General features: G+C 40.3%; 15 protein-coding genes, 10 long non-coding RNA genes and 7 pseudogenes across 43 annotated transcripts; 14 read left to right on the forward strand and 18 right to left on the reverse strand.

Moving 5' to 3' along the window:
• Window positions 1–938: 938 nt before the first annotated feature.
• Window positions 939–2,710, reverse strand: LOC111941602 (GPI-N-acetylgalactosamine transferase PGAP4-like; annotated as a pseudogene).
• Window positions 2,711–19,254: 16,544 nt separating this feature from the next.
• LOC147648154 (uncharacterized) lies at window positions 19,255–25,394 on the reverse strand. The gene is made up of 2 exons (XR_015280518.1): window positions 24,298–25,394; window positions 19,255–23,164 (listed from the first exon to the last, which is right to left on the reverse strand). It is a non-coding gene; the product is annotated as an uncharacterized LOC147648154 (long non-coding RNA).
• A 15-nt stretch (window positions 25,395–25,409) lies between these two features.
• Window positions 25,410–28,751, forward strand: LOC147648155 (uncharacterized). The gene is made up of 4 exons (XM_086868034.1): window positions 25,410–26,474; window positions 26,722–26,906; window positions 27,461–27,581; window positions 28,659–28,751. Exons 1-4 carry the CDS (start codon window positions 25,517–25,519, stop codon window positions 28,667–28,669), a joined length of 1,275 nt encoding a protein of 424 aa, XP_086724160.1. The 5' UTR covers window positions 25,410–25,516; the 3' UTR covers window positions 28,670–28,751.
• Window positions 28,752–29,197: 446 nt separating this feature from the next.
• Window positions 29,198–31,144, forward strand: LOC147648156 (uncharacterized). The gene is made up of 3 exons (XR_015280517.1): window positions 29,198–29,304; window positions 29,654–29,768; window positions 30,138–31,144. It is a non-coding gene; the product is annotated as an uncharacterized LOC147648156 (long non-coding RNA).
• Window positions 31,145–45,461: 14,317 nt separating this feature from the next.
• On the forward strand, window positions 45,462–821,947 carry LOC111940938 (uncharacterized). Of its 6 annotated transcripts, none has more exons than XR_015280791.1 (13): window positions 45,462–46,016; window positions 46,681–46,865; window positions 50,709–50,775; window positions 52,569–52,673; window positions 53,415–53,668; window positions 55,699–55,823; window positions 55,954–56,044; window positions 57,779–58,046; window positions 58,741–58,994; window positions 60,496–60,620; window positions 61,568–61,658; window positions 63,527–63,841; window positions 65,203–65,508. XR_015280791.1 is itself a non-coding variant. In XM_086868725.1 (13 exons), the coding sequence occupies exons 2-12, from the start codon at window positions 46,737–46,739 to the stop codon at window positions 63,590–63,592; spliced, it is 1,575 nt and encodes a 524-aa protein (XP_086724851.1). In that variant the 5' UTR covers window positions 45,462–46,016; window positions 46,681–46,736; the 3' UTR covers window positions 63,593–63,617; window positions 65,203–65,508. The 6 variants fall into 6 exon arrangements, 3 of the variants coding, with proteins under 3 accessions (XP_086724851.1, XP_086724850.1, XP_086724853.1); XM_086868725.1 differs by having other exon boundaries at window positions 63,527–63,617; XR_015280794.1 differs by having other exon boundaries at window positions 45,901–46,016; window positions 46,681–47,232.
• On the reverse strand, window positions 71,749–92,237 carry LOC111945707 (uncharacterized). 5 transcript variants are annotated; one of them, XR_015280795.1, is made up of 13 exons: window positions 91,268–92,237; window positions 90,419–90,603; window positions 86,500–86,566; window positions 84,603–84,707; window positions 83,608–83,861; window positions 81,457–81,581; window positions 81,236–81,326; window positions 79,234–79,501; window positions 78,283–78,536; window positions 76,648–76,772; window positions 75,610–75,700; window positions 73,430–73,744; window positions 71,749–72,054 (listed from the first exon to the last, which is right to left on the reverse strand). XR_015280795.1 is itself a non-coding variant. In XM_086868729.1 (13 exons), the coding sequence occupies exons 2-12, from the start codon at window positions 90,545–90,547 to the stop codon at window positions 73,679–73,681; spliced, it is 1,575 nt and encodes a 524-aa protein (XP_086724855.1). In that variant the 5' UTR covers window positions 90,548–90,603; window positions 91,268–91,409; the 3' UTR covers window positions 71,749–72,054; window positions 73,654–73,678. The 5 variants fall into 5 exon arrangements, 3 of the variants coding, with proteins under 3 accessions (XP_086724855.1, XP_086724854.1, XP_086724856.1); XR_015280796.1 differs by having other exon boundaries at window positions 90,052–90,603; window positions 91,268–91,383; XM_086868729.1 differs by having other exon boundaries at window positions 73,654–73,744; window positions 91,268–91,409.
• Window positions 149,214–158,360, forward strand: FAM174A (family with sequence similarity 174 member A). Of its 2 annotated transcripts, XR_015280800.1 has the most exons (4): window positions 149,214–149,596; window positions 154,221–154,352; window positions 154,457–154,569; window positions 157,802–158,360. XR_015280800.1 is itself a non-coding variant. In XM_086868780.1 (3 exons), exons 1-3 carry the CDS (start codon window positions 149,292–149,294, stop codon window positions 157,821–157,823), a joined length of 459 nt encoding a protein of 152 aa, XP_086724906.1. In that variant the 5' UTR covers window positions 149,222–149,291; the 3' UTR covers window positions 157,824–158,360. The 2 variants fall into 2 exon arrangements, 1 of the variants encoding a protein (XP_086724906.1); XM_086868780.1 differs by lacking the exon at window positions 154,457–154,569 and having other exon boundaries at window positions 149,222–149,596.
• LOC111941654 (uncharacterized) lies at window positions 191,691–198,812 on the forward strand. The gene is made up of 4 exons (XR_015280485.1): window positions 191,691–192,658; window positions 193,984–194,091; window positions 195,948–196,081; window positions 198,342–198,812. It is a non-coding gene; the product is annotated as an uncharacterized LOC111941654 (long non-coding RNA).
• ST8SIA4 (ST8 alpha-N-acetyl-neuraminide alpha-2,8-sialyltransferase 4) lies at window positions 258,402–309,059 on the reverse strand. Its single transcript, XM_086868752.1, has 5 exons — window positions 308,558–309,059; window positions 304,053–304,184; window positions 294,305–294,562; window positions 284,762–285,055; window positions 258,402–263,188 (listed from the first exon to the last, which is right to left on the reverse strand). Exons 1-5 carry the CDS (start codon window positions 308,668–308,670, stop codon window positions 262,906–262,908), a joined length of 1,080 nt encoding a protein of 359 aa, XP_086724878.1. The 5' UTR covers window positions 308,671–309,059; the 3' UTR covers window positions 258,402–262,905.
• Window positions 490,594–501,302, reverse strand: LOC147648157 (uncharacterized). Its single transcript, XM_086868262.1, has 6 exons — window positions 500,167–501,302; window positions 495,362–495,546; window positions 494,162–494,282; window positions 492,417–493,083; window positions 491,952–492,066; window positions 490,594–491,582 (listed from the first exon to the last, which is right to left on the reverse strand). Exons 1-4 carry the CDS (start codon window positions 501,122–501,124, stop codon window positions 493,073–493,075), a joined length of 1,275 nt encoding a protein of 424 aa, XP_086724388.1. The 5' UTR covers window positions 501,125–501,302; the 3' UTR covers window positions 490,594–491,582; window positions 491,952–492,066; window positions 492,417–493,072.
• Window positions 508,213–511,939, forward strand: LOC147648158 (uncharacterized). The gene is made up of 2 exons (XR_015280749.1): window positions 508,213–508,428; window positions 508,537–511,939. It is a non-coding gene; the product is annotated as an uncharacterized LOC147648158 (long non-coding RNA).
• LOC147648159 (uncharacterized) lies at window positions 517,178–524,409 on the reverse strand. Its single transcript, XM_086868731.1, has 6 exons — window positions 523,259–524,409; window positions 522,827–523,011; window positions 521,627–521,747; window positions 519,882–520,548; window positions 519,417–519,531; window positions 517,178–519,047 (listed from the first exon to the last, which is right to left on the reverse strand). Exons 1-4 carry the CDS (start codon window positions 524,250–524,252, stop codon window positions 520,538–520,540), a joined length of 1,311 nt encoding a protein of 436 aa, XP_086724857.1. The 5' UTR covers window positions 524,253–524,409; the 3' UTR covers window positions 517,178–519,047; window positions 519,417–519,531; window positions 519,882–520,537.
• LOC147648160 (syncytin-A-like) lies at window positions 545,984–547,988 on the reverse strand (annotated as a pseudogene).
• On the forward strand, window positions 551,842–554,104 carry LOC147648161 (uncharacterized; annotated as a pseudogene).
• CHD1 (chromodomain helicase DNA binding protein 1) lies at window positions 560,268–925,992 on the forward strand. Of its 3 annotated transcripts, XM_086868713.1 has the most exons (39): window positions 560,268–560,388; window positions 870,342–870,453; window positions 870,726–871,040; window positions 873,372–873,581; window positions 890,207–890,411; window positions 891,335–891,439; window positions 892,729–892,796; window positions 894,049–894,198; window positions 894,512–894,786; window positions 897,086–897,311; window positions 898,186–898,286; window positions 898,560–898,738; window positions 899,791–899,918; window positions 900,494–900,710; window positions 901,347–901,436; window positions 902,296–902,486; window positions 903,574–903,762; window positions 904,078–904,240; window positions 904,637–904,789; window positions 905,275–905,346; window positions 907,043–907,192; window positions 907,750–907,898; window positions 908,131–908,227; window positions 908,322–908,417; window positions 909,333–909,509; window positions 909,646–909,806; window positions 911,149–911,190; window positions 911,913–912,043; window positions 912,431–912,569; window positions 913,288–913,438; window positions 914,436–914,558; window positions 914,928–915,065; window positions 917,256–917,519; window positions 917,952–918,092; window positions 920,824–921,002; window positions 922,617–922,713; window positions 922,922–922,979; window positions 923,879–924,089; window positions 924,296–925,992. In XM_086868713.1, exons 4-39 carry the CDS (start codon window positions 873,529–873,531, stop codon window positions 924,657–924,659), a joined length of 5,433 nt encoding a protein of 1,810 aa, XP_086724839.1. In that variant the 5' UTR covers window positions 560,268–560,388; window positions 870,342–870,453; window positions 870,726–871,040; window positions 873,372–873,528; the 3' UTR covers window positions 924,660–925,992. The 3 variants fall into 3 exon arrangements, with proteins under 3 accessions (XP_086724839.1, XP_086724838.1, XP_086724840.1); XM_086868712.1 differs by lacking the exons at window positions 560,268–560,388; window positions 870,342–870,453; window positions 870,726–871,040 and adding an exon at window positions 871,180–871,578; XM_086868714.1 differs by lacking the exons at window positions 560,268–560,388; window positions 870,342–870,453; window positions 870,726–871,040; window positions 917,256–917,519 and adding an exon at window positions 871,180–871,578.
• Window positions 608,676–615,019, reverse strand: LOC147648162 (uncharacterized). The gene is made up of 6 exons (XM_086867966.1): window positions 613,876–615,019; window positions 613,444–613,628; window positions 612,244–612,364; window positions 610,499–611,165; window positions 610,034–610,148; window positions 608,676–609,664 (listed from the first exon to the last, which is right to left on the reverse strand). Exons 1-4 carry the CDS (start codon window positions 614,831–614,833, stop codon window positions 611,155–611,157), a joined length of 1,275 nt encoding a protein of 424 aa, XP_086724092.1. The 5' UTR covers window positions 614,834–615,019; the 3' UTR covers window positions 608,676–609,664; window positions 610,034–610,148; window positions 610,499–611,154.
• On the reverse strand, window positions 626,318–635,206 carry LOC147648163 (syncytin-A-like; annotated as a pseudogene). The gene is made up of 4 exons (XR_015281153.1): window positions 635,179–635,206; window positions 634,568–634,753; window positions 633,265–633,376; window positions 626,318–631,960 (listed from the first exon to the last, which is right to left on the reverse strand). The product of XR_015281153.1 is annotated as a syncytin-A-like (transcript).
• On the forward strand, window positions 635,797–638,198 carry LOC147648164 (uncharacterized; annotated as a pseudogene).
• LOC147648165 (uncharacterized) lies at window positions 676,875–683,175 on the reverse strand. Its single transcript, XM_086868265.1, has 6 exons — window positions 682,075–683,175; window positions 681,643–681,827; window positions 680,443–680,563; window positions 678,698–679,364; window positions 678,233–678,347; window positions 676,875–677,863 (listed from the first exon to the last, which is right to left on the reverse strand). Exons 1-4 carry the CDS (start codon window positions 683,030–683,032, stop codon window positions 679,354–679,356), a joined length of 1,275 nt encoding a protein of 424 aa, XP_086724391.1. The 5' UTR covers window positions 683,033–683,175; the 3' UTR covers window positions 676,875–677,863; window positions 678,233–678,347; window positions 678,698–679,353.
• On the reverse strand, window positions 699,979–702,065 carry LOC147648166 (uncharacterized). The gene is made up of 3 exons (XR_015280801.1): window positions 701,805–702,065; window positions 701,340–701,454; window positions 699,979–700,970 (listed from the first exon to the last, which is right to left on the reverse strand). It is a non-coding gene; the product is annotated as an uncharacterized LOC147648166 (long non-coding RNA).
• Window positions 702,378–706,291, reverse strand: LOC147648167 (uncharacterized). Its single transcript, XM_086868736.1, has 4 exons — window positions 705,181–706,291; window positions 704,749–704,933; window positions 703,549–703,669; window positions 702,378–702,471 (listed from the first exon to the last, which is right to left on the reverse strand). The coding sequence occupies exons 1-4, from the start codon at window positions 706,136–706,138 to the stop codon at window positions 702,461–702,463; spliced, it is 1,275 nt and encodes a 424-aa protein (XP_086724862.1). The 5' UTR covers window positions 706,139–706,291; the 3' UTR covers window positions 702,378–702,460.
• Window positions 729,325–730,688, reverse strand: LOC147648168 (uncharacterized; annotated as a pseudogene).
• On the forward strand, window positions 734,503–736,245 carry LOC147648169 (endogenous retrovirus group K member 5 Gag polyprotein-like; annotated as a pseudogene).
• LOC147648170 (uncharacterized) lies at window positions 869,620–871,114 on the reverse strand. Its single transcript, XR_015280810.1, has 2 exons — window positions 870,689–871,114; window positions 869,620–870,533 (listed from the first exon to the last, which is right to left on the reverse strand). It is a non-coding gene; the product is annotated as an uncharacterized LOC147648170 (long non-coding RNA).
• A 9,448-nt stretch (window positions 925,993–935,440) lies between the features above and the next one.
• On the reverse strand, window positions 935,441–949,493 carry RGMB (repulsive guidance molecule BMP co-receptor b). The gene is made up of 3 exons (XM_023944735.2): window positions 949,025–949,493; window positions 946,704–947,215; window positions 935,441–938,899 (listed from the first exon to the last, which is right to left on the reverse strand). The coding sequence occupies exons 1-3, from the start codon at window positions 949,107–949,109 to the stop codon at window positions 938,237–938,239; spliced, it is 1,260 nt and encodes a 419-aa protein (XP_023800503.2). The 5' UTR covers window positions 949,110–949,493; the 3' UTR covers window positions 935,441–938,236.
• Window positions 949,438–956,559, forward strand: LOC147648171 (uncharacterized). The gene is made up of 2 exons (XR_015280807.1): window positions 949,438–949,943; window positions 953,500–956,559. It is a non-coding gene; the product is annotated as an uncharacterized LOC147648171 (long non-coding RNA).
• Window positions 956,560–975,551: 18,992 nt separating this feature from the next.
• On the reverse strand, window positions 975,552–977,330 carry LOC147648172 (uncharacterized). The gene is made up of 2 exons (XR_015280811.1): window positions 976,117–977,330; window positions 975,552–975,807 (listed from the first exon to the last, which is right to left on the reverse strand). It is a non-coding gene; the product is annotated as an uncharacterized LOC147648172 (long non-coding RNA).
• Window positions 977,331–980,997: 3,667 nt separating this feature from the next.
• On the forward strand, window positions 980,998–1,042,051 carry RASA1 (RAS p21 protein activator 1). Of its 3 annotated transcripts, none has more exons than XM_086868718.1 (25): window positions 980,998–981,749; window positions 997,892–998,041; window positions 999,411–999,546; window positions 1,000,325–1,000,395; window positions 1,003,597–1,003,714; window positions 1,004,573–1,004,604; window positions 1,006,531–1,006,583; window positions 1,007,214–1,007,364; window positions 1,010,316–1,010,394; window positions 1,013,297–1,013,417; window positions 1,015,468–1,015,624; window positions 1,017,211–1,017,298; window positions 1,019,495–1,019,572; window positions 1,021,325–1,021,482; window positions 1,021,740–1,021,816; window positions 1,025,288–1,025,460; window positions 1,025,662–1,025,821; window positions 1,025,999–1,026,141; window positions 1,026,885–1,027,000; window positions 1,028,129–1,028,215; window positions 1,036,532–1,036,599; window positions 1,038,301–1,038,389; window positions 1,039,174–1,039,251; window positions 1,040,381–1,040,515; window positions 1,041,172–1,042,051. In XM_086868718.1, the coding sequence occupies exons 1-25, from the start codon at window positions 981,367–981,369 to the stop codon at window positions 1,041,253–1,041,255; spliced, it is 2,985 nt and encodes a 994-aa protein (XP_086724844.1). In that variant the 5' UTR covers window positions 980,998–981,366; the 3' UTR covers window positions 1,041,256–1,042,051. The 3 variants fall into 3 exon arrangements, with proteins under 3 accessions (XP_086724844.1, XP_086724845.1, XP_086724846.1); XM_086868719.1 differs by having other exon boundaries at window positions 981,157–981,749; window positions 997,892–997,992; XM_086868720.1 differs by lacking the exons at window positions 980,998–981,749; window positions 997,892–998,041 and adding an exon at window positions 998,222–998,318.
• Window positions 1,008,331–1,009,715, forward strand: LOC147648173 (uncharacterized). The gene is made up of 2 exons (XR_015280814.1): window positions 1,008,331–1,008,417; window positions 1,009,669–1,009,715. It is a non-coding gene; the product is annotated as an uncharacterized LOC147648173 (long non-coding RNA).
• CCNH (cyclin H) lies at window positions 1,041,737–1,054,384 on the reverse strand. Of its 3 annotated transcripts, none has more exons than XM_023944794.2 (9): window positions 1,052,666–1,054,384; window positions 1,052,450–1,052,572; window positions 1,051,234–1,051,307; window positions 1,050,752–1,050,962; window positions 1,050,277–1,050,440; window positions 1,048,465–1,048,535; window positions 1,045,939–1,046,050; window positions 1,045,317–1,045,377; window positions 1,041,737–1,043,522 (listed from the first exon to the last, which is right to left on the reverse strand). In XM_023944794.2, exons 1-9 carry the CDS (start codon window positions 1,052,780–1,052,782, stop codon window positions 1,043,478–1,043,480), a joined length of 978 nt encoding a protein of 325 aa, XP_023800562.1. In that variant the 5' UTR covers window positions 1,052,783–1,054,384; the 3' UTR covers window positions 1,041,737–1,043,477. The 3 variants fall into 3 exon arrangements, with proteins under 3 accessions (XP_023800562.1, XP_023800564.1, XP_023800563.1); XM_023944795.2 differs by lacking the exon at window positions 1,041,737–1,043,522 and adding an exon at window positions 1,043,692–1,043,756; XM_023944796.2 differs by lacking the exon at window positions 1,051,234–1,051,307 and having other exon boundaries at window positions 1,041,860–1,043,522.
• Window positions 1,054,385–1,059,961: 5,577 nt separating this feature from the next.
• Window positions 1,059,962–1,061,081, reverse strand: LOC147648174 (uncharacterized). The gene is made up of 2 exons (XR_015280660.1): window positions 1,060,922–1,061,081; window positions 1,059,962–1,060,807 (listed from the first exon to the last, which is right to left on the reverse strand). It is a non-coding gene; the product is annotated as an uncharacterized LOC147648174 (long non-coding RNA).
• Window positions 1,059,991–1,062,549, forward strand: LOC111941653 (E3 ubiquitin-protein ligase Topors-like). 2 transcript variants are annotated; one of them, XM_023944816.2, is made up of 2 exons: window positions 1,059,991–1,060,721; window positions 1,061,430–1,062,549. In XM_023944816.2, the coding sequence occupies exon 2, from the start codon at window positions 1,061,471–1,061,473 to the stop codon at window positions 1,062,491–1,062,493; it is 1,023 nt and encodes a 340-aa protein (XP_023800584.2). In that variant the 5' UTR covers window positions 1,059,991–1,060,721; window positions 1,061,430–1,061,470; the 3' UTR covers window positions 1,062,494–1,062,549. The 2 variants fall into 2 exon arrangements, with proteins under 2 accessions (XP_023800584.2, XP_086724476.1); XM_086868350.1 differs by lacking the exon at window positions 1,059,991–1,060,721 and adding an exon at window positions 1,061,210–1,061,339.
• The last annotated feature ends 90,884 nt before the right edge of the window (window positions 1,062,550–1,153,433 follow it).

The raw sequence follows: 1,153,433 nt of genomic DNA on the forward strand, positions 1-1,153,433 counted from the left end.
AAACTTGTTAAGATAATAAGGCATAAATCACCTGGAAGAGAGCTGGGAGAAGAAAATTCAAAGCAAAGCCCTTCGATTTCCAAAAAGGAAAACCCAAACAACTCCCACTGATTAAACTCAACAAAAAATACTTATTTGGTTCATTCCAAAGGGAGGAATATGGTTTTAAAAATAGTTCAACCAAATGCCACCTCAAAGTGAATTTGATTCAAAGCTCACTAAAGCCAAACTGGGCCTTTCATCAGATATACCAAATTTTTACCTGTTTTCATTCAGTATGAGGTCTCTTGTCATCTGCAAGGTTTTATATTTAACTGTGCCCACAGCCCTGGTACAAAGTACCTATCCCAGATACCTAACAACCAGGACACACAATCACTGTCAGAGTGGCCCTTTGATGTGCTGTGCTATTGTTGCTTGCTCTTGTGAACAGCCAGCCGCCTTTGTTTCTCACAGGTATTTTGCTTTCATCCAGGAGAAGTGAATGAACCACTGCAGCTGAGCTGTGAATTACAGCCCCAGAATGAAGAAGGGTTCTACACAACAAGAGCACCCGACCTAATCTTCCTTTGTCTCTGTGCTGAGGGAAAGTCAAGGTAAATTCATGTTGAATGTGTAAATTCACTCAGTGGCTGATAAGACCTTTTTTAATGGAGCCAGTACAATGAGTGATGATCCCCACCAACATAGCAATCATTGTGTACAATGTGTGTCATGAAAATGTGTATTTCTGACCCATCTGTGTGACACCAGTGGCTGCGATTCTGTTTGCCTATCCCTGCTCTCAGAGGTGACCTTTAACAAGCAGCAGAGGTTTTGTTTTTAAGAGCCTCTGGTGGAAGCAAAAGAAGTGGGAATGGTGGAGGTCTAGACAGTGAGACAGCAACCAAAAGGACTTCATAAATTTGAAGAATCTAGGCAGAATTTGTGGAGGAACTGTTTGCAGTAACTTTCCCTGCAAACCACTTCTGCTTTTGAAGGGTCTGCTCAAAACCACAGTTTTGGAAGAGACAGGTCATAGATCAGACCTTAGTAAGGACAAGGAAATGAGGCCTTCCCCTCCTCATTAGCTTGAATTTGAAACATTCACTTTGTCCAACATTTCTGCTGCCCTAAGGCACTGTAACCACTGTTCAGGAGAGTAAGCAGGAAAGCTGTGCATGTTGATGTGAGAGCTTTTCTTTGGAAATGGCTAAGAAGATTGGGCTGGAATCCTCCACTCCTCTCCCAGGTGGTGCATGGTGATTAGTTCAAAGTTCATACTAAACAGGGTCTGAATGTACATAGGCTGATTTTTTAAGAAAACTTGTCATTTTAGAAAGAGTTATTCTCTGTCCACATGGAGACACAAGATGCCCAGTGCAAGCAGCACAGAATGCAAGTCTGCACACTGTTCCTCAGCCCATGGCAAGTGTCCTGGGTGTTTTTTGTGTGGCAAGGCAGGAGCAGCTCACAGCAGTTTTGGGTTGCTGTTCAGTCGGAGGCTGGAGTACATCCCCACGTGCCGCACCAGGTTGGGCTCCACCACAAAGGCGTTCTCGCCCTTGCCCCGCAGCAGCGAGTAGAGGGCAGTGTCCTTGGCGAAGCCCTGGCGGCAGCGCAGCCCCTGCAGGTATTCTGAGGCCCGGCGGGCAGAGGCAGCAGGAAGAGCATGGCGGGCGTGCAGCACTCACTGGCTGGCACCACGTTGTAGAGTGCGGGGTGCAGACGGCGCAGCTCCAGCCCATAGTGCCGCCCCACCAGCTCTGACAGGGCCATGCTGTACAGGCCGAAGAACACCACCAGGCACCAGCTGGGGCCCGCTCGCTCTGCGGCCCAGCAGTATGCAAAGGTCAGCACCGGCCCCAGAAACATGCCCAGGCCCAGCCACTCCAGAATCCTCATGGGCTCAGGGTTGAAGTAGTGCTGGAGCCTCTCAGGATGGTACGGCTTGAAGTAGAGAGCATCTCTGAGGTAGGGCTTGGAGAATCAGGCCGAGGAAAGGTGCTGCAAGACAGAAAATATCTCCTTCTCTGGCACAGCATCACCTTCCATGAGGAGGATGTACTCTGGGTTGTACACCAAGAGTGACTATTCAAGGCAGAAGAGGTAGTCCTGCTTCTCCTTCTCAAACTGGTTGAGGCTGGGGTCAGGATTCTCTCCAGTTCTGTCAGGACTGACCATAGGAAAAAGGCTGCTCAGCAGCCTGACATCCTGATGGATGCTGGGGTCTGACTCCACATTACAGAGGAGCATGCGGTGGCTCTGGCAACGCACCCCACATTTCTGGAGGAGGCGGTGGAAGTGGGAGGCCACTTGCAAGACGTAGTGGAAATCATTCCGCCTCTGCACGGTGGTAATGGTGACCAGCAGCAAGGGCTGGAAGGCTTCACTGCCAGACACCTCAGAGGCATTTGGCATCTGCATCTTCTCAAAATAATGGAGGGCATCCTGGCCCTCCTGCTGGTTCTGCTCCAGGAACTCCTGGCTCATGGGGTTCAGGTGCCAGCACCGCAGGTAGAAGTAAGAGTGGAGGAGCCGGTGGCATATCAAAGGTGCCACCACAGCAAAAGTCACCAGAGTCAGGGTGAGGAGATGGATGAAAGGGCTGGACCAATGGCACCACTTCCCACAGAGCTGCCATGCTCGGTTCAACATAACTGCTGCAGAAGGAGGGCACTCCTGCACTGCTCATGGCCTCAATCCTTCACTTCAACGCCTCCCTCTCTCTGGACTGCAGGATACCACTGGGGCCATTGCTGCCAAACCTGCACAGGTTTTGCAAGCCTAGAAAGGAAGAAAAAAGGATGGTTACTGAAATAGGAACTGACAGAGAAAACTGAAATCAAGGGACTAGTCTCTGAGTAAGCTAACATACAAGGCCTCTGTGGAATCCCTTGAGGTGGAGGTATCACAGAATAGTCCTGAGAGGTTGAAGACAGATGAGCCAAACTTAGCTTCCAGTGCAAAGGACCCCTGAGGCCTTTTTAGCACACAGGAGCTCCGATCTAACCCAGCTCAAAAGGACTTTGTGTGTTTGTTACTGTGCTTCAAACATACAACAACAGGCAAGGTGGATGTAGGATGTGTGGAAATCCCGTTCTGTTAAAGGTACAGAACTTAGGTACCCCTGTATGGTGACACTGACATAGTAATGTTTAGATCACAGCCACGAAGCAAAGCCAGATCTCTTGTATCCTAGTCTAGCATGTACTGGAGAGACAAACTTTTACCTTTTTGGAGGCACATACTTCCCTCCTACTGCTCACACACTTCCAAATGTGTGTTTTTTCACTCTCCTCCCCACAGTGTGAAGCCATTTAACAAAGACACCAATTTATTCACTGAGGGCTTGTGTATGCTAAGGGTAATGTGTGTGTCTATCTGTTTCTCCTCCTCACTAGACCCTGTGAAACACATGGGCAACGCATTATGGACATGTTGTAATTGAGCCATTGACTCATGTTTTGTATTTAAAAGTATGCAATTTATAATACACGCCGTCAATTTTAAACAGACATATTCACATATATTTTTTTTTGTATACACATTCACTTTAAGCAAACATCCACCTTCACAAAAGTTAGATTTTGCCCTAACTGCTTCTCTTGCTGCCCTGAACACCTCACAGCCTAACAGGGCAGTTAGGCTGGTCAAATGAATTCTCTTATGCCAATAGTCTCACTTTTAATCTGTAATTTCATTCTCCCTTTAATTTCCTATTCCCTCTCCCTAAGAACTGAGTTACTCATGTTCCCCTCACTGAGGTGACTGAATGTGCACTGGGTGTTCAGTGCAGAGTTTCTCCCTATTTTTAACCTTCTAGCTTCAGCAAGTTCTGATCATCAAATGGTGGTTCCAGACCAAAATGATATTGTTTTGTCCTTTTCTGCACCATCACCTGAAGCAGCCTTCAGTGAAATACCCTCTGAGTGTGGAGGCTCCAGAGCCAAGAGCAGTAATGGTGTGGAAGAAGGCCTCTAATGTATGAAGTCAAAGCATAGAGAGAAGATTTTCCCCCATATAAGAACACAAGGAAAAAATCTTTTCTGATAGTTCTTTGTATCACCAGTTCACTGTACCACAGTTATACCCAGTTGGCCTGCAGGCTGTCCCTCCCCTTTTTTACCTTCTATGTCCTTCCCTAGAAAGTTCTCCTTTCCCTGTTCCCCCGTTGGCCCCAGTTTCCTGCAATCCTCCACCCCTGTAATCCCATTGGTTCTCCCTGACCCTGCCCATGCACCACTTTACCCTGTTCCTATTGGACCCTGACCCTTGGATCCACCCCCTCAAACCCATATATATCCCTGGACCCTCCATTGTTCCATGTCATTGTTCCTGGACCCCCGTCGGTGTGTGGCTGCAGTGAACCTGCCCCCCTGGAACTCAACACAAAGATCCTTCCTGGCTCTCTGCTGTGGTGTGTTTGTGAGTGATGGTGTGTGTGAGTGTGTGATTGCGGCCTGCCCAGACACCTTCCCACCTGGAGGCCCTTTGGGGAAGGTAGAGTCACCTTACCATCACCACCCAACGCTACAGCTGGGTGAATGGAAGAAATCATGGCTCTTCTCCAACGTCTCAGAAAAATGGGTCTTGCACAATAAATTAATTGGAGGACATGGAGCAAGGTGTGGGAACAACAGTTTCCCAATAAAAAAATTTCTCAATTTCCACAATAAAAAAATCCCTTATTTGACCAACAGTGGTCAAATAAGAGATTTTCAGGCTTCAGGCACTAGCCTGTGTGAAAGTCAAGTACACAACTTCCTCCCTCTGGCACGGGAAATCATGAGGAGTCCAAGCAATCCTTGGAAGGTGAAAAACCATTAGTAGGTGGTGTTTTTCTAACTTGTTATTTACTTGCAAATAATGGTCAAGGGATGTTGTTCTAAATGACCAATCATATTAATTGTACCAAAGTGCTGTGTAAAAGGAGTGTGTTTCTAATAAACCTTTGCTATATGCCTTCTGCTGAAGGCTCAGAGTCTCGCATCATTATTTTGCCATCCCAAATTGGGATAGCAAAGTCTGGCTCTGGGGATACTTCAGAACTGCCTTCTTTTACAGAGGTCACAGATTTGCTGTTTTTACCATTAGGAGAACCTTTTGCACTTCCCATATGAGAATGTGACAACCATCTATGAAAGGCCTTAACAAGATTAATGCAAAATATATAAGAATTACTGCAAATATTTGTTAGAGAACAGGCAGCTCATGCTGTGAGATCTCAAACCATCCTTAGACAGACTGTGGCATCAGTGCTCTCTTAAGGCTCAAGACAAGATTTAGTGTAATTAAATTGAGAACAGATTTAAATGCTGATGCACGAGAATCTGAAGTTTCTCCCTATATAGCTTTGTTTTCCTGTCTAGTTACATAATATTGTTGCACAAATGCTGCATTGAATTGCGTGAGTGAACCTTGTAAAGGTCTTAAGGATGATGGATGCATTTCAGCTGCTAGATCCAAATCCTGAGGATTCAGGATGTGAAGACCTGAAATCTACCAGCACAAAGATCTAAATTTGAATGCATTTATTCATCCAAAATCCTGGGCCTTCCAGCTATCCTGTCACAAGCATTAAGAGAACACAAACATGCAGAACCATATTGTACAGCTCACACTATTGAGCCTTGTCTTTATTCAAGCATCACTGTGGGCACTGTCTCTGAGCCAGCCTCCAAACTTTAAAGTGAGGACCAGAGTGGGAAAAGGAAAACTGCAAGGTAGTTCAGTTCTATAAATAAAGTTTACTTTCCATCTTCCAGCTATGCTGAAGCTCTGAGCTACAAAACCTATGAGCTGGCAATGAGATCTTGGGATATGTATACTGAAACACAAGTAGTAACTCTTTGAGCATTTCCTCATTGATAATTCTTGGAGCAACCTGGTCTAGTGAGTAGTATCAGGCAGCGGGGCTGGGACTAGCTGTTTTTTAAGGTCCCTTGCAATTCAAACCATCCTATGATTCTATGATGATAATGCTCACCCCAGGAAAAGACCTCCTTCCCTGACACCATCTTCTACTCAAGAGGGAAAAGTGGTTGTCCTGTCCTCCCCAGTGGCCAGCAGAAGATGAGATGAATCAAGCAAGTTCTACTTGACATCTTGCTCTTCTGCAACCCGTGTTGTTCAAGGCTCATGTCCCAGGTCCCTGCAGGTGGACTCACACTGAGTCCAAAGCCTGAGAGTGCTGGGAAAGTGGTGTGGGGACTCCACCTGCTGGTGTCCCAGCTCCCAGCTCGGAGCACAGATGATGAGGTGGTACAGGTGAGCACCACCCTCTCTGGAGGTACCTCCTGGCTCCAGCTTCCCCTGGAAAAGCATGCAGGGCTGGAAGCTACCCATGCAGGTCACTGTGTCATAATTCCAAGTGTTATCATTTAACCTTGGCTTCACTTCACCAGTAACAGAATTCAAGATCTTAGAGCTCTTATTCTGGCTCTGCAACTCAGAGAGCCCCAACAAAACAGCAATCACACACAGAGACTACTGCTACTCTTCACATCTTCCTTTGCTCCCTGAGCTGTTCACACTCACGCTGACAGTCACTCTGTCACACTGTCTGCTGAGAAAAAGGCTGTTTTCACTGGGCAGTGAAATAACCACAGAGGCTAAAAATGGTCAGGAGTGTAGTAAAGCTCAAATACTGCAATTAATGTGAAAAACAAGCTGAAGAATTTAGAAGAGAAGGAAGAGACTGACCTCCTTCCCACCTTTTGTCTGTAACACTGGGAACCTGAGAGCTCAAAATATGGATTTAAAAATTCTTACTTCTGCAGAGTTGAAGCTTGCTCTGCAGGATTTGAATCCAGAGTTTCTGCTAAGGCTGTTTTCTAGCCATTAGGATGGTTCAGATTTCAGAGGAGACACTGTTTTTTTCATTTTTTCCCTTTTTAGGGGGAAAAATACCTTGTTTGTTTTTCAAGCAAGTGGCATTTCAGACAGAAAAAAAAAGTCTGAAGAGAAAAGCAAGAATCAGATTTGGATTTTATAATGCCTTAAAAAAAACCACTTTATTAAACCTGAAAAATAACTACTTTGCAGCCATATAAATACTTGCAGTGGAGGCCAGGTTTACATGTTCTTTGTAGAACTGAGCCATTGCTTAAAGACAACTAGAAGGTGATGTAAAACTGTAGATTTGGCTTGTTTCTTTTCTTAGGTTTTCATGATGAAGATTCCTTCCACAAACACTTAATTCCAAACGTGTATCATATCTTCATTAGTCCCCTAATTACTTGGCTGAATTACACTGTTCAGGAAAAATCATCTCTTTGCACACTGAGGAGAGTAGAAAAATAAGTAATGTACTCTTTGGGGTGCAGAGCACTGTCTGCTGTGCTTGTGCTTTAAAAGAGAAAGCTGATTTTCTGTCTGCTTTCAACTCCTCTCCACAGAGAGGTGCTCCTGTAAAAAAGCTTCCTATATGTTTCAAAGCTGCAAATTTTAAGTTCCTGGACAGCTGATATAAGAGAGGAGCATCTGCCTTCTACTTCCTGCATCATGAGACAAGGACACAACTATTCCTGTACAATTACAATATTAAATTACTCCTTTTGGCTTATCTACACTTCTTCTCAGTGTCAGTGGGAAAAGCCAGTTCTTTCCTAACATAAAAACAGCTGGATGAAGTCATGAGGTCAGAGCCATAGAGTCATTTCTCTACAAAGGGATGAAAGAAGGAGACAAAGGCAGGCTCTTGGAAAATGTTATGGAAATGTCAGGGGCTGTCACAGTCCCACCTGGCCCATAGCAGTGGTGGGAGAAATGGTGCTCACACGAGTGGTACCTTTCACTTGTGTGTTAACCCTATAGCAGCACCCAACCTGAAACTTTTGTGTGAAAACTTCTCTGTGCCCCAGCCCAGCACCATGCAGGTAAGCTGCCAGCTCAGAACCACTTCCTCTGCTAATGAACCCTCTCTGGCACAGACAGGGCCTTTGTGGTGCTGTGACAAACATCCTGCTTGAATCTGAGGAAGCCAATGGAGACTTCCCATGGAGCCATAAGGATCTCCTGTAACATACAAGCATGCTGACAGGGATTGTACAGATATTTTCAAATTCTGAAACAGGAGGTCCCTGCCATGCCCTGATCCCTGTTACTGGGCCAGATGTCCAGCTTTTCTCATCTGCAACTCCTCTTGTCTCCTGATAGCTTTTAATAGGTCAGGTGCCAGATATTTCTGCAATGTGGCAAGTCCCCGTTGACAACAGCAGTGTCCAGTAGAAGCCAAGCATCCACAGATCTGATCATTGCACTTCCATGTCAAACCGGGAGTTGGGCTTCCTAGAAAATACACCCCAGGAAGAGCTGTGCTGCTAAAAATACTCAGAGGAACCTTAATGGTAAGAGACCAGTAGTTGTCCTTCGATCACATTTTACTGGCAAGTACCAAATACATCTCTCACCTCCTCAACCACTGCTGAAAGCAATTGTTCTTACATTGTCTGTAGATTATGAGTGTAATAATCTATCATCTTATCAAATCTTATCAGATAAACCAGGCAAAGGTCAGATCTGCTGCATTTAATCTCTCAGCTCCCTTAGAATTTTTGTTTCTTATGGTCTGTGTACTGAAGGTGTAACACTGTCACAGTTTACAGATTAATGAAAGCTTGAAGTGTAAGAGTAGTGGCTAGAGACGGGCAGAAGATTTTGGCCTTTTGCAAAAGTTATGTGGTACACGAGATAGAAACTGAAGACACTGCTGTCTGTTTTGATGTGCCATTCCTCAGAGCCTGTCAGTGAACATACAGACCTCTCCTGTCCAAGGAAATGGAATTTAAGCACTATTGGAACAGTAAAAATGCACAAATATGCAGGGTGTTACCATTTCTAGTTACGTAATACCAGAAACTGCAGAATTAAAACTTGAATGTAAATTTTCTCATAGGCTGGCTTGCTATTCTCATTGGACTGGAGTTAACTTTTACAGGTTGTTCATAAATCCCTAGAAATTCCTGATGCACAGTTTGAAAGCTACTGAACTAAGAAAGGAGGAACACAGATGTAGCAGCTGAATGACACTTTCCCCATTTGTTTGAACTAAGAGGAGAGGACTATGCCACCAGTGAAAGAGGCTGTGAACTCAATATATAGTTATTACCATTATGTCCCCAACTTCTGTATTGTTTCTTATGTATATTAATTTTACTCTGTCACATAAACCTGAATGGAGGTCATTTCACCTGGCTGCCTCCCTGCAGGGCAATCCCATGGGAAAGCAATGCTCCCTCTGTTGCTGCCAAGCAGTCAGGTAGATCAGATGAAGTGGGAGTGGAGAGTAGCCTGAGAAGAGCTCTATAAGGTAACACAGAGACTTAAGGCAGTGACTTTGGAGGAGCTAGCTGTGATTTTGGTAGGTGTGACAAGTGGGTGAGATGCCCCAAGAGAACCAGGGCTTGTGATCACAAGGTTGCTCCTGTCTGTCTATAGAGCAACTCATCCACTCAGTCATCCTGGTGGGGTGGCCTGTAGCAAATTTCACAATAAAGTCACCTGTCCCTGTCCTCCCTTAATCCTGATTCACCATCTCTTGGACAGCTTCTCATCCATCCCTGGGCAGAGCTCCATTCACTCCAACTGGTCACTGACATAGAGAGTGACCCCTCCTCATCTCCTCCACTTGCTGAAGATTCTGTATCCTTCCATTCCACCACTCCAGTCCCAGAAGCCACCCCAGCACATTGCCATGATGCCAAGGAGCTGGCAGTCCTGCAGGTGTGCCAGTGAGTCCAGCTGCCTGTGTTCATTCCCCATGCCTTTGCACAGAGGCAGGTAAGTTGGACTCTGATAAAGGCAAAGAAGTGGCTGGAGTGGCTGGAATTCCTTTGTGCTGCCATTCAGGTGCCCTCCTGCTGATCTGCAATTCCTCCCCATGTTCTGGGCATCTCTTACTAGACCTGGCTTTAAACTGAGAGGCTTGAAGTTCCTCTCCCACAGCAGCTTTAAATTAAGGCCCTCACCAACTTGGCAAGCCCATCACTGAAATTTCCCCTGTGTCAGAAGGGCCCCAACAGTCCCAAGAGGTTTATCCAAGTACATCCTATGGTCCAAGCTGGACCCCTGCCTGTGGCACCACCCCTGTGACCATTTGTTCATTTGCCAACCACATTTCAAACCCCCTTCCCTTTGACTTTTGGAGGAAAAGCTACCTGTGAAGATGATGAAGGGATTGGAGCATCTCTCCTATGAGGAAAGGCTGAGGGAACTGGGGCTGCTCAGCTTTGATAAGAGATGGCTGCGAGGGGACCTGATCCATGTCTCAGTGTCTGCGGGAAGGGGGATGGACACTTGTGGGGCCCAGCAGTGGGACAAGATGAACAGGCAAGAACTGATGTCTGGGAAGCTCCACCTGAATGTGAGGAAGAATTTCCCTGTGCAGTGACTGAGCACTGAAGAGACTGCCCAGAGAGGCTGTGGAGTCTCCGTCACTGGAGATATTCCAGAACCTGGAAACAATCCTGTGCAATGGGCCTTGGAATGACCCTGCTGGAGCAGGAAGCAGGACCAGATGACCCACTGTGGTCCCTTCCAAGCTTGCCCCATTCTATGACTGTGCCAGGCACGTCTTCCCAGGAATTCAGGTGTCTAGGCCATGTTTTACAGGAGCTAAAGGTACCAGCCTGAGCCAGGATTAGACAAAACTGGAGCTGCTACAGCTGTACCCCTGCTACAGCTGCACCCCTGCACCTACACCAAAGACCTGTTAGCTACCTCAGTGTCTTGATTTGGAAGATAGGTGTCTGCTAGGGAGGGCAGGAGCCTCCCTTGGAATGAAAATATAGACCCTCTCCCTCCAAATGACAATAATTTTTAAATCAAGAGGCTCTCAGGCAGAGATCTGGGGGTAGGAATAACAGTTATTTACTAGTATGTATTACAAGGCAAACAAATGACAATAACTACAGCATTAACAACAAAACAGAACCAGGGACCCCATGACAGCCTTCTCAGCTGAGACTGGAAAGGCTTTGCTTCACAAACCCCCTTGGGCAGTCAGTTACAATGCTCCTGCAGGGCTCTGGGGAACACCCAGCTGCAAGAGCAGGAATGAGCAGAGATGCCGGGCTGGTGGCTGAGGTGTATCAGCAGCTCTGCAGTGGTGCCTGGCACTGCTGCACATCCCAGCAGGACAGGGGGTGTGAGGCCACCAACAGAGAAGGAAGAAGAGAAAGCAGCAGCTCCGTCTGGGTGATAGCAAATTCCCTTCTCCCAGACACAACAGCACCCAGTGAGAGTTCTGTTCTGCAGCTGAAGAAACCAGCCAGCCCCCAGCTGCCCCCATCCTCCTTTTTCCCTGTCCCTCTTCCCCCTTGGGCACAGCTGAACTCTGTGTTTCTCAAGCACCCACGAAGTACCAGCAATCAGGTTTCCCCACCACTGATGGGCAAAAATTCCATAGGTCAGGCAGAACAAAAGGAAGGACACCTAACCCCCAACATTATCCACCCCAAATTTTTTCCTGTACCAAATTTTACATGAAATTTTAAACCTTTAAATTATATACAAACACCCACTACCTTAATCATATACATATGTACATGCAGATACAGACACAAGCACAGTGTCATGGGTAGTTCACCCTAAAACCAGGTCCCCTTGAGGTATGCACTGGGTCTCTCCATCTTTTTGCATCACCCACCAAGTGCAACCCCGTCCCTGAGCAAAGATGACCGCATGGATGGGATTGTCTTTGCTGGAGGCAGAATTAACCCAAACAGTTTTTCCCAGCATACCCCTCATATGTACCACTGGAACCTTACCTCTATCTGTTGTTCTAAAGGCTCAGATTGGGCAGGGTCTGCTTGGTTAGTGGAACCTTGGGTGTTCACTAACCATGTGGCTTTTGCTAAGTTAATGTCCCAGTTCTTGAAAGTCCCCCCACCCAGTGCCTTCAAGCTGGTTTTAAGCAGGCCATTGCACCGTTCAACTTCCCCAGCAGCTGGTGCATGATAAGGGATATGGTACACCCACTCAATGCCATGTTCCCTAGCCCAGGTGTTTATAAGGCTGTTCTTGAAATGAGTCTTATTGTCTGATTCAATCTTTTCAGGGGTACCATGCCTCCAAAGGACCTGCTTTTCAAGTCCCAGGATGGTGTTCCAGGCAGTGGCATGAGGCACAGGGTAAGTTTCCAGCCATCCAGTGGTGGCTTCTACCATTGTGAGCACGTAGCACTTGCCTTGGTGGCAGTGTGGCAGGCATCACACTTTGGGGCAGTGTGATGTAGTCAATCTGCCAGGCCTTACCATACTTATATTTGGACCAACGCTCACCATACCATAGGGGTATTTTCAATTTCATTCATTCAATGCACAATAGTCCACAGTCAATCTCCATTCTCTGAAAGACTTGCACACAGGCCAAATGGGACTATTGAAGGGCGAGTGGGTTTTGCTGACCACCCCTTGACTCTCTAGTTCTTGGATCATCTTGTGGATGGGGATCACAGCATCTCGATTTGTCCTATACTGTCAGCAGTGCACTGTCAAGGTGGCAATTGGTACTTGCTGTTCTTTCAGGAGTCCTACTGCAGATGGGTTCTCTGATAGTCCAGGCAAGGTGTTCAATTGTTTAATGTCCTCTGCCTCCACAGCAGCTATTCCAAAAGCCCACCTGAGTACCTTTGGGTCTTTGTAATAGCCATTCCGAAGGAAATCTATGCCCAGAATACATGGGGCCTCTGGGCCAGTCACAATGGGATGTTTTTGCCACTCTTTCTCAGTCAGGCTCACCTCGGCTTCCAACAGAGTCAATTGCTGCAATACCCCCGCCACTGCAGCAATGGAAGCAGGTTCTGCCCCCACACGTCCTTGATGGCCTTAGGGTACACTGTGCACCAGTATCAACTAAAGCTTTGTATTTTTGTGGCTCTGATGTGCCAGGCCATCGCATCCACACCATCCAAAAGACACAGTTTTCCCATGCTTCTTCCTGGTCAGAGGCAGGGCCCCTCTAGCACTGGTGATCCTCTCCTCCCTGGGCATACATGCTAGAGGTTCCTTCAGTCTGAAAGATCATCCTCCCCTCTGTAATACCTGGAAGTTTGATCATGGGAGGTTGAGGCTACCTTCACTTTACTGGAACTTCTCTGGTTAGTGCTTCCCTCCCGGAGCTGACGTACTCGTGCTGCTAGGGCAGAAGTGGGTTTCCCATCCCATTTTCCCATGTCTTCCCCATGGTCACGTAGAAAGAAGTACAGCTCAGCTCGTGGGGTGTACCCTCTCTCTCTAGCTGGGGAACGTTGGGCTCAGACTTTGGGGCTTGTGACTCACACTGGTGCCATATGGGAACTGCTCTTCCTCATGTCTTCCCTCATTTCCCTCATCTCCTCTTTCAGTTCCTTAACCACAACAGAGACTTGAGCCTGCAGCAGGCCATGGGCCACACTCTCATAATTTCTAAGCTTGGTGGTGACAACCGTCTAACGGTTGTTATCGGCATTAATCGTTGCAATGAAAGTGGTGTATTCACATGGTCCTAGATTTGCCAGATTCCACAACATCTGCCCAGTGCACCTGACTTTGTCAGGGTCATTATTGTGCTGTCCACCCCTCCCAAAAAGGACCTCTAACATCGCCACTTCTCTCAGCTGTTGGATCCCTTCCTCAATGGTTTTCCAGCCCCTTCTATGATAGTGCTGTTCCATTCTCTCTCTGTGGACAAACCTCTCTCTTACACTCATTAAAAGCCACTCCCAGAGAAAGGGGCCCTGGCTCACACCTGAGTCCTGGGTCAAGGGTCCCAGATTTCTTGCTTCACCACCATCCAGGTGCATGCCTGTACCCATAAGGTCCCAGACCTGAAGTAACCAGGTTGTATATGTGTTGCCCTGAAAACTCAGCTTCTGAGCTTGCTGACATAGTTTTCTAACTACTTTCCCAGGACAGTAACTGTAAACATAGATATGTGTACGTTCCTTCTGTTACACGTCTTGTGATGGACATCTCTCATGGCCAGTGCAGTGGGAAAGTGTTATTCTGACCATCCAATCCCTAGCCATGGTCAGAAACCTATAAATCCTAGGAGAAAAAATAAACTATCCCTTTCACCACACCTTGACCTGTGTCCGTGTGATCTGTCCATCTTCAGCGGCAACATCTGGTGACCTCCGCCATGTGTTCAGGCGATGGTTACAGGGTACTGTCTAGCCTGTGGCTATGGCTGTTTTTGGGCTCTCTCCTACGGAGGGCCTGGTTATGGAACTATGGCGTGCAGTGTTCGATCAGAGAGGGATTGATGTTTCGGATGCTGACTTTCAGCGATTGTGTGAGTATGGGAGAATTGAGGGGGTTTTCCATGTAGTTGAGGAGATTTTTCAAAGTCAGCTTGGGATGCTTTAGGTGATTCCCTGCTCGAGGCTCTCCTGGTCGATTATGAGCCCCGGCTGGTCCGGCTGCTGGGAATCTGGCAACGGTGCGTCTGCGTTCTGGGTAGTCGCTCGTCCTCTTCTGCCAGATCGAGAGCTGCTTCCTCTGCCCTGGGTGAGAGCTCTGGCTCTGGCTCTGGTTCCAGCTGTGGGAGTTGGGCAGGGCTCTCCCTCTCCCCCAGTGACACAGAGTCGGGGGGCGGCTGTGTCTTGGGTCCCAAGAATGGCTCCCACGGGATTACTGTGGGGGCCCCAGCAGGTTGAACGGGGTCACCGCGGGACCGGTGGGCATAACCCTGCCTCGGCCAGTGCCCCGGAGGTGTAAGCCTGAGGCGCGGTTGGATCCTTGCCAGCGGGCTGTCGGGGGCACCGCGGAACCAGGGGGTGTAGCGCTCCCTTGGCCAGTGCCCCGACGGTGTAGGCCTGGGGCGGGGTCGCCTACTTCGTGTGCTCTTCTGGCGCAGACCAATGAGGGGCTGCCTGAACGGGGGGCAACGTCGGCCCTGGGGGATACCTCAGGGTCAGTCCCATGTCCCTGCTGCGGCTGGACTGTGCCCTGCCCCACGGTGGGGGACAGGACGGGCCCAGGCTCCATGCTGACGGCCGCGCACGCTGTTCCAGTGGAGGAGCGGTTGGCACCGCTTCTTGGACCTTTCACCCCTGAAGAACCGCTGTTAGGGGTGATTCCAAGTGCTGCCCTCCCTGCGCCGGATTTGTGGGGCATGGGGACGGGTGCTGCGAGTGGTGCAGACGCCAGTCCATCTTCTGCTAGCCCTATGCTGCGGGTTTCCCCTCCTGCAAGCCCAGGTTGTTCCCTGGCAGCAGAGCGGGACAGTGCTGTGGCTCTGCGGGCTGTGCCTCTACCGGCGCCTCGGTCCCCGCCAGCGCTGGAGGCGGGCCGTGTCAAGCTGGCTCCAACCCACCCCGCCTCAGGTTCCCAGGCATTGCCCAAGCCTGCGGCTGGAGGTGGCCCTCCACCGTGGTCTCCTGCGGCCGTGGCAGACCAAGGTCCTGCACTGTTTACCACTGGCTCCGGTGGTGCTGCCGCAGGGGTGAAGCTGGTGGCCTCCACAGACAAAGGGTCCCAGGCTGCTGGAGCCTCTTCAGCTGGCCTGTGGACTTTGTTCTCTTGTCAGATGACTGTGCAGCTGAGCATATCAGGCATTCCATGTGCTTCCAAATGCTTTGGTCCGGTGGGTGAGGGCATGAGTGCTCTTCTGGTGGCGTGGTTGAATACCACTGCTCAGGGCATCATTGTTCACCTAGAGGACATTGATTCAGATTTCCTGGGGTGCATTTCTGCCATGGGTTCCACACTCACCCCTCCTGTTCCTATCCCTGTGGGACCCGGATTTGCTCACCTTGTGCCTTTTGAGTCTTGTGTTCGCAGAGCTGAGAGCCAGCTGCGGGGAGATGGTGCCTTCGGGTTCCCTGGACCTCCCTGGGTTCACGGACTGCTGTTCTGACAGCCAGGGATTGTCCTGAATGGTCTGCACCCTGTCTATCCTTGGTGAGATGCTGTCAGAGATTAGGCTCCGCGGGCTTCTTGACGCTGGCATGGACATCACGATTGTCAGGTTTGCTGATGGGCCCCGGAGTGACCCCTGGACCCGATGCTGACACATTCAACACAAGGAAGAACTTGAGACAGACTCTTTGTTCAGCAGATTCTTTTGTCCTTTCTCATGATAGACTAGTCACCCTCCGTGACTTGATGAAGGAACAGTTGGATCACGGAGATCTGGAGCTTCAACCAGTCCCTGGGACATTCCTGTTTTCTGTATCAAGAAGAAGTCTTGGAAATGCAGGTTGTTACAAGACCTCCAGAAAGTTACTGCTATGATGGAAAGCATGGGGATGTTGCAGGCTAGCATGCCTTCACCTGCCATGCTTCCTGCTGATTGGCCAGTCCTCACTGTGGATCTGAAAGATTGTTTTTTACAATTCCTTTGCATCCCGATGATAGACCGAAATCTGCCTTTCTGGTGCCAGCTATCAGTAATGCTGAGCCCACACAGAGATACCAATGGAGATTTTGCCGTAAGGCATGTGAAAATTTGCCGGCATTTGCCAATGATACGGGGCTGCAAGTGACTCCAGAAACAACCTCCTTGAAATTATTTGAGGGTCAAAATAATTTCTGGGACAAACAGGCCGCATCTGGAGGTGCAATTATTTTTTTTGCATTCAGTGCAGACACTGCATGAATGGTGTCCAGGTATTAATGGACTTTTACATGGTTGTGTCCCTATATGGGACTGACCACGACACAACTGTCTCCCTTGTTTGGTCTATTAAAGGGGGACTCTGATTTAAAGTCACCTCTGACACTGACCCCACAGGCACAGTAGATGCTGGAGGAGGTTCTGACGCTGCTCTTGGCCGCACCGGAGCTCCGGGATAGTTCTGTGGTGTCACTCCGGCACAGGCAGTCGCCAGGAGTGGGGAACTGCAGGGGAAAGGCGATCCCACTGCAGAACCTTCAGAGCACTGAATCCTGCCAGGCTCTGCCAAATCAGGCGTCGTGGGTGATGGCAAAAAGAAGGAGGAGACTCACTCGGCTGTATTTCCCAGGAACAGGTTTATTCAGGAAAGGGGATGAGCACAAGGGTCTGGGCTGGGAGAATTCAGGACCAAAGAGAGCCCTGAGCACCTCTGTGCACTGGGTTTTATCTCAGGGGCGGGCACAGTCCAGGGTCCAATGGCAGCTCATGGAGGGAGGGGTAAGGGGAGGGGGTTACAATGTCAGGGACCAATGGGGATACAAAGAAGGTGGGAACATAACATAACAACCAATAACGTGTCAAGGAAGTGATGATATACGTAGAAGGAGCTGGAAGGAGAGATGGAGTTTACGATGATGGATGGGGAGATGGGGCAGGGTAAAGGTGATTGACGGGGAACATTCAGGAAAACTGGGAGGGGTTTTCATAACAGACAAATGGAACCAACCAAAGCAGTAAATGGGGGAGAACCAGGAACATACCTAACTCTATTTCTATTTCAAATGAAATACTAACAATTTTAACAGAACTGAATAAACATACTACAACAGGTTCTGCGAGCAGTTTCTGCTCGTCAAGTTTATTACATTACTCTTTCCATTGATGTCGCTGTTTCTTTTCATTGCCACTCCAGATTTGTGTTCCACAGGTATCATTGGCCAATGAAATGGTGAATGGTTCAATCCCTTGAAAGGCCATTGCTACCTGGAAGGATGGATCTGAGTGGCAGGTTTTGGAGAGTCATGAGGCTGGGTCAGCCCAGTTGATGGAATTACAGGCTGCTGTCATAGCATTTCAGCAGTTTTCCCAGGCACCTTTCAATTTGGCTATGGATTCTGCCTCCATGACCAAATTGAGAGCCCATCCACGAGCAGGCGTTGAAGTTTTTCACTTCTATTTTTTGGGGGTTTTTTGTAATAACGAAAGGGTGAGATATCACCCTGAAATTACAGCCTTCTGATTGTATGGAGTATTGTATTTTCTTATTATTTTTCTTTTCGATTGTTTATAATGTTGCTAGTTTCTTTGTTCATTTTTCTTTTTCCTTTTCTTTTTATTTGAACCAAGAAGGGTGAGATGTCACCCTGAAAACTCAGCTTCTGAGCTTGCTGACATAGTTTTCTAACTACTTTCCCAGGACAGTAACTGTAAACATAGATATGTGTACATTCCTTCTGTTACACATCTTGTGATGGACATCTCTCATGGCCAGTGCAGTGGGAAAGTGTTATCCTGACCATCCAATCCCTAGCCATGGTCAGAAACCTATAAATCCTGGGAGGAAAAATAATCTCTCTCTTCCTTTCCCCACACCTCGACCTGCGTCCATGTGATCTATTCATCTTCAGCGGCAACAGTATATGCCTCACGCCCCCGTTGCAAAATGTCTTTTTGAAGATTACAGAGACTTTCATACGTCAAGGACTCTGTCATGATCTCAACCTTTGGCTCCCCTGCAGGTTGTGATGGCCCTTCTTTCCTATCCTCTGATTTCATCTGATTTCATCTTAGTCTTCCTCAATTCTACAGGGGCAGGACTGCTGGCTGTGACTGCCCTTGTGGTTCAGCTGGAACCTGGACACCATGGTTGTAACATCTGTGGGTTCCACTGCTGCACCATCAGACTCTCCCTCTTCAAGGCAGGGGGAGGGTTTCCCAGCAGCTGAGGAAATGCTTTCCTTTAGTATCTGGCCCATTACATGTATATTCTTCACCAGAACCCCCACCCACGTGGGGTGGTTCATTTCTGAGGTGAGCTGTGTAGTACTATGTAATAAATTGTTAAATCTCAGTTCTTATTTGTGTATAGTGAGTGGCTGTAGAGGATTGCAATAAATTAATTTTTTAATTTAAGTTGATATTTACATAGCATGATTGTAACAATAAATTAGTTCCTTAAAATTTAATTGTTATTTGTATGTTTATATGTTGGCAGCACAGTGTAGCAATACAAAATAAATATGATTTTTAAACTTGATTTTTGTCTACTTATACATTAGTAGTACAAGTGTAACAATATGCAAAAAATTGAAAGAAATGTAGATTTGTGTTATCCAAAGCAACGGGCAGAGGTAAACACAATGATGCTGGAAGATTTTGGCCATGAAAATCTCCAGCCATGCCCAGCACATGCCCCACTTCCACTCGGGCTGGGCAAGGAAAGCGCAGATTTGGGATGGCAGCAGAGCCATACATTGGCTCAGAACTCACTGCACAGGCCTGCTGAGAAAAGTCTGTGTTGCGGTTTGACACTGGCCCAATGCCAGGAACCCACCAGAGTCACTCACTCACCATCCCCTGCCACAGCTGGGCAAAGGAAGGGAGAGGGGAAAAGAAATTAACAAAGTGAGATAAGGACCAGGAGAAACACTTCAATGGCAAAACCGGCTCAACTTAAGTTGCAAATGAATTTATTACTAACAGAATCAGAGAAGAATAATAAGCAGTAAAATAAGCCTTTAAAACACCTTCTCCCCCCACCCCCTCCCTCCTTCCCACCGACAGTGCAGGGAGACAGGGTATGGGGGCTTTGGTCAGTTCATTACTGAGATCTTCTTCCGCTGCTCTGGGAGAGGAGTCCTTCCCCTGTGAGACAGTTCCCCATGAACTTCTCTGGCGTGGGTCCACTCTCACAGGCAGCAGTCCTACAGCACCTGCTGCAAACATGAGTCCCTCCCACAGGCACATAGTCCTTCCAGAACTGCTGTGGCATGGGTCACTCTTCCCACAGGGTGCAGTCCTCCAAGGACAAGCTGCCCCAGCCTGGAAGCAAAGGCCCTTGCTCTCCACTGGGTCTTCCACCATATCACAGCCTCCTCCAGGCATCCATCTGCTCTGGCATGGGCACCTCCCCCATGGGCTGACTGTGGATCTCTGCATCCCCCATGGATCCATGGGCTGCAGAGGCACAGCTGCTTCACCATGGTCTTCACCATGGCCTGCAGGGGAACCTCAGCTCCAGTGCCTGGAGCACCTCCTGCCCATCCTTTTCCACTGACCTTGGTGTCTCCATGTTGCTTCCATTACATGTTTTCCCCTCCTCCTCTTCTCTGACTGGAAGCAAAACCTGTGATTTTGTTTCAATTTTCTTCTTAAATATGTGGTCACAGAGGCATAACCAATCTCTCTCATTGGCCCAGTTTTGGTCAGCAGCATGTCAGTAACAGATTTTCCCCAGGCAGCTCCCAGCACTGGGCCAAGTGTGGGCTGTTCCCAGAAAGCAGTGCAGTTCGGGATACGGCTGTAGGGCTTTAAGCTCTATGGCTGTCAAGTGTTGAGGGCAGGAGCAAGGATGAGGGAGAGGTCTTCTGTGTGGTTTCCAAAAGGTGCTTATTCCATTAAAGGTTCCAGGGACTAAAGACAAAAGAGATAGGGGTACAGCAACTTATATATGGGGGAGGAGCAAGGGAGTGTGTACAAATAATAAACAAATAATAAAAATAGGGACGACTTAGGGGAGAAGCACAAGGCGGGGTTACAAAAGGTATAAACCAATGGGGAAGGCAAGGGGAGGAGAGCAGGTCACATGGGCCAATGGGGCTTGGAGGAATAGGGGAATTCCAAAGGGGGCAGTCCAGGCAGGGGGTTGGCACAAGGGAGGAGTGATAACCTAATGGGAGGGGAACAGAACATTTGGGAACAGGGAACATTCGGGAAAAAGGGGCAGGTATCAGGGTGGATTGGCACAGTTGGGTAGGAGGGCACAACTGGGACTAAACTATTTACATAGGAGGGGGTACAACTTAACAATACAGAGGGTAATTGAATCAAATATAATGAACAAAACTGCACCACAACAGTCATCAGCCATTGGCTCTTTTGGACACAGTGGAAGCTTCCAGCAGCTTCTCACAGGAGCCATCATTGTGAGAATGATGATCTAGCCCTGCTACCTAAAACCAGGCCTTGCAAAACCAATACACTCTGGGACTTCACTAATTGTAGAACTCCAAGTAGGAGCCACCCAGGGAGGGAAAATCCATCCTCATCCCACAAGCAGCTCTTTAGGAAGCACTCCAAGTGTCCCTCTGAACATCATCCCAACAGGAATCCTGAGCCAGCTCTACTGCCTTTGGCAGCACTTCTGCAAATAAGCTGGAGCAAGGGGGAGGCAACATTGACTGTAACTGCTGCAGGCTGGGCGTAAAGGCAGGGCTATGGATACAGGTGCTGAAATGGTCCAAAATCCAGAAGGATGCTGGAGAACTGGGAAGCAACAAGTTCTCACAAGTGCTGAAATGATTGAAGCCCTTTGTGTGAAGTTCCCCAAATGAACTCCCACAGGAGCTGATGCTGTAATAAGTAGTACCAGAAGGCACAAATGTACTAACACTAGGACATGGTCTGTATCACCTACAGGCAATGGCTTAGGAAAGGATCAAGTATATATTTTATATAAGCTATTTATTATATATGTATATTAAACTATGTAAAGTGTTGTATTAGAGATGATAAATTACATATAAATAAATATGTATTATTTGATGCATTTTTATATATTTTGATAAATATTTTCATTTCATATAGATTTGATATATTCCCTCAACCTGGGAGAGTTGAAGATGTACCACTGTCCAAAACCTTCTGCTCACACAGCAGTCAGCCTGCGGGTGTGTGCATGCACACCCACCCAGTGTCCTTGCTCTTTTCGCCATCTCGGGGTTGCTGTTTGCACAGAATTGGGATGGATTTAACTCAACAGACCCACAGGTGGGGTGTCCAGCTTGTCATGGACACTGATACAGCGAGGCACAGCACAGCTCTCAAATCACTTACATTATCACACGTGCTTTCATTCCTGCTGGGCACTGAGGAACTCTTAAAAGCACCAAAGATAGAGAAAGAAGGTGCAAAGAATTGGCATCATGCTACTGCTGGTATCCTCATGTATGGATGCTAGCTTTGGAACAGGCTGCAGGGAGCTGCAGAAATTGCAGGCCCATGGCCTCTCAGTCCTGCCTGAGAAGCTAGCCTGAGAAATTCAAAGGAGGATTTCAAAACAATCCTCAGAGACAGAAAACAACTGCCAGCTGCTGTTTATCTGTCCTCTTGTTTTCCCTTGCAGGAGAGGCTCAGGGGGGTAGTGTGCCCCTGACCAGTGATGGTGATGTAGCACTTTGCTAACCAATAAGAGTTTCCTTTCTGTACCTTCCACGTATCAGTCTATAAAAAGCAGGCCTGAAGTAATAAACCAGAGAATTCTCGTGTTGAAACTCCCTTGAGAGTTTGTGTCGTTCTTTATAGCCGTTCCCAATCGGAACGACACTCATGGAGGAAAATCTGTTGGCTTTTTAAGGTTGTAACTTTCAAAAACTAGGAAACCTGCTCAGCATCAGTAGCCCAATTGTGAATGGTTTTCTCGACTTGGCAAAATGGAGGTGTCAATTGTAGACTCCGTCCTTGGTTCAAATCACCTGCCCTGACGTGCAGACAAAAGCACCACCAGCAGCAGAAGCTACGTCAGTCACTTTTCTCAAAAAGTTGTCTTATATTTGCGAGAGTAAAGGAACACATGTGAGATACTGTGGATTAATGGCAAGACTCTGAGAAACATTTACAAAGCAAAGGGCGGCAGCTTCTCTGGGACACTCCATGTGCTCCAAGGCAGCTGGGCTGCCCTGGCTGCCCAGGACCCCAAGCTCCATGGGCTCTGCAGAGCTGCAAGCGGGGAGGCAGCTTTGGGCACTTAAGCACCTGGGCAGGAGTGGCCTTCTTGGTCTGGACAGCTTCCTGTGGGCAAATGCAGGGTGCTGGACTTGTGCTCTTGGCCCTAGCCCAGCCTTGCAGAGCTAATCCTGTTCCCTGTCTGAAATGTGCTAAAGAGGGACTTGTTTGTTTCCAGCTCCACACAGCATTGATTTGCACCACAAAATACTGAAGAACTAAGGCCTGAACAACAGGCCCTGAGCCACAGCTGCTCTCTAGATGACTCTTCCAACCAAATATTCTATGTATCGGCACCTTAACCAAGTAGTACTATCAACATGATCTATGCATCCATTCATTGGTGAAACACATCTTCACCTTTCAGCATTAAGAAACTGGACAAGGCCACACCTGGCCTTGGTTCCTCCTTGAGTCCTGGCCAGGCTCAGGGATAAAACCAAGAGGAGAATGAATCAGATGTCCCACATCAGAAGCTCTGTCAGATTGCTCGTTCAGCACTGTCAAAGCCAGGCTACTCTCACAGTTCAGTCAGAAGCCTTGTGGCCGGCAAAGGTGGGGGCGCCACACAATTTCACAGTTCTCAGCTGTAGCTCTGCAGGGCTTGGCTGGGCCAGCTTCATCCAGCTGATGTGTGGATCTGGATGAAGGATAAAGTATTAGGGTATCTGATGATGTATCTTTCTTAATAACTAGAAGCAAGCTTCTGTAATAATAATGAAGTACATTGCTGAGCTTATCCTTTTCTGATTCTCTTTTGCACTTCTGCATGATAGTAATCACACTATTCCTTCAGCTAGTGTGTCTGTGTCTCTGACCCTCCTCACCACTAAAACAGAGACAGTCAGTTTTGCACTGTTATAAATACCTATTATAATACTGGCTTTTTGCAAAATATTGAAATGGATATTATCCGTATAATGTTCAAGTAATTTTGCTACAGATTTTTTCTGCTATTAACTAAACTTAGGTGCAGTAGTGAAATAGCTGATATGGTTATGCTTGTGGTAGTTGAATTGCCTGCTTGGCTGGGATAACATCCAATGAATGTATGATGAAGGCCCCTGCTACTGATATTGCAACTATCAGCACCTACAGTCTGAAGAAAGTATGGACCAAAACCCAAACTGGAGGTGATAATAAGAACAGACTAAAATCACAGCCAGGGAATGCATGTGCTCTAAAAAGGTGGTCCTGAGGAGGAGTCATGCTAAACAGTTCTTGGCACATGTAAAGTAGTTAGAGGAAAAGTTTAAATACATGTAATTGTTTATAAAAATGCAACAGGCTGATACAATAAAAAAGATATATAAAGGATGTCCCCAAAATAGCAAGTGTGCTCTTGGCAGAACACCAAGCACCTGGCTGTTAATCTTTGCTTTATTATCTTTGTTTCCTATTGTCCTTTATTAGATTTTACCAAGAAAATGAACCTTGTTTTTCACAGCGTAAGACCTGCCTCTCTGCCAGTCCATTTCTTGGAAAACACACATAATCGCTAGCTCTGCAAACTGAATTCCCACTTTGCCACTTCTTTTTTGCAGGCATGTAAGAAAAGTAGACACTCCCAGCTTTGGACACCTCTAGAAACTAACTGCTTTCAGCAGTTACAACCCTGAAATATCAACCTCCTTCCTTAACCTGCCCACTGGGAGCTCATACAGAGAGGCCTTTTGCCCAAGAATACCCACAGAAGAGCTCAAGCATGGAGCAGTTTGAAACGCAGCTCCTTCAGTGTTTAAATCTCCTTTTATCAAATAAACACCCACCAACCTGTCCCAAAGGGAAAGCAGGCAGGAAGGAGAAGCTCCTCTCCCAGAACAGCAGGCTCTGTACTTCTTTCTGTTGTAGCTGGAGAGCAGAGGCCATGGGCTACTCCTCAGTTTGGGAAGGAACACAGGGAACTGGCTTGACTGGGAGGGCAGCAGAGGGAAGTTCCCAAAGACAAGAAAAAGATGCTGTAGAAGCAAAAGATTATGGCAATATTTCTGCAGGAAAAAAAAAAAAGGGGGGGGCGGGCGGGGGGGGAGGAAGGGAAAAAAAAAAGAATAATGGAAGCATTTCAAAAAGTTCCCAGACAGAAATTTCTGCCCCAGCACAACTGCCTCCAAGTCTCTGTGGTGTGTCAGGAAGCACAGGAATGAACCTGCAAGGCCAGGATACACGTTAGTGGTGTGTGTTCCCCAAAGCACAAGCAGCTCCCCAACAAGACTTCAAAACAAAGGGAAAAAACTTCCTCCTGCATCTCTCCACAGGAGATCTAGGCGGTGTCTCTCCATTGCAAGATCTCCTTTGGCAGTCTACATTGACAAGAGTTGGCTGCAGGAGGCATTTGGATTTGAACTCTCCTAAGATCAGAGGAAAGAAGAGGTAATTCCTGAGGAAAGAACATGCAACCCTAATTTGTGAAAACACCAGCGTGAGATTGCAACAACTGCATGCCACGAATCCCTTGCATAAAGCAACACCCATCCAGGGTGCAGCACTTTAGCTTTGATGTCAATGCTGACAGAATTGCTGCCCCTTCCTGCTGCTGCTGACTCCAAATAACTAGAAATGTGCTGCTTCTGCCAAAGACAGGCAGAGATGGCCAGAAAAAAACCAGCCAGTCTGCTGCCAAAGAATGTTTTCTAACATCCCCTTTTCATGCGTTCCTAAATGAAGACAGAAGGCAAGGAAGACATCCTTTCCCTCTGTCACCAACAGTGACGCAGGCACGCGATACATTGTGGGGCTAGAGCTTGCCAGTGCTCCCAGAGCCCTCTCCAGGGCCTTCCCCTACCGGGCCGTGTCCGGCCAGCCCCCGGAGCCGCCGCGCTGTGCCCGCAGCCCCGGCTCTGCCGCGCTCGTCCCCGCCGAGTCCGGCCCGTGCCGGGGCCGGGCCTGGCGCGCGCGGGGCCGAGCGCAGCGCTCCCCTTCAGGCCGCGCGCTGCCAGTGCGGCTGAGGCCGTTGCGCCGCGGCCGTTGTGGCAAACAGTCGTCGATCGGCGCCATGGCGGAGCTGCCGCTCCCCGCCGGCCTCAATGCCAGAACCTTCCCCGCCAAGCTGTGGCGCCTGGTGAACAGCCCCCGCGTCCTCTCCGTGCGCTGGGACAGCCAGGCCCAGGGGCTGCTCATTGACCGCTCCCTCTTCGAGCGGGAGCTTCTCAGCCCGGGCGGCGACCAGGGGCCAGCCCCGCACACCTTCAGAGCCACGCGGTTCCTCAGCTTCGTGCGCCAGCTCTACCGCTACGGCTTCCGCAAGGTGCCGGGCCGGGCCGGCGCGGCTGCGCCGGGTGATGCCGGGGCGTGGCTCCACTACACAAACCCCTGGTTTCGCCGCGACCGCCCCGAGCTCCTGCTCCGCATCGAGCGCCGGAGCGCGGCCAACAGGCAGCGGCCGGCGGCGGGCGGGGACAGGAGCAGGTGCTCCCGGCAGCTGCCGAGGGCGCGGCCGCTGCCGGACGGGCGGGAGAGACGCAGCCGCTTCAAGGCGCTCCCCAAGGAGCGGCCGCCGCTGCCGCCCAGGCCCCTGCCCAGTGGCTTCCTCCTGCTGCACAGGGAGCGGACGCTGCCGGACTGGCGGGAGCTGCGCAGGCCCCGGCCCGGCCGCTTCCAGCAGCCCCCCAAGGAGCGGCCGCTGCTCACCCGGCGCCCGCCCTGCGGCTTCCACCTGCTGCACAGGGACCGGCCGGGGCCGGCCCGCTGCGAGGGGCCGAGCCGTTTCCAGGAGCTCTACGGGGAGCGGCCGCTGTCCGCCGAGCGGGAGCTGCTCCGAATCCCGCCCTGCGACTTGCTCGGGCTCCACGGGGAGCGGCCGCTGTTTCTCGGCCGGGAGGGGCCCCCCAGCCACTTCCAGGAGCTCTGTGGGGAGCAGCTGCCTCCGGCCGACCGGGAGGTGGTCAGGATCCAGCCCTGCAGCTTCCAGCAGCTCCACAGGGAGCAGCAGCCCCCAGCCTACAACCCACCAGGTAGGAAAAGAATTGTAGCCTTGCTTTTCCAAAAGGTCCTGAAAATTGGCGGTTGGAAGTATTTTCCCACAATGCTGTGTCATTCTGAGACAGAAATTGTTAAGCCTGCTAGCAAGGGGGTTCTAGAAGGCGAAAAGATTCTCTGCCTAGTTTTCCTTTGAATGTGTTGCATCCAAGGCAGCAGCAGAGCTCTGCATCCCAAAGCCACATTCTGGAGCCTGACCACAAGGTGCTTGGATTCTTGCAGCCACTCCAGGCAATTCAGCCTCCAGTGCTCCACCTGGCAGTGCCGCCTGTGCAGCAGCATCAACGGCCTCAGCAGAGAGCGCACTTAAGGAAGAGGAATCTCCACCGCTGGATCTTGGCCTTGCTGTGGAGAAAATGATTCGGGAGATCAGGAGATCCCTGTCTGAGAAGTCTCCCTCTGCTCAGGTAACCCCACTGGATGGGAATAAAAGGGGCTGGACCGAGAGCTTTTTAACGCTGTTCAGTGGCTCCAAAAAGCACCACCTTGTGATGGATTGTCTGAGCGCTTGGGTGGGGTGGTGAGACTGCCAGCCAGAAATGTGTGCTTTGTGTGTGACTTTGCAGCACACAGCCCTGGGCAGTGCTGGGAGCGAGCTCTGCCCTTACTGACAGGTGTGTTGGCAACAAGGAGAGCCCCTGGCTTTCTGCTGGCTAATTTCTTACAGCTCGTGGGGTAAGCCAGGGTCAGAGCATGTGAGGGCACATCCCCTCATTTGGTGTCTTCTGGTTTTCTGTGTTCACAATTTGCTTCAGAGGTCATTTTGTAAAAGCTTCTGTTTAGCCTTGGCCACGAAATCCTGAACTGAAAAGATTTATCATGTGAACTGTGTGCTGAGTGTTCCTCCCCAGCCTCTGCTCCACGTCCTTTGGGAGTGGAGAAGGGTTATTGTAGCCCTGATGTGAGTCCAAGAAAATATTGAGTGATCTTTGGGTTTCTTTCTTTCTGCTTTTCTTTCAAGGGGAATATTCATGTTGCCTCTGAGTCCTCAGGAAGGGAACCCATGAACGAGGCTGCAGCAGAGGAAGATTCATCTGGCACCAAGAACTGCGATGACAGTTGCCCAGAGCCTGAGGAGCCTGGTAAGGAGAGAGCCCACATTGGTTTGAGCCCCATTGGCCCATGGCTGCTTTGAGCCTGTCCCTGACAGGAAGGGAGATCAGAAGAGCTGAGTTCTTGTCGGCAGGGTCCGTGCTTCCTGGTGCCTTTAGTTCAAGTCCTGCACTGGCACAAGTTCCCCGAGCCCTGCCCTCCACACTTTTCCAGAGGCTCTGACACTGAGTCCTGTGCTGTGACAAGAGAGCCAAGAATAAACCTGACCTTGTGGGAGCTGCGTCACCAAGCTGGGTGTCCCAGTTTTGTGCTGAAGCATGGATCAATTTTCTGCAGGGTGACAGGGGAAGCTGGGCTGAGCACTTCTTGAAGGAACAGGGGGGAAAAAAAGAGTGCAAAATGAGGGCAGAAGTCGAAATCGCTGACTGTAGTACCAGTTTGCTGGAATCTGTCCTGAGACACAAGAGAAACAAAGAGAGCAGAACATCAGAGGCCAATTAATTGAAAAATGACAAATCTGGTAACACAAGGAAAAGCCTGAGTGACCCCAGATTAGTGAGACTAAGAGGAGAGAGGAAGCCCTTTGGATCCAATCCTTGGCCAAGTCGGTGCAGCCTGCAGGCCTTGTAGGGAGCTCTTTCCCTACCAGCTTGTCCTGTCAGAGCTGATGGTCAAGTTGGAGCAGGTACTGCTCACTGTAGAGGGCAGTTTGTAGATCTGACGTCACGGAGCTGGTTCATGATTCAGCTCACAGCACCCTTCAGCCTCAGCCACCGCAGCGTGGCCTGAGGTCTTTCTGTCAGCACGGAGGAAAAAAACAAGTCAGGGCTTCTTTGTGGGAGAGGGGACCGTCTTCTGTTTCAGGCTCTCGTGGGTGCCATTTGCACTGTGGGTGCCGAGACTTTATTGAGATACTTGAACGCTTCACACAGTTTTGGAAACTTGGAAGGATCCCTGTTCTTTAAAGAGCAGGCTTCAAATTCCCAAGGGAGAGTCTGCCTTTCAGACCATCTTCTCCAGTCCCTGACAGGACAATTGCTGCCCAAGGCAAACAGGGCCCCAGCCACAGGAGCCAGTATTGACTCAGTGTTCCCTTTGCTTCCCAGATGCCATCTGAGGGATGTCTCCCGGAGGGCTGTCCTGCACGGCAGGAAGAGACAGAGGGAGGGCCTGTGACCATCAGGCAGGTAGAATCCCTCTGTTCTACATGTATAGATTTCTGTAGTTCTATTAAGTAATTCTTATAGTTATGTTTATAGATTCTAATGTTCTATTTCTATAGATTGAATTATTTATATATTTATATAGAATATAGATTATAACTATATAGAAGATCTCTATTTAGAGGTCTGTATAGTTAAGTGTAGATATATATAGTTATATTTTTTATATGGAATTACATTTATAGATTTTTTGATTTAAATTTATATATGTCTAGAGTAAAATTAATATACATATACAGAAAGTTCTATTTTTAAATGGATATAGCTGTATTTGAAGAGAAATATAGATATTCAGAGGGCTAGGTTTATGTTTGTGTAGCCTTAGGCTGCATTTTAACCTCTTTCCCCCCTCGGCTGCCTTTTTCACCTCTTGATTTTTCCCCTGTGCCCCCTCGGTCCCCTGTTCCTGTGCTGGGTCCGAGCTGGGGCCGGGCCAGGTGGAGCAGCAGTTCCAGCCCCGGCTGTCCCTGGAGCGGTGGGAGCTGCCGGTGGCCCCAGGCACTGTCCCCTGAGGAGCTGCTGAGGGACGGTGAGACTGAGGGGGCTGAGGAGGCGGTGACGCTGAAGGGACGGTGACCTTGAGCTGCTGGGGGCACTGAGGGCTGTGGGGGAGCAGAGGGCAATGGTGGCACTGAGGTGACAGGAAGTGGCACGGGCTGAGGGGGTGCTGACTCTGAGCGGACAGAACAGGTCAGAAGGGACTGAGGGGGGTGAGAGAACTGTGAGGGGCTGAAGAAACTGAGGGGGGGGGCTGGGAGTTTGCCGAGAGGACGGCGGGGCTGAGGGGATGGAGGAGCCAGCAGGGAGCAGGGAGGGGTCAGGGACTGCAGCTCTGCCAGGCCTCGGAACCAATTCCAGAGCCTCTGCTTTTGCCACAGCTGTCCTGAAGACCTTGAGGCCAGCCAGACACTGCCAGGAGCCAGCAGGGAGAAGCTGAAGGCCAGGAGTGAGAGCAGTGAACAGGGAACTGCTGCTGCCACCCCGAGAGCCTGGGTGAGGCCACAGGGCCGGTGAGGCCGAGCAGGGCTGAGGGTGGCGTGGGCTTTGGCCGTGGGCGCTGCCCGGCTGGGCAGGAGCGGCCCCTGCCCGTGCTGGGGCTGCTCAGCGCTGCTGCCCCGGCCGGCACAGGGGCTGTCCTTGGGCAAGGCAGCTGTGCCGGCAGGGCCCGGGAGCTGTGCCGGCCTGCCGGGGGATGCAGGACAGTCCCGCCGCGACTGCGCTCGCCACACGCTGGCCCGCTCGGCCTGCTTGTTCTTTCAGCCCTGCTGGGGAGGCTCTGAGGTTTTCCCTTCCCTGCTGGAAGGGCAGGTGCTGCCAAGGGAAAGGTCTTAATACTGACTCAGTATTCCCTTTGCCTCCCAGATGTCCCATCTGCTGTCCCTGTCCAGGAGAGCTGGTCTGCACGGGAGGAAGAGACCGAGGGAGAGGCTTTGTAGATGGGGGGAGGCTGAGTTCCCTCTGTTTAAAGAAGAATGGACTTATACATAAAGAGGGATAATTATGTGGATATTTATATATGTATGTATGTATATTCCTGTTTGTATAGGAATATTTTTATATATATGTTGCTCTAGTTATGGATGTATTCTTTGTACATATGTATGGATATATACACATACATGTTTGTAATTTCATATGTGTATATAAGTATACACATATGTTGTTAGAGTTGTGTTAAATTCTATCCCCTTATACATAGGAGATACAGTTGTGTATATTTCAATTGATACAATTATAGTTATTTGGCTCTTTAAAAAGGTATATTGGTATTTGCATAGGTAGATATGTGTATTTTTATATTTGTATATTGACATTTATATTTGTATATTAACATTTCTATGGAATTCTATTTATATATGTATTCAGATGTATAGCTGTACATTTCTATTGATGCAGTTGTGTGGATATTTAACTTGATATTTTTTATATATCTGTTATGTTATCTTGATATGTTTTATATATCTGTTTATATATATTGTATGTAATACTAAATCTATATGTACATCTGTATATTGTTACAGTTATACGCGTTTATATGAATTTGTGTATAGCTGTGTATTTAGTTCCATTTACACATGTATGGAGTGGTAGAGTTGTATAGTTCTGTCAGCTGTGATGATCACTATTTGTATAATGTCATTTAGAGAGGGAAAGTATATTTTTGTATTTCTACATGGGCCGTAGGTTTATAGTAATACATAAAAAATTGTTAAACAGCTAATTGATTTTTATGTATAGTGAGTTGTTGTTGGAAATAAATTATGTTTTCTTAACATAATTTAAGTTGGTACTTGTAAATTCTTACATATTTGTATATTTGTACATAACATTGTTCTAATAATCTAATAAATGCCTTTTTTGACCCTTAACTGAGACTTCTATGGTGTAATGTATTGGCAGCGCAGGTGTAGCCATTTGTAATTTTAAGACGGATGTCTGTGAGGGAGGGCTGGAGTCTCCCTTGGAATGAAAAATGTAGACCTCCCTCCCTCCCTCCGAATTATTAGAATTCTGAATTTTGAAGTTAAGGGGCTCTCAGGTAAAGACCTGGGGATAGGAAGAACAGCTCTTGACCGGTATGTACAACAAGGCAAACAAACAACGCTGACTACAGCATTACCAACCGAACAGAACCAGGGACCTCGTGACAGCCCTCTCAGCTGAGAAGGGGAAGGATGGAAGAGAGACTTTGCTTCACAAAGCCCTTGCAGGCAGTTGATGCCAGTACCCCAGCAGGGCTCTGGGGAACACCCAGCTGCAAGAGCAGGAATGAGCAGAGATGCCAGGCCGGTGGCTGAGGTGTATCAGCAGCTCCGAGTCGATGGCTGGCACTGCTGCACATCCCGGCAGGACAGGGGCTGCGAGGCCCACAGGAAAAGAAGAAGAAGCAGCATCTCCATCTGGGTTATGGCAAATTCCTTTCCCCAAGCAACAACAGCCCCTCCAGTGTGTCCTGCTGTGCAGCTGAAGAAACCAACCAGCCCCCAGCTGCCCCTGCACCTCCCTTTTTACCTGGGCCCCTTCCCCCCTGCGCCCAGCCAAACTCTTTGTCTTCTCAAACACCCAGTAAGTATAAGCAGTCAGGTTTCCCTGCAACTAGTTAATGGGGAAAACGCTATAGGTCAGAAGGAACAAAAGGAAGGATACCTATCCAGACACTTAACCCTCCAGTACAATGACATAGCTGGGGGCAAATCAGAAAGCAAAAATTGTGTCTTTCTACACTGCAAGGAGATCTTGCTGGTACTAGAGCACACAGAGGAGTTTCAGCTGAAACACACACTAATTTATTGCAGATATACTGAAAATAATAATAATTTCTAAGAGCTTCTCAAAAATAAGTCCGTATAGACTGTATTAATGTTGGCCCTGCTGCATGTAATACCAGGAGACTAGTGAAAAAAGATACATTTACATAAAGCATATTTCACTTTCAGAACTGTCTGTTCTTTAACATGGAACAGGTAAGTATTCACTAGCAGGATAAACACAAGTTGCATTTTCAAAGTGGTAAAAATTATTGTGATTCAAAAATTACAGTACCTTGTAGGAAAAAGGAAAGATATGGAACAATGATGCCTAAAGTGATCAGCCCTGTACATTGACACATGTTCTTTACAAATTAGTTTTAAATGGGGAAGAAGTACTTTTTAGAAAAAAAAAAATCTTGATTTAAAACCATATACCACAGTTTCAAGATTTTTTCTTTCCTAAAAATTACAACCTTTTCTGTTGCTAATTTTTAAACCAACTTTTGGCCCAAACACTGAAATGCAATATCCATCATTTACCTTGAGGTTGTAATAAAGAATTGGGTAAATAAAAATTCGGAATAAGAAGTTTAAATAAAGTATGTGTAATTATAACGAAATGAAAATATGGAAAAGGAATTCTCCTCCAGGTCGAGGTAAAATTCCTTTTCCAAAGTCACGGATTGCAAAAGAACCCCCCCAGATAACAAGCTTCAGCAGGCTCATCAACTCGGAGGAAAGGACAGGACACAGGCCATCATAGAAACAAAAGAACCAGCCTGAAAGTCTACCTCCAGCTAAAGGCAACGCCCGGCCGATTTCGGCCGGAGACCATCAAGCAAGACAAAAGGGACGAGCCCCAGGAAAATGGTCGTTGCCAGAATCGAACACCACACCCGCCAAACCCATACTACAGAAACTCAATCAAGAAAGACAAAGAAGAGACTACTCCTCCGAGATATCCATCGGCGCTAGCCCGGATCCCTCGATTCTGCTGTGATGAAATATGTTAAAATACATACAGACTCACTTTGCATTTGAGGAGACTCTGCCCGGATACTTACTGACTCAATGTTCTAGGCCAGGAAATCCATTCACCCGACAATCAGGGACACTTGGTGAATGGAAACTGGTTGGAATTCTAGCCTGGGGACATAAAATCCCTATAAAAACCCAGGCCAGAGAACCCTCAGACGTGGATTTGGGAACACCTATACCTTGCGTATAGACCCTGTCCATCCAGCGCTGCGCTGTCCATTTATTGTGGTTTTTTCCTCGCTGTTTGTTGCTTTATTAATTTATAATAAATTTATCTTTGTTAATCTTTAATCTGCCGTTGCATTTATAACAGATTGGTGCCGTGACTCGGATCGGAAGAAACTGTGGGAGAATCTCGCTGTCCAGGGGGGTACCCCCGCTGATTTCAGCGGCCTGGGGAGCAGAGACCCTCCGCAGTTCGCTCCGATTGCCGAACCAAATTTAGGCTGAGGAAAAACCATAATGAAGAGGAAACGGATCCAGAGAGCTCAGGAAGGCGGGAGCCTTCGGGAAAGCCGCGGCTTGGTAGCTCATAAAAAGTCATACGTGCACGAAGACGCCCTCGCAGGAAATTGCTGTAAGTACTGTGAGGTTGAGCGGGTGATCGGGCGAGTTTGTGAGAGACATGACCTGGTCACGAAGCGAGTGTGGACTTCAAGGCTGCGTTTCCATCCTCCCGCGAGGGAATTGGCCGGCCGCGAAGGAAGCGATTCTGTGTGAAAGGGTCTCTCTTTCCTTACTCGTAAAGCCTGAGGCTAAAGGGAGTCTCAGGGGACCGATCAAAGGGGAGGCTGAGAGAGGAAGGGACGTCCAGTCGAGCTCTGGAACTGGTAAACTCTCTCAGCCAAAAGATTTAGAAAGTCGGAACACCGAGAAAACCCCGGTACAGCTAACCGAGAGGTAAGTATTGGTGCGATCTAGGACTTTCGGAAGCGGAAAAAGAAAGACGAACACAACGCAGAGCAGGTAAGAATCGTAAGAAAATGGGACAGAGAAAAAGTAGAGTGCAAAAACTAGATAACGAGAAAAGCCCATCAGAGGAATCAAAACAAATGCTAGACATCCCACCGGAGAGTCCTTTAGGGTGGATGTTGAGAAATTGGGAAAATTGTCCCGAAAAACGAGGGAAATCCAAGGCAAAAATGATTTATTACTGTGCCGAGATCTGGGGAGGACAGGAATTAAGAAACTGTCTCGCTTGGCCAGTATTGGGGACATTTGATAAATGGACGTGCAGAGAATTACTCGCACACATAGAGAAAAAGGTCTCGTCAGACGCTGAGGAGAAAGAATATGCCAAACTCTGGTTAAATACCAAAGTACGGCTGTTTCCAGTGAAACAGAAAAACGAACATAAGACAGAGACCTGGGAACCCCTGGATCACTTACCCCCTCCGTACCGCGGGTCAGTAGAGCCCCCGGTGATGGACCAAGTAGTACTATCAGCACCCGAGGGTTCCATGGGGCAACTAGCAGAAGCACGCTCCCCTCAACCACCGGGAGTAGTGCCGGAAAACCTCACCACCCCCCCACCTGCAGAAAACCCAGCCACCGCACCCTCTTTGGAGTCGGTGTTGGCGCAAGGACGGGGCTTACCCCCTCCACAAATCCCGGTCCGGCCACCACAGCTGGGACCACCGAAAGTATCAGAAGGGAACCCTCTGAGTCACTTAGCTGCGGCAGACATCCCGCCAGCAATGAGGGGAAAACCTCCCGCAAACTCCAGTTCCCCTCCTGCAAGCAGGACTCGGTGGAAATCAAAAATAGGGAATGGAGAATGGGGAGAGACAGAAAATGGGCATCGAATGTTCCCTCTCAGGGAAGTGCCAACCGCCCCCGGAGTAATTGGATTTGTAAACGTGCCCCTTAACTCAGGGGATGTACGAGCATTCAAAAAAGAAATGGGGCGACTGCTAGATGACCCATTTGGAGTGGCCGAAAAATTAGACGATTTTCTAGGGAGTAGTATTTACACCTACGAAGATCTCATGGCTATCCTGAGATCCCTGTTTAGCCAGGAGGAGAGAGAAATGATTAAGCAGGCAGGCATCAGGGATTGGGAAAGGCGGCACCCGCAGGGAACACCCGGTGACCAAAAGTGGCCGAGTGTGAGCCCGAGTTGGAGCGCCCAGACCGAGGAAGGAAGAAGAAGCATGATGGATTTGAGGAATATCATCGTGCAAGGAATAAGAGAGGCGGTCCCCAGAGGACAGAACATTAGCAAAGTATTTGGGGAATGTCAGGGAAAGGAGGAATCCCCTACCGAATGGTTAGAAAGGTTGCGGAGGAGTCTGCAGATTTACTCCGGGACTGATCCCAGTTCCCCGGTGGGGGAGGTCCTGCTTAAAACGCAGTTTGTGGCTAAATCATGGGAGGACATTAGGAAGAAACTTGAGAAAATTGATGGATGGCAGGAGAAGAGTCTCCAAGAGCTTCTAAGGGAAGCTCAGAAGGTTTATATGAGGAGAGAAGACGAAAAACAGAAACTTCAAGCCAAAATATTAGTGGCTGCAGTAAAAGAAGTTCAAAAACACGAACAGAAACAGGGTAAACAGATACCTAAAAAACAAAAAGGATCACAAAAGGAGGAAACTCCTCCTCGAAAGGATCCTCCAGAGTGTTTCTACTGTAAGAAAGTAGGACACATGAAAAGGGATTGCAGGAAACAAATAAAAGATGAACAAATATTTAAAGAAGATTAGGGAAGTCTTGGGCTCTTTCAAATGGGGACAGTAACAGCAAAAGAGCCCTTGATAAAATTGAAGGTAGGTCCCCACCGCCAGGAAATGAGTTTCCTGGTTGATACCGGGGCTGAGAGAAGCACCCTGCAGAAGTTACCTATAGGGTGTGAAACGAGTAAAGAAAAAGTAATTGTAATTGGCGCAAAAGGAGATCCATTTAAAGTCTCGGTAATCAAGGAGGTGGAAGTCGAGTCAGAAAATAAGATATGTTTAGGAAATTTGTTGCTTGTGGAAGAAGCAGACTATAATCTATTGGGAAGAGATATGATCATAGCTTTAGGAATAAATATCGTTGTGAAAAATTCAGAGTTAGTAGTGAAGGTGTTGCATTTAACTTCAAAAGATGAAAAAGAAATTGACCCCCGAGTATGGCACTCAAAAGGGGAAGTGGGAAAATTAGATATTGCTCCCATCAAAATTGAAATTGAAAATCCAGAGAATCCGATAAGGATCCGACAATACCCCATCCCAGCCGAAGGGAGGAAGGGTTTGAAATTAATAATTGACGAGCTGCTCAAAGGAGGCACGCTCGAGCCCTGCATGTCCCCACATAACACCCCCATCCTGGCAGTAAAGAAAGCCGATGGGAACTTCCGATTGGTTCAGGACTTGAGAGCTGTAAATGCTAGAACCCGAACCAGGTTTCCGGTGGTAGCAAATCCTTACACTCTACTAAACAGACTCTCACCGGAAGATGTATGGTATAGTGTAATTGATTTAAAAGATGCATTCTGGACATGTCCTCTGGATGAAGGGAGTAGGAATTTTTTCGCTTTCCAGTGGGAGGACCCAGATACCAATCGAAATCAACAATTGCGGTGGACGGTCCTTCCACAAGGATTCGTCGAATCTCCGAACTTGTTCGGACAAGCCTTAGAGCAGCTACTCACTCAATTCACTCCAGAGGAAGGGACAAAACTATTACAATATGTAGACGATTTGCTAATCGCCGGAATCACGGAAGAGCAGGTGAAGAAATGCACCATTTCCCTGCTGAATTTTCTGGGACAAAAAGGGTTGAAAGTATCTAAATCCAAGCTGCAATTCACAGAGCCCGAAGTAAAATATCTTGGACATTGGATATCACAAGGGAAAAAGAAATTAGATCCCGAGAGGGTGGTGGGAATTCTTGAACTTCCTGCCCCACAAACCAAGAGACAAATTAGGCAATTTTTAGGGCTCATGGGATATTGCAGACAGTGGATTGAAGGATACAGTGAAAAGGTGAAATTTCTGTATGAAAGGCTAAATACAGATCGATTAAAATGGACAGGGCAAGACGAAATTAAATTTCAAGAACTAAAGAATGCCCTCGTCACTGCTCCAGTTCTAACATTACCAGACATCAGAAAAGAGTTTCAACTGTTTGTCGATATAAGTGGACAAACAGCACAGGGAGTTTTGACCCAGGAATGGGCAGAAAAGAAGAAACCCATAGGGTTTTTGTCCAAAATCCTAGATCCAGTCAGTCGGGGCTGGCCTACGTGTCTGCAAGCAATTGTGGCAGTAGCACTGTTGGTTGGGGAAGCCAAAAAGGTAACGTTTGGGGCTCCCCTGATAGTTTATACTCCACATGATGTAAGAAACATCTTACAACAAAAAGCAGAGAAATGGTTGACCGATTCAAGGCTTCTGAAATATGAAGCCATGTTAATCAGCTCGCCAGGATTGGAATTAAGGACAACCTCTGCACAAAACCCTGCGCAATTTTTGTACGGGGAACCAACGGGAAAGCTACTACACAATTGTATTGAAGCAGTGGAATTACAGACTAAAGTAAGACCCGATCTGGAGGATCAGGAATTGGAAGGAGGAGAAAAATGGTTTATCGATGGTTCCTCGAGAATGATGGAGGGAAAACGTAAATCAGGTTATGCCATCGTAAACGGTATAACAGGACAGACTGTAGAATCGGGTCCCCTAAAAGCAAATTGGTCAGCACAGGCATGTGAACTCTTTGCTCTCCTAAAAGCCCTCAAAGGCTTGAAGGGAAAAAGGGGAACCATCTATACCGATTCAAGGTATGCATTTGGGATAATGCATACCTTCGGGAAAATTTGGGAAGAAAGGGGTCTGATCAACACTAAAGGAAAAGGATTGGTACATGAGGAAATAATTAGACAAATTTTAGAAGCGGTCAGGGAGCCACTGGAGATATCTGTGGTTCATGTAAAAGGACACCAGACCGGACGACAATTCCATACAAGGGGAAACAATTTAGCGGATAAAGAGGCGAAAAGAGCGGCATTGTTGACCGTAAGTATTTCTGAGCTAGTCCCAAGGGAACCCCCAGAGGTTTCAGTGCTTCCTTCAGAAAAGGAGCAGGAAGACTTCAAAAAGGTAGGGGGACATTTCAAAGAGGGTAAATGGTGGTTACCTGACGGGAGGGAGTTGGTCCCGAAGGGGATAGCAAAAGGAATACTCAAAAGACTACATGCACAAACCCATTGGGGAACCAGGGCATTGGCTGAACAATTTTTAAAATTCTTCGGGTGTAAAGGAATCTTCGAGCTCGCAAAACAAGAGGTACAGGGATGTGTGATATGCCAAAAGGTAAACAGAGCGAATTTTCGGCAAACCAATTGGGGAGGTCGGCCAATCTCATATCGACCATTTGAAAGAATCCAAGTGGATTTCACAGAATTACCGAAAATTGGCAGAAATAAATATTTGTTAGTCATAGTAGATAAATTGACACATTGGGTAGAGGCCTTTCCCAGAGCTAAGGCTACGGCCCAAACAGTGTCTAAAATTCTACTGGAAGAAATAATTCCTAGATATGGTATTGTAGACCATATTGATTCGGACCAGGTTACACATTTCACCTCAAAAATTATCAAACAGTTGTCCGATGCGTTAGGGATCAGATGGCAATATCATACTCCCTGGCACCCTCAGAGCTCGGGGCAAGTGGAAAGGATGAATCAGACATTAAAATCACAAATATCCAAATTGACAATTGAAACAAAAATGTCCTGGGTCAAATGTCTCCCCTTGGCATTGTTGAATATAAGAACCATGCCGAACTCAGAAACAGGGCTGTCCCCCTTTGAAATGTTGTATGGAATGCAGTACAAGCATGGTATGCCGGTTGAACATCCTCAAACAGAGGATGTGCAACTCCAACCTTATCGCATTTCTATAAATAAAAACTTACAGGAGTTAAGGAGAAGAGGATTGATTCCTCAAAGCAGCACGTTGGGATTTCCGATCCACCAAATTCAACCAGGGGACAAGGTACTGATCAAAGTGTGGAAAGAGCAACCCCTCAGTCCTCACTGGGAAGGACCATTCCTTGTCCTCCTGACTACAGACACCGCGGTTCATACGGCTGAAAAGGGCTGGACACACTCTTCCCGAGTGAAGAAAGTTTCGGTTCGCGACTCCCCCGAGTGGAAAATTGTAACCCCTCCGGGAGAATTGAAAATCAGGCTTCAGCGGAACAACAAATGAGCAGCGAAGACAGGATAAGTTGCACCAATTTTGAATGTTATTGTTTTCCTTTTGTACATTTTAAGTGTGCATATTGTAAACAAACGTGGGTGACTCATTGTTTGGGAGGGCAAAAACCAAGAGGGTTGTGTGCCGCGTGTTACAAAGAGGAATTAGAACAGACCAACCTTTTTCTAGCACTTGCTACCCGGGTGGGCATCTTGGAACTCGACTCTCCAGAGTGGTTCCGATTTTTTCAAAAAGGATTACGAGGCCATTTGGACTGTAAAGCGGAACCTCTAATAATAGAGTGCCGCCGAAACGTAAAAGTACCGTGCAGGAGCGGCACGATCAAGGCATCTCGGTGGGCAACCTTTAAAAGGAGGTTTGCCATCAGGACGTCAAGGGCCCCTGAAGACAGTCCTTGCTGCCGAGAAGATGGTTATCCCCGCCGTATGTTCCTGTACGGGCGGAGGGAATGGCAGAGGGATGCGATTGTGGGGAATCCTGACGATCCTGAACCTAGCCATGTGCTGGACCGAGAGAATGGGCCCCGAGGCGCCTCCGGGGACGACCTCCCTGGGGAAGTGTGAGCAGTGCCAAACTGCCACGCGAACCGAGCCATGGATCACCTGCCCTCCGGAATTGCACGCAGGAGAATGTTGGGCAAACGGTACCCAAATGGACCTGTGTAAGCTGGAAGGAAAAATTTGGTGCTCCACCCCGGGGATAGGTACTGGAAAAGGCAACCCCATATCACAGGGGAAAAAGAGGTCCAAGCGACCCAACTACGAAGTAAGAGAGATATAGGAGGGGTTTCCCCAATCTCGGTCTGCGGGCAGTGTAATAAAACTGTCCGGATTGGAGGAAAGAAGCAGTCGACGTTCATTGCATATCACAGAGTCAACCCCTTGTGTTACAATAAAGCAAACTTAAAATATTGTGCCATGGGGGGGAAATTGTACTGGGAAGGGAGGAACCTGAAACACGAAACGAAAGTGTCATTCAGTAATGAACCGATAGTTTTGGATTTACTGAAAAATGACGATGACAGAGTGTGTCTACAGTTTGATCAGGTGATCTGTTTTGCAAAAGACGAGGATGGTTCAGACCCTGAAAATAAAATAAAACAATTGACTCTTGAACTAAAGAGGCAAGAAATGGAAAATAAGAGAAAAAGACTCGAACAAGAGAGGTTAAACTCTCTCAGTGAGCAATACGAACAATTAGAAAAACAATACGATAATTGGAAGCTACCTAGCCCTAATCAGAATCTATTCATAGATCTGATGCAGGAAATAGCTACCGAATTAGGATTGACTAATTGTTGGATATGTGGTGGCCTGAAATCAGCCGAAAGATGGCCATGGAAGGGAGAAGGATTAACCCCAGAACAATTACTTAAGTGGACAGGATTGAAATTATCCAAAACAACCCGGCGACCAGAGGGGTGGGTGATTGACAAAAGAATCATTGGAACTTTTTGTGTCAGTCGGGAAGGAAGGGAATTCACCGAGCTAGTTGGTTACACCCCGTGTGTAAAAACTCTCTCGGTAAATTCAGATAAAAAGACAAAAATTTGGCAGCTGGAATCACCCGAGGGCTATTGGAGCCAATCTCGGGAAAATAATTGCGAATGGATAGATCTAATTGGTTTATGTTGGAACAAACAGGACGAGGCGAATCCCTTCCATGCCTTTCTCGGCCTGAGGGAATATTGGGAGGACCCGGCAAAACTTAACAGAGATTGGAAGGCACCGGATGGGATTTACTGGATATGCGGAAAGAAAGCATACAGTGAATTGCCCAGAAATTGGAAAGGGTCATGCACACTCGGAATAATTCGGCCTTTTTTCTTTACATTACCTAAAGATGAAAGCAGGTCTTTAGGTGCTCCCCTCTTTGAAACTCTAGCCCGACAAAAGAGGGAATTGAAACGGGAACTACCAATAGCCGGAGGTAACCACAAATGGAAGGGGGAGGAATGGCCCGCCGAAAGGATCATACAATATTATGGACCGGCAACATGGGCAAATGATGGCAGTTGGGGATACAGGACCCCAATCTACCTCCTCAATCGGCTCATTAGGTTACAGGCTGTGGTAGAAGTTGTTTCAAACCACACTTCAGAAGCCCTGGAACTCCTAGCAAAACAACATTCCCAGATGAGAGCCTTTGTCTACCAAAACAGACTCGCTCTCGACTATTTGCTAGCTGAGGAGGGAGGAGTGTGTGGAAGATATAACGAGTCAGAGTGTTGCATGGAGATAGATGACTTCGGAGAAACTATAAAGGGTCTAGCTGCTGAAATAAAGAAAGTAGCCCATGTACCCGTCCAGAAATGGAATTCAATTTTACAAGCCTCTTGGTGGGATCAAATTTTTGGGCAAGGGGCATGGTGGAAAAAACTAGTATTCTTTATAGGATGTTCTATTGCCGGAGTCATCTTTCTACCCTGCCTGATTCCTTGTCTGATCAGACTGATACATTCTGTCGTTCAAGGAATGCAGATTGCCTCTCTCCCAATAGACCCAGAAAAGGCACAAGGAAACACTACCCTTCTTTCAAAAATCATGAAGTTAGAAGAAGAAAAAGAGAGTAGAAATGCAGTTAAAGCATTGAGGGAATTTGAAAATAAACATATGTTGTCCCCAGAAAATATAGAAGAGTTAGACAAAGTGGAAAACGACATTATCTAACCTGATATTCCTCTGAAAAAGTATGAAAACACGAATTTTTAATGTGATCAAATTATTAGGTGGGGGACTGTAATAAAGAATTGGGTAAATAAAAATTCGGAATAAGAAGTTTAAATAAAGTATGTGTAATTATAACTAAATGAAAATATGGAAAAGGAATTCTCCTCCAGGTCGAGGTAAAATTCCTTTTCCAAAGTCACGGATTGCAAAAGAACCCCCCCCAGATAACAAGCTTCAGCAGACTCATCAACTCGGAGGAAAGGACAGGACACAGGCCATCATAGAAACAAAAGAACCAGCCTGAAAGTCTACCTCCAGCTAAAGGCAACGCCCGGCCGATTTCGGCCGGAGACCATCAAGCAAGACAAAAGGGACGAGCCCCAGGAAAATGGTCGTTGCCAGAATCGAACACCACACCCGCCAAACCCATACTACAGAAACTCAATCAAGAAAGACAAAGAAGAGACTACTCCTCCGAGATATCCATCGGCGCTAGCCCGGATCCCTCGATTCTGCTGTGATGAAATATGTTAAAATACATACAGACTCACTTTGCATTTGAGGAGACTCTGCCCGGATACTTACTGACTCAATGTTCTAGGCCAGGAAATCCATTCACCAGACAATCAGGGACACTTGGTGAATGGAAACTGGTTGGAATTCTAGCCTGGGGACATAAAATCCCTATAAAAACCCAGGCCAGAGAACCCTCAGACGTGGATTTGGGAACACCTATACCTTGCGTATAGACCCTGTCCATCCAGCGCTGCGCTGTCCATTTATTGTGGTTTTTTCCTCGCTGTTTGTTGCTTTATTAATTTATAATAAATTTGTCTTTGTTAATCTTTAATCTGCCGTTGCATTTATAACAAGGTGCTTGTAAGTGACATTAAATTCTACCAGCATCCCAGTAGAAAACTGGGCAAGAGCCATGCTGCCACACACAAGAGAAGCACGTTTCTTTTGAAGTTTCAGTATCCTTCTGTCATGGAGTTACTTTACCTTTAAGGGAGTTGGAGTTGCTGGGAAGTGCTTGGAGTCTTTTCTCCTGACCAATTATCGGTCAGTGCTGGGAATTGACAGCAGTTTAGGCCATTGAAAAGTGGGATCAACTTGTGAACCCTACCTTAAAATGTAAAAGCAGAGCTCTCTGGGTTCTCTTTGTTTCCTGGCTGTGGAGGGTCCGGAGCTCCAGGCCTCCCGTCCCTGCCCAGGCCATGCGGCCGGGCGGGGATGGGGCCGGGCCTGCCCCGTCTCCAGGCCGGGAGATGGGGGGCCTGGGGAAGGTTTTCCTCGGGCCCGGGCCGGGCCGAGCCGATCTCTGGCTCGGCTGCAGGTTTTGCCGTAACTAATTCACTAGAAACTGCCCAGTGAAGAAAGAGAGAGGCCCTGGACTTGCAGCGGGTTGGAGCAGCGACTACACGCTCCAGAGCAGCCATGAGGAACTTTCCATCACAGACGGCTCCAGCTCCTGTTCGGCAGAGATCTCCGAACCATCTACAAAAGCCTGGGCAAGATTTTAACTCTTTCATTACCCAGATGAGACTTGCGGATTAATCTTTTTATCCAGAGAGAGAGAGAGAGATCAACATGAAAAGAGACTTTATAAACTACCAGTGACAGGAAAGAAAAGAAGCTTCAGGAAAGGTAGAGAATTAAGAAGATGCTTTAATTAAGCTGAAATATCTCCCTGTTAAAACTATGGAGATGGACAATGAAGTCCTGAAAAGAACTCCTTTAATTCATGATACAGGATCTAGAGAGGAATAGTGTTCAAAGTGTAAATTTGAGTAAAGAGTAATTATAGCATAGTGAAGCTGGGAGATTAAAAGCCTTGAGAGGCAATGAGAAAACTGTTGAGAGATTTGACGCCCTGAGAGGCAATGAGAAAACTGTTTTCTGGTGAAGCTCACAGAAACAGATGAAGAAGACTTTTTTTTGCCTTTGAATAACTTATCCTTAAAAATGCTATCTCTAGACTCATGGCCCATACATGCTTCAGAGTGATGTGAAAATGGGAGGAGTGAACTCTAATAATAGCAGCTCTGAGCAGCTAACATTAGGGCAATAGGAAACTATAACAAAAATATTTTTCTTGTGAGAAACTCCATAAATTAACAGGAAGAAACTTCTGTTTCTCTATAAAGACTGGTAAAAAGACTAGCAAGAATTGGGACTGTTTTAACCATCAGAGTTCCAGAGTTTTTGTCTCTGTTGTCACGTGAACAAGGGAGTAGTGGGTAGATAGGGGATGGAAAGGTTTTTCTGGAAGTTTATTCTGGTGTTCTTATTATTGTGGTTTGTCAATAAACTTTCTTTTTTTTCCCTTTTAAGTTGTATGCCTGTTTTGCTCTTGTTCTAATCCATATCTCACAGCAAGAAGTAAGTAATTTTCTTAGTTATTGGTTTAAAACCACGACACCAGTCTTTGAGCTCCAAATATGGAGCTACTGTGCAAGGTGATGGCACTCATGTATGAACAGTGCAAAGGGTTCAGTCAATTCTGGTAACCCCAGGGCGGGTGTCATCAAATTCAAGATATGAAAAGGCTGTTGGGTATTTGGGAGTCCAGTGTAACACCTCTATAGAGGAATGGCTAGCTAGCAAAGGTCACGTTCCCATGCAGCAGTTAGCTGGGAAAGAATTAGACAATAGAGTACAGTCAGTGTGAGATGTTGCAAAGTTAGGAAGACCTTAGTGATAACTGTTAACTGAGAACAGGATGCTGTGATCAGAAGAATGTGAATTCAGCATAGATGAGCGATCACAGGAATGTGGAATTAGGTGGAGTTGACCTTAAATGAAATATCCAAGAATGAGCTTGCTTTTGCACTACGTATGAGCCTAATTATTGATGCTATATATGTGGTTTTAGAGTTACCAATAAATGAGACTTGCTGATCATTCATACTGAGTGCTGCTTTTCTCCCGCCAAACTCAACACACCTCCTTGGATTCCTTTGATGGTTCATACAAAGGCTTTTCCAATCGTCCATAATTGGGGATCCACAATCAACATCATCCAGTCACTCCCAAAAAAAAGGACACAGTTCTTTTCTAGATCTGGGCTCTGGTGTTTGACAACTTGCTTTCTTCCTTTCCGTTCCCAGAAGGACGCTGACCTTGTGAGTGTGGAAGCCAGGAGACCAGACACTGGCAGATATGGATACAGTCTTGAAGAAAAGAGAAATGAGAAATGGGAAGAGAGAAATGGGAAATGAGCTTTGGAAAGTACTATTCGACACATTTTCAATGACAAGCTTTTATTCGTTCTCCCTGTAATGACTGGACAAGTTATTTTGGTGCCAGGTTTAAATCATGGGGAAAATGAAAGTATAAACAGAGTATAAAATATGTTTCCACATGTGTCAGTAACTTCAATGGCCACCTGCAGTCAGCGCAAATATCAGCCTGTAATTATGTTCAGGATCTGTGCTGGCGCCTCCAGTGTCAGCTCCTCCTGCAGAGCACATGGGGGCCTGGGCATGCTGCTGGCTTGCTTCCTTTTAGGAGGCTGGAATGAGGAAAGGTCTGCGGGGTTTTGCCAAAGAGGTGATATTTGAGTGACCGTGTACATGCTCGAAGCCTCACAGACTGACCGGCCCACGGCAGGACTGACCAGTGCTGGGAGGGCTGCCCCTTGCTGCCTTGGTTAGAGGTGTTAAGCTGCTCCTTCACCTCAGAGACAGCCAAGTACAGTACTTTTGTGCAGAAATACTCTTAGCCCTGGGTTGCACAGCTGCAGCAACTGGGATGGCTGGAGAACCCCTTTCTGCACTTGGAAATGAGCTGAGTCAGTCATGGGACAGGGCAGGGCATTCCCCACATTTGCCCATTTAAAATTCCCTCTGCCCCAAGCGTGTCACGTCCCACTCCTCAGTGACATCCCGCCCAGCCTGGAGCATGGAACTCCCCGTTTCCAAGGACACGTGGCTGTTGTCACCAGCACACAGCAGGCCCGCTCAGACCCTTCCGCGGCTGCAGCGAGAGCGGAGGTGTCAGAGTGCTAGGGAGTGTTGCCCCAGATTGGCTGGTTCTAGCACAAGTTGTTCAAGAGGCCAATCCACGCACTGAGTGGAGGTAATTCTTTACAGTTCTGTTCAGAAAGGGGGGCGCAGTGGTAAATTGACAAAGCCAGCACCACAAGAATCAGAACATTTTAGTATTTATACATTTTATCAGATAAAGGAATTAGTGTTCATTGACTGCAAGTTACTTAGTTCTCCTCAAAATGAGTATTCTCTCTACTGTTAGATAATGATCCTGTCACTTCTCATGCTAATTAGTCTGCATGTTCTGTCTCTCTCTTCTTAGTGAGAGGTTTCTTGAGTGGGTGGCCGTGGCCTGCCCTGCTGGAATTCCCTTTTGCCCCGCCAGAGCTGATTCAGCACAGTTGCTGCTTTGGCTTTCTTAGTTTGTTCCTTGTCTTGGGGGTTCTGCCAAATGTCCTTGTGCCCATAAATTCTGTATTCTTTCTGTCCACCATCTGTGGTACATCCTTCTTTCCAAGCCTTGCTAACCTCCCCTAGGTCAGAGGTCACTGAAGCCTGTCAAGCCCTACACCTTAAAAAGGCAACTCAGTCAAGAAGTAATTTTTCTTTCCGACACCTGGCCATCACTTAGAGCTTGTTGGCTACTTTCTGTTCCATGGAAATAATCTCCCTTCTCATTGATGAGCCTTGAAAGCCACAAAGGGCAAACAGCAAAGAACACCTTTTCCTAACAACAATTTTACATTCTCTAGATTTTGCAACGGAAGCAGTGGCTGTGTGGGAGCGGGAGCAGCCAAGGCAGAGCCGGATGGCCGAGCTGCGAGCCTGGGCACGATCCACCATGTTCCGCAGGGCTCCAATCCACACTGCGTCCCGCAGGGCCCCCAGCACCACTGCAATGCCCCTCAGGGTGACCCAGAGGTCCCAGGACCAGCAGGTGAGGGGTGGCTGTTGGGCTCTGTGGGTTGACACCGTGTGGGCCTTAGCCATGGTTTTGGTGTCAGGTGCTGCTGGCCCTGCGGGTCCTGCCGTGCAGGGCTGGGGCCCCTCTGGTGCTCCAGGGACCCCTTGGAGGCAGCTGCCCCGGTGGAGGCGACTCACAGGGATGACACAGAGGAGGTGCCAGTGGAAGTGAAAGGTTGTCTGATGGAAGTGGCTCTCAGAGATGACACGGAAGAGGCACCGGTGGAAGTTGGACGTTCCCCATGCTGTGACACTCAGGAAATTTGTGCTCTGGGCTTGGCTTTTGGCCAAAATGCATGGACTTCTCATTGTTCCATGTTTTTACCAGCGCCATTGAAAATGTAAGGAATAACTGAAGCCCTTGAACAGTAATTTTTTTAGTATTAGGAGTAGGCATTACTTTATTCCCGGCTCTGTTGCATAGTGAAGAACTTCAGCCACATGCATGCCACTTTCAAAGCTTTTCCACTTACTGATACATTTTTAGCAAACAAAGAAATTGCTATTCATTGGTTTTATATCATTCTCCTCATTAATTAGTCTTCTATCTTGTATTGGACATTGATGTCTCCTTTCTTATTTTAATTAGTCCATATTTTTCATTCTGTCTACTATCTTTTTCCCAGACAAGTTGTTTTGAGCTTTGAAGCTGAAATGTCTTTATTAGTGTTTGTCTTCTGCTTACTCCAACATGTTCTTGGAGGACTATGAAGGGTACATTCCAGGTGTCCAGCCTTTTACGCCTCAGGTTTTGTTCACTGAAGGTTATGAGGGTTAGTTTAGGAAAAATTTTTTAGTGATGTAAGAATCCAGCTCTGACAACAGACTGCCAAAAGACTCTTAGCTACCTACTCTCTAAAGCAGAAAATTGCAATGCTTAAGACTGATACAGTGCTTATGATTAATATACTGCTTATAATTGAACAATTACTTACAAAGTTAATTAAAATAATTAGTCAGGAAAAAAATGTGGGCTAAACAAGCAATGAAAAGCTGCATAAGTAATCCAAGCTTATGTTTTGGTACCTTACATGATTGGTTTCCATGCTTCTCTAAAATGCACATAACGATCCTGTCACTCCTCATGCTAATTAGTCTGCATGTTCTGTCTCTCTCTTCTTAGTGAGAGGTTTCTGGAGTGGGTGGCCATGGTCTGCCCTGCTGGAATTCCCTTTTGTCCCACCGGAGCTGATTCAGCACAGTTGCTGCTTTGGCTTTCTTAGTTTGTTCCTTGTCTTGGGGGTTCTGCTAAATATCTTAGAGCATACTCCTTTGTTAAGCTGATGTAAGAGGATGTGAAGTTCAGGTGACTCCCTGTTCCCCTTCATGCCCAGTCCCTGTCCTAAGCTCTGCCAGTACTGATGACTGAAACAGAAATATTAATGGAATTGTGTTGAGGCAGCACTTTGTGCAAATGACAGCAACATGGATGAAGAAGGAACAGCCTCACAAGCAAAGAAGGATTTCTAAAAGACTCCTGAATATTGCTTTCACAGACCTTTGCAAGCGATACTCCTATTTCTTGAAAAGTTCAGGCAAATTTCAGGTGAACAGCTTTTTAGCTTCACTGTCAGTCAATTTTGCTTTCAGAATGAAGCAGTTGGATGGCAGTAGATTGTTTTTGTTAAAAAATATTATTATGCCGATAGATATTTTAGTGATTTTTAGGCTTCAATGGAAGGCAGCACCGTGATGGATTGGCATTTAAAAAACCGAGAGAAACGCCTAAGGAAGTTAAAGCTGCTGGAGGCTGATGGGAGTTTTTCTCCTGGCCAATAACTGGCCATTTCTGAGAATTGACAGTAGTTTTGGCCGTTGAAAAGTGAGATCAACCTGTGAACACCACCTTAAGACCTAAGCCCGGGAATTTCTTGCTCTCTTTGGTTTCTGGCTTTTGAAGAGGTAACAAGGCTCCGGTTCAGCCTGCCCCCCCAAACCCCAGGCCGGACAAGGCTGTGGTGGGTGGGAAGCAGGGCTGGCCGGAGCTCTGCGGGTCCCGGGGAGGATGGAGACTGTGAAGTGTCAAGAGCCCCTTCCCGGAGGGCTCGCTGGGCCTTGTACAGCGGGCCTGCTGGGCCAGGCCGGTCCCTGGCTCGGCTGCAGTTTCTGCTGCTGCTGGGTTTCACCAGAGACTGCCGAGTAGGGAGAGAGAGAGCCACTGACTTGCAGCATGATGAGATAGTGGCCACACTCTCCAGAGCAGCCATGAAAAATCTTCCATCGCAGACAGCTCCAGCCGCTGCTCTGGCAGAGATGCCAGGACCATCCCCAAGGCCTGGGCAAGACTTTAACCCTTTCACTACCCAGATGAGGCTTGCAGATTAATCCTTTTTTTGCCAGAGAGAGGGGAAGAGAGAGAGTGATCAACATGTAAAGACACAACATAAACTTATCAAAGACAGTGAAGAAAAGAATTAAGCTTCAGAGGGGGGAGAGAAATAAGGAGATGCTTTAATAAGCTGAAATACTCTTTTGCTGAAACTATGGAGATGGACAATAGTGTTCTGAAAAAAAACCTCCTTTAATTCATGATAGAGTATTTTGGGGGGAATGGAGTATTTCAAAGTGTAGATTTGAGCAAATGGTGAAGTATGATTTGTATTTGTGTATCCTATGAGATGCTGGAACAGAGAAAGAGAAGTGATAGCTGTTGAAGATTTGTGGCCCTTAAGAGGCAAAGAGAAAACTTCTGTTTCCAGAGATGATCACAGAGACAGATGAAGAGCACTTTTGCCTTTGAAGAACTCATCCTTAAAATGACACCCCTTGAATCATGACCCAAGAGCACACCTCAGAGTGGTGTGAAATGGGAGGAAAGGAGTGATGGCAGGGTTTCTGGGCAGCTGGCATCAGAGAAATAGAAAGCCATGAGAACATGTTTTTCTTGTGAAAAACTCCATAATTAGGCAGAAGAGAACTTCTTTTTTTCTACAAAGACTGATGAAAAGAAAGTTGGGACTGTTTTAACCACCAGGTTTTTGGTTTCTTTTTTTGTCTTTATGTTGTCATGTGAACAAGGAGAACAAGGTTGAGTAGTGGAGAACAAAAGGGTTTCTGGAGGCTTTATTCTGGTTTCTTATTCTTGTAGTTTTGTTAATAAACTTTCTTTATTCCTTTTAAGTTTTAAGCCTGTTTTGCTCTTCTTCTAATCCATATCTCACAGCAAGAAATGAGTGTGTTTTCTGGTGATTTTTTTAGCTAATGCTCTAAACCCACCACAAGCACATTCTGTACCAAGTGATGAGTTACCAAATATTGCTACATCTGACTAACCTAGGATAAACTGTTGCCATTTCCCATCATACAAATAATTGCATGGGGCGCTGAGGAAAAGGGAAAGGTTTTGATGACTGTTACCAACCAAAATTCATATTTTGCAGTTGAAGTTGTTCTTGGAGCTTACTCCAGGATGCTCTTCATTAGTACCAAATAAATCCCAGTGTCAGGTTCTGCCCCAACTCTGCGATCTTTTTGTGAACCACTCTTGCCAGGTTTGTTAGCTGAGTGCTGGCCAGTTCAATTGCACTCAGGCACTTGATTTCAAGGGAAGCCTGTGGCTGTAAATTCCAGCAATTGGGAAAGGATGGCTTACTACTGGAACGCTTGTCTACATTCGAGACTAAGTGACGGTCGCTCTCTCAGGGCAGTGTTGTAGCTGGCTGCTTTCAGAGGGAGAATTGTGTCAAAGCAGCCCTTTGTAGTGATGTGAGAGCAAACCTTTTCAAATACAGCTCCTGTTTAAAATTAAGGGCCTGGTTAATCAGCAGTAATGGAGTGTAGGCTGAAGTTTTCACAAAAAATTTCTTTTTCCTTTTAGCCAAATGCCAGCGAGGCGTCACACAGTGCAAGTGCACAGGTTGTCAAATTGTATAACCCACTTGGAGGTATGGTTGCTTTTCATATTTTGCTTAATGTCTGCAAGATTTGAAACTTGGTAATTCATTTCTGCAGCATATTTGTGGGACTGGGGTGTGTTCAGAGATCTCAGCTATAGGTGGTTTGTCCTCAGGTCAGCCTTGCAATCTCTTGTCACTGCATTCAGCCATTTTTCCCCTGAGAAAGCCTGCCAGTTCTCCCTTCTTCCCATACTGCTTTGTCACTAAAGGACACAGAAATGATTGACACAAACACTTTTCAGTGTTAGAACAGGAAAGAACTAACCTTTATTTTCTGACTCTAGCATTTATAGATTCTCGACAATGACCAGGGATTGGATAATTAAGTTACTACCTTCCCAAGCACACTGGCCATGTGAAACATCCATCAAAAGACGTTTCTTAGAAGGAATGTGATAAACAACTTATGTTTATAGAACTTTCATGGGAAAGTAACTGGAACTATGAAAACATTATCAGAAGGCTTTAGTTTTCAGGGCGACACTGCTTGACTGGTTGGAATTTTGAGCATTGAAGTCAAGGTTTGGACCACTGCACGCACTTAAATTCACTGCCTCGGTGGCTAATGTTTTGGTTTTGGAGTACCTAGGTACTGTGCTAAACCATCCACCTTGACTGGGAATTGAAAGAAAATGACTTTGAGGAAGTTGCATAGAGAATTTCATCAGGCCAATATGCAAAACTTTGCTTGATTTAATTTTTTGTCTTGGTCATTATTAAGTGTCTGTTGCCACAAGACCGTGTTGGGTTCTTTTCAAGGCAAGTGAAAGGAAAGTAATGATGTCGTCTTCCCCATGAGTTTTGTAATTTCTCACAAATCACAACGTGCTTAGGTGGTGTCATTTGTTCTTAATCTGTTGTGAGTGCTGTTTCCCCAGGGAGCCTGGCTCCAGGCAGACACAAGGTGGACATTGCCATTCCAGGCACGCAGTGGTGCTGCCTGCAGCAGTGAGCTGAGCCAGGTGTCCTGAGAAAAACGAGCTCTCACCTGGCATTGGCTGCAGTCACCTGCCTGCAGGGACATCCCTGCCACTGAAAGGGTGGCTCTTGCCCTGCCTTAGCTTAGGGTAGAGCATTTTACGGCAGCATCATCACAGCTTTTTGGAGAGACAAAAATTAAACTTCAGAATTTCTCATTGGCGACATTCTGTTTCACATGAGAATGATGGTTTGTGTGATTCTTGGTGGTGGTTTCCATAGATCCTAAGGGAATATTTAATATTTAGCTACTAATATTAATATTTGGCAGTAGTGAGACAGTTGTGGAACTTGGGGCCGCTTTTGATTTGGGCTGGCACTGAGAAACTCACGTGAGACAGGTCTGGTTGCTGGGTGCCTTTGCAGCATGCTCCATGCAGTATCAGTTAGGGACTGGGATTTGTCACAGAATCAGAGAATATGCTGAGTCGGAAGGGATCCACATGGATATTCAAGTCCAGCTCTGTCCCCAAGTATCCCACCATGTGCCTGTGGACCTTGTCCAAATGCTTCCTGAGCTCTGGTGGACTTGGTGCCATGAACAGTCTTGTGGGGAGCCTGTCCTAGTACCTGAACACCCTCTGGGTGAAGAACTCTTACCTAATGCTTGGCTATGGTTTCAGGTAATTTTTTTTAGAAGTCATCCAGGGCTATGGTTTTAGGAGGTGTTTTGCTTGAATGCTGTGGGAAGTTTCTGTATCTACGTTGGATTGAACTTCTCAAAACATTAGTAGTGCCTTCACTCAACAACAGGCAAGTTTACAGGGTTGTAAATAATTTAACTGTGATGTTTGTGTGGTTAGGTTTGCAGGCGAATATTAGAGAGGCCTGGTCAAAGGAACAGGAAGAGGAGAAAGGCATTAAAAATTGGACCTACATTGAAAGATTGAAGGAACGTGTAAAGAAAGGTCAGTGTCTGTGTGTCTGATGGAAGAGACAAAGCTCCGGGATTTCCAATTACCAATACTCATGAAGTCTCCATCAGCTACCAAGCACGAGTTCCTGGTTTCAAAACAGTGCCTGCTGTGTCATATCCCCTCCCTCAACCTGCTGGCCACACTTTGCCTGCTGCAGCCCAGGACACAGTTGCCTTTCTGGGCTGCCAGCACACACTGCCAGCTCATGCCCAGCGTGTCATCCACCAGCACCCCCAAATCCTCCCCACCTTCATCCCCGAGCCTGCCCTGGTGCCAGGGCATGTCCCAACCCCAAAGATGCGGCACTTTTCACTTGGCCTTGTTGCATGTGATGAGGTCCCAGGGCCACCCCAGTTCCCAAGCTTGTCCTGGTCGCTCTGGATGGCATCCCATGCCTCTGGTGTTGGCAAGCTTGCCGAGGGTGCGCTTAATGCCTCTGTCCATGTCATTCTTGACATAGCTCAGTGCTTGAGCTTACAAACTGGGGAAATCATACAAAAACACTACGCACATAAAGAATTTTTCATAAGAACCTGCCCTTCAGTATCCTTCCTTTACCAGCTTTTAAGGACTGTTTCTTTTTCATGCTTTTACTATCTGGATTCTTGTAATCATCTTGATTCATCTGTACATGCTGAACAAATAGAGGTTCAACAGCCTTGGTACATCCTTTCCTTGCCTTCTCCCAAGCCCTCATTTCACAATTCTTTTTCTGTTTTTCTTTTACTCCAGTTAAAATACCAGAGCTCAGGAGAGCCCCACACAGCACTCCAGATTTTGTGCCTGAGAGGAAGAGAACAATGCCCACGAACCCTGCAAAGTTCTTTGGGAGACTTTTCAGTACTGTTTCTCAACGACCCATCAGAGACAGAGTGATTCATTTGCTGGCTTTGAAGAGTTACAAAAAGCCAGAGCTACTTGCCCACTTCCAGAGAGAGGGAGTTGTGGGAAAGGACAAAGGATCCCTTGAAAAGATCCTTCAGGAGGTGAGATCATGGAGTTGGTGCTGGGAATGCTGAGTCTTAGCTGTCTTATTTTAGGGTTTCAATTAGAAACTTTACCCAGTTTCTCCCCACCTGCAAGCCCGCGTGAGGAAAGAAAAGACACCTTCTAAATTTTTGGGGCATTTTGGGTGTTGTTTTGCTAGAATAGCTAGCAATAATAAACTCTGTAATGCTGTTGCTTCTTACGCCTTATTTCATCCTCTCGCTTTTCCTTGCATTGTTTAACTGCTTCATGGAGTAACTTCACCGGGTGAAACTCTCAACTGGGTGAAATAGTTTGTTGTTGCCCTTAAAATACCTTGGGACAAATATCTGAGGAGACCAATTTGGTAACCTCATCTGTCCTATGCAGTATTTCATTAGAATGGAGTTGGTGGCCTCTCAATGGTACTTGGCTTCTGCTGAGATCTGTGGGAAATGCCTTCCTGGGAAGGGTGCTCCCAGCAAATCCTACATGATAGAGGTGGTGGCCCAACTTTGAGCACCAGGGTTTCTTTCCTGTCCTATGGATTGACTCTTCATCTTCTTTGGCACCTATTATTATTATTCAGGAACTTTTCCACTTCTCCTTTTAGTTCCGCTGGTATTTCTTGATCACAGTCATTCACACAATTCACATTGATTGAAGGAAACTCAAATGGCTCCTTCCTTCCTTCCTTCCTTTTTAAATATTCCCCTTCCATAGGGGAACATAGGCTGTTGCTGAATTAGGCAAGCAATAATATATAAAGTAGGAATGTTTTGTCTTTGGCTATGAAAAAAGTCTTTTGGAACCTAGTCAAGAGAGGAAAATTCAACATGGATACGGTTTCAGTTGTTCCCACAGTGACTGTTAAGAACTCATTCCTTGAACCTGTGAAATTTGTTGTCTTTACCCAGGGCACTGGCAGGGTTTTTTCACCCTGGAGACATTCACAGTTTCATGAAAGCCATGTTCTGCCATCCTTATGGATGTAGCCCATTTCTTCTTCAAGTTGATGATAAGGTTTCAAAGCCCAGCTCCTAAGGGGGTAAAAGGTGAAAGCATTTTCTCCTTTCTCTTTATTCTTGTCAATGTTTAAGGAGATTTTGAAGTTGTTGGTTTGCATTCTGAAGGGCCGTGTGAACAGCACTACATCCTGAAAACTATTATTCACCTTTTTCTTAACTTCATAGGGAGGTGGTGTTGATTTTCTTTGCTCTACAGGAAAAGCCAGTAGCTTGAACTTGCTGGGATCTTATATGCACAGCCTTCCTTCTCTTCCAAAATGTCCTGAATTGTGTTTTTAAGTGAATTCCTGATTGTAGGTATCTTTGTTACTTTTAAGGTGTTGAGGTGTAGCTCTAGGTAGGTTATTGCCTACAAATCTTCCATGGGAAGCTGTAGTTTCCTCTGAGCAGGCTTGAGAACCTTGAGAAAGATAGGCACTTCTGTCTGTGGAGACAAATGCCAACATTCTTCCCATGTACCGTGCACCATGAAGTGGTGCTTCATGGGATGATGAAAACATGCCTCGTTACAGGCCCAGGCTGTGCTCTGCCATGGCAATGCAGCTGGGTGAAACAAGATGGCAGCAGGTGTCCTCCTGAGGGTGGCAAAATATGGATTTGCCCATGGAGATGGTGTTCTTCAGGTCTTGCTCCAAAAAAAAAGGAAACAGGCAAAACCTGGCCTCTCCATGTATTTTAAATGGTGAAGACTGAGAGTTCTGGCATAGTGCACCTTGACTATCAGAGCTGTCAACTTGGATACCTGGTGCAGGGCGAGTTTTTCAGAGTGTACATGTCCTCTGTGCTTGCAGCAGTTTGGTATTTACCAAAATTGATATTACATGCAAATTCCTAAAGGCCAAATGGACCACGCTTGTTTAATATTGTTGCCTCTTACATGACAGCTGCTTTGTTCTTCACATTGAAAAAAGGTCCTGGAAAACTGGTGCGTGATTTTCTTTCCAGCTTTGCAGTAGCATTTTTACATCAGTGGTCTGCATTTAGGTGTAATGAACATTTATGTTTTAAATGTCTGCCCGCAGGTAGCCAACCTGGATGCAAATGAGAATGCTTTCTGTCTGAAGGAACGTTTCTTGAAAGACATTCAAGAAGATTGGCCTGGCTACAGTGAAAGAGATAGACAGATGTTGGAGGTCACACTTGTTCAGTAAGTTCAGTCAGGACAACGACCATTTCAGAAAACCTTCTAGGAAATGAAGGTCTCTTTTCCCTGTGAGGAAAGTACTATGATTTTTGATATCTTTGCCTTGTAACCTGATGTTGGACCATCCTTACAGAAAAACAGCGCCATCTCAGAATGCTGCCAGCACCAGCCAGTCATCATCTCTGGGACCTTCTGAAAGGGATACTCCACTGAGAGCTGCTCAGGTATTTTGTGAATTTTTTAAACAATCTCTACCATGTATTATGTTTTATCCCACTTGCTCTTGGTGTCAAAACTGTGATATGGAGCAGCAGTGTTGTCTTCATAACATAAAAACCTGAAGCGTGTACTTCTCATGGGATTGCTGTCTACTTTCCAAGATGAAAGCTGAAATGTTAAAGCCTGCAGCAAGCTTGCACCCATGTCTTGTTTCTGATGGGACATAGGAAGTTAGAAGGCATAGAAGCTAAGGACGGTATGTGTACATACATGTCTTTGGTACCTGGCTGTGTCTGGGCAGGGTTCTTGAAAATCTGGCAGCTCTAGTTCCTAAAACATGCACTGCTGCCGTTCGGTTTCTGTGACCTCAGGACCGGGCCAGCCGGGAGTAGTGTGGTAAACAGAAGAACGGGTCAACTGGGTTGCCTGAAAACAAAAGAATTTTAATGGCTAAAATAACAACGGTTGAAGGCACATGTGGTATGGGGTCTGCTCAAAAGGAACTCCAAAATGGGGGAAACATAACTATATATATAATACAAGAATCAACAGGAACTCTGAACATAACCTTTTATCTAAACCAATAATGACCAATCAGAAACAAGAATTAGAAACATTGCTTAATATGGAACTACAACATCAATATCATAACTCCCACGATCCATTTCTCCTCACCTTGACTAGCAGGCCTTAAGTCTACGGTTACCTGGTGTTGGCCGAGTGCTGCAATGCACGGACATCCCAGTGCTACTGCTTGAATAGAAATCTTAGGGAAGTCTAGAGTAAGGACAAATTACAGTAGTGATGCATTTGTAGGTATCCTGTTTTTCTGCCCTAGGCAGCATTTAGGCCCCCATTTTGATTCAGGCTATCCCATGTGTGAGGAGGGAACTCTGAATCATCAGAGAATACCTCTGACTTTTCAGGCTTAAGATCAAGAGATGGCCTGTTTTCTTACCAATACAAGAGGGCAAGGCAAATCTTTTGAAAGAAGCTCAGAAAACACTACATAAAAGGTGCACTTTATATACCTTAAAGAATTCTCTTTAAATACCGGAGGGAGGACACAGCTCTGCTTTTCCCTAGCTCTGTTCCAGCCAGAGCAGGAAATGCTGCGGGCACCAGCATCCTTTTCTGAGCCATCCCTGTGCCCACAGGATTTCTGTCAGCAGGCTGGCACAGAGCCATGTCTGGCACTCCTGCTCAGAGCTGCTGATGTACCTGGATGGGAGCAGTGTGAGCTCGGTGGAGAAGAGGCTGTGATGGAGGGCTTCCTCTGGAGAACAGCAGGAATGACACCTGCAGCCAGACTGGGGCTACTCTCTGTAGTTAACACTTCTGCATTGGACACGCTGTGGTCAGCAGCGCACTGGCGACTTCTTGGGGCTGCTTTAGTGAATGGTGTGGGTGTGTGACAGCAAGAGCTGAGTGTTTTCCTGGTGTGTCTAAGCAGAAACAGGGAGCTAAAACTAACCTGAGCTCCCCATTTTGGGGAAGCCTTTGATAGAGGTGCTGAAGGGAGTGTCTTTCTCCCAAAGCCTTTTGTCTGCAGACCGGGAGAGGGACTTGCGGATTAGTAAGGTGAGAAAGTAGGAATCAAATAGAGAACTTGTTTATCTGCAGCACCTCCTTGTTTGACAGGCCATTTTAGGTAAGAAAGGTGTGTTTTCAACAATTGCCAGCTTGGAAATGGTGCTTTTTCAGAATGGGAGCAGAACTAATTGTGATCATCTCTGCAGAAACGGCCTCTGGCTTCTGACTTTATCAGTCCCGTGATGAGCAAGAAGCAGAGGCTTGACCAGCAGCCCAGTGATGTCCAGCCAGCAGCTGGTGGCCACTCTCCTTCTTCCTTGGACCTGCCTTCCACATCCTGTTCCACTTTCAACATGTCTCCAGGTGTCAGCTCCATTTTCACCTCCACCCCTCAGGAGCAAAAAGATAAAATTCAGACTCCTTCTGGAATCCCAGTGCCTGCCAGGGTGCAGGGGAAGACTCCCAAGTTCAGAGGTGAGAAAACAGAATTAGATAAGGTGAAAAAATCCCATCCTTCATATTTCAATAAAATGGTTGCCATTAGCGAAGCCAAAGAGACGAGCAGAGGGCAGGACCCAGGCAGAAAAGGAGTCCCCCAGTCCAAGTATTAAACCAAAGGGTATTAAACCAGTTGATAACTTTGAGATATGTTTCCGTTTCATTTTTTTACTGGATATCTGTATGCTTTTACCCTCATCCCCAAGCCTGTCTTGGTGCCAGGGCATGTCCCAACCCCAAAGATGCAGCACTTTGCACTTGGCCTTGTTGCATGTGATGAGGTCCCAGGGCCCCAGTTCCCGAGCTTCCAGAATCCTTCTGGATGGCATCCCATGCCTCTGGTGTTGGCAAGCTTGCCGAGGGTGCGCTTAATGCCTCTGTCCATGTCATTCTTGACATAGCTCAGTGCTTGAGCTTACAAACTGGGGAAATCATATAAAAGTACCATGCATACAAGGAATGTATATAAAAACCTCCTCTCCAGTATCAGTCCTGTACCAGCTTTTAAGGACCGTTTCTTTCAAATGCTTTACCATCTGGATTCTTAGAGATCTGTACATGCCAGACAAATAGAGGTTCAACCGTCTTGGTACATCCTTTTGAATCAACTTCCTTGCCTTCTCCAAACCTCCAATTTGAACTATTTGTTTCTGGTTTTCCATCCCTTTAGGAGAAAAAGCAGAGGTCAGAGGAGCCCAGCAAAACACTTCAGGTCCTGTGCCTGAGAAGAGGAGGATGATGCCTGTGAGACTTGCAGACATTGACTGGAGTGGTTGCGCTGCTGTTTACGGCCGACCCTACAGGGACAGGGTGATCCATTTACTTGCTCTGAGGACTTATAAGGAGCCAGAGTTACTTGCTCGCCTGCAGAGGGATGGAGTCAGGCAAAAGGACAAGGATTCCCTTGGAAAGATCCTTCAGCAGGTGAGATCATGGAGCTTGTGCCAGCAGTTCTTCCATCATGCTGCTCTGCTGTTCATCATTTTCCTTCACCCGTTTAAATTAGAGACTTTTCCAATACTCCTTTGAGTTAAGTTCCACTGGTATTTATTTTATCACAGCCATTCTTAAGATGCACACCCATTGAAAGATGCAATAGCTCCTTCCTTCCTTTTTAAATATTCCCCATCCACATAGCTGGTTGCTTAATTATGCAAGCATTAATATATCAAGAAGGAACAGTTCCTCTTTAGCTATGAAAAAAGTATTTTGGAACCTCGTCAAGGGAGTCGGATTCAACATGGATACAGTTTCAGTTGATCCCACACTGACTTTGAAGAACTCCTTCCACGAACCTGTGAATTTTGTTGCTGTGCTTTCCCAGGGCAGTGGCAGGGTTTTATCACCCTGAAGACACAAATTCACAGTTTCATGAGAGCCATGTTCTGCCATCCCATCTGAAGTAGTCCATTTAGATTTCAAGTTGATTACAAAATTTAGAAGATCAGCTCCTTAGAAGGGCAAGGGTGAAAACATATTCTCGTTTCCATTGCAATGTTTAATGATTTCCTTGCAGGCAATTTCCTGCAGGAGGTGTGAACTGCCTCAAGGTACTGTGTGAGCAGCACTACACCCTGAAATGCCTAGCTCAGGCTTTTCTGGACATCAGAGCAAGTGGGGGTTTATTCTGTGTAAATATAAAATGAGCAGCCGGAGCTTGCTGAGATCTGATACCCACACACTTGCTTTGCTTCCAACACCACCTTAGTTCTGCTTCTAAAAAGTGTATTCTCAATTCTGGGTATCTTTGTTACTTTTACTTTTTTTTTTTAAGCTGTGGAAAAACAGCCATCAACAGAGACCCAAATTATCAACGTTTATCACGTTTTCAAGGAGAAAAGTCTAAGTTGTGACAGATGGTGGTGCTGTGTGGATGAGCTATTCAGGTCAAATTGGTAGAGACTTTCCCCATGGGCTTTTCTATGCAACTCTGAACCAGTGTCAGGTGATGAAATCTAAGCCAGCACTTTTGGTGTCAGTGGTCTAGAGGTTTTACTACCTCATTTTACCTTTTTGAGTAGACTTTGCTTTGAGGAAGATATGAACCTCATTTATTTTCAAAGGAATACAGCGAGGCATGTGCACGGCCTCCTCATGGCAGGATTTTGCTGGAACAAATCCTGGCTCTGACTCATGAAGAGGGACTGTGGACCTGACCACCTCTCCTTACACACTGTAGCACTAAGTGTTGATTTCAAAGGAACACTTGGTTGATATGAATACAGTTACTTGGTTGTTTCTGTTTGGTGCAATTTTAATATGGCTTAACACTCTCATGATAGAGGGATAATTGATCTCTGTACCAAAGGACGTTGTTTAGTTCAAGTTGGGTGCTGACAAACAGCTGTTCAGGACCAATTGTATTTCTGTAGTTTGCATATAGCAACCATAATGAGCCTGTGTTTTTTAAAATGTCTGCCTGTAGGTAGCCAACCTGAATCCAAAGGATAATTCCTTCAGTCTGAAGGAACATCTATTTCAGACCCTTCAGATCGATTGGCCTGGCTACAGTAAAATCGATAGAAAGAATTTGAAGTTAATTCTTTCTAGGTAAGTTCAGTCTTTAGGGGAAGGAGAAGAGCCTTTTCAGAAAAAGCCCAGGGCAATTAAGCCTAGATTCTTAGAATATGCTGAGGTAGCAGGGGCCCATTAGGGACATGGAATCCAAATCCTGGCCCTGCACAGGACACCACAAGAATCACACCATATGCCCAAAGAGTGTTGTCCAAAAGTTTCTTGAGTTCTTGGGGCAGGGACCACTGGCCTGGGGAGCCTGTTGCAGTGCTCAAGCACCCTCTGGGGCAAGAACATTTTCCTGATATCCAGCCTAAAGCTCCCTCAACTCATCCTCATGCTGTTTCCTTGAGTTCTGACACTGAACATCTGTTTTATCTGTAAGGAAAGTGTGGGAATTCCAAGCACAGAAAGTTCTCAAAATCTTGGAAATGCAAGCTTAGACATAGATATTAGCACAGGGATTGATTTAAGATCTTGGAGAATGCTTCCAGATTCAAAACCATAAGTAAGAATGTGGGCTTGTAGTTTAGACAGAAAAGACATTAAGCTAGGTAGTAGAAAGTTTTATGGTTTTAAAGTTAAGATACAGGAGTAGTTCTAAAGGTAATAAGTTTAAGACATAACAAGTAGTTTTGTGTGTCATTACATGATTGGTTAAGAAAGTCCACACTGCAGCAAAGACTTACAAAACAAAATAATGAATTATTGGTGTAGAAGTAGAAACATTCTTTTGTGGCAGAAGTTTATTGGCTAATTAACCTTTAAAAAACCTTGTAACTTGTGGTCTTGTGACTGTTGACCAAGAACATCAGGTGAATATGATGAAGACACTCTCACAGCTTCATGAGACTGTAGAAGAATAATAAATCATGTTTTAAGACATCTCCCTGTGGTCGCATCCCTCTCAAAATCCCGACAGAAAGAACTATGACAATTGATATTTAGTCCTTGCAACCTGAAATGTTGGCCTCCCCATACAGAAAAACAGCTCCATCCCAGAATGCCGCCAGCACCATCCACACAACATCTCCTGGACCTTCTGAGACAGGCGCTCCAACAAGACGTGCTCAGGTATTTAGTGCATTTTTAACATTCTGTACTGTGTGTTATATTTTAGCACACTTGCTGGTGATGTAAAACCTGTGATGTGAATGTGCAGGAGCAAGCCTGAGCATGTTTTGCCTCAGACATTCCAACAGCTGTGACTGGAAGGTTGTGATCAGGAGGAGAGGCTCCTGCAGGGATGGAGCAGCACTGTCTTTGTCATCAAAGCTGTGGGAAAAAACAAACCCCTCAACAGCATTTTTAGCATTAGAGAATCAAGTCATTACTTTATTCTGGCCAGGATGTGCAAGAGAAATAATTTCATCCTCATATAGCCTGGGTGTGCAGAGAAAATAATTCCATGGCACGTGACCCTTTACTAGAATTTTCAGATATTTATTCAGTCAAAATCCACTGAAATTCAGGGTTCAGTGTTCATTGGTTCCAAGTTAGGGAGTTCTTAGTGTTTGTTTTCTTATTGGTTATGGGTTTCTTAGCTAGTTTGGTCCTCACTCTTATTTCTTATCAGTCTTTTCCAGACTGGGTGTCTCCGATCATATCAGTGCTGATGTTTAGAGTTGATGGTTGTTAATGATCATTGATGGTCGTTATCTTTTGTGTATCTTAGGTGCTAGTCCCAGTCGGTTGAGATGTTCATGTCATCACACCTTGAACGATGAAATAATCCTTTGAAAAGAACCTTAAGATCCCATTACCCTGGAGCAAAGGCTAACAAGACTGACTAAAGATACAAAAACTTTTAAATTTTGTATCATCTTCCAACATCCTGAGCCAACTTTCTGCTCTGCAGATGGAGTCGAGCTCAGTCCCCACCCTCAACTCACTCCCTGGAGAAGGGCTCATAGGGCTGGCTCTGCATGCGTGTCAAAACTGTCAAAAAACAAACTACCACACAGAAGAGGCTGTGCCTGGGTGGGGCAGATGGGGCCTTCTCACTCTCTTTTCCCTCTCTCTTTCTTTCATCTCATTGTTTACTCCAACACTGCCCTCTACACACGGCAGGAACAAAGCAGGATGTACAGATATGTAATACTCTCTGTTCTGTCTCTCTCTTCTCTGCCTTAATTTCTCTCCCCCTGCATTCTGCCTGGGAAAAGCACAGCTGTCCTGTTCCACTCCATCCTTGGCCCTGAGGTTTGCAGTGGGAGTGGGGAGCTTGTGGCCGTGTGCTGTGTCTTGTGAGCCAGCACCTTTGAGAAGGTCCTTCTTTGAGAAGGGAGGAGCTGAGAGATGATTGAAGGGCACTGAGGAAAACTAAGGACTCCTTAGTCACCACTTGTGAAACCTTCTTGTACAAATTTAAGGGCTTGTTAGCCAGCAAGCTAACAAGCAAGTTGGAGTGAAGGCAGTTGCACCAGAAGCACAAGAATTTCTTGACAAGTGACCGATGTCTTTGTTCATCCTGATGAGAATTCACAACCATCACACCCTGTATTCCTGCGATGTTGTAGTGAAGCAGTAATCTTGTCTTTAACACATAAAAGCATGAAACAGCCAGGTGCCTCTTCAGTAAACCATGTGGGTGTGTGACAGCAAAAGCCGAGTCTTTTGCTGGTGTGTACAAGCAGAAATTAGGAGCTAGACAAAACCTCCCCATTTTTGGGAGGCTTTGATGGAGGTGCTGAAGGGAGCGTATACCTTGCCAAGCCTTTTAGCAGTAGACTTGGAGAGGGACTTGGTAAGTCCTAAGATGAGAAACTAGGAATGCAATAGAGCAGGCATTTACCTGCACGTCTTCGGTATTTGACAGCTCTTTTTAGTTAAGAAAGGTGTGTTTTCAACCACTACCAGTTCACAAATGCTGCTTTTTTAGAATTGGAGCAAAACCTGATCATCCTGATCATAGATCAATGAATTCTTTTGTATTGCTGCAGAAACAGCCTCGGCCTTCTGGCTTCACCAGTCCTGTGACGAGCAAGAAGCAGAGGATTGACCAGTAGCCCAGTTACATCCAGCCAGGAGCTGGTGGGCACTTTTCTTCCTGGCTGCTGGCTTTGACGCCCCACTCCACCTCCTAGCTGTCTCCAAATGTTGGCTCCATTTCCCCCTGCATTCGTAAGATTTAAGACAGAGACAAATATTGGGGTTCCAGAATCCCAACACTTGTGCACAGAAGACTACCAAGTCCAAAAAGACGTGAAGAGAACTGGGGAGACTGAAGCAGTAGTGTCCTTTGCATTTCAATGAAGGTATTAATGTGCTGCTTTTCCCAGCTTAACTCTGGATAACCGTGGTGTAAAGATTTTATTATTAAGAGAAGTCCCTGCCTGAATGAAGGTGCAAGAAAGACCATATTCCAGAGTCAATAGTACAGACATTATTTAACAGTAAATGTGGACTAGGGAGCTAGAAAGAAAGAGGAGAGGGGTGGGACAGGGTGAGGAGGAAATGCTGAGATGAGCAGCAAGACACGTTAGGCCTGGAAAGGCCCTTCCTTCCGGCAGTGCAGTTGCCCAGGGTCAGCTGCAGCAGTGGTGCTGCATCCCCTCATGGTATTTGCAGTGCAGGAGGGGAGGGGGAAGTGTGTGTGTGTGTGTGTGTGTGTGGTATGAAGCACTGGAAATAATTGCTCTCATCTTCTCTCAGTGCTGTGATGTTGGCAAGGGCAGTCAGGCCTCCTGCAGCCTCGGGCTCTGGGGCAGCGGCTGCGGCCTTCGGAGCAGGCACGGCAGGGCCCTGGCTCATACTGGATACAGCCAGGGATGCTCCATGGGAAGGTTGAGGGCAAATTGGGCCCTGCAGGGGAGCAGTTGAGGGAGGCCTGTGGTGGGGCTCTTGCTAGGGGATGTCAGGGATGTCACTGGGCAAAAGCCAGTAATCCAGACTATTGTTTCTCTGGGACCTCCCAAAATGTTGAAAGGCATCTGCAGTTTTCTTTTCAAAACCATGCAGCACACCGGTCAAGTGCATCTGGCCTGGGATGCATCATTGGCACAAGTGATTGTCTCTCTTGGCACTGAAATTCAAGTTGTTAAAAATTTACTGCTTGTAAATACTAATCTCAGGGTGCTTTGAAGGATTTGTTCCCATGTGGAAGGAGATTTTGTCATCCAAAAAGAACCAGGCCTAGAAGAGCAGAAGCACTGATGTGGCAGTGTTGAGAAGTGTTATCTATTATTCTCGTTGCCACTTCATCTTGGATTTGTGTCATGAGCTTGATAAACTGCACTCACGTTGATTTGAGGGAGAAGGGAATGAAGAAGGTTTTACTCCCATCAGTGGCTTCAAACATTAATGATTTTTCCCCTCCTTAGGGGCTGATGTGGCTTGGGCTTTTTGTTGTTACGGTTTCACACATGTCTGGAGTTTGTTTTTAGGTCTGTATTACAAATGCTACAATTGTAGAATAACGGTGGTGGCTCACAGAGAAAGAAATCTCTGGAGTCCAATTGAGTGTATTTTTACTGTTTGTCATGAGTAAAATCAGACCTGCCAGGCTTGAAAACTTCTGAGTCTGCCTCAAGGCTATTTTAAAACAAAGGACATGAAATTCTAAACTCTGCAGAAATGTTTACAAGTCCCTAATTTTCTTTGGATTTCTCCTTCATAGGGTAGCCCCAGATACTCTGAGATGAAGACCGGGTGCCAGTATCTCCACAAGAAGCTGTCCCACATTCAGCGATGAGGATCTGAATTTTGCAAGCAGCAAGTGGAGTCCTGGCAGCAGTTGTCTGCTTCAGCACGAGAATCTATGAACTCCAGCTTTTTTATTTCAAAAAGAAGATTAGTTGTTTTAGGATTCTTCAAGTTAGCACTGAGGAGATGATTAGTTATGATTAGAACCTAAGCTTAGTTTGTCTAAGATTATAGAATTTAGTACTGAACTTCAACAATAAAGAAGCTGTGTTATTGTTAACTCCTCTTGTTGTCCCTTCTATCATATTTGGAGCGGCTTTCTTCTGGTCAATTATTTCCTTCAAGACTTGGCTTTGGCCACTGAAATAATTTGATCCGTAGAGGGTGGAAGCCCAGTACCTCTACTATGAAGCTGTCCACATTTTAAGAAGCAATGTAAAAACGGAAACCCTTAATGATGAGAATAAGCTTGTTTTCTGACCCATCTTGTTAATTGAAGCTCTTTGCCTTAAGTGGTGGAAGGCGTAGAAGTTTGGACAACCCCATCCCCCAATCACCTTGTTTTGGGGGCTTACAGAGGAATGCATATGGGCTGCTGTAAGCTGTCGGCTGAAGCAGCTCCCAGGACGGCTTGAAGATCATGGCTTCACTTTATCAATGAGACAAGGAATACGCAGATCTTTTGCAAATGTTTTGTAAAACACATAGAGGAGTGTTGGAAGCAAGGTACTTCAACAGGTTTTAAAGAGAAATTGGGTTAAAATGTCCCTATTCCCTGCCAGTTTTGTAGTTTGCTCTAAAATGACCGGTCACAACCAATCTTTCTAGAGACACACAGATGTTGACTCCTGCACAGACCTATGGGGACTTTGAAGTCTAGTCATGCTGTTTATTTATTCAGCTGACAGGGTAGAGGTTGTGGCCAGCAATGCCATTCTTTTGGGGAAGGATATGAAATTGACTGAGGGAGAACAATATTTGGGAACATTCAAAGGGGCTTTGAATGCCCCTTTCTTCCTTGGAGAATATTTTGCAATATACAATTTTAAATTCCTCAATTGTCTCCATGCCAACAATGTTGAAACCCTGTACCTAAGGAGATCTTGTGACATATTGTGATCGAACACCTGTAACATCATCTAAGCCTGCTTCCATCCTGGTGCCACTCACCATTTCAGTGAAGAAGAGAAAGGAGAAGACAGTGATAATCACAACAGGACCATTTACTCCACACTCCACCTTAGAGTAGGATTGTAGAGTAGGAATGTAGGGTAGGATTGCAAATAAATAAAGTTTCTGAAACCTCAACACATTTGGAAGATTCCCCTCCTTTTGACCCGGTGAGAAAGCTCAACATTTCCTTCTGAGTTGTCAGTAGTCTCTTAAAGGTGCAAAGCTACATTTATGTCTTCTTTGGTGTTCTTTGAAAGTGGGGAAGGCTCTTCTTCAGTCATCCACTCCAGACCACACTGCCTTTGGAATATGGCCCACTGTGGCCCACGGACCAGGTTTTCTCCAGCTGTGGTACTTCCAGTTGAGACAGAAAGAGCAATGGCATTTTCAGGCAGAACCAAAGGAGGAGTGGGGGCAGCCAAAACACTCTGTGTGTGGATTCAGGCCTTCAGCTGTGACTTGAGAGCATTTGGGTTCCTGCCACTTGGAGTTGTACCCCTGAGTGCAATCTCTGTGGCTGGAGGAGAGTCTTGCTCAAGTGAGAAAGCAGAAAGATCAGTGAGGGTGCTGTGAAAGGTCTCCTGTTTAACTTTTCTCTAAAAACTTCTTTTTCTCTTTCTCTGACTCTGCTCCACTTCTTCTGTATTTTTCGATTTCTTCCTGGATTTCTCAGTCTCCTTTGGGCTGAATTCTTTTGGGATCCTCCCTCATGGGGAGCCCTGCTTATCTCAGTTCTCTGGTTTTGAAGAAAACTCTCGAGCTCGTTAGAATCTTGTTTCTCGTGTCTATTAGAAGGCTATCACAAAACTTGGCAGGTCTCTCCAGACTAGCTGCACAAGCTTAATTCTTTACAATCTGGTACATTTCTTCCTTCTGATGCTGCAACAAGGCCTTGTGGCTCACTTTGTGTCTGAAAGCACAAAATGGCCCTGAACAACGCCATTCTTTTATCTTTATGCCTATTCTTAGCCAATTAACAATAGACACGTATATTATTTTTCTTAATGACCCAATGACCCGTCTGCTGTATGCTGCACTGCGGCATTTCCTAACCAATCACTATTACCCAAAACCCTCTAGAAGAAGAACATGAAGAAGAAAGAAGAAGGACAAGAGACAATACCCTAATCCTCCATCTTGTCTTCTGCTCTCTAAACTAACCTTTTCACCCAGTGACTTAAGAAAACTCTCTAATCTACATACACTTTTAGCTTTTTCTATCTAACTTTAACAGTTGTTTTCATGTATCACCATGAAAACATGCTCATGAATTTCAAGTTATATGAAATTCAGCGTTTTTCTGGATCTTAGAACACTCTGTATCTCAGACTCCAACACATGCCCCTCTCTTTAAAAAAAAAAAAAAAATCAACCCAAACCTTTTCAACCTTTTCAAGAAGTGTTATTTTTCCTTCACTCATGTTTTATACACTAATAACAAAATATCAATTGCTGCTCTGTTTTACAGAGCGCCATGTCTCCTGCTTTGAATATCAGTTAACTAACCACTCAAAGCTAGAGAAATGGATCTAGGTTGCTTACTTAATCAGTAGCTTAATTTGTCTAATTGCTTTAAAATTTCTGCTGAAGCTACTTGAATAGAAAGCTGAGTTGTTATAAATCTCTACCTGAAATTTCATGAGTTAAGGTCTTCTCAATCAGGTATGACTAAGATTGATACAGGGTTACACTAAGATGTTGCCTCTTTGTATAAAGCATGATTTGGAGTAACATTCATCATCTCATCTTCATTCTGATTCAACACAGAAAAATTAAATAATATACAAAAATCTATTTTCACTGAGATAAGGTACACTTTCTTTTGAGTTAACTAAAAGAAGCAATGCAGGTGAAATTGCTGTGATGCAATGCAAGTGATCAACAAAATGATACAGCTCAAGGGTGATACTTGATTCACCTTCATATTCAAGGACTTTATCTCTTGTGCAAGATTCTGAATCTTGATACAGTTCACACCATACTTTAAAAAATGAGGCTTTACCATATCAATTTTCCCACTCTTTGACGTGAAACCCCAAGTTCATTGCTCTTGCATGTGGGATCAAAGCTGTCCAGCTGTCAACTGTGGTCTTGATACACTTCACATCTGCATGCTCGCTCTTCTGCTCTTTGGGCTGTCTGCTTGTCTCTGCAGTTGAAAATTTCCATGTTCTTCGCTAGGAAGTTACTTCTGCTTTGAACCTGTGACTACACAAGGATACTCTTTCTTCCAAATTATTAGTTGAAATGGATTTTTGATCTGTCCTGCTTCTGAGCCTTTGGCCAGAACCAAAGAGTTTTCTCTCAACTTTGCTTGAGTACTATTAGAAGAATACTTGATAATTGATGGAATTGATTTTGTTAAGGACTTGTTTAAAAAGGACTGTTCAGGAATTATTTGCAATAAATATAAGATCTTTACGCTTTTTCTAAAATCCAAAATACATACATAGTGTTTCTGTTAGCGTTCAGGAACACACAGAGCTCTGGGTGTCAGGGGTACACATACCCAAATCTGACCCGACTTGGTTTTGAGTTGAACATGTTTTTATATTCTATTGTTAGGTAACTTACATATTAATTATTAAACCTATATTGCTCTATTGTATGCATTGTTTTTACCCAAGCATGGATTTCTCGTGATCCCCTCTCAACCCCCTAACATTCTTTCTCATGTTCTTTAAACACTAATTATATCTAATCACATATAACAATTGTATCATTTATCATATATTGATTACACAGGTGCAAGTTTCACATGATCTTTAGCAAGCACAAGGCCTAACATTTCCCAGAGCCTACTTTTAACACTTTTCCCAGGGCTTGCCAAGCCTAACTTTCTTTCTAAGTCCCCAAATTTTCTATGATTTTGAAACCTTTTACTATCATTCCCCCCTTTGAAAGCATTTTCACTTCACTATAAGTGCAAATGTTTTCACTTGATGCAGCCCTTTGTTTCTGAGTTTATACTTGACGTTCTTTGGATCCTCAATTGATGTAAACGTTGTCCTGGATGTTGTCACGAACTGGAGAACCAGAAGATGGTGGGTGTGGATTTCATGTCAGTGCCTTTATTATTTTCTGGTTCCAGGATGTTTTCTTCTGTATTTCTCTCTTTAAGATGCTGTAAACTAGCCACATTGCTAAAAATACAATTAGTAAGATTATCACACTCTCAATGATAGATTTAATCCATTTTCATGGTGATACATGAAAACAACTGTTAAAGTTAGATAGAAAAAGCTAAAAGTGTATGTAGATTAGAGAGTTTTCTTAAGTCACTGGGTGAAAAGGTTAGTTTAGAGAGCAGAAGACAAGATGGAGGATTAGGGTATTGTCTCTTGTCCTTCTTCTTTCTTCTTCATGTTCTTCTTCTAGAGGGTTTTGGGTAATAGTGATTGGTTAGGAAATGCCGCAGTGCAGCATACAGCAGACGGGTCATTGGGTCATTAAGAAAAATAATATACGTGTCTATTGTTAATTGGCTAAGAATAGGCATAAAGATAAAAGAATGGCGTTGTTCAGGGCCATTTTGTGCTTTCAGACACAAAGTGAGCCACAAGGCCTTGTTGCAGCATCAGAAGGAAGAAATGTACCAGATTGTAAAGAATTAAGCTTGTGCAGCTAGTCTGGAGAGACCTGCCAAGTTTTGTGATAGCCTTCTAATAGACACGAGAAACAAGATTCTAACGAGCTCGAGAGTTTTCTTCAAAACCAGAGAACTGAGATAAGCAGGGCTCCCCATGAGGGAGGATCCCAAAAGAATTCAGCCCAAAGGAGACTGAGAAATCCAGGAAGAAATCGAAAAATACAGAAGAAGTGGAGCAGAGTCAGAGAAAGAGAAAAAGAAGTTTTTAGAGAAAAGTTAAACAGGAGACCTTTCACAGCACCCTCACTGATCTTTCTGCTTTCTCACTTGAGCAAGACTCTCCTCCAGCCACAGAGATTGCACTCAGGGGTACAACTCCAAGTGGCAGGAACCCAAATGCTCTCAAGTCACAGCTGAAGGCCTGAATCCACACACAGAGTGTTTTGGCTGCCCCCACTCCTCCTTTGGTTCTGCCTGAAAATGCCATTGCTCTTTCTGTCTCAACTGGAAGTACCACAGCTGGAGAAAACCTGGTCCGTGGGCCACAGTGGGCCATATTCCAAAGGCAGTGTGGTCTGGAGTGGATGACTGAAGAAGAGCCTTCCCCACTTTCAAAGAACACCAAAGAAGACATAAATGTAGCTTTGCACCTTTAAGAGACTACTGACAACTCAGAAGGAAATGTTGAGCTTTCTCACCGGGTCAAAAGGAGGGGAATCTTCCAAATGTGTTGAGGTTTCAGAAACTTTATTTATTTGCAATCCTACCCTACATTCCTACTCTACAATCCTACTCTAAGGTGGAGTGTGGAGTAAATGGTCCTGTTGTGATTATCACTGTCTTCTCCTTTCTCTTCTTCACTGAAATGGTGAGTGGCACCAGGATGGAAGCAGGCTTAGATGATGTTACAGGTGTTCGATCACAATATGTCACAAGATCTCCTTAGGTACAGGGTTTCAACATTGTTGGCATGGAGACAATTGAGGAATTTAAAATTGTATATTGCAAAATATTCTCCAAGGAAGAAAGGGGCATTCAAAGCCCCTTTGAATGTTCCCAAATATTGTTCTCCCTCAGTCAATTTCATATCCTTCCCCAAAAGAATGGCATTGCTGGCCACAACCTCTACCCTGTCAGCTGAATAAATAAACAGCATGACTAGACTTCAAAGTCCCCATAGGTCTGTGCAGGAGTCAACATCTGTGTGTCTCTAGAAAGATTGGTTGTGACCGGTCATTTTAGAGCAAACTACAAAACTGGCAGGGAATAGGGACATTTTAACCCAATTTCTCTTTAAAACCTGTTGAAGTACCTTGCTTCCAACACTCCTCTATGTGTTTTACAAAACATTTGCAAAAGATCTGCGTATTCCTTGTCTCATTGATAAAGTGAAGCCATGATCTTCAAGCCGTCCTGGGAGCTGCTTCAGCCGACAGCTTACAGCAGCCCATATGCATTCCTCTGTAAGCCCCCAAAACAAGGTGATTGGGGGATGGGGTTGTCCAAACTTCTACGCCTTCCACCACTTAAGGCAAAGAGCTTCAATTAACAAGATGGGTCAGAAAACAAGCTTATTCTCATCATTAAGGGTTTCCGTTTTTACATTGCTTCTTAAAATGTGGACAGCTTCATAGTAGAGGTACTGGGCTTCCACCCTCTACGGATCAAATTATTTCAGTGGCCAAAGCCAAGTCTTGAAGGAAATAATTGACCAGAAGAAAGCCGCTCCAAATATGATAGAAGGGACAACAAGAGGAGTTAACAATAACACAGCTTCTTTATTGTTGAAGTTCAGTACTAAATTCTATAATCTTAGACAAACTAAGCTTAGGTTCTAATCATAACTAATCATCTCCTCAGTGCTAACTTGAAGAATCCTAAAACAACTAATCTTCTTTTTGAAATAAAAAAGCTGGAGTTCATAGATTCTCGTGCTGAAGCAGACAACTGCTGCCAGGACTCCACTTGCTGCTTGCAAAATTCAGATCCTCATCGCTGAATGTGGGACAGCTTCTTGTGGAGATACTGGCACCCGGTCTTCATCTCAGAGTATCTGGGGCTACCCTATGAAGGAGAAATCCAAAGAAAATTAGGGACTTGTAAACATTTCTGCAGAGTTTAGAATTTCATGTCCTTTGTTTTAAAATAGCCTTGAGGCAGACTCAGAAGTTTTCAAGCCTGGCAGGTCTGATTTTACTCATGACAAACAGTAAAAATACACTCAATTGGACTCCAGAGATTTCTTTCTCTGTGAGCCACCACCGTTATTCTACAATTGTAGCATTTGTAATACAGACCTAAAAACAAACTCCAGACATGTGTGAAACCGTAACAACAAAAAGCCCAAGCCACATCAGCCCCTAAGGAGGGGAAAAATCATTAATGTTTGAAGCCACTGATGGGAGTAAAACCTTCTTCATTCCCTTCTCCCTCAAATCAACGTGAGTGCAGTTTATCAAGCTCATGACACAAATCCAAGATGAAGTGGCAACGAGAATAATAGATAACACTTCTCAACACTGCCACATCAGTGCTTCTGCTCTTCTAGGCCTGGTTCTTTTTGGATGACAAAATCTCCTTCCACATGGGAACAAATCCTTCAAAGCACCCTGAGATTAGTATTTACAAGCAGTAAATTTTTAACAACTTGAATTTCAGTGCCAAGAGAGACAATCACTTGTGCCAATGATGCATCCCAGGCCAGATGCACTTGACCGGTGTGCTGCATGGTTTTGAAAAGAAAACTGCAGATGCCTTTCAACATTTTGGGAGGTCCCAGAGAAACAATAGTCTGGATTACTGGCTTTTGCCCAGTGACATCCCTGACATCCCCTAGCAAGAGCCCCACCACAGGCCTCCCTCAACTGCTCCCCTGCAGGGCCCAATTTGCCCTCAACCTTCCCATGGAGCATCCCTGGCTGTATCCAGTATGAGCCAGGGCCCTGCCGTGCCTGCTCCGAAGGCCGCAGCCGCTGCCCCAGAGCCCGAGGCTGCAGGAGGCCTGACTGCCCTTGCCAACATCACAGCGCTGAGAGAAGATGAGAGCAATTATTTCCAGTGCTTCATACCACACACACACACACACACACACACACACACACACACACTTCCCCCTCCCCTCCTGCACTGCAAATACCATGAGGGGATGCAGCACCACTGCTGCAGCTGACCCTGGGCAACTGCACTGCAGGAAGGAAGGGCCTTTCCAGGCCTAACGTGTCTTGCTGCTCATCTCAGCATTTCCTCCTCACCCTGTCCCACCCCTCTCCTCTTTCTTTCTAGCTCCCTAGCTCACATTTACTGTTAAATAATGTCTGTACTATTGACTCTGGAATATGGTCTTTCTTGCACCTTCATTCAGGCAGGGACTTCTCTTAATAATAAAATCTTTACACCACGGTTATCCAGAGTTAAGCTGGGAAAAGCAGCACATTAATACCTTCATTGAAATGCAAAGGACACTACTGCTTCAGTCTCCCCAGTTCTCTTCACGTCTTTTTGGACTTGGTAGTCTTCTGTGCACAAGTGTTAGGATTCTGGAACCCCAATATTTGATTCTGTCTTAAATCTTATGAATGCAGGGGGAAATGGAGCCAACATTTGGAGACAGCTAGGAGGTGGAGTGGGGTGTCAAAGCCAGCAGCCAGGAAGAAAAGTGCCCACCAGCTCCTGGCTGGATGTAACTGGGCTACTGGTCAATCCTCTGCTTCTTGCTCGTCACAGGACTGGTGAAGCCAGAAGGCCGAGGCTGTTTCTGCAGCAATACAAAAGAATTCATTGATCTATGATCAGGATGATCAGGTTTTGCTCCAATTCTAAAAAAGCAGCATTTGTGAACTGGTAGTGGTTGAAAACACACCTTTCTTAACTAAAAAGAGCTGTCAAATACCGAAGACGTGCAGGTAAATGCCTGCTCTATTGCATTCCTAGTTTCTCATCTTAGGACTTACCAAGTCCCTCTCCAAGTCTACTGCTAAAAAGGCTTTGCAAGGTATACGCTCCCTTCAGCAGCTTCATCAAAGCCTCCCAAAAATGGGGAGGTTTTGTCTAGCTCCTAATTTCTGCTTGTACACACCAGCAAAAGACTCGGCTTTTGCTGTCACACACCCACATGGTTTACTGAAGAGGCACCTGGCTGTTTTATGGTTTTATGTGTTAAAGACAAGATTACTGCTTCACTACAACATCGCAGGAATACAGGGTGTGATGGTTGTGAATTCTCATCAGGATGAACAAAGACATCGGTCACTTGTCAAGAAATTCTTGTGCTTCTGGTGCAACTGCCTTCACTCCAACTTGCTTGTTAGCTTGTTGGCTAACAAGCCATTAAATTTGTACAAGAAGGTTTCACAAGTGGTGACTAAGGAGTCCTTAGTTTTCCTCAGTGCCCTTCAATCATCTCTCAGCTCCTCCCTTCTCAAAGAAGGACCTTCTCAAAGGTGCTGGCTCACAAGACACAGCACACGGCCACAAGCTCCCCACTCCCACTGCAAACCTCAGGGCCAAGGATGGGGTGGAACAGGACAGCTGTGCTTTTCCCAGGCAGAATGCAGGGGGAGAGAAATTAAGGCAGAGAAGAGAGAGACAGAACAGAGAGTATTACATATCTGTACATCCTGCTTTGTTCCTGCCATGTGTAGAGGGCAGTGTTGGAGTAAACAATGAGATGAAAGAAAGAGAGAGGGAAAAGAGAGTGAGAAGGCCCCATCTGCCCCACCCAGGCACAGCCTCTTCTGTGTGGTAGTTTTTTGACAGTTTTGACACGCATGCAGAGCCAGCCCTATGAGCCCTTCTCCAGGGAGTGAGTTGAGGGTGGGGACTGAGCTCGACTCCATCTGCAGAGCAGAAAGTTGGCTCAGGATGTTGGAAGATGATACAAAATTTAAAAGTTTTTGTATCTTTAGTCAGTCTTGTTAGCCTTTGCTCCAGGGTAATGGGATCTTAAGGTTCTTTTCAAAGGATTATTTCATCGTTCAAGGTGTGATGACATGAACATCTCAACCGACTGGGACTAGCACCTAAGATACACAAAAGATAATGACCATCAATGATCATTAACAACCATCAACTCTGAACATCAGCACTGATATGATCGGAGACACCCAGTCCAAAAAAGACTGATAAGAAATAAGAGTGAGGACCAAATGAGCTAAGAAACCCGTAACCAATAAGAAAACAAACACTAAGAACTCCCTAACTTGGAACCAATGAACACTGAACCCTGAATTTCAGTGGATTTTGACTGAATAAATATCTGAAAATTCTAGTAAAGGGTCACGTGCCATGGAATTATTTTCTCTGCACACCCAGGCTATATGAGGATGAAATTATTTCTCTTGCACATCCTGGCCAGAATAAAGTAATGACTTGATTCTCTAATGCTAAAAATGCTGTTGAGGGGTTTGTTTTTTCCCACAGCTTCGATGACAAAGACAGTGCTGCTCCATCCCTGCAGGAGCCTCTCCTCCTGATCACAACCTTCCAGTCACAGCTGTTGGAATGTCTGAGGCAAAACATGCTCAGGCTTGCTCCTGCACATTCACATCACAGGTTTTACACCACCAGCAAGTGTGCTAAAATATAACACACAGTACAGAATGTTAAAAATGCACTAAATACCTGAGCACGTCTTGTTGGAGCGCCTGTCTCAGAAGGTCCAGGAGATGTTGTGTGGATGGTGCTGGCGGCATTCTGGGATGGAGCTGTTTTTCTGTATGGGGAGGCCAACATTTCAGGTTGCAAGGACTAAATATCAATTGTCATAGTTCTTTCTGTCGGGATTTTGAGAGGGATGCGACCACAGGGAGATGTCTTAAAACATGATTTATTATTCTTCTACAGTCTCATGAAGTTGTGAGAGTGTCTTCATCATATTCACCTGATGTTCTTGGTCAACAGTCACAAGACCACAAGTTACAAGGTTTTTTAAAGGTTAATTAGCCAATAAACTTCTGCCACAAAAGAATGTTTCTACTTCTACACCAATAATTCATTATTTTGTTTTGTAAGTCTTTGCTGCAGTGTGGACTTTCTTAACCAATCATGTAATGACACACAAAACTACTTGTTATGTCTTAAACTTATTACCTTTAGAACTACTCCTGTATCTTAACTTTAAAACCATAAAACTTTCTACTACCTAGCTTAATGTCTTTTCTGTCTAAACTACAAGCCCACATTCTTACTTATGGTTTTGAATCTGGAAGCATTCTCCAAGGTCTTAAATCAAACCCTGTGCTAATGTCTATGTCTGAGCTTGCATTTCCAAGATTTTGAGAACTTTCTGTGCTTGGAATTCCCACACTTTCCTTACAGATAAAACAGATGTTCAGTGTCAGAACTCAAGGAAACAGCATGAGGATGAGTTGAGGGAGCTTTAGGCTGGATATCAAGAAAATGTTCTTGCCCCAGAGGGTGCTTGAGCACTGCAACAGGCTCCCCAGGCCAGTGGTCCCTGCACCAAGAACTCAAGAAACTTTTGGACAACACTCTTTGGGCATATGGTGTGACTCTTGTGGTGTCCTGTGCAGGGCCAGGATTTGGATTCCATGTCCCTAATGGGCCCCTGCTACCTCAGCATATTCTAAGAATCTAGGCTTAATTGCCCTGGGCTTTTTCTGAAAAGGCTCTTCTCCTTCCCCTAAAGACTGAACTTACCTAGAAAGAATTAACTTCAAATTCTTTCTATCGATTTTACTGTAGCCAGGCCAATCGATCTGAAGGGTTTGAAATAGATGTTCCTTCAGACTGAAGGAATTATCCTTTGGATTCAGGTTGGCTACCTACAGGCAGACATTTTAAAAAACACAGGCTCATTATGGTTGCTATATGCAAACTACAGAAATACAATTGGTCCTGAACAGCTGTTTGTCAGCACCCAACTTGAACTAAACAACGTCCTTTGGTACAGAGATCAATTATCCCTCTATCATGAGAGTGTTAAGCCATATTAAAATTGCACCAAACAGAAACAACCAAGTAACTGTATTCATATCAACCAAGTGTTCCTTTGAAATCAACACTTAGTGCTACAGTGTGTAAGGAGAGGTGGTCAGGTCCACAGTCCCTCTTCATGAGTCAGAGCCAGGATTTGTTCCAGCAAAATCCTGCCATGAGGAGGCCGTGCACATGCCTCGCTGTATTCCTTTGAAAATAAATGAGGTTCATATCTTCCTCAAAGCAAAGTCTACTCAAAAAGGTAAAATGAGGTAGTAAAACCTCTAGACCACTGACACCAAAAGTGCTGGCTTAGATTTCATCACCTGACACTGGTTCAGAGTTGCATAGAAAAGCCCATGGGGAAAGTCTCTACCAATTTGACCTGAATAGCTCATCCACACAGCACCACCATCTGTCACAACTTAGACTTTTCTCCTTGAAAACGTGATAAACGTTGATAATTTGGGTCTCTGTTGATGGCTGTTTTTCCACAGCTTAAAAAAAAAAAAAGTAAAAGTAACAAAGATACCCAGAATTGAGAATTCACTTTTTAGAAGCAGAACTGAGGTTGTGTTGGAAGCAAAGCAAGTGTGTGGGTATCAGATCTCAGCAAGCTCCAGCTGCTCATTTTACATTTACACAGAATAAACCCCCACTTGCTCTGATGTCCAGAAAAGCCTGAGCTAGGCATTTCAGGGTGTAGTGCTGCTCACACAGTACCTTGAGGCAGTTCACACTTCCTACAGGAAATTGCCTGCAAGGAAATCATTAAACATTGCAATGGAAACGAGAATATGTTTTCACCCTTGCCCTTCTAAGGAGCTGATCTTCTAAATTTTGTAATCAACTTGAAATCGAAATGGACTACTTCAGATGGGATGGCAGAACATGGCTCTCATCAAATTGTGAATTTGTGTCTTCAGGGTGATAAAACCCTGCCACTGCCCTGGGAAAGCACAGCAACAAAATTCACAGGTTCGTGGAAGGAGTTCTTCAAAGTCAGTGTGGGATCAACTGAAACTGTATCCATGTTGAATCCGACTCCCTTGACTAGGTCTCAAAACCCTTTTTTCATAGCTAAAGAGGAACTGTTCCTTCTTGATATATTAATGCTTGCATAATTAAGCAACCAGCTATGTGGATGGGGAATATTTAAAAAGGAAGGAAGGAGCTATTGCATCTTTCAATGGGTGTGCATCTTACGAATGGCTGTGATAAAATAAGTACCAGTGGAACTTAACTCAAAGGAGTATTGGAAAAGTCTCTAATTTAAACGGGTGAAGAGGTTAGGAAAATGATGAACAGCAGAGCAGCATGATGGAAGAACTGCTGGCACAAGCTCCATGATCTCACCTGCTGAAGGATCTTTCCAAGGGAATCCTTGTCCTTTTGCCTGACTCCATCCCTCTGCAGGCGAGCAAGTAACTCTGGCTCCTTATAAGTCCTCAGAGCAAGTAAATGGATCACCCTGTCCCTGTAGGGTCGGCCGTAAACAGCAGCGCAACCACTCCAGTCAATGTCTGCAAGTCTCACAGGCATCATCCTCCTCTTCTCAGGCACAGGACCTGAAGTGTTTTGCTGGGCTCCTCTGACCTCTGCTTTTTCTCCTAAAGGGATGGAAAACCAGAAACAAATAGTTCAAATTGGAGGTTTGGAGAAGGCAAGGAAGTTGATTCAAAAGGATGTACCAAGACTGTTGAACCTCTATTTGTCTGGCATGTACAGATCTCTAAGAATCCAGATGGTAAAGCATTAGAAAGAAACGGTCCTTAAAAGCTGGTACAGGACTGATACTGGAGAGGAGGTTTTTATATACATTCCTTGTATGCATGGTACTTTTATATGATTTCCCCTGTTTGTAAGCTCAAGCACTGAGCTATGTCAAGAATGACATGGACAGAGGCATTAAGCGCACCCTCGGCAAGCTTGCCAACACCAGAGGCATGGGATGCCATCCAGAAGGATTCTGGAAGCTCGGGAACTGGGGTGGCCCTGGGACCTCATCACATGCAACAAGGCCAAGTGCAAAGTGCTGCATCTTTGGGGTTGGGACATGCCCTGACACCAAGACAGGCTTGGGGATGAGGGTAAAAGCATACAGATATCCAGTAAAAAAATGAAACGGAAACATATCTCAAAGTTATCAACTGGTTTAATACCCTTTGGTTTAATACTTGGACTGGGGGACTCCTTTTCTGCCTGGGTCCTGCGCTCTGCTCGTCTCTTTGGCTTCGCTAATGGCAACCATTTTATTGAAATATGAAGGATGGGATTTTTTCACCTTATCTAATTCTGTTTTCTCACCTTTGAACTTGGGAGTCTTCCCCTGCACCCTGGCAGGCGCTGGGATTCCAGAAGGAGTCTGAATTTTATCTTTTTGCTCCTGAGGGGTGGAGGTGAAAATGGAGCTGACACTTGGAGACATGTTGAAAGTGGAACAGGATGTGGAAGGCAGGTCCAAGGAAGAAGGAGAGTGGCCACCAGCTGCTGGCTGGACATCACTGGGCTGCTGGTCAAGCCTCTGCTTCTTGCTCATCACGGGACTGATAAAGTCAGAAGCCAGAGGCCGTTTCTGCAGAGATGATCACAATTAGTTCTGCTCCCATTCTGAAAAAGCACCATTTCCAAGCTGGCAATTGTTGAAAACACACCTTTCTTACCTAAAATGGCCTGTCAAACAAGGAGGTGCTGCAGATAAACAAGTTCTCTATTTGATTCCTACTTTCTCACCTTACTAATCCGCAAGTCCCTCTCCCGGTCTGCAGACAAAAGGCTTTGGGAGAAAGACACTCCCTTCAGCACCTCTATCAAAGGCTTCCCCAAAATGGGGAGCTCAGGTTAGTTTTAGCTCCCTGTTTCTGCTTAGACACACCAGGAAAACACTCAGCTCTTGCTGTCACACACCCACACCATTCACTAAAGCAGCCCCAAGAAGTCGCCAGTGCGCTGCTGACCACAGCGTGTCCAATGCAGAAATGTTAACTACAGAGAGTAGCCCCAGTCTGGCTGCAGGTGTCATTCCTGCTGTTCTCCAGAGGAAGCCCTCCATCACAGCCTCTTCTCCACCGAGCTCACACTGCTCCCATCCAGGTACATCAGCAGCTCTGAGCAGGAGTGCTAGACATGGCTCTGTGCCAGCCTGCTGACAGAAATCCTGTGGGCACAGGGATGGCTCAGAAAAGGATGCTGGTGCCCGCAGCATTTCCTGCTCTGGCTGGAACAGAGCTAGGGAAAAGCAGAGCTGTGTCCTCCCTCCGGTATTTAAAGAGAATTCTTTAAGGTATATAAAGTGCACCTTTTATGTAGTGTTTTCTGAGCTTCTTTCAAAAGATTTGCCTTGCCCTCTTGTATTGGTAAGAAAACAGGCCATCTCTTGATCTTAAGCCTGAAAAGTCAGAGGTATTCTCTGATGATTCAGAGTTCCCTCCTCACACATGGGATAGCCTGAATCAAAATGGGGGCCTAAATGCTGCCTAGGGCAGAAAAACAGGATACCTACAAATGCATCACTACTGTAATTTGTCCTTACTCTAGACTTCCCTAAGATTTCTATTCAAGCAGTAGCACTGGGATGTCCGTGCATTGCGGCACTCGGCCAACACCAGGTAACCGTAGACTTAAGGCCTGCTAGTCAAGGTGAGGAGAAATGGATCGTGGGAGTTATGATATTGATGTTGTAGTTCCATATTAAGCAATGTTTCTAATTCTTGTTTCTGATTGGTCATTATTGTTTTAGATAAAAGATTATGTTCAGAGTTCCTGTTGATTCTTGTATTATATATATAGTTATGTTTCCCCCATTTTGGAGTTCCTTTTGAGTAGACCCCATACCACATGTGCCTTCAACCGTTGTTATTTTAGCCATTAAAATTCTTTTGTTTTCAGGCAACCCAGTTGACCCGTTCTTCTACTTACCACACTACTCCCGGCTGGCCCGGTCCTGAGGTCACAGAAACCGAACGGCAGCAGTGCATGTTTTAGGAACTAGAGCTGCCAGATTTTCAAGAACCCTGCCCAGACACAGCCAGGTACCAAAGACATGTATGTACACATACCGTCCTTAGCTTCTATGCCTTCTAACTTCCTATGCCCCATCAGAAACAAGACATGGGTGCAAGCTTGCTGCAGGCTTTAACATTTCAGCTTTCATCTTGGAAAGTAGACAGCAATCCCATGAGAAGTACACGCTTCAGGTTTTTATGATATGAAGACAACACTGCTGCTCCATATCACAGTTTTGACACCAAGAGCAAGTGGGATAAAACATAATACATGGTAGAGATTGTTTAAAAAATTCACAAAATACCTGAGCAGCTCTCAGTGGAGTATCCCTTTCAGAAGGTCCCAGAGATGATGACTGGCTGGTGCTGGCAGCATTCTGAGATGGCGCTGTTTTTCTGTAAGGATGGTCCAACATCAGGTTACAAGGCAAAGATATCAAAAATCATAGTACTTTCCTCACAGGGAAAAGAGACCTTCATTTCCTAGAAGGTTTTCTGAAATGGTCGTTGTCCTGACTGAACTTACTGAACAAGTGTGACCTCCAACATCTGTCTATCTCTTTCACTGTAGCCAGGCCAATCTTCTTGAATGTCTTTCAAGAAACATTCCTTCAGACAGAAAGCATTCTCATTTGCATCCAGGTTGGCTACCTGCGGGCAGACATTTAAAACATAAATGTTCATTACACCTAAATGCAGACCACAGATGTAAAAATGCTACTGCAAAGCTGAAAAGAAAATCACGCACCAGTTTTCCAGGACCTTTTTTCAATGTGAAGAACAAAGCAGCTGTCATGTAAGAGGCAACAATATTAAACAAGCGTGGTCCATTTGGCCTTTAGGAATTTGGATGTAATATCAATTTTGGTAAATACCAAACTGCTGCAAGCACAGAGGACATGTACACTCTGAAAAACTCGCCCTGCACCAGGTATCCAAGTTGACAGCTCTGATAGTCAAGGTGCACTATGCCAGAACTCTCAGTCTTCACCATTTAAAATACATGGAGAGGCCAGGTTTTGCCTGTTTCCTTTTTTTTGGAGCAAGACCTGAAGAACACCATCTCCATGGGCAAATCCATATTTTGCCACCCTCAGGAGGACACCTGTTGCCTTCTTGTTTCACCCAGCTGCATTGCCATGGCAGAGCACAGCCTGGGCCTGTAACGAGGCATGTTTTCATCATCCCATGAAGCACCACTTCATGGTGCACGGTACATGGGAAGAATGTTGGCATTTGTCTCCACAGACAGAAGTGCCTATCTTTCTCAAGGTTCTCAAGCCTGCTCAGAGGAAACTACAGCTTCCCATGGAAGATTTGTAGGCAATAACCTACCTAGAGCTACACTTCAACACCTTCAAAGTAACAAAGATACCTACAATCAGGAATTCACTTAAAAACACAATTCAGGACATTTTGGAAGAGAAGGAAGGCTGTGCATATAAGATCCCAGCAAGTTCAAGCTACTGGCTTTTCATGTAGAGCAAAGAAAATCAACACCACCTCCCTATGAAGTTAAGAAAAAGGTGAATAATAGTTTTCAGGATGTAGTGCTGTTCACACGGCCCTTCAGAATGCAAACCAACAACTTCAAAATCTCCTTAAACATTGACAAGAATAAAGAGAAAGGAGAAAATGCCTTCACCTTTTACCCCCTTAGGAGCTGAGCTTTGAAACCTTATCATCAACTTGAAGAAGAAATGGGCTACATCCATTAGGATGGCAGAACATGGCTTTCATGAAACTGTGAATGTCTTCAGGGTGAAAAAACCCTGCCAGTGCCCTGGGTAAAGACAACAAACTTCACAGGTTCAAGGAATGAGTTCTTAACAGTCACTGTGGCAACAACTGAAACCGTATCCATGTTGAATTTTCCTCTCTTGACTAGGTTCCAAAAGACTTTTTTAATAGCCAAAGACAAAACATTCCTACTTTCTATATTAATGCTTGCCTAATTCAGCAACAGCCTATGTTCCCCTATGGAAGGGGAATATTTAAAAAGGAAGGAAGGAAGGAAGGAGCCATTGTTTCCTTCAATCAATGTGAATTGTGTGAATGACTGTGATCAAGAAATACCAGCGGAACTAAAAGGAGAAGTGGAAAAGTTCCTGAATAATAATAATAGGTGCCAAAGAAGATGAAGAGTCAATCCATAGGACAGGAAAGAAACCCTGGTGCTCAAAGTTGGGCCACCACCTCTATCATGTAGGATTTGCTGGGAGCACCCTTCCCAGGAAGGCATTTCCCACAGATCTCAGCAGAAGCCAAGTACCATTGAGAGGCCACCAACTCCATTCTAATGAAATACTGCATAGGACAGATGAGGTTACCAAATTGGTCTCCTCAGATATTTGTCCCAAGGTATTTTAAGGGCAACAACAAACTATTTCACCCAGTTGAGAGTTTCACCCTGTGAAGTTACTCCATGAAGCAGTTCAACAATGCAAGGAAAAGCGAGAGGATGAAATAAGGCGTAAGAAGCAACAGCATTACAGAGTTTATTATTGCTAGCTATTCTAGCAAAACAACACCCAAAATGCCCCAAAAGTTTAGAAGGTGTCTTTTCTTTCCTCACGCGGGCTTGCAGGTGGGGAGAAACTGGGTAAAGTTTCTAATTGAAACCCTAAAATAAGACAGCTAAGACTCAGCATTCCCAGCACCAACTCCATGATCTCACCTCCTGAAGGATCTTTTCAAGGGATCCTTTGTCCTTTCCCACAACTCCCTCTCTCTGGAAGTGGGCAAGTAGCTCTGGCTTTTTGTAGCTCTTCAAAGCCAGCAAATGAATCACTCTGTCTCTGATGGGTCGTTGAGAAACAGTACTGAAAAGTCTCCCAAAGAACTTTGCAGGGTTCGTGGGCATTGTTCTCTTCCTCTCAGGCACAAAATCTGGAATGCTGTGTGGGGCTCTCCTGAGCTCTGGTATTTTAACTGGAGTAAAAGAAAAACAGAAAAAGAATTGTGAAATGAGGGCTTGGGAGAAGGCAAGGAAAGGATGTACCAAGGCTGTTGAACCTCTATTTGTTCAGCATGTACAGATGAATCAAGATGATTACAAGAATCCAGATAATAAAAGCATGAAAAAGGAACAGTCCTTAAAAGCTGGTAAAGGAAGGATACTGAAGGGCAGGTTCTTATGAAAAATTCTTTATGTGCATAGTGTTTTTGTATGATTTCCCCAGTTTGTAAGCTCAAGCACTGAGCTATGTCAAGAATGACATGGACAGAGGCATTAAGCGCACCCTCGGCAAGCTTGCCAACACCAGAGGCATGGGATGCCATCCAGAGCGACCAGGACAAGCTTGGGAACTGGGGTGGCCCTGGGACCTCATCACATGCAACAAGGCCAAGTGAAAAGTGCCGCATCTTTGGGGTTGGGACATGCCCTGGCACCAGGGCAGGCTCGGGGATGAAGGTGGGGAGGATTTGGGGGTGCTGGTGGATGACACGCTGGGCATGAGCTGGCAGTGTGTGCTGGCAGCCCAGAAAGGCAACTGTGTCCTGGGCTGCAGCAGGCAAAGTGTGGCCAGCAGGTTGAGGGAGGGAATATGACACAGCAGGCACTGTTTTGAAACCAGGAACTCGTGCTTGGTAGCTGATGGAGACTTCATGAGTATTGGTAATTGGAAATCCCGGAGCTTTGTCTCTTCCATCAGACACACAGACACTGACCTTTCTTTACACGTTCCTTCAATCTTTCAATGTAGGTGCAATTTTTAATGCCTTTCTCCTCTTCCTGTTCCTTGGACCAGGCCTCTCTAATATTCGCCTGCAAACCTAACCACACAAACATCACAGTTAAATTATTTACAACCCTGTAAACTTGCCTGTTGTTGAGTGAAGGCACTACTAATGTTTTGAGAAGTTCAGTCCAACGTAGATACAGAAACTTCCCACAGCATTCAAGCAAAACACCTCCTAAAACCATAGCCCTGAATGACTTCTAAAAAAATTACCTGAAACCATAGCCAAGCATTAGGTAAGAGTTCTTCACCCAGAGGGTGCTCAGGTACTAGGACAGGCTCCCCACAAGACTGTTCATGGCACCAAGTCCACCAGAGCTCAGGAAGCATTTGGACAAGGTCCACAGGCACATGGTGGGATACTTGGGGACAGAGCTGGACTTGAATATCCATGTGGATCCTTTCCGACTCAGCATATTCTCTGATTCTGTGACAAATCCCAGTCCCTAACTGATACTGCATGGAGCATGCTGCAAAGGCACCCAGCAACCAGACCTGTCTCACGTGAGTTTCTCAGTGCCAGCCCAAATCAAAAGCGGCCCCAAGTTCCACAACTGTCTCACTACTGCCAAATATTAATATTAGTAGCTAAATATTAAATATTCCCTTAGGATCTATGGAAACCACCACCAAGAATCACACAAACCATCATTCTCATGTGAAACAGAATGTCGCCAATGAGAAATTCTGAAGTTTAATTTTTGTCTCTCCAAAAAGCTGTGATGATGCTGCCGTAAAATGCTCTACCCTAAGCTAAGGCAGGGCAAGAGCCACCCTTTCAGTGGCAGGGATGTCCCTGCAGGCAGGTGACTGCAGCCAACGCCAGGTGAGAGCTCGTGTTTCTCAGGACACCTGGCTCAGCTCACTGCTGCAGGCAGCACCACTGCGTGCCTGGAATGGCAATGTCCACCTTGTGTCTGCCTGGAGCCAGGCTCCTTGGGGAAACAGCACTCACAACAGATTAAGAACAAATGACACCACCTAAGCACGTTGTGATTTGTGGGAAATTACAAAACTCATGGGGAAGACGACATCATTACTTTCCTTTCACTTGCCTTGAAAAGAACCCAACACAGTCTTGTGGCAACAGACACTTAATAATGACCAAGACAAAAAATTAAATCAAGCAAAGTTTTGCATATTGGCCTGATGAAATTCTCTATGCAACTTCCTCAAAGTAATTTTCTTTCAATTCCCAGTCAAGGTGGATGGTTTAGCACAGTGCCTAGGTACTCCAAAACCAAAACATTAGCTACCGAGGCAGTGAATTTAAGTGCGTGCAGTGGTCCACACCTTGACTTCAATGCTCAAAATTCCAACCAGTCAAGCAGTGTCGCCCTGAAAACTAAAGCCTTCTGATAATGTTTTCATAGTTCCAGTTACTTTCCCATGGAAGTCCTATAAACATAAGTTGTTTATCACATTCCTTCTAAGAAACGTCTTTTGATGGATGTTTCACATGGCCAGTGTGCTTGGGAAGGTAGTAACTTAATTATCCAATCCCTAGTCATTGTCGAGAATCTATAAATGCTAGAGTCAGAAAATAAAGGTTAGTTCTTTCCTGTTCTAACACTGAAAAGTGTTTGTGTCAATCATTTCTGTGTCCTTTAGCGACAAAGCAGTATGGGAAGAAGGGAGAACTGGCAGGCTTTCTCAGGGGAAAAATGGCTGAATGCAGTGACAAGAGATTGCAAGGCTGACCTGAGGACAAACCACCTACAGCTGAGATCTCTGAACACACCCCAGTCCCACAAATATGCTGCAGAAATGAATTACCAAGTTTCAAATCTTGCAGACATTAAGCAAAATATGAAAAGCAACCATACCTCCAAGTGGGTTATACAATTTGACAACCTGTGCACTTGCACTGTGTGACGCCTCGCTGGCATTTGGCTAAAAGGAAAAAGAAATTTTTTGTGAAAACTTCAGCCTACACTCCATTACTGCTGATTAACCAGGCCCTTAATTTTAAACAGGAGCTGTATTTGAAAAGGTTTGCTCTCACATCACTACAAAGGGCTGCTTTGACACAATTCTCCCTCTGAAAGCAGCCAGCTACAACACTGCCCTGACAGAGCGACCGTCACTTAGTCTCGAATGCAGACAAGCGTTCCAGTAGTAAGCCATCCTTTCCCAATTGCTGGAATTTACAGCCACAGGCTTCCCTTGAAATCAAGTGCCTGAGTGCAACTGAACTGGCCAGCACTCAGCTAGCAAACCTGGCAAGAGTGGTTCACAAAAAGATCGCAGAGTTGGGGCAGAACCTGACACTGGGATTTATTTGGTACTAATGAAGAGCATCCTGGAGTCAGCTCCAAGAACAACTTCAACTGCAAAATATAAATTTTGGTTGGTAACAGTCATCAAAACCTTTCCCTTTTCCTCAGTGCCCCATGCAATTATTTGTATGATGGGAAATGGAAACAGTTTATCCTAGGTTAGTCAGATGTAGCAATATTTGGTAACTCATCACTTGGTACAGAATGTGCTTGTGGTGGTTTTAGAGCATTAGCTAAAAAAATCACTAGAAAACTCACTCATTTCTTGCTGTGAGATATGGATTAGAAGAAGAGCAAAACAGGCTTAAATCTTAAAAGGAATAAAGAAAGTTTATTAACAAAACTACAAGAATAAGAAACCAGAATAAAGCCTCCAGAAACCCTTTTGTTCTCCACTACTCAACCGTTCTCCTTGTTCACATGACAACATAAAGACAAAAAAGGAAACCAAAAACCTGGTGGTTAAAACAGTCCCAACTTTGCTATAGTCTTTTCATCAGTCTTTGTAGAGAAAAAGAAGTTCTCTTCTGCCTAATTATGGAGTTTTTCACAAGAAAACCATTTTCTCATGGCTTTCTATTTCTCTGATGCCAGCTGCCCAGAAACCCTGCCATCACTCCTTTCCTCCCATTTCACACCACTCTGAGGTGTGCTCTTGGGTCATGATTCAAGGGGTGTCATTTTAAGGATGAGTTCTTCAAAGGCAAAAGTGCTCTTCATCTGTCTCTGTGATCATCTCTGGAAACAGAAGTTTTCTCTTTGCCTCTTAAGGGCCGCAAATCTTCAACAGCTATCACTTCTCTTTCTCTGTTCCAGCATCTCATAGGATACACAAATACAAATCACACTTCACCATTTGCTCAGATCTACACTTTGAAATACTCCATTCCCCCCAAAATACTCTATCATGAATTAAAGGAGGTTTGTTTTCAGAACACTATTGTCCATCTCCATAGTTTAAGCAAAAGAGTATTTCAGCTTATTAAAGCATCTCCTTATTTCTCCCCCCCCTCTGAAGCTTAATTCTTTTCTTCACTGTCTTCGATAGTTTATGTTGTGTCTTTACATGTTGATCACTCTCTCTCTTCCCCTCTCTCTGGCAAAAAAAGAATTAATCTGCAAGCCTCATCTGGGTAGTGAAAGGGTTAAAGTCTTGCCCAGGCCTTGGGGATGGTCCCGGCATCTCTGCCAGAGCAGCGGCTGGAGCTGTCTGCGATGGAAGATTTTTCATGGCTGCTCTGGAGAGCGTGGCCACTATCTCATCATGCTGCAAGTCAGTGGCTCTCTCTCTCCCTACTCGGCAGTCTCTGGTGAAACCCAGCAGCAGCAGAATCTGCAGCCGAGCCAGGGACCGGCCTGGCCCAGCAGGCCCGCTGTACAAGGCCCAGCGAGCCCTCCGGGAAGGGGCTCTTGACACTTCACAGTCTCCATCCTCCCCGGGACCCACAGAGCTCCGGCCAGCCCTGCTTCCCACCCACCACAGCCTTGTCCGGCCTGGGGTTGGGGGGGCAGGCTGAACCGGAGCCTTGTTACCTCTTCAAAAGCCAGAAACCAAAGAGAGCAAGAAATTCCCAGGCTTAGGTCTTAAGGTGGTGTTCACAGGTTGATCTCACTTTTCAACGGTCAAAACTACTGTCAATTCTCAGAAATGGCCAGTTATTGGCCAGGAGAAAAACTCCCATCAGCCTCCAGCAGTTTTAACTTCCTTAGGCGTTTCTCTCGGTTTTTTAAATGCCAATCCATCACGGTGCTGCCTTCCATTGAAGCCTAAAAATCACTAAAATATCTATCGGCATAATAATATTTTTTAACAAAAACAATCTACTGCCATCCAACTGCTTCATTCTGAAAGCAAAATTGACTGACAGTGAAGCTAAAAAGCTGTTCACCTGAAATTTGCCTGAACTTTTCAAGAAATAGGAGTATCGCTTGCAAAGGTCTGTGAAAGCAATATTCAGGAGTCTTTTAGAAATCCTTCTATATTTTGCTTGTGAGGCTGTTCCTTCTTCATCCAAGTTGCTGTCATTTGCACAAAGTGCTGCCTCAACACAATTCCATTAATATTTCTGTTTCAATCATCAGTACTGGCAGAGCTTAGGACAGGGACTGGGCATGAAGGGGAACAGGGAGTCACCTGAACTTCACATCCTCTTACATCAGCTTAACAAAGGAGTATGCTCTAAGATATTTAGCAGAACCCCCAAGACAAGGAACAAACTAAGAAAGCCAAAGCAGCAACTGTGCTGAATCAGCTCTGGCGGGGCAAAAGGGAATTCCAGCAGGGCAGACCATGGCCACCCACTCAAGAAACCTCTCACTAAGAAGAGAGAGACAGAACATGCAGACTAATTAGCATGAGGAGTGACAGGATCATTATGTGCATTTTAGAGAAGCATGGAAACCAATCATGTAAGGTACCAAAACATAAGCTTGGATTACTTATGCAGCTTTTCATTGCTTGTTTAGCCCACATTTTTTTCCTGACTAATTATTTTAATTAACTTTGTAAGTAATTGTTCAATTATAAGCAGTATATTAATCATAAGCACTGTATCAGTCTTAAGCATTGCAATTTTCTGCTCTAGAGAGTAGGTAGCTAAGAGTCTTTTGGCAGTCTGTTGTCAGAGCTGGATTCTTACATCACCAAAAAATTTTTCCTAAACTAACCCTCATAACCTTCAGTGAACAAAACCTGAGGCGTAAAAGGCTGGACACCTGGAATGTACACTTCATAGTCCTCCAAGAACATGTTGGAGTCAACAGAAGACAAACACTAATAAAGACATTTCAGCTTCAAAGCTCAAAACAACTTGTCTGGGAAAAAGACAGTAGACAGAATGAAAAATATGGACTAATTAAAATAAGAAAGGAGACATCAATGTCCAATACAAGATAGAAGACTAATTAATGAGGAGAATGATATAAAACCAATGAATAGCAATTTCTTTGTTTGCTAAAAATGTATCAGTAAGTGGAAAAGCTTTGAAAGTGGCATGCATGTGGCTGAAGTTCTTCACTATGCAACAGAGCCGGGAAGAAAGTAATGCCTACTCCTAATACTAAAAAAATTACTGTTCAAGGGCTTCAGTTATTCCTTACATTTTCAATGGCGCTGGTAAAAACACGGAACAATGAGAAGTCCATGCATTTTGACCAAAAGCCATGCCCAGAGCACAAATTTCCTGAGTGTCACAGCATGGGGAACGTCCAACTTCTACCCGTGCCTCTTCCGTGTCATCTCTGAGAGCCACTTCCATCAGACAACCTTTCACTTCCACTGGCACCTCCTCTGTGTCATCCCTGTGAGTCGCCTCCACCGGGGCAGCTGCCTCCAAGGGGTCCCTGGAGCACCAGAGGGGCCCCAGCCCTGCACGGCAGGACCCGCAGGGCCAGCAGCACCTGACACCAAAACCATGGCTAAGGCCCACACGGTGTCAACCCACAGAGCCCAACAGCCACCCCTCACCTGCTGGTCCTGGGACCTCTGGGTCACCCTGAGGGGCATTGCAGTGGTGCTGGGGGCCCTGCGGGACGCAGTGTGGATTGGAGCCCTGCGGAACATGGTGGATCGTGCCCAGGCTCGCAGCTCGGCCATCCGGCTCTGCCTTGGCTGCTCCCGCTCCCACACAGCCACTGCTTCCGTTGCAAAATCTAGAGAATGTAAAATTGTTGTTAGGAAAAGGTGTTCTTTGCTGTTTGCCCTTTGTGGCTTTCAAGGCTCATCAATGAGAAGGGAGATTATTTCCATGGAACAGAAAGTAGCCAACAAGCTCTAAGTGATGGCCAGGTGTCGGAAAGAAAAATTACTTCTTGACTGAGTTGCCTTTTTAAGGTGTAGGGCTTGACAGGCTTCAGTGACCTCTGACCTAGGGGAGGTTAGCAAGGCTTGGAAAGAAGGATGTACCACAGATGGTGGACAGAAAGAATACAGAATTTATGGGCACAAGGACATTTGGCAGAACCCCCAAGACAAGGAACAAACTAAGAAAGCCAAAGCAGCAACTGTGCTGAATCAGCTCTGGCGGGGCAAAAGGGAATTCCAGCAGGGCAGACCACGGCCACCCACTCAAGAAACCTCTCACTAAGAAGAGAGAGACAGAACATGCAGACTAATTAGCATGAGAAGTGACAGGATCATTATCTAACAGTAGAGAGAATACTCATTTTGAGGAGAACTAAGTAACTTGCAGTCAATGAACACTAATTCCTTTATCTGATAAAATGTATAAATACTAAAATGTTCTGATTCTTGTGGTGCTGGCTTTGTCAATTTACCACTGCGCCCCCCTTTCTGAACAGAACTGTAAAGAATTACCTCCACTCAGTGCGTGGATTGGCCTCTTGAACAACTTGTGCTAGAACCAGCCAATCTGGGGCAACACTCCCTAGCACTCTGACACCTCCGCTCTCGCTGCAGCCGCGGAAGGGTCTGAGCGGGCCTGCTGTGTGCTGGTGACAACGGCCACGTGTCCTTGGAAACGGGGAGTTCCATGCTCCAGGCTGGGCGGGATGTCACTGAGGAGTGGGACGTGACACGCTTGGGGCAGAGGGAATTTTAAATGGGCAAATGTGGGGAATGCCCTGCCCTGTCCCATGACTGACTCAGCTCATTTCCAAGTGCAGAAAGGGGTTCTCCAGCCATCCCAGTTGCTGCAGCTGTGCAACCCAGGGCTAAGAGTATTTCTGCACAAAAGTACTGTACTTGGCTGTCTCTGAGGTGAAGGAGCAGCTTAACACCTCTAACCAAGGCAGCAAGGGGCAGCCCTCCCAGCACTGGTCAGTCCTGCCGTGGGCCGGTCAGTCTGTGAGGCTTCGAGCATGTACACGGTCACTCAAATATCACCTCTTTGGCAAAACCCCGCAGACCTTTCCTCATTCCAGCCTCCTAAAAGGAAGCAAGCCAGCAGCATGCCCAGGCCCCCATGTGCTCTGCAGGAGGAGCTGACACTGGAAGTGCCAGCACAGATCCTGAACATAATTACAGGCTGATATTTGCGCTGACTGCAGGTGGCCATTGAAGTTACTGACACATGTGGAAACATATTTTATACTCTGTTTATACTTTCATTTTCCCCATGATTTAAACCTGGCACCAAAATAACTTGTCCAGTCATTACAGGGAGAACGAATAAAAGCTTGTCATTGAAAATGTGTCAAATAGTACTTTCCAAAGCTCATTTCCCATTTCTCTCTTCCCATTTCTCATTTCTCTTTTCTTCAAGACTGTATCCATATCTGCCAGTGTCTGGTCTCCTGGCTTCCACACTCACAAGGTCAGCGTCCTTCTGGGAACGGAAAGGAAGAAAGCAAGTTGTCAAACACCAGAGCCCAGATCTAGAAAAGAACTGTGTCCTTTTTTTGGGGAGTGACTGGATGATGTTGATTGTGGATCCCCAATTATGGACGATTGGAAAAGCCTTTGTATGAACCATCAAAGGAATCCAAGGAGGTGTGTTGAGTTTGGCGGGAGAAAAGCAGCACTCAATATGAATGATCAGCAAGTCTCATTTATTGGTAACTCTAAAACCACTTATATAGCATCAATAATTAGGCTCATACGTAGTGCAAAAGCAAGCTCATTATTGGATATTTCATTTAAGGTCAACTCCACCTAATTCCACATTCCTGTGATCGCTCATCTATGCTGAATTCACATTCTTCTGATCACAGCATCCTGTTCTCAGTTAACAGTTATCACTAAGGTCTTCCTAACTTTGCAACATCTCACACTGACTGTACTCTATTGTCTAATTCTTTCCCAGCTAACTGCTGAATGGGAACGTGACCTTTGCTAGCTAGCCATTCCTCTATAGAGATGCTACACTGGACTCCCAAATACCCAACAGCCTTTTCATATCTTGAATTTGGTGACACGCGCCCTGGGGTTACCAGAATTGACTGAACCCTTTGCACTGTTCATACATGAGTGCCATCACCTTGCACAGTAGCTCCATATTTGGAGCTCAAAGACTGGTGTCGTGGTTTTAAACCAATAACGAAGAAAATTACTTACTTCTTGCTGTGAGATATGGATTAGAACAAGAGCAAAACAGGCATACAACTTAAAAAGGGAAAAAAAGAAAGTTTATTGACAAACCACAATAATAAGAACACCAGAATAAACTTCCAGAAAAACCTTTCCATCTCCTATCTACCCACTATTCCCTTGTTCACATGACAACAGAGACAAAAACTCTGGAACTTTGATGGTCAAAACAGTCCCAATTCTTGCTAGTCTTTTCTTTTCATGTTGATCTCTCTCTCTCTCTCTGGATAAAAATATTAATCCGCAAGTCTCATCTGGGTAATGAAAGAGTTAACATCTTGCCCAGGCTTTTGTAGATGGTTCGGGGATCTCTGCCGAACAGGAGCTGGAGCCGTCTGCGATGGAAAGTTCCTCATGGCTGCTCTGGAGCGTGTAGTCGCTGCTCCAACCCGCTGCAAGTCCAGGGCCTCTCTCTTTCTTCACTGGGCAGTTTCTAGTGAATTAGTTACAGCAAAACCTGCAGCCGAGCCAGAGATCGGCTCGGCCCGGCCCGGGCCCGAGGAAAACCTTCCCCAGGCCCCCCCATCTCCCGGCCTGGAGACGGGGCAGGCCCGGCCCCATCCCCGCCCGGCCGCATGGCCTGGGCAGGGACGGGAGGCCTGGAGCTCCGCCACCCTCCACAGCCAGGAAACAAAGAGAACCCAGAGAGCTCTGCTTTTACATTTTTAAGGTAGGGTTCACAAGTTGATCTCACTTTTCAATGGCCTAAACTGCTGTCAATTCCCAGCAATGACCGATAATTGGTCAGGAGAAAAGACTCCAAGCACTTCCCAGCAACTCCAACTTCCTTAAAGGTAAAGTAACTCCATGACAACTGGGAATGCAGAGAAGAGCCCAATGGAAAAGAGCATATTTCTCAAAAAAGAACTAAACAATGTACTCGAGGGATAGCCAGTGTGCCTCAGAGCGGCCACAGTCCTGACTGATTGAAAAGACTTGAAAATTAACAGAAAAAAATGCCAGTTCATGTCCCACACGTGCTTACGTCTGGTTGAGAGCAAAAAAGAGGTCACTGGTTATGCCTGACCAGAATCTTAAAGTAACAGGTGGTACTCCTGCAATAAAAGAGGTGGCGCTAAAGACAGCTACTGCCTTGAACCCTGCTATGCTCCTTAATCCTTCTGCAAGGAATCAGGGTCTCTAATTAAATATGGAAAGCTTTGGGAGTGTCCAGTTCCCTGCTAAAGGAGCAATAAGGCAGTGCAAAGCTCACCAGTTCAGATAAACACCAGTCAGCATCAGAAACCAAATAACAGACAAAACTGCTGGAGAGATGCCAGAACAAAGCATCTTGTTGGCGATTCTTCCCTAAATTGTGAACCTTTCCAAATCAGTCACAGAACACCACGATGCAGACAATCAATTGGCAAAAACTTCTAATGTCTGATTGAATCCTGAAGGGTGGTGGGTAGCAGCATATCAACAAGTCAGAGTGCCTCAAGCAATGAGATAAATTGTAGAAGATAAACATAAAGAAACTCCTTGGGGTATTGAAAGTATGGTAAACAATTTGAAAAAGCAGCTACTTAGCGTTAGGCTGACAGGGATTGTGACAAGTGTCGTTAGCAAATGTAAAGTCTGCTTACAGAGCAATGCACTGTTTTACAAAAGACTCCCATTAGAGATCACAGAAAAGGGAAGTAGTGCAGGAGATTAATGCCAAAGAGATTTTCTTGAGTTACCTCAACAAGAAGCATATAGGGATTTATTAATTTTAGTAGACACATATTCTGCATGGCCAGAGGCTTTTCCTTGTCGCACCAACAAAGCTAGGGAAATACCTCAAGTAATAATACAAAAAATCATACTCAAGTTAGGGATCCTGTTTGGAATGTCATCAGATAGAGATTCTCATCTCATAGCTGAAGCGTTACAAAATCTATGTAAAACACTCCCAGTTAAATGGGACCTACTTAGCCCACGGAAGTCTTGCCCCAGCGGCAAAGTCGAGAGAACAAATCAGAGTCTAAAAAGACATAGGAGTAAAAATGGCCAGGAAAACTCACTGAAGTGGCCATAAGCACTTGCTCTTGCCCTTCTGAGAATCAGAAATCAAGTGGCTTCTAAAGAAAAAAGTGAGCCTATATGAAATGCTCTATGGGAGACCTCACCAAGTTGCAATCCTTTCTGGAGAAATAATGGGATTGGAAATGGTAATTTAAGACAATGTCTATTATCTTTGGGAAGAGTGCTCTCATCTTTGTACTGTTTTCTGGTTTAACCATCCCTGATGACTTTGGATGCTCAGGTACATCCTCATCAACCTGAGGACTGTGTCTATGTCAGAATGCAGAGCAACGAGACACTTAAAGAAAAGTGGAAAGGAGCAGTTCAAGTACTCCTAAGCACTACTGCAGCAACAAAAGGGGATGGGATCAGTGCATTGATGCACCTCCCCCAACACACAAGGAACCAGAAGCAAAAATAGAGTCAGCAGAGGATATGAAGCTTAAACTTGTTAAACCATGAAAATATTACTTACTTTGTGCTGTGTAGAATTATTTAGAACACATGCCATAGAAGGAAATGAAAGTTATGGCTTATAAGTAAACATACCTTATGAAGGGTAAGCGGTGAAAAACCTATGATATTTGAAAATCAAGCTTGTGGAAACCGTGAACAAACTGTTACAAATTGCTGGATTTGTTACAAGAACGCTGATGGACTTGATATCCAGCAATCTGGAATATCATCAATCCAATAGAGCACTTTAAGAATGGGAGAAGACTAAAAGTCCCCACTCTTGGGGATCGGTGGGATTGGCTTTCCTCATGCCTACCAGACCGTTAAAGGCTTAATGAATTATTTATAACCCACGTTGGAATTGTTGCAGTTTGCACTTTTTTGTGTAATAGTTCAGTGTATTGCAGCTTTCATGAGATGTTTTGCAAATACTTGTAATAAACGTTATAATCATAGATAAGAAAAAGAGTTTTAGAAGTGAGACTTCCAAGGTAAATCTTGAAAGTCTCTAAGTGGGGAATTGTTGCAAATAGCTTAGGAGGAAGTAGTGGTTAGTGGAACACTAACTCTGAACTGAGAACTCTGAAACCACCTATGTCCCAAGTCAAGGCTCGCAGCTCGGCCATCCGGCTCTACCTTGGCTGCTCCCACACAGCCACTGCTTCTGTTGCAAAATGAAAAATGAGAGTTAATTTGTGTTTTAAGTAATTATGAGTTTATGCAGTTGCAGTTTTTTAGGGTTTTACTAGAGAAATGATTGTGATTCTTTAAAAAATTTTTAAAAAACCTTTCTAAAAGATGTTTAAAGTGAATATTAACAAAAGTAAAAGTTACCTTGCAATAATTAGTTTTAAAACCTAATGTTAAAATATTAAATTATTTATAGCTACTAACAAAACAACCTTCCAGTTAATGTTGTCTACAGAATATATTCATGGTTTTAAAAATAATTAGCTAGGAAAACTTCACTGCACAAGACAAAGTTAAGTTAAACATATATTACCCATGTGTTTGTTTTTTTCACAATTTTAATAAGGTCATTTCTATGTGAGTCCTTTTGTTCTAAAAAACACATATAACAGCATATATATCAATTTGGAGTTCAGATTTTAATTAAGAATTGGACTTGATGTTTTTGAAAAGTGCTACAAAAGCTGAATGGCAACTTGCCAAATCCTGTGTTGTTGTGGTTTTTCTCTAGTAAAACTGCACTTTAAAAATTCTAACCAGCTTAAGCATAGACCAAGCAAATTCCTGTGAGGAATAAGTATTTTCAGTAACATCTGCAATTATTGTGAGTTATCCTCAAAGCCAGATAACAGGAAATTATAATGTATTTGCTACATTTCAATCATTTTTATAGTGACTCCATGTTACTGTTAGATAGTGTTCAAAAGGTATATACCAAACTTTCAGTTGCCTTTTTGTAATAATAGAATAAGATTAAGTTATATTTTTATTTGATATAGATTAAATGTTAATAGAATTAAGCAACCTTAAGTTTCATTATGTTTAAATTTGAATGTTTTTAAGTTAAGTTTTATAACTTTGATATTCTTTTAAGGTTTTGTTATTTCCTTTTGTCATAATTAATTTTGACCGACTTAAAGTTTAATTTGAATTGTTTCACGCCTTGTTGAAGACACTTGTTTAAACTGCAAAGTATAGTTATTTTCCTAGAGAGATGAAGATGACTACAACTGAAACAGCTGTGATAGAAAACTGATGAACTCCTGCTTGTGCATAGAGTGTTTACAGAAGTCCAAGAAAATGTACCATTGCTGAGGGTCAGCTGCCTTGGGAGAGGCTTCAGATGGAACCAGCTGCTGAATGGTTTAATTGGTCTGTTGCCTAAGGCTTCTGATCATTTGCTTTGTACAAATGCATTTTAACAGTTTGCTGTGCTGTAAGCATCTCATCGCTGCTACTATTGAGAACTTTGTTTTGAAAATGAGTTAAGAGACATCTTCCCAGTTTAAAGCCTAAGGCCCTTGCCAAGCCTTGACTTTACCTAGATAAAATGTTTGCCAACAGATCCAGATGTCTTCTGCACCAAATCAGTATTTGAGTCACTTTTGACTTGGCAATTTGACCCTATTAATATGACAGCTGGATCAATTTTGAAGTGGGCTTGGAGAATCATTTCAGAAGGTGGTTATCCAGTCCTTCACTGATTTTCTTGTGTGTTTGCAGACTATGAGATGCTAGTGCAGTGTTTTAGTAGTTAATAGTAATTCTATATCACATGTATTATTAAAAAAGTTTATTATTTGATTGGTTTTTAACTGCTATAGGTTTTTTTATTCATTGTGTATATGGTTTTGTGTTGATATTGATGTGCATGATGGAAGTACATCTAATTTTTTTTTAAATGGGGGGAAATTGATGCCCTAAAAGCATTTGATTAGTGTAATAGGTGCATTAGAAATTTAGACCACAATAATGAAGTATTTATATCAAAAATTTAGCAAGATCATATAAGCTGAATTTACAATTAAGTGTACCACAGCGAAGTCAAAATGATTCGTTGACTTCAAAGGGAGAAGTGCCTGTGTTTTGTTGACAGGTTCAAAAAGATCACCTGTTCATCTGACCAGACTGTCTGCCTCTGAAAACATGAGACCCAGTGAACAGAGAAGTCACCATACAGCCTTACTACTCCAGACAAGATCAGAAGTGGAGCTGCCAGGACACAGTTGTGCCTGAAAACTACCCAGACAGTTTGCCAACAGAAATTTTATGTTGTCATCATGATGCTGTGTCTCTACCAATTTTTTCAGTTATTTTCTGTTTTAAGATTTGAAAGGATGTGAAGAGCAATCAGTACATCAATGCCCTCAGTCAGTCACTGATCAGCTGCCGGCTGACATCACAGGAGCAGCGGATGTTCCAAGACTGAATCACGTTAAATCATAGTCTGTTTGTGAGAAGAATTTTGTAGAAGATCTAAAAAGAGTATAGAGACTCCATCTGACTGTATGTAAAAGCAAAATTGTAACTGTATTTTTACCCTTTAAGCAAATTGCTTTCAAGCTTAGATTGCATAAATACCAGAGCACGTGCGTTAAAAGTAGCTAGAGAATAATTGAAGATAAAAAGTTTAGCTTGTTTGATAATTGTTATTTGTAGGTTATTGATAATTGTAGAGAAGGTATAAGTACAAGGTGTAAGTATTCCCCCTTCAAGAGTTAAGGTGAGCATATTTGAAAGTTCATTTAACTTTAAACCTTAAAGGAATTCATTCAACAAATTACAAAAGCCTGATTAGCTGTGATTCTGAAAGCATGGTGTCATTTAGTGTGGAACAAACTCCTCATAGTAATTGTGCTGTGTATGGTCCCAACCAACTGTGTTGCTAACTAACATCCAAAAGTGACAGAACATATGGGTTGCTCTGGCACACTTAACAGACCAAAAATCAATGTGTTTAAGCCTTGCCACACCTGGAGATCCTTTTTGCACCTGTCTCATAGGAGTCCTTGAATGAGATCCTCAAGCATTTAAAGGTTTAGTTAGCAATGAAACTCAACTGAATCAATTGGCAATGTTACGAGAGTGTAATCACACTGTTGGCTTCACGTCAAGACAACTTGAAGCCTGCTGGCAAGCAAAACTTTTGGAAGTTCTCAATTGGACTTGTTAGGCTCCACCAATAATGCTTGAGCCCCCGACAAAAAGCCACTCCAACAAAGTGATGCTACACTGGGCTACAGTTAACCCTATAGTTGATCTTATCACTAACACAGAAAGTAAAGCCTTTTATTCACAGTGCAATCTCACAGGATGGTTACCAAGGTGATTAGCTAGTGCAATACACTTAATCTGTGAAGATAGAGCATGGAATGGGATTCCTCCAAGCCCACATAGAGGACCCTATTACCTTGGGAAACTTACTTTGTTCCATCCAAATTTGCACCAATTGCTGAATATAGCTGGTAAGATAAAAAACATCCAACAGTCAGAGCAAAGCCTGAATGAATTACAATGTGATGATGTTAGAGACCCAGACTTTTGGGCTCGTGGCATAGTATGTCTAGCCTCCTTTTTTACTCCAGGAGCAGCTGCTGCTAAAGGCTTGTCAACTCTAAAAAGGCAAGCTTGTTGGACCAGGAAGGAACTGAATTTGACATCAACAATGTTAAGTGAATTTTCAGCTGATGTAAGTAGTGTATGTCACGCCATATTGCAAAATCGAGCTGCAATTGATTTCTTGCTCTTAGCACAAGGACATGGTTGTGAAGAGTTTGAAGGTATGTGCTGTTTGAACCATTCAGTTTCAATCCACAAGCAACTAAAACAGCTACAGAATGGGTTACGTGTGTTGAAAGAAGACAGTGACCTCACTGTAAGTTGGTTAGCCAACTGGGACATTACTAGATGGTTGAAGTCTCTTGTGCTGGAACAGGGACAAATTTTATTTATGGTATTAAAAATAGGCATAGTTGTTTTAAGCTGTATGTTATCTTGTATCTATAGAAATGTGAAATGAATGGCGTGTAAAGCCTGGTTTGTGCAAAAAGAGAAAGGGGGAATTGTAGTGAAACATTTTAACAGAGTAAAAGCATGAGATTTTAGTAAAACCTGTCTGCCCAAACCAGCCTTTAATCCAGGCGACAATATTAAAGGCAGTGTCCTTGAAACTTTCCTGGAGCAGGGAGAGTAAAGAAAAACAATAACCTCGTGTACTGGAAAAAGAATGTAAACAAAATGTATTAACCAATAGTAACTTGCTAAGTCTGCAGATCCTGTGGTATTCTGTAAAAGTGTGCTAAAGATAGAAATAAATTACATTCGCTATACTTGTGTGAAGACTTGGTGAATAGTCTGAATGGTTTTCCAATAGATAATGTATACTCCAAAGCCAAGATGAAAACAAATTTTTAAGGCATTACGGATATCCTTTCAGAAAGTTTTTTTATCATTAAATATTTTAATGAATTTGTTTGTTTGCTTATTTGTTTTAAATGAAAGCCCAAATCTGTGGAAATGGTACATGCAATATTACATCTGATAAGAGATAAGGCTTTGGAATGCAAGTATTTCCACACTCGGGGCAATAAACAGTCAGTGGTAATCAGAGACACAGAAGGAAAGTCAGGTCAACACACTCATTAGGTACAGCATCTGGCATTTTTCTGTAATTGGTACTATTAGCTGCAATATAGGATGAAAAATTTCATCTGTGATGATGAGAAATAATCTATGCTCTGGAAGACTTCAGATTTGTTGGCACATCACAGATTATGTAATAATGAGTTTATACTCCATAATCACATATTATAGTTAAGCTGAAGTAATTGTGCAGCTTGCTAAAATGCCTGTCCCAATATTATTTACTTTGAACAATAACAATGTCTTTTACAAGAAAAGAGGGTGAAATTAAGATGTGGAGCATATTCACATTTAGCCCTCTGCCCTCTTTACTGCAAAAGAAATCAGATACACTTCATTATGTGTTCAGTCTACATATGTCCTAAGGATATAATGATGTTATTTCTATTTTCACAATGTATGCTTTGTCCCATTTCTTCATTATTTATTTTTTGAGAAGACTGGCACATTGTACTAGAATGGGAAGAGGGAAGAGTCAGCATCTTTTACCTGTATAGCCTCTAAATTTATTGACATTGGAACTAGAAAAATTGGATGTCTTGTATGTGTCAATCCATTTACTGTCACAGTGAATTTTAGTCAACAATCTTTTTGTTTCATTGCTGTTTCTACTACATTATAAAGCTAGAAATACTGTTTCTATGATGGAGGTGGATACTCAAGTATGAAGCACATGAATGGCTAATTGTTCTTCATGTTCTTCATGCTCTTCTTGCATCCAAAAATGCCATTATGATTATCATGCAAACCTACTGATGGCTCTAGGATGCCAGCACTGAATCTCAGGAATCCTGGACTCAACAGGTTATGAATATGTAGGGGTTTTTGTGGGAACTGACTGATGTGCTCTTCACAAGGTCTCTGAGCTCTGCCCTACAGTGATGATAAGGAGCTAGTACCCTTTTCTATAGTTGCTTAATATTGCTTTACTCCTAACATTGGGGGAAAATTTGGTCTCTGACTACTGAACTAGATCATGATACTCTAGATGACTGTGAGTGCAAGTGAAAAAGGACCTGGGATTACAGGGTCAAGTTCCCATTTCTGATCCCTGAAAATGGAAATTGGCAAGACAGGGATTTCTAAATGAGACAAAAGGTCCACCTATATGGTAGAGAATCTTGTGTCCTGTTAACCCCACTTTTCCTCTTATCTGGGGCTGGTGAAAGCCTGAAAAAGAGAAAGGCATGTGAGAAATATCAGTATCACCCAGTATGATGGTCCCTGCAGTCCTTCCAGGTACTCAGGGTACACTAACAGGTCTGTAGTTTCCTGGGTCTTCCTACATGTTCTTGCTGTAAACTGAAATACTGTGGCATGGTTTCCATTCAGCAAGCAGATGATTAAGAGGTGCCATAATGTCATCTAGCACACTATCTGACTGGCCATAATATATACCTAAGTGGACCCAGAATATTTGAGAAAATGAAAATTATTTACTATGAACAGTTAAGGGTTCCATTCTTTTTCCCTTCATGTTTCATTTTTTTGATGTTTCCTTGTCTGTTGTACTTTGATCCAGGGAGAACTAGAACGTAGTTTGGAGCAAGCTATAGGTACCTAAGTCAAAAATGTAATTTAATGTGCTCATATCCCTGTGAGCATTAAAGCACACTAGCAACTCTGTGTTCCCAGGTGCTCCTGGTTGGACACTGAGAAGCCTTCATAGGGAACTATGGTCTTCCTGAACTTGTGAGACACAGGCAGAAGGAGTCAGCATCCACTCCCAAGCAATTCCTGATCTGACAGGGACACTCAGGTATAGTGTATATATGTGCACTAAAATGTGCATGGACACTCAGATGGCGGTATGTAAAAACTACAAAGATTTTCACCTTTAAAGATCAAAAAAAATTTTCACCTGAATGTTTTAATTTAAAGAAACTTCTATCAGTTCTGTCCTTAGACTTAAGTGATTTTTATTCATGGCTTTCAGCTTTAGGAGAATGCCTTAAAAATATCAAGCTAGCTTGAAATATACATCAGTCACTTTTCTTAGGAAAGCCAGACAAATTGTATGCAGGAAAAGACCATTTAAGTGAGGGATGGCCATGAATCCAGCAACTCCAATGAAGTGATAATTTGATATGCAATTCTTTCTCACTTTTCAGTAAAACAAAGATATGTATTTGTCTTTACATAGATTTTTCAGGAGAAAAACAAAATTGAATGAAGGTGATTATTCTTACAAAAACTTAGATGTCTATTTTAAATGAATTTAATGCATAAATACAGCTGATGTTTTAATGAACTTTATGAATGACCTTGTCTATATTTTTGTTTAGTACAAATTGATGGTTAGAAGAAAGAGTAATATATTTTTTATTTAAGTGCTATAACAGCAATTTAACTAATGATCAGTATTATTTTCATTTCCTAACAATTTTTTATACAGGGATAAAGGACTGTGAAAGGTTTTTTTGATTCTGTGCTGTGTAATAAAAGGCTTTAATTTTTCTTATGTAAGGGAAAAACTTTCTTACTTGCAGAATAATTTATAATCCTAATATTCTGCCACATCAAGGTCCTTAAGAATGACTATAATTTAAATTAAGTATGGACTTGAGGGAATATTTTTGAATCTTGGCATTTTTTGTTTCTTTGTTTGTTGTGTTTTGTGTTTTGGCTTAATTTGTATTTTTCCTTTGCAGAAAGTACCTTTCATCAATTAATCTGAATCCAGTTGTACCTCCAATACAAGAGATACATCATTTGCATGGATTAAATAATCCTTTTTATAAAACTAAAATTTCTCCGAATTACACAGACAGTCATGATTCTTATCCATCATTATGGGCAGTCCTATCTGAATGTGCATTTTCTTGAAACGAAAGAAAAAAAAAAAACCTTTTCAGAGACTGAAATGGTTCATTAAACCATTAACTTAAACATTGTTATGAAGGAGTTTCTTCCCATTACAGCAAAACCTAAAAAAAAAAGAAGCTACCACCACAGGAGCCCACCCCTCCTGAAGATGCCCACCTGGAACTTTGGACTGTGAGTGAAGCCACCTAGGTAAGATAAAGGGGACACGGCTGTTCAATCATCTCAGGTCTAGGGAGAAACAAACAAGGCAGAGGGAAAGGAAGGCATCCACAAGAAAGCCAAACACAGAAGAGAATCACCCCTGGCAGTGTTTGGGGTGGGGAGACCAAAGCCCACAGGGGCCAGGTTTATACAGACTCCCCCCAGCCAAGGTGCAGGAGGAGGTTTCAGGTGCGTGGTACAAGGCACATGGTATAAGGTATATATGTTTAGAGGCACTGAACACCCGTCCTCCCTTACACAAACCGGCCCAGCTGTGAAACCCCAGCCCTGGGAACCCCCATCCATGGGATATTCACACGGGAGGCAGCTGAGGGGGTGTCATAATCCATCCAAGGCCCCCCAAAGTGCTCGCCAGACTCATCCCTGAGGCCTCGCAGCACAGCAGTGCCTGAGAGGCAAAGTGATGCCCAGAGGCAGAGTCTGCTGCAGGGCACTGTGTCAAACTGCACCCCCAGCCCTCCAGGGGAGGTGCCTGCGCATTCCCACCTGGCCTGAGACTACATTAATCCATTAGATTCTATGCTTTTGGGGTGCCCTCACCACAAAGAAGACTGCCTGGAGAGGATCATTGGGATGCTGGTGGGATCCGTGAAGAGGTGATATTTCCTTTAATCTGTCTCTGTCACTCTCTTTCTGTTCCCCTGCTCCCCTCTTTTCTCTTTCTCTTTCTCTCCCTCTCTCTTATCAAATGAAATCCATACTATTGGCTTTGGCATATAGTCTTGTTTGCACCATAATTCAAGCAGAGGCTTACTGTGTTCATAACAATTTTGAAATATACTCTTTAAAAGATAGTGTGTTAAACTGAGGATATCTTTTGAAAAGCATTTTAAGATAATAAATAGAGTACCTTAAACATAAAAGGCGTAATGAAAATAATTTTCATTGGGGTCTCTAAAGTCTTGAACAAAAGATTACAGGTAGGATTTTGCATTTGATCATGAGAATAAAGTTTCTTAAAAAAAAGGGGGTGTTTGTGTTTGTTTTGTTGTTGCTGCTTTTTTCAATTTAAAAACTCCACACAAATGCTCCTTTTACAGAGATAACTCCTAAATACTTTGAGGTAGATGCTATTGCTTCAGTAAAAATTAGAATACAACACATAGAATCTTTATCCAAAGGCACCATGACAATGGTGCTGATTTGTGATCATCTCATTTTACAATCTATTTTTGAATCAAGCTTTGAATTGGTTTATCCTGCATGAAATCATCAGTGTTTTACATATTTCCGTTACATCTATGTTAAATTTTTCTTTAAATTTGCCCCAGGCATATACAATTTTCATTAAGGTCTTAAATTGATAGAGTTAGTGAGATGCTATGAAAGCCACAATTCTAGTAACATCAAGTAATATTATTACTTAAATATGACACCATGATTTAGTCATTCATGCACTGAATAATTTCATGAGATCATCAATAAACATACCCTTAGTTGTACTGTAGGCTGACCAAATATGGGTAAGGGATAAGGAAAGAAAGATTCAAATACGGCCTGAGAGTAAGTCCACTATATTGAAAACAAGCTGCTGGAAAAGACACAGATCAAAGTCTCAGTAAAATTATGTAGCTTGTTGAAAAAGTTCCATAAAAGCCACTGCAGGTATTTATTTATACTACAGAAACAGGAGACATAAAGGTACAATAGTTTTATTGCATAAAATCTTTTGCTTAATTCTCAGAGAGAAGCCCCCAGTGAGAAAGATTCTCCTACATGTCTTCCTCAAATGGGACATGACCCAAGATGAAAAGATCATTTTGAGGTACTGTAAGATGCATTTTTTTTCTTAATTCCATGCAGAAATTTTGTACAAAAGGTACTTTTAAAGTTTCATGTTCTAGTTCAAAATGTGTGTTCCTACTCTTAGCTCTTTCTATTACATTTTATTACATTTCCTTACAACACTTCAATAGAATGCAGTTTGTCCATGTTGATTCTTGTTTTTTTTGAAATCTTACAATGAGTTAAGAATTCCCCTTATTGACTTCTAGACAGAAAATAGAGTTGCACCTAACAACAAAGATAGGAGATTCAATAGCATGCAAAATTTTCTAGGATACTCTTCATGAGAAATTATTTTTCTCTTTATTCAAATCCTTGATACAAAGGCCACATGAATAAAAAGGTGAAATATTCACATTTTTAAGAAGAGAGAAAGACAGAAAGAGAGAAAGAAAATTAATAAGAGTACAGAGGTATCACCACCCATGCATCCAGCAACAAAACTTGATTATTGCAATTTTGGTGTCCATTGGCTGAAACAAATGGACATAGTTTTGATCCAAGGGGAGTGAGGGAAAGCCCATGAAGCACAAAGTCCAATGTTTGATGTATGTTTAGGTTCAGGTTGAATGACCAGATGCCTCCCTGACAGGAGAGTTTTACACTTTCTTATGCAACATTGTGGATCATGCACAATCCTCTGGTGGATGACCTCCTAAATCAAAACTGTGGGTTTGATGTTTGAGCTCAAAAAGAGCCTTCATCCCCCCAGCACATCACCCTGAAAATCAAGAATTGCAAGGTCTATAATTTGTTGCAATGATCTTGCAGAAGCCACCTGTGACACAGGTTTGTGCTATACTTCAAGTCTGCATAGAAAATTATTAAGGAGATGAATAATTCATTTCTTTTATTTATTGAAAAAACTTCAAAGGTGTCCAGAGAAGGAGGAGACTGACATAAGAATGAATAAACTCCCCATTATGGAATAATAGGTGTTGATTTTAAATAAACCTGCAAAAGCATGAATGTTTTTGGAATGGGAGAGAATAGCAAACTTTTTACCAAGGCATTTTGTCATGACATTTTCTAACTCATTTACATTGTCAATTATAATAGCAATATTTATGTTTACCTAAAAATGTTGAAATACAAGGTGCCTTTACTACGCAAAAACAATTCTTTTGCACAAAAATAGGAAAATAATTTTGGTTTAACCCACAGAAACATTTTTTCAAATTTTTCTTCTTGAGCTCTGAAAAGTAATCTATTATTCATAAATCTCAAAAAGATAAAAAATACCTTTGAGGATTACATTCTATGTTTTCCTCTTGCACAAGTTGTGTTAAGAGTCAAATAGTTTACACCACAATTTTCTGTGGTTTTCTCTAGTTATATAGTTCTATTTTTTTAAATGTTTTATATGAGACCTTGATATGAGTATGATTTTAAAAACTGTTGAGCAATAGCTTTACTGTGAGCTTTTTTTTAATCTGTAAGATCGATAAAATGCTGAGTGTCCTGTAAAATCAAGTCCTACATCTCTGATGGGATATACTGGATAATTTAGCACTTTTTACCTTTATCTTTGTGTCAGATTGCCATTAGAAAATAAGCACTACAAAGCCTTTATTTCAAAGAAGTTTTATGACGCTAAATGAAACAGTGTGAAGTACAAAAGTACCATATAAATATAATGTAAAAGAGATCATTAAAATGATTAAAATTTGATTCTACAATGAGAAGTTTCTATTAGTTTGTGTTAACCAGGGCCTAGAACCATTAAAGGACAAGAAAACCTATTTTCAAAACCCCTCAGGATAACATTTTATATCAATCATGAGCATGGAGGAGACCCTATAAGGCAAGAACACTGGTCTGAGAATTAAATGAAGACCGAATTACTGTTGCACAGAAATTTTTGTATCTGGTAGTTTCTTGTGTTTGTGTTTTTGCTTACAAAGTACTAATTATCACTATCATGTGCACATAAGAATATTGTGTTCATTTTTGTTCAAGTCTATCTTCTGAATAAGTCCTGGTCAGACCACTAGAAAATCCTTCAGTAACAACACTTCAGATGTATTTTTAATTCAAGTTTCTTAGTTAAAAGATAAAGTGTGCATTGCTAATCAGCTAGTTCCAAAGGGTATTAATCATGATCTAATTTGTTTTAAAATATTTTTCAGAATTCTATTGAAAGGCAGCTACTTAAAATACAAATTCTTAACTGATTTGAAAAGTTTTAAACACTTTTTATACTAAGCCACAATGTATCTGTGTGATTAAGGAAAGTATTATATATATAGCATATAATTTTCCCTTCTTGAGTTGTCTCAGAATTACAAGGTTGGGATAAAGTGGAGCAGTAGAATCAGTATACACAACAAAGCAGTGGAAATAATGGCTTGACTGCTTTGCATCTTGTGTTGTGGCAATGAAAAGACTATTTATGTAGTCCTTTATAATAACTTGTATTAACTGTCTGTAGAGGAATATATTTAAGTGGGAATTTCTGTCAGTAGTGGGATTTGTGTCTAGATTTAAAAAGTTTGACAAAAAATTATTACAATATCATTAAACTCTGAAATTATACTTTCTCATATACATTGAAATTCACGCACCTTTTGAAGAAAATTTAAAATAGCTTTATGTTTAGGGTTTGCTATACTTGCAACAGGGCTATCAGCAATCTGTCGTATCAGCAGATACAAGAGGTGAAATTTCCTCCTGTATAAAGCAAGGTTCCAGGTGAACACAAATTTTTCATGAGTGGGATTACTGTATGTTCATCCCTGCTTTTTCAGACAGAAATATGTTTGCATACAGTGTACAGTCAAGGTACTGACTGTAAAATCAGTAAAATCTTTATAAGTAGCAGACGTATCAAATTTATAGAATGCAGACTGCAGGAATTACCTATATATGCAAGTGCAATTTTTATTTGCCTGGAAAATCCTGAAACTCTTGAAACTCAGCTTGTATGAAAGATCAAGACAGATTTTAAATTTACTTACATATTCATTTGGGTTTTTTACTGAAAAATAATGTTCAGAGCAAGCCAGATTTACCATTTCATGGAGGAATTCTTATGAAGTATGAAAATTACACACTACTACTAGATTCTCTCTTCTACCACTAAGAGCTAGGTTAAAAATATCAATGTATCTTAATGGAGCTGCAAATCTAAATGATCAGAAACGAAGATGAAAATTATTCTGTAAATGGTGACAGTATTGTGATGTGTGCAGATGAGGTTCTAATGTGGCTGTCAGAAAAGAACAAGATTGTTTTAATTTTGAAAAATGTATGTTGAAAATTAGACTTAAGATAGTGTGCAAAGTCAGTGACCTTGTCAAAATATTCTGAAAGAAGAAAATAACAGTAATTTTACTTCCATTAAATTCTGAACCATTTCAGTCTTGTAATTTGTCTGACATATTATGACAGTGCAGCAGGCAACTACTCAAGAGGTTAAGGACACTGCTGTGGGATTATGCATAACTGTGGTTAAACCTGAAAAGTAATGTTGCAGATAAATGGCAGGTTACTTGCCTGTGAGAAGTCAGTGCAAAAGTTGTTCTGTGCCAAAACACTGATGTCATACATTATTCAGTTCTCTTTTTATGCACTGAAGTTCAAATATAAAATAAATGTGGGGTTTTCAATTTTTGTTTGTTTATTTCTTTTTAAAGGAGAAAGGCTGTCACCTATCCCTGTATTCCTGTGCTTGACTTAGCATAGTTTGAAGGCAGGAGACAGTGGCATTTTTTGTTTTTTTAAACCTATTTTGAACTTACTCCTTCACGCATGTTAAGCATTTTTGCAGAAGAACCATTGACACTGTTAGGCGAATACCACTAATTATGAAAGTTAATTCAACACACTAATTAATAATGAAAAAATTAATAATGAAAAAATTATTAAAAATGTTAACTGAGGACATTGTCTGGACTCCTCCCAAAATTTGACCTTCCATTGTAGTTGCCACCACATTAATACATTTTATTAAATAATATGTGTGTTAAGTTTAGAAGAACCAAAGCATTTTTTGAAAGGGTAATTTCAGGAAAATATTCATAATCACATGAAGGAATAAATTTAATAGCGCAAATATTGTATGAGTAATGGATTCTAGGCATTATGAATTGAGATAAATAATTAAAACAGCATCAGTCTGTTCTCAATTAAAAGTAACAAAAGCTAATTCAATTTTGAATATTAAATTCCTCCAGGGAATTCTATTATCCATCAACCATTAAGTGTTTTATAAATTATTCTGAAAATAAGCTAACCAAATCAAGCAATAAATTACATTTGATATAATCAGAAAATATTTCATGGGTGATTTGGAAAACACAGCCTATATTGGTTATGTAAGTTATTGTTTAGGAATCATTAGCCCAGATTTAATATGCTGTAAATCTTAGACTTATCTATATCATTGTTTTGTGGATAGTTCCAAGTTTTGAAGTTGTCTTTTTTCAAGCCGCTTGTCATTTATGATTTGGAAGGGAAAATTATAGTTGCATGTATCTCTCAGATATAGAAACATATTTATAGTCATAGATATGTATTTTTAGATATATAAACAGAATTTAACGATGCAGGAGTTTGAGACCTATGTCTTGGAGTTAAAGGTGCAGTTCATCGATCTTTCCTGGAATCACTGCAGAAGTAACTCCCATAGAAGAATGCAGTGGTAGAAGCAGGAGATAGGAACTGTAATATCTATGTGTAGATCTACATCATGAAGGATTACGTCTGAGCAGAGGTAAGTCACATGAATTGGAGATACCTATAAGCTGTGGTCTATGACAGCTGGGCCCATCAAAGACTGTTAGGGAGAAATTGCTATAATGAATGCTGTGTTAGAGGTAGATGATGTTCCAACAATGCTGAAAGACAGTTACCTATTTGGAATCTATTTAGAAAGCCAAGAAAGCTCTTGTATCCCCTACCTAACCTATCCTTTCCACATGGACTGAAACTGGAACACAGGAAGTTCCACCTGTGTGTGAAGAAGAACTTCTCTGCTGTTCCTGTAACCAAGGCACAGATTGTCCACAGCAGTGGTGGAGTCTCCCTCACTGGAGATATTCAAGAACAGTCCAGCACAATGGGCTCTGGGATGGCCCTGCTTGAGCAGAGAGGTTGGACCAGATGTCCCATCATGGCTGTTTTCCATCTGACCCACTGTGTGTGTGTGCGCGCGCGCGCGTGTGTGTGTGTGTGAGAGAGAGAGAGAGATTTGGGATCACTAGCTCTACTATTTTATGTCAATTTAATATTGTTAGTACACCTCAGTCATAGAGTTGTTCAATGAAGCCAAGCCACTCTGTTTCATGTGAGTCAGCCCAGGCTGTGCTGCAATAAGCTGCATTTTTGTAGTGACCTCCAGGTCTATGCTGCTCCACATCCATGTGGGAAATGGCGTGTTCCTTCACATGTGCAGGTATGTTTGTAGGCTACTTATTTCAATTTCAGCTATAATTTACCTTTTTTCTGGAAACAGTCTATCTTCCTCAAACATGATTAATTTTATTCAATACAACTATATTCTTGGAAACAGAACTACTGTCTACCCTGTGAGTGTAGCAAATTAGTAACTAACATATGTTTCATTAAAGATTTCCACACCTTTTTTATGCCTTGCTAATCAGCAGGGAAGAAACAGATAACAGAAACGGATAAAAACATACAAAAGAGCAAATTAATACTCATAGGAAGTTCGTTTGTAGATACTATCAGATGATAGTGAATGGTCTTTTAATCTGAGCATTTCAGACACAAATAACTTTTGCTAAATTGGAGGAAACGCTGACTTCTGTGAAATAATTTGTCCTCACCAGTTCTCAGTACAAAATTTTTCTTAGCGGTGGAGCCCAAATAAAGAATTCTAGAATAAGTGTCTCTTGATATGCATAAGGGTGATAGATCAGGTTTTAAATGCTGGAAAATATGCCATGTAAGTGATTTTTACCCAGAAGCACAGCCTTCTTTCAGGTGCATTCAGGGTACAAAACCACCAAAATATCTACCTTTTGTATATTAAAATCCGTTCCAGCACATTTTTGCTGCTATTTTACATTATTAAAATTAATCTACAGTATGTAGCCAAAATCATTTATGAAGAGCTTTTTCATAAATAATTTTCTCTCCATGTTGATTTGCTGTAGACAGTGGGACAGAGAATATGCAAAAGAGTATGTCAAAAAGGTTTCTGAATGTATAATGAGAGATTTATCATCCACACAGCATTGCAATTGTAATGTCTTACCACAGTGGGACTGCCTGTCCCCCAGCAACGTATTTTTCAGATCAAGAATGAGTAACTGAATCAAGCTCTGCATCTTTCTTCCAACAAACTCAAAGGCTCAGAATTTCAAAGCTGCTCTGTGAAATTTTGAAGGTCCCTGACCTAATTAAGTGCCTCATTCTCCAGTTTTTGACAGGGTTTTGATGTCTAAGCTTTTTTACAAACTCCACAAGACACCTACATAATCTTTACTTGGATGTCTGAAACTTCATATATGCAAATAAACGCTAGATCACCCTGACAGTAGCATGTGTAATGATACAGGGTTGGAGGAACTCACAGTATGCTGCATATGACTTCTATTTGCAGATGAAGGGAATACCTTCAAAGAACTGCAAACAGAAAGAGTAATTGTTTCTTAGACCATATTCAGCAATTTTTGAGTAGGTTTCTTTGTTTTGGTTTGGTGGTTTTTTGTTTTTTTTGAATAGTATAAGTGCTAATGAATTTAGGTTAGGGTTGTTTTTCAATTACTTTCAACCCACATCATGATTTATTTTGACCTTTGCTATCTCTGCACCTTAGTATGTACATGTCATTTTTTTGTGGTAACTGCTGAATGCCAAGAAGGTATGTCAGCATCACATCATTATCTACAAATTTATTCCACACTGAAGATGCTAAAAGTAGTGAAACAAAGGCTTACAAAACAGTCTGAATGCTTTTGAAAATCCTACATTCCCATACAGTGAAATCACAAGGTTGATTGCTTTCTAACAAAGGTTTATTCAACCTAAACTTCATATTGAGAATGTCTCAACAGTTCTTCTTTTCATATCCATATTTCTCCATTGCAATTAAAAAAATTAGTTGTCATATCTTTGTGCTTTTAAGTCTTGAGGTGATAGAAACAAGCTTTCTCCCTTTGCATTTTTAATTGACCTTCTACTATAACTCAAATTAGTATATATCCTTCCTACCCACCTGCTAATAAAGTGCAAAAGAAGCTTTTTATGAAATAGAGAACATGGGCATCACTTTCACTGGATCTGGATTTGAACAAACATCACCTGAGAAGAATCCTGAATACTCAAGTATTGCTGATTCCACCTTACACCAGCCACAGAGCAGGCAAACGCCTGTCTAAATCAGGAGAGGAAATATCAAATACTCCATTTGTCTAACAAGCAACAGAAGCACTAAACAGGGGTTTTTCTCTTCATTTGCAAATTGCTCAGGGAAGGACTGAAGAATATCCAGGCTGGTTGCTCCTGTAAGCTTAGCACACATTTCAGCAGAGAAAATTTAATGTGGTACAGGCCATTAACTGAAATTATTAATTCATATGGAACACATGGGCTCAACACATCACATTACTTTGTTAAGCCTTGGATGCTATAAGCACAATGCATCAGCACAGCCCAAGGAGCAAATCTGTCAGTTTTAAAATCTAATGTACAATATAAAATTCCTTGCATAGGTATTGTGAAGCAACCAACCATAATAATTTCTTTTTACAGGCATTTATGCAACTATCTATCAGGCATTTCAGCATTTCACACCTAGTGAACACAACTTCATTCTTAATGAGTGATTATGAATACAGTCAAGCTCTAGTTTTGACCTGGAGAAATGTTTGCAGAAAATGTACTGTGGTCTTACACCATGGTGTGTTACACTGATAGTGAAAGAAATAACCTGGAAAGTCAAAATATTGTGTCAACTACTATATTCTTTTGAAGGAAAATGAAAGGGGAAGAACATAGGAAGTTAATGGAAATACATACCTGCTGCTTCTTGGAAAAAATGCCTAGAAAAGACTGAGTGGCTACTTCTGTATAAATTTGTAAAAAGAAATATTACATATGCACTAAGCACAAAGAAAATAATTAGACTAAATAAAATTAGCACAGCAATTCTCTGTGACAACTTGAAAAAGAAGATTACTATTTTGTGCAGAACATATTCTCATGTTGTTAACAGCTTGTTAATTTTTCAAACTTAGTTAGTGTCACATCAGTTTGGACAACATACCAATTTGACATATCTGTTTGGGTGACTTGGTACTTCTGAGGTTTTATGAGACTATATGCAGGCAGGAGTGCAAACTGCCTTTTCCAGTTGTAATATTATCTACATTTATGTCCTTCCTTTCAAAGTACATTTATAGTTAATTTGTATCTTTCAGAAAAAAAACCTGTCTTATAAAATTCAAAGAATCTTCTCAACAGAACCTTGAAAGTATTTTTCAGATCAGAAAAGTAACTTGGATTTTCTTTAGTTTATGTTTTCATTCTGTCAGGAAAATTAATCCACAAACACCAGGGGTTTATGTCCAAAAAGGAGACAGAGGAGTCCTTTTACTTTATTCGAATAAAGGGAGAGGCCATGGGGCATTCCCCTGGGGTCTCTCAAATTTTTGGAGGGCGCAGCCTCCTTTTTATCCTAATTCCCGGCTGCTTGTCCCTTCTCTCTTTCCCCATAGGCTGAGGTACTTGAGAGGTACAGGCTTCCCGGAACGCCTGACACCTGGGGTACCTTCCCCCCCACCCCCAATGCATAATCCCTTCTTAACTTTTATGGAATTCATAGTGTTCTTTCAGTGCCTCTTTGATCTTCTACCGGAATCCATCCCATTGTTTCTGTCGTCTCTCACTGATAGCTACATCTTATCAACTGACCCACAGCTTGTTTGTAAAGACAAGCTCATCATTCCTCTCAATCCCTCCTCTTTTAATTTTTGTTAATAATTGTCTTTACAAACTTTAGTTATCATTGACCTTAACTTCTTGTTCTTGGGTCCTTTTTGGCTTTGCAATTATTTGCAGTGGCAGTACTTTCTGCCCTTTTGTAGCTATCTCTGGGTCAGTAGGCACGGCTACTACCTGCATTCCTTTGATCACATGTTGAATGAGTTGTATTAAGCAAGGGATCATGCATGGTAAAAAGATCTAGAGTTGCTACAACACATAAGAGGAAAAAAAGCATTTGTTTGACCCATAGACCACCAGGTAATCATGAAAACATGACCCATTCTCATCCTTTCCATGTTTGGAAAGGTACATGGGCTAACTTTCTTATTCCTTTTGTTATTTGTTTTACCATTTTTCCATTGTCATCTATTTGCAAACAGCAGTTTGAGTCATTCAATTTTCCACACAACCCCCCTTCTTCTGCTAATAAATAGTCTAATACCATCCGATGTTGAAATATTGCATTTCTCATCTGAGTAGACTGGTCAGCAAGAAGGTCAAGAGCTGTAGCTGTCTGGTGGATTATTATTTCAAAGACAGCTTGCAACCTAATTATCCAATATAGATTATAAATGGGTTCTCTGGCACCTGATATTAATTCATTTGGGTTCCAGGTAGCTGGTCCATAGTGTTGTATGATCCGTTCAGGTGGCCATTCATCTTTTCCCCACTTTTGGGTGCTCCTTCCAACCAGGGATGTATCAATTGACCGCTTCTCTCTAATTAGATCATCATATACTTTTATTCCTAACTGATTTCCTTGAACTTGTGGTAGCAGAAAGAACAATGGTCTAATATACCCCACATAACATATCCCTGACCAGTTTGGGGGTAGCCTGCAGTAAGCATTTTGGCCACAAATCCAGTAATGCCCCTTTAGAGCCCAGGTCCCATTAGCGAAGGGACTTTTCCAATTTTTATCATCAATTGGTGGGTCAAAATACAGCTTGCTTCCAGGGCCTAGGGGTCCACCCACAATAGTTACCTCGCCATAAGAATCACAATATTTACATTTTCAAGCTCTTACATGAGGTTTCTACTTGCAATCACATCCCAGATCTGTTTTATTAGATCTGGACCAGAACCTGTTAAAAAGGGTTCTAGTTCCATTTCGGTGTTGCCATTTCCACTGATAGTCTCGGACAACATGTGTCTGACTTGTGGAATTATCCCGGGGGCAGCTTAAAAATAAAGGGTCAAAAAACTTATCCTTCCCCACTGCTTTACAGCTTTCAAAATCCTTTTTGTAATTATGGAAGGAACACCTTACCCAGCTACCATTAGTGAGCTTAACATGCGTTTGATTCCATCTGCCTCGATATCTGGAACAGTCATAAGGAGGGCAGTTGGGGGCCCAACAATCTAAGCCTAAAGTCCAGTCACAAATGCTCTTTCCCACATATGTGCTTCCTGTTCTGTTTAAGCAATAAATGCCTCTTTCAGAAGAATGAAGCTGCCATGGACTTCCTTCTTTGTCCCAAAATCCTGTTCCATTACAGACTTCACTCAGGGTGCTAACCCACCATTTAGGCTCGACTGGGCTGGCCACCCATGGCCAGCTTTCAGATCCCCCCTGGCCCTCCACAGACTCAACAGTTTCTAAGGTTAAAGGTCTTTGCTACTTCTTCTCCTAAAGTAAAAAAATTATTTTCCCACTTTAGACCCCAACTTAACTGAAAATATAAAGGTAAAATTATTAAGAGAAACATTCTAATAGTGTTATAATCTAATTTCTAATTTTCAATTTCACGTTGTCTTCTACACCACCTGTGGCAAGTGAAAGCACAGAAACAGCTTAGCATAAAGAAAGCAATGACAGCATGGATTGGCTCCCAGTGTCTGGAGATTTGAGAGTAGGGATGTCCATGCAGACTGTTTCAGCAGGCAGTCTGTGGGTAGGCACTCAGGGCTTCCCCCGATGTCAACACATGGCTACTGCTCCAGTCCACTCCTGCAGAGTCAGTCACGGCTTCCCATCCTTCTCCTCCAGCTGAGATGTCCAAACCTCTGGAGCTTTAGCGACCTTGACTCGAGTGTGATGTGTCCACCCGTGTTCAGCTGTCTTGATGGCTCTTTCTGTGGTTAGCAACACCTGGAAAGGTCCACGCCACTTAGCCACCAGGGGTGCTTCTTTCCACTCTTTAACTAGGACCCAGTCTCCTGGTTGGATATTATGCACAGCAAAGTCCAAAGGCAGGGTCTGTGTCAGCGGAGCTTCCTGTCGAAGAGATTTCACAAGAGACAGTATCCAAGCTACATACTGTTTTAGATATACATCACTTATCTCTACCCCCACCCCAGGCTGAGAATTACAAGGATAAGGAATTCCAAACATCAATTCAAAAGGAGACAGTTGAATATCTTCCCTGGGTCTGGCCCTTATTCTTGCTAAAGCCAGTGGTAAGAGCCGCAGCCATGGCATTTTCGTTTCTATCACTAGCTTCAGAAGATGTTTTTTTATTTCTCCATTCATCCGTTCAACCCGGCCTGAGCTTTGGGGATGCCAGGGAGTGTGGAGGTTCCATTGTATCTCTAAAGCAGTCATTACTCCTTTAAGAACTTTTCCAGTAAAATGAGTTCCTCTATTCTATCGCTTCCACTATCCCATATCTTGGGATTATTTGTTCTAAAAATACTTTAATAACTGACCCTGTAGTTGCTGAAACAGCTGGGAAGGCTTCTGGCCACCCTGTTAATTGACATACTATTACCAAACGGTATTTAAATCTCCCCACTCGGGGCATCTCAGTAAAATCCACTTGGCACCTCTGGAAGGGACGTACATCCCAAGGCCTCCCGCCCCTGGCCAGTTTCTTTGTAACTTTGTTATTTGTCTTAGCACAAATCAAACAACCATCAACAGCTCCTTTTGCCAGAACAAAAAGACACACAGCAGCATACATTTTGAGGAAGGCTTCTGCTATCCCTCGGGAGCCCCAATGACTCCCTTCGTGGAGCTGTTTTAGCAGTTGGGAGGCTAAAGCTTTTGGTATCCACTGCTTACCATCTCTTGTAAACCAATTACCCCCTCTTTCTTCTGCCCCACTCTTTTTAACTATGTCAAGTTCTTCTGGTGGAAAAGACAGCTTCTCTGGCAAGGGGGCAGTTACTGGGAGCAAGGGAAGTAACTTAGAGATTTCTGGCAACAATGCAGCTTTCCAAGCTTCTTCATCAGCCAGTCTATTTCTTACTGCCTCTTCCGAGCACCCTGCCTGGTGTCCCTTGATGTGTATTATTGCTACCTTTTTTGGTAAATTCACCACCTCCAATAGGCGGGAGATTAAGTTCTCATGAGCCAACGTTTTTCCTCTGCAGGTTAATAAACTTCTCTCTTCCCACAGTTACCCAAATTCATTTATCACCCCATATGCATATTTAGAATCAGTAAAAACATTTACTGTCTTGTCTTGGTATAACTCACAAGCTCTCACAAGCGCATACAGCTCGACTGTCTGGGCTGACCAGGTGGCTGGTAACCTCCCCGCTTCCTTTAATTGCTTTCCATTCACAACAGAGTATCCTGTAAATCGTCTTCCTTCTATCACCTTTGAAGACCCATCAATAAACACGTTTTCCCTCTCAGGCCACGGGATGTCTCTCAGATCATTCCTTGCCCTAGTCTGTAGATCTATTACTTGAATACAATCATGGAATTTTCCTTGGCTCCTTTCCTCAGGGCCATTCAAACAGGAGGCTGGGTTAAAGCTTTCCTTGCTTTTAAATTCTAAATCCTCCTGTTCTAATAGACAAGACTCATATTGCAACAACTGAAAGCTGGTCATCCACTTAAAGGCTCTCTCAGTTAATAAAGCTTTAAGCTGGTGTGAAACTTTAACAATCAGATAACCTCCCCTTGTCAGCTTCCGGGCCTCAGCCACCATCAGAGCTGTGGCTGCGCAGTTCTGCAGACAATGGGGCCAGCCTCTGGCTACTGGGTCTAACAGTTTTGAAAAATAGGCAACAGGTCTCTGTGTTCCTCCATGCTCCTGAACCAAAATTCCTTTTGCATGACCCTGTGTAACATCTACATATAATTCAAATTCTTTTTCTGTATGTGGAAGAGCTAGGACTGGGGCCTTAACCAATTTGTCTTAATTTTTTAAAACTTTGTTCTCCTTCTGGTGTCCATACCACACACACTCTAAGTCCTTTTTTAGCAAGAAAATTAAGCAGTTTCATAGTAGCTCTTTCAACCATCTCCTCCTGTTCCCTGATAACAGTAAATCATCCACATACTGCAACAACTTAACCCCGGAGGGTGGAGTAAATTCTCTTAGTATTTTTTGCAAAGCTTGTCTAAACAAAACAGGTGTCTCTGTATAACCCTGTGGGAGGACTGTCCAGGTCAATTGCTGTTTTACCATTTTACCTCCTTCCTCTTGTTCCCACTCAAAGGCAAAATACTGTTTACTCTGTTCTGTAATTGGACACCACCAGAAAGCATCCTTTAAATCCATCCTGATTTAAATCACTGATGTGAGGAGGGGACCTGGTTCAGGATTGTATAGGGATCCGGTACTGTGGGATGCCTTGATTTGACAATTTTATTTATTATTCTTAAATCTTGCACCATTCTGTAGGTTCCATCTGGTTTCTTAACTGGCAGGATAGGGGTGTTATAAGGAGACATGCACGGTTCCAACAGACCTGCCCTTAGCAGGGACTCAATGATAGGCTGTAACCCCTTCCTTCCCTACCTTGAAAGAGGGTCTTGTTTTTTTGACACAACTTGTCCTGGTTGCTTCAAAGTAATTTGGAGAGGCTCTATGTCTAATTTTCCATATTTCCCCGGGGCTGCCCACACTTCCAGATCTATTTCAGCATAAGCTCTCTCAGACATTTTACACAAAGATATTACAGTGCTGGACGCAGTGTCATTTTTTATAATACTGATTTGCATTCCCATTTTTGCCATCAAATCTCTTCCTAGTAAATTACAATCACAATTAGGAACAAACAGGAACTCATGCATTTCAAACTTGTCCCCCATATCTATTAACAGCGGTTGAATAAAATGCACTCGCTCATCTTTTCCGCTTACTCCTCGAATAACCAATGATCTTTTTGACAGTTTCCCTCCTTTAGGTGTAAAATTTAAGGTGGATCGAGAGGCACCTGTGTCTACTAGAAAACACACCTCCCCTCGATCCGGACCCACCTTAAAAGTTATCAAGGGCTCCTGAGTGGTGGGCCCCGGTATAATGGAAGCCCCTGACATCCCTAACAATCCATTTCCATTATCCTCTGGACTTCTTCCTCTTTCCTGGACTTTTCTGGGTCCAGCTCTTTCTGTGGGCATTCCCTTTTCCAATGCCCTTCTTTCCTGCAGATGGCACATTGGTTCCTCCCCAGCCGCTGTTTGGGTCGGTTCTCCCCTGTCGAGGGGGGAATGCCCTGGACACGTCTTTGTGGCCGACCCTGTCCCCTCCGCCCTGGGGGACCCCTTGGACCTTGTGGTTTATTCTTTTGGGGCTGCAAAAACTCTGCCATCATCTTTGCCTTAGCTCTTACTTTTTCTTCATCCCTTCTTACATATATTTGCTGTGTTTTTCTCATCAATTCTTCTAGAGGCTTATTCTGCCACTCTTGATCTTTTTGTACTCCTTTCCTTATGTCAGGCCAAGCCTTAGTAACAAATTATACTTTCAACAATGTGTCAAAGGCTTGCCCTTCAGGGTCCATCCCCCCATGCTTCCGCAAGGCACCCCTAATCCTCTCTAACCAATGAGAGGGGCTTTCATGTTTCTCTTGTTCTAACGACAGAGCCTTAGCAATGTTGTTAGTTCTAGGAGCTGCTGATTTGATTGCCCTAATCAAATAAGCAGGGTAATCACAGAGGCGAGCCAGGCTGGCCTGGTTATTTGGATCCCACTGGGGGTCCACCTGTGGGATGGCATCATCCACTATAGGTACATTAGGTCCAGCCCCCCCCACTGCCTGTGGATGTTCATCCTCCCACAGCTGCCGAGCTTTTTGCAAAATCATTCTTTTCTCTGATGGCCCAAACAAAATCCCCAAAAGAAAATCCTAATCTTTCCAGGTATAATCTGCATTTCCCAAATATTCTTCTATTTTTTCCCCCACCCCTATGGGATCATCCAAGTATGGGGGTAATTCTTTTTTCAATCCTCTTATATCCTGGGTAGTAAGTGGTATAACTACAAACCCAAATCCTCCCCCTTGACCTCCCAAAGGGACTTGGCGGAGTGGCATTTGATGGACCCCTGTCCCTTGGGTCCGGGGTGCTTCTGATGCTCTAAATTGAGCTCCTCTTCTAATCCTAGGGGGTGATATGATATGCTGCTTCCCCCCCCCCCCCCCCCCCATTGTTATTTTCAGGTGGAGCTGTAGGAACAGCATTTCCCTGATCCTTTTGTCCTGGAAGGTGAGGATACAGGGCATCTGCAGCTGGCCCTGGGTCAGCTGGTAACACCGGAGGACAAGACGGGGGAAGGTGCTGAAAAACATCCCAGTCTTCACTGTTTTCCTCTTCCCCCCCTTTTTCCTCTTCTCCTTTTTTTCTTAACACATAGATTTCTCCTGTTGCTTGTTTAAACCATATCAATCCACATTCCCTTTCAATCCATCCTTTCCAATTCTCCTCTACATATCTCCACAGAATTCGGCACAAATGAATTCTATCTGTTCCATAAGACGGCCATATAAGTCCATTCGGCAACTTATACTCTGGCCATACATAATAACAATATTTTACCATCATCTCCATAGTGACTTCTGGGTGAATGCATAATCTGTCCCAAGATCTCAGCATTCTCCCCAAGGGACTCTCCGGGGGTATTGTGGGATTGTCATCCCTTTTGCCAGGACCCCTTCCTGGCTGTACCCTTGCAACCCTCCATGGGTGCTCTGTTTAGCCTGTGCTACCCTCCATGGGTGCCCTCCCAGGTTTGCCTGTGCTACCCTGCCTGGGTGCCCTCCCAGGCTTGCTTCCCGAAGATCCCATTTTACTCACCGGTGAGGTTTTCAGTGGTCCTTCCCTGTGGACTCTTCACGGACCCCCCTGGTCCGCCTCTCATCTGTCTCCTGGACAGTCTCAGGAACCAAATCGATCGCCCGGTGCCGGCCGCCACCGAGGGGAGCTGATCACCGAAACTGGGTGAGGCGCCTTCAGCTCCGCTCGCTGCCCGCCGCCCCAGACAGTGGAAATATCCCGGACGAGCCCCCAAAAATATGTCAGGAAAATTAATCCACAAACACCAGAGGTTTATGTCCAAAAAGGAGACAGAGGAGTCCTTTTACTTTATTCGAATAAAGGGAGAGGCCATGGGGCATTCCCCCGGGGTCTCTCAAATTTTTGGAGGGCACAGCCTCCTTTTTATCCTAATTCCCGGCCGCTTGTCCCTTCTCCCTTTCCCCATAGGCTGAGGTACTTGAGAGGTACAGGCTTCCCAGAACGCCTGATACCTGGGGTACCTTTTCCCCCCCACCCCCAATGCATAATCCCTTCTTAACTTTTATGGAATTCATAGTGTTCTTTCAGTGCCTCTTTGATCTTCTACCGGAATCCATCCCATTGTTTCTGTCGTCTCTCACTGATAGCTACATCTTATCAACTGACCCACAGCTTGTTTGTAAAGACAAGCTCATCATTCCTCTCAAACTGACCCACAGCTTGTTTGTAAAGACAAGCTCATCATTCCTCTCAATTCTAAATTAAATACAATAATTTAAAAAATCAAAGTATTTTATCAATTTAAGGAATCATTGACAAGACATCCTTATCAAAATAATTCTCCATAAAAAATATGTTTTCTGCAGTATTTATTTCTTTTGTGGCACACTAAATATTTTCAACTGCTTCTGTCTTAGTGAAAAAAATAAAGAAAGGATCAGTTGCTAGAGCGACCACAGTTTAATTAAATCCAGTGTCTCTGTGTCTCCTGTACATGTTATGTTGAGTTAGATAAGAAGTCAGAAATTACTTCCTTTGAATACTCAGTGTTTCAAAGACAGCAAAGGAAGTATTTTTAGCAGAGTATTTTCTTAGTTTTTTACAACTTATTATTGCTAAATTCGACTCTGCGACTTTAATACCAACCAATCTCATGTGAAAATATTACAAACTAGTTGCTTACATATTAAGTTCTTGGAAGATTTACCCAGTCTGTTAATTTAGGTCACCATTCACAATATCCTCTCCTTGAAGTTTGTGTTCCACTGGATGTTGCAGCTGTTCATTCTTTTGTTCTTAGCAGATTACAAAAATCTCGCAAATTACTTGGATTATTGTTTATGATGTAGTGAGCTGTGAAGAACTTGTAACTTTAAATCATTTTGACATATTGGCATGACAACACCAATACCATCAAGAAGTTCTACTGACCATTCTAGGAGCAGAAACTCTGGAGGTGCACAATTAATACAAAAGCTATTGGTCACATTTTGATTCACAAATGAAACTGAGAAACAGTACAGTAAGTAAGGGATATGTTTAAATTTATTAGAGCAGAATGAGAATGCTTTAAAAACGTTTTCTCTTTTAAATTAGAAAATTTAATTTTGTCAAAACAAAAAGTAATAGGAAAATAAAACGATTAACAAGCATGAGATGGGAAAACATCAAGTATCGTGTGGAAGGGGGCGGGGGGGGGGGGGGGGGCATCCTTTGAATCCTTTATCTTTGATCACTCTGTCAACACCCTCAGGGAAGATGAGCCTGTTGTGCCCAGCCATGCTCTCAGTGACCCATTATGGGGACCTGTTGGAGGTGAGGATTTGTCTTTTTTTTCCTCCTATCTCTCAGGGACTTTTGTCCCATTTGTTGCTAAGAGATGATAATGATCGCTATTTAAGAGAACAGAAGATGTAGCCAACAGGGAAGAGTGCAGCTGTCTGCACTCTGTTAGTTGAGGGGTTTTCTCTTGGGAAGTGCGGATACCAGGGGATTTTGGCTGGGATGTGAGGGGCTGGGCGGAGCTCCTTGGTTTCTCTTGTTTTCAGGACTCGAGGGGAGACAGGCTATGGTTGCTGTGGGAAGAATTCATCACCACTGAGGAGTTATGTTCTTCTGTGGAACGGAACGGAACGGAACGGAACGGAATGGAACGGAACAGAATGGAACGGAACGGAACAGAACAGAATAGAATAGAACAGAATAGGAACAGGACAGGACAGGACAGGACAGGACAGGACAGAATAGAATAGAATAGAATAGAATAGAATAGAATAGAATAGGTCTCCTTTTATCCTCTACCATGAGACACGCTCTGCTCATACAAGCAGCCATTGCACTGGGACCTTAATAGCATCCTTCCTCACTGCAAAGGACCTCCACCATCTACTTGGGAGCCTTGGGGAACACCTGGAACCCCAAGCTCCTCTGAGGAGCCTCTCCTGGCTGCGTTTGGGCGGCGGGCAGCCGACGCCCAGCCCTGCCATTTTTCTGACATTGCTCTGGGTTTTTCTCTCTGATATAACCCAGCACCCTGTGCCCACCAGGATACCCCACAGCTCCTGCTACAGCTGTAGTATCTGCTTTTTTTTTTGTTTGTTTGGTTTGGTTTGGGGTTTTTTTGTTGTTGTTGTTTGTTTGTTTTCTACTTTTTTTGTTTGCTACTGTGAAAAACAATGTTCACTGTTCTGGTAAATTTTAAAAGGTTTAATAAAAAAAGACAATGGGAGACAAAGACAATAAAGCAAAGAGTTAAAATGGCTGGGTGCTTGGCACTCTGCCAATAGCACACCTGGTGTCTTGGGAACACCCTTTATATACCATTTCTAATTGCATCACTTAATGTATATTCATAGCCCTTTATGCATATTCAAACTTTTCTATTAACTAGTTGACATTTTTCCAGGAACTGTTTAGCATGGGCACTCCTTGGATCCACCTTTTTAGAGCATGCGTGTTTCTTGGCTTGTGGTTTTAAACCTATTCTTACTACCTTTTAATTTGGGCCTTGGCTCCTTCTTTCCAGACAGTGAGTGTTGATAATCAGCAGGGTCCCCATCATCATTCATTGAATGTTATCCTAACTAAACAATCATAAGAATCAGTTCAAACATACATATATCAACTATTAGGCAAAGCCATTTTAAAATTATACATTCAGCTTTCATCTTAATACTTGCAGAAAGCCAATGTTATACTACTATAATTAGTACTGTAGTATACTGTAAGTATCTATAACACTACCCTGGTGTGCCTGCCTCTGCCAGTCCAGCCACTGCTTCAAGGTTCCTGCTGCAGCCCACTTTTCTAGGTAGAGGGGCACCGCCAGGTGAGTTTGGAAAGGAAATCCCCTTTGTCTTATTCCGCAGCTCATCCTCCATTACCCACGGGCTGAGGCGGCTGAGAGTGTGGCACAGCGCCCCCTGCCAGCGCAGTGGAATCCCCGCAGTTGCGCTGCCCGCCGGGAGCAGCAGTGCCCCCTCGCGGCCGTGCCCGGAACTGCAGTGAGGGGAGAGCCGGGAGAAAGCTGGGGCTGTGTCTCTGCTTTTCTCTGTTGTTGCTGCTGTTGTTGTTTGTTTGTCTTGTTGCCCATATAGCAAACTAAATCAAAGGAATGATCCAGATGGCAATCGAAACCTGAACTTTGCTTAACTCAAAAATACACATTACTTTTCATGCTCTTGTGTATGCAAATGACTAAATTCATTCACCCAAATGTGAAATAACATCAACCGTTTCTTTCTTTTCCCACCACTAGAAAAAAGTAATATAAATATAGTTAAAGCAGGAAGAGAGGTCGGAGAAGATGCCATCTGTCCCGTGCCGCTATAAAAGCAGGACTCGGGGAGGATTCTTTTGATAGATTTCTCTGAGGAAAATAAAGCACAAACAAGACAATATTATATCTGAGAACCATTTATTGATAAAGAAGGATAAGTGTTTTTACTAAAGGGGGATAGGAAAAGGAGCAGAGAGGGGAAGAGAGAGAAGGAAAAGAAAGCAGGGACGGGGTTACCACAGGACCCCTGGAGCTCTGTCGGCAGCAGCTCAGCGGACGGAGCGGCGGTGCCGCCAACCGCGCTGCGTTTGCGGAGCTCCGCAGAGCTCTGGGCACCATTTCCCAGCAGCAGCAGCAGCCCCCTGTTCCCCCGCAGGCAGAGGAGGGGCTGACCCAGCCAGGGCCGCAGTCCCGGAGCAACTGTGGGCTCCCAGGGCTGGACATTGCAGCTGCGGAGGTCACGGGCAGCAGCTGCGGGCTGTGCCTGGGGAGCGCGGCTGGCTGCCGCACCACCCATCCCACCAGGGAGGCAGCGGAGCACCGGCTCCTTGCTAAAGTCAGGAAAAGTAATCCACAAACACCAGAGGTTTATGTCCAAAAAAAGACAGAGGAGTCCTTTTACTTTATTCGAGTAAAGGGAGACACCATGGGGCATTCCCCTGGGTTGTCTCAAATTTTCGGAGGGCGCAGCCTCCTTTTTATCCTAATAGCCCAGCAGCATTTCCCTCTCTCTTTCCCCATTGGCTGAGGTACTTGAGAGATACAGACTTCCTGGAATGCCTGATACCTAAGATTCCCCTCTAATGTATAACCCTTCCTTTTAATTTTTAATTCTTATGGAATTTATGGTTTTCCCCCATTGTTTATCCCATTTTTCAATATCCAGTTTCATTTATCAGCTAATCTACAGTTTGTTTGTAAAGGCAAATATCTTTTCTTTACATTCAGTGGAATACAATTTCATTCAAACAGTGGAATCCTTCCCATTGTTTCTTCATCTTTCAGTGCTAGTTCTATCTACCAGCAGACCCACAGCTTGTTTGTCTTAAAAACAAGATTCACTTAATAAATTATAAAAAGAATTTAATATAAACAAAAGACAACTAGGAGACAAAAGAAATAAAGCAAAGATTTAAAACGGCTGGGTGCCCTGGTGGGTTGCCAGGAACACACCTGGTTTTTCTGGAACCCTCTTTTTATCCCCGCCTGCTGTGAAGGTTTAATGCATATTCAAAGTGTCCCCTCCCTGGTTCCGCCTTCTTAGATCATGCTTTTGTACAATTTTTATTTTCTGCTGGTCAGCATTTATTTTTGCTGGTCATCATTATTCTTGCTGATGAGCATTATTTTGGAGTTTGGTTTCCTTTCTTTTGCACATGGTCACTTGTTGATAACAGTCCGGGCCCCTCTTCCTTCCCCTGAGGGCAGCTGGTCTTCATATCTTCTGCTGATAACAGTTTGGGTTCTATTGTTCTCCTGATAACAACTTGGGCCCCAGTGTCCTTGCCCTCTGGGGTTTCCTTGCCTTGTACCTAGGAAATTCTTTTAAACTTAAGACTTGTTAGCAAGAAAAAAAAGTACATACATAGCTAAAAAGTATTTAATATATAATATTCATCTGCGAAAGCCAATATCACAGTACAAATTTATAACATTTGTAAAGACAAATCCATCTTTTCTCTCACGAGGATGAGCTGTTTTATGAGAACAGTGAAGCGGGAGCATCGGGAGGAAAAGGCAAGGGGGAGGTGGGGAAGGGGAGGCCAAGCGGACCCCACAAGCGAACTCCTGCTCCCTCCAAGGTACCCAGAGCACAGCGGCTTCAGCTGTGTTGCAGACAGCTGCTTTTATCTGCTGAGGTTCCTTCCCCAGCTTGGTTTCCTGGGCATTTTTGGTGGGCATCTGGGTATGTGCCCCATCCTGGAGGCTTTCTCTGCCCTGCCTGACTGCCAGGCAAAGCCCCTCCGGGGACAGGGAAGACAGCACATGTACAGCTTTATAAGAATCTTTCACCTTGTGTGTAACTGTTGGGGGTTAGGTGTCCTTTTTTTTAGTTCTGGCTTGCCCGTGGAATTTTTACCCAGTAGTTGCGGGGGAACAACCTAACTGTGGGTACTTAGTGGATGCTTGACAAAAGACAGTGGCCGGGCACAGAGGGGGCGGGAAGGGGGAAGCAAAAAAAGGAGGGTGGGGACAGTTTGGTGGGCTTTCTTCAGCTTTGGAGAGGGACACTTTGGGGCGCGGAGCTGCTGCGGTGGGGAGAAGGGAATTTCGCCATCACCCAGACGGAGCTGCTGCTTCTTCTCCTTCTCCCCTCTTTGTTGGTGGCCTCACACCCCCTGTCCTGCCGGGACGTGTGGCAGTGCCAGCCACCGCCGAGGAGCTGCTGATACACCTCAGCCACCAGCCCGAGATCTCACCTCATCTCCAGCTAAGTGTTCCTCGGAGCCCTGCAGGAGCACCGGGATTGACTGCCCGAGGGGGTTGTGAAAACAAAGCCTCTCCTCCATCCCTTCCTGTCTCAGCCGAGAAGGCTGTCACGGGGTCCCTGGTTCTGTTTTCTTGCTAACACTCTAGTTATTGTTTGTTTGTTTGCCTGGTTATACTAGTAAAGAACTGTTATTCCTATCCCCAGATCTCTGCCTGAGAGCCCCCTTGATTTCAGAATTATAATACTTGGGAGGGAGGTGGTCTACATTCTTTCATTCCAAGAGAGGTGCTCCTGCCCTCCCTAGCAGACACCTTTTTATAAATTGCCGTGTCAAAATAGAAGGGACAATTTATATAATAATTAATGAAAGCCAATTTTTATTAATTCAGCAAGCAGTAAAGCAAGCAAAATCCCAGCTGGGGGTGAAGCCGGAGGACACTTCCTCTTAAGTGTCTCACACATGGCGCGCACACTTTGGCTGAAGAGGTTCCTCTTTTTATATAGTCCCTGCATCTGTGTCTTCCTGGATTGCATCAGCACCTGCACCTCCTGTTGCTAGCTAGGGGGCCTTCTTCTGCCTCTTGGTGGTCGTGGGTAGGGTCTTCCTCTGCTTCTTGGTGGTCGTGCTAAGGAGATGTTCTACTTCCCCTGTGTGCAGCCGGATAACATCTTGCAGCTTCAGCTTCTTGCCTTCACAGCCGGATATGTGGTCATTGTGGTTAGGCATTTTTACAGTGTTAACTCTTAAAACAGCTTTAACAATCATATTTAACAATTATATTAAATTTGATTAACAAACAATAATAATTTATTACACACCTGTCTTCTAAAACAGAGACAGTAACCTATGCCGAGGCATAAATAGAAATCAGATGGGTCCCTCTCACCATCGTAACTTCTGGAATCCATGAATGGACTGAGCCTGCCTTCTCCCCTACAGGGATGCCTGTTGGGCAAGAACCATATTCTTATTCTTCTTGAGTGATTATCTCAAGACAGCTTTCATTGGTGATGAGACTTTGCCTGTATTTCACTTCCAACTCATTATTGCAGTCCGTATACTATCAACTACCAGGCAATCTCTGAACTTCAACTTGTCACAGTCTTCTCTTATCACTGTATTTGTTAATAAAGTGCATTATTCCGTAAACTGTTTAGCATGAGTCCTTCAAGGACACAAGCAGTGGCTGGCAGCATATTACGTACTTGACAAAATTGGTAATATCCCAATTAAGAGCAGTGTCAGTGTCAGTGTGTGACCCTGAATATGCTGATCAAACCTCCATGGGCTGTTCAGTGGGGTCCTGTCTCAGTTTGAAAGAGAGACATCTGCCAAACTAGTCAGGAACCTCCCTTGGAGTAGAAAATGTGATTCCCTTCCCTCCAAGTTATAATCATTACAGGGCTTCCAGGCAAAGATATGGGAAAAGGAACAGTTCTTTACTGGTATAGCAGCTTCCATGTTGTAGTGCATCTAAAAAATCTCCCGGGGTAAAACTCACCTCTGTTTTGTGTAATGTTAGTTCCTACCTGAGAACCTTCTACATATTACTTGCTTCACATTGGTCTCCGGGAAATAATTAAATATGTGTTAAAATTTTAATAGAAGGAAAGAGAAAAGAATTAAATTAATGTTGTACTGATTGTTTTGATAGACCTATTGACAAAACTTCTCTGAAAAACGTATTTCAAATGCAAATATACAGCAGTGAAATGGTTAACTGCAGATTGATTTTCTAAAAAAATTACTACAAATCTGCTCATAAAACTGAGGGTAATTTTTCTACATCACTGTCTCTGTATAGTGGCCAGAGCTGCTATTTATTTAAGTACCTCTCCTTTTGAAAAATGGGTAAAGGAGAATGTAGATGAAGAGAGTGGCTGATTTACGCTCCATCAAATGCCCTGTGTTTTGCTTCATCCCTAAGCATTGACAAGAAAACAAACATACAAACCAAAACATGCTTTTTCTCCATCAGGCTTTAATGGATGGAAAACTTCCATGAAACGTGTACATGAAGATGGAAAACAAGTGAGACCACTAATTAGCCACATCATCATTGATTTCCAAGCTGAAAATACTAGCACAACCTTTCTTTTTTTTGTTAATGCATACATTGTACATAATTTTTCAATGTACAATATTATCACAATACAGATCAATAAGCTAACCCTAAAATCAAGGGAGTATATTGTCATGCAATTAGCAGAGAATGACCCACTGCAGAAGGGCATTAATACCAATATTCTCCAAAACTGTAAACTATCTTGTAACTACAGTCAGTCTTATTTACTAGAGCAAAATGTTTAAAATAAACAAATCGGTATTTTGTGGTTTGCTGTTTCTCTAGAGATGAAGAGATCTTGATGATGGGGATAAATTGGGTATTTGTATAAAATTGGAATGCTAGAGTTGGCAGCTCCCACACGTTCCTGGATGACTTGAATAGCAGTCTCCAAGTACTTAACTCTAGAAACACAGCCACAGCACACCCCAGAGAGGCTCCAGGAGTCTTCTAAATTACCCCTCACTGGCAAAGGTTTTTGTCTACAGTCTGTGTTTAGGGTATAGTATCTATTACATCCACAACCTTGTGTTTATCTCCACTGTGCAGACTAGTAATCATGGTTAGGTGCAAGCCACTTCCTGAGAGCCTTTGTCACTCCACCATGACAAAAGTGATTACAATGGTAGAGTATAGTTTACCTCTGTATATGGGTTTGTGCTGGGAACTATTTTGTTAGCAGGACCTTTTGCAGTTGTGGTGCAAAACCAGCAGATTTGGTTTAGGGAAGTGATAAACATAGAGAGTGAAAAAATGCATACAGAAAAAAATTTCCTGTTGTCTTCATACAAACGTTGTTATGGAGAACAACAGAGAATTCAAAATATTTTCAGTACTTCCTCCTTAATTCTATTGATATGTTTGTTTCTGGCCTGAAGAAAACATGTTTGAAGAGGATTTAAACACCCTGCCTTCTAAACGGAATGTTAATGGGAAACTAAGAATTATACTGCAATGTTTGTCAGAATGGTACGGTTGGTGAAGATTCTGGCTGAACCATCCAACAGATATTTACAACTCAAGAACTCCTTAACATAATCTCTGTTACAGTCCAACTCTTTCTTACATAGCCACTAAAGTCTGTTGATCTGTGGTTCCTATCAGGCCAGCTTAGTGCTACCAGTCTAGAAACCACCAGCACACAAAGAAAAAGAAGCATGGTGACGGTTTAAAACAAGCTGAGTTTAATCTCCAAGGAAGTAACATGAGAACTCACTGGTTCAATAAATAAGAAAATGAGAAATGCAGTTCATTTTTACTTTATTGTGTTTCACATTGTCCCTTCAGTCTCTTCAGTCTGCAACAGCATGCAGCAGAATTTCATTTTGATGCTTTGCAGAATTTAAAACATGAGTATGAGTCGTGGTTTTAAACCAATAACTAAGAAAATTACTCATTTCTTGCTATGAGATATGGATTAGAACAAGAGCAAAACAGGCATACAACTTAAAAGGGGAAAAAAAAGAAAGTTTATTGACAAACTACAATAATAAGAACACCAGAATAAACTTCCAGAAAAACCTTTCCATCCCCTATCTACCCACTATTCCCTTGTTCACATGACAACAGAGAGAAAAACTTTGGAACTTTGGTGGTTAAAACAGTCCCAATTCTTGCTACAGTCTTTTCACCAGTCTTTGTAGAGAAACAGTTTCTTCCTGTTAATTCATGGAGTTTCTCACAAGAAAACTATTTTTGTTATAGTTTTCCATTGTCCTAATGTTAGCTGCCCAGAGCTGCTATTATTAGAGGCCACTCCTCCCATTTTCACATCACTCTGAAGTGTGTATGGGCCATGAGTCTAGGGATAGCATTTTTAAGGATAAGTTATTCAAAGGCAAAAAGTCTTCTTCATCTGTTTCTGTGAGCTTCACTAGAAAACAGTTTTCTCATTGCCTCTCAAGGCTTCAAATCTCCCAGCACTTCACTATACCATAATTACTCTACTTTTTACTCAAAATTTACACTTTGAACACTCTAGTCCTCCCTATATACTGTCATGAATTAAAGGAGTGTTTTCAAGACCTTATTGTCCATTTCCATAGTTTTAACAGAAAGATATTTCAGCTTAATTTAAGCATCTTCTTAATTCTCTACTTTTTCTGAAGCTTCTTTTCTTTCCTGTCACTGGTAGTTTATAAAGTCTCTTTTCATGTTGATCACTCTCTTTTTCTCTCTCTGGATAAAAAGATTAATCCACAAGTCTCATCTGGGTAATGAAAGAGTTAACGTCTTGCCCAGGCTTTTGTAGATGGTTTGGAGATCTCTGCCGAACAGGAGCTGGAGCCGTCTGCGATGGAAGGTTCTTCATAGCTGCTCTGGAGCGTGTAGTTGCCACTCCAGCTTGCTGCAGGTCCAGAGCCTCTCTCCTTCTTCACTGGGCAGTTTCTAGTGAATTAGTTACAGCAAAACCTGCAGCCGAGCCAGAGATCGGCTCGGCCCGGCCCGGGCCCGAGGAAAACCTTCCCCAGGCCCCGCCATCTCCCGGCCTGGAGACGGGGCAGGCCCGGCCCCATCCCCGCCCGGCCGCATGGCCTGGGCAGGGACGGGAGGCCTGGAGCTCCGGACCCTCCACAGCCAGGAAACAAAGAGAACCCAGAGAGCTCTGGTTTTACACTTTAAGGTAGGGTTCACAAGTTGATCCCACTTTTCAATGGCTAAAACTGCTGTCAATTCTCAGCAATGACCGATAATTGGTCAGGAGAAAAGACTCCAGGCAGTCCCCAGCAACTTCAACTTCCTTAAAGGTAGAGTAACCCCATGACACATTACTAGCACCTACTGCCTTTAACTGTAAAAGTTTAAGTTTATGACTTCCACTGAGATTAATAAATTTATTTGACCTTTAAATGACGGTGTGACTCTAGTGATTATCTCCAAGAGATACTAATCTTAATTAACTGGGTCTGTATGCCGCCTAATCCTTCTAAACTATTCTTTCATTGGTATCAGTCTCTCCTCTTTCCTAATAAAAGTATATATCTATATATCTAATTATTTTCTACCTTTTACAAATTATTTTAATATCACTGGGTTTAATTTTTAATCTTTAATAGTCTATGGGCTGGGATTTTTTACATCCATATAATTTAAATGGGCCTTATGGAAGGCTATACAGAGGAGGAAATAGCAGCTATGTATAAAAGGTAAGTTTGAAATGTGCATGGATAAATAGAGAAAGCTAATTTACCAGAAATTAGCAAAAAAGAATTCCAAAACCCAGTGAGATGGGCAAAGATTGACACAGTAAGAGGGAAAAGTAAAAACCAGAAAAATAGCAAGCAGGGAGTGGGCAGAGGCGTCCAGAATTTTGAAGGCATTGTTAGACTTAGTGTATTGAAAGAAATTGTTTCTAACCAAGGAGTTCAAAGAACATAATAGAGGCCATTCCCACTCCAGATTAAGATGAAAATAGATGTATCTAACCTATGAGAAAAATGTGTTTCATGGATATATCTACTAATTCACAAATTAAAGTGAGCGTATGGGACAAATAGAAAGGAATTTTTTATTCCAACAAAAAGAACGAAAGTCTTCATTGTGTGTTTCTCGTAGAGTGAAGAGAGTGAGTTGAGCAGCATAATGGCACTTCATACCATGGCATGGCATCCAAAGCAGCTGTTCTCAGAAGAAAGACATTTGTTCTTTAGTTTTTGATCTATTTTTTCTAATGAGAAATACCTCTTGTATTTCTTTATCAGATTTTAAGTCAGAATAATGGGCCCAGTAAAGTATCCTGTCTAAAGAGTGGTAGCATCTCAGCTGAAACTGTGTGTAACAGAATGTTCTTTTTCTGTGTACGTCTTCCCAATTCTCATCATGTGTTAGGACAACCTTATCTAGAGGCTATTGAGTATATCTTTATGAATATGTTTAATAGCATTGAAAGCCAAATTCTCCACTTATTTGTCTAACTTTTTTTTTAACTTGTTGATGTTCGGTGTGTTTAAACCAAACTGCAGGAATGGCCATTTAATTATGAACAGCAGATCTATCTCTAGACAGATCTAAAGGAGAAAACTAGATCTGAATGTTGCTTATAGATAAAAGCTGAGTGAGAGAAAAGTCAGATATTGAAATCCTTTCAATTAATTCTTCATTCTTGAAGGTCACAAAATCAGGGATGGACCAAACATGACTAAGAAAAGAGTTAAAATCTGACTACAGACACCTGACTACTGGCAGCAGGAAAAATTATCAAATAATGTAACATTTGGATAAAAAAATATGACTTTGTTGCCTTTAGCAGGCAAGGAAACTGTATACAGTATGGAATAGCCTAGCACTTCAGTAAAGTTTTGAAAAATATTATTTTTCTGTGCTGTATGACTAGAGAATTTTAAATTATGATAAAATCTTTCCTTTTCTGCTCTTCTGTGAACTGAATTGAATTGAATTAAATTAATCGTGCCCTATGGATTGATTTGTTAAACTGGCCTCTGGGCATGCGTCTTAGTGATTTAAAAGAAAAATGTATAGAGTAAGCTACAGGGTAAGAGACTGTAGTGATTAGCGATGCTTTAAATTCGGTACTATATTTAAGAATAGAGACAATGGAGAACCATCACTATCTAAAGTATTAGAAAGCAAATATTACAGCAAACTCTAATTTTTCAAATGTCAGATAATTAAATTCAAGACATAATTTTAAAGGAGTATTCGTGATAGTAAAATATTACTAAAATAAAATAAATAAAATAATAATTAATTTCCTCAGCATATATTGTTTTTTATAAACCTAGATGACAATATAATTGTTTATGTGTGAGATGCTTTTCATGTGTTCAGTTATCCTCTTTTGTCAATAAACTCAAGCTCTGGTTCTTTTTTCTACTGATTTAAATTCTTTGTACAAAGAATGTAGATCATGTCTGTCAAACAGATGTGTTTCACAAAACTGTGTTATTTCCAGTCCCTGATAATGATTTTATTATAATCAGCAGAACCGTAAAAAATTCAGATGTATATAAAAGACAGTGCTTTCTGATGACACTTAGAAATACAAAATGGGACAATTATGAAGTGTTTGTAGTTAGTAAGATTGCATGCAGAAATGTTTTAACTGTTTATTTCATTATGTTGGCTTTATTGGAAACAAAACATTACTTTTTTTACCAAATGAAATAGAGTACTTTATAATCTCGGTATTTCAATATTTTTATTTTAAATAGCAGAAATGTGTCCATATTTTTTGTAATGCAAATCCTGCAGAAATGTGACTTCTTGTCAAATGTTTTTGTTTTAATTAACGTGAATACAAGGATCTCATACCATCTGTGAAATTCCAGCAAATAATTCAGTGTAGCTGTAAAGTTTCCTTAACAGGCAATTTACATTTTACACTTCCACACTACCATTTTTGTTTCATTTTTAACTTCCTGTGGAAACTACAGGTTTTAGTATATCCTAAACTAAAAACAAAATAAAACACTGTCTTATCAGGGAATCTTTCTAAAATACAGGTGTGAGAATTTTGAAATAATGTGTTTCCTTTGATCAGCTTACTTAAAGTTCTTTTTTTGCAGAAAGGTCAATGGCAAATAGTAAAACAAAATAATTTTGAAAAAACGATGTGCCATGTTTCATATTCAATACTCTGCTTGCTGCAATATATAATTTGGGGGGAAAACCAGAACTCTCCAGATCCTTTATACTGCAGAGGACTTTAGAGAATAGCTATGACAAGAACAGTTTTCAGTGAAAATCCTTTGCTGGCCTTTGATTGGTAAGAAAAGATGCTACAGTTATAAAAGGTCTCCTTCATTGTTTCTCCACTGTTGTGGTTTGACACTGACCAAATGCAAGACACCCACAAAAGCCACTCAGTCTCCCCTGCTGCTGCTGGGCAGAGGAGAGAAGGAAAAAAAAAATAACAAAAGTTTTGTGAGTTGAGATAAGAACTGGGAGGCAACACTCCAAGGGCCAAACAGCCTCAGTACCTTGTAAACAATAGCCAAAAGTACCTTTGTAAAGGTACAAATTGAGTTTATTACTAACAGAATCAGAGGGGGATAATGAGAAGTAAAATTTGCTCTTAAAACACCTCCCCCGTCCCTCTCTCCTTCCCACCGACAGTGCAAGGAGACAGGGCACAGGGATTTTGGTCAGTTCATCCCCAAGATCTTCCGCTGCTCTGGGAGAGGAGTCCTTCCCCTGTGAGACAGTTCCCCATGAACTTCTCTGGCGTGGGTCCACTCTCACAGGCAGCAGTCCTACAGCACCTGCTGCAAACATGAGTCCCTCCCACAGGCACATAGTCCTTCCAGAACTGCTGTGCCATGGACCACTTTTTCCACAGGGTGCAGTCCTCCAAGGACAAGCTGCTCCAGCCTGGAAGCAAAGGCCCTTGCTCTCCACTGGGTCTTCCACCATATCACAGCCTCCTCCAGGCATCCATCTGCTCTGGCATGGGCACCTCCCCCATGGGGCTGACTGTGGATCTCTGCATCCCTCATGGATCCATGGGCTGCAGAGGCACAGCTGCTTCACCATGGTCTTCACCATGGCCTGCAGGGGAACCTCAGCTCCAGTGCCTGGAGCACCTCCTGCCCGTCCTTCTCCAGTGACCTTGGTCTCCATGGTGCTTCCCTCACATATTCTCCCCTCCTCCTCTTCCCTGACTAGGATAAAAATGTGAGTACTTTGTTATGATTTTCTTTTTAAATATGTCATCACAGAGGTGATACCAGCCTCTCTCATTGGCCCAGTTTGGCCAGCAGCATGCCCATTTTCAGAGCTGTCAGGGATTGGCTTTGCCTGACATGGTAGAAGCTTCCAGCAGCTGCTCACAGAAGCCACCTCTGCAACCTCCCCACTACCAAAAACCAGGCTGAGCAAAACCAACACATCCATGATTAACACTGGCTTAGAGCAGAACCTCCCACAGATCATGCTAGCAGAGAAACATATTGAAATGCCACAATAAAGACATTAAATACACCACATTCCTACAGCCCTCCAGCTGCCATGGGTATCAATAACAGATAATGGTATTTTATATTTTTCACTGTTTATTTTTTTAACAGATTAACCTAACACTTATTTTGTGATGAACAATTTTCCCTTACCCATTTGTCAGTTTGTCTCATTGTCTGCTTTGGTATTGGCTGGTTTGGTTTGGTTTTTTGTTGGGTTGTGGGCCTTTGTTTTTGTTATTTTTTTATTCTTTTGTGTTCTTTCCATTCTTAAAGCACTGAAAAGTGAAATCACACAGACTATGAAGAAGACAAGAATTGCAGATGAACTGGAGCCAGTTGAATTTCCCAGTAAGATTCTTAGACTTCACTGGTGCAGGTAGACCAATCTGTTTGCAGGTTCATGTCTGTGAAATATGCCTGCCTCTCAACATGCTGCAGCTGTGAAGACAAAAGGCATTTTGGCTTCCATAAAAAGCTTATATCTTTAGACAAAAGAATTCTGCCAAAAGCAAAGCAGAGTTTTATGCCTGAAAACACAAAACACCTGGCAACACCGCAGCCAAAGCTACTGTTGTAGCCGATTATTTACTACCTATTTAATAAAACATTAAGTACCAGATACTTCTTGGTGTTTTTCTAATATGCTTCATGTTTTGGGTTGAATTTCTTTTTTTTTCCCCATTTGAATGAAGTCTTTGAAAATTATTTAGAAGACATTTTAGGCTGTTACATTTGACTGGCACCTAAAAGGGCTCTTCATTTGCAATGAAGCATGCAATTCTTTAGGATAATGCAGCAAGGAATCCTTGCTATAAAGAAAAATTCAACTCCTTTAAGAAAACCGCTACCAAACAACTTTGTAGCTATGGTATTGCTATCATAAAGCAGTGGATTCATTTGCAGAAATGTTTCAACTTCATGCACAAAAAATATATTCTTTTATTTGAAGCATATTACAAATTTGGACTTTATACTCTTTTCTGCTTTCTTGTTTGTAGGAGATAGCAGCAGCATGGAAATAAGAACAAGATGAGCAGAAATGAGAGAAAAAGCAATGGCAGTATGTTCTTCCTTTTTAGCCTCCATGGCTAAATGGCCCAAAGTTAGGGTCTGCAGGTATACAGAGTTCCATTGAAGTTCTGGGAAATGCTAACTTTACACGAGCAGCCTGAGGTATGCTTGCATTTTGACTACTGGGCATCTCAATTCAAATCATTGAGATAATCTGCAGTTTCTCTGGGCAATGTGTTCCAGTGCCTCAGCACCTTCTGACCCACCCCAAAAGCTGAATGATCAACGTTTGTAAATACATATTTAGGGTTTATTTTAGAACAATTTGGTTGCAGTGGAAAGTGGTTATGTAGCCACTTTGGTTATAACCTATTGTAATGTAGCAATAAAAAAAGTAGAAAAATAACACCTAACAAAACATAAAAATAAAAGAAAGAGAAAGGAAAAAAGACAGAGTAGACAAGAGTATATAGTTGTCCGCCATGGATCCAGCAATGGGACTTGGTTGTTGTAATTTTGATGTCTGTTGGTTGGTGATGGTTGCAGTCTTCATCTGTCAGGGGTGGAGAAATCTCACAAAACACAAATTTCAACGTGTTGATATACAGAATCACAGGATATGCTGAGTTGGAAGGGACCACAAGGATCACTGAACCCAACTTCTGGACCTGTACAGAACCATCCCCAAAAATCACACTATAGACCTGAAAACATTGTACAAATGCTTCTTCAACTCTATCAGGCCTGGTGCTGTGACCACATCTTTGGGGAGCCTATCTCAGGTCCTGTCACTAGTCACCACAGAGAAGAGATTAGTGTATGCCCCTCCTCTTCCCATCACAAGAAAGTTTCAGAGTGTGATGAGGTCTCTGCTCAGTCTCTTCATCCTCAGGCTGAACAGAACAAGTGACCTCAGCTGCTCTTTAAACCCCTGGAGCCTTGACCTTGAAGTCCTTCACCATCCATGTAGCTCTCATGAGATTCCCATGGGCCTGAGTTTCTCCAGGTCCTTCTGGATGGTTTCATGTCAACCATATCCCTCAAACTGGTGTCATCTGCAAACTTGCTGAGGGTGCATTCAAACCTTTCTGTTGTACTAAAGTTGTTAGAATGTTGTTGTTAGTTTGTTACTAGTTGATAGCTTGAAATATATCTTTTCCCCTCTATGTCTTCCCCCCCCCCCCCCCTTCTCCTATTTTTCTCCTATTTTTCTCCTATTGCTTACCTGGAGTCAAGTTACCATGGTTACTGAAGTTTTTCTCCTCAGCTCCACGGCGAGGAGCCTTTTTTAGCCCAGGAAAGCACGGGGTTGGGAGAAGAGAGATTCTTCTTTCCAACACGGAAGTTTGTAACTCTGTTTTTCCTGTTCCAGAATGCCTCTGAGCTATGGAACCTGAGAGGCCAGGCTTACCTTCCCTTTCTTTCCCCCCTGCGTTGCCTCCCCCCTCTCTCCCCCTCTGTGGAGTATACTCCTACACCTTTGTGGGCATATGAAGAAGTTGGTGTCTGTTATTTCTTATCTTAGTGTTTGTAACCTTGATTTGTAGAAAGTTTGTAAAATGTACTAGCTGAGAAAAATAATTGGTTCTCTCTCTGATGTTCCCTCCCTCCGAAAAACCCTGTTAAAAGAAACTCCCCGACCCCAAATCCTTTGTCTCTCATCCTTTGGATTCCCCTTCACAGAAATAAACTGTGGAATGTAACCCAGGGAGAGAGTCCACCCCTGATTTCTTTGCTTGCTTGACAGACTTGAATTCCTCAAGAAAATCAGTGAACCCCACAAACATATGCTGGCTCAAAACCAGAATGAAGAGAAACCTCATCACTGAGCTAAGCTGGGCCACTCTGGGGGTTTGAGTCACTTTTCATTAATGAAGATTTTAAATAACACTGGTCCAAATATTGGCCCCTGAGGAAAACCACTTGTCACTTCTCCATCCAGCCAGTGACCACTATCCTCTGGATGTAACCATCCAATCCCTTTCATATCCATCTGTCCTCATCAAATATGATTTAAAGAGAAGGAAGCTGTAGGAGACAGTGCCAAAATCTTTACAGAAGTCCAGACAAATGTTATCTGGAACTCTTCCCTTTTCCATTGTTGTAGCCACTCCATCATAGGTTGTCACTATGATCACTGGTTGATCAGGCAGGACTTGCTGTTGGTGAAGCTGTGCTTCCTTGTCCCGTGTGCCTTAGCAGAGGTTCTGGCAGGATTGGCTCCACGATCTTCCCAGGCACAGAGGTGAGGTTGACAGGCTGATTGTTCCCAGGGTGCTCCTTTCTACCTTTCTTAAAGATGGGTACAATATTTCCCCTTTTCCAGTCACCTGGAACTTCATCTGAGTGCCATGACTTTTCAAATGTCATGGAGAGCTCCTTGGCAACGCATAAGCGACTCAGGACGCGCATCTCATCCTCTCCCTCAGAATGCACCTTATCAAGTCCCAACAGACTTATGTATATTCAGTGTTATCAAGCAGTCACAAATGTAATCTTTACTTACAGTGGGAGGGATTTTGATCCTCCAGCCCCCATCCTGCTGTTCACTTGACTCGAGATGTGGGGGAATAGAAAGGGTCATTGAAGACTGAGGTAAAAAATTTTGGGGTACCTCAGACTTCTCACCAGTTGTAATGAATTTTCCAGCATTGTGTATTAGGGGAGTGTTGAAGGTTAGGTGTCCTTTTTGTTGTTCTGGCCTGCCTGTGGAATTTTTACCCATTAGCTGCGGAGACAACCTAACTGTGGATATTTAGTGGGTGCTCAACAAAGGACAAAGAGTGGCCAGGCCTTGGGGGGGGGGGGGGGGGGGGGGGGGAGGGGCAGGAAAGGAGGGTGGGGACAGTTTTTGGCTGGTTTTTCTTCGGTTTCGGGAAAAGACATTCGTTGGCTGGGTCGCGGAGCTGCTGCGGTAGAGAGAAGGGAATTTCACCATCACCCAGACGGAACTGCTGCTTCTTCTCCTTCTCCCCTCTTTGTTGGTGGCCTCGCACCCCCTGTCCTGCCGGGACATGTGGCAGTGCCAGGCACCACCGCGGAGCTGCTGATCCACCTCAGCCACCGGCCCAGGATCTCAGCTCATCCCTGCTGATACACCTCATCCACCAGCCCAGGATCTCAGCTCATCCCTGCTGTTTCCAGCCGACTGTTCCTCAGAGCCCTGCAGGAGCACCGGGACTGACTGCCCGAGGGGTTTGTGAAAACAAAACCTCTCCTCCATCCCATCTCAGCCGAGAAAGCTGTCACGGGGTCCCTGTTTCTGTTTTCTTGTTATTGCTGTAGTTATTGTTTGTTTGTTTGCCTGGTTATACTAGTAAAGAACTGTTATTCCTATCCCCAGATCTCTGCCTAAAGGCCCCTTGATTTCAAAATTGTAATTCAGAGGGAGGGGGTCTACATTCTTTCATCCCAAGGGAGGCTCCTGCTCTCCCTAGCAGACACCTGTCTTCTAGAACCAAGACAGGGAGATACACCTTCTTTGACTTTCCTTTTCTACACCTGTAGAAAGCCCTTCCTGTAGTTGCATTCCTTGCCAGGTTCTATTCCAGCTTCATCGTTGTTCCATCCCTAAACAATCATACGTCTCTATACTCTTAGGTCACTTGCTTCAACTGCCTGTGAATTTGCTTCTTTCCCTTTAGTCTGACCTGCAGGTCCCAACTCAGCCATGACAGTCTCTTGTCTTCTTTGCCTGATTTCTTGCGACTGTGAATTCCCAACTCCTGTGCTCTGTGGAAGACAGGCATGCATACAGAAACACACACTCCTCAGAAATTTCAAGATCCTCTAACTTTCTATCCCATCACCCTTTCTTCACCTTTATCTTCATTTAAAATCTGGCTGCGCTTGGGGAGAAGATGAAAAGTGCACACATGAAGGAGTACAGGATGTCCTCAGACTGCTGAACATGCCCCCAGAGACTATCTGGTAGAGAGGAGGTCACACTCTGCTTTCCTTGCATCATCACCTTTTATACCTGTCATTTGGAATTCAAGTTACTGACTCAGTCTGAAAGCATTTTATTCAACACAGACTCTGAATTGCTTACCTTACAGAAAGAAAAGGAGTGACTAATGGCCTGTACATGAGAAGGACTGAGTTGCACTGAGCTCCTGCTCCCCTCCCCCTCTCCTCCCCTCCTGAGGTCCCTTCTTTACCAATGCCACCTGTATTATCACCACACTTCTCCTCATCCAGAGCCTCTCAAGAGCTCATGAACAGGTTGCTGTTTATTAACCTCGATGATTTCTGCCAGAGACAGGCATGAGGGCAGGCACACTTGCAGCCCTCTGATGCAGTCAGGAAAGGGAAGAGACAGAGCTGATAAATGAAGGCTGCAATATGCATGCCATGTTGAGAAAGGTAGGGAGAATGATGCATGGAAATAAAGGGAGAAGCAAAGCAACACACATCAACACCATCTACTCAGTTTTTCTGTGGAGAATAGAGGCAACAGGAGTAGAGATATGCCTCTCATACCAACTGTTGGGGGTTACACACCAACCCAAAAATACTTATGAAGCCTAGATATTAGCAAGTGTTGATGATGCATGATATCAGCTTCTTGTAAGGTTCTGCTTACTGCAGTACTGTTATTTTTCAAAATACAAATTTTAATTTTTTCTTTAAGATTTCATTAAAAAATACTTCTAATTATGTTTCAAAATTACATTTTGAAATTTGTATCATGGATGATATAAATATATATAAACTGTCCCAAGTTTCTCAGAGGCAGACATGTGAGTGAGTGAGTGAGTGAGTGAGTGAGATGCTAAAATGAGCATGTAAAATCCTGACTGAGTGTGAAGGATGTTCTGAGAAGCAGTTCTACTACAGGCATTACTTACTGTCAAATACTTCTGCATTACCTCCATCCACAGAGAAAATTTATGTGACATTCTCTTTTACTCCTGGATCTTTCTGATACCACATGCTTTCTTACATAGGAAAAATTAGGCATTATAGTATTCATTGAAATGTGGGAGATAATTGTTAGGGAGTTGCAAGCTCAATTTTCTATCATAAAATATTATATTCAAATACGTAAATCAGTAACTTTCCCTGTTATTAAAAGACAACAAAGACATTGCAATTTTAAAGATACTTTCAAGCTTTCTGAAAGGCACATTTTTTAAATAAAATTGCACATAAAAGACTATATTTTTTATGTGTTCATTCCCCCTCCCCCTTTTTCTAAGTACTCATTTAATCTACTTTAGATGGAAAAGATAGGTGCTATGTCTCTCTTAAGAACCTAATTTAGCAATGTCAAGCTTCACTTTATATTTGTCTGTAAGGAACCTGCACACAAAAGAGAGAAAAATTGCCAAAGCCACTCTTAAATCTTTCCTATTGGAAAGGCTGTTAATGATAAAAAGGGCTGACACAGAGGAGGAAACTCACCATAGCAAATTACTTCCCATACCAAATTACTGTAAGGATTATAGCATTTAATCACACAATTTAAGACTGATTTTTTTTTTTTAGTAATTACTGATGGCAGTTATAGGTTCTTTTTTCTGCAATAATATGACCATCCAGAGAATAAACACAATGCAAATGTGCAAGGCAACCTTGCTGGTTTACGTCCTTAAAACCCATTATTTACAGTATATCTGCATCTTGGTGTACTAATAGGCCTTATGAAATTTTCTGCCTTCTTTAATGCTTTATTTTGTGGCTGCATCTTGCTTGATATAACAGACTTCATTGGTTCTTTTGCTAAACTTATTTCTCAACAAAATGTTACAGATTAATCTTTTTTTCTGTCTCTTGCATTTCACTGTTGACAGCTGACAACTCCAAATATTTAAAAATAATTAGAAGTATTATCAGCAAACAAGTACTCTCCTTATTTTCAACTATTATCCCTATATGATCTGCTCGTCATTTCTCTTTTTCATTCAACATGTCTTTGAAGACAAAAAGGTGTGATAAAAGTCCAGCTGTAAAGCTGTGCTTCTTGACACCTAATTCATGAGTGCAAGCTGTGCTTGAAAACATTTCTAAGTCATTTTAATGTTGAAAACCATCTAGTATTAAACCAACTAGTCTTTTAAGACCACTCTCTGTTCTATGATTACTGCAAAATTTGATAATGAACTCTACTTCGTGCATCTTCAAAGTGCAGTTGCATGTAATCTTGTGTGTTTTAACGTAAACTGGTTGTGTGCACAATACTGAGAAGCCAAGTGTCAGAGATCTAATTAATTCTCTGGAAACAGTCCAAAGAGCTCTTAGCAGAAAATCGCAGTACCATTCCAGTTTCATAGAGGAAAACTGATAGAACTGCTGTATTTTTATTTTTCTTAAAACAAGCCCCTTATTTTGACAAAACAAGAAAAACATCAGAGTGTAATTTTAGTTTGCTTCCCCCCCCTTTTTTTTTCTTTTTCCATCTCATGAAAATCATCTTTTGGGAGTGTATTGAAGCCATGGACAGTATACCTCACCATTGGTACAACAAGTTGAATTCTTGATGGTTTTGCAAGAAAGAATACAATCAAGGAAAACACCAAAGTTTCAGAAACAGTCAAACATGTAATTTTAAATGACAAGGAGTAATGCAAACCTAGATTTTACATAAATGTGTCTACTATCAGGAAATTTCCGGCATCTAATAAGAGTCATAAATGTAAATCTCTGAAATGGATACATTAGAATTTTAAGAAGTAATCAAAGTGGTAAGAAGTGTTGTTCGTTTTGGAGCCCCAGCCTCCAACCCTTTTCAAGAGCAGACATCTGTGGAGGCCGAAGAACCAGCCAACCTCAAAATCCTGGCTCTCCCCAGGGGAGCTTCTCCCTAGGCAAGACACTTTTATATCGTGAAGAGAAAAAGTGTCACTCCCAGAGGCCTTTGAGTTGAAAATGTTAATTTATTACACCCCATTGGTTTCCCTCCCTATCAATCCACCCCAATACATGTATCCAAGTTTCCCCCGCCCCTCTCCTTCTCTATAAATACCCCGGTTTTTCCCCAGTTGGAGGAGCTGCTGTCACTGTCTCCCTTTACTGAGGGCCCTGCTATAATAAAGGCTATTTCTCAGTGGAAAGCCATACAGCTCTCTAGTCTCTCTCTCTGTGTCGCCTGCACGCTGCCGCTGAGCTGAAATCACTCGCCGGGCAGAGGACGTGCCTGTGCCCCTGGGCAGTCCTTTTCAGGACGCCTTCTTCAGGGTAGTCGTGGTACCCCTGTCATCGACACCGCCGCGGCAGACATCATACATGCTCTCACAGCCATAGGCCGCTCATCCTTACAGAGAATATTCAGGTCTTCCAGGAAGGGACAGGACTACCATGGGTGCATCAAGTATGGTATGCAAATAGCTTTTGCTAGGTATAGTACATGGGTACTGGTGAGTATCTCTGGTTTTTTTCCAGAGCAGCCTAGAAAAGAAATGCGCTATTGTCATAAGAAGAATCAATAAATGGCATTCACAGCAGCTCCCTCGACTGGAGTATTTATGTCCTTTTGCTAATCACTTGGTCAGGACAGAGTTGTGATTTATGAGGAAGAGTGCAGAAGATTTTCATAAAGAACTGCACAAGACAGTGTTTGGTAGCAACATGAATTACTTCAACTGAGAAACAGAGTGCCTTGAGGAAGTGACACAGAGTGTCTCTCTGTGACAGAGGAAGAGGCTGCAATTGTCCACAGACTCAAAACATGGAGTATCACAGATTGGGATCATTTCAGTTAAGAAAAAATAAGCAGGGGAACATAATGGGGGGGGTGACCTATAACAGTGCATGATACAAGCTGGGACCCCTTCTGGCTTTCATCTGAAGGTAGACAGTCTAGATTTTCTTGGACACTGTTAGACCTGAAGACAAATATGAGAATAATGAAAGAAAAATATGTCCATTGGAATGCTAAAAGACACCATTGTAGCAGAAAACTTGCCAAAGAACCATTATCTCAGATCAGTAAGAAGAAGTAATTTGAAAATCATTAAGTAAATTTATTGGTGCTATAAACCACTTTTTTTTGGTTGTTTTTTATAGTTGTATATTGATAAGGGAAATGATACATTGCCACATCCCATGATGTAACAGAACACTGGCAAAACTACCTTGGAGAAGTCCTGGGGATGTGGGCTGAGCTCTGGGAGCATAGATAGATTGAAAGTAGCCTTGCAAATTCCTGGAAACAAACTGTGCTTGCTCAGAGTCAGGGGTCAACCAGCAGATATCACAATTTGGGCATCAAACATGACCAGAGACCTTGAAAGAGACCCCTGAGGATCAAATAAGGACTTCTGATAGAGATAGAACTATGGAAAACAGGGCAATGAATATACATCCAGCAAGTGAGGATACCTGAGAAATATGTAAACAATATGTGTAACAAAAAGCCTTACTTGCCCGTCTTTGGTTACACTAGACTAAAGGAAATCCCTCCTTGTGTCTATCAAGTTGTATTGAAGAATGCATTCTTTCTTATACTAAAACTGTGTTAAAAAGTTTCTATCTAGCTGAGTTCGGTACCAATCAATATAAAGGATTTCTTCTTCGAAACAAATTAAAGTAGCTGGTTCTACCTTCAGCAACTTGCTGTTACAATAAAAGCAGACTCTATCTGGCAACTCAATTTTACAAAAGCACAATAAAAAGAGTAACATTTATTGTTAATTCTTATTGTTCCCCTGCTTAAAATAAGAAAGTAGAGAATGCAAAAAAATGCAGTGATTTTACTAGCAAGTTTCACCCTAAAATTCTATTCCAAAAAGAATATAAATTTATGTGTTACATTCCTTAGTATGTGTTTAAAATAAAAATATAAAAAATATATCAGTAATATATATATTAAATATATATTTAAAATAAAGTGCATAAGGTTGAAAAAATAATGCTAAAAATTATGGTTTTTCTCAGTCCTTTCAAGGCATTTTGGCAAAATCTTACACAGAAATATAATAAAATATTTTAATAATGATAAGCATTTAGTGCAGGAATACCATGACAAAGACAACACAGAACAGAACAGAACAGAACAGAATAGAATAGAATAGAATAGAATAGAATAGAATAGAATAGAATAGAATAGAATAGAATACCAGGTAGTCCCTGGCTCTGTAACTGCACAAGTACAGGAAGTGCCATTCCATGTCTCCTGTGGGGCACATCTATCACATCTATGTGCAGCACTGGAATTCCATTTAAAACCTAGTTTTATTTTTCAACTTTCAAAATATTCCTTACCTTCACATTGTAGATACCCCTTTTATGTTCAAGAAATCATACTGTCTTTTTCAAAATTTTCTTTAAATAAAAAAGCTCAATTAGTTTTGTCCAGAACTAATGAAGACATTTCAAATAACAATCATGTAGACCTAAATAGCTAGATTTTTAAAGGCACCTACTAAAAAGACACTCAGCTGCATTCTAGAAAGCAGTCAAGTACATAAATATAAAACACATAAATACATAATACATAAACGCAAAATACATAACTATAAAATTAATCACTTTTTCTTAGAAAAATTTACAAAATTTATCTGTGAATTCTTTGCAGAGCATATTTTGCAGTGTTTTGCAACAGTGTAGTTAGTTTGCATATCATCAGGAGAAGAGTCATTAGAAAGGATTTAACGGTTTTTTTAACTGATTACTCAAAAAGATTTCTGATCTATGCAAGGGTAAATATAGACATATTTGGACAAAGATGTCCTCAGATAGCATAAACAATAGAGACTAGAACATGATTTAGAGACCTAAAGAACTGGATAGTTTCAGGGTTTAAGAGCTTAATGTGGCTTACAGGGCAGCAGGCAGCATGCTCCTTGGCAACCTCCTATCAGAACAGATAACTGTGGTCACGTCTAATGTCTTAATTTCTCAAAATCACTGAAAGTCATTCCACAAAGACTTTATAAAGGATGAAAATGAAAAACTTGAGATTGGTTACAGAGTGTTGTTAACAAATACCAAGGTTGTGAGTTTGATGTTTGTATGGATCTTTCACTTAAGAATTAGACCTGATGATCCCTGTTGACCCTTTCCAACAAAGAATATTCTGTGATATAGACAGACTGACAGAGGTGAGGGAGAAGGAAATAGATGTATTGCCCTTTGGTGCTACAAGTATCAGGAACCATAATGACATTTTAGTTCAAGCAGCTAAACAAGAAAAATAAAGAATATATGTAGCTCCTAAGAGCCTTTCTCTGAATTACTGTTTCATTTTCTGATGAGAAAACCCTCTCAGACATCCTTGACACTCAAATAATTGTGAAAAGTAATTTCTGTGCTATTCCTATTAATCTGCAAGGTCTGTTTTATGGCACTCAAAAAAAAAATTTGACTGTTTTTCTCAGAGGCAAAACTCAGGTAAACTCCCTTATTTTTAATGGACAATTTAACTGTCTCAGGGTCTTTCACTGACACTCAAATTCTTTCACTTTCTAGGTGTAAGACAAGAAAGTTCCATATTCCTTTTGTAAGTGAAAAAGGTTCTACAGTTTAATTCAGAATGGGGAAATAAAACCCTAAGGCACATCTTTCAAAAGCTGCCGTATACCATAGTGATCACAGAACATCACAATTTTTTAAAAATTCTGTTCCCTTTCTTTGTCTCTTACTAATAAATTAGACAACAATTAATGACAGTCAGGGATTCTAAAAAAATCTAAAAATGACAACCAGTTTCCACACACAGGTTTGAAGTTACACCATACTTCATGAAATAATTCTCTTCTAGCTCTCTTGAAGTAAATTTTTGCATGCAAACTTGAAGTGAAACCTGACTTGAACACTGAACAAATGTCTGCATTTCAATGATTAAACAACCCTCCCACCCCCAAACCAAAGAAGCAAATAAATATTCAAGGACTTCAATAATTCTTTCTGTTTCAAAATAAGGAAGTGTTCTCATTCTGTAGGCACACTATACCCCTAAAATCTTTGCTGTAGTATACAGTAACAAAACAAACAAGCAAAGAGACAAGCCAATAAAAAGAATCTTATCATTGATCCTAGCAACTAAAGAATTATCCTATCAGAACAGCATTTAGTTGGGGAACAGTGTGACACAAGAGCAATAAAATTTACGGCAGTCACTCTGTAGCATCACCCTAAGTCCAGGTTCACTGGCTTTGTAATACTCTGACTGCTCCATCACCGTCGGCTGTGGTCGATCTGGACACAGCCCTTTCTTGGTCTTTCCACCACTGGACCAAAGCTGAAGCAAAAATTAAGAGTTTTCAGGACCTGACAATTTCCAAAACATCTTTTTGCTTACTGTTGAGGATTGTTTTGCTTCTCTGCTGTTGGTAGCTGGGTGGCATCGGAGGAGCAGCTCGGGCTGTTTCTGTGGTGCTGCACATTCGATGAGCGAGACATCTGAGACTGCTGCGGGAAACCCCTTCTGGCTGTGCGAGCCGGGTGTGCGGCGAGCTAAGCGGGAACACATCGGGCCATCGGGGCCGCAGCTTCGGTGTCAGCAAGGACAGCTCTGCCGTGGGGAAGTGGCAGCCAGATAAGCTCATAAATGGTCACTTTAGGAAGTTTCCTTAAAATTTCTGCTCTCACTGAAGTCAAGTATAAAATTTGTGTTCTTTTGTATATAGAATCAGGGTAAAACAGGACTGGTTAAAAAAAAAAAAAGAAGTACCCCGCCTTAAATTTGTGACATTCCAAGTGGCCCCTCACTCGCGCCCAAGGGCCACTGACCTCCCATAGAAAAAGGGTGGCGCCCACGAAGGGGATGGAGCGACGCGGAGAGGCAGTGGAAGGGCTTCCGCTTCCGGCGGCCGCACTGACGGCGGCGGGGCCCGGCCGCGCTGCGCGGCCGCTCTGGGCGGGAGGCGGGGGGAGATGCAGCCGCCGGCGCTGCCGCGGCTCCTGCTGGGGCCGCTGCTGGTGTTGCTGGTGCTGCTGGAGGCCGCTCGCTGCGAGGAGGCTGCGGCCCCGCGGCCCCGGGACGCCGCCACCGCTTCCCTGCGCCCCACGGAGGCGGCCGGCGGGGCCTCCATGCGGAGCAGCAGCAGCAGCAGCAGCAGCCGCCGGGCCGAGGTGTCAGCGCCGCCCGAGCAGGGCCAGCCCATGACCCAGCGCGCCCTGTCCGTGCTGGTGGTGGCCAGCGCCGCCCTTATCGTCTACTTCGTGATCCGGACCGTGCGGTGAGGGCGGGGAGCGGGCGCGGGGGGCGCAGCTGTGCGGCCGGGGCTGCTGAGGGGCTGGCGAGTGGCGGCCGAGTGCGCCGGGCAGCTCCCGGTGCCGCCTCCCCGTGTGGGTGGGGAGCAGCGCGGGCGGCTCGGCTCGCGTCACCGAGAATCGCACATCAGTGTTGGGCCTTTCCCGGCTCCCTCCTGTGCTCTCCCTGTGAACTCGTCGCTGCTGGCGCCTGTCAGCCCACCTAAATTTATTTTTTATGTTCTTATTCAAAAATGTGATTTTTGACCAGTCTGCAAACTTCTGTATCGCTAAACTACAAAGTTGTTCTTTTCTTCCACTTGTGTCTTTTTACGGAAAGGGCTCCTGTAAAGCTTGCTACTACTTAGCCTTTATGTTTCTCATGGAAGCTATTCTCCACATAACTTGATATGCTTTTGCAGTTAAGTACAGGTTTTGTCACTTCTTGTGTTTTTTTGTCTTGGTAGTATTACTTCTCTCTCTCTCATGCTTTAATAACTTTGATTCTTCAGAACGAGGCCCAAATGTATGATTATGCATAAAGCACCTCAGTTATGGAGCAAGTTCTCCATATTCTTTTCATTTCATTTAGATAAATGAATTGTGTCTAGTACACATTGTGTACTAGTACCTGCATCATTTAGTTTAGAAAGGCAGTTGAATGACTGTTTTGTGTATGTCATGTACTCAGATATACAGTCCAAGTAAACTAGGATATTTTGGTTTTTCCATATGTTTTATAAATCACTCTTGAGAAGCCTTGAGGGCACTTCTCAGTGTGTCTTGTAACACCAGCCTGTTGGGTTTGGAGATGTGAGTAATACTGTGGAAAGGCTAAATAAATAAATAAATAGATAGATAGATGGATAGATAGATAGATAGATAGATAGATAGTCTGTCATTACAGGAGCTGGAGAGGAAAATTATCATCTATTACCATTATTTTCTGGATGAGTGGTAATTACCCAGTATTCTGGTTTTAGCAGTAGTATGCTGTTCTGCATTTGCTACTACAAACTGGGAGCTTAACAGTTGACATTATTCTGTAATTCTGCTGCATCTTGCTTCTGAAATTTGGAATAGGTAGAGTGTATGTTTTCGAATTCGAACTTGTAGCTGAAATGTTTTTGCAGTGGTCATATAAGAAATACAAAGATTAAGTGCTAACGACCCATTTTTTGGATAGGTTTCCTTGGCATGAAGACATATCTTGTTAAAACATAAAAACTTTTTGCAAACTTTCTACCAGGTTTTCTGCCCAGCAGATAAAGGGAAGAAAGTGACTGTAGTGTTTCTGGATTTTAGTAAGGCTTTTTTAAACAGTTTTTGATGCTGTTCTTCACAGTAGCTGTCCGGACAAGCTCTCCAGTTGTGGGGTGAGCAAATTAGTGGTGCACTGGTAAAAGAGATAGCTGAATGACAGGGCTCATAGGATTGTAGTAAGGAGGAGTGCATCTGGGTGGCACCCCATCACCAGTGTTGCTCCTCAGGGCTCAGTTCAAGGGCCAGCTCTGCTGAATACTCTTATCTGGAGACAGTAGTTGAATGCACCATTAGCAACTTTGCTGATGACACCAAGTTGAGTGGTGCAGTTGGCTCTCTCACCGTGCAAGAGGGCTTGCAGAGGGATCTAGATAGATTGGAGCATTGGGCAATCACCAGTGGCAGGACATTTGACAAGAACAAATACTGGGCTTTGCAGCTGGAACAGGAACAGGACACTAGTTTTACCTGGGAGAGAAGTGACTGCAGAGTAGTCATACAGAGAGGGATCTCAGGGTGCTGGGTGACAGCAAGCTCAGTGTGAGCCAACATGTGCCAAGAGGGCAAACTTCACCCTTGGATGCACCTCACACAGCACAAACAGTTAAGATTGTCCAACTGTACTCAGCATTGTCATGGCCTTCCTGTGAGTAACTGTGTGCAGTAAGGTTACTAAGGCACTTAAATACAACCAGACTAGGGCAACCAAGCTGGTGGAAGTGCTGGAAGGCCTGTCCTGTAAGGAGCAGCCGAGGGCTCTGGGTTTGTCTACACTGGAGAAGATAAAGTCTGAGGGGTGACCTCCTTGCTTCCAGTAGGTCCGTGAGGAAGGAGATACTTAACCCTTCTTGCTGAGATCCATCCATAGGATGCATGGGAATGATTCAAAGTTGCACCAAGGGAGGTATAAATTGGACATTAGGAAGCATTTTTTACTGGTAGGGTGGTCAATGACTGGAACAGGCTTCTTAGAAAGGGGCTCAGTGTTTAAGAGGCATTTGGACAATACCCATGGTACCATGCTTTAAATTTTGGGTTGATCAGGCTGAGTCAGTAGTAGTCATAGGTTCCTTCCAACTGAGCAGTTGTCAGTCACAGAGTAAAAGATTTTAAGTTATTTTTGTTGGCAATCAGGACACTGCTTTAGAGGCATGGTTATGATGCATGTTGTGTGAGCATCTCCAGTACTCATGTACTGTAGGTTTTTAACTCCGTCTTACATAGAGAAGGGTTTGAGTCGCAAGTGATTAGTGTATCCTTTTTCAACAAGATTTGCTTGAATCTAAAATCTGTGCCAGCTTTGTGAGAAGTTCTTTTTGCATTATCTACAATCTAGATGTTTGCTATGACTGTCTTAGGTCACTCGCAAATCACAAAGCTACTCATTTTCCATTTTAACCCATTAAGGAAAAAAGGTATAATGTAAAGTAAGATTGGTAGAAATATTGACTTTACGAGTAGCATGTATTGCCTCTTCTTTATTTCATATTTTTGTTGTGTTTTAAAAGTTTATTGTCTGCTAGGATATCCACAATGCTTGTCAAAGTCTCAATTGCTTAGCTTCTACTGTAGTGAAAACCAAAAGGTACAATATGTGAGAAACAACCCTATTTTTCATCACACTGTCATCTTAAAAGTTTTAGAAATTTTTTTTACCTGGTGCTTTGAAGTGTGTGGCTTCTTTCTGTATTGAAGAGTTAAGAACAGATGAAATAAATTAAGAACATGGAAAGGACTTTGTCTTGAAGTGAAAGGTGAAATTTTTAGTTTTGGTGCTAGCCTTAGCTTTAAATGAAAAAGTTGGCTATTTTGTTCTGGGCTAAAGCACTTAAATGCCTGAGGAAACAATTGCTGCATTTTCATATCGTAATTGAAAGTGGAGGAAATGGTCATGTTGATTATTTCTTATAACATTAAAAATTGGAGAACCTGGAAGAAGGGTATGTACTTTATCTCTTTCCCATTCTTACAATGTTACTTTTGCTACTCCATTTCAAAAGGAGATATGTTTTATACATTGGAGTATAGTGAAAAGATTAACCAAGATTGAATGCTGTTGTGTGTTCTTTCAAGGAGGGTATTTAAACAGGTTGTTTAAGTACACTAGGGTTTCAGGACAGAATTTGAAGCTGAGAATCTCAGCATTGTATTTTATATCTCTTACAAGAAAGTAAAAATGGTGCCTAAATGTGGGACAGAGAAGTCACAATGCACAGTCTACAGTAGTATAATGTATTATACATAATCTGATAGCAGTACTATAGTATCATAGTATATTCATATTTTTTTTAGTAGCTCAGAAATATTCTGTGTTGAAGTTCCTGAATGTTGTAAACATGTTTTGTAGGCACCTAGCTTGTAAATTCTGGAGTTTCTAAATGAATGACCTTTGCTTTTAGCACTAAGTACCTAGACACAAATTCTTTTTTTTAAGTCCTATAGCTTTCTTGTAGTTGTTTGCCAGTTACTGAAAGTGACTCTGTCAGCATTCTGTGAATGTGCCTTTGCACAGTGTTTGGTGAGTGGCTATTGGTCTGAGTTCTGGAACTTGAGCAAGGCTTGTTCCATGGGTTAAAGAGTACTTCTGGAAAGCTAAATGGAATGGTTCATTTTGTAGGTGATGCACACGGGACCCAGGCCCATTCAGCAAAGCTGTGGAGAGTGAGAAAACCAGATGCAGATAGTCTGCTTTTCTGTGATAAGCACTGTGCCTTAATCCTGAAACATGAGTCACTGACTCCTCCTTCCGTGCTTTGTGAAGCACAAAGACATTGACTCTACAAGATGTCTTTTTCTAAAGTGTAATTATAGATGATTTTTTAAACTTGATGCCTATAAAATTTTTCACAAATGATAATAAAAATTTCTAGTGTCAACCATGACTTGTGTTACAAGTTACAGCTTTGCTATTGCTTTGTTTGGTTTCTGCCTGATTTGATCAGCTGTTTTTTACAGATGCATAAGACACATAGAGAATATGTAGCAAGGCAATTTTTTCTTAGTAGAAGTATGCTAGAAGATGTATTTTTATGTGGCTTTTATATGCTAAATGATGTATTGCTAGATGCAAGAATGATGTATTTTTATGTGGCTTTTATATACTAAATGCCATTTTGTATTCACTACATTAATCCTGCACAAAACAGGACACTCTTAATGGCCTTAATCAATTAATGAAAACTGTTGGCATTTAGAATTTTCTGACCTCTAAATTCATAGAGCTAAGTGTGTACACTTATCATTAATTTTAGAAACTTACACAAAGTATCAGTATAGCAGTATTTTACATTTTTGGATCAGAAAGTAGGAAAGATTTACATTACTTGAATATTTTAAAATACTTTTCAGGCTCAGAAGGCAAAACAGAAAAACCCGAAGATACGGAGTTTTGGATACAAACATAGAAAATATGGAGCTGACCCCATTAGAACAAGATGATGATGATGATGATACACTATTTGATGCCAGCCATCCTCGAAGGTTTGTATTTAGAACCTGAATGTACTTCTAGCAATAGAAGTGAAGGAGTGTGGGTGATAAGCAGTTTCTCTGAGAAAGCTCACTACTGTGTTTCATGTGTGTAGTTGGAGAAGGGATGTCAACATCACTTGAATTTTAAATGGGCAAGAATTTAGTGGGCAAGAAGATAAACACCATTTGTCTTCAACATGTGAGTTCCAGAGAAATGGAGAGGAAGGTAGGATATTTTTGTTACAAATACTGTGTCATTGAAGCTAATGTTAAGTCAACAACTAGCTTTTACCTGTCTTTTTTCTTTTTTTTTTTTTTTTTCCTAATTTGAAGGCTCCAGTTTTTCTTGTATATTCTCACCTATGAGTTCTGCTTCAAGCAGCTTTGCTTCATTCTGCTTTCTTATTGCTAAAGTAGTCAGCAGTTAGTTGATGATGATCCTGCACCACGTTTTACATTTGGTACTGCTGCACTGAAAAATTCACATTCTTAAGCTACTCTGAATCTTTGTAGATACAGGAAAATTTTGTTGTATTTCTTTATTGTGTTTAACTTTTATTCTGTTTCCTTAGTGTCTTTAAACATGATCAGTTCAAATCAATTAAATTTATGCAGTTCACACTTACATTTTTTCCTTATTGAGCTATGTCATCACATTGCACATGCAAAGATACAGTAAAATAATTGATGGGATTGTCATAGTTCATAGTGAAGACTGTCAGAAGAGATCAGATTAATTCTTCCAGTCACAGCAAGTAGTTGATTCACATTTAATGTGAAATCAGATTGAAATCTCAAGCGAGACAGTTTGATGAATGCAATACATGATGGCTCAAATGAATTAAAAGTATTGGAGTAGTAAGTCAGATGCTCTACCATTTATCAAGAGGAACTTTGGATGCAGTTCTGGAACTTGAAAAGAAAGATTCAGTCTGCTTTGTCTCCTTAATGAGAATCTTTCTGATTTAATTATTTTTCATAAGTCAAAGCCTCTTTTGATTTTTTTCTCCCCCATACACTAGATTAAAGTAGCTAGAGTATCTCCACATAGCATTCCTCTGTGTTTTAGAATTATGTGACATTTAACATTATGCTATATTACTAGTCTTTTTCCAGTGTATGTATACACACACACACACACACACGCGCACATAAATATACATATGTAAAACGTAATAGGTTTTGTCACATTATACCCAGGAATTCCCTCAATGTCTGCTTTAAATCTTTTAGCTTCTATTGTAATTCAGGATACTTGTTAGACATTTTGAGGTATTTGATGACCAGTTAACATGATACTCAGGTACATGATACTGCTTATTTACAGGAGGATCAACTATGTTTTTAGTAGGAAGTAAAATGGATTTATAGCTAGTCATCATTAACAAACAGTATTACACAATTCTAAGTTCCTGAGAGCATGTTTCTGATTTTTCTTCCTGCATTTTCCCTAAACACTTTATTTTGAGGGAGAAGAAAATTTTTTTGAAGTATTTCATTGTAGAAGTATCTAAACTGTTGTTTCAATAGCACTCTGAAAGGATGTGTCTAAATTATTGAAATCCTTATTTTGGTACTGGAAACTCAGGAAAACAAGGACTTCAGTTAAATTTAGTGAAAATAGTGAATTTTCTCTGGTTTTGTATATTGATATCTTCCTGTGTTCTCTTTTATGTAGAGAACTTAAAATTTTAAGAGCTACTTTTTATTTTGAAATAGTGTTCATGTGTAGGTTAAAAGCAATGCTGAACCATCCACAAATCTCTGTAAAACAGCTGGATAAAATGGTGTTCAAACTTTGCAAAGATAAGTCATTACTGGGAGGGTAGTTTGAAAATTAGAGTACTTGAATTATTTAATTTTTTTTTAAATCTTGATTGGGAATGTGCTTCTTAATTTATTACCCCTTGTTTCAACTTGTTTGCATCTGCATTGAAGCTTAATAATCAGTCTTCATGTTACTGTTTAAGCACAATGACCAAAGGGAGTACAAAATGCCTAAGTAAGCAAAGACAACTTGGTGCTGAGGACAACTTCATGAAAGTGATACATATTCTCGGGAGATGTCATTACACTTTGTTCTGACATTTGTAGTAATTCAGAGGTATGGTTGATTGGGATTTTTAAAGGTAGCTTAAATATATAGCCAGGCCTAGAGCATGGGAACAAGGAAGAGAAGCTTTTAGTAGGTTTTTGAGTTTAATGCTTTGTTAAGTGAAGAACAGTTACAGTTTTACTTAACTTAGACTCAACAATTGAGTCTTACTTAGTGCTTAAGTTTCTTTCCCTTGCAACTCATAACAGAAGGCACTAAAAAACTGAATGCAGTTACAGGGAATTCTTATTTCCGTGTTCATTTGCATTTGTTATTGACATCAAAATAGTCAAGTTTTGGTATGTATATATGTATGTATGTATAAAATTATTGTTTTGTATATAAAAATATGTCTTTTTTCCTAATTTCTTTGGAACCTGTTAAAAGACTGTAGTGGCACTCGGTCTGCTTTAATTTTTCTTGCTTGAAGCAGTCAAACTTTTTTTAAGATGATATTCTACAAAATAGTATGCCTATATTAGAAATTCTTATAGTCTGATTTTGGGTTAGCTGGTAACTGTATTAGACCCTTTGCAGAGCTAGACAGAGAAACTAGCTTCTCTCCTAAAAATCACCACAGTAGTATTAATATACTGGTGTCCAGATACATTACTTCTTTCAAGAGCTGCTGTTTTCTTTCAGAACTGTATGAAAAAAGGTCCCCAGTGTCCTGAGCTGTAACATAGACACAATTTAAGTGTATTCCCACTGTCATCATCACCCATGTCACTAGTCTCTGTGCTGCTGCTGTTTGGGGCAGTTTACAAAAACAGTAGGTTTTTAGCATATTCTATTTAGCTATTTTTGCTCAATAGCTTACTATTAAATGCCCAAGTGTAAAATTCTAGCCTTTGGTCTCTCACAGTACAGTTTTACACACATGCTATCTGAGGAACAGTATACTAATACTACATCTTTGTTTTTCAAAATTATATCATACTAGTAGTTTGTAATCCTCATTGAATGACTTCACGCAGAAACTGCTTGCTCAGTGCTGCAAGGCACAAGGGGAAGAATTTACTTTATTTTCTTATAGTATTCCGTAACTGGAATGCTACCAAGACTTGCCAGAGTTTCAGTAGGAACTCAGGAGCCTTGACAGTTCAAAAACATATTCTCATGGTAAATCCCTTTATATTTTTGTAAGTGAGTTGTCGCTCTATTTGGAAAGGTTAAATGAATGTGGGTTTATGGCACTTTGCTTCACAGTAATATGGTAACTAAGAGTTTTTCCAGTCAATTTTAATAATAAAATGTCATTTCTCTCTGGATTCTTTCATAATATGTGATCTTTAAAAATGTAGGCTAAACTCACCTTGAAACAGGGCATTTCAGATTAATGCATCTGTTTCTTCTGTTGTAGAGAAGTACGTGCCTTTCAGTGAAAGAACTTAATCTTAGAACCAGAGAAGGAGACTGCTTCATGGGAGAAATAAGAAGCAAGAGGGTATGCGAGTGGGGCGGAACTAATTTAATGTGTGTATTTTATGGCATCCTTAATATCTTGCAATAAGTAATGTATCAATTTGTTGTATCTTTTTTGTATATAGAGATTCTCAATGTATAGCCTATGGGGAGAGAATACTAACTGCACTAAGATAAAAAACCTATTTGGAAGGGAGATTACTTGTAAAACAGGCTGTTTTTTGCTTGTTACAAATCTTGTATGCCATTAAGTATGGTATACACTTTTTTTCTACAGTAACCTGGAATGTTAATTTTTTCTTCTGATATTAAATTGTAAATAAATATAGCCACTGTGGACTTCCCTGAATTGTTTGAACTTGATTTTAATTGAGGAGATGATTTATTGTTTACCAATAAAAAGCCAAACTACTGCCTTCTGTGTTGAGAATTTAAAAAGCTGAATTAACATGTTTTGTGTAAACTTCAGTGCAAAAATAAAATGTGTTTACAGTGTTCCTAGCATTTACTGTGATACTCCAACACTATACATTTTACATACTACATCAAGGATACTTGAGATATTAATATAATTATGTAAAACATGGTATTGCAACACCTTCTTGCCATTGAGACTCCCAATTGCAACTTTTGAGTTAATTTTTGCCTGAGGTCTATCTTCAGCTTGTGTGAGCAGATGTGGTTCAGTGACTTTAGGGCGTTGTGGTGTAATCCACATGTTGTCAGTATTCAGACCTGTAGTGAAACAGAGATAAGCCTTTGGAAAAATTCTAAATGTTCTGTAACTGAAATGAAACATTGGCATCAGAAGCAGCTGTTGCTGAAATGTGTGGTAATACTCACATGAATGTAGTTGACATACAGCAGTTATACTTAATTTTTGTTTAGGCCCATAAAAATTATTAGAACAGTCTTTAAGACCTGGAAGATATACATTTTTTAATGTGTTGCAGTTTCCACTGTAACTTTGATAATGTAGACAAAATGTTAAAATTCTAGTTTATAATTAATGTATATTTGTTGCTAATTCCATATATCCATAAATATCAAGGCATAAAGTTGCTACAGCAGTATTGCTGTGTGTGACTGTATCCTCAAAATGCCAAAGTTGTGGGCTACAGAGAAAGGGGAATAATTATTCCTGATTCTTCATCCTCTTGGTGTTTGAACAAAACCGGAGTACTTTTCTTTGAGGTTATTCCTACAGTGACTGGGTGGGGAGGGAGTCTGCTGTAGATTTTCTTTACCTCTACTGGCTGATTTGTTATGTTGAAACGTTCTTACTTGATAATAGTAACAGCTCAGATGAGGTCAAATCAGCCTCCCAGGGTCATTTTTACCTATGGCTGGTGATGTGCCACACACAGCTGGGAAATAGATTGTATTTACAATAAACACGAGTCTTTATTTTGCATCCTGTTGTATCTAACTTTTTCTGCTTACGTTTAAAGATAAAACACAGCACTAATTCTTGGAACTGCTTCGTTGAGGAATCTGGAGACATAGTAAAGAATAGGTTTTAGGGTAGTAGACTGCAAGGTGAGAGAACAGTAAATGATAGAAGGCAAAGTATATATCAAGGGGACTGTCAGTGTTAAACTAAACATAATTGAAATCTTTCAGAAATACAGACTGTCTTCCTGACATCCTAGAATTTGTACCTGTAAAATCTTTCTTCTGTGGACTTTGACCCACCCTGAGGACGTGTTATGCTTGTTATGCACAGTATTTGAACTGTTTAAGCAAGTTAAGATCACTGGAAATGCAATCAGTCTTTAAGCTCTTGTATGTGCTGCAGGTAAACCTTGATGTTTTTCTGCAGATAAAATAAAATGAAGCAGGTTATTTATGTTTCCAAGCAAATTTTCTGGTGGGGAAAAAAATCCAACCACAAATTTTCTCAAAAATTTTATTTAGACTTCTTTTATCCTTGCCTCCAAAATGATGAGGCTCTATTTATGGGTGAAGCATCTGTAAAGCAATCATACAATTTGTAATAAATTGAAACAGTTTTGATTTCTGATATGTCAAATACCATGTAGTTGATGGAGCAAGCTTCCTGGGCCTTATTCAGCTTGGATCTAATTTTAGTAGCTGAATTAGTTCTCATTGCATTTGCAGACACAAACTTAGTCAAAGAATAATCATGGTGTTGTATATCTTGGTCTTAACAGTTGGAAATTGCAGCTGTGAGTTATGGACATCCCCTCTCAATAGGTACAACACTATCAGTACCATTTCCAACTACATGCAAAAAGCTATTCTTGGAGCTGTTCTAACATACTTTTAAAAATTTGGAAAAAAATATGCCACTGCAGATGCCAGTAACCGACCCATGCATAAACCAAACTGAAGTTTATATCAAGCTTATTTATCACTTTAAAATTTCATAAAAAAACAAGATTAAAAAGATGAAGACAAATATTTATGAAATGTTTAACTGAGTAGCTGTGTATGGAAAATGTTATCCCCATTTGAACTAAAATATTAATAGGCCAGTAAAGAATGTGAGCTGATCTGCTGTTGTAAAGCTCCTTGAAGATAGGAGATAGCCCAAGTTTAACGAGAAATAATCTGGGAGAGGCTAGCTTTCTTCTAGAACTTGAATTTCTGAAGACAAAAAATGGAATATGGAGAAAAATCTTGGAAGATTGAAAAGAAATGTTTAAAGATACTTTTACAATTTTTACAGTATTAAAGCTCTTACAGCAAATCTATTACTGTCAGGACTTTGTGGCTTTTTTCCTTCACTAGTGTAATTTGAGGCCCAACTTGTACAAGAATATGTAGTTCCCGATCAAATCTGAACGTATTAGTTCACTACATTGTTAGGATAATGGAGCAGGCACCCTGTGATACCATGAATGGGTCTGAGCATAAGAAATCCATATGACTGAAGACACAAAGCATTTTTATTTTTCATGTTGACCAGTAGGAGCCTGGAACAATCTTTTAATACATAAGCCAACCGAAAAACTTGACCCAAAACGAAAGACCCAATATGAGTGGACTGCTTCACAGTTTCAGGATAGACTTCTGTTTGCTGTGGTTGTTGTTTCATGGTACTATTGATGATGGTGCTTTCATCAAATTGTCAACTCTTAAACCCCTGCAGAATTGATCCATGAGATTTTTGTGTGATTTTTCCCTGTCCACAATTACTTGCCATTTCCAAGTGGCTTGCACTCAATTAACTTCTATCTTGAAACATTCTTATTTTAAGGAACAATTAAACAAGAAGATTTCTTTGAGGTATTATCATGATGGATGAGTAAGTTTAAGATTTTATTACAAGCTACAAGGAAGGTTCTTAAATCATGAAATCTTTTTCATGTAATTTCCTGCTTCCTTCAGTTGGGAAAGTATGAGCCTATGTTTTTGACATAAGCCTTTTCAGTGCTTACGGCAGTATGCTTTGCACAAAATGCAAAGCATAATAATGTTTTCCTAAGTGATCTGGACATATGAATCAAAGGCACATTAAGTAAATTTGCTGTTGCAATTAATCTTATCTGAGCACCTGGACTCCCTCAAGTGTAGAGAGACGTTATAGAGAGATCTGAGTAGACTATGGATAATCTAGGTGTATGTAGGTGTATGAAGATTGAAGATTATCCTAGACTAGGATAATCACCAGGAGTATGAAATCTAATACAGACCAAGTGCTGGATTCTCCAGCTGCAACGAGATAATAATACATACAGACTGGGGGACAAGAGGCTGAAGAACAGCCTTCAGAAAGATATCTGGGGATTGGAGTTAATGGCAGGTTGAACATGAGTCAGCAGTGTCCTGGCTGCCAGGTGGGCCGACCGTGTCCTGGGATGCAGCCGGATGAGGGAGGGGCTTCTGCTCTGCTCTGTTTTGAGCACCACAGTATGAGAAGGACAGAGAACTACTGGTTTGTTCAGCTTGGAGGAGAGAAGGCAGCAGGCAAGAGGGCAGCAGAGTGCGAGATGCTGATGTCTGTGCTGACCAGTGAAAGGGCAGAATGGATGTGAATGAAGTTGCGTCCAGCGGAATTCAGATTGGACATACGGCACAATCTGAGTTCAAAAGTTACACCATAGTTCCTTTTGATACCTATTAATATCAACGTAGGTAATGGGCACTGTGTTTATCAATTTTCTTCCGTAATCACCCTGTTTCATAGAAACAAAGACTCATTCATGCTAACTTCAGAAAACTTGGTCCATAAAGACAGAGGATGAAACAGTACATGTTCTCACTCAAGCATTTCATTGCTCATTATTTAAAGAAAAGTCAGTGTCAGTTGACAGCTGATTGGATCTTGCATTGCATAAAGAAATACTCATTTTTATGAAACAAATTCTTTATTCTTTCCACAGCTTTTTCTTAAAAAAAGAAAATAAATCCAGCAAAAAGCCTGGAGGTAAGGTAAATGGTGTTTATGAGGAATCTTAATTAAACTTCTTCAAGACTTTACATTATTGAAAGGTCTAGATGCCAGGTTTTGAAACTTGAGAGATTTAATGAGGAATATGTTTGCACTGATACTACTCCTTTTACCTGCCTTGGTCATTGTCCAATATGAGGTGTGTGACTGTGTGGATTTCTCTTCAGACCAAACACAGTCATTTTTATTCTGTGCTCTGATAGAGTCCAAAGACCTCTCATCTTTCTAAACAGAAAACACAGTTTTATGAAGACATAAACCTGGTGAATCAAAGCAGACATATATACATTAGCATTTTTTTGTCATGTTTCTGAAAGTTAGTAGTACACTTCCCAGTAAGAAGATTGTTCAGATAAGTGGTAAAATTTAATTCACAGTTTAACTGTCCTTTCTATCAGATCTTAAATTTTGCTTTTCCTGATATGAAATCTAAATCTTGGTTTTAGTCATTTTAAGCCTATTTCACTGTAGCTACAGTTAATAGTAAAAAGAACTTTGTCTTTTTGCAGATTTGCCATTTCTGTCGAGATAATTATATTGCCTCACCGTCTTGTCTAAACAAGACACCCTCAGTTTCTTTTGTTCTGTATTGGTTTTGCATTGTTTTTTGGTAAGAGGGCATGCTACAGGGGTGGCTTCTGGGAGAAGCTGCTAGAAGCTTCCACTCTATTCAGCAGGTTCGATCCCTGGTGTCTACCGAGATAAACGTGCTGCTGGCCAAACCTGGGCCAGTTAGAAATGGTGATAATGCCTCTGTGATAACAAACACATTTAAGAAGAAAGATAAACAAAAAGTTGTTGCACAGTTTTAATTCCAGCCAGAGTAGAGCAGGGTGAGAATATGTGAGAAGAAAACTATGCAGACGACAAGGTCAGTGGAGAAAGAGAGTGAGAAGGTGCACCAGGTGCTGGAGTTGAGATTTGTTTGCAGGCTGTGGTGAGGACCATGGTGAGGCAGCTGTGTCCCTACAGCCCATGGAGGTCCTGGGGATGTAGAGATCCACCTGCATCCCATGCAGGAGCCCCCACAGAAGTAGGTGGATGTCTGTGAGGAAGCTATGATCCTGTGGGAGACCTGTGGAGAGAGGGCCCTGCTCCTGTGCTGGAGCAGCCTGTCCTTGAGGCTGAGTGGAAGAGCGACCTTGCTGCAGCAATCTGGGGAGGACAGCTGCCCCTGGGACTGTCCCTGTGGGCTCACACTGCAGCAGGGAGCTGCTGCTCATGAGATGGAGCCACGTCAGAGAAGTTCACAGAGAAGTGTCTCCTGTGGGAGGGGACCAGTGGTGCAGCAATGGAGTGACTCCTCTTCCTGAGCGGCAGGAGAAGCCACGGGAGGTGAACTGATCATGACCCCCACTCCATGTCTCCTTGCATTGCTGGGGTAAGAGGTGCAGCTGAGAAGGAGGGAGGGGTGGAGGGAAGGTAGTTTCAAGGGGCTTGTTTTACTTCTCCTTATCCTGCTCTGATTTTTTTTAATAGTAATAAATTCACTTCATATCCCTGAGTTGATCCTCTTTTACCAATGATTGTATTTGATGAGGGGTCTCTCCTGATTCTTATCTCAACCCTGAACTCTTCGTTGTATTTTCTCTCCTCTGTCCAGCTGCAGAGGGAAGTTAATGAGCGGCTTTCACTGGTGCCTGGCATCTGGCCCAGGTCAATCCATTACACCTCCTAAGATAATTATATTTGATAATTATATATAGTTATATAAGCATATAACTTGCTTAGTATGCCTCCAAATCCTGCATCTAAGTTATCTGTGAAGACATTGAAGGCCTGGAATAGAGCCCTGTGGAACCCCACTAATGACAGATCACCAGCGTGATGTCTCCCCATTCACTGTCACTGGTTGTGCCCAACCCATTAGCCAGGTGCTGTATTTGTGATGATGTGTTTATTCAGCTTTGTCCAGGACACCAAGGAAGACAGCATTGATGACTACTGAAATCCAGAAAGATGATTACATCAACTGACTTCTCTTGATTGATGAGGTGGAGAATCTTGTCATGAATGGGTGTCAGAAGGACTTTGCCCTCATGAACTCATGCTGGCTGTGAATGATGACTGTGTTGTCCTTCAGGTATTTTTCAATAACTCACAGAATAATCTCCATAATTTTTCCAGGCACTGAGGTGAGACTGACAGGCAGGTAGTTACCAGGGTCATTCCACTTGCCCTTTTTGAAAATTTGGATGTTTGTCAGCTTTCAGTCCTATGAGTCTATGTTTCTGTGATTAGATGATGATGGAAACATATACAATTTTCTGCAGCTGTCATACTTCTGGCCTTGAGTTGTATAAATCATTTCCCTTTCTCCCCACCCATATTAAACATAAGTTAACCACATTTTCAGTTTTAGCTCTCTCAATAACTTCAGTTGATTTAGAGCCTTAGATTTTGTAACAGCTTCAGAACAATTTGATACTAGAAAGAATATGCAGAAATTAGGGTTTTAAGTTTAATATGGGTAGCTATACATTTGCTTCATATCTGCAAGTAGGATGGACCTTCTAGACCTTGTTCAGTCCAAGCTGGACATGAGAACATTCATTTTCTCGGAGGCAAGACCAGGACTTACTTGCCTGAGCAGCTGTGGTCGTTCTGGTCCATTTTCTTAATGTTTTCCACTAATATACCATTAAATACCTGAATGCCACTGTGCAATATTGATTTAACTGAAGTATTTGTAGTCTCTTGGATATAAGTAGTAGAGAGTCATTAAGATTTTAATTGATAATCTTGGCAACTCTAGCTGTCCCCAAGAAAAACCTTAAATTCACTTGTGTTGGTGTAAGTTTCAAGAAAAAGAAAGCTAAAGTAGCATATATTAAAAACTTAGCTATAAAATATTACTTTTTTTATCTGAATGCAAACTGTTGTCCTTGGTGCTGGTACATGTCTTCAGTACCTATGAAATTGAAATATTTTCCTCCTTTTTTAACACTGCTGTTCTGCCCATTTGCATTGCTAGATACCATAAATCAGAAACAAAATATTTGTGATCTGTCAAATTTTAAATGAAAATAAAATGTTTCATGTTAGATTCAGTTTTGTTTTCTTTCTAAATTCATAAAAGGGCTAAATTATGATTAAAAACTGCAAGTTTCAGAGTTTTTGGATTTTATCTGTGTGTTGTTGCTGTGGACACATTTTGTCACCTCAGCTGTGGTATTGAGTGCGAAGTATAGTGAAGCAAATGTATTCAACAGCCCTTATGCCAAGGTGTGAGACTTGCCTTGAATATGACTTTCCACAGCAAAATCCTCTTGAAACATTTAGGATTGTCTTTTGTTTTTTTCCTTGCAGCAAACACAAGTTCAGTTTTGGGTAGCATATGTGGCATTCTCCAGCAAGCAAAAGCAAGAGAAGGCTACTGTAAATATGTTTTATTCAGCAAAATTAAATCTACAGCTTATTAAAATTTTTCACTGGTTAAATGGCAAGATGATAATAGTTTCATATTTTCAGAATTAATTTGAATATTTTCTTTAGAGGCTACTTAAAGTCTTAGACTGACAATGGACTATAAGCCTTTTATGCAGAAGAAGTATTATAAACTTGTCTGTGCTTCAGAGGGAAGTTACAACTTTAACAGTGGAAGGAAGAGAGCATATGCTTTGTCCAAGGTTAGCCCTTGACCATTTTGTGTTGTTAAATAGGCTGACCTATTTTGACTATTGTTGCATGTGTCAGTAATGTCCTGTTGCAATCCTTCTCCCGATGGGACCCCTCTGTCCCACCCGCCGTGGTGAGAGCCCTGCTCGTCTCAGGGCACAGGCTGCGGAGGGGGTCCTGGAGTGGATACAACACGGACTCAAAGTATCTAGACACAGGAGGCTCAAACTTGCTGGAATAATCCCGGGTTTATTGTCTGTCGTCCATCCGGGGCAAGAGAGAGAGCGAAATGCTCTGGGTCTTATCTCTTATACCAGGGGGCAGGGGTGATTAGGGGATGCAGGGAGGTCACAGCCAATGGGAAGGGGGAAGGGAAAGAAGGTTTTCAGGTAGGAGCTAACATTACACAAACCAGAGGTGAGTTTTACCCTTGGGAGGTACCAAGATTTCTAGATGCACTACGACAATGTCCTTTGCACTTTTCAAAACTGATGACATTCAATCCTAGAAATATTCATGGCAGACTTCTCAGGGACTCTGTGCCCATACACTGAAAGACAACATTCCCTTAAAAGTTCTAGAGGCTTCCAAGTGTGTCTCTTTTCTTCCTAGCTAGCAATCAGGAATTTAGTATCCAAGTTGTTATTTAATGTAAGAGGTCATATGCACGGCAGAGATGTGTTATAAAACTTAAGTACCATGTCAAAGCAGTATTTTCTTGTTACTTCCAGCATTGTGAAGTTTACAGAATAAACTGACTCCAGCAAGACTTTCAAAGGAGTATTTTTGATTGTGGGAAGAAGATGAGAGTTTCCCTTGCCTGTTGCAGAAATACAGGAGTGTCAACATTCAGCTGGTATTGCTTGAATCTCAGAAGTGATACTCTGTTACCAACAGTGGTGAAAACACAAGAGTTCACAAGCTTTTCCCCTGAGGATATTCCTGAATAATGTCAGTGATATATCTGACACAGGTGTGTGGCAGCAGGTATCCTATCATCACTGACAGAGCATCTATCAACTAACGTTACCAGCTAAAGCCAGGTGCCTGCTTTGTTGGAACTACTGCCAAACAGTGAACTCTTCCTTCTGGAATATGCTACCTAACACTCAACTACTAGCTCTGGCAAAGATGGCTGCTAGCCCAAGCCTCTTTTTTCTTTCTTTTGACTATCCGCTGTCAGTCACTTTGGAGTTCTCTTCAGCAGCAGCTCCCAAACTGAACTTTAATCAGCCAGGCTTCCTCTTCCTTATCAGCCAAGCACTCAAGAAACATATACGATTTAGGGTTTTGTGGATTTTTCCCCAGGGCCAGTGTAACGCCAAAATGGGCCCCTCCAGCTGTTCTGTGAAGCTGCTGTGAAGGACTTGGTCAAAGCAGGCAAGATCTGTGAACTGCTCCTGCTAACATGAGAGGGCAGTACCCTTCAGTGTATGAATAACTCTCAGCAGAGCTTGGGTGAAGTGCTGCTAACCTCATTATTTTGTTACCTTTTGTTGTAAATTTAAGCACACTTCTGGCACTTTTAGCAATAAAGTAGTTCCATGTTACAGCATACAGGCTTTCTGTCTTAGAAAGGCATTTGTTTTCTTTCTGTCTGTGACTTGTAAATGCTGCATTTTATGTTGTTCTGTTGTCAGCTTCTCAAGGATGAGAGGCTGTGTCCAGATCACTTAAAGGAATATGTAATGAAATGGACTGTTGCCCTGAAAACTCAGCTTCTGAGCTTGCTAACATAGTTTTCTAAAGACTTTCCCAAGACAGTAACTGTAAACATAGATATGTGTACATTCTTTCTGTTACACGTCTTGTGATGGACATCTCTCATGGCCAGTGCAGTGGGAAAGTGTTATCCTGACCATCCAATCCCTGGCCATGGTCAGAAGCCTATAAATCCTGGGAGGAAAAATAAACTCTGCTCTTTCTTGCACCACACCTCAACCTGTGTCCATGTGATCTGTTGATCTTTAGCAGCAACAATGGACTGCAGTGGAATATGAATAGGCCTTTGAGGAGCCATGAAAGGAATGGAAAGGTGAACCTTTTTGTATAGGTATCATTCAGAAGTGCCGTTAATGACTATATGAACCAAGTGATTGCATTTTGCTGGACTATAAACAATTCTGTGTCTTGCCTTCTTCCTTCTTTCTTCCTTCTTTCCTGCCTTCCTTCCTCTTTCAACACGTGCACCCTTTTCTGTTGTGCAGTAAGTGCTGATAAGGAGATTAATCCTTCCTATGAAATACTCTCCCAAGCATGATCACTATCCAGAATCAAAGTGAACTTGCCAGACACCAGGCTCTGGGTTTCCCACCCCTCATGTGTGCATGGGAATGCCTAGGGGCTCAGTTCATGGTCACCTGTCAGAAATTAAGGACCCACTATTTCAAATAGCATTGATGGTTAGAATTGGAGCCATGATAGCCACTGGAGCAGTAGTAATAAGGTAATGCTGTTTTTGATGTTGTAGTTGATATCCCATGTTTGGAGCAGGTTCCAGCTTACCACAGGAGACAGTTGCTGGAGTTCTGACATAGCTGTTTACAAACAGCATGTTAATTGTGAGTGTGAATGAACAGTTCTGCTGAGACACTGTCATCATCTCACTGTTCTTTTGATTGAGACTGCAGGCTCCCAGTGTTAGTCATAGGATTTCTCATCTATGGGCTATAGCCCATGGTATGGCATGGTATGTGTCCTGATTTCTGTGGCACTTACACTAAATATTTCAGGTGGTGCCACGGATCTTTGTTGTAACTATATTAACTGCAGTACTGAACAGCTATGAAGCTTATCCCTTTGAGATTAGTGTTGCCTGCTTCAGGACTGGAGGAAAAACCTAGAAAATGGGGGCTGCTGAATTGAATATAGCACCAGCTCCAAAAGCTGGCTCATGAATGCAACCTCTTGGACCCAGAAAACAGAAGTTGAGGGGGTCAGCCTGTATACCTGTAATTTTTTAACAGTGGTGTATCTAGGCTCAAAAACTGTCAGCTCAAAACTGCTCAGACAGCAGCTTAGTCCTTTTTTTTTTTCCCTGACCAAGTTGCTGCAGATTGAGTGGCTGCCTCTCCTATGCTTTACTGGATGTCTCTTGAAGTTCTGCTTGGTAAAAACTGTATCTTACCTACCTCCATCTTGTCAGTCATGGCAGCATACTGCCTCAGATGTGTGTGATCTTTGAAGGTAAATGGGAGGCAGACCGTAGAAAAACAAGAGGGAGAGGAGCTGATGAGTTGATGAGTTGGTAGTGAAAAGAGGCCCAGAAAAGACTTGTCAAACATAGAGCAAATCTTGTAAATTTTGCCTTAAATCATGCCTTCTTCATATCTTAAATCTTGATTTAGTGGTCCCTCTGTGATTTATTAGTGTGGGTATGAGTGAAGATGTATTGTTGTCTTTCCGTGTGGGAATGTTTTGTGCATACAGTTGAAATGTGTAGCCTAAATAAACCCTTGAAAATAGTGTCTGGCTGACCTACACATAGTCACTCAGGCATGTGCAGGTCATTGGCTCATGTTTGTGACAGATTACTTTTTATAAGGTGACTGCATCTGTGTTAGCAAGCTCATTTTACATAGATATCAGCACAGGCAGGTGGCAGATAATATTTTCATTTGAAAATTAGATTTGGTGTGAAGGAACAGTCTAACATTATGGTTATATCTATTTACAATGCATTTAATTCTCTCTAATTGAGACAGATTTTCTACATTGTCAACCCAGTGTACTAAGAGGAGATACAGTTTACTTACAAGCTGTGTAAAATATTTACCTCCAGAATAGCTGCACTACTCACAGCTTTACCTCGCAATGTTCTTACTATGCATAGACTTAGAATAAACAAAGTTATCAAAGCATTTATTCATGTGCCTAATTTCCATAGAGGTCAGCTGGATTTAACTTGATGTCTAATGCCTCTGCTTAGCTTGAAGCATTTTAGGTTGTAGTAATGGAGTTCCACTTTGTCTGGAGGAATCAGGTAACGACACCAGGCCACTGCAAAGCCATTTCCTGTGGAAAGTGTGCAGGCTGACACCACACCCTGTTCATGTCAAAGAATTATGTGTTTAGTAGCACTTAATAAGCCTTGATAGACCATAGAGATCTGGCTTAGTCTGAAGTAGATATATTTAAATAATGATTTGCAACATATGAAGAACTTGATAACCATTTTAATTGCATGTGTTGCTCCACAGATATTCAGAAGGCCAGATGCTTTAGTGTATGAAAAAGAGGAGCATTTTCTCAACTTAAAATTCACAGTTACATATTTAATGGTAGTATGCAGTATCAAAAAATTTAGTTACATGTGGTAAACATTATTCTTTGCATTATACTGAAGTAAAAACTTAATCAGGTTTTACAAGATTTAATAAAATTTTTTATATCTTCAAAAAGAAATGAATTTGTTTGAAGGTTTGATTTTGATATGAGTCTCTGTTTAAGGCAGATGGAAATATTTACATGAATTCCTTAATATCTGCTTCAAGTAATCTTCACTATCTTCATAAGGTGGTTTTTTGGTCTTCATAATCAGAAATTTGGGGGATTTTCAGCTGGCTTTCACTTAAGTATCAGAGTATCAATGGTCTGGTTTTACACGCTTGCTTTTTAAAATCTTAAATTTTAAATCTAGGCTTTTTCAGTAACATATTTGATCACCTACTGGAGTACTGATTGTTGATATTTATAAAGGCAGTATTTCAAACAGAAGTTCTCTGACCCTTGTTAGGTTCTTTCATGGCTTGTGTATGTCCTCATTGCCTATAAAGCAGTTAGAATAGGTGAATTTACATCAAAAGATCAAGTGGGAAAGTACAGATTTTCTCAGTAATATTATTTTAATTCTCTACATACATAATGATATTAGTGACTGTGTCTCCTTTTTCTTTCCACAGGAGTTTCCTTGTTTCCTGCCAGAAGGAGAAAATGAATGAACTTTCATTGTACTCTTTTCCTCACACATTCACATGATTTAGGTCATATTCCAGGATTCAAATGTTTTTCTGCATAAAGAGTAACTAGTTTTTTCTGTAGCTTTATTTCAAAATACCCACACCAATTATGTCTTAGGCCTTTAAATGAATAAAACCAAATCAATTTTCACAGAAACACCAGAAGTTCTTACTCTCACTCTATAGCTAAGATACCAAGACCATGAGAAATTAAATTGTTACTGATTTTAGTAAATTTTCATCAGTTAAAACAGATAGAGATAATTTTCCAGGGTGTTGAAGCATTTCATATGCTCTATGTATGTGCTATATTTTAAATTTTTGTGTTGTATGAACTTTCATAGAGCCAGAATCCTAATTTGACTGATCAGCAAATGAGAACTACATTGTGAATGCCAAGCTGGACAAATTCTGAGTTAAAACATTTCTTTGACATCACTTGGAAGCTCAGTGGCAAGCTTGGAGTGGAATCAGTTTCTCTAGAGCTTTGGTCAATTTTGTTTCCCTTTCTTTTTCCTTTTAAGCTTGAAATAAAGCACATATGCCTGTAATCTTTGTGTAACCCTAGTTCATTCCTCAGTTGTACTGAGTCTGCTGAATGAAGAGGGAAAATAGTTTCTAATTATGTAATTAAGGGCTGTAATGCAGTGATATGCACAAGGTACAACTTTCTTCTGCTGTGATTAAAGAGAAGTTATTTGTGTTTGAAGAACTGAGCTAGTATTCAGGAGTCAAAAAAAGAAAAAAGGATGAACTTGGCAACTGTTAAATTTGCAATTGTTTTGGAACTGAATACTTTATTAAATATTCTTCTGAAGGAAGATGGATTTCTTTGAGGGTAGGGAATATGAGATGATGTTTTTGAGGATAAAAAATAATCTTTGGAGTGTTTTCCATTTATTTAATTTTAATTTATTTCATTGTTTCAATTTATTTCATTGTCCAAGAGAAGCTAATTCTGAATTGATTTGCTTTCTATAACCTCTTGCAAACCTGGACCAAAAGGCTGAAGGAACCGTTTATCCGCAAGTGTAAATTTTAAGTTCTCTCTGAGGATATTCTTTATTCCAGTTTCTGTGCATACATGTCAGCAATCTATCTTGGTGTGGTGCAGCTATGTGCTCTGTTTGGAGATATGTGTTTTGTTTCCTTCCCAGTTGTTGGTATTTGGTTTACTTACAAATAAATAAGACAGACCAAGAGCTTTACAACTAAGTAAATGAAGCAGACAAGGCTTAAGAGACAAAAAGCAGCAGTGTCTTCAGTTTACAACTATAATATATAGAGTCCATTATGATCTACCACAAACTGTGCGTTGAGAAGGACAAATCATAAATTCTTTGCTAACCTGGTCTGATCTTTCATTCAAAAAAAGTGACAGCAGAGGCTTTCCTTTTTTTGTCTTTTTCTTTTTCTTTTTCTTTTTCTTTTTCTTTTTCTTTTTCTTTTTCTTTTTCTTTTTCTTTTTCTTTTTCTTTTTCTTTTTCTTTTTCTTTTTTTCCTTTTCCTTTTCCTTTTCCTTTTCCTTTTCCTTTTCCTTTCCCTTTTCCTTTTCCTTTTCCTTTTCCTTTTCCTTTTCCTTTTTCTTTTTCTTTTTCTTTTTCTTTTTCTTTTTTTTCTTTTTCTTTTTCTTTTTCTTTTTCTTTTTCTTTTTCTTTTTCTTTTTCTTTTTCTTTTTCTTTTTATTTTTATTTTTATTTTTATTTTTATTTTTATTTTTTCCTAATAAAGGAGAAATAAAAACATAGAATTGTTTAAGGGTCAATTTTAAGTAAGGTGTCTTCTGAGCTAGTGAAAGACATGTCCCATTTCACCATGTAACACAAATTAGGTGGTTGGATTCATGCTTTCTCTGCTAAAGCAGATTCCATTGAATATCTAAACAGTATACTTATACACACATAAATAATGAAATTTGAAAATAAAAAAAAGTTTATTTTTATTCTGAATGACAAATAAATTTACTATCAATGCCTAAAAAGTTAATTAACAAGGTGGATTCCAGAGGTCAATACTGAGCCTGCAAAATGTGTAACCCTTAAAAAAAAATAAAAGGTGTAAACCTTTACTAAAAGACAAGTTAGCGGACCGGGTAGTGGACAAGAGGAAGTAGCTTCAGCATATCAGTCCTAGGCATAACTACCAATGTGTGGAGCAAAGATGAGAAGAAATCAATGATTCAGATTCCCATTTTCATGTCTGAGTGTAATACTGGTCAGTCATACTGGGTTGAATGTGGGCACAGACATGTCTGAGTCAGAGTGGCTGCAAGTGAAAAGTGCTTCCAGCAAACCCAGAGGTGGCATTTGACTTCCTGCAGTCAGCGACAGAGTCTGAAAACATTTGGGATACCTCAGCTGCAGAAAGTACATCCAAACTCAGTGTCAACTCTGCTTGTCTTTGAGGCCACAGCAACAGCAGGAAGTAATGGATAGCCACAAATTAACATCGTTGGTGACTTAATCCTTCTGAAAGGAAGTTGAATCCCAACAAAGGGAATTGATCCACTCGAGGTCCTCTTGGCAGATAAACCAATAGTTTTAGTTACAATGCATGTTTACTACTATTTGATCTGACTTCAGTGTTATTCTGATGTGTAATAGTGTAGAATTTTCCAAGACCATCCTTAATCATTTCCTTAGCCATGGGATGGCAGCACGAAGCTCAAGCATAAGGCTCTCTGGTTCTAGTTCACCAGCACATGGAGGGAGGAATCAGGAGCATCAAACCCTCTGGAGCCCAACAAATGAAGGGCTCTCAGTAGTTCCTTCTTTTTGTTTGCAGACTCAGTTCTGAAGCCAAGTGTAAATTCTGATTTCAAGTATGTTAATAAAAAATAAAAGATTACATCATCTTGACATCAGCATCCAAAACCAATTGAGGTGTTTAATTTTGCTGAAAGCAGCAGGAAATAAGCATTCAAGTGAAAGAAGGGACTTTTTTTGAGCTGTCAAGGAGGAAACCAAGTAGGATGCAGCAACTATTAGACTAAGAGAATGAGTTTTCCAAATTCACATCAGACTATATAACAGAGAATAACTGGAATCTAGGAATAAATCATCATATATTTAAGTAGGAAGGATGAGGAGAACAATAATTTTCATTACATTTACATAAAATACAATTTAGTTGCAAAATTATCTTACTGTTCTCAGTTGAAAATAGCTAAAGTTACCTTTCTCTAAGAGATAATGCTTGATTAATTGACTGAGGTATTAAAACAGAATCAGAATCACAGAATGGCCTGGGTTGAAAGGAACCTTAAAGATCACCTAGTTCCAAACCCTTGCCAAGGGCAGGGACATCTTCTGGTAGATCAGGTTGCTCCAAGTGCTATCCAGGCTGGACTTAAACACTTCCAGAGTTCTTCCCAGTTTATAGTCTCATGAAAATTTTAAGGCATAGTTCAGGAATTAGTATGGGCTAGAACGGTATGGTTGTATTTTAAAAAAGGGGTTTTGTGTCTCTGTCTGAGTTTTATGTGAAGAAAGAAAAATCACCCTAATATGATATAAAATAAATATTCAGTCACTGGAGATACTTGTCAATATATTTCAGTGCAAGAGTGACTGTGGAGATTCCAAGCATCAGAAATCAGTAGCCATAATATATCACCCTGAAATTTCAGCCTTCTGATTGTATGGAGTATTGTATTTTCCTATTATTTTTCCTTTTGATTGCTTATAATGTTGCTATCTTCTTTGTTCATTTTTCTTTTCTTTTTCTTTTTGTTAAAACCAAAAAGGGTGAGATGTCGCCCTGAAAACTCAGCTTCTGAGCTTGCTGACATAGTCTTCTAAAGACTTTCCCAGGACAATAACTGTAAACATAGAGATATGTATGCATTCCTTCTGTTACATGTCTTGTGATGGACATCTCTCATGGCCAGTGCAGTGGGAAAGTGTTATCCTGACCACCCAATTCCTGGCCATGGTCAGAAACCTATAAATCCTGGGAGAAGAAATAAACTCTCTCTTCCTTTCACCACACCTCAAGCTGTGTTCATGTGATTATTCATTTCCAGCAGCAACAATAATACAGACTAAAAATAGTAGTTTGGAAATGTTGCTAGCCAAAAAATATTACCTGTTAAATGTAAAATAAGACATATAAAAATATTAGTTTCAGCAAAAATGTTTTCCATTTTTATGTGTTTTCTTCCAAGCAAGAAAATCCTACTTTTTCTTTCAATTCCTGATACAAAGAAAAATTTCCAGTGTCAAATAGGTATTTGTCTTTCAATTTTAGCTCTCAATTACATCTGAATTATTTAATTGAAATACCAAGTCAAATATTCAAATGTTCTTTAAAATCATGAAATATTTCGTTGTAGTGAATTTTGGGAAACAATTTTAGGGTGTATTGGCACCTGCAAAATGTCTATCTTTTCAGTTTTGTTCTGATTCAAAACAACAATTCTTGTAGTATTGGAAATTTCTGAAGAGCAAAAACGCCCTTGTGTGACATGGTCAACATTTTCATTGTTATATTTTATTGTCTTATTTTTATTATCCCCCCCAGCTCCAGAACTTTCTTTTTTTGTGAAGTACAAGCCTAGAAGAGATTTTCATGACATTCAATTACTGAAGGAAAGTCTAACGTTTTGATTGTACAAGCTTGATCCTGTAGTTCCAATAAACCTAAATATTGTTTGACTCAGCAGGGCCAGAACTATATTTTAAGAAAACTTTAATTTCTGTTTAGGCACTTAAATAGCAGATGGGTTTTAAGAGAGAAGTGTGGTAGTGATTTAATAAGCATGTCTGACTTTAACAATATAGCATTTTATTAAAACAAATAAAATAGTTGCTTTTTTTCAAAAACCTAGCTGCAGACTATTCCTAGCGTTGACGGAGTTCCAGACTCCCAGATAAAAAGTGAATCATTAAACTTAAAATGCTAAAATAGAGCTGAATAGGCAACCAAAATATTTACTTAACAGCAGAGATGCCTGGGATTTTATTGTTTTTTTTTCCATTTGTCTTTTCTCTGCTGCATCTCTCTGTGATGGGAGATGAAATGACAAAATCATTACAGAAATACACAGTCTCACCAGGATTACACACAGCCAAAGTCTCAGCTTCCTCCTTTCTCTCCCTGAGTGAAAGAAACCACTTAACACGACTTCTTCATCTGTGGTCATTGTGTTAGTAATTGAAAAATGGAGGAGGGTACAGATGCTGAAATTTCCCCAGGAATGGGAAATATAGGGGCTGGGATTTTTTCTTTTGTGTGTATATGTGTTTACATGCAGAAAGAGCATACTCTTTCTTATAGTTATGGTTTCATCCCTTCTCCTGGATCCCTATAATTAATTTTGCACACACCAGATCACGTTATAATATATTACTTGCACTTTCATACTTAGTGGCATTTCCTAGTATTTTAGCAGATCCTGCTTAACCCATATTTTTTCATCCATTCTCTTTCTCTCCCCCTCTTCTTCCCTCAAAAGGTTACCTTTTCTTTATTAGCACAACCCTTCACCCTTCTTAGACAAAGACAATTATGTTCTTGAAAGTATTTGTCACTGTGACTGTGCTTGTATATTGCTTTCTCAACAATATGAATAAAGATGCTGCTGCCGTGTTATGTCTGGCACAGGCATAAACCAATAATTACATGAAAAACTTATCGTGGAATTGTTAAGAAAGTCTGTGCTATGGTTGGTTCAAAAAGATAGGCAAAATAGTATGCAATTTAGGGGCTGGGAAAGAAAGCAGGAATACCTTCCCTTCTGTGCCACAAGCAGCCAGATATTTACCAGTTCCAGCCTTCCAAAAGGCCCTTGTGTGCTTTGATGTCTCCTGTTCATCTTTGTCACACACAGTTTCTCCTGTACTTCCCAGTACTCTTACTGCTCTTTGAGTGTCCCTGAAAGCAATTACTACTACCAAAGATTGTTTGCTATTTAAAAATTCAGCCTGAGTGACAATGCTGAGAAAGGCTGGTCATACACTGTATGACCCAGGTCTGTGAACTATTAATTAAACACTCTGAAGGTGTCAGATTAATTTTGCTAGTTCATGATGCTGAGTTTTCAGACTGGCAGTGTCCTTAAGAGTGTCTTCCTTTATTTCACCTATCATTTCAGGAATGCACCTTCAGCAAATTCACAGACAATGCCAAGCTGAGAGGAAGTGCTTATCTGTTGGAAGGCAGGAAGGCTCTGCAGAGGGATCTGGATAGGCTAGATCAGTGGCCTAAGGCCAGCTGGATGACCTTCAACAAGGTCAAATGGTGTGTCCTGCCCTTGGACCACCTAGCTACAGGCTACAGCAGTGGCTAGAAAGCTGCCTATGGAAATGGGCCTGGAGGTGGTGGTGAACAGCAGCTGAACATGAGCCAGCTGTACCCAGGTGGCCAAGGAGTCCAAGGGCTTTCTGGCCTGGATCAGTAATAGTGTGGCCAGCAGGGGCAGGGCAGTGGCTGTTCCTCTGTACTCAGGATTGGTAAGGCCACACCTTGAGTGCTGGGTTCAGTTCTGGGTCCCATAATTCAGGACACTGAGGTGCTGAAGTGAGTCTAAAGAGGGGCAGCAAGGGTCTGGAGCATCTGGAGCACAAGGAAGGTCTGATGAGGAGCAACTGAGGGAATTTGGGTTGTTTATCCTAAGGAGAAGGAGGGTCAGGAGGACCTTATCACTCTGTACAACAGCCAGAGAGGAGGTTGTAGCGAAGTAGGGATTGGCCTCCTCTCCCAGGCAACAAGTGACATGGTAAGAGGAAATGGCCTCAAGCTGGGCCAGGGAGGTTTATATTGCATATTAGGAAAATTGTTTTACAGAATGCGTTTTCAAACAAGCTACCCAGGAAGTTGGAGTGACCATTCCTGGAAGTGTTCAAAGTATGTGTGGATATGGCACTTGAGGATATGGTTTAATAGTGATCATGCTGGTGATGCTGGCTTGACAGTTGGACTTAAGATTCTTAAAGGTCTTTTCCAATCCTAATGCATCTATCATTCCATGGTGTAGAGTACTTCCTCAATAGCAGATGAAAACTGACACTGAATTTTATTTCACTTGTTATTCAGGCAGCAGGTATGAAGATGCCAGGACACAACCCGTTTTCTAGTGAGAAACATACCAGAAGAAATGTCAAGTGTAAGGGGTTGCTGTGTGCCCCCACTGCAAAATCTTGAAGGTTGTAGATGTGAATGTAGAGTTTACTTTGTAAGGTCCTGGAATGTGCTTTAATAAATGTTTTGGGTGTTTTTTCCTCTTGAGGATGAGGCTAACATACTCATGATGGGGGAAAAAAAAAAAAAAATGGAAGCCAGCCAAAAAAACCCTCAAAAGCAGCAAGTTTGTATACTTATGCAGTGAAGAATGGGATAAATGGAATAGGAAGCTAAGAAATATATATAATTTCAGAGTTTAAAAATCATTAGGGTTTTACTGAAAAAGAGTAAACATTCATCAGTCTGAAAGGGTGGCTGATTGCCTAAATTGTAAGTACAATCCTTCTTTCAGCCTTCAGATGCTTAAAATTTCAATAGCATACATTTCTGCAAAATTTTGTACATTAGCTATTCTAGATGCTAGCTTTTCAACATGGAAGAGAAAACCTGTGCTGTAAAGTACTTCTGGAATAGGTCAAAAACCTGAAGATCTATTTGAACTTTTGGCAGACTATTTATAGATGGGATGGGCAAAAGCTCAGTTTACAAAGAGATGTGATATTATTTCTGTTCACCTGTGTTTTATTTCCCTCTGACACATAGAGGCTCATCACTTTATATAGAATCCTAGAATCATACACTCATAGGACATATTGATTTTGAAGGGACTCATCACGATCATCTAGTCCAACTCTTGGGTCTGCACAGGACACCCCAAGAACCATAACATAGGCCTGAGAGCATTGTCCAAACATTTCTTGAACTCAGGCTTGGTGATGTGACCACTTCCCTAGGCAGCTTGTCATATAAGTAATATATAATTAAGTGAGTGAAGAATGCATGGATGGATGGATGGATGGATGGATGGATGTTAGTTTGATCTACTCCCAGACAGGAGTAGAAATGTTTACCTGACTGCTCTAGATGAAGAGTTGAGGGGAATTTGGGAAAGGAGTGCTTCCAGATAGCAGAGTAATTCCCCAAACATATAATGCAAAATTTTCATATTTTGCATGAAAAAATAAGTACATGTCTGTGTAGCAGCTCAGTTTCACAAGGTATGTTCTACCTAGCTTTGCAGACTATGGATGCTAGCTTTGGAGCAAGCTGCAGGCCCATGGCCTCTCAGTCCTGCCTGAGAAGCTAGCCTGGGAAATTCATAGGAGGATTTCAAAACAATCCTCAGAGACAGAAAACAACTGCCAGCTGCTGTTTGTCTGTCCTCTTGTTTTCCTTGCAAGAGAGAGTCAGAGGGTGTTGTGCCCCACTGACCAATGATGGTGATGTAGCACTTTGCTAACCAGTAAGAGCTTCCTTTCTGTACTTTCCACGTATCTGTCTATAAGACAAGCCTAGAGCAACAAACTAGGGAATTCTCCTGTTGTGACTCCCATGAGAGTCCGTGTCGTTCTTTTCCACCGTTCCTAATTAGAACGACAGCAGACAAATTTTTTTGTTTGTGTGGTACACAGGTAAAAAAGAAAGAATCTGCACTGCAGCTTGTAGGTTCAGATCCAAAATCTAACATATGATCAAGTGTTTTGGAATGAAGGTCAAACATAATATACTCTCATTATTAGTTATATGCTTTACTTCACAAGAGTTTCAGGTTTTGTCAGGGTATTTTTGAATTTCACTTTTATATTTTTATAAATACAAAACATTATCAAAACAAGTAGGTAAGACAGGAATATTTGTCCTTTGGACATTTTTCATCAGCTTTAATTTTCTTTCTGATTCATGTGTTCAGATGCCTGTACAACCTCACCTTACTAGGTATTTTTGTTCTCTGAAATGAACATTGCTGACTACATAAGTGATATGCAGATTGAAAACTCTTTATGCATTAAAATGCATTTATGCTTTGATCACCAACTCTGACATTTCCACAGGCAGATACCTGTGATGTCAAAAGTAATGACAAGACTTATTGGCAATGTCTGCAGCTAGTTTAGAGTCTAAGACAAGTAGACAGATTTTTGTAAATTGATGCAACCAGTTTGGCAAAGGTAAATAATATTTTTTCTGAATTATCTTTGTTTTACTAGGCAATACTCCATTTATTGATTTTTTCATGATGAAAAAATAATGTGTTTTATTTTTTTATAATTACCCAAATCTTTTTTTCCTAATTGAATTTGTAAAGCAGCTGCTTTGTCTGCTTTATACATGTGCATCCATTCAATGGCCTTTCATGTTTTCTCAAGGTTTGAGCAATTTTTTATATTTGCTCCTTGTTGTCCTCAGCTTGGCCTACTTTAAACTGGACTCCTAAGGAATAAAATACTGCATAAGCAACCTTTTTCAGTATTCAGATCCTTACTTCATGTCCCCTTTAGAACTTCATTTTATATTTGTCTTCATCAGGAAATAGTAATAGATTCTGTAAATCTCTTTTTACTATGTCTTCTATTTATTGCACATATCTTACAGAGCTGCATGTCATACTTCAGTTACTTTGGAGAGCATGTTTAATAATCTGCTATAAGTTAGAACAAACATTGGTCTAAGAGCCTTTGCTCTTCAACAGTGGGATTAGTAATACTAGTAAGGCAGAAGATGTTTTTAAGCACATATTCAAAATTTGACGGCTGTGATAAATATTATGTATTAATAAAAATCCTGAGTGTCCCAGCATTCTTTTCTGTCTGTAGCTGTTTTTAACAATGGATTGAATAATTTCCAAGACACACAAACCGTGCCTTGGAAAATGGTAGTTTTTGAGCATTTGAGTCCTGCATAAGCAGGACTAGTATTTATCAACAATTCACACTCAGAAAATCTTCAATTTAATGAGAAATCACATATAGTAAGTGAAAGAACATGGAGAAATTTTTAGTCTTCCATGTAATTATCTGAATCAGAACTTTCCATTCTTAGTTATATTACTTAAACACATACACACATGCACACTATGGTGGTAATGGAGTATCTGTCTATAAGAACATGCAATAGCAATTAAGACTGCATAAGCAACATATGTATTTCACTAGCTATAATTTAAATTATTTTCTATTTCTCTCCAAACAAATAAACTGGCACTTCATTGCATATACAGTGAGGCACAAAGAGCTCTCTTGTATCCTACCCAGTGCCCTGACACTATTTCTAAACTGTTATTTAGGAGTCATGTCTCTCCTGGGACGTACTTTCAGTAAAAGCTTTGTCTGCTTGTATGATGACTAATAAAAATTGAAAAATATATATAATCTGACAAATATATGCAGGTATGCAGACATTTGAAGACAGTTTTATTCCTGTGAAAATGTTAGGCTACCTAGTCATTGCATCTTAGGGTTTATGCATGACAAAAAATCTCAACAGCTTTCCAGCTCTAAAATTCTTTCAAATAACCACTTAGTATGAATATGGTATTTAAAATTATTTTCTTTTAGATCCATTCTTCTAATGCAATTGTTCTTCAGTAGAGAGGGTTCTTAAAAAGCAGAAATTAATTTCAAATAGTATAATACTTCACCATGCCGTGGTTTGAAAAAAATTCAGACTTTTTACAAAGATCCATACCCTTGAAGTATAGATGGATTGTTCATCTAGAAGCAAGGAGGTTTATTCCAAGAATATTTATAAATGTGATAAAAGACTGTGCTCTTGGCAGGCAATCTAGCATGGCAGAAGAATTATTTATTTCTGAAATAAAACTTGTCAAAGAACATGGCATATACTGGAGGTCCAGTATCAGTAGCATTGCAATAGGCTCTAAAATAGATAGGGATAGAACAGTTCAGTTGGAGGGGACCTATAATGACAATGCACTCCAAGTGCCTAACTAAGTCAGGGCTGACCAAAAATTAAAGCATGGTATTAAAGGTATCCAAAAGCCTCTTAAACACTGACAGGCTTGAGGCATCGACCAGCTACATAGGAAGCTGTAACAGCCTATCTGCACACACTCTACAGATCATACTGACTACAGATTGCACCTAGCATCTACTGTTAACTTTATGGATGGACTAGATTTTCTTCCCTTTTTCTTTCCAATCCTGCCTTTTTTTCCCCTAATGGTTTTACCTTTTTTTTTTATCTGAAGCAGTAAGTGACAGAGATACTGTCATTCTCCTTACATATTTTTTCGGTGCCAGGAGACATTTCTAGGAAATGGCTGCTGCATTCATGGTTGATTTTGCCTAATTTCACTTTCCAACCATTTCTTCTTATTATGAACTTCACTGAAAGACTGAAAAAATCTACAGAATCAATGGTCTTTCCAATGTCTGGCTTAACAAACTACTTCTAAACCCCTTTTAGAGACATCAAGTAGACTTTTTGAATAGACTAACTTTTGATCTCCTAACACTGAAACTCCACCCCAGAAGTTGGCACCACACACATCAGCTGTGACTGGCTAACCATTTACCATTCAGAACAAGCCATTATTTAATCTATAAAATTGTATTAACAGAAGCAATGCAGTATCTCTACTGTAGTTGTATCTCTCCTTAAAATGCTTTAACTATCTCCTATTTTACTGTTTGCTTATGTTAAAGAGAAACCCCATAGAAATAAGTTTTGAAGGAGCTGGTAGTAGAATAAATTTTTAGTTAATTAAACACATGTAGAAGAGTTCACTGAAAAAATAATGGTTTTCATCTTCCTTTTCAGGGGGATCAGCTTATCCAATACAAGATAGAAACAAAAATTAAGGAAAAAGTAGTCAGACCTAGATGACCCATTAAAGAACAGAAGGGGAAAAACAAGCCCTGATAACGATCCAAGCCTAAAGTTATCCTTTGATTTCCCAGATTCATGGTGCTCATTCAGAATATATTTCTTTTGTAAGCTTCCTTTCCCTCCCTTCCTTTACAATTTCCTTTGCAAGTATGGCTAATGAACACAAACTGGGCTGATTTTTGGCACTCTAGCAGTGAACAGCCTTCATCTTCCACCTAAATATATTTTACCTCCTAAAAATGATAGCAAGCCTTCTATTGGGATCAGTTTTCAGAACCCAGTTTCTAAGTCCTAAACTGGGTCTGATAATCTCCTAGAGCAGAGCTTTTGGTCCCCTAAAATTGCCTGAAAAGTTTAACATTATGACAGAATAGCTTTTTGAATTTTATTACTGGAATACTACCTGCTTAATTCATATCACAGATGAAGTGCAGTTGAAAGTCCCAATACCACTTCAATAAGATAATGGGTAGAGTGCAGGAGCCAACCCTTGGAACAATTCAGATATTTCTTCCAAGGATTAGCTATCAAAAGCTTGCTGCCAAAGGTTAAGTCCTTAGCATGAGTTAGCATGAGTTAGCGTGAGTTTGAGAGGAATTGTCCCTGCTTGCAGGAAGCAAGGATTTGTCATTACTTCTCAGGACCAGGTCTGCCATCAGAGATGACCCTGCTGTAGTCAGGAGCAGGGTTTGAGATTTCCCAAGACTTCTTCACACCAGAATTACTTTCCCTGTGTGTGATATTGTGGTACACTGGTCCTAAATGAGCTCCTTGTAGCTCATTTTCCTGAGACTCAGAGCATAAGGGCACCATGCCTGCAATGCGGCCAAATGCTAATGCCTTCATTGCCAAAAAAGCTCTTTTCTTCCTCTCTTCTGCTAATAGAGACTATTCTGGCAGCAAGGTATTCATAGCGTTTGTCTACCTTATTTTATTAATGTGTTACTCAAAAATATCTCAAAACAAAACTAAAAGCTATAGGCTGAACTTCTAGATACAGGCTGTTTCTATGGCCAGGTAATGAATTTCAATAAATAGAAAGAAGTTTAGTTTATTTTTCTTTTTTCTGTAAGATAGTCTTAAAATGTCTTCCTTTAATAATTTTCTGTATAAAAACTACCACTAAGTTTATAGTTGCATAAGTCTAATTACTCATGCACTTTTATCAGCCAATGATTTTCACTTCACTTGCTCTGAATATGTATCTACCATAAGTAACTTATCTTTTTTAATGTAGTGCAAGTAATTTTTATTTTCAACAATATCTAAGTGGAAGATATTCTGCAAAGAATATCTGCAAAGTGGTATAAATAAAATATAATTTTTAAAAATGGGATTCCACCAATTTCTCTAGAGAGCAAGATTTTTTTTGTTTTATAACCAAATATTTACTTATGAATTCATTATTCATTATTTTCTAGATTCATCCTCTGTACTTGGCTCTTTGCCTCAATTTCAAGACCAAAGAGAATCCCTTCACACCTTCCAAAACCTAATTTTAATGTAAAAATATTTTTTTTACTAAATTGTCTAGTCCAATTTAAGTTTTCAAACAAAGCCTATGTCAGAATTTTCCAGCTTTATATGACTGAAGTCCACTCCAAAATCCAGTTTACTTCTATTAAGTTCATGTCTCCTGAATTGTAGTTCAAATAGCAGATAAAAATTACATTGCATTAAGTTACAGCACATCCACTATAAAAGTGGCTGAAGAAAAGGAAGGTATCTTCTTATATTTTCTCTAGGAATTTTGGGGAAAGAGATCTGTTTATTATTGTTTTTTCTAGAAAAAATAAAAGAAAACCTAGCCATCATTGACAATATGTCAAGTTTCCAAATGCAGAAGAAAAATTGGCAGTCATAGAAGAGGAATGGAGTTGGTCAGATTTTTTTTTGCATAAACATGTATTTAGTAACTGCCTAATTCAAGACAAAAATTGCTTTGACAAATGTGAATTTGAGCAGAGGCAGAGTAGCCTGTCTGTTTGGATGATAGGCTGCTTCTAGGTGAAAACAATAAATATGGACTTGAACAAAATGGGAAGAGAAAGACAGCATAGGGAATTTAAAAGATTAGCATAATTAGATGGGGTTTACAATTATTTCTGTATTAAATGTTTAATTATTTTTAATAGCACTATCATCTTAGTTTATGAAAATTAACACAATGTTTTCTTGCTTAAATTTCTGAACATAAATCATAAAAATCATAACCCCACCCATTTTTAATGGATGGAGTAGTTTAAAAAAGGACATATACTGTTTGCTCATGCACAGTGTAATCTCTATAAATTTGTATTGATATAATCAACATAATTAAGTAATAGGATGATAGAAAAAGAAAGTTTTCTTAGAAAATTAGAGGAAAATTTTATTTTCTACTGCAGAGACTTTTGATTGAGCAGACAAAAGGAAGTTTCGAAAATAACCTCTTGGAGTCTGTTGTCATCAACTCCTAGCCTTTTGATATAATCAAAGGCAGCCCAAAAATCTGTCCGTAACCTTCAGCTATTCCATTCCTGCAGGGTATCAGTGAGACATGTCACATGTTCTTTACCAGTCACTCTCCATCACTTTTTTGTGCTTTGTTTAGTTTTATGGTTTATGCTAGTCTATCAAGGAGTTCAAAACAATAAGCTGGCGATTTTGTTTCAGTTAAAGTATTATTGGTTATATTACAGATATCTTGAACAGCATCATTTACTCACATAAAAGGAACATACTGAAAATACGAAAACACAGCAGTGCTTACTATTGTAATATTTTGGAATACAGATTTCATGATGTCTGTGAATATCAGTAACATTATGAGTTTCCAGTTGTTTCAAATGTTTTACAGAAGATATATTCAAGTTGAAACAATATTTCCCCATTTCTGAAAATGTAATTTTTAAACCCTTCCATACACATAATAAATGCTTTAGTACAAAATGAACACTTTCTACCTTTCATGTTGCCTAAAGCTATGGGGATGCTGAGAATATAAAGTACGTTAAGATACCAGCATTAGAAAAAGGTTATATGAGGAAATAGGGAAAATATATTGAGTATATTCTGGACTTGATTACAAATTGTAAAGCATATAGTCTGGAAGTACACAAAGTGATACCATTATATTCATTAAATAACACTAGTAAGGATAGCAGTAGTGATAAGGATAGTTGTATAATTTTCCTAATATTTATGGGGCTGCCTGGTTTGGCTGCTCTTTATCCAAGCCTTATTCAGTTTGCAAACTGGAAGCATGCAGGAGTGCAAGGATAAGACATTTATACTTCTCCAAAGCCAACTTTTGTTTTTCTTTTTTTAATGTCTGCACTATTAAAAGGACGAATTATTCAGAGAAAGCTACTAAAAGCAAAATTTTAATACTAAGAGAAAGAAAACTCTGTCAAGTTAATCAAGAGCATTATTGTAATTGAATGTCCCTGAATATTACTTTGAACAGATACATTGCAAAGCACTCAATGTTTCTTTTATGAAAATAAAAACAAGCCTAGATTAGGTAATGATTCAAATCCTAGAGTGCTGAATTCTTGAAGCATTTGACTGTGATGGCTTTCTAAAAACATTTTATTACCATAAAATATCTCCATTTACTCTTAATAAATACCTCACATACGTTACTACCATACAGAAACTGTTTTCTTTCTCAAATATGAATTATAAAGAACAAAATATATTCTATTTGCTTTAGGTTCATTCCTTTTGTTTAGAAAGGCATGAGCTAAAGGGCTTCTGGTCAAAACTGACATGCAACTCATTGCAATTTCAGCAAAATTCTCACAAACTGAAGGCATGAGAGACGATGAAGCATTGGGTTTCTCATCTGGTTACTAAGAAATACTACAATATTTGATACAACCAGGACTTATGAAAGACAAACAGCTTACTGATGGCTCATAAATTCCCCTTGAAAAGCACAACAATTTTGGGAAAGGCTACAGCTGAAATATTACTTTCAACTAATGTTGCACTGAAGTGTGTACCTGTTTCAAGAAAGTCTTTTTAAACTGCCAAACACTAGGAAATTTGTAAGCGCAATTCTAGTCTAACTTAGTGCCTGAAGAGCTTTTAATATGTGGGGGTTTTTATCTTAGGTGGCTCAAAATTTTCACGTTTTAAAATATTAAACATACCAAAGATCTTTTAGGAGCCCAGAAAGGCTTTCATATGAATAAGAAGCTGGAAATGTTGAAGCTGTTTATTTGGGAAAGTGAAATATAGGATTATGTTTAAATGATGGTGTTTTTAGGATATTTTTGCAGTTCTTCAAGTCTGTTTACGATAGTTCAAAAAATGAATAGGAATTCAACTTTCATTCTATTTTTTGTTAATTATTTTTAGCTGGAATCATCATCATCTCTTGATAAGTTTACGAAGTCAGATTTTACAGCTTTGTAGAAGGAACACCAAAATCTTGTATCAACACAGCTGAAGAGAATCAGAGATGAGGTTTTTCAAGGTGGCTCAATCTGTCTTGAAATAAGTGTCTGACACTTTTTCTGCTGTATGGTCTCACTGCAGTTTTGCTGATTGTCTTTCATACTGTAATTTCTATAGCAAGATCAGATGCTCTTTACTTTAACTGCATGGCATTGGAGATCATCATGGCTGAAGATTTTTTCATCTTGTGCCTCTCTGCCATGTCACTGGTTTACCTCCTAGGAAGAGAAAGCAGGTTTGGACAGCCTATTACATGTTTTGCATGCATAATACCAATGTGTATGTTTGTGCTCAGGTTTGAATAGCTGCTACTGTAGGAACCTGGGCCAATTTGTTTTAGAATTTAATAATTTCCCCAGGCTTTGTGAAGAGGCTCAAGGGCTCAAGCTGTTACTTCATCATCAGGTAGACAAACTAAGGTGGCAAAATCAAAGATGCTCATTTCTTGGAAGATGGAATATAAAAATTCCAAACCCTGAGTCATACAGCCTGAAGATATGTATCCTTGGAGACATACAGAACTGTCAGTTCTCAGACCTCCTTAAACAAATTTTTTAAAAAGTAGATTCCAAACAAAATTTAAACAAAGAGAAGATGAAACATTATATACAGAATAAAGTAGTTATTATGGAGAGTTTTTTACAGAAATGCACAATTCAATGTCTACAGTCACAAATGTGACAGAAATTCACAGTGAACACTTGTTCACGACTTACCAGAGCATCCCTAGATTAAGATGTCAGACTTCAAAGGAAGTAATTTTCTACTTAACATGAAATTAAAGTTGATTGCCTGACATTTTGCTGCAGGATGTTGTGCCAGAAAAACGTACAGGCTTAACAAATTAGGAACCAAAAGTACATAGATATGGAATAACCACTGGAACACAAGAGCCTTAGTAGAATTTCTAGCAGGGAAACTTTCCTTCTCTACCACTGTAGTGTCTGAGATGACATATCTTAGCAGAAACAGCTTTGATCTTTTCTTAAGGCTGAGATGTCACTGAAAGAACAGATTTGCTGTGAATGGGAAGGAGAACATTCGGTGGAAATACCAAGACCTGGTCAGATTTTGTTATAAGAGTGTCTACTTTTCATTATAAAAGCATGGAGAAATCTTAGAACCAATTGAGATCAATTGTGGCTGCTCAGATTTACAGAGCCTCTTAAAGCACATGCTTAAAGGTCTTGTCAAAGGACAGGAGAATTACTACCAGCAACTTCAGTTTTCATGATCCATAAGCTTTAGTTCAGGTTGAAATTGATTTATTAAGTGAGCAATGAAAGAATGGAATAAGTACTGAAATACAGGACTCTACAAACTTAAATACAAAATGTATATGTTTCTAATTACGGGCCAGAATTACAAAGACTTTAATTTTCTCAGGTGTGTGTCCAAATTGTATAATTCTAAATCTGTTTTCTACTGTTTCAACTGGTTTGTTTGCTTGGGCTTTTTGGTTGTTGTTTGGTTGGGGGTTTTTTTGTTTGTTTGGTTTGGTTTGTTTTTCTATTTGCTTCAAATAAATAGCTTCAGTTTTGGTATTTGAATCAAAACTGTAAAAGCAATTTAAAAGCTGAAATAAGGATTTCCTTTTTTTTTTTTTTAGGCAGCAAGGTAACAAAAGAATAATTAGTTCATTAGATATAAAATATACCTCATAAAATTAATATTTAAACAACACCTCTATTTGTAACCTTTGGTAAGTGTTGTCTCAGCATTTTTTTTTTCCTATACAAAAGACCTCTTCTTTGCTAAGGTGAGAACAACCTTAAAGCAGGTCATCTCCTTGAGGGAAAAATAATAGTAATTAACTACCTACACTATATTAGATGTTGATTCTTTTCTGAAGTAGAATATATTATCCAGGAGACCGCTTTCCTTCATCAGGAGGGCTGGAAATGAAAACTTGGACAGGTTTCAGATAATACAGTGCAACAGGGCTTTAAAAGTTCTGTTAAGTGCCTAACCTAACAGAAACATGAAGAATGTAAGAAGGCAATTTAGTGTAATTGATGTGCACACTTTTTAGTTATGACAATCTTTGTTTTTATACAGGGCTCATAAGGAGTATCAATTTCCCCCAGACAGGGTATAGAAAAGTTGTTCTGGTTTTTTGTGTTTGGTTGGGTTTTGTTGTTCTTGTTTTGGTTTGGCTGTTTGTTTTGGTTTGGTTTTTTTTTCTTTTTCAGTTTGTCTGTTTTTTGTTTGTTTGTTATTTGTTTGTTATTTGTTTGTTTGCCTGTTGGGGGGGTTGGGAGGTTTGTTTTGGGTTTTTTTGGCAGCACTTTGAAAATAATTTGATTCTTGTAGTTCCATCAAGGTTTTGGAACAATACTTATTCTTAGAGAGTACTTGCTTCTCTGAAATAGAAGAGGTTTTAGACATGAAAAGAAAATATATAAGCCAGAGTCAGATGCCTGAACATCAAAGCAGAATTTTCATGGCTGCAAATGCACATTAAATGATTTAAAACACTATTCATAAATGCCACCCACTACATATGATTGTAGATAATACATATGTATGTAGATAATGCATTAAAATGACTTGGGTGCGGGATCTCTGCTTGGTGCTCAGATTCACTGCTCTTACCTGGTTTGTTCAATTAGCTCTCCTGGGAAATTGCAAAATGCAAGGAGGAAGCCCTGAATAGTAATCTCAAGGAACATGGCAGGGAGATATCCAGATATGATGTTTCAGCTCTTCCCTGTGTCAGTACATAACACCTGGAGGGAAGTTGCTTGATAATGAAATGGGATCTAGAAATATTTTTCTCTCCTTCTTTCTGAAAAGTGAAGCTGTTTGTTTCCTTGCCTATTTAATGCTCAATAACTAAATACTGTTTGAATCAGGCAGTAGGATCCAAGTATCTCTTATTCAGAAAATGACTGAAAATATCCAGGACTTTTCATTCTCCTGGGCTTTTCAATGCCCCAAACAAAATGGAAATTTGTCATGAGTTCAGACTTCAGTGTATGACATTGTTCTCAAATCCATCATGCCCAATAAGAGCTTCTGTCACATTCAGATTCAGAAAGCAAAGGCTGAGTGGAAGCGGGGGCAGAGAGGAACCTGTGGGCTCAAATTTTCCTGTGCAAAAGAAGAAATGGCAAAAGGGAAATGGTACAGCTGTTTAGAAATGTTTACACAAAGGTACTTTTTGTTGCCAGAATTGTTAATGCAGAAAGTCCAGGCATAAACATCTGACTTCAGAAGGGAGTTAAAGACTTCAAGTGATAAATCTCTCAGATTATCTGGAGGTAGACGTGACTGTGGTCTTTCCTTCCAGGTGTTTTGTCTGGCTGTTTAATTCCTTGTTTCTTGCCTTGGCTGTTTTGGACCACCTTCTGAGATGGTTATGGTGTTTAACTCATCTGGCCACGATTAAGTGACTACATCAGTGGATAACAGAAGACTTAAGGATCTCACTAAACATCTCTAAGGCCTTCGATAGGCTTCCCTACAACATTCTTATCTCTAAGCTGGAAAGATATGGGTTTGGTGTGGAATGAGAGTGTCTTGGTTTGAGAGACAGATATTTGCTGAGGAGGGCAAGAACTTCCCGTGGAATGAAAAATATTACCCCCTTTCCTCTGAATTATTGTAACTTTGAAATTCAGGGGCTTTCAGGCAAAGACATGGGAAAAGGAATAACAGTGGTATGTGTGTGTACAGCAAGGCAAACAAACAGCAACAAAGGCAGCAGCAGTGAACAGAAGAGCAGAAAACCCATCAAGGTCTCTGCCGAGTGCTCCCCTCTCTGCAGTTCCGGGCACGGCCGCCAGGGGGCGTTGCTGCTCCCCAGCGGGCAGCTCGCCCGCGGGAATTCCGCCGCGCCGGCAGGGGGCGCTGTGACGCGGGGGCACAGCCACAGCTCCCTCACCAGGCCGCGGCTGTGGCTGGGTGGTGGCGCGGGCTGCAGCAGGAACCTCGGAGCAGCGGCTGGCATAGCAGTGGCAGGCACGCTCCCTGCAGCGGCCAAAAAATTGTAACAGAAAACTCCACAACCTTAGCAGGAGCTGTGGGGGCTCGGGTGGGTGCGGGGTGCTGGGTTAGTGTAGGGGAAAAGGCCGAGGCAGCGGCAGAACGCAGCGGTGCTGGGTGCTGGCAGCCAGGCTTCTCTGCAGCCACTGCCACATGCAGTCAGGGAGAAGCGCCTGCTGGGAAGGGAGAGGGCTTGGCATCCCGGGTTTTGCTCTGAAGCACCAAGGGAGATGGTGAGAGTCCTTTCCAGTGAGGCAGGGTGCCAATAAGTTCCCAGCTCAATGGCTGCTCTTAAAAGCAAAGGCCCACCGCCAGTAAGAAGAAGCTGTACAGGGCCAGGCTCTGCAGTGTCAGTGGATTCTCCCTATGGTAAGCAACTGTTAACTGTCTTCCTCTGATCCCAAGAGCCAGAGAGGCATAGAGGAGCCCAGCCCATCATCCCCAGCCAAAATCTTGCAGTATCTCTGCCCTTCCTCAGAGAAAACTCCGCTGGTAAGAGAGTGACCAGTTCCCCCTCTTCCTCCTCCCAGGCACATTTTTATTCTTGTAAGTACCCGTAGTTATTGTCTCTCAGCAACAAATGGGACAAAACTCCATGAGAGAAAGTAAAGAAGGAAAAAATCCTAGCCTCCAACTGAGATGTAGGTGAGATGCAGTAATGAATGGTGTCCCTCAAGACTTAGTATTACAAACCGTGCTGCTTAATATCTCCATTAATGACATAGACAAAGGGATCAAGTGCACCCTGAACAAGTTCTCAGATGACACCAAGCTGAGTGGTGCAGTTGGCACTCCTGAGTGATGGGATACCACCCAGAGGGACCTAGACAAGCTCGAGCAGTGGCCCATGGGAATCTCACAAGGTTTAACAAGGCCAGGTGCTGGTGCTGCACCTAGGTCAGGACAATCTCTGGTGCCAGCCCAGGCTGGGGATGAACAGATCCAGAGCAGCCCTGCCCAGAAGGACTTGGGGGGACTGGGGTTGAGAGCTGGATATGAGCCAGCCATGGACGCTCCCAGCCCAGAGAGCCAAGTGTGTCCTGGGCTGCATCCAGAGCCCCGTGGGCGGCAGGGGAGGGAGGGGATTCTGCCCCTCTCCCCAGCTCTGGTGAGACCCCACCTGCAGAGCTGCCTCCAGCTCTGGGGTCCCAAAACAGGAAGGATGTGGACTTGTTACTCCTGGGTTCAGAGTGGAGCCACAGAAATAATCAGAGGGCAGAAACACTTCTCCTGTTAGGAGAGACTGAGGGAGCTGGGATTGTTCAGCTTGGAGGATACTTGTGGCAGATTTTATTGTACCCTTCCAATAATTAAAGTGGGCTTATAAGAAAGATGGAGATACACTTTGTACCAAGGCCTGTAGTGAAAGTACAATGATTTTAAATTAAAAGAGGTTACATTTAGATTTGATTTAAAGAAGAATTTTTTACAAGGAGGATAGTGAGACACTGGAAAAAGTTTACTCAGGAAATTGTTGATGCCACAACACTGGAGGTATTCAAGTTCAAGTGTGGATGAAGAAACCTGATCTAGTAACATACGTTCTCGCCCATGACAGGTTAGTGAACAAGATGAACTTTCAAGTGTCTTCCAACCCAGTGTTCTGTGATTCTATTACTGTATCTTCATACTCACAGATAAGGTCTGTATCCAGGACCAGGTGCAGTCTCTCCTGATAGGAAAGAATTTCAACCCTGGAAGGTACCTGAAATTGGCTAAATATAGGCTCACTCTGCAAACTAAGTACAGAAAAAGTCTATGAAACACATTTTTTTTTTTTCTTTTTTCAGTTTTATCCTAACTCTCCCACCATGAGTCACCAACTTAACAATGCTCATATATTGAGAGACCGCCAGCTTTTTCACCACTCTTCACAGAAGTAAAAGTGAACGCCTTTTATTTCTATTTTTAGCACACCTTTTATAGGGTTCTGTAGGGTCCGCGGGCTAAGCAAGTTACTATTGGCTAATACACACAGATTTACATTCTTTTTCTTATACACAAGGATATTGTTTTGCTTTGCTCTCTCTTCTGCAGGAAGGTCTCAAGGACTTTAGCCTTTAATATCACGACTTATTTCAAAAACTGGTTTGTGCAGACAGGCCTTTACTAATATATAAAATATATCAACACTCATACTTATCCAAAGACCATATATTTCCATGTTTTGATGTCCCCAAAAACTTCCCAGACAGATGACCAAGTCCAGTAATGCAACCTTTCCAGGAAATCATAGTTCCTTGAGCACTGTCCACCTCTTGATGTGTGTCAGTGTGATCTGCAGTTTTGGTAGTCTAATAGGACATAAAAAGAAAAGCTATCATAAAATGCAAATAATTCAAGCACTCATTTGGCCTTTTATGTTAGCTGAATAACTGCTGAGAATTTATATGACATTTTAATAACTTAGGTATTATGATCTGAATATATTTCTAGCTAATGCAGAACAGAGATAACTTAATAAGTACCTGTCCATCATTGTTTTAAACAATAAGGTCAAATTGAACACTTTATTCTGATATTTTGTTTCTAATTTGTTACACCAATTCTGTGTTTTATTAATGTATAGGCTGGTGTCATAATTTTAATTCTTTGTACCTGTACAAGCTATATTTTAAATGTCAGATTTTAACTTTGATGAAGTTGTCTCTTCAATTATTGTATAGTACTAACATGCTTAATTAAACTGTGTGACTATTAGCATTTACAACAGCATCTGGAAGACATAGTGCATTTAAAATGAAATTGTTTTTTGTCAATTTTGCATGGTCTTGGGTAACTGTTCTTTTAGAACTTCTCAATAATGCTTAATTATGCTAGCTAAATATGTAATTTATAAAATGTCATTTAACTAAGTGTCACAAATCACCTTTTCCTATTAAGTGCAAGAATAAATCTCAGAAAGTCCAGAAGGTGGAATCTGACCACGTAGTTTGATGCCATGGGTGGTTTCACAGAAGCATGTCACATCCTCTACTATAATTAAGTCTGGTATGTTTCAGCACTGAAGTGTCCCAGTCAAGCAGTCAAACAAGTTCTCTGTTGTAACAAACTCCTTGAAAAGAGGTTTTAACATCTTTAAACATCTGCTGACTCTTTCTGGATATTTGGAGGATGCTTTATTCTGTCTTTCAATCACCACCAAAAAACTACACCTTTCTGTGCACTACAGGTACAGGGTCCATCTAAGTCATCAATGGCTCTTTTAGTTAGAAAACAAGATGCTTCAAAGTAGTTCCTTAATTGTCTGCTAAAAAGATTTACAGTAGCTTTACTGAGGAGGTGAACTGAGGAAAAATTTGAAATAGAAATGAAATATCCGTAAGGTTTCATTTTGTCTCTTTCTCTAAACATCCATTTCCCAAGAATGTGAATCTCAGATTCAGATTTTCAATTTCTCAGACAATTGTTTCTCCATCTGCATGGGTATTAAAATCAAGACAATTAATTTCTTTAAGTAAATCTTATCCCTGATTTGTTTTTTTAAAGTAAGGTTTCAAAATGTTTTCTCTGTAATTTGTGAAATGATACATTCGGTGTGTTTGGATAACTGCTGTGTGGTTTTAATGGTCACTTGTCTAGTTAAAGACTTTTGGGTTAGGTTCTTTTTCCCTTTCAACTTAAGACTGACGAGAGGGAGGCTAGTTTCTCTTGTTTGGTCTCAGTTGTTTATTCTTTTCTTATCAGAATTACAAGGTACAAGGAGCTATGTGCACTATGATAGAAAAGGGTAAAACTAAGATCTTCTTCAAGGTCTTTTATATGTCCATTTACCCAATTAACAGATGCCAACTAAATTATTTTTCCTACTGACCCAATGACCCAACACCTGTGTGCTGCACTACGGTATTTTCTATTCAATCACTTACTATTACCCAAAAACCCCTAGGAGAAGAACATGAAGAAGAAAGAAGAAGGACAAGAGACAACACCCTAAATCCTCCATCTTGTCGCCTGTTCTCTAAACTACTTTTTCACCCAGTGATTTAAGAAACTTTCTAATCTACACACTTACACTTCTAGCTTTTTCCATCTAACTTTAACATTTGTTTTCATGTATCACCATGAAAATATGCTCATGAATTTCATATTATATGAAATTCAGCGTTTCTTTGAATCCTATAACTAAGTATTAGAAACAAGGGCACACACTCTGTATCTCAGACTCCAACAGTCACTGTCAGAAACAACAAGCAGAAATGTGTGTATAAAATTAAGTTTAGTTTAGAGTTCAGTCTTATCATAGAGGGCAAAATAAATACTTATAAGTTATTTATTTAAAAAGGTTTCAATGGGCAATAAGACAAGGTTTAATTTAATAAAAATCACTTGTTTGCAGAAGATTAGCAGAGGGCATATACAATGCCTAAGCTCCTGCTGAGGCTTTAAATGGGTTTATACAGATTTAGCAAGATAGTTGAGAAATTTTGTTTGTTTTTTCCGTTTGCAGTGTGTCTTATTTGTGCTGCTGAAAATGCAATGTCTGTTTTGATATGCATGCTATTCTGTACAACCACAAAGGCTACAACTAGCAGAGAGGCAACAAAATTTGTTTTGAATCTTACAACACATTTTGTACCTCAGTCATTATAGTTGTAGAGTCTATCCATGCACCTCATTGTTCCATTTTATTTTATTTTATTTTAGGAATTGTTTTTTGTTGGTTTTCATTTAGTTTTGCCCAATATACAATTTAACTAGGGAAATGACTAAAAGACCTAGCAAAAAGTAATTTTTAATAATTCATTATAAGGTAATTGTGTTTAGCCAACTTTTTTTAGAAAATAAAAGAACTATATACAATGCTCTATGAAAAATTAGTAATGTTGGTATTATGATTTTTGAAGTAAAGGTGAATACATGAGATGCTTGTCTGATCAGCCCTTCCACACATATAATATTGGGATTTTCCAAGAAAGAAGATGAAGACAGATTGATTCAAAGATGATCCAGTGAAAACATTCCTGCAAAGGCCTTTCTAGTATGTAAGTGATCACACTGAGGTGATTACCTGGCAGAAGTTCTTTAGTTTTATCTACTATCTATTTCCTTGGTACTTCTCATGTTTAAAAGCAGTCAAAAGCAGTTGCACTGGGATTTGAAGAAGGCAACCTTTGCACATATTTTGACTGAAATGTTTTACTCTAACTCTCCCAAGCTCCCCCGAGCTGGATGATTGAGCTCTTCTTGTGGAACAATTACAGTAATGTGTTTCTACTGCTCTGCATAACAGAGATGGATTCAGTATTTAAAATACTTTCTGTGTGTTTATAAAATCAGTCACCTTTGAACCACATGCACCTTGTTTGTCAACATGTGGATTAAAGTCAAAAGCACTTGTGCAGGTGCATTTTGCATTTCAAAGAGCTTTTTGTGTGAATTGGTGCTGGCCTAGTATTTTGAACAGTGTCAAGCTCTTAATTTGGTCATCATATTTCAAACTATGAAAATCGCTTTTTTCTGAGAAGTTTGTCTTTCCTGGGAATGGCTGAAAGGTGAATTATGTGCATTTGGTATTGGTTTGAAGTGGGAATGAGTGCTATAGTTTCACTCTGGTTTTTATAGAGACAGAGACTCAGACATTCAAGTAGTGTTTTGCTTTTCCAATTCTTTTGCACAGTAAATGGGGACATTTTGATTTCAATGCATTGTACAGCATCCTAATAATTTATTTTTTTCTTTTCTTTTCACCTGACTGCATTGTATATTGCTGAAGTGTTACGAGATAGCTTTGCCTCTGTATCATACTTTTATTGACACTGACTTTGTTAACAGCTCAATGATTCACTGGCTAATAACTGGTTTACAAAACAACAGATAAAAAGGGCATCAAAGAATTAGGCAGCCAAATTCATCAGATATCTAATTCAAGGATATAAATTTACTCTGTAAATATTTGATAAGATTAATTATCCTGGCTTTAAAATATAATAATAAGGTATTAATAATAACAACAACAAAACAACAACAAAACAACAACAAAACACAACAACAACAGTAATGATAATGATAATGATAATGATAATGATAATGATAATGATAATGATAATGATGATGATGATGATAATAATAATAATAATAATAATGATAATAATAATAATAATGAATATTCTCCAGACAACCACTGCTTAATCTACAGCTTGAAACACAGAAGCCAAGTGCATTTTCTGCTTGCTGCACAGAAACACAGACTTTTCATTGCAGATGCTGATTAAAAAGCTAATATATGTTACAAATGTTAGACTTGTAGACTGAGAATATATAGTTATAAGTTATGTCAAAAAGAGAATAATCAGAAAGCAAGTGCACCTAATGCTTGGAATTTTGGTTTGGAGTTGTTTCTTTGTGGGTTTTTTTTTGTTTGTTTTTGTGGGGTTTGTTGTTTTGTTTTGTTGTGGTTTGTTTGTTTTGTTGTTTTTTTTATAATTGGTTTCTATTTTCTGATTTTTTAGCTAGGATTAAAGATTATGCAGAAAAAAAAGATTAATGAGCTGCCCTCACAAGGAGACCATGGTTATTTAAATGCCTTTCCAGCCCATGTACTCTGATCTATGGTCTGTACATTAGTATCTGTGCACTGCATCAAGTATCCACTAAGCCCTCTTCTCATTGCCTGGTATAAGGAGCTCCTTGGGCTTCAAGGAGAGCAAAAGTGTGACATCTTACACTGTCTGAAAGGTACAAGTTTGGGACCCTGCTAGAACTGCACTGTCTGTGCTGACTTACTGACAGTGCAGGGATCTCCCACGCAGTGATGCAGTGTCTCATACAGAAGTGCCCTTTTCCTGTGTTTATTGCAGGGGGACCCCTGACCCATAGCTTGCAGCCATGTGGTAGATCATCCACACACCAGGAGCCCTGGTTCTTGTTCTATGCTTTTAGCTCTGTCTGAGGCTCACCTCATTTCTTTCCAACCAAATGTTCAAGGCTGAGGAGAACCTGAGAACCCCTGCTTTACTTACATGAAGCTAAGCCCAGAATATATATTCACACTGAAATCAGTGAGTTTGGGTTAGAACTGAAGGATGCTCAAATATATGTAAATTTTTTGTTGTTTTTTTCCTGAATAGACATCACTATAATCAGGTTTTACAGTATTTCCTTCTTTCACCACCACTAAGACGTAAGAACTATGCTAGCAAAATCCCTTTTTGTATATTTTATGTATCTTCAGAATGTATCTTCATAATATCTTCATATATATATAATAATTTTTAATATCTTCATCTCTTCTTTCTTAGTATCTTCCTAAGTGACATGGAAGTTGGGATCAAGTATAAACTTACCAAGTTTGCCAATGATACCAAACTGAGTGGTGAAGTGGGCACTTTGGCAGGGGGAGCCACCCTGCAAGAAGACCTGGATAGGCTGAAAGAGTGGGCTAACTAGACAAGTGTGAAGTATTGCACCTGGAAAAATATAATCCAGGAGTGCAGGACAAGCTAGGATCTACCTGGCTGTGGAAGGGTCTTGGACAACAAGTCCATATGAGTGAGCACTATGATGATGCTGGAAAGGAAACCAATGTGATTTTGTGCTGCATCAACAAGAGCATGACCAGCAGAGACAAAAAAGCCATCTTTCTAATCTACTCAGCTCTGGTCAAGCCACAGGTGGAATACTGTGCTCAGTTCTTATCCCCACTGTTATAAATTTGTATTGTGATACTGGCTTTTGCAGAAGAATGTTATATATTAAATACTTTTTAGCTATGTATGTACTTTTTTCTTGCTAACAAGTCTTAAGCTTAAAAGAATTTCCTAGGTACAAGGCAAGGGAAACCCCAAAGGGCAAGGTCAAGGTCAGTGGGGCCCAAGCTGCTTATCAGGAGAACAATAGAGCCCAAACTGTTATCAGCAGAAGATATGAAGCCCAGCTGCCCTCAAAAGGAAGGATGAGAGGCCCAGATGGTTATCAAAAGTGACCATTTGCAAAAGAAAGGAAACCAAACTCCAAAATAATGCTCATCAGCAAGAATAGTGCTGGCCAGCAGAAAATAAAAATGTTCTAAATAGGTGGAACCAGGGAGGGGACATGCTAAATACTTCTTGAAAAAAGTTTGAATATGCATAAAATCCTCACAGCAAGAGGGAATAAAAAGAGTGTTCCCAAGATACCAGGTGTGTTCCTGGCAAGCCGCCAGGGCACCCGGCCGTTTTAACCCTTTGCTTTATTTCTTTTGTCTCCTAATTGTCTTTTTGTTTATATTAAATTCTTTTTATAAATTATTAAGTGAATCTCGTTTTTAAGACCACTGTACAAAAAGATGTGGTCAGGCTGGAAAATGTCGAAAGAAGGGCCATAGAAATGATCAAAGGGCTGGGCCAAGAAGAGAGCTGGGTTGAGCTAAGATAGCTCAAGAGGCTGAGAGAAGAAGGTTTTCTTACCTTTGAGTACAAAAGGCTTAGGGGAGGCTGTGTTTCAGTATTTAAAAGATGACTGCAAAAACAAAGGAAGCTGTTTTTATAAGGAATCACATGGAAAAGACAAGGGATAGTAAGTTCAAGTTACTCTTAGGAAAATTCAATTAGATATAAGAGGAACATTTTTCACAATGAAAACAATCAGTCATTGTATCTCTCCTGAGTAGTGGTTGATTATCCCAATAATGGAAAACTTTAAGATAGAATTTTAAGAGGAGTGCTGAAACAGATGATCCTTGAGGTCCCCTTCCAACCGAGTATTCTATGCTTCTATGATTGATATTGAGAGGAATGATGAGTTTGTCTTTACAAACAAGCTGTGGGTCAGTTGATAAGATGTAGCTATCAGTGAGAGACTACAGAAACAATGGGATGGATTCCAGTAGAAGATCAAAGAGGCACTGAAAGAACACTATGAATTCCAGAAAGTTAAGAAAGGATTATGCATTGGGGGTGGGGGGGGGAAGGTACCCCAGGTGTCAGGCGTTCCGGGAAGCCTGTACCTCTCAAGTACCTCAGCCTATGGGGAAAGGGAGAAGGGACAAGCGGCCGGGAATTAGGATAAAAAGGAGGCTGCGCCCTCCAAAAATTTGAGAGACCCCAGGGGAATGCCCCGTGGCCTCTCCCTTTATTCGAATAAAGTAAAAGGACTCCTCTGTCTCCTTTTTGGACATAAACCTCTGGTGCTCAGGATTAATTTTCCTGACAATTTTGGGGGCTCGTCCGGGATATTTCCACCGTCCGGGGCGGCGGGCAGCGAGCAGAGCTGAAGGCGCGCCTCACCCAGTTTCGGTGATCAGCTCCCCTCGGTGGCGGCCGGCACTGGGCGATCGATTGGGTTCCCGAGACTGTCCAGGAGACAGACGAGTGGCGGACCAGGGGGGTCCGTGAAGAGTCCACAGGGAAGGACCACTGAAAACCTCACCGGTGAGTAAAATGGGATCTTCGGGGAGCAAGCCTGGGAGGGCACCCAGGGAGAGTAGCACAGGCAAACCTGGGAGGGCATCCATGGAGGGTAGCACAGGTCAAACAGAGCACCCATGGAGGGTTGCAAGGGTACAGCCGGGAAGGGGTCCTGGCAAAAGGGATGACGATCCCACAATACCCCCGGAGAGTCCCTTGGGGAGAATGCTGAGATCTTGGGACAGATTATGCATTCACCCAGAAGTCACTATGGAGATGATGGTAAAATATTGTTATAATGTATGGCCAGAGTATAAGTTGCCGAATGGACTTATATGGCCGTCTTATGGAACAGATAGAATTCATTTGTGCCGAATTCTGTGGAGGTATCTAGAGGAGAATTGGAAAGGATGGATTGAAAGGGAATGTGGATTGATATGGTTTAAACAAGCAACAGGAGAAATCTATGTGTTAAGAAAAAAAAGGAGAAGAGGAAAAACGGGGGGTGGGGAAGAAGAAAACAGTGAAGATTAAAATGTTTTTCCGCACCTTCCCCCGTCTTGTCCTCCGGTGGTACCAGCTGACCCAAGGCCAGCTGCAGGTCCCTGTATCCTCACCTTCCAGGGCAAAGGGATCAGGGAAATGCTGTTCCTACAGCTGCACCTGAGAATAACAGTGGTGTAGGGGGAAGGGAGCAGCATATCATATCAATGCCTGGAACTAGAAGGGATCTCGAGAATCCACGCCCGGGGTGGGGGGGCAATAAAGGAAGTCAAGAAAGAGTCTTTGGCAGCAGGAGATGGATGGATTGTGTTTGTGTGCTGGAACAGAATTGGTTAATGGAGAGTGTGGAGAGACATGGTTGAAGCAGGGACCAGGAGTGGAGGTGCAGGACCAGGAGCACAGGCTGGGGGCCTGTGAGGCTGCTGGGACTCAGCACTGGGCAGTGCCTGACCCCACCGGCCCCGGGCAGGGGCAGCAGCAGCTGCCGGCCCTTTGAGGCTGCGGGATGCCCTGGCCGCCTGTGGTGCTGCCGGCCGTGCCCGCCGGGAGCACTGGAGCGGGGAGGAGCTGTTTGGACAATGTGGCAGGACAGGGACTGGCTCTGGTATTCGGTGTGTGGTAAATAAAGTGAGCACAAGGAGGAAAGGTGAAGGTGATGGCCTTTTTCAGGCCAGAGAAAGAAAAACCGCAAGGTCCAAGGGGTCCCCCGGGACAGAGGGGACGGGATCGGCCACAAGGAAGTGGCAGAGGCTTTTTCTCCCCAGCAAGGGAGACCCAAGCCAAACAGTGGCTGGGAAAGGATTAGTGTGCTGTCTTCAGGGCGTACAACACTGAAAACGGCAATGTCTGCAAAAAAAAGCCAACAGCTGGACTGCCGAGAAAGTCCAGAAGATAAGAGAAATAGATTGTTAAGAGTGTCAAAGGCTCTCATTATATCCACCAACCTAGAGCCGTTATCAACTTCTAAAGTGGGTCTGGATCGAGGAGAGGTGTGTGTCTTAGTAAAAAACAAAGACCTCTCGATTCACCTTAATTTTTATCCCCGAGGGGGAAAATTGTCTAAAGAATTTTTTAATCGTTCAAAGGAGTTGTGAGAATTGTAGTTTCTTCTGTGGGCTCAGAAGTTTAACCATCTTTCTTTGAAAGAATTGTAAAAATTGTAGTAAATTAATTTGGAAATTTAATTAATTTGTCTACATGAAGTTTTGTGCAGAATGGCTCCAGTTTGGAGGGGACCACACCCCTCTGCTTTTTGTATGTTTTGTTGTAAAAAGCCAGAACTGGCAAGTTTCAGTTATTAAGCCAATGCTGCAAGTCATACCTTGTGGGGAACATCCCCACCAGTCTGTGGTGTGTTGTAGCCCTAAAGCAAATTCTGTAACTGCAACCTTGTAAAAATAGTGTCCTATAGAAAGCCTGAGTATTTGTCATGCACTTCCTCTGTGGAAATTATGAGAAAACTTTAAAGGAAAGTATTTTGTTTCTTTCCTTAATAAAAGTTTTAAATGTTAAAAGTTATAAAATGTTATAAGTATTAGAGTTTCCTTAATGGAAGTTAATTTGTTAGTCATCTCCCTAAGCCTAAGATGGACTTAATGCAAAAATTAAGATAAGAAGTGGTTAATTACTAAAAAGAAAAAAAGGAATAAATAAAGAAATGTAATATAATTGGCTTGAAGCAGTGGCATTACTTGCTGCTGAACTAAATCATGTTTATACAAAGTCACGCAAAAGAAATTTTAATTCAAGAGCATGGGAGAACACAGAGACTTGTTGCCTATTTTTCTAAAATGTTAGACCCAGTAGCCAGAATCTGGCCCCATTGTCTGCAGAACTGCGCAGCCACAGCTCTGATGGTGGCTGAGGCCCGAAAGCTGACAAGGGGGGGTTATCTGATTGTTAAAGTTTCACACCAGATTAAAGCGTTGTTAACTGAGAGAGCCTCTAAGTGGATGACCAGCTCTCAGTTGCTAAGATATGAATCTTGTCTATTAGAACAAGAAAATTTAGAATTTAAAAACAAGGAAAGTTTTAACCCAGCCTCCTGTTTGAATGGCCCTGAAGAAGGGAGCCAAGGAAAATTCCATGATTGTATTCAAGTAATAGATCTACAAACTAGGGCAAGGAATGATCTGAGAGACATCCCGTGGCCTGAGGGGGAAAACGTGTTTATTGATGGGTCTTCAAAGGCGATAGAAAGAAGACGATTTACAAGATACTCTGTCGTGAGTGGAAAGCAATTAAAGGAAGGGGGGAAGTTACCAGCCACCTGGTCAGCTCAGACGGCCGAGCTGTATGCCCTCGTGAGAGCTTGTGAGTTATACCAAGACAAGACAGTAAATATTTTTACTGATTCTAAATATGCATATGGTGTGATACACGCATTTGGGAAACTGTGGGAAGAGAGAGGTTTATTAACCTGCAGAGGAAAAACGTTGGCTCATGAGAACTTAATCTCCCGCCTATTGGAGGTGGTGAATTTACCAAAAAAAGTAGCAATAATACATATCAAGGGACACCAGGCAGGGTACTCGGAAGAGGCAGTAGGAAATAGACTGGCTGATGAAGAAGCTTGGAAAGCTGCATTGTTGCCAGAAATCTCTAAGTTACTTCCCTTGCTCCCAGTAACTGCCCCCTTGCCGGAGAAGCTGTCTTTTTCACCAGAAGAACTTGACATAGTTAAAAAGAGTGGGGCAGAAGAAAGAGGGGGTAATTGGTTTACAAGGGATGGTAAGCAGTGGATACCGAAAGCTTTAGCCTCCCAACTGCTAAAACAGCTCCACGAAGGGAGTCATTGGGGCTCCCGAGGGATAGCAGAAGCCTTCCTCAGAATGTATGCTGCTGTGGGTCTTTTTGTTCTGGCAAAACGAGCTGTTGATGGTTGTTTGATTTGTGCTAAGACAAATAACAAAGTTACAAAGAAACTGGCCAGGGGCGGGAGGCCTTGGGCTGTACGTCCCTTCCAGAGGTGCCAAGTGGATTTTACTGAGATGCCCCGAGTGGGGAGGTTTAAATACCTTTTGGTAATAGTATGTCAATTAACAGGGTGGCCAGAAGCCTTCCCAGCTGTTTCAGCAACTACAGGGTCAGTTATTAAAGTATTTTTGGAACAAATAATCCCAAGATATGGGATGGTGGAAGCGATAGACTCAGATAGAAGAACTCATTTTACTGGAAAAGTTCTTAAAGGAGTAATGACTGCTTTAGGGATACAATGGAACCTCCACACTCCCTGGCATCCCCAAAGCTCAGGCCAGGTTGAAAGGATGAATAGAGAAATAAAAAAAACATCTTCTTCTTAAAAACGAGATTCACTTAATAAATTATAAAAATAATTTAATATAAACAAAAGACAATTAGGAGACAAAAGAAATAAAGCAAAGGGTTAAAACGGCCGGGTGCCCTGGTGGGTTACCAGGAACACACCTGGTATCTCAGGAGTGTCCTTTTTATCCCCTCTTTGCTGTGAGAGGTTAATGCATATTCAAGCATGTCCCCTCCCTGGTTCCACCTTCTTGGATCATGTTATTTTCTGCTGGTCAGCATTATTTTGAGTTTGGTTTCTTTTTTTGCTGCAGATGGTCACTTGTTGATAAGGGTCCAGGCCCCTTATACTTCCTCAGAGAGCAGATGGGCTTCATATCTTTCCCCCTTGCCAACGTCCTGGTACCGGCTTTTTGGTAACAGTTTGCTCTCCATTTCCTGCTGCTGATAATAGCCTGTTTTCCACAGCTTGATCCTCCCATTGTCTTGCCTGTTGGAGTTATCTTGCCTTCTCCAGATGAGACATATCCTTACCATTCAGAATTCCTATCTAAGCCTGTAACTTGCTAAGAGAAAAGAATATAGTAAAAGCATATAATATATTTATCAGAATAATTGTGAAAAGCCAATATTTACAACATTAATTCACAACATTCTGAAGCTGCGGCTCTTACCACTGGCTTTAGCAAGAATCAGGGCCAGACCCAGGGAAGATATTCAACTGTCTCCTTTTGAACTGATGTTTGGAATTCCTTATCCTTGTAATTCTCAGCCTGGGGCGGGGGTAGAGATAAGTGATGTATATCTAAAACAGTATGTGGCTCGGATACTGTCTCTTGTGAAATCTCTTCGACAGGAAGCTCAGCTGACACAGACCCTGCCTTTGGACTTTGCTGTGCATAATATCCAACCAGGAGACTGGGTCCTAGTTAAGGAGTGGAAAGAAGCACCCCTGGTGGCTAAGTGGCGTGGACCTTTCCAGGTGTTGCTGACCACAGAAACAGCCGTCAAGACAGCTGAACACGGGTGGACACATCACACTCGAGTCAAGGTCGCTAAAGCTCCAGAGGTTTGGACATCTCAGCTGGAGGAGAAGGATGGGAAGCCGCGACTGACACTCCGCAGGAGTGGACTGGAGCAGTAGCTGGTGCGTCGACATCGGGGGAAGCCCTGAGTGCCTACCCACAGACTGCCTGCTGAAATAGTCTGGGCATCCCTACTCTCAAATCTCCAGACACTGGGAGCCAATCCATGCTGTCATTGCTTTCTTTATGCTAAGCTGTTTTTGTGCTTTTCACTTGCCACAGGTGGTGTAGAAGACAACGTGAAATTGAAAATTAGAAATTAAGTTATAACACTATTAGAATGTTTCTCTTAATAATTTTACCTTTATATTTTCAGTTAAGTTGGGGTCTCAAGTGGGAAAATAATTTTTTTTACTTTAGGAAAACAAGTAGCAAAGACCTTTAACCTTAGAAACTGCTGGGTCTGCGGAGGGCCAGGGGGATCTGAAAGCTGGCCATGGGTGGCCAGCCCAGTCGAGCCTAAATGGTGGGTTAGCACCCTGAGTGAAGTCAATAATAGAACTGGATTTTGGGACAAAGAAGGAAGTCCATGGCAGCTTCATTCTTCTGAAAGAGGCATTTATTGCTTAAACAGAACAGGAAGCACATATGTGGGAAAGAGCGTTTGTGACTGGACTTTATCTTTGGGTTTAGATTGTTGGACCCCCAACTGCCCTCCTTATGACTGTTCCAGATATAGAGGCAGATGGAATCAAACGCATGTTAAGCTCACTAATGGTAGCTGGGTAAGGTGTTCCTTCCATAATTACCAAAAAGATTTTGAAGGCTGTAAAGCAGTGGGGAAGGATAAGTTTTTTGACCCTTTATTTTTAAGCTGCCCCCGGGATAATTCCACAAGTAAGACACATGTTGTCCGAGACTATCAGTGGAAATGGCAACACCGGAATGGAACTAGAACCCTTTTTAACAGGTTCTGGTCCAGATCTAATAAAACAGATCTGGGATGTGATTGCAAGTGGAAACCTCATGTAGGAGCTTGGAAATGTAAATATTGTGATTCTTATGGCGAGGCAACTATTGTGGGTGGACCACTAGGCCCTGGAAGCAAGCTGTATTTTGACCCACCAATTGATGATAAAAATTGGAAAAGTCCCTTCGCTAATGGGACCTGGGCTCTAAAAGAGCATTACTGGATTTGTGGCCAAAATGCTTACCGCAGGCTACCTCCAAACTGGTCAAAAATATGTTATGTGGGGTATATTAGTCCATTGTTCTTTCTGCTACCACAAGTTCAAGGAAATCAGTTAGGAATCAAAGTATACGATGATCTAATTAGAGAGAAGCGGTCTATTGATACATCCCTGGTTGGAAGGAGCACCCAAAAGTGGGGAAAAGATGAATGGCCACCTGAACGGATCATACAACACTATAAACCAGCTACCTGGAACCCAAATGAATTAATATCAGGTGCCAGAGAACCCATTTATAATCTAAATCGGATAATTAGGTTGCAAGCTGTCTTTGAAATAATAGTCAACCAGACAGCTACAGCTCTTGACCTTCTTGCTGACCAGTCTACTCAGATGAGAAATGCAATATTTCAACATCGGATGGTATTAGACTATTTATTAGCAGAAGAAGGGGGGGTGTGTGGAAAATTGAATGACTCAAACTGCTGTTTGCAAATAGATGACAATGGAAAAGTGGTAAAACAAATAACAAAAGAAATAAGAAAGTTAGCCCATGTACCGGTCCAAACATAGAAAGGATGGGAATGGGACATGTTTTCATGGTTACCTGGTGGCCTATGGGTCAAACAAATGCTTTTTTTCCTCTCATGTGTTGTAGCAACTCTAATCTTTTTACCATGCATGATCCCTTGCTTAATACAACTCATTCAACATGTGATCAAAAGAATGCAGGTAGTAGCCGTGCCTACTGATCCAGAGATGGCTACAAAAGGGCAGAAAGTAATGCCACTGCAAATAATTGCAAAGCCAAAAAAGACACAAGAACAAGAAATTAGGTCAATGATAACTAAGGTTTGTAAAGACAATTATTAACAAAAATTAAAAGAGGAGGGATTGAGAGGAATGATGAGCTTGTCTTTCCAAACAAGCTGTGGGTCAGTTGATAAGATGTAGCTATCAGTGAGAGACTACAGAAACAATGGGATGGATTCCAGTAGAAGATCAAAGAGGCACTGAAAGAACACTATGAATTCCATAAAAGTTAAGAAGGGATTATGCATTGGGGGTGGGGGGAAGGTACCCCAGGTATCAGGCGTTCCGGGAAGCCTGTACCTCTCAAGTACCTCAGCCTATGGGAAAAGAGAGAAGGGACAAGCGGCCGGGAATTAGGATAAAAAGGAGGCTGCACCCTCCAAAAATTTGAGAGACCCCAGGGGAATGCCCCGTGGCCTCTCCCTTTATTCGAATAAAGAAAAAGGACTCCTCTGTCTCCTTTTTGGACATAAACCTCTGGTGTTCGTGGATTAATTTTCCTGACAATATCACCAGGAATATTTCAACTTCTTCCCTTAACATTCAGATGTGGAAAAAAAAGCCAGATGCTTATATTATAGAAATTCTGTGTCCTCTGTACACATGCTTGCAAAACTATGAAGACAAACTCTAATTCCATGATAACTAAATAGATAGATAGAAATAGTGTCTCCTGCTTTGAACTTGAAAGTGCTTTTTTTTCTTCAATAAAGAAATAGTGAGAATTCAGAGAATGAAAGGATTCATAGTATTACATAAAGGTCTTTATTACTGAATTTAACAAGCTTCAGAATTTCGTAGGAGGAGATGTTTCCTCGCATTTATCCTAGCAGCTGGTATTATAAAAAATAGATCTGTAAATTCTCAGATGTGAAGATACTTCTTTACTGTGTAGGCTTTCTTTTTTCTTTTTTGGAATATAGATATGAATCTCAGATACCAATTTTGGATAACAATATTTCATATGTATTTTTTTAGCAGCAGACAACTTTCGGTGTTGGTGGCAGTGCCAGACTTGCCCGTTGGTGTGACTAGAATTAGTGGTCTGAGTTATCCTCTTACCCAATATTGTTCAATGATGAATAATTTTCTTTCAGCTACCATGTTTCCCTTTGTGCATCAACTTTAACAGACTGATCTGCAGTATGGAAAAGTCCAGCAATTGCTAGAATTTTATGACCAGCTGACATATAAAACCATTTAATCCCTATCACTTTATTACCATATATTTCTGAATTTCTTTTTCTCTCCCTTTCTTTCCAAATCTCACATGAAAAAATCCTTTGCCCTTCAAATTATTTTACTGGTTTATCTCAAATTTTGTTCACATAAATCAGTTCACAAAAAAGCAAGAAAGGCATTTGGTATAGAGCTCGTGTGAAAAAAACACTGTGAAATATTTCCATATAATTTAAGAACTGCAGTCTGATTTTTTGCCCATTCCACCTCAGTAAATGCTTTCATTTTGCATCAGATTTCATGTTATTTGTATCACTTTACACCTACTTGTTAATACATGAGATACAACCTGCTGTGCCATATTAATTAACAGAGAGGTTTTGGGCCTGTTAACTTATTTTGCTTTGAGTATTAATATATAGTTCATCTTGGAAAGTAAACAATCTTTGACTTTACTAGCCTTTGAAAGTCAGAACAGTTAGAAATCTCACACAGGCCTGGGATCAAAATGAGTAACAATAACTCCATCGTGAGACCAGATATATTGAAATAATCTGTAAGTCTCCCTTGCCACTGCTTTGCTACTGGAAGGGAAAGAAGGCAAAATTAAAATCTGCTGGAAAGATCTGCAAAGAAAAAAAACCAAAATACATTTCTAAAACCTTGGGTTTAGTGGCAAGCATTTATTTATCTATAGAGAGCTTAAGGAATGAATAGTGAATCAAATACAGATTGACTCTTTCCTGTTGAAGAGAGGAAATGTTTATAAAATAAGAATTGCCACATTTGTCTATTAATTACTGTGAGTGAACTTGTCATATGCACTTGGGAAAACTGTCAGTAATAGTTGGTGCCCTGGAGAGGCAGGGAGAGAATGTGTGTGTGTGTGTGTGTGTGTATGTGTGTGTGTCTGTGAAAGATTAAGAAAATGGCAAGCCAGTTATGTCTAATAAATAACAGGAACATGAAACCTGACAGCTATTTGCATGGTTGTATTCTCAGAATCCCCAAACCCTACATTTTCCACAAGAAAAAGAAAAACATTTTCAGTAAAATTTGGGGTTCAGCAATTGTATGAATGTATCCAGCTAGTATGAGTAATACTCATCATGTATTCACTAGTAAGCACGGAGCTACTTTGCAAAAAGGAGGGGTTTCCTCTTACATCTTTATTGGTTTTGTAAAAGAGAAGTGAGTCATCAGTGTTAATTATAAAGACATGAGTTAGGTGCTTCCCTCCGGAGGGAAATTTGATGGTGAATCCCCAAATAGTCATTGCATAGTATTTTAATTCAGGACGAGAGAAATGGGAAAATCTCTTGCATGTGTTTAAGTGTTATTCAAAACATGTCAAATAAATATCAAATAGTTCTTTGTGTAATTTTGTAATCAACAATTAGACTGAATGCAGGTTGTTTAAAATGCCTGAAATAAACTGTGCATTTCTGCATGCACCCCCCACTGCTCCATATAACTTTTGAGAAAATATTCTTTCTGAGAAGACATCTCTTTCTCCTGTTCTTCTGCAAGCTGAAGAAATGTCCATACCTGATTCTATAGGGGAAAAAAAACCCCAAAAAATAAAAAAACAACCAAGAAAAAATTAGATCTCTTTTTTTTTTTTTTTTAACTGCAGCAATATGATCAGAACAGTAATTCTTGAGTCCAGAGAGAATCCAAGCATCTAACATATTAATTGCCATCCAAGTTTTCCTATGGAATTGCATTTCTGAAGCATTGTAGAGAAATGAGATTACTTTGCCTGTGATGATGGGGCAAATTTGTTTATGATATTGGAGCTTGCATGGGGAATGACATTGGGCAATGTTTCAGGAATGACACATTTCAAGTTACTACTTACCCTGTACAGAAAAAGTGTATATGTATTTGGTGGTTGAAAGACACTTTGGTTTTGTGTCTTGGTTCTAGAAGACAGGTGTCTGCTAGGGAGGGCAGGAGCCTCCCTTGGGATGGAAGAATGTAAACCCTCTCCCTCCGAATTATTATAATTTTGAAATCAAGGGGCTTTCAGGCAGAGATCTGCGAATAGGAATAACAGTTCTTTACTAGTATAACCAGACAAACAAACAACAATAACTACAGCATTAATAAGAAAACAGAACCAGGGACCCCGTGACAGCATTCTCGGCTGAGACGGGATGGAGGAGAGGCTTTGTTTTCACAAACCCCCTCGGGCAGTCAGTCCCGGTGCTCCTGCAGGGCTCTGAGGAACAGTCAGCTGGAAACAGCAGGGATGAGCTGAGATCCTGGGCCGGTGGCTGAGGTGTATCAGCAGCTCTGCAGCGGTGGCTGGCACTGCCACACGTCCTGGCAGAACAGGGGGTGTGAGGCCACCAACAAAGAGGGGAGAAGGAGAAGAAGCAGCAGCTCCATCTGTGTGATGGCGAAATTCCCTTCTCTCTACCGCAGCAGCTCCGCGCCCAAAAATGTCTTTCTCCGCAGCTGAAGAAAAGCCCGCCAAACTGTCCCCACCATCCTTTTTCCTGCCTGGGGCCTGGCCACTCTTTGTCCTTTGTCAAGCACCCACCAAGTACCCACAGTTTACCCCGCAACTAATGGGTAAAAATTCCACGGGCAGCCAGAAAAAAAAAAGAAAAAGAACACCTAACCTCCAACATTTGGTCACTTGAGGAAGCTGTTGCCTAATGATTACTATGCTGGAGACTAAATAGACAAAATCTCACATATAAGCCACATGAAATTACATGAAGAAAGTGACACTTTTCCTTCTGTAGCATTGCGACATCAGACCATTAATGATTGGGACTTCTTCAAGCCAGACTCTCAGAGATGCTTCTCCTAAGCCTAGGTGAATCACACATTCAAGAATAAGCCATTTGGATTTTCACACAAATATCAAGGCCTTTATATGTTCTTGGGTACTCAAGAACAACTCTTTTCATCATTGAAGTCTGAGTATTCAGAGCTGAAGGCCCTATATCATCTACTCCAACTACGACTATTGAAATACCAATTCAATCCCTACATTCTAAGAAATTTTTACTCCTTAAGTAGAAGGCCTCTGAAATCTGTTACTGAAAACCATGCTTCTTAGATTTTCCTAAAGCATTTTATAAATATATTATTTATTATGCATTAAATATTTTATATTTTATATATAGGCAAAACTTCTCCAATAGCATCAAAAATAGAATAAAAACACATAATGGTGATGCAGATGTTGAAAGAATCAACTCAGTATTTTCAAACCCTCATGAAAATTGAAGCTGGACATTCATAAATACAAAAGTTTTCATTTATAACAACTACTCTAGAAAAAGTTGATCCTGAAATATCATGACAAGAGAAACAACATGCAGTGAACCTCTTCAGTATGTTATTAATCTCTGTTGTGATATTGGCTTTCGCAAATATTAGGATGAATATTATATGTTAAATACTTTTTGGCTATGTATGTACTTTTTTTCTTGCTAACAAGTTTTAAGCTTAAAGGAATCTCCTGAGTACAAAGCAAGGAAACCCCAGAGGGCAAAGACAGTGGGGCCCAAGCTGTTATCAGCAGAAGAACAATAGATGCCAAGTTGTTATCAGCAGCCAGGACCAGGCTGGTGGCAGCAGCAGAAGGATGTGCTATGAAGCCCAGCTGTCACCAGGGCAGGACGAGGGGCCCAGACTGTTATCAGCACTGACCATTTGCAGAAGAAAGGAAACCAAACTTAAAATAATGATTGTCAGCAAAAATAATGATTGTTAGCAAAAATAAAAACTATACAGAGCATGTTCTGAATAGGTGGAACCAGGGAGGGGACATGCTAAATACTTCTTGAAAAAGTTTGAATATGCATTAAACCCTCACAGCAGGAGGAGATAAAAAGAGTGTTCCCAAGATACCAGGTGTGTTCCTGGCAACGCTCCAGGGCACCCAGCCATTTTAACCCTTTGCTTTATTTCTTTTGTCTCCTAATTGTCTTTTTGTTTATATTAAATTCTTTTTATAATTTATTAAGTGAATCTCGTTTTTCACAAGTACATAGAAACAAGAAATAATTCCTCAATGCAATACAGTAAGTAGCATGGTGGGATCTTTAGTTTAAGTTACTACTAGCAGCACAGCACAAAAATGTATTTTTTACTTTTAACTGGATGGTGGCATGGAGAAGTGAGATTTGGAGCACCAGCTCTCAGCTAAAGGAGCATGAAGGATGAAAGCTCCTTCTGGAAATACTGAAGGGACTTAGCTTGAGGCACAATGTTTTTTGAAGACAGGCTGCTGAACTTCTGTATTTTTCCTGATTTTTAAACACCTGCCAGCATCCACCCAGTGTCCATTTACAGCTTGTCTGAAGAATTGCTCTCTGAAGGCTTACAAAGATTCCCAGTCTCTCTTTACATTTTACCTAACATCTAAACTTCAAAAAAAAGGGCTCACCCCATGTTTTTCACTTCTAATCCTTCCTACTTCTCCCCAGCATGTAACTCCAACTTCTTCTTAAAGCAGGTATTCCCTGACTTCCATTCCTAGCCCAAATGAGAATAGGATTTGTAGTTCAGTGTTTCAAGAGGTTTTCTTGTGACTCTGCCACAGAGAACATGACTGTGGGTTCTGGCAACTCCCTCTCAGCAGCAGCACTGTGTCTGAGAGTCCCTGTCTACCTCACACATTGCCCTGGAACCAGCTGCACTGAATGCCACGGTAATACCAGCCATCTGAGACCCTCAGTAGTCACAGGTGTGATTCTGTGACAGTTTTCTAGCCAGCAAATTCAGACTAATTAGTCTCCAATTAACTAAAAACCATTTTATTTATATATTTTAATCTCTTTCTTCATCCCACTGTAAGTATGAATCTTTTAACATACTGCTACAAGATTTGCTGTATTTAAATATTTTGCTTTAAAACCTCCTGGTCTATAATGTTTTATAAACAGTTTAAAACACCCCGCTACCAGATTTTCTGATTATTTTCTAGCTGTATACTACATATAAATGAATTTAACTGCAATAGTATTCATATGTGAATACTTCTGTTCATATATGAACAAAAAGTATTCAACATAGAGGAAATATGTTCAGAGAAATTTTCCCTTGTATGATTTATTTATGAACCCAAGTTATGATATTTTTAGCAAATTTTCCTAAATTACTTTTCCTTAGTTCTTTATCATTCTCCTAACTAACTTTTTAAACCACAATTCATAAGTCTTCTCATTTTATGTTTTAGTAATAATGTAATAATGTTGTCCCAGTGGCTCATTTTTGTGTATAATGTATCCACTTATTTGTGGCTGACAGAAACTATAATGAAAAGATGTAACTGTATCTCAAATTTCCTGTACCAAGACAAATGCCACCTCTGACATCTTTCAGCACAGATTTCTGTTTGTTCGAACAGAAAATCTGCATATTTGATGTTTCGAGTATCCAGGACTATAATTAACTGCATAGCTATGCCAAAAGCCTTTCTTCAGCCTCTGTCACATACCCCAAACCACAAAATCGCAACATGGGAAAGACTGGAAATAACCACCTGGAGGTCATCTGGTCCAACCCCCCAGATCAAGCAGGGCACCACAGAGCACATTGCTCAGGACTGTGTCCACACTACTTGTCTACCTGACATCCGTGGCATGGAATTTACCATCCTAAGAGACAACCTAAGTCTTCGTGGACTATGGCACATGGTCACCTAATCTAGTCCTGATTTGTCAAGAGTTAAGTTACAGATCCCTCTGTAGAAGGAAGCCACTTGCACCTTCTGAATATGCACCTGGAAATGGCTGTTCTGGAGGTGGTGACACAGCTATTGCTTGAGACCAGATTTTGCAGCAGCACGTGCATCTGTTGCAGCTCTGGATGACTTACTGACTCATGAGAACACAAACTGTCTTGCCAGGATCATGCAGGGGCTTGGCTGATCTATGACCTGCTAACAAATGTGGAGGATCAACTAAAGGTCATTAAGTGACTATTACCATGGAGATAAAATCAGCCTGTTTCAGTCTGTGTAAGGATCTTACAGAGCCATATTTAAAAAAAATTGTATATTTCATGCCATGCTTTCCCAGTTTTTATGCTGTCTGTAGATACGTAGTTTTCTCACCATTGTCATGCTGGGGATATTGCTGGAGGACATTAGACCAAATGAATCCTAACAGCTGTGCTTGCATTCATCCACAGACTCCTTGTAGCATACTAAAAGAAAAAAAAAAACTAACAAAATTATCTTCCCTTGCCATTCCTTTCTTGTCTCACAACCACTCCAACAAACTCAACCTGAATTCCTGTATTCTAATTCCTCTTCCAAAATTTCCAAGTATAAAAAAACCCCAACAACATGATTTCCCTTTCTTTCTGTGCCAGGGTGCTCCTTCAGCCCTGAAAAAAATTTGTTTCTTTTATCAAAAACTGGGGAAAAAATGTGGGTCTTCCCCCCTTCCAATCCAAAAGGTAGTGAGGTGAACTTCACTCTGTCCTCTCCGTTCCCAACAATCCTGCATAGATTGTTACTCTCCTACAAATCAGAATATCCTGTTGGTTAGGTATCTAGACCTGTTTTATTCACTAGATAACACTTTTCCCCACAAATACCCATGTATGTATTGTTCCACCAGTGAATAAATGGTTACAGCCTCTCATACCAACACCTGCCTTGAGACCTGAATAGTACTGAGCCATTCTTTCCTTCCTCAGCCACATTGCTGTCCTAGGGTGGGTTAATAAAACAAATAAACTTACAATGGTAACAGAGCAGAACACAGCTGAAGTCAAAATATCTCTTTATTGGAAAAAGAATGATGAATTATAAAATTCTAATATTGAAGGCAAGCCCAGAAGATTTTCTGATCAACAGCTAAGAAGAATGGGTCAGGGAGGAAAATAACAATCACATCAGTACAATCTCTGGAAAAATGAACAAGAAAGAGAAGTTATTAATAGAAACAACAGGTGACAAAAAATCTGGGGAATAGGGAATACAAACCTTAATGGGGTTCTGCAAAATATAATGAAAATGAAGCTGTTTTACAACATAGCCCAGGAAATGTTTCTACTCTATCCAAAGCAGTTCTATTAACAGCAGACAGAGGTCCTCTGCCTAAAGATTACCAGAGGTAACTCTTGGCTAAGCAGAGGGAGCAGGAGAATTATCAAGAGGTTTGGCAGTGTACACATTGCAATGTAATACATTGTAATGCAGGATTCAGGCTTCTCCCTATTTCTGTAGCTTCCTTTCTTTGCAATCCCCATGGTGGCTTTCACCACAAGATACCATCAGGAGTTGGTGGCCAGTCTGTTCTGCAGTGCCTGTCATGTCAGCAAGCATTTCTTAGTTGTCTTTCTCCATTGTCCCATTGGTATCAGAACCAATCCCTTGTCATTCAAGAATCTAGGGGGAAAAGAGAAAGTATCTCTTTACTGCTGCCTCAGAACTCGAAATCATTTATATGGTTGCCCAAATCAGTCTTCCTAAAGAGCAAGCACATGTCAAAATCCTCTGTAAGAATATACCTGAAGATGCCAAAATTCCAAAGCACTGTGCAAATGCTTTACAGCTTTTCTTTCTTTTTTTGACCTTTGCCCCAGAGACACAGCAGTGTTGGAGACTGAAGGTCCTTTGGAAATTTATCCATATATAAGGGCTTAGAAGATCAGCAGGAAACAGGTAAGTAATGTACTTGGGAATTACATTGCAAAAAGTTGGTTGGTTATTTGAAACTCTTATAAATTGCCAACCAAATATAGTATAATTTGAAGAAAAGGTAAGGGAGATAGAGGTAAATAAACTGCTAAAACTTAGCAACACAATGGCAGATGGAAAAATACTAAATACAAAAATCTATTTCCAAACTCATGCTTTGCATTTATGTAAATAAGATTTAGGCACAGAGAGTAAAAGAAAGGACTGTCACACCCAGCTGACTGTATAACCTCCTACCTCTGCCTCGCTTTTTGGAGTGAAATGCTTCTTACTGACTGCTGATGTTAGAACTTTTGAAGACTGGCAAGTTTCCAGGCTCATGGACAGGTTCTGCCCTTCCTCAGGAACTATGAAATAAATTTATTACTATAGAGGGAGATTAAGATAGAATAAGACAGGCTGTGGGACTCACCTACAGAACACCATGTCAGCATGTGAGGCTTGTCTCTGCATGACCTTGGTGGGAGAAGATGTGAGGTGGCAGATGCCCTATGGAGAAGAGCCTGCCAGATGAGCAGACACTTCGTGATTACCCCCATATAAGGGCAATAAAGTGTGTTGCTGACACAATTTGTGATAGATTGTTTAGTGAAAAATACTGTATAACGAAATACTGTGTCCTGACAATGTACACCAGTACAGATGTGTGTAATATCAGTTTGTTTTTTGCAATTAACGTCTCATTATCCCCACTGATTTGATCCGTGCGTCAGTTGTTCCCAACTTATATTTAGGAACAAAACATGGATTGAAACAACACTGAAGTCCTTGTGTGACTGTCTATTACCCTGATAAAAGATAGGCAGACTCATTGGAATGTGACTAGTGAGAATTTTACTAAAATGCCTCAGGCTGCCACTTAGAGAGTAAGCAAAACAACAAGGATCAGCACATGCCAAAATTAGTGGCATCTCAATTCCCTTAATGGAGAGTGCAGCTTCCACTGACAGTGTGTCCTGATGCTGCCAGGAAAAACAATCATCCTTTTTCTTTAGAGGAGTTTGGTAAGTGAAGGAATTATGTTACTTAGTTTTTATAAAGTACATAACTTAATTGTGATAGAGTGATGTGTGTCAACACAGAAACAAAAAAGTTATGAAATATAACTGGCCGATGTCAAAATGAGACGGAATGTGCAAGAATTGTCAGTATCAGGATGCAGACTGTTGAGACACCATAGGGAAATATCTAGAGAGAAAAAATTAATTACAGAGAAATATACAGCATCTTAAAGAAAATGTCTTCTCAGAACCACTATCTACTTCCCACTTGTTGGTTTTACTTACCTTTTTAATGTTATTTGCCTTTTATGCCAAACTCTTTCCAAAATGAGGAAGTGGAAGTGTACAAAACTTACTTCAGGTTAACTTGCAAATCATAAAAACCTAGCCTTTGCTTTTAATAAAATACAGCAGTATCTAAGACCAGTAAAACAAGAAACTTTAGCAAGAGTTTCTTTAACAAGAAATTTTAGCATTCATAATTTGGCAGTCTTCACATGTCTCTCATCAAGCAACTGATATAGAGGCAGGCTACAGCCCTAAAAGGAATGTAGATCATTAGCCCTAGACATAAAAAGGACAATTTTAAGACAAGCCTGCTGGTTAACAGCAGTTCAGAGCAGGAAAGCTAGAAATAAAATGTGTATTTTGTTTGTTTTTGTCTGTTTGTTTGTTTGTTGGTTTGGTTTGGTTTTTTTTTAATCTATATAGTCAGCATAACATTGTTATTATTCTTTTTTGGAGGTTTTATAATTCTCTTTAAGAAAACTTAGGTGCCAATTGTTCAAGCCCAATAATTAAAGAAGTATTTTTATTCCTTTCGCAACAAAGTGAAGTCCCTAAGAATAACTGAATTGCGTTATCACTGTGGTATCAAATCATTCTCATTCATAAATACTTACAAGAGAAATACCTACATTTTTAAAAGTCTTCCCTTTCTGTTTGATAAATAGCAAGTTTCTTCTTGAATATTGTAAACTTCTAAACTCCTTCTTCTCCTTATCTAGCTATAGAGTTTTAGCTGAAATCTTTACCTGCCTTAGCAAATTTCTTTATTTCAGAACCATCTGCACCTGTTGCCATTTGATGCAATTTTTCATATTGCTTATATATTTCCATTTAATTATATTAAATTTAAATTAATTATACAATAGTCTTGTAAAATCCTGATTCAATTCACAACTGACCCAAGATGGCTTATCGGCAAAGTTTATTGATTTAATATTGAGCTGGAATTCAACACCTCTTGTATGTGTTTTCAGCAGGCACTTTTCCTTTATTTTGTTCTCTTAAGAATTCAGGAGAGGTAATTAGGATTTCAGAGCTGAATCTATTTTTGAAGAAGAAAATATAATCTGAAGAAATTAATATGATTCAAACAGCTGGAGAAATTCTTCCCATAAGTGCATGTGGTAGACACTCTCTTTGTCTTTTATGCACAGGTTAATATCATGAAGCTGATCTAACTAGTAAGGCTGAAAGAAAGATTGAAATTTGTCATTACACAGTATTTAAGTATGTAAAAGATGAAATAAAGATAAGGGGAAAATTAAATAACTAACCAAGTTGATTATCTCTATATCTTAGTTAATGGAGTTAAAAGGTGATTAAGAAAATTATATTATGGTGTAGTGGATTTGAAATGAAACAGGAATGTAGAAGATTTATGTTCTCCAGAACAGAATTTTTCCAGATTGAACTGGAGTCTTTGAACTGCAAATGTCTAAATGAGTGAAAACAAAAAGATTAAAAATAGATGGATTAGAAAATGAAAGCAGCAGAAACAATCTGTCATCTTGACCTTCTTGAAGGATTAGGGAAAATAAGAAGAGAAATTTAACAAATACCTCTTTAAAGAAAAGTTTATAAAAAATTTTATGTCTGTATTCTTTGTTCTTGGAAAGAACAATGAGCAGAGCACCTGTTGGCCTCCCCAAAGCAATGATAATAAAGTTTCTTAGTTACAGAAATATAGATAAGCTGTTACAGCTGGCTACACTGAATAAATCTGATTTATAATTCAGATAAGTACTGCTACTCCTTGATTGCAGTATGAAGATACAAAGGAAGCAGAATCCATAGAAACTGAGAGGAAGCTTTGGGACTATAAAACTGAATGCTTGTTTTATCCTGCTAGGCTTGAAATTGATGCACATAAAATCAGACTGTTTCTTTTATAGTACAGAAAGATTATCATTCTTGATGTGCACAAGAGAGGAATAGACAAGATGATTGTAAATAAAGGAGGATTGATAGTCTGAATGTCCCAACACAGCTGTTTCACAAGTCCTCTCAAGAATAGAGTCCACAAGGCTTATTCTCTGTTTAAATGACAGTTTAATGGATAATAGCTGTGCAGGACACAACAGGCTCTTGCCTTCTCCTACTTGATTTAATATAAAATATTTTTAATAGTATGATTCTTCTTTCACAAATACCTCTCTCTTTTTGGAATTGTGGTTCACTGCACATGCTTGGCATATATTTCAGTAGGTTCTTGGACTCCTATGGAGTATGGTCATACACACATACACCTACACATGCACACAGACAGAGAAGAGACAGTTAATCTTCTTCACAAGAAAATTTAAGCACATCCATCTCTTCAGCATTTCCTGCTAACAATATTAATTGTTTTGGTTGTCAGTGTGCTTGTTTATATGAACCCATTTATGAATGACTGTATCTCCCAAATTTCCATGCAGAATTTAGTTACTTGCAATCAAATTTGTGAATTTTACATCTGAGCAAGAAATCTATCTTAAAGGCATGACAGTAGAAAGTATCATAACACTTAATCCTTGGCATTTGAGCCAACACCTTCACAAAGTCACAGAGTGGGAATTATTGAGCTGTATTAGGAGTCTCTCAGCCCAGACTCTTGTATGTTCACAGGCTGTCTCACTGGGTAGTGATGCCATTTTCAGGTGTAAGTATTTCCATTTCCAATTATATTTTTCTATCTAAGAATAATGCAATTTGACTAAAATATATTTTCCCTACAATTAACTGTGGAGTAAATAATCTATGAATATTCTGTCTTGCTCACTCTCCTGAGGAATTTCTTGATAGGGAGTTATTGGAAAGCACATCTTTCTCTATGGTAGCTTTGCCAGTTCTCCTATGGCTAAAACAGTTGGAAATGTGATCAGAGAGATGGCTCTGAGCAATTTCTTTTGAGCTCTGTCCTGGCAGGGAACTAGGAGCTTAACTTCCAAGCTTCATACCTTATCATATCTTAAATCTCTCCAGGATACAGGTAATATAATGGTCATTAATAATCCCTTTTTCTGTTTCCTATGTTCACAGGTAAATTGCTGAAAGTCTCTTTGATTTCCTTACAAAAATAGAACAGATTAATTACATACAAAGAATTTTAAAATGAGAAGTCCATCCTGTGGAGGCTTATAAATGAAATTGGTGTACTTCTGGGCTGGTGTAAAATTTTCAAGCATTATGAACCATTGCCTGTGGGATTTTGTTAAATGAAAAATAAGAAAGTAAGAGGACAGACAGTCAAGCAAGTAAAATCTAGTGAAACCATCTGCCACTAATAATTTTTCTTGCATTGTTGTCATTTTACTAAGAACTCCCATCTTCAAACAGATAAGCAGATAAACAGTATGAAAGGATCAAAGAGCTGGACAATATTTGGAAAAGCATGTAGCAGCTTGCATCCCTCAATGGTCCTGCAGAAGGCCATGATGAAAAAGGGATCACTTTATTTACAATGAATTTCCACATTTAGATGTACCATCTGGACTAAAAAGTGTGTCTGCACTTATATGTACATGACCACCTCAGTCAGAATAGAACAATCTAAAAGATGAACAAAGCTGGGTTCTTCTGTTGTATGGGAAAGCAGCTCAAAAGCACTAAGAGCACCTTGGAAAACACATTCCCCCAAAATACATATTTCAGATTGGCAATTGTATTATACCCCAGTCTTACAGATCACTGAGTCATCTCTGAGCAATTTATACTGATTCTAAAACACTCATGATATGCTAGAGAGCCAGTCTTTGTTCATGTCAGTTAACACTTTATGCATTGCCTTCTCATAAGGCAGAACACTAAATCTGATGGCTCAGGTATTGCACATTCATACAGTGATTTTTCACTAGACAGCATACTAGTGCTTTTGTGCTCCAAGTATAAATGCCATACAAGGACATTGACAGACTTTTGAGATACGAGTTTTAACAATAATTTCCATAAAATGGAAGAAAAAGTTAAACATATATTATCATGACCTGATCTTAAAAGACACTGAAGAAATGCATTAGACACACATCAGCTATTTTAATTACCAGTTTTAAAGCTACACCAGTTCTTCTATACTTTGCGCTTAATGAGCCTTTATAATAGATTTGTATTAACTCCAAAGTATTTTTTAAATAAGAACTTAAAAGTAACTAAGATACTTTGTTTCCAATATACAACTGTTTTAAAAAATAATTATTACCGCAGTATTGTTCATCTGAATAGCTGGTAAATAGGAAGAGCTCTTACCACAAGACCAGTATTTCTCACTTAGTTATCTTTAGCTCTTGAATGCAAATAAAAATGGTTTAATAATCCAAATACCTGAGGAAAGCTTATGAGCTAATGCCTTGAGAAGAGATTGAGATACTGCCCTATTCATCTGAGATGATGTCTCAGTTCTAGAAGACAGGTGTCTGCTAGGGAGGGCAGGAGCCTCCCTTGGAATGAAAGAATGTAGACCTCCTCCTTCCGAACAATCATGATTTTGAAATCAAGGGGCTTTCAGGCAGAGATCTGCGGATAGGAATAACAATTCTTTACTAGTATAACCAGGCAAACAAACAAACAATCAATAACTACAGCAATAACAAGAAAACAGAACCAGGGACCACATGACAGCTTTCTCGGCTGAGACGGGATGGAGGAGAGGCTTTGTTTTCACAAACCCCTCGGACAGTCAGTCCCGGTGCTCCTGCAGGGCTCTGAGGAACAGTCGGCTGGAACAGCAGGGATGAGCTGAGATCCTGGGCCGGTGGCTGAGGTGGATCAGCAGCTCTGCTGCGGTGGCTGGCACTGCCACACGTCCTGGCAGGACAGGAGGTGCTAGGCCACCAACGAAGAGGGAAGAAGAAGAAGCAGCAGCTCCATCTGGGTGATGGTGAAATTCCCTTCTCTCTACCGCATCAGCTCCGCGATCCAGAAAAGAATGTCTTTCCCCAAAGCTGAAGAAAGCCCACCCAAAATGTCCCCAAGCCTCCTTTCCTGCCCCCTTCCCCCCCTGGGCCCAGCCACTCTTTGTCCTTTGTTGAGCACCCACAAAGTACCCACAGTTAGGTTGTTCCCGCAACTAATGGGTAAAAATTCCACGGACAAGCCAGAACAACAAAAAAAGGACACCTAACCCGCAACACTATCCACACTGAATTTTTTCCCATACCAAAATGTTACATCAAATATTAAACCTTTAAATTATACACAAACACATACTGCTTTAACTATATACATATGTACATGCAGATACAGACACAAGCACAGTGTCATGGGTAGTTCACCCTAAAACCAGGTCCCCTTGAGGTATGCACCGGGTCTCTCTATCTTTTAGCATCACTCACCAAGTGCAACCTGGTCCTTGAGCAAAGACAACCCCACGGATGGGATTGTCTTTGCTGGAGGCAGAATTAACCCAAACAGTTTTTCCCAGCATACCCCTCATATGTACCACTGGAACCTTACCTCTATCTGTCGCTCTAAAGGGCTCAGATTGGGCAGGGCCTGCTCGGTTAGTGGAACCTCGGGTGTTCACCAACTATGAGACTTTTGCTAAGTTAATCTCTCAGTTCTTGAAAGTTCCCCCACCCAGTGCCTTCAAGCTGGTTTTAAGCAGGCCATTGCACCGTTCAACTTCCCCAGCAGCTGGTGCATGATAAGGGATATGGTACACCCACTCAATGCCATGTTCCCTAGCCCAGGTGTTTATAAGGCTGTTCTTGAAATGAGTCCCATTGTTTGACTCAATCCTCTCAGGGGTACCATGCCTCCAAAGAACCTGCTTTTCAAGTCCCAGGATGGTGTTCTGGGCAGTGGCATGAGGCACAGGGTAGGTTTTCAACCATCCAGTGGTGGCTTCTACCATTGTGAGCACGTAGCGCTTGCCTTGGCGGGTTTGGGGCAGTGTGATGTAGTCAATCTGCCAGGATTCCCCATACCTATATTTGGACCAACGCCCACCGTACCATAGCGGCTTCAACCGCTTGGCCTGCTTGATCATGGCACATGTCTCACAGTCATGGATAACCTGGGAAATACTGTCCATGGTTAGATCTACCCCTCCATCTCATGCCCACTTATAGGTGGCATCTCTCCCCTGATGGCCTGAGGCATCATGGGCCCATCGAGCTAGGAACAACTCTCCCTTGTGTTGCTAATCTAAGTCTGTCTTTGACACCTCTATCTTTGCAGCCTGATCCACCTGCTCATTGTTTCGGTGCTCTTCATTAGCCCTGCTCTTGGGGACGTGCGCATCTACATGACGGACCCTCACAGACAGTTTCTCTACTCTGGTGGCGATGTCTTTCCACTCATCAGCAGCCCAGATTGGTTTTTCTCTGCGTTGCCAATTGGCCCTTTTCCACCTTTCCAGCCATCCCCACAGAGCATTGGCTACCATCCATGAATCCGTGTAGAGGTAGAGCTTTGGCCACTTCTCTATTTCAGCAATGTCCAGGGCCAGTTGAACAGCTTTGAGTTCAGCAAGTTGGCTTGATCCACCTTCTCCTACAGTGGCCTCTGCGACCTGTCGTGTGGGGCTCCATACGGCTGCCTTCCACTTCCGGTTCATCCCTACGATGCGACAGGAACCATCAGTGAACAGAGCATAGTGTGTTTCTTCTGCTGGCAGTTGGTTGTACGGTGGAGCTTCTTCAGCCCGTGTCACTTGCTCTTGATCCTCTTCATCAGTGAGACCAAAGTTTTCACCTTCCAGCCAGTTTGTAATTATCTCCAAAATTCCAGGGCGATTTGAGTTTCTAATACGGGCGCGCTGCATGATGAGGGTGATTCACTTGCTTCATGTAGTGTCAGTGGCGTGGTGGGTAGCAGGAACTTTTCCTTTAACCATCTACTCCAGCACTGGTAGTCGGGGTGCTAGGAGGAGTTGTGCTTCTGTGCTAATCACTTCTGAGGCGGCTTGAATTTCTTTCACAGGCAGCTAAGATTTCCTTTTTTGTGGGAGTGTAGTTGGCTTCGGACCCACTGTAACTTTGGCTCCAGAATTTCAGTGGTCGGCCTCGAGTCTCTCCAGGCACTTTCTGTCAAAGGTTCCAGGACAAGCCATTGTTCCTGGCTGCAGAGTAGAGCACGTTCTTCACATCTGGTCCTGTTCTGACTGGGCCAAGGGCTACTGCATGAGCGATCTCCTGCCTGATTTGGGCAAAGGCTTGTTGCTGTTTAGGGCTTCACTGGAAAGTGTTCTTTTTTCGGGTAACCAGGTAGAGAGGGCTCACGATCTGGCTGTACTCAGGAATGTGCATCCTCCAAAAACCTATGGCACCTAGGAAAGCTTCGGTTTCCTTCTTGCTGGTGGGTGGAGACATTGCTGTGATCTTATTGACAACCTCAGTGAGAATCTGACGCCGTCCATCTTGCCACTTTACCTCCAGGAACTGGATTTTTCAAGCAGGTCCTTTGACTTTGTTCTTCTTGATGGCAAAGCTGCCTTCTAGCAGAATCTGGATGATCTTTTCTCTTTTCTCAAATACTTCCACTGCTGTGTTCCCTCACACAATGATGTCATCAATGTACTGCAGATGTTCTGGAGCCTCACCCTTTTCCAGGGCAGCCTGGATCAGTCCATGGCAGATGGGTGGGGCTGTGCTTCCACCCCTGGGGCAGTCGGTTCCAGGTGTACTGCACTCCCCTCCACGTGAAGGCAAACTGAGGCCTGCATTCTGCTGCCAGGGGAATGGAGAAAAATGCATTAGCAATATCAATTGTGGCGTACCACTTCACTGCTTTGGACTCCAGCTCGTACTGGAGCTCCAGCATGTCTGGCACGGCAGCACTCAGCGGTGGAGTCACTTCATTTAATGCACGATAGTCCACAGTCAGTCTCCATTCTCTGTCAGACTTGCACACAGGCCAAATGGGACTACTGAAGGGCGAGTGGGTTTTGCTGACCACCCCTTGGCTCTCTAGTTCTTGGATCATCTTGTGGATGGGGATCACAGCATCTCGATTTGTCCTATACTGTCAGCAGTGCACTGTCAAGGTGGCAATTGGTACTTGCTGTTTTTCCACTGTCAGGAGTCTTACTGCAGATGGGTTCTTTGATAGTCCAGTCAAAGTGTTTAATTGTTTAATGTCCTCTGCCTCTACAGCAGCTATTCTAAAAGCTCACCTGAGTCCCTTTGGGTCTTTGTAATAACCATTCTGAGGGAAGACTATGCCCAGAATACACGGGGCCTCTGGGCCAGTCACAATGGGATGTTTTTGCCACTCCTTCCCAGTCAGGCTCACCTCGGCTTCCAACAGAGTCAATTGCTGCGATCCCCCCCGTCACCTCAGCAATGGAAACAGGTTCTGCCCCCACATGTCCTGATGGCATTAGGGTACACTGTGCACCAGTATCAACTAAAGCTTTGTATTTTTGTGGCTCTGATGTGCCAGGCCATCGCATCCACACCATCCAAAAGACCCAGTTTTCCCGTGCCTCTTCCTGGTTAGAGGCAGGGCCCCTCTAGCACTGGTCATTTTCTCTTCTCTGGGCATACATGCTAGAGGTTCCTTCAAGTGGATCATCCTCTTTTCTGTAATATCTGGCAGTTTGGTCACGGGAGGTTGAGGCTACCTTCACTTTAGTGGAACCTTTCTGGTTAATGGTTCCTTCCCTGAGTTGGCGCACTCGTGCTGCCAGGGCAGAAGTGGGTTTCCCATCCCACTTTCCCATGTCTTCCCCATGGTCACGTAGAAAGAAACACAGCTCACCTCATGGGGTGTACCCTCTCTCTCTAGCTGGGGGACACTGGGTTTGGAGTTTTGGGCTTGTGACCTGCACTGGTATCATATGGGAACTGCTCTTCTTCATCTCTTCCCTCATTTCCTTCATCTCCTCTTTCAGTTCCTTAATCACAGCGGAAATCCGAGCCTGCTGCAGGCCATGGACCATACTGTCATAATTTCTAAGCCTGGTGGTGACAGAACCCACCGTCTCTCGGCTGTTATCGGCATTAATCGTCGCAATGAAAGTGGTGTATTCACGTGGCCCTAGATTTGCCAGACTCCACAACATCTGCCCAGTGCACCTGACTTTGTCGGGGTCATTATCATGCTGTCCACCCCTCCCAAAAAGGACCTCTAATATCACCACTTCTCTCAGCTGTTGGATTTTTTTTTCAATGGTTTTCCAGCCTCTTCTATGATAGTGCTCTTCCATTCTCTCTCTGTGGACAAACTTCTCTCTTACACTCATCAAAAGCCACTCCCAGAGGGAAAGGGGGCCTGGCTCCCTGATGAATATCTGATTCACACCTGAGTCCTGGGTCAAGGGTCCCACATTCCTTGCCTCACCACCATCCAGCTGCACGCCTGTACCCATAAGGTCCCAGACCCGAAGTAACCAGGTTGTATAAGCCTCACACCCCTGCCACACAATGTCTTTTGACTCCTCAGAGACTGTCATATGTCAGAGACTCAGTAATGATTTTAACTTCTGGCTCCCCTGTGGGTTGTGAGGGCCCTCCTTTCTTATCCTTATCAACAGGGTGCTGTGATTTCATCTTGGATTTCCTCGTTTCCACAGGAGCAACAGCTGCTGGCTGTGACTGCCCTTGTGGTTCAGCTGGAACCTGGACACCATGGTTGTAACATCTGTGGGTTCCACTGCTGCACCATCAGACTCTCCCTCTTCAAGGCAGGGGGAGGGTTTCTCAGCAGCTGAGGAAATGCACTCCTTCAGCATCTGGCTCATCTCATGCATCTCCTTCAGCAGAACCCCCACCCTGGGGTGGTTCATTTCTGAGGTGGGCTGTGGGGCTGTGCCAGGCTTTGGAGCAGCACCCCCTGTCTCTGGGGCTGTGCCAGGCTCTGGTGCAGCACCCCCTGTCTCTGGGGCTGTGCCAGGCCCTGGGGCAGCACCCCCTGTCTCTGGGGCTGTGCCAGGCTCTGGGGCAGCACTCCCTGTCTCTGGGGCTGTGCCAGGTTCTGGAGCAGCACCCCCTGTCTCTGGGGCTGTGCTAGGTTCTGGAGCAGTGCTTCCTTGTTTCTGGAGCTGTGCCAGGTTCTGGAGTAGCATCCCCTGCCTCTTTCCCTTTGTCTCTGAAGGCTAAGTAGAACAGGCCTGTCAGCAACACCAGCCACTGTATGATGTCATTAGCATCCAGAGAAGATTTTAACCTTTCAAAAACTGGTGGGGTAGGTCCAAGAAACTGGGTGAAAGGTTGGGAGAAAATTCCCCAGCTGTCTTTTTCTCCCAGTAGGTACTATTATTACAGTAAGCTGAAAACCATCCAGTTAATGTGTGACAGCTCTGAATCCATGAGCCCGCCGTCCAGAGGACGTTAAACATCCATGAATTCCTCACCTTATCAACCCACAAAACAAGCTGGATAATAGCCACAGTAGCCTTAGTTATAGGACCCATATTTAGGTAAGGTGCAGCAATTGCGAGAAATATAGCTGTGAACACATGCCCCCCAAACCTGGGTAAGCTAAACAACATGGTTCTACCTAACAAGGTTTCTAAATCCAGCATACAAAAGTCAGGTTATTTAAGAACTGTTATTCCTTTTATGCTCTTTTTCTCTCAGTGCCGCACGTTGGGCGCCAAAATCTGTCTTGGTTCTAGAAGACAGGTGTCTGCTAGGGAGGGCAGGAGCCTCCCTTGGAATGAAAGAATGTAGACCCCCTCCATCCGAATTATTATAATTTTGAAATCAAGGGGCTTTCAGGCAGAGATCTGGGGATAGGAATAACAGTTCTTTACTAGTATAACCAGGCAAACAAACAAACAATAACTACAGCAATAACAAGAAAACAGAACCAGGGACCCCGGGACAGCTTTCTTGGCTGAGACGGGATGGAGGAGAGGCTTTGTTTCACAAACCCCTCGGGCAGTCAGTCCCGGTGCTCCTGCAGGGCTCTGAGGAACAGTCGGCTGGAACAGCAGGGATGAGCTGAGATCCTGGGCTGGTGGCTGAGGTGGAGCAGCAGCTCCGTGGCGGTGGCTGGCACTGCCACACGTCCCGGCAGGACAGGGGGTGTGAGGCCACCAACAAAGAGGGGAGAAGGAGAAGAAGCAGCAGCTCCGTCTGGGTGATGGCGAAATTCCCTTCTCTCCACCGCAGCAGCTCCGCGATCCAGAAAAGAATGTCTTTCTCCGCAGCCGAAGAAAGCCCACCCAAAATGTCCCCAGGCCTCCTTTCCTGCCCTCTTTGCCCCCCTGGGCCCGGCCACTCTTTGTCCTTTGTTGAGCACCCACTAAGTGCTCACAGTTAAGTTGTTCTCGCAACTAATGGGTAAAAATTCCACGGGCAAGCCAGAACAACAAAAAAAGGACACCTAACCCCCAACAGATGACATGAATGCTTCTGTGCTTGGTAAAATTCTTCACAGTGTTTTTTTCTTCATGAAATTTTTCCCACACCTGCTCAGCCACAAAGGTGGAATTTTGCAGGAGAGATTTTCTCAGAGGTATTCTGGACTTTAAATGGGTAGCCATGATCCAAAGAATTTTGAAACACTAAAATGTCATGGAATGCAAATGGAGAAAATGTATTTTATGGCAGACCTCTGTCTCAGAGTTAGCTAATGAGAAATTGTTAGTTTCTGAGGGTACTGCTATTATATTTCATGATCACAGATAAATTTGTAAACCCACAGTAAAATAACAGAATGTGCTCAATTGAAGGGGACCAACAAGGATCGCTATGTCCAGCTCCTGGTCCTGCACAGCACCATCCCCAACAATCACACCACAGCTCTGAGGGCATTGTCCAAACACTTCTTGAACTCTGTCAGGCTTGGTGCTGTGACCACTGCCCTGGGAGTCTGTTCGAGTGCCCAGACATGCTGTGGGTGAAAAATGTTTTCTTGGTATCCAACCTAAACCTCCCCTGACACAACCTGAGGCCATTTACTCAAGTCCTGTTGTTGGGCACCACAGAGAAAGATCAGTGCCTGCCCCTCCTCTTCCCTCCTGAGGAAGTTGTAGGCTGCTATGGGGTCTCACCTCAGTCTCCTCTTCTGCAGGCTGAACAGACCAAGTTACCTCAGCCACTCCTCATATGGCTTCTCCTCCACACCTTCATCATCCTCATGGGCTTCCTTTGGATGGTCTCTAATAGCTGGATGATTTTCTTATATTTTGGTGCCCAAAACTGGCCACACTCAAAGTGTGGCTGCCCCAGTGCAAAACAGAGCAGGACAATACCCTTCCTCTCACAGCTGACTGTGCTGTGCCTGATGCCCCCCAGAACATGGTTGGCCCTCCTAGCTGCTGACTCATATTCAACTTGGCCATCAGCCAGCTACGTCCCTTTTCACAGCTCTGGTGTCCAGCATCTCATTTCCCAGTCCATGTTTCCAGGGTTGTTCCACCCTCAGTGCAGAATCTGGCACTTATTTTCATTAAACTTCATAGAGTTTGTGGTTGCCCAGCCCTCAAATTTGTTGGCATAGCTCTGCAGGGCTTTCTGCCCTCAAGGTGTCTTTGAAAAACTTACTTAAGTGTGCCTTTGAAACTTATATCCCAACCATTTTATGAGGGTGTTGAAGAAAGCTGTCTTTGGAATGGAGCCCTGTGGAACCCCACTAGTTACAGGTCACCAATCTGATGTCACCCCATTCACAGTCACCCTTTGTACCTGTCCCATGAGCCAGCAGTTCATCCATAAGATGATGTGGCTATCAAGATTTATTCCATGTCAGTGAGATCAAGAGTAAGATTTTACTGAATTGCCAAAGGACTCCCTTGCCAAAATTATTTTCTGAAAATTTTCAGGTTATTATTTTATATTTTCTTGAAGTCTCTGGCAAACTCTAAATGAGTGTCGCTTCTCATATATCATGAGCGCAGCCACAATGCATACCATATGTACATCTAAAAATTGAAGATCATTAAAATAAAATAATGTAAGAGTCTGCTAGGTTCTTAGGCTTACTAGAAGGCATCCAGTGTCTTTACCACTTAGTATTACTGCTTAGCCATTCAAATTTTGGTGCCAGAATTGACTTAGATGCTAACAACTCTACTTTGATCATTCCCAGAGGTATAAGCATCTAAAATCTTTCCCCCATCTAAAATTGTTGAAGTATCACAGGCCACATATTTTTTCCATCCTGATATGCAATGAAATTTCTTCTCCATGGGATATATTGTCTGATAATTAATATATTTTGGTTTCACTGCATAGCAAGGGAGCACTGACACTTCAATACAAAACACACATACACAAGAAGGCCTTGCCTAGCTTCTTCCTGTTAACGCAGAGGAGACTAGCTCAAGAAATAACAGACTTCAATAACTGGCCTGGTAAGAGTCAGATTCCTCTGCTTCCTAGTGATCCATGTGGAAGTTACAATCCAAAACTCAGATCTGAAATTGATTATAGACTACAATATGAGCCTATAGAACAAACTTGGAAGAGCAAACATTACTATGAATCTTATGGTAAAGTTCTGTACTTCCTTCCACAACTCTTCTGTTATACATTAGGAAGCTTTTGCAAAAAGCTAATTTCTGAAAAATACCCAGAAATGATATGAATTAAAGTAGGAGGCAAGACAAATGTTAGGTCTTTAGGTTTCTTTAGGATAGCTTCACAGCACTGATAGAAATGCAAGTGTCTCCATCAATTTACTGTGGCATTTTTTTCTTCCATCTTAATTTTTCTCCTACATTAATTTTTCACCGGAAGTTTTCAGTAACACTCACATCATTACAATAAGGGCACAATAGCCATAAAAAATTGAAAGTGATTCTGTGCTATTTTAGTTGCACATACTACATTTCATCCCAGTATAGTCAGTAGTTTTATGAATAACATTGCAAAGCAAGACTGTCATTCTGAATAACAAAGTATTTTGAAGGCTTAAAGTAGAATGGAACAGGAATAAAGCTGGGTGTATTTGTGTGTGTAAAGAGAACTGATCAGGGTCTCCACAAAGTCCCGTGAACTACATTATCTTCTTTCCTATTTCTACAATGTGTGTGATTTTCATTTTTGTAATTCAAAGAACATCCTAACAAAACCCCTGTTCCTGAGCTTGATGTGCAGAACCTTCCTGGTCTGCTTCGAATGTGAAATCACTTAACAAAAGTGAAATCACATTTGACAAAAACATCAAATACAAAATTCAATCAAATACACTGGCATCCAAGACAATCCATTTTGTGTGTACAAATTTTAGGGTTTTGGCTACTGTGAAAGTATCAAAACCGTAACATTTAAACAGTCTTTTCACCAATATGGTCAGAATAAGTTATAAAACAATTTATCTAAGCAGTACTTCTAATCTTCATAATTTTTCCTAGACACAAATAGTATAAATGTGACCTAAGCTTGGTTTAGTCTTCTTTGGTTACCACTAAACTGTATCACTGCAATCAGAAACACAAAGCTTTAAAACCAGAGGACCAACAGCAAAGTGAAAAGGCCCTTAAAAAGAACTGTGATTACTTGGGCTCATTAAATCTATTTTTTTACTGTCTTTCTCTTAGACGAAAGCTTTAAAGACCCATTTATCTGGAAAATGAATCTTAATGGAATTGAAATAACTACCAGAACTACCAGGAATAAATCCTTTATGCTATTATCTTCTTTTTTATTTCTTTAGCTCAAAAGGAACAGATTGCCAAAGTCAAGGGACACATATGCTAACTTTTTCATTTAAATGGATTATTGTTATGATGAATAGCTGCAAGGCCCATTTTTTGTGCACTGAGAAATGCAAACAGCAACAACGATGGCTCTTCAGTAAAAGCTATAACTCAAATAGCAAGATGAAGCGTTTTGCTAGTGTTCAAACTATTTCCAAAATGGTACTTCTTTTCCTGTTTTGAATCTTCTGCTCACATTCACTTTTTTTTGCTATTATCATATAAAAATAATAATACATAAAATGCAGAAATCAGAATGAATTAACAAACAATATGGATGTGCTTCTGAGAAATGTTTGTTGGTTTCTTACAGAGTTTCATTGTGTAAGAAGAATTTTCTATTTTGATACCAGAAGTTCCAGCTGTACTTTCAGCCATTCACAGTTCTTGGTTTTTCTCTGAGCTGAAAAATTCATTTCCCATATATACATATATTACTGTAGATAGATAGGTACATATCAATGTATGTGGATTTCTCAACTCCTTTCTTTCCTGGTGTTTGATATTCTACCTGCTGTCATCCACAAGAGGAAGAAAGGAGGGAGGCAGGCTTCGTGAGAAATATACAGATTGCAGACTTCATTCTAAGAGAATGTGGCTTCCAGCCTGGTGTTCTGTTATCTTTTTCTGATGTACAGTGCCATGAAATCTTCCCAATTCTATGATTTTGTTGTCAAGACATTGGTCAGCAATGCTCAGTCTGGAATGGTGAGGTGGGAATGGAACCTGAGGGAGCCTGCAGTATTGACAAGTGGTGCATTTTTCTCTAGCTGAGTACAGTTACCTTGAAACCTGCACCAACCCCCTTTCTCTGGGGAATGGGTCTATAGAACCCAACGCACTGGAGCCACAGACCTACGAGTCCCCTTAGAAGACACCTGGCAGCAGCATTGTCCTCTTTGTTAGCAGATCTGTCCCAGAAGATGGACGATGTGCTTCCCTCCAGCTGCACTTTTAATTGTCAGAATGTTAAGTTACCTGACAAAAACTCATCTGCACAGAGGACCATGGAGAAGCAAAGCAGGTGTGGAAACCCAAGAACACACTGGTTTGCATTTCTAGGCCCATCACAGGACTCATTATAACACATCATCTTCCTGTCTCCAGAAGAGTCCAGCGGCACAAATACAAATGGGAACTCAAGGCAAGGACACAGAAGGGCCCTCTGTTTTGGTCATTCCCAGCTGTCTCAGGAGAGACCCAGGTGATTTGTCCAGGCATTAATTCTTTATTGTCCAGGCATGAAACCCTTCAAGATGAATCAATTCCAGAGCACCTTTCAGACCGCATGGTCACTGCCAGAGGGAAACAGGATATAATTACAGCATGCAGAACAGCATTTTGGGAGATGTCTACCTACGGGATTTATAGTGCAGGAACCACAGGAAAGGAGAGGGGATGGATTTTAATGACTTGGGAGAAACAAGAGTGGGAAAACAGAGAAGTTTATGGAAAAGGGTTAAGGGTAAACTTTGCTGGGAAAAGTGTACTAGTAAACCTACTGTATCACAAACATTTACATGCTTGTTAAGTCAAACGTTCAAAAAAAGGTTAAAAATAAGAGAAAATAATTTCAAATATGCAACAAGTCTAATAAATTATAGAGGATAAGCTAAATTGTACATTTTCCTCTAAAATCAGGGAGAGAGGACTGTATTGGTCCTTTGAGTTACTGCATGTTTTAGACAGCAAATGCTATTTTTGTAATCCACTTCTTTCATCCAACACCTTGTGTAAATAGGTGCCTTTTCTTTGCAGAGTTAACTAAAATGGTTAACTGGTTGCCCCTCTCAGCCATTTATCTTCTGACAAATAACATTTTATGGATTGAACTCTATATTTTGCAAGAAGCAACAATTTCTAGTGCCTTCACTAAATTCCCTCCGCATTTCCAAGGCAGAAGTTCTGTACAGCTTACATGCAAGAGATCAGAGAAGCTCACCCTGAAGTATAAGGAATCAAGAAATAAATCCTAAATCCTAAATTTGCCCATAACAAGGGCAAATTACAATACTTGAGCTCATCTAACAGATTGCTGTTTTGTAAAGGTTGTTATTGGTTTAATCCAGGTAGTGCAATTTTATCCCTGATGTAAAACATATACACAGCAATAAAACTCAGTAAATGTCCTCAGTCAAATTAAGGCATGCAAATTTAAAATAGAAATGCAAGTAAGAGTGAATGGCATTTTTTATAATCCAAAGCTTTGTTGAACTTCATTCTAGTACTTAAAAGAGACTGGCCTTGCCAGATTCAGCAGAGTTTTTGGCATAAAGAAAGACCGATACTTTTTTTTAACTTTAAGATGCTACTCTATTTCCTTTCATGAAGAAAAATTTCTTACTGTCCCTTTATGGTTTGCAGACCATGCTCGGAAGTATATTCCAGGAGTTGTTATCATTTTGCTCAATTTGTTCATTATTAAACCCATAAAGATAGATAGAAAAGCAAGAACAAAATGTTCATAGCACTTACTATTACAGCTTACTGCTATTTAATTTTAGGCAGCATAAACCTGTTCATATTAGGAACGTTTACTGAGAATTTTGCAAGCTCTGTAGGCAACCAAAAAAAAAAAAATTTAAAGACTCAGTTTTATGGTAATATAAATTTGGTAATATAAATATGGTAATATAATATTTACCCAAGAAGGTAAATATTATATTCTTGGGGATATTCTACATGTGGTGCTTCCCTCATTATTCCTATTATTATTACTGAGGGATTCATAGAGAATTTAAGCTACACATAACTTTTTAAACCTTTGAGATCCTTCAAGTTTCAACTCTGAAACCTTCATTTAGATAATGAAGACATTCAAAATAAGCAACATCTTTCTATTTATCTAAATTTATCATCCTGGATCTTAAACTTGTTTTATTGACAGTGCTTAATAAACCCACACTTACTAGAAGTTCAGGTTTATCTCAGGAAGCTCACTTTATGTCTTTCATAGTCTATAAATTTGCATGTCTTGAATGCTCATGAATGAGTATTATTTAAGAGAAAACAAAAAATTTAGTTTCAGAACTAAAGACTGAGTTTAATTCCACTGTTACCTGAAGTGTCAACAGTACATACAGAAGATGATAGATAACTTTCAAGCCTTCAGCTTTTCATAAGTTTTTAGCTGACAAACAAATTCATCTGGAAGCTATTTAAAATATGTAAAAATACAAAGCATGCTTTATAACTAACTTGTGCAATCAAGGTGCAAATTAAAAAGAGAGAGGGAGCTGTACTACTGGACTCTTGCAGTAAATTGAGAATGACAACAATGTACATTTGGAATCCAGGTCTTAGAAATGAACAAATCACCTAACAGTTGTACATTTTATTTTAGCCTTTTCTATATATAGTAATAAAGATAGATATGTGTTTTTGTTATTGTTCTATAGAAAATGGAGTATATATATTTCTGTGCATACAGCTTGAAATTCTAGTGAATGAACCAATATAACTAAAATTTTAAAATGCTGTCTTTTAATCTTGAAATCAAATCACTGTATCAATATATGAATAACAAATTGGAATGAGTCAACTCATTCAAGTCCTGGAAGATTACAGGCTATGATGTTATCTGAGCTAGTATGACCCCCCTGAAATAGAAGGACAGAGCATGATGTCAACATGAGGCTGCAAATGCATAATTTTGGGCTATTGTTTTCCAAGTAACAGGTACAACTAACTCTTATCCTATCTAAATACTCCTTTTTGCCATGGAATGTCATGCAATCATTGTAACTTGATGTGGTAAACAAATTTTGCACTGAGCAAGCACAGACTATGGCTGCATTACCCTTTGTCAGATCTAGTATGATGTTCAAGGCAGAACAAAAAATATACCGTGATTCTGAAATACTCTACCCCAAAGCAATAAGGAGGGATCAAGAGCTCCTTGCCTCTGCAATTTGGAAGGATCACAAGCTGTTCTTTTGCTTCACTTTGAGTTAGAATATTCAGCTGGTTATCCTTTGGCTTTGGGCTTGGTACAATGAGAATTTCTCACTTTTTTCTCCTTTTTAGACTGTCAGGACAGTAAAGGCTTCCATTATGATGTGTATGCTGGGGAAAGACACATATTTTTGGTATTTATGAATACCTAACTTAACAGGTTGCAAATTTCCCCCTTGGATAGTTGCAGAGAATTCTTAAAAAAAATACATATTCTGTTGTTTGGTTTGGATCTTAAATCATATATGCATAGCCCAATGATCACTTATTTCTGCAGCTTATTCTGATTATCTCTTCTCTATCAGTATCTGATTATCTCTATTTCTATCAGTAAAAATTATTTCAGTGATACTTTGAGCAACGTCTGGAAAGGAGATGTCATCACAGGTATAGCATTAAAGTCATTATCCTATTCCTCTTTGCCATGCAGAACCTGCCTAATTTTGTCTGGTTTTATTTTTTCACTGAAGAAACAACTAATATTTTATTCATACATAATTAACTTCTTTACAGTTTCTTTATGTTTCTATCACCCCCCCAAATTTAAAAAAAAAATCATAACCTTTCTTGTTCATTTTGTGGAGGCAGAAGTAATTTTCTTTATTTGATCAAATAAAGCTAATCCTTGGGACTATATCTCTCACTTGTGAATTTATATTCCTTTTGTATCAGTTTAGCAATAAAATAAGAAACAGTTTGCTGATTTAATTTTACCCAGAGAAAGCCCTGCTCCTAAATGTCACCATTGTTACTGTAACACAACTTGAGAAGTAATACTCAAATATCCATTTCTTTAGAATAATTAGATGTTATTTTGCAAAACTATGTGAATATAAAAATAGGGCATATTTTAGAAGGTTTTTATTTAACTAGTTTTCATAGTTCTTCTATACAACATTTTTTTTACAAATAACAGTTTAATTTCATCATTTTAATCAATATTTCTGAGTGTAAAATGTGCATTCTACCTATGCCAAGACTTCAAGATGAGACCATAAACTGTAGGAATTTTTCTTAATTCTGATTAGTCAGTATAAAAGATATATTTTTATTTTTGAAGAAAGACAGAGTTTCTGCGCTGAACCTTCTGCTACTGATCTGATTAATGTTCTGTCTTCTTTTCAAAGTAAGGACATCAATGCTTCATTTTTTCTTTCTATATTTAGGAAGTAAAATCAAGCAACATCAAATACTATGGAATTATTTATTTTCAGATATGCTGAGGAATTCTCAATTAGCCCAATTTGTTAAATCAGCTTTAAATTTAGATTTGAAGATCAATCCTATAGAGCAGGCAAATTTTCAGGCATCTTTGCAAGTGCTAATATGAACCCTACAGAAATTATGTTTCTGCTGCTACAGCTTGAAAGCTTGCTTACATTTTGAAAGTTTTCTCAAATTAAATAAGAACAGCTTTCATAAACTCAAGCCAAAAATAAGTCATCTCACTCTCAGATGTGTTTTCAACATGAGATGGAATTTCCAAATGCAAGCTCTTGCATCATATGAAACCTCTCTTCCCTCACACTGGTGTTTCCACGTCATTCAGATAAGCACTGATAAGGAAGATAAGGAAGTGAAAGAAGGAGCAAGACTTTCATTTCTCCTATATTTCATGTGGAAATTCTTTTGCAGTCTGATCTGAAACTGTTGACTTCTCCCTTTCATTGCGCTTTTTCTTCTCTTGGAGGAAAACAAACAGCGTAGAATGAAATGAGGTGAAGTCTGTCTGTAGGAAAGTACACATGGAGATTTTAACTCAGCTGGGGTAAATCAGATGTTTTTCCAGGAAATCTCACATAGCTCTGGGAATATACCCAGGCTGAAGGACTGCTCTCTTTTGAATAAAAATGTAGAGAGAAGTAGGCACTTAGCAAACAAGGGGCATGCCTGCTCAAGTTAAAATAACTGCCTTAATATGATTAATGGTGTTGTAGAAAATACACCCCTAATGAAGAATCTACTAATAGACAATATCATAAAAGACTTCCTTTTTCATCTCAGTCTACACATAAGGGGATTCTATACATTTGATGATGAAAGGAAGATAAAGCTTAGAGGGAAAAAATAATGTGATTAATTATCTGAGAACATGTCAGCGTATAAGACAAAATAAAAAATTGTCACCAATTTATAAGTAACTAAAAATCCTGTGAGGAATATATATGCATTTATATATAGATTTCATTTATATATAGATTTTATGTATATATATATAATATATACACATTCATCTTCAAAAGATTAGTATTATGTATGTGCTTCTATTTATCTTTGTATGTCTTAAACCTATCAAACACAGTATGTGCAAATGCACATTCACAGTCAGTAAAGCAAGAAACTTATTCCATGACAGCTGGGAATCAGCAAAATGTAGAACCTCTGGGGTTAAAGTAGAAAAATATTGAAAAAACCTTCTGTGTTGTAGAGAACTTGTTCTGAAACAAACTAGCATCAGCAGGAAGTCAACAGTTTCTTTGTTTGTCATCTTCCTGAGGCTAAAGAACATTAAATATCCTTTGTTGTCCTGTATGTGCTGTCAGGGAATCCTGTGAGTCCCTTGTAGATGGGCAGGAGAAAAAGACCTCAGAAGCTTAGACAAGAGTCACAGATAAAAATAATCAAGAAAGAGCAGGCCATCGGAGCACACAGACCCCAATTAGTTCCATCATTATTTGCCATTGCAAGTGTAGAAAAATAAAAGTCTGCACTTAGAGAGAATGGTCATCTTACAGTTCCCCAAAACTTCCCCTTTTTCCTTGGGGTATCAATGATCCAGAGACCTGCCAAGTTAGATTTTATCCTAGTCCAGTTTAACTCTTTTGGCAGCAATCCATTCCATTCCTGCCATAACCAAAGCTAAGATCTGAGGCAACCATGCCAGGGGATTGTAGAATATCATAATTCCAGTCTAGAAAGGCATTTCTCCGTATCACATTCCATCTTTTAAATTGTTTTATTTCTAAGTTTTAGGGCCTTTAAATTTGGAGAAATATAACAGTCTTACTTTAAAAGTTAACATTTTTGGTTAAATGTCTCTGTCTAAGTATTTGTTGCAGTCCTAGATTCAGGTATGTACAACCAAAAGCTGAGTTGAAAAAGTATGACTATAATATCTGGTCACTGAAAACAGAAGGATTTCTGGAGTGAAAAATAAATGCTACAGAACTATGAGTTTTCATTTGTACTGTCTGATTTTTGAACATACTGGTTGCCTATCCATGTGTGAATAAAGGGCAAGAGTTTGTGAAGAAGTAAGGGCTATATGGCATTTGGTAAAGATTTATGCAATTTTAAAATTTTTCTTTTGACACAAGGTGAAGCCAAGGTAATAATGATGACTTTCCATCTTGCTGCAGATGCATTAAGAACATTTGGAGACTTCAGAGAAAGTGTTTAAAAAGGTTTGTATTCCTGTGGGAGTGAATTTCCTTTCTCACATGCACAGTCTGCAATGCTTCCATTCATCTGAAGAAAAGGGATTCCTCTCTCCCTGTCAAGGTGTGGGAAGCTGCAGGAAGGTGCGGGAAAGAGGGGAAAGGTGCAGGAAGGTGGGGAAACCTGCAGGAAGGTGCGGGAAGGGAAGGTGCGGGAAGGGAAGGTGCGGGAAGGGAAGGTGCGGGAAGGGAAGGGAAGGTGCGGGAAGGGAAGGTGCGGGAAGGTGCGGGAAGGTGCGGGAAGGTGCGGGAAGGTGCGGGAAGGTGCGGGAAGGGAAGGGAAGGTGCAGGAAGGTGCGGGAAGGGAAGGTGCGGGAAGGGAAGGTGCGGGAAGGGAAGGTGCGGGAAGGTGCGGGAAGGTGCGGGAAGGGAAGGTGCGGGAAGGGAAGGTGCGGGAAGGGAAGGTGCGGGAAGGGAAGGTGCGGGAAGGGAAGGTGCGGGAAGGGAAGGTGCGGGAAGGGAAGGGAAGGGAAGGGAAGGGAAGGGAAGGGAAGGGAAGGGAAGGGAAGGGAAGGGAAGGGAAGGGAAGGGAAGGGAAGGGAAGGGAAGGGAAGGGAAGGGAAGGGAAGGGAAGGGAAGGGAAGGGAAGGGAAGGGAAGGGAAGGGAAGGGAAGGGAAGGGAAGGGAAGGGAAGGGAAGGGAAGGGAAGGGAAGGGAAGGGAAGGGAAGGGAAGGGAAGGGAAGGGAAGGGAAGGGAAGGTGCGGGAAGGGAAGGTGCGGGAAGGGAAGGGAAGGTGCGGGAAGGTGCGGGAAGGGAAGGGAAGGGAAGGGAAGGGAAGGGAAGGGAAGGGAAGGGAAGGGAAGGGAAGGGAAGGGAAGGGAAGGGAAGGGAAGGGAAGGGAAGGGAAGGGAAGGGAAGGGAAGGGAAGGGAAGGGAAGGTGCGGGAAGGGAAGGTGCGGGAAGGGAAGGGAAGGGAAGGGAAGGGAAGGGAAGGGAAGGGAAGGGAAGGGAAGGGAAGGGAAGGGAAGGGAAGGGAAGGGAAGGGAAGGGAAGGGAAGGGAAGGGAAGGGAAGGGAAGGTGCGGGAAGGGAAGGGAAGGTGCGGGAAGGGAAGGGAAGGGAAGGGAAGGGAAGGGAAGGGAAGGGAAGGGAAGGGAAGGGAAGGGAAGGGAAGGGAAGGGAAGGGAAGGGAAGGGAAGGGAAGGGAAGGGAAGGGAAGGGAAGGGAAGGGAAGGGAAGGGAAGGGAAGGGAAGGGAAGGGAAGGGAAGGGAAGGGAAGGGAAGGGAAGGGAAGGGAAGGGAAGGGAAGGGAAGGTGCGGGAAGGGAAGGTGCGGGAAGGGAAGGTGCGGGAAGGGAAGGTGCGGGAAGGGAAGGGAAGGTGCGGGAAGGGAAGGTGCGGGAAGGTGCGGGAAGGTGCGGGAAGGTGCGGGAAGGTGCGGGAAGGTGCGGGAAGGTGCGGGAAGGGAAGGGAAGGTGCGGGAAGGGAAGGTGCGGGAAGGTGCGGGAAGGTGCGGGAAGGTGCGGGAAGGGAAGGGAAGGGAAGGTGCGGGAAGGTGCGGGAAGGGAAGGTGCGGGAAGGGAAGGTGCGGGAAGGGAAGGGAAGGTGCGGGAAGGTGCGGGAAGGTGCGGGAAGGTGCGGGAAGGGAAGGTGCGGGAAGGTGCGGGAAGGTGCGGGAAGGTGCGGGAAGGGAAGGTGCGGGAAGGGAAGGTGCGGGAAGGGAAGGGAAGGTGCGGGAAGGGAAGGGAAGGTGCGGGAAGGGAAGGGAAGGTGCGGGAAGGGAAGGTGCGGGAAGGGAAGGGAAGGTGCGGGAAGGGAAGGTGCGGGAAGGGAAGGTGCGGGAAGGGAAGGGAAGGGAAGGTGCGGGAAGGTGCGGGAAGGTGCGGGAAGGGAAGGGAAGGTGCGGGAAGGGAAGGGAAGGGAAGGTGCGGGAAGGGAAGGTGCGGGAAGGGAAGGTGCGGGAAGGGAAGGTGCGGGAAGGGAAGGGAAGGGAAGGGAAGGGAAGGGAAGGGAAGGGAAGGGAAGGGAAGGGAAGGGAAGGGAAGGGAAGGGAAGGGAAGGGAAGGGAAGGGAAGGGAAGGGAAGGGAAGGGAAGGGAAGGGAAGGGAAGGTGCGGGAAGGGAAGGGAAGGGAAGGGAAGGGAAGGGAAGGGAAGGTGCGGGAAGGTGCGGGAAGGGAAGGTGCGGGAAGGGAAGGTGCGGGAAGGTGCGGGAAGGTGCGGGAAGGTGCGGGAAGGTGCGGGAAGGTGCGGGAAGGGAAGGGAAGGGAAGGGAAGGGAAGGGAAGGGAAGGGAAGGGAAGGGAAGGGAAGGGAAGGGAAGGGAAGGGAAGGGAAGGGAAGGGAAGGGAAGGGAAGGGAAGGGAAGGGAAGGGAAGGGAAGGGAAGGTAAGGGAAGGGAAGGTGCGGGAAGGGAAGGTGCGGGAAGGGAAGGGAAGGTGCGGGAAGGGAAGGGAAGGGAAGGTGCAGGAAGGTGCGGGAAGGTGCGGGAAGGTGCGGGAAGGGAAGGGAAGGGAAGGGAAGGTGCGGGAAGGGAAGGGAAGGTGCGGGAAGGGAAGGTGCGGGAAGGTGCGGGAAGGTGCGGGAAGGTGCGGGAAGGTGCGGGAAGGGAAGGGAAGGTGCGGGAAGGTGCGGGAAGGGAAGGTGCGGGAAGGGAAGGTGCGGGAAGGGAAGGGAAGGTGCGGGAAGGTGCGGGAAGGTGCGGGAAGGTGCGGGAAGGGAAGGGAAGGGAAGGTGCGGGAAGGTGCGGGAAGGTGCGGGAAGGGAAGGTGCGGGAAGGGAAGGGAAGGGAAGGGAAGGGAAGGGAAGGGAAGGTGCGGGAAGGTGCGGGAAGGTGCGGGAAGGGAAGGTGCGGGAAGGGAAGGTGCGGGAAGGGAAGGGAAGGGAAGGGAAGGGAAGGGAAGGGAAGGGAAGGGAAGGGAAGGTGCGGGAAGGGAAGGGAAGGTGCGGGAAGGGAAGGGAAGGGAAGGGAAGGGAAGGGAAGGGAAGGTGCGGGAAGGGAAGGGAAGGGAAGGTGCGGGAAGGGAAGGGAAGGGAAGGGAAGGGAAGGTGCGGGAAGGTGCGGGAAGGTGCGGGAAGGTGCGGGAAGGTGCGGGAAGGGAAGGGAAGGGAAGGGAAGGGAAGGGAAGGGAAGGGAAGGGAAGGGAAGGGAAGGGAAGGGAAGGGAAGGGAAGGGAAGGGAAGGGAAGGGAAGGGAAGGGAAGGGAAGGGAAGGGAAGGGAAGGGAAGGGAAGGGAAGGGAAGGGAAGGGAAGGGAAGGGAAGGGAAGGGAAGGGAAGGGAAGGGAAGGTGCGGGAAGGGAAGGTGCGGGAAGGGAAGGTGCGGGAAGGGAAGGGAAGGTGCGGGAAGGGAAGGGAAGGGAAGGGAAGGGAAGGGAAGGTGCGGGAAGGGAAGGTGCGGGAAGGGAAGGTGCGGGAAGGGAAGGTGCGGGAAGGGAAGGGAAGGGAAGGGAAGGGAAGGGAAGGGAAGGGAAGGGAAGGGAAGGGAAGGGAAGGGAAGGGAAGGGAAGGGAAGGGAAGGGAAGGGAAGGGAAGGGAAGGGAAGGGAAGGTGCGGGAAGGCAAGGCGCGGCAAGGCGCGGCAAGGCGCGGCGCGGCAAGGCGCGGCGCGGCAAGGCGCGGCGCGGCAAGGCGCGGCAAGGCGCGGCGCGGCAAGGCGCGGCGCGGCAAGGCGCGGCGCGGCGCGGCGCGGCGCGGCAAGGCGAGGCAAGGCGAGGCAAGGCGAGGCAAGGCGAGGCAAGGCAAGGCAAGGCAAGGCAAGGCAAGGCAAGGCAAGGCAAGGCAAGGCAAGGCAAGGTGCGGCGCGGCAAGGCAAGGCGCGGCAAGGCAAGGCGCGGCAAGGCAAGGCGCGGCAAGGCGCGGCAAGGCGCGGCAAGGCGCGGCAAGGCAAGGCAAGGCAAGGCAAGGCGCGGCAAGGGAAGGCAAGGGAAGGCAAGGGAAGGCAAGGCGCGGCAAGGGAAGGCAAGGCAAGGCAAGGGAAGGCAAGGGAAAGCAAGGGAAGGCAAGGGAAGGCAAGGGAAGGCAAGGGAAGGCAAGGGAAGGCAAGGGAAGGCAAGGGAAGGCAAGGGAAGGCAAGGGAAGGCAAGGGAAGGCAAGGGAAGGGATCTTCTTTCTGTTTTTTTGTGATATGACCCCTGCTGTGTTTATTATCCTTGGTCTCTTAGAAACTCAATTACTTCTGACATAATAATTAAACATGTCGAGTCTTAAACAGCAGCACACATTTGTCACTGGTGCCAAATCGCCACTTTCGATTGCCTGGCAATGAGAAATATTATCCATTTTCTTCCCAAATTGCTTGGTCCCTTTAATCATACTTCACATTGTTTCTTGTAACAAATTTTTCATTAGGATTCCTCAGCAAGAGATAAATGATCTCAAGACAAATCTGTGAAAATTGGCTAAAATTGAAAGGTAGGAGCAAACATCAAGATTACCTGATCCTCCAACAGAGCAACTTCATCTGAGTACTCAGCTGAGAAAGTAATGTACTTGGTTGCAAAGCTAAACTAGCTATAAATAAGCAAAAGGGAATTACGATTTCTTTATATTTCAGACACAACAGTTATTTTAAAATATCATCATCTGCTATAAATTACTGTTCTAGACTTACTTATGTTACTATTACTTCTTTATTGCTGTAGCTGTTGAGTTAGATTGGATTGAAGAATGATATAAATTTTTAACATATTCTATACTAAAGAGGAAAACCCCTGAAATTAACACCTTCATTTACCCCTCTAAACCACAGCTCCTTGCCAGGAAGTTTTATTTAATGTAAAAACAGACATACAAAAATTAAAATAGGTAAACACATAAAGAATAATAAATTTAAGGAGATAGATTTTTATGGGAAATAATCACAATAATTTTACACAAACAAATGAGAAATAAAAAAATAGATACATAATCACAAACTCTTGCATGACATTACCTACAATCGAACTAAACAAGAGTCAGTTATAGCTTCTTTAGCTTGATCATCAGTTAAACAAATAGCTTATTAACAAGAAAATAATTTTCTCTAAATATTGGCAGAATATTTTTTTCATTCATGGCATTATCTGGATAAGAATTGCAGCCAGTAAAAGACATGTAATTTTTAGAAGAATATGGGGTTTTACTTTGTTTCTTACAGCTCCCAGTATTATCTAAAGGCAGTCTTGTTTACAAGTATCCCACAGAAGCAAAGTTATTTGTTCTGACAAAAAGAGAATCTAAATCCAAACTCTTTATTTTCTAAGTACTGTTTTCCTTAAATTCAGCGTGAAAAAACAACTTAACTCGGTGAATTTTCAATTTCTTTTGGGTGAACTGGAGAGAGAAGGAAGTGGCTCTGGGGGTGGGAAAAGAGTCATAGCATAAAGGAGATGGTTGTATACAGAGGGTATGAGAGAGAGAGACAGTAAGAAATAGAGTGCAAGAGGCATCACTATATGAGAAAAGGATGAAAGAAAGAGGGAGAGATGAAGGCATAAAAGGAAGAAGGGGGAGACAAAATGTGCATGAGGAAGGGAGGAGCACAAGGTGCAATTATTTTCAATTTATTAATAAGACTGATGAGGATTTATGACATCTAATGAAATATAAAAAAAAAACTTCTGAAGGAAATGAAACATTTTCCTGCCATACATTTTCTTATTTTTGACTTGGATTTCATCCTCACTTTTGAAACCTCCCTCAAGCCCAAAACTTTTCCCTCTTTTGATGTCATTTTCAACCAGCTGTTTTCTCAAACATTATATTAGCTCTAAAGTGTCAAGAGGCCTGCCCTGTCAGAGAATAATAGATATGTACTTTAAGAGTACAGCAAATCTATGATATCAGATGACTTCCAAAAATGCATTTCTACCAGCAAGCAGATCAGTGAGTCTCACTGTGACAGATACAGAGCTCAATCTCCCTTCCACACCTTCTGCTATGAAACTGTGTAAATATTTGGATACTGCTACTTCACGCACTGTGATCTAAGCATGAAAGCAGTATCTCTATAAAATGTACATGGGAATCACACAGTATTATGCTATGATGGGAAAAGTCAGAAATTTCACTGTAACTTGGAGTACAGAAGCAAAGGAGAAGCAGGAAAAACCCCCAAATCCCCAGAGATAAAATTCAAGACCAACCTCCATATGTCACCTTCCAAGATTCAGTCTGCAAGAGGTGGTTCATTATATGCACCGTATGCACTAAACAAAAGAACCTCTTCTGATTAAAATGAAAACTGTGTTTTAACAAGGTGACTTCAGCTGCAGCACATCAGCTGAGCTACAGCTGATGTCTTTGAAGGACTTCATTGTGGCTCATCACAGATAATTTTTCTGGGATGTTAACTACAGACCCCACCCAAGGAGAAAAAAATAATTTCTGATGGTGTCTTGCTGCACACAATGTGGAACAGTATTAATGGAGGCCTGAAAATTTTGACCAACATGGAGTTCACAGCTTTTTTCAGAACAAGTGGACATCCTGCAGGTGAGCCACAGAGATATGAAGGGTTATTGAGCACCTCCTGGTGAGCTGTCACTAGCTCTGATCAAATTAAATGCTCATTCAATAACTTTTATTCGCGCATGACTTCCATAATATTTTCTAAAGGATTTTTCTGATCTCATCTTAAAACATTTGCTAAGTTGCAAGCAAAAATATGCAAAACATCTTGAAAATTATAAAGAGATAATATTCTGGTTTATAATCCAGTCCTGTATTCAAACATGGTTAGTAAAAAATGAAAATGAGACAGTTTCTCTGCCAATGCTTATGTTCACCCTCTTTCATCTTTGTAAATGAATGCACAGACTCTTCTGGGAAGAAATTTACCCAAATACAACCGTAGATAAGGAGCTGCTGCTCTTCATGTTGATAATACACAGTAGCCTCTGAAGAGACCAGGATACCACAGTGTCGTGGTTTTAAACCAATAACTAAGACAATTACTTACTTCTTGCTGTGAGATATGGATTAGAACAAGAGCAAAACAGGCATACAACTTAAAAGGGAAAAAAAAAGTTTATTGACAACCCACAATAATAAGAACACCAGAATAAACTTCCAGAAAAACCTTTCCATCCCCTATCTACCCACTATTCCCTTGTTCACATGACAACAGAGACAAAAACTCTGGAACTCTGATGGTTAAAACAGTCCCAATTCTTGCTAGTATTTTCACCAGTCTTTATAGAGAAACAGAAGTTTCTTCCTGTTAATTTATAGAGTTTCTCACAAGAAAACTATTTTTATTATAGTTTTCTATTGCCGTAATGTTAGCTGCTCAGAGCTGCTATTATTAGAGTTCACTCCTCCCATTTTCACATCACTCTGAAGTATGTATGGGCCATGAGTCTAGAGATAGCATTTTTAAGGATAAGTTATTCAAAGGCAAAAAAAAAAAAAAAAAAGTCTTCTTCATCTGTTTCTGTGAGCTTCACCAGAAAACAGTTTTCTCATTGCCTCTCAAGGCTTCAAATCTCCCAACAGTTTTCTCATTGCCTCTCAAGGCTTTTAATCGCCCAGCTTCACTATGCTATAATTACTCTTTACTCAAATTTACACTTTGAACACTATTCCTCTCTAGATCCTATATCATGAATTAAAGGAGTTCTTTTCAGGACTTCATTGTCCATCTCCATAGTTTTAACAGGGAGATATTTCAGCTTAATTAAAGCATCTTCTTAATTCTCTACCTTTCCTGAAGCTTCTTTTCTTTCCTGTCACTGGTAGTTTATAAAGTCTCTTTTCATGTTGATCTCTCTCTCTCTCTCTGGATAAAAAGATTAATCCGCAAGTCTCATCTGGATAATGAAAGAGTTAAAATCTTGCCCAGGCTTTTGTAGATGGTTCGGAGATCTCTGCCGAACAGGAGCTGGAGCCGTCTGTGATGGAAAGTTCCTCATGGCTGCTCTGGAGCGTGTAGTCGCTGCTCCAACCCGCTGCAAGTCCAGGGCCTCTCTCTTTCTTCACTGGGCAGTTTCTAGTGAATTAGTTACAGCAAAACCTGCAGCCGAGCCAGAGATCGGCTCGGCCCGGCCCGGGCCCGAGGAAAACCTTCCCCAGGCCCCCCCATCTCCCGGCCTGGAGACGGGGCAGGCCCGGCCCCATCCCCGCCCGGCCGCATGGCCTGGGCAGGGACGGGAGGCCTGGAGCTCCGGACCCTCCACAGCCAGGAAACAAAGAGAACCCAGAGAGCTCTGCTTTTACATTTTAAGGTAGGGTTCACAAGTTGATCCCACTTTTCAATGGCCTAAACTGCTGTCAATTCCCAGCAATGACCGATAATTGGTCAGGAGAAAAGACTCCAAGCACTTCCCAGCAACTCCAACTCCCTTAAAGGTAAAGTAACTCCATGACACACAGACACTTGAGGCTCAGGCACTAAAGCCCAGTTTGCTGCTTTTGACTTCTCAACATTGCTTGAACTTCCTCTACTTCATCCTACTGGCAGGGGAAAGGAAAACGGTGTGGTTTTCCAATAAAAGCTGTGACAGCACTCTTATCACTTGGGTCTTGCATCATGCTGACCCAAAAAAATTTGAAGTTCAAAATACTCCCCACATGAGATTAACTTTCTCATTTAACAAAAAAAAAAAAAAAAAAAAAAAAAAAAAAAAAAAAAAAAAAAAAAGAAAGAAAGAAGATATTATTTCAGCCCAATTTTCAGTCAGGAGGAATGCAAACTTTTGAAAAACATGGGTAAGAATTACCATTACTTTCACTCAGGCAGTGAGAAGCCTCAAGTCAAGATGCATTTCTGTAATTCTTCCTAGAAAATACGATTATTTTAAAACCTACAACAATGCCTGTATGCATAAAGACATGACATAATCACCTGCCAAGTACCATATTAACCTGAGGGTATTTAATGCCATGACTGTTTCCATATCCAGCACTTTTCAAAAGCTGTTAGCTCTCTCAGGTTAATAGTACCAAACCTTTTTCCTATAAGTACATCCATGTCAGAAGTAATTCACACTGTGGGTAGAGGGATCAAAAATTTTGCAAGGATTTGCTGAGCTTTTTGCATGCAACTATCCCTAAAAAATTTTACTTATGCATTTCTGTTATGTTAAGCTGCTATCAGAGAATAAAAAAAAATTAAAATAAAAACTAGGTGTTGGGTTTTCTACAGTGGTTCCCAGTCAGTTTCCTGCAGACTGAGTGTACACAGATTAAGGGATTTCTTTCAGTGACTGACAGGTCTCTCAAGGCCACTTCAGCTCACCTCAACTGAGCTCAAAAATTACTCTAGTATTGCTGAGTGGCTGCTCCATGAATCAGAGAATGGAGAGATGGACAAATACAACTTTGCAGTTTGTCACTTTGATCACACAAACTAAAGATACTAGAGCTGCAGCTGTTACATTATATATATTTGAAACTTTCTGCCTTCTGATAATCTGCATAAATGTTCAGTGAATGTTTTATAGAAAAATTGATGAAGCACTTTTGTGGAATAGCTGAATAGCTTGGTAGAAAAAAGATATGCAGGCAAATTACAGATATGAGTTAGAAAAATGGTGATATGAATGTTACCTGCTTTTTCAAGGATAAGGCTTCTGAAAATACAAACAAAAAATATTATTTTAGAGACAGACCCCTTAAATAGCTTTCTCTCTTTTTTTAAGACCCTCAGAATAAAAAAGTTACAATTTTTAAATTTAAAAACTCAGAAAAATAAGAAGGATGTCAAAGAACATGACATATTTCAGTCCTTTTAAATGAAAGTTTATTTTAAACAGTGCTTGAATAAGGAGCTTCCTTTCCATTGAAATTGAAACATTTAAATATATTAGTCAATTGTTTTTTCAATTTGCCTGTCCTAAAATATGACAAATCTTTTCTTCTTTACATAAAGTATACCTAAACAGACAGAATGTATGTCTAGAATCCTAAAACAGGTTATTTTTACTGCTCCAGGAATGACTTCTGACAACAGGAAGAAGTATGCAACATTCAACTACCTCCAGATATTTTACCTAAATATTTCTACAATGAACATTTCTATATCATTTAGTGATTCATATCTCTATTGACAAGATTACAACTGTCCTAGAAGGTGGGCAGAATTGTAGGACTTTCATTTAAATGCCTAAAAATCGAAATATTCTCCTCCCAAAACAAACTACTTGCACTCACCTTCTGACAGAAGGAAACAGTTCAGATCTACCACAGCTTAACCAACACAACACACTGCTGAAGCAGCTCTGGAGATACTTTGCTTTGTAGCTGAGTATATACTGGGACAATGTATTAATGACAGCTTAAAATACTCAGATTGGCCATTTTTGGTATCTATCTGAGAAATTAGAGGGGAAAGGTCTAGAGCAAATGAGGTCTTAAAGGTCCTCATTCAGGATAAAGCATGTGATTTTTAGACATTTCAGTACATAAAATACAGTTACTTAGGTTCTCAAGACTTTGCCTAGAGTCATGTCACATTATCACTATAAAAGGTCTCTCTTCTCCAAAGTGGTGTTTTTCTGCTGAAGAAATAGAGTTGGTGGTTCGTTCTGGGTCCTGCGCTGTGACAGTATTCTCATTTCTTTCCCCTATCACTGTTAAAAATAATGCCACTATCCCTTGAGCACATAGTTTCCAAATATCTACTGTCTTTACACAGAAGTTGATATATTTTGTACTGATTGTGTGTCATATGTCTCTTCACAAGATAAAGTAATTCCTTGTCAGCAGTGGGATCTTACTCAGCATTTGTCAATTTTATCTGATCACAGACTTAAAAATAAATGACTGTACAGACTTTTTAGAGAATCTTTTATTCATCTACAGTTGCTTTGTACTGAAACTTTCACCAGAAATCTTCTGCAAAACATCACCTGAGGACATGACTATATGAAAGTTTGTCTTGCCCATATTTTGATCTAAATAGTCTGCAGAAAATCAAAATATATTTAGCTCTGTTAGCATTTCAACACTAAGTTAATGAATTCTCCTAAGCGGCAGAAGATATTAGTGTAACAATGGATTTAAGCTAATGCAATAAAATATGTTTAAGCTCAAATTTGACTTGGATTCTGGGCACACAGAAAGTGGGCTGCAATTATGTCATTCCTCAAGTGTCCTATATTTCCAGGCTGTGTACTAGGGCAGTTCATTCTCGTTGTGAACCTCTTCCACATTACAAATTTAATCTCCTTGGTGATGGAAGCTTGGTGTAATGGTAAAATGGTAAGATGGTAAAATGGTAAGATGGTAAAATGTCAGTGCAGGGTACATTGTAGAAGTGAGACCTAACATCATCAGTATTTCATGGTATACAGGATCTACTTAGAAAGTACCTAGGGGGGTAAGACTGATTTTTTATCACATTTATTTCCTATCAGACTGCCACAGAAATACACATTTTCTTGAAGAATAACTTAGCTTCTTTACAGCTCAAAGTTCTTGTCTGTATTCTAGTAATAGAAATAGCTTCAGCACATCATCTCCTGCTCTTCAAGTCAGTGTACAAAGTCTGTGGGTGCTCCCACACAGATCCTGCCTGTGCTGGCAAGGGTGGGAGCAGTGCTGAAGGCTTACCTGGTTCTTTTCCAAACAGTAATCTCCCAAAGTTACTTCTATCTTCTTAACACCTTTTTCTCCAGACTCAGCTATCCAAGGCATCCCTGAATCAGCTCATACATTCCTACAGCAATCCAAGCAGAATTTTTCACCTCTTTAAGGAAGAAATGGACTTATTTCTGTAAAACAATAAGCATAAAAAAGGCAAGGGCGTTCAGGCTTTAGACCCTGCTTTAATTTTTTCTTTCTATTATATTCAGGAGGGTGCTTCCTTCAGAAAGGTTTTGTTTTCCCACCTACCACAATTAATTAATTTCTAGTGTATGTCAGACTAATTAACCAGCTTCACTGCTAAAATGGCATCACTCCTTTCCTGACTGACATTTGTCAGTCTTCAATTCTGGCCACCGGTTTCTTTCAAAAACTTTTTTGGCACCTTTAACTCCTGGCACTTTTCCCATGAAGGAGGATATATGAGATGTTACCACTTCTTGACTGTTTCTGCATCCTGCTGGCTTTTCTGATTGGTAGAAAGCACAGGATCTTCCATGTTCTTTTGCTGTTTAACCTGCACATTATCAAAACCCAATCCAACTATCAGCTGTCTCTAAATCCTAATTTCTGGCTTGCTACAGGAAAGCTTTTAAAGTAAGAGAAGAGTCTGATAGAAATTAGAGAAATTAGCAGCGACCCAGAGGTACCTGCTCAAGAATTTACTTAGTTTTAATCCCAATCTAAATGGCATATATTACTAAAAAATCAAAAAAAAGGAATGTCTGACAACTTGTGGCAATGTATGAAATATATGAAATGAATAATTCATGTACTTTTTTATTGGTAGCCTTGGCATAGGGGAAAAATGTGTTTTTCTCAGTCTTCCATTTCAATAGATCTGTGTAACATTATGAGTTCTAACTGGCATAAGCTTTCAAGGATCAGTAAACTGAAGGTTAAAGTTTTATAAATGCTTATAAAATACATGTTTACAAAGCCTCTGCAGTATGAATCTTGTTCTAACAGTTTAAGATTCAAACAGCCTGAGTGGCTCCAATGATGTTAATGGCTTTATTATGCTGCTACTCTGAAACAAATTCACCAGATGGTATTTCCTTTGAACAGCATTTAAAATCCACTCCTCTCTCACTTTGCCCCTCAGATCAACTCAGACCAAAACTCACCACCAGCAGATACAAAAGTGCCCCTTGTCAGATAAGGGGAGTGCCCTTACAGATAAGAGGAGGCTCAAGCAATAGGGCTGACCCAGGTGCTGGAAGGGGACATTGGCACAGCTGAGAGCACTTTACTTACATGTCAAGAGCAGCTGGATCACACCATTAACATCAGCTCTCTAAACTTCTTTCCCCTCTTGCTATGTTTATGGTCCTTGTAGTTTGTCCATCACTACAGTACTAGTCATCACTCTCCTGGACTGTTTCCTGTCATGTACTTCTTTCTACCTGTGGTTTCAGTCATTGCTCCAGAATTCCTTTTCTAAGGAAACAAAAGCTTTATTCCTCTATTAAAACTGTTATAAAAATATATAGCTACTCACGTCCTACATCAAACATCACTGCTTGGTCACCATTCTGAAAAAGTAGGCTGGTCTCATGCACAGACAAAAGTAAACACACTTACCCAATGAGGTTTTTGTTCTGTTGTCTGTATAATACTCACCTATTTTCTACCTGGACTCCGTTCCACTTTAAGCTGTGTCCCCATCATAGGAGAAGGAAAAGAAAAAGCATTCAGAAGAGTTGTCAGCTGCATCAACCACAGCACTGACATCAACCATAGGCAAGAGAGAAATCCTTTGTTCTGATATATATCCACCCTATTAATGAGCTTGGTCTGAAGTCACATGTATTACGGATCACTCTTAATTTCTAAGTTATTCAACATTCAAAAGTGAGAGCTTTCGCCTTTGTCAAATGAGAAGCTTGCTTAAAAATCTTAATGATCAACCTTATTGCATCAAGTGCTTTAAGCTAATTTGGGTGGTCAGATATATTATCATAATTCATAAATAAAGTAAATATCTATCTGCATGTTTTAATTGCTTTGTTCTGTAAAATATTTACTATTTTGTCAAGGCAGCTCAAGAAGAATTGGTTTAAATTAGAACCTGTAATTTTTCTCTTTAACAGCCAAGCAGAACAATGATACTGCAAGTCAGAGACTGTTACCGTAATCCATTGCCCAGATTAGTCCTTCATTCTTCTTAAAGAAGCAATTCATCCATGTGGAATACCTTACCACAATAGGTATTCTTCCTCCAGGCTGGTGCATTGCTACTTAACCTGCCTCAGATTTCAAAGTCTCTTTTCACACACAGATTTAGAACTCAACTTGCACTTGCTAACGTTTCAGCAGAAGGAAGAGAGCTTGGAGAGCAAGTGGACAGCCCTGGAGAGGAAAGGGTGAATGCCATGCAGCTGGAGATTCAGGAGAGAGATTTGTAAGCACCTGTTTTTATTTTGTTGGTTTTTTTTTTTTTTTCTTTTTCTTGCTATTTTCATATTCTCATAGTGTCATTAACCTTCACTTTGATTCCTGCTTTTCTGCAGAGTATTATATGGCCAACATGTGAATGGGGTGCCCATGCTCTTGAACATATAAGACCTGAAGTATTTTCTTGTTAGTGCAAAGCGGAAGTGGATGGATGTTGGGGAGGATGAAACAGGGAAACCTTATGAATGTGATTGTTTGGCAGAAGATTCTGAAAATACGAAGCCTAGAATCTAAATAGAATTGAAAGCTTGCTTTGAGTCATGAAGCTGAGTACTAGTTACTATATAACCAAAGAATAATAGCCTAGCCAGCTAAAGGAGAATCCCTGTTGATGAAACAATGTCCTTCTGCTGATAGAAAGCCCAAAGGTCAAGAAGCAAGGGAAGAATTTGTAAAGCTTGTAGAGTTTAAAATGCAACACTGTAAGTTAATATGGGGATGCTCAGAGGCTGTATGTAAATTGTTTAGTGGGTGTATCTCGTAGTGATTGGTTACTGGGAATTAGAATATTCACTATAGAAAAAGATATATTGTATTGTAACAAGAACCTCGCTCTCTTAACTCCTACCTCTCTCTTACTTCTTACCCCTTTACCCCTCTCTCAGCTCTCAGCCCTCTTCTCTTAGCCTTTCCCCCAGCTCTTACTTCTTACCCCTCTCCCTACTTCTTACCCCTCTCTAGTTTTCCCTGCTCTCTCCCCTCTCCCCAGGACCACGTGGACGCCGAGGCTGGTGGCAGACACGGGTCTCTCCCTCTCTTCACCCTTATAATAAATTGCTTATACCTGAACAGCTTGACCCAGGAGAAGTCTCTCACCACAAGCAAACATTTTTAGACACCAATAGATGGAAACACGGATTTGAATACCCCAGAATAGCTGTTGAGTCATGAAGGTAAGCCTGAGAAATGTGATGGAATGGAGGCAGATAAGTTGGCAAATTAGTTAATAGCAGCTGTCAATCTCTGAAAGGAAAAAAAAAGCTACTGAGAATAATATTAATGAGGTAAAAAGGAAGCAAAAGTCCTAGGAACACTATCTGAACAGCACAGCTAATTAATTTGAAAGTTTTTTGAGAAGATACTTTTTGAGAAAAGCTGCTTGCGCTTGACTATCTGGTGCCATCCAGGGAAGTAGCCCATTTCATTACTTCCCTATTAGCCAAACACTTGTGAGTGTAAATCCACTTTATCAGGATTTCAGAAACAGATTGATTACTTACTAATTTGAGGCAAGAAGACCTACTACAAAAAAATCCTACATCTCTTTAAAACATTTTTGGAGATACACATCACTTAACAATGGTGACTATTTGGAAGGGTTTATTTGATGTACAGAACATATCTTCAGGCAGCCTTGGCTGACTGTCCATGCCCATTCTGACACTGCAACTAATAACTTTTCCTGCTTTACATAGGTCTGGGTCTTAATTTCTTGATAGCATGCTTGTGAGTCAACAGGGGGTTTTTTTGGCTGGGGCACTCCAGGACTGCCTTTTATTTTCCCTTATATGGAGACTGAAGGCTTAAAGGCAGGAGTTGAACTTTCACTTTAGTAGACTCATGATGGTTCACTCTATGTTATTCACACATTGACATAATTGTCGCAGTATGTTGTCAATGAGTGGCTTAGGTTGCTTAAAGAATCACCATCAAACATATTAGCAAAAGTAGATTTGATGTAAATAGGCAGAAAACAACAAAGTTGGATGTCAAAGCTCACTCTTTTGCTTACTACACAGATGAAACAGAGGAAAATCAAGTCAGAAGCACCAAAAGTAGAACCACTGCCTGAGCCATCTGTTTGATCTAGCAGCTGTTTGCTTTTAGTAAAGAGCACTGAGACTCAGGCAACGTCTCCTTTGTAAAGTAGATCTTTCTTTTTCCTTTTTGTCTTTTTATGTTTCTTGTTGCACAACCTTTGGAATACATTTCAGTTTCCAGGAAAGGAGTATTCTTTTTTCTTTGGGACCACAGCCTTTCTAACAGGCAAAAGAACAAACCGAAACACAGAAGTTGCACCTCATTATGAGGAAAAGCTTTAACTTGGAGGTTCACAGAGCACTGGAATGGGCTGCACAGAGAGGTTGCAGAGGATCCATCTCTGGAGATATTCCAGAGTCACATGGCCACTGGGTGAACCTGTTCTGGTGATGGGGTTGGATTAAAAGATCTCCAGAGGTCTCTTCCAACCAGCTGTTCAGTGGTATTCTGCTGGCTAGCTACGTGTGCAGTTGGCTAGCTCTGTTACCACCTGAGTGCCATAAAGGGACAACTAAACCAGAAGCAGAAATTACCTGCTTTTGGCAGTACTCCTTAGGGGAGTACGCCTTTGAAAAATAGTCTTTCATCTTGTCAATCAGGTTTCTTAAGGTAACACTTGAATCTCATTTAAAAATCTTTAGAGTTTTGCAGTAAGAAAAGGGTGAAAACATCTCATTGATTTGTGCATTTATTTGGGGATATAAGGAACAAGCAGGAAATAAAGCATAAACTGAATACAGAAAGGAGAGGTTCATGAGACCACTTTCAAAAGTGGCAGGAGAAAATATGGCTGAATAGTGCCAGTGTGAGCAGGTCTTCCCTACAGTGCAGTAATTTTTCATGAACACAATTACTTACTATCAATTATATGCTTATATTTTTGCTATAGTAAGTAATCAAAATACTGCACTTTTCAATTCAAATGGATAGCAATTAAAAATATTATGGAGCCAGAAGCAGAAATCAGCAAAATTTGGCCTCTTTCATGCCTGTGTAATGAAAAAGAACACAGTCATAGAATTTTCAAAGATGTATAAGCTCCAACAGTGTGTGAAGACTGAAAATGCAATTATAGCATAAAAGTATCCAACTCAGTATAGAAAAAGTTGGGGATATTTTCTAGCACCTATAACCAGAATGGAGGTGTGTATTTCCTTTTGCAACATGTCTGGAAAAGGTTTAGAAATCTGTTATTGTTTGAATCTATTATTGAGAGTGATGGATTTAATGGGTTTTAAATATACTGTATGGTACTTATAGTATTATCTACGGTTTCTACATTACTTCATACAATCACTGAGCACAGTTTGTTCCATTTTATTTAAAAATCTAAAGTGCATACAGAGTTTAAATCTAGATCTCACTGAGTCAGTTTTGTTCTCCTGTGAATTGCTTCAAACATTTTACAATAGTTTCTCTTAATGGGCTATTTGGGCCAGGACCTCTCCTGCCTGGCTGATATCCAGTGCCTGGGAGCCCGGGGTCTCTGCCCAGATGGAGGGCCGTGTTTTTTCATTTTCAAGCACACAGAGAAGTGAAGCTGAGCATACATCCTTGTGACACACAGAGAACACCTGTGACATGGCTGGTCACTTGCACTGGCACTGCACAGTACCCCAGGGCTCCCTGCTCTTCCTCCTGGGCTGGCAGGCAGAAGGTTCCTGATGCAACAGTCTGGGAATACTCTCTAGGTTCATGAGCATACACTTGTCCATGGAGCCCTCTCTGCCTGCCTGGCACCCCTGCCCCCATCCCAGACCCCTCTTCAGACCCATGTGCTCTCAACTTGCTGGCTGGTCCCGATGGAAGCTAAGCCCACCTAACCAGGTTTGGGGAGAACACAGACACTTTGCCCACACAGACAGACTCTGATCTGTGGTTCTACTGCAGTAGCCAGGGCTGATCCTCTCATTTGCCTCACTCATGCAGAGCCTGCCCAGCACTGGTTTTGGGAACACCCAGCATTCCCTTCCCCCGACAGGAGGTTAGGGAACACTACTTGCTACAGTGCTGACACTGAACCACAGAATCATTATGGTTGGAAAAGACCTCTGAAATCATTGAGTACAACTGCTAATGCAACACTGCCAAATCCATCACTACACCATGTCCCCCACGTCTGACTCCACCACTTCCCTGGGCAGGCTGTTTGAATGCCTAAATACCCTTTCAGTGAAGAAATTTTCCCTAATATCCAATGCAAAGCCCCCTGGCATAAAGCCCTTCATTTGGGTGGTGGAAAGAGCATGGGAAAATTGTAAATTTCCAATAAAATCATCAAAGTTGGAAGCGCTGGGGGCTCCTTCCCTCCTTTCACTCTGATCCATAGGACGAGGGGATTGGAGGGATCCAGCTGCTGGCTGGGACTGGGACAGACCCTTAAAAACAGCTAAAATTCTCAGGATTTGGGATCTCCCTAAGCACAGACATCTCTGAGGTATTGATATTATCATTTGCCCTGGCTGCTTCTTTAGAGTTTTTTGTAGTACTTGTAGAGAGTGACTGAGAGCCCCACCACTCGCTCCAGCAGCCACCGCCACAAGCCAGGGGCACCCACATCCCTCACCAGCTCTCCAGCAGCTGGCACCCAATCCTCTCACAACAGTCCCCCCTCATCTGGCACCGGGTCCCTCCAGAATGCACATGCATGGGACAGACAGTGAGATTACACAGAGAAAGAGGTAAGGGGAGATTTAATGGACTGAAGATGGACTGGGGCAATCAGCCCTAGGAATCTGCCAGACAAGCACACTGACCTGCCATTGTTTACACACAACCAGCCCCTTTTCTGTCTATTCCTCTTCTCTTCCTCCCCTGCACACTGCCCCATTTGCAAAGACTCACCAACTCCCCTCCAACAATCCAGGACCCCCAGGACTGCATCCTCATCAGTTGCAATATACCATTTGCCCCCAGTTTCTTGATAGCTGTGCAGTGTGACTGATGACGTTGGCTTCTTCTCTTTGTCTCAATTATGGTTTGCCTGTCAGGTTTGGGTCCACATACTCTGCTTCCCCCCTTCTCCTTAGTATCCCACTTGACAAAGTCCTTGATCAGAAAATCACATGGAATACAAAAATTCTCTAACACTAACATTACACTCTAACCTAACCATTTTGTTTGACTCATCAGTTTTGGTTCTCATCTCTGCCTCCCTTGTTAGTGGTCACACAAGTTTGTGTCTCTCTGTTCCTGTTTATGGCTTCCCTCTCTTCTTAATATCCCCTTTTGTGTTGAGAAAGTCCCTGATCAGACACCTTGAAGGAGCAGGCACTCCTCTTCCACAGATTCTTACAATTAGCACAGGATTGATAAAATTACCGTAACTGTGTTACAAAGGAATATGGAACAGAATATAGCTGAAAACATGAGAGGAAATTTTTATTTTTCAGTTATACAAATAAAAAACAATCCCCATAGCTGTACTTGAAATCAGACTAACAGTGTCAAACATGAAAATTCTGAGAGAGTATGTACCAATACTTTAAACCACATAAATTGTATGACATACACTCAGTAGCAATAGTACTGTGCAGGTATGAACCTCTGTAAATGCTCTTCCTTCATCTACATTTATAACAATTGTGCTTTTCCCTACACAAAGTAACAGTGCTCTTAAAAATAAATAATGTGCAATTTCAGAGTTCTGTCCTGAAATATGCTAATCTAGATCCCCATCTAAATCCTGGACATGTCTCTCCCAGGAAAGTCACTGCAAAGACTGATTAGCATTTTACTAGATCAACCACTAAAAAAAGGTACCGAACCTGCACCAGTTTTTCTTCAAATCACAGTCAATTAGAGAAAAAGTACTGCCCTCAAGCACATGTTGCTTATATTGTTTAACAAAAGAATGATACAGTCATTATTACACAGCAGACTCAGATCTGAAAGGTTCAGCAGATCTTATATCTGGAGAGCGGCTCAGAGCTGTGGAAGAGAACTGTCCCAAGGCTGAAAAGTTAACAATCAAATATTTATCTATTATTTGTATGAAATGTGAAAGACTGTCACAGAAACATTAACGTGTATCTTAATAAGCAATTTACAATCAATTTATCTGGATGAAATCAGGTTGTTTAATGCAAAGCTGCCATAAGCTTTAGAAAAATATACATGTTCTGCTGTCTGGATTTAGTTTCCAGTTCTTATTTTTAATGTACATTTAGGAACTACAGCAGGCAAGTGGTATAGCTGATGAAAGAATAAATTTGACCAAATCTGAACACAACTGATTGGCATTTCAGCTGTTCCTCACCAGGGCAGATAACATTACAACATTAAGGATCTTCCTTTTTATCCTATTACTTTGTATTAGTTGTCGATAGTGTTGGATTATAAAGGTGGTAATTATAATATCAATTGATTATCTGCTCTGTGTTGTGGGCAGCAGAGGTGCAAATGTAGATAAACAACAGGAATCATCCGAGGCAGCTATGAAGGTTTAAGCTGTTGACTGCTAACCAGTGAAGGACCACAAAGTGAAATCTATTTCACCTCAAAGTCTCTATACAGCAGTTAAGACTTTGCTGCAATGCCCTGGGTCACCTTTAGGTAAAAAGTCACAGAGTGGACATAATCTGTTTTTCCATTTAGGTCCTGGGGTGCCTTAACAGAAATGCTCCAAGAGCCCCATGAGGTGTAAGGGAAAGGTAAGAAGGGTGTCTGCAATGACTCTTGCTGCAGCTTCTCAGCTGTAGAGTGCAAACAATAGGGTAAGTCCTGGGTATGTCTCACCTCAGGTACCCACAAACCAAGCAGTAACTGGTGGTCACAAACCATCTCAAAACAACCTGTAGCACAACAAACCACACACCAGGGAGCCCCCCAGAACCTTTGGGCTTCACATGGACACAGGTCTTATGCAAAAACAGTAGTGTAAAATGACCCCAGTGCTTGTGAAAACCTACACAAAGTCAGCTGCTACAATTGCTACAACTACTGCAACTTGCCTCAGAGAATAGTCTGAGACTCACCCCCTCAGTACATCACACCTCAGCTCAGGACAACGTAAGGCAGGTGAGAGAAGAGATGTGCCAGTGTGAAGTCCCATGGTTTTGGGAGGGAGGCACACCTAGGTGCTGGTGTGAGGGGAGAGTGCTGTGAGAAGGTTGGGTATGGATGACAGCAGGGTGCCCTGAGCCTGTGGCTCACAGTGTCCAAGAGTGCAGTACTGAAGGTAGAAAGCCTGCAGAAGATGAGGTTAAGGCCCAGTTTTGAGGAGATATGGGAAAATTCTGTTGTCTTTGAATCAGGTGCTATTGTCATGTCTTGTGCCAAACCAAGTCACAGAAATTTAGTGATAGGATAAAAATCTGGACTCCATTGCTCATATACCAACATTAACTTCACCTGCAGAAAATCAAATGTGAAGCATGAAAAATCAAGGCTTAGGCTGGGGTTTAATTTGTCTACTGACTATTTAAGGGAAATCCTCTCACCTATCTTTCTGTTTACTTGCTATTCTTTTCATTTATTCATTTCCACAAATTTTTTATTTTTAATTCTAAGGAATAAAAAAGTCCCTGTTGACTTTGCTGTCAGATACAAGATCAACTGGCATATTCAAACCTTCTACAGGTGAACAAAATCACGTCAGTTAGTATTTTAGACTACTTGAGCATGTTGTTTGTTGATGGCCTGACACTAGAAAGAAGAAAAGACATTCCCAGAAGATAAAGATGAGCAGATGTTTCTCTGAGCTTCTGAGAGACTGGCAATCTGTAAATTCTTTATTTCAATAGCAATTTTGTCAATGTATATGAAATATACTTTAGAAGATCAACAGTAGAAAAACCCTAACAGCAAGAACAGGACTATGTTCACCCTTCATCACAGAAATAACCTTGTTTTAAGATGAAGGTGTACATAGTGAACAAATAGCACCCTCTGGTTTATCAACAACAAATTCTGCATGGCTGTTCAGTTCTTCGTGATGACTTGGTTTCAGTCAGTTTCATGTTAGGACCACTCATTGCACATCAGCACGTGGCCAAAATAAACTGTTCTAGGTAGGAGAATCTGGTGAGTAAGGAAAGATGTTACTGTGTCTTACATATAACAGAACTGACTTTCTACTTCCTGTAATATCTGGCTGCAAGGCAGTGATTTAGCTACCAAATTTGCATAGTTGCAGATCTCCAATCATGCATGATGAAATACATGAACTTAAGAGGAAAAAATGGGTAATAAAGAGCATTTTCAGCTAGTAAATGTTTTTGAGAGTGGTGACACATAAGAAATTGCTCAAACTATTCAAAATTCAGCGGATACACTGAATATCATACTTGGAGACCAGGACCTAATGTAGTTCTGAAAACATAACAAGAAAATACCCATATATTATACCTGCATGCCTCCTCCTTAGCCAAGCATAACAGGAAAGATGTGAAACCCGATGTTTATCCATATATGTGCTCCTTTAGCACTAAAATATATCATAGGATGACAAGTTTTGGTTCTTAATGTATGCTGTACTTAACACTCCACCCTCTCCTATGCTCCTGTAATTGCTTGTTCTCTTTTTTTTGGAAAGAAGGAAATCAAATAACTCCTGGTGTTTTGGATAAAGAAGACTGATGATCAAAAAAACAACTGTGAGATAATGCAGTTCTGTGTTTTTGCAGTCAGTTACCCATCAGAACATCCAGATGATACAAAAGAGGTATATTAAACAAACAGATCATTTAATACCATTAGAAGTTCAAATGAACTGTATAATCTGCATTTTTTTTCCATTAATTGGTTAGTATTTTTCTTCCTTTAGTTCCACTGTCCCCTGAGTTTTTTAGACTTTTCCTTTCCAGCACGAATAAAACCGTGTATATATATATATATATATATATATATACACGCACATATATATTTGAATGCACAAAGTAATTTCTTGACTCCTGCAGATTTTTCTGAAGAATTCTATATGCAAAGGTAGTAAAGAGGCTTTGATTTTAGATGCTTAAAAATATAAATAAAAAAGAATATTTTCCCTTAAGTAGCAAAGAAACATAAATCACCCTATTTCTCCAAGATAAGGAAAAAATATGTAGAAAAGTAATCTTTGGCAGTGAAAACAAGGGCACCCTATGTAGTATCTTTGAATCTGTACAGGAGTGAAAAACTTCTCTTTAAGTCAGACCAAAATGTTGTTTCATGTAATGGGTACTGTCGACAGTATCTAGAAAAACAACAGGGATGTTAAGGATTGTGCAACAGCAGGATACAACACAATAACACTTGATAAAATATTTGATATTCCCCTCCACCCTCCTATGCTTACAAATCTTCTTCCTTAAGACAATTGTGTAAGATGAAAAATTACTCATAACATTCTTGAAATCTTGAAAGGGCTCCAAAACTTAAAAGCAACAAAACACAATCAATGGCAATAAGAAAAACAGCAACAAAAGCTGAGGTTACTGATTGGTTTGATCTTACAGACTTCACTTTCTCTACTCAAATCCATCATGATATTTTCTGCCAAAGTCTGATTTATTTACTCAAGTAAATATTATATCCACTGGGTATTCTTGTGTGGGCTGTCTGATCACAGTTGCAAATTGGCAGGCTCTTTTTCTTCTTCAATTAGTGATGAATGTGTCACTGCATCCTGTAAACACTACCGAGCATACATTCAAACTTTGTTCTTAGTGAAAGTGGCACTTACTTGAACCCTTGCAGTCAAGATAGCTTAGTTATATAGCACTTTACAGGTATAATAGCTGGTTATGTACTTCTGATATGAGCCATTTTTCCAATGGCTTAGTGGGTACTGAAAAAAATCCCCACTGTGGTCCCACTGCCATTCCACAACATCTTTATGATGAGGTGTGTATTCTGTATTTGTTGTACTTAACATGCGCTTTATTGCTGTATGCATTTCCCTGTTGTTAATTTAAGTGCTCCTCTACTGTGTAACACATACAATGTTTTAAACTCTAATGGCATCCTATGAGGACTGGCATTAGAAAAGTACCGATACTTCAGATCATCATAATAGTGATACTTGACTGGTTTTCCATGTAAATCCTTTGGGAATGGCCAAAATCCATACAGGTGAATTTCATCACAAAATCTGGTAGCAAGTGTATACATGAGGAGACCAGTGCTGGGTCGTTTGATGCGGACCTTGTTTGTCAGCCAATAGCTGCAAAGAAAGAAAAAGTGCGTAAGAAACTCATATAACTCACATAACTTTATGTGAATAAATCCTGTGAACTTATTTTACCTACTATGCATTCATTCTACACAATGAAAAGGTGAAACTGCTCTCTGACCTGAGATTGTAATGACACTGTTCTGGTGCACCTTTACTCCTCCTAGAAGAGGTTAAGGGAGACCTTATTCAGCACAGTGCTGGAAAACACCTGGCCAACTAAGGGACTTCAGGCTCTAATCCAAACACAAGATCATGTCTGCAGAAGCTGGAAGACTGTAGTTAACCTCCTCAGCAAGATCAGGGAACAGCCTCTTGTTACAAAACCTGACCTGTTGTGGTATCCAATTAATGTGATCAAGTGAGCCATACACTGAATATCTGACTGGCCTGGTGGTTATGTCACAGATTGCTTGTCTAAGTAGCAAGCAAGTGGAAATGACAAATATAAGAATGTAACTTTCAGAAGCCAATAGAAGAGAAGCTCACATGTAATTAAACACATAAAACTACCTGTTGTTAAAGGCAGTCTCCAGATAAGCAAAACCTTATACTACTGATTTTTAAAAAGTTTTGTTTTGCACTCAAACATTCACTGGTCTGACTGAGGCCACAGGACAGTTTTCCTGAGCCAGGACCAAGAAGTCTGGTTATGGCTTTAAAAGCAATAGAGAGTTTTCAAATACACAAATGAAAGCTTAACTGGATTCCAGCATGCAGCTCATGCTGGTACCCTCTGTCACCAACATTGTTCTACATCTCAAACCTTTAAAATCAGAATCTCATTAAAACAGTGTCAGCTATTATCAGTAAAACACTTCTCCCAGGTCTGATTCAATAGAAAGTCCACTAGTACTTTACGGAAATAAAAAATGCCACTTAGGTTCTTAATCCTGGTCATTCTGCTGATTCAGACAAACAGCAGCTGTACTGATCAGACTGTGGAAATGTGTGACTGCAATTAAGGGAAGTAATTATTACTTAGCCTTACCACACAAATGTAGCACCACTGCAGTGTGCCACTGTACTCAGCTGTCAGCTGTGAATTGCTCCTACCACAGTCTAGGAAGAAAATCAAGGGAGACAAGCCTCACCAGACCAGAGTTAAACTTGTTTTAAATGGGATTACAGTAAGGCTGGAACTTAAAAATTACACATCCAGAGTGCTATAAAGCCATTAATGATGTAGCAGGAGGAACCTCCCACCCCCCAATATGAGACAGGACAGCAAAACCACATCTTTAATCAAAGCTTGAAGTGTGTTTAAAGCACCAGATAATATGCAACAGTTTTATTAACTGGCCTTTTCAGTTTCATTCTTTGCCAAAACCATAGCCTTGAATCACAGAGAGGTATGCATGTGAAAGCTAGTCTGGTATTTTTGGTGGGTTTGTTTGTTTGGGTTTTTTTTGTTCTGTTTTGGGTTTTTCTTTTTGGGTTTCCTTCTGTTGCTGGCTTTTTTTGCTTTATCTTGGTTTTTTGGGGTTTTTTTTTTTTGCGGTATACTCAAGTTCATTTTTTGAAAGCTGAAGGACCCTGCAAGCAGAAAACAGTTCTGAGCTGAGTAACTGCTTCTCCAAAGCCAGCATAGGGAATGACTCAGAATTTTGCTTGGCTGTAAAAACAGTATGGTAAAAAGCACATTTAAGGAGAGAATGCAACTGGGAATGGGTACATCGACAAATGACAGATGCATGTATCATTTTTCATTGTCTTCATAAACATCACATTTTAGACATAACATGCTAAGCAGTTTATTTTTCAGTCTGACAAGCAGCAACTCTGTAAGACAAGATAAACCAAAGGAAGGACTCCATTCAGAAAATAAATGCTTGATTAAGGAAAAGTTGCTGGAGAAATAAATCTGAACACTTTCAGCACTTCGTATCACTGACACAGCAGAGCAGATTAAAAGCCAATTACTTTATTTTTGTAGAAACTGGTAGCTGTGTCTTGAGAAGCTGGTACTTTAATCTCATGCAGTCATCCATCTACCATGAGTGTTTCTAGCCAAAGAGCAATCAAAATTGGTGCATCTGGTACTACAGGATCCCACTGTTATCATTCCAGCCGAATTTCACCCTTCCAGAACAGATGCTCATGCAGAAAGTTAAACTAGTGAATAGGCAACTATTTGAAAAGGACACTACACCTTACTTAAGCATTTCCACCCAGAAATAAGGATGCAATGAAGGAATAAAGATGCAATGAAGACGCTCTTAGAATTTAAGCATATAAAAACATCTCTTCTGTTTGTCATATTCAGTATTTGACTGGATAGTATTTGTATTATACAAAACAGAAGTGTAACTATTTGGTATTTCTTAAAATTGAGAAGATCCAGACTCTCTCTCTGTATATACTGAAAATAGAGCACTTGATTTAACTACTATAAAAATTTTGTAACTTGGCATCAATTATATTTCACATAAAAGAAATAAAATAATAACATGCAATAAATGAAACAGTTGGAGGCACTCAGTGATCTAGGCTTATGCTTCCTATCTCTGCAATTCCTGGCTCCCAACATCTGCTTGAATTAATAGAATTGTCAAGTGGTGACAGATCTCACTTAATCTTCGTGATTTTTGTTCTGAAAGATATGTGTCAACTTTTCGGTTGCTCAGGCAGCTGTTCTAATCTCAAGCTGGGTTGAGGCTGGTTAAGGGTCAAGTGATGCTGTAGATGCTTTAACCAATAAGCATCTTTGTACCTGTTTTTAGTTTCTGGAGTTTTATTACAGCTTTATTTTGAAGCATAAAGTTACTCTCCTGATCTACTTTTCTGGGATGCACTCATTTTCTGTTTAATTAAGATTACATCATGAAGGAAGCAACTAAGCATAGAACAGAATGAGAGACTCTTCCTTTTTCTCATAGCTAACCTCTAGATCTTCACCCATGACCAATTCCTGATTTCCCAGCTGGATTAGGAATCAGCTTAACTGACAGGACTGGGTGGATCTCACCACGTTAGAAAATAGTCTTTACTGTGAAGCCTCTAACTGGCCACATGATGCACCACTACATGCACTACATGCACTCACTTTCTTGGTGCCTCATGCTGAAAAACAACTCCTGTGTGGGGCCTGAAGGCTGAATTTATTGAAGATTAGTGAATGTGCAATGAATAAACACTCAGTTCTGTAATTTCTGTGACTTCAAATTGAGTAGCTTGAATTCAAGGACATCTCTCTTCCAATTACTTTAATACATATGGCAGATGGTAGTGTAGTAAAGACACTGGCAAGACACCATGAATTTCAACTAATGCTCAGAAGTAATCTCTAGGGATAAGTGAAAAACAGCACAAATAGAGAGTAGACTCTCTGCAAATATAGAGTAATAGAGAACTTTCTGCAATGAAAGGAAAGTCAGGTCAGTACTTAGGTTCATGTACTGCATTTTATAAAACTGCCATTAATAAATACCATGTTGGCAACAGGTTACTAAAAAACCCCACAACACACTGTAAGAGTAAGGGTCACCCTGCTGACAGCAGCGAACTGCTAAAAATGCCTCCTCCACGAAAAGAAGGGGTATTTTAACAGGTACTGGTTCCTGTAAAAATGCCCTTGTGTGCCTGCTATCATTCACTTCAGCTCTTCATCCCAAATCCAAGCATCTTTGCCTCCAAAACTTCTTACCCGCTTCAGACATATTAGGTAGTGAGCCATGGCCACATGTCTGATACCTCTTTTACACAGTCCAATATGGATCTCTTCTACAGTCATTTCTTTATACAGAGCACACACATTTAAAAAAGATTTCACATTATTTTAAAATCTGAACAATGATCTCTTCCATGTTTCAACTGTATTTTACATTAAAAAATGAAAATAATCCAAGACATTTTCGGTATTTCTGTTAGTACTGGAAAGAAATACTGTCAATAATGGATTTGTGCCAGCATTATTCTAGTACTTTGTAGTACTAGATGCTTTACATGTTTTTTCCTTCCTTTTACTATTATTACCTTAATGAAACCTAGTTCTTATATGCAGTTCCACACCATAAATTGAAGACGTTTTAAAATTCTGTATGCAAAAATGTATTTTTTGTCAAAGATCCTTCTTAGCTTCTACTAATACAAAAACTATAAAAATTATATAAAAATTGATTTTTAATTGAGTAGGTACAAAACCTAAGCATGTGACCCATGGGATTATTCCTATTGAAGGAATGTCAGCAGACCTCTGACAGATGTCAGATCAATCTCTTTGTCCAAGTAGGGTTCCTCAGCCATTGCTGGCTGTGCTCCAGCCCAACCACCTTTGTAGCTCACTCTTTAGCTTGCTTCAGTTGGAAAGTATCTTTTGTGCTTTAGAGGGCCCAAAGGTGCTTAACCAGGTGGGAAACTCTGTCCATGTTTAAAATAAGCAATGAAAAAGTGGAAGTCTGCCCTGATGAATATGAGATAAATTATTTACAACCAAAAGCATTGTTAAAAGATTACTTTGACACTTACATTTGTCTTTGAAATATGGAACACCAATATTTTGGCTTTTAAAAATACTGAATACTGTTTCTACCACACCAAAATACCACCTGTAGTTAGATATGCAGTCAAATTCACCAGACTTTCGCCTATATCTATCTTGATATTTATGAAAATAGAATGTTCTACTACCAGCATGACTGCTGGAAGAATGTCAGTTGAATAGCATCTTACTACCTGATAAAGACTTCTTGCAGCTATTGCAAAAAATTAAACACATACAACCATAGACATCTGTTTTAAAAATAGTTAACGTTAAAATGATCTTCTGAGGAGACTCTACTACAATGACTAATGCATGCAACAATTGATGCCAACCATCATAACGTTGTATGAATACTGTGGTATTCAAATTACAATTGTTCATCCTGCCACTGTGGAATAGATGACTTCTGACTAAACTAAAACATGGGATGTGCTTTCCCATGGCTGTACTCAGAGTGAAGTGTTGTCTCAGACAAAGAAAATCAGATATGATGGGTTACATTCAAATACCAGGTAATTAAGTGTACTTAGCATCTTTATTTGCCTTATCTATAAATTCCATAAGATGTCATAGCATAAACAGAACCAGTATCTGTTTGCATATATTTCAATGGATTTTGAATTCCCTGTTTCTGGACTGGACTGAATCTGAGGAAACATATATGTTTAAAGCCTGAATAGCTCAGAAGATTACACACTGAGCTACGTTTCTTGAGATGTCCAAGCTGATCTCCAAGCAAACCTCCTCAACACAACTGGCTGCCATTGAAATACTGTTCCTTTTACAGACAGAGAGAATATTTGTAAAATGATCTGAGAAATCATATATGGTATTTGAGAAGTAAAAATATTAACATTAATAGGAAGGTAAGGGGAAAAATATTTTGAAAGATGACAAAACATCTCCGTGTTACTCAAAAGTGTGAGTAGCTCAAGGATGTATATATTGTATTGATTACACTCCCTCAAAAAATACTTCAGGACAAGACACAGAGTAAAGCAATATACGCTATTAGAAGAATAAAGTAACTTCTGTATGAGAAGATATAGAGTAGCTTGAAGAAGACAACTAGGTGGGGAGATGGAAAAACACTCCAAAGTTATGAAGTGGTGAAGGTGTTAAATGGGAATTTAATTACTACTTTAACATAAGCACTGTAACATAAAAAGTTATGGACTCAGTAAAGTAATTTATTAGCAGGTCTGAAATAAACAGACGAAGGTAATACAATATTGAACTGGGAATTCATGGCTATACAATGTCTTGGATGCTATTGGCAACTGACTAAAAAACCCGCAACTTGTCAGTGTTCACAACCCAGTGGTGCTGATGAAGCTCCTTCTCAAAGGTTTGCTAAACTGCTGGTGATGGGAGCATATATCTGAAGGTAATCTTTCATCTTTTTTCTAACTATTCTTCTGTTTCTGTGATGGCACCTGGCACTAGTATGACTACAGGCTAGAAAGGGATCTCTTAAATAGCCACTTTTATGTTCTTGGACACAACATCTGTTTTCTAAATAAGGTTTTAGGGCAAATATCTTCCTCTAATTCAAAGAATAAATCCTTTTCTTGTGCTTTCTTGTGTTCAGTGGGATTAATCACACCAATGATAGGAACAACCCTTCAATATAGCATCTCAATTTGCGTGAATGTTTTAATTAAAAATGCACTATTTGTCTTTTTCTTAATGAGATGCTTTGTGCAGAATACTCCACAAGGAATCTGAAGTATGAAAGAATTAAAGAGTGAACAACAACACAGAAAATGTGACAGCCAGCACAAAAGCACTGCTGAGTGTCTGCACAAGATCAACCTGAAAGTTTTCAGTGTACAGTATTTTCAAAGAGCATACAAAAAACCCCTCTTTCATTGAAAGGAATAAAGCCCTTTAAGAAGAGCTGAAACTCCATCAGAGCTCCACCCAAAAAGTCAGGATTCTGTCCTGATCTGATCTGCCTCTTTAGTAGCTAGAAATGTTCTCTGTAATACATCACACTACAGGACAACAAGGAAAGTAAAAGCTACTTACTATGTTTCTAGTGAAACTTGCAAAGAATATCCATCAATATATTTTAGAAATTATTCAAGCCTTCAGGGATACATTTACAAGACCTGAACCTTTGCCAGTAAGTATGTTTAGTCTTCTATTGCATGGAGACAGAAACATCTACCCTTGCTTCAGAACCATGAAAGTCACTGTCAGCAATTGACACTCTAGCACAGTACACACCACTGCTAAAAAGCGATGCTCGCTCAACTCATGCACAAAATCATTTTCAGGAGTGAAGCATAGCTTAATTTTAGAAGAAGCCCTTTATAAAAAAGTTGAGATTACAGTTTCACTAGATGTACACACAGACATATGGCAAAGGTGCAACAAAACAGACCTAGAGTACCTTTTACAGGTTTAGGAAGTCAAAAGAGAAACTTCTGGAGAAAAGGTTTCCTTCCTGACGGACCAGCTCCTTCCTGAAATATGGTGCAAAGAGATAGATCTTGCAGTGAGGTGTTCCATGTCTATCTTATTTCTGTGATACACCTGGACAATAACACATGTCTACTGTAGAGATAATGCACCAAAACATAGAATTCTATGAATTATAGAATCACAGAATTAACTCAGTTGGGAGGCACCTTTAAAGATCAATTAGTCCTCTCCCCGTGTTCTGGGCATGGACATACTTCACTAGACCAGATTGCTCAAAGATCCATTCAACCTGGCTTTGAGCGATTCCAGTGATGGAACATCTGCAAACAGCCTGAACAACTTGCTCCAGTGTCACAAAACTCTCATGATAAAACATTTCTGCCTTCTGTCTACTCCAACCTACCTTCTTTCAGCTCAAAACCACTGTCCTTCGTACTGTCTTGGAGAGATAGGTTAATAGTGTCTCCCTCCCCAGCTTTCTTGTGGGATCCCTTCAGGTACTGGAGGGACACAGTAAGGTCTCCCTGGTGCATTCTCTTATCCAGGCTCAGCAAGCCCAGCTCTCTCTGCCCATCTTCAGAGGAAGGATGCTCCAGCCCTCTGATCATTTCTGTGCTGCTGCTCTGTACCTGCTGCAGCAGTCTTCTTTCTGCTGAAGATTCTAGAGCCAGATGCAAGATTCCAGGTGGGGTCTCAGCAGAACAAAATTGGACAGAATGAACCCTCTCCTTTTGATGCAGTCCAATATACAACTGGCTTTCTGGGCTGTGAGTGTGAATTTCCAGCTCACATACATATGAAGACATGCTACGGTTTCCTTCAGCTTAAGAAGTCCTAAATCTCTCAAAAAACATCTCCAATTTTTTTTTTTTAAATCAATTTGCAGCCATAAGCTAGAAACCATCAGTGATAAACAAAAAGACTGCAACAATTTTTCTTTTACTCCCCACACAGACATTATAAATTAATGAACTACCTTCACAATTATAAAATGAAAATCAATGTGCCGGTGTGTAATTTCAAATCAATCTGTTTTTAAGTAATACGGACTGAACCTGCATCAAGTGAACTATTTTTTGTTACACATTTTTTGGAAACTGCTAGCACATCTGGGCTTTTTTGTTATCTTTAACCATTCCAACAGTTAAGATGACTATTTATTATTTTCTGTACTTTTTATCTTGTTCCATGGAACCATTTAAAAATATGGAAATATTAAGGACTAAGATAAAATCTTAAAAATGTTGGAGAGCATTTGAACAGTGTGCCTAATAGATGTAAAAATGGTGATCAAGAACCTTTACGAGGATTTTCAAAGTCAGATAGATGTTTTTGGATGGTACATAAACAGTCAAATCTAGGCGAAATACAGCATCTGTGGCAACATACAGTAGCAATGATAAAACACAAAAGAGAATGAATCTGATAAATTAGAAAGAACTACAACAATCAAGTTGAATACTGAATGTAAACAATTATTTGCCATAATTTTATAGTCCTCCTTTCTCCTTTGTTCCACTCTTTCTGCATGAAACCTCAGAAGATAAATTATTTACCTATGTCTATAACTATAAATCTCAGCGACAAAAGAAAAAACCTTGGCTGGAAGAATTCCATGGGATTGCCATTTTGGAGAGCAGATTGGGCCCACTTCTAAGAAATTAAATACTTATAAAAGTAGGTAAAAATAATGCAAGCATATTTTAAATAAATAGGGCTACAAAATGTTTCAGAGTGAGCCAATGGCCTTTTCTCCTCTTGCATAGGTTGCAAATACTACTTATTTTCTTCTCTAGAAAGGGTACTGGTATTAGTTTGGATTAAACAGAAGCAATGAATCAAAGGAATGATTAACAAGCAAATTGAAGATAGCACAAAAATATTTTATTGGTTGAAAAAACTCAGTAAAACAAGATTACCTACCACTATTCCACACACAGAAACTTATGTGAAGGTGGGAGAAATAAGCCTGCAAGTAGGAAAAAGTGTCAGGCAAAAAAACCATACACGTATAGTGTACAGAAAAGTTCCAGAATTTCCTAACAGCAACATGAGAAGGCAATCACAGTAAAGAGATATTTCAGGTTTTAGGACATTTATAGCCCAAGCTTGTATTTTGACTCATGCTTATTACGGGTATGTTTTAGAAGTTGACTCCTCCCCTGAAGAAAAAGTTTGGCTGTGAGTGGTAACAACTGCTAGAAACAATCCCTTTGCTCTCCACTCATCTTCTAGGGCTCCTTTCCCACCTAGGGGTAGCACAAGAGACACAGCTGCTCTTCCCTCCTACTGGAACATTTTATTGACCTAGAGGTTGATCCAGACCAGCTGTGACGCTGGTTGGCTTCCTTGGCAGGGATTTTCTCTGTGGCATCAGGACAGCTGATACCAGCAGCCATCCTCAAGGTGCAAGACAGTGACACAAGCTCAGTCTTCTGTGACTTCTATTTCTGGAGCTAAACTGAGAAATCTGAACCCAAAAGTATACCCCACCTGGATCACAAGGCAACTCCAGCAGAGATTGTGCAGGATGATAAATAAACAGCCTCAGAAAGAATACTGAAGCAGTCCCTTGACAGGAAACCTTGGTAATGTCTTAGGTCAGCAAAGGTACCGCTGACAAGAAATTAATTTTAACCATGCTCTGCACAGTAATTTGGTTATACAGCCAATGCCATGGGATATCTAAAAGCAAATGTTCGTATTAATCTTGAACTTCATTAATCTTGAACCCCAAACTGTGTCCTGGGGTTTTGACTTTTTCTGGGAATTGGTGAGGGCGTAAGAAAAATTACATTATATTTCATTAAAAATTACCACAAAAAGACCTATCTATCTCCCATGCCAAATACAGGCAAATGGAGTGAAAGACTAATTAGGTTTGTAAAAAGAGTGCAACTGACTGGATAAAACTCTCCAACTGTATTAGTGAAAGTTTGTCTGGGAAAGCAATGCCAAATTAAGAACATGGAGAAATCTTCTGTGGAACAAAGATCTAAAAAATTCAGTTAAAGGATAGTAGACTGAAAAATAACTATTAAACCTCTGTGTAAAGTTGTAACAGTAAGGTATACCAGAGTGACTGAGGACATTGCCAAGTGCTTTGAAACACACAGGTAACTTCTTATTAGATTAATAAAACATGGATTTCAAAAACTTACATAAATTCTTAATACTTTATGAAATAAAATTCATTATATAAAGTATTAATTCTTCATATTTTATGAAGGCATTACAACAACTTATAATTGATTAGCATTTTTCCTATGAAAATTTGAACAGAATATTACTCGAGAAGTGTATTTAAAATTAATAACTTGCCCTAATTCCAGCTTTCACCATTAGATCTACTTTTTGCTGCTGAGGGAATATCTGTTCTTATTCTAATGGCCAATGATAATATTTCTGTAACATAAAAATTTTATCTAACTAGTTTTCTCTCTTTTCAAAACAACACAAGTACAGACATGTCCAGAAGAAAGATCTAATATACGAAGAATAAAATGCAGTGCCCACTATGCATAGTAGTGAATTAGGAAGACAATAATAGAAGGGCCCACTCAAATTGTTAAATTCTGACTTTGTCACTTCAAAATAATTTATCTGTTGTCTAGAACATCCATTCCACAGGTCTGTATTCTTGAAAGACTATTTTCTAAAAACTTGGATCACCTGGTTAACTCTACCCTAAAAAATAAAAAGCCTGGTACAAAAAGTTGTGTTAGATTTTCTTTCTGGGCCCAATACAAAATAAACAGTTATAAATGCAGGCAAAAGAAAACAACTAAATTTTAAGTAGGGCTACAACTAGAAATGTGTTTTAGAGTCAATTGCTTTTAGAGGGGCTCAGCTTGGGATTTTTTGGTCCCTGCTATGGAACATTATATTACATGTCCTGAAACAGGGCAAAATTTATAAAGATGATCCCAGTATGAGTACTCTGCCCACATCTGAAACCATTTCATTAATGGCATGGATACTGAAACTCATGTTGAAAAGTGCAGCCTGTAAATTTTCGAATATGGTCAGGATGCTCTTTGCTCATTGGACTATAAACAGTTTTAACCTGCTTTCAGTTTGTGCCAGCTGCCCTTTACAGCTGAAGTCAAGAATGCCTAATACCAGGCTGGGCACAGTAAAATAACATGCTCAGTGCTATGCTGCTTCTTAGACTAACTTCAGTTGTGTAGAAACTCTGGTCTCTTTCAATTTAATCAATACAAACAGAAGTCTCCTATGTAGAGATTATTAAAGAAAATGTGCATTACAGGACCTTAAATTTGATCAGTGCAATGAACCAGAGCAGATGAATCAGATACAAAAGCTACTGATTTTATGATCTGTCTCGGGGTGATTTATGATGATAGTCTATTCCACAATCCTCTGCTTTATGCTCAAAAATGGTAGTTGTACCTTTAAGGCCTAAGACTGTCTTTGTGTTGGGCTGGGGAGGAGGGAGCTTTGGGGCTTTTGATGGGCATGTTTGAAGACTCATTTCGTAGGTGTTCCATGGCTCTGTGAGGTTCAGTTCTGTTTGGCTAGCTTGGCTGCTTGGCCCAAGGCAGCCTTTTCCTTCCCTGGCCTGGAGCAGCCGCAGTAGGAATCTCTGATCTGCCTTGAGGTGAACTCAAGAGCTGCAGGTCTGAGAGTGGAGTGGGACTGCTGGGAGCAGGGCTGCCCTGCTCCAGCCCCATGCCTCAGGGAGCCAAGGGAGAAAAAGCACACCAAGAGGCTCCAGCTGTTTCACCCCACACGACTGCTGTGGAGAGGAGAACAAAGCCAGAGAGACACCAGGGCTTTGCCTCCTGCTGGAATTCCTCTGCGGAAACTCCACTTCTCTAGGAGTGAAAACTGGCACCATCCTGCACCATCTGCCAGGAAGAGGCATTTCTCCAGCATTTCCACCATTCTCTGGACATTTTTGGGTAGAACATGATGGTTTGGTGTTGTTTTTCTTCCTCACCTTGTAGGCCATTTTGCTGTTAATAAACGGCTGGGGTTTTTTTTGCATTTTCCTCTATTAGTATTCATTTTCTACTGGTGCAGGGGGCTTGGTTAAACTCTTTAGGAGACTACTCATTACAGTGTGTCCTCTCAAATTTGTCTCAAAAGTGAGACATCATCATGGTTCTCATTGAATTAACCAACCAACAAAGACAAGCTTCATACAAATAAAAACATAGTATTTCAGCAAATGAAGGAGGCAGAAGTTACTCCTTAGCATCAAGATTGCACAAAACCTTTGACCAGTCAAAAGCATTCACTGAAGCACGTGCTATCATGTGTTGATGAATGTGTTTGAACAGAAACTATTTGCTGAATCAGAAATTAATGTGGAACTCGAAGTGTCAGACTGCCTTTCAAACTCCATTAAATATGAAAAGCACACTTAAACAATACAGAGGAGTCCATACGCCAAAGGACCAGTGTCTTTAAAGAAAGAATGAAAGCTCACTGATCACTTCCTATTAAATTCTACCTCTTTACAAACAATGCCAACCCAAATGTCCATTAAATAGCAATGGGATTTAACTGGAATTCTGCCAAACCCATCAACTGGTTTCACAAGGACATGCAATACACCAAGGAAAAAACAGTTTTCAGTCACTTCTACAATCCATCAGAAACAAATATATGACACCTATGTGGAAGGCTGCAGATCCAACTAATGATTTTACAAGCAGTAACTTCTCAAGGGAAATTTCTGTGATTTTCAAGTAAGAAGATTAATGGATGTTTTTACTCCACAAAGATTTTCTGTCTTTAGCTTGGTTTCTGATGTGACAGCCTTCTGCATCACCTTCTCTTTCAACTATCTATGAGAGGAGCATAGAGAAAAATGACAAAAAACTTTGCCATTATTGGCTAGTATTAAAAAAATAGAAATGCGTCCTCTGCATTGTACAACTTGCTTTATTTTCTTTATGCAGGTTTCATACACATTAAATCTGCACTGCATCAAGAGGCATAGAGTAGGTAAGTATCTACTGTTTTTCACTTTATTACTGCTGTTATATATCAAATAAAGAAAAAAAGGAATCATGAGCCAAACCACTTCACTAGACTGAAAGACTGAAACAAAGCAGAATTTAATAAGGATAAAACAACCAGTTTGTGTAAATGCATTTAAAATTATTTTAAAAGGAAACAGTTCTCACTTTATGGATTAAATCCTTTAAACAAAATCTGAGCTGTGTTACTGCTACTTACAATGCTACTTACAACTCTTCATACATTGTCAGTGGCTTTACAAAGTTAGCATCAACCATGTAACTCACAGCCATTTGAAGTGAGATCTTATATTAATATTATCTTATATTAATGCTATAGAAATAAAGTGTGTTTACACACTGGCACATTTCCCAGATATTCTGCGCTCAGAACTTGCCTTGCATATTACGAACAAGTTTATAGAATTTGAAAACAAAAGACATATTTTCTCTTCTCTTTCACCTCTGCTTCAGAGAATGATTATTATACCAAAAAAAGCAATGATGGCTTAGCTATCTCATGAGTTAACACAAGGAGATCTGAGGCGTAACTTCATCACCAGTCTTTATGTACTATCCTTGGTGGTGAGAAGCCTGCTTTTCTTTTAACAGATCCATTTGGAAAAGATGTTTGCTACTAACAACGTCAGAGAACTGACATTAACAAATGCGTGAACCAAATCTTCCTCTACCCACATTCTCTCAAACCTGTTCTCTCTTTGCTGAATTCATCCAGTTCATTTTCCAAAAGACTCCAGAGCCAGTAAGCATCATCCCTCTGAATCTGCTCCCACTGTGAAATACCCCTGGGGGGGAAACCCACAAACTACAGCAAATCAACTCTTTGGAAACCCACAGAAAACCCCTTGCAGGCAGCAGAAATCCCAATTGCCACCAGTGATCTAGGGGTCAGGCCTGCATTTTGTTTCCAGCACCAGCATGCAGCAATACTCCTGCAGCAGGCTGAGCTGCCCTATCTGCTTGGCACTCATTTTGCCACAGCACAGCTCACACCCTCCAGTGGATGCCTTTTAGGGAGGAGAGTGCACTGCAACATGAAGGAAGGGCTTACCTCCTTGATCTTGTCTTTATCAGACCTCAGGATTTCTCTTTAGTGATTTTTAAATGACTGCTAGCTCTGCAAAGGGAGATAAAACTTAACACTGAGATTATTTTCTGAAACCTTCTTGACATTGAGAGCTGTGTTCTGTAAACCACCTTTTTCCGTATTGCATTTCAGTGCTTTGTCCATTATGGACTAAGAGGTGAAAAAGGCAAGGCCTCACCTGTAAAGCCTGCACCACATGTGAATCTTTCTCCTGACTCATTAGCCCATCTGTGTGTTACATTTCATCTGAGGCTAAATAATTTGATAAAAGCATAAGTTGTGCCATCTGTTGGTTTCAGTATGACTGTGAAACACCCACTTACTTCCCTTCTGCCAATCCTGCTAGTGAGTGTGCCCACACTCCTACCAAAATGGAAAAAAAAAAAAAAAAAGAAAAGAAACAAAAACCCCAAAAACCCCCACCTTGTGAGCCTCAAAAATATTCTGAAACCAGGGACTGTACTTGTTTTCAGTGAGGCTCTATCTCAGATTCTTTTACAGGTCTCCTTTTCTTGCACAAGAAAATGATTACTCATTTTCTCTGGAAAGTCCTCTGTATCCCAGAGGTAGACAATAAAGTACAAATACATGTGGAAATGAAAAAGCAAGTTTGAGCAATAACTTTTGCTAAGTCCATTTTCTTTCACTACTTGATGATACAAAAATGCAAATTGTGACACTTGCTTCCACTTATCTGTAGAGTAGAAAACATCAATAAGCTGTTTTCGCAGTGCTCATGAGGTACAGGAATTATAATATTTCTATACAGAAATATTGCTTAAAAGAAGTTAGAAAGTAATTATTTTTCACATATTATAAAAGTAACTACTATTTTCCCAGTTTTTCCTATGGCCTATTAATTCACCTGTTAAGGACAGAAGGAGAGATCTCAGAAAAGGACTTCAGTACAGCAGTGTTACAGTATTGAATTCATGATGGGAATCCAAACAGCACTAACTTCCCACATATGCATTGATACATCCTCATGGCTAAAAATGAGGATAAGGATAAGCCTAGCACCTAAAAACAGGATTCACAGGAGCAACGTCTGCTGAAAGAGACATTCAAGAAAGAATGGAGAGGGACAGAGACTTTGGTCTAGAATGGGAAGGAAATGAGAACTGGTGAGAGACTTCAAATCTCATTCCATCACTTCAACTAAAGTGTGCTTCCTAACAGCAAGGGAGCAGAACCCAGATTTACCACCTGACAACTTGGTTATTTTCTTTGAAAACAAGTTCTGTTCTTAAAACATCACACCAGGCATGTCAGCACTGACTCCCAAGGGTCTGAAATAGGGATATGCTCACCCTTTTTCTTACTTTCTAATTATTTGATGTAAACTGAAACAGGCTTACAGGCTGCCCTTAAAAAGTCTATACACAGCTTATGTACCAAATAAACAAATTCCTCCCCTCACCTGGGGGCCTGACACTGCCCAGACGCTCCCACTCCTCACTCTTCAGTGGGGTGGGGAGAGACCAGGAAGAGCAAAACCAAATGAAGTCAGGGATCAAGACATAGACAGCTTACTAGGTGGATGAAAGAGCTGCCTCCCACCTTCTTCATCTGCTACCACAGCTGTATTGCTTGCTGAGCATGATGCTGGATGGCACAGCATTTCCTTTGGTAACAGGGAAGTTTTGAGGCTGTGCAAATGCCATTCAGGCACAGCTAAAACACTGGCATGTTATTAACAGCTTCTTACCCACAAATAGAACACACAGAACCTACATTTTGGCACAAATGTTCAGGAAAGTAGCAGCCATCAGTCTTAGCACCTGGTAACTCCAGACAAAATATCCCCAGACACTTCTCAGTGCTTCTGATCTGGAACACCTAAATCCCTCCCTGTATACCGATAAAAACTCAGAGACTTCAAACATATCCATTTAAACACTCTTGAAGTAGCTCATATGCATTAAGAAGCACAGCTACAGAAGACACTAAGCCAAACTGACACTGTTTATGTTTGTGTCAGTGTATTATTTCACTGAAGCACTGCTCATATTAAAAGCCCAGTGACCTGAATTGACCAAAGCAAAAGGCCAAACCACATTGTGCATACAGCTATAGCTTTGTTTGCTTATTTCCACATTACCTCAGTAGTAGCTATTCATATGAAGAAATCTGTTACTGGCTGAATGCTTAATACAACCTCTCCTCAGTACAGAAGCTCAGAAAGATCACAACTAAATGCACACATCTTTAAAAACTCTTGGAAGGCATTATAATCAAAACAAAAATAAGCAGAATTTTCATTATTGTCTTATCTTGGAAACATCAGTTAAAAAAAAAAGGAAGAAAACCTAACAATCTTCTCATGCATACATGTTCCAGCCAGAATCAACAGATGATTCATCTCATGTATCAAAAAAAATCACAAGAGAAGCTATTCTTAATTCTGTTAATACTATATGGCCAGCATCACTTTCTGTGGATTCCAGTCCTGTTAGTGGTTAATCAAAAACAGACAACAAAAAATGTTTCTAGTTTGCTTCTCACTTGCACAGCTACAGATTTTTTTACAGGAGTATGGGATTTGTAACACATTCTCATGATTTGCAGAAACTCAGGTTTTATGTAAGGGAAAAACAAATTAAAAAAAAATCATAGTAAGTACTAAAATAGTTTTTAAATAAATACAAATTTGCAAATAAACTGTATGAATAAATTATGTATCACTCCCTGATTAGGTCCTAGGAGTTATTAGCATTAGATAGAGTGACATTGCTCATGGTAGACAATCTAAGCAAGAGAACCTGAAAATGGAAAATTTCATTCCTATTTTTTCTTATGACTAATACTGTTGCTCTCCACTAGTTGAAACTTGAAGTTCAATCTGGGAAGAGTAAGTTTTACAAGTGCTAGGTTCATAAACATTGCTGATAAGGGGTAAAACATTTGCCTTAGTAAGAGATGAAACAGTTCTCCCAAAACAAAAAACCTACAGAAGTTTATTGTCAAAAGGCAAATAAGTGTAAAAAAAGGGATAAAAATATCCCTATTATCATGATAAACTTATCTTGGCTTACCTGGCGGAATGGACCATGGAGTAAAAAAATATAAAAAAGCAGTTTAGTGCACTGTCAGTTCTGCTTTCATGTTCTCTGCTTCAACTGTGCTTGCCTCCAATGAAAACTCTCTCTTATAAAGTGAGATATCTCTTGACAGACCTTGCTAAATCTTTCAGAAATGTGATAAAATAGGACAACTTGTGTAAAGAAAATAAAAGCTCATCCTCTGAAACTTTAAACTATATTAGGGCATATTCTTAAGAGATGTTGGGGTGCTGCAGCTCTGGCAAGAAGCTGCTAGTTTCAGCTAGACTGAAAAGTCAACCCTGGAGTGTCTCCACTTCAAGAACAAAAACACTTCCTGCTCCCTGCATAGGACAGGATATTGGGATTAGACAAACAATTTCACACAATAGATTAGGTCCTTAAAATCAAACTAACTGGCTTCCCATTAGTTTGTATAAATTAAACAAAGCCAAGGATACCCTATGCTAGGCATAAGGTACTATAATGTAAACCTCTTATTTTTAACATCCACTTACGTAAAAAACAGGAATGTACTGCACTGAAAAGTAGCTAGTGTGAATTTTTTCCCAGTATTTTAAATATTTATATACATGATGCAAAAGACACAGTCATTTTATATTTAGAATTCTACTTTTAGCATAATGGCCATTTTTTTTTCTCAGGTGATTTATTCATCCACGCATTCTAAAACACCTTTTCTTAATAAATACATATTAGCAGTAAACTGAAACGGGAAGTCTGTTAGCAGAAAGAAAATAAACACAAGTGTTGGCAACATAGATTACCCACAGTACTTGTTTCTCAGAGCTACTGAAGAACTACTTGATTTCTGCATGTTTCAGTTTCTTAAAGTATTTTTTCTGTAACTCCCAGAGTAAAGAACTCTGAAGATGCATGGTAAAGTTGTGTGGTAAAGGTCACTACCATCCAAAGAACAGCTGTTTGCTTTCACTTATAAAGGAAAAAAAAGACCCTGCACTGGGAAGTAACCATAAATAGGCACAGCATGCTCCCTGCATAGGCAAAACTCAAGAGATTTCAGTGGGAGTTTTGCTACATTTAATGCAGGATAATACTGCTTTTTCACAGGCAGGATCAAGAAGGAAATACGCAGAGCACTGGCAAATCCCACAGGATGTCCCCACAATTGTTCCATATCCAAAAGATGGGAAGGAATCTAATGTGAAGCAATTTAAGTGATATTGCTGCTGAGTGACTAATAGTTCAAAATATACAGTTTCCTACTGGATTGCTCCAGTTGGAAGAGCAGCCAAGAAAACATTCTTACACATCAAGATGAGCGTGAGAACTTTGTTTCATGGATTTAGGAGAGGAAATACAAGAAAAAACCTTCTCAGAAAACTAGTGTATTTTAAATCTGTATTGCTTGTCAGGGCAAGGGGGTGGTGGTGCTCAGCCACTTCAACAGATATCTTCTAATATTCACCAGCAGAAGCACAAAAAACATAGAGCTGTGCAAGGCCCTGGGAGTTAACTGACCTTCACTTAATGCACCAACTAGATGTTTAGTCTCAGGAACCCGTTCTAATCCCACCACAGACCCTCAAGGCAGGATCCACAGCAGAACATCCTGCTGATCCTACTTCTGAGTTTGGTTGTCTGCCACGACTAGAAGTAAACAATATGATCTGGACTCTAATCCCAGCTGGCTCAGTTCCTGTTTTTGTCTACTGTTTCATCCACACTCAATTACAGCTCTGCTACTGAGACAAGTCCCTCTAAGACACTTTCCACACCTCAGAGAGTATAACTGCATTTGGAAAATAGTACTACAAATAATCCTAATGAAATAGTTCAGCATTAAATCTCAGCCTTCTTAATAAAAAAATAGTTTCTGAAATTAGTCATTGAAGTAAATAAAAAAAAGTTATGTGGTTTGTTCATTGTAATTACTTTATAATTAATCTTTTTGACAGTGACATTAGAAAGCAAGTAAATGTTTTTAATCAGTTAAGATGTTAATTTAAAGATCTTAGTTCCACCTTGAACTCTACCATGTATTGATTGCCTCATTTATTTTGTCAATATGTGCACAGTGACATTAAAAGTTCCATAAATTAGCTTTTAGAGACACTTTGGGAAAAACTCATGCAACCTCTCCCAAAACACTTTCAAAATCTCATACTCGAAACTTAATGATCAAGAAATGAAAAAGCAAAATAGAGAAAAATTATCACAGGTAACTACTTGATCTAAATCTACCGAAGAAAAAAAATCTGACTACAATGGGGATTTATGATACTACTGACTTAAAAAGCAGTTGTCGTGCTGGACTTTGCATGTATATAATCTGGTTTTACAACCTAAAATTCTGAGATTACAGAAGAGCATCCATTACTCACAGCAGTTTTATAAAGCACGAAACCAGCAAAACAGTTGTTTCTTTTTCCAATACCACATTACCTTTTTTTTACCCCCAAAAGTGTGTAACAAACAGGAAAAAAAGCTTTCAAGATTATCTCAGAATGCAGCAATTTGACCAATAGAAACTATCTTATCAACAGCAACTCTGGAATGCTATATACTGCTCATAAAGTTTCTTTTATTAAAAGAGAAGGAAGAACAGGAGTGAGAATTTCAGTGCAGTGCTGTGATTCTAGCCAAAATGACCTGTTACTAGATAAAACTCTAACATAACTTGATACTGCATTAGAAATAAAGAATTTGGCCACATTAGATCAGAAGTCTAAGAAACTTTATGTTCTGCCCCTAGAAAGTGCCTAACACCACATGCTCTAAAGACTAATGAAGAAAATTTTACAGTTTGATAAATATAGAAAGGAATACAGACAATACTTTCCCAGTCTTGAACCTGCACCCTTCAGCACAAGATGTTCTCTACCTGCATTAAATATGTCAGGCTGGAATCTCGAACCATATTAATATAGTAATTATTAGATATTAAATGATTTGGCCCAAAATTCACCATACTTCCATATTTTAATAAAATTTTAGTTTCACTAAACCAAAGAACTCTTGGTATCTATTTAAATTTACTGTGGAGTTTAAACTCCAGATTCAACAACTGGATGAATCCACGTATCAGATGACATAAGCCACACAGATGGCTAGGTATAATCTAAAATACAGCTCAATCCAAATTTTCAACAATTCAGATGGCAGAGTTTTTGCTGCTTTGTTTAGAAAGACTATGTAGGTAGTAGTAATATTTTTAAGACAAAGCCCCCTGAAGGACCTTCAAATTGGCCAGCTTAAAAACTGCACATTCTGAATTGTCATTCACATTTGATAATTTTGCCCAGATTTAGCAGCTGGAAATTAAAATTGTTGCTTGTAAACTGGAAGCAATATCAGGTTTATATACACATTCAAACCCACAGGCATTTTGAATATTCCAAAATTCAACACAATCATGGCCCATAAATAGCAAAAGTCTAAATGTCTACTGAAACTGAGTAACTCAGTAAAAAAGTAAAGGTTTTCTGAAGGATTTCCTAATTTCCAAGGCAATAGATTATTTTTTTCCAGTGCCAGAAGTGCACCACAGAGGGAATGCAGCAGTGAAATCTATGAGACATGGCAGAATATGCTGAACAATTTATGTCAAAGCTTTATTCTTGTATTGCATTGGGATAATGGTTCAAACATTCTTTCTAAACTTGTCACTGCTGCTGTAACAATAGGAACAGCAACATAATCAGTAACTGGTGTACAAGCCAATAGCAGCACTTGAAGGTATCTCCCTAAACCCCACAAACAGCACATTTCAAGGAACTCAAGCTGAATGTTATCATATTGTCATAATTGGATGTACAAACACATTGCAGCACCATCATCTTTGGAATAATTTTCAGGCATAGCTCAATATACTTGTAGTATACAGTTGTGACAAATACATTGGATCCTTCAGCTGACAGTTTTGTTTAATTATGGAGTTAAAAGGAAAAGTATTTTCTCAAAACATGGATACATCTTTTTTCTAGTAAATGGTTTCATTAACATTTTCAGTGATTCTAGTCAATATTTATGAATTGTTCAAGCATCTGGACAAATACAAAAGGAGAAAGATTGCTCCAAATCCTAGATATTTTATGAAAGAGCTCAGTACTTTCATTATTGATGCCAGGCTTCATTACTTACAGGGTTGCTTTCTTACCCCTGATGCTATTTAGAGATTGTATTTTTTATCTTCACAGTTGTTTCCCAAAGAAGACATGTAGCACTTCCACTGAATTCAGACTATTTTTAAAGTTAGTTTATCACTAAATGATGATACATTTTTTCACACAAAAGTGCAGTTAGAGAAGTTATTGTGCTAATGCATTTCAGCTGTTTGCAGCAGAGCTGGCTAAATGAGTGGCCAGCGTTATCTACCAAACAAACTTGTCATAAATGCAACCCATTATATCAATAAGGGGAACACCACTATGCTCCTTTCGACACTCATCTTTTTTTTTCTGCCTGCTAGGAATTCTAGTTATGAGTTTCGTTGTGCTGAGGACAGACCAGTCTTTTCCGTACACTTACCCTCTGACAGCATGAATGAGTCTCAGTGATGGATAGGCGGTTCGCACTTTCAGTTTATTCTTAAGGATTAATGCATTAACCCACTCCACATGCTTCTCTCCACCTTTGACCATGAAAGCTGGAATCCAAAGGACACTGTCATTCAGCATAGATAGTCTACGCACAAATTTTTCTCTGTCACTCTCATTCCGAAAGCCTCCAAATGCTCTTTGTACAACTGATGGGTTCATGGTAATAAAATCAGATTTAGTTCCCACATCGGCAGCAAACTCCACCACAGGAGCTAGATTGCACCTGAAGAGGAAGAAATTAATAGAAAAATGAAAATAAATATGAAACATTAACTCAGAAAAATGTGTGCATGAAGGGAAAGCTAAAAATGAACATGCAAGTCCAATTCAATTTAATGTGAGAAAAAAATAGCAGTGATAAGAGGTGTAATAACACATAGTATTTTTACTCAAGTTGGACAAGAATCAGACAATTTTTAAAAAAACATTAAGCATACAGGATGCTGTGAGAGAAAAAATTCCTCTTTGTAACCATTTGGAAACCGTATCATCATGCTCTAGAATGCATCAACATGTAAAGCAGGGCTTGTGAATAATATGCTTTCTTAAACCTGCTACCTTTCATTATTCATTTATCATCATGTTACCAACAGCTCTCACACAAAGAAAGCCATGCTAGCAAAAGAAAGCATAATTTGTACAGTTTAGTCCATGCATTTTTATTTTACTTTACTTAAAACAAAGTATTTAAATATTATTTACAAACTAACTTTACCGCATCTTTAAATGAGTTTTTTGGTATCATCACTGCAGTTGATGTTTAAAATTCAGTATTTTTACTTGACTTAGAACTGCGATTTTTGGAAAAAAGTATTGAACTTTCAATTTTTCATTCATACCTAATTTTCAAACCTTTCAAGCCTTTTTCCTAGGATTGAGAAGTTCTCATTATGCCATTGCTCAGCAGGTTTTTACCCCCATTACATAAACACATACATATGTAATCACACATAGGCATTCAGTGCAGGCAACAAAATGCAACTCAGAAATTAGTTGTGATTTCAGTGACCAGTATGATATGACAAACAAATCATCTCTACAACATTCTCAATTAATTAGCCTGTAGCTGGTATGCCCCCAAATTGTATCCTGACACAACAATATTTTCATAACTTAACAGACTGCTCTGTTAAGTGAAGCAATAAGCAATTGAGAAGCAATGTTGGAACAGGCTCCTCCAAAACATTTGAATGTTATCACACTCCTAATATAAACAGTATTCCATTAATTCTGCAAATTTTTATCCACTAGTTTCTTCTAATGCCAGATGCCCAATGACATAAAAATAAGTCAGCATTACTTAACATCAACTGATGACCTAGTCCTGTCTGACAAAACTAATTACCCAGAAAATAATTTTCATTATGTAATTATCAGGTTAAGAAGTGGTCCTACCTTCTTCAGAAATATGTTCTGAAGATTATAAAGCAAGTATATTCCTAGGAGATAAAGAAGTCCAAATTTCTGATAACATGTGGGCATATGTAGGCAAAGACATTTACATTCTTCATTATCTTTATACATCTATTTCACAAACCATCTGCAAACCTGCATTTCAGCCTTCTAAGAGTAGTATCTTCTAGAAAACGGTAGTTAGAGCATGAGAAAAATTCATACTGATTTTAATACTGGCTTTGTAAGTTATGCATGAACTTAAAACCTGCCATTATTATACGTTTTTCAAACTCTTAAAATCTCTAAGTTTACAGAGGCATCTAGCTTACACCAATACTATGTACTATGTACAACCATGATACTAAAAGGCAAATACATCTATAAAGTATTCCCAGTAAAAGCACAGGGGCTCCCTCACAAGAACTTTTAGTGTGATAAAAGATTTTCAACTGAAAAACACACTGCAATGCTGTCACTAAAAAGAGCTCTAGGATAAAAGGGAAAAATTAGATAATGTCTGAAATACCACGTAGCATTTGAGCATGCGTAAAACAACTGAGCTACTAAGACAAGCAGACCAAGAAGTCTCAGTGACTGAAAACCTGTTTGTTCCAAAACCACCTGTTGCATGTATTAGTCACACTGGGCTACATTAAGAAAAAGCGTGGGGAAAAAACTTCTAAGGGCTGTAGTTGTATGCCATGAGGAAAAAAATGAAGAATGGAGTAGGTGCTTCTACACCACACTTTCCCCAAACTGGGTGATCACCCCTGGGTTTGCTATGCCATCGAACACCCAGAACATACACAGTCTTTTAGAGAGCAGAGCTTAACAAAGAAAATAATGCAATCAAAATCACTAAAGTATGCTCAAATGAGAAGTCAGTTATTCCACAGAGATTCAGTTCAATTTGTTTTGTCACTAGTAAGTATACAGGTCATGTGTATGTATACAAAGGTCCAGTCCATGGTATTCATAGACCACATTTCAAGTCAATTTTAAATAAAAGCCATTAAAATTCCCTTGAGTAAAATGGTTATCATTTCCATTTTATCTGGCATTGAGAACCAAAAGAATATTCTACCTATAGTAGAATAATGCAAGAAATGGCCATGAATCTGTACTTCTTAATCCTCTAGCAAGTGGTGGACTTGAGGTTTACAAGTTGAAATAAATACTTTAAAACACTATAAAGCCATGGGAGAGAAGTGCTTTATACTGATGCTTTGGTTCATTAATATCTTCTCTTTGTAGACCAAAGCGAAAAATACCAGTCACACAGTAATAACTGCATACATTTCGAGAAGACAAAAAATGAAAATCAGATTGTTGCCGGCAGACATATTAAACCTTTTTGAAACATAAGATGTTACACCTAGATTAGTGTCAGTAACATACACTCCCTCCTGAGTAGCCTGCAAGGTTTCACATCCAGATTCATATCCAAATTCTTGTAAGAATCAAAACTGTAATCTTGAATTCAGTAACTCTCGCCATTTTTAAGATGTAATTGGACATGAAAGAAAAATTAAGTTTTGAGCAAGTAGGAGAGGAAAAAAAGAGCTGAAGACTGAAGAGAACCTCACAGCTGGACTACACTCAATCTACATGCAAGAAGCACATTGCCCTAATACTTGTGTGTATATAGCACATCTTCTCCTCTGATTCTCCAAATAAAGGTGTGCAGCAGTGCTGTGGTAACCTTCACACATGCCCAAAAAAGAGAAATTAAAAAAAAATAAAATAAAATAAAAACCATGCATGAACTTCCTATTTCCGCAACAAATTTAATTAATAGTTATGTGCATGGATTCTCACATGTTCTGCATACTTCTTTGGTTACTGAAAAAACTAAAGTTGCTTCAAATTAACTTCATAGGAACCTGAATTAATAATGAATCCCCTAACATACCTAATTCATCTCAGTCCTCATCCATGGCACAACAGAGGATGTCTCATAAGTGCAACAAGGTTAGATGCTCAGGTACAGCTTTGCAGATTCTATTCACATACAACAATTAATGAGGGCTTTTTAGTATGTGCCATGTAAAACATTGCCTTGATACATCCCTTAACTATACAAGTTCACAAAAACAATGAACTTATGCCTTCAGTATGACGATGGTTTTTGTAAAATCACCTGCTGATAAACATCATTAATTCCTGTTGCCCAGATTTGAACTTATACTTGTAACCAACAGATTCTTTCTTCCCAGCATCTGCCTTAACACCAGTGATTGAAATCCAAGTTATCATCAATCAACACAGCATAGTGGAGGGTCAGAAAAAGTCTAAGTGACATTCTAGAAAGAGCTGCAAAACACATTACTTACATCTTTATTGGGTGTCCTGCTGCAAAATGACACATGGATTAGTTTTGCTGATCTTTCCACTACTATTCCTTTGACAACAAAATAAAGCAATGAATTTTTATATCACTGAAAGTTTCTGCATATATAAAAAAAATTAAAAAACCTCACAAAAACTACAGCAGTGAAATATTGAAAATTATATTTTAATGCATGAAAACTAAGAAATTGAACTTAGCAGTATCCTGAACACCCGCACCTCTGCCTTTTTATGTGAAAATACCATCTATAAAGAGTATATTCTATAGGACAATTATGAAGTTCCACACAATTCTTATAATTATGATACAGATTTTTTTAAAAAAAAATCTGCAACATTATGAGGACAGAAATAGTTTAAAAAAAAATTATTACCTTTGCAATAAATTCAGAAAAAAATATGATTTCCATTGTTTTGGAGGAGCACTTTGGAATTGTCAGAATAGAATGTAGAAAGCAGCAGCAGTTTGAACTTTCCAAAATGGAGAACAGCTAAAAAGGCTGTTAAGACATATATATATATGTGTGTGTGTGTGCGTGTATATATATATATGGACATATACACATGTATATATGTAAAAGTCACTTTTTACTGGTATTTCCTGAGTGTTCCAGTTTCTGTCCTTAAATATCCTCCTAAATCACCTCCTTAAAGACTAATTTCTTTAAAAAAAAAACAACCCTAAGATGTGGCTACATGAGTCAATCCTTCTCCAAGGCTCTCCTAAGGTGGAGACCACCCACACCTGGCTAACTGGAACAACCCCACCTGTGCTCCCCTTTCTCAGACACTCAAATCCCTGAGCAAGAAGATTGGAAGATGATGGCTTTCCTCTGCTTTCATTCAATGTTTCAGTATAGTGTGACAAGTTTAAGGAAAAAACAGAAGGCAAAAATAGAGCTGCCACATTTGATATCTGAAAAGGGTCTAATGAGCTAATCATGATGTACTCAGATGTTATTTTCAGAGGAAGACTCATACTTTAAAATATGTGTGTTAAATTGGCAACTTTGCTTTCAACAAATCTGCTGGCTCCAAGGACTTAGCTCTACTCAGCATGGTGGCCACAGTCCAAGCAAGGTATACTAAAAAAAATATTTGGACATAAAAGCTGATATGAATTACAAAAAACAAGTTCCAGAATATTGGTAAATTGATATACTAAATATCTTTTAGATATTTACTAATTTTTTTTTATAGCACCTGAAGGAACAACACACATTAATGAAGTTTCTACTCATTTGTTATGATTAATTTAAATTGCTCTCCTGAAAAAAGATAACACACTTTCATGGTATGATTAGGTCTGTCCTTTTCTTCTGCCTGGCCCTATCTGCTGTCTTCTGCTCATACCACACATGATGTTTGCTTCACAATTGCTCACAAAAATCAATACACTAGGGAGGAAGTCAAAACAGGTTATCCTCACCTTCATACAGGGCAAACCAAGATATCTGTGAAACAATGCATTCTCTCCTCTCAAAAGGGAACACCCCCCCCTCCCCCTCAAAAAAGGAAAAATTACAAGCTTTTTCATGTCAACTTTACTAACCAAAAGGTTTAACTTGACCAAGTTAAAAAACAAAAGTCCAGTAGTAGAAGTTCCAGTATTCTTGAAAAATAGAGCTGCATTTGCCCAGCAAAATTTTATGACTAGTGATGGCAAAAACATACGTTTCATTCCTAAATGCTGGCAGAGTCACCAAGAAAAAACTCCTATGGGAAAAGAAGAGTGGTAACATATAAACTTGGTACTTCAATACAAAGAAAGAAGAAACTAATATCTTCCTATGCCTGTTCCTTGTCAGAGCAGCCCTGACATACTGGAAAGCTTCACTTAATTCTCCATACAGTCCAGCTGAAATGAAATGGTGGACAGAAATGGTATCCTCACAAAAAAGCCACAATATATTTACTACAGTTTGTTTGAGTGGTTGGTTTTAACCAAATAACTCCAAAACTGAACTTGGCCTCTGCTTTTGAATAGGTCTCATCACAAACGTCAAATTAAATTCCTTTAAAAATAAATAAAAACTACTTATTCTGATTTTTACTATTGTTCAAATTCTAAATGCAAAGCTGAACTACCTGGTACGTGTTGGCTTCCAGAAGTAATTCCAAGTTATTATTTGGCAATGCTTAATTTGCTTAAGGTGCTTTTACACCTGTCCAAAATACAGCTGCATTTCTCAGAAAGTCCAATGTAAGGACTGCATTTCAAAATACACCACTTAATATAATAATTTCATCTGATCTGTAAGATACAACCGCTACCTGGCTTGGTATTTTCAGCATGATAAAGCGCAGACAGTGTAGGAATAAGATATATCTAATCAGATATTCTGTAATGCTTCATACTCTCTCTGGCTATAGCATCAGAATGCAGCACACTTAAGCTCAGCACTAGAAGAGAAGCACATAGATCAATAGCCCCTAATGGGGTAAAAAGGCAAGGTACACCGAAACAGAAAATAGTTCATCGTCATCACCGTTTGAGATCTTTCTAATAGCAAAGTCTCCCTGCTTCCCATTTTAATTAGATGGACCACATTTTCTACTGCCAAAATACGCATGACTTCGCTAACCTCATGAAACTTCTGTGTGTTTGTCCATTATTATTAACACCTTCACATTACCTTTATAGGATATTATCATCCCGCAAACACTGTTGGATATCTGTTGTGACCTCTTCATTGTCACAGACCTTCATTGTCAGTTTTATCATTAAATTAATGGTATTGCTGCTCCTCTAAGAAACAACTCTCAGAGAAACAGTTTTCCTTCAGATTTCACCTCTCTCCCCCGCATAAATACAATCAAAATCATGGGAATATATTTAACCAGAATAGTAATAGTAAATACTAGTCACAGCATATAGGCATAATGCACTTGGCATCAGAGGATTCTACAAAAATGTCCTTCATCCACATATACACTTGGATACATTCAGTAACTCCTTTCAAGAATACCATCATACTGCACCTAAGTGAGGACACTTCCAGAGAGGTCAGATAAAACTGAAAACATTAGCAGACATATCACCATGTGTCAAGGTACATCTTAATACCAGAATCCTAACAGCAATATAAGTAAGTGCTTATGAAGCACTCCAGAACGTCATAATTACACCATGTGATTACATATCACATGATGTACAACTTTTCTAAACAGAAGATGAGGAATATAGGAAACTAACTCTGATGAATCCCCTGGTTTTTTCTTTAACTTCAGTTGCAAACAAATTCCTTGCTATTTAAACAGATGCTATATAACTGTACATGCATATAGACTTAAATAAAAAATACCATATACTTGAAATTATAATATGCAAATTCTAAAACATTTTAACTTTCATTTGTAAATTAAAAAAATATTAAAAAAAAATCACTGCATTGAAACTCCCTATAGGCAGCAGGGCCAAGCATGTCATTCCCAAAACATTAGAGATTATGAATCACTGTATTGTCAGATCCACTAGCTGTTACACAGATCACTTTAATTTTCATAGATCATGAGAGCTGTTTCATGGAACCATAAAATGGTTTAGGTTGAAAGGGGGCCTTAAAGATTATCTAGTTCTAAATCCCCCACCATGGTCAGGGACAACTTTCACTAAACCAGGTTGCTCAGTGCCCCATCCAACCTGGTCATGAACACTTCCAGGGATGGGACATGCACAGCTTCTCTGGGCAACTTGTTCCAGAGTTCCTCGCCATCTTCACAGAACGCCCACATCTCACCAGCCTAAAGAACTGATTAGCAACAGTAAATTCTCACTGTTCCTATTAATCTTCATCAAGTCTTTAGAGTATTATCTTTCCTCCATGTAGCTGAGTTAGTTAAAATCTCCTACCCGATATCATCACCTGGCTTCATGGCTAGTTAAAACAAGTGGAAGAGCATGGGGATGACTGCGAAGAAATTCAGCACATGATTTAAAATAAAGTATGTACCTTGCCTTCTCTACAAAAAATTTAATCTAAAAAATCTAGCATCTTAACTTTTCTGTAGTTCTGTGTCCTGGAATGACGTTATTGTACCCCTTATTGCCTGCTTTGTGCCCAAAAATGGGTCCTATGGCTTTAAGGTAAGCCCAGAGAGAGAGGAAGAGGAAAGAGAAGCGATACAATTTTTTCACCGCCTGTGTTTAAAAACAGAGATAAAACTCTCAGTTTCTCCCAACTCTCAGCTTTTTCTCTCCAGAAAAAGGAAACTGAGTAGCCTCTTTGCTTTTTAAGATAGCTTTTTGTTTGTTAACTGAAGCAGAAGATTTTCCTGGAACTGTACTCTTCTCCAATCCAGAACACTGAAATTTCGCCCAGGGGCCCCCCACGCTGTATTGTGGCCCAGAGGCCAGCTCCAGACTTGGAAAATGACTGAACCACACCTACAGAAAAAACCCTCAATCTCTTCAAAGCAAAAAAAAGTAGTATCATTTAACGTTATTAGTTTTCTTCATACCTGAAAACAACTTGCTTGTTAAATAATTTTTTCACTTTCTCCAAGAAAAATCCTTTCTAACCTGTAAGACCCCATAAAAAAAGAAGTTGCTAAAATCTGCTCTTCATTAAAACAAATGCCCTTTCAGAAGGTTTCCTCGTAAATTTGTCCAAAAACCAAGACATCCTGTTAAAAAGATCACATTTAATCTCAGAGAGAGTACAAAAGCATGCCATAGGCTAAATGCAGTTTAAAACTGTGGTAATTACTATTGGATTTATTCTGAAGTAATAAGGATGTTAATTTGAGTAACTAGTGGTACAAGTAAAACTAATATGGAAAATGAAAGAGAAGTGTGTTACTGCTTCAGCTGCAACTTGTTAAAATAACTTTCAAATTAAATACAAAACTCATGCATATTCCTCTTTTATTTATGCACAGAAAAACTGTTATTTTTCTTTCCCATTTAATTTTATTCATTCTTTTTACTACTTATTGTCACCATCATTGTTAAAGGTGAAAAAAAAAAAAGCAAATAATTCACAAGGACTACTATTTCTATATTGCTTTGTGTCACAACCCTCCTGTTTTCTGCCCTTTTAACCTTCTCAAACTAAATCAATTGAAACTTTGCTTCAGCAAAATTACCCATCTCTTGTTCAGCATTTTCTACATAATGACAAGATGTCAAATGAGGTCGGTCAGCTTTGACATGACACATGAAATCCAAAGGCCCTCTACTGTGTGTGTTTGCAGAATGAATAAGAAGTGAAACATACCATTTTTTCCCCCAAACTGCAAGAACAGATTCTTAAACCAACATAAACGAATATAATAGGATGACTTCCAACTACCTCAGCAGCAACCTGGGTTAACATCAATACACCACATTGAAATTTTACTACATACTACACAAAAGTAATGTAGTAATTTAAAAAAGGCCATCTGTGCTGACCAAAAACTATGAAAGAGTATTTTTAAAAGAGAAACTATTTTGCATTTATTCTACCAAGACCTCAATAAGAATAATTCTGTCTGGAATAAGAACAGCAAAAAGCAAAATTAAGTAATGCAAATCTTTCTCACTTGTTTTATTTTCACTGTAAAAATAATCTTCTTGTCAATAATATAGGCATGAATTTAAATTTTTGGAATCACATGTTGATGGATATTGTTTCAGATTAATTTCAAATAATGCCTGTAATACATACCTCAGATCAAAACATTTCTCCCAAGTTTTCTCCAAGAAACATAGGCTGCATATATTCAACAGCAGATAAAAACCCACCTTATTATGAAATCATGGCTATCAATCTCTTTTCCACAACCACTCTTCAGAAGGATGCCAGAATTCCCAACAACTGCACAGGTTTTAAATCGGCGATTTTTCATCGGGGAAACTTCAGGGAGAAGGCTGTGCAAATCCTGAGAAATGTTTAGAGTGCGACGTCTGTCCAGTACGTAATGAATTACATCTCCTGGCTTGAAGTTGCTTTTGACCACCGAGACATCTCTTTCTGCATCCAAGAACTGAAGAATATTCTTCCTGCATTGACAGGAAAAGGCAGAGGTAAAACCCAACACTTCCTCCTCGAATGGAGTTTATCTAACAGCAATACAGACTATACAAAGTGTACAACATAAAGCAGAGGGTAGCCAGTGTCAGTCCTGCCAGGGTAACTTCCCATGCCCTAGGATGGAGCTGGAGCAAAGCTTTTATGGAGTTCACACCGTGGTTGCAATCTAACACAAAAACACTACAGAACTAGAGGTTAATGACACAAAGGCAGAGAGACACAAAGGAAAAAAGTAACTGAAAATTTGAAGGCATACTGTGCTTGAGTATCTTCAAAAATTTTGGAATTATGATATTTTTAAAACCAAATTTAAATACATGAAGTATTTGTGATCAGGAAATGTAATCTCTTACAAATCTGCCTGCCTCAGGAATGGCCATATTTTCTTATAGATTCCTATTTCACCATAAAAGTAATATATTCAGTTTAGAATAAACTTCCTCCTAATTAACAGAAGTTTAGCTAAGGCAATCCTAATTAACTTGATATGAGAACACACCCAGTCTTTTGTACCAATTTAAACAAAATCAGCTTAAAACATCTTGCAAATGAAACAACTGCAGCTCAGGGTCCAGATAAGCTGTTAGCTGAACTCAAATTCTCCTACAAACTCATCAATTCACTTTTCAACATTTATCATATTTTATGCAAATAACTGTTTAAACTATTAGACAGGTTTAGACACCCATGACCAAATATGAGGGTTTAAAAAACCGCCATGTATTAAGTGAAGTTGAACAGCTGAATATTCCCAGCCCCAAGCAAGCAACTGATAAAGAATGTTTGCTTCTGTATCAGCTGAAAAGTGAACTCATGCTTTCTGCTCATGGGGTCACCAGGATCTTCTGCCTAGGTGAAGGTAAAGCACCTCAACCTTGCCTCTACTTGCAAAAGTTTCCAGTGCTGATGGGAAAGAAGACTTCACCCTGCTTTTGGTGTTGAAGAATGCTGAGACCAGCCTGACGCATCACGCCCAAAGTTAAACACTCAATTCTGTGTAGAACAGTCCTTAATAGATACTGGCACTGGTGAGGATTCAGCACAGCTCCTGATAATGGAACCAACAAGGGACATTACTGGTGACTGATGTAAAGCTGCTGAGCTGACTGTCAATCACTTTGTAATACAAAATAATACAAAAGCCAGGGACCCTTTCCTAATGGCAGAGAATTCTGACACACTCCTCCTTGGCTGGAATGTGTGTGCAGCTTCCTTCCCTGACTGGGAATCCCTTTCAAGGTTACAACTTAAAGCTGACTAAAAGAGACTTGCCCATGGTCACTGGTATGGGGAAGTACCGTCAGTATCGACTTGATTATTTTGCTAGCTTTAAATACTGTGCTTCAGTATGGCTTCAGTAAACATTGCACTATACCAGAACTTATAACTGTAGCATGTATTAAATACAAATCTTTTAGTCTAATTATTATCATTACGATCATCAATAAATAATTTACTTTAATAACTTAAGTGTATTTGGTTTGCCATCCTTAATCTTGTGGGACAAAATTGCATAAAGGTTCAATTGCACTTGCACAATCCCTTAAACATAAACTGTTGACCAAGTCTGTGGTTAAGATTAGATCCAATCATACTTTGACTCCTCTCTGAGAAGGAGCTTAACATGCAAGGGGTATAGAAAACAAGTTCTGTACCTCATAACTCAGTGTGACAGATTCTCTAATAAACTCTCTCCAAAACTTCCATTCTGCCCATGACAAGGTGGGTACTGGGGTCCAAAAACTAGCAGATGTTCAGTATGTAGGCTCAGAAGAGATATTTAACGACTGCAATGTAATGACTAATGTATGCAATGACAAATACCTGCACTGGCAGTGTAGAGCAGTTTTCAGTACACCCTTGACATAAAAAGCTGAAAAAATCCCTAGGCCAGACCTGTGGGAGCCACTGATACCGCAGGACTAAAAGTGAGCAAAGGTTTACAAGCTTGTGTCCCTCTACGAAGCAGGTATTTTTGTGAAGAAAGATCACATCTGAAGCAAGCACAACATTCTTATGGACCAGACAGGGAGTGTTGAGTTGGGGCTTTTATTTTTAAATCTACCAGAAACTTTTGCCTCTGCAAGTCTAACAAGAAAAGAAGAAAAACAAAACATTATATTTTTCACTGTTGTCAGTAGGTAAGATGGAGTTTAAAACAAAATGGGTATTTTGTTGACTACAAGAATGTTATTTTTGCATATTAAGCTTTTAGAGACAAACTTCCCTAGAGCACAACCAAACAGGAAAAGATAACTAGAAATGTTCTTTGATCAGTTGCAACACTCAGTCACAGCCATAAAGGCAAAACAATTCCCCACATATTAAAAAGGATGGACTATAGAAACACCCATGCTCACTTTTGTTGCTGTCTCAAGAAAGAGGAATTTGTCTGAATCTTGGAACCAGCAACACAAAATACTCACCATAAAACTTATCTGAAAAGGCACAGGAGAAGTGAAACATAATAAAAAGTGTTTATAAGTAATTCCTGCTTCCTAAACTTGGAAAAAAAAAAAAAAAAGAAGAAAAAAAAAAAAAGGGAAAGAATATCTGGAATATGTTGGGCTGTTACAGCTGTCACATATGAAGGGAGCAGCATCAGAGCAAAGACAACTTATGCTGAGGCACATGAGGGACTCAGAAAAATAAAACAAGACAGAGAATCTTAAAATCCTGAGTGTAGCTTGTGGTAAGGCCAGGCAAGGTATTTCTGTAAAAGGAGGATGAAGACTTAGTTTTGGCTTTTAAATTGAATGGATTTTAAATCTCTGTGGGTTTGACAGCTTAACTTTGTGGGCACTCTGCAACAAATAGATCAGCTGATTGATTATTGATACAAAACAAAAAAGAGCAAGAAAGAAAGAGCTGCCCAATCTAGAAGTATTAAAAATTACTGCAATTATTCATTACACAGGGAGAGAGCTACTACAGCTGGGGCTATAAAGGACAATATGAATGCATCAAAAGCTACAAACATAATCAGCCAAGCTATCAGGAGACTCATTTCACATGAACTCTGTCTTGAGAAGGGATGACCACAAACAAGTCTCAAAACCTCAGAAAATTATGTGAAATGTACAGAAACTATATAACAAGCAAAATCACCTTATCTTCCATAATTCATTTGGCTGAGTGCATTCAAAGCTTATTTATCTATATGATCCTAGAAGTCCTCCAAAGAATTTCATGTGGACCTCAATTAGAATCAGATAATCGACCACTCATTTAACACAGCTGAAATTTCCAAAATGTGTAAGCAATCTATTTTTCAATAAAATGCTGAAACAGTCAGAAGTCACTACTCTTAGCATCTTCTCACATATTTAAAAATATTTTCTCATCTGAAGTTGTCATTAGCATATTTAGTTAAATGTGCACCCAGGTATTGCAATACGCAATAGAATCCTTGTATAAGAGATATGTAATAATGCTAACATTAGAATATTTTTACTGATTCATTTGCCTGTATCCAGGTTTCTTTTAATACTGAAAGTAGTATGATAAATAATGCAGAATCCATGTTATTGTTCTAAGTCCCTCTGTGCTACTGACTCACCCATACCATGGGGACACCAGTCCTTCCAATTTTCACATAAGTGCTAAGAGAAAAAAATATTACTGAGGGATATAACAAATACTGAGCATAAATACGAGTCTCTCAGTCACTCTTGATGCTGATTAATAATAACTTATTTAAACCTCTGTTCTGTCCCACAAAGAGCACTAAAAAATAGCACAATAAGGTTATTCTGATTAAACAGACATGACAAAATAATGACAAGTAAGAATTAATCCATTTCAGGCTGCGTATTAAATTCAAAAGTAAGCTCGGTTCCACCAAGGGAAAGAAGAGCAAGATTTTTAGCAAACCTTGAAGAATGGTGCTCTGCAACCCTAAGCTAAAATGTGTAAGCAAACAGTTTCATTTGAGGTTGTTCTTCAAGTTTTTAATGACAAATAGAACTGTATCAGGGTGTGATCTGAGCCATTTTATGGGTAGGTGAGACTAATTGTAGCCAAGCAGCTGCTTGGAACATGCTTAAATGACGCAAAAAAACCACAGTGTCATTATCTGTGGCTGACCTATGGTTTTTCTCTGATAAGCAAAGAGATCTCCATAATATTTAAGTACCAACTGAAACTCCTGGTTATCTGATGAGATCATGCAACAGCAAGGTCTCTGAATAGCCTGCCAAATGTTAATACTATTTACTGCTCTGGGGAAACATGGTGAGATTTTTCTCATGATGCATGTTTCTAGTTTTATTTTGTACTGTGGTCTTTGTACCACAAAACTATTATATAATCTCAAACTGTTCTTCATCTGCCTCTGAACTGTGTGAATGAACAACAGAAAATAGACCATGAGAAGACTTAACTTTTAAGATTACAAAAACATGTATATTTTTAGACATTCTCAAGAAAACTGAAATATGACCTCCGATGCTTTTTCTGGGAAAAATCATTTCTGTAGAGGAAGGGAGTGCCATAAATCACTGCTGTGGACTTGAGTGGACCCCAGGCGTGAGGGGAAGCCTCTGGAGTGCATCCTAAGTGCCCAGGAGGGATCACCAGCAATCCCATTATGGAACAGAGATGCACTAAGTGTTTAATTGTTCCTCTGAAGACCCACTTAAGATATGCCTTTATCTACATGTTCCCCAGCCCATGCTTATCTAATATGTTCCTAAAAATCCCTTGCGGTGGGGACTTGACACCCTCCCCACGCACCTCCATCACCTTCCCTGGCCTTACTGGAAGCACAGTATTCCTCAGACCTTTTCCACAGCAGCTGAGGATGCTTTGGTTCCTTATGCCTTCATTAGGACTACACCTTACTCTTAGCAATATCCTTAATTTACCTGAGGATAAAAAAACACTCAACTTTTTAAAAAAACTTCTATGCTGTAGATTTCTAATCCCTCCTCTTAATCTGCAGACTCTCTCAGACTGGCCTTCATAAACAACTCGACTTTCTAACCCTAGCAAGTCCTGACTCTGCTTTGCACTCTGCAGCTGGAAGGCAGAAGGTGGCTCTCAGCCTTCAGAATCACCAGGGATTGACTATGGCCTAGATAAAACTTTTTATTTTTTTGACAGCTAAATTAGTTTAATTAAAAACAACAGGAAATAACAAGCTCTATGGTAACAAAAGGTCACAACTTGCTCTTGTACATGACTAAAGCTCCAGCTCCTGTTGTTTTTTTTTGAGAAGGCAGTGGGGACCACAGATATTTGCACAGTTATGTGCTGGGTTTTACTTTACTCTAAAAGGAGGTTTTTAGAAAAGCTCTTCCAGGAAAGCAGCCTTTAGAATCATGGATAGTTTGTGTTGGAAGGGGACTTGAAAGATCATCTAGTTCAACCACTAATTTGTATTTGTTAGAAACATACATAACTGGAAACAGCCCTGGAAGAGTTCCTAGGAGCTCCCAGCTGATGGAGGCAACACAACCAGAAGTGCTGTAACATAAGAGAGTGGGCATGAAGAAGGATGAGGGCTTACAAACAGACAATGACTCAACTACTGCTTATCACAGGAAGGTCATCCATATACCAGCATTTCATGAAGATAAGCAAGGCAGAGTAAAATAGATTGGCAAGCAAAAATCCCCTGAGGTTTATTATGACTAAACCAGACCAGAGAACCCCAGCTTCCATGTCTTTGACATAAAAACAATTAGAAGGAAACAGTGCAAATGGCTTCCAAACATTGCTCCAAAAGCTTCAGAGCAATTGCAGTGCTCCACTGCTGGTTCTGTATTTACTGCTTGCACTTCAGGGACTTACCACAGCTGTTTCACACTAACTTGTAAGACAAAAATTGATAATAATCTGAACCTTTTGAAGGAGGAAGGTGGTTTTTTTTTTTAAGATGCTGCTGACATTTTGAACAAGAGAAGTTCTCTGTACACTTTTCTGACAGAAAATATTCTGTTAAATTGCAGAGATGAATACATTCCCAATGTACTTTTCAAAAATTTCTCCTTCCTGCAATTCATAACCACCTTATGCTTCTTTCTGCATAAATTAACATATTTATTTAAAAGTAAGTAGAAGAAAGTGACAGACATTGAACTGTGGTTCATTTCACACAGGTCACAGACAAGCTGTTGTCAGCCCTGTGTGCAAGGCCTCCCCATATAGGTTTGCACCCATCTCAGCCACATCCCTACTTTCTGAAAATACAGCCTTCATTACACATGAAGTCTCCTTACTTCCATAAGCCTAAGGAAAACCTCCACACTGCTACAGAGAGTAGAAAGGACGCAAGACATAAAACCATAGCAGGTGGTGGACTCTTCATGATTGAAATAATTCAGATAGAAAAGGGGAGCCAAGAAGGTGCTCCTCTCTTTGCCACAGGAATTATCAATTCTTCAAAGAAGTTGCCAGCAATGAGAAGGTATCAGTTGCAAAAATCACTCTCCCACTAAATCAGTCATTGTCAAGGCAGCACATTTCACAGTCTCAAGTAATTAGTAACACACTTAATTTCCACCTCAACCACAGAAAGTCTAGCTCTTTCTTCTTAAGCCTGCTTAGGATCTCCAAAGAGCTGCTGCCCTCCCGAGAGGGTTGCTACACTCCACAGGCTGCCTTCTCCGGCTTCAAAGTCCTAGACCATCAGAAACCCACTGGAAGATTTCCATCCTTTCATGGTTCCTGACAGAGAAGAGAATTACCACCCACTGACTCCTGTCTGAGCCTGGCCTTGCTGAAAATTCCTAAGGCCTTTGAGGCTGAAAAACACATCACTAACTTGAGCAAAAATAAAAGGGCCAGCGATGATGACCCTACAAAGTCAACAAAGCAATAGTGAAGTATAATATTCTAGATGCAATCAACAAGATTTGACACATCACTAACCAACAGTCCTTGCACAAAGCTAAAGTCACTATAATATACTTTCTACATTTGAAAATTGCTCAAGTGGGTGCCAAGCTGATGTACAACACAACACCATCTGTCATTTATGGGTGAGTATAAGTTTTATGAAATATCTTTATGATGCACACTAATGGCTTCACAAATTATTTCTCCACTGCTTGGAACTGAAAACATTTTATATATTATTCAACGGGCACTAGCTTGTATTTTGTTTCACTCTTACTGTTACTTCCTATGGTCAACCTCACACCACAAGACCACCAACCACTGTTCACGTTAACAGCTCCAATTATAGACTATGAATCATCTTCATGGTCTACACAGTGCATGTAACATGGAGAGCTGAGCAGTTAGTTAGACCACAAGAATACTGTATGACTTTGCTAGACACTTTTAAAGTTAGTCCTGATAGATGTATAGGTGTAAAGCTACAGCTAAAATGCTTCTTACTGCTGTACCATGGAAGAAAGGTGTATAGCAAACCATCTGTAAAAGTGAGAGAATGTACATGATTTAATCAGCATCAGACTGAAAGACATTTCAAGGAATTGCATGCAGCTTCCTCAATGAAAAGCACGCCTGATATCCCTCCCTCACCACTGAGTACCATAACTGAATATGCTATGCATGTCAGCAAAGAGGATTTCTGGAAAGACTATGCCTGGCACTTAGCACTGACTCCTTCTGTAGAGTTCATGTCAACTTTTGGCTCTAAGTCACATTAATCTAAAATAATTTTCTGGTTCACACCTACTTTCTGCCCTAGTGTTCCTCTGAAAACAAGACTGGCAATGTGGACTGCTAAATAACCTCAGCTTTATGCTCTCTATGGTACAGAAAATCTTACAGTGGAAGAATTACAGTGGAACCTCTACTTGCAGCACTTTAGCCAGTGTACAAGACACACTGTTTTCCTCATTCTAATGAGGCAAAAAAAAAAAAATCCTTCCCTGCAAAATATTTTAAAAAACCCTATATATAGAAGTGTTTCTTAAGTACACAATAGTAATTTATTAAATAAGAGAAATTTCCCCCTCTGGAAAACAATAAAGAAAAAAGTTACTTTGAAACTCATTAATTTAGCAGATTGAGATGACACACATGTATTAACAGGATGAAAAACACTAAAGCATTCTCCACTGCTTTACCTCTGAATAATGTATTTTAAATTTGGAACAGGTGTAAAATTGGCATAACCCAAGCTTAATTTTCTCTCTAAATTTTAACCAAGAGGTTATTTTAATATTTTTTCTAGTTTGTTGTTTCGCTGGAGCAGCAATATGTAAAGGTTTTAAATTGTTCTGAAATATGATACTCAATTTTTCAGTAAAATGACTGAGAATAGTTGTCTCTACTTATAGTCACTCACTCATTTCCAAATCAGCTTACTCCACAGGTAGAAAAAGCTGTTTTCTCCAAGCTTTTGGACCAGTAACTTACGATACATACATTTCTGATCTACCTTTATCTTCTGCAGGCTTTAGAATTAGGGACAAAATAGCAGTCATTAAAAAAATCCCTAGATTTCTCCTTCAGAGAAGCCATGCCTTTATACATGGAAACAATGCCTGCTTAAGGGGTTTGTAAACTGTCCTTTAATTAAAAAAAAAAAAATTAAAATAAAAAAAATTCAAAGTAGAAAGGGAAATCACACAGAAACCACATTTTAATTTGAACACATTACTGCTCAAAGTCTTAATATTCAGAAAATCGAGTCTAATCTAGCGTGAGTTAAAAAGTAACTTTCCCTCATTTTTCATATAATGCAACACTCCTAGATCACCACACTGACAATCCATGCTCCATATGCTTCTCTCATGGGCCACCTTCCTGATGAAGATGGGGAAAATACGACATGACACACTCAGAGACACCTTGCTACTCTCTGTGGCCACAAGTTGCAGAGATACACCGTAAAGACACATCAGAACTATCACTCAGTTTAACTCTGCCACTGGGCTGCCCCCCCAGCATAAGCCTAATGCTCTTTTCAGCCTTTCTGACATCAAGAAAGGAAACTGCGTAAGACACAACTACTGTCAGCGTTTCACCCTGTGACGTGGACCAGCCAGAGCCACAAGTGGATTCACAATTGATGGCCCAGCTATTGACTACTGCACCTCAGCTTTCTGCCTAAGCTCCTTCTGTAGTCAAGGGAGGAAAATTTGTATGCCTAGGATACCTCCACCTGATCTATTTCAAACATTTAAGATGACAGAAAATGACATCCTAAAAGCGCCAGTTTCTTACCATTGAATGCGGAAGAGCTCTAGACAACCAGCTTAAATATGGACATGAATAATACAGACTGATTGCCCAGATCTGACAGTCACAGCCAGATGAAATAAAAACATTAATTCTTATGAAGGAAGACTTCACTTTGAAGCCTAATGTACTGCAGTTGTATTTAACACTGAAACCTAAAAAGACACAGTTTAAAAACATCCACCTGCAAATGTAAATCAAATTACTGTTTTATAGACCAAAGGAATTATAAAGCAACATGAATGAAAAGAATTAAATGCAAGGTGAAATTAACAGCTTTTTTTTATTTCAGAAACTCACCTTATTTCCATCACCAAAGAAGAATTGACTTTCCAACCTTCTGCAGCATGTTGGAAGATTGAGGAGCCACCCTTTCGAATTACCTTATCAGAGCTATTGATCACTGATCTACTCAAACTCAGTTCACCATCTCTGTAATGCAATATAGAAAACACACAGTTATGTCAAGGCTAACTCCAGTTTAAGTAATTTACACCCCAAGCATCAGCAATATATCCTTTTATTCACAACAAAAATTAGCAACTACCTCTTAGCTTTCTAATGAAAATAAACCGTAACAGAAAAAAAATCTAGAAGACAGCTATCTGTAATAGTTGAATATGCAAATTAAGAGCTTAAATATACATATTCCAATATATCAGTAGTTCCAAGAACTACAATAAACTCCAAACTGTGAATCTGGACAAAAACTTCATCATGTTTGTGAGGAAGATTCTGCACTTCTAACTTCCACATTTCTAGTAGTAAACTAAGAATTAGGTGTTACATTTTAAGCCTTCACTCAGTTCATAACCTGCAATACTGGCTTAGCAGATATCTTTGGCCTCCTGCTGATGCTAAAGATTTTTAAGCAGGTAATTCTGGAGTTTAATGGTATACAAATACAACATTTCCCCAACACTTCATGAAACTTTTGCATGCACACATCCAAAACACCCCTATTGTCTTACCCTGTCCATCAGTCTTATAACTTTTTGTCAAACCTTAAAAAATAAATACAGTAAGCTTTGGGTGATGACCACTGAATACCTGGTGAGCTAGCACACTTAAGTTGCAGTGGTACTAGCCAAGAGGATCACATAAATGGGACAGAGAAGTCCAAAACACTAGAAGCACAATTTAAGGTGTCAGGACTGAAACTTATTTTTATCTCCACATCTTTCCATTATCGTCCATAGTGCTCCCTTCTAGATGCCAGAGCGATATTCAGCTGAGTTCAAACACAGCTGTTAATCACAAATATATCAAAGTTCTTGGATATAAAAATCTACCACAAAAAATGTCTTGCAACTCAGGTGTGCACAGGACAACATTATACAGAAATCTGTTTATCTATTAAATACCCATGCTCAGAATACCTGACCACAGCCCTTCAAGGCACAAAATGGTGAATATGTGAGACTGTAAGCTTTCCAGGAATTGCTGAGTTGTGCTTTTCTGGGGCTGTAAGTTCTGATAACAACTGGATCACTGTCCTTAGTAAGAAACACAGCAACATTACTGCTGTACATAAATCAGTATTATTTCGTAAATATACAACAGACTAAACACAAGCTAACCTGCAATGGGACATTAATTAAGCTAAATTAACAAAGCTGGCAATATGTAGTAATTTCTAAAATGTGCTGTCATTGCAAAAGGCCCTATAACTACCAAACCAGTATCATACACTTCGCCAAAACCATCCTGCATTACTCGCAACTCCTTTTCTCCCTCACACCAACACCCCGCAGCCAGACATCAACTGATGCAGAGGTAAGGCTGCCACCTACTGAAAACCTACAACTTTAGGTTCAAGACCTGTATGCAAATTACCCAAATCCTACTAACTTGAGGGCACAGGAGGATGCTGCAGAAGTCCCTAAATCCAGTAGCCAGAATTCAACTGATACTTCCTGTTATATTAAAATATTTTATTCCCTAAAATTTTTCCAGAATGGTTGTAATAATATTAATTACATATATATTCCTGAATGTATTTTTTAGATGCATTGAGTGCATGCATCTAAAGGAAAATTACCAAACTACTACATCCAGGTAAAGTTCTCAGTCTAAGGATACTTCAGAAATGTCTCTAGGTTAAATATTTTTTAGTGCGCACTTGAACAGTGAAACAAGTGATGAAACTTAGAACAATATGCATTGCCAACATTTAAACCGCAGCATTTGAAATGTAGTTGATTTCCATGGTCACAATTTACAACTGCAATGAGTTACACAGATTGTACACTGAAAAAATGTTAAATTATGCTCTTATGAAAGAAGGCCCGAGGCACTTTGTGTTAAAGTTATTACTATGAACACATATGTGTTCATTTAGATCCTCCTCTCCTTTTTTATTGGATTATTTTTACTTAAAGCAATATTAAATAAACTAATACATAAAAATCAAAACTTTCTCCCAGTATTTCTTCATCATGTAAATAACTGAAAGAAATTTGGATTACTTTGCATCTTCTAGAATCATTGCAAATCCTCTCTGATGTAAATGCCAGAGCTGCCATACTGTGACAGCAAGGTACAGCTGACAGTATCAGCCTTCACTTTGGGTCACTTTGTCTTGGTGACCAATCACATCCCTGTAACAAGACTCTCTTCTCGTGGAGATAGTTCATTAAATAAAGTGTGTATCTGCCTTCAAGTGTATTCCATACCAGAAGAAGATGACACTGCTTAAGAAATGCTACTCTGCACATAACATGCATGTTTCATTACTTGCTTAACCTTAAAATGGACAAATACTGTCTAATTGAAGCAGGGCGTGCTTCACTGTAATTGTCCTAGCACGCTTTCCTGAGAGCACACAGCTGGTTTAAATCTTCTCATGTAATTTGGAACTGTATATAGTCAGTGCATTTTGGATTGTCTAGGATTTACCTCTGGTGCCACTAATAACCATAAAATGGGCCACCTCACACAGCCACAACTTCTGAAAGTAAAACAACCCAAGGAAAACTAACTTCGCTTGCCCAGAGGGCCAGTCAAAAATAACCCAATGTCCCAAACCCCTAATTCAGGAGAAAGGCAAGTGTAGCATCAACATTTATGAGCAATAATTTTTAGGGTATTTTTTTTGTGCTTCATACAGTAATGAATGGAATGACAAGCTGTGAAGGTATTTCATAAAGTATTTCAACAGTGGAAGTGAGCAGTACCATACAGTACATGAAGTCTCCTTGATAAAGAAATAGAGGTATCAAAATGACTAGTCAGAAGTATATTACAGCTGTATCTTAAAAGGTTTGTTAGGAACATAGGTATTTATAACTAAGCACACTTGTTTCTTTTCATTTAATATTAAAACAACAGTTCATTTTAGTAAGTTTTAAGTTGTGTGAAACAATTTGCAGTCAGTGGAAGGTATTTTTTCTTTGCAAATTTATATAAATTCTGAATAATTTCATCAGTTCCTTTACGTCTGAGAGGAAGGAGCCCAAACTAAGAAATATAGGTATCACTGACAATTCTACCTCACACATTCATTTTCACCTCTGTTTTTACACAGTTGTACCCCAAAATTTTAAACTTCTGTTTATCTCCTAAGAATACAGACAGCTTTCGGTAGAAATCAAAACCTGGTTACACCCAGGCTGAACAAGAGGAAGGGACACCAGCAAGTCATGAAAAAATCTTGAGTAACAAAGGAAGCAAATATTGCACAGACACAGGGGAGGACAGCCCCTGCTCCCAGCACATGCCGGGGCCACAGCTACCTGTGTCCCCCATGCCTCGCCAGCCTGGCTAGGAAAGAGGGATGTGCCTTCTGTCTAACTCCGGAACCAAGCAGGCTGTAATTGCCTCCAGCTTACTCCAGGCCTGTACGGCTACTTACAACCCCCCCCGCCAATGCCCCCTCTTTAAATTAAGGCAAGGACAAAAATCTACGGTGAAAGAATCCTACCCACGCAAACAGAAACTGTGAGTCTCTATTTAGCTTTTACTAATTACACTGAATGGCCAATTCATGCGTTGCTCCAGTGAAAACAAAATCTTTTACACCTCCAAGGAAAAACCAGCTTGACTGAAAACCCAACATCTCCAGAGAACAGCTGTAAGTTGGGAGAAAAATGGGGAATGCAGGCAATCACATGCATAAAGAGAAAGCTGAGGTGCAAACAGAAAAACGGCAAGGCACTCGTTGCCTTTCGTTTTGAGTAAACGCCAGGCAGCAAAGGGAAAGCATGTAACACATGGTGTCAGCGAGGGACCAGACTTTCCAGCGGAGGAAGCTCCAGAGCTCAGGGGGATGACCCACACTTCTCTCAGATCAAGAATCCTTAAGAAAAAGCCAAGTTAAGCAAAGCTCCCAGGCAAACTTCAAAGACGGAAGCAGGCGTTCACCTGCATCCCAGCACGCTTGCCCACGAAAGGCAAGGAACCGAGGCACAGGGGCTCCGGCGGCGGCCGTCGCCACCTCGGGCCGTCCCGGCCACCGGGCAGCCGCGGACAGGTGAAACTTCCCAGGAGCGCCCCGTTACGGAGGCTGAGAGGCGACCCCAGAAGCAGCGCAGCTCCCGTGCCCTCCCGTGCACTCGCGCCCACCCTGCGGCGGCCGAGCCCCGGCAGCGTGCCCCGCTCTCCGCCCGTCCCGCAGCGGCACCCGCACCCTCCGCAGCGCCCGCCAGCGAGAGCGCCGAGCCGCGCTGGCACCGCCGGCTGCGGCCACAGCCCAAGCAGCACCGGGGCACCTGACAGCCCGGGCGGGCACGCGGAAGGGACCTCGGGCAGGGAGACGGCCCGCCGCCCCCTCGGGCCGCCCTCCCAGCGCGGCGCCCCGCAGTTACCCGGCCAGAGGTATCTCCTGGCGCTCCTCGGTCCGCGTTATTTCCTTCGTCTTATAGAAGATGAGGAGGAGACTTATGGTGCACACAGTCCACCTCTTCCTGACGGAACGCATGTCTTCTGCGAAACGCGGGCCCCCTCCCCCTTTTCCTTTGTTTATCAGGGGTGTGCTGGAAACAACTGCACACGCGGCACGAATTGCTAAAAACACGGCGATGTGTTTTTTTGTTATTTTTTTTTTCCCCCGAAATAATTACAGAAGATAAAATAAAACCAGGCAGGAGCAGCGGCTGAGGGGCTCGTCGGCGTTCACTTTGTCTCTCCTTCGCCCTGCCAGGCAGCTGGGGATGCAAGTGGTGACTCTCCCGGCTCGGCCAGGCGGACGGCTCAGCGGCGGCGCGGCACGGTAGCCGAGCCGGGAAGGCTCCGCCACTCCGCTCCGCGCCCCGATCCGCCGCGGCGCTGCTCGGCCGGAGGCGCGGCCAGCGCCGCCCTCAGCGCGGCGGGGCGGGGCGGGCGCGGCGCGGCCAATGCGGGTGCACCGGGCGCGGCCTCGGCGCCGGGAGGAAGACGGCTGGGTGAGGGGAGGTGGGAGAGTCCCGGCGGCAGCTCCGCCGGCGACGGCGTCCCGTCCTCGCCTGGCTCGCGTCGGCTGTGCCCGTGTTCCCGGTTGGGCGTCTGGAAGTGAGAGCGAAGGACCGCCGGCGCTGTGCCGCTGAAAAGGAGCACGCTTCCTTTGCAGAGAAGGATCGGGGGTTTTGTTCACTGGTAATTTATTTTTTTTTCCCTCGCTCCTGCTATGTATGATTGTGGCTTGAGCGAGCCACTGGACGTGTTTCCCGGTCTCCCCGTCCCAAAGCCGCAGGAGAAGGCGGGAATGGCGAAGGGAAGCGGCGTGGCCCCTGCACACACCCGCCTGGAGCGCGGTCAGATCCACCGCCCAGGGCCCGCTCCCCAGTGTCTTGTCTCGTCCACACGGCCTCGGCACGGCCGTTCTTTTCCTAACTTCTGCTGGGACGGTTTCTCTGAAATGTACAGGAAAAAAGCCACGAAACCCCAAAACGTAACGAAAAAAACCCAAACCTTTGAGGTGGATAATGCAACATGAAAATTAAATTATTTGCTATAATCCGCTTTTCTCAGTATTGTTTTGCCTCTTTCAAAGTGAGTGAACTGCCCTGGAAACATGCTGATTCTGTGTGACAGGGATCTGTCCACAGCCCTGAAGTTTGCTCTTAGGGAGCAAGTAAGACCAAAAGCACACTTCTCCCACGGGGGCCCAGGAAGTGTTTGTGGTAAATCTGGTGACTTCTCTTCCCTAGCTTAGATTACAAGCAAGAGCTCACAGGATGTCAGAACTTTCCCTGGGTGTATTAGGTCTGATATCTTGTGTCCAGAACTGAGTCATAACAGACATTTTACAGGACGATGCAACGAAATTTGGAAGTAAGTACAGATTTTTCCTTCCCGGGAGAGTACACCATCGCAGGCATTAGGAGTGAAGAAAGGTTACAGAAGCTGTTGAAAATATTAAGGCTGCTAATAGTTATGTTGGAAAAATCAGTTGTGTGTAGTAAGGAAGTTGTTATTCAGTCTCAGTGGAATGGATTGGAAACTGCAATTTCCTTCCACACAGAGACCAGATCAAGGCTGCATTTTCTGTGCTCTTTGCTGTGGCTCTGGTAACTTAGTGATCCCTATAAGGCATCAGCAGCAAAAGGAGAAAAGCCCATTCTATCTGTGAGAGTGAAGTTCAAATTTCCCATTGTAAATTACCTGACATTCTTTTCTAAAAAAAAAAAACCCTAAAATTCAATGTAAAACCCTACTTAATACCTTTGTAAAAACTACATCACATGTTCAGCCTAACAGTCAGGATTCTGTCAGTGTTGTTAACCCTGTTGAATATCTGTGATAATTTTTTTTATACCATATAAAATTTTTGTATATTAGATTACTTTCGTAGTTAAATGGACTCATTGAAAATAGGTGTTGAAAATGTATATAGAGGATCCTGAATTCACCTGTGTTCAGAGGTGGTTTTACTTGATCCAATCCACAACTACCAAAGGCAGCTTGCGATACAGTTAGCCACAGCAGCTCCTTGGTTTCGTGCCAGGCCGCATGTACATTCAGAAAACACTATTGGCTCTACCTTCTTCCTCGTCTACCTTCTGCTGTGCTTCTTCCTCCCTCAAGGTTAAAACCCAGCTCTTCTGCTACTTCATAAGAACTAATTTCCACCCCACACAAGAAATCCCTGCCTGCATCTAAGAAACTGATGTTTGTGCCATGCCCAGCAGTGCACTTTTCTCTCCCTGCTCAGTCTGATTGCAACCAGTCAGACTGAAAATGACCAAAAATGTTCAAGCTCCCAACCGTCAAGACTCTAAAAGTTTTTTCCATTTACTAGAATGTAAGACTGTTGGTTTATACTTGAGTAAAATACAGAGTAAACCACTTCTCAACAAAAGTATATACAAACAATATAACAAACATAACATAACCTGTGGCATTTTCCTGAAAATTTTGGCTGTTCCCGTGCCTGCCATTCTACTACCATGAAAACACATTTCTGGGTCAGAAAAGGACTGTGGCATCCTGAGACACAAACCAGTTCATCCCCTACAGTGATTCTCTGTCTTCACCTTCTGCCCATGCCATTCAAAGCTCTGATATTATCTATCAGGATCCCAGTCTCAGAAGGTGCTTAAATGTGGAGCCAGAGCAAGTTCCCAGTTTGTTTATTTCTCTTCCAAATCACTCCTGAGCTTTCATTCAGAAATAGGCTTATAGCTCTTATGACAGTGGGGAGGACCCCTCTCTTAGCTGTTCTCCCCTTCCTTAGGTTTCCCTCCTGGTATAGTTTTATTCTCTAGCTGTACACTCAAGTAACAGGCAGATACAGATAATATATATATGTATAGCACATATGTAATATACTTCAGCCAGGTGTTACATTTAATTTACAATGATAAAATTTATTTTTACAGAAAGTGAGTTAACTATGCAGAGTTTAAATATTCATACCTAGTATTTCACCAATTATCTTTCTTTAATGTGTCATCAACAGCAGTTCATACCTCTAACAAGCCATCTAAATTATGCCTTGAAATTATTTCCTCTTTCTCATACATTCTAATGATATTTAAATAATGAATAGCATTTATATCAAATAGTATGGTTTATTTTACATGAATTAGAGGAATGGTTTAGCTCTGTGAACCAGAAACGCGTTCAGTAAATCCTATTTCATGGCATCTGGTAATAAGAGTAGAATTTCTTTTATGAAGACTACTGGAGAAGCAAAAATGTGTATAATACAAATAATCATCCATTTAAACATTTCAAATTTCAGAGTGCTAATCAGTTTCTATGGCAAAGAGTTCTTGAAGGACTGCTTTTCATGCTGAAGATAGTAACTAGAAACATGAAACATTTATGTTTGTTAATGTGTATTACCATATAAACTCCCTTTTTCATTAACAGTACTTCATGTTTTATGTGGGTGGCCAGAAATCTCTTCTGAATTAATTCAGCCTGTTTTATCACTGAGGATAGAGAAACACTAGAACAGACTACCTGGGAAAGCTGTAGCATTTCAATCACTAGTTGTCTTTAGGACCAGTTACACAAATCTGGATTTGTAACTCAAGGTGGAGGGATGAATGAGGTAAATTTGTCAGGTACCCTCTAACTATGTTTTTTTAACATATCATTTTAATGCCAGTCTATCAAGTTACAGTGAATTTGGCTGATTCCTATATAGCAACTTTGAACAAAATACTCAATATTGTGGAAAGGTCATGTGTTCGTACTTGCTTTTGTTTCAGGAGCAGGCAAGGCTGATGCGGCATTCTTGCATTTGTTTAACAACATCATTTAACTCTGATTTAATCCTATGGAATGTATTTAATAGTATTTATTATTTTTTATTTTTTTTTGTAAAAGCCCAGCTAAAATAATGAAAGATGCTTTTTGAATTTATAAGTACTACTGCTACTTCAATCTCTTGTCATTGCAGACTTCAATATCCTTCAATGTTTTCTTTGATGGTTCAAGCAAAGGTACCAGGCATCCCCGTAGTTGCTTATGACTAATGTGCACAGAACACGTAAATTACAGAATTGCTCTTACAGCTTAAATTTGAATATTTTCTATGCTTCTTATTATAATCATCTGTACCTACTTTCATCAAAATGTCTGCCTCTTGAAATATTATCTCTTCCTCTTGTAGCAGAAGTCCAGTATTACACTTTTAGCATTACTGGCATTGCAAATAGTGCACATCAGATACTTCATAATTATAATGCAACAGCTTTTCCATAGGCAGCAGAATAAAAGGTAATGCACTAAGTTTCATTTTTGCATGGTTATTCTACCTTATGGGACTCAAGGTTTGGGTTGGTGGATATTAAATTTCTCTTGATATTCAGAGGCACAAAAGTCAGGTCAGAATCCATATTCCCATTCACCTCCCCTATCAATTTTGTGATCAGCATGCAGTGATGACTTAGTGCTTGCAATTGCATTGCAGAATAACCACAGGATGAATAATGAGGAGACAGTTACAATAAACTTACCTGAATTTCTCAGCCATTTATTTTGTGTGTGTGATAGGATTCTTTTCTCTAGAAGAAATTCTGCAGCAATTCCTTAGGAAAGGTTAGAAGTAAATCCCAATGAAGCCATACTTTCTGTTTTACATCCTTTTGTGCAGTAGTGTATTTAGCCACCCCAGATAAAGTTGCAGTGCAACAGCAAGAAAGGATGTTTAATTTAGGGACATACGCTGTTGTGTTTATTGCATTGCATACTTCCCTGATCAATGCACACTTTTATGTAGTAGGAAAATACAAGCCATGTCCACATATCAAGCAGTGTGGTCATGCAGATGGGGACTACTCTGAAAGAAGATATTGTCAGTTGTCATGAACTCCTCCTTACTTTTGTAACATAGGTGTCTTGGTTCTAGAAGACAGGTTTCTGCTAGGGAGGGCAGGAGCCTCCCTTGGGATGAAAGAATGTAGGCCCCCCTTCCTCCGAATTATTATAAATTTGAAATCAAGGGGCTTTCAGGCAGAGATCTGGGGATAGGAATAACAGTTCTTTACTAGTATAACCAGGCAAACAAACAAACAATAACTACAGCAGAACCAGGGACCCCGGGACAGCATTCTCGGCTGAGACGGGATGGAGGAGAGGCTTTGTTTTCACAAACCCCCTCGGGCAGTCAGTCCCGGTGCTCCTGCAGGGCTCTGAGGAACAGCCGGCTGGAACAGCAGGGATGAGCTGAGATCCTGGGCTGGGGGATGAAGTGTATCCGTGGCGGTGGCTGGCACTGCCACACGTCCTGGCAGGACAGGGGTGTGAGCCCAACCAACGAAGAGCGAAGAAGGAGAAGAAGCAGCAGCTCCATCTGGGTGATGGCGAAATTCCCTTCTCTCTACCGCAGCAGCTCCGCACCCCCCAAAAAAAGAATGTCTCTCCCCTAAGCCGAAGAAAGCCAGCCAAAAACTGTCCCCACCCTCCTTTCCTGCCCCCTTCCCCCCAACTGGGCCCGGCCACTCTTTGTCCTTTGTCGAGCACCCACTAAGTACCCACAGTTAGGTTGTCCCCACAACTAATGGGTAAAAATTCCACGGGCAAGCCAGAACAAAAAAGGACACTTAACCCCCAACAATAGGATATTGCAAATGTCCCATAAATATTGGTTATAAAAATGCTAATTCTATGCTAATTCAAGATGGCTTTCAGCTAGTATGCCTTTCAAGACTAAAACCTCACTACTTTTAATCAAAATTTCTATCACATGCATAGGGATGTGAAATTTGATAATGATGAGCTACAGTACTTCTTGTATTTGAGTGAGGCTCAAGACAGCCTGTATTTTTTGTAATTGGGGTGAAGAGAAAAATTAGGGAGCAGAGATAAGGATTAGAGAACACTGGGAATCTATCAGAAGAGAAAGAGATAGAAGTAGATGTAGAAGGGTAAGGATGAAAGGATTAAGGGGTTGGCAACTGGGAAAGAGGGCAACAGCTGTACCTGGTCAAATGAAAGAAATCAGAGGAAAAGTTCAGAGTCCCAAAAGGGCACAAGGAAAGTTATGTCTTAGGTTACAGTGTAAGAGGTAACCAAAAATGTGTTACAATCTTCCTAAACTGTTAAAACAGGTGGAGCAGTGTTCTTTATCTTCTCCATGAGTCAGCGCTGATAACTCCCTCCAGGGGCTATCTGTGCTAATGTGCCATCAAAGCCTCACTGCATGACTCTAAAATTCCACCATCCCACTGTGAGATGCTCCTCCCAGGGGGAGGAACCAAACATTCCTACCTGGGTATAATCTGAGGCATAGAACACCAGACAGCTCCTACCACTGGAGTCCCAGAGGACAAGAGCTCCATAACCACTGCTGGACCTCCAGAGAAGGACTTTACTGCAGGATCACTGCTTTGAGAGAATCACATCTATCACTTCAACAGGACTGCAGCCACCATTTAATGGGACTGCTGCCAGCACCCTGACCAACAGAGTGTCAGGGTGTATTCTGACTCTGTCAGGTTAAGCCAGTGTTTCTGTACAGTTGCCTTTATTTAAATTTTCCTGTGAAATTGTAGTTCTGACTTGGAATCTCCCACTCATTTGCTTTCAAACTAGTACAAATGAAGAAGTATGACTAATCCAGGCCTACTGAATAAGCAACATAAGAAGTGCATGTAGCTGTATCTGTTTTTTGTCTCGATCTGTCCTCCTTGCAAGAGCACACCCTTTGTCTCACTTAATGTGCCTGAGCCTGTGATCAAACCCTAAATTCACTTAATTAATAAAATTCTGCTTTGGAGTCTGAATGAAGAGTTTCTCTTTCTAGAATATAAAACATGACCAAGCCATGAGACTGCTTTTTACTTAGATTTTTCTTTTGAGTCAAATGAAAGAAAGTGAAGTAAATTTCTGGCCATATTTCCATGTTTTCAGTTTAGTTTGATTAAAATTTAATTTTTAATCAGTAAATTGCAAACACATTTGATATATGGCTGGATAAACATTTACAACTCCAGAAAGCAATTTGATTTCTGATTACCTTAAACCTCCAACTCCTCTCTACATTAGGGCAACAGTGCAGATTTTCCTTCAGACTTTGAAGCTGGCAAAACTGGTTTAAAGTATTTCCAGGCAAGACTTAGGGAATTAATCAAGACAACCTTCATTATTGTCCAGCCCAGCTGAGACATTCCTTATGAGTTATGGAGTAATTCTGGAGAGTTTCAAAGGACTGTGTACACCTCCTTATGCTATTAGTTGAATTGGACATATTGCTGAAGGAGAGAAGAAAGATCACAGCTATATGTTTCCATTGGGGTAATCCTAATTTGTTTGTGCTTGGCCTCCAGTGAAATCTTGTCCGAAGTGTTTCCTGTTAGGTGTCAAGGTTGGGGTTTAGGTTTGGGGTGAGACATCAGGGCTGGGTTTGGGGCTAGAGCTGGGGTGCAAGAATTAGGGTTATGGTCAGGGTGTTAGGGTTAAGTGTTAGGGTTGATAATATAAAGATGTTATAATAAATAGTAATAACAAATAAATAAATAACAATTAATAAAAAATAATAAATATTAGATAAATAATAAATAAATGCATAATAAAGGACTTTTCTGTTTCTCATGCTGACACACTGACAAAAAAGTTGGAAACATATGGTAAGATGGGAGGAGACACAGTCAGGACGAGTGAGCACAACTGATCAAAGGGATATTCCATGCTATGTGATATCATGCTCATTATGCAAAGTGGATGAAGACGGGGCAAAGGATATTGTGAGGGGATGTTTGGTGTGATGGTGTTTGATGTTTGTCTTCCCAAGTCATCCTTATGCATTGTCCCTGCTCTCCTGGATATGGCTAAACATCTACCTGTGCGTGGGAAGCAGCGAGTTAATTCTTTGTTTTGTTTGCTTGTGTGTGTGGTTTTTGCTTTCCTTATTAAAATGTCTTCATCTCAGTCCCTGGTTCTCTGTTTTTTACCCTTCCAATTATCTCCCCTTCCAATTATCAATTATAGTCCTACTGGTGGGGCAGTGAGTGAGGGGCTGGGCTGCTGGCTGGGGTTTAACCACAACACCCTGTCTTGGTTCTGTGGTGTTTCCAGTGGCCCTTCTGAGCTAAGAAATGAGGTCAGACTTAGGCAGATTATCTCTGGTTTTGCAAATTCTTTTAACATGGCACAAAATGTCCAGGCTGATATCTTTCTTCTATGATTTAGACAAGCTTCTAAGGCTGAAAGGCCTGAAATCACAGCAAGGTGACCTTGGGTTTCCACACAATCCCAAACCTGTGCACAACAGTTTTGATTAGCTGTAGTTAAGACAGGTTGTCTACACACCTGCTGCCAGTCTGCTCCTCAGTTGTCACTGCAAAAGTGAAGTTAAAGGAATTATCTCGAAGTCATAAAATAATACTTGCTTTACATCTATTAATGTAGAGCTTGAATGTTGATTTCTTTTTCAGAGTGGGTAACCATGGTTATAAAAGCAAAGGTGACTTTTTCCTGTATTTGGAAGTCTATGCTTTAATTTTATTTATTTATAACTCTATGTAACACATTAGTGCATGAAAAGAATTTATTTTTTTTCTGAAATTATGAGAGAATACTTCATGAGTTTTCCATGACTGAGAATGCGAAAGAGATTTTCAGAGAAGCTAAATGGTGGATTTGTGAGGTTCTATTGTATTTTAATAACAGTGAACGGTATCCCAGTGAGAACCATAATTTAATAAAAGTTTCCATCCTAGATATCCACCTAGGCTATATAGATTTGAAAATGGGGAAAGAATGGGTTTTTTTCTGAATTCAAACCACAGCAGCAGCTATTCAGTCTCTGGGAATTAATACTCATTTTTTTACTCCTATTTTAAATTTTACTTAATTTAATGCTGGTTAAATTATATAGTTAGACAGTGCAAAATTGCATGGCTTTTATTGATTTGTGCTGGATGAAGCCATACAAAAGAGTTTCCCATGCCTTCAAGTATGTTTTCTTACATATTTCTTTGACAGTAACAAAGAAAGGGCATTTGCTGAGTTTGACGTTTTGTTGAGATTTTTTTTTTCCTTTCTTTTTCCTAAATGGAAAAGCAAAATTCAGTAACACTGTTATGGCATCCTTATAAGTTTCAACAAAAAGAAATCTTCTCCATATCCAAAACTGAATTTCTGGTCATTGGGACAGGTCAGACCTAACATTAATTTAGCCTGTTCTTCATACACCTGGCATGCAAAGGATTTGGACACAAATTTCTGTCAAGAAAGGGATTTTTCTCTGCCTTCATCAGCAGTTTATAGACCTTGTAGTCCTTTATGGGCAGGTGAACAAGCAAGCCCTTTTGTTTGACAGCTAAAATATCTTAACACAATCTTATATTTGCTACAGACAAAAAAATGTGTGCAAATTGTTAATGCATAACTAAAATATGCTAGTTTACAGCACACCCTCTGCTGTGTGTGAATTGTGATAGCCTGCATTGCTATGATCAAGTTCATCTTTAATGACCGCTTTCAATGACAGTTTTACAACATAAGTGAGACAAAGTGGGTTATAACATGACCTGGCACTTAAAACAAGAATCTCTGCTTCATCTACTCCATTCCAAGAGTAAGTCAGTCATATCCTCTTCAGGTCAAGTCATTCTCTTAAATGCAGGATGTTCATTTTTTCCCTCCACCTCTAGTTTTTATTTATTTGCAAACTAGGATTTGGTATTCCACTCACAGATGACCAGAGTCCTAGGTGTTTAAATTCCCATGGGAAAGCCTACATCAGGAATTTTCAGTCCACAGAGAACACACTGGCAGCAACCTGGGCAAGAAAAATTTGCAAGGAAATTGCATTTCACATATGTCACCCAGGTCAATAGGAAGACATGTGAAGGAGACCTAAGATTGTGTTGCTGATCTGCTGATTTGTTGTTAAATTTTGATTGACTTCAGCAGTGTTAGGTTATCCCTCCTGCTCACCTAACTTCTAGTCATATACTCAAGATAGGCAGCCACTGAATTTTAAAAAGACATATAAAGAAAGATATTCCTTAGTGTTCCCTAGTGTATTTCATGAAATCTCTTAGACTAAAAAATTTTAAAAGGTACAAATAATGCAAGTTTATCACATAGAAATTGAAGTAATAATCCAATCCTATTACTTGTAGTCTCCTCAAAGACAGTATGGAAGGCAGAATTTTTCCTGTATTCTGATGACTCAGGAAAAGCACACAAATTCTTAACCAGTCACAGCTATAGAAGTCCTTTAGAAGCTTTTCAATGCTGAGACTTTTTCTTCTGAGGAAGTGTAAGCATTGTATCTGTTTCAGAGACTTACTCTTTTGACTTTTGTAAGTATGATTTGCATTAAATAAAAGACAGAAGACTTTTTAGTTTTGCTTAGACAACTTTATTTTTTAGTGCTCTTTAAAGAAAATTTCGTCACAAAATCAAAAGTAGCTATTTTTGATAGAAACAAAGAAGATCACTATTTTTATAGTTCAGAAAAATACTGTGGAAAGTGAATTTGATTTACCAAGTTTATCACGGACTCTGAACCTTAACATTAGAGCAAAAGAAATATTTGGTTTTGAAATCATTGGTATACCCCTAAATGAAATAAAGCAATATGTGAAAGGAAGAAAAAGTATATATGTATACATAGATGCAAACACTTGTAAAGTGCTGTAAGTCACAAGATGTGAATATTCTTAATTACAGAATTACAATGGAAGAGACAAATCTGAGTCTGAAGTGCTTGAACAGGAAATCACCACTTAGCTTGGCAGAATTTTGGGAACTTATTTTTACAAACTATTTTTTTCTTACTGGGGAGTAGGAAGATGTGTGTTGGTCTCAGGCTACAGAAAAATATGATGAATCTAGGATTGTGTCCAAAAACAGGTACTTCGAAATTATTTTTCTCAGCTTCTGCAAAGTGCTGTAGTCTTGTTGTTTGCCCACAGTGGAGAATTTCCACAATGCAAAACACAGATGTGCCACATCTAGGTCTGTTCTCATCTCCATATCCATTCCTCAAAATAAAGAAAAAAAGCCAAGCAGAGGGTGAACAGACAGAGGAGAGGTGTGGTATACAATGAAAACCCTCTTTGGCAGTGACTGGAAATTGCTTTGTAGTGAGGTAAATCCTACCAGCCCAAACTCTGGCACAGAGCACAAAAACATTCTGTGCTCTCAGAATAAGAACTTAGGAAACTCTTTTTTTCATAGCAGTATAATATGTATGAGTTTCAGGTGACATCTGCTCCCCCCAAAACACTGTCTTTCAGATTTTATAATCTGTTATAGGAGTTTCTCTTAGTACAGGTGCGTTGGCATCCAGCTTTCAAAAGCACCTGTGATACCTTAGTCTGCTTAAATCAGACCACTGCAAATGGGATTTAGCAGCACCTTTCCCTGAATTTTGGGCTGGACATTAATTAATGCTGGACACATCTCACATCCAGGACTCCTAGGATTTCTGTCAGTATCTCAGATTATCAAGATTTGAGTTGTGTATCCTGCAAAGCGCCATTGTTAGGGCAATGGTTTTAGAATTCAAGCTGATGTTTTTTGCAAGGAAAATTTGCTTATTTGGAGGTAATTTGGAGTACATTTTCAGTCCAGGGAAGCAAGCAAGTTGCTGATGAATGAGCTCAGGTTTGCTGTCAAAAAGACCCTTGTTCTTTGCTAGGTTAACTTTCATCACATGTCATTCTGTGCTCTTCCCCTGTGAAATTTTTTCTACAGGGCAACCCAGAAAGCAATTTGAAGGCATGAACTCTCTCCAGATGAAACATTGTTATGTATTCACAGACCTCTTTCTCCACTGACAGACCCTACACCATACAAATACTCCTTATTTTTTATCCTCAATAGATACATCTTTTCTGGAAGGCTACCAGTTCTCTGGGTTTGTGAACACAATGTTTTTGTCTTTGTCTTGACTCCCCGTATCGAGTCAATTACCCACTGCATTGCATATTGGCTCTGCTCTGTGTCCTGTACAGAAGTGGAAGCTTTTAACTAACTGAATTGTGTGTCATTTGCTCAATTTCATCTTTAGATTTGGCTTAGTGATTGACTCCTAAAGGCTGGAAAATATACCCAAACTCTGGCAAAATTAATTTGATCCTTTGCTAATCAAGTGCAAGTAACGTTTTCATAAGCTAAAACTTTATAACCATACTGAATAACAGTAGAGTCCTGTATTTAAGCACAGGTCATTCTTATATTCCATCAGAGAGATGAAAATAGAAGTGAAAGACTGAAAACACTACATTTCAGCATTCTCTGCAGGTCCTTTTCTCTACCCACCCCATGCACGGTCAATATCACTGACCAACCCAGCAAACACTGACACGTGGCTTGCACCTTTGTTTCCATGCATCATGTGGTACCCTGGCTCCCTGGCTGTCACAGCCTGTATCTCTTCAACTCACTTATACTGATACTGATATTCACATTTCAAGATCAGAATTTTATTTTTTTTTTGAGCCAATTTGAACTCACAGTTGTTGTATCAAAGTACTGGTTTTTCTTATCTCCAAGTTCCTTCTTGGCTCAGTGAGTTTTAGCAAGTTTTAGCTACCTCTCTGTTTTAGTTGGCAGCTCTGTATTCCAACTACTATCATTGCTCTCAAGAAGGATTTATTTTAATCAATGAAGACTGCAAGATTTAATTCTTTTGTTATTTTAATCATTTTTACTTTTCAGTTGAAAACTGATATGTTCCCTTGCCATATTAAGTAAAGCAGACCTTCAGTTTATGTCTCAGGTCTCCAGTGATACCACTTCACTCAGCCCCTCATAACTACCCCATTTTAATTCTGCTGGAGCACTTGCCTGTCCTCTCCTTCCAGCCACCACATTTTTAAGTGTCCTGTGGGAATGCTCTTCTGTGGGTAGTCAGTCCATGGCTGTTCTGCCCTTTTTCAGGAAAGAGTGAAAGAAACTCTGTCAGTCTCCCTGCAACTTGTCCGTGTGTTTATGATATCCATTTTTAGAGTTTCTGTGTCTGGGAAATGAAACACTTTAAAACCAGAGGTCCTGACTGAAGCAGTTCCTACTTTTGCAGTTGGACTTCTCAGCTGTTTAAATGAGGTTGGAACAGAAGGAAAAGTCTCTCAGCAGAAGCCAATGGGAATATCTGGGCTTTTTCTTCCTTCTTCTAGAAAGAAAAGAAAGGTGGGAAAGAAAATTTAGCTCCCTTGATCTTTTGAACTTGCTCTATTTCTTGGTGATCTCCTTCAGTGCCAAAACAATATAACCTTTTAAATAGTTTTCTTACCCATTTCTGAACCATGTGACTAAAGACATGTGTAGGAATAGATGTTTCATTGAGCAGTTTCCAGCAACAGAGACTCCTTACGCTGTGAGGCATTTGACCAGGCCCAGAAAATTAAAATTTTTTCTCTCGCTATCACTTCTCTATGCCATATTTCCATTAAATGGTTTGGGAAATAAAAAAAAAACACTTAGCAAAAGTGAAATGAAACCTCCACATTCCCTCCTATATCTGTCAATTTGACCCTCTGTAAAGCTGGAGGGTTTTCCTATTTAAAGCAAATTGAATGTAAAGAAATTGCATATGTGCAATCCTACATCTCTAAAAATTCAGGAATTTTCACCAGGAACGGGAAAAATTTGCTAGATTAAGTTATTCAAAATTGAAAGAATTATTTGATCTATGCATATGAGGTTGTTTTGAGGGGGAAATGCAAGGTGGCCTGTGAAGCTGCAGACCCATCTTTCTAAAAACCTGCAATATAGCTGTAATATATATTTGAATATGCCAGGCAGAATTTATTCAGTGACCATATTTAGCATGACATGAAAGGCAACAACATACAAAGTTAGTGTGAGGAAAGAGGCTTGTTCTGCAAATCTTGACAAATACCTCCAAGGCTAGAGAAAACTGTACTTCACAAATCCTCTTGTTAGGAGGCAAAGGAAGAAATATAGATAATTAAACATAGATATTATTATTAAACATAGGTATAATTAAACATAGGTATTATAATAACCATCACAGAAGGGTAAATCACTAGCTAGAACAAGGTGAGTCTACAATAAAAGGGTCAGTTCCCAAAGAAAAATGCTGAGCAGTGCAGGGCAAAAGGGAACAAATCACACAATCTGTAACAGCAGCAATAATAACATGTGCTACCTAAAAAAAATATTGCTGATGAAAAAAGGAAAGAATTTGAAGCTGGTAGTGATGCAGATACATTTGTTGGCTAGGATTCATTGTAGATATACAAGGAGACATCCTACAATTAACTCATTTATTAAAGGAGTACAATATAAGAATTCACATAATTCAACAGAATGACTAGGTTGGAAGAGATCTTCAAGTTCATCAAGTCCAACCCATGCCCTAACACCTCAGCTAGATCATGGCACTGAGTGTCATATCCAGTCTTCTTTTAAACACATCCAGGGATGGTGACTCCACCACCTCCCTGGGCAGACCATTCCAGTACTTTCTCATTCTTTCCATAGTAGGCTTTTTCCTAATATCCAGCCTATATTTCCCTTGACACAGCTTGAGACTGTGGCAAACCCACGTGCTGGACAAAGGGGCGATTGCTCATTTCTTGGATTTATCTATTTGTATGGTAGTTGCACAAACCTCTTTGTCGGTGGTGTCCTCTCCTTCTGTCAGTTGCTGCCTGGTGAAAGAGACTGACCCCCACCTGACCACAAACTCCCTTCAGGGAGTTGTAGAGAGGGGTGAGGTCACCTCTGCTGCCGTTCTTCGGCAGGGCGGCCTGGCTCGAGAACGACATGGCGGCTACCTCAAGCCTCCATGGACCACATGCACACAGACACCAATGTGGTGGATGGCAAAATGGCGTTCATTAGGAAGCTGCTATGCTTCTTATTTCCTAAGTTTGCAACGTCACTTCTGCTTGCTCCTGTCAAACACTGACCGGGACAAGAAAAAGGGGTAGGAGGGAGAGAGGGGGTGGGGGAGGCACGCCCTGTCTCCTCATACAGAAACTGTGGGATAAAATGGTCCATCTGCCCAAGAGATTAGAGAAGAAAAACTGATCACTCTTCCTTCCACAGTAGACTCTGGAGAAGGTCCCTTGAAGAGGGGTTATTGCGAAATCTTCTTAGGAGAAAGCAGACATTGTGGAAAGATAATTTAGTGCAATTAAGTGGCATACATGTTCCTCCAGATATTAGCAAAGCACTAGAGTGCCACCCTTCACTGTGTTTCATTGTTCTATTAATGGGCAAGTTAGGTGTGAAACAGGATTGATTTACAATTGGCTCAGCTGGCTAGAGCATGGTATTAATAACACCAAGCTTGTGTGGTCAAGCCCTATACGGACCATTTATTTAAGAGCTGGGCTAGATGATCCTTGTGGGTCCCTTCCAAATCAGAATATTCTGTGAATCTACAACTTATTTTTTGTATGTAGTTTTCAATGACAGTGAAACTAGACAGATGATGTTCAAGTTCCACTATACTTCACTGCTATGAGGCAGAAGAGCTTCACAGCGCGAGATCTTTCAATCAGTGAGTCTAACTCCCCACACTTCCCCACATTTCCCCACATTTCCCCCCCTACACCGCCCTTCCCATGATGTATTAAAAACTATCTAAAGTGGTAAACTTTATAAACTACAAAGGGGAATAAAATTAGCGCTATAAATTGCAACAGTTAGCACTATTATAAGAATTGTAACTGTTAGTTGCAGAACTGTTGAAGGACCCCCGAGCTATTCACCAGTCTTCACAGAAGTAATTGTGAACGCTGTTTATTTCTATCTTTAGCACACCTTTTATAGGGTTCTACAGGGTCTGCGGGCAGAGCAAGCTACTATTGGCTAGTACACACAAGTTTACATTCTTATCCTTGTACATAGAAATATTGTTTTGCTTTGCTCTCTCTTCTGCAGGCAAGTTTCAAGGATTTTAGCCCTTAATATTACGACTTATTTCAAAGGCTGGTTTGTGCATACAGGCCTTTACTAATATATAAAATATATCAACAATTCCCCCTTTCTCTTTTTGCACAAACCAGGCTTTGGATAAGCTATCATACCACTTAGGCTGTCATCCCAATTAACACTATAAGTAAAGTCCATCCCCCTTCTAGCACAAGAGACCTCAACCATCCAGTGATGCCCCAGCTGGCGAATCAACTTCCAATGGGGTCACTATCTTCTTTTAGGGCATGTATCCCATCTTGTAGCTGTTGTAGTTCCTTAGGATGGAAGCTGAATGATCAGTAAGATTCAAACAGCACATGCCTTCAAACTCCTCACAACCATGTCCCTGTGCTAAGAGCAAAGAGTCAATTGCAGCTTGATTTCATAATACTGCATGACATACAGTACTCACATCGGCTGAAAGCTCACTTAACATTGTGGATGCTAAGTTCAATCCTTCCTTAGTCCAACAAGCGAGCCTTTTTAGGGTGGCTAAGCTTTAATTCATTCAGGCTTCGCTTTGACTGTTTGATGTTCTTCATTTTGCTAGCTATATTCAGCAATTGATGTAAGCTTGGATGGAACAAAGTAATTTTCCCAAGATAACAGTGTCTTCTATGTGGACTAGCAGGAATCTAATTCCATGCTCTATCTCCACAGATTAGGAATATGGAACTAGGTAATCGCTTTGGTAATTGTCCTATGAGATTGCACCACAAATAAAGGCTTTACTTTCAATGGTAGTAACGAGATCAGCTATAGGGTTGACTGCAGCTCAGTGCTACATCACTTTGTTAGAATGACTTTTTGTTGAGGGCTCAAACATTATCCATCCACCTGAGGTATTGGTGGAATTTAACAAATCTAATTCTTCTGAGGGTTATAACATTGAGAACTTTGGTAATTTTTGCTTGCCAACAGGCTTCAAGTTGTCGTAATGTGAAGCCAACAGTGCAATTGCACTCTTACAACATTGCCGATCGATTCAGTCAAGTCTTATTACTAATTAAACCTTTAAATGCTGGAGGATCCCATTCAGGAACTCCTGTGAGACAGGTGCGAAAGGATCTCCAGGTGTGGCTAGGCTTAGACCTGGCTTGACCTTTGGCCAGTTCAATGTGCCAGAGTGACTCATATGTTTTGTTGCTTTTGGATGTTAGTTAGCAGACAGTTGGTCAGGACTACACACAACACAATTGCCACAAGCAGTTTGTTCCATGTAAATGACATCATATTTGCAAACTCACAGCTAAAACTTCAATCGTTAAATGAACTTTCAAAGATGCTTACACTAGCTCTTGAAGGGGGAATACTTATACTTTATCCTAACACAACAATTACTACATAGGCTAAACTCTTTATCTTAACCTATTATCTAACTACTTTTAACACACTTGCTTTGGTATATATGTAGTCTAAGCGTGAAAGCAATTTGCTGAAAGGGTAAACACACAACTACAGTTTGCTTTATATACATTGAGATGGAGTCTCTACACTTCTTAGATCTTCTACAGAATTTCTCTTACACGATTCAGTCCTGGAACGTTCACTGCTCTCGTGATGTCAGCTGGCAGCTGATCAGTGACTGAGGGTTTTGATGTTCAAGTTGTTCTTCAGATCCTTCTAAATCTTAAAACAAAGGATACCTGAAAAATTGGTAGAGACACAACATCATAATAACAACATAAAAGTTCTGTTGGCAACAGTCTGTGTAGTATTCAGACACAACTGTGTCTTGACAGGTCCACTTCTGATCCATGTCTGGAGCACCAAGGTTGTGTGGTGACTTCTCTGTTCACTGGATCTCGTGTGTTCAGAGGCAGACAGTCTGGTCAGATGGACAGGTGACCTTTTTGAACCTGCCAACAAAACACAGGCACTTCTCTCCTTGAAGTTAATGAATTACACTAATCAAATTGCTTTTAGGGTATCAATCTCCCCCGTTTTCTTAAAAAAAAATAAAATGAGATGTACTTCTGTTATAAACATCAACAGCAACACAAAACCATATACACAATTAATAAGAACTTGTACCAGTTAAAAATCAATTAAATCATAAACATTATTAATAACATATGTAATATAAAACTACTATTAATTACTAAAACACTGAACCAGCATCCCATAGTTAGCAAACAAACAGAAACAAAACAATCAGTGAAGGATTGGGTAATTACCTCTGGAAATGATTCTCCAAGCCCACTTCAAAATCGATCCAGCTGTCATATCAACAGGGTCAAATTGCTGAGTCAAAAAGTGACTCAAATACTGATTTGGTACAGAAAACATCTGGATCTGATGGCAAACATTCTGTCCAGGTAAAGTCAAGGCTTGGCTAGGGCCTGGCTTTAAACTGGAAAGATGCCTCTTAACTCATTTCTAAAACAAAGTTCTCAGTAGTAGCAGCTATGAGATGCTTACAGCACAGCAAACTGTTAAAATGCATTTGTACAAATCAAATGATCAGAAGCCTTAGGTACCAGACCAATTAAACCATGCAGCAGTTGATTTAATCTGAAGCCTCTCCTATGGCAGCTGACCTTCAACAATGATACATCTTCTTAAAATTCTGGAAACACTGAAAAATAAGAAAGCTATAACAAACAAAATCTGCAGAGATTGCAACAACCAATAGAACTCCCAATGAAGTCAAGGGTGTCACAGACTGCATTCCCTTCTATCTACAAGCAGGTGTTCACCAGCGTTCTGTCACAGCTGTTTCAGTTGTGGCTGTCTTCATATCTCTAGGAAAATAACTATACTTTGCAGTTTAGACAAGTGTCTCCAATAAAACATAAAACAATTTAAATTAAACAATATTTAAATGTAACAATAATTATATATGACAAAAGTAAATAACAAACTTAACCTTAAAAGAATATATAAGTTAGAAAACTTAACTTAAAAACATTCAAGCCTAAACATTATAAAATTTGAATATCCTTAATTCTATTAACATTTAGTCTATATTAAATGAAAACATAACTTAATCTTATTCTGTTACTACAAAAAGCAGCTAAAAGTTTGATATATACCTTTTAAACACAATGACAATAACATGGATTCATTATAAAGATTATAAAAATGTAACAAATACATCACAATTCTATGTCATCTAGCTTTGAGAATAACTCACAATAACTGCAAATGTTACTAAAAATACTTATTCATAACAAGAATTTGCCTAGTATATGCTTAAATTGGTTAGGATTTTAAAGTGCAATTTTCTAGAGAAAAACCACAACAACACAGGATTTGGCAGGTTGCCACTTAGCTTTTGTAGCACTTTTCAAAAGTACTACATTTACATTTTTTCAGAAACATCAAGTCCAATTCTTAAACTAAAACCTAAAATCCAAATTGGTGTATATGCAGTTATATGTGTTTTATATAACAAAAGGACTCACATTGAAATTACCTTATTAAAATTGTGGAAAAAACAAGCAAATAGATAATATATACTTTAACTTAACTTTGTCTTGTACAGTAAAGTTCTCTTAACTAATTATTTTTTAAACCATAAATCCCTTCTGAAGATAATATTAATTGGAAGGTTTTCCTAGAAGCTGTAAATCACACCATATTTTAACCTTGGGTTCTAAAACCAATTATTGCAAGGCAACTTCTGTTAAACACTTTTTCTCTCCCCTTTTTTTTTTCCTTTTTTTTTTTCTTTTTTTTTTCCACTTTCAAAGAATCACAATAACTTTTCAGTAAAATCCTAAAAACTGCAATTGCATAAACTCATAATTACTTAAAACACAGAATTAACTCTAAAATGCTATACAAAAGCATTTTGAAAACCCAATAAATCATGACTTTTTAACAAACTGGGTATTATCCGGGTGTTTTTCCTTAGAGAGGGAGCGGGGAGGGGGGGTGGACTGCCCACCCTGCTGCTGCTGCAGCTCTGCTCTTATCTTCCTTCACATTCCCCACATACTCTTGCAGCAAGGAAAAATGGAGAGAAAGAAAAAAAAACCCTCACAGAGTTAACTTTAACAAATGCAGTTTTTTCTCTCAATCTCTCTTGTTGTTCACCGATAGAGGAAAAAAGGGCATGATTTTACAAAAGCAGGCGATGTTACACGAAAAGTCTCTCAGGCCAGGTGCTAACATCGGCGATCATTGCAGCTTATCAGCGTGGCCTTGGAACTTTTCTTGCACTGCTTCTACCCCCAGGGTGCCTTTGTTCTCTTCTCACACCTCGCTCCCTCATGTCCCCCTGGTTCGGGTGGAAACCAATCTAAATTTGGCTTCTTTTCTTCCAGGGTGGTAAAGATGGAACTTAAATAAGATTGTAATGCTAAAAGCAACTCCAAAAATGAAGCAAATATTTCTGGATGTATCACATCCTGCCATAACTGAACAGATTCTGTTCATTGTTTCAGCGTTCGCTGTGGAATTTCTTTCTCATTATTTTCTTCTCTTTGACTCTCCCTCCCTCTCTCCAAGGGCAGCATAGATAGGAGTGCTTGTCCAGCAGTGGGAGGTAAAGGCATCTGCCGCTGTGATGCAGGTAGAATTACGGGGCTCACAGCCTCAGCATATCTCACTTTTCTGTCTTTTAAGGTATTAATTGCAATCTGCCAAGTTCAACGGAGAGACACAGTGTCCTTGCTCTTTTCAGTAATAGCCATTTCCCATATCAGAGCCGACATATCAGTCCGTTCTTGCACCGCAAAAAGCAGTGTGAGCACTGCAAATGCCCATGACAATTAGCCCATATAATGAGCATATCCATGTCCTTTTCCTGGGCTGCTTCGCCTCGTTTAACGAGGATGCAGAGAAGCAGTTTATCTGCCGCCGCAAACTCTGCCTCCATGCTGACGGCAATCCGCAAGGGGGAAGGTTGCGACCCTTCTACTACGCCCTTGCCTGCCTGGGCCCCCCCCAGCAGCCTGACTTTCCACGTCCTACCGCTCAGCGTTTCACCGCGCTCAGGCTGCCTATCCGGTGCCGATCCAAGCCCACGACGTCTAATGCCCAGATCCACTCCGCTGACTCCAAAGCCCCTCTGCCCGCAGGGGTGTCCTTGGTCGGAGCGCCAGATGTTGAAAGACCCCCGAGCTGTTCACCAGTCTTCACAGAAGTAATTGTGAACGCTGTTTATTTCTATCTTTAGCACACCTTTTATAGGGTTCTACAGGGTCTGCGGGCAGAGCAAGCTACTATTGGCTAGTACACACAAGTTTACATTCTTATCCTTGTACACAAGGATATTGTTTTGCTTTGCTCTCTCTTCTGCAGGCAAGTTTCAAGGATTTTAGCCCTTAATACTACGACTTATTTCAAAGGCTGGTTTGTGCATACAGGCCTTTACTAATATACAAAATATATCAACACAGAACGACTAAAACACAGTTAAAACGGTGATGAACGAGCAAAACTTTTTAAATCTGAAACTGAAAGCTGGCATTCGACTAACATAACATTAACTGTTTCCAAGCGGCTTTTGATAAAAGCTGTTAATTTGTTTAACACACAGGGTCCAAAAATCAAAGCTAAAACTAGCGTTGAAATAGGTCCAATCAGGGTGGATATTAGGGTGATCTGCCACGGGGATTGGTTGAACCAGGATTGGAACCAGCTTTGCTGGGCTTCTCTCTCTGCCTTCCGTCAGGCCAGTCTTTCTTGTAGTTCCGCCATGGTGTCTCTCACAACTCCAGTGTGGTCTGCGTAGAAACAGACTTCTTTAAGGGTGAGGCAAAGGCTTCCTTGCTGCATGAACAGAAGATCAAGACCCCGCCTGTTCTGTAAGACAGCCTCTGAGAGTGAGGAGACTGATTTTTCTAGAAAGAGTATAGATTTTTCGATCCTTTGCAGACCTTCATCTACAGTAATTTGTAATTGAGAAAGACTCCAACTCTGGGTTACCAGGGCTGAGACACCAGTGGCTGTGCCAGTCGCTCCTAGTCCGAGCAACATTGCTATTGATAGTCGTGTTAGCAGCTCTCTTTTCTGAAGGTGGCTCGCCTGCTCAAGGTATTGGTTCATTTCTTACCAGGAATGGTATAGGACTCGGGATGACAGCTGCTAGCACACAGAAGTCAGCAGAAGCATTAAAGTTTTCGGTAAAAACACATGGGCTTAGCCTAGTGCCGTGGCAAACCCACATGCTGGACAAAGGGCCGATTGCCCATTTCTTGGATTTGCCTATTTGTATGGTAGTTGCACAAACCTCTTCATCAGCGGCAGTTGTTTTGCCCAAGCACACCCCCCACCCGGTCATGCGACTAATAGCGATCCTACGAGATGGTGATCCACCGCGGCATTGGACCAGGGCCTTGAGCATTGGACCACAAAGGCAAACTGTTAAGAGCTACGGCCTCGTAGAAGGGGAGCTGTGTATCATAGCATAGCCAACATGACTTTGTAGCATTGGGGTTGGACTGATTTAAAGGCAAAAAGGTAGCGTCTAGCATTTGGTAGAGCGAATCAAAAGCAGTTGCTCTAGATTTGTTGGGGGAAAATTCCTGTTTAGGCAACGGGTACAAATTGTTGGATTGTAAGTTTTCTGATTGTACTACAATGTTGGGCCCAACTGCTTTAGGCCTCACAATTGGGAGCCAAATAATCTGTACCACTTTGCCAGGATCTTTGCCTGGCTTATGCAAGAATACCGACCACATTCTTCCTGTGGTCCAACTTGTGTCGGTTGGCTGTAAGACCTGCATGACCATTTGATGACAGACCTTAGACCAGTCATCGTAAAAGCCATAAAACACCTGTCCCATGGAATTAAAACTAGGCTGCATACAGCCTGTAGGACCCCAAGTTACCTGCAGAAATTCGTCTGCTCTTGGTGGTGCCCATCGGTTACTTAAGACTATTGTTTCGCACCCCCAATAGCCACAAAACCAATGTCCTAGCTGGTGACAATAGTCTTTGCCAGGGTTGGAGGCTGGACACCAGTCTGACTGGTACAGCTCAAAACGAGGATGGATGTCATGTATTACCACACTGGGAGAAATATCTTGAATGAGTACAGAAAACCTTGGGGTGCCTGCTGTTGTGACTTCCTGTATTACTCTATTGTGAAGATCGTGAAGAGCCCATCGGTATGGCTGATGGAAATTTGGATCAAACCTGGCTTGTGCCACGATCAGTGGCCACAGGAGTAGGATTGCACAACAGTACCAGGGTTCCATGGATTTTACCAGGGCTGAACTCCAGGAAGTGGCCACGGTGTCTGTGGGCTTGTCCTTCATTTTCTCTGCTCTGGAATACAGGTTATAGCAGCATCCAAAGGAGTAGTCCTGTAAATAGAAACTCAACGTTTTCATTAGCATCACCTTGTGTATTCAATTTAAAGTCTGGCTTAATGGATTTCAGAGGACACCATTTAATCTCGCCATCTTTTTTAACAGCGGCATACCCACGTCTGGCTGGGACCAATCGCCACCCCCACTCCCATTGGCCTAGCTCATTTTTGATGGTAACTAGCAGGCCTTCTTCTAGCTCTTGGGTAGCCCAGTGTTTCTGGGCAGGGCTGCTTTTACTGCCTCCTCTAGAAAACTGATTCAGTGCTAATAGGGCAGTGGCTAACAAGAGCACTTGATCTTTGGCCAGAATGGCGCCAGAAAAATTTTCTGACTTAGCCAGCACCTCTAGTTTTGTTTTCAGTGTCTGGTTGGCACGCTCAACTATGGCTCGACTGGTGCTGTTATAAGGGATACCGTGGACTAAAGTGATGCCCCATTTAGAAGCAAACTCTTTCACGGAACTAGAGACGAAATTTGTTCCATTACCAGTTTTTATTCATCTCGGGATGCTGAACCATGCCATGGCCGTCAGCCCATGCTGGATGGTCGCTTGACAGTTGCTTTTCTGGTGCTGCGTGGCCACAATCATTCCGCTATAGGTTTCAACAGTTATGGCTAGCCAGGCTTGGGGCTTCAGCAGTTGGCAAAGTGTGATATCAGTCTGCCACAGCTCTGAGGCCTTGAGGCCTCTAGGGTTGATTCCACAGGGCCATAGTGGTGCTTTTTGGCAATGGGGGCACGTGGCTATTATATGTCTCGTGTCGGTGGCAGAAATTCCACATTGCTTGACTAGCACCTTGGCCCCAATGTGGAGTAATTCATGAAGTTGGCGGGCATCCTTGAGGGTCCACAACCCCTTGGCGGCAGCGTCCGCTTTATAATTTCTGGCTTGAACGAATCTTTTAACTGGGTCATGGCTATTACTGTGGATAACAGATATGGTGCCTTTCCTGGAATACAACACTTCTTCCAGCATTATGGCAGTTGTGGACATCGCTACTCTTGGCCCTGACATGGACAAGCAAAGTTTGGCCACAAACATTGAATCAGTAAAAATGTTGAGGTGCTCAGTGGTGAACAGTCCACATGCCAGGACCACGGCTGATGCCTCTAGCTGTTGAACTGAAAGATTATCATCTTTAATCAGTCATCTTTACGCAGTGACACTACTCTTTTGACTGCCACACTATGGTAGTTGAAGATGAGTCAGTGAAGACTGCTGGTCCTGGTAGGGGCCGGTCCTTGACTTTCTGCGAAGATCAATGTCTATGACTGTTAGAAACTGTGTCCAAGGTGGTTTGATGGCATACTGAATCTCCCCTCCAAATCCTGTAAGGGCTAGGGCAAAGCACTCTAGTATCGCTGGTGATTGTGCAGGGATCCGTTTACGAGAAGGTAGGTATATGGCAGCTGGCTCAATACTGAGATGACTCAGAGCAAGTTTTCTGCCTCTTGTGACCAAATTAGTGAGGCACTCAACTCCAGGGGAGAACACACATGTTGGCTTTCCCAGCACTACCCATTGTATCGGCTGAGCCTTATCAGGGGGCCCTTGGGCTAATGCTCCCACTCCCCCTCCACTGGTGAAGTGGACGTACAGGTCAAGTGGCAGGCCAGGATTGTACCTAGAAAGCATGCTTAAGTGTTCAATGCGTCTCGGGAGCTAGTTGCCTCTGGTGTCAAGGTTTTCCGTTCCAATGTGTGCTTTCCTTTCAGGAGACTGCACAGAGGGGCCATGACCTCGGGGGGTACCAATACAATATTGCAGAGACACTGTAAGGATCCTACTAATTGCTGCATGTCGTAGAGGGTTTGACTGTCTCTCTTGATTTTTATCTGGGGGGGTTACGTAATAGTCTGTAATTCCGATCCCCAGGAAGGTCACACATGGTCCTCTTTTTATTTTGGCGGCAGCAATCTCGAATCCCTTCACTTCCAGTGCTGCTGAGATGGCTGAAATAAATTGTTCCACTCGGGTTGCTGATGGATGAGCGACCAGGATGTCATCCACATATTGTATGATGGTTGCAGCTGGGTCACTACTCCGAACCGGTGTCAGCACTCAGTCGACCGTAATCTGGCAGATGGTGGGCGAGTTGACCATGCCTTGAGGTAACACTTTCCACTGAAAACACAGGTTTGGACGCTGGCCATTTGGGAACATGACAAAGAAAGCAAACCATTTCCTGTCTTCTTCATGCAGCGATATTGAGATAAAGCAGTCTTTAATGTCCAGCACGGCGCAGGGCTGTCCCTGCGGTATCATTGAGTTCATAGGTAACAAAGTCTGTACAGGGCCCATGGGCTCGATTGTTTTGTTTACTTCCTGTAGGTCATGCAACAGACGAAAACCCTTGCCCAATCGCTTTGGGATGACAAAAACTAGGGTATTCCATGGGCTTGTGGAAGATTCAATATGATCATGTCGCAGCTTGCGCTCAACTAACGCGAGAAGGGCGGTCATTCGAGGCTTGGAGAGGGGCCACTGCTCAACCCACACTGGGTCAGATGACTTCCATGTCAGCTTGACCAGCGGGAGTGGGTCTTTGGCAGTGGCCCTTAAGATAAATTTGTCCCCTCAACTTGCAGCTAACTCAATGCATCTCTTCCTAGCAGAGGCGGAGTCTTTGGCAGGACATATGGGAAGAGAGTTGTTGGGAAGGTAGAATTAGAAAAAAATTATAAATATGACTCCTTAGCCAGAGAGGCTAAGGAAGAAACACAAATGAAAGCACAGTTTGAATAATTCAAAAAAAATGGTCTGGTATGCCAGAACACATTCTTTCCCCCAATAAAACTTAGCTGAGACCCCTCTCCCCAGCCTTATAAGGAAAAGTCTAAAGTACTCCTGAGATAACTAAAAATATGCAAAAGCAGCGATTTCTATAGATCGCACACAAATGTTACTGCATTAGTATACTTAAAAAGATTGGTTAGTAAAGGAATGGAATATTCAAATGTATAGATTATATAAGCAATTGTAAAGGAGAGCTCGTTCTCTTGCCTCACTCTTTCTATGCTCTTAGCTCTCTTAGCTTTCTTGGCTCTCTTGTTTCTCTTGTTTCTCTTGTTTCTCTTGCTTCCTCTTGCTTCTCTTTTTCCTGCTCTTTCCTGCTCTTTATCCTCTTTTCCCGGCTCTCTCATTTCTGTTCTGTTACTCTCTTTCTTTTTCTCTATCTTAAGTCTTGAAATCGTGTATTCATCTTCTACCCCCTTTTGTATTGTTCCCTCTGAGCCTGCCTTGAGCTTCATCTGCCGGCTCCTAGCAAGGCTCTCTCTCTCCCATGCCCTGAAATAAACTACTAACATCTAACTCGACTATAGAGGTCTCTGCCATGTCCCGCACTGTCCACACCCCGAAGCATCTCTTACAGAGAGTGATGGTTTTTTTCAGGCCCTTTCTCAGTGTGGATTGTAATTGCAATTAGCTGAACACTTTTCCGTGCCTGGGATGTACCCCTGACTCTACCCACCATAGGAGCCTCTTCCAATTCCCAGCACGTAGGCCGGTGGGTCTCTGGGATAACCGTGACATCCGCCCTGTTGTCAATTAAAAATGGAATGCTGATGGTGACAAGGTTCAGGGAGTGTGTCCAAGGACGTGTAGGGGTGTCATAAAGACGGCAAATCCCCCAAACCACAGGAGGGTTATCACAGTTTACAGCCAGGGCCACCCAGGGGCCGCGGTGTTGGGGGCTGGTCCATCCCATTGAGGCATGACGGGGTCCACCTGGGCTGCTGGCATCGCTGCAAAATTGGCTGCTTCTCGCGGAAGCATTGGGTTTGGAAGATCCCCACCCCAGGGTGCGACATAGTTGGGCCGCTTCACATTCCAAGTGGAAGGGGGCTGCACGCGGCCCGACTGCCTCCTCCCTTTCCTGTTTCCCTGAAACTTGGAACGGCAGTCTTTAACAAAATGACCCTTTTTCTCACAAGCCCAGCAAGTCCCTCTGGGTCGGGTCTGGCGGGGGGGATGTGAGGGGCATGTAGGAGGAGGTTTCCCTGATTGGGGACAGTTGATTGCAACATGGCCCAACTGACCGCAGTTGAAGCAAGCCAATATGTTAACAATTGCCATCCGCACAGCTGCCTGAATTGTGGCAAGACGTTCCTCCCTCACGACATGTTTGATCATGCCAGCTCTGGCCAGTAGGAACCACAAAATTTCTTTGGTGGTTAAATTGCACTGTTGGCGAAGGCATTCTGCTACAACGGGGCCTTTTGCTTCAGCTGGCAAGGCCGAAAAGTCAACCGCTGCTTGCAAACAGTCTACAAATTGACTAAAACTTTCGCTTTTGCTCTGTCTTATAGTAGACCATGGGGATGGTTTGGCAACAACTCTGCAGGCTGAGCGGATAGCTTCTCTAGTGGGTCAGGTGGTTGCCATGACTTCCTGGGCCCACAGGCCCTCGGCTTGCGCTTGGGGGGTGAATATGTTTGGGTCTGTGCCCATCAGGCACCATGAAATGGGTGATCTGCTCCAGTTACTAAAGCTAGCTGCTTTGTGCAATTTTCCTCCCACTCTTTCTTAAAAACGATCATCCCTGCCCCATCAAAAATCAATCTGCAAGTCTGCTTGCTGTCAAGAGGTAACATGTCATCTCCCACGAAAATGCCGTTGATGAGGGTGGAGACCATTGCTGAATTAATTCCTTCGTCTGCAATAGCCTTAATGACAGCCTGTACGTCTTTGGGGTTTATCGGCGAATATGTTCTCCGATTTCTGCCTTGCCCTCCTAATCGGACCAGAAGCGCCAGTTGGGCCGACAGGGCCCAGTCGGCACAGGAGATTCCTATCTTTTTCCAATTGGTAAGGGGATTTTCTATGATTCACCCTTTACTCGTGGTGGTGAGGGGGAGTTGCCTCTTAACTTGATATGCCCTTGTTACTTCCCTCTCTGAATCAGAGCTTGCTGTGGACCCCGTCATCTGACCGCCCGCCCTGACTGGTGTCTGAGTCAGAGCTGGAAGTCGACTGACTCGACATTTCCAGACTCCAGTGTCTTTTTGTTGGGCTCCAGCCCCGCCTACCTCCCCTTTCGGGGGTAGAGCGTTCCTTTCGCCTGGACTCTCCCTGCCTCATGCTCACGGGGGTTCTGGCCATATAAAAGTATGTTTTTTGACGGGAACCCTGATTGGCTCTTTCTCTTTTGCACACATCCTCCCCCGTGGCCCAGCTGACCTCGGCTCCCCCCTCATGCAAAGTTCTGCCTCCAGTTGCTCACGCAAGCTCGTGATGTCCCTCAGTTCTACCTCTCCACCACCACCACCTGCTTTCTCACTCTGCTCTCCCTCCTGGTATTCAGTGCCATATTGTGCCACGTAAGGCGGAGGCCTTTCTAAAACTTCTTTTGACTCCAAGTCAGCTTTGGAGCGGCCGGCCTCGACAGCCTGATCGCCCCGAGGGGATTGAGCCCGCTCTGGCTGCCCCATGGGAACGCTGGGGCTTGGACAGTGTAAGGAGCACTCCTGCTCTTGTGAGGGCGGGGACTCAGTAGAGTCACAGTCAGCTGTCTGTGTGGTTGCCCCAACCCCCAATTTTGGGGTGATTCGGAGGCACATTTGCACGGCTTTCCATGTTTCCTGTTTCTGCAAAGCTTTCTACAATGCATTTACAACCCTCCCCCATGATTTGAGCAATTTCCCACTGCCCAAGGACATAGCCCTCCGCGAGGGCTTCAGTGCACTTCCTCCATATTTCAGGGTGGAGTATATCCACCGGATTGATTGCCCCTACCTGCATCAACCTCATAACTGCGAGGATAAAATCCTTGGGCTTGCAGTTGATCCCCCACTGTTTATGTACCTGAGTTATGACCTTCACGAGCACCTCCATCGTCACCGTGGGTCCGGGAGCATCCTCCCCACTGGGCTGGTCCCGCCGCTCCAGCTGTTCACATGTCCAGGCCATTCCCGTGTCCTGGGTGCTCCCAGGTTTCGGCCCCACTTGCTGCCGTTCTTCCACAGGGCAGCCTGGCTTGAGAATGACATGGCAGCTACCTCAAGCCTCAATAGACCACATGCACACAGACACCAATGTGGTGGATGGCAAAATGGCCATGGTTTATTAGGAAGCTGTTATGCTCTTTATTCCATAAGTTCACACTGTCACTTCTGCTTGCTCCTGTCAAACACTGACCGGGACAAGAAAATGGGGTAGGAGGGAGAGAGGGGGTGGGGGAGGCGTGCTCTGTCTCCTTGTACAGTGCAAGATCTTTCAATCGATGAGTCTAACTCCCCGCATTTCCCCACACACCTCTGAGTCTCCTTTTCTCCAGCCTAAAAAGACCCCAGCTCCCTCAGTCGTTCCTCACAGGGTTTGTGTTCCAAGCCCCTCGCCAGCCTCATTGCCTCCTCTGGATGTGCTCAAGTGTCTCAATGTCCTTCCTGAACTGAGGGGCCCAGAACTGGACACAGCTCTCCAGGTGTGGCCTCACCAGTGCCTAGTACAGGGGGAGAATTACCCCCCTGCTTCTGCTGGCCACACTATTCCTGATCCAGGCTGGGATGCCAGTGGACTTCTTGGCCACCAGGGCCATGTTCAGTTGGCTGCCACCAGCCAAAGTGCTGTACCCCAGGTCCCTTTCCACATTTGCCCTGTCCAGCCACACCATCCCCAGCCCAGAAAGTTGCAGGAGGTTATTGTGGCCAAAATGCAGGACTTGGCTCTTGGATTTATTAAACTTCATCCCATTGGACTCAGTTCATCCATCCAACCATTCCAGGTCTCTCTGCAGAGCCCTCCTACCTTCCAAAAGATCAGCACTCACTCCCAGCTTAGTGTCATCTGCAAACTTGCTAATGAAAGACTCAATACCCTCATCCATGTTGTCAATAAAAATACTGAACAGAACAAGCCCCAGCACAGACTCCTGAGGGACACCACTGGTGTCCCAGCTGGATGCAGCACTGTTCACCACCACTCCCTGGGCCTGGCCATCCAGCCAGTTCCTAACCCAGCACAAAGTGCTCCTGTCTAAGCTGTGGGCTGCCAGCTTCTCCAGGAGTGTGCTGTGGGAGATAGTGTCAAAGGCCTAGCTGAAGTCCAAACAGACAACATCCACAGCCTTTCCTGCATCCACCAGGTGGGTCACCTGGTCATAAAAGGAGATCTGATTGGTCTGACATGACCTACCCCTCCTAAACCCGTGCTGGCTGGGTATGATGCCCTGGCCATCCTGCAAGTGATGCATGATGACACTCAGTATAAACTGCTCCATTACCTTACTGGGTACTGAGGTCAGCCCAACTGGCCTATAATTACCAGGATCCTCCTTCCCACCCTTTCTGTGAGTGGGTGTCACATTGGCCAGCTTCCAGTCATCTGAAACCTCACCAGTGAGCCAGGACTGTTGGTAAATGATGGAGAGCGCCTTCACAAGCTCATCTGCCAGCTCCCTCATCACCCTGGGATGGATCCCATCTGGACCCCTAGATTTATGAATATCCAAGCATCTCAGCAGTTCTCTGACTGCCTCCTCCTGGATAAAAGGGGGACCATTCTTCTCCCTGAAACCATCTTCCAACTCAGGAGGACAGTTGTCCTGAAGGCAAGTTACTTTCCCACTTAGGAACTAAAGTTATTACAGAGCATCCATGGTTGGCAGTGGAAGTGGGGAAGGGTCTGGAGGGGAGGCTGTATGAGTAGTGGCTGAAGTCACTTGGTCTGTTCAGCCTGCAGAAGAGGAGACTGAAGGGAGACCTCACTGCAATCTGCAACTTCCTCAGGAGGGAAGAGGAGGGGCAGGCACTGATCTCTCTCTGTGGTGCCCAACAACAGGACTTGAGTCCTGTCAGTCCTACAGTGAGATAAACTCAGCAGCCACTAGAGCTGATATTGGACTGAAGCTGGGTCAGGGGAGGTTTAGGTTTGATATCAGGAAAAGGTTTTTGGCAGCAGCATGTCTGGGCACTGGAGCAGACTCCCAGTGCAGTAGTCACAGCACCAAGCCTGATGGAGTGAAGAAGTGTTTGGACAATGCTCTCAGGCCTGTGGTGTGATTGTTGGGTGTCCTGTGCAGGCCCAGGAGCTGGGCTTGATGGTCGTGATGGGTCCTTTCCAACTTTTTGAATATTTGAACTTTTTGAATATTTTATGTTTCTGTGAAGACTGTAAGTTCTCTTTATCCTGGATGCATTTTGCTTTTTCATGGGATGAACTATTTTATCACTCAGGGCTTCAAAATGTTTTCAAATTTTAGGCAAATCAATACTTTGTTGTAAGACAGTCCATTCCAATAATTTTTAGTCTTGGTAGACCTAAATCAGTTAGCCACAAAAGAGATTAAGCACAATGCACCATTTGAAGAGAACTTCTATTTATAAAAAAGTCTCTATATATACTAAGTTATCTTTAATGTATAGAGGTTAACTATGGCTCTTTTAAGAAAAATAAATCTGTTCTCCTGTTGAGTAAGTTTTTCATATATATTCAAGCACAGATTTACTTTTGTTGTAGCATTTTCTTTTTTTTGAGCAGTAATTGAATCTCTAAAAGCTGATGTGGTTGAAATATTACCCTGGTCACTTCCATTTTTCCCATGGGCATTTTAGGATTTTCAGTTATCAGCCTAAAATCAATTACATTCACTTAAATAAACAATATGGGGAAAATACATAACACTGCTTCTCTGCATACATGCAATGGCTATTAAAGAGTTCTTTTAGAAGTACTTTCCTGATGACGGGCTTTGTGGACACTCTTATGTATCTCTAAGGACTACATTAACTACATATTTATGGACATGTGCATGCGTATCAAGCACTAAGTTGGATTTTATATACGCCTGTAAGCGTGCCATATGAAGTGATTCATGAGTCAATATCAGGAATGTTCTTTACTGCTGTTTATAGCTGGCCTGTGAATGACAGCTGCTGTGTTCTCTTAGAGCTCGTGTGGAAGGTACTTCAGAAGAAATTCTACCACACTTTGCAGGCAGCAGAGAAAATCAGACAGGTTTAATCTTCACTGTTCTTAAGTCCTTTAACTGTGCTTACAAAACAGCAAGCACATGAAGGAAGATCAACTCAAGCATTGCACTGCAATTTGCATACATTATGAATGCATAAAACTACATTAATAATAATGTTTCATTTTTTATTTTGGATAAGGGCTTTTTTAACTGTTACTAAAATATTTTAGCTTCTTCTTGAAACATACATTGTGTTTTATTTTTAATATGTAAGAATTAAATACTTGTATTGTTAAAATGTTTAAAAGAATTTCAGAATAAAGCAGCCTGTTTAGGATATTGTTTAGTCCTTACAGATAATATTTTCTTCATATTCATTCTCGGGGATTTTTGGGTTTTGGTTTTTAGTGATTTTTTTTTTTTATGAGTTCATTTAAGAACAGATGGAGATACTTTTAAAATGGCATAGATCTAGTCACAATCTAAAATTACTAAGGGTGCATATGTGGCCCAATATTTATAGAAATAAAACAGATTAAGGAGATATGGCAAATGTAGGAGGAGTTTTGTGCATTAAAATTCATATTCAATTTCTGTTTCAAGAGAACCTCATCTAATGTATACACTAGAACAAGCAGGAGACTACACCTATCACATTATTTTCAACAGCTGCACTTTAGAAGGGCTCTCACAGAGCAGATATTTAATCAACATTTAACATAACTTATATGGAAAAATTTAACAAGCTGTTAAATTAATCATTCAAGAACTCAAACTTCCAAAGCAGAGCAACACCCAGCCAAGATTACAGAAGCTGTCTCAGTCTACACCTGTTCTTACCACATGAGCTGAAAATGGCAGAATCAAGTCACATCTCACTTGGATTTTACCTTTGTGCCATTCTAAACACCTAAACATCAGTCCTAGTCAATTGACTGTGGACATGCTTTCTGGTCTGGGGCTTGGATTAAAGACTGAAGGATGCATAATAGTCTAAAGATAAAGTATTTGCTTCTTAATTAATTCCTGCTAATGATGAAATATTTGTGTTAATCCCACCATCTAAGTATAGATGAAAAATGCAAAAATACAAAAATAGAGTGGGATATTGTAGTGCAATAGGATTCTTTTCAAATGTAATATTCTATTTTATTTGAACAGTTTCCAAAAAAACATACTCTCAGAATATCTCTTAAGTCAGATCCTAAAACCAAGATGAGAACAAAATATAACCCTGGCAGTTAAATATACATAAGAGCTGAATAATAAGTAAAAAATGTATAGATGTTTAAGTAGAGTCTAGACACACTGTTTTAACATTGAAGTGTTTGAACTCTTCTGACCAACTCCAAACTGCCCAGCTAAATTGTCTGATATATCTGCCACATACATTTTTTTCAAACTGTTACTAAAATATTTTAGCTTCTTCTTAAAACATACATTGTGTTTTATTTTTAATGTGTAAGAATTAAATACTTGTACAACAATTAGGGTTTTTTTTCCCATGTAGATCTAACTCAGAGAATCATTCACATAACAATTTTCTGAACAGGAATGTTTTTTTTCAGTTAAGACAAAAAAAAACCCTAGGTAAAAAATGTAAATGTAAAAAGATATTATTTTGTCAACTGCTGAATCTCTTTCTATGTTCAAAATATCTTCCATATGTAATTATTAATTCTTAGACTCATAATGAGTAATTGCCATTTGAGTAAATTGCAACCTAATACATCAAAAGATTATGTATGTCTGCAGACGATCTTGCTCTTTGAAGCAGCATAACATGGAATAGAGAAAGGTCTTCCCATTTGTCAGCTTCAGCTGTCTAATAACTGCAACAAACAAATTCCATCCTGTTTTTCAATCACAGACTCAGTGTACTGATTAGACTTCTGGTAGGTCATATCATCCAGACAGTATTTGATTTTTGATGTTCAAGTGGAAAGAGACAAAAAAAACACAACAAACCAATAAATGTGTATCTTCAAGTTCACTAATAAATCTCTATGTAAATTCCAAGTTATGGGCAATTTCTAATTTTTTTTCCCTAAGTTATTTGTAATGCCATGCGACCTGTACAGCTCTTCTTCTTTGCTCTGCTATAACTGCTGTAAATTGCATTTTTTCTTCAGTTAAATTTGAAACTACATCTGTATGTACTGACAAATGAAATGGGAGATTTTTAAAACCTTAACTGAGAATCAGAAATTAAACCAGCACATCAAAACGTCTATTTTCCATGAAAGAAAAACAGTAAGTTTTTTTCTTTCAGTAAAGTTAAAAGATTATCATTTTGTCAGGAACATGAGTAAAACAGGCAGATGACTTTTAAATCTGTCAGGGCTACTGTTACAGTAATAAATTCTCAAGGGGCTGATCTGCTAAGGATGAAATAGGATTTCTGGGCCATATTTTGCCTTTCACTTATGTGAAAATAATTCCAGCTTTTCTGTATTTATTTATAGAAACTTGACAATTTTAAACTCAGGATCCACTGATCCACTCTCAGGATCAGAAGAAATCCTGTATTGTCAATTGGACAATCTTACAGTTAGATGGACTCAGCAGCCACTAGAGCTTTCTTTTCCTTGTATATTACCATTTTTACTGCTATAAAATTTTTTTATAAGAGGCCTACACTGAATGTAAGGTGAAACCAGACCTTTAAATACCAAGCAATTAGAATAAATCTAATTTATGCAGAATATCCTCTAGTATTTCCTTTTCACAATTGCAGCAGGGGTCTCACTCCTTTGTGTCCAGTTTTTCTCAGGTTAGCCCTATAAAATGGAAACCCAGTTACCACACAAAAATCTTTAGCACTAGAGTGTATAAAAAAAAAAACCAACAGCAACAACAAATCCAACCCTGCTTTGGTATTTTACTGCATGTAACTACTTCCTTTTGAAATAAAGCAGATAGTTACCAGACTCTGAGTTTTTTCTGATCTATTGGGAAATCTGTATTTGGGTGAGAATGATGTGATCAATTAACACAATGGAAAATTTCATCATTATTACTCAACAATACTTACTGTATTACTTAACAATACTTACTGTATAAACAGCAGTATATAAAGTCTATAAAGGGGTATTTCTAACTTCATCATAATCCTTTTTATTCATGTTATTCAACTCCTATCCTAAAAAGCTGCATTTACTTCCATGTCAAGGAAGTATAAAGGGAGTACGTGCAGTAGAGCATCTGTTTGAGAGAATTTTTGTTTGCAGTTTGAGAGAATACATTCATGACACAATTTATGTGCTTTACTTTCAAATAAAAAACATATTATAAAGTCAATGTGTACCAGTTGATGTTCTCCTTACTGTCACCCTGAAAACTCAGCTTCTGAGCTTGCTGACATAGTTTTCTAAGACTTTCCCAGGACAGTAACATGAATCTCTCTATGTAAACATAGAGATATGTATGCATTCCTTCTGTTACATGTCTTGTGATGGACATCTCTCACGGCCAGTGCAGTTGGGAGTGTTATCCTGACCATCCAATCCCTGGCTGTGGTAAGGAACCTATAAATCCTGGGAGAAGAAATAAACTTGCTCTTCCTTTCACCACACCTCGAGCTGTGTTCGTGTGATCTTTTCATTTCCAGCGGCAACATCTGGTGACCCCTGACGTGTGTTGAAGGTGGTGTTGCGAGGCATTCTCTGTCTGGCCTGTGGCTATGGCCGCTTTTGGGTTCTCTCCTGCAGAGGCCCTGGTTGTAGGGCTGTGGCGTGCTGCTTTGGATTGGGAATGGATTGCTGTTTCGAATGCTGACTTTCAGTAATTGTATGCTTATGGTAGAGCTGAAGGGGTTTTTTTAATGAGAACAGAATGTACAACTCAGGCCTGCGACTCATCAACAGGAGAAAAAGAGAGAAAAGGCAGTAAAATTAAAAGACTATTTTATTTAGTATATATGTATTCCAATGGAATTATGCTAAGTAAGGCTTTTTGATTTGAGGGGCACTGTGCTGGTTCAGACCATTGGCCAAAATCTTGCCTTCAGCAGTGTCCTGCAAAGCCTGCTCCCAAAGGTTTGTTGCAAGGTAATGCATCTGCTGGTGTTCCTTCCCAGGAACGGCAGTTTTATCACATCCTGAGCTATGAGGTGATCACAGTCATTAGTCCCCACGGACTTTCATTTCACTAATTCGCCTAATCATTTTTTTCAGATTCATTTTTGCTTCTGGTGTTAATAACCTCCTGTGGAAATTAATTTCACAGTTTAATATTAAGCACACTGTAAAAAAGCATTTCCTCTTCAAAAAAAGAAGAAAAAAAATTTCCTCTTAAAAAAAAAATAAAAATTTCTCTCCCAGGAAAAGGTTGCCTGCTCATTTCAGTGGGAGCCTGCCAAGTTGTTTTGTGCTAAAAAGTGTAATGAATAGTCTATACTTACCTTTCTCTGTACCAAACCTGCTCTTGCAGGGGTATATAATCTGTTGCTCTTATCCTTAATTTTCAGGTTTTACAGTTCCTTTTCTTCTAAAAATCATGGTATAACTTCAGCCATAATTGTTATTCTTCTCTGCATTTTTGTTCTTCAGTGTTTTAAAAAACGGTTACAATGCGCATAGTGTTCAAAATGTGACAGTAAAGTAGTGATATTTTCCTGTCTATTCTTCCCTAAGATTTCCTAGACTTTTGGGCTGAGCTGCCCACCATTCCTGGCAAAATTATGCTATAATAATGAGTAGCTCTCAACTCACAAACCAGAGTCCCAGGTACTTTTCCTTTTGTTCATGATTGTGCATTTTTCAATTCTGTCATGCTATCTCCTTGCCAGCTGGTTTCTACAACCATTTGCAGGGATCCTAGTTTTGTCTTTGGAAAATTTTGAAGCAGCAGCCAACTTAATCCCTGTTCTGAGTGCAGGTGCCCAGGTGCTGGCAGTGAGTGGCTTAGAGGCATCTCTGAGAGGGGAGAGTGAGACTGCTCTGTGCAGTCTCAGCTGGCACCAGTGGACCCTCTTTTACGGCATGTCTGAGTCCTTCAGACAGAGTGGTCATGCCTTTCTGGAAAAATATTTAAGGAAGCAAAAGAAACAGTGGGGGGAGGAGGAGGAGGAAAGAAAGCAGGGGTGAGAAACAATGGTGGGAGCACTATGGTCAGAGAAGGAGGAGGTGCTTCCCCAAAGAGACTGCAGCTTCTAGAGGACCTGGACCACAACAGCATGGAGAAAAACAATGAAAATAAGGAGCAGCAACAAAGAACATCCCAACCCCAAACACACTCTGCCACTCAACAGCCTCACTGAAGGGAAACTGTGTAGCCTGTGATGCTATCATGGTCAGGAGAGCAGTCTGGAGTGAGAGTGTGGGGAAGTTGTTTGTCTCCATATGTGGTTTTTTTTGGGGTTTTTTTGGTTTGTTTTTTTTTTTTTTGTTTGTTTGTTTGTTTTGCTAAAAGATCTTATTCACTTTAGAGAGAGGATTTTGAAGTATTAGAGACAGGTGGACAGCAACCAGGAAACACCCTACTGTGAAAAATTACATTTTCATCTTCATTATTAATCCTAATCTGTTGTTAATACATAAAAAGATTGTCTTTTTATCCCAAGAAAGTGTCCTGGGGTGACTTTATGATGCTAGCATCCCCATTGTCGTTTTGCTCAGAAATGAGTCCTGTAGCTTTGAGCTAGGCCTGGATATGGGGAGAGAGAGAGAGGAGTGGGGGAGAAGTGGAATTTATTTGCGGTTTGTATTCAAAACACAGAGAGATAAGGAGTGCAGTGCTCTCTGAGTTCTCAGCTTTTGCAGAGAGAGAGACAGGGACATTTTCTTCACTTTTTTTCCACTGTTTTTTCTAGTTAGCCACAGTAAGGAAGGTTTTCCTAGGACTGTGTCTTTTCCTGGAACTGTTCAGCTTCTGTCTGGTCCAGAACACCAGGACAATTGCTTGGGGTCCTCCAAGCTGCTCTGCTGCCTGGACACTGGGTCCGAGCCTGGAGGGATTGAGAGAGACTGAAGAGACTGAGACACACCCACAGAGGACTCTCAGAACTACAGAAGTACTTTGTGAATTCGTCATCTCTTCAAAGCAATGAGAGGTTTCATTGTTTAATATTTTTCATTTTTTCATGCTAGTGAATGCTTGTTAAATAAACAGGTTTTTTCCACTTTTCTCCAAGTAGATTTTTCTCCTGAACTGGCTGGGGGAGGAGCTGCTGGAATTGTTTTTTTAGAGGACACCCCTTTGAGAAATTTCCTCCTAAATTTATTCCCAAACCAGGACAGAAAGGTAAGATTTTCTTAACTATCTTAAGTGATAATATGTTAAAATTTTCTTTAATATAGGAATAGTACATTATCTTGCTCTTGCTTTATTGCATTAATTTCTTTTTTTGTTATAATTTCAAACAATTTCCCTAGTAAATAAACCAGAGTCAACAATTCTCTACAATACTCCTAAAGCCCTTTTTAAGGTTGGTGAATACATTTTTGTTTCTGTTCTAATGCTGAGGCTTCATGAAACTAAAAACTATGGCTAATAATTTTGCAGTTCCATGTTTGAAATTCTTTCTTACTTTTAACTCTTCCGCTTTGGATGCTGAGGATTTTTTACTGTGTATTTAATTGATTAGATTGATTTAATTAAATTCATTAATTTGATGACGGCGCTGATTAGATGTTCTTTTTAGGATAATGTGTTAGATTCTTTCCTTAGAAAAAATGGTTCCAAGGTAAAATTGTAAGGCAGCTCTCGATGATTCAAATACATAAGAGATTTTAAATACTTCATCCCTTCATTCTGATGCCAGCATCTGTTGGGGCCTATAGGAAGCCATGCAAAAGGCTGTGGGAATACCCTTCGAACTTGTGAAGAGTAAAATATTACCCACATTGCCACCTGTTCAGTTCTATGTAAATGTTACTAGAAAGTTCTCTATTCTCCCTACTGCTCCTGGTTGACATTTGGTGCAGTGTTTTACATATTCCTAATCACCCTTCCCTATTGGACCCTTACCTGCAGACTCCACCCCAACCATAGTTTATATAAATTACTGTATTCCCCTGACCCTCACCTTTTTGGTGCACCCTTTATGCTGTTCCAGTTGTCTGTTTGTTGTTTTTGTATTAATGTTCATTATTTTTAAGGTCACTGGATCGAGCCCATCCTTCAGATATCTCACCACATTGTACCCGGCTGGTCCTGTTCCAAGGTCGTGGGTCCTCCTCCACAACAAGCTTGTTTTCTCTGGTTAGCAATCCCTTCTCCAATGCAGCATAACATCAGTGTGGAGAAACACTCAGGCCGTGTACCTTGGAATATCCAAGAATGCAAAAAATGTCTCTCAGCACACTTTGCAGGTCACAGCCCATCCTAGGTTATGTGGTTGGTCAGTTCCTTTTTCCACTGTAAAGCTGGGGGAACATGTTCTGCATTCATGATTTCCACATCTTTTAGCTTTCAAGAAAAAAAATGCAGTCCTGCATTCTTTGAAGGACAGAAATTAAAAACCCCACACTTCCTTCATGGAAGAACAATAAACTAAACTTACTAAACATACTAGTGCTGTGTTGTCTTCAAAAACTGATAATCATAGGGCTTGCTAGAGTCAACAGATGACACACTACACAAAGATAACAGGTAAACTTAAAATAAAATGATCCTACAGCCTGAGCTCAAATTATTGACTCAGAGTGTTGGAATACAGCTGTTATTTTAAAGTGGGCTTAAACTTGTTCCCACATTTATCAAATCTGCCTAAATCAACTCAGGCCTAAAGAGAAGGGTAAGGATCATTCCCAGACAGACTATATATCTGTCAAAAAGAAGTGAGCAGTCTTATAGCCAGCCCAGGCTTCTCTAGGCATGCAGAGTCGGTAAGACATCTAAACTCAAAAAATTTAAATGAGAAAGGGGCAACTAAAATAATCTGGCATGAATAAACCTGCTCTAGAACTTTATATTCAATCCACAAAGCAGGCTTACAGAGAGAAGTATCAATAGTAAACTGTCATTTACTACTTTCAGATCAGGATCCTTTACCTTCTAATCAGGAGACGGAGAGCACCTGCTCTTAGTGTGCACAATATATTCACAATGTATGTACTTTTAAAAGATCTTAGTATCTAGTAATAACTTCATTTTATCTGAACAGCAGATTATTTACATACAAAAACTACATTAAAGACAAGCAGATGATGCTAAGGGTATTCCAGCTAGAATCAATAATAAAAAATTACTAGTTCTGCTGGACTCTGTTAAAAACTATAAGAATGGAAAATGTAAGAAGATAAGAACACCTGTGACTTTAAAAAAAGCATTATCCTTATTTGCAAGGAATCTGCCTCAGTCTCTGGTCCTAGCACTTCCTCTTGAACTAGGATTGCAAACCAAATAAATACAGACTCTTATTTGCAGTAGCAAACATTTCTGGAAATCTCTTCTGAAGTCACCAGAGGTGTACTTTGTACACAATGGAAATGGAAGTCTCTGATCCTAGCAGTTCAGTGAAGGTAGCCAAATGTTTTGGCCTATTCTGGTATCTCTGGTATATGGGATTAGTGTCTCTCCCTCACCTCAAAGCTATGTGGTGAAAATAATTCCTTAATACTGTAATCCTAAGGATAAATATCAGAGCAATTCTGAAAGTAGGTTATTAACGTTGTCCACAGAGCATAGTTTGAATGGGGGGAACATTTAACTGAACACTTCTACTAACACTGAATAAAATAGGAGATTCATGGAAAATGCACTACATGCACTCAGTCAGATGAACTAAGTTTCCATTGCAAATACTCATTATGCTATTTTATAACTTTCAAGCAATTAATTCTGAAACCCTATTAATTTTCTTTTAACAATTTTGTGTTTCTTTAATAAGCAAGTACATTATGGTGTTTGCTAATTTCAGTAGAGACATGTAAGTTTGAGAAAAGGCATTTGACCAACATCTGCACCCCACAACTGTGAATCAGATTACCCAATATACTGAGTATTTAGTTCCAGTAAAAATGCTTCTTTCTTCTATTTGTCTTGAGACATGAGAATGTGCAAGTTACAGAAGTCATTCCTTATGGATAAATCTATACCTATTCACCCAAAGAAATCTGAAGAAGTTAAGCCTTAATCAGAGTTGAAAAAAAAAAAATCAAAGTTTGTTTAAATACAAGGATTTTCTGACCAATTTGGTTAAAAGATATTTAGTCAAAATAATTTAAAAGTAACAAGAAGAAAAGGAAAGTAACAATTCAAATTAAATAGATCCTTTTTGGGGGGAAAAAAATCTCGCAAAGTAACAAAATTTATTACAAGAAGGCTTTTAATAAAGAACTTTTCATAAAATAATTTTGAAGAAAAACAGTAAATACTTTCTTACTAAATCAGACATTCCTTCAATATTTGAAGCTTCATCAAATTAGAACATTGGACTATATTGTTCCATTAAATATCAGGCAATGCTATACAATGATGAATTTGTTATGCCATTTGTGATGGCATATTGTTGCCTTCAGCAAGGCAGACACCCTGGTTCAGGAACAGCACGGTGGCCTTCCCTGGCCACTCGGTCCAAACCCTCACACAGCATCAATGGCAGATGGATGGCAGAAATGGCGTTTATTGCTGAAGAATTTGACACTTTATAACCTAGGTTCACAGTGTTACTCCCATCTGCTTTCATCACAGCTAGGTGCTATTGGCTAATTACGGGGCAATTACCATACACTGTAGAGGAGTGGGGTGACTATCTTTCCGTTACATCCCGATATCTTCCAAGCTCTGGGCCCTAGCTTCCCACATTTTCCCCCTCTTCATGATTAACTAAATTTGCTAGAATATAAGGTGTATTAGTCTTGAAAGTTCTAATGCTATTTTATGTATATTTATCTCTAAACATTTTATCTAACTTATCTATAATATGAAAAGTTTTAAAAGTAGATATCATAAACTTGAGTAAAATATAAGGTACAATATACTTAACTAAAAGGTTAAAAACTTATAAAATAGACACCGCAGTTTTTCATTAGCAAACATAAGGCACATGCGGTGACCAAGCGTATTCTTAGAGCATCTGCTGTCTTTCTACAAACAGAATGTTGACTTTTTCTAGTCGGCTCTTGACAAAAGACACAAGCCTATTTAAAACACACAGTCCAAAGATTAACACCAATAAGATCATCACAATTGGCCCGATCAGGGTAGACACCAGGATGGTCAGCTACAGAGATTGGTCGAACCAGGATTGGAACCAGCTTTGCTGGGCTTCTCTCTCTGCCTTCCTTTGAGACAGCCTGTCTCGTAGCTCAGCCATGGTGTCTCTCACTACTCCGGTGTGGTCTGCGTAGAAGCAGCACTCCTCCTTCAGGGCGATGCAGAGGCCTCCTTGCTGCATGAATAGAAGGTTGAGACCTCGCCTGTTCTGCAAAACAACCTCGGAGAGTGAGGAGACTGACTTTTCTAGAAAGGATATGGATTTCTCAATTCTCTGTAGATCTTCATCTACAGTCATCTGTAGCTGAGAGAGACTCTGACTTTGGGTTACCAGAGCGGAGACACCAGTGGCCGTACCAGTCACTCCCAAGCCGAGCAGCATTGCTATTGACAGTCCTGTCAGCAGCTCTCTTTTCTGAAGGCAGCCTGCTTGTTCAAGGTACTGGTTCACTTCTTCTCTGGAGTGGTAAAGGACCCTGGGGATGATAACAGCTAATACACAAAAGTCAGTGGAGGAGTTAAAGCTCTGGGTATAGATGCAAGGGCTTAGTCCACTGCGGTTGCAAACCCACATGCCAGACAAGGGGGCGATTGCCCATTTCTTAGACTTGTCAACCTGCACAGTGGTTGCACAGACCTTTTTGTCAACAACAGTGGCTTTGCCTAAGCAAAACCCTCGCCTGGTCATGTGGTTGATGGTGATTCTGTGAGAAGGTGACTCACTGAGGCACTGGACCAGGGCCTCAGCATGAGACCACATTGGTTGGTTGTTAAGGGCCACAGCTTCATAGAAAGGGTCATATGTGTGTCATAGCACAGCCAGCAGGACTCTGTGGCATTGGGGTTGGACAGATTTAGAGGTAAAAAGGTTGTGTCTAGCGTTCGATAGAGTGAATTGAAAGCAGTAGCTTCAGATCTTTGGGGAGAAGTTTCTCTCTTATGCAGCGGGTACAGACTATTAGATCGTGGGTTCTCAGCCTGTACTACAAGGTTGGGGCCAATTGTTTCAGGTGTCACGACTGGGAGTCAGATAATTTGTACCACATCCCCGGGGTCTTTGCCAGGCTTATGCAAGAACACTGACCACATTCTTCCAGTGGTCCAGCCCACATCTGGTGGCTGCAGAACCTGCATGACCATTTGATGACAGACTTTAGAGTGGTCATCATAAAAGCCATAAAACACTTGCCCTATGGAGTTGAAACTGGGACGCATACAGCCTGCCGGACCCCACGTTACTTACAGAAACTCATCTGCTTTTAGTGTTGCCCACCGGTTGCTCAGGACTATTGTTTCACACCCCCAATAGCCACAAAACCAATACCCTAGCTGGCGGCAGTAGTCTTTGCCTGGGTTGGTGGCTGGACACCAGTATGACTGGTACAGCTCAAAGCGAGGGTGGATGTTATGAGTTGCTATACCAGGGAAAATGTCTCAGATGAGCACAAAGAACCTTGGGGTGCCTGCTGTGACTACCTCTTTATTCACCTCATTAGAGGCACAGCGTAAAATCCACCTGAATGGTTGATGGGGGTTATGTTCTGCACTAACTTACTCACTGCTAACAAGCCCTAAAAGCAAGATTACACACAGAAATCGTTGTCGCTTGGGTTTCACAGGCTCAGGAGTTTTGGGCATCTTCGGGTTGTCTGGTGGTTCATCGCCTCCTTCCGGCACTGGAGGATATGCATCACGCGGGCGCCCAATGATCCAGTTCTGCAAACAAAACTTCAGAGTTTTTGTTAGTCTTACTTTGAAGGTCTGGTTTTATTGACTTACGTGGGCACCACTTTACCATCTTTTTTAACTGCTGCGTACCCTTGCCCTGTGAGCACTAATCTCCAACCTTGCTCCCATTCTCCTAATTCATTTTTATTATGACTTGCGGGCCCTATTCTAGAGCTCGAGTGGCCCAGTGTTTTTGGGAAGGACTGTTTGTTTCATCTCCTCTAGGGAATTGGTTCAGTGCTAACAGTGCAGTTGCTAGCAAGCACACCTGGTCTGCTTGGGGAATGGAATTGGTAAAGCTCTCTGTTTTTGCTAACACCTCTAGCTTGGCTTTCAAGGTCTGGTTTGCTCACTCAACAATGGCTTGTCCTGTGCTATTGTACAGGATGCCTTGCACCAGAGTGATACCCCATCTGGAGGTGAATTCCCGGCTCAGCTTTGAGATAAAATTTGCGCCATTGTCTGTTTTGATTTGCTTAGGGATTTCAAGCCAATGTTAGCCAATGCTGGATAGTTGCTTTGGAGTTGGTTTTCAGGTGCTGCATGGCTACAATTATTCTGCTGTATGTATCCACTGTTACTGCAAGCCATGCTCGGGGTTTCAACAGCTGGCATAATGTAAAGTCTGTTTGCCATATCTCTGAGGCTTTAAGGCCTCTGGGGTTGATTCCACAGGACCACAACGGTGCTTTTTGGCAGTGAAGGCATGAAGCTACTACATGTTTTGCATCAGCAACTGAGATTTCACATCTCTTTGCTAGTGCTTTGGCTCCAATGTGCAGGGTTTCGTGTAGTTGACGATCTTCTTGTAGAGTCCACAATCTTTTTGCGGCAGCATCTGCTTTTTCGTTACCGACTTGGAAGAGCCCTTTGACCAGATCGTGGCTGTTGATGTGGATGACCGATATGGTACCTTTTCGAGAGGAGAGTGCTTCTTCTAGCATTAGAGCTGCTGTAGATGTCGATATGCCGGGTCCTGACATAGCCAGGCAAAGCTTGGCTACAAACATTGAATCAGTTACAATGTTAAGATGCTCTGTTGGGAACAGTCTGCATGCCAGTACTACAGCTGCTACTTCCAGTTGCTGGACTGAGAGTTTGCAATCAGTCGCTTTGATGCAGTGCCACTCCTCCTCCAATTGCCACACCGCAGCTGCAGTGGAGGTTGTCGAGGATGCATCTGTGAAGACTGTTGGTCCTGGCTGGGGCCGGTCTGTGACCTTTTGTGGGAGGTCCATGTCAACAACAGCCAGCATCTGAGTCCAAGGGGGCTTTGCAGAATACTGAATCTCTCCGCTGAACCCAACCAGGGCTGTTGCCAGGTATTCCGACATCAATGTTGACTGTGTCAAAAGTTGCTTGCAGAAAGGCAGGTATATTTTGGCTGGCTCAATGCCAAGGTGTCTCAGGGCAAGTTTTCTGCCTTTCATAATGAGGCTGCTGAGGTATTCAGCTCCTGGGGAAAATGCACGTGCCTGTTTTCCCAGGACTATCCACTGTATTGGGTGAGCTTTCTCTGGGGGGCCTTGAGCCAGTGCTCTTACTCCCCCTCCCTTCATGAAATGCACATACAGATTGAGTGGTACCTGGGTCTTCCATCTGGTGAGGGAACTTAAAGATACCTGTTGTTTGATAAAGTCAAGAGAGTCCATTGCTTCCGCTGTCAGGGCTTTGTGTTCTCATGGATTCTTCCCTCTTAGGAAATCATACAGGGGGGCCATCTTCTCAGGTGGGATTAGGACGATGTTGCGGAGCCATTGCAGGGATCCCACCAGCTGCTGCATGTCACAGAGTGTTTTGATGTCTCGACAGATCTTTATCTGGGGAGGGGATATGTAAGAGCCCATGATCCCCACCCCCAAAAAGGTTACACACGGCCCCTTTTTTATTTTCGCGCTCACGATTTCAAAGCCATTTGCTTTTAGAGTCTCTGTGATTGTTGACACTAACTGGTCTACCTGACCCCTTGAGGGCACGGCAATCAGGATGTCGTCCATGTACTGGATGATGGTCGCAGTCGAGTTGCTATGGTGGATCAGTGCTAGTGCTCGATCAACAGATTTGGCAGATTGTAGGTGAGCTGACCATCCCCTGAGGCAGCACTTTCCACTGGAAGCGTAGGTTGGGGCGCTGGCTGTTTGGAAACACCACAGAGAAAGCAAACCGCTCTTTATCTTCTTCATGTAGGGGTATAGAAAAGAAACAGTCTTTGATATCCAGAACAGCACAGGGTTGGCCCTCTGGTACCATAGAGTTCATAGGTAACAGTGTTTGAACAGGCCCCATGGGTTGAATTTTCTTATTTACTTCACACGAATCGTGGAGGAGGCAAAACCCTTCTCTGGATCGTTTAGGGATTATGAAAACAGGAGTATTCCACGGGCTAGTAGATGGCTCTATATGACCTTGTTTAATTCACGGTTAACTCAAGAAGGGCATCTAATTGAGGCTTGGATAGGGGCCACTGCTCGACCCACACCGGGCTGGATGCCCTTCACTCCGCCCTCTGTTCCGCCCTCTGCTCCACCCTCTGTTCCACCCTCCTCTCCTTTCCCCTTCTTGGATGGCCCCCCCTCCCCTCTCCTTCACATTCCTATCCCTCTCTCCCTGAAAATCCTCCCCCGCATCTTATCTCTTTCGCTTCAGTTTCTCTTTCTTTCTCACATACCTTATCTTTCCCGTCCTCCCGACTATGTTCACCTATCAATGCCAGTGCTTGTTCTTTGTTCTCACCAAGGACATTTTCCCCTCGCTCTTTGTCTTTTTGCTCAGCGCCATCTTGGGATACATAGGGCAGTGGTTCCCCCCGGGCTTTTCATGCAGCACCCCTGGCTTCCTCTGTTAACTTTCTCCAAAAAACTTCTGCTCTCTGTTGTCCCTTTGAGAGCAGATCAGGATTCGGGGATTGAGGGGACATGCCACCCTCTTGTGTCCCCTTCGGCTCAGCCGAGCCACTCTCATCTGGGGGCTGTAATGTCTGAGTAGCAGCACCAGCCCCCAGTTTTGTAGTGGCCAACAGACAGTTTTTTGCCACCCTCCAGGTCTCTTGCTCTTGTCTAGCTTTCTGCAAAGCTTTGACAACCCTCCCCCATGACTTAAGATGTTTCCCACTGCCTGAATCCATGGTTTCATTAGCAAGGGCTCTGGTACATTTCTCCCACACCTCAGGGTGGAGAATTTCCACTGGTTGGTCTATGACCCCAATATGCAAAAGCCTTGCAATAGCAGGTATAAAATCTTTAGACTTACAGTCTATTCCCCATAGTTTATGTAATTGAGATACAATTGAACCTTTTATTTATTTTTTATTTATTTTATTGAACCTTTTCAAGCGCTTCCATCTTCCTTGTGGGCCCAGGAACGTCTCTCATGCCAGGACTAGTCCAGCTGTCCTGACCAATGCTCCTGTTTTCCAGGCGATCCTCGCTCTCTGAATTTGAATCCTGCTTTTCGAATTTAAATCCCGGGTTTCGGCACCAAATTTGTTGCCTTCAGCAAGGCAGACACCCTGGTTCAGGAACAGCACGGTGGCCTTCCCTGGCCACTCGGTCCAAACCCTCACACAGCATCAATGGCAGATGGATGGCAGAAATGGCGTTTATTGCTGAAGAATTTGACACTTTATAACCTAGCTTCACAGTGTTACTCCCATCTGCTTTCATCACAGCTAGGTGCTATTGGCTAATTACGGGGCAATTACCATACACTGCAGAGGAATGGGGTGACTATCTTTCCGTTACATCCCGATATCTTCTGAGCGCTGGGCCCTAGCTTCCCACAGCATATCTCTCTATTGATTTTCAAAGTAGATTTAATCTAGTTTCTATAATATTCAGCTGCCGAATCATAGGCCACTTCAAGAAGGTAATGATGTCATGACGTACATAAAATAAATGGACTGTTATAATGTCTATATGATAATACATTGATTTATGTAGGCTTTTATGTCCATCTTAGTTTAAATGTGTGGACCACTAAACTACTTTTTCAGAACTACGTCACCTATTTTGATGTAAGCCTTCAATGCAATGTTAACAGAAAAACACCTTAAGATAAGTTGAAAACAAAACCCAAATGCAATTACAATGCATTTCAAGTCAACTGTAAAGGTTACAAGAAGAGTTTTGGAGCCTGTCTTCTTGTAAAGTTTTTAATTTAAATCAAGATAAATTCAGACAATTATCATGGAGCAGATTCCTTGAGGGAAGACATTGGCAGCATTTTCTAGATAACTTATCATACATACGGTAAAATATGGCACTAGTCTATTGAAAAGTGTCTTTCTCGCACAATCTGACAGTTGAGAAATAACTGAGTTTACTTTTAATATTTGTTCTCTGCTGATCAGTTGTTAATTGAGAGCTATAGGTCAAGCACACAGAAACATTCATCCACTGAGCATCCTGTCCTGGTGTAATTCTTCCTGAGAAGTATTTAAAGGAACTGTAATTCCTTTAATTAATCTAAAGGAATTGTAAACCTTACAAGCAAAGTATGCATATAAACAACTGTCAAAAAATTATGATTCTGAGCCTGGTCTCTTGATCATTCTTGGACAGGCTTTTCCTCCTTCAGTGGAGGTTCTGTGACCCTCTGGTCTGGGAAAACTGAGCTTTACCTGAAGACAACCTCCTCCAAAAATGTCTGAATTTATTTGAAGTAGATCACTTTCAATAAAAGAAATCACACAAGAGCTACGCCAGAAAGGTCATCAATATGTTAATCAGAAGTTATTTGTGATTCATATACCATTAAATGTATCTTCAGCCATTCTTTCATAGGACAGAGGCAGAACTGTAATTTTATGTAATGCTGTTGTAGTCTGATTTTGGTAGTGAAGTACCACCTTTCAGACATTTCCTCATTTAAAAGACTAAATGTGTGAAAAGTTTAAAGCCATCACCCTGACTGCAAGATCTGGACTGAATTTCCTCCTCCCCTTGAGGAGATGAAAAGGAAAATCCTGGCTTTTGGAACAATGCTCCCACAGTGTTACTCTGATTGGAAAAAAATCTCTGAAACTGTCATCACACAGAAATTTTCATACCAAAGTGAAGAGGATGTGCCCAAAAGCCTCACAGAAGCTACACATTGTTTAGGGCATGCATAAATTTTTATTTTGATACCTTCACTCTGCCTAAAATTTCCACTTCTTCTAATTTTTCCTGGATTTGGCTGTGTTGTTGGTGACTTTGACTGAACATTTCACATAGTCATGAGTAAGTCTCTTATATATGAAACATTCTGGGTACATTTTATCTCTGCTTCTGACCTCGAAAAAGTTTAGTCTCACTGAAGTCTATGGAATGAACCAGACATAAAAGCGGTAGGTATTAGGCAGATTTTGATGCTCAGTTGCCAATATTGTCTTATTTACAATAAATTGCAAATAAGAGTATTTCTGGTGCTCAGTCTGAAATAAAGACCACAGAAGTGAATGACGCTTGCCTGTAAAACAGTGCTTCCAGAGTTCTTCTCATGGAAGACCTTAATAAATTTAAATTTAACTTAAAGTTCTACATTAAAATATTTGGTTATCAAACTTGATAATACTGCAGTTCCACTTTTTCAAAGCCCAAAGCTAATTAAAAAAAAGACTTACAGGCAGACTTTATCTTATTTTATATTGAAGATTCACACTGTTTGCCATCCAATTCATCATTTCCACCAAGCTCTCTAGTGAACTAAAGGCACACTGAATGACAAACAAATAACAAAGCTAAGTATCACACTCCTTTACCAATTATATTAACTTTCATATGGCTTTTTTTTTTTCTTTTTATAAAAAGGTTCAATTCAAGTTCACATTTTCAGGCTGCTTTTAAAATAGTGTTGTGGTTCAACCCCAGCCAGCTGTCCAGTACCACACAGCCACTCATCTGCTCGCCCTCATTGAGGAGGGGAGTGGGACAGGAAATAGAACTTGTGGGCTGAGATGAAAGCATGTTAATAATAGAGATAAATTTAATAACAACAGCAACAATAGCAACAACAATAACAATGGTAATGGCAAGAAAAGAGAAGGAGGGAGGAATAAAACCCAAGAGAAAGAAGTAATGCACAATACAGTTGCTCAGCACACACTGAATTATGCCCAGGCCAACCCTGGGTGGTGTTTGGCATCTCTCAGCCAACTGCCCCTAGTTGATGTGCTGTTCTATATAGTTTATATGATGTTCTATGGTGCTGGAATATCCCTTTCCAATGACCCATTCAGGTCACCTGATCTGGCAATGGTCCCTCCCAGCTTCTTGTGTAGCCCCTCATTGGCAGAGCACGAGGCCCTGACAAGACCTTAACTCAGGGCAAGCACTTAGCAAGTCCTACCTAAGTCTTTCTCAGCAAAAACAAAAGCATCAGTTCATTATCAGCATCACCTCACACTGAACCCAAAGAGCAGCACCTCAACAGCTGCTGGGAAGAAAATTTACTCTATTCCAGCTGAAACCAGGACAAACAACATCCAAGAATTTTTTCCTTGTTGAGGTTTTTCAATGTATTATTAAAATGGTAGTAAGTTATATTGTATTCCTTGTAGAGCTACACAGACATATCTAATTTATTTTGACTCCAATGCATCTTAATTGTTTTTACAAAGTAGAAAGTCTGAGTTATCTTTTAATTTCTCTGATTGTTTATTTTCCAAAAATCACTATTTGTATAGAATGTAACAGATAATGATAAATTAAAAATATTAATTTAATATTGTTCCAAGGCTTTCATTCTCAGACTTTCTCTAGTAACCCTTGTACTCTGTAAATGCAAAGACATAAATCTGGTGTTTGATGAGTATCAGCAGTGCCATGTGGCTGTGAGACCTTTTACTTATCTGTCAGTTGAAGAGATAGCTACCAACCTGTCATAGCAATTTCTCTTAGTATAGTGCTTGCTTAGTTTTTAAAGTAGTGAATACATTTAAGTTACCTAATAAAATTCCTGCTGATTAATTTTTAAAAGATAATTTTTAATGAAAAATTATTCCAGGATGAGGACATACTTTTTTCCTTTTCTTTTCTAATGATATTTTACCCTATGTTTTAATATCTTAAATTAGTACCTTAACCATCAAATTTCTGTTTCTATTACTTGAGAGCAGTGGAGGATGTCAATATTTTGTGTTTAAAATACAATTCATTCAGCAACTACTCTTTAATATCTGATTAATTCTTTGGAAGTGGAAAGCTATTCTTAATTGCAGTTTTCCAAGCTAACATCCTCTTTATCAAATTTCCCCCCGATGAGATTTTAATTTTTTTTTTTCATTTTTCATTATGATGATTAGAAGCAGATTTTTATTTCACAAGGACAAGACTTTCTATATGCATTAAAATCATGTATGTATGGAGAGTGAGATGTGCTTAGCCATTAAAATTCCTTCATTATTTCTTTTCTAGTTTGAAGCCCATTGACCAATCAGCAAGTGTATATTGTCTTAGTAACACAATACTGCTAACTGGAGAGACCACTAATGAGAGAACAGCTAAAGCCCCAGCTTAATTGCTGGAAGATTTAAGCAGCTAAATTGAAAGCTTATGCTAGGATTAAATTACTGAAGACCACAAATATAAATGAAAACCAATCAGGTTTCCTCCCACCATTACCTCTTCATAAATATAAAGAAATTATCTAGTTATTTAGCACTATTGGTTTAAGAAGGCTAAATGCAAACTTACATGTTTAGGTCTTGGGCAGAATCTTTGAATGCTTATTTCCTTGTTGTGTCAAGGAAGAAGTCAGATATGCCCAGACCCCCCAAAGACTATTTATTTGCCTGTCAGTGATCACAGTACCAAACATCCTTGAGAATGTCAGCTTCAGAGAAGGAGCAACAAATGGAAAAACACTACAGTGATGCACAGCGCTGTTAAATATGCCACAGACTGGCCAGTGCATGAGTGGGGGGTGAGGGTGTGGGGCAATGTAACATTTGTGAAGCAGGTATAAATGAGTTAGAAAAAAAGAATTTTTGGATTTACACCTCAGGTTGACCAGTACACATGAAGAATTATACACGTCCACATTCCTGAACTAAACTTTAAGATCAGAAAAGAAGGTAAAGTAATTGTTTTTGACATCACAACACAGCATGCTGCTTAATTTTTAGCAACAAGTAACTGGGGAACATATTTAGGGAAAAAAAAACCCCAAAAACCCTATGTAAAATTGCATCTATTAAACTAGTGAATTAACCTCATGTCTGAAAAGGTAACACACAAGGTTTAGCATGCATTCTCAAGCAGGGACAGTCAGGAGTCCTATATACAGCACTGGTTATTTATGTTCAGTTAAAAGAGTAGTAACAAAATTCACCTGCAGTTGAAGCAATTTTACTGTAGCAGCTGTGGTGTCTCTGGAAACTGTGACAATCCATCCACCCTACCTCAGTTTTTGCTGTGATAGCCCAAACCTGCTAGGAAGATTGTCAGGTTCTCAAGACTAAATGCTACAAGAAACTAATCAATTTTCCTGGGAGGAAAAATGAACAATCATTTATTATGGTAATTTACATCTTTCATCAAATTACAGTATTTATAATTAAAAATAAGCCTATCTTGGCTCTATTTTCAACAGCTTCCTTATTGGTATGTCCTTAGCTGAAACAGACTAACTCAAAATGTATGTCTTCCTCTTATCAAGCAATAAATCTTTAACCAAATCTGTCTAGGCCTCTTGTCTCATACCAGTTCTCAAGAACTGAATATTTGGTTTAATTAATTGGAAAAAAAGTGGTGTACTTTCCTTTCTGTGATTACAGATATTTCTGTAATTCCAGGGACAACTTTCTGCAGGGGAGGAAATTTTGCACCATTGTATTCTGTTAAAAAAGGGTGACAAATATAGGTGTTCCACTCCTATGTATTTAATATACATATTAATATGTTAGATATTATGCCGGAGGCTCACCTGCTACAGTAGCTAACTAGTTACCAGATGACCATTACTGAGGCCAGTTGTCACAGTTGTCACTCTGTCTGTACTGTTAATCTGTCTTTAAAAATCTGTCACAGCTGCTCAGTAGACTTGTCCTACCCCACACTAACTTCTAACACATACACTGAAAGATGACAGAAAGCCCTAACTGACACACACCTCCAAGAAAGAAATAAAGACAGAAAAAATGGCAGTGCTTTTTCTAATCACTTAATAGTAGATAGGATTTAGTTCAATTGCCTGGGAGTTTACTCACCCATTCTGTATTGTCTTCAGTATTTTCAACCCTGCCACATCTCCCCAAGAAGGTCTGCCTGCTTTGGAGAGTGGTAAATTTTATGGCTTTAAATTGTAATGCATGAGCATTTTTTTCATGTGTGTCAGACCCTTAAATGCGCACATGGCAGCATCTAAATTAGATTTGTTCTCTGAAAGGTAATACCTTAAGTTTGTTCTCCAAGAGATAATGCCTTAAATTCTTTTATTATATCCTTCAGGTTGTTTTGCACTGACAGAGGAGATTACAGACCCTCTAAGAAATGCTTTAACAGCAATCTTCTAGGATAAAGGACTTTTCACTAATGCTTGCTGTCTCGGTAAGTGGTTCAAAATAACTTTGTAAACAAATAATGAAATAGGGGTAATTTTTGTCCTTGTGAGCTTATCTCTCCAGAGGTGGAACTTCAACAGAAGCAGCTGGGGCTGTAGTACAACAGGAAGTGCAAAAACTGCCAGTACCAGCAAAACAGCTGCTGGCATTCCAGAAGTTTTCTAGGAGTACCTGTTAGAAGAAAATACTGCAGAGGCAGCAAAATTATAGTAAAAGGGGAGAACAGAGTTTATTGCTACTCTTGTTCGCCTTGGGACTGAAAGCAGAACTTGGCTACACTTTAGATGAGGATTTCTACATTGAGTTGACTGGTGGTACAGGACGTCTGACTACAAATGCATTCTGTGGGCACCAGAAGAAATGATAAACTGTAACATGGATAAACTAGACCAAGTAGCCTGTATGGGCAACTGAGAAGCTCCTGGAAAGTGTGCCCATCTTTTTATAACTCACATTAGACTGAAGCACAGACTTCAAGCTTGCACTTGCAAAATTCACATGCATAATTCAGGTTTTTACTTCAAGTTATCACCTACTTATAAGACAAAGCTCTTAGCTGTGACAATTTCATAGCACCTATAATATTCTGCCTCTCGAGAATGACCTTGGTCCATGTGTATTCTGAAAGATAGTGCTGTAACTGGGTGTTTTCTGCTTGTCATGGTTACTAGATGCATTAACATTTCTTGGGAAATAACAGTGAGCAGCTTTAAGGGAAGAGTTTGATTTTTTTGTACCAAGTTAAAGTAAATATATTGTACATAATGATGATCTCCCCTCTAGTATTAACTACAACCCATATCTCATATAATAGTGAAAAAAGAGTTTTACATTACATTGTTGCAAAATTGAGTGGGTATTTTATATTTACACAAAAATATGTTAAAACTACTTTAGGCAGTTATGCCCTATGATAAAGATTAATTTGAATCACAGAAAGGAAACAATCTGTTCTGTGGGAACAGATATAGCAACTCATGAACTATGTCAGGGTTCACACCAAGCAGAAGAAATTGCTAACAGATGAACAGAGAAATCTTAAAATGAAAATGTGTAATCCTAACTTCCTTCTAATAGGACTTTGTTCATAACCAGAAGTCTGGATCTTCCAACAATCCAAAGACCAGCTGAATAGTCCTAAAACTTGTTCACTGGCTTCCAGGCAGCTGTCACACTGTAATCTATCAGAGAAAAACACTAATAAGCTCTGAATAAGTCAATAAATACAGAAGCAGAATGGCAAGATCATACTCACTTCACCACCCTTTGTATGTACTTAATTCAACAGTATTTATGTAAATGCTGGCTTTAAAAAGAATTCTTAAAATCATAGTGAAAGAATTGACATGGGCTATATTTTGTGTTGCCCTCTTACTCATAAGCCATATCCACCACCTGTCACAAATGCAATACTGAGCAAGCCAGTACCATCCTAAGGTCACAAGATTTTCAATATCTAAGAAAAGAAACAGAACAGAAAAAAAAAATCATAACTTGTAACTGAATAAAAAATATCCATGTTAAAAACTGGCTCTGAGTGGGATATAGGAACTGATGATGTAATGATTTAATATCAACATCAACTGCAACTTAAACTGGGTGTCACTTGACAAAGAATCAAAAACTGCTAAAGAACTTACATGGGAGAAAGAGGAAAAAACCTACACTAGTCTATGGGATATATTTACTTGCATAATTTGCAGCTCTAAGGCTAAACAGAGCACATTTCTTTAATGGAAAAAATAAAACTAGTACTTTATGCCTTTTCTATACCTTTTAGAGTAAATAGCAGATATATCTAGATCTAGATCTAGATCTAGATCTATAGATATATAACTCCTTTTCATCTCATAACACCTGATATGGGGTATACAGGACTTATTAAGAGGCTTAATTTTATGAGTTTTTTATGCTTGCCTCTCTGAGAGCGCTAGATGTCAGAATACCATTCATGCAAAGTGACACATTTATTTTGTCTTTTGTCATATTGGAATTTATGCACTGCAAGCTCAGTCTAAACTGGTTTTATTTTGGTTGCGGTTATACTGTGTTATACTGTGTTATACCAGTTCCTCTTCCTGGTTGTTAGCAGCACTATGTAGGTATCCAAATGTTGAATTTATTATGACCAAAATCTGCTTGAGTTTAGTTGCATTATTGGTACTCTAGATGGAAACTCCTGTCATTGTCACAGTCAGAAATACACAAAGCAAGCGGACAGTCCATCACAATATTTCTCCACAACTGACAGAATTGCAAGCTTCCCGGAATCTGGTTTAAAGTTTGCATCTTAAGGGATAAAAAAAAATTAAAGGAAACAGACAAAATTTTAGCAAAAGGGTTTCTAACCTAAATATACTTAATTGATAGAGGACAAAATAATACATACTCTTTTGAGATCAAGTGTATTAATTATTATGTTTACAGCTCTGTCTGGTCCTGGCATAGCAGAGCAGTTTCCAATGACCTGTATCTTTGTGATCCCTGATCTGGAAACTGAAGCCAATGGTCCAGACAGCCTTGTTGTGGGGGTAACATTTTTTGTAATAGACCATTCTTGTCAGATACATACCTGCCTTAATCAAGGATGATTGTTGCATTAGCAGAGGGCAGAAATGTTCAGCAAAATAATAGCACAAGATGATTAATTTGATGTCAGTTTAATTTAGATATTATTTGATAGAAAAATAACGTTGTGTAGTAATTTAAATCAATGACTAACAATATGGGGTTTTCTCCTTCACTGTAGTGGGTGGACAAACTCAGTCTACTCTTTGACTTACAATATCAGGTACCACACACTGCTCTCATAAGTAGCTCATCTGTTTCTGAGATGGGGATGCTCCATTTCGAGCTCTACTGGGTAACATTATAATCACCACAGACACACTGAGAATTTCTTTGCTTTATGACTGCCATAGCTTCAACTGTTGGAGGTCCTAAATTACACTAAAATATCATAATTGAATTAAAATTTTGCTTTTGAATAAGATTCCAGGATAGTCTTTTCCAGAGAAAGCACAAGGCTTTGCTAAAAGTTAAGTTTGGGAACTCTTCCAGTGCTGTGTATTAAAGCAGCTGTGCTGGCAAAGCAAATCTTCAATGATCACCTAGACCTGAGCTTTATACCACCTCTCTGGAAAAAGTGGTTGTCTGAAAAGTTATTTTGTCTCATACATTTTGATTTAGAACACTTACACATTACTGAAATCGGGCACCAGGTTAATTAAAGGAGTGTTTAACAAAATCCATCAATATTCCTGTTTTATCATTGAGCAATTAATTTCATATACCATACCAGATAACTCGAAAATGAAGGCAAATTTTGTTTGGTTTGCACACTTATTTTTCGTTTTGGATCAAGGTAAGGGGAGAAGAAGAAATTACGTTGAAAACCTGTGTTAGCTACTGGAAGCTAAGGTGATTGGTTCTGATATGCATGTGAATCTGAATGCATCTGAATGCATGTCAGTGATATATTTCTGAAGTACTGACATTCTTACTTTTCTACAAAAAAGATATCTTTTTAGAGAAAAAAAAATAAGTCTTTATTGGAGCTACATGTATGTTTTTGCAATTTCTATACCTCCTGGATCTGAACAAAATTGATGTGTCATATTTAATCAAGCGAAAAAATCAGACAATCTGAAAATTACTCAACCTTTTAAAATTGCCTATTATTTTGTTATAAAAGAAAAAAAATTCAACACCTGGCAAAGATGTAAGTTAACCTCCAACAAGTAAGTCTGCTTTCTCACAGAGAAAGCAAAGCTGCTAAATTGGGCTTCTGCTAATAAACTATGTTCTCCAGTACAGGTCTTCTGTACTAAAAAATGCTTCTGCAAATATAATGCTGATCTGGTGAGTGGCCAGTACAAGTAGGTGTAGCAAAACTAATCACAAAAAAATAGAGCTGCTTGGTTATGCCAAGGTGAATCTGCTAAACAAGCAAACAAACCCACCTCACCAACGCAGGAGGCACAGAACATGCAAGACCCTACAGAGCCACTGCTTCTTTGCAGGGAAAGCAATCAGTGTGGTGTGCCCTCCCTCACCAATAAAGAGCTATTTCTCATCCACCCCAAGGCCAGTTTTAATACCATGAGAATCTAATATGCTCTAGTCCCCATGCTGTTTATAGCACCCCAACTGAATCACATCATCAGCTCATTAAACATCCAAAGACTTAAAAATTTGTGTGTAAGAGGCTTTGAAGCCTCAGTCTTGTTTTCAAAATTGATTTAGTTATTTGAAATCTAAATTCTTTTGCCATGAAATGACAAGGTAGAAAGACTGACATGAAGTAATGAGAGGAACAATTGTCTGAAAGTTTGGTGTCAGATTTCATCATGCTTTTTAATAAATAAGTGGGATATCCTGTCCTGATGATAGGATTTGTGAGTTTAGAGAGGGAATAAACCCTCAAAATTCACAATACTCCTAATTTCTACTAATATAGGTTCCCTGAGTTCCTGTCAAAACATTGTGTTTTTCTTTCCCAAATGGAATATGCAGGTATTTTACATTTTAGAAACTACAATTAGGTTCAGATCTGGTTCTCCCAGTTTGATATGTTAATACATGTGTTTCTCAGGTATGACACTTCTTTACCCTATTTTAAATACTTTTGTTTTTACATACACATAAAAGACTGAAACAATTAAAACTAGAATAAATATGTCTATCTGTAATCTTTGTCCATAAATACATCTATTGTTGTGACCCAATCACATTCCTCTTCATAGTGCTTGCTAGTCCTCCAGTTTGCTCACTGCTGTACAATGCAAATAAATACAAAGATAATGGTCTTTCACAGCAGAAAAATATGAGTGCAGAAGAATTACTTTGAGGCAGACACTGGTGTGATAAACCATCCATGAGGTTTGGTTGTATAAGTGATTTTTGTTGTGCCAAGGAACGATCATTCTCTGAGCAAATATGGGAAGTCCAACAGCAGCTGCCTTATAAAGGCAGAAAATATGAATGGTTTTCTCTGCCTAATCATGTAGCCTGTACATTTTTCAGTGTATTTCTCTGCACTATAGACATTTATCAACATGTCTATTCAAGCCTAGAATATGAACCTGTGATGAACAGTAGCACTACCTTTTGGAGGTGACCAGCTGCTGGTTACAGAAGAAACACAGATAATCCAGGTAAACTTACAGACCTAAGATCTACACAGCTGTTGTGCAAAGAGATTGGAATTCTAAAGGATTTACGTACATTTTTTTCCTCCTTTTACACTTGGTATCTGTCGTAATCAATACAAGACACTTAGGAAAAACTGAGCTAAATACTATCCCTTTCTGTGTAAAAACAGATTAGTTGCACAACAGAGGTGCCAGCCAGTAGGACCTCTGTAAAAACAATGAAATAATTTAAAGCAATTTTCTTCTACGAGTTAAGTGATGGTATAACTCACAACTCTTTATTCTTGATCATATTGTCCAGAAAAAAAGTTAAGTATGGACTTATTTTCAAAACCTAAGATGTGACTGCATTGCATTATAAACATTAAAAGAATACTGTTGAAAAATTAGAGATAATTAAGTTCAGCTATACCAATAGGACTGCTCATTTGAGTGGTTATTTGCAGATTAGTAACTGCTATAATTCTAATCAATTTCTGGGCTATTTCATGCCTTGTATCTTGCCCAGACTTTATAAATATATAAGCACACAGATAAAAGCCTTTACAAAATGAAGTAGAAACCTGAATGTATATAATGATTTGCACATGATCATTTTAAAATCTCCACTTTTTTCAATCCTTATTATGTTAATGGGATTTTTTTTGGCTGAGAAACCATGTAAAAGTGAGAAATAAACTGGTCCAAATATGATGTTGCTCTCTCTGATGGTTTTGCTTTGGTGTTGGTGTTGCCCACCAAGTTGCTCTTTCATTCTCCCTTCTTAACAGGATGGGGGTTGAAAATAAGATTTTCACGGGTTAATAGAAAGAATATAAAGAAATGGAGATCCCCTACCAATTGCTGTCTTGGGCAAAAGAGGCCCAGCTAGGAAGTATTAATTTATTAATATTGTTAATTAAAATTTATTTGAATGGTAAGAAACAAAGGTAACACTATGTTCATTTACCTTCTCACTTTCCCCCAAACCTAGCTCCTTCTTTCTAGTTTCTTCTTTTGAAGAACACAGAGGGGTAGGGAATCAGGGTTGAGGTTGTTCATAACAATTCTTCCTTGCTACTTCTACCCCCTCATACTTTTCCCCTGCTCCTGAGTGGGTCCCTGCCATAAGCTGCAGTTTCTTTCATTAAATATTCACCTTCTACTCCAGAGTGTCCTTCATGGGCTGTAGCAGACAAATTGCTTTAACACGATCCTCCCAGGCTGCAAGAGAATCTGTGCTGCAGGGTGTGGAAAACTTCCTCCCCATCCTTCACCAGCATTGGTGAATGCAGGGCTGTTTCTCAGCTGTTTTTCTCACTCCTTTCTCTCTTGTGCAGTGTTTTGTCATCTCTTTAATGTGTTTTCCCAGAGACACCAGCACCTTGGCAGAGGGGGTCAGCTGTACATTGTTGTCCTGTTGGAGAAGGCTGCAACCAGATGAGTCTGGTGCTGGACAGACCCAATTCCTGCCAATACATGGGCACCCACACCAGGTACAGGAACAGAATTCCACTATTCCTAGCCTTGCAATAGGGATGCAAAATGATGAAATTCTGTAGCAGGAGAATTTTGAAAAAACATCTTAATGTTGCTGCCAACAACCCATATGAGACACACTAAAGGCACAAACCTTCTTCCTCTAGGAAAGGTTTTAATTATATTAATGCTTTTTAAGTCAAAAATTATTACTCCTAACAAGTACGAATATGAAGGCTCATACATAATCTTTTCCCCTAAATTTCTTAGCACTGTGGTAAGATACCATTGGAAATATGTGAATATCAGTAAATCCTCCTTTGGTTACACTGGAGGTTCCCAAACTTCGTCTGGCTTCCAAGCACTATTATTAGATGTGCTAGAAACAAATAGATCATACATGTAAAGGAGTTCCTAGATAAATTTCCAAAAATTAAGGTATACTTCCAAATTTCCTCTGATGTCAAGCTGCACTATTGAAGACCTAAGAGGTCCCTCCTAAAAATTCTTCCACAGAAAGGAAGAAAAATATAGAAGTTAACAAGGAAAAATGCAACAGAATGGGGTGCCCCTGTAGATTCTTGTTCCAAGCATAAAATTTCTATGTCATTCCATTAAGAATATTTACTGACTGACCTGTACATATGAATGTGAAGACATACTTACTGAGGAGACAAACAAATGATAGCCAGAGAGATGTAATTTCCAAAGTATGGAGACCAAAAAAAAATTGTAGATTGTCAAAGGTCCTTCTTTGTGTAGCAAACATCTGGATTTATCATGTGCAATATTACAATGTGAAGTGTGCAAAATTTACTTGAAAGGGAGGATACATCACTATGTAACAAAAAGATATGTAAGTATCAGTATAAATTATGCGGGAAAAAGAGTCCTTTTACCACTTGTAACTTATTTAAGAAATAATTAATTCAAAACTGTTTGAATTATTATCTCTTATTTTCTGGATATGCCACCATCTATAGAGTATGCTATCAACTGCTATCAATGTATTTTGAGCAGTTTATGTGTGCAAAGTGCAGATTTCTTTGATTCTAATTTTCATCTTAAAACAGTGTTGTCACTGCCTTTCACATTTCAGTGAGTGAAAGTATTTAATCCATTGATACAAGTATAATCTGCTCTTTTTCCTCTGTTACAAAGGGGACAAGTTAGTACACATATTTGGTTCAATATTCTCAAATCAAAAATATTCCTTAGAGTCACTTGTCACTGTAAAATGCCTGAGTCTGAATGAGACAAGGAAAAAAACATAAAAAGACAGAACACTGAAGTACTGTCAGAAACATATTTCACCACTTGACAAAGGAAGACAAGCAAGCAGGAGTCTGACAATACTACAGTGACTCACCCAGCCCTGCCTCTCTCTTTTGCACATATGAAAAGTTCACTACAAATCATCTTTCAAAGCTTATTTTGAATAGTGCACAACCCTTACCACTGCAACACAGAAGCTTATGCATGGAAAAAAAAGACTGGGAAAGATTAAAAAAGAAGCTCCAGCTACAGAATTCATTTAGCATCAGTTACTGTTACGGTTTACCAGCTTAATATCATAAGGAAATTTTGTTTTAATTTTATCAAAATCTAATTCATGAGAAAGATGAAAAATATAATTTTTTTTGATAAGGAAAAGTTACTTCATAACTTCAGGCAGAAACATGGATCTGTTATCCACAACTATAACCACTCAAAGCACCTACAACAATGTGAATGCCAACTTGCTAGTAAGCACTTCAATAAATGAGCTATCTTTAGATGTGTTGTGCAAGTACTCAGCTTTTCTTAATAGCAGAGTGTGGGATTCTTCCTTGAATATTCACTGTTTTAAACAGAAAGATGCATTTAAGTAACAAAAAATGTATTCCACTGACCACTTTACCCAGCTTATGCAAAAGATATAAACGAAAGGAAATATTATACAAGAATATTTAGTCTTTCTCCTTATCATGATAACATTTAAATCTCAGAATGTATCTGTAATCTGTATAAATAATAGAGATAAGAAATTTTCTGATAAATATGGGATTTTAAAAGAAATTAGATTTGTTATTCTATGCCAGGGCTTAAACCCTGACAGTAGGTAAGTACCATGCAGCAGTTCACTGCCCTCGCCCTTGGAGGGATGGGCAGGACAATCAGAAAAAAAAGTGCAACTTGTGAAATAACAACAGTTTTTTAGTTGGAAAAAAAAAATTACTAATAGTGCTAATGCCAATAATAACAACAATAAAAGTGCTTATAACATTGGAATCAAAACAAGAGACAGAAAAGAATAAAACCCAAGAGAAGGAGGAGATGCATTACACAATTTCTTACCACCCACAGACTGATGCCCAGCAAGTCTCCAAGCAGCACTTGGCCTCTCCCAGCCATCTGCCCCCAGTTTAGGTATTGGCCTTGATTTTCTATGGTATTGGAATATCCCCATGACCCATTCAGATCACCTGACCTGGCTGTGCTCCCTCCTTGTTCTTGACTTCTTGTTCCAGAACTCTGCCTCACTGGCAGAGTATAAATTCTCCACTCAGAGTAAGGATTACTTAGCAAGAGCCAAAACATCAGTGTGTTATCAACACAATTCTCACACTGAGTACAAAGCACAGCACTGTACCAGCTACAGCTGGGAGGAAAACCGACTCTAGCCCCACCAAAACTAGGACATTCCCAGTTTTTGTGTAATTACACGTTTGGCAGTGATTAGTTATTTATGGTGAGTACCACTTTCTGAGAATGTCTTACACAGCATCAGTAGAAAACCATAGCTTGTCTATAGCTCTGAAAGGGACATCTAAGCTTCACGAAGCTCACAACACTTGCAAAAAGGAAATGAAAATTAAGATAAATGATACGTTATAACTATGCTCAGCAGAAAAAACTGCAGGAATATTTTCCTTGTGACAGTCCATCCCCTGCCTTGACTTTCCTTACTTAACACAGAGGAAAGTTTTTGAGGAGTGGAGCAGCTAGTATGTCCACATGCTAGAGATGCTGCACATTGCTAATGTTACAAATGTCCCCCATGTATATATTAAAATAAACAAGATTGCTCCTAGGAATAAAGCAAAGCTGATGAGAGTTTCCAACATCACCAAGCTCTCTATAACAGCAGCTGTACTGTCAAGAGAAAATGCATGACTTGCATTTCAATGTGTTGTAGCACCCAAAGATGACACATTTTTGACATCCTGACCAGAAGAACAGGTAAATACCTTCAAAAATTTTCACACATATGCTGAATATGTACCATTCTTTCTCTACTTTTTCTTAAGACTCAGAATTTCCAAAAACAGAGTTAGCAACTTTGCTTCAAGTCCTTGCTTGCTAAATATCACTTCTGAGACTTGCCAACAACAGAACAGAATTTTCTTTGCTGTATTATTAGTGTATTCTTTCTTTTCAGGCTAATTCAAGAACTGTCATCACCTATGAGCTATATTCTGCTAATCCACCCTTATATAAACAGTGATGGTATAATGTCTTTTTCTGTCACAACAGGCTAAATTCAGTCTGAAGATTATGTATTGGTTTTGTTGTTGGTATTTATTCACAGAGGTCTTAAATACATCTCTCACCTATGCTTACAGAGTATGCATAAAACAAAAATGGCAATATATGATACACATGCCACAATTGTTTGAAACAAGACTGACCAATGCAACCTATTTTTATTACTGCTTTCTTATATACTATAGGCAGAAGATCTGTGAAACTACTTCAGTGGTCCATTGAGGAATAAATTGAATTCTGTGAGCAGTGGAAAAAGCAAAATAATTAGGAATTTCCTACTGTAAACATTTTCAAACTTTTTTTTAAAAAAAAAAAACTTTCAACACAGAGTAAATCAAGTGATACTCCTAAAACATCCATAATGCCAATTTTAGAAAGATGATTGAGGGCAAACAATAATGGAGAAGAGTCACACTTATAACCCACCTGCTTTTGCTGCTCTTGTTATGAAAAATACCAAAAATGCATATGGAAAGAACCAGTTAAGATTAGAGTCGTGATTGTAAGTGGAGTCAATTTAATAAAGTATAATTAGCATAACTTTTGTGGAAGAAAATTCCTAATACAGGAAATGTCTTAATAATAGACTAATTTTAGCATTGCTTTCCTTAAGGAAGATGAGTACCATTATTTCTGATTCAGAGCTGGAGAAAATTAAATGTAACAAATGCTGTGACCTGCGAAGTCACAATTTTTTTAAATAATTATTAAACAATTATTTGGGTCAGTCACAAGCATTTAGACTCTCATTTCTGAGGCAAACACAGATTCTTGCTTAGATACTTCTAATTCTATATGCAACACCCAAGTCTTATCAGGACTTAAATTTAAGAAATGGATCTGGTGAAAAATAAAAATATTAGTAAAATAAACTTTTCCCAAAATCAAGGCCTCCAAAGCTCTGTTACCTTAATAAATTCATGAGTAGCAAAGGATGAAAATCTATATACATGTTTTTTATACAAAACTTTTATACAAGGTTTACTACTAACCATGTAATTTCATATTTTCCTATGGTAGCCTATAATTGAAAAGAAAAAAAATATAAAAAGAAAAATTGTCTTTAACTGGAAAAGACAAACAAAAACCACACACAAATACAAAAAAGGAGGTATCCAGGTTAAGAAAACTCCCAGAGGGACTCCCTGAGTACAGTACAGTAGTGACTCCTTAGTAAATAATTTCTAATGTGGTTTTTTTTTTTTCATTATTCCCAGTAAGTTCAGATTTTAAAAATCTGAAAACCTCACTGATGGGATGCCCCATTTGGCCTTGGTTACCATGAAAACCACTGGAAATGCATTTAATTTTATCACAGGTGTTAATGGTGGAACTAAATGAACAGTATACTGCTTAAAGTTGTGTGAAAGGATGTCCATGACAATATTTTTCATTGATTTTATCAGTTCTTAGCATAATAAAATAATTTTATGAATCTCATCTGAAATGTATGTGATATGTGTATAAATGCATGTCTGTGCACAGTTACATTTAGGGAAGCATGACATACCACATTGCTTTCCAAGTTCTAATATGGTCTAGAATCTATTTCAACATTCATTTATCTACTTGTGGAAAAACATGATTTGTTTCAATGAGATGATGGTATGTCAGTACTCTCCACCATCACTGGCCTGAAGTACATATTAGAAGCATAACTATCAGAAAATAAAAGAACTTATATCAGTACCACAGCATAAATTCTTGTGGGAACAAAGATGTATTAGAAAAAGAGACTTTCAGGTAATTGGTTACTCAGAGGATCACAATAACACAGAGGAGAAGCTTCTGAGTCACTTGTAAAAGACATTTTCAGTGTTCTCTGTTTTTCTGTTGTAAGCAAATGCAGTTCTCAAGCAAAGTTACTCTAAACAGAGTCATTACTCCATGGAATTTGACCACTCTCCCTTATATGAGCAAAGCTAATGAAGCTTAAAGTGAATATTGTCCTGTCCTCATGTCAACTATCATTAGCTGCTTCAGCTGACGTTGCAAAAGAACTCAGGTCTATTCTCTATTCAGTTTAAAAGATATGGCACTGGGGATTAGCCTATTGTTTCAAATTACAATATGCATCAGTCTGTGCCGTGCACTGATTTCAGGTTATAGATTAATAAATAAAGAGTTTTGTGTATGTCTTCAATAATACAAAGTAATAAATATAAAATAAATGGAAAGAGATAAATCTAGCATGCAACAAAACTATATAATCTATTTAATAGTGAGCTGGAGCCCATACAACTCCTGAAATGAAATGTGGGGTTTTTTTCTATTTATCTTAGTGACTACCTGAGTTTTTGAAATGTATTTTCAGATCCTTTTCTCCTACTGCTCTGTGAAAATAGTCTTGTGCTAATATTTGATAACTAAGCTGTTCTTCTTATGTGATGGAAAAAGGCAGAATGTGATCATTCTTTCTGCACAGTAATTTAGAGGATTCAGGTTTCAGAGACTTTGAAGACAATTCTTTCCTAATGTCTTTGAAGCCAAATTTTTCCTAGCGCCATGTGTCACAACATCACAACAAAGAGTTCAGGGACTGCATATGTTAAAGAAAAAAAAGCTGCTTGGAGGAAAGAGGTCTCTAATGAATGAGTGGGCAAAGCGATGACCAGCCATTATCCATGAAACAGATCAGAGGACTGAAATAGCCCGTATCAACATTAGACCAAAATCTGAACTCTCATCCTAGCCATCTCCACAAACTCTGTTTGGCTGGGAAATTTGAAAGAGATTCATCTCTAAATCTGTGGATTAACTTTATTAAAAATTAAACTGAATCCATTTATTCCAAACTTCTGGAGGAGAGACGATTCCAGAGGCCCATGTAATTACTAATCTCAGAACAGGAATCAGTGTAGGCTCTTCAGGAATGTTGTGTAAAATGTTCTTTAACAAGAAGAAAACCCAGAAAAGAGAATACATTTTAGCATTCTAGTCTTACTTTCATATCTCTCATATCTATCTCTTATCTTTCATAAACTCTCATTTCTATTTATAACAAAAGCTATGGCTCAAGACTTTTTCTTACTCATGCTTTTCCTTCAACAAAACAAAATAACCCAAACTAACTAACTAACCAACCAAAAGCCTCCCCCACTAGAAATCAAACAACAAAACTGCCATCACCACCAAAAACACCAACCAACCAAAAAACTTAAATTGCAGGACCACTATGAAAGAAGCAGCAAACTGGCCTTACAGTTTTACACCAGTGTAGTGCATTTAGATGTTGGCTGGCATCCAAATCCCTGTCATCCACCCTTGTGTCAAATGAGTGTTATCATAGTAACATCTTCATATATGTTATACTGATGCAGAAAATCTGTGATGCCTCTGGAAACAATGCATTTCCTCCACATTTGGAATATTATGATATGGTATATAGATAGAATTCGTTGTTAAGCATGATACATGTTCAGACGATTCAAAACCCAGTTATGACCCATATGTATTTCCAGAATATTTCTTCAATGCCATGCTTTTTGCTGCATATTAATGTAATTTTAACATGCAAATGATAGTAGTCTCTCCAAATTTTCAGCATATTAGCCATCCAGTCTCTCTCTTCGTCATGTAATTTCTTAATACATAGGAGAGGTCAACATTTATGAACAGCTTTGGTGAAGCTGAAGATCAACAGTGAGATAGATTATGCTATAATTTTTCTTTTTGATGAATCAAATGGAGTCTTGAAATTTGTATGCAGTTTGAGTCTACTTTCCTAAACATTCCCTCCAAACAGATGCCAATTATTAAATGTTAAAACATCTGTGAGAAACTTTCTTTTCACAATTAATGGAAGAATTACTTTTGTTATTCACAAGAAGTTCTTTCTGGACACATAAAAATTAATCTGAAATACAACTAAATCTTTAAATATGTTAAAACTATATGTTAGACATAGCTTACAGTTCTATCAGTCATCCCAATAGTGGCCATTTCTGTAAATTCATAATTCGTTCCCTGTGTTACACAGAAGATTACAATAAAAGAAAGAAATTCCACACCTGTTCGGATTTTCACAAAGATACATGTCAGGAGTCTTTTATATGGGGTTATGGAAAAGATCAGTTATATCAGAGAGAGAAGTAGTCAGCATACAGAAGTTATCTGGAGGCAGCTCCCACTTATGGTAAAGCTTCTCACAGCAAACTGATGTTTAACCACCTCACAGCAAACAGATGCTTCTTGCCTTACTTTCTAAAGTTGATTTGTAACACATAATATAACTTTTTCCTAACATCTAATCTAAACCTACTCTCAGTTTGAAACCATTCCCACCTCTCCTGTCACCACACGACCTTGTGAAAAGTCATCTTTTTCAGGCTGAATTATCCCAGTTCTCTCAGCCTTTCCCCATAGGAAAGAAGCTCCATCCCTCTGATCACCTTGGTGCCCCTCCTCTGCTCTCTCTCCAACAGCTCCATGTCCTTCCTGTGCACAGACCCCAGAGCTGGAGGCAGCTCTGCAGGTGGGGTCTCACCAGAACGGAGCAGAGGGGCAGAATCCCCTCCCTGCCTCCCCTGCTGCCCACGGGGCTCTGGATGCAGCCCAGGACACACTTGGCTCTCTGGGCTGGGAGCATCCATGGCTGGCTCATAACCAGCTCTCAACCCCAGTCCCCCCAAGTCCTTCTGGGCTGGGCTGCTCTGGATCTGTTCATCCCCAGCCTGGGCTGGCACCAGAGATTGTCCTGACCCAGGTGCAGCACCAGCACCTGGCCTTGTTAAACCTTGTGAGATTCCCATGGGCCACTGCTCGAGTTTGTCCAGGTCCCTTGGGGTGGCATCCCATCACTCAGGAGTGCCAACTGCACCACTCAGCTTGGTGTCATCTGAGAACTTGTTCAGGGTGCACTTGATCCCTTTGTCTATGTCATTAATGGGGATATTAAATAACACTGGGCCCAGCACAGATCCTGAGGGACACCACTTGTCACTGATGGCAATTGAGACTCTGATGCATTGGCCACAACCCTCTGGATGGCACACATCATCTCAGGAACTTCTAAGCTGTGCTTCAAGTCTTCAACCAAAATACAGCTCTGACTTTAAAAAGAAAAGGATTATGGCCATTTTTCCTTAGTAGCTGCTCTCAAGACCAAACATTTTTTGAGGGAAATAAATGTCCTTTCAATAAGCCAAAGTCTGACCTGAAGATATTCAAACATTTTTCTCACACAGAGCAGAAAATCCTAAATTAATAAAATATACCTGGAAAAACCAAGGAAAAGATTATTTCTTCTTCCTTAAATGATATGCTCTTTTAGAAGGGGAGACTATCAGTGTTGTCATACTGAGACTCTTTTCCTTATCACACTGGGCCTACAACTATCACATCTGTTACATGTCATATTATGTCTAGTGTATGTAAGACACAAACCACTTATACAAGCAGCTCAGCTTACCTTCCTAACACATGGAATCATTGTTCTTTTTGGGTCTTGCATTTGTTCTCTTTGCTGGTTTTTAAAATATCTTAAATTTCCAGTCTCTTCTGTTTATTTTGCCTACAGAAATTTACAATCTTCGTTTTTATTCCTCCCCCCCCTTTACATATTACATATGCTTTAGACTTCTTAACTGATCACCTTTATGCTTGGAAAGTGACACTGCTTTTACCACTGTATGTATTTTCTAACAGCAATTTTAAGTGAAACAAAAAAAGCAAGTACAGCTAGTATGAATGAACATTGCAAGGTTTATTTTTCTTTCTCGTTAATTGTTATGAATGCCTATACTTGTAGCATGGAGAAGGCATCGGAATAGATATGGTTGTATATTATTTATATATTTAGAAGGACAGAAAAATATAGTAGTGTAAGCTGGTGAACAAATTGCCTTAAATGCCAAACACATTCTGCTAACCTTTTTGCTCCCTTGTGGCATGAAAGACATTAATTAATCACCACAGTACACTGTAAGAAAGCACATTATGTTAATTAGTTTCTTGAATGAGAATCAATGACTCATTAGTCTTAACCCTAGCAGACTGCTAACAATATTCTGATGGGAAAACAAGCAATATCACAACATGCCGCACAGAGGGAGTTTTCATCCCTGTTGACTCCAGTCAATATACACTGCTGCTTGCATTGTTGTGCCTAAGGAGTAAGACCAATACTGAAAATAACAAGGAAATTCACACCATACAGTGCATTTTTTGCTTCTGCTCCTTTCTGTAAATGACCTTTACTCATGGGGCCCTAATTATAGTCAGAGTTTTGTCTAAAAATCTTGTGATGGGAATTATACTGTGCTAAAAATACTGAGCAAGGGATTTAACAGTAAAGGTAAAATTTGTGGTAGAAAAAATGTTGAAAAAATTATTTACTTCTTTGCTCTCATTAGATGTTTGTAAAGGGCTTTTCGGTGGCTTAATACCACCTTAACTGCACAATGAGTTCACTCTCACTTCTGCAAAATACTAGAGATTATTTCAGACTAATTGTTTAAAATGGTATCTAAAAGCTCATCTAATCTAGGTACTGTTTGGGGGCATTTATTGCTGAAATTTTTGACTATTGGTCTCGATAAATTTGTCCATGATGTCTCATAAACTAAGAGCAAAGAACTGGAAAATTCACAAAAGGTGGTCCAAACTGCTCTGTCCACACAACTTTGTCCTGCTAATTCTGCAAGAATTACAGGAATGAGAATTAACCAGGGTACTCGAATTAACCCTTCCTACTCAGACTGCAGTGAGCCACTGGGAAATGCCCAGTGCTAATTCATAGGGGGGTGCAGTCCACTGTGCTCACTGAATCACTGAATCACAGGGTGGCTAAGGCTGGAAGTGACCACAGAGGCTCATCTGGTCCAGTCTCCCTGCACAAGCAGGACTATCCCAGAACACAAAGCACAGGATTCTGCCCAGATGGTTGTTGCATGTTGGAAACCTGAGCACAGAGAATTTCCTGTGCTGACAGGCACTGACCCACAGGACAACACTGTATTTGACCTGATGCTGTGGAAAAAGCTTCTAAAAATTGAATGATAGAACTAAGAATGTAAATGTGTAGTTTGAATAGAAGTATATCACATGATGGAAAATTTAGTTTAAGGTTTTGGAATATAATAATATATATGTAGCGAGATGGAGGTTTCAGGGCTTAGGCTTGCCTTGCTTTTTCACCTTCTTCTTCATGGGTTTGGTTGATATTATGTGACTAGGTGGAAAAACCCACAGTGTGGAATACAAGTGTTTGGTTTTTGGGTTAAAAGTAAAAATAAATTAGTTGGCAGTTTATAATTGAGTAATTGACACTTAAAAGGCCTTGTAGACAGAGATCTGGGGCTCCATTTTTAGTTTGTTCGCTTAGTGTGATGAAGAATTCACGGTTTGTGAGAATGTAACATAGATAAGAAATAATAAACATCTGTGAGTCTGAACAAGAATACAGTCTCTCGCTCATTAATCCTGACCCTGAGGAGAAGAACCTCAAGACATTCCATGGTAGCATATTTCCAGTGAGGAAAACTTGCAACCTGGACAACTTTGAGGAACCAATTTACTTTTGATTTGCCTCAACACTGGCTGTCAGAAGCACATAGAAGAGCGGATGCACATGTGCCACTGCAGGAGGCATCAGGAGAAGGTAGAGGAAAGCCTTTTCTCTGGGGAGCCTTTGCCCAGCAGCCAGTTCATGTCTCAGCCGGGCCAGGCAGGTGGCAGCAGACACTGAACCCTCCGGAGGGGCTCTCCAGCCAGATGGAAAAAGGTCTGCACCCATGGGCTGCGGTGGAAGGTTGGACTGGGCCAGCGCTCTCCTGTCCACAGGCAGGCCTTGGGAGGAGCCAGGGACATAAAAAGAACCGCAGGACAAGCTCCCGGCTTTTTGGGGACCTTTGGTTTAGGTCCAGGCTGCTGAGGCTCGGCGGCTCCTTTGAGCTACCCCTGGGGCGGCTTTTTTGTTCCTTTTCCCCCTGCCCCAGCCTATCTTTTGGCTCTCCTGCCTTCGCTGGCCCTCGCTGGCCCCCGCCCATGCCTTGCCTCCCGCTGTCCCTGTCGAGACCACCCCTGCAGCGCTGTCCCGCTGCCATCCTCGCCGCCGCCCCGTCCAGCTCCCGTCCGGCTCCGGCCCTCCCGTCCGAGGGTCCCCGCGATCGGGCTCTGCGGCCTGCAGCGGCCCCGGCTCCGTCTGCGGCCTGCGAGCCTCTCCGCCGGTAGTGCCCGGCTCTCGCTGCCCGCCCGCTGCCTTCGCTGCCCCCCCGCGACCTGTGATAAACGGGCCAGGAGACCAGCTCCTTTTAAAAAGGCCTTTATTAAACAGGACAGCTCTGGGGTGGGGGCCCGAGGGGTTGCGCACACCGCCACTGCTCCCACTGCACACCGCAGAAGAGGAGGATCCGTGCAGCTCTGTCACTAGGGCAGAGCTGGGCCTTCCTTCCTCACAGGAGTCCCCGGGAAGACTCGTTCTTTCAGGCTCGTAGTCTAGGCTGTCATCCCAGTCGAGTCTCCTCGAGGTTATGTCGGCCTCTGGAAAGAAGCCAGGGGACTCCTCTGGGTCTTCCTTGTTAGATGGTGCTGGTTTTATTCCTTCCCTTTTGCGTGGCTCGTTGTTTCGGGGTTTTTTCCAGTCTGGGTGCGCCCCGTAAGTCTCTGGTCTCTCTTGTTTGCATAAAAGTCCTTATGTCATCTTCCTCCTCAGGACAGTACAGCAACCCAGGGCAGGGATGCAATGTTGCCATGTGGGAGTCTAGGAGCAGTGGGGGCAGTGCCTGGCTGAACACAGAACAAGAAACACGGGGTACAGCAACTTGGGAGAGGGGGCAGGGCCTGGCTGAAAAAGGAACAAGAAATGTGGGGTACAGCAATTTGCGACAGGGGTACAAGGGTAAGTAAACCTGGGACAGGGGTACAAGGTAAGTAAGGGGTCTACAAACAGCAACTGTAACATATTATTCTTAATAGACCCCCATCCTTTTACATCTCCCCTCCTCCTGCTCTGCTTTCCTGCCCTCTTTAGTAGGGTAACTGCTTTTTCTTTTTGATTTTTGTTACCAATAAACGATTCTCCCATACCAGGTTTGTCTCGTTTGCCCTAATTTTGTTCCTGATCATCTAATTCTAAAAGAGAGCTTCTTGCAGGTTCCATCAGTGGAACGTGACAACGTGTTCCAGTGTGGATGTAAAGCTCTTATATTCAGGTGAACCTCCCTATACATCAGTTTCTGCCCGTTGTCTCTTGTCCCGTTGCCTGGCACCACCGAGCAGAGCCCGGTTCATTCCCTGACACCTCCCTGTATACTGACAGACACTGATGAGATTCCCTCTCAGTTGTCTCTTCTCAAGACTGAAGACTCAGCTCTCTCAGCTTTTCCTCATAAGAGAGATGCTTCTGTTCCCTGTCTTTGTAGCCCTCCACTGGACCCACTCCAAATATCTATGTAATGTCTCTCTTATATTGTGGAACCCAGAACTGGACATGGAACTCCAAATAGTGACTCTTGAGGTCTGAGTAGAGGAGCAGGATCGCCTTGCTTGACCTGCTGGAAAAGTTTTTCTTTGAACTTCCCACAGATTCTTATATTTATCACCGTGTTTTGATATAAAATACCAGTATGTCTTCTAAGAAATTTGCAGCAACAATTTACGTCAGAGGAATTCTTCAGGCCTTTGACTGATATTAGAAGCCATTTCTCTTTGTAAAACCAAAACTGGTCAACACCGTAATTGATTTTTAAAAAAATTGACAAGAAAATATTTGTATTCCTTATATCAGCATTTATTGTGAATGTTCAACCATTCAGAAGGAACATTCTTGTATCTAAATAATTCTTTTTCTTCCAATTGTATAATATTTTGAAAGTATTATTTTAACCTTTATAGGTAGAAACATAATGAAAAATATTCTTTAAGTGCTGTATAATGACTGAGAAGACTTGATTTGATTAACTAATAAAATTTATTCAAAAATCACATAAAAACTACCAAGCTTGTGCAATGAAGACGAAGGCAGAACTTTCCTTTAATCAGATCTTCTAAAGGTCAAAAATAATTCACCTATATATGTATTTCCTGAAACACACTTGGAAATAATAATGTCTGGTTTCTTCAGCTCTTCAATTTGCACTTATTTTCAGCAAATAATCCCTTGCAGTGCATAAATAAGCTTAAAATGCTAAACATCTTGAGTTACGTTCAAGAGAGTCAGAGATTTTAGCATCAGAGCCAGGTTTTGTCAAACATCATATAGTGACAGGGAGAGATACATAGACATAATGGTGGATTTTCATTCAGCACCTCTTTTTTTTTAACTGTTACTACTAGTCAGAGGTACAGCCTGTGTTGCTATCACATATGATGATTCCTCACTCTAAGGGCAATGATCCAAATAGCATGGTTTATGTTGGAGTCTGAGATACAGTGTGTGTGCCCTTGTTTCTAATACTTAGTTATAGGATTCAAAAAAACCACTGAATTTCATATAATATGAAATTCATGAGCATGTTTTCATGGTGATACATGAAAACAAATGCTAAAGTTAGGTAGGAAAAGTGTAAGTGTGTAGATTAGAAAGTTTCTTAAATCACTGGGTGAAAAAGTAGTTTAGAGAACAGGCGACAAGATGGAGGATTTAGGGTGTTGTCTCTTGTCCTTCTTCTTTCTTCTTCATGTTCTTCTCCTAGGGGTTTTTGGGTAATAGTAAGTGATTGGGTAAAAAATAACCGCAGTGCATCACACAGGTGTTGGGTCATTGGGTCACTAAGAAAAATAATTTAGTTGGCATCTGTTAATTGGGTAAATGGACATATAAAATACCTTGAAGAAGATCTTTGTTAGCCATTTTACCCCTTTTCTATCTTAGTGCACGTAGCTCTTTGTACCTTGTAATGCTGATAAGAAGAAATGAACTATTGAGACTGAACAAGAGAAAACTAGCCTCCCTCTCATCAATCTTCAGTTCAAAGGGAAAAAGAACCCAATACAAAGTCTTTTAATGAGACAGGTTTACAAATTACGCACATACATATGTGAACCCACATTTTAATGTGTGTTTGTGTAATATTTATTTGCAGTGCTGGCTGCTTTCTCATTCTGTACCTGTCCCACAGCAAGAAAGAGAGATAACAGGAAGTGCAGAAGTGGGACAATTTTTGGATTGAGGAAAAACAGTGTAATAAGAGGAGGAAAGGGGAAAACAACATGCAACACAAAGGAAATCCCTGATCTCCGGCCACAAGCAGATCAATGCCCAGTCAGTTTCTCAACAATGGAAGACAAAAATTCCTATTCTTCTTCCTGTCCAAGTTTTAATGGTGCATATGACATTATGTGGCACAAAACTCACCCTGCAACAGCTGTCTCAGCCATGTCCCTTCCCATCTCCTTGCCCACTCCAGTGCACTTGCTGGAGACATGAGAGCAGTATAGAAAAAGTCTTTATGTAGAGAAAACCTTGATGCTGCGCAAGCACTGCTCAGGAATAGTCAAAATAGCAGTGTGTTATCAATGTTGGTTTAGTCACAATCCCAAACAAATAACACACCACAGAACCTTGTGGTGTGTTATGAGGATAGTTAACTCTATCCCGGCTGTTACTGTTAAGTAACCGGGCAGTCTGGGGTCTTTGTAAAACCATAATAGAAAGTACTGTCCTTACTGAATGGGTGTGAAGGGATAAAAATCAAATGTATATACAAACCATAAAACTACTTTTCTCTGGCCAGGGGCATTTAATTTGTATCCAATCCCAAATGCTAACAATTTACTAGAGCTGTATTTTAACAAGTTTTTGTAATGGAATAACCTTTTTTTCCACAGACAAATGGGAGCCCTGCAGTGTTTCAATTGTCACTCTTTCAGCTCTAACTGTAGGATATGCCTCAAAATGATAGTTGCAGCAGTAATTAAGGATTATTGTAAAATTCAGTGAGGTCTGAGGTGCCTGAATAAATGGTTCTGGGATGAATATTCTGAAGAGCAGAGGGCAGGCACCTCGCTGAATATTGGAATATTTTATGAAAACATAGCAAAAATTAAAAATATTACACGGCCAGCACTAATTTATCGTATGATAAATTTGATTATTTACTATAATGAGCACAGCCCTGGGAACCTAAAATTCCAGCTGCTACCCAGTAATTTGGATGTCCTATTGCACTACTGGCTAGCAACAGACTGTCTCGTATCAGTAGGTTAATTGGGAGACACAGTGCATGCTGTCTACTGACAGAGTAGAATCTAGCAAACATTATGATCAATCAGTTTTCTGGTGAGAAATATTTAATTGTAGTTTAGAGCTAAGAAATGCATGAGCAATAGAGGGAAATTCAAAATACATAATAGTTACTTTTTTATTCTTAAACAGACACTTACAAAACTACGTATGCTTCCAGAACATACAGATATTTTTTTAAGTGTTACATAGAGAAAACAGAAATTTTCCCTTCACATTAGGGTTGTCAGGATTTCATAGAGATCATTTATTTGACACAAATATTGACAAAGCAAAGGACCACTATAAAAATAATTCATTACAGTAATACATCAAGAAAAACACATGATCAGTGTAATGCATACATCTGCATTTATAGATTAAATATCTATATTTAACATGTGTATACTGCAATGTCGTTATCGAGAGTTACCCAGGGAATTGTTTATGCTCTGATGATAACAGAACTATTGAGTGTGACTACTTCACCTTTTCATAGCCTTCTCTGAAGCTGCAGAAGAGAGAAAGTGTTGGTCTTAACCCACTTAATGCTCCTAAAATATTAGCAATGTACTCAGTAATGCTAAGTACCTTGGGATGCTCAGTGAAACCTGCCTCTGCATATATTGATTCTATGCTTGAAAAGATAGGTCTGATCTCTGAAACTTCTATGTTTCAATTTACTAGCAACAACAAGGAGAAAATTGTGGGAGTATTGTGAACATTATTGTGACTTTACCCTGGTATTGCAACGCTGCCATGATGACTTCATAAATATGATAGGTATGTTGATAAAAACTTACGTATTATTCTCACACTTTATTTAAAAATGTGTTATAATTTCAGATATCTTAGATTTTTTTTCTCATGATGCTTAACATATATTTAACATATAAAATGTAATGCCAGCTGTTAATCCAGTAGAATATACAGCCTTTACATTTTATGATTTTAAATCTATAATATTTGATATTATAATACATATATATTTATATATTTATATTCATATATATGTATATATGTATATATGTATATATGTATACATGTATACATGTATATATGTATATATGTATATTTGAGTTTGCCCACAAAATTCTAATGGTATTAAGTAAAAATTTTTCTTTCTTTGTGATGGAAAAAAACCCCACAGGGAACAGTCTGGTAATTATAAAGAGATAGGATTAAGATTACTTGACCATTTTGGTGGTTGGGTTCTTTAAATCCTTAGCCCTTTCAATTTTGAGAATATCTGTGAAAGAAGAGGGAACAAAATTTATGATCTCTTGTCTTCTCAGCCATTGAAATGAAATGAAATGAAATGAAATGAAATGAAATGAAATGAAATTAAATTAAATTAAATTAAATCAAATAATACCATCAAATATATAATTTTACACTTCTTAGTACCAAAATGTCTTCCTAAATATGAGTGCAGACTTATGGAAGCTAAAAGTATAAAAGCATTCTAACAGACATGAAAAAGATGTCAATAGTGTTTTAGGGAAGACAAACTGAAATCTTTTCCAGGCTATAGCTTTGGCACACAGCAGTGTCCTGTTGCCTAAGAAGACTACAATTCTGTTTGACAAATGTTTCTCTCAAAGTGAACTGATAATTTTTCAGTTTTTATGCACAACGTTTTTACAAATCCAAGAAAAAGATGTGAAAACTAGCATCTTTCCTCCAAACCACAATCTTAACAGCTAAGAGGAAATTAGAAACCTATTATAAATTTGGTTTTGAAAAACAGAGCTGAGAAAGTCCCAAGAACTTATCTAAAATTACACCATAAGAGCCTAGTGTAGGCTTACATGATGATTACAGGACTGCTAGACTGTGCTACACTTAATTTCTTTTGTGGCTCATATCATACTAGATGTGATGCTGAACAGTCAAAAATTTGGCAATTCTTTCATCACCATTACAATATCCTTCAAGCTGAGAGGATAAGAAACCTAAGAAACTCCTCCACAATGAAATTTGGAACAAGGTATCTCAGTCTTTCCTGTTCCTACCATTTCATCTGTTGTTGGATAATTATACATTTACAGCAACTATAACAAGAGCAAGCCCACACTGGAAACATTATCTTTGTTTCTGTTAAAACATAGATACTCCAATGGGGGATTTAATTGTAAGTATCAATAAAGCAATATCTTGGGAATGGACCACTGTTATAAATGATAAACAAAGAAATAGTATTTAAGTGTCTTAAGAGAGGTTGTATACTTGAATATATTTAAAAGGCAAAATAGGAAACTGAGACCTCCTGGTTTGCAGACAAACTTTTCAAAATCATTTTTTGCCAGAGGAAGTTTTTCTTTCTTTAGTTAAGGGTGATAAATCATTACTTAAGGTCAGAAACCTCTTCCAATAAAGCAAAATGTTGTATGTCTAATAGTTTTATTTCAGATGAGTTTCACCTTTTTGAGAATTTTGTCCACTAAAGCAAGGTTGACACTATACATTAGGTGAAGCATTATACCTTACAACACTATGATTTACATGCTCCTGACTATTGTCCATGACCTTTTCAAAATGCAAGAATTTATTCAGTCATGGCTTTTGTGACTTAACTTTGATAACAAAATACATATTTGAAATGCTGTTCAGGCCTGAAATATCTACAAGGTAGTTCTAAAATCTCATTTGTTTTTAAAAAAATGAAATTGTTTCTACTTGTTCATTGAGTTTTGAAGAATGGAAACCTTTCAAATGCATATGTTCCTAACCAACTCCTTCCTTCATAATGATTAGCTCCAAGATTCAGATCAGGCTGAAGCTTAATAAAAACTGAGTGTTCACCTATTGGAAAGAAGTGGTTATAACAGTGGAATTAACTTTCCTTCCTTTGCATTACAATCTATAGTTCATGGTATAACATCTGTTGTAAGCTTCTCTCTAGCATGGAATCTAGAATTCACACTAAAATTCCTCTTCTGCCAAAGGAAATGTTAGCTTGATTGTGGCTTTAAGTGTGGCTTTTCTTGAGTGATATTTACAGACATGCCTGAGGTGGTATTTGAATGCCTCTTCAAAAAGTGGTTGATTTAGCAAAACTTCATGGAGTTAATCCTACAGCTTACTTTTTTATTTTCTAGTAACCCTTCCAGAAATACACAGAAAAAATTAAGTACTGTATAATTACTTGGCTATTTTTTTTCTCATTGTGATCACACAGCTTTCATTTTTGGATAACAGGAATGTTACAAACTGAAAAGGACACATCAAGTATTAAAACACACATACTGAATTACCCTTAACCTAGCCTGAAAGGCCTGTGATTTAAACTTCAAATTTTTTTTTCAAAAATTGTATCATTCCTGATATAATTCCAGGTAATGTTTGTTTTTTTTTTAATAGAAGCTATTGAAAAAAAAAAGGCTTTAAAGGAAATTGAATACATTTCCTGAATATAGTGCTAGCTTAAAATAGTTGCTGCATTTGTACTACTGATGACTCTATGGATAAAGAACAACATTCTTTATCCATAGAATAAGGTCAGGATATATGAGCTTTCATTCAAGATTATGTCCAAAACCATGTGTGCGACTTTATCTTCTCAATATTTGCAATAAAATGGGATAATAACTCTAAAATTACTGCAAGGTTTCAGGATTTCTTTCATTAACTTAAGTAGGGAACTTCTAAGATTCTTGGATAAAATGTGCAGAAGTCATTTCTTGCTTTAATTGAACTCTAGCCTCTAATACGCAATCAAATAATTTTTGAAGTCACTTGTGAGAGTAAAGGGAAAACAGGAGAAGCTCCTTTGGCTAAATATTGCCCTATCTCCAAAACAGCATTAGCAAAACAGGACTTTTACATTTCAGAGACTCTAGATGAAAAAGGCCAGTAGTATGTCATTCATGCTTCTCTTTCAACCCACATCTTCTATGTTCAGGACTACGTGTATGTATGGAATCACAGATTCATCCATGCTTTCAGGTCAGAGCAGTCAACATCTCTACAGCTTTGACTCCAAGTCAGCATAACTAATTTATAAATCAAGGATGATAAGGCAGAGGTGTCAACATCTATGTTTCTCCAATGAAAAATTATGATGGCAGAGTTTTGTTACTTTCTTTCTTTATTACACAGCAACCTAAATCCAAACTCTATTAAAGAGAGTAAAAGCTGTGCTATTATTTTCAATAACCAAGTCGTCAGCCAAAATATTCATGTCTTAATAAAAAGATGTCTAAAAAAGTTTATGCCAAGTATCATATGGATTGATTAGATACTGGTTTCTGCATATTATTTACTTTGGGTTTTGATATTGTTTTTTACTAGAAACCTCACTTCAAGTAATTGGGGGAACAAATTCCAGCAATCAGACTTTTAAAACTGCAGATATAGATGTTTTGGAGTTTCATATCTGCAATAATATTGTATTAGGAATACCAAGTTTGCTCATCTGTCACAGGTCAGGAAACTGTAAAATAATGAAAAAGAATTTTGCACATTTTTGTTACTTGTTATCCATAATCAAGCTGTCTTGAAATCAACAAGCATAATATTGCTTACTTTTGGACAGAAAACTATCTTTGCATCTGCAGCATATTTTTTAACTTCAGTGAACTGGTAAAAGTTAATTGTACTTATTCTGGACTGTAATATATGACCCTGAATTCTGTGGTTGACAATAAACATGTATAGTTTTGACCCTATAAAACTTCAAAGATTGAAAAAGAGTTTCAATTCCCTGTCTACTTGAGAAGGCTCTAAAAATTTTATAGCTCTGGTGAAAAAAAAATTGTAAAGAATTGTAAAATTTTAAGAATTGTAAGATAGGAAACTTGACAGTAGGATTATAGTTCCTTTTTCTCCACTCTCCGTCAAGGTTACTTATTTATGTTTCATTCAATTACATGCAACAAAGTTATACAACAGTTAGACAACTATTACTGTACTGTACATTTCTGTATTTGTATGTGGAAAACCACAAAGATCATCACACGACGGTATGCAAGTGTCTCGTTTTGAGACAAGTTCAGGAGGAAATGGGTCCTCTAAAGAAGGCAGGTTGCAGCACTCCCCCCACCCCGCCTCAGCTACGAAACGAATTTCGTGGGGGAAAGTGAAAAAAACTGTTTACTTAAGAGGCAGAATGCACACAGGCACAGGGAAAAAAGGAGTAGCTGTTAATATTTGAACCTTCTCGCCGTGGGTAAAGCCGGTGTGCTCAGAGTCCCGCTAGGCTTCTCCGGGGGCCGGAGCGGGTGCGGTGTCCCCGCGGTGTTCGGACCTGAGCAGAGCCCAGCAGCTCCGCAAGAAGGTGCCACAGTCCTGGGGAAAACCTCTCACCTCAGCTAACAAAAGGAAGCTAGCTACAAGCAAAGAAATTAACTCTCTCTCCCCTACAAAGCAGAGGTGAGAAAAAAAAACTGGGGGAATATCTGTGTTTGAACAGATTGCCGAAATCGTAATTCCCTCTGCTACGCCCCTCTCCCGGATCTAGCTTAAAGTCACAGGACCCATTTCTGGGCGTAAAGCAGACACTAGGGAATACATTACCATAAAGTCACTCCAAGATTTTTTTATTTTTTTTTTTTTTACATCACGAAACATCACACACAAACATCACACACAAAAATCACTAGCTGCAGCAGCAGCTTCTCAAAAGTCAAAATGGACTTTTTTTGTGGTGACACAACCCTTAACATGAGAAGAAATTTCAGCAGGGTAAAACCAGAAAACATCCAGACATCCAGGCAACTAAAATTTCCACGATCTGGGTGTACTGCTATGCAACTAAAGCTACTTCCCTGCCCTTGCTCCTGCAGAAGGACATAGCAGATATTTAATGACACTCTTAGTCTCATGGAAAAGCCACCAATAAATAAACAAATACTAACCAATACTTACAAAGCAATCAAGTTGGACAGAAAGTCATTAATTCTTTTCCTAGTATAATTGAAGCCAGCTTTAATTTTCTTAAAGATCACATAGAAATGTATTTGTAGACTGTGGAAGAAGCCATCACAATATGAACACTCTCAGTTCCACTGTAAGGTTTAAATGCTGTGTGAACAATACATCACCCTTCTGCCCCAAAAGATTCAAACACCATTTTATATTACAGGAGTAATATAATAGCAAATAGGAATTCTGTAACTGAATTAATTTAGCAGTGATTAACAGTTCATTTGATCAAACAAAAAACTTTTCTGTTTGCTAGGAAAAGGGCATGTAAAGGATAGAAAAAGTCCTTTCAGGGGGTTTCTTTAAGCTTGCAAAATAGTCAGCATGTTATTAAAAACACCCATCTGAGGATGATCTTCAGTTACATTTTCCTCCAAATTTGCTGTTCTGCTTTTCTTCACAGATAGTAGAGAATATTTTTGCCATAGGTGGCAGGGATTACTGACATAAAAGGCTTTGCAAAGGAAAACAAAAACATAGACCACACACAAATGGCATTGCATTTTATTTTCCACTTGCTAAATCCATTATTTGAATAGCTGTTTTGTATCTAAATGTCAACATTAAAATATTCCTATGTATAGATTAAAAATATAAAATCTTGGTTTTCACCCTGTTTTTCCTAAAGCAGTTAATGATTTTGGCCAAATGTTATTCAGGACAAGTACTATCAACATCTGCTACCAAACTGTAATTCAATAATCCAGGACATTCATTTTAATGAGAATTGGCAGCATTGTGCAGTTATAATTCTGTCATGAAGAGCACACAGACAGCACTATGAGAGCAATCGTTTATCTTTCCAAAACTGAGCTAGCTTCAAAATAAATATACATGTGTCATTTTGGCCATCATCCAGGAGGCATAATACATTTGGGCTTTTTGTCCTACAGTTTCAAAGACAAGGATCATCCCTTTTTCTGGCAATTCCTCTTTATTTCAATGAGTGATAAAGCTATCGATATAATACCTCACAGAAGAAAATGCATAGAGTTCATGACTAGTTTCAAGAAATTGTCAGGGTCTGATCAGGCACAAGCCAGCTAATCATGGGAGATATGAAATGTATCAGACACTTCACCAGTGAGTTCACAGGGATTCATATTTAACACAACTTTCTCAAGAATTGCTTCAAATATCCATATGTGGCACTTAAAATATTTTTACATAGGGAGCCACAGGGTAAAATTTAAGAAACAATAATGAAACAAAGCCACAAAGTGGTTTTGCATATCAAGATTTCTACAAGAAGCAAAATGCATTAGAAAGGAAAAATGAAAATAACATTCTCATTCTTTCCTCCTTCCAACTAAACTATACCAAACACTAAATTGATCAAGCAGAAAGACAGAAATTATTGATTTGTGGAAATATGTATCAGAAAAAGATTTTAAGGCATAATATGAAATAAATAAATTTTTGATCACACATCAAACACAAACAATTACTAAATTACTAGATTATTTCAGGTACAGAAGATCTGTGAATTTTTTGTGACATACAGCAGAGTGGATTAATGAGAAGATCAGGAAAGCTAATGTAACAGACATAGTTACTTCCACTCTGTGTCTGCAGATTTTTAATATTTAACTACAAGTAACCTTTCAAAGGATATTTTATTTATATAAAAGCATATATAGTATATATACATTGAAACAATGAATACAATTTAAATTTTAAAAAGCACAGTTGTGTGAAAAGACATTGGCAAACTTGGAATGCTTAGGGTTACTAGGAAGGAGTATCTTCTATAGTTAAACCTTGCATATGTACTTATTAAATAATTATTTAAGAATAATATGGATGACATTTTCTAATTTCAAGAAACCCATTGAATTTCCAGTTAGATGACTATCCACCAAGGCATTTGACTGTGGCTGATCTTTTATTAACCACGTAGACAAAGACACTGAACAGTAAAGACCAAAAAACCTGAAACAAATATTGTCATTATGAAAATTTATTTAGATATTTTTTCATTTTGTCTCTGAGAACAGCTGAAGATACTTTCTGAGGAAGGCAGGGAAGGGTTGTTTCTGCTGCATTTTTCCATATTCTGTATCAAGAATCTGTATCAGGCTTTAAAATGTGGGCTTACCACATGCTGAAACCTCTAGCTAGGTTGCTAGCATTTTCTATCATATTGAATGTATAATGATCACTTTCATAGGCTGGAAAAGAAATCTGCAATCATTTCAACATTTATAAGGTGAAAGTATATAAAATGGAAAATGTGTAAAGGAATATATTTTCAGCAAAGGGGCAATCTGGTGAGGTCAAGTGCTTGCATCTACTGTGTATAACTAAGCTATAATCTGCAAACTCAAGCTTATTTCCATGACAAATACATAAAATATACTGATCAGATAGCCTCTAATTGCCATGCATTTAACTTTTAACCACTAGGATTAACTCTATACTGTCTAAAATGGAATGAATTACAAAATATCATTAGACTGTATTAATGATAAAGTGTCTCACCTCAGGAACAGTAACTCTTGAAATACCCATTCAAGTAAAAAAGAAATTACAGTTCAGTAACTCTCATAAAATTCTTATTTTTATGCACTACCCATATTAATAACAGTATTTTAATGCATTATTAGAACAAGTTTACATTTTATTCTGCTTATTCTCAGAAAGTCTCCTGTCTGTGGCTGACTAACTGTACGCAGGCAGAATACCCATGATTAGTATCTGTCATCCCTTGGTGCATGTCATAGTGAGGCACCTCTTTGCCATGTATGCTGCATGGTTTTATACAGAGGTTTCATTCCCAACAAGGGAAATAACTGAAGAAACAATAGACTAAGGATTTAGTGACAGTCTGTAGAAGTTATTGGATCAGACTGCAGGAAGAGCAATTTAATATTATTATTACTTGTCCTCAGTGAGGGAGTAAAAACAATTCCCCTGGCACTTTTGATATGCTTGTTCAAGTTAATTAGTGCTCTTGTGTTTAATTGAAATACAAATTATCTTTCCTCGAACTCATCATTTTTCTGGCTTGTCTCTTCAATGTTAACTTTGCTGTTTCTTGCCTTAGAAAAGATTACTGTTAAATTCTTCCAATAGAAAAGTTAGAATTATCTGCAGATAATGCTATTTCTTTTCATTACTAACTCATGTCACAATTACATGTATCATGTTACTGCAGCAGGTATCAAAGTGAGAAAACATTGGCAGGGATAGTCTTGCCTTACTTCTATTTCTGTGAGTTTCTGACTGTTAAGGATAATCTATCCCTCAGTCTCTCACTGAGGATAGATCCTATCTTTCCAGTGCCTAAATCATATGATTATAAAGGAAGATTTTTATTTCTTATTGATGCTGTATATTGATAGCATGTGATGTATTTATTGCACAGACCCCTTTGTGTGAAGCTATGGTTTCAAAAAAGGGAAAGGAGTTGCTTTCCTCCCTTCCTATACATATACACAATTAGATAAAAAATGTGATAAAAGGTCTATGCTCTTAATGAGGTAATTACTCTCAGTAATTCCCTGTGAATTCTTAGCAGCATAAACATTATCATTAAGGCTGTTACAGAAGTGGACTGAAAGTTTAAACCTGGTACTACAGCATTTAAGTGGGGTTGCAAAATGATTTTGTGAACTAACAAGAGAGTAAAGATACATGTAAAAGATGAAACTGTTCTTTTCTGCCACCGTATGCATAAAAAGAGCTATTTAAATATTTAGATTTTCTATGTTAAGTATTCAGTTTTCCGGTCAAAGTAGGGATTCCAGTGACAAATCAGAAATACTCATGTAATCTTGGGTTTAATGATTTTTTACACTCTTAAATTCAGAAATGCAGTTAGGACTCACAATAAATAAATAATCTTATCTTAATGAATTATTTTAATTTTTAGAAATGTAGCTTTACTTTTAGCTTAAATGAGGAATAAAGGAGGAGAGGATTTCTGAAATTAGGAAAGGTTTTCAGGGAGAAAAAATAGTAATTTGAACCACATTCAGAATGTAAACAGGAGTTTTATTTATCATCATGTACATAGTTTCTGTGAGACATTGACGCTTTTTGTTGTTGTTGTCTTGGTTTTGTTTGATTTGTTGTTGTTGCTATTGTTTTTGTTTGATTTGTTGTTGTTGCTATTGTTTTTCCAGTACCTTGTACCAATTTCCTGAATTCATACATCCAAGAGTACTGGGTTCTGTCACTGAGCCTGTATCAAGCCCTGTAGCCCCTCAGTAGTTCTACATAGTGGTTCTACTGGACCAGCTCTCATTACTTTTTGGTATACTTTTGAAAGCTTCATGAGAAAAGACCTGTAAAGTAAAATGCTCTCTCTTCTTATACTGTCACTACCCACATCACATTTCCTGCTGCTAGATTTCTGTGTAACTGTGTCCATGAATGCATACTCCTTTGTCATGGAAGTATTAAAAAAAAAAAGGATCAGGGTGAAACTAAATGCAAGTATAGAGTTTTAATTATTTCTGAAAAGTTTTTTATTGGTTTCCATGCTGTTATGGCAAGAATAAGTTATTTTGCTGGTAGTTCAAAACACAATCTCTCAGTATCATTCTCACAGTATTAGAAGACTATAAAGAGCTGGGATCAGTTGATAGGGGATCAAGAGCTCCATGTCAGTGTTTAAGGAAGAAATGTCCTTTGGGCAATGTAAAAGAAGATGTTCATGGGTAATTTAAAGTCAGAGAGAAAAAAGTATACTATGAAAAGCTTGTTATGGTAACAGGCTGACTTATTTTGTGGGAATTATCATTGGTCATCCTAACAACCTACCAGATTATTTTAAATAGTGACAACTGAGTAATTTAAATGTTATTTTTAGCTAATACCTAAAATAATAATATATTTAATAATATAGTAATAGCTATTATATAATAATATCTATTCGAAAGATACATATTGCTGATGCTTTCCATCATCACAAGTTCAACAAACCCACACTTATTTCCAGGAGGAAGCCCACAGCTTGATGAAGCATCATAAGAACTATGACACTAACACAGATCATCTGTGTTAATTAACTGAAAATTAGTCAGTTAATTCAATTAATTAATTCAGTTAATTTAATACAACTGGAAATTGTCTTTGAAATACTCTGAAATGGATCAAAACAGAAGACAGCTGTAGGTATAAATATTTTGATTCAATCATGCTGTTTGATGTCTTTCCACCACCAATAGGATTCAGGATGGTTCTAGTTCCCAGTATCTCAGCAATGCAGGTGTAGCAGCTGAAACTAGAGCAGACATGCAGGTGGGACAGAGGTGGCAACACACCTGGGGTTAAAAAAGCATGCTGTCAAGCATATGTGGTGATGTTCTATTTTTCTACTTCTTGCAAAAAATTATGAAAGATGAAAAGCAGTGATTTTGTCTGGTGTTTCAAATGGGTCCAAGATGACAACTCTTTGTGTTAGTGTAACTTTTACAGCTTGGAAGAGTTATGAAACCTGCAAGGAACACCACTGTAGTACAGTTTAGTATTACTAAAGGTTTTCCAAAAGGTAATAAAAGTGTCTATATTAAGCTGCATACAATAGTATATAAATCAGTATCTAAACCTAGGCCCATTTTTTGCCCCAAGACTGTTCATCTTCCAGGAGCTAAGCAAGGTTTGCTTTGCTTTTTCACTTAGTGTTTGTACAGAGCCAATAGCATGATTTCCTTTCACAAGCTGCTTTGCAAAGGCTTTTGAAAAGGGGTATATGAAAAGTACAGGGGCACTGAATGAAGTTGATTATTTATAATGGTAAGAGTCATGTAATTAAGTCCATTAGAATCTCTTTACTATCCCTTAGTGGGAACATTGGAAGAAAACTACACAATGCATAAGGAACAATGAACTGTAATAAGAGCTTGTTTTCAGGAATAATTATGTAGCCTTTAGAATAAATAGTGACTATTTCTTTCCTAATAATTAAAATATAATCTGCTTTATTAAACATGTAAAGATAGGATGTTTGTTCTATGCACCACAAACATTGATTATATAAAAAGGTCAGTATTTATTAAAAATAACATAAACTGAAATTAATAACAAAAGGAGATTACAAAATATTTATATTTGCTCAAGCTGGTTTATTTCTGAAAGCAGTATGTATGAGGGAAAGAAAGCATTTTAAAGGCCTTACGAGTGAATATTCAGAAATATATAAAACTGTTACAAGAATATATAATTTTGTTATAATCACAAAACTCCAAACAATAGACAACACTAATAAAAGTCCTTTATGAGTAGCTTAATAAAATATGCATTGCTTGTAACTGTGTCTTGGAAAAACAGCCTTGAGAAGAGAATAAAAAATCATACAGCTATTCTGCCACTCTCCAATTGATGTTTTTCTTCATTTGGCTCTTCATTAATTTTGTAAAGCTGTGGTGGAAATAAGAATATCTGACAAAAATTAAAGCTGCCTAATTCTACTTGGAAATAAAGTTCTGAATAAATGATACTTTCAGTTTCTGAACTCTGAACATTTTCAGATAGTAATTTTATTTTTTAAGTATTATTTTAAAATACAGACCTACTTTCAAACTTTTAGAACCAGATTGAAAGTATTTCTCTTGGGTTTAGATCACAAGACTGATGTCATATGGACCCATCTTCAACACATAATATTTTGCAGTTTTGATGAAGTACTGGGAAAGGCTTTCTTTTTAGTATTTATAGTCACCCTCATAATCCTTCTCCTCTAAAATGAAAACGGAGTGGCTTGGAAATACGTTTCCCATTAAAACAAATTTCTCATTTTCCAGTGAGATATGAGTATCAAGAAAATCCAACTCTTCCAGTGTAAGAGTGTAAGTCTTTGTAGTCTTACTGACTATTGCATTCTTCTGCGAAATTATTCCAGGAAATTTCAAAATGTGGGTGATTGTGTCTAATGATTTATAATAATTAAATAATAAGAAAAAAATGTATTTTAACAGCACTGTTCCTTTTTTTTTTTTTTTTGTATTCTGCAGTATTAGTTGGTATCTTTTATATGAACAGACTGTATATTCAGCTGACACCATGATTTTTCAATATTTCAGGTCATTCCATCCAATATTAAATGATTCAGATGGGTAAGATGAGTCCATTTCCAGGGATTCTTAGTCTGTCTTCTTGCAAAGAGTGTAGAAAAGAGTTACAGAAATTACTTGTGGGTTAGGAAAAGCATTATAGCAAAAATCTTTAATGACTTAATAAACTAAGTTTGGAAATATATTTAGCAAACAGAAGATTGGGATATGATATAAAACTGCAATGTCTTCAAAGGTTAAAGATCTTATATGCTTAAAAATATGGTGTTTTTGAGAACTAGTGGCTAGGTATCAGATGCATCCATATCAAAAAAAAAAATACAGATCCTTTTTAGAAACTAGGATCATGAACCTCTGGAAGATCTTAACAGAGGAAGCCAATGGTTAGTTGTTTCTAGACTTCAGTTTTCCAGCTAAGTGTGCCTACTTGGAAAGAATTTTTAGTCTTCTTATATGTTTAATAAAATCCAAACCACCATTTCTCACAGTCTTTATCTCTGGTAGTTTTTTTTCCTGATGTTTTCCTTTCCCTCTGTGATTTTTTCATATTTCTGTTCTATCTGAATTACCAGTCCCTTCTTCCCTCCCCCCCACCTCTACCCACAATTTGTTTCTTTAACAGCTTTATTGTTTGCTTTAAAATATATATTTGGTCAAACTCATCCCCGTTTTTCGACTACAGCAGTGAAAACTCATATTATTTTATTTTTCTTTCTGTACCTGCATCCATATACATTGACAAATAATTTCTTTCCCTGAGTGTGAAATCAAGGAAGACCATTAAGACTTCCTTCTTGGAAAAATGACTTTTTCTTGGAAATTCAAAATATTTCACCTAATTTTCACCAATAATTTGCAATACATTGCACTGTATTCACATCTTTAGCAGTGAAGTCTTATCAAATGATCTCATAAATTCATAAGCTGACAGCAGAAAATATGACCCAGTGTAGGAAAAGTCCTTATGAAAGGCTGTTATCTTTCCACATGCTAACCTAAGACATATAGAAAACCAATGCCTCTAAATAAAAGATGATTATCACAAGAAACCTCCATTCTTTCTCCACATAACTCCTGTTCTGGTTCCATGTTAATGCTTGCTGCTCTATTTATCTCCACACCAAGAAGTACTTCTCACAAGCTTCACTGCAATTGACGTAAAGCTTGTTTGGTCTTTCCCAAGGTATCCTGGTTTTTTTTGACACAAAGTGCTTTTCAAATTCTTTAACTAGAATGACAAGTTAAATGGCTATACTGATACATACTTTAGAATTTGAAACTCTGGATCCCTATACTATTTTCTGGTACTGTAAAAAAAATCCCTGGATAAGTATGTGCTTATAAGCCATTAAAGCTTGAAAGTGATTCAATATGTAGGTATGAAAGATTTGGATTAAATATTCTGTATTGTAACTTTTCTCTAAAAAGTCCTTTTTCTGTTTCTTTGTTTCTGCTATATCTCTTCTGTATTTTTCCTTATATTCTTGGATTTCTCAGCCTCCTTTGGACTGAATTCTTTTGGGATCCTCCCTCGTGGGGAGTCCTCAGTTCTTTTGATTCGAAGAAAACTCTAGAGCTTGTTAAAATCTTGTTTCTAGTGTTTATTAACAGGTGATCACAAAACTTAATAGGTCTCTCCAGGCTGGTTATACAAGGTTAATCTTTGCAATTTGGTACATTTCTTTCTTCTGATGGTACAAACAAGGCCTTGTGGCACACTTTGTGTCTGATGCACAAAATGGCCCCGAACTATGCAGTTCTTTTATCTTTATACCTATTTTTACCCAATTAACAATAGACACGTATATTATTTTTCTTAATGACCCAATGATGCACTGTGTGCATCTTAATGACCCAATCTGTGATGCACTGCGACATTCTTTATCCAATCACTTACTTTTACCCAAAAACCTCTAGGAGAAGAACATGAAGAAGAAAGAAGAAGGGACAAGGGACAACACCCTAAATCCTCCATCTTGTCTCCTGTTCTCTAAACTAACTTTTTCACCCAGTGATTAAAAAAACTTTCGAATCTATACACTTACTCTTTTAGCTTTTTCTATCTAACTTTAACATTTGTTTTCATGTATCACCATGAAAACATGCTCATGAATTTAATATTATATGAAATTCAGTGTTTTTCTGGATCTTGTAACTAAGTTTCAGAAACAAGGGCACACACTCTGTATTCCAGACTCCAACATGTATCTTTTTCAGTTGTGAAAATTTTCAGATATACTATGTCCCTTGTATTCAGTATCCTCACTCTGGTTTTGATTTGACCTTTCAGTACCACAGAACTAAAACATTAAAAGATAGTCCACAATGCCATCCTTTATCAAAGCCGAATTATTTATAACCTCAAACTTTTCATGCACAACATTGCCTTTATAACATTAGTTAATAGACTGAGGTACATTTCAAATCCCATGGTGAATGTTACTGAAAATGTCAGGCTAAATGATATATTACTGCCTTTTGGCTCTAGATTATATAAATAATATACTGAATTGTTGTTTGATACCTATAAAGAATAAAAAGTTGTTTCAATGATTTTACAACTTACAGAGCCTTCTAACAGTGCAGACTAAATGTTGAATAAAACAGTGATTTTGAAAATAGATTTGAGACATTTGGTATATGTTTTAAAAAAGAGGAAAATTCTTCTCTGCTCAATATGAATTAAGATATACCAATGCCATGCTCAGAAAAAAAATCTTACACAGTGGAAAATAACAGTATGTCCTGAGAAAGGTGAGGGATAGATCTGGAGTAGTTATATTGACCATTTGATATTAGCCACTAGGAGGCAATAGTTCAAATTTCAGCTACCATATATAGAGGAAAAGAAACAAGACAAGCTCTCTAGGGATAATGAAAACAAAATTTATTTTTTTTTTAGTGTAGATAGATAGATACATATGTATGAATATATGTATAGAAAAAATGAGCTATTTTAATGTATATTTGTGATGCGATTTGTGGGGCTAAGAACTGTTTTGGAAGTGATATTCTGCTGGGCAGAAATATCCAGAGAAATGTTGATAAAGAAAATAATGCTTAACTTAGAAGCTAAAATAAACCAGTTTCTTAGTTTAAGGACTGGGATTCTCACCTGCTTTAATATTTCAGTGATGCATGATGTAATCAGAGCATTTTCTGTGATCTAGGGATTAAAGTAACTTTGTTGCTTGTTTAAACTTGGTTTTTTTTAAGGGTTAATGCCTCTACTTCAACTGTTCTTGCATATTGATTAAGACTGATTTTTCCTTATTTGTTAAAATCTCTTTGGTCCATCATATTTTTTAAAAATAAGCAGATTTTAACAAGGTACTTGAGGAAAAATTGGTAATGGTCAGAGCAGAGAGAGATGATTCAAGTCTAAACTCAAGTTCAGGGAATGATGTGCATTGCTAAGCAAAATTTTACTGCAATAGAAGTAGAAAAGGAATCAGACCTTTTTTATATCCTTTGAATGTTCTCTGGATGACTTCTGTCAAAGATAATCTTTGTTCTCTGACTTATCTAGCTCTCCTAACCTCTTATTAAACAACTGCTAGAACTGGACTACTAGCTGGTACAAAAGAATTTGTTACTTTAGATGATTATATGGTATAAGAACCTCCCCCTCTACAGTCTGAACCATCACAAGGACTAATCTTTTGAAGTAGTCCTTTTGAAAGGGGAAAGAGAGCAGTGTTATTGAACATGAATATATAAAACAATTCTGTGTGACTTTCATTTTACATCTATTTCTGGCATTATTTCCCACCTTCACCTTTCCCTTGATAGCTATTGCAGAGGAAAACAAAGCCAGAGTAGAACATTAATGCTAAAGGCTCTCCGGAAGAGACAGACTTTAAAGAGTATTGTATCAGTGAGGCTGCAGGGTTTACCCCAAAGTTTAGGATCTTCAGCAGGATTATCATCAACGTACTTGCTTGATCAATAGAGATAGTTTTTCTCCATCTCTTTTGAAAGGGAAGAAAATGCTTAACATTTGTTATTTTTTCCCATATATTTTTATAACCTTATTATATATGCATCTCCTAGTTTATTGTTCATGTCAATAACACATTTCTAGATGCTCCTTCTATTCAGTCCCTCCCCTCTGATTGCTCTGATCTAGGTTTCTTTTAATTTCTAAATTGAGAACTTTATCTACTGCGGGATATCATTAGAGTTAAAAATTGCAACATTTGTGTTGCTACCTGCATGATAGCTGAAATGTTAATTTTTTATATGTCAAAGTACATATCTATAATGCCAATTTTGGTGAATTTCTGAAAGAAAACATATCAATGTTGAACTAAAATTAACCACCATGACCTTACAAACTCACATTCTTTTGCACTTTCCTCAGGTGAGTAGTCACTTGATGTCATGAAAGCTTTACATCTGAGAAGAGAAGGTTAATGGTCAACCCTCTGAAGCATTCATTAAATAAAAGAGTGGTTAAAGGCAGAAGATAAGATTTGATGGAATCATCACAAAAACAGAGCAATATCATGCATGCATTTTTGTCTATGATATATTTTGCTTTAAAATTTTTTCAGGTGCCAGCTAACATTTTATCAATGAAGCTGGATGCTGATAAATCAAAATTTTGAGTTCAGCTCACAATATTAATCCATTGTGAGGAATTATTTATATTCTGTCATTTAGTTTGTGAAGTATAACAAAACTCCATATGGCATGCACTATAAATAATAACGCATAGACAACTTAGACTATACAAGTTTGTTTTGCTCATCTAATAGATTTTTTAGAAGGTTAAATGTATGCCAGTTGCACTAAATATCTAATGAGGTCTTCCTTTTGTAGACAAATTCCTCTGACTGAAATACTTCAGATCCCTTACTTCTGAGTGAAAAATCTGAGCAACAGAGACCTCAAACTTAGTACAATTTTTTATTATTATTTTTTTAAATTTTTTTTTTGTGCACGGGCTGGACTATTTAATATTTTTAAGGAAGGCCTAGCATAACATGAAGTAGTCTCTTCTGTAGGGGCCAAGCTCTGTAAGACAACCTCTGGGTCCGTATATTTGTCTCACCGTAAGAGCCAAGGACAGCTGGACCAGGATACATGAAAGCAGTTAAATCATGTTTTTCCAGACTGATTTCTAAAGCAAAGGTAAGTCCAGTCTGGCTATGCTACTTTGGAATGATTCCAGGAAGGACCAAAAATAATTTCAGAAGACATTTCAAAGCCTGACAATAAGAACAACTTAGGTACAGAGGTCCACTGCATTGCAGATCCTGACTTTTCCTAATCTGAAAAGTATATATAATTGTCCTTCTTTTCCATCCACTATGAGAATCCTTCATACTTGTCTATAGTCAAAAGCAATTTTGTGGAACTACAAGGGAAGGTGGGGGAAGGCATATTGAAAGGGGGGAGGGGGAAGGAGGTGCCTTTTGGATATGCCTGATTGCCAAAGAAAATAAACAAATGCAATTTAACCAAAGCAACAAGATATAGTTAGCTAGCTAAAGACAAAGAGCTCAGGAGAAGAAATATTGATAGCATAAATATCCTAAACTTGTGCCACCTTCTTTGCAAACACAGAAAATGACAAGGAATTGATGAGATATTAATGACTCAGTGAAAATTGTTTGAAAATTTTCCAATTTTCTTTATCTATTTATCTGTTAAGCATTTCCTTTCCCAGAGGAAACCCTCCAAATAAACCTGTTTATTGAATTATATAACAGCATTATAAATGCAGTACAATAGTTGCTGATGAAAACACATCACAGCAAAAAAAAAAAGCCTTGCCCAAACTGACAATTTCAGAATAAAACTTAAACCAGGAGGAAAATAAAAACACCACAAAAAGAAAAAAGCAATAGGTGGACATTATTATCAAATGCTCCAAAATTCTATGTGTAGAAAGTGTAATTTAAATAAATGCTAATTTAAAACTCAAAATACCTATGTAAAGTGGTTTTCCTTAAATGGAAATATCCATGCAGTTTATTAATTTCACAATTCCAGATAAATTACTCGCTTAAAAATTTAATTAGTTTAAAATTTACTGTGACAGTTTGGAATATTAAACTGACTACTACATAACTTGCCACATTAATAAACAGTAATACATAGATTGCAAAATTCTGCAGGTTTAGCAATACTCTAAAACCTATGTGATTCTGTAAGATAGAATTCTTCCTTTTTTACTTTAATTTACGTGTTAATTTTAGACACTTATTTTAATATTTTATTTTTTTTTTCCTGTAAGACCACGTGCATCAAGACCAAGCTACCCAACCCACCTGAACGACCTGTGCTGGTGGTCTGTCATCCTTAAAATGGAAAGGAGCTTTATGACATTCAAATGGAAACTCCTGCATTTCAGTTTGTCCCCATTGTCTCTAGTCCTGCCACTGGACACAGCTGAAAATGGAGCAGTAATGGGACCGTTTGTATCAGACTTTCAAATTTATTGTTGCATTCTCTGCGGGGAGCTGCGGGAAGTTCTTCGAAAACAGATGGTCTAGGAGGAAATTAAGTCAAACGAGACAGTACTGTATCTGAGAACCGTTTATCGGTAACAAAAACAGCGGGAATTGCCCTACGAAAAAGGGCTAGAAAAGACAGAGCGGGAGGAAGAGAAGTGGAAAAGGAGAACAGGGGAGAGAGAACGAGGGCGGGCGGGCAGCGGGAAGGAGCGGGCGCTACCACCAGCAGCCGGGCAGTGCGGTCGCGGTCCGAGTGTCGCGGTGAGCGCTGCTCCCGCTGCGGAGCCCGCGCAGCTCTCGGAGAGGCTCCACGGGCAGCGGCCCCGGGCCGCGGGCAGCCGGACACGGGCCCGGAGCGGCGCTCGCCCGGCGGGCCCCAACACCGCACGGCGCCGCGCTGCCGTCCCGACGGCCGGCCGGCTCGGCCAGGCGGGGCCGGAGGCGGCCGGCAAGGCAGGAATGGAGCGCTCAGGGCGTCAGGCGGGGAGGCGGCCCAGGCGGCGGCTGGGACGGGCGAGGGGCAGGGCAGGACGCGGGCCGCAGGCGGGGCTCGGGGTCAGTCGGGGTCCGGCCGAGGCCCTGGCGGGAGCGGGGCGAGGACGTGAGGGACAGAGAGGGCCGAGGGGGGAAAAAGGCCATAAAGCTGTCTGCAGCTGGGGCAAAAAGGACAAAAACAGGCTAGGGCCAGGGCGAGAAGCAGACAGCTGGCTAGAGGCAGACCAAAAAGGCCCAGAGCTGTGACTCAGTTGCTTTTCTATGCCCTGGCTCCTCCCAAGGCCTGCCTGTGGACAGGAGAGCGCTGGCCCAGTCCAACCTTCCACCGCAGCCCATGGGTGCAGACCTTTTTCCATCTGGCTGGAGAGCCCCTCCGGAGGGTTCAGTGTCTGCTGCCGCCTGCCTGACCCTGCTGAGACATGAACTGGCTGCTGGGCAAAGGCTCCCCAGAGAAAAGGCTTTCCTCTACCTTCTCCTGCTGCCTCCTGCAGTGGCACATGTGCATCTCCTCCCTCACAGGCCTTGGACAGTCAGTGTTGAGACAGAATCAAAACTAAATCGGCTCCTCATAGTTATATAAACAATAAGATGCTTGGAAAAGTGCATCACCTCTTATGCTTATCCATACTTAGAGTCATAATTGAATTACAGAAACTAGTCCCACAGGGCAAGAAAGCCCTTAGATCAATGCAACATAAAATTGTTTAGAAATGAACCTCATAAAACCCCAAAGAATTTAGGAAGACTAGAAAACCTCGAAGACTTCCTGTTACAAAGAGGATCAGAGGTCAGTCAGCACAGTAAGATGACTTATGTAGAGATGTACCCAATTCAGAATAAATTGCTTGACATTAGCTGTTTATTCAAAAGGAGAACACTTCCTGTGGTACTAGCATGAGGTGCTAGTTACCTAGTAACTAGCCCCACTCATAGCCTGAGAGGCAGTTTCAGGAGTCTAATTTCATAAGATATCTGGATAATTGTTTCACATGTGAATGAGATACCAAGAGTTATTTTGGAAGATATCAAATGAATAAACTTGCATAAAAAGCCAAATAAAATTAAATTAGAGACATTTAATTATTTTTCAGATGTATTAAACAGTGTTGTGACTGGTGACTTCACAGTGACTATCGCCACTTCTGGATGTCACACCCTAAGAACTGTTCCAATTGCCTACATCAAGGCATCTCTCAGATTTAAAATACAAGTGTTGGACCTCGGTCACCTTGGCACATGGCCATTACGGACTCATAGCTGTTCCAATTCACTACTAAGAAACAAAATTCAATCTATATCCATGCCTACATTGTTTACCTGAAGTTATCTAATAAAACCAGATAATGCAGAGTTCAGGTCAGAGCATGTATGAAAAACAAACAAAATCATTTTATGGTAACAAAGCCATCATGTCACATGTAAGAATTTGATTTCTAAGTTCATTTGAACATGAAGTAAGCTCAACCCATTTTCAGTTGCAGAGAAGTCCTCTAGGGTGCAAAAAAGGTAGATTGCTCTCCAGCTCTTTGATATGGAGCCACTTCACAGAAAGACAGGTGTAGCCCTAGTGCTAAAAGAGAACAGGCTGGAGCGTGAGCTAGAGTGGCAAGTGTGAGCTAGGGTGGCAAATAAGTCCCCACTCATCCACTCACTAAATCATTCACTCTGTCTCAGCATGATGGGGGAGAAACAGGAAGGGCAAACGTTGAGAACTTGTGAATCAAGGGCTTAACGCTTAATAAATAAAAGGGAAAAAACCTGAACCCTCAGGTGATGCAAAAGCAATCACTCACCACCAGCACACTGACTCCCAATCAGTCCCCAGGCAACAGTTATTTTGCAAAAACTTCCACTCCAGTTTCATTGCTGAGCAAGACCCGACATACAGAATATCTCTTTGGCTAGCTTGGGTCAGCTGTTCTGGTTGTGTAATCTCCCAGGCTGTTGCTCACACTCAGGCTACTCGCTGGTGGGGCCACAGTGACATACAGAGATGTTGTCCAAGCACTGATCAGCAGTAGTTATGTTAGCATTCAGGAACACACATAATCACAGAATGATTATATGAAGGTGCTTTATTGAAGAGCTCTGGGTGTCAGGGGCACACATACCCAAATCTGACCCGATTTGGTTTTGAGTTGAACATATTTTATACTCTATCGTTATGCAACTTACATATTAATTATTAAACTTACATTGTTCCATTGTAAGCATTGTTTTTACCCAAGCATGGATTTTTCATAATCCCCCCCTAGCCCCCTAACATTGTTCCTCATGTTCTTTAAACAATAATTATATCTAATCACATCTAATAATTGTATCATTTATCATATACTGACTACACAGGTGCAGTTTGACTGATCTTTAGCAAGCACAAGGCCTAACATTTCCCAGGGACTACTTTCCAAACCTTACTTTCTTTCTAAGTCTCTGAATTTTCTAAGATTTTAGAACCTTTTACTATGAGTTAGAACATCGGTGTATTACCAACATTGTTTTAGTGTTGTGATCCAAAACAATGTGCTGCAGGCTGCTACAAAGAAAATTTTTTACATCCAAAGCACACCCATTCTCTAGAAATGAATGTCTACAAACTTCTTGGAGATCTCACTCAGGGCTACAGTCATGCTTCCAGTGTCATTCATCAACTCCTCTAATACACAGGCTGAGAACACAGGTAACATGTGTCCTGTCCTGCAAAGATATTCCTATGGACAGGCTTTTGACTCAGGAGCTGCTCTATAAACTTCTGAAAGTGTGGGAAATAATAATAAGGATCCTTTTCACTTCTGTTCACTGAAAAGCAGTCTGGGAAGGGTTCAGCTGCAGGCAGGAGAGTTGGTTGATGGCCGGCTGGTGCATGAGGCAGTGACAGGTTAGGGAGACACGTATGAACAGACTGCAGTCTTTGAGTGTTTCTTTCAGTTACGTTCATTAAAGTTGGGTTAAGTTTAGAGTACAAAAACACTCAGTTTGTTAAAATAAACCATCTTCTTCAGAGCAACAAGTAGGTCCACGTGTCTTTGTTCCCCATTGCTAAAAATATATTTCTTAGAGTTTTGATGAAAAACAAACAAACAAAACAACAACAAAAACACCAAACAGACAAACCAAACCAAAACAACAGACAAACAAACAGGCTTCTGAAATATGAGAATTTATATGAGTGTTTTGTTGATGTGCTCCAGGACTGTAAGATCATGTCCAGAGAAGCTACAGTTACCAGTGACCAACATGGGACTTTGATGAGATGGGCTTCTGCTCAGGAAACCATTTATTCAACACAGGAGCAAGCTCAGCTTAGGCTCAGAGACAGAGAGCCCCAAACAGAGGCAGGGTGGTGGCTTTAATGGGACAGAACCAGGGTGGAGTTTAAGGTCAGGGTCTAATAGGAACAAGCAAGGTTTGAGCCCCAATCAGAACTTCCTAGGCTGCCATCCCAGGAGGCTCTGGGGTGGGGCAGTTCTTGGGCTCAGAGGGCACCTTCCCCAAGGGAGAGGGATGGAATCCACTCTTCCTGGGCTTTAAAGCCACGCCTCTCACTTTAACAATGCTTGTCTGAAACAAAATCTTTGCCTCCCTGTGCAGGGGCCGCCTCACATTTTGTATGTCAAACTTAAAATTAGGGACCTAAATACCAGTTATCTCATGCAGTGCTGTGGTGCATTCTGATGGTGCATGCTATTCCTTACTTAATTAAAAATGTATCTGTCAAGGAAAAAAAAGCCCAATTCAAAAGTATCATCTTTTCTTCTGAATGTTAAGAACTTCCTAACATTTTCTTCCTTAAGGGCAAAGCAGTAGAATTCTACGTTGTATTTCTAACAGTGCCGCTGTTTTCCAGACAAGAGTAGAGTGTATATCAGTGTAGGCACAACGGGTTGCTGCCCATTTTGAAGTAAATGTCCGCAAATATTGAAGATGCAAAGTGAAAAGCTGAGCTGTAATTTTTTGTCTAGGCTAGCAATTCAACTTCCCAAGGAAAAGGTATGGATTTGCGTACTGCAAGTCAGCATTTTTTAAAAGCAACATTTTCAAAAAAATGTCTTTGATCATCTTTGCACATTGAAAGAAATATTCATACATAGCAAACTTGTCTGGTTTACCCTACTTAAGAAAGTATAGGTCCCTTCCAACTCAGCATATTCTATAAAATTATATATATTTATATAAATATATATTTATATAAATATATATAAATAGAAATTATTATACATTAAATATAATTAATATTATTATAAATAAAATATAAATATATATGTAAATTCTATATAATTTTATTAAATTAATTTGTTCGTTTTCTACCAAAGAAAAGTAAATATTTCATTGACTTTCTGGTGCAAAGCATACAAAGTCTAACAGGATAAATTTGTTTTTACTTTGAGTTTATAATTTTCTAAAACAATTAATTCTTCTGGTGTTTGTCAGACCTCTATACTGAAAGAAGACATGATGTCTCTCATTTCTAGAAAATCAATGCAGCAGCAGGGTATTTCCTTTCAGAGTGCCAAAATGAGATGGGAATACAACAGTCTCATGGTACTACAGCTTCTTGTAATAAACCTTGCTCATTCTTCGGTATCTACTAATTTTAAATAGCTATTTACTATAATGTAACATCTCCCCCCAAAAAGAAAAAGGAAGGCAAATGACATCACAAAGTGCTTACTTTAACTGACTTCTTTAGGAAAACTGCTGCAGTAGCAACGGCCACATGAGAACCAACATTCCTGTAGGAGAATGCTGGAGTGGTCTATATCAATTACATATGCACCTCAGAGCCACAAGTGATTTGTGTCTGGCCATTCTTTTTACCTTCTTAACAGAATCTGAAACTTGAATAGTCTGTTTCTGTGTTCCTCCATAAAAAAAAATATTGTGTCATTCATATACAGGCTAACCAGCTCCCCACCAAAAAAGTTATATAACCACTCAAAAGAGCAAACCCCATTATTACCTAGATTATACAGCAGCTCCATGATGGGGGGGAAAAAAAGTCTAACAAGCCCGTATCTTACTGGTAAAACAGGAAAAAATGGAAATAAATGAGGATATTTAACATTTTCTTCAGAATTTACTTAATATTTGCTTATTAGAAAAGTTTTGAGTATGTACTAGATGGTTCTCTGAAATATTCAGTGTTTTGAAACACACCAATAGGTACTGTGCATTATAGCGCATTCTTCACAACTTCTTTTAACACAAAACCTAATCAAAACCACCCAAGTTTCATTCATCTCACTGAACAACAGGACTAGTGAATTTCTAAAGATCTTGCAGACTTTAATATATCCTTGTGTTCCTCTAGTCTGAACTGTACTCACAAGTAGTGGGCAGGTCATAATTTTCTTTGCTTTCTTTATCCCTACAATAGTATGAACAATAGTTTTGAGGAAAGTTTTTGTAAAGAAATATTCTATTGTCTTACTCTCACCTCACATACAGGATTTGAAACAAAACACATTCCATGAGACATAGTTGCTAAGAGAGCATAGGGTCAAGCAAGTCTTTGACTTGGATTTCGGAGGAACAGAGCACCTGTGATCATTTTTGTTCTAATGCCAGACTGGACTAACACACATCAACACCTTGGAATGGGATGTGCAAGAATGCTACTTTGTTTCCTTGGCTGAGAATACTATTTCCCACAATCCTTCTTGCAATGTGGATTTTTTAAATCACCACAAGAAAAAAAAAAAAAAATTACCTGCAACAGTGTCATTTGACCCAAGAGGCAAAAAGCCATAGTAAAATAGATTGGCAAAAACTTAATTTTTCTAGAGGTATCACTCTGTTCTAAATGTCAAGTGTAATCATTCTAAATATCTATATGGATTTTTTCATGAGGGGAGGAACAATTTTCTGTTTCACTTTTTTCTGACTTCAACAAGTATTTTAGAATAACTGGATTTTTTTTTAGTATCTGCCCATTCATTTCATCAACAAGCTGGTAAACATAGGTACTTCACATAATTCTAATGAGCCTGTAGTGGCTTTAGACATGCAGATCATAAACACATATGTACATGTATTGAGAGGAATTCCAAAAAGGCAGAAACTGAGTTTATGTTATAAACTATTATGTTGTAAACTTCTATGTTTTAAAGTTTTTCTGTAAATATTTTAAACATTAAAATATTTTAAACATTTAAATATTTTAAACAATTTTTAAAAGATAAAAGCTATAATAATGTGAAGAAGAGTTATCTGCCCTTGAGGCATTATGCAGATCTCCATAAGGAGGCATAAAATCTCATTAACATTCATGACTACATGCTCTAGGATGGACATAAGATTTTATCTAATGTCATCTTATACCTTGAAGATTTAGAATATAAAACCATTTAACCTTACTGAATACAATTGAACTTACAGTGCTTAGTTGCCTACAAAGCAGTTTGTCAATATAATATTCCTCAACAAAGAGTATTTCAACTTAACCAGTATATGCTATTTCTCCTCTGTTTTAAATATGTTTGTTCTTAATTTCACTTAGTGAATACAAGAATATTGATTTTCTTATGCATGTGATAGATCTCTTTGCCTTTTTCAAAATTCAAAATTTTCTCTGTGTAACTTGGTACAGTTATTTTAGGACATTCTCCCATACACATATACAGTTTTTATTAAGTTTTTATCTTATTATCAGTTTAGACTTCTTTTGAATCATGGATAGAACTTCAAGTGGCTTAATTTAATCATCTTTAAGTTGTCTGTCCAGTTTTAAACTAGCTAGCAGTGAAGACAGATGAGTCATCCTCCAGGGTTGTCAAAGTCAGTTACTTAAATAAACAGAGTATACTCCTTTCTGAAGATAATTGTCTGTTCTTTCACAAGTTTGGTAAAGAACCCAAAGGAGTCTTGACACACGCAGACATTAGATGAATAAAACAGAATATCTCTTCTAATTTGTGACTGTAAAACAGTGAAATATTGCAAGTAAGATTTTAGTGTTAGAACATAATGTTATAAATGAAATTAGAATTTTGACAACTAGGTCCCTTGGGTTAATGGCAGCTTAATTAATAATTAATACAATTCAGTAAATTGAATAGTAATTTAGTATAAAACAATACAGTTTAGTAAAATAATATAATTTAGAAAAAAAATTACAGTTTAGTAAAATAATATAATTTAGAAAAAAAATTACAATTTATATATATAAATCTGCTAGTAATTAAGTATGGTTAAAGCATAAGCAAAACTGACCGGGGTGCAGGGAGGGCTTGTTACCCCACCTCAGGTATGAAACCAACTGGGGTATTCAGGGGGTTCCCCACCCTGCCTCACATACAAAACAAAGCACTTCAAGCTAACCTTACACGCTGTATGCTTATACATATTCATGAATGTTTCCCATAAGTTTCCTCCTAGCTCTGATTTTTCTGACTTTACCTCACTATTCTTCACGGCACATGCTTCACTTGTTGTTAGGGGGTCTTCAGTCTTCTATTGGTGGTCTTTTGGCAAAGGGTTCTTTTCCTCTTTGTCCTTTGGATAACCTTAAAGGTTTGCGCCTGCGTACTAAGCGTTGTGTTACGTGAGTCTACTCATTAGTCTGATATTTACTGATTTTTAGGCCCAGTGCCTAAAGTGGTTCTAATTTTGTCCATCTCAAGGCCGTTTTTGTCTTGAGACATCACTTACCTTCCAAACTACATCCTGTACCTCAGTTTCAACATGTACCATCTGTAATGGGGTGCACCTGCCTTGTAAGACTGATTCTTTAGGTTGCTTCTAATAATAACTCTAATAACAGTTACAATTTAGTTAGCACAAATCAATTCCATTTATTACAATAACAAAGATATATGTAAGGATGTTTATCTCCATAAAACTCTTCCCCTCTTAATGTCACAATATCATCATAGTCTGTCTCAAAACTTCTCTAAAATTAAAACATCAACTTTCCAGAGGTCATCTCAATAATTTCCATTTCTTTTCTGTCCAGAGCCTCAGCTTGAGCAAAAGAAGGCAAGTTGTTGCCGCTGAAGATGAATAGATCACATGGACACAGGTTGAGGTGTGGTGAAAAGAAGAGAGCGTTTAATTTTCCTCCCAGGATTTATAGGCTTCTGACCACAGCCAGGGATTGGATGGTCAAGATAACACTTTCCCACTGCACTGGCCATGAGAGATGTCCATCACAAGACGTGTAACAGAAGGAATGTACACATATCTATGTTTACAGTTACTGTCCTGGGAAAGTCCTTAGAAAACTATGTCAGCAAGCTCAGAAGCTGAGTTTTCAGGGTGACAGCAAGTACAAAGAACAGTGTGGTCAAGAGCAAGGGCTCATGTTGTCCAGGGCATGATAGGACAGAATCTGGATGAACTGCTCACCTGAAAGTCTACTGTATGCATGAGAATGATTATGGACATGTCAGCTAGTTTATTTGCCAAATTCTACATTCTGAAGCAGTGTGATCCTTCTCCTGAGTGGAAATGGTCCGAAGAATTCCAACTACTTTCTGTGATTCTTTGTTCATTTTTATATAGACTTGATCCACTTAAAATACTCATTTCATTTTTCTGCACAACTGTCTTCCAAGGTGCTAGGGTTTCAGTTCTCATTTTGTTGCTACGAGACAGGAACGACTGGATACTTAACAGAGACAAAGTTGTCAGAGCTCAGGGGATGGGTGCAGCTGGCTACTCTCTTTATATAGGGTTGCTCCTGGAGGGCAGAGATACCACAAGATTTGGCTGGGAAAATGGGGTTGGGTGCAGCCCCTAACTCTCTTTTGCACTCAGCAGGGAGAGAGGCTGCTGTCACTGTGAGGAGAATTCATCACCACTGCAGGGTTCCATCTCCTGCTGCCTTTCTCCTACCGTGAGCGGAGCTGTGCTCCTAAGAGTGACCTTTGTACCTGGCCCTTAGTAACACCTTCCTCACTAAAAGAGGGACTTTTCACCATCTGCTCAGGTGCCTCAGGGGACAGCCCCGGGATCCCAGCCTTGTGTTTCCCTGCCCTGCTGGCAGCTGGATTGCTGCTGCTCTGCCCCCACCACTTCCCCGGTGCTGCTGCAAGCCTTTGCCCGCTGCACCCGCAGCCCTGCCAGCCGAGCCTCCGCTGCTTCCCGCTACAGCTGCACAGCCTTGCACGCATCTCATCCACTGCCCTGGGGTTTCTGCTCGTTCGTGCCCTTCCAGCTCGGCGCTCCCGAGAGTCCTGCCGGGCAGCGGGCCCGGCTGCCCCAGGGTTCGTGCAGCAAAGCCTCTCTGCCAGCCCTTCCCGGCGAGGCCGAGCCGCCATCACCGCGTGCTCCCCCTGCCCGCGGCACAGCGCCCCCTGCCGGCGCGGCGGAATCCCCGCAGCCGCGCTGCCCGCCGGGAGCAGCAGCGCCCCCTGGCGGCCGTGCCCGGAAGTGCAGCGAGGGGAGCGCGCGGGCGGCCGGGCAGGGCCTCTGGGGCCTGGCTCTGGGCCTGGGCCCTGCAGAGCCGCTCTTGTGTTTGCCTGCCTGTGCACACCTGCAAAGAAATGATAGTGCTGTTGTTATAAGTGAAATTAAAATTTAGATAACTGGGTCTATTGAGTTATTAGCAACTCAATAACAAGAAAAACATTGATACAATTTAGTGTATTGAATACAAGAATACAATTGAATACAAGAATACAATTCAGTAAAAGAATACAATGTAATGAATTGAATACAATTTGGCATAAAAGAAATACAATTTAGTACAATAGTACAATTTAGTGAATATATTCATATATGCATATATATATATATATATATATATATATGTGAATATAGTCTGTCAGTGATTTAATATGATTAAATCATAAGCAAAACCAACCAGGATACGGAGAGGACTTCTCATCCCACCTCACCTACAAAACAAAGCAATTCAAATTAAACTTATACACTATATGCTTATACATATTCATTAATATTCCCTGTAAATTTCCTCCTACTTCCAATTTTAAAATTTTACTTCACTATTCTTCACAGCGCATGCCTCACTTGTTGTTAGGGGGGTCTTCAGTCTTCTTTTGGTGGTCTTTTGTGCAAAGGCTTACACTCATCCTCGTTGTCCTCTGGATGGCCTTACAGGCTGTGCTTGCATACTAAGTGTTGTAAGTAAGCATTGTGTTCCACTAATTAGTCCTACATTTTATAATTTTCATGCCCTATGCCTAAAGTTGTTCCAGTTTTATCTATCTCAAGGTCAATTTCGTCTTGGGACATTACTTATCCCAAAACTACCTTCTATATCTTAATTTTGACATGTAACATCTGTGAAGAGATCCATCTGCCTTGTAACACTGATTCTCTTGATTGCTTCTAATAATAACTTTCCAAATAGTTACAATTTAGTTAGCACAAATCATTTCCATTTATCACACTATTGTCATAACCCTGCCTGAAAACCCTTAATTTCAAATTTATAGTAATTTGGAGGGAGGTGGGTTACATTTTCCATTTCAAGAGAGGCTCCTGCCTTCCTTAGCAGACACCTGTCTTTCACACCAAGACACAAGACACAAGGTGAATCAGTTCAGATGGATAATTGATCCAGACTTACTACTGCCCTGCACTTCCTGAAACTTTTAATTCCAAGTAGCTTTTGATCTGTACAAGACTGCTACACAAAGTTTTATTCTAAGTCTCCCATACTTCTCAGAATTAACTCAGAGATGAAATGCAGAGGAAGAGGGTCTCTTTTATTGAACCTTTGAGTGAGCTTGAAGCTTCAGGCAGCATATCTATTTCCAGTCACATGTATATATGTATGATTGTTTATTTTCTAGTGTGGTTTTAAAATAACCTTTCAAGTACCAAGGGTAGTGGTACTCTTTAGATTTGACATATGAAAGAGAAAATATTTTATAAACCACTGTCCAAAAAATTCACTAATCAATGAGGTCTCTCAGAGGTCTTATCTTACATATATATCCCATGTAGAATCTTAGACCCTGCTTTATTTTTCTTAGTCTGCCTTCCAAACAGCAGTCCTTTCTTCTAAGGACCCACAGCATTCTTTAGAGAAACGATTTACAGTATTTTGCCTATTCATCTGTTGTGGTCTGGTCGACCCAGCTGTCAACTCGCTGTCAGTCCCTGCCTGACCAACTCCCACATTCATCTGACTGTTTCTTCTGAAGTTTAAAATGAGTTTAAAAATTCCTCAATTTTTTGCTAAGAAAGTGGGTTTCTTCACTGTTGCTCATTAGTTTAAAAACCAAACTCAGTTTTGACTTTCTCTAATGTCTGAAATATTAGTAACATACAAACCTCAATTTTTTTTATGCATAGAAATATGATAGCAGCTTCCTCCATTAGTGGGATCTTCAGCTTAACTGCTTAGCAAGATTAAAATTTTAGGTGACTTTTTCAAGTAGCAAAATGGAATTACAGTAGCAGACCAACCACGTAACTGTTCTGAAAATGTTTTAATTATTCGTATTAATTTAATAAGAAAGTAGATTGTTTTCCAAGTCAGAATTCTTAACTTGAACATGTTCTTGTCTGTAAGCAAGTCCTATGAACCTAACTAGAAGCAAAGATAAAATCATAGCTAGTGGAAATGACAAAAATCACTTTGAAATCAGTTGCAAGCAGGAATCAGCTGCGAAGAGGGCACCCAAGAAGCACAATGCAGTTGCCATTTATCCAGTTCCATGGAAAGTTGGCTATATTAGATTAAGAAGCTAATAGCATTTAATAGGGTTATTAATTTGTTCCAAAGTGCCTAGAGTAGACCCTGTTAACATCCAGCTGATATAGGGAAATCAGGACCTACAAGAGACTAATAACTTCAAACAGCACAACCATTTACAGAAGTAAATAGAACTCAATGAACTTAGAAAAACTGAGTAAATACCTTTAAAGATGAGAAGAATACTAGATCTATTATTACAGACTTCATTGTTTGCTAATTCTGAAGCCTGTGTGAATGCCAGTTTATTAGCAAGAGCAGCAACACCATCACATACTTCTATCATCTCTGATTTGTTTGTAAGTTCTTTTCTGTCACACAGAGTGCTGTTACAGAAGACACTGTACCCAACACTGGATGCTTATCCTTTAGCAACAGAATGTTTTAGCCAGTAGCATTACTAAGAACAGTAGAAATTTGCTGAAAATCACCTTAAGCCCTGAAAACCAAAGCTAAATAATGAAAGTGTATATGGAGTATTAAATGGTGAGTGAAAATAATGCAGTGGATTCAATTTATCCTTTCCAATATTTTTTCTCCAGTTAGGCTAAATACAACTCTAATAAAAAGTGCAAGTGCAAATAAAGAGTAGCATTTCAAATTTTGCAGGTTGTTTGACTTTAAAAAACTCCTTATGATTATATACTTAAAAATTTCTGCTTGATAGCATTGAAAGCCTGAGACTTCTGAAATATTTTAAGGAAGAATTTCAGCACAAAATGACAAGGTTAATTAGTGTCCTTAAAATTCACAGAATGATACAGAATGGGTAATGTTGAAAGGGACCACAAGTGAGTCATATGGTCCAACCTCTCACTATTATTAGAGAATTAAAAAAGTTGTAATTTGATGTCAAGAAATCCTTCTGTCAGAATCTGGCCTGTGATGCAGATCTCTAAAAATTGCAGTGGTTCATGTAAGGATATGTGGAAGGAGAGTGGCTGGTCCTTTAAGGGTAAGTGGTCAAGGGCCTTTTCAATAGAAAAAAAATCAGAAAAGAGGAAGTCATAAACAACAGCACAGACACAAACCTTTCAGTCCAATGACAGAGGAGAAAGGAAAACAAACCTTGTCAATCACACTAACTGGTAAGGGTATGTGGAATGTCTTTCTACAATTTTATGACTTCTGGGCTCTGCAGCAGTCTCCTTACATCACTCTGGATGACTTTTTATTTCAGATGAAAAGAGCTATTTCCCTTGCTTCCATCTTTTGCTTATTTACTCAATTGAAAATATACTGCATATGCTTTGTATTAGGAACTCCTTTTTCCAGTCTTTATCTTGCACAGACAGAGAGATAGAGAATTGTGTCATTTTTAAAGTGTATCGTCACAGGTCTAGCAGTTGATTGACTGAAGTTTCAAATAATAGAGTATCACCTGTTGAGAAGCCCAGATGACAAGAACGTTGCTTGTAATCTTCCATATTTCCCTTCTGCTGATGTATTCATATTCTGTTCATACACATTATACTGTGTGTTCCTGCAGCCCATAGATGTTTATAACATCTAGCAATGCATTTACAATCAGTTATCAAAAGGTTGATCAATTGAAAAATTAATTAATTTTTTAAAATTAATTAATTAATTTATTAATTACTTAAGTCAGTGAAGAAGACAAATCACAAATTATTTTTGCATACAGCTGTGGAGAATAACCATTGCTTCTGGGAAAGATCTTTTTTACTCTCTTCCTGGTCTACCATCTCATACTGCAGGTTACCTCATCCCTTCAGGGCAGCAGTGGGTACTAAGAATTCGGTATGGCAGAAACACTCTAATTGTGCTAAGATCACACTAACAAATATGAAGATACATACATAGATCCTCACTGGAATGCCTGGGTGTACTGGTGGTTGAGCACTCTATTTTAAAAACAGAGAAATGGATTCCTCAGCAGAAGTCCTGCTTCTGTTATACATCAGTTCTTATCCACTGCACTGAATTCCCAGATGAGCTTCAGACAAGAGGAGATACTTGCCTGTGGGGGAATGAAGCAGTCTACTAAGGACATGCACACAGCAGTGAATTGAAGAAGTTTAGGGTTTTAAATGTTGTAAACGAAGAGACAGTCTATGAAGTACAGCACAATAAATGGACAAAAAGTCACAAGAGCACTAAGGAAGGAACAAAAAGTCAAGGGAAATTATAAAATTATTCAAAATTTGCTTTCACTGATCCTACAAGGAAAGATGGAATTTTATGGCTATAAATACTTGGAAACAGTAACGCTAAGTATTTCCTAGCCAGAAGATTAGACAGCAGAATGTTCTGATTGCCTTAGAACCCTTAGAAGGGCTGGCAAGACAATCAGTCTAGGCTTGAGATGAAAGCTGAGATAATTATTAAGACTATTTTGTCTATGGCATGTACAGACTAAAGTGTAATATTTCAATTTTCTTTTTGTTTATGCCCTGAAAGTTTTTTTTTAAAGTAAAGCAAACCTAACAAAAAAGAAACCAACAAACAAACCCAACAAACAGCCTTTCTCTGGAATACTGTATGCCAAAAATCTTTCTAAATACCTCAGTTGCTTTTAGTTTTGTTAAGGTATTGTGTAGCATGGCCATTAAAACCTCTGATAACAATAGAAGTGTTGCAGCATTTTAACACTAAGATCAGTTTGAATAATGAAGTGTGTAAGTAGAAAGCATCAAATTCTGATTTGTAACCAGAGGATTCTGACTGCAAATGTTAAAATTTTTGCAAAATGAATTTTGTTGTTATTGGACTGTATTAGCAATAGCAGATTACAAGTAAAGTTACAGATGCTTAAACTGCTCTCCTAAACAAAACACAGAACTATCTTGCTTTCAGCAGTTTTACAGTGTGATTTGTAAAGTATAAATAAACATACTTATTTCTCCTCCACTAGTGCTAATCTATATAAATCTATATAAATCTATATAAATCTATATAAATATTAAATGATATAAAATATTAGTGGATACAGAACATGTACTATTGAGAGACCGCCAGCTTATTCACCAGCCTTCACAGAAGTAAACATGAACCCTGTTTATTTCTATCTTTAGCACACTTATATAGGGTTCTGCAGGGTCCGCGGGCTAAGCAAGTTACTATTGGCTAACACACACAGGTTTACATTTTTTCTCCTACACACAAGGATATTGTTTTGCTTTACTCTCTCTTCTGCAGGAAGGTTTCAAGGACTTTAGCCTTTAATATCACGACTTATTTCAAAGGCTGGTTTGTGCATACAGGCCTTTACTAATACATAAAATATATTAACAATGTACAGCATTTCAAAAATAGTCAATAAAATAAATGCAGGAAAATGGTGTAAGTCATAGTTCCTTTATGAAACAAATGTTCTATAGCATCCAAACTAAGCCATAAAACGGTACTATCACCAAAAGTGATGTGTTTATCCAAAGTACACTTCTAAAATTTAGCATTGAAATAAAATGTGTTTGCTGGAAAATATGTACGCACAAATTTAAATGTTGGTTTACTAAGTAGGAACAAAGAAAAAGGATGCATGTATATTTGGTTTCTTACATGAAGCAAGTGTAATTGATCAACACAGTATTTCTGACTCAGATTTTTTATATTCCAAGCTAAATGTAAAATCATTTGCTTTGTGTCTGTTGCATATTTACATTAAATGATATCAATGCTATTTAAGAGCATGAAAAATCCAAGCAATAATTGATCTCAAGTAAAAATATAGAAATAAAATAAGGGAATGTTAGAATTGTCTAGCTATTCAGTTTTGAGTAGATTTTACAGAGACAGACAAATAAAACATAAAATGCAGATTATTATTATTTCTTTTATAATCTGTATTACTGGCTAGCTTTTTTCTTATTGTTTCCATGCTTTATCCGCATTGATGCTTTTACACAAAAGTTTGTTGGAGATTTTTATGCAAGGTCACCTCTAAAAGATGGTGAACACAAAACAGTAAAGCAGTGCTGTTGGAGCTTTCATTTTATTTGTGTGCACACTCACTGGCAAAAGCCACTAGCACAGTTAGCTAACAACCTAACATATTGCATTAAGATTCACAAGTGGAACTGAAGTATACACTTTCTTTTTACTTTGAAGATGATTGGGAAAAATACCCACGATGACCAAAAACCCCAATTCAACTCCCCAAAACAGCCCCAACACCAAACAAACAAAAAACCCCTACCAACACCACATCCCTTTAAATTTACAAAAACACTTGAAAGTCTTTTTCTGTGTATTAGACATCAAAGCTATCCTGGCTAGCCCAGTACCAAAATCCTAGAGATTATTCTTGGTTGTTTGATGGGAAAAGAGCACGTAATAACTATGGCACTTGTAAAGACAAAAAAGGATTTCTCATTTTGGAGTGATTGTGTGATCATTTAAAGAATTATCAGTTGTTCAGATTTGATGTTCCAATTATAGAAGTATTGGGCACCTTTCCAAATTTATTCTCCTGTACCACAGAAAATCTTCATATGCACCCTGGTATTTTCAGCGCCAAAACACCATGGGAGAGATCTCATATTGCCAGAGGATATCCTCATTTTTTTTTTCTTTTTACTCTTTTGGGTTTCTATCTAGCAATCATATTTTGTATATTTTCCCTAGCTTCCTGTAAGGGAAGATAAATGTATAACTCATATTTCTTTCAGCAGAAGAATATATTTCAGATATTTTGTTTGTTTGTTTGTTTCCTTGCTTGTTTGTTTGTTTCTGGACAAGTATAAATTTTGAATAGTGCACATTCATTCTTTATATGGCATAGGAGGGATCTACTGATTAGACAGAACAAAGTTGAAGACTCATGCATTGTACAGGCTTCGGTGAACAAGCAGGCATATATATGCAGTACAATTATTGAGTAAAACAGCCTCTCTAGGACCTGGGGAGGGGAGTTCATTATTTTCTCCCAGCTGATGGGTTATTTTCAAAACTGAGAATCCCTGTGTCATGAAAGTAAAATAATATCAAGTATCTGCTATCCAAAACTTCCAAAAAAGAGGGGGAAAAAATTTCACGTTCATTCCCAGAGTATTAGTTTATTATTATAAACTGGAATTTATATTTTTTTCCACTCATGTAAAATCTCACAGAAATGCAAAAATTAATGATCCTCATTCTTGAAATCATATTTTAAAAAATTCCTAAATGATTAGTTGCCAGCTTTTAATATATACAACCTTTGGTAAGAAATCAGTTAAATAACTACCCTTCCCACCTCAGTTGTCATGTTGTTCCTAGCCTTATCTTCTTCATCTTTATCTGCTATTGAATTGTAATCTTTTTGCAGCATTGAGAATATCTTTGTAGGTACTTATATAGTGCCAGAAGGAATAAATTACTATTTAAAAATTAATCTCCAGGAAAAATTGGCTACCAATAAAGACAACAAACTTGAAGTTGCCATGAAGAATTACTGAAACATAGCACACAGAGCTTTCAGCATGACATTTCTTCTTACAAGTCTGATGTACCACTGTTCCACTGCTTGACAGAATTCTCTGTGGCTATGAATTATGACATGCATTGATATACAGACATAAATACTTTGCTTAGAAATACACATAAAGTGTTATTTTCTCACAGTGATAAAAATTAGATTCTCCTATCAGCTAACTGCTAAAATTGGCAACATAGTTATTATACAATAAAATTGTTTTTTAACATTTCAACATACAATTACTTTCATTTTCAGTGGGGCTGTTCTAAATGTATCTCTGGTTCAGAATGTCAGATTATATTTAGAATCAAACTGAACACAGCTGAAGGAAACTTTGGTTGTCAAATATTACAGATGTATCTATCAAAATCTCTTCTACCTTCTGCCTTCTACACTCTAACTAAATAGCATGGAGGAGATGGAAGGGAGGGATGAGAAAAGGAACAACATAAAATAACCTAATCTGCAATCAAAACAGAAGTAACAATAAGGAGATATCTATAAATAAAGGTGATTGAGAGTCAAGAATGTGCCTCTTGTCAAATTTTGATGTAGACTGTAGGGGCATTGTGTTTGACTGCAGGAAATTTGAAGCACATAATTACATTTTCAGTTAGTTAAGCTATTTAAACTACTATTTGCCATTTACTAAATGTGCACGCACACATAAACAAGATCTCTTTCTGTAGTAAGCATCAGAGAAACAAGTGTGCTTTTGAGATCATTACAGCTTATTAAAAAATTCTGCAATTTCAGAATGTTTATAAACCCGTCTCTGTCTGCCAGCATGCAGTGATATGAACAGAAGCTTGCATCCCCAGTGTGTTTAGGAGGAGACCTTAGGATGACCAATACCACAGTACAAAAACCTTACTTGAAATTTCTAGAAAACATAGGTTTTTTAGCCCCATAATCCCAGATTTTTTTTATAGTTTCAAAAGTGTTCTTTCTTTACATAAAAATATCACATTAAAAATAAATAAATATTAAGACATTATATTAACCTTCCAGTGATATCTTTATAATAAATCAGAGCCCTATTGCTAAAAGTTTGCTTTTTTCTTGTCATACTGGGCAGAAAGAAAACCGTTTATAATCAGAGTTTGCAGCTGACATAACAGTTGTGTTAACTGATAAGAACGTATTACAACAGTTTCATTCCTCTATTTTGGAAAAAAAAAAAAAAAAAAAAAAAAAAAGTCAGTTTTACCAAGCCTGATAAAAATTCTGACTGTGAACCATATCCCATGGTCATGTAATAGACAGTTAATGAGTTTGAACTGGGTTAAGATCAGTCAATTTTGGAGGAGAAAAGAGACTTTAAAAATATATAAAGGATATGCTGCTGGATTTGTTTCTTTTAAAAAGAATGTTTTAAATCTATTTCTACTTCATCATTTCACATTAATATAATAGTAGTATTATTTGATCCCAGGGCTTAAAATAGCTCCATTATATTTAAAGTATTATTCATATATGATTATTTCGGATTCTCTGTAAGAGGACTGAAGCTGAATATTACTGGTTTTAACCAACAAAAGTACTTGATAAGCATAATTCATATTTTGGCTGTACCTAAAACTGAAAAAACTATGCCTAAAGAAAGAAACTTCTGACTCACTGAAATGTTTTGACCATCAAATTGTTTTTAGTATTGTAGCCTAAAATTTTCATACATAAACTAAAGCAATAATCTGCAAAAAGAAGAGGGTGAAGTTTCCTGAGTCATTCTAATGCTTTTGTTTTATAGTGCTGAGTCAAATATGTCTGTAAGGTGCTAGAGGAACTGACAATAGTAAAGTTAATAAAGTGTTTTTACTGCAATAATTTATGATTTTATACAGCATATAAACTCAACAAGTTGACCAGAGAGAGAAGGACAGAGATATTTAAGTAAGAAAGAGGCAACTACTTAAAGAACACAATGGAAGTGCAAGTGAAAGAACAATTTGGTTATCAAACCTGCATTTCAAAGATTTTTCTTCCACCTGTTGTGTTTGTACAAGCCTAATGCTTTAGTCACATCTTCATTGCACATAAAATGTATAATGACAGTAAAAAAGGAAATAATAGAAGGAAAAGAAAATAGGATTCAAGGTTCATCTCATTCCTTCCTATCCATTGTCACACAATAAAGCAACTTACAATTGAAAATCAAACAACAGTATTTCAAAATAACTGAGACAGTGAATTAATACTGAAATGGTCCTCTTATCATCAATGATTTATAGATGCCAACAAAAGAAAATCTCTTAAATTTTAACAAGTTATTTATTTTTATTTTTATAATGGGAGTTCTTAATTGTGCTTTTTGTTTTATTTCCATTCTATTTCTTTGTTTTCAATTTTGGTATCAAATACTCATCTTACATTTTGTCAGTGTAATGGTCTGATGTAGTCGTGTCACACGTGGATCTTTGTAAGCATGACTATACTGATTCCTGACCATGTACGTAGAATAAAGACACTCTAATACTGATGACCCACACTGCATTCCACATTTCCTCATCTTGTTTTTGTCTGTAACTGGCAGTATTCACTGGCTCAATATCCACACATCATTCAAGAAACGTGAGAACTGTCTGTAGTGGGAGTATGAACCTGACTGCACCACTGCTATCTGTCACTGCTGTTACTTGAATGCATGTACGCGATTTGTCTCTCCAGATCGCATGCACTATTTGGGGTCCAGAGCTATTTAACACTAGTTGCTGGTATTACAGATGCATCTTCAGAGCAAGAATAATATCAGCATAGACCCAGATCAAGAGATCTAGCTATCAGTATGCTCTCCTGTTTATCATGACATGTGGATCAAGAAGCTGAAAATTTAAGAACCTCAGATTCAGGATGCATTTTAGCATTTTTCCTGACATGCTTAAAGTGTAATTCTGGCTATCAGCAAAACCAAATTCCCGAGGCAGTGAAGAGACTTTACTAGAGGCAGATTTCTGTTCCACACAGCCAGCAGTGAAGGCAATCCAAGAAGCTTATATCATTAGGCATGAAGGCTCAATTCAACACAGAGAACCATTCAAGGAAGAGGATGAAATGGCCATTTGACAGTACTTAAATAGCAGAGGCAAAATTTTAAATTATTTAAAAATGTAGATAGTCATCTTGAAGACCATGGTAGTCCTAATGATAAAATTGTTTATTCATTCAAAACTATCTGCTTAGTCACTCTTCTACTACAAAAAGGAGTGACTTCAGTGACATTTGTACCAAAAGGAGCTGGTATGGATCATTCTCAGAAAAAGAATGATCTGAAGGAATCTGGTCCTGTACTGATTACCTAATTCAGATACTGATTTAAAAGTACTATAGACAGATGAGACAATGAGATGAAACCTGGGGACTCAAACGTCTTAGAAAAATATTAAACTGAAAAGAAACCAGTGTTCTTGATCAGGGACCAGATAAACAGGTAACAACCTTACATGCCTAAATAATATAAAAGTCCATCAGGCATGCAGCAGAAACCAATTATACAGCATCTTATTTGAAATGCCAGTGCAGTTCCCCTATGCTTATGTTGATATGTGAGTACTATTCTCACGTTTGTGGAATTCACCACAAAATGACTAAAACATGAGAACAAAAACAAAGTGGACATGAGATATAGTTAAATATTTTTGTACTCAGATCCAGTGGCTGGAGTTACTAGTGACTCCCCTTTTCACATGTCTAAAGTGACAAGTTCTTTGCTTGTAAATTTAAGAGAACTATCATAGACAACTAATTGTCTATGATAGTCTAAAAAACATCAGTCAGTTTAAGTATGTGCTAGAAATTGACTTCTTCAAGCTAACCTGTCCTGAGAACACTTAGGATGCTCATCATATCCATCTGGCATAATTGAATGTGGGAAAGCAGTGTTCAGTGAAAGATGAAAGAAAGAGAGAGATGACATACTCTAAGAAACCCTCAAGTAATGGTTACATAGGTGTACTATCTAATTTATCAAGGTTGAAGGCAGATCCATCTGTTGAAAATAACCTTTTAAAGTGTTTGCATTCCTGATCTAACTCATGTAAAAAATCAGATACCTGAATACGGAAAGTGTCTCAAGTCTAGTTTGTTTGCCTACCAGCTCTTAACTGTGCGTTTAACAAATATTTTTTTCCATCATTATGAACGATGGTTTCAAACGGGAAAGAAAATAATTCTAGTCCAAAGTAATTTACACGTTGATTCAGCAAGGTTTCCAAACAATTACATGCATTTTTTTCAGTTTAGAGACACTTACAACTAAAAAAGTACACAGAATTTACTGAAGAAGAATCCTAAATTCCCACTGCTGCATTCCCCTAAGGCTTAGTTTTGTGTATCTCCTGGGATATTTAAAATATTTGTGTCATGCTTGACTCCAAGCCACTTTTTTGAAAACTCTTTAATAATCAAAATTAATTTCCTAAGTCAATATGGTTTTCCCATAACTTGTTATATTTTGATACATATAAATATCCATTTTATAATAACAAAATTGGAACATCAGAGAAAAAAATGCATTGTACTTATTTAATAATTTGAGTTTAAATGAAAAGAAACAGCAATGACAATAGAATCAAGCACCTATGTTTGAGACTCTGATAAAGTTTCATGTAATAATTATCACAAAGGTGCTATATTCAAGCCTTTTAAAATGGTCTTCTGTAATAAAAAAAATACAAAAGTATTTTAGTCTAATTTAGGAGAGTACCGAAAAAGGCTGCCAAATAGCTTATTTATGCATATAACCACAGTACTTCATATAATGAAATACCAAAATTTCAAAAGTTAATTATTAAATCTTTATCCAGATTCCTTAATATCTTCAATGAAACTTATAAAACTATTGTTTCGCTATGAGAAAGAGGTCCCTATAGTCTCTTCAAACTATCAGAGTTTACAAAAAGATAAAATTCCAGACCTCTTCTTTGTCATCAGCTGGATGTTATAGTGTGAGATTTTATGCATAAGTTTTAAAGTAAAATACACTGCACTGTTGGGAAAAATGTTGAGAAATATAATGGTATTGAAACCTTAAAAATATGCTTGCAAATTTGAAAAGGTGCAATGACTATGGAATGATATCACACATGATATCAAAAAGTTCTCTCATCTTTTGTGAATTATTTGTACATTTCATTTGCAAAAAGGGCTTTTATTTTTCCAATTGGTTCCCATAGAAATTTATTGAGAAAATAACTATGTCAGACCAAGATATATGATAATTATAAAATCAGGTAGGTGGATAAAACTATCTGAATATAAAGTATTGAAGATGTGTATAAAATATTTTCATATTCTGCTGTACAAGAATAATGATGTTGAAAAAAGATGGTCTTAGGTTCCAGGAACATAATTATTAGCATATTGAAAATACAGGATTGTTTTGTTTGGTTTTGATTTTGATTTTGATTTTAGGAGGTCCCTTGATTCACCTATCTACATCATCTGATAAGACAATCTTAGAAGTGAAAGTCACTAAGAACAAAAGCAGGTTTTTCCTAGATCTATAATGATGGAACTAGTTTTAGCTCCAGCAAGTTATTGAATCTGTAAAATTAAGAGTTTGAAAAGTTATTTGACATCTCAGATAAAAGGCTATTTATGAAAGCATTCAGTTGTTTCTAGTCTCTCTTGGTAACCATACCTGAATTCTAAAAACTCCTAAACAACCAGAATTCTAAGGATAATCATCCTGATTCTTTAATTGCTGCCACTCAGGAAATGAAGCTGAGCTTTTATTCAGAGGGGTGGGGATGGAAATTCTTTTGCTATGGGTGATCTACTTGAACATCAATAGTAATTTTTTCATTCATATGATATGAATGCAAACTTGTAGGTCACAGGAACTGTAAAACCTTTATTAGAATATCAATATGGAGATAAAAACAGAAGGTAAAGATAAGCTTTGTTGATTCCACTTCTGTCAGGAGGGATTAAATGACTAATCACTAGTGGACTGTGCGAAGAGTAAAACAATTGACACTTAGAAGCTGGATAAAAAGATAAATGTTATTGCACTGCTCCCTCATCCTCAAAAAGATTTATTATACCAGAGGAAGTAGTCAATAATGAGCCACCCAACAATTTTACCCTTTTAAACCAAGTCAAAGGATTGATTTCTTTTGGATCAAAATAAATGCTTTAAATTTGTCTGAATTAGATAAGAGGAAAAAATGAAAATTTCTGTTTCATCAAGTACCTGAAGATGAACTATCAGATTAGTACTCTGTACAGTGTTAATTACAAAAGCAATCTATAAGACAGTGACTCAAATATTACAGCTAAAATTCGAAGCTTAGAAACTCCAAAGATACACAACCCTCCAGAAAACATGACAAAGAAATCACATAAAATAACCATATTTTCTGCCAGCTGTAGGCTCCCATGAAGGTTTAAATTGTCCAGCTTGATTTTAACTATTGTAGTCCATATTGGCTGCTCTAGTGAGCATGTAATTATAGCTCTCTGCTATGTCTTAGAGTATAAAAAAAGTGATTGTTAATATGTAACAGCAGTAATATTTAGTCTGCATCTCTGTGCTTATATTGTGACTTCAAATTAAAAACTAATCCTCTGAGAGCCTCCATGTTTAGAAAATACTGAGGGAGTTCCTACTGTTTATGTACTCTCTCTAAGCTAAAACTAATAGATTAGAACAATTCTTCTGTTATCTTTGTTATTTTAACACATAATTCTTCAGCTGAAGTGTTTCAAGGAAAATCTACATAAGAGATTTGCATTAGCTATTGCATTCTGTCTATATAGATATGACATAGAAATATTAAAATATAAGACTTAAATGCCATCCCTTTATCTGTGAACTACATTTTCCTTATGGTTTTCCTTATGATTCCACCGTTTTAAAAAATTGTGCATGGTGCATCTGTGCATTTATGCATTTGTAGAGACAGTTTTTAAGAGGGAGAAGGGAATTGCTTGCATGACTGTAAAGATGGCTAGGAGAGGCTGAATAAAGAATGATGACAAAAGAATGTGTTCAAATATTTAATGTGTTAAAAAGGGAATTGAATTAAGTTCACTGTCTAACTAGTTATGAAATTATTAGTTGTCTGCTTTTCTTTAAGTTGTCTGCTTCCTTATCTGAGAAGCCCCTTCGTTATAAATTATTCTGTTCTGATACACTAGTGCTTTTTATTTGTTTATTTATTGTAGTTTTGTTTTTTCCTCCTTTTTTTTTTTTTAAATAGACTTGATTCTACTATTGACACTTTAAAAAATGCATATGAATAATCTTAGCTACACTTCTATGATCTAAATTTAGGATGATCACAAATTTAGTTTGGTAATAATGGAAGCAAGACTTTTGTTAGTGAAGAAAATGGCAAGACAGTTGATTAATTAGAGCTTTTAAGAAATGAGAAACAGCATCTGCTAGAAAACTGGCCCAACATGTCTTACAATAATAGGAGACATTGTGAACAGAAGCAAGAGTAGAAATAAACAAGTTTCTCATCATTGGAAATGTTTTGGAAATATTCTGAGAATTCTTCACTTGGAGGACTCACAGAATGGATGAGGAAAAGTTACCTACACTTTTGGCAGTGTGAGCAGACTGCTGGGCATACAAACTAATCAGCAAAACTATCAGCAAACTAATCAGCTGAACTATGATCTGTACTGGTGGAATTTATGACTAGCAATCAAGTTCCATAACATTCCCAGGAAAAATAAAGTCAGACATTGTGATCAAAGAATGATGGAATCATTAAGATTGGAAAAGACCTCCAAGATCATCAAGCCTGACTTCGATCAAAATCCACCATGTCAACTGAACCATAGCATAAGTGCCATGTCCAGTCCAGTGACACTCCATATGCAGAGAAAAGAGACATTTTAAGCCTAATATATCATGTATATCACACACAGGACGGATGCGGGTATTAAATAGAGCATTAAAACAGAAACAAGAAAAACCAAACCAAACCCAACCAAAATCCCCACCAAACATACAAAATAATAATAACAATTAAATGTATATTCTAGCATTCCTGTCAGGATTGTCTGGAGCACAGTGCTTTTCTAAAGTTTTTCTTATTTCTGCTCCACAGTAGCAGGTAAAAAGATGAAGATATTCTTTTAATAGAAAGTATCCCTGGGTTATCATCCATGATCAGTTGTTTATTCAAAATACATGAAAATAAAATAAGCAAAAACTACCCAATTCTTTGCTAAATTATTGAATGGTACATTTAACCGAAAGTCTTTTACAGTAAATTAATGTTTTTAATTATTTAAGCTTATTTGGTTACTAGAGGTTTTTCAAGAAGACATAACACTAGGCAATTTGCTTATTTAGAGCTCCTTTTAGCTGTTCAAATGTTTGGCATGTGAATCTTTTCTTCTGCACTGTCAAATGAATTAGACAAAACTAATCTATAAAATTTATAATAACTCTGGATAAAAAAAAAAAACAAAGAAAAAAAACATAACCAAGAAAAATGAATGTGTATTATTATTAGTCATTCTGATTTGGTGTTTAGGTGATAAAAGGTGTTTAAAGTTATAAAAATTGCTGATATTTTACTGGCCTTCACAACATCTTCAAAAAATGTGCTTATGAATATATCAGGTTTCGTTCTTCTGTGGATATGTAACATAGTTAAGTAGGAACACAGAATTCTACTGCTTAAGAGAGTACACAAGATGCATTTTGAAAATCAGCTTCAATCCATGCATACAGCACACAGATAATAATGTTCTTCTATATTATCCATCCACAAAAGTTGCACAGCTATGTGTTTTCATATACAGAGTTTGATTTTTTCACTTACCTTCCCACTAACATTAACTTTTCCACTTTAACTAACTCTAAGCTTTTGGAGCCCTGAGACAAAATGTTATGAACACTCAAAAGTGTGCTATGAAGAGAGAGTTATATTTGGTTTTTTTAATAAAGGTTAATGCTTTCCTGCCCTAAAATTGCACCTCAGTGAAAGCCAACAGATCATATTAAAAGGAGAAGTTTTAGTCCTTAACAACTCGCCTGGTGGTATTATTCTAATATGAAATATTCAAGGTATAATTATTCTTGTGTCTATTCAGCTATATATACACACGTCTCTCTTCCCAAAAACATAAGCACATGTGTGTACACATATGCCAGAGTTTTACATTACTTGCAATACATCTTCTGTATATAGGTAATTGTCCAAAGATACCCTCAGGCATTCAACTGAATGAAAGGAAGTCATCTAGTGAAAGATTTACAATATAGGAAGGTTGTAAGTGCTGTCTTTACGAAGGGACTCATGAACAAGCACTTTTTTTTTTTCTTTTTTTTCCCACAAAATGCTAGCCACTGGTACACTGAGGGCTTCACTGTATATATTTTCATTTTCTCTTGTGAAATTGTCATATTTATAACTGCTCCACTGTTCTTTAAACAGTTTAGCTTTTTCTTGTCAGCACATTGAAATACATGCACTACATAGGATGGCAAGAAAAAAACTAAGTCCAAGAAATCTTTGGTCAATTCAGCAGAAATATAAGCACTTAAAATTTTGGTATTACAGACCTACATCCTTGGGCTGTAACATAATTATTACGCCCCTTATAATGGAGAAATAAGGAAGGGTTCACACATAACAAGAAAAAACAAATCTCCTTAGGCCATCTCTACAGCAAAATGTCTAAGTAATGCTTCAGCTCCAGTTGGGATAGACATTGGGGTGGGAAGCTATTGGGAACCATGCATTTGTTCCTGCCTAGTGTGGTAGGACTTGTCTGCTGTACTTTTTTCCTCAGCTGATGTTGCTTCAGAAAAATATCTGTCAATATACTTGAATTCAGTGAAGCAGACAGTTTCTGAAAGATTGTCTTTTAATTTTAGCTGAGAACTAATGAACCTGTCAAATTCTAAAGACAAAAGGAGATTGCTCACTCAGTTTGTAATTCATCTGTGACTTGCCACAAGGTATGTAGATACTACACTGACGCTTGAATTCAAAGGGAGACTAAAAAGTCTGCAAAACAGAAATCTTTCACCTACAAAAAGCAACTCTGATTAGCAAATCCCTACAACAACGGACTGGGAGAGTAATTTTGGGAAGGTCATCACTACATGCATGTTTTGTTCCTGTACTCTTCCCTACTTAGTCGGTGTTGGAGGCAGTACCAGATTATTTCTTTGCTCCAATATTATGTTCAGGGAGAAGACTCTTTAAAGAACAGATCTGAGAAAAGAAGGAAATGGAGGAAAGAGCTGAGCTTCTCTCCACAGAGCTTTGAAGAGAAGTCTAGTGGGACTAAAATATGAAAAGAAAAAAATGGGCTTAGCAGAATTTGTGTTGAAAATCTCCAACTCATTAGGAGTCTGGAAAGAATAAAAAAGGCCATGTAACAGATTTTGAGTCAATTTTGACAGAACTATCCACTGTAGTGGATAGGAAAGCTGTCAAGGTTTCTGACAAGTTTGGGACACTAGAACGGATGCTACATACTTGCACCCAAAAGGGAGGAACCTTACCAGAAACACTGAAACAGGAATCATAACAGTTAATAACAATAACATCCAAGGTACTGTAAAAAAGTAAACAGTGTTGGATAGAAAAATAAGAATATTCTTCAGAACAAGCTTAAGATAAATGGTTCTAATATAAAAAAGATGCCCCATCATGATTTTCCTTATGTTTTGTGTGAATTGTATACCTCTCTCATTCTGCTTATACAAGCCCACTACACAAGGAGTGATAAATACAATAAACAATAATGAGTGCTCCTACTTCTTCTGGGTCCTATGCAGCTGTAATTGCATTGTAAATGACTTACAAACAAACCCATCTCTGCCATTGTGTGCTTCAGTGAGGGAGAAGTGATAAACTTTGATGACAAGACATGAACTCTGATAGTTGGGAGAATGCAAAATTGAAAACTGCAATAGGATTTAAACTATGTAGTTTAAATAAAATTTGTTTATTCACATGAGTTGGATGCTAAGTTTGTTAAATAAAACCAGACCTAAGTGAAAATTGATTAATTCAATTTACTGATTATCAAAATTTACTACAGTTTAAAGATTCTCCTTAGCACATAAAAAACTTGGATTAAATAGTTTGCACTATCTAACCAGACAATGAAGACCAAAAGACATTGGTCCAAAGCAACAAGCTGCACTGACAGACAGGAACAATATCTGGAAACTTTCCAAAATCAAAGGAAAAAGTCAGGAGTGTTTGCTACATTTAGCAGATCTCTTTAAGAGGTACCTTCAGTCATACTGAGAAAGAATTAAATAGAAACAGAATGAAAACTTTACATATCTCACAAGCATAAAGAAGTCAAGACAGGTCAGGCTGTGAGTAGTTGCTGTAGAGGGATCACAGAGATAAAAAAAGTGTAAAATTGACTGGCCTTGCATATTAAAGCAGTCTCACTAGGAGTTGAAAACATAAGCTCATCTGTACAATTTGCTTTCATTAGGTAGAGAGAAAGTACCAAACAAAAAGTTGACTCTCATTAAAAGCTAATTATAGGAGATACTGGCATGAGTCAGATCCAGGGATATGAGTAACAGTGACAGAAGAGAGTTTTCACAGAGTTTAGATATTTAACAGGACAGAAATAAAAAAGTAATTTCAATACACACTTAAGAAGAACTCCGTTATGAAGATGAAAACTCTTGACAGCAAACAATAAAAAATAAAATTAGAAACATAGATATGTCTGAGGAAACTACATGACTAAGATCACCAGATCCAAAAAATACAAACATAAACTCCCTGTACTTATGAACATTGATAAGAGTATTTCCCCTTTTTTGCACTACCAGTCATTCATTCTGCTAGTTGAAATGGACCAATGTCATAGTGTTATGGAAACATTTCTATACCTGGCAAACAGATTGTAGTTTCAAGTTTTCCTACCTGTTGCTGTGGAATCTTGATCTCCTCAGGGCTGAGCCCCTCTGGGATACCTCCTCAAAAGGGAGTTTCCTTTATCTCAGTTCTGTTTCAGGAAAGATCCTCCAAAGGCTTGTTTGCTATTGTTTCTCATGTTTATTTGTGTATATATATTGTCAAAAGACTTGGCAGTCTTCCCCAGACTTTCTGCACAAATTCAACCCACTGCAGCTTTGGCTCAAGTTGGCTTGAATAGCACAAAATGGCCCCAAAATATGCAGTTCTTTCAGCTTTATTCTTAGGCCATTAACGATAGACATGTATATTATTTTTCTTAGTGACTCAATGACCCATCACCTGTGTGCTGCACTGCAGCATTCTCTATCTGATCACCTGTTACTACCTAAAAACCTATAGAAGATGAAGATGAAGAAGAAAGAAGAAGGAAAAGAGACAACACCCTAAATCTTCCATCTTGACTTCTGCTCTCTAAACTGGCTTAAACTCTAAACTAATTTTTTCACCCAGTGACTTAAGAAAACTCTCTAATCTACACACTTACACTTTCAGTTTTTCTATTTAACTTTAACAGTTGTTTCATGTGTTATATGAAATTCAGTGTTTTCTTGGATGTCAGAGCTAGGTATCAGAGATAAGGGCACACACTCTGTGCCTCAGACTCTAACACTACCATGTAGGTGGTATTCAGGTGGAATGTACTACAACTATATATGAATTAAACTTCAAACAAGTTTTTCTCAAAATCACAGAACATTTAACTACTACATATTTAACTACTAGAGTCAAGTACCAAGTTCAAGTAGCAAGTTTATCTCAGAAAACACTTAGATAACCAAACCATTATAAAATTCATCATATGCCAAGGGAGATGAAACCCTCTTCAGAGACTTGGTGATTTGTTTCAAGAAGATTAAATTGCTTTTTCAATAGCATCACGTGATGCAGTAGCTCCACTGCTTAGATCAGTTACATAAAAGAAGGAATATCTGCTGGAGGGAAAAGCATCTGATGAAAATTTTAGTCATATTGTGAATATATGGCTCGATCTACCTAACTACTCTCTTCACACCTCGACTTTTCAGGTGAAAAAAAAGTTCTATTCTCAGGATGCATGCAATCTCTGCATACTAAATAACAACATTAAGCAGAAAAGGAAAAATTCAGCTGTGAGGCATGATTTCCTGGAACCATTGGGGTTTTTTTCTTTCTATTATATTAAATTAATGTCATCACTGCTATTTATTACCTGTGAAGCCCTGATAATAAAGAGCTATAGGAGAAATTCTTTCAAACTTCCAAGAGACAATATGTATCCATAAAGGAAAAACATTTCTTTCAAGAAATGTAGAATTAAAATCCCATTTTCTTCCAAAGTATTACAGGATTCAGATTTTAGTTCAAGTATAAAAAATTCTACCCTTGATGTGTCTTCTGTTAAAAAGTAGAATGACTTGTCAGTACTAAATAATAACTATGTATACTCAAAGTGCCAAAAGGGGACATGTTAGCCATATTCTGTTGCGTACAACCATGCAGCTCTTAATCTTGTTGTGGCTGTTTGACAAACAGCAGCCTCATGTCACTGAGCTCTTTAAGAATTCTAAATTTTCTATGCTGTGAATAGAACCCTTTAGTGACATAGTCATCATAATAAGCAACACACTGCACCTAAAACAAGGTCAATAACTCTAGGGAAAATATGTCAAACCTAACAAGCATCTCATGTTCTATTATTTCATCCTGTCAAACAGTACCTGCAGGAGACTAAAGACTAGAGTTTTAGGTGCAAATACCATGCTACTGAGTAGTGCTGCTTTGTCAATGCAAAAATGTTTTGAGGATGGAAATTGATTTTGAAATGTGACAAGATTTTGGCAGCCCACCTGGCAAGATGTAGAGGGCCCCATCCTGGAAGCTATCAGGAAGAGGAAATTCAGGATCTTCAGCTTCTAGCATCTTACACTCCTAGAGTACTTGGGTCTTGCTAAAATGTGTATGTTCAGCAGCTGAGGAAGAGTGTCTCTTGAGTTTCTAAGTACTGGCTAACTGCCAATACATCCATTTTGCAGGTAAGAACATCTGAAATTTCAGTCTAAACCCTACAAGCTCATGGTTCCTGGCTCACAGCATTATGCCAAATAGCCTAACAGTCTGAACAATCTCAGATCAAGGAATAGGAGTGCTACCTTTTTGAGACTAAATTCAACTAGTTTACTGGATAATGCTCACAGAGCTAGGCTGTCCCATGGATCCATCCCCAGTGAATGACAGCTTAAAATGACACCACAAAATTCCTTTACAGCACTAATGAAAAAAGTCCAGCAGTACAATCCTTTTTGCAAAACAGAGTCTGCCTGCACAGTTTCATATAACCCTCTGCTGAACCAGTTACACTGGATACATTCTAAAAGACCTCTGTATGAGTGTCTTTTTCAATGATACCAAGGTTTGAAAATGGTCATCTCTTAGAAAGTATCTTGCTTCTTCATTTGCTAGTGTTTTTACTCCCCAGATGGATAAATTTGCTAAAAGAAAATCCTGAATTTATCTAAACTGTATTAACTTTTAACCCTAGAAGATTTCTCACTTTGAAAAGCAGTGAAAATTTAGTGGTTTTGTTTTCAGTTTCTCAGACAGATGTGAAACACGTATGTAAGATTAAAGTCTGCTCCAGATGATAGGATGATTTATCTCTGGTGACATTTTTCTTTTATAAATACTGTAATGTTTCCTTTCCATTTACTGTTATCTTGATACTACTAGCTATAGTCTGAACAGTTACTAGTACAGGTTTTGAGGAATACCTGTAAGTCATCAGGAGGAAAACACTCTTATCAGCTATGCTGTTGGAGCTCTAGAAAGGTTTATAGGATTTACCAAGATAGCCCAAACCAGGGAGGTGCCTGGATTTTCCTACCTGGCCTGAGCATATTTTAACCCACTGGGTTTTGTACTCTTTGGGGGAACCTTTGCCAGCAAGGAGAGGATCAATGGAACATCATTGGGATCCACAGAGTGATGATATCTTCCTTATTTTGTGTCTGTCACTCTCTTTCTGTTCCCCCCGCCCCCCACCCATTTCTGATTTATTTGTCTCTCTCCCTGTCTCTCCCACATTTACTATCAAACAAAACCCATATTATTGTCACTGGCATATGGTCTCATTTGGACCTTAATTCAGGCAGAGGCATTTCTAAGAACCTTAGTAATCAGATCCTGACACTTGTTTCTATGGCACAGTAGATGGTTAATTCAGATTCATATCCAAAATCTGTAAAGGAGGTGTTACTACAGCTTTCATCCCCAATGTCTCTCTGCTAATTCTGGGAAAGATGTGCTACTTGGGAATCTCTATCCTTCTAGTTCATAAATTTGATAGGAGTGTTTGTTCAGTGTCCTGGAATATAAGGATAATAAGTTAAGCAGCTTAATAAGTTAAGCTGCTACCTGGCATCATGAATCTCTTGCTATAGGACTTGGGAAAGCAGTATGAGGGAAAAAAAAAAGCTAAATCCCAAAGGAAACACCAAAGAATAACAAAAGCAACAACAAAAAGCAACAAGAAGTATCCAGATTTAAAAAAATATATATTACAAAGCATTTTTGCCAATTATTTTGCCAGAATATCCTGATTTGACAAGGATTGTCGAAGTCCAACTCCAGACCCTGCGGAGAGAAGCCCCAAGAATCACACAGTGGAGAGTGACTGATATGTACTGCCTAAATTTATTTTTGAAGAAGGTGACTCCCTCAGTAATAGTGTTATATTCTAAATAAAGTGACAATAATTTCTGTGGTGAAAAGAAGATGTAACTGAAATTACAGCAGAATTGGATGAGACAAAGAAGGCAATTGTGGTATGGCAAATGAAACAGATTATCCATAAATACGAGGAAATTAATGATAAAAATAGATTGCAATGCTTCCCTAGAATATAGTGCCTCAAGCAATTCCGTCACAATATGTGGATTGAAAACAAAGGAAGTTGTAATTATGTCCTGGGCATAATAAGATTTTGCTGAATACTCTAGGAAATATTCAAATTCTGGAATTATTAAAATTTGGAGATATTCAGATCTCTACCCTCAACCTTATAGGCCTCAGGAGAGGAACGCAAAAATTCAGAGGGAATAAAAGTTCTCAGCTGGTTCTTATGAATGTAGCAGGGACAAAAGGAGCTAGAAAAACATGGCTGTAATTTCATCTCCAATGAGATGAAATCCAAATTTCTTGGATTTACAGTTTGGGGGAAGTTACTGAATGAAGAGTATTCTATTTCTTAAATTCCTAAGCCTAGAGACAATTTGAGATAGCTTTTCTTTCTGATGGGCTGTTCACAGCATCTCAGATATAATCCTAACCTGGTTCCTTTCCAAGACCTCCTTTCCAAGCATGTCCTGCCCATCCTCATAGTCCAGTCTTTACCTGGACTGGGAGTTCTTGCCTCCCTGTGGTTTGTTTAAAGCACTGCAGTAATTTCAGCAATTGATGACGTGAATCTTTAGCAGTCAATTACGAGAGCAGTTAATAAGAGGTTTAAGAAACCTTTAGAGCTACATAGACTGAAATCTAAAGGATGCTATTCAGCATCATATGTCAAAGAATAAAAACACACATAAAATTTAAAGCACCTATCTAGAACCCATGTATCAAGAGTTTTCTAAGAAATATTGGTTATTAATTTGCTTCAATGTGATAAATTGCATTTAAATATTAGAAAAAGTGTAAGTAGTAGTTTTTTCATGTAATTCTAAACAGGACAAAACAACTTACAAACTTTTGCAACACAAAATACAAGTACAATAATATAGAGATATAAATATATAGATACCTCTGATTAAGAGAAAAGAAATTATGAATTTATAGAGCAGTTGAATACCAATAGTATAGTTAATGTGTAATAATACATTTTCCTTCCAGTGCCAAAATGACTTTACCCTGTTAATGGAGTAGAAATTTAGATTTTTAGAGTCACGGTGTAGTTTGAGTTGGAAGGAACTTTAAAGGACACCTAGCTCCTACACCATCTAAAATTTTGGGAAGTCAGTGCTTTCTGGGTATTTTGATGCAGAAGAGAGCAGCAGATATATACACCTGCCCATCATAAGAAAAATGCTTCTGAAGGAGAGCCACATAACTTGTATGCCTTTCTTTCACAAAGGCATTAATAGCTCACTAACCTAGATTTTCTTTCCATGCTCTGCATCTTATTGAGCATATGCTAGCTCTAACTGGTGTTACCAACCTAGAAAGCAACATGTCAAGGTTTATGTGCTCAGTGCAATTGTCTAGTGAAAAGTAGGGGAGGGATGAGGATCTACTTTTTAATTTCATTTTTGAGAATGAAAGTTAGATCGTAGGTGGCAGAGAAATTTAATAAAAATATCTTTCACATTTCACTTCTAAGGAAAGAATGGGAGAAATGTTTAAGTTAAAATAGTTTCTCGGTCCTTCTCTATTAATAAATATTGGCTCAAAATGCAATCAGCAGCTGTTAAGAAACTGGCTGCATTTTGTCAGTAGCACTCTGTGTTATTCTGTAATACAGAGGTAGTTGCTGAAAGCTGAATCACCCATTCCTGTGTTCTTTCACACAGAAAGGACACTTTTTAAAGGCCGTATTTAGTTTCTAGTTTGTCATGCCTCATTTAACCCAGGAAACATGAGCAGAGAAACATGTCCTGACCTTTAAACCTTAATTTCCTAAAATCCCCAGCTGCTAACTTCACATAATGGAATCAGTCTCGGCAGGAAATAGGGCTGAGTTTTATATTGGGCTGCTCATTTCTCACTTTTGCACTGGGATATTGAAATGAAAATAGCTGTCATACGTTGCTTGCATGTGTGCAAGTAGTACTTTCTTTAAATTGTGATAATATACAGTACCACGGAAATACCACTCCTTAAACTGTTCAGTAAGTCAAACTTGTGCAAACTTTCCAATTCATGGCTCCACATGAGACTTCAACATGCCCTTGTTGGAAAGCAGGTGAATGGTGTACTGGACTCTCATTCAGTGGAACACAATTTGATTAAAGATAGTCCAAACATGGACTTGGGAAAGAAAAAGCCTTTGTTATAAATCTTACTGAACCTTCTGAAGTGAAGGGTGAAAACTGAGGACATAATTTACTAATACTTCAAGAAAGCTTCCAGTGCAACCTAAAACAAAAAAGACTGATATTCAAGGTAAGCAGATCTGATGTGAAGAAGCAAACTATCTGAGTATAAAACTGATTTGAGTATTGACATCAAATTATCTTGAAGAGTAAAAATACATGAGAATTTATTGGTGAAGGTTACAATCAACTGACACAAAATTGAGAGCTTAATTTTGTTTCTGATCCAGAAATTAAAAATAATTAAGCAAAGAAAGAAAATAGAAAATGAACATGAAATAATATCAAAAAGTAAACTCCACAAGCTCTAATAAATATAACAGACCAAACACCTAACGAAGTTGTATGTGAGCAGCAATGAAAGTGCACCATATCAATATATGTGCATATGTATGCATACACTTGCATGTGTGTACATAAAATTCTGTGTTGCATGTGTTACTTCACTACATGTTTTTTCCACCATTAATTTATTTGAAATTAGTTTTCAGAATTCAATTCTTAGTCTGGCTATGTTCATTCACAGAGACAACAATGGATATTATTACTTCCCTCCATTGAACTGTGCATTCCACAGATTTTTTAGCAGTACCATGAAGGTTCTGTATATGGCAAAGGTTCGCCTTGCCTGTGTCACCAGTTTCCTCAGTGTTTATATAAACTCTTGGTACAAGTGTACATTTTGCCAGCAGGAAAGGAAAGTTATACCCCTAAATCTTCTCAGGCCTTCTGAATGCCTTATATTTCTCTTGAAAATTTGTTGCAGATGGATTCTATGGCAGATGTCAGAGGAATGCAATAGCAGTTAAGGGGTATAATTACTCAGGTACTAGCAAATATTTCATCCTGTTCAAAATGCTGTTACCTGAGCTGTTATTACCATAAACAATCAATAACAGCTCTTATCTAAAGTATCATATTAAGAATTGGTAATATTCTCCTCACAAATGTAAATCCAGAATATTTTATTAGCCAAAAAACAAGCATCACCCATCCTTATAATAAAGAAGAAAGAAAAATGCATTAAATTATTAAAAGTACAAGAATTATTCATTAGTTATTACCTTGCCATTACACCTTAAATTGTTACATTTTATATGCTTTAATTTAAGCAATTAATATATCACGGCAAAGTTTCTGTCATGCCTCCTGTAATCCAAGAAATTACCATTCAGGTATTAAGGTGTATCTTATATACACATGTGTGAATTTACTTTTTTTTTTTTTTTTTTTAATACAAGCTTTCCTATAATTCCTTCCTGCATTATTACATTTTTCCCTCCAACACATACTAGACTTGGTAAGCACTTTGGCAAAATTTCCTCTCAACCTCAAGGACAAAATTTGCTGCACTTTCAGAAATGTCTATGATTTTCTACTTACACTCTTTCTTTAATGTATTTTACTGTATTTCAGTAACACAGCCTTGTTCTGTCATGCATTTGTCCAGTCTCTCATCTCTTTTAGCAGAAACTCATTGTTTTTCTTCTCTCTCTCATCTCATAAAAAACTTTGTATACTAGCCACATGAGGTAAAGTCATATGCCTGAATCATTCCTTTTTGAGTAATCTCAGTAAATTATGTGAACAAGTAGAATTTATTAAATCAACAAAAGAATGCAATAGATTATGAAACAAGATATTTACATTCAAATGTTATTTTGAACATTGCAATTGCTGAACTGCAAATATGTGAAGAATGTGAGAAGGATAACTTACCTCCCTGGACAAACAGGAAAAAGAATGATGTTAGGAACCTTATGAATCATGATAACATTGAGGTGTGTTTTAAAAATTCAGATCTGTTTCTTCAGTTTATTATTAATGTGAGTCTGAATTTTATCATTCAAGAGAATCATTCTGCTTGCCTAACTAATAGATTACCATTGATCTAGCAAGAGGTGAAACTCCCTTCTTTTCTCAGATATATGTCTTTCACAGTAAGGGGTAGCTTCTGTGAGAAGCTGCTGGAAGCTTCCCCCATGTCCAAAGAGCTCTGATGGCTCTGAAGATGGGCATGCCTCTGGCCCAGTTGGAGAGGTCGGTAATGCCTCTGTGATGATGTATTTAAGAAAAAATTCGTAACAGCACACACACAGAGTGTTTTTCCAGGGGTGGTGTGGTGCCACTGCTGAGGACCATCTCCAGTGCAGCCTGTGGTGATGCCTTGATGCAGCCTGCAGTGAGCCTTGCCTGCCTGGCTTCCCCTAGCCACTCCCACCGTGGACAGAAGGGCAGAAGCGGTCGTGGTGGTGGCTTCTCCTTCCCAGCGCCCTACATGAAGAGAGACATTAAATAGCACCAGCACCACAGCAGTGGCCACCAATGCCCACAAAATGGTGGTGGGGCTGTGGGGCTGGCAGCAGAAGCAAGACAAATGACTCCCTGACATGGAATTTAGACAAAATCAACTTCTCAGCACTGTGGGATCCTGTAGGAATCTTTGAATTAGTAGAACTTTTTGGCTATGGTACCTCCAAGCAGTAGTTTTCCTTCTAGTCAGAGAAAAGGAGGAAGTGAGGACATGTAAGGGAGACAACATGGCGGCACCAAGGTGTGACCAGATAATGAAGTGGCCAGAGTATTTACTCATTTCTTGTTGCGCGATATGGATTAGAAGAAGGGCAAAACGGGTTTAAAACTTAAAAGAAATTATAAAACTTTATTAGTAGGGCTACAAGAAATAAGAAACCAGAAATAAGAAACCTCCAGAAACCTTTTCTCTCTCTACCCAACCTGTATTTTCTCAACTGGCAACATAGAGACAAATCCTGGGATGTTAAAGCAGTAACAGCTATACAATACTCTTCTCATCAGTCCCTGTCGGGAGAGGAATTTTCTCTTGTCCTTCCATGGGAAGTTCTCCACAAGAAACAGTTTTCTTGTGGCTTTTCATTTCCATGACTGGCAGCCACCCAGGAAAAAACTCTGCCATCATGCCTTCCTCCCGTTTTCACACCACTCAGAGGTGTGTTCATGGGCCATGAACTCAAGGGGTACTATTTTAAGGATGAGTTATTCAAAGGCAAAGGTTCTCTTCATCTGCTTCTGTGATCGTCTCTGTGAGCAGAGGTTTTCTCCTTTCCCTGGGTGCCAAGGGTCTTCATCAGCTCTCACTTCTCCCTCTCTGTTCAAGCATCTCATGGGATCACAGTTACTCCACCACCTGCTTAGCTTCATCAATGGATACCTTTGCTCAGATTTACAGTTTGAATACTTCATTCCCCCCAGTACTCTTTCATTAATTAAAGAAGTTATTTTTCAGAACATTATTGTCCATCTCCATGGCCCTACCAAAAGAATATTTCATCTTATTAAAGCATCTCCTCATTCTCCTTCCATCTGAGGTTTGACTCCTTCTTTTACTGACCTTGATGTTTCATGTTGTCTCTTTATTGTGTCGATTACTTCGACTTTTCTCTCTCTGGAGAGGGAATTAAAGTCTGCAGGTCTCATCTGTGTAGTGACAGGGTTAAATCTGGCCCAAGCCGTGGCGGGCATTCATGGTGTCAGATTTCAGCTCAGCAGCCTCTGGAAAGCAGAGGACAGTTTTATACCTGGAGCCATCTGTGCGGGCTCTGAGGAGGGTACTGGTGAGATGTCAGCAGCCATGGCCCGGCCCAGCCTAGGGCTGGGGGCCACAGCAGAGCCTGGCCCAGCCTGGGGCCAGGGGAAACCCCACAGTCTCCATCCCATCCCTGGGAGCTGCTGGGGTCCAGCCCAGCCCCCCCAGGCCACGCGGGCTGTGGGGGAACAGCGCCAGCCGCACCAGAGCTCCGATACCTTTCAAGGCTGGAAACAAAGAGAGCCAGAAGTTCCTGGGCTTGAGTTTTTAAAAGGTGGGATTCACAAATGTGATCTCACTTTCAGTGGTACAGAATGTGGTCAGTTCTCAGAACTGGCCAGCTATTGGCCTGGTCTCAAGCAGAGAAGAAACTCCCAGCAGCCTCTCTCAGAGAAATCACTTCCATCAGTATTTTCTACTTTTTTGGGGTGTTTTCTACTTTTTTCCTAAATGCCAAACTGGCACACAAGGTCAGTGGAAGGAGGGGGAGAAGGTGCTTCAAGTGTCACAGCTGAGATTCCTCTGCAGGCCGTGGTGAGGACTGTGATGAAACAAACTGTCTCCCTCTAATGCATGAAGTCCATGGGGGATGCAGAGATCCACTCGCAGCCTGTGGGAAAAGTGCTTACAGAAGAGCAGGTGGATGCTGGAGAAAGCTGTGATCTAGTGGGAGACCCCAATAGAAAGAGAGAGTCCCTCTATTCCAGAGATAGAGAGGGCCCTTGCTTCCAAACTAGAGCTCCTCAAGGACTGCACCCTTTGGATGAGTGAGCCATGCCACAACAGCTTTGGGAACACTGTTTGCCTGTGGGAGGGACCCCACAGCATAGCAGGAAGAAGACAGCTCTCCCTGAGCAAACAGAAGATCCCGAGTGATAAACTGACCAAAACCCCCACATCCTGTCTCCTTGCACTGTCAGTGGGAAGGAGAGAGTGGCTGGTAAGAAAAATGTGTTTTAAAGACTTATTTTACTTCTTACTATCCTCCTCTGGTTCTGTTAATAATAAATTTACCTTATACCTTTAAATTTGAACTTATTTTGCCCTTGGAGTGTTTTCCTCCCAGTCCTTATCTCAACTTATGAGTCCTTCATTATTTATTTTTTTTTCATCTCCTCTGCCTAACTGTAGCAGAAGGTGAGTGAATGATTTTCATGGGTGCCTGATGTTTGGCAAGTGCCAAACCAAACATGCTGTCCATATTTGCATAACATATGAAGGCTGATACAGGCAGTATTAAGATCATTAATAATGCAACAAATCACACCCAGTCAGAAAGTGTCTGGGTGCTCAGTGACATTAACAAGACAATTCAAAGAGGATGATCCTCATCCTTACTTCTTTCTTGTCTTGGCCTCATCCTTGAGGAGTTGTCTGATTCACTGGGCAGGAGATGCCCTCAGCTGTCCCTCTGGCCTGTCCAGATCCGTGGCTGTCCCATGGGAAACCCCCACTGATCCCACTGTCCTTGCCTTGAGGAAGCCGCTGGTCTACTTTGGAACACAATATAAATGCCGTCTTAAACACAATATGTTGACAGCTTATGTACTGACGCTTAATCTATGAGCCTTTCTTCATGTGCTCTTTAGCACATGACCTAATAAATTCTTCCAAGTATCAGTAAATTCATCCTGTTCATAAAGATGTCATATCACATGATATGACACACCGATACTCACACATACAGATATAGAAACAAAATTTGGCTAGATTCACAAGTAGAGTTGAGGGCTTATAGTTCAAATCCATGTCCTCAAAACCAAGGCTCTGCTACTCTTGTCTCTTTGAAAGACAGAACTTCACCATAAATTTGCATATTCACTCACTTTTACCTAAAAATTTACATCTGGGCACCATATCTACCTACTTTCTGGCTGTACTGGGGAGTTCAGTGCCTAAGTCCTACCAGAAATTAGAATGTACCATATTTCTGTATTTCTGAAAATCTAATCTAACAATCTTGCATCTTCTAAAATATATTGTGAAGACATGGGGAGCTCCCACCTGCACAACCCAGGCAGGGTGAGACTGACACCATACCTATACTTTACCCAAGGTTGAACGAAAACTGTGGTATAAATTCCAGCTATCTCTAAAGGAAAGGGAATGAAATGTCTCAACTCCCAAGATAATGCCATAATTCAGTAACCACCTATTTTTGAGTTCGTCTTTCTCAAACCTGTCCTTGTTTTGTTAATCCCTCAACTGAGGATAACTGCTCAAAAGTGAACATCTAAATTAAGAAGATACAGAATTTTTCCTCAGAGTACAGCCATATGCATAAGAGTACCTCATGTTCCAATCCTTAGTACAGGATCCTAACAGTATCCTGACTTTGGTAAGTAAAAGTAAATTGTACTTCTCAATTTCTGTATGCATAAACTGCTGCTTTAGTTCATTATTAATAGGACTATTGACCAGAGCCTTACCTAACAAAGTTAACAGATATTATTAAATGGTCTCTATTTAGTCTCCATCTAATTTGATTGTCATGAGATTCAGGATTCCCTATTTGCCTCAGTGACATACAGTGAAAAAGCTCTTACAGACACAGTCATGCCTGTGTTTATTAGGGTACTTGAAGTTTTGGAAATTAGTAGTGGATAATATATAAATTCTTAGGTATGAAAGAATGAACCTGATTTACTTCATCCATTAAAGAAAAATTCAGTTTACCTCTAAAAAACCAGTCTGCCTGCCACTATAAAAATATTTTCATATTTACTTGATCTGGTCTTGACAGAAAATACAATCTTCAAATTTTCTTTTCTTTTCTTTTAATATTAGTAGACAGATGAAGTGTTCCTAGAATAACAAAACTGAATGTAGGAATATTCAAGCAGATTAGCAAACCAACTAATAGTTCAGTCTTTTTCCTGCTATTTTTTAAGTGATCCACATATTTTAAGTATTTCTTAAATTAGTACATTAAGTCAGTTTTGATTATCTTTATTTCTATCCTGGGAACAATACTAACAGAAACAGGCACTTTTGAAATCTAATCTTCCCTTTACATTAGTCAAAACTTTTTGTTTCTTGTACTTCTGCCCTCTAATCATAGGCAATTCATATTTTTCTTGAGAACTGCTGATTAGCATAAAAAAAATTATCAATATTTTGTTGTTTTTTTTGCCTTTGATGTAATGAATGCTCACTCATTTTCCCTGTTGTATCATTTGCAAAAAGGCATAAAATATTCATTTATTAAATTTATTTTTCCTCTTCTAATGAATATTTTATAGAATTAGCAATATCTCTTGCTTTTCAATAATGCCAACGTCAAAATTGTACTTAGCATACTATTTCCTCTACATTATCTCTATTGTTAAATCAAAATAATGAAGTTAAAAGCAGGATTACCACAGTACAAAATAGCAAAAAGCAAGAAATGCAAATAAGAAATACAAGGTACTTATAACTACACTTCCTTCTGTGTAAGGGTTAACTTTATGATCAAAAGAATTTTTGGCCATCTTGTGACTGCAGAATAATGTGCAATTTATATGTCTTCCTATTACGAGAAAAATGTATTGTTAAAGTGAATTTTGTACATGTAATAAAAAAAGGAAATGAAATAAAGAGCTCAGTTGTTCTTCATGCATTTTACACTTTTCATGCAAATACAAAAGAAATATAGATTTGCAAAATAATTCTACATATTTGATATTTCTACCTCTCTCTTCTCACTGACATACCAGCTAAAGACCCAATATTTACAGGATTTCACCACAGTAACCGAGTCCTGGAAAATTCTATGGCACCAGTTTACACAAAAGTTAAATAAGTCATGTTATTTGCAAGGTCTCCTTAATATCAATCTTCTATGAAGGAAGAGAAACAAAGAGAAATAAGTCAAATATATATAAATGGTTTACTAGATTTTCTCATTTAATTTTAAAATCTACTTTTCACCTGACTCCAGAAATCTTTTAAATAAAAATATTAATATTTAATAACTGACTTATTTAGTAAATCTAACTCCTTGTATGATGATAACTTCAGATGTCAAAACTTACACAAGGGACAAACTACCTAATAATTTGTTACTAAAAATTACTTAAGGCTACAGTAATACAGAATGACCATATTGTTGCATTAAACTTATCCAAAAGACTGAAAACATTCTAATGTTTACAGTGGCCTGAACAAATAGAAAAATACAGGCTTTCAAAGTGCATCATGTACATTCCTCATGCTTTTGACAAGACAAAGGTACGTCAGCATACAGCTACATGTCTTCCTCTTACAGGATCACGGTGTATACATTACCTGATGGCCTTCTTTTCTGTTTCTTTCCTTGAAAATACCAGTTGTAAAAGTGCAATAGTTCTGGCTATACTATAACTGTGAAACTCTTCATAACCTGCTGAAAGACTTCTGCTTGACTGTGAGAGGAAATTTCACCCCCTGACAGAGCAGAAACTTACTTCCCTGTCATATATGACTAAGTCAGACCAGAATGGTTTGTCATGTTATGAACTATCTTGGCTGAGAACACCCTTAGCCAGCAATGTACATCCTTATGCCTGAGAAAGGATAACTTAAAATTAGTGACTGAAGAACACAAGCCCTTCTACAACTATAAAAGACCACTATGATCTCTTTATAAAATCCAAAATCTTTTATACACTCCCTGAGTGTGTAGACAGTTGTCCACGCTATGGAGACATTAATGTCCTATTACTTCCCTGGGATTGAGAAGAATTAAGAGATTCTCTGCATAATTTGTTGCTAAGTGACATTGGCTCCTAATCTATGCTATTTTTTCGTTAGCTGTAATACATGTCCCTTTATAGTGCGCTGTATTTTATCTACTAGTACTGTTTATTTTGTTTATCCTAGTTAGTAAGTAAGACTGTTCAAGTCTTGAGTCTATTTTTCTTGGTCTTGTCAATAAATAATTCTTGTTGTACTAGGCCTGATTGGTCATTATGAGGAACTTGGGATCCAGAGTGTGTTTTGGGGTGCTGGCTGCCTCAATAAAGCAGCTGTCTATTGCCAAAAACATGTCAATGGCAGAGACTTGTCCAAGCTCTCCTCTCCATTTAGAACATTGACTTATTCTTATTTTTAGCTTCACTGATTTATGGAGAGAAAGGTAGAATTCTGGTTGGTTTTTTTTTTCTTTAAATCATTAAATTAAACTTATTCTTAATTACAGCAATAATTTGTTGTATATGAAATGAAAATAACAAACAAATTAAAGTATACAATTATAATTCATGTTACAGGTTCTTAGAACTTCCTTCATAACTCCTTAATATTAGGGGTAACTTAAATAATGGCTTCATGTTAGGTAATATGACCCACTGTTTTCTATGTAGTTTTACTACTTATGTCCTAAAACCACACAAACTTGTTTGAATTAGATTCAAATAAATTAATTTTTTTTAAAATGATTAATTAATTAAATATATAAATGAAATTTATAAATTTTAATATAATTTATAAGTTAATTAATAAATAAATACATTAAATAAATAAATAAAATTTTAAAATAATTATTAAAAGAATTGGCGATATCAAACAGCATCTGGTAAAATATCTAAGACAAATAGCACATTTTAATTTATACTCAAGCTCTTGAAATAATCTTTTTTTTTCAAGACAACTTATGTGGTGGTGATAAATTTAATTGTGGTGATAAACATGCAGGCTGTCCATGCTATGTCCATTTTGAGCTGTCCTCAAAAAAGAAGAAAGTGCATGATCAACAAATTAAAATTGTCCTTTGTAGTTCCATAAAATAGAGCCACTATAATTATACTTACAGGTATAGACAGAACATTATTCTGTTTGTGGATTGAATCTAGGATTTAAGTTCTTAAAATGAAAGTTGAAAATGCATTTAAAGCTAAGTTTAAAAAAACAGATACGGAAAATGTCCCCGAAAGACCAGCCACATGAAGTAGTGTCCTAGTTTAGGGCAAATCAGGAAGGAAAACTCCAAATGGGGATCTCCACAGGGAAATGCCCCTCCCCACCAACGGGTCCGGGAAAAGGAAAAAAAAAAAATTCTGTGGAGAGAAGTGGAAAAAGCTGTTTATTTAACAGAAATTGAGTAATATTAAATAATAAAACCTCTTGCTGTTCGATGGGATGGTAAGTCTAGGAAGAAAAGTCTTTTTTCATGTGGTGCAGCTCGGCTCGCTCAGGTTCTTATCAGTCTCTCTGGGGCTGGAAAATGCCGAGACCCAGGCCCCGGTGGGCCACAGGCGTGAGCTCCCGGGGTTTGGCTGGGTGTTCAGTCCAGAGCAGGCTTGCACAGATCCAAGAAAACTGGAAAAAAACAAAGGTCCAGGGAACTCCTCTGCCTCAGCTAGCTAAAACTAACTAAAAGCCAGAGAGAAGCTCTGTCCCGCTGTCTGTCCGTGCTGCAGACACCACAGTCCAGGAGCGGGATGTGTGGGAGTGATGTTTTCCTTAACACACTGCGCACTTCTTCTTCCCCCTCTCTTGCTCTCAAAGCCAGGCTTAAAGGTGCAGAACTTAATATATAACATAAACCAGGCGATTGGGGATACCAGTATCATAAAGTCACCCCAGGACAAGTAGATACAGTTTTTATAACTTTAGCAAATTAGCATATTTGACAAGAAACACAATTTAGGAGCACAAATGGTGATAAAATTCCTCCCCTTCGAAATCCACCCCCTTCAGATAGGCCTAAACTTTGTTGATGAAAAGTGTCTTAAAGAGCTGCTTTTTGACCTTGGTTCTCAGAAAGAAAGTGTTTTGTCTTTCTGCCTAGTAAAATACTGAAGCTAAGTTACAGTAATAGCCTATGAAGCGACAAGTATATGTGTGGAGAATACAGAGAATATATAAAAGAAGGAAAACTAAAATCATTAGGCATCAGTATCAGTCTGCTTACATTCTTCAAGAACGACAAAAAATTTGCAGCTGAGAATTTCCTCATATGGTCTTTTCAACAGTAGGACTTAAATAGTTTTGACTTTCAAGAGTGACCTCTCCATGCACAACACTGAACAAGTGGTCCTTTCCCAATGTGGAAAATATAACAATTCATCATTACCTGCCTTTTACCATTCTCTGTAGTCAGGAAAACTGCAACACATCAGTTCCATTCTTACAGCTCTGCCTTTCCAAGGTTCCTATGGGAATTTGTTACTGTTCTTTCAAAAGCACAAATGATGTCAACTTTATCATCATAATCAATCTACTGATGTATAGATAGAATAAACAATTTTGATTGACTGTTGCCTTCTGCTGCAAAAAAGGGTGCAAGAACTCCCCCAGGCCCTGGAGTCTTGGACCTCAGGTAGCCACTAATGAGCAACAGGAAAGATGACAACATGACAGCTCTTGGTTTAGCAAAATCCAGGATCCTTTATTGAGCCTGGAACCAAGAAAAGAATGAGGGTAGAGTCATGGGTTTTATATGCCAGGATAGGGGTGTAGTTTAGGGTCGGGGTTGGGGAGAGGAGCAGTGGGCTGCAAGGGGGTGGATTGAGGAGGACAACCAATGGGAAGAACTAAGGCGGGAACACAGCAATAGAATTTAAACCAATGAGAGTACAGGAAAAGAAGAACATTCTGGGGCCATTCCTTATCTGACCAAAAGGGATGGAGTGTCTTTTCCTTGGGCTTTAGGGGGCAATTCCACAGGGTGGAGGGGAGGAATCTTCTTTAAGTCATTCACCTTTCCTGATGCTGTCTGTCTAGCTAGAATCCCCACCTCCTGGGGCAGGGGCACTCTGCAACTCTGCAATTCCCCCTTTCATTTTCTTTTAGAACCAGAGGATAGAATATTCTTTGAAACTTCAATTACTTAATATTTATTGGACAACTTATAGAGGGATTATGACAACTCATAAAGGGATTCCTGGAGTCATAACAGAAAAACAGTAGAGCACTATTAGCATAACAATGACAATTATAAAACTAATAATCTTAGCTAAACTTGTGACAACAAACAGTCTCAATGGAAGGACTCTCATTTTGAAAAGTTCCTTCAATCAGTCTTTTGTTCTTTCTTCCTGTGATCTTTATTTTCTTCTCTTGTATTCTGCTAGTTACTCAGGAACAGTTTGTTACGGTTTTTAGACCAAGAAACACAGCACATTTGGTGAGTATGGCTCAGCTCTAATTTAGCTTGAGTTGTTGCCTCATTTGTCTTTGCTGCTTTTTCTCTGTAATATGGAGCTCATATCACTGATGAGATTGTTTTGAAACTGACACAAGATGTTCTATGGGTAAACATGAAATGGATACACACAAGAAATTTGACATATGTAATAAGTAAAAAGTACAGATAAGAAAGAAAGTTTAACATAATAATTAATGTAACACTTAACTAAAGCCTTCTCTTTCATTTCTTTGCTCTCAACTTCGACCCTTTAGTCTTAGTAAACCACTTCTTTTCCTTGTTGCTCAGTCTCTGTCTTTCTTTTTCCTTCTTTCTCCCCCATTTCTCTTCTCTATTCTACATTATCGCCCCTTGACTTACCATCAAACACCTTACACGCACCTTTTCACTTGCATTTTCATTCTCATTTAAAGTTCTGTTACTTCTCCACTAATGAAAATTGTAGTTTAACACATCAAGTGTGAAAGCAAAACACATCATATATAAAAAACACAAAATAAAACTCACAATTTGTAAGCTTTTAAAACCAGTGAAAAATTAAACCTCAAGCTAGACTTATTATGCCTTCATACTCTCCCATTTTCTTTTCTTATTTAATTGTTTGTGGGGGAGAGAGATAGTTACGGTGTGGTAATCTTTCAGAGATTATTCTTTATCATAAGAGCCATGGATATTGTTCTTCTGTGGGGACCCTTGCAGAAAGGGCAATAGAAAGGGCATAAAGAGTGTATTCTGAAGAATCTATTCTTCAAGTTAATTAAAATATAGGGATTTTATGCTTTATGGGAACAGAACTCGAATAGTTTTTAAAACTTAACATGAATAGTGGGAGTTAGGATTATTTGTGTCACATTAATTTTTTATAACTTCAGCTGAGAACAATGTACATTTATGTATGTATGAAAATGAGAGATATTAATATTTTGTAAAAATTCAATTAACATTAACAAACTAATTAAGAATACTGCTACTTAATACAATTTTAGTTATTATAAACTATTGACATCTCTGAATAGAGATACTGAGGTAGATATTGCCAGCAGAATCACTTTGTGTAGCAGGGATGCTCCATCAACTGCTGGTAGAAGCAGCATAATGGCAGAAATTTTTTATCTTAGGAGAACTCAGAATTTACACTGTTAACATAAATTAAGCTAAAATTAGGAACAATATATTGCCTTTTAAAATAAAATACAGAATTAAAACAAAACTAATTTTGAAATCCATAAAAATAATTTTGTTTCTTAATTTAATAAATTCAGGCTTGGGGCAACAAAAGTAGTTAAACAAACATATCTTCAACATAATGTAGAACTCACTTAAACCTAAAATGATCTAAATATGACTGAAAACATATTTACCAGGGAGGGAGAGTATTAGGGTTAGCACAGAAAACTTGCACAGTTGGATTAATTTGTTGTTTAGTGTAGGCTTGGTCTTACTCTTTTTCTGCCAGAGGTACTTGGGAGCTCTCGGTCTCAGACTTTGTTGAACCCAGCTTGCCATAACATAACTTCTCGCGGTCGTGGGAGAATTCAAATGGCAAGAGCTGTATTTCCAACAGAGGTGACAAAGTGGGAGACTTTCTCAAAAGAAGGAGTGGAGGCATTGATGTCATATGCCGGATAACTGCAGCAAGTTGTCTGGGACTCCAGTAGGGGGGTTATGGGTGCTGCTATTTTGGGGGGAGTAAACAAAATGACAGTTTCTGGAGCATGGTTTCTGGTTCCATCTTCTCCAGAAGAGGCATGTCCTCTGATGGAATGTTCACAACCTCCAGAGGTGGAGAATTAGGGGGAAAAGGCAGAGCTACAGCTGGAATTGGGGGCAGGAAGAGAAGGTGAAGAGCAGGAAAACAGGTTCCAAGTGGCGCAGCTGTCACCATCTTGGAAAGAGGGTCCGGGGTGGCATGGACCCTTCGGCCACTTCGGACTGGGGACTGGGGAGGGATGTGGGAAAATCAGAGGGGAAGAGAATAAGGGGAGCTTCACAGAAGCTGGAAGGGGATTTATGGAAGAGGTGAGCGAGGGCAAGAGACCTTGATGCATTGTATGGTAGTATAAGGTTTCTCAGATTGTAGATGAAATGGGCAGTAATTGAAACACTGTAGTGTTCTTCCTGATTATTAAATCACATATGACAATACAAACTTAGTAAGAAAAGTTGATATTAAAGATAGTTTACAGACATGATAGGGAAGGTGTTGTAAAGCCACCAGAAAATCTTTTTCAGATCCCTTTTAGAAAACCCTCTCTCTCTTAGTTTTAGGAAACTGAAAACAACTTAAAATGTTTATAAACATCCCATCAGTCCTCTGTAATTGTTGTTTCCATGGAACTTATCCTTATTTCTCTTTTATCCTTGTCCCCTTAAGCTTCTCTCCACTCAGTACTAGGACTGGGGGTTCCCACAAGCTCAGCCTAAAAGCTCTTGGGGGTTGAGACCTGGGTCTTCTTTATATATATGTGTCCTAGCCCAGTGGTGCTTTTCAAAAAATGACTTACAGGGTTGCTAGTCTTGAGCCGTTCTCCACTGCCTCTGAAGCTCAGTTCTTCTCCTTTATCCTACATAGTAGTGACTGTTTGGTACCCTGGCGACCATCTTATGGGTGGGGCCTCAGGGCCCTTAGTATTGCTGCCTGTCATTGGATGCCATTTGTTGTATTCTGCCACAATGAGGGGTGCAAGAATTTCCCCAGTCCCTGGAGTCTCAGACCTCAGGCAGCCACTAATGAGCAACAGGAAAAGACGAGAACAGGACGGGTCTTGGTTTAGCAAAATCCAGAAACCTTTATTGAGCCTGGGACCAAGACAAGAATGAGAATCATGGGTTTTATATGCCAGGATAGGGGTAGAGTTTAGGGTCAGGGTTGGGGTTGGTAAGAGAAGCAAGGGATTGCAAGGGGGTGGATTGAGGAGGACAAGCAATGGGAAGAACTAAGGCGAGGACACTGCAGTAGAATTTAAACCAATGAAGGCACAGAAAAGAACATTCTGAGGCCATTCTTATGGGGTGGAGTGTCTTTTCCTTGGAGGGGCAGACTATTCTTTAAGTCACGCCCCTTTCCTGATGCTGTCTGTCTAGCTAGAATTCCTGCTCCAGGGGCAGAAGCACTCCACAAATGGCTGCCTGAGAGGCAACATAGTTCAAGTGTTTGATTTGTCCAGATGTTCATCATATAACCAGCAGATAACACAGCTATGTAGAAAACAGTGTTGTCTCTCATTCAACAATGGAGCACCATAATGTCAGATGACCTATTTACAAGGGGTTTTTGGATGTATTTTCATGAATAGATGAAAATTTTAGTTATAATACTGATTGCACAATAAGACATTTTAAAATAGATATTTCATCAACAGGAATTCAATCAGATAGTATAAACAAGCATTTCATCAAATGATGTGTTAGTTAAAATATTCCATCAAATGGTATTTAGTAAGCATTTTAAAACACATTTAGAAACCAATAAACTGAATTAAAATATTGTTAGATGTGGTATATCATGCCAAAGGGAAACAACTTTCAGATGAATGTTCACAGTAAGTAGATGAACTGACATCGGGAAAATACCACAGTAAGGGAAAACCTTTCAGTTCTATCAAGGACCTAAAATGTATTTCTGCTAAAGTCCACCTTTTACACTTTCATAAGAAAGGGTCTTCTAAGAAATCTCTGTACTGCTATTTCGTAAATGTAGACTTTACTCTTTGCAGTTGCCCAGTGTCGTGGTTTTAAACCAATAACTAAGAAAATTACTTACTTCTTGCTGTGAGATATGGATTAGAATAAGAGCAAAACAGGCATACAACTTAAAAGGGAAAAAAAAAAAGAAAGTTTATTGACAAACCACAATAATAAGAACACCAGAATAAACTTCCAGAAAAACCTTTCCATCCCCTATCTACCCACTATTCCCTTGTTCACATGACAACAGAGACAAAAACTCTGGAACTCTGATGGTTAAAACAGTCCTAATTCTTGCTAGTCTTTTTACCAGTCTTTATAGAGAAACAGAAGTTTCTTCCTGTTAATTTATGGAGTTTCTCACAAGAAAACTATTTTTGTTATAGTTTCCTATTGCCCTAATGTTAGCTGCTCAGAGCTGCTATTATTAGAGTTCATTCCTCCCATTTTCACATCACTCTGAAGTATGTATGGGCCATGAGTCTAGAGATAGCATTTTTAAGGATAAGTTATTCAAAGGCAAAAAAAGTCTTCTTCATCTGTTTCTGCGAGCTTCACCAGAAAACAGTTTTCTCATTGCCTCTCAAGGCTTTAAATCTCCCAACAGTTTTCTCATTGCCTCTCAAGGCTTTTGATCTCCCAGCACTTCACTATACTATAATTACTCTTTACTCAAATTTACACTTTGAACACTATTCCTCTCTAGATCCTATATCATGAATTAAAGGAGTTCTTTTCAGGACTTCATTGTCCATCTCCATAGTTTTAACAGGGAGATATTTCAGCTTAATTAAAGCATCTTCTTAATTCTCTACCTTTCCTGAAGCTTCTTTTCCTTCCTGTCACTGGTAGTTTATGAAGTCTCTTTTCATGTTGATCTCTCTCTCTCTCTCTGGATAAAAAGATTAATCCGCAAGTCTCATCTGGGTAATGAAAGAGTTAAAATCTTGCCCAGGCTTTTGTAGATGGTTCGGAGATCTCTGCCGAACAGGAGCTGGAGCCGTCTGCGATGGAAAGTTCCTCATGGCTGCTCTGGAGCGTGTAGTCACTGCTCCAACCAGCTGCAAGTCCAGGGCCTCTCTCTTTCTTCACTGGGCAGTTTCTAATGAATTAGTTACAGCAAAACCTGCAGCCGAGCCAGAGATCGGCTCGGCCCGGCCCGGGCCCGAGGAAAACCTTCCCCAGGCCCCCCCATCTCCCGGCCTGGAGACGGGGCAGGCCCAGCCCCATCCCCGCCCGGCCGCATGGCCTGGGCAGGGACGGGAGGCCTGGAGCTCCGGACCCTCCACAGCCAGGAAACAAAGAGAACCCAGAGAGCTCTGCTTTTACATTTTAAGGTAGGGTTCACAAGTTGATCCCACTTTTCAATGGCCTAAACTGCTGTCAATTCCCAGCAATGACCGATAATTGGTCAGGAGAAAAGACTCCAAGCACTTCCCAGCAACTCCAGCTCCCTTAAAGGTAAAGTAACTCCATGACACCCAGGTATAGGGCAAATTTAGAGAGGAAATTTCTGAAGGGGTCCCTCTAGAAAATACATTCAAGCAGCCCCTCCCCCCACCAGTCTGGGAGGAAAATCTCCTTCTAGAGAAGTGGAAAAAACTATTAAACAAGCAAAGTAATTTGTTTGCTTCACAAACATGAAAAAAAGAATAATATGAAACAATGGAACCTCTCATTGTTCTGAAGAGATGGCAAGTTCAGAAGATCCTTGTCATGTGGTGTAGCTCGGCTCTCTCAGGTTCTTATCAGTCCCTCCGGCACCTGAAAGTGCCGAGGTCCAGGCCCCGGTGGGACACATGTGTGAGCTTCTGGGGTTTGGTTGGGTTTTCAGCCCAGAGCAGGGCTGATCAGTTTCAAGAAAAAGAAAAACCACAGTCTGAGGAACTTCACTGCCTCAGCTAGCTAAAAACTAACTAAAAAGAAAGGAGAGATCTGTCCTGCTGTTTGTCCGTGCTGCAGACAACACACACCTGAAGCTCTTACCTCTATGTTTTTTAATGCAGCTGAGAAAAAAATTCCACCACTTTTCCTAATCCCCCCATTTTCCCTCCCCGTTTCACTCTCAGATCTAGTTTTAAAGGTGCAGAACTTATTTCTGGGCTAAACAGATGGATGGGGATACCAGCATCATAAAATCATCCCAGGACAGCGATATGTACAGAGTAGATTTACTCTGTACATGAGTAGATTACATTCTGTCTATGCTCCTTTGTTTCTAAAAGAAAGTCCCACATGCCTTTTTTCTTTGCCACCTCAGGATATATGTTGCATTGCTTCTAAAGACCAAGAAGGAGCTTGGGGAGGTATGGTAAAAGTTTTCAAGAGCAAATAGGTAATTTTGAGGAAAATTCCTGCATGACTCAAGCAATATTGTATTTATTTTTTATTTGCTTTTATTTGGTAAGTTAAGTGCATGTAATAAACGGATAGGGTGATGTTGGCTCTCGTGAATGCTAAATATGTACTGTAAGGTTAAAAGAAGTTCGGCTAAGATCTGGTGTTTTCATATAAGTTTTGTAACATTGAAAGTTGATCTCTGACCATTGGGAAAGTGGAAGCATGAGTGACAGTATAGACTCTGAGAGGTGGGATGAAGGAGGAGCTGGGTCAGAAGAGTGTCATGTGCATGAGTGTGGGGTGGGTCAGGTTACCAGGGGGTTGGCTGGTCAGTAGTATATATAAGGATTGTTGTACATGTGTGGGCAGTGTGCCTCTGGCTGCAGCTAAGCACCCAGTGCTGTCCCTGTTTTCTTTTTCAGTCTCTAGTTGTGGTTCAATGTTAGAAATTAAATTTGAAGTTTGACAACTAGGTCCCTTGAATTAATAACAGTTAATTAAATTAATTAAGTTAATTAGTAAAAGAATACAATTTAGTGAAAAATTTACAATTGATAGATAGAATTTGCCAGGAATTCAGTACAAATAAAGCATAAGCAAAACCAACTGGGGTGCGGAGGCTTCCCACCCTGCCTCACATACAAAACAAAGCACTTCAAGCTAACCTTACATTCTGTATGCTTATACATATTCATGAATATTTCCCATAAGTTTCCTCCTATTTCTGATTTTCCTGACTTTACGTCACTATTGTTCATGGCACACACTTCACTTGTTGTTAGGGGGTCTTCAGTTTTCTTTTGGTGGTCTTTTGGCAAAGGCTTCTCCTTTCCCTCGTTGTCCTTTGGATAACCTTTCAGGTTTGCGCCTGCGTACTAAGCGTTGTGTTACATAAGTCTACTCATTAGTCTGATATTTACTGACTTTTAGGCCCAATGCCTAAAGTGGTTCTAATTTTGTCCCTCTCAAGGCCGTTTTCGTCTTGGGCCATCACCCAAACTACATCCTGTACCTCAGTTTTAACATGTACCATCTGTAAAGGGGTTCATCTCTCTTGGAACACTGATTCTTTTGATTGCTTCTAATAATCACTTAAATAACAGTTACAATTTAGTTAGCACAAATCAATTCCATTTATTACATTCAATAAACCTTTTAAAATTTTAGAAAGTAAGGCGTTTTTTCTCACAGTCACGAAAAGTAATATGGAAATGGTTGCAGATTGCAAAGAAAGATCTTTGGTGTGAGGGAAAATGTTCAGTTGTTGAAAAAAATTTCAGCTCTATAAGGTGTCACTTACAAAGTTTGAAGGTGTTCCACAGGGGTAATTATACTGCCTTGGAGAGGGGCAGCAGGGGATGCTGTGGAGTGGCATAATCAGGCCAAAACAGTTACATAAATAGAACATAGTAAGAGCTGCACAGTACATTTTTTTTTGTTGGAATTATAAGCAGAAAGCTAACAAAAGGTTCAGTCCTGAGCTATTTACATAGGTTTAATTACAGTCGAGGCAGTTAGCAGTTCAGGACTTGAATCCCTGCCATTTGCTAATTATCACTTTGCAATATCTTGCCAAAAACCACCTCTGGTAGCCTGAGAGAGGCAGAGTTATCCAAACAATGCCTGCACCTAGTGATGCAACCCTGAAGGGGCTGGAATTTTCCTGTGTAGGACCAAGCCAGGAGCAAGAGCAGGAACAAACAAGGGCTCATTCCACACTTCCAGTCTTGCAAACACACATTGCATGTTCTGTAATGTGGCCAACACACAGGGGGCTATAATATTCTCTATTATTATAAAAGCCTCCATGTTTCTCCTCAAAATTCAGGCTGCTGGAATTCCTACACACCTGAAAAAGAGGAAGTGAATTTTATTCCATGAGTCGTTTAAGTATGTTCTGTTGGACTAAGTGTATAGCTACCAAAATGCACATAATACTAAGCAGAAAATTGCCAAAATACACTAAAGTGTTGAGAAATTATAAATGTGTTTTAAAAATACTAAGAGTCAAAAGTTAATCTCAGAATAGATAAACAAAGCTTCAGGACAATATCCTTATTTTATTGCACTAGCTTAACCTTGAACATAATATTCTCGATTTTGAGTAATTTTTGTTGCAAAACAAAAATAGCTTCATCTTGATGTTGAGTTTTTAAAATATTTGAATGCAAACTAGTCTTGAACATGTACAGTATCACTGATGATTAAGTGATCAGCACTTAGCAAAATAAGTCCCAAAGTTTATGTTTTTAGCAAGTGTATTTACTGAATTATATTTAACATATAATGCAGAAGTGGCTGGTTTTCAAGGACAAAGTAAATAATGCTTAGTTAATCCATGAAAATATGATAAAATTTAAACCAATCTTTTTTGAAAAAGGTGCTAATAAAAACACGCTTTTATTAACATGTCAGAAATAATCTATTTCAAAATACTGTGAATTTCCTATTTCTGAAAATGGCAGTCCATTGGCCTCTTGAGGGTTTCTGCTTTTCCTAGGTATACATGAAGAGTAGTCATATACTTAAGTAGAGATAAAATCCCTTGAAACCCCAAATATTATTTCTACTTAGATTTATATGATGCTGCATTATGAAACTACAGCTGTTATTTCTATGAAATCTGGTTCTAGGCTTTTCTTTCTTGTTCTTGTCCAGAAGAAGCACCTTTTTACCAGTGAAGATAGATACAGGAAGTATCCATATCCAATTCATTTTCAGAGTAATTGTTATCCTAAAAGAGAAGGGAAATTACTAAGTAATTTGTTTTTCTTTTTTTTTTTCCTTTCCTTTTTTTTTTTTTCATAAATTTTTTGAGTATCTGCACAGTGTCACAGGCTTACTGAATGTTTCCATTGTCTTTTGCCATTTTAGTCTCTGGTGATCCACATTCTTTTAAAACTAATTAGACTGTGAAATAATGTCTTTTATCTCTGAGGCAGATACACAAAACTTGCTTTGCTCATATACTCTGTGTAATATGGAAATATGTCTGAAATACTCTGTTTCCCTAACATTGTCAGGCAACCCAGCTCATTTCCCTCTCAACTTGCACTGCATCAGTGGATTTTGTATTGGATTTCCTATGGCATGCTTAGGGAAACTGTGTTTTCCTCAACTCTTCAAATGATAAAAAATATATGCATTACAAAATCAATATATGCATTACAACATGAAGCTCAAATTTGTCCTTACTGGATCAAGCTAGATATGGTTTAATCAGTTGCGATCTTCTGACTAATTTTACTCCATAGAGGAGGAAATATAACTTGAGACAGCTGCACTTCTGAGACCTTTGAGCTGCATATTGAAATTATCATTATTTAATAATATTGTCTATACTCACTTTGTTAGTTGCCCTGTCTCTAGAGTACATAAGTACATAAGCAAATAAGAAAAGATAAAGAATATAGCAAAGAATATAGCACAGAAACACTGATACTTTTGACAAATGCAATTTAGATTAAATTATTCTTCACAGTGAATTATAGTATCTTAATGCTCTGTAGACTTAGTAAATTGTTTGCTACCATGTGTTGTGAATTCATGTTGTAAATATTGGCTTTTCACAATTATTCTGATAAATATACTATATGCTTTCGCTATATTCTTTTCTCTCTTAGCAAGTTATAGGCTTAGATAGGAATTCTGAATGGTAAGGATATGTTTCATCCGGACAAGGCAAGATAACTCCAACAGGCAAGACAATGGGAGGATCAAGATGTTTTTTCCAACAGGACAGTGGAAAACAGGCTATTGTCAGCAGCAGGAAATGGAGAGCAAACTGTTACCAAAAAGCCGGTACCAGGACGTGGGCAGGGGGGAAAGATATGAAGCCCAGCTGCCCTCAGAGGAAGTATAAGGGGCCCGGACTCTTATCAACAAGTGACCATTTGCAGAAGAAAGGAAACCAAACTCCAAAATAATGCTCATCAGCAAGAATAATGATGACCAGCAGAAAATAAAAAATTGTGCAAAAGCATGATCTAAGAAGGTGGAACCAGGGAGGAGACCTGCTTTGAATATGCATTAAACCATCAAAGCAGGATGGGATAAAGAGGGTATTCCCAAGATACCAGGTGTGCTCTTGGCAGTGCACCAAGGCACCTGGCCGTAACTCTTTGCTTTACTTTATGTCTCTTATTGTCTTTATTAAACCTTTTAAAAATTTTACAGGAGTGAACTTCGTTTTTCACAGTAATTTGGGGGTCTCGTCTCGGATGAAGCACCTCGCCCCGGAGGAAGATTCCAAGCGGGGGAAGGCGCCTCCCTGCCAGCTTTGGTAATCCGCTTTGGCTTTTCTGGTGTCATTGGTGGTAGCAGGGCAACACCCGGAGGACAAGAGAGAGACAAGTAAAGCAAAGAAAAATAAAAAATAAAGTAATAAAGCGCTCCTTCAAAACCCCATAATCTTTCAGGACCTGAACAGAATTGGTAAGTACTGATTAGGGGGGTGGAAACGGGGGGATGAATGTGTGTGAATGAGACGCAAGCTGGTTACCCCAGACCTGCGGAGCGAGAGCGGAGTCCATAGTACCGCGGTTCCTATCTTTTGTGAGAAAATAGGCCGGGAATTGGACGAAGCGAAACAAAAAGGAGAGAATCCCCCCGGGGTTACTGGGACTGGGGTCTCAGGGAGGGGTTGGACCCCTGGACGGGAAGGAGCCATGAGTTCTCCTAAGTTCAGTGTACTAGGAGACAGGACAAAAAGGGGGTAAAAAAATAATAAATCCCTGGGAATATTGCCAGGTTGAGGGTGCAAACCACAGGAAGTGTGGGATACAACACCCAAGAAAATCTGGGGGGTTGGCCAGCAACATTGAAGGTACCTTACTATTGTATTGTCTTGGTGTGAGTGAAATGAGTGAGGAAAACCTATTAAAGAAATGAGAATGCATGTGTGAATGAGAGATCGTGTATAACTGTATCCTGAGGCGGGGGGGAAGGTGGACTGTAACAAGAACATTGAGAGAGGGATTTGGGGTTTGTTGGTTTTTGTTGGTGGTGCTGTGAAGGGTGATTAGTGTTTTAAAGAAGTGAACTCGTGGGTTTTTTTAAGGGAGTTAAAATAGGTATTTTAAAGAAGTGAACTGGTGTTTTAAAGGAGTGGAATTGGTATTCTAAAATAGTACATTTGGTGTTCTAAATAGTGGTGCTTAAAGGAGTAGGTTGAAACAGAGAACACTTGGAAAAATGGGACAGAGAACCAGTAAGCTGGCCTTAAGAGAAAAAAGAATTAATAAAATACCAGAGGATATACCTCAAGATAGTCCCCTAGGGATCAAGCTAGCAAATTGGGATACAGATCCCGATACAAAGGGGAAAGACAAAGTAAAAATGATCCAATTTTGCATGAAGGAGTGGGTAAAAAAGGAAATTAGACCTGATCATGTTTACTGGCCAAAATACGGGTCCTCTGAGGCTTGGATCTGCCAGGCACTAAATATATTTGTGAATTCAAAAGAGCCATTTAATCCAGAAGAAAGAGAATATGCCTCTTGCTGGTTAGGAAACACAGAACCTCTGGGAGCCAGAGTTTTTAAAGTATCTAAAACTCCAGAGGTTGAGCAAACAGAAAATAAAAAAAAATGGGACCCCCTGGATGCTTTACCTCCACCGCTGGCACAGGGAGCCCCCCCGCTGCAGCCAGCTGCAGGAGCTCCCCAGCCTCCGGGAATTCCTCCGCCTCCAATGGCGCTGGGAGTTCTCCCACCCCCGCTGATGCTGGGAATTCCACCCGTCCCGGGAACTCCTGCTCCCCCCTTTGAAGCGGGGAGAGCGCTGGGTGTCCCGACTCTGGCTTCTGCTCCACCCGCCCTGGCAGCCCCGGCTTCATTGCCGGACACCAGCACTCCGGCTGCAACAGCTCCGGCTTCACTGCCAAATATCAGCAGCTCTGCACAGGCGGCCCTGGCTTCACTGCCAGGCCCCACACTCACTCCTTCTGCACTAGGGATCCCAGCTTCCCTGCCGGACTCTGTTTCTGCCTCTTTTCCTTCGGAGGGTTCAGCGCCTGCCGACCAGATAACATCTCCTATTAATGAAGGGGCACCATATCAGAACACAAGGGGAGCAATTAAAGCTCAAAAGCAGCCTGATAATCTCTATGTTACCAACACTAATACAAAACAAGGGAAGGGGGCTGTAAAAACAGATAGACAGGGAGAGTGGAATCAAGAAATCAATTTATTCCCATTATGAGAAGTACCTATGGGGAGAGTCCAGGGGGTAATGGGATTTCTGAATGCTCCTTTGACTTCTACAGAAGTTAGGAATTTCAAAAAGGAGATTAAAGGGCTATTAGAAGACCCTATAGGTACGGCTGAACAATTGGATCAATTCCTAGGGCCTAATATTTTCACTTGAGAAGAAATGCAATCAATAATGAAAATAATATTTTCCCAAGAGGAAAGAGATATGATTAGAACTGCTGGGATAAAAATATGGGAAAGAGAAAACCAACAAGGCCCACCAGTAGAACACAAATTGCCAACTGCACCTCCTGATTGGAACCAGAATGATGAAGCTGGGAGGGGAAGTATGAATGATTATCGTAATTTGATAATCAAAGGGATAAAGGAGGGAGCGCCCCGAGGGCAAAATGTTAGAAAAGCCTTTGAGGGACAACATGGGAAAGAGGAAACCCCAACTGAATGGCTGGAAAGGCTCCGAAAAAATATGAAACAATACTCTGGAATAGACCCTGAGTGCCTAGCAGGACAAGCCCTGCTAAGGGTTAATTTTGTCACCCGGGCATGGCCAGATACTAGGAAAAAACTAGAAAAATTGGAGGACTGGCACGACAAACCCTTAAATGACTTATTAAGAGAAGCTCAAAGGGTTTATGTATGGGGAGATGAAGAAGAAGCTAAAGTGGAAGCAAAAATCATGATAGCCACTATGAGGGAAAACACCTTCCAGAAAATTCTGAATCAAAAACCCTCAGGAATTCCTCCTAAACACTCAGGGGCTAGACGTGGGGAAAAGGGAAGAAATAAAAATCCAGCACAATCAAAATTCCCGGGACAACCCAGGAATACCTGTTTTTATTGCAAAAAGGAAGGGCATTTTAACTGGCCGTAACTCTTTGCTTTACTTTATGTCTCTTATTGTCTTTATTAAACCTTTTTAAAATTTTACAGAAGTGAACTTCGTTTTTCACACATGTTTGCTAATTATCATTCTAAAGGAAATCTAGAAATACGACAATACATTGGAAGAGCAGTGAAGCATTCGATGCTTTTCCAGGTACCAACTAGTAAGGTTCTTTTGCTGAGATACAATTATGTTATTTGTTGTTACTTGACAAACTAAAATACTTAATCAGAAAATTGCTACACTTAAGATTTCAAGTGCATCTTAGTGTCTTCTACAAATTTCAGACAGAAGTCTGCTTCCTCCTGCCTCTGCCTCTATTCCTTTCCAAAAAGGCATATCACACGTGTTGCAGACTGCCTAGAAATCTGTGAGTTTCGGGCTGCTTTGAACTGAGGATGAGAGAAAAAATTTTCATGGGTAATGTCCTGCCAAGTATCATGTCTCATATATCAGTTGGTAGCAGATGTGGCAAAACAGCACGAGGAGAGATTTAATTCCTGATCGGCCATTTAGTACTTTATGGGTCATAACAAACATCTTAAATTCCATCTGGAGACCATGAGACAGTCACTGTAAATACCACAGAAGTACATCAACACTCCCAGTAAAATATCCTCTTTTACCTCTCAATAGTATGGGACTATTTTGTACCACATTTGTGTTGGCTCCTAACAGACACCAAGCTACAACACACTATGAAGCATATTTATGCAGTCTAAGAAAATGACTCCCTGTCCTTGGGGAAAACAAACACAAACAAAACCCCCCCAACTCTAGCAAAAAAACAAACAAACAAAACAACAGCAAAAAGCAAAACACAAAACTAAACCAAGCCAAAACAAAACAAACCCAAAAACCAAACAAAAACAAACCACAAAAAAATTGGTAACATGTGAAACCTGAGAGACTATTGGTAAAAATGCTGACTTTTATAATGTGACTTTAACATAAGAAGAAGAATAAGAATAAGAATAAGAATAAGAATAAGAATAAGAATAAGAATAAGAATAAGAATAAGAATAGTAATGTAGACCCTATGCTGCCACTAATGATAGTAATGAGGACTGACATATACCTCCATTACTGATAATTGAATATACACCCTCTACTGTCTAAGTTTTATCTAGGGTGTGTTTTTTTTATCTTGTGTCAAAGAGAGCCAAGACAGATAGCTTTACATCACTGGAGCAAGGAGAATGTTTCTGATGTCTGTTGTTAAATACTCTGTGGCAACTGATAGGGATAGATGTTTGTTATCCAAATATTAAAACCTGATGCTGCCATTTATGAAGTACTGTATGTTCCCTGAGTTGGATCATTTTTGTTTTATTTCTTTGTTTCAAAAATTTTCAGTTTAAGTCCTCATGAGTCATCCAAGACTCTCCTACTTTTTCTTAAACATAGTTACTTTATTTCAGGTCTTTATCATGATTTTTATGATCATATATATCAATACCTGTCTTATTGATGAGTGAGCAGTATGTATGAACAAATATAAATGGAGATGAAATGTTTAGATTAAAAACTTTGTGGTGTTAATTTTGTGTTGTGACTAAACAATGTCAATTTTTTATCCAGTCAGATAAGCAAGTATCTTCTTCAAAACAAAGGGTACCCATGATTTTAATCATTCTGAAAAAAAAAATAATCTTACAGATGTTGTTTGGGTTTTATTTTTAACATACTAATTTGCTTTATCTTAGCAAAGTATATTACTTCAGATCCTGCTTAACAATGCTTGAAAGTTTTGTTTGATTTTTACTTAATTCATCAATATGAAGGTAATTGTGTTGCTAAAAAGATGATCACCATGTCTGTCCACAGTATTGCCTTTTAATTAACTGCATTAGCATGCAGTGAGCAGTCTATAAAAATAATTACTGGACAATTATAAATACTAATTGAAACCATTGTTTCTTATAACACAAAAATGTAATTTTTTAAAACTTCTTTGGAAAACATCAGAACACAGAATTTTTTTACATCATTCAGTGACATAAAATGTTCACATTTTTTTCCTCTTCAGAAAATACAGTATTTACTTGTTTAAATATATGGAAGTAAAATCATAAATCTTCAACTAAAAATAGTCATTTAAACTTTTAAAAATATTATAGTAGCATATAGACATGTAGTAAAAACAAAAAACAAAAAACAAACAACAAAACAACTCCAAGAAAGGGATGATATTTAAGGAAAAGGTCTGCGAGGCACTCTGCATTGATGTGGATGCTAGTGACATGGGTTGACAGCGGTGTAAAAGAGTTTCTCTGTGGTTATTTAATGCAATTTCAAGACTAGGCCGGCCTTGGAACAGAATCTTACTCTTAAAAACGAGATTCACTTAATAAATTATAAAAAGAATTTAATATAAACAAAAGACAATTAGGAGACAAAAGAAATAAAGCAAAGGGTTAAAACGGCCGGGTGCCCTGGAGGATTGCCAGGAACACACCTGGTATCTTGGGAACACCTTTTTTATACCATCGTTGCTGTGAGGAGTTAATGCATATTCAAGCATGTCCCCTCCCTGGTTCCACCTTCTTGGATCATGTTATTTTCTGCTGGTCAGCATAATTTTTGCTGGTCATCGTTATTCTAGCTGGTCAGCATTATTTTGGAGTTTGGTTTCCTTTCTGCTGCAGATGGTCACTTGTTGATAACAGCCTGGGCCCCTCATCCTTCCCCTGAGGGCAGCTGGTCTTCATATCTTCCGCTGGTAACAGTTTGAGTTCTATTGTTCTCCTGATAACAGCTTGGGCCCCAGTGTCCTTCCCTCTGGGATTTCCTTGCCTTGTACCTAGGAAATTCTTTTAAACTTAAGACTTGCTGGCATAGCTAAGAAGTATTTAATATATAATATTTATCTGCGAAAGCCAATATCACAATACAAATTTATAACATTACAAAAAGTCTATGGTTTGAAATACAGTATTGCAACTGTATTTCAACCTTCACTTGTACATTCCAGTGTCTCTTATTCACTACTCAAAATATAGCTTTCAGCTCTTACAATGATATGTAAATTACCTCATTAGTAAAAGCAATGAAAATTCTAAGCAAAGCTGGATACTAAGTGACAGATTCTTCTCAACAGGACAGGTTAATTACGGTACATTCAGATTCTTTACTGCTCCTGCATGGAATGGAATTTTTTTTTTAACAAGTAATTTTGATACTGTCCAATGTTATGTAGAACAGACAAACAAACAAACACATAGGGATTCCATTTTGCTGTTTTTAAATCACGTCAGAATATTTAGGGCTTGTTCAGGTTTTTTATTTGATAAAATTGCATTTGATAGAAAACACTACTGAACTGTCCCCCACCCTCCTTTTTTCCTGCCCCCTTCCCTGCCCTGGGCCCGGCTGAACTCTGTTTTTTCTCAAGCACCCTCCAAGTACCCACAGTTAGGTTGTCCCTCCAAATAATGGATAAAAATTCTACGGGTAAGCTAGAACTAAAAAAAAAAGACACCTAGCCCCCAGCATTACCCACCCTGAATTTTTTCCCGTACCAAAATGTTACATCAAATATTAAACCTTAGTTATAAATTTGTACTGTGATATTGGCTTTTGCAGATGATTATTATATATTAAATACTTTTTAGCTATGCTAACAAGTCTTAAGTTTAAAAGAATTTCCTAGGTACAAGGCAAGGAAACCCCAGAGAGCAAGGACACTGGGGCCCAAGCTGTTATCAGGAGAACAATAGAACCCAAACTGTTATCAGCAGAAGATATGAAGACCAGCTGCCCTCAGGGGAAGGATGAGGGGCCCAGGCTGTTATCAACAAGTGACCATCTGCAGCAGAAAGGAAACCAAAAACTCCAAAATAATGCTGACCAGCTAGACCAGCAAAAATTATGCCAACCAACAGAAAATAAAATTGAAAATAACACGATCCAAGAAGGTGGAACCAGGGAGGGGATATGCTTGAATATGCATTAACCTCTCACAGCAAGGATGGTATAAAAAGGGTGTTCCCAAGATACCAGGTGTGTTCCTGGCAACCCGCCAGGGCACCCGGCCGTTTTAACCCTTTGCTTTATTTCTTTTGTCTGCTAATTGTCTTTTGTTTGTATTAAATTCTTTTTATAATTTATTAAGTGAATCTCGTTTTTAAGAATTTTTGGGGGCTCGTCCGGGATAAGCACCTCACCTCTAGGACCACCGGAGATCCAGAACGGGGAAACAGGCGCGCCTCTGCTGAGTTCAGCAGATCCCATTCTGTTTCTCCTAGCGTGGACCAAGCGGCTGCAGGTCAAAAACCCGAGGACAAGAAGGGGAGAAATAAAGCAAAGGAAAGGGGAAAATAAAAGCTCCCTAAAAACCGCGGTATTTTTGCTCCATAATTTTTGTGCACAAAGACCCAAAGAAGAAGACGGATTGTAAGTAATCTTTGGGGGAGCGGGAAGCGGGGGTTGCAAGATACCCCCGGGGTTACTGGGACTGGGTCTCAGGGGAGGGGTGAGCCCCTCGGGAAAGGGAGCCCAAGGTTTTCCTGGCACAATCCACTGGGAAAACAGAGTAAAATGTGGATTCTCTAAAACTTTGTCAAGTTGAGGATTAAATCCAAGAAATTTGGACTTAAAACTGCCAAATTGAGGAATAATCCAAGAATCTTGGGATATTTGACATATTACAGTGCCCATGGGCAGATATTAACAAGAGAAGTAAAAGAGCACCTTATTGTCTTGCTGTGACTGGGTGGAGTTGAATGAACAGATGTGAGAATGCGTAAAGAGGTGTGATTGTTGCGTTAAAGTTTGGGGTTTTTTTGGAATTGTTAAAGAGGAAAGGTTTTCTGTGCTGTGCTGGAGTAAGAGTGAACACGGGTCAATGCTTCCACAGGGACTGGATCATGGTGGGGACACATGGAGGGATTCGCTTCCTCCCTGCGAGCTCCTGTCTTGGAGCCCCAGGGTGGCAAACCAGAACTGGGGCTTGTAGCCCAAGAGCCGCAGGGGTGTTGTATCAAACCTGTTCTCAGCGGGATAGCAGCTCTGGTCTCAGAGCAAAGCCAAAGTTATCTTTAGTGGTGATCTTCCCTCCGCGCCTTTCCTCCCCTCTGGGCAACAAGAGCTGCTTGCGGGGGAGGGGTAGCTTTGGTGAGCCGGTATGTGATTCAACGTTTGAAGTTGTTTGGTTTTTGGTTTATTTTTGGGTTTTTTTAGAAGTTTTCTTTGCCCCACTGTAGCAGCAGTGAAAGGTTTTCCTGGGAGATCGTGTTCCCAGGGCTACTCCCTGCCGAGCTATTGGGACGGAGGAGCGGGTCAGCCTCAGGAGTGCAAGGGAACTCCTGGAGCTCCGGTTGGCGGTGAGTTGGGCCAAACCCTGATAAGATGAGGGCACGGAGGGTGCCCTGAGGGGATGAGTTCAGCCCATCCCTTTTGAGTAAAGTGAGGGCAGGGGCCTTCTAAGTCTTGGTGCCCCTGGATTGTTTAAACTTATTTTGGAGCTCTCAAGCCGCAGAGCTGTGTTTAGGTGGCTGCAGGCAGGCTGGATTGAACCACAGATGCTGGTTCGGGTTCCCTGCTCCAGGCACAGGGGGATCAGAGGAGCTCTCAGTGACTCCTGGAACCTCCTGAAGCTGTGCAACAGGCCGGGAACATGCCCAGTGGTGAGAGAGCTGGGTGAGTCCCTCTGGGACCCAGGTTTTCTATGCTGGGGTCTTATGAGACCTCGGGCACATTAAGTTCTGTGATTTCGGGAGTAAGGACTGGTGTCAAACTGTCTCAGAGAGCTTTTTCTTAGCCAGATGTGTGAGTGAGGTATGGAGCAATACTGGCGTATGGTATCAGCTCCAAACCAAGGGAGCTGCACATTGCAAGCCTTTGTTTTACCGGGTTCTGAGAGAATTCCGTGTATGATGGTGCTGTGGGCTTCTGCAGCAGTAAGCTGTGTCAGTACTTAAAATTTGGGATTTCAGGAAGAGCATGCATCCTGGGAGAAAGTGGAAAAAAAAGTGAGCTCTGTCTGTTTTTTCTTGAGTGACTGCAATATTTATTTTGTAGAGAAACAAACCCATTTCTTAGTATCCCTTCCAATTTCTTTACTTTAGTGAATATCGTAGAATTTTGTGGTTGATTTTAATTTTAAAGGCAAGTTACAGTAATTTGCATAGTAGTCACTTCTTGAGGTGAAAACTTATCAGGTTGTCAATAAGTGTTAGAGCTGTTAACCCTAATGTTGTTTGTGTTCTGTGCTGATGGGCACAGCCCATGATTCTTAACAGCAGAACCTGGTGCCAGCCTAAAAGCAAAATCCTGTGGATTGTTGTAAATCTTTTTACTGCTGCTGAAAATGATTTTGTCTCTTTTCACAATATGAAATGCTGATCATCTCTCTGATGATTGCTAAGGAGTTATTGTGATGGTGTGTTTAGCTGAAGATCAGGCACAGAACTGCCATGATTTCTTGTTCTTTTGAATTTGCCAAGAAAGTGCACATGTCTCTAGGAGTGCTTGTGTTGTTTTGCAGCTGTGCTTATTACAGAAGCAGAAGTGGACCCAGTTAAAAGATTAAAATTAAGATTGTTGGTGTTTCGAATTGAGAAGAGAATTGTGGAGACTCTAAACTTGGTCTATTTTAATAAGTACATGTGGTTTTGGAGATGAGTCTTATTTTGTGAAAGAAGAGCTCGAAAACAATTTTAAGACTGGTTCTTGCTATAGATGGTTCATAGTATATAAGCTGCAAGTACTGTTGAAACATAAAGGTATTGTCAGAAACTTGTCAATGTATCTAAATGACTGTAAGAATAAAAGACCTGATCATATCTTGTCATGAGAAAAGTTACACTAGAGATTATTCACATTAAGCAGCTGTGTGAGGATAGACTCCTTTGTACCTGTAGAAGAAAACTTAGAGAAGAATGATGTCTGTGTCTTCATTTCTACCTTGACTGAAGATCTGTTCAAGGCAGTAGAAATAGAAATTGCAAGTTTGTTTTAGTTGGTAAAAGTAGCTGGCTAGCTGACTGGTCTCAGTGTCTAGTGCCTTTGATGGCTTTGGGGAGCGTACCCAAAAGGAGGTGTTAGAATTTGTTGTTGATCCTGAAGCAGAGTAATTTGTGTAGTGGAGATTCTGGAGAGATGTGGTGTGAAGAGTGGCGAGATGATAGTGGTAGAGGGAAAAAGAGAGAGAAGTGTCTTGTTAGCTCCGAAGAGTTAGCACTGGCTTGTGGGGAGAAAAACTTTCAAGCGCGATTAGAGATGAGAATTGTGCCCAAAATAGGAGATGTTAGGAGCATCTGGAGCGCTGGGTTAGGAGTTGCTAGGTTTAGGTGTTGTTTTATTGCTTTTATGTAAAGCGGCTGTAGCAGGACCCGGTCCCTGTGAGTGGCGAACAGCAGGGCCCGGTGTGGCGGCTCCTGGTCCTCTCCCACCCGATGTGAAGGGTGCAGAGCGCGGTTCGTGAGTGGCGCTGCTGGAGCGGGACCCGCCGTGTCTGTGCCAGGGTCTCGAGGGGTGCGGGGTGCCGGCAGTGTTCACTGGCCCGGCAGCGGTGCTGGGTGAGGTTTGCCGCTGAAGAGCGAGCTGGCCCAGCAGAGGAGCCCCAGACCAGAGCGCTGTGGACTCCGGGCTCTGCCCCTCGGCAGTGGCGGGAGCTGAGTGTGTTTGAACATGCCAGTCCTGTGTGTGAAGGGACGGCACAGCAGGGAAAGAGGGGACACGAGCTTTGCCCCAGGGTCAGCACGCAAGTGACAGCCTATGTGTCCCTGCAGAGCGAGCGGCTGAAACAGCCTGCTCAGCCCAGAGCTGCGGCAGCAGTGGGGGCGGGGAGAGAGATAGCCTGAAAAACTGCTGTCAATGGGAAAGGAACGGAACAAAAGCCGAGAAACAGACCGGTGGATGATGAGACCAAAGCAAAAGTAATCTTGCTCGTTAGGTTCTGAAAACCTCATCAAGGAGTTTAAATTTCTTGAAATAGGATCTTTTTTTTTTTTTCTCTCTTATTTTTTTCTTCCCTTTCTTTCTTTTACTCTTGTTGTTGAAAGGAAGGGGTTTGTTCTAAGAAACCGATGAAAGAAGTTTGTGAAGCTAAACAAGTAAATAGTAACCAAAAGGTAAAAAAGGTAATGAATGTAATTTATTTGAAGTCAAAACTAACCTAGCCTTTCTTGTTTAACTAATTTGAACGCGCAGAAAGAGATTGGCTCCTATGTTAACTGTTAAATTTCGCTGATGGAAAATTTTGATGTGATGTTTTCATTCTCCCTGTGTTATCAAGAAATTGTTTTCAGGTACTACTGATAATTAAGGCAGAGAAGCTGCAATCTGGACCAAAGAGTGAAGTTGGATCCACACCAATAAGATCAAAAGAGCTGAGGACTGGACTGTAACACCCAAACCAAGTGATACCAAATGTACTCTTGAGCAGAGACCGGCGGTAATGAACTGAAACAATCCAAATGATCCAAGGAAAGAGCTAAGAATCACGCCTAACTGGGAAGTAAGTCCAAGCCTGTATCAGTAGTCTCAAGTCCTGCCTGGACAAGTTCTGGGACACTTTTGATATCCACCTTGGGGAGGAAAACTCCCACTCCAAACAGGAGGACTGGGGCAGTTTTGGTTGGGAAATCCTCGTATATTTTTACTTTTTCCTGTGATTTGTATAAAGGACGGGGGAGAACCACAACTTCCATCAGTGCCACATCATATACATTGTCTAAATCATCCCAATATGGGACATGCTATCTGGATTAAATATAAGTGTTTAAATTAGAGAATAATAGGTATTGTGGTCCACAAAGTTAAGCCTCTCATTGCAGGAAGTGTTGGGTGTCAAATCTATTAAGAATAACTTAAATGATAACTTTTTTTTACAGATGGGAAATTACTAGTGCATATTGAGTGAGAAGTACCTGAGGAACGGTGGGAAACTGCTGTTAAAAGGTGTCAAAAGAAATTTGCTTGGAAATTACAAAAGACAAGTGACAAGGAAATAGGGGCAAGACCAGACTGACCACTACAACTCACCACCGAGAAGAATATAAAACACCTGCTGTGAGCTGCAACCTCATAGGCAGGATGGTGTCGTGGTTTTAAACCAGTAACTAAAAACTACTTATTTTTTGTTGTGAGATATGGATTAAAACAAGAGCAAAACAGGCTTAAGACTTAAAAGGAATAAAGACAGTTTATTAACAAACTACAAGAATGAGAATACCAGAATAAACTTTCAGAAAACCCCCTTATCTTCTACATCTTAACTATTTCTCTGTACACATGACAACATAGAGACAAATAACTTTAGGACTTTGGTGGTTAAAAACAGTCTTAATTCTTGCTACAGTCTTTCATCAGTCTTTGTAGAGAAACAGAAGTCTCTTTCTGTTAGCTTACAGAGTTTCTCACGAGAAAAACTATTTTTCATCATAGTTTTCTATTTCTCTAATGCCAGCTGCCCGGAAATCTGTCATTAGATCTTCTCCTCCCATTTCACATCTCCAAGGTGTGTGTGTATGGGTCACAGAGTTTAGGAATCTTATTTTTAAGGATAAGTTATTCAAAGGCAGAAGTCTTCTTCATTTGTCTCTGCGAGCCTTCCTGGAAAACAGTTTTCTCTTTGCCCCCAAAGCTTCAAAATCTTCACTCAACTCAATTCCAGCAACTCACAGTATCACAAGCACTCTCTCTCTCCCTCTTCTGCTCAAAAGTTACACTTTGAATATCTCATTCCTCCTAATACTCTTATAATGAATTAAAGGAGTCTTTTTATACTATTATTGTCCATCTCCATAGCTTTAACAGAAAGATATTTCAGCTGTAAAGCATCTCCTTATTCTCTCTTTCTTATTTAAACTTAACTCTTTTCTTCACTGTTTTTGGTGGTTCTATGATGTCTCCTCTATGTTGATTGTCTCTCTCTCTGTCTTTCTGAGAAAAGGAGTAATCTGTATGTTTATCCAGGTAGTAAAAGAATTAAAAGCTTTAAGAAAACTGCAAGAGTTCATGGTGTTAAGTTTCAGTCTAGCAGCAAAAACTGAACACCAAGCTCGGCTGGCCAGCGCTGCCTCTCTTCCCCCTCCCCCCCCCTCCACCCCGCGGCCTTGTCCGGCCTGGAGAGGGTGGGGGGAAGGAGGCCGAGACAGAGCCTGCTACCTTGTCCGAAGCCGGAAACCAAAGAGAACAAGAGAATTCTGTCTGTACTTCTTAAGGGGGTGTTTACAAGTTGAATTCACTTTTTAATGGTCAGATCTGCTGTCAATTCTTGAAAATGACCGATAATTGGTCAGGAGGGAAAAACTCCCATCAGCCACCAGCAGCTTCAACTTCCTCTCCCTCCAAGCTGTCTTAAAGGTAAAGCTACCCCATGACAGATGGGTGGGGGTGTAAGCCATACTGGACCCCTATTATTCCTTCTTCTGTCACTTATCCTTCTCCCTTTTGGGACACCAGCAAAGCCATGTTACAAATGCTATCAAAAGCTTTACATGGAATGACACCAGGGTTTCTTTCTTATTACCCACACCAGTATCAATAATCACTGCTATAACCCATCCAAATTAAGTACCTGTATGCATAAAGGGAAAATATTAGACCACAGAAAATCTAGGAACAAGTAGTAACAGATTAGAAAACAAGTGCCCAAAAAAAAAAGATAAAAAGATGGATTTTCTTCACAGTTGTTGCCAGGAGAAATAACCAAGATTTGGTAAGAGAGCAAATGGTAAGTGAAAAGATAAAGTCAACACAGTTACCTAGACCTGTATTAACCTCATGTCAGGACACGTAAGCAAAGCTCAAACAGCAATTAAATGGAGAAAACTTCTTCATGAAGTGAGAAATACTCCTGGTAAAAAGTATAAAGCTGGTAATAAAACTTGTACATAGTAAGTTCCAGAGAAACCAACTCTGTATTAGACCCAAAGGAAAGTAAAAGAAAAAAATTGTGTACATAGAAATAGAAACAGATTCTTCCAGTGCAATAGTACAGGGAAAAATCCTTACTCTGGAAATAGCCAAATTTTGGGGAAATATAAATCAACAGAAAAATAACTATTAGAAAGCACCAGATGTCTTATTTTGGGCTATGTGAGAAAAGGGCATACCCAAAGCTCCCTTCGCAATGGAAGGGGAATTGTACTCTGAGCATGATTCAGCTAGGATTTTTCTTTTTGTCAGGATGAGACAAAAATTAGTTGGGGGTGTTGGTTTTTGAGGTCCTAAAAAGAAATAAAAGGGAATAGTTTGAGCACCTCAAAAATGGGGAGATGAGAAATAGCCCCTGAACACATATTAGAAACATTCTTGGGCACAAGATGGAAGTTGGCGATATCAAACCCCAATTTTTGCATTATGAAACTCCAAGTTGTTGTAGAAATCATAACCAGTGAAACAGCTGGAGCTATAGAATTAATAGCCAGTCAGTGATGAAAACCACAGCAGCAATATATCAAACTAAGCTGGCTTTAGACTATTTATTGGCTAAAAGAAGGGGTGTTCTGTGAGAAAATTAATACATAAGATTATTGTTTTCAATGACAATAAAAATGCCGTTCTAGGTATCGCCAAGGATATCAGAAAAATGGCCCATGTGCCGGTCCAAAAATGAAAATCAGTAATGACCACTAACTGGTGGGATAATATATCAGGGATAGAGTAGTAGAAGCAGCTAAGTTTCTTCTCCTTGTAGCAGTGCTACAGCTGGTTTAATATTTCTTCATTGTTTAATCCCCTGTTTAATTTGGCTCATCACCAAAGCAGAGCAAGGCGTGCAAATAGTAGTAATGCCTACAGACTCAAAAACTGCTACATCTGGATCGGCACACAAAAAAATAAAAATGAACGAGTGCTAGAAGCTAAAAAACAAGAATTATTGCTCAAGCCAAATGATTTATAAAAAAAGAAGAGGAGGGGTTTGTTATAAATTTGTATTGTGATATTGGCTTTCGCAGATGAATATTATATATTAAATACTTTTTAGCTATGCTAACAAGTCTTAAGTTTAAAAGAATTTCCTAGGTACAAGGCAAGGAAACCCCAGAGGGCAAGGACACTGGGGCCCAAGCTGTTATCAGGAGAACAATAGAACCCAAACTGTTATCAGCAGAAGATATGAAGACCAGCTGCCTTCAAGGGAAGGATGAGGGGCCCAGGCTGTTATCAACAGGTGACCATCTGCAGCAGAAAGGAAACCAAAAACTCCAAAATAATGCTGACCAGCTAGACCAGCAAAAATTATGCCGACCAACAGAAAATAAAATTGAAAAAAACATGATCCAAGAAGGTGGAACCAGGGAGGGGATATGCTTGAATATGCATTAACCTCTCACAGCAAGGATGGTATAAAAAGGGTGTTCCCAAGAAACCAGGGGTGTTCCTGGCAACCCACCAGGGCACCCAGCCGTTTTAACCCTTTGCTTTATTTCTTTTGCCTCCTAATTGTCTTTTGTTTATATTAAATTCTTTTTATAATTTATTAAGTGAATCTCGTTCTTAAGACCTTTTAATTATACACAAACACACACTACTTTAACTATATAAATATGTACATACAAGCACAGTGTCATGGGTAGTTCACTTTAAAACAAGGTCCCCTTGAGGTATGTACCAGGTCTCTCTATTCTTTTGCACTGCTCACCAAGTGCAACCCAGTCCCTGAGCAAAGATAACCCCACAGATGGGATAGTCTTTGCTGGAGGCAGAATTAACTCAGTTTTTCTCAGCATACCTCTCATATGTACCACTGGAACCTTATCTCTATCTGTTGTTCTAAAGGGCTCAGATTGGGCAGGGCCTGCTTGGTTAGTGGAACCTTGGGTGTTCACCAACTATGTGGCTTTTGCTAAATTAATCTCCCAGTTCTTGAAAGTCCCCCCACCCAGTGCCTTCAAGCTGGTTTTAAGCAGGCCGTCGCACCGTTCAACTTTCCCAGCTGCTGGTGCATGATAAGGAATATGGTACACTCACTCAATGTCATGTTCCTTTGTGTTAGCTGCAAGAAGCTTTTGCTTCTTTTCAATAATCGCTCTATATTGGAACCTACCAACACATGAGATGGAACTGCATGAAAAGCAATTACATTTAAATTGTCACCATAATTGCTTGCATTGTCAGTTTGGCAGTGTTTGTAATGTGTTTGTGTTTTCATTCCAAGCGACTTCCTGGGAAATTGAGCATTAGTAAAAATACTCTACATATTCTTAGGTTTAATTTTTTTGCCCAGATTGTTTTGTCTTTTTACTGAAAAATTGTGTGGGAATAGATTTTATGGGCGTACAATTTGTACAATTTTATCCTGAGAGTTGATACAAGAATTTATACGTATTTGAAATCATACAAATATATACTAACCTTCCCAGTTCTGCCTCAGAAGGCTTTAGAATTATTTTGATTTGGCTAATTTTTTTGAGTTACTAATTAGTGAACTAAAGAATCTCAACAAAATACCAAAATGTTACATGAAAAATAGCAGTCCCCCTTCTTAAACCAGGAGGGATAACTATGTACTGCAAAGAAAATATGAATAAAATGCAAAAAAGCCTTCTACCAAATTTCAAGCCAACCAAATATCCCTAACATACCATTGAGTTTCCTATGTCCCAGAAGAACATTTTCATTTTACTTTGCTTCTTTTATTTATGCTAATCAGTGTGGTGACTATAGCACATTCCACAATGCACATGCTTCTCAGTTGTAGGTGCAGAAGGTGATGAGAGCAATTTCCTCACTAAAATTCAAAAGGAAAAAGGTACTTGGGATGATAGAACTAAGTTTAAAAGGGAATTAATTTTGGTTTTTATCTCACCAATAATAAAGCCACAGTTTCTGTTTGTGTCAAAATTAAATTACAACAGTGCTATCATTGGTCTCCTGGAAAACACAGCAAAGTCCTGATATAAAGATATCTGTTTGCATCAGAACCCTTTGTAGGAAAATGTTGTGACAGGACCTTTCACCCCTGCGGCTTATCTGCAAACAAGGTTGGAATAGCTTGCCTTTTGGAGAGTTATCTCTGCTGAGAACATCCTTAGCCAGCAATAAACATCCTGCTTTGAATGCATGGGAAAGGATAAGCCAAAGTTCTGACAGGCAGATACAGCACTTTTATGAACTATAGACGGCCACTACAATTTTCATAAAATCAAAAATCTCTTTCACACTCTCTGGGTGTGTGGGGAGTTCTCCTTGAGGTTCAAATGTCAATGCTGAGTTACTCTCCTAGAAGCTGAGTGAAAAAAGGCTTCTGCACACAACCGTAGCAATGGGGAACAAAGTCCCATGGACCTCTTTATTCATCCGAAGAAGATCCTTTTATTGTAGCAAACTGCAGGTCGCATAGTCGGGGAGAGCTGGTTGAGGTTGAACACCGGTTGAGTGCCGTTTGGTGGTGAGGCAGTGATTGGTTGGGGAGATGCCAGGACCATATGAGCAGGAAGCTGATTGGATGCAGGGACACGTGAGCAACAACGCTGCAGCTGCAGCAGCCAATGAGTGCCTTCCAGTCAGTAGAACTTAATAATTTTAATATACTTAATAGAGGTAAAAAATATTCTTATCTCCTACACAACTAATAATAATCAACTATATCAATCAAATATGGTAATCAACTATTATTTATTGGTAAGTGGCACTGGCTCCTAATCTTATTTCTTCACTAGCTGTAATATATTTATTATCATGCACTGTCTTGTGAATCTGCTAGTAGTGTTTCTTTTGTTTACCCTGGGTACTGAGAACTCTGCTTAGTCTGCTCTTCCTTATGTTTATCCAATAAATATTTAATGTTGCAATAGACTTGATCTGTCATTAATAAGAACTTGTGAATGAGCTTGGGTTTGGGGGTGCTGGCTGCCTCAATAAAGCTGTTTCCTACTGCCAGAAAACTGGGCAAAGGCAGGGACTCGTCTAAATTCTCCCCTCTCCATTCATAACAAATGTTTTGTGTGTTAATTTTGTACCATAAAAGCTAATTTCTCATAACGTTTAAAATCACCCAGCAGAGCAGAAATATTACTTATAAAATTCTTCCAACTGTAAGTAAAACTGCTCGAGCAGAAAACACACATCCCCCACAAATCCATTCACATTTATTCCAGGGTGCAAGTTAATCAATTATACCACAAGAGCCAGGAATCCTCTGTCTCTCTCTCTCTCTGTCTCTCTCTCTCATATTTACTATCAAATAAAACCCATATATAGACATTGGCATAGTGTCTCACTTGCACCTTAATTAGGCAGAGGAATTTCTAATAACTTTAGAAACCATATCATAACAACCATGGAGGTGCAAAGACCTGTAGTGATAGAATAAGGAAGGGGTAATGACTTTAAACAGAAAGAAGGTAGGCTTAGATTAGGAAGAAATTATTTACTATGAGGGAGGTGAGGAATAGGTTGGCCAGAGCAGCTGTGGATACCACATCACTGGAAGTGTTTAAGACCAGGCTGGATAGGCCTGTGCGAGACCTATCAAGTGGAAGGTTCCAGCCCATGGCCAATGGGTTGGAGATGATTTTTAAAGTCTCTTCCAAATCAAACTATTCTGTGTTTCTATACCTGATTAAATTTTCTCAGCCTACTCCATTAGAGAGATACTCAATCTTCGTTCCAGAAACACTTGGAGAACAGGATTCTCTGTGAAGCATTATATGTACAGAGCCAAACTGTAAACAGGTTGAAAGTGAAAAATAGGTGACCTAAGAGTATTGCAGAGAACTAGTTACTACATGTGTCAAGTCAACTGCAGTGAGGGAAAAAGTTACTTCCTCAGGGGAGCAGCAAGCAGCACTCTTAGAGCAGCAGAGAAAAGACAGGAGAGAAGTTAGTAAATCAGTAAGGGCTAGCCACCGAGAAAATGAAATTACTCCCATATTTTCCAGGAAATTTCATGCTGAATTACAACATGTTGGACCCCAGGGTCATGGAACAAGGAGGGCCAGCTGCCTTGCAAGGGTTGGAGAAACAGGAGCGGGTCACGGCAACAACATAGGCAGGGACAGTGGCTCGGCCCTGTCTGCAGCTACCCTGCAGTTATTCCTTCCTGAGAATCTCTCTCCAAGGTCACTAGCGGGAAGGGGCAGCCTTCAGCTGCACATCAGTACCTGCCATATGACCCTCAGCCCCAACAAAACCTTCAGGAGAGAGGATACACTCAGGGCTGTGACAATTCCTGTGAAACTCACAGGAATAACAGTATAACAGTTCCAACCAGTCAGATGTCAATTGACACTGTCAATAAGGTACTGGGAACAAAAAAAAAGCAATCAGAAGTGCTGCAGGTTCAGTATTTATCTCTACATTTCATAATTATCAGCATTAACTATCACAGACCTACTTTCTGCCTCCCACAGATGAGTTGGTGAATACTCACATGTCTTTAGAAAAAGACAAAAAGGGTCTTCAAAAAGTTTGAAAATCTATTCATGGAAGCGCAGAAGAACTGTTTAGACTTCATCCTACATGAACTGAATGAAAAATCTTGTCTGGGTTACTCTGAAACATTCAAAACCTCACTTTCACATGGGAAGTTAAGTAGTACTTGGGTTTTTGAATATAAATTTCCACCTGTTCACTACTAGATGTCATCATTCTCTGTGATGTTACAGTAGGTTTGTTCAGAGCAATATCTGTTCAACATTTGAATTTTATATGCAAAACACACATACAGAAGTAAAGTTTTAAATGTTTTTATGTTCAAATTTTACTTAGCAATTACTTTTCTTTTTCCGTATTTCTAATCCTTATAAACAGTATCACAAAATGATTCACTCCTTATTATTACAGAATAGGTATCCCATGTGGTTAAAATGTGCAAACATATGCAAAATGTAATTAGCCATTTTTTACCTTTTAAAGTATCATTGCAACCCTGGAAACTTAAGAAGCAGCTGTATTTCATTTACTTCCGTGGTGATGGGTTGTCTCACAAATTTTGCCTTGAGTAATAGCCTTTGAGTGGACTGAAATATGTCATTGTCACACTTCAAATACAATAGCTCATTGATGAGGCTTGGAAGTCTAAATGAAGAGCAGCTGATGCACTGAAACTTATGTCAATTTTCAGACTTAATGTCAGACGTTCTGTATTGAACATGAACACTGGTAAATGCCACTATTTCCAACTACTTTAAAGTATGATACATGGGGGAGAGTACAATGCAGCTTAAAGGTTTTGATGATCTCTCAGTACAGTTCTGGATGCACACCTGATTCTTTTCTAATAATGCAAGACCAAAATCTGAAGAATCAGACTGAAATTACAAAGGTTTTGAAGAGCCTGAATTGAGTAATGAGCTATATTGATCCTGGCTGGAAGGCTGCTGTACAGGGAAGTTACTGAGCACACAGCAGTTAATCTGAGAAGGCATCTCCCTAGACAATCACTTCCTCACCACCAGTGCAGGTGCTGCACTCTTCACAGCATGTACAGCTTCTCATTCACACTTCTGTTGTGCTGGGAATACCCCTTGGCCACAGGATGAAGCCAGCTAGTGATAGTGGAGGAGATTGTAGGCAATTCCCTCTTGGCATCACCTGCATCTCCTTGACTTTATCTGCAAGTGAAGGTGTTTTCATTACCTCCTTGAAAACATTTTTTTTTTCCCTAGCAATAAAAAATACGTATTAGATTGTTCTCTTCTAATAAAATCCTGCAGGATCTCTACAGACTGTAATGCTCAAGAATGTCTTAATGGAAAGCATGTGTATACTGTGTCATTCCCTGAAAGGAAGCCTATGTGATGCTGCAAAACTCAGTTTCTAGCACCTGAAAGACATAAGATTATTCTATTTTTTTCTTCTAGTGTTAGCTTATTTACATGGCATTTTAAAACATTTTGTCACAGAGCCAGAGTACCTGTCTTCACAACTTCTTCCTGTCATCACAACAGCACTGTACATACAGACATATGGCAGGTATTAAGATCCGTAATTCTAGTCCAATGCATTATGAATGGGTTTCAGGCCCCCCAGCTTGAAGCTGGATCCTAAAAGCTTACCATCCTAAAAGCTGGGTGGCCTTCCCTGAGATGAAACTTGTTAGGTTTGGCATAATGGGTCCAAATCTACATGACCTTGGTAATATGATATTCCAAAAGCAATTTATATGTTACTGCACTCCATTGAAAACTTTTTTTTTTTTTTTCCAAGAGGGATTGTCATATGGCAGCTTCAAGTGTCTTCACACAAGCTCTTCATATTTACTCTGCTTTCTCTAATGCACCAGGTGGTACAAAACCTAAGCAAAATCAAGTTTTGAAAATCTATTAAAAGAAACAAATAGAAAACAATAATACAGAAGCTAGAATGTTATATTCTAAAAGGGTTTGTCCTTATTTCCAGCTGATATTGCCTGATGTCTCTGTTTATCTTGGCTCATTACTTACCTTCTAATTTCTAACTCTGAAATGAAATGATTAAAGTTTTTTCAATTGTAAAAGAAAACAAGCAAACATAGATTCTTGATGCAATGATTTTTGCTCTAAAGCTGTTGTTCACTAAAGTGCTATTTACTGCTATTTACAGCAGTAAATATCTCCTGATATAGTACTATGATGTCATAATGTAAAGTGCATGTTTTCAGATTTACATTCAGTTCAGTAGCAAGTCACCACTCACAACCAAATGACAGATAGATTATTTATTGTTGCAGTCCACAACCACAGGATCGTGTCCAGGGAAGCTACAGTTACTGGGACCCAGCTTAGGATAGGAACGAGATGGGATTTCTCTGTTCATGAAACCATTTATTTAGCCTGGGAACAAACTCATTCAGAGACAGAGAGTGCCGAACAAAGGCAGGGTGAGGGGTTCTGATGGACAAAAGGGTGGAGTTTAGGGTCAGGGACCACTAAAAACACAGCAAGGGAGAAAACCCAGGGGCTTAAACCCAATCAGAACTCCTGGGCTGCTCCTCACAAGGGGTCTGGGGAGGGGTATATTCATCCAGGCCTCACACGGCCCATTCCCCCAATGCAGGAGGTCAAAATTCACACTAGCCAGGCATTTCAGCCTGGCCTTCTCTTCAGCAATGCTTATCTAAAACTAAATCTTTGCTTCTCTGAGACACCTCACAACAATTTCTTTTTTTTTTTAATAAATTTTTGATTTGGAGCTTAAAATGTTCCTGAAACTTACACCATAAGAATTTCAACTCCCTCACAAAGCACCTGCCTTGCTTTGTGGAACACTAAAACCCAACAACAAAAGACATTAAGAAAACAAACAAAAACAAAATTAAAAACACTTAGATCTCGGACTACAGCTGGGCAAATTAAACAGTGTACTTAATACAAACATAATGGGGTTTTTTTTTGTTCAGTCTCTTCCAGGTCTGCATTTTCTTTTAGGAAGGGTGCAGTGTTTTGATCTCCTCTTACGAGGGGCAAAGTTCTTAAGTGTTCAGCTTTGGCTCTGGTCCTGAAGATATGGGCATTGCACTTTAGATGTTCTTGGCCAAGCGCCGGCCTTCGGAGCTCAGGTTACAGTTTTGATTTCCCCGGAGGGGGCATTGCCCACCATGGAAAAGGGGCAGCCCCCAGGGGTGGAGCAGCCGCAGAAAGGGGTGGAACCAGAGCTAGAGTTACTGGGAGGAAGGGAAAGTTAGGGGACAGAAAAGAAGGAGCAAGACCGGAAAAAGGGATCCCAGGCCATGTGGCCAGCGCCATCTTAGGAAGGGGAGGAGGGGCCTGGGACGGACTTTCCTGGACAGGGAACAGGGAATATGGAAAGACAGGGGATGAACGAGGACATGGGATGGCAGGCAGACGGCAGCAGACCTGCATCACTCTGGATGTTCTCTGTCCCTTGCCTGCCTTCAGGAAAACGGGATGGGATGGGAGAGAGACACAGGGGTGATGGGGAGACGGCAACAGCCCCAAGCCATCTTGGCATTTTTCACCCTTTGTCCTGCCCTTAGGAACAGAGGAGAGGGAAGATACAGGGAGGTATACACCAAAAAAAACAAATGAGGGACTTCACAGAAGCCAAAACACAGGGAGAGCCATACCATCCATAATCATCCATTAGTGTTAATATCGTCCATAAGTGTCCTTCCCATGTGTTCTAAATTGTAGTGACAAAATCAATGAGCCAAATTAAGGGATCATCCATAAAAATCAATTTACTAATTCAGCAAGCGGTTGAACAAGCAAAGCAACACTGGGTGAGCCGGGGAGTCTCTGCTCCACCAACAGTGCGCACTTTAGCTGAAGAAGTTCCCCCTTATATACAGTTCCTGTATATGTGTCTTCATTACTTCTTCCTGGGTTGCATCTGCACTTGTGCCGCTTGTTGCTAGGTTCTCTCTCTCCTGGTGGTCGTGGGATGAAGGCTTGTAGTCTTCCTCGGTCAGGAATTCATTCTTGATGTGAGTGCACAGGCATTGGTCCTATACCAGTTATGCAACTTATAGTATATATCTCCTGATAAGGAGATGTTCTTATTCTTGTTTGTACAGCCGGATACTGCGGTTTGGCCTTTTTGCAGTTTCAGCAATCACGTTGTATTAAATTTGATTAACAAACAATAGCAATCTATTCCACCATGTATATATAAAAAATAAAACCACCCATCATACATCTCATTGGGTGACGCTAGATGTTTGTCCCAGCACCTGGTCTCGGCCCCCCACACCTCCATAAGCCCTCAGGCACTCTCAACTTGGCTCTCCTGCCAGGTATTCTTGAGTGCTCATTTCTAAGGCAAGAGTCTCACTGGCTCTCAAGCCATCAGCCTGGGATTTACTGAGTGTCCATGGAGCCAGTCTTGCTGTTGTTCTGGTGCTTCACTGGATGCATGCATTCTTCCACCAATTTATGTTTTACACATAAATCACAAGTGTAAAAAAACCAAGTTTTCAACATGCTTTTGTTAGCAACTTCAAATGTAAAGTATGTCTACACATTTGAAGAACTTGAGCTATTTCAGATACAGCATCCTGAAAGCTCTTTTGGCATGTCATTCCAAATATGACCACCCAGCAAGGCAGAAAGCCCCCAGTGGCAAAAAGATGAGTATATTTTTTCAACTAGCTGTGCACTCACACAACAGAAATTTAAAGTCTATTTTTTCCTTTTAATTTTTTTTTTTAAAAAGCTATATTTTTTTTCCTGTTTTTTTTGCATTGGAGAATATGAAGAGAGGATGAAGTTTACAGAAGCTTATGATTGCCTCTCCATTGCTCATGGGTTCCCACATATTGTCAAAGAAAATGCTGACTTCAACTTATTTATTAAAAGAAATAACAGGTACTTTTCATTTTATCATTTACATACATACAATTTAATAGCTTCTATCTTTCTGGAAGTAACTTTAGGCCACTTTGGGGGTGTTCTCCTTCTATGCAGCTTGAGTCCCAGTTGGCCCTGCCTTCTTTTGCCCTCTTTCCAGGTCTCTTTGTGAGGAGGCCAGCCCTGTCACTTCAGTCGCTGCCCTTTGGGTGACATGCTGACACAAGTATTGCTGGTCTCGTCAAATTTTGGAGTAGTCTTCTGGACTTGAGTGTTTTAAAAATGACCTGTCATCTTTTCCTCTGTGTGCTTTCTCAGAAAAATTGAGACCCGTTACCTAGAAAATCTCATCCCAATTCATCTTAAATCACTTAAACCAGAACCTGAACAACAAATGATCCACCTCGGTGGGATGGGATTTTCCATCAAACACAGTGTAACAACCAGGACAAAAATTATCCCAGGTACCAAATTACAAGGGAACTTCTAATGAATGGGCAAAAAGGATGTTGTAAATGGAATTAGGAGTACGAAAACTAGGTCCCTTGAGATAATAACAATTTAATTAAAAATGAATACAATTCAGTAAATTGAATAGTAATTCAGTGTAAAAGAATATAGTTCAGGAAAATAATACCATTTAGAAAAAAAATTACAATTGATAGATAGAATTTGCCAGGAATTCAGTACAATTAAAGCATAAGCAAAACTGACTGGGGTATGGGGAGGGCTTGTTACTCTACCTCACGTCCAAAACCGACCGGGGTGCGGAGGCTTCCCACCTTGCCTCATGTACAAAACAAAGCACTTCAAGCTAACCTTATATGCTGTGTGCTTACACATATTCATGAATGTTTCCTGTAAGCTTCCTCCTGTTTCCAGTTTTTCTGACTTTACCTCACTATTCCTCACGACACATGCTTCACTTGTTGTTAGGGGGTCTTCAGTCTTCTTTTGGTGGTCTTTTGGCAAAGGCTTCTCCTTTTCCTCGTTGTCCTTTGGATAACCTTACAGGTTTGTGCCTGCGTACTATGTGTTGTGTTACGTGAGTCTACGCATTAGTCTGATATTTACTGATTTTTAGGCCCAATGCCTAAAGTGGTTCTAATTTTGACCATCTCAAGGCCGTTTTCATCTTGGGGCATCACCCAAACTACATCCTGTACCTCAGTTTCAACATGTACCATCTGTAAAGGGGTGCATCTGTCTTGGAACACTGATTCTTTTGATTGCTTCTAATAATCACTTTAGTAACAGTTACCATTTAGTTAGCACAAATCAATTCCATTTATTACAAGGAGAAGACAGGAGTTCAGAAAAGAAGGGACATTTTTCTTCATGTTTCATTGCCCTTATTTCCCACATTTGTGCTGCTCCATCCAGACAAGGTTCTTTTTGAGGACCTCCTTTGTCATCTCGGTGAGGCACGAGAAACACATGAATACTGGCCCAGTGCCCTACCAGAGATGAGGAAGCAGGTGGTTGAAAAGTGGATGGTCCATTGGGCTGTTTAGTCACCCCCATAGTAGAGTTATGGTTACATTGACTCTTCCACAGTACTCCGTGGCTAAGAATGAAGAGCTGCCCTTGGCTGTATTTGAAGGATACTGAAACTTCAAAAGAAACGTGCTTCTCTTGTGTGTGGCAGCATGACTCTTGCCCAGTTTTCTACTGAGGTACTGGTAGAATTTAATGTCACTTACAAACACCTCAAGGTAAATGATGGATGTTGCATTTCAGTGTTTGGGCCAAAAATTGGTTTAAAAATTAGCAACAGAAAGGGTTGTTAATTTTTAGGAAAGAAAAATTCTTAAAACTGTGGTATATGGTTTTCAATCAAGATTTTGTTTTTCTAAAAATTACTTCTTCCCCGTTTAAAACTACTTTGTAAAGAACATATGTCAATGTACAGCATCTGACCACTTTCAGCATCATTGTTCCATGTCTTTCCTTTTTCCTCCAAGGCACTGTAACTTTTGAATCACAATAATTTTTACCACTTTGAAAATGCAACTTTAGTGTTTTTCCTACTGGTGGATACTTAGCAGTTCCAAGTTAAAGGACAGTTCCGAAAGTGAAATATGCTTTATGTAAATGTGGTTTTTTTCACTGGTTTCCTGGTATTACATGCAGCAGGGCCAACATTAATACAGTCTATACGGACTTATTTTTGAGAAGCTCTTACAAACTATTATTTTTTTCAGTATATCTGCAATAAATAAGTGTGTGTTTCAGCTGCAACTCCCCTGCACGCTCTAGTGCCAGCAAGATCTCCTTGCAGTGTAGGAAGACACAATTTTTGCTTTCTGGTTTGCACCCAGCTATGTCACTGTACTGGGGGTTAGGTGTCTGGTGTTGGGAAGGTAGAATTAGAAAGAAATTATAAATATGACTCTTTAGCCAGAAAGGCTAAGGAAGAAATACAAATGATAGCACGGGGTTTGAATAATTCAAAGAAACCGGGCTGGTATGCCAGAACACATTCTTTCCTGCAATAAAACCAAGCTGAGACCCCTCATCCCAACCTTATAAGGAAAGCTCTGAAGGACCCTGAGATAACCAAAAATATGCAAAAACAGCGATTTCTATAGGTTGCACACAAATGTTACTGTATTAGTATACTTAGAAAGATCGGTTAGTAAAGGAATAGAATATTCAAATGTATAGGTTATATAAGTAATTGTAAAAGAGAGTTCTCTCTCTTGGTCTCTCTTAACTCTTAACTCTTGCTTCTCTTGGTCTCTCTTAATGCTTAGTCCTCTTAGTTCTCTTATCTCTTAGTCTCTCTTGGTCTCTCTCTTTTTCCCCGGCTCTCTCACTTCTGTTCTGCTACTTCCTTAGCAATCTTAAGTCTTAAACTCATGTATTCATGTTTTACCCCCTTTTGTATTGTTCCCTCAGAGCCCACTTTGAGCTCTATCTGCTGGCTCATAGCAGGCTCTCTCTCTCTCTCTCTCTCTCTCTCCCACGCCCTGAAATAAACTTCTAACACCTAACTCAATTAAAGAGGTCTTTGCCGTGCCTCAGACCGTCCCCAGAAAGCATCTCCTACAGATTGGCGAGCCAGCCAGGAGCAGATCGTTTTCTTCAGCTCTAAGAGACCCTCATGGACGGTCACTATAATGTATCTGTCGTGCCTGCCTTCCTGGTACCGTGAGCAAAAGCCACGCTGCTTAGCAGCGAGTTGGGCCGAAGCTCTTTAAACTTGTACGGGGAGTTCCTGAGTCCAGAGACGCTGAGGATCGGTGTCTTCTGGAGCTCTGGGAGACTCAGCCCGGGAGTGGAGCACAGCGAGGTGCCTGGCACCGCTCGGTGCTGTGCTGGAAAGGGGTTCTGAGCTCGCTAGTGTTGCAAAGCGACAGCTGACAGCGGAGCTTGGTGAAGGAGCCCGAGAAGCAGCGTCTGGAGCCGCAGCAGGGGAGCCCGGCCAGCGCCCATGGAAAGCCGGGTTTGGATACGCTGTTTCCTCCGGTACTGAGGTTAGTGTGCAGGAATTTTAATCATGGGACAATCTTACTCCAGTCATGACATAGACCTCTATAAGCGACTAAAACATTTATTATGCTCTGAGTCCAATAATTTACCGAAACTATAGAATTTAAGAATTTTAGAATTTACTCTACTTCCCCAACGCTGACCGCTCAGCTGTATTTACTAGAGACTTTTGGGACACAGTCGGTATTAAACTCTTTAATAGCATCTCCCACCACAGTAAGACAGCCGCGAACCTGATCCCGGTATGTGGTGCACTTATAGAACTCTTTACTAATCAGCATCAGCCATTAAGAGCTGTCATGCCGGATCCAACTCCGGCCGCGTGTTTGTCCCTGGCCGCGGAGACCCGAAACGTGGCCAGGCCCATTCCCGCCCCCCGAAAGTTACTGACTCCAGCGTCCCCCGTCCCGCATGTCCCTGCACCACCTCCCCCAGCCCTCGTGATTTCGCAATCTGTTCCTGTAATCCCATCCCCCTCGGTGAATCCTGCGGCGCCCCCTCCCCATGCTTATCCCGCTCCCGTCTCCCATGTTGCAGCCAGCGAGCACCTCACCCCGTGTTCCGCGTCCCCCACGAGCCTGATCTCCAGCGTCGCAACCCCCGCCCCTCCCGCGCAGTTCCATGCTGCCGTCATTGCAGCCACCACTTCTATTGTAACTGCACTGCAAAGCCACGCTGCACCCCTCTCCCTAAGCCCTCCGCTGCCTCCTGCCACTGCGGAGCCTTCCCCGCCAGGAGCAGCGAGTCCCGCCTGGGCTCCTGCGCCGACACCAACCCGCTGCTGGCTCTAACCCTGCCGTACCCACGCCGTCCCCGCCGTGCCTGCATGCTCTCTCCTGCAGCACCTCCCGACACCACTGCTCAAGCTGCACAACTCCCAGAACCGGCACCGGTCCGAAAATCCCCTATCTCACTGTTCCATTTCCCTCCACCTCCCGTTTCTCCGCTCCCTGCCGAAGCTCCAGCCTGCACTGCCCAATCCAACCCGACCCCATCAGCTCCCCCCACCTCACCCGGCGTTGTTCCCCTTCTGCCCACCCGAACCGGCGTGTCCCCACTCCCCGACCACACAACCCTCTCTGCTGTCCCCCCGCACTCAGCGCCCCCCAACAAACTCCGCTTCCACCCCTTCCCTCGCCGCCCCCGTACTTTCGGGCCCCGCCACCCCGCCCACCCTCAGCATTGTAGTTCCCGCGGCTCCGCTCCCTGCCCCCTGCCGCCCCTACGCCCCGGTCCCTGGCGGCCCTGCCGCGGGGCCGCCGGTTCCAGCAGTCCCGCCTTCACCCGTCCCTCCTAAAAATCCTCAGCTTGTTACTGCAACCGCCGCTCCGACGGCGCTTCACACGTCCGCTGACCTCCCACCCCCCGCTACAGGCCCCCCTCTCAACCCCCCCGTACTGCCTTCGTCCCCCACAAGCGGTGCTTTCGCAGCACCCGCAAAGCCAAGAGCCCCACCGCCACCGCCCTCCAGCGCCGCCATTCTAAGCTGCGCTGCCCAGCCCGATTCACAACTCCCGCCACCACACACCGCTCCCCCATGCTGCCCTGCGGTGCTGACGTCATCCACGCATGCGCAGTCACAGCCTATATCGCCGATGCCGGGATAGGGAGGGTCCCGCCCTCGCTCGCAGACACCCGTCTTACAATTACAAATGGCTACACCTGCGCTGCCAATACATTACACCATAGAAATCTCAGTTAAGGGTCAAAAAAGGCATTTATTAGATTATTAGAACAATGCTATGTAAAAATATACAAATATTGTTATGCAAGAATATAGAAATATACAAGTACCAAATTAAATTATATTAACAAATCATAATTTATTTCCAGCCTCTATAACTCACGATACATAAAAATCAATTAGATGTTTAACAATTTATTACTAAAAACATACGGCCCATATAGAAATACAAAAATATGCTTTCCCTTTCTAAATAACATTGTACAAATAGTGATCACAGCTGACAGAACTATACAACTCTACCACTCCATACACATTTCAATGGAACTAAATACACAGCTATACACAAATACATATAAATGTGTATAACTATAACTATCTACAGAAGTACATATGGATTAAATATTACATACAATATAAATAAACATATATATAAAACAGACCTATATAAAAAATTATAAATTTTTATAAGTATAAAAATATCAAGCTAGATATCCATACAACTGCATCAGTAGAAATGTACACCTATACATCTGGATACATATATAATTCCACATAGAAATGTCAATATACAGATAAAAATATAAAAATACACATATCTACCTATGCAAATACCAATATACCTATTTAAAGAGGCAAAGCACTATAATTGCATCAACAGAAATAGATACCCACACAACTGTATACATAGAAGACAGATTTTAACACAACTATAACAACATATATGTATACTTATATACACATATGTAATTATAAACAGGTATGTGTATATATCCATACATATGTACAAAGAATATATCCATAAATAGAAAAACATATATAGGAAATATTCCTATACAAATACGAATATACATATATACATATATAAATATCCGCATAATTATTCCTCTTTATGCCCTCTTTAAACAGAGGGAACTCAGCCCTCCCGTCTTCAAAGCCTCTCCCTCTGTCTCTTGCTCCTGTGCACAGCAGCTCTCCTGGACAGGGACAGCAGATGGGACATCTGGGAGGCAAAGGGAATACTGAGTCAGTATTAAGACCTTTCCCTTGGCAGCACCTGCCCTTCCAGCAGGGAAGGGAAAACCTCAGAGCCTCCCCAGCAGGGCTGAAAGAACAAGCAGGCCAAGCAGGCCAGCGTGTGGCGAGCGCAGTCGCGGCGGGACTGTCCTGCATCCCCCGGCAGGCCGGCACAGCTCCCGGGCCCTGCCGGCACAGCTGCCTTGCCCAAGGACAGCCCCTGTGCCGGCCAGGGCAGCAGCGCTGAGCAGCCCCAGCACGGGCAGGGGCCGCTCCTGCCCAGCCGGGCAGCGCCCACGGCCAAAGCCCACGCCACCCTCAGCCCTGCCCGGCCTCACTGGCCCTGTGGCCTCACCCAGGCTCTCGAGGTGGCAGCAGCAGTTCCCTGTTCACTGCTCTCGCTCCTGGCCTTCAGCTTCTCCCTGCTGGCTCCTGGCAGTGTCTGGCTGGCCTCAAGGTCTTCAGGACAGCTGTGGCAAAAGCGGAGGCTCTGGAATTGGTTCCGAGGCCTGGCAGAGCTGCAGTCCCTGACCCCTCCCTGCTCCCTGCTGGCCCCTCCATCCCCTCAGCCCCGCCGTCCTCTTGGCAAACCCCCAGCCCCCCCTTCAGTTTCTTCAGCCCCTCACAGTTCTCTCACCCCCCTCAGTCCCTTCTGACCTGTTCTGTCCCCTCAGAGCTGGCATCTCCCTCTGCCTGTGCCACTTCCCTGTCACCTCAGTGCCACCATCACCCTCTGCTCCCCCACAGCCCTCAGTGCCCCCAGCAGCTCAAGGTCACCGTCCCTTCAGCGTCACCGCCTCCTCGGCCCCCTCAGTCTCACCGTCCCTCAGCAGCTCCTCAGGGGACAGTGCCTGGGGCCACCGGCAGCTCCCACCGCTCCAGGGACAGCCGGGGCTGGAACTGCTGCTCCACCTGGCCCGGCCCCAGCTCGGACCCAGCACAGGAACAGGAGACAGAGGGGGCACAGGGGGAAAAACAGGAGGTGAAAAAGGCAGCCGAGGGCAGAAAGAGGTTAAAATGCAGCCTAAGGCTACACAAACATAAACCTAGCCCTCTGAACATCTATATTTCTCTTCAAATATAACTATCTGCATTTATAAATAGAATTTTAAGTATGTGTATATATGTATATTAATTTTACTCTAGACATATATAAATTTAAATCAGAAAATCTATAAATGTAATTCCATATAAAAATATATATCACATCTATAACTAGATTTATCTACCCTTAACGATGCAGATCACTAAATAGAGATCTCATATATAATTATAATCTATATTATATATAAATATATAAAAGAATTCAATCTATAGAAACAGAACATTAAAATCGATAAACATAACTATAAGAATTACTTAATAGAACTATAGAAATCTATACATGTAGAACAGAGGGATTCTACCTGCCTGATGGTCACAGGCCCTCCCTCTGTCTCTTCCTGCCGTGCAGGACAGCCCTCCGGGAGACATCCCTCAGATGGCATCTGGGAAGCAAAGGGAACACTGAGTCAATACTGGCTCCTGTGGCTGGGGCCCTGTTTGCCTTGGGCAGCAATTGTCCTGTCAAGGACTGGAGAAGATGGTCTGAAAGGCAGACTCTCCCTTGGGAATTTGAAGCCTGCTCTTTAAAGAACAGGGATCCTTCCAAGTTTCCAAAACTGTGTGAAGCATTCAAGTATCTCAATAAAGTCTCGGCACCCACAGTGCAAATGGCACCCACGAGAGCCTGAAACAGAAGACGGTCCCCTCTCCCACAAAGAAGCCCTGACTTGTTTTTTTCCTTCGTGCTGACAGAAAGACCTCAGGCCACGCTGCAGTGGCTGAGGCTGAAGGGTGCTGTGAGCTGAATCATGAACCAGCTCCGTGATGTCAGATCTACAAACTGCCCTCTACAGTGAGCAGTACCTGCTCCAACTTGACCATCAGCTCTGACAGGACAAGCTGGTAGGGAAAGAGCTCCCTACAAGGCCTGCAGGCTGCACCGACTTGGCCAAGGATTGGATCCAAAGGGCTTCCTCTCTCCTCTTAGTCTCACTAATCTGGGGTCCCTCAGGCTTTTCCTTGTGTTACCAGATTTGTCATTTTTCAATTAATTGGCCTCTGATGTTCTGCTCTCTTTGTTTCTCTTGTGTCTCAGGACAGATTCCAGCAAACTGGTACTACAGTCAGCGATTTCGACTTCTGCCCTCATTTTGCACTCTTTTTTTCCCCCCTGTTCCTTCAAGAAGTGCTCAGCCCAGCTTCCCCTGTCACCCTGCAGAGAATTGATCCATGGCTTCAGCACAAAACTGGGACACCCAGCTTGGTGACGCAGCTCCCACAAGGTCAGGTTTATTCTTGGCTCTCTTGTCACAGCACAGGACTCAGTGTCAGAGCCTCTGGAAAAGTGTGGAGGGCAGGGCTTGGGGAACTTGTGCCAGTGCAGGACTTGAACTAAAGGCACCAGGAAGCACGGACCCTGCCGACAAGAACTCAGCTCTTCTGATCTCCCTTCCTGTCAGGGACAGGCTCAAAGCAGCCATGGGCCAATGGGGCTCAAACCAATGTGGGCTCTCTCCTTACCAGGCTCCTCAGGCTCTGGGCAACTGTCATCGCAGTTCTTGGTGCCAGATGAATCTTCCTCTGCTGCAGCCTCGTTCATGGGTTCCCCTCCTGAGGATTCAGAGACAACATGAATATTCCCCTTGAAAGAAAAGCAGAAAGAAAGAAACCCAAAGATCACTCAATATTTTCTTGGAATCACATCAGGGCTACAATAACCCTTCTCCACTCCCAAAGGACGTGGAGCAGAGGCTGGGGAGGAACACTCAGCACACAGTTCACATGATAAATCTTTTAAATTCAGGATTCCATGGCCAAGACTAAACAGAAGCTTTTACAAAATGACCTCTGAGGCAAATTGTGAACACAGAAAACCAGAAGACACCAAATGAGGTGATGTGCCCTCATGCTCTGACCCTGACTTACCCCACGAGCTGTAAGAAATCAGCCAGCAGAAAGCCAGGGGCTCTCCTTGTTGCCAACACAGCTGTCAGTAAGGGCAGAGCTTGCTCCCAGCACTGCCCAGGGCTGTGTGCTGCAAAGCCACACACAAAGCACACATTTCTGGCTGGGAGTCTCACTACCCCACCCAAGCGCTCAGACAATCCATCACAAGGTGGTGCTCTTTGGAGCCCTCTGCTGCTGCTGCCCCATATGTATGACCCCGGCAAACGTTTATGGACCTAGGGTATTTCCAGAATCAAATTTTCCACTGGCAAAAATCTCTGAGTCTAGAGAGTAGCAAAAAAAACCCCAAAACCAAACCACTCAAAAGACAACCAAATACTTCTATTCCACCAAGGAAGTAAATGCTCAAGATTAAGCACCTGCAAATGTTGCTCAGACAGAAAGATATTCTTACTAGGACCAGTTGCAGAATATGCATCCCTTCTGCAGTAGCCCATCCATCAGAATCCTAAATGGTTCAGAGCCTGCCATGTTTCCTATTATTGTGGAATAAAATGTTTTGAACACTGCTATGTGTGAATTTACATCATCACAAAAGACATCCCATTTGAGCATAAGATAATGGTAAATCCAAAAAATCCCACTCCCCACCTTGAGTCTGCCCTTCCTCAAGCATAAATGTACTGCAGGCACTGGGTCTGCACATTAAGAGAGAGAGACACATTCAACTGAAGCAGCTTTTGCTTCTGAGCCACGGAACAGTGTTAAAAAGCTCTCGGTCCAGCCCCTTTTATTCCCATCCAGTGGGGTTACCTGAGCAGAGGGAGACTTCTCAGACAGGGATCTCCTGATCTCCCGAATCATTTTCTCCACAGCAAGGCCAAGATCCAGCGGTGGAGATTCCTCTTCCTTAAGTGCGCTCTCTGCTGAGGCCGTTGATGCTGCTGCACAGGCGGCACTGCCAGGTGGAGCACTGGAGGCTGAACTGCCTGGAGTGGCTGCAAGAATCCAAACACCTTGTGGTCAGGCTCCAGAATGTGGCTTTGGGATGCAGAGCTCTGCTGCTGCCTTGGATGCAACACATTCAAAGGAAAACTAGGCAGAGAATCTTTTCGCCTTCTAGAACCCCCTTCCTAGCAGGCTTAACAATTTCTGTCTCAGAATGACACAGCATTGTGGGAAAATACTTCCAACCGCCAATTTTCAGGACCTTTTGGAAAAGCAAGGTGTCCTGGGGTGACTTTATGATACTGGTATCTCTAATCGTCTGGTTTATGTTATATATTAAGTCCTGCACCTTTAAGACTGTCTTTGAAAGCAAGAGAAGAGAAAGAAGAAGCGCGCAGTGTGTTAAGGAAAACATCACTCCCACGCACTCCGCTCCTGGACTGTGGTGTCTGCAGCACGGACAGACAGCGAGACAGAGCTTCTCTCTGACTTTTAGTTAGTTTTAGCTAGCTGAGGCAGAAGAGTTCTCTGGACCCTTGTTTTTTTCAATTTTCTTGGATCTGTGCAAGCCTGCTCTGGACTGAACACCCAGCCAAACCCCGAGAGCTCACGCCTGTGACTTACCGGGGCCTGGACCTCGGCACTTTTCCAGCGCCAGAGGGATTGATAAGAACCTGAGTGAGCCGAGCTGCACCACATGAAAAAAAGACCTTTCTTCCTAGACTTACCATCCCATCGAACAGCAAAAAGTTTTATTATTTAATAATTTTATTATTTAATATTACTCAATTTCTGTTAAATAAACAGCTTTTTCCACTTCTCTCCACAGAAAATTTTTTTTTTTTTTCCCTTTTCCCGGACCCGTTAGTGGGGAAGGGCATTTCCCTGTAGAGATCCCCATTTAGAGTTTTCCTTCCTGATTTGCCCTAAACTAGGACAAATACAGTTTTTGGCGCCCAACGTGGGGCAAGAGAAAGTAGAAAAACCTGTACTGATTGTTAGTTGTATTTATTCTGTATTGAGATAAAGCAGTCTGTAGTCATGTTGTTTAGATACATAATGTCTCTTAGAGTGAAAGCCTTCATGTAGACCTGGTCCCTAAAAATTTTTGAAGTTTTAATACCTGTCTTTGCCCTCTTTCACAGTAAAAGAGAACGAATTAGAATGGTTATTGTGCTAAGCTCGGTAATACTGATTTATAGTAAGTTTATAAAACTACTGAAGTTTCTGTCAAGTATGTTTAGCTCATGGTTTCTTCGCCCGACCCTGCCTCCCAGTCCTAGTAGCACATTTTAAGAGTTTATTGGTAATTGCACCCAGTTTGTTAAAAGAAGACCAGAAGATAAAGCGTTTCAGCCTTTTCTTTCCTTCTTCTCCTTTAAATCTGTTATGTCCCTCTTTGAGAATACCCAGTTTCCCCTGAGTGTTAAAGATACCACTTTCCTAGTAGTACAGCTAGCTCAGCTGTTAAGCTTCCTCTATATAGTCTGCAGCTTCTATAGAATGAGAGCTGAGATATCCAGAAGAGCCAATGAGACCCCTACCCCAGAAGTAAACTCAAGTGTGAAAAATCCTGAGTGGTGTAGAAAATGAGAGAAAATTAACCGAACTCTGAAAGAATTTTCTGATCCCCCAGCCTGAGAATTTTCACGTGAACAAATTCAAAACCCAGATGAAGTAGAGAAATATCTGGAAGAAAATTGCTGTAATAATTCTAAAAAGAAAAATATCATTGCAATAAGCTGAACCCTAGCGTATGCTTATCGCACAGTACTAGATACTGTAAAGCAAGCAAATAAATCAGCAGCTACCCCAGTGACTCAAGCTAAACCAGACAGTGAGCCTAAGCCAACAACCAAACCAGACAGTGAGCCTAAGCCAGTGTCTGTTGCTCCTGCCACGAAAAACATGAAATTCAAAACCAAAACCGATCAGCCAGTAGATGATAATAATAGTAATGCGAGAGAAAGACCCTCAAGACCAGCAACTGACACAAAATCAGAAAGCACTGGTAAACCTTTCTCCCTGAAAGACCTTCGTAGCCTAAAAAAAAATTACACTCGACAACCTGATAAATCTATAATTAGTTAGTTAGTCCGTCTGTAAGATGCTACAAGAAAAGCTACAGTTCTAGATAACACTAAAGCAAGACATCTGAGATCCCTGTCACACGATCCAGTTATTAACCAAGAGATGATGAAGAAGGCTGACCCTTATAGTCTCTAAGAACGAGTCCTAAAAAGTGTAGCACAAAGATATCTGTGTGCAGACGATCTCTATATACAGCAAACTCGTTAAAAAACCATAGAACAAAAGATTCAGCGCTTGAAAAAAATAGCAATAGTAGAAATTGTCTTTGTGAGTAACTTAAGTACTAAAAATCCAGACTTAGTGCCATGCACATCTGTGATGTGACGAAAACTTGTTCGACTTAAGCCACAAAAATACACTTCTGCTTTAACAACAATGAAGCGAAATGACCGAGAAAAAACTGTGCTAAATATAGCGAAAAAGCTTCAAGCATATGCAAATACCGTGCATAACCCCATGCAGACAACAATTGCAGCTATAGAAACACGTATACAAAACTTCCACGACAAAATAGAAGAAACTCTCAAGAAATTCAAAAAAAATCTTCTTCCAGTCTCAACAGTACAGACCAAGAGCCCTGGTACTCAACGCAGAAGTTCCCCAAATAGAGAAAAAAAGCTACGAGCTGAGCTGTAGTTTTTCCTACGTGACTGTAGAAAAAACATGAAAAGATGAGATAGTAAATCTACTGCTGCTCTGACAAAACAGATGCTTGAACTGAAAGACAGCAAGACTCAAAAAAAATACTCCACCAAAAAGAAAGCCGCTCCAGTAACCTGTAGAAAAACTGTCTGTGAAAGTCCGTCATATAAATGCCCATGTCCCCAAGAGCAGAACTAATGAAAAGCACCGAAACAATGAGCAAGTGAATCAAGCTGCAAAGATAAAAACGTCAAAGATAGACTTAAATTAACAACACAAGAGAGAGTTGTTCCTAGCTCGATGAGCCCATAACGCCTCAAGCCATCAAAGTAAAAATGCCACCTATAAGTGAACACGAGACCGAGAAGTAAATCTAACCATAGACAGTATTTCTCAAGTTATCCATGACTGTGAGACGTGTGCCACAATCAAACAAGCCAAGCAGTTAAAACCGCTATAGTACAGTAAACGTTAGTCCAAATATAAATATAAGAAAGCCTGGCAAATTAACTACATCACACTGCCCCAAACCCGCCAAGGCAAGCGCTACGTGCTCACAATAGTAGAAGCCACCACTAAATAATTAAAAACCTACCCTGTGCCTCATGCTACAGCACGTAACACCATCCTGAAACTTGAAAAACAAGTCCTTTAGAAACATGATACCCCTGAAAAGATTAAGTCAGACAATAAAACTCATTTCAAGAACAACCTTATAAACAGCTGAGCTAAAAAACATAGCATTAAGTAAGTGTACCATATCCCTTACCATGCACCTGCTGCGAGAAAAGTAGAGAAGTACAATAAACTGTTAAAAACTACCTTGAAAGCGTTGAGTAAGAAATCTTTCAAAAATTGAGAGCAACATCTAACAAAAGCCACCTAGATAGTTAACACCCGAAGTTCCACCAATCGAACAAGCCCAACCCAATCCGAACCCCTACATAAAGTAAATAAAGACAAAGTCCCAGCAGTACATCTCAGAAGTTTGTTAAGAAAAAGTTTAAATCAATTCTACTTCGAATACAGACAAACCCATTCGTAAAGTTGTTTTTACTCAAAGACCGAGTTACACATAGTAAATAATGAAGAAAAATAGAACAACACAATGTGTACCTCAGAAAGATCTGATAGTTAAGTGAAGATTATGAATAAATGCCCTTGTCTGTATATAATGTATGTGTTGTAAAGTTAAAATATATATATATATTAATTTTGATAATAAGTTGACGATATGGGGATAAGGGGTGGAATGTCCTGGGGTGACTTTATGATACTGGTATCCCCAATCGTCTGGTTTATGTTATATATTAAGTCCTGCACCTTTAAGACTGTCTTTGAAAGCAAGAGAAGAGAAAGAAGAAGCGCGCAGTGTGTTAAGGAAAACATCACTCCCACGCACCCCGCTCCTGGACTGTGGTGTCTGCAGCACGGACAGACAGCGAGACAGAGCTTCTCTCTGACTTTTAGTTAGTTTTAGCTAGCTGAGGCAGAAGAGTTCCCTGGACCCTTGTTTTTTTCAATTTTCTTGGATCTGTGCAAGCCTGCTCTGGACTGAACACCCAGCCAAACCCCGAGAGCTCACGCCTGTGACCCACTGGGGCCTGGACCTCGGCACTTTTCCAGCGCCAGAGGGACTGATAAGAACCTGAGTGAGCCGAGCTGCACCACATGAAAAAAAGACCTTTCTTCCTAGACTTACCATCCCATCGAACAGCAAAAAGTTTTATTATTTAATAATTTTATTATTTAATATTACTCAATTTTCTGTTAAATAAACAGCTTTTTCCACTTCTCTCCACAGAAAATTTTTTTTTTTTTTCCCTTTTCCCGGACCCGTTAGTGGGGAAGGGCATTTCCCTGTAGAGATCCCCATTTAGAGTTTTCCTTCCTGATTTGCCCTAAACTAGGACACAAGGCTACAATTCTTTTCCTACCTGGTGGGTTGTAGGCTGGGGGCTGCTGCTCCCTGTGGAGCTGCTGGAAGCTGCAGGGCTGGATCCTGACCACCTCCCGGTCGGCCGGAGGCAGCTGCTCCCCACAGAGCTCCTGGAAGTGGCTGGGGGGCCCCTCCCGGCCGAGAAACAGCGGCCGCTCCCCGTGGAGCCCGAGCAAGTCGCAGGGCGGGATTCGGAGCAGCTCCCGCTCGGCGGGCAGCGGCCGCTCCCCGTAGAGCTCCTGGAAACGGCTCGGCCCCTCGCAGCGGGCCGGCCCCGGCCGGTCCCTGTGCAGCAGGTGGAAGCCGCAGGGCGGGCGCCGGGTGAGCAGCGGCCGCTCCTTGGGGGGCTGCTGGAAGCGGCCGGGCCGGGGCCTGCGCAGCTCCCGCCAGTCCGGCAGCGTCCGCTCCCTGTGCAGCAGGAGGAAGCCACTGGGCAGGGGCCTGGGCGGCAGCGGCGGCCGCTCCTTGGGGAGCGCCTTGAAGCGGCTGCGTCTCTCCCGCCCGTCCGGCAGCGGACGCGCCCTCGGCAGCTGCCGGGAGCACCTGCTCCTGTCCCCGCCCGCCGCCGGCCGCTGCCTGCTGGCCGCGCTCCGGCGCTCGATGCGGAGCAGGAGCTCGGGGCGGTCGCGGCGAAACCAGGGGTTTGTGTAGTGGAGCCACGCCCCGGCATCACCCGGCGCAGCCGCGCCGGCCCGGCCCGGCACCTTGCGGAAGCCGTAGCGGTAGAGCTGGCGCACGAAGCTGAGGAACCGCGTGGCTCTGAAGGTGTGCGGGGCTGGCCCCTGGTCGCCGCCCGGGCTGAGAAGCTCCCGCTCGAAGAGGGAGCGGTCAATGAGCAGCCCCTGGGCCTGGCTGTCCCAGCGCACGGAGAGGACGCGGGGGCTGTTCACCAGGCGCCACAGCTTGGCGGGGAAGGTTCTGGCATTGAGCCCGGCGGGGAGCGGCAGCTCCGCCATGGCGCCGATCGACGACTGTTTGCCACAACGGCCGCGGCGCAACGGCCTCAGCCGCACTGGCAGCGCGCGGCCTGAAGGGGAGCGCTGCGCTCGGCCCCGCGCGCGCCAGGCCCGGCCCCGGCACGGGCCGGACTCGGCGGGGACGAGCGCGGCAGAGCCGGGGCTGCGGGCACAGCGCGGCGGCTCCGGGGGCTGGCCGGACACGGCCCGGCAGGGCGCGGGGCAAAGCCTTTCGTTCTCTGCCTGCAGCCGGCGCCCTGCCATCGCTTTGCAGCGCAACACCAAACTGCCACTGCAAGCTCAGGAGCTTTCAGAAAGGGGTCCAAAGAGAGGAATCTCATGGGAAATTCTTCCGGCTTGCCCAGGACAAGTAAAATCCTTCTGTGTTCTGCCTAGCTGAAGGGAGAGAAGAGATACTAGACTGAGTAGCTTTGCTGTTTTGGTTGGGGTTGCAAACAGAGCTGCCCACTTCAAAGCAGACAGGTCCAATGGGAGAAGGGGAAATGATGAAATTGAAGACATTCTTTTTTGCCCCTTTTCCAGCCAGCTGGCTGCTTCTTTCTCACTGTCTCTGCCTGTCTTCGGCAGATTTGGCACATTTCTCTTTCTTTGGAGACAGAAGAAGCAACGGGAACGGGCAGCAATTTTGTCAGCATTTTCACCAAAGCTAAAATCCTGCCCCCTTGGAAGAATGTTGCTTTATGCAAGGGATTAATCACCTACAGTTAGAGTGAACTTGGGCAGGTGTCTTCACCGAGAGGTTTTGGCATTTCTCGTTCCTCAGTACTAACTTCTCTTTTTTTTATCCCCCAGCTGGGAGAGTTGAAATGCCAAAAACCCTCCTGCAGCCAAGTCTTTTCAATGTAAAGGAATACAATTCAGTAAATTGAATAGTTGTGGGGCCCAGGTAACCCACTGATTCAGAGATCCTGGCCCTCCCCTGGAGGCAAGATACTTGCTGTAAGAGAGAGAAAAGTAACACTCCCAGAAATCTTTGAGTTAGTTATGTTAAACTGTTAGACTCCATTGGTGTTCTCCCCTGCCATCCCACCCCGATACTTGTATCCCGGTTTCCCGCCCCTCTCCAACCCTATAAATACCCCAGGTTTTCCCCTGTTCTAGAGCAGCTGTCACCAGCTCCCTTCGCGAGAGCATAGCTGGAATAAAGGCTAATTCTCAGCAGAATGCCACACAGTGCTCTGCTCTCTCCTTCCATGTCGTCTGCACGCTGCCGCTGAGCTGAGCTGAAATTACTCGCCGAGCAGAGGACGTGTCTGTGCCCCAGGCAATCTGACAGTGGATTCTGCCGCGGGAGTTGCAGCAGCACCCTTCCCACCTCTGGTGCTGTGGCAAATAGTAATTTGGTATAAAAGAATACAGTTCAGGAAAAGAATACAGTTTAGTAAAAAAATTACAACTGATAGATAGAATTTGCCAGGAATTCAGTATGATTAAAGCATAAGCAAAACTGACCGGGGTGCAGAGGCTTCCCACCCTGCCTCACGTACAAAACAAAGCACTTCAAGCTAACCTTATAAGCTGTATGCTTATACATATTCATGAATGTTTCCCATAACTTTCCTCTTAGTTACAATTTTTCTGGCTTTACCTCACTATTCTTCATGGTGCATGCTTCACTTGTTGTTAGGGGGTCTTCAGTCTTCTTTTGGTGGTCTTTTGGCAAAAGCTTCTCCTTTTCCTCGTTGTCCCTTGGATAACCTTACAGGTTTGCGCCCGCGTACAAAGCATTGTGTTATGTGAGTCTACTCATTAGTCTGATATTTACTGATTTTTAGGCCCAGTGCCTAAATTTGTCCATCTCAAGGCTGTTTTCATCTTGGGGCATCACCCAAACTACATCCTGTTCCTCAGTTTTAACATGTACCATCTGTAAAGAGGTGCATCTCTCTTGGAACACTGATTCTTTTGATTGCTTCTAATAACCTTAATAACAGTTACCATTTAGTTAACACTAATCAATTCCATTTATTACAATAAGACACCCCAAGAATCACACCACAGGCCTGAGACAATTACCCAAACACTTCTTGAACTCTGTCAGGCTTGTTGCTGTGAGCACTTCCCTGGGGAGCCTGTGCCCAGCCACTCTGTGGGTCAAAAACTTTTTTCCTAGTACCCAATTGAAATCACCCTGACACAACTTCATGGCATTCCCTTGGGTCTTGTTTTGGGTCAGCACAGAGAAGAGGATAGTGTTTGTCCCTCTGCTACCCTACCCTGAGGAAATTGTCTGCTATGGGGTTATCTCTCACTAGCCTCTTCTTGGCTGCTTCCATCACCTTGGTCTCCTTACTCTGCACACATCCTAATAGTATGATTTATTTAATATAGTGCAGTGCCCAAAACTGTCCCCCGCACTCAAAGTGAGGCCACACCAGCGCAGAGGAGAGTGAGACAATCTCTTCCTTCACTTGACTGGCAATGCGTGGCCCGACGTGTTCAAGGTCAGCCCTCCTGGCTACCAGAGCACCCTGTTGCACATAACATTTTTTAACAAGCTTGGGACAAGATGGAACAGATATTAAGTAGAAGTAGAGGAGATGTCCCAGGATCCAGAAAAGGGAAGACAAAATTTCACTGTCTGTGCTTACATTTTACTTGAGTTCTTTGTGCAGGTGCTTCAAAAGGCAATGACTTTTTGAATCTGTGCCAATCTCTCTGACCAGCAGTGTCAGTGTCCCATTTGTATGTGTGTCTGTTTCTCTGAAACAGGTGTTTGGTAAATGGAAAAGCAGCAGCTGCATCCCTAAGCCTGGTCAGAGATCTCATGTCCTGGGGCACTGGCTGGGCCCAGCACAAGCAGGAGAGGTCCTATCCTGGACAGCTGGTGGAGAGGTCCCCTCCTAACATCTCTTAATAGAAAGGATAAAATATGGGAACAAAGACAAGAATTACAGGAGACATAAAAAAATAACATAAGTGTAGCAATCTAGAGATGAGATGTAACAGGGAAGAGATATAAAACACATTGCTTGAGAGCAGATGACGGATAAAACTTACTCAAATAAACTCTATTATTTTTAATTATGTCAGCTCTTCTAGGAAATTACCTCAAGCTGCAGTATTTAAAGGCTAATTCTTCAAGCTTTGGCTTCTGTGATTTTGTGAGAGTGTTACTTCAGTTAAACATGCAGCAAAGTCAGCCTTAGATAAGCAGTGGATTTAAGCACTCTTGACTACATTTAACCTTCCAGAATTCACTAAATTGCCTTATATTCAGGTAAATTTATAATTAATTCTATAGGGTAATTAGTAGTTCTAAGACAGTGAATGACAGTCATCATAAATCATGAAGACCATTTAGTTCTTATGAAAGATAAGTAATGAATTACATGCTCTTTCCACAATGCAGCCTAATATCTTGAAATGCATGTTTAACTTTTAATTTAATAAGCTAGTGGCACTAGAGTACAAATAAGTGAAAAAAAATTGATATTAATATCCTTAGATCAATAACTGTATTTTTGAATGTTTGACAGTTTAATATAGATCTCACAGAATAGGCACCACCAAAGAACATGCTCATTAATGATGATCACTCATCCTTCCTTTTGTCAGAGTTTTCAGTCACAGGTCTCTGCCTCTTCAGTTGCAGGTCTCTACCTCTCTTCTGTGAAAGCAATACAAAAATCTCCTATCCAGTGTCAAATTTCTATAAGAAAATAATGATTGACAGTTCCAATGAACATGACTGCCATGTCAGTTAAGCTGGTTCATATTCATATATATTCAATATAGTCTAATATCCACTTAAAAAGGGAATTTAAATCTCCTGGGCTTAAAAAAAAAATTTGACATTAGCAAAGTGTATGTGATGAAGAGAGTTCTCTGGAAAATAGAGTGAAAGGAAAGAGAAGAAAAATTCTGCCTTTTTTTTTTTTTCTTTAGACCTCAAGGATATTTAATATACCTAACATCTACAGCCAATTTGAAAGTTCAAAAGTAAAACTATAATTGGAATTTTATTTTCCAATGCTCTAAGGAACATTTTTATATCAATATATGTCATAGAGATGTCCAGATTTTGCTTTTATCTCTAGGATACCAGAAGGGAGCCTATAATTAGCAGAGGTTTTAATAAATAGAAAAAGCTAAAGGAAATGTGTTCCTGTCTAGCTGAATTTTAATACAATTAAAGCTTTAAATTTTAATTAAATATGTAAAAATTAATCAGTTCCTGTGGCAACTAGTTCCTCTAATATGGTCAAAACCCCACAAATAATGAAAAAACATATAAATCAACTATTTAATACATTGAGAGGTGGACAGTTTTTTCAAGATGGCTTTGCAGAAGAAGTTATTCAAGCAAATACATTAATAGTTCTACGCAACAGATAAAAGAATAAACAATTAGGCTATTAGGTTAGGCAGTTAGTTTAAAGCACTAGCTCAGTCTTACTCAAATGCTAAACTTTTTCAACTTTTGAGCTTCAATTTTCAAAGATTTTTTTCTTCTAGAGTCAGATGAATCTTCTGCTCATATAAAACTCAGTTTTTGCAAGTGAAATCTATTTTCTGAAGAAGTTAGTTGCAGAAAAGCAAATAAAAACCATAAAGGAAATAAAGATTGTGCAACTGACTCTTGCGTGCATTTCTTAATATGCTGATATAAACCTACTGTTAGACCACAAGAGAGAGATGGGTATGGTAAGTATTTAGAATTTTAGATTCTAAAAGTTTGTCACAATGCTAGGTTCTGTTCTGGTAACCCTATGCTCTCAATTAAATCCTTAGAGAACTGTACACACCTTTTCACACTCAGGGAACAGAAAAAAACAGCAAAAGGAAGCAGAATTTTGTCTTGATAAATGTTGGTATAGTCAGAAAAGCCAAACACTTTTATCATCTTGTCATAAAATGCTTTCATTACTCATTATTAGACTCAGTTCACAAGGAATGACACTGGCATTTCTTCTCTGATGGAAATTTCTTCTGCTCAGAAGAACAGCTTCACTGACAGCCCACCATACAGTTGTGGCAATAAAATACATGGTTATTCTAATGTTTGGAGCATTGAACTTCACATTGGAAATCATTATCATAACTGGTATACCAGCTTTGAGTTACATTGCACCATTTATCAGAGTCTCCCAAAGAAGCCTGCAAATTTTAAGTATCCCTTGCCAAATGAGTGTGAGACATAGCGTGAGATCAGCTTGTCTCATTTCACAGATGACAAACTGATTCACACAGCAATTTGACAGCTGATCTATGAATCTTTTTCAGAAGATAATATAACACTCTCCATACTGAACATCATTCCAGTTCTACTTCTTTCTGTTTTTTAGAAAAGGAGTAGACCGTAGTATGTTGGCCTGTGTTAGATGTTTTTAGACCATGTATTCTGTAAAGAAATTATTGACTGTAATTTAACTTAAAAAAATACTACAGTGATTTCTGGTAACTATTTTTGCAAATTTATTGGTGGGGAATTGGGAAAAAAACCCCCCAAAATTATAAATGATGGTATGTTTGTACAAATCCTTGGCCTGGACTTGTGAGTTTTTCCCTGTAATCTCACCTTTTGAATATATTATCCCTAGGGCAATGCATGATCAAATATTTTTTATTACAGTTATTTCCTGTTGCTAGGAGGTGCCATTATCATTGGAAAGAGTTCCCAGATTTGTTTCTAGGGGGTTATCTACATGTCTGGGCTGACACACCAAATTCCCCCTGCCACAAGGCAGGTACTCAGTGCTGCCCAAAGACATGTTCAACACTTAGAGGTATTCTCCTGCCTCAACCTGGCCTAGGGCTACATGCTGGCCTTTCAAGAAACCAAGAGGTGAGTAGGGATCCCAAAATTATACAGTGGCACCCTGTAATGGTTTTAAAGCAGTAACTAAAAAATTTCTTATTTCTTGCTGTGAGATATGGATTAGAACAAGAGCAAAACAGGCTTAAAACTTAAAAAGGAATAAAGAAAGTTTATTAACAAAACTACAAGAATAAAAACACCAGAATAAACTTCCAGAATAGTCTTTTATCCCCCACTACCTGACCATTCTTTTGTACACGTGACAACATAGAGACAGAAAAACTTCAGAACTTCAGTGGTTAAAACAGTCCCAATTCCTGCTACAGTCTTTTCATCAGTCTTTGTAGAGAAACAGGAGTCTCCTTCTGCTAATCTGTAGAGTTTTTCACAAGAAAACTATTTCTGTTATAGTTTCCTATTGCCCTGATGCCAGATGCCCGGAAATCTTGTTATCAGAGCTCACTCCTCCCATTTCACATCACTCTGAGGTGTGTGTGGGCCATGAGTCTAGGGATGTCATTTTTAAGGATGAGTTTTTCAAAGGCAAAAGTTCTCTTCATCTGTCTCTGTGAGCTTCGCTGGAAAACAGTTTTCTCTTTGCCCTCAAGGCTTCAAATCTTCGCTTCACTCTGTTCCAGCACTTCACTGTATCATAATTACTTAACTTTTTACTCAAAATCCACACTTTGAACATTCTAGTCCTCCCTATATACTCTGTCATGAATTAAAGGAGTTTTTTTTCAAGACCTTATTGCCCATCTCCATAGCTTTAACAGAAAAATATTTCAGCTTATGAAGCATCTCCTTTTTCTTTACCTTTTCTGAAGCTTCTTTTCTTTACTGTCTCTGATAGTTTATAACGTCTCTTTACATGTTGATCACTCTCTTTTTCTCTCTCTGGATAACAGGATTAATCTGCAAGTCTCATCAAGGTAATGAAAAGGTTAAAATCCTGCCCAGGTTTTGTAGATGGTTCTGTGATCTCTGCTGGAGCAGCAGCTGGAGTTGTCTGCAATGGAAGATTCTTCATGGCTGCTCTGGAGAGTGTGATCCCTGTCTCAGCACGCCGCAGGTCAAGAGCTTTTTTTTTCCTTTCTTTACTCGGCAGTCTCTGGTGAATTCAGTCACAGCAAAAACTGCAGCCGAGCCAGGGACCGGCCTGGCCCGGCCAGAGCCCGGGGCAAGCCCCGCAGGCCCCATCTCCCAGCCGGGAGCCGCTGGGCCCAGCCCAGCCCCCGCCCGGGCCGCATGGCCTGGGCAGGGAACGGGAGGCCTGGAGCTCTGTTACCTTTCACAGCCAGGAAACAAAGAGGACAAGAGAGCTTTGACTGTACATCTTAAGGGGGTGTTTACAAGTTGACTTCACTTTTTAATGGTCAAAACTGCTGTCAGTTCTTAGAAATGACTGATACTTGGTCAGGAGGAAAGACTCCCATCAGTCCCCAGCAGCTTCAACTTCCTTAGCTCCCAAAACCACCTTAAAGGTAAAGCCACCCCATGACACACCGTGAAATGGAATCAGGTAATTTTTTTATTTTAAACTTCACCCCTTTTTAGCACATATTTCCTATTTTTCACTGCACCCATATTTCTCCCTTATTCCCTCCTCTCATTTTCCCTGTTTCTGCAGCCTGGATAAAATCCCCAAGATCAAGTCACCGCTGGAAGAGCAATTCCTGAGTACTTCCAATGAAGGCACAGCCTGAGGACTCAGGTGGTCCTAAAAACCCCACCTGTGTTGTCCCACTTTGGAACTCAATCTTGAATAATTGTTATCTGCACAACCTCTCCAAGAGTCTCCCCAAGTTTTCCTTCTTCTTCATCTCTTCTCCACCCCTCCCACGGAAATCTCAAAACTCTCCTTTCTTAATCCAATTTTTTTTTTGTCCAAACTCTTTAACCCCTTTTTTTTTTTCACTCAAAATCCATTTTTTTTTCTATAAAATCCAATTTTTTTCCTGCAAATCCCCCTTTTTCTCCCAGCAGGTCTTCCTGTTTCCCCAAAAAACTCCCCGTTTTTACCACAAAATGCCTCATTTTCCTGTAAAATCCCCCTTTTTCACACCAAATTCCTATTTACTAATCCCCAAACCCCACTTCTCCCTGCCATGCATTCTGTGGGACAGTCGTTGGGGGACACGGGGTTATCCCAGACTCACAGCAGGGTGCTCAAACCCAGAGAAACCCTCCTAGCACTCCCCAGGTGAGGACTCTGGAACTAGGAGTTGCTGGTCCTCATCTCCCCAGTGATCCAGGTGTTCTCTGGGGCAGGCATTTGGGGGTCCCAAACCCATAGTGGGCTCATACACAGGGTCCCAACCCCAAAAAGAGATACTCAGACCTATGGCAAACACCAGATCCATAGGAAGGTCCCGAGGTGATGATGGCCCTCACCCTCAGGTGGTCTGGGTATTCTGGAGGCCAGCACTTGGGGCCAATGAAGGGTCCGCAGACCCACAGTGAGATGCCTGTAAATCAGTTATAGAACCTACCCAAGGCACTGCAGCTGTGGGGCAGGACACACAGGGTGACTCATGCTGACCCACAGCCTGAGCCCCAGCTCCATGCACAAGTGCAGCCCAGGCACTTTCCAGCTGTGGAGCAGGAACAATGGCCATGGCACCTGGCCAAAAACAGGCCCCATAATGCTGACCTACACCCCTAGATAGCACTAGGAATTTACTGCCAGGCCACAAGCTGAGTCCCAAGAACAGAGATGGTATTTGCTCCCTCATAATTCTTCCCAAATTCCTGTTCCTGCTCTACCTTAAAATGGATTTGAACCAAACACACCAAACACAAAATACACTGAAGCAAAATTGCTGAAAATTATTAACCATTTTAGTCTGTACAATTAACCAACCAGTCTGTACTATATTGCAGAAGAAATTTCCTGTGCACCATGCAATCCACAGCAGGGAGAGTGATACTTTCCAAGTGCTGGAAACCCTGTTGCTTTAAACTGCCTTTTATATCAGCCATTTAAAAATCCATGGATAGTCAATATAAATACGTTCTCACATTTTATTAAGCTCACAAATCACAGGTGTCACAAATAGCAAAATAAGCATAGCATTTCTAATTGGGTATTTATCACTCTGAAGACTTGACCAAGCACACATTATTAAAGCCAAATATTTAAAATGTTATTATGCAAAGTTAATTTTCTCATCCATGTTCCACTTAGCATTTTTTGGAAAATATTAAGATTTTTCATAGTGCTATGTTTTTCTCTTGTTCATTGTTTCTATCCTTGATCATTTTAATATATTCTGGTTTTGCCCAAAGTCAAATTACTTTGAAGATTTCCTTATTATATTATTTTCTGGAAATCAAACCAGGTCACTGTTTTGGAACCTAGGTCAATCAATAAATATAACTGACACTATTAATTAAAAATCCCTTATCATCAACTAAAAAAATTTGCTCTTCAGCTTTTATTTTGTCTAGGTATCATTTCTATTGCCCTTATTTTACTTACACCAGGTGAAAAACTGGTTTTAAGTACCACTAATGGAAATTTTTTTAGCTTGAAGTAGTCAAAACAACAAGAGCAGCTGTTTAAATTTTTTCTGTTAGACAGAATTTTTCATTTTGTTCTGTGAAATAGTAATGAGGATTTTAAGATGTCACACTGTATATGTTTTAGTTTAGGGTAAATTTGGGAGAGAACTTCTAAATGGGGTTCTCTCAGGAAAGCAAAATTTAAATTACTCCTCTCTCTAACTGGTTTGGGAAAAAAGAAATTTCTTTGGAGAGAAGTGGAAAAAACCATATATTTAGCAGAAATTAAATAATATTAAACAATAAAACTTCTCACTGTTCAATGGAGTGGCAAATCCCAGAAGAAAAGTCTTTCTCTTTTTTGGTGTAGCTTGGTTCACTTAGGTTCTTATCAGTTTCTCTGGCACTAGAAAGTGCCAAGGCCCAAGCCCTAGTGGGCCAGAGGCATGAGCTCCCAGGGTTTGTCTGGGTGTTTTATAGTCTAGAGTAGGTTAGAACAGATCCAAGGAAAAAAATAAAAAAGTCTAGGGAATTTCTCTGTTTTAGCTAGATACCAACTAACTAACTGTAAAAGAGAAGCTGTGTCCTGCAGTCTGTCCCTGCTGCAGACACCACAGTCCAGGAGAAGGATGTGGGGGAGTGATGTTTTCTTTCAACACAAAACTGCAGCTTCTTCTTCCCCCTCTTTGCTCTCAGAGCCAGTCTTAAAGGTGCAGAACTTAATATAAAACATAAACCAGGCGACTGGATATACTAATATTATAAAGTCATCCCAGGACATTCCACTCCTTATCCCCATATCATCAACTTATTACTAAAATTAATATATATTTTAACTTTACAACACATACATTATATACAGACAAGGGAATTCTTTCATGGTTCTCACTTAACAATCAGATCTCTCTGAGGTACACATTGTGTTCTTCTATCTTTCTGTATTACCTACTATGTGTAACTCGGTCTCTGAGCAAAGACAACTTTACGAATGGGTTTGTCTGTACTTGAAGTAGAATTGATTTAAACTGCCTTTTTAAACAAACTTGTGAATGTACTTCCAGGACTTTTTTTCTGTTTACTGTATGCAGGGGTATAGATTGGGCTGGGCCTTTTTGATTGGTGGAACTTCGGGCGTTAACTATTGTTGCAGTCTGTTTGTTGATTTCGTTTGTACAATTTATTGATTTGTTCCTGTTATTCCCCCCCATGGTTTTTTAATGGTTTTGCCCCCTTTTGTCAATTTTGTAAACCCCTCCCCTTGTTCCTGAACTGTAAACCCTTCCCTTTGTTCCAGCACCCTCCATGCCCCTCATGCCCATGCAATTCCCTTATTGGCCTTTAGTACTGTAATCCCCTCCCTCGACTCCTCCGCCGTTATGCCCTGATTGGTTCTTGAGTTGTACACGCCTATGTTTAAAACCCGATGCATGGAGGTGCTCGGGGCTCAGTCTGTCTTGTCCTTCACCTTTCCAGTCCATTCCCCTGTCACTGCTCCCTTGTCCTGCAATAAACCTGGTTCCTGGGAAGTATTTGGGACTCTGAGCCTCCTCCATTCCTTTGCTGAGACCCACAATGGCGAAACCGCAGAGCCTAACGGCGGAGGGCTCTGAAGGTTCGGTCTGGGGAAAACTCACTCCCAGACCGTTCCCCACTCCTGGCGTTGCCAGTGGCCAGAGTGAGAGCTAGCCAAGGCGTGGAGGGCCGCGGTGGGCAGCGTCAAACTATCTACGTGGCTTTTGTTGACTACTCTTTGGTTTTTTACCTTATGGATCATCTTGTGGATGGGGATTACAGCATTTTGATTTGTCTGATACTGCTGGCAATGCACCATTGAGGTGGCAATTGGTACCAGTTGTTTTTCTAGTTTCAGGTATCTTACTTGTCATGGGGTGACTTTACCTTTAAGACAGCTCCGGGAACTGGGGGGAAGCTGAAGCTGCTGGAGGCTGATGGTAGGTTTTTTTTCTGACCAATTATTGGCCATTTCTGAGAATTGGCGGCGATTTTAACCATTGAGAAGTGAGATCAACTTATGAACACCACCTTAAGATGTAAAGCCAGGGCTCTTTTGTTCTCTTTGGTTTCTGGCTTCTGACGAGGGAGCAGGCTCTGTGTCGGCCTCTTCCCCCCAGCTCCAGGCCAGACAAGGCCGCTGAGGGCGGGGGGAGGTGGGGTGGGGTGGAGGAATGGAGCTGGCTGGCCTGACTTGGTTTGCAGTTTCTGCTGCTGGACTGAAACGTGACACCATGAACATCTGCAGCTTTCCAAGACTTTAACTCCTTTACTACCTGGATGAGACTTAGAGATTACTTCTTTTCCCAGAGAGAGAGAAGGAAGAGAGAGAGAGGGATAGTCAACATGAAGAAGACATCATAAAGCCATCAAAGACAGTGAAGAAAAGAATCAGGTTTTAGATGGAGAAGAGAGAATAAGATGATGATTTAATAGCTGAAATATTTTTCTGTTAAAGCTATGGAGATGGACAACAGTGTTCTGAAAAAAGCTCCTTTAATTCATGACAGAGTATATTGGGAGGAATAAAGTGTTCAAAGTGTGGATTTTGAGCAAAAGGTGGAGTAATTATGATACAGTGAAGTGCTAGAACAGAGGGGGGAGAAGTAATAGTTGAGATCTGGGGCCTTGAGAGGCAAAGAGAAAACTTCTGTTTCCAGGGAGGCTCACTGAGACAGATGAAGAGAACTTTTGCCTTTGAATAACTCATCCTTATAAATGACATCCCTAGACTCACTGACCCATAACACACCTCAGAGTGATGTGAAATGGGAGGAGAGAACTGATGGCAGATTTCCAGGGAGCTGGCATCAGAAAAATAGAAAGCTATAAAGGAAATAGTTTTCTTGTGAGAAACTCCATAAATTGGCAGAAGAAGACTTCTGTTTCTCTACAAAGACTGATGAAAAGACTGTAGCAAGAATTGGGACTATTTTAAACACCAAAGTTCCAAAGTTTTCTGTCTCTATGTTGTCATGTAAACAAGGGAATGGTTGGGTAGTGGGGGAAAAAAGGGTTTTCTGGAAGTTTTATTCTGGTGTTCTTATTCTTGTAGTTTTGTTAATAAGCTTTCTTTATTCCTTTTAAGTTTTAAGCCTGTTTTGCTCTTGTTCTAATCCATATCTCACAGCAAGAAATAAGTAAGTTTTCTAGTAATTTTTTAGTTACTGCTTTAAAACCACAACATTTATTTGGTGCATTGGCTGGGAAACGAAATTAGCAAATCTAAACCACTACATTACTGCAGATGGGTTCTCTGGCTTAGACAAGGTGTTCAATTGTTTGACGTTCTCTGTCTTTACAGCTTCTATCTTAAATGCTTACTTGAGTTTCTTTGGGTTTTTAAAATACTCACTTCGGAGAAAATCTATGCTGAAAATGCATGGGGCCTCTGAGCTAGTCACATCAGGGTGTGTTTTCCACTCACTTCCACTCAGGCTTACATCAGCTTCTACTAAAGTTTTGTGATCCCCCTGTCACATCAGTAATAGGAACAGATTCTGCCCCCACATCTCGTGATGGGATTAACGTGCACTGCACACCAGTGTCAATTAAGGCTTCGTACTTTTGTGGTTCTGATGTGCCAGCTTAACAAATGACACAGTCTAAAAGACACGTTTTTTCCTAGCCTCTACCTGGTTAGAGGCAGGGCTCCTCTAAGTTTGGTTATTTTTTTTTTTTCTGTGCGTATTTGTTTTGGAGGTTCTTTCAAAGGGATCAGACATGTTGTTATCATATTTTGCAGTTTGACTACAGGCTAGTGGAGTGGCTTTTTTTTTTTGGTGGAACTTCTCTTCTGAGTCTTGCTTATTTATGTACTTGTTTTGCCAGAGCAGCAGTAGATTTTCCATCATATCTCTTCATGTTTTTTCTACAGTCATGCAGGAAGAGCTACAGCTTAGCTCATAGTTTTTTCTTTTTATATGGAGAACTTCTGTGTTGAGTACCAGGGCTCCTGGTCTGTACTGTGCTGTGACTGGAAGAAGGTTTTCTCTGAGTTTCTTGAGATTTTCTTCTGTTTTGTCTTTGAATTTCTGCAGACGTGTTCTCACAGCTGCAATTGTTGCCTGTATAGGGCCATGCACAGTGTCTGCGTATGCTCGGAGCATCTTCGCCATATCCAGCACGGTCTCTTCTCTGTCATCCCGCTTCATCGTTGCTAAAGCAGAAAAGTATTCTTGTGGCCCAAGTCGATCAAGTTTTCATCACATCACGGATGTACATGGTACTAAGTCTGGATTTTTAGTGTTTAAGTTATTCACAATGACAATCTTTACTACTGTTACTTCTCTCAAGAACTGAATTCTTTGTTTTGTGATCTTCTAATGAGTTTGTTGTATATAGAGATTGTCTGCGTACTGATATTTTTGTGCCACACTTCTCAGGACCCATTTCCAGAGACTATAAGGTCAGCCCCCCTCATCATTCCTTGGTCGATAACCAGATCGTGTGACAGGGACCCCAGATGCTTCGCTTCAGTCCCGTCCAGAACTGTAGCCTCACCTGCAGCATTCTACAGACAGACTAACTAATTAACTACAGATTCATCAGGTCATCGAGTGTAATCCTTTCTTAGGCCACGAAGGTCCTTCAGGGAGAAGGGCTCACCAGTGCCTTCTGATTTTTGGTCAGTTGCTGTTCTTGAGGGTCCTTCTCCCGCATCACCATTATCATCATCTACTGGCTGATCGGTTTTGGTTTTGAATTTCATGCTTCTCATGGTAGGAGCAACAGACACTGGCTTAGGCTCACCGTCTGGTTTGGCTGCTGTCTTGGGTTCACTGTTTGTTTTAGTTGCTGGCTCGGCTGCAGCTTGAGTGACTGGGGTAGCTGCTGATTTATCTCCCTGCCCTACAGTATCTAGCAGCGTGCGATAAGCATACGCTAGGGCCCAGCTTATTGCAATGAGATTTTTTTTTTTCCTTTAGAATTATCATAGTAATTTTATTCTAGATATTTCTTTACTTCATTTGGGTTTTGAATTTGTTCACGTGAAAATTCCTAGGCTGGGGCATGAGAAAATTTCTTCAGGGTCCAGCTCATTCTCTCTCAGTCTCTACACTACTCAGTATTTCTTACACCTGAGTCTACTTCTGGGGAAGGGGTCTCGTTATTCTTCTGGATATCACAGCCCTCACTCTAGAGAAGTTGTAGACAGTATGGAGGAAGCTTAAGAGCTGAAATACTAGGAAAGTGATATCCTTAACACTCAGGGGAAACTGGATATTCTCAAAAAGGGACATAACAGATTCAAAGGAGAAGAAGGAAAGGAAAGGGTGAAAAGCTTCACCTCTTGTTCTTCTGACAAACTGGGTGTAGTTACTAATAAACCCCCAAAATGTGCTATGGGATAGGGAGGCAGGGTCAGAAGAATAAACTCTAAGCCAAACATACTTGGCAGAAACTTCAGTACTTCTATGAACTTTTTATAAATTATCAGCGAGCCCAGCACAGTAACTATTCTAATCTGTGTTCTTCTACTGTAAAAGAGGGAAAAGAAAGATATTAAAGCTTTAAAAAATTTAGGGACTAGATTTACATGAAGACCTCCACCCTGAGAGACATTATGCATTTAGACAACATGGCTACTGACTGCTTTATTTCAATACAGAGTACATAAAACCAAAATACAAATTAGTAATCAGTACAGGTTTTTCTACTTTCTCAAGCCCCACATTGAGCTCCAAGAACTGTATTTGTCCTAGTTCAGGGCAAATTTGGGAGAGAACCTCCAAATGGGGTTCCCCAGGAAAGCAAAATTCAAACTACTCCTCTCTCTAACTGGTTTGGGAAAAAAGAGATTTCTTTGGAGAGCAGTGGGAAAAAAATGTTTATTTAACAGAAAATTGAATAATATTAAACAATAAAACCTCTCACTGTTCAACAAGATGGCAAATCTCAGAAGAAAAGTCCTTTTCATGTGGTGCAGCTCAGCTCGCTCAGGTTCTTATCAGTCCCTCCGGCGCCAGAAAATGCCGAGGCCCAGGCCCTGGTGGGCCACAAGTGTGAGCTCCTGGGATTTGTCTGAGGGTTTTTCAGTCCAGAGCAGGTTTGAACAGATCCAAGGAAAAAGAAAAAAGTCTAGGGAACTCCTCTACTTCAGCTAGCTAAAACAAACTAAAAGCTGAAGAGAAGCTCTGTCCTGCTATCTCTCCATGCTGCAGACACCACAGTGCAGCAGCAGGATGTGGGGGAGTGATGTTTTCTTTCAACAAAAACTGCGCACTTCTTCTCCTCTTTCGCTTTCAGAGCCAGTCTTAAAGGTGCAGAACTTAATATATAACATAAAACAGGCGATTGAGGATACCAGTATCATAAAGTCACCCCTGGACACATACTCAAAACAAAATAGTTTATATAGTATTATATATATTATATAGTATTATATATATATTATATAGTATTCTATCTTTGTCAGACAGGTTATGCAAAACAAACCATTTTGAAAATTACATTTTTAAGCAACATTATTATTGCAAATTACATGTAAGAAATTACATTTAAGCAATATTATCACACGTTACACAAATGTAATGCAAGATACACTACAAAATATATATTTTGTTTGTGGTTGAATGCAATTTCTCATAGGTACCAATGGTTTAACTACCATGCCAGAAAGAAAAACAAATATTCCTGACAACTGGACTCTGGATTATTGACACAAATGTCAGAAGAATCACTAAAACTGACAGCAGTTTAACTTCTAATGTACAACTCTGATGAGTTCGGCGGGAGAAAAACAGCAATCAATATGAGTGATCAGCAAGTCTCATTTATTGGTAACTCTAAAACCACTTATATAGCATCAATAATTAGGCTCATACGTAGTGCAAAAGCAAGCTCATTCTTGGATGTTTCATTTAAGGTCAACTCCACCTAGTTCCACATTCCTGCGATCGATCATCTATGCTGAATCTACATTCTTTTGATCACAGTGTCCTGTTCTCAGTTAACAGTTATCACTAAGGTCTTTCTGACCTTGCAACATCTCACACCAACTGTACTCTATTGTTGTTTAACTTCTTCTCAGCTAACTGCTGCATGGGAACATGACCTTTGCTAGTTAGCCATTCCTCTATAATTCCCTGTTTTCTTTTTATAAAAAAACTGCAGAAGTAGCTGCCTTCTTGATCATGTTTTGCAAACATTGCAGCAAGCAAGGAATAAACAATAGTATAATCACAATGATCAATATAACAATAATTGCCATTTGTGCCAAATGTTTTAACTATCCTGTGAGACCTAGGCATTGAAACCATTCGTCCAATGGATTTGTTTCCACGGTTAATTTTTTCATATTTTATTGTAATTGTCGAAGATGAGCATGAATAGACACTGAATGTTCAGAAAGATTCATGCAACACATCCTATCAAGGTCCTCACAGCCATGGCCCTGTGCTCATAAAAAATCAATAGCAACTCTATTCTGCAAAACAGCATGTCTAATACTGTTCATGTCCAAAAGCAAATCAGACAAAACCTTTGATGTAATATTTACCTGTTTTCCTGTCCAACATGCCAGTTGTCGTAACTGTGTTAAGGCTTGAGCCCTCGCTCGCAGACACCCGTCTTACAATTACAAATGGCTACACCTGCGCTGCCAATACATTACACCATAGAAATCTCAGTTAAGGGTCAAAAAAGGCATTTATTAGATTATTAGAACAATGCTATGTAAAAATATACAAATATTGTTATGCAAGAATATAGAAATATACAAGTACCAAATTAAATTATATTAACAAATCATAATTTATTTCCAGCCTCTATAACTCACGATACATAAAAATCAATTAGATGTTTAACAATTTATTACTAAAAACATACGGCCCATATAGAAATACAAAAATATGCTTTCCCTTTCTAAATAACATTGTACAAATAGTGATCACAGCTGACAGAACTATACAACTCTACCACTCCATACACATTTCAATGGAACTAAATACACAGCTATACACAAATACATATAAATGTGTATAACTATAACTATCTACAGAAGTACATATGGATTAAATATTACATACAATATAAATAAACATATATATATATAAAACAGACCTATATAAAAAAAATATAAATTTTTATAAGTATAAAAATATCAAGCTAGATATCCATACAACTACATCAGTAGAAATGTACACCTATACATCTGGATACATATATAATTCCACATAGAAATGTCAATTCACAGATAAAAATATAAAAATACACATATCTACCTATGCAAATACCAATATACCTATTTAAAGAGGCAAAGCACTATAATTGCATCAACAGAAATAGATACCCACACAACTGTATACATAGAAGACAGATTTTAACACAACTATAACAACATATATGTATACTTATATACACATATGTAATTATAAACATGGATGTGTATAGATCCATACATATGTACAAAGAATATATCCATAAATAGAAAAACATATATAGGAAATATTCCTATACAAATAGGAATATACATATATACATATATAAATATCCGCATAATTATTCCTCTTTATGCCCTCTTTAAACAGAGGGAACCCAGCCCTCCCGTCTTCAAAGCCTCTCCCTCTGTCTCTTGCTCCTGTGCACAGCAGCTCTCCTGGACAGGGACAGCAGATGGGACATCTGGGAGGCAAAGGGAACACCAAGTCATTATTGGGACCTTTCCCTTGGCAGCACCTGCCCTTCCAGCAGGGAAGGGAAAACCTCAGAGCCTCCCCAGCAGGGCTGAAAGAACAAGCAGGCCAAGCGGGCCAGCGTGTGGCGAGCGCAGTCGCGGCGGGACTGTCCTGCATCCCCCGGCAGGCCGGCACAGCTCCCGGGCCCTGCCGGCCCAGCTGCCTTGCCCAAGGACAGCCCCTGTGCCGGCCGGGGCAGCAGCGCTGAGCAGCCCCAGCACGGGCAGGGGCCGCTCCTGCCCAGCCGGGCAGCGCCCACGGCCAAAGCCCACGCCACCCTCAGCCCTGCCCGGCCTCACTGGCCCTGTGGCCTCACCCAGGCTCTCGAGGTGGCAGCAGCAGCTCCCTGTTCACTGCTCTCGCTCCTGGCCTTCAGCTTCTCCCTGCTGGCTCCTGGCAGTGTCTGGCTGGCCTCAAGGTCTTCAGGACAGCTGTGGCAAAAGCGGAGGCTCTGGAATTGGTTCCGAGGCCTGGCAGAGCTGCAGTCCCTGACCCCTCTCTGCTCCCTGCTGGCCCCTCCATCCCCTCAGCCCCACCGTCCTCTTGGCAAACTCCCAGTCCCCCCTTCAGTTTCTTCAGTCCCTCACAGTTCTCTCACCCCCCTCAGTCCCTTCTGACCTGTTCTGTCCCCTCAGAGCTGGCATCTCCCTCTGCCTGTGCCACTTCCCTGTCACCTCAGTGCCACCATCACCCTCTGCTCCCCCACAGCCCTCAGTGCCCCCAGCAGCTCAAGGTCACCGTCCCTTCAGCGTCACCGCCTCCTCAGCCCCCTCAGTCTCACCGTCCCTCAGCAGCTCCTCAGGGGACAGTGCCTGGGGCCACCGGCAGCTCCCACCGCTCCAGGGACAGCCGGGGCTGGAACTGCTGCTCCACCTGGCCCGGCCCCAGCTCGGACCCAGCACAGGAACAGGGGACAGAGGGGGCACAGGGGGAAAAACAGGAGGTGAAAAAGGCAGCCGAGGGCAGAAAGAGGTTAAAATGCAGCCTAAGGCTACACAAACATAAACCTAGCCCTCTGAACATCTATATTTCTCTTCAAATATAACTATCTGCATTTATAAATAGAATTTTAAGTATGTGTATATATGTATATTAATTTTACTCTAGACATATATAAATTTAAATCAGAAAATCTATAAATGTAATTCCATATAAAAATATATATCACATCTATAACTAGATTTATCTACCCTTAACTATGCAGATCACTAAATAGAGATCTCATATATAATTATAATCTATATTATATAGAAATATATAAAAGAATTCAATCTATAGAAACAGAACATTAAAATCGATAAACATAACTGTAAGAATTACTTAACAGAACTATAGAAATCTATACATGTAGAACAGAGGGATTCTACCTGCCTGATGGTCACAGGCCCTCCCTCTGTCTCTTGCTGCCATGCGGGACAGCCCTCCGGGAGACATCCCTCAGATGGCATCTGGGAAGCAAAGGGAACACTGAGTCAATACTGGCTCCTGTGGCTGGGGCCCTGTTTGCCTTGGGCAGCAATTGTCCTGTCAGGGACTGGAGAAGATGGTCTGAAAGGCAGACTCTCCCTTGGGAATTTGAAGCCTGCTCTTTAAAGAACAGGGATCCTTCCAAGTTTCCAAAACTGTGTGAAGCATTCAAGTATCTCAATAAAGTCTCGGCACCCACAGTGCAAATGGCACCCACGAGAGCCTGAAACAGAAGACGGTCCCCTCTCCCACAAAGAAGCCCTGACTTGTTTTTTTCCTCCGTGCTGACAGAAAGATCTCAGGCCACGCTGCAGTGGCTGAGGCTGAAGGGTGCTGTGAGCTGAATCATGAACCAGCTCCGTGATGTCAGATCTACAAACTGCCCTCTACAGTGAGCAGTACCTGCTCCAACTTGACCATCAGCTCTGACAGGACAAGCTGGTAGGGAAAGAGCTCCCTACAAGGCCTGCAGGCTGCACCGACTTGGCCAAGGATTGGATCCAAAGGGCTTCCTCTCTCCTCTTAGTCTCACTAATCTGGGGTCCCTCAGGCTTTTCCTTGTGTTACCAGATTTGTCATTTTTCAATTAATTGGCCTCTGATGTTCTGCTCTCTTTGTTTCTCTTGTGTCTCAGGACAGATTCCAGCAAACTGGTACTACAGTCAGCGATTTCGACTTCTGCCCTCATTTTGCACTCTTTTTTTCCCCCCTGTTCCTTCAAGAAGTGCTCAGCCCAGCTTCCCCTGTCACCCTGCAGAGAATTGATCCATGGCTTCAGCACAAAACTGGGACACCCAGCTTGGTGACGCAGCTCCCACAAGGTCAGGTTTATTCTTGGCTCTCTTGTCACAGCACAGGACTCAGTGTCAGAGCCTCTGGAAAAGTGTGGAGGGCAGGGCTTGGGGAACTTGTGCCAGTGCAGGACTTGAACTAAAGGCACCAGGAAGCACGGACCCTGCCGACAAGAACTCAGCTCTTCTGATCTCCCTTCCTGTCAGGGACAGGCTCAAAGCAGCCATGGGCCAATGGGGCTCAAACCAATGTGGGCTCTCTCCTTACCAGGCTCCTCAGGCTCTGGGCAACTGTCATCGCAGTTCTTGGTGCCAGATGAATCTTCCTCTGCTGCAGCCTCGTTCATGGGTTCCCCTCCTGAGGACTCAGAGGCAACATGAATATTCCCCTTGAAAGAAAAGCAGAAAGAAAGAAACCCAAAGATCACTCAATATTTTCTTGGAATCACATCAGGGCTACAATAACCCTTCTCCACTCCCAAAGGACGTGGAGCAGAGGCTGGGGAGGAACACTCAGCACACAGTTCACATGATAAATCTTTTAAATTCAGGATTCCATGGCCAAGGCTAAATGGAAGCTTTTACAAAATGACCTCTGAGGCAAATTGTGAACACAGAAAACCAGAAGACACCAAATGAGGGGATGTGCCCTCATGCTCTGACCCTGGCTTACCCCACGAGCTGTAAGAAATTAGCCAGCAGAAAGCCAGGGGCTCTCCTTGTTGCCAACACAGCTGTCAGTAAGGGCAGAGCTTGCTCCCAGCACTGCCCAGGGCTATGTGCTGCAAAGCCACACACAAAGCACACATTTCTGGCTGGGAGTCTCACCACCCCACCCAAGCACTCAGACAATCCATCACAAGGTGGTGCTCTTTGGAGCCCTCTGCTGCTGCTGCCCCATATGTATGACCCCGGCAAACGTTTATGGACCTAGGGTATTTCCAGAATCAAATTTTCCACTGGCAAAAATCTCTGAGTCTAGAGAGTAGCAAAAAAAACCCCAAAACCAAACCACTCAAAAGACAACCAAATACTTCTATTCCACCAAGGAAGTAAATGCTCAAGATTAAGCACCTGCAAATGTTGCTCAGACAGAAAGATATTCTTACTAGGACCAGTTGCAGAATATGCATCCCTTCTGCAGTAGCCCATCCATCAGAATCCTAAATGGTTCAGAGCCTGCCATGTTTCCTATTATTGTGGAATAAAATGTTTTGAACACTGCTATGTGTGAATTTACATCATCACAAAAGACATCCCATTTGAGCATAAGATAATGGTAAATCCAAAAAATCCCACTCCCCACCTTGAGTCTGCCCTTCCTCAAGCATAAATGTACTGCAGGCACTGGGTCTGCACATTAAGAGAGAGAGACACATTCAACTGAAGCAGCTTTTGCTTCTGAGCCACGGAACAGTGTTAAAAAGCTCTCGGTCCAGCCCCTTTTATTCCCATCCAGTGGGGTTACCTGAGCAGAGGGAGACTTCTCAGACAGGGATCTCCTGATCTCCCGAATCATTTTCTCCACAGCAAGGCCAAGATCCAGCGGTGGAGATTCCTCTTCCTTAAGTGCGCTCTCTGCTGAGGCCGTTGATGCTGCTGCACAGGCGGCACTGCCAGGTGGAGCACTGGAGGCTGAATTGCCTGGAGTGGCTGCAAGAATCCAAACACCTTGTGGTCAGGCTCCAGAATGTGGCTTTGGGATGCAGAGCTCTGCTGCTGCCTTGGATGCAACACATTCAAAGGAAAACTAGGCAGAGAATCTTTTCGCCTTCTAGAACCCCCTTCCTAGCAGGCTTAACAATTTCTGTCTCAGAATGACACAGCATTGTGGGAAAATACTTCCAACCGCCAATTTTCAGGACCTTTTGGAAAAGCAAGGCTACAATTCTTTTCCTACCTGGTGGGTTGTAGGCTGGGGGCTGCTGCTCCCTGTGGAGCTGCTGGAAGCTGCAGGGCTGGATCCTGACCACCTCCCGGTCGGCCAGAGGCAGCTGCTCCCCATAGAGCTCCTGGAAGTGGCTGGGGGGCCCCTCCCGGCCGAGAAACAGCGGCCGCTCCCCGTGGAGCCCGAGCAAGTCGCAGGGCGGGATTCGGAGCAGCTCCCGCTCGGCGGGCAGCGGCCGCTCCCCGTAGAGCTCCTGGAAACGGCTCGGCCCCTCGCAGCGGGCCGGCCCCGGCCGGTCCCTGTGCAGCAGGTGGAAGCCGCAGGGCGGGCGCCGGCTGAGCAGCGGCCGCTCCTTGGGGGGCTGCTGGAAGCGGCCGGGCCGGGGCCTGCGCAGCTCCCGCCAGTCCGGCAGCGTCCGCTCCCTGTGCAGCAGGAGGAAGCCACTGGGCAGGGGCCTGGGCGGCAGCGGCGGCCGCTCCTTGGGGAGCGCCTTGAAGCGGCTGCGTCTCTCCCGCCCGTCCGGCAGCGGCCGCGCCCTCGGCAGCTGCCGCGCCCTCGGCAGCTGCCGCGCCCTCGGCAGCTGCCGGGAGCACCTGCTCCTGTCCCCGCCCGCCGCCGGCCGCTGCCTGCTGGCCGCGCTCCGGCGCTCGATGCGGAGCAGGAGCTCGGGGCGGTCGCGGCGAAACCAGGGGTTTGTGTAGTGGAGCCACGCCCCGGCATCACCCGGCGCAGCCGCGCCGGCCCGGCCCGGCACCTTGCGGAAGCCGTAGCGGTAGAGCTGGCGCACGAAGCTGAGGAACCGCGTGGCTCTGAAGGTGTGCGGGGCTGGCCCCTGGTCGCCGCCCGGGCTGAGAAGCTCCCGCTCGAAGAGGGAGCGGTCAATGAGCAGCCCCTGGGCCTGGCTGTCCCAGCGCACGGAGAGGACGCGGGGGCTGTTCACCAGGCGCCACAGCTTGGCGGGGAAGGTTCTGGCATTGAGGCCGGCGGGGAGCGGCAGCTCCGCCATGGCGCCGATCGACGACTGTTTGCCACAACGGCCGCGGCGCAACGGCCTCAGCCGCACTGGCAGCGCGCGGCCTGAAGGGGAGCGCTGCGCTCGGCCCCGCGCGCGCCAGGCCCGGCCCCGGCACGGGCCGGACTCGGCGGGGACGAGCGCGGCAGAGCCGGGGCTGCGGGCACAGCGCGGCGGCTCCGGGGGCTGGCCGGACACGGCCCGGCAGGGCGCGGGGCAAAGCCTTTCGTTCTCTGCCTGCAGCCGGCGCCCTGCCATCGCTTTGCAGCGCAACACCAAACTGCCACTGCAAGCTCAGGAGCTTTCAGAAAGGGGTCCAAAGAGAGGAATCTCATGGGAAATTCTTCCGGCTTGCCCAGGACAAGTAAAATCCTTCTGTGTTCTGCCTAGCTGAAGGGAGAGAAGAGATACTAGACTGAGTAGCTTTGCTGTTTTGGTTGGGGTTGCAAACAGAGCTGCCCACTTCAAAGCAGACAGGTCCAGTGGGAGAAGGGGAAATGATGAAATTGAAGACATTCTTTTTTGCCCCTTTTCCAGCCAGCTGGCTGCTTCTTTCTCACTGTCTCTGCCTGTCTTCGGCAGATTTGGCACATTTCTCTTTCTTTGGAGACAGAAGAAGCAACGGGAACGGGCAGCAATTTTGTCAGCATTTTCACCAAAGCTAAAATCCTGCCCCCTTGGAAGAATGTTGCTTTATGCAAGGGATTAATCACCTACAGTTAGAGTGAACTTGGGCAGGTGTCTTCACCGAGAGGTTTTGGCATTTCTCGTTCCTCAGTACTAACTTCTTCTCTTTTTTTCTTCCCCCAGCTGGGAGAGTTGAAATGCCAAAAACCCTCCTGCAGCCAAGTCTTTTCAATGTAAAGGAATACAATTCAGTAAATTGAATAGTTGTGGGGCCCAGGTAACCCACTGATTCAGAGATCCTGGCCCTCCCCTGGAGGCAAGATACTTGCTGTAAGAGAGAGAAAAGTAACACTCCCAGAAATCTTTGAGTTAGTTATGTTAAACTGTTAGACTCCATTGGTGTTCTCCCCTGCCATCCCACCCCGATACTTGTATCCCGGTTTCCCGCCCCTCTCCAACCCTATAAATACCCCAGGTTTTCCCCTGTTCTAGAGCAGCTGTCACCAGCTCCCTTCGCGAGAGCATAGCTGGAATAAAGGCTAATTCTCAGCAGAATGCCACACAGTGCTCTGCTCTCTCCTTCCATGTCGTCTGCACGCTGCCGCTGAGCTGAGCTGAAATTACTCGCCGAGCAGAGGACGTGTCTGTGCCCCAGGCAATCTGACAGTGGATTCTGCCGCGGGAGTTGCAGCAGCACCCTTCCCACCTCTGGTGCTGTGGCAAATAGTAATTTGGTATAAAAGAATACAGTTCAGGAAAAGAATACAGTTTAGTAAAAAAATTACAACTGATAGATAGAATTTGCCAGGAATTCAGTATGATTAAAGCATAAGAAAAACTGACCGGGGTGCAGAGGCTTCCCACCCTGCCTCACGTACAAAACAAAGCACTACAAGCTAACCTTATAAGCTGTATGCTTATACATATTCATGAATGTTTCCCATAACTTTCCTCTTAGTTACAATTTTTCTGACTTTACCTCACTATTCTTCATGGTGCATGCTTCACTTGTTGTTAGGGGGTCTTCAGTCTTCTTTTGGTGGTCTTTTGGCAAAAGCTTCTCCTTTTCCTCGTTGTCCCTTGGATAACCTTACAGGTTTGCGCCCGCGTACAAAGCATTGTGTTATGTGAGTCTACTCATTAGTCTGATATTTACTGATTTTTAGGCCCAGTGCCTAAATTTGTCCATCTCAAGGCTGTTTTCATCTTGGGGCATCACCCAAACTACATCCTGTTCCTCAGTTTTAACATGTACCATCTGTAAAGGGGTGCATCTCTCTTGGAACACTGATTCTTTTGATTGCTTCTAATAACCTTAATAACAGTTACCATTTAGTTAACACTAATCAATTCCATTTATTACAATAAGACACCCCAAGAATCACACCACAGGCCTGAGACAATTACCCAAACACTTCTTGAACTCTGTCAGGCTTGTTGCTGTGAGCACTTCCCTGGGGAGCCTGTGCCCAGCCACTCTGTGGGTCAAAAACTTTTTTCCTAGTACCCAATTTAAATCACCCTGACACAACTTCATGGCATTCCCTTGGGTCTTGTTTTGGGTCAGCACAGAGAAGAGGATAGTGTTTGTCCCTCTGCTACCCTACCCTGAGGAAATTGTCTGCTATGGGGTTATCTCTCACTAACCTCTTCTCGGCTGCTTCCATCACCTTGGTCTCCTTACTCTGCACACATGAAAGTATGATTTATTTAATATAGTGCAGTGCCCAAAACTGTCCCCCGCACTCAAAGTGAGGCCACACCAGCGCAGAGGAGAGTGAGACAATCTCTTCCTTCACTCGACTGGCAATGCGTGGCCTGACGTGTTCAAGGTCAGCCCTCCTGGCTACCAGAGCACCCTGTTGCACATAACATTTTTTAACAAGCTTGGGACAAGATGGAATAGATATTGAGTAGAAGTAGAGGAGATGTCCCAGGATCCAGAAAAGGGAAGACAAAATTTCACTGTCTGTGCTTACATTTTACTTGAGTTCTTTGTGCAGGTGCTTCAAAAGGCAATGACTCATCTGTGCCAATCTCTCTGACCAGCAGTGTCAGTGTCCCATTTGTATGTGTGTCTGTTTCTCTGAAACAGGTGTTTGGTAAATGGAAAAGCAGCAGCTGCATCCCTAAGCCTGGTCAGAGATCTCATGTCCTGGGGCACTGGCTGGGCCCAGCACAAGCAGGAGAGGTCCTATCCTGGACAGCTGGTGGAGAGGTCCTCTCCTAACATCTCTTAATAGAAAGGATAGAATATGGGAACAAAGACAAGAATTACAGGAGACATAAAAAAATAACATAAGTGTAACAATCTAGAGATGAGATGTAACAGGGAAGAGATATAAAACAAATTGCTTGAGAGCAGATGATGGATAAAACTTACTCAAATAAACTCTATTATTTTTAATTATGTCAGCTCTTCTAGGAAATTACCTCAAGCTGCAGTATTTAAAGGCTAATTCTTCAAGCTTTGGCTTCTGTGATTTTGTGAGAGTGTTACTTCAGTTAAACATGCAGCAAAGTCAGCCTTAGATAAGCAGTGGATTTAAGCACTCTTGACTACATCTAACCTTCCAGAATTCACTAAATTGCCTTATATTCAGGTAAATTTATAATTAATTCTATAGGGTAATTAGTAGTTCTAAGACAGTGAATGACAGTCATCATAAATCATGAAGACCATTTAGTTCTTATGAAAGATAAGTAATGAATTACATGCTCTTTCCACAATGCAGCCTAATATCTTGAAATGCATGTTTAACTTTTAATTTAATAAGCTAGTGGCACTAGAGTACAAATAAGTGAAAAAAAATTGATGTCAATATCCTTAGATGAATAACTGTATTTTTGAATGTTTGACAGTTTAATATAGATCTCAGAGAATAGGCACCACCAAAGAACATGCTCATTAATGATGATCACTCATCCTTCCTTTTGTCAGAGTTTTCAGTCACAGGTCTCTGCCTCTTCAGTCGCAGGTCTCTACCTCTCTTCTGTGAAAGCAATACAAAAATCTCCTATCCAGTGTCAAATTTCTATAAGAAAATAATGATTGACAGTTCCAATGAACATGACTGCCATGTCAGTTAAGCTGGTTCATATTCATATATATTCAATATAGTCTAATATCCACTTAAAAAGGGAATTTAAATCTCCTGGGCTTAAAAAAAAAATTTGACATTAGCAAAGTGTATGTGATGAATAGAGTTCTCTGGAAAATAGAGTGAAAGGAAAGAGAAGAAAAATTCTGCCTTTTTTTTTTTTTTTTTCATTAGACCTCAAGGATATTTAATATACCTAACATCTACAGCCAATTTGAAAGTTCAAAAGTAAAACTATAATTGGAATTTTATTTTCCAATGCTCTAAGGAACATTTTTATATCCATATATGTCATAGAGATGTCCAGATTTTGCTTTTATCTCTAGGATACCAGAAGGGAGCCTATAATTAGCAGAGGTTTTAATAAATAGAAAAAGCTAAAGGAAATGTGTTCCTGTCTAGCTGAATTTTAATACAATTAAAGCTTTAAATTTTAATTAAATATGTAAAAATTAATCAGTTCCTGTGGCAACTAGTTCCTCTAATATGGTCAAAACCCCACAAATAATGAAAAAACATATAAATCAACTATTTAATACATTGAGAGGTGGACAGTTTTTTCAAGATGGCTTTGCAGAAGAAGTTATTCAAGCAAATACATTAATAGTTCTACGCAACAGATAAAAGAATAAACAATTAGGTTATTAGGTTAGGCAGTTAGTTTAAAGCACTAGCTCAGTCTTACTCAAATGCAAAACTTTTTCAACTTTTGAGCTTCAATTTTCAAAGATTTTTTTCTTCTAGAGTCAGATGAATCTTCTGCTCATATAAAACTCAGTTTTTGCAAGTGAAATCTATTTTCTGAAGAAGTTAGTTGCAGAAAAGCAAATAAAAACCATAAAGGAAATAAAGATTATGCAACTGACTCTTGCGTGCATTTCTTAATATGCTGATATAAACCTACTGTTAGACCACAAGAGAGAGATGGGTATGGTAAGTATTTAGAATTTTAGATTCTAAAAGTTTGTCACAATGCTAGGTTCTGTTCTGGTAACCCTATGCTCTCAATTAAATCCTTAGAGAACTGTACACACCTTTTCACACTCAGGGAACAGAAAAAAACAACAAAAGGAAGCAGAATTTTGTCTTGATAAATGTTGGTATAGTCAGAAAAGCCAAACACTTTTATCATCTTGTCATAAAATGCTTTCATTACTCATTATTAGACTCAGTTCACAAGGAATGACACTGGCATTTCTTCTCTGATGGAAATTTCTTCTGCTCAGAAGAACAGCTTCACTGACAGCCCACCGTACAGTTGTGGCAATATAATACATGGTTATTCTAATGTTTGGAGCATTGAACTTCACATTGGAAATAATTATCATAACTGGTATACCAGCTTTGAGTTACATTGCACCATTTATCAGAGTCTCCCAAAGAAGCCTGCAAATTTGAAGTATCCCTTGCCAAATGAGTGTGAGACATAGCGTGAGATCAGCTTGTCTCATTTCACAGATGACAAACTGATTCACACAGCAATTTGACAGCTGATCTATGAATCTTTTTCAGAAGATAATATAAAACTCTCCATACTGAACATCATTCCAGTTCTACTTCTTTCTGTTTTTTGGAAAAGGAGTAGACCGTAGTATGTTGGCCTGTGTTAGATGTTTTTAGACCATGTATTCTGTAAAGAAATTATTGACTGTAATTTAACTTAAAAAATTACTACAGTGATTTCTGGTAACTATTTTTGCAAATTTATTGGTGGGGAATTGGGAAAAAAAATCCCCAAAATTATAAATGATGGTATGTTTGTACAAATCCTTGGCCTGGACTTGTGAGTTTTTGCCTATAATCTCATCTTTTGAATATATTATCCCTAGGGCAATGCATGATCAAATATTTTTTATTACAGTTATTTCCTGTTGCTAGGAGGTGCCATTATCATTGGAAAGAGTTCCCAGATTTGTTTCTAGGGGGTTATCTACATGTCTGGGCTGACACACCAAATTCCCCCTGCCACAAGGCAGGTACTCAGTGCTGCCCAAAGACATGTTCAACACTTAGAGGTATTCTCCTGCCTCAACCTGGCCTAGGGCTACATGCTGGCCTTTCAAGAAACCAAGAGGTGAGTAGGGATCCCAAAATTATACAGTGGCACCCTGTAATGGTTTTAAAGCAGTAACTAAAAAATTACTTATTTCTTGCTGTGAGATATGGATTAGAACAAGAGCAAAACAGGCTTAAAACTTAAAAAGGAATAAAGAAAGTTTATTAACAAAACTACAAGAATAAAAACACCAGAATAAACTTCCAGAATAGTCTTTTATCCCCCACTACCTGACCATTCTTTTGTACACGTGACAACATAGAGACAGAAAAACTTCAGAACTTCAGTGGTTAAAGCAGTCCCAATTCCTGCTACAGTCTTTTCATCAGTCTTTGTAGAGAAACAGGAGTCTCCTTCTGCTAATCTATAGAGTTTTTCACAAGAAAACTATTTCTGTTATAGTTTCTATTGCCCTGATGCCAGATGCCCGGAAATCTTGTTATCAGAGCTCATTCCTCCCATTTCACATCACTCTGAGGTGTGTGTGGGCCATGAGTCTAGGGATGGCATTTTTAAGGATGAGTTTTTCAAAGGCAAAAGTTCTCTTCATCTGTCTCTGTGAGCTTCGCTGGAAAACAGTTTTCTCTTTGCCCTCAAGGCTTCAAATCTTCGCTTCACTCTGTTCTAGCACTTCACTGTATCATAATTACTCTACTTTTTACTCAAAATCCGCACTTTGAACACTCCACTCCTCCCAATATACTCTGTCATGAATTTAAGGAGTTTTTTTTCAAGACCTTATTGCCCATCTCCATAGCTTTAACAGAAAAATATTTCAGCTTATGAAGCATCTCCTTTTTCTTTACCTTTTCTGAAGCTTCTTTTCTTTACTGTCTCTGATAGTTTATAACGTCTCTTTACATGTTGATCACTCTCTTTTTCTCTCTCTGGATAACAGGATTAATCTGCAAGTCTCATCAAGGTAAGGAAAAGTTTAAAATCTTGCCCAGGTTTTGTAGATGGTTCTGTGACCTCTGCTGGAGCAGCAGCTGGAGTTGTCTGCGATAGAAGATTCTTCATGGCTGCTCTGGAGAGTGTGATCCCTGTCTCAGCCCGCTGCAGGTCAAGAGCTTTTTTTTTCCTTTCTTTACTCGGCAGTCTCTGGTGAATTCAGTCACAGCAAAAACTGCAGCCGAGCCAGGGACCGGCCTGGCCCGGCCAGAGCCCGGGGCAAGCCCCGCAGGCCCCATCTCCCAGCCGGGAGCCGCTGGGCCCAGCCCAGCCCCTGCCCGGGCCGCATGGCCTGGGCATGGAACGGGAGGCCTGGAGCTCTGTTACCTTTCACAGCCAGGAAACAAAGAGGACAAGAGAGCTTTGACTGTACATCTTAAGGGGGTGTTTACAAGTTGACTTCACTTTTTAATGGTCAAAACTGCTGTCAATTCTTAGAAATGACTGATACTTGGTCAGGAGGAAAGACTCCCATCAGTCCCCAGCAGCTTCAACTTCCTTAGCTCCCAAAACCACCTTAAAGGTAAAGCCACCCCATGACACACCGTGAAATGGAATCAGGTAATTTTTTTATTTTAAACTTCATCCCTTTTTAGCACATATTTCCTATTTTTCACTGCACCCATATTTCTCCCTTATTCCCTCCTCTCATTTTCCCTGTTTCTGCAGCCTGGATAATATCCCCAAGATCAAGTCACCGCTGGAAGAGCAATTCCTGAGTACTTCCAATGAAGGCACAGCCTGAGGACTCAGGTGGTCCTAAAAACCCCACCTGTGTTGTCCCACTTTGGAACTCAATCTTGAATAATTGTTATCTGCACAACCTCCCCAAGAGTCTCCCCAGGTTTTCCTTCTTCTTCATCTCTTCTCCACCCCTCCCACAGAAATCTCAAAACTCTCCTTTCTTAATCCAATTTTTTTTTTGTCCTAACTCCTTTTTTTTTTCACTCAAAATCCTTTTTTTTTTTTTCTATAAAATCCAATTTTTTTCCTGCAAATCCCCCTTTTTCTCCCAGCAGGTCTTCCTGTTTCCCCGAAAAACTCCCCCTTTTTACCACAAAATGCCTCATTTTCCTGTAAAATCCCCCTTTTTCACACCAAATTCCTATTTACTAATCCCCAAACCCCACTTCTCCCTGCCATGCATTCTGTGGGACAGTCGTTGGGGGACACGGGGTTATCCCAGACTCACAGCAGGGTGCTCAAACCCAGAGAAACCCTCCTAGCACTCCCCAGGTGAGGACTCTGGAACTAGGAGTTGCTGGTCCTCATCTCCCCAGTGATCCAGGTGTTCTCTGGGGCAGGCATTTGGGGGTCCCAAACCCATAGTGGGCTCATACACAGGGTCCCAACCCCAAAAAGAGATACTCAGACCTATGGCAAACACCAGATCCATAGGAAGGTCCCGAGGTGATGATGGCCCTCACCCTCAGGTGGTCTGGGTATTCTGGAGGCCAGCACTTGGGGCCAATGAAGGGTCCGCAGACCCACAGTGAGATGCCTGTAAATCAGTCATAGAACCTACCCAAGGCACTGCAGCTGTGGGGCAGGACACACAGGGTGACTCATGCTGACCCACAGCCTGAGCCCCAGCTCCATGCACAAGTGCAGCCCAGGCACTTTCCAGCTGTGGAGCAGGAACAATGGCCATGGCACCTGGCCAAAAACAGGCCCCATAATGCTGACCTACACCCCTAGATAGCACTAGGAATTTACTGCCAGGCCACAAGCTGAGTCCCAAGAACAGAGATGGTATTTGCTCCCTCATAATTCTTCCCAAATTCCTGTTCCTGCTCTACCTTAAAATGGATTTGAACCAAACACACCAAACACAAAATACACTGAAGCAAAATTGCTGAAAATTATTAACCATTTTAGTCTGTACAATTAACCAACCAATCTGTACTATATTGCAGAAGAAATTTCCTGTGCACCATGCAATCCACAGCAGGGAGAGTGATACTTTCCAAGTGCTGGAAACCCTGTTGCTTTAAACTGCCTTTTATATCAGCCATTTAAAAATCCATGGATAGTCAATATAAATACGTTCTCACATTTTATTAAGCTCACAAATCACAGGTGTCACAAATAGCAAAATAAGCATAGCATTTCTAATTGGGTATTTATCACTCTGAAGACTTGACCAAGCACACATTATTAAAACCAAATATTTAAAATGTTATTATGCAAAGTTAATTTTCTCATCCATGTTCCACTTAGCATTTTTTGGAAAATATTAAGATTTTTCATAGTGCTATGTTTTTCTCTTGTTCATTGTTTCTATCCTTGATCATTTTAATATATTCTGGTTTTGCCCAAAGTCAAATTACTTTGAAGATTTCCTTATTATATTATTTTCTGGAAATCAAACCAGGTCACTGTTTTGGAACCTAGGTCAATCAATAAATATAACTGACACTATTAATTAAAAATCCCTTATCATCAACTAAAAAAATTTGCTCTTCAGCTTTTATTTTGTCTAGGTATCATTTCTATTGCCCTTATTTTACTTACACCAGGTGAAAAACTGGTTTTAAGTACCACTAATGGAAATTTTTTTAGCTTGAAGTAGTCAAAACAACAAGAGCAGCTGTTTAAATTTTTTCTGTTAGACAGAATTTTTCATTTTCTTCTGTGAAATAGTAATGAGGATTTTAAGATGTCACACTGTATATGTTTTAGTTTAGGGTAAATTTGGGAGAGAACTTCTAAATGGGGTTCTCTCAGGAAAGCAAAATTTAAATGACTCCTCTCTCTAACTGGTTTGGGAAAAAAGAAATTTCTTTGGAGAGAAGTGGAAAAAAACCGTATATTTAACAGAAATTAAATAATATTAAACAATAAAACTTCTCACTGTTCAATGGAATGGCAAATCCCAGAAGAAAAGTCTTTCTCTTTTTTGGTGTAGCTTGGTTCACTTAGGTTCTTATCAGTTTCTCTGGCACTAGAAAGTGCCAAGGCCCAAGCCCTAGTGGGCCAGAGGCATGAGCTCCCAGGGTTTGTCTGGGTGTTTTATAGTCTAGAGTAGGTTTGAACAGATCCAAGGAAAAAAATAAAAAAGTCTAGGGAATTTCTCTGTTTTAGCTAGCTACCAACTAACTAACTGTAAAAGAGAAGCTGTGTCCTGCAGTCTGTCCCTGCTGCAGACACCACAGTCCAGGAGAAGGATGTGGGGGAGTGATGTTTTCTTTCAACACAAAACTGCAGCTTCTTCTTCCCCCTCTTTGCTCTCAGAGCCAGTCTTAAAGGTGCAGAACTTAATATAAAACATAAACCAGGCAACTGGATATACTAATATTATAAAGTCACCCCAGGACATTCCACTCCTTATCCCCATATCATCAACTTATTACTAAAATTAATATATATTTTAACTTTACAACACATTCATTATATACAGACAAGGGAATTCTTTCATGGTTCTCACTTAACAATCAGATCTCTCTGAGGTACACATTGCGTTCTTCTATCTTTCTGTATTACCTACTATGTGTAACTCGGTCTCTGAGCAAAGACAACTTTACGAATGGGTTTGTCTGTACTTGAAGTAGAATTGATTTAAACTGCCTTTTTTAACAAACTTGTGAATGTACTTCCAGGACTTTTTTTCTGTTTACTGTATGCAGGGGTATAGATTGGGCTGGGCCTTTTTGGTTGGTGGAACTTCGGGCGTTAACTATTGTTGCAGTCTGTTTGTTGATTTCGTTTGTACAATTTATTGATTTGTTCCTGTTATTCCCCCCCATGGTTTTTTAATGCTTTTGCCCCCTTTTGTCAATTTTGTAAACCCCTCCCCTTGTTCCTGAACTGTAAACCCTTTGTTCCAGCACCCTCCATGCCCCTCATGCCCATGCAATTCCCTTATTGGCCTTTAGTACTGTAATCCCCTCCCTCGACTCCTCCGCCGTTATGCCCTGATTGGTTCTTGAGTTGTACACGCCTATGTTTAAAACCCGATGCATGGAGGTGCTCGGGGCTCAGTCTGTCTTGTCCTTCACCTTTCCAGTCCATTCCCCTGTCACTGCTCCCTTGTCCTGCAATAAACCTGGTTCCTGGGAAGTATTTGGGGCTCTGAGCCTCCTCCATTCCTTTGCCGAGACCCACAATGGCGAAACCGCAGAGCCTAACGGCGGAGGGCTCTGAAGGTTCGGTCTGGGGAAAACTCACTCCCAGACCGTTCCCCACTCCTGGCGTTGCCAGTGGCCAGAGTGAGAGCTAGCCAAGGCGTGGAGGGCCGCGGTGGGCAGCGTCAAACTATCTACATGGCTTTTGTTGACTACTCTTTGGTTTTTTACCTTATGGATCATCTTGTGGATGGGGATTACAGCATTTTGATTTGTCTGATACTGCTGGCAGTGCACCATTGAGGTGGCAATTGGTACCAGTTGTTTTTCTACTTTCAGGTATCTTACTTGTCATGGGGTGACTTTACCTTTAAGACAGCTCCAGGAACTGGGGGGAAGCTGAAGCTGCTGGAGGCTGATGGTAGGGGTTTTTTTCTGACCAATTATTGGCCATTTCTGAGAATTGGCGGCGGTTTTAACCATTGAGAAGTGAGATCAACTTATGAACACCACCTTAAGATGTAAAGCCAGGGCTCTTTTGTTCTCTTTGGTTTCTGGCTTCTGACGAGGGAACAGGCTCTGTGTCGGCCTCTTCCCCCCAGCTCCAGGCCATACAAGGCCGCTGAGGGCGGGGGGAGGTGGGGTGGGGTGGAGGAATGGAGCTGGCTGGCCTGACTTGCTTTGCAGTTTCTGCTGCTGGACTGAAACGTGACACCATGAACATCTGCAGCTTTCCAAGACTTTAACTCCTTTACTACCTGGATGAGACTTAGAGATTACTTCTTTTCCCAGAGAGAGAGAAGGAAGAGAGAGAGAGGGATAGTCAACATGAAGAAGACGTCATAAAGCCATCAAAGACAGTGAAGAAAAGAATCAGGTTTTAGATGGAGAAGAGAGAATAAGATGATGATTTAATAGCTGAAATATTTTTCTGTTAAAGCTCTGGAAATGGACAACAGTGTTCTGAAAAAAGCTCCTTTAATTCATGACAGAGTATATTGGGAGGAATAAAGTGTTCAAAGTGTGGATTTTGAGCAAAAGGTGGAGTAATTATGATACAGTGAAGTGCTAGAACAGAGGGGGGAGAAGTAATAGTTGAGATTTGGGGCCTTGAGAGGCAAAGAGAAAACTTCTTTTTCCAGGGAGGCTCACAGAGACAGATGAAGAGAACTTTTGCCTTTGAATAACTCATCCTTATAAATGACATCCCTAGACTCATTGACCCATAACACACCTCAGAGTGATGTGAAATGGGAGGAGAGAACTGATGGCAGATTTCCAGGGAGCTGGCATCAGAAAAATAGAAAGCTATAAAGGAAATAGTTTTCTTGTGAGAAACTCCATAAATTGGCAGAAGAAGACTTCTGTTTCTCTACAAAGACTGATGAAAAGACTGTAGCAAGAATTGGGACTATTTTAAACACCAAAGTTCCAAAGTTTTCTGTCTCTATGTTGTCATGTAAACAAGGGAATGGTTGGGTAGTGGGGGAAAAAAGGGTTTTCTGGAAGTTTTATTCTGGTGTTCTTATTCTTGTAGTTTTGTTAATAAACTTTCTTTATTCCTTTTAAGTTTTAAGCCTGTTTTGCTCTTGTTCTAATCCATATCTCACAGCAAGAAATAAGTAAGTTTTCTAGTAATTTTTTAGTTACTGCTTTAAAACCACAACATTTATTTGGTGCATTGGCTGGGAAACAAAATTAGCAAATCTAAACCACTACATTACTGCAGATGGGTTCTCTGGCTTAGACAAGGTGTTCAATTGTTTGACGTTCTCTGTCTTTACAGCTTCTATCTTAAATGCTTACTTGAGTTTCTTTGGGTTTTTAAAATACTCACTTCGGAGAAAATCTATGCTGAAAATGCATGGGGCCTCTGGGCTAGTCACATCAGGGTGTGTTTTCCACTCACTTCCACTCAGGCTTACATCAGCTTCTACTAAAGTTTTGTGATCCCCCTGTCACATCAGTAATAGGAACAGATTCTGCCCCCACATCTCGTGATGGGATTAACGTGCACTGCACACCAGTGTCAATTAAGGCTTCGTATTTTTGTGGTTCTGATGTGCCAGCTTAACAAATGACACAGTCTAAAAGACACGTTTTTTCCTAGCCTCTACCTGGTTAGAGGCAGGGCTCCTCTAAATTTGGTTATTTTTTTTTTTTCTGTGCGTATTTGTTTTGGAGGTTCTTTCAAAGGGATCAGACATGTTGTTATCATATTTTGCAGTTTGACTACAGGCTAGTGGAGTGGCTTTTTTTTTTTGGTGGAACTTCTCTTCTGAGTCTTGCTTATTTATGTACTTGTTTTGCCAGAGCAGCAGTAGATTTTCCATCATATCTCTTCATGTTTTTTCTACAGTCATGCAGGAAGAGCTACAGCTTAGCTCATAGTTTTTTCTTTTTATCTGGAGAACTTCTGTGTTGAGTACCAGGGCTCCTGGTCTGTACTGTGCTGTGACTGGAAGAAGGTTTTCTCTGAGTTTCTTGAGATTTTCTTCTGTTTTGTCTTTGAATTTCTGCAGACGTGTTCTCACAGCTGCAATTGTTGCCTGTATAGGGCCATGCACAGTGTCTGCGTATGCTCGGAGCATCTTCGCCATATCCAGCACGGTCTCTTCTCTGTCATCCCGCTTCATCGTTGCTGTCCTAGTTTAGGGCAAATCAGGAAGGAAAACTCCAAATGGGGATCTCCACAGGGAAATGCCCCTCCCCACCAACGGGTCCGAGAAAAGGGAGAAAAAAAAAAAGAAAAAAAAAAAAAAAAAAAATTCCGTGGAGAGAAGTGGAAAAAGCTGTTTATTTAACAGAAATTGAGTAATATTAAATAATAAAATTATTAAATAATAAAACCTCTTGCTGTTCGATGGGATGGTAAGTCTAGGAAGAAAGGTCTTTTTTTCATGTGGTGCAGCTCGGCTCACTCAGGTTCTTATCAGTCCCTCTGGCGCTGGAAAAGTGCCGAGGCCCAGGCCCCGGTGGGCCACAGGCGTGAGCTCCCGGGGTTTGGCTGGGTGTTCAGTCCAGAGCAGGCTTGCACAGATCCAAGAAAATTGAAAAAAACAAGGGTCCAGGGAACTCCTCTGCCTCAGCTAGCTAAAACTAACTAAAAGTCAGAGAGAAGCTCTGTCCCGCTGTCTGTCCGTGCTGCAGACACCACAGTCCAGGAGCGGGGTGCGTGGGAGTGATGTTTTCCTTAACACACTGCGCGCTTCTTCTTTCCCCTCTCTTGCTTTCAAAGACAGTCTTAAAGGTGCAGGACTTAATATATAACATAAACCAGACGATTGGGGATACCAGTATCATAAAGTCACCCCAGGACATTCCACCCCTTATCCCCATATCGTCAACTTATTATCAAAATCAATATATATATATATATATTTTAACCCTACAACACATACATTATATACAGACAAGGGCATTTATTCATAATCTTCACCCAACCATCAGATCTCCCTGAGGTACACATTGTGTTGTTCCATCTTTCCTCATTATCCACCATGTGCAACCCGGTCCTTGAGCAAAAACAACTCCACGAATGGGTTTGTCTGTACTCGAAGTAGAATTGATCCAAACTGTCTTTCCTAACAAACCTCTGAGATGTACTGCTGGGACCTTGTCTCCATCTACTTTATGCAGGGGCTCGGATTGGGCTGGGCCTGCTCGATTGGTGGAACCTCGGGTGTTAACTATCCAGGTGGCCTTTGCTAGATGCTGCTCCCAATTTTTGAAAGATCCCCCACCCAACGCTTTCAAGGTAGTCTTTAACAGTCCATTGTACCTCTCCACTTTTCCCGCAGCAGGTGCATGGTAAGGGATATGGTACACCCACTCAATGCCATGTTCCCTAGCCCAGCTGTTTATAAGGCTGTTCTTGAAATGAGTCCCATTGTCTGACTCAATCCTCTCAGGGGTACCATGCCTCCAAAGGACCTGCTTTTCAAGTCCCAGGATGGTGTTACGTGCTGTAGCATGAGGCACAGGGTAGGTTTCCAACCATCCAGTGGTGGCTTCTACCATTGTGAGCACATAGTGTTTGCCTTGGCGGGTTTGGGGCAGTGTGATGTAGTCAATCTGCCAGGCTTCCCCATATCTATATTTGGACCAACGCCCACCGTACCATAGCGGCTTCAACCGCTTGGCCTGTTTGATTGTGGCACACGTCTCACAGTCATGGATAACCTGAGAAATACTGTCCATGGTTAGATCCACCCCTCGGTCTCGTGCCCACTTATAGGTGGCATCTCTACCCTGATGGCCTGAGGCATCATGGGCCCATCGAGCTAGGAACAACTCTCCCTTGTGTTGCCAATCTAAGTCTATCTTTGACACCTCTATCTTTGCAGCCTGATCCACCTGCTCATTGTTTAGGTCCTCTTCATTAGCCCTGCTCTTGGGGACATGGGCATCTACATGACGGACCCTCACAGACAGTTTCTCTGCCCTGGTGGCGATGTCTTTCCATTCATCAGCAGCCCAGATTGGCTTTCCTCTGCGTTGCCAGTTGGCCCTTTTCCACCTTTCCAGCCATCCCCACAGAGCATTGGCTACCATCCATGAATCCGTGTAGAGGTAGAGCTTTGGCCACTTCTCTCTTTCAGCAATGTCCAGGGACAGTTGAACAGCTTTGAGTTCAGCAAGTTGGCTTGATCCACCTTCTCCTTCAGTGGCCTCTGCGACCTGTCGTGTGGGGCTCCATACGGCTGCTTTCCACTTCCGGTTCATCCCTACGACGCGACAGGAACCATCAGTAAACAGAGCATAGCGTGTTTCTTCTGCTGGCAGTTGGTTGTACGGTGGAGCTTCTTCAGCCCGTGTCACTTGCTCTTGATCCTCTTCATCAGTGAGACCAAAGTTTTCACCTTCTGGCCAGTTTGTAATTATCTCCAAAATCCCAGGGCGATTTGGGTTTCCAATACGGGCGCGCTGCGTGATGAGGGCGATCCACTTGCTCCATGTAGCGTCAGTGGCGTGGTGGGTAGCAGGAACCTTTCCTTTAAACATCCACCCCAGCACTGGCAGTCGGGGTGCCAGGAGGAGTTGTGCTTCTGTGCCAATCACTTCTGAGGCGGCTTGAACTCCTTCATAGGCTGCTAAAATTTCCTTCTCTGTGGGAGTGTAGTTGGCTTCAGACCCTCTGTAACTTCGGCTCCAGAATCCCAGTAGTCGGCCTCGAGTCTCCCCAGGCACTTTCTGCCAAAGGCTCCAGGACAGACCGTGGCTCCCGGCTGCAGAGTAGAGCACGTTCTTCACATCTGGTTCTGTTCTGACTGGGCCAAGGGCTACTGCATGAGCGATCTCCTGTTTGATCTGAGTAAAGGCTTGTTGTTGTTCAGGGCCCCACTGGAAAGTGTTCTTTTTGCGGGTGACCAGGTAAAGAGGGCTCACGATCTGGCTGTACTCAGGAATGTGCATCCTCCAAAAACCTATGGCACCTAGGAAAGCTTGCGTTTCCTTCTTGCTAGTGGGTGGAGACATTGCTGTGATCTTATTGACGACCTCAGTGGGAATCTGACGCCGTCCATCTTGCCACTTTACCCCCAGGAACTGAATCTCACGAGCTGGTCCCTTAACTTTGCTCTTCTTGATGGCAAAACCGGCTTTCAGGAGAACCTGGATGATTTTCTCTCCTTTCTCAAAGACCTCTTCAGCTGTCTTTCCTCAAACAATGATGTCATCAATGTACTGCAGATGTTCTGGAGCCTCACCCTTTTCCAGGGCAGCCTGGATCAGTCCATGGCAAATGGTGGGGCTGTGCTTCCACCCCTGGGGCAGTCGGTTCCAGGTGTACTGCACTCCCCTCCACGTGAAGGCAAACTGAGGCCTGCATTCTGCTGCCAGGGGAATGGAGAAAAATGCATTGGCAATGTCAATAGTGGCGTACCACTTCGCTGCCTTGGACTCCAGCTCGTACTGGAGCTCCAACATATCCGGCACAGCAGCGCTCAGAGGTGGAGTCACTTCATTCAATGCACGATAGTCCACAGTCAATCTCCATTCTCCTGCAGATTTACGCACAGGCCAGATGGGGCTGTTGAAGGGTGAGTGAGTTTTGCTGACCACCCCTTGGCTCTCCAGTTCTCGGATCATCTTGTGGATGGGGATCACAGCATCTCGATTTGTCCTATACTGCCGGCGGTGCACCGTCGAGGTGGCAATTGGTACTCGCTGTTCTTCCACCTTCAGGAGTCCTACTACAGATGGGTTCTCTGACAGTCCAAGCAAAGTGTTCAATTGTTTGATGATCTCTGTCTCTATAGCTGCTATCCCAAATGCCCACCTAAGCCCCTTTGGGTCCTTAAAATACCCGCTTCGGAGGTAGTCTATGCCTAAAATGCAGGGGGCCTCTGGGCCAGTCACAATGGGGTGCTTCTTCCACTCATTTCCAGTCAGGCTCACATCAGCTTCCACTAAAGTAAAGTCCTGTGATCCCCCTGTCACACCAGCAATAGAAACAGATTCTGCCCCTACATATCTTGATGGGATTAGGGTACACTGTGCACCAGTGTCAACCAAGGCCTCATATTTTCGTGGTTCTGATGTGCCAGGCCAACGAATCCACACAGTCCAAAAGACACGGTTTTCCCTAGCCTCTACCTGGCTAGAGGCAGGGCCCCTCTAAGCTTGGTTATCATCATACTTGTCAGTTTGACTACAGGCTACTGGAGCGGCTTTCTTTTTGGTGGAGTATTCCCCCTGAGTCTTGCTGTCTTTCAGTTCAAGCATCCGTTTTGCCAGAGCAGCAGTAGATTTACCATCCCATCTTTTCATGTTTTCTCCACAGTCACGTAGGAAAAACCACAGCTCAGCTCGTAGCTTTTTCTCTCTATCTGGGGAACTTCTGCGTTGAGTACCAGGGCTCCTGGTCTGTACTGCTGAGACTGGAAGAAGGTCTTCCCTGAGTTTCTTGAGAGTCTCCTCTATTTTGTCGTGGAAGTTTTGCATACGTGTTTCTATAGCTGCAATTGTTGCCTGCATGGGGCCATGCACGGTATCTGCATATGCTCGAAGCTTCTTCGCCATATCCAGCACAGTCTCTTCTCGGTCATCCCGCTTCATTGTTGCTAAAGCAGAAGCGTATTCTTGTGGCCCAAGTCGAACAAGTTTTCGCCACATCACAGATGTGCATGGCACCAAGTCTGGATTTCTAGTACCTAAGTCACTCACAAAGACAATCTCTACTATTGCCATTTCTCTCAAGCGCTGAATCCCTTGTTCTATGGTTTTCCAACGAGTTTGCTGTATATAGAGATCGTCTGCACACAGATATCTTTGTGCCACACTTCTCAGGACCCGTTCCCAGAGACTATAAGGGTCAGCCCCCCTCATCATCTCCTGGTCAATAACCGGATCGTGTGACAGGGATCCCAGATGCCTCGCTTCAGTGCCATCCAGAACTGTAGCCTCTCCTGCAGCATCCCACAGACGGACTAACCAACTAATTATAGATTCATCAGGTCGTCGAGTGTAATCTTTTCTCAGGCCATGAAGGTCCTTCAGGGAGAAAGGTTCACCAGTGCCTTCTGATTTTGTGTCAGTTGCTGGTCTTGAGGGTCCTTCCCCCGCATCACCATTATCATCATCTACTGGCCGATCGGTTTTGGTTTTGAATTTCATGCCTCTCGTGGCAGGAGCAACAGACACTGGCTTAGGCTCACTGTCTGGTTTGGCTGCTGGCTTAGGCTCACTGTCTGGTTTAGCCTGAGTCACTGGGGTAGCTGCTGATTTATCTGCCTGCCCTACAGTATCTAGCACCGTGCGATAAGCATACGCTAGGGCCCAGCTTATTGCAATGATATTTTTCTTTTTAGAATCATCACAGCAATTCTCTTCCAGATATTTCCCTACTTCATCTGGGTTCTGAATTTGTTCACGTGAAAATTCCCAGGCTGGGGGATCAGAAAATTCCTTCAGAGTTCGGCCAATTCTCTCCCACTCTCTACACCACTCAGGATTTCCCACACCTGAGTCTACTTCTGGGGCAGGGGTCTCATTGGCTCTTCTGGATATCTCAGCCCTCATCCTATAGAAGCCGCAGACTATATAGAGGAAGCTTAACAGCTGAGCCAGCTGTACTACCAGGAAAGTGGTATCCTTAACACTCAGGGGAAACTGGGTATTCTCAAAGAGGGACATAACAGATTCAAAGGAGAAGAAGGAAAGAAAAGGCTGAAACGCCTCATCCCCTGGTCTTCCTCTAACAAACTGGGTGCAATTACCAATAAACTCCCAAAATCTGCCACTAGGACTGGGAGGCAGGGTCGGGTGAAGAAACCATGAGCCAAACATACCTGACAGAAACTTCAGTAGTTCTATAAACTTACTATAAATCAGTATCACCGAGCCCAGCACAATAACCATTCTAATTCGTTCCCCTCTACTGTGAAAGAGGGCAAAGACAGGTATTAAAACCTCAAAAACTTTTAGGGACCAGGTCCACATGAAGGCCTCCACCCCAAGAGACATTATGTATCCAAACAACATGACTACAGACTGCTTTATCCCAATACAGAATAAATACAACCAACAATCAGTACAGGTTTTTCCACTTTCTCTTGCCCCACGTTGGGCGCCAAAAACTGTATTTGTCCTAGTTTAGGGCAAATCAGGAAGGAAAACTCCAAATGGGGATCTCCACAGGGAAATGCCCCTCCCCACCAACGGGTCCGGGAAAAGGGAGAAAAAAAAAAGAAAAAAAAAAAAAAAAAAAATTCCGTGGAGAGAAGTGGAAAAAGCTGTTTATTTAACAGAAATTGAGTAATATTAAATAATAAAATTATTAAATAATAAAACCTCTTGCTGTTCGATGGGATGGTAAGTCTAGGAAGAAAGGTCTTTTTGTCATGTGGTGCAGCTCGGCTCACTCAGGTTCTTATCAGTCCCTCTGGCGCTGGAAAAGTGCCGAGGCCCAGGCCCCGGTGGGCCACAGGCGTGAGCTCCCGGGGTTTGGCTGGGTGTTCAGTCCAGAGCAGGCTTGCACAGATCCAAGAAAATTGAAAAAAACAAGGGTCCAGGGAACTCCTCTGCCTCAGCTAGCTAAAACTAACTAAAAGTCAGAGAGAAGCTCTGTCCCGCTGTCTGTCCGTGCTGCAGACACCACAGTCCAGGAGCGGGGTGCGTGGGAGTGATGTTTTCCTTAACACACTGCGCGCTTCTTCTTTCTCTTCTCTTGCTTTCAAAGACAGTCTTAAAGGTGCAGGACTTAATATATAACATAAACCAGACGATTGGGGATACCAGTATCATAAAGTCACCCCAGGACATTTGCTAAAGCAGAAAAGTATTCTTGTGGCCCAAGTCGATCAAGTTTTCATCACATCACGGATGTACATGGTGCTAAGTCTGGATTTTTAGTGTTTAAGTTATTCACAATGACAATCTTTACTACTGTTACTTCTCTCAAGAACTGAATTCTTTGTTTTGTGATCTTCTAATGAGTTTGTTGTATATAGAGATTGTCTGCGTACTGATATTTTTGTGCCACACTTCTCAGGACCCATTTCCGGAGACTATAAGGTCAGCCCCCCTCATCATTCCTTGGTCGATAACCGGATCGTGTGACAGGGACCCCAGATGCTTCGCTTCAGTCCCGTCCAGAACTGTAGCCTCACCTGCAGCATTCTACAGACAGACTAACTTATTAACTACAGATTCATCAGGTCATCGAGTGTAATCCTTTCTTAGGCCACAAAGGTCCTTCAGGGAGAAGGGCTCACCAGTGCCTTCTGATTTTGTGTCAGTTGCTGTTCTTGAGGGCCCTTCCCCCACATCGCCATTATCATAATCTACTGGCCGATTGGTTTTGGTTTTGAATTTCATGCTTCTCATGGTAGGAGCAACAGACACTGGCTTAGGCTCACCGTCTGGTTTGGCTGCTGTCTTGGGTTCACTGTTTGTTTTAGTTGCTGGCTCGGCTGCAGCTTGAGTGACTGGGGTAGCTGCTGATTTATCTCCCTGCCCTACAGTATCTAGCAGCATGCAATAAGCATACGCTAGGGCCCAGCTTATTGCAATGAGATTTTTTTTTTTTCCTTTAGAATTATCATAGTAATTTTATTCTAGATATTTCTTTACTTTATTTGGGTTTTGAATTTGTTCACGTGAAAATTCCTAGGCTGGGGCATGAGAAAATTTCTTCAGGGTCCAGCTCATTCTCTCTTAGTCTCTACACTACTCAGTATTTCTTACACCTGAGTCTACTTCTGGGGAAGGGGTCTCGTTATTCTTCTGGATATCACAGCCCTCACTCTAGAGAAGTTGTAGACAGTATGGAGGAAGCTTAAGAGCTGAAATACTAGGAAAGTGATATCCTTAACACTCAGGGGAAACTGGATATTCTCAAAAAGGGACATAACAGATTCAAAGGAGAAAAAGGAAAGGAAAGGGTGAAAAGCTTCACCTCTTGTTCTTCTGACAAACTGGGTGTAGTTACTAATAAACCCCCAAAATGTGCTATGGGATAGGGAGGCAGGGTCAGAAGAATAAACTCTAAGCCCAACATACTTGGCAGAAACTTCAGTACTTCTATGAACTTTTTATAAATTATCAGCGAGCCCAGCACAGTAACTATTCTAATCTGTGTTCTTCTACTGTAAAAGAGGGAAAAGAAAGATATTAAAGCTTTAAAAAATTTAGGGACTAGATTTACATGAAGACCTCCACCCTGAGAGACATTACGCATTTAGACAACATGGCTACTGACTGCTTTATTTCAATACAGAGTACATAAAACCAAAATACAAATTAGTAATCAGTACAGGTTTTTCTACTTTCTCAAGCCCCACATTGAGCTCCAAGAACTGTATTTGTCCTAGTTCAGGGCAAATTTGGGAGAGAACCTCCAAATGGGGTTCCCCAGGAAAGCAAAATTCAAACTACTCCTCTCTCTAACTGGTTTGGGAAAAAAGAGATTTCTTTGGAGAGCAGTGGGAAAAAAATGTTTATTTAACAGAAAATTGAATAATATTAAACAATAAAACCTCTCACTGTTCAACAAGATGGCAAATCTCAGAAGAAAAGTCCTTTTCATGTGGTGCAGCTCAGCTCGCTCAGGTTCTTATCAGTCCCTCCGGCGCCAGAAAATGCCGAGGCCCAGGCCCTGGTGGGCCACAAGTGTGAGCTCCTGGGATTTGTCTGAGTGTTTTTCAGTCCAGAGCAGGTTTGAACAGATCCAAGGAAAAAGAAAAAAGTCCAGGGAACTCCTCTGCCTCAGCTAGCTAAAACAAACTAAAAGCTGAAGAGAAGCTCTGTCCTGCTACCTCTCCATGCTGCAGACACCACAGTGCAGCAGCAGGATGTGGGGGAGTGATGTTTTCTTTCAACAAAAACTGCGCACTTCTTCTCCTCTTTCACTTTCAGAGCCAGTCTTAAAGGTGCAGAACTTAATATATAACATAAAACAGGCGATTGAGGATACCAGTATCATAAAGTCACCCCTGGACACATACTCAAAACAAAATAGTTTATATAGTATTATATATATTATATAGTATTATATATATATTATATAGTATTCTATCTTTGTCAGACAGGTTATGCAAAACAAACCATTTTGAAAATTACATTTTTAAGCAACATTATTATTGCAAATTACATGTAAGAAATTACATTTAAGCAATATTATCACACGTTGCACAAATGTAATACAAGATACACTACAAAATATATATTTTGTTTGTGGTTGAATGCAATTTCTCATTGGTACCAATGGTTTAACTACCATGCCAGAAAGAAAAACAAATATTCCTGACAACTGGACTCTGGATTATTGACACAAATGTCAGAAGAATCACTAAAACTGACAGCAGTTTAACTTCTAATGTACAACTCTGATGAGTTCGGCGGGAGAAAAACAGCAATCACTATGAGTGATCAGCAAGTCTCATTTATTGGTAACTCTAAAACCACTTATATAGCATCAATAATTAGGCTCATACATAGTGCAAAAGCAAGCTCATTCTTGGATGTTTCATTTAAGGTCAACTCCACCTAGTTCCACATTCCTGCGATCGCTCATCTATGCTGAATCTACATTCTTTTGATCACAGTGTCCTGTTCTCAGTTAACAGTTATCACTAAGGTCTTTCTGACCTTGCAACATCTCACACCAACTGTACTCTATTGTTGTTTAACTTCTTCTCAGCTAACTGCTGCATGGGAACATGACCTTTGCTAGCTAGCCATTCCTCTATAATTCCCTGTTTTCTTTTTATAAAAAAACTGCAGAAGTAGCTGCCTTCTTGATCATGTTTTGCAAACATTGCAGCAAGCAAGGAATAAACAATAGTATAATCACAATGATCAATATAACAATAATTGCCATTTGTGCCAAATGTTTTAACTATCCTGTGAGACCTAGGCATTGAAACCATTCGTCCAATGGATTTGTTTCCACGGTTAATTTTTTCATATTTTATTGTAATTGTCGAAGATGAGCATGAATAGACACTGAATGTTCAGAAAGATTCATGCAACACATCCTATCAAGGTCCTCACAGCCATGGCCCTGTGCTAATAAAAATTCAATAGCAACTCTATTCTGCAAAACAGCATGTCTAATACTGTTCATGTCCAAAAGCAAATCAGACAAAACCTTTGATGTAATGTTAAACTGTTTTCCTGTCCAACATGCCAGTTGTCGTAACTGTGTTAAGGCTTGAGCACTAGATACTCCGGGTGCAAAAACAGATGACACAGTTACTGTAGGAAGCTCCCAAAGTTCAACCTGATGTTTACATTCTGGCCCCAGTTGAAACACACTTCTATTTGTTTGTAACCTGCTTCTATTGGCTCTTAATAGCTGCTGTATAGTGGGTGCAAGCAGTGTCAATTTCTCAAAATAACAAGGACCTCCATAAATGTTTGCTGGCAGTCCTTGCCATGCGTGATATCCACAAATTAAGAAAATCCCAGGTGGTATATGTAGAAGCATACTGCTAGAATTTAGTCTGTGCAACCAATTGCCACAATATGTATTGTTATTTTGCAAATATAACAAACTTCATGGAGAAATATTTGTACCATTTGGCCGATAAGAAATTTTTGCATGATTATGCCCAACTCAATTGACAAAAGTTAAACAATAATTGCTAGGGGGTGAGCCTAACAGTCTTAATTCTTGTGGTTCTGACCCAGTAACCTTTAAACCTGTAGCAATGTACCAATTTTGAGCACCAATGGGATTTGCTGGGATTAAACCTGTGTCACAGATATTGATCCTGAATCTACCTGATGGAATTTCACATAATGTTTTGTTTGCTTCCTTGGCTGTTTTCCAATTCTTTGTCCAGTTTTTAAACATTGTGGCATTGAGTGAATCATCTAAAGGTGCACCCAATAAACAAGTTCGAAAAGGATCTGAAGGGGTAGCCATTGAAAGGCAAAAATTATCCTGTCCAGTTTGATTAGCCCATATTACCCACATATTTTGTCTTTCAGCAATGTCAATCAAAAACTCCTCATTTCCCTTTATCATGGTAAACCACCACAACAACCTGATCAGGGGTAGTCCTTTAAGGACCTTAAAAAGATTGCGGCAGTTCAGCCAACATCTTGGGTGGATCCCATACGAGATTTTGCTTCCCTTTTCTTTTACCCCTCTGCCTCGCCCGTCAATTCGATTGCTTGGAATCACAGGGTGTTCCATCTTCTCTGCAGCAAGGATAACTTTCAGGGAAAGACCCTGCCGTTTTAAGAATTGCTCCCAATTTTTATTTTTTACCCCGGAATATCATACCCAATTTGTGTAACTGTCTTAGGACAGTGTATTGTAGTTATTTCAATAATATATGGTAAAGGGGTATTAGGATGATAACAATAATTTTCTGGATTTATCCCAAAAGCATATATCTCCCACCATCTATCAGATCCTTTTTCAAATTGTCCTGTTTGTACACCTTCCTGCAATGCAATCTCAGTCAAATTTCTTTCAAATTTGTAACACTCTGTACAAATTCCTCTTGGGGATTGACCCCCCCTTACAATGTGCCCACCACTTCTCTTTACACACTTTACAAATGTAACATACAAAAGGATAACATTCACACTCTGATACTGTACACAAGATTCGCATATGAGACTCCATCAGGTCCTGTCTCTACGTTGATGGTGGAGAGTGAGAAGTATCTGCTGAATTTTCTGGATCAGCTGAAGGTAAATCCCTGGGATCAGCAGGTTTAGTCCATTGGCTTGGCACCCACACAGGCCCTGTGGGGGTAGACACACAAAGATAACCACGTCCCAAATAGAGTACTTTGCTAGGACCTCCCCACAGACCTGTTTTTGGATCCTTATAGTGAACCCATATTGGACTTCGGGTTTTCTCTGCTTCAGGTGCACTATGACGTACTGCTGCAGGCAAATCACTGTTTCCAAAAACACACAAAAAATTTAAAACAAATAAACAATGCAATAATCATTCTTGTGGATCTTTGATCTCCCTAAATTTTTTCAGATACTATTTAAGGTACCATTTGCTTGTTCTACTATTGCCTGACTTGTAAGAGGATGTGGAATTCCTGTTATGTGTTTGATTCCCCACGATCGCATCACCTGCTTAATTCTGTTACTACAATAAGCAGGTCCATTGTCTGTTTTAATGGAACGTGGAACTCCAATAACTGCAAAACAACTTGCCAAATGTCACTCAACATTCCGTGCTTTCTCACCAAATTGAGCTGTGGCCCAGATGTAATGACTATAAGTATTGATGGTAACATTTATGTATTTAACTCTCCCAAACTCTTCAACATGGGTAATATCCATTTGCCACAGCTCATTAGCTTGTAATCTTCTAGGGTTTACTCCAAGACCCAATCCACTGCCTTGATTATGAAAACTACAAATGGGACATGCTTTAACAATAGCCCGAGCCTCCTCCAAAGGTATCTGAAACTCCCGATGGAGACCTTTTGCGTTTCGATGAAAGATGGCATGAGCTTCTCTAGCTAATGTCTGTGGTGGGATGGGGCTATTTTGTGACAGTGAAACCAATTAGTCTGCCCTGGCATTTCCCTCTCCTAGACCCATATCCCATTTGTGGCTACGAATATGAATAATAGCAAAGGCACCAGTCCTCAACTTTACTGCTCTTTGGAGTTGCAAAAACAGTTCATATAAGCAAGGGTTTTTTACTTCCTTTATGTCTGCATTTTCAATGCATTCACTTACTCCTGCAACATATAAAGAATCAGTTACCACATTAACAGGGCCTTTAAACTGCACTAAAACCCAAACAACAGCAACTAACTCCAGAGTTTGTAATGTGTCCTCCTTTTGAACTGGAATAATATGATGATTCCACTATGGATGCTAGCTTTGGAGCAAGCTGCAGGCCCATGGCCTCTCAGTCCTGCTTAAGAAGCTAGCCTGAGAATTTCATAGGAGGATTTCAAAACAATCCTCAGAGACAGAAAACAACTGCCAGGTGCTGTTTGTCTGTCCTTTTGTTTTCCTTGCAGGAGGGAGTCAGGGGGGTGGTGAGCCCCCCTGACCAATGATGGTGATGTAGCACTTTGCTAACCAATAAGAGTTTCTTTTCTGTACTTTCCACGTACCAGTCTATAAAACAAGCCTAAAGTAATAAACCAGAGAATTCTCGTGTTGTGCCTCCTTTGAGAGCCTATGTCATTCTTTATAGCCGTTCCCAATCGGAACGACCTTCCACTGTCTTTGTGAATCTTGCCATGTAGCAACAGCTGTGCGAGATTTCTTTCCAGCATTGGTGAACACTGTTGATGCCCCTGGTAACAGCACAAATGATCGTTTGGGCTTCTCAATCCAACTCTGCTGGCCTATCCATCATAGGGGTAGTCGGGGCACTTCCTCAGTACTGATCACACTGCTGTTGTCAAGCAATGCTTCTTGCAATGTGGAATTGTGAATTAAATACCAATCTAAATTGTCTTGTTTTATTGGTATCTGAATTTCAGCTGGATCTGCACTTATAATTTGCCATAATCGCTTCGCCCTTGCTTTATCAAATTCGCTAAAATTTCAGTTTTTTGAGTCAAAGAAAAATCATTACATCTCTGATGTAGTGGTGGTAACAACCACTCTAATACCCATATGTCCCCTGTTTTCTTTTGTTGCTGTGTCAGGGCACCGATGAGATGTTGAGGTTCAAACCATACAGTAAGATTAATGTCCAGTTCTGGATCTCACCTACGAACAACACCTGTCTGGATACAGTCCATTATTTTATTGAGAGGTCCCTGTTGTTCATTGGTGACTTGTATAGGTGCTGTAGGATCGGTACCTTTTAACAGGTGTTAGGGCTTTTGCAGATGTGCTTGACTTGCAGCCTCTTTACAGAGCATGCTGAGCCTTACAGTGAACTGCCAAAGAAAACAAAGTGATAAATATTCCTGCTTGCTGAGAAAGAACAAGGATCAAACAAAGGTCTGCAAGCATCTAGTAATTTGCTTTAAGATAAGGATAGTAATGTGTTTAGAGAAGAACGAAAACAGTGTTATAAAATAGAGCTATAAGTTTGTATTATATTTTTAGATGCTTGGCTTAAACTATATAAGTAATGAAAGAGCAAAAAATAAAGGTCTCAGTTCTACATCATATTGGTGTGCTGTCTGATTCCTGCCTTAAGATTGGACTTAATATCTGGGGACCCTGACGTGATGAGCTTCGGTCCCGAGTGTGAACAGTCAGACATAATCTAAGGCTGAGAATGAGAAGAATCCCACGGCAGTTGCGACTGGACGTCCGAGACAGACGCGTGTGGCCACAGATTTGACCGGTGAGTCAGCAGCCTTGAGCTGGAAATTGGTGGGATGGGCAATGCTGTATCAGCCGTGGAGAAAGCTACGATAGAAGCCTTGCTCCAGATGAGTCAGAAAGCGGGGACTGCTTTAAATCGTACGCTTCTGACAGATTTATTATTTTGGGAAAAGCGGCAGGGATTAATCACTGAGAATGCCAGTGTTTTTACTAATGCCGCCTGGAAAAGGGTGGGAGAAGATTTATGGCAAGCTGTACAGTCTGGCTCAAAAGAAGCCAAAGCTCTAACACAAACGTATCGTCAAGTTAGATTAATGATAGAGCAGTTGGGTGCAAAAGCTGTGATCGAAGCAGCTGTGAAGGGAGTTTACGCTGCGGCAGAAGGAAAAGCAGCTGAAAGGTCGAGTAACAAGCAGCCAGGGAGTGAAAATAACTGTGATCGGAGTAACGAAAATATTCCTATCCCTCATATGGTTGCTGCTCCAGTGCGTAAGGGACCCTATGACGATTTGATTCCACCATGGGATGGTAATTCCCAAGTCCCGCAGATATCGTCCCCTGTAAACCCCTCAATGCCACCCTTTGTTCCACCGCTGCCTATGGAAGTAGATCCAGTGTCAGCTCCCCTTCCTCCTGATTCCGATACTGAATTGGAGGCATTAAAAACTCTATTATCACAGCAAGCAGGAGTTATGACGTAGCTTTTACAAGAAATGTAACATTTAGATCGAGATGCAAAGTCTATTACTGTAAAACAAGCATATAAAAAGGCACACGTGGCAATTGTGAGTGAACTTAAGAACACTGAAAGTCAATTAGGAGATCTAAATGATAGTGTGCCAGGACCTTCCCCTTTAACACCGAAACAGCCATCTCCGGGGCCGTCACAATCTTTGTCATTAAGCAAATGCAAGGTCCTTTTGAATAATGTGAAAGATGGGGAATCGTCTGTGGAGAAGGCTGATAATTATCTTTGTTCTAAGTATGGAACTGTGGCTTGAATAACGCCAGAGGAAAAGAGAGAAATAAGAGAATGGCAGCAATGACGTTCTCCCCATGTTCAAGCAAAACAAGACCCACAATCGATAGGAGAAAAATTATCGCAGTGGATAAGTGGGGAAAAAGATCAAGACAACCCCCCAGATCCACCAATAGATCCAAAATTTGATATGGCAAAAAGATGAAAAGGGGTTGTGACTAATGCAGAATTAAGTGGGAATTTTCAATTCTTTTCTGCGCCACTTATTACTACACCAGGGGAGACTGGGAACCATTAAATTGGACTTTAGTATCTCGCTTGCAGAAAGCAGTGATGGATTGTGGAATTGATAATCGCCTGATCAAGAGGCAAGTAGGGGCGATAATAAAATATCAACAGCTAGTGCCGGCAGATATAAAGGGTCTATTTGAAATGTTGCTTGAGCCGACTAGCTACATGTTATTTCAAGCAAAATGGCAAGAGCGCTTGGAAGCAAAACAAGTTGAGAATTTAGATTTGCCAGTTGGAGATCCACTGCGTGCAGCTTCCCTGGAACAGTTAATGGGCACGGGTGTTTATAGTGACCCACAAGCTACACTGAATACTCGTGTATTAGCACAATTTAAGGCTGCTGCCTTAGAAGCCTTTTCAACACTGCCACAAGTGGGGAAACCTCGTCAGCCATACTTACAAATCATGCAAAGCCCTGTTGAGCCTTTTCTCAGCTTTGTCGACAGGATTAAGGAAGGGGTGAAAATAGCACCAGATGTGCCATGTGACATGAAAGATACCCTAGTAAAGGAGATTACTGTACAAAATGCAAATCGTAGTTGTAAGAGATTAATTGCTGCCTTGCCGGCTGGACCGACATTAATGCAGATTATCGAGCAATGTTCACGCACACCTCTAGAAGAAGAGAAGGAAAAGGCCATGATCCATGCCTCCGCTTTGGCTGCGGCTTTGCAGAAATTTCCCTTGCAAGGAAAAGGGGATAAAGGTGCCAATCCTAATTTTTTTTTAATTGCAGCCAACCTGGTCACATTCGAAAAAATTGTCCAAACAAAGGAAAATCTAATGCTGTTACCCTACCAAGCGCTACATTTATAGGTACTTGTCATCATTGTAATAAATTTGGGCACAAAGCGACTGAATGCCGATCAAAATTTAAGAAAGATGGAACACTGCTGCAACCCATTCCGGGAAACGAGAAGAGCCACGGGGGGGGTGGGGCGATCCAAAACCTCCCGACAGTGATGGCTGCCTCTCCCACATCACATCAGCAACAAGAGGCAGTGCTGGAGTCGATTTGGCTGTGGCAGACACCATCACAATCTTAGATACAAAAGATCATGTGATCCCTTCAATAGAAGAAGGACCTTTAGGTTATGGTCTCTCTGCTTTATTGATTGGAAGATCATCAGCATCTCGAGTTGGCCTTTTTGTGTTACCAGGACTTATAGATAGTGACTACGCAGGAGTCATCATGATAATGGTGTCAACATTTAATCCTCCTGTAACAATACCCAAGGGCAGTAAAATTGCACAATTAATACCCTTTAAAGCACAAGTTCTGAGACCAAATCAAGACAAAATTAGAGAAAAGGGAGCTTTTGGATGTACCGGAATGGCTGTAATGTTTGCAGAAGCTGTTGGACAGAACCAGTTAACTAGGCTAGTTACCCTCACTCATCCTGAAGATAAACAACAAGTTTCAACAGAAATTATGATGGACACAGGTTCAGATGTAACCATTGTGCCTCAACAACATTGGCCTAATAGCTGGCCATTGAAAGCTGCATCTGTAAATATCTCAGGAGTAGTGGAAACTGCCCCCACAATGGAAAGTACCAAATTTATTCGACTAGAAGATGCAGAGAAAAATTTTGCTTTTGTGAAACCTTATGTAATGCAAACATCTTTGTGGATACTAGGATGTGATGCTTTAGCACAATGGAAATTAACCCTTACAACTCAGGTGTTTTGAGTGCGGCCACTGAGCAAAACAAATCCCACACCATAAAACTGACATGGAAAACAGATGACCCAGTATGGGTTGCACAGTGGCCGCTTCCCATTGAAAAGGTGGGTCATTTGAAAGAATTAGATGAGCAACTCCACCTCAATCATATTCATCCTTCTACTAGTGCCTTGAATATGCCTATCTTTGTGATACAGAAAAAAATCAGGAAAATGGAGATTGTTACATGATTTGTGAGCAGTGAATGCTCAGATGCATCCGCTAAGAGATTTGCAACCTGGATTGCCTTCCCCTGCAGCTCTTCCTAGGAGATGGACAATTTTAGTAATAGATTGAAAAGATTGCTTTTTTAGCATTCCCCTGCATGAAGATGATTGTAAACTCTTTGCATTCAGTGTACCAGTAAAAAACAACAGAGAACCAATGTGTCGCTATGAATGGATAGTGTTACCACAAGGAATGAGAAACAGTCCTAGGATATGTCAATGATCTGTAGACCAGGCATTGGACAGGTGGAGAACAGATCATCCTGAAAAACTAGTTTATCATTACATGGATGACATTCTCATAGCCTCTGAACAACCTTTGTCTGTTCAAGAAGAAACTGAACTGGTTCGAGACTTGAATGGGTAAGGTTTGTCCATAGCTGAAGAAAAGATTCAGAGAACAGAACCTTGGTCTTACTTAGGAATGCAAGTCAGCAAAATGAGAATTAGGCTCAACAAGCTTGCTTTGCAATATCAAATTGATACAGTACGTGATGTTCAGAAGCTCGTGGGAGATATCCAGTGGCTAAGGAACTGGGCAGGTGTCACAAATGAAGATTTAAAACCATTGTTTCAGCTTTTGCAAGGTTCCAAGCATCCAGCTTATCCGCGGACATTGCAAGAACCAGAACTGACAGCCTTACAAACCATTGAAGAGAAAATAGCAAACACAAAAGCATATAGATTTCAACCTCTGCTTCCATTGTGCATATATGTTAGAAACCAAGCCGTTGAAATAGCAGCTGTTATTGGACAAATAAATGAACAAAACCAATTTTTTCTTTTGGAGTGGGTTTTTACCACATTTAAACCATGGACTACAATCCTTAAAAGAATTGATGGCGCTGGACAATTGATACTAAAAAGCAGATGCCGAGTACGCCATGTGTTTGGCCAAGAACCAGATAAAATTGTTGTTCCTTATGATTCGCTAGATTTGTTAGATGAATGGATGTTGTCATCTTTAACTTTTGCTACTGCTACTCATGGCATTGAAAGTGATAATCATTTTCCCGCACATCCTTTGTTTTCGACACAATTGGTGTTTAAAGGAAAAATATTTTTGACCCAAAAACCTATTTGTAATGCTGTGAATGTGTTTACTGATTCTGGTGGGAGAACAGGAAAATATGGTTATGCTATACAAGATAATGATAATTGGCATGTTCATGTTGAAACAGATTACAAGAATTCTGTTCAAATTTTAGAGTTAAAAGCTGGTGTGTTAGCACTCATTTTAATTTTGAACATGTTAATTTGATTACTGATTCAGTTTATGTGGCATCAAATACCAATAGACTTGAAGATGCACTGTTAGGCAGCTTTTCAAACCCAGTTCTTGCTACATATGTTACTGATCTTTATAATTTGGTTAATAACAGAAAACACAAATTATTTGTTATAGCAATTCGTAGTCATGCTACCTTGCTTGGTATATTTGTGCAAGGAAATGCAACAATTGACACTACAGTAACAGCTGCTGCAACAGAAGTTGATTCTGACAAATATCAGAATGCAACAAGAGCCCATTCCTTTTTTCATCAGTCTGCTAAAGGCTTGCAAAAAGAATTTGCAATCTCAAAATCAGATGCCAGGGCAATTGTTGCAGCTTGCCCTGTCTCTGCTAGAATTCCTCCCTTACAAAGTGCTGGCACTAATCCTAGAGGATACAGCCGCGCCTTCTTTTTCAAACTGATGTTACCATTTCACCATTTCTGAACCATCTGGGCGTCTGAAATATTTACATGTGACAGTTGACACATATAGTAAAGCAACATGGGCAACGGCGTTATCAAATGTAACTGCTAAAAGTGCCAGAAGACACTGGCTGGAAGACTTCACAGTACTAGGTGTCCCTCAAGAAATAAAAACAGATCATGGCCCTGCCTATACCAGTGCCTGTGTGTAAAAGTTTTTTAACTCAGTGGAAAATTAAACACACTTTTGTTGTTCCCTATAATACCGCAGGCCAAGCCATCATTGAATGTCGTCAAGACCTTAAGCGACTTTAGTCTGTTTTGAAAAAAGAGGTGGAGGTCATATCTCCTTTGGAAACACTACATAAAGCTCTCTATGTATTAAATTGGAAGAATCCTGTAAGTGACCATACAAATCACCAACAATATTTGCTTCCAGTAAGTTTTCATTTTTCTCCTCCTTCGGATGCCTTGGTTAGGCATGAAGTGTCTGTACAGATTTGGGACCAAAAAGCAAACAGCTGGCAAGGGCCAGCCAGGTTTTTAACCTAGGGTCTTGGATATGCTTGTGTTTCCACAGGATATAATAACTTTTGGTTGCCTGCTAAGTGGGTGAATATTGAATATTGAATATTGAATTCTGGATATTGAAGCAGAAACCCAAAGTCGCTGGCAGTGGAGACAACGACTTGCCCCAATAATTGACCTCCTAGGATAACTCATAAGAAGAGATAATCTGGGCACACCATCTACAATCAACTGTCAAGAGCTAGTTGCTGCATTGCTAGAAAGGAAGAGAAGAGAAATTATTCAGCCAAATTGTGGTTGTAGTGGTTGGCTGACATCTTATGTATATTTAGGGTAATTATTTCAAACATTTTATTCTAAAGATAGTGTAGAACTTTTTAGGGTGTAATAGGTGTAGAAGACAGCTTCAATATAGCTATTTGAGTTTGTTAAGACAGTAGCCAAATAATTTTGAGTTAACTTTTGATCAAGCAATAGAATTATTTGAATGTGAAGAAGAGCTTAGATTAGCACAAGCCTATGTAAATTTAACACAATTAGTAAAAAGAGCAAAATTTATTGTATTTACTAAAATAGCTGATTCCAAATATCGTATTTTGTGTATGAAGCATTATGAAGAGTATTATAGCGATAATGAACCTTTGTGTTTTGATGCCGTTTGTAACGAATCAAGGACTAGAAACTCGAGCTAATTTTTGGGTTACATGGGCCAATCGAACTAACAGTCCTGCCTTTTGTTTACACCTGACAGCAGCTACTGATCCTTTTTGCACCTGTTTAGTTGGAGCTCCTGGGTATAACCTTGGCAATTTTAATGGTTGTGCCACCAACAATTGTTCTACTGCTAAAAACACTAGTCATTGTACTGCCATGCTATTAGCAAGTTTAACTAAATCTTTAGTTACTCTTTAGCCATGGGATCCTCAAGAACTAAATTTTCTTAGTAGCAAGCGATTCCACCGCAATGAAACTGGATGTGTGAAATTTGGACATTGGAACCTTACTGGTCGTAAAATGCTTTAGCTTACCCCAAAACAACCCGAATTAGCAGATGCAAAGTTTTTGTGTCGACATCAATCCTATGCCTATAGTTCTCATGTTCATATTTTCATAGACGACTCTGCAAAAGCTTTACCCCCAGGGGTTTACCTTATTTGTGGAGATCGTGCATGGCAAGGTATTCCGAGATATGCTCAAGGAGGTCCGTGCTATTTAGGTACTTTGGCAATGTTAACACCTAATGTCAAAACTTTGAGATCTCTCAAAGCAAATAAAGTTAAAAGAGGTATATCTACTTTGTCTCCTGATTGTGATGAAGGATCATGCTGAAAAAATTACTGTTAATCATAGTCCTTTAGATGAATAGCTAGAATCTTAGAGAATTACCTCTTGGATAAAAGAAATTGTTAAAACAATTAGTTGGATTTTATTGATTGTTATTATTGTGTTACTTGTAGGTCCATGTTTGATCTGTTGTTTGTCTGGCCGTATATCAGCCATAGGTGATTCTGTTTTTGAAAAAAAGAGGGGGAAGTATTAGGGCTTTTGCAGGTGTGCTTGGCTTGCAGCCTCTTTACAGAGCATGCTGACCCTTACAGTGAACTGCCAAAGAAAACAAAGTGATAAATATTCCTGCTTGTTGAGCAAGAACAAGGATCAAACAAAGGTCTGCAAGCATCTAGTAATTTGCTTTAAGATAAGGATAGTAACGTGTTTAGAGAAGAAATAAAACTGTTGTAAAGTAGAGCTATAAGTTTGTATTATATTTTTAGATGCTTGGCTTAAACTATATATGTAATGCAAGAGCAAAAAATAAGGTCTCAGTTCTACATCATATTGCTGTGCTGTCTGATTCCTGCCTTGTCGTGGTTTTAAACCAATAACTAAGAAAATTACTTACTTCTTGCTGTGAGATATGGATTAGAACAAGAGCAAAACAGGCATACAACGTAAAAGGGAAAAAAAAAAAAGTTTATTGACAAACCACAATAATAAGAACACCAGAATAAACTTCCAGAAAAACCTTTCCATCCCCTATCTACCCACTATTCCCTTGTTCACATGACAACAGAGACAAAAACTCTGGAACTCTGATGGTTAAAACAGTCCCAATTCTTGCTAGTCTTTTTACCAGTCTTTATAGAGAAACAGAAGTTTCTTCCTGTTAATTTATGGAGTTTCTCACAAGAAAACTATTTTTGTTATAGTTTTCTATTGCCCTAATGTTAGCTGCTCAGAGCTGCTATTATTAGAGTTCACTCCTCCCATTTTCATATCACTCTGAAGTATGTATGGGCCATGAGTCTAGAGATAGCATTTTTAAGGATAAGTTATTCAAAGGCAAAAAAAGTCTTCTTCATCTGTTTCTGTGAGCTTCACCAGAAAACAGTTTTCTCATTGCCTCTCAAGGCTTTAAATTTCTCAACAGTTTTCTCATTGCCTCTCAAGGCTTTTAATCTCCCAGCACTACACTATACTATAATTACTCTTTACTCAAATTTACACTTTGAACACTATTCCTCTCTAGATCCTATATCATGAATTAAAGGAGTTCTTTTCAGGACTTCATTGTCCATCTCCATAACAGGGAGATATTTCAGCTTAATTAAAGCATCTTCTTAATTCCCTACCTTTCCTGAAGCTTCTTTTCTTTCCTGTCACTGGTAGTTTATGAAGTCTCTTTTCATGTTGATCTCTCTCTCTCTCTCTGGATAAAAAGATTAATCCGCAAGTCTCATCTGGGTAATGAAAGAGTTAACATCTTGCCCAGGCTTTCGTAGATGGTTCGGAGATCTCTGCCGAACAGGAGCTGGAGCCGTCTGTGATGGAAAGTTCCTCATGGCTGCTCTGGAGCGTGCGGTCGCTGCTCCAACCCGCTGCAAGTCCAGGGCCTCTCTCTTTCTTCACTGGGCAGTTTCTAGTGGATTAGTTACGGCAAAACCTGCAGCCGAGCCAGAGATCGGCTCGGCCCGGCCCAGGCCCGAGGAAAACCTTCCCCAGGCCCCCCCATCTCCCGGCCTGGAGACGGGGCAGGCCCGGCCCCATCCCCGCCCGGCCGCATGGCCTGGGCAGGGACGGGAGGCCTGGAGCTCCGGACCCTCCACAGCCAGGAAACAAAGAGAACCCAGAGAGCTCTGCTTTTACATTTTAAGGTAGGGTTCACAAGTTGATCCCACTTTTCAATGGCCTAAACTGCTGTCAATTCCCAGCAATGACCGATAATTGGTCAGGAGAAAAGACTCCAAGCACTTCCCAGCAACTCCAGCTCCCTTAAAGGTAAAGTAACTCCATGACACCCAGGTATAGGGCAAATTTAGAGAGGAAATTTCTGAAGGGGTCCCTCTAGAAAATACATTCAAGCAGCCCCTCCCCCCACCAGTCTGGGAGGAAAATCTCCTTCTAGAGAAGTGGAAAAAACTATTAAACAAGCAAAGTAATTTTTGTGCTTCACAAACATGAAAAAAAGAATAATATGAAACAATGGAACCTCTCATTGTTCTGAAGAGATGGCAAGTTCAGAAGATCCTTGTCATGTGGTGTAGCTCGGCTCTCTCAGGTTCTTATCAGTCCCTCCAGCACCTGAAAGTGCCGAGGTCCAGGCCCCGGTGGGACACATGTGTGAGCTTCTGGGGTTTGGTTGGGTTTTCAGCCCAGAGCAGGGCTGATCAGTTTCAAGAAAAAGAAAAACCACAGTCTGATGAACTTCACTGCCTCAGCTAGCTAAAAACTAACTAAAAAGAAAGGAGAGATCTGTCCTGCTGTCTGTCCGTGCTGCAGACAACACACACCTGAAGCTCTTACCTCTATGTTTTTTAATGCAGCTGAGAAAAAAATTCCACCACTTTTCCTAATCCCCCCATTTCCCCTCCCCGTTTCACTCTCAGATCTAGTTTTAAAGGTGCAGAACTTATTTCTGGGCTAAACAGATGGATGGGGATACCAGCATCATAAAATCATCCCAGGACAGCGATATGTACAGAGTAGATTTACTCTGTACATGAGTAGATTACATTCTGTCTATGCTCCTTTGTTTCTAAAAGAAAGTCCCACATGCCTTTTTTCTTTGCCACCTCAGGATATATGTTGCATTGCTTCTAAAGACCAAGAAGGAGCTTGGGGAGGTATGGTAAAAGTTTTCAAGAGCAAATAGGTAATTTTGAGGAAAATTCCTGCATGACTCAAGCAATATTGTATTTATTTTTTATTTGCTTTTATTTGGTAAGTTAAGTGCATGTAATAAACGGATAGGGTGATGTTGGCTCTCGTGAATGCTAAATATGTACTATAAGGTTAAAAGAAGTTCGGCTAAGAGCTGGTGTTTTCATATAAGTTTTGTAACATTGAAAGTTGATCTCTGACCATTGGGAAAGTGGAAGCATGAGTGACAGCATAGACACTGAGAGGTGGGATGAAGGAGGAGCTGGGTCAGAAGAGTGTCATGTGCATGAGTGTGGGGTGGGTCAGGTTACCAGGGGGTTGGCTGGTCAGTAGTATATAGAAGGATTGTTGTACATGTGTGGGCAGTGTGCCTCTGGCTGCAGCTAAGCACCCAGTGCTGTCCCTGTTTTCTTTTTCAGTCTCTAGTTGTGGTTCAATGTTAGAAATTAAATTTGAAGTTTGACAACTAGGTCCCTTGAATTAATAACAGTTAATTAAATTAATTAAGTTAATTAGTAAAAGAATACAATTTAGTGAAAAATTTACAATTGATAGATAGAATTTGCCAGGAATTCAGTACAAATAAAGCATAAGCAAAACCAACTGGGGTGCGGAGGCTTCCCACCCTGCCTCACATACAAAACAAAGCACTTCAAGCTAACCTTACATTCTGTATGCTTATACATATTCATAAATATTTCCCATAAGTTTCCTCCTATTTCTGATTTTCCTGACTTTATGTCACTATTGTTCATGGCACACACTTCACTTGTTGTTAGGGGGTCTTCAGTTTTCTTTTGGTGGTCTTTTGGCGAAGGCTTCTCCTTTCCCTCGTTGTCCTTTGGATAACCTTTCAGGTTTGCGCCTGCGTACTAAGCGTTGTGTTACATAAGTCTACTCATTAGTCTGATATTTACTGACTTTTAGGCCCAATGCCTAAAGTGGTTCTAATTTTGTCCCTCTCAAGGCCGTTTTCGTCTTGGGCCATCACCCAAACTACATCCTGTTTCTCAGTTTCAACATGTACCATCTGTAAAGGGGTTCATCTCTCTTGGAACACTGATTCTTTTGATTGCTTCTAATAATCACTTAAATAACAGTTACAATTTAGTTAGCACAAATCAATTCCATTTATTACATTCAATAAACCTTTTAAAATTTTAGAAAATAAGGCGTTTTTTCTCACAGTCAAGAAAAGTAATATGGAAATGGTTGCAGATTGCAAAGAAAGATCTTTGGTGTGAGGGAAAATGTTCAGTTGTTGAAAAAAATTTCAGTTCTATAAGGTGTCACTTACAAAGTTTGAAGGTGTTCCACAGGGGTAATTATACTGCCTTGGAGAGGGGCAGCAGGGGATGGTGTGGAGTGGCATAATCAGGCCAAAACAGTTACATAAATAGAACATAGTAAGAGCTGCACAGTACATTTTTTCTGTTGGAATTATAAAGCTAACAAAAGGTTCAGTCCTGAGCTATTTACATAGGTTTAATTACAGTCGAGGCAGTTAGCAGTTCAGGACTTGAATCCCTGCCATTTGCTAATTATCACTTTGCAATATCCTGCCAAAAACCACCTCTGGTAGCCTGAGAGAGGCAGAGTTATCCAAACAATGCCTGCACCTAGTGATGCAACCCTGAAGGGGCTGGAATTTTCCTGTGTAGGACCAAGCCAGGAGCAAGAGCAGGAACAAACAAGGGCTCATTCCACACTTCCAGTCTTGCAAACACACATTGCATGTTCTGTAATGTGGCCAACACACAGGGGGCTATAATATTCTCTATTATTATAAAAGCCTCCATGTTTCTCCTCAAAATTCAGGCTGCTGGAATTCCTACACACCTGAAAAAGAGGAAGTGAATTTTATTCCATGGGTCATTTAAGTATGTTCTTCTGTTGGACTAAGTGTATAGCTACCAAAATGCACATAATACTAAGCAGAAAATTGCCAAAATACACTAAAGTGTTGAGAAATTATAAATGTGTTTTAAAAATACTAAGAGTCAAGAGTTAATCTCAGAATAGATAAACAAAGTTTCAGGACAATATCCTTATTTTATTGCACTAGCTTAACCTTGAACATAATATTCTCGATTTTGAGTAATTTTTGTTGCAAAACAAAAATAGCTTCATCTTGATGTTGAGTTTTTCACATATTTGAATGCAAACTAGTCTTGAACATGTACAGTATCACTGATGATTAAGTGATCAGCACTTAGCAAAATAAGTCCCAAAGTTTATGTTTTTAGCAAGTGTATTTACTGAATTATATTTAACATATAATGCAGAAGTGGCTGGTTTCCAAGGACAAAGTAAATAATGCTTAGTTAATCCATGAAAATATGATAAAATTTAAACCAATCTTTTTTGAAAAAGGTGCTAAAAAAAACACACTTTTATTAACATGTCAGAAATAATCTATTTCAAAATACTGTGAATTTCCTATTTCTGAAAATGGCAGTCCATTGGCCTCTTGAGGGTTTCTCCTTTTCCTAGGTATACATGAAGAGTAGTCATATACTTAAGTAGAGATAAAATCCCTTGAAACCCCAAATATTATTTCTACTTAGATTTATATGATGCTGCATTATGAAACTACAGCTGTTATTTCTATGAAATCTAGTTCTAGGCTCTTCTTTCTTGTTCTTGTCCAGAAGAAGCACCTTTTTACCAGTGAAGATAGATACAGGAAGTATCCATATCCAATTCATTTTCAGAGTAATTGTTATCCTAAAAGAGAAGGGAAATTACTAAGTAATTTGTTTTTCTTTTTTTTTTTCCTTTCCTTTTTTTTTTTTTTTCATAAATTTTTTGAGTATCTGCACAGTGTCACAGGCTTACTGAATGTTTCCATTGTCTTTTGCCATTTTAGTCTCTGGTGATCCACATTCTTTTAAAACTAATTAGACTGTGAAATAATGTCTTTTATCTCTGAGGCAGATACACAAAACTTGCTTTGCTCATATACTCTGTGTAATATGGAAATATGTCTGAAATACTCTGTTTCCCTAACATTGTCAGGCAACCCAGCTCATTTCCCTCTCAACTTGCACTGCATCAGTGGATTTTGTATTGGATTTCCTATGGCATGCTTAGGGAAACTGTGTTTTCCTCAACTCTTCAAATGATAAAAAATATATGCATTACAAAATCAATATATGCATTACAACATGAAGCTCAAATTTGTCCTTACTGGATCAAGCTAGATATGGTTTAATCAGTTGCGATCTTCTGACTAATTGTACTCCATAGAGGAGGAACTATAACTTGAGACAGCTGCACTTCTGAGACCTTTGAGCTGCATATTGAAATTATCATTATTTCATAATATTGTCTATACTCACTTTGTTAGTTGCCCTGTCTCTAGAGTACATAAGTACATAAGCAAATAAGAAAAGATAAAGAATATAGCAAAGAATATAGCACAGAAACACTGATACTTTTGACAAATGCAATTTAGATTAAATTATTCTTCACAGTGAATTATAGTATCTTAATGCTCTGTAGACTTAGTAAATTGTTTGCTACCATGTGTTGTGAATTCATGTTGTAAATATTGGCTTTTCACAATTATTCTGATAAATATACTATATGCTTTCGCTATATTCTTTTCTCTCTTAGCAAGTTATAGGCTTAGATAGGAATTCTGAGTGGTAAGGATATGTTTCATCCGGACAAGGCAAGATAACTCCAACAGGCAAGACAATGGGAGGATCAAGATGTTTTTTCCAACAGGACAGTGGAAAACAGGCTATTGTCAGCAGCAGGAAATGGAGAGCAAACTGTTACCAAAAAGCCGGTACCAGGACGTGGGCAGGGGGGAAAGATATGAAGCCCAGCTGCCCTCAGAGGAAGTATAAGGGGCCCGGACTCTTATCAACAAGTGGCCATTTGCAGAAGAAAGGAAACCAAACTCCAAAATAATGCTCATCAGCAAGAATAATGATGACCAGCAAAAAAAATATGCTGACCAGCAGAAAATAAAAAATTGTGCAAAAGCATGATCTAAGAAGGCGGAACCAGGGAGGAGACCTGCTTTGAATATGCATTAAACCATCAAAGCAGGATGGGATAAAGAGGGTATTCCCAAGATACCAGGTGTGCTCTTGGCAGTGCACCAAGGCACCTGGCCGTAACTCTTTGCTTTACTTTATGTCTCTTATTGTCTTTATTAAACCTTTTAAAAATTTTACAGGAGTGAACTTCGTTTTTCACAGTAATTTGGGGGTCTCGTCTCGGATGAAGCACCTCGCCCCGGAGGAAGATTCCAAGCGGGGGAAGGTGCCTCCCTGCCAGCTTTGGTAATCCGCTTTGGCTTTTCTGGTGTCATTGGTGGTAGCAGGGCAACACCCGGAGGACAAGAGAGAGACAAGTAAAGCAAAGAAAAATAAAAAATAAAGTAATAAAGCGCTCCTTCAAAACCCCATAATCTTTCAGGACCTGAACAGGAATTGGTAAATACTGACTAGGGGGGTGGAAACGGGGGGATGAATGTGTGTGAATGAGATGCAAGCTGGCTACCCCAGACCTGCGGAGCGAGAGCGGAGTCCATAGTACCGCGGTTCCTATCTTTCGCGAGAAAATAGGCCGGGAATTGGACGAAGCGAAACAAAAAGGAGAGAATCCCCCCGGGGTTACTGGGACTGGGGTCTCAGGGAGGGGTTGGACCCCTGAACGGGAAGGAGCCAGGAGTTCTCCTAAGTTCAGTGTACTAGGAGACGGGACAAAAAGGGGGTAAAAAAATAATAAATCCCTGGGAATATTGCCAGGTTGAGGGTGCAAACCACAGGAAGTGTGGGATACAACATCCAAGAAAATCTGGGGGGTTGGCCAGCAACATTGAAGGTACCTTACTATTGTATTGTCTTGGTGTGAGTGAAATGAGTGAGGAAAACCTATTAAAGAAATGAGAATGCATGTGTGAATGAGAGATCGTGTATAACTGTATCCTGAGGCAGGGGGGAAGGTGGACTGTAACAAGAACATTGAGAGAGGGATTTGGGGTTTGTTGGTTTTTGTTGGTGGTGCTGTGAAGGGTGATTAGTGTTTTAAAGAAGTGAACTCGTGGGTTTTTTTAAGGGAGTTAAAATAGGTATTTTAAAGAAGTGAACTGGTGTTTTAAAGGAGTGGAATTGGTATTCTAAAATAGTACATTTGGTGTTCTAAATAGTGGTGCTTAAAGGAGTAGGTTGAAACAGAGAACACTTGGAAAAATGGGACAGAGAACCAGTAAGCTGGCCTTAAGAGAAAAAAGAATTAATAAAATACCAGAGGATATACCTCAAGATAGTCCCCTAGGGATCAAGCTAGCAAATTGGGATACAGATCCCGATACAAAGGGGAAAGACAAAGTAAAAATGATCCAATTTTGCATGAAGGAGTGGGTAAAAAAGGAAATTAGACCTGATCATGTTTACTGGCCAAAATACGGGTCCTCTGAGGCTTGGATCTGCCAGGCTCTAAATATATTTGTGAATTCAAAAGAGCCATTTAATCCAGAAGAAAGAGAATATGCCTCTTGCTGGTTAGGAAACACAGAACCTCTGGGAGCCAGAGTTTTTAAAGTATCTAAAACTCCAGAGGTTGAGCAAACAGAAAATAAAAAAAAATGGGACCCCCTGGATGCTTTACCTCCACCGCTGGCACAGGGAGCCCTCCCGCTGCAGCCAGCTGCTGGAGCTCCCCAGCCTCCGGGAATTCCTCCGCCTCCAATGGCGCTGGGAATTCTCCCACCCCCACTGATGCTGGGAATTCCACCCGTCCCGGGAACTCCTGCCCCCGCCTTCGAACCAGGGAGAGCGCTGGGTGTCCCGACTCTGGCTTCTGCTCCACCCGCCCTGGCAGCCCCGGCTTCACTGCGGGCTTCAGCATCGCTGCCCCGGCAGCCCCAGCTTCACTGCCGGACACCAGCACTCCGGCTGCAGCAGCTCCGGCTTCACTGCCAAATATCAGCAGCTCTGCACAGGCGGCCCTGGCTTCACTGCCAGGCCCCACCCTCACTCCTTCTGCTCTAGGGATCCCAGCTTCCCTGCCGGGCTCTGTTTCTGCCTCTTTTCCTTCGGAGGGTTCAGCGCCTGCCGACCAGATAACATCTCCTATTAATGAAGGGGCACCATATCAGAACACAAGGGGAGCAATTAAAGCTCAAAAGCAGCCTGATAATCTCTATGTTACCAACACTAATACAAAACAAGGGAAGGGGGGTGTAAAAACAGATAAACAGGGAGAGTGGAATCAAGAAATCAATTTATTCTCATTACGAGAAGTACCTATGGGGGGAGTCCAGGGGGGAATGGGATTTGTGAATGCTCCTTTGACTTCTACAGAAGTTAGGAATTTCAAAAAGGAGATTAAAGGGCTATTAGAAGACCCTATAGGTACGGCTGAACAATTGGATCCATTCCTAGGGCCCAATATTTTCACTTGGGAAGAAATGCAATCAATAATGAAAATAATATTTTCCCAAGAGGAAAGAGATATGATTAGAACTGCTGGGATAAAAATATGGGAAAGAGAAAACCAACAAGGCCCACCAGGAGAACACAAATTGCCAACTGCACCTCCTGATTGGTACCAGAATGATGAAGCTGGGAGGGGAAGTATGAATGATTATCGTAATTTGATAATCAAAGGGATAAAGGAGGGAGCGCCCCGAGGGCAAAATGTTAGAAAAGCCTTTGAGGGATGTCCTGGGTTGCAGTATATTCTATCACCATCCTCATGTACTGTTGAAACCAGGTGAGGCAGTGCTCCCTGCCTCCCCCCCCCCCACCCCCGGGCTACCTTCTGTTAATGGGCCCATCAATGCCCTGCCCCATGACTCATAGATAACTTCCCCCTGTATTGTCCCCTGTTAATGGGCCCACCACTGCCTTGCTGCATGACTCAGAGATAACTTCCTCCTGGACTGTTTTCTGTTAATGGCTCATCAAGGCCTTATCTCATGACTCACCATCCCATTGTGAGATGCTCCTCCCCGAGGGAGGAGCCAAGCATTCCATACTGGATATAAGCTGAGAATTCGAACACCACAGCAGCCCTTACCTACGGGACTTCCAGAGGACAGGAGCTACTGCTGGACTTTCAGCTGAAGACCAGACCCCCTTTCTTCCAGAGGATCACGCTTCAACAAGACCACCTCATCTGGACGACTACCATCACCCTAACAGGGTTCCAGGCTGTATTCTGACTCTGTCAGTGTTTTTGATATTATTGCATTTATTCTTTTTATCATTTTCCTATTAAATTATAATTCTGACTTGCGATCTCTCACTGGTTTGATTTCAAACTAGTACATATTTTGGCGCCCAACGTGGGGCATTAACCTGAGAGAAAGTCAGAATTGCAATTTCATATTAACAGAAACCTATCCACCATGGTGGTTGGCTTGTCTATATGGGTACTGTATCTTGCTCTCTATATTTTCCCTCACATGGGGAACTACTTGCCTGTTGTATTGCTCCTGTTGAGACCAGGGAATGGTATGAGAATTGCTTTATTGGTTTATTATGCTTATGGCATGATAACCTGTGAGGCAATGAATACCATTCGGAATATATACTCAATTTTGTTTGCTTGTCCTAGTCTGGGCTGCTACATCTGGGACCTTCTCAACAATCGCACCCTGCCCTTGGTGGGAAGAGTGGAGAGTGGTTTCTTCCAGCCTTTCAGGTCAGGCACAGCAGTTTTTAAAAATATTGAGTTCTCTCTGGATGCCAAGGACAGCCTAGTCTTGCTGTTTTGTTTTCTCTGCATGGCCTGCACCATGTACACCATGCTTAGAAACAAAGCACTGTTTGGTGTGGTACAGCGTCTTCTTGAGGAGGAAGAGAAAAGAACCAAGAGCAGAGCAACAGCATCCATGACCACACAGACTGCCACAGAGGAGAAAGGAACCAAGAGCAAAGCCACAGCGTCCGTGTCTACGCAGACTGCCACAGAGGAGAAAGAAACCAAGAGCAAAGCAACAGCATCCGTGTCCACTCAGACTGCCACAGAGGAGAAAGGAACCAAGAGCAAAACAACAGCGTCCATGTCTACGCAGACTACCACAGAGGAGAAAGGAACCAAAAGGGCCATGAGCACCTCCACACAAACAGTCACCGAACCAGAGCAGCCTAAACCGGTAGAAGTTGCCCCCATTCAGAAAAAGAAATCAAAAAGCAAATCAGTCCGCATAGTGACTGATGAGGGTGAGGCAGGACCTTCACACGCAGCGGAGGAGACAGAACCAGAGATTATCACTCGCTCTCTATCCCTAGGTGAGCTGCGTGACCTGCGGAGAGAATTCACCCGCCAGACGAACGAGTCCATCCTAACCTGGCTGCTCCGCATCTGGGACGCTGCAGCAAACGACACCATCCTGGATGGAAGTGAGGCCAGGCAACTGGGATCGCTGTCCCGGGATGTGGTCATTGACCAGGGGATTGGGAGAACCCAAGAAACTCTCAGCCTCTGGAGGCGACTGCTGACAAGTGTAAGGGACAGATACCTCTGCAAAGAAGACCTCCAGGTGCACCAGGGAAAATGGAGCACAATGGAACAGGGTATCCGATGCCTGAGGGAGTTGGCTGTGCTGGAGATCATTTTTGCAGAAGATGAGAGATTTCCTAAGAGCCCAGATGGTGTCCAGTGCACGTCACAGATGTGGCTGAGATTTGCACGGCTTGGACCAGAGATGTACTCCCGTTACCTGACAACACTGCAATGGAGGGAAGGTGAGGACAGGGTGGGTGTCCTGGCCAATAAACTAAGAATCTACGAGGACACTGTCACTGCCCCGTTTCGCACCCATGTCTCATCTGTGGAAACAAGGCTGGCTGGGCAAGTCCGGAGCTTGATTGAAGAGGGCCATCAGAAACTAAAAAAGGAACTTAAGGAAGAAATTTACCACGTCTCCCCAGAACCAACAAGAGTCTCTGCTATTAGGAGTAGGCATTCCCCAGCCAGGGAGAAAGGATACACTCCACGAGGTAACCTCTGGTTTTTTCTCCAGGAGCATGGAGAAGACATGAGGAAGTGAAATGGAAAACCCACCTCCTCCTTAGCAGCCCGGGTACGTGAACTAAAAAGAGGGACAACTACCACAAGGAGCTCATCTAGAGCCAGCGCCGCTCCGGTCTCTCGTGGCCAGAACATCAGAAGGTATAGAAATGATGATATGAGTGATCCTCTTGAAGGGACATCAAGAGCATATTCACCGGAGGAGAGCAACGTGCACCATGACCAGGATTAGAGGGTCCCTGCCTCTAGCCAGGTAGAGGAGAGGGACAACCGGATCTATTGGACAGTGTGGATCCGATGGCCTGGCACATCTGACCCACAAAGATATACGGCTTTGGTTGATACCGGCGCTCAATGCACTCTAATGCCATCAAGGTATGTGAGAGCGGAACCCATTTCTATTTCTGGGGTGACAGGGGAATCCCAGGAGCTCACGGTACTGGAAGCTGAAGTGAGTTTAACTGGGAATGAGTGGCAGAAACACCCCATCGTGACTGGTCCAGAGGCCCCATGCATCCTCGGCATAGATTACCTCAGGAACGGGTACTTCAAAGACCCAAAAGGTTATCGCTGGGCTTTTGGGATAGCTGCTCTAGAGACAGAAGGCATCAGACAACTGAGTACCTTGCCTGGTCTCTCAGACAACCCTTCTGCTGTGGGACTACTGAGAGTTGAAGAACAACAGGTACCAATTGCCAGAGCAACAGTGCACCGTCGGCAATACCGCACCGACAGAGACTCTGTGGTCCCCATCCATACGATGATTCGTGAGCTGGAGAGCCAAGGGGTGGTCAGCAAGGCTCGTTCACCCTTTAACAGCCCCATATGGCCAGTGCGTAAGTCCAGTGGAGAATGGAGACTGACGGTGGATTACCGTGGACTGAATGAAGTCACGCCACCACTGAGTGCAGCCGTACCAGACATGCTGGAGCTTCAGTATGAGCTGGAATCCAAGGCAGCAAAGTGGTACGCGACCATTGATATTGCAAATGCGTTTTTCTCCATTCCTCTGGCAGCAGAGTGCAGGCCTCAGTTTGCCTTCACCTGGAGGGGTGTGCAGTATACCTGGAACCGATTGCCCCAGGAGTGGAAGCACAGTCCTACTATCTGCCATGGACTGATCCAGACTGTGCTAGAAAAGGGTGAGGCTCCAGAACACCTGCAGTACATTGATGACATCATTGTGTGGGAGAACACGGCAGCAGAAGTATTTGAGAAGGGACAGAAGATCATCCAGATTCTCCTGAAGGCTGGTTTTGCCATCAAGAGGAGCAAAGTCAAGAGACCTGCCCGGGAGATCCAGTTCCTGGGGGTAAAGTGGCAAGATGGACGGCGTCAGATTCCCACTGAAGTCATCAATAAGATCACTGCGATGTCTCCACCGACCAACAAGAAAGAAACACAAGCTTTCCTAGGTGCCATAGGCTTTTGGAGAATGCACATTCCTGAATATAGCCAGATTGTGAGCCCTCTCTACCTGGTTACCCGCAAGAAGAACAATTTCCATTGGGGCCCTGAACAACAACAAGCTTTCGCCCAGATCAAGCAGGAAATCGCTCATGCGGTAGCCCTTGGTCCAGTCAGAACGGGGCCAGAAGGGAAAAACGTGCTCTACTCTGCAGCCGGGAACAATGGTCTGTCCTGGAGCCTTTGGCAGAAGGTGCCTGGTGAGACTCGGGGTCGACCACTGGGATTCTGGAGCCGAAGCTACAGAGGATCCGAGGCCAACTACACCCCAACAGAGAAGGAAATTTTGGCCGCCTATGAAGGAGTCCAAGCTGCCTCAGAGGTCATTGGTACTGAAGCGCAGCTGCTTCTGGCACCCCGACTGCCGGTGCTGGGGTGGATGTTCAAGGGAAAGATTCCTTCCACGCATCATGCCACCGATGCTACTTGGAGCAAATAGATTGCCCTCATTACACAGCGTGCCCGTATTAGAAACCTGAACCGCCCTGGGATTCTGGAAATTATAACAAACTGGCCTGAAGGTGAGACTTTTGGATTATCTTCTGAAGAAGAGGAGCAAGTGACACGTGCTGAGGAAGCCCCACCATATAATGAGCTACCGGAGAGTGAAAGACGATATGCCCTCTTCACCGATGGTTCCTGCCGAATTGTAAGCACTAACCGGAAATGGAAAGCTGCTGTATAGAGCCCCACACGACGAGTTGCACAAGCTACCGAGGGAGAGGGTGGATCGAGTCAGGTCGCAGAACTTAAAGCTGTCCAGCTGGCTTTAGATATTGCTGAAAGAGAGAAGTGGCCGAGGCTCTATCTCTACACTGACTCCTGGATGGTAGCTAATGCTCTGTGGGGATGGCTGGATCGATGGAGAAAAGCCAACTGGCAGCGCAGAGAGAAACCCATCTGGGCCGCTGAGATTTGGCAGGACATCGCCGCTCGGGTGGAGAAGCTGATCGTGAAGGTTCGACACGTAGATGCTCATGTACCCAAAAGTCGGGCTAATGAAGAGCACCGTAACAATGAGCAAGTGGATCGAGCTGCCAAGGTGAAAATATCACAGGTAGATCTGGACTGGCAGCACAAGGGAGAATTATTTTTAGCTCGTTGGACCCATAATGCCTCTGGTCATCAGAGACGAGATGCAACGTACCGATGAGCTCGTGAGCGAGGGGTGGACCTTACTATGGACAGCATCTCACAGGTTATCCACAACTGCGAGACCTGCGCTGCAATCAAACAGGCCAAGCGGGTAAAGCCTCTGTGGTACGGTAGAAGATGGTCCAAGTACAGGTATGGGGAAGCCTGGCAAATTGACTACATCACCCTTCCCCAAACCCGCCAAGGCAAGCGCTACGTGTTGACCATGGTGGAAGCAACCACTGGATGGCTGGAGACATACCCTGTGCCTCATGCTACTGCCCGGAACACCATCTTGGGCCTGGAAAAGCAAGTCCTTTGGAGACATGGCACCCCTGAGAGAATCGAGTCAGACAACGGGACGCATTTCAAGAACAGCCTCGTAAGTACTTGGGCCAGAGAACATAGAATTGAATAGATCTATCATATCCCTTATCATGCACCAGCTGCTGGGAAAGTTGAACGGTGCAATGGACTACTCAAGACTACCCTAAAAGCACTTGGTGGAGGAACCTTCAAAAATTGAGAAGTGAACTTAGCAAAGGCCACCTGGATAGTTAACACCAGAGGATCCATCAATCGAGCTGGTCCTGCCCAGTCTGAACCCTTGCACACGGTGGATGGAGATAAAGTCCCTGTGGTACACATGAGAAGTATGTTAGGAAAGACTGTTTAGATTAATCCCACCTCAGGCAAGAGCAAACCTATCCGTGGGATTGTCTTCGCTCAAGGACCTGGTTGCACTTGGTGGGTAATGCGGAAAGATGGGGAAACCCGATGTGTGCCACAAGGAGACCTCATTTTAAGTGAGAACTGTGTGTAAGGTTCCATTGTGTATATATATATATGTGTGTGTGTGTGTGTGTGAAGTTTAAAGAAGGTACTGATTTGGAATTATGTAGATGGTAATAGAATAAGGGGTGGATTATGTCCTGGGTTGCAGTATATTCTATCACCATCCTCATGTACTGTTGAAACCAGGTGAGGCAGTGCTCCCTGCCTCCCCCCCACCCCCGGGCTACCTTCTGTTAATGGGCCCATCAATGCCCTGCCCCATGACTCATAGATAACTTCCCCCTGTATTGTCCCCTGTTAATGGGCCCACCACTGCCTTGCTGCATGACTCAGAGATAACTTCCTCCTGGACTGTTTTCTGTTAATGGCTCATCAAGGCCTTATCTCATGACTCACCATCCCATTGTGAGATGCTCCTCCCCGAGGGAGGAGCCAAGCATTCCATACTGGATATAAGCTGAGAATTCAAACACCACAGCAGCCCTTACCTACGGGACTTCCAGAGGACAGGAGCTACTGCTGGACTTTCAGCTGAACACCAGACCCCCTTTCTTCCAGAAGATCACGCTTCAACAAGACCACCTCATCTGGACGACTACCATCACCCTAACAGGGTTCCAGGCTGTATTCTGACTCTGTCAGTGTTTTTGATATTATTGCATTTATTCTTTTTATCATTTTCCTATTAAATTATAATTCTGACTTGCGATCTCTCACTGGTTTGATTTCAAACTAGTACAAGGGACAACATGGAAAAGAGGAAACCCCAACTGAATGGCTGGAAAGGCTCCGAAAAAATATGAAACAATACTCTGGAATAGACCCTGAGTCCTTAGCAGGACAAGCTCTGCTAAGGGTCAATTTTGTCACCCGGGCATGGCCAGATATTAGGAAAAAAATAGAAAAATTGGAGGACTGGCATGACAAACCCTTAAATGACTTATTAAGAGAAGCTCAAAGGGTTTATGTATGGGGAGATGAAGAAAAAGCTAAAGTGGAAGCAAAAATCATGATAGCCACTATGAGGGAAAACACCTTCCAGAAAATTCTGAATCAAAAACCCTCAGGAATTCCTCCTAAGCACTCAGGGGCTAGACGTGGGGAAAAGGGAAGAAATAAAAATCCAGCACAATCAAAATTCCCGGGACAACCCAGGAATACCTGTTTTTATTGCAAAAAGGAAGAGCATTTTAACTGGCCGTAACTCTTTGCTTTACTTTATGTCTCTTATTGTCTTTATTAAACCTTTTTAAAATTTTACAGGAGTGAACTTCGTTTTTCACACATGTTTGCTAATTATCATTCTAAAGGAAGTCTAGAAATACGACAATACATTGGAAGAGCAGTGAAGCATTCGATGCTTTTCCAGGTACCAACTAGTAAGGTTCTTTTGCTGAGATACAATTATGTTATTTGTTGTTACTTGACAAACTAAAATACTTAATCAGAAAATTGCTACACTTAAGATTTCAAGTGCATCTTAGTGTCTTCTACAAATTTCAGACAGAAGTCTGCTTCCTCCTGCCTCTGCCTCTATTCCTTTCCAAAAAGGCATATCACACGTGTTGCAGACTGCCCAGAAATCTGTGAGTTTCGGGCTGCTTTGAACTGAAGATGAGAGAAAAAACTTTCATGGATAATGTCCTGCCAAGTATCATGTCTCATATATCAGTTGGTAGCAGATGTGGCAAAACAGCACGAGGAGAGATTTAATTCCTGATCGGCCATTTAGTACTTTATGGGTCATAACAAACATCTTAAATTCCATCTGGAGACCATGAGACAGTCACTGTAAATACCACAGAAGTACATCAACACTCCCAGTAAAATATCCTCTTTTACCTCTCAATAGCATGGGACTATTTTGTACCACATCTGTGTCGGCTCCTAACAGACACCAAGCTACAACACACTATGAAGCATATTTATGCAGTCTAAGAAAATGACTCCCTCTCCTTGGGGAAAACAAACACAAACAAAAACCCCCCAACTCTAGCAAAAAAACAAACAAACAAAACAACAGCAAAAAGCAAAACACAAAACTAAACCAAGCCAAAACAAAACAAACCCAAAAACCAAACAAAAACAAACCACAAAAAAATTGGTAACATGTGAAACCTGAGAGACTATTGGTAAAAATGCTGACTTTTATAATGTGACTTTAACATAATAATAATAAGAAGAAGAAGAAGAAGAAGAAGAAGGAAGAAGAAGAAGAAGAAGAAGAAGAAGAAGAAGAAGAAGGAGAAGAAGAAGAAGAAGAAGAAGAAGAAGAAGAAGAAGAAGAAGAAGAAGAAGAAGAAGAAGAAGAAAAAGAAGAAGAAAAAGAAGAAGAAAAAGAAAAAGAAAAAGAAAAAGAAAAAGAAAAAGAAAAAGAAAAAGAAAAAGAAAAAGAAAAAGAAAAAGAAAAAGAAAAAGAAAAAGAAAAAGAAAAAGAAAAAGAAAAAGAAAAAATAATAATAGTAATGGAGACCCTATGCTGCCACTAATGATAGTAATGAGGACTGACATATGCCTCCATTACTGATAATTGAATATACACCCTCTACTGTCTAAATTTTATCTAGGGTGTGTTTTTTTTATCTTGTGTCAAAGAGAGCCAAGACAGATAGCTTTACATCACTGGAGCAAGGAAAATGTTTCTGATGTCTGTTGTTAAATACTCTGTGGCAACTGATAGGGATAGATGTTTGTTATCCAAATATTAAAACCTGATGCTGCCATTTATGAAGTACTGTATGTTCCCTGAGTTGGATCATTTTTGTTTTATTTCTTTGTTTCAAAAATTTTCAGTTTAAGTCCTCATGAGTCATCCAAGACTCTCCTACTTTTTCTTAAATATAGTTACTTTATTTCAGGTCTTTATCATGATTTTTATGATCATATGTATCAATACCTGTCTTATTGATGAGTGAGCAGTATGTATGAACAAATATAAATGGAGATGAAATGTTTAGATTAAAAACTTTGTGGTGTTAATTTTGTGTTGTGACTAAACAATGTCAATTTTTTATCCAGTCAGATAAGCAAGTATCTTTTTCAAAACAAAGGGTACCCATGATTTTAATCATTCTGAAAAAAAAATAATCTTACAGATGTTGTTTGGGTTTTTTTTTTTAACATACTAATTTGCTTTATCTTAGCAAAGTATATTACTTCAGATCCTGCTTAACAATGCTTGAAAGTTTTGTTTGATTTTTACTTAAGTCATCAATATGAAGGTAATTATGTTGCTAAAAAGATGATCACCATGTCTGTCCACAGTATTGCCTTTTACTTAACTGCATTAGCATGCAGTGAGCAGTCTATAAAAATAATTACTGGACAATTATAAATACTAATTGAAACCATTGTTTCTTATAACACAAAAATGTAATTTTTTAAAACTTGTTTGGAAAACATCAGAACACAGAATTTTTTTACATCATTCAGTGACATAAAATGTTCACATTTTTTTCCTCTTCAGAAAATACAGTATTTACTTGTTTAAATATATGGAAGTAAAATCATAAATCTTCAACTAAAAATAGTCATTTAAACTTTTAAAAATATTATAGTAGCATATAGACATGTAGTAAAAACAAACAACAAAACAACTCCAAGAAAGAGATGATATTTAAGGAAAAGGTCTGCGAGGCACTCTGCATTGATGTGGATGCTAGTGACATGGGTTGATAGCGGTGTAAAAGAGTTTCTCTGTGGTTATTTAATGCAATTTCAAGACTAGGCCTGCCTTGGAACAGAATCTTACTCTTAAAAACGAGATTCACTTAATAAATTATAAAAAGAATTTAATATAAACAAAAGACAATTAGGAGACAAAAGAAATAAAGCAAAGGGTTAAAATGGCCGGGTGCCCTGGCGGGTTGCCAGGAACACACCTGGTATCTTGGGAACACCCTTTTTATACCATCCTTGCTGTTAGAGGTTAATGCATATTCAAGCATGTCCCCTCCCTGGTTCCACCTTCTTGGATCATGTTATTTTCTGCTGGTCAGCATAATTTTTGCTGGTCATCGTTATTCTAGCTGGTCAGCATTATTTTTAGAGTTTTGGTTTCCTTTCTGCTGCAGATGGTCACTTGTTGATAACAGCCTGGGCCCCTCATCCTTCCCCTGAGGGCAGCTGGGCTTCATATCTTCCGCTGATAACAGTTTGAGTTCTATTGTTCTCCTGATAACAGCTTGGGCCCCAGTGTCCTTGCCCTCTGGGGTTTCCTTGCCTTGTACCTAGGAAATTCTTTTAAACTTAAGACTTGTTAGCATAGCTAAAAAGTATTTAATATATAATATTTATATGCGAAAGCCAATATCACAATACAAATTTATAACATTACAAAAAGTCTATGGTTTGAAATACAGTATTGCAACTGTATTTCAACTTTCACTTGTACATTCCAGTGTCTCTTATTCACTACTCAAAATATAGCTTTCAGCTCTTACAATGATATGTAAATTACCTCATTAGTAAAAGCAATGAAAATTCTAAGCAAAGCTGGATACTAAGTGACAGATTCTTCTCAACAGGACAGGTTAATTACGGTACATTCAGATTCTTTACTGCCCCTGCATGGAATGCAATTTTTTTTTTAACAAGTAATTTTGATACTGTCCAATGTTATGTACAACAAACAAACAAACAAACAAACACATAGGGATTCCATTTTGCTGTTTTTAAATCACGTCAGAATATTTAGGGCTTGTTCAGGTTTTTTATTTGATAAAATTGCATTTGATAGAAAACACTACTAAACTGTCCCCCACCCTCCTTTTTTCCTGCCCCCTTCCCTGCCCTGGGCCCGGCTGAACTCTTTGTTTTTTCTCAAGCACCCTCCAAGTACCCACAGTTAGGTTGTCCCTCCAAATAATGGATAAAAATTCTACGGGTAAGCTAGAACTAAAAAAAAAAGACACCTAGCCCCCAGCATTACCCACCCTGAATTTTTTCCCGTACCAAAATGTTACATCAAATATTAAACCTTAGTTATAAATTTGTACTGTGATATTGGCTTTTGCAGATGAATATTATATATTAAATACTTCTTAGCTATGCTAACAAGTCTTAAGTTTAAAAGAATTTCCTAGATACAAGGCAAGGAAACCCCAGAGAGCAAGGACACTGGGGCCCAAGCTGTTATCAGGAGAACAATAGAACCCAAACTGTTATCAGCGTGTAATAAAGAATTGGATGAATAAAAATTCGAAAGAAAAGGTTTAAATAAAGTATATGTAATTATAAATGATGAAAATATGGAATGAGAAATCCTCCTCCAGGTCAAGGCAGGATTTCTCTTCCAAAGCAACAGATTGCAGCCAAGCACCCAGATAACAATCGCAAGCAAGCACATCAGCTCCGAAAGAATGGGCAGGACACGAGCCATCGAACAAACAAAGGAACAGGCCCGGACGAAATATCGCCGAGCCCGAGCATCTCCGCCCTGACCACCTGTGCTGGAGAAATGGAGAAACTAGACAAAAGAAGAGGAGCCAGCCGAAATAGCCATCGGCTCCAGGATGGGTGCCACCACTCCACCCTAATGGCCCGGACCAAAATGATATCAAAAAGACATCCTGGACCTCTTTACATATGAGGAGCCTCTGCCCAACGTCTATTGACCCTGTTCTCTGGTGCCAGGAAATCTATTCTTCGAACAATTAAGAACCTCTTAGCAAAGGGTGCCTGCTTGGAATTTGGCCTCGGGACACAAACTGCCTATAAAAACCCAGGCCAAAGGACTCTCAGGTGTGGATTTGGGAGCATCTATACCTTGCGTATAGACCCTGTCCACCCAGCGCTGCGCTGCTTATTTTATTGTGGTTTTTTCTCTTTGTTCGAATTTATTATTGTTTGATAATAAATTTTCTCTTTTATATAACCCGAAATTGCCTTTGCATTTATAACAGATTGGTGCCGTGACTCGGATCGGAGAAATTGCAGGAGAATCTTGCTGCCCAGGACGGGTACCCCCGCTGATTTTAGCGGCCTGGTGAGTCGAGGATCTCCGCAGCTCATTCCGACATCCGAACCAAATTTAGGCTAAGGTAAAAACCACAATAAAAAGGAAAAAGGATCCAGAGAGCTCGGGAAGGCGAGGAGCCTTCGAGAAAACCGCGGCTTGGTAGCTCATAAAAAGTCATCTGTGCACGAAGACGCCCTCGCAAGAAAATAGCTGTAAGTATTGTGAGGTTGAGCTGGTGATTGGGCGATTGTGTGAGACGTGATCTGATCACAAAGCGAGTGCGGACTTCAAGGTCGCGGTTCCATCCTCCCGCGAGGGAATTGGCCGGCCGAGAAGGAAGCAATTCGGGGTGAAAAAGTTCTCTCTTTACACGATTGTAAAAACCTGGGACGAAGGAGGTCCTGGGGAACCGATCACAGGAGGCTGAAAGGGGAAGAGGACGTCCTGTCGAGCTCGGGAATTAGTAAACCCTTTCAGTCAACGGGCCTAGGCAAAGGTCCAAGAGAGAATCGAAGTGCTGAATACAAGAGACTCCAGTACAGCTAACTGCGAGGTGAGTATTAGCAAAGACTTTGATTCATCTGGTAAAGGCGGAACGAACACAACGCAAGAAAGGTAAGATATTTTTCAATATGGGACAAAGAAAAAGTAAGATGCAGAAAAAGAGTAATGAAAAGGGTTCCTCTGAGAGAGAGAAGGGATCACTAGACATCCCACCGGAAAATCCCTTGGGATGGATGTTAAAATATTGGGAAAATTGCCCTGAGAGAAAAAAAGAAATCTGAGGCAAAAATGATCTGGTATTGTGCCGAAGTCTGGGGAGGGCAAGAACTGAGAAACCACCTCACTTAGCCTGTGGTGGGCACATTTGAAAGGTGGACGTGTAACGAGTATATTTACGAAGTATAGAGCAGAGAAAAAGTAAGCTACAAAGAAAGAGCACAGGGAAAAATCCCTCCAGTCCGGAGGAGAGATCACCAGACATCCCGCTGGAAAGTCCCTTGAAGTAAATGTTAAAACACTGGGAAGATTGTCCCCTGAGGAACGGGAAATCGAAAGAAAAATTAATACATTATTGTATAGAAGTTTGGGGAAGACAGGAGTTGAGAAGTCACCTTACTTAGCCAGTGTTAGGCACATCCGAAAAAATAGACCTGTAATAAGTTGTTCTCCTATGTGAAGAACAAGGACCCCTCGGACCCCGAAGAGAGGGAATATGCTAAGCTCTGGTTAAACGCCAGGGTAGGGCTGTTCCCGATGAAACAAAAAGAAAAACGTGAGTCGAAAACTGAATCCTGGGAACCCCTTGACCACTTACCTCCCCCGTACCATGGACCGGCTGGGCCGTCCTCCCCAGATCAAGTGGTGCCTTCAGCACCCTCGAACCCCCGAGACAAACCCACTGAGATGCATGCGTCTCAAGCGGGAGACTCAGTGCCGGCAGCGATGCTGGCAGCCCTTCCCCTTTCCCCGCCTGCAAACACCGCAGCCACAGGAGTCTCCTCAGAGGTTTCTCCGGCACAAGGCTGGGGACAGCTCTATCCGTCCTTGCCGGTCCGGCCGCCACAGCCGGGACCCTCACACTTAACTGAAGGGGTCCCTACCGGTAACCGGGTGGCAGGGGAGTTCCCACAATCAACAAAAGGAAAAACCCCCACAAACCTCAGTTCCCCTCCTGCAAGTAGAACTCGTTTGAAAGCAAAAATGATGGGCGAGGAGGGGGGAGAGAGTAGTGAGAATGAGCACCGGTCGTTCCCTCTCAGGGAAGTACCGACAGCCCCGGGAGTGATTGGATTTGTGAATGTTCCCCTTAACTCCGGGGAGGTGCGAGCCTTTAAAAAGGAGATGGGGAGATCGTTAGGCGATCCTTTGGTGTGGCTGAAAAGCTGGATAACTTTTTAGGAAGTAGTATTTACACATACGATGATCTTATGGCCATCCTGAGATCACCTGTTTAATCAAGAGGAAAGAGAAATGATTAAGCAAGCTGGTATCAGGGACTGGGACCGACGCAGTCCACAGGGGACACCAGGTGACCAGAAATGGCCTAGCGTGAGCCCGAGCTGGAATGCCCAGGGAGGAGGGCAGGCAGAGCATGGTGGATTTAAGAAACATGATTGTTCAAGGAATAAGAGAGGCAGTTCCCCGAGGTCAAAACATTAGTAAAGTGTTCGGAGAATGCCAAGGGAAGGAGGAATCGCCCACGGAATGGGTAGAGAGGTTGTGGCGAAGTTTTCAGATCTACTCTGGAACTGACCCGAACTCTCCCGTGGGGGAAGTCTTACTAAAAACACAATTTGTTGCCAAATCCTGAGAAGACATTAGGAGGAAATTAGAAAATATTGACAGGTAACAAGATAAAAGCCTCCAAGAGCTTCTGAGGGAAGCTCAAAAAGTATATATGAGAAGGGAGGATGAAAAACAGAGACTGTAAGCTAAGGTTTTGGTAGCTGCGGTCAAAGAAGTCCAAAAGCAAGAACAAACACAAGGTAAGTTTAAAACACTACCTAGAAAACAGAAAAGCACTCACAAGGCAGCCCCTACCCCACGGAGAGAGCTCCCCGAATGTTACTACTGTAAGAAAGTAAGACACATTCAGCGAGATTGCAGGCAAAGAATAAAAAAAAAAAAAAAAAAAAAGAAAAGATTTTTCAAGAAGATTAGGGCTGTCAGGCTCTTTAATTTGAGGACAAGAACATCCAAGGAGCCCTTGATAAAATTAAAAGTGAGTCCCCAATGGCAGGAAGTAAGCTTTTTAGTGGACACTGGAACAGAGAGAGGTACTCTGCAGAAATTGCCAGAGGGGTGTGTGACAAGCAAGGAAAAAGTTTTTGTAATTAGAATCAAGGGGGATCCTTTCAAAGTATCTGTAATAGAGATGTAAGAATAGAATCAGAAAATAAAATTTGTTTAAGAAATTTATTGCTTGTAGAAGAAGCAGATTATAATTTATTAAAAAGAGACATGATTGTTGCATTAAGAATTAATATCATTGTTAAAAACTCTAAATTAGTAGTAAAAATATTCAAACTGACTCCCAAAGACGAAGAAGAAATTAACCCTAGAGTGTGGCACTCAAAAAGAGAAATAGAGAAATTAGATATCAAGCCTATTAAAATAGAAATCGAGGACCCTGAAGACCCTATAAGGATCAAACAATACCCCATCCCGATGGAAGGGAGAAGGGGATTAAAACAAGTAATTGACGACCTCCTTAAAGGGGGTACCCTGGAACCCTGTATGTCTCAGCATAACACCCCCATCCTGGCTGTAAGAAAAACAGATGGCAGTTTCCGATTGGTTCAGGACCTCAGAGCTGTAAATGTTAGAACCCGAACCAGATTCCTGGTGGTAGCCAGTCCTTACACTTTACTAAACAGGCTCTCACCTAAAGATGTATAGTATAGTGTAATCGATTTAAAAGATGCTTTTGGACTTGCCCTCTAGATGAAAAGAGTAGAAATTTCTTCGCCTTTCAGTGGGAGGACCCGGACACAAACCGAAAGCAACAGCTGAGGTGGACGGTCCTCCCGCAGGGGTTTGTAGAATCCCCAAATCTGTTCGGACAGGCTCCGGAACAACTACTCACCCAATTCATTCCAGAGGAGGGGACAAAATTGTTACAATATGTAGATGATTTGTTAATTGCCGGAACGACGGAAGAAAAGGTGAAGAAAAGCACGATTTCTTTACTGAATTTCTTGAGACAGAAGGGGTTAAAAGTATCTAAATCCAAATTGCAATTCACAGAGCCCGAAGTAAAATACCTTGATCATTGGATATCTCAAGGGAAAAAGAAATTAGACCCTGAGAGAGTAGCAGGGATTCTTGCACTCCCTGCCCCAAAAACAAAAAAGACAGATAAGACAATTTTTGGGGCTCCTGGGATATTGCAGACAATGAATTGAAAAATTTAGTGAAAAAGTAAAATTTCTGTATGAAAGGTTAAACACTGATAAGTTGAAATAGACTGAGCAAAATGAATTTAATTTTCAGAAATTAAAGGATGCACTCATAACTGCCCCCGTACTAACTTTACCGGATACCAATAAGAATTTCAATTATTCGTAGATGTGAATAGACAAGCAGCACAAGGAGTTCTGACCCAAAAGTGGGCAGAAAAAGAAGCCCATAAGGTTTCTCTCAAAATTTTTAGACCCGGTTAGTCGGGGTTGGCCTACTTGTTTGCAAGCAATTGTGGCAGTGGCTTTATTAGTAAGAGAAGAAAAAAAAAAAAAAAAAAAAAAAAAGGGTAACTTTCGGAGCTCCCTTAATAGTCTACATGATGTAAGAAATATCTTACAACAAAAAGCGGAAAAGTGGTTGACTGATTTGAGGCTTCTGAAATATAAAGCCATCTTAATCAGCTCGCCTGGTTTAGAATTAAGAACCACTACTGCACAGAATCCTGCGCAGTTCCTGTTTGGGGAACCAACAGAGAAACTATTACACAATTGCATTGAAACTGTGGAATTGCAAACTAAAGTTAGACCAGATTTAGAAAATCAGGAGTTAGAAAGAGGAGAAAAGTAGTTTATAGATGGATCCTCAAAAGTTGTTGAGAGAAAAAGAAAGTCAGGATATGCTATAGTGAATGGCATATCAAGAAGCATTGTGAAATCAGGCCCCCTGAAAGCAAGCTGGTCTGCACAAGCTTGCGAGCTTTATGCTCTCCTGAGAGCCCTCCAGGGGTTGAAAGGAAAGAGGGGGATCATCTATACAAATTCGCGGTATGCTTTTAAAGTAGTACATACTTTTAAGAAAATTTGAGAAAAAAGTCTGATAAATACGAAAAAAAAAGAGTTAATCCATAGGGAAATCATTCGACAAATTCTACAGGCTGTCAGAGAACCAAAAGAAATATCAGTTGTCCATGTAAAAGGACACCAAACAGGATGGCAGTTCCACACCCGAGGTAACAACCTGGCAGACAAAGAGGCAAAACGAGCGGCTTTGTTAACCAGTCTGCAGGAAAGAGGACTGATTCCCCAAAGCACAACACTGGGATTTGCCATACACCAAATGCAGCCTGGGGATAAAGTCCTGATCAAAGCTTAGAAAGAGCTCCCCCTCAACCCTCACTGGGAAGGACCGTTTCTCGTCCTCCTGACCACAGACACAGCTGTCCGGACTGCAGAAAGGAGCTGGACACACTCATCTCGAGTGAAAAAAAGTAACGGATTACAACTCCTCCGAGTGGAAAGTCACCACACGTCCGGGAGAGCTGAAAATCAAACGCCGGCGTCATCACAAATGACAAGTGACGACCAGATAAGTTGTATTAATCCTGATTGTAATTGTTTTCCATTTATCCACTTCGAGTGTGCTTATTGTAAACAGATTTGGGTAGCCCACTGTTTAGGAGGGTACAAACCTAAAGGATTGTGCACAAAGTGTCTAGAGAAAGAACAGGAGGAGACTAGCCGTTTCTTAACACTTGCCACCCGGGCGGGGTCCTTGGAACTAAACTCCTGAGTGGTTCCTATTGTTCCAAAAGGGGTTAAGAGGCCAGTTAGATTCCAAAGCCAAGGCTTTAGAAATCGAGTGCCGAAAAACAATTAAAGTTTAAAGTACTGTGTAGGACAGACCCAACTAAATCGTCTCGGTGGGCTACTTTCAAAAGAAGGTACGCCTTAAGGACTACCAGGGCCCCTGAAGACAGTCCCTGCTGCCGAGAAGATGGTAATCCCCGCCGTATGTTCCTATACGGGCGAAGGGCAAGGCAGAGGGATGCAATGGTGGGGAATCCTGATAGTCCTGAACCTAGCCGTGTGCTTGGCCGAGAGAATGAGTCCCAAGGTACCTCCAGGGGGAGAGTCCCCTGGAGAAGTGTGAGCAGTGTCAGACTGCCACAGAAACCGGACGAAAGATTGACTGTCCTCCAGAACTGCAAAAGGGGATGTGTTTTCCCAACGACACTCAGTATAAGATCTGTAAATTAAAGGGGGAGGTCTGGTGTTACCGCTCAGAGGCAAGTTTTAAAGACGGGCAGTTTCAAACTCCTGAAAGACAAAAGATCAAAACTACCCACTTCAGGTACAAGAGAGAAGTGGGAGGGATTCCTCCGATTTCAATTTATAGTCAATGTAATAAAACCATCTAGATCAGAAGAAAAAGACAATCCACCTCTGTAGCATGTACTATAAGTGGAAAAATGTATTAAGAAGATAGAAATTTGAAACATGAAACAAAAGCTTCCTTCAATAATGAACCAATAATTTTAGATTTGTTAAAAAATGAAGTTGACCGGGTATGTTTACAATTTGACCAAGTATTCTGTTTCTCCAGAGATGAAAACGAGTTAAATCCTAAAAGCAAAATATCAGACTGGGAGAAAAGTGAATGTGATTAATCTCACACTCATCCCTCTGTAAGATTGAATAAAATAGTACGAATTTTTAATGTGGTCAAATTATTAGGTGGGGGACTGTAATAAAGAATTGGATGAATAAAAATTCGAAAGAAAAGGTTTAAATAAAGTGTATGTAATTATAAATGATGAAAATATGGAATGAGAAATCCTCCTCCAGGTCAAGGCAGGATTTCTCTTCCAAAGCAACAGATTGCAGCCAAGCACCCAGATAACAATCGCAAGCAAGCACATCAGCCCCGAAAGAATGGGCAGGACACGAGCCATCGAACAAACAAAGGAACAGGCCCGGACGAAATATCGCCGAGCCCGAGCATCTCCGCCCTGACCACCTGTGCTGGAGAAATGGAGAAACTAGACAAAAGAAGAGGAGCCAGCCGAGATAGCCATCGGCTCCAGGATGGGTGCCACCACTCCACCCTAATGGCCCGGACCAAAATGATATCAAAAAGACATCCTGGACCTCTTTACATATGAGGAGCCTCTGCCCAACGTCTATTGACCCTATTCTCCGGTGCCAGGAAATCTATTCTTTGAACAATTAAGAACCTCTTAGCAAAGGGTGCCTGCTTGGAATTTGGCCTCGGGACACAAACTGCCTATAAAAACCCAGGCCAAAGGACTCTCAGGTGTGGATTTGGGAGCATCTATACCTTGCGTATAGACCCTGTCCACCCAGCGCTGCGCTGCTTATTTTATTGTGGTTTTTTCTCTTTGTTCGAATTTATTATTGTTTGATAATAAATTTTCTCTTTTATATAACCCGAAATTGCCTTTGCATTTATAACAAGCGGAAGATATGAAGACCAGCTGCCCTCAGGGGAAGGATGAGGGGCCCAGGCTGTTATCAACAAGTGACCATCTGCAGCAGAAAGGAAACCAAAAACTCCAAAATAATGCTGACCAGCTAGACCAGCAAAAATTATGCCGACCAACAGAAAATAAAATTGAAAAAAACACGATACAAGAAGGTGGAACCAGGGAGGGGATATGCTTGAATCTGCATTAACTCCTCACAGCAAGGATGGTATAAAAAAGGTGTTCCCAAGATACCAGGTGTGTTCCTGGCAACCCGCCAGGGCACCCGGCCGTTTTAACCCTTTGCTTTATTTCTTTTGTCTCCTAATTGTCTTTTGTTTATATTAAATTCTTTTTATAATTTATTAAGTGAATCTCGTTTTTAAGAAGTTTTGGGGGCTCTTTCCGGGATAAGCACCTCACCTCTAGGACCACCGGAGATCCAGAACGGGGAAACAGGCGCGCCTCTGCTGAGTTCAGCAGATCCCATTCTGTTTCTCCTAGCATGGACCAAGCGGCTGCAGGTCAAAAACCCGAGGACAAGAAGGGGAGAAATAAAGCAAAGGAAAGGGGAAAATAAAAGCTCCCTAAAAACCGCGGTATTTTTGCTCCATAATTTTTGTGCACAAAGACCCAAAGAAGAAGACGGATTGTAAGTAATCTTTGGGGGAGCGGGAAGCGGGGGTTGCAAGATACCCCCGGGGTTACTGGGACTGGGTCTCAGGGGAGGGGTGAGCCCCTCGGGAAAGGGAGCCCAAGGTTTTCCTGGCACAATCCACTGGGAAAACAGAGTAAAATGTGGATTCTCTAAAACTTTGTCAAGTTGAGGATTAAATCCAAGAAATTTGGACTTAAAACTGCCAAATTGAGGAATAATCCAAGAAACTTGGGATATTTGACATATTACAGTGCCTATGAGCAGATATTAACAAGAGAAGTAAAAGAGCACCTTATTGTCTTGCTGTGACTGGGTGGAGTTGAATGAACAGATGTGAGAATGCGTAAATAGGTGTGATTGTTCCGTTAAAGTTTGGGGTTTTTTTGGAATTGTGTTGTTAAAGAGGAAAGGTTTTCTGTGCTGTGCTGGAGTGAGGATGAGCAATTGTATTGTGTTGCTAAAGAGGAAAGGTTTTCTGTGCTGTGCTGGAGTAACAGTGAACACGGGTCAATGCTTCCACAGGGACTGGATCATGGTGGGGACACATGGAGGGATTCGCTTCCTCCCTGCGAGCTCCTGTCTTGGAGCCCCAGGGTGGCAAACCAGAACTGGGGCTTGTAGCCCAAGAGCCGCAGGGGTGTTGTATCAAATCTGTTCTCAGCGGGATAGCAGCTCTGGTCTCAGAGCAAAGCCAAAGTTATCTTTAGTGGTGATGGTCCCTCCGTGCCTTTCCTCCCCCCCTGGGCAACAAGAGCTGCTTGCAGGGGAGGGGTCGCTTTGGTGAGCCGGTATGTGGTTCAGCATTTGAAGTTGTTTGGTTTTTGGTTTATTTTTGTTTTTTTTTAGAAGTTTTCTTTGCCCCACTGTAGCGGTAGTGAAAGGTTTTCCTGGGAGATGGTGCTCCCAGGGCTACTCCCTGCCGAGCTATTGGGACGGAGGGGCGGGTCAGCCTTAGGAGTGCAAGAGAACTCCTGGAGCTCCAGCCGGCGGTGAGTCCGGCCAGACCCTGATAAGATCAGGGCACGGAGGGTGCCCTGAGGGGATGAGTTCAGCCTATCCCTTTTGAGTAAAGTGAGGGCAGGGGCCTTCTAAGTCTTGGTGTCCCTGGATTGTTTAAACTTATTTTGGAGCTCTCAAGCCCCAGAGCTGTGTTTAGGTGGCTGCAGGCAGGCTGGATTGAACCACAGATGCTGGTTCGGGTTCCCTGCTCCAGGCACAGGAGGATCAGAGGAGCTCTCAGTGATTCCTGGAACCTCCTGAAGCTGTGAAACAGGCCGGGAACAGGCCCAATGGTGAGAGAGCTGGGTGAGTCCCTCTGGGACCCAGGTTTTCTATGCCGGGGTCTTATGAGACCTCGGGCACATTAAGTTCTGTGATTTCGGGAGTAAGGACTGGTGTCAAACTGTCTCAGAGAGCTTTTTCTTAGCCAGATGTGTGAGTGAGGTATGGAGCAATACTGGCGTATGGTATCAGCTCCAAACCAAGGGAGCTGCACGTTGCAAGCCTTTGTTTTACCGAGTTCTGAGAGAATTCTGTGTATGATGGTGCTGTGGGCTTCTGCAGCAGTAAGCTGTGTCAGTACTTAAAATTTGGGATTTCAGGAAGAGCATGCATCCTGGGAGAAAGTGGAAAACAAAGTGAGCTCTGTCTGTTTTTTCTTGAGTGACTGCAATATTTATTTTGTAGAGAAACAAACCCATTTCTTAGTATCCCTTCCAATTTCTTTACTTTAGTGAATATCGTAGAATTTTGTGGTTGATTTTAATTTTAAAGGCAAGTTACAGTAATTTGCATAGTAGTCACTTCTTGAGGTGAAAACTTATCAGGTTGTCAATAAGTGTTAGAGCTGTTAACCCTAATGTTGTTTGTGTTCTGTGCTGATGGGCACAGCCCATGATTCTTAACAGCAGAACCTGGTGCCAGCCTAAAAGCAAAATCCTGTGGATTGTTGTAAATCTTTTTACTGCTGCTGAAAATGATTTTGTCTCTTTTCACAATATGAAATGCTGATCATCTCTCTGATGATTGCTAAGGAGTTATTGTGATGGTGTGTTTAGCTGAAGATCAGGCTCAGAACTGCCATGATTTCTTGTTCTTTTGAATTTGCCAAGAAAGTGCACATGTCTCTAGGAGTGCTTGTGTTGTTTTGCAGCTGTGCTTATTACAGAAGCAGAAGTGGACCCAGTTAAAAGATTAAAATTAAGATTGTTGGTGTTTCGAATTGAGAAGAGAATTGTGGAGACTCTAAACTTGGTCTATTTTAATAAGTACATGTGGTTTTGGAGATGAGTCTTATTTTGTGAAAGAAGAGCTCGAAAACAATTGTAAGACTGGTTCTTGCTATAGATGGTTCATAGTATATAAGCTGCAAGTACTGTTGAAACATAAAGGTATTGTCAGAAACTTGTCAATGTATCTAAATGCCTGTAAGAATAAAAGACCTGATCATGTCTTGTCATGAGAAAAGTTACACTAGAGATTATTCACATTAAGCAGCTGTGTGAGGATAGACTCCTTTGTACCTGTAGAAGAAAACTTAAAGAAGAATGATGTCTGTGTCTTCATTTCTAGCTTGACTGAAGATCTGTTCAAGGCAGTAGAAATAGAAATTGCAAGTTTGTTTTAGTTGGTAAAAGTAGCTAGCTAGCTGACTGGTCTCTCTGTCTAGTGCCTTTGATGGCTTTGGGGAGCATCCCCAAAAGGAGGTGTTAGAATTTGTTGTTGATTCTGAAGCAAAGTAATTTGTGTAGTGGAGATTCTGGAGGGATGTGGTGTAAAGAGTGGCGAGATGATAGTGGTAGAGGGAAAAAGAGCGAGAAGTGTCTTGTTAGCTCCGAAGAGTTAGCACTGGCTTGTGGGGAGAAAAACTTTCAAGCGCGATTAGAGATGAGAATTGTGCCCAAAATAGGAGATGTTAGGAGCATCTGGAGCGCTGGGTTAGGAGTTGCTAGGTTTAGGTGTTGTTTTATTGCTTTTATGTAAAGCGGCTGCAGCAGGACCCGGTCCCTGTGAGTGGCGAACAGCGGGGCCCGGTGTGGCGGTTCCTGGTCCTCTCCCACCCGATGTGAAGGGTACAGAGTGCGGTTCATGAGTGGCGCTGCTGGAGCGGGACCCACCGTGTCTGTGCCGGGGTCTTGAGGGGTGCGGGGTTGCCGGCAGCGCTCGCCGGCCCGGCAGCGGTGCTGGATGAGGTTTGCCGCTGAGGAGCGAGCTGGCCCAGCAGAGGAGCCCCAGACCAGAGCGCTGTGGACTCCGGGCTCTGCCCCTCGGCAGTGGCGGGAGCTGAGTGTGTTTGAACATGCCAGTCCTGTGTGTGAAGGGACGGCACAGCAGGGAAAGAGGGGACACGAGCTTTGCCCCAGGGTCAGCACGCAAGTGACAGCCTATGTGTCCCTGCAGAGCGAGCGGCTGAAACAGCCTGCTCAGCCCAGAGCTGCGGCAGCAGTGGGGGGGGGGGGGGAGAGAGATAGCCTGAAAAAAACTGCTGTGAATGGGAAAGGAACGGAACAAAAGCCGAGAAACAGACCGGTGGATGATGAGACCAAAACAAAAGTAATCTTGCTCATTAGGTTCTGAAAACCTCATCAAGGAGTTTAAATTTCTTGAAATAGGATCTTTTTTTTTTTCTCTCTTATTTTTTTCTTCCCTTTCTTTCTTTTACTCTTGTTGTTGAAAGGAAGGGGTTTGTTCTAAGAAACCGATAAAAGAAGTTTGTGAAGCTAAACAAGTAAATAGTAACCAAAAGGTAAAAAAGGTAATGAATGTAATTTATTTGAAGTCAAAACTAACCTAGCCTTTCTTGTTTAACTAATTTGAACGCGCAGAAAGAGATTGGCTCCTATGTTAACTGTTAAATTTTGCTGATGGAAAATTTTGATGTGATGTTTTCATTCTCCCTGTGTTATTAAGAAATTGTTTTCAGGTACTACTGATAATTAAGGCAGAGAAGCTGCAATCTGGACCAAAGAGTGAAGTTGGATCCACACCAATAAGATCAAAAGAGCTGAGGACTGGACTGTAACACCCAAACCAAGTGATACCAAATGTACTCTTGAGCAGAGACCGGCGGTAATGAACTGAAACAATCCAAATGATCCAAGGAATGAGCTAAGAATCACGCCTAACTGGGAAGTAAGTCCAAGCCTGTATCAGTAGTCTCAAGTCCTGCCTGGACAAGTTCTGGGACACTTTTGATATCCACCTTGGGGAGGAAAACTCCCACTCCAAACAGGAGGACTGGGGCAGTTTTGGTTGGGAAATCCTCATATATTTTCACTTTTTCCTGTGATTTGTATAAAGGACAGGGGAGAACCACAACTTCCATCAGTGCCACATCATATACATTGTCTAAATCATCCCAATATGGGACATGCTATCTGGATTAAATATAAGTGTTTAAATTAGAGAATAATAGGTATTGTGGTCCACAAAGTTAAGCCTCTCATTGCAGGAACTGTTGGGTGTCAAATCTATTAAGAATAACTTAAATGATAACTTTTTTTTTACAGATGGGAAATTACTAGTGCGTATTGAGTGGGAAATACCTGGAACGGTGGGAAACTGCTGTTAAAAGGTGTCAAAAGAAATTTGCTTGGAAATTACAAAAGACAAGTGACAAGGAAATAGGGGGCAAGACCAGACTGACCACTACAACTCACCACCGAGAAGAATATAAAACACCTGCTGTGAGCTGCAACCTCATAGGCAGGATTGGTGGGGGTGTAAGCCATACTGGACCCCTATTATTCCTTCTTCTGTCACTTATCCTTCTTCCTTTTGGGACACCAGTAAAGCCATGTTACAAATGCTATCAAAAGCTTTACATGGAATGACACCGGGGTTTCTTTCTTATTACCCACACCAGTATCAATAATCACTGCTATAACCCATCCAAATTAAGTACCTGTATGCATAAAGGGAAAATATTAGACCACAGAAAATCTAGGAACAAGTAGTAACAGATTAGAAAACAAGTGCCCAAAAAAAAAAGATAAAAAGATGGATTTTCTTCACAGTTGTTGCCAGGAGAAATAACCAAGATTTGGTAAGAGAGCAAATGGTAAGTGAAAAGATAAAGTCAACACAGTAACCTAGACCTGTATTAACCTCATGTCAGGACATGTAAGCAAAGCTCAAACAGCAATTAAATGGAGAAAACTTCTTCATGAAGTGAGAAATACTCCTGGTAAAAAGTATAAAGCTGGTAATAAAACTTGTACATAGTAAGTTCCAGAGAAACCAACTCTGTATTAGACCCAAAGGAAAGTAAAAGAAAAAAATTGTGTGCATAGAAATAGAACCAGATTCTTCCAGTGTAATAGTCCAGGGAAAAATCCTTACTCTGGAAATAGCCAAATTTTGGGGAAATATAAATCAACAGAAAAATAACTATTAGAAAGCACCAGATGTCTTATTTTGGGATATGTGAGAAAAGGGCATACCCAAAGCTCCCTTTGCAATGGAAGGGGAATTGTACTCTGAGAATGATTCAGCTAGGATTTTTCTTTTTGTCAGGATGAGACAAAAATTAGTTGGGGGTGTTGGTTTTTGAGGTCCTAAAAAGAAATAAAAGGGAATAGTTTGAGCACCTCAAAAATGGGGAGATGAGAAATAGCCCCTTAACACATATCAGAAACATTCTTGGGCACAAGATGGAAGTTGGCGATATCAAACCCCAATTTTTGCATTATGAAACTCCAAGTTGTTGTAGAAATCATAACCAGTGAAACAGCTGGAGCTATAGAATTAATAGCCAGTCAGTGATGAAAACCACAGCGGCAATATATCAAAATAAGCTGGCTTTAGACTATTTATTGGCTAAAAGAAGGGGTGTTCTGTGAGAAAATTAATACATAAGATTGTTGTTTTCAATGACAATAAGAATGCCGTTCTAGATATCGCCAAGGATATCAGAAAAATGGCCCATGTGCCGGTCCAAAAATGAAAATCAGTAATGACCACTAACTGGTGGGATAATATATCGGGGATAGAGTAGTAGAAGCAGCTAAGTTTCTTCTCCTTGTAGCAGTGCTACAGCTGGTTTAATATTTCTTCCTTGTTTAATCCCCTGTTTAATTTGGCTCATCACCAAAGTAGAGCAAGGCATGCAAATAGTAGTAATGCCTACAGACTCAAAATTGGCTACATCTGGAACGGCACACAAAAAAAATAAAAATGAATGAGTGCTAGAAGCTAGAAAACAAGAATTATTGCTCAAGCCAAATGATTTATAAAAAAAGAAGAGGAGGGGTTTGTTATAAATTTGTACTGTGATATTGGCTTTCGCAGATGAATATTATATATTAAATACTTCTTAGCTATGCTAACAAGTCTTAAGTTTAAAAGAATTTCCTAGGTACAAGGCAAGGAAACCCCAGAGGGCAAGGACACTGGGGCCCAAGCTGTTATCAGGAGAACAATAGAACCCAAACTGTTATCAGCGGAAGATATGAAGACCAGCTGCCCTCAGGGGAAGGATGAGGGGCCCAGGCTGTTATCAACAAGTGACCATCTGCATCAGAAAGGAAACCAAAAACTCCAAAATAATGCTGACCAGCTAGACCAGCAAAAATTATGCCGACCAACAGAAAATAAAATTGAAAAAAACATGATCCAAGAAGGTGGAACCAGGGAGGGGACATGCTTGAATATGCATTAACCTCTCACAGCAAGGATGGTATAAAAAGGGTGTTCCCAAGAAACCAGGGGTGTTCCTGGTAAACCACCAGGGCACCCGGCCGTTTTAACCCTTTGCTTTATTTCTTTTGTCTCCTAATTGTCTTTTGTTTATATTAAATTCTTTTTATAATTTATTAAGTGAATCTCGTTCTTAAGACGTTTAATTATACACAAACACACACTACTTTAACTATATAAATATGTACATACAAGCACAGTGTCATGGGTAGTTCACTTTAAAACAAGGTCCCCTTGAGGTATGTACCAGGTCTCTCTATTCTTTTGCACTGCTCACCAAGTGCAACCCAGTCCCTGAGCAAAGATAACCCCACAGATGGGATAGTCTTTGCTGGAGGCAGAATTAACTCAGTTTTTCTCAGCATACCCCTCATATGTACCACTGGAACCTTACCTCTATCTGTTGTTCTAAAGGGCTCAGATTGGGCAGGGCCTGCTTGGTTAGTGGAACCTCGGGTGTTCACCAGCTATGTGGCTTTTGCTAAATTAATCTCCCAGTTCTTGAAAGTCCCCCCACCCAGTGCCTTCAAGCTGGTTTTAAGCAGGCCATTGCACTGTTCAACTTTCCCAGCTGCTGGTGCATGATAAGGAATATGGTACACTCACTCAATGTCATGTTCCTTTGTGTTAGCTGCAAGAAGCTTTTGCTTCTTTTCAATAATTGCTCTATATTGGAACCTACCAACACATGAGATGGAACTGCATGAAAAGCAATTACATTTAAACTGTCACCATAATTGCTTGCATTGTCAGTTTGGCAGTGTTTGTAATGTGTTTGTGTTTTCATTCCAAGCGACTTCCTGGGAAATTGAGTATTAGTAAAAATACTCTACATATTCTTAGGTTTGATTTTTTTGCCCAGATTGTTTTGTCTTTTTACTGAAAAATTGTGTGGGAATAGATTTTATGGGTGTACAATTTGTACAATTTTATCCTGAGAGTTGATACAAGAATTTATACGTATTTGAAATCATACAAATATATACTAACCTTCCCAGTTCTGCCTCAGAAGGCTTTAGAATTATTTTGATTTGGCTAATTTTTTTGAGTTACTAATTAGTGAACTAAAGAATCTCAACAAAATACCAAAATGTTACATGAAAAATAGCAGTCCCCCTTCTTAAACCAGGAGGGATAACTATGTACTGCAAAGAAAATATGAATAAAATACAAAAAAGCCTTCTACCAAATTTCAAGCCAACCAAATATCCCTAACATACCATTGAGTTTCCTATGTCCCAGAAGAACATTTTCATTTTACTTTGCTTCTTTTATTTATGCTAATCAGTGTGGTGACTATAGCACATTCCACAATGCACATGCTTCTCAGTTGTAGGTGCAGAAGGTGATGAGGGCAATTTCCTCACTAAAATTCAAAAGGAAAAAGGTACTTGGGATGATAGAACTAAGTTTAAAAGGGAATTAATTTTGGTTTTTATCTCACCAATAATAAAGCCACAGTTTCTGTTTGTGTCAAAATTAAATTACAACAGTGCTATCATTGGTCTCCTGGAAAACACAGCAAAGTCCTGATATAAAGATATCTGTTTGCATCAGAACCCTTTGTAGGAAAATGTTGTGACAGGACCTTTCACCCCTGCGGCTTATCTGCAAACAAGGTTGGAATAGCTTGCCTTTTGGAGAGTTATCTCTGCTGAGAACATCCTTAGCCAGCAATAAACATTCTGCTTTGAATGCATGGGAAAGGATAAGCAAAAGTTCTGACAGGCAGATACAGCACTTTTATGAACTATAGACGGCCACTACAATTTTCATAAAATCAAAAATCTCTTTCACACTCTCTGGGTGTGTGGGGAGTTCTCCTTGAGGTTCAAATGTCAATGCTGAGTTACTCTCCTAGAAGCTGAGTAAAAAAAGGCTTCTGCACACAACCGTAGCAATGGGGAACAAAGTCCCATGGACCTCTTTATTCATCCGAAGAAGATCCTTTTATTGTAGCAAACTGCAGGTCGCATAGTCGGGGAGAGCTGGTTGAGGTTGAACACCGGTTGAGTGCCGTTTGGTGGTGAGGCAGTGATTGGTTGGGGAGATGCCAGGACCATATGAGCAGGAAGCTGATTGGATGCAGGGACACGTGAGCAACAACGCTGCAGCTGCAGCAGCCAATGAGTGCCTTCCAGTCAGTAGAACTTAATAATTTTAATATACTTAATAGAGGTAAAAAATATTCTTATCTCCTACACAACTAATAATAATCAACTATATCAATCAAATATGGTAATCAACTATTATTTATTGGTAAGTGGCACTGGCTCCTAATCTTATTTCTTCACTAGCTGTAATATATTTATTATCATGCACTGTCTTGTGAATCTACTAGTAGTGTTTCTTTTGTTTATCCTGGGTACTGAGAACTCTGCTTAGTCTGCTCTTCCTTATGTTTATCCAATAAGTATTTAATGTTGTAATAGACTTGATATGTCATTAATAAGAACTTGTGAATGATATTGGGTTTGGGGGTGCTGGCTGCCTCAATAAAGCTGTTTCCTACTGCCAGAAAACTGGGCAAAGGCAGGGACTTGTCTAAATTCTCCCCTCTCCATTCATAACAAATGTTTTGTGTGTTAATTTTGTATCATAAAAGCTAATTTCTCATAACGTTTAAAATCACCCAGCAGAGCAGGAATATTACTTATAAAATTCTTCCAACTGTAAGTAAAACTGCTCGAGCAGAAAACACACATCCTCCACAAATCCATTCACATTTATTCCAGGGTGCAAGTTAATCAATTATACCACAAGAGCCAGGAATCCTCTGTCTCTCTGTCTCTGTCTCTCTCTGTCTCTCTCTCTCTCTCTCTCATATTTACTATCAAATAAAACCCATATATAGACATTGGCATAGTGTCTCACTTGCACCTTAATTAGGCAGAGGAATTTCTAATAACTTTAGAAACCATATAATAACAACCATGGAGGTGCAAAGACCTGTAGTGATAGAATAAGGAAGGGGTAATGACTTTAAACAGAAAGAAGGTAGGCTTAGATTAGGAAGAAATTATTTACTGTGAGGGAGGTGAGGAATAGGTTGGCCAGAGCAGCTGTGGATGCCACATCACTGGAAGTGTTTAAGACCAGGCTGGATAGGCCTTTGTGAGACTTATCAAGTGGAAGGTGTCCTGCCCATGGCCAATGGGTTGGAGATGATTTTTAAAGTCTCTTCCAAATCAAACTATTCTGTGATTCTATACCTGATTAAATTTTCTCAGCCTACTCCATTAGAGAGATACTCAATCTTCGTTCCAGAAACACTTGGAGAACAGGATTCTCTGTGAAGCATTATATGTACAGAGCCAAACTGTAAACAGGTTGAAAGTGAAAAATAGATGACCTAAGAGTATTGGAGAGGACTAGTTACTACATGTGTCAAGTCAACTGCAGTGAGGGAGAAAGTTACTTCCTCATGGGAGCAGCAAGCAGCACTCTTAGAGCAGCAGAGAAAAGACAGGAGAGAAGTTAGTAAATCAGTAAGGGCTAGCCACTGAGAAAATGAAATTACTCCCATATTGTCCAGGAAATTTCATGCTGAATTACAACATGTTGGACCCCAGGGTCATGGAACAAGGAGGGCCAGCTGCCTTGCAAGGGGTGGAGAAACAGGAGCGGGTCACGGCAACAACATAGGCAGGGACAGTGGCTCGGCCCTGTCTGCAGCTACCCTGCAGTTATTCCTTCCTGAGAATCTCTCTCCAAGGTCACTAGCGGGAAGGGGCAGCCTTCAGCTGCACATCAGTACCTGCCATATGACCCTCAGCCCCAACAAAACCTTCAGGAGAGAGGATACACTCAGGGCTGTGACAATTCCTGTGAAACTCACAGTATAACAGTTCCAACCAGTCAGATGTCAATTGACACTGTCAATAAGGTACCGGGAACAAAAAAAAGGCAATCAGAAGTGCTGCAGGTTCAGTATTTATCTCTACATTTCATAATTATCAGCATTAACTATCACAGACCTACTTTCTGCCTCCCACAGATGAGTTGGTGAATACTCACATGTCTTTAGAAAAAGACAAAAAGGGTCTTCAAAAAGTTTGAAAATCTATTCATGGAAGCGCAGAAGAACTGTTTAGACTTCATCCTACATGAACTGAATGAAAAATCTTGTCTGGGTTACTCTGAAACATTCAAAACCTCATTTTCACATGGGAAGTTAAGTAGTACTTGGGTTTTTGAATATAAATTTCCACCTGTTCACTACTAGATGTCATCATTCTCTGTGATGTTACAGTAGGTTTGTTCAGAGCAATATCTGTTCAACATTTGAATTTTATATGCAAAACACACATACAGAAGTAAAGTTTTAAATGTTTTTATGTTCAAATTTTACTTAGCAATTACTTTTCTTTTTCCGTATTTCTAATCCTTATAAACAGTATCACAAAATGATTCACTCCTTATTATTACAGAATAGGTATCCCATGTGGTTAAAATGTGCAAACATATGCAAAATGTAATTAGCCATTTTTTACCTTTTAAAGTATCATTGCAACCCTGGAAACTTAAGAAGCAGCTGTATTTCATTTACTTCCGTGGTGATGGGTTGTCTCACAAATTTTGCCTTGAGTAATAGCCTTTGAGTGGACTGAAATATGTCATTGTCACACTTCAAATACAATAGCTCATTGATGAGGGTTGGAAGTCTAAATGAAGAGCAGCTGATGCACTGAAACTTATGTCAATTTTCAGACTTAATGTCAGACGTTCTGTATTGAACATGAACACTGGTAAATGCCACTATTTCCAACTACTTTAGAGTATGATACATGGGGGAGAGTACAATGCAGCTTAAAGGTTTTGATGATCTCTCAATACAGTTCTGGATGCACACCTGATTCTTTCCTAATAATGCAAGACCAAAATCTGAAGAATCAGACTGAAATTACAAAGGCTTTGAAGAGCCTGAATTGAGTAATGAGTTTTATTGATCCTGGCTGGAAGGCTGCTGTACAGGGAATTTACTGAGCACACAGCAGTTAATCTGAATAGGCATCTCCCTAGACAATCACTTCCTCACCACCAGTGCAGGTGCTGCACTCTTCACAGCATGTACAGCTTCTCATTCACACTTCTGTTGTGCTGGGAATACCCCTTGGCCACAGGATGAAGCCAGCTAGTGATAGTGGAGGAGATTGTAGGCAATTCCCTCTTGGCATCACCTGCATCTCCTTGACTTTATCTGCAAGTGAAGGTGTTTTCATTACCTCCTTGAAAACATTTTTTTTTCCCTAGCAATAAAAAATACGTATTAGATTGTTCTCTTCTAATAAAATCCTGCAGGACCTCTACAGACTGTAATGCTCAAGAATGTCTTAATGGAAAGCATGTGTATACTGTGTCATTCCCTGAAAGGAAGCCTATGTGATGCTGCAAAACTCAGTTTCTAGCACCTGAAAGACATAAGATTATTCTATTTTTTTCTTCTAGTGTTAGCTTATTTACATGGCATTTTAAAACAATTTGTCACAGAGCCAGAGTACCTGTCTTCACAACTTCTTCACTTCCTGTCATCACAACAGCACTGTACATACAGACATATGGCAGGTATTAAGATCCGTAATTCTAGCCCAATGCATTATGAATGGGTTTCAGGCCCCCCAGCTTGAAGCTGGATCCTAAAAGCTTACCATCCTAAAAGCTGGGTGGCCTTCCCTGAGATGAAACTTGTTAGGTTTGGCATAATGGGTCCAAATCTATATGACCTTGATAATATGTTATTCCAAAAGCAATTTATATGTTACTGCACTCCATTGAAAACTTTTTTTTTTCCAAGAGGGATTGTCATATGGCAGCTTCAAGTGTCTTCACACAAGCTCTTCATATTTACTCTGCTTTCTCTAATGCACCAGGTGGTACAAAACCTAAGCAAAATCAAGTTTTGAAAATCTATTACAAGAAACAAATAGAAAACAATAATACAGAAGCTAGAATGTTATATTCTAAAAGGGTTTGTCCTTATTTCCAGCTGATATTGCCTGATGTCTCTGTTTATCTTGGCTCATTACTTACCTTCTAATTTCTAACTCTGAAATGAAATGATTAAAGTTTTTTCAATTGTAAAAGAAAACAAGCAAACATAGATTCTTGATGCAATGATTTTTGCTCTAAAGCTGTTGTTCACTAAAGTGCTATTTACTGCTATTTACAGCAGTAAATATCTCCTGATATAGTACTATGATGTCATAATGTAAAGTGCATGTTTTCAGATTTACATTCAGTTCAGTAGCAAGTCACCACTCACAACCAAATGACAGATAGATTATTTATTGTTGCAGTCCACAACCACAGGATCGTGTCCAGGGAAGCTACAGTTACAGGGACCCAGCCTAGGATAGGAACAAGATGGGATTTCTCTGTTCATGAAACCATTTATTCAGCCTGGGAACAAACTCATTCAGAGACAGAGAGCGCCGAACAAAGGCAGGGTGAGGGGTTCTGGTGGACAAAAGGGTGGAGTTTAGGGTCAGGGACCACTAAAAACACAGCAAGGGAGAAAACCCAGGGGCTTAAACCCAATCAGAACTCCTGGGCTGCTCCTCACAAGGGGTCTGGGGAGGGGTATATTCATCCAGGCCTCACACGGCCCATTCTCCCAATGCAGGAGGTCAAAATTCACACTAGCCAGGCATTTCAGCCCTACCTCCACTTCAGCAATGCTCATCTAAAACTAAATCTTTGCTTCTCTGAGACACCTCACAACAATTGCTCTTTTCTTTTCTTTTCTTTTCTTTTCCTTTTCTTTTCTTTTCTTTTCTTTTCTTTTCTTTTCTTTTCTTTTCTTTTCTTTTCTTTTCTTTTCTTTTCTTTTCTTTTCTTTTCTTTTCTTTTCTTTTCTTTTCTTTTCTTTTCTTTTCTTTTCTTTTCTTTTCTTTTCTTTTCTTTTCTTTTCTTTTTTTTTTTTTTTTTTTTTTTTAATCAAATTTTGATTTGGAGCTTAAAATGTTCCTGAAACTTACACCATAAGAATTTCAACTCCCTCACAAAGCACCTGCCTTGCTTTGTGGAACACTAAAACCCAACAACAAAAGACATTAAGAAAACAAACAAAAACAAAATTAAAAACACTTAAATCTCGGACTACAGCCGGGCAAATTAAACAGTGATGGTGCTTAATACAAACATAATGGGGTTTTTTGTTGTTCAGTCTCTTCCAGGTCTGCATTTTCTTTTAGGAAGGGTGCAGTTTTTTGATCTCCTCTTACGAGGGGCAAAGTTCTTAAGTGTTCAGCTTTGGCTCTGGTCCTGAAGATATGGGCGTTGCACTTTAGATGTTCTTGGCCAAGCGCCGGCCTTCGGAGCTCAGGTTACAGTTTTGATTTCCCCGGAGGGGGCATTGCCCACCATGGAAAAGGGGCAGCCCCCAGGGGTGGAGCAGCCGCAGAAAGGGGTGGAAACAGAGCTAGAGTTACTGGGGGGAAGGGAAAGTTAGGGGCCAGAAAAGAAGGAGCAAGACCGGAAAAAGGGATCCCAGGCCATGTGGCCAGCGCCATCTTAGGAAGGGGAGGAGGGGCCTGGGACGGACTTTCCCGGACAGGGAACAGGGAATATGGAAGGACAGGGGATGAAGGACGACATGGGACGGCAGGCAGACGGCAGCAGACCTGCATCACTCTGGATGTTCTCTGTCCCTTGCCTGCCTTCAGGAAAACGGGATGGGATGGGATGGGATGGGATGGGATGGGATGGGATGGGATGGGATGGGATGGGATGGGATGGGATGGGATGGGATGGGATGGGATGGGATGGGATGGGATGGGATGGGATGGGATGGGATGGGAGAGAGACACAGGGGTGATGGGGAGACGGCAACAGCCCCGAGACATCTTGGCATTTTTCACCCTTTGTCCTGCCCTTAGGAACAGAGGAGAGGGAAGATACAGGGAGGTATACACAAAAAAAAAACAAATGAGGGACTTCACAGAAGCCAAAACACAGGGAGAGCCACACCATCCATAATCATACATTAGTGTTAATATCATCCATAAGTGTCCTTCCCATGTTTTCTAACTTGTAGTGACAAAATCAATGAGCCAAATTAAAGGATCATCCATAAAAATCAATTTCCTAATTCAGCAAGCGGTTGAACAAGCAAAGCAACACTGGGTGAGCCGGGGAGTCTCCGCTCCACCAACAGTGCGCACTTTAGCTGAAGAAGTTCCCCCTTATATACAGTTCCTGTATATGTATCTTCATTACTTCTTCCTGGGTTGCATCTGCACTTGTGCCGCTTATTGCTAGGTGCTCGTTCTCTGCCTCCTGGTGGTCGTGGGATGAAGGCTTGTAGTCTTCCTCAGTCAGGAATTCATTCTCGATGTGAGTGCGCAGGCGTTGGTCCTATACCAATTATGCAACTTATAGTATACATGTCCCAATAAGGAGATGTTCTTATTCTTGTTTGTACAGCCGGATACTGCGGTTTGGGCTTTTTGCAGTTTCAGCAATCACGTTTTATTAAATTTGATTAACAAACAACAGCAATCTATTCCACCATGTATATATAAAAAATAAAACCGCCCATCATACGTCTCATTGGGTGACGCTAGATGTTTGTCCTAGCACCTGGTCTCGGCCCCCCACACCTCCATAAGCCCTCAGGCACTCTCAACTTGTCTCTCCTGCCAGGTATTCTTGAGTGCTCATTTCTAAGGCAAGGGTCTCACTGGCTCTCAAGCCATCAGCCTGGGATTTACTGAGTGTCCATGGAGCCAGTCTTGCTGTTCTTCTGGTGCTTCACTGGATGCATGCATTCTTCCACCAATTTATGTTTTACACATAAATCACAAGTGTAAAAAACCAAGTTTTCAACATGCTTTTGTTAGCAACTTCAAATGTAAAATATGTCTACACATTTGAAGAACTTGAGCTATTTCAGATACAGCATCCTGAAAGCTCTTTTGGCATGTCATTCCAAATATGACCACCCAGCAAGGCAGAAAGCTCCCAATGGCAAAAAGATGAGTATATTTTTTCAACTAGCTGTGCACTCACACAACAGAAATTTCAGGTCTATTTTTTCCTTCTAAATTTTTTTTTTAAAAAAAAATATTTTTTTTTTCCTATTTTTTTTGCATTGGAGAATATGAAGAGAGGATGAAGTTTACAGAAGCTTATGATTGCCTCTCCATTGCTCATGGGTTCCCACATATTGTCAAAGAAAATGCTGACTTCAACTTATTTATTAAAAGAAACAACAGGTACTTTTCATCTTATCATTTACATACATACAAGTTAATAGCTTCTGTCTTTCTGGAAGTAACTTTAGGCCACTTTGGGGGTGTTCTCCTTCTATCCAGCTTGAGTTCCAGTTGGCCCTGCCTTCTCTTGCCCTCTTTCCAGGTCTCTTTGTGAGGAGGCCAGCCCTGTCACTTCAGTCGCTGCCCTTTGGGTGACATGCTGACACAAGTATTGCTGGTCTCGTCAAATTTTGGAGTAGTCTTCTGGACTTGAGTGTTTTAAAAATGACCTGTCATCTTTTCCTCTGTGTGCTTTCTCAGAAAAATTGAGACCCGTTACCTAGAAAATCTCATCCCAATTCATCTTAAATCACTTAAACCAGAACCTGAACAACAAATGATCCACCTCGGTGGGATGGGATTTTCCATTAAACACAGTGTAACAACCAGGACAAAAATTATCCCAGGTACCAAATTACAAGGGAACTTCTAATGAATGGGCAAAAAGGATGTTGTAAATGGAATTAGGAGTACAAAAACTAGGTCCCTTGAGATAATAACAGTTTAATTAAAAATGAATACAATTCAGTAAATTGAATAGTAATTCAGTGTAAAAGAATATAGTTCAGGAAAATAATACAATTTAGAAAAAAAATTACAATTGATAGATAGAATTTGCCAGGAATTCAGTACAATTAAAGCATAAGCAAAACTGACTGGGGTATGGGGAGGGCTTGTTACTCCACCTCACGTCCAAAACCGACCGGGGTGCGGAGGCTTCCCACCCTGCCTCACGTACAAAACAAAGCACTTCAAGCTAACCTTATATGCTGTGTGCTTATACATATTCATGAATGTTTCCCGTAAGCTTCCTCCTGTTTCCAGTTTTTCTGACTTTACCTCACTATTCCTCACGGCGCACACTTCAGTTATTGTTAGGGGGTCTTCAGTCTTCTTTTGGTGGTCTTCTGGCAAAGGCTTCTCCTTTTCCTCGTTGTCCTTTGGATAACCTTACAGGTTTGCGCCTGCGTACAAAGCATTGTGTTACGTGAGTCTACGCATTAGTCTGATATTTACTGATTTTTAGGCCCAATGCCTAAAGTGGTTCTAATTTTGACCATCTCAAGGCCGTTTTCATCTTGGGGCATCACCCAAACTACATCCTGTACCTCAGTTTTAGCATGTACCATCTGTAAAGCAGTGCATCTCTCTTGGAACACTGATTCTTTTGATTGCTTCTAATAATCACTTTAATAACAGTTACCATTTAGTTAGCACAAATCAATTCCATTTATTACAAGGAGAAGACAGGAGTTCAGAAAAGAAGGGACATTTTTCTTCATGTTTCATTGCCCTTATTTCCCACATGTCCATCTTTGTGCTGCTCCATCCAGAAAAGGCTCTTTTTGAGGACCTCCTTTGTCATCTTGGTGAGGCGTGAGAAACACATGAATACTGGCCCAGTGCCCTACCAGAGATGAGGAAGCAGGTGGTTGAAAAGTGGATGGTCCATTGGGCTGTTTAGTCACCCCCATAGTAGAGTTATGGTTACATTGACTCTTCCACAGTACTCCGTGGCTAAGAATGAAGAGCTGCCCTTGGCTGTGTTTGAAGGATACTGAAACTTCAAAAGAAACGTGCTTCTCTTGTGTGTGGCAGCATGACTCTTGCCCAGTTTTCTACTGAGGTAATGGTAGAATTTAATGTCACTTACAAACACCTCAAAGTAAATGATGGATGTTGCATTTCAGTGTTTGGGCCAAAAATTGGTTTAAAAATTAGCAACAGAAAGGGTTGTTAATTTTTAGGAAAGAAAAATTCTTAAAACTGTGGTATATGATTTTCAATCAAGATTTTGTTTTTCTAAAAATTACTTCTTCCCCGTTTAAAACTAATTTGTAAAGAACATATGTCAATGTACAGCATCTGACCACTTTCAGCATCATTGTTCCATGTCTTTCCTTTTTCCTCCAAGGCACTGTAACTTTTGAATCACAGTAATTTTTCCCACTTTGAAAATGAAACTTTAGTGTTTTTCCTACTGGTGGATACTTACCAGTTCCAAGTTAAAGAACAGACAGTTTGGAAAGTGAAATATGCTTTATGTAAATGTGGTTTTTTTCACTGGTTTCCTGGTATTACATGCAGCAGGGCCAACATTAATACAGTCTATACGGACTTATTTTTGAGAAGCTCTTAGAAATTATTATTATTTTCAGTATATCTGCAATAAATTAGTGTATGTTTCAGCTGCAACTCCCCTGCGCGCTCTAGTGCCAGCAAGATCTCCTTGCAGTGTAGGAAGACACAATTTTTGCTTTCTGATTTGCACCCAGCTATGTCACTGTACTGGGGGTTAGGTGTCTGGTGTTGGGAAGGTAGAATTAGAAAGAAATTATAAACATGACTCTTTAGCCAGAAAGGCTAAGGAAGAAATACAAATGACAGCACGGGGTTTGAATAATTCAAAGAAACCGGGCTGGTATGCCAGAACACATTCTTTCCTGCAATAAAACCAAGCTGAGACCCCTCATCCCAACCTTATAAGTAAAGCTCTGAAGGACCCTGAGATAACCAAAAATATGCAAAACCAGCGATTTCTATAGGTTGTACACAAATGTTACTGTATTAGTATACTTAGAAAGATTGGTTAGTAAAGGAATAGAATATTCAAATGTATAGGTTATATAAGTAATTGTAAAAAAGAGTTTGCTCTCTTGGTCTCTCTTAATGCTCTTAGTCCTCCTAGTTCTCTTATCTCTTAGCTCTCTTAGTCTCTCTTGGCTGTCTTAGCTCTCTTGGTCTCTCTCTTTTTCCCCGGCTCTCTCACTTCTGTTCTGCTACTTTCTTAGCAATCTTAAGTCTTAAACTCATGTATTCATGTTTTACCCCCTTTTGTATTGTTCTCTCTGAGCCCGCTTTGAGCTCTATCTGCTGGCTCATAGCAGGCTCTCTCTCTCTCTCTCTCTCTCTCTCTCTCCCACGCCCTGAAATAAACTTCTAACACCTAACTCAATTAAAGAGGTCTTTGCCGTGCCTCAGACCGTCCCCAGAAAGCATCTCCTACAGATTGGCGAGCCAGCCAGGAGCAGATCGTTTTCTTCAGCTCTAAGAGACCCTCATGGACGGTAACTAAAATGTATCTGTCGTGCCTGCCTTCCTGGTACCGTGAGCAAAAGCCACGCTGCTTAGCAGCGAGTTGGGCCGAAGCTCTTTAAAGTTGCAAGGGGAGTTCCTGAGCCCAGAGACGCTGAGGATCGGTGTCTTCTGGAGCTCTGGGAGACTCAGCCCGGGAGTGGAGCACAGCGAGGTGCCTGGCACCACTCGGTGCTGTGCTGGAAAGGGGTTCTGAGCTCGCTGCAGTGTTGCAAAGCGACAGCTGACAGCGGAGCTTGGTGAAGGAACCCGAGAAGCAGCGTCTGGAGCCGCAGCAGGGGAGCCCGGCCAGCGCCCATGGAAAGCCGGGTTTGGATACGCTGTTTCCTCCGGTACTGAGGTTAGTGCGCAGCAATTTTAATCATGGGACAATCTTACTCCAGTCATGACATAGACCTCTATAAGCGACTAAAACATTTATTATGCTCTGAGTCCAATAATTTACCGAAACTATAGAATTTAAGAATTTTAGAATTTACTCTACTTCCCCAACGCTGACCGCTCAGCTGTATTTACTAGAGACTTTTGGGACACAGTCGGTATTAAACTCTTTAATAGCATCTCCCACCACAGTAAGACAGCCGCGAACCTGATCCCGGTATGTGGTGCACTTATAGAGTTCTTTACTAATCAGCATCAGCCATTAAGAGCTGTCATGCCGGATCCAACTCCGGCCGCGTGTTTGTCCCTGGCCGCGGAGACCCGAAACGTGGCCAGGCCCATTCCCGCCCCCCGAAAGTTACTGACTCCAGCGTCCCCCGTCCCGCATGTCCCTGCACCACCTCCCCCAGCCCTCGTGATTTCGCAATCTGTTCCTGTAATCCCATCCCCCTCGGTGAATCCTGCGGCGCCCCCTCCCCATCCTTATCCCGCTCCCGTCTCCCATGTTGCAGCCAGCGAGCACCTCACCCCGTGTTCCGCGTCCCCCACGAGCCTGATCTCCAGCGTCGCAACCCCCGCCCCTCCCGCGCAGTTCCATGCTGCCGTCATTGCAGCCACCACTTCTATTGTAACTGCACTGCAAAGCCACGCTGCACCCCTCTCCCTAAGCCCTCCGCTGCCTCCTGCCACTGCGGAGCCTTCCCCGCCATGAGCAGCGAGTCCCGCCTGGGCTCCTGCGCCGACACCAACCCGCTGCGGGCTCTAACCCTGCCGTACCCACGCCGTCCCCGCCGTGCCTGCATGCTCTCTCCTGCAGCACCTCCCGACACCACTGCTCAAGCTGCACAACTCCCAGAACCGGCACCGGTCCGAAAATCCCCTATCTCACTGTTCCATTTCCCTCCACCTCCCGTTTCTCCGCTCCCTGCCGAAGCTCCAGCCTGCACTGCCCAATCCAACCCGACCCCATCAGCTCCCCCCACCTCACCCGGCGTTGTTCCCCTTCTGCCCACCCGAACCGGCGTGTCCCCACTCCCCGACCACACAACCCTCTCTGCTGTCCCCCCGCACTCAGCGCCCCCCAACAAACTCCGCTTCCACCCCTTCCCTCGCCGCCCCCGTACTTTCGGGCCCCGCCACCCCGCCCACCCTCAGCATTGTAGTTCCCGCGGCTCCGCTCCCTGCCCCCTGCCGCCCCTACGCCCCGGTCCCCGGCGGCCCTGCCGCGGGGCCGCCGGTTCCAGCAGTCCCGCCTTCACCCGTCCCTCCTAAAAATCCTCAGCTTGTTACTGCAACCGCCGCTCCGACGGCGCTTCACACGTCCGCTGACCTCCCACCCCCCGCTACAGGCCCCCCTCTCAACCCCCCCGTACTGCCTTCGTCCCCCACAAGCGGTGCTTTCGCAGCACCCGCAAAGCCAAGAGCCCCACCGCCACCGCCCTCCAGCGCCGCCATTCTAAGCTGCGCTGCCCAGCCCGATTCACAACTCCCGCCACCACACACCACTCCCCCATGCTGCCCTGCGGTGCTGACGTCATCCACGCATGCGCAGTCACAGCCGATATCGCCGATGCTGGGATAGGGAGGGTCCTGCCCTCCCTCACAGACACCCGTCTTACAATTACAAATGGCTACACCTGCGCTGCCAATACATTACACCATAGAAATCTCAGTTAAGGGTCAAAAAAGGCATTTATTAGATTATTTGAACAATGCTATGTAAAAATATACAAATATTGTTATGCAAGAATATAGAAATATACAAGTACCAAATTAAATTATATTAACAAATCATAATTTATTTCCAGCCTCTATAACTCACGATACATAAAAATCAATTAGATGTTTAACAATTTATTACTAAAAACATACGGCCCATATAGAAATACAAAAATATGCTTTCCCTTTCTAAATAACATTGTACAAATAGTGATCACAGCTGACAGAACTATACAACTCTACCACTCCATACACATTTCAATGGAACTAAATACACAGCTATACACAAATACATATAAATGTGTATAACTATAACTATCTACAGAAGTACATACGGATTAAATATTACATACAATATAAATAAACATATATATAAAACAGACCTATATAAAAAATTATAAATTTTTATAAGTATAAAAATATCAAGCTAGATATCCATACAACTGCATCAGTAGAAATGTACACCTATACATCTGGATACATATATAATTCCACATAGAAATGTCAATATACAGATAAAAATATAAAAATACACATATCTACCTATGCAAATACCAATATACCTATTTAAAGAGGCAAAGCACTATAATTGCATCAACAGAAATAGATACCCACACAACTGTATACATAGAAGACAGATTTTAACACAACTATAACAACATATATGTATACTTATATACACATATGTAATTATAAACAGGTATGTGTATATATCCATACATATGTACAAAGAATATATCCATAAATAGAAAAACATATATAGGAAATATTCCTATACAAATAGGAATATACATATATACATATATAAATATCCGCATAATTATTCCTCTTTATGCCCTCTTTAAACAGAGGGAACCCAGCCCTCCCGTCTTCAAAGCCTCTCCCTCTGTCTCTTGCTCCTGTGCACAGCAGCTCTCCTGGACAGGGACAGCAGATGGGACATCTGGGAGGCAAAGGGAATACTGAGTCAGTATTAAGACCTTTCCCTTGGCAGCACCTGCCCTTCCAGCAGGGAAGGGAAAACCTCAGAGCCTCCCCAGCAGGGCTGAAAGAACAAGCAGGCCGAGCGGGCCAGCGTGTGGCGAGCGCAGACACGGCAGGACTGTCCTGCATCCCCCGGCAGGCCGGCACAGCTCCCGGGCCCTGCCGGCACAGCTGCCTTGCCCAAGGACAGCCCCTGTGCCGGCCGGGGCAGCAGCGCTGAGCAGCCCCAGCACGGGCAGGGGCCGCTCCTGCCCAGCCGGGCAGCGCCCACGGCCAAAGCCCACGCCACCCTCAGCCCTGCCCGGCCTCACTGGCCCTGTGGCCTCACCCAGGCTCTCGAGGTGGCAGCAGCAGCTCCCTGTTCACTGCTCTCGCTCCTGGCCTTCAGCTTCTCCCTGCTGGCTCCTGGCAGTGTCTGGCTGGCCTCAAGGTCTTCAGGACAGCTGTGGCAAAAGCGGAGGCTCTGGAATTGGTTCCGAGGCCTGGCAGAGCTGCAGTCCCTGACCCCTCCCTGCTCCCTGCTGGCTCCTCCATCCCCTCAGCCCCGCCGTCCTCTTGGCAAACTCCCAGCCCCCCCTTCAGTTTCTTCAGCCCCTCACAGTTCTCTCACCCCCCTCAGTCCCTTCTGACCTGTTCTGTCCCCTCAGAGCTGGCATCTCCCTCTGCCTGTGCCACTTCCCTGTCACCTCAGTGCCACCATCACCCTCTGCTCCCCCACAGCCCTCAGTGCCCCCAGCAGCTCAAGGTCACCGTCCCTTCAGCGTCAACGCCTCCTCGGCCCCCTCAGTCTCACCGTCCCTCAGCAGCTCCTCAGGGGACAGTGCCTGGGGCCACCGGCAGCTCCCACCGCTCCAGGGACAGCCGGGGCTGGAACTGCTGCTCCACCTGGCCCGGCCCCAGCTCGGACCCAGCACAGGAACAGGGGACAGAGGGGGCACAGGGGGAAAAACAGGAGGTGAAAAAGGCAGCCGAGGGCAGAAAGAGGTTAAAATGCAGCCTAAGGCTACACAAACATAAACCTAGCCCTCTGAACATCTATATTTCTCTTCAAATATAACTATCTGCATTTATAAATAGAATTTTAAGTATGTGTATATATGTATATTAATTTTACTCTAGACATATATAAATTTAAATTAGAAAATCTATAAATGTAATTCCATATAAAAATATATATCACATCTATAACTAGATTTATCTACCCTTAACTATGCAGATCACTAAATAGAGATCTCATATATAATTATAATCTATATTATATATAAATATATAAAAGAATTCAATCTATAGAAACAGAACATTAAAATCGATAAACATAACTGTAAGAATTACTTAATAGAACTATAGAAATCTATACATGTAGAACAGAGGGATTCTACCTGCCTGATGGTCACAGGCCCTCCCTCTGTCTCTTCCTGCCGTGCAGGACAGCCCTCCGGGAGACATCCCTCAGATGGCATCTGGGAAGCAAAGGGAACACTGAGTCAATACTGGCTCCTGTGGCTGGGGCCCTGTTTGCCTTGGGCAGCAATTGTCCTGTCAGGGACTGGAGAAGATGGTCTGAAAGGCAGACTCTCCCTTGGGAATTTGAAGCCTGCTCTTTAAAGAACAGGGATCCTTCCAAGTTTCCAAAACTGTGTGAAGCATTCAAGTATCTCAATAAAGTCTCGGCACCCACAGTGCAAATGGCACCCACGAGAGCCTGAAACAGAAGACGGTCCCCTCTCCCACAAAGAAGCCCTGACTTGTTTTTTTCCTCCGTGCTGACAGAAAGACCTCAGGCCACGCTGCAGTGGCTGAGGCTGAAGGGTGCTGTGAGCTGAATCATGAACCAGCTCCGTGATGTCAGATCTACAAACTGCCCTCTACAGTGAGCAGTACCTGCTCCAACTTGACCATCAGCTCTGACAGGACAAGCTGGTAGGGAAAGAGCTCCCTACAAGGCCTGCAGGCTGCACCGACTTGGCCAAGGATTGGATCCAAAGGGCTTCCTCTCTCCTCTTAGTCTCACTAATCTGGGGTCACTCAGGCTTTTCCTTGTGTTACCAGATTTGTCATTTTTCAATTAATTGGCCTCTGATGTTCTGCTCTCTTTGTTTCTCTTGTGTCTCAGGACAGATTCCAGCAAACTGGTACTACAGTCAGCGATTTCGACTTCTGCCCTCATTTTGCACTCTTTTTTTCCCCCCTGTTCCTTCAAGAAGTGCTCAGCCCAGCTTCCCCTGTCACCCTGCAGAGAATTGATCCATGGCTTCAGCACAAAACTGGGACACCCAGCTTGGTAATGCAGCTCCCACAAGGTCAGGTTTATTCTTGGCTCTCTTGTCACAGCACAGGACTCAGTGTCAGAGCCTCTGGAAAAGTGTGGAAGGCAGGGCTTGGGGAACTTGTGCCAGTGCAGGACTTGAACTAAAGGCACCAGGAAGCACGGACCCTGCTGACAAGAACTCAGCTCTTCTGATCTCCCTTCCTGTCAGGGACAGGCTCAAAGCAGCCATGGGCCAATGGGGCTCAAACCAATGTGGGCTCTCTCCTTACCAGGCTCCTCAGGCTCTGGGCAACTGTCATCGCAGTTCTTGGTGCCAGATGAATCTTCCTCTGCTGCAGCCTCGTTCGTGGGTTCCCCTCCTGAGGACTCAGAGGCAACATGAATATTCCCCTTGAAAGAAAAGCAGAAAGAAAGAAACCCAAAGATCACTCAATATTTTCTTGGAATCACATCAGGGCTACAATAACCCTTCTCCACTCCCAAAGGACGTGGAGCAGAGGCTGGGGAGGAACACTCAGCACACAGTTCACATGATAAATCTTTTAAATTCAGGATTCCATGGCCAAGGCTAAACAGAAGCTTTTACAAAATGACCTCTGAGGCAAATTGTGAACACAGAAAACCAGAAGACACCAAATGAGGGGATGTGCCCTCATGCTCTGACCCTGGCTTACCCCATGAGCTGTAAGAAATCAGCCAGCAGAAAGCCAGGGGCTCTCCTTGTTGCCAACACAGCTGTCAGTAAGGGCAGAGCTTGCTCCCAGCACTGCCCAGGGCTATGTGCTGCAAAGCCACACACAAAGCACACATTTCTGGCTGGGAGTCTCACTACCCCACCCAAGCGCTCAGACAATCCATCCCAAGGTGGTGCTCTTTGGAGCCCTCTGCTGCTGCTGCCCCATATGTATGACCCCGGCAAACGTTTATGGACCTAGGGTATTTCCAGAATCAAATTTTCCACTGGCAAAAATCTCTGAGTCTAGAGAGTAGCAAAAAAAACCCAAAAACCAAACCACTCAAAAGACAACCAAATACTTCTATTCCACCAAGGAAGTAAATGCTCAAGATTAAGCACCTGCAAATGTTGCTCAGACAGAAAGATATTCTTACTAGGACCAGTTGCAGAATATGCATCCCTTCTGCAGTAGCCCATCCATCAGAATCCTAAATGGTTCAGAGCCTGCCATGTTTCCTATTATTGTGGAATAAAATGTTTTGAACACTGCTATGTGTGAATTTACATCATCACAAAAGACATCCCATTTGAGCATAAGATAATGGTAAATCCAAAAAATCCCACTCCCCACCTTGAGTCTGCCCTTCCTCAAGCATAAATGTACTGCAGGCACTGGGTCTGCACATTAAGAGAGAGAGACACATTCAACTGAAGCAGCTTTTGCTTCTGAGCCACGGAACAGTGTTAAAAAGCTCTCGGTCCAGCCCCTTTTATTCCCATCCAGTGGGGTTACCTGAGCAGAGGGAGACTTCTCAGACAGGGATCTCCTGATCTCCCGAATCATTTTCTCCACAGCAAGGCCAAGATCCAGCGGTGGAGATTCCTCTTCCTTAAGCGCGCTCTCTGCTGAGGCCGTTGATGCTGCTGCACAGGCGGCACTGCCAGGTGGAGCACTGGAGGCTGAATTGCCTGGAGTGGCTGCAAGAATCCAAACACCTTGTGGTCAGGCTCCAGAATGTGGCTTTGGGATGCAGAGCTCTGCTGCTGCCTTGGATGCAACACATTCAAAGGAAAACTAGGCAGAGAATCTTTTCGCCTTCTAGAACCCCCTTCCTAGCAGGCTTAACATTTTCTGTCTCAGAATGACACAGCATTATGGGAAAATACTTCCAACCGCCAATTTTCAGGACCTTTTGGAAAAGCAAGGCTAGAATTCTTTTCCTACCTGGTGGGTTGTAGGCTGGGGGCTGCTGCTCCCTGTGGAGCTGCTGGAAGCTGCAGGGCTGGATCCTGACCACCTCCCGGTCGGCCGGAGGCAGCTGCTCCCCACAGAGCTCCTGGAAGTGGCTGGGGGGCCCCTCCCGGCCGAGAAACAGCGGCCGCTCCCCGTGGAGCCCGAGCAAGTCGCAGGGCGGGATTCGGAGCAGCTCCCGCTCGGCGGGCAGCGGCCGCTCCCCGTAGAGCTCCTGGAAACGGCTCGGCCCCTCGCAGCGGGCCGGCCCCGGCCGGTCCCTGTGCAGCAGGTGGAAGCCGCAGGGCGGGCGCCGGCTGAGCAGCGGCCGCTCCTTGGGGGGCTGCTGGAAGCGGCCGGGCCGGGGCCTGCGCAGCTCCCGCCAGTCCGGCAGCGTCCGCTCCCTGTGCAGCAGGAGGAAGCCACTGGGCAGGGGCCTGGGCGGCAGCGGCGGCCGCTCCTTGGGGAGCGCCTTGAAGCGGCTGCGTCTCTCCCGCCCGTCCGGCAGCGGCCGCGCCCTCGGCAGCTGCCGGGAGCACCTGCTCCTGTCCCCGCCCGCCGCCGGCCGCTGCCTGTTGGCCGCGCTCCGGCGCTCGATGCGGAGCAGGAGCTCGGGGCGGTCGCGGCGAAACCAGGGGTTTGTGTAGTGGAGCCACGCCCCGGCATCACCCGGCGCAGCCGCGCCGGCCCGGCCCGGCACCTTGCGGAAGCCGTAGCGGTAGAGCTGGCGCACGAAGCTGAGGAACCGCGTGGCTCTGAAGGTGTGGGGGGCTGGCCCCTGCTCGCCGCCCGGGCTGAGAAGCTCCCGCTCGAAGAGCGAGCGGTCAATGAGCAGCCCCTGGGCCTGGCTGTCCCAGCGCACGGAGAGGACGCGGGGGCTGTTCACCAGGCGCCACAGCTTGGCGGGGAAGGTTCTGGCATTGAGGCCGGCGGGGAGCGGCAGCTCCGCCATGGCGCCGATCGACGACTGTTTGCCACAACGGCCGCGGCGCAACGGCCTCAGCCGCACTGGCAGCGCGCGGCCTGAAGGGGAGCGCTGCGCTCGGCCCCGCGCGCGCCAGGCCCGGCCCCGGCACGGGCCGGACTCGGCGGGGACGAGCGCGGCAGAGCCGGGGCTGCGGGCACAGCGCGGCGGCTCCGGGGGCTGGCCGGACACGGCCCGGCAGGGCGCGGGGCAAAGCCTTTCGTTCTCTGCCTGCAGCCGGCGCCCTGCCATCGCTTTGCAGCGCAACACCAAACTGCCACTGCAAGCTCAGGAGCTTTCAGAAAGGGGTCCAAAGAGAGGAATCTCATGGGAAATTCTTCCGGCTTGCCCAGGACAAGTAAAATCCTTCTGTGTTCTGCCTAGCTGAAGGGAGAGAAGAGATACTAGACTGAGTAGCTTTGCTGTTTTGGTTGGGGTTGCAAACAGAGTTGCCCACTTCAAAGCAGACAGGTCCAATGGGAGAAGGGGAAATGATGAAATTGAAGACATTCTTTTTTGCCCCTTTTCCAGCCAGCTGGCTGCTTCTTTCTCACTGTCTCTGCCTGTCTTCGGCAGATTTGGCACATTTCTCTTTCTTTGGAGATAGAAGAAGCAACGGGAACGGGCAGCAATTTTGTCAGCATTTTCACCAAAGCTAAAATCCTGCCCCCTTGGAAGAATGTTGCTTTATGCAAGGGATTAATCACCTACAGTTAGAGTGAACTTGGGCAGGTGTCTTCACCAAGAGGTTTTGGCATTTCTCGTTCCTCAGTACTAACTTCTCTTTTTTTCTTCCCCCAGCTGGGAGAGTTGAAATGCCAAAAACCCTCCTGCAGCCAAGTCTTTTCAATGTAAAGGAATACAATTCAGTAAATTGAATAGTTGTGAGGCCCAGGTAACCCACTGATTCAGAGATCCTGGCCCTCCCCTGGAGGCAAGATACTTTCTGTAAGAGAGAGAAAAGTAACACTCCCAGAAATCTTTGAGTTAGTTATGTTAAACTGTTAGACTCCATTGGTGTTCTCCCCTGCCATCCCACCCCGATACTTGTATCCCGGTTTCCCGCCCCTCTCCAACCCTATAAATACCCCAGGTTTTCCCCTGTTCTAGAGCAGCTGTCACCAGCTCCCTTCGCGAGAGCATAGCTGGAATAAAGGCTAATTCTCAGCAGAATGCCACACAGTGCTCTGCTCTCTCCTTCCATGTCGTCTGCACGCTGCCGCTGAGCTGAGCTGAAATTACTCGCCGAGCAGAGGACGTGTCTGTGCCCCAGGCAATCTGACAGTGGATTCTGCCGCGGGAGTTGCAGCACCCTTCCCACCTCTGTTGCTGTGGCAAATAGTAATTTGGTATAAAAGAATACAGTTCAGGAAAAGAATACAGTTTAGTAAAAAAATTACAACTGATAGATAGAATTTGCCAGGAATTCAGTATGATTAAAGCATAAGCAAAACTGACCGGGGTGCAGAGGCTTCCCACCCTGCCTCAGGTACAAAACAAAGCACTTCAAGCTAACCTTATTAGCTGTATGCTTATACATATTCATGAATGTTTCCCATAAGTTTCCTCTTAGTTACAATTTTTCTGGCTTTACCTCACTATTCTTCATGGTGCATGCTTCACTTGTTGTTAGGGGGTCTTCAGTCTTCTTTTGGTGGTCTTTTGGCAAAAGCTTCTCCTTTTCCTCGTTGTCCCTTGGATAACCTTACAGGTTTGCGCCCGCGTACAAAGCATTGTGTTATGTGAGTCTACTCATTAGTCTGATATTTACTGATTTTTAGGCCCAGTGCCTAAATTTGTCCATCTCAAGGCCGTTTTCATCTTGGGGCATCACCCAAACTACATCCTGTTCCTCAGTTTTAACATGTACCATCTGTAAAGGGGTGCATCTCTCTTGGAACACTGATTCTTTTGATTGCTTCTAATAACCTTAATAACAGTTACCATTTAGTTAACACTAATCAATTCCATTTATTACAATAAGACACCCCAAGAATCACACCACAGGCCTGAGACAATTACCCAAACACTTCTTGAACTCTGTCAGGCTTGTTGCTGTGAGCACTTCCCTGGGGAGCCTGTGCCCAGCCACTCTGTGGGTCAAAAACTTTTTTCCTAGTACCCAATTTAAATCACCCTGACACAACTTCATGGCATTCCCTTGGGTCTTGTTTTGGGTCAGCACAGAGAAGAGGATAGTGTTTGTCCCTCTGCTACCCTACCCTGAGGAAATTGTCTGCTATGGGGTTATCTCTCACTAGCCTCTTCTTGGCTGCTTCCATCACCTTGGTCTCCTTACTCTGCACACATCCTAATAGTATGATTTATTTAATATAGTGCAGTGCCCAAAACTGTCCCCCGCACTCAAAGTGAGGCCACACCAGCGCAGAGGAGAGTGAGACAATCTCTTCCTTCACTCGACTGGCAATGCGTGGCCCGACGTGTTCAAGGTCAGCCCTCCTGGCTACCAGAGCACCCTGTTGCACATAACATTTTTTAACAAGCTTGGGACAAGATGGAACAGATATTGAGTAGAAGTAGAGGAGATGTCCCAGGATCCAGAAAAGGGAAGACAAAATTTCACTGTCTGTGCTTACATTTTACTTGAGTTCTTTGTGCAGGTGCTTCAAAAGGCAATGACTTTTTGAATCTGTGCCAATCTCTCTGACCAGCAGTGTCAGTGTCCCATTTGTATGTGTGTCTGTTTCTCTGAAACAGGTGTTTGGTAAATGGAAAAGCAGCAGCTGCATCCCTAAGCCTGGTCAGAGATCTCATGTCCTGGGGCACTGGCTGGGCCCAGCACAAGCAGGAGAGGTCCTATCCTGGACAGCTGGTGGAGAGGTCCTCTCCTAACATCTCTTAATAGAAAGGATAGAATATGGGAACAAAGACAAGAATTACAGGAGACATAAAAAATAACATAAGTGTAGCAATCTAGAGATGAGATGTAACAGGGAAGAGATATAAAACACATTGCTTGAGAGCAGATGACGGATAAAACTTACTCAAATAAACTCTATTATTTTTAATTATGTCAGCTCTTCTAGGAAATTACCTCAAGCTGCAGTATTTAAAGGCTAATTCTTCAAGCTTTGGCTTCTGTGATTTTGTGAGAGTGTTACTTCAGTTAAACATGCAGCAAAGTCAGCCTTAGATAAGCAGTGGATTTAAGCACTCTTGACTACATCTAACCTTCCAGAATTCACTAAATTGCCTTATATTCAGGTAAATTTATAATTAATTCTATAGGGTAATTAGTAGTTCTAAGACAGTGAATGACAGTCATCATAAATCATGAAGACCATTTAGTTCTTATGAAAGATAAGTAATGAATTACATGCTCTTTCCACAATGCAGCCTAATATCTTGAAATGCATGTTTAACTTTTAATTTAATAAGCTAGTGGCACTAGAGTACAAATAAGTGAAAAAAAAATTGATATCAATATCCTTAGATCAATAACTGTATTTTTGAATGTTTGACAGTTTAATATAGATCTCACAGAATAGGCACCACCAAAGAACATGCTCATTAATGATGATCACTCATCCTTCCTTTTGTCAGAGTTTTCAGTCACAGGTCTCTGCCTCTTCAGTTGCAGGTCTCTACCTCTCTTCTGTGAAAGCAATACAAAAATCTCCTATCCAGTGTCAAATTTCTATAAGAAAATAATGATTGACAGTTCCAATGAACATGACTGCCATGTCAGTTAAGCTGGTTCATATTCATATATATTCAATATAGTCTAATATCCACTTAAAAAGGGAATTTAAATCTCCTGGGCTTAAAAAAAAAATTTGACATTAGCAAAGTGTATGTGATGAATAGAGTTCTCTGGAAAATAGAGTGAAAGGAAAGAGGAGAAAAATTCAGCCTTTTTTTTTTTTTTTCTTTAGACCTCAAGGATATTTAATATACCTAACATCTACAGCCAATTTGAAAGTTCAAAAGTAAAACTATAATTGGAATTTTATTTTCCAATGCTCTAAGGAACATTTTTATATCAATATATGTCATAGAGATGTCCAGATTTTGCTTTTATCTCTAGGATACCAGAAGGGAGCCTATAATTAGCAGAGGTTTTAATAAATAGAAAAAGCTAAAGGAAATGTGTTCCTGTCTAGCTGAATTTTAATACAATTAAAGCTTTAAATTTTAATTAAATATGTAAAAAATAATCAGTTCCTGTGGCAACTAGTTCCTCTAATATGGTCAAAACCCCACAAATAATGAAAAAACATATAAATCAACTATTTAATACATTGAGAGGTGGACAGTTTTTTCAAGATGGCTTTGCAGAACAAGTTATTCAAGCAAATACATTAATAGTTCTACGCAACAGATAAAAGAATAAACAATTATGTTATTAGGTTAGGCAGTTAGTTTAAAGCACTAGCTCAGTCTTACTCAAATGCAAAACTCTTTCAAATTTTGAGCTTCAATTTTCAAAGATTTTTTTCTTCTAGAGTCAGATGAATCTTCTGCTCATATAAAACTCAGTTTTTGCAAGTGAAATCTATTTTCTGAAGAAGTTAGTTGCAGAAAAGCAAATAAAAACCATAAAGGAAATAAAGATTATGCAACTGACTCTTGCGTGCATTTCTTAATATGCTGATATAAACTTACTGTTAGACCACAAGAGAGAGATGGGTATGGTAAGTATTTAGAATTTTAGATTCTAAAAGTTTGTCACAATGCTAGGTTCTGTTCTGGTAACCCTATGCTCTCAATTAAATCCTTAGAGAACTGTACACACCTTTTCACACTCAGGGAACAGAAAAAAACAGCAAAAGGAAGCAGAATTTTGTCTTGATAAATGTTGGTACAGTCAGAAAAGCCAAACACTTTTATCATCTTGTCATAAAATGCTTTCATTACTCATTATTAGACTCAGTTCACAAGGAATGACACTGGCATTTCTTCTCTGATGGAAATTTCTTCTGCTCAGAAGAACAGCTTCACTGACAGCCCACCGTACAGTTGTGGCAATATAATACATGGTTATTCTAATGTTTGGAGCATTGAACTTCACATTGGAAATAATTATCATAACTGGTATACCAGCTTTGAGTTACATTGCACCATTTATCAGAGTCTCCCAAAGAAGCCTGCAAATTTTAAGTATCCCTTGCCAAATGAGTGTGAGACATAGCGTGAGATCAGCTTGTCTCATTTCACAGATGACAAACTGATTCACACAGCAATTTGACAGCTGATCTATGAATCTTTTTCAGAAGATAATATAACACTCTCCATACTGAACATCATTCCAGTTCTACTTCTTTCTGTTTTTTAGGAAAGGAGTAGACCGTAGTATGTTGGCCTGTGTTAGATGTTTTTAGACCATGTATTCTGTAAAGAAAGTATTGACTGTAATTTAACTTAAAAAATTACTACAGTGATTTCTGGTAACTATTTTTGCAAATTTATTGGTGGGGAATTGGGAAAAAAAATCCCCAAAATTATAAATGATGGTATGTTTGTACAAATCCTTGGCTTGGACTTGTGAGTTTTTGCCTATAATCTCATCTTTTGAATATATTATCCCTAGGGCAATGCATGATCAAATATTTTTTATTACAGTTATTTCCTGTTGCTAGGAGGTGCCATTATCATTGGAAAGAGTTCCCAGATTTGTTTCTAGGGGGTTATCTACATGTCTGGGCTGACACACCAAATTCCCCCTGCCACAAGGCAGGTACTCAGTGCTGCCCAAAGACATGTTCAACACTTAGAGGTATTCTCCTGCCTCAACCTGGCCTAGGGCTACATGCTGGCCTTTCAAGAAACCAAGAGGTGAGTAGGGATCCCAAAATTATACAGTGGCACCCTGTAATGGTTTTAAAGCAGTAACTAAAAAATTACTTATTTCTTGCTGTGAGATATGGATTAGAACAAGAGCAAAACAGGCTTAAAACTTAAAAAGGAATAAAGAAAGTTTATTAAGAAAACTACAAGAATAAAAACACCAGAATAAACTTCCAGAATAGTCTTTTATCCCCCACTACCTGACCATTCTTTTGTACACGTGACAACATAGAGACAGAAAAACTTCAGAACTTCAGTGGTTAAAACAGTCCCAATTCCTGCTACAGTCTTTTCATCAGTCTTTGTAGAGAAACAGGAGTCTCCTTCTGCTAATCTATAGAGTTTTTCACAAGAAAACTATTTCTGTTATAGTTTCTATTGCCCTGATGCCAGATGCCCGGAAATCTTGTTATCAGAGCTCATTCCTCCCATTTCACATCACTCTGAGGTGTGTGTGGGCCATGAGTCTAGGGATGGCATTTTTAAGGATGAGTTTTTCAAAGGCAAAAGTTCTCTTCATCTGTCTCTGTGAGCTTCGCTGGAAAACAGTTTTCTCTTTGCCCTCAAGGCTTCAAATCTTCGCTTCACTCTGTTCCAGCACTTCACTGTATCATAATTACTCTACTTTTTACTCAAAATCCACACTTTGAACACTCCACTCCTCCCAATATACTCTGTCATGAATTAAAGGAGTTTTTTTTCAAGACCTTATTGCCCATCTCCATGGCTTTAACAGAAAAATACTTCAGCTTATGAAGCATCTCCTTTTTCTCTACCTTTTCTGAAGCTTCTTTTCTTTACTGTTTCTGATAGTTTATAATGTCTCTTTACATGTTGATCACTCTCTTTTTCTCTCTCTGGATAACAGGATTAATCTGCAAGTCTCATCAAGGTAAGGAAAAGTTTAAAATCTTGCCCAGGTTTTGTAGATGGTTCTGTGACCTCTGCTGGAGCAGCAGCTGGAGTTGTCTGCGATAGAAGATTCTTCATGGCTACTCTGGAGAGTGTGATCCCTGTCTCAGCACACTGCAGGTCAAGAGCTTTTTTTTTCCTTTCTTTACTCGGCAGTCTCTGGTGAATTCAGTCACAGCAAAACCTGCAGCCGAGCCAGGGACCGGCCTGGCCCGGCCAGAGCCCGGGGCAAGCCCCGCAGGCCCCATCTCCCAGCCGGGAGCCGCTGGGCCCAGCCCAGCCCCTGCCCGGGCCGCATGGCCTGGGCATGGAACGGGAGGCCTGGAGCTCTGTTACCTTTCACAGCCAGGAAACAAAGAGGACAAGAGAGCTTTGACTGTACATCTTAAGGGGGTGTTTACAAGTTGACTTCACTTTTTAATGGTCAAAACTGCTGTCAGTTCTTAGAAATGACTGATAATTGGTCAGGAGGAAAGACTCCCATCAGTCCCCAGCAGCTTCAACTTCCTTAGCTCCCAAAACCACCTTAAAGGTAAAGCCACCCCATGACACACCATGAAATGGAATCAGGTAATTTTTTTATTTTAAACTTCATCCCTTTTTAGCACATATTTCCTATTTTTCACTGCACCCATATTTCTCCCTTATTCCCTCCTCTCATTTTCCCTGTTTCTGCAGCCTGGATAAAATCCCCAAGATCAAGTCACCGCTGGAAGAGCAATTCCTGAGTACTTCCAATGAAGGCACAGCCTGAGGACTCAGGTGGTCCTAAAAACCCCACCTGTGTTGTCCCACTTTGGAACTCAATCTTGAATAATTGTTATCTGCACAACCTCTCCAAGAGTCTCCCCAAGTTTTCCTTCTTCTTCATCTCTTCTCCACCCCTCCCACGGAAATCTCAAAACTCTCCTTTCTTAATCCAATTTTTTTTTTGTCCTAACTCCTTTTTTTTTTCACTCAAAATCCTTTTTTTTTTTCTATAAAATCCAATTTTTTTCCTGCAAATCCCCCTTTTTCTCCCAGCAGGTCTTCCTGTTTCCCCAAAAAACTCCCCCTTTTTACCACAAAATGCCTCATTTTCCTGTAAAATCCCCCTTTTTCACACCAAATTCCTATTTACTAATCCCCAAACCCCACTTCTCCCTGCCATGCATTCTGTGGGACAGTCGTTGGGGGTCACGGGGTTATCCCAGACTCACAGCAGGGTGCTCAAACCCAGAGAAACCCTCCTAGCACTCCCCAGGTGAGGACTCTGGAACTAGGAGTTGCTGGTCCTCATCTCCCCAGTGATCCAGGTGTTCTCTGGGGCAGGCATTTGGGGGTCCCAAACCCATAGTGGGCTCATACACAGGGTCCCAACCCCAAAAAGAGATACTCAGACCTATGGCAAACACCAGATCCATAGGAAGGTCCCGAGGTGATGATGGCCCTCACCCTCAGGTGGTCTGGGTATTCTGGAGGCCAGCACTTGGGGCCAATGAAGGGTCAGCAGACCCACAGTGAGATGCCTATAAATCAGTCATAGAACCTACCCAAGGCACTGCAGCTGTGGGGCAGGACACACAGGGTGACTCATGCTGACCCACAGCCTGAGCCCCAGCTCCATGCACAAGTGCAGCCCAGGCACTTTCCAGCTGTGGAGCAGGAACAATGGCCATGGCACCTGGCCAAAAACAGGCCCCATAATGCTGACCTACACCCCTAGATAGCACTAGGAATTTACTGCCAGGCCACAAGCTGAGTCCCAAGAACAGAGATGGTATTTGCTCCCTCATAATTCTTCCCAAATTCCTGTTCCTGCTCTACCTTAAAATGGATTTGAACCAAACACACCAAACACAAAATACACTGAGGCAAAATTGCTGAAAATTATTAACCATTTTAGTCTGTACAATTAACCAACCAGTCTGTACTATATTGCAGAAGAAATTTCCTGTGCACCATGCAATCCACAGCAGGGAGAGTGATACTTTCCAAGTGCTGGAAACCCTGTTGCTTTAAACTGCCTTTTATATCAGCCATTTAAAAATCCATGGATAGTCAATATAAATACGTTCTCACATTTTATTAAGCTCACAAATCACAGGTGTCACAAATAGCAAAATAAGCATAGCATTTCTAATTGGGTATTTATCACTCTGAAGACTTGACCAAGCACACATTATTAAAACCAAATATTTAAAATGTTATTATGCAAAGTTAATTTTCTCATCCATGTTCCACTTAGCATTTTTTGGAAAATATTAAGATTTTTCATAGTGCTATGTTTTTCTCTTGTTCATTGTTTCTATCCTTGATCATTTTAATATATTCTGGTTTTGTCTAAAGTCAAATTACTTTGAAGATTTCCTTATTATATTATTTTCTGGAAATCAAACCAGGTCACTGTTTTGGAACCTAGGTCAATCAATAAATATAACTGACACTATTAATTAAAAATCCCTTATCATTAACTAAAAAAATTTGCTCTTCAGCTTTTATTTTGTCTAGGTATCATTTCTATTGCCCTTATTTTACTTACACCAGGTGAAAAACTGGTTTTAAGTACCACTAATGGAAATTTTTTTAGCTTGAAGTAGTCAAAACAACAAGAGCAGCTGTTTAAATTTTTTCTGTTAGACAGAATTTTTCATTTTCTTCTGTGAAATAGTAATGAGGATTTTAAGATGTCACACTGTATATGTTTTAGTTTAGGGTAAATTTGGGAGAGAACTTCTAAATGGGGTTCTCTCAGGAAAGCAAAATTTAAATGACTCCTCTCTCTAACTGGTTTGGGAAAAAAGAAATTTCTTTGGAGAGAAGTGGAAAAAACCGTATATTTAACAGAAATTAAATAATATTAAACAATAAAACTTCTCACTGTTCAATGGAATGGCAAATCCCAGAAGAAAAGTCTTTCTCTTTTTTGGTGTAGCTTGGTTCACTTAGGTTCTTATCAGTTTCTCTGGCACTAGAAAGTGCCGAGGCCCAAGCCCTAGTGGGCCAGAGGCATGAGCTCCCAGGGTTTGTCTGGGTGTTTTATAGTCTAGAGTAGGTTTGAACAGATCCAAGGAAAAAAATAAAAAAGTCTAGGGAATTTCTCTATTTTAGCTAGATACCAACTAACTAACTGTAAAAGAGAAGCTGTGTCCTGCAGTCTGTCCCTGCTGCAGACACCACAGTCCAGGAGAAGGATGTGGGGGAGTGATGTTTTCATTCAACACAAAACTGCAGCTTCTTCTTCCCCCTCTTTGCTCTCAGAGCCAGTCTTAAAGGTGCAGAACTTAATATAAAACATAAACCAGGCGACTGGATATATAATATACTAATATTATGAAGTCACCCCAGGACATTCCACTCCTTATCCCCATATCATCAACTTATTACTAAAATTAATATATATTTTAACTTTACAACACATGCATTATATACAGACAAGGGAATTCTTTCATGGTTCTCACTTAACAATCAGATCTCTCTGAGGTACACATTGTGTTCTTCTATCTTTCTGTATTACCTACTATGTGTAACTCGGTCTCTGAGCAAAGACAACTTTACGAATGGGTTTGTCTGTACTTGAAGTAGAATTGATTTAAACTGCCTTTTTAAACAAACTTGTGAATGTACTTCCAGGACTTTTTTTCTGTTTACTGTATGCAGGGGTATAGATTGGGCTGGGCCTTTTTGGTTGGTGGAACTTCGGGCGTTAACTATTGTTGCAGTCTGTTTGTTGATTTCGTTTGTACAATTTATTGATTTGTTCCTGTTATTCCCCCCCATGGTTTTTTAATGGTTTTGCCCCCTTTTGTCAATTTTGTAAACCCCTCCCCTTGTTCCTGAACTGTAAACCCTTCCCTTTGTTCCAGCACCCTCCATGCCCCTCATGCCCATGCAATTCCCTTATTGGCCTTTAGTACTGTAATCCCCTCCCTCGACTCCTCCGCCGTTATGCCCTGATTGGTTCTTGAGTTGTACACGCCTATGTTTAAAACCCGATGCATGGAGGTGCTCGGGGCTCAGTCTGTCTTGTCCTTCACCTTTCCAGTCCATTCCCCTGTCACTGCTCCCTTGTCCTGCAATAAACCTGGTTCCTGGGAAGTATTTGGGACTCTGAGCCTCCTCCATTCCTTTGCCGAGACCCACAATGGCGAAACCGCAGAGCCTAACGGCGGAGGGCTCTGAAGGTTCGGTCTGGGGAAAACTCACTCCCAGACCGTTCCCCACTCCTGGCGTTGCCAGTGGCCAGAGTGAGAGCTAGCCAAGGCGTGGAGGGCCGCGGTGGGCAGCGTCAAACTATCTACGTGGCTTTTGTTGACTACTCTTTGGTTTTTTACCTTATGGATCATCTTGTGGATGGGGATTACAGCATTTTGATTTGTCTGATACTGCTGGCAGTGCACCATTGAGGTGGCAATTGGTACCAGTTGTTTTTCTACTTTCAGGTATCTTACTTGTCATGGGGTGACTTTACCTTTAAGACAGCTCCGGGAACTGGGGGGAAGCTGAAGCTGCTGGAGGCTGATAGTAGGTTTTTTTTCTGACCAATTATTGGCCATTTCTGAGAATTGGCGGCGGTTTTAACCATTGAGAAATGAGATCAACTTATGAACACCACCTTAAGATGTAAAGCCAGGGCTCTTTTGTTCTCTTTGGTTTCTGGCTTCTGACGAGGGAGCAGGCTCTGTGTCGGCCTCTTCCCCCCAGCTCCAGGCCAGACAAGGCCGCTGAGGGCGGGGGGAGGTGGGGTGGGGTGGAGGAATGGAGCTGGCTGGCCTGACTTGGTTTGCAGTTTCTGCTGCTGGACTGAAACGTGACACCATGAACATCTGCAGCTTTCCAAGACTTTAACTCCTTTACTACCTGGATGAGACTTAGAGATTACTTCTTTTCCCAGAGAGAGAGAAGGAAGAGAGAGAGAGGGATAGTCAACATGAAGAAGACATCATAAAGCCATCAAAGACAGTGAAGAAAAGAATCAGATTTTAGAAGGAGAAGAGAGAATAAGATGATGATTTAATAGCTGAAATATTTTTCTGTTAAAGCTATGGAGATGGACAACAGTGTTCTGAAAAAAGCTCCTTTAATTCATGACAGAGTATATTGGGAGGAATAAAGTGTTCAAAGTGTGGATTTTGAGCAAAAGGTGGAGTAATTATGATACAGTGAAGTGCTAGAACAGAGGGGGGAGAAGTAATAGTTGAGATTTGGGGCCTTGAGAGGCAAAGAGAAAGCTTCTGTTTCCAGGGAGGCTCACAGAGACAGATGAAGAGAACTTTTGCCTTTGAATAACTCATCCTTATAAATGACATCCCTAGACTCATTGACCCATAACACACCTCAGAGTGATGTGAAATGGGAGGAGAGAACTGATGGCAGATTTCCAGGGAGCTGGCATCAGAAAAATAGAAAGCTATAAAGGAAATAGTTTTCTTGTGAGAAACTCCATAAATTGGCAGAAGAAGACTTCTGTTTCTCTACAAAGACTGATGAAAAGACTGTAGCAAGAATTGGGACTATTTTAAACACCAAAGTTCCAAAGTTTTCTGTCTCTATGTTGTCATGTAAACAAGGGAATGGTTGGGTAGTGGGGGAAAAAAGGGTTTTCTGGAAGTTTTATTCTGGTGTTCTTATTCTTGTAGTTTTGTTAATAAACTTTCTTTATTCCTTTTAAGTTTTAAGCCTGTTTTGCTCTTGTTCTAATCCATATCTCACAGCAAGAAATAAGTAAGTTTTCTAGTAATTTTTTAGTTACTGCTTTATTTATTTGGTGCATTGGCTGGGAAAGGAAATTAGCAAATCTAAACCACTACATTACTGCAGATGGGTTCTCTGGCTTAGACAAGGTGTTCAACTGTTTGACGTTCTCTGTCTTTACAGCTTCTATCTTAAATGCTTACTTGAGTTTCTTTGGGTTTTTAAAATACTCACTTCGGAGAAAATCTATGCTGAAAATGCATGGGGCCTCTGGGCTAGTCACATCAGGGTGTGTTTTCCACTCACTTCCACTCAGGCTTACATCAGCTTCTACTAAAGTTTTGTGATCCCCCTGTCACATCAGTAATAGGAACAGATTCTGCCCCCACATCTCGTGATGGGATTAACGTGCACTGCACACCAGTGTCAATTAAGGCTTCGTATTTTTGTGGTTCTGATGTGCCAGCTTAACAAATGACACAGTCTAAAAGACACGTTTTTTCCTAGCCTCTACCTGGTTAGAGGCAGGGCTCCTCTAAGCTTGGTTATTTTTTTTTTTTCTGTGCATATTTGTTTTGGAGGTTCTTTCAAAGGGATCAGACATGTTGTTATCATATTTTGCAGTTTGACTACAGGCTAGTGGAGTGGCTTTTTTTTTTTTTTGGTGGAACTTCTCTTCTGAGTCTTGCTTATTTATGTACTTGTTTTGCCAGAGCAGCAGTAGATTTTCCATCATATCTCTTCATGTTTTTTCTACAGTCATGCAGGAAGAGCTACAGCTTAGCTCATAGTTTTTTCTTTTTATCTGGAGAACTTCTGTGTTGAGTACCAGGGCTCCTGGTCTGTACTGTGCTGTGACTGGAAGAAGGTTTTCTCTGAGTTTCTTGAGATTTTCTTCTATTTTGTCTTTGAATTTCTGCAGACGTGTTCTCACAGCTGCAATTGTTGCCTGTATAGGGCCATGCACAGTGTCTGCGTATGCTCGGAGCATCTTCGCCATATCCAGCACGGTCTCTTCTCTGTCATCCCGCTTCATCGTTGCTAAAGCAGAAAAGTATTCTTGTGGCCCAAGTCGATCGAGTTTTCGCCACATCACAGATGTGCATGGTACTAAGTCTGGATTTCTAGTGTTTAAGTTATTCACAATGACAATCTTTACTACTGTTACTTCTCTCAAGAACTGAATTCTTTGTTTTGTGATCTTCTAATGAGTTTGTTGTATATAGAGATTGTCTGCGTACTGATATTTTTGTGCCACACTTCTCAGGACCCATTTCCGGAGACTATAAGGGTCAGCCCCCCTCATCATTCCTTGGTCGATAACCGGATCATGTGACAGGGACCCCAGATGCTTCGCTTCAGTCCCGTCCAGAACTGTAGCCTCACCTGCAGCATCCCACAGACAGACTAACTAATTAACTACAGATTCATCAGGTCATCGAGTGTAATCCTTTCTTAGGCCATGAAGGTCCTTCAGGGAGAAGGGCTCACCAGTGCCTTCTGATTTTTGGTCAGTTGCTGGTCTTGAGGGTCCTTCTCCCGCATCACCATTATCATCATCTACTGGCCGATCGGTTTTGGTTTTGAATTTCATGCTTCTCATGGTAGGAGCAACAGACACTGGCTTAGGCTCACCGTCTGGTTTGGCTGCTGTCTTGGGTTCACTGTTTGTTTTAGTTGCTGGCTCGGCTGCAGCTTGAGTGACTGGGGTAGCTGCTGATTTATCTCCCTGCCCTACAGTATCTAGCAGCATGCAATAAGCATACGCTAGGGCCCAGCTTATTGCAATGATATTTTTTTTTTTTCCTTTAGAATTATCATAGTAATTTTATTCTAGATATTTCTTTACTTTATTTGGGTTTTGATTTTGTTCACGTGAAAATTCCTAGGCTGGGGCATGAGAAAATTTCTTCAGGGTCCAGCTCATTCTCTCTTAGTCTCTACACTACTCAGTATTTCTTACACCTGAGTCTACTTCTGGGGAAGGGGTCTCGTTATTCTTCTGGATATCACAGCCCTCACTCTAGAGAAGTTGTAGACAGTATGGAGGAAGCTTAAGAGCTGAAATACTAGGAAAGTGATATCCTTAACACTCAGGGGAAACTGGATATTCTCAAAAAGGGACATAACAGATTCAAAGGAGAAAAAGGAAAGGAAAGGGTGAAAAGCTTCACCTCTTGTTCTTCTGACAAACTGGGTGTAGTTACTAATAAACCCCCAAAATGTGCTATGGGATAGGGAGGCAGGGTCAGAAGAATAAACTCTAAGCCAAACATACTTGGCAGAAACTTCAGTACTTCTATGAACTTTTTATAAATTATCAGCGAGCCCAGCACAGTAACTATTCTAATCTGTGTTCTTCTACTGTAAAAGAGGGAAAAGAAAGATATTAAAGCTTTAAAAAATTTAGGGACTAGATTTACATGAAGACCTCCACCCTGAGAGACATTATGCATTTAGACAACATGGCTACTGACTGCTTTATTTCAATACAGAGTACATAAAACCAAAATACAAATTAGTAATCAGTACAGGTTTTTCTACTTTCTCAAGCCCCACATTGAGCTCCAAGAACTGTATTTGTCCTAGTTCAGGGCAAATTTGGGAGAGAACCTCCAAATGGGGTTCCCCAGGAAAGCAAAATTCAAACTACTCCTCTCTCTAACTGGTTTGGGAAGAAAGAGATTTCTTTGGAGAGCAGTGGGAAAAAAATGTTTATTTAACAGAAAATTGAATAATACTAAACAATAAAACCTCTCACTGTTCAACAAGATGGCAAATCTCAGAAGAAAAGTCCTTTTCATGTGGTGCAGCTCAGCTCGCTCAGGTTCTTATCAGTCCCTCCGGCGCCAGAAAATGCCGAGGCCCAGGCCCTGGTGGGCCACAAGTGTGAGCTCCTGGGATTTGTCTGAGGGTTTTTCAGTCCAGAGCAGGTTTGAACAGATCCAAGGAAAAAGAAAAAAGTCTAGGGAACTCCTCTGCCTCAGCTAGCTAAAACAAACTAAAAGCTGAAGAGAAGCTCTGTCCTGCTATCTCTCCATGCTGCAGACACCACAGTCCAGCAGCAGGATGTGGGGGAGTGATGTTTTCTTTCAACAAAAACTGCGCACTTCTTCTCCTCTTTCGCTTTCAGAGCCAGTCTTAAAGGTGCAGAACTTAATATATAACATAAAACAGGCGATTGAGGATACCAGTATCATAAAGTCACCCCTGGACACATACTCAAAACAAAATAGTTTATATAGTATTATATATATTATATAGTATTATATATATATTATATAGTATTCTATCTTTGTCAGACAGGTTATGCAAAACAAACCATTTTGAAAATTACATTTTTAAGCAACATTATTATTGCAAATTACATGTAAGAAATTACATTTAAGCAATATTATCACACGTTGCACAAATGTAATACAAGATACACTACAAAATATATATTTTGTTTGTGGTTGAATGCAATTTCTCATAGGTACCAATGGTTTAACTACCATGCCAGAAAGAAAAACAAATATTCCTGACAACTGGACTCTGGATTATTGACACAAATGTCAGAAGAATCACTAAAACTGACAGCAGTTTAACTTCTAATGTACAACTCTGATGAGTTCGGCGGGAGAAAAACAGCAATCAATATGAGTGATCAGCAAGTCTCATTTATTGGTAACTCTAAAACCACTTATATAGCATCAATAATTAGGCTCATACATAGTGCAAAAGCAAGCTCATTCTTGGATGTTTCATTGAAGGTCAACTCCACCTAGTTCCACATTCCTGCGATCGCTCATCTATGCTGAATCTACATTCTTTTGATCACAGTGTCCTGTTCTCAGTTAACAGCTATCACTAAGGTCTTTCTGACCTTGCAACATCTCACACCAACTGTACTCTATTGTTGTTTAACTTCTTCTCAGCTAACTGCTGCATGGGAACATGACCTTTGCTAGCTAGCCATTCCTCTATAATTCCCTGTTTTCTTTTTATAAAAAAACTGCAGAAGTAGCTGCCTTCTTGATCATGTTTTGCAAACATTGCAGCAAGCAAGGAATAAACAATAGTATAATCACAATGATCAATATAACAATAATTGCCATTTGTGCCAAATGTTTTAACTATCCTGTGAGACCTAGGCATTGAAACCATTCGTCCAATGGATTTGTTTCCACGGTTAATTTTTTCATATTTTATTGTAATTGTCGAAGATGAGCATGAATAGACACTGAATGTTCAGAAAGATTCATGCAACACATCCTATCAAGGTCCTCACAGCCATGGCCCTGTGCTCATAAAAAATCAATAGCAACTCTATTCTGCAAAACAGCATGTCTAATACTGTTCATGTCCAAAAGCAAATCAGACAAAACCTTTGATGTAATATTTACCTGTTTTCCTGTCCAACATGCCAGTTGTCGTAACTGTGTTAAGGCTTGAGCACTAGATACTCCGGGTGCAAAAACAGATGACACAGTTACTGTAGGAAGCTCCCAAAGTTCAACCTGATCTTTACATTCTGGCCCCAGTTGAAGCACACTTCTATTTGTTTGTAACCTGCTTCTATTGGCTCTTAATAGCTGCTGTATAGTGGGTGCAAACAGTGTCAATTTCTCAAAATAACAAGGACCTCCATAAATGTTTGCTGGCAGTCCTTGCCATGCATGATCTCCACAAATTAAGAAAATCCCAGGTGGTATATGTAGAAGTATACTGCTAGAATTTAGTCTGTGCAACCAATTGCCACAATATGTATTGTTATTTTGCAAATATAACAAACTTCATGGAGAAATATTTGTACCATTTGGCCGATAAGAAATTTTTGCATGATTATTCCCAACTCAATTGACAAAAGTTAAACAATAATTGCTAGGGGGTGAGCCTAACAGTCTTAATTCTTGTGGTTCTGACCCAGTAACCTTTAAACCTGTAGCAATGTACCAATTTTGAGCACCAATGGGATTTGCTGGGATTAAACCTGTGTCACAGATATTGATCCTGAATCTACCTGATGGAATTTCACATAATGTTTTGTTTGCTTCCTTGGCTGTTTTCCAATTCTTTGTCCAGTTTTTAAACACTGTGGCATTGAGTGAATCATCTAAAGGTGCACCCAGTAAACAAGTTCGAAAAGGATCTGAAGGGGTAGCCATTGAAAGGCAAAAATTATCCTGTCCAGTTTGATTAGCCCATATTACCCACATATTTTGTCTTTCAGCAATGTCAATCAAAAACTCCTCATTTCCCTTTATCATGGTAAACCACCACAACAACCTGATCAGGGGTAGTCCTTTAAGGACCTTAAAAAGATTGCGGCAGTTCAGCCAACATCTTGGGTGGATCCCATACGAGATTTTGCTTCCCTTTTCTTTTACCCCTCTGCCTCGCCCGTCAATTTGATTGCTTGGAATCACAGGGTGTTCCATCTTCTCTGCAGCAAGGATAACTTTCAGGGAAAGACCCTGCCGTTTTAAGAATTGCTCCCAATTTTTATTTTTTACCCCGGAATATCACACCCGATTTGTGTAACTGTCTTAGGACAGTGTATTGTAGTTATTTCAATAATATATGGTAAAGGGGTATTAGGATGATAAAAATAATTTTCTGGATTTATCCCAAAAGCATATATCTCCCACCATCTCTCAGATCCTTTTTCAAATTGTCCTGTTTGCACATCTTCCTGCAATGCAATCTCAGTCAAATTTCTTTCAAATCTGTAACACTCTGTACAAATTCCTCTTGGGGATTGACCCCCCCTTACAATGTGCCCACCACTTCTCTTTACACACTTTACAAATGTAACATACAAAAGGATAACATTCACACTCTGATACTGTACACAAGATTCGCATATGAGACTCCATCAGGTCCTGTCTCTACGTTGATGGTGGAGAGTGAGAAGTATCTGCTGAATTTTCTGGATCAGCTGAAGGTAAATCCCTGGGATCAGCAGGTTTAGTCCATCGGCTTGGCACCCAGACAGGCCCTGTGGGGGTAGACACACAAAGATAACCACGTCCCAAATAGAGTACTTTGCTAGGACCTCCCCACAGACCTGTTTTTGGATCCTTATAGTGAACCCATATTGGACTTCGGGTTTTCTCTGCTTCAGGTGCACTATGACGTACTGCTGCAGGCAAATCACTGTTTCCAAAAACACACAGAAAATTTAAAACAAATAAACAATGCAATAATCATTCTTGTGGATCTTTGATCTCCCTAAATTTTTTCAGATACTATTTAAGGTACCGTTTGCTTGTTCTACTATTGCCTGACTTGTGGGAGGATGTGGAATTCCTGTTATGTGTTTGATTCCCCATGATCGCATCACCTGCTTAATTCTGTTACTACAATAAGCAGGTCCATTGTCTGTTTTAATGGAACGTGGAACTCCAATAACTGCAAAACAACTTGCCAAATGTCACTCAACATTCCGTGCTTTCTCACCAAATTGAGCTGTGGCCCAGATGTAATGACTATAAGTATTGATGGTAACATTTATGTATTTAACTCTCCCAAACTCTTCAACATGGGTAATATCCATTTGCCACAGCTCATTAGCTTGTAATCTTCTAGGGTTTACTCCAAGACCCAATCCACTGCCTTGATTGTGAAAACTACAAATGGGACATGCTTTAACAATAGCCCGAGCCTCCTCCAAAGGTATCTGAAACTCCCGATGGAGACCTTTTGCGTTTTGATGAAAGATGGCATGAGCTTCTCTAGCTAATGTCTGTGGTGGGATGGGGCTATTTTGTGACAGTGAAACCAATTAGTCTGCCCTGGCATTTCCCTCTCCTAGACCCATATCCCATTTGTGGCTACAAATATGAATAATATCAAAGGCACCAGTCCTCAACTTTACTGCTCTTTGGAGTTGCAAAAACAGTTCATATAAGCAAGGGTTTTTTACTTCCTTTATGTCTGCATTTTCAATGCATTCACTTACTCCTGCAACATATAAAGAATCAGTTACCACATTAACAGGGCCTTTAAACTGCACTAAAACCCAAACAACAGCAACTAACTCCAGAGTTTGTAATGTGTCCTCCTTTTGAACTGGAATAATATGATGATTCCACTATGGATGCTAGCTTTGGAGCAGGCTGCAGGCCCATGGCCTCTCAGTCCTGCCTGAGAAGCTAGCCTGAGAATTTCATAAGAGGATTTCAAAATAATCCTCAGAGACAGAAAACAACTGCCAATTGCTGTTTGTCTGTCCTTTTGTTTTCCTTGCAGGAGGGAGTCAGGGGGGTGGTGAGCCCCCCTGACCAATGATGGTGATGTAGCACTTTGCTAACCAATAAGAGTTTCTTTTCTGTACTTTCCACGTACCAGTCTGTAAAACAAGCCTAAAGTAATAAACCAGAGAATTCTCGTGTTGTGCCTCCTTTGAGAGCCTATGTCGTTCTTTATAGCCGTTCCCAATCGGAACGACCTTCCACTGTCTTTGTGAATCTTGCCATGTAGCAACAGCTGTGCGAGATTTCTTTCCAGCATTGGTGAACACTGTTGATGCCCCTGGTAACAGCACAAATGATCGTTTGGGCTTCTCAATCCAACTCTGCTGGCCTATCCATCATAGTGGTATTCGGGGCACTTCCTCAGTACTGATCACACTGCTGTTGTCAAGCAATGCTTCTTGCAATGTGGAACTGTGAATTAAATACCAATCTAAATTGTCTTTTTTTATTGGTATCTGAATTTCAGCTGGATCTGCACTTAAAATTTGCCATAATCGCTTCGCCCTTGCTTTATCAAATTTGCTAAAATTTCGGTTTTTTGAGTCAAAGAAAAATCATTACATCTCTGATGTAGTGGTGGTAACAACCACTCTAATACCCATATGTCCCCTGTTTTCTTTTGTTGCTGTGTCAGGGCACCGATGAGATGTTGAGGTTCAAACCATACAGTAAGATTAATGTCCAGTTCTGGATCTCACCTACGAACAACACCTGTCTGGATACAGTCCATTATTTTATTGAGAGGTCCCTGTTGTTCATTGGTGACTTGTATAGGTGCTGTAGGATCGGTACCTTTTAACAGGTGTTAGGGCTTTTGCAGATGTGCTTGGCTTGCAGCCTCTTTACAGAGCATGCTGAGCCTTACAGTGAACTGCCAAAGAAAACAAAGTGATAAATATTCCTGCTTCTGAGAAAGAACAAGGATCAAACAAAGGTCTGCAAGCATCTAGTAATTTGCTTTAAGATAAGGATAGTAATGTGTTTAGAGAAGAACGAAAACAGTGTTATAAAATAGAGCTATAAGTTTGTATTATATTTTTAGATGCTTGGCTTAAACTATATAAGTAATGAAAGAGCAAAAAATAAAAGTCTCAGTTCTACTTCATATTGGTGTGCTGTCTGATTCCTGCCTTAAGATTGGACTTAATATCTGGGGACCCTGACGTGATGAGCTTCGGTCCCAAGTGTGAACAGTCAGGCATAATCTAAGGGTGAGAATGAGAAGAATCCCACGGCAGTTGCGACTGGACGTCCGAGACAGACGCGTGTGGCCACAGATTTGACCGGTGAGTCAGCAGCCTTGAGCTGGAAATTGGTGGGATGGGCAATGCTGTATCAGCCGTGGAGAAAGCTACGATAGAAGCCTTGCTCCAGATGAGTCAGAAAGCGGGGACTGCTTTAAATCGTACGCTTCTGACAGATTTATTATTTTGGGAAAAGCGGCAGGGATTAATCACTGAGAATGCCAATGTTTTTACTAATGCCGCCTGGAAAAGGGTGGGAGAAGATTTATGGCAAGCTGTACAGTCTGGCTCAAAAGAAGCTAAAGCTCTAACGCAAACGTATCGTCAAGTTAGATTAATGATAGAGCAGTTGGGTGCAAAAGCTGTGATCGAAGCAGCTGTGAAGGGAGTTTACGCTGCAGAAGGAAAAGCAGCTGAAAGGTCGAGTAACAAGCAGCCAGGGAGTGAAAATAACTGTGATCAGAGTAACGAAACTATTCCTACCCCTCATATGGTTGCTGCTCCAGTGCGTAAGGGACCCTATGACGATTTGATTCCACCATGGGATGGTAATTCCCAAGTCCCGCAGATAGCGTCCCCTGTAAACCCCTCAATGCCACCCTTTGTTCCACCGCTGCCTATGGAAGTAGATCCAGTGTCAGCTCCCCTTCCTCCTGATTCTGATACTGAATCGGAGGCATTAAAAACTCTATTATCACAGCAAGCAGGAGTTATGACGTAGCTTTTACAAGAAATGTAACATTTAGATCGAGATGCAAAGTCTATTACTGTAAAACAAGCATATAAAAAGGCACACGTGGCAATTGTGAGTGAACTTAAGAACACTGAAAGTCAATTAGGAGATCTAAATGATAGTGTGCCAAGACCTTCCCCTTTAACACCTAAGCAGCCATCTCCGGGGCCGTCACAATCTTTGTCATTAAGCAAATGCAAGGTCCTTTTGAATAATGTGAAAGATGGGGAATCGTCTGTGGAGAAGGCTGATAATTATCTTTGTTCTAAGTATGGAACTGTGGCTTGAATAACGCCAGAGGAAAAGAGAGAATTAAGAGAATGGCAGCAATGATGTTCTCCCCATGTTCAAGCAAAACAAGACCCACAATCGACAGGAGAAAAATTATCGCAGTGGATAAGTGGGGAAAAAGATTAAGACAACCCCCCAGATCCACCAATAGATCCAAAATTTGATATGGCAAAAAGATGAAAAGGGGTTGTGACTAATGCAGAATTAAGTGGGAATTTTCAATTCTTTTCTGCGCCACTTATTACTACACCAGGGGAGACTGGGAACCATTAAATTGGACTTTAGTATCTCGCTTGCAGAAAGCAGTGATGGATTATGGAATTGATAATCGCCTGATCAAGAGGCAAGTAGAGGTGATAATAAAATATCAACAGCTAGTGCCGGCAGATATAAAGGGTCTATTTGAAATGTTGCTTGAGCCGACTAGCTACATGTTATTTCAAGCAAAATGGCAAGAGCGCTTGGAAGCAAAACAAGTTGAGAATTTAGATTTGCCAGTTGGAGATCTGAAGAGTGGAGAAGCGTGCAGCTTCCCTGGAACAGTTAATGGGCACGGGTGTTTATAGTGACCCACAAGCTACACTGAATACTTGTGTATTAGCACAATTTAAGGCTGCTGCCTTAGAAGCCTTTTCAACACTGCTGCAAGTGGGGAAACCTCGTCAGCCATACTTACAAATCATGCAAAGCCCTGTTGAGCCTTTTCTCAGCTTTGTCGACAGGATTAAGGAAGGGGTGAAAATAGCACCAGATGTTCCATGTGACATGAAAGATACCCTAGTAAAGGAGATTACTGTACAAAATGCAAATCGTAGTTGTAAGAGATTAATTGCTGCCTTGCCGGCTGGACCGACATTAATGCAGATTATTGAGCAATGTTCACGCGCACCTCTAGAAGAAGAGAAGGAAAAGGCCATGATCCATGCCTCCGCTTTGGCTGCGGCTTTGCAGAAATTTCCCTTGCAAGGAAAAGGGGATAAAGGTGCCAATCCTAATTTTTTTTTAATTGTGGCCAACCTGGTCACATTCGAAAAAATTGTTCAAACAAAGGAAAATCTAATGCTGTTACCCTACCAAGCGCTACTTTTATAGGTACTTGTCATCATTGTAATAAATTTGGGCACAAAGCGACTGAATGCCGATCAAAATTTAAGAAAGATGGAACACTGCTGCAACCCATTCCGGGAAACGAGAAGAGCCGCGGGGGGGGTGGGGCGATCCAAAACCTCCCGACAGTTATGGCTGCCTCTCCCACATCATATCAGCAACAAGAGGCAGCGCCGGAGCCGGAGCCAAATGGCTGTGGCAGACACCTTCACAATCTTAGCTACAAAAGATCATGTGATCCCTTCAATAGAAGAAGGACCTTTAGGTTATGGTCTCTCTGCTTTATTGATTGGAAGATCATCAGCATCTCGAGTTGGCTTTTTTGTGTTACCAGGACTTATAGATAGTGACTACACAGGAGTCATCATGATAATGGTGTCAACATTTAATCCTCCCGTAACAATACCCAAGGGCAGTAAAATTGCACAATTAATACCCTTTAAAGCACAAGTTCTGAGACCAAATCAAGACAAAATTAGAGAAAAGGGAGCTTTTGGATGTACCGGAATGGCTGTAATGTTTGCAGAAGCTGTTGGACAGAACCAGCTAACTAGGCTAGTTACCCTCACTCATCCTGAAGATAAACAACAAGTTTCAACAGAAATTATGATGGACACAGGTTCAGATGTAACCATTGTGCCTCAACAACATTGGCTTAATAGCTGGCCATTGAAAGCTGCATCTGTAAATATCTCAGGAGTAGTGGAAACTGCCCCCACAATGGAAAGTACCAAATTTATTCGACTAGAAGATGCAGAGAAAAATTTTGCTTTTGTGAAACCTTATGTAATGCAAACATCTTTGTGGATACTAGGATGTGATGCTTTAGCACAATGGAAATTAACCCTTACAACTCAGGTGTTTTGAGTGCGGCCACTGAGCAAAACAAATCCCACACCATAAAACTGACATGGAAAACAGATGACCCAGTATGGGTTGCACAGTGGCTGCTTCCCATTGAAAAGGTGGGTCATTTGAAAGAATTGGATGAGCAACTCCGCCTCAATCATATTCATCCTTCTACTAGTGCCTTGAATATGCCTATCTTTGTGATACAGAAAAAAATCAGGAAAATGGAGATTGTTACATGATTTGTGAGCAGTGAATGCTCAGATGCATCCGCTAAGAGATTTGCAACCTGGATTGCCTTCCCCTGCAGCTCTTCCTAGGAGATGGACAATTTTAGTAATAGATTGAAAAGATTGCTTTTTTAGCATTCCCCTGCATGAAGATGATTGTAAACTCTTTGCATTCAGTGTACCAGTAAAAAACAACAGAGAACCAATGTGTCGCTATGAATGGACAGTGTTACCACAAGGAATGAGAAACAGTCCTAGGATATGTCAATGATCTGTAGACCAGGCATTGGACAGGTGGAGAACAGATCATCCTGAAAAACTAGTTTATCATTACATGGATGACATTCTCATAGCCTCTGAACAACCTTTGTCTGTTCAAGAAGAAACTGAACTGGTTCGAGACCTGAATGGGTAAGGTTTGTCCATAGCTGAAGAAAAGATTCAGAGAACAGAACCTTGGTCTTATTTAGGAATGCAAGTCAGCAAAACGAGAATTAGGCTCAACAAGCTTGCTTTGCAATATCAAATTGATACAGTACGTGATGTTCAGAAGCTCGTGGGAGATATCCAATGGCTAAGGAACTGGGCAGGTGTCACAAATGAAGATTTAAAACCATTGTTTCAGCTTTTTCAAGGTTCCAAGCATCCAGCTTATCCGCGGACATTGCAAGAACCAGAATTGACAGCCTTACAAACCATTGAAGAGAAAATAGCAAACACAAAAGCATATAGATTTCAACCTCTGCTTCCATTGTGCATATATGTTAGAAACCAAGCCGTTGAAATAGCAGCTGTTATTGGACAAATAAATGAACAAAACCAATTTTTTCTTTTGGAGTGGGTTTTTACCACATTTAAACCATGGACTACAATCCTTAAAAGAATTGATGGTGCTGGACAATTGATACTAAAAAGCAGATGCCGAGTACGCCATGTGTTTGGCCAAGAACCAGATAAAATTGTTGTTCCTTATGATTTGCTAGATTTGTTAGATGAATGGATGTTGTCATCTTTAACTTTTGCTACCGCTACTCATGGCATTGAAAGTGATAATCATTTTCCCGCACATCCTTTGTTTTCGACACAATTGGTGTTTAAAGGAAAAATATTTTTGACCCAAAAACCTATTTGTAATGCTGTAAATGTGTTTACTGATTCTGGTGGGAGAACAGGAAAATATGGTTATGCTATACAAGATAATGATAATTGGCATGTTCATGTTGAAACAGATTACAAGAATTCTGTTCAAATTTTAGAGTTAAAAGCTGTTTTGTTAGCACTTACTCATTTTAATTTTGAACATGTTAATTTGATTACTGATTCAGTTTATGTGGCATCAATTACCAATAGACTTGAAGATTCACTGTTAGGCAGCTTTTCAAACCCAGTTCTTGCTACATATGTTACTGATCTTTATAATTTGGTTAATAACAGAAAACACAAATTATTTGTTATAGCAATTCGTAGTCATGCTACCTTGCTTGGTATATTTGTGCAAGGAAATGCAACAATTGACACTACAGTAACAGCTGCTGCAACAGAAGTTGATTCTGACAAATATCAGAATGCAACAAGAGCCCATTCCTTTTTTCATCAGTCTGCTAAAGGCTTGCAAAAAGAATTTGCAATCTCAAATCAGATGCCAGGGCAATTGTTGCAGCTTGCCCTGTCTCTGCTAGAATTCCTCCCTTACAAAGTGCTGGCACTAATCCTAGAGGATACAGCCGCGCCTTCTTTTTCAAACTGATGTTACCATTTCTGCACCATCTAGGCATCTGAAATATTTACATGTGACAGTTGACACATATAGTAAAGCAACATGGGCAACAGCGTTATCGAATGTAACTGCTAAAAATGCCAGAAGACACTGGCTGGAAGACTTCACAGTACTAGGTGTCCCTCAAGAAATAAAAACAGATCATGGCCCTGCCGATACCAGTGCCTGTGTGTAAAAGTTTTTTAACTCAGTGGAAAATTAAACACACTTTTTTTGTTCCCTATAATACCACAGGCCAAGCCATCATTGAATGTCGTCAAGACCTTAAGCGACTTTAGTCTGTTTTGAAAAAAGAGGTGGAGGTCATATCTCCTTTGGAAACACTACATAAAGCTCTCTATGTATTAAATTGGAAGAATCCTGTAAGTGACCATACAAATCACCAACAATATTTGCTTCCAGTAAGTTTTCATTTTTCTCCTCCTTCGGATGCCTTGGTTAGGCATGAAGTGTCTGTACAGATTTGGGACCAAAAAGCAAACAGCTGGCAAGGGCCAGCCAGGTTTTTAACCTAGGGTCTTGGATATGCTTGTGTTTCCACAGGATATAATAACTTTTGGTTGCCTGCTAAGTGGGTGAATATTGAATATTGAATATTGAATTCTGGATATTGAAGCAGAAACCCAAAGTCGCTGGCAGTGGAGACAACGACTTGCCCCAATAATTGACCTCCTAGGATAACTCATAAGAAGAGATAATCTGGGCACACCATCTACAATCAACTGTCAAGAGCTAGTTGCTGCATTGCTAGAAAGGAAGCGAAGAGAAATTATTCAGCCAAATTGTGGTTGTAGTGGTTGGCTGACATCTTATGTATATTTAGGGTAATTATTTCAAACATTTTATTCTAAAGATAGTGTAGAACTTTTTAGGGTGTAATAGGTGTAGAAGACAGCTTCAATATAGCTATTTGAGTTTGTTAAGACAGTAGCCAAATAATTTTGAGTTAACTTTTGATCAAGCAATAGAATTATTTGAATGTGAAGAAGAGCTTAGATTAGCACAAGCCTATGTAAATTTAACACAATTAGTAAAAAGAGCAAAATTTATTGTATTTACTAAAATAGCTGATTCCAAATATCGTATTTTGTGTATGAAGCATTATGAAGAGTATTATAGCGATAATGAACCTTTGTGTTTTGATGCCGTTTGTAACGAATCAAGGACTAGAAACTCGAGCTAATTTTTGGGTTACATGGGCCAATCGAACTAACAGTCCTGCCTTTTGTTTACACCTGACAGCAGCTACTGATCCTTTTCGCACCTGTTTAGTTGGAGCTCCTGGGTATAACCTTGGCAATTTTAATGGTTGTGCCACCAACAATTGTTCTACTGCTAAAAACACTAGTCATTGTACTGCCATGCTATTAGCAAGTTTAACTAAATCTTTAGTTACTCTTTAGCCATGGGATCCTCAAGAACTAAATTTTCTTAGTAGCAAGCGATTCCACCGCAATGAAACTGGATGTGTGAAATTTGGACATTGGAACCTTACTGGTCGTAAAATGCTTTAGCTTACCCCAAAACAACCCGAATTAGCAGATGCAAAGTTTTTGTGTCGACATCAATCCTATGCCTATAGTTCTCATGTTCATATTTTCATAGACGACTCTGCAAAAGCTTTACCCCCAGGAGTTTACCTTATTTGTAGAGATCGTGCATGGCAAGGTATTCCGAAATACGCTCAAGGAGGTCCGTGCTATTTAGGTACTTTGGCAATGTTAACACCTAATGTCAAAACTTTGAGATCTCTCAAAGCAAATAAAGTTAAAAGAGGTATATCTACTTTGTCTCCTGATTGTGATGAAGGATCATGCTGAAAAAATTACTGTTAATCATAGTCCTTTAGATGAATAGCTAGAATCTTAGAGAATTACCTCTTGGATAAAAGAAATTGTTAAAACAATTAGTTGGATTTTATTGATTGTTATTATTGTGTTACTTGTAGGTCCATGTTTGATCTGTTGTTTGTCTGGCCGTATATCAGCCATAGCTGATTCTGTTTTTGAAAAAAAGAGGGGGAAGTATTAGGGCTTTTGCAGGTGTGCTTGGCTTGCAGCCTCTTTACAGAGCATGCTGACCCTTACGGTGAACTGCCAAAGAAAACAAAGTGATAAATATTCCTGCTTGTTGAGCAAGAACAAGGATCAAACAAAGGTCTGCAAGCATCTAGTAATTTTCTTTAAGATAAGGATAGTAACGTGTTTAGAGAAGAAATAAAACTGTTATAAAGTAGAGCTATAAGTTTGTATTATATTTTTAGATGCTTGGCTTAAACTATATATGTAATGCAAGAGCAAAAAATAAGGTCTCAGTTCTACATCATATTGCTGTGCTGTCTGATTCCTGCCTTGTCGTGGTTTTAAACCAATAACTAAGAAAATTACTTACTTCTTGCTGTGAGATATGGATTAGAACAAGAGCAAAACAGGCATACAACGTAAAAGGGAAAAAAAAAAAAGTTTATTGACAAACCACAATAATAAGAACACCAGAATAAACTTCCAGAAAAACCTTTCCATCCCCTATCTACCTACTATTCCCTTGTTCACATGACAACAGAGACAAAAACTCTGGAACTCTGACGGTTAAAACAGTCCCAATTCTTGCTAGTCTTTTTACCAGTCTTTATAGAGAAACAGAAGTTTCTTCCTGTTAATTTATGGAGTTTCTCACAAGAAAACTATTTTTGTTATAGTTTTCTATTGCCCTAATGTTAGCTGCTCAGAGCTGCTATTATTAGAGTTCACTCCTCCCATTTTCACATCACTCTGAAGTATGCATGGGCCATGAGTCTAGAGATAGCATTTTTAAGGATAAGTTATTCAAAGGCAAAAAAAGTCTTCTTCATCTGTTTCTGTGAGCTTCACCAGAAAACAGTTTTCTCATTGCCTCTCAAGGCTTTAAATCTCTCAACAGTTTTCTCATTGCCTCTCAAGGCTTTTAATCTCCCAGCACTACACTATACTATAATTACTCTTTACTCAAATTTACACTTTGAACACTATTCCTCTCTAGATCCTATATCATGAATTAAAGGAGTTCTTTTCAGGACTTCATTGTCCATCTCCATAGTTTTAACAGGGAGATATTTCAGCTTAATTAAAGCATCTTCTTAATTCTCTACCTTTTCTGAAGCTTCTTTTCTTTCCTGTCACTGGTAGTTTATGAAGTCTCTTTTCATGTTGATCTCTCTCTCTCTCTCTGGATAAAAAGATTAATCCGCAAGTCTCATCTGGGTAATGAAAGAGTTAAAATCTTGCCCAGGCTTTTGTAGATGGTTCGGAGATCTCTGCCGAACAGGAGCTGGAGCCGTCTGTGATGGAAAGTTCCTCATGGCTGCTCTGGAGCGTGTAGTCGCTGCTCCAACTTGCTGCAAGACCAGGGCCTCTCTCTTTCTTCACTGGGCAGTTTTTAGTGAATTAGTTACGGCAAAACCTGCAGCCGAGCCAGAGATGGGCTCGGCCTGGCCCGGGCCCGAGGAAAACCTTCCCCAGGCCCCCCCATCTCCCGGCCTGGAGACGGGGCAGGCCCGGCCCCATCCCCGCCCGGCCGCATGGCCTGGGCAGGGACGGGAGGCCTGGAGCTCCGCCACCCTCCACAGCCAGGAAACAAAGAGAACCCAGAGAGCTCTGCTTTTACATTTTAAGGTAGGGTTCACAAGTTGATCCCACTTTTCAATGGCCTAAACTGCTGTCAATTCCCAGCAATGACCGATAATTGGTCAGGAGAAAAGACTCCAAGCACTTCCCAGCAACTCCAACTCCCTTAAAGGTAAAGTAACTCCATGACACCCAGGTATAGGGCAAATTTAGAGAGGAAATTTCTGAAGGGGTCCCTCTAGAAAATACATTCAAGCAGCCCCTCCCCCCACCAATCTGGGAGGAAAATCTCCTTCTAGAGAAGTGGAAAAAACTATTAAACAAGCAAAGTAATTTGCTTCACAAACATGAAAAAAAGAATAATATGAAACAATGGAACCTCTCATTGTTCTGAAGAGATGGCAAGTTCAGAAGATCCTTGTCATGTGGTGTAGCTCGGCTCTCTCAGGTTCTTATCAGTCCCTCCGGCACCTGAAAGTGCTGAGGTCCAGGCCCCGGTGGGACACATGTGTGAGCTTCTGGGGTTTGGTTGGGTTTTCAGCCCAGAGCAGGGCTGATCAGTTTCAAGAAAAAGAAAAACCACAGTCTGAGGAACTTCACTGCCTCAGCTAGCTAAAAACTAACTAAAAAGAAAGGAGAGATCTGTCCTGCTGTCTGTCCGTGCTGCAGACAACACACACCTGAAGCTCTTACCTCTATGTTTTTTAATGCAGCTGAGAAAAAAATTCCACCACTTTTCCTAATCCCCCCATTTTCCCTCCCCGTTTCACTCTCAGATCTAGTTTTAAAGGTGCAGAACTTATTTCTGGGCTAAACAGATGGATGGGGATACCAGCATCATAAAATCATCCCAGGACAGCGATATGTACAGAGTAGATTTACTCTGTACATGAGTAGATTACATTCTGTCTATGCTCCTTTGTTTCTAAAAGAAAGTCCCACATGCCTTTTTTCTTTGCCACCTCAGGATATATGTTGCATTGCTTCTAAAGACCAAGAAGGAGCTTGGGGAGGTATAGTAAAAGTTTTCAAGAGCAAATAGGTAATTTTGAGGAAAATTCCTGCATGACTCAAGCAATATTGTATTTATTTTTTATTTGCTTTTATTTGGTAAGTTAAATGCATGTAATAAATGGATAGGGTGATGTTGGCTCTTGTGAATGCTAAATATGTACTATAAGGTTAAAAGAAGTTCGGCTAAGATCTGGTGTTTTCATGTAAGTTTTGTAACATTAAACAACAGATCAACAGAAAGTTGATCTCTGACCATTGGGAAAGTGGAAGCATGAGTGACAGCATAGACAATGAGAGGTGGGATGAAGGAGGAGCTGGGTCAGAAGAGTGTCATGTGCATGAGTGTGGGGTGGGTCAGGTTACCAGGGGGTTGGCTGGTCAGTAGTATATATAAGGATTGTTGTACATGTGTGGGCAGTGTGCCTCTGGCTGCAGCTAAGCACCCAGTGCTGTCCCTGTTTTCTTTTTCAGTCTCTAGTTGTGGTTCAATGTTAGAAATTAAATTTGAAGTTTGACAACTAGGTCCCTTGAATTAATAACAGTTAATTAAATTAATTAAGTTAATTAGTAAAAGAATACAATTTAGTGAAAAATTTACAATTGATAGATAGAATTTGCCAGGAATTCAGTACAAATAAAGCATAAGCAAAACCAACTGGGGTGCGGAGGCTTCCCACCCTGCCTCACATACAAAACAAAGCACTTCAAGCTAACCTTACATTCTGTATGCTTATACATATTCATGAATATTTCCCATAAGTTTCCTCCTATTTCTGATTTTCCTGACTTTACATCAATATTGTTCATGGCACACACTTCACTTGTTGTTAGGGGGTCTTCAGTTTTCTTTTGGTGGTCTTTTGGCAAAGGCTTCTCCTTTTCCTCGTTGTCCTTTGGATAACCTTTCAGGTTTGCGCCTACGTACTAAGCATTGTGTTACATAAGTCTACTCATTAGTCTGATATTTACTGACTTTTAGGCCCAATGCCTAAAGTGGTTCTAATTTTGTCCCTCTCAAGGCCGTTTTCGTCTTGGGCCATCACCCAAACTACATCCTGTACCTCAGTTTTAACATGTACCATCTGTAAAGGGGTGCATCTCTCTTGGAACACTGATTCTTTTGATTGCTTCTAATAATCACTTAAATAACAGTTACAATTTAGTTAGCACAAATCAATTCCATTTATTACATTCAATAAACCTTTTAAAATTTTAGAAAGTAAGGCGTTTTTTCTCACAGTCAAGAAAAGTAATATGGAAATGGTTGCAGATTGCAAAGAAAGATCTTTGGTGTGAGGGAAAATGTTCAGTTGTTGAAAAAAAATTCAGTTCTATAAGGTGTCACTTACAAAGTTTGAAGGTGTTCCACAGGGGTAATTATACTGCCTTGGAGAGGGGCAGCAGGGGATGGTGTGGAGTGGCATAATCAGGCCAAAACAGTTACATAAATAGAACATAGTAAGAGCTGTACAGTACATTTTTTTTGTTGGAATTACAAGCAGAAAGCTAACAAAAGGTTCAGTCCTGAGCTATTTACATAGGTTTAATTACAGTCGAGGCAGTTAGCAGTTCAGGACTTGAATCCCTGCCATTTGCTAATTATCACTTTGCAATATCCTGCCAAAAACCACCTCTGGTAGCCTGAGAGAGGCAGAGTTATCCAAACAATGCCTGCACCTAGTGATGCAACCCTGAAGGGGCTGGAATTTTCCTGTGTAGGACCAAGCCAGGAGCAAGAGCAGGAACAAAACAAGGGCTCATTCCACACTTCCAGTCTTGCAAACACACATTGCATGTTCTGTAATGTGGCCAACACACAGGGGTCTATAATATTCTCTATTATTATAAAAGCCTCCATGTTTCTCCTCAAAATTCAGGCTGCTGGAATTCCTACACACCTGAAAAAGAGGAAGTGAATTTTATTCCATGAGTCATTTAAGTATGTTCTTCTGTTGGACTAAGTGTATAGCTACCAAAATGCACATAATACTAAGCAGAAAATTGCCAAAATACACTAAAGTGTTGAGAAATTATAAATGTGTTTTAAAAATACTAAGAGTCAAGAGTTAATCTCAGAATAGATAAACAAAGCTTCAGGACAATATCCTTATTTTATTGCACTAGCTTAACCTTGAACATAATATTCTCAAGCGATTTTGAGTAATTTTTGTTGCAAAACAAAAATAGCTTCATCTTGATGTTGAGTTTTTCAAATATTTGAATGCAAACTAGTCTTGAACATGTACAGTATCACTGATGATTAAGTGATCAGCACTTAGCAAAATAAGTCCCAAAGTTTATGTTTTTAGCAAGTGTATTTACTGAATTATATTTAACATATAATGCAGAAGTGGCTGGTTTCCAAGGACAAAGTAAATAATGCTTAGTTAATCCATGAAAATATGATAAAATTTAAACCAATCTTTTTTGAAAAAGGTGCTAATAAAAACACACTTTTATTAACATGTCAGAAATAATCTATTTCAAAATACTGTGAATTTCCTATTTCTGAAAATGGCAGTCCATTGGCCTCTTGAGGGTTTCTCCTTTTCCTAGGTATACATGAAGAGTAGTCATATACTTAAGTAGAGATAAAATCCCTTGAAACCCCAAATATTATTTCTACTTAGATTTATATGATGCTGCATTATGAAACTACAGCTGTTATTTCTATGAAATCTGGTTCTAGGCTTTTCTTTCTTGTTCTTGTCCAGAAGAAGCACCTTTTTACCAGTGAAGATAGATACAGGAAGTATCCATATCCAATTCATTTTCAGAGTAATTGTTATCCTAAAAGAGAAGGGAAATTACTAAGTAATTTGTTTTTCTTTTTTTTTTTTCCTTTCCTTTTTTTTTTTTTTTCATAAATTTTTTGAGTATCTGCACAGTGTCACAGGCTTACTGAATGTTTCCATTGTCTTTTGCCATTTTAGTCTCTGGTGATCCACATTCTTTTAAAACTAATTAGACTGTGAAATAATGTCTTTTATCTCTGAGGCAGATACACAAAACTTACTTTGCTCATATACTCTGTGTAATATGGAAATATGTCTGAAATACTCTGTTTCCCTGGTTGTCAGGCAACCCAGCTCATTTCCCTCTCAACTTGCACTGCATCAGTGGATTTTGTATTGGATTTCCTATGGCATGCTTAGGGAAACTGTGTTTTCCTCAACTCTTCAAATGATAAAAAATATATGCATTACAAAATCAATATATGCATTACAACATGAAGCTCAAATTTGTCCTTACTGGATCAAGCTAGATATGGTTTAATCAGTTGAGATCTTCTGACTAATTGTACTCCATAGAGGAGGAAATATAACTTGAGACAGCTGCACTTCTGAGACCTTTGAGCTGCATATTGAAATTATCATTATTTCATAATATTGTCTATACTCACTTTGTTAGTTGCCCTGTCTCTAGAGTACATAAGTACATAAGCAAATAAGAAAAGATAAAGAATATAGCAAAGAATATAGCACAGAAACACTGATACTTTTGACAAATGCAATTTAGATTAAATTATTCTTCACAGTGAATTATAGTATCTTAATGCTCTGCAGACTTAGTAAATTGTTTGCTACCATGTGTTGTGAATTCATGTTGTAAATATTGGCTTTTCACAATTATTCTGATAAATATACGATATGCTTTCGCTATATTCTTTTCTCTCTTAGCAAGTTATAGGCTTAGATAGGAATTCTGAATGGTAAGGATATGTTTCATCCGGACAAGGCAAGATAACTCCAACAGGCAAGACAATGGGAGGATCAAGATGTTTTTTCCAACAGGACAGTGGAAAACAGGCTATTGTCAGCAGCAGGAAATGGAGAGCAAACTGTTACCAAAAAGCCGGTACCAGGACGTGGGCAGGGGGGAAAGATATGAAGCCCAGCTGCCCTCAGAGGAAGTATAAGGGGCCCGGACTCTTATCAACAAGTGGCCATTTGCAGAAGAAAGGAAACCAAACTCCAAAATAATGCTCATCAGCAAGAATAATGATGACCAGCAAAAAAAATATGCTGACCAGCAGAAAATAAAAAATTGTGCAAAAGCATGATCTAAGAAAGTGGAACCAGGGAGGAGACCTGCTTTGAATATGCATTAAACCATCAAAGCAGGATGGGATAAAGAGGGTATTCCCAAGATACCAGGTGTGCTCTTGGCAGTGCGCCAAGGCACCTGGCCGTAACTCTTTGCTTTACTTTATGTCTCTTATTGTCTTTATTAAACCTTTTAAAAATTTTACAGGAGTGAACTTCGTTTTTCACAGTAATTTGGGGGTCTCGTCTCGGATGAAGCACCTCGCCCCGGAGGAAGATTCCAAGCGGGGGAAGGCGCCTCCCTGCCAGCTTTGGTAATCCGCTTTGGCTTTTCTGGTGTCATTGGTGGTAGCAGGGCAACACCCGGAGGACAAGAGAGAGACAAGTAAAGCAAAGAAAAATAAAAAATAAAGTAATAAAGCGCTCCTTCAAAACCCCATAATCTTTCAGGACCTGAACAGAATTGGTAAGTACTGATTAGGGGGGTGGAAACGGGGGGATGAATGTGTGTGAATGAGATGCAAGCTGGCTACCCCAGACCTGTGGAGCGAGAGCGGAGTCCATAGTACCGCGGTTCCTATCTTTTGTGAGAAAATAGGCCGGGAATTGGACGAAGCGAAACAAAAAGGAGAGAATCCCCCCGGGGTTACTGGGACTGGGGTCTCAGGGAGGGTTGGACCCCTGGACGGGAAGGAGCCATGAGTTCTCCTAAGTTCAGTGTACTAGGAGACAGGACAAAAAGGGGGTAAAAAAATAATAAATCCCTGGGAATATTGCCAGGTTGAGGGTGCAAACCACAGGAAGTGTGGGATACAACATCCAAGAAAATCTGGGGGGTTGGCCAGCAACATTGAAGGTACCTTACTATTGTATTGTCTTGGTGTGAGTGAAATGAGTGAGGAAAACCTATTAAAGAAATGAGAATGCATGTGTGAATGAGAGATCGTGTGTAACTGTATCCTGAGGCGGGGGGGAAGGTGGACTGTAACAAGAACATTGGAGAGGGATTTGGGGTTTGTTGGTTTTTGTTGGTGGTGCTGTGAAGGGTGATTAGTGTTTTAAAGAAGTGAACTCGTGGGTTTTTTTAAGGGAGTTAAAATAGGTATTTTAAAGAAGTGAACTGGTGTTTTAAAGGAGTGGAATTGGTATTCTAAAATAGTACATTTGGTGTTCTAAATAGTGGTGCTTAAAGGAGTAGGTTGAAACAGAGAACACTTGGAAAAATGGGACAGAGAACCAGTAAACTGGCCTTAAGAGAAAAAAGAATTAATAAAATACCAGAGGATATACCTCAAGATAGTCCCCTAGGGATCAAGCTAGCAAATTGGGATACAGATCCCCGATACAAAGGGGAAAGACAAAGTAAAAATGATCCAATTTTGCATGAAGGAGTGGGTAAAAAAGGAAATTAGACCTGATCATGTTTACTGGCCAAAATACGGGTCCTCTGAGGCTTGGATCTGCCAGGCTCTAAATATATTTGTGAATTCAAAAGACCCATTTAATCCAGAAGAAAGAGAATATGCCTCTTGCTGGTTAGGAAACACAGAACCTCTGGGAGCCAGAGTTTTTAAAGTATCTAAAACTCCAGAGGTTGAGCAAACAGAAAATAAAAAAAAAATGGGACCCCCTGGATGCTTTACCTCCACCGCTGGCACAGGGAGCCCTCCCGCTCCAGCCAGCTGCTGGAGCTCCCCAGCCTCCGGGAATTCCTCCGCCTCCAATGGCGCTGGGAATTCTCCCACCCCCACTGATGCTGGGAATTCCACCCGTCCCGGGAACTCCTGTCCCCGCCTTCGAACCGGGGAGAGCGCTGGGTGTCCCGACTCTGGCTTCTGCTCCACCCGCCCTGGCAGCCCCAGCTTCACTGCGGGCTCCAGCATCCCTGCCCTGGCAGCCCCGGCTTCACTGCGGGCTTCAGCATCCCTGCCCTGGCAGCCCCGGCTTCATTGCCGGACACCAGCACTCCGGCTGCAGCAGCTCCGGCTTCACTGCCAAATATCAGCAGCTCTGCACAGGCGGCCCTGGCTGCACTGCCAGGCCCCACCCTCACTCCTTCTGCACTAGGGATCCCAGCTTCCCTGCCGGGCTCTGTTTCTGCCTCTTTTCCTTCGGAGGGTTCAGCGCCTGCCGACCAGATAACATCTCCTATTAATGAAGGGGCACCATATCAGAACACAAGGGGAGCAATTAAAGCTCAAAAGCAGCCTGATAATCTCTATGTTACCAACACTAATACAAAACAAGGGAAGTGGGGTGTAAAAACAGATAGACAGGGAGAGTGGAATCAAGAAATCAATTTATTCCCATTACGAGAAGTACCTATGGGAGGAGTCCAGGGGGTAATGGGATTTCTGAATGCTCCTTTGACTTCTACAGAAGTTAGGAATTTCAAAAAGGAGATTAAAGGGCTATTAGAAGACCCTATAGGTACGGCCAAACAATTGGATCAATTCCTAGGGCCCAATATTTTCACTTGGGAAGAAATGCAATCAATAATGAAAATAATATTTTCCCAAGAGGAAAGAGATATGATTAGAACTGCTGGGATAAAAATATGGGAAAGAGAAAACCAACAAGGCCCACCAGGAGAACACAAATTGCCAACTGCACCTCCTGATTGGAACCAGAATGATGAAGCTGGGAGGGGAAGTATGAATGATTATCGTAATTTGATAATCAAAGGGATAAAGGAGGGAGCGCCCCGAGGGCAAAATGTTAGAAAAGCCTTTGAGGGACAACATGGAAAAGAGGAAACCCCAACTGAATGGCTGGAAAGGCTCCGAAAAAATACGAAACAATACTCTGGAATAGACCCTGAGTCCCTAGCAGGACAAGCCCTGCTAAGGGTCAATTTTGTCACCCGGGCATGGCCAGATATTAGGAAAAAACTAGAAAAATTGGAGGACTGGCATGACAAACCCTTAAATGACTTATTAAGAGAAGCTCAAAGGGTTTATGTATGGGGAGATGAAGAAAAAGCTAAAGTGGAAGCAAAAATCATGATAGCCACTATGAGGGAAAACACCTTCCAGAAAATCCTGAATCAAAAACCCTCAGGAATTCCTCCTAAACACTCAGGGGCTAGACGTGGGGAAAAGGGAAGAAATAAAAATCCAGCACAATCAAAATTCCCGAGACAACCCAGGAATACCTGTTTTTATTGCAAAAAGGAAGAGCATTTTAACTGGCCGTAACTCTTTGCTTTACTTTATGTCTCTTACTGTCTTTATTAAACCTTTTTAAAATTTTACAGGAGTGAACTTCGTTTTTCACACATGTTTGCTAATTATCATTCTAAAGGAAGTCTAGAAATACGACAATACATTGGAAGAGCAGTGAAGCATTCAATGCTTTTCCAGGTACCAACTAGTAAGGTTCTTTTGCTGAGATACAATTATGTTATTTGTTGTTACTTGACAAACTAAAATACTTAATCAGAAAATTGCTACACTTAAGATTTCAAGTGCATCTTAGTGTCTTCTACAAATTTCAGACAGAAGTCTGCTTCCACCTGCCTCTGCCTCTATTCCTTTCCAAAAAGGCATATCACACGTGTTGCAGACTGCCCAGAAATCTGTGAGTTTCGGGCTGCTTTGAACTGAGGATGAGAAAAAAAACTTTCATGGGTAATGTCCTGCCAAGTATCATGTCTCATATATCAGTTGGTAGCAGATGTGGCAAAACAGCACGAGGAGAGATTTAATTCCTGATCGGCCATTTAGTACTTTATGGGTCATAACAAACATCTTAAATTCCATCTGGAGACCATGAGACAGTCACTGTAAATACCACAGAAGTACATCAACACTCCCAGTAAAATATCCTCTTTTACCTCTCAATAGTATGGGACTATTTTGTACCACATCTGTGTCGGCTCCTAACAGACACCAAGCTACAACACACTATAAAGCATATTTATGCAGTCTAAGAAAATGACTCCCTCTCCTTGGGGAAAACAAACACAAACAAAAACCCCCCAACTCTAGCAAAAAAACAAACAAACAAAACAACAGCAAAAAGCAAAACACAAAACTAAACCAAGCCAAAACAAAACAAACCCAAAAACCAAACAAAAACAAACAACAAAAAAATTGGTAACATGTGAAACCTGAGAGACTATTGGTAAAAATGCTGACTTTTATAATGTGACTTTAACATAAGAATAAGAATAAGAATAAGAATAAGAATAAGAATAAGAATAAGAATAAGAGTAAGAATAAGAATAAGAATAAGAATAAGAATAAGAATAAGAATAAGAATAAGAATAAGAATAAGAATAAGAATAAGAATAAGAATAGTAATGGAGACCCTATGCTGCCACTAATGATAGTAATGAGGACTGACATATACCTCCATTACTGATAATTGAATATACACCCTCTACTGTCTAAGTTTTATCTAGGGTGTGTTTTTTTTATCTTGTGTCAAAGAGAGCCAAGACAGATAGCTTTACATCACTGGAGCAAGGAGAATGTTTCTGATGTCTGTTGTTAAATACTCTGTGGCAACTGATAGGGATAGATGTTTGTTATCCAAATATTAAAACCTGATGCTGCCATTTATGAAGTACTGTATGTTCCCTGAGTTGGATCATTTTTGTTTTATTTCTTTGTTTCAAAAATTTTCAGTTTAAGTCCTCATGAGTCATCCAAGACTCTCCTACTTTTTCTTAAACATAGTTACTTTATTTCAGGTCTTTATCATGATTTTTATGATCGTATGTATCAATACCTGTCTTATTGATCAGTGAGCAGTATGTATGAACAAATATAAATGGAGATGAAATGTTTAGATTAAAAACTTTGTGGTATTAATTTTGTGTTGTGACTAAACAATGTCAATTTTTTATCCAGTCAGATAAGCAAGTATCTTTTTCAAAACAAAGGGTACCCATGATTTTAATCATTCTGAAAAAAAAATAATCTTACAGATGTTGTTTGGGTTTTTTTTTTTAACATACTAATTTGCTTTATCTTAGCAAAGTATATTACTTCAGATCCTGCTTAACAATGCTTGAAAGTTTTGTTTGATTTTTACTTCAGTCATCAATATGAAGGTAATTATGTTGCTAAAAAGATGATCACCATGTCTGTCCACAGTATTGCCTTTTACTTAACTGCATTAGCATGCAGTGAGCAGTCTATAAAAATAATTACTGGACAATTATAAATACTAATTGAAACCATTGTTTCTTATAACACAAAAATGTCATTTTTTAAAACTTCTTTGGAAAACATCAGAACACAGAATTTTTTTACATCATTCAGTGACATAAAATGTTCACATTTTTTTCCTCTTCAGAAAATACAGTATTTACTTGTTTAAATATATGGAAGTAAAATCATAAATCTTCAACTAAAAATAGTCATTTAAACTTTTAAAAATATTATAGTAGCATATAGACATGTAGTAAAAACAAAAAACAAAAAACAAACAACAAAACAACTCCAAGAAAGGGATGATATTTAAGGAAAAGGTCTGCGAGGCACTCTGCATTGATGTGGATGCTAGTGACATGGGTTGATAGCGGTGTAAAAGAGTTTCTCTGTGGTTATTTAAAGCAATTTCAAGACTAGGCCGGCCTTGGAACAGAATCTTACTCTTAAAAACGAGATTCACTTAATAAATTATAAAAAGAATTTAATATAAACAAAAGAAAATTAGGAGACAAAAGAAATAAAGCAAAGGGTTAAAACGGCCGGGTGCCCTGGCGGGTTGCCAGGAACACACCTGGTATCTTGGGAACACCCTTTTTATACCATCCTTGCTGTTAGAGGTTAATGCATATTCAAGCATGTCCCCTCCCTGGTTCCACCTTCTTGGATCATGTTATTTTCTGCTGGTCAGCATAATTTTTGCTGGTCATTGTTATTCTAGCTGGTCAGCATTTTTTTTGGAGTTTGGTTTCCTTTCTGCTGCAGATGGTCACTTGTTGATAAGAGTCCAGGCCCCTCATCCTTCCCCTGAGGGCAGCTGGTCTTCATATCTTCCGCTGATAACAGTTTGGGTTCTATTGTTCTCCTGATAACAGCTTGGGCCCCAGTGTCCTTGCCCTCTGGGGTTTCCTTGCCTTGTACCTAGGAAATTCTTTTAAACTTAAGACTTGTTAGCATAGCTAAAAAGTATGTAATATATAATATTTATCTGCAAAAGCCAATATCACAATACAAATTTATAACATTACAAAAAGTCTATGGTTTGAAATACAGTATTGCAACTGTATTTCAACCTTCACTTGTACATTCCAGTGTCTCTTATTCACTACTCAAAATATAGCTTTCAGCTCTTACAATGATATGTAAATTACCTCATTAGTAAAAGCAATGAAAATTCTAAGCAAAGCTGGATACTAAGTGACAGATTCTTCTCAACAGGACAGGTTAATTACGGTACATTCAGATTCTTTACTGCCCCTGCATGGAATGCAATTTTTTTTTAACAAGTAATTTTGATACTGTCCAATGTTATGTACAACAAACAAACAAACAAACACATAGGGATTCCATTTTGCTGTTTTTAAATCACGTCAGAATATTTAGGGCTTGTTCAGGTTTTTTATTTGATAAAATTGCATTTGATAGAAAACACTACTGAACTGTCCCCACCCTCCTTTTTTCCTGCCCCCTTCCCCGCCCTGGGCCTGGCTGAACTCTTTGTTTTTTCTCAAGCACCCTCCAAGTACCCACAGTTAGGTTGTCCCTCCAAATAATGGATAAAAATTCTATGGGTAAGCTAGAACTAAAAAAAAAAGACACCTAGCCCCTAACATTACCCACCCTGAATATTTTCCCGTACCAAAATGTTACATCAAATATTAAACCTTAGTTACAAATTTGTACTGTAATATTGGCTTTTGCAGATGAATATTATATATTAAATACTTTTTAGCTATGCTAACAAGTCTTAAGTTTAAAAGAATTTCCTAGGTACAAGGCAAGGAAACCCCAGAGGGCAAGGACACTGGGGCCCAAGCTGTTATCAGGAGAACAATAGAACCCAAACTGTTATCAGCGGAAGATATGAAGACCAGCTGCCCTCAGGGGAAGGATGAGGGGCCCAGGCTGTTATCAACAAGTGACCATCTGCATCAGAAAGGAAACCAAAAACTCCAAAATAATGCTGACCAGCTAGACCAGCAAAAATTATGCCAACCAACAGAAAATAAAATTGAAAAAAACATGATCCAAGAAGGTGGAACCAGGGAGGGGACATGCTTGAATATGCATTAACTCCTCACAGCAAGGATGGTATAAAAAGGGTGTTCCTAAGACACCAGGTGTGTTCCTGGCATCCCGCCAGGGCACCCGGCCGTTTTAACCCTTTGCTTTATTTCTTTTGTCTCCTAATTGTCTTTTGTTTATATTAAATTCTTTTTATAATTTATTAAGTGAATCTCGTTTTTAAGAAGTTTTGGGGGCTCGTCCGGGATAAGCACCTCACCTCTAGGACCACCAGAGATCCAGAACGGGGAAACAGGCGCGCCTCTGCTGAGTTCAGCAGATCCCATTCTGTTTCTCCTAGCGTGGACCAAGCGGCTGCAGGTCAAAAACCCGAGGACAAGAAGGGGAGAAATAAAGCAAAGGAAAGGGGAAAATAAAAGCTCCCTAAAAACCGCGGTATTTTTGCTCCATAATTTTTGTGCACAAAGACCCAAAGAAGAAGACGGATTGTAAGTAATCTTTGGGGGAGCGGGAAGCGGGGGTTGCAAGATACCCCCGGGGTTACTGGGACTGGGTCTCAGGGGAGGGGTGAGCCCCTCAGGAAAGGGAGCCCAAGGTTTTCCTGGCACAATCCACTGGGAAAACAGAGTAAAATGTGGATTCTCTAAAACTTTGTCAAGTTGAGGATTAAATCCAAGAAATTTGGACTTAAAACTGCCAAATTGAGGAATAATCCAAGAAACTTGGGATATTTGACATATTACAGTGCCCATGGGCAGATATTAACAAGAGAAGTAAAAGAGCACCTTATTGTCTTGCTGTGACTGGGTGGACTTGAATGAACAGATGTGAGAATGTGTAAATAGGTGTGATTGTTGCGTTAAAGTTTGGGGTTTTTTTGGAATTGTGTTGTTAAAGAGGAAAGGTTTTCTGTGCTGTGCTGGAGTGAGGATGAGCAATTGTATTGTGTTGCTAAAGAGGAAAGGTTTTCTGTGCTGTGCTGGAGTAAGAGTGAACACGGGTCAATGCTTCCACAGGGACTGGATCATGGTGGGGACACATGGAGGGATTCGCTTCCTCCCTGCGAGCTCCTGTCTTGGAGCCCCAGGGTGGCAAACCAGAACTGGGGCTTGTAGCCCAAGAGCCGCAGGGGTGTTGTATCAAATCTGTTCTCAGCGGGATAGCAGCTCTGGTCTCAGAGCAAAGCCAAAGTTATCTTTAGTGGTGATCTTCCCTCCGCGCCTTTCCTCCCCTCTGGGCAACAAGAGCTGCTTGCGGGGGAGGGGTCGCTTTGGTGAGCCGGTATGTGATTCAGCATTTGAAGTTGTTTGGTTTTTGGTTTATTTTTGGGTTTTTTTAGAAGTTTTCTTTGCCCCACTGTAGCGGCGGTGAAAGGTTTTCCTGGGAGATGGTGCTCCCAGGGCTACTCCCTGCCGAGCTATTGGGACGGAGGGGCGGGTCAGCCTTAGGAGTGCAAGGGAACTCCTGGAGCTCCAGCCGGCGGTGAGTCCGGCCAGACCCTGATAAGATCAGGGCACGGAGGGTGCCCTGAGGGGATGAGTTCAGCCTATCCCTTTTGAGTAAAGTGAGGGCAGGGGCCTTCTAAGTCTTGGTGTCCCTGGATTGTTTAAACTTATTTTGGAGCTCTCAAGCCGCAGAGCTGTGTTTAGGTGGCTGCAGGCAGGCTGGATTGAACCACAGATGCTGGTTCGGGTTCCCTGCTCCAGGCACAGGGGGATCAGAGGAGCTCTCAGTGACTCCTGGAACCTCCTGAAGCTGTGCAACAGGCCGGGAACATGCCCAATGGTGAGAGAGCTGGGTGAGTCCCTCTGGGACCCAGGTTTTCTATGCCGGGGTCTTATGAGACCTCGGGCACATTAAGTTCTGTGATTTCGGGAGTAAGGACTGGTGTCAAACTGTCTCAGAGAGCTTTTTCTTAGCCAGATGTGTGAGCGAGATATGGAGCAGTACTGGCGTATGGTATCAGCTCCAAACCAAGGGAGCTGCAAGTTGCAAGCCTTTGTTTTACCGGGTTCTGAGAGAATTCCGTGTATGATGGTGCTGTGGGCTTCTGCAGCAGTAAGCTGTGTCAGTACTTAAAATTTGGGATTTCAGGAAGAGCATGCATCCTGGGAGAAAGTGGAAAACAAAGTGAGCTCTGTCTGTTTTTTCTTGAGTGACTGCAATATTTATTTTGTAGAGAAACAAACCCATTTCTTAGTATCCCTTCCAATTTCTTTACTTTAGTGAATATCGTAGAATTTTGTGGTTGATTTTAATTTTAAAGGCAAGTTACAGTAATTTGCATAGTAGTCACTTCTTGAGGTGAAAACTTATCAGGTTGTCAATAAGTGTTAGAGCTGTTAACCCTAATGTTGTTTGTGTTCTGTGCTGATGGGCACAGCCCATGATTCTTAACAGCAGAACCTGGTGTCAGCCTAAAAGCAAAATCCTGTGGATTGTTGTAAATCTTTTTACTGCTGCTGAAAATGATTTTGTCTCTTTTCACAATATGAAATGCTGATCATCTCTCTGATGATTGCTAAGGAGTTATTGTGATGGTGTGTTTAGCTGAAGATCAGGCTCAGAACTGCCATGATTTCTTGTTCTTTTGAATTTGCCAAGAAAGTGCACATGTCTCTAGGAGTGCTTGTGTTGTTTTGCAGCTGTGCTTATTACAGAAGCAGAAGTGGACCCAGTTAAAAGATTAAAATTAAGATTGTTGGTGTTTCGAATTGAGAAGAGAATTGTGGAGACTCTAAACTTGGTCTATTTTAATAAGTACATGTGTTTTTGGAGATGAGTCTTATTTTGTGAAAGAAGAGCTCGAAAACAATTTTAAGACTGGTTCTTGCTATAGATGGTTCATAGTATATAAGCTGCAAGTACTGTTGAAACATAAAGGTATTGTCAGAAACTTGTCAATGTATCTAAATGCCTGTAAGAATAAAAGACCTGATCATGTCTTGTCATGAGAAAAGTTACACTAGAGATTATTCACATTAAGCAGCTGTGTGAGGATAGACTCCTTTGTACCTGTAGAAGAAAACTTAGAGAAGAATGATGTCTGTGTCTTCACTTCTACCTTGACTGAAGATCTGTTCAAGGCAGTAGAAATAGAAATTGCAAGTTTGTTTTAGTTGGTAAAAGCAGCTAGCTAGCTGACTGGTCTCTGTGTCTAGTGCCTTTGATGGCTTTGGGGAGCGTCCCCAAAAGGAGGTGTTAGAATTTGTTGTTGATCCTGAAGCAAAGTAATTTGTGTAGTGGAGATTCTGGAGAGATGTGGTGTATAGAGTGGCGAGATGATAGTGGTAGAGGGAAAAAGAGCGAGAAGTGTCTTGTTAGCTCTGAAGAGTTAGCACTGGCTTGTGGGGAGAAAAACTTTAAAGCGCGATTAGAGATGAGAATTGTGCCCAAAATAGGAGATGTTAGGAGCATCTGGAGCGCTGGGTTAGGAGTTGCTAGGTTTAGGTGTTGTTTTATTGCTTTTATGTAAAGCGGCTGCAGCAGGACCCGGTCCCTGTGAGTGATGAACAGCAGGGCCCGGTGTGGCGGCTCCTGGTCCTCTCCCACCTGATGTGAAGGGTGCAGAGCGCGGTTCGTGAGTGGCGCTGCTGGAGCGGGACCCGCCGTGTCTGTGCCGGGGTCTCGAGGGGTGCGGGGTGAGGTTTGCCGCTGAGGAGCAAGCTGGCCCAGCAGAGGAGCCCCAGACCAGAGCGCTGTGGACTCCGGGCTCTGCCTCTCGGCAGTGGCGGGAGCTGAGTGTGTTTGAACATGCCAGTCCTGTGTGTGAAGGGACGGCACAGCAGGGAAAGAGGGGACACGAGCTTTGCCCCAGGGTCAGCACGCAAGTGACAGCCTATGTGTCCCTGCAGAGCGAGCGGCTGAAACAGCCTGCTCAGCCCAGAGCTGCGGCAGCAGTGGGGGGGGGAGGGGGGAGAGAGATAGCCTGAAAAAAACTGCTGTGAATGGGAAAGGAACGGAACAAAAGCCGAGAAACAGACCGGTGGATGATGAGACCAAAGCAAAAATAGTCTTGCTCGTTAGGTTCTGAAAACCTCATCAAGGAGTTTAAATTTCTTGAAATAGGATCTTTTTTTTTTTTCTCTCTTATTTTTTTCTTCCCTTTCTTTCTTTTACTCTTGTTGTTGAAAGGAAGGGGTTTGTTCTAAGAAACCGATAAAAGAAGTTTGTGAAGCTAAACAAGTAAATAGTAACCAAAAGGTAAAAAAGGTAATGAATGTAATTTATTTGAAGTCAAAACTAACCTAGCCTTTCTTGTTTAACTAATTTGAACGCGCAGAAAGAGATTGGCTCCTATGTTAACTGTTAAATTTCGCTGATGGAAAATTTTGATGTGATGTTTTCATTCTCCCTGTGTTATTAAGAAATTGTTTTCAGGTACTACTGATAATTAAGGCAGAGAAGCTGCAATCTGGACCGAAGAGTGAAGTTGGATCCACACCAATAAGATCAAAAGAGCTGAGGACTGGACTGTAACACCCAAACCAAGTGATACCAAATGTACTCTTGAGCAGAGACCGGCGGTAATGAACTGAAACAATCCAAATGATCCAAGGAATGAGTTAAGAATCAAGCCTAACTGGGAAGTAAGTCCAAGCCTGTATCAGTAGTCTCAAGTCCTGCCTGGACAAGTTCTGGGACACTTTTGATATCCACCTTGGGGAGGAAAACTCCCACTCCAAACAGGAGGACTGGGGCAGTTTTGGTTGGGAAATCCTCGTATATTTTTACTTTTTCCTGTGATTTGTATAAAGGAAGGGGGAGAACCACAGCTTCCATCAGTGCCACATCATATACATTATCTAAATCATCCCAATATGGGACATGCTATCTGGATTAAATATAAGTGTTTAAATTAGAGAATAATAGGTATTGTGGTCCACAAAGTTAAGCCTCTCATTGCAGGAACTGTTGGGTGTCAAATCTATTAAGAATAACTTAAATGATAACTTTTTTTTTACAGATGGGAAATTACTAGTGCGTATTGAGTGGGTAATACCTGAGGAACGGTGGGAAATTGCTGTTAAAAGGTGTCAAAAGAAATTTGCTTGGAAATTACAAAAGACAAGTGACAAGGAAATAGGGGGCAAGACCAGACTGACCACTACAACTCACCACCGAGAAGAATATAAAGCACCTGCTGTGAGCTGCAACCTCATAGGCAGGATTGGTGGGGGTGTAAGCCATACTGGACCCCTATTATTCCTTCTTCTGTCACTTATCCTTCTCCCTTTTGGGACACCAGCAAAGCCATGTTACAAATGCTATCAAAAGCTTTACATGGAATGACACCGGGGTTTCTTTCTTATTACCCACACCAGTATCAATAATCACTGCTATAACCCATCCAAATTAAGTACCTGTATGCATAAAGGGAAAATATTAGACCACAGAAAATCTAGGAACAAGTAGTAACAGATTAGAAAACAACTGCCCAAAAAAGAGAAAAAGATGGATTTTCTTCACAGTTGTTGCCAGGAGAAATAACCAAGATTTGGTAAGAGAGCAAATGGTAAGTGAAAAGATAAAGTCAACACAGTAACCTAGACCTGTATTAACCTCACGTCAGGACATGTAAGCAAAGCTCAAGCAGCAATTAAATGGAGAAAACTTCTTCATGAAGTGAGAAATACTCCTGGTAAGAAGTATAAAGCTGGTAATAAAACTTGTACATAGTAAGTTCCAGAGAAACCAACTCTGTATTAGACCCAAAGGAAAGTAAAAGAAAAAAAATGTGTACATAGAAATAGAACCAGATTCTTCCAGTGTAATAGTACAGGGAAAAATCCTTACTCTGGAAATAGCCAAATTTTGGGGAAATATAAATCAACAGAAAAATAACTATTAGAAAGCACCAGATGTCTTATTTTGGGATATGTGAGAAAAGGGCATACCCAAAGCTCCCTTCGCAATGGAAGGGGAATTGTACTCTGAGAATGATTCAGCTAGGATTTTTCTTTTTGTCAGGATGAGACAGAAATTAGTTGGGGGTGTTGGTTTTTGAGGTCCTAAAAAGAAATAAAAGGGAATAGTTTGAGCACCTCAAAAATGGGGAGATGAGAAATAGCCCCTGAACACATATCAGAAACATTCTTGGGCACAAGATGGAAGTTGGCGATATCAAACCCCAATTTTTGCATTATGAAACTCCAAGTTGTTGTAGAAATCATAACCAGTGAAACAGCTGGAGCTATAGAATTAATAGCCAGTGATGAAAGCCACAGCGGCAATATATCAAAATAAGCTGGCTTTAGACTATTTATTGGCTAAAAGAAGGGGTGTTCTGTGAGAAAATTAATACATAAGATTGTTGTTTTCAATGACAATAAGAATGCCGTTCTAGATATCGCCAAGGATATCAGAAAAATGGCCCATGTGCCAGTCCAAAAATGAAAATCAGTAATGACCACTAACTGGTGGGATAATATATCGGGGATAGAGTAGTAGAAGCAGCTAAGTTTCTTCTCCTTGTAGCCTTGCTACAGCTGGTTTAATATTTCTTCCTTGTTTAATCCCCTGTTTAATTTGGCTCATCACCAAAGTAGAGCAAGGCATGCAAATAGTAGTAATGCCTACAGACTCAAAATCGGCTACATCTGGAACGGCACACAAAAAAAATAAAAATGAATGAGTGCTAGAAGCTAGAAAACAAGAATTATTGCTCAAGCCAAATGATTTATAAAAAAAGAAGAGGAGGGATTTGTTATAAATTTGTACTGTGTATTGGCTTTCGCAGATGAATATTATATATTAAATACTTTTTAGCTATGCTAACAAGTCTTAAGTTTAAAAGAATTTCCTAGGTACAAGGCAAGGAAACCCCAGAGGGCAAGGACACTGGGGCCCAAGCTGTTATCAGGAGAACAATAGAACCCAAACTGTTATCAGCGGAAGATATGAAGACCAGCTGCCCTCAGGGGAAGGATGAGGGGCCCAGGCTGTTATCAACAAGTGACCATCTGCAGCAGAAAGGAAACCAAAAACTCCAAAATAATGCTGACCAGCTAGACCAGCAAAAATTATGCCAACCAACAGAAAATAAAATTGAAAAAAACATGATCCAAGAAGGTGGAACCAGGGAGGGGACATGCTTGAATATGCATTAACCTCTCACAGCAAGGATGGTATAAAAAGGGTGTTCCCAAGATACCAGGGGTGTTCCTGGAAACCCACCAGGGCACCCGGCCGTTTTAACCCTTTGCTTTATTTCTTTTGTCTCCTAATTGTCTTTTGTTTATATTAAATTCTTTTTATAATTTATTAAGTGAATCTCGTTCTTAAGACGTTTAATTATACACAAACACACACTACTTTAACTATATAAATATGTACATACAAGCACAGTGTCATGGGTAGTTCACTTTAAAACAAGGTCCCCTTGAGGTATGTACCAGGTCTCTCTATTCTTTTGCACTGCTCACCAAGTGCAACCCAGTCCCTGAGCAAAGATAACCCCACAGATGGGATAGTCTTTGCTGGAGGCAGAATTAACTCAGTTTTTCTCAGCATACCTCTCATATGTACCACTGGAACCTTATCTGTTGTTCTAAAGGGCTCAGATTGGGCAGGGCCTGCTCGGTTAGTGGAACCTCGGGTGTTCACCAACTATGTGGCTTTTGCTAAATTAATCTCCCAGTTCTTGAAAGTCCCCCCACCCAGTGCCTTCAAGCTGGTTTTAAGCAGGCCATTGCACCGTTCAACTTTCCCAGCTGCTGGTGCATGATAAGGAATATGGTACACTCACTCAATGTCATGTTCCTTTGTGTTAGCTGGAAGAAGCTTTTGCTTCTTTTCAATAATCGCTCTATATTGGAACCTACCAACACATGAGATGGAACTGCATGAAAAGCAATTACATTTAAATTGTCACCATAATTGCTTGCATTGTCAGTTTGGCAGTGTTTGTAATGTGCTTGTGTTTTCATTCCAAGCGACTTCCTGGGAAATTGAGTATTAGTAAAAATACTCTACATATTCTTAGGTTTGATTTTTTTGCCCAGATTGTTTTGTCTTTTTACTGAAAAATTGTGTGGGAATAGATTTTATGGGTGTACAATTTGTACAATTTTATCCTGAGAGTTGATACAAGAATTTATACGTATTTGAAATCATACAAATATATACTAACCTTCCCAGTTCTGCCTCAGAAGGCTTTAGAATTATTTTGATTTGGCTAATTTTTTTGAGTTACTAATTAGTGAACTAAAGAATCTCAACAAAATACCAAAATGTTACATGAAAAATAGCAGTCCCCCTTCTTAAACAGGAGGGATAACTATGTACTGCAAAGAAAATATGAATAAAATACAAAAAAGCCTTCTACCAAATTTCAAGCCAACCAAATATCCCTAACATACCATTGAGTTTCCTATGTCCCAGAAGAACATTTTCATTTTACTTTGCTTCTTTTATTTATGCTAATCAGTGTGGTGACTATAGCACATTCCACAATGCACATGCTTCTCAGTTGTAGGTGCAGAAGGTGATGAGGGCAATTTCCTCACTAAAATTCAAAAGGAAAAAGGTACTTGGGATGATAGAACTAAGTTTAAAAGGGAATTAATTTTGGTTTTTATCTCACCAATAATAAAGCCACAGTTTCTGTTTGTGTTAAAATTAAATTACAACAGTGCTATCATTGGTCTCCTGGAAAACACAGTAAAGTCCTGATATAAAGATATCTGTTTGCATCAGAACCCTTTGTAGGAAAATGTTGTGACAGGACCTTTCACCCCTGCGGCTTATCTGCAAACGAGGTTGGAATAGCTTGCCTTTTGGAGAGTTATCTCTGCTGAGATGACAAGCCAGCAATAAACATCCTGCTTTGAATGCATGGGAAAGGATAAGCAAAAGTTCTGACAGGCAGATACAGCACTTTTATGAACTATAGACGGCCACTACAATTTTCATAAAATCAAAAATCTCTTTCACACTCTCTGCGTGTGTGGGGAGTTCTCCTTGAGGTTCAAATGTCAATGCTGAGTTACTCTCCTAGAAGCTGAGTGAAAAAAGGCTTCTGCACACAACCGTAGCAATGGGGAACAAAGTCCCATGGACCTCTTTATTCATCCGAAGAAGATCCTTTTATTGTAGCAAACTGCAGGTCGCATAGTCGGGGAGAGCTGGTTGAGGTTGAACACCGGTTGAGTGCCGTTTGGTGGTGAGGCAGTGATTGGTTGGGGAGATGCCAGGACCGTATGAGCAGGAAGCTGATTGGATGCAGGGACACGTGAGCAACAACGCTGCAGCTGCAGCAGCCAATGAGTGCCTTCCAGTCAGTAGAACTTAATAATTTTAATATACTTAATAGAGGTAAAAAATATTCTTATCTCCTACACAACTAATAATAATCAACTATATCAATCAAATATGGTAATCAACTATTATTTATTGGTAAGTGGCACTGGCTCCTAATCTTATTTCTTCACTAGCTGTAATATATTTATTATCATGCACTGTCTTGTGAATCTACTAGTAGTGTTTCTTTTGTTTATCCTGGGTACTGAGAACTCTGCTTAGTCTGCTCTTCCTTATGTTTATGCAATAAATATTTAATGTTGTAATAGACTTGATCTGTCATTAATAAGAACTTGTGAATGAGATTGCGTTTGGGGGTGCTGGCTGCAAGCAGCACTCTTAGAGCAGCAGAGAAAAGACAGGAGAGAAGTTAGTAAATCAGTAAGGGCTAGCCACTGAGAAAATGAAATTACTCCCATATTTTCCAGGAAATTTCATGCTGAATTACAACATGTTGGACCCCAGGGTCATGGAACAAGGAGGGCCAGCTGCCTTGCAAGGGTTGGAGAAACAGGAGCGGGTCACGGCAACAACATAGGACGGGACAGTGGCTCAGCCCTGTCTGCAGCTACCCTGCAGTTATTCCTTCCTGAGAATCTCTCTCCAAGGTCACTAGCGGGAAGGGGCAGCCTTCAGCTGCACATCAGTACCTGCCATATGACCCTCAGCCCCAACAAAACCTTCAGGAGAGAGGATACACTCAGGGCTGTGACAATTCCTGTGAAACTCACAGTATAACAGTTCCAAACAGTCAGATGTCAATTGACACTGTCAATAAGGTACCGGGAACAAAAAAAAAGCAATCAGAAGTGCTGCAGCTTCAGTATTTATCTCTACATTTCATAATTATCAGCATTAACTATCACAGACCTACTTTCTGCCTCCCACAGATGAGTTGGTGAATACTCACATGTCTTTAGAAAAAGACAAAAAGGGTCTTCAAAAAGTTTGAAAATCTATTCATGGAAGCGCAGAAGAACTGTTTAGACTTCATCCTACATGAACTGAATGAAAAATCTTGTCTGGGTTACTCTGAAACATTCAAAACCTCACTTTCACATGGGAAGTTAAGTAGTACTTGGGTTTTTGAATATAAATTTCCACCTGTTCACTACTAGATGTCATCATTCTCTGTGATGTTACAGTAGGTTTGTTCAGAGCAATATCTGTTCAACATTTGAATTTTATATGCAAAACACACATACAGAAGTAAAGTTTTAAATGTTTTTATGTTCAAATTTTACTTAGCAATTACTTTTCTTTTTCCGTATTTCTAATCCTTATAAACAGTATCACAAAATTATTCACTCCTTATTATTACAGAATAGGTATCCCATGTGGTTAAAATGTGCAAACATATGCAAAATGTAATTAGCCATTTTTTACCTTTTAAAGTATCATTGCAACCCTGGAAACTTAAGAAGCAGCTGTATTTCATTTACTTCCGTGGTGATGGGTTGTCTCACAAATTTTGCCTTGAGTAATAGCCTTTGAGTGGACTGAAATATGTCATTGTCACACTTCAAATACAATAGCTCATTGATGAGGCTTGGAAGTCTAAATGAAGAGCAGCTGATGCACTGAAACTTATGTCAATTTTCAGACTTACTGTCAGACGTTCTGTATTGAACATGAACACTGGTAAATGCCACTATTTCCAACTACTTTAGAGTATGATACATGGGGGAGAGTACAATGCAGCTTAAAGGTTTTGATGATCTCTCAATACAGTTCTGGATGCACACCTGATTCTTTCCTAATAATGCAAGACCAAAATCTGAAGAATCAGACTGAAATTACAAAGGCTTTGAAGAGCCTGAATTGAGTAATGAGTTTTATTGATCCTGGCTGGAAGGCTGCTGTACAGGGAATTTACTGAGCACACAGCAGTTAATCTGAGAAGGCATCTCCCTAGACAATCACTTCCTCACCACCAGTGCAGGTGCTGCACTCTTCACAGCATGTACAGCTTCTCATTCACACCTCTATTGTGCTGGGAATACCCCTTGGCCACGGGATGAAGCCAGCTAGTGATAGTGGAGGAGATTGTAGGCAATTCCCTCTTGGCATCACCTGCATCTCCTTGACTTTATCTGCAAGTGAAGGTGTTTTCATTACCTCCTTGAAAACATTTTTTTTTCCCTAGCAATAAAAAATACGTATTAGATTGTTCTCTTCTAATAAAATCCTGCAGGACCTCTACAGACTGTAATGCTCAAGAATGTCTTAATGGAAAGCATGTGTATACTGTGTCATTCCCTGAAAGGAAGCCTATGTGATGCTGCAAAACTCAGTTTCTAGCACCTGAAAGACATAAGATTATTCTATTTTTTTCTTCTAGTGTTAGCTTATTTACATGGCATTTTAAAACAATTTGTCACAGAGCCAGAGTACCTGTCTTCACAACTTCTTCACTTCCTGTCATCACAACAGCACTGTACATACAGACATATGGCAGGTATTAAGATCCGTAATTCTAGCCCAATGCATTATGAATGGGTTTCAGGCCCCCCAGCTTGAAGCTGGATCCTAAAAGCTTACCATCCTAAAAGCTGGGTGGCCTTCCCTGAGATGAAACTTGTTAGGTTTGGCATAATGGGTCCAAATCTATATGACCTTGATAATATGTTATTCCAAAAGCAATTTATATGTTACTGCACTCCATTGAAAACTTTTTTTTTTTTTTCCAAGAGGGATTGTCATATGGCAGCTTCAAGTGTCTTCACACAAGCTCTTCATATTTACTCTGCTTTCTCTAATGCACCAGGTGGTACAAAACCTAAGCAAAATCAAGTTTTGAAAATCTATTACAAGAAACAAATAGAAAACAATAATACAGAAGCTAGAATGTTATATTCTAAAAGGGTTTGTCCTTATTTCCAGCTGATATTGCCTGATGTCTCTGTTTATCTTGGCTCATTACTTACCTTCTAATTTCTAACTCTGAAATGAAATGATTAAAGTTTTTTCAATTGTAAAAGAAAACAAGCAAACATAGATTCTTGATGCAATGATTTTTGCTCTAAAGCTGTTGTTCACTAAAGTGCTATTTACTGCTATTTACAGTAGTAAATATCTCCTGATATAGTACTATGATGTCATAATGTAAAGTGCATGTTTTCAGATTTACATTCAGTTCAGTAACAAGTCACCACTCACAACCAAATGACAGATAGATTATTTATTGTTGCAGTCCACAACCACAGGATCGTGTCCAGGGAAGCTACAGTTACGGGGACCCAGCCTAGGATAGGAACAAGATGGGATTTCTCTGTTCATGAAACCATTTATTCAGCCTGGGAACAAACTCATTCAAGAGACAGAGAGTGCCGAACAAAGGCAGGGTGAGGGGTTTTGATGGACAAAAGGGTGGAGTTTAGGGTCAGGGACCACTAAAAACACAGCAAGGGAGAAAACCCAGGGGCTTAAACCCAATCAGAACTCCTGGGCTGCTCCTCACAAGGGGTCTGGGGAGGGATATATTCATCCAGGCCTCACACGGCCCATTCCCCCAATGCAGGAGGTCAAAATTCACACTAGCCAGGCAATTCAGCCCTACCTCCACTTCAGCAATGCTTATCTAAAACTAAATCTTTGCTTCTCTGAGACACCTCACAACAATTGCTCTTTTCTTTTTTTTTTTTCTTTTTTTTTTTTTCTTTTTTTTAATCAAATTTTGATTTGGAGCTTAAAATGTTCCTGAAACTTACACCATAAGAATTTCAACTCCCTCACAAAGCACCTGCCTTGCTTTGTGGAACACTAAAACCCAACAACAAAAGACATTAAGAAAACAAACAAAAACAAAATTAAAAACACTTAAATCTCAGACTACAGCCGGGCAAATTAAACAGTGATGGTACTTAATACAAATATAATGGGGGTTTTTTTTGTTCAGTCTCTTCCAGGTCTGCATTTTCTTTTAGGAAGGGTGCAGTGTTTTGATCTCCTCTTACGAGGGGCAAAGTTCTTAAGTGTTCAGCTTTGGCTCTGGTCCTGAAGATATGGGTGTTGCACTTTAGATGCTCTTGGCCAAGCGCTGGCCTTCGGAGCTCAGGTTACAGTTTTGATTTCCCCGGAGGGGGCATTGCCCACGATGGAAAAGGGGCAGCCCCCAGGGGTGGAGCAGCCGCAGAAAGGGGTGGAACCAGAGCTAGAGTTACTGGGGGGAAGGGAAAGTTAGGGGCCAGAAAAGAAGGAGCAAGACCGGAAAAAGGGATCCCAGGCCATGTGGCCAGCGCCATCTTAGGAAGGGGAGGAGGGGCCTGGGACGGACTTTCCTGGACAGGGAACAGGGAATATGGAAAGACAGGGGATGAACGAGGACATGGGACGGCAGGCAGACAGCAGCAGACCTGCATCACTCTGGACGTTCTCTGTCCCTTGCCTGCCTTCAGGAAAATGGGATGGGATGGGAGAGAGACACAGGGGTGACAGGGAGACGGCAACAGCCCCAAGCCATCTTGGCATTTTTCACCCTTTGTCCTGCCCTTAGGAACAGAGGAGAGGGAAGATACAGGGAGGTATACACCAAAATAAAACAAATGAGGGACTTCACAGAAGCCAAAACACAGGGAGAGCCATACCATCCATAATCATACATTAGTGTTAATATCGTCCATAAGTGTCCTTCCCATGTGTTCTAAATTGTAGTGACAAAAACAATGAGCCAAATTAAGGGATTATCCATAAAAATCAATTTATTAATTCAGCAAGCTGTTGAACAAGCAAAGCAACACTGGGTGAGCCGGGGAGTCTCCGCTCCACCAACAGCGTGCACTTTAGCTGAAGAAGTTCCCCCTTATATACAGTTCCTGTATATGTGTCTTCATTACCTCTTCCTGGGTTGCATCTGCACTTGTGCCGCTTATTGCTAGGTGCTCGTTCTCTGCCTCCTGGTGGTCGTGGGATGAAGGCTTGTAGTCTTCCTCAGTCAGGAATTCATTCTCGATGTGAGTGCGCAGGCGTTGGTCCTATACCAATTATGCAACTTATAGTATACGTGTCCTAATAAGGAGATGTTCTTATTCTTGTTTGTACAGCCGGATACTGCGGTTTGGGCTTTTTGCAGTTTCAGCAATCACGTTGTATTAAATTTGATTAACAAACAACAGCAATCTATTCCACCATGTATATAGAAAAAATAAAACCGCCCATCATACGTCTCATTGGGTGACGCTAGATGTTTGTCCCAGCACCTGGTCTCGGCCCCCCACACCTCCATAAGCCCTCAGGCACTCTCAACTTGGCTCTCCTGCCAGGTATTCTTGAGTGCTCATTTCTAAGGCAAGGGTCTCACTGGCTCTCAAGCCATCAGCCTGGGATTTACTGAGTGTCCATGGAGCCAGTCTTGCTGTTGTTCTGGTGCTTCACTGGATGCATGCATTCTTCCACCAATTTATGTTTTACACATAAATCACAAGTGTAAAAAAAACAAGTTTTCAACATGCTTTTGTTAGCAACTTCAAATGTAAAATATGTCTACACGTTTGAAGAACTTGAGCTATTTCAGATACAGCATCCTGAAAGCTCTTTTGGCATGTCATTCCAAATATGACCACCCAGCAAGGCAGAAAGCTCCCAGTGGCAAAAAGATGAGTATATTTTTTCAACTAGCTGTGCACTCACACAACAGAAATTTCAGGTCTATTTTTTCCTTCTAAATTTTTTTTTAAAAAAAAAATAATTTTTTTTTCCTATTTTTTTTGCATTGGAGAATATGAAGAGAGGATGAAGTTTACAGAAGCTTATGATTGCCTCTCCATTGCTCATGGGTTCCCACATATTGTCAAAGAAAATGCTGACTTCAACTTATTTATTAAAAGAAACAACAGGTACTTTTCATCTTATCATTTACATACATACAAGTTAATAGCTTCTGTCTTTCTGGAAGTAACTTTAGGCCACTTTGGGGGTGTTCTCCTTCTATCCAGCTTGTCTTGAGTCCCAGTTGGCCCTACCTTCTCTTGCCCTCTTTCCAGGTCTCTTTGTGAGGAGGCCAGCCCTGTCACTTCAGTCGCTGCCCTTTGGGTGACATGCTGACACAAGTATTGCTGGTCTCGTCAAATTTTGGAGTAGTCTTCTGGACTTGAGTGTTTTAAAAATGACCTGTCATCTTTTCCTCTGTGTGCTTTCTCAGAAAAATTGAGACCCGTTACCTAGAAAATCTCATCCCAATTCATCTTAAATCACTTAAACCAGAACCTGAACAACAAATGATCCACCTCGGTGGGATGGGATTTTCCATCAAACACAGTGTAACAACCAGGACAAAAATTATCCCAGGTACCAAATTACAAGGGAACTTCTAATGAATGGGCAAAAAGGATGTTGTAAATGGAATTAGGAGTACGAAAACTAGGTCCCTTGAGATAATAACAGTTTAATTAAAAATGAATACAATTCAGTAAATTGAATAGTAATTCAGTGTAAAAGAATATAGTTCAGGAAAATAATACAATTTAGAAAAAAAATTACAATTGATAGATAGAATTTGCCAGGAATTCAGTACAATTAAAGCGTAAGCAAAACTGACTGGGGTATGGGGAGGGCTTGTTACTCCACCTCACGTCCAAAACCGACCGGGGTGCGGAGGCTTCCCACCCTGCCTCACATACAAAACAAAGCACTTCAAGCTAACCTTACATGCTGTGTGCTTATACATATTCATGAATGTTTCCCGTAAGCTTCCTCCTGTTTCCAGTTTTTCTGACTTTACCTCACTATTCCTCACGGCGCACGCGTCAGTTATTGTTAGGGGGCCTTCAGTCTTCTTTTGGTGGTCTTCTGGCAAAGGCTTCTCCTTTTCCTCGTTGTCCTTTGGATAACCTTACAGGTTTGCGCCTGCGTACTAAGCGTTGTGTTACGTGAGTCTACGCATTAGTCTGATATTTACTGATTTTTAGGTCCAATGCCTAAAGTGGTTCTAATTTTGACCATCTCAAGGCCGTTTTCATCTTGGGGCATCACCCAAACTACATCCTGTACCTCAGTTTTAGCATGTACCATCTATAAAGCAGTGCATCTCTCTTGGAACACTGATTCTTTTGATTGCTTCTAATAATCACTTTAGTAACAGTTACCATTTAGTTAGCACAAATCAATTCCATTTATTACAAGGAGAAGACAGGAGTTCAGAAAAGAAGGGACATTTTTCTTCATGTTTCATTGCCCTGATTTCCCACATTTGTGCTGCTCCATCCAGAAAAGGCTCTTTTTGAGGACCTCCTGACCACATCTCGGTGAGGCGTGAGAAACACATGAATACTGGCCCAGTGCCCTACCAGAGATGAGGAAGCAGGTGGTTGAAAAGTGGATGGTCCATTGGGCTGTTTAGTCACCCCCATAGTAGAGTTATGGTTACATTGACTCTTCCACAGTACTCCGTGGCTAAGAATGAAGAGCTGCCCTTGGCTGTGTTTAAAGGATACTGAAACTTCAAAAGAAACGTGCTTCTCTTGTGTGTGGCAGCATGACTCTTGCCCAGTTTTCTACTGAGGTACTGGTAGAATTTAATGTCACTTACAAACACCCCAAGGTAGATGATGGATGTTGCATTTCAGTGTTTGGGCCAAAAATTGGTTTAAAAATTAGCAACAGAAAGGGTTGTTAATTTTTAGGAAAGAAAAATTCTTAAAACTGTGGTATATGGTTTTCAATCAAGATTTTGTTTTTCTAAAAATTACTTCTTCCCCGTTTAAAACTACTTTGTAAAGAACATATGTCAATGTACAGCATCTGACCACTTTCAGCATCATTGTTCCATGTCTTTCCTTTTTCCTCCAAGGCACTGTAACTTTTGAATCACAGTAATTTTTCCCACTTTGAAAATGAAACTTTAGTGTTTTTCCTACTGGTGGATACTTACCAGTTCCAAGTTAAAGAACAGACAGTTCGGAAAGTGAAATATGCTTTGTGTAAATGTGGTTTTTTTCACTGGTTTCCTGGTATTACATGCAGCAGGGCCAACATTAATACAGTCTATACGGACTTATTTTTGAGAAGCTCTTAGAAATTATTATTATTTTCAGTATATCTGCAATAAATTAGTGTGTGTTTCAGCTGCAACTCCCCTGCGCGCTCTAGTGCCAGCAAGATCTCCTTGCAGTGTAGGAAGACACAATTTTTGCTTTCTGGTTTGCACCCAGCTATGTCACTGTACTGGGGGTTAGGTGTCTGGTGTTGGGAAGGTAGAATTAGAAAGAAATTATAAACATGACTCTTTAGCCAGAAAGGCTAAGGAAGAAATACAAATGACAGCACGGGGTTTGAATAATTCAAAGAAACCGGGCTGGTATGCCAGAACACATTCTTTCCTGCAATAAAACCAAGCTGAGACCCCTCATCCCAACCTTATAAGGAAAGCTCTGAAGGACCCTGAGATAACCAAAAATATGCAAAAACAGCGATTTCTATAGGTTGTACACAAATGTTACTGTATTAGTATACTTAGAAAGATTGGTTAGTAAAGGAATAGAATATTCAAATGTATAGGTTATATAAGTAATTGTAAAAAAGAGTTTGCTCTCTTGGTCTCTCTTAATGCTCTTAGTCCTCCTAGTTCTCTTATCTCTTAGCTCTCTTAGTCTCTCTTGGCTGTCTTAGCTCTCTTGGTCTCTCTCTCTTTTTCCCCGGCTCTCTCACTTCTGTTCTGTTACTTTCTTAGCAATCTTAAGTCTTAAACTCTAGTATTCATGTTTTACCCCCTTTTGTATTGTTCTCTCTGAGCCCGCTTTGAGCTCTATCTGCTGGCTCATAGCAGGCTCTCTCTCTCTCTCTCTCTCTCTCTCTCTCCCACGCCCTGAAATAAACTTCTAACACCTAACTCAATTAAAGAGGTCTTTGCCGTGCCTCAGACCGTCCCCAGAAAGCATCTCCTACAGATGGGCGAGCCAGCCAGGAGCAGATCGTTTTCTTCAGCTCTAAGAGACCCTCATGGACGGTCACTATAATGTATCTGTCGTGCCTGCCTTCCTGGTACCGTGAGCAAGGACCACGCTGCTTAGCAGCGAGTTGGGCCGAAGCTCTTTAAAGTTGCAAGGGGAGTTCCTGAGTCCAGAGACGCTGAGGATCGGTGTCTTCTGGAGCTCTGGGAGACTCAGCCCGGGAGTGGAGCACAGCGAGGTGCCTGGCACCGCTCGGTGCTGTGCTGGAAAGGGGTTCTGAGCTCGCTAGTGTTGCAAAGCGACAGCTGACAGCGGAGCTTGGTGAAGGAGCCCGAGAAGCAGCGTCTGGAGCCGCAGCAGGGGAGCCCGGCCAGCGCCCATGGAAAGCCGGGTTTGGATACGCTGTTTCCTCCGGTACTGAGGTTAGTGCGCACAAGTTTTAGTCATGGGACAATCTTACTCCAGTCATGACATCGACCTCTATAAGCGACTAAAACATTTATTATGCTCTGAGTCCAATAATTTACCGAAACTATAGAATTTAAGAATTTTAGAATTGACTCTACTTCCCCAACGCTGACCGCTCAGCTGTATTTACTAGAGACTTTTGGGACACAGTCGGTATTAAACTCTTTAATAGCATCTCCCACCACAGTAAGACAGCCGCGAACCTGATCCCGGTATGTGGTGCACTTATAGAGCTCTTTACTAATCAGCATCAGCCATTAAGAGCTGTCATGCCGGATCCAACTCCGGCCGCGTGTTTGTCCCTGGCCGCGGAGACCCGAAACGTGGCCAGGCCCATTCCCGCCCCCCGAAAGTTACTGACTCCAGCGTCCCCCGTCCCGCATGTCCCTGCACCACCTCCCCCAGCCCTCGTGATTTCGCAATCTGTTCCTGTAATCCCATCCCCCTCGGTGAATCCTGCGGCATCCCCTCCCCATCCTTATCCCGCTCCCGTCTCCCATGTTGCAGCCAGCGAGCACCTCACCCCGTGTTCCGCGTCCCCCACGAGCCTGATCTCCAGCGTCGCAACCCCCGCCCCTCCCGCGCAGTTCCATGCTGCCGTCATTGCAGCCACCACTTCTATTGTAACTGCACTGCAAAGCCACGCTGCACCCCTCTCCCTAAGCCCTCCGCTGCCTCCTGCCACTGCGGAGCCTTCCCCGCCATGAGCAGCGAGTCCCGCCTGGGCTCCTGCGCCGACACCAACCCGCTGCTGGCTCTAACCCTGCCGTACCCACGCCGTCCCCGCCGTGCCTGCATGCTCTCTCCTGCAGCACCTCCCGACACCACTGCTCAAGCTGCACAACTCCCAGAACCGGCACCGGTCCGAAAATCCCCTATCTCACTGTTCCATTTCCCTCCACCTCCCGTTTCTCCGCTCCCTGCCGAAGCTCCAGCCTGCACTGCCCAATCCAACCCGACCCCATCAGCTCCCCCCACCTCACCCGGCGTTGTTCCCCTTCTGCCCACCCGAACCGGCGTGTCCCCACTCCCCGACCACACAACCCTCTCTGCTGTCCCCCCGCACTCAGCGCCCCCCAACAAACTCCGCTTCCACCCCTTCCCTCGCCGCCCCCGTAGTTTCGGGCCCCGCCACCCCGCCCACCCTCAGCATTGTAGTTCCCGCGGCTCCGCTCCCTGCCCCCTGCCGCCCCTACGCCCCGGTCCCCGGCGGCCCTGCCGCGGGGCCGCCGGTTCCAGCAGTCCCGCCTTCACCCGTCCCTCCTAAAAATCCTCAGCTTGTTACTGCAACCGCCGCTCCGACGGCGCTTCACACGTCCGCTGACCTCCCACCCCCCGCTACAGGCCCCCCTCTCAACCCCCCCGTACTGCCTTCGTCCCCCACAAGCGGTGCTTTCGCAGCACCCGCAAAGCCAAGAGCCCCACCGCCACCGCCCTCCAGCGCCGCCATTCTAAGCTGCGCTGCCCAGCCCGATTCACAACTCCCGCCACCACACACCGCTCCCCCATGCTGCCCTGCGGTGCTGACGTCATCCACGCATGCGCAGTCACAGCCGATATCGCCGATGCTGGGATAGGGAGGGTCCTGCCCTCGCTCGCAGACACCCGTCTTACAATTACAAATGGCTACACCTGCGCTGCCAATACATTACACCATAGAAATCTCAGTTAAGGGTCAAAAAAGGCATTTATTAGATTATTAGAACAATGCTATGTAAAAATATACAAATATTGTTATGCAAGAATATAGAAATATACAAGTACCAAATTAAATTATATTAACAAATCATAATTTATTTCCAGCCTCTATAACTCACGATACATAAAAATCAATTAGATGTTTAACAATTTATTACTAAAAACATACGGCCCATATAGAAATACAAAAATATGCTTTCCCTTTCTAAATAACATTGTACAAATAGTGATCACAGCTGACAGAACTATACAACTCTACCACTCCATACACATTTCAATGGAACTAAATACACAGCTATACACAAATACATATAAATGTGTATAACTATAACTATCTACAGAAGTACATATGGATTAAATATTACATACAATATAAATAAACATATATATAAAACAGACCTATATAAAAAATTATAAATTTTTATAAGTATAAAAATATCAAGCTAGATATCCATACAACTGCATCAGTAGAAATGTACACCTATACATCTGGATACATATATAATTCCACATAGAAATGTCAATATACAGATAAAAATATAAAAATACACATATCTACCTATGCAAATACCAATATACCTATTTAAAGAGGCAAAGCACTATAATTGCATCAACAGAAATAGATACCCACACAACTGTATACATAGAAGACAGATTTTAACACAACTATAACAACATATATGTATACTTATATACACATATGTAATTATAAACAGGTATGTGTATATATCCATACATATGTACAAAGAATATATCCATAAATAGAAAAACATATATAGGAAATATTCCTATACAAATAGGAATATACATATATACATATATAAATATCCGCATAATTATTCCTCTTTATGCCCTCTTTAAACAGAGGAAACTCAGCCCTCCCGTCTTCAAAGCCTCTCCCTCTGTCTCTTGCTCCTGTGCACAGCAGCTCTCCTGGACAGGGACAGCAGATGGGACATCTGGGAGGCAAAGGGAATACTGAGTCAGTATTAAGACCTTTCCCTTGGCAGCACCTGCCCTTCCAGCAGGGAAGGGAAAACCTCAGAGCCTCCCCAGCAGGGCTGAAAGAACAAGCAGGCCAAGCAGGCCAGCGTGTGGCGAGCGCGGGCGCGGCGGGACTGTCCTGCATCCCCCGGCAGGCCGGCACAGCTCCCGGGCCCTGCCGGCACAGCTGCCTTGCCCAAGGACAGCCCCTGTGCCGGCCGGGGCAGCAGCGCTGAGCAGCCCCAGCACGGGCAGGGGCCGCTCCTGCCCAGCCGGGCAGCGCCCACGGCCAAAGCCCACGCCACCCTCAGCCCTGCCCGGCCTCACTGGCCCTGTGGCCTCACCCAGGCTCTCGGGGTGGCAGCAGCAGTTCCCTGTTCACTGCTCTCGCTCCTGGCCTTCAGCTTCTCCCTGCTGGCTCCTGGCAGTGTCTGGCTGGCCTCAAGGTCTTCAGGACAGCTGTGGCAAAAGCGGAGGCTCTGGAATTGGTTCCGAGGCCTGGCAGAGCTGCAGTCCCGGACCCCTCTGTGCTCCCTGCTGGCCCCTCCATCCCCTCAGCCCCGCCGTCCTCTTGGCAAACTCCCAGCCCCCCCTTCAGTTTCTTCAGCCCCTCACAGTTCTCTCACCCCCCTCAGTCCCTTCTGACCTGTTCTGTCCGCTCAGAGCTGGCATCTCCCTCTGCCTGTGCCACTTCCCTGTCACCTCAGTGCCACCATCGCCCTCTGCTCCCCCACAGCCCTCAGTGCCCCCAGCAGCTCAAGGTCACCGTCCCTTCAGCGTCACCGCCTCCTCAGCCCCCTCAGTCTCACCGTCCCTCAGCAGCTCCTCAGGGGACAGTGCCTGGGGCCACCGGCAGCTCCCACCGCTCCAGGGACAGCCGGGGCTGGAACTGCTGCTCCACCTGGCCCGGCCCCAGCTCGGACCCAGCACAGGAACAGGGGACAGAGGGGGCACAGGGGAAAAATCAAGAGGTGAAAAAGGCAGCCGAGGGCAGAAAGAGGTTAAAATGCAGCCTAAGGCTACACAAACATAAACCTAGCCCTCTGAACATCTATATTTCTCTTCAAATATAACTATCTGCATTTATAAATAGAATTTTAAGTATGTGTATATATGTATATTAATTTTACTCTAGACATATATAAATTTAAATTAGAAAATCTATAAATGTAATTCCATATAAAAATATATATCACATCTATAACTAGATTTATCTACCCTTAACTATGCAGATCACTAAATAGAGATCTCATATATAATTATAATCTATATTATATATAAATATATAAAAGAATTCAATCTATAGAAACAGAACATTAAAATCGATAAACATAACTGTAAGAATTACTTAACAGAACTATAGAAATCTATACATGTAGAACAGAGGGATTCTACCTGCCTGATGGTCACAGGCCCTCCCTCTGTCTCTTCCTGCCGTGCAGGACAGCCCTCCGGGAGACATCCCTCAGATGGCATCTGGGAAGCAAAGGGAACACTGAGTCAATACTGGCTCCTGTGGCTGGGGCCCTGTTTGCCTTGGGCAGCAATTGTCCTGTCAGGGACTGGAGAAGATGGTCTGAAAGGCAGACTCTCCCTTGGGAATTTGAAGCCTGCTCTTTAAAGAACAGGGATCCTTCCAAGTTTCCAAAACTGTGTGAAGCATTCAAGTATCTCAATAAAGTCTCGGCACCCACAGTGCAAATGGCACCCACGAGAGCCTGAAACAGAAGACGGTCCCCTCTCCCACAAAGAAGCCCTGACTTGTTTTTTTCCTCCGTGCTGACAGAAAGACCTCAGGCCACGCTGCAGTGGCTGAGGCTGAAGGGTGCTGTGAGCTGAATCATGAACCAGCTCCGTGATGTCAGATCTACAAACTGCCCTCTACAGTGAGCAGTACCTGCTCCAACTTGACCATCAGCTCTGACAGGACAAGCTGGTAGGGAAAGAGCTCCCTACAAGGCCTGCAGGCTGCACCGACTTGGCCAAGGATTGGATCCAAAGGGCTTCCTCTCTCCTCTTAGTCTCACTAATCTGGGGTCCCTCAGGCTTTTCCTTGTGTTACCAGATTTGTCATTTTTCAATTAATTGGCCTCTGATGTTCTGCTCTCTTTGTTTCTCTTGTGTCTCAGGACAGATTCCAGCAAACTGGTACTACAGTCAGCGATTTCGACTTCTGCCCTCATTTTGCACTCTTTTTTTCCCCCCTGTTCCTTCAAGAAGTGCTCAGCCCAGCTTCCCCTGTCACCCTGCAGAGAATTGATCCATGGCTTCAGCACAAAACTGGGACACCCAGCTTGGTAACGCAGCTCCCACAAGGTCAGGTTTATTCTTGGCTCTCTTGTCACAGCACAGGACTCAGTGTCAGAGCCTCTGGAAAAGTGTGGAGGGCAGGGCTCGGGGAACTTGTGCCAGTGCAGGACTTGAACTAAAGGCACCAGGAAGCACGGACCCTGCCGACAAGAACTCAGCTCTTCTGATCTCCCTTCCTGTCAGGGACAGGCTCAAAGCAGCCATGGGCCAATGGGGCTCAAACCAATGTGGGCTCTCTCCTTACCAGGCTCCTCAGGCTCTGGGCAACTGTCATCGCAGTTCTTGGTGCCAGATGAATCTTCCTCTGCTGCAGCCTCGTTCATGGGTTCCCCTCCTGAGGACTCAGAGGCAACATGAATATTCCCCTTGAAAGAAAAGCAGAAAGAAAGAAACCCAAAGATCACTCAATATTTTCTTGGAATCACATCAGGGCTACAATAACCCTTCTCCACTCCCAAAGGACGTGGAGCAGAGGCTGGGGAGGAACACTCAGCACACAGTTCACATGATAAATCTTTTAAATTCAGGATTCCATGGCCAAGGCTAAACAGAAGCTTTTACAAAATGACCTCTGAGGCAAATTGTGAACACAGAAAACCAGAAGACACCAAATGAGGGGATGTGCCCTCATGCTCTGACCCTGGCTTACCCCATGAGCTGTAAGAAATCAGCCAGCAGAAAGCCAGGGGCTCTCCTTGTTGCCAACACAGCTGTCAGTAAGGGCAGAGCTTGCTCCCAGCACTGCCCAGGGCTGTGTGCTGCAAAGCCACACACAAAGCACACATTTCTGGCTGGGAGTCTCACTACCCCACCCAAGCGCTCAGACAATCCATCACAAGGTGGTGCTCTTTGGAGCCCTCTGCTGCTGCTGCCCCATATGTATGACCCCGGCAAACGTTTATGGACCTAGGGTATTTCCAGAATCAAATTTTCCACTGGCAAAAATCTCTGAGTCTAGAGAGTAGCAAAAAAAACCCAAAAACCAAACCACTCAAAAGACAACCAAATACTTCTATTCCACCAAGGAAGTAAATGCTCAAGATTAAGCACCTGCAAATGTTGCTCAGACAGAAAGATATTCTTACTAGGACCAGTTGCAGAATATGCATCCCTTCTGCAGTAGCCCATCCATCAGAATCCTAAATGGTTCAGAGCCTGCCATGTTTCCTATTATTGTGGAATAAAATGTTTTGAACACTGCTATGTGTGAATTTACATCATCACAAAAGACATCCCATTTGAGCATAAGATAATGGTAAATCCAAAAAATCCCACTCCCCACCCTGAGTCTGCCCTTCCTCAAGCATAAATGTACTGCAGGCACTGGGTCTGCACATTAAGAGAGAGAGACACATTCAACTGAAGCAGCTTTTGCTTCTGAGCCACGGAACAGTGTTAAAAAGCTCTCGGTCCAGCCCCTTTTATTCCCATCCAGTGGGGTTACCTGAGCAGAGGGAGACTTCTCAGACAGGGATCTCCTGATCTCCCGAATCATTTTCTCCACAGCAAGGCCAAGATCCAGCGGTGGAGATTCCTCTTCCTTAAGTGTGCTCTCTGCTGAGGCCGTTGATGCTGCTGCACAGGCGGCACTGCCAGGTGGAGCACTGGAGGCTGAATTGCCTGGAGTGGCTGCAAGAATCCAAACACCTTGTGGTCAGGCTCCAGAATGTGGCTTTGGGATGCAGAGCTCTGCTGCTGCCTTGGATGCAACACATTCAAAGGAAAACTAGGCAGAGAATCTTTTCGCCTTCTAGAACCCCCTTGCTAGCAGGCTTAACATTTTCTGTCTCAGAATGACACAGCATTGTGGGAAAATACTTCCAACCGCCAATTTTCAGGACCTTTTGGAAAAGCAAGGCTAGAATTCTTTTCCTACCTGGTGGGTTGTAGGCTGGGGGCTGCTGCTCCCTGTGGAGCTGCTGGAAGCTGCAGGGCTGGATCCTGACCACCTCCCGGTCGGCCGGAGGCAGCTGCTCCCCACAGAGCTCCTGGAAGTGGCTGGGGGGCCCCTCCCGGCCGAGAAACCGCGGCCGCTCCCCGTGGAGCCCGAGCAAGTCGCAGGGCGGGATTCGGAGCAGCTCCCGCTCGGCGGGCAGCGGCCGCTCCCCGTAGAGCTCCTGGAAACGGCTCGGCCCCTCGCAGCGGGCCGGCCCCGGCCGGTCCCTGTGCAGCAGGTGGAAGCCGCAGGGCGGGCGCCGGGTGAGCAGCGGCCGCTCCTTGGGGGGCTGCTGGAAGCGGCCGGGCCGGGGCCTGCGCAGCTCCCGCCAGTCCGGCAGCGTCCGCTCCCTGTGCAGCAGGAGGAAGCCACTGGGCAGGGGCCTGGGCGGCAGCGGCGGCCGCTCCTTGGGGAGCGCCTTGAAGCGGCTGCGTCTCTCCCGCCCGTCCGGCAGCGGCCGCGCCCTCGGCAGCTGCCGGGAGCACCTGCTCCTGTCCCCGCCCGCCGCCGGCCGCTGCCTGCTGGCCGCGCTCCGGCGCTCGATGCGGAGCAGGAGCTCGGGGCGGTCGCGGCGAAACCAGGGGTTTGTGTAGTGGAGCCACGCCCCGGCATCACCCGGCGCAGCCGCGCCGGCCCGGCCCGGCACCTTGCGGAAGCCGTAGCGGTAGAGCTGGCGCACGAAGCTGAGGAACCGCGTGGCTCTGAAGGTGTGCGGGGCTGGCCCCTGGTCGCCGCCCGGGCTGAGAAGCTCCCGCTCGAAGAGGGAGCGGTCAATGAGCAGCCCCTGGGCCTGGCTGTCCCAGCGCACGGAGAGGACGCGGGGGCTGTTCACCAGGCGCCACAGCTTGGCGGGGAAGGTTCTGGCATTGAGCCCGGCGGGGAGCGGCAGCTCCGCCATGGCGCCGATCGACGACTGTTTGCCACAACGGCCGCGGCGCAACGGCCTCAGCCGCACTGGCAGCGCGCGGCCTGAAGGGGAGCGCTGCGCTCGGCCCCGCGCGCGCCAGGCCCGGCCCCGGCACGGGCCGGACTCGGCGGGGACGAGCGCGGCAGAGCCGGGGCTGCGGGCACAGCGCGGCGGCTCCGGGGGCTGGCCGGACACGGCCCGGCAGGGCGCGGGGCAAAGCCTTTCGTTCTCTGCCTGCAGCCGGCGCCCTGCCATCGCTTTGCAGCGCAACACCAAACTGCCACTGCAAGCTCAGGAGCTTTCAGAAAGGGGTCCAAAGAGAGGAATCTCATGGGAAATTCTTCCGGCTTGCCCAGGACAAGTAAAATCGTTCTGTGTTCTGCCTAGCTGAAGGGAGAGAAGAGATACTAGACTGAGTAGCTTTGCTGTTTTGGTTGGGGTTGCAAACAGAGTTGCCCACTTCAAAGCAGACAGGTCCAGTGGGAGAAGGGGAAATGATGAAATCGAAGACATTCTTTTTTGCCCCTTTTCCAGCCAGCTGGCTGCTTCTTTCTCACTGTCTCTGCCTGTCTTCGGCAGATTTGGCACATTTCTCTTTCTTTGGAGACAGAAGAAGCAACGGGAACGGGCAGCAATTTTGTCAGCATTTTCACCAAAGCTAAAATCCTGCCCCCTTGGAAGAATGTTGCTTTATGCAAGGGATTAATCACCTACAGTTAGAGTGAACTTGGGCAGGTGTCTTCACCGAGAGGTTTTGGCATTTCTCGTTCCTCAGTACTAACTTCTTCTCTTTTTTAGTTCCCCCAGCTGGGAGAGTTGAAATGCCAAAAACCCTCCTGCAGCCAAGTCTTTTCAGTGTAAAGGAATACAATTCAGTAAATTGAATAGTTGTGGGGCCCAGGTAACCCACTGATTCAGAGATCCTGGCCCTCCCCTGGAGGCAAGATACTTTCTGTAAGAGAGAGAAAAGTAACACTCCCAGAAATCTTTGAGTTAGTTATGTTAAACTGTTAGACTCCATTGGTGTTCTCCCCTGCCATCCCACGCCGATACTTGTATCCCGGTTTCCCGCCCCTCTCCAACCCTATAAATACCCCAGGTTTTCCCCTGTTCTAGAGCAGCTGTCACCAGCTCCCTTCGCGAGAGCATAGCTGGAATAAAGGCTAATTCTCAGCAGAATGCCACACAGTGCTCTGCTCTCTCCTTCCATGTCGTCTGCACGCTGCCGCTGAGCTGAGCTGAAATTACTCGCCGAGCAGAGGACGTGTCTGTGCCCCAGGCAATCTGACAGTGGATTCTGCCGCGGGAGTTGCAGCACCCTTCCCACCTCTGTTGCTGTGGCAAATAGTAATTTGGTATAAAAGAATACAGTTCAGGAAAAGAATACAGTTTAGTAAAAAAATTACAACTGATAGATAGAATTTGCCAGGAATTCAGTATGATTAAAGCATAAGCAAAACTGACCGGGGTGCAGAGGCTTCCCACCCTGCCTCACGTACAAAACAAAGCACTTCAAGCTAACCTTATTAGCTGTATGCTTATACATATTCATGAATGTTTCCCATAACTTTCCTCTTAGTTACAATTTTTCTGACTTTACCTCACTATTCTTCATGGTGCATGCTTCACTTGTTGTTAGGGGGTCTTCAGTCTTCTTTTGGTGGTCTTTTGGCAAAAGCTTCTCTTTTTCCTCGTTGTCCCTTGGATAACCTTACAGGTTTGCGCCCACGTACAAAGCATTGTGTTATGTGAGTCTACTCATTAGTCTGATATTTACTGATTTTTAGGCCCAGTGCCTAAATTTGTCCATCTCAAGGCTGTTTTCATCTTGGGGCATCACCCAAACTACATCCTGTTCCTCAGTTTTAACATGTACCATCTGTAAAGGGGTGCATCTCTCTTGGAACACTGATTCTTTTGGTTGCTTCTAATAACCTTAATAACAGTTACCATTTAGTTAACACTAATCAATTCCATTTATTACAATAAGACAACCCAAGAATCACACCACAGGCCTGAGACAATTACCCAAACACTTCTTGAACTCTGTCAGGCTTGTTGCTGTGAGCACTTCCCTGGGGAGCCTGTGCCCAGCCACTCTGTGGGTCAAAAACTTTTTTCCTAGTACCCAATTTAAATCACCCTGACACAACTTCATGGCATTCCCTTGGGTCTTGTTTTGGGTCAGCACAGAGAAGAGGATAGTGTTTGTCCCTCTGCTACCCTACCCTGAGGAAATTGTCTGCTATGGGGTTATCTCTCACTAACCTCTTCCCGGCTGCTTCCATCACCTTGGTCTCCTTACTCTGCACACATCCTAATAGTATGATTTATTTAATACAGTGCAGTGCCCAAAACTGTCCCCCGCACTCAAAGTGAGGCCACACCAGCGCAGAGGAGAGTGAGACAATCTCTTCCTTCACTCGACTGGCAATGCGTGGCCTGACGTGTTCAAGGTCAGCCCTCCTGGCTACCAGAGCACCCTGTTGCACATAACATTTTTTAACAAGCTTGGGACAAGATGGAACAGATATTGAGTAGAAGTAGAGGAGATGTCCCAGGATCCAGAAAAGGGAAGACAAAATTTCACTGTCTGTGCTTACATTTTACTTGAGTTCTTTGTGCAGGTGCTTCAAAAGGCAATGACTCATCTGTGCCAATCTCTCTGACCAGCAGTGTCAGTGTCCCATTTGTATGTGTGTCTGTTTCTCTGAAACAGGTGTTTGGTAAATGGAAAAGCAGCAGCTGCATCCCTAAGCCTGGTCAGAGATCTCATGTCCTGGGGCACTGGCTGGGCCCAGCACAAGCAGGAGAGGTCCTATCCTGGACAGCTGGTGGAGAGGTCCTCTCCTAACATCTCTTAATAGAAAGGATAGAATATGGGAACAAAGACAAGAATTACAGGAGACATAAAAAAATAACATAAGTGTAACAATCTAGAGATGAGATGTAACAGGGAAGAGATATAAAACACATTGCTTGAGAGCAGATGATGGATAAAACTTACTCAAATAAACTCTATTATTTTTAATTATGTCAGCTCTTCTAGGAAATTACCTCAAGCTGCAGTATTTAAAGGCTAATTCTTCAATTAGCCTTTAAATATTCAATTCAATTCAATTTGGCTTCTGTGATTTTGTGAGAGTGTTACTTCAGTTAAACATGCAGCAAAGTCAGCCTTAGATAAGCAGTGGATTTAAGCACTCTTGACTACATCTAACCTTCCAGAATTCACTAAATTGCCTTATATTCAGGTAAATTTATAATTAATTCTATAGGGTAATTAGTAGTTCTAAGACAGTGAATGACAGTCATCATAAATCATGAAGACCATTTAGTTCTTATGAAAGATAAGTAATGAATTACATGCTCTTTCCACAATGCAGCCTAATATCTTGAAATGCATGTTTAACTTTTAATTTAATAAGCTAGTGGCACTAGTGTACAAATAAGTGAAAAAAAATTTATATCAATATCCTTAGATCAATAACTGTATTTTTGAATGTTTGACAGTTTAATGTAGATCTCACAGAATAGGCACCACCAAAGAACATGCTCATTAATGATGATCACTCATCCTTCCTTTTGTCAGAGTTTTCAGTCACAGGTCTCTGCCTCTTCAGTCGCAGGTCTCTACCTCTCTTCTGTGAAAGCAATACAAAAATCTCCTATCCAGTGTCAAATTTCTATAAGAAAATCATGATTGACAGTTCCAATGAACATGACTGCCATGTCAGTTAAGCTGGTTCATATTCATATATATTCAATATAGTCTAATATCCACTTAAAAAGGGAATTTAAATCTCCTGGGCTTAAAAAAAAAATTTGACATTAGCAAAGTGTATGTGATGAATAGAGTTCTCTGGAAAATAGAGTGAAAGGAAAGAGAAGAAAAATTCTGCCTTTTTTTTTTTTTTCTTTAGACCTCAAGGATATTTAATATACCTAACATCTACAGCCAATTTGAAAGTTCAAAAGTAAAACTGTAATTGGAATTTTATTTTCCAATGCTCTAAGGAACATTTTTATATCAATATATGTCATAGAGATGTCCAGATTTTGCTTTTATCTCTAGGATACCAGAAGGGAGCCTATAATTAGCAGAGGTTTTAATAAATAGAAAAAGCTAAAGGAAATGTGTTCCTGTCTAGCTGAATTTTAATACAATTAAAGCTTTAAATTTTAATTAAATATGTAAAAATTAATCAGTTCCTGTGGCAACTAGTTCCTCTAATATGGTCAAAACCCCACAAATAATGAAAAAACATATAAATCAATTATTAAATGTATTTAATACATTGAGAGGTGGACAGTTTTTTCAAGATGGCTTTGCAGAAGAAGTTATTCAAGCAAATACATTAATAGTTCTACGCAACAGATAAAAGAATAAACAATTATGTTATTAGGTTAGGCAGTTAGTTTAAAGCACTAGCTCAGTCTTACTCAAATGCAAAACTCTTTCAAATTTAGAGCTTCAATTTTCAAAGATTTTTTTCTTCTAGAGTCAGATGAATTTTCTGCTCATATAAAACTCAGTTTTTGCAAGTGAAATCTATTTTCTGAAGAAGTTAGTTGCAGAAAAGCAAATAAAAACCATAAAGGAAATAAAGATTATGCAACTGACTCTTGCGTGCATTTCTTAATATGCTGATATAAACCTACTGTTAGACCACAAGAGAGAGATGGGTATGGTAAGTATTTAGAATTTTAGATTCTAAAAGTTCGTCACAATGCTAGGTTCTGTTCTGGTAACCCTGTGCTCTAAATTAAATCCTTAGAGAACTGTACACACCTTTTCACACTCAGGGAACAGAAAAAAACAACAAAAGGAAGCAGAATTTTGTCTTGATAAATGTTGGTATAGTCAGAAAAGCCAAACACTTTTATCATCTTGTCATAAAATGCTTTCATTACTCATTATTAGACTCAGTTCACAAGGAATGACACTGGCATTTCTTCTCTGATGGAAATTTCTTCTGCTCAGAAGAACAGCTTCACTGACAGCCCACCGTACAGTTGTGGCAATAAAATACATGGTTATTCTAATGTTTGGAGCATTGAACTTCACATTGGAAATAATTATCATAACTGGTATACCAGCTTTGAGTTACATTGCACCATTTATCAGAGTCTCCCAAAGAAGCCTGCAAATTTGAAGTATCCCTTTCCAAATGAGTGTGAGACATAGCGTGAGATCAGCTTGTCTCATTTCACAGATGACAAACTGATTCACACAGCAATTTGACAGCTGACCTATGAATCTTTTTCAGAAGATAATATAACACTCTCCATACTGAACATCATTCCAGTTCTACTTCTTTCTGTTTTTTAGGAAAGGAGTAGACCGTAGTATGTTGGCCTGTGTTAGATGTTTTTAGACCATGTATTCTGTAAAGAAATTATTGACTGTAATTTAACTTAAAAAATTACTACAGTGATTTCTGGTAACTATTTTTGCAAATTTATTGGTGGGGAATTGGGAAAAAAAAACCCCAAAATTATAAATGATGGTATGTTTGTACAAATCCTTGGCCTGGACTTGTGAGTTTTTCCCTGTAATCTCATCTTTTGAATATATTATCCCTAGGGCAATGCATGATCAAATATTTTTTATTACAGTTATTTCCTGTTGCTAGGAGGTGCCATTATCATTGGAAAGAGTTCCCAGATTTGTTTCTAGGGGCTTATCTACATGTCTGGGCTGACACACCAAATTCCCCCTGCCACAAGGCAGGTACTCAGTGCTGCCCAAAGACATGTTCAACACTTAGAGGTATTCTCCTGCCTCAACCTGGCCTAGGGCTACATGCTGGCCTTTCAAGAAACCAAGAGGTGAGTAGGGATCCCAAAATTATACAGTGGCACCCTGTAATGGTTTTAAAGCAGTAACTAAAAAATTACTTATTTCTTGCTGTGAGATATGGATTAGAACAAGAGCAAAACAGGCTTAAAACTTAAAAAGGAATAAAGAAAGTTTATTAACAAAACTACAAGAATAAAAACACCAGAATAAACTTCCAGAATAGTCTTTTATCCCCCACTACCTGACCATTCTTTTGTACACGTGACAACATAGAGACAGAAAAACTTCAGAACTTCAGTGGTTAAAACAGTCCCAATTCCTGCTACAGTCTTTTCATCAGTCTTTGTAGAGAAACAGGAGTCTCCTTCTGCTAATCTATAGAGTTTTTCACAAGAAAACTATTTCTGTTATAGTTTCCTATTGCCCTGATGCCAGATGCCCGGAAATCTTGTTATCAGAGCTCACTCCTCCCATTTCACATCACTCTGAGGTGTGTGTGGGCCATGAGTCTAGGGATGGCATTTTTAAGGATGAGTTTTTCAAAGGCAAAAGTTCTCTTCATCTGTCTCTGTGAGCTTCGCTGGAAAACAGTTTTCTCTTTGCCCTCAAGGCTTCTAATCTTCGCTTCACTCTGTTCCAGCACTTCACTGTATCATAATTACTCTACTTTTTACTCAAAATCCACACTTTGAACACTCCACTCCTCCCAATATACTCTGTCATGAATTAAAGGAGTTTTTTTTCAAGACCTTATTGCCCATCTCCATAGCTTTAACAGAAAAATATTTCAGCTTATGAAGCATCTCCTTTTTCTTTACCTTTTCTGAAGCTTCTTTTCTTTACTGTCTCTGATAGTTTATAACGTCTCTTTACATGTTGATCACTCTCTTTTTCTCTCTCTGGATAACAGGATTAATCTGCAAGTCTCATCAAGGTAAGGAAAAGGTTAAAATCTTGCCCAGGTTTTGTAGATGGTTCTGTGACCTCTGCTGGAGCAGCAGCTGGAGTTGTCTGCGATGGAAGATTCTTCATGGCTGCTCTGGAGAGTGTGATCCCTGTCTCAGCACACCGCAGGTCAAGAGCTTTTTTTTTCCTTTCTTTACTCGGCAGTCTCTGGTGAATTCAGTCACAGCAAAAACTGCAGCCGAGCCAGGGACCGGCCTGGCCCGGCCAGAGCCCGGGGCAAGCCCCGCAGGCCCCATCTCCCAGCCGGGAGCCGCTGGGCCCAGCCCAGCCCCTGCCCGGGCCGCATGGCCTGGGCATGGAACAGGAGGCCTGCTGGAGCTCTGTTACCTTTCACAGCCAGGAAACAAAGAGGACAAGAGAGCTTTGACTGTACACCTTAAGGGGGTGTTTACAAGTTGACTTCACTTTTTAATGGTCAAAACTGCTGTCAGTTCTTAGAAATGACTGATACTTGGTCAGGAGGAAAGACTCCCATCAGTCCCCAGCAGCTTCAACTTCCTTAGCTCCCAAAACCACCTTAAAGGTAAAGCCACCCCATGACACACCATGAAATGGAATCAGGTAATTTTTTTATTTTAAACTTCATCCCTTTTTAGCACATATTTCCTATTTTTCACTGCACCCATATTTCTCCCTTATTCCCTCCTCTCATTTTCCCTGTTTCTGCAGCCTGGATAAAATCCCCAAGATCAAGTCACCGCTGGAAGAGCAATTCCTGAGTACTTCCAATGAAGGCACAGCCTGAGGACTCAGGTGGTCCTAAAAACCCCACCTGTGTTGTCCCACTTTGGAACTCAATCTTGAATAATTGTTATCTGCACAACCTCTCCAAGAGTCTCCCCAAGTTTTCCTTCTTCTTCATCTCTTCTCCACCCCTCCCACGGAAATCTCAAAACTCTCCTTTCTTAATCCAATTTTTTTTTTGTCCTAACTCCTTTTTTTTTTCACTCAAAATCCATTTTTTTTTTTCTATAAAATCCAATTTTTTTCCTGCAAATCCCCCTTTTTCTCCCAGCAGGTCTTCCTGTTTCCCCGAAAAACTCCCCCTTTTTACCACAAAATGCCTCATTTTCCTGTAAAATCCCCCTTTTTCACACCAAATTCCTATTTACTAATCCCCAAACCCCACTTCTCCCTGCCATGCATTCTGTGGGACAGTCGTTGGGGGACACGGGGTTATCCCAGACTCACAGCAGGGTGCTCAAACCCAGAGAAACCCTCCTAGCACTCCCCAGGTGAGGACTCTGGAACTAGGAGTTGCTGGTCCTCATCTCCCCAGTGATCCAGGTGTTCTCTGGGGCAGGCATTTGGGGGTCCCAAACCCATAGTGGGCTCATACACAGGGTCCCAACCCTAAAAAGAGATACTCAGACCTATGGCAAACACCAGATCCATAGGAAGGTCCCGAGGTGATGATGGCCCTCACCCTCAGGTGGTCTGGGTATTCTGGAGGCCAGCACTTGGGGCCAATGAAGGGTCCGCAGACCCACAGTGAGATGCCTATAAATCAGTCATAGAACCTACCCAAGGCACAGCAGCTGTGGGGCAGGACACACAGGGTGACTCATGCTGACCCACAGCCTGAGCCCCAGCTCCATGCACAAGTGCAGCCCAGGCACTTTCCAGTTTGGAGCAGGAACAATGGCCATGACACCTGGCCGAAAACAGGCCCCATAATGCTGACCTACACCCCTAGATAGCACTAGGAATTTACTGCCAGGCCACAAGCTGAGTCCCAAGAACAGAGATGGTATTTGCTCCCTCATAATTCTTCCCAAATTCCTGTTCCTGCTCTACCTTAAAATGGATTTGAACCAAACACACCAAACACAAAATACACTGAAGCAAAATTGCTGAAAATTATTAACCATTTTAGTCTGTACAATTAACCAACCAGTCTGTACTATATTGCAGAAGAAATTTCCTGTGCACCATGCAATCCACAGCAGGGAGAGTGATACTTTCCAAGTGCTGGAAACCCTGTTGCTTTAAACTGCCTTTTATATCAGCCATTTAAAAATCCATGGATAGTCAATATAAATACATTCTCACATTTCATTAAGCTCACAAATCACAGGTGTCACAAATAGCAAAATAAGCATAGCATTTCTAATTGGGTATTTATCACTCTGAAGACTTGACCAAGCACACATTATTAAAACCAAATATTTAAAATGTTATTATGCAAAGTTAATTTTCTCATCCATGTTCCACTTAGCATTTTTTGGAAAATATTAAGATTTTTCATAGTGCTATGTTTTTCTCTTGTTCATTGTTTCTATCCTTGATCATTTTAATATATTCTGGTTTTGCCCAAAGTCAAATTACTTTGAAGATTTCCTTATTATATTATTTTCTGGAAATCAAACCAGGTCACTGTTTTGGAACCTAGGTCAATCAATAAATATAACTGACACTATTAATTAAAAATCCCTTATCATCAACTAAAAAAATTTGCTCTTCAGCTTTTATTTTGTCTAGGTATCATTTCTATTGCCCTTATTTTACTTACACCAGGTGAAAAACTGGTTTTAAGTACCACTAATGGAAATTTTTTTAGCTTGAAGTAGTCAAAACAACAAGAGCAGCTGTTTAAATTTTTTCTGTTAGACAGAATTTTTCATTTTGTTCTGTGAAATAGTAATGAGGATTTTAAGATGTCACACTGTATATGTTTTAGTTTAGGGTAAATTTGGGAGAGAACTTCTAAATGGGGTTCTCTCAGGAAAGCAAAATTTAAATGACTCCTCTCTCTAACTGGTTTGGGAAAAAAGAAATTTCTTTGGAGAGAAGTGGAAAAAACCATATATTTAACAGAAATTAAATAATATTAAACAATAAAACTTCTCACTGTTCAATGGAATGGCAAATCCCAGAAGAAAAGTCTTTCTCTTTTTTGGTGTAGCTTGGTTCACTTAGGTTCTTATCAGTTTCTCTGGCACTAGAAAGTGCCAAGGCCCAAGCCCTAGTGGGCCAGAGGCATGAGCTCCCAGGGTTTGTCTGGGTGTTTTATAGTCTAGAGTAGGTTTGAACAGATCCAAGGAAAAAAATAAAAAAGTCTAGGGAATTTCTCTGTTTTAGCTAGATACCAACTAACTAACTGTAAAAGAGAAGCTGTGTCCTGCAGTCTGTCCCTGCTGCAGACACCACAGTCCAGGAGAAGGATGTGGGGGAGTGATGTTTTCATTCAACACAAAACTGCAGCTTCTTCTTCCCCCTCTTTGCTCTCAGGGCCAGTCTTAAAGGTGCAGAACTTAATATAAAACATAAACCAGGCGACTGGATATACTAATATTATAAAGTCACCCCAGGACATTCCACTCCTTATCCCCATATCATCAACTTATTACTAAAATTAATATATATTTTAACTTTACAACACATGCATTATATACAGACAAGGGAATTCTTTCATGGTTCTCACTTAACAATCAGATCTCTCTGAGGTACACATTGTGTTCTTCTATCTTTCTGTATTACCTACTATGTGTAACTCGGTCTCTGAGCAAAGACAACTTTACGAATGGGTTTGTCTGTACTTGAAGTAGAATTGATTTAAACTGCCTTTTTTAACAAACTTGTGAATGTACTTCCAGGACTCTTTTTCTGTTTACTGTATGCAGGGGTATAGATTGGGCTGGGCCTTTTTGGTTGGTGGAACTTCGGGCGTTAACTATTGTTGCAGTCTGTTTGTTGATTTCGTTTGTACAATTTATTGATTTGTTCCTGTTATTCCCCCCCATGGTTTTTTAATGGTTTTGCCCCCTTTTGTCAATTTTGTAAACCCCTCCCCTTGTTCCTGAACTGTAAACCATTCCCTTTGTTCCAGCACCCTCCATGCCCCTCATGCCCATGCAATTCCCTTATTGGCCTTTAGTACTGTAATCCCCTCCCTCGACTCCTCCGCCGTTATGCCCTGATTGGTTCTTGAGTTGTACACGCCTATGTTTAAAACCCGATGCATGGAGGTGCTCGGGGCTCAGTCTGTCTTGTCCTTCACCTTTCCAGTCCATTCCCCTGTCACTGCTCCCTTGTCCTGCAATAAACCTGGTTCCTGGGAAGTATTTGGGGCTCTGAGCCTCCTCCATTCCTTTGCCGAGACCCACAATAGCGAAACCGCAGAGCCTAACGGCGGAGGGCTCTGAAGGTTCGGTCTGGGGAAAACTCACTCCCAGACCGTTCCCCACTCCTGGCGTTGCCAGTGGCCAGAGTGAGAGCTAGCCAAGGCGTGGAGGGCCGCGGTGGGCAGCGTCAAACTATCTACATGGCTTTTGTTGACTACTCTTTGGTTTTTTACCTTATGGATCATCTTGTGGATGGGGATTACAGCATTTTGATTTGTCTGATACAGCTGGCAGTGCACCATTGAGGTGGCAATTGGTACCAGTTGTTTTTCTACTTTCAGGTATCTTACTTGTCATGGGGTGACTTTACCTTTAAGACAGCTCCGGGAACTGGGGGGAAGCTGAAGCTGCTGGAGGCTGATGGTAGGTTTTTTTTCTGACCAATTATTGGCCATTTCTGAGAATTGGCGGCGGTTTTAACCATTGAGAAGTGAGATCAACTTATGAACACCACCTTAAGATGTAAAGCCAGGGCTCTTTTGTTCTCTTTGGTTTCTGGCTTCTGACGAGGGAGCAGGCTCTGTGTCGGCCTCCTCCCCCCAGCTCCAGGCCAGACAAGGCCGCTGAGGGCGGGGGGAGGTGGGGTGGGGTGGAGGAATGGAGCTGGCTGGCCTGACTTGGTTTGCAGTTTCTGCTGCTGGACTGAAACATGACACCATGAACATCTGCAGCTTTCCAAGACTTTAACTCCTTTACTACCTGGATGAGACTTAGAGATTACTTCTTTTCCCAGAGAGAGAGAAGGAAGAGAGAGAGAGGGATAGTCAACATGAAGAAGACATCATAAAGCCATCAAAGACAGTGAAGAAAAGAATCAGGTTTTAGAAGGAGAAGAGAGAATAAGATGATGATTTAATAGCTGAAATATTTTTCTGTTAAAGCTCTGGAAATGGACAACAGTGTTCTGAAAAAAGCTCCTTTAATTCATGACAGAGTATATTGGGAGGAATAAAGTGTTCAAAGTGTGGATTTTGAGCAAAAGGTGGAGTAATTATGATACAGTGAAGTGCTAGAACAGAGGGGGGAGAAGTAATAGTTGAGATTTGGGGCCTTGAGAGACAAAGAGAAAACTTCTGTTTCCAGGGAGGCTCACAGAGACAGATGAAGAGAACTTTTGCCTTTGAATAACTCATCCTTATAAATGACATCCCTAGACTCATTGACCCATAACATACCTCAGAGTGATGTGAAATGGGAGGAGAGAACTGATGGCAGATTTCCAGGGAGCTGGCATCAGAAAAATAGAAAGCTATAAAGGAAATAGTTTTCTTGTGAGAAACTCCATAAATTGGCAGAAGAAGACTTCTGTCTCTCTACAAAGACTGATGAAAAGACTGTAGCAAGAATTGGGACTATTTTAAACACCAAAGTTCCAAAGTTTTCTGTCTCTATGTTGTCATGTAAACAAGGGAATGGTTGGGTAGTGGGGGAAAAAAGGGTTTTCTGGAAGTTTTATTCTGGTGTTCTTATTCTTGTAGTTTTGTTAATAAACTTTCTTTATTCCTTTTAAGTTTTAAGCCTGTTTTGCTCTTGTTCTAATCCATATCTCACAGCAAGAAATAAGTAAGTTTTCTAGTAATTTTTTAGTTACTGCTTTATTTATTTGGTGCATTGGCTGGGAAACGAAATTAGCAAATCTAAACCACTACATTACTGCAGATGGGTTCTCTGGCTTAGACAAGGTGTTCAATTGTTTGACGTTCTCTGTCTTTACAGCTTCTATCTTAAATGCTTACTTGAGTTTCTTTGGGTTTTTAAAATACTCACTTCGGAGAAAATCTATGCTGAAAATGCATGGGGCCTCTGGGCTAGTCACATCAGGGTGTGTTTTCCACTCACTTCCACTCAGGCTTACATCAGCTTCTACTAAAGTTTTGTGATCCCCCTGCCACATCAGTAATAGGAACAGATTCTGCCCCCACATCTCGTGATGGGATTAACGTGCACTGCACACCAGTGTCAATTAAGGCTTCGTATTTTTGTGGTTCTGATGTGCCAGCTTAACAAATGACACAGTCTAAAAGACACGTTTTTTCCTAGCCTCTACCTGGTTAGAGGCAGGGCTCCTCTAAGCTTGGTTATTTTTTTTTTTTCTGTGCGTATTTGTTTTGGAGGTTCTTTCAAAGGGATCAGACATGTTGTTATCATATTTTGCAGTTTGACTACAGGCTAGTGGAGTGGCTTTTTTTTTTTGGTGGAACTTCTCTTCTGAGTCTTGCTTATTTATGTACTTGTTTTGCCAGAGCAGCAGTAGATTTTCCATCATATCTCTTCATGTTTTTTCTACAGTCATGCAGGAAGAGCTACAGCTTAGCTCATAGTTTTTTTCTTTTTATCTGGAGAACTTCTGTGTTGAGTACCACGGCTCCTGGTCTGTACTGTGCTGTGACTGGAAGAAGGTTTTCTCTGAGTTTCTTGAGATTTTCTTCTGTTTTGTCTTTGAATTTCTGCAGACGTGTTCTCACAGCTGCAATTGTTGCCTGTATAGGGCCATGCACAGTGTCTGCGTATGCTCGGAGCATCTTCGCCATATCCAGCACAGTCTCTTCTCTGTCATCCCGCTTCATCGTTGCTAAAGCAGAAAAGTATTCTTGTGGCCCAAGTCGATCAAGTTTTCATCACATCACGGATGTACATGGTACTAAGTCTGGATTTTTAGTGTTTAAGTTATTCACAATGACAATCTTTACTACTGTTACTTCTCTCAAGAACTGAATTCTTTGTTTTGTGATCTTCTAATGAGTTTGTTGTATATAGAGATTGTCTGCGTACTGATATTTTTGTGCCACACTTCTCAGGACCCATTTCCGGAGACTATAAGGTCAGCCCCCCTCATCATTCCTTGGTCGATAACCGGATCGTGTGACAGGGACCCCAGATGCTTCGCTTCAGTGCCGTCCAGAACTGTAGCCTCACCTGCAGCATCCCACAGACAGACTAACTAATTAACTACAGATTCATCAGGTCATCAAGTGTAATCCTTTCTTAGGCCACGAAGGTCCTTCAGGGAGAAGGGCCCACCAGTGCCTTCTGATTTTGTGTCAGTTGCTGTTCTTGAGGGTCCTTTTCCCGCATCACCATTATCATCATCTACTGGCCGATCGGTTTTGGTTTTGAATTTCATGCTTCTCATGGTAGGAGCAACAGACACTGGCTTAGGCTCACCGTCTGGTTTGGCTGCTGTCTTGGGTTCACTGTTTGTTTTAGTTGCTGGCTCGGCTGCAGCTTGAGTGACTGGGGTAGCTGCTGATTTATCTCCCTGCCCTACAGTATCTAGCAGCGTGCGATAAGCATACACTAGGGCCCAGCTTATTGCAATGAGATTTTTTTTTTTCCTTTAGAATTATCATAGTAATTTTATTCTAGATATTTCTTCACTTCATTTGGGTTTTGAATTTGTTCACGTGAAAATTCCTAGGCTGGGGCATGAGAAAATTTCTTCAGGGTCCAGCTCATTCTCTCTTAGTCTCTACACTACTCAGTATTTCTTACACCTGAGTCTACTTCTGGGGAAGGGGTCTCGTTATTCTTCTGGATATCACAGCCCTCACTCTAGAGAAGTTGTAGACAGTATGGAGGAAGCTTAAGAGCTGAAATACTAGGAAAGTGATATCCTTAACACTCAGGGGAAACTGGATATTCTCAAAAAGGGACATAACAGATTCAAAGGAGAAAAAGGAAAGGAAAGGGTGAAAAGCTTCACCTCTTGTTCTTCTGACAAACTGGGTGTAGTTACTAATAAACCCCCAAAATGTGCTATGGGATAGGGAGGCAGGGTCAGAAGAATAAACTCTAAGCCAAACATACTTGGCAGAAACTTCAGTACTTCTATGAACTTTTTATAAATTATCAGCGAGCCCAGCACAGTAACTATTCTAATCTGTGTTCTTCTACTGTAAAAGAGGGAAAAGAAAGATATTAAAGCTTTAAAAAATTTAGGGACTAGATTTACATGAAGACCTCCACCCTGAGAGACATTATGCATTTAGACAACATGGCTACTGACTGCTTTATTTCAATACAGAGTACATAAAACCAAAATACAAATTAGTAATCAGTACAGGTTTTTCTACTTTCTCAAGCCCCACACTGAGCTCCAAGAACTGTATTTGTCCTAGTTCAGGGCAAATTTGGGAGAGAACCTCCAAATGGGGTTCCCCAGGAAAGCAAAATTCAAACTACTCCTCTCTCTAACTGGTTTGGGAAAAAAGAGATTTCTTTGGAGAGCAGTGGGAAAAAAATGTTTATTTAACAGAAAATTGAATAATATTAAACAATAAAACCTCTCACTGTTCAACAAGATGGCAAATCTCAGAAGAAAAGTCCTTTTCATGTGGTGCAGCTCAGCTCGCTCAGGTTCTTATCAGTCCCTCCGGCGCCAGAAAATGCCGAGGCCCAGGCCCTGGTGGGCCACAAGTGTGAGCTCCTGGGATTTGTCTGAGGGTTTTTCAGTCCAGAGCAGGTTTGAACAGATCCAAGGAAAAAGAAAAAAGTCTAGGGAACTCCTCTACTTCAGCTAGCTAAAACAAACTAAAAGCTGAAGAGAAGCTCTGTCCTGCTATCTCTCCATGCTGCAGACACCACAGTCCAGCAGCAGGATGTGGGGGAGTGATGTTTTCTTTCAACAAAAACTGCGCACTTCTTCTCCTCTTTCACTTTCAGAGCCAGTCTTAAAGGTGCAGAACTTAATATATAACATAAAACAGGCGATTGAGGATACCAGTATCATAAAGTCACCCCTGGACACATACTCAAAACAAAATAGTTTATATAGTATTATATATATTATATAGTATTATATATATATTATATAGTATTATATCTTTGTCAGACAGGTTATGCAAAACAAACCATTTTGAAAATTACATTTTTAAGCAACATTATTATTGCAAATTACATGTAAGAAATTACATTTAAGCAATATTATCACACGTTGCACAAATGTAATACAAGATACACTACAAAATATATATTTTGTTTGTGGTTGAATGCAATTTCTCATTGGTACCAATGGTTTAACTACCATGCCAGAAAGAAAAACAAATATTCCTGACAACTGGACTCTGGATTATTGACACAAATGTCAGAAGAATGACTAAAACTGACAGCAGTTTAACTTCTAATGTACAACTCTGATGAGTTCGGCGGGAGAAAAACAGCAATCAATATGAGTGATCAGCAAGTCTCATTTATTGGTAACTCTAAAACCACTTATATAGCATCAATAATTAGGCTCATACATAGTGCAAAAGCAAGCTCATTCTTGGATGTTTCATTTAAGGTCAACTCCACCTAGTTCCACATTCCTGCGATCGCTCATCTATGCTGAATTCACATTCTTCTGATCACAGCATCCTGTTCTCAGTTAACAGCTATCACTAAGGTCTTTCTGACTTTGCAACATCTCACACCAACTACACTCTATTGTTGTTTAACTTCTTCCCAGCTAACTGCTGCATGGGAACATGACCTTTGCTAGCTAGCCATTCCTCTATAATTCCCTGTTTTCTTTTTATAAAAAAACTGCAGAAGTAGCTGCCTTCTTGATCATGTTTTGCAAACATTGCAGCAAGCAAGGAATAAACAATAGTATAATCACAATGATCAATATAACAATAATTGCCATTTGTGCCAAATGTTTTAACTATCCTGTGAGACCTAGGCATTGAAACCATTCGTCCAATGGATTTGTTTCCACGGTTAATTTTTTCATATTTTATTGTAATTGTCGAAGATGAGCATGAATAGACACTGAATGTTCAGAAAGATTCATGCAACACATCCTATCAAGGTCCTCACAGCCATGGCCCTGTGCTCATAAAAAATCAATAGCAACTCTATTCTGCAAAACAGCATGTCTAATACTGTTCATGTCCAAAAGCAAATCAGACAAAACCTTTGATGTAATATTTACCTGTTTTCCTGTCCAACATGCCAGTTGTCGTAACTGTGTTAAGGCTTGAGCCCTCGCTCGCAGACACCCGTCTTACAATTACAAATGGCTACACCTGCGCTGACAATACATTACACCATAGAAATCTCAGTTAAGGGTCAAAAAAGGCATTTATTAGATTATTAGAACAATGCTATGTAAAAATATACAAATATTGTTATGCAAGAATATAGAAATATACAAGTACCAAATTAAATTATATTAACAAATCATAATTTATTTCCAGCCTCTATAACTCACGATACATAAAAATCAATTAGATGTTTAACAATTTATTACTAAAAACATACGGCCCATATAGAAATACAAAAATATGCTTTCCCTTTCTAAATAACATTGTACAAATAGTGATCACAGCTGACAGAACTATACAACTCTACCACTCCATACACATTTAAATGGAACTAAATACACAGCTATACACAAATACATATAAATGTGTATAACTATAACTATCTACAGAAGTACATATGGATTAAATATTACATACAATATAAATAAACATATATATATAAAACAGACCTATATAAAAAAATTATAAATTTTTATAAGTATAAAAATATCAAGCTAGATATCCATACAACTGCATCAGTAGAAATGTACACCTATACATCTGGATACATATATAATTCCACATAGAAATGTCAATTCACAGATAAAAATATAAAAATACACATATCTACCTATGCAAATACCAATATACCTATTTAAAGAGGCAAAGCACTATAATTGCATCAACAGAAATAGATACCCACACAACTGTATACATAGAAGACAGATTTTAACACAACTATAACAACATATATGTATACTTATATACACATATGTAATTATAAACATGGATGTGTATAGATCCATACATATGTACAAAGAATACATCCATAAATAGAAAAACATATATAGGAAATATTCCTATACAAATAGGAATATACATATATACATATATAAATATCCGCATAATTATTCCTCTTTATGCCCTCTTTAAACAGAGGGAACTCAGCCCTCCCGTCTTCAAAGCCTCTCCCTCTGTCTCTTGCTCCTGTGCACAGCAGCTCTCCTGGACAGGGACAGCAGATGGGACATCTGGGAGGCAAAGGGAACACCAAGTCATTATTGGGACCTTTCCCTTGGCAGCACCTGCCCTTCCAGCAGGGAAGGGAAAACCTCAGAGCCTCCCCAGCAGGGCTGAAAGAACAAGCAGGCCGAGCGGGCCAGCGTGTGGCGAGCGCAGGCGCGGCGGGACTGTCCTGCATCCCCCGGCAGGCCGGCACAGCTCCCGGGCCCTGCCGGCACAGCTGCCTTGCCCAAGGACAGCCCCTGTGCCGGCCGGGGCAGCAGCGCTGAGCAGCCCCAGCACGGGCAGGGGCCGCTCCTGCCCAGCCGGGCAGCGCCCACGGCCAAAGCCCACGCCACCCTCAGCCCTGCCCGGCCTCACCGGCCCTGTGGCCTCACCCAGGCTCTCGAGGTGGCAGCAGCACGTCCCTGTTCACTGCTCTCGCTCCTGGCCTTCAGCTTCTCCCTGCTGGCTCCTGGCAGTGTCTGGCTGGCCTCAAGGTCTTCAGGACAGCTGTGGCAAAAGCAGAGGCTCTGGAATTGGTTCCGAGGCCTGGCAGAGCTGCAGTCCCTGACCCCTCTGTGCTCCCTGCTGGCCCCTCCATCCCCTCAGCCCCGCCGTCCTCTTGGCAAACTCCCAGCCCCCCCTTCAGTTTCTGCAGCCCCTCACAGTTCTCTCACCCCCCTCAGTCCCTTCTGACCTGTTCTGTCCCCTCAGAGCTGGCATCTCCCTCTGCCTGTGCCACTTCCCTGTCACCTCAGTGCCACCATCGCCCTCTGCTCCCCCACAGCCCTCAGTGCCCCCAGCAGCTCAAGGTCACCGTCCCTTCAGCGTCACCGCCTCCTCAGCCCCCTCAGTCTCACCGTCCCTCAGCAGCTCCTCAGGGGACAGTGCCTGGGGCCACCGGCAGCTCCCACCGCTCCAGGGACAGCCGGGGCTGGAACTGCTGCTCCACCTGGCCCGGCCCCAGCTCGGACCCAGCACAGGAACAGGGGACAGAGGGGGCACAGGGGAAAAATCAAGAGGTGAAAAAGGCAGCCGAGGGCAGAAAGAGGTTAAAATGCAGCCTAAGGCTACACAAACATAAACCTAGCCCTCTGAACATCTATATTTCTCTTCAAATATAACTATCTGCATTTATAAATAGAATTTTAAGTATGTGTATATATGTATATTAATTTTACTCTAGACATATATAAATTTAAATTAGAAAATCTATAAATGTAATTCCATATAAAAATATATATCACATCTATAACTAGATTTATCTACCCTTAACTATGCAGATCACTAAATAGAGATCTCATATATAATTATAATCTATATTATATATAAATATATAAAAGAATTCAATCTATAGAAACAGAACATTAAAATCGATAAACATAACTATAAGAATTACTTAATAAAACTATAGAAATCTATACATGTAGAACAGAGGGATTCTACCTGCCTGATGGTCACAGGCCCTCCCTCTGTCTCTTCCTGCCGTGCAGGACAGCCCTCCGGGAGACATCCCTCAGATGGCATCTGGGAAGCAAAGGGAACACTGAGTCAATACTGGCTCCTGTGGCTGGGGCCCTGTTTGCCTTGGGCAGCAATTGTCCTGTCAGGGACTGGAGAAGATGGTCTGAAAGGCAGACTCTCCCTTGGGAATTTGAAGCCTGCTCTTTAAAGAACAGGGATCCTTCCAAGTTTCCAAAACTGTGTGAAGCGTTCAAGTATCTCAATAAAGTCTCGGCACCCACAGTGCAAATGGCACCCACGAGAGCCTGAAACAGAAGACGGTCCCCTCTCCCACAAAGAAGCCCTGACTTGTTTTTTTCCTCCGTGCTGACAGAAAGACCTCAGGCCACGCTGCAGTGGCTGAGGCTGAAGGGTGCTGTGAGCTGAATCATGAACCAGCTCCGTGATGTCAGATCTACAGACTGCCCTCTACAGTGAGCAGTACCTGCTCCAACTTGACCATCAGCTCTGACAGGACAAGCTGGTAGGGAAAGAGCTCCCTACAAGGCCTGCAGGCTGCACCGACTTGGCCAAGGATTGGATCCAAAGGGCTTCCTCTCTCCTCTTAGTCTCACTAATCTGGGGTCACTCAGGCTTTTCCTTGTGTTACCAGATTTGTCATTTTTCAATTAACTGGCCTCTGATGTTCTGCTCTCTTTGTTTCTCTTCTGTCTCAGGACAGATTCCAGCAAACTGGTACTACAGTCAGTGATTTCGACTTCTGCCCTCATTTTGCACTCTTTTTTTCCCCCCTGTTCCTTCAAGAAGTGCTCAGCCCAGCTTCCCCTGTCACCCTGCAGAAAATTGATCCATGGCTTCAGCACAAAACTGGGACACCCAGCTTGGTGACGCAGCTCCCACAAGGTCAGGTTTATTCTTGGCTCTCTTGTCACAGCACAGGACTCAGTGTCAGAGCCTCTGGAAAAGTGTGGAGGGCAGGCTCGGGGAACTTGTGCCAGTGCAGGACTTGAACTAAAGGCACCAGGAAGCACGGACCCTGCCGACAAGAACTCAGCTCTTCTGATCTCCCTTCCTGTCAGGGACAGGCTCAAAGCAGCCATGGGCCAATGGGGCTCAAACCAATGTGGGCTCTCTCCTTACCAGGCTCCTCAGGCTCTGGGCAACTGTCATCGCAGTTCTTGGTGCCAGATGAATCTTCCTCTGCTGCAGCCTCGTTCATGGGTTCCCTTCCTGAGGACTCAGAGGCAACATGAATATTCCCCTTGAAAGAAAAGCAGAAAGAAAGAAACCCAAAGATCACTCAATATTTTCTTGGAATCACATCAGGGCTACAATAACCCTTCTCCACTCCCAAAGGACGTGGAGCAGAGGCTGGGGAGGAACACTCAGCACACAGTTCACATGATAAATCTTTTAAATTCAGGATTCCATGGCCAAGGCTAAATGGAAGCTTTTACAAAATGACCTCTGAGGCAAAATATGAATGCAGAAAACCAGAAGACACCAAATGAGGTGATGTGCCCTCATGCTCTGACCCTGACTTACCCCATGAGCTGTAAGAAATCAGCCAGCAGAAAGCCAGGGGCTCTCCTTGTTGCCAACACAGCTGTCAGTAAGGGCAGAGCTCGCTCCCAGCACTGCCCAGGGCTGTGTGCTGCAAAGCCACACACAAAGCACACATTTCTGGCTGGGAGTCTCACTACCCCACCCAAGCACTCAGACAATCCATCACAAGGTGGTGCTCTTTGGAGCCCTCTGCTGCTGCTGCCCCATATGTATGACCCCGGCAAACGTTTATGGACCTAGGGTATTTCCAGAATCAAATTTTCCACTGGCAAAAATCTCTGAGTCTAGAGAGTAGCAAAAAAAACCCAAAAACCAAACCACTCAGAAGACAACCAAATACTTTTATTCCACCAAGGAAGTAAATGCTCAAGATTAAGCACCTGCAAATGTTGCTCAGACAGAAAGATATTCTTACTAGGACCAGTTGCAGAATATGCATCCCTTCTGCAGTAGCCCATCCATCAGAATCCTAAATGGTTCAGAGCCTGCCATGTTTCCTATTATTGTGGAATAAAATGTTTTGAACACTGCTATGTGTGAATTTACATCATCACAAAAGACATCCCATTTGAGCATAAGATAATGGTAAATCCAAAAAATCCCACTCCCCACCCTGAGTCTGCCCTTCCTCAAGCATAAATGTACTGCAGGCACTGGGTCTGCACATTAAGAGAGAGAGACACATTCAACTGAAGCAGCTTTTGCTTCTGAGCCACGGAACAGTGTTAAAAAGCTCTCGGTCCAGCCCCTTTTATTCCCATCCAGTGGGGTTACCTGAGCAGAGGGAGACTTCTCAGACAGGGATCTCCTGATCTCCCGAATCATTTTCTCCACAGCAAGGCCAAGATCCAGCGGTGGAGATTCCTCTTCCTTAAGCGCGCTCTCTGCTGAGGCCGTTGATGCTGCTGCACAGGCGGCACTGCCAGGTGGAGCACTGGAGGCTGAATTGCCTGGAGTGGCTGCAAGAATCCAAACACCTTGTGGTCAGGCTCCAGAATGTGGCTTTGGGATGCAGAGCTCTGCTGCTGCCTTGGATGCAACACATTCAAAGGAAAACTAGGCAGAGAATCTTTTCGCCTTCTAGAACCCCCTTGCTAGCAGGCTTAACATTTTCTGTCTCAGAATGACACAGCATTATGGGAAAATACTTCCAACCGCCAATTTTCAGGACCTTTTGGAAAAGCAAGGCTAGAATTCTTTTCCTACCTGGTGGGTTGTAGGCTGGGGGCTGCTGCTCCCTGTGGAGCTGCTGGAAGCTGCAGGGCTGGATCCTGACCACCTCCCGGTCGGCCGGAGGCAGCTGCTCCCCACAGAGCTCCTGGAAGTGGCTGGGGGGCCCCTCCCGGCCGAGAAACAGCGGCCGCTCCCCGTGGAGCCCGAGCAAGTCGCAGGGCGGGATTCGGAGCAGCTCCCGCTCGGCGGGCAGCGGCCGCTCCCCGTAGAGCTCCTGGAAACGGCTCGGCCCCTCGCAGCGGGCCGGCCCCGGCCGGTCCCTGTGCAGCAGGTGGAAGCCGCAGGGCGGGCGCCGGGTGAGCAGCGGCCGCTCCTTGGGGGGCTGCTGGAAGCGGCCGGGCCGGGGCCTGCGCAGCTCCCGCCAGTCCGGCAGCGTCCGCTCCCTGTGCAGCAGGAGGAAGCCACTGGGCAGGGGCCTGGGCGGCAGCGGCGGCCGCTCCTTGGGGAGCGCCTTGAAGCGGCTGCGTCTCTCCCGCCCGTCCGGCAGCGGCCGCGCCCTCGGCAGCTGCCGGGAGCACCTGCTCCTGTCCCCGCCCGCCGCCGGCCGCTGCCTGTTGGCCGCGCTCCGGCGCTCGATGCGGAGCAGGAGCTCGGGGCGGTCGCGGCGAAACCAGGGGTTTGTGTAGTGGAGCCACGCCCCGGCATCACCCGGCGCAGCCGCGCCGGCCCGGCCCGGCACCTTGCGGAAGCCGTAGCGGTAGAGCTGGCGCACGAAGCTGAGGAACCGCGTGGCTCTGAAGGTGTGCGGGGCTGGCCCCTGGTCGCCGCCCGGGCTGAGAAGCTCCCGCTCGAAGAGCGAGCGGTCAATGAGCAGCCCCTGGGCCTGGCTGTCCCAGCGCACGGAGAGGACGCGGGGGCTGTTCACCAGGCGCCACAGCTTGGCGGGGAAGGTTCTGGCATTGAGCCCGGCGGGGAGCGGCAGCTCCGCCATGGCGCCGATCGACGACTGTTTGCCACAACGGCCGCGGCGCAACGGCCTCAGCCGCACTGGCAGCGCGCGGCCTGAAGGGGAGCGCTGCGCTCGGCCCCGCGCGCGCCAGGCCCGGCCCCGGCACGGGCCGGACTCGGCGGGGACGAGCGCGGCAGAGCCGGGGCTGCGGGCACAGCGCGGCGGCTCCGGGGGCTGGCCGGACACGGCCCGGCAGGGCGCGGGGCAAAGCCTTTCGTTCTCTGCCTGCAGCCGGCGCCCTGCCATCGCTTTGCAGCGCAACACCAAACTGCCACTGCAAGCTCAGGAGCTTTCAGAAAGGGGTCCAAAGAGAGGAATCTCATGGGAAATTCTTCCGGCTTGCCCAGGACAAGTAAAATCCTTCTGTGTTCTGCCTAGCTGAAGGGAGAGAAGAGATACTAGACTGAGTAGCTTTGCTGTTTTGGTTGGGGTTGCAAACAGAGTTGCCCACTTCAAAGCAGACAGGTCCAATGGGAGAAGGGGAAATGATGAAATTGAAGACATTCTTTTTTGCCCCTTTTCCAGCCAGCTGGCTGCTTCTTTCTCACTGTCTCTGCCTGTCTTCGGCAGATTTGGCACATTTCTCTTTCTTTGGAGATAGAAGAAGCAACGGGAACGGGCAGCAATTTTGTCAGCATTTTCACCAAAGCTAAAATCCTGCCCCCTTGGAAGAATGTTGCTTTATGCAAGGGATTAATCACCTACAGTTAGAGTGAACTTGGGCAGGTGTCTTCACCGAGAGGTTTTGGCATTTCTCGTTCCTCAGTACTAACTTCTTCTCTTTTTTTCTTCCCCCAGCTGGGAGAGTTGAAATGCCAAAAACCCTCCTGCAGCCAAGTCTTTTCAATGTAAAGGAATACAATTCAGTAAATTGAATAGTTGTGGGGCCCAGGTAACCCACTGATTCAGAGATCCTGGCCCTCCCCTGGAGGCAAGATACTTTCTGTAAGAGAGAGAAAAGTAACACTCCCAGAAATCTTTGAGTTAGTTATGTTAAACTGTTAGACTCCATTGGTGTTCTCCCCTGCCATCCCACGCCGATACTTGTATCCCGGTTTCCCGCCCCTCTCCAACCCTATAAATACCCCAGGTTTTCCCCTGTTCTAGAGCAGCTGTCACCAGCTCCCTTCGCGAGAGCATAGCTGGAATAAAGGCTTATTCTCAGCAGAATGCCACACAGTGCTCTGCTCTCTCCTTCCATGTCGTCTGCACGCTGCCGCTGAGCTGAGCTGAAATTACTCGCCGAGCAGAGGACGTGTCTGTGCCCCAGGCAATCTGACAGTGGATTCTGCCGCGGGAGTTGCAGCACCCTTCCCACCTCTGTTGCTGTGGCAAATAGTAATTTGGTATAAAAGAATACAGTTCAGGAAAAGAATACAGTTTAGTAAAAAAATTACAACTGATAGATAGAATTTGCCAGGAATTCAGTATGATTAAAGCATAAGCAAAACTGACCGGGGTGCGGAGGCTTCCCACCCTGCCTCACGTACAAAACAAAGCACTACAAGCTAACCTTATAAGCTGTATGCTTATACATATTCATGAATGTTTCCCATAAGTTTCCTCTTAGTTACAATTTTTCTGGCTTTACCTCACTATTCTTCATGGTGCATGCTTCACTTGTTGTTAGGGGGTCTTCAGTCTTCTTTTGGTGGTCTTTTGGCAAAAGCTTCTCCTTTTCCTTGTTGTCCCTTGGATAACCTTACAGGTTTGCGCCCGCGTACAAAGCATTGTGTTATGTGAGTCTACTCATTAGTCTGATATTTACTGATTTTTAGGCCCAGTGCCTAAATTTGTCCATCTCAAGGCTGTTTTCATCTTGGGGCATCACCCAAACTACATCCTGTTCCTCAGTTTTAACATGTACCATCTGTAAAGGGGTGCATCTCTCTTGGAACACTGATTCTTTTGATTGCTTCTAATAACCTTAATAACAGTTACCATTTAGTTAACACTAATCAATTCCATTTATTACAATAAGACACCCCAAGAATCACACCACAGGCCTGAGACAATTACCCAAACACTTCTTGAACTCTGTCAGGCTTGTTGCTGTGAGCACTTCCCTGGGGAGCCTGTGCCCAGCCACTCTGTGGGTCAAAAACTTTTTTCCTAGTACCCAATTGAAATCACCCTGACACAACTTCATGGCATTCCCTTGGGTCTTGTTTTGGGTCAGCACAGAGAAGAGGATAGTGTTTGTCCCTCTGCTACCCTACCCTGAGGAAATTGTCTGCTATGGGGTTATCTCTCACTAACCTCTTCTCGGCTGCTTCCATCACCTTGGTCTCCTTACTCTGCACACATCCTAATAGTATGATTTATTTAATATAGTGCAGTGCCCAAAACTGTCCCCCGCACTCAAAGTGAGGCCACACCAGCGCAGAGGAGAGTGACACAATCTCTTCCTTCACTCGACTGGCAATGCGTGGCCCGACGTGTTCAAGGTCAGCCCTCCTGGCTACCAGAGCACCCTGTTGCACATAACATTTTTTAACAAGCTTGGGACAAGATGGAACAGATATTGAGTAGAAGTAGAGGAGATGTCCCAGGATCCAGAAAAGGGAAGACAAAATTTCACTGTCTGTGCTTACATTTTACTTGAGTTCTTTGTGCAGGTGCTTCAAAAGGCAATGACTTTTTGAATCTGTGCCAATCTCTCTGACCAGCAGTGTCAGTGTCCCATTTGTATGTGTGTCTGTTTCTCTGAAACAGGTGTTTGGTAAATGGAAAAGCAGCAGCTGCATCCCTAAGCCTGGTCAGAGATCTCATGTCCTGGGGCACTGGCTGGGCCCAGCACAAGCAGGAGAGGTCCTATCCTGGACAGCTGGTGGAGAGGTCCTCTCCTAACATCTCTTAATAGAAAGGATAGAATATGGGAACAAAGACAAGAATTACAGGAGACATAAAAAAATAACATAAGTGTAACAATCTAGAGATGAGATGTAACAGGGAAGAGATATAAAACACATTGCTTGAGAGCAGATGACGGATAAAACTTACTCAAATAAACTCTATTATTTTTAATTATGTCAGCTCTTCTAGGAAATTACCTCAAGCTGCAGTATTTAAAGGCTAATTCTTCAAGCTTTGGCTTCTGTGATTTTGTGAGAGTGTTACTTCAGTTAAACATGCAGCAAAGTCAGCCTTAGATAAGCAGTGGATTTAAGCACTCTTGACTACATCTAACCTTCCAGAATTCACTAAATTGCCTTATATTCAGGTAAATTTATAATTAATTCTATAGGGTAATTAGTAGTTCTAAGACAGTGAATGACAGTCATCATAAATCATGAAGACCATTTAGTTCTTATGAAAGATAAGTAATGAATTACATGCTCTTTCCACAATGCAGCCTAATATCTTGAAATGCATGTTTAACTTTTAATTTAATAAGCTAGTGGCACTAGAGTACAAATAAGTGAAAAAAAATTGATATCAATATCCTTAGATCAATAACTGTATTTTTGAATGTTTGACAGTTTAATATAGATCTCACAGAATAGGCACCACCAAAGAACATGCTCATTAATGATGATCACTCATCCTTCCTTTTGTCAGAGTTTTCAGTCACAGGTCTCTGCCTCTTCAGTCGCAGGTCTCTACCTCTCTTCTGTGAAAGCAATACAAAAATCTCCTATCCAGTGTCAAATTTCTATAAGAAAATAATGATTGACAGTTCCAATGAACATGACTGCCATGTCAGTTAAGCTGGTTCATATTCATATATATTCAATATAGTCTAATATCCACTTAAAAAGGGAATTTAAATCTCCTGGGCTTAAAAAAAAAATTTGACATTAGCAAAGTGTATGTGATGAATAGAGTTCTCTGGAAAATAGAGTGAAAGGAAAGAGAAGAAAAATTCTGCCTTTTTTTTTTTTTTCTTTAGACCTCAAGGATATTTAATATACCTAATATCTACAGCCAATTTGAAAGTTCAAAAGTAAAACTATAATTGGAATTTTATTTTCCAATGCTCTAAGGAACATTTTTATATCAATATATGTCATAGAGATGTCCAGATTTTGCTTTTATCTCTAGGATACCAGAAGGGAGCCTATAATTCGCAGAGGTTTTAATAAATAGAAAAAGCTAAAGGAAATGTGTTCCTGTCTAGCTGAATTTTAATACAATTAAAGCTTTAAATTTTAATTAAATATGTAAAAATTAATCAGTTCCTGTGGCAACTAGTTCCTCTAATATGGTCAAAACACCACAAATAATGAAAAAACATATAAATCAACTATTTAATACATTGAGAGGTGGACAGTTTTTTCAAGATGGCTTTGCAGAAGAAGTTATTCAAGCAAATACATTAATAGTTCTACGCAACAGATAAAAGAATAAACAATTAGGTTATTAGGTTAGGCAGTTAGTTTAAAGCACTAGCTCAGTCTTACTCAAATGCAAAACTTTCTCAACTTTTGAGCTTCAATTTTCAAAGATTTTTTTCTTCTAGAGTCAGATGAATCTTCTGCTCATATAAAACTCAGTTTTTGCAAGTGAAATCTATTTTCTGAAGAAGTTAGTTGCAGAAAAGCAAATAAAAACCATAAAGGAAATAAAGATTGTGCAACTGACTCTTGCGTGCATTTCTTAATATGCTGATATAAACCTACTGTTAGACCACAAGAGAGAGATGGGTATGGTAAGTATTTAGAATTTTAGATTCTAAAAGTTCGTCACAATGCTAGGTTCTGTTCTGGTAACCCTATGCTCTAAATTAAATCCTTAGAGAACTGTACACACCTTTTCACACTCAGGGAACAGAAAAAAACAACAAAAGGAAGCAGAATTTTGTCTTGATAAATGTTGGTATAGTCAGAAAAGCCAAACACTTTTATCATCTTGTCATAAAATGCTTTCATTACTCATTATTAGACTCAGTTCACAAGGAATGACACTGGCATTTATTCTCTGATGGAAATTTCTTCTGCTCAGAAGAACAGCTTCACTGACAGCCCACCGTACAGTTGTGGCAATAAAATACATGGTTATTCTAATGTTTGGAGCATTGAACTTCACATTGGAAATCATTATCATAACTGGTATACCAGCTTTGAGTTACATTGCACCATTTATCAGAGTCTCCCAAAGAAGCCTGTAAATTTTAAGTATCCCTTGCCAAATGAGTGTGAGACATAGCGTGAGATCAGCTTGTCTCATTTCACAGATGACAAACTGATTCACACAGCAATTTGACAGCTGATCTATGAATCTTTTTCAGAAGATAATATAACACTCTCCATACTGAACATCATTCCAGTTCTACTTCTTTCTGTTTTTTAGGAAAGGAGTAGACCGTAGTATGTTGGCCTGTGTTAGATGTTTTTAGACCATGTATTCTGTAAAGAAATTATTGACTGTAATTTAACTTAAAAAATTACTACAGTGATTTCTGGTAACTATTTTTGCAAATTTATTGGTGGGGAATTGGGAAAAAAAAACCCCAAAATTATAAATGATGGTATGTTTGTACAAATCCTTGGCCTGGACTTGTGAGTTTTTCCCTGTAATCTCATCTTTTGAATATATTATCCCTAGGGCAATGCATGATCAAATATTTTTATTACAGTTATTTCCTGTTGCTAGGAGGTGCCATTATCATTGGAAAGAGTTCCCAGATTTGTTTCTAGGGGGTTATCTACATGTCTGGGCTGACACACCAAATTCCCCCTGCCACAAGGCAGGTACTCAGTGCTGCCCAAAGACATGTTCAACACTTAGAGGTATTCTCCTGCCTCAACCTGGCCTAGGGCTACATGCTGGCCTTTCAAGAAACCAAGAGGTGAGTAGGGATCCCAAAATTATACAGTGGCACCCTGTAATGGTTTTAAAGCAGTAACTAAAAAATTACTTATTTCTTGCTGTGAGATATGGATTAGAACAAGAGCAAAACAGGCTTAAAACTTAAAAAGGAATAAAGAAAGTTTATTAACAAAACTACAAGAATAAAAACACCAGAATAAACTTCCAGAATAGTCTTTTATCCCCCACTACCTGACCATTCTTTTGTACACGTGACAACATAGAGACAGAAAAACTTCAGAACTTCAGTGGTTAAAGCAGTCCCAATTCCTGCTACAGTCTTTTCATCAGTCTTTGTAGAGAAACAGGAGTCTCCTTCTGCTAATCTATAGAGTTTTTCACAAGAAAACTATTTCTGTTATAGTTTCCTATTGCCCTGATGCCAGATGCCCGGAAATCTTGTTATCAGAGCTCACTCCTCCCATTTCACATCACTCTGAGGTGTGTGTGGGCCATGAGTCTAGGGATGGCATTTTTAAGGATGAGTTTTTCAAAGGCAAAAGTTCTCTTCATCTGTCTCTGTGAGCTTCGCTGGAAAACAGTTTTCTCTTTGCCCTCAAGGCTTCTAATCTTCGCTTCACTCTGTTCCAGCACTTCACTGTATCATAATTACTCTACTTTTTACTCAAAATCCACACTTTGAACACTCCACTCCTCCCAATATACTCTGTCATGAATTAAAGGAGTTTTTTTTCAAGACCTTATTGCCCATCTCCATAGCTTTAACAGAAAAATATTTCAGCTTATGAAGCATCTCCTTTTTCTCTACCTTTTCTGAAGCTTCTTTTCTTTACTGTTTCTGATAGTTTATAATGTCTCTTTACATGTTGATCACTCTCTTTTTCTCTCTCTGGATAACAGGATTAATCTGCAAGTCTCATCAAGGTAAGGAAAAGTTTAAAATCTTGCCCAGGTTTTGTAGATGGTTCTGTGACCTCTGCTGGAGCAGCAGCTGGAGTTGTCTGCGATAGAAGATTCTTCATGGCTGCTCTGGAGAGTGTAGTCCCTGTCTCAGCACACCGCAGGTCAAGAGCTTTTTTTTTCCTTTCTTTACTCGGCAGTCTCTGGTGAATTCAGTCACAGCAAAAACTGCAGCCGAGCCAGGGACCGGCCTGGCCCGGCCAGAGCCTGGGGCAAGCCCCGCAGGCCCCATCTCCCAGCCGGGAGCCGCTGGGCCCAGCCCAGCCCCTGCCCGGCCGCATGGCCTGGGCATGGAACGGGAGGCCAGCTGGAGCTCTGTTACCTTTCACAGCCAGGAAACAAAGAGGACAAGAGAGCTTTGACTGTACATCTTAAGGGGGTGTTTACAAGTTGACTTCACTTTTTAATGGTCAAAACTGCTGTCAGTTCTTAGAAATGACTGATACTTGGTCAGGAGGAAAGACTCCCATCAGTCCCCAGCAGCTTCAACTTCCTTAGCTCCCAAAACCACCTTAAAGGTAAAGCCACCCCATGACACACCATGAAATGGAATCAGGTAATTTTTTTATTTTAAACTTCATCCCTTTTTAGCACATATTTCCTATTTTTCACTGCACCCATATTTCTCCCTTATTCCCTCCTCTCATTTTCCCTGTTTCTGCAGCCTGGATAAAATCCCCAAGATCAAGTCACCGCTGGAAGAGCAATTCCTGAGTACTTCCAATGAAGGCACAGCCTGAGGACTCAGGTGGTCCTAAAAACCCCACCTGTGTTGTCCCACTTTGGAACTCAATCTTGAATAATTGTTATCTGCACAACCTCTCCAAGAGTCTCCCCAAGTTTTCCTTCTTCTTCATCTCTTCTCCACCCCTCCCACGGAAATCTCAAAACTCTCCTTTCTTAATCCAATTTTTTTTTTGTCCTAACTCCTTTTTTTTTTCACTCAAAATCCTTTTTTTTTTTTCTATAAAATCCAATTTTTTTCCTGCAAATCCCCCTTTTTCTCCCAGCAGGTCTTCCTGTTTCCCCAAAAAACTCCCCCTTTTTACCACAAAATGCCTCATTTTCCTGTAAAATCCCCCTTTTTCACACCAAATTCCTATTTACTAATCCCCAAACCCCACTTCTCCCTGCCATGCATTCTGTGGGACAGTCGTTGGGGGACACGGGGTTATCCCAGACTCACAGCAGGGTGCTCAAACCCAGAGAAACCCTCCTAGCACTCCCCAGGTGAGGACTCTGGAACTAGGAGTTGCTGGTCCTCATCTCCCCAGTGATCCAGGTGTTCTCTGGGGCAGGCATTTGGGGGTCCCAAACCCATAGTGGGCTCATACACAGGGTCCCAACCCCAAAAAGAGATACTCAGACCTATGGCAAACACCAGATCCATAGGAAGGTCCCGAGGTGATGATGGCCCTCACCCTCAGGTGGTCTGGGTATTCTGGAGGCCAGCACTTGGGGCCAATGAAGGGTCAGCAGACCCACAGTGAGATGCCTATAAATCAGTCATAGAACCTACCCAAGGCACAGCAGCTGTGGGGCAGGACACACAGGGTGACTCATGCTGACCCACAGCCTGAGCCCCAGCTCCATGCACAAGTGCAGCCCAGGCACTTTCCAGCTGTGGAGCAGGAACAATGGCCATGGCACCTGGCCAAAAGCAGGCCCCATAATGCTGACCTACACCCCTAGATAGCACTAGGAATTTACTGCCAGGCCACAAGCTGAGTCCCAAGAACAGAGATGGTATTTGCTCCCTCATAATTCTTCCCAAATTCCTGTTCCTGCTCTACCTTAAAATGGATTTGAACCAAACACACCAAACACAAAATACACTGAAGCAAAATTGCTGAAAATTATTAACCATTTTAGTCTGTACAATTAACCAACCAGTCTGTACTATATTGCAGAAGAAATTTCCTGTGCACCATGCAATCCACAGCAGGGAGAGTGATACTTTCCAAGTGCTGGAAACCCTGTTGCTTTAAACTGCCTTTTATATCAGCCATTTAAAAATCCATGGATAGTCAATATAAATACGTTCTCACATTTTATTAAGCTCACAAATCACAGGTGTCACAAATAGCAAAATAAGCATAGCATTTCTAATTGGGTATTTATCACTCTGAAGACTTGACCAAGCACACATTATTAAAACCAAATATTTAAAATGTTATTATGCAAAGTTAATTTTCTCATCCATGTTCCACTTAGCATTTTTTGGAAAATATTAAGATTTTTCATAGTGCTATGTTTTTCTCTTGTTCATTGTTTCTATCCTTGATCATTTTAATATATTCTGGTTTTGCCCAAAGTCAAATTACTTTGAAGATTTCCTTATTATATTATTTTCTGGAAATCAAACCAGGTCACTGTTTTGGAACCTAGGTCAATCAATAAATATAACTGACACTATTAATTAAAAATCCCTTATCATCAACTAAAAAAATTTGCTCTTCAGCTTTTATTTTGTCTAGGTATCATTTCTATTGCCCTTATTTTACTTACACCAGGTGAAAAACTGGTTTTAAGTACCACTAATGGAAATTTTTTTAGCTTGAAGTAGTCAAAACAACAAGAGCAGCTGTTTAAATTTTTTCTGTTAGACAGAATTTTTCATTTTGTTCTGTGAAATAGTAATGAGGATTTTAAGATGTCACACTGTATATGTTTTAGTTTAGGGTAAATTTGGGAGAGAACTTCTAAATGGGGTTCTCTCAGGAAAGCAAAATTTAAATGACTCCTCTTTCTAACTGGTTTGGGAAAAAAGAAATTTCTTTGGAGAGAAGTGGAAAAAACCGTATCTTTAACAGAAATTAAATAATATTAAACAATAAAACTTCTCACTGTTCAATGGAATGGCAAATCCCAGAAGAAAAGTCTTTCTCTTTTTTGGTGTAGCTTGGTTCACTTAGGTTCTTATCAGTTTCTCTGGCACTAGAAAGTGCCGAGGCCCAAGCCCTAGTGGGCCAGAGGCATGAGCTCCCAGGGTTTGTCTGGGTGTTTTATAGTCTAGAGTAGGTTTGAACAGATCCAAGGAAAAAAAGAAAAAAAAGTCTAGGGAATTTCTCTGTTTTAGCTAGCTACCAACTAACTAACTGTAAAAGAGAAGCTGTGTCCTGCAGTCTGTCCCTGCTGCAGACACCACAGTCCAGGAGAAGGATGTGGGGGAGTGATGTTTTCTTTCAACACAAAACTGCGGCTTCTTCTTCCCCCTCTTTGCTCTCAGAGCCAGTCTTAAAGGTGCAGAACTTAATATAAAACATAAACCAGGCGACTGGATATACTAATATTATAAAGTCACCCCAGGACATTCCACTCCTTATCCCCATATCATCAACTTATTACTAAAATTAATATATATTTTAACTTTACAACACATTCATTATATACAGACAAGGGAATTCTTTCATGGTTCTCACTTAACAATCAGATCTCTCTGAGGTACACATTGTGTTCTTCTATCTTTCTGTATTACCTACTATGTGTAACTCGGTCTCTGAGCAAAGACAACTTTACGAATGGGTTTGTCTGTACTTGAAGTAGAATTGATTTAAACTGCCTTTTTTAACAAACTTGTGAATGTACTTCCAGGACTCTTTTTCTGTTTACTGTATGCAGGGGTATAGATTGGGCTGGGCCTTTTTGGTTGGTGGAACTTCGGGCGTTAACTATTGTTGCAGTCTGTTTGTTGATTTCGTTTGTACAATTTATTGATGTGTTCCTGTTATTCCCCCCCATGGTTTTTTAATGCTTTTGCCCCCTTTTGTCAATTTTGTAAACCCCTCCCCTTGTTCCTGAACTGTAAACCCTTCCCTTTGTTCCAGCACCCTCCATGCCCCTCATGCCCATGCAATTCCCTTATTGGCCTTTAGTACTGTAATCCCCTCCCTCGACTCCTCCGCCGTTATGCCCTGATTGGTTCTTGAGTTGTACACGCCTATGTTTAAAACCCGATGCATGGAGGTGCTCGGGGCTCAGTCTGTCTTGTCCTTCACCTTTCCAGTCCATTCCCCTGTCACTGCTCCCTTGTCCTGCAATAAACCTGGTTCCTGGGAAGTATTTGGGGCTCTGAGCCTCCTCCATTCCTTTGCCGAGACCCACAATGGCGAAACCGCAGAGCCTAACGGCGGAGGGCTCTGAAGGTTCGGTCTGGGGAAAACTCACTCCCAGACCGTTCCCCACTCCTGGCGTTGCCAGTGGCCAGAGTGAGAGCTAGCCAAGGCGTGGAGGGCCGCGGTGGGCAGCGTCAAACTATCTACGTGGCTTTTGTTGACTACTCTTTGGTTTTTTACCTTATGGATCATCTTGTGGATGGGGATTACAGCATTTTGATTTGTCTGATACTGCTGGCAGTGCACCATTGAGGTGGCAATTGGTACCAGTTGTTTTTCTACTTTCAGGTATCTTACTTGTCATGGGGTGACTTTACCTTTAAGACAGCTCCGGGAACTGGGGGGAAGCTGAAGCTGCTGGAGGCTGATGGTAGGGTTTTTTTCTGACCAATTATTGGCCATTTCTGAGAATTGGCGGCGGTTTTAACCATTGAGAAGTGAGATCAACTTATGAATACCACCTTAAGATGTAAAGCCAGGGCTCTTTTGTTCTCTTTGGTTTCTGGCTTCTGACGAGGGAACAGGCTCTGTGTCGGCCTCCTCCCCCCAGCTCCAGGCCAGACAAGGCCGCAGAGGGCGGGGGGGTGGGGGTGGGGTGGAGGAATGGAGCTGGCTGGCCTGACTTGGTTTGCAGTTTCTGCTGCTGGACTGAAACGTGACACCATGAACATCTGCAGCTTTCCAAGACTTTAACTCCTTTACTACCTGGATGAGACTTAGAGATTACTTCTTTTCCCAGAGAGAGAGAAGGAAGAGAGAGAGAGGGATAGTCAACATGAAGAAGACATCATAAAGCCATCAAAGACAGTGAAGAAAAGAATCAGGTTTTAGATGGAGAAGAGAGAATAAGATGATGATTTAATAGCTGAAATATTTTTCTGTTAAAGCTCTGGAGATGGACAACAGTGTTCTGAAAAAAGCTCCTTTAATTCATGACAGAGTATATTGGGAGGAATAAAGTGTTCAAAGTGTGGATTTTGAGCAAAAGGTGGAGTAATTATGATACAGTTGTTGAGGGTTAGGTGTCTTCTTTTTTTTGTTTTGTCCTTCTGGCCTGCCCGGGGAATTTTTACCCATTATGTGCTGGGACAACCTAACTACCGGTACTTAGGGGTGCTTGACAACGGACAATGAGTGGCCGGGCCCAGGGCGGGGAAGGGGGCAGAAAAGGAGGGTGGGGACAGTTTTTGGGCTGGTTCTTTTTCGGTTTTTCGGGGAAGGACATTGGTGTGCTGGGTCGCGGAGCTGCTGCGGTGGAGAGAAGGGAATTTTGCCATCACCCAGACGGAGCGGCTGCTTCTTCTCCTTCTCCCCTCTTTGTTGGTGGCCTGGCACCCCTTGCCCTGCTGGGACGTGTGGCAGTGCCAGCCACCGCCGCGGAGCTGCTGATACACCTCAGCCACCAGCCCAGGATCTCAGCTCATCCCTGCTGTTCCAGCCGACTGTTCCTCAGAGCCCTGCAGGAGCACCGGGACTGACTGCCTGAGGGGTTTGTGAAAACAAAGCCTCTCCTCCATCCCGTCTCAGCCGAGAAAGCTGTCACGGGGTCCCTGTTTCTGTTTTCCTGTTATTGCTGTAGTTATTGTTTGTTTGTTTGCCTGGTTATACTAGTAAAGAACTGTTATTCCTATCCCCAGATCTCTGCCTGAAAGCCCCTTGATTTCAAATTTACAATAATTCGGAGGGAGAGGGTCAACATTCTTTCATCCCAAGGGAGGCTCCTGCTCTCCCTAGTGGACACCTGTCTTCTAGAACCGAGACAGATTTTGGCGCCCAACGTGGGGCACTGAGAGGAAAAGGGAAAAAAAAAATAATAAAAAAAAAGGAATAACAGTTCTTAAATAACCTAACTTTTGTGTGCTGGATTTAGAAACCTTGTTAGGTAGAACCATGCTGTTGAGCTTACCCAGGTTCGCGGGGCATGTGGTCACATCTATATTTCTCCCATTTTCTGTACCTTACCTAAATATGGGTCCTATAACTAAGGCTATTGTGGCTATTATGCAGCTTGTTTTGTGGATTGATAAGGTGAGGAATTCATGGATGCTTAACGTCCTCTGGACGGCGGGCTCATGGATTCAGAGCTGTCACACATTAACTGGATGGTTTTTGGGTTACTTTAATAATGGTACCTACTGGGAGAAAAAGACAGCTGGGGAAATTTTCTCCCAACCTTTCACCCAGTTCCTTGGGCCTACACAGCCAGTTTTCGAAGGGTTAAAATCTTCTCTGAATACTAATGACACCATACAGTGGCTGGTGTTGCTGATAGGCCTGTTCTACTTAGCCTTCAGAGACAAAGGAAAAGAGACAGGGGGTAATGTCCCAGAGCCTGGCACAGCCCCAGAGACAGGGAGTGCTGCCCCAGAGCCTGGCACAGCCCCAGAGACAGCGAGTGCTGCCCCAGAGCCTGGCACAGCCCCAGAGACAGGGGGTAATGTCCCAGAGCCTAGCACAGCCCCAGAGACAGGGGGTAATGTCCCAGAGCCTGGCACAGCCCCAGAGACAGGGGGTGCTGCACCAGAGCCTGCCCCTGCCCCACAGCCCACCTCAGAAATGAACCATCCAGAGTGGGTGGGGGTTCTGGTCAAGGAGATACGTGAGATGAGCCAGAAGATAGAATGCATTTCCTCAGCTGCTGGGAAACCCTCCCCCTGCCTCAAAGAGATAGAGTCTGATGGTGCTGCAGTGGAACCCACAGACGTTACAACCGTCCAGGTTCCAGCTGAACCACAAGGGCAGTCACAGCCAGCAGCTGTTGCTCCTGTGGAAACGAGGAAGTCTAAGATGAAATCACAGCACCCTGTTGATAAGGATAAGAAAGGAGGGTCCTCACAACCCACAGGGGAGCCAGAAGTTGAAATCATCACTGAGTCTCTGACATATGACAGTCTCCGTAAGTTACAAAAAGACATTGTGAGGCGGGGGATTGAGCCTTATACAACCTGGTTACTTCGGGTCTGGGACCTTATGGGTACAGGCGTGCAGCTGGATGGTGGTGAGGCAAGGAATGTGGGACGCTTGACCCAGGACTCAGGTGTGAATCAGATACTCGTCAGGGAGCAAGGGCCCCTTTCCCTCTGGGAGCGGCTTTTGATGAGTGTAAGAGAGAGGTTTGTCCACAGAGAGAGAATGGAAGAGCACTATCGTAGAAGGGAATGGAAAACCATTGAGGAAGGGATCCAACAGCTGAGAGAAGTGGCAATATTAGAGGTCCTTTTTGGGAAGGGTGGACAGCATGATAATGATCCTGACAAAGTCAGGTGCACTGGGCAGATGTTGTGGAGTGTGGCAAATCTAGGGCCACGTGACTACACCACCTATATTGCAACGATTAATGCCGATAACAGCCGAGAGACGGTGGGTTCTGTCACCACCAGGCTTAGACATTTCGCCAGTATGGTCCATGGCCTACATCAGGCTAAGATTTCTGCTGTGATTAAGGAACTCAAAGAGGAGATGAGGGAAATGAGGGAAGAGATGAGGAAGAACAGTTCCCATATGGCACCAGTGCGGGTCACAAGCCCAAAACTCCAAGCCCCACGTCCCCCAGCTAGAGAGAGAGGGTACACCTCACGAACTGAGCTGTGGTTCTTTCTACGTGACCATGGGGAAGACATGGGAAAGTGGGATGGGAAGCCCACTTCTGCCCTGGCAGCTCGAGTGCGTCAACTCAGGCAGGGAACCAGTAACCAGAAAGGTTCCACTAAAGTGAAGGTAGCCTCAACCTCCCGTGACCAAACTGGCAGATATTACAGAAAAGAGGATGATCCCCTTGAAGGAACCTCTAGCATGTATGCCCAAGGAGGAGAGGATGACCAGTGCTAGAGGGGCCCTGCCTCTAGCCAGGAAGAGGCACGGGAAAACCGGGTCTTTTGGATGGTGTGGATCCAATGGCCTGGCACATCAGAGCCACAAAAATATGACGCTTTAGTTGATACTGGTGCACAGTGTACCCAATGCCATCAGGACATGTCGGGGCAGAACCTGTTTCCATTGCTGGCGTGACGGGGGGATCGCAGCAATTGACTCTGTTGGAAGCTGAGGTGAGCCTGACTGGGAAGGAGTGGCAGAAACATCCCATTGTGACTGGCCTCAAGGCCCCGTGTATTCTGGGCATGGACTTCCTTAGAAATGGCTATTACAAAGATCCAAAGGGACTCAGGTGGGCTTTTGGAATAGCTGCTGTGGAGGCAGAGGACATTAAGCAATTGAACACCTTGCCTGGACTATCAGAGAACCCATCTGCAGTGGGACTCCTGAAGGTGGAAGAACAGCGAGTACCAATTGCCACCTCGACGGTGCACCGCCGACAGTATAGGACAAATCGAGATGCTGTGATCCCCATCCACAAGATGATCAGAGAGCTGGAGAGCCAAGGGGTGGTCAGCAAAACCCACTCACCCTTCAACAGCCCCATCTGGCCTGTGCACAAGTCTGACAGAGAATGGAGATTGACTGTGGACTATCGTGCATTGAATGAAGTGACTCCACCTCTGAGCGCTGCTGTGCCGGACATGTTGGAGCTCCAGTACGAGCTGGAGTCCAAAGCAGCGAAGTGGTACGCCACAATTGATATTGCTAATGCATTTTTCTCCATTCCCCTGTCAGCAGAATGCAGGCCTCAGTTTGCCTTCACGTGGAGGGGAGTGCAGTACACCTGGAACCGACTGCCCCAGGGGTGGAAGCACAGCCCCACCATCTGCCATGGACTGATCCAGGCTGCCCTGGAAAAGAGTGAGGCTCCAGAACATCTGCAGTACATTGATGACATCATTGTGTGGGGGAACACAGCAGTGGAAGTATTTGAGAAAGGAGAAAAGATCATCCAGATTCTGCTACAAGCCGGCTTTGCCATCAAGAAGAACAAAGTCAAAGGACCTGCTCGAGAGATCCAGTTCCTGGGAGTAAAGTGGCAAGACGGACGGTGTCAGATTCCCACTGAGGTCATCAATAAGATCACTGCAATGTCTCCACCCACCAGCAAGAAGGAAACGCAAGCTTTCCTAGGTGCCATAGGTTTTTGGAGGATACACATTCCTGAGTACAGCCAGATCGTGAGCCCTCTCTACCTGGTTACCCGAAAAAAGAATGATTTCCACTGGGGCCCTGAACAACAACAAGCCTTTGCTCAGATCAAACAGGAAATTGCTCATGCAGTAGCCCTTGGCCCAGTCAGAACAGGACCAGACGTGAAGAACGTGCTCTACTCTGCAGCTGGGAACAATGGCTTGTCCTGGAGCCTTTGGCAGAAAGTGCCTGGGGAGACTCGAGGCCGACCACTGGGATTGTGGAGCCGAAGCTACAGAGGGTCCGAAGCCAACTACACTCCCACAGAGAAGGAAATCTTAGCTGCCTATGAAGGAGTTCAAGCCGCCTCAGAAGTGATTGGCACAGAAGCACAACTCCTCCTGGCACCCCGACTACCAGTGCTGGGGTGGATGTTTAAAGGAAAGGTTCCTGCTACCCACCACGCCACTGACGCTACATGGAGCAAGTGGATCGCCCTCATCACGCAGCGCGCCTGTATTGGAAACCCGAATCGCCCTGGGATTTTAGAGATAATTACAAACTGGCCGGAAGGTGAAAACTTTGGTCTTACTGATGAATAAGAGCAGGAACAAGTGACACGGGCTGAAGAAGCTCCACCGTACAACCAACTGCCAGCAGAAGAAACACACTATGCTCTGTTCACTGATGGCTCCTGTCACATCGTAGGGATGAACCGGAAGTGGAAAGCAGCCGTATGGAGCCCCACACGACAGGTTGCAGAGGCCACTGAAGGAGAAGGTGGATCAAGTCAACTTGCCGAACTCAAAGCTGTTCAACTAGCCCTGGACATTGCTGAAATAGAGAAGTGGCCAAAGCTCTACCTCTACACTGATTCATGGATGGTAGCCAATGCTCTGTGGGGATGGCTGGAAAGGTGGAAAAAGGCCAACTGGCAACGCAGAGGAAAGCCAATCTGGGCTGCTGATGAGTGGAAAGACATCGCCACCAGGGTAGAGAAACTGTCTGTGAGGGTCCGTCATGTAGATGCCCATGTCCCCAAGAGCAGGGCTAATGAAGAGCACCGAAACAATGAGTGGGTGGATCAGGCTGCAAAGATAGAGGTGTCAAAGATAGACTTAGATTGGCAACACAAGGGAGAGTTGTTCCTAGCTCGATGGGCCCATGATGCCTCAGGTCATCAGGGGAGAGATGCCACCTATAAGTGGGCACGAGACCGAGGGGTGGATCTAACCATGGACAGTATTTCTCAGGTTATTCATGACTGTGAGACGTGTGCCAGGATCAAGCAGGCCAAGCGGTTGAAGCCGCTATGGTACGGTGGGCGTTGGTCCAAATATAGATATGGGGAAGCCTGGCAGATTGACTACATCACACTGCCCCAAACCCGCCAAGGCAAGCGCTATGTGCTCACAATGGTAGAAGGCACCACTGGATGGTTGGAAACCTACCCTGTGCCTCATGCCACTGCCCGGAACACCATCCTGGGACTTGAAAAGCAGGTCCTTTGGAGGCATGGTACCCCTGAGAGGATTGAGTCAGACAATGGGACTCATTTCAAGAACAGCCTTATAAACAGCTGGGCTAGGGAACATGGCATTGAGTGGGTGTACCATATCCCCTACCATGCACCTGCTGCTGGAAAAGTTGAACGGTGCAATGGCTTGCTTAAAACCAGCTTGAAGGCACTGGGTGGGGGAACTTTCAAGAACTGGGAAATTAATTTAGCAAAAGCCACATGGTTGGTGAACACCCGAGGTTCCACTAACCGAGCAGGCCCTGCCCAATCTGAGCCCTTTAGAGCGACAGATGGAGATAAGGTTCCAGTGGTACATATGAGAGGTATGCTGGGAAAAACTGTTTGGGTTAATTCTGCCTCCAGCAAAGACAGTCCAATCCGTGGGGTCATCTTTGCTCAGGGACGGGGTTGCACTTGGTGGGTGATGCAAAAAGATGGAGAGACCCAGTGCATACCCCAAGGGGACCTGGTTTTAGGGTGAACTACCCATGGCACTGTGCTTGTATCTGTACCTGCATGTACATATGTATATAGTTAAAGTAGTATGTGTTCGTGTATAATTTAAAGGTTTAATATTTGATGTAACATTTTGGTATGGGAAAAAATTCGGGGTGGATAGTGTTGAGGGTTAGGTGTCTTCTTTTTTTTGTTTTGTTCTTCTGGCCTGCCCGGGGAATTTTTACCCATTATGTGCTGGGACAACCTAACTACCGGTACTTAGGGGTGCTTGACAACGGACAATGAGTGGCCGGGCCCAGGGCGGGGAAGGGGGCAGAAAAGGAGGGTGGGGACAGTTTTTGGGCTGGTTCTTTTTCGGTTTTTCGGGGAAGGACATTGGTGTGCTGGGTCGCGGAGCTGCTGCGGTGGAGAGAAGGGAATTTTGCCATCACCCAGACGGAGCGGCTGCTTCTTCTCCTTCTCCCCTCTTTGTTGGTGGCCTCGCACCCCTTGCCCTGCTGGGACGTGTGGCAGTGCCAGCCACCGCCGCGGAGCTGCTGATACACCTCAGCCACCAGCCCAGGATCTCAGCTCATCCCTGCTGTTCCAGCCGACTGTTCCTCAGAGCCCTGCAGGAGCACCGGGACTGACTGCCCGAGGGGTTTGTGAAAACAAAGCCTCTCCTCCATCCCGTCTCAGCCGAGAAAGCTGTCACGGGGTCCCTGTTTCTGTTTTCTTGTTATTGCTGTAGTTATTGTTTGTTTGTTTGCCTGGTTATACTAGTAAAGAACTGTTATTCCTATCCCCAGATCTCTGCCTGAAAGCCCCTTGATTTCAAATTTACAATAATTCGGAGGGAGAGGGTCAACATTCTTTCATCCCAAGGGAGGCTCCTGCTCTCCCTAGCGGACACCTGTCTTCTAGAACCGAGACAACAGTGAAGTGCTAGAACAGAGGGGGGAGAAGTAATAGTTGAGATTTGGGGCCTTGAGAGGCAAAGAGAAAACTTCTGTTTCCAGGGAGGCTCACAGAGACAGATGAAGAGAACTTTTGCCTTTGAATAACTCATCCTTAAAAATGACATCCCTAGACTCATTGACCCATAACACACCTCAGAGTGATGTGAAATGGGAGGAGAGAACTGATGGCAGATTTCCAGGGAGCTGGCATCAGAAAAATAGAAAGCTATAAAGGAAATAGTTTTCTTGTGAGAAACTCCATAAATTGGCAGAAGAAGACTTCTGTTTCTCTACAAAGACTGATGAAAAGACTGTAGCAAGAATTGGGACTATTTTAAACACCAAAGTTCCAAAGTTTTCTGTCTCTATGTTGTCATGTAAACAAGGGAATGGTTGGGTAGTGGGGGAAAAAAGGGTTTTCTGGAAGTTTTATTCTGGTGTTCTTATTCTTGTAGTTTTGTTAATAAACTTTCTTTATTCCTTTTAAGTTTTAAGCCTGTTTTGCTCTTGTTCTAATCCATATCTCACAGCAAGAAATAAGTAAGTTTTCTAGTAATTTTTTAGTTACTGCTTTAAAACCACAACATTTATTTGGTGCATTGGCTGGGAAACGAAATTAGCAAATCTAAACCACTACATTACTGCAGATGGGTTCTCTGGCTTAGACAAGGTGTTCAATTGTTTGACGTTCTCTGTCTTTACAGCTTCTATCTTAAATGCTTACTTGAGTTTCTTTGGGTTTTTAAAATACTCACTTCGGAGAAAATCTATGCTGAAAATGCATGGGGCCTCTGGGCTAGTCACATCAGGGTGTGTTTTCCACTCACTTCCACTCAGGCTTACATCAGCTTCTACTAAAGTTTTGTGATCCCCCTGTCACCTCAGTAATAGGAACAGATTCTGCCCCCACATCTCGTGATGGGATTAACGTGCACTGCACACCAGTGTCAATTAAGGCTTCGTATTTTTGTGGTTCTGATGTGCCAGCTTAACAAATGACACAGTCTAAAAGACACGTTTTTTCCTAGCCTCTACCTGGTTAGAGGCAGGGCTCCTCTAAGTTTGGTTATTTTTTTTTTTTCTGTGCGTATATGTTTTGGAGGTTCTTTCAAAGGGATCAGACATGTTGTTATCATATTTTGCAGTTTGACTACAGGCTAGTGGAGTGGCTTTTTTTTTTTGGTGGAACTTCTCTTCTGAGTCTTGCTTATTTATGTACTTGTTTTGCCAGAGCAGCAGTAGATTTTCCATCATATCTCTTCATGTTTTTTCTACAGTCATGCAGGAAGAGCTACAGCTTAGCTCATAGTTTTTTCTTTTTATCTGGAGAACTTCTGTGTTGAGTACCAGGGCTCCTGGTCTGTACTGTGCTGTGACTGGAAGAAGGTTTTCTCTGAGTTTCTTGAGATTTTCTTCTATTTTGTCTTTGAATTTTTGCAGACTCTTTCTCACAGCTGCAATTGTTGCCTGTATAGGGCCATGCACAGTGTCTGCGTATGCTCGGAGCATCTTCGCCATATCCAGCACGGTCTCTTCTCTGTCATCCCGCTTCATCGTTGCTAAAGCAGAAGCGTATTCTTGTGGCCCAAGTCGATCAAGTTTTCATCACATCACGGATGTACGTGGTACTAAGTCTGGATTTTTAGTGTTTAAGTTATTCACAATGACAATCTTTACTACTGTTACTTCTCTCAAGAACTGAATTCTTTGTTTTGTGATCTTCTAATGAGTTTGTTGTATATAGAGATTGTCTGCGTACTGATATTTTTGTGCCACACTTCTCAGGACCCATTTCCGGAGACTATAAGGTCAGCCCCCCTCATCATTCCTTGGTTGATAACCAGATCATGTGACAGGGATCCCAGATGCTTCTCTTCAGTGCCATCCAGAACTGTAGCCTCACCTGCAGCATTCTACAGACAGACTAACTAATTAACTACAGATTCATCAGGTCATCGAGTGTAATCCTTTCTTAGGCCACAAAGGTCCTTCAGGGAGAAGGGCTCACCAGTGCCTTCTGATTTTTGGTCAGTTGCTGGTCTTGAGGGTCCTTCTCCCGCATCACCATTATCATCATCTACTGGCCGATCGGTTTTGGTTTTGAATTTCATGCTTCTCATGGTAGGAGCAACAGACACTGGCTTAGGCTCACTGTCTGGTTTGGCTGCTGTCTTGGGTTCACTGTTTGTTTTAGTTGCTGGCTCGGCTGCAGCTTGAGTGACTGGGGTAGCTGCTGATTTATCTCCCTGCCCTACAGTATCTAGCAGCGTGCGATAAGCATACGCTAGGGCCCAGCTTATTGCAATGATATTTTTTTTTTCCTTTAGAATTATCATAGTAATTTTATTCTAGATATTTCTTCACTTCATTTGGGTTTTGAATTTGTTCACGTGAAAATTCCTAGGCTGGGGCATGAGAAAACTTCTTCAGGGTCCAGCTCATTCTCTCTTAGTCTCTACACTACTCAGTATTTCTTACACCTGAGTCTACTTCTGGGGAAGGGGTCTCGTTATTCTTCTGGATATCACAGCCCTCACTCTAGAGAAGTTGTAGACAGTATGGAGGAAGCTTAAGAGCTGAAATACTAGGAAAGTGATATCCTTAACACTCAGGGGAAACTGGATATTCTCAAAAAGGGACATAACAGATTCAAAGGAGAAGAAGGAAAGGAAAGGGTGAGAAGCTTCACCTCTTGTTCTTCTGACAAACTGGGTGTAGTTACTAATAAACCCCCAAAATGTGCTATGGGATAGGGAGGCAGGGTCAGAAGAATAAACTCTAAGCCAAACATACTTGGCAGAAACTTCAGTACTTCTATGAACTTTTTATAAATTATCAGCGAGCCCAGCACAGTAACTATTCTAATCTGTGTTCTTCTACTGTAAAAGAGGGAAAAGAAAGATATTAAAGCTTTAAAAAATTTAGGGACTAGATTTACATGAAGACCTCCACCCTGAGAGACATTATGCATTTAGACAACATGGCTACTGACTGCTTTATTTCAATACAGAGTACATAAAACCAAAATACAAATTAGTAATCAGTACCGGTTTTTCTACTTTCTCAAGCCCCACATTGAGCTCCAAGAACTGTATTTGTCCTAGTTCAGGGCAAATTTGGGAGAGAACCTCCAAATGGGGTTCCCCAGGAAAGCAAAATTCAAACTACTCCTCTCTCTAACTGGTTTGGGAAAAAAGAGATTTCTTTGGAGAGCAGTGGGAAAAAAATGTTTATTTAACAGAAAATTGAATAATATTAAACAATAAAACCTCTCACTGTTCAACAAGATGGCAAATCTCAGAAGAAAAGTCCTTTTCATGTGGTGCAGCTCAGCTCGCTCAGGTTCTTATCAGTCCCTCCGGCGCCAGAAAATGCCGAGGCCCAGGCCCTGGTGGGCCACAAGTGTGAGCTCCTGGGATTTGTCTGAGGGTTTTTCAGTCCAGAGCAGGTTTGAACAGATCCAAGGAAAAAGAAAAAAGTCTAGGGAACTCCTCTACTTCAGCTAGCTAAAACAAACTAAAAGCTGAAGAGAAGCTCTGTCCTGCTATCTCTCCATGCTGCAGACACCACAGTCCAGCAGCAGGATGTGGGGGAGTGATGTTTTCTTTCAACAAAAACTGCGCACTTCTTCTCCTCTTTCGCTTTCAGAGCCAGTCTTAAAGGTGCAGAACTTAATATATAACATAAAACAGGTGATTGAGGATACCAGTATCATAAAGTCACCCCTGGACACATACTCAAAACAAAATAGTTTATATAGTATTATATATATTATATAGTATTATATATATATTATATAGTATTATATCTTTGTCAGACAGGTTATGCAAAACAAACCATTTTGAAAATTACATTTTTAAGCAACATTATTATTGCAAATTACATGTAAGAAATTACATTTAAGCAGTATTATCACACGTTGCACAAATGTAATACAAGATACACTACAAAATATATATTTTGTTTGTGGTTGAATGCAATTTCTCATAGGTACCAATGGTTTAACTACCATGCCAGAAAGAAAAACAAATATTCCTGACAACTGGACTCTGGATTATTGACACAAATGTCAAAAGAATCACTAAAACTGACAGCAGTTTAACTTCTAATGTACAACTCTGATGAGTTCGGCGGGAGAAAAACAGCAATCAATATGAGTGATCAGCAAGTCTCATTTATTGGTAACTCTAAAACCACTTATATAGCATCAATAATTAGGCTCATACGTAGTGCAAAAGCAAGCTCATTCTTGGATGTTTCATTTAAGGTCAACTCCACCTAGTTCCACATTCCTGCGATCGCTCATCTATGCTGAATCTACATTCTTTTGATCACAGTGTCCTGTTCTCAGTTAACAGCTATCACTAAGGTCTTTCTGACCTTGCAACATCTCAACTACACTCTATTGTTGTTTAATTCCTTCTCAGCTAACTGCTGCATGGGAACATGACCTTTGCTAGCTAGCCATTCCTCTATAATTCCCTGTTTTCTTTTTATAAAAAAACTGCAGAAGTAGCTGCCTTCTTGATCATGTTTTGCAAACATTGCAGCAAGCAAGGAATAAACAATAGTATAATCACAATGATCAATATAACAATAATTGCCATTTGTGCCAAATGTTTTAACTATCCTGTGAGACCTAGGCATTGAAACTATTCGTCCAATGGATTTGTTTCCACGGTTAATTTTTTCATATTTTATTGTAATTGTCGAAGATGAGCATGAATAGACACTGAATGTTCAGAAAGATTCATGCAACACATCCTATCAAGGTCCTCACAGCCATGGCCCTGTGCTCATAAAAAATCAATAGCAACTCTATTCTGCAAAACAGCATGTCTAATACTGTTCATGTCCAAAAGCAAATCAGACAAAACCTTTGGTGTAATATTTACCTGTTTTCCTGTCCAACATGCCAGTTGTCGTAACTGTGTTAAGGCTTGAGCACTAGATACTCCGGGTGCAAAAACAGATGACACAGTTACTGTAGGAAGCTCCCAAAGTTCAACCTGATCTTTACATTCTGGCCCCAGTTGAAACACACTTCTATTTGTTTGTAACCTGCTTCTATTGGCTCTTAATAGCTGCTGTATAGTGGGTGCAAACAGTGTCAATTTCTCAAAATAACAAGGACCTCCGTAAATGTTTGCTGGCAGTCCTTGCCATGCACGATCTCCACAAATTAAGAAAATCCCAGGTGGTATATGTAGAAGTATACTGCTAGAATTTAGTCTGTGCAACCAATTGCCACAATATGTATTGTTATTTTGCAAATAGAACGAACTTCATGGAGAAATATTTGTACCATTTGGCCGATAAGAAATTTTTGCATGATTATTCCCAACTCAATTGACAAAAGTTAAACAATAATTGCTAGGGGGTGAGCCTAACAGTCTTAAATCTTGTGGTTCTGACCCAGTAACCTTTAAACCTGTAGCAATGTACCAATTTTGAGCACCAATGGGATTTGCTGGGATTAAACCTGTGTCACAGATATTGATCATGAATTTACCTGATGGAATTTCACATAATGTTTTGTTTGCTTCCTTGGCTGTTTTCCAATTCTTTGTCCAGTTTTTAAACATTGTGGCATTGAGTGAATCATCTAAAGGTGCACCCAATAAACAAGTTCGAAAAGGTTCTGAAGGGATAGCCATTGAAAGGCAAAAATTATCCTGTCCAGTTTGATTAGCCCACGTTACCCACATATTTTGTCTCTCATCCATGTCAATCAAAAACTCCTCATTTCCCTTTATCATGGTAAACCACCACAACAACCTGATCAGGGGTAGTCCTTTAAGGACCTTAAAAAGATTGCGGCAGTTCAGCCAACATCTTGGGTGGATCCCATACGAGATTTTGCTTCCCTTTTCTTTCACCCCTCTGCCTCGCCCGTCAATTCGATTGCTTGGAATCACAGGATTCCATCTTCTCTGCAGCAAGGATAACTTTCAGGGAAAGACCCCTTTTCTCGAGACTGCCGTTTTAAGAATTGCTCCCAATTTTTATTTTTTACCCCGGAATATCACACCCGATTTGTGTAACTGTCTTAGGACGGTGTATTGTAGTTATTTCAATAATATATGGTAAAGGGGTATTAGGATGATAACAATAATTTTCTGGATTTATCCCAAAAGCATATATCTCCCACCATCTATCAGATCCTTTTTCAAATTGTCCTGTTTGTACACCTTCCTGCAATGCAATCTCAGTTAAATTTCTTTCAAAGTTGTAACACTCTGTACAAATTCCTCTTGGGGATTGACCCCCCCTTACAATGTGCCCACCACTTCCCTTTACACACTTTACAAATGTAACATACAAAAGGATAACATTCACACTCTGATACTGTACACAAGATTTGCATATGAGACTCCATCAGGTCCTGTCTCTATGTTGATGGTAGAGAGTGAGAAGTATCTGCTGAATTTTCTGGATCAGCTGAGGGTAAATCACTGGGATCAGTGGGTTTTGTCCATCGGCTTGGCACCCAGACAGGCCCTGTGAGGGTAGACACACAAAGATAACCACGTCCCAAATAGAGTACTTTGCTAGGACCTCCCCACAGACCTGTTTTTGGATCCTTATAGTGAACCCATATTGGACTTCGGGTTTTCTCTGCTTCAGGTGCACTATTGCTGCAGGCAAATCACTGTTTCCAAAAACACACAGAAAATTTAAAACAAATAAACAACGCAATAATCATTCTTGTGGATCTTTGATCTCCCTAAATTTTTTCAGATACTATTTAAGGTACCGTTTGCTTGTTCTACTATTGCCTGACTTGTGGGAGGATGTGGAATTCCTGTTATGTGTTTGATTCCCCATGATCGCATCACCTGCTTAATTCTGTTACTACAATAAGCAGGTCCATTGTCTGTTTTAATGGAACGTGGAACTCCAGTAACTGCAAAACAACTTGCCAAATGTCACTCAACATTCCATGCTTTCTCACCAAATTGAGCTGTGGCCCAGATATAATGACTATAAGTATTGATGGTAACATTTATGTATTTAACTCTCCCAAACTCTTCAACATGGGTAATATCCATTTGCCACAGCTCATTAGCTTGTAATCTTCTAGGGTTTACTCCAAGACCCAATCCACTGCCTTGATTATGAAAACTACAAATGGGACATGCTTTAACAATAGCCCGAGCCTCCTCCAAAGGTATCTGAAACTCCCGATGGAGACCTTTTGCGTTTTGATGAAAGATGGCATGAGCTTCTCTAGCTAATGTCTGTGGTGGGATGGGGCTATTTTGTGACAGTGAAACCAATTAGTCTGCCCTGGCATTTCCCTCTCCTAGACCCATATCCCATTTGTGGCTACGAATATGAATAATAGCAAAGGCACCAGTCCTCAACTTTACTGCTCTTTGGAGTTGCAAAAACAGTTCATATAAGCAAGGGTTTTTTACTTCCTTTATGTCTGCATTTTCAATGCATTCACTTACTCCTGCAACATATAAAGAATCAGTTACCACATTAACAGGGCCTTTAAACTGCACTAAAACCCAAACAACAGCAACTAACTCCAGAGTTTGTAATGTGTCCTCCTTTTGAACTGGAATAATATGATGATTCCACTATGGATGCGAGCTTTGGAGCAGGCTGCAGGCCCATGGCCTCTCAGTCCTGCCTGAGAAGCTAGCCTGAGAATTTCATAGGAGGATTTCAAAACAATCCTCAGAGACAGAAAACAACTGCCAGGTGCTGTTTGTCTGTCCTTTTGTTTTCCTTGCAGGAGGGAGTCAGGGGGGTGGTGAGCCCCCCTGACCAATGATGGTGATGTAGCACTTTGCTAACCAATAAGAGTTTCTTTTCTGTACTTTCCACGTACCAGTCTATAAAACAAGCCTAAAGTAATAAACCAGAGAATTCTCGTGTTGTGCCTCCTTTGAGAGCTTATGTTGTTCTTTATAGCTGTTCCCAATCGGAACGACCTTCCACTGTCTTTGTGAGTCTTGCCATGTAGCAGCAGCTGTGCGAGATTTCTTTCCAGCATTGGTGAACACTGTTGATGCCCCTGGTAACAGCACAAATGATCGTTTGGGCTTCTCAATCCAACTCTGCTGGCCTATCCATCATAGTGGTAGTCGGGGCACTTCCTCAGTACTGATCACACTGCTGTTGTCAAGCAATGCTTCTTGCAATGTGGAACTGTGAATTAAATACCAATCTAAATTGTCTTGTTTTATTGGTATCTGAATTTCAGCTGGATCTGCACTTATAATTTGCCATAATCGCTTCGCCCTTGCTTTATCAAATTTGCTAAAATTTCAGTTTTTTGAGTCAAAGTATGTCTCTGATGTAGTGGTGGTAACAACCACTCTAATACCCATATGTCCCCTGTTTTCTTTTGTTGCTGTGTCAGGGCACCGATGAGATGTTGAGGTTCAAACCATACAGTAAGATTAATGTCCAGTTCTGGATCTCACCTACAAACAACACCTGTCTGGATACAGTCCATTATTTTATTGAGAGGTCCCTGTTGTTCATTGGTGACTTGTATAGGTGCTGTAGGATCAGTACCTTTTAACAAGTGTTAGGGCTTTTGCAGGTGTGCTTGGCTTGCAGCCTCTTTACAGAGCATGCTGAGCCTTACAGTGAACTGCCAAAGAAAACTAAGTGATAAATATTCCTGCTTGCTGAGAAAGAACAAGGATCAAACAAAGGTCTGCAAGCATCTAGTAATTTGCTTTAAGATAAGGATAGTAATGTGTTTAGAGAAGAACGAAAACAGTGTTATAAAATAGAGCTATAAGTTTGTATTATATTTTTAGATGCTTGGCTTAAACTATATAAGTAATGAAAGAGCAAAAAATAAAGGTCTCAGTTCTACATCATATTGGTGTGCTGTCTGATTCCTGCCTTAAGATTGGACTTAATATCTGGGGACCCTGACGTGATGAGCTTCGGTCCCGAGTGTGAACAGTCAGGCATAATCTAAGGCTGAGAATGAGAAGAATCCCACGGCAGTTGCGACTGGACGTCCGAGACAGACGCGTGTGGCCACAGATTTGACCGGTGAGTCAGCAGCCTTGAGCTGGAAATTGGTGGGATGGGCAATGCTGTATCAGCCGTGGAGAAAGCTACGATAGAAGCCTTGCTCCGGATGAGTCAGAAAGCGGGGACTCCTTTAGATCGTACGCTTCTGACAGATTTATTATTTTGGGAAAAGCGGCAGGGATTAATCACTGAGAATGCCAATGTTTTTACTAATGCCGCCTGGAAAAGGGTGGGAGAAGATTTATGGCAAGCTGTACAGTCTGGCTCAAAAGAAGCTAAAGCTCTAACGCAAACGTATCGTCAAGTTAGATTAATGATAGAGCAGTTGGGTGCAAAAGCTGTGATCGAAGCAGCTGTGAAGGGAGTTTACGCTGCGGCAGAAGGAAAAGCAGCTGAAAGGTCGAGTAACAAGCAGCCAGGGAGTGAAAATAACTGTGATCGGAGTAACAAAAATATTCCTACCCCTCATATGGTTGCTGCTCCAGTGTGTAAGACTATTTGATTCCACCATGGGATGGTAATTCCCAAGTCCCGCAGATAGCGTCCCCTGTAAACCCCTCAATGCCACCCTTTGTTCCACCGCTGCCTATGGAAGTAGATCCAGTGTCAGCTCCCCTTCCTCCTGATTCTGATACTGAATTGGAGGCATTAAAAACTCTATTATCACAGCAAGCAGGAGTTATGACGTAGCTTTTACAAGAAATGTAACATTTAGATCGAGATGCAAAGTCTATTACTGTAAAACAAGCATATAAAAAGGCACACGTGGCAATTGTGAGTGAACTTAAGAACACTGAAAGTCATTTAGGAGATCTAAATGATAGTGTGCCAAGACCTTCCCCTTTAACACCGAAACAGCCATCTCCGGGGCCGTCACAATCTTTGTCATTAAGCAAATGCAAGGTCCTTTTGAATAATGTGAAAGATGGGGAATCGTCTGTGGAGAAGGCTGATAATTATCTTTGTTCTAAGTATGGAACTGTGGCTTGAATAATGCCAGAGGAAAAGAGAGAAATAAGAGAATGGCAGCAACGATGTTCTCCCCATGTTCAAGCAAAACAAGACCCACAATCGACAGGAGAAAAATTATCGCAGTGGATAAGTGGGGAAAAAGATCAAGGCACCCCCCCAGATCCACCAATAGATCCAAAATTTGATATGGTAAAAGATGAAAAGGGGTTGTGACTAATGCAGAATTAAGTGGGAATTTTCAATTCTTTTCTGCGCCACTTATTACTACACCAGGGGAGACTGGGAACCATTAAATTGGACTTTAGTATCTCGCTTGCAGAAAGCAGTGATGGATTATGGAATTGATAATCGCCTGATCAAGAGGCAAGTAGAGGCGATAATAAAATATCAACAGCTAGTGCCAGCAGATATAAAGGGTCTATTTGAAATGTTGCTTGAGCCGACTAGCTACATGTTATTTCAAGCAAAATGGCAAGAGCGCTTGGAAGCAAAACAAGTTGAGAATTTAGATTTGCCAGTTGGAGATCCACTGCGTGCAGCTTCCCTGGAACAGTTAATGGGCACGGGTGTTTATAGTGACCCACAAGCTACACTGAATACTCGTGTATTAGCACAATTTAAGGCTGCTGCCTTAGAAGCCTTTTCAACACTGCCACAAGTGGGGAAACCTCGTCAGCCATACTTACAAATCATGCAAAGCCCTGTTGAGCCTTTTCTCAGCTTTGTCGACAGGATTAAGGAAGGGGTGAAAATAGCACCAGATGTGCCATGTGACATGAAAGATACCCTAGTAAAGGAGATTACTGTACAAAATGCAAATCGTAGTTGTAAGAGATTAATTGCTGCCTTGCCGGCTGGACCGACATTAATGCAGATTATCGAGCAATGTTCACGCACACCTCTAGAAGAAGAGAAGGAAAAGGCCATGATCCATGCCTCCGCTTTGGCTGCGGCTTTGCAGAAATTTCCCTTGCAAGGAAAAGGGGATAAAGGTGCCAATCCTAATTTTTTTTTAATTGCAGCCAACCTGGTCACATTCGAAAAAATTGTCCAAACAAAGGAAAATCTAATGCTGTTACCCTACCAAGCGCTACATTTATAGGTACTTGTCATCATTGTAATAAATTTGGGCACAAAGCGACTGAATGCCGATCAAAATTTAAGAAAGATGGAACACTGCTGCAACCCATTCCGGGAAACGAGAAGAGCCACGGGGGGGGTGAGGCGATCCAAAACCTCCCGACAGTGATGGCTGCCTCTCCCACATCACATCAGCAACAAGAGGCAGTGCTGGAGTCGATTTGGCTGTGGCAGACACCATCACAATCTTAGATACAAAAGATCATGTGATCCCTTCAATAGAAGAAGGACCTTTAGGTTATGGTCTCTCTGCTTTATTGATTGGAAGATCATCAGCATCTCGAGTTGGCCTTTTTGTGTTACCAGGACTTATAGATAGTGACTACGCAGGAGTCATCATGATAATGGTGTCAACATTTAATCCTCCTGTAACAATACCCAAGGGCAGTAAAATTGCACAATTAATACCCTTTAAAGCACAAGTTCTGAGACCAAATCAAGACAAAATTAGAGAAAAGGGAGCTTTTGGATGTACCGGAATGGCTGTAATGTTTGCAGAAGCTGTTGGACAGAACCAGTTAACTAGGCTAGTTACCCTCACTCATCCTGAAGATAAACAACAAGTTTCAACAGAAATTATGATGGACACAGGTTCAGATGTAACCATTGTGCCTCAACAACATTGGCCTAATAGCTGGCCGTTGAAAGCTGCATCTGTAAATATCTCAGGAGTAGTGGAAACTGCCCCCACAATGGAAAGTACCAAATTTATTCGACTAGAAGATGCAGAGAAAAATTTTGCTTTTGTGAAACCTTATGTAATGCAAACATCTTTGTGGATACTAGGATGTGATGCTTTAGCACAATGGAAATTAACCCTTACAACTCAGGTGTTTTGAGTGCGGCCACTGAGCAAAACAAATCCCACACCATAAAACTGACATGGAAAACAGATGACCCAGTATGGGTTGCACAGTGGCCGCTTCCCATTGAAAAGGTGGGTCATTTGAAAGAATTAGATGAGCAACTCCACCTCAATCATATTCATCCTTCTACTAGTGCCTTGAATATGCCTATCTTTGTGATACAGAAAAAAATCAGGAAAATGGAGATTGTTACATGATTTGTGAGCAGTGAATGCTCAGATGCATCGGCTAAGAGATTTGCAACCTGGATTGCCTTCCCCTGCAGCTCTTCCTAGGAGATGGACAATTTTAGTAATAGATTGAAAAGATTGCTTTTTTAGCATTCCCCTGCATGAAGATGATTGTAAACTCTTTGCATTCAGTGTACCAGTAAAAAACAACAGAGAACCAATGTGTCGCTATGAATGGATAGTGTTACCACAAGGAATGAGAAACAGTCCTAGGATATGTCAATGATCTGTAGACCAGGCATTGGACAGGTGGAGAACAGATCATCCTGAAAAACTAGTTTATCATTACATGGATGACATTCTCATAGCCTCTGAACAACCTTTGTCTGTTCAAGAAGAAACTGAACTGGTTCGAGACTTGAATGGGTAAGGTTTGTCCATAGCTGAAGAAAAGATTCAGAGAACAGAACCTTGGTCTTACTTAGGAATGCAAGTCAGCAAAATGAGAATTAGGCTCAACAAGCTTGCTTTGCAATATCAAATTGATACAGTACGTGATGTTCAGAAGCTCGTGGGAGATATCCAGTGGCTAAGGAACTGGGCAGGTGTCACAAATGAAGATTTAAAACCATTGTTTCAGCTTTTGCAAGGTTCCAAGCATCCAGCTTATCCGCGGACATTGCAAGAACCAGAATTGACAGCCTTACAAACCATTGAAGAGAAAATAGCAAACACAAAAGCATATAGATTTCAACCTCTGCTTCCATTGTGCATATATGTTAGAAACCAAGCCGTTGAAATAGCAGCTGTTATTGGACAAATAAATGAACAAAACCAATTTTTTCTTTTGGAGTGGGTTTTTACCACATTTAAACCATGGACTACAATCCTTAAAAGAATTGATGGCGCTGGACAATTGATACTAAAAAGCAGATGCCGAGTACGCCATGTGTTTGGCCAAGAACCAGATAAAATTGTTGTTCCTTATGATTTGCTAGATTTGTTAGATGAATGGATGTTGTCATCTTTAACTTTTGCTACCGCTACTCATGGCATTGAAAGTGATAATCATTTTCCCGCACATCCTTTGTTTTCGACACAATTGGTGTTTAAAGGAAAAATATTTTTGACCCAAAAACCTATTTGTAATGCTGTAAATGTGTTTACTGATTCTGGTGGGAGAACAGGAAAATATGGTTATGCTATACAAGATAATGATAATTGGCATGTTCATGTTGAAACAGATTACAAGAATTCTGTTCAAATTTTAGAGTTAAAAGCTGTTTTGTTAGCACTCATTTTAATTTTGAACATGTTAATTTGATTACTGATTCAGTTTATGTGGCATCAAATACCAATAGACTTGAAGATGCACTGTTAGGCAGCTTTTCAAACCCAGTTCTTGCTACATATGTTACTGATCTTTATAATTTGGTTAATAACAGAAAACACAAATTATTTGTTATAGCAATTCGTAGTCATGCTACCTTGCTTGGTATATTTGTGCAAGGAAATGCAACAATTGACACTACAGTAACAGCTGCTGCAACAGAAGTTGATTCTGACAAATATCAGAATGCAACAAGAGCCCATTCCTTTTTTCATCAGTCTGCTAAAGGCTTGCAAAAAGAATTTGCAATCTCAAAATCAGATGCCAGGGCAATTGTTGCAGCTTGCCCTGTCTCTGCTAGAATTCCTCCCTTACAAAGTGCTGGCACTAATCCTAGAGGATACAGCCGCGCCTTCTTTTTCAAACTGATGTTACCATTTCTGCACCATCTGGGCGTCTGAAATATTTACATGTGACAGTTGACACATATAGTAAAGCAACATGGGCAACGGCGTTATCGAATGTAACTGCTAAAAGTGCCAGAAGACACTGGCTGGAAGACTTCACAGTACTAGGTGTCCCTCAAGAAATAAAAACAGATCATGGCCCTGCCTATACCAGTGCCTGTGTGTAAAAGTTTTTTAACTCAGTGGAAAATTAAACACACTTTTTTTGTTCCCTATAATACCACAGGCCAAGCCATCATTGAATGTCGTCAAGACCTTAAGCGACTTTAGTCTGTTTTGAAAAAAGAGGTGGAGGTCATATCTCCTTTGGAAACACTACATAAAGCTCTCTATGTATTAAATTGGAAGAATCCTGTAAGTGACCATACAAATCACCAACAATATTTGCTTCCAGTAAGTTTTCATTTTTCTCCTCCTTCGGATGCCTTGGTTAGGCATGAAGTGTCTGTACAGATTTGGGACCAAAAAGCAAACAGCTGGCAAGGGCCAGCCAGGTTTTTAACCTAGGTTCTTGGATATGCTTGTGTTTCCACAGGATATAATAACTTTTGGTTGCCTGCTAAGTGGGTGAATATTGAATATTGAATATTGAATTCTGGATATTGAAGCAGAAACCCAAAGTCGCTGGCAGTGGAGACAACGACTTGCCCCAGTAATTGACCTCCTAGGATAACTCATAAGAAGAGATAATCTGGGCACACCATCTACAATCAACTGCCAAGAGCTAGTTGCTGCATTGCTAGAAAGGAAGCGAAGAGAAATTATTCAGCCAAATTGTGGTTGTAGTGGTTGGCTGACATCTTATGTATATTTAGGGTAATTATTTCAAACATTTTATTTTAAAGATAGTGTAGAACTTTTTAGGGTGTAATAGGTGTAGAAGACAGCTTCAATATAGCTATTTGAGTTTGTTAAGACAGTAGCCAAATAATTTTGAGTTAACTTTTGATCAAGCAATAGAATTATTTGAATGTGAAGAAGAGTTTAGATTAGCACAAGCCTATGTAAATTTAACACAATTAGTAAAAAGAGCAAAATTTATTGTATTTACTAAAATAGCTGATTCCAAATATCGTATTTTGTGTATGAAGCATTATGAAGAGTATTATAGCCATAATGAACCTTTGTGTTTTGATGCCATTTGTAACGAATCAAGGACTAGAAACTCGAGCTAATTTTTGGGTTACATGGGCCAATCGAACTAACAGTCCTGCCTTTTGTTTACACCTGACAGCAGCTACTGATCCTTTTCGCACCTGTTTAGTTGGAGCTCCTGGGTATAACCTTGGCAATTTTAATGGTTGTGCCACCAACAATTGTTCTACTGCTAAAAACACTAGTCATTGTACTGCCATGCTATTAGCAAGTTTAACTAAATCTTTAGTTACTCTTCAGCCATGGGATCCTCAAGAACTAAATTTTCTTAGTAGCAAGCGATTCCACCCCAATGAAACTGGATGTGTGAAATTTGGACATTGGAACCTTACTGGTCGTAAAATGCTTTAGCTTACCCCAAAACAACCCGAATTAGCAGATGCAAAGTTTTTGTGTCGACATCAATCCTATGCCTGCGATAATTCTCATGTTCATATTTTCATAGACGACTCTGCAAAAGCTTTACCCCCAGGGGTTTACCTTATTTGTGGAGATCGTGCATGGCAAGGTATTCCGAGATATGCTCAAGGAGGTCCGTGCTATTTAGGTACTCTTTGGCAATGTTAACACCTAATGTCAAAACTTTGAGATCTCTCAAAGCAAATAAAGTTAAAAGAGGTATATCTACTTTGTCTCCTGATTGTGATGAAGGATCATGCTGAAAAAATTACTGTTAATCATAGTCCTTTAGATGAATAGCTAGAATCTTAGAGAATTACCTCTTGGATAAAAGAAATTGTTAAAACAATTAGTTGGATTTTATTGATTGTTATTATTGTGTTACTTGTAGGTCCATGTTTGATCTGTTGTTTGTCTGGCCGTATATCAGCCATAGGTGATTCTGTTTTTGAAAAAAAGAGGGGGAAGTATTAGGGCTTTTGCAGGTGTGCTTGGCTTGCAGCCTCTTTACAGAGCATGCTGACCCTTACAGTGAACTGCCAAAGAAAACAAAGTGATAAATATTCCTGTTTGCTGAGAAAGAACAAGGATCAAACAAAGGTCTGCAAGCATCTAGTAATTTGCTTTAAGATAAGGATAGTAACGTGTTTAGAGAAGAAATAAAACTATGTTATAAAGTAGAGCTGTAAGTTTGTATTATATTTTTAGATGCTTGGCTTAAACTATATATGTAATGCAAGAGCAAAAAATAAGGTCTCAGTTCTACATCATATTGCTGTGCTGTCTGATTCCTGCCTTGTCGTGGTTTTAAACCAATAACTAAGAAAATTACTTACTTCTTGCTGTGAGATATGGATTAGAACAAGAGCAAAACAGGCATACAACTTAAAAGGGAAAAAAAGAAAGTTTATTGACAAACCACAATAATAAGAACACCAGAATAAACTTCCAGAAAAACCTTTCCATCCCCTATCTACCCACTATTCCCTTGTTCACATGACAACAGAGACAAAAACTCTGGAACTCTGATGGTTAAAACAGTCCTAATTCTTGCTAGTCTTTTTACCGGTCTTTATAGAGAAACAGAAGTTTCTTCCTGTTAATTTATGGAGTTTCTCACAAGAAAACTATTTTTGTTATAGTTTTCTATTGCCCTAATGTTAGCTGCTCAGAGCTGCTATTATTAGAGTTCACTCCTCCCATTTTCATATCACTCTGAAGTATGTATGGGCCATGAGTCTAGAGATAGCATTTTTAAGGATAAGTTATTCAAAGGCAAAAAAAGTCTTCTTCATCTGTTTCTGTGAGCTTCACCAGAAAACAGTTTTCTCATTGCCTCTCAAGGCTTTAAATCTCCCAACAGTTTTCTCATTGCCTCTCAAGGCTTTTAATCTCCCAGCACTTCACAATACTATAATTACTCTTTACTCAAATTTACACTTTGAACACTATTCCTCTCTAGTTCCTATATCATGAATTAAAGGAGTTCTTTACAGGACTTCATTGTCCATCTCCATAGTTTTAACAGGGAGATATTTCAGCTTAATTAAAGCATCTTCTTAATTCTCTACCTTTCCTGAAGCTTCTTTTCTTTCCTGTCACTGGTAGTTTATAAAGTCTCTTTTCATGTTGATCTCTCTCTCTCTCTCTGGATAAAAAGATTAATCCGCAAGTCTCATCTGGGTAATGAAAGAGTTAAAATCTTGCCCAGGCTTTTGTAGATGGTTCGGAGATCTCTGCCGAACAGGAGCTGGAGCCGTCTGTGATGGAAGGTTCCTCATGGCTGCTCTGGAGCGTGTGGTCGCTGTTCCAACCCGCTGCAAGTCCAGGGCCTCTCTCTTTCTTCACTGGGCAGTTTCTAGTGAATTAGTTACAGCAAAACCTGCAGCCGAGCCAGAGATGGGCTCGGCCCGGCCCGGGCCCGAGGAAAACCTTCCCCAGGCCCCCCCATCTCCCGGCCTGGAGACGGGGCAGGCCCGGCCCCATCCCCGCCCGGCCGCATGGCCTGGGCAGGGACGGGAGGCCTGGAGCTCCGCCACCCTCCACAGCCAGGAAACAAAGAGAACCCAGAGAGCTCTGCTTTTACATTTTAAGGTAGGGTTCACAAGTTGATCCCACTTTTCAATGGCCTAAACTGCTGTCAATTCCCAGCAATGACCGATAATTGGTCAGGAGAAAAGACTCCAAGCACTTCCCAGCAACTCCAACTCCCTTAAAGGTAAAGTAACACCATGACATGCCTTAAGATTGGACTTAACAAACAGGGTCGTAAAGATTGTAAAAGTTCATTAGGAATACCCACAACTGGTTTAAGCCATTGTAAATCCCGCAGCAGTCGCTGGGCATAATCAAGAGTATGAAGTGACATGTTTAATGACAGTTTCTGAGGGGCAACATACTGCTCAGTTAAAGTCCACCCGAGATATTTCCATGGGGATGACTGGTGTGTTTTCTCAGGTGCAACAATCAGTCCATTCTGAAGTAGTTGTGTTTGAATGTCTTTAATTTGTTTATGTGCAAAAGGTTTTGATTGAGCAAAAACAATATCATCCATATAGTGATAAATAATAGTTGTAGGTCACAGAATACGTAGCGGCTGCAAAGCATTATCAACATAAAGCTGGCACAAGGTAGGAGAATTATGCATACCTGTGGTAAAATTGTCCATTCAAATCTCTTGTCTGGTTCTGCTCAATTTAATGAGGGCAAGGTAAAAGCAAATCTGCAAGTATCCTGTTCATGCAGTGAAATGGTGAAAAAACAGTCCTTTAAATCAATTATTAATAAGGGCAAATCTTTTGGCAATATTGCAGGATTAGGCAAACCAAGTTGTAGCTATTGGTTCCATTTGTACATTTACTCCACGTAATGCATGCAGCAATTGATATTTCCCAGAATTCTTTTGTATAACAAAAATAGGAGTATTCCAAAGACTCATTGACAATTTTAAGTGTCCTTGTTGAAATTGTTCCAGCACTAATTGATTGCAGACTTCCCCTTTTTAAAGGCTATTGTTCAACCAATACTGGTTCCTGAATTATCCATTTAAGTGGGAGTGGGAAAGTCCAAACAATGGCCTCTGTTCTAAAGGATACTCATTGGTCAAAATGACGCCATGTTGTGACAAAATATCTCGTCCAATTAGACAATGAACCTTGTCTGGTAATGGAACAATTGACAAAACAGAACTGATAACCTTTTCATCTTAATTGAATCTGAATTTGTGGAGACTTTTTCGCCAAAGTTAAACCTCCTACTCCTGTAACAGTAACCATACTAGGCAACAAAGGCCATTCCTGAGGCCAGTACTGTGAAGCAACAATACTTGAGTCCACTCCAGTATCCAGTAATCCTTCTAATTGGTGGGATTCTCCGTTATAACTGAGAAGCACTGTTTGCTTGGGTCAAGTGTTTAAGTCCAGGGTAAGCAATGTAAGTCCTGCTGTGGAACCAAATCAACCCGTACCCCGTAAGTGATTTTTCAGCGGTGTCAACTGATGAGTATATTGTGGTAGTGGCACCAATTGTGCAATTCACTGTCCTTTATCAATTCTGGCTGGTGATGCCAGTGTATATGTCAGTATTTCACCAGAATAGTCCACATCAATTACTCCGGGTAAAATAAACAGTCCCATTAGACTAGCAGATGAACGTCCCAAAGCTATTGCACCCATAGCTTTTCCATTTATTATCACTGGTGCAATAATTCCCATGGGAGTCTTGTAGGGTTGGGATGTCAATAAATCCACAGTCACTGAGGCTGACAGGTCCAGGCCGAGGCTCCCTGCTGTGGCAGGCTGGAGGGAAGTTGCACCGACGTTCTGGCAGCTGGTATTTTTGTCCTGGCACGGCAGCTTCTCGCGCTGTGTTTCCCGGTTTCCCGGTTGCTGGCGGCAAACACTATCAGCATGGGTATTAGACCGGCAGTGATTGCACCAAACAGATGGTACAGTACTGCCGAATATGTCCAAGGTTGCCACAGCGAAAACATTTGAGTCGGGAGGCTGGAATCCTGCCGTTAATGGTTGTAGCCGCTTGTAGGGGTGCAAGAGCTACTAAAACCTGACTTTGAGTAGCTGCAGCATGCTTCTCTCACCCTTGCCCTAGCTCTTTAATAGCCTGTATTAACATTGCCTGTGACCCCACCAGCATATTAGACATCCTCTCTAAAGCTTCTTCAATAGTCCAGTTAGCATTTAAGGTACTTAAAACTGACCTGGTTGATGGATTACAATCCTGTAATGCACATTGTTTTAATAATGCTCCCGTCATATATTCAGGAACACCTGCCCGCTCTATAGATGCGTCTGCTTTATCAATAAATGCTCCAAATGGCTTATCTTGCCCTTGTTTAATACCCATATAAGATGGAATACCTCCTGGTTCCTTAATCCGATCAAATGCAGCTTGCACTAACCGCATTTCTTCCCTCAACTTATCTGGCCCCAAAATAGCTAGTGCTTCCACCCAACTATATGCTCCTAAGCCCTTAAGTTCTTCCGAGGTTAACCCATGCAGTGGATCACCTGCCTGTCTTTGCACATCTACGCTTTCTTTGCAATAAGCTTGCCAGTGTGCATTAAACAACAACTGCTGATGTTGGCTAAGAATCGATTTCATAATACTCTTACAGTCTGCAGGCAACAAAATCTGTGTGCCCCATAATCAATCATTTGTCTAACTGGTTCACTGGTCACCCAAATCTGACTTACTGTAGATGGCAACTGTGCTAACCATTTCCAATCTAAAGCTGTAATTTGGGTTTGCAATCCACCCCCTTGAATCAGTGCAAAGGTTATGGGACATGCTAATTCCAATTTAGCGTCTGCTATTTCCTGATCTCCCTCTTGCAAGGCATTCTATGCCAATGCAGCCCATGTTTCCCTTCTTTCCGTGCGATAGCCTCACCTAAATTTTGCCCTAACCCGGGGACAAGGTTATTTCCTATAGGGGAGGGTGGTAGTGATGCTGAAGGCTCCGTTCCAAAATCAAGGTCAGCAGGTGAAGGTGTTGGGGATGTCTCAGAAGAATTAGTAGCTGCGGAAGGGGTCGGTGGCTGTGTGGGGGGAGTCAAAATTATTGTATTCTTGGCGGGTGGCAATGGACACTCATTAATTCCCTGTAAAAGTCTGTTTTTTGACATAACTGCAGATGCCTGCGTGGCAGCTCCCTGTTCATCCTGATGCTGTAAAAGAACATTATGAACTGTCCACCACAGTTTTCCCAATTTTTTAGCAGTTTTATCATCATTTAAAACAGCTTCCAACAATTTATCTCCAAATTTTTGCCACTCACTTTATTTATTGACCATATGGGGTTTCTGAAAACAGCCCTGAGCATACCCATAAGCAAGAAGTCCAGGAAAATCCTTGCGCAAATCAGAATCTAACCTGTCGCTTTTCAAAAAAGCAGGTAAATAAATCATATGCTACTTGCCTTTCCATCTTACCATCAGTGCACGGTTGCAGCCCCTACAAGGCTTCGGCAGTACATTATGGCCAGGAGTCTTCTATAAGATCGCCTGGGGCACGGAAATGTTGCTTTTTGACCAGGACTCTCCACTGAGGTTGTCTGGAATGTGGCACAGCTGTTGCGTTTCGCCATCCTGGCTGCGGAGAATCCATCCCCTGATGCGGACTCCCTTGGCAGACTCCTTTTTAAGGTCCCAAAGGTCCCAAAGGTTCCAAAGGTCCCTGTTGTTCGGGCGGCATTTGATGAGTTTGGCGGGAGAAAAGCAGCACTCAATATGAGTGATCAGCAAGTCTCATTTATTGGTAACTCTAAAACCACTTATATAGCATCAATAATTAGGCTCATACATAGTGCAAAAGCAAGCTCATTATTGGATATTTCATTTAAGGTCAACTCCACCTAGTTCCACATTCCTGTGATCGCTCATCTATGCTGAATCCACATTCTTTTGATCACAGTGTCCTGTTCTCAGTTAACAGCTATCACTAAGGTCTTTCTGACCTTGCAACATCTCAACTACACTCTATTGTTGTTTAATTCCTTCTCAGCTAACTGCTGCATGGGAACATGACCTTTGCTAGCTAGCCATTCCTCTATACAGCTCCTGAGGCACACGTGATGATTATTTTGGCATATATACTTTGTGTAGGAAATTTTGCACTTTTAAAATCATCATCTCAGTAATGCTGGTGGGATTCTGTTTTGCAAGTGATTTCGAGGCTTTGGCATCTATTTTTGTTGAAGTTTGACCTCCAGAGCAATGTGTCACCCAGGTTCAGAGTTAAAAGCAGGTTTCGTGGATTTGCCCTCCCACACACTGAATTACACCAGCAAGTTCCAGACCAAAAGGTGTTCACTACTGCTAAGAGCCCCCTTTCCACTGGTACTAAGCACAAACTTACATGGCATGAAATATCTCTTGGTGACCTGAGGTCACCTGCCTGGCTATGTTCTTTCCCAGTCCCTTGTGCACTGCCCAGTCCATTCACTGTAAGAACAGCATGAGGAACAGAGGAGGCTTTGGTGTTATATGCAAGCACTGCTCACAAGCAGATAATTATCTGTGTGTTACCAACATTCTTTTGATCAGAAACCTAAAACACAGCACTCTATGGGATGTCTCTGAACAAAATTATTCCCCTTCTAGCCAGAGAGAGTTAAGGAAACTGTAATCCCAATGCTGAGTGAAAGCTGTTAAAATTTTGGTTTTCAAGAGACAATTTTTTTTAAAAATATATAGTAACAATAATTTTGTCCAACATTTCCAACAAAAAGCCGCAAAGATTAATGAAGGGACTGGAGGGTGTCTTCTGTGGGGAAAGGCATTGTTAAGCCTGAAGAAGAGAAGGATTTGGAGGGAGGGTGCAAAGACAAGTCAGCCAGGCTCTTCTCAGTGGTGCTGAGTGATGGGACCAGAGGTGATGGGCGCACACCGAAGCACAGAAGGCTCCTGCTGAACATCATGAAACACATTCCACTGTGAGTGTGACAAGTACTGTCAGAGAGCCAGAGAGGCTGTGCATTTTGCATCACTGAAAGTATTCAAAACCTGCCTGAAGATGATCATAACTCAAGTGTATTAGGAGTGAATCAACAGTTTGCCAACATCTTTTTAGAATTTTATTTTGATTGGTTTTGACTGAGCTGTTCTAGACACAGCCCTAGCGTAGCAAGTCTGCTAGGATAGTACTTAAGCTACAATATTACACTGACATCTCCTATCTACTAAATCGTCTATGAAGGATAAATCTTTATCAAATTCACAGCTTCCCGAAACATATCCATGTGGAATTTTAAAATATTTTACATTCAGGTTTATTAAATTTTATTATTAAATTATATTATTGTATTAAATTTTACCTTTTTTTTTTTTTTTGGGTCCAATTTATTAAAAGATTCCACCAGTGAACATACAAGCAGATGTGCAGAGTTAAGTAATATTCACTTTCTTGCTCTCTCTGAAAATAGAAAGTTTATTCATCACTCTAAGAAAATTATCTCTCTTTCTTTCTCTCAAATGATACCTATGAAATGTGTACTCTTGGCACCCTTTCTATTCATTTCAGTCCACTCTCAGCTACCATATCACTATTAATATTATTTTTATCCTTTAAATATTTGAAAAACTCATTATATTTCTGAAGTTAGAAAATCTCAGTATAGATCTTCATTTCATGTTTTCTTCTCTTATCAATTTCCAAGTCACCAAAGTATTTATTACTACTAAGTGGTACACTACTTGCTATAATACAATGTCCTCCCCTGTCAAGACAAAGCAATTAACGGAGTATAAGTTTCTTTCTCTTCCTGATTGTGTTGATTTCTATACATCATGCATATCCACCTCACAGGTGACAGGAAATAAAGATGAACAACATATATGTTACACCTTCATTAATTCAGTGCCAGTCACAGTATCTCATTTGCCATTTAATTGTCTGAAATTCTAAGAAAGTTACACTAAACTTTGGGCAGCCTCCACTTAGTTTGGTTTAAAAAAACTCTTGTAAATCATAACACTCCTACATGTGTAGGAGATGCATGTGCTAGAGGAATGGGAAAAATATTAGAGATAGAAGAAAAACTTCAGAGAAAATTGTTGTATATTAATATTTTATGTTTCCTTCTCATGGTTTGTGAATTTTGGTTAAAACTAAGAACGCATAAAAAACCTGTGTTCTGAATGCTTCAGCTGGATAAATAAAAGAAAGAAATTGGAGGAAGCCAGCAATGGCTAATTACAAAATAATTTTGTAATTATTATTACGATAATGTGGGCTCCATGGTTGAGAAAGACAAAGACAAAATGCAATTTGCTCCTTTCATTTCCATTTTTCAGTCAAAGGTAGGTAGAGAAATTCACACGGTTATCTCACAAGCAACCTATAGCCCAGAGAGGATATTAAATCCCAGATATCTAAACCTTAAGGTCTTTCAAAGCACAATGCATTCTCAGAACATTACCCTCCCTTGCTTCCCCAATGTTGTGTGATTTAAACTATTGGTATGCTTTCACCTTTTTCGAGCAGAAAGAGTTTAAACTTATCCTTCATGATTTCACAGACCTTTCTCTCCTGTTTTAACATTCTGTTACACTAAAATGCACACAGGTTTTAGTGTTTATAATTTTTAGATTTTCACCCTGTTCAAGGAATCTATTTAGTTAACAAATTCCATCTAGCATGTTTTTTGTGAATTATGAATGCCATCTTCGATTTTAGATAATAGAACTGATGAAAAACTTATGACTGACTCCTACAACATAGATATATCTCCTTCCTCACAATTTTTCTGCCTTGAACACTCACCTTTTTTTCATAGGATTGAATACTGCTAGTTCATAATGGAGCAATTGTAACTGTAGAAGTTAAATTCCATGACTGGAAATGGACACAAACACTAACACATAAAGACGTCTAAGATTATTATGAATTTAAACATTTTTTTAAGATTATACATGGCTAGATCTATGGTGTTTTCTTAAAACCCAAAGAAGCATATAAGTAGCAGAAGAAAATGTTAAAAATATGTCTGTTTTTAAATTCAAAGACAAATAGTCGTCCGATTTTATGTATATAGTCTGTCATCTTTCTGTCTCTGGATAAAAATTATTTTTAAAAATGAGTCTTTGCCTTCGAAGTTTTTGATATTTTCCCTCACTGCCTGAAAGCACAAGCCTGTATTTTGAGACCCTAAAAGATATTTCCCTTAGACTATTCCTGCATGGCTCCTATACATAACACAAAACTGCCACTACAAAATGCTCCACTTTGTTTTGGACCTTAGCTACAAATACAGGTTTTGAAGAAAGTTTCACAGAATTTAAACAGATTAAGTGATAAAAACAGGGCAAGGAGACCTTCTTCTCCTTTTCAAAGCCTTTATTGGAATCAGCTTAGGGTAGGGGCCTGATGGGTCACACGTACACCGTCACTGTTTCCCAGAAGTGACTTGGAGGAGGAGGAATGCAGCTCTTCCCAGTGGAGTGCAATGTAGGCAGAGCTGGGACCTCCGTCCTCATTGGTATACCTGGAGTCCTCGTTGGCTCGAAGGTCCAGGGGTGTAACCCCTGGTGCATCTCATGTTTGTCACAGTGAGGAGCTTGAAGCTGGTGGGTGATGCCCCTCGTCCCCAACTGTAGGGTGTTGCTCTTAGTTCTTTTACTTTGTGCATTGATTCTTTATTCATCGGGCTTTTTCCCGGGATGGTGTCCTCTGGTGACTGATTTACATATACTCCGGTTGCCATGTTGGGAAGCAGCCAGCACCATCCATGACCCAATGGAAGGGGAAATAGAACAGGGATTACAGGAAACACTTTTAACATAGATCATCGAACTGGCAATGCAGAACATAGAATTGTGGTCATTTCTTCAATTGGTAAGGCTCATTCATATCAGTAAGCAGTTACAGGCAGGAAGAATATCTGTTAGTTTTAATGTCTACACCAGCAAATGAAATTTGACCATGGTCCATGGAAACTGCCAAAGTGTAGTTCATAAGAGCAGGACACACTTGTGGCATCAGTTTTAAGGAACAATTCTCCAGGAATTTTTAATTTCTCTAGGGTAAAATCTGCTGACATAACACGGCTTAGAATTACTCTTCACGGTTATTTTTTCTACAGAGATACCTCTTTGCACACCAACAAAACTAAAAACATAATCTGGAAAAGATTGATAGAAAGACTTAAATAATTATTTAGCAATAAATATGTTGGTGTAGGATATGGGGTTATACTTGTTAAAGTGGTAAAGACTCATGCTCACCAGAAGGCCCTGTGCCAAAGGCAGAGCTGTGGGCTGCACGGTTCAGGGTTGGTTGAGGGGTCAGAGGCAGTTTGGAGTGAGGAGAGTGTCAGCTGAGGACCGCTGGGAGGGAGATCGTGATTGGCTGGAGGAACCACGGACAACTATTAGGAGGAAGCTGATTGGATAGAGGATTACATGGAGAGCATATGAGCAGGAAGCTGATTGGCTTGAGGAACCATGGAATGCATATAAGAAGGAAGCTGATTGGTAGCAGGATGTGTGGACAGCAGCACTGCAGCTGGGCCAGCCAATGGGTGCCTTTCGTCTGTTCTGTTAGGTGTGTTTTGGTTTCAGTTACGATGGGTAGAGATTAAAGGTATAATAAGGGTACTATTTCTTCAACAAAGGGATCTCCTTTGGATGCATAAGGGGATCTGTGTCGGTTTGTTCTCCATTGCTACAGGTTCCCACTGAAATAAAGCTAAATCTTGGAATGAAACGAAGGCAAACTCAGAGAACTGAAATACAGATTCTTAGGGAACATATTTGTCTTTATTCCTCAAGAATTCAAATCTTGTTATACAAGGCAGGAAACACAAGTCTCCTCCAAATCAACAATTATTCATTGCTAAAGAAGGAGTGGGTTACGTGAGTAATATTCTGTAGTATTGTTTGAGATGGAATACATAATAAATCTATAAATTTTACAGGACATAAATTAATTAGGAAGATAAGCAATCCATTATCAGTTGACAACAAGAATCCCATTCCCAGCATTTATCCATCTCTGCCTATGGGTTCATAAATTTTTAAGGCTCCAAAGCAAATTCCGATAATTGTCTTACTGGGATCTTACTCCAGCCGTAGAGGAGAAGGTTTTATACACCTACAAATTCTCCATTAGAATCATTGCAGTACAGGTGTTTCCTGGCTTGTTCTTTTACCATGAGACAGTGACATAATCTACTTTTTAGAATATATTGGTGGGATATCAACTGCACCAGCACACAGTATTTTGGAATTCAGAGGTGTGGGTGCAGAGGAACCCGCTCAGCCCGAGATCCTGGCTCTCCCCTGGAGGCAAGATACTTCTGTAAGAGAGACAAAATGTATTGCTCCCAGGGGTCTTTGAGTTAGATATGTTAGCTCAGCTCAGCAGCAGTCGAGTGATTCCAGCTCAGCTCAGCAGAAGTTGAGTGATTCCAGCTCAGCAGCAGCGGGCAGGAAACACGGGAAGCAGGGACGAGAAAGCTGGTCCAGCGTTCCGCTAAGCACAAACCTTTATTCAGGCAGAGCTTCGGCGAAGGGAGCCAGCAACAGCGAATATCCCGAACAGGGGAAAACCCGGGGTATTTATGGGGAAGGAGAGGGGCGGGGGGAGCCTGAGATACATGTATTGGGTGGGACAGCAGAGGGGAACACCAATGGGGCACAACAGTTTAACATAACTAACTCAAAGACCCCTGGGAGCGATACATTTTGTCTCTCGTACAGGGAAGTATCTTGCCTCCAGGGGAGAGCCAGGATCTGGGGCTGGGCGGGTTCCTCCTCACCCACACAGAGGAGCAGAGAGCATCATGAGTAATAAGTAGATCTGTTTCCCCGTGGCTCTTGAGTGTTATGTGGCAAAGATCTCTGAAATATGTAGTCTTCGATTATTTTGGAGCATCAAACTCCGCTAAATTATGTTTCTCTTACATAATAGGTCCAGTATAAGTTCTAAATCAAGATTTTTTTCCAGGATAAATGTTACTAAATAAAAGTGTCAACCTATATTCCTTAAAGTTGTTGTTTTGGGTTTGTTTGTTTTTTTTCTTAACATGAAAATATTATAAGATTTTAAAAAGATAACTGTGAACAAGAAAGAATAATGATAGAGGATGGTTTCAGTTTTTTTCAGTGCAAAAAAAAGACCTCTTTAGCCCTTTGGAGTAAGAAAATAAAAAAGAGCACCATTTCATGTCACTGCATTTTGTCATGTTTTAGCATAGTTCTAATAAGAATACAAAGATCAAGGTTATGTTTCAGTAAGAAAAAAAATGTTCTTTTTTTAAGTCTCATGTTAAAACGGTGAGTCATTGTAAAAATTGATTACTTCGTAAAATTTAGTAAACATGTATATCCAAAGACAAGAGAACAAGGCTTTTTTAGCTGCCAATATTTTGAGAATATGCAAGTTTTCGATTCACAGGTAATCTGTTCTGCACATAAAGTTTCTAATGCTGTCAGGTATTGGTTACTAGCCTGAAGCTAAGCACACACAGCAAATGGCATTAAATTATTATGCCAGGATTTATAACGAAGGAGAAACACATCTTTTTTTAGGAGGAAAGTCTAACGTGTTGTAGAATTTGTCTTTTAAAACAGTTTGTAGAATTTGGCTTTTAGATTGCCCAGTAAGTTTTAAAACTAATTATTTGAAAACAAAATTGGTCAGAATTTTCAGAGATAAATTTAAAAATCATGGTTTTGATACGAAGTAAAATTTCTAGAAACTGTTTCTTCTTGCTACTCTGAAATTTTAAAGCATGCTTGTGTTTATTTCATTAATTTGCAAAATATTATGAGTTTCTTGAGAAGATATGAATTCTGATTTGTTTATCCACATGTGACATTTTTATGTAACTTGTTGAGAAAAATAGAGGTGAGTACTGAAACTGAAGTATTAATTGATGGACTTTACTTATTTTTCCCAAAATAGAGATGGAAAAGAAACCTATATATATATCCTAAGGAATATAAATCAGCAATGCAAGAGGAAGGACAGGCTGTCCACTTAAAAACATTATACTCATGTATTTGTGTGTACATTCTTCTCCTGCAAAGAAGAATATACATTGTCTGAAATAAGCACAGAATAACTACAAAAAAGAAAGAGACTTGTTGCATAGGAAAGGTGGCATAATGATCATCTAAGTTAGATTTGCTGTGTAGTTCAAGGGAATTAATTTTGTTTTAATATACTTCTAATCATCTGCATCCTGCTGATATCAGTACAAGTCCTCTGGATTTTCACCGATACAAGAAAGCAGCACTTGCTTATATGGCCAAAACATAAAAAGGAGAGGTTCTTCTAATGGAAGTCATATACCCAGTAGCAGTAACTTTTGGTAACAGTCATTTAAAAATCATTCTTAGTGATAAATTATTTGCAATACCAATAAAATTAACAGTATTATTTTCTGACCCTGCTTAGCTTACAACATTTACCGTTGCACGAAGTGTTTACCAAATCACTTCATTATTCAGAGTTGCCTAATTTAACTACCAAAAAAAAGTAAATGAGAGACAAAGCAGATACTTATTAGTAAGTAAAAAAATAATGTGAATGCATCTGTCTCAGCTTGAGACAAGAGGAAACGTCCTGAAAGTGGCGTCTCCTCTGAATAAGGCAAGTTCAGGCACGCCTTCTCCACCAAATAAAAGGCATTTCTTGTAGGAAAGTTTTTATTGAACCTGTTTATTTAACAAGCACAGTGCACGCACGGGAAAAAGATTGAATAATGTTAGATATAGAAATCTTCTCGCTGCGGAGAAATCCAATGGATTTTAGAGCTTCTCCCGAGGCCTGGAGTCAGGATGCAGTGTCCCTTCAGCCTCCCCTGCCAGGACCACAGTGTGGGGTTCCAGGTGATGCTCTGATTTTTTGGACTAGAACAAAGCTGAACACTTCCAGAAGAAGCCATGAAAATGACTGGAGAAGCTGTATGCAGTCCAAGGAAACTTGCCTCGGCCAAGAAGAAGCTAGCTACAAGCACAGCACGTGTTTTCTCCCTCTCTCTGCTGAGAAAGAACCAAAAGAGAGGGAGAGCATGTGTATGAACACAGACTGCTGAAAGAATTCCCCTGGCTTCCCCCTTCCCCTAGTTTAAAGCAGCAGTACCCATACCTGGGCATAAAGCAGACAATAGGGGATACAGTATCAACAAGTCAACTCAAGACAGCAGCCTTTTACCAAAGATAGTCTATAAGATTTTTCACCATGAATAAGAATGTGTCCTTATAAAACGCAAAAGTTTCTTTGCAACAATTCAAACATTTCTGGTGGAAATATTTCAGCTTCCCTGAGAGCTGAATGAGCACAGACTGCTGATGTATGTCATACAAAAAGACTTCACAGATTCTCTTTTCAGAGGGAAGGAAGAGTCTTATTAAATAGTAAACTACACTGAGAGAGAGTTTGAAATCCAGAAGATTTCCATAGATATTTCTAGTAAGATGAAGAAGAGAATTTGAGAATAATAACTCATGTAATTTACAGTGACAGCGCTTTCATTTCCCACAGTCTTAGGTTCAAGCTCATGTTCATTATATATGTTCTGGATAGTCATCACTATACAAAAAACTTGCTTTTCTAATGAGATATGATCTGAAAGAAAATTACAACAAAATTATCTTCAGATTAAATTTTGGAATGAAGCATTATAGCACTGAGATCCTGGGGAGCAATCCTTAAAGTTTTTGTTTTGTGTTCGTTTTGGGTATTTTGTAATTTCTTTTCAGGATTTGTGCATAAGTACAAGAAAAAAACACTTATTTGACGTTATTATTCTTCCTTCTGCTGAAAAGCAGTCATTTGATGCTCAGGCATCCATAAGTGTTTGAAAGACAAACACTAGCAAAAGCTTTAACTGAGGAAAATGATGTAAATTAATAGGAAAAAAATAAGATTCAGTACCTGATTTATTCACTGAGGAACTTCTCCCTCTTCAGAATATTCAATGTAGATTCTACAGCTTTAAGAAAAAGATTAATTTGGGGCAGGGGGACAAGATATTTCTTATTGAACAATATTCTCCCTTATTTCTTTCAGGTTCCTACTTAAGAAAACAGGAAAAAAATAATGAATTGTGCACTGCATTTTATTAAAAAATACAATAACTGCTCAAACTGTTTCACTTGTAACAGTTCCTGCAAACTGCTATTAAGGTTTTTAAAAAACTAAATGTTATTTACCATAGCAGCAAAGATGTTTGCAAGCTTGCAGAGTACTAGGCCATGTTTTATCTTGACATTTCCTTAATGCAGGACATTAATTCATTTTGTGGATATATTATCTTCCATTGAGAGTATAATTGGAAACTGTCACAGAACTACATATAAAATGAACTCTGACCTTTGCTTAATTTCTGTGTGTCCTGAAAGCTGAGAAATGTGTTAAGCTTTCTAATAAGGATGGGCTGAAAATAACACCATAAATATTCTTGGAGAATATCACAATATAGCATACTTTTTGACAGCTAAACTTTGTTGCTTGCTCTGAAAATGGGTGTGAACCCATCGACTTTTTAAATGAGTGTTCTTAAAGTGTGATTTCATAGGTAATAAAAATGTTACATTTTTCCTATCACCTTCATTTTGATGAGGCATGTTTCCTTTAATTATTTAGTTCCCAAAAGATGTAATCTGAAAACCTGATGAAAAAGAGAATGATATCCTGCAAGATACAATTTTGGTTATAAAATTAATGAGGGCTATAAAAATCTTTTCAGCTTTAAATGAAACAATCGTCTATGAATGTACTACTGAAAAGCATTTATGCAAATACATAACACAGACATTTTATTGAACAGAATACATCTCTGTATATTTATATCTCTCCAGAAAACACTTAAATAAATTTGTAGAGATTGGGCAAAACAGCTGCCTACCGACAGGCAGAATGAAAATGTATCACTCATTAGCATAAAACAGCAGTGAGAGCTTGAAAATTTCTTAACCAGTGGTAAAGCTCTGTATACTTTGAATTTCCACATTTCACCCAACAAGGCATAATCCTGCAATTCTTGCACAATCAAAACTTTTGCAGAATTTATGAAAAAAACCCAAACAACCAAGTTGAAGTGCTGATAGAAATCTCAGTTGTATTTCTTTTGTCACACTAGATTTTTTCATTCATTAGTTTCATGCTTTCTTTTCCCTCTTTTTGTCAAGGTGGTAGATAATGAAAGTGGCACAGCAAGCAGAACACTGGGACAAGTATCTTAAAATTACTTTCCCCCCGTAGTGCTCACAAATATATGTTTTTTCACACCAAATTAAATTCTTAACCTTTCTTGTTTTAGTTCTATACGTTTAAATGTTTACACTAAAGTGTATTTGCTGACTTTTGTGCACAGCAACGCTGAATTTTAAGGGACTGTATGAATGTTTAATTACATTATCTGTTCATTTGAATATGAATTCTCTGATCCCTGTACTATGTTCCTACAATATAAGATAGATTTCAGGAATGAACCTTAATTCAGAAACATACAATTAAAATTTTGCGTAACTTCTTCTTGGCATTAAAGAATGTGAAAATAGTGAAGTACTGGCAACGTGGTCTGTGCAGGAACTGAAGAAATCACCCCAGGACTAGAAGTATTTACTTATTATTCACTTATTTTTTACTTATGGTAAGAAAAAGTAGGAAAAAACGTCATGGAAGACATTAAGAGAAAGTTATTATAAAGTTTTGCATTTTGCATAAACCTTACAGTGTGAAGCATATCTAAACTTCACCTTTTCTCTCCCATAAACTCCTAAGCTTATGCAGCTTCCCAGTATTTAAATGCAAGGATGCTGCCCTGACATCTAGGCAAAAGAAAAGAGAGAAATGGGTGATCTTTTCCTTGTGTCAAGTTTGTGGGAAATATTTCAACTGCCAGTACCTAGAATTTCACATAAAACAATCACTGCTAAGACAATGACCTAACAAAGAAACAACATGAAGAAATAGTCCCTTTTTGCACCCAAGAGTTTGCATAAGACAGGAATGATCACCCAGAGGGTCTAAAACAGTTTTCATATCTGTAAACAAACTGCCTAAACAATCTCCTAAGAAAACAGGTGAGTACAGGAAATTTAAATAAAATTTTAAATAGATATTTAACCAAGCAACTAAGACTGGACATCAAATAAATTAAAACTTATTCTTTACGCTTTCAGTAAATAATGTAAAATCTGACAAATCCATTGTAAATTAAATCCTTTATTTACTTAAAGTAACCATGCTGGCATGTGTGATAGAATGGCAAAGAGACTGCTGTAGCAAGTTACCTCATCTCTGTGAGGAAATACCCTTTTCCTTCACAAAGTCATACCCAGCTTGCAAAACGTTTGCATTGAAGACAATAGATATTTTTACTACAAAGGAGTAATATTGCTGCAATTTATGCTGTTTAAAATGGTTATAATTTAACACCGTCTTAACTCTCTCAGAGGAGCCGCTTTAAGTTTTAATTTAAAGTACACCATACAAAGAATTATATGATTAACATATATTCTCCTCTACTGTGCACTGTTTTTATTGTTTTCTAAAAGCAGCTGAGGAATATACGTTAAAATTATGAGTAACCATTTGCCGATATTACTAATCTCTTAACCTAGTAAAATTCACCAGATTTTCTGGTCTTAACTTGCATTTTTAGATTTGGCTTTTTTTCATATTTAAAGCATTTGTGATAATCTTTTACAGTTGGAGACATTTGACAAATTCTACAGAACTGTTTCTTTCCTGATAAAATTTTAAGGGTAATTTTCACTGCAGTCTTATTAAATTAATTGTATTTCATGCTCCTAGATTATGTAATTTTTTTTCACTCATGGTATTTTTTATGCTTTCCTTCCACACACAACTTACAAATACAAAAAAGTTTGGCATTCTATGATGAGAAATTAACAATGCATATTTTATTGTGCTGTTTTATTTCCTTTTTTTCTTTATCCCTGCTTACCTTCTGCTGATAAATACTTCTTAAGCTAATTACTGCATGAAAAACATCACGGTTGAGTTTTACGCAAAAATTTAAGAATTTTGATAAATTAAAATCATAGATTTTATGGGTTTCTTACAGTGTCAGCATGAGCATTCTTATAATATGATAATGACCTTTCCTACATTAGTATGCCTCATTTAATGGTACGAAATTACATCCCTCTTTATATTTCTGAACCAAAAGGTGAAGGATGCACTTTATGTGACAAAGTTAGTGTTTGGCACTCTACAGAATCCCTACACTGCACCACTACTCCACAGAAATTATCCCACCGACACATTACAGTAAAAAAACAATAAGAAAAACGATCAAAACTCCCAGGAATATTTTTTTTCATAATGATTTCTAATCACTGGAACTAGTAACTACCTAGAAAACACTCTGTTGCTGATACTAGTTCTGGATTTCATTCCGTTGATTTGTAAGACAACATTAAAAGCAGTGATCTTAAATGTAAAGGTAGGGTTTGGTTTTGTGCATGTGTACCCTGTTAAAAATGTTTTAAAACCAATTTGAACTAAGAACAGAGTTGAATGATTTTTAGCAGACATAGATAACTGCTAAAGATACACATGAAGTCAAACTTGCTTGCAGATATTTCACTGGTCATATACATGGATTATGAAAGAAACAGAAACAAGAGTGCATGTTCATTACAATTAGCTATTCCATGAAGTATCTTATATAATTACAGGACAGTTGAGGTTTGCCGAAACCTCTTGGGGTTCACCTTGTCCATTCTCTGCTCAAGGACAGCCATCTACAGGCAGATACGCAGGACTACACCCAGAAGCCTTTTCAATATTTTCAGGAACGGAAACTCCACCACCCCCCGAGTTACTCATGCCAGTGCTTGATGACTGTAACGGAGAAAAAGAGTTTCCTGATGTTCAGAGAGAGTCTTCTGTGTTTTTCAAACTGGGGAGCCCAGCTCTAGTCCAAGCCCTTCGGGTGTGGCCCAACCAGTGCAAAGCACAGAGGAATGGCCCCCACTGCTGCCCTGCTGGCAGTACTTGCTCTTCGGCCACACAAGACACAATGTTGTTAATTTTATTTGCAGCATAGGCATGTTCTTGACTCATTTAATTTCTCTTTTTAGTAGGGGAATAGTTCCTTGAGTAGAAAATAATAATTTAAGTTTTTTAAGTCCTTTTTAAATACATAAAATAATATTTATGGATTTACTGTGAACAGGAAATTATTTTCATGTAGCTGCTATGCTGCTATGCTGAAATCCCTGTTTTTAGTTTTTCTAGGTGCTTTTCCTTAAAAAAAAAAAGAGTTCCTAAAATAAAAGTTTACACCAAAGGAGCTTGTAGCCGTTTAAATTGAATTCCAAGTTGTTTCATTAGCAAATGAAACAACTTTGTATTCAATACTATGGCATCAGGATGCTGATGAATTAGAAATGTTTCATTTCAAATTAACTGTTTTGAAAGAAATTCAATAGCAGTTTTTCATTGGAACAAAACATTTATTTCATTCTTTACCGACGTACTAAAATAATGTATTTTATTTTATACAAATAAATGCCTTAGTATGAAAAGACATATGAATAATTCTGAAGATTTGTTTTTAATCTGATACCTTGATTTGGGTACCATCCCCTACAGCTGCTTAGTGGAAGACACTTGCTGACTCTAATACATAGCCTTAATTAATCTGTTTCTGAGGGGTGATAAAATTCATTATTCTTTCAGGAATAGACAACCTCCACCATAAATATTCTGATTCAAATTGAACTTTACACTTTCCAGAAACTTACTGGTAGTATAATAGGGAAATCCTAATTTCTCTTATTAAGCAATGGAATAATTAAATATTCAATTGTGTATATAGGCATCTAGCCTTGAAAAGATGTTGATTTTTACATGTTATCAAATTTAATATGCCAATCTCCTACTGAAAATTAAAACAAAAATGGGCAAATAACTTGACAAAGTTTAGAAATTGATTCAATTCTATCAACAGTTAGTACCACTGCTGGCTTTTGAAATTGAAAATAAGGTCTCTACAGTCTAAATGTCAGTTCTAATACAGAGAAGGAGTTGGAGAATGAAGCTGTTGTCTTTTTTTTTTCTTTTAAGGTGATTACTAACAAGCAGCTACCATTGCTGGAAATGAAAACACATTCTGCTGCTTCATCTAGAGACAGGATTAAATTCTTCTACTTTTAGAGTTTTCCTTTCTTCAAAATAATAATAGACATAATTATTGCTTTTCTATCTAGCTTTAAAACAAGAAAATTTCATTGTATACTCGGTGAATACAAAAGCACTCTTAAATTACTCTAATTACAAACCCTATCCAGAGACTGTACAATACAGCTTTCAAACACAGGTGCACTGACTAGCATGGTGTAGCTGGGAGACCACACGACAACTTACTGTGAATAAATAATTGTCTGAAGATTACTGTGTTTGAACATCATGCATTCCTATGCAGCAATCGAGGTCTTACTGAAAAATGCAATAGTATTTTTTGTGGGCAGCTAAAGACCAGCGGTCGGAAGATATCGGGATGTACGGAAAGATAGAATCACTCCCCTCCTCAATAGTTTATGGCAATAACCCCGTAATTAGCCAATAGCACCTAGTTGTGATGAAAGCAGATGGGAGTGACACTGTGAACCCAGGTTATAAAGTGTCAAATTCTTCACCAATAAATGCCATTTTGCTGTCTACCACATTGGTGTTAGCGTGCAGATGGACCGAGTGACCTGGGACCACGTCGCCACTCCTTTGAAGGCGACTATTTTACCTCCTCTACTTCAAGTTTAAGGTAGTAGATCTTGTGAGTTAGCCAGTTCATGTGTTTATCTATTAGAAAGATGACACATTTTTTTAATAGAATACTTTTTTTTCTAAAGGAAAAAAGGATTTTCTTTAATATATATATATATATTCATAGCCTCTGTGGGTAAAAGACTACTATATTACTTGGTTTGACTTTGCATTCAATACTATGGCATCAGGATGCTGATAGTTTGGCTGGAAGCACCCAATTTACTCAAGGCAGAGTAATGATTCATCAGAAAACTTTTTTGACATACTACAAGAAAATACCTGGCAAATGTCAGCAGTTGTGTGACACTTGCTGGAGATGTATTGTGATGCATGCAATTGATGTTACTTCTGCAGAGATTTACTTTAAAAACAAAGCAAGGTATCCAAAATAAAGTAGGCATGAATTATTCTCTTAAAAAAAGATTTTCGTCCTGGAAGAGATGAATCCTAATTTCACATACACACCAATACATAGGATTAAGAAGGAGCAGGTCTCTGTCACCAAAATGTTTTCAAAGATATTTCACTTTTTGTCTTTTGCTTTTGCTTCTCATCTTTAATATAATCAATATCATAGGAGTTAACCAATATATATATAATATATATAGATATATAAGATAAATAATATATGTTATAATGACATGATACTACTAGTAATAATATAAATAACATATATTTATATATATAATTCACATATATAAATTATACTGTGAGTAATATAACATAATTTCTGGGTCTTCATGTTTATATACCAATACAAGCAGTGTTGGAAATAGGAGTCATAAAAATAATTTTGTTGCAGCCACAAATAAAGTCTCAAGCTATGGGTATTATGACAATATTCGGTATTACACAGTCAGATATCTTTAATAATAAATATTTATAATCTAAGCATATATTCACTAGATAATTGGCACTAGTTTTAATTTCTTCCCTCAAGACCCCTTGATTTAGAATTAGTTAAATACTGGTGCTAAAATTTTAATTGAAAAAAGATCAATATTGGTAATTCATAATCTCTTTGAATGAACTTGTTTCATTCATCTTACGATGCTAGAGTATTTTAATTTATAAATATTCCAAAAAGCCTATAGAAATACAAAACCACTGTGAATATAAGTGATTGGATCCAGCTGGTTTCTTTAAATTGCATTGACTGGAGATGAACTACACAACAAACAATTACATCAAAACTGCTCAACTGATTTCAGGATAGTCTTTAATAGTCAGCTTTGGGGCCTTAAAGTAGTTGGTCCCAAGAGCATACAGAACTGTTCTCTAGTCTTCATTAAAGATCCATTAAACTAATATAAATCTAAATGGCAATTTGAATGGTGTTCCCAGATCAGGCTAACTTTAAAAAACATACTTCACCTTAATAAATGCATGCAGTGAGAACACACAAATTTCCCTGCAGATTGGAAAGGGGTCTTCACAATTGTACAGGCTGCAGGGAATGTCAGCCATGCAAATTTTTTTCTGACAAAAAAGATATCTCCATGAAGCAAGACAACAAAAAACCAACATGAAACAAAACAGACAAACACACAAATCTTGTTTCTCTTTTACTGTACTAAGAAATGGTCAAATTTTTTAAACTTTAGCTAGGGCAACTTCGGAAAAAATGGGAAAGACAAAATTAATTATCTCATTTATGACATAGATACTTTTATGTATAACATAGAATATTCTAGTATGCATAACAGGGAACAATTTCTTAAGAATATCTATACACTTCTTATAACCAGTAAGAAAATAAATCAGGACATTGTTTTAAGCAACCTGAAAAAGGGAAAAGTTAAATTGAGAAAATAAATGGTCCCTGTGACCTTGGAAGCAGAACAGTAGACATGGCCACATTTTTTTGCAAGTCTGTTTGCAAATGCATTGGGGTAAAAGCAAAAAGCCTGTCTTTGTTGTCATGTAGCCATGGGATAGGTCTGTAATATCCCTGAACTGTGAATTCGCAAATCAAGATGCAAACAATCACCTTGAGCAAAAATGTGGGAATACTAAAGCAGTAAAGCAGTGCTTTACCAGAGCCAAAAACAAAATTATATTGATTTTACATAAGATTCTGAGTGGTATGATCACCAAAGCAGGAAGCAAGGTATAGAGAAAGGCAGTACAAGGGAGATTGAAGTGACTTAGCAAATCAGGTTAGTCATACCAACTTTTGTAGTCACTAAAGGCATCATTCAGTGAAAATGTATTTTTTACAGTATTTGAGATTTAGCATATAAGTGTCTGTTCACAGGTTAGAGTTGAAATTTTCAGGTCCTGTTTGAGGGTCTTTGGAAATTTTACTACAAAGACATATACTGCACTCTTCACAATGTAGAATCAAAAAGATATTGACAGATTGCAAGTCAAACTATTGAAGAAAAAAAAAAGGTTATTTCTGACCTTTCTAACAAAATAAAACTTTAAAAAAGAAGAATAGGTATTTTAACTGAGTTTTTTTGTTACAAAGGTAAATTACACTAGAGCCACATTATAAAGGTGTATTTGAATTAAACCTATGTTTAAAATTTGGATCATCCTTCCAACTCAGAGTTCCCTAATAAATGGATGATGCTAAAATAAAACATTGGATATAAAATATTTTCATGGCACTATCTTTTTTTAAAAGGCAAATCAGTAGTCGATTGTGCAAAAGACACTTGTGTGCTGTGTAAGCAGATGAATGATGTGCTCTGGTGGTAGAGCTTAAGGAAGAAGTGGCTCCCTTCTGAGGGGAACAGAGGTCCCTGGCACAGCTTAAGACTGTGCCCTCTTATCCTGTCACTGGTTGCCTAGGAGAAGAGAGTGACCCCCACCTGAATGCAGTCTCTTTTCAGATATTTGAAGAGTGATAAGGTCTCCCCTGACCCATCCCACAAGGACATCTGTTGCCTCCCTAGGTATGGAATATTTCCAAGAGATTCCCTGAATTAATTCAGCCCTCTGATTATTACCACTGCTGATTGTCCAGGCTGGCAGTGCTGAGGTTAACAAGAAGGGCACCTGGGTAATTAAAAGGATCTCAGGGTTTTGGGTTCATTGGTTAGTGGGCAGGAGTTCAAATGTTGTTCTGCTCAGTTCTTTCAGCAGCAGGATGAAAGATGAAACAGGAAATCCCACGTTACCAATGAAAGGCTTTAAGGGCTCGTGCCATCAGAGGAATTTGGGGCTTTTTGGTCATGCATCTGGCCTACTGGAGTCAGATGTGTTCCATGTAGTAAGTAGAGCAAAAGAATCAGGCCTGCCCATGAGTTGGCAGGCCTAATTGTGAGGGCTTTAAATAAGATCTGAAGTGGAGAGGGGATGAAACTTGGCCCAGAGAGTGGTGGTAAGCCGCTGGTGGTGGCCAAGGGTGGTAAGCCAGAGTCAGGGGTGAAATCAGCAGCCCAGCTGAAGTGCATGTGCACTGATGCACATAGTGTGGCTAACAAAGGAGGAACAGGAAGCCATGGCACAGTGGGATAGCGATCACAGAAACGTGGTAGATTGACTCGCAGGACTGGAGCACCGCAGTGGATGGATAAAAGCTCTTCACAAGAGACAAGTGAGGGGGAAGAAGTGAAGGGGTGGCTCTGTTAGGGAAAACAGCTTCTTGTCGTAGCTGGTGAGCGAGCTTACCAGGTGAGAGTGGTGAATGGTGCCACATTTAGTTGATGGCCAGTTACTAGCGATGTCCTCCAGGGATTCGTGTTAGACCCAGTCTTGTTTAATATCTTTATTGGTAATCTGGATGAGGGATTGAGTCCACTATCAGCAAATTTAGATGACACCAAGATGGGAAAGAGTGTAGGTCTGCACAGTAAAAAGGTTCTTCAGAGGGACCCGGACCAGCTAGATTGATGGGCCAAATCTAACATTATGAGATCTAACAAGTCCAACTACTGTGTCTTGGTGGCCAGAACCACCCTCTGCAGTGCTACAGGCTGGGACAGAGTGTCTGGACATGCTAGGCAGAAGGGGACCTGAGGGTGCAAGTCAGCAGCCAATTGAACATGAGCCAGCAGTGTGGACAAGAACAATGGCATCCTGGCCTGGATCAGGAAGAGTGTGGCCAGCAGGAGAAGGGAGGTCATTCTTCACTTGTACTCGGCACTGGTGAGGCCACTCTTTGAGTGCTGTGTCCTGTTCTGGGCCCCTCAGTTTAAGAAGGATGTTGAGATACTCGAATGTGTCCATTAAAGTGTAACAAGGCTGGTGAAGAGTTGAGAACAAAAGCCCTGTGAATAACGGTTGAGGGACCTGGGGTAACTTACCTTGGAAAAAAAGGAGGCCCAGACCTTATCACTCTCTACAACTATCTGAAAAGAGAGTTGTAGTCAGATAGAGGATCTCTTTTCTCAGTCAGCTGGGATTGACAGGATGAGAGGATGTGCACTCTGTGCCATGGTTCAGTTGATAAGGTGGTGTAAGTTCATAGGCTGGACTTTACGGTCTCAAAGGCCTTTTCCAACCTAGTTACTTCTGTGATTCTGTGAAGTTCTAGCTTTGTGAAAAGATTTCTTTAATGAGAAGTCTTGCTGTCTAGCAAATTTTACGTGCTTCTGTTGCTTTCATGTCGCAAACATCAGCAGGAGAAACATAGAAAAGACCAACATTTCAGTCACCACAAAATATTAAAAAGTCAGTTGAGGCCATTTGAAGCAACTAGAGAAGACAATGGACCTTTCGTTTGTGAACTATTATGACTCTAACTGCAATGCTTCATCAGCTCTGAATATGATTAAGTAACTTAACATTCCTTGATTTTTCCAGGTAAGATACTAATTTTAATTCATTTGAATTTTAATATGAATTTGAATTCATAAGATGTTAAGAGGCTAACTAGACCTTGCTGCAAAACTGACAGCAACATCTTTCCCAGCTGACAATCAGTGTGTCTGTAGCTGTAAGTTAATCTGTGTGTGCATGCTGAACAAATTCTAATGAATTTGCCAACTTTTCTGATTGAAGCACAGACCTCATTGTGGTGCAACAGAATCAGTTTAGCAAGCACACGTAAGCTTTCTTTATGTTTTGCTGTTTACGAGTTAGAATCAAACTATGTAGCCAGGCAGGAAAACTAACCACTCACTAACATACAAATGAATGACAGAACAGGATGTTTCTTGCTCTTGTTGCCAACATTTCCAATGTTTGGAGCTGCTAATTAAATCATTCTCATGTAAGTATTTATGGGTGGTCATGATGCTTTGATATGTGCTTTCTCATGCAGATATTAAGGTTGAACAGCAGTCACAATTATTCACAGTCAGATTATCAGAGAATCAGTATGCAAACATTACTGGATATGTTCTCTAGTAATGTAACATTGTTCATGGAAATTTCTGCACCAAGACCATTCATTCATTTTTTTGTTCCTTTAATTTTTTTTGCTAGAAAAGGAAGAAGGCCTCCAGCACTAACAGAAATGAAAACAAGTCACTTGCCAGGACTGACTAATAACATTCATTCATTCGTGCACGCAACTATTTTCTTAAATTCTAACATTATTCTCACTTTATTTCAGGGGAGAGCATAAAGAGAGCCTTAAAAATAATATATTTTTCAATGGTCAAATTTTTCCAACACATGTAAGTTGTATCAATATAGCATCAAAATAAATACGTGTCAATATTCTATTTTTTTTCTCTACCACTTCCTACTAGAATATCAGATTTCCTTTTTATTAAAAAAACAATCCCACTAATATACAAATAGTGAAAAACCATGTCAAATTTCACCTCGTGTAAATACCTAATGACTTTAATGGTCTAAACAGCTATATTCAAACGGTAACTACAGTATCTTTTTAAAAGCAAAATTGTTTTTAGATTACCTCTCTTAAATAAAAAAATATATGTTTTTCTCCCCCTCAGCTACTCTCTCTCATTGTTTGTGTATTCCTTTCTAAATTATCTAGAGAGTACCAAAAGAAACAGTGATATTGTACATACAAAACCTCTCTCCTCTTTTGATCACTAAACTAAGTGACATAAATTTTATGATAAAATTAAGGACCTTAATCCTTAACTCATTAACAATATTGAGAATGAAATGGCCAAAGGAACTTTTTTTTTTCAGTTCTTTAGTCTCTTTTTGCTTTAGTTAGTGGGGAGAAATTCCTTGCAGCAGAGCAGAAGTCTTCATTACTTTCTCTATGATGCATTTACTTGTTGTTAGAAATGCACTGCATAGTTAGACTACAGAGGAAAATTCAAGCTGGCTCCTGCATACAAATAACTCTGGAATCAACCACTGGTAATTCATGTGGAGGTACATTTCAGCTGTTTGCACAGAAACCAAAAAGCCTTGGAAAATGGCCAATAAAATACAAAAGAGAGAACAAGCCCATCGCTTCCAGATCTGAACTGCTTGTTTGTTGCTGTGACCTCTTGTGCAACAATAAAACTCTCATAAGGCAATGGCTTCTACTTACTAGGCTGAAATACTGACATATCCAACAAGCCAAAAATGCTCCAATTCACCCAGTATTCACAATAATCTGATGGGAAAGGATGTAACTGCTGTTACAAAATCATTATTTCCTAGCTGAAATTCCTAAAACTTTATGTGGATTATTCCTTTTTGACAACCTGTGTTTCGAAACAAAATAACATATATTGCTAAAATTGAAATAAAAAAAAATCTAATTTTTTTATAGAAAGAGTGAGATAATCCAAAGCAGAGCAGAAATAAATTTCTTTTTAATGATCTTTTAAATGTCTTCATATCACTAAAAGAGAAAAATTCTGTGGTATTGAAAATTGGCTTAAAATTAAAGAAATAAAAACAAAATTAAAGGAAGCCAAGAAAATAAGAAGAAGTTATTATTAGTAGGAATTTGCCCCCTATTTTCTATGTCCATGCCAATAATATATGTATTAATGTTAGATATATTATTAAGTCACTACTTAATTTTTCAATCCTTACTGAAAAGTGAAAATAATTAATATTAATAAATGACACAAATTAGGAACTCTTTAACAAAAAAAAGTATAATATAAATAAGAAGCTACTAACTCTTCTTAAAGACCTGGAGAACTGGCAGATGTATTCATGAAGGTATTATGTGAGTATCATTATAACTGGGAATATGAGGGAGCCGTAATTTCCATGTGGAATTCCGGAAAAAAAGCCTTCTCCTGTAGTAAACTGTTATTACACAATACCTCATCAGCCCTGTATTTCTGCTTCAGATTGGCAAGTTTCAGCATAGTATTAAACTAAATGCTTTAATTCTCTGATTCTAATGTTCATGTTTCTGCACATTTTTTCTGTAGGTTCAGTAATTCATGCATCTTTAAAAAAAACAAAAAAAAGGTAAAGAAAAATCAATTAGCATACTTAAAAAGGGTGCTATTACTGAGTTTAATTTCTGGGATTTAACTCATCCAGAAGAACTTGATGAAAAAATCAAGCTTGAAAAACATTCAACAGGGTAGCTGCTAAAAAACCCAAAATTTTTCTTTTCAAGGAACAAAATCAGGCTTATAGATATTTGTATTTGTAAAAGTATCAAGTCCCCTAAATGCACTATAACAGAGAGATCCTAATTCAATTCACTGATGCTAAACTGACAATGCAAGGTGTGATAAAACTACACTCATCATTTAAATGGAATTTCAATGGCAGGATCAGCTGATATGAGTACAGCCTCAGAAGGAAAATTGGAAATAAATTGTCTTTGTTACACCATTTCTTTTCCTTATTAATTCAGTATTTAAATCACTATGGATACAGTTTGAAACAGCACAGATCTATTCTAAGTAAATAGTGTTTATCAAAAACAAGAGTTCAAATTTTGCCAACAGAATCTGTTCCTTATCTGATCTTTTCTCTGTTCTCTGTCTCCTGAATGATACCAGCTGTAAAATGCTGCTTCTTCTGTGACAAGTACTAGTCAGGTAAGGTTGTTCTCTAGTTTTCGGCATAGCCTAGACAAAACTAATTTATGGCCATAACAGAGTATTTAGAGCTGTGACAGAGAACAAGCAACACTGGTAGTCAAAAACCAGTACCAGCTTATCTGAGAAGTGTGCAAATGAGACACATTTGCTCAATCTACCTAAGCGCTTTCAGAGTAATTTAAGAGATTTTATGATACAACACAATCAAAACATCTGTGGAAAGGGTTTTCTTTCATATTCAAAAAGAGAGATTTGTACTTGAAAATAATTCAAAAATTGAGCAGTAGCCACTAATTGTCTTGGTATTGAAAGAACTCTGGTGCAGCCTTTGGGCTTGTTTATTTATAAACTATCTGAGATTGTAGGGATCAAAAAAAAATTTGATGGAGCATCCTGCTCCCTAGTAATTCAGAACCGGAAAGATTTGACTGAAAAAAATTGCTGGAAGACTTTAAAATATTGAGAAAAAAAATAGTAGATACAAACTTATACAGATAAGTGGAAAGGAACAACCACTGTAATATTAAGACTTCTAGTTATACATATAAGGTGATAAACTTAGTCATCTGAGTTTCAGGGTTATAAAAAGCGTCCCCATTTGACAAAAGTAAAAGAATGGAAAAATTACCAGAGCATTTCTAAATCTTTCTTGCAAAAAATGCTCAGTCACTTCAGTGTAGGAAAACATTCATGACAATCAGCAACTCTGTGCTTGCTCTTTTTTATATGCTTCCAATAAACCATTATTAATCATGGGCAGAAACAGGATGCCTGCAGTTATAAAATAGTCCTCCATGTAATTTTAGTAGCAATTAAGTTATTAAATTTAGCAATAATTAATTAGTAAGTTAGTTAATTTAGTAGTAATTAAGAAGAATACCATTCCTATAAAATGGAAAACAAGATATTTCTTCCTCTGCCTTGCAAGGTATTGCCTGCAACTTTTCTTCTCTTTTTTCTAGCGCCCAGAATAAATGGTCACTGAAATTGCTGTTAGTGTTTTAAGCTAAAATACTTGAGTTCAGCTTTGAGCAGTGAAAGTTGAGGTCTCATTGATTCAACACTAATGTTTGTAGAGCAAAGGAACAGCACCACTTTTCAGTTGTGACAGATGTTTCAAGTCATAAATATTTCTCCCTTATTCACTTAAGACAACCTTATTTTCTTTTGGAGGACAGCAGTAAAGGAGTTGCTGGTGCTAGCTTGTGCTTTTAAGTCTTACCATTACCCAAATATATTATTTAATATAATGGTACACTATAATTGAGAAGATAATGAAAAATTCTTTTATTGCAATTTTCTTGCAATTCTCAATTTGTCTCAAGCTGTGATGGAGGTCCATTAAAGCTGGCTTTCCAATAAACTTAAAGAAAAGTCATGATGAGGGTTATGTAACAGCTGCCACTCCCGTATGGCTACCAAAGCTACTCCTTGAAATACACATTTAAAACTTGAAAGGAAAGGTCATATTTGTCTCTCTATTAGGAGTGGCGAGAAGAACAACACAGACTCTCTAGGGAGTCGATCAGGAGAATTTCTCTCAGTTTATTGCTACAGGTCTTTTTTATAGACCGATATATGAAAAGTACAGAAAAGAAACACTTATTGGCTAGTAAACTAACTCATCACCATCATTGGTCGGTGGGCTCACCACCCTTCGACCTTCTCTTGCAAGAAAACAAGGAACAAACAAACAGCACCTGCAAGGCTGTTTTCTGCCTCTGAGGATTGTTTTAATTCTTGCCCATGATTTCTCATGCAAGACTGAGAAAGCTATGTCGCCTGCAATTTTCACAGGCACCTTGCTCCCTGCTTCACAGTTAGCATCCATACATATTCTCAGTGTAAATACGCCAACTGAAATTAACAGAAATTAAAAAAATAATCTGTCTCTCCTGTTTCTCTGATTAAGCATTCTCTTTATAGAAAAGAACCACCTACATGATCTATGACAAATACTGCGATGAGAGGTATGTTACTATAACTGGTATAATTACAGAAGAAATTTGTTAAATGTCTGCAGACGGTTTACGAAAAAATATCCACAAGTAAACAAACAAACAAAATTAAGAATGGATACATTACAGTTGAAATTAAATAAGCCATTAAAACTAAAAAGACCAGATTCCCAAATGTGAAAGTATTCAGGACAAGATCATCACAGTGCATTAAAAATATATATTGAAAAGTATTTAAAAATACGAAGTTAGAAAGAGGTAGTTTATCTTTCAAATGTGATGAATCTCATGAACAGACAATATAAAAATTACATATCTACACTGGAAGAATAAAGTAAGCAAACTAAAGTAAGTTGAAGTGAATGTACTTAACTGTGTGTTTAATAAATATTCTTAGAAGAAAGACGGACTTTCATTTACTGTGATCTTTGAAGCTATATTTCTCAGACCCCTTCTCTTAGTAGTTTCCTCAAAGTTCACTCTATTTTATTAAATTATTGCAAGTCATGTAAAACCATAAATTCATAAGATAAAGTGCTCTAAAATTCCATAACCTGAACAGAGATTTATTCCTGTTATAGCTACATTATTTGTAGATGTTTTGAATCATCCGTGACAAAAAAAGAAATTTATTATACACTGAGATTTTTTTAAAAATTGATCAAAAAGATCAGAGATCCACCTGCATCCCATGCAGGAGCCTCCACAAAAGTAGGTGGATGTCTGCGAGGAGACAGACATCCACCAGACATCTCCTGTGGGAGACCTGTGGAGAGAGGGCCCTGCTCCTGTGCTGGAGCAGCCTGTCCTTGAGGCTGAGTGGAAGAGTGACCTTGCTGCAGCAATCTGGGGAGGACAGCTGCCCCTGGGACTGTCCCTGTGGGCTCACACTGCAGCAGGGAGCTGCTGCTCATGAGATGGAGCCACATCAGAGAAGTTCACAGAGAAGTGTCTCCTGTGGGAGGGGACCAGTGGTGCAGCAATGGAGTGACTCCTCTTCCTGAGCGGCAGGAGAAGCCACGGGAGGTGAACTGATCATGACCCCCACTCCATGTCTCCTTGCATTGCTGGGGTAAGAGGTGCAGCTGAGAAGGAGGGAGGGGTGGAGGGAAGGTGGTTTCAGGGGCCTGTTTTACTTCTCCTTATCCTGCTCTGATCTTCTTGGCAATAAATTCACTTTATATGTTTAAATAGATCCTGTTTTGCCTGTGATGGTATTTAATGATTGATATAATCTGGATCTCAACCCATCAATCCTTCTCAGGTCTCGTCTTAAAAGCAGAGAACTGAATATCCAGCATAAGCAGAACTGGGGATACAAGCATCATAAAGTCACCCAAGACACTCATGGACTTAGAACACACCGATATGCTGGCTCTATATCTGTTAATGTAGAAATTCTCATGCAATTATGATGTATCACACTAGTACATCAAAACTGTATGTATCATGTGAAATTCAGGTCAGTTTTTTCACTCCCTGAGAACTATTATATGTCCAAAAGAATCATCTGTTTCAAAAAAGTCAGTGAAGTTCAATGTAAAAGTGCACAGTCTTCAATCATGTGAAATTTAACAGAACATTTTTATGCTGCAAATATGTGCACGTTTGACTTGAAGTCTGCATTTTGAAAGGCTTGAAAATAGACTTTTATGTCTACTTTTTAATATTTTCTATATTAATTAAAAATAATAGTTAAAAAAGATAAAATTTAAACAGCAAAAATAACATTTTAAAACCAAAGTGTTTGGAGAGTCTCTTGTCAGTCTTCGTGTTTTTTCTTTATCATAATTAGATAATGGTTTGATTCCAGTTTACACCAACTGAACTGATAAATCAGAGTTTCAGCACAGAGGCAAAAAGAAACAGGACAAGGAGACAAAACCAAAAATGTTATTCATAGACTAATTAGTGTCATGTACAGTAAGGAAAAAAATATTCCAGAGTGAGGAACATAATGTTTACTACCGTCAGCAACACTCAGTTAAGATGCACATGGAGTCTCTATAGAGAACCTTAACAAACTAAAATCTCTCAGACTTGGTTGGTTTGGCTGGTGAAATCAATGTTTTAGCATGAAACTGTAGAAAAATAGAATTTCCTGAGCTGGAAGGAACACATCAGGGTCATCTAGTCCAAATCCTGGGCCTTTACAGGGCATCCTAATAATTATACCATGGGCTTGAGAGCATTGTCCAAACACTTCTTAAACTCTGTCAGGCTTGATGCTGCGACCATTTCCCTAGGGAGGCTGTTCCAGTGCCCAACCTCCCTCTGGGTGAAAAACCTTTTTCTGATCTCCAACCTAAACCTAAACCTCCCCTGACTCACATTCATGCCATTTACCCAAGTCCTTTCACTGGGCACCGTAGACATCAGTGACTGTCTCTCCTTTTCTCCTCACAAGGGAAATGTAGATTGTGATGAGGTCTCTCCTCAGCTCCTCCTTACCAGCCTGAACAGACAAAGTGAGCTCCTTATAGAGATTACCTTCGAGATTGTTTATGATCCTTGTGGCCCTCCTTTTAGCGTTCTCCAATAGCTCAGAGTCTTTCTTATACTGTGGCACTCCAAGCTGCCCCTCACACTCAAGCTGAGGCTACCGCAGAGCAGAGCAGATCAGAGCAGGACAATCCCCTCCCTTGCCCAGCTGGAGATGCTGGCCCTGAAGCCCCCCAGGACACACTTGGCCCTCCTGGCTGCCAGGGCACTGCTGGCTCATGTTCAGCTTGCCACTGACTAGCCCTCCCAGGTCCCTTTCTGCAGCACTGCTTTGCAGCCTCTCATTCCCCAGTCTGTCCCTATATTCAGGTGGCCTACCCCAGGTGAAGAATCCAGCATTTGAACTTCATACAGCTAGCTGGTGACTACCCATCTCTCCAACTACTCAAGGTCTCTCTGCAGGACCTCTCTGCCTTCAAGGGAATCAACAGTGACACCCAACTTAGTGCCATGAGCAAACTTACCTAGTATCCCTTCAAGTCCTCTGTCAAAGCAGAAAGAGAAAGTCTGACACCTTAGAAAGCACAGAAAGTGAACTTACAGTAACTCTGCAACATATTTAAGAACCAGTTAAAATGAGATAGAGATCGCTGCATATTGCAACTGTTTTGAATTTATATTTGCCTTCGTTTCATCATTACAAAAGGATGATAAAGAAGATTTTAGCACTATTTTTTTTTTTTTGATGGACAGAAATCTTAAGTAAATCCCAAAATAAACAGCCACCCCTGCAAAGGGATAATGGTTTACAACTACAAATGGTTTACATAATGTTTACTATTTTCAGTTGAGTAAGACAGCATTTGAAAGACATAAGACAATCCATGCAAGTTGAAGTATTTCAGATACTTAGGAATGGTTTTACAGGGCTCTAAAAACACAGACTCTAATAGTACCTGGTAAAACAGCCTATTTTGCCTTTTGACTAACAGCTGTGGAAATGGTGACTCTTCTCCTGTGGGCACAGGCACATGCAACAAATTTTCCTGTTAAGCTCTTGCTGGACTGATTTTTTGACAGAATTAGGCAGATGGGCAGGTGGCAATGGGACTTTAAGAAAAGGCTGAAGTTGTGGGCTAGTATTTGTGAAGAGGTCCCAGGGAATTGTACGGATGTTTTCTTTCTACTAGCCAATGAACCTGACAGTGCAGGATAGTTTACCCATACTGACTTCCAGTAGGGTATTGACATTTCCACATTAACTAGCATTCAGTAATTTTTAATTCTATTTTATAGCAAGATAAAGTAAAAGAGAAAATTTTAAAAAGTAAATAATTTAAAATAATGGCTCACCGCTGAATTGAAACATTGGGAAAAAAAGACAAAAAGCTTATGATCCAGCAATGTAAATTGCATAGCAAGCATCCAGAGGTTTTCTTGATTTTAAGAAATTAAAATAGATTTCACTGCGTTTAGTCTATTACTAGTATTTAGCCTCTTCCCTAAGTGACCACTACATTTTTTTTCTGTGAGTTCTTACATGGTGCTGAGTCAGAAACTGGATGAAAATATACTTTCTGTCCCTCACTCAATCAAGCATCAGCTTAAGCAGGCAGTAAAATTGCTGTAGCCCAGCTTGTACTTCAGAGCACCAGGGTAGAGCAATTTTCCAGGTGGGGGTATATCACAACAGTTCATAAATAGCAACATATCCTAAAATTATCTTTTAGGGTTCTAACACAGGATTAAAAAGGATTTGCTTGCTTTGCTAAATCAGATATTAAGTCACCAGACAAGTTATAAAACAGGTTGAAAAAAGATCACCTGTTTTCACTTATGAAGAAAATTCATTAATTACTTTCTCTGGTTCTTAAGATGAGAACTCTCTCTCTGGAGAGGAATACCTCTTACCATATCACCTTGCTAAATTCTGTGAGGAAATTAAATACATCTCATACTGCCTTTGGGTTTACGTCTGCTTCCACAATTTGCTCCCATTTGTGGTGATACAAAATGTGTGCAGTGTAGAAATGCTTTGCTACTGAATCTCTTTTGGGGAAGGAGATCAGAACAAGAATATGGCAGGATTTATTGAATTTCTTTCCCTGTTCCAGCATTACTCTGCCCTACTTCTACATTTTTTTTTATATGCTATTACTAACAAAAACAGTTAGGCAGCTGAATTTTCCACAGGTCAAATCACTTTAAAGTTTCTCCATGTAGATTCCTATCAAGTTGTCAATATACCAACACAATCAAGATCCCCAAAATATTTGGGTTTTCACCTGTTTATTGCTTTCTATTTTCACTTTAAGTGAAGATCTATCATATTGCAATTACTCTACTAAAGCTGTGTGAATGTACATTTTGTCTCAACAGGCATGTACCTAATATTTGAAAACTGGATCAGAAGAGTATTTCATGTAATAGTACTGAAATCTACTGTCTCAATGACAAAGATCTCTCTTCTGAAATTTATAATATTGGTATAAGAATCTGAAAATAAAATTTATGAACTGCTAAGAAAGCCACAGCACTACAACAGCTGGAGCATACGGTGTTGTGTACTCAAATACAATTATCTGACCGTAAAACATTGAATTTTTTCTTAATGGATTAAACTGTTTTTTAAAAAAAAACCCTATTCAGTTTTGTGGAAGTGTTTATACATTAAAACTTGCAGTTAAACTAAACCTTTGGAACACTTCTCTGAAAGGAGCATACCCTGAGGAAAAGAAGGAAAATTTAAATCAAAATTTCTGGTTTTTAGATTTATGATTTGCACTAAGTTATGTGTTCATAATTAATGGATGAAAGCTGATGAAAAAGAAATCAGAATCATAAATTGTTTCAGAAAATTTAATTCTTTATTTTTCTCCCAATGCAAAAGAATTGTGTCCCTGTCGTCAGTGGGATTATGATTTTGCTCACTTTTTATCAAGTGTGTTTAAGGCGTCAGAATTAGACAGTACAACAAATCCATTTTAGAAAACAAGGAGTTTCAGAGTATTAGACAAACCTTATTTTTTTACAGGCAAGGAAAGTCAATAACTACCACTTGTTAGGTAATGTATGCAAATATCTCATATTTAACACCGATAGCGTTCTGATTTAAAAGTCCAGTTAATGAAAACATAAGTGAGTATTTTGACTTACAATTATACTGCATTGGTCAGGAAATTACAGGTAAGCAAATCACATTCTTCAGTCTGGGTAATTCTTGGTGACATTTTATTTAGTCAAAGGATTGAGTCCTTCTAAACTTGGTGAGCCGCAAAACAATTCTAGCATATATTTTTCAATCCTGTCATAGAATTTCAAAGTCCTTGACATTCCTGTTTCTGTAAGATAATTCAGTGTTAAGAGTATGAGATGCTTTCTGGGATGAACGGTCTGAGACAAGGCAAAGACCTCTATAATCGAGTTAGGTGTTAGAAGCTGATTTTAGGGTGTGGGGGAGAGAGAGAGAGCTTGCTATGAGCCAGCAAATAGAGCTCAAATCAGGCTCGGAGAGAACAATACAAAAGGGGGTAAAATATGAATACATGAGCTCAAGACTTAAGAAGAGAGAGACAGATCATAGGTGAGAGAGCCGGGAAAAAGAGCAGCAAGAGTGTAGAAAGAGTGAGGCAAGAAGGCTAAGAGAGCATAGCAAGAGAGACCAAGAAAGCTAAGAGAGCCAAGAGAAACCAAGAGAGACAACTCTCTTCTACAATTACTTACATAATCTATACATTTGAATATTCTATTCTTTCACTTAGCAATCTTTCTAAGTAAACTAATACAGTAACATTTGTGTGAAACTTATAGAAATCGATGTTTTTGCACATTTTTGGTTATATCAGGGTCCTTCAGAGCTTTCCTTATAAGACTAGGAGGTCTTAGGAAGACCTTTCCTATTGCCTAGTTTTATTGTAGAAAAGAATGTGTTCTGGCATACCAGCCCAGTTTCTTTGAATTAGTCAAACCATGCTTTCATTTGTATTTCTTCCTTAGCCTTTCTGGCTAAAGAGTCATATCTATAATTTCTTTCTAATTCTACCTTCCCAACAGTTAAGGGTTTGGCCCTTTCAAGTGATGTTTGCTCATCTTAATGAGTGCATAATCTTCTCTCTGAGAGAAACACTCTGTAGATTAGGAAACTAACGAATAGTAATTATAAGGAAATAAATAAGGGATTCAGTTATTTTGAGAACAATCAAATGACTTGATCGTTTCCCTGAATATTTAGCAAGAATGAAAAATACTCAAGATAGTAGGGTGTGTTTCTGATTCGGCTGTGATACGAGATTAAGACTAGCAAACGTTGATTTTTTATTTTTATCTTTAGAATAATAATATTAGAAAAGTTGATGGATTAAATTTGAGTCAACATATCTGAAATACAAATCATTTTGATGGCTGAATTTTGCATATGCTCTGGATGAAACAGTAGCTATCCAAACAGAAGTGCTATTAATCTGAGCCATTAATAAATAGCAGGAAAACTGCTTGTAGAATATAGAATACTGTCTGAGAAAATCAGAAATGAAAAGAAGACATTGATTCAATTTGATTCAAATTATTCAATACTTAAAACTGAAAATGACTATGTATGCACAGGTAAACAGCAGAACCAGAAGATGAACATAAAGCTATCTGCTGTTCATCAAATCAGAATGACTGTGGTAAACAACAGCAACTGAAATTGATGCATTTCATTGTAGAAAGCAAACTCTGAAAATTCTGTTTGTAAACAATTAGACTTTCGGTAACAATACTGTGATCACAATTGAGTCTTGTGGCAAGATGCTTCACAACAGAGTTTAATGAAATTCTGCCACAAAGTCCCTCAGACTCAAAGAGACTCAGAGGACATTTCTCCTCTTCTCAGCATACAGCTCCATGGAAAGGAAAGCTACCTACACAGATTAGCCGCTCGCACCCTTCATCTAAAAGGAACCTAAAGCATGAAAGAATGTGTCTGGATTTTCTTGGCAGTACAATGGTCTCAAAGGTTGGACATGTAAGAAAACTGGACACGAATCAGCATGGCCTCTCTAGAAGCCTCCTGTGCGGAGGGATTTCAATAAAAATAAGAACCCTCAAAACTGTTTTATATATCAAAACGATTAGGCTGCCAAATGATAAACAAAAGTAAATAAAATGGAAAACAAATTTGTCCACATATCCCTTGTGGGAAAAGTACTTTCCACATGCAGACAAGGTTTCACAATATATATTGCAGAAGATCACGGAAATACATATAACATGTGTATCACAAGAGAATGTCATACTTAAACCACTGTGAGCACAACCATGCAACTTACACTGCTGTCACACTCTCAGTTTTCCACATGACAGACTGCTCTCTGACACTGAACACAGACAATCTGAACAGTAACCAAGTTGTTCAAACACCTTTGAGGAGACACCCTATGAACTCATATTGCTCATTTTGGTACTATGCGTGGGGCAGGATGGGAGTATGTTTTGTCTGTTTCTTCACAATTCAGGTTTTTGTAGGATGTGTGACTGCCCTCTGAAACAGACTTCATAGGGAAAATTCGTCTTTCGGTATGATGTATCAGAGGGCTTTAACTGCATGGTCTGCTAGAATAGAAAAATACAACACAAAATGACCACAACAAAAAAAATTGTTATTAGGTCATTACAGAGCGACGTTGTGTTACAAATGGAGATGAGAACGTAGATTGCTCATATTTCTGGTACTAACTTTTTAGGGTGTCCTGCTCCTCAGACTGTTCTTGTTCACCTGTTCTTAAGAATGGCTGATTAGGTCTATTATAAAATGAATTATTTATTGAATAGACACAAAATTAACAGACATAAAAATTTAAACAGATTATTTACTATGCAAGATGACACAAAAAGAACTACTAGCAGTCAAAATACAGTGCATGGATACAGGTACCTGTATTATAGCTAGGGAAGAAATAATATTGATTACGAGTCAATATGACTTGCACAGAACTTACGATACATAAAATCCTTTCCCTCAATTTCTGGAAATCTACCCATGAAGATGCATCCAAATTTCAGGGAAAAGTTCTCCATGTGTCCAGGATGTGTGCAGCAGCTTCCATGAAAGTTTGTGTAGCTTTTATAGTTTGCAAAGTGAAGTGTCTCTCAGTCACAAATTCCGGCAGCTTACCTACCTACATGTTTTTCTCAAGAAAAGATATTTATTGTAAACTGGGAGTTCCAGCTCTGTCCAACAAAGAGACAAAAAACTCAGTAGCCAGAGAAAACTCTCTACCACACAAGTGTCAAGCCTGGGTAACCTCACCAATTCATGTGAGGGGAAGGATGCTCAGAATTATGATGGCTGATAGATGGAACAGATAAGCTCTTCTGTGGTGGGAGGATGTTCTTCTACAGTATGCCCCAAAAGTCTCTCTATACCCCAAAGGTGTGAGGACAGGAAAGGTGCTTTAAGTGATCATTGAATTTAAGTGCCCAGGTGTTGGCAGTGGGAGGATTGCAGGGGTGACCTCTGTGAAAAGATGCTAGAAATGCCCCATGCCAGAGATGTCTGATAAAGTAACCTCCAACAGACTCAAAACAGGGCAAAGCTGAGCCTCGCAACCATAATGATGGTGCCTCTGAAAAACATGTTTAAGAAAGAGTAAGAAACACTGTGCAGCAGACTCTGAGAGAGAACAATGAAAAACAGCTCTGTGATACAAGGAGGAGAGGACAAGGCGCTCCAAGTGCCATAATAGAGTTTCCTTTGTGGTCCATGGAGAAGACTATGGTTGAGGAAGTATTTCCCTGCAGCTCATGGAGGACAACAGCAGAGCACACATCCATATTGCAGCCTGTGGAGGACCCTGTGCCACTGCAAGTGGACATGCAATGAAGGAAGCTGCAGCACATGGAGGCCTCCACCTGGAGTCACTCCTTTTGAGGTTGCAGTCAATGCACAGGAGCCTGTGCAAGAGAAGATGTTCTATCAGAGCCAGAGTGACAGTGGTCCATGAACACCCATACTGGAGCAGGCTGCTCCTTATAGAGTGTATATTATGAACAGAATCCATATAGGAGAAGATCACAAAGAATAACAAGCTGTGGGAAGGACACACGTTGAAGCAGTTTGTGAAAGACTTTATCCTAAGGGAAAGATCCAACACAGGAGAATTGTGAAGAGGAAGGAGCAGCAGAGACAGCATTACGGACTGCACCTAGTCCCATTCTTCATGTTTCACAAGGAAGTAGGCAGGAAAGTAACGAGTTGAGCCTGGGAAGAAGAGGAGAGAGAATAGATTTTTATTTTTTTCACTTGTTTCTCAAAATCCAACACTTCTTTTAAGTGGTAATATGTTGCTGGCTGGTTCTGGGAGTCTGTCCAACCCCCATCTATTTCCACAGACTTCTTGGAAAGAGGTCCAAGGAGGAACAGTTTTCCAGGGGTCCCAGGTAGTTTCCAGCTGGGGGTAACCTACATGAGCTCGGCCTGAGGCTTCATGTAATCAGCTCTTTTAGATGTGATTCCAGCTTTGTAGCAATCAGCTCAGCACACTCATGGATTATCCCAGCCAATGTATAAATGAGAGACGGGCGGTTTTGTAGCATTCCACAGAGTTCTTTATTGGCAGGCCTCTGCAAAGGGGGCCAGTGACTGCCATATCCACTGAACTGGGAAAAAGCCGAGGTTTTTATAGAGAAGGGGAGAATTTGAAAACGGGCCAGTGGTTTAACACCAGGGTAGAATGACCAATAGTTTACAAGAAGATAACATGAGGTCCCGACGCAGGAAGGGGTCTACAGCTCAGTCACCATAACTAAAGAGTTTTATTTTATCTTAGGGAAGAAATCTCCAAAGTGACAGCTTTTTGGAGGACTGGCCTCCCTCCACAATAAAACATTAAATAAATTTCCCCCACATTTAATTTCTTTTGCTTATGACTGTAATTGTTCAGAGGTCTCCCTGTCCTTAACTCACAGCCTATCACCATTTTATTTTGTCCTCCTGTCCTATTGATGAAGAGTGTGACAGCAGCTGCATTGAGGTCTGGCAACCAGCCAAGTTCAACATACCACAGTTATGGGGTAGGGATGTTCGTGTGTGTGTGTGTGTTTCAGTGCATGTGCCTACTTGGTATCGCCAAGTGCAGCCTCATTTCCACTTGGATTTGAGTACTTGGAGCTTGCAGCAGCTTTGTCTCTGACTGCAAGATTTCCCCTTTCCGTAACATAACCCATCAGTGGAACAATAAATGCACACCTTACATTGGGATTATCAGTAATAGGAAGTAATGAAACCAGAGCTGGTTTTTATTTTCAAAGTTAATGCAGTCAGCTGTAGTCTCTACCTCTATTGTAATTAAAGAACTACTAAGTTCTTTCTGTAAGAATTCTTTTCTTGTAAGTCCTATTTTATAAATTTACCTGGTTATATCTTTTGATCATTCAGCTTTAAAGTCAGTAGTGGAATTGTATTCCTGAGTGTTTTACAAGTGCTACTTATTGTAAAATTCTTGTAAATGCTGGCAACCACTTTCTAAACTGAAAAGCCCTTTGTTTACAAAGGGAACAAACCAGTCTGATTTTGCCAAAAAATCATGGGTGAGTTTGATTCCCATCCTAATTATGGTGCACAGCAATCTTTGAAACATTTTTTCAGTTTGGAAAAAAGAGCAGTTTTGCTAGATCTTAACAGTCAAATGAAATAATTTATGATTAATGAACTGAATCAACAGGAGAACTGAACTGCAAAGAATGTGCTATTTGACAATTCCATAACAAATGTGCTGGTGAATAATGCTTTATAACACTGCTGGTCGAGGCTGCTAGTCTATTAGGCTGAAATAAATTAACAAATCATTAGGAGGGCTTGGCTAAAAGAGTGAGTAATGATAAAAATTTCTAACAAAACAATGCAGTACCTAATATACTTTGAGTTTGTTGGGATTTCCACACAAATGGCGGTTAACAGACTTCTCCACATGTAGTGCTTGCAAGGAAAATGCTACAAACTAGACCTTTCATTTAAAAAGGTAGTTGATATATTTTGAATGTCTCAAATTCTAGTAATATGGCACTTTCTGTACTTCACAACTGTGGTCATTTCTGTGTAACACTCATGAGTGTTATGCATATATAACCTGTTCCTGCAGAACGACAGAAGTCTAAGACATTAATACTAGAGTTCAGACATTGTAATGCATAAGAACTGACATGAAAAGGGGTTGACAAGTAAGGAAAACTTGCATTATGACAGTGATGTGACCATACAATTATAAGAGTGAAGTAAGAAGTGAAGATGATGAAAGCAAAGTAATTTACATAAAGAAAGGAGAAGCTATTATTTAAGCATAGTATTTTGAAAACTACTAGTATAATAATGAAAAAATATGTTGAGTAATCAATGACAAAAATATTCTTAACAAAGGGTTAACCTAAATTTAAAAATTGTATGTAGGTATGGACTAAGGTGGATGATATCAATTCCAATATGCCTGCGGTAAAATTCTCTATTACGCACAGTCCAGATGTTGCACTGGCCTGCAACATATGTCAGATGAAGGCACAGTCATCCTGATCAACTGAAATTAAGGAACTGAATTTAAGGAAAGTGAAGAAGATGTTGAACAACAACAATATAAAAGTCTTTGAAGATAAAATTTCCAAATTTCAGCTTGCCTTTTCACAAAAAAATAAAATCAAAAATGTTATGTTCATGGCTAAGTTCTTCTTTGACAGGCATATCTTCTCAGATAAAAAAGATCGAAGCACACAAAGGAGAAATCACCTTTGACCAATGAATAAGTAACTGGATTTGTAGATAGAGGGAGAACACTGGATATATTTGATTACTTCAGTAAGGCTTTCAATCGCTGATCCCGTAAGATCTTGACAAAGAATCACACAGAGAGGTGGACTGGAGCAGACAGAGTGTACCCTTTAGAAAACTTGTTGATGACACAAAGCTGGGAGCAGGTGATACATGACAAAGTGTCAATTATACATACCAGCCTGATAAATGCTTGTGTGATCCAAAGGGGTCTGGACAAGCTGGAGAAATAAAAGGCCTCATAAAAGCCTCATATATTTCAACAAGGGGGGAAATGTCAAGTTCTGCACAAGGAGAAGAAAAATATCTGATATAAGATAAGGTAAATCCTGGTGTTCATCAACTGCAAAGCACCTTGACTGAAAAGAACCAAGGAATTCTGGAGGATACAAAGTTGAACAGAAGCCAAGGTGTCCTTGCATGAAAAAAAAATCCAGTTGGTGGTATTTTGTTACACATTGGTGGAAGACTGCTACCAGCAGGTCAGGAGAGATGATCTTCTGTTCAGCACGAATGAGGCCACAAATGGGCAAGTGTCCAGCTCTGGGCTTACCAGTACAATGGAAGATATAAAGCTAGTAGAGATAGTGTTGCAAAATGCTACTAGAATGATTAAGGGATTGAAGGGTCATATGGAGTTCTCATATGAAGAGAGGTTCTGTTCTGTTCAGCATAGAGAAAAGTAAGTTCAGAGAGATAGGGAACTCAGAAATGTGTCCAAAACCCTGATAGAAGGGTAGAAAGAAAAGACTACCGGCCTCTTTTTGGTGGTACCCATGGACAGAACAAGAGAAGGTCACACAGTAACACCTAAAATTTTCCAGCTGAATATAAAGAAACATCTTTTTTTTTTTTTTTTTTTCTATAAGAATGACTGGGTACGGATTGCCCAGAATATGGTGTGTAGTTTTCTATCGAGGGATATATTTGAAGTCTCTTTGGATACAGTCTTGGACAAGTGGATCTAGGTGACCTTGTTTGAGCTAAAGGACTGGACCAGATGAAGTCCAGAGGTACTACCTCAATCATTCTGTAAAGATATTGTAAGAGGCTATCAGTCTTCACAGCCTGGATAAACGGGAAGAAGGAAAAGTACACAGCCCTGGGGCAATCACAAGTGCAGAAGTACAGCACAGAAACATTCTCCTTGCGGAAAAATACGATCACTTTAACCCAACAGATCTATCCATGATTAGCGATATTATCATCCCAATACAAACTTGACTTGCAGTCTAAACCCAAGTCTCAGAGGAGTATCTTCATATGATGGTACTCATTGTCATACAGGACTGCTTTATCTTTTTCATTGTAAAAATCTCCACTCACATGCAGTATTGTGTGGGTTTGGAACAGCCTGGCTTTTGGTAGCAGGGGGAAAGGGGTATGGGGGCACAGGGGGAGGTTCTGTGAGAAGCCACTAGAAGCTCCTGACATGTCTGACAGCATCAATCTCTGATGATTCTGAAGATGGACATGCTGCTGGCCAAATTAGAGAGGCTGGTAATGCCTATGTGATTATACAAACCCCCATGCTTGTCTTCCTGCAGTGTAGATGGGAAGGAGGGAGGGGATAGGAAGGGAAAGGTATTTTAAATTATTATTTACATTTTGCTATACTACTCTGACCCTGTTAATAATAAATTTACTTTATACCTTTCAAGTTGAACCTCTTTCACCCTTAGAAATTTTTTTCCTCTTAATTCTTATCTTGACTCATGAGCGCCTCAATTTTTTATTTTTTTTTACCCTGCAGCAAGAGAGGATGAGTGAACAACATTCATGGGTGCCTGGCATTGGGCCAGTGTAAAACCATAAGCATTTAGGTCGAACATAACAAAATACACACATATTAGGGTAAGGCTTGTATGACAGGTAGGTATGAAACATACTTCTACCACTTCTTTAATGTTTCTTTGTTTGCTGACCATTTACATGATTGAAATGGTTGATCAATTAAGCTACTGGATAGTGAAGCGCCCTTTTTCTTCTCTGTGCTACTTTTTTAAACAGTTCTTCCTGATACTTCTGACTAAACAAATGGTTTTTTTAACAGTGCTTCATTTTTAATCAAATGACGGGTGATTTCCAGTTTTCTTTGCATACCTTTAAAATTTTACCATGAATTTGATGGGACCAACACAAAGGGAATCTAGCATACATAAAGACAAAGAAGGCTATCTCCTTAGCTGGAATCCTATGACATCCTTGATAAACTCAACACAAACTTCCCTGATGGGGAGTCACTCTTAGGTCAAAAAAGTCTTGATGGGTATAAGACAAAGAAATAGTGTTAACAAACCAACCTTCCTATTCCCACATTTGTGGGAATAGGTAAAGAAGTGTGTCACCTTGAAAGCTCAGCTTTTGGAGCTTGCTGACATAGTTTCTAAAGACTTTCCCTGGACAGTGACTGTAAACATAGATATGTATACATTCTTTCTGATACATGTCTTGTGATGGACATCTCTCACAGCCAGTGTGGTTAAGAAAGTGTTATCCTGACTATCCAATCCCTGGCTGTGGTCAGAAACCTATAAATTCTAGAGAAGAAATAAAGTTCTGTCTTTCCTTCTTCATACCTTAAGCTGCATCTCTGTGACTCATTTCATGTCGAACAGCGACATAAGAGTACGAAAAGAAACTTCTACCTACCCATCCAAAATTAATTTCTCTGCAAGAGCTTCTTTGCATGGGGAGACCAGATCCTCTCTGGGAATGCATGAATGACTCCAGACTGGATTATGAGAGTGATCTTTGTAGTGAGGCTCCTTCTGCCACTGGCTAGCTCCACTCCTGAGAAGCAGATTGGTGAGAGTTGGTGAGGACCATAACATGATATATTGACAGGCACATGCATAAGTAAAGTATTTTAAGTGCATAGTTGTTTCACTAGTTGGAATTCTCTAATAACCAGCAAGATATTTACATTTGATTTACACTTGTAGCACACACATACTTCTAAAATTGCATTTTGGATTACCTTTTAGTGTTTATTTCTGGTCATTTACTGCATTTACTGCATCACAGTCTACAATTGATCTCCAACATCCAATAGCTGCAGTTAAATTAAAGGTAACATAATCTGTGAGTGTTGTTTAATGAATAACGCAGCAGAAGAAAAGGCAAATATTACAACAACAATTACTGCTGGAAGCCTGCCAAAGAGAACAAATTTTTACACAGTGTTTGTAGCAGAGGGTCTGATGGCTCTTAGTGACTGAGATTCTTGACAAAATATATTGGTCCCCAAGCCAATTATCAAGACACTCTACTCCTCTAAATTGTTTCAAATATTATAGATATCTTCTCAAAGTATGACTTCCTCTCTCCCTAGGCTGCTTCTGAACTCCTCTGAGAATGAATCTATGCTTAACTGTGATTGATATGGTAATTCCAGCTAACATGTGGGAATGAGAGAATTGGCTTATGCTTCCTTCCCCCGACTCCCCCACCCAGATGAACAGAGTAATGAAGATGCTGATAGCATATACAGAATTTTTTACATTTTAAGGGAAATTCTGGTCAATAATTTTTGCCTATAAGTATTCAGTTGCCCTTCAAAATACTATAGGGTACCAACCCTTTCTGGGGGGAGTGAGGGTGGGGGTGGTGGTTGGTGCTGAGTCATTATTGATAGTCTCCTACCATTGGATTAAGTTAGATTGGTCCTTCTTGCTGAGAATCTTCTTGGACTAAATTCTGTTAGTTCAAATAGGAGGAATGCATCCATCACAAGGATGAAAGGAGTGAACTTACTGAGGGGAAGTGGGATTGTATAAATTTGGCCAGAAGCATTCCCAAGGCCCTTGGTATACAACTGTAAAGATCTAAAACATGCCAGCAGGAGGTGAAGGTACCCCTATACTTTATATTATCTTTATATTTCCTAACAATTTATCTTGTCAAAATTTCCATTTCAAGATCATTCCTTATTTAGTTTAACCTTGTTTTGGCTAGAGAAACATTGGTGTTCTTCCTACTACTATCTCTATCCCTTTCCATGGCTTTGATTACCCCAGTTTTCAATCTCCAGACAACCTGTGATTTCTATGGAGGCCCTCCCTTCCATCTTCTGATCAGCCCACAGAAGTGATGTTCTCAAATGCTTGAGAATCCCTGTGGTCTATTTCTTCTCAGTATTAGTAATTATGCAGGAATAACTAGCTCTGAAATGTTTCTTTTTCTTTGTTGGTCTGTTTGTGTGGTTAAGGTTCTTGTTCGTTTGCATGTTTTGATTCGTTTTCTACCTGCTTCTTCTTCAGCAACCTTTCACTGGCTCATTTTACAACAGAAAGTTCTCACAAACAAATGTGTGAAGTCTGCAAACATATTTTCTAAAAGACCTGAGAGTTTAGTATAACTCAGTCTGAGTCTTTGTATATCAACACACAGTAATTTTCTGGGAAAGAATCCATGGCAATGAATTGCCTGTAAAAAAGGGGAAAGCCTTTTTTAGTGCTCTAAATTTTAGAGCTCTTCTTTTGGAAAAGTCTGTATCCAAAGGTTATTTTATATATATATATATTATATATATATATATATATATATATATAATTAGAGCATCAGCTCTAATTCTAGTCCTCTATATTTCCGAATTGGAAGAAAAGGAAAAAAAGTTAAATTTACAAAGCAAATAATATTTTTTCTCCTTTTTTATAATGATTGTGCTCTATATAACTGAAACATGTAATTTTTTGAAGCAGATTACAGGTTTAGAGAATATTAATTTTAAATACTTGATATGGGAAAAACATATAGAATAACTTCTGAATAAATCTGGAAGTCTAAATCTGTGCAGATACTTATAGGTACTTAGTATTTGTCCAAACTGCTTTATTTTTTTTACATTCAAATCTTCTTTGAACAATATATAAAGCAGAGTTAATGACATACTCGTGAAACAATAATAAAGCAAATATTGCTATACTTTCTTTTTAAATGTTAGAAAATAACATAGTAATTACATTGCTTAGCTTCAAGTTCTTTTCAACCCTGTAGGCATTGAATATCTTTCCCAGATTATTCTTTTAGATATTTGAGGTTGCAGTAATATTGCCAAAGCAAAAAATGAACAACACAAACTTAAGTGTTTTTTTCCAATGACAAGCTTGCTTCAAACTCACTCTTTTGTATCCTCCTTGGGGTTCTACATTATTTTCCTTTTCTTGTTCTCTCACATTTATATTTTTCAAAAACTAAGAAGCTCTTGTTGCCTGTTCAGCTATGTGCACAGCATTAACACCTTTGGAATTCAAAATGCAGGAGTCCCACACCATTCAAAGGCAGGGAAACAGAACTGACCTGGAAAAAGGACTAGTGCATGCAAATGTAAGCGAAAGAGCACTTTTGAGGATTTTAGGACTTGTTGCAGCATGCATAAATGATAACAGAACTTTTCGCCCTTTCTTACAAAAATTAAAACCCTGGACAGACTTTTTTTTTCTTGTAAGAGTGAATTTACAACAGATTTTGCTTACATCACAGAGACAGTAAAAAACATGATTTGTGAGGAAATTTCAGTTATCTGAAGCCATCTTAGGTCTAAGTCCATGGTTTGTGGAATTAATTATATGACATAAAAGTCTTTTACTTCTGAATTAATGACCTGAATTCAACACATGTTTAGATTGAGAATAGGTCCTCTGTACATATTGACCCAAACAGAAATAAGTCTGACACTAATTTAGTTTATAGTGGACATGTCCCCATAGGGCAATAGCAACTAATATAACTCATGAAAAAAACACCTAATGCTTAGAGATTTCACTTCAAATTCTGAATCCATTTCAGATTTATCCTAGAATTTTATGTGTATGAAGGAAGATTTTACTGGTTTTCTTAACATCACTTGTACATTAACCTCAGGCAGCCAGAGGAAATAAGAAAATAAGACATATCATCATGGACTGTAACACAACATGAGATTCTTTACAGACATTCATGCTTATACTACTCTCCCTCTCCTGTAATTTTGAAAATATGATCAAAGCAGATATTCTGCTTTTTTTTTTAATATCATTTCTGTTTATTAGAGATTCAAATCAGTTAATCTGAAACTGATGGGGCATTAAGACAGGAATATTTATAACAGTTCTTGCAGAGGGATGAACTTCCTCCTAGATGTAATCAGTAATATGGAGATTTACAATGTCAAGTACTGAACTGAAGCCCAACCACCAACAAAATTAGTGGATATCTGGATATACAGTATTAGCGGTTTGGTTTCAGCTTAATACTCTTTATTTCTTATTTTGTGTTTAACAGAGGAAATAAAACTACAAAAAGTAATAAAATATGTAAGATAAATTAATATGTAGAAATTAACCTCCTGTTCACTTTGCATTTAGCATGCTCATCTCTTTTTTACTTAAGATATCTATGCAGATAATTGAAAAGATCAAGATATAAAGTATGTTATGAGAGACCACAAAGATAGTAGCTATAAAGTTTTAAAATCTCTGGCCACATAAACGTGGTTGGAGATTTGCCTAATTAAATAAAAGAAACTACAGTAGCTAATGAGGGAAAAGGATAAATTTAATGATCAGAATGTGAAGTTCGCTAAAGTCCTGTGAGAAATGAAGTGCTTTCCCAAATAGTTATGGAGGCTTGCGTGAGAATTGTATAAAATTCACATGTAATTGGAGATGAATATTGGATTTCTCTGTGGGGGTTAGATAATTGAAAAAAAACCGCAGCTTATATCATATATATTAATCATTAGTACCAGAGAAGGCTGTGTAACTGTACCAGAAACACCAGATCTGAGTATGGGTGTATTGACACCAGGACAATAGGGGAAATCAATGAGAGGAGGGTAGGTTTTTTTAATAAGAGACAAAGGAGAGAAGGAAGACTCCAGGTGAGTGGGGGAAGGAGAAACAAAGAGGATGAAGGCAAAAAGGTGGTTCGTCTGTAAGTAATCTGACTCTCAGATTCCATGCCTGTTTGCCTGGGCTTTGTGCCTTTGTCTCCTTTTAAATTTTTGCATGTGAAAGTCATCTGTAACTTCTAACTGAGTGCATGTACATGTGACTTTTGAGCAAGGACTATTTGGCAGTAGACAGACATCAGCATTTGATAGAGCTGTTACATACAAAGTCTGTGTCAGTGTTTGAGAAAAACGTGATGGTCACTGTTCATTATGAAAAGAGGGAGGGAGAACACATGTACACTCTCACGTCGATATGGATAAACTGGGACAAGAAATGGGTTCTTCCCATTTGTGTGTGTGTGTGTTTACAGTGCTTACACTGGTGTATGTCAGGGCACTGCTATCTAAGTTAATTTGCAAAACCTTTCGTGTTTTGTGTGTGTCTATGTGTGTTTACACCTTTGGAATTCAACTCAGTGACCTTAGTGGCTGGATATGTAATTAGAAACAGCTAGAATATCCATCTAACAGACCATGAAGGAGAAATCTGCTCGCGACGTCCGCTGCATTTGGTTATACCCTGTAGCAAATTAGCTTTACGTTAGTTGCTAATAGCTTGAGGATTGAAGCACTGCTAATAATAAAATATTCTTTTATACAGGAAATCATGCATGGATAATTTATATTTTAAATATATATGGAAGAGAGTTCAGAGAATATTGGGGGGGAAGCCAAAAAAACACACCTTCCCTCAGCATCTTGGACTTCAGAAATTAACACAGCTTGCCATGAAGAAATATCTCAGTACCATGTTCTTCAATTCGCCTGATGACTGGAGGAAATATCTTTGCAATGCAGACAGGTAACCAAGGGAGATAGCTTTGACATCAGCCTGACTACATGTAACCAAGGAGTGTCTGAAGAAGAATGACTTTGTAAGTGTTGGGTCTATCTCCTGCTTTACAAGATAATTCAAGGCAACTCTGTGCGCAGTACTCACCCTTTCCTCCACTTCAAAAGATGCTTCTAGAAAAAAACATACCTAATGAAATGTTTGCATAATGCCTGGAATTTTAACTGCCTTTAAAGGTGATGTGAACTCAGTTTTCTACCTCTGTGTCCTTTGACTACCAATCAAGTATCTTCTATTCTTATTTACATCCATATTTATTTTCTTTTGTTTGAGGCCTCAGAAATGGGTTTGGGGACACTTCGAGAATCTTTGGTGTCTCATGACACCTTCTAAGACATGATTCGTGTTTCTCATGCCTGTGTAGATGACCCAGCTATGCTTGGTCAGAAGGAATGAAAAGCTTCAGTCTTTTGTGAGTTAATCATGATGCCTCCCCTGAGGTGAGTGTGGCAGGACATCCCCCCTACCACAGAAGAGCTTATCCACTCTGTCCATTAGCTGATATGATAGCTCCAGATGTTCTCCCTGTCACATGAACAGATGAGGCCAGCTTGTCTCACTAGTCGCTGGTGAGTGAGTTATTCTCTCCCTGGTGCCAGGAGGAGTACTCCTAATAAACAACTGGACTTGAGAACAAGATGTGGGAGATAAACTGGAATTCTTAACTGAGAGACACTTTACAAACTATAAAAACTACACAAACTGGAAACTTGTGTAGTAAGTAGTCCAATTAAAGTCTGATGTCTGTTTATTTTGCATCCTGTCTCTTGTACTAACAAACCAGAAGGAACTGGTTAAAGATGTGAAAACTGTGTCAGCCTTGGCTGTGGTGACCAAAAAATGGTGGACGTCAGGATCCTGTGTGGACGTAGAAAAGCAGTAAGAAGATTTAGGACCCTAAATTTCCAAACAGCTAACTTCAGCTTCTTCCAGGCTTTCCTTTGGAGGAATCCCATGGAGTAGGGCTCTAGGAAAGAAGGAGATACAAGAGGACTGGTCAATATTTAAGCCTCACTTCCTCTAAACTCAAGACCAGCGTTTATTCCCATGATCAAGAAACTGGGCAAAGCAGACAGGGGACCTGCAGGGATGAGCCAGGAGCTCCTAGTTAATCTCAAACTAAGAAATGAAGTTTATAAGATGTGGAAAAAAGAATGGGCACGTGGGTCTCCTGATGGTGCTCAGGAGTCCCACACTTTGGAAAGGTGTGGGTGCAGAGGAGCCCACCGAGCCTGAGATCCTGGCTCTACCCTGGAGGCAAGACACCTTGCACTCAGAGAGAGACAATGTATCGCTCAAGGGATCTTTGAGTTAGTTATGTTAAACTCTTGTGCCCCATTGGTGCTCCCCTCTGCCGTCCCACCCAGATACAGGTACCTCGGGCTCCCCCCGCCCCTCTCCTCTCCTATAAATATCCCTGGTTTTCCCCTGTTCGGGGGATTAGCTGTTGCTGGCTCCCTTCGCCGAAGCTCTGCCTGAATAAAGGTTTGTGCTTAGTGGAACGCTGGACCAGCTTTCTCGTCCCTGCTTCCCGTGTCACCTGCCCGCTGCTGCTGAGCCGAGCTGGAATCACTCGCCTGCCCGAAGCTGCTCACACGCGCTTCGGCCCAGCCCTTTGCAGGGCTGCCTCTCTAGAGAAGTCGTGGTGCTCTGGGCTTTCCGTCGCCGCGGCAGAAATGTAAGAGAAGAATGCCAGAGAAAAGAACACTTTCCCCTAGTGATAGAGCATTGGGTACGAGATTGGCTAGACAGACTTAATGCCCATAAATCCATGGACCCTGATGGGGTGGGTCAGTGCTGAAGGACTTGGCAGATGTTATTTCAAAGCTGTTCTACCATCTTTGAAAAATTATGGAGGATGGAAGAACACATTGACTACAGGAAAGCCAATGTTACTCCCTTCTTCAGAAAGTGAATTAAGGATGTCCCATGCCAGTCAGCCTCACCTCTGTTACTGGAAATGCAATGGAACAGGCCTATTCGAAGTAATGACCAAGCATGTAGAAGAAAAGGAGTAGTCAGCATGGATTCACCTAGAGGAAATCATGCTTGGCCACTCTGATAGCATTCTATGATGGCACAGCAGGATAGCTTAGTGAACAAGGGGAGAGCACTTTTTGTCTACTTTGACCTCAGCAAAGATTTTAACACTGTCTCTCATATTACATTCATTGTTAAGGTCTGGAACTGTAGGTTAGATGAATGAACAGTGAAGTTGATTGAGAACCGGCTGAAGGGCAGAGCTTAGAGGTTGTGGAAAGAAGTTTGTCAGTCAGTTGTGTTCCCTAAGGATAAGCATTGGGTCCAGTCTTATTCAACTTACTTTTCAACAAACTGGGCAGAGGAATAAAATGTATCTTCAGCAAGTTTGATGAGGATATGAAAGTGGGGAACTCGCGATACCTAGAGGTTGTGCTGCCATTTAGAGTGACCTTGATTGGCTGGAGTGCTGGATAGAGAGAAACGTAATGAGGTTCAACAACAGCAAGTGTAGGGTCCTGCACCAAGTACCAGCACAGGCTGGAGGCTGGCCTGCTAGACAGCATCTCTTCTGAGAAGGACCTGGGAGTCATGGTGGATGGCAAGTTGATAATAAATCAGCAGTGTGTCCTGGGGCCAGGAGGGTCAATAGTATCCTGGGGTGCACTGTGAGCAGCACAATGGGAGGTGATCCGGCCCTCTGCTTGGCCCTAATGAGGCCACATCTGGAGTGCTGTATCAAACACTGGGCTCCCCGGTACAAGAAGACAAGGAGCTACTTGGGAGAGTCCAGTAGGGCTACAAAGATAATTAAGGGGCTGGAGCATCTCTCATAGAAAGATATGGGAGTGGCGCCTCTTTAGTCCAGAGAGAAGAGTGCTGAGAGGCGATCTCATTAATGTACATAAATATCTCAAAGGTAAACGTCAATAGGAAGGTACCAGACTCTTTTTAGTGAAGCTCAGAAACAGGAGGGATAATGGCCATATAATAAAATACAAGAAGTTCCACCTCAACATGAGGAAGAACTTCTTTACACTGAGATTGGCACAGCACTAGAACAGGTTTTCCAGGAAGGCTGTGAATTCTCTTGCTTTGAAGACATTCCAAACCTTCCTCATTGCTTTTCAATAACACTTTTTCTAGATTACCCTGCCTTGGCAAGATGGTTGGACTTGATGATCACCAGAGGTTCCTTCAAACTACAATAATTATGTAATTCCATGTTTCTGTAATTATGGCTATACCACAGGCAAATTCTTGGAAATTAGGTGAAAGGTTTTGACTAAGTTGTGTGATAAGCAGAGACCCTTTTGTTCGCCTAAACATGTAGATACGATGCTTTGCAAAACTACGCTTTGTGGAATCAGGATGAGGTTGAAGGTTGCCACTGACGCTTGCATAAATCACTAACGGCCTTACGAGCTTTCTTGAATTCCAGAAAGTCACCAAAGATAAGCCTTAACAGAAAACAGTGAAGAAAGGTCAAAAGGATAAGACTCAGGAAGACCTATGATCTTCATCCTGCGACCACCAGAAGGCAGAAAAAGACCCCCTAGCAACCGGGGACACATGCACAGAGACGCCTGAGAAAGGACACGTAACCCAGAAGCCGGGTTAAAAGGGGGAATACGGAAACCAGCGGTGCGGCAGTTTCGCGGAGTGGGAACTCTCCTGCTCCCCTGTTGCCCAGCACTGATCTATTGCTTATTGCTTGCTTCCTGTAATTAATAAAACTTTTCTCTGATTGAACCATATCACTCTCTTGAGTGAATTCATAACAAGTTGTGATATATTTTGAAGTTTAACTATATTTGAAAGTCAAAGCGTATCACATAGTACAAGTCCGTATAACAGAAATGTTTCATAAGCATCCTGATAGAATGGCTTTAAAAAATATGGCTGAAGTTACCACTCATTCATAAACTGCTACAATTTTCTGTTGCTTTTTATACATAGCCATATGTAGCAGTTGCCTACTAGGATTTTTGATTACTAAGAGAATGTAAACATATACCTTTTGATTTAAATATTACCAATTACTCTTCTTCTGACATGATGCATTGCATGGATGTAGCAAAACAAGCCAGTAATGAACATTTCTACGATCAGTTGTATTCTAATAATTAATTTTGGAAGAAAATATGAAATGGGCTTGAATGTTTGGATCACACACAGAAAAAGGTGCTACAACGATTAAATGGAGAAACTGTAAATGCAGGTTTATTTCAAATAAAAGTGTAGGAATACTTAATAGTGTAGTATTAGACTAGAAGAAGAAATTAAAAAGAGAGGCCAGTGTTTGTCCAGAACTGCCAAATACTGCAAAGGTGAAGCTAATTCATCCAGCTAACAGTCTGAGACAACAAAGTCTGTGATTCTTACTACTTTATCTTAAGTCTATTTATTAAACAAAGGAAAGAGTGCCACAATGCCTAGATTCAATCATTCAAGAGCTTACCATTGTTGTTTTTCATCTTGTCAGGATTTTCTAAGATGTGTTTGTCATTGTCATTCCTTAAAGAAAAAAATATGTTTAGTATTTTCTGCTTGCAAATTCCATGCTCAGCTTGTTTGTTTAATTTTATCAAAAATTATTTCAAAAACTACTGGTGGAAATATTCATGGTTATTTGAAATGAGCAGAGACTTGTCAGTGTTTACATATTTTCTCATAGGGTTACTTGAAGTGCAGTCATAAGCCTTTATTCAAACGTATTGCTGTGACCAGGAAAGACCTTTGAATCCCTCTCAGACAAAAGCCTTTAGTATTACCTTATTACAACTTGTGACTAGGGGTTTCTAAAAATACAGTTAATTCTGGCCCAGCAGCTCACACTGTATTTCAGGTGGGTTTGGAACTGTTTGATATAGAGAGATAATGTAGTGTGCTTCAGCTTTCTCAAGTCTGATTCACCAAATTGGAGCTTTACAACAGAAGGGTTTGTTGAAGTCATTGATCCCTGTCAAGCCATTACATTAGCCACTAGATTCTAACATAAACAGTTTGGGCTGGCTGCAAACTTTTGGTGTTTGGTTATCAAAAGCATCTTTTTCTTTTACTTCTAAGTGAAGTACCCCAGCTCACTATGAACACCCAAACACACAGACACAATACTCCATCAAGGCAACTGAAGGAGAAATCAGCAGTTGTCTGTGGTAGATAATACTGTGAGGTTTGGTCTGTTCTGCTGCTACTGAAAATTTCCGGTTTCCTGGAATGTTAAATAACTGCAGCAAAAGATAGAGAAAAACTTAAAAAAACTAGCAGTAAAGCCTGGGCAGAGTCTTATACTTGGTAAACTTTTCTAGAATATCTTTCTACTTTTAGCAATTTTAAGAGTTTTTCATTACATAGTTGGAACTCTGGCTGTTAAGTTATGCTGAAGCCAAGATTTTGTAATGTAGATCAGTTACAACAAAGCTCTCTGAAACTCTTCAAAGCTAAGCAAAGTAAAAAGCTTAATTTGAAGTGGTGGTTAAAATGAACACATACATAGATTCTCGTGAAGATGAGTTACTGTATGTTGCCGCTGGAGATGAATAGATCACACGGACACAGCTCGAGGTGTGATGAAAAGAAGAGAAAGTCTATTTTTCCTCCCAGGATTTATAGGCTTCTTACCATGGCCAGGGATTGGATGGATAACACTTTCCCACTGCACTGGCCATGAGATGTCCATCACAAGACGTGTAACAGAATGTACACATATCTATGTTTACAGTTACTGTCCTGGGAAAGTAGTTAGAAAATTATGTTAGCAAGCTCAAAAGCTGAATTTTCATGGCGACTGTAGAAACTAGAATTTATTGCACCTAATCTACTCACTAAAATGCATCAATAAGTGACCTTTTATATTCAGGAGTGCCAAAGAGGACAATGTGGAAATAATGGGAGAATTGCTAAACATGCTTAGTGACTTAATAATATTATCTTATTAATAAAACCAGTAGGAACAAATTATCTTCTTCTTTTCGTTATTCTGAATGGCTTCTCTCCAGCACAAGTATAAATGTGGTACTTCTATTCAAAAGGGAGAAAGAATTTTCTCAGCAGCTTCAATACAGAAAACTTAATTTCTGGAGAAATGTGCTGCTTCCATTTGCATTGTTATTCCTACAGGTCACTTAAGTCAAAGCTATGACTAATCACCTAGTGATGGGTGAAGAATAAGCTAATTTTGTGTGTTGTAACTCTTAGGTAAGAGTCTGAAGTGTCTAAGCTATTGCATTCAAGATATTTCAATTATCCTGCTGCATTCTGGTAACAATTGTATGTGTAACATGCAAGGTAAAACAAAATAATACCATACACAAAAACATGTGTCTAACCTTTTCTGTGCTGGAAGTTATTTTAGCTGACTTCACATGTCCAGCTTTCCTAAGGTAAATTTACTTTTTATAATACTGCATAAAACCTTTTCTCTCTGATATAATATTCACAAGCTAAGTGCATTAATATATAGGCAGGGATTAATTTTATTTCTGACTTCTTCTGTAGAATAAAAATAAAATCAGATCTTGTGAAGTGATCAGACTGAGATAAGCAAAAAGTAAAAGCAAATGTAATCTGAAGTATACAAAATACACTTATTATGAGATGTCTCATACCTCAGCGATTTTCTTTTTCAAAGATGACTAGCAATCAGCCTATGCAACCTCTTAAACTTAGTAATTACAGAAGTTCTGTCAGGATGCTTCATCTGACATTTCTCTTGGCAACAGGAAACTAACTGAGATTTTTTTGCAAGGTCTACAGAAAACAGCTTTGTCATTACCATGTGGTTCCTCTCTTGGTTGTCAGACTGATGCTTGTGCAAGATTGGTTGTGTCTCTTCATTCCACAGAATTCAACTCTGCTTTCAGGATAATTCTGACAGAGAAATTGTGCCAAATATGAGTGCCTGATTTGAAAGATCTGTTTCAACAGAAGATTTTCATATGGTAATCAGTCCACTTTCCAAATCTTTTAAAATCTGGACTCAAATGCAAAAAAATATTGTTTTTATTAATTCATTTTTTATTTTATTAATTCATCATATTCTCCATTTATGATCTTCTTTAGAAAACTAAAATATGTTTTAACTATGTCACCTGGAACAAACATGTTTTGTTAAAGAAACTGGAGACATCTTAATATTCCAGAGATAAACTTCTGTGACATTTGATTTGCATATTCTGAATTTCTTAGAGGAACTAATCTGGTGCTTAGAAGCAAATTAAAATTATGAAGAACCTCTAACACAAAAGGAATGTCTTAAAATAAAAACCCAGTGCCTTTTGGCAATTTAAATCTTACACAAATGTGTATAACTGAAAAATTGAATCATTTGTTAATTGTGATTTCTAGAACTCTTACCTTTTGTCTTTTTTCATTTTCACATGCCTCGTTGAGGAGCCATCTTCTCTCTGAGCCAGCAAGAGCTGACGGACCTTTTTGCCCTCATCATTTTAAATGTGAATTTGTACTTACATTTGAAATATTTCTGGTGAACTGCCAGCACGCTGCATGTCCTTCAGATTTGGATGGTTCTGGCTGCATCTCCCTCATCAAAACTGGCTTTCAGTTTCTGCATTCTTGTTCATATAAATCATGATTTTCTGTACCCGTTCTCATAAGCTATTGAGACATCATGCTGGGGTCTAGATCATGAATTTCTGTATACCAGTATAAATAAATTCTTTTGATATTTTACCAAAATTTATGCCAAATGTAGTTGTTTTAAAACTTGTTAACACACAAGTGAGCAGCAGATGCTTAACTCAAAGATTTAAACTGTTGTCTTCAACATCTTGATGACTTACTTTTTGTAGATACCAGTGGACAGCTGACACTGAAAAAATTTCAGAAACTGAAAAACTGGAAGAGAATAAGCAGTACTAAGTGGTTTGAATTACATCCTTATTGCAAGGTATGTCTGGACTATTGAGAGACCGCCAGCTATTGACCACTCTTCACAGAAGTAATCATGAACGCCGTTTATTTCTATCTTTAGCACACCTTTTATAGGGTTTTACAGCATCCGCGGGCAAAGCAAGTTACTATTGGCTAACACACACAAGTTTACATTTTTTCTCCTACACATAAGGATATTGTTTTGCTTTACTCTCTCTTCTTCATGAAGGTTTCAAGGACTCCAGCCTTTAATATCACGATTTATTTTCAAAGGTTGGTTTGTGCAATACAGGCCTTTACTAATATATAAAATATATCAAAAAACCCTTTCTCTTTTTACACAAACCAAGCTTTGGATAAGAAAACATACAACTTAGACTGTCATCCCAATTAACATTACAAGTAAAGTCCATCCCCCTTCTAGCACAAGAGACCTCAACCATCCAGTGATGCCCCAGCTGGCGAATCAACTTCCAATGGGGTCACTATCTTCTTTTAGGGCATGTATCCCATCTTGTAGCTGTTGTAGTTGCTTATGGATGGAAGCTGAATGATCAGTAAGATTCAGACAACACATGCCTTCAAACTCTTCACAAGCATGTCCTTGTGCTAAGAGCAAAAAGTCAATTCCAGCTCTATTTTGTAATACTGCATGTCGTACACTACTCACATCAGCTGAAAGCTCACTTAACATTGTGGATGTTAAGTTCAAGTCTTTCTTAGTCTAACAAGCGAGCTTTTTTGGAGTTGCTAAGCTTTAATTCATCCAGGCTTCGCTTTGACTGATGTTTTTCACTTTGCTAGCTACATTCAGCAATTAGTGTAAGCTTGGATGGAACAAAGTAATTTTCCCAAGATAACAGGGCCCTCTATATGGATTAGCAGGAATCTAATTCCATGCTTTATCTCCACAGATTAGGAATATGGAACTAGGTAATCGCTTTGGTAATTGTCCTGTGAGATTGCACTGCAAACAAAGGCTTTACTTTCAGTGGTAGTAACGAGATCAGCTATAGGGTTGACTGCAGCTCAGTGCTGCATTACTTTGTTAGAATGACTTTTTGTTGAGGGCTCAAACATTATCCATCCACCTGAGGTATTGGTGGAACTTAACAAATCTGATTCTTCTGAGGGTTGTAACATTGAGAACTTTGGTAATTTTTGCTTGCCAACAGGCTTCAGGTTGTCGTAATGTGAAGCCAACAGTGCGATTGCACTCTTACAACATTGCAAATCAATTCAGTCAAGTCTCATTACTAACTAAACCTTTAAATGCTTAAGGATCCCATTCAAGGACTCTTATGAGACAGGTGCGAAAAGGATCTCCAGGTGTGGCTAGGATCAAACACATTGACCTTTGGCCAGTTCAGTGTGCCAGAGTGACTCATATGCTCTGCCACTTTTGGATGTTAGTTAGCAGACAGTTGGTCAGGACTATACACAGCACAATTACTATAAGCAGTCAGTTCCATGTAAATGACACCATACTTGCAAACTCACAGCTAAAACTTTAACATTAAATGAACTTTCAAAGATGCTTACACTAGCTCTTGAAGGGGGAATACTTATACTTTATACTAACATAACAATTACTACACAGGCTAAATTCTTTATCTTAAACTATTATCTAACTACTTTTAATACACGTGCTTTGGTATGTCTAAGCGTGAAAGCAATTTGCTGAATGGGTAAAAACACTAATACAATTTGCTTTATATACATTGAGATGGAGTCTCTACACTTTTCTTAGATCTTCTACAGAATTTCTCTAACACGATTCAGTCCTGGAACGTTCACTGCTCTCGTGATGTCAGCTGGCAGCTGATCAGTGACTGAGGGCTTTGATGTTCAAGTTGTTCTTCAGATCCTTCTAAATCTTAAAACAAAGGATAACTAAAAAATTGGTAAAGACACAACATCATAAGAACAACATAAAAGTTCTGTTGGCAACAGTCTGTGTAGTATTCAGACACAACTGTGTCTTGACAGGTCCACTTCTGATCCATGTCTGCAGTACTAAGGTTGTGTGATGACATCTCTGTTCACTGGATCTCATGTGTTCAGAGGCAAACAGTCTGGTCAGATGGACAGGTGACCTTTTTGAAACTGCCAACAAAACACAGACACTTCTCCCCTTGAAGTTAATGAATTACACTAGTCAAAATGCTTTTAGGACATCAGTCTCCCCCGTTTTCTTAAAAAAAAAATGAGATGTACTTCTGTTATAAACATCAACATCAACACAAAACCATATACACAATTACTAAGAACCTATACCAGTTAAAAATCAATTAAATCATAAACATTATTAATAACATATGTAATATAAAACTACTATTAATTACTAAAACACTGCACTAGCATCCCATAGTTAGCAAACAAACAGAAACCAAAAATCATCAGTGAAGGACTGGAAAACCTCTGGAAATGATTCTCCAAGCCCACTTCCAAATTGATCTAGCTGTCATATTAATAGGGTCAAATTGTTGAGTCAAAAACTGACTCAAATACTCTTTTGGTACAGAAAACATCTGGATCTGCTGGCAAACATTCCATCCAGGAAAAGTCAAGGCTTGGCCAGGGCCTGGCTTTAAACTGGAAAGATGTCTCTTAACTCATTTCTAAAACAAGGTTCTCAATAGTAGCAGCGATGAGATGCTTACAGCACAGCAAACTGTTAAAATGCATTTGTACAAAGCAAATTATCAGAAGCCTTAGGTACCAGACCAATTAAACCATGCAGCAGTTGATTTAATCTGAAGCCTCCCCCATGGCAGCTGATCCTCAGCAATGGTACATCTTAAAATTCTGGAAACACTGAAAAATAAGAAAGCTATAACAAACAAAATCTGCAGAGATTGCAACAAACAATAGAACTCCTGATGAAGTCAAGGGTGTCACAGACTGCATTCACTTCTATCCACAAGCAGGTGTTCACCAGCATTCTGTCACAGCTGTGTCAGTTGTGGCTGTCTTCATTTCTCTAGAAAAATAACTATACTTTGCAGTTTGGACAACTGTCTCCAATAAAACATAAAACAATTTAAATTAAACAATATTTAAACCTAACAATAATTACTTATGAAAAAAGGAAATAACAAAACATAACCTTAAAAGAATATATGTTATACAACTTAACTTAAAAACATTCAAGCCTGAACATAATAAAACTTGACTATTCTTCATTTCTATTAACACTTAATCTAAATTAAATAAAAACATAACTTAATCTTATTCTGTTAAGATGAAAAGCAACTAAAAGTTTGATATATACGTTTTAAACACAATATAACAATAACATGGATTCACTATAAAGATTATAAAAATGTAACAAATACATCACAATTCCATGTCATCTAGCTTTGAGAATAACCCACAATGACTGCAAATGTTACTAAAAATACTTATTCATAACAGAAATTTGCCTAGTATATGCTTAATTTGTTAGGATTTTAAAGTGCAGTTTTTCTAGAGAAAAACCACAACAACACAGGATTTGGCAGGTTGCCACTTAGCTTTTGTAGCACTTGTCAGGAACATCAAGTCCAATTCTTAAACTAAAATCCAAAATCCAAATTGGTATATATATACACATATATATGTGTTTTGTATAACAAAAGAACTCACATTGAAATTACCTTATTAAAATTGTGGAAAAAACAAGCAAATAGATAATATATACTCTAACTTAACTTTGTCTTGTACAGTAAGTTCTCTTGACTAATTATTTTTTAAACCACAAATCTCTTCTGTAGATAACATTAATTGGAAGGTTTTCTTAGAAGCTGTAAATCACACCATATTTTAACCTTATAAAACCAATTATTGCAAGGCAACTTCTGTTAAACACTTTAAATACCTTTTTTTTTTTTTTTTCCAAAGAATCACCATAATTTCTCTAGTAAAACTCTAAAAACTGCAATTGCATAAACTCATAATTACTTAAAACACAAAATTAACTCTAAAAGGGTATATAAAAACATTTTGAAAACCCAATAAATCATGTCTTTGTAACAAACTGGGTATTATCCTGGTGCTTTTTCTTAAAGAGGGAGCGGGGTGGGGGGGAGTGGACTGCCCACCCTGCTGCTGCTGCAGCTCTGCTGTTATCTTCTTTCACATTCCCCACATACTCTCGCAGAGAGAAAAAAGGAAAGAAAGAAAAAAAAAAGCCTCACAAAGTTAACTTTAACAAATGCAGTTTTTTCTCTCAATCTCTCTTGTTGTTTGCCGATAGAGGAAAAAAGGGCATGATTTTACAAAAGCAGGCGATGTTACACGAAAAGTCTCTCACAGCCAGGTGCTAACAACAGCGATCATTGCAGCTTATCAGCGTGGCCTTGGAACTTTTCTTGCACTGCTTCTACCCCCGGGATGCCTTTGTTCTCACAGAGCCCACCTCAATGCTCCCCCATGTCCCCCTGCTTCGGGTGGTAACCAGTCTAAATTTGGCTTCTTTTCTTCCAGGGTGGTAAGGATGGAACTTAAATAAGATTGTAGTGTTAAAAGTGACTCCGAAAGTGAAGCAAATATTTCTGGATGTATCACATCCTGCCATAACTGAACAGATTCTGTTCGTTGTTTCAGCATTCGCTGTGGAATTTTTTCTCATTATTTTCTTCTCTCTGACTCTCCCTCACTCTCTCCAAGGGCAGCATAGATAGGAGTGCTTGCCCAGCAGTGGGAGGTAAAGGGGGCTGCTGCTGTGATGCAGATAGAATTATGGGGCTCACAGCCTCAGCATATCTCGCTTTTCTGTTTTTCAAGGTATTAATTACCATCTGCCAAGTTCGACCGAGAGACACAGTGTCCTTGCTCTTTTCAGTAATAGCCATTTCCCATATCAGAGCCCTAAAATCCATCCATTACTTCACTGCAAAGAGCAGTGGTGGCACTACTAAGTGCCCGTGATAATTAGCCCATATAATGAGCATATCCAGGTCCTTTTCCCGGGCTGCTCCGCCTCATTTGACAAGGATGCAGAAAAGCAGTTTATCCACCGCTACAAATTCCAGGTCCATGCTAACGGCCTGTGGCAGGGGGGAAGGTTGCAACCCTTCTACAGCGTCCACATCTTCGGACTCGCCCCCATTGATTCATGAGCCGCCTATCCGGTACCGATCCAAGGCCGCGTCGACCTGTGCTCAGATCCGCTCCACCAACCTCGGTCCAAGGCTCTGTCCCACCGTGCATGGACCCACCGAAGTCCCCCTGCCCACAGGGTGTCCCATTCAAGTGCCAGATATTGAGAGACCGCCAGCTATTGACCACTCTTCACAGAAGTAATCGTGAACGCCATTTATTTCTATCTTTAGCAAACCTTTTATAGGGTTTTATGGGGTCTGCGGGCAAAGCAAGTTACTATTGGCTAACACACACAAGTTTACATTTTTTCTCCTACACACAAGGATATTGTTTTGCTTTACTCTTCTTCATGAAGGTTTCAAGGACTTTAGCCTTTAATATTATGACTTATTTCAAAGGCTGGTTTGTGCATACAGGCCTTTACTAATATATAAAATATATCAACACTGGACAAGTCGAATATGTTCTGATAAGCTGTAAGAACTGGTTGTACTACATAAAAAAATATTGTAGGCTATATATAACATGAAGAAAAGTCAGTGGGCTTGAAGACTCTGGGCAGAGTATAAGTGTGATATTTTGATATATAAACAGGTAATACAGTAGGTGTTTGAAGGGGTTAAAGGAAATAAATACCTTATTCACCACTACAATACCAAACGAATAAGATATTCTCCCATATTGCATCATTGTGAAGTGGGTAAGAAAATGAAGTGAAAAAATATTAATTAACATGGAAGGGTGCAAAATGGGTTCAGATTGCTATCAAGAACCCCATCACCCAAGCTGAGCAATTTCAAATGTATGTTTTACTAGCATTAAACTTCCTTAGCTGAGTCAGGTTTTGTAGCATCTCCTTCCACTAACATTATCTTGTAAGTTAAACTATGGCTTCAAATAGCTGAGTAATCATCAACAAATAACAAATAATGATAGCTATTTGCAAAATTTGATTTCTTGGTTTGTTTTGTGTTTTTTTTTTTTAAACAGTATTTATTTCTCAATTATATTTACATAATAAATTAAATTAGAAAAAATTAGAAGACAAATTCTGTGGCATGGATAATGAATTATTTTGGCTACTAAGGGGTCCTGTTAATGACATGCTTTCAACAGTGTTTGCCTTCAAAACCAGTGCATATTGCCTGAGTGGTTTACTTCTTGTGGATTTCAATTTATATTATGCTATGATATTTTATTGTAGATTATAAATTATATTATGCTATGATATTTATAGGAGTATTTGTTAGCATGATAAGCATGGGGCTGATGGCAACCAAATAATATGAAGAGAAACTAGCAGAAAAGCATCTGGATTGTTCCTGCTTGGAGAGACTTTGTCTACATATTTTTCTGAAATTCACAGTGTGTTTGTGTATATATGAGACGTCCAGAATAAATACTGTATGTATCACCCATTTGCCAAAAATGCACTATATCATGAAAAAAGAGAAAGATTTTTACCAGCACAGTTAAAAAAAAAAATATTTTACCCTCTGAAATTCTTTCTATACCTTAACAAATCAGATACTGGCTATCATTCCAAGTAATTAAAAAAAAAAGTCCCTGTTCACCAAAATGTTTGCGTCATGTTCAACTGTCTGACCAATTCAGGGCTGACCAAAAGTTAATGTGCATTATTTAGGGCATTATCCTAATGCCTCTTTTCCAATGATGATCTGAGCGCTCAATCATTCACCTCTCCAGGAAGCCTGTCTCAGGCTTGAGCATCTTCTTTGTAAAGAAATATTTCCTGCTGTCAAGACTGAGCTTCCCTTTGTGCAGCTCTGAATAAAATCCTGTCACTAGATCCCAGGGAGAAAAAAAACAGCATTTCTCTCTTCAGGAGGCAATGAGGTTGCCCCTCAAACTCCTTTTCTCCAAACCGGACAAACCCAGAATTGTCAGCCACTCCTTACAGGACAGGCCTTAAAGCCTTTGGATGCATTCAAGTGCCATAGCATCAATCTTAAATTGTGGTGCCCAGAACTGCATACAACACTCAAGGTGAAGCCACACCATCATTAGATACAGTGGGAAAAACCTGGTTTGACCAGCCAGACAAATTACATTTGATGCACCCCAGAAGGCTGTTTTCTATCTTGACTGACAGGGCACGTGACTGATGAATGTTAAGTCTGTTGTCAACTAGACAGTAGGCCCAACAGAATCAGTAAGCATGAATTTGTCAGGAATAGAAGATTTCAGAGAGGGATATTGGTTTATTTTGACAGTTACTGGGCTAAGGACAAGAAATTGAAATAGGTCTAAGAAACCTTGACAGAAATAAAGCTTTAGACACAGCTGTTCACAGCATTCGCACAAGAAAATAAATTAATTTCTAATTATTCAAGCTATACACCCATGTCTTCAATTTCATTTTTCTGCAACAATGTCAATCTTGTACTGTCAGGCCAAAGCTGACACAAGCCTTGATAGAGCTAATGTATGTGACACTTGCATCATTCTGAAGCTTAATCTGATTTCAAGAGGTGTTTTTCCTGCTGTGTCTTCAGAGAGGTCTGATGCTGATAATTCAGGTTTCACATAAGAAGTTACTGCTTTTCTCCCAAGAGATAAGTAAGGGACAAAGCCAGGTTTAACACCTACCTACATCTCTTGATGATGAACAGGTTATTTTTATTAATTTGATCCTATTTTTTAAGCTTGAACAATAGTTTGGATGAAACACAGAAATTGCTCCATGAAAAAAAGACTAAAGAACATATCTTTGATTATCCTTCCCCTTTCTAATGCTTGTGATCTGTAGTGCATAATAAGTCACAGTTTCCCTGTAGATTAGCTCAAGTCAAGTGAAAGGTAACCTTGTGTGAACTTCTGTCCATATTTTTGAGTGGGTTGTGATTGTCCTGAGCTACCCATTGTATAAAATTCTACAGTTCTGGATTCACTTGGAAAGAAAACAGATCTTACTAGATATCCAAATCCTTTGCAAGGTCTGGCCAGTGCTACAGTGTAAATTGTTTTTTGAATATTTCTCTTTCTGTTGTATTAGTAGCTGTCAATATCTTTCCAAGTCTGTCACATTGAACATGTTATTAGTCAGCATGTGTGTCACACTGTTGTTACAAATGCAGATGAATTTAGACAAGTCCTGCCTTTGACTCAGATTTCTGGCAGTGACTCTGTTTGAGGTGGCTTGCACCCCAAAAGTCTCTTGCTCCCAAGTTCTTAAAAATGTCCTTTTAGGACTATTACAAAATGAATTATTTATTGAATAGACATAAGCTAAGTAAGATATAAGACCAAAGGCTTTAAGGAGACTACTTACTACACAGGATAAAACAAAAAGAACTATTAGTACTCAAAATACAGTGCAGGATAAAAAGGTACCTATATTAGGCTAGCAAAGAAATAAGACAAATTAGAAGTCAATGTGATTAACCACTGAATTGATAATGGAGTACACAGAAAGTCCTTTCCCTCAACTTCGAAAAAAGTAACTGTAGAGTTGAGTCCAGCTTTGGCGAAAAGCCCCACAGGTTTCCAGGTTGTGTGTAGGAGACTTCTGCTGCCATGAAAGATTGTATAGCTTTTATATGAAAGTTGGTAAAGTGAAGTGTCAGTCAGAAATTCCAACTCATGTCCCCACATCTTTTTCCCAAGGTAAGCTATTCCTTGAAAGCAGGGATACTTACTGTATTCCATCTCTCTGGTCAGAGAGTCAGAAATAACTTCTTTCTGGACAGACCTGGGTTAGCTCTCTCCTTCATGTGATGGGGACAATGCTCGGCCCAGGTTTAGGGCAAATTTGGGAGGAAACTTTAAAAGTGGTTCCTCTAGAAAGCAAATTCAATCAAATTAGCCCCTCCCTCAAATGGTTTGGGAAGAGATTTCCTTGGAGAAAACTGGAAAAACCTGTTTATTTAACAAGCAAAGTATTCACAAGCATAACAACTGGATAATATTAAACAATAAAACCTCTCTCTGTTTGAAGAGATGGAGAATCCAGAAAGTCCTTGTCGTGGGGTGTAGCTTGGCTCACTCAGTCAAGATCTTATCAGTCCCTCTGGCATTGGAAAATGCTGCGTCCCAAACCCTGATGGGCCACAGGTGTGAGCTCCTGACGGTTTTTTGAATTTCTGGTCCAGACCAGGGCCTATCAGTTCCAAGGAAAAGAAAAGCCACTGTCCAGGGAATTTCTCTGCCTCAGGTAGCTAAAAAAACTAACTAAAACCAGAGGAGAGCACTCTCCCACTGTCGGTACTGCACACAACACAGCCCAATAGCAGAAGGCAGAAGAGTGAGTGCAGTCTCTGAAAACAAACTGCAGTTTCTTCTCCCTGCTTTGCTCTCAGAACTGTCTTAAAAGTGCAGAACTCAATATCCAGCATAAATGGAACAGACAACTGGGGATACAAGCATCATAAAGTCACCCTAGGGCAGCCCAGAACTCTCTCACTAGCTGATAGACAGAACAGATAAGCTCTTCTGTGGCAGGGGGAAAATCCTGTCACAAGTGTCTTCAGGAGATGGTCCTGCTCCTGTTAAAATCAATAGAACTTCCAAATAACTGAAACTGGACCTCATGGTTGAGAGAACATTACAGCAGAGAGGGTGTTTTCTCTGTAGCTGCCTAAATTACACACCCTTCATCTAACATGAACTCATATCACAGCTTGTAATAGATAAAAGCTAGTGCTGAATAGAAGGGCTTGTCTAGCTCACAAATTATTTCTGAAAGATGAACAGCAATGTATGTGATTGTGGTTCTCGATAGAAACTGCTACTAGAGATAGAGTTAAAAATCTGTGAATAGTTATTTGTACTGGAGAATGTGCAGATAAAGACTTTTTCAAAGCACCTGAGAAATGCGTTTTCTCAAACATATATACATGTCTACAAATAATAACAATATTAGCAAACTTTAGAAATAAAGAAAAATATGTACTTTATGTGCCAGCTTGTAGTCTCTACAATATCACCTTTTCCTATTAACCAAAAAGGTTAATAGGAATCTATTAAGTAGAGCTGTTAGCTGCAGAGAAAATCACTCTGCTTCTCTTTTGTGTCCCTCCTGTTTTCTGTTGGTAATGTAATTCTACTTCTTTCACCACTATTCTATACTTGACACACATTAGTGACATACCTATCATAATATGCTTGCACAAGATTCAATAAATTTATATAATCCACTGACCCAGTATGAGGTGGAGCCTGGTTTTATCAGCTCTGACTCAATGGCTGCCATTTGTTGATAAATGCTTCCTTTAACTTGCACTGCAGAGAACAAAGCTGAAGGGGCATATGCATGCTCCAATATATTTTCAAGAATACCTCTGTGGTATCTGAAGCATTCTATATAGCCTGCACTAAACAATTTCTGCAGCTCTGCTAACTTTCGTGTCTGTGACTGGGTGAACAGGCCCAATTTATATTGGATACAATATAAAAAGTATAAAACTTTCTTGCTTATGATGAACGTCTTCATTTCTCTTTTTTTTCTTGTCTGTCCTTTTAATTCTTCCTCATTGCCTGACAAGATCTTTTTAAGTGCTATTTTGTCCTTCAGCTTCTCCCACATCTGTTCACAGCTATGTTGTTTTCAGACAGAATAAATAAATAAATAATAAATTGCTTTGTCTTGCAAGTGTTGAAAAAAAAATTATTTTCTTGCATTCAATTCTTTAGGAGGCTCCTGCTCAGACCTCTCATATCTTAAACCCTTCTCACAGCACTAATGCTTCTGAGTTCAGCCAAGACCCAGCCAGCCCCTGCTCTGCCCTGGTGCCCTTTACCCCATGTGGCGTGGGATAGCAAACATGATGAATAAGAGTGAGAAAGCTCCTATATTGAGATATGGTTGCAGATCCATTGCTCACTACTATTGGAGGAAAAATAAACTTGACTAGAGGAATTTAGCTTAACTTGTTGCCAATAAACAAAAATATTTAATTGCTTCTGTGAGTACTGAGAAGTAAGAAAATACAAAGAAGAAAAAAACATTAAAACACTCCGAGAAAACACATCTTTCCTCCTTTCCTGGACTCACCATAACTTCCAGGCTCTTTTCAGTCTCCTCATGACCTAAGATAGTTACAGGATTTACACCTCCACAGTTTACACTCAGCAAGACAATGTACAGCACATGGATGTTTGTGGTCAGTCTGCAGCAGTATCTCTCTGGTCCTTCTTCCTCACTCTTTTCCTCTGCTCTGGTGTGGCTTCTCTGTGGGCCACAATCCCTTCATGAATATTTGCAAATGCTCCTCCTCCTCCTCTTCGTCTGGTCTTGGTTTTCTCACGTTTGCTCTCCACTTATTTAATTTTTATTTTTTCTTCCTTCCTCCCCTGCATGCTCCCTCATAATCACATTCTCTCTTTCCCTCTCAAGAATTTCCGTCCTTTCTTTTAATTTTTTTCACAAAAGAACTTCAAACTTCTCTGGTGGCTTAGGTGGCACCTTCCTTCTTGCATGGTCTGCCAACTCTTGCCAACTCCTCCTGTGTATCAATGTCTGGGAAGCAACTGCTGCTGCTCCTCACCATGTGCTGTGCAACATGGGTGTCCAGACACTGGAATTTTGGCAGACCGGGAGGTTTGCTTTTTCCTGGAGATTTCCACCCTGGACTTTTCCTCTGACTTATGTTCTTACAGGTACCTCATGTCTACTCACTAAAATGACATGTAAGTTTTTATGTCAAGAAAGAGAGGGTGGGCTGCAGATACTGGGGGAAGCCAGTAAGAATGGGAAAACATGTGAGGACATTTCTTCAGAATAGTATTTTGTTTCAAAATAAAACAATTAGTAAAGAAACACATGTTAAAGAAAAAAAAAAAAAAGAAGAAAATCACCTATTATATATATATGTGTGTGTATATATATACATTTCCAACTCTATGGATCCAATAAAGGACATTTAGGCAAATACCTTGTGGTCCTTCCAAAAAATGAGATTTTATGCCCAAGTCATATTTCTACTATTGTTTGTTCTTAGGCTATGTGATACTTAGATTCAGTTAAATTGAATTCCACAGTATGACTCACGTATCCAGCATGAAAATGTTTAAGAAAATTTTAAATTTATTTTCCTTCATTTTTTGAGAGTTTTATTTTGTGCCTCGAGGTGTCTGTCTTTGACTTCTAACCTAAATTTCACAGACTAAAGTTCATGCTTCATGGTTTACACAGGCTCAATATAAGGTGTCTTAATATCTAAAGGTGTAGCATAGTGAAAAGATGGAGAAAGTAGCACTTAAAATAAGCAAATCTCCATGCCTCAGTAAGTTATGTGGACTCAAAACTCAAACACAATGGATCATAGAGTATCACATTCTCCAAGCAATTTCATTCACTTCTGTATTTGGATCCTGTCATGTCTGGTAATTATCTACTTGTGCCATAGGACTTAATGCCAGATTTTTTTCCCATCTGTTTCATAATTTTGCGCTTGAAATGGTAAGGCCATCCACATCTGAACATTAATGTTGATAACCTTTAAAAGAACAAAAATATTCTACCAGAAAAAAAAGTCTGTAAGCACCTGCAGGTATGAGCAGTATGGTTATAATGAAGATGTACAACTTTTAGGGTATTATTATGCCATCCTAGGGACACATGTCCCTAATTTTGTTTTCTAGCAGTATCCAAGGGAGGCACAATCCCATTATGTATTGCACAAGGTTTCTCTTGGAATTGAAATTGTCATCAATTGCCTAGTGAACCCCTTATCCAGAATAAGGGATACAGCATAAAAATTCTGGGAATAAAAGGACAAGTAAAAAATTAACAAGTCCATCTCTGTGCTCATATTTTAGTTTAAGGAAGGTTCTAAATTTATGTGGGCTGATGCCTATTTTCCTTTTAATTAATTTCATATTTTTACAGTCTGTTTTTTAAAGTTATTAGAAATGCCTCTGCCTGAATTAAGGTGCGAACAAGACCATATGCCAAAGTTAATAGTATGGATTTTATTTGATAGTAAGTATGAGAGAAAGAGAAAAGGAGAGAACAAGGATGCGAAAGAAATAGAAAATAGGTGAGGGGTGCAGAAAGTTGTCACTCACTTTAGACGGATTCAGACACTCTCTCTTTAGACAGAAGAAAGTATCTCCACTCTGTGGATCCCACCAGAGTCCAAATTACCCTCTCCAGGCAGTCTTCTTTGTGGTGAGGGTCCCCTAAAAGCATAGAATCTAATGGATTAATGTAGTCTCAGGCCAGGTGGGAATGCGCAGGCACCTCCCCTGGAGGGCTGGGGGTGCAGTTTGACACAGTGCCCTGCAGCAGACTCTGCCTCTGGGCATCACTTTGCCTCTCAGGCACTGCTGTGCTGCGAGGCCTCAGGGATGAGTCTGGCGAGCACTTTGGGGGGCCTTGGATGGATTATGACACCCCCTCAGCTGCCTCCCGTGTGAATATCCCATGGATGGGGGTTCCCAGGGCTGGGGTTTCACAGCTGGGCCGGTTTGTGTAAGGGAGGATGGGTGTTCAGTGCCTCTGATCAGAGGTTATACCACGCACCTGAAACCTCCTCCTGCACCTCAGCTGGGGGGAGTCTGTATAAACCTGGCCTCTGTGGGCTGTGGTCTCCCCACCCCAAACACTGCCAGGGGTGATTCTCTTCTGTGTTTGGCTTTCTTGTGGATGCCTTCCTTTCCCTCCGCCTTGTTTGTTTCTCCCTAGACCTGAGATGATTGAACAGCCCTGTCCCCTTTATCTTACCTAGGTGGCTTCACTCACAGTCCAAAGTTCCAGGTGGGCATCTTCAGGAGGGGTGGGCTCCTGTGGTGGTAGCATCTTTATACAGGTTTTGCTGTAATGGGCAAAACTCCTTCAGTCATGAACCATTTCAATCTCTGACACCTATTGGACTGAAGTTCTTCACCTTACACTAGCATATTAATAAAAACAGAGTTAAAAAAAGCTCATAAAAAAAATGTTCAAAATTTTGAACTTTACCTACAAATCAAGGAGAAAAAGCATCCTTACTTGAGGAAAAAAGGAACCTAATACACTGGATTAGTGAAAATTTTCATTTAACTACCTTCCTGAAAATACTTCTCTTCCTCCTCTTGTTGAAACTTCTTTCCATTATATTACTTTGGTTTTATTCAGAAAAGTACAAGATAAAAATAATGTTGTTAAATAATAAATGCAAAATAAGTAAATAGTATGAAAACTAAGGAGTTGAAGGTTTGGGGGTGTTTCTTTGTAAACCAATGTTTTATTACAAAAATGATTTTTTTTCTTCTTGTTTCTCTTACTTTTTGTTGATGGAAGAAAATGCATATCCTGTTTTTTCAGAGAGGTAAGCACATCTATAAAGGAAAGAATAGTCCTGTTTGCTGATTATTGATAACATGATATAAGGTCTGATTCCATAAAAACCTTAATCTTACAAATAATCGAAAAATATGGTGAGATGGTGACACCCACCTGTGTGAGAGATGTTCTGTAGGAAATAAAGAGTAGGGTAGGGTTACTGTAGAGCAGTTGTACTGTATGTTTGCTCTGCTGTTCCAAGCCTCCCTCCTAAAAGAACTTAGCAGCCATCTGACTTTCCATCTACAGCCTGGGGGAAAAGGGCCCAGTGCCTACTCAGTCCTGAGTCAGAGGGTCCCAGGAGCTCTCTGTGCCTTTCTTGTAGACACGTTAATGCAATTCAGATAAAGATTTACCTGCTCCCTCCAATGGTCCCAGCTCCCATCAGCAAAGTTACCTAAATGCTCACATATGTTACATGCTGACATTTCCCTTTGCCTTAAGCTGTAGTAATGAATCACAACTGATGTAACTGAAAATGAAGCTTCCTAATGCAGCTTATGTAATGAGCTGTTTCTTTTGTCATCATTACTTTCAGGTTTCTTTTTCTTAATCAGGCAATAGAAATATATTTCTACTTGCTCTCCCACTAGTACTGACATTATTGCAAAAAAACCCCAAAACAACAAAACCCAAACAAAAATAAAACCAAACCAAATCAAAAAACCCCCAGTAACAACAAACAAAGCAACAACAACAACAACAAAGTGCTTTTGAATGAATGCTTCATTCCTGATCATATTGTTTTGCATTAAGGAAAAGATATGCCTTGTTCAGTGCACTTAGTCCAGTGTGATCTAACTCAACTGCTTGCATTTTCACTATTTCCAGTGTTTTATATTGTATGTGTGTGCTCTAAAAGATTGCCAAGGGTAGAGAGGCTTCCTGTTTCATGATCCTCCAGAGCAAGCTATTTAAATGCCTGTGGTGGTGTAGCAAGGGGGAACAAAGTGACATCCGAAGAATCCAGAGGAGATCACTTTATTGTAGAAATTGCACCCTTTTTATACCTTTAATCTCCACCTGACATTACTGAAACCAAACCAAGACCTAACAGAACTTAAGAGAAGAAAGGCATCCATTGGCTGGCCCAGCTGCAGCGCTGCTGTCCATGCAGCCTGCCACCCAATCAGCTTCCTTCTCATATGTAGTCCAAACGTTCTTCTATCCAATCAGCGTCTTGCTCATATGCTGTCCATGCATCCTATCACCCAATCAGCTTCGTGCTCATAGGTGTCCGCGGTTCCTCCAGCCAATCACGATCTTACTCCCAGCAGGCCTCAGCTGACTCTCTCTTCACTCCAAACTGCCTCTGACCCCTCAACCAACCCTGAAGCGTGCAGCCCACAGCTCTGCCTTTGCCACAGGGCCTTCTGGTGAGCATGAGCCTTAACCACTCTAACAATTATAACCTCATATCCCAGATGGTGGTACTCTAAACCTTATGAAAAATCTGAGAGAAACTGTAGTATATACCGTTCATCAGTCTCATGTTTACAGTGCTGACAATAGGGTGGGAGAAGAAATTAAGGAATTCCATGGCAGTAATTATTTTCTTGTTTCTTCTTAGTACTTTTAATAAAAAATAATAAAATTTTAAAATTTTTAAATACAACCTCTACATTTTAGGGATTTATAAATCAATAAAGTGCAAATTTTTTATCTCTTGCTATGACTGTTAGCAGGCAACTTAAACATGGCTATATAAATAATTTAGTTGTAATAGAGATGCTACAATTCTTATTTGTGAAGTGGTTGTTGTGAATCCTGGTGTCTTGGTTTGAAAGACAAGTGTCTGCCACTGAAGGTGGGAAATTCCCTTGGAATGGAAATACAACTCCCTTCCCTCTGAAGTTTAGCTTTGAAGTTAAGGGGCTTTCAGGCAAAGATATGGGAAAAGGAATAACAGTGGCCCCTTCCTTGACCACTTTTGTCTCTTAAGTACCAGTCATTTTTGTGTCTTTAGAATCAGTCATTTTTGTCTCTTTGCAACAGATAGGAGAAAATTCTCTGAAAGATAAATAAAAATAAAGAAAATCCTAACCTCCAACACCTGCTATGGGTGATCAGTGGTTTCCAAGAGTAAACAGAGATACAGAAGAATTAACTTGGGAAAAATCCAAAGGAGTTTATAATGACATAATTTATTCTGCAAGGAGGTGTCAAATATGCAATGCTGTGGTTAGATTTCCTTCATGGGTGCCGACTGGTCCCAGGATCTAGCGTACATTCAGTTCCAGGACAGGTATTTTAATTGTATGAGCAGATGAAGGTTCAGGGCCCAAGCTACAGCTTTGACCAAGAACAAAGAGCACATGTTAATATGCTTAAAATGGGCTTGAATTGCAGCAAGGGAAATTTCTTCAATACTAAGAAAGAAATTTCTAATGGTCGGCCAATTAAAAACTGAAATGGAAGGTGGAAGTAGTTCAAGGAATTTGTTTTAAGGAATTTCTGTTCCTGGAGACTTTCAGGAACAGGCTAGACACAGGTCTGTTGGCTTGGTTAAGCTGTAATTCACCCTGTCTTGGGATTGGTGAACTTGAATTAAGGACCTCTTCAGGACTCACTTTATATAACCATTTGAGCAGACAAGTAGAGAGAATCCAAAGAATTCAGAAAAAGATAATGTCACAAGAGTCAATAGTGCCAGTTTAAATAGGAATTACCAATGTTTTCTGAATACATGCATAGGAGAATACTCCAATCAAATGTTTGGGTTTTACTTTCTTTGTCTCTGTAGGAAATTGTAATAAAGAAAATCATATTAAATGACAGTTGCTGTAAGGTTATTTCAGTTAATACATGAAGAGCAAGAAATATTTTTCAATATTTTCTTTGTCTCCTCTATAAAGAAAATAGGATCAGAATGGAGTAGAATAGATTATCTAGTCATTTTGCAGAATGCAGTGACTTACTGCAGTTTACTGACAGGTTCTTATTTTCACTTGTGTGCTTCTCAGCCTTTGCATCTCCTAGAAACACTTATTTTCTCCATTGTGCTTAGAGAGAAGTGTAAACAAAGAAGGTGACTTTGAACTTAGTGTCACAAGGCAAATAGTTTCCCTGGTAACATCCATCAAAATAGCTTGGGTTTAATTGTCTTCAGTTGAGTTTTGGGTGCATCAGTTTGAAAAGTGGACCAAATGTCTGGTTTTAAAACTTAGGTGAAATTAAACAAGAGTTTGCTAGTATAACTGAATGAGCGTGCAAACTGTACTCCCCATACACTTGGAGTTAGGCTAGATGGTTGTTTCTTTTCTAAAGCACAGACTAATAGAGAACAGATCATCTATGATCAGAGGTGCACTCCAGTTCTCAAAAGGAGAAAAACCAGAAGATATAAACTATCAAGAATGCAGTAGTAACCTTACTCTTAAGTTCTTAAGCCTCTTAAGAACTTAAGAGTTCTTAACACATGCAAAAGAAAACAGTCACCATTCCTCAGTGTTTTGACTTCTAGTATGCTTTCCCTTTCCCCACTGAAAATAATTTGTAAGTCAGTTGTTTGCCTCTGTACAAACTGTTGACATGACATGATTTCTAGTTTCTAGTCTTTACACCGACAGTAATTGTAATAGAACATTTTTAAATTTTGTGTGTTATTTGTGGCTGTCTTGACAGTGATCCAAGTGCTTCTCCTTTGTGTCAAAAGAAATAATCGATATTGTAATTTAATCGATGTCTGTAATTTAACAATCGTGATATTCAGGTATTTACCACATAACTGCTGAAATATGGAAGAGAAGTTGGTGATTTTTATAGGCCAAAGGACAATAAGAAGACAACTCTTACTTTTCTGTAGAGATCCTGACAGGAAATCATGGACAAGTTGTCTGCACTCAGTTAACCTGTCTGATCCTAAGCCTGTGCTTTACTGCACTAAACTGCATGTACAGGTTAGCCTTCAATACTGTTGCACAGGTCTACTGGTACCACAGTAAGTTTAGCCATCTAATTGTGGCAGAGTTGTCTCCAAGCAGTTCCCACCAGCTACCAGTGGTTGCACCACCTGCATGGCCCTGCCTCTATCAAACAGTCCACCAAAAATTTCTCATGCAACCAACCTCTGTGTTGTGCTGTCCGTGGCAACTTTACCAAACAAAAACAGCAGCAAAACCCACTAAACTAATTTCCTGATAAAGTATACATACATACTTTTCCCTCCCCCAAAACAAACACATTTTCCAATGTGTGAGGCAACTACAATACACCTCTCTGATGACATGTTATTCCCTTCTAGTTCTGTAATATTTATACATTACACAGTGTAGCTGGAGATATCTTCTTTTTCATTAAGGATGTATTTCCTTTTTTTCACCATAGTCTGTAAATTACTTCTAGTAATCTTGTAATTACTTTCTAGTAATTACATAGTCTGTAAAATACTTCTAAGAGGCAGATGGTAGACTTCACTACAACTTGTAAAAAAAGTGACCTGATATTTTGCAAAGTACGTCTCCAGTTAGCCTTCAGCTGAGGGCTTTCCATGCAGTAGAAACATTTGACATATAATTGAGAGAGCTGTGCAGAAGAGGAATATTCAAGAAATTACTGTTTGTTATGCTGTTTTCTGAAGTCATGACAGCCTGATTGAGTAGATTATGCTGATATATGAAATGTTGTTTTTGTAGGATCTATAGCACAATAGCAACTTACAAGTTGCAGGTGTCTCACGAGACAACCTGCCTTTGGAGTCCAGAACACAACTTGGTTTTCTCAATTGGAATGATGATCTTAAGTCATTTAAGCTTTTAGTGCATTGGCAGACAAAATACTCTGGAGGGTGGCGTCACTGTGACAGTTACTAGTATTGTGTTATTTCAAAGAATCACACGTTGGTATTTTAATAGAATTATAATATCTAAATAGATATTTATTTAAAAACTTAATATTGCTTATAAAACTTTTATTTAGAAAGCCAGTGCCAATTTTTAAGTATGTTACTAAAGTGAAGGTTAAATCCTCCATTTGACAGTAGTTGTACAGTAAGAAAAATACAGTATTAACTCTCATGAAATATCAAAAAAAATTAAAATTTAAACACATGCATCACTCATCAAAAAAATACACGTTTTTCATGTATGACTAAACAGATATATTTTCCCTTTATTCATTAAAAACACTTTCATGTGCTCTTTTAGAAGAAATATCCCAACATCTGCTGTTTATTATTCTTTTTGCCATAGATTTCCGTTACATAATTATATTTCTTTCTTAATCCAGTTCCTTTGTTTCTGGTTGCACAAAGAAAAGAAGTTCTTGTTTAATACAATGGACTGTCTAGTATGAAGGAGGTTCCTGCTTCTTCTCCCAAGGCAGGAATATGGATAGTTTGTCACTTTTTTTGCAATCCTAGAAAGTGATGCATTAATTTGAAATACAATGTCTGTGTTGTTTGTCAGAAGCTGTGGCCTAAGGCAAGAATATAAATGAAATCTAGAAGAATTATCCATCACAGGGGCTGGAAGTAGTATTACAGGAAGAATTAGAGGAGATGGCTTTCATGGATTAAAGGACCTAATGGTAAGGAGAAAATCCAAAGTATGTGTCTGTACAGCAGTAAAAAATGTGCTTTAATCCTGAAAAATATCCTTAATTTGGGTTACTCGAGGCAGAAAGGTGGTTATAATGAACATAGAGGGATTAGTAACTCCAAGTGCAAATTCCTGCATTTGAGTAAGGACAACTACCAACCATTGGCTGGGGGATGAATGTATTGAAAGCAGCCCTGCAAAAAAGGATTTGTGGGCACTGAAGGCTACAAAATTGTGCTTGGGCTGGTAGTGGGTACCAACCAAAATTATTATGGCTTCTGTGTGTCCACACTTCCATTTAATTAATTACCAAGTGGAATAAATAATGCATTTAGGTGGGCAGTTGTCTGTGGTACTTACTCTTGCATCTCCTATATCCCATATTCAGAGTTGTTTCATTACAGCTTTGCTTTATGTATAGTCTTTTTTATCCTCTTCTAGTTCATGGAAGTTAATCAAAATCAGAAAGGAAAAACAAAAGAAAGAAGCTGTACCAACAGTTGTGGTTGCTATATTTCTGATTTGGCATGTGCTAGAGACTTCATAATATGAGTTAAATGATGCAGATTGAGCTATCAAACATTTTGATTTTCCACTCCTCATTAATGTTTTTGTTGCAGGGGGTTTTCTTCTGTGAGAATGTGATGATTTTGCCGATGTAGTGCAAAACTGATCTTTATAAATCATTCATGAGCTCTTGTGAGTTAATGAGCATAAATTACTGCATTGCATCTTAAAAGATCTGTGTATTCTCAACTACAATTTGTGCATCAGCATAAGAATTTTAACATTTCAAACTCCTTTAAAGAATACTTATTTTCCTTTTTAGAAGTAACTTTACTTTGTTAGCGTATTTGTCAAATCTACACTTCCATTGATAAGAGATCATATGTTTGGCAAGGTCCATGTAAAAATAACTAGAAAATGGATGTACTTGCAAAGTATGCTGGAGTTTCTTAATGTCAAAATTACTTGCAAAGGCATAGGGTTGCAACATATACTATTAGCATGGGTGGATCAAGCTGCCACAGAAACCTGTATTTCAGTGTTCACTGTGATGGGAAGCTGTAGAAACTATTTAGGACAACCTTTCCTACCTTTTTTTATTTTCCTGAAAACTGTAAATATCACCAGCTCTTTAGCTAAAATGCTGAATATTGCTGATGATTTTATCAAAACTCCCCGACTATTTCATATCTAGATTTCGGTGATTTTTTGTTTGTTTGTTTTTTTGTTTGGTTTCTTTGTGGTATATAATGATTGCGTGTTAGCAGGAATCTGCCCCAAAGTGTTTTTTTGGGGGGTTTTGGTTTGGCGCTTTTTTTTTAATTTATTTTGCCAGAATTTTGGAACTGTTTCTCCTACACTCATATACCATAAGTGTAGGAGCCCTGAGGTGCCCTTCCCCTTTGGGAATCAAACTAAACCTTTAAATAACATTGGTTTGTGTAAACAAACTGCAGCTATTATTATTTCAAAATGTATAAAAGTATAGTTCAGTGATGTGTTCTCTTGGTGCTCAAATAATTAGACAAATATCATCAGGTTCTCTGTGCATAACGGCTTATCTTTGCTGCTTTCCAGTAGTCCTGTTAAGATCTTTGGGATTTTGCCATGGCTCCCTCCTGGCCACTCTGCTTGGCTTTGCAAATATTTCAACAGGTAGATGGCACAAGTATTCAGATGGAGGAGCTGCACACCTCCTTGGCTCACAGTATAGATGTAGTCCTGTCATGGAGTTACTTTACCTTTAAGGGAGCTGGAGTTGCTGGGAAGTGCTTGGAGTCTTTTCTCCTGACCAATTATCGGTCATTGCTGGGAATTGACAGCAGTTTAGGCCATTGAAAAGTGGGATCAACTTGTGAACCCTACCTTAAAATGTAAAAGCAGAGCTCTCTGGGTTCTCTTTGTTTCCTGGCTGTGGAGGGTCCGGAGCTCCAGGCCTCCCGTCCCTGCCCAGGCCATGCGGCCGGGCGGGGATGGGGCCGGGCCTGCCCCGTCTCCAGGCCGGGAGATGGGGGGGCTGGGGAAGGTTTTCCTCGGGCCCGGGCCGGGCCGAGCCGATCTCTGGCTCGGCTGCAGGTTTTGCTGTAACTAATTCGCTAGAAACTGCTCAGTGAAGAAAGAGAGAGGCCCTGGACTTGCAGCGGGTTGGAGCAGCGACTACACGCTCCAGAGCAGCCATGAGGAACTTTCCATCACAGACGGCTCCAGCTCCTGTTCGGCAGAGATCTCCAAACCATCTACAAAAGCCTGGGCAAGATTTTAACTCTTTCATTACCCAGATGAGACTTGCGGATTAATCTTTTTATCCAGAGAGAGAGAGAGAGAGAGATCAACATGAAAAGAGACTTTATAAACTACCAGTGACAGGAAAGAAAAGAAGCTTCAGGAAAGGTAGAGAATTAAGAAGATGCTTTAATTAAGCTGGAATATCTCCCTGTTAAAACTATGGAGATGGACAATGAAGTCCTGAAAAGAACTCCCTTAATTCATGATATAGGATCTAGAGAGGAATAGTGTTCAAAGTGTAAATTTGAGTAAAGAGTAATTATAGTATAGTGAAGTGCTGGGAGATTAAAAGCCTTGAGAGGCAATGAGAAAACTGTTGGGAGATTTAAAGCCTTGAGAGGCAATGAGAAAACTGTTTTCTGGTGAAGCTCACAGAAACAGATGAAGAAGACTTTTTTTTACCTTTGAATAACTTATCCTTAAAAATGCTATCTCTAGACTCATGGCCCATACACACTTCAGAGTGATGTGAAAATGGGAGGAGTGAACTCTAATAATAGCAGCTCTGAGCAGCTAACATTAGGGCAATAGAAAACTATAACAAAAATAGTTTTCTCGTGAGAAACTCCATAAATTAACAGGAAGAAACTTCTGTTTCTCTATAAAGACTGGTAAAAAGACTAGCAAGAATTGGGACTGTTTTAACCATCAGAGTTCCAGAGTTTTTGTCTCTGTTGTCATGTGAACAAGGGAATAGTGGGTAGATAGGGGATGGAAAGGTTTTTCTGGAAGTTTATTCTGGTGTTCTTATTATTGTGGTTTGTCAATAAACTTTCTTTTTTTCCCTTTTAAGTTGTATGCCTGTTTTGCTCTTATTCTAATCCATATCTCACAGCAAGAAGTAAGTAATTTTCTTAGTTAGTGGTTTAAAACCACGACAAGTCCCTACAGTTAAATTGGCAGATTTCAGTCATTTGGAGCCCATCTACAGCCTGATTTTGATCTGTGAAATATATGAGTTGAGACAACATACAAAACTATTATTTTTTAACTGAATTGTTCAGCTTTCCAAAAAAAATGCTCTCTCATCTTTTCCCATAGCCAGATTGGTAACTGCTTCAATTTACTTGTCAATCAGTTTAATTTCCTTTAGTGGAGTACCCTATGTGAATGTAATCTGTATTGCACATTTTTCTTCAACAAATTCACAAAAAATCAGATAAAAAGTTTTAAAATAAAATTTTGAAATAAATCTGCAGGTGAGTTTGTACTGATAACACACTTGAATATTTTGGTGACATTGGCTTCCTGCTGTAAGAGTATAAGAGATGAATGGGAGAATGCTTTTATCTTGTAATGAAGTTCATGACAATCCTTTTACTTTAGTGGAAAAATGGTTTTTCTGTTCCCAAACAAGCCTTCTCACTTTATTGATGAGATACTATAAGATATTCTTGTTACCAGATGTTACACATGGTGAGCTAACACTACGCTTGTTTCTCCAAAACTACTGGCCTATGGAACTGCACAATGCCCATTGTGGAAGAAGAGCTGGAAGTTTACCAACCTCAGTGTCCTTCCAACTCAGCCAGGTCACCTGGAATATTGGGGTCTATGACCTCCAGGGACCACCAGAGAGACTCCCAGAATAGGTGAACACATTTAAAAAGAGTAAGGGAAATAATATTAATGATTTTGAGGAAATTATTAACATATGTATGTTTAGTCTGGGACCATCAGTGAATATGTAAAATAAAGTATATGAACAGAAACTTTCCTGTATCCAATATGCACCACTTTTGGGAGGAGCTATCCCACTCTGCATCCAGCTGAATAAGAAATGCCAGCTTTTTAATACTACATTTGTGTTATGGAGTTTTCTTTTCATTTTACCTAGTTTTTGGTAGCATTCTCTTCTCCAGTTATGTGATTTCAACTTCTTTCAAAGCAAAGGAAACATATTTCTTGCCTCCAGGTTTTTAAATTTTGTTGGTGGCAGGTTTTTCCCTGACTTTATTAAATGAACATGCAATGATAATACAGTTGGAAGAGAAATCTGTGAAGCAGTAAAAAGACCATTTTTTCCCAGTGTCTGAATTAATTATGAGATGATGATTAATACTCTGAAGAATTCAAATGGCCATCAAGTTAAGTTGTACTTAAAGATGAACCAGACACTCCCTTTTAGGAGAATGATATATTTACAATACTTCTGTAATAGTTTTCCTATTTGTTCTCTTAATCCTTGCATTTTTTTGCTAAAAAATATTTAATAATTTTTATTTTCGGGGGAAAAAGTCTCTCAATGTTATTTTTATGTTATAGCAAAATCATTTGGTATAAAATTTGATGATAATTGTGCATTTTCCTCAGATGTAAATATTTCTGTTCCGAACTAAATTTTATTTTCTTTAAAGATAGTAAAACAATTGATTGTTGAGAAGTTTCCAAGGAACTAAATACAGTCTACGGTGTAAGTTGAAAAGACTTTTACCTGTCAGCCTCAAGCAAACAAACAAATTAATTTTAATGGAGTTGAATTTATCATTCATACTTGTTAACAGCAGAGTGTAAGAAAAGCAAATTCCTTAAGCCATGTACAAAGGATCTGAAAGCATCAAAATCTGCATTTCTTAGGATAACTTTGGAACTATAAGGTTGAAGTACATGATGGTCATTTCAGACACTATCACTGTCAAGAGTATGAAGAAACACTTTGTGTTGAATTTCCTAGTGATTGGGTGAGTTCTAGATATAACAAAAGAAGTAGGAACAACAGATCCTTGTTCTTACCAGAAGGATAAAAGAAAACATTGTTATCTTGATACCTCTGCCATAAATGTACCAACAAAACTCTCCACTACAAAAGTATTATAGGTTTTGGTTTTTTTGTTTTGTTTTGTTTGTCCTCTAGGGAATTCTTGCAAGTGTTTGTGTAGCATTTGTTTAGAGGCATATTTCCTGTTTTCTGAGTTTTACCTAACTGGAAGACTAGAAGAATTCAATGTGCCAAATACTATATTCTTGGAGCTTTCTAAGTGTCTACATAAATACAAAAAAAAGCCAATCCTTTGAATTGAAAGAAAAAAAAGTTCTTTTTAAGTAGTGTGTTATAATAAAGTATGAAAGATAAATAAAAAGAAAAGTTAATGAAGATGATTTATAAATTGATGGATTTTTATAATTGAAACAGAATTCTGTTTACAATGAAATTCAATGTTATCATAAAGATGCCTGTATAAGAAGCATAGCCAAATACACTACTTTGTGATACTTGATGGGATACTATAGATGTTCAGAATTATGGATGACCATACAAGAGTGTTTTTTTTTAAATATTTAAATCATGAAGTTACATTAGGAAATGGTCTCCTTCCATTGACAAAGACTACAGGATGAATCAACAGACTGATTTTAGTGTAACTACTGTACTTTGATTGATAAGGTAAAAAATTCTATGTGAACCTGAAGAGGCATTGCTTTTACGTAGGAGGATAGGGTTTAAAAAAATCATTCCCTAGGAAAAAAAAGAGTTTCTCTAAGGAAATTGGCTCCAGATGACAGACAGGGATATGCCCTTACCTTACTGAGTGTATAGGACACCAGGGTCAGCAACTGGGAGGTGTCAAAGGAGCCAAAGGAGTCACATTTGCAGGACCATTATCCAAAGTGAGATAAGAAAGCAGGTTCAGAGAGCACGCCATGAAACATACATGGAAGGAAACACATAGAATGTGCATGAAAAGGAACTTGGACAACTGTTTAACCAAGGAGAAATTTGTAACAGTGAAGAAACTAAAAGACAGAAAGTATATTAATTATTTTTCTATTTCTGTTGTTGTGTGTGCATATGTTTTAGTAAAAGGAGTGAGACAAACTTAGGAATGGGAGAAGGGAAAAACAAAAAGAGGAAGAAAAACATTTAGCTAATCAAATACATGACTGGCAAAGCAAAAATCATGATGGTCAGATTAGAAGTTGGTAATTATTTAGTGTCCCATTATTACTCTGAATTCATGAGACTTCTAGTTAGGCAAACAAATAGTATGAGGTGCTTTCATGACTTTAATGTATTCTATCTCACCTTCTCATTTACTCTTGACTTCTGTATTGATTATATAAATAATATTTTGAAGCCTGTATCGCAATCATTTGAATTTCCTAAAGGATCAAATGGGTCTTTGATAAGAATAGGAAACAGCATCAATCCATGTAACTGACATAGACTCAAATATAAACTTACTTTGCAGAAACTATATTTCATTCTGATTTGGTAACACATTTTACCATACCTAATATTAGACAAATTGTGGGTTTGTAGCATTTTCTGTTACATTATTTATCTCTGAAACCCAAATTATTTTAAATCATGAGAAACCACTGCTATTTTATTTCTCAAGATCTGCATCCCAAACACACCACCAACTCTTTTGAAATTGCAGAAAGCAGAAAACACAGCTCCACAGCCAAAAAAGCCTCCTTCCTACTGTGACTGATCAGTGTTTTTCCGTGACTGAACTTGATAAGCAGTGTTGTACCCATGTTGTCAAAAAAGGCATTACAATTATTTTTCCTTCCAATTAATGTAATAGTGACACTTTTTTACACTATAGCTGGTCTCTCCTGTTCCTTCACTTGACCACTAACTCAATTTTATTTCCACAGTGGTCTTGTCCTTTGTTTCCTGTAGAAGAATGTATTTTTTATAGCTGTTGATTAATGTAAAAGACTGTCTGTCTAGTGCCTATGAGAAGAAAATTGTGAGGTGGGAGAGTTGTTTTGCTTTGCTTTTGTGTAGTTGGTATGCCAGCCTATTAAAAAATGTCAAATGGAAGGGGGAAGCAAATAGAGTGAAGAAAAAGGCAAAGGATACTCATTCCCTAGTGCCAGTATGGTAATGACAATTACATGAGTTCACAGAATCTAAGGGGATAAAAGTAAATGCCTGCAGAAAGCCCAGTTTTCCCAGACCAAGGAGGGAAAATGGCCTAAAGGGAATATGGAGAACTTTTTAAAGGCTGTCATAGCTCTGAATAGAAAATAGTGTGTGAAGCAACTGTAAAATCTCCAGAAATTTTTGTTTGCAATAATTTCAGGACAGTTCTCGGAGAAGATTTCTGATGTACTGTAGTACTGCAACATTAAGTTAGTTTAGCACAGAACCAGTGCTAATGCAATTTTCTGTAATCTTCAGCAATTCAACTATACCCTAAACTTCACCAGTAGTTATAGTAAATAAAAAAATCCTGGTTTTATTTGTGTGCAGGTATTTAACTCAGAAATGTCTTGAATTAGTTCTTATGCTGACTAGTAGTCCATCCAGAGAGATTTGATTTTTAAGATCTTTCTCTTTGTTGAATAAAATTACAGGTGTCTTAGTATTTTCAGCTATACATTTGCTGAATATTCCCAGCTTATTCCATACATGAGGAAATTGAAAGGATTCTGTTGTTATTAGGGCACCTAGATGTGCAATTTTAAAGTTATTTTTCCTGTTAAGATATGCATTTCCATTTTTGTGAAATGTATGGTGTCTGTGAAATATAATATACTTAACTGATATTTAATATTATTTAATTGAAATTTAATTTATCAGTAATTGATATTTCATTTGATACTTAATTGATATAGTAAATTAATTTGGTAGTTATGAATAATTATATGATGGTGTACATGGGATGAGAAAATCAGTAATGCGGAGTCCATCCAATGAATAGAAGGGTACCCCAAGGTCCTGTCCTGTTTAGTATCTTCATTAATGATCTGGATTTGGGATTTTTTTGTTAGATGATGACACAAAAAGTGGAGGTGTGACTGATACTCCAGAGGATCATACTGCCATCAGAGAGATGCTGGTGATTGAGCACTGTCACAAATTGTACTGAGAAGTTGTGGAGTCTCCCCTAAAGATATTCACAGCTCTTGGCAAGTGGCTCTACATGGCCCAGCCTGAGCAGACTCTTTGGAAAATGTGGTCTCCACAGTTCCATTCTAACTTCAGCCATTCTGTCATTCTGTGGATATTATAGGCTTCATTTGTGACAAGAACTGTGGAATAGCTCAGTAGCTGTTTCCTGTGAAATATACTACTTAGTGTTAAAAAATGTCTGTCACCCTGAAAACTCAGTTTTTCGATCTTGTTGACACAGTTTCTAAAGACTTTCCCAGGACAGTGACTGTAAACATAGATATGTATACATTCTTTCTGATACACGTCCTTTGATGGACATTTCTCAGGGCCAGTGTGATTGGGAAGGTGTTATCCTGACTATCCAATCCCTGGCTGTGGTCAGAAACCTATAAATTATGAGAGAAAAAATAAAGCTCTTCCTTCCTTTCACCACACCTCGAGCTGTGTTCGTGTGACCTATTCGTCTCCAGCAGCAACAAATGTCTGTTAAATTTAATAACTTTTAAGGGTGTCAAAATTCTACTAAAAAACCCCGAAGGCTCTACTAGTATCAAAATTGCTACTAAAACAGCCTGAATTCTTCAGTGCACTGTATGATATAGAAGCATGGATAAAAGGATGTCCCCTTACCTTCCAGGGACCTTAAGGTATACAAATAAGAAACATTCAAGAAGACCATGAGAGAGATGAGATCAACAGAATGCTGTTTGGTCATGACATAAGTACCCTGACTATCAAACAACAAATATCAAAATATTTGTTAATAAAGCACAGTGGTGGACTGTACATTTTGAACACTTCTTATTTTCCCTTCTCAAGATAGGGATGGTAGAGAAAGATAGAAGGTACTTATTTTTATGGAAATACTATCCTACTACTATCCTGTTAGCAAAAACAAGGTGTAATTTTTCAGAGTTGGTGGTGGCTAAGGAGACAAAGAGCTATGGGATCAAATTCCTTCTGTTAGAAGGAATGTATGTCATCCAAAATAGAGACAGAAGAGCTGATTCTGCATGCAATTTTAATCTCACTTGCTTTATGGAAAACACGTAGAGTATAGGCAAAACAAATCTGTTTAATATCAACAAGTGGTTTGCTAGGGTGAATTAGTGCAACTTGGGAATTATTAATTTTGTTTCTGTTTCATTTTAGATCCATGAAAGTAACTTTCCCCCCCCCCCCCTTCTTGTTTCTTTCTCACTTTTTCTTTATACAGAGGAATCTTTTTGGCAACAGAAAAGCTGGAAGCCAAGAATAACTTTTATTTGGCTTGTTCATAAAATGTTTGTACCTTGGAAATGGGCTGATAATTTTATGAAAAGAATCTTCAAAGTAGGATCCTGAAGTTATCAACTGTTAAAGTTTATGCAAATATTTCATATTTTTCAGGTTGCTTAGCATATTTTTTCTCCTGTCTATAAGTCATATATATATATATATATATTTATAAAAATATTTAGTAAGTATAGTCCTAATATGTGCTCCTGAGGAACTTCAGCAGCAGTTGGTCATTAATTAGTAACCACTCAAAAAACACATTCAGATTGTTTCTGACAGTCATTTTCCTATACATTTTCCAAGACATTTTAATAATTGTCATTCTCTCCCATTTAAATAATAATGTACCATGCATTGTCATATCAAATATATCATAGAAGTTCAAATAAATAACATCTCTGTAATGCCTATTCTATAATAATTATGTTTTAAAATGAAAAAAGAAATACATTTCTATGTGGCTGTCTTGGTTTGAAAGATATGTGTCTGGCAAAAAAGACGGTAACCTTCCTTGCAAGGAAAATTAGTCCCTTTTCTCTAAATTATTGTAACTTTGAAATTAGTGGCTGTTGTTGAAATTACTTGGATGTTGAATGTAATTTTAATAATAATTCTTAAATGTATATGCACAGAGGCAAGGGGTGGAATGTGCTGGTCTTGCATTAATTGATTTTTTGGAGAGGAGGCAAGAAACCATTGAAAAAGAAAGCCACAAAAAAAGTGATTTTCTAAGACAAGGTGCTAAAGAGCTTCCTCCGTGCCTGGCAAAAAACAGTTTCTGGCTGGCTCTGAGAACAAACATGCTGATCAGCCAATTAAAGAGCTGAATATGCCTCTGTGAGATTCACATTTTAAAATTAACAAGCCCAGAAAAAGCTTGCTTGGTTCTGGCTTTTGAAGAGTGATGTTCCCTCCTCTCCCAGCACGGTGACTGGAGGAGAACGGGAGGCTGCGGGGCCCCAGCCAAGGCTGGGCCGGGAGCAGCTGCTCACACCTTGCTGACCCTGGGCCCTGCCCTGCTGCCAGCCTGGCCGAGCTGGGGTCTGCTGGGCCCCAGGAGCAGCTCCAGGCCCCAGGAGCAGCAGCACCCACGGTGTGGGGTGCTGAGACTCTGCCTGGCTGTTTCCTGCTGCCCCTGGGCTCCCCCTCACTATGGCCGCAGGAATCATGCTGCTAAAAGAACCATCCCCATGCCACAAGAAATTATATGGCCAAGATCTCCGTGAGCAGCTCCGCCGCTGCTGCCCAGCAGAAATCAGGTGGCCATCTACAGGCCTGCGCAAGATACTAACTCTGTTATTGCACAGACAAACTTGCAAACATTAGTCCTCTCTAGAGTGAGAGAAAAGGAAAAGGTGAAGACACATAAAGAAACAACATGAAGACACCAAGATCAGTAAAGAAGGAGTTAAATTCCAGATGGGAGGAAGATGAGATGCCTTGGTCTTGAGCTGAAATTCTTTTGTAAGGCCATGGTGATGGACTATAATGCACTAAAATATCCCTGTAATTCTCAAAAAAACATGGGGGGGGATGAAGCATCTAAACTACAGACATGAGCAAAGGCATCTGTGCTGAAGGAAGCAGATGTTGAAGTAGCTGTGATCCAAATGAGAAGCTTGAACAGAGAGAGACAAAAATGATGAAGACCCTTTGCTCCCAGGGAAGAAGAAGAGAACCTCTGTTCCCAGAGATAGAGACGCTCTTAGAGATGGATTAAGAGAATCTTTGCTTCTGAGCAGCTCATGCTTAAAAGTGTATGCTGTTACCCAAAGACTAAGCCCTTGAAAACAGTTGTGGGAAAAGCTGTAAGTTGAGGGGGGAGGGATTGTAAAACTGAGAACAGATTTTCCTTTCCCAGGTCGCTGATTTGCTCTGACATTGAAGCCATGAGAACTGTTTCTTGTGGAGAAGTCTCTATACCATGGCAAGAGAGACTCCTCTCCCTAAAAGAACTGAAGACTATTTTAGAGATGGTAAACTGACTGAAAGTCACAGGTTTTGTCTCTTTGCATTGTCAGTGGGAAAGAAAAGAGTGGGGGGAAGAGAAGAGTTGTGAAAGTTTATTCTGATTTATAATTTTTTTTCCCTTTTAATTGTGTTAATAAAGTTTTCCTTTATACCCTTTAAAGTTTGAGCCTCCTTTGCTCTCCTAATTCTCACAGCAGAAAATGAGTAAATAATTCTAGTAGGTGCATTGGCATTTGGTCAGCTTTAGACCTGCTACATTTAATTGGTGCATTAGATGGGAAACTCAGATTGGCAAACTAAAACCACTACACTAAGCTTTCAGGCAAAGATATGGGAAAAGGAGTAACAGTTCTTAACCGCAGTGTATGTAACAGCAGCAGCAGCAGGAAGAACAAACCAAAACAGGAATGCAATGGCAGCCTTCTCTCAGCTGCCGAGTACTGTTGCAGTGTGTTTTTCTTTTATTAAGTTTGAAGTTCTTATACATGGTTCACTAGGTTACCCCCCTGTTTTGTTGGAATAATGCAAGTTGTTTTCTCCTCCCCTGCACTATCAATCATTGTATCCCAACCTCTTCTTCCAGTACCTTCCCTGCCAGTCAGGGTAACCCTACCCCTTTATCCAGAACCTTCCCTGTCAGTTTTACTTGGCACCTACCCCTTGTTCTGGAATCTACCCTGTTGATCAGCCAATATTGATGCCTCATTGGATTAAATGAACTGTTCCCACCCCTCAAGCTTCCCCATTGGTCAATGTTTTGTGCACCCCACTTTGTGCTCCTCCCCTAAGTCTTCCCTATTGGTTTATTATTTGTACATGCCCTTACTCCTTCCCTTTATATAAATTGTTGTATGGATGTACATCATCTTTTGTCCCTGGACTCTTCTGGGTAATAAACTTGCCTGTAAACCTACACAAAAGACCCTTCCCTGATCTTTGCCCCAACCATTGATGATGACCATACCGTGCCTTGAAAAGCAGACTTGCTGCTGCTGAGCCGAGCAGACTTGCGTTGCTTCTACTTGAGGCTATTTCATGCCCCGAGAGAGGCCACACCTGGCACAGTCCAGGACAGGCCAGCCGGTGGATTAGTCCAGGCACCGCGTCAGAGCACCTTCCCATTTGCTGTAGTCACTGTCTCGGGGCGCTGTAGCACGGGCTTGGCCACCACTCCACGGGGCAGGGGTGGCTCCACTGCCAGGAGAGAGAAGGTGGCTGTGCTTGCAGAACTGGCAGGAGCAGCTGGACTCGGTGCTGCTCCAGGTGGCAAGCTGGATGTAGCTGTAGCCTTGAGCAGTGGGCTGGAGTGGCAGTGGCCAGCACACCAGCAAGGCAAATGAAGTGTAGCAAAAACACTGAAGTGGTGGTAGGAACAGCAGTAGTCAATGCTGGGTGTCCAGCTAAAGTGCAGCAATCACTGCCCCCCAAAAGCAGTGGCAGAAAACAGCAGGGACTGGGCAGCCCCAGGAAGAGAGAGAAGGGCAGGGGGTTGTTTCAGGTTTGTTAAGGGTTTTTTTCCAGTACCAAAACCACAACCATCTTCCCTCTGATCCCTGAGACAGAGAGGGCTGAGCCCAGCCACTGTACCCCAGCCAAGTCTCAGTTCAGCCCTCTGCCATCTCTTGCAGTATCTCTGCATTTCACAAGAGAAAACCCCTGCAGTCAGTGAACTCACTCTCCAGATAAGAGACTGCCGCAAGCTGCACCTCTTCCCCCTTCTTCCCTATCCTGGCCACATCTTCTGTTTCTTGGGTACCATCATTCCCATATTTTAGGCAACAAATCGGAGAAAAATGCCCTGAAAGAAAGAAAAAAAAAAAGGAAAAAAGCCTAACATCCAAGAGTGACAATCTGAAATTAATTAAAGATCAGGATTTAGCTCTTTGGACAGGTAAAGACTGTCCAGAGTCTTTGAATGTTGGTCATTCAAAGTAAAAGCTACTGGCTAAAAGCATGTAAAAACATTTGATGCATGTGGTTGGAAATTTTCTTCAGAAACAATTTGGTAGTCTAAGAAAAAGTATTTTCAACTATTACACAGTTTTCTTTCAAAGAGTACTAGGATGCATGAGTATAATTTCCTTTTGAAGTACATACAACTACTACACCATAAAGTGTAAGTACTGTTTTAAGTTTTAATTACAAATTCTTCAGCTGAATTTACACTGAAAACCCTACAGAATCCTGCTGTTATAGCTTTCAATTACTTCACCAAAAATTAGACTTGAAATGATATTATGTCTACTGTAACCTAGGTATAAAACACAGTATATAAAACACAGAGTGCAATAATAGTTAAAACACTCTCTCGGGTTAAATTCAGAGATAGTAGCCTGGAAGCAGCTAACAGTGAAAAATGGAATATCCATGGGAATGGAGTATTTATTTAAATATCCAAGGTGCCACTGTAGCAGAAAACAAGGAACAGAACAAGTTAAAGGAAATTTTATCAGCTCTTTAGTAACATAGTAACTGTAAAAAAACCCATTAAAGTCACTGTGTACCATTGTACAGTTCTTAAACTTTTTTGTTCTTCAAGGTTAAGATTATTCTTTTTAGTTATTACTTTGTTAGTAGCATCAGGGAATTCCATTTCAACAAGGAGTTCAATATGAGTGAGAGTGGTAGGGTCAGACCATAGGGGAGCAATGCTTATACTTTGAGCAGAAAGAAACTCTTTCCATAACTATAAAATAAGTCCTTTTACATTATCGCAAAGACAAGCACTAAATGTTGCTCTGTCAGCAATGCATAGCTAAGAAGCCTGGAGGATTCAGAAATCCAAGTGATACAGTTATTTCTCAGGATGATGATGAAACAGTTTCATTCAGTACCAGCTCTTGAGAATATTTAACAGCCTTAATTAGAACAAGATACATGCACACAGCAGTTTTGAAATACCTGGGTGAGAAGCACTCTGCAGCACTAATATTTCTCTTCAAGAAGTATTATACCAGACTGTATATTTCAGAAGACTTTAAGTAGTGTGGTAATATTTAAAAGTGATAAATGGAATAGTAGAGGTAATTGATCTTTTTCTGCCTGACACAAAACAATATAATCAGAGAAGTTTTGCAGGTTGTGATTATTAAAAGGTAAGGCCAGTTTTGATAAAGCAAAACTTTATTTATCGTGAACCTGAGAATATTTTTCAATCAATATTCATAGAAAGCAGATTAATTCTATGAACATTGTAAGCATATATATAAAAATTTGCTTGATGAGCCCCTATGATACACTGACACTTCCATATGAAAGGCACCCTTACGCCTTTAAGGAGGAAAAGAATGGAGGGGAAAGAATGCCAGTTTAGTTTGGTTCCCACTACACTGTTGAAAAATTTGTTGCTAAGTATGTAGGTGTAACTGTAATGAAGGAATTAAGGAGTGGTCCTAGGAAAGTCCCATGTGATCTTGTTCTTGAACCTGAATTCAATAAAATTTCTATCAGTGAGTTGCAACTAATGAATCTGGTCATACTTTCAACTGATTTAAAGGTGTGTGAAACAACACAAAATACTGAATGATCCAGATTTCTTTCTATTATAAATTATGAAGAGTTTTTACAGACAGATCGTAGGCTAAAATGAGAGGCAATAAATGTGTAAAACACTGGGAGTCAAAGTAGTTAATCAGATAAATGTCATCTTTTAGCATAACACTGTTCAAAGAGATGAAAGGGAACAGTGCTTATATAAAAATAAAAACAGAATAGAATGGGTGTTTCAAAATGTTAATGTGGAAGTTTAATTTTTTAAGAACGAAGCTGGTGCATTACAGCCAGATTTAAAAAAAGTAAATAGAAGATGGGTAAGATAATTGAATGTCTGGAAGACGTAAGACATTCAATGAGCTTGGTCAGGTTAATACATTAAAGGACTCTTCTGTGCAGAAGCAGCGGACTTCGGCAGCCATCCTGGTTTTACCAAGAGTCCTGTGGAGAAGAGCAACTTCTTACACTCAGTTTTGATAAACACTCTCTTGGGAAAGGTGCATACCAGAAGAATGCCTACAGCCTTAAATACCAGGTGTGAATGTCTCTCTTTTGTCTCCCGGGATGCTGGGAGACCTGTATTTGAGTAGATGGCTGGTTAGGACAGAAACCTCTGCTCTAATGAGTGCTTGGTGGTGTGGCCATTTTGTCTTTCCTCCTGTGCATTCCCAGGACTTTCTTCAAACTCTCCCATGTTAGAAACATATAAATAGTGGAATGTGTGTAATCAAGATGGGTATTGCTGGAAGAAGCAGTGGTGTCTGGCTTTTTTTTTTCCAAGCTGCTGCATTCTAAGGTTAGGAATGAAAAGCATTTTGTCATAAATCCTTAAATATCATATGAGGAATAGGCTTTTCTTATTTAGCACAGTAGTCATAAGTTTCCAGTGTCACTGAAAATTTTCAGCTAACCAAGTTCATACAGGTAGAAAGTAAAGTTATTAGTAAATGATGTATGAAGTCTGATTATTTAGAAAAATTTTCCTTCCATGAAGGACCACAGAGTGCTGACTATAGGTGAGGGACCCTGAATACTCTGTCACAGATGGTCCTAGGCCCATCAACAGAGACATACACAACCACAGGTCCACCACAAACCCAAAAGAGCACAGGCACAAAGGCAGGCAGACAGGAATCAAACTCAGGGCTCAGGAGAAGGCACACTGTGTTGAGGCTCACCCTTGGGTTTCCCCAGGTGAGGCTCAGCTCTAGTATCTGGGTGTGAAATACAGCATGAATGGAGGTCTCTGTAGCAACTTTCTGACTGTTGCATTAATAAGCAGACAGGACTCAGTTTCTTCATGGAGGAAAGCCAATTCTTCATTACATAACTCATTTTATGGAGTTTTCACAGACCTCATGTGCAACTCTAATTGGCTAGTAGTTTTCTTGCCCCTTAATTAATTGTTTAAAAGATGTTCTGTGTGTATGTGCTAAGACTCAGGTGTTTACATTTTGCCTTTGTGGATTCTCTTGGGACAGATCTATTGTTTATGCAGGTGCAGACTTATTTTTCTCTCCAAGAATAGGTTGCTGTGTTACAGACTTTTTATTCCCAAGGTTGTTTCATATGGGGACCTAGCTAGCTGCATTTAGAAGTGACAGGTTAACTGGCAATTTAGGGCCTGTTCCTACAAGCCCTTTCTTTTATAACATCTTCCACCTGTCCACAGCATCTGACTGGTGCTGAATCACTGCCTAGGCATATCAGAGACATTATGTGATGCAGGGAAAGACCATTCAGCTGCACAAGACTTATAATGGGATGTTCAGGGGTTGAACCAAAGGCAGGAAAAGGGATGGATCTAGGCAAGTTAGAGATGAGCAGTGGAAAACAAGGGACAATAGTGCCATTTATTTGTAAACACTGGGCTGGTTGTTATGCTTGCCAGGCTGTGCTGTGATCATCACAGTCTGCCCTATCTGTTCATGAGTCTCCATTCCCAAGCAGCTTTTGCAAGCATCTGTGTGTGCATGTGGGTGTGTGTGTGTAGGGGGTCCAAGTGCCAGTGGCTCAAGGCAAGCCCTGGGTCAGGCAGCTCATCTTTGAACTGTGGTGTTAGAGACTACAGACTAGTTATTGAACTTCATTATCACCTAGGGTGAGACTGGAATTAATGAAACCAAGCACTGCTCTCTGAGTGGGGTTAGGGCTCAGGGGGTGTCTGTGACATGCACAGAAAGTGTCTGTGCAGCCAGCCTATGAGTGACAGCAAAGATCTAGATGGGCCAGCTGGCAGGTAGGTGGAGTGGCCCAGGAGCCAGGTGGTGTTCCTGTCTTCAAGGATGAGACCATGGGAAGAGCTGATTACTGGGGACACCAGGAAGTCCCAGGCAGCTTCTGGAGAGACTGCAGCATCTGAAGGTCACTAAGGGTGAGACCTGGTGGGTGTGTGCCTCTAAGAGTGAGACCATGGGTAAATTGGCTAGTACTGAACCAGAGAACTCTTAGCCAGTGTTCTCTGTGTGTGACTCCACGTGTCAATGGAGGTACATGCATGTCCTAAAGACTACTGTGGATACTGGGGCACAGAGCACATCAGGGAAGACTGTGATAGCCTAGCTGCTGGGGTAATACACATCATCTCTATGTATGTGTATAGAGATAGAAATAGGTGATACATATCACACTGGTGGGTGTCTATCCTGTTAAAGCAGAGAGGAGAACAGAAAGAGTCCACTGATGTGGTCTGTGTTTGTGTGCTCACAGATTGTGTTTGTGTATATGACTGGTTTTTAGGGTGACCTTGGCTGCATGACCAGTGTTTACCCAGACACAGTTACTCATCTCCTCAGCTATGCAGCAGAGAGAAAACACAGCTGAAGGCTCATGATTTGAGATAAAGACAGGGAGACATCCCTCACCAATTCTCATCATGGGCAAAACAAACTTGGCTTAATTAATTTAATTTATTGCTGATCAAAAGTCAGAGTAAGATAATGAGAAATAACTCTTAAAATGCCTTGCTCCCTTTTTTACCAAACTTCACTCCTGATTTCTCTACCTCCTCCCTCTGAATGATGCAGGAGGAAAGAGTATGGGGATTGTGGTCAGTTCATCACACGTTGTCCCTGCCAGTCCACTTTCTTCTCTTGCCCCAATGTGCAGGCCCTCCCATGGGACACACCTGTTCACAAACTCCTCAGATGTGGGTCCATCTCACAGGCTGCAGTTCTCCACAGACTGCTTCAGCATGAGTCCATTCCATGGGTGCAGTCTAGGGTCAAGGAGTGCAGATTGATCCAGATTGGGTCTTTTGTAGGACAACAGCTCCTGACAGCAAACCTGTTTCCAGCACAGGCTCCTCATTCCGTGGGGTCATAGCTCATGCCAGGAGCTTGCTCAAGTGCACTTTTCCACAAGGCTACGGCCTCCTTCAAACATGCACTTGCTGCAGCCTTGGGTCCTATAGAGGCTGCAGGCAGATCTCTGCTTTACCATGGACCTCCATGGGCTGCAGGTGCACAGCTGCCTTACCACACTCTGCACCATCAGCTGCAGGGGAATCCAGCATTTGCAGTACCTTCTCCCCCTCCTTCTCCACTGACCTTGGTGTGTGCAGAACTTCTCACACATATTCTCACTCTTCTTGTTGTTGAAGAAGCAGTTTTTGCTTCTTCTTAAGTCTGTCACCCCAGAAGTGCTGCCCCCAGTGTTGATGGACTCAGCAGCGGGTCTGTCTTGGAGCCACCTGGTACTGCCTCTGTCAGGCATGGGAGAAGCCTTTGGCATCTTCTCACATCAACAACACTAATGGGCCCTTTTTTACCAAAATCTTGGCAAGTAAACCCAATGCAGCTGTGCATGAGTGCTTTTTGTATGTGTGTGCACACTGGTAGTAGATTTTCAGTCTTGCAACTGGTTGGACCAGTGGGCAGAGAGCTGAAGCAGCCTCGCCTCTCTTAGGTTATCATTTCCAGCCCAATATTTCTCTTAGCAATTTCCATTTATGTACTTATCTTTCATGAGCTACTTCTCCAGCTGTGGGCCAATTTTACAGAAGTTTAGAGAAAGTGACCCTCAAAGAAAACCACTAGGAACTGTTGCTCCTATTGCTCCTGTATCCAAGCATAATAGAAATGAAGCTTCAGTACTTCACTCAGAGTTAAGATCCCCATTCTATGAAGATAAACCAAGGCAAAGAAAAAATTATCTTCAAAACATTCAAATAGATGCCCCTAGATTTAAACTGCTTAAGAAGCTTTTATGTTAGAGTTGTGAACATTGCAAGTATTGGAGCATATCTCCCACTGACCTGCACAGCAGCTGAATACTTAACATTTACCCAAGAGAAATCATGGAAGCCCCAGAAAATGAGGAACACAGTTACTATTTTGAGAGACAGGGTGCAAGAATTTTGTTCTCTGTTACACCTAAGAACTCCATACAATGAAATGAACTAATACCTCAGAGCTTATCTCCACTGTGAAATAAATCTGTCTCTGTGCAGCCATTTATACTACATAATTTCAAATTCCTGAAACAGAATTAATTCAATTCAATGTAGAGCACTGTCCTTTCCATTGTGCTAATCAGATTCCTCTCCCAAACATACTGACATTGAAGAGAGTCATCTTTTCAAACCATTAAAATAATATTAAGTAAACATAATCATGTAGAACTGTGAAATTTCCTGAGGACTAAATGTATCACAGAGCAAACTCAAACTTTCTAATTTGTAACAGCATGCTATTAAAAAGCATATCATATAAGTTTTCCAAGTTTAAATGGTGAAGACTTTTCATTTCTGGGATAAACTTCCCAAAAATAAAACACTGACCTTTACAAGACTGTGACCTGTATTCTGTGTTGCTCCAGAAGGCCAAGCTTGTCACCTGCAGAGTGTTTCTAGCCTTTTCATGGTAGTTTTAAGGCTGCTGAGCCATAGTGTTCTCCAGCACCAAAATTATTTGAGAGGATTAGATTTTGCTCTGTAGCTTTAACCTGTTTGACCACAGTTGTTCAGCTGTTGCCACATGACAGGAAGACACAGAGAATTTTGGTGGAAATCTTTGCGACAAAATAATCCACCTAAAGGCACAGTCAGTTGCAGATTGTTGTCTAGTATCTCAACCATCTGCAGTAAAAATTAAAGGTAAAAAAGTCAATTGGGCAATTGCTGTTGAGTGGAAAATGAAAATTCTGACACATTCTGAGGGAACAGCAATTACAGATGCAATTTTTTCTACTTAAGCCCTACACAGTTAGTTGGTTCAGTCTGAGAAAAGTGGGGCTGTACAGCCTGGAGAAGTCTGCATAGACACCTCATAGCATCATTCCAGTATCTGAAGATGGTTACTGGGAAGCTGGAGAGGGACTCTGTCAGGAACTGTAGGGACAGGAGAAGGAATAATGGATACAAATTGAAAGCGGGGAAATTTAGGCTGGACATTAGGAAAAAATATTGCTCAGAGGGGCATGAGACCCTGCAATAAGTTTCCCAGGGAGGTTGTGGATGCCCCAAATCTGGCAATGTTCAAGGCCAGGCTGCATAAGGCCTTGAACCAACTGGTCTAGTCACTCCTCTCAGACCTTGGGAGGAAAAGCCAAGCCCCACCTCACACCCTAAATTCTACCCACTTAGGGTCAAAATGATGGAAGTGTGTAAACAAGCAATAGTATTATGAAACAAAAAAAATTCAGTCCCTGCAATATGAGTTCCAGGGAACTTCAGGCAAAGTAATTAAGGATCAGATTCAAAGAAAATGAATAGAGCAACATATACAGTGCAGAAAAACATAAAGAGAGCTGTGGATGAAAAGAAGTTTTACAAGTTCAAAGGGACATTGAATTTCTACCTTGGGTTATTAAGGAGACTGCCCACAGAGCTGGAAGAAGCTAAAGACTACTCAGATGAAGCATCACATACACTTGTTTTCTCACTTATCTACTTATGAGTGTTTTTCAATTGATTCTGCTGGAAAAGGATTTTGAGAGATTCAAATTCAAAAAGATTTTGAGGTCTGTCTGAATCAGTACAATTTTATAATTTCCAAGAGTGGGATAAATTGTCAATTCAAAGTCTTTCTTGTGAGAAATTTTGTCTAAAAACCCCCATTCCCTTTCTGTTGTCCAATTTTGGCAGCCCACTTAGAAAAGTCCTATGTATTTTGTGCACTTCTGAAAAACTGTCATGGCATGAAACTGTGATCACTGTCCTTAAGGTCAACTGATATGTCAAAGCTAAAACAAACCAGGACACTTCTGAAAGTCTTATACAAAGATTTCCCTCAAAAAGTATTCAGATGGTCAGCATGTGTTAAAATGTGGGTTACTTTGGCTGCTCAGATGGAATTATTTTTGTATACAGTAATATTAACCATTATAGTAATATTAAAATTAGCTCATACACGTGCCTTACACAGCTCCCTAACCTGAATCTCTAAAAGGGTTACATCTATCTTTTCTGTTTAGCTGAGCTGGATATTCTCCTTTCCCCACCAGCATTTAGAATCAGTAATAGAGGCTGCACATCCACGCATCAAGTCAGATCAGTGTGCTGATCCTCAAATAAACATTTTCTGGCTCAGCTCATTCTCAGGCAACTGACTGAACTCTCTGTGTTGGAGTCTGAGATACAGAGTGTGTACCCTTGTTTCTGATACTTAGTTCTAAGATCCAGAAAAACACCGAATTTCATGTAACTTGAAATTCATGAGCATGTTTTCATGGTGATACATGAAAACAACTGTTAAAGTTAGATAGAAAAAGCTAAAAGTGTATGTAGATTAGAGAGTTTTCTTAAGTCACTGGGTGAAAAGGTTAGTTTAGAGAGCAGAAGACAAGATGGAGGATTAGGGTATTGTCTCTTGTCCTTCTTCTTTCTTCTTCATGTTCTTCTTCTAGAGGGTTTTGGGTAATAGTGATTGGTTAGGAAATGCCGCAGTGCAGCATACAGCAGACGGGTCATTGGGTCAGTAAGAAAAATAATATACGTGTCTATTGTTAATTGGGTAAGAATAGGCATAAAGATAAAAGAATGGCGTTGTTCGGGGCCATTTTGTGCTTTCAGACACAAAGTGAGCTACAAGGCCTTGTTGCACCATCAGAAGGAAGAAACGTACCAGATTGTAAAGAATTAAGCTTGTGCAGCTAGTCTGGAGAGACCTGCCAAGTTTTGTGATAGCCTTCTAATAGACACGAGAAACAAGATTCTAACGAGCTCGAGAGTTTTCTTCAAAACCAGAGAACTGAGATAAGCAGGGCTCCCCATGAGGGAGGATCCCAAAAGAATTCAGCCCAAAGGAGACTGAGAAATCCAGGAAGAGAAAGAAAAATACAGAAGTAGTGCAGCAGAATCAGAGAAACAGAAAAAGGTTTCTCAGAGAAAAGTTACACTCCAGACACAGAGTGTTCACATAGTCAGTAAAGCTGATGCAGAGCAGGGGAGAGGTTGTCTCTGTCCCTGGCAAAATGGCCTTAAAGCAGAAGGGTCTTCTGACTGTTCCTGTGGACATTCAGTTGGTGTAAGATTTAATGTAGGCATCCTCTCATTAACATGATGTAAAATTAAACAGAGCATAAATAAACATTACAGGGCATAAAAATCATTGTCAATGAAGTTGAATCATTATTTTTTCTTCTCCTAGAGTCTAGAAAAAAGTAAGGAAAATGGTAAGAACACTCTTATGCACATTTAAAGGGCAGCAGCATTCAATCAGCTTGCCAAAGAAAGCTGCATTTATTTTAGCTGCACAAGATGCAGCTAAAATAAATAAATATAAATAAAAAAAATCTCAAAAAATGTATGTGAAACACCTGTGGATGTGTTAGAAAGAGATGCCAAAAGAGAGACAGCAGTTTGCATATATGCCAGATGGGTTAATTTTGTTAGAAGGTCTACAGAAAAAAAGTAATCAAGGACAAAAGCACTTAAGAGACTTGTAAAAGGAAAACTGTAAAGAAAAATGTTTTATTACTTCAATATTTTTATGGCATCTTTTCTCAGCACCCTGGCATAAATTTTATTAATTTATTTCAATTCTCTGTGCTACAACAGCAACAAAAAATCTGACCAGGCAAGGAAAGCCCAATACCATAGATAAGATTTTAGAATTAAAACATGATTGTACACAACACAAAATAAAGACCAAAATAAATAGATGAAACCTAAAGTTAAACCATTACACCACTATAATTAAAATTTTGAGGATTTTTTTATGTCTCACATGCATAATTCAGAAAAATCTCAGCACAATATAGAGGCATTCCATGTGTAGATTTGGAAACACTGTTTTGATCTGTAAAGGTCTAATAACGGATGTTGTAGAAGGTCTGAGAGATAGAAAAGGGAGAAATATGTCTCTGAAACAAAATAAACCTGTAAGAGACAGCCTGCAATGTATGGTTTTGTTTGCTGGATGTTACATAACAATATGTTTTCTTAAATATCAGAACAAATGCAGTGTTTCAACAGGTGGCATTAATTTCAGATTCTAGAAAAAGAAATACAGTCAAATAAAATATTAATCAGAACATTTATACCTGGCTAGAAAATTTAATATCTGGATAAATATGTGGTTCTTTTTTAACTGAATCAGAACCAGATAATATGTTTACAAGTTACTACTAGATCCATCCTCCAGTGATGGGGTCTGTAGCACAGACCTGCAGTCCCTTAGTAATTTATTTATTCACAAAGGTAACAACTTACTCCTTAAAACAGCTTTTAGCAAGCTGAAATCACGTAGAGATTTGTAAATGTGCTTCAGATTAATTGTGTAAGACATTTGTACAGTCTTAGAGCTCTGGACTGTCACATTAGGGATTCACTACTGAGCTGGCTCATAAAGCAATTGTGGAGCAGTGGTAGGGTTTATTCCCAGTCTGGGTTTATTCTAGGCTAAAAAATGCCTTCAACTTGCTAGTATTTTACAATTTGAGATATTTGCCTTTTCTTGCTTCTCTTTTTATTCCTTTTGCTGTTATGCATAATAATTCTCCCTTGTATCTCACCTTTTGATTTGGTTACCCTTTGCCACCCATTAGGGATAAAAATTAAAAAAAATTCTTTATTTTGAAAACTCACAAACTCTTTTAACTTCCTGAATATTATGAGTTGGAAAAAAAATACATCAGAGTTCAAGTATTTGTATAAAATATGAGATCCTTCCATTCTCCAAATTTATCTTCCATCTAAGTAAGTTAAGTAATTTCATCCAAATCCTGTGATTAAACTTTTTTTTGGTTTGGACCACAAAGAAAAACACAAAATATACTTGTGTTTAAATAAATATGTATACTTTTAAATTAAAACAGTCTGTAGTGTAACAGTTGACTCTTGTTAAACATGTTTATTGTATTTAAAATTATGTTAGAAGTTGTCTTGGTAAGTCACTTTTACCATGTGTGTCATGCGTGTTTCCTGATGCCACGCCCTCTTCTCCTTTAACCCTCTGCTTCTGGGACAAGGCGCAAGAGTCAGAGCTGCGAATGCTCCCTGCTTGGAGAGCAGTCATGGATGCAATAAAAAGCCAATGGTTATTGCCTCAGATGCTCTTGGGTGTGGGTGGGAACAGCCAAAGCCTACAGAGCCGACATTTAGTGCAAATTACACAACCTGAAGGCCGAATTGCTATAATTAACCCTTTTTGTACTGTCGGTCTCCTGGTTTTGTGGGGGAGAGGCTTTCCTTGTGTTTCTACAGAGAAAGAACCACCTGGCTCCCCACCTGAAATGTGAAACCCTTCCAGGAACCTCTACCAACAGCTGAGAGAAGCCAGGATGCTACCAAGCCCCCAAAAGAAGGAGGGGGAGGAGGAAGAGACTACAGTTCATAATTAACATCTTTTGTCCCACCTGTAAAAGAAACTGTGAACTTTGGGATTTATGTCAGTGTAAAAAGTGTGGAAATCAGTGGTATTGCAGAGCCCTTTTGGCAAAAGCATGGTATCAATCATGTTATAATGAGGAGTTACAAATAAGGTATAAGGCCATCAAATTTTTAATTGGAATAGGCCATGAGGAAAAAGATAGCCCTCACTTCCGTATTCTCATAAGAGAAATGTTGAGGGAATCTAAAAATAACCATATTTGCAAAGTAGAGTGCAAGGAAAACAACTTAGTGCTTTATATTTGGCCAGTCCCTGAACAAGCTTCAGAAAAAACAAAAACAGAATATGCTAACAGATATGCTTGAAAACTAAAATTAAAAAAAAAGTTTTTGCCACAACATACTTAAGAAAAAAACATGGAATTACATTGAATGCTATATGCTTATGCTTATTAGCACTGCTTGCTTTTAATAGCACATCTTAACCAACCCAAAGCAAATGTTTTGACAGTTCTAGCTAATGTAATAAAACAAGATACCCTATGCTTAGCTACTGCATCCCCAGAAAATACATTTCCAACCTGATTGATAACTCAGAATCTTTCCATAAAGGCATACAGCAACTAAAAAATAGTGAGTAAGAACAGAATCAGAATCTTAGCTTAGATAACCTGTTTAGCAGCTGGGGTTTAACACCCTGGCTAAAAGATTTTTTTAGAATAGATATGCATGTATTGATTTTCATAATAATTTCATTAATTTTGATACCTTGTTTACTTCAGTGTATCCAGAGATAGTTTAATAAAGCCATTAAGGGAATATTTTTGATAGAAAAAGGAAATAATAAAGAACCTTGGACTTGATTAGCATAAGAGATCTGATAGCCAGGATGCCTTGGCAGGAACAAACAGAGCTTTGAAGATTGCAAGAAGATTGATGCAAGCCTGGCTACAGGGAGAAGATTGAACCAATGTTGAAATATGCATGTATGTTTGTATGATGTTTAACTTAATCACTGTAGCAAAAAAAAATCACTAGCTTTCTTAGAATGGTATATAAGCATATGTAACCCATGGTAAAATCAGATTCTGATCGCTGAGTCCATCTCTCTTCATCACTGATACAAACTACAACTCAATAGGAAAACTAAAATACAGTAAATAGGTAAACTAAAATGCAGTAGTACAAAAACCACTGATAGCATAAGAATACCACTTGACACTCTGTTAGTGTGTTGATAGCAGTCTGATTAAATGGTCCTCCTGGAGTGACAGATGTGGTTCTGTTGGAGCAATGATCCTGTGGAAGGATGTAGTTTTCCTCCGAACATCCAATGGTGGTGTAGATGGGTCCAGTCTTCCTCTGGGAATCCAGTGGAGAAAGGCTGCTGTGGTGTTCCAAGTCTCAGATTATGTCCAGGTAGGAATGCTTGGCTCTTCCCCCTAGGTGGAGCATCTCACAATGGGATGATGTAATTTTATCAGTCCTGCAGTGACTGACTCAACGGGACATTAACAGAAGACATACCCCTGGAGGGAGGGTGTGTGGAGGCCAGGGAACCGGCCATTTCAGAAATCTTGGCTCTCCCCTGGAGAACTTCTCCTTTGGCAAGACACTTTTATGTCATGCAGAGAAAAAGTGTCACTCCCAGAGGCCTTTGAGTTGAACATGTTAATTTGTTACACCCCATTGGTTTCCCTCCCTATCAATCCACCCCAATACATGTATCCAAGTTTCCCCCGCCCTTCTCCTTCTCTATAAATACCCCGGTTTTTCCCCTGTTCGGAGAGCTGCTGTCACTGGCTCCCTTTACTGAGGGCCCTGCTATAATAAAGGCTATTTCTCAGTGGAAAGCCATACAGCTCTCTAGTCTCTCTGCATCGCCTGCACGCTGCCGCTGAGCTGAAATCACTCGCCGGGCAGAGGACGTGCCTGTGCCCCTGGGCAGTCCTTTTCAGGACGCCTTCTTCAGGGTAGTCGTGGTACCCCTGTCATCGACACCGCCGCGGCAGGGTGGGTTGTGGAAGAGATAAAGAACACCACCCCACCTGATTTTAATATCTTTTGATTACGTCTTACATTGCAACCTAAGACAGAAGTAAAGATTTAAAATCTTGATATACACCAAGCAAAAAACTACTTTTTCCCTGTGACAAATACCAATGGATAAAACTCAGTTGATAATAAGCCCTAGGATTGTAGCAAAGAAAGGGGAAGTTGTGGGAAATAAGTTTCTAAATCCAGTAGCATGGCAACAGAATATTAATTCCATTTTCAAGAGGAAGCCAGCTCCTTGATGAAAACTAAACTGCCTAAACAACACCAAAACTTATATATAGACTCATTGGCTCACATAAATTTTAAAAAATTACCATGTTGTCTATGCAGTCTACTTTAAATCAAGATACTTAACTACAATAAAAATATTGAAAACTTCTCTGGAAAAAAAAAAATCAAAACAAAACCAGTAGCAACAACAAAACCCCATTAATTTATATTTCTAAATGGCAAGGGAACACCAACTCAAAAAAATCAACAGCTTCACTGATTTTGAAAGAATCTTACACACTGAAGACATTACAGAATGCATTTTCTTTCAGTTTAGTATCTTTGAATTTGATAATACTGCATGCTAAATCTGGCTATATAAGTCCACTTACATAAATATAAGAAAATACTTACTTTTTCTTGGACTTTACAGCACTGCTTGAATTCAGTTGGTCTTAAATACAAGTACAGAGAGATTCTTTGCTACACGCACTTCTCATGATGCCATATTGGCTAATATTAAATCATGAGGCTAATATTAAAATGTTCCCACTGCCTTGAACTGTAGCTCAGTGATAAAAGCAACATTTGTCCCTAGAACAGTATCACATCTTTCCTGAGATTTGACAGCCAAACCCTGTTGCCCTGAAAACTCAGCTTCTGAGCTTGCTGACATGGTTTTCTAAAGACTTTCCCAGGACAGTAACTGTAAACATAGATATGTGTACATTCTTTTTGTTACATGTCTTGTGATGGGCATCTCTCATGGCCAGTGCAGTGAGAAAGTGTTATCCTGACTATCCAGTCCCTGGCCATGGTCAGAAACCTATAAATCCTGGGAGAAAAAATAAACTCTCTCTTCTTTTCACCACACCTTGACCTGTGTCTGTGTGATCTATTCATCTTCAGCGGCAACAAAACCCCCCAAATATTTGATCAAGGTCTGTAATGAAATGTCTATAACAGGATCTGGGTTATCAATTGGAGCATAACAGAGCCAGGAGCATCAGTAAAAACCTGTTTTCAGTATCCTCAGATACATTCAGCACAGCTAATAAATGGTCAATATCTTTGAGTGGAAGCCTTAATGAAGACAGCAGTGAAGTTCAGTCAAAGAACAACACAATAACATGAGCATAATCTTTACCTCTCAAATGTATCAAATATTTATCTTCACTCTTCCTCATAAATGTTTGTCAAGATCAGATTACTAATACACTTAGCCTCAGGAAGGGCTCTGGGGGTACCTGTGGGGCCTTTGATGGATCAAGGCACCCACTCAGCTGCCCCTCACGTGAACATCCCGTGGATGTGGCACTCCCAGGCTTGGGGGTTCCACGGCCGGTGTGGGTGAGGGAGGATGGGTTCTGCCCCCAAGCAGAGGTTACAACACACCCAAAATTCCTCTCCGTTCCTCTCTCGGGGGCAATCTGTGCAAACCTGCTCCCAGCAAAGGGGTCTGTGGTCTAGGGCCTCCCCCACACCGAGGCAAGCCAGAGGTGATTCTTAGCAGGGCTGCTGGGTTGGCTCACATTCTTTCCTTGTTTACTTGTTTGTTTCAGGTGACTGAAGGTTTTCCCTTTATTGAATCACAGCAGTTTGACTTTCAGTCCAAAGTCCCAGTCAGGTATCTTCAGAGAGGCTTCTTTGGTTGTAGCTTCTCTACACAGTTTTTGAAATAGGCATGAACTATTTCAGTCTCTAATCTACTTTCTCTCAGTTTTAAGCTGTTTCCCCTTGTCTTATTATTACATTCCCTTGTAAATAGCCTCTCTCCATTTTTCTGGTAGGCTGGTTTCAGGTACTGGAATACTGAAATTAGGTCAACCTTCTCTTTTCCAGGCTGAACAATCTCAATTCTCTCAGCCTTTCCCCATAGGAAAGGAGCTCCTTCCCTCTGATCACCTTCATATCCCTATTCTGCTCTCTCTCCAACAGCTCCATGTGCTTCCTGTTTTGGGACCCCAGGGCTGAGGCAGCTCTGCAGGTGGAGTGTCACTAGAGCTGGGGAGAAGGGCAGAATCCCCTCTCTCCCCTGCTGCTCACGGGGCTCTGGATGCAGTCCAGGACACATTCAGCTCTCTGGGCAGGGAATGCCCATAGCTGGCTCATGTCCAGCTCTCACTCACCTACATCTTGTTACATCCTGGTCACTTAAATTCAGGACCAAACTAAAATTCTTTTGCTCTGGATAAACAGAAAGAAAATCCCAATCAGATGTTCTCAAGAGGTAAAAACCATAAAAAAGGTTACTAGTAAATCACAGAAAATTAAGGAATATTAACACAAAAGAGTAAATACATCACTTATCACAGCATAGCCTTATCCCACTGAACATAGAAAACCTTTAAACACAATTGATGTTATGTTCTGTGAGAAGAGTTAGAAGAGGAAAGGGAGAAAAACAGCAAGACATGAAAGATGTAGAAAAACAGAAGTAGCTACCAGCTCCTAGGTTTCAGTGATGTAAAGCTCCAAGATGAAAGTGAGGTTAAAGAACAGCAAGCTTGCCTCATGGTCATCTATCTTAAAGACCCTTCCTCCCAGGTGGGATTTTTGATAGCTTGGCCACTCAGGGGCTGGGTTAGGCAGCACTGGGTGCCGCCACCATTGTGCCATGACTGATGGATCGCAAATGTACCAAATATATATCTTCACTCTTTCTCATAAATGTTTGTCAAGATCAGATTACTAATATACGCTCAGCCGCAGGAGCTAGGCTTCCCTGCTAGGCTGGGGAATATGCGGGGCAGGGAAACACCTCACCAGAGCAAGGTTCCTGCCAGACCATCCAACCTCCCAGGATGTCTCAAAACAGATAATCTTCCCCAGTCTTTGCCACACCCTGAAGTCCTTCTGGGCAGGGCTGCTCTCAATATGTTCATCCCCAGCCTGGGTTGGTACTGGGCTTACTCTGACCCAGGAGTTGCAGCACCAGCACGTGGCCTTGTTAACCCTCATGGGATTCCCATGGGCCACTTCTCAAGCTTGTCTAGATCCCTATAGATGGCATTCCATCCTTTAGGTGTGTCAACTGCATCACTCAGCTTGGTCATCATCTGCAAACTTGCTGAAGGTGCATTCAAACCCTTCATCTCTGTCATTAGTATGGATATTAAATAATACTGGTCCCAATATGGACCTCTGAGGGACAGCGCTTTTCACTGATGTCCATCCAGACTCTACTGGATGAGCCATTGACTACCATCCTCTGGATAGAACCAACTCTTCATCCACTAAATCCATTATTCACTATCCATTAAATAGTCTTTTTAATTTAATTTAATTTAATGGGTAATTAAATCCATCTCTCTTCAATTCAGAGAGCAGAAGGTTGTGGGGGACTGCACCAAAGGCTTTAAAGAAGTTGAGAGAGATGGCATTTGTAACTCTTCCCTTATCCTCTGATGTAGTGACTCCATCATAGAAGATCACTAGGTTGATCCAGCAGGACCTGCCCTTGGTCAAGCCATTCTGGCTCTCTTCTGTTCTCCATCTTCCTAAACATAGGAAAAAACATAGTTTCTTTATGATCTTCTCAGGCACAGAGGGTGAGGTGGACAGGTTGGTAATTCCCAAGGAGCTCCTTTCTACCCTTTAAAAGATGTGTACAATGTGTACCCTTTTTCCAGTCACCTGGAACTTTGCCTGATTGTCATGGCTTTTCAAGTATCATGGAGTATGGCATAGCACTACATAGGCCAATTCATTCAGGTCTCTCAGATGCATCTTATTCAGGTCCCACAGACTTATGTACATTCAGTTTTCTCAGGGGATCAGAAACCTGATATTTTCTTACAGTGGGAAGGACTTTGCTCCCCCAGTTCCCGTCCTGCTCGTCATTGACTTGGGAGGTTTAGGAAGAGAGATCATCATTGAACACTGAGGCAAAAGGGCTGTTAAGTAGCTCAGCCTTCTACTCATCAGATGTTACCAGTTTTCCAGCACTGGTTTTGGGGGAGATTCATCTTCCTTTTCCAGTTAAAACACCTGTAGAAAGCCCTTCCTGTTATTGTGTCCTTTGCAAAGTTCAGTTCCAGCTTCACCTTTGCCTTCCTCTTCTCATTCTTAAACATCTCTATACCCTATAATCTCTATGCACTTCCCAGGTCACCTGTCCTTGCTTCAATTGCCTGAGCATTTCTTCTTCCCTTTTAGTTCCCTTATTCTTTCCCTTACCAGCAGGTCCCAACTAAGCCATTTTGGGCTCTTGTCTTCCTTGTCCAATGTCTTGCTCTTGGGAATTGTTATCTCTTGCACTCTATTGAAGACTTCCTTAAAGATAAGCTGGCTCTGTTCCACCCCCTTGTCCCTGAGGGCAGTTTTCCAGGGCATCCTATCAACTGTAGCTTTGAAGAGCTGGAAGTTTAGTTTCCTGAAGTTGAGGACTCTAACTTTACTCCCTAATTGTCCTTACATCCCTCAGACCTGCAAACTCCACCAGGTCACTGCAGCCCAGGCAGCCTCCAATTCTGATGTCTCCAAGTAGCTTGCTTGTGTTGGTGACCAACAGATCCACTGCATCCCCCTCTGACAGAGTCGTCTATTATCTGGGACAAACAGTTATCCTCCATGCATTCCAGGAGTCTCCTGGATTCTCTACAGCTGGCTGTACTATCTTCCCAATAGATGTCAGAGTAGCTGAAGTCCTCCAGCAGGACAAGAAGCTGTGAACACAATGCCTCCAGACAAAGCCTGGAGTGGGAAGGCTTTCTCAATAGGCTCACCCTCATCAGGCAGCCTGCATTAGACACCAGCCCTGAGGTTCCCTTTGCTACATCAGTCTCTGATACTTACCCACAGACTTTCAACCTGCTGTGTAATGATGGTGTATTGCAGAAACTAAGCAGGTGTAAGCCAGAAATTCTACAAAAATCTCAAACTTTTCAGCATCAAATAAAAGGTGGTTTGTTTCAAGTTTGTTTTTTTTTAATTCTGCATCAAAATGGATACAGCTTAACATCTTTAAGTACTCTAATTAAGCACATAAATACAAATAAGTTTGTATTTTATGTTTATGAACAGTGTGAAGAAAAATAGCAGCTTTAGATAAAGAAAACACAGGAGATGCTAAGTTTGCTTTTTTCAAAAACAACAGTCAAACTAAACCCTGTGCTACATCTTACTTTGGGTAGACACAAGGTCTTGAGTGGCCATAGGCACAAAGCTGGCAGCAAGAATGGCTCAATGAGAGCAGAGCAGAGCAGAGGAGAAGGCAGTTCGAATGATCTATCCGTACAAAAATATCCCTAGAAGCAGATACAATATTCTGTTATCAGCAGAGCAGCACAACTTTAAAAGCTTACCATAGAAAACAATAGTTTTCTGTTACATGTATTTCAATTTGAGACAAAATAAATTCTCAGTCATGGTCTTGAACTACCAAAACTCAGGATTATTCTAACCTACACCACAACACCAGAAACACACAGTTAAAATCATAGCAAATCAGCAACACAAAGCTCAGTGAAAAAAGCTCCCAGCTGAACAGATTCTAGGCATCTGCACAAGATGCTTAAAGCATGGCTCAGGCAATCAAATAAGCGAATCTCATCAATGCAGAGATGATGTAAGTTATAAACACAAATGTCTTTTTATTTAGATAAGTCATGACGGTCTTCCTTGCATGCAGATAGCTCCATGACTTTTTATTTAGATAAGTCATGACGGTCTTCCTTGCATGCAGATAGCTCCATGAGTTGAGACACAGCTAGATGTTGAGGGAAGGAGAGATGTAATAATGGAGAAGTAGTTAACCCTTGAATCTTATTGCAAGAAAGAGATCAAAATTGTTCAAAACAAAAAAAAAGAGTGATACTCAGAAAATGAGGAGTTCTAAACTTCATGCCATCATTGACTTTTCCTTTTGAACATCAATTTATCTACATTTTAATGTCAGTTTTTCCTTTGATACACACTAATGTCATTTAACATCTAGTGTTTTACAAGCAGGTTAAATGATTTTAGTACAGCACTTTTAGGTCTGACAAAAAAAGAAAGGGGTGAATATAGAAAGGGGCAGGACTATGTTTCATTCCAGCTGTTTAGCAAGAATACCATCTAGTTTGTTCATCTGTGTGGATGTCACCTTCAGAGATGAATAGAGATTCACCTGCCACTTCAAATTGAAAATAAGCAAGTGTATAGGAAGATTGACAAAAATCAAGCAGAAGGCTGTGGAAGACTGTACAGGGATTTATTTCTTAGCTTATTAAAATGGCATCTAGCATACCAGTAATCAACCTATAATCCAACAGGGACCAGGCACCTATGTTAATGCATTTCTTTGGGGCACAGAGTAGGAATAATTCAGAATTGCCATTTCAATGATTTAACATGCAATTTCCAAACCACCTGGAGTGATCCTCAGACATCTCATTCATAAGTTTATTAATTTTTAGAGCTTTAGAGCAAATGTCAGCCTACTATTACAGGCTATATGCAATTCACAGTCAATATGCAATTCACTTTAAATATCAGTTTTATGAGACTATATAAAGATTGCTTATTAATCAAATGTACATTAATCTATTAAAAATGCAAATGTATAAAATGTTTGCATTTTATATTTTGGATTTTTAAGGAAGCCAAAATTAAAATTACAAAATTGATTTGTGTAGATTATAATACCAGCTTCCAGAGAGATAATTACTCTTCAGAAATATGACCTAATCTTGAAGATTGTAAATTGATATTTCTTATGACCCTGTTAAATTTACATAATAAAATCAGACCAACAGTACCACAGTTACAAAAACTGTATTAGTAGACTCACGGGGTACAGTGGTAATTGAACTATTTGGAAGCAGCTGCCTGAAGCTTTGAGGTGTGTAAGCAAACTGTAATGCCACCTAGTGACCAAACTGACAGGAAGAGCTCTTCCTTTTATGAAGAACATCATCATCCTATTGTACCACACACAGATCTCAGAAGAAAATTCACCAATTCTTCATTCAATAACCCTTAAAGGGAAAAGTACTAGATCCCACTTGCCAGCATCAACCAAACTCCTTATATAATGCAGCCACTCTAAGAAAGAGAATGAGGTGTGAAGGAAAGCAAGAAACGTATTTCACTGTTGTAAGAATAATTTTGAAGATAAAGTAACTAATTGCAGTGAGCTCTCATTTTTAAGTGCCATGAAAGTAAACAACTGTGTAAAGTCTACTAATGATAGCACTGTAAAGATGTTCTCACAAGTTTTAAGTTATGCTAACTTTAATCAGTTAACAAGGTTTAGCTCATTGCAAAAGATTAGTTTGCCCTTATATTTTTGTGATCTACAATTCACGTTTTAGGGTCTCCTATGCTACTGTGTGAGGGTTTGTAAAGTAGCTATGGTGTTCCTTTACTGTGGTTAGTTACTTGATTGCTATTATGGATTGTAGTTTTTTTACTTTTTCTTAAAAGTGATGGACAGAAAAGTGACATCCTGGCTACACACAGAGTCATAGAATATCTCAAGTTGGAAGAGACCCATAAAGTTCATTGGATCCAACTCCTTGCTCCCTGTAGGATGGCCTAAAACTAAACCATGCATATATAAACTTATTTGAAAGATAAGGAGAAAACAGCAGTTCATATCCACAGTAGCAATAGCCCTAGAAGCATGTTTAACTACATGAAATCAAAGCATCAGAAACAGCTGAGTAACAAAAACAATAACTCCTCTTTTACCTTTGAAGAAAACACTTGAAAGCCTGGTTTTATTTGAAATAGTACCTCTCTTTCAAGGTGTTTTAAATACTTGATATGAAAATGGACTTCAAACAGTTTTTCAAAAGATGACAAAATCTTGCTACATTAGGGATATTAAGCACATTTTAAACGTTTGATTTCAAAATCAATTCCACAGAACATACAATAGTAGCATAATACCAGCATTCCACAGGTTTTATGTAGCACAGTGCTTCAATATTAAATTATCAGGCTTTATTTTAACTGCTAGTTCTCTAGACTGCAGTTTAAAAAATACTGGCAACACTGTAAAATAATTTTCCCTTTAATTTACAATAAAGCATATTTGATCAGATGTGTATATATTGTCTAATGGTTGTTTTGTCAGCTATGGACAATTGATAATTATTTACCTGCAGCCTGAAAACTTGTATCTCAGAAACGCCGGATGATTATATATCATCAGAATCCTTCCTAGCCCTTTCAGATAGTTGCTTTCATTTTATCTTCACAATATCATTACAAACATTGGAAAATTATGGCATTTACAGATGGGAAAGTGATGTACTGAAAGACTGAGGATTACTCAAATGAGGCAGCAAGACTGTCTCAGTCAACTTGTCCATAATCAACAACTTAGACTAAAATCTAACTACACCTGGTCTCTGCCTATACCTATTTGGATTTGAGGTATTGGGATACCTCAAATGACTGAGAGATATTATAAAAGGTGTTTTATTGCATAATCAGTCTCATGGAAGGGTGAGATATTTAAGGCATTACATTTAACACCATCACATAAGAAGATGTCTTAATTCTAGTTACAATGTCTTTTACAAATTTCTTAGCCAATCAAGAACTTACACAAAGCTCACCAGCATCTGCATCACTGGAAGCTCTCACTGCCAGCACTAGAAAACAGATATTATTTAGGGTATATCCCCATTTACAGATTATCAGATTTTTAAAAATATGTGATTTTTTAAAAAATCCCTTCTGAACCTCTTGATGCTGTGCATCTCTATAGTCTACTGAAGCAAATGTTCACTGACAGTTTTGTAGGAAAAAAAGGGGGGAGGGGCTTTGTTTTTTAAGTGCTCTTCTTACTAGCCATTTTACTAGTTTACATATTTACATAGTTTACCCAGCAGTGAGTCAGAGAATCACAGATTTCTTCTTCTGTGCAGGAGATCTGGAACTTGATATGGCTTCATGAGCTAAAGAGGTTCAATTCAAAATTCATCTTTGCAGAATTTCATCTATGTTGTAACTAATAACCATGGACTTGCTGCCATTTTCTTGGCAAGTGCTATTTGTGTGGCTTAAAAGAAAACAGTCTCTTTGTTATTCACATTATATACATATATACATATATACACATATACACATATACAATGTGTACAATATATATAATATATTATATATAATGTATATACATATATACATATATATACACACACATATATATACATATATACAATATATACATATATACTCCTTACTAGTTTAAGGGGTGCCTCTGATTTTAGGACTTGCCAAAAATAGTATCACTTGCCATTTTCATGACTTTTCAAGACTTGATCACATTGCCTCTCATCTCTCTTTTCCAATAGCTACTCCACCAGCTCTTTCAGTCTTACCTTTCAGGGCAATTGCTCCACTCTCTAACTGATAGGACATCATTCACTGTAAAGAAAGACAGAAATCAGGTAAAAACATTTCACAATTTTAAAAATTCATGGTTTCATATTTCCCAAGAAGAGAAATTTCTGTTTAGGATAGGTAGAAGAGATTATTTCAGAAAACCTAGTTGATTTAAATTTATAATTGGAGTCCTTGTATTTTCTTTTACTGTGCTGAATTACAGGGAAGATATTATCCATACAGCTGAGGTCAACAGCTATTGAGAGTTATTTTCACCCAGTTAATTACTTGGCCATTATATACATCAATAATATTTGTAATGTTATTGCCTATTTCTTAAGCAGCAGATGTTAATGGAATCTACATCTCAGTTTCTGAATGAATGGAGAATATATATGTATGGTCAGTGACTAACAATGTTTCAGAGAAATCTGGAATTTTTACACTGTGAACAAATACTGTATGTTTTGTTACTCTGCATTGACATTGGTCCTTTTGTTATTTTGAGCTATACTGCCTTCGTTTTTTGTCTTACAAATTCTACTTTTAGCTTCCGTAAGGTTTTATATACTGCCTTTGTTTTTTGTCTTACAAATTCTACTTTTAGCTTCCATAAGGTTTTAGTCCCTTAGTTATGGACAAAGAGTGATCCAATTGCATCACTAAAGCTAAGAAACAAAAGAGAAAAAATACTTGTTTTTTCTGTAACATTTAGGAGACAATTATGCATTTTGAGAAAATGGTTTTATTAAAAATTTAAAAATCATTACAAATTATAACAACACCACATCAGGCTTAAGTAGTTTTAAAACTGACTCTAGTTTTTACTAGATGATTTACAACCTAGCTTCAATATGCTACATAATGATTCCATCATCTTCCCTGGTTACTATTTATTGTGGAAATCTCACCTGTCAGTAAAGGATTCTTTTGTTACAAGTTTATGATTACTGTCTATAATGAAATCAAACTCCAACTTGATTTTAGTTTTCAGCCTTCTTCTTTTGTATACTACTATCAACAACTTTTGCACACTGTTAAGCAGCAAGTGTAAATTAATAATCTTCTCAGGCAAAGTTTTCCATTTTATTTCCTATTAAATTAATTTACTTTTATTGAACTCTTTTGTAGACAAATAGCAAGAAAACCTAGACTTTCATTCTGTCCCTGAAGAAAACATGGTCAGCTTCCCAAATCTGCTTTCACAGCTTTAAATGGGCCAGCTTGTTGGGAATAGTTCATCATCTGAGACTTTACCACATGCTGCAACATTCTTACAAGCCCTTCTTAGAAGAAAAAAATTTCTCCTTTAAAAAAAAAAAAATTAAAAATTCACAGTTAAACAGCAGCATGGACTCTTCCTTATTGACACCTTCTCTTGTGGACAGGCAGTCTCCCAAGACAAGGTAACCAGTTCTCTGATAAACCCAGGCTTAAACTTTTTTCTCTCACCCAAAGAAAATTCGTGCCTAGACATATCTATTTATGCACTCTTACTCTTGTTTGGTGCAAGTGAAAAAAAAACACACCAAAACCTTTTCTGGAAGCAGTTCCACATGTTCCGCAAAGGCCTGTAGGTAAGGTACATTAGGAAGATCTGAGTTTTTCTCCTTGATATGTTTTTGTGGACTTTCATGTCAACATTTCCTCCTCCTTTCCCCCTTCTCTAAACATTTATCTGTTTGAATTCAAGGTAGTTTATTACACTCGAATATATGTATGCTACAAAGGAGTCCAAATTAAACAGCAATTTACCTGGATAATATACATAAGTTCCCATAACCTCAACCATTAAAGAAAAAACTGAGCACCTATCAGGAAAATGACCATGCTCTTCCTACCATTCAAATACTCATCTGTTGGAATTGATATATGCCTTTGGGACAATTAACAGTACATTAACAAACTGGATTTATTTGACATGCATCTGAAGGAAATTAAAAAGAACATTCAGACCAGCTATGATTTATGTCCTTCTTCTCACTCTCCTTCCTTCTATTTAATTTAAACTCTATGTTAATGAATAATACAACAAAAAATATAATAGAGATGGCTAATTGTTGTGTTTGAAAATAATGCCTTCTTGTGAAAAATGAAGCTTACCTAAAGCCTTCATTTATTAAATTCTGAATAGGTTGGATGAAAAAGAACAGAAAATCCAACAGCTTGTTTTTTCTTGAACTTTGCAGAAAACTGGAAGTGAAGTTTTGCTTTTCATGCCTTGCCTTGGAAAAAAAGAAAATAAAGGAAAACAGAAATTTTTTTTAGATCTTGACAAATTTTGAAAAAGGATAGACTTCTGCTCGAAGAGCATTAATGGTACCTTCTTGTGCTTCTACCATTTGTTATAATCGCTTTAAGCAGGGCTGTGTCATCAAGGAGAAATAAGTAGTTTAAGCCACACCAACAAAGCTTGAGATAGATCTGAGTGATTCTTCAGCTGAACACTGGGAACAACAGTCGTTATTTTGCTCCTTTGACAATGTTATTCTTCTCTTTTAAACATGTTCTTTTGCTATATCCCTTCATTTTCTTCTGTCACCTGGCTTTTCTATTCTTCTCTTAAAAAAAAAAAGGAAGAAGAAAAGAAAAATAAAGTTGGTCTAAGGCACCTAGAAACAGAATAGGGGTACTCAGAGTCCACTTCTCTGCAGAAGCAGATTTTTTTTTTTTAATTCTGCCTTCTTTTTCACACTCCACCTAACCGTCCTTCTCTTTTGATTCTTCTTATTAATTTGAGTATTCACAAGTACTTTAATGCAAAGGGAATACCTATTAAAAATTTAAAAAACCAAAGTAGGCACAAACAAAAACCCAAAACCCCCACACCAAAAGCTGTCAATATTACAGCAGCTTTTCCTTCTACATATTTGTACAACAATAAATAAAAAACCTCCTAATGAAGTTGCAGAATGAGACATCTTTTAGCTTAACAACAATCATCCAGTTCTGTCCCGCACTGATTGTCTTGTGTGGCAGATTGAGGCGCTGCAATGCATTAGACAAACATCCTGGAATGATTTTCTAGTCCGAATCTGAACGGCTGAGCCAATCTACCACTGTAATGTTGATGCATTTTTTCACTAGAGGGAGCCAAAATTCCTCAGAATGTAGTTGCAATGATCACATTTCGAAATTTTCAATCCAGACCTGTGTTAGCGGAAAAGATAAATGTGCTACTCCTGGAATATTACTTTTATTATCAATAATAGCAGAAAAGGGAGAAAATTCAAAAGGTACTGGCTTGACTCTGCTTGTACAAGTTTACAGAATTTTGGCAGCTGAACTTAAAAGTCTTGGATATAGAAGCAAGTTTTGACTTTGCATCCTAATACTATTAAGGAAGCTACTTTACATCTAATCATCTCACACTAATTCATGCTCAGAACAGGGCTGTCTCAGTGCCTCTGTTTTCACTGACAGAGTATACTCCAGAAGATATGCTAACTTCAGAGTGCATTGCTTGTTATGGGACAGCCATATCTGAGGCTCAGCTTTGCCAAGACAAAGCAGGGGTACTGATTATATGGAAGAACAAAAAGTATGAGGGACAGTACAACAAAGAGCTAGAGCAAACCTTTCCTCACTCAGCTTTGGCAGTCCTTCTAACAGGAAGATTTTGTACGGGACCTCAGAGCTGATGAGGAGCTGTAGAACAGGATCAGCAACATTATCACAACTTGGCTTCAGGACATGCACGTTTAGCATTAACTCAAAGGCAGCATTCACCAAGCAAGCACTTGGGGGAACTACACAACCGAACGTGGCTTAACCATGCTCGTAAGATCACAGCTGGTGTGCAACAAGGAGAATGCTCAAATGGATTTTAGGCTGAAAAACTGATCTTCTCCATCATTTTGATAATGTGAGAAAGGTAATATTTTCATGTGTATCTTTGATGATTCCACTGATGTTGCAATGCTGGATTTCTATTTGGCAAAAAGCTTCATAGAAAGAATGAAATAATTGTATTTGGGGACTTAAGAGTTTGTCATTTTCTTTCAGGTTTCTTTTTTTTTTCCTTCTTTCCTTTTCCCCCTTTCTTTAATAACTTCTGAATTCTAAGGCCTTAAGTTACTGAAAATCAAATTTACAGTTTCTTAGTTATAAATCCTCTTTATCCCTCCAAAAAAAAAAAATATATATATATATATATATATACACCAGACAGTTTAGTTTCCATTTGTTATCTAGATTACTATTTTCTTTTGGTTTATATTTTGTTTACAAAAATATGTTTAGAACTAACAACAGCTCACATCAACCCTATTGTATACACCATCACACATTGCTGTTTCTTTAGATTATTTACTGTATGAAAGGGATGTAAGGGACAAAATGCTAGTGCTGTTGGAAAAAGGTGACCATTAAGGTTCCTGCCAACCCAAAACATTCTCTGAATCTATGACATTAGAAAAATAAATAACTAAGGTAGCATCTGATCACTGGTTAATCTTGAAAGCAGCATGTCTTTCTTAGTTTCTAATAGAGAAGGAAATTATTGTGCAGGTTTTCAGAGAAATTTTAATTGCTTACATCAAAATATCTTTTAGAGGATCCTTAATAGAGAGTTCCTTTTTTTTCCCCAGTCAATTGAATTTTTTTTTTACCTAAACAAGCTTTACTATTTCCCAATCTCATTGTTCTGGAGGGGGAAAACATGCAAGAGAGTGGGGAAAGTAATTACTCTTTACCAGGGAAAAGTAACTCTCAAGGATTTGCGAATGTAGCAGAAGGACTGCAAAGTCATATTTTGATACCTTTATTGCACTGCATTTGTGTTTTGAACTTACAGCCATATACTTGCAAGCATATATTTGATAAGATTTTAGTCTTGTTTCAAGAAATTATATAAATAATTTTGACCTAAAAGTAGAAATTCCTACACATGATAGGAATTAAGGGGAAGTAACATTTGTTTATTTTAAAACATCATCCAGGTCTAATCAAAAAACAAACTTAACAAAACCAAATTCAGAATCTAAAATCCATTCAATTTTCAGATCTGGATAGTGTCAGATTGTGAATGCATATCTGGTGTCTACATATTAACTACCACTGCAGCTTCATTGCCCAGCGCTAATGATTCATGACGGTCACTCCTGCTCTTCCATTGCATTAGTGAAGTTTAGAGTGCTTACAGCTGTCCCTGTTGATGACACAATTTCCTTGTCCATAATATCTCTCCAAAGCACAAGATCCTTGCCTCCTTCACTGTTGGAATCCAAAATGAAAGCCTCACTTCACCATCCACTTTTGCACTGTCCAAGTCTTGCTGCAAACACAAGGCACCTGGGGATACTTTTTAAGGAAGCTCTCTCAATGAACTTTAAAGGAACTGTACCTTACTTTGCATTACAGAGCTGTGCTTGAAAGCCCATTAGAGTTCTAATAAAGCTCTCTAAGCACAGAAAGAGGAAGTAGCAGCTAAGGAAATAAAGATTGCCTAATAGTAATTTGCAGCACAGTAATATAGTTACGCATTAGTATCTGTGTACTTTCACTGTGCCTGGCTGGGATAGCATTATGTTTCCTTGTAGCAGCCTGTATGGTGCTGCATTCTGCATCTGTGACCAAAACACACCGATGTTATCACACTGTGTGATAACACACCAATGCTTTGGTTATTGAACTGGGTTTGCACAGTCCAGGCCCTCTCTGTTTGTCACTCTGTCCTTGCAGCAGGGAGGCCAGGGGTGAGCAGGAGCCTGGGAGGAGAAGCAGCTAGGACAGCTGAGCCCAGCTGAACAAATGCAATCGCCATATGACGTAGAATGACACGCTCAGCAGTCAGAACTGGGAGTGTAGTCTTTCCAGTAAAAGCCAATCCTCAGACACAAGCTGGGCACTGATGTGCTATTTGGAAATGACAAGTCACTACCATGACAATACTTGCTCTTTTTTCCCCTCTCTTGCTCATTACTTAATTGTTCTTATCTCAACCTACAACTTTTTCTTAGTACAAAAAGTATCTCTTTAATCAGCATGGCTAGTCAGTCCATGGATCATCCTGCAGAATTTCCATACAAGGGGAAGAGGAATGTGTGGGTTGATGTAGAAAATGCATTTATTCTTTAGGGCAAATCAGCATGTAGCTCTTCACATTTTCTTGGAAGGAATAATTAATTATATAGAAAATAAGTTTTCCATCTTTTATTCTATTAAAAAGAAAATAAAGTTGTTGACTAACAAATTCAGTTTCAATAAGCCCAGCAGCAGTTTTGTGAACCTTTATTCTTCAGTATAAGAATGTCAAGATTTTTAAGTTGAAGTTTTGACTCTTAATTTTAGATATTTTAGGGAAAGAATCATAGAATCACAAAATATGCTGAGTTGGAAGGGACACATCATGATCATTGAGTCCAGCTCCTGGGCTTACACAGGACACCCCAAGAGTCACACCATGGATTTGACAGTACTGTCCAATCACTTCTTGAACTCTTTCAAGCTTGGTTCTGTGACCACTTCTCTGGAGAATTTGTTCCAGTGCCAAACCACCCTGTGGGTCAAAAACTTTATCCTGATATCTAACAAAAACCTCCGCTGACCCACCTTCAGGCCATTTACTCGAGTCCTATCACTGGGCACCACAGAGAGAGATCAGTGCCTGCCCCTCCTCTTCACCTCACAAGGAAGTGTAGACTGTGATGAGGTTAAAAAAGCTAGAGACATACATACTGTCACTCTCATTTACAAGCTGTACATGGGCCTCTAAGGTTGTTTTCGAAGGGCTGATTTTCAAAACTATTTAAAATACAAACAAACAAACAAATAAAACCCTCAAAACAAAGGACTGCAACAGCAAATATTTCTTAGCTGATAGAAGAAAGACTTTAAGACACAGTTATTTAGGAACAATTAAATTAGGAACTGATTCAATTATTTGGTTTGCTTGTTACGAAACCGTATCTTAGTTTTCCAACAGGAGAAATCATATCTTGGAATTGTGTATTGTAAGAAACTTCTATCAGGTTTGACTTTCCTCATGACTGTGACAGTAAAGAAAAAGTTTTAAAATAGACATTATTTTAAAAATCAGTATGAGAAATCCTCAGTCACGTGATTTGGAAGGCATATCTCTATTGTCCACTTATCAAGCATAATGCATTCCCATATCTAGGAAAATTTTGCTTAATTGCCAGAACTGTCTCACAGTGTGTGAGCTCAAGCAATTCACAACCACTATTTGTCTTCCCACTTTCATAAATGCAGCTGTGGAATTTTTCCGTAGAAATAGCATGCACCAGAGCACTCTGCACCAAAAGGATATGAATACATTCTGTATCTTGGAGCACTCTTTCTCACTAGTCTTTACATGTCTCTTATTTTTGGAGTTCAGGAATAAAATTTAGTAATACACAGCCTAGGTAAGTAACTTTCTCCCTTTGACTATGTACTTCCTTAATGTTAGTGTAGATTTTAAATGGTTTATCAAACTGTTTGGTAAACAATATGAAATAAAAATAATCTAAAGATAGCCCTCATCCTATTTGATCCTCCCATCATATTTAAAAAGTTTAAAAAATTTCTCAATGGACTGAGATTAATATAAGATCATACCATACTGGATCATACAATATGACCCTCAGAAATTTAATGAGTTACAAATTTTTAAAGTAAGACTGTGTATTTAAGCAAACTACCACATGCTATTTCCACTCTCACTAAAAGCACTATTGAAATGAAATTACAAGACTATTGTCCTGTCTGGTGTTCTTAGCAAAGTTAAAAGCACTACTGGACTTCCAGGACTTTTAAAACAGAAATTGCCATCTTATCCTGATCCAGGACTACGTCTTTCTTCAATTAAAACTCAGAATTTTGTCTATTCCATATTCAATAGCTGAATTTAGCTTTTCTTTAAGTTTTGACATTGAAAAGAAGGAGGGAGGGGAGAGCAGAGTCTCTGTACTTTAAGTCTTTGTTTATAGAAAGATGTGGTAGGAGTTCTGGCATGTGAAAGTATCTTGAATTAACAATAACAAAAAATTAAAGCAGCATTTTTTGTAAACAACTAAACTGAGGTGGGTCATTAAATGTGAACACTTTTATTACATTTGCAATAATAGTCAGAATCATCATGATTCCATGGACTGATCAGGAGAACGAACTAACTGACTACTAGAGATTTATCTGAAAGGAAGACACCTGTAATGGTTCATTAATTTGGTCATATTGTATTCCCCATGACTTCAGTAAAAAAAAACAACCCAATTACATCACTAGTAACATTTTGGGGGTTGGGATCTTCTTCAAGTGGATATTCAAAAAAACAGAGATGTATTTTTCAATAGGATTTCTAATTTATATATCTGTAGATGTATTTCAAACGAAAAGATTAAGACTCTCTAGATACACTCGATTGGACACTTTCTGAATTTTAAGTTGTTGGTTTCTCTAAATGACTAAGAGCTCTTAAAGACAGTCCCACATTGAAATTATATAATACTGCTGCTTTACCCAGTGTGCAGAGGAATGTTTGGTATCCACATCACTGAATGTTCTCAATTTAGACACACAGAATGGCCAAATAAAGTCCACCTAAGAATTAATTTCCTGTGATGCTTTTCTTTAACCAACAGTATTATTGCATCTTCCTGTTTCATAATAATTTACTAAGTCAATGAAATCTCTCTGAGTTACAACAGTGCATTTACTTCCAATCTCCACCTAAAGGGCCATACCATTGAAAGTTCAACATGAGGTCCTGTTATTCCACATACCTAATTTGAAAAGCCCAGGATCTAATATGCCAGTATCCCAATGCATAAGTTTCCTTACATTGTTATCTTGAATATCATGTTAGAAGAAAGCATATGTCCAGCCTTACGTGTATGTGTAAAGAGGTATACATATATAATATAAAGCAAAACCTGGTTCCCAGCTCCTTACTCTCGTTGTGTTAGGGAGACTGATTAAAATTTCAAACACTGAATGTTTCCCAGTTTTTAAACAGGTTGAACACTTTTGCCAGTTCCTTTCAGATCTTGTATGCCTTGTATGTTCCTCAGAAGGATAGGAAATTCTATTTTCTATGGAGGGGCCAATTGTTCCCAGTTGCCTGCGATGGAACAGTTGGAGAGGCACAGCTTGTATTTGCAGTCAGCTCCATAACTCCTGTTTTCTGCTGCTATAAGACCTTTTGCATTTTACACATATAAATGCAAGGATGTAAGAACACAACTTACTGCAACACAATTCAGTGTTCTCACTTCCAGTCATCGTATCTCTCAATCTTGCCATGCAGATAGCAGTTTCCTGACTTCCTCAGGAAACAGAGAAGCATCTCAGCAAATTACTTTGTCAGAGTGATCAAAAGGAAGAGAAAATTGCTAAATTTCTTCTGCACAACTTATGTCTTTGTGAAACTATAATTCATGGCCCTCCATGGGACAAAGACAAGTCCTAAGTTCTGTCTCCCAACCTGTGTTTGGAAGGACTATACAGTTCCAGCATAAATACTGTACACTTCCTGTGAGGCTCAGGAATGCCAGGATGCATACCCAGCTAATGTCAGCCACTAGGAAAAACTCCTTTCTCTCAGAATTATGGAGTACCAGTTCTCAAGGAAACTCAGCAGCTCAAGTGGAGGTAAAACATGAAATCATTTGGAGATTCTGGAGATCTGGTTATGATGAAAGCGACTTGGTATCTTATTGCATTGGGTTTACAAGGCAACATTATGATCTTTGTGATGGTCTACAAGAACAACCTCAAAGGACAACAAGGAGCAGCCATGTGCCTATCCCATGTAGTTCCAGCCAGATTCAATACACAGAGACCATAGCTGAGCCCTGCAGCCAAAGTGGTGGCACATCTCGGAAAGTTTATTTAAGAAATGGTAAAAAATGCTGCACAACAGTTGGGAGAGAGGAGTGAGAAACATGTGAAACTAAGACCAGACAATGAGGGCACAAGGTGCTCCAGGCACTGGACAAGCGATTCCCCTACAGCCCATGCTGGAGCAGATTTATCTTGATGGGACTGTGGCCACATACAACCCATGTTGAAGCAGTTTGTGAAGGACTGTATCCCATGCAAAGGACCCACCCAGGAGTACTGGAAGAGTGTGATAAGGAAAAAGTGGCAGAGAGAAGCTGTAATGAGTTGATCCTAGCAGTCATTTCCTGTATCCTGGCACCACTCGGGGAGAGGAGTCAGGATTGAAGGACTGAAGTTGAGCCTAGGAAGGAGGATGAAGAAAAGGCAGTATAGACATTTTGCATTTGTTTCTCACCATCCAGCTCTATTTTAATTGGCAATAAATTAAATCATTTTCCCTCATGTTGAGTCTGTTTCCCCTGTGATGTTACTTAGGTTTTCTCTCTGTCTTGACCCATTAATTTAATCTAAATTTTTCCCTACTCTGCTGATGTCGAGGAATGAGAAAGCAGCTCTGTGGGTGTCTAGCAGGCAGACAAGGTCACCATGTCTAGCACAATTTGTCATGAAGAAAATGTCAAAAATCAGATAAAAGTCAGATAAAAGGATTCAGTTTCATTTACAGACAAGCTGCAAATAATGTAAGAACAAAATAATTTCCCCACTTAAAATTACAGACTGTAACAGAATCAAAAAAGAAAATGTTAAAACCCACATTAGAATTTCTTGTTAGTCATGACACCTTCTAAGAAAGTCTATGATACTTTCTGACTACAGTTCATAATTGCCAAGAATTCACAGAACTTTATCTTTTTTGCTCCTGCCCTCACATATACCTTCGTATTTTCTAGCACATGATGTAAACCCTCTCTTATATTTCCTTGACTCATGTGATTGTACAATGAGTACAATCTTATATTTCTTAAAGTTTTAGGGTTGGCTAAGCTCTCTTCTGCCTCAAGTAATAAATCCCTGTCTCTTAAGGTGTTTCTTCCTACTAATGTGAGTTCTCAGCTCTAGTTCTAAGGGGAATCATTAACTTTTATAATCTTTTGGAAGAATTATAACTTGGTATGAATAATTTCAGAAAGAACTTTTATCTCATCTTGTTGGTAAGACCTGGAGACAGATATCTATATTTTAATATATTAATGAACTGGTTCATATAAGACCTCAAAAATCTGAGGTACCATTGCCCTTCTTTTATTTACATTAGCAGTAAATGAATTAGGTAATTAGTTTAAAAATTAACCTTGAGAAAATAGATACAGAGACATTGTTATGTCTTTAGTGTCTTGCTGTAAAGTACATGCAGTTAACACTTTGTAGTCTTTTTTCTTTTGCTGCTATTGTATCATTTTAATTCTTATTTACTGTGTCTTGCAGGAAAATTTTGAGGATTAAATTCTGAATGACAGTGCAAACACTTTGAAGGAATTAATATATTCTGCATTTTTGTGACTCTTCCCACCTTCAAAATCACTGCTTTCCATCACTCTCTACATCAAAGAATCAACTGGTTTTGTTGTACACAGCAATACAGCGCAGGTCTTTTCCAAACACCCCTTCATGTTTTGTATGTTACATAGTTAAATACAAAAGCATGCATTTTGGCTATTTTTTAGAGAGTACCTCTTTTAGACAGTGATGCTGCTTATCCTTCATTTAGTAACTGGAGTAAACAGTTCACCTATAATTCCTTCAAATTAGTCTATTTTTCCTAACAGCAGTAGGATTAAGTAACCAATTTTATCTTAGAGCTGAATTCTGCAGACTCTAATAGCTCTTCTCAGAGAGAGATTCAGACACCAAAAACTGTTACTCCTTATAAACTTACTTATACCTAGAAGTACAGAAGTACCAAAAGACTACTCATTAGCACAATTTCTAGCATGACCTACCAATTATACTGCCACAACTCAGAGGGAAAAAAACAATCTTATACAAGTTGCACCACATCTAATGTAATGCATGATTTCAGTTGGTCAGGTTGGGCAATTGCATTACTCCAGTATCCAGGGCATAGTTTCCAAGGTTTTGGCCAATTGTAACCAATATACTAGCATAACATGTTTGGTTTTGCTAGAACTGATGCCTAAGAGAGGCCTTCCTGTAGCAGAGAGGAAGCTCCAAATATCTGCATTTGTAAACACTTGTAGTGTAAGCTGTTTCAGATTGGAATATGAGCAGGGAAAGCTTGTGACTGAAATAGGTGTGCAAATAAAATTTCCAGGTGTAAATCTAAGCAGCATATAGTATGCCTTTTTATGCTTCTTAACTTCCAGTAAATTAGAAAAACTAAGGTTACAGTGACACGTTATAAAGAATTGGTATTTTATACATAAGGCTACATAACAATGCTTATCAAATGAAAAGCAGGTTCCTGCTAACACATGGTCACAGAGGAGGGCCTGCAGCACAAGAAGTGCCTTATGGTAGAAGTTCATTAAGCAAGGGTGCATATTCCATCAGATTTTCCCAATATAATGCCTTTTGCTGTGACACCTGCCAAGTGTACCTGACCAATGCTCAACAAACCAGGCCAGCTGGCCAGACACCTGGATTTGGGAAGACTATGAATGAATGAATGAATGAATGAATGAGACCTCTAGAAGTTTATGATACACCACCAAGCAAACAATGAAAGCAAGAAAAGTACAGGATGATATAACTGTTGCAAACCCTGAAAAAAGGAAGTCAGTCAATATACCAAATAAATGGTATAACAGCTCTCTAAAGAAGACCTATAGCATATTAAACCTACATGTAGAACATGACATATTTTGATTGTTCAGGTTAGTATTTAAGCAGAGAAAAAAGTATATTTCGCACTCAATTTGCACTTTCATTAGCTAAATATTGAGAAGAAAACACTAATAGAGATAACACTTATTTGGCACGTAAGGCTTGCAGCTTCTTTGGGAGAGAATTAACGCTTCCAACAAATCTGTGGTAACTTAGACCAAAGAAAATAGTACTTTAAAGAAAAGTGTGAACTTTTCTCAGCTGTCCTGATGTATTGTAACTTTAAAGGCTCATTATAACCACATAAATGCCCCTGTTTATAGTACTTCTTTGAGCTTTTCAGCAAGATACTCAGCCAAATCACAGATACAATATTTCTGTAGAGGTCCACTTGTGTACAGATACTCTGTTCCGATAAGGTAGCAATCTGTTGAAATATTAGTTGATTGTAATGCGTAGTTTTAACTGAAGCCTTAGTCATGCTTGTCCAGCAACAAGTTTGTTGTTCAATTTAATTAAATTCATACAGTTACAAAATTTTATGCATACATTTTTACCAGCCAAAGGTGTTATTTTTAACTTGAAAATAATTTAAATTATGTACTCATATATTTTTTTAAGGAATTGCATATGTAATGTAAGAAATTTATAATTAAATAATGAAAAAAACCCCTATGCTTAGTTGGTCAAGCTTTAACCAATGTATCTAAACTATTCACTATTTGTTTTCTCTTCCGTAATTCCAGTTTCTGTGCACTGCAGCTGACAAATCTACCTGTACTTTAAGTATTGGCAGATAACTGACATTTAAATCTAACAAGACCAATAAGACTGCATCTTATACAAAATAGGTTTGAAATAATAATTTCTGATTAACTGTTTGTGAAAACAAACAAGTCACAGATCTAAATTAAACTGATTTCTAACAAGAGTGTTCTGAAAGTGGCCCACAGACTAAACTGGTAAAAAATTCAGACTAGCTTTTTCCTCCTAGTCCTGAATGCATGAATCAATTGATTTAATTCTAATTAATTCTAACTAATTCTATAAAATAATTGTTTTGGGATTTTTTTGACACTGTTGTTTTCCTATAAATCTTATCTCTCTAATCTTTAGCCCTGTGCAGCTGGCTGGTTGGTTAGGCCCAACTAAGACACCACAGGATTCTGGGTGTGGTAAAAATAAAAGGGGTGTGAGAAGCAAAGAAGTCAAGGAAGATCTGTGTTAACTTACACAAATTACTACTGATGGCTTCTTAGTAAAAGAGAGAACGTGAAATTAAATGGAATAACAGTAGGGATACAAAATGAATAAAAATAAGCAAACTAGACCATATCTGCAGCATTTAACAGCTGCTCAAGGGAAAGAAAATCTTTGCTATGATCTGCTATTTACACTTCAAGCTGTGATCTTTGAGTTCTTCAGGACATGTTTTAGAATTACCTGAAGGGTAGAAGCAGAAAAATCAGAGTACTAAGTGTGGTGAAGGAGACGTGCTAGTTTGGCTGGGATAAAATTTGTTTTCCTCACAGTAGCTGGAATGGGGCTATGTTTTGCATTTGTGCTGGAAATAGTGTTGATAAAACAAGTGTGTTTTAATTACTGCTGATCAGGGCTTACACAGAGTCATTGCTTTTCCTGCTCCTCATCCCACCCCACCAGTGAGGAAGCTGGAGGTGCATAAGGAGGTGAAAGGGAACACAGCCAGGATAGTTGAGCCCAAATGACCATAGGGATATTTCAGACCGTATGGCATCATGCTCAGTATATACTGAGGGGAAAGGAAGGATGGTGGGATATGTGATAGGGCACTGTTCCCCTAGGGATGGCTGAGCAACCACCTACCTGTGGGAAGGGCTCAGGTATTTTATTTTTAACTTAAAATTTATTTTAATTTTGACACGCTTCAATTTAAACTTCAGTCCATTGCTCTTTGCAGCACTCCTACCTATCATAAAATATTCTCCTTTAAGATGGCTTGGGCAAACTTCAGTGCTTCAGTAAGGAACACAGCATAATTATACCCTTGTAAACTTTCAAGCTGTTTTCTTGTCCAAGCAATTCCTAGATGCATTTTTCTTAACTCTGGAGGGATTTTTTTTTTTTTTTCTTTGCCATCCATCACTGAGATTTTGTGGTAATTTCCAATAGAATGCTTAAGAACTGAGCCAGTGTGTATGTCTCATCTGGCCTCTGCAGCTCCTCAGACAGGGAATTGTTGAGTGTGACAGCCAATGATGCCAATGCCATCATGCTTGGTGCACTGAAGGCTCCTTAGTAGGCTCCAGGAAACCTAACCAATTCAGCTGCAGGGTGGTGTGTACATCAGCTGTCCACACATCACTGAGCACCAAGGCAGCCAGCATTGCTCACCCTGGAAGAGCAACCATGAGTTAAGATAATGGCACCAAGAGCTCTCTAGCTGACTGACTGTGGTTTACATCTGGGTCCTGGCCAACACAACTCTTCAAGCCTGAATTCATTTAACAACTGCTGTGACCATCTTCCTCCCGTATACTCACACGGCGAGTAGCTTCCTTCAGCATCTCCTTCATTGATGAGGAAACTATGTTTTTCTGCTGATCTGACCTCTTTCACCCTTGCAGGTTGTCAAAAGGTCCGGTGCCGGACGTCAGTCAGTGATGTCCCCACAATCCTCTGTCTAGCAGAGTAACAGAGCTCCACAGCACAGGTGTGCTTTCCCGGGGAAGAAGGCAGGTAAGCTGCTTCCACTTTCCAGCGCCATGTTGTGTTGTTTACAGCACACTCTCACTCAGCTCCTACTTTCCTTTACCACTCTGGGAACATTTGGACACACAAATGACTTTTTTATTTTGGTGTTTTTGTTTTTTTTTTGGGGGGGGGGGGGGGTTGGTTTTTTTTGGGCGGGGGGTTTTGGGGTTTTTTTTTGGTGTTTTTTTCGGGGTTGGGTTGTTCTTTTTTCAGTACCTACCGCGCATCTCGTTAAAACCACGCCGATCACTGGCTAGGAGAGGGCATAAGACCGTGCGTAGATGTTTGCAACCAAGGAGGAAGGCCAGCTCCCTGCCAGGGGATAGTCCAAACCTCCCTAAGTACGCCCCAGGGCCGCTTGTGACCGCGTAAAGTGAGTAACGCCGTCGCGTTTGTCGTCGGGCCATGATTTTACACCGAAAGCCGCCAACAAAACCCCTGCGCCGCGCAGCGAGGTGCCAGGCGGCCCGCTCCGGGCTACGACCGCGGCGATCAGCTCATGGCGCCCCTCGGGCAGCGCCCTGCGCCCGCACGCCAGGATGGGAGCCTTCCCAGGGTTAGGCAGAAGAAAGGTAAGGGCGGGTGGCGGCGGGAGCTGTGGCCGAGCCCGCCGGCTCCCAGCGCGACCGCACCGCTTCCGCCGCGCAGAGCGAGGCCCGGCGGCGGCGCTGCCGCTGCTCGTCGCCCCCGCCCGAGGCTCCTCCTCCCGCTGCCGGTCGGTCCCAGGGCGCAGGGCTGACATCACGCCCGGGGTTTCCATCCGACCGCGGGAGGGGGAGGCTGAGCGGAGCGGCGGCGTGATGGCGGCGGTCGGCAGGACTTAGGAGTCGGCGGCGGAGCGGAGCGGCGCCGACTGTTTTCCCTGCGCCCCTCCCAGCGTGGTCCGGACCCCATTGTTCGAGTGGCGGAGCGACCGAGCCCGCGGCGCGGGCAGCGCAGAGCCGGCAAGAGCAGCGGCGGCCGCCCAGGCCCGCCGCGGCCGCGGGAGCCGCCCGCGACCCGGGGCTGCAGTACGAACGGCAGTACGCCCCGCGGGGCGCAGCGAGGCCTCGGGCCGTGGGGGGGGGCCCGGGGAGGGCTGGCTGGCCGGCCGGGCCCCACGCACCGCAGGTAAGCAGAGGCCGCCATGGCTCCCTTCGCCGGCCGGGAGCCGTGCAGCTGCCGGAGATGGAAGCCAGAAGGGGGGTGGGCGGTACGGAGGAAATGCGGCCCCGCTGCTGGTCGCGAGGGGGTTGGATACCCGGCGCCGGGCTGGTTCCTCGGGCCCGCTCCCTGTTCTCCGCCGAGAGAGGGAGGGATTCTCCGGGGCCGAGGTGGGCAGTGCGGTCGAGCTGCTCCCGCGCGTTCCTGCGGGGGGAGCCAGTGCGGAGCTGCCCGGGCAGCCCGAGAGCGGCCGCGGCTCCGCTCCGGGCCGTGGGGGGCGCCGGGGGAAGCGATCGTGGAGGGCGGCGGCGGTGGCCTTGGAAGCGCTGCCAGCGAGCGGCGCCCGTGCAGGCCGCGCCGATAGCGGAGCTGCCCGTGCTCCCTGTGGGCGGGCAGCGAGAGAGCGGCGCGGGCGGCAGAGGATGAGAGTCAGGATCGGGTCGGCCTGGAGCAGAGAACGGGCGGCGGAGAGAAAGTTTTGCCGCCGCCCGCGGTGTTTACCGGGTGCCCAAGGCGCGGCCGTTCGTGCCGGCGCGGGATCGCCTGGCGCGCCCTCTGCTCTCCCGCGGGGTCCCCGGTCACGCATCGCGGCCTGCTGTGGATGCAGGGCTCCTTCCGATCGCGATCCCGTCCATCATCGCCATTGTTTGCGGCTCGAAGCGGCCCGGCCGTGTGAGCGCAGGGCAGTGCCCGCCCCAGAGCGAGACTTCCCTCAACACCGCCTCGATGGGCTCGGGGTTGGGCTGTGGCTTGTTCCTGGGGAGCACCCCGGGGCAGGCAAGACCCTAATCGCCTTCGCTCCGCTAAGTCTGTGAGGGCGCAAGTTGATCTGATTATCACTGAGCTTACACTTGTGGCCCCTTTACCGTGCGCCTAAACTTTCTCTGGCTGAATCGAATACTGATTGTGCAGTGATCTGGAGTAGGAGACTGATGTATATGGAATAATGTTCATTCCATCTTAGGGATCTTGCTGGTGTGATTTAGTGGGAGCTCGTGTTAAACAGTATGGTCTTTTATCTTCCTGCTCCTTCCCACAAATGCAAATTACGTGTGTTCCTGGAAATGTTTTGTGCATGTTCCACTATGTTTTGTGCATGGAATACACTTCTCTAAGATCTGCTAAGCAGATCTTAGAAAAACATTAATATTACCTATCTCTTCCAATAGGCGTTTTTTCTTTAATATTTAGATCTGTTTTGTCCTAAATTCAATAGTATGCCCAAAGTTAAGACATGACATACAGTGCAGATAGCCAGTAAACTGTTCTCACCCTGCAGTACTAAAGAAAATGTAATTTCTGTAATTTTTCCTATTCTGCAGCTAGTAGTTCAGCAGAAATTGCCATCTTTATAGCACCATCCATGAAAAGTTGCATAAAGAAGTGTGATGGCAAAAAAAAAGTATGCTAGAGCCCCACTGCAGTCAAAATGCAAGACATTTTCCCTGCATTTCGTGTATTTTATTTAGATCTTACGGGTTTTTAAAATAACTAATATGATGACTTGTTGTTCTCTGGACATTATTTTTTGTTGTTTTCACAGAGAGCAGGAATTTTTTTTTCTCAGAAAAGGAAATGGTGATAAAATGATCAGCCATGAACAGGTGACACACACAAAAATGCTATTTTTGAGTTACAGACATGATGTCAAACATACCCCCTTTCAGTGTTAGTGGAAAAAAAACCCAGTTTATTTTTGGTATGTCTTTAATTGCACACATGCTTTAGAATTGTGTTAATGTTTTCTTTTCCGATTTCAGGTATTTTGGGAGAAATCTTGAGTACCCACTGAGAACACTAAAGCAAACACGTACAGCATCTGGAAAACATACAGAGTAGCAAGAAGTGGATTCGTGATATCCACCTTGTAACTTGAGTGGACTTTTATTTATTTTTTTAAACTTTTTAATATTTACAATGAATGGGCACAGTGATGAAGAAAGTGTAAGAAACAGTAGTGGAGAGTCAAGGTAAGCACTTGATTATTTCAGTTATTCTTGGTTATGTATTTTCTTATATTTTGTTTACTGAAACTAATTTATATTTGAATGCTTATATGTGGTGTTTGGCAGGCAGGTCATAGTTAGGAAGTCTGGCTTTGCTTTCTCACAGGTGCTTAATCTGCTTGTTACTTTCATGTCATTTCAGCTAAGAATGGGAGTGATCATGTGTATGTCTTACATAATAAAGATGAAGTAGTATTAAAGCCATGTCAGCATCCAGCAGGATAGTATCTTTCTTGAGAAAAAAAGTTCCTGAACTATGAAAAACTTTGAATTTAAAGGTTAAAGCTGTCCTCTGTAAAGTGCAAGGCACACATGCGTAATAGGTGTTGTATAAAAACCTAATTAGGGTGTCTTTAAAGGGGCAGTGGTTCACACTGGTTTTTGAAATGAAATACTTTATGATTCTGTTGTTCTTCAGAACTGTCAGACTAGTATAGCTGAAAATGTTAACTTTGTTTTTGGAAGTGAAAGGACTGTTTTCCAGCCGTGTTCTTAACTTAAAAAGAAACCTAAAATCAGTCCTCTAATGTCAAATTATAGTCTTCCATCAAGTCTTTCTTCCATCAAGGAAGAGCCTGATTAGAATGTCCTTGCGTCCCTGCAGAGTGACAGCCCATTTGTAGGGGTGGAATAAAATTCACTTACTAGAACAGTTCCAAGTTCAAAAAGCCCCTCCTGCACTACAAAGTGTAGATTTCTGAAACTGGAAATATGATGAACCTTGATGTTTAATAATCAACTTGGCAATAAAAGGTGAGTCTTAGACTTCTCCTGCAACAGGTGGTTTGTGACTGTGCTGTTTTTCTGCCCCTCTTCCTGTCAGATTACAGCCTGTTGAACTGGTTAGTTAATTCTGTCAGTCAGAGAGCCATAATGAAGACTGCATTTTGCAGACTATGAAACTTGTAGTTGGGTAGAACGAGATCTGAATGATTTCCTCAAGAGAAGAAATGAAGAGCATATACCTGCCAGCTAATCAGCCAGCATGTCTGGCCATCAAACTTGTGCAGTGTATGATGGACTGGAAAGGCAGGGAAGAGAGAATTGTTTTAGGTGACCCTGGGTGCAAATTACAAAGAAATTTATAAACAGTGAAACTAAAGAGACTTTTTAAATTCTTGTGTATATTTAAGTCAAACTTCTTGTTATACATGGAAACAGTAGTTAAACATGGAAAAACAGTAGATTTTCGATTTTGTGAATAATTCATAAGCTCTAACATATAGTAATTTTTGAAGATTTCTGCTTCCTATAAAGTTGATACTGTTACAGTTAATAGCCAAATTTGGATTCTCTTCTGGGGCAAAATACTGTTTGTTACTTAAAAAAAAAAAAAAAGACAAAGCAAAACCTTTCAACAAACATGAACCTACCTGGGACAAGGTAGTGTGTGAATTTCCTTATTACTTGAAAGAAACCACCTTGCTAAAGGTCTGTGGAGAAACTATTTTGTATTGAACTATGATTGCCCATAAATATCTGTATATCAAAGTTATTCAAAAGCTGTAGCAGTTCATAAGCCTAAAACAATTCAATGTCATAAAGCTCCCATGAATTTAATGAAAAATAAGTATCAGGAGGATGCACAGTACTCAAAACTTCATATTTGCCTGGGAAGTGAGACTTTATTCTTCATCTTAAATGTCCTGCTGAGCACATCTTAAAACTTAAAAAAAATTTAAAATTGCAACAACTGTTTTTCCTAGGCTTGTATCACTTGATAACCCCATAGTCTAATTCACAGGCAGGCCTTGGAAAATTTGTTTTCATGTTCATTATCAGAAAGCTGTTCATGTAAGTGAAGCGAGGAAACTTGCTATTTTAAATTGTGGAACCCTCCTCTGTCTAACCTAGTTCCATTATTAAAATAATACAGTATATTTTTATATGACTTATCCTTGGGTTAGAGCTGAGTTATTTTTTTTACTTTAATTTGTAGTTTTTCAGTACTCTAGATGATTTTCACTGTGAGGTGAGGTGCCTTAGCAAGCTGCAGTTGTGGACAGATAGTTAACTGTAACTTGGGAAGTGTTGCTGTAATTATCCTTTAGATCTGGAAATATGAATTTCAGAGAGTGGAGGTAGAAATTGACAACAGAATATGTTTACTAATCTTATAGTGATCCCATTCTGTTCAGAATGCTAAGGGCGGAAGTGAAATTAGTGAAGAAAGCAATTGAGAATTGCTGCTGGAGAATAAATTGCATAGAAAATCTAATTGAAGAATTAGTAGGAAAAAAGAAGTGAATTGTGATAATCTACCAGGAGCATTGGTGATAACTAGGAGAAGTCTGAAAATTTGTGTCAGTTTGCAAATTTGATACTTTGCAAGTGCAGTAAAGCCGTTTCCTTTGGTGTATGGTGTCAACTTCAGTTGCTGTCATTCTGGAGTGATAATAGCAATGGGATGTAGGGGAGTCACCATCATTACTTCAGAAAGTTAAGCAGTGGATCATTGCTGCATTTAAAAAAATACAGCACATGGTGTGTTATGGAAACACCATGACTTGAAAAAGTTGTGGAAAGCTTGTGGTATTCTTAGCAGTAGGAGGGCTGGAGAAGAGACTGATCATAGACCTTTGACTTGATGCACTGTGGTCAGGGATTGCAGTTGTCCTTTATTCACTTTTATATGTCCTTTATTTCCTTTATATGAAGGTGATTTTTTTTTTTTTTTCTGAAGTGAGAAGAGTGAACAGTTTGCCACACTGCTTCATAGCTTTCGCCGCACTGCTTCATACCTTTCCAGCGTTGCATGTATTAATCTGTCTGCTAGATCACTAGAAAACTTTCTGTGGTTGCATGTGTTGGTCCTGACATTGTTTTGCTGCAGGTGGAGGAGTGCACAGCCACACCATTTGGACTTTCCTTTCCTATTTCAGCAAGCTTTGAAGCTCTAAATCAGTACTAGAACTGAGCATGGTGGAAATTACTGTAAACATTGTTAACTAGTCTTGTTGCTTGGTGTTCCAATGTCAGCCTAGTAATCACAGTGGAGTCTACTTTCCAGCTTCTTTTTTACTTGAAGTAAGTATTCTGTAATGTTTTTGAGTAGCTCAAGCTAAAATATCACAGTTACTGTTCATCTGGATAGCAAGTGAGTGTAGACACAAAGACACAAAGTACGCTTCATAGTACAGTACGCTAAGAAGCTTACTCAAGAGGAGCATGTTTGTATAGCATTCTTGACAGCATTCAGAACAATTCAGGGTACAAACTTCAATATGAATATATACATTTGAGTTACATAGTAATAAGAAAGCTTAATCAGCAAGGAAGGGCAGTTGTACCTGAACTGCAAGACAAGTGCCAGGTAGAACAGGGACTGCAGCAATGAAATGTTGGCACTATTTGAATAACAATCTGATTTCCCATATATTTGCTCTTATATGTTTCTGCAGAGCAAGGTATAAAGGACTTGAGCGTACTTTCCTTTCCTAGGTAAAAAGGCATGTTCTCACTGTTGCTTGAGTGGAAGTAAACTGGTCATTTTTGCAGTAAGCAGGAAGCAGCTGCTTAATACCAAAGACTTCTACAAGTCATTATACACTTGAAAATTAATTTTAAGATAAGATAGTAATTTCAGTGTGTTTAATTAGTTTTGTGGATTGTGTAGTTTGTGGACCACATAATTAAGTAAAGAGTAAGGACTTAGTCAACAGGCATCATTTTACTATATAAATGCATACTTTCCATAGAAAGTAAAAAAAGATTCGTTGAAAGCTTCGACTTCACGTTCTCGTTTTCCTGCAGTCTAAGTGAGAGTTAAAATAGAAATTGACCAAGCATATTTGCAGAATTACTCACATTCACTACTACTTTTTAGTAGGAGTTTAATAGATAATATTACTAAAAATATGTGTATACAGCAAGAGGGAGCATATTTAAAACAATATATATTTAGATACATACGTAAGGCACAGGAATTCTCAGATCAACAAAAGTACCTGAATGGTAAAGAAAACTGTTGGTAGCATATAGTATATATATATCTATACATACATATATATGTATAGACACACATACATATATGTTTATGTACTATATAATGTATAAAGCAAGCTCTTTTCATTTTCTCTTTAATTAACAAATTAATAGAAACAAATCTCTTTAATTAACAAATTACTATTTTTATCAGGAATAATCTCTTACAGAATTAGGCATATGAAAGCATGGTAAGGTGTCCAAATCCAAGTTAAAAGCATCTTTTCAATTCTTTTTGGAAGAGTTCAGATAGTGCATGTATCCAGACCCAAGTGGTCTTTTTCCTAGAAACCTTTCCAACTAAAAGAAAAAAAATATAAATTCTTGGTCTGGCTCTTGATCTGCATGTGATCTTAAGTTTGATTTTGAACTTCTGCTGAGTTTATCCATGGTTTTTGTCTAACCCAACTGGATACCACATACCTGTGCCACATATTTTAAATTGAATTCCTCTATTCTGAGAGTCTCAAGATTTTAGCTGATGCAAGCTTTTCATGTTCCTCAAGACAAACTGAAGTTTGTCTTGCATACATTGCAGTGTATGCATCAGGCCTGTCCAGATGAGGCCCCTCAGCTGGCTTCAACTGGCTTTATTTTTTTTTTAAATTCCATTTAATACTTTTTTGCTGCTGGTCTCTAAGGAGCTTCTGGTAAAGACATCTCCAGTGTAGATGCTGGATCCAGCTGTGTGTTAAAGACTGCTCACATTAGACAACAAAGTAGTAGACCCCTGCGTAATCATTGATACCTCCTGCCTGTGAAGGGTTCCTGGAACTTCCTTGTGCTCCTAAGAAGTGTGACTTGTGTTTTTCAAATAAAGACTTGCAGTGTAGCTCATAGGGTCATGAAAGCTGGTAGGTAATCAGTTTAATTTTGGTAACATTGCTTTGTTTCCAGTAGTAGCAGCAGATAATCAGTCTGCAGGACAGGAAACCAGCGTGTTAGCCCATACCAAGAAAACTCAGTTGAGCTCATACTCTTTAATAGCTGAGGACAGGAAATAACAATTGGCAGATTGAACATTATATTCTTTGTGCCCTCTGTTCTTTACTGGCAGTGACAAATAAGATAAATCTACCTTATGCATTATAATTAAGTTATATAGTTAAGATTTCTTGAAGAAATAAAACTAGAAAAGTGTATTATTTACAAAGCATTTGCCTGTAGAAACTTACTTGCCATTTTACGAGTTTGGCATTTAGTATGTTACTTCTGTGCATTTTGAATCGGCTCTTCATATTCCAGTGCTTTTCTTCCTTCATCTTGTTTAAAAAAAACCCTACAACCAAGCAGCAAAGGACACAGTCCATTGTCATCTCCGATATGTTTCAAAGACTCTGCAGATAGTAATCTCTTTCTTTTTTCGTGTGTTGAACTTTAGTTTGCTTAAGTTGTACTCTCTGTCTTGCTAGCCTTGAAACAGAAGATCAGTCAGGTCACATTGTCTAGTGAATGCACTTGAAATCAGTGACATTAAATTAGCTGTTCTTGGATCAGTTATTATCCTAGACAAGAGTCTAAATTTTCTGTCAGCTCTTTTGCAATGTGACTTGTTTAGCTTTCCATTTTAGGATTTGTATTTCTAGTGCCCAGTTTCTCATTTTATGATCCTCTCCGGGGCACCTGGTTTTAAAGCAGCTAAACATGGCTCTGTGGCAGGATACTTGCTTTGAGCCCATCATTTCCCTAAAGCATTCCCTGGTTTCATTGCATAGGTATTTATTTGGGGGAGCTGGATAAAAATACTACATTTGTTTTAACTGGTTAGCTGCTTTGGTATCTTCTTTAACCTATGTTGCTTTTATTTCAAAGAATTTGCAAATAAATAGTGCGTTCAGGCATAGAATTGTGAACTTGAAGGGAGAACCCAGAGACAGCGTTCTTAAAAAAAAAACCTGACAAATTCCTTCAGTGTGTGTAAATTCCATACCTAATCAGATTTGACATGCTCCTGTACAGACGGAACTGTTAAGAGCTAGAGGTAAAAGGTTTCTTAGGGGCATATCCTGGAAATTGCTTTTTCTAGACTTTACACCTCAGTTTGTCAACATACATGAAACTAATTTTTTCTGTAGAACTTCCATCCTGAGACCTGCTGTTCATTTTCAGAGTATGCTGGTGTCCTGCTACTGAAAGTTACTGCTGACTGCTGAATTTTTCATTGTTACTGGGGTTTGTTTGCACAGTGAATAGTCTAACTTCAGCAGTACTAAGGAGATCATCATTAGGGCTTTATCCATCACGTTTGTTTCTATTTTCCGTATCCTTATGAGGGTCCACTGTTAGGCAGTCTTTTATATTACTGTCTTTGTTTAGTTTGAAGAGGGGAGGTTCGGTTTTTTGAGTATTTGTTTTTTCCATTTCAATTCAGCAAAGTGAATGCAATATAAGGTTTTTTTGTTCAGGAGTACCTTTAAACACATAATGACATTTTTATATTACCTTTTAAAAAAAAAAAGTAATACATGTAATTTGCTTGGAGGTGGAGAAGGGAAGAAGGCTTATATGATACAGAAGACAGATTAAATTTTGTTTTGATTAATGGAGTTAAGTTCCTAGAAGCATAAATGGACTTTGGTGGTTAATCTTAGTAAATATTCTATTACTGTATCTATTATATTAACACCTCTTTTATGTAGCATAACTTGGTTTTCCCTGTTTGCCTCTGCACTTCCTGTTCTGGTCTTGATAGTGTTTAGAATTTTTGTAGCCATTTGGATCCTTGGAATCCCAGTCGTCTGGGAAGAGGGCAAGAAAAAGGTCAAGTTGGACAATAAGGCAAAATTGGTTAGGGGAGGTCAACAGTATGAGACCAGAGCAAGGAAGGGGTAGAGATAATGTGACATGGTAAAGTAGGGTGAATTTGATTCATGACAAACATTCTCAGTTAACTGAGAACAAAGTCTGTAATGCTAATAGTTTCTCTGATTATGTTAGGTGAAGTGACTCTTCTGCCAGGAGACTTGAGTGAAAAAAATGAGTTCCAACTTTTTACTGTCCTGCAGAGAGACAATCTTGACTAAGTTTGGAAAGGCTGAGGGAGAGAGGTAGATCCTAATTTGTGCTGCCCTAAAAATAGTGGAGTTTTCTTTAAGTTATCACTTTTAATCAGGCTTTAATCAGGAAGAAAGAAGAAGTAGATACAGATGCACTGGCAAAGGAAAAGGCTGCTTAAGTTGTATCTAGGCCATCTGTCCTATTCCACTTTAGGAGTGTGGGTAAGGTATCCACTTTTGTGCTTTGCTGAACTGTTTCCAGCAGAGCAACTTAAGCAAAGATCCTGGCTTGTATAGGAAGAATTGTCAAGAAATAACAGTTGGCATCCCTTTTTCTGTTAAAGGAACTCTTAAGAGAGGGAACCAGAAGCCCTGTTCCTGAGACAGTATTTTTGTAGCATGATAAAGCAACAGACAGCTAATTATGACAGTATTCCAATCAGTGTTTGAGGAAATACTCAATGTTCCTTGCATCATCCCCCTAGAGATATGACGCCAGAATCTCAGTAATTTTTAATGTCAGTTCAGGTGATGAATTTTGAGAAAGTCAGTGGTGTTACTTTGCCCTAATGGGCATTGCTTGTTGCAAGGAAAGTTGGTCAAATTATGGACCCTGTTTAAACTACGTCAGCTGACACTTAAAGTTCTTTGGCTAGAAAATAAATTGCTTGTAGACTGTACCTTTGAAGATTCAAAGTTAAAGAATCCCACATGCAAACATGAAAAAGAAAGCAACCAGGTATTATGTCTACTTTAATACCTTTTTTGCAGAACTTTATTGCATTATTTCTTTAATGCAAGTAAAGTGCCTTTCTGTCAGAAATATTTTGGTCCTTATTGTAGCAATGATTTTAAAAGTCAAATTTTAGCACAGTATGAAATAGTCTAACTTATCATTTGGTTTGCAGTGGTAGCTTCCATTGGGTATTTTCAGAAAATACATATTTTCTTCTTATTTCACTTATCCTTTCCTTTTCCACTTCAAGGAAGATTAAACAATTTCTGGAATTCTGCTAATACAAGTTTAAATCAGAGATTACTTGTTAAAATACGAGATACCTTGTCTTCATGCTCTGAAAAGCTTTTAGACCTCTCTCCAGGTGATAATTATTGTTTTGCCTTGTTATAGCTGGATGTTGAAGTGCCCCATTTCAGATGAAGAAAATGTCAGCTGAGTTACTAAAAATCTGTCTGAAAATTCTATATGTATTTTCCTATGATCTTAAAAAACTCAAACAATTCCATTTAAAAAATTGATAAACAGGCTGTAAATTTGCAGTGGTGCTGGTAGCCACTGCAGTGTGCCACAAGTTCTCTATGTTGTTGCCCATTTTATTAGTCACATCCCTGCCATGTGACATAGAAAAGGAAAGAGATGGTATGTAGTAAATGTGCTAAAATTGAATAATACAAAAGACACCTTTTTCATTTGAAATTGGTTTAGGGTTTTTTCCAAGATTCTATGTTGATTTCTACTGGTTTATGTTTCAGTTAAAGAACAGCTGTCTCAAGAGATACTGCCTGATCATTCCTGCTTGTTTCTTTCCACATCTTCATAGATGCTTAAGAGTGTTTATGATGGCAGAGGCTATTTAGAAAAGCTCTGTCCATTCTCTCTGTGGATGGTACTGACACCATAGGGGACATTGGATAGGGCAGCAATATCAATGTCAGAAAAAGTTATTTTTATATACCCTCACCATTAGGTGAATGTATTGGTGAGGACTGAATATGTTTTCAGAGCGTGGCAGTGCATACTGTTACCAGGATGAATTGTGTAAATATTTCTGTAACTCAGAGCAGAGGCAGGAGAAGTTAAAGAGAAATTTTACAGCTCTGTGTTTCTTGTTTCTGTGTTCCCCTTTTACTATGAGGACATGACAGATGTAAATGCTCTCCTTGAATGCTTGTGTGTAAATATATATGCTTTTCTTAAGTAATTCCATTTTTACTCTTAAGTTTAGCATCTGGCATACTAGGATATAATCTGAATTACTTCTCATGTGGAAGAGGGTCATAGTTAACTCTGCAAAAGGGATTACAGATTGATACTCGTTTTTAATAATCAAGGCTTGCTTAATATATCTGGGTTAAGGAGATAGGAGGACATCTCTCCTTTACCTTTTTTTTTTAATCCCTTAGTGTAGTGGTCTCCAAAATTGTTGGTTGCACACTCCTGTCAATATTTCAGCATGCTTTTCAATGTAGATATAGTTCTTTCATGAATTATATACATGTAGTAATACTTGTACTAGAATCTATCTTATATAACCTACGCAAGAAAAAGAAAATTTAAAAGTATGAGATAAGGATTTAATACCTGAAAATATTAGGTTTTTATTGGTAAAAGAACCCTTTTAGCACTTACTAAAAAAATACTAGGAATATTCTTGTTTAGTAATATCTTGGTTTAACATTTTGTGACACAGTGGTTTGAAGGTATGGTTTTTCATTAAGTTTATTTTACTGACTAGCACATCTAAAGAAGATACCTAGCAAAGATACATGGCTTCAGAGGGAAGAAGTGCATTGTTTACTGCACTTCCTGAGTCATAGTACTACTTTTTTCAAACCCATCAGCTAATTATGCAAAGGGTTTTCTTAAGTTTTGTTTAGTAAATTTCAAACTACCCTGTCAGTAATTTTGTCATATTAATGTGAAGGGATTGCAGTTTTCATGTGTTTAACAAATGGGTTCAAAACTCATTGAAATGTCTTGAAAGATTTTTTAAAAGGCTGGAAATTTTTATCTCCCATCTTTTAATGTGTTTTGATACAATAGCTTTTTTTAGGTGATGTGCACTGGTTTTAGTGATAGGATCACGTAATGACGGAAACCTTTCCAAACATCTGTTTTCAAAATCCTATCTCTATGGCATGAGTTTCTTTTGAAAACCAGCTGCTTTTCCACTGTTAGAATGCCACCTTCATTTGGAAGGGTTACATAAAGTCTGTTAATTTTTTCAAAAATATCTGCTAGGTAGCATACTACTGGTAACAAATTGTTTCCACAGAAATGGTCAGTATATTCAAAACACTCTTCTTCTTAAAACAAACAAACAACACCCCCAGAACTCACCCAAAACTAATATTCTTGGTCAACAACGCTTCTTAGCAGTTCAATCTCTTATGGTATAAATATTTTTTATGTTCATTTCCTAACTTGTTACAAAGTATTGTAAATATTTTATTATTTAGTGGACTTGTTTTCATAAAATTAGGAACATCAGTGGCTTCCTGCATTCTTCTGGCTCCAGATTCCTTGCTGCAATAGTTTGCCTACTGTTGATGGAGTGGATGAATTTATTTTGTTACACTTTACTAGTCACATTTACAGAGTTTTTTTCATTAAACCTTTTTTTTTTAATTAATTTTTTTTTTAATTAAAGAAGTAGTTTACTGTTGATAAAATTATTTCTCTAATGCTTTTGCTTTAGTGATTTAGGAAAAGTAATTTTTTGCGTACCTCACTATTGAAAGTCCCAAATTTGGGACATGTTAGGAGCATCTGTGCTTTGATCCAACTATAGAGCAAACTTCCTGAAATGGATGATTTATTCTAATACTAATTTGTTTCTTCAAATCTTCAGGAATGTTTTCTGTGTTTTCTTTCAACACGGTTTGCTGACAAAAAAATGTACTTCAGTTTGTCACTGTAGTTTTCCATGCATTATTTTAGCTATTTTTAAGCAACAAAAACTCAATTCTCTTACGGCATGTAGTTTTTTTCTTCTTGATCTTAAGTAGGATAGCCTTAGTGCAGGCTGCTAAATATTTATCATTAAATTAAGGAATATTTTTTAAAGTACAGGATTGACTATTGCATTTTTTTAAACATTGCTGGAAAAAATGAAGGTTTATCTTTGTGTTCTGGATGGTTAGTTTTTAGTTTTTGGATGTCTTGCTAATTTTGATGGTTTTGTGATACCACTGGCTAATATCTAAAGATAGGGTAAGAGTAATTGTTAACTTTGGTAAGTAATATTTTGAATAGTCTTGATAATTGAAATTTTCTTCAGTCCAGCTTCTTGTCAGATGTCACTAAATTGTCATTGTTACCCTGGAATATAGCCTATGAAGAGCTTGTACTGGAGTAGAAGTGTCAGCGTTGTAATTTTCTTTTCACATGCACTCACAGTACCTTCTGTCCATTGTTTCCTTACAGGACTCTTTAAAGTACTTCTCCATTCTGTAAGTGTCAGTTTAGTTAAAACTAAGTAATACTATCCATGAATCCACCTTATCAGGCAGAGACCAGGTGCAGTCTGTCTCACTGCACACAGAAGGAATGGATTGATCACAGCACTCACACCCATCTGGGTTGTGGGGCACATACTTCCCCCAGGGCCCTCAACTGCCTTATGTGACACTGGCCCATCAGACATACGGGCTGAGTGAGCTTACAAGTGTCAAACCACATATGAAATATTTGAATGTTTGTAGAGTTGAATTTGTGGTTTGGGGGTTTCTTTTATTTTTTTTTTTTTATTTTATGGGTTGCTCTGCTTTGGGTTTTTTTGTTTGACTTAGAAAAAAATAAGTTAAATACCAGTTTCAATATATTCTTTACATACCCCCACGAGCTGTCTTGCACACCTTCTGTGTGCTCCTCTTTAAAAACCATCATCTTCATGAGCCACTGTTGTCTCCTCAGGTGTGGTGAGGCTGGGAGAGGGGGAAGCTGTTTCTCTTTCAAAGAACACCTTAGAGCAGATACTGCAGCTAAAAGGCTGACTCCTTAGCGCATGATAAAGCCCTTAGGTAACTAATGGTATTCTTCCCGAGAGTTTGAAGTATGGATTGTCTTTATCTTTTAAGGAAGACTTAATTTAAGAGATAGTTTCACTGTTAAGTACCAAAGCAGGGTCACTCTGGCTTGCGGGGTGCTGTGAAGGAATGACTCATAGTTAAGTTTTGTTTAGGTCAGCACTACATGTGAAACAAAAATAAAAGTACAGATAATGCCCCAGTGATGTTACATCTGCAGAGGCAAAGTGCTAGAAATCGTTGGCCTCCGTGTGTTAAATTGAGACAATGCAGTAAACTGCTAATATCTATCTGAGTAGGAGTTGAAATGGAAAACTGCTGCTACATTGGGTTTTCAGTAAGACTTCATTTTCACTGCCCCATTTTTCCATTATGGACACTGCTTAAGAGACATGGCTAGAAAACGCCTCAGATAGATTTCATTTTTCCATTTGTTGTGGTGCGGGGAAAACCTAGTTCTTTATTCTCTTCTTTATGTAACTTTTCTCCCTTTGTCCCAAGTAAATCTTTGCATATTTTGGCATATTTCTTCAGTTTTAGAAAAAGTTACATAGGTTTATGTTTTTACTTACCTGCTGCTGCTTTCTTGCAGGTATTTTGTAGAAAACTAATTTACATTGGAAGTAGATCATTAGCTGGGTGTGATATTGGTCTAAAACTGCTCTCCATGAGATACGTCAAGAAACAAAAAAGCCCACTTGATAATAAACTATTCTTTCTGTCTGCCTTGTAGATACAAAGCTTTAGAACTAATTAAGGACTAATTCTTAGGCTGAAAAACTCTATTCCATTTCTGTTTGAATAGATAGCTAGTCCTGTTAAACAATAGAGGGGTGGTATTTTTTTTGTTTGATACAAAAATGTTTTCTTTAAACTGCTATGTTAAACCAAATATTATCATTGGAAGTGCTAGATTTTTTTTTTTTTTAGTACAGGAAAAGCAAAGGAACAGTATGCATCTGGGAGTGTGTAATATTTTTATCTTTGCATAAACTTGTTCTTTTGGATCTTTGTCTTATAAGGTAGAAAGAAAAATATTAATACTCTCTCTAACATTGAAAATACTTTACACACTGCAAACTGAGCCCTAAGCCTGTAGTTCTTACTATAGGTGTGTTTTTTGCCTTATGTGCCCCATCACTGTTACTGTTGGTTCAAATTCTTCATACTGCTATGGAGGAAAGTAAGTCCTTTGATGTATGGACCGTTGCAGCTATTAGGGATTTGTAGGTGTTATATCTCATGTAGACATTGCTTCTCTATACTGTCTTAAAGATCTGCAATTTGTCTTTATTCAGAGCTTATTTATTTATTGCAAAGGAGGAGCTACCTCCTTTGCAAACAAGAGCTTTAGGTTTCTGACTTAGAGTGCTGTCTTTGTGCCTCCAAATTTCAGGTTGAAACAGTGTATGAAAGTACATGGTAAAAGGAACATTGCTATGATAGCCCTTAGAGCCTGTTAGTTACTTGTGCTGTGGAAAGTCAACAGGGAAGATTTTTGCTATTGAGTAGAAATGAAGACTTATTTTTTATTCTTACCTAATTTTTTTAATATGCACTGTAGTTCCATGAAGATATCTGGGAGCATGTGGTACAGAGGCAGAACTTGCAGTTCGCACAAGTTTCACACAACTGAATTAATTTGGATGATTATAGTTGAAGTAAGCTCATCACAATAGCCTTGTGTGTTTGAACTTCTGTAGAGCTTTTTGTAAGCTTATTTCAAACATTTTATGCATTTATGTAAACTGACATAGCTTATTAAACTTCCATAAGTGTTCCAGCAAGTCGTTGTCGTTACCTTAGTTGTAAAATGACTTCAGGCTGCTCAGTTTGTCTTTTCCCCTTGTTCTGATTCAACACTGTGGGATAAGAAAGCTTAGTAAGATATTATTGATGCTGTAGTCTTTGAATTTCATATGACAGTTTTTTCCTGTTCTGTGTACCATATGTTAATCCCTGGTAGGGACCCTATGTTGTTCTTCATGCATAATATCATTAGGGTAACTCTAAATCAGTTGTGGTGAACTTTATTATTTGTTTTTTCTTCTTGTAATTGCGCTAATTTCTCTCCCCATTCCTTTAACTCCTGAGTGCAAGTTTGTTTCGTAGTCTTGCATTTATCAGTAATGTGGTTGAATTAAGATTTTTACTTTGTCAGGTGTTACTTTGAGTTGTGATGCAGTTGTATAAGGCTGCTCTTCTCCAAATCAGGCCAATTTATTTTGAGAAGCAGGGATTATGGAATAGCACTTACTTTGCTGGTCCTTCTCATGGGAATTCATTACCAGATTCAGAGCTTTGATGAGAGCTAGCTGGCAAGATAAGGTACCTGTGTTTTTTCTTTGAATACTGTATGATCTGCATCAATATCCACATATTGACATGTTGGTATTGTTTAAGAGAGACCTTAGATGATAACTAGCTGATCTCTTAGTAAATAATAAGATTTGGCATTAGCTGTTTTTTTGCATCCAACTCTACAGCAAATAGCGTTATCCACTAGAGTTTTATTTTCCCTATTTCAGTCTCTTTGGTTTTGAACTTACACTCAATTCCTGTGAAAAACATCAAACAACTTAAAACTTCCCGTCAATTGTTTATCCCTGGAGATGTTCAAAAGGCATTTAGTCTGGTGCTAGGTTATGTGGTTTAGGAGTTACAGTGATAGTGCTGAGTTCACTGGATGATCTTGATGGTCTCTTCCAATCTTGATGATTCTGTAATTCTATCTAATCAGTGTAATTCTTGCTTACTTATCTAAGTAAACTATTTTCTTTTTTCATCTTTTATCTCTCCACCATTCTATTCTGTACCTGGTTTAGATGTTTCCTATAATGTTAGCAAGTTGGCCAAGATGTCTTATTCCAGTATTGGTTTCCCCATGCTACCTTAGAAAACAGGCACTTGGTTTTGGTTGCTTCTGTCTCTGTGTGCAATTGAACCTATGGTTAGCACTGTGAAGTTAATGCTGGTTAGTATGTGTGAAAAATTGTACTGCTGTATGGAAAGCTAACTTAATTACCATCCATATGGCTTAGTGTTTTGCATAAATTTTTGATTTGGTAATCCACATTATTACTGTCCTCTTTGAGCAAGCCTTGTCCTGTATGAAAGTACTTGATTCCTTTACCCTCCTTCAGCGTTCTGTAGCATTTACATATTTTTGGTAACTTTTTATGAATGGAACTTCAACTGGTATTTACTTGTGTCTCTCCATGCTGAGTTTTCCTCTATATATCTTCATTTACAGTAAGTACTGCCTTCTGTAGTCCCCCTGACATGTACTTAAGGCATTTTGCTTTGCTGAGAAATATGGTTGTTTTATAAAGGTGTGATTCACCCAGTATTTAGAGTAAGGTAATATTTGTGTGCAAAAACTCTATTACAATGAAAATCTCTTACAAAGCCAATCATTAACTGTGTGCCATTAATTTCTGGTGTGATTTAACCTCCGGTCATATATTGTAGTGTCATATTCTGTAACCTGCTTTTTTGGCAAGTGAGGTTAGTGTTACAGCACCATGCCTGAAGTAAGACTTTGATGAAAGAAGTTTGAAATTTCAGAGCAGCCTTGTTGTTTCCGAGCTTTCCTCTCAGCAAGTGCGAGGAACCCAGTAGCAACATGTTTCTCCACATCTTTTCCCTTCAGAGCAAGGAAGCTTCACTGTGTTCACTTTGCCCCTCTTTATTTCATGGTTGCTCGTTGCAGATGGCTGATAGAGGTGCACTCTGCAGGGGTCTGTTAATGAATAGCTTAATTTCTTTGTTGGCGCAGTTTCGTTGGTGGCAGCAAAAGCAGAGGAGTCATTTTGCTTTGTTTTGCAGTTTTGAAATAGTTAAGTATGTTCTGGGGCAGATGATCAGTCTCCCCTCTCCCCCACCTCACCTCCAGCTGACTGTCAGCCAGATTAATTGTGCTGGCAGAGATTGGCTAGGCTTTGATAAAGTTTTGGGTTTAATATTTTCAGTTCAGGCTTCATGTTTGCTCTGATTCTTAAGCATTTGTGTCAGTGTGTACATAATTCAAAATTATTTTGCTCTGTGGTGTCTCTTTCTCAAGATATCTTTGAAATGCAGTATTAATCAAGTGAGGAATTTTACTAAAGTTTCAAACTCGTCTACTCTGTGAAGTTGTTCTAGAAAAAACAATGCTGTGAAGTTTTTGAATGGTCATAAAATAAGTATATTTAATTACTGTGTGTTCTAACTAAGTTAAATCTGGTATAAAATGAATATACAGATGACATAATTTAGACAGGTCAAGTGTGTGCCAGGGAAAGTGCTTTGGCACAAGTCATACCACCTCTGACAAGTTCAGAGTTGTCTGTGTGGTAAAATTTTGTGCTGCTCTTTCAAGAGAAGAGCACAGTCTGTGTAGCTTTTTGTTTTGTTTTAAGGACTACCACTGATTTATGAAGATTGAAAACAATATTTGACAGGCCTTTGTGAGATAGACTAAACCGCTAGCTAATATGGCATTTGAGCAGTAAGCAGGTATTTTGAAGGGAGTGAAACTCTAAAGTTTGTGTGGCTACAAAGCATTTCTACCACTTTTAATTCCTGTGTGTGACACTGCCATATTAATTTGAATGGTTTTGCTTTATCTTTATTTTGGCTTCACATAGAGTATCTAATTACACTTTGAGTTCTTATTCCGTGTTTATTTTTAGCTTTATTCACTCAACTTTTTCAGTCAACTGCCTCCGTTTGTGTACTACCCACTTGTTTGGTCTAACTTAACAGTTGAGTTATTGGAAAAGCTAAGGTGACTTTTTTTTTTTTCCTTTTAATCCTGTTACTTTGGCAGCTGGGTAATATCCTCCTAACTTGTCATTGCAGCCGATCAGATGATGATTCTGGGTCAGCATCAGCTTCTGGATCTGGTTCAAGCTCTGGAAGTAGTAGTGATGGAAGCAGCAGCCAGTCAGGCAGCAGTGACTCTGACTCTGGTTCAGAGTCAGTCACTCAATCAGAATCAGAGTCTGACACATCTAGAGAGAAAAAACAAATTCAGTCTAAACCACCAAAAGTTGATGGATCTGAGGTAAGCAGATAAATTAATCCTTTGATGAGGGGTCGCAAGGAAATACTAGAAAAATATTTTGAAATTATTTTAAAGTGCAGTGTTCATTTTAAAAATAAAATGAAGTAATGAAGTGTTCTTAATTAGATTTTTACTTGAATGGGTTAGTGAAAGCATGTACTTTGCTGCCTTGAACATTGGGCATGTTTCTCATGTAATTAAATTTGTGCTTTGAAAATTCTCACATTTGTAAGTACTTTGAGTTAAAAGCCTACCTAAATTTCATCATACAGAAGCATGCACTATGGAAGAGAAAAATACACGTTATTTCTGAATTCTGTTTTTACATTGTTTCTCTAATGCTTAGTTTCATTTTATCAATAAAGAGTTTATAAAAAATTCAAGTTTACAAATAGTTAGCTTTCTTTATCAATAAATCAGCTAAATCCAGGAAAAAGTGGTGTTGAATAATCTCTTCAATCCAGTGGGTCAGAATTACCTACACTCTCTCATGTTTATGGACTGGTATACCATATTTATGAAGAATGTTATAGATCAGTTACACCAAGAACTGAAGAATGTTTAGGATTCTCTGTTAAATTTCTTTTCCCATGTACTTAAGTATTAATGTATGAAACAAAATCATAGCAGTTAAGCAATCTGCAAGAATTTATCTGTGTGGATTTAAAAATGTATACTTTATAAAATTTTGCTTTAACAGTTACCTACACAACTATATTAAACATGTTGCAGTAATTATCCTGGTGATTAGCATATAACATTCTTTTTTGTAGAAATCTTACAACTTTAAAAAGCTGTTTGATATTGTTAGTTAATGCAGTGTTCTGTAGTGAATTATTTTAATTGATAAGATGCTTGGGAAAGTAGTAAAGTGGAGACTTTCAGTATGTTTAACTGACTCTTGCATCTCTATTCCTGTTTAGTTTTGGAAGTCTAGTCCAAGTATACTTGCTGTGCAAAGATCAGCAGTGCTCAAGAAGCAGCAACAACAACAAAAGGCAGCCTCATCAGACAGTGTCTCAGAAGAGGTGATTAATATAATTTTTAAAATGTACACATGCCTGTCTCATTGTCTCACACATTGCAATAAAATTACATAGATCAAACTTATGTTCTCTGAGTGTACGTAGAAGCCTGGGATGAGTCTATAAAATTAGCGTTCAAATGACTGACATTTTTATACAGAAAAGTAAAGGTGTCTCTGGTTACTTGTTTTCAAGTGAGTTGTCCCAAAATTGTAACAGTCTTCTGTGGTAGTTTTATGTAGCTGTTCTGTGTTGTGTGGACAAAATTTTCAAACCACACAGTACTGACTTACATTGTACTACTGGCTTTTTGAGTTTTGAATAGACAAACAAAAATACTAAACTTTTTTTTCAGTATGGTATTGTAAAAGGTGTCTGCTGTAGTTTTCAGAAATTCCATATGAAGTAGAAAACTAATTTTTACAAGTCTTGTAATAGTTACTACAAAAGAATTCTTAATGTTTTAAGAATGAGGCCTGTGTTCCAGGTACTTCAAAACCTAAATAATGGGCTAAAGAAATGCTGACTTTTTGCAGTAGGAACATCTTTTAAGAACACTGATTGGAACTATGAAATACGATTTATTTGTAAAGCAGTCTTTTTGTCCTGTATTACAAAGACTTTGCCATGTAGTGACACTCATTTGGTTGGATTCCTATTTTCGTCTGATTTAACAGCTCATCTTTCGAACAGAAGACTTAATCACATGTCATTAAAACATTAATTTACAGCTGTTAAGTACTCTCTTCCAGAAAGATACTTCTCAGGATAAAAGTTATTCTAAACTAAGTTTAAGATAATGAGATTGGCATTAAGAAAATCTAACTTTAAGAGTGTCCTTGTTTTTTCTTCTGTTGTGGAGAGAGAAGGGACATTCTCTTCTCAAAATTTTTTACAGTGGTGTTTTAATGTGAAAAAATATGGAAGGTGAAAAAGCTCTTGAGGGTAGGAGATCTCATTAAGATTTTTACAGACACATCATCTTGATGAATGTGGAGCAACTTACACCATGAGTGTTTTTATATAGGTACAACATTAATTTTTTAAGTTGGTGATTTTATGTCGTGTTCTCCAGAGTGGTATTGGCACAGTGTACTCATAGATGGATAAATACAAAATCTGTAGCAGTATTCTAACAGCTAAACTGCAAGGCATGAAGACGGTAAAATACAAATAATATGCCTCCAATTTGAAAGTAGAAATGGATGTATTTTTTCAAAATCTATTAGTTAGAAGTACTTAATTCTTTTTGTAATAATGAATTTGCTTTGGTTTATTTCCTTCCCCTGCAGGACTCCTCAAGTAGTGAAGATTCAGCAGATGACTCATCCAGTGAAACCAAGAAGAAAAAACATAAAGAGTAAGATATTTTTCTAAGTAATAGCACACATTTTTTATCATAGAGACAGATGCTTGTAACTTAGGCTTGATTTCCTCACTCCTGAAATGCTTAAATTCTCTTTTACATTTGTCTTTATCTTTCATTTCCAGTTTTGTAATTTTTAAACAAATTCTCAAATTAACGTCTCTGTTACACTAGTTTCTCAGCAAAAGTGTCTGTAATATTGTTTGAAAACATTCATCAGTGCTTTTGTTTTTAAAATACTTTACTGCAGTTCACTTTTGAATTGGAGGCCCTCTATAAAAATTCCTGTGGAGTTGGGAAACAACTCTCAAAGCAAATTCAGGTTAGAATCCCTTAGTTGAGGCCACTTGAAGCATCTCTTTTCTATTTTTTTGGGGTTCCTTTTGTTTCCTTTTTTCCTTTCCTTGGACATGCTTAGAAGTTATTATAGTTTTGATATTAAAAGCTTTATTAAATTGTTAATTAATCTATTAAAATTGAATTTTCCTGTAGAAATTCAGAGTTAGGATCAAGATCCTGTGCATCATCTTTCGTGTCACAAAGTAAAAAATCTCAGTTAAGCAGAAACTAGGGAATCCTGTTTCTGAGGGAATACTCAGTCACAATTGTCTTACTTGCAGTACCTTGCCTGGCTATGAAGCACTGATGTGAGAGTTGAGTGGGAGCTTTTGGGAGCCAGTGCCACTCACCAGTTGCTGCAGTTCAGGTTTTTCTGCAGATTTCTCAATTCTGCCTCCGTTATTTTTTGATTCTTGTGTCTAGTTGCTGATTCTTCCCATGGGCCACAGTGACCCATACTCACTGTGACTCATAGTAGGCATTAGACAGTATGGGACTCAACAGAATACAGTGTGATAGGACTTTGATTGGAGCATGTCTAACTTCTGATGAATATGTGTCTGTCCAAGTAGACTCGTTAAGTGCTTTGATTTCTTAATGTCAGGTTATCTCATTTCTTCATGCTGAAATTTATATAGAAATCCAGATTTTTGTTGTTATTTTAGATTTTAAATCTACGTCTTGAGAGCAGAAAACTTAGTCCAAATCCCTCTGATTCCATTAGGCAGTTTTTTACTTACCTGGTGTTCACCAGGGATAATTTTCTGTCTCATCAACTGAAATACTGTAACAAGATTTTTATTTCTGTGGAGAGTCTTGAAATTACAGCAGATCTGTCATGGATGAGTAACTGTTCTAAAAAAATGCAACAACATGAAATTACTGTCTTGTCTTTCATCGTGTATAGTGAAGACTGGCAAATGTCAGGATCGGGGTCAGTATCGGGAACTGGTTCAGATTCTGAATCGGAGGAAGACAGGGAGAAAAGCAGCTGTGAAGAAAGTGAATCTGACTATGAGCCAAAAAACAAGGTCAGAAGCCGGAAACCTCCAACCAGGTAAGAAGTTAGGCATTTGAATGCTCTGAGACAGTTTCTAAAAAGCAGTTGAGTATTTACTACTTGTACACATGTGGCTGAAAATAGTAATACTGAGGAAAAAAAAGTAATTTTTTTTAAAATAACATGATAATGTTAAATAAACAAATAAATAAATAACATGCTTTCTAGTGAATACCTTTTCCTGTTTGCTTTAAATGAAAGCAGAGTAATTGAACATTCATTAAATACATTTATTCAGAAAACAATGCAGATGATTTATTATTGTCCCTTTTGACACATCATTGTTCTGTCATACATTATTGTCTTCAAGAATTAAGCCAAAAAGTGGGAAAAAGAGTGCTGGACCAAAAAAGAGGCAACTTGATTCATCAGAGGATGATGATGAGGAGGAGGATGATGATGATTATGATAAGAGGGGATCTCGTCGCCAGGCAACAGTCAACATTAGTTACAAAGAAGCTGAAGAAACCAAGACAGATTCTGATGATTTGCTAGAAGTTTGTGGAGAAGATGTTCCACAACCCGAAGAAGATGAATTTGAAACTATAGAGAAATTTATGGATAGTCGAATTGGCCGTAAAGGAGGTATTTTTTAAAGTGTTTTGAACATCCTTGTTAAGCTCATGGTGCAGCTTCAATGCATATTCTCAGCTATAGGTTAAGGAGCAATAGTTTTAAGGTTATGAAGAAGTTATACTGTTTCAGCTTTCATATTCATAAGAATGCTCCTATTCCTATCCAAGTGTAGCAGAATAAAATACAGAAAAATTGTATACCTAAGTAGAAAATAAAAGTCAGGTGGAGATAGCTCTGTATTGCATAAATGCATACCATATTGTTATTATACTGTTCATACACTTCAGTGGTACTTGGTCAGTACAAATTATGTACAATGCAGTGGAGGAAATAGGCTAAATTGGAGAGCTAACTAGTTGTCTGAGCATTGAAAGACAGTGTTGGCAAGGCTGCGCCACTGAAATTGTGATTTCAGTTACTGCAGTACAAATAAAGAACCATGTGTGGAATGGCTACAAAAATGCATCTAAAATTGTGTCTAGATGCTCTAGAATATCTAGAATTCTGCTTTGCATTTGAGTCTGCAAGTAAAAATAATAGACTCATGGAATGGTTGTGGTTGGAAAGGACCTTAAAGATTAACTAATTCCAACTCCTCTGCCATTGGCAGGTACACGTTCCACTACACCACTTTGGTCAAAGACCCATCCAACCTGGCCTTGAGCACTTAAGTTCCAGGTGTGGCGAATCCACAGCTTTTCTGGGTGTAACTGGGCAACCAGTTATGGTGTCTCACCCCACTCCTAGGAAAAATTCTTGTTAATACCTAATCTAAACCTACTCTACTTCAGTTTAAGGTCATTGCCCCTTGTCCTACTACTACATGCCCTTGACTAAAGTCCTTCTCCAGCCTTCTAATAGCCTCCTTTAGGTACTAGAAGGTGCAGTAAGGTCTCTCCAGAGGCTTCTCTTCTCCTGGCATAACAGCCCCAACTCTTAGCCTGTTTTTGTACCGTATGTGTTCCAACCCTCTTGGTGGCCTCCTCTGGATGTACTCCAGCATGTCCGTATCCTTCTTATGGTGGGGGCCCCAGAGCCTGGGGTCTTCTTTTTTTCCCTTTTTCAAAAATGAGGTTTATATTTCTCCTTTCCAGTTAGTATGAACTTCCCTGGACCACCATGGCCTCAAAAATTACAGTAGTGGCTTAGCTATTTCCTCTGCCAGTTCCCTCAGGACCAGTAGATGTATCTGGTTAGGTTCCATCGACTTGTGCAGTTTCAGTTTCCTTGACTGGTCTCAAATCTGATCTTTTCCTGGAGTGGATGATTCTTTGTTCTCCCATTCCCTCCCTGCCTTTGCTTTCTCTGGTGTGGCTGAGTCACTTGCTGTTGAAGCCTGTTCCTTGTCCCAAGTACCCAGTTCTTCCATACTAGTTATAAAAACAGCTAGTTATAAAAGCAAACACGTGAAACACCACCCCCCCCCCCCCCCCCAAATGCTGAGCCCCTTGTGCTTCAGGGCTACCTTTCTCCATTAATTATACCTAGTGTCTAAAGTTACTGACCTCTCTCAGAATTTGTACTATTCTTTCTTTCAAATTCCCTCTCCTGTGGTATCCCATATCCTGCTCCAGTGTATGGTGTTACTGCTGTGGTCAAAGCCTGAGGAGCTAAGCTTCTTTCGTTCTTCGTGCCCAGATGATGTTGCTGCTTTTTGGCATTGCCTCTCTGTGACTTTATCTGTTCCAGCAGCTTGCTGGTCTCATTTCCTTATCAACACCATTGAGATTAGCTCACTTGGTTAGAGCTGGGTGCTAATAACACCAGGGTAATGGGTTTGATCTCCATACAGGCTTAAGTGTTGGACTCCATGATGCTTGTGAGTCCCTCCCAGCTCAGACTATTCTGTGATTCTGTAAGCTGTCCTCACCAAAATAAGCTCATTTCCTGCTGCTAGTGTGCTGCAGTTACAATAAAGTGTGTACTTAATCTGCACTTTATAATTTTTACCTTGTAAGATAACAGAGGCAGGACAACAAACAAACAGAAGATGACAAGCAACGTTAGTGTGGAGCATTCCCTAGTGACTGCTTTAAAAACCAGGAAAACAAATAAAAAATCTCATGAGAAAAGATAGGATATTGCAGGTTAGGTGTAGAAGTTTTGGTTGCTTTTTTGATTCTCTTATCTTCTTGTGTATGTGTTAATACATCATAATCTTTCAAATAATACTAATGCCATGAGTGCAGTAGACACTGGTCAAGTATATGCTCATCAAATTACCACCAGTTACTTTACTACATTTCTAGCTGGTTAACTTACAATAATGCACACTTACTCAAGGCGTATGATGTCGTTTCTTTCTCAGCCACAGGTGCTGCAACCACAATATATGCAGTTGAGGCAGATGGTGACCCAAATGCCGGGTTTGAAAAATCAAAGGAGCCGGCAGAAGTACAGTATCTTATTAAATGGAAAGGTTGGTCACACATCCATAACACTTGGGAGACGGAGGAAACACTGAAGCAACAAAATGTTAAAGGAATGAAGAAGCTTGACAATTACAAGAAAAAGGATCAGGAAACAAAACGATGGTGAATCTTTTTATTTTTATGATAATTATTTTGAAACACTGTAGGTGTTCTGTTGTGTTTCTGAGACCTGTTGCCTGTTTTGGGAACATAACTTCAAATGTCTGTGCAGTGGGAAGAAAAAAACTTTGAAAGACAAAGCCCCTTTTAACATGTTCCAGTAACATAATCCTCTGAATCTGTTTTTTGGGGGGTGAGTGTGTGTGTATGTGTCTATGTGGTATAAATGGAGTTTTAACAAGATGGGTAGTGTTGAAAAATGAGTAATAAATTTTAGCTTTTTGTAATTTTTGCATTATACTTTGATTGGAATTCTTCAGGAATTGCTGTAAGGATCAATGTTTTCTTGGTGCATTAGCCATTTCAGGTTACTTTGAAAAATTCAGCTTTCTTTGCTGAAACCTGAGGTTGAAGCTTGAGAACAAAAACATGAAGAAATACACTCATTTTAAAGTCATGTCTTTGGTGTCCAGTTTTATTAGTATGTTTGATGTAATCAATGAATGCTGGTGGGATTTTTAGCAACTAATCATTAGATGGATTCTTACAGAGTGAGCCACCCTGACTGCTATTCCATGAAAATAACTGTAAAGTGTACTGCTTATCCAGAGACACAGCTACTACAGCTACCAGTTATAGTCAAGCAACTAATGGAGAATACTTAATTTCAGCACTAAGTATTTTCAGTCATTAATGGTGAGGCACTTAAGCCAGACACAGCCATTTTGTAGTAGGGATTTTTAAGCTGCTCCTTCAAAAAAGTTTTCCAGGCAAGATTCATGGCATGATTACATTCAGAGCTATAGAGCTGCTGAATTTTCTTAGTTTTAGAAGTATATGGTGTAGTAAGTGTTGTAAATTTTAATTCCCACTCCAGGCTGAAAAACGCTTCTCCAGAAGATGTGGAATATTACAACTGCCAGCAGGAGCTTACAGATGATCTACATAAACAATACCAGATAGTGGAAAGAATAATTGGTATGTTACAAACTTGTGGACAGAAATCAATGTCAGGGATTCTGAATGTTCTTAGTGCTCTTGTATTTGTAGTTAAGAAATGTAAAATATTGATATCACAAACTTTTAAATCTGGAACAAAACTTGAGGTAAAGAGAAGAGCTGTCAGGCTGTCTGTATGGATCTAGCTGTCTAGCTAGGCTGTCTAGCTTCTCTTATATTATTACCTAAAATGAATGTTTTCCTACATTGTAGAAGTTAAATGCTGATCAGATATCTGGTGCATTTTTACAGCTCATTCAAATCAGAAATCAGCTGCTGGTTATCCAGACTACTATTGTAAGTGGCAGGGTCTGCCTTACTCTGAATGCAGCTGGGAAGATGGAGCTCTCATTGCCAAAAAGTTTCAGGCACGCATTGATGAGTACTTCAGCAGAAATCAATCCAGGACCACTCCCTTTAAAGATTGCAAGGTGAGTTTATATTTTTATTTAATTTATTTTATTTAATTTGCAAGGGGTTTATAATCAGTTGTACCAGATCTGACTGGGGTAGGGTTAATTTTCTTCATAGCAGCCTCTACAGTCTGTGGTTCGGATTTGTGACCTAAATGGTTTTGGTAACACATACTGGTTGTTGCTGAACAGCACTTGCACAGTGCTTTCTCTGTGTCCTGTTGTGTTATCCCCACTGTGAGTAGGCTGGGAGGGAACACACCAGTAACAGCTGAATCCCAGCTGACCAGAGAGGTACTTGGTGCCATTTAGTGTCTTACTGAACAATAAATTGGGTGGGCTGAGCAGGGGTTGCCTGTTGCCTGGAGATTTGCTGGTCAGCAGTCTGCTGGTGAATTGATGTGTGACTCACATTCTGTCACTTTTGGGGTTTTTTTCCTATGTGCTTTTTAGTTTTGATTAGGTAGGTTTTTTTCCTTCACCTAGTACACTATTATTTTGATTCAAAAATTTTTCTTACTTTTGCCTTTTCATTTCTCTCTCTTGTCCCTCTAGGGTGGGAAGTGAGTAAGTAGTTGGGTGGCAGCTTGGCTCTTGGCCAAGTTCAAGCTACCACGTCAGTTGCAATAGTAAAAATGTGATTATTTATTTATTTATTAATACACATATCAAATACATATTATGACTTTTTTTTGGAAGTTTTTTTAGAATACCAATAATGATGTATAGTGGAATGTACAGATAATACCACTGCTGTGAGTAGGTTTTGAAGATTCCAGTCCCATGAATTTTTACTAGCATTCAGAAATGTGTTTGTTTAGTGTTGTAGTTAAAGAAAACTTTCAGTGAGTTAATGTCACTCATGTTGTGTCATTTAGATCAGCAATCGAACTCGTTTCAAATTGCAAATAACTTTGGTGGTTTTCTATGGCCTTGCTTGCATTGATGGATAAAAATTAGTGTTAATGGCCTAGTAAATGCCTCCTATTACTTTTTCTATGGGAAGATCTTTTGGCAGTTTCAATCAGTTACAGTTCAATGATTGACTGATGATCAATTTGCTTTTTCAGGTTCTAAAGCAAAGGCCACGGTTTGTTGCACTGAAAAAGCAACCATCTTACATTGGAGGACCTGAAAATTTAGAGTTAAGAGATTATCAGTTAAATGGGTTGAATTGGCTTGCTCACTCATGGTGCAAGTAAGTAATCTCAAATTGCAAGCATTTGTAAAGTATTAAAATGGTTTTTTTTTTTTCTTTTGGGTGTTTTTTTTTGTTGTTTTTTTTTTTAAGTTGGAGATTTTGGTAAGGTAAGCTCAAAGTAGAGGTCTTTAGGAACTGGTTTTGATCTAAGTAGTACCAAAAATTACTATTTTGTGGCTGTTCTCAATAAAAACCAGCTAAGCTGTGTCATTACTTTGCTTTTAGTTTCAATGAAGTAAGTCACAGTTTTAAAACAGCTAACAAACCCGAAACAGTAAAATGGGAAAACCCAAACAAACGTTTCTGGAATGTCAACATTAGTGTTAAACTTTTTAAATTAGACTAGGGAGGAGACTACTTACAACCTTTTTGTTTATTTAAGTGGGTAGGAGGAATTGGAAATCTTTTTATGGAAAAACAATGTATATGAGTTTCATCAAAATCTTGAAAACTTTAATGAGTAGGTTTTGTACTCAAAAGATAGTAATTTCTTTTTATCCAAACCTTCCCCATATCCACACCTCCCCTAAATAGCTTTCTTTCTTTCTTTTTTTTTTTTTCTCTTGTTTTAGAGGGAATAGCTGTATTCTCGCAGATGAAATGGGTCTGGGTAAAACAATACAAACAATTTCTTTTCTGAACTATCTGTTTCACGAGCATCAATTGTATGGGCCTTTCTTGTTGGTTGTACCACTTTCTACCTTGACATCTTGGCAAAGAGAGATTCAAACCTGGGCTCCTCAGATGAATGCTGTAGTTTACTTAGGAGACATAACTAGTAGAAATATGGTGAGTATTTCTCCTTGTCTTTGGAAAGGCTTGTACATACTGTACATAACGTAAACAAGACATACTTCATGTTCTCATCATCTGCATATTCTCAAATATTTTGCTTGGGACTGAGCAAATATTTGCTGAAGCCCTATTTCTTCAAAATGTGAATTGAAAGCTTGGATTTTGATCTCGTGTAAATGTGTGTGAGAAATTTCCTTTCTGCTTAATAGTGAACAGCATTAAAAATTTTGTCTTGCATTTGAAAACCAGCTATCTTCTGCCATGTCATTATTTACATGGATATAGTGAAAATAAACATGTAAGAAACCTAGTGATCATCTTATTTTATTTCTTGAGAAGTTGTTGGTTTGTTAATGTTAGTAGTCTTAACCATTAAAGTAAAAAAATTATGTTATATATGTGTATGTATAGTGTGTATACATATGTATATATATTTATGTATTAAATGTATATATTTTAATATGTATATATCTATTGATATATATAAATGTTACATATGCGTCTGTTGTGCTTCTATTTCATTATCATTGTTTTTGCCATTAAATATCTGCATAACTGCAGTATTTAAATTTATTTCAGTCAGCACGAGATTTTTTCTGCAGCTTATCATTTACTTGTTTCCTTTTGTAGATAAGAACTCATGAATGGATGCATCCGCAGACCAAACGATTGAAATTTAACATACTCTTAACAACATATGAAATTTTGCTAAAGGATAAGGTAATTGCCCTTCTGTTGGGAGACAAAAATAATTTCCTCAGTATAGAATTCTCATTAGACTTGTGTGTGTTTAATTTATGGTCCATCAAATTTATGGAGAGCCTGATAGTTTTTATTTTTCAGAAGTGCAGCAGTATGGAGTTTGGGATTTTGTTTTTTGTTGGGGGGGGGTGTGGTTTTTTTATTCTAAGCACTTTTGGTTTTTACATATGTGTGGTGAGGCTTTTCAGCCTTTTCCCATTTTGTGAGGTGGGTAACACTTAATTTTCTGCACTTTGCTTGAGAGTTTCATTATGTAATGATCTCCTCCCAACTTCATGCTCTACATCTTTGCAGACCACTATCAAGGAGCTGAAACAGAGCCCGATCCTTAGTCCCAAATATGATACACAACTAGGAAGTCCCATATAGTTTTTCTGTGATACTGTGCATACAGAGTATGTGTACATGTATTAATACTGTCTTTGTAGTGATAGCATACAGAGTTATGGTTGATCATTCTAAGAGTATGTGGAAATTGAAGAAACACTTTACTTGACTTCGTTTACTTCATTTGTTTGTATGAAAAGAAGTCAATAATGATTTTTTTTTCCTCTGCCATGGGAAAAAAATGTGGTTCAGACTTCCGTGCATTTTTTTTAAATAATAAATTTAATTTATGCTTTCTTAGGATGACTACACGGCTTTTCATTGAACCTGGCAAATGTAAAAGCCATAATTAGCACTAAATCATATAGCTATTATTTAATTACAATAAACCAAGCAGTGATTGGGTTTATAGCTTTATTATATAATGTGGGAAATCATTGAATGTGATAATTTGAATCATGTTTCACACCTTCTCCATTTCTTTTCCAAGTCATTCCTTGGTGGTCTGAATTGGGCATTCATAGGAGTTGATGAAGCTCATCGTTTAAAAAATGACGACTCTCTCCTGTACAAAACTTTAATTGACTTTAAGTCTAACCATCGTCTTCTTATTACTGGAACCCCTCTGCAAAACTCTCTCAAAGAGCTTTGGTCTTTACTGCACTTCATTATGCCAGAAAAGTAAGAATGAGTTTTTTGTTAAGTTTGTTACAGCAAAGTAGAGTAGTGATGTGAGAATCAGTAGATGTAGGGAATCGTACTGAAAGATAGCTTAAATATCCTATATAAAGTAAATGCATATATCTTTTCATGCTGCTTTAGGTAAGTAATGCTGGCAGCAGATGTCATCTTTTCCCATTTTAGCAGTGTTCAAAAGTAATTGATTGATGTATGGGTCAGAACCTGGAAAAAAGATTTTGTCTTAGCCTGAGAGAAAAACCATATAGATTTGCTCTGGGGGAGGAAGAATGGAATCTTTCTTGTGTTAGTACTATTAATAAAGACAAATTTGTGTTAAGATGAGAAATATTCTGTAATTCAATCAGATAGCTGGTTTTCCTGTATGTTTTGCATATGGTGAGCTTACTGCATTGACCTGATTTTGTACTGACTTGTTTAAACTTAAGATAAACTAGAGCACATGTTCATCTCAGACATCTTGTAAATGCCGAGCACCATAGCTCTTTTTAGTTTGAGCTATGGATTATACTGATTTCCTCAGAACATTGCCAGCAAAGCCACTGAGGTTGGGTAGCCATTATTCATTTGTTTGATCATGAACTCCATTATCCAAGTTTGTGAAGACAATAGCTACACATCAGCTAGATCATACAAGCTGCAAGACACATTTTCAGTATATTCTTGTTCTCTTGCACACCCTCTAAACATGGAGATGACTTTTTATGCTGTCTTGTTAAAATACAGTAACAGAATTTTCTGCAATTTCTGCAACCATTTGGACAAGTGGCTTACAGAAAAAGAAAAACATTGCATTTCCTTTGTGGAATCAGAAGTTTTCATTCTGTAGACATTTTTAGAAAACTCCATTTGTCTGTTTACAGGCACAGTATCTGGGATTTCTTGGGAGATGAAAATTCAGAAATTTGATAAAAGAGAAGGGAGGTGGGGAAGAAATCTAAATGTATATGTATTTCTGTGGTCTTTGTATACATGTTCTGTATCTGTGTTACTGTTCTTCCTGAGTTCTGCTTCATCAGGTCATTCATAGCATGTCACTATTTTGTGCTTATACTTCATTACGTTGAAGGTTTTCCTCATGGGAAGATTTTGAAGAGGAGCATGGCAAAGGGAGAGAGTATGGTTATGCAAGTCTTCACAAAGAACTTGAACCATTTCTGCTGAGAAGAGTTAAAAAAGATGTAGAAAAGTCTCTACCTGCTAAAGTTGAGCAAATTCTGAGGATGGAAATGAGTGCGTTGCAGAAGCAATACTACAAGTATGTACCAACTCTTTGTGTATTCTGCTGTTTCAGTGATATGTCTATGTACAGTTCACTGAATTACAGTGGTTTGTATACTGTATGTAAGTTGAGGCTTCTACAGGGTTTCACAGCAATAAAATTTTGCGAAGCAAGGGCTCAGGAATTACATTGGTGTAATGTCTGTTTGTGTAGTTTCTTTTGTTTGATGTGTTGAGATGCTCTTGTGGGAAATCCTTTTTTTCTTTAGCTTGTTCCTGTTTTGACAGCTTACATCTGCCTTACTTACACGTATGGTTAAAAGTTACTGATATTGTACATCTTATTTCACAGGTGGATTTTAACCAGGAATTACAAAGCCCTTAGCAAAGGTTCAAAAGGCAGTACCTCAGGCTTTTTGAACATCATGATGGAACTCAAGAAGTGTTGCAACCATTGCTACCTCATTAAACCACCAGATGATAATGAATTCTATAATAAACAGGAGGCCTTACAGGTAATGCTACTTTTTAATAAAAAACAGAAAAAAGTTTTCACAGGATTTTATAGTGCCTTGGCAGTTCATTAGTTCTTATAGAAGTGTATTAAGGAAAAACAAGTTTTCACAAAATGTGCATATTGGGTTTTTATAGTGAAGTATTTTCTGATTCTTAATTGGAACTGAATAATCGACAGAGAATTGACTAAATAAATATGCCCAGTTTTAATTATATATTACTGTATGGGTGTTTTAAACTGTAAAATTCTTCAGGAATGTTAGAATTTGTCTTTTATTTTTCTCCCCACAGTAATAGAAGGAAAAGGAAACCTTAGATTAATGTCCAACGTATCCCAGTGTGCATTAGTGTTGAGATTAATTTATTTTGCAACGTATGTTTCTTGGATTTTGTAGCATTTAATACGTAGCAGCGGGAAACTAATTCTTCTTGACAAGCTACTGATTCGTCTGCGAGAACGTGGCAACAGAGTCCTGATTTTCTCACAGATGGTAAGGATGCTGGACATCCTGGCAGAATATCTGAAATATCGTCAGTTCCCATTTCAGGTAAAAAACTTGCTGGTAATAGCAGCTAAGAAGCTTTGATCTTGAATATTAATCTTTTTTTTTTTTTTCTTTACTGTGAGGATATGAAAACACTGGATGGAACAGGCTGTCCAGAGGTTCTGAAATTTCTGTCTCTTGTTGAGGTCCAAAAGCTACTTGGACATAACCTTGGGCAGCATGCTTTAGCTGTCCCTGGTGGAGTAGGGGCTTTAGATAAGATGACCCTTGGAAGTCCCTTTCAGTTTTGTTTGTGATTATGTGGCTTTTACCCCTTTGATTAAAAAAACGTGGAAGAAAATGTCTTCTTTTTCTAGAAAGGAGTGGCTCTGTGAGGAATGTTATTTTGAAGTTAAACAGATGAATTAAAAATTACGTGAGATGTTTTTTCCTTCACACAGCAATTTTGGCAGCTGACAATTGAAGTTGCTCTGCTATTGAATATAGTATAAAAAATACTTTTTAACTGTAGTTCTTAATCTCTTTAGAGACTTGATGGATCAATAAAAGGGGAATTGAGGAAACAAGCACTGGATCATTTTAATGCAGAGGGATCAGAGGTATGGTTATATTTTTTTCCTGAGGAATCTGTTTTATTTCTTCCCAAGAAGTACAAAAAGACATTGCACAAAAAAGGATGGCTGAAAAAAGTGAGGAATGTATCAATAAGGTTGGAAATTCATTGTTGCAGTCTAGTGTATAAAGTTTATATAATCTTTTTTTTAAGAAGGGGTTAAGTAGAAAACACATAAATTAGGAAAATGGTATTTTGATTTCTCTGTAAATGCTGCAGAATTTTAACTCCAGTTTTTTTCCTCTATAGAATTTAATAATGTTTACTAGAGTGCTGAACTTCAGCAGTTAGCATCCAAAAATCCATTGGCAGTGGGTGGAACTAACTTCATATATCCTTGCATGAACAATCATATTTTATTTGTTTCAAATACAATATCTTTTATCTTCATTTTTTTGCCACCTGTTACATGCCATGGAAGAAATAGTAAAGTACTGATTCCTAGCAATTCTTTGTAAGCAACCTGTGAGTATGTAGGCATCTGTTGCATTTCTTTAGATTCTGAACTGGAATATTTGTACCTTATTTAGCACTCCTATTATGCAAATCATTCCATATTTTTGGATCAGTTTAAATCTTTTGTCCTACACACTCAGATTTGGGGGACGGGAGGTTGGTTGGTTGGTCATTGATTTTAAGGTTTAGTTTGTTTTGTTTAATTGGTATTTGAGGATAGCATTTGTTAGTTGCTGCTGAGCTTGTTTCTGCTTTGTGGAGGGAGAAGGACTGAGCTCCATGTTAAATACAAAAGCTGACTCTCTTTCAAATTTCTTTCATAGTCATTGTTGACATTTTCTGAAATCTTAGCAGTTACACTGTACATTTTTTGAGATGAAGAGGAATTTAAACCATGCATTTCTAAAATTGAGGCAAGCTCTGCATTTGTACAGCAAGAACAAGAATACTCACAGTTTTCTATTTCCTAGAATTTCATAATATTTTGAGGGGATTTTGTAGAGATTTTGTATTACTGAACTAAGGGCTACCTGGAAATCTTTAACACAGTTCTCAGGGCTGTTTCCTTATTGTAATGCTTGCTGTTTCCTGTAACTGTACTGAAAATTTGGTTTGTTTGCTTTACTTTTGCTTGGATTTCATACATTGGTTTCTTGCATGTCTCAATATCCTTTTACAGTCTTTCGTAGTTATGAAAGACTGAGTCAATAATTTTATATTGCCTACAGGGTTTTTTTCTCCTTGCTGCTTACCCATTTTCATATTGCTTATGAATATGCTGAACAGCATTGAACTTGGCAGAAGGTTTTTGCTTCTGTCTCTTAATCAATTAGGTGTAGACTCAAGTGCTTTCCCTGCTCTGACATGAGTGTTTAGTCTTCCAGGTCTTGGGGCAGGGAGGGTGAGAGACAGTTTTTGTAACATTAAAGGCTTTGACAGTAAGATTTGATCATTTTTACCCAGTCTGGTTTTGTCAGGATGTCTTGCTCAGTGATCCTTATCTAGCATACTGCTTCCTTTAAAGTGTTGAGAAGTCAGAAACTTTATGAAAGAAATTGGTAGTCTGTGTTCGCTTTATATTTAAAGAGGCTTTAAGCATAGAGCAGTTAAGGATTTAGTAATATATGATTTTGTAGTCTGCACCACAAACTCCATAAAGTATATTGGTTCCTTAAAGAATATTACAAGTATTGGATATAACACTATTTCCTGCTTTCTGATTTCAGGACTTCTGCTTTTTACTGTCTACCAGAGCTGGAGGATTAGGTATCAACCTGGCATCTGCTGATACTGTGGTTATATTTGATTCTGACTGGAATCCACAGAACGATCTGCAAGCACAGGCTAGAGCACATAGAATTGGACAGAAGAAACAGGTAAACACACTCATTTTAAGCTTCAGACCTGAAGGACAGTTCTGTACATCAGATGTCCACTCTCTGTCAGCACCATTCAGTCCTCATGTATTTATGAGAATAACAATACTTTCTGTGTATGTTCAGAAATGTTAGTAATGCTCATTTATTTTTTCCTAAGTCTCCATATAGGAAGAAATAATAAGGCAGCTGTGATATTTGAGTGAAAGTGGGAGAAGAATTGTGGACTTGTCTGTCTTACATTCATTGGTATAATGTCATTCTATACAATAACATCAGGCACATCACAGGTGCTTAAATGTTCTAGTTCTCAGCAGGATTGTTTCCTTCTTACAGAAGAGATACAGTAATAGTTAGAAGTATGACATTGCCTCTGGCAACGTTTGTGCCAAGAAGTTTCATAACTGAATTTTATAAAGAAAAACGTTTCTCTTAAAGACTGTGGTAATGTGATTAAAGTAGTATTTCATATTTGAAGCCCATGAAAAAAATCAGAAGTTATGTAATCAAGACTGAGATTTCTACTTCTAAAATTTTTTATTTTTAAATTCACATAGGTTAATATTTATCGACTAGTCACAAAAGGATCGGTAGAAGAAGATATTCTTGAACGAGCCAAGAAAAAGATGGTGTTAGATCATTTAGTAATTCAGAGAATGGACACTACAGGGAAAACTGTCTTGCATACAGGCTCTACTCCTTCAAGGTACTTTGTGTTTGTTTTTATACCAACTTACCCTTAAGAATATTTCACTTGTAAATGAAAGGCAAAACACAAGATGCAGAGTCTTTGTAGATTTTCATTTGCATATTAAATACGTATCTCAAATATATGAAGAGTTTAACAGTAAAAACAAAACTTAATTTACCCATGATTATAAAGAACTTTTCCAAGTTAGTAAGTTAAAATGTGTTTCTTGAAACATCATTTATTTCAGCTCAACACCTTTTAATAAGGAGGAGTTGTCAGCAATTTTGAAGTTTGGTGCTGAGGAGCTTTTTAAAGAACCTGAAGGAGAAGAACAGGAGCCTCAAGTAAGTAGCACTTCTGGACTAGGTAGATAAAACAGGTGAAAATATGTATGAATTATTTAATTGTAAAGAGAAACTTCTTTTTTTTTATCCTTAGGAAATGGATATAGATGAAATATTGAAGAGGGCTGAAACTCGGGAAAATGAGCCAGGTCCATTAACTGTAGGAGATGAGTTGCTTTCGCAGTTCAAGGTATGGGTCTGCTCCCTCCTTCCTGCCATAATTATACTTCCTTTTTAAACAGAAATATTTATCTATCTCTTCATTCTTCATAAATAGGTACTTCAGTCAGTCAGTTCTTCCTAGTAAAAGGTTTTTTTGCTTATACATGGTACCATACCATCAATATAAACAATTAAAAATACATTATGTATTTTGATAATAAAATGAGATGTATTTATAAATGTGTAAATTATTAGAATTTTAATTTTGTGTTTTATTTACTGCCTTTGTTATTAAGCAGCTATAGTATCATTAAATGCGATATATTCTTTGTGATTCTTAGCTGATCATTTCTCCAAGTTGCTTATAGCCCCAAAATAAACTTGGAATGCTAGGTATTTTTAAATCTTATCAGTTAAACATATTATGTGTGGGGGAAAAAAAATGCAGAGCATGATATATTTGTTTAGTTCAGGAGATTATTAAATAGCTCTACTGCTAATCACTCATTCACAACATATTTTGATATCTGCATGGTATTATTGTTTGGTTAGTTTTATGTTATTATAGTTTCACATTAAATCAGGGATTTAGATGTTGTTAACCCTATTTTAAAGGAAGTTAAACAACAGTCATACAGGTGTGAGGGGCGTGATTCTCCTTATATCTCATCATATCCCATGCTGAAAGGAGTCTCTCTTTCCTAAATGAATAGAAATACTTTTCATTACAGACTGTTTCATGAAACATTCTGTAATTATAAATTTTATATATGAAAGAATAGCATATATATAAATAGGTAAAATATGTGAATATTATATGTATAAATGCATAAAATACGGCATCTGTAACTTTTTTTTCCTAAAGTAGTAGTTAAGTCTATAAGTCTTTTTCGAATTGTTTAAGTATTGACTTGATGAAAGCATTTACGTTTTGATGTACAAGGTGGCCAACTTCTCCAATATGGATGAAGATGATATTGAGTTGGAACCAGAAAGAAATTCAAGAAATTGGGAAGAAATCATTCCAGAGGTCCAGAGGCGAAGAATAGAAGAGGAGGAAAGACAAAAAGAACTTGAAGAAATATACATGCTTCCAAGGATGAGAAACTGTGCAAAACAGGTGTCTCTTGTTTCTTACTGACTATGTTTTGGGGTTTGGGTTTTTTTTTTCATTTTCTGAATGCATTTTTTTGGCAGAGCAGGTAAAACTTGATTATATTTGTTACTTACATAGCTTGTTTGCTCTGGAATTCCAGATTAGCTTCAATGGCAGCGAAGGGAGGCGGAGTAGGAGTAGAAGATACTCTGGATCTGATAGTGACTCCATCTCAGAAAGAAAAAGGCCGAAGAAACGTGGAAGACCTCGAACTATTCCTCGAGAAAATATTAAAGGATTTAGTGATGCAGAGATCAGGCGGTAAGATATGAGAGGACATGCATATTTAAAGGGGCAAGAAATTGCAATTATTTTTATTAGTAATGTTTTTATTTGTCTCAAAACTACAGCCGGTAATCTATTTTGCCTGAAGTTGCTTGAAATATTTTTATTCTAGAAATTTAATGTTTTTACCTTGTGGTGCTGACATAGTGAACAAGCAAGAATTTGTAACAAGAATTTGAATCCATTTTAATGAGGTATAAAATTAGGTTTGAAAAATACTTATGATTAGTTTTAAATTTTTTAGTTCCTACACTCTTTGAAGAGAGTAATTTCACTGGATGATTACTGACAGTGATTTTACAAAGAGACAAGCAGAATAATCTGATTTCCATCAATTTATCTAAAACCTGTGGTGCTGAAAGAATATGTTACATCTATTTCATGACAAATGAAATCATTTGATTGGATTTTGTTTTCTTTTTAAACTTCTTGGCACTATAATTGAATTTTTAGATCCTGCTTTTTTGAAACTGAGAAAATTAAAAATCCCATTTGAAGCTTGTGCTATCATTAGTCCCTTCTGTATATGCTAATTATTTGCTGAAGTATTGTTTTGGTAGAAGAAGGAGGAATTATTTTGGGTTATATTTACAACATTTTTGGGTTGTAAAATGCTACTTTGCTTCTAAAATTTAAGTATGCATGTTTCTCTGAAATGCTGTAAAGTTTCAGAGTATTTTTCTTGAGGAATAACTTCAAAGATCCTATTTGGCTTTCTGTCTCATCCAACAGCAAGGCAGATGGATACCTTTTTCCAAGTCTGTTCTTGTGCTTGCACAAGTAATTTCATTGATTAGGAAGTTTTCTTTCTTCTTTTTATTTATTTATTTTTACTTTATTTAATTTCCTTTCTCCTCCAAGTATCTGTAGTTTCTTTCCTTTGCTTAGATATTTCAATAGAAAGTATCTTTCATGTCATTTTCCAAAATCTTCCAATTGCCTGTTGGAGATTGCTCTTTTTAATAACTGTCTAACTACACATAACATAATGTCTGAAATCTTAATTTACTGTGAATCCACCTTCAGTTTTCATTTCTAGGTACATACAGCTGTGGAGTTCTCAGTCTTGTGAAATTAATAAAGTAATTTCTGAAGTAAATTGTATCTTTATTGTTTTATTTTTATCAGTTCTTAAACCCATAAAATGATTTTATTTGAGTTATCTGAATATATGAAGCTAATCTGCTCTCTCTACGTTTTTTATTCCCATTGTCCGCATAGCATTATACTAAGATTAATAATTGTATCAATACAACTTTTAAACTAATGCTGTTTGTTAAGGATATATTTAAATGGCAAAATTATTTTTTGTTACTAGGTTTATCAAGAGTTACAAGAAATTTGGTGGCCCTCTTGAAAGGTAAATTTGTTTGATTATTATTTGTGTGGCAACTTGGAATCTCTTTTTTACAAAAATCAGAATGTACCATGAAACTTTAGGCAGTAGGGGAGGTACATCATCTTGAATATAGTGTGACTTTAGTGTAGTATCTTCCATTTTTTCCTGTATGGTGTGTGTGCAGACAGCCACACAACAGACCTTGCCAATTGGAAGTATGATTCCTTCATATTTATCTGCTGACTTGTTTAATCTTCATTGGTAGTAATCATTCACTTGTCATGTTTGATAAGCCTGTTGAAAGCCTATCAGTTTATCCACTCTGACTGTCAAAGTTAATTTTGCATTTTACCTATTGTCAACTGTCATTTTTAAGCTTCTTTCATTAGTCCTATTTTAAGAAAAACTTCCCATCCTTAAAAATACTAATCCTTAGAAATACTTATAGTGCGTATGATCATATGATACATATATATGTATGTATGATTTAATGGTTCCTTTTCTTTTCTGAAGAAATGTGCAGTAATGTAACTCTAGGGTAGGGTTCTTTACAATTCTTGTTTTATTGTCCTCATACCTAAATCATTTGGGGCTTTTTCTCTTGGATCAAAATTTTACACCAAATAGAAATCCTGGTGACTGATAAATTATGTGATCATTGCTTTAGTTGTGAAGTCTGAAGGAATCATTCACAACTTCCAAATTTTCAGAGTTTCAAAAAATGAGTATTTTTTTTATTACAGGTTGGATGCTGTAGCTAGAGATGCTGAGCTAGTTGATAAATCAGAGACAGATCTCAGACGTTTGGGAGAGCTTGTACATAATGGATGCATTAAAGCCTTAAAGGATAATTCATCTGGACAAGAGCGAGCAGGTACAGTATTCAGGGGGCTTGAGGGAACAGTGGAAAATGTCAAGAAGAATGAATTACTCTTGCACTCTGATCATGGCAGAAAACAGATTTGTTGGGAAATATGAACAAAAACGTTGGGGTGTGTAGTGGATGATTTAAAAAAAACAGTGTTACAGTAAGATGATTTTTTCCTCTTTCTGTATGACTTGCCACTGAAAAGTGCAGTAGGTTTTTTATTTGCTGTTAAATTTAGAAGTACTCCTGTTATGTAGGGGCTTTTTAGTTCTGAAGCATTTAATTCAAGCATTTGGTCAAGAAAAGGTGATGTGATATAAATTGTTTTCTTTACATTTTTCTGATGTTACTTGTAAAGGTAAATATTTTAATACCTTTGTCATTTATTTTAAGGAGGTAGACTTGGGAAGGTTAAAGGCCCAACATTCCGAATCTCAGGAGTGCAAGTAAATGCAAAGTTAGTCATCTCTCATGAGGAAGAATTGGCACCATTGCACAAATCCATTCCTTCAGATCCAGAAGAAAGAAAAAGGTACTGATTTTTTTATATTTTTTGAGGAGCAGTAATGCAGAAAACTTTTCAAGTCTTACTAGCTTTTGTAACTCAAACACTGTATTAAAATAAAGCATTGTCCCTCTAGCCCCTTTAAGAGCTGGCAGTGGTAACCTGCTCCATAGCTGTACTTAGGTTTTTTTTCATTTGTCAGAAGTTAAGGCTGTTACAGAGGCCAGTGACAGCTTTCACTTGTTGATTTGTATTCAATATGAATTGTGTTCAGTTACTACCAATAATTAGGACTAAGACTGAGGCTTGCTGCGGAGCTGAATGTGTCATCTCTGCTTGAGAGGGGTATCAAAGTGTAGCAGTAATTGTTCCTACCCTCTAAACTTGCCACCTTGTGTGTTGCAGTTCCTAAACTATCCACTTAGTTAGAACATTTGGATGATGATTTTTGCTTTTATTCAAGGCTAGCCAATTCTGTTACACAGTTCATGGCTACAGACAGATATCTGTTCTTTATATTTTAGTCTTGTATCAGCTTTAAAACACATTCCAGTGCTAATTTCAGTAACTTTTTATAGAAATACTAAGAAAATATTATGATAAATATTTGGAATAATTTCTTAAATATACCAGAATCTTAGAGCAAACAAATCTAGTTACATTACTTTTAGTGTGTTCCCTTCCCCCTCTACTAAGTTTCAGATGTAAAAATCATTTATTTGTCTTCCTAATATATTTCTTCTAGATATGTCATCCCATGCCACACTAAGGCTGCCCATTTTGATATAGATTGGGGTAAGGAAGATGATTCCAATTTGTTAATAGGCATCTATGAATATGGTTATGGCAGCTGGGAAATGATAAAAATGGATCCTGATCTCAGTTTGACACAGAAGGTATGTCATCTACAATAGTTTATCAAGGACAATTTGCTTAGCTATTGATGCTGCTGAGTAGCATTACTAAAAGAGCTTAATTTATGATAAATGAAATTGCAGAAATGTTATACATCAGTTGTACTTCATACATGTTTCATATTCTTCTTGTGGTATATTACTACATTTTGGGGTCTTGAAGCATGCATTCTTGCAATCACTTGTGTTGCCATATTCTCACATGGTTGGCCCTGTGTCATTTGATTTTTTTTTCAGTCCTTTCCTTTATTTCAGATGTTCCAATTCTGTTAATTTTGTATTCTCGATCATTTGAGAAGGGAAGTTTTTCTAGAGATTTAATTTATTTTTCCGTCCCCACTTAATCAACATATTCTTCAGCTGAAGCTGTCTTCCACTCCCAACATTGAGAGTGGCTGTACTAGAATTAGTGCAGTAGCTTCTTAGCAATAACAGCAGCAAATACTGAGAAGTATGAAGTGAAGTAAACTTTGTGACAGTGCCAACAACCTATAGCTTTGGGATTTGAGGAGCTAGGTTTGTGTCCAAATTTTTATAAAAATGATGCCTACTCCTGCCTTTCATTATTTAGTCTGGCTTTTGAAACCACGTGTTTATATTCTTGGCTGCTGATTTTAGAAAATAAATAAGTCAGAGACAAGAATTATGTCACTGACTGGTACAGGTGCCTGGATTTTCTTAGATGAAATATCAGGGTGGAGACAGAAATCTGAGACTGGTTTCTTGAGTTGGTTTTAAACTCACAGGCAATTTCTAAGGCTCTGCATTGGTTGCTTGCATTGGTTTCATTGGAAAGAAATGAAAACTTTTAAGAAATTTTCCTTTGCTTTAAACATTCTGACATATTTACTAGGTATCATTGGAGTGGATTGTTTACCATGTCCTTTCGCACAGCTTTTTCTGTTCTGTGTGCTCCAGGCTAACTTCTAAAAGTTGATAATCTATATGCACAACTGTGATGCTACCATTTTCTCCTCAGATTTTGCCTGATGATCCAGATAAGAAACCCCAGGCAAAGCAGTTACAGACCCGTGCAGACTACCTCATTAAATTACTGAATAAAGACCTTGCAAGGAAGGAAGCACAAAGGCTTGCTGGAGCAGTAAGTAAAATGTGGCATTCATTACTAAGGTAAAACAATATCCTTATGGACATGTTACCTGATCCTTTTCATTTTTTAGTTCTTCACTTTTTATTTGTGTAGTATTACTCTATTGCTGATGGTAGTACATAAGACGAATTCTGGATATTAATTGCAAATTTCATGTTGTACTATTCTCTTACTACTTGTGTGTATTTTCTACTGTTGCACTAAGCTCTGTCTCCAATCCTGAGTAAAGTGGTGGTCATTAGTGGCAATAAATATAATAAAATGAACTCTCTCTTTGATGTAAAACCAAATCTTACTTTGCAAATACAGTGGAAAAATGCTTGTCAATTGACACGATTAAAGAGATCAATTTGCATTCAGGGCAATTCAAAGAGGCGGAAAATAAGAACTAAGAAGAATAAGGTGCTAAAGGCTGCAAAATTAAAAGAAGAAATAAAAAGTGATTCTTCACCCCAACCCTCAGAAAAATCCGATGAAGATGATGATGAGAATAACAAGGTATCTTTCACGCAATAAAAATGTCTATTCAGTTCTTCCTGTTAATATCAATTGTATTTTATCTTCTGCTCAGTTTAATAAAATTAAAACACTTCAGTGTTATGCTTTTCATGTGGCCCTTACAGTTGATGTTGCATCAGTACAAGCACATGGAAGATGTATCTATTTCAATTTAATGATAAATTAGTAAATTAGGAATTACGAGTTTTCCAAATTGTTACAAAAATGTCTAATTACTACTGATACTAGTGCTACTGCTCAGTTTCAACAATCTTTGAGGTCATTAGCACTGTATTTACTTGAAGTGCAAATCACAGTTGTAAAACTACTGGGTTTTGCTCATTTGTTACAACTACTGATAATGATTCTGAGGCTGAGTAAAAGCTCAATTAGAATGAGCAGCATAAAAAATTACATTTCAAGGTTTGCATATGAAAGCTTGTGCTCTCGTTTTTCAGAAAGACTATTTAACCTTGCTGGGTTTTTTTACTTCTAATTATTAATCTTAGTATTATGCTTTTGTTGTGTCTTTTTATTTTTTCGTGTATCACATAGCAAAATCGCTAGACATAAAAATCTGGATGAAGTTTAGGATCATGTCACAGCTAATTTGAAAGCAGTTGAAATAAGTCACTGCAGTTCTATATATATATCAATGAAATACTCTCTACTTGGTTTAAAGCAAACACAAGCCATTGTAATTGACAGCTTGTTCTAAAGGAAAAATACTTAATGAAATACATAGTTAAAATTAGCATTAGAAAACCCCTGATAAATCTATGAAAAAATAATAGTAGCACATACATAGTAGTACATACACCTTTTCAGTGTATGTATTTAAATTGTACTATGAAGAATAAAATGTGAAGCTGATAATAAAAAAAAAAATTCTGTGTAGATTGTCTTGTGTTTATAGCTACAATAATTTGCCTAGAATGTAAGACTAAGACCTGTAAATGTTGCCACAGTTCCCAGTAAATTAACGGGGACAACTGAACCCTAAACCTAAGCAAATCAGTTCAGACTGCTTTAAAAATGAATGTATTTCCATTAATCTCCACTCAAAAAAGCTGCCAACAGCTTATTGACAGTTTAACTATGTTTTGGGAAACTGCCTAGGATGCTGTCCTCTCTTTTAACAGCAGGTACTCATCACTTCAGTACTTTCAGACACTGAATAACAATTACTGAAAACTGGACTGTGTACTACAACCTTCCTAAACAAGTGGCTTTAGCTACTTAGATTCTATACTGTGTTCAGTATTTAGAACTTAGCTATTTTAGTGCTAGAATTATCAACAAAGTTTTTAAATCACTGGATTTTTGATAGAAAGTCTCTATGATACCTAAATACTAAAACACAACCCTGGTTGGAGTGATAACTTTACACCTCTTTTACATAACTTGTTTAGTTCAAGTACTAGACAGTCTTTCATCTGTTTTTATGCAACAGATAAGCAGTTTCTGTACGTGACTTTCTGGTATGTTCAAATAAATTCAAATAAATAAACATGATAATGATTTTTCCACCTATGTTATAATAATGCTTTATTTATAGTATTTTTCTGTGTCTGAAAGGATATTAGTTTCCATCTCAGACCTTCACAGTGAATATTTTTAAAGGACAGTGAGTAATACTATTTTCACCTCCAAACAGTTAAATGGGCACCTAACAGAGAGTCTGTAACTAAATATTTTTTTAAAGCCTAGTAGAACGAACAGTTCTGGAAAAGACAGAGTTGGGGTTCTGTTACCTTCTCCTGTGAGTGTTTAATATGGGATTGGGATGAAGCTAATTAGATCAGAGGACTTCTAACATCTCCCATTACTTACATTGTCTGTTCTGACCAATCAGGTCAGTTTTGCAAGACAGTATTCCTTTTAGATTTCAGTTCTTCAGTCTAACAGCCTTTAAAGGAACCAAATTCAAACTATTCTAAGTTAAATGGTCAATTTCTCATAACTGCTGCCTCTGCCAAATCGGTACTTGCTTTGTCACATCAAGAAAGTGAGTGCATAGCTCTCATATTTCTTTACCAACTGCATTCAGTTCTGTTTGAGAGGCAATTTGATAAATCTGCATCCAGAAATAAAAAAGTGCACAGATAAAAAGTGTTCTAATCTGATAGCTGTGAAACTTGTATAGATAGGAACTCAGTTTGATGTGACATATATGCTTGCATATTGCAGGATGAGATTGTTTCAGTGAAACATCTGCATAAAAAATTTAAAGCAGAAAAAGAAAATGAAGAAAAGCCTGAGCCAGATACTGGTATAAAGAAGGAGGCTGAAGAAAAAAGAGAGACAAAGGAAAAGGAAAATAAGAGGGATTTGAAAAGGGAGAAAAAAGAAAAAGAGGATAAGAAAGAATTGAAAGAAAAGGATATTAAAGAAAAGAGAGAAAACAAAGTAAAAGAATCCACACAGAAAGAAAAAGAAGTAAAGGAAGAGAAGGTAACTAGGTTTACTTATCTTATATAGTGCTAGAGAAGGCCAGCAGGTTATGTGAATGATTTTGAGATGAAAAAGTGTTTTAGATCGGATCAGTTGTCATTTAATTAAAAAGTCTTTTATGTCATTTGAAGCTTTATTTTTACTACCTGAAACTGCAAGGACAGGCATTTGAAACGGGGAAGTACATCTTCAGTGATATATCTCTTAATTACACCTTCAGTGATATATCTCTTAATTACACTGAATGTATGCAAAACATTCTTATTTTCCTTTTCCATTTCACAGAGGAAGTAAAACATACTGTCACTGAATGTCAGCATAGATTTTATTCTTACATATTGAAGAGAATTAAGTAGTTACGGGGATTGTCATGTGTTATAATTGCAGGACCAAAATAAAATGTACTTAAATGTTTTTGTATCTTGTTCTTAGATAAATGAAATCAAATCAGAAAATAAGGAAAAAACTAAAAAAATACCAATTCTGGATACTCCAGTTCATATTACTGCGTCTAGTGAACCAGTTCCTATATCAGAAGAATCTGAAGAACTAGATCAGAAAACTTTTAGTGTGGTAAGTCCCCTTTTGATAAATTAGTGTGTATACTTAATCGTCTAAATTAGGACAATTGCTGATATTCTTGATATTGTTACTTGTCACAGTAACACAGGTGCTCTTTTGCTGAGTCTTGGATCAATGAATGTTATTGACAGCATACTAAAGTAATTTTTGACTCTGTTCTAGCAGTTTTTTGGTTTTGCTGTGTTTATGCAGGATAATATAAAAACTTATCCAGTAGTTTGTAGGATTAGTAGGTTGAGAATATGAGCTCTAAAGATCTATCCTCAAGAATCACTTGTATATCCTGCTTCTTAAAGAGAAGTGAATAAACGTAATTGGAATTGATAGAGTCTTTGGCTTCACCATATCATATATGCTTTTCTTCTTTGAAAGACAGCAAGAAAAACTAGGTTTCAGCACATCCCTTCTGAAGTGTTGCAGGCTTTAGTTAGTAAACACTGGAAAAAACAATGCTAAAGCACTTAGAAGTATCTTGCTGAGGTAATGTCTCTGACACCAGAAGAATTCTGTTTAATCACTACTACTTACAAAAATAGAACTAATATTTGAGAAAAAAAATGCACATGCACAATTTATGTGAAGTTTTATATGTTGGCTGACGCCTGTGGAAAAGTATCAGTTAGTTACTTGGAACAGCTGTGATTGTTTTGTCCTTCAGGTTTCAACAGCTGTATTTTTTTCCGCTGGGTATGTCTGGTCTGTTGTGAGTGTTGGCTTTGACAACATAGTAGAATTCTCATGAGTATGGCAGTACTGTCCATGGGTTTATTCTAAACAGTCCAAGTAACTTACATGTGATTTGCAGCATCAACCTTGAGTGGTGCAAGTGGATTTGTCTGTGTGGCTAATGACAGAAAATCATTCGATTTCCATGTGCAATTACATGTTTCTGATCACTTCTTTATTTAAGAATTGCACTCTATAAGCTGTCCTTTTAAAAGTCTTTTAAAAGGAGCTTTTAAATCTGTGGAGAGTACAATATTTAAACTGGATGCTTAATTGCTTTGTCGCATGAGATGGCAGTGGGACAGCTTCCCCAGTTTTTCTGAGTTGACCTTAGATGTTTACCTGGTAATAGTGATATTCCATTTCATTCTATTCCAGGTATTTGTTTTTTCTAGGTTTGGTAGTGTGTAGCAGGGAGGAATGGAGGAAGGAGGTGATTTGTGTTTATCATTATGCCATGGTCAGGTGCAGTCTAATTAAACATACTTAACTGCACATTCAAATGGAAATATTGTTCAGGCGTAACTGATTGTGCCCTTGATGACAAGGAGGGTATGTGTGCCATGCTTACCATGCTATTGGAGTCTGATGTATGACTAAGCAAGTGTCTGCAATTTAAACCATGCCGACTGGATTTATTATTAAAACACTGGATTCAAAATACAAATTCAAGATTGCACAACCTTTATCTATGGCTAGCGTAGGCATTCTCTGTGGCCACATCTCAAGTGCTGTGTTCAGTTCTGGGCCCCTCAGTTCAAAAAGGACATTCTGGTGCTGGAGCGAGTTGAGAGAAGGGAATGGAGCTGGGGAAGGGTCTGGAGCACAGGTCTTAGGAGGAGTGGCTGAGGGAGCTGGAGTTTTTGAGCCCAAAGGAGGATCACCTCCTTTGTAGAGAGAGAAGACCTCTCTCTACAGCTGCCTGATCAGAGGTTGTAGCCGCATCGGGGTCAAGTCTTTGCCAGGGAACCAGTGACAGGACAAGGAGAAACAGCTCCAGGTTGTTTCAGGGGAGGCTTATGTTGAATGTAAGGAAAGATTTCTTCAGTGAAAAAATGACTAAGCAGTGAACAGCCTATCTCAGGGAGGAGATAGTCACTATGCCTGGAAGTGTTCAAAAGAACAACTGGATGTGGAAGTTGAAATAGTTTAATGGAAGTGGTGGTGTTCAGTCAAAGGCTGGATCTAATGATCCTTGGAGATAGTTTCCATCCTTTATGGTCCTATACTCAGACCAGCTTACTTCTAGTTACATAACTTCTGCTAGTATCTGCATAGGAGTGAGGTTTAAAAAATGCTCAGAGAAGCGATTTTGATCCTTTGTTGAATGCCAAGTGTAGTGGTTCCAGGAAGTATTTGATTGAAATGTACTGAACACTCTCACATTTAATTTTGACATTAAGTTTGTATAAGTCTTATCCTACATGATTGTGCTCAAAGTTTTAATTGTAAAATACAGTAGTAGGAAGTCTGTTTCCTCAGAAATTCCTCAGAAATATATTAAATCAGTGCTTTCTCGAATTCTAGTGTGGTGTTCCACCCTCAAGGGAAAAGCATCACCCTAGATTCTTGGATACTTGTGAGGCAAAGGAATAATAAAAGTGAGAGGGTCTGCAAAAGCTTACAAAGTTTTATTAATAAATTACACACTTGGAATGAAAATCAGCATGTCAGTCCCTGACCTGCCATGTAAGCCCACAGCAGTGGTCTCACATCTGTTCGGCTGCTAGTGTTTGAGATACACACATTAGCACTTTGATACATGCATTTTATACAGTCTAATGCTTTCACAGAGAAGTGACTTTCCAATTGGATTGATAATCTTCCAAAGAAAACAAACGTTTTTAAGACCTGTGAGGAAGTCCTGTGTTTCATTTGACTTCTAACAATATTGTCTTCACCTGTGATTATATATCACAGTAAAAGCTGGATCATGCTTTAGAATAATTTTTTTTTTTCTTTTGAATGGACGCATTGATTTTTTTCCATTTTACAGTGCAAAGAAAGAATGAGACCTGTTAAGGCAGCATTGAAACAGCTGGATCGACCAGAGAAGGGCCTTTCTGAAAGAGAACAGCTGGAACATACTAGACAGTGTCTTATTAAAATTGGGGATCATATTACTGAATGTCTAAAGGAGTACACAAATCCTGAACAAATTAAACAATGGAGAAAGTAAGTTATTTTCTTGTTTTACTTGGGAAAGATTAATCAACAGTTGATTTCATTGAGAAGAATAGGTTTTAGTTATTTCTCCTCTTTACTGTTCTCTCTTTCTTGTATCTTTCCAATGTTTTAAATAGGAGTCTATTAATAGATGTTGTTCTGACCTGTAATGGGTTGACTTTAAGCATTGATGCAAAGTGCTGCATTTTGTCCAGAGGGTGGAAACATCTCTCTGCTTAAAACTGACAGCAAATCATGGGGACTTGTCACTATCACTGTTCTTAGTTAAAACCATTCTTACCTTTAAAGATCTGATTTTTCACCTTCAGGGCATTTCTGTTTTTTAATAAAAAAGGTGTTGAAAGTACACAGTTCTAAAATTGTGTTGCATGTATGATTCCAAGTTGCAGAATTCTTTATTTTTTTAAATGTACTTTAAAATTAAATGACATATTATGTGTTAACCATGACTTGATAAATATATTTATCATAATGTACTCAGATGGACTTTAAAAGTGAGGGAATATATCAGGTGGCACTATAAAATGAGCCAAAAAGAATACACTAATCTTGTATTTCATTAATAAGTTCTTAAAGCAATTTGACTTTTGTCAGAATGTTCACCTAACGTCTTTATGCTTGAGGGTACATCTTGTGATTACATGTATCAAATTCTTAAGTGCTGCATTTTCTTGAAGAATTCTGTTAGTGTAATATGCTTCTGCTGCTTTTACTTCCTTTACTTGAAGATAAAGTGATCTGAGATACAAAAACAAGATCCTTGATATTTACAGTATTTTGGCAGATATTTTACAATTTTAAGCAGAAACTTGTAATAGAGCTGTTAGTATAATAATGCTGTGGTATTGTGTATAGATAAATAAAATTTCAGCTATATTTGATAAGAAGTAATGTAGTTTATATTAAGTTAAAATGGTTTCATTAGACACACCATTGACTGGTTGCCTACTCGTGCAAACTTCTGGACAGAAATTACCATGTTTAAATAACCACAGTGAAGAAGCATACTGTTGCTTCCTGAGCCTCCACACTTCAAATATTTTTGAACACTGTTATTCTCTGTAGGCTCTTTTAAGCATTCCACCTCTAATTTTCACAAAAATAAAATCAAGGAAGAATTTTCTTCAGAATTTTGGCATCTTGACAGCAAAAGACTTTGCTCTTCTTTGGTTCCTTCACGCACAGATTAGGCATAGATTTATTTCCCTATGACTTCCATTCTCTTCCACAGTTCTTACTTGGTTTCAAAAGCCTTGACCAGATTTTCAAAGTCTGGGGAAAATTTCTCTTGCTGTTGGTTTAATAATGAATTTTGTTGGTCAAGTGTCTCGTGCTGTAAGAGATTTCAAGTTTGAAAGAATTTGTACTTCCTTTATGTACTTAATTTTTTTATTTACAGACTGGTAAATACTCAGAATTCAAGCAAATTTTTATAATAATTATAACAATGTTTTTACAATATATATTAACTGATAGCTATGTTTTAATAAAAATTTCACAAAAATTTAACAGTTCTTATTAGTACTACTTGACTATGCACTTCACACTCTGATGTGAAGAAATTTAAAGAAGAATTACAGCTTCTCTTTTCTTCTTCTTCAGAAATTTGTGGATTTTTGTCTCTAAGTTTACAGAATTTGATGCCAGAAAACTGCACAAACTATATAAACATGCAATCAAAAAACGTCAAGAGTCTCAGGTAATATTTTCACATCCTTCCAAAATACACAAATATATTTTTTAATTATTATAACTTTTATTAGATTAAGAGGACTATAAAGAACATGGAAATACACTTCAAGTAGTATTTGTATTTGCAGTATATGTTAGAGTATTTTTCCCGTGTATTCAAATGAACTTTGGGATTTACCAGTAAGTACATTTACCAATGTATTTGTCTTTTTTAGCAACACAACGATCAGAATATTAGCAGCAATGTGAATACACATGTAATTAGAAATCCAGGTAAGAAACTTTAAAGTATATTCTTGTGTTAAATACCTTAAGTATTCATGTTTATTTCAGTTCATGTGTCTCCTGGGTGTGTTGTCCACACTGCTAATCACCACACTATCACCACAGAGATAGGCTAATTTGAAAAGCTTCACTAATTTGCTGATGAAATCCATCAGAGTGAAGCTGGTACTTACCAGGTTGAGTGTCCTTTAAAAAAATAAAGAAACAATTTATGTGTTGGATTTTGGAGGGGGCAAGAGGTCTACTTAAGACCTGTAAACTTCTTGGAAATTCCATGACTTCATAGCTGTTGTAGTATTACTGTGGCGTAAGAAAGCACTTTATTAGTCAGTCACAGTCTGTTATTGGTTACAGGGGCTGTCTTTTATTGTTGACAATAGCACTGATTTTTTTCCCCACATGTTCCCACACCTGCCTTTTTGAATGTAGTGATTTTTTTTCATCTTGTGTTACTGATTGTCATGGACTTAAAATCAGCAATCATGGTATTTAGGAGCACCACTGCAATTCTTTTGCTAACAAGGTGTATCTTTAGAACTGTTACTAAGTCCATCCCTTCTTAGAGAGGCAGTTGCTGCCATTCTGTCTAAAATTGCTCTATTCAAAGAACCCTCTACTCCCTGCTCATTTGGACACTTAGCTTCATAGACTGGATGGACAGGTTGAGAAGTTCAGTTTCCAAGTCGTATGCATCTATGTTCTAGCTTGCTTTCCTCTTAATTCTGAGGTTTTCTTCTATTCACTGGCATTACTGCATTTGATTTTCAGCTATTTAGATCTTGTTTCTTTTAAACACTGGTTTACGGCTGACAGGTGGAAGTTGTGTTTGAATTAGGTGAAGTAAAAATGTTATGATGCTTCCTTTTAATCTCTGCTTTATTAAACAGATGTGGAAAGACTGAAGGAGAATACAAACCATGATGACAGTAGCAGGGACAGCTACTCCTCTGATAGACATTTGTCACAATACCACGATCACCATAAGGACAGGCATCAGGGAGATGCTTACAAGAAAAGTGACTCCAGGAAAAGGCCCTATTCAGCCTTTAGCAATGGAAAAGATCACAGAGACTGGGATCATTACAAACAAGAGAGCAGGTGAGTTTCTTGAGGGATTTTGAAATTTGGTCAGAATTCCCTTTGTGTTTTTGTAGTTATGCTTGTAGGAAGCACCAGACTATTTTCTGAGTGACACAGAATTGCAACAAGTGAGCTTTCTCTAATACAGATCTGACAAGTTAACATAATTCTGGCTCTTGATGTGTTACTAGTAACTCTAATACAAATAAGTTCTTATTTTATAGATACTACAGTGACAGTAAACATAGGAAATTGGACGACTACAGGAGCAGAGACCACAGGTCAAGCCTGGAAGGGAGTCTAAAAGACAGCCGGGTTCATTCAGATCACCGTTCCCATTCAGACCACAGGATACATTCAGATCACCGTTCCTCTTCTGAGTACAGCCATCATAAATCTCCCAGAGATTATAGATACCACTCAGACTGGCAAATGGACCACAGAGCTTCAGGTAGTGGCCCAAGGTCACCACTGGATCAGAGGTCTCCTTACGGTTCAAGATCTCCCCTAGGTCACAGATCTCCATTTGAACATTCATCAGATCACAAAAGTACACCTGAACATACATGGAGTAGCCGGAAAACATAACAAAGACTGTTATTTTCTGGACCTTCTTTTAGCCATATACAGTAAATTAACACAGTAATTGCCTTACATGACTTGAAAGATACAGACGGGATATTCTATCAGTAGCAGTATTGTTACTTCTTTCCAGAATGCAAGGTCTATTATCCCAACAGAAGAAAAATATTTTTGTATTTAAAGTTTATGCTGCACTGTGCTGCAAATGCTGTGGCACTTTTTTTTAAGAAATGGAAGATGTTTACTTTTACAGGGACCTCAACACTGCCCATTTCAGACTGGATCTTACTATAAAACTTCATGTCAGAGTGGTTTGAGGCTGATAACGTTTTAAGTTATGTTTGTAAACGAACTTTTAAACACTGACCTGTGCTCGTATTTCAGGAGGGAATGGGGAGAATATTTTTTTTTTTTCTTAGTAAGGAACTCTCAAGGACTTTGTTCACTTTCCAAAGCTACTTGTTTACATTGTACACTGCGACCACCTTGCCGCTTTTCATCACAAGCTTGAATATTTAAATTCTGTACCTACAACTGTAAAATAGTCAGGATTTCTCCTGTTTGTGATCAGTTACAATGCCTTTTTACAAAACAAACAAATAATAATAAAAAAAAAAGCAAAACACAAACAATGGCTGTAAATTGTTGTAAATTTATTAAATGAGCTTCTTCCCCCCCCCTCAGGCTTTTTTTTTTAATATTCCTTTTCCCACCAACTCAGGACTTCCTGTCACAATTATGAAACAAAATCAGTGTACTTACATGTTTCAATAAAAGATTTGGATGGAGTCACTGCTCAGAATGTAAAAATGGGGAAAGGGAACTTTATTCCATTTAGTACTCCCTTTTTTGGATACTTTAGATACATGTTTTGATTTGTAGTTTTGTTTTTTGTTGTTGGTGGTGGGGTTTGTGTGTGGGGTTTATTTTTGTTTTTTCAGGTTTTTATTTGTTTGTTTGGATTTTTTTTTTTTTTTTGTTTTGGTTTGGTTTTTTTGGAGGGGGCCTTTTTTTCCATATTAAACTGTTGGTATTGTGATTGTTTGTAATGAAATGGTAAGAAATATCTAGCTAAACTGTGCTCTGGAAAGCTTTTCAGGTGCATTGGTTTTAAAGGAGGTGTGTCAAATACCTGAACACTTCAGTATCCAAATCAATCAAAATTAATTGTAAATTCATATGTTCCCTCTACAACATGGGCAATAATGTCAAATGTGCTATGCAGGTAGTTAATATTTTAGAAGATTTGAATTATGACTTTATTGACAGAATTGTTACAATGCACACTGATTGTACATAAATAACTTCTATCTGACAAATTAAATTTAAACTAAAAGGATACGCGGGTCTTGTAGTTTTCTGCTGTGTTTTTCTATACAGTGTTATTTTCCCCCAGGTTTACCATAAAAACATTAAAAGTACTGAGTTTTAATCCTGGTGATAACTAGAGGAGGTACCTAGTCTGGCATCATGTGGCAGGAGCTGCATCTGCTGCTCCAGTTTTTCTCTGCTCCTGCAATGTGGAGTATTTTTTCTAATTAAGCAGGTTTATATGAAAGCATTACCATAGAGCCATGATCTGTCCACAGAGTATCCCTCAGGATCTTACTATAGGCAGAGTTGCTGCATATTAAGTATTAAGCTCATTTAGTGTAGGCTGGGACTTGGTTAATTAATGCTGCTTCATTTTGTAACTTTTCACCTTGACAGGATCTGAGGGGTTTGAGTGGTTCTGCTTTCAAGCTTGATTGTTGAACAGTGTTTAGGTAGCAGATAAGGTTATTTGTGGTTATTACCATGCACATTCCACTTCCAAAGGTGGAAACAGAAGTTGGAGCATCTCCAGCCATGGACACAATTATTCCTGGCTGGGAAGCACACAGATGCACCCTAGAGCATAGACAGGGCGTTCCCACTGAGCCTGGTTCTCCATCAGTGTGGCTGTGATACAGCACTGGCCTCACATGACATGGCTGGTCTGAGGTACCTCAGGTCTCTGAAATAGATGATGGCTTTCATGATGTGAATCTTTGGACATTAGTCTACTTATGCTTTGTAACTGTAACTTTTATTCAATCATATTTACAGATACACAAATCACATTTGCAGTAGTTCAGTTTTTTCCCCTCTGGTTTCCATTATGTTGTAAGTATTTCAAGTTTGATGATGGAAAGTACCTTCATCAACTGGTAACACCTGTTATGGTGTATCTTACTTTTCAACCCCATATCCTCAGCAAATGTCATTCATTCAAAATGGAGATTTGAGCCTTCCTTGGCTCATTTGTAATGAAGAGTCTTTGGGGAGTGTGTCCAGTTCTAAAGCATCCATCAGATACTATCACTGTCTAGCAAAGATTTTTGGAAGTAATTCTGAAGACTGCAAGAGAAGTCCTCCTATGGCTATTGATAAAGGCTTAGGCATTTCCATCTACCATGCATGGGAGTCTAAGGCTTCCATCTTAATCCTGTTACGTATTTCTAGTGTACCATTCTGGTCCTATCCAAAAACACTAGACTGTTGTTAAGTATGCAAAATCAGTTTTTAAACCATGTTACTGCTCTTAAAGTTTTAAGGACAGAGAAATGCATATTCTGGTTGCTGTTAGTTGTGGAGGGTGATGTGTTCATCATTTACCTTTTTGTGGTTGCTCTGTGTTTTCCCCCATTTTTGATCCTCTGTGCAGATGTGGTGGTGTCTGAGCAGCATTCAGATAGTTGATGGTTTCTGAGAGTCTTTCACCTTACACAGCAGGACTTGCAAAAGACTAGGGCACTAAGGATGACAGTGGTAACATGACACTCCTACGAAAGGAGTGTACCCTGGCCTCCCTTTGAGACATTGACTCGCTAGAATAAGTATCTTTGCTCTTTTGAAGCTTGATTGGTTTGTTTAGTCCCTGTGTGATAGCTCCTCATCCACAAACACATCTTGTCAGTTTCACAGCCCTAATTGTGTAGGGGAGCTGCAGGGCTCCACTTAAAATATAAAATCCCAGGGAGGTACTCTGGTATAAGCAGTTTTAATTATGCCTAGTGTTGTGGTCAGTGGCAATAGATCTTTTTTTGTAGGAATTTACATCACCGTTACTCAGATTTTACACAGAAAACAATGTAAACAATTCCTTGTTTCTGTTAGTAGTATATAATATTAAAACCAGTAATACCTGGTATGAGTTATCCATTCGTAGCAAACAAGGTTTCTTTTAGTGTTGGGACAGGTATGTCACTTTGTCTTCATTCTTCCAACACTATAGTGTGGCCACACCTTAAATTTCAGTTCTTAAAATTTTATGCTGAATCTTTTATTTCTGAAACAGTCCAGAAGTAGTAGCTAATGAATATAATTGTGTGGGACACTGATGAGAGCAGAATGAAGATAAGGTTCATGGAATTGTTTGTTTCTTAAACTTTCTATTTTCCTCCATTCCAATTACCTATCTTAAGATATAAGTTGAGAACACCAGAGTAATGGTAAGTACCTTTTGTTCCACCTTTCCCTTAAACTCCCATGGTGTATCTGGATATGGCCAACACAAAACCAGTATTTCTAGCATGTATTTTCCAGGCCCATAGCCCTTCCAATTTATTAGTAATTATTTTATTTTTCATATTTTTAAAGCTTTTAGCAAGTGAAAAATTGCTTTGGGATAAAAGATGAAATTTAGTGGTGATTATTAATTTGCATAAAGACATAAGAATTGCTGTTGTCCTGTTGAAAAGAAAATTACTATTTCTGAACCTTGCATAACAAAATAATTCTGCTTTTTAAATGATTTGTTGCATATTTATAAACCTATTCAAAAACTCCTCTTGAGACTGAGGCATTACCACAGTTGAGCCCGTGTTTGCACTAGCAAAAAGAAGGGCATTGCTGGAAGGCTGCAGCCTCAGCTATGTAGGGTGCCTGTGAAAGGAGTCAGTTAAGTATTTCTTGGATGCCAGATTGGTGACTGTGAAGGAAATGGTGTCCCAGGATGCTGAAAGTCCCTCTGATCCCTGCTATTCAAACCAGAATAGCCCAGCCTGGTACTGAGTGCAGCCCCCAAATTCCCACCCCACAACTTCGCCCTCAGTGTTTCTTGAAGACTTTGGAAATTGCTACTGCAAGACATTACAACATATAAACTTTAAATCTATATTGAATTCAAGCACTAAGGCTGAAGCCTGAATAACACACTTGGACATTACATATTATTTACTTGACACAGGTTTTTCATCAGGCCAGTCTCTTCTCTGAAAAAAAAACACCCAGAAATCACAGCAGAAAATCATGTGACATTGATCACATGAGAGAAAATAATCAGCTTTTATTACTGCAGTACTCTAAGGCTTCCACTGTATTTTATTTGCAACAGAGCTAGTATTTGCTGAAGTAATTGAAGCACTTGGAAGGTAATCTCACTCCTCAGTTAAAATTAGCTACTGGATTTGGGTTTCCCTAATTCTAGCACTAATAAGTGGCTACCTATATTGTATAAACCAAATGACACTTAGACATTCTTTTTAATCGTTAAGGAGCGCAGCAAACTTGAAAGCTCTGATTTGTATAAGCATACTAAATCATCATCCTTTTCCAGTCTTGGAACTGTGAAATGTAGTAAAAGACTGAGCAACACATAAAACTACCATGTCACCAACTCTCCATAACAAAAGCTGTTATAGATCCTCAGTCCTAAATTCCCTTTAGTCTTTTTGTCTGGAACTTACTGTTCCATCTCTTTTTCATACTGCTTGCAAAGAAGTTGTTAATATGACAGATGGGGGCAGAGGTCCCCTCCTGTCACCTCACCTGGCCTGGGTCAGGATAAAGGAAATGTGCTGCTTCACAGCACTACTGTGGGGAGGCTGGTAAGGCTTCTCTACTTCTTGGCCAGTTCAAGAACTATACAGCCAGATGTTCCAGTTCCTTAAGATGACGGGAGGTGAGTTTTGCTTTGATCCACAGCTGAGCAAAGGAATGAGGTTCTAGACATATCTGAAAGTGAGATTAAAACACAAATGAGGTTGGATGTTTGGATCCAAAGTGATAACTCACTTATTTTCTCATGAAGGAAGGAGAGAAAGGAGATAAAAAAATAGGAAATGTCCAAGAATAATTATGAAAACCACAGGAAAGTGGTCACCAGGAGTCCAGCATGGTTTGCAGAGTGCATGGGGAAGATCTTTAACAGGCATGATAGGTGGAGTTCCCTGGTGGAGTTCCTCCAAGAACTGGCCAGCAATCCAGCAGGAGAGCTGAGCCAGGCGGCCAGACCAGCAGGGGTGGGGAGGGGAGGGATGAACAGCTTTGTAGGAGTAGCCAGGACAGTGAAGGACAGCAAAGACTACGGCACTTTGTCAAGAATTTAGACAAGGGGGCAGGTTGGTCACATCCATCATGACTTTATTTGCTCCCTTGAAGGTGGCTTCGTTGGTGTGCAGGATGTTCTGATGTTTCAAAGCTTATTACTTGCTCTGCTGATGTATCAACTACAAGTTCTTTGAATGACTTGAAACAGAATGCCTAGTTTTCTAAAATAAAGCAGTTTCTAAAGTTTTTGTTAGAGGCAGTTCAACACTTCAACTTTCAAACCTTAATTTTCTAAGAGGCAAAACATAAGAAACATTCCTTATTTTTTACTCCTTCCCTATACCAGGGGAGACCTGGAGCAGAGCAAGAATGAGTGTGTAGCTCTGGAAGTGAGGACCAGGGATGCCAGGGCCCAGAGGTGCCACTTGCCAGTGAAAGGAGGAGATTGAGGAGGAGCAGATAGATGGTACAGGTCAACAACCACTGTTGCAGCTGGTCTTGATTAAAGCTTCAGCTTTTTTGAGCACAGGCCCATTCTGAACATCAAGTTGGATAGTTGGTCCAACGTGACTGAGTATGCCAAAACAGCTTCTCATGTCTGTCAGGTCTGCACAAACTGGTAAGAAGAGTTTTGAACTAGAAACAGCAAGTGAGGAGATGATGATCCACCATGTGAGAGATAAAATAATGTTTTGCTTCAGCCATAAGAATATATACCTATGTCATTTAGACAAAGATGTAGCTAGCAGGAGCCTAGGCTGCTTGAGCGGGGTGGGAGGCAAGGAAAAGGGGAGTTAATCAGTGCTTGTTACTTAGAGGGAGGGGAAGGGAGGTATAAGTTTGAGCACTGTGGGCAGTCAGAAATTAAATCAGCAATTTCCCTGACAGGAAAAAGGGACAGGGACACCAGTGGTTGAGGAAGGGTACAGACCTTTGTGCATTTTAGAGAGAGGTGTGCCTCCTCAGTGAGATGCATCTGACTCATGTGACTTGTTTGCATCAATGAATGTTTCTTTGCTGGCTTTGTCCTCCTTCAACTTTATCAGCAAGAGAGTACTTCTCACAAGCATCAAGAGAGGAAGGTGTGACCTGGACTGATGTGTGTGAAGGGCCCAGGCTGACACAGACAGGAGAAACCTTGTGCCAACAAAACAGGGCAGAAGGGGGCCTAGCCCACACAAACAAGAATGTGCAAAGAGGACTTTGTGCATTATGGTGAAGGTTTTCACACCTTAACACAAAATCATCATAACTGGATGCCTCTCTACATGCATGGAGCATGTAGTCACTACAGACTTCACCTGACAGCCATGGCTTTTCAAATACAAGAGGATCTTGAGATGCAACTCACTAGGTCCCAGGATTTGTGGATATTCAAAATTAAAGTGCATCTGCAAAAACTGGAGTTTGTTAATTTGCAGGGATAATAGCCTTTTGTAATGTTATTCTTGACATAATCACAGAAATGGGTTTATCCATGTGTAGAAGGTTATGTTGTGGATTTTTTCTGTCTAGGAAAAAAATCAATATAAGAAAAGTGAGAACACAAGGCTGTGTTGACTTCACACGTGAAATTTCTCTTGTAGGATGCTTATTTGCTTGCTAAAATTACATATGTGAGTGCAGAGTGGGAAGCCCACTGCTGGATACCTAGAGAGGAAATGGTAACTTCAACTCAGCTGCCCCTTGGTAGCACAAGACAATCAGTGTAATGAAGTGACAAGCATTGCTGTGTCCCTTTGTAGACAAATGCAGCTAACTGGTGAGTGCTGCGAGTCTGAAAAAAAACTTTGGAAGTCACATTCAGGGGAAAGAGCTTGTCTGAGATTCATGCATGCAGTGCTTCAAAGGTGATACACAATAATCCCATATTCAAAGTTATGTGTAAGGGTCAAATAAATGAAGAATGGAAGAACTGTATTCCCCATTTAAGAGTGGAATACTGAAGGCTGACTCTATGCATAAGCACCAGAGGTGAAAAGGCGAGATGGAGAAATTCCTAATTTTCTTAGTGTCTAAACCACTGAACACTCTGGCACAGAAGAAAATTGTATCCACAAACTAAAAATCAAGGAGACTCTCTATGTACAGAGTGGTCCATATACATTATGTAATAAAGAACCCCACTGACAGGAAATCAGTGGTAAAAAACCCTGCTTAAATTGTTACCTCGGGAAGCTTCACTAATGATTGTCAAGGTAACATAACACGTAACATAATCCTATTGCCCACAATTAGACTGCAATTAGCAGCCCTTGCTTTAAGGCCTCCACCAGAAGCCTTAAACCAATTGCCATGTAACTACTGGCACTTTAACTACCCAGTAAAAATATCCTCTAAGCAAAGTTGAAGCTGAGAGATTTTTTGTCATTTGACTAATGAACTGCTTTTAGATTGAAGGGTTCTGGTGGTTATTTTTTACCCACAGGGATAGTACATAGAATATTGATTTTAAAGGTTTGCATTATAATTACCAGACAATTGATCTTTTCTAAATACTGAAAGAGCTGGTAAGATTTTCACTTTTGAAGTGAACCTTACTTCATTCTCCCTCTAACCCAGCTTTTGGTTCACATCTCTCACTGGAGGAAATGAATCCTTCCTGGTAGAACTAAATGGGAAGAAATATTCAGAAGATCATGTAACGCACTCCAGCTGCTGACAGCTGTTTGCTCTGAGCTAGAGAAAACTGAGAGCAAAATCCTCTCATATGTGCACAACTAGATTTCCCTACACACTCTGCTCTCAGCGGACAACGTAGAAGCAACATCCTAACACATTTTTGGAAAGAGCTCTATTTGGCTTTGTTTTAATAATTATGAAATTTGGATTTTTATCTGAGTCTAAACCCTGAAGTAGAAAGTGTTTCCACTTTCAGGGGTCTTCTCTTTCTGTCCACGAATCAGCAACATCAGGATTGTGAGATTTTATGATCAGAGTAAACCAGAAAACAATGCATCCAGAGAAAGTCAGAAAGTCATCCATTGTCTTAAAAAGAGTTAGCTGATGGTCCAGCACTTCTGCCAATGAACAGAGAGGCCTGCTTGTGGAAAGCTCTCAAAGACTCAAACACAGAGGGTCATTCTTTACAGGATTTTGTATTTTTTGGCCAAGAAGTCTTGACTAGTTGCTGAGAAAGGGCAGAAGATTGTAATTTCCATAGACACAGGCACATCTGATTTTTTACCAATTATTCTTATAAAGGAATAGGTGTTAGTGCTTTCCCAATGGGACTACTTATTGATCTCTTTAACACACATGAAGTTCATCTCATTAGCAAGGTGAGACTTTGACTTTTTTACATGCACATTAAAAAAAAATCATTCTGAAATGGTAGCATTCCAAAGAATCCCAAACACTACTGTGCAAGGCACAATTTAATGATTAAGGCCTTTTTATGGGATTTATAATTGCAAAAGCATTGTAATTTTTTTTTCCCCCCTAAAAAGCCTGTTTTGGTTACAGTTCTCTCTCACAGCTGGGTATCAACTTACTTATTTTTACAGAGAATTAGTTCATGGTGTTTTAAGCAAGCTCAGGAGTGATGCGTGGCAGCACCTGAAGGAGCAAAAATTAGATGAAGGCAGGTCATGCCAAACCATTGGCACAACAAAGGTCAGAAGTAAGGGATTAGAGATGGCACCACAGATGGTGGTGTATCACTTTTTAACTTGACCTGCCCACACGGGTTTGCCACCACTGAGATGTCTGTACAGACAGACAGTGTTACAGAAAGTCATTCCTCTGACATACCCCACCCTATACAGTGGTTTCAATTCCAATACACTCTTTGAAGTCAGGTCTCATACACTTCCAAGAGATTTTTCCTGAGAAAGGACAGCAACTTGCTCTTTTATCACTGCCAGATAAAAATGGTAAGCCAAGCAGGATAACTATTGCAGTCACCCAAGTAGGTAAAAAAACCTTTGTTTACACATCTCATTCACACGGTTTGTCTCTTTCTAGTCAAATGCATTAATAATATGCCTGCAGGGTATGTAAGGGTTTTGCCAACCTCAGCTGTTGAAACTGTTTTGCTTTCTGTAAAATACTTGTATGGTAATGGCAGCAAGGACACATCCAAGAAAAGCCTAAAAGATGCAATACTCTAATTAGAATATGCAGCCCTTGTTCCTCTGCACACTTGTTATACACGTTACATCATTCACTGGAAAATGTAAACAGTCTGGGATTTAAAGACCAAAATTACGATTAGAAGCATCACCACGAAGACATTACCCACTTGGTCTCCTCTTCACCCTCTGACTTCAGCTTCTTCATTTCTCTTTTCCAGCCTTCACCTAACCCACATGGAGTGCTTTGGGAGAAGGGGCCAATACAGCAAGGATGGCGTGGTGTCATTGCCTTCTTCAGTCCTACTTGCAAGAGAAATCAAACATCGTAGGTTTCAGACTAGTGGCAAGACCTAGTTTTGGTGTGAGACCTTCCCAGGCCAAGGTGATCCCATCAGCCAGGTCTGGGAGACATGAAGCCCTGCAGGAAATGCTAGATCAGGCAGCTTGTCTCTAGTGAACATATGTTGTCCCTGGGTATGAACCTAGGTTGGAATTTAAAGTGTACCTATCAGGGCTGGACCAGTTTCACCCGACTTCAGCTGTTAAAATAGCTGTTTCCTCCTTTCCTGGACAACAGGCATTTCCAGAAGATAACTCAATCCAATCTAAAATGTTGCCATTCACTCCAACAACTACAGAGGCAGATTGCAGGCTTAGTTTGCTGAATTTAGGTGAAATACCTGTCAAGCATTGAAGCATACCTCCAGCCTCTTTTGAGGCACCTAAGACGCTCTGGACCTAAGTCTGGATAAAGCTATCCCCCTGTACCGCCACTAAATGGTGTTTATTCAATAACAGCTCCCAGCTGTTACTCTCAAAAGATGTGAAAGACCAAGGCAGAAAGAGGAATTTCAACTCATCTCTCACAAACTCCAGAATGCTTACACCACTATACTCTAAACAACTCCACCATCACCTGCCAAACATGAGTGAGCAAGTCAAGAACCTGCTCAAAAAGCCCGGCAAGTAAACCAGGCAGATGACCAACATATGACTCTGGCTGGGGTAAAGGTACAAACCTCAGAACTGCTTCCATTTTCTCTGCTCAAGCAGAGCAAGCGGGCTTACTGGACTAAGAAGAGAATTAGAGATCCTAGAGAAATATCTGGGCTCAAGCTGAAAAGGCTTTACTGTGTGTCTCAGTTTTGTATTTGGATACCTCACACATAAACTACGCATACAGAACTTTTGTGGATCCAGCCCTCAGCACATGCTAAATCAATGACATGTACGTATTTTGTGTATATAAAGAAGTACTCTTCTTATTGTTACAGTGCAAATGGAAGTAGAAATTAAGCTTTAAAACAAGTGTAAAATAATTCCTATAAATAATTGACACACTCCATATGACATACTTTTTTATATATAGTTAATGAGTTCTGATATATACCCCTGCACAAAGACTATAATCAATCTTACTGTTTGTTCACAGTTAATTTACTAATAGCAGCTTTTAATTTCAACCAAGTTTAGTTACAAACAAAAAATTCTGAATCAGATCAGATGCAATTGCTTTACATCAGCATCACAAATTTACCTGTATACTTGTACTTGATCTGTGGCTGCATTGCTCTCCATAATAAGGACTATAAAACCTAATGGACAACACCGATCCCCACAATCCGTTTGTTTTGAATACAGTGAAGTAGCAGCACAATACAGAGAATGCTTATCTTGTAAAAAACACGGAATACCTGCTTACAAAAACAGAATCATTACTAGTCGTGTTCGAACATTGTATAGATGGCAGTTTTCAACAGCTGGCAGGGTTGAAAGACAGAAAAGAATTTATATCAGTCAAGACATAGATGGGCATTAAATAACCAAAGCATGAAAACTTCAGTGTAAAAGACCACAGCTGAACTTACATGAAGAAAATGAATGCAAGACTTTAAATTGCACTGTGTGTCTCTTTTCAGAAGAGAAGAAAGCCATGAGACTCCTGGGCTTTTTTTCAAAACATGTCCACTAATGAAACTCTCATTAGGCCACACAAAGCTTGCAGAATTGCTTGCTTCACTTCGAAGCATATATAAGTAAACAGACAATTGCACAGCCTCAAAACTCATAAAACAAATGCATGGTAGTAATAATGATTTTCTATTTTCTGGCAGCAATCTGAAAGGAAATGCAATGACGGTCTGCAGCTTGACCGTAAGAACAAAAGGTTGTACTCTCTGGTTATGTTCCACTTAACAGATGCTCTATGCAGGTTTTTCTTCCAGATGGGTTTTCCAGGAAGAAAAAAGGAATTTTTGGTTTGACAGGCAATTGAGCCTACTATTTCTTTTTATAATATCCTTATTTAGGAGCCTTCTGTATACACAAAATAAAAGATTAGACAGTCTTTGCCAGTCCTGCAACATGCTTACTAAGGAAGTTGTCAGACTCCACAACCACAGAGAACTATCATCATCTGTTAGAAGCTGTTACCATATGGTTAGGAGTGCTCTAGCAGATACTTAAAAAACCCTTTTATGTAAGCCACTAATATCCAAGGGCAGTTTAAGACAAAGGCCAGCAAACAGACAGCACGAGTAATGGCTGTGAATACATTACACAGCTTTCTGCAGAGCTTGTAGTGTGAGACTGACATTTTTGAGTAAGCTCCCACAGGTATGACAGCTGCCTTCTGTGCACAGTAAACATAAACATTTAAAACTCCTTTTACTTTCTACAGCAATTTCCACAACTTATTTCACTGATACATCTTCCAGGTAAAATTATTTCTCACACACTTCAACTTCTAGCTGTAAAGCAAGCTTAGTGAAGCAACATTCACAGCTGTGATTAGGTTTATTAGGTCTGAATTTCTTTGTATGTATCTGACATAACTTCTTTTAAGTTTTGGCACTTTCAATTTACCTTCACGCTGTGTGATTAACCTTGCAGCTGAAATACTCCATATGTACTTAGCGGATCATCTTGTTACACTAAGCTCTGTAATCTTGTGGACTCTTCTGTATCATTTATTCCAATTTCACCACCTCTTCTTTAGTTTTACAGAAAAAAAAAAATTCTGTTCCAGGGTTCTTCTGGTTTGAGATTTCTCCAATAACATGAAAAGAGGATTTTTATAATGCCTCTCAAGAGGGATGTAGCAGGAACACAAACCCATGTGTTGAAGTTCTTATAAGTATCTCTGCAAACACTACAAAGGAACTGCACAAGTGGGATCCTGAGGGATTCCTCCTCTTAGTTTCCCACACACAATCTTTTCAATAAACTGGCCTGGTTTGCAGCTGCTGGTCATAAATTTACATGTCTTATTTAGCAGAAGGAAACTAGCATCTTCAAGACGTGTAACAACTATATTCAGCACATTCCTCTCCAATATCCTATCCATCCTATTTGGCTAGGAGACAAACTGAGAATTTATTTATAGATTACCTGCCCAGTACGTGGTCTACATCCCCAATTTCTGTGCACCCCACCAGGGGTCACTTATACCACCTTACTGACATTCCTTGGCAGAGGGTGGCAACTATTCTTCTACTATAATAATTTAAAATATTTACACACTGCACATCCACTCTTTTACATACATACAAATACTTACTGGTATACTGATGAACCACATCTAAAACATTTTGCAAAGAATGATACATTGTGGGGTTTCCAAGCATGAAAAAAATATACATCTGTAGCCTTCTATAACAGACAACTGGAGGGCCTGTGAAGAGAGGGGGGAAAAAAAAGAAAAGAAAAGAAAAGAAACCAAAAAACAACAAAAAAAAAAAAAAAAAAAGTGTTCCCTCTAAGTTTAAGTTCTCTCCAGTCTCTTCAGAGACCATTCACTAGCTTCAAAATATACACGTTTGACATTAACTGAAGGTCTCCTGGGAAAACCCACAGGCTAATTCAGTTTAAAAAAATATGTTAAATCAAGTAGTACTTAGAGAAGAGAGAGCACTGAGTATTTCATGTATAATACATAGTTACTCAGATACACACTTAGATATTTAGTATGTAAAAAGTGCTTTTTATCAGGTCCCAGTGCAGGGACATTATAAAACTTTTCAACAACTGTAAAACAAATAGATACAGAGAATACTGAATCAAATATACATGAAAACAATTAACATCCAATCTGGAGGATGCTCCAAGATAAAACATCCCTTCATATACATGGTATATACAGATATATTCATCTTTACTCAATATATTATGACATATATATTTCAAAATTTTGTTACAGTCTAAACAAAAAAAGTCCTACAAACACACAACAAGAATCAAGCACAGAAGTCCAAAACTGACGAAGAATTTGCTATCCCTGCCCACACTACCACTCTTGGGAAAGATATGCCAGTGCTCTTTGCTGGGGTGCAGTGCCTCCACATCCTGCAAGGCACTGTGAGCAGCAGTTGTGAAATTGGCATCACCAGTGGTGAGTAGATCAAATACACACGAGTAAAAATAGATGTCCTTCACAAGCATCTTCTCATGGCATTTCGTGGTGGCCACTTCCAGTGTGTACCCTGACCGGGGATGAGCTGCAGCACCCCAAGGAAGCAGCTTTCCCATCACAGGCAATGGCAGGTGGCCACTCTGATCAATAAGCTCACTGGAAGGGCAGCCATTCACACACAGCTGCAGATCCTGGCTCTCCTCGTAGGCCATGACCAGCTCCTGGGGCATGCGAATGGCCAGGGTCAGGTAGTGCCCAAGCTGGCGGATATACACCGTGGTCCCGATGTACCTAGCATGAATCTCAATATATTTGCCACTGACTTTCTCCACAATGTGCAAGCTCCTGGTGTTCCCATCTTCTCCACTTGTTGTACCATCAACAAAAGCTGCAGGCAAGTCATCAGTCATTGCTTGATATACTTTCTGGTCTGTACAGACTTGGTATGATTTGAAGATAATAGTTATCTGTTGGGGAGAGGAAAAAGCAGCAAAGTTAGTAGAAAGAAATCATCATCTCAAGCCCTTTTCCATTTTGTAACTGAATACATCTGGAACTACCATAAAACCTGACAGCTGTCCACAACTCATGCCTACAGAAAACAGACTGCACACACGCTTAAAGCAGTATTTTACTGGACCGCAAACGTTAAATTTGTTCTCATGTTGGTATGGAAGCAAGACTATTAGCATGTGGCAACAGCCTTGAGGTCAGGAAAGGAAAACACTTTTTATTTTATTAGGCATCACAACTACCTCCTGCGTGACAGCTTCTTAACCCTTTGGCATGCATCCTGCAATGACAGAGAAGCCTAAGGACAGAGTAATTCCTACAATGCTGAGGCAAAACCAGAATGAGACCATGCAAAATCAATGGAAGATATGATCAGGACCAAGAACAACAACTAGGCAAGTAACAGCATAGGGATCCTGGATACATTAGTCCTAGGAATTGGGAGATTTGACACTTCACAGTGCTAGGAATGTGCCCACAGAGAAGCAAGGCAAGACTGAAAGATACCCAAAGATGCCTTTGAACAATGAGTGACTTTCAACATCAAAATCATTAGCATAAAGCAATTAATTTTTTTTTTTTTTTAATTAGAACTAGTCTTTTAAACCTTTCTACTTATTGGAGTAAGTGACAACAAAACAAAAACCTGGTCCTCCAGTCTTACTTGAAGGGAATAACTAAGGCTGTAAGGTAGACCAAGTTTGGAGTGTCTAGCAGCTTTTCCTAAAACAAAAATCAGAATGAGAATTCACATCTAAATATTACAAACAGATATGCTACTTCCTTTAGAAGAAGAATGACTAGAGGAGAATGACTTCTTGAAAAGGTCAAAAGACATTCTGCAACAAGAATAGATATTTTAATAATTATTTTCTTCATTGACTGATTATATCAAATTAGCTACAGTCTGATTTAAGTAGTCTCTTAAGACACTTCAGATTACTTCAAAACATATCAGAAGGGATTTTTAAACCAACGTTAAGCATAAAATCAGCAACCTCAGATTTTAGTTTCAGTTCACCATCACACTTCTGCACAACAACTTTTATTTCTTCCTGGTTTAAAGTAAGAGTGAGAGGTTAAATCAGGAGGCAGTTACAAACAGGTTGAATTAAACCTCTGTCCTCATTAGCCTCACTTTTCTATACCACTTGTATAAGGCACAAGTCTTTCCACCTCTCTCCTCCCACTGCAACAATTTCTTCTTCGGAGTATGCAGACATACCCTAAACAATATTACATTTATTTTCAATACTTGGTTCGTCCCAGATGGCTGATGCTCTGTCAGTAAGTTTGTAAGTCAGTTTGTCTCACAACACAGACAATACTTAATATTTTGACTTCATATGCTCTCACTGCTGCTGATTTTTCAATGTTTTTTCTTTAATTAATCAGTTATACAGCATGAGATGTATCAGCTATACAGCTTGAAACCATCTGTAGTCAAGTAATTCGGTAAAGTGATGTCCATGAACCAGAGCTGAGCTGGAATGCTTATGCCCAAAATCCAGAAAAAGCACAAGTGCCCTGGTTGCTGTAAAGATCACCCCACAGCTTTGTGATTACTAAAGTAAGCTCTGCAATGTACAGAAGAGAAACTTGAGGTCTCTCAAGTGATTAGTAATTCTGCATATAATGCAGAACATAGTGCAGTAAAAGGCCTTTTATTTTGTGTAACACAGTTTGGATGAGGCAGACTTCTATCTCAGCCTGCTCAGACAAAGAAGCATAGATACTTCCTTGAGCACATTTGCATTGTTCTGTGAGTAAACAATGATTTACACACCTACAGAACTAAAGCTCTAAGTCTCCTTAGCACTTGAACAACCCTGGAACCAAAAAGAAGTCTCTTGTTTTAATGAGACACCAAACTGGCTGCTTGGTAAAACATTTAAGCAAGGCACCCAGTAAAATTTATCAGGAAGCAGCTACCAAACTGCTCTCTCCAGAACTTCCTCATTTACAAAAGTGAAATGCACATAATTTTGGAACACAGAGAAAGAACAAGAAGCCTTTACCCTAATTTAAGATTAGCAGTAACACTGGATGCTGAATGAGAGCTGAAAGACTGTTAGATGAATAAAGGCCTCCATGTATGTTGCAAGGACACTCCAAACAGAGAATTAACACAGACCATTAAGATTTTCCAAGGACATACTTGTATTTAAACACTGCAGCTCAAGACACTGATTTTGAATATTCTGTTGTCTGTTGCGTGACATCCATCTAATCCATAGGCCAGATCAGTAAAACCAGAGTGCTGCAGGGGCTTTGCCTTATCACACACTCCTATCTCAGTATCATGCCCTGGTACTGACAGATACTCCAGAACCTGCTGCAAACAGAGATGAAGGAAAATTTAATTGCAGAGCTTTCTCTCTTCAAATTCTCAGTGTAACGGAGAACATTAAAAAGTGAAAATGGTTATTTCTAACAAACTCAACACATGTTATATATGTTTATCTACCTACAGTATTCTTCATACTCTGAGTCCCAAGAACACCTTCACTAGGCTGCTTATGCAGTACTGCTAATGGACTGAGATTAGCTGCCCTTTCTAAATTTAGGATGGAAAAACTCAAATGCCAAAATCTTCACATAAAGGTTTTTTAAACTATCAGTGTATCAGCCTTTTTCTTTGGGCACATACAGAGCTCTTCTGCAGATGAAGATGAAAATACAGGTTTCAAGAGGCTTATCTGAGGATACAATAAACAAACATCAACTATACTAAGATTACTAAAAACCCCACACATACAATTTGCACATTTCACTTTGGACTTTATCCTCCCACTCCTACTGATGCCAGTACTGATGAGTATACTGCTCACAAAGTTTCCTAAAATTCCACTGCACATGCAAAACCTTTCAAAGATGGTGTTACTGAAGCTGTAAAACTGTCATTTCTAGGGAAGACCCTAATGTATTTGTAGAAGGTGCCTGACTTGTGTGCCTTAAACAAAAACATCACTTTCAACTCTTGAGTTCTTGTAATTGTCTTCCCTAGTGTCACAATGCAATCAGAATGATGAAGGTATCACTACATGTTGTTTTACTACACATTTCATCAAATTCTAGGTTTGGGTAGAAAAAGACCTCTAACATCATTAACTTCAACGATTATTATAACACCACTAAGCTTGGGTTTTTCACTGACTGAAGAAGTGCCCAGTGAAAAAGGACCTAGGGATGCTGGTTATTCAGCCAGCTGAACATGAGCCAGAGTGGACCTAGGGTGCCAAGAAGACAAGGACATTGGGGTTTGTGTCAGACAGTGGGGGCAGCAGGACCAGGCCAGCACTGTACTCAGCACTGCTGAGGTCACATCTCTAATCCTGTGTTCAGTTTTGGGCCTCTCACAAACAGAAAGACATTGGTGTGCTGGAGCAAGCCCAGAGGAAGGAAACAGAGCTGGGAAGGATCTGAAGCACAAGCCTCATCAAAAGAGGCTAATGGAGCTGTGGGTGTTCAGCCTGGAGAGAAGGGAACTCAAGGCAGACCTCACTGCTCTTCTTAAGTCTCTGAAAGGAGGCTGTAGACAGGTGGGAGTCAGTCTCTCCTCTCAAGTAGCAACTGATAGGATGAGAAGAAATGGCCTTAAGCTGTGCTGTGAAGATTTAGATTGAATATTAGAGAAAATTTCTTCATTGAAAGAGTCATCAAGCACTGGAGCACATGCCAGCCTCTTGAGTCATCATCCCAAAAATGTTAAAAAAGGCATGTAGACACTCATGGATCATGTTTAGTGGTGGAATTGACAGTTTACGACTAGACTCTATCTTAAAGGTCTTTTCCAACCTAAATGATTATATTGCAACCTCAAACAAAACTGTAGTATAAAGCTACTTCTGCTTAATAAGACAAATTCATCTCTACCTTAAGCAAAATGTCCATAAGGATGAAAATAATAATGATATGTGACAAGTTACCTCATCTTTCTACTGAAAACATTTTGAACATTTATCTTCCAATTACCTTTTAGTTATTTTTCTATTACACTGTGCTCATTCTGCAATGATTTCCTGCAAAAATTTAAATCCCATTACAATAGAGGTATTTAAAGTGTTTTGACTCTGGGTAAAAGAACATTTATCCCCCAAACTCCTTTACCCTGCTGATAGCACCAATTCCCAGGATGCAACCCAATCAATCTTTACAAGAGAAAGCTCTGTAGTTTTTTCTCCTTCTCTGTGCCCCTAAATTCACTCTCTCACCCTCAAGCTACCTACTATAAAACACCTGGAAAGGAAAACCTCCATTTCCAATTAATGCAAACAAGAAGACACCTCCAAACAAGAAGGAAAGCTTTCCATTGGCAAGCCCAAGCATCTCTGCCTCATTTGCTATTCAGGGACAAATACCCTAGTGATATCCAGAACACCTGTCACAGCAGCAAGACTATAAAGACTTTGTACCCCTCCAAATAAAGCATACAATAAATAAAATTTTAAAACCCCAGCATTCTATTTAATGCACTATACAATATCCTTCCTACCCGCTCCTCGTAATAGATATTTATTCTAAGGTATTTGCAAAACCACTTCCAAGACAGGGAAGCTCTTTCTTTACCTAGAGTTGCAGAAATCAAACATAAATAATGCCAGCGACCTATTCAAAATCTATGCAAGAAGTCTGTCAGAAATAAAAAGAAAATGGAGCCTAAACTCAGTTTCCCAGTTACTTGCTGATGATCTTCCTTTTCCATCTGAAAGGCCCTAGGATCCTATGCCAAGCGGCATAAGCACATCAGGCAAGCTCAAAAACCTGGAGATTCAAAGTTTCAGCTAGACCACAGAACGTAAAATAGCTTTTCTCATGGTGAAAAAAAGATGTTACTGTGAGTAACACAAATATGCAAAACACCTACAAACAAATTCCAGAGCATTCTTTTAAGTACACAACTCTCACAAGATGTGCTCTTCCAATTAAGGAATTAAAGAGAAATTTTTTCTGCTTCTCATACTCTCATGCCAGATGCACAGTGAGGGGTAGGGGAGAAACAACATGCGCTTATTCCTCACATTCCTACTTGATGTGTTCTCTGGGCATTCTCCTGTCCTTTATGAACTTATTGGATAGTCCTCAGACTGCTGGGGTTCCCATAGTCTATTAGGTTTTTGAGAGAGAAGAAAACTTCACACATAAGGTTGCCTTCATTACCAACTCCCTCAAAAACTGGTACAGCAGAAAAGTAGGATAAAAGCACAAGTAAATCACATTTACTTAAGGATAAAAGTGAAAAGTACTAACTCCCTACAAGGGCAAGTGATGGTCTGCACCTTTCAAAAGGACAATGGGCTGAAGATTAACCATTCTGTTTCTACGGCTTCTTAAAACACTTCCCCGAAAAATGATTCAGGAAAAACTAAATCTACTCTTATTGTCCTTCCTTTCATTAGGCCTGCTCTGGAGAGGACTAATTAGGTTAGATTTTCCTTTGGCTTCTGTACAATTTAAATTCAGCATATACCTTTATTTTTATTTTCCAGTAAATATCTATTTCAAATACATGCAATGAAAAAACAGCCAGATTAACAAAAATGAACTGCTGAAAACTTTCCTCATGATGAAGGTAGAAGACCTACTGGCATGCCCTCAGCTAGGGATTACACTACATAGATAAATGGCACTGAAGTATAGCTCTTTAAAAGTCCTTTAAGCTACAGCTTTGGCCCTGTGGCCAAAATCAGCTAAGTACATCCAGCACCAGATAGTCAACCACAATCAAAGTGGAATACTTGCAGAGGAAAATGTTACAGGAATGAAATTAGTAGTGGTAGTGTAGCTTAACAAGCCTTTTCTATTTCTTTTACAATAACCTGTTTGTACTAGAAATAACAGAGTCAAGAGCATGCATAAGAGATATTAAAACTTAGAAGATAAGTCATTTGTACATTCAAACAACCTTCCTTGCCTACAACAAGTTCCAAAAAAAGAGAAAAAATTCAAGGACTGTGCAACATATAAGATATGATACAATATATTTCAACATTAGAAATATTTCTAGTATTGTAAACCATAAATTTTGTTTTATTTAATTGTTTCTGCAAACTTAGCTGTACTTGGGCAATGACAGGGACTACAGAAGAGAAGGAAAAAAACATTTTACCCAAGTCAAAGAAAAAAAACCAACTCAACCTCTTGAGAATAAATAAAGGCAGAAGGCATACCTTTTAAAACCATGCTTTCCTTCAGCATGTACATACACTTACTAGTGGTGTTCTCCTCCTTATCTCTTTGAAAGGACATATACTAGCATAATGTGCTACCACAGTCAGTCATTTTCAGAATGTGGCTAAACTTAAGATCACCTATCTACTACAGCCCTAGCTGTCCACATGATTCATACACGAGAGCCTTAACTTTTTCCTCTATCACTATCAGGAACAAGGAAATGAAGAAAATTCTGTAAGAGTTTAGCCAAACTGAGGATAAAAGCTTACTGCAGATTATGAAATGCAGCTTTTTCTTCCACTTTTTAAGGAGTCTTTAGAAAAAGCCAGTGGAGGAGACTGCAGGGGACATAAGTCTCTTTTGCAAAGCTTACTCACGCTAGCGTCATTCTCTTACTGTATACACCTTCAGAGCTCATTCATAATGAAGACTGTTTTTGAAACTGGCACAAGATAAGAAAATGTAATTCTGAGCTTCAGTCCAATGTCTATTCACTCATAAAAGCATTGCCATTAGCCAATACTTCAGAATCCAGCACAAACTTAACAGTAAAATTGATTTTCCTACTATTAATACTACTGCTCAGCCAATTCCACAGAAGATGTGTAGGCTCTACCCTATTGTGATACACAACTCCTAGTAATTAAAATATCTACTTCCAAGCTTAACAACACAGTAAAAATTCTTTGGTGTAAATGTCTTGAAGATGTGCACATATAGCCTGACACAGATTGACAATACAAGAGCTACACTACCACAATTTTTTACAAAGCCCTTTCATTCCAAGAGGTATGTGGCAGTATCAGCTTCAAAAACAGGCTCAAGTAATTGATTGACATACTTGCTACCTGCATTCAGCAGGAAGAGACTAGGATTTTTCTTAAGTTAAGAAATAGCATCAGTTATCAAATACTAGTGGATGTATTCCTACTCCATACTCAAGTATCTGAGAGGAGTTCAATCTTAAGCCATGCCTGTCTCAACAAGGGTTTAATATTCTTGGCGCAATTTTAAGGCCACTGCTTGTTTAGTAAAGCCAAGGTACTAACTCCTTGTCACAAGCATTTAGCTTGCTACCCCCTCTCAGTCCTCTGCAGTTTGCCCTCTTGTTTCTGATCTGACCCATCAGTATTTTGGTAACTAGTTTTTTTGTGCCAGTATTATTTGTTTCCTACTGTTATAGCTGTGAAGTTCAGAAAATTAATGAAAAGCAAAGACATACATTCTTTTAATCTTTCAGTTTCCTTCCAACCCAAAGCATTGTATGATTTAATTTCTAGTTAGTGCACAGGCAGTCACAGATGTTCAATAATCAATAACTGTTTCAAAGTGTTACATCAGTATCCTTACAGGCTTGTATGGTGAAACACACAGGTTTTCTTGTAATGAGCAGGAGTAGAGGAAAGAAAAGAACCTGTTTTGTTTGATGCCCATTAAAGAAGATGCTAAGAGTTTTACTTTTTTATACTACTGCATAGAAGATTCTCAAGCTTCTACACTTCAGTGTTAAGGGCTAAATAACTTACTTAACTGACTTGGCCTTTTACTTCTCCATGCATGCACAGTGCACAAAAAAATCTGTACCTTGTTTGTAGCAGTAGCGCTGGATCCTGGGACCACAGGCACATTGGTCACTTGCACTGATAAGTAGTTATTGTCTACGAGGGGCCAAGCGCCTTCCACTTTGCACGTCTGGAAGTGATCCTTAAAAGTCCTCAGATGAGGATCCCCAAACAAGCCACAAAACAGATAAGTAGGAGGAGTCGTCTTCTCTCCCCAATGACGTTCTCTCGCTTCTGTGTGGCCACTGTAATTGCAAGGATCATGGGTCATTTCAGGGTTGGTGGAGGATGTGGGTCCATCTTTGGTACAGTTTCTCTGGGTCATGAGATCACCGATCCCAAGCACTGCAGAATGGTAGACTAGGTTTCCACGGCATACTTTGGAATTGCGATAGGTACACACAGAGTATGCCCGCAGGGCCTTGCAGAACTCCAAATCAAAGTCCTCAAGAGCTGCATTTAGATGTGAAGTGAAGGATACAAAATCAGTGGTGCACTTCTGGATTTCACAAGATGTGTGCAGCTGGCAGTCTCCTAAGCACGAAATAGACAGCAGAAAGACATAAAAGCAAACCTCTTAGGTGACAACCCCTTTCCACTCCCACAAGTACTGTAGAAAACAACTTGAAAGAAACTTGAAAGAAACTTGAAAGAGAGTGCTCACCTGTCAGGGAAACATTGCATTTTAGAAAAAATTAAGCCTAATTCAGCAATAAGACAAAGTGGAGAGAAACACTGTCCCCACAAAAGCCTGAAGTACTTATCAGATGTATGTAACTGCTACACAGCTCCGTTTACATGAGCAAACTAGTCATGACCTGGTTTCAGTAAAAAAGCACAGTTAACACCCTTGCAAGCAAACTGGAGTTTTTACAGTTGTCTCCTCCACAGTCTCTCACAGTACGATTTGAAACCCTTCCAGATTCTCAGGGCAGTTAACAATGGCTTTCTGAAGGTAACTTCTACCAAAGACCTTACCAGGAGCAAAAATTAAATTAACAAGACACACTAAAGGAAACAGAGCCACACTTTTCACACACGTTAAAACCAGGAAGTCCACAATCTAAGACAGGTTGCATTTCCTGCCATCCAAAGAGAAAATGGACCTTCATAAAGAATATGCGCACAACTTCATGAAACAGCTGTCTAAGCCTGCAAAACTATCTACTAAAATTCATCTGTGGGAACATTTATCTGTATTTTTTCACTATCCTAAAGTGAGTTTTGAATGCCAAAAAAATGCCTACAATAACACACCTGGGAGCTGGGAAAAAAACCAGGAAAAACATATCTATGAAAAACTCATGAGCTGTGAGAAGTGGAAAATAGGCTGAATAACAACCTTTTTCATTTTTAAATAGTTGTTTTCTGCAATGCACCCAGTAACGAGAGGATACCAGAAGTTTCTTTGCCTGCCCCTTAGCTGACCTTCCTGAGTCAGTGCTCACATGAATTACTCTGAATTGCCAAACCATGAATTTATAGGGGCAATACGTTTTGCCAGTGATGCATAGCTAACACAAATCTGTCAAAATCCCAAGACAATACAAAGTAGAATGAGGAACTCTCCACCTACAGCAAGCATGACCATAATTCATGTAAGCAAGATGAAAATTTCTTTGTGCAAGCCATACATATTCTCTGCAAAATACAGGAAAAAAACCCTAACAACAATCAATTTCTGTGTTTTCAGATACACAAAAAAGACCCATGCCAAGCAAAATGATGGAGGGAATCCCGAGTTTAGAGCCAGACTTTCAAAGCATCAAAAATTTTATTTCCCTTCAGCTGTACTTGTAATATTATTTTAATCACAAAAAATCAGGCAGGCTGAGCAAGTCTGTCGAATTATCAAACAATCGAATAAATCACATAATCACAGAATTTTTAGGGCTGGAATGGGGATCACCTAGTCGAACCCTCCTACCAAGGCAGGATCACTTAGAGCAGGTGACACAGGAACGTGTCCAGGTGGGGTATGAATGTCCCGAGAGAGAAAAACTCCATGACCTCCCTGGCAGCCTGTTTCAGTGCTCTGTCACCCTTAATACATGGAAGTTCTTCCTCATGCTGAGGTGAAGCCTTCTGTATTTCAGTTTATAAGCCATCGTTCCTCTTCCTGCCGCCGTGCACCAATGAAAGAGTCTGGCACCATCCTCTCGGATGGAGATACTCATACGCATCAACGAGATCCCCTATCAGCCTTCTCCTCTCAGGACCAGGCCCAGCTCGCGAATCTCTCCTCATGAAAGGCTCTCCCTGAAGGAAAAGGACCCGCCAGCTCCTCGCGTCTTTGGGCACCCGGCTGCGCTCCCGTCCCTTCCAGCCCCACATTCCCGGTACCTGCGCTCAGCAGCAGCAGCAGCAGCCGGAGGGCGGCGAGCGGCGGCTCAGCCCTGGGGCCGCGGGAGGGCGCAGCGCTCCTCATGCCCGGCCATGCAGGTCCCCGGGCCAGCGGCAGGACGGCGCCGCGGCATCAGGCGGCGGCGACGGCGGCGGCGCGGGCGGGCGGGCGGGCGACGTTCTCCACGGTGCTTCCGCCTCCTCCTGCTCCTGGGTGCTTCCCGCGCCTCCTCCTGCTCCAGCGGCGCGGCCAGGCAGCCGCGGCAGCAGCCAGAGCAGCGGGACGCGACGCGACGCGCACAACGACACAGACCCCCGCTGGGGCGGCGGCGGCGGCGGCGGCTGCGCCCGCGCTGCGTCCGCCCCGCTCTTCCAGCTACTCTGTCTCCTATTGGCTATCTGAGCTGTCCGTCACGGCTGGCCCCGGCGCCCGCAGCCCCCTGGCGGCAAGGAGCCGCTCGCCGCGGGCGCTGCCGCCGCTGCGTCAGAAAGGGCCGAGGGCGCCGGCAGAGCGAGCCGTGCCCCCGCGCGGAGCGGGTGCGAGAGGCCGCTACGGGGCATTGCCGAGACAGGCAGGGAACAGCGCCAGGAGAGGAAACGAAACAGCCCCGGACAGGATGGGGAACACCGCCGGGAGAGGAGAGAGGGCCCCGCCGGGATAGGTCGGGAGCTCGGCTGGGACAAGAAAGGGGACAGCGCAGGGACACCTCAGAGATCGGACGGGAAGAACTCTGTCGCAGGCAGGGGACACGGCCGGACAGGGCATATGGCAACACCGGTGCACTGTCGGGAAGAGAGCAGGGGACATCGGTGGGACAGAGGAGGTGGCAGCGCGGGGACAAGGGTGGGTGACAAAATACCGGGATAAAACAGGGGACCTCATCGGGGCGAGAATTAGGAAAATAATCTGCAGGAGAAGGTAAGTTCCATCATGTCAGGATATTTTTTGAGCATTCGAAGGTAAAATTCCCTTTGAATATGCCATAACAACACCCCTGGACAGAGGCTTTGTTTTGTTCTGGCTGAACTGTGGCCAGATCTAAGCAGAGGCAGAATCTTCTCGTGCTGAACTACATAGTATACAAAGTTTTACAGCCTTAGATGTTCATTATTCTGTTTTTACCACTTACCTAAATAAATAGCTTACCAAAGAAGATGCTTCACTAGAGGTCATACAACATATTTCTTTTCTCTTAGGATCTAATATTGTCATACTGCTATGGAGTTTTTTACTGGAGCAAAAAGTATGAAGAAAACAAGATAACTGACAGGGTGATATATGTAATTATGTTCTCTTAACTAATGCAGATTCATTCTACAAGCATAGCCATTGATTTATTATATCCCGATATAGGATAACAGATTTTTTTTATCCTATATCATGCTCGTTTAAGTAAATCAGAACTAAAACTGAGTGCTTTTACCTATAACAAGAAATTTTTCTCATGATCTCTAATACTACTAAATTTTTAAAACATCCGAACACCCACCTAATGCAAAATTCCCTAGGAGTAGGAGGATGGATAGCTTGTGAGGGGTTTTAGAAGCTGAGGCAAATTTCTATTTTACCTGTCTGAAACTGTCTGAAAAATGCTAAGGGCTGTATTTTTAAATTAATTTATCAGCACACAAATCTACAAATACACTGTAGACTGTACGATGGATCTCTTGGACTCCAAAGTAATTGCAAGTGTAAATAGATCTGAAGAGCTGATATACTGTATGTGGGCTTGATTTATGTTCATCTGCTTGTCATGTGGGAAAGTAATGGTGTCCTGAAAGAAATAAGATGTCCTCTTGGACTGGGGCTTTCTTTCCCTTTCTTGAAGTTGCAGTTGGAATGCTTTCCTTAGCAGGCCCTAGCAGTCTGTGTATCTCTGAATGTGTGGCTCCACTGCCTATCCAAACCCTACAGTTTCTTTCCCTGCCTTTATGGAACTGGGGAATCTGTGAGGCATGCCTGCCCATTTCCACCCCCCCACCCCCGGCCGGGCCCCTATAATCAACCATTGCCAAAATCGTCCTGGATCCTAAGGTAGGCATCTGCTAATTGCTTCAAATACCACAATTCAATACCCTTTTCAGTTTAAACATTTCATTAATTATCCAATGCTTGTGACCAAGCTGCTTATAAACAAATACTAGTTTCATTTAAATCTTACTACAGATGGTCCAAGTGCACTGACCATTTATAAAGATATAAATATCACTTTCAGTTCACACAATCAAATGCATTGCAGGTTCCAAAGTAGTGCATATATATGTATATATACAAAGAGACATACATCAATTGAACTTTTTAAATATCCACAAAGCAATAACTAAACTGTACAACTCTACACAGCTTTACATAGAACTCCATACATATATAAACATAACAATATATGGTATATAAATATATTGACATCTGTGTAAATACAGCAATATAACGATATACATGGTGAACCTATACATAAATATGCAAAGTACCTACTGAATATACTAAAGTACCTATGTAAATCTCTATATACCCCTAACTAAATAAGTATAATGGCATATAATTTGAAATACAACTCCCGACATATAGAAACATAGCTATATATATGCAGAAATATAACTGAATACAGATATGTAGAGAACAAGATAAGGGTGGAACTCAGCCTGTACATTTCCGCATGATTCCGCTCATTTGCAATTCTTCTGGAGCAGAAACAGATTTAGGAAGCAAAGGAAATAACCAAGTCACCTCCACCATGCCCTTAGCTTCGCTGAAGTCTCAGCACACCTGCGGCTCCCCCAATCCCTTCAGAGCCTCCAAGCCCATCGGTCCCCACAGTGCTGCCATCCCCCTCAGTGTCCCCAGTGCCCTCAGCCCTCCAGCACACGCCACTTCTCTGTCCCTTCAGTCCCTGCCGTCACCCGCAGCTCCCCCAGATCCCTCCATTTCAGTGCTTCCTCTCAGCCCCCAAAGCCTCACTATCCTCAGTGCCACCGTCACTCGCAATAGCACGGTGCCTTCAGCGGTGCTGTCCCCTGTGGCAGCCCCGGCGCCCTCAGCCTTTCCAGCCCTGTGGCAGCTCCCCGGTGCCTTCAGCCCCGATACCGCCCGGGGGACGGTGCCCGGTGCCGCGGGTGGTTCCCTCTACCGCCGTCAGCTGCGAGCAGCCGGGACCGGGGGCTGAAGGTGCTGCTCCGCCCGGCCTGGCTGCCAGCCCGCTCCCCAGCACGACAGCAGGGGACAGAGGTTCACCCCACGGCAGAGGAAGCAGGAGCCGGCTGGTCTCCGGCGGCGGCAGGGAACTCTCCCACAAGCAGCAGCTCTGACGGCCGAAGCCGCGAGAGCAAAGACAATAGGGGCTGCACCCAACCCAGCTCTCCCAGTCGAAATCTTGCGGTGTCTCTGCCCCTCCGAGAGATACCTCTGTAAGAGAAGTGCAGCCTCCTGCCCTGAGTTTGGCCGCTTCTTTTGTCTCTCTTAAGTTCTCAGTTGCTACTGTTTCCTAATTTTATGTAACAAAATTCCGTGAGAAAAACAAACACAACAAAAGGAAAGATCCTAATCCCCAACAAAAACTTGCATGGAAACTACACGTAAATACAACTCATCAACGCAGCTACCTACACATGTCTGGCAGGAAGGACCTTTGAACCAAGCATTGCTAGGCTGTACTGCCAGGAGACTGTAAAGGTATTGCAAGCACTAAGCTTTCCACGTTTTTTACTGTCTCACAATGATTCCTACTCCCTGTCATGAGAAAACCCTTTCTTGATGTTTGGAAATTCCTCATTTAGAATCAAAGAGTCATAGACTCATTCAAGTTGGAAAAAACCACCAAGATCATAAAGTCCAGTCTTTTACCGAACATCTCAATGTCAGTTAAATCACAGCACTAAGTGCCACATCCAGTCATTTCATAAACACCTCCAGGTATGGTGATTGATGCATTCATAGAAAAAAATGGATCCTTACCATAAGTAACTGAAAAGGAAGAGATTGCATGTCCATGTATTTTTCTTATCCTTTCTGTTTTTTTAGTGAGCAGTCTAATAATTAGCTCTACCTGAAAAGCTTTGTTCCCTTCAGCGTCTAAAAATGATTTCCAGCTGCAAAAACTGGGGGGAAAGAATGTAAATTGGTTAAGCCACCATCTTTAAATTTCTGGTTATTTCCTTATACTTGGTGGTCACTGAGATGGTGGGCTCTGTTGATCCTGGGCAGGGGCTGAGTGAAGCTAGGGCCGCCAATTCCTTGTCTCATAGCTGCACTGGGTGGCTTGCGCATCCTCAGTGCGGCTGTGAACACCAGCATCAAGCTTGGGATGCAGGATGGCTTCAGGCACAGCTGTTGTCATGGTTTTCCATACCACCCGGTTTGGAAAAATAGGGTGCAAGTACTCTTTTATTTATGACACACATTAAATTGGTGCCCAGCTTCAACAATCTTAAGAACAGTTCTCTTGTGCAGCCTCACAGGGTGGGCAATTCTCTCTTTCCAGGCTTCTTGCAAATGGCCTCTTCAGTGGCATCAGGTCCCAGGATGAGTGCTGCAGGAAGCATCGGCTTCTGCATTCTCGAGGCTCAGGAAGGTGACTGAGTAACCTTGCTGCACCCCAAGCATCAGGAAGGTTGTTGCACTCCTCCATCAGGAAGGTTCTATGTCAAGCGGTTGTCAACCAGAGCTTGTGGGATCACTTGGTGGGCAGCCCTGTTAAATGGCAGGGTCTCAACAAGATTTTCTTCCAGAGCTGCCCTTTCTCTCAGAGTTACTGCAATAAATTTTGCAATTATTTTTATAATTTTATTATTTTGCAATTATGAAATTCATTTTCAAAAAATGAAATAATTTTGCAATTGTTTTTGCAAAAAAAATAAGCATTGCAGCAATGCTGAATCATATGTTTTAAGGCCTTGTATTTACCATGTGTGACATGAAACATGATTTTGGTTATAAATACTAGGAAATATGATTGGAATATGATTGGAAATAAATAATTCAGTCTTGGGAAATGATTTCTCACTTAATGCCTATCAGCTGAAGTCGTGTTTTGCAGCTTCACTTTCTTTTAGTTTCCTCACTTACATGTTTCAAATTCATCCTAAAATAAAGAGGGTATAATTTTTCTTAGTTGAAACCACCAGTATACAATTTGAGGTTTATGTTCCTTTGAGGTCCCTTTGTGGTATTCCTCTTTTTAAAAATCTCACAGCTCTTCCTGGCTTAATAAAAAACCTGCACATTTCCTCAATGTGGTGTTTGTTCCCCTTTCTGGAAACTTAATGAAGTTATTGAATAAGATCATATGTTTTACGAGTGTCTAGTGTCCCATAGCTTGCATATCTGCAGAAATTTGTACGTTGTAAACATAGGTATGAATTGTCTTCATGGTAATTGTTTTATATCCTTCCCTAGACAGATGTTGTTGATGCAAAGAATGTATTATGCTGATTTCTAAGTGAGGGTTTGGCTGTTATTCTGAACATATCCTTCCTTACTTGCTCCACAGTTTGTAGCTAAACACAATGTCTGCAGGCTGTTTTTCACAGGATATTTTTAGAATAAACAATTGAGAACTGTAGGATTGCTTCAACTTGACTCCTATACCTCTTGCATGCATAGGAAACAATTGAGACAAAATGGAATGAGTATCTCAGAAATGGAATCGCCAACCTGCCTGATGTTCTTTGGTGGTTATGGGTCAGGTTGAACTGCAGGAGGGAACCAGTAGGATATTCCTTTAAATTAGGTTCAACGAGAGAGAAATCAACTTCACATATGTATGAAAAGACTGAAGAAACAACTTTTAAATTTTAGATTGTAATCTTTACAGTTTGTCTGAACATATTTTGCATGTAAAAAGGTGGAAAAGTTAAAAATAAACCTTGAACATAGAAGTTGGATAGACTGCATCTCCAAACATCAGGTCACAGCAGGGTCCTGAAAAACACTTGTTGTGCTACCTTAAACACTCACTGTACATTCTACGTAATGGTGGCATTGTAATTCTGCATCCTAGCCGTGCGAGCAGGCTTTGCTAAGAAACTAAAAATATTCTGCTGTTACAGTGAAACTCTAAATGTCTGCAAGAGAAAGGGTTCCAGTGTCAATTCCAATGGTGGAAGACCTAGATATTTGGTACCTTTAGGTCAGACCTAACCACAGTCAGTGTTTGCATCACTGGAGACTCTGTCCCACAGCAGAATTTTCCATTATCTAACACTGGTCTTTATGATCCCATGATGGGATCTTCCAAATAAATGAAACTGGCAGAATCAGAATCAGACCACTGAAATAAGTGTCAGCCTGTGGGAGGACACTGTAAAACTTTCCCTGTGAAGAGTATCTTTAAGTAATTAGATTACTTATCAATATGTGTTTCTTTTGGTACAATCTCAGCTTAGGGACATTGTTCACAGTAAATGTGGGACTGTGAGTGGGACTTCTAAAAAAGATCCCTCTCATCATACAGGTAGATGTGTATTTCTCACCTGCTCGAGTGAGACCCATTGATCTCACTGTCCTTCAGTCTCAGAGTTGCTCATTCATCTTATGGCTAGTATTGAATCTTTCTGTGGTCTGAGGTTTGGAGCAATTTTGAACAAAGGAAATGTGCACTGTGACCAAAGATGTTCAGCAAATTCGATCCAAATATGTGAATATTTTCCATCAGCCTGAACCAGTAAACTGTACAAAGCTCTGAAAGACCAGTAGTGAGAAACAAAAAAATTATAAAGCTTTATTGTCAAGCCACAGCTCTTTTGAACTAAAAAGACAAGTATCCCTTGCTGGTACAAGACAGTATAATTTTTCCAATTTGTTAGGCTGACAGCAGCCACAGTCTGACAGTAGATTACTTTTGTCAAATTAAATAAAAAGTTCAGTAGTGAAAGCCCTTGAAGACTATATACCAGGAAAGGTCATGACACAATACAATGCACACTTCTGCAGTGCAACAACACAGAACCTTTCCCCTAGAAATACACTTCAACAGGAAACACAGAGAATTTTTACTGGGTTTTGTGTTGCAATATCACACCAGTAGCTTCAAAATAATAAATAATTGCCTATATTACTGTCTGTTGAATGAAAATTCTATGAAACCTAAAGCATGATTTTCGATACTTGTAAGACTGCTAACTTTTGTCACTTTAAAGATTTTTTCCAGTTGGAAAGAAGGTAAGGTATTAGCAGAGCAAAATACTAACAGTAGCTACTGAAGCAAACACAACAAGCTTGTATAAAAGCATTCTTAAACCCAAATATAAAGTCTTGTGGGTGTGGTTCACCAGTTGCTTCGGCTGCCATGCAGGAACCCATTTAAGGAGAGAAGATAAAAACAAGAGTTGCATGCAGCTAGAGGTGACTCCCTCTGCGGATTTATTGACACTGTACTGGAGAATGACATTCAGTTGTTTGTTATGTTATTCTATAAAATATCTTACATTTGACATAATTGTGAATTATTTATTTTTCTGTAGTATAATTTTGATTTTATTATGTCCACTTAGGACTTGTATAAATTTCAGAATAAAGAAAATATTTAAGTAGATCACCCACATTGACGTAAAACCCATTAATCTTTGTGTTGTTTGCAAGAGACATCATTCTAGATGCTTCTCCAAAAAGCCCTTTGTATTCGCATCACATTCAAAGAAAACCACCAGAACACAGAATACTAAGCATAAAATGTCTTCAGTATCTTAACTGTTCCTTTCATATCAATGAATTTCCTCTTCATGCTAGAAGCATAACTGAGGACCACAAATGGCATTCCTTTTCAAGCAAAAGCCATAACGTAATGTTTATTTTGAGGGCAGCCTATAGTGGTTGTAGAGTAGTTGTAGAGTTTTCAGTCTGGACATTCATGAAACAACATGAAAATTGTCTGGTTACCCTAAAAAGGATACACTCAAGTCCTATGAAAGGCCATTAAAAATGTGTGGAATAAATGGTCCTTGGGGAACTAAAATCTGGCCTTTGAGAGAAGAAGAAATCTGTGTGCTAATGTAAAGTCTGAATACATGTGAAATGACAAATCAAAACCCAAACTGGGAATTGAATCCCAGTAAAGAAAGGGCAGTCTGGTACCATTATTTCTATAGAGAATATTTAAAGGAATGGGAATTTGACTGTCAGTAGGTCTGAAACTGAGAGAGCTTTTGCTTCTGGGTGTTTTAGATGGAGCCTTAGTGAGATCATTAGTCAGTGTCATTTTTAGCAAACTGTTAGAGAAGACATCTTCAAAGACTTAAAAACAATTTCCAATTTATGAATTTTAAGAATACTTTATTCCTGAAATAAGTATATTACTTGAAAGAGAAATACAGAGTTTTGATTGGTAACGTGTGCAACCCTTCAATTTAATTCAGCAATGATGTAAAATTGATATCCATTCAAACCTACAAGCTATTTTTAATTTAAATGGTATAATTTACCATTCTGTGACCTTCTATTGCCTTCATGGATGCTCAAATCCATTTACATACATGTTCTTTCAGGAAAAAAAAAATTAAGAAATTGTTTTTTCAGGCACATTTCCAACAACCACAGTCTATAAATAAACAATTAAAGGCATATCAAGGTTCCACCACAAGCATCCTAACAAATTATATCCCCATTACAAAATGGCTAGCTGTGAACTAAAACCACACTAACTGCAATAATTTTTGAACCTTAATACCAGGGAAGTTGTGCCAACTCCTTATGAAAGCCCCAGATCATCTGCCTTCTCAAATAAAAGACTACAAATTGTTATCTCCACCTGCTGTCCTTCTCATTGAATACCATGTATGCAGCAGGTGCATTACAGTTAGTGATAGAAAGCACCAAGCCAGGCACATCAGGTTTATATTCTTCTAAATCTGACCACTGTGAACACAGAAATTCCCGAAGCAGCTTCCACCAGTATGTTCTGAGACAAAACCCACTGAGCCAAAAATATTGCATAACCACACAAGAGATTATGTGTTATAGAATTAAACAGACGACAGCACTGACTTTTTCTATCAAGGATGTACAAGAGTCTTTTCTGTAATCATTTCCACTTTTAAGTAAGGTCAGAAACAATAAGGAATGCCACTGGGAATGAAGAAGATTGCTATAGGCTGGCTTTAACACTGCTCCACAATGTTAATGAGGATTGCATAACAGTTCTGTCTGGAGGGGACCTCAAGAGATCATCTGGTTCAACCTTTCATGGAAAAGGAACCTAGATGACATTGTCTAGCACCCTGTCTACATCTGTAAAACCTCTCGAGATGGAGACTCTTCAGTCCTACCTCCTTCTCCAACCCTCTGACCCATCATGGCTTAGCTCATATGCACCAAAGCAGCACAGCAAAGGCAAGCTTAGTGTATGTCACCATGGTGGCTAAAGGCAAGACAGTCTTGTTAGCAACACAGATGTCATCCTTTGATTGCAAGCCTGGCCGTTTGGATGGCTGATGGAACATCATAGATGTTCTATCAACCGAGATACAAATCTTTGCAAATTAAATATAGTTAAACTGCTACCTTTTATTGCCCATAAAATTATTGAGACCTGTGTACACCTTCGAAGTTTTCACTTTTCTCCCTCAAAATATGTTTCTAGAGTTGCTACGCCATCGCTCTAAGGATTCTGTTCTATGCATGAATGTCCACAGGCTGCAAATACTCAGCACAAGTTTTTTGAGCAATAGCTTTCTACAGTGAAGACAAGTCCTATGTACCAACTAGTTGAGGCTTCAGAACAGGACAAGGGAAAACAAAGGAATGCATTTCAGAGCTGTGTGCAGAAGATAAAATATTAATGTCCTGATTTTTTATGAAACTAAGAAGATATTTATGTATTCTTTGCAGATTACTCTGTTAATTCAGCTGATACCATGTGGGTGGATTCAGTACTTACGCTTGCATTGCTATGTTCACATAGCTCTGAAAGTGCTACTGCACAGTTCAACTATAATATTCAATATAGCATCAGAAACCACATTATTTCCTCTTCTTGCATAAATACCTAAACAGAAAGAACTCTTATTTTTTTAAACTATGTTTGTGTCTTGTGAGGGAATTCAAATGTTTCTGAAAAGACTTGGAGTTGCCTATACTGAGTTCAGACTTTTAATTCTTCCTCCCTCTTAAAAGCAACTTTGTAAATTGGGAGATTTTTCAACATATGAAGCAAAATAAAACAAAAAATATTTCTCAATTATTGCAACTTGCAGCATCAGGAACTGAGGTTGTGAATATATACATACACATGTGAATGTACCTAACTTGAAAATTCCACTTAATTTCCAATTTACTAATAAAGCAAACTGCTGTGTTCTTATGTAAAATGTAGTAATAATCTTACATAGATGACAGCTTTTTCAGTTCCCAGGTAAATAAATAAAGAAATAAAAAGCAGTTGTAACTTTCCTTGTCTTAAAGGTCTTGTTGACACCCTTCTCAGGGTCAGTAAAGAGTAGAAAAATAAAGTATAGAAAAATCCTTTTTTTTTCCCCCTGAGGTTTTGATAGGGTTCCAGATCGAATTAAAAAAGGATGAAAAATGCTTCAAATTTAAGATATCCAGTTCCTTCAAGCAAGGGAAACTATAGGTTGGGCATTACAAATTTATAGGTTGAATGAATAATAAAAGTATCTGCTGTTTGAGTAGAAATATTCAGTGATAATTTTTTCATCTTATTTCCACAGTATCTCCTTTTCCTAACTTGAAAATAAATTCAGCATTTGTAATAATTTGGATTTTTCCCATTTTAGAACAGATAATTTTGTATTTTTTTGTGCCAGTGCTAGGTTATCAAATATCATATTGTACATTGGGGCTTTGAAGTGGCTTTCAGGTCTTAGAATTACATTTTTCTTAACTTTCCATTGCCTTGGATTCAGGTCTTCAAACTTCTGATATTCATTACTGAAACATGCTTGTCTTTCATTGAGAAGCCGTAATACTGAAAGTTGGAAAAATGTAAATATATATTAAGTCTATCAGATGGATTTTCACAGAAGTTTAAAATTTTAAGTTTTGAATTGTCCCTTGGTTAGCAATCAGGATGTTTTTGTAATATCCTTCAACTCTGACATCAGCACCTGTGGATGTCGCATGAAATTTAAATTGGATTACAACACAAAGCTATGATTTAAATTTACATTGAATAAAATACACTTTACTCTAAACATTTTCTCTCTGTGCTATTTGTGTAGTTCTTGGAATCCATTTTTGTTTAGAGTTTTGAGGGGTTTGGTGCATGTTTTTTCTTCAAAATAATACATTGCTTCTAGCTCACCTTGGAGTAAGATAACGAATTTTGCAAGCATCCTCTTGCAGAAATATGAACTTGCTTTTCAGTTTATCCCTCCTTACTATTAAGAAAATTACTTTGTTTCTGAAGAAATAAAGATTTGCTGAAATCTTGCACAAAAAAATATTACTGGCAGTTGCCCCATACAGAGTTGATGGAATATTTTTTCATTATCTAAAAAAAATTAAATGGCACATCACTAAAAAAGGATGTGTAGGGCACTGCATAGGGTTTCCTCTTCCCCCCTATAATAAGTGACTTAGTTAAGTAATTAATTTCTTCACTTCAGTTATTACTGATTGGACTGGGTCTGATGGGATGAAGATCATCATCTTCGCAGCAGCCTATAAAATGCTGTGCTTTGGATTGTGCTAAAGGAGCTTTGATAGCAGAGCGGTGTTAACAGCACTCACAGTGCACTCATGTTTCCTGTTTACCCCTCTGCCCCACAGCAAACAAGCTGGGAGGGGACACAGCCAGCACAGCTGACCCAAGGTGACCAAACTGATCCCCCCACCATATGACCTCATGAAAGCATTTTAAATGCTTTAGCTCAGGCAAGAGAGAATGCTTTGTGATATGGTTGCATGTCTGAAAACATGACTGATCCCAGTGATCAGTCAGCCCTGCTGATACCCTTCAAGCAAACATTTTGTAGAAAAGCAGAGAGAGAGTAACAGACACTTGGGTCTACCAATTAATTATTTCACTGATTAATTTTGCTAAATATTATCACGATTGTACTAAATAAATAAGTATAAAGAGAGGAAGATAAAGACAGGCAGAGCTCTTACACTGAAAAATGTTAAGATGTGGAGGGTAATGCCCTTTAGAAGAACTCATCATAGATGAACGACACTGTCGTTCATGTTAACCACAAGACTTCACTTTTAGATGGTGACTCTTTGATAGCTCCAGGAATACTTTCAGAGGCATCCCCAGAGGACAAGTGTTGCATCAGAAAAATCACTATGAGAGCCAGATATTTTTTGAGGTTAATAAATAACTAATGGCAGACAAAGACTGAGAAGAAATGATTACTGAAATAGTAGGAAAGCAAAGGGTGCCTAACGAAAGAAATTCATCTCAATAACTGCTAAATAACACTTCAGAGTGAAGAAAATGCCCAAAAGCTCCATCTGATGAGCTTGTGGAATTTTTTTTTTCCTACTTGATTATAGAAGGTGATTCCAGAGGTACTTGCATTTGAAATGGAAGAAAAAACCAAAAAAAAAAAAAGAAAAAAAAAAGGTACAATAAATGTGTGACTTGTTTTGGCAGAGTTGCATGCAGGCAGGGAATGTAAATGCCAAGGTGTTGCTTCCTGCCAGTCTCATGAAACAAATGGTATTGTAAAATCAACGTAAGGGTGAATATACACTCACATGAATGTCTGCTACATTCCAACTTAAGGCTTCATATCTTGTTTTGAAAGTTGAACCCAAAAATCAGAATTGTAAGCAGCAATGACAGCTCAAAGGTCTTGCAGCCAGCCCCGGAAGCTCGGCTGTAGTACGTCCAATGGGGTTTACTTGCCATACAAAAACACCAAATAAAACCACAGCTATCCCACAGTCCGTATCTGCAACAGCGTGTGCTGCAATTAAATCCCAGAGCGTGACCTGCATCTCTGAGCTCAGAGCACACTGTAGAAAATACTGACAAAGGGATGATGATTTAAGACAAAGGGATGGGTTCTCGTTTGGCAATCTGACAACTGGTTTATTGAAGAGCACAGCCTCAAACAGGTTCAGGGACAAGAACCAAGGAGTGGGCTAAGGGCACAGGGTTAAATGAGTGGTAAAAGTGATAGATCTGAAGGTCAAGGTCCAACAGGGACAAGGGAAAGTGGTGCAGGGAAGTGGCTAAAGACCAGGAGAACCAAGGGGATAACGGGTGGAACAATGCAGCAGAACAGAGCCAGTGGGGATTAAGGGAAGGAAGAACATTCTAGGAAGGGTACATTAATGATAAACAGGGGCTGAACAAGGGTGACATCAATCCCCACACACTATCAGAACACCAAAACCCAAAAGGCTGTGGAACCCACAAACATGTGGCTGCAAAGGGCCCATGGAAGGGAGGCCTTTTCTTGCACTATTCTAGAGTTTTCTTACTCTATTCCCCTTTTGCCTCTGCCCCTCCAGGCTGAAGTATGACTACCCTGGTGGCAGACCCTTGGGCCTCCACATTTATCCAAATAAATCTCTTACATAACTCAGAGTTTGGTAGACAACAGGTAAAATATTGATAAACCAAATTTACAGTAAGAATAGCATCACAGAGAAGAAAGAAGTCTTTCAGTTGTTGGTTCGGGTTTTTTTATTACTGCTTTCCATTACAGCTAGTCTAGAAATATAAGTGGTTCTTCTACAAAAAATACCCAAACAACACAAGGCCTACAGGACTGGCAGACAGTTATGTCTCTGAAGAATTAGAAATAACATTTGTATTAGGCTTGTATCTGGTTCACCCAGGCTGAAGAAGCAAAGGGGTAAATGAGTTATGTATATATGTTACAAATGCACAAGGAAACAAGGTCAGATTTCATAGAATAGGTTGGGTTGGAAGGGATCTTAAAGAAAATTTTGTTCCAAACCATACGTCATGGTAAGGGACACCTTCCACTAGGTGTGTACTTATTTCCAGTAAGTATAAGCTAAAATTAAAATCATAGTTCTACATTGTGAAAGACACTGAATATGGAAGATTGAATCTAACAGCATTACTAAAAGGTATGCAAGGCTGCGTGTCATTCTTGGAGCAAATAAAAACACATTCATTTTAGAAGAAGATGAAACAAATTGTAAGAAATTTGGCTTCATAGCTATGGGATCTTAGTGTCTGCTTCTTGGCTTTGGTTGTTTTTAAAATATAAATGTTTCTGATGTCTTTGCAAAACAAGTGAAGGAAGGATTACTTGCTTTACATTTGTTACTGCACTCTACCCAGACAGCCCCTTAGTGACTAACAGACACATGATTTGATTCAGCCTCAGCCAGAGGAACATTTCCTCTTTTCCTGGGATATGACATTCTGCTGTTCAAGCAATCTCACAAACCACGCAATAGAGTGTCAAAGACAAATGATCTTATGAGAAGAAGCATTCAGCAATCTCGTATAGTGAAGGCCCATGGTGAGCTCTCCTGATAAAATCTGCAGACAAGATTCAAAACCTGCTGAAGTCAATGTACGTATTTCCCTTTTCTGCATTTTGTTTCAGTTATAAAATTCTATTTTTAATTTTGTTAAAAAGAATTTGCTTTTTTTTTTCTAGCATCCAAATATCTTGGCAATAAGTGGCTTAGTGCTTCTGAATGAAAAGAAATAAAGGTCATATTAGAGCAAGTGTCGTGGTTTTAAAGCAGTAACTAAAAAAATTACTTATTTTTTGCTGTGAGATATGGATTAGAACAAGAGCAAAACAGACTTAAAACTTAAAAGGAATAAAGAAGGCTTATTAACAAACTACAAGAATAAAAACACCAGAATAAACTTCTAGAAAACCCTTTTTATCCCCTACTACTCACCATTCCCTTGTTCACATGACAACAGAGACAAAAACTTTGGAACTTTGGTGTTTAAAATAGTCCCAATTCTTGCTGGAGTCATCAGTCTTTGTAGAGAAACAGAAGTCTCTTTCTGCTAATCTATGGAGTTTCTCACAAGAAAACTATTTCTGCTATAGTTTGCTATTGCCCTGATGTCAGCTGCCCAGAACTGCTGTTATCAGAGCTCACTCCTCCCATTTCACATCACTCTGAGGTGTGTGTGGGCCATGAGTCTAGGGATAGCATTTTAAGGATGAGTTATTCAAAGGCAAAAGTCTTCCTCATCTGTCTCTGTGAGCTTCACTAGAAAACAGTTTTCTCATTGCCCCCCAAGGCTTCAAATTTTTGCTTCACTCTGTTCCAGCACTTCACTGTATCACAATTACTCTACTTTTTACTCAAAATTTACGCTTTGAACACTCTAGTCCTCCCTATATACTGTCATGAATTAAAGGAGTTTTTTCAAGACTTTATTGTCTATTTCCATAGCCTCAACAGAAAGGTATTTCAGCTCATAAAGCATCTCCTTATTCTCTACCTTTTCTGAATCTTCTTTTTCTTTACTGTCTCTGATAGTTTATAAAGGCTCTTTACATGTTGATCACTCTCTTTTTCTCTCTCTGGATAACAGGATTAATCTGCAAGTCTCATCTAGGTAATAAAAAGTTTAAAACTGTCCAGGTTTTGTAGATGGTTCTGTGATCTCTGCTGGAGCAGCAGCTGGAGCTGTCTGCGATAGAAGATTCTTCATGGCTGCTCTGGAGAGTGTAGCCCCTGTCTCAGCCTGCCGCAGGTCCAGAGCTTTTTCCTTTCTTTACTCGGCAGTCTCTGGTGAATTCAGTCACAGCAAAAACTGCAGCCGAGCCAGGGACCGGCCTGGCCCGGCCAGAGCCCGGGGCAAGCCCCGCAGGCCCCATCTCCCAGCCGGGAGCCGCTGGGCCCAGCCCAGCCCCTGCCCGGGCCGCATGGCCTGGGCATGGAACGGGAGGCCAGCTGGAGCTCTGTTACCTTTCACAGCCAGGAAAACAAAGAGCTCAAAAGCTCCCTGACTTTACATCTTAAGGTAGGATTCACAAGTTGATCCCACTTTTCAATGGTCAAAATTGCTGTCAATTCCCAGTAATGACCGATAATTGGTCAGGAGAAAAGACTCCCATCAGTCCCCAGCAACTTCAACTTCCTTAGCTCCCAAAATCACCTTAAAGGTAAAGTCACCTCATGACAGCAAGCTAGGAATTGACTTAGTTTATATTACAGTGGTGCCCCGTATTGTTACTAGATAATCTCCAAAGGGTGATTCACCCCCTCTTTAATATCTATCTCATGACACACTGGAGGTCCTTATGTGCCTCCATTGATTTTATAAAGAATTCCCCCAACTACAATGGACAGGAATAACAGTCTTCTCTTTTCTGTCATTCAATTACAATACCATCTGTTTACTTATATTTTAAATACATGTGTGATGACAATCTATGATCTCAACTTCAGAGAACATAAGGGTCAAAAATTATATATATGTGGAAGTTGCACATTCTGATGTAGCATATGGGATGGACAAAACCTAGACACTGATCACAAGTAGTTTATGGAAATCTTACTCTGGCCACTCTGAAGTAAGTAGTTCTGCATGTTATCTTGCAAGTTTTAAACTCATGATGTATTTTTAAATCTTTCAGCATACACTGTGCTTTTGAACTTCAATGATTTAAAATGTGTAAATAGAATGAAAGCCATCAGAGAAACATCAACCATGAGAACTTTGCTGCATAAAAATTAAGTATATGAAGGGTATAGATTTTTCTACTATAAATGAAATTGTAAGAAATACAGGTAGGCAAGAATAATTACAACATCATTAATTAAATAGTGGCTTAAAAATGCAAGTCACATAGCAGTGCTGCACATGGCACCTTTCCACTAGCTGGAAACTGAAACAGGATTATTTCAGTTTTGAAAGAAATCATGAATGGTATAGAGCAGTTGTCTCATTCTCATCATACAGAGAGGTGACACCATGCACATACTGCTTCAGTCTTCAGATATTTTTTTATAAAAGAATCTGAACATATATTATTGCATTGCTATAATACCACCTGATTTACTTATAAGTTTTTCTTCTTAATTTATAAGTGATAGATGGGTGGATCATAACAAGCTCATGTGTACAACAGCTGTTGTTCACAGACAATCTCTCTGAGTGCTAATGCCCTTATAAAAAGGAAGAAGCAATAAAAATAAATTAATGCATCTTTTTGCAACACCAAAAAAAGCATAAATAAAAGGAGACTTGCAGCATATAGATTTTTAATTTTTTTTTATTATTTGTACCAAGTGGTCTCTTAGTCTTGCCTTGGTACGCAGGTGAGGACAGAGATCATCCTTCAGTTATGACTGTCTGAAATGGCTGCTCTATGGGAAATCAGAAGCTGAATGGGATGCCAACCTGAAGTTTGCTTTTCACTGACAGAGGGTAGGCTTAGATTAAATATTAGGGAAAAGTTCTTCCCTGTGATGGTGGTGAGGCTCTGGCACAGGTTACCCAGACAAGCTGTGGCTGCCCCATTCTTTGAAGAGTTTAAAACCAGCTTGGACAGTGCTTAGAGCAACATGGTCTAGTGGAAGTTGTCCCATGGCTGGTGGGTGGAGCTGGATGACCTGCAAAGACCCTTCCAACCCAAACCAGTCCATGATTTTATATATCTACCGAACACTGAAACATGAGGTCTGTCAGATAAAGAACTTCACTGCTGAAAGATTCAATCAAAAGTCCTTCAAGGACTCTTGGATATGGTTGTGCTCAAAGCTGTATCATGATAGATTTACATATACTTGTATACATACACACACACACACGAAGTTGGACTCATTTAGCTGTAGCTATTTATGACAGAGCATGGACATCTCCCATTAGACCAGGTTGCTCCAAACCTCATCCAACTGGTCTTGAACACTTCCATTAGAACTCGATACACTGAGTTACATACACCAGTTATTGTACTTCTTTCACATAGCCTGTGGACATATCTAAGTGCTTTAATGTTTTTAACTATGCACTCGAAACACACAAACAATAGCCCAGGACTAATGCTAATGATTACTGATGGCATGCATTTATAAAAGCTTAAAGGTTTGTTGGTAGAGTATTTTTGTTTCCTATGACATAGCTGAACTGAAGCTCCAAATGAGCTGAGAGTAATTAAAGCTGAAGGCATCTGATGGAAACTCTGGCAGCTGTCCAGCTCACTAGAATTTGAATAAAAGCAGAAAAACTTCCTTGCATCTGGAACAAAGAAATGCCATCACTGAAGTATATGAGAGAAAAAGGGGGAAGGGATCCCATGTAGAGCCCTGGAAAACCAAAATACAAAAAAAAGAGCAGCACTTCCAGAATATTTAATACAAAAAAAAAGGGTGAACTAACTTAATTTCAACACAAGTGACAGGAAGAAATTATTTCTTTTTCTTCCTTATCTTTTCTGTTTCAGAAACCCTAAACAAACCAAGAGCAAGTTTTTCAGGCTTCAAGCTCTAACTCATTTGCTATAACAAGAAAATCTCAGACAACAGATAATTAAAAACAAATATATAAATAGGACCATGTCCATGTTAGTCTTACAGATCTTGACCTGACAGTGGCAAGAGGGGGAACAATTAAATTCATTTTTTTGGTTTATGTGTTATATTTGGTCCAATTCTTAAAGTTGATTCATAGGAAAGGCTAAATACGAGTACCATATCTTGCATTTATAAAACAATCTCAGACTTTACAGTGCAGCACACACACTAATTTGGTATTTACTACAGTATAAAAAACAACATTCCTTCAGCTCTAAAAAAAACCACAATAAAGGGTGAAAAAAAGAAAAAAGAAAAAAGAAAAAAAGAGAAGCATTCTATTAATTTCAGGGAGTTATTACTAAGATTATTTTTACTCAATACAATCAAATTCTATATAGGCTGGGATTTTTCTTCTCTCTGAATGCCATGAATAGAGTTGTAAATATGTTTTCATTGTGCAGCAGCTGTATCAGCTCTTTGTGCTTTTTAACTAAACTAATTATTTAACTCATTGTGTGACTGTTCCTGGAATTTGTTTTGAGGAACATATACCTCTGGAAATTGCTTCCACTCATTTTCAGCAGAAGTACTGTCCCTAAGTTTAGCTACTTGTGTTAAGGCATAGAGTACTGTCTGTGGAGAATCATTTACTTACGGAGATCTAACATGCTTGTTTCACAAAATTACCCTTTCGTTCTTTAATGCCCTGCACCATCTTCTGCTGCCTTCATAAGTCTATTACATTTCCAGGTCCTAACTCAGGTTTCTAGGTTTAGCTACAGTTTATCTGTCCTGAATCTGTCCTAAAATGAGTGCATGGTCATGGGATATGGGATATGGCTCAATGACAGCAAGTCTCTACACATACTTCTTACAACTTTAGGCTGAAAAATTTAAGGTAATAGTAAAACTGTTGGACAGTTATGCTTTCAAAATTATTCTTTGCAATGTTATCTTGCACAGAAAATACGGTAATATAATTACACAAACTGAAATAACAAAAATAAAGAAAACAACTTTAACACCTCTTGACTGGAAGATGAGCAAATGTTTAAGTAAAAGATGAGATAAGGATCAGATCTTAAGCAGCTGAGTCAGGTAAGAAAGTGCAAGACAGTTTCCTAGAAGAGGAAGTTATATATCTAAATGGAAGGTTGGGCAGGAAGAAATACAGAGAGAGGATTCAAAGGCTGCACTATTTGTTTGTTTTATTGTTTTGGGCCTTTGATATAAAAATGATAGCAGAGACACTGAACACATGATAAGAGAAGGGAGGCAAAGGGTACTGAGTAGTATCAAATTAAAAGCAGTTTGGTACTACTACAGCACATGTAATTTTTTGTTTATGTTATTGTTATTGTTAGTGTTATTATTGATAATTTATCACATAGTTAATAATGACGACGATGAGATGATGATGATGATGATGATGATGTGATGATGTCAGTAGTAAAGAAGTTTAACTAGTAGTGCTAATTAAATCTATTTAAAATGAAATTATGCTATCTGATTTGCTTGATAGGTTTCTTGGATTATATAAGATTATCTCTACTATCTTTATATAATATCTTTATATCTTTACTATAGAGAACAGCCTCCTCCTCACAAATCACTGGTGAGAAAGTCAGATAATAATACAGGGGGGCATAGGGAAGAGAACAAGTATCTACAATAATTCATAATATATTGAGTGAGGTCACATCCTGAATATTTTGTTCGCTTCTGATCTCCATACTACAAGAAAGACAAGGAATTACTGTAGAAGGTCCAGATGGGCCACAGAAGATGATGAGGGGTTTGGAGCATCTCTCATGCTGAGAGACTGTAGGAGCTGAGCCTATTTAGCCTAAAGAAGAGAAGATTGAGAGGGAATTTTGTTAATGCAGATAAACATCTTGAAGTCGGGTGCTGAGAGAAAGGTGTCAGACTCTTTTCAGTGGTGCGCACTGACAGGATGAGGAATAATGGCCATAAAATAAAACACGAGAAATCTCATCTCAACATGAGGAAGACCTTTTTTACAATGGGGGTGGCAGAGCACTGGGACTGGCTGCCCAATAAAGCTGTAGGGTCTCTGTCTGGAGATATTCAAAACCCACCACAACCTTGACTTGGCAGGGCAGTTGGATTTGCAGAGATCCCTTCCAACCCTAACTATTCTGTGATTTTATGGTATTTTGTTTCAAAATATTATGTTCTTTTTTTCCCTCTAGTTATGACAAGGGCATGAATCTGAAACTGAAGGAAATCTGGTGTAGATAACTCACATGTTAGGCAAACCACAAAAAAAAGCAACATGATGGAAATAGCACCCTGAGACAGGATGCTCAGATGACTTAGTGAGTCTTTAATGACTCAGAAATTCTGAAATACTTTTAAAAAGGATGTGGTTATTTCTGTATGGGGAAAAAGATATCAACTGTTGCATGACACTTCACCCTACTTTTACTCAGGACTCTAATGAAATTGCCTATGGTTGCCAAAATATAAGCACAATGTACTGAACACATTTCTCCTGCCATTACAGGAGTAATGGCAGGAGTAAGGAGGAAAAAACACTTAAATTTAATCTAATCTTAGTTCTGTATCAAAGAAATTATACCTTCTCTTCTTTGTTTGGCACTGGCCCTCAAAGTCAGAAAATTTTGGCTTTAAAGAAGTGCCAGACTCTTCTGATGAGAGATAATTCTTCTCCCTAGCCATTTGCCTAGAGAAAACCAGGATTAATGGATACAGCAATAGGACAGAGTTTACCTTGTCTAGATGAATCTTCAGCCTGGTGGGTTTCAAATGTTTAGGCTCACAGTTTTGAATTAGATGGAGTACTTGCTGAATTCTCTCTTGCACATAGAGTTGGAGAAGAAAAGTCAGGCTTTCACTCTCTATCACTGGGCTATGAAGGAAGACTATAGTAAGGTAACATTATTATACAATTTTGTACGTCAAACATTTGAAAAACATAAAACATTTGTAAAATTTGTACATCAACAATTTGGTATACAAACATCTTGTCAAATCAGCCATTTATTATTATTATTCCTACATGACTGTATTGTTATGCCTTACTTCTTATAAATACAGGTAGTAACTCACTAGTCCAATGCTTGCCCACCCTCAAATCACATGACACAAGTTAAAATACTTGAAAATTACCTGGATGGTGGTGGAAAGTGCACCCTCAGTTTGCTGGGCTATGACACTGTGATGACAAGCAGATACGGGGAGGAGTGGGTGACATGCCAGAGGGTTGTGCTGTCATCCAGAGGGATGGAGAAATGGGCTGACATAAAGATTGTGTAGTTCAAGAAATGCAAAATCATGAAGCTGGGAACAACAGCACCAGGCACCGGTATATACTGGGACCACCCAGCTAGAAATCAGCTCTGCACTAAATCCAATAGGTCCTGTTGGACTAGAATGTAGTCATTCATTCATGTCAGTGAGGTTGTTAAAGTAAGCATCCAAGAGTAATGAAATTATAAAATGGCAGAATTTGGAGAAATGGTCCAACCTTTTTAATTTTTTCTGGGGGGAGGAGGGTGTATATGTGTGTGGGTATATGATATGAGGTTGGTATTACTAACTACATTACATGTTTTTTTCCCTACCCCTTCCGGGATTTTATAAACGAAAACTACATTTTGGCATTTTGCTCAGATTTGTAAAATCTGCTGGTAACATTTGAAATAAAGAAAAGTTTTTAAGATTATACATTAATACATGGCTCAAAATACAAGAAATTATAGGATTGGACTTGTAAACAGAATAAATATAACCTCCTTTAATGCTACAGCACTTGTGCATTTTTTATTCCCTTGACAGCTCTTTCCTCTTCAGGTTAATCTCCCAAAACAGTCAGACAATTGGGTTCTCCCTGTATTTCACTAGAAGCAGTAGGTTTTCCCTCGCATTTGTTAAAAGCTGGGTACATTCCACTCAGAAAGCAAAGGTACAAAAAAAAAACCTAAAGAAAAAATGCTTCCCATCTCCCTTCTTCCCTCTCCACTGGGGGGGATGTCTGATAATGGGTTTCATGACACAGCTAAGCAACCCTTCTTCCAGATGTGGGCCTGTCTTGGCCCTTCATACTAATTACTATCACCTTGGAAGATATTTAGGAAAGCAAGATGGAGATAGGCAGTTCCTACTGCTTTTATACGGCAATTTTTACAACTGAAACATGGTGTCTTGTACGCTGTGGATGGATTAAAGTCTGTGTGAACAGGATTGCTGTTTTTCAATGAGTCTCAACAATTTAAGATCTTAAGCAGTTGTTAATGTGTAAAACTCTTGATGTGACACTGATAATAAAGTTTTCATATTGCTGCTTATGGAATTGTTGGTACAGTACTCTCACAATAACACTGCAGAACAACTCATATGAGACCTTGCTTCTCCACTGACATGGTATTACTCTCAAATATGACATATTTTCTGTACCTGCTAGGTAGGAATTGCCTTAATTTAATCCTAGAGCCTGATATGATCCATGATCATAAGTTATGTGATGAGGCATGGTAAAGGTCTAACAAAAAGAGTGTCTATTCTTGCTATGCTGGCATCCAAACTCAGAGACAGAAAAAGGCAGAATATGGCCAAATGCTGGTATTCGTACAAGGAGGTAATGTCAGGCATTCCTGTTGTCCAGGTACTCTATTCCCCTGGAAACACAGGTGATGCAAATAGGTGGATTGGCTGGTTAGGACAGTAGAGTGGTTGGAAGGGTGAGAAAGAAAAGGAGGAAGGCAAATGCAGAATTAACTAGATGGTTTGGCATAGAAGTAACTAAACAAATTTATGTCAATGCAAATTTTCATTCTCACAAGAATACATTATCCAGAGGAAATCTGAGTTACAGATATGTGAGTTCAGTTGTAGACTGGAACAGTATCTTGTGCAGTATCTGCTGTAAATCACATACACAAGCCCGTAACTTTTTCAATTATTATCTGCTTTGATTGAGGCATGAAATAGCCAGGCTTTCAAAGGCAAGCCCAATTACCATAGGAGGTGATCTGTCAGTCCTTCTCTCCCCTGCTAATGAACAAAACCTCAGAAGCACCAATATTAAGAAGCATCCTTTCTGAGTGACAAGGGACACTGTCTTCTCTTGTGAAATGTAATAGGAGCTAATCTGCTGCCATAGAGAGATCTTTCCCTGCAGTGAGAACCAGATTTAAAAGATGGAGCAGTAGGTTCAAATACCTACATGAAGACCAGTGAAGACCACTGCCAGCTCTAAATTCGTTAGAAAGGGACTGTAACCTTATCTGAAATCTGCCAGTCTGATTTTGTTCCTCTGGGAATTCCTGATCACCACCTGGCATGAACTTAATCAGAAGCTAGAACCCTTTATTCCCATAATGGTGCCCCTATGCTCGCCTGCTGAAAGACTAGATGTGCCTAGTCTTTGTGTATTTCAAGGCAGCTCCTTGTTTCCTTTTTACCATGTACACTGCAATTTCTCATTAGTTAGAAGGATACTAGTATTTAGCCTTCCCTAATTTTCCATTCACCATGCTAAACCCTGCTACTGTTATAAGCATATATACAGTACAGTTTCCAAAATACAGCCAAAGCCTGTTGTATTCATATTATATACTCTGTGATTAATACACTTCTGCGAACAGCTCATCTTTCACTGTTTTACAGAAAAAAAACTTTGAAGAATTAATGTGTCATTGCTCATTACGAGGAAATGGATATTGTGGAGGGTGACAGGCCCTCCAGCCTAGAGACTCTGTGCTCCCATGGAGAAGACGAAGCCTGAAGTCTGGAAAGCTTTAAGAAGCCCCCTAAGTGAAAGCCCTCAGGTGGGCACCACTCTCCGTCATGGTGGTGTGAGGAGCTGCCCCCAGAGTGCCTTGCAACATATGTTAATCTTATGGATCCTATTTGCCCTTCCCCTTTCGTTCTGCCCCTGAGCCCTCAGTCCATTCGCCTGCTGCTCTACCCACCCCCTGCTTTTCCCATATAAACCCCTGCACCCTCACTTCCTGGAAAGTTCTTGTCCCTGGCACCCTTCACTAAATGCTCCCTTTATAATAAAGGCTCTGTCTCTGAGGAATGCCATACCAGGCTCTGTCTCTCGTCTCCACGTCACCCGGAGCTGACCTGCTGCTCTGCAGACCCAGCTCGTCGTGCCAGGGTCCTGCAGTGTGCCCATTAGGATGCTTCTCTAGGAAGGTCGTGGCATGGCAAGAAGACCACTGCCCGTTGCGACAGGATATCCCTGCAAGTTGTGCAATATCAGTGAAGGTTGCAAAGCTATTCACAGGTGCTGACAAAGCAGCAAATGAACTATATACCAGAACATCTTGGAAAATCTTAGATTAAATTTAAACAGTGTTAATGAGTTATCACTTAAATGTCAAATGAAACTAGCATTTTTTGCAGCTAAATGCCACTACAATAATTGCCCCTATGGAGCAGATGCCATACATCAGATGCAATGTTTAAATTTCCCCTTTTTTCTAATCATTGTGAATGTCATGTTGAAACGTATTTATAAGACTTCTATGCCTTTCAAAGCAATTGGGTTCAGCATTATCACCGTTAAATTTTTAGGTACCTGTAATTTAAATAGAATAGTGAAATGACCGCTAGTTTAATTGTTTAATATCTTTTAGAATTCAATCCACAGTAAGTCAAAATTTAGTAGTCACTGTGTGAGTATGTTTAGGTTATTCTAGAATGAGTTACAACACTCCTTGAAACTATAGACTACATATATTCCTACTCCTAGTAGTTTCATACTCTGGAACTGATTTCAAAGTCAGCAACAGAAATACAACTAGTTTAAACAAATTGCTTCATACAAGTAAATTCTATCACAAACATAAGAGATATCTGCAGTTAGGGCATACATGCCTTAATAATCTGTTGTAAACCCTTGACAATTAATTATTGACATTAATTGCTTTGTACCAATAAGATACAATGAGATATTGTTTTGCCAAAAATGAATATGATGAGCTATTTTGATGTAACTAATGACTTAAGATCATGCTTTTTTAAGGGTATAAAACTTGAGAAAACCTTGTAATAAAGAAGCCATTGTTGTCTCTGCACAAGGGATGTGTGTCCATCTCAACAATGATAAAATGTCAAGAAGTTTAGAAGTCTGGGCAGTTACAAAATAAAAACCACAGTATTTTACCTATTAAATCTTGAAGTTAGATTAATTTAGTGTCTTGAGTCATAGAATCCCATAACAAAAATACCTAAGAACTGGAGTTAGCATATTGGATTTTAATACCCTATTTCTTCTTTCAAATTGAGAAACATATCTTAATGGAAAAAAATCATCCCATGAAGGAAGTTGTTTCATGTGAATATATACATAAGGAAATAGGAATCTTCATATACAGAATGGATGCTTTAGATGTGTTAGACTGACCTCAGACACAGTTACTCATTTTGCAAATACATTTTATATGCCTCACATGCAAATACTAGTTTCACTAGTAGAGTGAGTAAGTGTATACAGAAGATTTCATTTCATTTCATTCAAGATTTCATGTGAGCAGACATTTTAAAACTTAATTGGCTTTATACTGATCTGATGTCCAGGAAATTAGATCTGGCTACATCTTAGTATAAAGAAAAATCTGTTACGTGAATCGGCATTTTTCTCTCCTTATTTTTCAGTTTTCAACAACACAATTCATGAAGATGTTAATTTAAAAATGTAGGCCAAAAAGAATTATTTTTTTTTTTCTAGTAACTTACATGAAAATTTTAAATTCATGTTATCAAAATTCATTCAAGTTATCAAAGTAAGTTATCAAAATAACTTGCACTACTATTATTTTTTAAGCTTCATTATATAAACATTCCTTGAAAAGACCAATCTGTAGCTTACACATTACACTACATTATATTACAGCTATATCTAGAGTTTTACCCTTTAATTGTTCTATTAAGCAGGACATAAATTTCTACCATCAATGCAGAATATGAGCATGCTGACAATATATGCATTAAAGATTTTTCTTGATTTTTACAGGTGATACATATATCTATGCCTGACAGAAATATCCTTTATTTAAATACAAGATATAGGTAGATGTTTTTTATTAAGACATTGGAACTAATAACCACAAACTGAGAAATTATTTTATTGAAATGAGTGAGAATGATGTATTTCTCAATGGTGTTACTGACTGTTTATTTAAAAATTTTAGAGTAAACAGCACAAAAAATTACCCAAATTTAAAATGAAAGACAGTCTTCCATGCAACATCTGGGTTTATCCTGCGCAGGTTACATCACCGGTCTCAGAGGAAGTTCTGTAGTTATTTAGAGTGTAGCTATATTTTCCTGTTTGTTCATTCTAATCATGCTTTTTTTTCCTTTCCTAGCTGCTGTAGAAGCATCTACACAATCATCCAAGATACCTAAGCAGCTACAAAAACACAAAGATGTTTGTCAACATGTAACTATTATCCATCAACAAGCCAAAGGTACACTGCAGAAACCTAAGCTCCATCATTACTTAGAACCCTTATGGAACTTAGATGTAATTAACTAAGTGTCGTGGTTTTAAAGCAGTAACTAAAAAAATTACTTATTTTTTGCTGTGAGATATGGATTAGAGCAAGAGCAAAACAGGCTTAAAACTTAAAAAAGAATAAAGAAAGTTTATTAATAAACTACAAGAATAAGAACACCAGAATAAACTTCCAGAAAACTCTTTTTATCCCCTACTACTCACCATTCCCTTGCTCACATGACAACAGAGACAAAAACTTTGGAACTTTGGTGTTTAAAATAGTCCCAGTTCTTGCTGGAGTCTTTTCATCAGTCTTTGTAGAGAAACAGAAGTCTCTTTCTGCTAATCTATGGAGTTTCTCATAAGAAAAACTATTTCTATTATAGCTTTCTATTTTTCTGATGCTAGCTGCCCGGAAATCTTGTCATCAGAAATTCACTCTTCCCATTTCACATCACTCTGAGGTGTGTATGGGCCATGAGTCTAGGGATGTCATTTTAAGGATGAGTTATTCAAAGGCAAAAGTCCTCTTTATCTGTCTCTGTGAGCTCCACTGGAAAACTGTTTTCTCATTGCCCCCAAGGCTTCAAATTTTCACTTCACTCTGTTCCAGCACTTCACTGTATCACAATTATTCTACTTTTTACTCAAAATCTACACTTTGAACACTCTATTCCTCCCTATATACTCTGTCATGAATTAAAGGAGTTTTTTCAAGACCTTATTGTCCATTTCCATAGCTTTAACAGAAAAATATTTCAGCTTATAAAGGTAGAGCTTGTTCTCTACCTTTTCTGAAGCTTAATTCTTTTCTTTACTGTTTCTGATAGTTTATAAAGTCTCTTTACATGTTGATTACTCTCTTTTTCTCTCTCTGGATAAAAGGATTAATCTGCAAGTCTCATCTGGGTAATGAAAAGGTTAAAATTGTCCAGGCTTTGTAGATGGTTCTGTGACCTCTGCAGGAGCAGCAGCTGGAGCTGTCTGCGATGGAAGATTCTTCATGGCTGCTCTGGAGAGTGTGGTCCCTGCCTCAGCCTGCCGCAGGTCAAGAGCTTTTTTTTTTTTTCCTTTCTTTACTCGGCAGTCTCTGGTGAATTCAGTCACAGCAAAAACTGCAGCCGAGCCAGGGACCGGCCTGGCCCGGCCAGAGCCCGGGGCAAGCCCCGCAGGCCCCATCTCCCAGCCGGGAGCCGCTGGGCCCAGCCCAGCCCCTGCCCGGGCCGCATGGCCTGGGCAGGGAACGGGAGGCCTGGAGCTCTGTTACCTTTCACAGCCAGAAAACAAAGAGACCAAAAGTGCTCTGACTTTACATCTTAAGGAGGTGTTCACAGGTTGACTTAACTTTTTAATGGTCAAAACTGCTGTCAATTCTTAGAAGTGACTGATAATTGGTCAGGAGGAAAGACGCCCATCAGTGATCAGCAGCTTCAACTTCCTTAGCTCCTGAAGCTATCTTAAAGGTAAAGCCACCCCATGACACTAAGCATGAAAATTATTGCATAGAAATACTTTCATGTTTAAAATTGAAAAAAAAAAAAAAAAAGCTGTCCTTTGCAACTCAGTTTTTCATTTATTCTTACTGAAAAACCTCAATAAATAACACATCAGCTTCCAAAGATGAGAATAATTTTAGTGCTGCTTTAAAATGTAACACAATTGTTCAATGTATCTATACATGGAGTCAGTATATACAGGCTCATGGGAGAATCCAAACATGCTTTCTATGAAGGCATAAATAAATACAGGTAAATATAAGAAAAAATGTTTCTCTTGCACTTATACACAGACAATAACATGGAATTTTAATAAAAGGATCACAGACATTAAGAAAGACTAGTAGAGCAATCATGTAGCACTTTTTGGTATGCTACTAAAGGTAAAGGAGCGTTGGGCTGACAGGATGTCATGGCTTACAAGTTGAGCTAGGAGCCAAGCCCCAGGCACCTGCCTGCTTAATGCCCCACCAGCAGGACTAGGGAGAGGATTGGAACGGTACAAGCCAGAAAACTCCTAGGCTCAGATATAGACAATTCAATAGGAAAAGCAAAAACCATGTACACAAGCAAAACAAGGAATCAATTCACCCTTCCCAAGGGAATGTAGTTGTTCGGCCATCATCAGGAGAGTGGGTCCCATCATTTGTAATGATGACTTGGGAAAAAACATGCCATCACTCTGAATGTTCTCCTTCCTCCTCCTCCTTCTTATCTCTACTTTATGTACTGAGCCCGATGTCACATGCTCTGGAATACCCCTTTAGTTTAGTCAGTTGGTGTTGCCTGTCCTGGTTGAGTCTCCTCCCAGCTGCCATGTACCCACAACTTCCTTGCCAGCGTGGCAAGTGTATGAAAAGCAGAAAAGCAATATATGTAGCATGACAGCTGTGCAGGTAGGAAGAAACAGCACTCTCTGTAATTGTTTATTTTACACCTGTGGGTAAAAGGGGAAGAACTGGAACAGTTGGAGCATTACAGGTTCTTCATTATGAGAAAGCTGCTTTCTTATCACTCCATCCTATGTCAGTAAGACTAAAAATTCCTCTGCTGCTATTAATTTCTGAAATAAGATATCACTTTAGAAAAGCGGAAATAAACTGTGTTCAAGCAGAAGAGAAAAACAGGAAATAAGGAGTGAAAGTTTTGTGGTATTTGTATCTACTATCCAAGCAACACCTTCTATTTTAATAACTGAAATACTGTGTTATACTGGATGTGGCTTTTCACCCTAATAAGCATTAATGTTTAACAGATTTCAAATGTTGTAAAAAACCCTAATTGATTCTTTGACACATCTATGAACTAGCTTCTTACTTTACTGATGGAGAAGGAATACCCTTGCTTAAATTACTTGCCCAATGCCATACAAGCCAGTGATAAAGCCTGAATAACTGAGCTCCTAATCAGGCATACATCTGCCTGCCTGTCACTGTTCTCACAATATGTACTAATATATTAGCTCAAACTAGGGAACATGCAAATAAACTTTTCAGGGAAGCTAGCTTGACATCATTCTGACACAGCAGGGATGAAGGACTGACTATCCTAGTGTCATTTATACCAGGGATTTCAGAAAAAGACATATTTGCAGAAGATCAAGAAGAATCAGTAAAAATATTGTTATGCTTGCCCCTTCATACAAATACATCCATTAAAACAAAGCGTCCCAGGAAGGCTTATAGCTACAGTTTTGCATAGTCCTTAGGGAAGCATGGAGTTGGACTCAATGATCCTTATAGATCACTTCCAATCTGAGATATTTCATGATTCTAAACAGGGAGCTGACTTCCAACGCTTAAGAACTGACACGAGGTGATGTGTAAAACCTCCAGCACCAACTGACTTGGGATGGCAACCTTGTCTGCAAAGTAAGCAGAAAAGGTGTGCTGGGTGCAGAGAGATAACAGCTCAGCTGATATTACTAAGAACTGTTTCTCTCTCTGCAGAATCTTTTTCAAATTTAAAACTGTTCTCACCAAAATAAACCTCCTGAAAGAGTGTCACCAAAATAAACCTCCTGAAAGAGTGTTGTAGACACATTACCCCCTCCTGAGTGAAATTCTTAGCACAGCTGTCCTTCTAGTCCCCACACCCCCACACACATGCTGCTGCCCTGGAGGCACTTAGAAAAGCTTGCCTCATAAAGGGAATCTTATAAATATTTACACTGCACTTCTATATTTAGGCTTATTGCTACTACTGCAGTGACAAGGCTGTGTTAAAATTATTTTGCTTAGAAATCTGTGAGGGAAAGCAAGAAGCAGTAAAGGGAAACCCACAGAAAGAGCAGCCTACAACATTCTTTGAAATTACAGTTTCTTAAAGCAGAAAAACAGCAGTAAATGGATGTATTCCAATGGTATAAACTGAGGGCTAGAGCCAACTTCTCTTTTCACTGTGAGCCTGGGCACAAAACCAGCATAATTCCATATATCTTAATACTGTAAGTTGGAAGCAGAGTTAGCCCTCAGAAGGAAAGGCATGAAACAATTCCAGTAGATAAAAAGAGCTTGAGAGCTGTGAAAGTAGTAGCAGTAGTTTGTTTTACTGGCCTCAGGAAAAATTCACCTAATACTTTTGGGTAATGCAAAGCTTTGAAAACCTGAATGTTTAGATGCTTTCTGAGAATTGTAGAGAAACATGCAACTGTAAATGTGCTGCTATTTGTCAGCTCTGTTAACACTGGGGAGGGAAAAAAAAAAATCTAAAGATATCTACCTATTGTATTGCCTGGTAATGACAAATATATGATCCCAGAGGTACTTCGGTGTAAAGTGAAGCTGATGTACCAAGCAAACCCGCTTAAGGGAGAAAAATGGTTGATGATGAAGGTAGGCATAGGTTTGCAGAAGATGGGGTTGAGAGCTTACAAAGTTGAATAACATGAAAGACATAGTTTCAGGGAAGTACACAGTAAGTAGCAATGGAGTCACAGTACTTAAAAGAAAAAACAGTACCACCTACCAGGATGTATTTTTAAAATTTATTTTTAGAATAGAATCAGAATTACTAAGGTTGAAAAATACCACCAAGATCATCGAGTTCAACTATCAATTTAACACTGACAAGTCCACCATGAAACCATGTCCTCATGCACCACATCCACGATTTTTGAACATTTTCACGGATGGCGAGTCCACCGTTGCCCCAGAAGCCTGTTCCAGTGCTTGACCAACCTCTAAGTGAACTATTTTTCCCTAATATCCAGTCTAATCCTCCCTTGACAAAACCGTTTCCACTTGTTCTATCAATACCTGAAGGGAGAGTGTAGTGAGGTGGCGACTGGTCTCTTTTCTGCTGAGCCTGCAGTGCCAGGACCAGGGGAAACGGCCTCGAACCAAGACGGAGAAGATTCAGATTACACAGAATCATACAGAATACGCTGAGCTGGAAGATACCCAGCGGCGCTTCTTCACTGTTAGGGCGGTCAGGCACTGGAACACGTTACCTAGGGAGGTAATGAAGTCATCATCCCTGGACGTGCTCAATAGGCATCTGGATCTGGCGCTGGATCACACGGGTTCAGAGTCACAGTGCTCATGTCGGGTTGAACTAACGGATCCCACCCTAGTCCCGCGCGTTCCCAGCCCCTCGGCGACGGAACGAGCCCCTTGTTTCCCTGGCCCGCACAGTCCCGTCGCTCCGCACCGCCGTCCCGCACGGCCTGGACTGGCCCGCACCGCCCGCGCAGGCGCAGAGGCGCCGCGCAAGCGCGGAGCTCCCCGGGTGGGCGGGTGGTGCTTCCCTGGGGCGGCCGCGGGCCGAGGCAGTCGCGCGGGGCCCTGAGGAGCGGCTCAGCCCCCGCCCAGCCGGGCATTGTTCCCGGCCCGTGTCCGCCGGGAAGTTTCGGCCGCGTCCCGGCTCCGCTGTCTGCCGGGGCGGGGGGGGGGCGGGGTGTGGGCAGGGGCCCGGAGCCCCTTTGTCTCCTCCTCCCCGGCGTGAGGCAGCCGGTGGAGGGGGGGCGAGGTTCATCATGATGGCGGCCGAAGCCACGGGTGAGGAGGGCGGCTCGAGCGCTGCGGCCGGAACGGCGGGAGCCGTCGCCGTCGGGGAGCTGGGGCACTGCCCCGCCTTGTGCCGGGGCCGGGCGCCGGAGCCGCAAGGCCCCTTTCTGGCCGGCGGCGGCCCCTCAGGAGGGCCGGCTTTGTGTTCGGTTCTGGGGCTCCTGGAGCTGGGCGCAGGGCCGACTCCTCCAGCGGCCGCTGGGGCTGCCGATCCCGGCTTCCCCCCGCTGCCGCCGCCGCCGCCCCCGTTGGCCGGGGGTCTGGGGACAGTGGACGAGGGAGACTCGCTGGATGGGCCGGAGTACGAGGAGGAGGAGGTGGCCATTCCGCTCAACGCGCCCCCCACCAATCAGTGAGTACCCACCGCCCCCGCCTCAGTCCTTGTGGTGAGTGGGTACCGAACCGCTGGGTCCCCACCGCTATCCGGGGAAAGCGTGTGTCAAACTCGGCTGGAAGTCTCGCAGAATTTCTGCGTCCCACCCCTTCACCTTCCGTCTCTCCTCCGGTTCCGTTCCAGCAGGAAGTTTCTTTCTTGGGGACACTGCCCGGGGTCTGCGGAGGGCAGCCCACCCGCAACCCGAGAGCAGGGAGGTCGGGCTCCTTCCCTTCACCGGGAGCTGGTCCTCCGGTACTGACTGGGATCAGGTCACGGGGAAAAGGCGGTTGACTTAGATTTTTTGTAAGTTTTCATAGCAATATTGCAGGCTGCCGGGAAGAGTGAGCTGTTCTGATTGTGGTTTAGGGAAGACTTTTCCAGTCACTGGTAGCCCCTTCTTAGTAGAGCCATAAACTTAGCTTGTGTAAATGGGTTAAAAATCCCTATCCATGGCATAGAATACTTTATTTACCGTATCATCATTTTGTATTGCATTGCTTTCTGCTAAAAAAAAAAAAAAAGCTTGTTTTTTCCATATCATGTAAAAACACAGCCAGAGTGATGCCCCCATGTTGGATCTTTTTAAAAATTCAGGCTGTCTTGAATCAATGTATATAAAATGAATTAAAATAATTTCTAATTTTAAAAGCATTAGCAGAGGGATATTTTAATAAATGTTTTAACTGCCTTGCTGCTCAACCAATTTAAAGTTGTTTTCATGTAGGTTATGCTTAGAGAGAGGAGACATTTGGAATAAGCTATAAACTTATAGTTAGGTCTTTCTGTATTTATCCCTACATCAGGTTAATTTGGATTCCTGCAGTGCAGGTAATAGAAAGAATCTTGCACTAGAGGCAGACTAGTTCTTTGTTCTTTGTTTATGTTGTGTGAAATAGAAGATCAGATAGTGTTATATAGAGTCCATGTAATTAGTAAGTACTCTAAACACAACCTTTGGATTTCTCTGTAGAAAATCTGCAGGTTTACACAAAAGACTTATAAGGTGTGTATTAGAGTAGAAAATAAACCTTCCATATCCTTATCATATTCTCCCAAAAATGAAATTGTTTCAGAGTTTAAAACTTTTTCATTAGTATCATTAATATAAATATGTTGTTCCTGAAGTTCTCACGAATATAGTGGATAATTTAAGGGTAACATACAGTTGTATTAAATGACATATAGATCAGAAGATTAACCTAAAAATCTGTATGAATTTTGGGTTCCTTCTTTATATTCTGTCATAACTTGACTGATGGTTAACTTCTGTATTATGTTACACGCTTTAAGGATTTCAGGAGCTGTTACTGTTTTTAAGTAGGACATAAAATTGTAATATTATAGGATTTCTTCTAAAATTTATCTCTCTAACCTTGACAGGCTTCCTAGCAGTACTTTAGCATTTTAGTTTCTGAGCTTTATGTGAAAATTTGTAAACATTAAAGCCTTATTTTCTGAAGACAGTGTTTGAATAGTCTTAAACTTGTAGAAGGCCATAATGAGCTAGAAATAGGATTAGGCAGTTTTGAAAGAAATCTGGGAAATGGAAGCACATAAAAGGCAAAGTGACTTCTTCAGGATAGTGTGCCTGACACATTAGGGACAGGATTTTTCTTTTCTGGTTTGTCTCTCTGAAAGGTTCAGAGTGCTTCTGTCAGACCTGACTAAGTTCCTCAGAGAACTGAGGAAAAAGTCAAAAAATCAAGCTTTTTACAATATTTCTGGAAAGCAGGCAATTATTCATGAGTAATCAGATTTTGATACTTAATTGTAAAATCTACAGTTCTGAGTGAATTTTTCAGTCAAAACGTCATCTTATGGAATACCTTAACCGTGTGCAACCATCATGGTTAGCTTTCAGGAAAGAGTGTTGACTTTCAGAAATGGAGTACAGGGTACTTTTTGAGGGGAAGACGTCAGTCCTGATTTTGTTTTGGCTGAGAAGACTACTTACCTTATACAGGACCAGGGCATAGCTCTGTAGCTAAAGGTTCTTCCGTTGAAGAATATAATACTGAGCAGACAAGAAGTAAAACACATTTAGAAATTGATTCAGAGGTTTGTACTTCCAAATACTTAAGTTTTTTCTTCATAATTTTTATCCTTGCTGTGTGACTTTTCCAGAAAATATTTGTTTGATGATTTAGAAGCTGTTTTCTGTTTCATTCATCTCTTATTTATGGCATGCAGCATCAGGTTTTACCATTCTCAGTTAAGTCATAAAGTTACAGTAAATTCTGTCCTTTCCGTACTGCTGTTTTATTTTGGAAATGCTCTTTCTGTGTAATTATATCATCTTCTATAGAGCTGAATTCCTGATTTATTACCAAAACCAGAGATCAGTATTAATCTATCATCATATAAAAGGGAAGCTCTGATCTGAATCCTCGAGAAGACTAATTGATCTTCAAATTTGTGTTACATTTCTCCAGTTGGATGTGATTACAGGATTACTACTACATTTGTTTAAGTATGATTGTAAACTCCACCGTTACCCACTTCTTCCTTATTAATTCAGTTTTTATAGAGGGAATTCAGGGTGACTTGATTGATAATTCCATGATTCTGTTACATGGCTTTTTTGGTCTTAATTGCTTACAATATCTTGTGTACATCTGAAATTTGTCAGTGCCCTTCATTCCTGGTCTTTCCATAATACAGAATTACTAATCTCCTGTATAAGAATGCAAGGGTGTTATTTCTTTTATAATAGTAACAACTCACTAGGTTTCTTTGCCTTCTCATGCATTTGCATTGCATTTTAGGATTTCCTGCGTGGTTACTGTCTCTACAGAGAGAAATATCTGATAAATGCTGCTACTGGTGTTTCTAAGTTCAAATTCCAATCTTAGATTAGATTTCGAAGAATAAAATAAAACATTCTGCATAAACTTGGGCACAACTTTATCACTTCTCAGAGCTTCTTTTGCAAATTAAAAAACAAGCCCAAAGAAAGCAAAAAACCTCAAACAAAAACCAGACAAAATATGAGTTCCTAGTCTTCTAAGTTTTAGGCTGTAAAGATGTTACAAGTGCTTTTGAAAACATGAATATGCTTTTAAATAGTGTAAAGTTAACATTCTGGCTTTCATACACACTAATACGAAGAGATGGGAAATGAAGCACATACAGGTTCTGCACTTCCCATCAGGATGTTGTAAATATAGTTTGTTCGGGGAAGTCTGGGGAATATATCTTCTTTTAGTGTGTGTTCTTTATTATTCAAGCAGTGGGAGGATACTAGCATATAAGAACTCTTTATTCACAAGCTCGAATTCCGCAGTAGGGTTGATTTTTTTAATCTTTGATCTGGAGTGAAACTAACTTGAGTGGGGGGGGAATGGTGTTTTCATTTTTATGGAGCACACCAGTGGTGTGTTTATGTTGCAGCTGAATGCTAGGTGGGAGGCACAGGATACTAGGGAATAAAGTGGGCAACTCTGTATTTGTTTAGGTAATTTTTTCTCTTGCTTTCTGCCCCATTTGCAGAGTTCAGTGACAGCTGCTTAGATAACATAATGAAATGCCTTTGGATTTAATGAATGAATGCAGATTCTGTCATGGATTTGATTTAAAATCTTAGTTGACAAAATTATTATATATCCCAGTGTTGCAATAATGAGGCAGGAGCAGTTCCAGTATTGCAGCAAAATTGCCGTTTTCATATGGTATTTTTTGAGCAGTGCTTATCACTTCGAAATGGTAATCAGTTGAAATCTGAAAGTGATCAACCACACAAAATGAAATAGGCTGTCAAAATACCGTCTGGTTGAAACAAATCTTGCCCAAGGCAGATGTATTCTTACAGTCACTCTTAGTGCTTGTTCAGGCAACATAATAACAAGAAAAAGCACTGAAGATGAAGACAAGTAGAGAAATATTAAATAAGAATGGATTGCATTAAAGTCAGACATTTTTCTGCCTGATCATAGAGTGAAGTTCTTGTATTTTCACATGAGTGTTGAAGGTGGCAAGCTGAGAGTTCTGCGCTTGTTTCAGTAACACATTTAAAAAATACTTCTGAATAATTACAGAAAGCCTTTTCCCTAGACCAATGAATGAATTTGTTGCACTGTAAACCATGAGGAAATAAGGTTGGCATATTCAGTTAGGTACTATATAAAAAACCTGAAATGTGATGTCATTTTAGAATATGAGGTTTCTTTGTTTAGCTGTTAATATAGTTATTATCGAATAGTTTCTTTTTTAGATAATGAATTTCTTCATCAGTTCCTGTTGTGTGTGGAAGAGAACACCTTTTTTTTCTAAAGTTGGTGTGTAGTGTACTCTGGACTACTGCTGGCTGGATGTGTGGTGTTACAAGTACTGTCTTAAATGAGTGATTAAACACAGCAGAACAACATTGTACCTAACCTGCTACAGAAAGTGCATTAGTTTCTGGGTAAATAAAAACTTCAGATAAATGAAATATTTGAAGCCAGGAGTTTGAAGATGATTTTTCAGTAGTTTAGTCAGTAATCTATTTAACATCAGATAATGTAATTTTGTTTAAACAGTTGACTAGAGTCTCTTGACCAGTTTTTATAGTTTTTATTTTGTGTCATAGATTGAGCCCCATAATATCAGTGTGGGACTTTGGCTGTTCATCTACTAGCCTACCCCACTGAGAAGCATGATACCATGCTGTGTTTTTTCACCCTTTTTTGTCTATATGTTTGTTTTGTGGTTCTGAAGGGAAGAGGAGCACAAATTTTCTAATGAGGGCTTAGGTCTCTTCAGTCTAGGACTCCTTATTTTGCTTCAGGCATAAATTCATAAAACTCCCATAGTAGTTTTCCAGTTTCTTTCATATCTTTCTTCCAGGCAAAGTAAGCATCTTGTTACATGTTTTGCTGGTAGGCACAGTAGGAGGGAGGAGAAAGTATCTTGTTTTAACATAGTCTTTGTGCTGTACATAAGTACTGTAGGGTCGACTCCTCAGTGTTTCTCCAGAGTATGGTCAGTAGCAGTAAACTGTTACAGTGCTTGGCATAGTTTATATACTTGACCTGCTTTTTACTTTTATATTCTATTTGAAGACTGAAGGTGGCCTTTAATAGTTTTTATTTTCATATAAAATACATGCTCTATCACTCTTGATAGTGATAGAAGAGAAAAAAGTTTCTGTCATTAAATTAGTCTATCTTTAAGACATATTTAGTTCTGAAGGTGGTGAGGAGTAATCAGCATGGATTTATAGTGAGAAAATTGTGCTTAAAGAACCTAAGAGCCTTCTGCGATGTAGTCATTGACTTGGGAGGGAAAGGGAGAGAGTTTACGATAACTTTAGTAAGGCTTTGGACACTGTCTTCTGCAGTCTCCTGTACTGACAGAGTGCAGGTTTGGTGAAAGGACATGAGATGCATTGAAAACTGGTTGAATGTCTAGGACCAGAACATTATGATCAGCAGCTTGAAGTCCAGATAGAGGCAGATAACGGGGGTGTTCCCTAGGGTGCCTCCAGGGGCCAGTAGTAAGACCTGGATGCTTGGACGGACTGTATGCACCCTTAGCAAGTTCACAGATAACGCAAAACTGAAAGTGGAGTAGCTGAAACACCGGGTAGTTGTGCTGACATCCAAAGTAATGTGGACAGACTGGAGAATTGGGAGATCTTGTGTAGTTAAACAAAGGGAGCACAAAGCTCTGGCTTTGTAACAAATAAATTAACTTTCTAAATTACCTTTTTAAATTAAATAAATTATTTGTAACAAATAAATTAATTAAAGTAACAAAGTTACTACTTTGTTTGGAGTAGTAACCCCAAGCACATGGTGGGGCTAAACAGCTGGAAAGCAGCTCTGTAGGGAAGCATGTGGGTGTGAGAATGTGAACAAAGCCAGCAGTGTGCCTGTGTGGTGAGGAAGGCAGACGGTATCTTGGGTGTCATTGGGAGGAGTGTTGTCAGCAGCTTAAGGGGGATGATTGCTGTGCTCTAGTCAGCACTGGTGAGACACATCCAGGGTATTCAGTGCCAGGCTCACCAGTACAAGACAGACGTGGAGTTACTCAAGAGAGGTCTGTGCAGGGCTGTCAAGTTGATGAATGGGCTGGATCATCTGTCAGATAGAGAGATGCAGAGAGATCTGAGACTGTTGAGCCTGGAGAAGAGGAAGTTGAGTGAGTCTTAAACATGAGTGTAAAAATCATGTAGGAAGGGTTGAGATAAGAGTACCAGACTGAGCTCAGTGGTATGAGGTGACAGGGCAAGAGGCAATGGAAACAAATGGAAAAACTTGAATTTCCATTTAAATACAACAGGATGCTTTTGTTTGTTTATAGTTATTTTGTTTGGATTTTTTTTATTGTGATGGTGCTTAAACAGTGACAAAGATTGCTCAGAGTGATCATGAAATCTCCATCGTTGAAGATGTTCATGACCCAATGGAAGATAGCCCTGAGAAACCAGATGTAGCTGACCCTATCTGAGCTGGAGGTGGAAGGGGGGGCAAGGTTGAACTAGATGATCCCCAGTGGTCATCTCAACTCAAGTGATTCTATGTATAAAAATACTGTTCATAGGTGAGGATCCATTTTACAGGAGAAGTTTGCTGAAAACTCTTAGTGTAATTAGTCAGGAATGGAGTCAGGAGAGTTCCTAGTAAGGGAAATGTGTAATGAAAGTAGAATAAATTTGTAGGTTGGCAAAAAAAATATTTCATTACTTTCTTTATAAACACATGTCTTAATTTCTCTGGTAAAATCTCATCTTTAAAAAGATGAATGTGCATTTAAAAAGATTTTTCTAAAGTAGCTAACTAGTGCCTCTTAAATATCCAGTAATTTGTTTCAAATACTTGGCTTTTCCATCTAGGATATGTTTTTATTATAATTATTCACATGTACAAATTAATGTATCCAGTGTTGCTAGATTAATTTAGAAGCTCCACTCATGTTTCAGTATTGGGATATTAACGTTTCCAGGACACCTGGTGTACACAATGTGTTATGCCAAGTTGCAGTCTGATTCTTAGGAGGATCAGACACAGAAAAGTAATTTCTGTGTTTTAATTTCAGTATTTTCACCTACTTTTCAAACCAACTTCACACTGTATTTTTTTTTTGTGTGTGTGCGTTTTTTTTCTAAACTGAAACAGCAATAGTTGTTCATCCTCAAGTGCTAATTGTTTGTCGGTTATTTTGTGAATATAAAATTTTATCAGGTTTGTAATATATAAAGTCATAGAACTGTAAATCACCCCATATTGGGACAGACATTCAAAGTTCTTATGTCCCAGTGTTTTGGGGGTTACGGAGTAAACTGAGATTGTCTTGCAACCTGTCCAGTCACATCTTGAAAACTTCCAGTGAGGTTTTTCTTCCTACTGAGAGAGGTTGTTTCAGTGAATAATTTACTGGAACATCGTGATGATGTGCCCCTGAGCCTTTTCTTCTTCAGAGAGGAGAGGTCTGGCTCATTCATTCCTCATGGGACAGGTTCTCCAGCTCTTTGTTAATCTTAGTGCCTCTCCTTTGGGTCTTCCCTGGCCTGTTCACATCTTTCTTGGATTATGTGGACCAGAACTGGACACAGAACTCCAGCTGCAGTCGCACAGCTGAGTGGAGTGGGATGATCTGGGTTTAGCCAACTCTTGATAATCGACTCGGGAATCATATGGTGATTATGTGTAGACTTGTGTAAGATGGTTCTCTGAAATTTTGACCTTCTTTTTTATTATCTTGAGTCTACCTCTTGCTTTCCATAAAATTATGCATCTGTATGTAAATGTTTAGCCATATAAAGGAAATTTATGTTTATGGGTCATTAGGCTTTGTATGGTTATTTTATAGATAAATGGCATTATATTTTCTATTTATAAAATACAGGAATGATCATAAATCAGTCAATTTCTCCTCAATATTGCCATCTGTTAATAGAGTTAGCATGGATATGTTACAAGATTCAAAGGTGGATACTTTCCTGATACTGAACATGAAGGAATTCTTGAATTATCTTATTCAAACCACATTTTTTCCCTCAATTTCTTTCTTGCATGGATTTTTGTGCTTTCTAAACATCTGTGGATTTTTTTGTTATTTCCATTCCTTAAAATAAAACAAAAAGGATGCTAGAGAAATGTATTTGTCTAAAGGCAGCAAGTTACCAAGCCTCTGTAGTAATCATCTCAACCAATATTCCAATGTAGAGACAGTTTTTTGTTCTTTTTCTCAGTTTTACACACATTTTTTTTTTATGTTATGCTGTGAGATTTGTTCTGTGTGAGTTCTAATCTAGGTTATATTCCCCCACTGTTGTTCCTAGGGCCTGTTGGAAGATCTGAACATATTCAGATGTTCACAATTCAGGTGACTGATTTCCAGTATATAAATAACTGTCAGGGTTTTCTCATTATAGAGGCTGTTAATCCATCTGTGGATTTGACGGATCTCTCTCTCAACAGTCCAGCTTGCAGGAGGAAGTGAGAGTGGAGCACAAAACCAAAACCTGTGTTTGATTAGAGAGGGTGAAGTGCAAGGAGGAGGATGAATATGAAAGAGCCTCTGGTATATTTACTGAGGCTAATGGCAGACTAATTGAATATCTCAGAAATTCCTTAGGTATTATCAAAAGTATCTGGTAATTTATGTAGCCTTATTAACATTGTTTCAGAACTAATTACTCAAAAAAGGCATGTTTTTCACCTGAGAGCACAGATACCTAGCATGTAAAAATAGAAAGGTTCTTGCTAAGGCCTTTGATGAGTTCCAGAATTAATTTCCTAATCTGATTCTTCAGTAAGAAAAATGCAGCTGTTTCGAGAGCCATTTTTTGTGGAGTTTAGCTGTATTTCACTTGCTTATCGGTGGTTCTTGCTAAAATGAGATAGGCAGTCTTTTTCTCAGTGTTGGATAGTGTGTGGTTGTCACACCTCTGCATCTTCTAAAATTATGGCATTGTTTGCTACGGCAGTTAAAATTTAGTAGCTTTCTGTCCTTTGTGAATTATGTAAATGTATTATTCTTTTTACTCTATACTTACCTTCCTATCTCATGTTTTCATAGTCGCTTTGCTAACATACTGAGGTTTTTGGTTGATCTGTTTAGTTCTAGCTCAGAGATGACATAAACTCTGCTGTGTTTTAATGGCTTTTTTTGTGCAGGTGTGTGCAAGGCAGAGCTGTAACAAGGTGGCTTTTTTTGTGGAGATATGTGCAAGTCTCACAGTTAACAGTTTGATAAAGCTAGTGTGCCAAATGGTGCCTGTGGTGGTGACTTTCCATGTTAGTTGGCTGGTTCTTAGTCTTGTAGCACAGCACAGTTCTGTTTTCCCCTTGCTGTTTTTCAGGTATTTTGGAATAGTCAGATGAGGAAAGCAGAATGAGTCTTTGTTAGGCTTACATGGGTATGCTTAAGTGCCTCCTAGAAAAATGCATAGAAAAGCAAAAGGGATGAAAATCTTTCCCTCATGTTCCTTGAACTGTACGTGACACTCAGGGTCATGCACACTGGACAAAGAACACTTACTTGGCTAGAAGTTAATTTCAACTGCTTCTCTTAAAAGTGCATCTATTCTGGTATATTTGTAGGTATTTTTCTGGTAGCAGAGTTTTGTGAGGTGGAGAACTGCAAAGACCTGGTTAAAAGTTGGTAACTACTGAATAATAACTAACAAGATGGAAGAAGGATATGAATGTAGTATAATCTAACTGAAATTTAGTCTTATCTCTACAAATTAGGTGCACAAAGGCAGTATCAAATCTTACAGATAAGACAGAAACGGGGAATAAAGTGACAAAAGGCACAATCTGGATAAAATAGTTAAACCATGAGTGCGGTTTTAGGCTGGGAGATGCTATAAGACTGAAATTAAACTTCAGCAGTAAAAAAGAGCATTAAATCTTGTATTGGTTTAAAATGTACTAAGGATAGTACCTGCCAATGAAGGTACAAACCTTCCTGGAACTGAAAAACAACCCCTCCCTCCAAATTATTGTGACTTCAAAAATTACAAGGCTTCCAGCTAAAAATATGGGAAAAGGAATAACAGTTCTTTACTAGCAAATATATATATATATATATATATATGATACATACACATATATATGTCTCAGAGCAAACAAACAAGCAAAAACCTCCCAAGTGTTCTCACCCGTTGAGGGCCGCTTTTCCCCTTGGGTGTAGTTACGACCGCGACCTGCAGGGACGCCAGTGAGTGAGCAGCGGCAGTGGCGGCGTTGCGGCCGGCAGGAGGCGATAGCGGGCCCCGGTGCGGCAGGGACGGCGCGGGCGTTGTCGTGTGGCCAGCGGCAGCGCTCCCATACAAGAGTGGCACCTTCCCGGGTAACGATGGCCCTGGCCCCTGGCAGCACCCAGGCGTTGGCCCTGGGCTCCCTTGCGGCAGAGAATGAGAGAAGCAAGCAGGCAGGTTTTGGTCGCACTGCTGAAAACTACAGTGGGGTAACAGTATCCTAGGCCAGCCATGCTCACCTGCCATCCATGTGGCCCTTCTCCATTGCTGAAGGGAAGGGGCAGTCCTGGCTCCACACCCCACAGGATTCCAGGCTGAGTTTACACCTCTTTTGATATCCCCTGAGCTTTGAGGGTGCTGGTGGGAAACTGACAATTCCTGGCACACATGACTGTGGTATATCCCCATCACCATGAGCCACCCACCAAGACAATCTTCACATTGAAGGCTTGAGAGGAGGATGATTGATGTTAAAGAATAAGAAGACAAAAATAATAATTCAGGATGTTTTGTTGTGTAATTTTTTCCCTTTGTCTTCATAAAATGTGTTGAGATTTTTGTGTGTCTTTTTATACTGAGGATTTCCCCAGTTCAAAGAAATCTTTGCTCTCTTTTGGCTCTAATTGAAACAGAGCTCATAGTCTAAGGTGGTAACAAGAATCTCAAACGTGTGAAAGGCAGTGAGGCAGAGTCTGAACTCATAGTAATGGAGCTCTGACCATGATTTCTACAAGTTCTCCATTGTTACTACAGGTTTTCTTGAAGCATTAAGGTATGGCTGAGAATAGTCTTGAGTGAAGTGGATGTGACATTTAAAGACTATTTTTCCTGTGCACCATAGCTTTTGCTAGATGGAAATAGAGAATTCTGTAGCTGTTACCAACATCTGTATTTGTACTAAGTTACTGAAACTGACTTTTACTCTACTTCAGCACTTCCTCTCGCATTCTCTTCTCCCTTACCTGCTGTGTTCCTAAGTAAAAATTGCAGTATACTGTAAGAGCAGAATGCTTTACTAGAGCAGCAAAGCTTCATACTTGCTTTAACCACATGTAAAAAGGAAATATGTAAATAAAGATTTGGTTGTACAATTTGACACGCTTCTACAAGTAAGAGCAGCTGCCTCCTTCCTTACAGTAAATTCACCATCTGCTACCTCTTTGTGAATGGCTTGTTCCTTGCATGGGCCTTGTAGTGTTGGGGGCCAGAAGCTGTATAGCTATACTATGAACTTGCTAAAGGGGTGTAGTGTAACTGCATTCCTCTTCACAGCAAGAGGGGCTGTCTGGGCCCAATGGGGCTGGTGTGACTACTCAGCATCTTCTGTAGAGCATGGGAAAATATAGGAATCTCTTGTTTGTGTGTGGACCAGAGGTCACAGCTCTGCAGTACAGCTCATTCCGTGAGGTTCATGACTTGGCGTGTGGTTGTCAGCCCCTCAGTGTGGCCGTGGTATAGGCACCATTCTTCTGCATACCTGCATGTTGCTTGTGTGGATATAGAAGCTCTTTGTGAAATTGTGTCTTTGTTCTGTCTGCTGTAACTAAATTGTGATAGATAGGGTTGGAGTCTTAAACATGCTGCATTTGAAATAAGCTGGCAGATGGGAGTATTTTCATGCACAGATTTGACTGGTTTCTGAAACATGGAGGCCTTTTACTGGTATTCTCTAGAAGCAAAGTAAAGAACAATTACACAAGTTTCTTAAAGCAGGCAAGTTAAACAGGTGGTTGCAGAAAAAACCACCTGAATTGTAACTTACAATTGATAGGACATTTTATAGTTAAATAATTTTGTAATGTATGCTTACAAGGCTGCTTACTGTCTTTTAATGCATATCATAACAGCAACTGCGTTGTTAGAGTACTAGCTGTGATTCAGAATGTCACTGAATTATGTTTGCTCAAAATACAATGAAAGTAGTGGATTGTCAGCATTTAAAAACATGCAAAGCTAATGTTAGAAATACAGAAGGGTTCCTAGGTAGCATTAGGAAAACAAGCAGAGGTGACTAATGAGAAATTATGAGGACCTTGTCTTTGGCAATGATGGGGGATATACATTGAAGTAATAGCTTCAGTTATTCAGTTATTCAGTTATTCAGTTATTCAGTTATTCAGTTCAGAGTTATGAGTGCAGGCACTTGTAAGTCACAGTCTCTTGGCAACTTATTTATGAATAGCTAGGCAGGTTTTTAATCTGATACCTTCCTACCTTCCTATCTAAATCTTAATTCCTTGCAGGAGACTTACAGTATACCATATGTAGCAATTCCTTTTACGTCCATTAGGAATCTCTATTAGAGATTGCATTGCTCATAGCTTCTGAAAACATTAAACTTGAAGCTGTTTCAATTGCAAAATATTTAAGTTATAAATCTTGACATAGGAAACTCAGAGGGAGAGGTGTGTCAGGAAAATTAATCCACAAACACCAGAGGTTTATGTCCAAAAAGGAGACAGAGGAGTCCTTTTACTTTATTCGAATAAAGGGAGAGGCCATGGGGCATTCCCCTGGGGTCTCTCAAATTTTTGGAGGGCGCAGCCTCCTTTTTATCCTAATTCCCGGCTGCTTGTCCCTTCTCTCTTTTCCCATAGGCTGAGGTACTTGAGAGGTACAGGCTTCCCAGAACACCTGACACCTGGGATACCTTTTCCCCCCCCACGCATAATCTCTTCTTAATTCTTAACTTTTGTGGAATTCATGATAGTCTTTCAGTGCCTCTTTGATCTTTTAGTGGAATCCATCCCATTGTTTCTGTTGTCTCTCACTGATAGCTGCGTCTTATCAGCAGACCCACAGCTTGTTTGTAAAGACAAACCCGTCATTCCTCTCAGGTGGTTCCTTGTGATGTACTTTTGCATAAATACTGAACTCAGGCTTCAGGCAGATACCTGATTGGAGCTCAAAACCAAAGGATCTGGGGATTATTTTATTTCATTTCAGAAGTTACGGTAGCCTGTTTATATCCTTCTGAGTGTTCTGCACTCTATTCTTAGATGAAATTAGGAGTATGGCTAGCTCTGTAGTTTACTCATTTCTGTTGTACTTTCTTTGGACTGTTGGAGGGATCTCTCCTTGTAACTGATAGTACAGAATAAGAGATCTTAAAATCATTCATTAGTGTTCATTAGATTAGTCAATATCCTTCAATGAGGTTGAGTAATACAGTTTTGTAAAACAGTCTTTACTGTTTGCTGTCAAAGCCCTTGAAGATAATGATGGGAAGTTGAGAGTGTATCTTCTATAATACTGAAAACTGGTGATAGCAGGATGGACTATAAGACGTGCACTTCTGACAGTGATGTCTTTCAGTGCTCCTAGATCGTATATTGCTTGAATAAACTGTTTTCATCTATTGATGAAATTTGCTCTCTGAAAAAATGCCATTATTTCATGACAACCATTTTGCATACTCTAATAGTATATACGTGTTTGCACTTAAGTGTGTATCCTATTTTTTAAAGATGTGTCAAATCTACAGAGGTTTCACTTGAGCTATTTTCTCATATCTTTGCTCAAGATATACTGCTTTACTGTTGTTTGTATTAAATTTTGTGTTTTTATTTCTCTGGCTAGTGCTATGGAGTAATTTGGTACATTATACTAATGAAGAGTGAGCTGTAAAATACGGTGTTTTTTTGCAATCAGAAGTTAACATCTTATATATGGGCCCAGTGACACTGAATTTAATTGCATTCAGAAATTAATATCTTTATTTCTAAAAACAAACTTCCTCTGCTTTACCAGGTAATAAATATCTTCTGGTACACTTGATAGGAAAGTGTAGAATGGGACAAAAGATATGTAGCCTGTTCAGTGTTAGAGAATGTGATCGCCAATATGTGGGATACAGCAGTATATATATTTTGCTGTCACCAGCAAGGAGGGTGTCCTTTGTGTTTGAAGCTTCTTGTCTGAAAATTGGAGCGCCTGAATTTGTGCTATTGTTGCTAGAAATCCTGGTCCTTACAGAAAAACTATTTTATTTGCATAGAATCCTGCCTTTCTGTTTACTCTGTAGGTTTTTTAGAGGTAATTTGCATTCTTACTAAGACTCCCACTTCTCCATTTTCAAACTGTGCCTTTCTTTAAGTTTGGCATTGTAATGCAATGTATCTCTCAATAGAATTAAGATTATTTTCCTTGAGTGGGTGATAAATAGGAACAAATAAAAGCTCAATGAACCTATTATTTGTCTAAAATAGATCTAATGAAATGGAATGTTATTTTCTTCATCAGGGAAGTTTCTTGGGTCTCTGAGAAGTTTTAAACTTCGTGAAAGTTGTTCTGTCCAGGAACGCAATGCCTAATTGTGACCTGTTGAGAACAAACTCGCTCAAGTTTCAGCTGTGCTGTGCACACAGATACACAGAATATTTCATCCCATTTCATTACTTCAAAATCAACAGTCTTGATTTTGCTTCATTTCCTAAAAGACCCTCCTAGCAGGGGAGGTGTGATCCACTTCTTTGTGGACTGTCTTTGAACAACAGGTTTCTGTTCATGAGGCTGCTTTGCTCTGGAATGGAATGACACAGGCTCTTGCTAATATAACTAGGCCTGCAGCAGTTTGAAGTTTTAAAAGTTGTACAGACACAACAGTGCTTCTACTGGTTTGACTTGTTTTGATCAGGGTGAGGAAGAGAAGCGAAGGGCAGCAGTGCTAGCAAGCACCTAGTTTAGCCAGGTTAAACTATATCTATGCTTGTGCTGCTCCTGCTGGTGAAATGGTGTTTTTTGGCTTAGTTTATCAGGGTTTTGTTCTGATAAAAGCTCTCTAAGCTTTTGTTTCCATTTTGTAGAAAAAAAACTGCTTTTGTTCTATTTATCATACTTCAGATTTTATCAATAGCTCAGCTTTTAATTTTTTATTTTTTGAAATGGTGTGCTGTGTAATATTTGATATTTTTGCATATATTAGTTCAAGAGATCATTTACATATCTTCTAAATTGCATGTTTGTGAATCTTGTAAAACAGTCTGTGAACTATTAGAACTAAATGGTATGTGATCTGAAATGGTGAAGGATCTAAATTGTCTGAAACAGTGGCTGTTTTGAAGCTGACAGTTTCTGAGTGTAAAAATTAAAGGTTTAATCAAGCAAAATTAGGTGGAGGAGCTAATGAATTATTGCAGTATATAGCTCTTGAACATGCTGTGGCTTGGTGAAGGTAATGAGAGTAATGGCTGTCTATGAAAACTGCTCTCCATACTCCTTTCTTGAAAAAAAAAAGTTACACTTGATCATTTGGAGCAGAACAAGTGTGCTGACAAAGGGTGTGTAAATAAACTGAGATAGGTGATTGAATGCTTGATTGGTAGCAGTAGATTAAAGATTTCCTTTGTCATATTTTGCAGTCTGTGATTTACCATGTATTGGCACTCATTTTTGATTGGTAAGGGTGCACATTGTGATTAGGAAGGGTGGTTTTGGGGCTGGATGGTGGCCTGGTGACTGCTGTCCAGTTCTTTACTGGCTTTGCTGCAGCGGCATCTCTGTCAGCTGAGGAACAGTCTGACAAAATTCAGTTCTCTGTGCTTTTGAAATACCCAGCCTGAACTGACACCCGTGTAGGCTTAAACTACAATTCTTTCAAGTCAGGTCAGTCACCTCAGTTCCTGTTTATTTAAAGTTACAAATTAGGGAGGAGGTAGAAACTGATGATATATGTAGAGCCTCTGCCTTTTAGTGCTATTCCTTGGGAAAAGCAGGTTATTTGAAAAACTCTGCTGCGCTAAAAATACTGGTTTTTTTGGAAATAATTAAACTAGGAGGTTGAAATTGTAACAACGTGATAGCTTTGAAACAAAGTTTTGGAGTTTTATGGGTTTTGACTGAAAGATTTTCTTCCTTTCATGGGTCTATTTTGTGAGAGTAAACACAATCTTTAAGTTCTAAGGCGATACATTGTTACTCATTTTTTCAGGTGGTATCATGGAAAACTTGACAGAACAATTGCAGAAGAACGTCTTCGACAAGCAGGAAAACCTGGAAGTTACCTTATTCGAGAGAGTGATCGGAGACCAGGTTCATTTGTGCTTTCATTCCTTAGTAAAACAAATGTCAATCATTTTAGGTGAGAATTAAGTGTTTTATTTTGAATACTGTGATCTATCTACTTTATGTTTCAGAACACAATAAAGTGAACAGTGATTGTATTATAATGCAGTGTTTTTGACTCTTTATGCTTTCATGGTACAGCTTTTTACCTGTGTTTGGTTGTTTTAAAACATGCTATTTTAAAATTACTTTATAGGATGAAGAACGAAGTGTGAGGAAACCAAAAATATCTGGATAGAGAAGCTTGCCTAAAGTGGTTTGAATAGACTTAAATCACCATGCAGGTTTCATTAGTCAGTCAAAGAGATTGTTTTGTGTCTATTCCATAGTAATCATTGTAGTTAGCACAGTTAAAGTGCTAGTGCATCTTGTTGCTTCCTTAATTTTGAGGGGAAAAAACCCCACCCAAACCAAGTACCCCACAAAACAAAAGCCACCAAAAAACAAGCAAAAACCCCAAAGCAAAAAACATCAATAGATTACATGTTTAGTGATCTAAAGCTTTGCTGGAAACAGCTTTAAGCATATGTCCTGAGCATTGTGAGCATTGTTTTCTGAATCCCCTTGCAATGCTATATGCTTATGAGCTTGAATTTAATTTCTGAAGATTCATCTTTGTAGGCATTTTACATTACTTCTTGTGAGAAACATCTTTTAATTCAAGTTATGCATTAAAGAATCTCTCCTTTAAGAAAATACACCGTTAAAGAAAATAAACCGTTTTGTAAGAAGGCTTTGGTTTTTTACACTGCTGAAATGATTATGTGAGCTTTTTCCCATTAGATATCAAATTTTTAAATTGAGTTTAAGGAGATACTTTGATTATTCCAAAGTAATTTTTTAACTTTTAATATGGATGCTAAACTAACTGTAATAAAATGACTAATTTTTGATCGTGTTTGTTTTTGTCATTGTATAGTCTTGAAGTGTAGTAATTTTTTGTTAAAGTACTTTGCTACTTTATTCCTGTTATAGGAATATATATAAAAGGTATATGTTGTGCATGATACAATTAATAATGCTGTTGTGTAGTAGTTCATTATTTCACTTTTCCAGGATGTTCACTCTCAGATTTTTTTTCTTTCTGATTTCATTTGGTCCTGACAAATGTACCATCTTTTTCTGTGAATCAGCACTTTCTTTACATAAAAAACTGATAGATCATACTATATATATATATATATTTATGTGAATATTTGGGTAAAATATTCCTTAGGTTTACTTATATGTTTACAGAGACCCTGTAATAGTGTATTTTGCTGAATATAGGCACTGTTTTAAGAATTAAACATGATTTTAATCTTCTTTTCTTCAAAAAAGGAAAACCAGAAACTGGTAGCAAAAAGTTTCCTAATGTCAAGCTTCTGGGTTTTTTTTATTAACAGGATTATTGCCATGTGTGGAGACTATTACATTGGTGGGCGTCGCTTTGCTTCACTGTCAGACCTGATTGGTTATTACAGTCATGTGTCCTGCTTGCTGAAAGGGGAAAAGCTCTTATTTCCAGTAGCACCTCCAGAGGCAAGTAAAATAAAAAATTCTGAAAAGTAATTTACTAAAATGTTTTTAACGTTAATAATTTTTCAGAATTTTCTTTGGGAAAAAAATTTTAGAAAGTTTCCTGTAATTTTGTATAGGCATATGTGGAACTGTAAGTGGTATAAAAATGTATTTTTGCATTTAAATGATAAAAATCATAAATATGCATTAAATGATTAAAAACATTTGCTATTTAATAAAATTACATAATGTGGAGGATAGAGGTATTTCAGCTATTGCACAATGTAGTAAAATCATTTTAAGTAGACACAGAAAAACAAGATAAATACTGAGCTCTTGGCTAAAGAGCACTGTTGTAATGTAACCATCGCTGTTTAGTGACATTTTGCATATCTAACAATGGTTTCAAATATGTGTCTTGGAGATAACCAAGGTTTCTTTCATATACCCATCTTTAAAACAGTAAAAGTAATGAAAATGAAACAAAACACTGCAAAATACCCCCTGTAACAAAACCCAAAACCTGAATAAAGACGTTTCTGAATGTTAAAATTCTGGACATTCCTTCTGCTCTAAATGAAAAAAAAAAAGTAAAATAAATGTTCTCTTAGCCAACAAATTACACATTTCTAGATGACAGTGGTTTTGAGCTTTGGAAATATAAAACTGGCAAGGTGGGTATTAGTGAAGTTACCAGTTCTTTGCTTCAGAATAGCATAATGCTGGAGAGAATGATTCTGCAGTATAGAATATACAGTACAGAGCAGAGAAAAAACCATTGCTCTCTTTTAAACTGTAGCCTGTGGAAGACAGAAGGAGAGTTCGAGCAATTCTACCTTACACCAAAGTGCCAGAGACTGATGAAATAAGGTATGTTTGGATAACAGTAGTCGCTGTGAAATTCTCAAAAGTATTTATAAGTAGTAATTTAGGTAGGTGTTTGTATAAAAATACTTTCCAGTTGCATCTTAAACTTGACACAGTTAGATTAAAGGATGGTATGTCTCTGTTCTTTGGGGAAATAAGACATTTTGTTCTTAGTATATGTGTTTGTATTAATTGTAAGGGAACGTACATTACATAGAATTCAATTACATAGAATTAGGTACATTGAATTAAAATTAGTAATATTATAATTTTGAAATATATTGAAATTAATAAATTTATGTGCCAAAGAATTCTATATAGAAATGCCTTATCTGAGTCTGTGAAAGAAATCAGCTAGGCTTTTTTCTGAACTGCTACAGAACTATTAGTAGATGTTATTACTAAGGAAAACAGTTCAGATTACTAGAAAGAGAAAGTGAGCCTTGACTACTTACAAATTTAGAATGGAGGAAGTGAGTCTTTCAATAGAAGACCATTATCTGGTTACTTGGGATAGATACTTCATTCTTGAGATAATTTTTTCCAGATGAAAAAACAGGAGGATATGAAAGTGATTTGTGGTGATTTCTCATCTCATCTCATCATAATGAGGCAGATTTCATAAGCTGATGTAATATACCAGTTGAAGAAATATTGGATTGAAAATTTTCTTAGGTTTTGGATTATTATCTTAAAATGTAGAGGAATGTATGAGAACTTTGTATCCTCATTTGAATGGAAATTTATTCCAAGACTCACAGTCAAGTCTCATCCTTTTATCCAAGGATGATATGAGGATATTTGTTTTTATAATTATGTGTTTTAGTAAGGTATTAGGACTGGGAAGGGGCTCCCTAATGACACGTTACAACTAAGGCTTTCTAATACATGTGAGAACAAAAAAAAAAAATGGAGTCCTTTACATGCCTTATTGCACCTGTCAGCTTAAGAGGAAATAGCGTTTTACTATTTGCTGTCATAACAAAAATTAAGGCAATTAAATCTTTTCTTCCTCTTTTAGAATAGAGCTGAAATGCATACTTGGTATTTGGGTTTTGAGGTCTACGTGGCTAAAACAGTTCTTTTCATGGCATAGCTGAGACCAGAGTTCTCCATTTGTTCTAGATTTAGTTAATATGCTGTTGTTCTGATTGGGAACGGCGATAAAGAACAACACGGACTCTCAAGGGAGTCACAACAGGAGAATCTCTCTAGTTTATTGTTCTAGGCTTGTCTTATAGACAGATACGTGGAAAAGTACAGAAAGGAAACTCTTATTGGTTAGCAAAGTGCTACATCACCATCATTGGTCAATGGGACTCGCCACCCCCCTGACTTTCTCCTGCAAGGAAAACAAGAGGACAGACAAACAGCACCTGGCAGTTGTTTTCTGTCTTTGAGGATTGTTTTGAAATCCTCCCATTAATTTCTCAGGCTAGCTTCTCAGGCAGGACTGATAGGCCATGGGGCCTGCAGTTTCTGCAGCTCTCTGCAGCCTGCTCCAAAGCTAGCATCCATAATATGCTCTTGAAAACATTATGTATTTCAGAGAATATTGACAGAATTTTAATATCATAGTTAAAATTTAGTAAGTTTGAAGTATTACTGAATTAATTTCAGCATGTCTTCCATGCAGTAACTATACGGTAATGGAGGGTGCTCTTGTCTGTCAGCTGTTCAAGCTGAATAGCAGTTGAATTTATTCTTTGTTTTTGACAGTGGTTTGTTGCTTTTTGTTTTTTCTGTTAGCCCACTTCAAATGCAAGCCATGCCATAGACTTTTGCTATGAAATTTTGAGTTGAAATGGTACTTAATAGTAGTTAATAGTTCAACTATTTATTGTTTTTCCTCTACCTTGGTGCATCATGAAACATGATTGAAAATTCTGTGCTGCCGCGAAGGTTTTCATGTGACCTGAGTGTGTGTTGTTAACATTTAAGAAGTAACTTGCAGTAGTCTTCCAGGACTGAAAACTCCCTTGGATCAGGTGCTGGGTCCTGCACTTTGGCCACAATAAGACCCTCTGCAGAGCTACAGGCTGGAGGAAGACTGGCTAGAAAGCTGCCCAGTGGAAAACGGCCTTGGGGATGCTGGTCAACAGCTGGCTGAAGATGAGCCAGGTGGCCAGGAGAGTCAGTGGCATCCTGGCATGGATTGGCAGTTCTGTAGCCAATAGGACTATGAAAGTGATTCCCTGTGCTCAGCACCTTGAGTACTATGTCCACTTCTGGGCCATTCAATTTAGGAAAGACATTGAGGTCCTGGACTGTGTCCAGAGAAGGGTAATGGAGCTGGTAAAGTGTCTGGAGCGGCTGCAGCACCTCAGCCTGGAGAAAAGGAGTCTCAAGGGAGATCTTACTGGCCTTTACAACTGCCTGAAAGAAGCATGTAGCCAGGCAGAGTTCAGTCTCTTCTGCCAGGCAACCAGTGACAGTATGAGAGGATATGATCTTAAATTCCCCTTTAGTCTACAGGGCAGCTTTAGCTTGGACATTAGGGGAAAATTTTTCCCAGAAAGGGTGATCAGACATTGAAATGCTGCCCATGGAGGTGGTGGAATCACTGTCTCGGAAGTTGTTTAAGGAAAGACTGGGTGTTGCACTTAGTGCTGTTACTTGGTTGTCACGTGGTATTTGGTCATATGTTGGACTCAGTAATCTCAGAGGTCTTTTCCAACCTATTTGATTCTGTGATTTGCTGATTTTGCATGGCATCTCTGTTAACTGTTCCATATTCTCTTTGCATCACTTGTTTTCATATGTGAGAACATAATGAATAGGTATTCCACAACTTACGTTGTGCAAGGTAATTTTACAGTGAAAGAAATATTATTTTCTTATAGACTACTAAGGATTGTTTTACTTGTGTTTCATATTTGAGTTCTCTTGATAAAAGAACAGTATTACTGTATTTTTATATTGCTGTGTTATTTTTGTTTTATACATTATCACACTTTGACAGCACTGAAGTGTATATTAAATACTAAACATAAATCAAAACTATGAAAACTTGTTTATGGTAGCCACTTAACTGTGAGGAGAAATACACATGTGTTTGGAATATCAATTCCTTTTATATTAGATTTGTTGCAAATAGGTTTTCCTAAATATATTGTGTAAATTATACTCAAGAATTCATTGTGTTAATTAAACTTTATATTATGATTGTATCTCTGATTTAAATCTTGCTGTAACCCTCTTCAGTTTCCTTAAAGGAGACATGTTTATTGTCCATAATGAATTGGAAGATGGCTGGATGTGGGTTACAAACCTACGGACAGATGAACAAGGTCTTATTGTGGAAGACCTGGTAGAAGAAGTGGTAAGTAATTTTTATATTCAGATTTCCTAAATGAATAGGATTTTTTTGATAAAACAATATTGAACAAGACTTAGTGAAATTTATTTGCCTGTTTTCTAATTATGTATTTTTCTAAACTAATAAATTTATCTAGTTGTTCTAAAATACTAAAACAAACCTTTAAGCCTAATTCATGATCAAAAAATGTTTATTCATATGTTGTCCAAAGATAAGTACAAATGAATGGTACTGTAAATTTCCTAGGCATTTCCCTAAAACCTGCTGTTCTGGTGAAGAATTATTAAGTTGCATTTTGTTATTGGAATTGCCGTGAAATGTTCATTAAATTAACAGAATGTAATTGTGCATTGTTGTAGGTCTTTTTATTCAAGGATGAAATTTGGTTTAAAAATTTATTGGTGAGAAAAAAAAAATTAATTTTTTGTAATATCTTCTTACACAGTCCATATTTTGCTAATAGCAAGGTTACTGGAGATGCTTCCCATAGGTGGCCTGTGTCAGGATGTGAATAGCTAAACTGAAGTGGCAGTACTAGACTGTTGATCTGTAGACTGATAGGTCTGTGGCAATTTAACCTTAGGAAGGCTGAGCAGGTTGAAAGTTTCTAACAAGTTACCACCTCTAAAGCACTTAGATCATGACTAAAGTAATCATCAGAAATAACATTTTTGCTGAATTTTCACCTAATGAATGAAGAGGAAAATTTTTCATAGGGCTGCAGTAAGCCCTTTAGTTAAAAAATGCCTTGGACTTCTAAATGTCTATTTTTTTTTCTACGGAAGGCCTTAACTTACAATTTTTTTTTTTTAAATTGAGTTGTACTGTTGTCATTTACTTGATATGTTAATTTTCTCATAGGGAAGAGAAGAAGATCCCCATGAAGGCAAAATGTAAGGATTTTTGTTTTGTTGTTTAAAAGGAATTATAACTGTTTGTAAACTTCCACTATGAGATTTCTGAGATTTTGAGAAAGTGGCCAAAGACATTTATTTTTTAATCTCAAGATATATACTAACTGCTGCAGATCCAGGGATAATTAACATGAAAAAATCCTGTGATAAGTATGTCTGTTGCTAATGGATATTGCAGTGCTGAAATCTTAGATGAGGCTATGAATGATCACTTTCAGCTAAAATGTGCACAGTGGGGTGCTTCTTGAACACAGTTGCCTTGGAGATACAACGCTGTAAATACTCTAAATACTGTACCAGAGTGCTATTAGAACAGGGTCTCAGTTTGCCTCATGGGCAGGAGTGTTGATCTTCTGGAGTGTAGGAGGGCTCTGCAGAGGAATCTGGAGAGGCTGGGTCAGTGAGGCCAGTGGTATGAGATCCCACAAGGCTAAGCGATGGTTCCTGCCCTTGGCTCACAGCAATCCCTGCACTGCTACAGGCTGGGTCAGTGGCTGGAAAGCTGCTCAGCAGAAAATACCTGCTCAGCATTGGCTGAACATGAGCCAGTGTGGGCCCAGGGGACAAAGCAGGCCACTGACATCCTGGCCTGGGTCAGCAATAGTGTGCACTAGGGCAGTGACTGTCCCCCTGTACTCATGACTGGTGAGGCCAGCTTCCGAGTTCTGGGTTCAGTTTTGGGCTCTCACAGCAAGAAAGATGCTGACATGATGAGGTGCTGCAGTGAGTCCAGGGAAGGGAAATGGAGCTGGGGAAGGGTGTGGAGTACAAGTCTGATGAGAAGCAGCTGAGGTAACTGGTGGGGCTCAGTCTGGAGAAAACGAGGCGCAGGGAGAATCTCATTGCTCTCTACAGATGGCCGAAGGGAGGGTTGTAGACAGAAGAGAGGTCTCTTCTCCCAGGTAACAAGAGATCTGACATTCACAAGTGAAGATGAGTGGCAGATAGTTGTGAAAAATGTCTAGTGCCTTGATGACTTAATCTGATGTCCTCACTTGTTTGTCATATTGGTGCTTGCTGGTTTTTTGCTATTTCGCACTTTACAGGAGGCTGGTGGCAGAAGGAGGCATTTCGGTGGTCTATTTGGTTTACTGTGGTCTACTAGTAAATTGGGCAGTATGGATGTCTTCTAAAGTGGAAATTTTCTATTTGGAAGGTAGCCTGTAGGAGATACCTGGAGCTTTGATTCTGTCCTTCAGCAGTTGTTTATCTTTCAGAGGAATCCTTAAATTAGTATCTGAAGGTAGTGGAGAAAGAGTTAGAAACTGGGATCTTTTCTCATAGATAAAAGCACCATATCTTTAACTTTCCTTTAAATGCAAATTATTAAGTTGTAGCATGTCAGGCTTTTCTGAATAGTGCTAAGTGTCAGGCCGAGACTAGGCAGAGGCTGTGAGCTTTTGTGCGGTACTGCTTGATGATGCAGGACTCTGGGAAAGACCAAGATGTGAGATCAAAGCAGTTTGTATTCATTAACCTAACAAAGCTAGATTTTGTTTCCACAGCTCTGGCAAATTTGAGTTTGAGGTTTTCTGTATGTGTTTAACTTCTTGTTTGAGCTTTAGACTTCATGATTCTAGTACATTGCTGTATGACTTCAAATAATGCCTGTCAAATTATCTACTTTTTGGACAATTCATATCAATCTCTAAACAGAATTGTATTTGAACATCAGCTCCAAATGTTGGATACTTTTATTGAGAGTAATTTATTTATATACTTATGAATGTTAGTATTTTCATGCTATCGGTAGAAGAGAATTATTAAGTAGCATATACATTGATATATTGGGTCTTTTTAAATAAAGATTAATTCATAGGTGCCAGAGCCTTGGATGTCACCACAACAAAAAAAAAAGAGAGCTGGTAGTCTTGCTTTCTAATTTTTCTCTTCATCTCTGTTAAGATGGTTCCATGGGAAGATCTCCAAACAAGAAGCCTACAATTTGCTGATGACAGGTACATGTATTTCTGATGTGAAACACAGTGATAGTGAAATGGCACAAAGTGATTCTATTAATACTAAACCGTGGCAAAACTTCCGTTTATGTCTGAACGTACGACTGTTTTAGATTCCTCTGCCCCTCTGGGTGTTCTCTCAGTAGAATGCTACACTAGAAGAGAACTTTAGGAGCTGTCAATACTGAATATGTTCTCAAGTAAAGTTAATTTAATATTTTTTTTCTTTTATTAATTTTAAAATTATTATATATGGACTCAATTAGTTCACTTTTATAAAGCAAATATTTCTTTAAATGAAAACAGTACTTCTGACCCATATTGTTAAATACCGTCCTTTAAATACTGGGACAGAGATTGTGGTTTTTTGGAAGTGTTATCAAACTTTTTTTGTGCGCTGTTCTGTAGAGATGGTGAAGATATGGCTAGGTTGCAGGCTACAGCTGAACCATTTTTCATTAATTTTGGTGGTTTAGTACTAGTTCTTCTAGTTTGAGATCACTGAAATTTACCTTTGTAGGGTTTGTATTTCTTCAAGTGTGGTGTCCTTCCTAGTTTATGTAGAAATAGATTTAGTAAGGGTTTACATATATCTCTAAGAAAAATAACACTATTATGATGTCCTTTCAGTTGGTCAGGTGTGCAGTTTTCTTGTGAGGCCTTCAGATAATACCCCTGGTGATTATTCACTTTATTTCCGGACCAGTGAAAATATTCAGCGTTTTAAAATATGTCCAACATCAAACAATCAGTTTATGATGGGAGGCAGATACTATAATAGGTGAGTTCTTGTGGCAGAAGGAATTGTGCATATCCTATGCTTGTATAACTTGTTCCTGATTATTATTCACTACTATGATTTTAAGATTGTAGTTTCCTTTATACTAAATATTTCCCCTAATTTCCTTAGTAGTTATTTTAACTGAGCAAATTCTCACAGCTTAAATAGTCTAAGTGTAACTTGTTTCTCTTTAAGTATTTGTGCTTCTTCTGCCAACAGTTGCTTCACTCTGTAAATTGTGGTTTGAATGGATTGTGTGAATCCATAAATTGTGTATCTCTAAGAGATTACTCTATTTGAAGCAGCCTGGAAGCATCTCCCATGTGTTCTTGTCTGTTTGTAAAGGGGAAGATAAAGTAGTAATTTTATCTGAGACAATCAACAGAGTTTCCAAATAATAGAAATAGGTATTTACAAGAAAGGGGAAAAACACCTTCATTGTTGGAAAAAGTTACTAAAATTGCATTGAAATATCTACACGGTACTTGGAACAGAAATACAGATCAGTTCATTTAAGATGCATTTCTTTTACCATTTGTGCAAAAATAGAGCAATTTATATAAAAAGAAAGAGAAATAATGAGGTGTTTCCCCTTTTGTGGGAGAAACTATCAGTACACACCCATCTTTGATAGTATTTTTTTAGAGTTGTTCTACCCAGAAGACTTCTCAGTAGTGAAAACTCACTTTCTTCCTTAAACAGAGGTCGTTGCCTGCCTTAAAAAACCAGCATTTTTCCAGTACTGCTCACCCTAGGACTAGGGCATTATTACCTGCACAGAGAATTTCTGTCACTTCCAGCTTGGCTTTGGATTGGGTAGAGATTCAGCAGCTCAGTTGTGTCTGAGAAAATGTCAAGGTCTCCTTACTAAGTTAAGTGGTCTTTTTCATATGACTTCACTCACATGATGATGTGAGGCTAAATAATTGGATCCTTATGAATCTATGCCCATTTCACACCCAGGCTGCTTGAATACCTTTTTCATTGATCAGTCGGGCCTCCAGCCATCCTCAGTGAAAACCAGGCTATCAGCAGGGTTAGGCTTCCATGAAGGTAAATGCTGATTTCCAGTTGCATGGCTTATTATGTGGATGATAGGCCAAGAGCCCCCCACCCTTAGTGATATCAAATTAATCATCAATTTATCAGAACTCTTATTAGTCTCAGATGGATTTATAGCATTAAATAGTACGCTTCCAGAAAGTTACTATTTTGTTACTGCTTCAGATTACTTTTTAATATGGTGTTGGATTCATTTGGGGTGTAGATTACATTTGTCTTAAAAGAGATTCTATGCAGCTGAACAGAAAGCAGGATTTTAAAGTTAAGCAGCAAAAAATTATGGCAAAGTGCTTAAAGAATTTTTTTTAGTATTTTGGTATGTAGTTTGCAGACATCTTCCTTGGTCTGAAAGAAAATCTTTGTTTTTGTTGTGTGTTTGGGAGAATTATCACTATACTCTTAAATTTACATTTAGTTCAACTTACTGTGTGTATCAGGTTGGTAATTAGTTGGAAGTTCAAACATGTAATGAAGAATGCAGCCCTGAGGTGCTCTATCAGGGCTTATCCTAGTCTAGATGTTACTCTAACTACAGAATGAGTTTTTAAATGGAACTGAGTTTATTCCTCAGCCTGTATTACAAAATTGCAGAAATTTTGCAGGCACCTGCTTCTTACATTGAGGAAATCCGAATGGCATTTTTATTCAAGGAAGCAGATGGTGCATTGAAGGTCAAGGTATTCCTGATTGGATGAGTGAGAAAATTCATACAATGCTGTTTCATTGATGAGAAAAAGTTGGTAGTAGCTATTCAACCTGTGAAGTATAATGACCAAGTCATTATTTCTTGTAGTGTGTCACAGTTGAAATTCTTATGTAGAAAACAGCATATGCAGACAGCATCTCAGTAAAAATGGAAATTAATTACTTGATTTCATTAGAACTGGAAGAAACATTCATCTCATTTTTGGTGCCTGAAAAATAAAAATACTTGTGGGAAGGTCATTTTATCAAGTTTGTGCTAGTTCATCGCTTCAGAATGAAATAGAAAAGCCAACCAAAATGCCTTGATACAGCCTTATATAGAAGTTTTTGAGATTTTTTTATAGTATCAGCTATTGTTCCTGTGTTGCACACATGCCTTATTTGTGTCTTTGCACACATAACTGAGTACGCATGAATTGAGAAGACGTGCTGAGTATATTTTTATCTACATAATTACTTAGCTCTTTTTCTAGATTGATATTTTGCATGTAAATTATTAATTTCTGTTGATGTCCCTGTTGCTGTTCTTTATTACAGTGTAAGTTCCAGTAGTGCAAAAATAAATTAGAGTAACTGAATTGCCTTGAATTTCGCCTTGTATCTGTGACTGCCTCTGTCCTGAGCCTTCCAAGTGCAATTGCAGTCTGAATTGGGTAATTAGAATGAATGCTTCCCTGTAGAGAGGAGTTCCAGAAGGATAGCTCGGTGATGTCTAGTGATAATCTGTATAAACCCTCCTACAAACCTTTTCTGTTCCTGTCCTCCTAAAAAGAGATTGTGCTTCACTCAGAGTATGTCCCGTTCCAATTAGCTAATTACTCTAGGACTTACTTGGAAAATTATTGCCAATGGAATAGCAGTTTTCAGCCTGGTTGTAAAGTAGGTAATGCACTGTACTACCTGAAGGTGGAAAGTGCAGTGTCCTCATTTGACATTTTAAGCAAGTCATTAAAATATTTTGCAGAGTTTAGGATTAATACATTCTGAATACAGTTTTGTGAACTTTCTTGACTTCAGTATATTAGTAAATCCTCATTCCTGCAAATAAGATTATGATGATTAACACCTAATTTTATTAAAACTTTGAGGGAAAGTTTTCTGTGGTTTCATGGAAAAGCAGATTCTCAAACACTGGAAAAATGAATGTGTTTAACATTTCAATATTCTTTTTCTTACTGGAACAGTATTGCTGACATCATTGAGCACTACAGAAAAGAACAGATTGTTGAAGGATATTACTTAAAAGATCCTGTTCCGATGCAGGTATGATTTCATCTCTGAGCCTTTGATGTTGAAGTCACAGACTGAATCATTATCAAATCAATTTATGTTCTAAATTACAGCTGAGATACCAGTGGTAGTTAAGCAAGATCATCTTGAGTAGCCAGTCATCAACAGTTTCAATGTTTTCAGCTCATCTGTTTCTTTTGTTTTATTTTCAAATACATACACTTACTGAAGACTGCCTTGTAGTCAACAGAAAGTATGGTAAGTTCTGTCTCTGCTGTGAGGTGTTCAGCCTCTGCTCTGTGCCCCTAGCTCTGTTCCTGGGCTCAAGCTTTGATTTAGTCCCATGTTAAGGGGAACCAGGCTGCCTTTCTCTCTTCTGTGTCTGAGGTTTTTCCCCTGTCACAGGAAGCCTGTACACACTGAAAAGCTTCAGGGATAATTGCACAGCTTGGGACTCCAGCACTTGTTCTGAAGCACATTTGTCCCATAGCAGAAGTTGATTCTAAGAGCTCACCAGTAATAAACACACTACATAATTTAGCTTTTCATGAGCTTATAGCTAGTTGTAAAATTTACATGCCTATTTTTTTCTTTTTTTGTTTCCAAGCTTCCCTGTTTCAATGGAAATTAGAAATTTTCTCTTCCCTAAAGAGAGTTGCAGTCATTTCTTACCTCTGTGTGGAATCTTTCTTATTAATATTGAGAGCATTTCTTCTGTTCACCAAGCTAAGCACACAGAAGCTGATCGTGGCTCTGTAATATTTTCATGATTGCCTTGCTGCTACCAGTTTTGGTGTGAACTTACCTTTCTTGAAGATGTACCAGAACAATTTAGAGTTTATTCCCTCCAATTTATTCCCTTCCCCTCTGGAAAACACTTAATGAACATACATGTAATTTTCTGTGATGGGTTGACCCTGGTGAGCTGCTAAGGACCTGCACCTTTGTTTGCTGTTTCCCTATTCCTGTGGAATGGGGCAAAAGCAAAAAAATCCTGGCTTGAGATAAATACTGTTTTATAAGCAGAGGAAGCGAATCACTCAGCACTTCTCAAAAATAGACTGATGCCCAGCTGCTCTCTGAGACCTCCCTGTGCCCACATGCTTACTGCTGGTCATTATATTACATGTCAGGGAAAATATCTGTCAGATGAATTGTCATCATCTGTGCCAGCTGTCTGTGCTCCTGGCATCTTGTCCACCAAGCCTCCTCACTGAGGATGGGGACAGAGTGGGAAATGGAGAAGGTCTTGAGGCTATGCAGGTGCTGATCAAGAAGAGCCAGAGCACTGATATGTTACAAATGCTGTATTAGTTACAAACCCAAAACACAGCAGGGGGCTTAGGGGCTGCCATGACAGAAGTTTTCATCCTTGTGAGGCCATTATGTTGGCATAGCAAACAGTATCACAGCCCAGTCCTCCAATGAGTGACTCAGCTATTCATGTCTCATTTTCTGTAGGTGCCAACAGGTGCAACTCCTGTCTTGCACTAGGAGATGTGTACCTTGCAGTCTTTCCTATACTGCTAATGGTGTTGTGTCCTTGGTGCTTCCCCATTGTTGCCTCCTGTTACCTTGTGCTCACTAATGTAATTAGGTCAGAAAGCAAATAGAAATTCTGAGACTACTCCTTGAAAAACTTGTTAGTAACTTCATACTCTATTATTCCTCTTTAATCATGGCAGTAAGTCTTTATTTTAGGTTTTCATATACACAGAACTTAGTTTCTGTATTAATAAACTCTGCATTGACTCATTTTCTGTGCGAGAATATTTCAGATTCTTTTAACCTAGCCAGATACGCTTGTGATTTCATTTAAAAATTTAGATCTCAGTGGTGCAGTTTATGTTCAGCTTTGTGTTACCTCCTTTCCATATAATACCGTGCTGTGTGGTTTTGAGGGGAAAAAATAATTCAAAAGTTTTGCATCATTTTAGGATCAATCTGACAAAATTCCTGTGTCTAATATTATATTTGCTTAAAAATATTTGTCACTAGATCTCTTGTTTTGTGTACTGTTCCTTGTACTGTACTTGTGTTACAGACATTATCTTGACAGATAATTGTTATGTTACATTATCATTTCATAACATATGGATATAGCTTCCATTGTAGGTCCTGCAGTTTCTCTTAGTATTACCAAATTATGTTTCATCTATTGTTGTTTTGAATAAAATCATTACTCTTGCAGATATATGCACAGAAAGTAAGGTAGAATATTATATAAGAGTCAGTTCGTATGTCTCTTTTCATATCAGCGATGTCCTTACAACCTGATAGGCTTGCTTTTCATGTTTTTTTATGGCTAAAGAATTTGTTGATCTGCTTACTTAGTAAGGTCAGACCTGGCTTGGGTTTTTTGTAATATTTATTACTTGCATTTCTAGATGCTACCATTTTTTGTGTGAATTTATTTTTTTTTTGTTTCCTGTTTCTGCTTTCTTCTCTTGTCTTGAGTTCTGCTCAGTTACAACATGTGAGTTCTAATGAGTTCTAATGAGATTAATGAGGGACTGTCAATTTTAATTGTGATCTGTACCATTCTTATTGCTTCAGGATTTATCCATGATTACCCAGGCCTATGAGCTTTGGTAGAAGACAGAAGCTAGATAAATCTCCAAAGACTGGCATAAATTTTAACACTCTGAAATCACAGTGAAAGATCATGTTTTTTTATTTTAACATGAAAATGACTTGCTTAGTAGAGGTCTATATCGAAAACTCCTGTTTTCTTTCAGCTTTGGAAATACGGGAAGAGTTATAGTACATTTCTACCAAAGTGTATTGTATGATAAATGAATGCTTCAGTAAAATGTGTGAGAGAACAATAGTAGTGATAGCATTCAGTAAGATGATCCTGATTGCAACTTCATAGGATGCATTTTTTAATGGCAATTTCTGAGCTTAAAGTATGTTTTTCTCACATGTTTTCTAGCACCAAGAACAAGTGCTTAATGATACAGTGGATGGAAAAGAAATCTACAATACAATTCGTCGGAAAACAAAGGATGCTTTTTATAAAAATATTGTTAAAAAAGGTTATCTTCTGAAAAAAAGTGAGTTATGTTTGCTTCTTATTTTTTTTGAAGGGAGAGAAAAAGCGGGTAAGGATCACAGAATCATACAGCATCTTAAATTGGAAGTGTGTCATAAAGATCATGCTCCTCACAGGTCTGTGGAATGCTAAACCACGTGACTAAGAGCATCATCTAGATGCTCCTTTAAACCCTGGCAGGCTGTGAGCATTTCCTGCGTATCCTGTTCCAAGGACCAGCCACCTCCACAGTGAAGAACCTTTTCCTAAGATCTAATCTGAACTTTCCCTGATTCAGCTTGGTTCCATTTCCTCATGCCTGATGTTGGTCACTAGAGAGCAGAGATGAGCACCTCCTAGCTGAATTTAGTGAGTTTACTGGTACTAGAAAGAGCAGTATTGAAGTGGGCAAAAGGTTCTAAAAAGTGTGTAAGGAGTATGAAAGATTTTTTTCCTTAAGTAGTAGATAAACAGAACAGTGTGATACATGAAATTACATGCAGCATGAACATTTTGGTTGACAGTTCTGAAAAAATCAGGACAAAAACTAGGCATCCTTGTCAAAGGTATTCAAAATTGTGAAACTAAATATATTTTCATAAAGTGTACTTAATATGGAACTCACTAAGTTCTAGCTGATAGAGGTTTGAGAGAGCTAGAATACTGTAAATCTGTACATTCACTGCAGAGAACAGCTGGTTTAATTTTATTATTCCAAGTGAGGTTGTATGTTTTCAATCTTAAATTTAAAATGCAGTCTGCCATACAAAGGTTACAGTGACTTCTTAGGGTTCTAACGCTGACACAACATTACATACAAAAAGCACATTAAAAGGTGACAGTTTGACTTATTTCAGTGTAACCTTCAGTATTACCATGAAGCATTTCCATTGAACAAGTCTTTGAAGTTTTGAGGACGCTAGTGCCTTGCTGAGTGTTATATTTCTACTTTTTGAAAAAATCAGCATTAATGGACACAGAAGAACAGTATCAATAACAAAATTTCTGCAAATGACAAGAAGGATAAGTTACAGGTGGTTATCTGGATAGTGACCAAAAGCAAGAAAGAAGGTATGAGTTTACATATAACGTAATACAAAAATTAAAAAATTCCAAACTACCCCAAACTATATGGTCTGAACAGAGCAAGGGAAGCATCTCATTTGTTGAGACAGAGAACGCTTATTCTGAGAGGTATAGAGAGATGTTGTGAACTAAGGAATGAAGTGAGAATGACTTGGAAAAATTAGATTAAAAGAGGCAAATCGGAGTACTGTTGTAGAGAGATGTACATAGTGTATATGGAATAAATGCAATAAAATCACTTTTCCATCTAGGAGTTGTAGTATAATAAATGAGTGTTACATGTGTATTTTGAAAACAGTGTTGCTACTAGTTTATTGAGGCCCCAGTGGATTTATGATGATTAAAGTATAAAATAAAGGCTGAAAGTTTTTCTAAATGGTACTCTGATTTAAGCATTAATTTGTTGCAGAATGCTCCTAATCCATTGTAATTCAAAGAACTGTTCTCTGCAGCAAGTGGAACCAGCCAGATTCTTACATACGGATGTGCTTGCAGGTTGATTCTGATTTGAGTTTACATATTTCTGTTCTTCAGCTATATGTTTTAAGGTATTATAATGCAATCTGTTAAACATCAGTCAAGAGTTTAGGAGGAACTTTCTAATGTCTAGAGTCCATTTCTTAAAAAAAATCTAATAAATGGGGTCCACACTGTCACTATTTGCAATAGATAGATTTGTGTAAATACAGGTGTAACACTGAGAAGAGATTACTGTTGGGGCAGCTCATATGCACTTGCATAATGCTGTTCAAAGTACTGAAGATGTTTGAAGAACCTTTTGCAACTCTACCTGCATCTATTCAGAGGATTTGGTTTTAGTCACATGTTGTATAAAATAGAATGTGTATACTGATGTTATAACTCAAGTGTGATTATCTGTACATTGTTCTTCTCTTCAGAATTTAACAGAAGCTTTACTGCCCTCTTCTGTTCTTTTAATTTACAAAATTGACATGTTGGTAACTGTTTGCTTGATTCTTGTACAGGTAAAGGAAAGAGATGGAAAAACTTGTACTTTATATTAGAGGGAAATGATGCCCAGCTTATTTATTTTGAAAGTGAAAAACGAGCCACAAAACCCAAAGGACTAATAGACCTTAGTGTGTGTTCTGTCTATGGAGTACATGACAGTTTATTTGGCAGGTAGGACATCAGCTTTTTTTAATATAAAGAATTTTTGTAAGTTCTAAAAGTTCTGCATTGTTTTGATAGGTATTTGAAAGCTAACTTGGTTAGAAGTCGGTCGGTGCTTTTCTACTTAAAAATGAGTATTTTGTATTGTACTAATTCATGTAAGTAAACATCCTCAGAGATTGTTTTTGCACAATTACTATGCTCAGTTACTTACACATCAAATCTTACTGTAATATTTTGATATTCAAAATATGTTGACAACAAGGGACGTGATTATCAGCAAGAAAGTTGAGAATCAGAAGTCTTTTAGATATTACTAGAAATAAAGAAGAGAGTCTATATATTTTTTCATTGGTAGTTATAAAAACAACTCCACTGGCCTGTATTACAGCATTTTGTAGAAGAAATGACTACATTTACTTATATAATAAATGATAGAAGTTAGAATTCGGTTATCCTAAGGATCTTAATATTTATTGAAAAATTATATATAGTCAACTTCTAGTTATTTTGTGAAAAAACTTAGAGACAGATGTTTAAAATTAGTGGCATGTCTTGGTCTGCAAAGACTGATGCTTTGCTTTGTCTGTTTGGGCGTTTTTAAAATATTTATAATAATTTAGAAGAAAACCTCCAACAAGTAACTACTGGAATGAGGAGCACAGATATAGATAAAGATTATTAAAAAACATTACTGAAATGTTCCCTATGTAGTTGACAGTTAGGCCAAAAGCTTTGGTATATATTGTAATCAATAAATATTCCTTTTTTTTCTCTTAAACGGCTTTTAAGAAACCCTGTTTTGTGGGTTGGAGCATAGTTGGGTGCTAGGTGGTATTTACAGGTGTGTAGGAGGACATGCATGGCTGCTGCAGCCTAGGAGGCGGTTAGTGAGGAGCTGCGGCCGAGCCAGAGTTCCTCCTGTACTTCAAGTGTCTGGTAAAAAGCTGCCATTTCCTCAGGAGTACAGTGAAGTGTGTACTTGTGTGGCATTTAAGGTCATAGAGGTTTGTGTTACATACACTGGAATGTTTTGTGTATGATCTAGTACAAATTTCACTGGTCATGAGAGCTGTGGGGCACGTTCATATAGGCGAGTTCTTAGGTTAATACTGTTTTCCGAAACAAAAATCCTTACTGTGTGATTAACTGGTTGTGAAATAATGCTGAACCTCTGCTACTTTTCAACTGTCTAGGAATAATCGTTGTTGACAAGTTTTTTCAGATAGCTGATTTTTTGCTGTGACTGTAAGCCAGGAGATATGCCTGTTCAGTACACACTGTTCTAAAAATGTGTCAATATTCTGAAGCAGGCTGCATGTACTGTAGCTTTCTTGAAATGACATGATACATTCAAAAACAAAATGCAGTTTTTGAAGATCTGAGAAATCTTGTTGGAGTTCTTCCTCTTTCCATGTGATGGTAATATGTAGATCAACAAAAATTGATGCAGTTGTTCAGTGCACCTTACAGACAGCAGAACAAACAGCGGAAAACTGTTAGCTCAGTGTAAACTTTGTTTTGACACAGATGTAGTGTCTGTTAATATGTGAAGATGAGTTAAACTTAATTTTTTGTTGTTTTTTATTTTTAAGGCCAAACTGTTTTCAGATAGTAGTTCAGCACTTTAGTGAAGAGCATTACATCTTCTACTTTGCAGGCGAAACTCCAGAACAGGCGCAGGTGAGAGCTTTTATTTGCTAAATGTAAAAACAGTAACTTTTTATCTTGTGTTGTTCAATGATGTTGCCCTTCTGAAACAGGAAGCAAATGTATCACAAATATTTCTTAGTTATATAGTAGTTTAGTTGTTATATATTTTAGTAGTTGTATAGCAGGTGTTAAATTGGACTAGCAGCAGATCTCTGAGGGGAAAGGTAATACAGCACCTGTATTACCTGTTCTTCAGAGTTTCAGTTTTGACAAATTCCAGTCAGGTCCCATGCACAGAACTTCCGTTATTTTCTGTTTCTGGAGAACATACATGTTTTTTGACATAGTTCAATTCAGAAGAAAAAATTTACTCTCCAGGTATTTTCCATGTTACAAAACACAGCATAGTAAGTGAAAATTTTACTTCAGAGTGAAATAAACTAAATGCTAATGCATGTATGTGTGCCCAGCGACCAAAGTGCATTGAACTGCCTGTTCCAGTTATTTATTGTGTATATAAACTGGTAGTCATGCACTGTCTTTGGCCCTGATGGTGCACAGTTCTGGCTTTATATGGTATCTTTAGTTACTAGCTGTCTTAACAGTTATGTGCACTGATTAAGAATTGTGGGATAGAAGCCTATTTCTGGGAAGTTATTTTGCTAGCAGATTGTATCTAAAATGACACAGAGTTCGTATTTGTTAAGTTTTAAGCTCTGATATATACGCTGCATTAGAAGTTAAGCTTTACAGTTTGAGGTTATTTGAGTGGAATTAAAGCATTTTAGAGCATTCATAACAGACTATATTCACCAGAGCAAGAAGTCTATATATTACTATATAAATATAGTAATTTTTCATGTGCTGTATATAAAGGAGAGCACAGATTTTCTTGTTAAATTAATGCAAGTTGTTAAATTTGGAGAGATGGCATAAGAATGATGTAGTGACGTTTGTCATACAACTGTCAGTGTACTGTCACTTATATATATGTCAGTTTATATATATGTATGTATATGTCAGTGCATATATATACATGTCAGTGCTATATTATAATTGAGAATATATAAATTAAATTCCATGCTTCTTAATTAATCTTTGTCATATCTGTAAAATATTTTCTAAAAAGTAAAAGAATTGAGAATGTGTAGAAGATAGAATACCCTGTTCTGTTTCCTGAACATTTGGTTAAATTTGCGTTTGGTTTTGAAACTGCTTAACAAGCTATTCACTGCGTTTATACAGAGCATTGTTGTTTCAGGTTTCTTTATAGTATGGCTTTGGGTCAGAAAAGTCTACAAATATTTCTCTTTTGAGAAAACTCAGCTTTCTTTACTTTCTAGCATTTCATAAAAAAACAAAAAATTGGTGGAGTTTAGCTGAAAGCTTTTCCTTAGAAGGATGTGCAAGCTGAAGCCTAACTCACATCTGAGAATAGATGCAGTATATATTCCTGTATTTTTAAAATGTGGAGGATATTGTGAAGAATGGTTGAAGCAGTATTGTGGGAGTTTTCATGACATTGTTAAATTATACTTAGAGAGTACATGGCATATCTTTGAGATACTGACTGAAGAGAAGACTGTTGCTCAAAACCTAAATTTTGTGCTTTGCAAGAAATGTACAGGGTTTAATGGTAAAAGTATTCTCCATTCTCCAGTAACTAGAGTTACTGGAGTAGTAACTAGTACTAGAGTAACTAGAGAACTAGAATACTATATCGTCCACCTTCCAAAGACAAGCTGGAGAATGTTGAATATATGTGCTATGTTTCTCTGTTAATTGTTCAGTTCTTGTTCGAAGTATACAGTGTCACAGCTGCCATACAGGAGTACTGGAGAGAATAATCAGACCAGTTTGGCTTGTTAAATGCAGTTCTCTCAGAAGTAAACAAGTTTTACTTAATTTTACATACAATTTGCAATTTCTTGTAGTACCGCTACACTGGAAAATTAGCAAAGGCCACACAGTATATCTATTAGTAATGCTTGATAATTCTAAAAGAAAAAATGGTTCAGATTTGCAAATATTTTATGAGATTTTGCTTAGTAAAGATAATAAATTTGCTTTAATATTCAGAGTTTTGTACTGTGGAATTACAGAAAACTTAGGTTTTGCCAACCTAAAGTGAAAATTCAGCTACTTTTTGCAGAACATGTCCGTTCCAATGCAAGAAGCTGTATCTGACTTTGTTTGATTACATTCTTCTGCATCCTTCTCTCTTAGGACTGGATGAAAGCTCTGCAGGTGTTTTGCAGTTTAAGAAAAACCAGTCCAGGAACATCAAATAAACGTCTGCGACAGGTGAAGCTGATATTATGGGGTTGGAGGTGCATGTGAGGGAGGAATATTTTGTCTCCTCTGTTCAAAATGATATTCATAGATCTCAGAATTTTCCTTTCAACAGTAGCAAATACTGAATAAAAGTCTAAAGATGTCAGAAGCTTTTCGAATATGCCTGTACTGGTTTAGGGGAAATTTGGGAGAAAACCTCCAAATGGGGTCCCTCCAGAAAGCAAATTCAAGCAGCCCCTCCCTCAGTTGGTTCAGGAAAAGATTTCCTTAGAGAAAAGTGGAAATTGAAAAACATTAAACAATAGAACCTCTGCTGTTTGATGAAATGGCAAATCCAGAAAAGTCCTTGTCATGGGGTGTAGCTCGGCTCTCTCAGATTCTTATCAGTCCCCCCCTCTGGCACTGGAAAGTGCCAAGGCCCAGGCCCCAGTGGGCCACAGGTGTGAGCTCCTGGGGTTTGTCTGCGTTTTCAGCCCAGAGCAGGTTTGAACAGATCCAAGAAAAAAGGAAAAAAACAGTCTAGGGGACTACTCTGCCTTAGCTAGCTAAAAATTAACTAAAAGCAAAGGAGAGCTCTGTCCCGCTGTCTGTCTGTGCTGCAGACAACACCGTCCAGGAGCAGGATGCAGGGCAGTGAGGGCTGTTTCTGAACACAAAACTGCGGCTTCTTCTTCCTCCACTTTGCTCTCAGAGCTAGTCTTAAAGGTGCAGAACTTAATATGTAGTACAAACAGGGTGATTTGGGATACATGCATCACAAAGTCACCCCATGACAGTGCCTTATGTGGCAAACTTTAAAAATTCATATGACATGTAAACAGAAAATCTTGTAAAAATTTATATGACACATACATAAAATACTTACTACTTACATCTTATTCACATATAAATACGTGTTATTTAACTAATGATACTCATTTTATGTAACAAATACATGCTGAGCTGTGCTTGTGTCTTAATTTCTCTTGGCCTCTTGAAAGTGCCATAAATGCCAGATTTCTTGAGAGAGAGAGAGGGCAATCATTAAATGGCAATGAGAGTAACAGGGAAATACTTCAAGAATTCCTAATGTGATTTAATCTTAGGAATGTTGAATGTAGTTATTTGTTACAGGCAGTAGAGAAGGGAATAAAATGGTGATTAAAAAGTAATAAACCACAACTGTTTGCTTGTGAACATTAAAGAAGTTTGGATACTTCTGAATAAGTGAACTAAATTAGGTGAATTTACAGATAAAGTGACAGGTGGAAGTGGGAGCTTCAGGGTGCAAAAGCTAAGCAAAAAGGGAATAATTTTCTTCAAAAAGCAAAGACAGTGCTTATCTACATAAAAGAATACACTGTAGTTGTTGCACAAGAGAATTTTACATAATCTGTTAGGAAAGCACCAAACAATAAACCACTGTATTTGGCATTGTTCATGGCTCTTACTCGAAGTGCCAGTTTTCCATTTCAGTAAAATTTTATGGGTCTGGAAAAGTTATTTGCAAATCATAATGCCTCAAAAAATATTCTAAAATAAAAACCCAAGATGCCTTAAAAACATGGGTCTGGATATCTGTTTTCAGTAATTGAGTTATTCTTACTTGTTCCTTGTGCTTCTTAAAATGTTCCAATACCTTTGGTCTTTGCTCTTCTAATAAGGAGTTTTGTATTCAGTATTCTCATATTAACATTAAGCCTCTGCATAGAGGATTGAAAATAATTCATTCACGTGCTTTGTATTTAAGCAGCAAAAAAATCAACAATTACTTTTTTTCAGGTCAGCAGTCTCATTTTGCATGTAGAAGAAGCTCATACACTCCCAGTAAAGCATTTTACAAATCCTTATTGCAACATCTACCTGAACAGTGTCCAGGTAGCAAAAACACACATCAGGGAAGGACAGAACCCTGTGTGGTCTGAAGAATTTGTCTTTGAGTAAGTCTTAATTATCTTGAATTAGTGAATTTCACTTTTAATTTATTATTAGACTTGTTTATTGTTTTACAGTACTTTAAAAAATACTATATATGTGTTTATACAGCAGCAGCCTGCACGAGCAGAATTTTCTGTAGGCACCTATTTTGCTAATATAAGTGGCTGATAATGGAAACTCGGGATTGAAATGCAATTAGGAAAAGCTTAAATGCCAGCCCTGTATAGTATTAATTGAGGCTCTCTGTCTTTTCTCCTAGTGATCTTTCATCTGATATTAATAGATTTGAGATAAGTCTTAGTAACAAAACAAAGAAAAGTAAAGATCCAGATATATGTAAGTATTTTTCTGTAAAAGATGCTTATACATTACAGCAATGGATACTTTGTGTGGTTATCGTTTCTTTTGTCAAGGATTGTCACAAGAGAATTAAGTAGGTTTTTAGGTTCACCATACTGCTTATGTGTTTTTGATGTCTGGTACTGGCTTTTCATTAATGTTTTGATGATGAGAACTTCCACTGATTTTAGTCATAAAATGCACTATAGTCCAGTCCTGTATGTCTGACATAGCTCTGCTCTATGGTAACTATTGCTAGACAATGTCTTTGCTTATCAAAAAGCAAGAGCAAAGAGAAATGTTCTATTTAAGTGATTTCTATAGAAATTTTATATATTAGCAGTATATCTGCTCCATAAAATGTTAAGTTCCATAGAGTCTGACTACATGGAATTTCTTTTCAGGTGTTTGTTTGCTTCCAGTGAGATAGGGAAAGGTGCAGTTCTTTATTAAAAAAATAATCTTGGCAATCTCTGAAGAAAATTACCCTTTTTCTTTTCTTTCCATTACCTCAGTATCACTTTGAATGGGAAAGGATCTGTGTTTTTCTTCTCATACTAGCCAGACAGATGCTTCTTTAATGGGCTTTTCTGTTCCAGCATATCAACAGCATGTGCTAATTTATTGATTTCTGGTTTTCTGAGTTTTATTAAGATCTGTTAGGAAACCTTAGCCAAAGTAGAAATTTACAACTCATTTTGAATGGTCTTGCCAGAACCTGATTCAATTTCAGATGTTTCTCCTCCTCTCACTAGAGATGTTTCTGCATGGCAGGAGGTATAAAGGTAGATTCTCTGTGACAGACTAAAGGGCTATAATTGCTATTGTGACCTTGGTCTTGAATTCATTTGAGCTGAAAAACTGATTATCTATCTACACCAAAGCCTTAGTTAGGAAAAGAATCTTAAATGGGTAATTAAATGGGATGCTTAAGTAGCTACTTTGAAGGTATTTTTTTAGTTTCTTCCTCTCTGTCCAGATTAAGGAGATGCTAGTAGTTTTGTGCATTTCGGTGATGAAGTCTTCCTGTTCTTGGTTAGGGGCAGGATTGGCTGAATTTCTTTACTGCAGTTAATTACACTCTTACAGCATAAGCACAGTCCAGCAAAACTCTTTCATTTTGAGATAAAGATTACACTAAGTCAACTTGAATGAACACAGACCTCTGCTTACATCCCCAGCTCTGTGAAGTATGTAAAGTTCCCTGGGGTAAAATGAGCTAAACTACATCTTCTCTGACATCCGTTGTGTTGCACTGCCAGAATAAACCTGTAACCCTTCAAAAGCAAGACAGCCGGTTCCTTTCCTTAACCAACCATCTTTCCTTTTCAGCCACAGATGTTACCTGTGGAATGCTATGAAGTGGCAGTCCTGTACAGCTGATTATATTAATCTTGCCAGTTATTAATTGAGTTAACTTCTTTTTTCTGCTTGCGTTTCCTTCCATGTAAAGCAGATTGAAGGTCCAAAATTTGTTGGATGCACTGTTTTGTTTCTTTCATTATAACATGCAAAACTTATATACCAAAACGATACATAAATGAAGGCTACCTTTTCAGTATGTAAAAATATTTCATGAGTTTTCAGGTCTTTACATTGATGTTTGCCTATTATGAATGTTCCATAGCTACTTTAGAGTATTTTTACATTGATGTTTGCCTATTATGAATGTTCCATAGCTACTTCAGAGTTTTTTTAAGTATTCCAGATAGTCAGAAATTATCCTAAACAGTTCAACATCAGTTCTATTCACTATTCTAACTGTAAATTGCATAAGGACTTACTCAAATAAATATATAATACGGCTTGAAAAATCCAAAGTCCTAAAATTTGTTAGTAGATTTCCATCTGCTACTATTGGCAGTTGAATTAGTAGGTCTCAAAGGACAACACCATGAAGCGTTAAACTGGAGTGGAGATTCTTGTTTAGGTTTGCACTATGGTGATTAATTTCAAATTAATTCATGTTGAGTGAAGTCTCTTACACTAGTTCAATGTAACATTATGAACAGGAAAAAAAGACTTACTACTTGAAAGTAATTTAATATAAATTAAGATAACTATTTTGCAGACTTCTACAGATATTTGGTATGATTTTTTAAAAAATCTAAGTCAAGTCTTATTATTTATATTATAGCTATGAAGTGCTAGTATAACCACAGAGAAAAACTAAATCATGACTTTATGCTAGGTCCTGTATTTCATTCAGCATTCCTCGCACTGCAGTAGACGTGCCTTACATGTGCAAGCAAATAAGAAGAAAAGCACATTACTTAGTTGTGGACACTGAGCTTTGATGCCAGGGAGAAGTACGCAAGGGAAGTCAATTTATTACATAGTCTAATGATATTCCATCCATACTGGTGATAAATAGCAGGTGATGATGGATTGTTTCTCATGCTGTTCGACTGATGTAAATGCATTTACTTTTATCAGTTCATCAACTCCAAAGAATTTGAAATAGGCAGTAGGATTGTCCTGAATGAGGCATTATGAATATGATCTTTTTCTGTTCCAGTATCAAATTATATCCTGCTATGTATTGCAACACTGGAACACTGAAAATCTGCTGGAATTTCTGCAAGGCAGATTGGTGTATTGGCTTAGCAGAAATGGGAAAAAAAAAAAAAAAGCTCTTGGTTTTATGGGCTTTTTTGTTTTTCATGTGAGGAAAGTAAAAGCAAATATCTTCATCATAGAAAGAGGGTGTTTGACCGAGAGGTGCAGACTGATAGGCTAAGTTTTAAACTAATTGTGGACTCCTCTTGGAGCATGGTGGGTGTTTCACAGGCAGTGTTGCCTCTGAAAGTGCCTGGGGCTTTCTTTGTGGAAAATACCCCTCAACTCAGGAGCAGGTGTTCCTGCTCTGGATGGGCAGGTCATTCCTTGGCAATTTCAGTGTACCATCATCACCTGTTAATGATTTGGCTGTTCTTGGGCTGATTTTAATTATCTAGTCAGCAAGTGACTGGAAGCACTTTTTAACCTAATACACATAAACTGTTACTTAGACTGAAGTTATTACAAAAGTAATATGTATGTCAGTGTTTGGGAATACCATAGGAACACTTTAATAATAAATAGGAGCAGACCCTGATGGTGGTGTCTGCCCAATGCTGGAAAGGGAGTAGAGAATTCTAAAGATTTAACCTGACTGCTACCTTGTTTTACCTACTTACTTGGGTGTTACAAGGAAAGCCATGTTAATATTCATGTGGCATTTTTGACTTCATTTGTATTCATTCTTTATAGATTGCCATATATTTCTTCTTCAGTTTAGAGGACACTGTTAAGCCATTGTAGAGAGAATTAGTCCATTAATAGATTGATGAAAATTTTTTTGTTTACTCTTGCTTGTATTTTTTTCCTGAAATAAGATGATGTGCTGAAAATAAAATGATATTTTTGTTCAGTAGTAGCACTGTTTGGTGGATATAACGTACCTGAACAATGCTTTTTTTTTAAAAGTGTTTATGCGTTGCCAATTAAGCCGATTACAAAAAGGACATGCAACGGATGAATGGTTTCAACTCAGTTCCCATGTACCATTAAAGGGTATTGAACCAGGATCTTTGCGTGTTCGAGCACGATATTCCATGGAGAAGATCATGCCAGAAGAAGAGTACAATGAGTTTAAAGAGGTATGAATTAGGTTTAACCATCCATAGTTTATTTGTCAAAACGAATTATTTTCATTGGTTGAGAGGGATCTCAGTAACACTAGTTGATGTAATCAAATAATATTTTTGAGTGACAGCTATATATATAGATATATCATATTTTTCAAGGGTGTTACATGTAAGGAGAAGCTCCTGAATGTTTTAAAATTGTTTTTCTTTCAGCTTATACTCCAGAAAGAACTACATGTAGTCTATGCCTTATCACATGTTTGTGGACAGGATAGAACACTGTTGGCTGGCATTTTACTGAAGATTTTTCTTCATGAAAAGCTTGAGTCCTTGTTGTTACGAACACTAAATGACAGGGAGATAAGCATGGAAGGTACTGCACTAAATCACACAAGTTTACTGGAATTCTGGGCAGGTGGGGAGGAAAGGGTTCTGGTGCTATCTTTTTTTTCCTCCTCCTTCAGTTGCAATTTTTATGTCAAAGAGTAATCATGTTCTTCCTCTCTTCTTGATGTCTCCTTTCCTCAGTTTTTCCAATTTCTTTTTTCAGATGAAGCTACTACCTTGTTCCGTGCCACCACTTTAGCAAGCACACTTATGGAGCAGTATATGAAAGCCACAGCAACAAGTTTTGTTCATCACGCGCTAAAAGACTCCATATTAAAGATAATGGAGAGCAAGCAGTCCTGTGAGGTGATACCTTAAACTGTGTTTTTAAATATTTTGGTTTGTTGACACATTGGTTGTTAAGTGTTGTTTACATTAAATATTAGTTGTAGAGACATTTAGTAGTTTCTTAGAAGTAGACTTTGTTTACATCAGAAATACAGGAACAGAATTCATTAAGAGATTTTTTTATATATTTTTCCTGGATTTTGGCTTCAAACATTATTCACAGTAGAACTTAGTAATTTGATTCAAAATTTCTTTAAATTATTTAGCAGGCATTCTAGTGGCTGTTAGTGAAGGTCCTTATCTAGGTAACTCTTGTTAAACCGAAGGTATTGTAGCAGTTAAGGACTGAACTTAAATTGTTTTAATTGTAAAATTCCTTATCCTGAATGGTTGTTGCTGATCTTGAAATTCTTTTAAAAATGACTCTCCTAACTCCTGAAATTCCTGAAAGTGAAGTGTTTCACTTCAATTTCATTGTGGAAAAGATGGGAGTCATCAGAAATTTGGACTGAGAGAGACAAAAAAGTCACACGGATGAAATGTGAATATCCAAGCTGATAAAAGCTAGATATATATATTAGAAGTTAAAACTGTTGTTTCACATCTCCTGACAAGCCACTGAAACATGCTTGAGTTTTGTAAGATACTTGCACAGCAGCAGAATATTTAATTTTCTTTGAAATAGTACTCCATGTGTAATATTCAGAAACTATATATGTAGTTCTAGATAGAAGAAGAAACCTAATCTTTCTCTGTTTTAGTTAAATCCCTCGAAGTTAGAAAAAAATGAAGATGTAAACACTAATTTGGCACATCTACTCAGTATACTTTCAGAACTGGTGGAGAAGATATTCATGGCTGCAGAGATACTGCCCCCGTAAGTTTACACTTGACTTTCCCATTTCCATGAATTACATTGCACTTTAAAATGGTGTTCTTACTGGTTTATCTTAGTGTTGCTGTATAGACACAGAGGAAAATAGATAGGGGGAAAATAAATTTTAGGAATTAATAGTGTTTCACAAAAGCCTCTGGCTGGCACATTTGGTTTTATTTAAAGGAGGAGCTGCTAGATGCAAGAGATCAGGGACAAAATAGTAATAAAATAATCAATCTCATATTTTTACAAAAAGGTAGAAGACAGCTGTAGTTAGCAGACATGTATTTGTCAGTCTTTCTCCTTTGAGAAATAGATGGAATTATTAACAGCATATTAAAAATACAGGTAGGTAGTAATAGTGATACCATGCTATGCCTGTTTTTGTCTACTAGGGAAATGCAGAGCCTGTTTTTTTCCCCACTTCTTTCAATTGATAAAGTAACTTGTTTTCATAGCTCAGATTTGAAGCATAAAATAAAAAGTGGATAGTGCAGAGTTTCCTTTCATAGTGTCATTAGCTTTTAAAGTATATGAAACTCTTAATTTGATTCATTGCAGTGGCATGGAATTTTCTTTTGTGTTCATGCTGGCAAGATTAGCATTTTGCAGAAAGTTGCAGTTCAGTGTATGAAGCAGTGATCAGAATTTTCTGAAATACACCACAAATGTCCTTTTGTTTTTTAAATGGGAGAGGACTATTGCTGTGTCTTAACTTTTTTAGCTTTTTTCACCATGTGTCATGTATGGAAAGAATAGATTTTGTTTAGTTAAGAGAAAAATTGAAAGATAAATCAACTGTCAAAAAGGTCTTTTTTCAAAAAGGGAATACTTCAGGAAACAATTGCAAACATTTAATGCTCATATGAATGATCATAGAATTGCACAGAATGCATTTTCCTTGTCATGTATAAATTTACTTTTTAAAACAAACTTGTAAAATAGAATTTTTATAAATTTGCTAACTTTAACTGAGAGTTAATGTATAAATTTAAGATTTGTCTAAATTATTAATATTTTTATATTAATTATTTTGCATCAAGTAGGCGGTTGGTCTGCATGCTTTCTGACCAGCTTTTTTTATTCTTTAAGTTTAATGCAATGAGTAATTAGCTACTGTTTCTGCAGGACGTTGAGGTATATTTATGGGTGCTTACAGAAGTCTGTTCAAAACAAATGGCCAGCTAATACTACCATGAGAACCAGAGTTGTTAGGTAAGTTACTTGTCAACCTTATTCTGGAAATATTTCTTTCAAGCCTTGTTGAAGACATAACTTCAGTGTGCTTATCTATGTTTCTTTCAGTAACAAAACTGTATGAACTTACACAGGTTACTGCAGTGTTTAAAATATTTATAATGATGAAGCACAATGTCCCAGTTAAAGATAGAGCTTGCTGGATTATTGGTCTTAGAGCCAATAATAAATTGCCAGAATAAAATGATGTAGTGTAGAGGTCAGTATAGTTTTACTTAATGGTTTTAGCTTTGAATTTACAGTACTACAGCCCAATGATGTTGAAATATTCTGGAGCTCCTCTGAAAATGTTGCTGGAGGTTACAGAACCTGGCTCTTCTGAATGCACACCAGCCACCAAAACTCCAATCTAACTGTTCAACAAATAATCTAATTATTAAACCAGGGCAATACAAAAGTTCTTTTTTTCTGTTCATTGCTAGGGAAGGTCAAACAAAAATGTTATGCAAAGCTGCCATCTTGACAGTTTTTCTAAATGTGGCAGGGATTTTAAAGATATCAGAGCCACAGCTTTCCTTTTTGTGGTGTCAGGCAGTTGTATGGTTAGCAGAGGTTAATCTGCCACGCATTAAATGATCTTCCAGAGCTTTTGTCTTTGGCTTGGATTTATCATTTTGACACCAGAAGCCTTATGAATGTTTCATACTGTGAAACGGCATTGCCTTCAAATGGAGACTGCTCCCATCTGAGAGCTCTTTTTACTCTGAGGGGCTAAGCTGCCAGAGGACACTAAAGGTCAGCAGTGAATTCTGTATCTCTGGCTGTTCCTCCCCAGCTCCAATGAGAACCATGTGGCTTTCATTAGTGGACACTCAGTTCACTTTGAGTTTTCCCAGTGGTCTCCACCGGATGCTAAAAACATTTATCACTTGCTTTTGTGGTGTTCCATTTTCACAAGTGGATATGTTAGCATTCAGGAACACACATAATCACAGAATGATTATATGAAGGTGCTTTATTTAAGAGCTCTGGGTGTCAGGGGTACACATACCCAAATCTGACCCGATTTGGTTTTGAGTTGAACATATTTTATACTCTATCATTATGCAACTTACATATTAATTATTAAACTTACATTGTTCCATTGTAAGCATTGTTTTTACCCAAGCATGGATTTCTCGTGATCCTCCCTAGCCCCCTAACATTGTTCCTCATGGTCTTTAAACAATAATTATATCTAATCACATCTAACAATTGTATCATGATCATCTACTGATTACACAGGTGCAGTTTGACCTGATCTTCAGCAAGCACAGGGCCTAACATTTCTCAGGGCCACTTTTCCCAGGGCTTTCCAAACCTAACTTTCTTTCTAAGTCTCTGAACTTTCTAAGATTTTAGAACCTTTTACTATCATTCCCCACTTTGAAAGCATTTTCACTTCACTTCACTATAAGTGCAAATGTTTTCACTCGATACAGTCCTTTGTTTCTGAGTTGGTACTTGGTGTTCTTCGAATTCTTGATTGATGTAAACGCTGTCCTGGATGTTGTCACGGAGAACCAGAAGATGGTGGGTGTAGATCTCGCATCAGTGCCTTTATTATTTTCTGGTTCCAGGACGTTTTCTTCTGTATTTCTCCTTTTAAAATGCTGTAAACTAACCAAATTGCTAAAAATACAATTAGTAAGATTATCACACTCTCAGTGATAGATTTAATCCATGAACTCACATTTCATCTTAACCCTTTGAAGATTTTGCCTAACCAACTTGTAGTCAAATCCTTTTGCTCTTCATGTGCTCCATGCTCTATTTGTTGCAACTGATTGATGTCATATTCTCCATTTGCAGTTCCATTTGGGATGTGGACGCAGCAATGATCAATCCATCCCCTTAAAAAAAGAACTCACACACTCCATGTTCTTTCAGGAGTAATAAATTTTAATTGTATGTTTAGTTCTTTAAATCTTTCCTGGGTGACCCTTGCTAGTCTATCTACCTGACCTGTTTCTCTATTCTGTTAGTTTACTATCTGCTCTAGGGCCCACCTAAATTTCACTCTACTAGTGAAATTTCACTTGGCAAGGTTCTTGCCAAGCGTTATCTTGATTCTATTCCTATCTTAATCCTTCCTAGCTGTGCCTGTGTCTAGCCGCTGAGTTGATTTTGCCATTGTTAACATCTATACCGAGATTAATTTTTGCTTTAGCAATTTTACTAATGCCTCTGCACCCCAATGACATTTGTTATGTTTAATTTGTAGAACTTCTCTCATTATGAAGGGGGTTAACACTATTTGTGCAGTTACATACCACTCTTCTGAAATCTTTTGTGCTTTTAGCAAATGTCCCAATTTCTCATCTTCTATTGAATATTTTGGTTTTGGAGGCAAATTAAATTGAGAAACATTAGTCTTTAAAGGTATCAATGCCATTGTTGTTTGCACTTCTCAAGCAGTCTGTCAGGCTTTCCAGTCTGCTTTTTGATTTCTCTTTACTCAATTCTAATGTTCTGGTTAAGGCAACCAGTTCTGACCTCCGGGCAGATGTATTTGGTGATAATGCTTTTGCCTCCAGTATTGTACTGACTGTTGTTGCCGCATATCCAGTGTATCTGGTCCCGTTCTCCACCAAGCTGCTTCCATCTGTGAATAGCTCTCACTCTGGTTGCTCCAGTGCGATATCTTTCAGGTCTTCTCTTGCCGAATAGGTGTACTCTATTACTTCTACACAGTCGTGCTCTAATGGGCCTTCTTCAATTGTGGTACCTAGGAACAAAGCTGGATTCAAAAGGTTAGTTGTCTTTAGTGCGACATCATCCTGCCCGGTCAGGATTACCTGGAATTTCATCCTCCTGCTTGGAGATAGCCAGTGGCCCCCCTTTTGTTCTAAAACAGTGGTTATCATATGTGGCATGTAGACATTTATGTGTCTACTCATCGTGAGTTTCCTAGCTTCTTGTATCAGCATCACAGTGGCTGCAACTGCCCGCAGGCATGAAGGCCATCTGGCACTTAACGTTGTCAAATTGTTTGGAAAAGCAGCCTACCAGCTTTTTCCAGCTTCCCAAACATTGCATCAGCACTCCCAGTGCTAGGTGCAGTCTTCCATGCACAAACAGGTGAAAATCCTTGGATAAATCAGGTAGTCTTAACACTGGAGCAGTTGCCAATGCCTCCTTTAGTTTGGGGAAGACCTCCTTCTGTGGTTTTCCCCAGGTAAACAGCTGTGTCTTCTGGGCTTCATACAGGGGCTTTGCAATTGTTCCATAGTCCATAATCCACGGCACCACTCTGTCATCTCAAGGAAAACTTGTAGCTCATGTACGTTCTGGGGTTCTGGAATGGCACAAATAGCTTGAATACAGTTAGTACCCAGCTTACCTTGCCCTTGTGAGATTTCACATCCCAGGTAAATCACAGTGTGTCGGGTAATTTGTGCCTTTTCTTTAGACACCTTATATCCTCCCATTCCCAGTTGATTTAAAATTTCAATTGTTACTTTATGCAGGTAGTTTTCTCTTCTGTAGTTGTCAGTGTATCATCAACATACTGTAACAGCAGGTATTGTTCTCTCATACTTGCCCATTCTCAGTCCAAATCTCCAGCTCCTTCGCCAGCTGACTTCCAAATAGTGTTGGACTGTTCTTGTATCTTTGTGGGAGTTGTGTTCAGGTGAGCTGAGTTTTCCTTCCATTTTCTAGACTTTCCCATTCAAAGGCAAACAGTTTCCTACTTTCTTTGTCAAGGGGTATGCAGAGAAAGACATCTTTTAAATCAATTACAGTAAACCATTTCTATTTCTCTTTTACGGATGTTAACAGTATGCAAGGTTAGCTACCACTGGGTAAATATCTTTAGTTATTCCATTATTTTGTTCTCAAATCCTGTACTAGTCTGTATTGTAACACAGAAATTTGGGCTCTAGTGTTAACTACAGATGTAATAGGTGCACATTTAGGACCCACTATTGCTGTAATCAGTATGTCTCCAGTTTTGTTATTTCTAGTGAGCATTTTGTTATTTCTAGCTCACCCATGAGAGGCAGAGTTACCAGTTTCCCTGATTCTGAGGCTGTATGGGCTCCACTCCCAGAAGCTGAGAAGGAGACTGCTTTGGCTCACAGCCCAGAGCCTGTGGAGGTGTGCTGGGTTATACAATGGGGCATTCGATACAATGAACCTGGGACAGTGCCAATTAACGACTACTTTACTCAACTTTTAAGTGATAAGCCATCCATTACATTTCTGGGGACCTCTTTCTTTATCTCTAGTGACCACCAATACTGGCGGTTAGAGATTTGTTTTCTCCTTTTTGGGCTTTCATTAAGAGAATTAATGTATCTAACACCCTTTGCTTTCTCTGATTTTTTCCTTCTGGGATTTTTTACAGGTCCATAATTTCAGTTTTCACAGGTAACAACATTGGTGATTCATAACCAACAATTAATTTTCTTCTGTGTATCATTTGTAAGCAGGCAGCTTTCTGAATATTTTTCAGTAGTTGGTTGGGGGTACAAACTATAGCAATAAAGTTCCTCCTTTCCAAGGGGTTAAGCCCTTCTGCCCAGTAACCTGCGTGCTGAGTTAGGGACCACAGGTTACGTGTTTCTTCCATGTCCCCAGTACCCACTGGATTCCTGTTCTCTCAGTTGAATTTGATCACCTCCAGTGAGACACTCAGAATACGTATTCTGTCTCTGACTCGTGAGGGAGACACCCGTATTCCCTTTTTTTCATTTATCTTTTTTTTTTTTTCTTTTTTTTTTCTTTTATTTTTTTTCCTTTTTTCTATTTCTAGTGGTTATGTGCGGATCAAGATCCTTGCCATTGATATAGTTATATTCTGTTTTAATTAGAGGTTTTAAACTAGGACAGCAGTGTTCCCCACAATTTTATCCAAGTTAGCTCTTTTTGAGGGTAAATTTGATTAATGAGAGGGGTTTCCCTCTCTTGTTTCTTTTAGCAAGTCAGCATTTTTAAATTTTTATCATGGACAGCTACTCGCAACAGATTGATCTTACTTCTTTCTTCATTCAATTGTTTTTGCAAAATTTTAACTAGGTTTTGGAGGGAGTCTATTGTAGTTTTTTCCTCACTTCTTTACTTACAGTGAGTTTCTATAGCTGCTGTAAGACAAGTTCCCAAAACTGAGCAGAGTACAGTTTTATTTTTGCCCAGTTTAAATTTTGTTTCATGTTGTAAAGAACATACTCTGTCAATCACATTTTCCAAATTAAACCAATATTAAGCACTAACTTTTCCCTCCTGGAGAAGGTCTGGCATTGTGTTTAGCTAACAGAGCACAACATGCATAAAATGCAGCTTTAACTTCTGCACTGCCGTTTTCAGTCATTTCTACGAAGGGAAAAACCACTACAGGGAGGTATAAACTTAAATTATACACACACACACACAACTTTTTGCTTCCCTGTATGGGTAAAAAGACCAAATCTGCTTGGGAGGCAGTCCTTCAGTTTAAAATTCTGGTTGTCTCTTTGCTGCACCAAGCAGTCAAAATTCATATGCACAACAAAAACAGTCCAGCCCTTTTGCACTAAGAGATCTTTTGTGAAATTCTGCAGAGCTCTCAAGTGAGCGTGAGGAGCTTTTTACCTTGGCATGTGCAGTTTGCGGGAAATCAGAGTCGCCCCCCTTGCTTTCTAGACACCGCTCACTCTTTTGGGAGTGTCGGGCTGGGTGCGGCTGGAGCAAAACGTCTTTCCCCTAATACAGACCGCACAACAAACCTGCAGCCCCTTCTGTCTGTCAGAAATCCTGTCCGTGATTCCAATTTAGATGTCACGATTCACTAATGCGAGTGAGAGGTTTGTTTGATCTCAGAGTGCAAAAAGGACACAAAGGGATTTCAGTTTTAAATCATAACAATAATGCACCTTTATTTTAGTGCCAACAACAGGGGTTATGCGATAGAGGGGAGAGAGAGATAAGGAAAACAAAGTAAAGAAAGAGATAAGAGGTTATAGCTACCAACAGACAGGACGGGGTTGCTGGGGTCTTCTTCTGTGGGAGATCTGGCCGAAATTATCTTAGTCTTATGTAATTATTCCCCAAAGTTACCTTGTTTCCAATGTGCTAATAAGCACCCCAGAGGAGAAGTAACCCGGTATGGGAGCACAGCAGCCCAAAACCCTTCTCCATGTTACAACTACAATACACCAAATGCCGAACCTGCAATGCTTTCACAGTTGTCTTATGGACAGTGCCTAGGCAATACCAAGAGGAATTCCTTTAGCCCAACCACACGCAGCTTTCGCCGCATCTAACTGGCAGGCACCCAAACCAAAACAAAGCACCTTACCTCTTCTCCCGGGGAGAAGCAGCTCTGCTGCTCTGTTGTGAGCAGCAGAGATGGTTGCAGCCGGATGGGCTCCCTGAGAATCCCTCGGTGATGACTGGAGCATGATGGGGTCGCGAGCGAGCTCAGCAGCACTCACAAGGTCCCATCTGGGTCGCCAAAATGTTAGCATTCAGGATCACACATAATCACGGAATGATTATATGAAGGTGCTTTATTGAAGAGCTCTGGGTGTCAGGGGTACACATACCCAAATCTGACCCGATTTGGTTTTGAGTTGAACATGTTTTTATACTCTATCGTTATGCAACTTACATATTAATTATTAAACTTACATTGTTCTATTGTATGCATTGTTTTTACCCAAGCATGGATTTCTCGTGATCCTCCCTAGCCCCCTAACATTGTTCCTCATGGTCTTTAAACAATAATTATATCTAATCACATCTAACAATTATATCATTTGTCATATACTGACTACACAGGTGCAGTTTGACCTGATCTTCAGCAAACACAGGGCCTAACATTTCTCAGGGCCTACTTTCCCCAGGGCTTTCCAAACCTAACTTTCTTTCTAAGTCTCCGAATTTTCTAAGATTTTAGAACCTTTTGCTATCAGATACTTGAGATTTCTCTCTGGAGTGACTTCACAGCCTTCCATGATGTTTATTACTTTTCATTGCACTGTTACTGGTTTAAAAGCTATTTACTATTCAGAGCCAGATGGACAATTTTTTAATATTTGGGTATCTTCTCTATCATGTCAATCAGAATGTGCTACCATTTCTCTCTGGTTTAAAACTCCCATACAGATACTTGCTCATTCCTGATCTAGGCAAGTTGACAAAGATAAGAAGCTTCAGATCTTCCCTATCAGCAGGGTCTCTGCTACATGTGTACCTTGTTGGCCTTCAAAGTTGGGCACTTTAAAAAAGTGATTGGTGCATGTCCCATGACTCCAAAATTAATTATTGACTCATAGCTTTGCATTCTTACTAACCAGAAGGTATTTTAGCTTAAGCTCTGTTTTTTACCAGCCCATAACCTGTGTATCTTACAGAGATAAGATACATCTATAACAGAACATACTAGGTGTTGTGGACTTACAGAGGGTGCATCAACCTCACTACTGTTTGTCACTTTAAAGAAGTGCGGGCATTGCCCTGTGTACTTTACAACAGGCAAGGTTCCCTTCCTCCTGTCATTAGGAGTCAAGCTCTGGTATTGCTGTGGTGAAGTCCAGCCTGCTGGTGGTGTCCAAGGACAAAATTAGATATTTTAGATGGATTTAATTGGTCTGTATGTCACTTCATTGTACAGCAATTAGCTGAAGTTGAGGTTAACCTGAGTGATGATTTTTACCTCCAGTATTAACAGGAAGACAGATTTTTCTCATGCTACTGAAGCCTATTCTGGGTTCCTGTTGAATGAATTCCTAGTTCTGCAGTTAGAACACAGGACTCTTTTTCCAGCTTATAAAATGGCAGCAATTCTTTCATGGTGGAAAGTAGCAGATCCCTTATTTTTCTACTGAAGTGTATTATCAGGATAATGGATCAGCTGAAGCTGACCCAAAGGTGTGTTGTGCCAAGAGAGGTATTTTTGCCCATCCACTCCGGTGCTCCAGCTTACAGTGGCTTGGGAAAGTGGGTGGCTGTGAGATGGATGACTTGAATAGGATATAGTGGAGAAGCCCAGGTCAGAGACCAAGGGCAGCTCGTTTTTGAGGCAAGCATGGTCTGGGATTGGCTTCATTATTACTTGGCAATTAATTTCTTCCTACATGATTTCAACAGTTCATCTTTATTGGGAAGTCAGTGTGCCTCTTCTTTCAGATTTCACTGCAGTTCATAGAATTGTAGCATGATGATCTTAATTAGTATTTTCACAGAGCAAAGGCTAGTTTATTGGTGTTTGTCTCAGCAAGATCCCACATTAACTTTATTCCTGAAAGATTATGTAATTTTATATTAATCTTCTAATGGTTTTGAACAAAACACAATTTTATTTCATTTCAGTGGCTTCGTTTTTCTTCGACTGATTTGTCCTGCTATCCTGAACCCACGGATGTTTAATATCATCTCAGGTGACTATGTGCTTCAGATCGAATCTGTACTTTATGCAGCAGGAGACATGAAATCATTACAGTATCTATTGTAACAAAATAGGAAGTTTTTTTGAATGCTGTTTCAAGTCAACTTATCCACCTAATTTGGCTGACTTCTACTTAGGATATATACTTTTCACCTTCAAAGGCTTGATTGTGGATATCCCCAATTATATCCATTATAAATGGATATTTAATTATTAAATATATAATTTATAATATATAATATAATTTATAATTATAAAGTCCAAAAAGATATCCATTGTGATATTTAATAATAAAATTTGAGTCAAGTCTAGCATGGTTAAATGTATTTTAGCAGTGTGAAAACTTCAATTTTGGGAACTTCAGATGTCACTTTCAGTACTGAGCAATGCCAGAGTTAATTGTTGAAGACAGTGGTATCTCTGAAATGTACAAGATTCATAAAGTTAGTATGTGCCTACAAAGCTTGGAATACATTTGTGCACCTAGAAAATTATTCTTGAAAATTTGTTTCGAATGTCCTGTTTAGACGGCTTCCAGCCACTAGAATGGTGTTTAGACTCATTAAATACAGTTGATCTTAAATATAGAATCTTAAAGATGAGAGAAGCATGGCCTTCAGAAAGGATGAGAAATAGGAAACATAGGGTAAAATAAAAAAATCTGATTCAGAAAAACTTTTTTCTTTATTCAAAGATAGTTTCTAAGACAATGTGGCATGTTTTCTATCATCAGTCTTTAAACTTTACTAAATGAGGATTATGTCAAATGAAGCTCTTTTCTCTCACACAGTAATCATTTCTGTACTTTTGGAGAAAGCATTTGAGAAACATGGCCTGGAACAAGTGATAATTTCTTTGTCATTTTATTATCTTTGGACAGTTTGCAAGTTAGGTACCTCCTAACTTGGGTTGCACTGTGACTGCAGGTATAAAAAAAAACTACTTAAAAATTGGAGTAATGCCTTTTGAGCTTGTCCATTACAATCCCGCTGAGTTACCTTGAGCTAGAATTCTTGACTACTGTTAAGAGAAATTTACAGGCCATATAACTCTAAAACCCTGTCAGTGGAATGCTTTCAACCAGGCCATGTACCTTAACTGGAGAGAAAAGTATTTGCGGGATACTGCTGGGTAATATCACTTCTTGGAAAAGGAAGTTCTTACTGACTTAAGTGGTTAATGTGAAGTGTTTATAGTCACATTGATTACAGCCTAGAGTTTCATTGAAATACAGGCCACAATTGCATGTAACATTCACTCTGTTTTCCTGCTGCCAGTAACTTAAAAGTAAAACTTGTCAGTGCCCACTTACTTGGGTATAAGCAGAAAAGGAAAATGTAAACTTTCCTCTTTTTTTTTAATTTCAAAGGTAAATGTTTTAACACGTAATCCTCCTTTCAGCAAAATTCAAGTTTTAAGCAAATGGTTATTTCACTTGACTCTTAATAACACTTACTTATTTTGCCTTCTTTTTCTCTGTGCTAGTATTACAGAAAATAAGATGATGAGATTAACATGGCTTTTGGACATTACAAAAGCAATATATTTTACCAAGTGACATCTTTCACATGGAGTTGTTTTTTATTAAAAAAGAATCTATGAGAATATGAATGGGAAAAGAATTTTTTTTCATGTGACTGCTGTTAATTTTAAATGCAATGGCCAGTGACTCTCTACTTTGCATTCCTGCCAGATTCTCCTTCTCCCACTGCTGCAAGAACACTGACGCTGGTCGCCAAGTCTGTGCAGAATTTAGCAAATCTGGTTGAATTTGGAGCTAAGGTGAATGTAATTGTACATACGATAACTTCGAACTGTGTTTCCTGTACACTTTTCATATGTTCCTGTTCAATGCATGCAAAAAATTTGTTGCTATTTTCTCATGCAGAATGTATGTGTTCCTCCATGTGACTCTGCATTTAGATTGGTGTTTTCTGTGCTGGAGCACTTAGAAGTTCTCCTGTTTATACTACCATATTGCTAGACATAATGAAAGCTGTAAGTCAAGTGTGCCTATTGCACTAATAAGCCCAAGCTTTCAATAAAGTTTTTATTAAAACACAAAGAGAATGCCAGCAGTGACTGGTCTCAGTTTCCAGGCTAAAACACTGCTAAAAATAAATCTGTTGATTTGAGCATAATTAACATGACTTCTGGCTGGCATGAGAGAGTTGTTTCTTTGACACACAGAACATGGAATGTAAGAGTTAATGACATAACAGGAAAGAAGACACTTGTTCCTGATGATACTTCTGAACATAGAGCATCTGTTCACTGTAAACAGGTATTTAGAGACGCTCACCTTGATGCAAATTTGTATCTGTATGCATAAGAAAAATTCTGAATCACAGGTTCTCAATCTTCTGAAAACAAGAAAATACCAAATTCTGTAGCCTTTTGACTGGCTGCACACCAGTCATTAGAAATACACTTGAAACAAAGGTAACATTATTCCAATTTACATACTCTCTTTGCAGTGTCATTTGCCTGACTGCACTGTGTTCACCTCAGATGTGACAATTATCTTGGCACTGATTTGTTAATGAATACTTCTTAAAATTACTAGGAGCCATATATGGAAGGGGTAAATCCATTCATCAAGAGCAACAAACATCGCATGATCATGTTCTTGGATGAACTTGGGGTAAGTAATTTAAAAAAATATTTGCTGAAGTTACATAGCAGAACTGTAGATGAAAATTTTTTTCCACATCTTACTAACTAGCTCAGCAATGCACCAGCTCCCACATAATTTTGAATGCTTTTATCTGAGTACATTTTTTTAATACTTAAAAATTGCTGGTCTATCATATGGAATTAAAACCATAAGACTTTATGGATTTAAGAAGCTGCAGCAGATTCTATGAGATTAGAAATCTGGGGTAAAAAATACAAACCTTTCAAAAACATGTTCTTAAACCATTACCTTTTATATATAACTTGTCACATGGTTTGGACCAGAGACTGAAATGAATTTTTCTTTAAAAACTATTAGGTTGAGTTTCAGTTAGTACTGGCAAAAGCTTCACACCATGCATTCTACATATTGTAGTTTGAAAGTGAACTGCTGTCACTATGTCCTTTTAAAGTATGTGGTAGCTGTAACAGGAGTTAGGTCATCATGTTTTATATATACATACTTTAAATCAAAGAATTCATTTTAAAAAGTGAGATGAAAAAAAAAGTGCCTAAGCATCCTGAATTAATCCTTTAGAAGTGACCTAGAAGACATCTCAGAATACTTAGTTAGTGTGGCATTTGAGTAAGTCCCAGATAGCTTTTTCTGATTAAATCCCAACTTCTGCATATGATGATACATCAATTTTAAGTTACAGATTTTACATGAGGTCTCTGGTAACTGTTGGTTTGAAAATACCTGTTGGATGGTTCTGCTGTTTTAATTACAGCATTACTGATTTATCATCAGATTAATGAGTTACTTGATAGGTAACAGCAGATTTTGCTAAATTTTGTTGCTCTTCTCTCATTTTGATTAAAAAAAGCTCTTAATGGATGGATTTCCCCTTCATTCAGAGGGTTTGAGTCTCCACATGCTACCTGTAGGTTTCTGGTCAGCTCAAAGGCAGAGCAATACCAGATCTTGTAGTAAGAATCCTCCTAGCACTACAAATTGCAGTATACTCACAAAACACATGCATCTGAAGAGGAGTAAAAAGCCAGAATTCACTATAGAAGGATGGACTGAAGGTTTAGCTGGAAAGACCAAAAGTGGTCTTGGAACCCTACATCTGCTGTCTTCTATTTTGTTGAAGAATGTTCCTGAGCTTCCAGACACTGCAGAGCACTCCCGAACTGACCTCTCCCGTGACCTGGCGGCCCTGCACGAGATCTGTGTGGCACACTCAGATGAACTCCGGACGCTCAGCAACGAGCGAGGGGTAATGCAGGTGAGTTAACACAAATCCTAGGCAGGGGTACTGTGTCCTGAGTTACACTTCAGTACTGGGATTGTTCTGTGGTATTTCTGCAGCAATATGACTGATGATGTATTTCACTGGGAGGTTATTAGCTGTGAAGGAAATATTTAATCCATAGTTTTGTTCCCTTATGCAGCAAAACCTATTAGGCTTGGGTGGTTTTAAGTTTTTAAGTTTCTGGAGGAAGCCTTAAATCCACAAAATTACTGTCTCCTGGCAGACTCTGTGGGTCTTAGTTTTCAGATTTGGATTTTTTTTCAGCTGGGAACCAAATTCACTTTCTTTAGCTTTCTGTTGATACCTTATTTCTGCTTCCTCATTTGCCAGTGCACTTGTATGCTTGGCAAACTGCTGGTAAACTGTTACAGTGTGTTAGCTGTACAATTCCTCCACTTTCCTGTTAACTACAAAGAAACAGGAAGATCCATGGGAGAGGAGTCAAAATCCATAACATCATTTTAAGATTACCCTTATTGGCTAGGGAATCAGACATTTTCTTTTTAGTAATATATTTAAACTACTGAGTCACAGGTCTGGTAGGCTGATGCTGAAAATGCTGCTCAGAGAGGCATTTTCTGTCTCCAGTAGCTAACATGTAGTTTTACTTGACTCACTCTCTTTTACAGCATGTTCTTAAGAAGCTTTTGGCCATTACTGAACTGCTACAACAAAAACAAAATCAGTATTCCGTGTCTAACAACATCAGGTAGCAGCCCTCTACCTGAATTCTGCATGGATCCAGCATGCCCAACATGGCAACTCTCACCAGTATCACTTTCTTCTTGCTCTTGCCAAAAATAGCACACCCTGTCACATTCCCAGTGATGAGTGAACTATGCAAAAAGAAAACAAAGATCCTGTTGGTGAATGATTGTACCAGCAGCTTTTTTTAAGCTATCTGTGCAGGACATTTGCACTTTTTTTTTTTTTTCCACTTGGAAACAGTTTTCACAACCTCTGAGCCTTGGTGTACAGTTCACCTTCTGCAGAGAACATGCTGTGACTGTGTCTAGGACTTTGAAATTTTCAGCACCTCATTTCCATTTTCATTGCCAAAGTTTCTGTTGTCTGATTGGAAAAGAATTATATCAACTGACATGAGAAGAAAGGCGTTGTTCTGACAACCATCTATAACTGGATAACATTTCTTACTGTAATTTCTGACTGGTTACAATAATTGACTTTTGACTGTTTCAACCACTTTTAACTTTTATTTACAGAATTTGATGTTATGGTAGGAACAACCTTTACTGTACACTTTTTATACCATGCTGTTTCTCTTGCTGGAATGATGTTGAAAGAGAATATGCAGAATGGGTCTTGTCAGCTTTATTTTTTTGATGTGCCACTGATTCAGTCTGAATAGTTCTTCCATCAAGAACTGTATATCCAGATAAATCACAATGCTTTTGTAAAATGTTTACAACAGTAAATAATTTGAATTCAGTAATTTTATTGATCATTATATCAGACATGCATGCATTCATTAAACCATTTTATAAAATAGGTATTGTTTGGTCTTTTTTGTACTGTAAGTTTAGCATAAATATTATTTTTATAAGTGGAAAGTTTTTGAAATAAATCAAGCTGCATATATCTAGCTGTATGGAAACTGGCTAACTCTGGCTGCTGTGGAAATTTTTTAGTGTTGGCATTGGCGGCATACTTTCAAGTGTTCACACTCTGTCACTTTTTAAGTGTGAGTCCTCAGACAACAGTACCCTGTCCCTCTGCCTTAATTTGTACATCATTGGGTGAGAAAGTAGATGTTGAAACACCTTGGGTAGGCTGAGATTTAATAAAAAGAAATTCTTCCCTTGAGTGGGGTGACACATTGGCAGAGTGCCAGAGAAGCCCCAATCCCAGGAAGTGTTGAAGGTCATGCTGGATGAGACTTGGGAGAAACCCTGTCAAGTAAAAGGTGTCCCTACCCATTGCCATGAAGTGTTTAATAATTTGAAAAATAAAATATGCTGTTCATTTAGAGTGCATTTCATCATCATCATGTGCTACTTTCTAGGCAGTGATATAATAATAGGGAATAAAAGATTCAGTGACTTTTAAAGTGTTCAAGATTAATGAGATAACCACTTAAGTAATTTTATCATATGAACACTGCCATAAACCTTCATAACACCTACACTGTTTTTCCTATCTATCAGAACTGCCAAATCACTGTCATGTAAAATCAGACACTGTGTTGCCCTGGTCTCCAGCTGGAACAGCTTCCTGAAGGTGAGAGCTCCCAAATATCACATGTATGGCACTGGGCAGACATATGTCATGCTTTTCCATAGTGACAATACACCTGTTTGCAAGACCTTGTTACTAGAGAAGTCTTTTCTTAGGATTGTCCCACAACCCTGCCAAGCCTCTATTGAAGTGCATCTCAGAGGAGTAAGTAAAATAGACCTTTCCATCTGTCCTACTTAGATCTTTAACAGAGTGTATAAAAGGGATTATTTTGTGGATTTAGTTGCTTTGGTATAGGCAACACTACATGGTAAAAACACAAAATGGAAGAAAGAGCTGTCTACCTAATCCACCTTTTACACACAAAATGCAGCAAAGAGAATGAAACTGGGGAACACCCAAAGCTGCATACAGGTGTATGTATTGTAGATCTCTAACAGGGTGTATGGAAAGGAAATAAATCAGCTGGTGCTCTAACAGTACACTGCAGCCACATCAAACTGTTTCTGAACCAAAACCGAGGGCCAGATTTCTTGAAGGAAATCTTGTAGTGTTGGACCATCAGTAATGGATGAAGGTTTAATAGAATCACATCCTACTATTTTAGGAAAGTAAAAAGCTTTACTGACAAGGTAAAAATTAAAAGCACAAAGACTTTATGACATAAGGAACCTGTGGCAGGTAGAGTCACACCTGACGCCAGACAGTAGTGCCTGCAGTGGTAGGAGTCCATCTGCCTTCAAAGTAATGCTGAATCCACAAGATCATCATCAGTCCACTCTTCCTAATAAAAGGAAAAATACACAACACCTTGAGTGATATCTGCATGTGGTGGTGTGTGATGTGTTCCTTATGATCTGGATTTAAGAACATACAGATTCCATGAAGAGAAAACTAAAAAAATATTTTAACTTGGGGCAAGTCAGGCCTTTAACCTTAAAGCTAGTTATCCATACCTGTGCTTACAGTCACAGACACAGTCACAGACACAATCATGTTAGCAGCCCCTTTTCAGCACCTGAGATAGAGAAGCATGAACTTCACGTTGGATAACTATGCAGAGATTTCCTAAACAGTTCATACTGCACTTTCTACTAATGTCTTGTGCTTTTCATGGCTTTGTCACCTTCGCAGCAGAGTCATCTGTGCTCAACCATTACCTTGTATATTTTTTCTATCATTTCAAACTGATGAGCTCGCCATACCACTTCTGGCTTTCATACTGATACTAACCTTCAGCTGCAAACAGTTAAATCCAGAAACATCTTAGAAACAGATCAGAATTGACTGTGCACTTGTAGACTACAGTCCAGTGTCAGCTAACTGTAGGATTAATGAAGCCATTAATAAGGTATGACCAGTTTGCTTACTCTGAAAGCTTCCAAAGTGTTTAACACACTTTCTGCTTTATGTCCCAGCCAGCTCAGATCTGCTCTTTCATGTGGTAATTACTAAAAATGAAATTACACAAGTAGAAACCCAATTCAGTTACATCAGTAATGAAAAATTCTGAGTTTCAGGATCTCTGGCAGTGTACAAGAGTCTATCATTAAGTGCTGTAGGCTATGTGAATATCCTATCAGGTTTTTCCTTTGGAAAATAGTTACCGATAAGAATTAAAAAGAAGCTCCAAATCAAAACTGTCCCAAACCATAGCAGACTAACTAATACAAATTAAACTGGGGCAGGGAACAAGTGAAACCTCCAAAGCTTATATGGAGCTGTTTTCTAAGTCATTGAAGTTTTCCAAGTGCCTGTTTTATAGAGTTCCCAGTTTCAATATACATTTGAAGATTGGCATTTGGAATAAAAACTAATCAAAAGATTGGCCACATTTTGTTGGAATATACCTTCAATGCTGATTTTATTATAATCTTGTTTAAATAATTTTCTTAGATCTTAATTTTACACTGTAGCATCTACATACTATGATAACCTCTAATAGCAGGAGATACAATTCTTGTATTTTATCTTTAGATTTTGAGAGGTGACCCTCTTCAGATGTTAGCACGTTTTTCTAAATGCCACAGTCCAGTTAAAAAGTGTTCTTCACCTCTGCCAGCATGGACTCTCTCCAATTTCTTGTCTATGTTACAGACAAAAGCTCTGGAAGGTGTTCACCTCAGATGTGAAGGACCTTAATTCTGTTTATGTTTGTTGAGTCACCCTCATCAGTTTATTTCTATCTTATTTATATATGGTCTTACAATGCAAAGTACTAGCTACCCCTTTATAACTTATGCAGCCTTTTTAACAAATTGTTTTGACACAAATTTTGTCCAACACTACACTGCTTTGAGCAAGAAACCAAATAAAGTAAATAAGAACTTTCAAAGCACAAGAAACAGCAGGCCTGCATGTTCATTCCCCTCTCCATAAAAGATGGGTGTTCAAGAACACTGTCAAATGCAGGTAAGTATTAAATCTGGCTCATTTAAAGTGGAAGAAAAAAGTTGAAAAAGGTTCAGTCTGAGCAACAAATAAAATCATATTACAGATGTGTAAGTTTATCTCAGTAGCTATTCACTTGTCTTTGCATTAACGGTGACAAAAACCAGGAAAAAATAGGTTTACTGACCTCATCCATTTTGCATTTCTTTGTGACATATTCATCATCTTCATAACCTTTCCTCTTCTTCCTAATCCAGAAGAAAAGTGAAATGCTTAGGTATTTTTATAAGTTAAGACTCTCTTTATTTGACCCCAGGATTACATTATGGATATGCTTGTCCCATAAAAAAATTACCAAAGCCTTGGCATGCAGTTTGCTGGAAGTTCAGGGTGCATATTGAAGTGAAATGGAAAGAAAAGAAAAATCAGGAAGTTCTTTGCCATCCATGTAATTCTTAAGAAAACCTTAAGCCTTTAGAGCATTGTTTTTTAATCACCTGATTTTAAAGGCCTTAGTTCTCATTACATACAGCATCAAGTGGCCACACCTTAGAAGCCACCCAGTATTCCAGTTTTGTGTTATAAAATAGTCAACTCGCCCTGCGAATCAGCACTAAAGAACCTATTTACGTATTACTGAAAGCAGTACTTTGAGTCTTGGATCTCAGCTTCCAGTAGATACAGCAAGCAGGCAAATCTGTGAACATTTAAGGGTTTTCATTTTCCATCACTCACACAGGTAAGAAAATATTAATGTTCATATGCCAATAAAACAGCAGCCTGTTTAACCACATCCAAGATATACTTACGGATTTGTATTAAATGCAAGGTCCAAGCTGTGACACCTCTCTAACTTCTGTTTTAGAGCAGCAACCTCTTCAGGCCTTGGCAGTTCATATTTTTTGATGAGATTTTTCATGGCTAAAATGGCAACAGCATAGCTGTAAGCACACAGATAATTTCTGCTCTGCCTTTCTGTGTTAGGTCTGCATGGCAAGATACTGGTAGTGGGGGGCCTACAGGGGTGGGTTCTGTCAGAAGCTGCTGGAGACTCCCCCCATGCACAACAGAGCCAATGCCAGAGGGCTCCAAGATGTATCAACCACTGGCCAAGGCCAAGCCTATTAAGTGACAGTGGATGTGCATCTGTGGTAAAAGATGTAAAGGACAAAACCCAAATGCCAGTGCAACATGTAAGTGCTGCTAGAAAGAGGAATGAGAATACATGACAACAGCCCGACATACATCAGGGTCAGTGAGGAAGCTGAGGAAGGAGGTGCTCCAGGCACTGAAACAGATTCCCCTGCAGCTTTTGGTGCATCAGCTGTGCCCCTGCATGGAGGTCAACAGGAGTGTGGAGCGTGCAGCTGCACCTGCAGCATGTAGAGGAGACAACTTTGGAGCAGGTGGATGTGCCCAAAGGAGGCTGTGACCACTTGGGAATACCACACTATATAATATACCAAGTTGGGAAGAGAAACCTACACTACAGAAGGTTTACTGGCAAGATTTGTGACCCCATGGGAGACCTGCACTGAAGCATCCTATTCCCGAAGAGGTGCCTCCTGTGTGATGGAACCCATGTTAGAGCAATTCATGAAGAACTGCAGCATGTGGGAAGTACTTAAGTTGTAAAAATTTGTAGTGGACTGTCTCTGGGAAGGGACCCCACACTGCAGCAGGGGAAGAAGTGAGGAGAAAGGAATGGGAACATACGGTAAGCTGCCTACAGTCCCCATGCACTGGAGGGAGAATTGAATCAGGAAGATTCAACTCAGGAGTGAAAATGAATCCAGGGAGAAGGGAGGGGTGGGAAATGTATTATTAAGATTTGGTTTTCACTTTTCATTGCCCAACTCTGATTTGACTGGTGATTAGTTAATTTCCCCCAGTTGTGGCCATAACAGTGACTGGTGAGTGAACTCTCCCTGCCTTTACCTGAGTTCATGAACTTGTTATTTTCTTTTCTCTCGCCTGCCCAGCTAGGGAGGTCAGTGATTCGGCGGTCACTTAGCATCCAGCTGAGGCCAACCCTCCACAGTTGTGAATCACACAACCTTATCCAGTCTCTAGTGTGGCTGAGTACTGTTTATGTCTCAAAGTGAGCCTTGAGCCAACAGTTCATCCTTCCTTCCCTCACTGTAACTACACTGAAACAAGTCTCCACCATCACTGATGCTGGATTTCCTTAAGGCAGAGTTCACATTACTCTGCAAACAAACTTCAAAATACCCAGGTATTTTTTGCAATCAACATTGTACCTGCTGTCCTAAAAAACATAAGTTCCAGTCTTTTTACTATTGCAAATTAAATTTACAAGTTTTCCCCTCTACCACCAGTACTCTGTAGAAGTTCTTTACAAATGCTTGAAAAATTTCCGTCAAACCATCTTATGAGCTGTCTTTGGGCTAAAGCAACCATCCACAATAACTGAAGTAAAGGGTAAGTGATCTCAGCACTCCCTTCCATCTCAGCAGTGAAGTCTGAAGACTCAGTTTTAGAAGACCAGAAAGTAAAGGACAACTTAAGTTTTAAAAATTAAAGGTAAATTGAATTTGTAGATCCTGTCTACTTGTATGGTGCACTCACTGCTCATGTCAGCCAGGCTATTTTCACTGCCACCACTCCCATTTGAAGTGCATACATTAGCTTAACACATTTAGTAACTGATTATTTACTGGGAATTTCACATCACAACCTTTTCACCTTTCAAAAGGTAATAACCAGTGTACTATACTCCCTTTTAGCTCAGCTAAACCATGGCAGTATTCTTAATATTGGTAAAACACACATTTCTCACAATAATGAGGCAAAGCACCTTCTGAGACATCTTATAACTGCAAAACAGATGTGCAGTATGAATACTGGCATATCACATTAATCATTTAACTTACAAAAGGTACCTTCTAGTGGTAGTAGTTGTTATATTCAGGCTTTGCCTGAAGCTCTAATGTTTAAGATACTGTGACTTAAAAAGCAATTTAGTTCTGTCTTACAGAAACCATTACCTAGTTCTCAAAATATATTTCTTACTTTTGAATCAACTGACTAGCATGTATGTTCTGAAAGCATCAGGCAGGTTCTCTGCCTATTAATTTATTTAATTTGTTCATATGCCTTTGTTTAACTTATTTGTTCATTTTGTCTCAGTCTTTTTTCCCCTTCCATCCACATGCTAGGTAGTTAGTTCTATTGTCTGCAGTTTACTTACGCATGCCTTAAGGTGAAGAGAACCCTTTGAAGCACACCTTTCTATCTAAAGCTTTTGTAATTTGGAAGATGTTTTTTCCTCCTTTCGAGATACTCTTTATCAGACTTTTCCAATGTTTACTTACATTTCATGTCATCTAGTAATCTGGATAAGCTTGATTTGTTTTCTTTCAGCATAAGACTTTCTGATAAATAGCTGCAAAGAGACATGAAAGAATAAAATTTTAAAGTGTCATAATAATTTGTGGCAATTATTGTGAATTAATAAAAAAAGCATCATTCCTTACTAACATCTCCTAGAGCTTTATAATTAGACAAGTAAGAACTGTTTACTTAAGTGGTATTAAGTGATAAAAAAGCAAATCTGTCACAGTAAGAAGGTGACAAAAGTATTCCCCCAACCACATAGAAATAACGCTGCCAAATTAGACATTTCTAACACTCATGAAGCTAAGTCAAATTAAGTTTAACATTCCGTGACAACATCACACTATCGTACAATATGCCCACAGGACAAGCGAACAGTACGGTGGTTTTCAGAATGACCAACAGCAGAGCTTGCAAGACAGGCCTGCTTCTTTTGGCAGCTGAAAGCTATTACTAAACACTGTCTTGCATGAGCCTATGGGTCCCTTCCTTTTCCCAATGAGATCGAACTTCTCTTTTGAAAGAACGCTAATGCACACTGCCTGGATAAAACAGACACGAGCAATGCTCCTCACCAATACCCACAACAACCACAGAGTTCTATCCTATCCACCATAAGAGCAACAGCTTTTCCAATTCCAACATGTTCCGTACCACCTCTGCAGCTGCACCTGATTGCAGGTCCACAGAACATCAGCTGCACCATCAGCTCTTCTCATGTCTAGCAGCAAAAACTCAAACAGTAAATAACAAGGTTATAAAAAATATATGCTGCAGACAGGTAACAAAGACTTGAATTCTTCCTGAATGTGCAAAATTCAGACACATTGAGTCATGCAGTATCTGCAAATCATTTTAATTCCTTTTGCAAGCATGGTTTTCTAAATTTTGGGCCAAGCAGTACAGAATACAGATCTAGGAATGAGATCAAGTTTCAAGTCAAAGTAAGCATCTAAATGTTTTTACACAATGAGAAGTCTGAGAAGACTGAGACCTGTGGAGCATACTCCCAACACTCCTTCTTTTAGAACTAGAGAGATTTGAGATACATTTAGAGCAGATGGAAGATTTTATTTTAGAAGAACTTTTTGGATTTAGAGCAGGTGTTACACTCCAGATGCAAAATGCTCACAGGCAGTGGCATGGTATTAAAACATGCCTGGTGCAGCTCCTTACAGCAGCCACCTTAGCTGTTCATCTGGAGAAAAGTGTATGTTTTGTCCTTAAGAGAACTAAACCAAACAAACCACACATTTCAGCAAAGCTGTCAAAGTGTTTGATAATGCCTGCACAAACACCAGTGGCAAGGACACAGAAGGGAAAGAGAAGACTGATTTAAAGCAATGCTTTAGCCCTGGTTCATATCCATGGAAAGTGAACTGTTCCAGCAGCCAAACAGCATGCCCATTAGCTGTCAGCTCAGTGTAATTTCAGCTGACTCTCAGTTTCTACTGTATTTCCACTTCCCTCTGTAACCCTCAAACTGAATCTGAAAGTCCTATGCTGTTCTAATTAAGGGAAAGTCATTGGGATTTTTTTCATAACTTCTGCAAAGGAATATAAAAACCAGGCAGCACCTAACTGCTTTCATCACCTATTTGCAAAAATTAACAGTACCACTGCCATTCTAAAACATAAAGAACACACAAATGCTATCAGTCAGTAAATACAAAATTCTAGTATTTAAGAATGTCTACAGCAAAACAACTTGTTTATGCAAGAAACAAGTAAGAAAGAAAATACTAATAATACTAAGAAAGATAATACTAATATGAGAAAGAAAATACTACCTTTCCATATTAATTCCTGCTCTTGAGCCACTAGATAATATGGCAGTAAGAGCAATCTGCGAGGGAGTGAAGAGCAGATAAGCATCTGTCAGAGCCACTCGGTTAAGAAAGTCATCTGCTGCTTTCCTCAAAACTTCAGGATTTTCCAGCACCGGATAGCGAGTCTATAAAGTAAGGATTTAGGAAAATAAGCAGCTGTTAGTCATTCCTGTTCATGAGCTCAGAACACACAATTCAACAGTATTTTATAAAGCTAAAAAGTAGCCGACCATATTTTTATTCCAAAAATACCCTAAATAACTTAAAGACACAAGTAAAACAACTATCTTTCAGGTATTTGACTCTCACTATAGAAATTAGATCTTTTAAATCACAGGCACAAAAGGAAATAAAGTTTTTTAAGACAATGCATGCCACACTTGTATTGCTTTACTACACAGGGCATATAACCTGTATATGTAGCAGAGAGTATTACCTTAATATCAATTAGAAATCCCTCAAATGGCCTGTATGGATTGTGGATGATGAGATGGAAGTTCAGTTGCTGAATAAGCAGCAGTTCATATTCCAGTATTTGTTCAAGAGCTTTCTCCTGTCCAAGAGGACTTTCTCGAAGGTTGCCAACAAACTGTGCACTGGATACATTAAATTCATCTACTTTACAGGCCAAAAATGCACATGTTAACCTTGGAGAGACAAAAAAACCAAGAAAATCAAACAACTGACATATGCAGTATCCATTCTCCTATCAAGAGTTCTGCTCAGAAAATTTGTGTATCTTTAAAACATCATGTTCTGAACATGGCAAAAGTGTAGTGAAACTGACCATATTTTGTCTTTACTCCTACTTAAGCTCTCAGATTTTCTTTCTTGGTGTTTTCCAGTCTTTACAAATATAAAGATCACACCTCTAATATTCCATTAGATAAAGTAACTCAAGAAGCGTTGACAACTCACATTATTATTCGAGGATGATACTCCATCACTGAGTTATTGAGGTAAAAACGTTTGAAATACATACAAGCTGTTCCCTAAATTGAAAGAAATGGGGAGGGAAAAAATAAACATGGATTCAGAAAAAATAAATATAAGTACATAAAAAGAAAAAAAACCCACAAACCAGACAAGTTTGGATATATATTACAGGCACACAGGATACACTGAGGCACTAAGACACATAACAGCCATTATTTGTCATTAAATATTTCAAAGTCTTTATTTTTGCCTGCAAGAACCTTACACTGTGATTGCCATACAAAATAATTTTATTTTTAAGCATGTTTTGGAAAACGATGCTTAAAACTCCCAACAGTATCTTTATGAAAAAAATTTGGCATTAAAATAAAATATAAAAATCAAAGGCTGAAAAAAAATCATCTTGAAAGTTGCGTGCAATTCCAACCATTTGTCTTTTTACATCAGTAAATTTTGCAGTATGTTTATCAGCATGGAAGCCGATGCTTTTCAAAATGAGACTCTGCAGGGGCTACTTCTCAAACATCAGTCTGGCTTCACAGAACATGCCATGGCAGCGACTGCCATCTTTCAAAGGCATCCTCGAGCATGGCACTCCTCACCACACCTGCTTGAAAAAGGGAGGACTAACAGGGGACAATGTAAATCATACATCTTAATAGCTTAGTGAGAGAGAGGCACAATTTCATTCCATTCTTCAGCTCTTCCGCATTCAAGACAAGCTAAGTTCAAGGTAATTTTGTTTCTCCTTTTAGGTTAATATTTTGCGAGTACATGATCCAGCTTATTTTGTGGTCAGAGAAGCATTAATGCTGGAGAAACAACTGAACGACAGCCCAAATTTGGGACCGTCTCCTTTAGCTACTGGGAGGTTGTTTCTTTGTATCAGAAAACATTACCATCAACCATCTAAGACTATTTTGTTTCTACTCTCTGCTAAAGGGAAACAAAACAATTCAGTCACCCAAGCGAGTTTAAGAGCCGTAAGCAAAAGATCACGATGTAAAACATCAAGTTTTTAAATGGTTAAACGTGTCAGAAAACCAAACAAAAATGATAAAATCGTCCACAGACTGTAGTACCAGAAAAGATAAAAGAGGCTTTAAAGATACCCGCGCTCTCAAGAACAAGCCAAGCAGGCAGCAAGCGAAGGAGTAAGGGAGGGCCGAGGCTGCGGCTCCGTCCTCGCCTGGCTTACCACAACGGACCGCGGCATGGCGGGCTTGAATGCGCCGCAGAAGTCCAGCAGCCTCTTCTCGTAGTACTTGCATAGCGCCAGCTCCTCGTGCGGCTCCAGCAGCACCGGGTCGCCCTGCGGCACCTTGGGAGAAGCAAAGCCGCGCCTGAGTCCGCCACGGTCTCACCGCACCGCGCCGTGCCGCCCCGCTCCCGCAAGCCCTGCGGCCTCGCGAACCTTGCCGCTGGCCGCCGCCCTGACCCGGGCCCGGCGGTTCCCCTCGGCGCGGCGCCGCGCCAGCTCCTCCTCGCCATGGAAGGTCCAGAGCCGGCGCTGCGTGCTGCTGTGGAACATGGCCCCGCAACATGGCCGTGCCCGCGCGCGGCACGCCGGGAGCCGCCTCAGCGCGCCGGGCGGGCCCGGATAAGCGCCGGCGCGGGAGAAGGATGTTTCCGTTTCCTTTTCCAGACTTTTCGTTTTTAAGGACGAGCTCTTGACAAAACTGCATTTCTTAAACTTTTGCGGAATATCAGCACCTTAGTGTTTCTCCTTCGGTTTTATTCAAGTAAACTTGCAGGTTTACATTGCACTTTGTGCAGCCTCACCTCGAATGCTGGGGGCAGTTTTGGGCGTCGCAATATAAGACGGACATTAAACTATTAGCACCCAGAGGAGGGCCACGAGGATGATGAAAGTGTGGAAGGGAGACCAAGGGGCTGAGGTCACTTGGTCTGTTCAGCCTGCAGAAGAGAGGAGACCCCACAGCAGCCTACAACTTCCTCAGGAGGGAAGAGGAGGGGCAGGCACTGCTCTGTCTCTGTGGTGCCCAGGGACAGGACTCCAGTAAATGACCTCAAGTTGGGTCGGGGCCGGCTTTGTTAGATATCAGGAAAAAGTTTTTGACCCACAGGGTGGTTGGCCACAGGAACAGACTCCCAGGGCAGTGGTCACAGCACCAAGCCTGATTGATTCAAGAAGTGTTTGGACAATGCCCTCAGGCCTGTGGTGTGATTGTTGGGGTGTCCTGTGAGGGCCCAGGAGCTGGGCTTGATGGTCGTGGCTGGGTCTTTGCCAACTCAGCATATTCTGTGATTTTCCTCCCTTAGGTTCCTTCAGTAGTCTGCTATCCCCAGATAACCATTAAATATAAAATCCAATTAGGCTTTTAAGGAAGCAGAATTTCTTAGCCTCATGCTTCAGCCATGAATTTTAGATATTACTGTGTAGTATCTAATATTTGTATTTTAAGTATGTGAGGAAAGTATGTAAAACATACTTTTGTGGACAGTCACGGGACTTGTAGTTAACAAGTGTTACCCAGTAAGTTACATTCTTTTAAAAGGAGTTTATGCAGCAGTGAGGACAAATTCTTTTAACACAATAGTGTTTGATCCTTATCTAGGATTAATGCTCTGTCGGTGCTTACTACAAATGCCAGAGATTAATGTGGCTTTGTATTAACTCTCTACATCTGTGACTAATAAGCCTTGTGCCAGCTACTGTGGGAAATTACATAACTTTTCTCATAATTTTTCTAATTAATTCTTTTAATTCTCTCTTCTAATTACTTGTTTTAATTATTCTGAAGCAGTGTAATTTTCCCCTCTGTCATATGCCACTGTAGCCAGCATTTAGCAAGGTTGTTGTAAGCTAGTATTGTGGAAACATGGTTTGGGAAAACTACTGAAACTTTAACTTCTGCTAGAACAAGCGTAATCAACACTTTGATACGTTTCAATGATCTCAGACCTAGAAGATGTTAACAAAGCCTTGGAAGGAGACCTATTGCTGAAATGGGACACAGTTTATGCAAAATTCATGGACCACAAGGACATCTTGCAGAAATTCAAGATAAAGAAGAAACTAACAAAGTCAGTTCAGTACCTTCTCTGTTTGGGAGAAAGATAATAAAAAGATGGAAGAACAAGGCTAATTAGCATGTGAAATGAGAAAACAAACAAATAAGAGATAGAATACTAATTAATGAAGAGAATTATGGAACTTATAGCCAATGATCATTAATTTATTGCCACAGTGTATAAACCGTGAAAAGTTTTGAAGGTGGATATGCATATTTGGTGAAGCAATCTCCACGCACCCAATACGTTGAATAAATATCAGCTTTCTAATGGAACAAACTGGTTGGAGAGTTTGTTTCCTGGTTTTTAGTGACAAAGTGATTCCTTGCAAGCAGACATGGCAAAGGTACTTTTCCTAACTACACAAAAAATAATTATATTATCTACAAAGTCTGAATCCATCAGTACTTTGCCTTAAATACAGCAATACAGCACATCCAACATACCAACAGTTTGAAATCTGACCAAATATGAGTCTCAAGAGCCATATGTACAAAAAATGTCAAAAGGGTGTTGTGCATCTAATTATGATAGTTCTGAATAAATAAATAATGCATATTATTCTAATATTAGGTTTACTGAATGACAATATGTTATTTCACAAAATCACCCCTAGATGGTGTAGGAATAGGAATGAAATTTGTGTAAAGAGCAGTACAGAGGATAAAGCAGATTTTTTTTTTCATTTTTTTAAGGCTCCATTTCTTTTATAGAAAAAATATACTTCCATTTTCTTTCACTTTTCAGAAATTTTGAAGGTGTGTGGGTTTAAGGATACCAAACAACTGTGGACTTTGCTGACTGTAGTTCTTTAACTGGTATCAGCAATTATTAGTGTTTCTAAAATTCAGTCTGAAAGTGGACAAAGGCAGATTTAAATAACACATTTGGAAATGTAATAATAAAATACTCAGAAAAACTTTTGGTAAGTCTGTGACCAAGCTATGAACAGGAATTTACTCTTTCTAGTCCTCTGTTGTTTCTTTCACAATAGCACTTTTCACAACCTCTTTCCCAACAACACAATTTTAATGTATTATCTTGTAGTCAAAGAGGTTAATAAAAAGTAGAAATACCAAAGTGTGATTTTTGTGCAAGTAATAAGGTCTACAAAGAATGGTATTGAATACACTGATTAAGTGCAGAATTAATATAATTTTTTTTACAAAATTCCAAAATATAATTACAAGAACTGAAAGGTCTTTAGGAAACTGAGGTCTAAAGTTTTAACACACATCAGCTTTATTGTGAAATACAGAACCATGTTGAGCCAAGTATGTATGGGCAGCTGTGAAATTAGAGATACAGTCTGAATTATCATAAGTAGCTGTATGACTTATTACTCAGTTGCTCAACTCATTCAAATGTATATGTTAGAGTTCTGTCCTTTATGGTGGTTTTAAACATGTCATGTGCAGGGACATTTGTTCAGAATGATGCAAGTAGCAAGGTAGCCAAGCAAAACTTACCAGCTAATAGAAGCTGTCCAATAGCCTAGGTGTTACGGTGTGTTCGACAATTTCTCAGAAAAATTGCCTGAAGGTGTAAATAAATATCTATCACCTGAATATGGAACACAGTATAATTTGCCTGCTTGTATCAACAAATACCACAGAGGTATTCCTCCTGATGTTTTTATGACAGCCATGGCTGCTATGTGTTGCAATCCTTCTCCCGATGGGACCCCTCTGTCCCACCCGCCGTGGTGAGAGCCCTGCTCGTCTCTGGGCACAGGCGGCGGAGGGGGTCCTGGAGTGGATACAACACGGACTCAAAGTATCTAGACACAGGAGGCTCAAACTTGCTGGAATGATCCCGGATTTAGTGTCTGTCGTCCATCCGGGGCAAGAGAGAGACCGAAATGCTCTGGGTCTTATCTCTTATACCAGGGGGCAGGGGTGATTAGGGGATGCAGGGAGGTCACAGCCAATGGGAAGGGGGGGGGAGGGAAAGAAGGTTTTCAGGTAGGAGCTAACATTACACAAACCAGAGGTGAGTTTTACCCTTAGGAGATACCAAGATTTTTAGATGCACTACAACAGCTATAAGTGATCTTTATTTTTCTGTTTGGGGCATACAGCAAATCAGAATCTCTTGGAAGATCTGGAGGGGACCAAAAAGAACCAAAAGGCACCACACACATCACCTAAGAATGGAAAGGTACCTGAAGCACAGAGGCTCCGTCTGTAGAGTTTACTGTTGAAAATAAACTTTCATAAAACCATTCAACTTTGATGTTAGTAGTGTCTTCTTGGAATACTATGTGTGAACACAAGAGTACAGCCCTTCAGCTGAGTTATAATTAATACAACTAAATTAACATAATGGATTTCCTGATTTTTATTATCATCATTATTGTTAAGTCACACTGCAGATGCTCACTAGCCTAAAACATTCAAAGAAAGAGTTAACCTTGTTGATGCTACTGGAGAGGATTAAAAAGTTTTAGAGGTGAAAACACATTGATTTATTCTCATATGATGTTAATACTTGCTATATTTATTGCTGCTGAGAATTTATCAGTAGAACTAAATTTAATATTTTAAATATTATGTTTTAGTTCTCACTCTTTGAATGTATTAATATCACTGGGATTTCTTGATTTTGCAGTGTTTGGCTATCAATTGTCCTAGCACAGAAGCTAGTTAAAATCAAATTATCTTTCTTGCTTTTGCTAAGTAGTGTTTTACTTTTATTTGATCTCACTGGTATCAGTGAGATTATTTCATTGAAGGAACTTTATTCTATATTCTTAAAATTTCCATTCAAAGCACTACGAATTATACATATAAAGCTATAACTCCTTGTATTTAATATGGAATACAGGGACATAAACCTTACAATCCTTAGCAGAAACACAGACTTTAAACAAGCAAGAAATGGACCGGAAACAACAGTTTGGAATTTGTGACATTTGGGTTATTATATACTAAAGAAAGCCTTCTTTTAACAGCCCAGCCCTGACCTGGATAGTAAGGCCATCTGCTACTGTTGTCGGGATTTCCCAATAGTGGCAGCTTCAAGCAGAGAGACAGGCTTGATCCAGTCACTGAAGAGGAAACCTTTAATAAGCCCAAAAAACAACAAACAGGACACCCAACAAACAACAGGGGGTGAGCTGGAAAAAGCAGGGTACAGGGTTGGGCACAGGCATTTATACATTGTGGGACATGGCGGAGTTAAGGTGGGGTCTGAGGGAAGGATCTAGTAAGAACAAATGGTTAATATTATAATCATTGCAGCAAAAGTTAGCCAATGAGAACATAAAGAACAAGGAACTTTCTAGTACTAGTTAATATATAACTAGTTTTGAGGGTGGACTTAAAGTCCCCTCATAGAGGGATAATTTTACCAAGGCTTGGAATCAAGCCATTCTTCAGCTGGAACAATCCCAATACGCTTTGCATTTAACAATGTACAGCTTCAAAAATACATAGTGTATAGTCTCAAAGAAATCACAAATCACAATAGCAAAACTGAAATATGATGAAGCAGAGATGTTTGTTTATTAAATTTGGAACATTCCATTAATTCAGCGGGGAGGGCTGTATTCCTATGGGGCAATCACAATTCCTTTTGAGAGCATGCAAGACATCTGTTGGAGTCAGCACAAATTTGCATAAAGCCTAAGAGCCAAAGATGGCTTTTGTGGAGAAGAGTGGTTATTTTTGCCATTCTTTACTGATGTGTCTTCAGTCATTCATGGAGAAAGTTCTGTTGCTTCTGTCCCTTGTCTCTTATTTTTCCTGCTCTGTTTTTTTCCCCATACTGGATTTACCTTGGTGTTCTTGACCTTTGTTCTAAATGTCTTCACAATTCCAGTCTTCTCACCCATTTCACTCCCAATATGTCATCTCATAAAGATATATTTATTGATACTGATGGTAAACAGTCATGACTGGACTTCTGGATGAGTTAAGAAGCTGAGAACTCCCTGGAGTTAAGAAACTGAGAACCTGGGCTTTTGAGTCACTCATACAACTGTATTCACATTCAGAAAATGCAGTGGTGGCATGTTTGCAAAGTTTTATTTGGAACCAAGTGTCCCTGAATTGTACTTTAAAAGTAAGAGCCACCTCCTTAAGCAACACCCCACGCTCTTGCCCTCCCTCCCCCATTGCCGCTACTCACACCTGGCCACACGAACCCAATACATAAGCATACTTTCAATACAGAGTGAGTAAATTAATTAGAATTATCTCCTTTCTCAGCACCTAGATTCAGAGTCTCTCAGCTTTAGGACACGGTGAGAGCAGATCTCTGACACATTTGGGCAGTCCAGACAATCGGCACCTGGCACAAATTAGATGCTAAAAAAAAAAATATATTTTTTTTTTTAAACTAAATCAGACGTTCTTCCTGGCTTGCTGAGGGGAGAGGCTCGGGACCGGCCCGACCCGCAGATCTCGGGTCTCGGGGGCTTCTCCTGCAGCAGAGCAGCTCCAGGGCAAGGGAGCCCGCGGGGAAGCGGCGGCTCTGGGGGGAGCCCCTAAGGAAGAATCAAGTCTACAACAAAAATGTCAGTAACAGCAGAGGCAGAGAGGACTGGCTCAGGTGCCTCCCGAACCGCAGGGAGCGGTCCTTGACCGACCGGCGCCTGCGGGCACCAAGTGCAGCGGCTGAACAGGTAGTGACTGTCCTGCTGCCTGCTCCTGGAAGTGAGTCTGTGCTGGCTTCCCTACTGACAGGACTGCCATGCTACAGAAACCCAAGTCATGCTGCAACGCACCGAATGTTTTACACACATGTGCTTTACTCTAGAACACATAATTTCCTTAGAAACAGGTCTCATCTGTAAGAAAAGGTAGCGGATACTAAAACCTCTCAAACTCATTGGTGCAATATGACGCTGGGATTAATTTTAAGAAAAATGTAATAGCGAGAAGAGATATGTGGTCTGAACTTATTGACACTACATCTACTCTTCCATGACTTAAGGGCATTCAGATTCCATCTGAATAAGGTATTCAGAAAAGGACATTCCACATAATCCAGAGGCAGACACTTCTTTTCTAGGTTTATCCAGTTCATGTTCACATCCTCATACTGAGGCACAGTTCCTGATCTGAGACTCTGAGAAAACTTTTTTGAAAAATTCTAAGTATTTCAAATGACAGATGTTGTCTCTTCATTTTCCATGGTGTAGGTACATCAGTCAAATGGAGATTATTTGGTAAACACTGAAAATGAAAACTAAGATTATTTCATTCATTCATTCATTCATTCATTCATTCATTCATTCATTCATTTATTATTTTATTTATTATTTTATTTATTTAATAATTAGTTACTTTGATCTCCAGTAAAGATCCAGATTAATTTGGATTAAAACAATGGATTAGGACTACAGAGATCTAAATTTTAATATTCTCTCTCTGGTGCAGTTCTGACATATTTTAGTTTTTTCAACTGTGAATCTCAATTTCTATATTTTTACCTTCATAAAAGTGATGAATGAGGGCATGAGCTATTATGTTACTGTGGAAATGAGTGCCACAAAAGACCCTAGAATAAATATTGGAAAAATATGCAACCATCACCTTATCTCCTCAATAAATCCTACCCACCTACCCCATACAATTTGACATTAGTATGTTAAGAAACGATATACACACTTCAAATATTGAGCCTTACAGTCCCATCATACATAAACACAGTGAAGTTTGAAACTGTCTTCTGTCAAATCAGAAATGTATTAAGGAGAACCTCTTAATTCGCAGTCTCCAACAACAATTAAGGTGAGTGTTCCTAGACTTGCAAGAGGCTTCATGGACTCCTGCCTAGTGTGTGTGCAGGGTCTGGATGAGTGATCCACGATCTTCCTGGTGCTGGGTGATGCATTAGAGATTGCCATCAGCTACCAGTGCCCATCCAGCAGACATTGTTTCCCCATCAACATTCTTCCCTAATTCAGGTAGCCAGCTACCACAGAACGCTTGTAACAATGCAGGTGAGCTGTGCAAGGAAACGCCACCCTGGATCTGGCCTTGGGGTGAGTTTGAGGCTTGGGGAGCCAGGAGGGTGTCATTACTGAGAGTCTGGACATTTCTTGAAGTTTTTCCATTCCCAGGACAGCTGGTGACCATGAGTAAGGCCATGACCCTTCAGTAATGTGTGACACCAGTGAGGGGTAGCAGCTCTTCATTCTCTGCTCTCTGCAATCTGTCACAACAAACAAGACATGGAAGGAGTGTCATAATGCTCCAGATCATGAAGTGTTCCTGAGAAAGCACTGGTGTGATGCTTGGAGAGGAGTCATGAGCAGCAGAGAACACTGGGCCGGTCACAGTCAGCCCATCTGTGACATCATCCTCCACAGTTCAGTTATGCACGGGAGATGTCTCTCCCAATGTTCCACTGACCTCTGCAGACATCAGGGGCACCTGCAGCTCCACTTTCCACTTCTTGTCACTGATGTCTTCTGCTTACCATAGGTATTTCATGCCAGTCACCAAAGGCTCTGTCTTTTCTTCCCCTCCTCAGATGCCCTTGTGCTTCACTTTCTCCAGTCCTGCCTCTACTGACATAAACAACTCCACCTCAATGACCCTTTTCCCTATTGCTTCCAGCATGGATTGATCTGGTCCCAGACTTGGGATTTGGGACAGCATTATTTAGGCAATGTCAGACTTACATGATGTTGCAGATAGCACTGATGCTCTTCGCTTGCAAGGCTCCCCTTCCCAACATGTTTGTCAGGACAGCTCTCCTGTCCAGGCTATCTGTGCATTTTGGCTACCTCTTGGGAAACACTCCTTCATGGCTTGTGAAATCCAGCCATTCCTCATAGTGCCATCTGAAACTTTTCCTGGCCTTCTGAGCTCCCTGTGCTGAACTTCTGATGAACTGTGATAGACCAAAATTTAACCTTGCTGTTTTTCAACAGCCATGGATCCATTCACTCAGATTTCATGGTTTGGTGATGCCCTCCTTTCAGGGGTGCAGCGGGGACTCCTGCAGAGGGCAGCCTCCAACTAGCAGTGAGCAAGAGGGCCAGGGGCACAAGAGCCACAGGGGCAGACAACACACTGTAATATCACTGGGTGCTGGAGGTGATAGTAATCCTAATAATCCTAGGAATAATCATAATCCTGGTGGTAGATTATGACTGTGACCTCACATCCGTTGCTCTGTAAATTCAGGTACTGTCAGAACCTGGGCCAGCCTGTGGAAACAAGCACACATGGCCACAGGGAAGGAGTGGAGCTGCCCCATCTGCTTCGATGTACCAGATGACATCGCTTACGCAATGCCCTGTGGCCACCAATTCTGCCTTGGCTGCATCCTGCGTTGGACAGAAAGAAATCCTGCCTGCCCACTCTGCAGAAGTTCCATCTTGACAGTGAAGTTTTCTGATCGTGGTGGAGATGACTACCTACACTGTATCATCACACCTCCTGGAGGGTTGCCAGAGACCAGCAGCCAGGCAGCAGAACCTCCTAGAGGCCAGGCTGAAAGCAGACCCCTTGGCCCTGCAGATTCCCTTGATTCTTCTCCACAAGAAGAAACAACCCCTGCTGAACAGCAGGCTGCAGGGCCAGAGGCTGTGGGTGGCATCCTGCCCGAGCTTTGGGCAGAACTTTTCCGAAGACGACGGAACCTCCTGGACCCTGTGCGTCCGTGGCTGCGCCAGGGGCTGGAGATAATATATGGGGGCAAGTGGTATCAAGTGAAGAGTGCAGAGAGTGGCATTGTGCTTGCACTCTGTGTCTATGGTCCAGACAGGGAAGTCTTGATCCAGAGATTACAGCCCCGTCTCCAGCAATACACTACACCACTGGTCCATGGCATCCTCAACATCATTGAGAACCAGTGCAGTGAGGAGGTTTGGAGGCTGCGGCACTCTCCTCACACTGGCAGGGAGGAGGATGAGATCCCTGCTGCCAGCTCTGATCCCCCTGCTCCCCAGGAGGGTGCTCTCACCATCAGCCAGGCCTCATCCAGTGGCATCGCAAATTTCAGCACTGAGGAGGAAGCCAGAACATCAGACACTGCCCTCCATGGACATCCCAGCCACACCCCATCTGTGTCTCTCCCTGCAGAGCAGGAAGAGGTGGGGGAGACAAGAGTGGCTGCAGGTTCCTTTGCTCCTGGCCATGACAGTGACCATGCACCTGCGACATCCCGGTGCCGCCGAAAGAGGAGGTCTCCTAGGTCACCTGATGCCTCCCACTCCAGAAAGAGGCAGCGCCATGATCAGCTCTAGAAGGGCAAGAGCAAGCCTTTACTCAAGAAAAAGGAAATAAATGGCTATTTCCTTAATGCAGTCTCTGGTTGCTTTTTCTTTCCTCTTCACACTGAAGCATTTTTCCTTTACCCTTACAGCCAAGTGTCAGCCAAAGGCTTCTGGAGCCCTAGAGCCATATTGGCAGAGCTGCCTCCCCCAGGAGATGCTGCTGCAGCCACAATGATGGAAGAGCTCATGAGAAAACACTGGGGTGAATGCTTAGATGCTTAGAGAGGAGTCACAAGTGAAAGACACAGCAGGCATTCCTCAAGCAAGCAGTGGAAAGCATGGCTATGCCTTGCACCATTTCTGCTCAGCCTCTTAGGGAGAAATGTACAGTTGCTGAGGTAGCTGGGGAGAATCACATTGCTTGTCCTGCTGAGCATCCTTCATTTAATACAGATCAGGGTCCACAAAGGCTGCATGAGATTCAGAGGCAGGAAAACCATTTGCATCCTCATTTTTGTAGCTATGTGTCTTGTCTGCTGAACAACGAGAGTTGTTTTGTGTGTTTGTTGATTATCACTATTAGTCTTAGACTAGGGGGCTCCAATACATAAGATACTGTGTGGTGCTTTTGTATCCAAAAAATGAATAAGGATTATAAAAACTCATTGACCATATTTTCAAAACTTTACTTTTTTTACCGGATAATAGGATAAATTTTTTATATGTTATTTGGTCTGGACCTTTAGAGAAGCTCTTATTCTCCTGAAGTCAAGAAGCTGAGTATTGCAAAGCCACTCAGGTTAATCATGAGTCTTCACAGAAGTATAGTGAATGTCGTTTATTTCTATCTTTAGCACACTTTTATAGGGTTTTACGGGGTCTGCAGGCTAAGCAAGTTACCATTGGCTAATACACATAGGTTTACATTTTTTCTCTTATACATAAGGATATTGTTCGGCTTCATTCTCTCTGCTTCAGGAGAGTTTCAAGGACATTAGACTTTAATATTGTCACTTATACCAGAGGCTGGTTTGGGCAGACAGGCCTTTACTAAAATATCATGCCCACCTTCTGTTAAAATATTCACTACAATTCCCCCTTTCTCTTTTTGCACAAACCAGGCTTTAGATGCAACTCATTCTACACTTCAGTGGAGACAAGATAACATGCAACTTAAAACCACTATCCAAATTAACAGCATAAGTAAAATTTGTCTCCCTTCCAGCACAAGAGACCTCAACCATCCAGTAATGCCCCAGTTGGCTAACCAACTTCCAATGGGGATGCTATCTTCTTTCAGGCCATATAACCCATCTGTAGCTGATTTAATTGCTTGTGGATTGAAACTGAATGGTCAGTAAGGTTCAAACAGCACATACTTTCAAACTCTTCACAACCATGTCCTTGTGCTAAGAGCAAGAAATCAATTGCAGCTCGATTTTGCAGTATGGCGTGACATACACTACTTACATCAGCTGAAAATTCACTTAACATTGTTGATGTTAAATTCAGTTCTTTCTTGGTCCAACAAACTAGCCTTTTTAGAGCTGACAAGCCTTTAGCAGCAGCTGCTCCTGGAGTAAAGAAGGAGGCTAGACATACTATGCCACGACCCCAAAAGTCTGGGTCTCTAACATCATCACATTGTAATTCATTCAGGCTTCGCTTTGACTGTTTGATGTTTTTTATTTTACCAGCTATATTCAGCAATTGGTGTAAATTTGTATGGAACAAAGTAAGTTTCCCAAAATAACAGGGTCCTCCATGTGGGCTAGCAGGAATCCCATTCCATGCTCCAGCTCCACAGATTAGGTGTATTGCACTAGCTAATCACCTTGGTAACCATCCTGTGAGATTGCACCGAGAAGAAAAAGCTTTACTTTCTGTGTGTTAGTGATAAGATCAACTATAGGGTTAACTGTAGCCCAGTGTAGCATCACTTTGTTGGAGTGGCTTTTTGATGGGGGCTCAAACATTACCCATCCACCTGAGGTATTGGTGGAGCCAATAAACATGAGAAACCAGAATCTAATAAGCCTGGGAGTTTTCTTCAAATCATAAAAACTGAGATAAGTGGGACTCCCCACGAGGGAGGATCCCAAAAGAATTCAGCCCAAAGGAGGCTGAGAGAGACTAAAGAAAAGTTACATTACATGACAGTTATATTAGCAAATGTGTTTTAGCCTATTCACTCACATTCAAAAATTTTCTCTTCGTGTTTTCTCATTGTATTAAAATTATAATATTTTCCACACTTCCTATTCTATTTTCAGAAGAAAAAAAGTGAAAAATCTAGTCAGTGTCTTGCATATAGGTGTCTATCACATGAAGGATTTTAAAATTCTGTGTTTTGCTATGTTATTATTATAGAATTTGTTTTACTGTGAATAAAACACAACTTAATGGAATTTAAGTTCTGTATAACAAAACTATAAGCCTAATACAAACCTAACTCAACTCAAAAAAGGTGTGATTTCTGCTGTCATGTGATGATTCTGTGTTTTTTATAACTGCTGATATAAGTGTTCTGTTAATTAAGTATGCTAAAAACATTTTACAATGAGCTCAGTTTAGCTGTGCCTTAACCCTTTTCCAGGAGCATTTCTGTGATACCATGGACTGCAGTAATTATTCCCAGTCTCCCCAAACTACACAGATTTCCTTTCAGATTTGCTCTAGATGATTAGATTTTATCCCTGCCCCTTCTTGAAGAGATCTCAGAAGTCCTGCTGTCCCATCCAGAGACAGGAAGAATGAAACAGTCTTCCCTAGCACCTACCACCAATTCCTACCTGCTGGATCAGGATAGCCTGCAGCATCTGAAATGGCACTGGATACCAAAGTGTAGCAGATTTCAACCAACCCCCCTTCTATATAAATTTTTGTTTGTTTGTTTGTTTGTTTGTTTGTGGGTTTGTTTTAAGTTTTCTTGTTTTGTTTCAAAATTTTAATTTTGCACTGTCTTTTTTTTACCCACACTGGTCAATGCCAATGCTGTCATTTGGACTGGCTGGAGTCAGGAATATTGATACTGTTGATCAGAGTCACATCTCTCTCACAGTGCTGCCTGAACACAAATGAGCAAAATACCCTTCAAAATCTGTAAAACAGCAAAAGGGGAAGAAATTATTTTCCTCTTCAATGGTAATACTCTCTAAATTGTGTTTATGGTGTTAGAGGCTGCTTTTATTGACGCTCCTAATCTTTATCCCCAAATTAAAACCGGTTTATATGAAATGAAAACATGGGGTTGCTTCTCGTATGTTGAGAGGACAGAAGTGTTACTAGTCATCCTTCCTCCATGTGCAGTTATGTGTGTTATAAAAAATTTGTAAAATTCAGGAGATACTATAAGGAATAACAGTCTTTAATACAAAGCCATGGTGCATGCCATCTTTGTATTAAAATTTATCCCTGAAACACGGAACTGTCAAGACTCATTGTCAAACCAGGTGGTACTCCAGATAATCCAGGAGGAACAAATTTTAGTCTTCAAAATTATTTTCAGTTTTTTCTTGTGGAAAAAGCATATGTCCTTAAAGTACTGTTGGGATCCTCCAGCTGAAAATGACTGTGTCCCATAATTTTTTGATTGGCTCCTACCTTATACAGTTGCCTAAACACTAGCTCTTTCATCAGTAGCAATGGTGGTGGCAGTCAGAAGGGTATGGCTATGCTTGCCATGTTTGTCCTACCTTCTCAAAGGACCACAAACACTCTTCTTGCTCCATTCTTGCCGCTTTTGTTTCTGTTGATATATCATGAGACTGAATATTTGCCAGCTGAGGCACCTAGGTCATTTACTCTGGAAATTTAGGATGATTGCACAATGGCAATATCTAAAAGTAACTTTTAATTTTATTTTTTATTCACAGTTCTCTATCCTTATTGACTACTGCTAGAAGCAGCATTAGTGATCTCTGTGGTCTCAGATATATAGGCCAATACTAACAGTTGTTTATTATAAATTATAAACCAACAAATATTATCTAGTATCCAGTGCCAAGATAACACACTGCATCTCAAGTTTCTGTGTCCATGGAATCCAGGATCACACTCCCATTTAATCTGTTTTGTTTATGTCCCTGGAAACACTTTGTTGCTCTGAGCAACTTGATTTAGTGGAACAGGTTTTGGAAACAGATGATTGTTAAGGTTGCTCCCAACCCAAGCCATTTATGATGTTTTGAAATTAATTAGAGATCATAGAGTAACTTATGCATCTACCATGTATTTATTCTGGTATTTTAAGAGGTAAATTTTATGTGTTTTAATTCTTGACACGGCATCAGTGTTACAACATTCAACTTTCCTAAAATATGATTTGGAATAGCCAGTGTTTTGTTTAAAAATATCTGCATATTTCAAACATTTCTGTACAAAACCTTGTGATTTCATCACAATGTTTCAGAGCAGGATGAAACTGTTATTATGGTAATGTTGTTTACATGACAATATGAGTTGATGAACATATTGTTTGCTCAGAGTATCCAGTTCCTGAAGACTTTTATCCTTTCACTGCACAATTTCTTGTTCCAAAAAAAATCCTGGCAGTCTAATTGAAAATATCTGCATTTTCCCATGATAAACTGAAAAGCATGTTCCTTTAGTTTATTTGAGAAATTCTTCCCTTGCTATCTTGGAGTTTCCAGTTCAAATCCCATTAAAAAGAAAACCAAGTATTTTTAGAGTTTTACATTGAACACATCATGGTTGCAGTGCTACCTTTGATCTCTAAGTGGCAGCATTTATTTGTTGGTGCCAGCAGAATTTATAGCAGGATTGTCTGATGTTTCTGAAGTCTTGTGTATCATATTGCTTCATTTCCAAATATTATATGTAAATCAGCTGCACTTTCATGCCAGCAGAAGAACAACTTGCACAGTAATTGGTGGCATTTTGCATTCCGTTTTCACATTACACCTTAGTATACATTTGAGAGAGAGGTCTTCATAGGGAAAATTCTCACAAACCATCTCTTATCACCCTGGTGATTTTTGTATTTTTGTCCTAGTGTTTAGAAATACCTTTTTATTGATTTAGTATTTATTCAGTCAATGACTGTGCAGCAAGCATTGTTGTAATGCTACTGCACATGTGGTTTGATGTACTTGCATCCTCCAATTTTAGCTAAGCTACACTATCTGGATCTAACTCTCCCAAGTCATAGGAAAGGGTTGGAATAGGAGCCCCAGTCCGTCCTTCAGCTGCTTTCTCACCAAGTGTTTACTGACCAAAATTTTAGGTCAAGTTATAGTGCAAGGTTTGTGCCTAATTTGGATTATGTCTGTATAGAAGATGTCAGAGGCATGTGCTACTAAAGCGGCAGGAGAAATGGACCCCCACATAATCACCTTGAGAAACATTTCAGGTTGGAATTGCAATTTATTAGAATGATTACATTAAATAATAATACAGTATATAATAAAGTAACAACAACAACAACAACAACAACAACAACAACAATAATAATAATAACAATAATAATAATAATAATAATAATAATAATAATATTGTTGTAATAATACAGAAACACTGGCTTAAACCAACAAAGTCAGAGTACAAACTGACACCCTGTTGGTCAGGGTGGTGGTCACAGTTCACTTAAGCAGTGGTTGCAGTCCCATTGGAGTGATGGTTGTGGTCTAGTTGGGAGCAGTTGTCCTGTGGAAAGGTCTGGTCCTCCTGTGGAAGTTCGGATCCACCTATGGATGTTCATTGGTGGTGGTAGTAGCGTTCCAAGTCCTCAAATGTCAAGATTATATGTGGTCAGATTCAGGTGACACCTCCCCCAGGGCAGGTAGTTTAACAATGGAAGGATGTAATCCTATGAGTCATAGGATATATTTGGAGTCCTCAATGTCACTGCAGCCCTAAGTTTTTGATGGCCCATTTACAGGGATGACCCCCTCAAAATGGGTGTGACTGTGCATCCTTGAGGGAGCTATCAGGGCTGAGTCATTACCCTGCCTCTTGGGGTTGGCTCTTTTTTCCCCTTATGGCAAACACCCAGCTCATAGTCTGAGGAGTGGCAGCTGTTGAAAATGACCCACTGTTAACAGCTCATGATGTAGACTGAAGTAGAATACATTGATTACACTCATAGTGGCACACTTTTTCCTATGACCACAACAAGAGGGCAATCCTTTTTATTTGAGCTGGCTGGGTCATCAAGTTTTAAGTGACAGGTGCCAAGTGCTGTCCCATTGTCTAACATTAATATTTTTATAGTGTCTTGCTTTGCCAATCCATCTGGATACCTGAAAGAGCAGCATTGGAGACTCCATAGTCATTCTGCAAAGACAGCATATCTTGAAATGATATCTTCAAATAAAACCTCCAATACTGGTACTTCTATAAGCATTTTGCAAATGAGGATGTGAAATTATGCATAGAATACTCGTCCAGGTACTTTCAGATTATGTCACTCAGTAGTGAGTATGGAGATAATTTTATTGGAGAACTGTGGAGGCCGGTAAACCAGCCAGCAATATCACCACTCTCCCCTGGAGAGAAAGCCCTTATGCTCCAGTTTGCCACAGTACCCTTGAGGGAAAAACCCTAGCTAGTATCCTACAGTTGTGGTGAGCAAAAAGGTTAACCCCCAGCAAACATGCCTTTCTTCCATATGTAAATTGTTTATACCCCATTGTCCCTTCCCCCTTGCTCTGCCCCTGAGCCCTCAGATGATTGGCCTGAGGCTCTATCCTGCCCCCTGTCTTTCCTTATACAAACCCCTGCTCCTTCTGACTCCCCGGAGTCTTCGTCCCTGGACTCCTCCGAGGAAGAAGCTGAATAAAGCCTCCCAAGGAACTCCATACAAAGGTTCCATCTTTTCTCTTCTGTGTTGCATGAGATTTCACAAAGAGCTGAAATCACTCAGCAGCAGCAGACATGCCTGTGTCTCCAGGATGTCCTTCTAAGGATGCTGCTCCAGGAAGGTCCTGGCACTCTGACCACCGCTGCCCACTGTGACAGAGAGCTGTTGAGCCCATACAGCCCCAGAGAGTCTGCCTTGTACTAACATGCATTCTGTGAGATATCTGCCTCTGAAGGGTATTCACTGGAACGTGCTCACCATAAACTGAAAGAGGACCATTGCACAGTAATTCTTAAATTATTTCTGTACTAAATGCCACTAATTTAAATGTCTCTGCTTTGTAGTCAACTATTGCAGTCTTCCACAGCTACATGTTGGATATCAAGGAGATCTTTCTGAAAGAATGGAACTCCTCTTTCTAATTTGACAGGTCATTGTACTTTTCAGTGAGGACATTCAGCACTAGGAACAGTGTTATATTTGAAGACAGACCCTTTTGAACCATGATGAGTATGCTAATGTTGCTATGCAAGAGATTATTTTCAGAAACATATAAGAATCACAATCATTAACTAAAATGAAAGGCTGAAAAATTCTAGGACATCAGTATGGATTTTATACCTCTTAAGGGTTACATGGATAATTTTTCTGAAAGAAACTTTGCACACTTTAGTAAAAAGAAAACTTTTTGTTTCTTAACTTAGCCCCAGCAGGGGATTAAATATCCATGTTTCTTCCTAAAAATGCATAACATAGCTTGATCTCCTTACTTAACGGGTCCTTTCATAGTCACAATATTATCAGAAAGATGCATATGTTGGTCTTCTATGTTATATTACACAATATGTTACACAATATCACGTATCTGATGTAGATAGATTTGATGTTTCTATATATTATATGCAGGAAATACAAGGTAAATTACATGCAAGATGCTCTGCTTCAAATCAGTTGAAGAAGACAACCCTTGGTCATCCTGTTCACATGTGAAGGACTACATTACTTGCTGTGAGCATAAGAAAGGTTAAGTGACCCTGCCAGAGAGCACTAGCATCTTTCTTCAGCTGTGGAAAAATTGCTTTGCCACTTAGCTCAGCATCATAATGCAAAATCTAAGATTCTGAGATGTCTGAGCAAATCAAGGTATTTGGACACTCTGATGCTTTTTAGTCTTTCTCCCTGACTTCTTCTTCCTTGTACTTTTAATTTTTGATGTAAGTAGTAGAAGGAGAAAACACTAGTTATAGAGAAGTAGCTACTACAACCAACTTACTATTGACTTCTCTTTCAGGTTGGGAACAATTTATTATTATCATCGTCATCTTGATTATTTTTTGATGATGATGATGATGATAATAACGATGTTCATAAAATTCTTGTCTGTACAGGAAATTGAGAAAAACATTAATATTTTGAAAATTACTACTATTAATTCCAATTTTAGTCTTCTGGGGTTGAGTTCTTGTCTTGCTTTAGAGACAAGTTTAAGATAAAAACACTGTGTAAATGAATGCTTCCTCTAAAGAAAGGGTTCCAACAATCTCTTTCCACCAATAAAAAAATGAATATTAGTGAATGAAAGTGAAAAATCCCCAACCATTTATTGACAAACAGAGTGCCTTCATGGCATGAAGAAAAAAAATTAATAAATGCTAGATACTGAATTGTCTGAGCAAAGAGAAAATGAAAAAAAGAGGAAAAAAACCAAAACAAAAAAAACCCCAAATCCAAAAACCACCAAAATAAAACCCAAAACAACATGACAGCTGCAATATAGTGCGGGGAGGTGTGCTGGTTTTGCATTAATTGACATTTGGTGAGAAGGAAAGAAGCCACCCACAGAAATGATTTTTCTGGGGAATGAGGCTGGTAAGAGCCTCTGTACCAGGCAAAAACAAATAGCTGGCTAGCTCTGAGAACTGACAACTTATTTGTAATAAATGGAATTGATTCGTGCTAACTAAATGGTAACTGTTATTAAACTTATTATTGGAAGCAATCAAAAGAATCAGTGTTCCAAGACAGATGCACCCCTTTACAGCTGTTACATGTTAAAACTGAGGTACAGGATGTAGTTTGGAAGATAAGTGATGCCCCAAGACGAAAATGACCTTGAAATGGACAAAATTAGAACAACTTTAGGCATAGGGCCTAAAATTCATTAAATGTAAGACTAATTAGTAGACTCACATAACACAACACTTAGTACGCAGGCACAAACCTGTAAGGTTATCCAAAGGACAATGAGAAAAAGGAGAAGCCTTCGCCAAAAGACCATCAAAAGAAGACTGAAAACTCCCTAACAACAAGTAAAGCATGCACCATGAAGAATAATGACGTAAAGTCAGGAAAATTGGAAGTAGGAGGAAACTTACGGGAAACATTCATGAATATGTGTAAGCACACAGCATGTAAGGTTAGCTTGAAGTGCTTTGTTTTGTACATGAGGCAGGGTGGGAAGCCTCCGCACCCCCGTCAGTTTTGGATGTGAGGTGGGGTAACAAGCCCTGCTCGCACCCCGGTCAGTTTTGCTTATGCTTTAATCGTACCGAATTCCTGGCAAATTACATATATAAATTGTATTTTTTATTAAATTGTGTCGCTGCCCGCTCGGCCCTACACGCCTCGGCTAGCTCTGGCCGACGTCAGCGGCAGGAGGGAACCAGGCAAGCACTGCGTGGCTCAACCTAGAACCTCTAGAGCTCCTCTGCGCTCTGGCGCTATGGCTCACAGGGCGACACGAGTTGGGGCGAAGGGAGAAAGAGTGCTCAGGCTCTCCCAAATTCCCAGGAACAGGTTTATTCCAACAGGTGTAGGGGAAGGAGACGAGGTACGGGGCTGGGATCGCAGGGTAGAGGTCTGAGCCGAGAGACTGGGCTCCTCTGTGCGCCAGGTTTTAAGGACTGTGGGCGGCCCATACAGCGACCAATGGGACAGCAGCAGGGGAGGAGTTGTGGGTGGGGATTACAATACACAGGACCAATGGCAGGGACCCGGGGGAGGGAAGGCAGCTGTACAATCAATAGGGCATCGAGGAAGGGATGATAGGCAGGGAAAGAACTGGAACAAAAGGTGGGGTTTACACAGATTGATAGGGCTCGGGGGCAGGATTGGGGTGATGGATGGGGAACAATCTGGAAAAAGGGGAAGGGTTTACAATGATGGGCAACTGGGGACAAACCATTTTGGATGACAGGGGAGCAACTGGGATAAACCAACTCTGAACTTAAAACTAAACAAATCGGCGGCAACAAAATTGTATTCTTTTCCTAAACTGTATTCTTTTATACCAAATTACTATTCAATTTACTGGACTGTATTCATTTTTAATTAAACTGCTGTTAACTCAAGGGACCTAGTTGTCAAAATTCTAATTTAATTTATAACATATTGAACCATTTAGAAGCTGGGTCTGGCTCTGTGAGATTCACATTTTAAAGATGGGCAAGCCTGGGAAATCTCTCTTGTGGGCTCTGGCTTTTGAAGAGGTAACTGGATGCTGGTCGCACTGGCCCTGCATGGCCAGGCCAATCTGGTCCCATGCGGCCCAGCCGGGATTTTCTGTCCCTGAGGGGTGGTGAGCGGGGCTGCCAAGCCCCTCACCGGGGAGTCCACCAGGCCCGTCCCAGCGGGCAGCTGGAGCCCCTTCCTTGCAGAGCCTGCTGGTCCTTCTTCCAGGCATCGCTGGGCCATGCCAGCCTGAGAGGCATGACGAGCAATCTCTCTCATGCCCAGCCTGGAGGAGATCAACCTTTCATTGCTGCAGAACCTCATGAAAACTGTTTCAGATGATAAAGCTTGAGAACAAATGAAACTACAAACTCCAATTCTCTCCCGAATAAGGAAAAAGGGTGAAGACACATAAGGAAAACATGGGACACTGAGATTGGTAAAGAAGTAGTCAAATTCTAGTTGGCAGGGGGTTGAGGAGGTGCCTTGGTCTTGTGTTGTAGTGCATCTAAAAATCTTGGTACCTCCCAAGGGTAAAACTCACCTCTGGTTTGTGTAATGTTAGTTCCTACCTGAAAACCTTCTTTCCCTTCCCCCTTCCCATTGGCTGTGACCTCCCTGCACCCCCTAATCACCCCTGCCCCCTGGTATAAGAGATAAGACCCAGAGCATTTCGGTCTCTCTCTTGCCCCGGATGGACGACAGACAATAAACCTGGGATTATTCCAGCAAGTTTGAGCCTATCCACTCCAGGACCCCCTCTGCTGACTGTGCTCTGAGACAAGCAGGGCTCTCACCACGGGGGGTGGGACAGAGGGGTCCCATCTGGGAGAAGGATTGCAACAGTCTTGGGCTGAAATTCTCTTTGTAATGCTATGGTGAAGATACGTTTTTGATATATCAGACTTCATTTTTCCCCTCTAATTCATGAATTGCATGGGGGATGCAGCATTCACCTGGAGCCCATGAGAAAAGGGCACTTGTGCTGGAGTGTGTGGATGCTGAAAAGCTGTAATCCTATGAGAAGCTTGAACAGAGAGAGATGAGAAACTTTGCTACAGGGATAGAAGAAGAAAAAACCTCTGTTCCCAGAGATAAAAGAAGAGAATTTCTGGGTTTTTATGCTAGAACAGCTCATCCTTAAAATAGCTCCCCATAAATTGACATGGCCCATGAAAGCAGCTTTGGGAAAGCTGCAAGGCATGGGAGGGATTTTCACACTGTGAACAGATTTTCCTTTCCCAGGTGGCTGATTTGTTGTGACACTGAAGCCACAATAGAACAGTTTCTTGTGGAGAAGTCTCCATGGCATGGCAAGACAAACTCCTCTCCCTACAAGAACAGATTATAACAGACTATTATAGAGGTGGAAACTGATTGAAAATCCCAGGTTTTATCTCTACGTTGTCAGTTGAGAAAGAAATGAGGTTGTAAGTAGGGGAGGAGTGTGGATGAAGCCCAGTCAGAGGACATCCTCCCTGGATATCTGCCCCCTAACATAAGACAAACCCACCAAGTCATGGTAACTAAGCTGTGGACCTTTTCCTGCTTCAGGACCCCACGTTATCTCCCTGTTAACTATTGGTCATCTTATCCTGGTCTCAGACCATTGGTCCCCTTCCCATTCTCCCCCTCCCTATAAAACGCACAGCTTTTGCCTAGATCAGTGGTTAGATCATCACTGGTCCCCTTTTCTGAAGCCTGCATTAAAGACTGCAGAACTCCACATGGTCTTCTGGTCTTCCTGTCTCTTGTCTATGTTGGCTGGGGTAACCCCTGAATGGAGCTGGATGGTCTGAACAGAGCTGATCATTGCAAGAACAGAAATCACTTCTAAAAGAGCTAATCACTTGAAGCCTCTGCCCATGCTCCTAAGGGTTACCTCTGGCTGGAAACTGCCTGGAAACCCTGGAGGTGGCCTCTTTCCCAGGATGTCTATCTGGGCTTCTTGCTGGCAGAAGCTGGGTGTCAGAGAGCCCCCCAGGCCCAGCAGCAACAGAGGAGGAGTGTTCTGAAGATCTGATTCTGATTCTTATTATTCTTTTTGTTAATAAAGTTTTCTTTATATCTCTTAAATTTTGAGCTTGCTTTGCCTTCCTTCTAATTCATATCTTACAGCAGGAAATGAGTAAATAATTCTAGTAGGTGCACTGGCAATTTTAGCCAATGCTAAACCCATCACATTATTAGGTGCATTGGCCAGGAAACTCAGATTTGCTAACCTAAACTACTACACACTGTTAATAAATGGTTATTTACAAATGGGAACCTCTCTTGAAAATGTAATTTGTTGATGGGACTAAATGTAAAAGACTACAATTGTAATGTACCACATAAAAGTTGTGTTTCTTCTTATATGTATTTGGTCTTACCAAGAATATGATAATGTTTTGATGCAGAATTTATATTTGCCTTTTTTTTTTCTTTTATGTATTTTCTATATTCTTCTGTTGCTCTGTAGCCTATCATAGTATTCATAGCTAGCATTTTGTCTACTCTAGTAGAAAGACAAAATAAAATCCCCAGTGGGTCCAAGCTGGAGGTCCAAGGTTAGATTCCTGGGGAAGCCGAGGTTGAAACCAGCTCTCTGAGAGAGATTTTCATAAACAAAGTTTAGTTCCTATCTAGAAGTGGGGGAATTCAAAGAGAATTGAACCTGGGAGGAATTACCTCACCACTTACATCTTTAACTGGGGATTTTGGTCAGATATGCTAATTTGCTAAACGTATAAAAATTGTATATGCGTTATGCTATGTGTGCATCTTCAGTATTTTCCACCTGGTGAATTGTGCACCTAAAGGTCCTTATAAAGAACCTGTACTAATGTGCAGTATTTGTTTCTTGAAAATGTTGTCTAACTTTCTAAAGAGATCTGCATTAACTTCTCGGCCTTCCCCCCCAGCTACTAGCACTTCACACTTTTCATGAGAAATACGAGCTTCATTGTGCCCACTGTTTGTAGCCTTGAGCTGTGCCTGGGATTCATGGGGAAGGTGGCATCACCTGTGTGTGTCTTTAACTTGCATAAATAGGAACAATATGTAACTAAGAAATGCTTGTGTTGGTATGCACTGTGCACCCTTCCTTTCACATACTGGAAATCTCTACCCTCACATCTGCTTATGCTGAGATGCAATCTGGGAAAAGAGTAATTACATACTAAATGTGTGATTTATGCACTATCTAAAATGTCATTTAAAGGAGGAGGATTGGAGGGATGGTTATCTTTTCATAAATTAAGGAAAGGTGAGAAGGCAATAGTTAATTGAGGACTCAGTGCTTGGCATAGAGAGTCAAAGCTAGTTTATGTGTTTAAATTACTGAAGATAATTAGCATCCTTCTCCTTATTTTTCGCTTAGTATTCAGCTTTTGTTAGTTTCTTGAAATGACCCAACATGGAGGATTAAATAATCCCATTTAAAGCTTGCTTGTTACAAAAGGTTGTGATCCAGAAACTTGAACATGGACTGGTCCTTGGAGGAGTCAGTTTTTTCTTGTGAGTAAACACTACAGAGGCACAGTATCACTGATTTTGGTTGCTGTGCTGGAGAACAGTAGAACAAAGGCCTAAAAAGAAAAATGATAGCCTGGCATGAAACAATAAATTACAATGTTCATTCACCTCTCTCTCACCCTGGTTTTAACTGGCACAACACCATTGACATCAGTGGTGGTACTGCTGACTTACCTTAATGAAAGGAAGGAGAAAATCAAGCTTTGAATTTTTTATATCTTTCTTAGTTGACAAAAAAGTGCAAAAGATAGCTGCTCTGGCTGTATCACCATAGACCTTGGCATAAGCTACAGAGTCAAAACATGTGCAGCTCAGGTGTATTTCAACTTTATGCATTCCAAAATAGCAATGCTACTCTGACACCCAGTAAACAGGTTTTTTCTCAAACCATTTACCCACATACATTGCCTGTCTTAATACATTTGTATCCATTTAATCTTCCACAAATTTTTCTGTCTGGTCTTTTAATCAACATCAAAAATATTTTGAGGATTTTTCTGCTGCCTATCGCTGTTAATCAGCATTTAGAATAAAACTTCTGACAGATTTATAAAAATAAAAAAAATACCTACAATGGAAGGAAGCACTTTTACACAGTGAATGAGTTGTTTGCATCTCCAGAGCTGCAAGGTGAATCTTACTCTTGGGAATTCCTGTTTCTTTGAAAATCAGCTGCTAGAGTTATTATCATTCTCATGTGTAATGCAGAGCATATTAGAAAAAACCAAATCTTTCATATGTGTTGGCATGCTGCTACAGGAACAAAAGGTTAATAGCCCTGGATTCTGTACAATTAATTTTTACACTTGTGGAATAAGAACGTTTTATACTTTCAATTCCTATTTTTTTGGGTTTTTTTTTTTTCAGTTCATGGATTGAGGAATGGGAAAAAGTCCGTGGGATATATTTTTCAAGTTCCTTGATGCCTTAATCAGGAGATCTTGCAGAATTAATTTTGGGAAAGGGAGGACTGGGCTCTGTAGTGATATAAGAGCACAAAGTCCAGGCAATTTCACACTGGACAAGTCACCAATTCAGTTTTAATCATGGTGTTAGGCTGATGCATGGAAGAGAGCTGACATCAAACAGCATGGATGTTAGGGTGATCTCCTCCCTGAGATGCAGGTTTCTATTTGCAGCAATAATAGGAATCTGCTCATACTATCAAAAGTCCAAGTCTGGGACATACACTATTTTATTTACTCAGTATTTACACTATTTTATCTATTCACCCAGAGCTCTCTGTTTTATAGGTAGCCTTGTTTGTTTATGACATCATTTGCTAAGTTTTAAAGATGTTAGAGTTCTTAAATATTATTATTTCTTGGATTGGTAGTGTAACTACAATACAGCATTACATTTGAAAACTGTGGTGTAAAAGTTTATATCCTTGCATTACTGAAGATTTACAGAACATGGTGGGACATGCACTACATCAGCACATAGGCACTGACATCACATAATTAAAAATTCTCCTTGCTACCATCTTTTTAGATATATTTATTTATATGCTTGCTTTTTAAAAAACACAAAAAATTATTAATAGCACTGAAACCTATATATATAAATTTGTTGGAGTCCACATTTTATACTGCAAAGGGAAGTACAACATCAATTTACCCAAACTCTATTTACAATGCCACAAGGGAAAAAGAAACAAATAAAAACACCATAAAAATACTGGTTATGAATGCGCTCACTTCGCCACAATTGTAAGGATTTGCTTTTGAATACAGCCTAATCTGTATTTCAGAATATTAACTATTTCATACAATCCTGTTCTGATTTTTCCTAGCATCATACACTCATAGAACATGCTAAGTTGGAAGTGATCCATTATGATCATAGCGTCCAGCTCCTGGGCCCTCACAGGACACCCCAACAATCACACCATGGGCCTGAGGGCATTGTCCAAACGCTTCCTGAACTCTGTCAGGCTTGGTGCTGTGACCACTTCTCTGGGGAGTTTGTTCCAGTGTCCAACCATCCCATGGGCCAAAAACTTTTTCCTGATATCCAACCTAAACCTCTCCTGACTCAGCAAGGGAAGTGACTTAAACATTCTTGCCCCAAGTTTACTGACAAATAACAAATAAACCCCAAGCCGCCCACTAATGCATATTCCCCTTTTCCCCATTGTCTCTCTGCAGTCCTCAAATCTCTTCTTGTAGCATTGATCCTGAAGGTTAAAGGATAAAGGATGAAGAATTTAAATGACAATTTTATTTATATAAAAATTATTTGTGGTTCATTTGCTGCAGTTGAATTCGGGTTAAAAAACTGTATACAAATGCTAAGTGTTTGAAGAAAAACTAGACTATTTCAGTTTTTAGCATAGACATCTGGGCAAATAAAAAAATCAGAAATAATTTTTTAAGGAAATGGATGTTGTTAGGCAAAGAAATCAACTTCCAAGAGCAAAATTCAAAATCCTAGGGAAGGAATGAAGAATAACATCTGTGCACCTCTTCTAAAGACAGCTTAATGAAAACGTAATTGTCATGCATTTTAAACACAATACTATTAAACAACCAAAAGATGCCTTCCCTAAGTGTGCCCAGGGATATTAACTTCAAAATTTTTTAGCTTCTCTTGCAGATTTTAAAAAGAGACTGTGAAATCTGAGAAGATATATTCACTGATGTTTGCTCATAATCTGAGGAGTTTCTCCTAGTTCAGAGAACAAAACCCTGTCCTTCTCTAGACACTCATTTAGTCTTTTAAATTCTGTAAAGAACAGATGATGCTGAGAGTTCTAAAAAATAACTGTCCTTATCTACACTCGATTTATTCTCTTTATGGACCAAATCACAAACTGTGGTATGAGAAACAGCCTCTCACTTTTTTCTTTTCTTTTTTTTTTTTAAACTTTGAAGGTTTATTAAAAACCTTAACAAAATAAAAAAAAGTCTGTATAAGGAAAAGTAAATTACAGCGCTGGGAGCTTTTGCCACGTGCTCATCCACAAAATGGATGTGTCCGCACCCAAAGTCTGTCAGTCAGCTCCTTCTTGGCCATCCATTGGTGGAGACCACTTTCCTACAACTTGATTTGAGGTCAGGTGTTGCCAATGCTGCGCCTCCTGGTAACAAGCCTTCTCTAGCACATCCCTCTGCCAGTCCCCACCAGCCAAAACCACCCAGGGTCAACTGTACAGCGGGGGAGAGGGGGCTAGAGGGAGAAAAGAGAACGTCCAAACAATGAACCATAGTAACAAAAACATTAGTAAAACTTCTCTTAACATATACACAATAATCATCCCGTAATTGTGAGAGCCAATCATCACATGACTCACCTACAACAGTGGTAAATATTTGAAACTGATGCCACACCTTGAGTATTCAACCTTAGAACATTCACTTAAGTTGCTTAGGAAGACCATATTTGATTGTCCATCATTTGATCAATGCTCAGCCTCCACTCTCCACATGAAATTATCTTCTGAAATATTACACGAACTCCAACTCTACCCACATGTCCTTAGCAAACAGTTTACTCCAAGAAGCAGGATATTATGTACACTTTAAAAAAAAAGTAATTTACACCCCCCCCCCCCCCCCCCCCCCCCCCGCCAAGCTGTCCAGAGAACAGAGAAATAAATAGAAAAAACACATTGGCCTAAATTTTGGGGTGCTGATATTGAAAAGAGGATTGATTTCATATCATGGTGTACACTCAAACTGATTTCCTGGGTAGTAAATGCCAAGGAATAAATTTTCTTGCAGGTTCCCAAAGCTCTTTTGTGTTTTAATGGAGGGCTAAAAACAGAGGTCAACAGAGACATTGGCAGGGATGGGGAGCGAATCACTGTCTGCAGGTTTGGGTAATATCTTCTGAAGGGAATGGCAATCAGTGGCTTTACTCTCTGGGATGAAAAGAAAGCAAAAGGAAAGAAATAAAACCCCCTACAAGAGTCTCACTATGCCAAGATCCAATGAGGAAAAAAGATTCATTGAACCATTAGATTTGACCACATTGATTGTCCTGCTTTATAGAGATATTCAGGTTTCCTGCAGGCTGGGGATAAACAGAAACATCTTTTTAACAAAGACAAATAAAAGAGGTTAATTTGCTAAAACTCATTTATTATTCTACCAATCTGCTATAATTAATCTGTAAATCAGCTCTCTTTAAATACCACGGATGTATTTTTGATAGTGTGTAAAATACAAAAGGTGGTAGTCAGTCCAGAACAGTAAAAAGAAAATTAATATAATTTAATTAAAAAAAATTGTCCAGCACTGCAACCCAAAAGAAAACTTCAACTAAGGCTGTCAGGGGCTCCTCAGAAGGTGTATGTGGTGTTTTTTCCTGTCCATGACACCAAGTTACAGCAGAAACAAATTAACTTCTTGAACTGCTTCAAATGTGCCAAAGCAGGCTGGCAATACTGAATATTCATACTTTAAATAGGATGCTATCTTTTGTTGTCTAGATATCATCAGAAATGTAGATGTGTATGAAAGAGGAAAGAGTGAGGGAAACATTTCAGAAAACTGACTGCTTTGAGAAGGAGTTGTAAGCAGAAGCAAGATACATTAAAAATACCAGAGAGAGCAATGTGCATGGAAATACAGAAAACCTAATGCTTAAGGATGTTGTCAAGTAGGTATGCTCTGGAAGCAGAGGAGTTTCAAATCTAGCTACTCTAATATCAGAAAGATAAACATGCAACTCCTTCAATGGGTTTGACTCATTTTACTGCAGTCTTGCAGTCAATGAAACGATCTGTTAAGGCGGTTTCTGTAGTAATTCCACAGTTTGCTTCTCAGACCTGCCTTAAAGAGGTTTGCTCCATCTTTTGCGTTTAAATGTACTTCAGATAAGTTTGGGGCTGGAGACAGAGGTCTCCAAAAGTACTGCCAAAAGGAATGATTTTACTGCTATGCATTTTCCTTTGCTTATTCTGCTGTCATCATGCTATGCCCCAAACATTATGGTACCTTAATAAAATGGGTCCGTACCTTTCATGTCAAAAGCACACAGAAAGTACTTGAAGAACAAAAAGGTATAACTATCCCTTTGATATTTTTTAGACATTTGTTGTGTTTAATTCTTGCAGAGATACCCCAAAAGTGGACAACAACAACAGAAGAAAAATCAAAGTCATTGTCTGGGGATGTTAAATTGCTGGCTCCCATTCAGACAGGGTTCATGATGAATTTTGCCCATTTCTGAGGTTTGTGGGTTTTGTAGACTCTTCCATACCCCAGTTTTATCTCATCAGGTTCACACAAGCATCATGTTTATCCTCTCTCCCATACTAAGAACTTTGAAAATTGGTCTAGAAAGTGACAGTTTCTCAGGAGTGAGAGTAATAGGAAAGTTGATGGTGGGAAGGGAAAGGCTTGTTCTTTAAACCATTATACAGTTGTAAAAGGTTCAGTTGATTGCAATTCAGTCTGCCTTGAAGGAAAAGAATATCTTATTCACACCAAAGACAAATTCATTTCAAAGATCTGAATGACAAAAGATGGAGCTGCTAATGACTGTCTAACTTCAATTAAGCAAACAGTAAAGACATTTATAACAACTCTGATGAAACTGACAAATAGCACTCATCATTGGAAGACATTTGGGAAACAGAACAAACTAACAATATACCATAGACTGATCTCATTTTGTGGTTTTTTCATATTGATTTTTGCCTCTTGATTTGATGTCCCTAGTTCCTCAGTCTCAGGCTGTCTGCTGCAGTCCAGATCATATAACAAACTGAAAGAAAAAATGCTTCCAGGCCAAAGTGGCTGTTGAGATCAAATCTGAACAAAACTTTTCAGTGTTGATAAATTTCCACTTACATGAGAGGTGTCATTAGACATGATGACAATCTACTCTGCTTTATGTAAAGGAGGATAATTTTGTTGCAATTATAAATAACTGTACGATTTTATATTTGGAATAGGCAATGCAAAGGTTGGCAAGGTAAGATCAATGCATTTAGGTTTTTACATTCCTGTACTAGTTTGAAAACAAGCCAGTGGGAGAGTCCAAACCAGAACTACAATTTATTAGGAAAATTAAAATAAAGTCACAAAACACTGACTTAGACAGAGTCAGGGTGTTGGTAGAAGTCCAAATGGTGGCTTCAGTCCTGATGGAGTGGCTGATGTGGTTCTGTCAAAGCAGTAATCCTGTAGAAGGGTCTGGTCTTCCTCTAAAGGCCCACTGGTAGTTATGGAGCTCTTGTCCTTTGGGAATCCAGTAGGTAAGGCAGCTCACAGTGTTCCAAACCTCAGACTATATCCAGGTAGGAAAGCTTGGTTCCTTCCCCTGGGTGGAGCATCTCACAACAGGATGATGTAATTTTATCAGTCATGTGGTGAGAACTGATGACACATTAGCAGAAGATAGCCCCTGGAGGAAGTTATCAAGATGAGTCATGAAGGAGACAAGGAACACTGCCCCACCTCTTTTTAACACCTTATGGAGGTGGTGATAGAATACATGCTTTTGTTACATCTTACATTGTAACCTAAGACAGTCCCCAGCATGGGACCTATCATATTGGTGAGGATTGTATGAGTTCATCAGTTGGAACACATAAACTCTTTAATAATTGACATAGCCAGCACAGGTGCTTCATCCAAACTGTGAAAATATGCGTTTGACTTCTTGTTCTGTGATGTCAGAGGCACCCCAGATAGTGCCCTGAGACCATAAGGAGATTTTAGTAAAAGTGCCTTGACTCTCCCCGTGGCACTGTTTGAATGTGAGCATCTTTCAGTAAGAAGGCTTATTAATAATGGACTCAAATCCACAGCAGAACAAAAGTCTGTCAAAAGTTGCTTCTGCTGCTGATAATAGAGTGTGGTGTGACTATAATAAGGGTATTAATGCACATGCAGGTTTATACAAAATAGGAAACTTGTCACTTTCCAATGTCTTGATTTGTAACAGGTGTAGCTCTAAATGATGGATTTCTTATGCTGTTTTCTCATGTGCAAATAATCTGATTGGTAGTTTTGTGGATAGTCACAGTGGGAAAGCATCTTTATGTTATCTTCTGATAATATTGATAATAAAGGTGAAAAAAATAGTACAGAGAGTTTTATTTTAAATATTAGATTTTGAGTATTTTAATGAATACTCATGTACAAAACTGCCTCCTGCTTTTGCACCCTTGACATGATTGTGCTTAACTTACTAAATATGGCAACACAATTGATTCTGTTAACTTTCAGAGCAGGATGACATAATTGGTTTTCATAGGAACACATCAGCTGGTGACAAAGGACTAAGACCAGGGTTTTTATTATTAGGAATTATCATATCTTATTAATATACCCTTCTCACTCCTAAATATCACAGTAATGAAAATAAAATGTAACTACTTTTTATTTTCTTTTTATCTTTATAAGTACTTTAAAAAATTCGTTTTAGCAAAGAACACTGTCTACTAGACATGAAGACTTGAAATCTCCTATGTTCCAATGATTAGAGCTTGTGTCCATTTTTCTAGAGGATTGAGGTATGATGAGGTTGCATTATTTGACCATTATATGATTTGATCTGCATTTTCAAAAATATACTCAGATATGATATAAGTACTTCCTTTCCATTCATCCATTCTCTGTTCATCACATTCCTGTCATCCTCATTGTCTGGCTGAGGAGCATTTCTCAGAGCACCACAAGCGGAGTATGGGCTCCCACCACATCTCCATTGAGCAGCAGATGGGCTGGAAGATTCAGAACGAAGCTCCAGTGAGACCATCCTCTATCTTGTATCTCAGGTTCCCTTAGGCCAGAGGGAAACCCTGATTTTTAATGTCTGTAATAACCTTTTGTGGGTTCCACATTCTCCTTTTAGAAGAGGCACTGGTAATGTTTAGAAAATTTATGTTTTAAATATTCTCCTTTCAAATGTCTTTGAGAAACCCAGACACAATGCTGTCCATGGAATTATATTTTATGAGCTTTTGAATGCCAGGAGGTGGATAAGGCACCAAAGGTCAGTCTCACTGGTGCAATTTGTACTGGATTTGCAGGTGTAGTGTGCTGTACAGCACTGTGGTGTGTATTTCACTTTACTAGTTAAGGTATGACTAAGGTTAAAGTCATCTCAGTTGACAGAACATTTATATTCACAGAAAAATACACATTTTATATTGTGAGAACGCTCATTTTTGTAATAAATTTTTTGTCTTTGATTAGTTGAAAGTTTGTGAAAGATGTGCAGTTCCATGTTAATGCTCAAATTTCAGCATTTGTGCCAAAAATATAAACAGCCTTTCTTTTTGATAATCATTGTTAAATTACATTTTGGGGTTGTTTTTTTCGGCAAGAACAATTTTGCTTTTGTTGATTGCACTGCTGAGTCACAGACATGTGCAACCACTTCACCCTTCCCAGAGCCCACAGCTCACAATGAAGTTTTAGGCACAAAATTTTTCTTTAAAGTCACAGAAAAAACAGTACCAGAAGATCTTTGCTTCAAAATACTATCCTTTTTGATGTTGTATCTTTTGTCAATTAGCTTTTTATTTACCAGGTGGCATTGGCAAAGTCTAGACATTCTGATATTTCTTTGTATGAAAAGTAATAATCAAAGCCTTGCATTTCTCTAGAGTTCACTTTGTGTTCTGGTGCTGAGACTTGTACTATCATCTCCTGCTTGTAGTTCAGCACCAGAGGTCTGGTGGGGAGGAGACAGGTGGTGTTTTGTAGCATTTTTTCTGTGGAAATAATTTATTTGTCTTACACCTTTTGTTATTAATGTTGTTATCTCATTGCTATTTCTAGTAAATTGTTCTTATCTCAGCCCATAAATCTATGCCTTCTGTCTGTCTCACTGGACACTGAAGTGGGGGGTAAAGGGGAGCAGGTGGGAGTGTGTGAGGGAATGAGAAGATGTTTTGGGACAGTCTGGTTTGGGGGAGGAGTCACTAAATTGGGAAGTGCTGTTCTTAAACCCCGACATGTATGTGAAAAATGAGATTCACTTAATAAATTATAAAAAGTTTAATATAAACAAAAAGACAATTAGGAGACAAAGGAAATAAAGCAAAGGGTTAAAACGGCCCGGTGCCATGGCGCGCTGCCAAGAACACACCTGGTATCTTGGGAACACCCTTTTTATCCCCTCCTGCTGTGAGGGTTTAATGCATAGTCAAACTTTTCTAAGAAGCATTTTGCATGGTTATGCCCTGAACCCGCTTCTTCAGAGCATGCTTGGTTTTTATTTTTGCTGATTATCATTTTATTTGAATTTGATTTCCTTTCTTTGCCAGCGGTCAGTGCTGATAACAGTCTGGGCCCCTCTTCCTGCCACCTGTGACAGCTGTGCTTCACGTCCTTCCGCTGCTGCCAAGGCCTGGTCCTGGCTGCTGATAACAGCCTGGTCTCCATTGTTCTTCCGCTGATAACAGCTTGGGCCCCACTGTCTTTGCCCTCTGGGGTTTCCTTGCTTTGTACCACGAAATTCCTTTAAGCTTAAAACTTGTTAGCAAGAGAAAAAGTACATACATAGCCAAAAAGTATTTAACATATAATATTCATCTTAATACTTGCGAAAGCCAATATCACAGTACAGATTTATAACAATGTAGTAATCACCATTTGAAGGAGACCAAGGAAGAAGGATTGGTCTGTGTGTATAGTAAATACGGGGCAGAAGCCCAGAGCATTTAATGCTGGTTTTTCCCTCTGTCAAGTAGGAAGAGTGCAATCCCTGGAATCTGATGTCTTTGTACAAAATATGGTGACTAATATATTGAGCATTTTAGGGTAATTAATAACTAATTGACTAATTAACTATCATTAACTATACTGACTCTGTAAGTTACTTTTAATTATAATTGAGTATTAACTAATATAATAGCTAATATATTGAGGATTTAAGGAAAATTAAGGATATTTTCTTTTTTTCCACTAACTGTAAATAGCAAATCAAATGGTAGCTTTCCAGTCCTGAAAATCAGTACACTTTAGAGAGTCAATTAAACATTATTCATACCTCAGCTCCATATTACTCTTCTTCTGTGAAAGCACATTCCACATCTTCCTCACAAGTGAGGTAGTTGGTATTATCCAGCTAATACAAGTACTGTTATAGTTATAATGCAATTATGTGGCAAGCCAGATGGCAAGAGAGCATGACTTTGCATTACCAAGGTGCAAAACAAATTCAGTATTAAATCAACCTAAAAGAAAGGGGACAATTATTATTTGCATACATGTGTAGCCACTGAAACAAGATGCACAGAGGTATAAGGAAAGAGACCTATTTTGTGTTTGCGATGTATATAGAATATTTGACAGTTTAGATTAGAGTCGTCATTGATGTGGGTAAGAATGGTGCACTTTGTTGCCATGGATATGATTTTCCCTATTGGCAGTGCAAAGATTGGCAGAAATGGATGATAAAACAAAACAAAACAAAACGAAACCAAGCACAGAGACTTGCATGAGCACAGACATGCATACACACATAAACACCCAAACCACAGCAACAATCTGGCAGTATCAGTATTCTTTTGTTGAAAAGCTGCATGTCTTTCTTTCTTCCTGTATTTTCCTAACTACAGCTTATCTACTATTCAATGTAATCTAGAAACATTGATGTTTTTATAATAAATCATTTTTGTACGAGGTGTAGTTATAACCTGCGCACACAGACAGAGACACACAAACCATATTCTATAAAATAGAAATATATAGATATGCAATATTTAAGGGAAAATGTGCACGTCTGTATGTACTTAGAACAAGATTCTTTCTTCTTATTTTAGGTTATAATCCAAGACACTAATTTTTATACACATACTCAAGCTTTAACTGCAAAATGTATGTACCAGTATGAATTTGTGCAAAAAGAAAGAAAAGACATTTTTCACTACCTTCTGATCAGCTGATGAATTACTCAAAATTCTACTCACCAGTTTAAAAAGCCATAACCAATCCCAAGCAAGACACAAGTTCTGCTGATATTCTACAGCTTCTGCTGAGCCATAAAAGGTTTTCCAAGGTGCTTTGTTATTTATACTGAAACCTGTACTTCACTTAGCTGTGTGAGAAGGCCTTCTGATGTCATCAGGACAATGTGGACTCTCAAGCCTTGGTGCTTGGTTGATTTGCCACTTGAGTGCTGAGTGTCTCAGGTGCTGTCACAAGAACCAAGCTCATGCTATCCCTACAGTCTAGCTCAAGTAAAAACCTATTTCATCTTCCCTCCAATGCACTTTAATGAGTGAGGTCAGATCCCACTCAGTTATAGGAGAGCAAACCACAACAAGGTATGTATTTTAATACATTTAACATTACACTGATTTATTACATAAATACATTTACATAATTTAACATGCTTATCATGTTCTTCTCGGTACCAGTAGAACAACCAGTACAGTGCTTCTTTTGAAGCAGATGACATTTAGAATTGTCAGGTGACTTTTTCATCCTTGGTATTGTAGAACTTCTAAGATAAAATCATATTAAAATATAGAGGCACTGCTTATTGTTTGTGATGAGCCATTTCTATATGAAAGGAATATTCAGACTGTACCAGTGGCCCCATACAATGTAATAATCTTAGAGCAAATGGACAAAAATTGTCAGTTCTTTATTGTAGTCTAGGAGACAAACTTATGGGCACAGAGATAGGTGCTAAGGTCTTTGCTTAGTCTGGTTTCCTTCTGAGTAGGTTGTATTTACGAAATAATATTTTGTCTGGCTATAAATATGAATATTTAAAAAAACATAGTCACTCAGGATCCATGGAGGAAAAAAAAAAAAAAGTAGAAGTGGTCATATGTATTAGCATTACCATTTCCCTACTATACACTGTTGAAACAAGTATTTTCCTGTGTTCCAGACATGTATGGGAATAAGCTTTTGCACCTTTTGCTTTGTGGAGATGCTTGTCCTCCCTGTTCCTGTTACACAGGCTTGCTGCATTAAAGCTGCAGGGTCAGTAGATTCTGCCGTGTAGAAAATCCAGAACATAAATGAGGGAGGAAGAAACAAGGAAGGAGAAAGGAAACCCAGACTGAGCTCTCAAGAAGCAGTGGTGAAATCTTCTACTTACAGTTTGGATGAGGAGACAGTGATCAATACTGAACACACCTGAACTGATTTGAAAGAAGGTCCGGAGACTTCATTTATTTTATTTATTAAACTTCCCACTTGTTAAGAATAATATATTACAGTTGCTGTTTGTAAACTCCTTACTTACCTTGTACCCCTGTCCCAGGTTTACTTACCCTTGTACCTCTGTTGCAAATTGCTGTACCCCACATTTCTTGTTCCTTGTTCAGCCAGGCCCTGCCCCCTCTCCCAAGTTGCTGTACCCTGTGTTTCTTGTTCTGTGTTCAGCCAAGCACTGCCCCCACTGCTCCTAGACTCCCACATGGCAACATTGCATCCCTGCCCCGGGTTGCTGTACCGTCCTGAGGAGGAAGATGACATAAGGACTTTTATGCAAACAAGAGAGACCAGAGACTTACGGGGTGCACCCAGACTGAAAAAAACCCCGAAACAACGAGCCACGCAAAAAGGAAGGAATAAAACCAGCACCATCTAACAAGGAAGACCCAGAGGAGTCCCCTGACTGCCTTCCAGAGGCCGACATAACTTCAAGGAGACTCGACTGGGATAACACCCTAGACTACGCGGTCTAAGGAATGAGTCTTCCCGGGGACTCCCGTGAGGAAGGAAGGCCCAGCTCTGCCCTAGTGACAGAGCTGCACGGATCCTCCTCTTCTGCGGTGTCCAGTGGGAGCAGTGGCGGTGTGCGCAACCCCTCGGGCCCCCACCCCAGAGCTGTGCTGCTTAATAAAGGCATTTTAAAAGGAGCTGGTCTCCTGGCCCGTTTATCACACACTGAAGTACTAATCACTCTTAAACCTTAATGATTCCTATCTCTTTGCCTCACAAACAAAGGTTTATTTCATTCTTACCAAGACGAACATGCATGTTTCTATTTAGTCATCTCCTGTCCAGTTATCCCTTCTAAATAACTTCTGCATTTGTTGACTAATTTTGATCTAGCTTGCTAGCTAGGCTGATGCATCAAAAATAACAAGTCCCCATAAATTTTCTGGCTGTTAAGTAAAGGTGAAGGATCCTATTAATGCCCCAAGACACTATATGGGAAAGAGCCATTAGAAAAGATACTTTTCTAGGCTCCTAAAACTATGTGTTTTGACACTAATTAAAAAGATGAAAGTGTGTATCATAAATATTCTTCTGAATGGATCTCCTTTCATGTGCCTGGCAAATCCGGCAGAACGCTGTAACAAGCGTTACGGCCCCATGGCAACATCTGAAAGACCTTTTTTCTTCTTATTCCCTTTCCCTTCTGCCTGCCCTTCCTCAATCATCCCATGGGTGAGGGGCACACACTGAGCTCTTACTTGAACACAGAAACAGATTATCCTTCTGAATAAGAATCCATTTGGTCTTTATACATTTTTTCCTGAAGCATGGGGGTTGAACTCTACAGAAAGATTGTACAAAGTTACACCTGTAACTGTAAAAGTCTGTTATATTTTCAGCAATGAATATTACTCTTCAGTGATCAGTGGGGGAATTTTGAAAACATCCATTTTTGTTCTGTGAGCAACCACCTGTCTGAACTTCACTCTGGGACCTATCTACAGCCTTTAATGCTGATTTTCTGTCCAGATAGTCAGTATTAACCCTACTAAAGCTTTCCCAATGTATTAGTTTAACATTGGGATCAGCTTCCGGGTTCAGCTGTGTAAGCTGTTTACTTGGGTATAGCTCAGGTCAGAATCTGGTGTGAGAAATCTTCATTTTTGGTGTGCCCATTTCATTAACTGGATAGCTCTGCTTTCTGCAAATCAACAGCTACTTCAAGATGCTGCTTTCCAGTTGATTTAAATGTCCTGATTTCTTTAATGCTCTCTCCTTCTCTCTCTTTTTATTTATTTTTTTTTTTTATTTTTCTGGTGGAAATTTTGTAAATAAGACATCAGGAAAAAGATACTTTGAGTTTTGTTTTCTGACTAACTGACTTGCCAGTATTAGATCAAAAAAGTCTTTGGATATCTATATCATTTGTGTAGAATACAGCTCCGCTCCTTGCTTTCTGAGCCACCCAAATTAAAGCTTGAAATAAAGGCAAAAGGATATGAAAGATGGAAGTAACCTGACATTTAATTATAAATTAATAATGGCTCACAATAATATTTCTTTTCATAAGGGTTTCAGGGTCCTGTAGAGCTAATCTAATTTCACCTTCATAAAGAATACTACATCCCTCCTCTGAAAAGACATCAAGTCTCAGAAGTTCTGTCTTTTGTAACTGCTTTTCATAATATCTTAAACCATAGAAACTCTCACCCAAATTAAAAACAAAAATGCAACTTGCATGCAGTTCCATGAACCAGTTCCCTGCTCCAGTGGTGACAATGGATTTATGTATGAGGTTTTTAATGGCCCACCTTATATCTCTTTCCTAAAGAAAGATAAAAAAGACATCAGAAATTTCAGCTATTTGAATGAACCAGCCAGCTGAACTTTCTTGTATGCTTTGTCATGTTTTCAATTGTTGAAGAAAGGGTTTGGCATTCGGAAGATATCGGAATGTCACGGAAAGATAGTAACCCCCCCCTCTCCGTTAGGATGGTAAGGCCTCCTGCAATTAGCCAATAGCACCTAGCTGTGATGAAAGCAGATGGGAGTAACACAGTGACCCTAGGTTATAAAATGTCAAATTCTCCAACAATAAACACCATTTTCGCCATCCATCACATTGATGTCTGTGGGTTATGGTCCGAGTGGCCTGGGTGTGGTCACCGTGCTGGGTCCTGAACCAGGGTGTCTGCCTTGCTTGAAAGGCTACATTTAATAGCCTTAGAACATTGCTGCCACCAACACCAGTAACCATAATGAACAGGGGGCTCCAAGGGGACAGCAAGCAACATATCGAGGACTCCAGTGCTGGAATTCCCATCTTTCTATTATGGCTGAGCTTTGTTAAGGCAAATGTCACCTATAAAACCTCTTGTGCTGCCACTTCTCACTACAAAGTCCATGCTTCTTACTCTCCTTCAGACCACAGGAAGGCTGATGTGTATAACCCATTATCCAGGTCCAATAGTGTACATTTCACCCTACTCATGATGAAGCAACTGTACAAACATTAGCTCAACGTAATATACTGCTCAACACAACAATGCTCATCAGCATTCAAACTACATTTGAGCTATGTGTCACAGCTGCTAACTTCTATTCATAATTTTTTTTTTGAATGGGATCACATAACTGTGCTATGGCTTATTTTAATGTGCCTATTCCAATCATTAATTTTTCCTTCGGTAAAGAAAGTACAGAACGTTCTGGTTTACAGCTTAATAAATTGACTTTTTAAACTATTATGTAAACTAGTAAATCAGGCTCTGAAAGAAGCTGAACCTTAAGTTCTTCAAGTTACTCTTTTGATCTCTTTTCTTTGATCTGCTCTTTCTCTGAGCATATTGCATATGAAATTAATCTGATACAATACTGTAAAGTATGGCAGAGAAACTTCAGCACGATAAAGAAATAAAAATAACAAACATGACTTGCTGCTTTTGAATTATTCCTTTAATGATCCAGTATGAAATATTTGTGATAATAACAGTGACAAAAGGGCTTCCTTTGCACATGCTGGTGATATCTTTATTTTCATCTGGTTCATTTTTTTTTAACTGTGGACTTGATTTTCCACATCAACAGAAAGTAAATAATGATAATAATATATATGATTATATATATGTATGTGTGTGTATAAATATATATGTGTGTGTATATATACAGAGATATTAGGTGTGAATTATCTAATTTTCCCAATACATAGATTTCTATATGACCAAGAAGAACTGGTCATCTTTCTGCCTCTGAAACATCCAAAGAGTTCTCACTTGCACTACTCAAAACCTGCTTTTTTCATCTTTGTACCACTAAATTCCATTCTGCTTTAATTTTTCTCCTTCTAGTGCAATATTTTAAGAAATCCTATCAGGAGTTATGTCTGTTCAAAATCGTGTTTGTGTTAACACTTGTACATATGCTGTGAGATAGAACAAGGACTGTGATTGTGTCGTGAAAAAAGTCACACTACTTGATACATCAAATTCATAGAGAATCATGACTTCTCCTCCAAAGTTCTGCATCAGAAAAATTAAACAATACAGACGTGCATTCCACTTAGCCTTCTTCTCTGCATGCTTAGATGGTATAGGTAAACAAACATTTTCCTTTCCATGCCCTCATTCAATTTGTCTTTGAGTAAACAATTTTTAAAGAATTATATTTCAGTCTATAGTGCTTTGGTCCTAAAAGACCAATATTTCTTGAACCGCATTTCTGCTCATCCAATTTTTATCCTTTAATTTCTGGTAAAATTAAAACTTTCATTCTCCTTCAGACTTGCCTTCTAAGAATGTGGTTTTATTGGATCAAAGTAGAGAAATTCATTCAGACCAGAAGCATGGCCACAGATAAGCTTAGGCTATGTGTGGAGGAGGCCAAGCTCCTTGAGATTACCTGTAGACACCTCTTGGATAATTTCTAAAAGAAATTTGGTGTGGTTTTAGAAGAGGGTTTTACATTAATTTATTTTATGAATATGTGAATAAACTATTCGTTGATGACTAAATTAGAGGTACTGACGCTAAAGTAAGAAACAAAGAAAACACATAGTTATAAACTGGAATTACCAGCTATGAGAACCAAGACTACATAGTGGTGCTGTAGCAGTATATGGGCAGAACATGCTAATACAGGCTTGTCTGTTGCTGAAAGAAGTGGGTTCCCTTTATTCTGTTGGAGACACTTTCTGATATACATTCCTTAGACAGCTGCAGAAAATAAGACAAATATGCCTACAATGAAGGCTTTGTCTTCTCTGTGACTTGAGGAAGAGTGGTATAGCCAGTACAAGAAATATATTGATATGAAGAGAAGATGGAAAGGCATACCTATCTTGTTTCTATTTGTGGCTGAAACTTTACTCTTTCCCCAGTTCTTTTCACTTTTTCTGGAGATAGTCATCTGGGCTATAAGCAAACCCAGGGGAAAAAAATGTAATTGGCATCATTGCTGTGATGATGATGGATGATTCTCACTTTCTGTGTGAGAAGCTATGGGAAGATGGCAGAGAAATTAGGTCAGGCAGTAAAGGACACTTAAAAATAGCTGGGGAGCCAGGGAAGAAATGAGGGGTTCATTGCATACCAGTTCTGTGTTCTGTGGAGATCCTCCTCCCAGAGCTATAGGCAAGGTTGGTGAACAAGAAGCCTGTGAAGCTTTCCACTTGATTTTTGCTTTGCATGGATTTGTATGAAATATTTATGGTCTGAGGCTTTCCCTTAGAAATTACATTCAGAAGTTTTTGTCACACCTCTCAAAGAGCCTGAGTGTCTGAGTACATGTGATGCACTGCCTAAGGTCACTTGCTGCCAGCTCTGCAAATTCATTTATAGGGCTACAAAGTGTAATATCAAGATACTAAATAAGTATCTAAATCACCATAAGATGAAATCCCTCATGTCCATTTGCAGGTTGTTTAAATTTTTTCTTATAACCCTAACATGAGGACAACTGCATTGCCAGGCACTGTTGCCAGACAGAATTCATGTCTTCCCTGTGACCATCTCCTCCTTGGCCTCCTGTCTTTTGTTTCTCCCCATCCCCATTTCCAAGGTTTATGATGTTTTACTTGCATCTTTGCCTTTAGGTAGATGTTTTGTAGTTGAAGGTGAGGTAAATCTGGCTTGTGGAGCAAAGCCTATGAATGGAGTGGTGAGTATAGTTTCTTCAAGTACATGGTAAGTAAAAAAACCAGTCATTCTTACCCTGATTTTTGTTTAGTTTTCATCTTGCAATGCATTTGCACTTTCTTGGCTCTTGCACTTCCAAAAAAATAGTTGCGTGTGTGAACCAGATAATGCTGGTCATCCTTGTGAAATTTTGTTGCGTCAACCCAAGAAGGAATAACTTTCATTCCAGAAAAGGACTGAATTAAGTTTCATTTTGAGATGATTTTCTTATGAAATCATAAGAATTATGGAAGTGTAATTTTTATAAAAATAGCTATCTTGACATTCCAATCATTAGCATAAAAAATATCAAAATAGTTGTTAATAATAGGCCAATCCAACTTAAAAGAAACAGTCTATTTGGGACCAATAGCACATAAAAACATAAACAAAGCTTTTACAAAGAAGTTTTAAAAGTAAATGACACATAATATTTAGATCACATGGCAAATAAGCAGGGACTTTGAAATGTACAGCATACACTAACATTACTTTTAGCCAAAATGATGCTCACATATATCATAAGAAACATAAAATAATATCTGGTCAACAAAATTAACAAATTGTTAACAAAATTCAAGTCAGTGTAGTTAACAAACTTCCAGTGAATCACCAGTAATTCGTAGGCAAAAAAATCCATGGCTTTGATGTATCTTGGCAACTCTTTGATGACAGATGGTATGAATTTTAAAGTTAGGCTGACAAACCCTTAAGTATTTGAAAAATGTGTGAACTCCCTTCATCGCCTAGTTGTCTGTGGCCTGTTACACCTTCCTGCTACTCAGGATTAGTCTTTCACTCTAGTGTGCAGAGGTGTAGAGGTTGGGTACATGGAGAAGCTGTCCTTTGCAAATAATTTAAAAAAAAATAACCAAAACTTACTTGCTTAGTCCTTACAGTTATGGAAATAATGCTGTTCCCATTTCATGGATAGAAAAGGAGACACAAACATGCTAAACAAATAACTCACAGTTAAATCAATGAATGAGAGGTCTCTTATGTAAACAACCAATTAACTGGCAGACAGAGGGGGAGAAAAAGTCTGTTCTATAAACAAGTGACATCCAGAATATAGATGGAAAAAGAGCTAACATGCAAAAGAAGAAACTATGCAAGAAAAAACTCAAAGTGTGTCCATTAGTAACCAAATTACTCTTCATAGATAGTCAGCTGCTGGTTGTAAAAAATAATTTTGCTCACATTCTGAGAAGGAAGTAAGCAGAAACCACTATGAAGTGAGATTTTTAGTGGTCTTTTAGGTATCTGTAAGGCCCAAAGCAACTTTCTTGATGAGGCTTTGGAAATGTACAGCATACACTAACATTACTTTTAATGCTAGTGTATGCTGTACATTCTCTTTTTGAAAAGAGCTTACTGTTGTTCATGTACTCTGAGTTAGAGGCATGGGAGATATACCAAGATATTCTCAAGAGGTCAAAACAACAAAAACTACTTCACTGGCATATTTAGAAAATCAGAGAATTCTGGAAAAATGTTTAGAGCAGCATTTAATCAACAGAGAGCACTTCTCAAAGCATTAACTTATGCCATTCATCTTACTGAACTCTAAGCCTGTTTCAACTTTAAGTTACTCAGAAATTCTGAGAAGAGAGAATAGAAAGACGAATAAAGAGAAACTGAGAAATACAGAAAAGTTATAGAAAAGCACACATATAGCCCTCAACTCCTGGCTTCCAGCAGCGTTTAGCTGATAAAAATTTCCCAGAGGAGGTAGGGTAAAGGCACATGCTTACCTTGTGTTCAGCCTTAAATATTTGGCTTTCCTGGCTCCTTTCTGAAGTGGGGCTTCTGATCCTCTGGCCACTCTGGTGCTGGACGGGGGCTCCAGGAGCAGGTGTGGAGCATTGCTTCTGATATGACAGGAATTAGCAGGCACTGCTGGGCTGGGATTACAGGCTTGGGGCAGAGCAGGGCAGGGCATTGCCTTGCCTGGGCAAGGCCCAATTCCACACATCCAAAATATTTTGAGTATTTCACAACTTCCACAATTTTTGAATTGAAGTTTATAAAAATGAAAGCTACTGGACATGGATATTCTTGTCTTATCTGTAAGTAGAAGGGATTCCTTCACTGAAATTTCAGGCTTGCTCTTTTTCTGCCAAGATAAATTATGACAGGATATGACTGATCCCTTTCTCACTAGGGACTAATACCATCTGCTAAGTTTAGTTCCAGAAATATATTGTGGCATTTTTTTCTTTCTGTAAGTCTTGTCTTAAAGCATGCCTTTTTCTTATATAGAGGAAATCATGCAACACCAAGAATTTAATCTCTTGTCTAAAAATATTGCCAATTTCATGAAGCCTATGAAGTTTACGTTGAAATAAAGCATTAGTAGGTCCCACAAATTAATTTTAAGGTTCACTTTATTTACCAGGAGTTCTAACTTGGATAAGGAAACTTTCTTGAAGACTATAGGCAGGAAAAGGGAAGCAGCTTTGCCAAGAGCTGAGTTATCATTAGATTTTGGAGCACTACAACTGTTGCCTGGCTGCCTAAGCACCTCTTCACTACTTCTGATTGACATTCTCCAGGTGATGGGGGCTGCAGACTGGTCTCATGCCTGGAGCAAGTGATGTCATCTAAGGGTAGACCTGGCTCCGTTCTTAGTGACTAAATGTGTAGGGATATAAAGTTAATCTAGCAAAAATACCTCATATAATAATTAACTTGTTTTCTTACCCTAGAAAAGGCAAGCAGAGAAAAAATTCTGTCACCAAGACATTGCCAACTACCTGAGCAATTCAGAATACTCAGTTCCTAGGTATTGTGGCCACATGTACCTTCTTCAATCAAACTACAAAATTGTAATTATTATATGATTATTGTGATAACCAAAAATTTCTTATTCTGCTCACAATTGTTTTTACAACACACAGTACTGTGTTGATGTTGGCAGTATTTAACTGTTTATATATATTTCATTATAGCAGAGTGGATTAATAGTTTGTAAAACATATTTTTCATACATTTTCATATTCTCTAATGAGTTTTTTCTTCTTTCAAGATGTCAAAAACTGGATCATAATCTTCAATATATATTTTCTATTTGAAGTTGATCAACCAATAATTTCTGTGAATTATCCCTAACTTGCAAGCTGCTTTGCCATTTTGCTACTGAGAAGTTGTACTGTTTAATATGAACAACATCCCTTTCTATTAGATTAAATGAACCTCTTATTGTGAATTGGTTTCTTGTTGTAAATTTAATTCTAATTGATTATCAGGGAAAAAAAAATAAAATGGGAGGTTATGTTTTTTGTCAATACTCTTCCCAAAAATCCCGTTTCTTGGTGTTTGTGATAATAGCTAGAAATTTGCACAAAGGTTGCTCAAGGAATTGAACAAAAATAGAGTAAAATGCATTTATTTGAAAATGTCATCATAAAATACTGATAATTTTAAATAAATTTGTTTACTATGATGATGACTATTGTTCTCTCTCCCTGAGTTTTTAAAAATTTTTAAAGTTTTTTAATATTTAAAAATTTTTAAAAATTACTGGATTTTTAAAACATTCTTTTTGACCAACCAGCATTTTAATTCTAGAAATGTTTTTTCACTCACTCTATAGAATTTATAGTTTTAGTATAATAATGATAAAATACTTCGATAGATAACACTTAATCTTGGATAACTGTAGTAGAACCAAAAAGTTTCTTCCCAGCCAATATTCACAGCTTGTATAAATACAAGTAATTTCCAAATTTCAATGTATGTTATAAGTCACTTTTAGTCTGAAGAATCAGTGCCTTCCATCCCAGTCCTTGGTAAGCTGCCAAACACAGTGGGACATTAATTAAAATTAATGTGATTCCTCAACATGTATGGTAGTAGAGAACCATTGCAGGTGTGGGGTTTTTTTTTCTTTCTCTTTTGCATTTCTATGTAATTCCTGAAAGATCTGCTCCAGTATGTAAATCAGGTCTTCCTAAACACCCAGCAATAGAGTTCCCTTTATTTTCCAAGGCTCTTGACAAAATTTTCACAAATCCAAGACATTTACTCTGTTTTTTCATGTTCAGAATCTGTTAGCTGGCTGCAGATGGTAAAAATAACATATTTGTTTACTTGTCATACAGTCTACTCTGTGAGTAAATAAGCTGATAAACTTGGGGAAAAAAAGGAGCAGAATAAGATTAATTTCTCTTAATGTTATATCAGTAGGACTCTTGGAATTACTCCCCCTCTTAGTGCAGAGTGACAGTAAGCTGGTCTACTGACTTAAATGAATGCAGTGAGAAATACTTTGTATATTTTATTTACTTTTTAGCTTCTACCACCCAGCAGCAAATATAATATATATAGTATAATATAGGTATAGTATGTAGTATAATATACACCTATAAAATATATGTATAGTATAATATATATATATTATATATATATATATATATAATAGTTAGATAAATCATACATGTAAATTAATTATTAATTTGCTTTCAGGTAGACCTCATTCCCTTTGTCTCCAAGGAAGCCTTGCATTTCCTTGTATTTTGTTGCTATTGTTTCTACTTCTGCTGCTGCTGGAGCTGCTGCTTGTGCTGCAATTACTACTGCTACTTTTGCTACTGTCACTACTACTACTACTAACAGAAACTTTTAAAAGTTTAAAAGTTTAAAAGTTACTGCCTAAACATTTCGGGTTTTTTTTTGACTTATGGTCTCAACACCAAGAGAATATAGAGATCTCTACTTAGGTTGCTGGTATCTTTTTGCTGCTATAATTCATAGCACAGAACTAAAGGAGGTAAGAAAGAGGAGTTTTGCTATGCGTTTATAACATAAATATCTGATAAATCAGATGATGTAACCAGCAACCTGAGTGTGGGGAGAACTTCCTTTTTCTTCTCAATCACTTATCTATTTTACTTAGATCCTTCAATTCCATTCAATTCCACTGTTTTTGAAAATACTCTGCAGGAAATCTCAAGCATTGCTTCTGTCTCTTGCTATTCATACATTCAAATCACATTATTTTTTGGGATTCTCCATTAAAAACGTTTCACAAATGAGTCCATTATACTGTAGAATTAGTAAGACTCAAGACCTGAGCATCCCAATCTCCACACTAAGAGATGAACTTGTAAGGAGAAGAGATGGATTTTGGCAGGGCTGAACTCAATAAAGTTTAAAAAAAGAGCCCAGTGGAACCTCAAAAGAACCTATTTTTCTCCTTTTTAAGGATAATGAAAATGTCTGTGTTGTGAAGAACTAAATGTAATGTCAATCTGCGTATCTTCAGTCACTGATGGTGGCTGTTAACTTTCACAGCCACCAGTGACCTTGCCCTCCATATTTTTACAATATTTTCTCAATTTTGATCTTTTAAATAATAAGTTCCTAGCTATTTAATCCCTTTTCGTACTGATTAATTTTCCTGTGTGATCATACTTCTTGCCCCTTCCTTATATATTTTTTCCCTTCCCTTCCCTTCCCTTCCCTTCCCTTCCCTTCCCTTCCCTTCCCTTCCCTTCCCTTCCCTTCCCTTCCCTTCCCTTCCCTTCCCTTCCCTTCCCTTCCCTTCCCTTCCCTTCCCTTCCCTTCCCTTCCCTTCCCTTCCCTTCCCTTCCCTTCCCTTCCCTTCCCTTCCCTTCCCTTCCCTTCCCTTCCCTTCCCTTCCCTTCCCTTCCCTTCCCTTCCCTTCCCTTCCCTTCCCTTCCCTTCCCTTCCCTTCCCTTCCCTTCCCTTCCCTTCCCTTCCCTTCCCTTCCCTTCCCTTCCCTTCCCTTCCCTCCCCTCCCCTCCCCTCCCCTCCCCTCCCCTCCCCTCCCCTCCCCTCCCCTCCCCTCCCCTCCCCTCCCCTCCCCTCCCCTCCCCTCCCCTCCCCTCCCCTCCCCTCCCCTCCCCTCCCCTCCCCTCCCCTCCCCTCCCCTCCCCTCCCCTCCCCTCCCCTCCCCTCCCCTCCCCCTGTTGTTTTTGTTCTTCGTCTTCGTCGTCTTCTTCATCTTCTTTACCTTCTTGTTCATCTTCTTAGTCTTCTTCTTCATCTTCTTCTTCTTCATCTTCTTCTTCTTCATCTTCTTCTACTTCATCTTCTTCGTCTTCTTCGTCTTCATCTTCTTTGTCTTATTCTTCATCTTCTTTGTCTTCTTCTTCTTCTTCTTTGTCTTCTTCTTCTTCTTCTTTGTCTTCTTCTTCGTCTTCTTCATCTTTGTCTTCTTCATCTCCGTCTTTTTCGTCTTTTTCGCCTTCATCTTCTTCGTCTTCTTCTTCGTCTTCTTCTCCTTTTTCTTCCTGTTTGAAGAAGAATATTCATTCATTTGAAGAAAAACTTAATGGAATATTTAAGCCATGGAAGCAGCAGAAATTTAAACCATGGTGTGATAATATTTTCATGTTTCTTCTGTTATTATTTTCCTAGTACCTCTGGATACGATTTTTTTATGGTCTGCCCTGAATCCACAGTGGTTTTCCTGCATCTTTCAATTTAATGTATAGCTCATCAGTGTATACATGCAGTCACAAATACTTTTGCTTTATTTGGACTCATTTGCAATGATTGGCAAAAACTTTTGTTAGAAAGACAGATACAGTTTTGAGTACTGAAAAACTGTCTCATTACAGAATTCAAACAGCTTCCAGAGATCTTTTATAAAGGTGCTAAATAGACTTAAATTCATCATTTAGCTTGGTAGGATCTTCTTGGTAACATCTGCAGGAGGACAACTAGGCCAGTAAGAAGCTAATAAAACTGTGAAAGTGTAGAGCTAAATGTTTTAATTATGTCAAGGACAAAAGAGTATTGAGGAAGTAAGAAACAGCAGGTGAAATGAGATATAGTTTAAAAAACCATTCAAAAATAACAGATGTCAAGTGCAGACCAGTGTAATGACCAAGGCACGGACTCAGAACCAGCAGGGATACTGAGACATTTATTGAGAGAAATGAGCTGGTTTTATACACCATTTCAAGTGTATAAAACTTCACTTCTTTCAATATATGTTGTTTTTCCCTAAGGGACCTGTCACACAGTGCCATGTCAGCAACAAACAGGCTTTCCTAATGTCCTTCCATGGGGTGACCAGGTGCTGCTCAGGTGTCTGGCAGCTTCCAGCAGGCTCCTCTCTGTGGGGCATCTGCCACATCGCATCTCCTCCACCCAAAGGTGTCCCACAGCCTGTAACTCAACTCTGTCTTGTCTCTCTCTATGGACCAGGCTCCAAATGGGGACACAAAGAGTAAAGGATAAATAAGGGAGGTGAGGGATAAGCAGACGGTTCACTTGAGTTTATTAAAGGAATTCTAAAGGTAGGAAGGAAGCCCATGTGAACAAGTGTTGGGGTCAGAAGCACAAAAAATAAGCCCTTATCTATGGTGCCTGGTTCTGACACCCAAAAGAGAACCGTATTTAGTGTATCACCATGGAGACAGCTTTTAAAGGTAAGCAGAAAAACTGTGAATGTGAATGTGTAAGTAGATAGAGTTTTCTTAAGTCACTGGGTGAGAAAGTTAGTTTAAGGTTTAAGCTATTTTAGAGAATAAGAGGCAAGAGGATTTATGCCATTGTCTCTTTTTTGTCCTTCTTCCTTCTTCATCTTCTTCTAAGGGTTTTTGGGTAACAATGAGTGATTGGATAAAGAAATCCACAGTGCAGCACACAGGTGTTGGGTTATTGGATCACTAAGAAAAATAACTTACTTGGCATTTGATTATTGGACAGATAGACACATAAAAAACCTTGGAGAGCTTCTTCGCTCTTTATTTTGCACGTCTCTACCTTAGTGTTTGTAGCTCCTTGTACTCTGTATATATGTAATATAGGTAAGAAAAGAATTAACAACCAAGTCCAAACACAAGAAAACAGTCTCTCTCTCTCTCTTGTCAGTCTTGGTCCTGGGGAAAAAGGACCCAACCACCAGAGTCACACCCCAAAAAACAAGTTTGGGTTTCATCCAGGGCCGGGTGCTCAATTTGACATTATTATCACTGACATTGCTGGCAGCTATAAGCAAAACACACTGAATAAGCTTTTAAAAGTAACTATGTAAATTCACAGGTACTCCTTGCTCCTGACCCTCTAATGCAATTCTGAGTGCTCTCTTCAAGATAGTGTATGAAAACAAGGAGAGAATACTTAGAAAAGAGGACCAGAGCCAGTAGTTGGCAGATGCCAGAACTTAACAAATGACAGATGAGCTGTGAAGAGGAAATGATCTCACTATTGGTGGTCTGACTCCTCAAAAATCTGCTGCCAGCCATGCTCTGCAGTTTAGGTGAACCTCAATTTGACAAAACACTGTTTGTGCTGTGTCCCTCTTCCCCTTCACATCAGCTCAGATTCTACCTCTCAGCTGTCCTGGAACAGGTTGTGACTGCTCAGAAATACTTTACTGCAACAAATAAGCTTCAACAAATGTTCTGCAACAAAATACAAAGGACAGCAGTCCACTAGAAAATATATTGACCAGGAAGACACCTGAATTTTCAAGCCTTGAGATAAGCCTTGCAATAAAAAAGTTCAGTAAAGTCTCTTTTTAAACTTTTGTTGGATCAAGAGTGTGCATCTGAGCTTATAACATCAGATATTTTCTGCTTAGCTGTACTACATCCTGTATATGGGACATTTCTAAGGATTACATTTATGTTATTTTATTTAAAGTTTACTTTTTCTTCATAGGGAGATAAGGCATATATTAGAGTAGAATATCATTAAAAGTTATTTCTCACTTATGACATCCTTTTGCAGTTATTCTAAAATTTACCATAATGCAAGCAGAAGCACCTGAGAGAGTGCTTTCTCTTTTCTTCCTTAGAGAAAGGTTGTTAGAAGAAAAAAAGTATAAGGATGCCTGAACAAATAAACTAATTTGTTAATTAACTCATCTACCCATTCATATCTTAGAAAAGCAATGGTGTATTAATTTCCCTTTTTGCCAGAACTACAATGCTTTTGAACAGAACTACTTGTATTTTGTTGTCTATTTGGAATTACTTTTCTTCTTGACCCTGCTTGTCACCTTCTTTATATTTCTGTGTTTTAAAATAGTGTATGAGAAAAATAGGCCTAAGAGATTAGTGAAAGAAATTTCTTTGACTGGGAACCAAACTCTCAAGCCATTGGAGAAGGGCTGGGTAAACCTCTGGCCTGTTTTACCGTTCACAGCCTACTTCAATGTTTCAGTAGTAACTAGCAAAAATTGAACAACTCACTATAAAAACACAACCAGTTTAATCAGTTAAGCTGCCCTTGTCCATATCAAGCCAGAACAAATCCTTCTCTTTAGGTAAAACTCAGTTCACTTTCATAAATGTCACCAAAACTTACAGTGCTTTGGAGGAGTTGCCGTATCTGAAAAAAACCCACAGGTTTTCCTACAATTCTACATGTTGCGTTTTTTGAAACATCTGGTATGTCTGTTCAGCATCCTGTATTTTCAGAGATCAAGTAGATATTCCAATAGGACTGGGACAGACTTCACCTCACCATGTTGCTAAGCGTGCACAAATGCAAGCCCACAATTATTACTGCAATCTCCATGCAAATATATTTTAATTACTGCCCTTTAACACTTACATTTGCTGAGAAAAGGGGAAAAAAGGATGAGAGTCAGCATTCTGCCAGCACATAGAAGATGTAAAGATTATGAAAGCTAACTCTGCAAATATGTCTGGGAGCTAATGATTTGGGAAATTGGCTTAATTTAGTCATTCTGTACTATTTCCATCTGTGCAGAGATGGAAGAGGTTGCTGGACAAGGCTGGTTGTGTAATCACAATCACTACAGTGATGCACCTCTGAGTTAGCTGTGGTCCTCTCACGGGACAAAAGTGCTCTAATATTTTATACATTCCTGGTCAGCAACACAAGGAAACCCCAAAATGCAGCCTGTCACTGGCAAGGGAAATATTTTTCTAAAGAAAAAGATGTGAAAATATAAGCATTCGAGTGAAAATTCAATCCTAGAGAGCTTTTGTGGAGTCTCTTAAATGGCCCTTTTTTGTCATGGTGCCATGTCTGCCTTTCTGAATTGTGAGGCCAGGTAAGAAAAATAGATGTGTGTATACATGTAGCTGAGTGATGTATTAGTCATGTGTACTTCATTCTTTTTTGTGAACTGATGTTATCCAGGGAGAAAACTACAGTTTCTTGTAAGATGAGTTCTTCTGGAAAGTCTGAATTAGCAGGGTGTAATATTTCTCTGTTTTCTCATTTTAAATGATGATTGCTCTTAATCCTCTTCTTAATTTTCCTGTGTTGATGATACTAAAGCAATGTGATTTGTTTGCTTTTTTTGTTGTAATTTTCTGATCAGATGGTCTGTGTTGCATGCTTTAAAGAACAAGCCCAGTTTACAAGAATGACAGTAATTGTCCAGTAGAAATATGATTACTTTGATTTCTTTTCTGCCAATACAAGATTGCTTGGATTACAGAGTGGGATCCAGTTTTTAAAGACATTGCTCATCATGGAGTAAGTCAAGAAATGCCAAAGACAGTTTTATTGCTGCACTAGAGTGAAAATCATCAGTGGGAGGGTGACAGGGCTCAGGTGAGTGGCACTAGCAGAAGATATGGTCAGGTTTTCAGCAGACAAGGGGAAGCAGTTGTCTGACCACCTTGCACTGACATCTCCACTGTCTCACGGTTGGATCTTTATCAGCTGCTGCTCTGCCATTTGCTTCAGGAAGCTTGCTGCAAATATATGATGAGACCAGTGAAGAATCAGGAGCCTGAGCACACCAGAGGAAATACATGTGACATTTCTTGAGCTCCTTGGAGTGAACTCCTTTCTTACCCTCAATTGGAAAAGAAGTGCCCTGGGGAAGCTCACAGGAGATGACTCCAGATTGCTGGTTTATAGGCATGGTTCTAGAATACGGATAAAGACTTCAATTTTACCCTAAATATATGGACTTAGCAAAAAAAACTTTGTGTGGTCCAGGCCATTCTCAACAGAAATATTGGCAGACTGTAACATTAGCCCACTTTTGTTAAAATATAAAGCCATGACTTTGACTTGCAGCAGGAAATTTGATGCATGCAACAGAAAAATCCTTTTTCTGTTCCTTTTCTGCAATTATCCCCTTCAGCATACTCTTTCCTACTCTTTTTGATTTAAACTGTGGGCAAATGGAAAACAATTTCTAGTTATTATTTATAGCATCCACCATGTCAAGGAACTCCTCCTCTTAATTACCTCTGACTGTTCCCTTTGTAGTGTTGTTCATCACTGTTTTGCTTCCCAGCACTAGGATGCACCATAAATAGAGAAGTTCTGCCAATTATTTAATTACTGTTACTTGACTTTCATAAAACCATGGAACTTGGGCATTGCTCTTAAGGTTTTATTTGAACACTAATTGTTTCCCAATCAGCAGCAATCTGGGATGAACTGCTGGAAAATTACTGTCCCACAGATGTCTTCTTCTGGGAGGGGTCTTCTGTTGTGGAAGTTGCTGCTACCACTGGGTTCAGTGGCTTGATAGAGCAGCAGACTGTGGTCTGGTGTTCTCAGCTCCTGCCAGTCCCATGACAAGAGAACTAACATTTCTTGGCTCATGTGTCTCTGTAGCTGCTTAGGCTCTTTCTGCTCTCGGTGGTGGTGAAGCAAATTGACCAATTTACTTTTAGGGGTAAAACTAAGTGTAAAGAAGCACTACACCCTGTAACGTATTTGAGGGCAAAGTTATGTTCATCCCATCTGAATTTCTGTCAGTGTTTTGGAACAGAAGAGCATTGAGAATAAATCTTTTGGAATACCTATAAGAAGCTCCCCTATTACTAATATTACCAGCGAGCTGGTGGTGTAATTAATTGCTTCACAACACCACGGCTGAAACAACATTCCTTTTTTAAAAAAAAGGTGGAGGGTGGGAACTCACGGTAAAATTCTTCTGGACTTCTCTTTTACAACTCATTTCCCCAGGTATGCAGAGATAGTTCATGAATACGACAGTAGTCATACTTGTTCATCTCTGACTTTTAAACATAACTCCACAGAGTGAAGTAAGAATCATTAAAAAGTCATCATGTATGAGCATCCAGTATGACATGATATCAGGGAAGTTGTTTTCTGGGGAGGGGAAATAATGAAGTGCCCCACTGCTTAAAGTGTTGAAAAATACTGGTGTTGGATTTCAGGACAATGAAAGCAAGAAAGCATCAATGCTTAGGTTAAATGCTTTGGGCATTGTAGTGGGCACTCCAGTGACACCAGTAGCAACCCTCTAAAACTCCTCCTGTCCTATCCTTCCAAATTCTTCGTCTCCAGCTTCTGTCCCAAACGTGGCTTCAGTGCCTTGTGCCTGGAGTTGGGGCCACAGATATTTGATCTTTTACTAAGAGACTCTGAAAAAAATGCTGCAGTCATAAATGGCTGAAAAATTATTGAACATAAATAATTATCAGGGTGACCTGACCAATGCCATAATGAGCTCTTCATGCTGCACATTGTCCTGGCAAGCTGTAAGACACCAACATATATAGCCATGTGACAAATACAGACTATTCTGAATGGTGAGCTGAAAAGCATAATCTTCAAATAATTTATGAATTGAATAACAGATAACCCTGAATTTACCTGATTTCCATCTTCTTTCTATGTTTCTAAAACATGTTTTTATGTTAATTCCATTTCTCTAAGCTTATTTTAAATTAAGTAAATAATAAATTCGTAAAATTATGTTTCCTTTTTTTTTTCTTTGCACCTTTATTTTTTTCTCCTAGACAATCTATGTGGATATGACGGCAGGCTTTTTGGAATAATCGGTCATAACTTTGAAAATGTAGCATTTTCTGCTCCCACTGAATTCAATGGCAAAATTCTTACTAGCATTAATGAATCAAGAACTGGTGTCTTAGTATAACACTATTTGACTGAAATGCAGTAAAACATGCTGGTTCCCATGAGAAACCAAATATGATCAATTTGTGCACACAAAACCACACTCACACAGCATTCTTATAAAAACTGTTTTTATTTCTCAGCACCATGGACAAACCAGGGCCAGCATTCAGTTTCAACTCGGGCAAATAAAAAAAGAAGCCCTGTATTTTAATAAGCTGATTTACCTCTTCTTTTCCAAGATGCTTTAGAAGGTTCTTAGTTTTGCTGATTTAAATTTTTTTTCAAAATTTTATTTATTTTAATTCAATGTGAAATGGTAGCACTGAATGGTAACTCTAAGTTGCTTTGCAAATAGAATAGTAAGGCTCCTTCCTCTGCTGAAGTTGCTGGGGCCAATTCTATCATCTGTAGTGGGAGTTTGATTTGCTGTAATTGCTTATCACATGGTACCTGAGGATGATGGTTCTATCGATTTCAAAAGCTTGCATCTGCAATATTTGAATCCATAAGAAGTACAGAAAAGGCAGAGATGAATAGCCATACTGTACCCACCACTAACTGAACCTTGTTAGATCTTTTTTTTGCCTGCAGAATATTACAGAAAGATATCACCTAACTTTTACTATGATGACAATGATCAGTCCCCTTTCTAGAGTTCATGTGTGACACATATACTACTCTTGGGTTCATTTTCACTCTGACCATGAAGGGTTTAACGAGGTACCATAAACACCAGGGGAAAATATGTGTAATGTGAATTAAGAAAGCAATAAATTTATAGTTTTTCACAAAGGTGAAAAACAGCAAGGACTGCCTGTGACTGGGTCATGTGGGGTGACTATCATCTCAGAAGCTCGACCCCGTGGTGCAGGGGGAGGTACCTCTGCTTTAAGAAGGACTCCTTGGAGTTGTTGCAAAACACAGCTTCGGCATCTCTGCCTGTGCCTGCTCCATTACTGTAGCTCATACAGGAGCTAATTCATTATTGCAGTTTACAAGAGTGAGGCTGCTTAATGACTAGACATTTCATTAAAATACCACAAGCCATCTGTCTCTTGATTTGCACAATGCTGCTGTCAACTGCTGGGTGAATGAAGAGCTTGTCTGGCACCGTGTGCTGCGGGGTGTGAGGCAGCCCAGCCGCAAAGTGAGGGACCTGCAGTGGCAGAGCACTTGTTAGGACAGGAGTGAAATGGGGTTTCTGATTCTTTTAACAAGAAACCAGGAACTAAGTGGAGAGAGAAAAAAAAAGGTGCTCTAGAGCACTAGAAGATACAGAGAGTGTGTGTGAAAATCAGGTAAGATGTTGGGAATGGCAGAAGGCACTAATCAACACAATGGGAACCTTACTGTATAAACATAAGAATGATAATGTTCATGGGACAAACCCTTTAGGGTTTAGTCTTAAAAAGATTAATTATCTTAGAATAGCTACAGCTGTAAGATGAATACTGAAGGTCAAGGAACCAAAATGTGGAAAACAGGCTCAGAGGAGGATTTTTATTTGAGTAGAGCAGCACAGACCTTTAACAAATGTTTTTTTTCCCATTTCATCACGGAACCAAAGTCTACGCAAATTAATAGCAGAACAAGAGCACAGAGAAGGTTTTCTAGTTTTAGACAAGGAATTATGTGGATACCTGGATTATATGGAACAATTAAGAATTTTTCTGTTTTACACGAGGAAATATGCACAGCAATGGTAGGACTACCATTCAAAATGCAATACATTATTTTGTTATAAATGTACAAGTGTTTCCATCTTCTTCAACTTGATGAAAAAAAAAAATCTTGTTTACTGTATCTAGGTCTCAATATTTTACATTTTCGCTTAAGACTGAAGCCCCAGCATTTTCTGAAAATCTGTAGAGATCCAAAGGGGAGCAAAAAAAGTCACAGGGAAATAAAATGAAAACAAGATGGGCAAGCTGATTAAGGAAAGCAGTACAGAGGTTTGCAGAGTAAAGAACCATGAAGGTAAAATGGTCCTACAATATTCTACCATCTCCTTGTTTTGAATGTGCCTGGTAGAAAAAGGTTTATAGTGTTTGCCTTCATGTTCAGACTGAGATACTACTTGTGATGGTTGAAGATTTAGACCTGGGCTGATGTTGATGTTTTACAGTAGAATTTGTATACAACCTTCATTATGTTGCTTACTTAGCAGATGATTAGCACTATCTGGACTATCTCATAATGTTTTTTGAGGAGTCTGAATGTTGACCCATACATTTGCTTGATAACAATTATTTGTGTGTGTGAAGTCCTCAACACCACTTGCAACAACCTGCCTTAATGGTGTTAGACAGAAAAATGTTGCAAATCTTAGAGAATACAGGCAATATCAGGAGATCTGGAAATGCTGTAGATATGCAGCAAAGGTAAAGGAAAGGTCAGTAACCAGCTTAAAAACGTATGGCAAAAGACATATAGGTCCCAGGTTGAGTCAGAGTGAGAGCTCCCAACAAGATGAGATTAAAGAGAAAAGTGGTGGACTATGAGAAGGAAAAAACCCCAAAACTCTCTGGGCATCTGAAACCAATACCTTAGATCCTGAAATACATTGCAAAGCTAATTATTCCATAACGTAATGTATATTATTATACATTAGTATGTGAAATTAACTAATTCTTTTCCATTATGCACCAAGGGAGGATGGCTTTCTTTGTTACTGATTAAAGGCTGAAATATAAAGCTGACACGGAGTTTAGCAGTTTGGTCCAGCTGATTATTTTCTCTGTCAATACATGGAGGGGGAAAAAAACCACAAAAAACAAAAACATGGTAGAAAAGTGTTGTTGCCAGATGGTCCTGAATTCTCTGATTTGAGAAGCAAGTACTTGACTCATAATTATCCCAATTCTTGGGAAAAAAAATAAAATAGAAGTGTTTTGAACACTCAGCATTATATGTTTGTTCTAGAATTAACTACAGACTATGTAGTTAGAAGTGGGTATGACGTAAAAACATGCCGGAGCTGTCATTTACTGACAAACCCAGCTGCTATTTGAGCACCTGAGTGGCGAGAACCAGTAGATGGCAGGAGAGCCCCGCGGGGATCGGCCCGGACCACGCGGGGCTTGGCTGTCTCCTTAGCACCAAAAAAACCCAAAAACACCTTCAAACGCGCTGGGTTTGCTTTTTTTCCGGGAAAAACAAGCAGGTTCACTTATTTTCCTTCTTTTCAGGGAACTTTCAACCGTCCCATTTTTCCCCTGTGAAGACTGGTTGATTTGAGCGAGGTAGCATTAGGGAAAAAAAGATATTTTTTTTTGTTTTTGTTTTTGTTTTGAGAGCACCCACTCTCGCTGTGCTTTTGTAGCACAGCTATAAAGGTTTTAAACACTATCAGCACCTTAAATATATGAAAAATTCCCTTACTCCATCACACGCACCATCTTCTACTCCAGGGTGGAATATCCACTTGAAAACGTTTTTCATCTTTTGGTCTTGATTTAAAAATAAGAGGACAGAAAACCCAAGTGAAAACAAAAACAAAGTGACATTAACCCTTGATGCCTAGCAATGCATGAGTAACAGACCTCTTGTAATTTCAAGTATATTTTTAAAAATTTTTTTTACACATCCTGTGGCAAAGTAACGTGTTCCTGGAAAAGGTGTTGAATACATGGGAACTGACAGCCATTAATTATTTCATATGCTCTTGATATAGTTATGATTTTACAGCTATATTAGATTGTCTAGTTTCTGTTTTGCTATGATGTAAGTCCATATAGCCTGCAGAAATATTTAAACATATGTTTATGTATCTGTTTTTAATGTGCTTTGAAGCACACAGTTTTTTGCCCTGTGCTCAAAATGTTTTTATATTCTTTCTCAATTCAAGTAGAAATTTAAGAAATTGTTAAAATATTAGCTCCAACAAAAGGAAGAATTTGAAATCCAGAGATTTCAAACCTTTGTCTTTAACCTGTCTAGAGACAAAACTGCAATTTATATGGCCTATGTAACAATTCTGTTGTGCCTGGTGCAGTAGGTTCTGAAACTTGGGATATTTTTGCATGATTTGAATGACAATATGGATGCTTGATATACATCTTGGGGTTATGGGGATGACTGTCCTTTCAAACACGTTTTAAACAAAACTGCCAAATCTTGTAACAAAAAAATAATTAGGAATTTATGTGCAGCAGGCCAAACAACACAGTCTCAGAAACCTGGAAATTATTCCTGCTGCCCTGTAGTCTAGACCCTGAAAATGTCTTCTAAACTTCTTTTTCTTTTTTGTCTAAGCCACCGTGGCTATTTATTGAACTAACAGATTTTGTTATGATTTTATTATAATATTTTGTAAATTAGAATTCACACAATAAATAACACAATAAATCTTATAAACATTCCCGCAGATACCAGTTGGATTCAGATCATCTATGTGATTTGTATCTGGTTTGTATTATAGATGTGTGATCTATGGCAGAAAGTTCCAAAGCACTGTGAGTGCAGCTCCTTTCTAGCTTTTTAGAAATTTGGCTCCAGTGTAGAAAATTTTATTGCAGATGTGAATTCTTGCATGGAATTTTGTGAGGGAAAGGATTTGAGGCTAAGTTTTGTCAGATGACACATCTCCTCCTGGAAAAATGCTAAATCAAAAGAATTCTTAAAAAAACCCTGTGATGACATCTCATCAAGGTGTCCTTGACAGTTGCACAAATATGATCTTTAACTTTTCAGTGTCACCAGTCAATATTATTTCTAAAGCAGCAGTTTAGTGAGGTGCCCCTGCAAAGTTACCTGGTAATGTTTGTCTGCCCTGGAAACCACTTAAAATCACCCAGCTACAAAAAAGCAGGTGGCAGGAGTTATGGCAGACCTATTCCTCCCAAGTAATTTTCTGCCCTGCTCCCTTAGAGGTAGGTACAGAGGAAGCAGCCTGTAAAACAGATACTTTATTTCCACCAATGCAGCTGCTCCCTGCAAAGAATTTGGTTCAGATGAACAACTTCTAGAGTCTGTCTTAATCTCTGTTGGTGTCAGCATGCAGCAGAGTTGCTAAGAAATGTAGTTTTTAAAGGGTAAACTTTAAATTTTTGCATTGAAGTGGCTTTAAAACCATATCAAAAGCCACAGTTGGAATGATGTCTCACAATTTTGATGTTATGATATCACTGACACTGATGTACCTTAGCAGGGCTACAGAGCATTGGACCTGTCCCTCTCATTTAATCCCTCTGCTGTGGAAATAGTCAGGGGAAACCACAAAGAGCAAAGGCTCTAGTTAAACTGATGATAAAGGTATGACTAAATAGAAAATAGAAGAATCTTCCTGTTTTGCCTGTGTATAAATACTATGAGGTCTACAAGTATTTTTGACTGTTTCAGCTGATGTTTTGCTTTGTGTTTTACTATTTTAGAATAGCTATTTGTTTATTTGAAATACCTCTCTTCTGTCTGTCTTTCCCTCCTGCTTTCACACAACAGACACACTGTTATAAATACAGATGGATGTTCTTTTACTTTGTTGTGGCATTTTTTTGGTTGTGGTTGGGGTTTTTGTTTGTTTATTTGTTTGTTGGGGTTTTTATTGGTGGCACTCAAACTTGGTTAGTTTATTTTGGAGAATTACTGCTGAAAACTCTGTAACTGCCAAATTCATATATCGAAAGCTACTGCACTGTGTATCAAAGCATAGAAAGATAGTAATCCCCTAACTTCTCCTCTTGATGCAATTCCACAAAAAGATAAATATCTCCTTATTCCCCTCCACAATAAAAAAAGTCAAATAAATTCAGGCCAACATGTAGCTTTTATTAGAAAATAAATAAAAATTCTGAACTTTTTATATTTTTGAAATATACCAACAATCTTACAGATTGTTTAATTTTTTTTTAAACACTCAAAAACCATTTAAATCAAAAAGGGAGGGAGGAGGAGAGGAGAGGAGGGAAGGAAGGAGGGAAGGAAGGAGGGAAGGAAGGAGGGAAGGAAAAAAGTGGCGGAAGGAAGGAAGGAGGGAAGGAGGGAAGGAGGGAAGGAAGGGCTGAAGGAAAGGCGGAAGGAAGGGCAGAAGGAAGGAAGGGAGGAAGTGGCGGAAGGAAGTGGCGGAAGGAAGGAAGTGGCGGAAGGAAGGAAGTGGCGGAAGGAAGGAAGGAAGGAAGGAAGTGGCGGAAGGAAGTGGCGGAAGGAAGGAAGTGGCGGAAGGAAGTGGCGGAAGGAAGGAAGTGGCGGAAGGAAGTGGCGGAAGGAAGGAAGTGGCGGAAGGAAGTGGCGGAAGGAAGGAAGTGGCGGAAGGAAGGAAGTGGCGGAAGGAAGTGGCGGAAGGAAGTGGCGGAAGGAAGGAAGTGGCGGAAGGAAGGAAGTGGCGGAAGGAAGGAAGTGGCGGAAGGAAGGAAGTGGCGGAAGGAAGGAAGGAAGGAAGTGGCGGAAGGAAGGAAGTGGCGGAAGGAAGGAAGGAAGGAAGGAAGGAAGGAAGGAAGGAAGGAAGGAAGGAAGGAAGGAAGGAAGGAAGGAAGGAAGGAAGGAAGGAAGGAAGGAAGGAAGGAAGGAAGGAAGGAAGGAAGGAAGGAAGGAAGGAAGGAAGGAAGGAAGGAAGGAAGGAAGGAAGGAAGGAAGTGGCGGAAGGAAGGAAGTGGCGGAAGGAAGGAAGTGGCGGAAGGAAGGAAGGAAGGAAGTGGCGGAAGGAAGGAAGGAAGGAAGGAAGGAAGGAAGGAAGGAAGGAAGGAAGGAAGGAAGGAAGGAAGGAAGGAAGGAAGGAAGGAAGGAAGGAAGGAAGGAAGGAAGGAAGGAAGGAAGGAAGGAAGGAAGGAAGGAAGGAAGGAAGGAAGGAAGGAAGGAAGGAAGGAAGGAAGGAAGGAAGGAAGGAAGGAAGGAAGGAAGTGGCGGAAGGAAGGAAGGAAGGAAGTGGCGGAAGGAAGGAAGGAAGGAAGTGGCGGAAGGAAGGAAGGAAGGAAGTGGCGGAAGGAAGGAAGGAAGGAAGTGGCGGAAGGAAGGAAGTGGCGGAAGGAAGTGGCGGAAGGAAGTGGCGGAAGGAAGTGGCGGAAGGAAGTGGCGGAAGGAAGTGGCGGAAGGAAGTGGCGGAAGGAAGTGGCGGAAGGAAGTGGCGGAAGGAAGGAAGGAAGGAAGGAAGGAAGGAAGGAAGGAAGGAAGGAAGGAAGGAAGGAAGGAAGGAAGGAAGGAAGGAAGGAAGGAAGGAAGGAAGGAAGGAAGGAAGGAAGGAAGGAAGTGGCGGAAGGAAGTGGCGGAAGGAAGTGGCGGAAGGAAGTGGCGGAAGGAAGTGGCGGAAGGAAGTGGCGGAAGGAAGTGGCGGAAGGAAGTGGCGGAAGGAAGGAAGGAAGGAAGGAAGGAAGGAAGGAAGGAAGGAAGGAAGGAAGGAAGGAAGGAAGGAAGGAAGGAAGGAAGGAAGGAAGGAAGTGGCGGAAGGAAGTGGCGGAAGGAAGTGGCGGAAGGAAGTGGCGGAAGGAAGTGGCGGAAGGAAGTGGCGGAAGGAAGTGGCGGAAGGAAGTGGCGGAAGGAAGTGGCGGAAGGAAGTGGCGGAAGGAAGGAAGGAAGGAAGGAAGGAAGGAAGGAAGGAAGGAAGGAAGGAAGGAAGGAAGGAAGGAAGGAAGGAAGGAAGGAAGGAAGGAAGGAAGGAAGGAAGGAAGGAAGGAAGGAAGGAAGGAAGGAAGGAAGGAAGGAAGTGGTGGAAGGAAGGAAGGAAGTGGCGGAAGGAAGGAAGGAAGGAAGTGGCGGAAGGAAGGAAGGAAGTGGCGGAAGGAAGGAAGGAAGGAAGGAAGGAAGGAAGGAAGGAAGGAAGGAAGGAAGGAAGGAAGGAAGGAAGGAAGGAAGGAAGGAAGGAAGGAAGGAAGGAAGGAAGGAAGGAAGGAAGGAAGGAAGGAAGGAAGGAAGTGGCGGAAGGAAGTGGCGGAAGGAAGTGGCGGAAGGAAGGAAGTGGCGGAAGGAAGGAAGTGGCGGAAGGAAGGAAGTGGCGGAAGGAAGGAAGGAAGTGGCGGAAGGAAGGAAGGAAGTGGCGGAAGGAAGGAAGGAAGGAAGTGGCGGAAGGAAGGAAGGAAGGAAGTGGCGGAAGGAAGGAAGGAAGGAAGGAAGGAAGGAAGGAAGGAAGGAAGGAAGGAAGGAAGGAAGGAAGGAAGGAAGGAAGGAAGGAAGGAAGGAAGGAAGGAAGGAAGGAAGGAAGGAAGGAAGGAAGGAAGGAAGGAAGGAAGGAAGGAAGGAAGGAAGGAAGGAAGGAAGGAAGGAAGGAAGTGGCGGAAGGAAGGAAGGAAGGAAGGAAGGAAGGAAGGAAGGAAGGAAGGAAGGAAGGAAGGAAGGAAGTGGCGGAAGGAAGGAAGTGGCGGAAGGAAGGAAGTGGCGGAAGGAAGGAAGGAAGTGGCGGAAGGAAGGAAGGAAGTGGCGGAAGGAAGTGGCGGAAGGAAGTGGCGGAAGGAAGTGGCGGAAGGAAGGAAGGAAGTGGCGGAAGGAAGGAAGGAAGTGGCGGAAGGAAGGAAGGAAGTGGCGGAAGGAAGGAAGGAAGTGGCGGAAGGAAGGAAGGAAGGAAGGAAGGAAGGAAGGAAGGAAGGAAGGAAGGAAGGAAGGAAGGAAGGAAGGAAGGAAGGAAGGAAGGAAGGAAGGAAGGAAGGAAGGAAGGAAGGAAGGAAGGAAGGAAGGAAGGAAGGAAGGAAGGAAGGAAGGAAGGAAGGAAGGAAGGAAGGAAGGAAGGAAGGAAGGAAGGAAGGAAGGAAGGAAGGAAGGAAGGAAGGAAGGAAGGAAGGACCTAGCAATAGAATGTTTGAGATGGGAGGGGGAAAAAACTGAATATTTGTTTTATTTGATTCCTCATTCCCCATGTTCTTCTAAATCTTAATTATTTTAATTCCTTCTGGTAAAGTTCAAAGTTTTTGAAAACTGACAAGAATATTTCAAAGATTCAAAAAGGAGATTTTAGTCAGCCTATACCACCTTGTGTCTTCTTATAGTTTAGAAAACCCTGAAATGTCATTTTCGGTCAACCAAACCCAGAATCTAAAGTTGATTTGAGAAAAGGTTGGAAAATCATTATTTTCACAACATTATTTCAAAGACAAATGAGAACTCAATTCTCATATGTCGTTTTTCTGAGTTTATGGGGTTTGTTTTCCTGGTGTTGTTGGAGTTTTATTCCAACTCGGCAAGGACTAACTGAGCCAGCAAGGAGTAATGTAGGAGCAATCTTATCTGGCCAGCCTTTGTCATTTAGTCAATTTAATGCAATTGTTTTAATTATGTGAATGAATTTTGCTCAGAAGTAGACACATTGTGTTATAAATATTTCATCCAGCTTCAGTTTCGCTGTTATACAACCTGACTCATAAGATTTGAACTGGTAACCAAAGAACTGAAGGAAGAAAAACTGGCACTTTAAAAGATGCAGTTTCTTTTCCTGAGGAATCTATAGCTGTATGTCAAACAGAGAAATTTCCTTGAAGCTGAGCATACCCACATAAACTTTTTGCTGAGAATTTCTCTGTGGGCTAATTTCTCAAGAAATTTGTGCTGCATAAGAGTCAGGGGAAAAGCAAATAAGTGCCTGTCATGGAGGGAAAAGTTAGCTATTCTGATGTTCCACCTTTATATTTTTGCTTTCTCTCTTATTTTATTTTTTCTTTTTTAAATTTTTTATTAATTGTATTTGGCAGCCTTAGAGTTGCACTATTCATCCACATGATTTTCTTTTGCAAGCACTTCTTTGCTTTCAGCTCTCACTCTTTTCTTTGTTCTGCCAGCTAATTAAACACACAAAACTTTTTGAAAGCCATAGTTAAACCCATCCTGCTAACAATTTTGCAATATGTCTAATATTAAATGTATTTCAGATGCCTGATGAAACCTCTTCCTGAAGCAATACATTTGGCTGTTGATAAAGTTTATATATTAGCAAAGGCCTGTATGCACAAACCAGCCTTTGAAATAAGTCGTAATATTAAGGGCTAAAGTCCTTGAAACCTTCATGCAAAAGAGAGAGTAAAACAAAACAATATTCTTGTGTGTAGGAGAAAAAATGTAAACTGTGTGTGTTAGCCAATAGTAGCTTGCTCTGCCCGCAGACCCTGTAGAACCGTATAAAAGATGTGCTAAAGATAGAAATAAACAGCATTCACAATTACTTCTATGAAGACTGGGGAATAGCTGGGGGGTCCTTCAACATTTGGCCACACTTGAGGTTGCTGGTTAACCAGAAGTTTAAGTCAGGGATTAAGCACTACTTCTGCATGCAGAGAAGTTTTAATGACTACCTCAGCTGTGGTTCTGTGAAAGTGTGATGCTTGTGTGCAGGCACTGGTACAAGCAAGAACTTTATGGAGCGGACATGTAAACCTTTGTGCTTCTTGTTTCTGGATAAACTGATTCCCGTCATTAGCAGGAAGGTCAGTGGGAATTCATTCTGTAGCTCTTGTTGCTAATTGGTATGTAGATGCCAAAATGATAATATCTTAATACTTTGGATAGATGGAATAGAAGGACAGGTTTTCTTTGCAGTGAAAACCACTTTTGGCCTTTGTACCCTTCAAATAACAAGTTTCTGAGCCATGTGTATCTGATTTTTTAAAATATAGCCTTTATACACTTGCTCTTTAAACTCACCTATTTTTACAGTTATAATCATATGCAATTTTTACGGTCTGCAGTAAATCAAGTCAATTAGTCCTGGTACACATAATTTTCATTTTTTTTGGTGCCTGTAAATAATTGCTGATGTGGTAAATGGTACTGTAGTGAGCCTGATAAACTAAATGCTGTTTCACTCAACGTTGATAAATAATGAAGAAAAAGAAGTGCTGGGTAAATTATGTGAATGTAATACCTAGAATCAGTCTTATCAAAATGAAAGCCAAACCTCATTTTCTGCAGCAAAAGGAAAGCCTAAGCAAAAAAAAAGCTACTTCCTTATATCTATAGAAAAAAAAGATGTCTTACCCAAATATATGCCAAAATTGCATTTTATTTGCCATTTATGGCAGTAACTTCCAGTAGAAGCATTAGCAGCACACACAGAGAAAAGTTTAATTTTTGGAGTTACAAAATACTTGCCTAATTTCCTTCACATAGCCTATGATCAAACAGATTTTGAGGGTTGAGGTAAGAAGCAAGCATTCTTAGAAATTACTGTTCCAAAATTACAGTGTCTTCTCTGCCACGGTTTTTTTCCAAGCAAGTCATAAACAGGCATGCACACAGTGCCTATGGAGGATATATATATATATATATACACACACACACATATATAGAGTAATAAATTGATAACTAATATAGAGCTATGCCGTAGTTCTTGCCAGAATAATGTTTAAAATGTGCGTTTATATATTTAGTAAATAAAATGGCCAGCAATGTAAATTGATTAGTTTTACTATGGAAATATTCCATGCCTGGGAACCAAACAAAGGATGTGAAATAATGGCAAGGGTATTTACATAAGTTTTAATAAGATTAGGATTTTCAAAACCTCAAGGGAAGACCTGGGTAACATTATAAAAGCACAGAATTACTTACCTCTAATGAAGAGGAAGCAAAAATACTCTGTAGAGGTATTCACAGTACTAAAAGTACATTAATCCATGGCCTTTAAAAAGTCTTCTTGGGTCATCAATTTAACCCCTTCTTCACAAGGAATGTAAGATATATTAACTTGTTGCATTTTTTGTATTATGTAAGGAATAATTAATGAAGGTAAAACTGAAACTGAGGACCAATTTTTGTTTGTTAGGTGTTTCACTTGTACCATAGAAGATCCTTGGTTCTGTGAGAAGCAAGAAGCTCATTTGAAAAGTGGATCTGCTGGCCACTAAAAGCTGTAGAAGCATCAGCCCATATGCTAAGTGGTGTTGAGTGATCCCTTTCAAAATATATCTAGACAACTTTAAATTAGTTCAAACTTCTCTTTTTGGAAAAGGCACTTGAGCCTGGTCTTGGCAGAACAAATGTAGGTGGGAGTGGAAAAAGCCATGAGGCCGTGTTGAAAGCATTTGTGCCTGCTGTTTGTGGTTTCTGGGTGCTAGTGGCTGCTGTCATTACACCGCCATTACCCTTCTGAGCACTGGAGGGAGAAAAAGACCCTTAAACTTATTGTACTATAATATCCCACATCATTTTGTCAGAAATGAGAAATGAGGTCACATCATTACAGAACTCCAATTCCTTTGTAACACATCTGTAGTGTTCTTAAAGCAGCATAATGGTTAATATCTTCAAGATACTGACAAGGCTGCTTGGCATGTCCTTCTGAATCATATTTCTGTTTGCAAGATTTATATATCACGATATTTTCTGCATTATTTTTAACACAATCCAAAAATATTAAGTGTATTTAGAGCCAGTAGCTGTAGCCAAACTGCCAGGAATGAGAATTTAAACAGGTTGCTTATTTCAGTGTAAAAGCACTTGGTAAACCTACTATTATATATAAGCTATTGATTTATTAATTACCTCATTACTTACCGTGAAATTATGAGGGAACAAAGTTCTTTTTTACAGATTCCCCCTTTGCAATACGTTTCAATGTAGAGGTGATTTTGTGCCTGTATACCTTTCTGTTGAAAAAATAGAATCCCAGCTATTTGGCAAAAGATCAAAGGCGCATTTCCTGTAAGCCATATAAGAAAAAAATTTATGATTCTACTACCTAACACACATAGAGTGAAGTTATATCAACAAGTGAATAAAGCAGAAATAGGCACTTTAAAAATCTTCTGGCAAAATCCATCATTATTCTCTGTTAAGGAAAATAAAAATATTTTTCTGTAAAAAAACCCAAAACAAAGTCCTGGAATAGATTAAATAGATTATTTAAAAATACAGAATGAATTTGAAGGACAGAAAGAAGCATAAACACACTGATTTTCATTTTAGGAAAAAATAATTGTTGAATTCTTTCAGTCCTGTAAAAATGTGTCCTGTCTGAAGAGCTATGGAAAAAAAAAACAACATGAGTCTTTTTAAAAAGGAGTTCAATAAGATGTTGCACGATAGCTAAACAACTTAAAAGCTGCATGAAGAAAGAGAGCTATACTCACAATGAGACAGTGACATTAGCTGAAAATCTAATGCTAACAACAAATTCCTTTTGTAGTTTGTGTGATATAACTGTGGAAGTCATTGCCAACAGATACCACAGAGGTTTACAGTTTAATGTAATTAACACAGGTGAATTGTAGTTGATTGGAGGCATAGTTCACAGTATCAGAGCTTCAGTATTTTACTGATCTTATTTCATTGAGTTCAGGCTGTACAGCTTTATGAGGGCCCTCATCTACACCAGTTTGAAATAAATTCCTGCTGAGCCCTGTATCGCAGCCTGAAGGGACCATCCTTGTATGTGCTGTCATTGCCTGCTTTTGGCATTTCTTCTGCTGTTTCTGGACCAGGTTACTCTCCTCTGGGATAAGCATGGAAGAATGTCAAAAGAATCAGAATAGGACTAGGGCATAATAGTGGTTTTCAACATTTTCTTAGGTTCTTTCAAGATGCTCAGGGCATGCGTGGCAGGTTGTATTTGTACCACTGCAACTATTTTCACATTATTTTCAGCTTCCCCTTCTCATACCAGCAGCATCAGTGACATGGATTTGACAGCAGCAATAAGCAATAAACTTAGTTCTATCTGAAGATTTTCTTTTTCATTCATTATTTTGGTGTCTTTGCTAATGAAGACAACTGATCTCTGTGGAAAAATGATGCCAACACATCTGGGTCCTGACTTGCTGTCCTTAGGTGTGCTCTATTCTTGCAAAAAATGCAATGAAGCCTGCATCTAGGGCTGAGTTAAATGTGCTTCAGAGAGCCAAATATGAACTAAAGAGCTTTTAAAAATATAGCAGTTAAGGGAATCATGTAATGGAAATGGAATCTATTTTTTTATTTTTTTGGTGAATGAACTCCACTGAATGCCAGCAAAGGTTCCCACATCTTAATATGTAGTACTGCAATTGGAGAGTTCTGATGGAGGAACTAGGAACAGGCTGATGGCCATTGAAAAAATAAAACCCTCTTCTTTGTCAGTAGGTCTGGGTTTTGAAGTAGTAGGCTACAGTAGCCTAGAGTTATTTCCATGGCTGAAGCAACACTACCTAATCTGTGATGTCTGACAAAGCTATGTTCTTTGCCTACATTTTCTTCAGCTGAAGTTCTCAGAGCTTGATTTCCATCGTCTGTGGGTTCAGCTGTGTACCAGCTCTTTACTGCACCAAATACGCAGGTGCTGTTTTGATGACATGGCATTCATCTTGAATTTGAACTTGTGTCTTTTTGCTCCCTCCAAAATAGACAAAACTGATAAAAAACTGAGCCATAAAATGGAATCACACACTCTCCTGCCTTGTCTTCATTCAAAGACAGATGTAATCTCTGTGTTGACTGAGGGTCCTGAGTCTTTTCTCATCTCTCTGCTGGCATGCTGTGTGGCTCTTAGTAACCTGCCTCAATTTCCTCACCCATAATGGAGCAATATCATCAAACTTCCCCAGAAACAGGCAGAGAGGACTTGTAGTGCATGAAGTCATGGTATTTGAAACAGTACGACATCAATAATACACGAGCAAACACTACAAAGTTTTGTATTCAAAGGAGTCTACAACAATGACTGGCTCAAGTTGGTTAGAGCAGAGTGCTAAAATTGCCAATGATCCCTTTAGGGGCCATTCATGTAAGAGTTGGACTTCATGGTCATTCTGGGTCCCTTGCAACTCACTCGGTAATACAGACATATTCACTTTTTTTTTTTTTTTTTGCCACAAAGGACATATCTCACTGTAATGTGTACAACACGGAGAGAGACTGGGTGGGGACATGGCTTAACAAGAGAAGCTTTTCTACTGGTGATTATCAACCTCATGATTGTGACTGACTGTCATATTTTTGAGTCCGTTTAGGGAAGGATGAAGAATCCCAACTGAGTTATGAAGAGGAAGACCAGGGCTTACAACAGGTGTTAAAATGGTATTGCATGGGGAAACAATATAGTGCATAAAGCCCTAGTAATATATTTTTTATTTTTTTTTTAAAAATCATCATTAAGGGTGATGGCTTATCTATAAGCAGTAGTTTCTGGGTACCTACCAGGGTCATCCATAGTAAGAAAAAATTATGGCATTTTTACCTAGAAATAATGAATCATAACTAGATGGTAGAGAGTTGCAATCCAGGTATTTTTATGGGGATGAATCTGAATAATGAGTTTCCAAAGTCTCACAACTGTCTTTTTTCTTCCTTTCTGTAAAACAAAAGTCTGTGAGAGATTATTCTCTGAAGCACTTCTCCTTTGCTGAGTGATAAGCAACACATCTGGCAACATTTTCAAATGTAAGTATTACTAGATTTGTTTTTGATTGCTTCCTGGGGGGAAAAAAATATTCATAGTGCTTGTTGTTACGTTTGTTTATTTTAAGGTGTTTCATGTGGGTCATCTGGTTTTGCTTCCCAATGCTGACTCATGGTGTGGCATTAATTTGATTTCAAACACATGGCATAAGAAGCAGTTCTCAGCACTTGCAACTGTCTCTGCTGAGTTTGCTGGAGGCTGAATTTTGTCTTTATGGAAGCCATTCCATGAGATACCTTTGGTGAAATTGTGGGCTGTCAGGACTTACAGGGTTCTTGTCAATATGCCTTCAGGAACCCTGACATTGTAGAACATCTGCAATAAGAACAAAATGCAGTAAGAATTTCCTGTCAATGGATGTCTTTATCAGGAAGAGAAGGATCAGAACGTGGAAAATTTTAACATCACTCACAGCTGGTCATTTAGGGCATGTTGAGTATAGTTGAGCTTTCCTTGTGTTCAGCTTCAGATACTCAGTATAGTGCTTTTCTTTTTGTTGTATTGAATTTTCTCTGTGAATACCCCTTGGATATTGCTGAGATAAATAGATGTTATTTGCTGTTGACTGATCTGTAATATAGACAAGAGATGAGTGAAAACAGAACCAAAACTTGGTTATTGGAGACATAAGGCAGATTTGAGACTAGAAAACCATTTCAAAACCTGCTTTTTCATTATTTTCAGGGAAAGCCTTTAAACATCAGCAATAAGCTGTAGAGAGTGAAGAAATAAGTGGGAAAGGAACTTTTATTAATAACAACTGTGATGAATTAAAAGATACAACTAACTTCTGCAACATGCCTTTCCCTCCTTGCCTGGCTCTCTGGCAAAAGGAGCTGTGAGAAGCCAATCAGCACTGGGTGTGACACCAGGAATTTCCTGAAAATTGAATGACTGTAGCTACAGGCAGAGGTCTGCATTGTCTCAGGTTCTACCATCATGGTGACTGGCTTTACTAGGATAATTCTGTAGCCCAGAACTGATGCATAAATTTGGAGGAGGGGTAGATGGGCCGGACATGGTGCCAGCTCTAGGCTCTGTATTACCATCCTGCAGATGAAAGCAGGGAAGACAAACAAACAGCAACTAAAACCAGTGCAGCTTCCCCACCAGCTTTACTCCTATCATGTGTGGGAAGGCATAGCATTAAAACAGAGACTGCATTTTCACCAGAATGTGGGGCTGGCATTCTGCAATCCTTCCTCTGCCTTTCTCCTTTCCACATAACTTTTCTTCAGAAAGTTGTGCTGTGCTCTAAAAGACATGTGTCCTCCATTTGGTTCCCATTGCAAAGATCTCAAAAACAAATGTGCTTCAGCTAGTCCTGCCTGCTTTGCCCTGAGCACAGTCAATTCACCCCTCTTTGGTGTGCTTGGATTTGGGACACAAGCACATGGAAGGGCTAACAGTTTGCTCTTTTGAGAAGATACTTCAGAAGGAAGATCATCCTTAGGAAAATCATCAAACCTGGCTGAATATCTGGTAGGGTCTCTAAGGGACAGCTACACAGCAGAGTCATAAGCCATCCTCTGAGAGCTATAGGGTAGGTGCTCTATAGGGTAGGTGATGTACGGTAGCTGGAGATACAAGGCACTGCTGCAGCTGTGACCTTGCAACATGTTTCACTACAGATCTCCCTGCTCCTTGCAGTCTTCCTGATCACTTGGAGAGCATCCAGTAGGGATAAGATGGATTAGCCTCCCCATAGGAGCCTGTAATGCTCTAACAGAGTAGAAGTGGGATACTTTAGCCATCCATTTGCAGGAGTGCAGAGGAAAGGTTTGTAGGAAAGAGGACCCAGTGTAGCTCTTAGGATATTTTCCCATGTCCCTCATAAAGCATTTGGAATAAAGGTGGGAATTTAGATCATCATCTGCTCACCTCCAAAAAGAAAACACATAACAATCCCCCACCCTCCGAAAATCAGGCCAATAGATTTTGTAAGCAGCATAAAAAGAATTCTTGTCTCTTGCTGGGTTTATCAGCTAACACAGGTAATGAGGTTAAAGTAACAATCTGAAGGGTGCACCCCTTCACATACTGTTATCAAGTTTATGTCAGTAGCAAAAGCTGAAAGGAGGCTCTTTAATGGCCTCAACTTCTACTTCACAGGAAGAGCACACAATTGGGCAGTTTCTGATAGCAACAACTCTCCTTTGCAGATTTGGTCTTCATTTTCATACACATAGTTAGAAATTTGCTATGCAAAAAATTTGTTTATTTAGATGCAGCAAACCAGCTTCAATCAACTGCATTAGTTTCCCAGAACTACTAATATTGCTGCTAAAGGGATTGTTTTACAAAAAAGAAAGGGCCAAAGCTGGTGGCTTCTAACCAAGGACAGCAGCAGCAGCAGTGGTGGCATTGGCAATTATTAGTAGTGAACAAGACATATAATACAAAACTGGCCTTGAGAGTGTCTTGTATGTGGTAAAATCACAGCTGTAAAAAGGGATGGAGTTAAAGCAGTTATCCTCTGACGCAAATACCCAAGTAAGTCCTTTTCTGTAATGTTGATGGGTCCATGACCACAGCAAGGTTTAAAGGTTAAGGTTACCAGCTGCAATCTACAATGAAACACCACAGCAAGTGGGTTGGTCCCATGACACTATTGTAGTTCTAGTACAGAAAATCCTTAAACAGGCTAGATACTATAGATCTCTCCCTTTTTCTCCATCTTCCTTGTGCATGCATATACACTTTGCCCTAAGGGTATCTCCAGAGAGCCACACTTCTCCATTTACTGTAACAGAAGTGCTTTGATATGATCACAGGGTCATTGTCTGTCAAAATCAAAAGATCAAAAGATTCGCAGTTAATTAGTCACTGAAACACCTTATGACAAAATTTGAAAGAGTCAAGCCTGTCTTCTCATTAAGCAGTGACAAAGCAAACATTCTTTCATTGACAGTTCCAGGAATTTAATTGCAATTTTGCAGTTTACTCAGGCTCCTTCATCAAATATACCTGATTTAATCTATGCAAGTAGAGAAAGTGTTGTCAATTTTATTAAGAAACTGATAAAAACCAGAAAAAATAAAAATATGCTGTCTGATCTTTACAATGGCTGAAAATACTCAATTGACTTTCAGTGCTTTGATGTGTACAATCCAAATCCTGGCTGTAGGACATGAAGGAAAAGAGGGGTGGGAGCTACCTGGTAGTGGAAGATTTCTAGGTCTCTGAACGCTGTTTTTCTGATCAAGTGAGGGAGATATGTTAGCAACAACTTCATCCTTTTGCAACCGTGGCGTTCTTTTGCTTTTTGGTGTTGTGTGCCTTAAAAATGGTAGGTTTAAAAAACACCACTACAATAGGAAGAAAAACCCACTAGAAGTCAGAATGTTAAGGAAATTAATTTAAAAAGTTCTGATTCAGGATCTGTACACTCCAATATCTTCCAGATTTATCTGACACCCTTTTTTTAGGGCATAGGATATCAGTTTTCATTGTTATGCCAAGAACTCCTCTATTCTACCTGCTACAACGTATGATCCTGACAGTAGATCTCAGCTCTGCAGCTCTGCCAAAATTCCAGGTGAAGAAAATGTCACTGGATTTCTCACAAAGCTTAGGTAAAACACTGAAAATTGCCTCCCACCTTATATTCAATTTTATTTCTTAAAATGTGCTCTGGATTTTAAAGTGGGATTTTTTTCTCCCTTTCTGGACACTAGTCTGATCACCCCTTCTTAAATTAGTTTCATAAATACTAAATGATGTTGCAGGCTTGTGGAGAAAATAGCTCATCGCCTCAGGAGTCTGGTACTTCATAACGTTGCTAGAAATGGTTGCTCAAAAAAAGTATGCAACCCAAAGGCAATGAAGAATCTCCACATGTAGTTTGCCTCTGCTTCTTTTATTTACCACCTAAAAATAATGATGGACCAAGACATAGTGTAATTCAGTCAGACAGAACTGTAGCTTTCCATATTGTCCTGGCTTTGAGAATCAATGACAAAAAAAGACACCTGTCTTCACCATAAAAATATCTGAAGGGTTTTGTGATGTCATACCTATTGCATCTTCGCAGGTCAAACATGAGATGCTCTTCACATTCCTTGAGTTACAAAGAGAAAAGCAGGGCAACTCCTTGTATTCTGCAACAGCAGACAAAATGAGCCTGAGGACAGGGGAAGATGGGAAGAAAGAAGGGAGGCATTTAGGCAAGCAAGCCTTAAGAAAAAGGCTTTTCTTTTACTATTGTCATATGGACATGAAGGAAACTCTCAAATTGTGTGAGATTGTCCCACTGTTTCCTTTTATGCTGTAAGCAGCTACACACAGGAGTTTATTTAGACTTTGAGTGTCAGTGAGGGGCAAGAAGAACCAAAGGCAAATGTGCAAGGCTCAGTTGTTTCTTATTTGCTGTTTTTCAGTGCCAAGGTGGGGCATTTCAAGGTGTGGCAGAGTGGGAACTATTAAAAAAATCCTTCTGGGTGTTGCATCAGGTTAGAGGTCTGTCTAAACTTCTGGTAAAGCTATTAAATGTTGTGGTGTTAAATTAATTAGACAAATCTTGAATTAATAGGTGGGAACAATATGGAAAATTATTAAAGCACATGTTAAAGATCATTAATACCATTAATTTTAAGTATTTTAAGTAATTTTAAGTATTATTCAAAGTGCTCTGTTGAACAACACCTTTCAGGTATCTGCTGCAGGGAAATGCTCTGAAAACTGTGACAGAAAAAGCACAACAAAATTCAGACTGAGATTCTTAGGCAAACAGGTTGCTTCCAAAAGTGGATATCAGAGTCAGTGAAACCAAAAAAAAATGACCAGCAGATTAGTTATGAGAAGAATGATGGATTTGTCTTTACAAAAACACTGTGGGTCTTCTGGTAAATAAAACTAGCACTGAGAGATAAAAGAAACAATGGGATGGATTCCACTGATTGATGAATGGAAAAGATATTTGCCTTTACAAACAAACTGTATATTTTCTGATAAATTAAATTGGATATCAAAAAATGAAAGAGACAATGGAGAAACACCATAAATTCCTTACAATTTAAAAGAGGGAGGGTTATACATTAGAGGGGAATCTCAGGCATTCTGGGAAGTCTGTACCTCTCAAGTACCTCAGCCAATGGGGAAAGAGAGAAGGACATGTGGGAAATAAGATAAAAAGAAGGCTGCGCCCTCCAAAAATTTGAGAGACCCCAGGAGAATGAGCCATGGTTTCTCCCTTTATTTAAATAAAGTAAAAGGGCTCCTCTGTCTCCTTTTTGGACATAAACCTCTGGTGTTTGTGGATTAGTTTTCCTGACAGTTACATCTCTCAGGTATTTTCCCTATCTCTCAATGACACATTAATTCTCCAAATGACAAAATAATCCTGTCCATTCACAAATCAGCTCCTGAATTGGCAATGGTTTCATCATGGTTTATTAAGAAAGAAACAAAAGCTGAATTTGCTCACATTAGTGGGCTAACATGAAAAAAAACAAGCTGGGAACTGACCTGTGAGAGATCAGTTCATTCTGAGCTGGTCATCCATCTGTTTGAAAGATGGATTAAACTGGGAAGGTAGCAATAGCTTTAGCATCCTGATTTTAATTTGCTGTCTCAAGTCTGTTAGCCCTCTCAGACACAGTAGACACTTTAGATCTTGCTAGTGAAGTAGAGCAACTGGCTATGCTACTAAGCTTTTGTTACAAGTAATTCAAAGATTTGAAGCACACTGCAGAAAATATAAACTTTAAACATATGGACTGCTTAAAAAAAAAAGGTGACTGTAAGACTGTTCACTGTACTATATGTAATGTTAATCACACCACTGGTTCACATCCTATAAAAATTCAAAATTACAGCCTCCCACCACAACTGATTTACATTTTGCAATGTTCTACTGGAGTTTCCTCTTGGGAAGAAGCAGCGACAGAACAGACTCAAGTGTGGCTTCCCCATGCCATTAAATTTGCGAGAAATTTTTTGTACTAATTTGAGAGAGTATTGGAGTTCACCTAATGTATTTAAACTAGAAGCAATGCCAAATGCATTCAGTTCCTAGATAGTTGAAAGTGAACATTTTCAGAGCACTCACAATCTGTGAGGGAGTGGACCAGAACTGGAGTTAGCTGATTTGGGGATTCCATTATTGGAATGATTCTACCAGCAATTATAAGCATAGCCCTCCTTAGACATTTAGGTAATTTAATATTATTAAATGTTTCTAAAATAGGAATTGGGTTATAAAGTATATAATTTAACTTAAGAGAAATGTATTCCATTATTTAAATTTCCCCAAAGAATCTGATAATGGTAAACTACTGCATGTATGCAGTACTACTGTGCCCATTACACTTAGGTCTTTAATAGCAGAAGATGCCATTATAATGTTATCTTATGTATGTTTACCCTTGGACTCAATGATCTGTCCCAACTCCAAAGGACTTTTCCAAACTAAACAATTCTATGATTTCTAGCTCATGGATTTTCCCCTGCTTAATCATAGTCAGCTATGGGATGCATCACAGACAAAGATCGAGATTTTTTTCCCACAACTACATGAATTTTTGTTATATGGAGTGGCCCAGATTATATAGAAAAACGTTTGAGATGTGTTTCTGTGAGCACATTTGTGTACAGATGGCTATGTTTTAGCCCTCCTTTATTAGGAAAACAAACCTGATGAGAAATGTTGTTTGTTTGCCAGAGCTCCATGAAGAGGAATGCCTTGCTCTCTGAAGACCATAGCTCATCTCTTACTTTAGTTGTCTTTTACATTATGATCTCTTGATCACACTCTAATGCTGCTAGCCTCACTTTCTTTTTTCTTTTTTCCACCCCCAGAGACATTTAAAGAATCATTTTGCATGTATGTAAATTGTTCCTGACCTGGCAAAATTCCCTGGGTAATCTCTCTGACCCAATACTGTTTCTTCGAAGTTTCCTTCGGAAATATTTTTCACAGGGCTGTCTCAAGTGTAGGAGGTCATGGTGACTGGAGGTTGTTTGGGTTTGAGTGTTCTTCCTTTTGTTCCATCTCACCTATGGAATTTTTTGCCCATGAGTTCAGGGAAACCTGATTGATGGTACTTGGAGGGTGAGAAGAACAGGGAGTTTAGATGGGCTCGGGGGGAGGGCAGGGACAGCTGGGGGCTGGCTGGTTTCTTGGGCTGGAGAGGGAGATGCTCTCGGAGCTGTGGTGGCTGGGGGAAGGGAATTTGCCATAACCCAGATGGAGATGCTGCTGCTGCTTCTTCTTTTCCTGTGGGCCTCGCAGCCCCTGTCCTGCCGGGACGTGCAGCAGTGCCAGCCATCGACTCGGAGCTGCTGATACACCTCAGCCACCGGCCTGGCATCTCTGCTCATTCCTGCTCTTGCAGCTGGGTGTTCCCCAGAGCCCTGCTGGGGTACTGGCATCAACTGCCTGCAAGGGCTTTGTGAAGCAAAGTCTCTCTTCCATCCTTTCCTTCTCAGCTGAGAGGGCTGTCACGAGGTCCCTGGTTCTGTTCGGTTGGTAATGCTGTAGTCAGCTGTGACAGATTGGCATTTAAGAAAACAACGAGAAACACCTAAGGAAGTTAAAACTGCTGGTGGCTGATGGGAGTTTTTCTCCTAGCCAACAGCTGGCCATTTCTAAGAATTGACAGCAGTTTTAACCATTGAAAAGTGAGATCAACCTGTGAACTCTCCCTTAAGACCTAAGCCTGGGAATTTCTTTGTCTCTTTGTTTGCTGGCTGTGAAAGGTAACTGAGCTTTAGCTGGTTTCCCATCCCCATGCGGCCCGGGCGGGGGCTGGGCTGGGCCCAGCAGCTCCCGGCCAGGAGATGGGGCCTGTGGAAGGCTTTCCCCAGGCTCTGGCCGGGCCGGGCCAGGCCGATCTCTGGCTCGGCTGCAGGTTTTCCTGTAACTAAATTCACTAGAAACTGCCGAGTGAAGAAAGAGAGAGGCTCTGGACCTGCAGCAAGCAGAGACAGCGACCACACTCTCCAGAGCAGCCATGAGGAACTTCCCATCACAGACGGCTCCAGCTCCTGTTCGGCAGAGATCTCCGAACCATCTACAAAAGCCTGGGCAAGATTTTAACTCTTTCATTACCCAGATGAGACTTGCGGATTAATCTTTTTATCCAGAGAGAGAAAAAGTGAGTGATCAACGTGAAAAGAGACTTTATAAACTACCAGTGACAAGAAAGAAAAGAAGCTTCAGAAAAGGTACAGAATAAGAAGATGCTTTAATTAAGCTGAAATATCTTTCTGTTGAAACTATGGAGATGGACAATGAAGTCCTGAAAAGAACTCCTTTAATTCATGATACAGGATCTAGAGAGGAATAAAGTGTTCAAAGTGTAAATTTGAGTAAAAAGTAGAGTAATTATGGTACAGTGAAGTGCTGGGAGATTTGAAGCCTTGAGAGGCAATGAGAAAACTGTGTTCTGGTGAAGCTCACAGAAACAGATGAAGAAGACTTTCTGCCTTTGAATAACTTATCCTTAAAATGCTATCCCTAGACTCATGGCCCATACACACCTCAGAGTGATGTGAGATGGGAGGAGTGAGCTCTGATAACAGCAGTTCTGAGAAACTAACATCGGAGCAAGGGAAAACTATAACAAAAATAGTTTTCTTGTGAGAAACTCTATAAATTAACAGGAAGAAACTTCTGTTTCTCTACAAAGACTGGTGAAAAGACTGTAGCAGGAATTGGGGCTGTTTTAACCACCAAAGTTCCAAAGTTTTTGTCTCTGTTGTCATGTGAACAAGGGAATAGTAGGTAGATGGGGGATGAAAAGGTTTTTTCTGGAAGTTTATTCTGGTGTTCTTATTATTATGGTTTGTCAATAAACTTTCTTTATTCCTTTTAAGTTTTATGCCTGTTTTGCTCTTGTTCTAATCCATATCTCACAGCAAGAAATAAGTAATTTTTTTGTTAGTTACTGGTTTAAAACCACAAGTGTGGATTTTGAGCAAAAGTGGAGTAATTATGATACAGTGAAGTGCTGGAACAGAGAGGGAGAAGTAATAGTTGAAGATTTGGGGCCACTTGAGGCAAAGAGAAAACTTCTCTTTTCCAGGGAGGCTCACAGAAACAGATGAAGAGAACTTTTGCCTTTGAATAACTCATCCTTAAAAATGACATCCCTAGACTCATTGACCCATAACACACCTCAGAGTGATGTGAAATGGGAGGAGAAAATCTGATGACAGATTTCTGGGCAGCTGGCATCAGAGAAATAGAAAGCTATAACAGAAATAGATTTCTTGTGAGAAACTCCATAGATTAGCAGAAGACTTCCGTTTCTCTACAGAAACTGATGAAAAGACTCTAGCAGGAATTGGGGACTGTTTAAACACCAAAAAGTTCCAAAGTTTTTTGTCTCTATGTTGTCATGTAAATAAGAGAATGGTTGGGTAGTGGGAGAAAAAGGAGTTTTCTGGAAGTTTTATTTTAGTTTTCTTATTCTTGTAGTTTTTTTAATAAACTTTCTTTTATTCCTTTTAAGTTTTAAGTCTGTTTTGCTCTTGTTATAATCCACATCTCACAGCAAGAAATAAGTAAGTTTTCTAGTAATTTTTTTAAATTACTGTTTTAAAACCATGACATCAGCATTGTTTGTATGCCTTGTTGTACATACCAGTCAAGAGCTGTTCTTCCTATCCCCAGATCTTTACCTTAATTTCAAAATTCAGAATTATAATAATTCGGAGGGAGAGGGTCTACATTTTTCATTCCAAGGGAGGCTCCTGTCCTTTGTCACAGACACCTGTCGTCCAAACCTGAGACAAGAGTCTAGTCTGCTTATGTGGTGGGATCAAAATTTCAACTGTTTGATTCAATGATTATCCCACTGAAGTGGTAGCCCATTCCTTCCCCATCCCCTTTGAAAGAAAAACTTCAGAACAGATACTTTTGAAGTGGAAAACACTGTAATTTTTCACTCTAAGAAACACCTGTAAGAGAAAACTCACACTGCTTTGTGACCTGCCTTACTGTCTAGAAAGATAGCATTCCCTGGGGACACATCCCTCATCTGCAGTGATATGGTCTGAGCTGCAGCATTGGATGCTTTAGAGCTGCTTGCAGTACCTCTGACCATGAGGTGTGCCCTGGAAGAGCTACTAAGCCTTTAGCAAATCCAAGCAGACAAACCTTCAGAAAAAAACAACAGAATAGAAAGTTTGCCCTTGTTCCATCCAGTTTAGCACATTAGTACGTAGGTTCATTAGAACAAAATTTGGTTCCCAGAGACATTTACTTGTCACTTCTTTGATAAGATGCCTGAACAAATACAAACATCAGGGATATAAAGAATGCCCATTATTTTGATTTGGATAATTAAATTTAAGCATGTTCCAAAGAAATATGCTTGTTGTGTGCCAGCTGTCTTAAGCATAGGTGTTTCCTTCAGGTGTTCACCTGTGTTTTCATTTTGGAAATTTTTGTTCCGTCAAAATAAATATTACATCAATAAAGTGAAATTTCAGAGTTGTGTCCTTCTAAAGACTAGAAGTTTCTTTAGTCCATATCATAAACATGTCAGAAGACCAAGATTATAGCATCTTTATCAGAAAAAAAAAAAAAGCCAAAATTTTTGACTATGAACTTCTATACCATTACGCCTACCACAAATTACTCTATCAGTATTAATATTTTGGTTTAACATGTAAATGCTTTGGTTTTAGAAATTATTATTTCCATTTTCAAGTGGTGTCTTGTTTTGTTTTCTGTAAGCTGAAGTTTTAGGAGTGGCCTGTTAAACTAAAGACTCTCACACCTATTAGGTTGCGCAAAGTTTGATAAAATTGACCTCTGAATAAAAGTGGCTGCTGAATAAGACTGAAGTTCTTTGCTTCTCTTAGTTATTTCTCATTATACAGATGATTTTGAAACATTTGCACTCTTACTTGCAAGTGCAAAGATTAAGTTAAATATGCTGTTTGAGATTTTTTTGCTTGTACCTTACATGCTTTTCTTGAAAGTATCTTTGTTTCACATTAATCTTTTTGATCAAGTCCAGGCAGTATACAGAAATGTGGCTTGGGTCTTCCATTTTATACATACTGTACCTTTAGAGTTTGTAAATTTCTGTAACAACTCCATGTCCAACTCATTACTTACAGTGTAACTCCTTTCAGTTTTTATACAACAGATACCATTCTATGATATCTTGCAATTTCATATTGTTTCTAACAGAATTAGAGGAACTCTTAACATAATGGTAAAATCTCTGTGTACCCAAAATAACCTCTAAATGCTTTCAGTATTATGGAGCTTTTTATTGAGGGCAACATCATCAAACTGCCTTTATATTATTGATTTTAACTACAGAGTATGCAGGTATTTTCTCTCAGCAGGGAGAGGAAGAGCTGGTACTTATCCTGTGTGCAGACTGTGCTCTGGTAGATGTGTTTGCAGGACCTTGCTAATCAAACCATTTGTTAACCATGAAAGCAAAAGCTGCTGTGCATAGTTAGACAGAGTGGGCAGTGGGATTCACTAGAGGCCAATTGGGAACAGAGTGACAGCAAGGCAAGCAGACAGTGACGCTTTGTTGAATAGAATCATAGGACAGTCTGGGTTGGAATACACCCTAAAGATCACCTGGTGTGACCTGCATGCCATGGGCAGGGACACTTTCCATTAGACCAGGTTGCCTAAAGCCTTGTCCAACTTGGCCTTGAACACTTTCATGGATGTGGCATCCACAGCTTTTCTGAGCAGCCTGTGCCACTGCTTCACCATGCTCACAGAGAGGAATTTCTTTCTAACATCTAATATAACCCTGCCCTCTTTCAGTTTAAAAACATTCCCCCTTGTCCTATCACTTCATGCCCTTGTCAGAAGTCCCTCTCTAGCTCCCTCATAGCACTGTTAGTTACTGGAAGGTGCTCTGAGGTCTCTCCAGAACCTTCTCTTCCCCAGGCTGAACATCCCCTGTCAGCCTTTCCTCACAGGAGAGCTGCTCCAGCCCTCATGACCTGCTCTGGGCCTGATCCAACAAGGTGATGTCCTTCTTATTCTGAGGGCCCAAGGAATGGATTCATGAGAGAGTTCCTCCTTCCCTCAGCCTGCTTTGGCTGCACTTCTTTGGCTGCAGGCAAGGACAGAGGCTTTCTAATCTGGGAGCTCACATATAGAGCTTCTCATCCACTAACATTCCCAAATCCTTCTTCGTAGTTCTGTTCTTAATCCATTCCCCTCCTAGCCTGTAATTTGTATTTGGGATTGCCTTGACTCAAGGACATGACTTTGCACTTGCCTGGTAGAACTTCACAAGGTTTTCTCATAAACTTTGTAGGAATATAATAGCTTCAGACAATGCACTCTGCAATTTCACTGAAAGGATGTTAGGAAGGAAGACACACAGATACACAGGTGCAGATATGAGTGCTTGCCTCTTAACCTGTGAAAATACGAGCTTTGTCTCTTTAGACAAGCAGGTAAGAAAGAAATTTGAAACTAATCTCATCTCATGTATCTCTTTTGCCCATTGTCTACTTCATCTACATGGCCAAATCGTCTTTTTTTGGTTTTTTCTCACTTGAGATGCATCAGTTTAATGGCCAGTGAAGAAGAGCAAATGTAAAAAAAATCTTTAGAAAATGGGTAAAAGATCCTTCTTTAATTTTCATTGATGAGGATTGTCTTAAGAACATCTCTTTGGATGTCACTGTATGACTCTAAGGTGGGGTTTGGTTTGCCACACACACGTATTCCTTATTAAAAGGACAGCATTTGCCATGTGTCTGAGTGTTCCCTACTGGCAGAAGCCGTGAAAATAGACTGAATAGTGAACTTCAGAAGGAGGCAGCTAAAATAACCAACAGGGAGGATGCTCTCCACCTTTTCTTGGTGGTCTAGATAGAAAAGGCAGCATTTTGTGCCTCTTGAAAAGCATGCTAGGAATGGGTGAGGATATTCTGCAAGAATATCAAAGACAAAATGTGCAGAGGAAAGACAGGAGGACTTAGGAGGATAAAAACGAAGAGTGGATTTGGGTTTAAGAGATACAAGAGGTTCCTCTTCGATTCAAGTGTGGGAAGAATCCTAAAGGATCTGACACGTCCACAGCATACCTCATATCAATTTTAAATTCTTTAGCTGACTCCCACTTTTGTCAAATTAACTTCTTTCCAATTAGACTTGCTCCTAAAATAAAATGTCCTTGATCTTTGCTAATATTTGTAATGGAATCAAAATCCTCAGGGACAAAGACATTAGGATTCAGAGGCAAGTCTATGTTCATTTTTGTATTTACTTTTCTATGACTTTTCTTTGGGATGAATACTCTTCCTAGCCTGGATTCACCCTGAAAGTCCACAAGGACACCTACAGAACACTCCTTCAGCCTCCCACATGTTCCTGTCTCTGGAGGCAGCAAATTCCTCTATATCAGAGAGACAAATTCTAGGTGCAGACTCAGATTAAGCCTGTTTCTGAAGTTTCAGACAGAAATTGAAGTAGTATTTTCTTCTTATACACAGAGAGAAGAGTAAAGCATGTCCATGTTTCCACTGTGATTTTGAAAAGTTACTTTGTCCTGTCTTCAAGCCTAAAGAGCTGGACTGACACTTGGACACAGTGGTGGTGAAGACCCTATTGCCCTGGTGCTCTGGGGACTGCCAAGTCTCAACTATCCAAAATAATTACACTTTCCTTCACTGAAGCAGTTCCAGTTTCTACGTGTAAAATAAAATTTGTGTTCAAAATTCCACTGATATCTTTAATTACGATTTGTTTCCACTATTCTTTTAAATCAAAGTCTCCAGTTATTATCAATGTCACTACTTCTGGTAGCATAGGCTGGGAAACACCTAATTAAATGATGGGCTTTTATTGGTATAATGATGAGAGAAAGGATGGGTCACAGGAAACCAGAGATGTTCAGCTATTCTGCAAGAGGAAATGGTTCATAATGCATTTAAGACAGGCTTCAAAACAAAAGAAAGCACAAAGGTAGATTGAATTGTCAATTTCTTTTACAGGTCAGATTTATCCAGAAGTTGCATATGGGACCATCCTGAATGGTCTCTTAACTTAAATTGTTTGCACATTAGTCCTGAAACATGTATCTGATAACGGGAACTCAAAGTTTACATAAAAACTTAAGTCATGTTTCCATGTCTTGCTAGCTCAGAGGATGGGTGAGGTGGCAACACCCTTTCATTTCCCATCTGTGGGTAACTGCTCTTTCCTACTTAGCTGTCAAAGGAGACAGGACATTTCATGTTCAGGTGGTGAAATGCTCTTGTACCTGCTGGTGCCCAGGACAATGAACTGAAAAACCATGGATTGATGGTGACAGTAGCTCAAACAAACTAAGTGTGAAAGGGGAAAATGCAAGAGAGGAACAGGCATGAAAATGGGACTCTCATATTTTTTTGGACAGTATATAATAGCAATTTTATAGGCAGCTGTACACCTTCTGACAGAAAGAGAGTGTGCCCTTTGTTGAGGTGCCTTTTGTTAAACACTTTTCTGAGGCCATAGCAGACCTGGCAATTTCTCACTGTAGATCTTCCCACTATGTTGATTAACGAGCAGGCATTTGGAGAAACATGGCCAAAACATCCAAGGGTCATTAATCTCCAGGTGCAAAATTGTCTAATTCAACAGTGGTGGTCAAAGCAACTTTTATCCTGCTCCTGCAACCTGGTCACATGAAATAGTCTGGACTGTGTGCATCACCCCGTCCATTTAAGAGGTGACCAGCAGGAAGATGTGCAAGCTCGCAGAGCATCATTTCTACAGCTCAGCCTCCTCCTCCTACCCCGATTCATTTTCTCTCATCCTGAGAGTAAGAAAGCACATACAGGGGCTCAATTCATCACTCTGCCCTGTGGATAACAAAATTTCGGGCTCCACACAATTGTACCCACACACATCAGCCACAAGGTCCAGGGCAAGGTTGCTTTGTGTATGGTGTGTGTACACTTCATGTGTGCTGGCAACATCCAGACCAGTGCACGAGGGCGACCTGTTGCTTCTCTGTCATTGCTATAGCAATTAATAATAATTAATAAATAAGAATGTAATTAATTCTCTGTGCTTTCATGTGCTTTCAGTGGCCATATTCTCTGGGGACTCACTCTCATGTGAAGCATTTAATATGTACACAGGCTTCAGCCATTCCCTCCTGCCCACCTCCTGCTTCTTCCTCCTATTTTTCAGGCATCCCCCAGAGAATCACAGAAGCTTCCACAGGGAGCTGCACACCAGGGAAGGACAGGTGATGTGCTCTTTTTCTGAGGCAGCTTTTCTGTGCCCTGGGCATTCCTGTAAATGAGAGGAGTATTAAGGGTCTAACAAAACTCAGATAAAGGGAAAGGATGAAGGGATGAAATTAATGAAACTTCCATTAAGCATAATGCAAGCAGTTTCTTCATGTTATCTGAGGTTATTCAGGCTGACAAGCAAGCAGTGCTGTTGCCACTTTAACAAAAGCATGCCATCTGTGTCCAATGCAGTGGAGCCACTGAAGTGCCATGTTTAAATGAACTAAAGCATTAAAGAAGGCTCTTGACCAATTCAGTGAGGAAAACCAGTGAGTTTGCTTTTCCAATTAGCACACTGAGAACTGCCCCCTCTCCCTTCTGTTACTCCAATTGAAAATGCTTTATTTCTTCATACTAGTCCCCTCAAAATGCTCTTGCACTAATTCAAGGGAAAAGTTTTACATTCCATCAGTGGGGAATTTTACCATAGGAAACTTGGTCAGTTCTTCTGTCATGATTACTTTTTTTCTACTTAGCTGCTTTGGTGATTTAAAACAGTTCTCACTTTCAATGGCTGCTCAAGGATTTTCTCTTGTACTCATAGAATCTTCAGAGAGAGGGTTCAGGTGATTCTTCTGTCACCTCTGGTGATGAGAAATTCTTAGATAAGAGAAAGGATCCAGATTTAGGTCTGCTTGCAGTTCTTCTGGGAGACAGCAACTCAATGACTGCAGTTCCTGCAGTTTGTGAGGAAAAACTATTATCTTATCTGACAATTCGTCAGGAGAAGTCCTTGCAGTGAATATTCAGGATGAATATTCTGCAGTGAACATGCAGGACATTCATTTCTCCCTGTCCAGCACAGTGTTTTGGAGCTCATAGCCACACCGAGAGCACTCATGCATTGGTGGAAGGTATTGGTTTGGCACTTTTGCACTGTAAGTGATTATATTTTTATGGAACTGAGGAAAAGGGAGAAGGAAAGCAGAAGGAAATTGCCCAGTGACTGCTAATAATCTGAGGTCAAAGCCTCTCCTAGATCTACACAGGACAGTTAAAATTTAAGGAGCAGAAAGAAATCTTAATTCCTCCTTGTAAAATTAAGATCTAGGCTATAGAGGGCCGGGTTGAAAATTCTTTGGTATTTCTGCTGTCTCTGCAGATCTAAGCCTTGGCTCAGATGCTCATTTTTGGTATTAAAATAAATGACAGTACATCAGAGGAAAGTCCCCCACACTTTAACAAAACAGTCAGTATTACATGGACTTAGGACACTGGTTAAATACTGCCATGTAACTGGCCACTTCCTTTAAAAGCAATTTTACACTATAAAATCAACAACAAGAGATCTCTGGGTTCAACAGGTCTGCCTTTTTTAAGCTGAATATCCAAGATATATGCCACCTTGTCTGAAGCTTTGATCTTGTGTTAGAAAGAAAAATAACATTATTATCAGGTTGTTCAGTTCAGTTGACAGAGAACTTTATGTTTTAAGAATCCTTTTGAGATGCCTAAGTTGAGAACAGAAGGATGTTGTGTTCCTTATTAAACAGAGCAAGAGTTGTAGTTTGATGAATATGGTGCTCCAGCTGAAAATAAAACACCTAAACACAACAAAGCTAGTATCTGATGAAAAAAGATGAGCAATGAGTGATTGGTCAAACCTGTACCTGGCATAGATAACTTAATGACATTTCTTCATGATAATATTGACACTTGCATGACTGCGTGGGTCTGTCAGTTCTCAACTGAAATAAAGATTTTATGGTGGTTGAAAATATTGGCCCATCCCAAAAATAATGGACACATACATGATGTATTGCACGAAGTGCCAGCCTAAAGATATGTGTTGGTTGGGTTTTTTACAAGTAAAAAATGCTTTAATCCTTTGAATTATGATTAAACTTCAAAGAAGTGCAGCATTGTCAAGCTTCAGTGCTCAAAAAAATGCTGTGCTATATGCTCCCCTCTCAAATGCAAGATGTTAATTCATAACATTATTTTTCTATAGATCAATATATGCATATATATAATATATACATAATATAGAATATAGAATATAGAATATAGACTATAGACTATAGAATATAGAATATAGAATATAGAATATAGAATATAGAATATAGAATATACATATGTGTATCTATATGATATATAATATAAATATAAAACATATAAATCCACATATAAAAATGAGGATATAGATGGGTTAAATATACACATATTCAAATATATAGATACACATATGTAAACATATATGTAAATATGTGTGCAGATATACATAAATACATTAAAGGAGCTCCTCATTTCTCCTCTTCATTTATAAGCTATCTTTAAGTACCTGCCAACCAAGTGAGGGACTGGTTTTTTTCAGTCACTTGCCCAGGCAAAGTATCTTTTTTTAACTTTTTTTTTTCTTAGATTTTGTTTATTTATTTGGGGTTTTTTTGTTGTTGTTTTAGGTTTTTAACACAGTTTGAAAAATTGTCTCTGACACCACGACATGTTTACAAGAACTTGAGTGTTAAAAATAGAAGTTCAGTGCTATGTAGACTTAGCAGATTATTTGGTTTGGTTAAAAAAAACCTGCAAATTGTTCAGAGGAATGGGAAATAATTTCATTACCTTTCCCAATTATTCCCAAGACTGTGCATTAAATTAGAAGAAACTTTCTGAAATTAAACTCTTTTGTACTGATAATGCCAGCAAGGGATGTTTCAACAGGTAGATGTCCTGTAAAAACCTCCAATGCCCAGAAGAAATTAAGGTGAGCTGTTAGAGTATGTGTATAATTGTTGCTACAAGCACAAGGACCAAGGCTTGGACTGAGATTGCTGCTGGGATGGGGCAAGTCTCTGTTTAACTGCGTCCACAGGTCACATGCAAATATTTAATCTTATCTACACAAATGTAAATAAGTATCACTATCAATGTGACACTTTGTAAAGGCTGTGTAAATTAAAGATGTGTGGATTCTTTTTTTGTAGTAGACAGGTGCACAGGTTAGAATAAATTGTCTGCCAGCCCAAATCACTGGGGTCTCTGGAGTTCATACAAGTCTCCTCTGACAGTGTTGCTGGTGTATCTCAAGGTAAAGGTAATGCTAAGTGGAAAGTCATCCCTAGGATGTATTGAAATGGGTTCTTGGTCTTAAACCACAGGATTTCTAAAGTACAAATGAGTAAAATCTCTCAGAGCCACCATAAATTTGGCAAGTATGTCTGCTCAGTGAATTTTTGTTGTTAGCAAACCCAAACCTGTAACTTGCTTGCAGACAACACATAATATGTGCTAGCATCTGTTTTAACTTTGGTTTTAATGTCTGCTGTAATTATTTAAATTGCTGAAATATGAAGACAAATGAGATAGTGCTTCCTTTAATGTTCTGTTTAAAAGATAAGGATATTTAATTCTTTTTCATTTAGTACTGGCAGAAAAATCTTGATTGAAATTAAGTTCCAACAAAACCAAGGAAAGATACTAAAATCTTGGAATTAGTATTTTCTTCTAGCTCCAATCAAGGTCCACTTTCTTTGTACAGGATACACTAAGAGAACCAGTTTCTTTTTCCCTCAAAAAAAAAATAATCTTACTTATACACTGAAATTATTGTTTTCTTTTAAGTCAATACAAAATACGCATGTTCATCTTTTAAGCAATAAAAGAGTAATTAAGGCAAGTATCAGGAGCTTTTGCTTGTTCTTGTCTGTATTACAAAGTGTACTTCATTTCCTAAAAGTGTAGTCTCTTTACTGGGGCTTTAGATGCTATGTGTGTGTGTTGCAAAAAAAAAGAAAAAAGAAAAAAAGAACTAAAAAAAAAGAAAAAAATAACTAAATGAACTCATAGTTACCTACAAGGATTACGTGAAAATAAATACCCTAGTAGTGAAACTTGCTCAGAAGTTGGCCCTTTATTTATCCATCTCCAGTTGTTTCCCAGTGCACAGAAAAAAGAGTTCATTTTAAAGTTTTCACCAAGAAAAATGTGTAAATTTTTTATATGCCTCTGACTTAGTTTGGGTGGTTTTATTTCCTGACTTCTTTTACATCTTCATGCTGCAGTGCTGATATGAGAGGTGGTGCAGACCAGTAGCAATGTGCTAGGCTTTTTAAGAACCATTATATAATCAGTAAAAATCAGACAAGGTGAAAAAATAAACATGTTCTGAGTCAACACAGAGCAGTTTGGACGGACCAAATTCTCTGATCCATGGCAGGTAGCCCTTCTTAAGATTTATTGATATCTTCCCACTAGAAGTTAACAAAAAAATAAACTGCTGGTAGTGAGACCCTACTCAGCAGCAGCAGGGAAACCATGACCTCATTACCAGTGTGTTCTACTGTTCAACAACTCTCTAGGATGAATTAGAAAGGATCAGTGGCAAATACCTTCAAAATCAAGGGAGGCAGCCTCCACAGCATTCTATATAAAAAAGATGTGATTTATTCTAGAGCAGACAAAGGCAGAGCAGATGACCTCAGTTCATTCAGTAAAAGGGCATCTCTTCACCTGTACTTTTCCAGAAGGTAGTTTTATGTGAAAAGTACATGTAAGAAAGTGTAAATAATGGAATATATGTCCCTTATCTTCCCCTGATGCTTCAAAAGAAAAGAACTTCAAAAGAACATTTATTAAACTAAATTTATTTCATGCATAAATGTAGAAGAAAAAAAAATTCCATCATATTAATGATTGTGTTTTTCAATCCCAGAGTATATTAGTTCATACATTGTGTAATAACTACAACAAAAAATTCTTATTGCAGGGTATGACTTTATTTTTAAATTAATGATGGAACTTTTGAGGAGGGAGAGAAAAGAGAGGCCTTGTAGATATTAGATTTGGGCATGGATCTGTTTTCAAAATGATGGCCAGAAGTATATGTTAATGAAGATTTTTTCATTAGGTAATTTGAAATTTAAGAAAAAATATGTTGACATACAAACCCTCAAAAATCCGTAGTATTATCCACCAGCTGTTTGATCTACAAAATCACAGTTCAGTGTCCTGAAAATAAAACATCCTACTAGCATGCTTATAACATGTACAGCAGTATATACATGAAGTATGTAATATATAAAAGGAGCAGTTGGTTTATACCAACTTTCATTTCAAAGCATATATTTTTGCAGCTGAGCTCTGCAAACCTTTCAAAAGCTGTCTTCCAAGTGGAAATACATATATATCTTCATATGGAAGGAAACAAAGGCATGTTTTCATATGGATAGAATGAGGAAAGGGGTTCCATATTCTGGGTTGTCAGTTTAGATTAATTTTTTTAACTCTTTTTTACTGACTTTATATATTCAAAGCATGGGAAAATAGGCAGGATATTTAGAGGCAGCCTCATTGCTATTTGTGAATTCCCACTACGCTTGTCCTCTCTCTGGAAAATATACAGAGAAGATGCCTGAGGTCAAAAGTGCTACCCAACAGAGAGGGGAAAGATGGATACTCTTAGGAATCCTTGGCAATGGCAGCACTAAATTGTAATTATAATTAAACTTTAATTTTATTAAGAGAATATATGGCTAATATAGCACAGAATTTATGTTTATGGCACTGGTTCTCCACAAACAGATAGAATATAGTACAATTTATAAGTAATGTTTATAATAAAGCTGATTTTCTGGACAGTGCTCTGTCCTGCTGTGCTTCTCTGTCCTGTGCTGGGTCTGTCACCACCACTGGGCTAGCCTGGGACCTTCAAAGCTGGTGAGGAGGGGAGTAACCAGCCTGGCACAAGGGAACTTTGGATGGGGAAGAAGAGGTCTGTTTTGTCTCCTTAGAGCACAGAACCTGCAGTCCCTGATCACGTGGGGGACAGGACAAATACCTCCCATGTGGCCACAGAGTGGCTACTCACCTTGTAAAATGATGTTAGTTATGGTGGCCATGTTCCTGGGGTTTGAGCTGAGGAAGCACGTCACAGGCAGCTGTCACTCATGCAGATGAGGTCAGTGCTTGAAGACACATCCCAGAGACCCCTAAAACCTCCTTGATCTAATCTCACCTGTGAGCCTCTGTAAGAGCTAGGCTGTGCAGACATGAAGTACCATGGATGTCCTCTCCCAAGGAGCTTAAGGAGTTTATCTACATTTTTCATTCTTAAAACCAAGGAGAAATATCTTAAGCATGGGATGCAGTGACAGAACAACACCTAGTGAACACAGATAGTTCAGTTTTACCTCCATTAGCTCTTCTCTCTCTTTCAGAAAAGGAAAATACAGCACATGAAAATACAGCAGCCCTTCATCAAGGAGTATCTGCTCCACATCCTTCCAGTTTCTGGCGCACACAGCGGGACTTTGGGAAGGAGTTCCAGCCCAGAGTGTGTGATTGCACAGCTGAATTTGGGAGAGACCAAACAATCAGAGGTTTCAGTTTCAAAAAAACACTTATATCATTGGCTCAAGGCAGAGTGAATACTCAAACTGCCCCTCCTGATAACTTTTTATTTATTAAAGTCCTTATGCAAAAATGAGATTGCAGAAAGTGACTAACTTTGTGTCTCACAATCTTGCAGTATCCACAATACTGACAACAAAGGAGCAAAGAAGACAGGAAATTTTGATTGATTCACTATCTATCTTTAAAGGTATCTGAATGCTGCTTTTCTGCTTTGCTCAGCATATGATTTTTGGGAATACTATAAAGGCAAAATATGAAACTCTTTTGCCTTGTGCATGTAAAAAATCAAAATTAATAGGAAGAGAACTGATATCAAAAAGGTCTTCTGATATGTAAAAATATGATTGGTACAAAGAATTGAACAATATTAATATTTCTGGGTTTTATTTGCTGAATGTAATCCTCCTCAAAAAGAGACTTTCTTTGCAAGAATTCTATTCATTAATAACCACAGTTCTAGAGCTTGAAATTCTTAGCTTCAATTGCAAGAAATGTTTTTCCATTTTTCTTTTGGGGAAAAGTCATCGAGCTCCCGTATTTTTTCAGTCAACTGTGTTTTCTCAGACTCCTGGTAAATCAGCCTTCCCACATTCAAGTAGTTCTTACAGACAGTATCTCATTGTGTACTAATTGCAGACAATTCAAACTAATTTTTTTTTTCATATTTCTGGAAAGAAACTCTATTGTGACCGTGTAGCAAAGAGCAGTGGAAAAGGACTGGAATTGTGTAGAAATTGTTAACAACTCACTTCCAGTTACACTTATGTAACCAAGAGTGGGATTTGAGGCACAGCTATAATGATGACCCAGAGCAGCAGGTTTGCTTTCTTGCCTGGTTATGTCATATCCACCACTCACTGTGTTTTGCAGGTTTATGCCAGAATAATAAATGCATGTATAGACAATCTTTATAATTTCATTAATCATTTATCAGATTACCACATCATTTCAATAATCATTATCATCATGCTAATTGAGGATATTTGGCTGCATCCCACGACCCCCAGGCACAAACTGATGATGCCAGGTTGGTTCTTCAGACCCAGTTGCTCTTCTGGAGGCATAAAATATAAAATGGATCACATTGTCCTTCTAGGCTGCACTATTCAGTTTGCAGAGTACATAGCAACAATTGGCCTGTTAAATGATGACAAATCCTTTAGCTCCTGGCTTTCAACCTCTGACCTCTTGACTCCCTGCCTGTATCCAGGGAGCAGTTTGGGGAGAAGAATGCAATAAACAGCTTGTAATCTAATAGTGTCAAAAGAAATTACATCAAAACCAGCTGTTACACTACTACTCATTAAAGAGGGACAGCATGTTCACTTAAATAGGGCCTTTTTACAGTGTGGGCTTTTGCAATTGCTAAGAGTTGCTGAGAGCTGCTTCCCCACCCTCCACACTTGATGGAAACAGCAGTAAATGTCATTCTAAGTAAACATGTCCTATTGTCCCTTAAATTATGAGAGAATTGTGTTTGATTGAAGTATCCTTTCTTATTTTAATACACTATGTTTCTCAGCTCTGAGAACTGTTCCCAGTTTCACAGCACAGAAGTGACTCAGCACATAACTCCTGCTTTTCATTTGCTCTGACTGATATTTACACTTTGCTTTTATTATATTTTTGAATGTCTATGGGGTTTTTTTGGAAACCTTATATGTAGGAACATAGGAACTAATGTCTACACTTGCCTTGCTGGTTTCAGTGCTGGCACCTGAAATGATTTTAAGCAAAAGTTAAAGCTGACTGACCAGCAAGCATCTCAGAATTGTAGAATTACTGAATCATTTTGGTTGGACAAGACTTCTAAGACCATAGAGTCATTTACCCGGAGCTCCCAAGCCCACCACTAAACTGTGTCCTTGAACAAAACATCTATGCATTTATATCACTCTGGAGATGGTGACTTCACCCCTGCCCTGAGCAGCCTGTGCCAGGGCTTGACAACCTTTCCAGTGAAGAAATTGTTCCTTACTGATATAAGACAATAGTGTAAAATGAAAATTCAGGTCACTGCAGAACTAAAAAGGACATAAGTTTCAGTCAGATACTTTCTGATGAAAGGGTTAACTTCACAGGTATTTGTACTAATGTTACTTTATGCTTTAAAAAAGTTGTTGCATACAGGTAAAAGCTTACAAAATAAAAAATAGCACAGTGTCAGAGGGAATGGCAACAAGTGGAGATTTGAAGAAAAACATTGAGATAATAGTGGTGAAAGTGGTGAAAATAGAAATGGTGAAAAAAGTTTGAACCTCTTTCTCAGGAGCTGTCCTTTCCATCTGTACTCTTGTTCAAATATATCTAAACCTCTCCTGGCACAACTTGAGGCCATTTCCTCTTGTTCTATCACTTGCTGCTTAAGAGAATTGTCCATCATGCACAGGGCAGAAAACAAAAAAATGAAGGAGCATGATGGCATGGGAGAAGCTCAGAGAGGAATGCATGCTGCTGAGCACCTTTTCAAACCCAAAATAGTTGTCTACAGAGTATTTGATAATAATATCTATTAGATGTATCACAAGTAAGCAAAAGAAAACATGGTCATTTGAATATCATTACATTACTATACATTTAAATGTCAGCTGTGTATAAATCCATGCAAACATTTATGTATAAATCTGTAGATATTTTACAAATGTTTATATTTCACAGATCAATCGTATGGTTTATAATGCTTTATTTGTGTATGTTAAACAAGGAAAACAACACAAACATATGAAAATGTGTGTATGATATCCAAGACTGAAGTTTATAAACATAAGTATATATGCCAATGCAAGTTTGACCTGTCACCTTTGTACAGTGGATCTAATTCTTTCCTCCCATTTGTTAGTCTTGAACTGTCATTTGGTTGACAAGAAATGTATTAGTATAGATTAACTTCAGCAGAGAAAGTTTGAGGTTCCAGATCTGCAAATTTAATAGCTAATGGGTTTCATTCCTGAGATAATAGGTTTGGAAAAACCAAGCCATGTCTGCTGCATTTCTTCCTTTATTTGCTATTTGACACTGGATCATGATGCCCCATGGAAAATACTTGCAAAATAAACTCAGTAAATTGGTCAGTGATGGAATATCTGTGGTCCTGTTAGAGCTCACAGCTGGGCTAAAATTTCTTCTCTTTTTGTCGGACTTATGCTAAAATATTACTGAAGAACACCTGTAGAAATGTTTTGGAAGACGAACATCTGAAGAGCAATTTGTATGTAATTTTAAAGAAGAATAGGAAAATCGACCAAATAAAACCTGTTTTGTTTATATTCCATGTGGTTTTGCTTTACATTTGTCATAAATTATTCCAGTTCTCATATATTCTCTGTACAGGCTTCTTCCAGAGCCTGTAGCTAATAAACCACCTGGTAAGGAAAATACCTTTTTTTTTGTTGCTGAATTGATCTTGATCTTCATAGGAATTTTCCAAAATTAAAATTCTTTTAGAACCTTGTTTCATGTAGTCATCATTTTACAAAGCATGAAAGTAACTTCCATTTCCTTACCAAAACCAGTTATTCATGAATTGTCACTCTAGCTCTTTTACAGATAATGCAATTTTCTGACTTGCAGGTAAAAAAATCAATGAGTAGACTATAGCTGAAAAGCAGAAATACACCCAGTTCTGACTCAGTACACTGAAAGTACTGAGTTTTTCTATTGATGTCACCTGATGACAGCTTTAACTTATTATTTTAGGAAGGTAATGAGGTACTTGTATATTTTAGACTGACTTCACCAAAGTCAGTATCTATCTTCTGAATTCACCACTGTTACAATTCACTCCTGTTTTTTTCATCTCAAATTTGTTCACATGTTCCCAACTCCTGAAGAAATGCAATTAACAAATAAAAGGGGAGTAGCCGCTCCACAAATAATTCCACATAACCATGTCAAAAATAAACTCTTAACAGTATTTGCAATAATACAGCAAAGTATTTTATTCCTTCATATAAGACAAAATGCCATCCCACACAAGAATATCATCTCAGAGACAGTGCTCCCAAAATGGAGTTTTTTCTGATACCTTAGGATTCTGTGACAGTTGCATTTTTCTGTTTAAGGTAATACACTGATGCCTTGGAGTGGCTACCTGGAACAGAGGCTAGACAAGACAAAAAGTGGGTACTTGTGAAAGGCCCTCAGTAGATACACTTTGGGCCATCAGAAGCCTCCGAGAGTCTCCATTTCATACAGTTCTAAGTTTGGTCTATTTACACACCAGGGGTTAATCCTACAATTACAGCTTCAGGAAATGAAGTCACATAGCTTCACTTTGCTCTTGTCCCCCAACTCACTTTTGTTTATACTTTTTGGCACTTGACACAGGCAGGTGTCCTTGAGTGTCCCAGGGCTAGAGAGGAATTGTTTTGTCTGAATAAAACAGGAAAACAGTAGCTGACAGGAATAGTAGTTAAGGAATTTCTGAGTTATACCACTAAAGCAGTACAGGATCTGAAAAGTACAAAAGCTAAATCCTAAGGCATCATCCTAGGTATTGTATATTAATATACAAATTAAACTCATTTTCAACCTAATATCAAAGACCTGAAAAAATTTTTACACTCATAAGGTATTTTAAATTTTTTGCAGAAACTTAAACTGCTGATTGATTTACAATCAGATTTGCAATTAAATGTCTGATACTTCATTCTCATTGGGAAGCTGTAACTCTTGCTGAACATACATAGTTCCGTAAGAGAATCAAGTTACCTAATCATAGCATAGAAGTATTGTTTAGACCTTTTAACAGCCTCTTGTGAAATCTGTTTTCCCAGTTCTGTGTGATACTTGAAAATACATTTGCATTTCACGCATTCCTCATCATTTGAGGTTTTTGGTTTAAGTGTGGGGTGACATTTGGTATTCTTAAAGTACTACTTGCGAAACACCAGCCTGTAAGATTTTAGTTTGCTAGCGAAGCACACTCTGCAAGAAGCTCTATAACGTTAGGATAGTTTGTAAGAGTTACAGATTTCATTTTAACTTCAAGGAAAAAAATAAAATCAAGATATGTTAAAAGCTAATTCTATTCCACTGACTTTGGAGTATGTGGAAGTGAGTGTCTTTATCATACTTTAAAAGAAAGTTGGTGAACAACACACTCTGAAACAATACTGGAAGTTTAGTCTTCCAGTTTATTGCTCTTGTAATCCTAGGGACAAATTCTCCAAGCACAATCTGCTTCCAGTCTTTTTGTCATCAGAATGGAAAGATCAGTGCCCTTTGACATGGCATTAGCTGTCAAGTGAATCAGTGGAACTGCACTGCTGGGATGAAGGACAGTTTGGGGCTGCTCTGCAAAGTGATTCAGAGCCTACTAAGCATGAGGAATCTCCCAGTGATCTCAGGATCCTCAGTTTTTCCTTGGCACTTGGTTTTCCTGGATCCATATGCCTTTCAGAACCTCATGGTGAAGTGCTCACACTTGACACACTGCTTGTTGGAAAATCACTGTGTCACTCAGGCTTAGCATCTTCAGAATGCCCTAAAAATATACCTGTCAGTCAAACCAGTAAGAAAACAGAAAACTTCCAACAATCTGAAAATGATGGACTAGAAGGATTTACATTTCCTACCATGGGAGAAAACATGGAATGAAGTCTGATTAAAGGTATGGAAGTTTCTAGACAGATCAAATAAAGAGTGACTATAATAGCCTCTGTATTGATGTTGCTTTGTCTCATCAAAACAGCCCCAACCATTCCTTTTCAAATCATAATTTGCTATTGTATAATGTATTTGTATCTCTGACTATGTAAATAAAAACAGAGTGTGATTTTGTCTTCCTTCTCTTTGCGTGCAAAGGCAAATAAAAACAGTGTTAAACTTTATTCTAACAGCAACATGGAAAATTTAAAAATGTAATTTAAGGTAAGATATATACACAATCCATCCCTACTTTTCAAAATCTGTCTGCTTTAGAAAAACTTGTAATTTATGTTTTTATTATTTAGGTTCTCCAAAGGATTTGAAGCCAAACTGCTGGGTAGGTGAGGCTCCTCCTCACTGCCCAGCATTGGCCAAACCAACTTGTATGACTGTGAATTCGGAAGCCTGGTGGTTTTCCAATTTTTCTGGAAGGTTCCTCTGCTCTTGTGTTACCGAAGAAACCAATACTGACCATGGCATGAGGGGTATTCTCAGTTCATGCTTATTATCCCTGAGTGAGTTTCCACCCATGGTATCCTCCAAAATCACCACTCCTATGCAAAAACTTGTGGTGCAAACAAACTCAACCTTGTACAAATGACCCAAGCGTCTCTCTGTAATTGGTCAGAGGAGAGTGCTGATGAGTGAGGGGTCTTCCTAAAACCTCTCAAATGTGTTCTTGGGCAATTGACACTGCTCTTGGCCGCACCGGAGCTCCGGGATAGTTCTGTGGTGCCACTCTGGCACGGGCAGTCGCCAGGAGTGGGGAACTGCAGGGGAAAGGCAATCCCACTGCAGAACCTTCAGAGCACTGAATCCTGCCAGGCTCTGCCAAATCAGGCGTCGTGGGTGATGGCAAAAAGAAGGAGGAGACTCACTCGGCTGTATTTCCCAGGAACAGGTTTATTCAGGAAAGGGGATGAGCACAAGGGTCTGGGCTGGGAGAATTCAGGACCGAAGAGAGCCCTGAGCACCTCTGTGCACTGGGTTTTATCTCAGGGGCGGGCACAGTCCAGGGTCCAATGGCAGCTCATGGAGGGAGGGGTAAGGGGAGGGGGTTACAATGTCAGGGACCAATGGGGATACAAAGAAAGCGGGAATACAACATAACAACCAGTAGTGTTTTGAGGAAGGGATGATATACATGGAAGGAGCTGGAAGGAGAGGTGGGGTTTAGGATGATGGATGGTTAGGGTAAAGGTGATTGACGGGGAACATTCAGGAAAACTGGGAGGAGTTTACATAACAGACAAATGGAACCAACCAAAGCAGTAAATGGGGGAAAACCAGGAACATACCAAACAGATGAAATACTAACAATTTTAACAGAACTGAATAAATGTACTACAACAGGCAGTCTTAGCTGCCCTGAGAAATACACATTTCTTTCCCTTCACTAGACTATTTTTCTCTACAATACACATCAGATTTGATTAAAATCTCTCTAATGCTATAGGACTGTTTTTTGTTTGGGATTTGAATGCTTTTGGTCTGCCAGAAGTTTTCATTGCATGGAAGAAGTATTGCAGAAGAAAGAAACAAACTGGCTTATTTTTCTTTCCTAACCTCCTCTTTTGCCATGCTTCCTGAACGAGGTATATTTATTAACATAATTAAGTTTGTGGCTTCTTGTGGGACAGATAATTGGTCTTCCTGGTTACTGGAGAACATAAATTCTATATTAGGGAGACCATGCTTCTCACAGTGCTTACATTGTTCACCATTTCACTAAAAAAGGATAAATCTTTTAACAATAGCACTGTATCTACCTCAGTAGGTACCTCATTTTCTATATGGGTCATTGCACTACGGCACATACAGAAGAATATATCTTCTGTAATCTATCATGTTTCAAATTCAGTGTGTTTAAACATGTGCACCTATAAGAAAAAAACTGACCAAACACAAGTCACTAGCTATCAGCTTGATTTATTAATTGACTCAAAACATACAAAAGGACTTTATTTTCTCTGCTGCTGGTCCAGCCTCAATTCAAAACAAATTTAATTTCTCAGATACTAGGTTGTCTCAATTGACTTAATTTTGTTCTATTTTTAAAAGACCTCATAGTTCCCAACAGAGGAATGCAACAGTCAACAGAAATGGACAAAGGTAGGTGTTGGATACCACACAAAATTTGAAGAATTGCCCAATCATTTTTTAATATTTTATGTCTTTTTTGCATTCTTGAGCTATGTTAGCAAAAAAGAGAAAAAAAAATAATAAGAAAAAATGGGGTATGAAAATGATGCAGTAAGTATAAATTGAAGAACTTTAGAACTTTTAATGTTTTATTGATGCCAGCAAGCATTTTTATAAGGTATTTTTGTCAGATTTTGTGATATCAGTGTTTTGATACATTGTTTCAATGTATCAAAAATTATTTTGTCATATTTGTTTTCTGATGGTGCTTCTTTTAGGTAATAATAATGAGCACTGAAGGATTTTGAAGGGCTTGCCTTCACCTGTCTAAAACATCAGAAATATTGAAGAAGAAAAAGAAATTCGTAAATATCAAGCAGGTGAATTTGTGATTCCTGAAACACACGTACTCTTTGTGAGGTTCCTCCTGCCAGGATCAGTGTGCTGAAGTCAAAGCAAGCAGCACTGCCTTGTTTTCCAACACAGATTTCTGCCTCAATGCAAAGCCCTGTCATAAAGTTCTTGTACTAGCCACAACACAGAAGGGCTGATACTCTCTCTTGAAATATTTATTGGTAATAACCCATGACTGCTCCTTCACATTTAGCAGATCTTTTAAAAGTAAACCAGGTTATTTATTGGATTATTCTGAGCTTTGCATGCATGTGGACTAGTACTCAGCAGTTTCGACACTTTCTCCTTACAATTCCTCAGAGTTTTATCAGCTCAGGTCAGGCTGATCCTTTCTGCTCTCTATTTTATTACCGTGGTTGCTATACACTTTACACACAATTTGTGCAGAATTTAGAGTGATAATGACCTGTAAAAAAACATTGATAACAGTAATTGAAAGCATTAGTATGCATTACATGTTATTTATAAATAAGAGAAGTTATAAGCAGGTTTTAATTTACATATCATCTAAACAATAACAACAGATCTGGAAATGTTTCAAGGAGAAATATGAAATATGCAGAGAAGCTGTTGGGGTTAAACATTGGCTAGAAGTCAGGCGCCTACGAAAAACTACTAATTGATTTTCCTCTGCTATAGCTGAGCAGAGGAGAAGGTTATGGGGTAAAAAAAAAGGATTAGGAGAACACTTTAAGGCAAAATAGGCTCAAAACTTAAAAGGTATAAAGAAAAATTTATTAACAGAATTAAAAGAAGATAATGATAATTAAGCATTTAGAACACCTTTGTCCTCCCCAGCCCTTCTTTATTTCCCACCAACAGTGCATTTTGTCACTTTTTAAAAAATCTTTCTTCAGTTTGCTTAGGAAGAGGAGTCTCTTCTGTTATGACACAAGGTCCTTCCCATGGGAGACAGTTCTTAGTGAACTTCTCCGAGGTGGTTCCAATTTCCAGGAGTAGCAGTCCTGCCCAACCTGCTGTAACGTGAGTCCTCCCACGGGCACAGCAGCCTTCTCGAGCTACATGGCGTGGGTCAGTTTAGCTCACGGTGTGTCGTTTTTAAGGATGACTTGTTCTGGGTTGGAAGCAAGGGTTCTCTTTCTTTATTTTCCCTCTCTCTCTTCGAGTTTCCCACTAGATTGCAGCTTTCCAGCATCCACGCACTCCGGCTGAACACCTTTTTTCACAGGCTGCAAGTGGACCTCTGCCTCCCCCCACGCACGTCATGAATTACAGGGAACCAGTTTGTTCTATCCTAGTCCTCATCATGGCTTGTAGAAGAATTTCAGCTCCCGGAGCACCTCCTGCCCCTCCCTCCTTTCAGCAGCTTTGGTGTCGCCTTGTTCTCCTCACGTGTCCTCGCCTTTTCCTTCTCTCTGACTCCGGAGAGAATTGGTGTTCACAGGTTTGTCTGGTCTCAAGTTCTGTCAATTGGAAAGTTAATACAAAGTTTTGCAATGCTGAAAGGTAGATCCTGCCAGGGCCCCGCATTGGGGCGTCACTCACTGCCGCAGTGCTGGCTCCATCTGACACCTCTCTTCGT

The sequence above is a fragment of the Cyanistes caeruleus genome, chromosome Z (genome assembly GCF_971803275.1).
Source record: "Cyanistes caeruleus chromosome Z, bCyaCae1.hap1.1, whole genome shotgun sequence".
Lineage (NCBI taxonomy): Eukaryota > Metazoa > Chordata > Aves > Passeriformes > Paridae > Cyanistes > Cyanistes caeruleus.

Excerpts from the sequence above, each read along its gene's own strand:
- LOC147648155 (XM_086868034.1), top strand. The coding sequence starts at position 25,517 with ATGGCGGAGCTGCCGCTCCCCGCCGGCCTCAATGCCAGAACCTTCCCC. Across the intron at positions 26,475-26,721 it reads CCCAGCCTACAACCCACCAG|CCACTCCAGGCAATTCAGCC; the intron begins GTAGGAAAAGAA and ends GGATTCTTGCAG. Across the intron at positions 26,907-27,460 it reads AGAAGTCTCCCTCTGCTCAG|GGGAATATTCATGTTGCCTC; the intron begins GTAACCCCACTG and ends TTTTCTTTCAAG.
- LOC111940938 (XM_086868724.1), top strand. The coding sequence starts at position 46,737 with ATGGCCGAGCTGCGAGCCTGGGCACGATCCACCATGTTCCGCAGGGCT. Across the intron at positions 52,674-53,414 it reads GAAGGAACGTGTAAAGAAAG|TTAAAATACCAGAGCTCAGG; the intron begins GTCAGTGTCTGT and ends CTTTTACTCCAG. Across the intron at positions 55,824-55,953 it reads TTGGAGGTCACACTTGTTCA|AAAAACAGCGCCATCTCAGA; the intron begins GTAAGTTCAGTC and ends CCATCCTTACAG.
- LOC111945707 (XM_086868728.1), bottom strand. The coding sequence starts at position 90,547 with ATGGCCGAGCTGCGAGCCTGGGCACGATCCACCATGTTCCGCAGGGCT. Across the intron at positions 83,862-84,602 it reads GAAGGAACGTGTAAAGAAAG|TTAAAATACCAGAGCTCAGG; the intron begins GTCAGTGTCTGT and ends CTTTTACTCCAG. Across the intron at positions 75,701-76,647 it reads TTGAAGTTAATTCTTTCTAG|AAAAACAGCTCCATCCCAGA; the intron begins GTAAGTTCAGTC and ends CTCCCCATACAG.
- FAM174A (XM_086868780.1), top strand. The coding sequence starts at position 149,292 with ATGCAGCCGCCGGCGCTGCCGCGGCTCCTGCTGGGGCCGCTGCTGGTG. Across the intron at positions 149,597-154,220 it reads TTCGTGATCCGGACCGTGCG|GCTCAGAAGGCAAAACAGAA; the intron begins GTGAGGGCGGGG and ends AATACTTTTCAG. Across the intron at positions 154,353-157,801 it reads GATGCCAGCCATCCTCGAAG|AGAAGTACGTGCCTTTCAGT; the intron begins GTTTGTATTTAG and ends CTTCTGTTGTAG.
- ST8SIA4 (XM_086868752.1), bottom strand. The coding sequence starts at position 308,670 with ATGCGTTCCGTCAGGAAGAGGTGGACTGTGTGCACCATAAGTCTCCTC. Across the intron at positions 304,185-308,557 it reads CAGGAGATACCTCTGGCCGG|AGATGGTGAACTGAGTTTGA; the intron begins GTAACTGCGGGG and ends ATTGCATTACAG. Across the intron at positions 285,056-294,304 it reads AGCCATGATTTCATAATAAG|GTGCAATCTAGCTCCTGTGG; the intron begins GTGGGTTTTTAT and ends CTTCCTCTTCAG.
- LOC147648157 (XM_086868262.1), bottom strand. The coding sequence starts at position 501,124 with ATGGCGGAGCTGCCGCTCCCCGCCGGGCTCAATGCCAGAACCTTCCCC. Across the intron at positions 495,547-500,166 it reads CCCAGCCTACAACCCACCAG|CCACTCCAGGCAGTTCAGCC; the intron begins GTAGGAAAAGAA and ends GGATTCTTGCAG. Across the intron at positions 494,283-495,361 it reads AGAAGTCTCCCTCTGCTCAG|GGGAATATTCATGTTGTCTC; the intron begins GTAACCCCACTG and ends TTTTCTTTCAAG.
- LOC147648159 (XM_086868731.1), bottom strand. The coding sequence starts at position 524,252 with ATGGCGGAGCTGCCGCTCCCCGCCGGCCTCAATGCCAGAACCTTCCCC. Across the intron at positions 523,012-523,258 it reads CCCAGCCTACAACCCACCAG|CCACTCCAGGCAATTCAGCC; the intron begins GTAGGAAAAGAA and ends GGATTCTTGCAG. Across the intron at positions 521,748-522,826 it reads AGAAGTCTCCCTCTGCTCAG|GGGAATATTCATGTTGCCTC; the intron begins GTAACCCCACTG and ends TTTTCTTTCAAG.
- LOC147648162 (XM_086867966.1), bottom strand. The coding sequence starts at position 614,833 with ATGGCGGAGCTGCCGCTCCCCGCCGGCCTCAATGCCAGAACCTTCCCC. Across the intron at positions 613,629-613,875 it reads CCCAGCCTACAACCCACCAG|CCACTCCAGGCAATTCAGCC; the intron begins GTAGGAAAAGAA and ends GGATTCTTGCAG. Across the intron at positions 612,365-613,443 it reads AGAAGTCTCCCTCTGCTCAG|GGGAATATTCATGTTGCCTC; the intron begins GTAACCCCACTG and ends TTTTCTTTCAAG.
- LOC147648165 (XM_086868265.1), bottom strand. The coding sequence starts at position 683,032 with ATGGCGGAGCTGCCGCTCCCCGCCGGGCTCAATGCCAGAACCTTCCCC. Across the intron at positions 681,828-682,074 it reads CCCAGCCTACAACCCACCAG|CCACTCCAGGCAATTCAGCC; the intron begins GTAGGAAAAGAA and ends GGATTCTTGCAG. Across the intron at positions 680,564-681,642 it reads AGAAGTCTCCCTCTGCTCAG|GGGAATATTCATGTTGCCTC; the intron begins GTAACCCCACTG and ends TTTTCTTTCAAG.
- LOC147648167 (XM_086868736.1), bottom strand. The coding sequence starts at position 706,138 with ATGGCGGAGCTGCCGCTCCCCGCCGGGCTCAATGCCAGAACCTTCCCC. Across the intron at positions 704,934-705,180 it reads CCCAGCCTACAACCCACCAG|CCACTCCAGGCAATTCAGCC; the intron begins GTAGGAAAAGAA and ends GGATTCTTGCAG. Across the intron at positions 703,670-704,748 it reads AGAAGTCTCCCTCTGCTCAG|GGGAATATTCATGTTGCCTC; the intron begins GTAACCCCACTG and ends TTTTCTTTCAAG.
- CHD1 (XM_086868713.1), top strand. The coding sequence starts at position 873,529 with ATGAATGGGCACAGTGATGAAGAAAGTGTAAGAAACAGTAGTGGAGAG. Across the intron at positions 901,437-902,295 it reads AAATTTTGCTAAAGGATAAG|TCATTCCTTGGTGGTCTGAA; the intron begins GTAATTGCCCTT and ends TTCTTTTCCAAG. Across the intron at positions 912,570-913,287 it reads GATCCAGAAGAAAGAAAAAG|ATATGTCATCCCATGCCACA; the intron begins GTACTGATTTTT and ends TATTTCTTCTAG.
- RGMB (XM_023944735.2), bottom strand. The coding sequence starts at position 949,109 with ATGAGGAGCGCTGCGCCCTCCCGCGGCCCCAGGGCTGAGCCGCCGCTC. Across the intron at positions 947,216-949,024 it reads GCTGCTGCTGCTGAGCGCAG|GAGACTGCCAGCTGCACACA; the intron begins GTACCGGGAATG and ends TTTCGTGCTTAG. Across the intron at positions 938,900-946,703 it reads GCGCTACTGCTACAAACAAG|ATAACTATTATCTTCAAATC; the intron begins GTACAGATTTTT and ends TCTCCCCAACAG.
- RASA1 (XM_086868718.1), top strand. The coding sequence starts at position 981,367 with ATGATGGCGGCCGAAGCCACGGGTGAGGAGGGCGGCTCGAGCGCTGCG. Across the intron at positions 1,021,483-1,021,739 it reads TCTGAAGAATTTGTCTTTGA|TGATCTTTCATCTGATATTA; the intron begins GTAAGTCTTAAT and ends CTTTTCTCCTAG. Across the intron at positions 1,025,461-1,025,661 it reads AGTACAATGAGTTTAAAGAG|CTTATACTCCAGAAAGAACT; the intron begins GTATGAATTAGG and ends TTTTTCTTTCAG.
- CCNH (XM_023944794.2), bottom strand. The coding sequence starts at position 1,052,782 with ATGTTCCACAGCAGCACGCAGCGCCGGCTCTGGACCTTCCATGGCGAG. Across the intron at positions 1,051,308-1,052,449 it reads CCATGCCGCGGTCCGTTGTG|GGAACAGCTTGTATGTATTT; the intron begins GTAAGCCAGGCG and ends CTTTCAATTTAG. Across the intron at positions 1,045,378-1,045,938 it reads CTTGCATTTAATACAAATCC|GAAGAAGAGGAAAGGTTATG; the intron begins GTAAGTATATCT and ends CTTCTGGATTAG.
- LOC111941653 (XM_086868350.1), top strand. The coding sequence starts at position 1,061,210 with ATGCCCTCCTTTCAGGGGTGCAGCGGGGACTCCTGCAGAGGGCAGCCT. Across the intron at positions 1,061,340-1,061,429 it reads AATATCACTGGGTGCTGGAG|GTACTGTCAGAACCTGGGCC; the intron begins GTGATAGTAATC and ends CTGTAAATTCAG.